Below are 1,153,433 nucleotides of genomic sequence, written 5' to 3'. Positions count from 1 at the left end.
AATCTAATTTCTGAAGTTTATTAAAAACAATTCCCTATAAAGTTGTTTCCAAAATGTTTTAAGAAGAAGACCATATGCACATAAAAAAATAAAGACAGCAAACAGCAGAACTTATTTTAATTCTCATGGCTGCTGGCACTGTGGGGAAAAAACAAATTAGTATAGCAGTTCACCTCTTTTGACTGAAGACAAAATTGGTTCCCTTACCATTTAATTGATTACTTATATTTAAGAAGGGAAGAAAAAGTTCCTCTCCCTTAAATTCAGCATGTTATTAAATATTTTCATGAAAGCTCTTCCACCCCTCTAACTGACTCTCCACTGCCCAAATATTTGTATTGAATTACTTGGGAATATATTTTTGTATTTATGATTTTTTTTTTATTTTAATACTCAGGAAAAAAGAGTTGGAATTTACATTGTAAGTTTTTTGAGACAGGGAATAGCTCAAGGCTGCCTCCTCTTCGCTAATTTTGCACTATGCCAGTTCAGTGGGACAGAGAAAGGTAGATCTGGAATACTCTGTTTTCTCCTGTGTCTCCTGCTGAGTAGATCAGCCTAGTGATTTTACACACACACACATTACCATGCATTGCAGAATGCAACTAGGGTTTCATTTTTCTGTAACATTTATGCAGCTATTACTATATTTCTATATTTCTATAGTATAAGCTATACTTCTATATTTCTGTAACATTTATATAGCTATACTTCCACCAGTAGTCCTATGGAGTTCAGAAGAAATACTCACTGGAGTAAAGTTACTAGTCTGGATGTCTGCAGGATCAGGCTCTTTGTATCATCTTTGGGCATGGCTGCTGAATGGGAATGCAATTGGAACATATGGAGCAAATTTCTCTTCTCAAGTGTACAAATGAGAGTCTACAACGAATTAATTAGGAGCCACAGCTTTGCATCTAGGACATAATCTGATCCATCGGGTTTAAGGTTGTTGCAGTATATATGGTCAGAAATTTAATTATAGCAGGCACATGTCTGCTTGCTATTTTAAAAATATATTTCCTCTCACTAAAGGAAAACACAAATATTTCCTAGTAAATTTTCTCTGAACTGTGGCCAAAATAATAATGTGTATCAGGGTAGAAATCTGCAGCTAGAGAAAAGAAGGTCATTTATACTTTGCTAATAAGAAATAGGGGAAGGTTTCAACATCTGGAAGAGAGGAGGCAAAGTAAGATCATTATTTTTCTTTTACTTAAATCAATATGCTAATCATGTTCAGATTCTTCTACTGAGGGAAACATTCACAAGAAGAGCAGTGTCTTTCTGTGTGGTTAAAATTCTTCTCTCCTGTCCCGTCCCCCCTCCGCTCCCCCGAGTTAAAGGGTTATTCAGATTTTTTTCATGACTATTTCTCTTATTCAAAAAACTATGGGATATCCAAAAATACCTTTATACAATTGGCCAAATTCATCCTAATACAGTATAAGCAAGTCCATGCAAGCACTTTACACTGAAATCTGATAGTGAGACCTAGAACTGTTATCTTTGTTGATCATTTCTACACTGAATAAATATTCACACAGGATTGATTAAACTTCCAAAGCCCTTTGCTAGCATAAACCAGGCTCAACATAAAACTTGGGCTAGCTTCTCTGGATGTAGTCTCATCTATGATTGTCCCAAAATCCTGGTCAAGAGATGGGAGGTTTTGTCTCTTGAACACTATGTAGGTGGGCAAAAATTATTTGAAATAATTGGAGTTGCATATCCTTATGTCAATGCTGAATCTGGCCTCACTTTGTAATTTCTGCAAATTTGATTTATTTTGCTGCCATTTATGTTGAACATTTGCACTATCTTCAAACATTAACAGTCCATAATATCTGTCACCAGTTCTGATTTGCTACTGCATGATGAAGAGGAAAGAGAGAACTTTTGCTTAAAAAAACCCCAAACTGAGGAGGAGGATTTGGAACTTTATCTGTTGGCTATAGTTGACACAATCACTGCTCCTCATCTGGTTCATGGCTTTTTTCTGACCCACTTTCAGAGGGACCTTATTTAAGTACTTCCACAATAACTTTTAAATCTTTAAGCTTGGCATCAGAATAACCTCCTTCCTCATCAAAAAAGCCATCTGTAGACTGCACTAGCAATTGCACATTTCATTCTCCCATGCTGGACACTGACATTCTGTGAAAACCAAACAAAAAGTACATATTGATTTATTTTACTTATCTATAATTGTTCTTTTCCTCCTATTTTATTTTGAACTCTGGGTCTTAGTCATCATGCAGTAAAGCAAGGCTGATATTTCTTTCTAGTCTGCTTTAAAATATCTTTTAAGTGATTTTTGGCAGTTAACAGCATAAATATAGGAACTTGCTGTTGACATCAAAATCATTCAAGCCCAGGCCCATAAAAAGCAATAAGTCTAGGTTATCAGGTCATCATGTTAGTACCAAAGCCAGCCGTCAAAGAGACCAGGGGATTTTCAAAAGGGAACTGCAATAAAACTATCCAGGAACAACTTTCCTCTAATGAACAAACTTTATTGGTCCTTGAAAGGTATTCTCAGTGGGAGCCACCTCTAAATCCAATGTGACATGACATACTTCATTTATTCCAGAAATCTCTGGTGAAAAAATATAGGACTGATAAAATATAGGACACATGCTGGGCTTTCCAGTCAGATGAGAGCACTTAAGAACATCAGCATGTGCAGTCAGTGAAAGAGCTTACTTTAGCTAGTCTCCTGCACATACATATGACCAGAAAGAATTATCATAAAATCTTTTGGAACTCTAACAGCCATGATTAGAATACAATGCCAAGTTTACAGAAGGTGCAGAGGGGCCAGATTTGATTAGCATTGCCACTCAAATTTGACCTGGCCGCTCCTCCATAGACATAGACAGATGGGTGGCTGGGACAAACCTATGTGGTGCTGCGACCCCATGCCCTTTTGCCCCTCTTCTCAGTGGCCCTTAATGCAGAAAATGTTCTGCTTCAACTAGGACAGGGGGTGCCTCAGGGTTTACAGGTCACCGTTGTGGATACCTCATAAGGCCACATCTGGGGATTAGCTACTTTCAGGTGAAACGCCCCTCTCTCGACAGTTGCTCACACTACATTCCTCCTCGCTCTCCAGGGCTCACAGTGCTCCCTCTTCATGACTCAGCTCTCCAGCCAGATCACTGTACAGTATTCCCCTTTCAGGGAGTCAAGATCCCACTGGATCATCCATCCACTGGCTATTCCAAACAGTCTTCTGATCCAAGATCAGGGCCTGTGCCATTTTCCCAGTGGCTGATAGGGGAACCTGGGCTCACTCACTACTCTAGATTGCAGTCCAGGACCATATGTCTAGCCACTACAATCTGCTTGCTTCCAGACCCTATTGCTATTTCCCTGGACTCCTTCCTACTTCTTCACCCTCCAGGTTCACTGACCCAAACTCCATCCTCCCAGGGAGTAACTATAAACTACTCCTTTCTTTGGGACAGACCACCCTTCTCCCAGGGTACAATTGCAGACTACTTCCCCTGCAGCCTCCTTCTTCCTTTGTACATGCCCATCCTGCTCCTTCCCAACTGGGATCCATCTTTATTTAGTGTCTGAACTCTAAATCTCTTCCCAGATATAGCCTACCAACTTAATTGATCTAATGTAACTTGCTCTGCCTTGTAGGGGATGCACATCCTGCCACAGGGGACTTGAGGGGTCAAGCGAGACAGTGAAACCCAGGACTGATGGGAGGTAAGCCAAGGGGCCTCTGTAGTTGACTGACTTACTTGGAGCTGTTAATTGTGATGTTGTCTGGCTGTTATTTAATTCTGTTTATTACTACTTTATTGAACTAATTCACGTTATCCCACCTAGACTGGGATGAAAGGTCCTTGTGTGCTTTGTATTCCCTCCACGTGCACAGTATTCCTCCATAAATGTGCCAAATGTTAGCTGTCCATGTAGCTCTATTAGTTGGAGTGCTTACAGCATTTGCCTTCAGGGTGGCCAGGGCCTCACACTATAACTAGTTTCTGAGCACCACAGCTCACACATTCCAGATCAGGATGAGCCTATGCCCAAGATGACATCACTTTCAAAAGGGAGCCTTTAAAAAGTGCTCCTGAGCATGTGCAAATGGTGATTTTTCAGAGGTTTATTAACTTAGCCAAACTTGGTGGCTTTTCATTGAGACAGCAAAAGGCACCTCTCTGACCACAACGCTATCCTCCTGCCAAAGTTCTTGTTCCTGGTCTAAGACATGTATCTCCAGAGCAGTTCAATTAAGTGGCGAGGTGGAAAAAAAACATAATAATAGCAAAATTACTTATTTTGCTCTTACCCCATTCTTAGAACTGGCTGAACTGTTTTTTACTTTAACATTCACAAACATTCTGTTTGAGGCAGAGACCAAGCATGGAAGATTTCAGCCCATGTGGTTAAAGTGTGGCAAAGTTATAAACAACTGAAAAGAGTTCATATTAGAAAATGTTAAGCAACCCGTAACTAGACTATTAGCTGTGACTGTAAATCCGAAGATTCACTCTACATCACAGGTTTTCAAACTTGTTCCCAGTCCCATTAATACATCATTCCACAAGTTATCTCCTCTCCCTCTTATGACTGCACAGACCATCTCTCCTCTCAATTACAACCTCACAACATCCCTGTGGCAGTAACTGTTTATATGGAAAAGTCACATTAGAAGAGCAATTATGCCTTTTCAATCTGTGATCGACCTGGGCCCTAGAAGTCCATAGAACCTCCTTCCTTACCTAAAGTCATACCACATGGTTTTATATGCTGAATTATCATACACATTGAAAGAGTTAATAACAGAAGCATATTATATTTTCCAGCTGCAAAGTAGTCTGGCAGTGAAGCTAAGCAAACATGCATACCTTAAAAAAGTAAAATACCCAAATGTACTGTATAAGTAAAGGGAGAATGCATATAAATAACCTATGATATTTTAGCATCTTCTTCATAATTTGTCCAAGGTTAGACAGTATACATTTATATTAAAAAAGAAATAATTCATAAACATCAAGAATTAAACAAGTCAAGATGAGTGAAGGAATTCTGCCAATAAATATATCAAAAATGTCCCTCATGAATAAGAAACTTGAAAGTAATGTGTGCTGAACAGATTGAAACTGCTAAAATCCTTTCTGTAAAATAAATTAATTTAGGGCCAGTCCTGATCTAAGTTACACAAGTATAAACAAGGAGAAACTCCTTGGGTTTATCACAGTAACTCCAGATTATATTCCAGATAATACTTAGTCCTGCCTTAGTGCAGGGGACTGGACTAGATCACTTATTGAGGTCCCTTCTGGTCCTACATTTCTATGACTTATGTTGATATGAAATAAAATTTAGTTTCTAAGAGCATGAATTCCTTTTCATGTGAAAATGGTATTGGCACTTAAACAGCTATTGTGTAAAACTAAATATATTGTGGGGCCACATTGTGCAAAGTGCTGAGCATTGCTTTGGTAACTAGCATCCTCAGCAGTGGGAGTTGAGTGCTCTCAGTACATCACAGGATTGGGCCTGTAAAATCAAGGGACAGATCTTCAAAAGAACTCAGCAGCACCCAGTGCTTTGAGGCCTTCTGAAAATTCTGATCAAAATTTACAGGATTTAAAAAAGTTAATATTGCTACAGCAACATTTGACTCAGCCACCTGAATCATATATCACATTTATGTGTCTTGATATAAAGAAAAAAAGTAAGTGAAAAGAAATTCCCTAGGCTTAAAAATGTTAGAAGTTAGATGGTCTCTAACAATCTTGAAATTCACTCCTCAGCTTACATCTATTGGACTATGTAAATAAGGAGTGTATACTTTCATTGCTGCTTATTCTTATTGTCTACAGGATTAACAATGCAGCAGCAAGTGTTTACATTAAGATGACTCTATCTTGGCAACTGAAATGGGGAAAAATAGCATTTGACTGTCCTCAGCTCCACACAAGTGCACAAAGTAGGTAGGGAAGACAATACAAAGAACCTCCCATCCCGCTGTGCAAGGGCCATGCTCAGATGTGGTTCTTTCACTCCCCTAAGCACAAACGGGTGCATACAATACATGAATGTACCTCCCCACCAAGCATACATTCAAAAGTTAGTCTAACTCTCCTGCTCCCCCCTCCCCCCCCCCGGCCCAACCAGCCTCCCTCCTGAGCACTCCACCATGCTACAGTCACTGCTTACAGCCTCTTCTCTGTTCTCTAACTGGGGTGCAATGATGCCTGTATTTTTTGTCTTTTCTATTTTTTATCTATGACCAGCCTGAAATTCTGTGGCTTATACGGGTCTGTCGCATCTTACGCACATTTAACATGCGCGAATTCAGCTTTACACGGTCGGCAAAAAACAAAGAAAGAGGAAAAATAACAATTTAAATACTGTTCCTGTAGTTCGGCGATTCCGCCCGCCATTACACTCAATGTAATTTTGACTATACACGGTTTTCGCTTTACGCACTGACCGTGGAACGTAACCTCAGCGTAAGATGAGACAGACCTGTAAAGTCACAGCTGTAACCACTTCCCAAATAGTGGCTAACCTTCCTTCTTCTCCCTTTAACAGCTAAAAGCAGGGAAAAGGGTCCAAGAGGAGGAAGAGGCAGCTACTGCTGTATCACAACCTGCTGGTTGGATAGACATTTCCAGCAGCAGTAGAATGTACAGGTTTTTCAATCTTCCTATAGAATACTATGGCAAGGATATAATTTTCTATTAAATTCTATGGAATAGTTCAAAAAGCCTACCGAAAGTTTTGATTTTTTGGTCAACTTCTATAGAACTATTCCATAAAGGATCATTTCTACACTGGTGCCCGTCCCGGTCTTAAATGATGCTCAGATTACCTAGTATAGCTACAGTAATCAGAGATTTAGCACAGTCTTTGTTAAAGTAAAAATGAAATAAAATAATTTCCCCATCAAATCAAAAAGGGAGCTTCAATTCCAAGGAATTTTTAAAGATAAATAACAGTAGAATCTTGGCCTGTGAGGTAAGTGTGTGGGTGGGTGGGTGGGTGGGTGGGTGGGTGTCTCTCTCTCTCTGTGTATATATATATAAAAAAATCAGGAACAATATTCCACAAAGGGAAAGATGTGTATAATAAGCTCATTAGTAATAAGCTCATTAGTTAAAATTCTCCTCTCTCATCCTGCATAGCCCTGACCTGAATAAATTATGAAAAAGAATTCAAACAGTCTTCCTGCCCTTTCTGCTGAATAGGTCAGCTTGCTGCACAGCAAAGATACATGACCTTCTATGGCTCCGGTAGTGTAGCATTACCCCTGCATTCCAACCCTCTTTAGAAAAATCACACTGCCTATTTCCTAATCTAAATGGGAACGAAAACCAATTCATCCAGAATTACAGTGAGTCTGATCTTCATAAAATTTCTTGCGAGATTAGAACAGGAGAATCCATAGATTGAAATTTTTATTTATTATACTAAAATCCTAACAAACCCATGAACTCAATATTTCATTTCAGGAGTAAATGCAGTTTCAGCCAAGCACATGGCATATTAAATCACAAACACACAAAAATGATCAATAAATTGTACAGTAATCCAATTAGAAAAAACTGAAATGAAATTTTGTTAATGCTACATTAAGAACTGGAACTCACAAAAGTGAAGCATTTAAAATGAAAAGTTATCATAGTCATATAAGACCCTGATCATGCATTCTGATCCATGTGGGTAAACTCTTATGCCCGACATGTTAACGGGACTCTATCTTATTAATTTATTATTATTTATTATTTAAATTACCATGGTTCCTGGGAGACCAGTTCTGGATCGCATTGTGCTAGGTGCTATACACAGAACACAGAACAAAAACATGGTTCCCACCCCAGCAAGCTTACAATCTAAAAGAATAGGTTGTTCTAGAGGCCTGCCCACATGGCTTGGACTGCAGAATCAAGGCCTAAAATTGGCAACATTGGGCATGCTTATCAAAAGATTTAGATATTAAAAATATGTGCACCATGCATTAGAGTTATGCCAAAATTGTAATCACAAATGGAACATTTCATCTGCAAATGAAAAGGTATTCTTAAAAAGCAACAGAGGATCCTGTGGCACCTTTGAGACTAACAGAAGTACTGGGAGCATAAGCTTTCGTGGGTAAGAACCTCACTTCTTCAGATGCAAGTAATGGAAATCTCCAGAGGCAGGTATATATCAGTGTGGAGATAACGAGGTTAGTTCAATCAGGGAGGGTGAGGTGCTCTGCTAGCAGTTGAGGTGTGAACACCAAGGGAGGAGAAACTGTTTCTGTAGTTGGATAGCCATTCACAGTCTTTGTTTAATCCTGATCTGATGGTGTCAAATTTGCAAATGAACTGGAGCTCAGCAGTTTCTCTTTGGAGTCTGGTCCTGAAGTTTTTTTGATTTGTAAACCCTCCTTGCCTTCAGATGTACATCTGGATTTGTGTCATACTCCTATTTCTATAGTGGACTGACAGGGCCGGCTCCAGGCACCAGCCCACCAAGCTTGTGCTTGGGGCGGCACCTGGAGGGGGGCAGCGCGGCGCTCCGGCCCCCGGGGAGAGCGGGGCCACGGCCGGGCTTGCCGCCCTCGCCGGGGGGAGAGCGGTGAGCCCTGGCTGGGGCTCGCAGCCCTCTCGCCGCCCTGCCCCCTGTGCTCTGGCTGCCGGGGGGAGAGCGGAGCCCCCGCCGGGGCTCACCGCCCTCCTCCCAGGGCTCCGGCCGCCCTCCCTTCTGGCGGCTGGGGGGAGAGTCGCCGCCCTCCCCCCGGGGCTCCGCCCCCCCCCCCACGGGGGGGGGGGGGTGGCCGGCGGCTTTTTTGCCTGGGGCGGCAAAAAAGCCAGAGCCGGCCCTGTGGACTGAATAAACTCTTTCAAACAATCATTTAAATCCCTCATTGATGCTTCCTTTGGCTGTACTCTGTACAACAAACAAATTCATTTAAAAGTATATATAGATAATGGAACCTGAAGAAGTGTAAATATATTCCCCCCATCTTTCTTCCCATATCATTTGTCACAGTTGTAAGTCTTCCTTGGATGTCTTTGTACTTTTGTAGCACTTTTGGGCATCACAATTGCCACAATTCAGGGAACCTGTATTCCCCCTCATGGTCCAGCAAGGGAGCCCACTCTAGACTCCCCAGTTCCTCAGCTGTCACCTCTCTTGGTCAGGGACCAGCGTCTCTTCCCTCCTGACCAGGCTATTTCCAGACTGCACAGCTCCATGCCTATCCTGTGAACTCACCAGCCAAGTCAGGCTGCCTAAGCTGGCCTCTTTTACTTTTCTCTGGTGGTAAATGTTGTAGTTGCCCCAGTAAAGCTACCAAACAGGTCTTTCCAAGCAAGCACATTCATTCTTACGGCAAAATACAGAGAAGTTGGGACAATTTTTAAGGTAGGGGTTTTGTTTGTTTCTTCAAACTCTCCTCATGTAGCTCAAAAACCACTGAACAGATTTGTTTAAAAATACTTTTGGTTTGAGTTTAAGCCTGCAAAATTTCAGTCCAAAAGATAAGGGTTTTTTGTTTGTTTTTTGAAGAAGTTACTGATGATTGAAACGGGTATAATTAGTAAAATGCTTTTCTTAACCTTAAAAACAACGAGGAGTCCGATGGCACCTTAAAGATTTATTTGGGCATAAGCTTTCATGGGTAAAAAACCCACTTCTTCAGATGCAATTTTTTACCCACAAAAGGTTATGCCCAAACAAATTTGTTAGCCTTTAAGGTGCCACCAGACTCCTTCTTGTTTTTGTGGATACAAACTAACATGGCTACCCCTCTGATACTTTCTTAACCTTAACTTTCTACTACACAGTTATCACTGGAACAAATTCATCTCCTATACTGGATTTTCACTAAATATGAATTGGGTACATTGTGTTACTTTTACTTTAATTACTATATTATTTAAATAAGACTATACTTTTGAAGTCTAGTAGGCCCTTTAATTTTCTGTACAAATAGTTACTTCTCAAAAAATAATGAATAGGTTCATTGCGCCTGTTTAAATCTAAGATCTGTAGGTATAAGTGAAGGTAGAATTTACCCCAATGTGCTTAGTTATGGTAAATAACACAAGCTTAATTTCAGAAGACTGTATTTGTTTTATATCAAGTCCTCTAAAAATAAGAAATGCTACCACGGATATTTTTCATTTTTCTGTGAGTTTGTAAACATACTAGTTTGTCAATAATAGTATCAGCTTCAAGGGATAAGAGATACATACACTATATAAGTCAGACAAAAGGAATTCAAAAGTGGAGCTGAAAACGATCTCAGTAACCAGAACATGTGTTTAGTCTTCTTGGTGCTCATCGGCATGGTGCAGCAGTTTCAGCTGCAGCACTTTGAATACAGATGTCTTATGGCTACTTCTGAATCCTAAGTTTGGCTAGCCTAAACTGACATGATGTTTTGCATTCTTATGCTTAGAAGTTGCTGCAGTTCATCTGCAGGAGTTCTTGTGGTGCAAAAATGCTATTTTTCTCTAATGCAGGGCAATCATGTTTGGCAAATATATCCAATCTGATAACTAATTTTCTGATTCTCACAAGTTAACATCAGTATTTATGACAGAGATTTATTAAAGGTAACTAGCTTGTTACCCATGAGAGGACTTTATAGAAAACTTTAGAGAGGTACTGGACAATCTGACAGCTGTTTGGATAGACTGTGTATCAAGATATTTAGTGTTCTCAAATTCTGTATAGTGAAAAGCATCTGATCAACAACAATATCTTCCAACATCTTTCTATCATATCAAATTATGCCCTATTAAGTTATAGGATGTCAGATAATACTATGCTGACATCTCAAATCATGTTACAATCAGAAAGGTTTTATCGGATTGTAACCGGGGTCCAGTGGGGCCAGTTGTGGTCACTCAATTAGGGTGAACTGCAAAGAATGGGGCAGACAATCCCCATATTTAAATTGACCAAGCCAGCTTCTTTATTACCTTACTGGTTACTCAGAAATCCAAAGAACACAGTTCCCTTAAAGTGATCCAGCCTCAGGCCTCCATCCAGGTACCCACATCAAATATGATGAAAATTTCTGTAAATCTTATTGCATCATATAAAAGAAAAGGTTCTACCAATCCCAAAGGATCAGACATGTTACCTCCCAGGTTAATGAATGTTTCAAATCTTACCCAAATACATGCTACAGCCAATTCTTATTAACGAAACTAAAATTTATTTAAAAAAAAAACGAGAGAGAGTATGGTTAAAAGATCAATATACATACAGAGATGAGCTCAATTCATTGAGTTTCAGATTCATAGAAGAGATGGTGAGATTTGTAGTTGCAAAGAGTTCTTTCGGAGATAGTTTATAGGTTATAGTCCAATGTCCAAATCTCATAATCAGGGCGTAGTAGCATAACTGGGATCTCAGTATTGTGACTCAAACTTCCCCTAATGAAGCTTAAGCAGATCTGAAATATCAGAATAAGGACCCAAGGATCTTTTATACAATTTCATGTCCTCTTTGAAAAGTTGGGATTTCCTTGGGGAACAAAAGGTAATTAGGATGACTTTGAAAGAGGTCCATCACCAGTATTTAGCTATGTGAATTAACATAAGGACATTTGCTTGTTCCTCCACTATTCACAGTACATTTCAAAGAGAGATGAATACCAAGATATCCTGTGTTTACAATTAATTTAAATGCTAGGATGTTCTTTTGATCTCTGAACTATCAGAATACAGCATAGACAGGGACTGCTGATTACATTGTCCACCCTACTCATACATGTGTAAATACACAAAAACACAAACATCATCTCTCCACATGTCTTTTGAGGGTTATTTATTTTGCAGGATGTTTAACTCTTTCTAGTCATGTGTCACACAGATATAAGTCACACATCATTTGATAAATATCCAAAGTGTTATTTTTGTCAAATTGTATAGCTGTAAAAGCAGAGATAACTGACACCCCTTCTAAAAAAGAGGCGTATTTTTGGTGGTTCTGAAAACCATCAAAAGAGGGTATTTCTTCACTGACATTTCCATATTTTCATATTTTTCTAACATGCAAAGTTCATATTGACTCTGTTGATTTATACAATTGTGGAACCATTTCACTCAGCTGTTTTATTTCAGATGAAATTATGCTATTCCCACACATTTCACTGATTTAAGTCAGCACATTTGTACTGCATTTTAAGAGATGGTAACTGTGACTCTACCTCCATACAGCACTGAGCTAGGCAAACTGATCTTGAAACAACTACAACAATATTTAGCAGCATGATCCCTGTATCAGGTTTGCAGGGTTTTGATCAAGGAAAATACCCTACAAACAATAGTGTATTTACCCTGAATCTGCTTTTGAAGACATATTTATCTGAATTCTCGTCTTGGATACCCCAGCACTAATTGAGAGTAACTCCACTGAAGTCAGTAGACTAATAGTGATATAAAAGCATTTTTGGTAAAGGAAGAATCAGGTCCATAATATTTGTTTGGATTTTTACAGATATATAGTTGATAAACATTGGGGACATTTTACTTATGATGTAACTAAATCAACTTGTGCTATAAGAGAAAGTTTAACCTGACTCCAGTTTTTCTACATAGAGAGAGCTCTCACAAGTCAATAGGAGTTCTGTGTATGGAAACATTGCAGATTAAGGACTCCACAAGAATCTGGAATCCTTAGCATTTAGTTTTAAAGAGGTCATCCCTCACTGTGACTTGTGGCTAAACTAGGAGTTTAGAGTCTTTGCTTATTCCTACTCCTGTTAAAGTCAAAGCAAGTTTTATTACTGGCTTCAGTGTCAGCAAGAACTAATAGCAAGGAAGCAACAGGGCTCCACATTATAGAAGCACCACTGAAACAATGTCATAATTGCAATGTCATGCCAGGATTATTGCCTAGACCTCCCAAAAGGACATTGTGACAAAGCTTACATGGGATCTTGCCTTTAACTTGTCGTTAAAGTTACTGGATGCTCTTAAGTAGCTCCTAAAAATCCAAGAAATCAAACAAACATATGTGCACGCCAGGGTACCTGCAAGATATCCTTTCCTGAATCAAAATGAACAAAATAAAAATGAACAAAAGGTTAAACATGTCAAGTGCCAGAGGCCAAGAAATAAAGACTAGTCCATTACCTGCACATGTGCGTGTCACATCATTATTATACTATGTCAGAAGGAAACTGAATCTTTGACACAAATGAAGAAAATGAAATCTGGAAAGGAACCTGACAGAGAACTAGAGATGATAGTTTCCACATTTTCTTGGAAGCAAGTGATATTGCAGAGAGGCTAAAGGCCAACTCATCCAATGGGATCCATAAACGCTGAGCTCTGTGTCCATGCTCCCTATATAATAAATGGGGAGAGATATTTGCCTATAAATGGTATCCACAAAAACTGGCATGCTAGGTGGGGAGTGTAGAGTTAGTCTCTCTCGGCCCAATGCATATTTAAGTGGAAGAGCTTCAACAGAAAAGATTGAGAGATACCCACATCAGAGTATCCAAGAGTCCAGTGGTAAGGGCACTCATCAGGCAGAGAGGGTTATTGAAGTGGGGTCTCCCACATCCTCGGTGAGTTCCCACTAAGCTAAAAGTATTGTGATGGGGTATATAAACCCCATACTGGTAAATCAGGGGTTAACAGGAGCCTGAGCCCAATTAGCCACTGGCTGGCACTTGGAGGGGTGTTAAGCATAACTGATGATCAAATCCAGACATGGAGGAGCTGGGTCATCTTAAAGGAAGTGGCATAGGACAGTAGGCAGAAGGCCAGGAAGGAGACCCAGGTGAGATGTAGCTGGAAGTTTCCTCTTTTGGGATAAAGGCTGAGAGAAGACTCGGGCTGAGAGAAGACTCTGAGAGGCCTGAAATTTGGAGTGATAGCTACAGGTGCTTGAGTTAGGAGGGAGTCTGTGTTCTGTAAGAAGAGTAAGAAAGAACTTTGCAGAGATTAAGCTGGACCCCAGCAAGAAGCCTTGAAAAAAGAGGATGTGGTACCTCTAAAGGAAGCCCGGGAAGCTGAGGATATCAGTGAAGGCAATAGAAGCAAGGAAAACCCTGGGTATGAATAATTAAAAGGCAAAAGTTAGAGGAGATGGTGATTCTCACTGCAGCAGGCCCAAAAGAGGAGTCCAAGATGGAGCTGAGACTGAGGGAGTGCCAAGGTAGTAGGAGATGAGGGGTTCTCACTATGGCATGTCCTGGGAGTTGAGTGGGCCAGAAGTATGTGTGTTGAGATTTCTTTTAGTAGTCTATTCTGAAGATTCTAGGTGAGGACCCATGAATCGTGGTAACACCCAGAAAGAGGGGCTGAAGAGGCTGGAACACTGGGTATTGTTTTATGTGTACTTGGGAGTGGAGTACCCCCAAGGCTGTGAAGATGTGGAAACTAAACTGTGATCTTGCCGGAGGGCATAGTCACAAGAAAAGCCAGATCACTGCAGGGCCAGAGTATCTGTCGACAGGGGTACTAGGGTATCAGAGACTGCTATGCAAAATGACCCATGAGTGTCCTCTTCTATAATTAGGAGAAGGTGGCAGTCTCCCTTATAACCCCCAGTCATTTTGTGTGCAGGTAGGCATGCTCTGAGAGTGCCTACCACACTGGGCCCTGTAGGCAAGATAGATGGGGGAATGCCTACCTTCACCTGGTTTGAGGATCCTGTTGGGGTTTAGGTAAGTGATCAGTGGCAGGGCATGTACATTGTGGCATTGTGCACATGCCCAGCTGCAGAAAATAGGTGCCTAGGGGATTTTCAAGTGGAAAATTTAGGCTCTGAGGAAATTTAGACTTAGGTGCCTAAAGAGGGAGTTAGGCACCTAAGCCCTCTTGTGGAACTGGGCATAAAATCTCTCATACATGTGGCTGGCCCAGAAGCACTGGAAATCTACTGTATATTCCAGTGGGAGAATGAAAAGGACCAGAAATAGCAGCACAAAATAATTCAAACATTTCAATAATAGAAAAAATATTATTACAAGGACACCAGAGAGATGCCATCATTTAAAAGAGGAGACAATCTTGGATCCCAAATAAAGAGTAGAATAAAAGCTCCTAAAGATTACAACTATTCCATTAAAAGCAGCAGAGTCCTGTGGCACTTGATAGACTAACAGACATACAGAAGCATGAGCTTTCGTGGGTGAATACCCACTTCTTTGGATGCATGTAGTGGAAATTTCCAGGAGCAGATATAAATATGCAAGCAAGAGTGAGTAAGGCTAGAGATAACGAAGTTAGTTCAATCAGGGAGAATGAGGCACTCTACTAGCAGTTGAAGTGTGAACACCAAGGGAGGAGAAACTGCTTTTGTAGTTGGCTAACCATTCACAGTGTTTGTTTAATCCTGAGCTGATGGTGTCAAATTTGCAGATGAACTGAAGCTCAGCAGATTCTCTTTGAAGTCTGGTCCTGAAGTTTTTTTGCTGCAGGATGGCTACCTTTAAATCTGCTATTGTGTGTCCAGGGAGGTTGAAGTGTTCTCCTACAGGTTTTTGTATATTGCCATTCCTAATATCTGATTTGTGTCCATTTATCCTTTTACGTAGGGACTGTCCAGTTTGGCCGATGTACATAGCAGAGGGGCATTGCTGGCATATGATGGTGTATATTACCTTGGTGGACGTGCAGGTGAATGAACCGGTGATGGTGTGGCTGATCTGGTTAGGTCCTGTGATGGTGTCACTGGTGTAGATATGTGGGCAGAGTTGGCATCGAGGATTGGTTCCTGAGTTAGAGTTACTGTGGTGCGGTGTGTGGTTACTGATGAGAATATGCTTCAGGTTGGCGGGTTGTCTGTGAGCGAGGACTGGCCTGTCACCCAAGGTCTGTGAAAGTGAGGGATCATTATCCAGGATGGGTTGTAGATCACTGATGATACGTTGGAGAGGTTTTAGCTGGGGACTGTATGTAATGGCCAGTGGAGTTCTATTGGTTTCTTTCTTGGGCTTGTATTGCAGTAGGAGGCTTCTGGGTACACGTCTGGCTCTGTTGATCTGTTTCCTTATTTCCTCATGCGGGTATCATAGTTTTGAGAATGCTTGGTGAAGATTTTCATAGAATATCAGGGTTGGAAGGGACCTCAGGATGTCATCTAATCCAAACCCCTACTCACAGCAGGACCAATTCCCAACTAAATCATCCCAGCCAGGGCTTTGTCAAGCCGGGCCTTAAAAACCTCCAAGGAAGGAGATTCCACCACCTCCCTAGGTAACGCATTCCAGTGCTTCACCACCCTCCTAGTGAAATAGTGTTTCCTAATATCCAACCTAGACCTCCCCCACTGCAACTTGAGACCATTGCTCCTTGTTCTGTCATCTGCCACCACTGAGAACAGCGGAGCTCCATCTTCTTTGGAACCCCCCTTCAGGTAGTTGAAAGCAGCTATCAAATCCCCCCTCATTCTTCTCTTCTGGAGACTAAACAATCCCAGTTCCCTCAGCCTCTCCTCATAAGTCATGTGATTCAGACCCCTAATCATTTTTGTTGCCCTCCGCTGGACTCTTTCCAATTTTTCCACATCCTTCTTGTAGTGTGGGGCCTAAAACTGGACACAGTACTCCAGATGAGGCCTCACCAATGTCGAATAAAGGGGAACGATCACGTTCCTCGATCTGCTGGCAATGCCCCTACTTATGCAGCCCAAAATGCCATTAGCCTTCTTGGCAACAAGAGCACACTGTTGACTCATATCCAGCTTCTCGTCTACTGTGACCCCTAGGTCCTTTTCTGCAGAACTGCTATCTAGACATTTGGTCCCTACTCTGTAGCAGTGCATGGGATTCTTCCGTCCTAAGTGCAGGACTCTGCACTTGTCCTTGTTGAACCTCATCAGGTTTTTTTTGGCCCCATCCTCTAATTTGTCTAGGTCCCTCTGTATCCAATCCCTACCCTCCAGTGTATCTACCACGCCTCCCAGTTTAGTGTCAGCTGCAAACTTGCTGAGAGTGCAGTCCACACCATCCTCTAGATCATTAATAAAGCTATTAAACAAAACCGGCCCCAGGACTGACCTTTGGGGCACTCTGCTTGAAACTGGCTGCCAACTAGACATGGAGCCATTGATCACTACCCGTTGAGCCTGATGATCTAGCCAGCTTTCTATCCACTTTACAGTCCATTCATCCAGCCCATACTTCTTTAACTTGGCGGCAAGAATACTGTGGGAGACTGTATCAAAAGCTTTGCTTAAGTCAAGGAATAACACATCCACTGCTTTCCCCTCATCCACAGAGCCAGTTATCTCATCATAGAAGGCAATTAGGTTAGTCAGGCATGACTTCCCCTTGGTGAATCCATGCTGACTGTTCCTGATCACTTTCCTCTCTAAGTGTTTCATAATTGATTCCTTGAGGACCTGCTCCATGATTTTTCTGGGGACTGAGGTGAGGCTGACTGGCCTGTAGTTCCCCGGATCCTCCTTCTTCCCTTTTTTAAAGATGGGCACTACATTAGTCTTTTTCCAGTCATCCGGGACCTCCCCCGATCACCATGAGTTTTCAAAAATAATGGCCAATGGCTCTGCAATCTCATCCACCAACTCCTTTAGCACCCTGGGATGCAGCGCATCCGGCCCCATGGACTTGTGCACGTCCACTTTTTCTAAATAGTCCTGAACCACTTCTTTCTCCACAGAGGGCTGGTCACCTTCTCCCCATACTGTGCTGCCCAGTGCAGCAGTCTGGGAGCTGACCTTGTTCGTGAAGACAGAGGCAAAAAAATCATTGAGTACATTAGCTTTTTCCACATCCTTGGTCAGTAGGTTGCCTCTCTCATTCAGTAAGGGGCCCACACTTTCCTTGACTTTCTTCTTGTTGCTAACATACCTGAAGAAACCCTTCTTGTTACTCTTAACATCTCTTGCTAGCTGCAACTCCAAGTGTGATTTGGCCTTCCTGATTTCACTCCTGTATGCCTGCGCAATATTTTTATACTCCTCCCTGGTCATTTGTCCAATCTTCCACTTCTTGTAAGCTTCTTTTTTGCATTTAAGATCAGCAAGGATTTCACTGTTTAGCCAAGCTGGTCGCCTGCCATATTTACTATTCTTTCTACACATCGGGATGGTTTGTTCCTGCAACCTCAATAAGGATTCTTTAAAATACAGCCAGCTCTCCTGGACCCCTTTGCCCTTCATGTTATTCTCCCAGGGGATCCTGCCCATCTGTTCCCTGAGGGAGTCAAAGTCTGCTTTTCTGAAGTCCAGGGTCCGTATTCTGCTGCTCTCCTTTCTTTCTTGTGTCAGGATCTCATGGTCACTGCCTCCCAGGTTCCCATCCACTTTTGCTTCCCCTACTAATTCTTCCCTGTTTGTGAGCAGCAGTTCAAGAAAAGCTCTGCCCCAGTTGGTTTCTCCAGCACTTGCACCAGGAAATTGTCCCCTACACTTTCCAAAAACTTCCTGGATTGTCTGTGCACTGCTGTATTGCTCTCCCAGCAGATATCAGGGTGATTAAAGTCTCCCATGAGAACCAGGGCCTGTGATCTAGCAACTTCTGCTAGTTGCCGGAAGAAAGCCTCGTCCACCTCATCCCCCTGGTCTGGTGGTCTATAGCAGACTCCGACCATGACATCACCCTTGTTGCTCACACTTCTCAACTTTATCCAGAGACTCTCAGGTTTTTCTGCAGTTTCATACCGGAGCTCTGAGCAGTCATACTCCTCTCTTATATACAACGCAACTCCCCCACCTTTTCTGCCCTGCCTGTCCTTCCTGAACAGTTTATATCCATCCATGACAGTACTCCAGTCATGTGAGTTATTCCACCAAGTCTCTGTTATTCCAATCGCATCATAGTTCCCTGACTGTGCCAGGACTTCCAGTTCTCCCTGCTTGTTTCCCAGGCTTCTTGCATTTGTGTATAGGCACTTAAGACAACTCATCGATCGTCCCTCTTTCTCAGTATGAGACAGGAGTCCTCCCCTCTTGCGCTCTCCTGCTCGTGCTTCCTCCCAGGATCCCATTTCCCCACTTACCTCAAGGCTTTGGTCTCCTTCCCCCAGTGAACCTAGTTTAAAGCCCTCCTCACTAGGTTAGCCAGCCTGCTTGTGAAGATGCTCTTCCCTCTCTTCGTTAGGTTGAGCCCGTCTCTGACTAGCACTCCTCCTTCTTGGAAGAATATCCCATGGTCGAAGAATCCAAAGCCTTCTCTCCGACACCACCTGCATAGCCATTCGTTGACTTCCACGATTCGACGGTCTCTACCCAGGCCTTTTCCTTGCACAGGGAGGATGGACACCACTTGTGCCTCAAACTCCTTTATCCTTCTTCCCAGAGCCACTTAGTCTGCAGTGATCTGCTCAAGGTCATTCTTGGCAGTATCATTGGTGCCCACATGGAGAAGCAGGAAGGGGTAGCGATCCGAGGGCTTGATGAGTCTCGGCAGTCTATTTGCATTTTCTTAACTGGCTTCATGAGCTTCACGAGCTTGTACTTGGTTTAATTGTGCTTGGTTTTTAACTTTTTAAAATTAAAATAAGCATTTAATTTCCCAAAATAGGAAAAATAGGAAAAAAATAGGAAGATATAAGAATATCTACTAGATTCACGTTGGATATTAATGCCTGCCATGTTACTGGTGTCATAATATATTGCAACAACACATATATCAAGTGACCAGGACAGGAAGTAAATATGTGCCTTAGCAGCACTCCTCTGTGTTGCAATGTTTTCATACCTGACACCAAGTGTCATGGGAATTTCTGTGCCTAAAATGCTTCCATTGCTTAGGTTATAGTTTGCCAGGCCCATAATTCAAATAATATTCCAGGCTAGCACTGAATTCATTTCTGACATCTTGAATAAAGAGGAAATAAGAAATGGCTTTGGTGGGACAGAAATATTGACCAACTTACAAGTTAACCATGTATTCCATTCATCAAAATGTTAAGAGAGCTGGGAATTCCCATAGTTGAGAAGTAGGATGTATTTTGAGGGGAGGGCATAATACAGTTTGTTTCTGTACACTCCCCAGTGTTTCACTCTCTATATTTCATATTTGATAACAACGGGGATTCACTTTTAGATCATTAACTTTCAGTGTGTGCTCTTATGTATTTTGAGTAACTACATCCCAAATTAATTAACTCAGCTCTGCTTTCCTTCAGGTTTCTTCAGGTTACTTGATTAAGAATTAGAACAGAGCAATCTGAGCAAATCCCCAACTAGGGCATTATGGAACATAATGTATTTTCATTTCAGTTTTAAAAAATCTTGAGACTCTACACTACCTTTCTTGCATAAGAGAGAATACATTAATTTAAACTGTGCCAGATGGGACAGAAACTTTGAGCCCTACTCTCCTCAATGGCATGTAAAGATAGAAATCTAGTATGTCTGTTAAAACCTGTCAGTCTCAGAGATACGAATAGACCTGGATGAACTTCCTGAAGCCTATCATTATATTTCATCTCTCTCAAATATGATGAATTTCAGTTTTTATAAATGTTAAGTGTTTGCAAATGGGCTGATTTTTTTAAAATAATTTGCTGATCTTAATAAATTATTCAGTCTAGGAATCCTTTGTGACCTGTCTTTAGCATGTGTGATGTCCTGGCCCTTTAAATGTTTGATCAATCCTTGATGGGGCCAATTAGCGATCTGGGGCAAAATCAGTACTTGGTCCTGCCAGTGAAGGCAGGGAGCTGGACTCGATGACCTTTCAGGGTCCCTTCCAGTTCTATGAGATAGGTATATCTCCTTATATTATATATTATTATTATTATATTATTATCACTCCCCCTCCCCAGTACAAAGCCTCACTTTCATGTTGGTTTCAGTTTTGCTGCAGAACAATAAAGTCTCCGTAGCAGACAGCACTGTTTCTATCAGTTCCTTCTGTATCTGTGTCTATCATCTTCTCTGTTGTGTCCAAATATAATATATTGGCAATGAGGAATTTATATTCCAATTGCCTGTAGAAGAAGAAAAAGTAAGCTAACAATAATATAAAAAAGGAAGAAAAGTTCACCTAGCAGCTAAGTGACAGACTGGTGCATTTTGCTGCTGGGACAGTGTAAACCAGCTAGCTAGAAAGGGGGAATTAGGCAAATAAAATTAGGACAAAGGATAAGAGTTCCACAATTATTGCCAGAGCTGTTCAAACAAAGCACGGAGGGAGAAGCAAGAAGTCATCTTGTATCCACAAAGAGAGTGTTGCATCACGGATAGCTGTCCCACTGTGCAACTCACCACCTTCTGCTGCTGGCAGATCTGGGAACGGATCACAGTGCATCCTGGGGGCAGGCTCACCATCCCATGATGCAGTTCTTTCCTTCCCATCATTCCATTGGCTTCCAACCACATTTTGTGCTGTTTTTGAACAGCCCAGGTAAACTGTGCACTCACCATCTCTGCCTGAAAACATGGATCCTGAACTTTAGACCGTTCTGGTGATGAGTATTATTAACCCAATGCGGCTGGTCCTGAAATATTTCATAAGCTGGGAAACAGCAAGGGACTCTGTGGCGCCTGCCCTGCTGTGTGCAGTGATAAGAAACAATTCAAGATTGCTGCTAGTATTCATGGAGCATGGTGGACCATTGGTACTGGGCTCAGGAAACAAGCACTGGGTGGTTAGATCACATCCTGACACATGTATGGGATGATGAGCAGTGGATAAGCAATTAACTTTCAGATGTGCAAAGCCACCTTCTTGGAACAGCGTGGATTTACCCTGCCCTGCGGCGCAAGGACACCAGAATGAGAGCTGCCCTCACAGTGGAAAAGTGAGTGGCAATCGCTATGTGGAAGCTGGCAAATTCAGACTGCTACCAGTCAGTCATGAATCAGTTTTGAATTGGAAAGTTCACCGTGGTGGTTTCTTATGTCCATCTGTCATCTGCTCCTGCCCCTGTCTCCTTTCCAGGCTATCCAGCCTGAGTTTTTCATGCGCTTGTTTTGCTATATGCTGTATCTGTTGACAGCAGCACTTCTCAAAACCATATCCTCATCTCCCTCTCCAGTGTCAGTGCTTGTGAGCCTGGGTCATGCACCAGCTGTGTCCCTTCTTAGCTCCTTCTCTCAAGTTCAGCACTGTGTTTTTAGTGCGTGCTCCAAGCACGCTTTTTCTCAGCTCTCCAGCAAGAGAGACGGGGCCTCCCAAATCTCAGCTCACGTGCAGGGGAGGGGCAAAGAGAAGGGGTCAGATTCCCACAGAAGAGAAGGGCCCCCAGTTCCTAGATCATACATGGGGGGCAGAGAGAGGAGCTCAGATGCCCCTAGTGGAGAGGGATTGCTATATGTTGGCTCACATGGGGAGAGGCAAGAAGAGGAGCCCCAGATCCAGGCTGAAATGGAGGAAGGGGCATAGAGGAAGCTCAGACATCCTTGGCCCCCAGGTCCCTACTCACATGGGGGTCAGGAAGAGGGCCCCCTAGAAAACAAGAAGAGATCCTTCTAAAGCAGCTGTATTACTTGGCATATTTCCCAGAAATATACCATCTTCTCCTTTGCTAGAGGCAGATAGTAGCAACATGCTCTATAATCATTCTCAGATTTCTTCTGAAGGCTGGACTTGAACTCCTAGTGCAGGGGTCAGCAACCTTTCAGAAGTGGTGTGCCAAGTCTTCATTTATTCACTCTAATTTAAGGTCTCGCATGCCAGTAATATATTTTAACGTTTTTAGAAGGTCTCTTTCTATAAGTTTATAATATATAACTAAACTATTGTTGTATGTAAAGTAAATAAGGTTAAGAAATGTTTAAGAAGCTTCATTTAAAATTAAATTAAAATGCAGAGCCCCCCGGACTGGTGGCCAGGACCTGGGCAGTGATTAGCTTGCGTGCCGCCTTCAGCACGTGTGCCATAGATTGCCTACCCCTGTCCTGGTGCATGGTTGCAGATTGAGTTCAATGGTCACTGTATGGCCTTTCGAGCCATTCAGTTAGTGTGGCAGTTGCTTCCTTGGAAACCCTTTTGTTTCAACAGAGCCTTGGTCTTGCTATATATGCACATTTAATTCTCTTTGGATCCAACTACGTTCTTAACTTAATCTTGAATAACTTCTTCAATATAACCAATCACTCCCCACCTGCCCTATAAAGGGGCAATGAGTGCCCCTCATTAGCTGAAATAAATCCCATGTAATGGAGACCAATTTGGGGATGATCAGAGCTATAGTTTGAGCTTTGGATGAGGGCAAAAAAAGAAATAAAAGAATTTTAGATTTTGTCAAATTCTGTCATAGATCCAAGTACTCTCTGCCAGCCACCCACTAGGACTGTCATAAGGGGAATTCAAGCCTCTGGCTTTCCTGGAGTATGTTAAGATTCTAGAGTCTCAGCAGGCTGAATAACTGATTCTTCCTGGCACATTTCCTGGACACTAACTCTGAGACACAAGCCCCTTCTTATAAATGGGGCTCCTCAGCCCACCTGCCCAAGCCCTAGGACTAGCACTGACCTCTGATATACTCCAGTTACTTAAAAACATTCATTTCCCAGAAGCCCTCCCACAAGCTATAAAGCTTCTACTTTACAGTTTAACTCTCTGGGGCATGCAGTAGTTGTGAAGCTGTCAACATGCACACATACACTTTATGCAGTTAACCATTATGTTATTTTATACTTAATCACATAAAGCACTGGAAAGTACACATCATACAAAACAATAAATATCTGAAATCATAATACCACTCACTTTCTATCTTACTCTTCCCTTATGAATCCTTGTAGAACCATCTGGGCCCAGGTAGGCAGGGTGTCCTGTCCCTAGGCAGGCTGTTGAATCCTATCTGGTCTCTGTCCCCCACTGAGACCCTTATCCAGTTTCCGTGACCTTGCACTCTCCTGCCCTACACTTCTTCTTTCTGTCTCCCCCATGTTCGTGAGTGTTTCTTTATTTAAATCCCTCCCAGTCACCAGGTCTCATTTGTTCTACTCCTGGTAAGTTTTCATTGCTTTTATCTTCTTCCCTCGCTTCAGAGGAGTCAGCTAAACTGGTTTTCTAAGGAAGCAGCTCACCCATCATTCCCAAAGGTTTGTGCCTGAATAGGGTTATTAAGTCCTAAACACTTTCTATTTTAACTCTCTGGTGCATATCTGCTACAGGGCATGTCAGCAATTGTGGATCCACGTACAAATAGGCACAGATGATATAGCAATCTTTCAACTTAACAATATAAATCAAAATTCGTAAATTGCACAGATACAGTCCCAAATTGTCAAATTTCTCCCTTATCAAAAAACAAAACAAACAAAAAAGAGAGCAGGAGTACTTGACCATTATTCCAGGGATGTTCTGCCTTTCCATTTCCCCTGTTTTACTAATGAGGAACAGAGGCACAGAGAGATTAAAGTCAGAATGTGTCCACTAATTTGGGGTGCCCAATTTGAGATGCCTAGGACATGATTTTTCCTTCTTTCTAGAAGAACCAGACCTGAGCTGATTAGCACACCATGGGCTAAAGTAGATCTCATTTCAAAAGAGTTTGCTCTAAATATATTAGAGAGACCAACCTATACTCCAGCTGGTCTAGAATTCAGGTAAATGCTAAATTTGAACTAAGGATAGAGGAATGGATCATTTTGTATAAGGCTCATCCTTTCTGAAAAAAAGAAGGGAAAGAGAATTATTTTCTGCCAACCCTCACAACTAGCTGTCTCTTGGGGGGTGAAGGGGGCAGGAGGAATCACTGGGAAGGAATGCAGCCACTGTAAATATGGGACAATTTTAATACAAAAATGGAATCAATTGTGCAGATCTATTACTGAACTAGATAAAGTGGTTTCAGCAAGTCAGTGTTGAGCAAAACTTGATAGCATGCAATTCACTTTCAGTTCATCATAAATTAGCCACCAAAATAAAATTAAAATATTTGACATAGGACTACATTTAGTGGGCTTTCAGCATGTCATAACAAAACATCACCAACATTTTAGACTTTTGACACAAATGAATGATTCATTTGCTCTTTATTGTCTTATTTATGATTTTAAAATATTCTGTCTTCTACAGACAAATTTTCAGCACACTCAGTACAACTGATGTACCAGGCATATTTAGCTTGAGTTATTATTCATGATGTTACAGGCAATTTCACCTGTTTTCTCTGGAAAACAGAGATGGCCATTCATTGGAACTAGGGGTTGACAACAATGAAGTGGAAGAGACAGAGTACCAGTGACTATAGAAAAGCAGCATTACAGCATGTAGTATTAACTAGAAACAGAACAGTACTTTATTGAAACAGTATTTATTACTTCCACTGGTAAAATGAGGATAATAATCCTTACATTCCCATCATAGACTGGTGGGTGGATTAATTATTTTATGAAAAATGTTTTGAAGATGTAAATTTGTAAACACACATCAAGTTTTATTATTACTATTTGGAAGGTTGGAAAATAACACTCATCTCAGGTGCTAGAATTGCTGGACTGGTGCCAAAAAGAGGAAATGCTAGTTCAAAGAGTCAGTGATTTATCTGAAATCCAATATCTTAAACTATTGCAAATTTAAATGAATTATATGTATTTATATACACCATGCAATGGCATAAGCATTACCTTCAATGACAGTGTTGCAATGCCTGGAGTAACTGTGCTTCTGACCCCTTCATGGCTTCCTTGAGGACAACCCCACTCAGGTCTCAGGCCTCTAGCCATCACCTTTCTTGTAGTGGGAACCTGCATTCCTCTCCCTCCTGATTGGGAATTTAGGCTTCAATTCTTCTTGCAACTCATTGTGACCAACTTAGTCTGAGTTCAGTTCAGCGCTTGATGTCTATTCTCTCCCAGGGACTATGAGAGGGTTAACCAGCAGCCATCCAGCCTTCATAAAGCAAGATATTTATCTAGAATAAAAATGTTACAGAAAAAAATATCTCTTGAAAACAATAAACAGCTTACCAGGTGTCACATACCTTCCACATAGATCCTTGAAGTTCTCAAGATCCTTCAGACTCCTGTAACACAGTTTGTCCCTCTTGGTCACAGTTTCATGGCAGTTCTTAGATCCAATGTGGGGGACCTGTCATTTATATCATGCTGCCCCCTTTATACAATTCTTAGTTTTTTGTTTACTGCCATCTTGAATCTGGTCAAAAACAGTCTATGCAATTCTCCCTGGGGGTAGTGCTACAGACTTTTTTACCTGTCTAGTGATTTGTATTCATTATCCCCTATCAATGTTAGTTCCTGATAGTTTATTCATACTTAGTGACTGCCCTTCAGCCAGGGGAAACTGAGTCACACAGACTTTCATAAAAATAAGTCCAAAGCTTCCAAGTTTTCTACAGACTGATATATTATCATAAAAAGACAACATTTTTATTATTGTATAGTTTATGCTTTTAGATTTATTAATATGCCCTATTAACATGTCTTAGCACTCATGTAAAACTAAATCTAACATAATGAAACATACAATTGAAGTTCCTCTTTTTACAGAACAAAAGAAAAGGGTCTTCCTCTAAAGCATCCCCAAACCACCTATCCAATCACATTGTTCCCCAGCTAATGCTTGGGGGAAAAAAGATGTGAACCATGCCCTAAAGGTCAACAAACCTGGGATCTGTCAGCAAAGCCGGGGAAGTAAATTCCAGATTTGCAGCCCCTCAGATGAGAATACTGTGTCACCAGATCCATATGTTTCAATCTAGTGACTCATAGCTCGAGCACCTTAGCTAAACTCAAATGCTGCAGTAGCACATGGGTGCGGTGGAGGGAGTAGGGGGAGAGGTGAATCTATGTACAAGTCATTTGCATTTTGAGAATCAGTCCATCTCTAAACCAGCTTTACTGGACAGGGAGCCTATAAAAAAACTTCCTGTCAATCCTCAGGGACTCTGGACAGTAGTTATCTTACCTACCAAGTGGTATATGCTTTGAAGGGTTTCATAAAATGAAGACTGCAGGTAGCAGATTCTCTATTCCTGTCTCGGGATGATAAGAAACCATGTGCCCGAAGGCACAGGATGAAGATTATTTGAGTATTCTTTTTTGCTGCACCTTGCTTGGTACAATCTCCCACCATTTATGCAACAGATGCCATCATTTCTTCAATCAAGTCTCTTGTTACCACACACTTCCTGCAACAACCTATCAAAGATAATCTGCCATAAACAACCTTTCAAAAATTATTTGCCATAGAAATCAATCTGTAAAATATAATGCACTACAAAAATGAATTGTTTTGGCATGGGATCTGCATATAGTCAACTGTTAACTTAAATAGTTAACTGTTTATTTCAAGAAGAAGAAGAACTGCAAGTGATCTACAAAGTAACTTGCAGAGATACAAGGTGATGTTGGGCATTTTGGGCTATAGAATGCCAATGGATGAATATAATGCAAGGCTGCAGCACATGACTAGATAGGGCCAATGAAGAGGCTTTATGTGTATGTAATGCATTTGGAGCCCTTGAAGCTGTAAGAGAGATATCATGGAGGCACAACTGTTGCAATGATAACAGGAGAAATGGGGATAAAGTGGCAAATACTGATGGTCATCCCAAATGTGGCAATTTTCCATACCCACGTGATAGGAGTGCTGAAATAGGGTTTTATAATGGAAGCTATTTGAAACCTTAGCTATAGAAAGGCTACCGCGTCTCCATAACTTTACAAATAAAATATACATAAAAACAAATCCAATAAAATAGTTTTGAAGCAAAAAGAAAAAAACTAATCATGTTTAAAGGTCACATGACATTGGTTTATAATGTTCAAAAAGGGAGGGCATTCAATTCAGATATTGGTTGAGTTAATATGATATATATATATATACACACACACACATACTGTTTATATATTCAGAAATTATTGTCATGGTCAGGGAAATGTGAAGGTCTTCAAAGAATAGGCTGTTCTCAAAACTGCATGCAATTATCATGGTTGTTTCTGTGGTTCTTCACAGTGGGTCGTTTTCTCCATTTTTGCTATGATATAACAATAGCTGTTCATCATAAGATTTTCAACTTTTCAATGTCTGAAAGTCACGTTCTACCCCCTTCTTCATCTGATGGGATGATAAAACACATAACGGAGCTGGTAGCAATACACATAACTCAATGGATATTCTCAGTATAGTGCCAATAACACAGCTAGATTTTCTCAAATTTCCTACCTACTGGCTATAATTCTAATGCAAACCCCAAATTTAAGAGCAAGCAGGGAAAACTACTCAATGTTGACCTCTTCAACATGTGTTAGATTCCATGAAGCCAAATGAAATTTGAATGTTGTCCAACAATTCTATTTACAATACCGGTAAGATAGATAGACATATGATGTGGGCAAGATAGAGGTAACTTTGGTATTATTTTTATTGATTCCCAGTCTTCTTGAGTGATGATACCTTTTAAATTGGTAATCCATTTTCTTCTGACCGGAACAAGAACATCCTCTTTCCCTGAAATCTGTTTTTAATGAGTATCACCTAAGGTTGTCACATAGCAATTCTCTCACCTGCTGTCTCTGATTGGCCCCTATGAGATTGGGGTTTGGGAGGGGTGTAGAAGCAGAGAGGCAAAGAGGGACTATAGGACAGAAGAAGTGGATCTCATGCACACTGCAGTTCAAAGCTGCAACTGAAGCAAGGAAGCAGAGAACTTTTCAGCTGCAAACCTGATTTTCCTCCGCCCTCTCCCTATGCTGGTACTCAGTGTGCTTCTTCTCTGCTCCCGCAGTAGAAATAGCATCTTTTCTCCCTTCTCCTGGTGTGACTCCTTCTGATAAGTGTGAGGGGAAGAGGCAGAGAAGGGAAGCCATCAGGGAAGTAGGGGAAGTGGGAAGAAGAAAGTAAAACCAGGGGAGGGATTCAGAGAGAGAGAGAGGAGTGAAATTAATGACAGAATAGTTAAGGAAGGGGAAGGAGAAAAAAAGGAAGGGGGCATTAGGGAGAGAGTGAAGGACAGAAAGAAAAAAGTGAGAAGAAAGAGGGACAGGTGAAAGGGAAGGAGCTTGAGGAAAGAGAAAAAGAAGAGTGATGTGGAGGAAAGAAAACTAAGAACAGAAGGAAAAGAGGGAGAGAAATAAAAAAATGTGGGGAGGGATCAAGAAGAGTGAGACCTGAGGGACGATAAAGGTAGGGAATACATCGGAGAAGAGTTCTGCCACTACAGCTCCTACTTTGTCTAGAGCCAGTGGGAAATCATCCAAAAGAAGAACACACTCCTAAAATACATCTATTTTTCACTGTTGGCTGGCTGCAAAATTTCCCTGAAAACTCCAGTCTCAGTTATTTTCACTTTAATGCACTGTCATTCTCATTATTTACTCCTTTGGAGCCACAAAGTGAAACTTCAAAAAAGTCATCAGCCTCACAGCATTTTACATTGATCCATAAATATATGCCAGGCCTTGAGAAATGTGACAAAAGAATATCAGCAGAAATTGTGCAGGTGGGTACCTGGGGATAGTATTGCTGAAACATCACTTTGAGAGGAGAAAAACCAACTCCCATGGTCAAATACACCACCGCCAAGTTTAGGTAATTAACCAGAGTTTTAGAGTCTTATACCATCTAAGTTTTATGTATTCCTATTCTTCCCAGTTAACTATCACTCCACTGTAACAGAAGCACACTGGAAATCAAATAATTTCCCTGATAAATGCAAGCTTATATGAAGGGTCCCTGCAAAATTGCTTTTGCAGTCAACACTCAAAAAGGGAAAAAGTAACAGAAAATGTAACTTTAGTGCCACCTAGAATTTTAAGACATCACATTCTGTTATGTCATATTATTTTGGTCAAGCTTTCAGTTAGCCCTTAAACTGTGCAAGCAGACTTTGCCTCTGTTCTGAGTGCATTCTGAGTGAATAATTATATGCACAATTCCCATTTACAAGCACAACTGTTGCTTTCTGTTTGCAAATTATCAATTTTGCATGTGTAAAATGGGTGTATTCACAGATTTTATGGGTGAAACTAAGAAGTTCAGATAAAAATTTAGATTATATCTTCTTTGAATCAAGATAGGTCAAATTCATCCCTGGTGTACTGAACTATTTCCAGAATAAAGTTTCTATCCTCCTTAAACATCCAACCCCCCCCCACCCCACCCCCTCCAAAAATCCCATTTTCCACAGAAACACTCATTAGAGATTTGATATTCAGCATGCAAATCCTTCAGTGCACAATAAGGTGTGTGAATACTGCATACAAAATGGTCAGAAGGCAAGTTCCTAGAAACCCCCCTCTAAGAATTCAGAATATTTCTAGTTACATTTGATTTTCAGAAGAATTAAGGAGAATTTAAGAAAGCACTCTCAAGAAAATTAAACCTTCAGGTATTGAGTTCATTGCCTGATGTAAACACACAGCTTAGCCTCCATTGCTCTAATCCTCTTGATTTCATTGGGGGTATGCTTCACTGAAGTGCTAACATTTCAGAGATGAAGGCAGGATACAATAGCTTGTTTTTTTCTCTATTGACTCTCTCCTCATTCTGGTTTATACCAAACACAGATGTTGAAGGGCTCATCCTTGCTCTCTAAGGAAACTCAGTGCACCCAGAAAAACAACTGCCATGGCTGGCTTTAAAGGAAAGCCTCTGAATTATTAGCATTTATACACATTCGTAAGCCATATGTTCATCTTAAAAGACAGAGTCCAATCATCCACAAATTAGAACTACACTATTCATGTGCTTTTAAAATAATATCAATTTATGGAGGAAATCTGATCTACCACATATTTATTTTGGCTGATGTCTATGTTTTAATTAGAAATGGGCTCCAGCTGTACATTTTGGATCCCGATCCCGATCCATGTCAAAGTATGGGAATGACTGGAATTAAAGTGCTAGTGACGGCCAGTTTATAATGTTAGTGTCTAATTTATCACATACATATTGCCATCTTATAGATAAAAATAGCTAACACATATTGAATCTATTTCCCCGTGTTAAGTATCCTCACACCTTCTTGTCAACCGTCTAAAATAGGCCATCTTGATTATCACTACAAACGTTTTTTTCCTCCTGCTGATAATAGCTCATCTTAATTAATTAGCCTCTTACAGTTGGTATGGCTACTTCCACTTTTTCATGTTCTCTGTATATATATATTCTTACTATATGTTCCATTCTATGCAGCTGATTAAGTGGGCTGTAGCCCACGAAAGCTTATGCTCAAATAAATTTGATAGTCTCTAAGGTGCCACAAGTACTCCTGGTCTTTTTGCGGATACAGACTAACATGGCTGCTACTCTGAAACCTAACACATAATGGTTTCAGATTAACATGAACTCACATATATATGAATATTATTATTAATTTGTATTAATGTAATTACTAGAGACTTTAATCAAAGATCAGGGTCCCATTGGACAAGCACAAAATAAGGCAGTTTATGCTCCAGAGAATTCAGAGTCTAGGATTATGATGGAGGTTACAAATGGGAGGAAACAAAAGTGGCGATGAGAACAATTTAAAAGAGAAAGGAACACATTATGAATAAAAAGCACTGGTCTCAGCTGAGTACATGCCACACTGTCAGATAAATTTAAATTTATTCCCTTAGGGCTAGATCATCAGTATGCGAACTACTCCATAGTGAGGGGCAGTGAATAGCTACACTGTCCCTGGAACAGCTCATCAGTGTGATTATGACTCAGGGAGTCACAATCTCCTTCTCCTTTCATTTATTCTCTGGTGGTGAGGGAGGGTCAAAGAAAAGTGCAGCTTGCACTTAATAATGTTAGTGTTTAAACAGGCAGTATTGGCTCACCCAGCAGTGACTGTAAAAAGAATAAAGTTCATACCTTGTTGGTGCTAGCGAGGGTTCAATCCTGCCACCTTTCCTAGGCAAATTTTCCATTCATATCAACTCTCATTCAACTCTATTGTTTGAGAGAGACTAGCTGTTTCAAATCTGTTGTTTAGCCCACTAAGCTATCTCTTCTCATTACCCCCAGCAAAAAAACCTGCATATGTATAATTTCCCCTTCCCTCCCCATTCAGAGCATTAGGATGAAAATGCTCTAGAAGATTATCCATCACACTGCAGCCTGGTAAGCCAAAGACTGAAGAATAAATTGGTCCGCTCTGACTGGATTCAATTTTCACATACATAGTGGACTTTGATGGGAATTTTGTGTATATCAAGAGATGGTTGGCTTAGTCTGGTTGTTTGGCTAGAAACAGTCTTTGGTATGTTTGAGTTAAAACAGCAGCAGTTTGTAGCTTTTCCAATGTAAGTTAATACCTTCACAATGTTAAAATAGAGATACTTAAAAAAATGGTAGCTTAAAAACAGAATATGCATAAAAACAATAGAATCCAGCAAAAATTACAGAGACTTGAACATGGTGAGATCTCACTAACATTTTCACTGGACTGAGAATAATTGAGCCTGTAGCTACTTGCATTAGGTATCAGGGCTAGAAAAAAGGTGAGAGGGCCTGCATCCTGTACATATACATTGAAAATGTGTTATGTTCTCAGTGATTTTGAAAAAGAAATGAGATTTCATGGCAACTTTGGAAACCTTACAGATTTGTCCCATCATATTTGGCCAATATTTTGTTCCTCACAACTCTTATGCATTATGCTGTGCATAGGGGTTGGCTGTTTTTTAGCTATATCTCAAGTTTACTGGGCCTTATTCTGTTTCTCATTGTATAATGTGTTTTGGATTCTTTGGGAGAAAAGGTCTTTTTATAATGGCAAAAAGAATATTATTAATAATGTGTCTTTCCATTATTTAAAATTGAGATTTTTTTTATAACAAGAAGGTTGTGTTTTTGAAGTAAATTGTAAACTGTTAAAATAGTGAATAGTACATTTTAACCCAACTGTTAAGCTATCAACATTAATTTTTAATACATTAAAATGAACTTTTAATGCACTGAAAGTCCTGGATTTGGAAGAGTGTCAAATCCCCAATATGATCTTATATGAGGATTTTTAGGTTCAGCCTCAGCCGTTGGGCTCTGCTTTTGAAAGTACCTGAAGCTAAACTCAACCCACAAAACCTGGCAGTTTTTAAAAAGAAAAATATACAGTTTCAAGTAATTTTTTTTAAACACTTCAGGTTTATCTCCACTAAGAGCAGCTCCTGCAGATATTTCAAAGGCTTCAAAGGGCATGGCCTTCTCCACTACATTCCTGGAATTTGCATTATGTGTGGGAGCTCCTCTCAGTAAAGAAAAAGCTTGGGTTTATAAAAAGACTACAGCGGCAGCTAACTCTAAATGGGTGTTACCATAAAAAGCATGGGCCTGATTCTCCTTTCATGCTGGTATGAATCAAAAATAACTTCACTGAAGTCAATGGAGTAACATCACTGTAAAAACAGTATAAGACGATAACGGGCTCTATATATGGGAAATATCCTCACCTATATTTCCAATAGCAGGTCTGATTATTAAAACTTGGAAAAATATAAAAATGTTTTTCTTTGTACTCTTTGCTATTTATATTTTGCATCTATCCATTTATCACCTCGTTATCTAGGCTTTGGAAGCCAAAGAAAGCACACTAGTGCGTTTTCTGGCTGCCATTCATACTTCACACCATCATGTCGTGGTTATGTAGCCATCTTGAATTACCTGTAGTTTAATAGTGGGGGCCATGAGGTTCTGGGGAGCCATGAGGATTGTATTGTGACAGATTCTGCACTATATTTACAAGCATAGTAAAATTTAGGTTTCTGCAATAAAATGATTCTGAATCCAGCTTAACTTGCAATATGCCACTGCATCAGAAACCTATTTAAGAGCTGTCACTCTGTATTTAGGAGTTTGAGGTATTTTTTTTTAATTGGAATACTGTAATTACTGTTGAGGTTTTTTGCACAACAAAAAAGGCATTAAAGTGAGTTAAAATAAGAGGGGGGGGGGAAATCATATGCCATATAAACAGTTTTTATCTGCCAATGGCACAACATAATTATCTGAAAGAACTTTTTGAGCTGCAATTAATTATATGATAACCTGAGGGTTTTTCCAGTCTATAGGGTAATAAACATATTCTGGGTTAAGCATACTCAGTGGCTGAATACTGAGATGTATTTAACTGAGCATATGGTCAATACTGCAAGAGATCAGCTAACATGGTGATGAGTTCAGTATAAAAATGTAGATCGCTACTGAGTTAATGGGAAGTAGTAACATGTTGTTGATATAAGGCAACAATGTCTAATGATTATATATTTAATTCATAATTGAGTTTAAACAATGTTATTTTTTGACCCAAAGAGAAACTGATGTAGTTTAACTGATGTAGTTTGAAATACCATAAATAAGAATTTTGGGAAACCCTGTCTGTGGTTAGCATATGGATGGCGAAATCAGAGGAAAACACAATATCAGAGGGCCAAGTAGTTGCATACTTTAAAATCTCAGAAAGTTCCTATGCATTTAGTAAATGTAAAATATGCTCAATATTTTGAGAACTGACAATTCTATGGGAGTGTAGCATGTATGTGGCAAGACTTTTTTGTGTGTGTGGTGGTGGAGGGAAGTCCTACTGTACTGTAATTCTAATGTGTGTTGTTGTTGTTTTTTTAAAATATGAGATTGAAAACTTTCAGAGAAAGTGGGGAAAGAAGGATTAAGCTGGGGAAGTGGGACAGGCAGACTCTTTTTTGTTTTGGTTGCCTGAGACCAAATCATTGAGAGAAATGGGAAAAGGAAATAAAAGAATGAGATAACTTATTGTAGCGGTTAGGGGAATTGAAACACCTACTCCGTATGAGGAAACAGTAGTAATTTAAAATACCTGAGTGCAGAGAGGCAGGTTCCCTTTCTTCTAAATTCTTCTGGGTTTTTTTTCCCTTCCAACTTCTTCTGCTACCAGACTATGGAATGCAACCACCTTGCATTCTGGGTAAACAGGTTATGCCTAAATTGTCCTTTGGTTTGGGATCAAGATAAGTCAAGGAGTTTTATAATGCTGTTCTTTGGGGCATCCATTATTTGTTTCAGGTTACATCAGGAGAGTGTTCTTTCATGGATTTTGGATTGTAGCGATTGGGAGAGACATCTTTGACAATACAGTAAATCTTATTTTTTTATAGTAAATAGAAAGGATAACCACACATCTGCTTATTTACAGTTAAGACAGATATTTAGGATCAGATTCTGATTTCAGTTACATTCCAATTTCTTTTTTCAGATATTTAGATTTCTTGGAATGGATTCAGAGTAAATCTAATATAATTGTCTTGTATCAAAGAGATCGAACAGCTGCATACTCTGGTAAAATTGTTTTTATCTGATATAAATCTAGAATTACTGCATTATAGTCAGTGAAATTTGTGTGGATTTCCAGTGGTTTAGCTGAGATCAGGATATGGCTCTTAACTCAAGTCTAGTACATGAACCATGCTGCTCATTTACAATAATATACTACTTGTTCATGGCCAGATTTGATCTGATTTCTTATCTACCATATTTCCCCTCCAACTGCTACTATTTTCTGACCAGTTTTGGGATACCTGCTGGAGATGAAGATATGATCTAATGAAGCAATTTTTGTAATTCTAATTAATTAAATTTGACACTCTACATCAGCACTTTAGCATTGCCAGTGTAGACTAGCCCTTAGCCTTTCTCCCTTGCCCCACCCACAACTTAGGCACAGCTCTGCTTAGTTAGCTCCATTTTATCTTGCCTGATTGGAGCCGCTGTGAACAAAGTGCTGACTCAGCCTTTCATACCTAGCACTCTGTCACAGAGCCCTTAACCTCACACTGGACCCACTTCAATGTCTGGTATGGGGAGATGGAGGAAATAGCAACCCTCTCTGATATTAAGTTTTAAAAAGTTGTGGCCTGCTACCTAAAGACTATCCCTGTGTCTATCCTCATTCACTTACATGTCCTAATCAATAGGCCTAAACTGGAATAATGACTGAGAAGGGCATACATGAGGACTAGTGGGAAGGAGGAAGTTCTGGCCTCTCAGTCCAGCAGATATCTCTGAATAAATCTCCATTACTCAAGCCTAGTGGAAGGAGGGGTGAAGTTCAACCTGATTCAGCAAAAGTTCAGCCAAAATATTCCAAACATTTCTTGATTCCTGGAAGGAGATTTTAAGCTTTTCTCTGGACATATATATTAGATTGCACTTGCAGACTGTAGATTTCACTTGATTATATGTATTACAAGATTCAATCAAATCTTAGTACGTTCCAAAAGATTTGTCAGTAGCTCAAAGATATCTGGAATAGGAAGTTCCTGCAGTGGCCCAGGGGAGCATTTTCTAATTACCCGCAAAACACTGTATGCAGCAAAAATATCTTGAAAGCTTTCTTTGAAGCAGAGGTTTATTTATTTCCCTTCATTCTACAATGTGGCAACTTTCATTTGATTTTGATGAAAATGCATTCTTTTGTATACGTTTTCAGCTGAGAGATTGCATAGGGATATGCCGTGTCAATCTGAATCAGTCATACTGCACTGCATAATTTAATGTGAAAACTGAGGCTTTTGTTATGAGGCATTACTTACAATCCTGGAAACAATCTGAGGGTGGGTTGAAATCATAGTTAGAGCAGTCCTTTTTTCTGGTGCAGAAGTCAATGCTAGCCAAATATTTGCTCCTCACATTAATATGTAGCATAGATGATCTTGTACTACAGTATATAGTATATGCCACAATGAAGAAATTTGTTTGTACCATTGCAGCTACAATAAGAGTCCCCTATCAGCATGTTATGCCAAATTCTGTGCTGATTTATGCAAAGTGCTGTCCATTTGGCACCTATTGTGTAAAGGGACATTTCAGAGATTGAGACTGATCTTAAAATTTGTGACAGGAAGATCTTAATAGGTTCAGATTTAGTTCAACATCCACAAGCTCAGATGCTGTTTAGTGGTGTCTGGCACTGTGCACCAGCTTCTAGCCTTTCTCATACCTGCATAACCCCGGGGAGATGCATGGGTTTGAAGCCAGGATTTCCTGATTGTTTATTAAACTGTAATGGTAATTGAACTAAGATGCTTGGCTCTGACTTTAACTGGTCACTGCAGAAGGCAGATTCTGCTTTCACACAAATGTGAAGTTAAACCAGTGTAATTCTAGGTTTACTGAGAGCACAGTCTGGCCCATCATTTATAGTCAGCAAGTATGTGACTAGGACATTGAATAGATTTGGGACATAGATTAATATGTGACTGGGACATAGTTTAGAATTGGGGCCAGACCTTTTGAATGTTAGGATTATTTCTGCACAAACACATTCTCCTTCAATTAGTAAAACCTCTTCAGAAGCTCTTTTCGTTACTTCAGTCTTTGTCCTGTTTTTGGCATGCATACCTTTCAGTCACACCCCATTTTGTATGCTTTACATGAAAGAGGCACCACAAGGACAGAATGCAAAATAAATATACACAGAACATAATTTAGTGACTGATAAGCCCTAAGGGTTGCATCTGTCAAGGTGCATTAGATACTGCAATGTGATGGGACAAACTATGATGTGACTGGCTGGACGTGATATGATATACCACAGGAAATTAAACAGACAGAGCTGTTTTCTACAGTTTGTTTGTTTAACAGGAAAAACAGCAACTTTTATTTTACTCAGTTTTATAAAGAGGGGGCGGGGGACAGTCATTAGAGAATGCATTTGAGGTCAAGTGAGCTGCTTAAAACTCTGTGGGTAATTGATAAACTGGATATATGAGGTGGTTAATTAAGATCATTCAGTTCCTCGCACTATTTGGTCCTAAAATAGCAGTCACTCATGGCATAGGCTCAGTAGCAGATTTAAAAAATAAAATGTATACATGAGTGAACAATATCTGTTTCACAAGTTAAGTAAATATTGTATGCACACCTATTAGCCATGTTTTGCCCCAAGAATCAGAGTATTTAACACATTTCTTCAGAATAATATACATTTCAGGTAACCAAGGAATGTGGGCCAGTGCTCTGAAGCATAGGCGCTGACTTCATGGGTGCTCCAGGACTGCAGCACCCACATAAAAAAATTAATGGGTGCTTAGCACCCACTGGCAGCCAGCTTCCCCCTCCCGCCCCCAAGCACCTCCCGCCTGCCTGCTGCCCAGCCGATCATCACCTCCCCCTTCCTCCCAACGCCTCCCACCTGCTGCTGTTTTGCGGTGTGCTGGAGGCTCTGGGAGGGAGGGAGAGGAGTGGGGATGGGACATGCTGTGGGGAGGGGGCGGAACTGGCTGGGAAAGAGGTGGGTTGGGGGTGGGGGCTTGGGGGAAGGGGGTCAGGTGGGGGCAAGGCCTGGGGTGGAGCAGAGGGTTGAGCACCCTCCAGGCCCGGAGGAAGCCGGCACATATGCTTTGAGGTGATACTGAGAAGTCTGTCTCAGTGGAGCTGGGCTGATGGGCCTTGTTCACATGCTCAGGGACTAACTGACCACCATATTTGTAATCAGGAAGGAATTTTCCTTCAGGTCAGATTGGCAGGGACCTTGGAGGAGGGGGTGTTGCCTTTCTCTGCAGCATAGAGCATGGATCACTGGATAGGATCACCTGGCTGTATCTCACTAACTCAATTCCCTGCTATTGCAGGGGCTTTGGTGGCCTCTTGGTTCCTCCTGTTATGTGCCTATGGAACACAATATTTTAGGCCCCTGAGGGATAGAATACCTTGAGAACAAAAATACTTTCTGCTGTTTCCTTACACTCACTTTTTATTACGAACCTACCAGACACAAAGGAGCATGGCAGCAAGAGTAAATGTTAGACGTCATTCAGTCTGAATGGCTACTCATAGGACATGAAATCACTTTGTGATGACTAACCCCTATGACTAGTTAGTTATATATTTTGCTCTGATTACCGCATCTTAAGGTTGGCAGGACATCATCAAAATGGCAGATAAGGAAGTAGCAGTGGTGGGAAACTCAGACGTATTCAAATGTTGTTGAAATATAAAAAATGAAACATCAGCTCCTTCATCTTCCTCCTTGAAACATAACAGATCCTGGGTTGGAGACCCTGCATTTTTTCTCCAAGGCACTTTACCTTCACTGTAAAATTACACTATGTTATGCTAGGCTACATGTAAATGTACAATTCTGAAGATCAGTTTTGGTTTGATAAACCTTAACTTGCTCATTTTTAATACTTACTATGATTTCTTCAAGTTTACAAATCTCCAAAAGTACCTTAAGGTTTTGGTCCCTGGAATTAATAAGATTTGATGACGTAATTATAGTCAACCCTGCTCAGTCGGTACCAAGTATCTTTAAATGTACTGCTAAACTGGGTTAGGAAGAAGGAATAGCTAAAATCTCAGTTGGACGTTCTAGTGTGGTTTGCTCCTCTACTTTGCTTACTCTCTGGCCTTAAATAAGTGTCCAAATTATTCTGTGTGACCTCTTAGCTGACTATTTCTTCATTGGTGACATGTTCAAAAAGCTAAAGGAACAATCAATAGTTCACAATTTTAAAGGAGGGAAAATCCCCACATTAAATAATCAGATCACACAGCAGGAAAGATTAAAAAAAATGAAGAGTGTCTAGTTCTGTGATAAAATCTAAATGCATGACCCTCATCTTATAAGAAACTCATCCTATATTAAAAGACTGTAGATATATTTAAATTCTTTAATAAGATACCATAGCTAACAAAAGGCAATAAATAGTCAAGAAGTAGTTAAGAAAACATTTGTGACCACTTGTGATCACTCATGCTAGCATCCAGACTCAATTTAAAGCCATAGTTCATTCAGGCCCAATGTTGGCCTATATTCTTACATCAATATTTAATATGAACTTGTTTTGATCTTGTTCATGTGCTGCAAAATATTGTGTGATTTAATTTTACTAGCATGAATGCTTATGGAAAGTGATTTTAATCATTTAGAAATGCTTTTGAAAAGTGATTTTTTTTAGATTTGCTTTCTGCAAACGTTCTCACGTGAAATCCATAGAAAAGAGTTGCACTCCTCCAACTACAGTACAGAAAGCCCCCCAGCTAAACTTGAGTGTCCAGTTATACCTAAGCAACACAACTTAGACAAAGAATAACAAAATCCATGAAAATTTAGTGGAGCATTGGAGATCCAAATGAAAAAACCTAAGAAATCAGATTGTGCAAGGAGAAAATGAAGCAGATTTTGTTGAATAAACCATTCATTAGGAAATATTCACTATTTCTAAAAACAATGAATATGTGTGTGCTGCACATGTCTCCCTCAATCTACATTTACACAATTATTTATACTTTCAATTTTTACATAAATGTATTTATTTTTAAGCCTTAAAATGAGCAAACATTTGTGCTAACTTAATTGTGAGCATTTGATCATCCTGTACACAGAGGAGAAGGATGATTTTGCTAGAAAGTGGGACTGGGGTGGATAACTCATTAAATTGTCCTGTTCACTCCCTCTGAAGCATCTAGAACTGGCTGTTGGTGGAAGGCAGGATACTGGGGTACGTGGACCATTTGTCTGACCTGATATGGCCATTCTTGTTCTTTAACCTTTAGTAGACCTTGAGCAAAACAAACTTTTTATCCCAGTGTAACCCTCCATCCTGTTCACTGGCCCAGTATTAGGTTGTTCAAGATAATTGTGCAAAGTCACAAGGTAGGCTTCCCCTTTGGGAAACTGGGCCTAAGGCTCCTTTGTGTGCTCTGCATTATGTGTCAGTGTGTGTTCACCTCAGACCAGACCCACTCAGACAAACCACCAGGAACAAGGCTTTATTCTGTAAAGAACATAGAACAGGATTACAGTCCATCAGCCTCCTCTCTGCTTGCCTGCTACGTGCTCCCAGCTCAGTCAGTGCTGAGACCCCCCCAGCAGGAGGTCTCAGTCAGTGCTGAGACCTCCTGCTGGGGGGCAGAAGGTACATCCTGGCAGGAACCAAGAAGTTCTCCCAAGATGTTGCAGTTTGTAGTCCACAACTTGTAGTTCTCAGGGCTGCTGTTGAAGCACACTGGACCTTGGGCTACACAAGTAAAACTTTTCAAAATATTGAATATAGGAAATATCTGTATTAAACTCATACATTTAACCCCAATACAGATTATTTAAACCCAATAACTGTGGTGTCTATGCAAGAATGTTAAATATAGCTCATCTCCTCTAAAGCCAAATAAGGAATATATAAATGGAGAAATAAATAAATAAAATGAAAGCGACTCTGAAGATTCATTTAGCATTTGCTTGCTGGATTAAAAAGGTACCATGAAATTTAAAGTCACATTTTAGAATTTGTAAAGTAAAATTAATAATAAATTATATAAAAGCTGCAATCCATTCCTCAGAGGTTTCAAAAACATTTGTTCCAGATAAAAATTAACAGGGAACCATTGAAAGACAACCGTTTTCCATTTGGTTCTCTGGGTTCTTCCATTTCGTTCTATAGTTCTTTAGAATATATCTGAGCTGTGGAATGCAGAATTGCCATTGTCACATAATCACAGCAACAAATGTCTTGCTTCTCCTGTACCCATCAAATGAATTACTGCAGTATGATACATAGCATTTTCTGAAAGGAAAAATAAGATCTGCCATTACTGCTGACAAATAGGTAGTCTGATCTTCTAGCATTTGTTAAAAACAACATTTTATGGCAGCAGTACAACAACTGAGCAAATCCAAACAACTTAAGACAATTGAGATTTGTAAAGCAAACATGGACACTTCTCACTCAGAAGCTGTTGCTGTTACTAATATATCTTCTGATAATGACAATGAGAATTGGTGTAATTCAAGTTCAAAATGATAATCAGAACATAATGAAAATACATCCTATGAAGACAAGGCCCCAAGCAGCATGAGAATATTTAACAAACCTGACTTTGTAGCCTGATCTATGGATTGTGCATTAATTATATTGATTACTTAAGAATTCCCAGTTATCACTGAGGTTTGAAAGGTTCTTGTCCCAAGATCAGGCCCTGTATTATTAAAATTACTGTTTAATTGGGAACCCAAATGTGCAAAGTTGCAACAATCACACTTTAGGAATCCTTCTATATGCATAATAGTTTGTTAATACATTTAGCAAAGTCACAAACACTTTAATCCAGCAAGGTAGATAGAGACAATAAGGAATGTAAATCTGAACATTCATATACTCATACCATTCCTTGCAGAACAATCTGTTGGCCATCATCTTACTCATCACCATCCTTATTGCCACCAGTGGCCATCATCCTGGCCCCTCCCAAGGGCTACATCTCTCTCTCCTCCTGCATACAAACTGGGACACAACTATTATAATACGTTACACTGACGCCACTATGTCTAATGCATATTCAGTAGGGGGTTTGTCCCCTCTTCCTTATTTGTATTTCCTCTCCCTAATAAAGTTGGGGAGCCCTGCTCCTATAGGTTAGTATATTAATGATCCCAACTTATCATATACATCAGTTCATCGCCTTGGCACTCTTGTAGTCAGACATCTGTAGAAGTTCCTATCCTAAAGGATCCAAGACCTGGTGTTAAATCCTGTTCCTGTGGTTTGCTGGTGTCATTATAGACCAGGGGTAGGCAACCTATGGCACACGTGCCCAAGGTGGCACACGAGCTGATTTTCAGTGGCACTCACACTGCCCAGGTCCTGGCCACTGGTCCGGGGGGCTCTGCATTTTAATTTAATTTTAAATGAAGCTTCTTAAACATTTTGAAACCTTATTTACTTTACATACAACAATAGTTTAGTTATATATTATAGACTTATAGAAAGAGACCTTCTAAAAACGTTAAAATGTATTACTGGCACGCGAGACCTTAAATTAGAGTGACTAAATGAAGACTTGGCACACCATTTCTGAAAGGTTGCTGATCCCTGTTATAGACAGACTTCTCCTAAAACACTGTTTCCAGTTCCCCAAAACTTAGGGTGACCATTGGGCCATTTATCTGTGCCAAAGTTCAAGCATTATGCTAACTGTTGAAGCCAAGGTCTTACAGGATACAGGCTGTAGGATCTTTTCATTACTGCTGAATAAAAGTGCTAAAGCTAGCTCTATAGGCTATGATTGTCTGAATGAAAGATCACTGACTACAGGACCAACCATGAAATCAGTTATCTGTTATATGGAGAAAGATTTAGTAAATTAAAATTAATTAAAAAAACAAAAAAATGAACAGGAGATATTTCAGCACCTGTTTAGGCAACCTTTCTGAATCAGGGCCTAAATACTTTTTTTTTTTTGGTGGACAGTATGATTTTACTTATGTCTAAACTAAATTTGAAACTGAATGTATTACATACAATTGTAAACTAGCCCATACTGTATGCTATGTATGGTAGAAGTATGAGAAAATTGTGTTAGTGCTTATTAAATGGTGAATGGAAATTCATAAAGTATTTCAGACCACAGTGGGACAAAGGGCCAGATTCTCTCCCCCTCTGGCTGGATTTGCTCAGAAGAGAATCTCCCTGGTGATGAGGGGCTCTCAACTGGCAGACAGGCATGCTGAGCTTAAGAGGGGTATAATACATATAATTACTATCCAGTAATTCTTTGCTGCAGGATGGTCCCTTGGAGACCATTGCCAGCTTGCATAAGTTAAAGCAAGCAGCCAACACAGCAGCAGCGATTCAGAGAGCCATAACTGATCCCTGACAACCTGTTTCTCGCTCCTCTGTGCCAAGCAGATCTCAATACGGGAAAAAATATGGCCCCCAATAAATCAATATAAATAATAAATAAGTGAATATAAAATTCTATATTCATATTGAAGTATGATGTAGGTATAGGAAGTTATATGGAAAATTTAGCAGCACTGCGGACTTTTAATAGACACTACAGCAGGTGTGCTACTTTTTGAGGGAACATGGAAGAGAATAATTGCCTAGTGGGTCTGTAAGTGAAATATAAAAGGAGATTATTACAGCAGAGATTTTCCCCTGGTGTGTCTGAAAAATCAGTCAGAAAGTTGATATTTTATATGGATTAATACAAGAACTGATATGGAACTGAAATTGGCTAGTGCTGAGTTAATTTTGGTGTAATGTGACAGAGTCAGAATGGAGCTTTAGCCATGCCGTCAGATTGGACGTGATATTTTTGTTGTGGAAAGCCATAAAGCTTTGCAATAGCTGGCATTAGAGCAGATATGAAATTAGTACATAAAAAGAATTGAAAATTGAAAAGATTGAGCTGGCTAGCATGCTGTTATAACAGGAACCAAGAAACAGTCATTTGTGTTTGTTGTAGAAGAAAATAAGTTATTTATGATGAAAATAGCTATGAGAGAGAATTTCAGTTATATTTGTATAGTTCAGTATAGATTCTTCTTCAGAATGTTGGAGCCATTTAGAGGTCCCAGATGAGCAATACTTACTCACACCAGAATTCTGGTTCACTGACACACTCATTAACTAATTAGGTGAGACAGAAGTACAGTCCTGAGCAAGGATTGCATGTTCAGGACCTAAGAGTGATTAATGTTTATCTAGACAAGGTGGGTGAGGTAATATCTTTTATTGGACCAACTTCTTTTGGTGAGAGAGACAAGCTTTCAAGCTCACATGGAGCTCTTCTTTACATCCTGACTGAAGTTTGTCTCTCTCACCAACAGAGCGCCATGTGAGCTTGAAAGTTTGTCTCTCTCACCAAAAGAAGTTGGTCCAATTAGAGATATTACCTCACTCAACTTGTCTCCCTAATATCCTGGAACCAACATGGCTACAACAACACTGCATAAAATAATGTTTATCTAGTCAGTTGCTGAGCTCAGACAATGAGATACTACCGGTAGCTGACAGTGAGCGGAAGAAACTGCTATCCTTAGGAGACTAGTTTTTTTAAATGGATGGCACTAATCAGTCATCACAGGGAATCACAAGTGCTGCTGCTAACATTCTGTTTGAGTGGGAGGGATAATACTAATAGACCAGTTTGAGGTCTTAAGAGCAGTTACAGAAGCAATCCTTTGTTTGTTTTTTCTTCATTTCATGTCATCTCCTCCTTTTAAAGGAAAAAGGATTCATGGGGGAAATTTGATTGGATCTAGTTTAGAGAAAAGGGATTACTTAGAAAAAGGAAAAATGCATGAGAAAGAAAAATACTACTGAAGAAAAGTAAGATGGAGTTCAAGTTTTAGATACCCAAAAGAAACGTGTAACTGGAACATTAGCCAAAGCCTCAATAACAAGGATTGTTTCAAAATAATTTTCAGTTATGAAGGAGGAAAAACTCACTGAGAAAGCTACTGAAATTCATCAGAGCTAGACATCTGCAACAACCAGACAAATCAACCTTTCTTCAATTTTCTGCTGTTGACAAGTATTTTATAGTAATCTCATGTTAGAAAACTATTTAAAATTGCATGCCTGTCTAGTCTGGTCTTCTACAGAAATAAATACCTTGACAGCTAAGCAGAGACCAAATCTTCAAAAAGTTTTGGTTTTAATGACATCACAGCTAGAACATAAGAACTTTGGGAGTTGAATAATTTGAGGAAGGCACCCTCATATTAGGCTACATGTTAAAGTATTACTATGATTTAACATGGTATGAAAGTTGTTGAGACAGTTAATTTAATTGAAGTAAGTTAAAAAAAGAATGCAATGGAATGAAGCAGCTATGTCAGGAAGGTAACTGAAATGAAAAGACTGCAATTGAGTGATAATTACAGAGAGTAAGGATATTGAAGTGTGATTTGTAAAAAAAAAAAAATGGATGAAAGGATATCAGGTGAAATAAGGACCATTTGTGCAGAGGCTCTTTGCCTCTGTACTATCTCCTGCAGTATCCTCCCATTCTGATTTAGGCAGCAAGATTCAAATGGAGCAACATTGCCAGAAATTCCATAGCCAGTGGCTGCCCTTGGGACCACCTCTGAAAGAGTGGGTCCTTCATTATGGAGGATCTGAAAGGTGTTCTCTGTGGAGAAATTGTGGGACAGAGGTGGGAGCAAAACCCACACTTATTTCAGGAGGCAAGCTGGCAGAAGATTACCTGATCCCATGGCCAGGCGCTGCTTTAACAACTCATGCTCTACCCAGTCCAGCACCAAAATTATGACAGGAAGGACAGCAGTCCATCCAGTGCCCTGTGTTGACAAAAAATAAATCATCATAGTCATGTATTCTAATTTCTCCTTTAAAAAAAAAGAGACATAACTCCAAGATTTCTTAACAGACAGGCTTTCCTGAGCTAGAACCATTGTATTGCAATGTCAATTTAAAGTAGTAGTGCTTCTTAATTTTTGCCCATATTGGTTTAATATTTTTTTTATATGTTGGATAGAAGTGAGATCTGTCACATTTCAGAACTGAAAGCTAACCTCACAGAAACCAGCTTTTAAGATTTTTCACTTAGACTGCATTATAAATTATGAACTGAGATCTTAAAAACAGCCATCATCACATTTTAATTAGTTTAAATGCTCACTAGATGATTTATTGAGTGCCCCATTTGCACTTCTTATTGCCTGTAGTGTAGGCAAGGAAATAGATTGCCCAGAAGTTCGTTTTTCACTATGTAAGGCTTTAACTGAGCTTAAGGACAGTCACTCTTAGGGACTGATGCATAATAAACCACAGGCATTAGGTGATTTTGCCAGGGATCTTTTATGCTGGAATTGGAATAATTTTCACCCAATTCAAGAAAGAAAAACTGGAGGCTTATAGGGATGTGCACTGGCATGTGGCTAGGATTTATATGAGTCTGTATTTTCATGAAGAAATCAAATATGAATATGAAGGGAAAACATCTATTTGCACATAGACAAGCTGACCAAATGTTTACAGATAGAATGTAGATAGGTTCTTATTTAATAAATTGTCAGTCTAATAACAAATATTTCTAGCAGCAGCAGCAGAACAACTAATAGGCAGCATTTGTAGACTATGGACTTCCCTTGTTTTGACAATTCATTCTTAATCCAAAATATAGCTTCATACTGCTGAAGTAAACAGACAGTTGACACCCCCAAAACTCCACAGGCACAGGCAGTGACTTTTTTGAAATCATCCTGGCATGAATATACTGTATCAAAAGAAGCAAGTTTCTAGCAAATAAAAGTGGTGATCTCTCACCGGGAAGAGCAGATGAGAGTGATAAAGCAGAAATGTATCAAGTACTGCACTGCACAGAGAAAGTTTGGGCAATATAAATTTCATGACAGAAAAAGAAAAATGCACCTCCCCCCACCCAATCATTACCACAGTATGACAGTTTGGACAACAAATAACTTCTTTGGCAATATATTGAGAAGTCTCACAAGATGTCACAACTTTATTTCCCCCCCCAAAATGTCCAGTTTTAAAGTTTTCTCTCTAATATAAGAGAACAAAAGAAGATAATTTTGCCATTGAAACAAGTACAGCAACATGACATGATAAAATGCTTTCAGTGAAAACATTTGACTGGTTATATTGCCATGCAAAATTGTATACATTTTAATACCACATTGGAAGATGCTTTTAACAGAAAAAATATTTTCTTAGTTTAATCTGTCCATTGTTAATGAAATCTGTTTTCAGTGAAAACATTTTGTTTTCCCTGACAATTACTTGAAAAAAAGACAAAAAAGTTTTTTATAATACTAGATTTCCTTTTTGTGCATGTAACAGAATGACTTGCCCATGGGTTGGAAAGCCTGGGGCTAAGCTAGTCCTAATTACAAGATGAACACCACCTGGGAGAAATATGGGATTCCAATATAAAAACAGCAGGGGGTGGGCTGATTGACAGAGAAATGTGTGACATGAAAAAGCACCTATATTCACATAAAGTCACATTAAAAACTACTTAATATGTTATAAATTTACAATATACACACAATTTATAAATAAAACAAAACAAAACAAAACCATCTTAAGCAAACAAACATGGATCACTAAAGCATCATCACCGTTAAGTTCACCCATAATATTGTTAGCACACCAAGTCAACCAAAAAGTGTCCAGGTTACAAATCAATTTACAAATCTGCAGCTGGGCCACAATCAGTGTGAAGAACACTAGAGAATATCTCACCCCACTACCCTGCTTCTTTGTTCTGGTGAAGTTTCAAAGTGGCCAATTTAGCCTGACCCAGCAAGAAGTCAGCTTGGCAGAAAACTGTCTGAATGTGAGCACTGTATCTTGTTCCCAGAACAAAGAGGGGCTTGGAGAAAAAGTCCCAAACCACTGAAAAGCTGTTGCAAAAAACAAAAAGAGGAATTAATAGTGGTAGTGTAGGAAAAAAGTTTGAAGCTGAACAAAAGGAGCACTGTGCAGACACATCAAGAGTAAGTATGGCTCACAAACCATTTGTTGCTATCATTCTATGCAGGACCTTCCACTCAAGTTATCAGAGCACCTAGGAAGATGAAGTTAGTACCACATCCTGCAGGCTGTGGACAAAGCATCCTCCAGACTAACAGGGAGATCAGACATAATGCTGCACCTTGACACATGCCAGAGAGCTGCTTTTTGGTCAATGCAAAAGGACCATTTACCAAACCCTTCCAGAACAATAATTTGTCTAGTTCCACAAGGACCTCGTCCACAGAATGGGAGACAACTAGTGAGGGGGAACACAGGATTCCCCTGGAAGAACAGTCCAGGAAAAACTTTTTGTAAATACTAGGCAGCCTGCTGAGGGAGCGCTGCCTGGACTGAGCAAGGACTATATCCAAAAAAACACACAGATCAAATTCTAGTCTAAGCAGCAAGAGCTGTCACCAACTTCCAGCTTGACTAACTAAGAACAGTCAGGTGAGACAGTTTAGTCAACATGGCCTGGGAAAAGACAGAAAACAGGCTTCCAGAGGTAAGAGCTTCAGCAGGAAAAATTGGGTTAGAATACAACAGCTCTTCCGAGAACCATACACTGGAAAATGCCTGGTCCAGTTATGCACTTTGCAGAAGTCTCAAGGCATTAGAAAGACCATTTGCCTCCATTGTGTAATCTAGACTCTAATTGCCCAGATGGCAACAAAAATAGGTGAGAGTTAAAGCCCATCCACACAGCATGATGGAGGAGAGAGAGAAGGGAAGGGACTTCTAGGCCAGAGGGGGGGTCAGAGTTACAGCAATCACTGAACAGACTGTAGGCAAAAGGCTGCCACGTTGCTGACTAAGTCAGTGAGTTCATGGCCCACCTCATCCAAGGGTAGGAAAAACAAAGTAGGGTGCAACCCATGGTAACTATTAAAAAAATTAATATGCCTCTGAATCCATCCGAAAGGCCCAGGGAAGGATCCAGACATTAACACTGAGGACACAAGGTTGTTTGAAATCAAAACTTATCCCTGAAAGGAGAGTCCAGGAAGCATCCAGTGTCATTTCTGCAGACAGTCCTGCATCTGCTTCTCAGCCTCCTCCCAGTTCCTTAATATATGTTGTTCAGATCTGAAAAAGACCCCTCTCCCCCATATATCTTAATCTCAGAGGTGCCCCATTGCCATTGTTGGGGCAACAAAAGATGGGGTGTTACATTCCCAAGAGCCCAGTAAGATCAAATTGCTCCAAGCCCAGTTAATGCAGGCAGAAGATGCCTGTTCCTACACTTGTAAACAAAGTGCCTGCATGTCACTGTCCGACATGATAAAAACTGAGATCATCAGCATAGGCTGATGAGAAAGCATCTGCACCCTGGAATAGAAAGGCCAGTCAGGCAGCTTCTGAGGAAGTGCAGGAGAGACTCCAAAATCAGAGCACACAACATTCCAGACAGAGGATATCCCTGATGAATGCCTCTGGATTGGAAAGCAGCAGCTGAGACCCCCATTAATCTTTAAGACACTACAAACATTAGAGTACAATAAAGAAATGTATGAGGAGAACACTGGCCCAACCCCAAAAGCTTCTAAGATAACTATAGTTGTTAACTCTATGAAAGGCCTTCTAGTCTATTGGAATAAGCCTCACATCCAGATTACAAAGTTTGCTAAACAGTAAAAACATCACAAATTAAAAACAAGTTATCAAGAATACAGAATTTAGGAATACATTATGTTTGATCAGGGTGTATCAATGAGTCCAGACAGTCTTTTAGTCTGTTACTTATGGACCTGAATAAAAATCTTAATCAGAACAGAGAAGAGAAATAGGTGTCCAGTGCTATAAGTCACAGAGGGTCTCCTACTTTGTGCAGCAGAGTGATCACTGCCCTGCAGCACCAAAGGGGCAGCTCTTTCTCCTGGTTACACTCCAACACCACTAGGAAAAAAAAAGTCAGGACCGGTAAGAGACCAGAAAACATTTGTACAATTCAGATGGCAGCCCATTGATACCTGAGGCCTTGCCTGTAGGGAGCTGCTGGACTGCAACTGAGAGCTCCTGCAATGACAGCAGAGCATCCAAGAACTGCTGTTCCTCAGTGGGATAGCTCCTGATGCAGCTTCTCCATTGCCAGCATCACAGGATTCAGGTGAATACAAAATACTGTAAGAGGAAACAGCTGCTTTCCTGCACTAAGCGGTGGCAGCTGTCAGATGACCATCCAGCAGCCAGGGGCAGAAAACCTGTCAATTGACTGAGGTGGTCTTCTCCAACCTGAAAAAGAATCTTCTGGGAATGTCAGTTTCATGCAGCTGAGTAAAATGGGCTCAAAGCAGGTCCCCTTGCACCTTCTCTTCCAAAAAGCATCTCAGTAGTCAGTACTTCTCAGTTAAGGTTTGGTGAATCTACACCAGATTTACCACATCAAGGGCTGACATTCTAGGGCACTCATGGCTGATGGAAGGACTGCGTGGTTGCCTGGACATATGGCTGGCAGAACAGTTGGATGTGGACCTTCCTGCCATCCCCCCCCCGCGTCTCAGGGGCTCATACAGGAGCTTGTGCTGCAGCCAGCACCTTCAAAACTCAGCAAACAACTGGGTGACATTCAAGTCCTGTAATAATTTGGTATTAAAGCACCACTGGGAAGCACAGGCAAGAACATGGAGAGACACACTTAGAGACATAAGGATGATCAGATAAGTGAATGGGAGACATAGAAGACCAAACAAATGTATTCACACTGACCTTCATGGTATAAAAGCAATCCAATCTAGCCTCTGAGATGTGGCTGGAAGAAAGCAGTACTCCTGACTGAAAGGTAAACGGGGGAGGAGGGTGAGAGAGCCTTTAAATATTTATTAATCCAAAGGTCTTCAGGAGACAATACAGTTTCCTCACTGACTGAGAGTGTGATTCCTCATAGTTCCATCTAAAACAATGTACCATGCAATTGAAATCCTCTCCCAGAACAATAATGGTATTGGGGTCACAGAGCATAGCATGGGCAAGTTTGTGCAGAAAGGAGACACAATGTCACCTCAGAGTAGTGTCATACAAAGTAAAAAGATTAATAACAATAGTGCCAATGTGTGTCTTCACCTGGAGAAGCCAGCCCTGGATGATCTTCACAGAGAGGAACTGTGCCCCTGCACCCTGGGAAAAGAGAACAGCCATCCCAGAAGTGACATTGGAGCTATGGCTCAAGAAAGCCTCCCCATCCCATTTCGTCAGCCACTTCCCCTGATTATCAGGGTCTCTTGCAGAAGCATATCAGCTCATTTTCATTTGAGAAATTCAGAGTCGTACTCTTTTATGATCATCCTGGCATTCATTAATATTTACAGAGCCAAAGTTAAGCAACACCAGAGAGACTAGATAGAGAGAGCTAAGCAGCACAGAGAGACAATGGAAAGTGGAAGTCCCATCGGGAGGCCTATATATCTTGAACAATCCCCACATGCTCCCTCACCTCATCATCTCAGACTCTACCAGCTCAAAAAGAACATTGAGCAGCCATTGTGACACTGTGGGGGCAGCTGGTATATCTATTTTCCCCAAAACTGGTAGGAAGTTCAGCTCCAGGCTTGGACCCAGCACCATCACTGCAGCATGCAGGACTGGTGCCTTCACAGCTCACCATGCCAGGGAAGCTGAGAGCTTCATGCATGAAGCTGCCACTCAGTGTAACGTTATCTTCCTTCTCAGAGCACACAGCTCCATCCTCAGGCACTGCCCGCAGCTCAGGAGCCTCCAAAGTCTTAGTCCTTTTAGAAATAGTCCTGCATAAATCCATCATTGATCTGCTCTTCACCTCCATTTCTAGAACCTGTCTCTGTTTCCTCCTCAAGGAAGTGCTCCTCAAGCTCCAGGACATACTTCTGTCCAGTCACAAGTGACAGACACAGAGGGTTCCTCACGGGGGATGCTGCTTTCTGGACAGCGGCAGACCACATACAAGGAGGGGGGAGATAGAATTTGGTGGTGGAGATGCAGGTGGGTCCCTGCTAGTCCCTTGATGTTCCAGACTCCTCTCCACCATCCTGGGGTTCCACATTGTTAACAGGGACCTCCTGCCCTCAAATGACCAGGGTCACCACAGAGGTAACATTTCATATTTCCAGAGTTGCAAACCCTGTATAGTATCAGGGGTTAGCCGTGTTAGTCTGTATCTACAAAAACAACAAGGAGTCTGGTGGCACCTTAAAGACTAACAGATTTATTTGGGCATAAGCTTTCGTGAGTAAAAACCTCACTTCTTCGGATGCACCCGAAGAAGTGAGGTTTTTACTCACGAAAGCTTATGCCCAAATAAATCTGTTAGTCTTTAAGGTGCCACCAGAAACCCTGTATAATTCACCCCATCTATGTGGTGCTTTAAAACCAGGTTCAAGTACTGTTCAGAGTTATTTAGAATCACATAAACCTGGTGCCAGAATGACATAACATGCCTCACATTTGAGTTCTTGCAGCCTAATGGAATCATCCCAATAGCACAAACTACCTTAACATAATGGGAGAGATCAGACATAAGTATCTCATTGTGGAGGGAGTGGGGGGATGGCACTGGAAAGAGATACTTAGTAGCACGAATAAACAAAGGAAAAACTTGAACAAAAGTCTCCTTGACCCAGAGTCCCTCCTGTACCAAATGATTCACAAATTGGTCACGGGACAGGAAGATCACAATAGATTTGCTCATTTAAGAGGCAGATTTTATATTAGCACAGACAGCAATCTTACCAACACTCAGCAACACATTCTCCACAATGCAGGAGACAGCAGGCACACACAGAACTACATGCTTGTGGGTCAAACCATTAAACCCATCTGAAGTGGACCTCAGAGAAAAACCACCACCCCTAAAAAAGGAGAAACCAACAACACACTAAAAAAATCCTGTTGGTTCACGCAGCACAGAACAAACAGCCTCACTCTCAGGAGCTCTCACAATCCCTAAAGAGAGAGTGAGTGAGTATTTGTACACACACGCGCGCACACACACACACACACACACACACACACCTGAGCTCCAGCCAGAGAGGGATGGGGACTAGAGGCTTCAGGTGGAGGTTCTTATTTTGGAATTTGTATTGGGACTCCGAGAACTGTTGGATTATTTTGTGATTTAGAACTCTGAGGTTTGTGTGAACTATGTTTAATATGAAACCAGCCTCAAAAAGGAGTGCTGTGAGTCAGAGACTATCTGGAATATTTAAGGGGCCTGCAAGAATGGGCTAAAAAAAAAAAAAAACCCGAACACCCTTGCCCCTCCCCTTCTCTGAAGCCCTGCCCTGCTCATTCCATCCCCGCATCACTCGCTCTCCTCCACCCTCACTCACTCATGTTCACCAGGCTGGGGAGGGTCCCTTTTCGACTGGGAATTCCAGTTAAAAAACAGATACCTGGCAATCCTAGCTAATAGGAGCAGCACACCTGTTAAACGAACCCTGGCCATGAGGTGGTACTCCTCAAGCCGCTACACTGTAATATCTAAACATTCAGATTCTTTGTGACAGCACTGCCTGAACATTTTGACTGCACCTTGACAAGAGAAGATGAAACAACAGGGAAAGATTCTGGATGAGAATAATCGCTGCGCATCTGAGGAATCAATATCACATTTGATCCAAAAATTACTCCTATCTGTCTCTAAGTGACTTGCTTTTACCCACTTAAACGATGACTAATCCAAGTGTGAGCACCCTTTTGGGAATAATACTTCAGTGACATCCAATCAGTTTTACTAGGGATTCAGCAGTGAATGTAATGGCTTTTATTGGTTTGACTCAAAACATTGGTCTATGTCGTACTCTTATTGTAGTCAACAGAAAGATTTCCTTCAGGATTAGCCTTATTTAGATGCATTTGTCTGTTCAAATCTTTCCCATTTTGTGGCAAAATGTGGAAATGCATCGTATTTGAAAAACCTGATACAATAATAAAAGGAATTAGAAATCCAGATCAATCCAGAGTTTATGGAATTTATCAGGGAACACACAGAATAAGACTAAATATTCCTGTGTCAAGAAGAGTTATTTTTCAGAAAGCAAAAAATTTTTAGTGGAAAAACCGTTCAAAAATATCTGGCAATTATCATTGTATCTTTTTTTTTTGTGCTGCCACTTAGATATGCAACACTGTTCTTCCAGAAGCTTCAGGTCGGCTGTTTAAAACAGTAATGTGCTGGTCTACCGCAGTACTGCAGGCATTCCCTACTTCAGTTTCCTCCTCCCCCAGGGTTTTTTGTTTCTCTGGGATTTCACATGGCTCAGTCCTCTGGCTGAGTCACTCTGAGTTCAATCCCCTTCTGGGCTAACAGTTCAAAAAACCCAAGAATCCTTCCTCCCAACCCATTTGAGCTCTTAAGCACACATTCTAGACTCAGTTCCCAGCCTGTCCAGGGATACCTTTAATTTTGTTCTGCTTTGGATTCAACACTGAGTCATAGGATGCTTCCCTGGAGTCCTCTCAGGGTCTCAATCCTGCTGAGCTATCTTTTCCTCTTCTATGCTATTTGGGAGTCACTGCTCCATCTGGCTGCTTCCCTTCCAGACCCTATTTCAAGGCCTTCCTTCAGAAAGCCAACTCGCTCCCCATGGTTCCTCTCTCAAAATGAGTTTCTCAGCCCTTGAAAAGAAATTACCAGCTGATCAGGACCAATTGGGCTGGAGGGATAGCTAACCTGGCACAGGTATGGCTGAGCCCAGCGAACCTTAAAGAGGCAGCCAACCTATGACATGGTCTCATCTATTGCACCCCACACAGGGGTCAGGCCTCAGACATTTGCTTCTCATGGAGTGCTGAATTGTGGAATTCTACTGTCGGATAAGGGCCTGGGTTACAATCTCCTGGGTACCAACTGTGTGTAATTTAGTAGATCACACTGGGGTTGAACCCTGACAGGGTGTCTCTTTGGAAATATAGCAAAGTGATGACTCACTGGTGTGGCGCCTCCTGCTGGTCATCCTAGAAATTACCTCTTTTCCAGCTCTGGAGCACCCTCTGCCGGCTGATGTCTCACCTGCCTCAGGCCCCATGTCCCCCCCAGACCCTGGTGCCCTTTTCCTCTGGGTTCTGCCCCAGCACTACCCCCACACTCTGGGTCTCCCCTCTCAGGGGAACCCCCAACCCTCTAAACCCTCTTTGCCTCAGTGGCTACTGCCAGTCAGCATCTAGCCCGTGCTCACTGGGGCAGACAGCAGTCTGTAAAGGCCACTCATCATCGTCAAGGGAGTCAGACCAGCTGCCTCTGCATAAGCCTGGGCTACACCTCTGTAACCCCTGTACCAGCTTTTGCCTTTAGCAAGGCCTGCATCCTGGGGATTTGCCAGGCTGGAGCTCCCCAGCTCCTCTTGCCTTTCCCCAGCCCTGCTCTACTCACAGTATCCTAAGCTCCCAGGCAGCCAGGTCCTTCCCTCTGCAGAGCAAGAGAGACTTACTCAGCTCCTGGCTCACAGCCCTTTTATAGGGCCAACTGTGGCCTGATTGGGGAATGATGGCCCCAGCTGTGGCTGCTTCCCCAATCAGCCTAGCCTGGCTGCTTTTCCTATTGGCTCCCCAGGGCTGTTTTAATCCCTTCAGGGCTGGAGCAGGGTGACCAACCCGCTACAGGGAGCCTGTGACAGAAACGAATTAAAGTAACTAAAAAGCTTTTCAAAACAAAGCATAGTTCTTCAATTCATAGAATCATAGAAAATTAGGGTTGGAAGAGACCTCAGGAGGTCATCTAGTCCAACCCCCTGCTCAGGACCAACACCAACTAAATCATCCCAGCCAGGGCTTTGTCAAGCTCGCTTAAAAACTTCCAAGGATGGAGATTCCACCACCTCTAAGTAACCCGCTCCAGTTCTTCACCACCCTCCTAGAGAAATAGTTTTTTTTTTTCTAATTTCCAACCTAGACCTCCCACACTGCAACTTGAGACCATTGCTCCTTGTTCCATCATCTGCCACCACTGAGAACAGCCTTGCTCCATCCTCTTTGGAACCCCCATTCAGGTAGTTGAAGGCTGCTATCAAATCCCCCCTCACTCTTCTCTTCTGCAGACTAAATAAGCCCAGTTCCCTCATCCTCTCCTCATAAGTCATGTGCCCCATTTACAAATAAATCACCACACAGTAGTGGTTTTTGATGACTTCGGTAGTTTTTTTTCTTAATTCACAACTGTGCTTTCCTAAAAATAATGCTCATGAATCATCCTGTGAAGCTAACTATTCTTCTCTACTAAAATTTCCTTTTGACAAGATTATGTTCCAAAACTTTAATTTTATGCAATCATATCTGGAAGGAAGCAATGTAATATATTTCTGCACAATGAACCCTCTTACTTTATCTGTAAGAGATTGGGAAGTGTTACCAATTTCCCTAAGCCATTTTTATTATTTCTTTAACTGATCAATAGGTTTGAGATGCATACTGAATTTCCATAATTTATATTTTTGGTGCATGTTTCTTATGCTGTACTAGTTTACTTTGGAAAAAAAAATCTTTGAAAAAAGGCTCCGTCAGGATGCAATGTCAAACTTTCCCTCAAATTCACTCACTGGATAAGAGATATTAGTAAGTAATATTCAGTTTTCAAATGCTTTTTCACTTCTAATACCAACAGCTATTCCTGGAAATGAACATTAATCTTTTACTGAAACCCAGTCAAGGTCAGCATGGAAATTAAGAGGCATTTTCTATTCTCATTCCATGCACTTGTCAACACATACAGAGGCAGTGTCTGTGTCTCAGCATATCCCTCCTCTCAATGCTTCTTCAGTCTTTCTATGATAACAAGTCTATTTGATACTTTCTTTGAAATCTGGATTGTATATTTATAGTATATACCATGGTTCGGTGATGATTGAGGGATTACTGCAAGCAAGGAAAATTAGGGATGGATGAACTGGTACCCAGAAAAAAAAACTCCCCCGCCCCCAGCCTCAGCCCAAATCTTGAGCTGAGGAGAAGCTCCCAATTTGAGTGATAGTAATGGGTAAGAGAAATTTGTTTGGTATGCTCATTGCCTCATGCACAGGAGTAGGTCAGTCATATTTCCAGTTTGACTTGTGCCTTTTTAATGGCTCTTTTTCTCATTCATCTTACATCATATTTACAATAAAAACTGATATGTCAGTGACCTTTTGGAACTCACTGACACTATAATTGGTCTCCCCTGTAAATAACGTGTTGGCCTTCCTCTTTCAAGTTAATACACAATTAGTATCCACTTTCCAAAGATAGTAAATGGTCTATAGCTTTCAACACTTCAGGCCTTAACTGTCAGGGGCAAGTAGTAGTGTTTTGATGCCCCTATCACTACAGATGAGGGGGCTCACAGATCTTATAAAATTGAAATAAGTGAAGAGGGTCAATTACTGAAGTCATGGTTTTTTGGGTTTTTTTGTTTGTTTATTTGTTTTTTAAGCCAAACTCAAAATTAGTCCACTGGTTGTACCTGAATCACGTAAAGCAACAAGACTAAATGCCTTGATTGTCTCAGAGACAAACCAGAAAACAAGATGGACAACTCATAGGCCAGAGTTCCAGGATTAAAATAAGGCCTGACGTTACATGGGATCTTGCACAGTCCCCTCAGCATCTTTCCCTACTTGGATTGCAGATTTTTAAATTTCTTGTGGGCTAGATGAGGGTGACATGGCAGCCTTGCAACCAGTGCTCTGCCTGGCAAGGAAATGTGGGCCAGATTTAAGTCTGTGGGCCTGAGTTCCCAAACTCCAATTGAAATCAATGGGAGTTAGGATTTGAGTGGGATGTTCAGAAGCACTTTGGCACCTATCAACATCTTTAGGTGCTTAGATGCCTTTAACTATCTGGCCTTATGATTTCAATACAGTGCAATATTTCATTAGGAGTGGGGATGAGGGGAGGGCCAGAAAAAATTTTGAGCATGTACCAGTTTCATATAATTTATATCATGTGCAGAAAACATGAAGTTATACATACTTGAAGTCCTACATGCATATTTGCACTCTCCTTATCTGTGCAGAAGGGTTCATTACTTTCAGGTAGAATTAGTAACTTCTTCATATTTAAGTCTCTAAGACTTACCAATTGTTGCTCCTATTGTAATATCATTATAGCTGAGATCTTTCACTTCTAGTGCCTAGTGAGTAACATTTTTGGTAACGATTCTGAAGTTAGACATACACTTTTAGGAGTACAGTACAAGTCTTTCATTTGTCATTCCTCATACCAAGGTTTGAATATTTTATAGCTACTTTCAGGAAGCAGATGACTGCCTTGGAATGAATAATTAAACCTAATTTTAAAATAGCTGTCTTTGGGGAATGGGTGTCTCGCTGAAGTGAACAATATCTAATTCTGCTCTGAAGATTATTTCCTTGCAATTTCCTGACCTGGATTCCAGCACTTTCCGATACATTGATCTTCAAGGGAGAAACAACAGGCCAGATACTGTAAGGCTGGCACAAAGGACTTTAAATGACCAAGCAGACAGTAGGGTGTGAGGCTAATCAACTCTCCGACACCACCTACTATAAAGTCCTCAAAAAAGATCCCATACCATAATTTAAACAGGAATTTAAGGATATAATCAAATCATTTGCCAAAAATTCCAAGATAAACTCTACAAACTCATCCCCCATGAACATGCTTCCAAAATACACAAACAAAGGAACCCATACAGGCCCATCATACCTGGCCATGGCACTTTCACTGAAGGACTATCAGGACTCAAAGAAACCATCCCCAAATGACTCAAGACACAAATTCCAGGACAGCAGCAGGCATCGTGTGATTTCTAGGACTGCCAGATTTGTTGAGATCCTTTCCTGGAATAAAACTGTTACTGACAAGAGAAATAGGCCTGGGGGCAGAGGAGAGTGTGGATTGGGAAAAGAGGAGTTGCGGAGTGCAAGGTGATGGTATAAGAAAGGGAGAGCTAGAAGCTGTATTTAGAGAAGATAATCGGTCTTTCCTATTTTCTCTTGGTTTGTTTCTAGGATGCTTCACAAAGTGAAACCAACTTTTACACAACTTTAAATTTTACTTTTACTCTATCATCTAGTTACTGCTTTCTCAGTTAGTGATCATGTACATGATCCACATTTAGTTGTAGTGTATTAAGAAACCAGTTTATTCTTATTCTCAGCAGATCCCTTCATGCCAGTATAGAAAAAAGAATAGAAGATAGATATATTGAATGCGTTCATGTTGTGACAAAGTTCCTCCTCTATCTTGGTGGGTCCCGCGCTTATTGGTGGATTTTCTTGCCTCAGAGATTCACCATGTGGGTTGGGGAACAGCGCAGAGACCTTCCCCACTGGAAGAACCCACAGTCCAGGTCAATTGGGAGGTTTGGGGGGAACCCGGGCCTGCCCTCTACTCCGGGTTCCAGCCCAGGGCCCTGTGGGCTGCAGCTGTCTATAGTGCCTCCTGTAACAGCTGCATGACAGCTACAACTCCCTGGGCTACTTCCCCATGGCCTCCTCCAAACACCTTCCTTATTCTCACCACAGGACCTTCCTCCTGGTGTCTGATAACACTTGTGCTCCTCAGTCCTCCAGCAGCACACCCTCTGACTCTCAGCTCCTTGCACCTCTTGCTCCCTGCTCCTCACACTCACACCATAAACTGAAGTTAGCTCCTTTTAAAACCCAGGTGCCCTGATTAGCCTGCCTTAATTGATTCTAGCAGCTTCTTCTTAATTGGCTCCAGGTGTCTTAATTAGCCTGCCTGCCTTAACTGGTTCTAGCAGGTTCCTGATTACTCTAGTGCAGCCCCTGCTCTGGTCACTCAGGGAACAGAAAACTACTCATCCAGTGACCAGTATATTTGCCCTCTACCAGACTCCTGTACACCACTAGTCTGGGTCTGTCACAATGTGTATTTCCTAATCAAATCGTAGTGGTTGGAGAGATCAATGGATCAAATCCTTCCTTCTATTACCCTCATATAACACCACTGATTTCAACAACAAATTTTGGCCCTGTGAGTTTAAAATGACACTAACTGTGTGACTCCAGAAACAAGGACCAAATCCTCTCTGAATCTGCCAGGGCACTCATTCCATTATACTAGCCAGCTATGTTATATTCAGATGCTGACTTCAATTTATTTAGTAAATGCGTAGTAATATTTGCTGTGCAACTTTACATGGCATTTTCTACAAAAGTGATTCCTCTGTTCATTTAAGGACAAACTGTCATCCAGATCTTAAAATGCAAAATTCCTCAGGTCCTCCATGTGTCACTATTTAATATCACATTGAAGTTAGAACTAACTTCTTGCCAACGTATGTGAACTAATAGACATTGCCATAAACATGTTTTAAGTGCCCTTTCTCTTCTCCACAGCATTAATTTGTGTGTCTATGGACAGTTTTACACATACTGATGGATACCCAGTAAGTATTTAGCACCTTTTACTCAAGTAACCGAAGGCTAACTGTGCCCCAGCTACATTTATTTCATCTTTGAAAATATTGGGAATGACATTGAATGATGCTGTAATATTCCCAAAGATGCAGTATTGCCTTCCAGATGTAGCATGTCCAGGAAATGATATTACAGCAGATTTGCTTGGCATGCCAATATGTATACAAGTTTCAACAAGTAGCTGGAATTTAATTTTCAGGGTACACAGAGTCACAATCTTCTTTTACACTGCTTCTTTTTCACATTAACCACTACTTTGGCAGCATCTCTTCCTTTGATATAGGTAAGGACTATTTGCACAGTACTGTACCATGGATTTATTTTAAATTTTAATTGTCAATCCACAAGATGTAATAAATGTTGACAAAGACTGTAAACTATTATCTCCAAGTGGATGGGGGGAATGGCTAATAATATATGCATCACAGACTTCATTCACCTTTGGGTGCCTTTTTGTGGCTGGGTCTGGGAATTAGTACCACTCAGGTCTGATGCCCTTGCCAAGTACATAGCTCCTCTTTCTCTGGAACTCAGCCTTCCAGCCAACTCATCTAGTTCTCCCCTTCCAGGTTACACTGGTCTACAATTTTTGAGAAGTCGTCTGCTTCAGAGATAAAATGTGCTATTTATTATGTATTTTGATGTGCTGAATTCAAATATGACAATTAAAACAACTGATTGGCTACTGCTTCTAAGATATTTAAGTTTTTACATTTTATGTCTATGTATATTGTGTAGATAGTAGAGTTTTAATCATAAACTGTAAACCTAGGTCTTTTCATGTGCTTATGGTTGCTTTACATGATCATATTTCACCTGTCCTGTTTATGTAACACTTTAAAAATCAGCAAAAGGGTTATATAAATAAAATTTATTATGACACAAAAGGCAAAAAACTATTATGTACATAGTTTAGTCCTATTCAGTGTCTACACGGCGCTTCTTGGCTTGTCTCTTGTATTCATTAAATGGAGCATCTCTTGTCACTGTCCAGCAATAGTCTGCAAGCATTGATGGGCTCCATTTGCCCTGATAGCGTTTCTCCATTGTTGCAATGTGCTGGTGAAATCGCTCGCCGTGCTCGTCGCTCACTGCTCCACAGTTTGGTGGAAAAAAATCTAGATGAGAGTGCAAAAAATGTATCTTTAGTGACATGTTGCAACCAAAGCTTTTGTATGCCTTGAGAAGGTTTTCCACCAACAACCTGTAGTTGTCTGCTTTGTTGTTTCCGAGAAAATTTATTGCCACTAACTGGAAGGCTTTCCATGCCGTCTTTTCCTTGCCACACAGTGCATGGTCAAATGCATCATCTCGAAGAAGTTCACGAATCTGAGGACCAACAAAGACACCTTCCTTTATCTTAGCTTCACTTAACCTTGGAAAATTTTCCACAGAGGTACTTGAAAGCTGCTTGTGTTTTGTCAATGGCCTTGACAAAGTTCTTCATCAGACCCAGCTTGATGTGTAAGGGTGGTAACAAAATCTTCCTTGATTCAACAAGTGGTGGATGCTGAACACTTTTCCTCCCAGGCTCCAATGACTGTCGGAGTGGCCAATCTTTCTTGATGTAGTGGGAATCTCTTGCACGACTATCCCACTCGCAGAGAAAACAGCAGTACTTTGTGTATCCAGTCTGCAGACCAAGCAAGAGAGCAACAACCTTCAAATCGCCACAAAGCTGCCACTGATGTTGGTCAAAGTTTATGTACCTCAAAAGTTGTTTCATGTTGTCATAGGTTTCCTTCATATGGACTGCATGACCAACTGGAATTGATGGCAAAACATTGCCATTATGCAATAAAACAGCTTTAAGACTTTAAGATGAATCAATTAACAGTCTCCACTCATCTGGATCGTGAACGATGTTGAGGGCTGCCATCACACCATCGATGTTGTTGCAGGCTACAAGATCACCTTCCATGAAGAAGAATGGGACAAGATCCTTTTGACGGTCACGGAACATGGAAACCCTAACATCACCTACCAGGAGATTCCACTGCTGTAGTCTGGAGCCCAACAGCTCTGCCTTACTCTTGGGTAGTTCCAAATCCCTGACAAGGTCATTCCGTTCACCTTGTGTTATGAGGTGTGGTTCAGAGGAGGAGGATGGGAGAAAATGTGGGTCCTGTGACATTGATGGTTCAGGACCAGAAGTTTCATCCTCTTCCTCATCTGACTCAAGTGAGAATGATTCTGGTGCATCAGGAACTGGCAGTCCTTTTCCGTGGGGTACTGGGCGTATAGCTGATGGAATGTTTGGATAATGCACAGTCCACTTTTTCTTCTTTGACACACCTTTCCCAACTGGAGGCACCATGCAGAAGTAACAATTGCTGGGATGATCTGTTGGCTCTCTCCAAATCATTGGCACTGCAAAAGGCATAGATTTCCTTTTCCTGTTCAACCACTGGCGAAGATTTGTTGCAGAAGTGTTGCAGCATATGTGTGGGGCCCACCTCTTGTCCTGATTTCCAATTTTGCAGCCAAAATAAAGGTGATAGGCTTTCTTAACCATAGTGGTTATTCTGCGCTTTTGTGATGCAAAAATCACTTCACCAGAAACATAGCAGAAGTTATCTGCACTGTTCACACAAGTACGAGGCATCTCTGCTCACTTTGGCTAAACAGAAATGTGTCCCTTTGCAAAATCAAACACTGACAAATAAGAGAGCATGACACTGTATGATTTCTAGAGCTGATATAGGGCAATTTGTTCAGCAGAGTGATGTAAGCTTCGTTATGATTGCATCATCCATGACTTCTAGGAATAACATGATGCAATTCATATCATGTATGACGCAATACCAGCTTCAGATTGCATCATTCATTGTTTTGCCTAAAAAACAAGTACTGTCCAAACCCAGTCATAGATTTATTCAAGATCCAGTCAAAGATGTATTTTAGCCATTTTTGGTTTAAATTGAGATCCCTTCCCTTTATAACTCACTTATCCTCCGCCATTCCCAAGTCAAGGGTCATATATACTGACCCAATAGCATATCTTGAAAACTAGAGCCAATAAACAATTTTAAGCATCATTTTCATTCTCATTGACCCGGAATTAGTAAAGTTTGACTACATTTATTTCAGAAGCATTTTGGCTGTAGAGCAGTGTTATCATAGTCCCACTGGATGTCTGCCGGCTGTTCCAGACAGTCTTCCCATAGCTGGTAGGAGAACCCAGGCCCACCCACTACTCCAGGTTCCATTCCAGTTACCCTCTGTCCAGTAACTATGGTCTGCTTACTCCCAGACCTTGTCTCTATTTCCCTAGAGTCCTTCCTACTTCCCTGCTTTAGCCTCTGTTGCCCAGATTTCCCCATCCAAACTGCAAGTTGGAGACTACTTCCCCTTCAGCCCTTCAGCCCTCTCTGGTTCTCAGCTTGCTGTCTTTCTACAAACTCAGCCTTCACCTGCTCAGCTGGGCTTCATTTGGCTCTCCCACAGGTGCAGACTATCAGGTTAACTGTTCTAACAGCGAGCTCTGCCTTCTGTGCGGTAACAATGTCAACAAAATTGGCATCGAGGATAGATTGAAATGGCAGCATTATAAAAAGAAAGTAGAAGGGCTTCCAAGAAGCAGGAAAAACAATACAAAAATGTATGTAACATTTCCTTATGCAAAGGAAAAACATCATGCATTAAAATAGGGGTAATTAACTAGATTTATCTGCTTGAAGCCTGAGAGTCATTCAGTTTATTTTTACATAGAGTGTAGTAATCCAAGTTTTATGGTACCAGATGAACTAGATTATTCCTTCATACATCACACCTTTAATTTATTATCCCTTACACAGCTGGCATAAAATGTAATAAAATGCATTTCATACATGTTTTGTACCTTCCAAACTAAACCTTTTTAAGGTAACATTTAAGAAACAATGTTGAAGATGTATAAAATTCAATATGTTGCCAAATACCACACATTTATACATGCTAATTAAAAACAATTCCTTTTTTGGCATTTTATTAAGTTTTAAAGATTGTTAACATAATTAAATACATACAAAAACTAATTTCATAAAATTATAAAAACATTAAGTATTAAAGATTTAGGGCTAAATTCTGCTCTTATTTATGCCAGTCAGCTTTCTTGAAGTCAATGTCAATGGGGTTGCATAGAAGGGTATGAGTTTGGCACTATACAATGATTATACAACACACTTTGAAATTAAAATAACTTGACTTGGTATAATATTTTACAAATATAAAACATGAGAAAAGAAGAATGATCATAGACCATATCAAAGGATTTTTTTGTTTGTTTTTACTGTCTCTAATAATTGTGAAAGAGAAACCTCAGTCTTTTTATTCAGAGCATTTCCCAACTCAATTTCCTACATATGTATTCAAAAAGACATATCCATTATCTCCCAGTTTTATGTGTTTTATCCCAGAATAATCATAGTTAGTCTTGCTATGTGGCACAAAAAATTGAATAAGACAAAAAGTATTCCATTTAGATATCGTGTCATCTGGTGTAAAACAGAGACTTGTAACTTATATGGGAAAATATACTTGATTTTCAGAACAATAGACCACATTTTTATTAATCAACTTCTATGCAACATTTCTGAAGTGAAGTTGAGGTGGATATTTTTTCTCTCCTCTTTTTCTCAAAATCCTAAAATGATTATTATGAAATTCATATGTAGAATACAACATTTTATTTTCGCGCAGATACTTTCAAAACATATTCTGACCATATTTCATAGCCACTGATGTCACTAATATGTGCTGTCAAATCCGTTTAGGTATGAAATGCATGTTTAGTCCTTCTACTCTTAGAATTCATTAATGGTATAATTTATTTCTGCTAGATCTCACAATGTGCTCTGCCCTAAACAAACATAAAAGGTGTGTCCCAGGGCTGAAGACCTCTCATTCTTAAACAGATAGAAGTGTGGGTGAAGGGCTTTCAGATCTTCTTAAATTTCCTGTTATGGCCAGGATGCTCCCATTTTTAGCTATTTTTACCTGATCAGTAGTTTCAGTCTCCTAATCTGGAAAGTTCAGGATACACACGGAGGCCTGTTTTACACTAGAAAATTACACTAGAAAAATCCACACCCCCGTGGTGTAGTTAAGCTGACCTAAATCCCGTGTAGACTGCACTAGGTTGATAGAAGAATTCTTCTCTCAATCTAGCTACTGCCTCTCAGGGAGGTACCTCATCCAAAGACATGTCTGCTCTGTGTGAACATTAAAAATCTAATGGCTTGTTTTGTAATATTAGGAATTTTCCTGGATATCTTTGGTCAAATATCCCATTCCTTACCAACTACAGTTGTGTGACTGACTGTCATCCTCTTACACTAGATATTTTTCTATTTTAGCGGTGAGTGAAAGTAGTTCCTCTAAGGCTAGGTCTACACTACCCGCCTGAATCGGCGGGTAGAAATCGACCTCTCGGGGATCGATTTATCGCGTCCCGTCGGGACGCGGCAATCGATCCCCGAATCGACGCTCTTACTCCACCAGCGGAGGTGGGAGTAAGCGCCATCGACAGAAAGCCGCAGAAGTCGATTTTGCCGCCGTCCTCACAGCGGGGTAAGTCGGCTGCGATACGTCGAATTCAGCTACGCTATTCACGTAGCTGAATTTGCGTATCTTAAATTGACTCCCCCCTGTAGTGTAGATGTACCCTAAGAATCTATCACGCCTCCGGTGCAGCACAAATAATAAATACATAATATAAAATAATAATAATAATTTACATATATGTACAAAGATCCCACACCAGACACTATTTCAATTGTAAATAAAAATAAGTAAGTATCCAATCTTCCCAAAACATCTGTGTGGATTCTTACTCCCACACATATTTCCAGTGACTTCAGTGAGATTGTCTGCAGGAGTAAGTGTCCTCACATGCATATCTGCTTCATAACAATGCTAAGCCAGAATGAAATACATTATTATCTAGGATCACATGATAATGACAGAATTATTTTGTGCCACTGACGCAGAGGTAATATGCTTGAGCTCTGGGCATCTATGTTTTTTGTACAGGTTTGACATGTCAAATATAAAATGCCTGAAGTTAGATAATCCAAATAAATGTTATTTTTGAGTAAAAAGGAGCTTATTTTGTTCTGAATCATAATGAGTATAAAATTATCACCAAGGAAATATAGTTACTGTTTAAACTCATCACCAGTCGGTACAAATTTCTGGGTCCAGTCAGTTCTACTTCACATATTGCTTGATCTCTTTCATCAGAGACTAGTCATAACAGTTCTCTTCATTTTAATATGTGGGACTTAGTTTATTTCTTCAAATACTTGGTGCAGGCTGAAGGAAATGCTTTGTCAGCTTTGTTAGCTGATCACATATCTGGGGGAGTCCCTAACCGAAATCATCCACAATACTTTTACCATTTAAGAGTGCATTATGGATGACTGTTGTCTATCAGAGACAAAAAAGACACTTGCAGTACATGATTGTTGAGAGTGTCCAGTATATAAAACTACTGTGGGTCATTGGCAGAGGTAATTGCCAGTTAATTTGATGCAGAATTGTTGTATTACTATATCGTATCATTTTTTCTAAAATAAATATGTAGTGCTAAAGCTCTAGATAAACAGGTCTAGAAATTTAAATCCTGCATTTATACTTAGAACAGGCATGTTACAGTAGTATAGAGCAAGCTTCTCCTGTCACTCTCCATACCTCATTCCTATTCCTAGAGGACCACCTTGGTGATAACAGGATAGTTCAGTCTCTGTGCCTGATCTCTCTTCTGATTCTCTGATGTTTGCTAAGAAGTTTGGAGGGTGACAAGCATTGCTATGGATTTTGTGATGAGAATCTCTCTCCACTAGGAACTGAACTGAGATCACCTAATTTCTCAAAGTCCTTCAAATAGTCATTGGTAATGGTGTTGAGTAATTAATACCCTGGGACCGATTCAGATCAGTGACCTTGAAATGAAAGGTTCAATATCCCATGATTAATTGTCTGAGCCAACTATTAATTCCAGTCAGCCCACTATTAACACTTCTCCCCACTCAAAAAATAGCATATTGTTAATCTACAGCAGGGGTAGGCAACCTATGGCATGCGTGCTGAAAGCGGCACATGAGCTGATTTTCAGTGGCACTCACACTGCCTGGGTCCTGGCCACCGGTCCGGGGGGCTCTGCATTTTAATTTAATTTTAAATGAAGCTTCTTAAACATGTGATCACCAATAAGCTGATGTTTTTGTAGAGTCATAGCAGCCATTACTTGGAGGCTGTCTGTAGCATCCTCAGGAAGGCTCCCCAAGTGGGAGATAAGCTTCTTCTAAGGCCTATTGTTTTCCTAATGGCCCATTCCCCACCCACAGCATAGAATGAAAATATCTTGTCTAGTGGGCATTACCCAGGTATAACTACATGTGAAATACAGATACATAATCAATATTCATAACTTCAGATACAAAAATGATACACACACACAATTATAATCATATTCAGCAAATCCTAACCTTTCCAATGACATCTCACATGGCTTATCTTGCATAAAATACATCATAACTATGTCAATCATATCATAATCATATCATTATGAATAATATGGTGTGCAATGCCCTCACCTGCATGGAGGCCCTATGCCTTTGCAGCGACTTCTGCTTGTGGTTGCTAACCTTTCACAATAGGGCTTCCTATGGCCATGGCTGTTCCAAGGAGAACACTCTGACTTGGAGGTGTGCCATGTTCACAGAAAACATATCAGTGTCTCAGGCTGTTTTATCTTTACATAGTAAACTCTATAAGATTGGTAGAGGGTGATGTGCTACTTCTCAGCTACATCACACCTAACACAGAGCCTCTCACTCCATGATCCAATCCATCCAGTCCCTGATCCTTCCCTTCTATTAGGCACCAAGACTGCTGTCAAGGCTGAATCCCAACTCTGTCACTACAAGTGTAGAAGTGGGGCCCGCAAGGATTTTAAAAATTAATACTGGCCACTCCAGGCTTGTATTAAACTCCCAAGGTTACAGCTTTTCTCTGACCTTGGCTTGGTAAACACTGCCACCACCCAAATGGAAAAAAGTTTTATTTATTTATTTATTATTCCTCCCTGTGAGTATCCTCAAGCCCTTTCACCCCCCCCCCCCTTTCTGGGGAAGAGCTGAGAAAGAAAACAAAGGAAATTAGCTGTGGCTACCAGCTAATTAAACAACATGCACAAATCTCTTAGGGCAGCAAAAATCCAAATCCTGTTCTTAAAAAAGGTAAATTTTATTAAAAACAAAAAGAAAGAAAATACATCTTGAATTTAGGCTTTTGCTAGATTTTAAAAGAGCAATTCCAAAAATCAAGCACCCAAAATAGCTTTCTTGGGGGTTCAGCTTAAAGGTTACATGCAAACAAAAGCATCTGGGGCTAGCACAGAGGAGTCCACAAGCCAATAAAAAAATAAAAATAAAAGAAATAAGCTAAACATTCTGATCTACTTACACACTTGGAGTTCAGATAAGTAGTTCTAGGCATGATCTGATGATTTATAATCATACCTGGTTTAGCTGCTTATAGCATGGCTGCTCTCTCCTGCCAGCCCAGAGAACAACAGACAAAGGCAAACTTTCTTTCCCAATTTTAAAAAAGTTCTAGCCTTCCCACTAGTTCTTTTGTCAGGTGCCCACTTTTTTTCCCTTTACCTGGGGGACTTTTTAACCCTTTACAGGTAAAGCAAGTAAAAAACAGCTACCAAGAAGGATTTTACAGCTAAGTGGCTGGCTGGGTGTCCATCAAAGGGAGCTATCCCCCCACTTTATTTATCACAACTGCTGAACAACAGATACTGCCACAGAAGTCTTTACTGTGCACAGATTTTGGGAAGAATTGATATCCCAAATTATCAATAACCTTTAATACAGAAAATATGGATTTTATCAAACAAGAACCAAGTAGGATACAATGATACTCAGTTGTTTTGACTGTGGTACTAGCTAGTGGATCACTGCTATCAATCAATATTCTCTTAAAATTACATCTTGTGAGAAATTTTGGAATAAGTTTATTGGCCAATCTATGCTCTGAGAGAAGTAAGGGAACTGTATATTTTAGTGCCATGAATATGTCTTAACACACACAAACAAATCAAAAACCTTATGGGAAGAGCACTTAATATGGCACAGCGATGGAGGCTCCCAATTTAAAAACAAACAAACAAACAAAACTATGAAAACCTTAAGGTGATGGTGGTTGGGGGAGGGTGTTAATTAACCCCCTCCAAACACTCTTATACCAAGCAGAATTGCTCAAGCTGGAACAAAGGAGAAGATTTGGTCCATAATGAATATGTTCTCTATGACATTTTCAAGTATCTGTAATTTTGTTTGGAGGGCTAAAAAAAACCAGTATTGGGTACAGACACAGTTCTATGTATACTCACCCATATGTTTTCTATACTCACATGTATTTACATCAATAAGATCATACACATGAGCAAAATTAGGTAAGTACAGTAGAACCTCAGAGTTACGGACACCTCTGGAATCGAGTTTGTTCGTAACTCTGAACAAGATGTTATGGGATGCTCCTCAGGGCAGAATGCTTGGATCAGGGGCTCATAGCTGTGCCTGCGAATTTCAGCATCTTCACCTCCAATGTGTAAGTGGCTGCCCGGAGAGTGGGGGTGTGCACAGGCAGCTGGTTCTAGCTCCCTGGCTACAAGGTTGGTGAGTGAGGCACCCTGGGGCACTGTGGTGTCAGTCGGCACGCCTGAGGCCCTTTAAAACAGCATTGCTCCTCCAAAACGTAGCATGCAGGCAGGAGCTTGTTTCTGGCTCCAGCAGCAAGCACTCCAGGCCAGATTCCAGCAGAAGCTCAGTAAGTTTCTTTCCTGGAGAGGGATGGGGTGGAGGGAACTGTGCTCTTGGCTTACAGGAAAGTTGCATACCCCAGCACTGCTCCTGCTCTGCCTGCTTGGGGGCTCACAGCTGTGCCTGTGAAACTCAGCGTCTTCACCTCCTGCGTGTAAGTGGCTGCTCCCCAGGCCCATGTGGCAAGTAGAGGGTGGGGGTGGGAACAGGCAGCTGAGATGTACCTATCTTTAAGATATAATACAGGCACAGTACAGTATTTGCTTGGTTTTTTTGTTTGTTTGCTTGTTTGTTTTGTCTCCGCTGCTGCCGGATTGCTTACTTCCAGTTCCACATGGTGTCCAGTTGACCGGTCAGTCCGTAACTCTGCTGTTCATATCTTTGAGGTTCTTCTGTATATGAAGAACTGGACTTCTCAAATTTCATAACTAGGATTTTGGAGTTTGCTCTGCTTCAAGGTGAGCTCTAGGATGAATTCTAGCTGAGAGGACAGCCTTGCTCCTTGAGTCCTACAATACAATGGAGGTATTTTGTGTGAAATAACATTTATATAATTCTAATTCTTCAGGTTATGTAAATGAACTTTTATACAGCTTCAAAGGCTGCTCCTGTCTCCTATTTTTGAAAATTAGCTCTGTTTTTTGTTTGTGGTGACATTCCACTTGTAAAAAAATTCTTGCTCCCCTGACAATGGCACAACAAACAATGGAGATCCTTAATTACACAAATCTAAATGCCCATGCAATCTGATAATTGAACATATATAAGGGTGATTTCACATATTATTCATTCATAGCTAGATCTTTTAGAATACTCCACTCTGAGGGAAATTGCCCATACAAACTGAGAAATACACAAGCAATTTAAATGTCCACCAGGGATAATATTGTCCTAACCTCCAGTTGCCATGTACTCTGACTAATTGAGGGCCATTAGTAGCTAGTAATAATCCTGGGATTTGCATCATCATCATTTCTTAGTTATCATGCTGTGAATATGCAGAGCCATGTACTCTGATTGGCTACTGTAGTCCCTGTATAATCCCTGTACCCAGAATATTTGGAAACAAAGGTGTTGTCTCAGCATCTCAATGTACTTCAGCTGAAATGGAAAACTACAATATTTACCTAAAAGAGAAGGTTAAACAGGACTAAACATCAAAGACAATGTGGGTAGGACTCTGCTGAATGGGAAACTGATTGATAAAAAGTTAAAGCCCTTGACATATTTCCTTCCTGATACTTATTCCTTTCAATTCCTGTTCCTCTTCACTTCCTACAAGTCAAAGGGATCTTATCCCAGAATAATTATCATATACTTTCTTTTGTGCTTATTATTTATCTGGCAGGATTAGAGCTTTTCCTCACAACCGTGTTTTGAATTACAATGTATATAAACTGCAGTAACTGTGAGGAGAAGGGAATTGAAGACCTATATGGAGGGAATGGGCAAAGGAGACAGGGAAGGAAACAGGCTGATGGGAGGGCCCAGAAGTTGGAGGGGTTGTATGCCATTTGTTTGTTAAAACAGTTTGCTATTCAACATTTTTTTCTTGGTAATGTCAACAAAATCAATAGGTGAAATTGGCCATCTGGCCTTATCTTTCTGGATAAAACTGTATCCTCATTCTTCTTGGCCAAGATCGTCAAAAGGGACTGTTGATTTTGGGTTCCTCAGAATCTGGGTTTTCAACTTGAGATCCTGAAAGGGCCTGATTTCTGAAAGTTCAGAGCACCAACCCACTGAAAACCCCATAAAGCCTGTCTCATGTTGGGCAGAAATCTTGAGGCTTGGCTTTTAGGAAGCGGGAATATACTGGTAGGAACTGCTTCACAGGTCTATGCAAGAAAACCCATCATAGAGTAACTCATTCTCAGAAAAAGTTTCTTCCTAACTCCTTCAGTGAGGTGTTGGCTTATGCCCTGAAGCCTGAGGGTTCATGTCCCTTATACATTTTTATCCTATCTGCAGATGTCCACATCATCCATGTAAATGTCTTCTCTTTCTCATTGTAAGTTCTTTGCTGTAGTGGTAGCTTGTGGTTCTGTAGATAAAGTGTTTCTAATTTTTAAATGTGCTGTCTTTCAGTTTCATTGACTACCCCCTGTTCTCTTATTATGAAAGAGTAGAATTGTCATAATTTGTTTCCAGTCTAGCCATTCTCAGTCTTTCTGATCCCTCTTCATGGGGAAGTCTTTTCAAGCTTCAAACATTTATTTATTCTATGTTGATATTATGTCAGTTCTTGTAACTCTATCTACAGTTACTAGGACTGAACACAATATTCCAAGTGACAGCATACTATCAATTCATAGACTGGCACTATAATATTTTCAGTATTATGTTCAGTGCCATTCTCTCCACAACCTCACTTTTTTCTTCTTCTTCTTCTTTGGCTATTACTTCTGGGCATGGAGCAGACATGTGCAATGGGCTGTCTGCAGTGATGCCCAGATTCTTTTACTCAGGCAATACAGTTTATTTAGAACCAAGCATTTTTGGAAGAATATCATATTTAGTGAAACTTGTACAAAAGAACACCCTTAACTAGACTCCTGTACACCACCCAAAAGTATCCACGCAAATGTACTGAATACAATTCTTTTCCACCCTTACTGGAAACCATTACTGCTAAGTGACCAATATTTTTGATCCAACCAGCTTGAAGGTGAGAAGTTATTTTCTCTCTTACAAAATTACTAAAACAGCGGTTATGTTTAGAAAAGTTGTTGAAGCCATTTCGGCGTTAAAATATAATTTGTGATTTGTTTTCAAACTTGAAAATACTATACACTGCATCATCTTTTACTGCTATGAAAGTGATATGATTAATGGTTTTTTATGTTTTATGAAAAGGGTAATTGAATTAAAAAGCAAGATTTTCTTATGCTCAGCTAAAACCAATTAGCTGTTTTTATTGGCTTTTTTCATGCTTTAATGGTATGTACATGGAGAAATGGGAATCAAACAGATGTTACTAGCAGAGAACAAAACATTAATAATTAATACTTTATTTTGCATCTGTTTTTCAACAGTGAACAGAAATGAATTTTATAATTTCTTTGTATTCTCCAGCCACTGTGGAATGTGATGCTGCTCTGCTTACTCAGGCAAAACTTGTGTTGAAGATAATGAGGATTTTATCTGGATAAGGATTAGGATTTTAGGCAATATAAGTCTCTGTCTATAGTTTAGACCCCAATTGCAATGCATTTTGCTAGACTTCTGTGCCTGGGAAGAACCCAAGTAAAACCAGTGAACAGGCTATTCTGGACTTTGGAACAGTCTGATAATTGCTGTAGGGTGCCTGCTGTAAATGGAGCACTTCCAGACTGTTCTGATTACCTTTGCCCCTCTTGATCCTGGGTTGTGCTTATTTTGCTGTGCCCTTGAAGATTCAATCTTGGAGCACTTTTGAAAAACCAACCTGTAAGGCATTGGCCCATAATGTGGAGTCACATAATCTCAGAGAGAACTCTAGAGGCCATTGTGCTTTCTGGAGTTCTCCAGCCTGCAGGCCACCGCTATGTACCAGTATGGGTTGCAGTGTATATTTTACTGCATGTCCAGCTAGCTCAGTGTAGGGCTGAAGAATGGCCTGGCCTCCACCATCTTCCTCTTGTGCTCAAGTGAGGCAGTCCTTCTTCTCTTCTCCTTCTTCTTCTCCTCTATTTAGATTCTTATACCAACCCTGTTGCCATGATATCTGAGCACCTGTGTTCAGACAAGGACTCAAATTATGTCCACTCCCTATAAGAAGTAGATTGCATGTGGAGAAAGGCTTCGTCTTGCATACCTGTGAAGTGGTCACAATCTTTCCCTTTAATAATTTAAATGCATTCTGAAAGAAGCTTAAAAGAGAGGCAGCGACAGTTATGTTCTTTAATACCTAATAATGGCTTCTCCTGTTCCAGAGTTCTTCCAAATTGAATGTTTATTCTTTATCAGCATGCAAGGACAAAAGAAGCCTGCATCCTTCTGTGTATATTATAACGTGGTGGTTATTAAAATGATTTCAGTGTTCCAAGACCCGGCTGTATTGTGGGACCCATGGCTATTAAATTTTCCCTCCATTTATAATTATCAAACCAAGTAGTTTTATATAAAAGGCAGCAAATAATCCATTACTGATATTTACAACAAGCTGTAACACTTAGAAGATACTTCACTACCAAAGACCTGGTAATATTCTATACTTTCATTATTTGTACCATACTGTACACAAGAGTTTACTGTTCTAAATTATGGTGTGCTTTAAATCTTGCAATCCTGAGGGTCAGATTGGAAAAGACTTGACAGATTGACAGGATTAGTACTTTTCTATTCATCACCTGGATGGCTTATACCAGCAGAATACTAATACACAGTCTTCTAACCCAAGACTAATAGATAGCTATAGACACTGAGACAAATATGAAAAGAGGAATCAAAGCTGACAACCACTGTCATCATAGCAAAGTCATATATAACAAATTAAAGTACAAAAGACCACAAAATAGTTTCAAGATTTCAGAGTTTAATATCAGCCCACTGAAACCAGTTACTAAGAAAATAAACTTTAAGGACAAAATATCTTAATTGCTCCCAGAGGGAGTACACAGAAGAAGCGTAGTATTGACAATACATGTCTGTTATGGACAAGGTCCCTTAGGAAGGTAAGCGATACAATCAATGGTTCTGTACTACATTTGTTGAATGTGGATTCTGGTAGGTTCAAATTCAAGTCTGCTGTCAAATTACTCATTTGTCTGTGTATTAACAACCATAGAAAGGTCAGTAAAGAGAATATAAACAAGTGTAATCTGACTCTGACAACTAGGACATTCATAATGCCTGGAAGACTCGTTGACTGAACTGCAGCATATATGAAGACTGCATTGGAAACATGTTTAATATTGCAGGGTGCCCCATTGCTCAACGGCCCATAGGAGAATAAAAAAAATGTATGTGCCTAATTTTGAGACCTACGAGGACTGTTTGTGATTCTCAAGAAATGGAAAAAGCAACAGAGGGTCCTGTGGCACCTTTAAGACTAACAGGTGAGACTGATGTAAAGCCTAATGCATCTGAAGAAATGAGGTTCTTACTCACGAAAGCTTATGCTCCCAATACTTCTGTTAGTCTTAAAGGTGCCACAGGACCCTCTGTTGCTTTTTACAGATTCAGACTAACACGGCTACCCCTCTGATACTTGACATCAAGAAATGGACAGCACCATATATATCTCAGTAAATTAATCCTTGCCGGTGAACATCAAGAGACTAAAATTTGTGTCCCTTACTTCTTTTGATAGCTATCAGATAGAGGCCTATGAACTACAACCTTTAAATGAAAAAAAGTGGAAAAAGTCCTTCAGAATACAAGAATGATTTTCACACGTTTCCGTGCTTGTTTGCTTATTTTCACACATTTCAGTGCTTGTTTGTAATTTCATAAATTACCATAAATAGCCATACATTAGATGTTTCTAAATACCAGGTTATAAACAACAATATTCTACCCCCATGCTTTGCATTCTAAATTTGATTTAATGTTCATGAAAGATGCCTATTTTTCAGCCCTGGAAACAGTAAGTAAATCCATTCATTTTGGAATAGCAGTGACATCACAGCAGAATTTCTAAAGTCTTCATGACCTATTGCTAATTTTGAGCACTCAGGAGCTGATCTTCATAGAAGATCAGGTTGGAAAGAACCTCAGGAGGTCATCTAGTCAAACCCACTGCTCAAAGCAGCACCAATACTCAGACAGATTTTTGCCTCAGTTCCCTAAATGGCCCTCTCCAGGATTGAACTCACAACACTAGGTTTAGCAGACCAATACTCAAACCACTGAGCTATCCCTTTACCTTGTAGTGCTCTACCACACATCATCCATCTATCTATCTCCTTGCTGGTCATACCCTACTACAATGACCTTCCACCTCTCATTCCATAACACCCGGGAGATACACAAGAGTTTTCACCAATAGCACATTTCAAAATCTTCATTTTTTTTTCTTGTCGGTAGCATTAACTTCCCACGACTCAGACATTGCTATGGAAAATAATTAGGCTTTACATCAGTCTCACCTTCATGCATTTTGAGATGCCATGTTTTTTTCACACTTTCTTAAGGGAGCCATAGGTTAGCAAGTCATCCCTACTCTTCCAGTTTCTTTGGTTGAATATATATATAATCTCAGATAATAAATTTATCTACTGCCTCTACACCTTGTCCATTAATTGTGATATCTGTTTGCATCCTGTTTTTGTTAGTCATTTCAGTGTACATTAATTTTGTTTTCATTGCATTCAGGAATAGTTCATATTCCTCACTTACTGTTTTTACAGATTCCAGTATCTGTTGATTGGTATTAGTGGTTGTGTCATTGGCATATCTGAGATCGGTTAAGAGGTATCCACTAATGGAGGTCCCAGCTCCTTCCACTTTGTCAAAACCTTCCAAGGCTTGTCTCTTAATAAATGCTGCATATATGTTAAAGAGGCCTGAGGACAAAATATACACTTGTCTCATTCCCTGCCCAGGGGAAACTACTGACCGTCGCTTATTAGGTTTGCACTGTGGTCTGTTGTTCATGGTAGAAACTTGCAATGAATTCAATTAGATGATTTGGAATCCCTATGTCTGCCAGTATCTCCCAAAGATGGTCATGTTGGATGGTTTCAAAGGCTTTTGAGTAGTTAATGAAGCAAATGATCAATGAATGATTGTAATCTTTGCATTTTTAAATGATGTGATGAATATTCATGATTTGATCACATGTGCCTTAATACTTTTTGTCCCCAGCTTGCTGTGGTGTCAGTTCTGCTTCTGTCCTTCATTTCTTATTGTCATGGATTACGTAGAGCAGAATATTGCTTGTATGTGATAGCAGGGAGATGGTACAATAGTTACTACACTGTGTTTATGTCTCCGTTCTTTGGTAAGGGCAGAAAAATTCCTGTTCCTTGTCTAGTCCTCCAGCTAACTTCTAGTTATTCACACATCATTACAAATTTTTCACATAAGATTGCAATTAACTGTTAACAATTCAGCAGGCATGTTATCTACCCCAGGTTTTTTCCCAGACTTCAATTTCCGTATAGTATGCACCCCTTCCTCTCAGAAGATTGATGGCTCCAGCTCCATACTCTCTTTTCATGAGAAAGATTAAAGGATTAGAAAACATGTCCTAAAATGAAAATCTGCACAGATTGAGTTCCTGGAGTCTGTCGCTATAAAGCAGATTTTCCAGCCTGTTAATCATTCTTGTGGCTCTTCTTGAACCCTCTTAAATGTTTCAACATCCTTCTTGAATTGTGGATACCGGAACTGGACACAGCATGCCAGCAGATGATCACAATGGTTCCTTTTGGCTTTATAATCTGTGAATCAGAATTTACTGAGACTCCTGACCAATGTGTCAAGAGGATCCAACTATGATGTGGTTGTTTTGTTTGTTTTGGTAATATGGAGATACTAGTAACTGGACTGAGATGAACTAACATATTTCACATCAGCCACCAAACAGCTGTAAATTGGTAATGATTGCAGTGACTATGGACCTGCCACAGATTTAAATGAAAACCCATAGCTTAAAGCAATGGTTCCCAAACTTGTTCCGCTGCTTGTGCAGGGAAAGCTCCTGGCGGGCCGGGCCAGTTTGTTTACCTGCCCCGTCCACAGGTTCAGCCGATCGCGGCTCCCAGTGGCTGCAGTTCGCTACTCCAGGCCAATAGGAGCTGCTGGAAGCGACGGCCAGTACATCCCTCGGCCCACACCGCTTCCAGCAGCTCCCACTGGCCTGGAGCAGCGAACTGCGGCCACTGGGAGCCACGATCAGCAGAACCTGTGGACGGGGCAGGTAAACAAACCGGCCCGCCCCGCCAGGGGCTTTCCCTGAACAAGCGGCGGAATAAGTTTGGGAACCACTTGCTTAAAGTATCTGTTTGATTGTCACCCTCTCACTCCATTCTAGGGTGTTTTCTATATTTTTGAGGGGGGATTATATATCTGAGAGAATGGTGTTTTATAACCCCAAACTACAGTGGGGTGCCAGGGGGACTCAGTGAAAACTGACAACAAACACTTTATTGTATTTCCACCCTCCTACAGTCACTCTCCTTTTTAGAGGTACAAATCTCCAAGTTCTCTCTTGAACCCTCATTTGCACCAGAGACATCTGACAAATCCTCCTAAAGCATATCTGTGTACAGTTTGTAGGATTGCTGTACTTCAGGAGTTCAGTACTAAAATGTCTACGAGAGTAACAAGTTTTTTTTTTAAAGCAACTTTAATAATAAAGTAAAATCCAAATGTTTCTGCATTTTCTGACCATCATAACTTTGTTTAATCAGCAACAAAGTCCTGTGGCACCTTAAAGACTAACAGATGTATTGGAGCATAAGCTTTCCTGGGTGAATACCCACTTCGTCAGACACATGTAGTGGAAATTTCCGGAGGCTGGTATAAATATGCAGGCCAAAATCAGTCTGGAGATAATGAGGTTAGTTCAATCAGGGAGGGTGAGGCCCTCTTCTAGCAGCTGAGGTATGAACACCAAGGGAGGAGAAACTGCTTCTGTAGTTGGATAGCCATTCACAGTCTTTGTTTAATCCTGAGCTGAAGGTGTCAAATTTGCAAATGAACTGAAGCTCAGCAGTTTCTCTTTGAAGTCTGGTCCTGAAGTTTTTTTGCTGTAAGATGGCTACCTTTACATCGCTATTGTGTGGCCAGGGAATCTTTGTTTAATCAGTTTATTAGTGTCTGTACTAAGCAGCAGTTATTATGGCTGGGCTGCAAATAAATGTATTCCTTAATAGTGTGATTCTGTAAGCCTGATTTACCACTTCACCCTACTTAAAGTGACCAAGCTGATGGCTTGTGATCAGGAGGGACATCTAAATAAAAGAAAAAAAAATGAACTGTGGAAAAGGCAGGAAGCACAATGAACTATCACTGAAGGAAAGAAAAGCACTAACAATACTCACTGGAGCATTTGGAGATTTGTGCCTCTGAAAAGGAGAGTGTAAAAATGGATACAGCGAAGGGACAAGAGTAACAACTACAGGACCAGATGAAGGATGAACTACATTAAAGTATATACATGGTCACTAGGAGAGACATTAAAATGGTTTGGCTATAAGTGCCAGCTGTTTGTTAATGATACTTGACTCTCTGTGTGTATTTCATTTGGCCTAGCTGTTTGATTTACTTGGTGTTTAGCCAAGATTGGGGTTGGGATGAAAGCTATCTGGGTGAAATTCAATCCAGATGAGAGAAGTAGTGATGGTGCATTGGGGAGAAGCAAATAGAAGATGTGACAGAGATGATATTTGTTCATTTATCTGAGGGAGCATGCCTGCCTTTTGTCACTTGGATTTGCAGTCTAAGATTCCTGTTGCATCTTTTATTACTTCTGGATGTTTGAACAGCAGCAACTGGCTAAGAGTGCTTTCCACCTTCCACTCTCTCTCCCCATTCCCAGTCACCACAGGAGCAGGGGGTTGTGACCTTTTCTATCATATGCAGTCCTCAACACACTTATCATGACTGTTTCCTCAATATTAGATTGCTACAAGGCACTCCACTGAGTGGGCCTATATTTGAAAACTATTCAAAACTTTATACTTCAGAATATGGTGGCTGGCTTCTTAGCAGAGTTTTGCTCATGGAGCATGTTACAGATGTGAATCAGACACTGCACTGGCTTCCAAGTCATTCCTGGGTTCACTTAAATATTTATAAAGTTTTAATCTATAAAGCTCCTTATAATGTGTGTCTTGGGTACCTAATAAGACATCTGTCTTTACAACATATAACAACACTCTAGCTAATTGTTTTGGGGGCTCCCCTTTACTGGCAGTTACTTCCAACCTTGTGCCCATTCCCTTGTAGTAGAGACCTCTCCTACAACCTTTGGGAAGCTAGAATTTACTCTGAAACCACTCCAACACCTGAAGCACCAATAAACACATCAGCTTTATTGGCAAACACTCACAGCACCTCTAAGTATTCAAGAGGGAACTCCTTCTCTTTGGACTCTGGTTGATCCAAAGATGCAGTGTGGTGCGGTACATGCTCACAGGGAAACTTAAGCTGCCCCTTGGGTCAGTCCTCCAGCCCAAACTCCTGGTTTGCTGTGTTCCATCAGCATCATCTACTGCATGTCCACTCTCACAATCCCTTCTCCAGCTGCAATATAGATGGCAGCAGGAAGTAGGAGTGGGATTTTCTGCCATCTCTTGAGCCAACCGGAGCTCTGTGAGGGTAGAGAGGCCAGCTTCTCCTGTTTGCTCATGCCTTTGCCATTCAGGACTCAGGGGGCAGGGCCAGCTTTCATAGCACTGCTGCTGATCTGTGGAGTGGCGGTCCAGGGAGGGAATTCTTCCCACAGGGCAATGGGGCCCAATGGTCTGAATCAAAATGACTTTCTGGTTCGGCTGGGGTGTATTGCCGAGTGTTCAGAGTCAGTGTGGCTGTGTGGCTCAGCCAGGCAGTATGGCCTAGCAGCAAGAGTCACTACAGCTGCCCTCTCTTAGGGCTGCTCTCAGGGCTGCATGATCTAATGGAAAGAGTCAGTATAGCAGTCTCCTCTGTGGGGGCTGTGTGTCCTAGTGGCCAGAGTCAGTATGATTTCCCAGTTTGGAAGGGCTGTATGGCCTAGCAGTCAGAGTCAATGACAGCAGCCCTTGCATTCAGAGTAGTGCGGCCTAGTGGCCAAAGTCAATATAACAGCATCCAGATACAGGGCAGGGCACCTTGCGGCCAGTAGCAATATCACAGCCTCCATAGGGCAGTGTGGCCTAGCAGCCAGTACCCAGGGGACTGCCACCAGGAGGGGGGTAGCAGCCTGGTTGGGGGGGCCCAGGCCCTCCCAACTCCACCAGGCCCCAACCCAGGGCCCTAACGGTGACGGAATGGTCCGCCTCTGGGTCAGCAGGGAATTAAACACCGAAAAACACTGACCCCATTCAGGTGGGAGATACCACTCACTCACCCTCCCTGGGTCACTTGCTACTGTGTTTCCTGAAGCCTCAGTCCATGGGGTATCGGGGTCTGGGCTCCTCAGTGTGGATGATTCCCTGGGACTCTGCTGGTCCTTCCCAAGGTCCTTCCCCTCCATCAGCCAGCCCTGAATGAGCTGAGCTGCTCCCTTTTATACCTAATTTCCAGCTGGAGCATGCCCAGCAGGGCCATGGGGGCATGGCCTCCTTGGCCCAGAGAGTGGCATTAACCCTTGCAGTACCACTGCGGGGCAAGTGCACCCTGTCACACACAGAGTCTCTGTAAAAACAGAGACAAAGACGTATGATATTTCATAAAAGCTTTAGTATTTGTTATGTTTGGATAGAGCTGGCAAATAGTTAGCACTTACAAAAAATTATTTTAGTCCTTTATTTTTTAAAGTTATGGGCTCTGGATCGCCCCAAAATGTTTAATTTTTTCTGGCTTTTCTGAAGAAAACAAACAAACATTTTCTCCATTTGATGCTGTGTGGGAATAAGTTGTGTAGAAGTGAAGAAATTTCACAATTTGAAACATATTGACCTAATTTTTTTTCTTCTGTTTGAAATTGGAGTGGCATGGTTAACCCTCAATTTCTGATCAAAAACCTTTTAGATTCAACTTATTTAAGCCAAAAACTCCAGAGGATCCACTGAGAAATAAGAGCATTATCAAGAGTGCATGATGAGTTTTCAGAAACAGAGCCAGGTTTGATCATTATTTGTGTGACGGGGAAAGAGGAAAGATTTTTATAGTATCCCAAGTTGGCTGTCTCAAATCTGTTCCAGTCCAAAAATCAAACTGAGTAAGGCTATGGAATACTCCAGCCCTCTTTTTCCCCCTAGAATTCTTTTTCCTGTTAATACTCTTGCAACTATAGTTATCCCTTCTGCTACAGACTAATGGATTATTGCCTGGGGCATTCGTTTAATTATTTAGAGCCTAAACATTAAGGCATAATTGTTTTCTTCTGATCCTTCATCAACAATTCTTCCCTAATTTTTTTTTTTGCTTCTTCTTTTATTATGCTAACTCATTCTGGTTGGGAATTCAAATTGTTTCCCAGCTTTAAGCAAATAGCATCCAGTTGAGCAAGCTGGATGAGAAACATTTAGGAGAACTTATTCTTTGCATGTGATATTGTCAGCTTGCCACAAATACCACTGAAAAGGAATATTTTTCTTTCTGTGTAGAAAAATAAGGAGAATTATAAATAAGAGTCCCGACTTGTGATCTTAACGGGGCTTTTTATTTTAAGTGACTCCTTAAAGGGTGTCCTATTTGACAGATTAGAGGTTCAGTCAGAAAAAAGTTTACCGCTTGTTGTGCAACTTGCATTCAAATTAATGTGCATAGGGAGGTAAATAATTTCCAGTATTCATTATGTTCCATCGTTATCTATTTAGGCTTGTTCAATCCACTGCATGACAATAGGTTCCATCATATAGCTAAAAATCACAGTCATCATTGATTGGACAAAATCTGCTGCTCTGCTTCTACGTTTTTTGTTGGCACTGTAATGTAGAGCCGAACCATTGGTAGGTTTCCATTCTATTTTAAGTATAAACCATCCTTCTCTCTCTATTTTTTTTAATACTATTTCATCTGGGACAGGTCCTCATCTGGGACAGGTCCTCAGCTGCTATAAATTGGCATAGTTCAATGGAAGGAACTGATTTACACCTGCTGAGGATCTCACCTAACATCTTTAACTTATTTGTTTAAAGTTCTGATTTTCAGTGGGATATTGAGCTACATTTTACCATGCTTTGTTATCCTGTTTCAGTTCTACATCTTCTTGGAACGTCAAAAATTTCTTCTCTTTTGGTTATGCTTATTGCCAATGTAAAAAAATACGTAAGTTTGAAGTAAAAGTAGACTTGGTCTTAATTAAACTGATCTTTCAAAGGCTCCCCAACCACCAATCGAAACTTTTCACCTTAGATACCTAGTTTGCAATGGCATCTATCAAATGACTGAAAAAGATAAGCTACACACAGCATTTATGCACTTCTGATTTTTTCATCTTTTTCTTCCATATTTTAGTGCAACATGATTTTTTCACCTCTGTGTATCCCAATCTGACTCAATATTCATTACATCTTACAATCAGTTTTCTGATCATTTCAGGCTCTTTGGAGAATGTTTAGCAAATATTATTAATAAATCTGAATGGCCAGAAAACAGCTCTTTTTTCTCTTGTTGAAATACTTCCATTCTAAAATATTTGAAATAAAGGTGATTTAACATCTCAGTAATGTGTCAACTAAGTAATCCTCAAAGCTCATCATGTCATCTAGACTCTGTGAACTATTTTTTAAACTTAATTTTTAAGTGATCCATCTTATTTGTAACTGCCTGGATGTTCCTCAGTATTCTGCTGATATATTCTTCTGCAGTCACAAGAGTGATCACTCATCACTTTCATTTCTAACTCTAATGTGAGATTTTTCATATTTCTTATCCAGCAAAAATTCTGATATTTGCAAATCTCCTGGCCTCTGATTAATCAAAGTATTATACTGAGAAATTAATTAAAACGTTGGTTGAAAGTTCTCTTAAAGTAATGAGCAGAAGACTGGTACTGTCTGCATTGTCAACTCATTATTTTGAACAAAGCCTTAAATGCATGTAACCTGAAGCAGTAGGTGCAATATAAATCTACAGCAATTCTTTAGAAGTGGTAGATTTCTCTCATGTTATTCTTTGCAAGATGGCAAATATCTTATGTTTCTTTTCACAAAAAAATCCACATTTTGGAGACTGAGGATAAGAAAACATATGGTGACTGACCAAGTGATGTCTGTAACTTCAATAGGGAGTTCTGCTTAAAAACTGGTGGAGTGATTTGACTTCACAAATTTTATTTAGATGTGGTAAAATGGGGTACATATTTTGAAATGGAAGATTCTAGCCTGGGATCATAGTAAACCATGCAGGAAATATGAAGTGGATTAGAATTGGAATTATAGAAGGGAAGAATGAGATTGATAGGTTCATAGATGTTAAGACCAGAAAAGATCATAAGATCATGAAGCCTACCTTCAAATGGAGTGGAAAATATAAGAGTGGGGAGAAAAAGTTAGTGAATTTTGAGGGGGAAAAGGAAGAAGGTGAAGGGATTTTGAGTTTAGAAAACAAAAGGGAAGGGAAGAGAATTGAGGGTCAGATCCTGATTTCAGTGCAGTGGTGTAAATCTGGAGCAACTCCCTTGAAGGCAAATAGAAAATACACTTGGAGATAGAAAACTCAATAGGAGACACAATTATACCTACTATTTCAAGATCACAGAACCAGAGAGAATTTCAACAGCAGCCAGGATAAAAGAGAGCTATAACATCTAAACAAAAGAAATGTTTAATTTTCTTAGCCCAACTAAACAGTCCTTCAGGAGAGCTGATCATAGAATCATAGAATATCAGGGTTAGAAGGGACCTCAGGAGGTGATCTAGTCCAACCCCCAGCTCAAAGCAGGACCAATCCCCAACTAAATCATCCCAGCCAGGGCTTCATCAAGCCTTAAAAACCTCTAAGGAAGGAGATTCCACCACCTCCCTAGGTAACCCATTCCAGTGCTTCATCCTCCTCCTAGTGAAAAAGTTTTTCCTAATATCCAACCTAAACCTCCCCCACTGCAACTTGAGATTGTTGCTCCGGTACCACTGAGAACAGTCTAGATCCATCCTCTTTGGAACCCCCTTTCAGGTAGTTAAAAGCAGCTATCAAATCCCCCCTCATTCTTCTTTTCTGCAGAGTAAACAATCCCAGTTCCCTCAGCCTCTCTTCATAAGTCATGTGCTCCAGCCCCCTAATCATTTTTTGTTGCCCTCCTCTGGGCTCTTTCCAATTTTTCAACGTCCTTCTTGTAGTGTGGGGCCCAAAACTGGACATAGTACTACAGATGAGGCCTCACCAGTGCTGAATAGAAGGGAATAAACATGTCTCTCGATCTGCTGGCAATGCCCCTATTTATACAGCCCAAAATGCCGTTAGCCTTCTTGGCAACAAGGGCACACTGTTGACTCATATCCAGCTTCTCGTCCACTGTAACCCCTAGGTCCTTTTCTGCAGAACTGCTGCCTAGCCATTTGATCCCTAGTCTGTAGCAGTGCATGGGATTCTTCCATCCTAAGTGCAGGACTCTGCACTTGTCCTTGTTGAACCTCATAAGATTTCTTTTGGCCCAATCCTCTTATTTGTCTAGGTCCCTTTAAATCCTATCCCTACCCTCCAGTGTATCTACCACTCCTCCCAGTTTAGTGTCAGAAACTGATAGAGGTGAGAAATCTTTTCAAGAAGAAAAAAAATGGATGCTGCCAATTGGTACCCTTCAAAGTTCTAAAATATACTATAGCAATAAAAATAAAACCTACATTTTGTGAGGAGCATAGGAAACAACTTCAATATCAGCCCATAAAATGTAATTAATATCAGTGTGGAAAATAAATCAGAAGCTTCTAAGAAAGAAAACATTCAGGAATAAAAATTGGAGTTTGATTAAGTTGTCATGGGATAAAAGGGAAGGTCCTTTCATGGATTGAGAACTGGTTAAAAGACAGGGAACAAAGGGTAGGAATTAATGATAAATTCTCAGAATGGAGAGGGGTAATTAGTGGTGTTCCCCAAGGGTCAGTCCTAGGACCAATCCTATTCAACTTATTCATAAATGATCTGGATAAAGGGGTAAAAAGTAAGGTGGCAAAGTTTGCAAATGATACTAAACTGCTCAAGATAGTTAAGACCAAAGCAGACTGTGAAGAACTTCAAAAAGATCTCACAAAACTAAGTGATTGCAACAAAATGGCAAATGAAATTTAATGTGGATAAATGTAAAGTAATGCACATTGGAAAAAATAACCCAACTATACATACAATATGATGGGGGCTAATTTAGCTGCAACGAATCAGGAAAAAGATCTTGGAGCCATTGTGGATAGTTCTCTGAAAATGTCCACGCAGTGTGCAGAGGCGGTCAAAAAAGCAAACAGGATGTTAGGAATCATTAAAAAGGGGATAGAGAATAAGACGGAGAATATATTATTGCCCTTATATAAATCGATGGTACGCCCACATCTTGAATACTGCGTACAGATATGGTCTCCTCATCTCAAAAAAGATCACAGAACCAGAGAGAATTTCAACAGCAGCCAGGATAAAAGGTTCAGAGAAGGACAACTAAAATGATTAGGGGTTTGGAACGGGTCCCATATGAGGAGAGATTAAAGAGGCTAGGACTTTTCAGCTTGGAAAAGAGGAGACTAAGGAGGGATATGATAGAGGTATATACAATCATGAGTGATGTGGAGAAAGTAGATAAGGAAAATTTATTTACTTATTCCCATAATACAAGAACTAGGGGTCACCAAATGAAATTAATAGGCAGCAGGTTTAAAACAAATAAAAGGAAGTTCTTCACACAGTGCACAGTCAACTTGTGGAACTCCTTACCTAGGCTAGGACTATAACAGCGTTTAAAAGAGAACTGGATAAATTCATGTAGGTTAAGTCTATTAATGGCTACTAGCCAGGATGGGTAAGGAATGGTGTCCCTAGCCTCTGTTTTTCAGAGGGTGAGAATGGATGGCAGGAGAGAGATCACTTGATCATTACCTGTTAGGTTAACTCCCTCTGGGGCACCTGGCATTGGCCACTGTCGGTGGACAGGATACTTGGCCAAATGGACCTTTGGTCTGACCCAGTACGGCCATTCTTATGTTGTGTTCTTGGGGTATTAGAAACGTATACTGTGTTTTTTCAGTGCTTTGGAATGATAGGTCTATGTCTGAGTAGGAAATTGCTATGAGAATCCCCTCATGGAGATTTTCCCTGATGATACTATTATGGGGACAAGATTTGGAAGATCCCCTTGGGAAAGGCCTCAGGTCCCAATTTCAAGCCTGTCAGATTCCCGGGGCCTGCAGGGCCAGGTTTCCCTCACACCAGACTTCTCCTTGGGGTGTAGCCCCATGGAATAGACGATACAACTCTGCCTTAACTTTTATATTTTTAAAGGTACACATTTTGGTACCAAATCATAATGGTTCATCTTGATTCTTAACTTCATCTGAAATCACATATTTAATAAAACCTTAAAGTGTTATAAGAATGCAAAAATATCTTCCCATCCCCAAAGAGTTACCCTTCCTTTGTTCCTGAAGAAACCCACGGCTGGCAGCCCTTTGGTATTTTGAGAATTTATATTCCTGTTCATTCTGTCACCAGTTTCAGCAATGTCTACCCAGAACTGGCTTTATCATTTAATGTTTTATTCCAAATGCTAAATTAGGAGTTGTAACAGTTACCAATTAAGCTTCTAAAATACTAATTAAAGTGGAAAGGTGCTGCAGATAAGCCACATTTAAACCTTGTGTCTGTATGACTATTCTTCATTACAATTTATTTTAATTTTAATTTAACATTTTCTTTTTAATTACTCATGGTAGTTATGTTACAGCTATGAAATATGATCTCCCAGTAAAAAGTTCAAGAAATGCTAAAGGCTTTTTTCATATTAATTTATAGACATTATTAACATATCTAGGACTATATTGAAGATATTCAGCTACAGCCCCGATTCTGCAATCACATGCACATAGGCAATCTGTTACATCCACATGGAGTCCTACTAAAGTTAATGGGCTCCACATGAGGGCCCAGATACACAACCCTTTGTAGTGTTGTGGCCTGAATATTTACTCCCTGTTCACATTCCCTATGTGTTCACTCCCTAAATAACGTTAAACAAACATTCCTTATGAAAGAATATGTATATATTAATTCCAACAAAACGTATGAATAGGTGAATGACTGGGGAAAGAATATGAACTCACCTGATCTAGTTGTTTTTGAAATAACTGAGCTGGCCATCATTTGATTTATATATTCACGTATAAAAAGGTCTTGAGACACTTCCATGCATTTTTTCTGACACCTCTCATATAAATTAAAATGCAAAACACAATATAAATATATGATGTCCCATATATAAATGAATATATATCCAACTCCTCTAACCTTCATATCACCTCCTCCCCAATATTCTAGGGAGAAAAATGGGCTCTGAAATTTCATTTTTAATAGATGACTGTGCAGGAAATGGCGAACGGATATTTGCTGATTATTTGAGCACATCACAAGCCCTCCTGTCAAGTCGCAATACTCAACTTTGTGCAGTTTGAAACAACTGGGCCTATCTGTGAGGCTAAGACAGCAGGAAAACATTGGTCACATGGGGAAGGATTCAGTAGGTATATAAAACAAGTATAACTGACATGCCAAAGTGCAAGAAGGGAGGTACAGAAAAAACAAAACAAAAAACACTTGCTGGTTGGTAGCATACATTAGGAGTTCTGCTTTATTTATCCGTCTGTTAGCTGTTTATTCTGTCTGATACACTGCCATCCTCCCTCTCAGCATATGAATTACACTTGTTCTACACACTCACTAAATGCCAAATTAGTCCAAGTTTTAATAAGTTATCACTTATTTTATGACCAGTTTACATAAATGTAACTTTTATCACTATTCATATTGATCCTGAATTTGATTCTGAAACTCACGTACACCTATTAAAACCAGGCCTTCCCTTAGTTAAACCTGAATAGAGTACATGAATTTAACCAAAGCAATATTTGGTCCATACAATGGTTAGTTTAAAATAGCAAGGATGTGTAGAGGAAAAATGAAAAAAAAAAAAAATTGAGACCTGCACACAGATGCATGTGCACACTGACTTAGTGATCTTCAGCACAATTAGATGATCTTTTATGAGTTCCACCACACGTGTCAATTAAAGAAATGATTAAAAGCACTTTCCTTTCCATCTTATTTATTTTTCATTATATTTTTCTTCATCTTAGCTCAAAGAAGTTCCTATCCATCATCCACTTAAAAGATAGGCTATTGGAGATCATTGAGAAATACAATGTATATCATGTAGAAACATAAGTGTGATATGGTTTATGTCTCCACTATTTTCTAAAGGATTTAAACCAAACATTTGTCACCTTTTGCTTTGGCAACTACTGTTTACATAGTGTTGTAATGTACAAGTAATTGCATTTCTAATGCTGTAATAACTGATAATCTCAGTGAAATTTAGTAAGGGGAACATTGCTGTAGTTGATATGAAGGCTTATTACAATGGTAAACATATTTGGTTTCTAATGCTAACTGGTTATAGGCTATACATATTCCATTTTTTTAAATTTTATTTCAATCTTATTAACTGGACTCAGCATCAGTCATTAAATTTATTATCCCTAGAAATCAAAAGAATCATTAAAAAAGCCTAGTTAACTTGTCATCTAAAGTACAGCTCTTCTTTGTGTGGTATGACTGCAATTCTTTTCAACCAATTCAAATCCTTCTGAAGTCATTCTGGGTAATTATATATACCTGCTATAAAATCTCAAAAGAAAACAACAAGACAGAACTACAGTCAGAATTAAAACAAAAACTGCCATTATTGAATCTTGGACAGATCTCAGGTTAACTGATTATTAAGGTGGGTAAGTATAATTATTTCTATTCTGAAGACGGGGAAGCAGTGCTGTGCAAAAGTTTAGGCCAACTTGGGTGACTAAAGTCAGGCTAAATCCATATTTAGGTACCCAATAAGTGGCTTGCTTTTCACAGGTGCCATCAAAGGTCACACAGGGAGGCACTTAAAGATCTAGGAATAAAACTCAGGCCTCTTAAATACCACCCTTTTCTTCTACCTTATGGCCCTCGTTGCCTCTCTAATTTTATCTCTGTTATACATTAATGAATACACATACCTGCACTTATTTTAAACACATTATATATATATAAATGAACATTTTAACATGCATATACATATGAACATTTATATTTCACCACATTATATATATTTATACATTTATCAACTCACTGGTTCCAATGGTCCCAGAAGAAAAAGTAAAAAACATGCCATTACTCTATTTGAAGACTACATGTGTGACTCTCATTTCATGCCAGCATAAATCAGGAGTAAGGTCACTGAAGTTAATGGAGTAACACTGGTATAAAACTAGTGTGAGATGCGAATCAGGCATACAGATGATGTCTTTTACACATAAATGTGTCCACTACCACTAGCAGTATTAATCATCCAGCTGGAACTGCAGGACTGGTGGTAACAACAAGCTAATTTAATCTACATCATGAAATCTCACAACCAACATTACACGCTTCACTGCAAGTGTGCCATTTGAAATAAAACCCCAAGTGAGTATACTATTAGCCAATGTCCCTGCTATAGTGATATGTTAATATTTATGTGCCTAGCATGTGTAATAAAATAGAGAGAGATAAATGGTATGATAAGGTAAAATTAGGACCCCCAATTTTCAAATGACAAAAAGAAAAGGACAATAAAGACGAAATGTGCTTAAAAGATAGCACAGAAGAATTTCCTTAAACTCAGAATGATTGATCCATAATGGGATGACAAGGTAGTGGAGATACTAACACCACTAAATTAAGGATCCACTGTTAGTACAGCTAGATGAAACTTCCATATTTCACTTTACTCTAAGTACAGGGTGCAAGAAAGAGAACATTGTAGACAGTACTTTGATTTGTACTGCCATCACACCTAAGAGCCTTTCATCATGAACCTGGATCCCATTGTGCTAGGCGCTGAACAAGCATGGAACAGAAAGACAGTCCCTGCCCCAGAGATTTTACAATCTAAGTATAAGACAAGAGACAACAAATGGATATAACTAGACTGATGGGAGTATAAGAAAACAATAAGATTATCAGCATAATAGGCAGTGTTATCAGGGCACTAGCATTCTAGCCATTGTCAAGTTATTTGTAGGTATCACAGAAAAGGGGACTTTGAAGTTTTGTGGTTGATTACAGGCTGTGCCTCCCAAGATGAGGAGCCGCACGGAAGAAAACATAAAGGTACTGGTTGGAAAATTTATCAGGTGGATGATAGAGGTGATAGAGGCTGACATCATGGACTGATTGGAGGTGGAATTTGATTTTCCTATAGTGAATGATAGATGACAGGTAGAGAGGGGATGGCCACCCCAAGGGCTTTGAAAGTGAGGACACGTAGCTCATGTTTGATGTGAAAGTGAAGACAAAGCCAGTGGTGGGTTGAAAACAGAGGTCAAATGTTCTTTGAGGGAATGATCTTTGAAGAAGTGTTCTGAATGGATAGGAGAAAAGATTGGGTTAAGGCCAAAAAAAATGAACTTTGCAGAAACTGAGACACAAGATGATGGGAGTCTGGATAAGACTTATTTAGTTGGGTTTATGGTAAAAAAGGCTATATCATAGAGATATTATGCAGAAAGAATCTGCAAGGTTTCAACATAGCCTAAATGTGATGACCTAGAGGGAGGCATGCGTCAAAGATAACACCAGATGGAAAATCGATAGTAGTGATGCCCATTAGCACTGGTGATATAAAGGTATGTAGGAGAGGGATCCTGGAAGTTAAAATTAGGCTTTTTAGACAAAAAGAGTAAGTTATTCGCAGCATGGTAGATTTTAAAAAGCATAAATGGCATTTAGGCACCAAATTCCCATTAATTTTCAATTATCAGTTAGGTGTTTAAGTGCCACCTGTGCCTTTGAAACTCTTCCCCACCACAAATTAAGCAGGAGGAACTAAGATATCTGAAGTTGAGAAGATCAGATTCTTTAGGCAAGAGAACTTTGAAAAACTGACGTTTAGTTTATTTTGCCATCCTCTAAAACATCAGATATCAGTGACTGCTGCCAGACTAGATGAACCAGCAATTCAGATCATGTACGTAATTTTATGTTTTTATGCATGTTTAAGTACATCAGTAAAGTAGAAGAGGACAGACATCAACATCTTTAGGGAAACTAAACATAACGGTAAGAGGATTAAAAAAAAAATGCCACCAAGGCTAAAGAATAGAGTGAAAGAGGTGGTTAGAGGCAAAAAGACATCTTTTAAAAATTGGAAGTCAAATCCTGCTGAAGAAAATAGAAAGAAACATAAATTCTGGCAATTCAAATATAAAAGTATAATTAGGGAGGCCAAAAAAGAATTTGAAGACTAACTAGAAAAGACACAAAAACTAACAGTAATTTTTAAAGAACACCAAAGGCAAGGAGCTTGCCAAACAATGAGTGTGGCCACTGGATAATTGAGGTGATAAAGGAGAACTCCAGGAAGACAAGGCCATTGCAGAGAGGCTAAATGAATTATTTGCATTGTCTTCACTGCAGAGGATGTGAGGGAAATTTGTACACCAGAGCCATTCTTTTTAGGTGACAGATTTGAAGAACTGTCCCAGATTAAGGATTTGATAGAGGAGATTTGGGAACAAATTGATAAATTAAACAGAGAAATCATGCTTCACCAGTTCTTTGAGGGGATCAACAAACATATGGACAAGAGTGATCCAATGGATATAGTGTACTTGGACTTTCAGAAAGCCTTTGACAAGTCCCTCACCAAAGTCTCTTAAGCAAAACAGGCGGTCATGGGATAAGAGGGAAGGTCCTCTCATGGAGCAGTAACTAGCTAAAATATAGAAAAAAAGAGGTAGGAATAAATGGTAAATTTTCAGAATGGAGAGAGGTAAATACCAGGATCCCCCAGTATCTGTACTGGGACCAGTATTGGTCAACATATTCATAAATGCTTGGGAAAAGGGGTAAAAAATGAGGTGGTGAAATTTGCATATCAAACAAAATTACTCAAGATCATTAAGTCCAAAGCTGACTGCAAAGAGTTATAAAGGGATCTCACAAAACTGAGTGACTGGACTACAAAATGTATGATGTGTTTTTGTAGTCATGTAGGTCCCAAGATATTAGACAGACAAGGTGAGTGAGGTATTATCTTTTATTGGACAAGCTTTCGAAATACAGAGAGCTTTTCTTCAGGTCTGGGAAAGGTACTAAAAGTATCAGCTAAATACAAGATTGAACAGATAGTTTAGAATAAGTAGTTAGCCTATATTCTAAGTCAGCATTCAAGGTGAAGTGGCCCATTAACACCCTGTACAACAAGAAGGATTAGTAGGTTATAGATTGTTGCAATAAACCATAAATCCAGTGTCTTTATTAAGATCATGATTTTTAGTGTCTAGCAATGTTATGAATTTACATGCACAGGTTCGCCTTTTGAAAGGCTTGTTTGGACAACAAAATGTCAGATGAAATTCAGTGTTGATAAATGCCAAGTAATGAACATTGGAAAACAAAACTTCAATTATAAATACAAAATGATGGGTTCTAAATTAGCTGTCACCACTCAAGAAAGATCTTGGAGTCATTGTGGATAGTTCTCTGAAAACATCTGCTCAATGTGCAGCAGCAGTTAAAAAGCTAACAGAATGTTGGGAATCATTAGGAAAGTGATAGATAATAAGACAGAAAATATCATAATGCCACTATATATATCGATGGTACACCACACCTTTAATTCTGCATGCAGTTCTGGTTGCCCCATCTCAGAATAAAAGATATATTAGAATTGGAAAAAGTAAAGAGAAGGGCAACAAAAATGATTGGTGGTATGGAAAAGCTTCCATGTGAGGAGAGATTAAAAAGATTGGGGTCTATTCATCTTTGAAAAGAGGTGACAATGGGGCGATATGATAGTGGTCTCTAAAAATCACAAATGAAGTGTAGAAAGTGAATAAGGAAATATTTTTACCCCTTCACAAAACACAAGAACCAGGAGTCACTCAATTAAATTAATAGGCAGCAGGTTTAAATCAAACATAATGAAGTATTTCCTGAAACAATGCTCAGTCAACCTATGGAACTTGTTGCTAGGTAATGTTGTGAAGACCAAAAGTATTAGTGGCTTCAAAAAAGAATTAGATAAGTTCATGGAGGATAGCTCCATCAATGGCTATTAGGCAAGGGATGGTCAGGGATGCAATCCCAGGCTCTGGGTGTCTCTAAACCTCTAACTTCCAGAAGCAGACATTGGATGACAGGAAATAGATCACATGATAAATTACCCTGTTCTTTTAATTCCCTCTGAAGCACTTGGCACTGGCCACTGTTGGAAGACAGGATACTGGACTAGATGGATCATTCTAACCCACTATGGCTATTCTTATGTAATTTTAGGTGGTGAGCTGTAGCATCCAGGGGGACGTATATTGGTATCCCCATTCCACTTTTATCTTTTCAATACACAAAGAAAAGGAAAGCCCTATTGGAAAGGAAATAATTGACAATTCCGCATAGTTATTGGGACCCAAGAAGTATGAAGTCTATATTCTTAATGGTTTTCCATGTAAATTATCCATAGGGTAGAAATGGTCTTGGGCAGTGTAGAAGTAAGAACCCCCATAATCATGACATCGGTTAGAATTTTTTAAAATCTAAATTTTAAAAGAATAAGAAACTTTTTAAAAAAATGAGAAAAACAATAGTGACATTTATAGTGGGTGAAACTGGAGGAAAAGGCAAGCGGTGTTGGGCTACAAAATGTCCCAAGGGCAATGATCTCAATTATTTTGTCTTGCCTTTTCCAATAACCAAGCCTATATTCACATTTGTAAATGACATTTCAGAAATTTTAAAAACGTGTCAGTAAACATAGGGAATGAAAGGGTCTTACTGAAGCACTGCAAACATGAAATAATCCACCAGGAGAAAAAAAATTGCAGACCACATCAGTAGAGTATTGTTATTTGTCCACATTAATATTGAAGGCAACATCTGAGCTGTTTAGAGTTTATTTAAAATGAGTGTCAGTTTGGAGAAGGAGTGAAAATGCTTAGGGCCAAATCATGCTCCCTTGACTGAATTATTCCCATGAATGAATGCCTGAATAAAACAAGAGGCAGAATCCCAAATTTCCCTTACCTACATGGTCCCATACATGACTTTAAATCTTCTACCTAGCCATCTACATTTTACATTTGCTATCTTTCTTCTGTATTTCCTGACCTCATTCTTGGCAATGTGAACCACTTCCATGAGTTCTTTCCCAGCACTCTAAAAATAGCTTCTTTGAGAGTCCTAGTAACAATTGGAGTGAAGTTAATACATCTGGCCATGTGAGTAAGTTGAATGGGAATTAGTTCTTTTGCCCCAGGTCCGCAAAGCGACTTAGACTTTATAATGCTCAGCATTGTAGCCCCTGGAAAAAAAAATTCACATGAACAGCACTGCAGTCCACAAAGACTGAGTTAGATGCCTAGGTTCCCAATACAATGAATGGGGAGAGATAGGCACCTTAGAATGAGATCCACAAAACACAGCTCACTAGGTGAGGAGCCACCTAATCTAACCAAAGGGAGATACCAATCAGAGGTGTATGTGTGACAAGCCCCACCTCTCTTACGGAGATAGGTATCAGAGGCCCTGTCTACACTGCCACTTTACAGTGCTGAATCTTTCTCGCTCGGGATGTGAAAAAACACCCTCCTTAGTGCTGCAAGTTTCAGCATTGTAAAGTGGCAGTGTAGACAGTGCACTAGCACTGGAATCCGTGCTCCCAGCACTGGAAGCTACTCCTCTCGTGGGGGTGGGTTTTTTTAGTCGCTGGTCCCGCAACTACACAGCTACATTAAAGCGCTGTGCAGCACTTTAATGTTTGTAGTGAAGACATACCCATAAGTCTGGGACACACGGAAGCACCTATCTCAGCTAATAATCATGAACAGGGCTAATATAGGAACTGAGCTGTCTAAGTAGCATCAGGGACCTGAAACAAACCAGCCTGGGGCAGAGGAAAGAGGAGCAGGAAGAGCTGATCTTTTATAATCTTGAGCCAAGATGTTAGGATACTCACTTAGGATATGGGCAACTGCTAGTTCAACTCTCCCCCTGTGGAAGAAGGGATTTATTTAAACAGAGAGTTACCACCTCTCAAAGGAGTGCCCTAACCACTAGGCTATAGAATCAGTGTAATTCTTTCTCTGGCCCAATAGTATTCCATTGTTTAATTAAAGTGGAAGAATTTCAGAAGAGATTTTGTATGTGGGGCTCCCTCAATCTCTCCTATTGAAGTTATTCCACTTTAATTAAACAATGGAATAGTTTAATTTTACCTGGACCAGAGAAAGAGTTTGATGGGCTTTATAAAGAGTTAGAGTGCTCTCATGAGAGGTGGCAGACCCATGTTCCAGTCTCTTTGTTTCTCCTCAGGAAGAAGAGACATTTGAATTGGGGTCTCCACTATCTTGGGAAAGTACCCTATCCACTAGGGTAAAGAATATAAGGGAGGGCCTTCTTCCCTCCCCCTATCTGTTTTGTGTGAACTTGCCTGAGGGGCCTGATCTGGTAGGTGTGCTCAGAGGGCATCTATCAGATTGGGCCTCTACATGTGACTTGTGTCTTTTCTGGTTTTTGAATCACTATAAAACAGTGGTTCTCAAACTTTTTTTTTTTCCACAGACCACTTGAAAATTACTGAGGGTCTCGGCGGACCACTTAATGATCTTTCCAAATGTTATTTGTACTGTTAGCTAAATATTGTAAAGCACTTTGGATAAAAGTGCTATATAAAAAACCTTAATAATAATTCATGTTTTTTTATTCTACAAATAAAAGCACAAAACTCATATTTTAATATCAGTAGTCTTACCTTTCTATGGATGGGTCCTCTCTCCTCTGCCAAAGCAGCCACAGAGCTGGGGCTGGGAAGGTAGGGCTCTCTCTCCCTGGCAGCCACTAATTAGGTGGGTAGCCCTTCATTCTCAGCCACCCAGGAGCTTATGGACCACCAGTGGTCTGTGGACCACAGTTTGAGAACCTCTGCTATAGAGCTTAGGTAGGTGATAGGTGCCTAGAGTGAGATCATGAATCATAGAATATCAGGGTTTGAAGGGACCTCAGGAGGTCATCTAAGCCAACCCCCTGCTCAAAGCAGGACCAATCCCCAGACAGATTTTTGCCCTGATCCCTGACTGGCGCCCTCAAGGATTGAACTCATAATCCTGAGTTTAGCAGACTAATACTCAAACCACTGAACTATCCCTCCCCCCTTTAGGCTTGAATGCACATGCCCAAAGGCAAAAACTGAAGCACCAAATAAGTTTTGGCACCTCCAAGGTTAGATAACAGCCAAATAGGATTTTTGAGGATCACAGTGTTGCCTAAAAACAGGACTTTGGCACATAAGTACCTTTGCAGATCTTACCCTTAAGGACTATTAAATAATTTTGGGAATGGAAGAAGGTAAATCCATTTAAAGATGAAGAAAAAGAAGACCAAAAGAGAAATCTTCGCACTGTATATTCAAATCTTTATCTTCTGATTAGTAATTTCAATGTATGTCAGATTCCAAAAGCAGCACAATAACCTGTGTTAAAGTGAATTGTTCTGGCAAGGTCAGTAAAAATCTGCATAAGGTGCCACCATTTAAGCACATTTTCCTCTGATCTTCCATTTCACCTATTACCTGGAGGTACCTGGAACATTCTGCCAGCATATATCTGGGACATTAATCATCAGCCAAAATCCTCTCCTGCCCTCTGTAATGGAAAATAACCTGAATGATACTTCAGTATGTTCAAGTCTCTTATTTATTACACGCACATAGGCACACTATAAACACAGACATACATACATCTTTGCTAATGATCAACAATAACCTATCAAATATGTATTTGTACATTTATAAATCTCCACTTTTTTATTTCCTCTGGGTGCCATTTATGCACATGAATGTGGTTTTAACAGTCATCTTTTGGGATTTTCATAGTTTAACAAAGAAGTTGAATAATATCATGCATGGCTGCACACTTTAAACATCATATTTTTATCTTATATAAGAACTCATCACTAAAGCAGAATTCATCTCAGTGCCTTTTGAGTGTTAGTTACATGATAGTAATGAGCAAGAAAAAAAAAGACTTTCCAAAAAACTGATCACAATTTATGAGGAATTCAGAGGAGAAGATATAGCTAAGCACCATGGGTGCCAGGTATAATAGGCCGGGGGAGGTGTAGCCTCCCCGGCGCAGATGCCACCAACCTGCCGCTGGACGCCTGGGCCTTAGAGGCCCCACCTGCGCTCCGCCTCTTCCCATCCCTTCTCTGCCCCTTCCCCGAGGCCCCCCACTACCACCTGGTGAGTCCCTCCTCTCCTTCACTCCACTCCCCCTCTCTGGAGGTCCCCGCTGCTCACCCCATCCTCCTCTCCTCCAGCCCTTTCCTCCACAAGCCCCCCCACCACCACTCATCATATCCCTCCTCCCCCCCACTCCACTTCCACTCTACCCCAAGCCCTGCCCCCACAATGCTCCTCCATCCGTCACTCACCACATCCCTGCAGGCAGTGGAGATCTCATGGGGATGGAAGTGAGAAGGGATGCAGATAGGATGAGCAGTGGTGGCCTTGGAGGGAAGGGGAGTGGAGGAGAAGAGAGGAAGGATGTGGCGAGTGGTGACGGGGAGTGGCGGTGGGGTCTGGGGCAGAGTGGGGGCAGGGCTTGGGGTAGAGTCGAAGTGGAGTGGGGGTGGGGCTGAGGGTGGAAGAGGAAGGACAGGGAGCTAGCCTCCCCTAGGGGAAGCTTCACCCACAGCCCATGCAAAAGTACCACTAACAGTCTACCAGGGCCGGCTCCAGGTACCAGCTTAACAAGCAGGTGCTTGGGGCGGCCAAGGGAGAAGGACGGCACCTGCGGCAATTCGGGGGCGGCAGGTCCCTCACTCCCTCTAGGAGCGAAGGACCTGCCACTGAACTGCCGCCACCGATCGCGGCTTTTTTTTTTCCAATTGCCGCTGGCGATTGTGGCTTTTTTTTTTTGCTTGGGGCGGCAGAAATGCTGGAGCTGGCCCTGCAGTCTACTCATTGATCCACAAAAGATGCTGTAAACCAAGTTTGATATTGCTGTTAGTCTTTGCATATTTATTCCTTTCACTTTGACTTAATAGCAGCACATAATGCCACCATCAATCATTTTCTATGCAGCAGGCATATTTCAAGAATTATTATCTGTTACAAGCAGTCAGTCAGATAGTGGGAACTGTTCCATTCAATCTATAATTATCATAATGACAGGAGACCAAGGACTCCATTAGGAAATGGTAAGATAGAAACACCTAAAATAGAATTGGTTCAGGGTTTGGGATCTTGTCACACTGTTGCGTGCATACTGTGGGTAATAAGCTCATAAGTACACTGAAGGAAGGGAAAACAGAAAAGTCAGGAGTTCATTAAAAATTTAGAAAAATAATTATTTTTATTTTAGGAGCCCATGGGAAACATGTTTCCTTGAATTACCAAATTACAATAGCTCTTCATAAGGTCTAGAATTCCTTTTTTTATAAATCCCCTTATCAAGGGGAGAAAAATGAGATTACTACAGCGCTTCAGAATCTTCCAGCAATCATGACTGGAGTAAGCTCTTTAAACTAGACCAAACGTCAGAGCTAAACTAAACTCCTACACTGGAGCAAGCTCCTGAGGTAAACCAGACATCTAATCTATTGTACACCCCCCAGATCTATCTACACCCCCAGGATAATTTAAATTCTGAAATTAGACTAAATGTCTTAGAACTACTGCAAACTTTTAGCTGAGCTGTGGAATTGGAGAGAGTCTCTCAGCATTGGAACAAGCTTTTATAATGCCTTAGCACACCACCACTACTAGGTTCTAGCCAGTTAGCCCCTTCCATCTGATTTAAAATAGAGTCTCACCAATTGCAGAAAACACTGCAATCTCTCCCAGCTATAAGAGAGTACCACCAATGCCCTCTTCCTTTTAAAATACCAAAGTCTCTATTATTTTAAGATAAGAAGAGTTAACAAGGGGAAGGAGAAACTAGGAGTCCCTGCAGAGCACATATTGCAGTTGGTTTTTGCTATCCTATTTCTTCTTAGGACATAGAGGATTTTATATAGATAAAAACAGATTACCCATTTAGCCCTTTCACAAGCCAACCCCCTTGGTATTCATACTCTCTATTACAGAATGTTCTGTCCCCCATCCAATGGAAAAACACATCAGATTTATGGAACTCATGGAAATCAAATTGTATGAGAATTTTCCAGTAATATATATATATATATATATGGCAACATAGTTTATATCAGTAAAAATCAGTCCCTTGTGACCCAATATACTCTTCAGTTATTCAGTAGATCTTCAGATTTAGAATCAGATTAGTGAGTCTTGCTCTGTAACTGAAACTGTAAGGGACAATATATCATACTTAAGTACCTGCCTTCTGAGGATCTCAGAGTGGTTTTATAACTGATGGATGACAGTGTCACTGCTTATGTGGGTTGGCATTTGGGAGGAAAAGGGTAATTTGAGGAGGGATTTCTTAAGGAGAGAAGCCAGTTACCAGGATGCTGAGCTAACAGGGGATTTCCAAGTATGGATAGCAGCAAGGAGGATGGCATTAAGGTTAGAGTGAAAGAAGAAGACAAAGCGGTATGCTCTTAAGTTATTGGAGCAGAGTGAACAATGCAGGAGTGGTAGAAATGAGTTCAGAAATGTGGGTAGGAACAGAATTATCTAGTCTTGAAGGTGCAGACAAACTAGATATGGAAGGTGAGAGGAAGCTAGTAGAAGGATCCAAAGAGAAAAATGACATGAATGAGTAGTCAAGAAAAAATATTTTAGTTACAGTGTTCTTCTAAACAGACTGGAAGGGTCTGAAATGGAATCAGGAATGCTAGAGAGAAAGAAGTTATAGTAGCTGAGAGGTTTTAGCTACAGGGATCAGGAAGAGGGGTTTCTTGTAATGAATGAACTGGCAGATTATGTCTTATTCTGCTCACATAACTAAAGTGAGATGGATTTTACATAAACTGTTATTACTTTTTGGACGAAAAACGGAGGCAAGAAAATAGAGGATGAATTATACTTCTGGTGCAGAAGGACAGCATAAGGACCTGCACACCAATTACATCCTGCCTATTGGATCTATGGAAAACTATAGCAGGGCTGCCTGGTCACTCCTTATGCATCACAGGAAGGGTCACCACACTGATCCCTCTTAGGCTAGGGAAGAAGGCTAAAATGGGTGTGGTGATTCAGTGGCAGGACAGTTATTTGATTCAACTGGCCCTAAAACACTGCAACAAAAGGTCCGTGGTCATCGTTCCAGCCCAGGAACTGAAGTTGCAATCTAGGGGTGGTTTATGGATGCCCAAAACTTCCATTCACGTATAATCTAAATACTCAGGCTTTGTGCAGGTGAAGTGAATTTCACCCAAAGTGATTTGCCCAAATCCAGAGAGGTGAGTCAGTGTCATAGGCCAGGCTATAATACAGGAGTTCCTGCTTCTTAGTTCTGTGCCCAGATCAATAGCTCATGCGTGTTATGTATATTTGGTAGTGCATTTACTTTAATTTCTGTAAGTATTGAATTAAGCATTTTAGTTATTTAAAAGTTGACTACTTTCCATCCCTTCCCTCCCCCCAACTCTGCTCCATTTCTCTTCATTTTCTTTGCAGTTCACCTATTCCCATACTTCTCCAGTTCTCCTGCTGTAAAAAGACAATGGAAAAACCTTCCTTTTTTTCCTTCCAACACAAATAAAAATAAATGTGCTGGTACAAATAGGAATTTTAACAAAATGTAGGGATTTGAGAATTTCTTTCCAGTTTCTTTTCCTTGCCTTTTTAACAGTACATATGCTGCTGATAACATAGATCTTGCTTATGAAATTCACTTAGATATGGCTTGTATAATTAACTGAGGGCTTGAGTCTGCTATTGAGACTACATGCAAGGTAAAGGACTTCTTAGCACATGTAAGAGTGGCAGAACCCAGGCTTCAGAATTTACTCTGACTTTGACTAATGCCACTTAAAGTGCCAAAATTTGCTGCTGGCACACTTAATCTAATTCTGCCCTTAGTTAATACACTGGTATCCTAATAAAGGTAAATGTGGTTGTACATATGTAACTGAGGATAAAATTCACTATTATGGTCTGAGTTCTGCTGGCTTACAGCAGAGCAGCCCATTGATTCAGTGGAGTGTTGTAAGGTGAACCCTACTCTTGCAATGTAGGGGCAAAGCCTCATTGAATTATATAATTTGATATGTCAATAATGACAGCAGGATCACAGAGAGGAGGTGGCTGGAAGTCAGAAAGGACAAAGTTACAGAAAGTTGTAAGCATAGGAGCTCAGAGAGAAACTAGCTACATGTAGGATTAAATTTAAGAGCAATTATGGAAAAGATACTTGTGTAGTACTTTGCCTCTTCAAAGCACTGTACAAACATTAAAAAAAACTAATTAAAAGCAATGTAAAAACATCTGACCATGGCACTTACTTTTTTTCCAAAGGAGAAAATTTATGTTAATTCCAGTGATGGGGTTCTTAGTGTGAAAATTACCCTTTCCAGCACAATTTAAGCTACTGGAGTTTATTCGGGGAACTCAGCAGAGGTCCCTGAGGTCAATGGAATTCATTCCACCCAAGCAGTAGGCAAGCTCTGGAGCTCAGTGTATGTTATACCAGCTATGGACAGGAATAGTGACCACTACAATTCCATACCCCTCTTTGTGAGGGCTTGTCATCACCAGATCAACGGAGGCCTCCACCTTTCCATTATTAGCCCCATTCAAGATGACCTTTTCAGAGCTTTGGCATATAGATATAAGAATATAAAAACGGCCATACTGGGTTAGACCAAAGGTCTATCTAGTCCAGTATCCTGTCTTCTGACAGTGGCCAATGCCAGGGGCCCCGAGGGAATGAATAGGTAATCATCAAGTGATCCATTCCCTGTCGCTCATTCCCAGGTATGCAGAAGCCTGCGTAGGAGGTTGTTCAGACCGCACCCCCTTCCACACACCGAGCACACTGAGCCCTTCATCATGGGATGAATTTCACCCTTAGTTTTATTAAACAATTAATTTTCCTAACCCTAACATCAATTTTAGAATGTTTAGACTTCTGAGATTGTCTGGAATAAGAGAACTTTGAAACCCTTAACCATAACGATAATATAAAATGAGCATAAAATATGCCTGAATGGCTAAATTATGACACAAAAGTAGTTCTTCTATTTAGTAAAGCACAGAAAAACTGTCAACCGGAAATTATCAGAAATTGGTTGATGGATAACCCTGGAATAAAATGCAGTACTATGAGTGAAATATGTGTGAGTACATAACTACAGATATCTGAAGTCTTGAACTAGCTCAGAATAGTGCTAGAAGCTAGTATTCTTTTGGCCATACTAAGATGTGTTGTCGAAAATGTATTATTTTCCTTTCAGCTAAAAAACAAAGACAGAGAACACCCTGCACAACTGCTTTAGTTGCTCTAGACTGCTAAAAAAACTGTAACAGGTATTTCAATAAATGCTTTCAAGAAACAGAAATAAATGTAGATTGTTTCTGCACACTTCAGGCAAAATAAATTAATTCCAACAGTAACTTGAGTTTATAAATTATAAAAAGAATATTTTTTCTAAGCTTTATCATTCTTTTAAAATTGCTTTTAATCTTTTCCTCTGTTTACAAGAGAATCAGAGGCTATGTTTTGAATAAAAATGAAGTGATATGAAAGTCATCTGCAAATGTGTCTGTTTTATTAAAATCCAAATATTTTCCCACTTTAAAGAAATGCTCCAGCTGGAAATGTATGTCATTTATGTAAGAAAGTAACATGTACATCACTCTGTACCTGTGAGCATACTGTCATATATAATTACTGAAAGAGTGATAGCACAGCAGTCCTCTTGGGAATGAGCACACAAGTTCAGATAAAACTACAACTAACTTAGACCTTCCTCCTAATCAAATACTCTAACCAAACTGAAATCAAACATATCCTTCAACACACTGGAAAAGTTTGTGTGACACGATTGGACCCTCCACAGGGAAGCAGGGCTCTTCTGTTGGGTCATCTTGTCAGAAGCCTGAATACTGCTAGATACTGCAGAGTAATTATTGTTGAGATATATTGGCAGGTACATCCTGTTAATTCCGAACCAGCATATAAGAGGAGTTGAGGGCCTTGCTTCAGGGACAGAAAGAAGTAGAAACTAAGACAGCAGAAGTCCTGCAGGGAAAACCTAGGTACAGCCAAACTGATAAGGCTTAGATTTATGTTCCATTATTGTTATTTTTGTTACCCATAAAGCGAAATCCAAGGAAAGTAGTAGGTTTGAACTATAGACACTGTCTGTTTATTTCTTGTCAGAAATGCTTTCAGCTTGGTTAGTGCTATCTTTTTTGCATTGCTTCCGCACCTGTATATCCTGGTTTCCATTGGACATGGAAACAGAAGCAGTTAATACCATGACAATTTTGAGGGGGAGGGGGGCTTGTGATATTGCTCCTAGGATTTTTGGATGTTCATCTGAACTCTTTTAAACCAGATTTTCTATTTGGCATAACATGAAACTAATACTTGAAATAAGTAAATAAGTATATTTTAGTTTAATCCTATAGGGACTAGTACAAATTCCTGCCAAGTTTTGCAGTGTGCCTGCCCAGACTATACATTTTGGAATGCAACAAACTGACAGTTTCAATTTCAACTCAGTGAAAATTAAAATGCTGTTTGTCTTGCTGGTACATTCTCTCTTGTTCTGTCAGTGACATACAGTACTATTGAATTCTTATTTTTGAGACTGAAAAGTCTCATAGGATTCCTACAGAAAGAAAATGACACTGAAATGAGAAGGGTCAAGCATTTATGTCATAAATCACCTGCAATTTTGAAATGTGTCACTAGACTTCCTGATGGAAAACTTCAGAACCTCTATTTCAATGTAATGAAATTTGTAAGATTATAACTCATATTTTACAGATGAACAGAAACAAAAATCCCAGATCTGGGTACACATTAATTACAGCTACAGATTCTGCTGTTCATTTCTTTTTCTGCTACAGTGCTTCCTAAGACTGGATTCTAAAATGAGTTGCACAATGTAACTCTAGTCAAAATAATGGAATTACTCAGGATTAGCACTAGTGTAAGTGAGATGAGAATCAGGTCCTTCTTGTCTAAGTGGTACCCACTTACACTGCCATAGTGAAGTGTAATTTTCATCACTATTTATATCACCTCTACATAGAATGTGGCCCAGATGGTCTCAAAACCATTAACATATGGTTTTGCTTAGAAGTATAATGTTGGGAACTTCTTTATTAATTAAAACATAAGGAAATGAACAGAGTATTGTTTATTTAATTCATCATACTTATCACACCTGTCACCATACCATCAGAGAACATGACATATATTATATTCTCAGATAAAAAATAATAATTAAACTACACATTCTCCAAAGAAAGATCAGAACCTTCCCTTCACATCAGGATAAACAAACAACCAAAGCTGATCTGCCCCCTAAGATTCTTGAACTCTTTAGGTTTTCAGCTTGTCCTAGGACCAAAAAAACCCAACAACAAACAATCACCAAAGTACAATGCAAAGGTAGCAGTGAGTTACCACAACACCTGATGTCCAGGCCTTGAACTCAAGCTGCTCACTACAGCCCACTTTCTGAGAAAACTAGCATTATTCACAGAGGATCTGCCACAGATGAAACTCCCAGGCTTTTCAACCCAGGTTGCAGACCCAAGACACCAGACCCAAGCATCAACAACTATGAATAGCTGTCAGCACATTTTGCTGATAAGTTGAATTGAATATATAGAGAGCTAATAGGGAAAGAAAGTTTCATTTCTCTAAATCATATTATTCACCATCCCTGGCTGAGTTTGGCCCCATTGCACAGGCTGCAGCTCAAGAAGCTCTGAAAAATAGTAGAACCGCAGCCTATGGAATAGAACCATGTCCCTCTTATCTGAGAAAATCCAGCAAGGAACAACTATGCCCACTACTAATGGATGTGTCCCTCAAGACTCACATTTAGCAAGCTTCTTGAAAAATGTAATAGTTTGCCCAATCCTCAAGCAGCAAACACTGAACCCTAAAGATCTCTCTGATTACCAACACAGCTCCAACCTCTGGTAAAATAATTTAAAAAGGAGCAACCATGAAACTCCAACAACATGTGACATCCACCAATATCCTGGATGCCTCACAATCAGGGTCCATACTAGGGCACAGCACACAGATGGCACTAAAAGATTACCTCCTCCTGGCCATAGACACAGGCAAAAATCTACATGCTCGCACTGCTGGAGCTCTCTGCAGCCCTTGACACAGTGGACTACAAGGTACTGCTAACCTATCTACATGACATATCAAGAGTAAATAACCTAGCACTAGACTGGCTCCAAACATTCCCCTCCAGCAGAACCCAGAGTAGTAATGAGTAACTGCTTCTCCTCTCTGAAGGCCTACACCTGCAGGGTCCCAGAAGGATCTATGCTATCCCCACTTCTCTTCAATATCTACATGAGACCACTGGGAGACATATTAGACAGTACGGGCTTAGTTGTGAACAGGTTGCCGATGACACTCAACTATATATCTATCTCATTCTCAACTGATGCAGACAACACAACTTCCAAAGAGTCTGAATGCCTACAGAAAATTGGCAATTTTTTATTAGTTAATCTGTGGAACTCATTGCCATGGATGTTGTGCAAGCCAAAAGTATAACTGGGTTCAAAAAAGAATTAGATAAGTTTATGGGGGATAGGTCCCTCAATGGCTGTTAGCCAAGACGGCCAAGGACATGACCCCATGCTCTGGGTGTCCCTGTACCTCTCACAGTCAGAAGATGGAACCGGATGACCGGGGATGGATCAATTCATAATTGTCCTGTTCTGATAATTCCCTCTGAAGCATCTGGCACTGGCTACTGTTGAAAGATTGAATACTGTGCTACATGGGCCATTGGTCTGACCCTGTATGGCCATTCTTATGTTCTTCTGAAGAACTGCTAGGTTAGGCTAAACCCAGGCAAGACTGAACTTAAGTCAAAAAGGGGAAACACATTGAAAAACTAGCTGAGATGTTGTCTCCACCTTTCACTGAGGACATTTAGCCCCCATTTGTCAGAGTGGCATGAAGCCTGGGAGTTTTGTTTGACTACTCAATAAGTTTGAATGGCCATGAGCATCAGTATCTAAAAATGTCTTCTCTCATTTCCAGATTTTTAGGAATCATCATCCTTCCTCCCAGATGAGTACCTGGCCACAGTGATCCATGCATTTTAAAACTCTACAATGGATTGCTATAATTCACTGCATCTAAAGCGAAATGTGAAGATGATGCACAAGTTCCATAAGGCATGGCCACCTTCTGTATGGCTCAGGCTACCATGAATACATCAGACCTCTGCTCAAGTCCCACCATTGGCTTCTGATGCCAGTTTAGGCATTGGTCCTAATTTTCAAAGCAATTAATGGATCAAGCCCCAGCTACATTAAAGACTGAATTTCAATCAATGAACTACCATAACAACTGCATTCCTCTGGGATGATGTAGATCACAAAGCCCAAGAGGAAGCATGTGAGAGCTGGAGATGAAGAATACTCAATCAAGGGGCTCTGGCTATGAAACAAACATCCAGAGGACATCAGGCGAAACCAGATCATCTTTAGGAAATGCTGCAAATTGCCCCTTTTTTCACCATAATGATGAAACAACTCTGAAGCATCCTTGTGCTCAATAAAACCCTACCAAAATCAAAATCCTACCCCAAGCAGAGTCTTTACTCCCAAAAGGTAGATGTTCCATAAACTCTCTGAAGTCCACGATGGATTTCGCTGCTGGAGTTGATTTTATGTGGAAGACCCACAGATGCTGTAGTGATGGGTAACTATAAAAAGCCATGAGTTAGGTGAATAGGTTACAAGGGATGCCTTACTCTCTTGTATGATTGCGTGCAGGAAAGAGGCAGGAAACTAACACCAGGAAGAGCCAGAGTAGAGAGAAGGGGACCAGCAGAGGACACAGAAAGCAATTATCCACACACATGGCCCCTGCTTCTGGGAAGTGAAGAAAGGTATTAAGCAGACTACTCATCTGTCTTCCTGTTCATCACGCCTTTTGGTAACAATGGCAACTGGTTGTGGTAACAATACATGCGGGAAAGCAGCCACTTTCTTATGCAGGAGTGTAGTTCATGGCGACAGCCTCTTTTATAGTAAGACTAGAATGGAAGTGAGGGGTAAAAAAGAGTCAAGCACTGAAGGGAGACATAGAATGCTCCCAAATCTCAGCCCACACTGCAGGTAGGTCATGCTGCTGCCAGGAGTGGGGAACATATCCCAGTTCAGGGCAGCTGCACCTGTATTTCCATCCCATGTGGTCCAGTAAGGGCACCCATTCTTAGACTTTCAGCTCTCCAACTATCACCTGTCTTGGGTTGAGACACACATCTCTCTCCCCGCTGACTGGGGTATTTCAAGGCTTCAAAGTTCCCTGCTGCGGTGGGCTGCGACTCACCAGTGCGGCACTCCTGCTGGTCGTCCTGGGAATTAGCTCTTCCAGCCCAGAGCACCCTCTGCAGGCTGGTGCCTCGCCTGCCACTTGCCCTGTGTCCTTCCCAGACCCCGGTGCCCTTTACCCAGGGGTTCTGCCCACCGCAGTAGCCCCTCCCTCTGGGTCCTCCCTCGCAGGGGAACACACAACCCCCTATCCCCACCTTGCCTCAGTGGCTACTGCCAGTCTCCATTGAGCCCCCACTCACTGGGGCAGACGGCAGTCTGTAAACCACTCATCATTGGCAAGGGGGGTTGGACCAGTTGCCTCTGTCTATTCCTGGGCTGCCCCTCTGCAGCCCTAGTACCCTTTTGTGGGCCCTTAACTCAGCCTGCAACCTTGGGCTTTGCTAGGCTGGAGCTCCCCAGCACTACTCCACCCTAGGTACCCTCCTCAGCTTCCCAGGCAGCCAGGTCCTTCCCTCTTTAGAAAGCTAGAGAGAGTGTGTTTTTCAGTCTCTGGCCCTCAGCCCTCTTACAGGGACAGCTGTGGCCTGATTGGGGAGTGGCCCCACCTGTGGCTGCTTCCCCCAATCAGCCTAGCATTTCCCCGCCACAGCCCTCTCCAGGGCTGCTTTAACCCCCTCAAGAAAGGAGCGGGGTGAACACCCCGCTACACCTGCCTACACTGTATTTCCTAGCATGACAAACTGCCTCAGCAGGCCTTCTTTGCCTTCTTTTCTCAAAGGCTATAAACAGCATAATTACACACAGTTACATTACCACACTGCTCTTTCTAAGCAAGCACATCTATTCTTAAGATAAAAGCATCACAGAGAAAATATATTAAAACAATAAAATAACCTATATGCATGCTAATAAGCTTACCAGAGATCACTCCAATGCCAGCAAGATCCCTGGTAGGTGAACAGTCCTTCGAACCCCACTAAGGGTTTTTTCTGTGATAACAAGTTCATAACAGCTGCTAGCTCAGAAGAAGAACACCCACGAATCTGTGAATCACTCTTTTATCCAGTTTAGGTCTGTTGTGATAATTGGCCCTACAGATTTGCCCTAATTGTGAGATCAACTATAAAAAGTGAGTGTAGATTCATAAGATGTCACAATAAGATGTCACAACAACAAATGTTGATGGGAAAACATATAAAATGGCCAGAGACTGAATTAATCCAAAAAAAAAGGCCTACTGATATAGCCCAAGGACTGTGTTAAGATACACTCAATGAACAAGAATAGTGTAGAACCAAAAATCAGTGAACCAAAACTGTGGGGTCAGAAACTAGGCTTAATTGGTGTACAAAATAATGAGGGCATGGGCTATTTCACCCACCATTCCCTATGTGACTCCTTAAAGAAAGAGGTTTGTGGAGAAAAATTGGCTACTGGAAGGAGCTTCACCATCATGGCTGCCACCCCCACCATCTCCTGGGAGACCAAACACCAACTGAATCCCAAACTCCACCTGGGATGAAACAGGATCAGACTTCAACAATAACAGCAACTCCAGCCCATCTCAACTAACTTTTTCTCTTTTCCCCAGAAGGACAGTTATTACCATGTAAGAGACTGTCAAATATGTTTTTTTTTCCCTTCTAAAAATGCTCCCCAGCTAAAGGGGAAAGGAACAGGGGATGTTGTTAAAATGAAAGCCTACTTAATACTCTACATTTCAAGTGCTTTAACTGCTTTTCCTTTTTTTCTTTCTCTGTAATAAAAGGTTAAAAAGATGTTTAATGGTATTTTTGCCATGACACTAAGTAGGCAGCAGTCTCTGTATACCAAATCCTGGACCTTGTTTAACACTGTTTAACGTTGGACAGTAATTGGGTTATGTTAATACCTTCATCCCATATATTCCATCTAAATAAATACATCAGGCCTCTGATCTTGTCCTCATGTAACAGGACAGTGAGTTTCTCTTCAGGCCACAGCTTCAAAACGATAGGTCTAGAGGTGAGAAGTTGCTGTTCCCTTTTCCCAAGTATTTCCTACATATTCTACTTAACTTTGTTTGTCTAACACATTCTTTCAGAATCCTTTGAATCTCATAACACTTCCCAGTGCTTACATTAGCCATATCCCCTCCCTTGAGATGTTACATTCAATCTCATAATAACACATACGCATTTGCATTTTAATACAATGAACTCCAAAAATACAGAAACTTAATTCAATAAGATTTAACTTAATTCAATAAAATTTGGCTAGGATATTGCAGGAAATTGCCATATGTGTCTCAGGAAGCATCTGGTGACATATTTGAAGACACCACTCCCATGTGTCTGCCCACTGCCCGCCTTATTCAAAAGCAAGCAGACGCTTTTCCCAATCATTAGCAGATGTGTCCAGGGTTCCAATTAAGCAAGTATTCTTTAAAAGCACCTTTGTTCTGAAAGGGTTTTAATAGTTATTCTTACAGTGCGACCAAACTACAGCAAACTCAAGGAAGGAGAGGAGCAACCAATCAGCAGACAGTGTGGGTGAAAGGGGGAATTTTATATAATAAAACCTGGGCAATTCCCTACTCTTCCTGAAATTGCAAAAGACTCTAATATTTACCTGGTTTTATGCACTAGTGCTGCTTTGCTTAGGTGTCATAACCCCATTGCATTGTACCATTATTGTAACAGCAAAAAGAGAGGTGATGAGGTGACACTGAGAACTGCAACTGCTGCCCCGTGTGGGGAGAAGGGAGTAGATCAGCACCTGGGTCTAAACCTACCACCAACTTAATTCTGCAGTGATCCAACTTTTGTCCCACTCAATAAGAACTATAGGACTTGGTCCAAAGGTTGCACACAGTATGCAATTTAAGGAGGAAGTTTTTGATGCTAGTTTCATTACTTAAACCTATATCCTAGGACATAAGGAGCCTGAAAATGTGTCTTATGAGAAGGTAGGAGTTCTAAGTTGTAAATTAGGAAGGATCAGATCACGATGTCAAACTGTAAACTCATCTGTGTTGGCACTGAATACATACTAGTCTGAAATCTTCATGCAATCTAGCTGCATTTCGTCTAGTTGTCATGTTTCTGCTTCAAGAGTTACTACTTCATCCTGGGACATAAATTTTCTTGATAGCTTCTGAACAGCTGTCAAGTAAAATTTTATTACTAAATATCTGCTTCATATCCCAAATCAACTGTTGATTCCCACCTCATGAGACACAATCTCTGAAATAACTCAAACTCTTAGCTACATAGAAGCAACAAGGTCATCCAGCTGGCTGCTGCCAGAAGTCACTGCGGAGTAACTGAATCTCAGAGTTGGGCTTGTGTTAATATACCCTTGGTACAAGACGTCAAACCACTGGGCAGAATCAAATTGGGTAATAAAAGAAAAAACACACTAAATGTAATGGTGTACAGCAAAATTCAGCATCAAGCTCTGGGGGCCAATCTAACTGATGTGTAGGAGTGTGTGAAGCTGAAGGAATTTCTGTTCAGGGAAGCAATAAAAGACCAGATAAGCAAAGGGGGAGACCATGCAGTAAATTTCTGTTTGATACAAGAATCAAGATATTATCTGCATCCAGGTCAAAGTGCAAGGCAGGAGCAAGTACCTGAAGCAAACGATAGCAGCTATAAGACCACATACAGTGGAGGACTTAAATGAATTGTTTTGAGGAAATGCAATGTCATACGATGGTCAGCTCAAAAGACATCCTAAAGAGTAACTCCAACACTCACACCTATAATCAGAGTCTCTCCTGGCAGTAGAATTAGGATAGCTCTGCTGCACAGGGAAGGGTTTAGCTGAATGCAAGAGTCATGAGGGTTGGTGACATGGTCAGATATGTGGTAGCAAGGATAGCTGGTCGAAACTTGAAATTTCCAATAGTTGGGAAATTTCAACATTTTGAAATTTGTAATCATTGGAATTGGAATGAAATCAGGATTGGAAAATTGGAAATTCCAAAAAATACTCATTTAACAAAATTTCATTTAGAAAATAAATAAATAAATAAAGATAAATAAAAATAAAAAATAAAATAAGCACTTAGTGAAAAAATTAGAAGAGCTGCTGTGTTCAATATCCTAGAAAACTGGTTCCAGAGGTATTGAAAGTAGTTGCTCCTCTAATTAATACACTGAATGCATATCTTCTTGTTCAAAGTGACAAACTGTTTCATTAAAACACAAACAGCAGATACATTGAACAAGAAATAAGATAAAATGTTTCAATTAGAACTAAGTAGCAGCTGCCCTTAGTGATTTTAAAAATAATATAAAATGAAAATAGGCTATTTTAACTATTACATTGTCATATATGTCATTACTAATAGTACATAATGTGACATATCATGTCATAATATGATCTGACTTGATATATATGTCATACTGCATTACCACTACTGACATGTCATGTGCTTATGTATAAAAATAATAAAAATAAAAAAAAGATTTTGAATCAAAATTACAAATTATTTTCTGAAATGAAATTTTCCAACATGACAAATATTTTGTTTTGAATTTTTTTGTGTAAATTGATATTATAATTTCACACACACACACACCAGAATTTTGTCAAACCAGCATTTTCCAATGTGACACTGTTTCTACAATTTGTCTCTGACCAGATTTAATAAAAAGGAATGGACAGGCCTAGGCAAAAGAAGCTGATGCTATGCAGAGCCTTCCATTCTCTGCAATGGGAACCCTGCCAGTGCCATAATGGCTACTGTGGAGAAAGTACAGCACTAAGGGATAGACAGGAGAAGGGAGGGGAGGATTCTTCCCCATCGGGCATCCTTAGAGCTACTCAGTGTGATATTCAGTATTGGAACTGTGTACTATACTGGACTATAGAATTATGACCTGACAGCAGACCCTGGAGACAAATACCAAGAAGAACAATGGACTCAAGAAGGAAAAAGCTAGGTGGAGTTTCCAAGCACTGGCAGATACATTGTATACTGTAAAATGAGAGTTTAGCCCAAGGGTATAAAACTTTTTTATATTTATGTTGCTGAAGGTTTGAGATATTTTAAGGTTAATTTTCAATGATCTGAATTACTGATTTCAGATAAAGGTGAATATCAAGTAGTACAAATTGTACCTTCTGTTTGTTGAGAAGCAATTTGGTAAGGACTTATGCCTGAATTAAGCAGTCAAATGCAATAATTGAAGGCTAATTAGGTTACATGGATTTTACACGTTTGTGTCTTTCTCCCATAAAAGGTTGTGAGCCATATTGGTTTATGTATGATTTTATTAGGAAAGAATGAGAAAACATCAAGAAAATATATGAAACAATTGAAAACATTTTAATCACCAAATAGTAAGCATTGTTACAGCCATGTAAGAATACCCATGTGCAAAATAAATGGGGGCATAACTTTGTCTAAGCACTGATACTATGTAAAACTATGTTCATTTGAAAAAATAAATTAGGATATTACTCTTGTAGGTACATACTTACCATGAAAGGATCCTATAAATATAGCTCACCCAAGTGTTAATCTTACCATACAGTATTCCTGTTGTCTTCAACACTTAATATTATCAAGTCCCCCCTCAGTCTTCTTTTTTCAAGATTAAACATGCCCAGTTTTTTTAACCTTTCCTCATAGCTCCTTTTTTTCTAAACCTTTTATAATTTTTGTAGCTTTCCTCTGGGCTCTCTCCAATTTGTCCACATCCTTCTTAAAGTATGGCATCCAAAACTAAACATAGAGCAAAGCCTTGCCAGTGACAAGGGGAGGAGAACTATTTACCTCCCTTGTCTTACATAAAACACTCCTGTGAATACACCCCAAAATATTATCCTTTTTTGCAACTGCATCACATTGCTGACTCATATTCAATTTGTGACCCATTATAACCCCTGGATTCTTTTCAGCAATATCACCATGTAGCCAGTTGTTCCCCTTTTGTAGTTGTACATTTGATTTTTCCTTCCTAAATGAAGTACTTTGCACTTATCTTTACTGAATTTCATCTTCCTGAATTTAAACCAGTTTTTCAATTCGTCAAAGTAATTTTGAATTCTAATCCTGTCCTCCAAAGTACATGCAGCCTCTCCGAACTTGATGTAATCTGCAAATTTTATAAACATGATCTCCACTCCATTACCAAGTCATTAATGAAAGTAATGATTAGTACCAGATTTAGGACTGACCTCTGAGAGAACTCACTAGATACACCTTCCCAGTTTGACAGTAAACCATTGATAACTACTCTTTGGGTACAGGTTTCAGAATAGTAGCCGTGTTAGTCTGTATCAGCAAAAACAATGCGGAGTCCTTGTGGCACCTTAGAGACTAACACATTTATTTGGGAATAAGCTTTCATGGGCTAAAACCCACTTTATCAGATGCATGGAGTGGAAAGTGGGTTTTAGCTCACGAAAGCTTATGCCCAAATAAATTTGTTAGTTTCTAAAGTGCCACAAGGACTCCATGTTGTTTTTTTCTTTGAGTACAGTCTTTCAACTAGTTGTGCATTTACCTTAAAATAATTTAATCTAGACTGCATTTCTCTAGTTTGATTATGAGAAAGTCCTGTGGGACTGTGTCAAAAGCCTAATTAAAATCAAGATATATCACATCTACCATTTCCCCTCTACCTAGTAGGCCAGCAACCCTCTCCAAGAAATAAATTAGGCTAGTTTGGCATGATTTGTTCTTGACAAATCCATGCTGGCTATTCTTTTTAATCATCTTATCATTTAGGTGCTCATAACATGATTGTTTAATAATTTGTTCCAGTATCTTTCCAGCTATTGAAGTTTGGTTGACCAGTCTTTAATTCCATGGGTCCTCTTTGTTCTCATTTAAAAAAAAAAGAGATTACGTTTGCCCTTTTCCAGTCCTCTGAGACCTCACCCATCCTCAATGAGTTCTCAAAGTGCTAATGATTCAGAGATTGCTTCAGCTAGCTGTTTAAGTACCCTCAGATGAATTTCATCAAGTCTTCCTGACTTGAATATATCACACTTATTTAAATATTCTTTTATTGTTCTTTCTGGGTTTTGGTTTGCCTTTCTTCTCCCATGTTGTTAGTTTTTAGTGAAGACTGAAGCAAAATAGGCATTAAACACCTCAGCGTTCTTGATGTCATTAGTTATGAGCTCTACTTCCCTGTTAGGTAGAGAACCTACACTTCCTCTTGCCCCTAACGTATTTATAGAATGTCTTATTTCTTTGTATTTCTCTTGCTAGGTGTAAGTCATTTTGTGACTTAGCCTTTGTGATTTTGTCCATATATGCTTGAGATATTCTTTTGTACATAATGCTCAGAAGCCAATCTTTCAGATAACTAGAGAGCAACTTTGGACTCTGAAGGGAGCTCTTTTCTATTTAGTCTTAACTGTGACATTGGGGCCTTACAGGCAGGTGGCAGGGAGTGTGGAAACTTCCTACCATGAAAAACATTAAAAATAATATGAAACCTCAGTAAGTCAATAGTTTCTGTATTGGATAAAGCAGGCTTGTTTTGACCTCATAGGTTTCCCCCTTAGGGAATGACTGCATTTACATTCCCTCAAGGCTAGTATGAATTGGACAGCACATAGAGCTCTTCCAGTTTGCATATTTCCTTTTCTAGGTTTGGCTTTCTCTCGTCTCTTTATGTACACCAAGCCATTTAGCAGTTAAGAGGATAAAAGGTTCTTCCCTCACTGGGCAGCACTGAGCTCTAAAGCAGTGATACTCAACTACATCTACCCATAAGCCTATTTGAGAATTTTATGACAGGAGGTGGGCCATTTGCACAGAAGACTGACAAAAAAAAAATATTCAGTTGCCAATAAATAAAGACCTTGATTGCAACATAAGTATTAGTGTTTCTATCTTTTAACAAAGTTTATAAATCAACATTATTACCTGCACTTGTGGCAATATCTAAGGGGAGAGGTGACACTGACAATCTCTGGCAAGTTTTGTGAAGCGTGGTTTGTAGGAAGTAAGGGCAAGGTGCATGCACTGGTGAAGATGCTCATTTGTCAAGTGATTGCGGTGTTGGTTTTTGTAATGTTCATGGTAGAAAACCCAGATTCGCAGAGGTACATTGATCTGAACATCATTCAAAGATAGATGGCTAGATTCTGGCTATTCTGAAACTGGTCAGCATTTTGAATCCAGAAATAACAAAGTCCTATTTCTCTGAATTTTGCCTTCAAGTCATCTGAACTATGTTTCTAATTGAAAGGCATCTTCATCAATTGAATCACGAATGTTCTTTGCTTCAGAAGGGCAAGATCAATTGGCAGAGACAACAAGCAACTCATGAACAAATAAAAACAAATCCTTTGAAATTTTAAAATTCTCAAATCACATTTTAAAATTTTCAATCAGATTGTTTAGGAATTCTTGCATCATTTTCACTGAAGTTTCATCTATAGCAACAACATATAATGTGGGAAAGTGCTACATCTTTCTGTTAAATCTTTCTGAAAGATTTAAAGATTCTTCTGAAAGGTACACACTTTATGAAACAGATTCCCAACACTGTTTGCACAGCCTTGGAGCTGCAAGTTGGGGGAATTCAAGTGACCAGTAATATCACACAGAAAAGCTACCTGTGACACAGCGGGGACATCATTCATAAATTCCAGGAACTCACAAGCCTTGTTGGTCTTGTGGTTTCAAAGAAATTCTATTATTTCTTTTTGAAGAGCACAAGTCCTCTTAACACACACCCCTTACTTAACCAGCAAACATCATTGTGTTGCAACAGGTCACTGTTGTCCGAGACCAATACAGGTTCAAATGAGGATTCGAGTGGAAGAAGGAAATTGAGACAGAGGCAGATTGTAATTCAAAACAGGTGGCCGTTTATTAATGGGGGATAAATCACAACTTGAGCTGGGGAGAAGCACCTTTACCAACTAACAATACAAATTCAATTGAAATAGGAACAAGTAACCAACCAGAAATATCACCAGAGCAGTAATATAAAACAGTCTACGTACACTTAACAACAAAGAATAATTTACAACCAACTATTTACTGACAAACCAGAACAAACATACAAAACTGAGTAAACTGTAACAATTCATCCTATATACACTACACATGAGATTTGGTACCAAGTAATAAAGAAAAAAGGCCTAACAAACAGAGTATCTACAAAAATTAATATGTACATACCACACTCCAGGCGCAGCTGACCAGCAGTACAGACACCAGGGACATGATGAGATGTAACCCGAGATGACATGACAGGAGCCGGCTAAATCCGGAGGAGATCCTGGCTGAAAGGGTGATCAGGCCTTCCAGCTAACACGCGGACACTCCTGCTGATTTAGGTGAGGGACATAGTTTTGTTCGAAGACCCTTGCACGTGCTAGCATCTAATTGGTTCCCCGCTCCTACACCAACCAGGCTCCAAGCTGGTGCCCTCTATGTAAACAGACACCGCACCCGGCACGCTAAGCTTATGCACATGGCACGCTGGAATTGTAGCACACGGTACCAATGTGACCCACAACTGACCAGGCGGAAGGTTCGAGAATGGTCACACGGCCCCAATGTGTTTCACACGACACCAAGGCGCTGCACATGGCACCAAAGTGCTGCACACGACACCGATGTGACCTTCTGACTGACAATTGGCCATCCAGATGCCATGACAGAGCATAGGGCTATGACAACTGTATTTGCTGAAATGTCTTGTAAAAGAGCTTTAAAACGATGACGTGGAAAGCAAGAAGTTGACCACAGGTAGTTCACTAATCTCATCATAATACCCATTTCTTTTCAAGTCCCCAGACAATTTACCACATAGGACAGTCTGTTGAACGATGCAGTAAGGTGTATTTAATGAAGGGTGTATCACTGCCAAAACTGAATTAAAGCCCTTCTCTTTCCCTATCATGGAGGGACCTCCATCTGTAACAAGCAAGTTAACTTTCTGCAAATCTAATCCTTTTTTTTTCAAAAGCCTTTTACCTTTTCAAAAAAGATCTCTCCTGTGGTGCAGGTTTCTAATGGAATTAAGCACAAAAATTCTTCCTTGAAAATTTCACCATCATAAAATCTAACATACAGCGATAGCTGGGCAGTGTCATTTAAATTGCTTGATTCATCCACTGCAAGAGAAATGTATCTGGCATTTTTTAAATCGGAAAGTAGTGCTGACAAACAATTCACATAAATTACCTCTAATCTTTTCACTGCTGTGGAATTAGACACAGGGACTTGTTTCACACAGTTCACAATGTCATCTTTGTTTTTACCTCTGGCAACAAGATCCTCCGAGATTTCCAAGGTGCACAAGTTCGACATCCAGGATAGGCCCTTTCTTTTTAGTTAGTACCCACATTATCCGAAGAGAAACAGCTGTTGCTTTTTTCTGTACAGTCGCTGATGTTCTGTGCATGATATTTTAAGTATGATATAACGATTTCAGATTTTCAATTTTGTCATGTCTTGCAAATACTGCCAGGAAGATAGGCCATGTTGAAGGTTACTGTGCTTTGATTCAAAATGGCGCCTCACATTGATGACCATGCAGATGTATACAGTGGTTTAGCATATTAAATACAAAGGTTTTGAATTTAAATGATGTGGCATAATAAAAAGAAAATCCACTGTCCAATTTGGGTTAAAATCTCAGTGTTTGCTCTTGACTTTGCAATGTTTACTCCTATTTGCATTCATTTTTTGCTCCATTTCTGTCACTAATGAAAAAATGGGTGGTGTCCAGGGCTGGCCATAGGGAAAATGGTGCCCTGAGTGAACTTGTATTTTGGTGCCCTTTCTTTGAGTCAAGCCCTAGGAGGTGGGGTTCAGGCTGCCAGCCCCCCGAGGCAGCTTGTGCAGGCATAGGTGACTTCTATATTTGGGGGGGCCAGCACCTTGCAGCAGGGCCCAGGGAGGGAGTGCCACCTCCACCCTCTGACTCACCTCAGTAGGCCACCCCGTCTGTCTGGGTTGGGGGAGCACAACCAAAACTTAGAACTGAAAGTGGGGGGTCAGCTGAAAAAGTTTGAAAACCACTCAGGATGCGGGGGGGGGGGGGGGGGAGGAGGGGAGGTAGCAAGGTCTGTGTGCAGACAGGGGTGTACCTCAGGGCACAGGGAGGTGTATAGCTCAGGGTGCAGGCTGGGGTAAGTAGGGGCTGTGGGCAGGCAGGCATGTACCTCAGGATGCCAGCAGAGGTGTTCCTCAGGGTGCAGGCAGGAGGTACCTAGGGGGTGTATGAAGAGAGGAGTGTAGAGAGGGGCAGTGTCTGAGGGGTTCTGCTGCTGCAGAGCCTGGCTGTGTACTCAGTCCCTAGTTGGCACAGTCGGGACAGCTCTGCTCCTTGTGGCTGTGTGCGCGCCTGGCCAGGCAGTTGTTACCCAGCCCACATGGGGAAACTGACCTGGATGCACAGATCAGCTCACCTCAAATGTTCTTTCACACCCATGCAGCAGGACTGGGGCTGGCTCCGCGACCCCCTAGGGGGTGTGGAGGAACATTTAGGGGGAGGGGAAGCAGTGATGCCAGGTGCTCTGTGCATCCAGGTCATTTTCCCCACATGGGCTGTGCTGTGAGGGGTCAGGAGCTGCCTCATTTTTTTAAGGTGAACTGGTGGGCCACACAGGAAGTCTTGTCGGCCACATTTGGCCCATGGACTGCCTATTGAGTATCACTGCTCTAAAGCTGTAGAACACAACACAGAGCTAGATGCAGTATGAGACATGGTGGAGCAGGAGATGAAGAAACACAGGGAACTCATAACCGACTGCTTTTGCATAACAAGAATTACCTGCCACTCCAGACTCATACAGCAAATGCTGCTGCCTGGCTGAGAAGCAACAAAGTCAGATGGAACTGTTCCTATTGCAATCTACAATCGTCATAACAGGGAGGAGACTGTTCCCATTTTCATTACTAAGTGCAGCTGAGGCACTCAGAGAGGGATTCCTTCCCTCATTGCAAACAAGCAATTCAGCAATGAGTGGAAGGTTAGTACCTGGGAAAGGACATTTTAACAAATAGCTACATGTGCTAGGGAAGTTACTATAATTTATTCAAAGGAGACACACTGTCACTTTAATAAACATAGGCCAAATTCGGATCTGGTGCAAGTGGGTGTGACCCTCATAGAAGTCACAGGGCCAAATTCAGCAGTGATACAAGTTGGTCAGAAAATGTTATGTTAGTTACATTCAGTCTGCACATTTACTGAATGCCAAATCAGTGCAAGCTACTGGGATACCACTTTACCAATTACACATGTTTGGATTAAGTCAGATCCAACATGTATCTTGCATGACGTGTTTATTTCACTATAGTCAGTTTTTATCCCCTATTTTTCAAACAAAATTTCACTACTCTGTGTTACTAGCACCGCATTAAAACAACTGAAAGGATTTTTAAAATCAGGTTTAATTTCTACTACTTTTACTGTTGATTTATTGTTTGCAGCCATCTTGGAAAATGAGGATATACTAGGCAGTTTCCTTGTTTATAGTGAGCCTCAGTTCCTGATTCTCATATGCCCTAGCAAAATACTACAATGCCAGATTACAAACTCTGCAGGGGATTGTTTAAATATTTTCCCTTGGATTTCAAACAAAGAAAAGTTAATGGAAACATTTCCACTGATCCTAGAACATCATGTTACACAAGACCTATATTTTAAGCTTAATCTATCTGACAGAATTGCTTCAAATTAGAAATCAACAATGAACGCATGGTACCATCTCCTTGTTCTCTCCTGCACACAACACTTATAGTCAGAAAACCGAGAAAGCACCAAATAATATTTCTGGATCAATTCTAGCCGTATTTAACAAGAGCTTTCCTCCTCCACTGAAAGGGCCCATCCCCCCTCATGTAATGAATCCAACATACCTTAAGAACTCTTTTGTACTGTCACATTTTGCTACTCTCCCCGCCTCCTTTGCATTAGAGACTGCTGCCTTATAGTTAGCAATTCTGTCCTCTATCGTCCGCTGCAGCTCACAGGAAATAGCAGGAGATGATGAACACTAACCCACTTTGGTTGAATGCTTTTTTCTCTCCAACACTATAAATTATTATTATTTGGATTATGGTTTCAGGGATCAGGAATCCATTCTACTACACACTGTACAAAGGTTTATTAGAAAGACAGTTCCTACCAGAAAAGGCCTCCACTCTAGCTTAAGGAAGCAGAGGGAAAATGAACATGGGGAAGGGAATGTACTGTCTATTTTTTTCAGAGTAGCAGCCGTGTTAGTCTGTATCCGCAAAAAGAAGAACAGGAGTACTTGTGGCACCTTAGTACTTGTGGCACTAACTAAATTTGTTAGTCTCTAAGGTGCCACAAGTACTCCGGTTCTTCTTTTTGTCTACTTTTTGTCATTGTTGGTACTAAGCACTTAATCAGCACAAATCAATAGAAACCAACTTCTACGCCAGGCTACCTGTACCGTATTTAATCATACCTGTACTTTTGCTGTATCAAATCACCGCTATACCTTTATCCCAGATCACCAGTAGTTTACCAGTTGCCTGATGTTATAGGATCATGCAATGAAAGATGCCACCACAAATTTGTCCTGGAAGGGAAAGAGAAGAGAACAAAGACTAAGGAGAACAATGAGGGGATCAGCAAAGAAGATAAATGAAAGGGATAAGTCATGGCACCCTTATCTCTGATTTTTTTAAATAAATACTTACAATTCTTTTAATTGAACAATGTCATATGGGAATAGAAGGTGTTATTTTAATATTTGAGGGGTGCTATTTGTGCTTCAGGCAAGATGTGATCATTCCTCTTTTGTTATGTCCTTTAGTGCTTACAGATTGACTAACAGAAACATTGCTGGATGCAAGTAATGCCGTTCAATTAGAAACATGCGCCTACAGGCCCAAAATATCATTTTGGGTGCTTTTCTGTAATGAGAAGTTCTGCACTGACATGCTGGAAGTTTTTCTAAGAAAGTTTCCACTTCATTTTGTCTCTCTTTGAAAGGCCTCTGTTTACGAGCTTCTAAGGCCCAACTTTTTAGCAGAAATACAGAAGGTTGACCAAATGCAGAAATTGTTCCTGTGACCCTCTTCAGGCTGACTGACAAGAAAAAAATCAGGTTACACTATTGCATATTATTGTAATAATTGTTTTCCCTACAGAGGTTAAATAACTGCAACAACTTGGTGGTATCATGAAGAAAATGGCAACATTTGAATCTAGTCCATAATTGCAAATAGTAGGAGAAAGCATTGCAGTGAATACTGAACTGTACAGATGATGAGCAGAAGAGCTGAACCAGTAAGACTGAAGACAACACAATTAAACTGTAGGCCCTCTGTCAAACTGTGTGTTAACATAGCAGGAGGGATGCTGTGCAGACACAGCAAAGAGCTGTCACTAGAAGCTAAAAGAACTTTAGGCTTCAGTGCTTGCTTCACACAAGAATATATGTAAAAGGTTGCTGTCAGCTCCTACTTCAAGTTAAATAAGGAATAAGAATCAAGCTTGTCTCCCACTGTTCTGCTTCGAGCACTGAATACCTGTAAGCATGAGTGCATCTTATAAGTATAGTCAGAAGCCATGGGAATTTAAAGAGATCTCTGAAGTACTGCTTTCATATAAACACGGAAACAATGGCTGACTGTCTCCCAATGTTTTTGCTTAAACTACATTCCACTTAGAGTAAGTTGGTCCTTTTTTTGCTTAAATGCATAATAACATTCCAAATAAATGGTTTGTTTAAAGAGCAAGTCATAGAATATTTACAAACAATGTATTTAATTCTCCCCACCCCCCGCTTCCACAGTCAAATACATCATTTGAAATTAAGTTATTCTAGCAGTTATTTTATCAATAATTTATATTTTTTCATAATTTAACCAGTGCTAGTTTTTTCACATTAATATAGACTTATCTAGTGTATCTGTTCATATACTATAGTGTACAGACACAGGATACAGTATAGAGAGATATTGTTTAAGGGCTTGATCCTGCAAAGAGGTAACTTAATGCACTGAGTAGTCTCAAAGTTAAGCATGTGTGGAAATCTTTGCTGGATTGGGGCATCAATTTGTATTTACAATGCACAAATGTAGATCAACCCCACTTTGGGTAAATATAATCTTTGCAATAATACTTAATTTACAATGTATTTGAACATTGCCTGTCCTAGCACAGTAGGGTTCCAACCTGGTTGAAGTGCTACTAAATTATAGTAGATTAATACATATTAATTAATAATAATAATAATAATAATGTCTACTTTATGAACACTACAATAAACATTCTCTAAGTTACGAATCTGATGCAACTTGAACTATCTACAGGCTATCTTTCCTCTCCAGGAGTCCCCTCAACCCAGTGAGAGGGGAGCTGCCTTGTACTTCCTATATATCTGGTACCCACACATGAAGAGCTGGACCCCCATACCTTCACCAAGCACTCCTATTTCTGTTTACATAAATCAGCTGGGTCCTGCAGAGGTCCTGTCCCTTTTCCCTTTGGGTGAGAGGCTGCTTTTTTAATTCATGGCTTATATCTCTCAAATTATGACAAAATAAAAGGGAGGAAATGGAATCGGGAGCAGGGGAGATATTTGGGAGAAGCAGGGAGTGGTTTTTGGAGGGGAGATTTCTGTTTTCTCATTTTCCCCATTTCAAATCCCTGTCTCGTTTCCCCACTCTCTCATCTTTTTCTCACCCCAAATCAAACACTTCTGACCCTGAAAACACTGCAAAATACTACTGTGCCCTGCAGGAGGTTTTCTCGCCACTAAATACTAGTCTTGAAATTTCCCCCTTCATCCCCACTTTCAGATTCCGCTGTTCTTCTTTCCCTTAACACTGGGCCTCAGATTTATCTCCAGCAGCTCCTGTACCTCATTCCTTCAACCATATCAGATGCTGCAGAGGTTCAGCCATATGAGTGGTCTTTGTCCATGGCCGATAGAAGATCACCCATCAGTGTTATCAACAACATATCTGTTCCATATCCTGGCCTGATGGATTGGATCCAGGCCATAAGCATCTATTCACTTTTCACCCTTCTGTAACTCAAATATGGCTAAAGGGATTTTGCTCAACTTTCCCATTCGTTTTTCCTTCAAGCAGGAACCAAGTGTAGAAAATAAATCTCTCCTGAAAAATGTCAGATAGATTAGAGTTTGAAAATACACTATTGTATTGGAAACTGCTTTGCAATATTAACTAAAGCATGTGCTGTCAAGCAAGCCCTATAACAATTAAATAAATAACATAATAGTAATAAAGAGTCCTGTGGCACCTTATAGACTAACAGTGCCATGGGACTCTTTGTCGCTTTTTACAGATCCAGACTAACATGGCTACCCCTCTGATAATAGTAATAAAAGATGCATATTTGTGACTGTATTGTAGAATCCAGTGGTGTATCTACATAGTTTATGGGAATAATGTCCCCTTTGGGAGATAACTCTGATGAGGAGGCATTGAACTGGTACAGTATTGTGAAAATTAGTAAGTGGAGGTGGTCTAGTCAGCTACCATGGCTGATAACTTTCTGGAAAACTGGACCTTAAAGGTCATGTGGGGAGGTGGTAAATTTCTCTCATTAGCTGGGAAGAAGCACAACTTGCTCTTTGGTGAGTTCTGATGTGTTTAGTTGTGTGTTTTGTTTTTAAGTTTTAATAAAATCACAGATAACCTACAAAAGATGTGATGTCACTCAGTGGGGGAGGAGAGATGGTCATGGCCTTCCACAGTTAAGGACCTGCTTTTAGGAACCACAGGTATTATATCCAAACTTTGGACAGCAAACTGTGAAAATAACATGAACAACAACCACAGATACTTGAGGTTTAAAAACAAGTACTATCTGATAATGTAGTTATTCATTAATTTTCCTGTGAATTCTAAAAACACTTCATGCAATGACTCTTTCCCCTCTAAGTTTTTCCTGAGATGACATGGACTAATCACAGATAACATGATATGACATATATTATTTTTGTAATATAACTTCGGACACCATTTGTGAGAACATACACATAGCAAAAAACCCTTGCTGGTTTTGCAGTACTATAATGTTTGTCAAGGTTAATATTTACTGTCACTTGTTGCATTCTGCTCTATTAAAGCCCTCACAACATCATTAGAAATCAGATATTCTGATATGTAAATAATGAATTATTTCTATTCATTTAAACTCTGCTCATTTGAATTATTATTCAGATCACAGCTTGTTTGTTGCCAGTGAAATGAAGGATTTTTTTTCCAGTTTGGACAGCTGTCCTGTGAGAATCTGAGGTCTGTCAATAGGATAGAGAAAATTACATTAGGATTATAATTTGGACAGTTTTATTTTCCTCCAGAAATCTTTCTAAAGCAAAGAAAAAATCTTTGTATCCCTTAATAAAGAAAGGTGCATAGCATCTGCTTTTTGGCACAATATTAACTCTTGTTGTTGAGCAAAATTCCAATGAAGGTATTTTCCAAGATAGAAATACCACCAGTGGAAATATTCAAGTATAGACACCCACCTGTAACATAGAGTTTGGGGACTTTAAAGTCATTCCAATTGCAATACTGGGGAATGACCTGTAGAATTATACATTAATTCCTGAATCAGTCGTTATCTAATCAAGTCAACTCCACACTCAACATCCTCATATCTGCACAATCAGAATTTTTAAAAAAATAGTGGTTTAGTATAGTAGAAAATAAACATACTAAAAGAAGAACCACAAAACTCTTTGTCTGTATGAAACCCTATATGTAAATAAAAAGGAGAAAGACATCAAAAACATAGGGATGGGCAAACATAAGGGCCAATTTGATTTGGATAAATATTCAAAAACTTACCTGAACTCTCCAGACCTCTGTGGTCTGCAAAATCACCTAGAAGTTGTAATGTTTCATAAGAACTTGGGACTCTGATATAGTATGTGAAGAGGGAGGACACAGCATTTTTTATTAACTGCATGAACACTCAGTTCAGTCTGTATCTGCTCAAGCTTCATGAAATAGGCAAATACCAAGTGTGGTCAGAGATGCTTAACAAACATATGCAATAAAAGCATGCAGCGTCTCTCAGATTCCACTCACACATTTAGGATCCTTCCCCCCTTCCCACCAAATCCACTCACACAAGCCTCATTACAAAGTTCAGAGTAGACACACAAAACCTCCTCTATCTCAAACATCCAAGGATTTGTTTCTGCTTATAGGTAACAAAAGACACAGTCCCAGCAATATTAGAAGGCAAGTTGGTATGCACAATCAGATAATAAGTAAGATAATTGGGATTCTGGCCCAGATCATCAAAGGCATTTAGGCATCTAACTCCCAATGGGAGCTAGGTGCCTAAACACCTTTGACAATCTGGACCTTAGTCGATTAAATGGAAATCAATAGATCAAATTCTGTTCTCTCTAACACTGGTGTAAATTGTGGAGTAATTCCATTGAAGTCAATGGAGATGGAAGTAATAGGTAGGCAGAATTTCCCTGGCCAGCCCTGCTAGAACTCATGCTTCCACATCTGCACTAGAGAACACGAAGGGTTTTTTCTTCTATCTTTCTATTTTTTCATGTTGTGGCAGTGTTACCAGTTGCTGCATAGTGTCACCTCAGGAAGACATTTTAAACTAGTGTTGCTACCCATATAGGTCATATTATTTCTGATAGATGGATCAAATTGTCAGATCACTTGTATCTGAGGTGTGTCAGTTGTAACTTAGTAAAAAAGTAATTCAATTCCAGTTTACAGTGGCAGCCACTGAAAAGTATGACAAGCAGGGGACATTCTCACTGCAGACTGAAGAATAGTACAGACCAAACTCTGCACTGATTTATACCCCATATAATCCCATTGACCTCAGTCAGGCTGCATGAGGTGTAAATCAATCCAAAATTGGGTCTTAAAAAGTTCTATAGAAACTGTGTAATATGTTACAGAATCTTGCAATGCCTGTTGGGATCCCGTAAGCTCTCACTGACTTAGGTGATTTAACATATTTGTTAGCTGAAGGCACTCTCCCCCTCCTTTTAATCTACTTTAGGCAGGAATTTTTTAAAAGTTCAATTTGAAGAGACTACAAAGTGTCATCCTCTTAAATGCACCTTGCATAGTTCAGGAATGAGTTTCTCTCCCTGGGACCTTCACAGTGCTCATTAAAAAGCAATGCATATTCATTGCATTGTGCTTGCATAATAAGAATTAGGCAAAACAGGGGCTGCATCTGGAAAGGCAGCCTGCAGGCTAGGAAACTCTCTGAGGCATCTGAAAGAGAGAGAGTGTTACTTTTTGGCTTCATTTTGATAATTATTGATACACAAGGAAAATGTCATTCAATTTTAAGGTTCAATGTGAAATATGCGACAAAGGCTTGTGCAAAGTTGTGTTTCTGATAAATCAGATGAAACAGAGTAAAATGATGGAGATTTTAGATTATTATTTTGGAAGTTTTTATGAAACAACAGCAGCTGTCAGTGCTAAGATTTTCAAAAAGTGTACATCAATGAATATTACAGTCTGCTGTCAGACTTGTCTTAACAGGCAACACTCATTGTCATCACTTGGTGCAACAAGTACCCTTTTCTTTATTTCTGATTCATGCTGGTGTGACACTTCAGTCCTATTTCCCCTACTGTATCATGCCGCCTTATGAGTTACCCCAGTCAGAAATTATATTGCCAGTTGTACCCATTGTAGGTAGTATCCTATATTTACATAGTGCCTCCTATCACAAATGAAGCTAAAGCATTTATAACATAGAAAGGAATCAGTTCACCTGCCTCTGATCACACTTCTGGACACTTGGCAGGTGACATAATGAATAGTAATATAGTGGAGTTGCAATTTTTGGAAAAAGGGTTGACCTGTATTTTTTTTTAAAGTGCCATGTGGTCTTTAATGCTAAGAATAAAGTATCTTAGCCAAAACAACTCTATGCATTAAAATTCATGGAACTTGGTTTACCTACTTGATAAGAATAAAGGATAGAGTCAGCTCTTCTACGATTTAGGGCTGTAGTTCCAGGGAACTATTCCTGGATGCTTGACAACCACTAAGCCATTCCCTATAGCTAATTATCAGTATCTTGGAATGTTGGCAAAGCACTACTGGAATCATTAACCCAGATAATCCCCTACTAGGATGTTAGAAGTTGCAGGAGAAAGTTTAGCAGGATGTAATTTCAGTGATTATAACCCATGTCATCCTATTGGGAGCAAGATTTGCCAAACTCAAATTTTGCATATTCACAGGGCAACCACAAAAGTCCAAGACCATCTGAGTGGAGGCCCTGTGCCTCCACAACAGTTGTGTCCCCAGCTCTAGTTCTAGATAATTGTGTTGCACAATGTGTTGCACAGCCCCGAGCCACAATTAATCAACTTCTTGCCGGCTTATGCTAAACAAATCAGTCACGTCTTGTTCAATTCCTATTGGAGAGGTGTCAATATTACTGAAAATACTGTCAGAACTAACAGCCTAGGTGTCAGTTTTCGTAGAAAGATCAAGAATTGAATGGGTTGGAGACTCAAACACACTCACAGACATAGGTGTGGTCTCTCACAGCAGAGCAGAGACACAAATGGGGGTAGGGACACTGCCTGGGTTGTATTTGCTGTGTTCAGTAGATAAACAGAGTCTAATTTCCCAGTTCTATCAATCCAGCATCTTTCATAAGCACACAAGTCACTTAAAAGAAAAGAAAAGACAGATGGTAAGGAAGATCTAGCACAGTTCACTCATAGCTATTTTGCTACTGAATTGTACATTTAGCTCTAGTAATTCACCCTAATATTTAATCTAAAAGCAGTTCATTCTAAAGAATGGCTACAGATAAATGTTTTTTTTTTAATCTCTGATGATCTCATAATGGCTGAAATAACAGTTCCTGATTTGCTTTAAACTTGAAATGATAACAAGGAAGGAAATTAATAAATAGATAAAATGACAAGTCTTCAATCAAGGTCACTGGTTGCTTAAACTATATTATGCATCTCATATTTTAAACACTGTCTGTACTTGTCACTAGATCGTATGACACACTTGAATATAAATTGATCTTGACAGGAGAAGAGAGTTCTAGATAAAATCAACAAGGACAATAGTCTTTGGAATAACAATCAACTTAACACTATCAATATTTCATTTATAAAAGTTGAAAAAAATTAGTCAAAACTGCATTTTCAGCTGTGGGCAGAAAAATGTAAATATACTTGGTACTTTTAGCTCTATATTGTTTTCATTTTATTATCATCTACCATGAGAAATCTATTTATTTTACTTATCACCATTTATATGAAATGCCCATATGCCCCATATGAATGTATACCTTTAAAAAATACCATGCAACACTAACACAACCTTGCCCAATTGAAATCAGTGGCGGAGCTGCTATTGCCTTCATTGGGGTCAGGATTATATTCAATATATGTTTAATATAAAGAACTCTATTTAATATTTATGGTCCTGTAGTTATGGCACTGAATTGTGAATTAGATCTGGTTTCTGTTCCTAGCACTGTTATTACAGATGTCCTTGGGCAAATTACCTAACCTCTTTCTGCATTAGTTTTCTCATCAGTAAAATTGGAATAATAACACTGGTCTACAATTTTTGAGAAGTCGTCTGCTTCAGAGATAAAATGTGCTATTTATTATGTATTTTGATGTGCTGAACTCAAATATGACAATTAAAACAACTGACTGTCTACTGTTTCTAAGATATTTAAGTTTTTACATTTTATGTCTATGTATATTGTGTAGATAGAGTTTTAATCATAAATTGTAAACCTAGGTCTTTTCATGTGTTTATGGTTGCTTTACATGATCATATTTCACCTGTCCTGTTTATGTAACACTTTAAAAATCAGCAAAAGGGTTATATAAATAAAATTTATTATGAAACAAAAGGCAAAAAACTATTATGTAAATAGTTTAGTCCTATTCAGTGTCTACTCGGCGCTTCTTGGCTTGTCTCTTGTATTCATTAAATGGAGCATCTCTTGTCACTGTCCAGCAATAGTCTGCAAGCATTGATGGGCTCCATTTGCCCTGATAGTGTTTCTCCATTGTTGCAATGTCCTGGTGAAATCGCTTGCCCTGCTCGTCGCTCACTGCTCCGCAGTTCGGTGGAAAAAAGTCTAGATGAGAGTGCAAAGAATGTATCTTTAGTGACATGTTTCAACCAAGGCTTTTGTATGCCTTGAGGAGGTTTTCCACCAACAACCTGTAGTTGTCTGCCTTGTTGTTTCAGAGAAAATTGATTGCCACTAACTGGAAGGGCTTTCCATGCTGTCTTTTCCTTGCCACTCAGTGCATGGTCAAATGCATCATCTCGAAGAAGTTCATGAATCTGAGGACCAACAAAGACACCTTCCTTTATCTTAGCTTCACTTAACCTTGGAAATTTTCCACAGAGGTACTTGAAAGCCGCTTGTGTTTTGTCAATGGCCTTGACAAAGTTCTTCATCAGACCCAGCTTGATGTGTAAGGGTGGTAACAAAATCTTCCTTGATTCAACAAGTGGTGGATGCTGAACACTTTTCCTCCCAGGCTCCAATGACTGTCGGAGTGGCCAATCTTTCTTGATGTAGTGGGAATCTCTTGCACGACTATCCCATTCGCAGAGAAAACAGCAGTACTTTGTGTATCCAGTCTGCAGACCAAGCAAGAGAGCAACAACCTTCAAATCGCCACAAAGCTGCCACTGATGTTGGTCATAGTTTATGCACCGCAAAAGTTGTTTCATGTTGTCATAGGTTTCCTTCATATGGACTGCATGACCAACTGGAATTGATGGCAAAACATTGCCATTATGCAGTAAAACAGCTTTAAGACTCGTCTTCGATGAATCAATGAACAGTCTCCACTCATCTGGATCGTGAACGATGTTGAGGGATGCCATCACACCATCGATGTTGTTGCAGGCTACAAGATCACCTTCCATGAAGAAGAATGGGACAAGATCCTTTTGACGGTCACGGAACATGGAAACCCTAACATCACCTGCCAGGAGATTCCACTGCTGTAGTCTGGAGCCCAACAGCTCTGCCTTACTCTTGGGTAGTTCCAAGTCCCTGACAAGGTCATTCAGTTCACCTTGTGTTATGAGGTGTGGTTCAGAGGAGGAGGATGGGAAAAATGTGGGTCCCGTGACATTGATGGTTCAGGACCAGAAGTTTCATCCTCTTCCTCTTCCTCTTCCTCGTCTGACTCCAGTGAGAATGATTCTGGTGCATCAGGAACCGGCAGTCCTTCTCCGTGGGGTACTGGGCGTATAGCTGATGGAATGTTTGGATAATGCACAGTCCACTTTTTCTTCTTTGACACACCTTTCCCAACTGGAGGCACCATGCAGAAGTAACAATTGCTGGTATGATCTGTTGGCTCTCTCCAAATCATTGGCACTGCAAAAGGCATAGATTTCCTTTTCCTGTTCGACCACTGGCGAAGATTTGTTGCACAAGTGTTGCAGCATAGGTGTGGAGCCCACCTCTTGTTCTGATCTCCAATTTTGCAGCCAAAATAAAGGTGATAGGCTTTTTTAACCACAGTGGTTATACTGCGCTTTTGTGATGCAAAAGTCACTTCACCACAAACATAGCAGAAGTTATCTGCACTGTTCCACAAGTACGAGGCATCTCTGTTCACTTTGGCTAACCAGAAATGTATCCCTTCGCAAAATCAAACACTGACAAATAAGAGAGCACGACACTGTATGATTTCTAGAGCTGATACAGGGCAATTTGTTCAGCAGAGTGATGTAAGCTTCGTTATGATTACATCATCCATGACTTCTAGGAATAACATGATGCAATTCATATCATGTACGATGCAATACCAGCTTCAGATTGCATCTTTCATTGTTTTGCCTAAAAAGCAAGTACTGTCCAAACCCAGTCATAGATTTATTCATAGATCCAGTCAAAGATGTATTTTAGTCATTTCTGGTTTAAATTGAGATCCCTTCCCTTTATAACTCACTTATCCTCCGCCATTCCCAAGTCAAGGGTCGTATATACTGACCCAATAGCATATCTTGAAAACTAGAGCCAATCAACAATTTTAAGCATCATTTTCGTTCTCAGTGACCCAGAATTAGTAAAGTTTGATTACATTTATTTCAGAAGCATTTTGGCTGCAGAGCAGTGTAATACTGCCCTGCCTGATGAGGGTATGGTGAGGTTAATTTAGTTAATGTAAGCAAAATTCACATAATACATAATGATGAGTGACACTGAAAAATCCTGTTTGGATTAATGGAGTGTCTGTCTATTTCTCTGGAATTTTGTTGTGGGCTATTTTTCTGAAATGCTGTTGGCATTGGAATGGAGGATCTTAGGGAGACTTAGTTATTTTCTTAGGCTGAGATTGTCAAAATACTCTAAGAATGTTCCCAGAGAGTAATTATCAGCAGTTCACAGTCAAGCTGGAAGGGCATATCAAGTGGTATTCCACAGGGATCAGTTCTGGTTCTGGTTCTGTTCAACATCTTCATCAATGATTTAGATAATGGCATAGAGATAACACTTATAAAGTTTGCGGATGATACCAAGCTGGGAGGGGTTGCAAGTGGTTTGGAGGATAGGATTAAAATTCAAAATGATCTGGACAAACTGGAGAAATACTCTGAAGTAAATAGGATGAAATTCAATAAGAACAAATGCAAAGTACTCCATTTAGGAAGGAACAATGACTTTCACACATACAAAATGAGAAATGACTGCCTAGGAAGGAGTACTGCAGAAAGTGATCTGGGGGGTCATAGTGGATCAAAAGCTAAATACGAGGCAGCAGTGCAAAAAAAAGCAAACATCATTCTGGGATGCATTAGCAAGAGTGTTGTAAGCAAGCCACGAGAATTAATTCTTCCACTCTACTCTGTGATGATTTGGCCTCAACTGGATTACTGTGTCCAGTTCTGGGTGCCATATTTCAGGAAAGATGTGGACAAATTGGAGAAAGTCCAGAGAAGAGCAACAAAAATGGTTAAAGTTCTAGAAAACATGACCTATGGGGGAAAATTTAAAAATAGGGTTTGTTTAATCTGGAAAAGAGAAGACTGAGAGGGGACATGGTAACAGTTTTCAAGTACAGACGCCCCCCTGGTTATGTAAACCCGACTTAAGCAAATCCACACTTACAGAAAAAGTTCCATAAGCTTGAAATAGGAGGATGTTTTTTTTCTTTTTTTTTTTGCATAATTGTTGGGTATATATTTCCAACTTACGCAAAATTCGAGTTATGCAAGGCGTTCCGGAACGGAACACTTGCATAAGTCAGGGAGCATCTGTACATAAAAGTTTGTTACAAGGAAGAGGGAGAAAAATTGTTCTTCTTAACCTCTGAGGATAGGACAAGAAGCAAGGGGCTTAAACTGCCGAAAGGGCGGTTTAGGTTGGCCATTAGGAAAAACTTCCTAACTGTCAGGGTGGTTAAGTACTGGAAGAAATTGCCCAGGGATGTTGTGGAATCTCCATCATTGGAGATTTTTAAGAGCAGGTTTGACAAATGCCTGTCGGGGATGGGCTAGATAATACCTAGTCCTGCCATGAGTGCAGGGAACTAGACTAGATGACTGCTCAAGGTCCCTTCCAGTCCTATGATTCTAAGATTCTGATTGTCTGGATTAGATATGTTGTATTCTTATGGGGGCTAGGATACCTGTTGGATGGGTGGTTTTTTTCATATTAATAAATTGTGTTCCTAAGGGATCCTTCTGCCTGAGAGAAGCACTTTATACCTTTAAAATGCAGTACTGTTGAATTAATGAAACTGGTCAACAGACAGTTATAAGCTGTATATCTGAGAAGACATGAATGGGGCAAATAGCTACATAAATGATAAGTGTAGGAGAAGAGTTAAACACACATGGAGAATAAAGGTTCTGAGGGAGGAAAATCAAAATAAAAGAACTGTAATGATTAGTGTAGACAGCACCTCCACCAATAACTGGTGCTGTATATTTATCTTTGTGCTAAATTCATTTGTTTTGATATTATGTTGCTGTATCTGATGGGAGGGTGAGTTTGAGTCCTGCCTGTGTGTACTGGAGTTATTAATTGAATTGTCCCAATCAATCTCTTTATTTCTTTAAGCAAGTATTACAATTCACCTCCAAAAAAGTCAAATATAACAGATTCTTCCAGGCAAGTGGAAGTGGAATTTTGCAATTCTTCCTAGTTTCAGCCTGCAAACACCTGGGCACTGAAACTGGATATGTTTGCAAATGCTGCAAATTTGGTCAAATGAAAAATTACTGATGTAGAATGTCATGCAATGTTGCTATTATTTGTTGGATTTTCATTGCCATTTATTTTTTCTATCCTGCAGATATGTTTCACAAACCTTCAGGGAACATTTTAATTTACTTTCTGACATGGGCAATAGGTGAACTGTGGGCTTGGGGAGGCTAGCCCCCAGCTGGCCCGCCCCTTCTGGCCAGGGCCCCGCCCCTACCACTCCCTTTCCTCTGCCAGAGCGCCGGGTGGGTGGGCAGCATGGCCCCCAGCTCTGGGTGGGCAGGCAGTGTGAGCAACAGCTCCAGATGCTTGGAGTCCCAGGCTGCAGGCCAGCTCCCCACTAGCCCCAACCCAGGGCAAGGGCACCGGAGCCCTCCTAAAAGTCGGGGGGAAACCCCGCCTGAGGTGGAGGCGAAGGCAGGCAGCCTGTGTCGCAGGACCCCCGCCCAGGGCAGGTGGAGGGACCCAGTCTCCCCATAGCTGCCCGCACAGTTCTCCCTGACCCAGCTCCGGCTGGGGGACGGAGACTCGTAGCAGCAGCTCAGCCATGAAAAGAGCCAAGTGGGCAGCTGTGGGAAGTCGCGTCAGGCCGTCCACCTGCCCATGGTGTGGGAGACCCGAGCAATCCCCGGCCCATGTTCCAGATTCCCCGCCCACCTGGAGCAGGTAGAGGGTCCGCGACTTCTCACAGCTGCCCATGCAGCTGGAGGATCCACCACGGATCCCTGCAGCTGCCGGGCTCAGCAGCCGGGCTCTATGATGGCCTGGCCAGGGGGTGGAAACTCAAGGGAAGAGGAGGGGAAGGGGGCAGGGTCTGCACCGGCGAAAAGTGGATGGGACAGGTGACAGGCCCATCCACGGAGGGAAGGGCTATGGCCTCCTGACTCCCCCACCCCACCCTCAGTTCTGGCACCATTGGCCCAAGCCTTGGCCAATAGCCACAGCAAAGTGAGGTGGGAAGCAGGAGGGGGCCTGGAGATGGAGTGTGGGTGGGGCCATGCAGGCAGTTTGGGTAGGCTGAGCATTCCCCTGCCTTTGATAACCGCCACCAATGCTTTCTGAAGCAGGATTTCATAAACTCTTTAACAAAAACTTAATATATATATTTAAAATATCTGCATTGAACACTCCTCAATGCAGAACTGAAAAAAGGGAGTAAAATAAGGGGCAGATTCTGATGTCACACACAGAATTATGGGAATGGATGAGAGGAAGATATCCCCAAAGTAAGTGCTGGGGATTTTTTCTGATCTGCCATTCCTGGGCACACACCTTGTTCAATACCAGTGTCTGGGTTGCTAGTTCAGCCCTTTCATTCCTGTAAGCTTCCTCTCAAGACACTTACCTGTAAATATTAGATGATATTAGCTGTTTTCCTTACATCTGTTTTGGGGGCTCTGTAGGTCTCTTCAAACCCCACTGACTATGACTCCAACCTCTGGGCTTGCAAACCATTAAATTTTGTTTAAACAGATTAAACATAACAGACATAAAATCGCTTACAGTAACCCCGTCTACATTTTGCTGCACTAGATAGAGCCTAAACATGTAAAATCCCAGCAGTGCTTCCTCTCACGCTCACAGTTTAGTTCCCTGACCCTCTCTGTAATCCTGATGCCTCTCTCCTTAGGAGTAGGTAGACTGTTTTTTGAATACAGAACCCCCAAAGTTCCAAACAAGAAGTTTGGGTGGAGCCTCCATCCAGGCAGAGGTGAAAGTGGGCCGGTACAGGCCAGTACGGCATACTGGTAAGATGTGGCCACCGGTACCCGCTGGTATACAACCCACATTAAAGCATTATAACTTCGCTGCCCCTTTTGCCTCTCCCCCCGCCCTGGGCCACCAATGGGGGGCAAAAGGGACAGCTGCCCCGGGGTCCGGAGATTTAAAAGGGCCTGGGGCTCCCAGCTGCCACTACCGCCTTTAAATCGCCGCCTTTTAAATCACCCCGGGCAGTGCAGGCTGGGAAGTGTGGAAGGACTGGCTGGGGGAGGCTGACCGCCAGCCCCGCCCCTTCCACCTGAGGCCCTGCCCTTCTGGGGGCCCAGAGACAGGCCCCCATACTGATAAGAAATTTATCTTACTTTCACCCCTGCATCCAGGAGTCCAAAATTCTGTCTCTCTTGTGAACCCACAACATATTCATACCACAAATTTTCCCCTTCATACAATTTCTCTTGACAATTTACCCTACAACATCATCTCATATCATTCATTTTTGGGTTCTCCATGGGAGGCTTATGCTGACTTATGGAGGTGAGAACTCATGACAGTCTGGATCAGGGTCTTTATCCCACCCAGCCCCAACACTTTGATTAAAATTAGTTCACTGAACAGAGCACAACTGAAATCAGAGGGGGGTCCAAATGCTCCATGTTGGTTTTTTTGCAGTAAAATGAAAAGTACATTTGGGCCCATCAATAGTTACCATAGTGATACATTTTGAAATTACAATGGACAGTAGTGTAGTCTGTCCCTCATTTATTATTTAAATGGCATTTTATTTTCAGGCAATACCAATGAGTTTATTCTAGTACTCACTTTTCTGTTGGAAGATAGTACAGAACAGTTTATGTAACTCAAAAACACACGGATGTGGTGTCCACCCCACACAAGGCCTGAAGGGGTTAAGTTGGCTAGATGGGCCAATTAACTGCACAGGCTGCACAGAGGAGGAGCCAGGGGGTAATGAGTATTAATTAGAGGAAGATCATCTGGATAGAAATAGGTGGGGCCTGTATAAAGCCCAGTAACTGAGAGAAGAAGGGAACTGCAGAGAGAGAAACTGCAGCCACTCTCAGGGTGAGAGAAGATAAGGTAGGAAGTAGCCCAGGGATACAGAAGTAAGGTTTGGGACTGTGCAGACCCTGACTGCTTGTTGCAGGGGTCCCGGAATGTCACCCATTGTGTGAGGTCAGACCTGTGTTCCCCTACCAGCCACTGGGCAGTGACTCCATTAAGGAGCTGTGAGAGGAAGGACTGCCTGGAACAGTGGGTCCTGAAAGGCTTTTGACACCCTGGAATGGGAGGACTACTGTGAACTGGCCAGAGGGCCAAGCCACGAGGCAACAGCACTTGAGTCCTGAGAGACCAAGACACAGAGAGAGATGGAGTACAACCACAGGAAGGGGTGTTGGCCTGGCAGAGCTAATCCCCAGACATGCCCAGAAGGAGGCACTCCAGTGGTAAGTAGACCCAGACTTTCAAAAAAATCAATCACCACAACTTAAAAATAGAAATTGGGAGATACATGGCACACTGAGATCCCAGATAAGAATGAGAGAAGGGAGATTGAAACCAAGATATTTTCTACTCCACCATCCAAAATGTGGAGACAAAAGAAACGTCCTCAAACTGAGTGAAATAATAATGCTTCACTGAAAAAAAGTGAGAAAAACATTAGTAACATGTCACAGCTCTGACCCTAAAGGGTTAATGCAGTGGCCAATTAATCTTGGCCTCTTAGATGAAGTAATCAAAATTTAAAAGGCTGCATTGGTGGCAGCAGAGGGGAAACAGCTAGGTGTGAACCAAAGCCTTTTCTATAGATCTGTGTGTGGAGAATGGTTGTAGCTGCTATCTTTGTTTTGCTACTGTTGGTTTGGTTTTGTTTGGACTCTGTATACATTTTCATAAAGGCAGCCCTGGAGAGAAGGGACCACAACTGACTGAAGGCTGCCTGACTGTTTTATATTACGGGCTGGGAAATCAGTGCACAAGCCCACAAAACAGAAGTAAAATTGTTGAAAAAATAGCCTCACAATATGTAGCAACCTGCCATTAAATTAGAATGGAACAAACATTGTGCTACTATGAAACATATCCTAAATACTTTATTGTACTATATTTACAGTTGGCAGGATTGTTTACTTTATGGTAATAAAGTTGACTGAAGCTGAATTGTAATTTCCATGAAACTGTATCAGTGAAATATATTAGTATCATAGGATATGGGCAGAAAACTCACTGTAATAAAAGAACAGCTCAAGTACACTAGCTATTCATTTGATGCTTTGTCCAGTCAATAACTACAGAAGCCAAAACGGATTTTCATTGGCTAGGATGTCTATGAACCCTGCCCCAACATATTCTTATTTGATTCCAGAAATGTGTAGATCTATATTGTAGGGTCCACCTGCAAGATGGCCATCCATGAGGAAACCACGTCATTCCATGCATCATTCCATTGTAGTTCTGGGGGGACTGTTGCAGTACCCTGCTGGGTGTACTTTACTTCTTGTTTAATCAGAAGCACTGTTGTCCTCAGTAAGGATATGTAACTTACACATTATCCAATTAGCAACAGTACACATGGTCTAGCTACCAGGCCATACCCAATTGAATCTGTTTTACACAGGACAACTCACTAGTTAACCCTATTCTTAGTGCTCTTTTCAGCACTTGTTTGAAATCCTACCAGCTGCCTACATCTTTCTCCTTATCCTGTTGCAAGATATATTCTATAATGTATGGACACATATAAACAGTCCAATCTGAGTTATTCATACTGAACTGAATTATTTCACAATGCAGAGAAGACAGTTTTATTAATAACAATGTCTTTGGTACAAGTATGAATGTTACTTACAATACTTGAACTGACAAGGGAGTGTCACAAAATATATGTTCAATTAGTTCATTAATCCAGTAAATTGTCTAGGTACAATTCATATTTCAGCATACACTACATAGCCTTTTCATTACCCTCTAGTTCAGCACTGCAGACTTTACTAAGATACTCGGTGACATCTTTTAATAAGTGTGAGCTCGCAATGATGCATATCATTCACACCTGGAAAACCTAGGCATCTAACAGCATTTATCTCAGCTCTTAAAATAAACTCCTAAGCAAATGTAATAGTGGTCATACATTCCCATTTTTACAACTCTTGAACCAGAGAATGATGTTTATTGACATCTCCATCTCTATTTCATCTAACCTTTCAGTGGCAAATTGAACTCTGTTAGTGCTGGCATTTTCCAAACAGCCAAATGCATGAATATTTAGAATTATATGTGGGAATGCAAGTCTCAGCTCAGCAGAGCCTTAAATATGAAGGCAATATTGATGCCTCCATTATACATATGCACACGCAAAGTGTACTTAAATATCCTATAAAGCACTGATCTTACTCATGCCGTTATATGTCAGGAATAACTCCCGCAAAGTCAATGAGTTTCACAGAGAGACAATACTGTCCCCCTCTTTAGCTGAAAAGGTTGGGGGTATTGCTGGGGAGGGGGGCAAATATGTCTTCCTTTCCTCCATAAGTAAACATATGCACATAGTAAAGTACATCAATATGATTTGCCATACAAATATGCCAATTACTGTTCTGTTTTATAAAAGACATGTTCATATACCAGGTTCCTATTATATCTTTGGCCTGATTATAATCCAATAGTGGTTTTACACTAGTAGAGTATTTCTTGCCATTTAAGACATAGCACACCACATCTAAAACTCAGAAATGGATTCTTATTCAGTTACTCTACTATAAACCAACCTTCATGCCACCTGACTACAAACTACAGACCTTCAGGGATACACATGCAACAGTTTGAGAACTGCTGCGCTAGTGTAACTCCACGGATTTTAGTACAGTTACTCCTGATTCACGCCAGTGTAAGATAAAAAAGAATCAAGCCCATCCAACCATACTATATTATCTGCCTCTCTCCTTAAGATAAACATGCCTCTCTAGTTTTATATTAATGTGTTTAATCTTTAACTTCAATAAAACATTGCCTTTATAGAAATTCTCTGAGTACACGTCTGGTTGGATAATATTTGGTGAATTTGTTTCCTGAGTGATGGCACACCAGTCTTTCATCAACTAATTCATTTGCTAAGTACTTTCCTTTGATGGAATTCAATCAATGCTATAACTGTTTCAACACTATTTGGCAAATGTAGTATTTGAAGAATACTGCTGAAATTCATTGAATAAAATATTCAATTAAGACCATTTTATGCTCTTTGACTAGCTCTAATTGATTGTGTGTTTAAATAAGCAGGTGGATGGACTAACTTTCATCCCAGATAGGTTTGGATATCACAATTAAGTGCCAAATTCTGAACAATGTTTTGGGTGTAAGTTGGTCAGAATTGATGGAAATGGTATTCAGTGAGTGAGCAACATGAGTGTGATTTACATGCCAATTGGTCAGATGTATGCATGTGTGTATAACAGAATAAACAACTAATGTCTAAAAGCTACTATGGAGAGGATTCTTCTCTGTCTTATACCCTTCACCTAGTTGCTTTTCCTGCTACACCCTCTTCTCTTTTCCACCCACTTTGTGTGTAAGTTCAGGTGATATTCTAGGACAGGGGTCGGCAACCTTTCAGAAGTGGTGTGCCGAGTCTTCATTTATTCACTCTAATTTAAGGTTTCGCGTGCCAGTAATACATTTTAACATTTTTAGAAGTCTATAATATATAACTAAACTATTGATGTATGTAAAGTAAACAAGGTTTTTAAAATGTTTAAGAAGCTTCATTTAAAATTAAATTAAAATGCAGAGCCCCCTGGACTGGTGGCCAGGACCCGGGCAATGTGAGTGCCATTGAAAATCAGCTTGCATGCCACCTTCAGCACGCATGCCATAGGTTGCCTACCCCTGTTCCAGTACTATAGAAGTGAATTGGTGCTTTGTCAATGTGAATTGACTTTACCAGGTCCTCTGTTTGACTTAAAAAGCAACAGAGGGTCCTGTGGCACCTTTAAGACTAACAGAAGTATTGGGAGCATAAGCTTTCGTGGGTAAGAACCTCACTTCTTCAGATGCTTAAAGGTGCCACAGGACCCTCTGTTGCTTTTTACAGATTCAGACTAACACAGCTATCCGTGTGTTTGACTTGTTTTTCACACCCATTTAATGCATATGGTTTGTTTCTCATCTCACACTGTTTTACACTGAGTGACAATGTTCACTTCAGTGAAGTTACACTGGTGTAACAGAGCAGATTGGATTTTGTGCTCAGTCTATGGTACCAGAACACAGAAGGAAACATCCCTACCATATAATATTTCTTTTCCACCTATTCTTCTCTGAATTGCATCTGCCATTAGTCATTGTCACGAGAATGGGCCTTGTGTTTTCTGCAATATTTGTTATTTAACTTGGATTAATTCAATGAAAACTCAGGAAAATCATATTGAGTAAGCAATGAACGTAGTTCACTAATGGCCCAGTCTTGTCTTCCCCGTCCTGAACGTCTACTGCATATTCTTCTGGAAAGGAAGCAAGGCAATAGGGAGGGGGAATGAGAGAGAAAGAGGGAGGTTGAGGAGAAATAAGGAGAAGGCATAGACAAAGAATAGATGTAACTCAAAAGAGGGATGGAGAGGGGAGAGCTAGCAGTAGCTAGTAGATAAAAGTTCCTTGTACAGTTGTACCACTGTGCTCAGTGGGAAGTAGAACCAATGGGGAAACATCAGGGGGGAAATGTACTCACTGAAGATGAGGTGAGGACAGAAAAGAGGAGCTGCAAGGGAATAGAAGTATTCACTTTGCTCCTGCCACAGCAGAATTGTGATCCCTGCAGCAGGTTTCAGTATTTTGGTAATAATAAAAACATCTTAGAATATCACCAAAATAAATGAATAAATTAAGGCACTTCCATTTCACTGTATCAAATATTTCATGCTCATTTGCCAATTATTGTGTTCACAGTGCTTTTCTTTTCTGAGGAAAGGCTAATATTTCCTGCCTATATTTTTTCCTGGGTTGGGGGTGAGTGGGTTTGGTGAGTAAACAATAACTCCATTGCTCATTTGAACAGACCTTTTTTCTTTCTCCTTTATCTTGTAAAACTTCTCTGCCCTATCAAAACAAAAAAAAATGAATCTCTATCAAATGTCTATAAATCAATAAGATAGTAGTATACAAATTGTCACAGTTTCAGAGTAACTGTACCTCTGATCCACTCTATGGTCTGCTCAAGGTATGTGCCACCTGTAGGCCTCAGGCCTCTTGTGATCACATTTCTCTGGGCTAGGACCTACCTCCCTCGGCCTCTACATCCCCCTCGTGAGGCTTAGGCTGCAGATCCCTGCAATTCACTGTAATTATCCCAGCAGGTCTGAGCTAGCTCAGCACCTGCAATTTAACTTTCTTTCTCCAGCGACAATGACAGTGGTTTGCCATAAACCAGACAGCCTTACCCACAGCAAAGTACATTTATTTTAGGATAAAAGCATTACAAAGAAAACATATAATAAAACAATAAAAGATATAAATGCTTACCATAGGTCTCCCGTCATCCATATGGGGGTACTGTTAGGTCGAAGACCTTCAAACTCTTTGATTTGCTCCTTTGTTAAAAGGTTCATGTCAGTTCTCCAAATGAAAAACCCTCATCTATTTTTTCCCTTAACATTTAGAGCTCAATAACCCTTCTCGACCAGACAATGTACAATCCCTGCCTCACAGAGATGCAGAAATAAATTTGTAAAGTTGATACAATAGTATCAGCGATATGCCTGTATTAGTCATATCTGCCACACAAATTGCCAGTTTATATTATCATTCATGAAATGTCACTTTCATTTTAACTTGCTGAGGTTTCGATGTCACTATTCTACCCAAGAGAAAATATTTTATTGAGGAAGGATGAAATTTGCTGGAGTGACTGCCCAGTGGAACTGCACCCCCTGCATAGGGATACATAAGTTTGTGCAAGTGAACCTAAAATCAACACAAGTTACACTGTGATCATCTGGTCTGATGTCCTGTGCAGCACAGGTCAAAGAATTTCCCTGAGTTTTTATAAGTTCCTGTTGAGCTAGAACATATCTTTTCAGGAAAAAAATCCATCCAATCTTGATTTAAAAATTCCCAGGGGTAAGTTGTTCTAATGGTAAATTATCCTGACTCTTAAAAATGTCTGACTTATTTCCAGTGTAAATGTGTCTGTCTTCCACTTCAAGCCATTCAATCTGGTTATACTTTCAGTCTGAACAGCCTTCTCTTCTCAAATTCCTGTTCCCTATGTAGGCATGATAGACTGATCAAGGCACCTCATAGACCTTGTATTTGTTATGATAAATAGACTGAACTCCTTGAGTCTATCACTATAAGCCATGTTTTCTAATCCTCCGATCATTCCTGTGGCTGTATTCTGAACCCTCTCCAATTTATCAACATCTTCTTGAACTGTGTGCACGAGAACTAGACACAGTAAAAGTCCCACCAATGCCAAACACAGAGATAAAATAATCTCTCTACTCCTTCTTGAGATTCTTCTGTTAATGCATCCATCATTAATGGTATCACATTAGCTCTTTTGACCACACTATTGCTTTAGGAGTATCATGTTCACCTGATTGTCCACTGTGACCCTCCCCTCCCCTCCCCTCCCCCACCTGGATCCTTTTCAGAATCACTGCTTCCCAGGACAGAGTCCCCGATCCTATAAGTATAATCTGCTTTCTTTGTTCCTAGATGTATGGCTTTACATTTGGCCATATAGAAACACATATTTTTTGGTTTCAGCTGCTGTTCCAGCCCATAACAACTTTGGGGGACATGGTGCTGAATTACAACCCCATGCATTGGCTCCAGATTGGGAGAGTGGATTTAGCCTCACACATCCCCATCCAATTCATTTCCACACTTCACCTGCATAAACCTTGGTAATTCTGTGCAACTCTTACTCACATTGACTTCAGTGGGACTAGTCCATGTTCCACAATGTGAGTAAGGGTGGCAATCTAAGCCACTGGTTTTTAGGCAGGTAAAGTGAATTTGACCCAGTGGCCTGATTCAGATAGGTGATGAGTTCCCACCACCCCAGTGAATTGAATGGGAGTTTGGGAGCTCAGCATCTCACAGGACTAGGCACTAATCTAGAAATTAAAATCAGAATAAAATTGAAGTTAAAACTAAATACAGTATACAGTGGGTACAGGGAGCATCGAATCTATGCATCAATGCTGTCAGCTATGTCTGCTTTATGACATTACAAATTCTTTGGAATCCTTATCTCCAGTTCTGCAGATTCTTAGTCTCTACATATGTGGAAATTCCAGTTCTAAATCTTATTGTACTTCTTTCTAATACACTGTTACATTATTCATGTAATCCATTCTTAATCTAGTATTATCATCTATTATTAATACATTCTATTACAAATTTAGGAGTAAATATACACCTAGTTCTGTCATTTATTTTGTTGTAAATCAATGGTCTCCTGCTTCCATTATTTATGAATGCTTTTTGCATTCTTTATCCAGGATCTGTTTAAAGAATTCTCAGTGTCAGTGCAACAGCCTAGTTAACTAAACTTTGAAAAGAAGATAGAACATATTAAGGAACACTAACTATGGAGCATGTTAATGGGTATTAATACAAGAGATAAGTCAACAGACTGACTGACAGAGAAATTCAAGCATTATCCATATGCATGTTATATAAATCTATAGTCTACCACTCAAACAAAATAAATAGCAAATCTACTGATACTGTAATTGCAAATATTTCCACGGCTAATCTCTACCTTGGGTCATGCATCTGTTATTTATTCTGGGTCTGATCCTGCTCATGTTCATACTATATGAATGTGGCATAAGTAAGATCAGAATCAGGCCCTCTATTTTTTGTGCCTAAATATTTAGGATCATTCTGTACTCAAACACATGGGGCAGGCTTTAACATTTGATATTTTTTATGTTTCTTTCCCAATCAAAAGTTGCTGTTTTGGAAAAATTGTACTTAGCTTTCCTAACCTGAAATAGTTTTGCAATTTTGTTCTGCTGGTTTATTGCTGCGTTTATCATACTTTCCAAAACCATATTCTGTTGACCCAAATTTGGCTTTTTTAATCATTATTCCCACAAACTAATATTGGGATTAATTGATATTTCATTCAGAACACTATTACCACTTTATAGCCCAAGCAGTTGGCCAATTTGGGATCTTGCAGTTTGTTTTCATTAGGAGGAGAAACTGATGATAGAGTCAGGAACGTCTTTGATGTGGTCACTGTTTACAGAGAATGTACATAAAATCATGTTTCCCTGAATGCAGCAGGAATCAAACAATAAGTGGCAGTTTTCTTACTTGCAGTTACAAGCCTCTTTCCAGCCAGCACTCAAACTAAAAAGGTCTCTCTCTCAGCATTTCTCTCATGGTCATGTGTGATGAGGTAATCTGTCCCTTAAGGGTAGGGCTCAGCACCTTTAATATTTTGGGAGGTCTGGTATACAAACACCAGGGAAATATTGGGAGAGAGGAAATGGTCCCAGGAATAAGTAATTGGAAGGAATCGCGTTATTGTCTTTTTAAGGGACCAGGGCCAGGAGCCTTGCAGAGTGAGTGGGGCAAGGCTCCCCTCTAACCCAATCAACTGGGGATGAGCTGAAAAAGGGACTAGCATATATGTTGCATCTTCCCTCATAGCAAGAAAATACCAGCAGGAGAAGATTTGCCTGTTCTACCCCCCCAGCCAGAAAAGTAATTGCGGAAAAAAGACCCAGCTGAAGGCAAAGCTTGCTAAAGCCCTGCAGCTGGCCTAAACAACAACCTCTAGCTCCATGGAGGTGAGCTAGGGGGAACTCCTGTCCAGGGTATTAAGTTAGCCACTTAAACCACAGCCCCAGCTGCATGGTGGAGAGCTGGGAAAACTCCTGTCTTAAGGAGGCAAACTGTAAGGATAGTTTGGAATATAGCTCAGTGAGTGCCAGAGAGGCTGAGTAGCCACTGAGAGCAGGGGCTATCAGGAACAAATCAGTGAGAAGCTGCTCAGGAAACCAGACCTTCTGGAGGAGAGGACCACAGGTGAGAACCAGAGGAATAGTCTTCAGAGAAGCACAGCAGGAAGCAGGTAAGGAAACTGCTGAATTTCAATAAATCTTGGAACACTGAGGAAGAAAGCTAATGTTGTGCCAATATTTAAAAAAGGCAAATAGGATGATTTGAAAAATAATAAGTTTGTCAATCTGACATCGATCCCCAGCAAGATTATGCAGCAGCTAATATGGAATTCAATTACTAAAGAATTTATGAAGGGTAATATAATTAATGCAAATCAACAGGGGTTTATGGAAAATAGGTCCTATTGAGCTGACTTGGTGTCTTTATTTGATGAGATTACAAGTTTGGCTGATAAAGGTAATAGTACTGATGTAATGCTTTAAGGCATTTGACTTGGTACAACACAACAATTTGACTAAAAAACTAAACTATATACAATTAGTTATTAGAACTATATAAAATGAATGTGGCACACGTTAAATGGATTAAAAGCTGGCTAACTGATAGGTCTCAAAATGAAATTGGAAACAGAGAATCATCATCAAATGGATGTTTCTAGTGGGGTCGTGTAGGGGCCTGTTCTTGGCCCTGTGCTATTTAATACATTTATCAATGACCTCAAAGAAAACACATCATCACTGATAAAGTTTGTGCATGACACACAAATTGCGGGAGTGGTAAATAATGAAGAGGATAGATCATTAATATAGATTTCAGGGATCAGTTGGTAAACTGGGTACAAGTAAACAGTGTGTTTTAATAGAGCTAAATATAAATGTATATGTCTAGGAACAAAGACCATAGTCCATATTTACAGGAAGGGGGAAGTAGTAACTCTGAAAAAGATTTGAGGGTTGTGATGGATAATCAACTGAACCTGGGCTCTCAGTGCAATGTTGCGACCAAAAGAGCTAATATGATCCTCGGATGCATAAACAGGGGAATCTCAAGTACGAGTAGAGAGGTTATTTTACTTCTACTACTATATTTGGCGCTGGTGCAGTTGCTGATGAAATACTGTGTCCAGTTCTGGTGTCCACAATTCAACAAGGCTGTGTGGTGTTTAGATGCTGCTTGTATTATTAGAACTGGGAGCACTGGCTGTTGGGAGTCTGAAAGGACAGGAAACAGGAGGGAAGGGAGAGGAGTTGAGGAGGCTGAGTGAGAGTTACAGGGTGCGCAGTTAGAGCTTGGTAAAGAGACTTGCACTGTAAATAAAGTTCTGTTGAAGTTATTTGCTTGGTGAATACAACATTTTGGCGACGAGGATCGATCTTCTGCCTCTGAACCCACCTGCACCCTTTCTGCAAAGCCCAGGTGAGCCTCCAATTGCTTTTACTGCCTGGATCCATATGTTTGAGACTTATCTGCTTGCAATCAGTGCTACAGAGATTTCTGAAGTAAGAAAGCATGCTCTGCTAATCCACTGCCTTGGAGCAGAAGGGCAGCGTATATTTTACACTTTTCCCCTTGCAGATGATAAATATGAGACTGCACTCACTGCATTAAAGAACTTTTTTGTGCCAAAAATGAATGTAGTAGCTAATCGCTACAGATTTCGCCAACGTGAGCAGAAATCAGGGGAGACTATAATGCAGTATATGGCTTCCCTGAGGAGTCTGATTGTAACTTGTGACTTTGGGAATATGGCAGATGAGATGATTAGAGACCAGCTCATTGAGAAAACAACAATGTTTCATGTAAGAGAATGCTTACTTCTAGAACCACAACTTACACTAGAAAAAGCAATAACCATTGCTACTCAGATTGAGTCAGCTATAGCTGAAGCCAAAATAATGAGCCAGGGTACAGGAGGCCCAGTCCAGGCTGTGACTCCTTTGCAGAAAAGTTCACTATCACTGGAGACAAACAATTGCAAAAGGAAAACTAATGAAAAGCCACTGAATCAGCAAATGCAAAATACAGTAAAAACATGCTTTCGCTGTGGATCCCCACAACATCTTGCAAGCTACGCAGGATGTCCAGCAAAAGTAGCTCAGTGCAATCATTGCAAAAAGATTGGGCATTTTGCTAAAGTATGTCGCAGTAGCCAGTTCAATCAACAGGTGCATGCAGTTACAATACCAGATGTTACTGTGCTGAGTGTAGACAAAATCACTACTGCACATATTCCAGAACAGATAAAGTGCACTGTAAATGTTTCTGCCATACCCTGAGGCAAATCACACTCTATTCAGCTAATGTTGGACACTGGCTCAGCAGTATCTATACTACCTGATTCCATCTATTTGCATTACTTTAAAGATGTGCCTCTTACTGAACCCAAACTTCACTTGGTATGCTATTTGAAAAACCATATTCCAGTACATGGCTGCCTGCAAGCAATAGTTTCTTTTGGTGATCACTGTGTAACTGCGGAGTTCTACATTGTCCACAAAGGCACTGCTATCCATGGCAGAGATTTATTAGCTGCTTTAAATCTCAGGGTAGTTAATGGATGAATTGATCTTCCTCAGCAAAGCACTCTTGCGGTACACACACCAGTTTCAGCTGGGACCCAACTCCAGGTTGAGGAGAAACTTGGCTGTGCGTATGGGTTTCTGCATAAAGTTAAAATGCGGAATAATGTGATGCCTGTACGACAGAAATTACGGTGCTTACCATTTTCAGTCAGGGAAGCTGTTTCAGAGGAACTTAGAAAACTTGTTCAAAAGGACATTATTGAAGAGATTAACTCCTCGGAATGGGTTTCACCTATCGTAGTGATGCAGAAGAAGGGTGGAGACATTCGCCTTTGTGTGGACTTAAGGGAGCCAAATAAAGCTATTGTGATTGACAGACATCCTCTTCCTCACATAGAAGAAGTATTTGCAGAACTCTGTGGAGCAAAGATGTTTTCTACTCTTGATTTGCAGAGAGCATACCACCAGGTTATGTTGCATGAAGATAGCAGAGACCTCACAGCATTTATTACACATGAGGGACTATTTCGTTTTAAACATGTTCCATATGGTCTCGCATCAGCCCCAAGTGCCTTCCAAAAAATGATGTCATTGATTCTGAAGAACCAACATGGAGTTCAGTGTTATTTGGATGATATTATTGTATTTGGAAATACTATTGAGGAGCATGACAATAACCTGCAGTCTGTACTAAACTGCACCAGCAAAGCGGGCCTCAAGCTCAATAGGTCCAAATGCAAATTTAGACAAACTGAACTCCCCTTTCTGGGGCATACAATTTCACAGGCTGGACTAAAACCTGATCCAGATCATATCCTGGCAATTTCAAATGCTCCTCCTCCAACAGATTTGCAAACCTTACGTTCCTTCTTGGGTCTTACCTCCTGGTATGCAAAATTCATTCCCAATTATGCTTCTGTCATTGAACCGTTACGAGAATTACTATGGAGAAGTTCAACCTTAGTGTGGACAACGGATACACAAGCTAGTTTCGAAAGGGTGAAAGACTTGATTGTACATAGTCCAGTACTTGCACTATTCAGTCTCGCATTGCCCACAATTGTAACTACTGATGCTTCTGATTATGGACTTGGGGCTGTCCTCACACAACTTCATGAGGACAACACTGAGAGGACTGTTGCATTTGCTTCAAGGACACTAAGTAATGCTGAGAGAAAATATTCTACAGTTGAAAAAGAAGCACTTGCTTGTGTCTGGGCTACTGAAAAATGGAGAACTTACCTGTGGGGTTGCACGTTCAAGTTGCGCACAGACCACAGCCCTTTGACAATGTTGCTCGCCACAAAAGGACTGGGAAGAGCAGGATATCTTATTGCTAGATGGTCTGCAAGACTACTCTCTTTCAATTATGAACTGGAATATAAGCCTGGAAATGAAAATGTGGTAGCTGATTGCCTTTCTCGCCTGCATTTGCCTTCACCAGATGGTCCACCAGAGGATAAGGATGTAGTAGTTGTGCTTATTACAAGCACTCGTACTGCAGTTACAAGAGAACAATTTCAAGCTGCTTGTTCAGCGTGTCCAATTCAACAAAAACTATGGGAATTTCTGACAAAGAGATGGCCCAGTAACCCTAAAAACCTTGACCCAGTTTTGCTGCCTTATTTTAGAGTTCAGGATGAACTTTCTTTGCTCGATGGCTGTGCTACGAGGTACATACCGGCTACTTGTGCCAAAACTCATACACCTGGCACACGATCAAGGAATTGTCAGAACCAAACAACGACTATGGGATCTGTATTGGTGGCCAGGGATGGACTCTCAAACTGAAGCACTCATAAAATCCTGTGTCACTTGCCAAATGTATGATAAGACAGCAGTGACATGTAACCCTCCATTACAGCCTGTTCCTCTTCCTGAATCTGCATGGGAAAAAGTGGTGATTGACATTGTAGGACCCTTTGACACTGCTCCAATTAACTGTCATTATGCCATCACTTTAATAGGCTATTTCAGCAAATGGCCGGACGTAGTGTTTACATCGCAAATTTCTTCTGCTACAGTAATTAAGTTTCTCTCTTCAGTTTTTAGCCGGGAAGGTAACCCCAAAGAACTGGTTTCAGATAATGGTAGTCAATTTACTTCCCTGGAGTTTGAAACTTTCCTAGCAGAGAGGAACACTTTACACAGGAGGTCATCCCTATATTACCCTCAAGCCAATGGAGAAATTGAACGGTTTAACAGAAGTTTGAAAGAGAGTTTGCAAACAGCTAAACTGGAAGGGCAATTGTGGATACCCTTCACTACTGATTTCTTGCAAGCATACCGGGCTACACGACATGCCACAATGCAAAGATCACCCGCAGAGTTACTTCATGGAAAACAGATGACTACTAAACTGAACACTGCTGGATTGTTAAAGGCATGACCTGATGCCCCAGACAAGGATGATGTGAGAAAGACAGTTGAACAGAACCGAGCAACGTCTAAGGCTTTCACAGACAAACGGCACGGTGCTAAGGAACCAAAGTTTGAGTGTGGTTCCTTTGTTAGAATACGAAAACCTGGAATCTTACGCAAAGGGGACCATAAATTCACAGCTCCTCTTAAAATCATAGAGAAGAAGGGACCTAACACCTATCGACTTTCTGGTGGGCGGGTATGGAATGCTTCTTATCTTGCACCTGCCTATGCACCAAGAGGAGATTATGCCAACACCCAGTCTGCATTGGATGACTTCACTGTAGAACCAACACAACAAGACATTGCACTGGAACCAGGGCTTGAGAGACGGCCTGTCAGACTCAGACGACCACCTGCCTGTACTAAAGACTATGTTATGTAGTATCTACAGTGTTTTCCGTGTAATATTCCTGCCAACAGTATAGTGTCTTGTTTCATATTTGTTCCTGGGATTAGAACAACAATGTTTATTTTAATTTGGAAAGTGTTTTAAGAGAGGAGGGAATGTGGTGTTTAGATGCTGCTTGTATTATTAGAACTGGGAGCACTGGCTGTTGAGTCTGAAAGGACAGGAAACAGGAAGGAGGGGGAGGAGTTGAGAAGGCTGAGTGAGAGTTACAGGGTGCGCAGTTAGAGCTTGTAAAGAGACTTGCACTGTAAATAAAGTTCTGTTGAAGTTGTTAATACTTTGCTTGGTGGATACAACAGGCTGTTAATAAATTTGAAAGGGTTCAGAGAAGAGCCATGAGAACAATTAAAGAATTAGAAAACCTGTTTTATAGTGATAGACTCAAGAAGCTCAATTTATTTAGCTTAACAAAGAGAAGGTTAAAGGATGACCTGTTTACAGTCTATAAGTACCTACACGGGGAACAAATATTTAAATCTAAAAATTATTAATCAATCCATGATCCTTTGGCTGGAAGTTGAAGCTAGACAAATTCAGATGGGAAATAAGCCAGACATTTTTAATAGTGATAGTAAATAACCATTGGAACAATCTACCAAGGGTCGTGGAAGATTCTCCATCACTCCATCACATTTTTAAATCAAGATTGAATTTTGTTTTCTAAAAGATATGATCTAGGAATTATTTTGAGTGAATTTTATGGCCTGTTTTATACAAGAGGTCAGACTAGATGATCACAGTGGTCCCTTCTGTCCTTTTAATCTATGAAACAGTAATGAGTTGGGAGAAATTGGTGCCAACCATTTTATACATGGTCCCTAACCTGGACCCCAGAAAGTGGATGGGTCTGAGTTCCCCTACCAAACTCAACAAGGGGGTTATTAAGACCTTGAGCAACAGTGAAACACAATTCAGAAATGTTGTAATGCTACTCAAATATATCTGTGGTGTTCAACAGTATGTGAATCAATAAAAGTGAGGATTCATATGGAAATATCTATTTTGATGGTAGTACAAACACTCTAAATGCCATGGAAATGTCAGGATCATAGTGTGACCATAACAGCATCGCAGTGCAAGAGGACAAGGACTCACTGTTACATGGTGGTGAGCTTCAGCTGGCTTAACCAGTTGAGCGTACCCCAACTCACTAATGTCATAACCTGTATCTAAAAGGTGTCATGTATAGAAGCTAGGGTGACCAGATGTCCCGATTTTATAGGGACAGTCCCAATTTTTGGCTCTTTTTCTTATAAAGGCTTCTATTACCTCCCCACCCCCTGTCCTGATTTTTTCACACTTGCTGTCCGGTCACCCTAATAGAAGCTAATATCATACTGATCATTAATATTATTGTATTGTGTATGTACGGAGGACAGATTCAAAATTACAAACATATTGGCAATTATTTTCTTAAAGCGTGTCTGCCAGACAGAAGTGTCGCCTGCTAGAGCTGATGGAAGAGAAGATCTGAGGCTTGGAGATGCAGGTGGAAACTACGGTTGAGTTTCAAAGGAGGTTAGAGCAGGTGATGGAGGAAAGGCAAGAGAGGGCTGAAGGGAAAAGTCAAGACTTGCAGATGCAAGCTGGACTGAAGAATTCAGAAAGGAGACTGCTGGATGAGGAAAATGATCAGTGAAAGCATGTGACTATGAGAACCAGAGAGAGGAAAATATCAGCTAGTGAAAGAGAAATAGAGCTCAGGAGCAGGTTTGCTGAGTTGGAAATGAAGAAGGGGCACAGCTGGCTGTAATTGAATAAGGGAGGGCAAGGAAGAAGACAAGAATGGATAGTCCTGTAAGAAGAGGGGAAGAACCAATGGAGATACCCCGAGGGAAGAGTCTCAGCAGGATACAGATGACTTGCAGAAGATTGCAAGGACGAATAAAAGACAAGAGGACTCGCAGCCAAAAAGAGCAGGAGGAAGGCTGGAGAATCACACCATGACCAGGAAAAGGCAGGTCTACGTGATTGGGGACTCCCTACTAAGAAGAACAGACAGGCCTGATCTGGAGAACAGGAGGGTGTGCTGTCTCCTGGGAGCTAAGATATGGGATGTGGACTTGAGGCTGAAGAGGGTCCTAATGGGAGCAGGAAAGAATCCACTGATTGTCCTTTGTGTGGGAACAAATGACACCTCTAGATTCTCACTGGAATGTATCAAGACAGACTATGCCAGGCTAGGGAAGACAGTGAAGGAAATGGAGGCTCAGATGATCTTCAGTAGGATTCTGAAGGCGAGGAGAATGAAGGTGAGATAAGATTATTAAGATCAACAGACAGCTCAAGCAGTGGTGCTATAAGGAGGGCTTTGGGATGTTTGACCACTGGGAAGCATTCATGGACAGAGGACAGTTCCGTGGGATGGACTCCACCTGAGTAGGGAGGGAAATAAACTTCTGGGATGGAGGTTGGCACAACTCATTAAATGAGTTTTAAACCTAACTGGCTTCAAGAGTGAGCTTGATAAGTTTATGGAGGGGGTGGTGTGATGGGACTGCCTAAAATGGGATGTGGTCCATTGGTGATTGCCAGTAGCAAAAATCCCCAATGGCTGGAGACGGGACACTAGACGGGGAGGGCTCTGAGTTACTACAGAGAATTCTTTCCCATGTATCTACCTGGAGGGTCTGGCCACATGCTCAGGGCCTAACTGATCACCATATATGGGATCAGAAAGGAATTTCCCCCCAGATCAGATTGGCAGAGATCCTGAGGGGGTTTGCCTTCCTCTGCAGCATGGGTCCTATGTCACTTGCAGGTTTAAATTAGTGTAAATGGTGCATTCTCTGTAACTTGAAGTCTTTAAACCATTATTTGAATACTTCAGTAACTCAGCCAGAGGTTAGGGGTCCATTACAGGAGTGGTGGGTGAGGTTCTGTGGCCTGCAATATGCAGGAGGTCAGACTAGATGATCTCAGTAGTCTCTTCTGACTTTAAAGTCTATAAGACAGAGTTAAAGTTACTCTGCATTAAACAAAGGAATGTTATTCAATTTCTGCCACCTTGAAGGTATTTCCAAGGTACATTAAGAAACACTGGTAATGCAATTTACATAAAAGGTAAACGGGACCATTAAGGCAAAAAGAGGAGGAGATAACCACCGAGTATCATGACAGGGAGAGGAGACTACAAGAGATTGCTAAAATGCAAATTCATCTAACACCAGCTAGGAAAAAAAACAGCATGAAAATCCCTTCAACAGGAGCCTCCATGTCACCTTCCACACAGCTTGAATGAATTTTATTTTGGGGAGTAACCTTCAGAAGAATCCATTTCAAAGGTTCAGTGGACTATAAGAGAGAGGAGCAAAGAATCCCAAGTTATCTTTCACTGAAGAAGACAAAGGAACTGAGTGCTTTAGACTTCGTATGAGATCCTGAGGAACGGGGTGGTCAGCCATTTTGCTGGAAGGTATATTGGTAAGGAAACTACTTTGAATATAGGCTGTTGCTTGTTTTATTGAGTCATAGCCTCTAGAAAGTGTTTTTCACTTTTATTTGTTGTAACCATTTCTAACTATCCTTTATACTTGAAGTCACTTAACATCCATTCTCCTTTTGTCAATAAACTTTACTTTTAATCTAAACCAACCCAGTTATGTATTTGATTTAAATTGAATGTTAACTTCAGTTAATGTGTCAAGCAGCTGCGTATTGTGTCTCTAAAGGAACAAATAAGCCTGAATATCTCTCTGAATGGTCCAAGAGAAAGCTAGATATTGTGGAGGACATGGTTTGGGGAAAATTCAGGACTGGGGGATGCTAGATTCATCTTGTTAGTTGTAACCAGAGTGTGGCTAGTCTGTAACAAGCAGGTTGTTGGAACATAATTGCTGAGTCAGAGTTGCGTAACACAGAGACACTCAGTGCTGGCATGTATGCTGGCTGGGAGCATCCAGACAAAGGAGCTATGGCCACAGAGCACTTTGTGGCACTCAGGATTACAAGGCAGGCAGTGACACAACACTTGTCTGGTCTGCAACCCAGAAAGTGACATACAGTATTTCAATTATGGAATAGTACTGAAATGATCAGTCCTCCATTATCATTTTATAGAGAGAGATGCAGAGGAGGGTTGTGCTCTGTCTGTGTCATACATGAGAAGGGTTAATGTGCATAAAATAGCTCCTTTCCAGAGCAGCTACTGTCATAGATAAGAGCAACAATATTGAACCCTGAAGGTATAATAAGCCATCTGGAGTTTGTTATGATAATGATTGTAACTTAATATCCTGCTTTAGGGACTGGTGAAGTGGAGTTTGTGTGGAGCCAGACAAAACTGAATAATACTCAGCAGGTATACAGAGCATTTTCATTGGTAGAACTCAAAGCACTTTTCAATGAGGTCATGATCTTCCTTCCCATCTTACGTACAGGGTATTGAGACAGAGAGAGAAAAGGTGATTTGCTCAAGATCATCCAGCATCAGGACTAGAACGCAGCTCTCCTGAGTCCTAATCAGTGTACTAGCTGCTGCATCACACCGAATTATTGCTGTCTTGTTTCTTCATGTCCTTTCAGTTGAATTAAGCTCTTAATTAAAGTAATCTGTGGTTTTCTAATTCACCACCAGACTGTCATTAACTGTTATTCTTCCAAACATAACTGTTTTCATGGCTGAGACAGAGGAGAAAATGAAAATTAGTGAGCTAGAAAAAAGTCCCTTTCCAACTGCCACACAACCAGAAGGTGACATTTCTGTGTCACTGTCTTTTCCATAACAGATTTCATAGATTTCAAGTCAAAAGGGAACATTGTGATCATCTAGTCTGACTTCCTGCATAAGACAGGTGATCAAATTTCAACAAGTGATTTCTGTATCAAGTCCATAACTTCTATTTGAGCTATAGTATATCTTTTAGAAAGACATTCAGTCTTGATTTAAAGACTTCAAGTGATTGAAAATCCATTATATCGCTAGGTATATTGCTCCAACGGTTAATTATCCTCACTGTTAAAAAAATAGCACTTTATTTCTTTTCTGAATTTGTCTATCTTTATCTTCCAGCCATTAGAGCTTGTGATGCTTCTGTCTGATTAATTAAATATCGCTCTAGTATCAGAAATCTTCTTCCTATGGAGGTAAATAGAGATCATGATCAAGTCACTTCTTAACCTTCTCTTTGCAAAGTTAAATAGATTTAGCTTATTTAGGCTCTATATGGCAGGTTTTCCAGACTTAAAATAGTTATTGTACATCTTTTCTGCAGCCTTTCCAATTTGTCAACATAGTTTTTAAAGTGTGGACACCAAAACTGGGTGCAGCATTTCAGTAATGGTGTCATTAATGCCATGTACAGTGGAAATAGCACCTCCCTATTTCCATTTGAGATTCCTCTGCCTATCAATCAAAGACTTGCATTTAGTCTTTTAAACATTACATTGCATATTCAGTTGTCTATCTACCATTAACCTAAGTCCTTTCCTGAGTCACTGCTCTCCAAAATTCAGCCATTCATTCCAGAAGTGTGAATTGAATTCTTATATAGGAATCTTGTAATATGTATCTGTCTGTAAAAACAACGAGGAGTCCTTCTGGCACCTTAGAGACTAACAAATGTATATGGGCATAAGCTTTTCTGGGTTATAACCCACTTCATCTGATGAAGTGGGTTATAGCCCACGAAAGCTTATGCCCAAATACATTTGTTAGTCTCTAAGGTGTCACAAGGACTCCTCGTTGTTTTTGCTGATACAGACTAACACGGCTAACCCTCTGAAACCTGTCTCTGTCTGTGTTATTTCTATCTTTTTTGTATAAGATACAGAAATACAGTTACTATAGGATGAGGAAGACATATACTATCACCAGGGGCTCGTCATTCACTCAAGCAGGTGACTTTCTTAACCAGGAAATCCTTGGGTAGGAGAATAGTAAACAAAGTATATTAAGGAGACAATAGAATCATAACAGGCATATACTTTTCTTGATAAGAAATGCAGCAGTGGTGCTGTTTACAATAGATTGTATCAGATCACATCATCTATATCTATAGATATAGATATATCTGATCACATACAATAGATATAGATATAGATAGATATCTTTTTGAAAGATATCTATCTATCTGTCACTGCAGGCTTACGGGTGAGAGTGAAGCTCTGGAACAAGGTCAGATAAGTTTAGAAAGACAGTAAAATTTCAAATATACTGTAGAGAAAACAAAGATGTAGAGTTATGTGCAATTAAATTCAAATGCTGTGTCTTTGACAGATAGGTACTGTCTCAGCTGCTGGCATGCTGAAAGAGGCAGGTTCATAGAACTTGGACTTCATTATTCACAGGAACATTTTATCCACAGTCATATATCACAACTTGGTAGTACATGTCCTTTTTCATTTGTTCTTTTGCTCCAGAAAGCAGTTCCAGAAACTAATGCATAAATCCAAACCAGGAATTACAAAAGTGAAAAGTAAAAATGTGTGAATAAGATGGAAAGTACAACTTTCAAAACCTGCCTCCAAAGTGTGTGTAGAAATTATCCTTTTGGATGACTGTGTCTGTTTGTCCACATGTGGGATTTGCATATACAGTTTAATCATCTGCTTTTGAGATTGGGCCGCTGCATGTCTTCCTGCTGCGTTACTTTGGCAGTGTAAGAACACTAAATCGCCATATTGGTTCAGTTAGATCTATGAGCCACTTCTGATATCATAGACCTGCCTGTGGTCCCTGATGGTATAGAAAGGGTTAATGAGCTGTTCCTTTCTAATGTGAGGGTGCTATGTAACAACTGTCTACCTGGGCTGAAGGTATTAGTTGATCTTTTCATTTGCAAAGTGCTGTATAATCATGAGGAAATTAATCCCCAGTCCTCCAATGAGCTCAGCATGGGTAGATCCCTGAAACCAGGTGAACTCCACTGAAATGAACATGGCTGTTGTGCAGGCACAGGCTCCAGCTGCATGGCACCTACTGCAGAATTGGGGCCTAATTTATTAATATTTGTACAGCACCTTGAAGTGAAAAGGGCAATATAACTGGTAAGTATTATATTACCAGAAAATATATGAGAAATAAATAAGCGATTCTACCCTTGCCTTATCCCTTCAAGGTAAGTAAAGAATTGTACGATCCATGTCAGTGTATATGCTGAGAAAATCATTAGATCTAGTTGAAATTATTTTGTCAAAATGTTTAACAAAAACGGCTTTTCAATTAAAACAAACATTTTCACAGAAAATATTCATTTTGAATGCAATTTGCCTGTTTTTCAACAAAAACTCAAATAGAATATTTTTTTCAATAAAGTTGATTTTCCCCTTGGTTTTTGTTTGTTTGTTTGTCTTGAATAACATCGGCAAAACTAAAAATGGTTTTAGAAGAATGAAAATTGTCAGTTTTGGCTTTCACTTATTTTACCCAAAAAGTATCTTGTATTTTTTAACCAGAAATAATAGCTATTATTTTAAAATTGTACCATGGCTGTATGTTTACCCCCCTGGATGGTTAACCAAGTGCTTTAAGTATCTGAATTGTTGTCTATGGCTTATTTTTTTGAGATTCTAAGCTCCTTGCAGCAGGGATGTATTCTCTCCTAAGTTCTATAAAACACTGAGCACATTCTGTTTCTTTCCAAGTAACTAACAGAAATAATATCCTCTTCTCTGAAAGAGGGGGAAACATTTCTCTTCAGGTTCCAAGTAACAAAAATAGACTAGAATAATTTATATCTAGCCATCTAAAGAAGACTGGGGAATCACAAACAAATAAAACATGGACCAGATTTACTGTACTTCATGATGAAAATGATTAAAGCTTTGCAATTCATCACAGAGATTTTAAGATATGAATCAGACACTTAGTCCTGTTTTTCCTCCTATTTTTATTTGATTTTCTATTGCTTTTGAGCAGAAGCATCATAAATACAAGCTCAGCCTTTGAACAAATTATATTCAATTCAATGCTCTCTAATAAAACTTCAGAATTAATAATAAACTCCCAACCTTAATAAGTCAGGGCTGTTTGTCAAACTTAGTTCTGATGTTGGCATTTCGTAGCAGCCCTAGTTATTAGCAGAAATCATTTGTATTTTAAAAATGAATGCTTTCAGGGCTCAGTGGGAATTTTCCACTACCGCCTGGTAAATACAACCTTCATGTTTATGTTTTGTTTGTTGACTACATTTAAAGAAAACATTCTCTCAACACCATGAGAGCTGTGAAAGAGTGGTTGAACCCAGCTAGGTTGCTCCTGAGAAGGACCTCGTGTTTGCAGCTCTGTTTGTAAACCCTGGGAGTTGTGCTCAGCATCTCTCAGAATTCAGGCCTAAGTGAGCCTGCTATTTAAGAAATAAAACTCACCAGTTGTTAAGTCTAGGGAGAGCTTAACTAAAGCCAGTGGAGACTTTGAAGGTAGAGAGAGAACTGAAGATGTCAAAATGCTATGCAATGCTGGGGCTTGTCAGCTCTATGCTGGTAATTGATATCCAGCCCAGGTTCATAGTGACCAACTAGAGCATGTTGAAAGTGGAAATCTTCATCCTGTGAGAAATTCCAATATTTCAAAATTTGTTTTTCTCATAAATCAGGAAAGTTTTTTGTTGATTTAAAAAAAACAAAATATTCTTGATTAGGAATTTGTTTCAATATTGAATAATGAAATAGTTCACTTTGGTTTAGCACACTGAAGTATTTCTGTTTGAACAACCCGACTCAGACCAAAATATTTCACTTTGATTTTTTCATATCAAAAATAGAAAGAAGAAAGAAAGAAAGGAAAAGAAGGGGGGGGGGGGGGCAAAAATGAAATTTTCCTGCAGAAATTACTGAATTTGCAGAAGTTGCATTTTCCATAGGAAAAAAAATGTTAATAGAAAATTCCTGACCAGCTCAAATTATTACCATCCGTAAAAATTATAAGGAGCCATTTGGTAACCTAAGAAACAAGGCTAGATCTGTGTTCTAGGAAACAGTTCTCAACATCATAATCACCATCATCACAAATGACATATGTGATCCTTTGATAGCTACAGTGCAATTGCAAAGACTGACTTGATAGAGACCCCATTACTTTTTATTATTATTCCTTACTGAGGGTTCTTCCATAACAGATTTGAATGCTCAGTTCTTTGAAAATCAGGCCACTTATTCAGGTGCTTAAATATGCATTTAGGATTTTAATTATACGTTCCTATTTTTGAAAATCTTGGCCTATATTCTCCAGATCAATAGCAACACTTTCAATTACACCCAGAAGCAAAAAGGAGGTCCAGGGCAGTTGTTGTAGAGCTGGTGTAATATATAATCATAAGCTAACTCCACTTTGCAGGCAGGAAGCTGCATTCTCACCACTGTATATTGTGAATTGTCTTCATTGTGGATCTTGACTCAAATTGCATTACAGCAATAAGAGCCTACATGTCTCTGGTGATGTCCATATCCTAAAGAAAAAGGTCAAAGCATCTAATGAAGCATCTGTGAAAAAAGGCAGTCCTAATTATATGGGACTCCAGAAGAAATAGAGTAGCCAGACAATTCCAGAGTAGCCCAAATTGCACTTTTTAGTGCAGAAGGTGCATCTTAATAACAGGTTTCAGAGTAGCAACCGTGTTAGTCTGTATCCGCAAAAAGAAGAACAGGAGTACTTGTGGCACCTTAGAGACTAACAAATTTATTAGAGCATAAGCTTTCGTGGACTACAGCCCACTTCTTCGGATGCATATAGAATGGAACATATATTGAGGAGATATATATACACACATACAGAGAGCATAAACAGGTGGGAGTTGTCTTACCAACTCTGAGAGGCCAATTAATTAAGAGAAAAAAAACTTTTGAAGTGATAATCAAGATAGCCCAGTACAGACAGTTTGATAAGAAGTGTGAGCATACTTACAAGGGGAGATAGATTCAATGTTTGTAATGGCTCAGCCATTCCCAGTCCTTATTCAAACCGGAGTTGATTGTGTCTAGTTTGCATATCAATTCCAGCTCAGCAGTCTCTCGTTGGAGTCTGTTTTTGAAGTTTTTCTGTTGTAATATAGCCACCCGCAGGTCTGTCACTGAATGACCAGACAGGTTAAAGTGTTCTCCCACTGGTTTTTGAGTATTTTGATTCCTGATGTCAGATTTGTGTCCATTAATTCTTTTGCGTAGAGACTGTCCGGTTTGGCCAATGTACATGGCAGAGGGGCATTGCTGGCACATGATGGCATATATCACATTGGTAGATGTGCAGGTGAACGAGCCCCTGATGGTATGGCTGATGTGATCTATCTTGATTATCACTTCAAAAGTTTTTTTTCTCTTAATTAATTGGCCTCTCAGAGTTGGTAAGACAACTCCCACCTGTTTATGCTCTCTGTATGTGTGTATATATATCTCCTCAATATATGTTCCATTCTATATGCATCCGAAGAAGTGGGCTGTAGTCCACGAAAGCTTATGCTCTAATAAATTTGTTAGTCTCTAAGGTGCCACAAGTACTCCTGTTCATCTTAATAACATGAATCATCCCCGTCATACTCCCAAGACTCTTCCTCTACCATCACCTCTTTCTTATCTAGCTCAAGATTCAGCCAGCTCATTTTTTTTCTAATCACAAGAAGGGTTAGTTGGTGAGAAAACACAGATATCCCACCACCTGATCTGATAAAATAAAGACATATTGCTGAGTCTCTTACTGCGGCTCAAGTTGCCTTTCCGTTTTTTCACATGTATGTTGAGCAGGAAAGGTGACAGAAAACAGCCTTGCTGAATTCACTTGAGGGAGCAGTTGCTTCTCAGCTACCTTTATGGAATCACACTGCACCTATGTGCCCGAGATGAATCAACAAAATATGGTAACCTATCACAGACTCCTGATCATTGTCCATTATTAGAAGTCTATTGACCAGCAAAATAACTTTAATCTCTGTGCCATCCTTAGGTCAAAAACCAAACTGAAAGTAACTATAAACAAAGGGTAATAAGAAAAAGCAGTATATATTGTTGTGGAGAGATGACTATGGGGTACTGCACAAATTAATGTTAGGTCTGGTTTTATGTAACAGCTAAATTAAGCATATTAATGAAGTTTACCTATGATAGTAAATTGGGAGGACCTGCAACTACCATGAAGAGGAATTATTCAGCATAATGCACATTGAGGGAAGGTGTAACTAGAACTAAGGCTGGGTCTACACTACCCGCCTGAATCGGCGGGTAGAAATCGACCTCTCGGGGATCGATTTATCCCCGAATCGACGCTCTTACTCCACCAGCGGAGTCGACGTCGACGGGAAGCCGCAGAGGTCGATTTTGCCGCCGTCCTCACAGCGGGGTAAGTCGGCTGCGATACGTCGAATTCAGCTACGCTATTTGCGTAGCTGAATTTGCGTATCTTAAATCGACCCTCCCCTGTAGTGTAGATGTAGCCTAAGAAATGGGATGTAATTAAGAACGACAATATAAGGAAAACCAGCTTGAAAATGAGGAATAAAGTCTTCAAAATCACCTAAGTCACTTAGAATCCTAAGTTTTTAGGCTCCTAATTGCAAAAGTCACATTTTAAAATGGCTCCATTAAGGCTCTTGAAAATGTTATCAAACACCTATAAAACTGTGGGATAATCTTCCAAGATACTGATAGAAGCCCCATTTTCTTTAGCCATTTAAAATTAGACTGGAACCCCACCTCCCCCCCTATAAAATAGGGATCGTGTCTGCAGTAGAATGGAGACGGCCATAAAAAACTCTGAGGTGTTTCCCTCTTTGACTTCCATGATTCCATAAATCTACAAATTGTGGTTTGTGCTTCAAACATGCACATTCATTTTTAATAGCGTCAGATATACCTGTGCTGTTTAGACTGAGCTTCCCTTTGTGCTCTTAGTTTGTAACTTTACAATCTGATCTGAGTGAGGGGAAGTAGCTGTACTGCCCCAGGAGCAAACCAGAGAATGAATTCTGAGTCACTTGATCTGTGGGAGCAGTAAGATACTTCAATTCTATTCTTGGACCAGCTTACTTCCTGCATGTACTTGGCTAGCCACCCTGACCAAAGAGGGGGATATGGAACCAGGACTCCTCTTGCTCCCCACCCATCTCTGCCCTCACTTTCTTACAAAGCGGGAGTATTGGGCCAAAAGCCTCTGCCGGTCTTCCCATGACCAGTCACAATCAGAGCAGGCACTAGCAGGGGAGGGAAGGGGGCCTTACACCTATGTGCAGTTGAGGAAGCACTGTGACAGTCTAGCCTTCTGAGATTAGGGGTTCACACAAACCTGAAACTCAAAGTGAACTTGATGTATGAGAATATACCCACCTCCAAATCAAATATACCATTTGCGTGAACATTTGGAAGGAGAAACTGCTGAGCTCTGCATAACTCTAATGATAATAAGCTTACAGGCTAGGGCTCACTTGCTTGAAGGACTTATTCAAGTGAGTTTAAATCTTTGGAAACTACATTTCACTAGCTTCAGTTCCCACATATTAAGAAGTATATGCAAGCTATAAAGAACTATTGTTTCCTGGTCTGGTGTACATTAGATTTCATGTGGAACATGATAAATATTGAGTTCCTGCCCCACCCCTGTGTAAAAAGAACTGACTAAGATAGGGTCAATAATATAGACTAAGAGGCAGACATTGAATTCAAGAGTCCTGTCATCTATCACACTGGTTCTAATAGGATTTTCAAGTATATTTAGAGGTTATCAGTTTATAACATTCTGTCTACCAATTACTCTTACAGACATTTTCTAAATGGCACAAGAGTAGTAAAGCTATACAGAGGACCAGCAAGCACAAGTATTTGGTAAATGACAGTGGGGTTATGCCATCATTACTCTCTACTGACAGTTTACATTTTACTAGATGATACACTAAATGCCCAGAGGTGGATTAGGGGTTTGTGGGGCCATGGGCCATAGCAAGTGGGGGACCCTCCCCATCCCTTCCCCCTGCAGTCCCCCTTCCATGCTCCTGCTGGGGAAATGGGGTGGGGTGCTGGGCTTGCCGAGGAGCAAGGTCGGGGCACTGGGACATGACCAGCCCTGTCTGCCTAGCACTCCTTCCGGGGAGTGGTGTCGGGGCATGGGGGCTTGCCCTGCTCCCCGGCAGGAGTGCCGGTTGGGTCAGAGTGGGGGGGTGTCCATTTTTCTGGGGGGCCCCCAATTGGCTGGGGCCCCTGGGCACAGGCTTCATTGGCCCAGTGGCTAATCCACCACTGTAAATGCCTTCCTAAGTGGGTAGCTTTGTATTTGAAGGCCATTCCTTAGGATTTTTTCTCCTAATACATTATTTAGGGAGAAATACAGTGTAGAAGGAACTAAAACATGTTAGGTAGATAATTGTGCTGCAAAAGGTGTCAGTAAAGAGGGTCAAAATGGTTCAGGAAGATACATTGAAAGGGTCAGATCATACCCTAGATATGCAGTAGTATTTTCCAATTGTGCTTTATGCGTAATTAACTATCTGTCAACAATTGGCTTCACTCATGTTCTTATTTTTATATAAGACTAGGATTTTAGTCTGTAAGAATGACAGGGATACATTTTAGCCCTTGAAAGCTAGATTAGCTCAAGGTGGAGAAGAGTGTGCTCAACAACTATGGAAAATGCTTTTATGGCTGCATTTCTAGAGGATCCTGCTGGTCGGCAGCACTTGCCACCCCTTTATAAAATGTAGCTGTTATCAGCATCACACGCCCTACAGCAGCCCTGCTATTGCATGCCAGTGTGTCAGAAATGCTAGGACTCACCCAGATGTGTCCCCTCTGGAATGATAAGAGCTGGCTGATATTCCAGCCAGAGGACTGACAGCAAGAATGACTAATTTATAGCCACTTTTGGCATGGCAGTGCTAGTGCATAGGCTTTCTGAGCTCTCTCCATCCCCAGTGTGCCTGTACAGGGGCAGCCCTATGGCCATAGAATCTAAAGGTATAACTAAATGAACAGGATAGTAGTTACTGTAGGAAGAAAGGCAAGACATCAGGAATATGGTCTAACTAGGCTACAGGTTTAATATATAGCATATCTAGGAACTATCAATCAATGACTCATCCAGTGCAGGTCATCCTTCCTAGTGTAATTCTTTCCATCTGGTAGATGGACATCAACAGTCACTCACCTCATTAATCTAGTCCCAACACTCTTGCATCTGAAGAAGTGAGGTTCTTACCCACAGGACCCTCTGTTGCTTTTTACAGATTCAGACTAACATGGCTACCCCTCTGATACTTAACACTATTGCTGAGACCCCATTTCCCTCCCTCATGATGATGAACAGAAGGCTGTCTCCTGGCTGTACCACATATTAGGAGCCCCAGCCCAATTTCCCACCTTCTTTAGGAGATTCTTTCTCCGAATCTGCTTCCACTTCTGGTTTATCAGGGAGCAAACCTCCCTATAGAATTTGCACTGTGCACCTGCCAGTACGAAGTGGCAGCAATATGTCTGCCTGCATTCCTGAACCCATACCAAATTCCCAGATTGTGAACCATTCCTTACCTAACAGCATCCAGAATCAAATCTACTTCCTAGTCAGAGTAGTCCCTGGCCAATGAATGTAAGAGGACCACCCATTGACGCTAGAGTATGCCCCTGAATCCATGTCAGTTCAGAGCCTTCTTACCACTGGGGCCCAACAATGAACTTCCAGGGGAACTTGCTATTATTAATTCACAATATTAAGCCTATACATCCAGTCACCACCTCCTATGACCTGTTCATATGATCCTGAAGAAAGGGATGAACAGGAAGAGTTTAGCACATATTAATCATTGAATTATCCTCCTCAGCAGATGCCTCTATACCTTGTATGCATTCTGATACCAGCATTGATAGGCATAACCCATTGAACTTCTGTTCCAAGCTGTGCTTTGGATGTAGCCACTCGAAGCTTGAACAAATGGGATCCCAATTCACCAATGGAAACTTATCAATGCATGCTCTTTGACATTGCCATGAACATTGCCCTTCCCGGAGAAGAAGAAATGGCTTGGCACCACCAGCCTCCACACTAGGCCAGTCTGTATTGCTTTGACTTGGCAAATGCCATCCTTCCTACACTTGCATAGTACCATAACTCACCTTGCCATCTGTTTATTGCTTTTTGGATGTCAGATCTGTTCCTCGCCACCATTCTTATAGATCCTTAAACTCCAAAGCTCTATCTAAATCCTCCCTTGCTGACTCGTTATTAGCCCTTATAGGGTTCACCCTCTTACAAGCATAACTAAAACCTGCTGCCAGGGTTCTGGTAACCCCATATCCACATGCAAACTGTGCGGCTCAATAAACAACTGAAATTATACTATAATTGCCAGTCCATGGTGTACCCATGACAACATGTTTTATAGTGTCAAATTCAGAGAATGCTCTCAAGAGATGAGAAAATTCCTCCATACCCCCACCTCTATGATCAAGTTGCTTTGATGAGGCAAAATCGGTCAAGAACCAAGATTCCAGATGTCTAGCAGCCCCCAAATGAGCTCCATGCTAGCTCCCAGCATCAACTCCCAAATTCCACCCACCTTGTACTCTGAGTAACTTAAAAAACTAGCAGTTACCAACATGGATCACTGCCTGTCTTTTATTTCAGAATTGCCTTTCTTACCCTTCTCAGATCCAATGAGCACAATATATCGGAATCAGCCTTCAGGTCAGACTTTGCCATTCAATCCTCCCATCAAGGAAAACCTGTTGCAGTGATGCAGGTATTGTCCAATAGTCGATAAAGCCTCCATCTCTTAATTTGCCCTTAATGACAAATGGGGTCTGGCATTGACTGAGGAGGCAGGTGACTACCACGTGCAAAATACCATCATAGAATCAGAAGACTGGAAGGGACCTCAAGAGGTCATCTAGTCCAGTTCCCTGCACTCTTGTCAGGACTAAGTATTATCTAGACCATTCCTGACAGGTGTTTGTCTAACCTGCTCTTAAAAATCTCCAATAATGGAGATTCCACAACCTCCCTAGGCAATTTATTCCAGTGCTTAACCACCCTGACAGTTAGGAAGTTTTTCCTAATGTCCAACCTAAACCTTGTTTACTGCACTTTAAGACCATTGCTTCTAGGCCTATCCTCGCAGGTTAAGGAGAACAATTTTTCTCCCTCCTCCTTGTAACAACCTTTTATGTATTTGAAAACTGTTATCATGTCCCCTCTCAGTCGTCTCTTCTCCAAACTAAACAAACCCATTTTTTTTTAATCTTCCCTCATAGGTCATATTTTCTAGAGCTTTAATCATTTTTGTTGCTCTTCTCTGGACATTCTACAATTTGTCCACATCTTTCCTGAAATGTGGCAGAATGGGACACAATACTCCAGTTGAGGCCTAATCAGCGTAGAGTAGAGCAGAAGAATTACTTCTCGTGTCTTCCTTACAATATTCCTGCTAATACATCCCAGAATGATGTTTGCTTATTTTGGCAACAGTGTTACACTTTTGACTCATATTTAGCTTCTGATTCATTATGACCCCCAGATCCCTTTCCACAGTACTTCTTCCTAAGAAGTCATTTCCCATTTTGTATGTGTGCATTTCCCATTTTGTCTGATTGTTCCTTCTTAAGTGGAATACTTTGCATTTGTCCTTATTGAATTTCATCCTATTTACTTCACCCCATTTCTCCAGTTTATCCAGATCCTTTTGAATTTTAATCCTATCATCCAAAGCACTTGAACCCCTACCAGGTTGGTGTCATCCACAAACTTTATAAATCTACTATATATGCTATTATCTAAATCATAGATGAAGATCTTGAACAGAACCGGACCCAAAACTGATCCCTGTGGGACACCACTCGATATGCCCTTCCATCTTGACTGTGATACACTGATAACTACTCTCTGGGAATGCTTTTCCAACCAGTTCTGCACCTACCTTATAGTATCTCCATCTAGGTTGTATTTCCCTAATTTGTTTATGAGAAGGTCATGCAGGACAGTAACAAAAACCTTACTAAAGTCAAGATATGCCACATGTACCACTTCCCCCCATCCACAAGGCTTGTTACACTCTCAAATAAAGCTTTTAGATGTATTTGATACAACTTGTTCTTGACAAATCCATGTTGACTGTTACTTATCATCTTATTATCTTCTACGTGTTTGCAAATTGTTTGCTTAATTATTTGCTTCATTATCTTTCCAGGTACAGAAATTAAGCTGAGTGGTCTGTAATTCCCCGGGTTATCCTTATTTCCTTTTTTATAGATTGACACTATATTTGCCCTTTTCCAGTCATCTGGAATCTCTCCCATCTTCCATGACTTTTCAAAGATAATCGCTAATGGCTCAGATATCTCCTCAGTCAGCTCCTTGAGTATTCTAGGATGTATTTCATCCGGCCCTGGGGACTTTCAGACATCTAACTTGTCTAAGTAATTTTTAACTTGTTCTTTTCATGAGTGCTTCTCCTAAGGTGTTGTAGAGACATGTTTGTAGAAGATTATAATTTAAAAATGATCCCTCATAAGGGACATTCTTATGAACATAGGAATTTAGAGATGTGCCAGGGAGGCGGGGGTTGGAAACACCGCATTGCTGTGTGCAGTAGTTCACCCGAGCAGCTCTCCAGTTTGTTTTATTAAAGTTTTATTCCTTTCTCATTCACTGGTTTGTTATTTAATGAATCATAACATTGTACATGGTATTGGAAGTGCTGAATGAGAAGGAAACTGCAGTCATTTTGAAAATAACTCCTGTGTTTGCAATTGAAAGCAGAGACAAAGGGAGGCACCAAAGAAGCACATGGAGCACCAGGCACAGAGGTTTTGTATGTATTTGTAGTTTGATTAGCTTAAGAAAAGGGGAAAAAGCTAAAAATGGATGTGTTTCAATCTCCATCCATTTTGCAATAGTCAGGCAAGATTCCAGAGAACTAGAAAACATTCAGACAGAGATTTGATTTGTATTTAGTGCCATAGGTGCAGAGTTGAAAAATGATAAAGTGAAATCATCAATCTTTTTCCATGTTTTTGGAGAAGAAGTATTGGATATTTATAACAACTTCAATCTTGAAGAAGGTGGAAGCATGAAGTTAGGTAAAATACTGACTAAATTTGAGGAACATTGCATGCCAAAAAGGAATGGCCATCTGTACCCAGTCTTTCCCCTTTGAGAGGCACACGTTTTTTACATGCATGCAAAAAAATGAGATCATAGACCAATATGTTCCAGAATTAAGGAAACCTGTGACTTTAGTGAGCTGACAGAATCTCTGGTAAGAGATAGAATCATTTGTGGAATTAAAGACAATGTGTTAAGAGAGATGTTTCTCCCTGAAGAAGACTTAACTTCAGAAAAAGCTCTCCAAATAGGCAGCGCAGCAGAAACTGTGAAAGCACAAGCCAAAGAGCTGAATTCACCAGAAGGGGTAATCCATTTACTAAGTACAAAAGAATATAACCATAATAAGTCAAATAAAGAGTAGAACCACTTGCTATGAAAACCACTGCTAGGGGGAAGACTGGGTACGGATGGTCATGTGGAGGGTGTTGATCACAGTATGGCCCCAGTGTGTTGCCTTTGGGAAATTCTATCATAAATGTGGGGAAAATAAGCATTTTTCAAATGCTGCAGATCTGAAATGCAGAAAAGTCAAGTACATTCAGTTAAAGACAATCTGGTTGAGGAGTTTTTCATAGACATACTGGGATCTAGCAAGCCTGATGAGAGGGACTGGATACTGACTATGACAGTGAATGGAACAATTATTCCACTGAAACTGGACACAGAAACTCAGGTTACTGTTCTGTCTGAACAAGATTATGAGAGACTGAAAATTGATCCCAAACTTGACCCAACAAAAATAAAAGAAACTGATTATTCTGGAATAAATATACCAGTGAAGGGGAGGCATGTTCTTTTCATAGATTCATAGATTCTAGGACTGGAAGGGACCTCGAGAGGTCATCAAGTCCAGTTCCCTGCCCGCATGGCAGGACCAAATACTGTCTAGACCATCCCTGATAGACATTTATCTAATCTACTCTTAAATATCTCCAGAGATGGAGATTCCACAACCTCCCTAGACAATTTATTCCAGTGTTTAACCATCCTGACAGTTAGGAACTTTTTCCTAATGTCCAACCTAGACCGCCCTTGCTGCAGTTTAAGCCCATTGCTTCTTGTTCTATCCTTAGAGGCTAAGGTGAACAAGTTTTCTCCCTCCTCCTTATGACACCCTTTTAGATACCTGAAAACTGCTATCATGTCCCCTCTCAGTCTTCTCTTTTCCAAAATAAACAAACCCAATTCTTTGAGCCTTCCTTCATAGGTCATGTTCTCAAGACCTTTAATCATTCTTGTTGCTCTTCTCTGGACCCTCTCCAATTTCTCCACATCTTTCTTGAAATGCGGTGCCCAGAACTGGACACAATACTCCAGCTGAGGCCTAACCAGAGCAGAGTAGAGCGGAAGAATGACTTCTCGTGTCTTGCTCACAACACACCTGTTAATACATCCCAGAATCATGTTTGCTTTTTTTGCAACAGCATCACACTGTTGACTCATATTTAGCTTGTGGTCCACTATAACCCCTAGATCCCTTTCTGCCGTACTCCTTCCTAGACAGTCTCTTCCCATTCAGTATGTGCGAAACTGATTGTTCCTTCCTAAGTGGAGCACTTTGCATTTGTCTTTATTAAACTTCATCCTGTTTACCTCAGACCATTTCTCCAATTTGTCCAGATCATTTTGAATTATGACCCTGTCCTCCAAAGCAGTTGCAATCCCTCCCAGTTTGGTATCATCCGCAAACTTAATAAGCGTACTTTTTATGCCAACATATAAGTCGTTAATGAAGATATTGAACAGAGCCGGTCCAAAACAGACCCCTGCGGAACCCCACTTGTTATGCCTTTCCAGCAGGATTGGGAACCATTACTAACAACTCTCTGAGTACGGTTATCCAGCCAGTTATGCACCAACCTTATAGTAGCCCCATCTAAATTGTATTTGCCTAGTTTATCGATAAGAATATCATGCGAGACCGTATCAAATGCCTTACTAAAGTCTAGGTATACCACATCCACAGCTTCTCCCTTATCCACAAGACTCGTTATCCTATCAAAGAAAGCTATCAGATTGGTTTGACACTATTTGTTCTTTACAAATCCATGCTGGCTGTTCCCTATCACCTTACCACCTTCCAAGTGTTTGCAGATGATTTCCTTAATTACTTGCTCCATTATCTTCCCTGGCACAGAAGTTAAACTAACTGGTCTGTAGTTTCCTGGGTTGTTTTTATTTCCCTTTTTATAGATGAGCACTATATTTGTCCTTTTCCAGTCTTCTGGAATCATTCCTGTCTCCCATGATTTTCCAAAGATAATAGCTAGAGGCTCAGATACCTCCTCTATTAGCTCCTTGAGTATTCTAGGATGCATTTCATCAGGCCCTGGTGACTTGCAGGCATCTAACTTTTCTAAGTGATTTTTTAACTTGTTCTTTTTTTATTTTATCTGCTAAACCTACCCCCTTCCCATTAGCATTCACTATGTTAGGCATTCCTTCAGACTTCTCGGTGAAGTTTTTATGGTTGCTAGCATCAACCATAAAAACACAATGTATAGATCCCCATTCATTGTTGTGTCAAAGGAGGTGACACAAATTTTAGGCTTGGCTGCATGTGAAAAACTCAATCTGGTAAAAAGGGTGCTCTCACTACCAGATGGTACTGAACCTGGCTATGAGACACTCTTTCAGGAATATCATGGCCTGTTTCAATGGTTGGGTTGCTTGCAGGATGAACATAAAATGCAGATAAACATGCAGTTATACATCCATGTAGATAGGTGTCATTTGTACTCTGTGATAAACTCAAGGCTGAGCTTGCAAAGATGGAAGCAATACAAGCAATACAAAAAAATGAGGAGTCAACAGAATGGGTGAGCTCCCTCATCATTATGGAGAAAAGAAACTATGCATATACTTATATCCCAGAGACCTCAACAAGGCTATACAAAGAGAATATTTCTAACTACCAACCAAAGAGATTATGGCTCAACTAATAAATGCTCAATATTTCAGTAAATTGGATGCATCCGCAGGCTTTTGGCAGTTAAAATTAACTGAAGAAAGCTCAAAGCTATGCACATTTAATACCCCATTTGGAAGATACAGATTCTTATGCTTATCCTTTGGCATAACTTCAGCATCAGAAATGTACCACAAAATCATACATAACATTAATGGTGTTGACACCTCAATGGATGACATCATCATCTGGGGCACCCGGAAGGCCAATTAAAATTTAAGCAGATGTTTCACAGCCTGGGTTAGGTGCAGCAATTTTACAGAAGCGTGAGGATTGTTGGCAACTACTGGCATAGGCATCAAAATCATTGACTGAGGCAGAAACCAGATACACACATATGAGAAGGTAGGCACCAATTTATATACCTGGCAATCAAAGGATTATTTAATAGTCTCAGATTATTATTCTCTGTATCCAGAAATTTGCACATTGCACAGTACTAATAGTAAGTCATGATGGCCAGCATGAAGGGAATCTTCTCCAGACATGGAATTCCAGATTAAGTCTTTAGTGATAATGGGCCACAATTTTCCAGTGCAGATTTTAGGTAATTTGGCATAGATTGTGATTTTCATTGCAAGACATCAAGTTCTAATAACCACCAATCAAATGGACTTGTGGAAAGCTCTAAGAGACAGTAAAGAACCTTATAAAAAAGACTTTTGACAGTGGGGTGATTTGTATAAAGTGTTACTGGTTTACCGAAGTACACTCTGGAGAATGGCTTTTCTCCAGCTCAGCTGCTAATGGGAAGAATGATCAGATCTAATTTACCAGTTACTGATAATTTGCTGAAATCTCATAACAATGCAACCATATAAAATATGAAAGAAAACCATAAGTGGAAGCAGAAATATTATTTTGACAACAGGTCCTGTGATCTTCCATCTCTTAACCCAGGTGATAATGGGACTAAGAAATGACACCTCTTCTATGGGGGCCAAAGACGTATTAAAGAACAGCTGCATCCATGGTCTGATGTAGTCCAGACAGACCAGGGGGACACATTTCAACATAATCAAAGGGATCTATGTTTAGTCCCAGAAAGTTCCAACACATTGACAGTAGATGTGGACTCTGACATTTCCCATCTAATTGATCCTTTATCATCAACACACAAAGGATAAACTGTTGATGTTAGGAATCATTAAAAAAGAGATAGAGAATAAGATGGAGAATGTCTTATTGCCCTTATATAAATCTATGGTATGCCCACATCTTGAATACTGCATGATGTGGTCTCCTCATCTCAAAAAAGATATACTGGCATTAGAAAAGGTTCAGAGAAGGGCAACTAAAATGATTAGGGGCTAGGAATGGGTCCCATATGAGGAGAGATTAAAGAGACTAGGACTTTTCAGCTTGGAAAAGAGGAGACTAAAGGGGGATATGATAGAGGTATATAAAATCATGAGTGGTGTAGAAAAAGTGAATAAGGAAAAGCTATTTACTTGTTCCCATAATACAAGAACTAGGGGCCACCAAATGAAATTAATGGGCAGCAGGTTTAAAACAAATAAAATGAAGTTCTTCTTCACACAGTGCACTGTCAACTTGTGTAACTCCTTGCCTGAGGAGGTTGTGCAGGCTAGGATTATAACAGGGTTTAAAAGAGAACTAGATAAATTCATGGAGGTTAAGTCCATTAATGGCTATTAGCCAGGATGGGTAAGGAATGGTGTCCCTAGCCTCTGTTTGTCAGAGGGTGGAGATGGATGGCAGGAGAGAGATCACTTGATCATTACTTGTTAGGTTCACTCCCTCTGGGGCACGTGGCATTGGCCATTGTTGGCAGACAGGATACTGGGTTGGATGGACCTTTGGTCTGACCCAGCATGGCCATTCTTATGTTCTTATGTCAAGGAACAAGAGAACAACTCTGACTCTAATGAAAGGCTGATACTGAGACGATCAGAGCGGGAGACTAAACGTCCTGAAAGACTCATAGAAACTTGCTAACCTGCCTGGAGAAGGGGTATTTAAGGAAAGTGAGTGGTAAAGACTCACTTGAGAGTGATGTGCTGGTAATCTCTTCTCTCTAGGTAGTTGACACATTAGGTTTATGGAAATGTACTACATGGATACTAAAGAATTTAATGCATGTGTTATTAGATTGTTGTTAGCTGATTTTATATATATAAAACAAAGTAATTTGTTTTTATTTAAGAGAGAAGATGTAGAGATATGTTTGTAGATGATTATAATTTAGAGATGTTCCCTCACAAGAGATAGTATTATGAACATAGGAATTGGAGATGTGTCCTGGAGGCGATGGTGTGCAGCAGTTCACCAGAGAGGTTCTCCAGTTGGTTTTATTAAAGTTTTATTCCTTTCTCATTCACTGGTTCATTATTTAATGAACATCAAGATCATTACAGGGGTGAAACTGAAGATGCCAAGCTTGTACTTCATACAGAGTAATTGTCTTGTATTCCCCAGCCCTCCTCCCACAAGCCTCACCATTTATTAAATTTTAGAGACACCCACCTCTGTATCTAACTCAGTCTCCAGACAAGCCAGCCTACTGGGTAAGGGGCTTGTGTCCCACCAATCAGCTCAGAGTCCCCCCATCTCTCCTCCTCCAATCTATAAAGAGGTGAATGGCAGGTGTACTCCTTAAAAGTGGCTAAGGGTTTTCTTTCCCCTGCTGGCCCAGGCAAAGTCTCTCCACCCACCTCCCAGGCTATGTTGTGGGCGGTTAATTTTAAAGTTTGGTACTAAAAGGTTTAGCATTTTATTTTTAATTAAAGTTGAACTTTAAAAGAACACAGAGCAGATTGTACCTCTAACTGCTTTCTCATCATTTTTAAAAAGTCTCTTATATTTTTTTAACATTTTAAATATTGGAAATATCTGGCGCTCACTTCCCTTTTTTTGTTGTTGGCAAAATCTTTGGAGGATCTGCACAGTGATGTCATATTAGTATTTTGTGACACAATATTTTGTCACTCTCACTTGTTCTGTCAGGAAGGAATCTAGATATTTTAAAAATAGATGTAGATAGAATATAATGCTTTTATTTGTTGGACAAACAGGAATGTTTTAAAATGTTCTGAAGTTCTTTTCACCTGTTTCTCTCCTTTTACCTTTTTTTCTTCACTAAAAAGCTCACCCACCTACTTCTTGAGACAATCATGACCATTTTTTCTCCAGATATAGCTCTTTTTTTTTTTGATGGTTAGGTAGAGAAGAAATTACATGTGAATTAAATGACTAATCACAGAGGCAATAAATTCTTCAATACATTCTTGCTATGATCAGTTTTTGAGTAATCCATAGGCTGAAATATATCACTAAAATATCTTTGGACAATCTCAAAACATATACACATTTATGATCTCTTTGTGAACAATTCATGAAAACTCATGGAAACAGGAGAGATTCCAGAGGACTGGAAATGGACAAGATAGTGCCAATCTATAAAAAGAAATAAGGACAACCTGGGAAACTACAGACCAGTCAGCTTAACTTCTGTATCTGGAAAGATAACAAAGCAAATAATTAAGCAAACAATTTGCAAACACGTAGAAGACAATAAGATGATAAGTAACAGTCAACATGGATTTGTCAAGAACAAGTTGTATCAAATACATCTAAAAGCCTTGTGGATGGGGGGAAGTGGTACATGTGGCATATCTTGACTTTAGTAAGGTTTTTGTTACTGTCCTGCATGACCTTCTCATAAACAAATTAGGGAAACACAACCTAGATGGAGATACTATAAGGTGGATGCAGAACTGGTTGGAAAACCATTCCCAGAGAGTAGTTATCAGTATATCACAATCAAGCTGGAAGGGCATATCGAGTGGTGTCCCACAGGGATCAGTTTTGGGTCCAGTTCTGTTCAAGATCTTCATCAATGATTTAGATAATGGCATACAGAGTAGACTTATAACGTTTGTGGATGACACCAAGCTTTGGAGGATAGGATTAAAATTGAAAATGATCTGGACAAACTGGAGAAATGGGGTGAGTAAATAGGATGAAATTCAATAAGGACAAATGCAAAGTACTCCACTTAGGAAGGAACAATCAGTTGCACACATACAAAATGGGAAATGACTGCCTAGGAAGGAGTACTGCAGAAAGGGATCTGGGGTAATAGTGAATCAGAAGCTAAATATGAGTCAACAGAATAACACTGTTGCAAAAAAAGCAAACATCATTGTGGGATGTATTAGCAGGAGTGTTGTAAGCAAAACATGAGAAGTAATTCTTCTGCTCTACTCCACGCTGATTAGGCCTCAACTGGAATATTTTGTCCAGTTCTGGGTGCCACATTTCAGGAAAGATGTGGACAAGTTGGAGAAAGTCCAGAGAAGAGAAACAAAAATGATTAAAGCTGCAGAAAATATGACCTATGAGGGAAGATTGGGGAAAAAATGGGTTTGTTTAGTTTGGAGAAGAGAAGACTGAGAGGGGACATGATAACAGTCTTCAAGTACATGAAAGGTTGTTACAAGGAGGAGAGAGAAAAATTGTTCTCTTTAACCTGTGAGGATTGGACAAGAAGCAATGGGCTTAAATTGCAACAATGGCAGTTTATATTGGACATTAGGAAAACTTCCTAACTGTCATGGCGGTTAAGTACTGGAATAAATTGCGTAGGGAGGTTGTGGAATCTCCATCATTGGAAATTTTTAAGAGCAGGCTAGACAGACTCTTTCCAGGGATGGTCTAGATAATACTTAGTCCTGCTCTAAGTGCAGGGGACTGAACTAGATGACATCACAAGGTCCCTTCCAGTCCAACAATTATATGAATCTATGAACAAAAAGAAGGGCTTTATTTGCTGAATAAATGGTGCACAGTGAGTAATCTAGATCTAAATAAGATAAACCAATAAAAGGCAGTAAAGGTGGGCCAGATGGCCTTTTCTTGGTCCAAAAGTTTTGTACATTCTTATTTGCATTCTCGAGAAATAGCCATCCATTGAGTCTAATTTCTCTGGGAAATAGCACATGGTGTATGACACATCTTCTCAGTGGTCAGTACTGTGTTTTTGCTGCTTACTAATATTTTTCTCTTATATAATACTGTATGCAATGGATTCCCAGGACAAGTGTTTCTTATATAACTCATATGATCCTCCCTAGATTATAAATAGCACTGTTAGGATACAGTTGTCTGCAAAAGAGTGGTTTGCATAATTCATTCCCATAGAAAATGTAATTAAAATATGCAATAGAATAGAATTTCTGTGCATGTGTCCTATTGACTATAATGGCAATTTAAGGCATCTTTTTATTTATTAGAGAAATATGCTGAACTATGATCTTTGTAATAATGTACATGGGAATAATGGATATTTTGCTACCTATGTCATCTGCTGTTTAGAAAGTAAAATAACTTCTTTCAGTTTTACTGGAATGTAATGCAGAGCCAGAGTACTTTCATTTGTGTTGATTCATTGCAGACAGCATACTGTATGATGGGAAGTGTTAAATTATCCAACATAATGTACACATACTTTAGAAGCATAAGAAAATTCAAGACAATCACTTCATTTTTTTATGAAAAGTAATAAAATATTTTATTTACTATTTGATTGCAGGACCTAACATTTTTTAAGTATTTTTTTTACATAATTGTCTTGAAAATCAAAGTTAATACTTTATATACAATATACATTATTGTGGGTGATGAAACTCATTTTTGCACTTTGATTACACTGCTGAGAAAAGGCCAGGGTTTTGAACTTATATGGAACTCTGGGGGAAAAAAACTGTGTTTGCACCTGTATGATATGGGGAGGAAGGGCGGGGGGGATGCAGTGATTGCTAGGCATGACATTACAGGCATTAAGCCATTAGGTGACAGGCATTAAGATTACAATCTGATTTTATACATTATTATAGATTTAAAGTTTATAGAGATAAAGTATGGGAGGGAAATTTTATTCTCCATATACCATACTGTATGTCATTTTTATGGGAAAAAATTCTAATACCTCTGATTTCAGCATTGTAGCTAAATAAAATCTGTTGGCGTCTCCTGAACTGCACTGTTACCTGTAATCAGGCCCTATTCGTCTATTTCTGCTGGGTATCAGGGAGGCCACTGGTTTGTTATCCTCTTCCAGTGTCGGTCTTTCCCTCTGCCTTCCAACATAGGCTTGAGTCTTAGTCATCTTGAGAGGTAAGACAAGTAACTGGCTCCTCTGTTTTGTTGCAGCAGGACTGAGTAACTCCTCCACTAGTTCTCCTTAGCTTAAAATCCTCACTTCCATGAGTAGACCATCTGAGGTGATTTGTTGAAGGGGGACAAGGCATGAGCTGGAAAGAATGTGTTGCCCAGCCACCTCCTGAAAACTAACACTGGAAGGGTAGCAGAGTGCCACTGTTTGTTTGTGTTTGTGTGTGTGTGTGTGTGTGTGTGTGTAAAGATTCATTGCCTCTCTCCATCATCATGTAACCCTAAGGCACTGCACTGGAATACCTGACCATCTTTACTTCTCATCTCTTGGATTTTAATTTTGACAGTTAAATTTATGCTGTGACTGAAGTCCAGCTTCTCCTTTGTGACACTTAGTAAAATCATCCAATGTACAGTGATGCACAAATCAGATTAAAGATCAAAATAGCATCATTTGTATAATTTTGTACTGTTGGGTCCACTAAGCACTCATATTAGGCCATGTTCATTCTGGGCTTTTGCTAAGGAAATTGCAATGTTTTGGGCAAAAGAGAAAACAGATGGTCCCAGCAAAACTATAATTTTTAAGCACTGAATAGATTGAGAGAATGAAATTCCCACCTGTGTGTAGAGAAGATCCAAATGATTGCAGGGTCAGTGCCTCACATACCATAACAGTGAGGAATGTGTTTTAAAGCAGGCACAAGCATGGATTGGCCACTTGAGCTGTGCTAGTGAAATCATGTGATTAGGGTGGGTTCTCTCACTTTGGCTGTGTGTGTACAACAACAACAAAGAAGTTTTATTTCAGAGGACTAATGAGTCAATTAAAAGAACACCTGGTCATTTGGATGGCATATTAATGCAATTTAAATAGATGTGCTCCATAACAGCTCCAGTGAGTGTCAAATATGGAATTAAAATTATTCACAGATAATAGGGAAAACTTCAGAGCAGGTATGCCATATCTGTAGAGTGCAGAAGTTTGGCTAGAACTATCAGTGAAAGGGAGGTTTTAAAAATATTGCTATACTTAGCTGGACTTGATTAAATGTGATATACTTGAAAAACACACACAAATTAAGATTCTGGGTTGGATCAGATCTTCATTATCATGATTTTGGTCTCATCCAGCATCCAGACCATTATTTGTTTTGGAGGATCCAGCTCCAATTACTGGTGCATGTTCTTGTAACTTATCTTGTGATTTCAGCATAGTATTTGTTGTTTGGGGGAAGTTGGAGAGAAAAATCAGTATAAGTTCTTTCAAGGTCAGAAATTGGATGATAGTATAAATAATTTGTGGAGACTCATTCTCGGTGGAGAATTCTCAACAGAGGAGCTCCACTTGTAAAACTCACTCTTTGCCCCTCCATCAGGTTGTTAGCTCTCAGAGTGCAGTGCAGGTCCCAAACAAAGCTATTGTGCTTCTTCTCAGACTTTTCTCTATCTGTCTTTCTCCTCTGAGTTGTATATGGAAATGAGGCTTTGCAGTTATGCACCCAAATATCACAGTGGGGGAGGGGGAAGAGGGGAACTCTCTGACTGCTGATATTCTCCAGAAACAACCAAACCTGCCATGGCAGCTTTATATTCACACTGGACGAGGGGGCGGGGGTAATTGAAGAGAATCCTGTGGCACCTTGCATGGGAAAAATCTTGTGGAAGATGAGCCTTCACCCAAGACTACAACCTGCATCTTCTCAGGGAGGAGAGAATAGAAGAGAATTCAGAGTTGAGACACTGATTTTCAGTGTCCCCCCTTTGGTGTCTGTGTGGCAGAGGTGCCACTTTTCTATTAGTAATTGAACTAAGATCACCCTCTTATTCCACCACCAAGAGAAGCTGTTAGATGGTAACTGTTCCCTGATAATAAGGACAAGATGCAGAAACTAGAATGTAGAAACACTACAGGGTGATGGTGAAATCTTAAAATCCCCTTCTCCTATTGCATCCTTCCCATCCAGTTCTGGCCCATTGGAGACTACAGAGAGAATAGTATTTGTGTCTTTGGAAGCTTGTATACTGTATTCTAGTTTTCTGCACAAGACTTCAACATAATTAGGCATAATGGGATGAAAGTAAGGAAAGAAAATGTAGACTCTATCAGAAAGCTACATCCCTATGATGATTCTATTAGAATATGGAAAAATGTTCAGAGGGAAGTCATAGAACCGAGACATTAAGTTACTTAGAATAAAACTGTTCAAAACACTAGAAAATATGATGTCAGGAACAATCCTTCCTTAGCAAGGGATGTATGAGATGACCCTGTCTTCAGCTGTAATAGCTATACATTTCCAGTTGTCATTTTGTGTGTGTCTACCTATCTTTCTTGATACATAACTGTCACTGCCAACATTTCCTCTGCTTAATGCGCACAGCCATGAAAATGTCAGGTTAATTTGTGATGAAGAAATCTATTTAAACAATTTTTAGTGTTCTGTAATATATAATAGATGTCCAAGTGCATCATGAAATACATAATTTAGTCGTTCCCATTTTCTTCTACCCCCCAATTAGATTTTAATTTCTTACCTGCTTGCATATCCTTTAGGCATGCTCACAAAAACATTTATTTGTTATGCAGCAGATGTCCAAATTCAGATAGCCTTTTATTTTTGCTTGATCAAGAGCTTTGTTCTGTATTTGTACTACCATCTTCAAAGCATATGAAAAAAATTGGTGATGATATAAATGGTGGTGTAAATGGTTTGGAAAATAAGTGTAAGTAACCGTAAATGGTAAGACAGTGTAAATTACACCAGTAAGTTATGCTATTCAATAGACACGCAACACAGGAATCTAACTATGCCTGCCTCAAAAGGGAGATAAATAACTACAGACCTCTATGAATTGCTTAAAATAGTTTTCTATACATGATTTTTAGCTATGATATTTTACAGCATCCAGTGCCAGAAATAAGTCATGTGTCACATTAGACGACTGTAGGAACTCCCCTTTCCAGCAGTATAAAGTTCCCTAAATCTTAAATCTGTCACTGGTTTGAGACTGCATATTATCCATCTTGGGCTTCTGGCCAGTGGAAGAGGTAACATTTTCATGCATGTCAAGTATCAGAGGGGTAGCCGTGTTAGTCTGGATCTGTAAAAAGCCACAGAGAGTCCTGTAAAAAGAACAGGACTGTCAAAAGTGAATGCCCACTTCGTCAGATGCACTCACCCACGAAAGCTTATGCTCCAATACATCGGTTAGTCTTATAGGTGCCACAGGACTCTCTGTTGCATTTTCATGCATGTAGACTTTTAAAAAATTAATCAATAGAAAAGATTTATGATGGTAGCCAACAATTACAGAGCATGTTACACAAAAGAGAGTAGAAGCTTTGGCCATAATATTGAGGCAAACACATTCTTTTAGCAAAAGTGATATAAAATCTTTAATGTCCATGTAGAGGTGACAAGAACTTGATGTTTAATGGGTAATCTGAAAGACACTGACCAATAAAATGCAAAATAATCAATTTGCCAATTTCAAAAGGATAAAGAGTTTAGTTAAACTTGCATTTCTATTAAAAATACTTTTCAGTGGATACAACAAGGAGTCCTTGTGGCACTTTAGAGACTAACAAATTTATTTGGGCATAAGCTTTCCTGGGCTAAAACCTTACAAGTGCGGGGTCAGTGCTAAAGAGCCAATTCAAAAGGAGTGGAAATCACTTTTGTGGTGTTAATGAGGCAATGTAAACAAGGTGAACCTTGTTTACATTGCCTCATTAACACCATAAAAGTGATTAAACAAGGTTCACCTTGTGATTAAACAAGGTTCACCTTGTTTACATTGCCTCATTACCACCACAAAAGTGATTACCACTCCTTCTTGTCAAATGTTGAGAATTGCCTACTTCCAACTTAAATGGAATTGGCTCATTAGCACTGACCCCCCACTTGGTAAGGCAACTCCCATGTTTTCATATGCTGTATATTTATACCTCCCTACTGTATGTTCCACTGCATGCATCTGATGAAGTGGGTTTTAATCTATGAAAGCTTATGCCCAAATAAATTTGTTAGTCTCTAAAGTGCCAAAAAGACACCTCGGTTTTTTTGCTGATACACACTAACACAACTACCACTGAAACTTTTCAGTGGATGTTTTTATTCCTTTGTAATTATTTTGTTTCCCTTTGATGTCTTTTACCTTGGTAGTCAACAAATTATCTAGTGTGTGACAGACTAAGACAACTGTTACCTGTTTTTTTTCTGTCTCCAGTTCTTGTTTCCATATCATGGATACACATTTTTGCTATCCTGTTAATATTGATGCCATTTTTAAATTCTTCTGCATCGACTTACATTGATCTGTGACTTTCTTTCATCTAGGTACATAGTAAAACTCCCCTTAAATCTATTGCTACATTTTGTACAGGATAGGCCCAATCCTGCAGCCCTTACTCAAGTAAGTAGCCCTCATGAATTTAAGATAATTAGGTGTAATGAGAAGAAAGTCTCCACTGACTACTTGAGTGAGGGCTGCAGCTTGTTCTATATGTTCTACACTGTGCTATTAAGAGTTATGCTCAGCAAGAACCTTTACATTGCCACAGGTCTTTTAGAACAATGGGCTTTCCTACACTTCCTGTTGACTCATTCAGATGCTCTCTGTCTTTCACACACATTCATTCATGAATTAGAAGAAAGGCCTTGGTGCTGTTATGGCAAAGTTCAAGTTATTTGTAGGGAGAGCTTTTAAATCAAAGTTTCTGAGAAGATCATCATCTGAGATAACTATGTCCACTGGTTTAAAGATCAGGTTAGAAAACAAATTGCCTATACCTACCTATAAGCTTCTAAACAATTGCAGGTCTAAAGGTCTATCTGAAGTTCAATAAACCAATTCAAACTCATAATACAGAGGGGTAGTACCTTAGTCAATGATAAAACTGCCATAATCTGCAATGGCAACAGGATTTAGCCTTTAGGATTTTCTCCTGTGACTGGATGGTCCTACACCAGTTCAGTCAATAGTAGTTTTGTCATTAATTGCAATGGGATAAGGATTGGGCCCCTGATCTCCAGTTTGCAGCAATCTTTAGAATTCTACTTGTTGCCAAGTCCTATCATGAATAGACTAGCTGATGTTTTTCCATCTCAAAGCAATTGTATTCTACACAATGCTTAGTTACAGAATGCTAGTTAGTATTTTTTGATAATTTCAGTTATACCTCAGGCAGTGAATTGTTAGTTCAAAGCATAATAACTTGTTAGCATTGTCTATTTCCAATAGGTTAATGATGGTATTCATTGGATGTAAAGCTGAAAATGCATTATGCATGTTGTTCTGCCAACTGGGGAACATAGAATTTGCATATGTATATTTCTTTGTAATAACTAGAAAATGTGTAAAAGTGCAAAATAAGATTGACAGCATCTCCTCTTTAAAATTAAACATATAAGCCAACCACACATTTATTTTATGGCTATCATACTGAACATAAGAACATAAGAACTGTCATACTGGGTCAGACCAAAAGTCTATCAAGCACAGTATCCTGTCCTCTGACAGTGGCCAATGGTAGGTGCCCCAAAGGAAATGAACAGACAGGTTATCATCAAGTGATCCATGCCCTTTCACCCAATCCCAGCTTCTGGCAAACAGAGGCTAGGGACACCATCCCTGCCCATCCTGGCTAATAGCCATTGATGGACCTATCTTCCATGAATCTATCTAGCTCCCTTTTGACCCTATTATAGTATTGGCCTTCACAACACCCTCTGTCAAGGAGTTCCAGAGGTTGACAGTGCATTGAGTGAAAAAATACTTTCTTATATTTGTTTTAAACCTGCTACCTATTAATTTTATTTGATGGCTCCTTGTTCTTGTATTATGAGAAGGAGTAAATAACACTTTCTTATTTACTTTCTCTATACCACTCATGATTTTATAGATCTCTATCATATCCCCCCTTAGTCACCTCTTTTCCAAGCTGAAAAGTCCCAGTCTTATTAATCTCTCCTCATACGGAAGCCGTTCTATACCCCTAATCATTTTTGTTACCCTTTTCTGAAACTTTTCCAATTCCAATGTCTCTTTTTTGAGATGGGATGACGACATCTGCATGCAGTAATCAAGATGTGAGTGTACCATGTATTTATATATAGGCAATATGATATTTTCTGTCTTATTATCTATCCCTTTCTTGATGATTGCCAACATTCTATTCGTTTTTTTGTCTGCTGCTGCACATTGAGTGGATGATTTCAGAGAACTATCCACAATGACTCCAAGATCTCTTTCTTGAGTGGTAACAGCTAATTTAGACCCCATCATTGTATATGTATAGTTAGGATTGTGTTTTCCAATGTGCATTACTTTGCATTTATCAACATTAAATTTCATCTGCCATTTTGTTGCCCAGTCACCCAGTTTTGTGAGATCCTTTTGTAGCTCTTCACAGTCTGCCTGGGATTTAACTATCTTGAGTAGTTTTATATCATCTGCAAATTTTGCCACCTCACTGTTTACCCCTTTTTCCAGATAGTTTATGAATATGTTAAATAGGACTGGACCCAGTACAGATCCCTGGGGGACACCACTATTTACCTCTTTCCATTCTGAAAACTGACCATTTATTCCTACCCTTTGTTTCCTATCTTTTAATTTAACCAGTTACCAATCCATGAGAGAACCTTACCACTTATCCCATGACTGCTTATTTTGCTTAAGAGCCTTTGGTGATGGACCTTATCAAAGGCTTTCTGAAAATCTAAATACACTATATCCACTGGATCTCCTTTTTCCGCATGCTTGTTGACCCCCCTCAAAGAATTCTAGTAGATTGGTGAGGCATGATTTCCCTTTACAAAAAACATGTTGACTATTTCCCAACAAATTATGTTCATCTATGTGTCTGACACTTTAGTTCTTTATGATAGTTTCAACCAATTTGCCCAGTACTGAAGTGAGGTTGACTGGCCTGTAGTTGCCAGGGTCACCTCTGGAGACCTTTTTAAAAATTGGTGTCACATTAGCTGTCCTCCAGTCATTTGGTACAGAAGTTGATTTACATGATGACAGTTAGTAGTCCTGCAATTTCACATTTGAGTTCCTTCAGAACTCTTGGGTGAATACCATCAGGTCCTGGAGAATTGTTACTGTTTAGTTTATCAATTTGTTCCAAAACATCCTCTAATGACACCTCAATTAGGGACAGTTCCTCAGATCTGTCATCCAAAAAGAATGGCTCAGGTTTGGGAATCTCCCTCACATCCTCAACAGTGAAGAATTCATTTAGTTTCTCCGCAATGGCCTTATCGTCTTTGAGTGCTCCTTTAGCATCTCGATCAGTGGATGATCCACTGGATGACCTTTACTTTTCAGCACTGGATTATATGTGAAATATTTTTATCTGGTGGTTGTTTTTAGTAGTTTGTCTTTTTAGAATTTTATTGCAGCTTTTCTGTGAAGACGCAAGTAGCCCAACTGTAGATTGTACATATTTCAGCATTGTGGATTAAGAATCACCATCTAGTACAGCTTGTGCTGAAGGCATCAGCGTAGTGATAAACCTGTAATATATTATTTTCTCTGTCACAAGTTGTGCATGAGTGTGTACACAACAGTGTTAGAGCATCAAAGTGTTGGAAAATAACTAAAAGGAAGGGGAACAAGTAGGCTTGCTACAATGAGAAAAAAACCCAGGACTTTTACACAACACCAAAACTGGTGACAATAAGGACACGGCTACAAGAATAGATAAATATAACAAAAACAGGACCATGGCTAGGATGATAACAATATGAGTGGAAGAATGTGTGACCAAGTGTGCTAAGAAAATGTAATCCAATCAGGAAAAGTGTTTTGTGTGATTATGAAAATGCAGCAGGTATATAGCATGAAATTTACCAAATATAGGTCAAGGTATAAAAAGAGTGCTAATTACTGACCATAAGTGGAGCAAAATGGGATCTACTCAGCTGCACCAGTGTGGACCTGATATGACAAAACCAGTCTATCTGTGCCCCAGGACTGGGTAACTGATTGCTATCCTATCCTGCTCTACCTGTTTTACTTATGCTTTATGCTTGATTAAGGTGATGAAATATTGTCTTGAAAATGATCAATAAAGCTTTAAAATTCATTAAGCTCAATAATGGGGTGTGGACTATGCACTTTGCCTAATAGCAGGGAGGAGAATTTGAAAGTGGCCAAGTAACACTGGTGTTCAATTATATTCACCTCATCAGTAATTAAGGGGCAACAGATTATTCTTTAAGTGTAGAGTACACTATAACTTATTTATACATGATATAGATTTATTATAACAAATTAAAACAAGACTATGTACAGAGTTTATATTAATTAGCATGTCAACACTAAACTGTAAGTTGTAAATCTAAAATATATCTAAGTGCTATATGTTAGGGCTCTAATGCAGCATTGTATAATATATGTACATTTCTGTTTTGCATGGATTTTCTTCACAGCAGACTGGCTTTGCTTGTTGCCCGCCATTCAACTCTTAGCTTTTAAAGTTTTTGACTGGATATGGTCAAAAGTGGAAGAATCACTCCATATTTTTAAGTGGAGTCATTCAATATCAAATCAACTGTCTCTCCAACTGACAGGGCCAACAACATAGGCACAGTTCCTGTAAGGATCCTGGTTACTCCTTCATGGGGTATAAGGTGAATTAAAATGCCTGCTAGTTTTCCTGTTCTCCTACCCTAAATATGATTTATGTGCGGACACCCTGAATCAGGTGTGCGTGATTCAAATGGAAAGAGGTAGACGCATCTTGAAAGTATTAGATCTGGAAGACAATATTTCCCGGAATAATGTCGTAAGGACTAATTCTGTACCCATTGAAATTAAAATAACAAAGCTTCCAATTACTTCAATAGTGCAGGATCAAGTCCATTGTATCTAGGATAGTAGACACTATGGGGATTAGCAATTTATAAATGAGGTTACGAGCTGTAAACCAGAAGCTTCCTACCCTGCTCATTCTCTCCAGAGGAATCATTTTTGTAATGGAATGCTAAACTGTATTATACTGTTCTGCCAGTAGGTGGCGATGTGCCTGTAAAATGCCCTATTTAAAGTTAACCTCAGCCATACCTGGCAGAGCATTAAAGGATCTCATGATGAACACATCTGTTGTGTATAAGCAAGCTCTGTGACCAGTACATATAATTTTCAGCGATTCAGAGATAGGGAAGATACAAAAATATGCAGCTCACCCTTTCAGTGCTTTGGTCACACCTGTATTCTAAGGTACCCTATATGGATGAACTATTTGAACATTTATCCGTAAGTAATGTTTATCTTAAACAACTGTAATACTGTAAAAATGTATAGGTATGGAGGCATTTGCATTTCCAGAGGTGCCAACTTTCCCAGTTCCTGGGGGATACTCGACCCCTGCTGCGCCCCAGGCCCCGCCCCCACTCCACCCCTTCCCCCAAGCTCTCGCCCCACCCCTGCCTCTTCCCGCCCCTGCCTCACCCCTGCCTCTTCTTACCCCCGCCCCAACTGTTCCCACCTCCACTCTGCCCCCTCACACTGCCTCTTCCTGTCCCTGCTCCTCCCTCTCCTCCCCCAGCACTTCCTGCATGCCACTGAACAGCTGATCGTGGTGGGCAGAAGGCACTGGGAGGAAAGGGGAGGAGCTGATGTGTGGGGCTCACCGGCGGGTGGGAGAGGCTGATCCAAGTGGCTGCCAGTGGGTGTTGAGCACCCACTATTTTCTTTTTTCCAGCCCCAGAGCACCCATGGAGTCGGGGCCTATGTTCATTTCCTAGAGATGATTGGAAGATTTTTACATTATACACTTGATTGTTGAGAGTCATTTTGTCAGACAAACAACCACCATAAATACCAAATATTAAACTGAAGGGAAGAAAGATAGTCAAGTACAAAGAGAGAGTTTGCTGTAGAAATGATGAGGTGTATTAGCATAAGTCTGTGACTTATGTAATCTGCCCTTGTCAAAGGGGTTGCATAGGCATACTCAAGGCAAATTTTAGCCATTATGAAGTTAACAGTGCAGTTGCATCAGTGATGAATTTGTCCGTCGACTTTGTGTCTAAGCAGAAACATAGTTAGTAGATTGGAAGGAAAATTTTAATTAAATCTTTTTTCAAAACTGCAAATTTGTTGAAACAAAAAACATTTTTCAGGAACATATCAGTTTGATAAAACTTTTGTTGAGATGGTTACTCAGGCCCAGGATGGAATTTCTGGTTAAAACCTGAAAGAGAGAATGAGAAAAAGACTCATGACAGGAGAGCTGATGAGGAAGAAAAAAATTCTGAAACCTCAAAATTTTTCGTGAAACAATACTTTTGTTTTCCAGCCAACCCTACCCTAAGTTGTATGATGTAATTTCCTTAGCATTTAAAGAAACATTGCATAAATTATAAATTGTAAAAATTGCATAAATTACACCATAAATCCTAGCCTTTTCTTCCATGATGCTGAAAATAACTCAGTCTGTACATCTACTCGAAATTGTCAGGTTTGTTTAATCTATTCTACCACTGTTCGCACAGAGACATTTTTCTTGTACGGTTTGTCTCATGAACATGATGCCTCTTATATAAATACAGTACCAGGTTTAAAAAGTTTGACTTTTCTTCTATAAACTTTAGGCCCTGTTACAGTCAAGGTTTCTTTCTCCTTTGAGAAATCATGTATGTCTTAAAATCAATACCAAATAGGAATTCACTTAAGTATACTGTTGAGAATCATCACAGATGAATTAAAGATTATCTGCTTTTACACTCTGCCTGCACACCTAAATTTTCACCCAAGTTTCTGTTGCCCTTTCTTGTTTCCAATATGTCCCTGTCAAATAAAAGGTAATTGAAGTGCTTTTTGCAGGAAAGCTGCTTCATTTATTAAGGTGTTTAGCAGCTCTGATTATGCCTTTTCATTTGCTAAAGGAAAGCTTAGACTTCTAAGAGATGATTTGCTTGTTTACAAAGCAAACTTCAAGCTGTGCTGGTTGCTCATTGTCTCATAATGAACAGTATTTTCATTACTGAAGTCTAAATATTGAATCACACATTAACAATTATATGAAATAAAAGTGTTATATGATGCTGCGATGATGATAAATATTTTGCTGTCAAGTGCAAACAAAAATCTGAGTGAGCTTAGTTTACAGTATGCTTGTAAAGGACCAGAGCATAGGCAGTCTGGCCTAGCAGTCACAACTGGACTGGGGTCTGCACATCAGAGAAGGTAGTTGCTGAGCAGGAGTCAGAGGAATCCCAAGACCAGGTTTAGTAAGCAAGTGACAGGGTCAGAGTCAAAAAGGGTTGCCAACTGTCTAATCGCAAAAATCCAAACACTCTTGCCCCGCACCCTGCCCCATCCCTTCTCCAAGGCCCCCCCCTCCGCTCACTCCATCCCCCCTCTCTCTGTCACTCGCTGTCCCCCACCCTCACTCACTTTCACTGGGCTGGGGCACGGGGAAAGAGGGCAGGCTCTGGGTTGGGAGGTGTGGCTGAGGGGTTTGGAGTGTAGGAGATGGCTCTGGGTGAGCCTGGGGTAGGGGGTTGGGGTGAGGGAGGGCATGCAGGCTCTGGGAGGGAGTTTGAGTGTGGGATGGGGCTAAGGGCTGGGGCAGGAGATGGGGCTGAGGGGTGCAAGCTCCTGGTGGTGCTAACCTCGAGCGGTTCCCAGAAGCAACTGGCATGTCTGTCTCCTAGGTTGAAGGGTGGCCAGGTGGCTCTGCGCGCTGCCCCTGCCTGCAGACACTGCCCCCAAGCACTGCCCCCACAGCTTTCATTGGCCGCAGTGCCCGGAGTTGGCGCTTGGGGCAGAATGCGGGGGAGCTCATAGAGACCCCCTATTTACCCCTGTGCCTAGGAGCTGGATGTGCCGGCAGCTTCCAGAGGCCACGTGGAGCCAGGGTAGGCAGGGAGCCTGCCTTAACCCCGCTGTACCGCCGACTGGACTTTTGGCCTATTAAAATCTCCTGGATTGCTTTTAATAGTCACTAGGAGACTGAGGCTGATTCTGGTAGACTCCTGGCCAATATGGGAGGGTTGGCAACCCTAGAGTCAAACAGGGGTGAGAGACCAGATGTAGTACTTGGCTGGAATCAGGAGGCAGAAATCACAGTCAGAATGCAGCTAGAGTCAGAGGCCAGAGACTACAGGTAGTACCAGGCTGGAATCAGAGTCTGATTCAGGCGGGAGTTGAAGACCAGAAATAATACCAAACTAGAGAAAGAACGCAAGAATCTAGGTCAAAGTCAAGCTGGGATCAGAGACTGGAAATCAGGATACAAGACAAAGTCTGGTGTCACAGCAGACCAAAGTTTGTGTAGTTGTCCATACACCTTCCTGGGTTAAATAGGGTGCTTAGCCAATCAGAAAACCACAGAGTACTGTCACCGTGGCTTCCTTGGATGATACTTCCTGCAGCACCTACATGGTCCCTGGAAGTAGCTCAGCATGGCATTGGAAAACATCAGGTGTCCCAGGCTCTGCAGGTCCAAACTCTAGTCCATGGGCTTTTAAAAAGCCATATTATCTCTTCCTTTCTTTCCTTGCCTATTTCCAGTCCATGTCCTCCTCTTTTATGTAGTTTAACCAACCTACATATACTCATCCATATGCTATTCTTTGCTACTCATTCATTTTTCCATACTGGCATACTAACACTTTTGAACAGAGTTAAATATTATTGTGATTGACTTTAGGCCAAATTTTGCTCTTAGTTAGAATGACATCAATGGCATTGCCTGGGTATAAGTGAGAAAAGAAATTGTCCCTACATGTCTGAGGTATTAATAAAACTTGATGAGTCTCAAATTGTATCTGTTCTGTTTGTGTATACACTACATGGAGAGGACAATGTGTTTCTTGTATTCTTTTTTCTCTATTCATAACTGTAGGTCAACATTGTGTAAAAAAAAAAAGTCAGTGTATAAACTTGTAAATAAAGTTATACTTCCCTGAGATTGTATTCTCTAGTGTGCAGAGCATAGATCAAGGAAAATAAGTGCTAGGAGTTTTTTGTGTATGTTTGTTTTTGTGGCAGGACCATCAGGTGGATGGAAAAAACAGCTGGTGAGTTATTGTTCTCTGCTTTACTGCCTGCCAATATACTGCAAACAGATTATAATGTACTGCGCCAAATTAGTAAGGATGTTAGAAATGAGTTTCTGGGGAATTACACAAACCCACATGTGCATTGAACTGTCTTTAATCTGTGTGTACATTTAATGCTAAAGGAAGGAAGAGGCTTTTTTCCTACCTCCAACATTTTAAGGATATCCATGTAATTGATATGAAGAAATGTTGAGTGTGAAAAGGACTGGGAGTTGTTGTAAGCTATAGTGGCATCAGAACATGAAACGTTCTTAGAACAACCATAGTTCTGACAGCAGCATAAGTAACATAGCCTGATGTTGAAATCATTAATACAGAGGGTCCTAAAGGAGAAAACTGGGCCTGAAGGATGGGAAAGGGCCTATTGCCTGGGTCTTGATGTGAAAAAGGATAAAAACAACTTCGCAAGAGATGGCAAACAGATGAAAACCTTGAGTGGACATAGACGAGGCAATTGAATTCATCAGACTATGGACATAATGCAGCAGTGCTTCTTCAGATAAAGCTTTAACTGATATGACTGGGAGGTTGCTTTTTAAACAGGCAAGGTCTTCAGGAGTAGGCACAAAGAGCAATGGTTGAAAGGAGTAAAAGAGTCTTTAAAAGATAAAAGTAAAGAACAAGGATAATGTATGCAACTCTGAGAGGTCCAGAAAGAGCTGCTGAAATTAGAAAACGTTATGGCTAGGGTCCCAGTTCAGAGAAGTACTTATTCATGTGCCCAAGTTTGATAATGTGGGTAATCCCATCTCTATTCAGCAAAATATTTAAGTATCTGCTTAACTTTTTATCAATGGAATTTAAACATGTGCTTTGAATATGGATAGGGTTGTTTGTGCACTTCAATTTAGGGATGTGCTAATAACTGCCTTATTCCCTGGTTAAAAGACAGGGAACAAAGGGTAGGAATAAATGGTAAATTCTCAGAATAGAGAGGGGGGTAACTAGAGGTGTTCCCCAAGGGTCAGTCCTAGGACCAATCCTATTCAACTTATTCATAAATGATCTTGAGAAAGGGGTAAAACGTGATGTGGCAAAGTTTGCAGATGATACTAAACTGCTCAAGATAGTTAAGACCAAAGCAGACTGTGAAGAACTTCAAAAAGATCTCACAAAACTAAGTGATTGGGCAACAAAATGGCAAATTAAATTTAGGCCTTGGCTACACTCGTGGATTCACAGCGCTGCCGAGGCAGCACTGTGAAGCGCGAGTGTAGTCGTGCCGCCAGCGCTGCGAGAGCTCTCTCGCAGCGCTGCAAGTACTCAACCTCTCCGAGGGGAATAGCTTGCAGCGCTGCGAGTGAGCGTGCAGTGCTGCAGGCGCTGATTACACTGGCGCTTTACAGCGCTGCACTCGCTGCGCTCGGGGGGGGGGGGGGGGGGTTCACACCCCTGAGTGCAGCAAGTGCAGTGCTGTGAATTGCCAGTGTAGCCAAGGCCTTAATGTGGATAAATGTAAAGTAATGCACACTGGAAAAAATAACCCCAACTATACATACAATATGATGGGGAACTAATTTAGCTACAACGAATCAGGAAAAAGATCTTGGAGTCATTGTGGAAAGTTCTCTGAAGACATCCACGCAGTGTGCAGAGGCAGTCAAAAAAGCAAACAGGATGTTAGGAATCTTTAAAAAGGGGATAGAGAATAAGATGGAGAATATCTTATTGCCCTTATATAAATCTATGGTACGCCCACACCTTGAATACTGTGTACAAATGTGGTCTCCTCATCTCAAAAAAGATATACTGGCACTAGAAAAGGTTCAGAGAAGGGCAACTAAAATGATTAGGGGTTTGGAACGGGTCCCATATGAGGAGAGATTAAAGAGACTAGGACTTTTCAGCTTGGAAAAGAGGAGACTAACGGGGGATATGATAGAGGTATATAAAATCATGAGTGATGTGGAGAAAGTAGATAAGGAAAAGTTATTTACTTATTCCCATAATACAAGAATTAGGGGCCACCAAATGAAACAAATGGGCAGCAGGTTTAAAACAAATAAAAGGAAATTCTTCTTCACGCAGCGCACAGTCAACTTTTGGAACTCCTTACCTGAGAAGGTTGTGAAGGCTAGGACTATAATAGCGTTTAAAAGAGAACTGGATAAATTCATGGAGGTTAAGTCCATTAATGTCTATTAGCCAGGATGGGTAAGGAATGGTGTCCCTAGCCTCTGTTTGTCAGAGGGTGGAGATGGATGGCAGGAGCGAGATCACTTGATTAGGTTCACTCCCTCTAGGGCACGTGGCATTGGCCACTGTCGGTAGACAGGATACTGGGCTAATTGGACCTTTGGTCTGACCCAGTATGTCCGTTCTTATGTTCTTATGTACTTTACTGAATCAGAGCCTAGATCCTCAGAACAATTCCAACAGTTTCAAATCTAAAATATTGAGAATATGAAAACTATTAAAATTATTACAATATTTTGTAAGTATTAGAAACATTTTATTAAACAACTCTGGGTTCTCAGTTCTGAAAAGACAACTAATTTGTTAAAGTGCAATTTAAGGAAATTGTCACACAGAGAAAAATAATATTTACTGGGTAAGAGGGAGGGGCTGGGAAGATACCTTTATCTTCTAGAGCAATTTTATTTATTTTACCAGCAAAAAAACCCTACTTTTCAATTTTAGAAACCAAAAACTGTTGTGGAAAAATTGGGAGAGCACCTTGATCAAGCTGAGATTGCTCTGTCAGTTGATCTCTCTCTCTTTTTCCTATATGGGTAAGAACACATTTGAAAGGAAAGGCAGAAGTAAGAAACAAAATAAGATCTAAACGGTTAATGCTTAATAGGCTAATTTACCTTTAAATTATTCAAAGTTCAGGGAATAGAGAAGGAAGGAGTTCAGTTAGTCTAACCAGAATTTTTCTTTCTTCGTTTTCTTTAAAATTAAAGACTAGGAAGGTGAACATTGTGAGGAGGAAAATGCAGGCTTTAGAAATCATGGGGAGAAGAAAAAGTCTTACAAAATAAAAGCTGTATGCAAAGAAAGACAAACAAGTTAAAGGTGTCAAGGAAAAACCAAAGAGCCCAAATCTACAACTGATGAATCTGATGATGTTGCTGGCAGGCTGCAGTGGAGAACTGAGCCCAGTTTGCCAGTACATTCCCAAAGTGTCTCTGCAAGGGGAAAAGAGTACTAATGGGAGGAGGTAATGGCAGCAACTGTATCACATTAAGAGGAAAAAGGCATTAAGTATGATGATTCTTAAAGAATAAAACCCTCCTGGATTTACTGGAACCCACCAATATTTCATTGCATTTGCCCTAGCAATAGAGGGGTATAGGCCAAGTTAGAAGCCAAAACAACAGACCCCTCATGTGAAGTTGGGAAAAATAAATACTTCATTTTAGCTGGCAGAAAAATCAGACAGCAGCAGTCAGTCCTACAAAACACCCAAGTCCATAGTTCTTTCCCCCGGAGAACCATAATCAGCCTCATCCTATCACCCAGTGGTCAGTCTATAGAAGTGAAAACCCGGAAAGAGTTTGTCCTCAGGTTTTCTCTCACCTCTGGGGCACCTGGACAGTCTTTCCCATTCCTTATGTAGTTAAAGATGCTGTAGAATGAGTCTTCCCTTCACCAGGAAAGAGCCCCGCCTTGCCCACTGGCGGAAATATCCAGAAAGACTTAGCAGGGCAGTAGACCTAGTGGCTTTATCTCCTGTTCCTGTCCCAACTATTCTTTCTTAATCATGAGTCCTATCTGTAGTATGGACATTTCTGGTAGGTTCTGGAGGACACAGCTGTCTACAGCCCCTGTCTGCAAGACAGACCCATTCCATCCCTTGTATTATGTATGTAACTCACTGTTCAGTGTGTGCAACACATTTCTCTCTGCACGTGATCCACACAGGATATGAATCTGTTACATCTCCCAGCAACAGCATCTAGTCATTCAGTAACTTAGTCATCAGAGTTGGGGTTGATGCCTCTTCACAGTTTAATAATTTCCCCAAATAAATATATTGTTGAAGTGGGTATAACAATGCAGTTAGCCAAACTGCTGTTAGAATTAATACAACACAAGTGTATCTTACCTTTTAGAGAGGAAGAATAGTCTTATAGTGTTGCCAACCTGAGACGCTCTAGGTTCAGTTCCTAATTCTGCCAGAGGCTTCCTGAGTGACTTTGGACAAGTTGCTTGATTTTCTGTGCTTTAGTTCCCCCTCTGTTAGATGTGGATAATAATCCTTCCTTTGACTTTTTTATCTGATTTATTTAGGTCTTTGGGGCAAGAACTGTATCTATATATCAAGTGAACTGGGACCCAAATCTCTAGGCTCTACTATAATACAAATAATTAATAATAGCAGTTTACCTCTAGCTGTGGTGTCTCATGCTTTTAACTCTGGAGGTCCCCAGTCACAGCCACAATAACAGTTGTCACATGCACATTCCATCATACTTTAATGTGAAAGTTAACTATGCTATACATCAACACTGGCAAAGGAAACCATAAAAATATTTATATCAACTGGTGTGCTGAGCACACCTTGTAAGGTTCTGATTGCTTTTATCTTAGCTCCCATTCACTTCAACAGAAATTCAGGGCATTTTGCACTTTGAAAGATTGGGCCTTTAAATTACTCAATTATAAATTCTTGAATCAAAATGAATACATAAATAAGAAACAGAACAAATGTGGTCATATTTTGGCTGCATATTTCTCCATCTGTAAAATATTCATTAAAATTAGTTTTAGTATGTGATTAGAGTACAAAAACAACAACTAAGAATAAAGTTCAACTTTATATCATTGTCATTGAGTTACTTTGGAATTTTCATTCTGTATGCAGTGATCTTTTATTAATTTCTACCTTGACCCTGAAAAGATTCACTCATCTGCTTAACATTACTAATGCATACTGTCCCAGTCTGAAGTCAACCTAAGGACATGCATATATCTTTACAATTTTGGTGCCTTGGCTACAAATTTGATTTTCATATAGAATTGCTACCAACATTCTTGGTGAAAACCGAAACAAAGAAGTCATTAAGCACCTCTCCATATCAAGTGGAGTCCCACAGGGATCAGTTCAGGGTCCGGTTCTGTTCAGTATCTTCATCAATGATTTAGATATTGGTGTAGAGAGTACATTTATAAAGTTTGCGGATGATACCAAGCTGGCAGGGGTTGCAAGTGTTTTGGAGGATAGGATTAAAATTCAAAATGATCTGGATAAATGGTCTGAAGTAAATGGATGAAATTCAATAAGGACAAATGCAAAGTACTCTGTTTAGGAAGGAACAATCAATTGCACAAATACAAAATGGGAAATGCCTGCCTAGGAAGGAGCACTGAGGAAAGGGATCTGGAGGTCATAGTGGACTACAAGCTAAATATGAATCAACAGTGTAACACTGTTGCAAAAAAAATGAACATCATTCTGGAATGTATTAGCAGGATTGTTGTAAGCAAGATACGAGAAGTAATTCTTCTGCTCTACTCTGCACTAATTAGGCCTCAACTGGAATACTGTGTCCAGTTCTGGGTGCCGCATTTCAGGAAAGATGTGGACAAACTGGAGAAAGTCCAGAGAAGTGCAACAAAAATGACTAAAGCTCTAGAAAACATGACCTATGAGGGAAGATTGAAAAAAATGGATTTCTTTAGTCTGGAAAAGAGAAGACTGGGAGGGCACATGATAACAGTTTTCAAGTACATAAAAGGTTGCTACAAGGAGGAGGAAGAAAAATTGTTCTCCTTAACCTCTGAGGCTAGGACAAGAAGCAATGGGCTTAAATTGCAGCAAACAAGGTTTAGGTTGGACATTAGGAAAAAATTCCTAACTGTCAGGGTGGTTAAGTACTGGAATAAATTGCCTAGGGAGGTTGTGGAATCTCCATCTTTGGAGATTTTAAAGAGCAGCTTAGACTAATACCTGTCAGGAATGGTTTAGATAATACTTAGTCCTGCCATGAGTGCAGGGGACTGGACTAGATGACCTCTCGAGGTCCTTTCCAGTCTTATGATTCTATGATTCTATAATTCTGTGCCCTTCCAGCTTGATTGTGTACCACTGATACCTACTCTCTGGGAACCAGTTATGCACCCACCTTTTAGTAGCCCTACCTGGGCTGTATTTCCCTAGTTTATCAGAAGCTTATACAAGACAGTATCAAAAGCCTTACTTTTATATACCACATCTACCACTTCTCTCCTATCACAGACAGGAAATGTGGAATGTGTTATTATGAAAAACTGATTTTTACAGTGCCAATAAACAGTCATTAAGCCTATATGTTTGTGTAATTCTGGCATGTTAGTAAAACTGATTATGTTTAATGGGCCTTAAACTCACCTTTGAAGCTTTCTGGTGCTGCTGGGTTGTAACTTGCAATGTGAGTGACCTTAGGCTGCCTAAAGACTTGCTAACAATTATTTAGACTATGGGTGTGATTTTTAGTTACGTTACCTATAATTCATACAAATTTTTTGTCCCTTCATGTCTATTGAAATTAAGGTTGTAAAGTGATTTCCATTTAAGAAAAAAGTCCCCTAGTATAAATCACCTGCCTACATTAATAATGTATTTTTGATCCTTGTTTTGGATCTTTGTCACATATTCTGTGCCATATTTGGACCTTGGCAATTTGAGAGATCTATCTATATGATTTCTTCCCACCTGCTGCAGCTTCAATAAAAAAGTATGGACAAATACCGGTAATTACATAGGTCTTTATTTTTCAACCTGAGCAGCATTTGTTGTATAATCTAATTCAGTGCTTCTCAAAGTCGGGCCGCCGCTTGTTCAGGGAAAGCCCCGGCAGTCCAGGCCGGTTTGTTTACTTGCTGCGTCCACAGATTCGGCAGATCGCAGCTCCCACTGGCCGCGGTTCACCATCCCAGGCCAATGGGGGCTGCGGGAAGGGTGGCCAGTACATCCCTCGGCTCGCGCCGCTTCCCACAGCCCCCATTGTCCTGGGACGGCGAACCGCGGCCAGTGGGAGACGTGATCGGCTGAACCTGCGGACCCGGCAGGTAAACAAACTGGCCCTGACCGCCAGGGGCTTTCCCTGCACAAGCGGCAGACCGGCTTTGAGAAGCACTGGTCTAATTCACTTTTGCTTGCAGGTCAGCTAATGAAATTGTCTATCCCTACATATATCCTTTAATTGGTTGTCAGCTTGGCCATTAGCTTTCTTCTACTTGTAGTCAAATACCTGCTAGACAGCTGTATGTAACTGATAGATATTTTCAGGCTGAGAGTAAGATGGCAACAAAGAGCAGTCCAAACACCTATTGTCTAGAGATTAAGACTAGAACATTTTCAATCAAATGAAATTTCATCAATGCCTAAATGCTTCACAGAGATCTGTCAGTTTCTACACATTTTCATCGAGAGTTTGAGGGAGGCTCTTTTGCACTCTTTGGCCCAGTGATGTGCAATGCAGATTCAAGTCTGTGTTCTATATGATTCAGAGTCACCTGCGATGAAAAGCCCTAGTCTGATTCTAGCACAGCAGGAACTTGAAACCAGGTTTCCCACCTTGTAAATTAGCACCCTCACCATTGAGCTAGAGAGTGACACACAGACACATATATGCATGTTTTGGCTTTGTTCCTGTGTGTAATTTAACCAAATTTGAAAACTTCAAAATTGCTTCAAAACAGAATCATTGTCCTCCAGTCAACCCCACTGAAATCAGTGGCAAAACTCTTATTTACATCAGTGGAGCCAGGATTCTACTCAGTAAATTTTACATTCAAAATCCAACATTTTTTTTAATTAGGGAAATGTTAGGTCAAACAACCAAAAACAAAAACAGGCAAGCAAACAGTTTGTTTATTAATGATTTTCAATATTAAGAAAATAAGAACATGTTGAAGTTGGTAAAAACGCATACAGTAAATATCTCTTAACAAGAGGTCAGTGCATGTAAAAATATATATGAGATTATATAACTGAAACTATGACCCTTACAAAAACAGAAATAATTAATAACACACATTTGTTACGTAAAAAATTGAACAAATGGTTACGATATAATATATATGTAATTTAGAAATTGCTTTCTTCCAAAAACTTGTCTATATTTTATGTATATTAGATTCTAGGGACCATCAATGAACTATATGTATTGTAGAAACATATTTTCTAATTCATCAAAATGACCTCCAGTTGACCTCATTTAATTTTCTGTTTTCATCAAGAGGAGATGGGAGACGACATTATGTTTTAAAATTCAATGGAAATGGAGATACAGATAGATTAGTGATATTATTGACATTTCAACTCTTCCATCAAAAAAGTCAGATATAAAATAGGGCTGTCGATCAATCGCAGTTAACTCATGCAATTAACTCCAAAAAAAATCACGATTTAAAAAATTAATTGTGATTAATCACAGTTTTAATTGCACTGTTAAACAATGGAATACCAATTGAAATTTATTAAATATGTAGGATGTTTTTCGACATTTTCATATATATTGTATTCTGTGTTGTAACTGAAATCAAAGTGTATATTATTTTTAATACAAATATTTGCACTGTAAAATGATAAACAAAAGAAATAGTATTTTTCAATTCATCTCATACAAGTACTGTAGTGCAATCTCTTTGTTGCAAAAGTGCAACTTTCAAATCTAGATTTGTTTTGGTTAAATAACTACACTCAAAAACAAAACAATGTAATTCTTCAGAGCCTACAAGTCTATTCAGTCCTACTTCTTGTTCAACCAATCACTTAGACAAACAAGTTTGTTTATAAATACAGGAGATAATGCTGCCTTCTTCTTATTTACAATGTCACCAGGAAGTGAGAACAGACATTTGCATGGCACTTTGGTAGCTGGCATTGCAAGTGCCAGATATGCTAAACATTTGTATGCCCTTTCATGCTTTGGCCACCGTTCCAGAGGACATCCTGATGACGCTCATTAAAAATGTGACTGAACTCCTTTGGAGAGAATGGTATGTCCCCTGCTCTGTTTTAGCCGCATTCTGCCATATATTTCATGTTATAGCAGTCTCGGATGAGGACCTAGCACATGTTCATTTTAAGAACACTTTCACTCAGATTCCACAAAATGCAAGGAAGGTACCAATGTGAGATTTCTAAAGACAGCTACAGCACTCAACCCAAGATTTAAGAATCTGAAGTGCCATCCAAAATCTGAGAGGGATGAGGTGTGGAGCATGCTTTCAGAAGTCTGAAAAGAGCAACACTCCAATGTGGAAACTACAGAACCTGAGACACCAAAAAAGAAAATCAACCTTCTGCTGGTGGCATCTGACTCAGATAATCAAAAAGGAACATGTGTCGGTTCACAGTGCTTTCGATTGTTATCGAGCAGAACCCATCATCAGTATGGACGCATGTCCCCTGGAATGGTGGTTGAAGCATGAAGGGGCATATGAATGTTTAGTGCATCTGGCACATAAATATCTTGGGATGCCAGCTACAAGAGTGCCATGCAAACACCTGTTCTCACTTTTGGGTGGCATTGTAAACAAGAAGCAGGCAACATTATCTCCTGCAAATGTAAACAAACTTGTTTGTCTGAACGATTGGCTGAACAAGAAGTAGGACTGAGTGAACTGATAGGCTCTAAAATTTTACATTGTTTTATTTTTAATGCATTTTTTTACATAATTCTACATTTGTAAGTTCAACTTTCATGATAAAGAGATTGCACTACAGTACTTGTATTAGGTGAACTGAAAAATACTATTTATTTTGCTTTTTTTACAGTGCAAATACTTATAATCAAAAATAAATATAACATGAGCATTATACATTTTGTATTCTGTGTTGTAATGGAAATCAATATATTTTAAAATGTAGAAAACATCCAAAAATATTTAAATAAATGGTATTCTATTATTAACAGTGAGATTAATCGCGATTAATTTTTTTAATCAAGCAATTACTTGTGATTAATTTTTTAATCACTTGACAGCCGTAATATAAAATAAAACTAATGTGAAAGAAGATTAGTGGAAACATTCACCTGCATCTTGTTGAACAATCTTTTCCATGTTTAAACTCTAGGGGCCCAATCCCAAGGTCTCTTATTCAATTTTTACCCAAGCAAACTCCAGTGCAAGTTACGACTCAAGCACACCATGTATACTGTATGCAGTAGTACAAAGTGCTATATGATACATATAAGGATATGAGAAAAATTGCAGGTTGTACATAAATCACAACAATAAACACATTATTTATATAGCCCTCTTGGAGAATTATACAGCTTTAGGCACATACGATCTGGGGTGACCACGTCAGCACCTTAACAACAAGACAATTGTTCCTGCTTTCACCAGGTTCCTTCTCCACCAAATTAAGTTCCAGCTTCTCACCTTTGAGTCTGAGTCTCCATATTTACCCAACCTTCATTCTTGTCATTACATGGTCGTTTCCTCCAATCAATCAATGATGAAAATCTTGACTTGCAGTTTTCCACTTCTCACACAACCAATGCTTTTCTTTTCTTCCACACTGCTCCTTATGCAAAGTTTCCCTCTTGAGCGGGTCCCAAAGGCCATCAACCTCTTCACAGCCAAGACCCTCTTGAAAACCCAGTTCTATCATGATATCTACAATAAATTCGCTGACTAACTAATGGTGCAAGGCTGAGGACCATTGTTAAAAATCATCATGAAGACATGGCTATTCACCACCTTGACAACTTTACTTCCTGCAGCACATGGATGTTCCTTGGGTCATCAAAAGCATGATGAGGCAAACACACACTTCAGTGGGTCTAGTCACATGCCTAAAGTTAAGTGTATCAGAGAGACAAGGTGGGTGAGGTAATATCTTTGATTGGGCCAACTTTTGTTGGTGAAAGAGAAAAGTTAAGTATGTGCATTAGTGTTTGCAAGATCAGACTTGCCAAATCCTCCTTTTCTTACTCATATGAGTAGCCTCACTGCATTCAAGGACCTGAGCAGTCTATCTGAATTTTTAAAAGGTTTGATCTTGTTCAGAAAGCTATAGGTGGACTATTATGTACCAGACAATTTGTCTGACTACTTGCTACTCTTACTAAAATAAATAGTTATACATACTTGCTCTCCAAATTTACAATACATTAGCATATGAATATTCATATGCATTGACAAACAAAACAAAAAGATGCCATATACATCATGTTAGGGCCATTTTGTTTTTAAGTAAATATAATCTATTGGTAGATTGCTAGTTAAATTTTAACAGTAATTACTCTGGTGAATAAAATATGCAATAATTACATGTTGATATAAATTACTTGGTAATTATACTTAAAGCTACCAAGTAATTTAAAAATTAATTATTAAGTTACTTTTAGTAAGATCTGATAACCATGCTGCCTAAAAGACTGTAAATTGTCATTTCCAAGACTGTTCTTTTGAAATTTGAAAATTTGAAGTAGATTTGCATCTGTGAACACCCAGTTGTCATTAGCTGACCCTCTTTTGGATGGGAAAATGTTTTCTGGCAGCAAAATATCTCTATCACTGCATTTTTGTTCTAGACATTCTTTGTAAAACTCATTACTGTGCAAATGATATCCCAATTATTAGTTTGAATTATCAAAGTTCTGTAATAACCTGAGATTGAATTGGATTTATATGGTCCTAAACCAAGTGTTGAGGTCTTCCTGGAATATATACACATGCATCTTTGCACATTCATTTATGCCTGCAGGGTATCAAGTCTGCAAATATATTGGATGTCTGCATATGAAATAACTCCTAATAACAATCACCAAAACTCATGAGCTCCCTGCCCTGCTTAATCCAGCTTTTAAATCCTATTTTAAGGCATTTATTAAGAGAATTAATCTGTGTTTACTGTGCTATATTATACAATTAGCAGTTCTCTATCCCAGCTATGCACTCAATGCTGAACATCTTTTTAAAAAATCCCTACTTTTCAGTACGTTTTTGCAATATGAACAGCAGATTTTTCCTCAAGGACATTCAGTATTTACCAAATAACTGGAAGAAAAGAAAATATGCTTGAAAATACATAGTATATTAAGCCCTGTCACCTATTCTCCAAAAGGCTGAGTTTAATTACAATTTTGCTTTCCATTCCCAGCTCTGTGCGAGATTAATAGAGATGAGGAGGAGAAATTATGGGGAAGCATTGATCTCCCAGGCCAGGGCAAGTAGAGGGAGCCTGTCCTCTGCTTTTGGAAGAGGAGGGACCATGTCAACAGGTGAGGGAATATCCACATGGGTACTGGCATACCAATTTTATCACTTTTCAGCTCTATACACTGTGTATGAGGTGAGTAACTATTATCTCACAATTTTTTAGATTATTTTCCTTTGGCTATACAGTGCAACATGTTCTTTGGCATCTTTACATGGCCTCTAGTATGATCTTATAATCAGAAATGAATCTTGTATTTTGTAAGGTATTCTCATGTAGCTAAAGGCATTTTTTGCTAAATAGTAAGACTGTACTAAATCAAGTTCCACCATATCATAAAGAGTAAGAAAGAAAGAGTAAGGAGGCAGTATTATATATAACATTTTTGTATCTTTTAAGAGTGTTTAACTCGCGGTCATTTTCACTTTCTACAGTCTTCACTTTTTTTGGAAACACAATAAAATATTCATCAAATCATTTGTGCAATTATACCATAGAATTAATTGATATGCATTAAGTGTGTGGTCTAGCAAAAAATATATCCATACAGATTCAGGCATTTTCTCTGATCACTCTTTCAGTTTCTATTGGGATTTTACTTACAATGTCAAAAACTACCAAACCCAGAGTGCAGGATAAGAACCTGTCTTTTAACATTTTCTCTAAGATTAAACTCTCATTGACTTCAATGGAGTTTGAATCAGGCACATGTGCCAAGGCTTTCATGAAAGGACAATATAAATTGTAATAGTTAGGCACAACACAGTATAGAATTTTATTTTGCATTTCTCTGGGGTTTGTTATTTCGAGCCACAACCATATGCCTATATTTGTAGTTATGTGTGGAGTTTTAATGGCTTAATGTTCATTAAAGTCAATGGGAATCATGCATCTTACTTACCCTGTGAAAATCATTTAAAAAACAAGGGATATTGTCCAGCTATATCGAAAGAAGGACAAGAGAGACCTGATTTGGATTTAATCAGGCTGCAACTTTATTATTAGATGTCTGGCATTACCCAGCAGATAAAAGTGTACAGTGCAGGTAACCCCCTGTTTATTCCATAATTACTCAGGGAGCTTCCCCCAGCGCCCCCTCTTTTTCCATCCAGGTCCCTCCAGCAAATCCATTGCCGGGACCTTACCATCCATGCCCCCCTCAGAGGAGGGGTAAGGTGGGCTATAAGAAAGGGTGTTGGCTCCCTGCCGTTCCAAACATAGGAGCCCCAAGCCCCACATCATTTTTCCTTTAACCAGCACCTCCTTTTTAAGTCCTTTACCAGGCTATTTATCTGGTCACTGGATACCTTCCCTATGGAGTACCTGCACTGGACATCTGCCTCACATTTACAAAATAAGTTGAGACATATAGCCGACCACCTTTTGTGCTCATCATAATAGATTTTCCCTGACACCCGCTGTGGGAAAGGTGAAAAAAAACCACTCCACCAAAGCCAATATGATGGTGAGGGAAAAATTCCTTCCCAGCCCCCCTAAAAAGGAGCGACTAGCACAATGCCCACAGCAGGTTCAAACCCTACCTGATAACCACACCTCAATGAGAGGGAGGGTGGATGCTGCCTTGCCTGCTGTGTGGAGAAAGGGGTTTCCAATGTCAGGGCTTGCACCGTTATAGCTTTCCATCCTTACATTCCCAGGGGGTGAGTCAGCGCTGCAAAGCTGACCACCGCCCACCTTTTGCAGCAGTTTCTGACCTTGTTCCCTCACAAACACACACACAACCCCCACTTTAGTTGAAGTGTGGTTAATGTTGTTATAATTTCTTTTTGTTGTATGAACTTACCTAGTTTTTAGTGTTTAAGAAATCTATAACTTGAGGAACATATCAAGCTGACAATGTCAGAAATTGAGGTTCTCTTTATCCATAGACTCGATATAGCAAAGAAAAGCATAAGATAAATATTCTTGCACTGCTCTATCAACATCCTTCAGTCCTCTGTTAGAAAGACCACAATTTATGAGGCTAGTTCAGTCTTCAACTCCAAACGAATTTAGTCACTGGGCTCTATTGACACTAGCCGTAAGGATTAGTGCCAAAGATGAGGCTGGGTTTTGTCATGTGACCTGTCCAACAGGGAACTGGACTGAGACCACCAACTTGTTTCACATAAACCACTGAATAGGCATTAGATGTAGTTTAGAACATTGTCACTACTGCCCGGTTCTGAAAATGAATTTATTTTATTATTTTCTAAATTTGTCATTGGTAAGCATCTGTGACACTGTACAATATTAGAAGAGTAATTAAAATAACACTGCCAGTGCAAATTGCAGAGAGTTGGCTCTGTACAAAGAAGCAAGCAGACAGCTGCATTTTATGGCAAATTCTGCATCAGTTTCTGGAAACATTATGTAGGAGCAAACACAAATAATATAAAGATAATGACAGTATGGATTACTAAAATATGGTCACATGAAAAAAAAATGTTTTTTCATGGACTTCCTGGCTAAAATAGTAACTCAGAGTACCTCCAAGTTCTAGACTTGTGTCACAAGTGACAGCCTGAAAGGTAGGGATGCATATGTGCCTTGGAAGTGCTCTGAAGAACTGTCCCCAAGCTATGGTCATTACCTATGCCAGGCTAAACTAAAGTCAGCTGTCTCTTATCCAAACAAAAATACACCTCTACCCCGATATAACGCTGTCCTTGGGAGCCAAAAAATCTTACTGCGTTATAGGTGAAACTGCGTTATATCGAACTTGCTTTGATCCGCCGGAGTGCGCAGCCCCGCCACCCCGGAGCACTGCTTTACCGCATTATATCTGAATTTGTGTTACATTGGGTTGCGTTATATTGGGGTAGAGGTGTATTGTCTGACTCTCAGACAGCCAGGATACAATGCACAACAGGTTAACAGTACAAGCTGTGTTGCTCCCCAGGCTCCCATGAAGGCTGCCACATAGCCAATGAGTCCCAGAAGCTCAGACCATTACATTTTTGAAACATTTCATTTTGGTTCTTTCAAAAATGAATTTTTTGAGAATGCCAGTCTGCATTTTTGCATATTTGACATTTCATACTGACACTGATTTTTTTTTTTAACATGCAAAATGTTTCACGGGATGTAGATTCCCATTTCTGCACATCTCTGGGATTCATGATCCTTGATAGACCAGTGAAAAGAAGCTTGACCTAATGCCCTTTTGTGGATAAAGAGGACATCTATTTCCATCCTGGCAATCCTGGAGCTATGACCTCACTGGCCAACAAATACACTGTCTGTCTTGCACATTAGGAATGTGCTGAAGTCTTCCATTTGGCAACATTACCACTGAATGAGACAACAGTTCTCACTTTTTCATGAAGAAGTTTGTAAAGTACTCAAATTACCTGTAAGCTAACCGAATTCTGATACAAATTATTATAAGTAAGGTAGCAAAAAGGAGTAGCATCCTCAAAATAACTATTCTTAGGTCTTATATAGCAGTTTTCATCCCCAGAATTTAAAGCACTTTCCAAAGAAAGGTAAACATCATTATGCTCATTTTACAGAAGAGGGAAATGAATCAAAGACAGGATAAGTGACTTGTTAATGTTCACTATTAAACCCAAGAATGGAGTCCTCATCTCCTGACTCCATGGTGAGTGCTCTAGCCACTGGAACACACTATCATTTTTGAGGGAAAACGTCTCGTTAGATAAAACACTACGATCATCCCACTTCTCTGAGGCAGACTCTCTATGATGTTCTGCAGTAGCAAAAATGCAAGTGAGATGAACTGAGCCTTCATATCAGTCAGTCCAATACCAATTATAAATGCAAACAAGATCAGAAGGCATTAGGATTGGTGACCAAAAGGTAAAATACCTGTTGTTGTGTGAGGACATAAGCACAAAAGAGTCATGTCTTAAACAGTAACTAGAGAGCTCCCTGACTGGGAAGTCCCTCTTTTTATTAAGCTCTCCCTGCAACACTTCCTGATTTCTCCACAAGGCAGTTCAGCTCTACACCAGCCCTTGCTCAGTCCAGAGGCAAAATGCCACAGCTTGGCCCTAAGATAGGAGCTAGTGAGGAACAGTCAAACCTAGAAGAGTCCTATCTAAAGATAACACATGAAGGCAAGCAACTGAATATTGGGAAAAGGTACAACTACTCATATACAAATGCTAAAAGTCTAAATACTAAGATAGGTGAACTAGATTGCCTGACATTAAATGAGGATATTGTTATAATAGGCATCATGGAAATGCAGTGAAACGAGGGAAAACAATGGTAATACAGTAATACCAGCATACAAAATATATAGCAATGACAGAATAGATTGCACTTGTGGAAGAGAGGCACTATATGTGAAAGAAAGTCAAAGGAAGTAAAAAATATTAAATGAATCCAACTGTACCGTAGAATTTCTGTAGATAGAAATCTCTCTATGCATTATTACACTCAGTGATTTCATCCTGGTCAGATGGTTGGTAGTATATTCCTTCTGCTATTCTCTTATTCTCAAACATAGAATTTTCTGAATAAGAGAATAGCATAAGGAATATACTACCAACCACCTGACCAGGATGGAAACACTGAGTGTAAAAATGCATAGAGAGATTAGAGTGGTTATAAAAGCAGAAAACACAGTCAAAATGTGGAATTTCAACTATCCTCATTTTGACTGGGTATATTTCACCTCAGGGTGGGATGCAGAGATAAAATTTCTAGACACCATAAATGATTGCTTCTTGGTGCAGCTAGTCCTGGAACCCACCAGGGGAGAGGCAATTCTTGATTTAGTCCTAGAGCGGAGCACAGGATCCAGTCCAAGAGGTGAATATGGCTGAACTGCTCAATAACAGCGACCATACTGTAATTAAATTTAACATCCATGTAGGGAGGAAAATGCCAAAGAAACCACCACAGTAACATTTAACTTAAAAAAGGGAATGACACAACAATGAAGGAGCTAGTTATATGGTAATTAAAAGGGACAGATACAAATAGCCTGCAAATTCATGAAGACTGTTTAAAAAAACATAGAGGCTCAAACTAAATGTATACATCCAAATAAAGATAATAATTAAAAAAGAGTAAGAAGACCAAAAAATGCCACTGCGGCTAGACAATGGAGTAAAAGAGGCAGTTAAAAATTGGAAGTCAAATCCTACTGAGGAAAATAGAAAGAAGCAAAAACTGTGGCAAGACAAGGCCAAAGCAGAATTTGAAGAGCAACTAGCTAAAGACATGGAAACCAAACAACAATTTGTTTTCAATCATCAGAAGCAGAAACATTGCCAAACAGTCAGTGGGGTCACTGGAACATCAAGGTGCTAAAGCAGCGCTCCAGGAAGACAGGACCATTATGGAGAAGCTAAATTAATTATTTTCATCGGCCTTCACATGTGGGGGAGATCCCCACACCTCAGCCTCTCTTTTTAGGTGACAAATCTGAGGAACTGTCCCAGACTTATTAGTCAGTGGAGGAGATTGATAAATTAAATTGATAAATTAAATAATAATAAGTCATCAGGGTCAGATTGTATTCACCCAAGTACTCTGAAGGAACTCAAATATGACTTTGTAGAACTATTAACAGTGGTATGCAACCTATTGCTTAAATCAGCCTCTGAACCAGACAACTGGAGGTAGCTAATGCAATGCCGATTTTTAAAAAAGGCTCCAGAAGTAATCCTGGCACTTACCAGCCACTAAGGTTAACTTCAGTACCAGTAAAATAATTCAAACTATAGTAAAGATGACAATTATCAGGCATTTAGATAAACATGATATGTTCGACTAAATTCAACACAGCTTTTGTAAAGAGAAATCATGCATCACTAATCTATTCAAACTCTTTGAGAGTATCAACAAGTGTGTGCACAAGGGTGATCAAGTGCATATATACTTGGGCTTTCAGAAAGCCTTTGACAAGGTCCTTAGCCAAAGGCTCTTAAACAAAGTAAGCAGTCATGCTTTAAGAGGGAACGTCCTTTCATGGATCAACAATTGGTTAAAATATAGGAAACATAGGGTAGGAATAAATTGTCAGTTTTATAACTCACTCAGAGAGATCAATAGTGGGGTCCCCCCAAAATCTGTACTGGGACCGATATTGGTCAATCTATTCATAAATTATCTGAAAAAGTCAGTAAACAGTGTTCTGGCAAAATTGCAAATGGTACAAAATTACTCAAGACATTTAAGTCCAAAACTGACTGAGAAGAGTTACAAAGAGATCTCACTAAACTCAGTGAATGGGCAACAAAATGGCAGATGAAATTCAATGTTCATGAATTCAAAGTAATGCACACTGGAAAACATAATCCCAATTATACATAAAAAGATGGAGTCTAAATTAACTGATTCCACTCAAGAAAGAGATCTTGTAGTCATCGTGGATAGTTCTCTGAAAACATCGCTTAATGTGTAGTGGCAGTCAGAAAAGCTACCAGTATGTTAGGGACCATTAGGAAAAAGATAGATAATAAAATGGAAAATATCATAATGCCTCTATATAAATCCATGGCGCGTCCACACCTTGACTACTACATCCAATTGTGATCATCCCATCTCAAAAAGGAAAAGTTCAAAGAAGAGTAACAAAAATGATTAGGGGGATGCAACAGCTTCCATATGAAGAGAAATAAAAAATAATGGGATTGTTCATCTTAGAAGAGAGATGACTAAGTAGAGAATATGATAGAGGTCTACAAAATCATGAATTGTAAGGAGAAAGTGAATAAGGAAGGATTATTTACCTCTTCACATAATATAAGAACTAAGTGTTACTGATTAAATTAATAGGCAGTAGGTTTAAAAGAAACAAAAGAAATTACTTCTTCACACAGCACAGAGTCAATTGGTGGAATTTGTTGCCAAGGGATGTTGTTAAGGCCAAAACTATAATTGGTTTAAAAAAAGAATGAGATATTAGCCAAAATAGTCAGGGACACAACCACATGCTTTAGGTGTCCCTAAATCTCTAATTACCAGAAACTGTGACTGGACGACCAGGGATGGATCATTTGAAAATTGCCCTATTCTGTTCATTCCCCCTGAACATCTACCACTGATCACAGTGGGGAGACAGGGTACTGGGCTAGATGGACTATTGGCTTGACCCAGTATGGGCGTTCTTATGTTCCTGATAATATCAAAGCAGCACACGTTTGCTTGACACTGTACTAACTGAGCTGCACATCTCATTAAAAAAACATCATTGTGGTGCCTGGGAGTGTCCTCTATCATTGCAATTACAGTTAAAGTTTCACCTTTGAGCAATTACTATATATTCTCCATCCCTGGCCTTACCGTGGGCTCAGACAGGAACAGGGGCTACAGCTGGGAAAAAGTGCATCAGAATTTGCAAATGTCTCACTGAAACACAAAACAAAATCTTCAAAAACCAACCTTAACATCAGAAAACTGAAGGGGGTGGAGGGGAGAAGACAAATCCTCTGATGGTGAAATCAGTTTTTTAAAAGCATGTCCTTTTCCCTTGCAAATACAAAGCCATCACAATGTGTACCATTAATGAATGGCCTCCCATCCAAACAGCAGCAGCAAAGGCAGGAATTAAATTCTTCTACGTCCCATTCATCTCACTGAAGTATGAACTTCAAAATTTGATTGGAACCCAAATGCTGGATGAACAACCCACCATGCACAGCAGAATTAACATTTCTATTGCAAATTTTCCATTTCCTGGCTTTTTATCATTTTTACCATGCAGCCTTCTATAATTTACATGGTAACTGAGCACAACCTTATTATTAATTATTTGTATTGAGGAAATACGTAGGAGCTAGAGGCATGGAACAGAACCCCATTGTGCTAGACTCTGTACAAACACAGAATAAAAAAGATGGTCCCTGCCTTGTACAGCTTACAATCTACATAATATTGCATTTTATAGATGGTAGTGGGGTGTTGTATTTATTCTATATTAAGCCTTTTGGGTCAGAAATAGCCAGGAATGAGGTAGATAGGGAAAAGATATTCCTTTAGAAGACAAGTATTCTGGGAAATACTGAACAGTGGGTTAAGGAGTGGAGTTAATGAGGAATAATCAGTGGTATGCTTGCTAACTATTTGTAGGCCTTGACCTTTCCTTTTAAAAGTTCTAATCACTCAGTTGAGAGTATTCTTAAACTGAAATAGTAACCATGAGAGTAAATCTGTTTATGCAAGCATACTTTATCTCTATACAAGAAAAGGACAGTAGAGAATGAAGGGTACATTTTTGAAAGCACATAAGTCACTTAGGAATCATAGAATATCAGGGCTGGAAGGGACTTCACGAGGTCATCCAGTCCAACCCCCTGCTTAAAGCAGGGCCAATCCCCAGGCAGATTTTTGCCCCAGTTCCCTAAATGGCCCCCTCAAGGATTGAGCTCACAACTTTGGGATTAGTAGGCCAATGCTCAAACCACTGAGCTCTCCCTCCCCCTGAGGGCCCTCAGTCTGGTTTGCAAAAGTGACTTAGGTTCAGATTTTCAAAGATATTTAGGCACCTTTAAATTGCCAGTAGGTGCCTAGTTGGATTTTCAAAAGCACTTAAACAGATTGTGAACCTAAATTTAATTGAACTCAATGGGAGTTAGATGCCTAATCTGTTTAGGTGCTTTTGAAAATCCCACAAGGTCTTTAATACATTTAGAAATCTGGCACTAAGACAGTCAACAAAAATGTAACTAACTTGCAAAATCTAACTGATTTAGGAGCCTAACACTAATCCTCAAAACAGAGTTAGGCATTTGAGAACCACAGTCCCATTAACCGTCAGTGAGATTTAGGCTCTTAAGTGCATAAATCACTTCTGAAAATGAGTTTGAGGCTCCTAAAGCAGCTAGGCATGTCAACACTGAGCACAACAATGCCTAAATACTTCTAAAAATCTGGGCCTAAATGCCTAAATCACATTTGAAAATGAGATTTATGATCTTACGTCACTTAGATGTTTTTGAAAAATATTACCCATATAAATCATGTGCAATTTTAACAATACTTATGTTAAGAGCTAGAGGCCTCCTCCGTTCCAAAAAGCTCAGTCAGATCATTTTCCTGTTCTATTTTCCATTTCTGGACCCTGAACTCTCTATGTAGTTCGTAAAAAATACAACTAATATCTGGAGTCACTCATCTATTCTATTGCTTTTTGAACTCTCCTGTAAATTATGCTGTGAAATAGATTTTTTTTTAGTTTTATTAAAAAAGTTTTAAAAGATTTTTTTCCAGGAGGAGACATCTGTGCTAAGCTTCATCCTATAAAGAAGTTTTACAGATAGGTCATACACCACTGGAAATAAGAGCTTTTAACAGAAATGCTGACAGGCCCCAAACTTTTAGAAGCTCTAGTGAGCACCACTCTAATCATGTTCTCCCAGAGGATGGAAAAAAAACTTTCTTCAAAGTAAATTGTAGACTGGAAAATTGTTGTTTTGTCACATGAAGCTCTGGATGTACTGTAAAGAAATGTACAGTAAGGAGGAAATACCCAGTTGCTATAGAAACTAGCATTTTTTAAAAAGGGGATTTGAAAAAGATTATTGCTTTCAATCTATAGCTTTATGCAGCATTTCCTAAACTTCTCTAGTTATGCTGTGTGATATAATTTTTCCACCAAATAGCTGGCATATATCTCCATTGTAGTCAATAGAACTAAGTTGATTTACACCAGACAATGGTTTCCCCCCAAGTTTCCCTTATATTTTTCTGAACATTAAAAATGTTACATAACATTAAGAACAATAAAGCACAGACTTTAAATATGGAAAATTGAATCTCTTTTACAGTCTTTGTTTAAGAAAGAGTCAATTAGTTTTAAAAAACTTTTCAAAAGCTGTCAAGATCATCTTGCCCTTTGTATGAAATGATGTGCATTTGATAGACTAATTTGACAGAAAAGAAAACAGAAGACATTGCATTGTATTTTGTGGAAACTATTTATATATTTATTGAATTTCAGCTGCCATCATTTGTATCTTGTCTAGAGAAAAAATAAGTATAAAACTGATCCTAGACAAATTAATCAATTTTTGTCCATGTCCATCTCAACCTAAAGTTGTCAGAAAACAGAGAACCCAAAATTCCATTTGTATTAGTTTTAAATAAGAAAAAAAAATAGATTAGATAATCATGTTTTGCAGAAGAATGGTAACACGAAGGCAACAAGAAAGACAGACCAGTAAAAGGTCATGGATGGTATTTTTCTATTTCAACCTCTGCAATAGACGTGACAATTTTCCTGTGATCTACTGATTATTGCTACAGTGCAGCTGCAGTACCATAGGGTTGGCAGTTTTGTTTTGTACCTCAGTGAGAAAGCAAGCAACTTTTAAAAAATCCACTTTTTTCACCCAGGTCTTCTCAGAAGCTTTTTAATAAGTAAAAAGCAGATAACCTAGGAGGCTTTTATTGTGTACTCTCTTCTGTTAGGAATATGGGATTTCAAACTTCTTTTGTGTGTGTATTGTTCTATATTCCCTCTAACCTCCCTATTTCCATCCTATCCTTGAAAGACTCCCACTGACTTTAATGGACTTTGGATCAGTCCTTATGTGAGCTTCTGTATTAGTCACCTAATATATTAGTGGGTTTTAAATGCACATATTTAACATTGAAAATGCATATTCACAATCAATTACAGTACATATATTTGACTGAATCATGCCATCTAGTTTCAAAGTTTCACTTGGATTATCAGGTTTGAATACAGTGGAACTGGACTAAACTGGAGTCCTAGTATTTATAATTCCTATTCCCTGCCCACCAATATTTAATCAATCACTAGCAATTAGTTGGGTGACTAGACAAATACCTGCCCTGTAAAGGATCTATAGATACCCTAGCTGCCTGCATACTGTAGCCAAAAACAGCCAAGTTTATATGGTCACAATAACTCTTTTTGTTTTCCCCCTCACAGTGTACAAGATGATAATATACAATGATTGCTTTTAAAAGATTTTCCAGTTGCCTTTCTGTAGGTATTTGGAGCCAAAGCATCCCAGCACTTAGGAGCCATGTTGTCACAAACCCTCTTCCTTGTAGCTATGCATTATATACGCTCTCTGAAGATGGCAGAAGCTATGAATGCTATGAACAATGAGTGGCATTAACTTTCTCACTGATTTCTGCCTCAAGGTTGCTGAGTTGCCAAGGAAACAAGTTTCATAGAATGGCCAGTTATTGGCTGTGCCATTTGTTCCTCTGGCTCATTTCCTATCCCCTAATCCCTAGAACCCCACTCATGTGGAACGTGCAAAGAGGGGCTGGTTCGTTGAAGGGAATAAAGGCTGCAACAGAACCACCACTCTCCTATCCATGTAGCTTGAGTCATTTCCCCCATGACTTTGTTTTTTGTTGCCCCCCCACACACACAAGTGGAGAGGAGCACTTGAGACAGCGAGTTTAAAATTATAATGAATAACCAGCCCGCTGTTGTATTTTTCTTATCTCCAGAAAGAAATGTATTTAATTTTCATGCTAAATATTGAATAAAATTACCCCACATGGCTAAAGTTAAAATAAAAAGCATTTGACTTTTCCCCTAGTAAACGTCAGGAAGTCCCAAGGTCAGACAAAATAGTTAATAGTAATATGTAGCTCTTCTACTGGAGCAATTTAAATGAACTTCAGTGCCAACCTTTTAGCAATCCCTTGTTAATATTAGAGAACAATTTCCATTACTTACAGTCAGTACAGACTCCACATAGTCATTCTGGAACATTCAAGACAGCACACAAGACCAACCATTGAAGAGCACAAGAAGAACGAATTCAATGTGTATTTTGGCCACAGACAATTAAAATTTGTAATTTCTCAGGCTGCCAATCATCTCCTTCAGTCCTGTTTATTCACTGCTTTAAGGTTTTAATTCTGATTGCATACTCTTGTATTCCAATTATCTGTTTTATTTTACTTATTTTTTTCCCTATCCACATTATCACCCCTCACTGGACATAAATATATGATTATTATGCTATTAGAAAAAGGTACATGCACTGCTCATCAAAGAATAATGGGAGATGCATAATAAATGAAACATTTTCTCATTCCTGTTGTGTGGTTTCTAGTATTCAGTATTGTAGATACTTCTGATTATTAGCTGTGTGTTGCAGTTCCTATAGTGAGCTGCGTGCAAAGCTTCTGATAGGGAGAAAAGTGTTTAGGTACTGTAACTATGCAAAAGAGTGAGAAGACACAGCATTGATACAACTAGCAAGTTGCAAATAAAAATAAAAAGCTCTCAAGAAATAAAGGATGTAGTAATTTTAGATATACCAGGAAAAAAACAGCTGTGGGAAGTTAGCACATATATTCATTAAGACAAATGTATTTCTTTACAGTAGCACCTTAAAGGCTATTACATATATCTTCTAGATGGAGTGTCTTATACATAAATTATTTCCATAATACACTAAATAGGATGAATTTAAAGATATCTTAAATTATAATAAGGCATAAAACTGGAAATGCCAACAGGATAAAATGTTCCAAAAGTTAGATGTAGCAAGCTTGCCATCTATTGATCAACACTAGATATCTTTGTCTGCAAGAAGCTTTTGTATATGATAATATTTGGTATGAAATTCCCTTTGTCTGATGAATCAAAATATTATGTATTTACACAGGGCTGTATACAAAGCCCTTTTAACTTAATGGAAAGACTCCCATTGATTTCACTGAGTGGTAGATCCGGCCCAGGAAGAATTTCTGAATTGGGATTTATTGTGTATGAAGGAGAATTTTATTAAGAGGTGCACAATTTTGAAATAGTATTTGGAGAGCCCAAGAGGTTTTTATGCTTGAAAAGGGGTTTTCAGAAGTCAGTGAAGTTCTGATGAAATGAAAAACATTACATTACGAACAGATTGGCCAAAACAATACATACATAAATATAATCCTGCTTTGCCCAGTTCTCTTTCTGTTTCACAAAGAGATCTTCATTTTGTCCCCTACCATCTGCCAGTTTTGCCTGCAGACAAAGCTTGTCAGTGCATAGTGGGCAAGTACAGGAAATCCACATGTCTAATGTATTTGGTGCTGTATACCCTGCTGTTCCACTCAAATACTTTTAGATGTACAAGTTGAAAATTGCTGCTATATCATGTGCACAGCAGAAAAGTGGCTCACTCTACCCCTTTCAGCACTTTCCCTCCTCTCCACAGGAGAGTACCACTTATAATCATTATTATTTATTAATTATTATCATTATTTTATTCTTTATTGCCATTGATTTATTTCCTCCTTTGTAGGCTTACCAAGATAAGGATAACACCACATGCAAGTGGATGAACTGTGACCTTGAGCTACACAGTAATGGATTTAAAAAAAAAAAAAAAACTAGATCTTTACAATGATTCTGACATTGAGATCCTTATAATTTTCTATGCACTAACATGCATACAGTACATCAGAAACATCATACCTTAGCTGTTATGATGAATAGTGGGCACACATACTGTGTCCCTTACAGCACATAACACCAAATTGATTGATTAAAGTAAGATGGGGAGGACACCATGCGCTCTTTTCAAGTGCACAAGAAACCTGGACTACACTTCTCCATCAGTGCACCTCAAGTTTATGAAGGGCAGGTCTCAGCTGCAAGATTTTTAATCCATTACAATATTACACCATTGTCCTATTGTTGGGATGAATGGGTTTTGTTTTATGAAATCTTTCTTTTCCCTTCAATGGGCTTAACTTCCTGTCTCTTCATTTTCTTCCAATTTGATTCTGAGCTCATTTACACCAATGTAAAGCAGGAATAACTTCACAGACTTCACCAGTTTAAAGTCAACTCTATTTACATCAATGGAATGAATGTGTGCTGCTGGAGAACTTCCTTTAAATGAGACAACAAGATTCCCTGGCAATCTTGCTAAGAGGAAGCTGAAGTTGGAGGACAGGAGGTCCCAGAGCCAGTGTGGAGGCATCTGAGAGGAAGGGATTTAGCCACAGAAATTAATGGATATTGTAGGCTGAATCCCCCAGTGGGTGTTTGAAAATCTCACCAAGAGTCTCCACATGGATGGCACTAAGAAATCCGGCAGGTGTGAGATCTGTGCAGTTTTATCTGTTTAGTGATAAAGTAAAATTCAAATAATAATGAGCTGAGGAGAGAGAGAAACTCAGGAGACATATATACATACAATAAGACAAAGAGAGAGAGAGAGTAAGACTGGCTGAAATTTTTATGACAAATAGTAAATTTGCTGAAAAATGCATTTTGGGGGCATCAGAAATATTCTTGAATTTGGGTTGAATTCAGCAAATAGTTTTTACTGAAAGAAACTCCCCGAGAACCATACATTTTGGAAACGTTGAAATTGTTCATTTCCAAAAAATCAAAATAAACCATTTAAATATTTTTGTTTGGAAATGATATTTTCAAATTAGAAGGTCAATTCAAATAGACATTTTCAAAATAAAATGTTGAGTCAAGATGACATTTTTCTAAACAGAAAGTGTCAAATGTCATTTTGAATCAACATTTCATTTCAAAAATGTCTTTTTTGAGCTGACATTTGAAACGTTATTCATTTTGAGAAAAACAATTTTAAAAATCAGTTTTGGTTCAAAACTCACTGATTTTTTTTCAGATTTTTTTGGATTGGCCAACAAACTGAAGACTCAATTATTCCCTTATCTTTCTCTCTTTATGTACAATTGGACATTGCAGAGAAAGTTACTAAAAAGTGCAGCTTTACGATGATAGCAAAACACTGAGAGAGATAGCTAAGCTAGAACACTGAAGACAGAGATGGTATATATCTACAGTGTATAAATATGAGGCTGGGTAAATGTGCTTTCCAGTTCTCTTTAAAATTTTATTAACATTACACTACAGTAAACTTTTAGATTCATATCATTTTAATTTGCCTAATGACTCTAGAGCGTTGCATTCCAAATATACATATTCAAACCTATTCAGTAAAAACGTTTGCGCAGAAGTAGCTTTTTAAGCTTGCCTTAGCCTTATCCCATCTTAAAGTTGTTTCCTTCATGACACTGAGAATATTTTACAAAGGGATTTTCAAAACCTTGGACAATCTATTCCTATCTCTGAAAAAGAAAGAGACAAATTCAGACAGGGTGTAAGTGGGTGCAGCTTTCTTGAAGTATTCTTACGCCATATCTGATTTTGGCCCAGTGTGTCTTGAGTGCTAATACATTAGTCTTCAAATCAAACATGTCAAAGTACTTTGAATTTTTGAATTGATTTTGGGCAATGTGCTGTAAGTCAGGGAAAAGCAGCATTTGTCTGTGCTGGATTTTTTAATGGTACTACACTGTGAACCTTAATGGAATGGCATTAAAACATTAAAATATGTATTAAAATAGACTCCATTATGCTTGATCATAACATTCCACTTTTTATGTCTTCCACTATAAATTTTGTTCCTAAAACTTTCACGACTTATCTATTAAGAACAACTATAGCTCAGCTAGAGCAGGTAGTTTGAAATAAGTCAGTATTTTTACTTTCTTAAACATGATTTTTAAACATCTGCATTTAGCGGCCTTCATGTTTTCATTCAGGGCTGGCGTTAGGGAAAATGGCAACCTGGGTGAACTTGTATTTTGGTGCCCCGGCCCCTGCTGCCTCCCCAGGCTCCCCATCCATCCCACCATCACCTCTGGCCCCTGCTGCCTCCCTGGCCCTTCCCATCCCCTGGTCCCTGCTGCCTCCCCGGGCTCCCCACACATCCTCCTATCACCCCTGGCCCCCAATGCCTCCCGTGGGCACCCCACCCATCCCTCCATTGCCCCTGGGTCCCACTGTCTCCCCCCCATTGCCCTGAACTGCTTTCCACAGCCTCACACCCCAGGCCCGCCCCCCGCTCCTTGCCTCTTGACCATGGTGCTCCCCTGACCATGGCGCTCTGAGCAGTTGGCCACATTGCCTACCCATAAGGCCGGCCCTGTTTTCATTTCTTTCACATATAATTTGAAGGACTCATGGATGCTGCTGATACCTTTGCAATGCTATCCTGTTGTTGAGTGGGGAGGGTTTATACAGGGTCCCTTCCATGCCCCTCCAGCCTTATTCATAATGCGAAGTCCAGAATTTTATGTTAGGCCTGCTATGGTTTTGCAAATGTAGTGAGATCACATTTATTCAATACAGTGGGCCAAATTCACCACTGTGTGTTACACCAGTTTTACATTTCTTTATCTCCACTGATCAGAACAGAATGACAATGATATAAAAATAGAGTAACCGAGTAGTAAATTAGGGCAGTATGTGGGGTCACTGTGACATTACCCAAAGTACAATCTGGACTGTTGAACAGTTGTGTCTCCTCAATTCTCCAACCTGGGGTGCCTTTTACACTGCTTTACTATGAGAGCAACCACTCCTTCTCTGCTCACACACATCCTCCAACATATAAATTACTCCCAGCTATACTGTTTGAATGCTATGGCCAGCCATGCTTGAAATACACTACAGAGCAACAACATCAAATACCCAGTCCAAGATTTTCCCCAGAAATATGTGTCTTGTACTGCCCGGGACTCTCCTGGACAATACAAGCTTACATAAATTCCATCATTTTATAGAGAATGATATACACAAATCCTGTTATCTCAGATGGAGTTTCTCAAACACTTCAATCGAAACACACTGGTTTAGATAAAACTATAAAACAAGTTTATTAACTACAGAAAGATAGATTTTCAATTATTACAAGTAATGAGGCAGAATTGGTTACAATGAAATACTAGGTAAAAAGCAAGTAATACCTAACTTAACAAGTTAAGCGAGTTTAAAGCAAAAGTCTTTCTTACCACATGCCTCAGCAGTCTTCCTGGCTGAATTCCTTTCAGACAGGATCCCTTCCTCAGTCCAAAGCTCTTTTTTTATTCCTCACGTATTGTGGCTGCCATGGGTAGAGAGAAAGGGAGGAACAATTAGGTACAACTGTTCCCCATTCTTGTACCTTTCCTCTTCTTTGAGAGTCATCTCTAGCTGGTGTTCAGGAGACAGAAAGTCTGTGGGAATGGGAACCTCCAGCTGTTTCTTTGCCAAGATGTAAATTTCTCGTTTGCACCCTCTTTCCTGCCAAAGAATGGATGATTAACCAGGTTCAATTGATTTTGTTGACACCTGACAGAGGGGTCAGTTTGCTTTTTGTCTCTGAGGAACTGGTTTGTGGCTGCTTCCCCAGATCTGGCATATGTCTTAGTAACATCATAGAGTTCCTATTGAAAAGCCAGAAGGCAGGCAGGTATGTCAGCAACAAGAAGGTCAGGGAAAATGTGGGCCCCTTACTGAATAGTGGAGGTTGAGTGATAGAGGATGTGGAAAAAGCTAATGTACTCAATGTTTTTTTCGCCTCTGTCTTCACGAACAGGGTCAGCTCCCAGACTACTGCACTGGGCAGCACAGTATGGGGAGAAGGTGACCAGCCCTCTGTGGAGAAAGAAGTGGTTCGGGACTATTTAGAAAAGCTGGACAAGCACAAGTCCATGGGGCCAGATGCTCTGCATCCGAGGGTGCTAAAGGAGTTGGTGGATATGATTGGAGAGCCATTGGTAATTATCTTTGAAAACTCATGGCGATTGTGGGAGGTCCCAGGTGACTGGAAAAAGACTAATGTAGTGTCCATCTTTAAAAAAGGGAAGGAGAAGGATCCAGGAAACTACAGGCCAGTCAGCCTCACCTGTAAAAAATCATGGAGCAGGTCCTCAAGGAATAAATTCTGAAGCACTTAGAGGAGAGGAAAGTGATCAGGAACAGTCAGAATTGATTCACCAAGGGCAAGTCATGCCTGACTAACCTAATTGCCTTCTATGACAAGATAACTGGCTCTGTGGATGAGGGGAAAGCAGTGGATGTGTTATTCCTTGACTTTAGCAAAGCTTTTGATAAGGTCTCCCACAGTATTCTTGCCAGCAAGTTAAAGAAGTATGGGCTGGATGAATGGACTATAAGGTGGATAGAAAGCTGGCTAGATGGTTGGGCTCAATGGGTAGTGATCAATGGCTCCATGTCTAGTTGGCAGCCGGTATCAAGCGGAGTGCCTCAAGGGTCGGTCCTGGGGCCGGTTTTGTTCAATATCTTCATTAATGATCTGGAGGATGGCGTGGACTGCACCTTCAGCAAGTTTGCAGATGACACTAAACTGGGAGGAGTGGTAGATACGCTGGAGGGTAGGCATAGGATAAAGAGGGACCTAGACAAATTAGAGGAATGGGCCAAAAGAAATCTGATGAGGTTCAACAAGGACAACAAGGACAAGTGCAGAGTCCTGCACTTAGGAAGGAAGAATCCCATGCACTGCTACAGATTCGGGACCGAGTGGCTAGGCAGCATTTCTGCAGAAAAGGACCTAGGGGTTACGGTGGACAAGAAGCTGGATATGAGTCAAGCTGGATATGTTGCCAAGAAGGTTAATGGCATTTTGGGCTGTATAAGTAGGGGCATTGCCAGCAGATTGAGGGACTTGATCATTACCCTGTTCTCAGTGGTACCAGATGACAGAACAAGGAGTAATGGTCTAAAGTTCCAGTGGGGGAGGTTTAGGTTGGATATTAGGAAAAATCTTTTCACTAGGAGGGTGGTGAAGCACTGGATTGGGTTACCTAGGAAGGTGGGGGAATCTCCTTCCTTAGAGGTTTTTAAGGTCAGGCTTGACAAAGCCTGGCTGGGATGATTTAGTTGGGGATTAGGTGCTGCTTTGAGCAGGGGTTTGGACTAGATGACCTCCTGAGTCCTTTCCAACCCTGATATTCTATGATTCTAAGCCTGCCTGCATCTGAAAACATCATACAGTAGATTCATATAACTTTACATACAATGTTGACATGCATATTTTACCAGGACAATAATGATCAGTAAACCATGGGTTTTCAGATGATACCTTACAAGGCATAGTTTGTACAAAATTTATCAGAGTCTTGAAACAATTACAACTCTTTCAACTGACATATTTAGGATTTAAAAGTAGCACGTGAAAATCTGTCCTCTGAAGATATCTAGCATGTTTGAGAGTAAGAAACTTTAGATAAATCTGGATAAACTTTAAATAAACATAAATTAGACATTTTTAGCCAAATCTTTTGAGCAGAGGTGGACCTATGCCACAGAGTTTGGATTCAGGTCCCAATCTGAATTATACAAAAATTGTGGGGATTTATATCCAGGGTTTTGATTCAGTCTCTTGTATAGAGAGAGACCATTCCCAAAGTTCACTTCTGATTGTCTTCTAAATTCAGGGCTTGTTCAGCTCTCAAATGTTAATGTTTGTTTAAGCTGCATTGACTATGCCTCACTAGGAGTATAGCAGGTCCACTTGGGCCCCGCAAGGCAAGTGGGCAGGACATAGCTCAATTGTCTCCCACAGTATTGGGATGGCCTTGCCAGGCAATCTGTGGGCCTGGTGGCCAAGTTACAGTCCGCCATCCACCAGTGTTTCCCAGGTTTCCCTGGTCAGTCAGAGGAGGGGAGATAGTAGGTTAACCTGGACCCTCCTTCTCCCAGGAAGGGGTGAGGGGAATCTCAGTTCCCACTAGCTGGTCCAATAGGCTAAGCCAAAATGCTGAATATGAATCCCCTCAATAGACTAACCTTCCCATTCTCTCTTCAGTTTGGGGCATAGTCCCAACACTCAGCTTCTCATACCGTCTTAATAATTCAGACAATCAGTTGGGATTTCCCACCTCATTTTTCAGTCTCCAATTGCTCTCCTTTGTCAGGGAGAAGGCAGGAGGGGAGGGAGAAGAGGGACCCAGGCCATTAGCCTCCCACTCATGTCTTAACCAAAGTCTGAACCCTTCCCCTGTAGATCCCTCTTTCCAGAAGCTACAGTCTGGCTGCCTTCCTGCAAACAGTCTCTCAGTCACTCTCCCCCTGCTTGCTTGTCAAAACCGCCTTTTAAGTAGGCTCTCCATTTGGAACATGCTCTGCAAGAGGGTGAGGGTGAGGGGCAAGACCTTTTTGGCCTAATACTGTTCCGCAACTCCCTTAGCGGTGTGAGGTCTTTAAGCCTCAAGAGAGCAGAATCTTTTGATAAATATGAACAACTTTTACCCATTTTTCAGTGCACTGAGTTCAAACATGATTTTCTTCAAAACCAGGCAAGCATTTCCTCATGTCATCTATGTTCTTGACTCTTACTCCCAGTCTTGTTTACATTTCTTATTCCGAGGTAGTGATGCAGGGAAGGATCAAGCCTGTATGTAACTTTCACAGCCATCCTATAAGATGCCAGTGCCATAGAAGAGAGAGGTATTAGTATCCTATAACATCAGTGCCATCCATTGGGATTTGGAATTGATTTTATAGTTCTTAACTGCAGGTGATTCATTCAGCCTGTGGTCTTTCACACATCACTTAAAAATGTATCCAGTGCCCTACTGTTTAAATGTGAGCAGTGGCAGAAAAACAGGTTAGGCAGCAGCTTTTCAGGCAGCAGTAGCAGACGGTATATTATGACCTATATTATGAAGCTAACCAGCTGTTCTGCACTCATGGAGGGTTCTTTATTATCAGATACCGTGTAAAGTGAACAGTTAGTTTGCTTATAATTTCCAAAAAGAGGCTATGTGTATATGATGGAGAAACTGTATGTTCCTCTGATGGCATGTATCAACCCCACACCAGTCCTGAACACTACACCTGCCATAAAGGTTAAACCCAGAGGGAGACATTAAAAAGGGCTGAACCTGTCTCAGGTAAGGCCTGACCACTAGAGAGCAAATCTCTGGTTCTTACTCAGTGACAGAAGCCTAGCTGGAGTCAGACTGCTGAGCTGGACTGCTGGCAGATACAGCCTCCCAGAAGGATGGTACATCTGCAACAGGGATTCCAATGCAGTTGGGAAGGAAAGCAGAAGGAAGTGAGTCTGCCCAGGATTTCCCATGCTGGTGGAGGGTCCTGCAAGGAGACATTTGCTGGGTCAGGGACTGCACCATGAAGGGAGTGGGGAAAAAATGCTTCAGCAGAACCAGCTGGGTGGCAGAAATTGCTAAGCTCTGCAATGAGCTTGTGGAAGAGGCTTAGAGAAAGCAGAGCCAATATATTGTGAACCTGGGAAGAGGCTGAAGCAAAGGCCCACAACAGAGCAATGTAGCAAATGATTCAGGAAAGCAGAAAGGGGTCTGTGTAGCCAGAATTTGATTGCCTATTAAGGGTCCCTGGATTGGAACTCAGTGGAGAGGAAGAGCATGGGTTCCTCTACTAGTCCACCCAGTGAGTCTAGACTTAGATTGTGGGTCCAACATAAAGTTGAAGGACTATTAGTTATTGGACTACTGGTAGGGTTGCCTCCTTTCTAATTGATGCTAACCAGACACCTGAGGCCCCTCTCCTGCTCCACTTCTTCCCTCAAGGCCCACCCCCATCACTCATTCCTCTCCTCTTGTTACTCTCTTGATTGGCTCAAGGAGCCTGCCTGCGGCTAGAAGGTGGCTCTTGCTGAGCAGGGGTTGGGGCGGGTTAATGACCCAGCACCTCACCATGCCCTGCAGTAACCACACTTCTGGTTCAGATGACATTTAGTGTTGCCAGATCCCCTTTTCAACCAGACTTTCAGGTTGAAAACCGGGCACCTGGCAGCCCTAAATGGCACCCGGACACAGAAGCCAAAAAACAGATTGTCCGGGTAAAACCTGCATGGATGGCAACCCTAACTATTGGTTTATTCCCAAAAGGGTGGGACTCTCTGTGACCTGGCCAGAAGGCCATGTTGCAAGACGAAGCAGAACACCTCAGGGCTGGAATGGCTGTCAGTAGGGGCACTAAACAGAAAGAGCCTGCTATGTCACACCCCAGCCACCAGGTAGCATGCTGGCTAGGTGAGTCACATGCTTACCACTCCCAAATTTACAACAGTGCCAAATCCTTTCCCCCGCACTTAGGAGGTCTCCGGCAGGAGTCAGATGGTTGTGCTGCCTAGGACAGAGTGTGAGTGTGAGAGAGAGAGACTGCCAAGGCCCCATAATATCATACCCCTGCAAACTGTGGAGCTGTATTTGATGGGTATTTCTTGTTCCCAATATACTCCCAAAGTTTGGAAGTGGGAAGGGGCAGGTGAAACCATGCGTATCTGGTACCACTGGCCATTCTCATCCTCCTTCCTCCAGCAGGGGACTGTAACACTTGCAGGGGCTACAGCAATTTGGAGAATTCAAGAAGATTCCTTCCTCCTGTTCTCTTGTGGAGCTCCCCAAACACATTTCAGTTACTTGATCTATGTGCAGGAGTGAACATTTGGCCATAAATACAAACCCCCCAACCTAGTTTCCAGTGCATAATCTTCTATTTTGAATATTTTTTGCATCTAGACCTGCTGCTGGGGAAAGAGCCACAAGATAAAATTAGTTGCACATGCCAGAAAAAAATGAATAGGAATACAATCCAAACAGAGGTGACAGCTGAAAACATGTACAATAGTACCAACTTCTATACAACACTGTGACCAAGTTTCCAGTGTTAAATTCAGTACTAGCTTAGCTGTGGTGCGTTTTTCTTGACAGGGAGGAACATTTACTGGGAAACAAGTTTTCTTAATGCTTCCTATGATATATCTCCCAATTTTATTTAGAAATGCAGAGGAAAGGGAAAAAGAAAAGTAAATCTGACAGTTAAATATAGAAATGATCAGTGTGTTTTGGGTTGATAGAAAGGTCATAGCTGAAGGAAGCAGTACTTCTCAAATACGAAAGAGCCTGCACTGAAACCCAAATTGAATTCCAACCCCAAACAAGAACTGCCTTAATTAATACAGGACTGATCCTCAGCTGATGTAAGTCAATGTAACTCCATTAACTTCGTTGGAGCTACACTGATTTACACAACTAACTACCTGACCCATTGTACTCATCAGACATACACAGATGTTTGTTTTTGTTTTGTAAAACATATTGAGGTGAATACAAAGGATATAGAAAATGCACAAAGGCCAAAAATGTGTTGTGCTGCAGAGAGACTGCACAAGACATTTAATGGGGCTTAAGTGGTGCAAGAATCCTTTTGCTGGACTCTCGGCACTGATGTGAATGTACTCAAGGTTTGCAAGTTCTTTCTCCCAGCACTTCACAAAAAATAAAAACCTTTACCAAACTCTTGTGTAGAATATGTGATATTGCAGTATTTACTTGTGCTGGCTACTGTTGCTAAGGAAATTCTAAGTGCTGTTGGCTCATTTTAAATACTACTACTTTGCATTTTCTATTGTTCCATGGTTTCAAAGTGCTTTACAATTATTAATGAAATTAGCATCATAACATCCTTTTGGGGAAAAGCTTTCTGATTTTTTGTTTGTTTTTGAGAGTGTGGATTGCTTTATTTTACAAACAGGAAAACTAAGAAACAGATATGTCAATTGGTGTGTCTACAATCACATCGCCTCAATCACACAGATCATTCTCCTCTAGAGAACAAAGGAAAAGGTCTTGTTAATAACTACCTTTGTCTTATATGTGTAGTTTTTAAGATACCTCAATGTGGAATCCATTCATCTCAGTAAAAAGCCAGACCTGTTCGGGAAAATCCGGACGTATGGTAACCCTAATTTGAGATGTTCCTTCTGTAGTTTCAGCTTCAAAACTTGTGCTCATTTTCACCTCATGAGGAACAGAATGTTAAGGATGGAGATGTGAGGTGAAATATTAAAGGGTGTTTTTAAGTGAGTGAACTTCCCCGCACCACCTCAATGTAGATATATTTTTTTTACATTAACCCTTTTGCTGCTAGTCCACCATACCAATTCAGCCAGCAATGTTCATTGGAAATCAAAGTAAATTAGGTCATACTTGAGCAGCAGAGAAGGTGGAAATTCCTAAAACATCTGAAAGTACTAAAGGGATTAAAAATATCCCCCTACCTCCACTTAGCTTTGGATATTAAAAGTTTATAAAAGAATAATAGTTTTGGATGTAAAAAGCTTGACCACTGGGTAACTTGAGTTGTTCTCTACTGATGAGAAGATAGTATTGAACTGTACGGTTATAAAAAGACATGATGATATTGCTGTACTTTGCAATACCTTGGGATGCTTTTAACTATTCTCTATTGCCACATGATAAATCAAGAGAACAAGTAAAAAAGTTTTCAAACTACTGCAGCTTGAGGAACTGTGTATTAAGAATGGCCAAATTATCATAAGGGGTAAATCTGAGACTTTGGCACAACCTTCATCTTCCAGTAGTCTAGGAGGACATGGCACTGAATAACATGACCAGAGAAAGCATATGAGCATCTTTTTCTGCTTAAGTACAATTGTTTGATGCTATGATTGCTAGATTGTAGGTTACTATGATTGCTAGAAATGTACTAACTATTGCTCTGGTCACTATAGTCACAGCCAAGCTATATACAAAATCAGTTTATAATCATATGTTTTGAAAACAAGTTTTGTGGTACTGTTATGCCATTTCTACACTGATTTGTGGGGTGGGGAAACATGGATCTGATCCAGCCAACCCTTACTCACTGGAGAAACACTTTCTCAAGATAAGACACGATATGAGGCAAGGGAGAGAGAATTCTTGACTTTACAAGGTATTCACTATATTGCCACCCCCAAGCATTCAAAATCTTGCATCAGGATCCTTAATGCTCATGTATCAGCAAGGAGTTGAGAGAGAACAACAGTGTAATATCTACAAGGCCAATATAAAAAACACTGGACTTATCAAATTATATTTTTATTTCTATAATAACATAGGTGTACAGAGTGTTTTACAGATAAATTAAGGAGGTAGGTCCCTGCCTCAAGGACCTAATAATCTAAGTTAGAATTCTTAGATCTGAAGACCAAAAGGGACCATGAAGTTTAACCTCCTGCATAACAGAAGGCAAAGAACCTAAACTAATATTTAGGATAGGTGGAGCAAATTCAAATGTGTATGAAGAAAGCTGATCACATTTTTTTTTCCTGTGAAAATTTTCAAAGAAAGTGAACAATTTTCATTGTTATAGAAAGTTTTGTTTTGCTTTTTTCACAAAAAGCCTGTTGTGGATTTTTTCTTTTCTTCTCCCACTTTTTTACCTTACCATGGTGGTTAAAAAGTTGCTATAAAACATGGCTTTCAGTTAAAAAATAAATAAATAAATAAATAAAGTAAACTGTTCAATCAGTTTTGATTATCATTGTGATATTTTAAAACAAGAAAATGGATCAGTTTCAAACCCTGAAAACATTTGAAATTTTTACCATGTTTTCCTAATCTTTTTAAAAAAAATTCAACCACCTCCATTTTTAATGTTTAGATTGTATGTGGGCAAAGCATCCTTGATAGTCACTGCTTTTTATAACAAAACACACAGTTTAAACTCTCAGAATTCTTTGTTCACTGCTCAGCTATGGAAGCTGGTAAAGTGTTTATATCCAGCATCCATTGAGTAAGAGCTAGTAAAGACCAAAAAGCATTGCTCCCAAACAAATAACAAGGGCAAAACAATTGAAATCCAATATTGTCATTTTATTTTTCATGGATCAGGAGTAGTTTGGGGCAAATTAAGTTAGGTACACATGGTTGTTAGGCTAATCTCCATGGAGGAGGTGAAATTTCAATTCAGCAGAAAAAAGCATGGACGATGTTCCGTTTAAAGGGCAGTGATTAAGCCTTATTAATAAACTACATTATTTTGTCAGGAGCAGGAACACTAGTTTGATGTTTTCTAAACTGGCCATTTTCATTCTACAAAAAGAATGAAAAGTTGTTACGTTTTCACTCTTGTAGATTTTATTTCTTATGTTTGGTGGCTACAATTTTCTGTTTTCATCACTGTGTATTTGGATTTGTCATGATAGGCACTTCTAAAAACTACTTAAAACCATCTTCATTTTGGAACTTTGGAGAAAATTGTTCCTTGAACGATCCAACTTTCAGCTCTGTGTTTAGATGTTGAGTACATGACACATCTGGGTCACGAGAAGAATGATGACAGCTAAAGACGATGCAGCTCTAATCCTCACATCTTTCATCCACTGAAAAGAATCCTCTTACTTGCTTATTTTTATTCAAATATGTTGGGGGAGGAGTCCCATGTTCCAGAGCATTGTTCTGATGTCTTATGTAATATCAGCATTATAGTCTCATAAGTCAGTATACAGTTTGTTGTTTTGAATTATGATATTTAAGATTTCATATCTAAATAAAAAGTTTATCTTTACTTCAATCCATTTCCCTTTATCAAAAGTATTCAGTAATGTATATAATAGAATGTAATACTTAATTTAAGTAGACACACAACTCGTTGAGCTATATGAATATGTATGCTGGTTAGAAATATTAGGTTTGGGGTTTTTTAAGCAGAATTGTTTTACAGAAGGTGCCATTTTGAATTTTCTTAACTGACATATCAGTGATATTATGTTACTCAAGTAACTGAGTGAAGACTGATATGTCAGCTCAGGAAATTAAAAAAGGTTTCTGAACTTCGTTGAAAAGTCTAGTTTAATCAATAGTTCTTTCAAGCTATTTTGATGGACTGGCTGGCTCAGGGGGATGGGAATTAGGGTATATAGGCAAGGGATCATTTCAGCTCTAGATCACTGGTTTAAATCTGCTGCTAGAAATGTAAAGTTATTACTCTTTTTTTTTTTTTTTTTTTACGATTGCTAGGCAGTGTTAGTAGAAAGGCACAGAATTCAAAAACCCCTACTTACAGCTGGAAATGTCTTTAAAGTCAATGTAAGGGGTATGATAAGTTTTCTGCTAGCACATTGGGAAGTTAATTGGCGCAGTTCTATCCTTAAGGGGGCACATTCAACTTTTGTAATGACTTGCAGGAAACCCCACAGAGAACCCTTGTAAACATCCAGGGTGAAGTCCACCCCTGAGCTGCAGTGTTGGTGAAAGTCCTGTACATCACTTAAGATGCACTTAAGGCTTAATATGGAAGTGAAATTGGATGGAATAGTTGTCTAACAAGCACATAGGTGTCAAGATAGACCCTTTATTATGAAAAGGAAATATGTACAGAAATGAAGTAACATTTCCTACTACTCTGTGTATTTATAGCCTGCAACTGCCTTGTCCTGGGCTTCTTTGTTTCTGCCCCAGCAAGAAATGTATCACAGAAAAGCAAAGACTACATCTTGAGTGTACAGGAAGTGTGGCATATCTACATTTCTTGCAGGACTTACTCAAGTCTATAGCAAATCTTCCCTTTTAAAATTTCTGGCTTAACTAAAACACTATTAAGTTAGACTATCACAAACACAATAACTGACATAACTTCAGGTTGCTTCAACACAACCCTAACTTCTGTAGCAGACTGTTCAGTCTCACAGTCAATAACAGGGGCAGTTGGTGAATTGTTTTCACCTTGTATTTTGTCTGTTTTTATTTCACTTTCTCGGCCAAGTTGTCAGGCATCCTGAGTAGATGCTTATGTTTCCTTCAAAAGATATTTGCCTTCATCTGTGATCACTAATATGAGCAAGGTGACTCCTCTTTGATCACTGTAGCTTTGATTGGCCAATGCCAATCTTGCTAAATTCTAGTCTCTGATTTTTTTAATTGTGGAAGAGGTGTTGCTCCTTTATTGTAATATTTTGTCTGGTTATACTTTCCCAGTCTTTTCCTCACTATCACAGATTTCTTAATCATCCTTTGCTTTTGTCCCATATCTGATAATTGAATATTTATTTCTCTGTTTTACAGGAGTTCAGCTGGTGATTTTCCACATTGCAGGAATGTATCTCCTTAGTTGCATAGTGCTAAATATGGATCTTCTATTCCATCAATTGCTTTTTTGAGCAAGTTCTTCACTATACATAGTCCACATACAGTTAATCCATTAGCTTGAAGATATCTGGGACTTGATGTCTCATGATGAAAGTTGTGTATTTTAACAAAGTCCAGGAATTCCCTATTCTTGAGCTGTGGTCAGTTGCAAGTCATTACTTCTCTTGGAATTACAGACAATGCAAATAGAGATAACTGTTACTGATGTGGTATCTTCAAGTGTGACCACTTCTGGGAAATTGATAAAGTAGTCCATTATAAACAGGTGATCATGTCTTCCCATGTTGAAAATGTCAGTTCCAACTTTGCAAAAGTGAGTTGTATGCAAAGTATCATATGCTTTTATCTGCTGAGACTCTTTCTACTTCTGACATGTTCCATATCTGCTCCTCATTATTTCTTTAATGTCATGATTCATCTGTGGCCAAACAATAACTTTTCTAGCTCTCCTTTTTCATTTGGTCATTCCCAAGTGTCCTTGTATGTTTCTTCCGATATTTTCCTTCTCATCACTGTGGTAACCATGACCTGTGTCCCCTTCAATAGCCCTCCTGTGATCACTGAAAGATTATTTTTATAATGGGAATATCCAGGTGGGAAATGTTGATTTCCCTCCTTTACTTATAATTTGTATCACTGCTTGCAGCATTTCATATTTAGCTGTTTCTGTCTCCAAATAATCCCATATGCCTGGAGATACATCACAGGACATCGGGGTGAATAGTTAGATGGAATACAGTTCTAGAGATTGTGTCTGCCATTACTAAGTGACATCCAAATTGAAATTTGAGGGTAATATCCTACTTCTGTATTTTCAAAAGTTGTCATTTTATCCTTGGTGGTGCTTCTCCAAGCCCCGTATTTGCACTCAGTGGTTTGTGATAAGTTTCTGCTTTGAAGCTATGATCATAGAGAAAGTCATCCATTTTGTATCTCCATGTGCCACAGATAGTGACTCTTTTTTAATTTGTGCATACATTTTCTCTGCAGCTATCGTAGCCCTAGATACATAAGAGACTGGCAACCAATCAGCTCCATGACACTGTAATAGTACTGCTACCACCCTTCCATTCAAGGTATCTTGTGGAAAGTTTGACTTCTTTCAGTGGGTCAAAAAAGTGCCACACTGGAGCTGATGTCAGAATGTGCTTAAAATCATTAAACTCTTTCATGCTCTGGCCTCCATGTCCATTCAGTGACCTTGTAGAGGAGAAGTCTTAGGTGAGTTGTGCAAGCTGTAAAGTTAGGTATGAATTTGCTGACACATTGCTATGTGCCTAGCAGCTTTTGAATTCCTTTTTTATATTCGGGTCTTGTCAAGTTCAGTATTGCTTGAATCTTTGTTTTGTTGGGCAAGATTCCCTTGGAAGTCAGTCTCTTTTCCAAGTATGTTATTTCAGTTGTGTGAAATTGACATTTGGCCTTATTCAGTTTAAGGTTATTAGCACTCATAATTTCCAGCACTCTCCTTAGTCATTCCCAATGTTCAGTGGCAGTGCTGCACCAAATTATTATGTCATTAATGTATGCTTTCATGCCTGCTAGTCCCTCTAGCATCTGGCTCATTGTATAGTGAAATACTTCTGGAGTTGAATATATTCCAAAAGGCAGTCTTAGGAAGCAGCATCTGCCAAATGGTGTTTTGAAAGTGCAGATCCTGGAGCTTTCCATGTCCAAGAGGATCTTGCCAAAATCCAGCTGATGTATCTAATTTACTGAAGAATTTGTCTCCTACCATCTAGGACAAAAGTTCGCTCCTTGTGGGCAAGTGAAAATTTCTCTTTTAATGTTTTTGTTCAACTCCTTAGGATCCATGCCCAGACAAATGTACATGGCTCCTGTTTTTCTGTACAATTACTATGGACAGGGCCAGCTCCAGGCACCAGCAAAACAAGCAAGTGCTTGGGGTGGCACATTTCTAGGGGCGGCATTCTGGCACTGGCCATCATAGGTGCCGACCCCGGGGCATGGAGAAAAAGTGCCCCCACCGCCCCAGCTCACTGTCCCAGCTCGCTTCCGCCTGCTCCCCTGAGCGCGCTGCCGCCGCGCCACTTCTCCCCCCTCCCTCCCAGGCTTGCCACGTGAAACAGCTGTATCGCGCAGCAAGGCTGGGAGGGAGAAGAAGCCGAGCGGCGGGGCACTCGGGGGAGGTGGCAGTGGTGGAGCGGAGGTGAGCTGGAGCGGGGAGTGGTTCCTCTACCCCCCATTACTTCCTACGCCCCCCCCACCCTAGCTCACCTGTGCTCCGCCTGCTCCCCTGAACACGCCGCTGCTCCGCTTCTCCCCCCTCCCTCGCCTGAGAGGGAGGAGGAAGAAGTGGAGCGGCGGCACGCCCGGGGGAGCAGGTGGAGTGGAGGTGAGCTAGGGAGAGAGGTCGTGGAGGGCCTGCAGGAAGCAATGGGCGGGGAACAATGTGGCATGCCCGGGGGAGGAGGCGGGGCTGGGGATTTGGGGAAGGGGATCGGAAGGGGTGGAGTTGGGGCAGGGCTGGGGGCAGGGGGGCAGAAAAAAAAAGGGGGGGCGGCCAAAATTTTTTTGCTTGGGGCAGCAAAAATCCTAGAGCCGGCCCTGACTATGGAGTGAATCCAATCTATCGGTTCTTCTATTCGCTGGATGATACCATTTGCTATAGTTTTTTGCAATGTTCTTCCAACCTCTTTCTTAAGGCTTGAGGAACTGTTTCGTGTAGCATGTATCACAAGTTCTGAATCTTCTCTCAACCATATCTTGTATGTTCTGGGAGGCACCCATTTCCTATCTTTATATAATGCTAAATATACTTCATATCTAATTCTAAGTTGTCTTTATGTCTCTCTGTGGTATTAGGGTTGCCAACTTTCTACTCACACAAAACCAAACACCCTTGCCCTGCCCCCTGCCCCACCCCTCCTCCAAGGACCCATGCCTGTCCTACACCTTCTCCAAGGCCTCGCCCCCACTCATTGCATCACCTCTCTCTCTGTCGCTCGCTCTCCCCACCCTCCCTCACTCACTCACTCATTTTCACAGAGCTGGCTCAGGGAGTTGGGGCGTGGGAGGGGATGAGGGCTCCAGATGGGGCCGCAGGCTCTGGGGTGAGGCCAGGGATGAGCGGTTTGGGGTGCAGGAGGACTGGGAGGGTGGAGTTGTGGAGTTCAAAGTATGGTACGGGGCTCCAGGCTGAGGCAGGGGGTTGGGTGTGGGAGGGGTATGGGCTCTGGGCTGCGGGTATGGGTTCCAGGGTGGGGCCAGAAATAAGGGGTTCAGGGTGTGGGAGGGGACTCTGGGCTGGGGCAGAGGGTTGGAGTGTGGGAGGGGGTCTGGCTTGGGTAGAGGATTGGTATCAAGGGGGTGAGGGCTCTGGCTGGGGGGTGCAGACTCTGGAGTGGGGCTGGGAATGAGGGGTTTGGAGTGCAGGAGGACTGGGGGTGGAGTTGAGGGGTTTGAAGTATGGTAGGGGGCTCCAGGCTGAGGCAGGGGGTTGTGGTGTGGGAGGGGGTACGGTCTCTGAGGTGTGGGTTCCAGGGTGGGGCCTGAACTAAGGGGTTCATGGTGTAGAAGGGGACTCCAGGCTGGGATCAAGGGGTTCAGAGGGCAGGAGGAGGATCAGGGCTGGGGAAGGGGGTTGGGGTGCGGGGGGAGGTGAAGGCTCCGTCTGGGGTTGCAGGCTCTGCTGTACAGCTGGGGATCTGGGGTTTGGGGTGCAGGAGAGTTGTCCAGGCTGGGATAGAGGGGTTCAGAGGGCAGGAGGGGGATCAGGGCTGGGCATTGGGGCACAGGAGGAGGTCACCGGTGCAGGCTCCAGGTGGCGCTTACCTCAAGCAGCTCCCGGAAGTACAAGCATGTCCCTCCTCTGGTTCCTACTTGCAGGCATAGCCAGGTGGCTTTGTGGGCTGCTGCGTCCGCAGGCGCCGCCCCCACAGCTCCCATTGTCTGTGGTTCCTGGCCAATGAGAGCTGCAGAGCCGGTGCTTGGGGTAGGGTCAGCTTGCGGAGCCCCCTGGCTGCCCCTACATGTAAGAGCTGGACGGGGGGACATGCCGCTGCTTCCAAGAGCTGCGCAGAGCCATGGCAGGCAGCCTGCCTTAGCCCCACTGCGCCGCCAACCAGAGTTTTAATGGCCCAGTCAGCGGTGCTGACTGGAGCCACCAGGGTCCCTTTTTTGACCAGGCATTCTGGTTGAAAACCAGACACTAGCAACCATATAGTGGTATACATCGTCTTATCAAGACCAAGCACCTACATGTGTAGGCCCAAGACTGATTGCTTGCCTCTGCATACCACCACAAACTCTTGTTTCATCATTTTCTCTTTGTATTTAAGTGTCAGGGTGTACTCTCCTAACAATGGAATTGTTCCTAAATTATAGCCTTTCACAGGCACTTTTAACTTTTCCGCTTTTATAGGCTCTTTACATCTTTCTATTTCAGTTTTTGTTATTTACATTTACTTGTGCCATAGTGTCTATTTTGTATGTCACATAAGTGCCATTTGTGCACATTTTAATTAGCCAATCTCAAGTTTTCAACCTCCTCCATTGCTGTGCTTAAGAACAAATCTTCCACTTCACTTGAGGAATCCCTTTCTACACTTACTATATGCACTTTCCTGCTTTTATGCACATTGTAGAATATGGTAGTGTTTCTTAGAATTTCTACTTATTTTCTGAATGCTGAGCATTTCTTATACTCGCGTTGGCTGCCACATCACTGGCATTGTTTCCTGCTTTCCATGCTACTGTCCTTGGCCAATTTAATTTCTGTGAACTTTTCCTTTGCTGATTTAGTTACAGTACTCCCAGTCATGTGTCTGTGCCTTTTTCTGGGCATTTAATTTGTGTTTCTGTTTGTTCTTTTGCTTCGCATATGCATATTTACCTCTCTAGTGTCAGATCCATCTCCCTTAGTAATTGTTCATTTAGTTTTGTATTGTTACACCCCAGGACAATCTGGTCTTTATTGAAAGAATTGTTTAACAAGTCATTATCGTAGAACTGACTTTTTAGTTTTAAGTCTCTGACAATGTCCTCTATTGTTTCATCTTCACTCTGTGTTCTCATCCTGAACATCTCTCTCTTGCAAATAACCTTTTTTTTTTTTTAGAGACACAATGGTCCTCAAATATTTTCATTACTTCTGCGAAGTTTTCCTCTTTCTCCCCACTACTATCAGTATGGAATGCACTGCATACATCTACGGCTACTGTTCCTCCTAGTGTTAAGAACAGAGCAATCTTTTGCTCATCTTCCAGTTTATTTGTCCCAATGACTTTCATATACAGCTCAAATTGCTGATGAGCCATTTCCAGGGATCATCAGCATTTCCCCCAATTTTCAGAAGTGGTGGGGAGTTACTTGCTGTTTCAAGGCTCTATAGCAACCAATTCAATGTATCTCTCACTGGGTCTTCCAGCATGCTTTTGCCTCCCCTCTACCCCCCACCCCCCCACTGGTACCATGTAGGATATTAGTGATGAGCAGGGATCCTAGTTTTCTGTGACAATCCTCCCCCGCCAAAAAAAAAAAAAATTCTGATTAAAAAATCATAAACATACACATTTTTCCGTGATTAAAATGAAATGCAGAACTTTAGTTTCGCTAGCCACTATATAGCTATCTAATTATATATATATATATATATATATATATATATATATATATGTTGAACACAATGTTTTACTGATATACAGTAGAACCTCATTTATCTGAGCCTCTATTATCCAGCTCTCCATATTAACCAAACCACCAGTCATCTGTTGCTGACAGTGGATGGAACTTGGGCTGTCAGCCCTGGGAGGCAGGGGCTCAAGCTGTCAGCCCCGGGTGGCTGGGACCAACCAGGGCTGACTGCCCAAGCCACTACCACCTGGGGCTGACCACCTGAGTCCTCTCCCCACCCGAAAATAAGGGCTAGAAAGCTCTTTGCTGGGTTTCCTGATTATCCAAATTTTTGATGAGCCGATGTGGCCCCGGTCTCAATTAGATCGGATGAATGAGGTTCCACTGTAAATTTAAAGTGCATTCAAAAATCAACCACAAGCCGGGGAAGTTGCATGCATTGAATAAGTGACACGGGTACTTTTAGTAAAATTTAGTTAATAGTTAATATAGGTTTTTATTTTTTCACAAAATGTAAAAACGAAAGATTATCTGTAAAAACGCAAATTCTACGTTTTTCTGTGGCAAACAGATTTCTAGGGTCTGCAGAAGAGCAGACCAGTGTCCACAGAACCCGATGTTATCAACAGAACTATGTACAGAAATTATGCAGCAAACTTTCTACTACTCTTTGTAGCTTCAGTCCGTGGGTGCTGGAACTAGGGGTGCTGGAGGTGCGGCAGCACCACCTGGCTTGAAGTGGTTTCCATCATATACAGGGTTTGCAGTTTTGTTCAATGGCTGTCAGCACCTCCACTGTAAAAACTGTTCCAGTGCCACTGCTTCAGTCTGCAGCTGCCCTGCCCTGGGCGTCTTTGTTTCTGCACCACCGAGAAGTTTGTCAATGGGGAAACCAAAGACTGCATCTAGAGTATACAAGAAGCATAGCATCTCTACACTTCCTGGAGGACTTATTCTATAGCACCACAGCTAGGCTGTTGCATTCCCATCCATTAATTAAGAAAAAAATAACTTTTTTGTTCAAAAATATATATTCCTGCCCCAAATCTTGCAATATTATCAACCTTTTTATGCTGGCTTCAAAGTAAGTATGAATGGTTGCAGGGTCAGAATCCATCCAGTGAGTTGAGCATTCCTGTATTTCATTTGAATTATCTAATTTAAACTGATAACTGCAGACAATAACAGAGGGTGTTAAATGCTAGGCATTCCTTCTCCATGGCTACACATTCCCCTTGTACATTTCTCCCTCTTGATGACCAAAACAGCATGCTTTATACCAGGGATCTCAAACTCAAATCACCATGAGGACCACATGAAAACTAGTACATTGGCCCGAGGGCCGCATCACTGAAACCTTTTCATACAACAATACAAAAGTATAGTAAAAAATGAAGAGTAATCTAGTATGCTATTAAAAGTCAATGTATTAACTTTTTTTAAACTAATGCAAAAAGTCAGTGCTAATTTGGACAGTCATTTCATTTATGGCCACTTAGCTGGCAGCGTTTTGCATCAACCAGAGCATCAATATTAGGTTCGATATCCTGAGACGAAACAAATCTCAGTGTTGCTTGCAAATGTTCATCAGTGAGCCTTGACCTTAACACAGATTTGTTAATCTTCATGGAAGAGAAAAACTGTTCATATATATATGTACTTCCAAACATTGCCATTACCCTTGCGGAAGCAGAGGGAGCTCTCATGGGATCTGATGGGGACTGATGGGCTAAGAGCCATTGGCCGTGAGCATGCGCTGAAGCTCACAGAAGGCAGCTGACAGCACCTTTCAGTCTCAGGTCACAGCTCAGAACAGCAAGGGGCTGGGACACAGGCTTTGAATTCCACCCCGTCATCTCTCTGTTAGAACTTCTTTTGTGCAGAGCTGAGGTGCCTTCTCCTCCCACTGAGACCAGTGGGATCTCTGAGTGCTTAGCACCTTTCAGAACTGGCTCTGATAGCACGTGCATTGCAACAAAGCGCTGAAGCCAAGGGGAATGACAGGTATGATTCAAATCACGCCACAGATGCCCAAATAAACAATCCCCTCTCCCAGACAGCTCCAAGTTAATCCCCACCCCTCTGGGTCTTCCTGTGCATCCTGGCTCCTGTGTATCCCTGCTAGACTGTAAGCTGTTTGAGGTCTTACCAAGCAAATTGCTGGCACCTAATGAAAAGAGGGGTGTTACTATAGCCACAAGAGGTATCTAGCTGCACAGGGCTTGTGTAACGAGGGAGCATAAGGAAGCAGAGGGGCAGGGAAGCGCATGACTTGGAAAGCCTCCCCCCCCAGTTTGCAAATCGTGAAGGAGTGAGGAGTTGGAGGCTGGCTGTTTTCAAATGTGAAAACTCGGTGATGCCCTAAGAAACAAGCGAGGGGCTGGTTGAAAAAAAAAACACAACACCCCCGTCCCGTCAGACCAGCGTGGTAATACAGTCTGGGCGGCCCCCGTGGATCCCCTGCCCAGCCTGTTGTTCTCCCTCCCTTCTGCTGCTCACGGCTCTACAGCGCCAGGCTCCGCTTAGCCCCTCTGCAGCCCACAGGCATTTGTGTGTGGCTGGGGGAGGGGGGCAGGCTTGCACTGCCCCACGCTCCCGACGCTCCACTTGCATGGCTTGACATGAGTTGATAGCCTGGCGCTGGGCAGGTGGAGGAGGAAGCCCCCAGGACTGGGTGGGGGAGAGCCTGAGCTTGTCCTGCCCTCCGGTTTCTTCGCCTCTAGCGACACTTCAGTACATGCCCCGCTCTTTCCCTGCCCACAAAGTCCCCGCCCCAGCCCCACCTCTTCCCCTCCTCCTCCCCTGAGCGTGCTGCATCCCTGCTCCTCCCCCCCTCCTGGAAAGTCCTAAGCACCGCCAAACAGCTGTTTGGCAGCGGGAAGTGCTGGGAGGTAGGCGAAGGAGCGGGGATGCAGTGTGCTGGGGGGGGGGAAAGGGCGAGGGGGGAGTCGGTGCCTATGGCGGGCTGCAGGAGATAACTCCACGGGCCACATGCGGCCCACAGACTGCATGTTTGAGACCCCTGCTTTATACCATGTGATAACAGGTTTGTAACTATCTCTACACTTGCTGGAGGACTTTCTCTATAGCACACCCCACACAGGGGTGAATTTCACTGCCACACAGAATGTAGTTGTCCCTTGCTTAGTTAATATTGGAGCTTAAACAACATGTAAGGGAGAAAAAGGCAAACCACAAATAGCCACACACCACTGCAATTAAAGCTTTAAAAAAGATATATTCAGTAAGGATAGAACAAGAAGCAGAAGAAGAAAGATAGATGAACAAAGAGACAAAAGGTCCTAGTACTGCAAAGCACTTAGAACCCAAACACTTGAATTTGCTTCTGGAATCTGGTAACCTGATAAGAAAGACTCTTCAATTAAGCAAAGTCACCTTAAGCAGTGAACATTCTGACTGGGTGAGTTGGTATTTTTGGTGATCCTCCAAACAGCCCTTAAAGGGGGTGGCTCCTCCCAGTAGTGGGAGGGACCTTTGTCTCAGGCAATGACCCTCTGATGATGTTCAGGAGTGGATGTATGCTTCCTACATGGGGATAGGGGGAGAAAGCAAAACTGTCTGGTAACAGCAATCCCAGCAGGAGGAGGGCAACTGCTTCTGTACCTGCTTTCCATAATGAATAAATGAGTCAGTTGTATACTGAGTTCTTGCCTATGTCACTATTTCAAGGACTTGATGTGGATCTGCTAATGCACAGAAAATAGACTGCAAGGTCATGTAATGGTTTTGAGGGGGAAAACCTGAGATATTGATAATATCAAACTGTTTTAGTGAAGCAATTCTTTGAGGAGTGCAAAATATTGTGTTTTTTTCAATGATGAAAATGATCCTATAGCATTTACTGGGAATCCTGAATTCAAACACTCAAGAAAGTATCTAAAGGAAAAGTGTGTCATCCAGTACCAAGAGTGAAAACCAAACAACATAGGGAGAGAAACTGATATGGGATAAGTCATGTGAATCTATTAGTATTGTACTGAGAGGTCCAGAACCACACATTATAAACAGAGACTGTCCTGCCGAATAAGAAACATACTCAAATTTCATCTCACATTGGATATCAACAACCACATTGCAAGTAGGGAGAAAAAGCCTGCAAAGGACCCCAAAAGTATTTGCTGACTTTAAACTTTGAGTTTTAACTCATCCTTAGAGAATTTGTGATGGGGGATCCTGTCCTAGATTAGGTGGCGTAGTTCTGACACAGGGGTGAAATTAAGATACTTTTGGGGACATTAATTTTATTGCAAACATGTAAATGCTTCGGTCTGAGTGAAGCTGAATGTGTGGTCTAAAGGAAATGTTTTTACAAATTTGTCCGGGGAAAAATTCTCCATTTTGATTGAACTGTGAACACTCATTAACTTTGTAACATAAAGAGTGAGTTGGGAAATGTTACCACTAGATGTGGTTGAAATGTTTCGGATGGAACACTTTTCCATCGGAGAATGTTGAAGCTACAGAATTAAAACTTTCTGCAGCAATGTGTTGATTCTGCCAACTTTCAACGGAAACTGGGCTAACTAGCTGGGGTGCCTGTCTACCTCATTTCCTGACAGCCTGGGCTTCCTGAACTCCCCAGATAGCTGCCTGCTGCGGCTGCCCAACAATCCAGGTGGAGAATCAGGCAGCCCTAAGAGACAGCTGTCTGGGCAGCTGGGAGCAGGCTGAAAATTTTGATTTCAGTTCTCCCAAAATGGAATTCTTCAGAATTATTTCCCCACCCCCTTGAAATGTCTGATTTTATTTTTTTACTATCTATCTTGATTCCAGGCATTTTTTCCCCTTAAAAATTGAAATTTTTCACAGGAGAAAAAATTGTTTGCTGGCCGGCTCTAGTTAACACCTGCCTTCATGTGCATATTTGTACTTTCAGTTTTATAAAGACTTCTGTCAGAGGATCTCAACCTGCTTTACAAACATTAGCTTTCTCTCATAACATCTCTAGGAGGTAGATATTTTCCTATTTTTCTGTGAGACACAGGAAATAATGTCTATATTTTTTTAAATATCCTTCACTTTTGAGTGACTTAATTTTGGGCTCCTCAACTAGACCTGACTTTTAGAGGCTCAGAGAACCAAAAGAACTTATTGACTCCAACTAGAGTTGTTTTGCACCTCTGAAAGTTAAGCCATTGCTGACCAACTAAAAATATAGGCACAGGAACATAGGAATTGCGATAATGAATCAATCCAGGGGTCCATCTAGTCTAGAAACCTGTCTCTGACAAAGACCAGTACTAGCTGTTTCAGAGAATGCTGTAAGAATCCTGCAGTAGACAGCTGGGGGATAATTGCCCCCCTCACTAGGTCTTATTCTGATCTCTAATAGTTAGAAATTGTCTTAGCTCCCAAAGCATAAGGTTTAATATCCCTTCCAAAAATGTATCAGGGATTATGATAAATCTGGATATTTTTGCTATGCTTATAAATCCCACTATGCTTTCTGAATCCCACTTAAGTCTTAACTTCTACAACTGTGATACTGAGTTCCAAAATTTAATTATTTGCTGTGTGGAAAAAAAGGATTTCCTTTTATCGGTTTTAAATTTGCCATCTTCCAGTTTCAATGAATGTTACAAAGAATGTTTGCATAATAGCCAGAAAGAGAACAAAGGTCTTCTGATGGCCAGTCCTGTGCTTTAACTACAAAACCACCTATTCACCATGCTAATGCTCCATTTTTCTTTGTGAACATCTGCTTCTTGTAATTATTTTCTCAAGTTGTCTGAGTCAAAAATCTGAATCTTTATAGTTTATTAATTCTCAACAATAGTGTGCTTATATTTCAACGCTACATTCTCTGCTTTTCCTTAATTATTATTATTATTTCTTTCATCTTTCATCTTAACAAGGATTTATTTTGTAATCCAGAAGTGTAGGAGTAGTGAGTTAAATGCAAATTAGAATAGTATTTATGATAGCATCAGGGCATGTGGTTGTGTGATCTTTCTTGTTTTAACAAAAGGAACAGTCTGATAAAAGATGCATGATAAAACGTAACACCTTGAATTATTTTTGTACATGTTAGTGGAAGCAATTGGGATTTAAACATGTTGTGAAATTTACACATGAAACAGTTTGTCAGTGACATTCAATCTTAACTGAAAATAAAGATAATTCTGAAGATAAGCCCTAAATCACAATATGTCCAACATTTGATAAATTTCCAATGTTAAATGGTACAACTTGGGCCCATCTCTAAATGGAACCCACATTTAATTTTAAAAACTGAGAAACATCACACTCTTAATGAAATCCAGTAAACTTCATAAGTGAACCCCAGAAGGAGCCAGGGGAAAGCTAAACTGAGGGACTGGGAGCTGATAGCAGGGGCTGAATTAAGGTGTGTTGGGGCTGGATGAGGAAAAAAACTAGTGGGAGGGCTGAGAGATATGATTAATTGCTAGCCAGGGAACAGGCAGATGTGGGGACGAGAGCTTCTGCAACAGGCACTAAAATCATCTAACCCAATAAAACTGGCAGAGTGAGCAAACACTAATTGTCATGCAAACAATGGGAATGGACAAGGAGAGTTGAAAAATAAAAAGACAGACCAAAAAAACCGCATGATATATTTTATTTTTTTTAAATCTCATTATTTTTGATCTCATGAGATTGGCAATACTACTTATAGCTAAATAATTAATTACAAGCTTAATTCACAAGTGTATAGTAAATACTTTGATAAATTAAATGTAGCCCCAAATCATTTTGTGCTGATATCTTGAGTAAGAAGTAATTTTAAAAAGTGAGAATTGTGAATAAACTTCAGCGTGTCTTAGAAGTCTTACTGTGAAGACATTCTTGTTAGCTGGCTAATGTAAAACTGTTATCTGGAGTGAAATAAGTGATTGGCAGTGATTTAAAACTATGTGATGTTGGAAGTAAAAGTAAATGTAAACAACATATTTAGATAGCCACTTAAGGCATTTCAGAGGAACCTGCATGGACTTTCCTATGGTGAACTCTCCTTTCCCATCAGCAATAATGGCTGGTAATGAAGGGCTAAAGGTGCTAGACCCCACCAGTTAAATTCTTTCTCCTTTATTTCTTTAAGCAGACAAACCATGCCTTTCTCTTCCTCTTCCCAGATGCAAAATGGAGAGAACAACAACTCCATGTGGGTAAATGAGAGGACTGGCCATGGCTAGCCCTTTCAGTGCATAGCACCATTGAGTGCAGCTAGGGGAAGGAGAGGCAGGTGGCACTGCCAACTTCTAGCCATTGCTTCTCTCGCCATTGAAAGCACAGAGTGAGGCTGAAATGAGGACATTCTCTCAGATTGCTTTTTCAGTACTTTTTGAGGCAGCAGCTCCAGAATTTCAGCAGCCACAGTCTTGATGCAGAGCTCCACTCGCACCTCAGGAGCTGCAGCAGGGGCTCCAGTGGGGGAAAAATGAGAAAGAGGAAGAGACGATCTGGCCAGCCTGTGATTTGAAGGAGGCAACAGGTAGGGGCTCTGTGACTGGGGAGCACCCATAGAGAGGGATAAGAGGGTCAAAGAACCTTGGAACCTGGCAGGAGAGTGGGTAGTGGCCTGGTGAGGGAGAGGTTAAAGGGGGAGCACAGAGGGGCCGCCTATTAATTTTTGGAAGGAGTAGGGGAACAATGGTGGGTTTAGTAGTAGAGGATCTATTGGGGAGAAAGGGGCAAAAGTGTTGGGAGAGTGAATCCCAGTTTAGTTAGTTGGCTGATTATACTTGGAAGATTAGAAATGATTGAGTGTGTGTATTAAATTGGTCAAATTAAAGTTGAGGAGTGAGGGTCTAGGCTTTAACCTGACCATTTTACCATGTGGCAGTGGGTGAAATCCTGCCCCCTAATAAAGATAAATGGGAGTTTTGCCACTAACTTGAGGGGGGGGCAGGGAGGAGGATTTCAACCAGTGTGGCTGTAGGGACGCATAGCTCCCGAATCGCTAGCCCACAGGCGCGGCAAACTGCTCCCATGGCTACGAGGCAGGAGTGACCTTCAATCCAGCGTTTGTGTTTGGGAAACTTATTTGGCTGATTTGATTGTACCCTCGCAGCTAGTGTTCACGCGCTCAAGAGATGGGTTCGTTATCTTATGTGCATGTATACTGCCTGGCTTTTCTATGCGCAAGAATGTAACCACTAAAAAGTGTTGTAAACAAAGCAAGGAGAGAAATAAAAACCCCAGGAAAGTTTTCCTGGGAGGCTTTTTGCAAGAGGCTTTTAAAGCTCTCTAGCTACCACAAACCTGGCGTTCTGTTTCCTTTCCTGCGTCGTCGCCACATGTGGCTTGTCTACATTAGACCTTTAGGATATGTTAGTTAACATACCTTAACTAACATCACATCTTATATCTTAGTCTAAACAACACGAGTGTAATCGGCCTATCTTTTTAATGGGAGGAGGAAGAGTAAGAGGAACTTTGTGCCTTCTTCACTTCTTCTGTGCCCATGTACAACACAGGGTAAGATTTCAATCTGTATGTTTTTTACTATATTGTATACAGTCAGTATTAGAATATTTACATTTGGAACAAAACAGTGCTACTATCTATGAGGTGTGATTATCCATTAAGTGATGTCATTAGTTTATTATTCACAGTGTGATAATCAGAGACTAATCATACTGGAATTATGAACTCTAATTGCAATTAAGGGGATGTAAATAAAGTATGGTATAATGTGGTACATTTCTAAAGATGGAAATTAACATTGTACACATTATATATGTTTTGCTGACATTCAGATATCAAAGACGCAGTCAGTTTCATATTGACCTTTCATATTATACCAAAATGTAAGTCATTATAAAAATCAGGCTTTATTATGTTTAAAAGTAAGGCTTTTTTATTATTATTAAATTAATGGAGATATCCTATCTCCTAGAACTGGAAGGAACCTTGAAAGGTCATTGAGTTTGGCCCCCTGTCTTCACTAGCAGGACCAAGTACTGATTTTGCCCAAGATGGTCCCCTCAAGGATTGAGCTCACAACCCTGGGTTTAGCAGTCCAATGCTTAAACCACTGAGCTATCCATAACCCCCTTTGATTACACAAATGTTTATGCACATAGCATCTGCACATGTGAGTAGTTCCACTGACTTACTTGCAAGCCACTTTTCCAGAGTTGGAGACCTATTTTCCATCTACAGTAAGAAATCTAAAAATAACTGACAAAAATATGCAATCCTTTATCTGATGTGAGCAGACAATGTCATCAGCTATGTTTCCAAACAGCAGTACATGTTAATTAAATTTGATTACTGTAGTAGATAAACCTTTAAAGACACATCTTAGGTCTGCCCAGTTTCCTATGTTTCATTAGTACAGTTAAGGCCCTGGTCATACAGATACACACATGTTTAACTTTATACATGTAAGTAGTCCCATTGACTTGAATGGGACTATGCACCTCCTAAAAGTTAAGCAAGTGTGTAAGTGTATGCAGGATCTAGGACTTAGAATGTTGTTACTGGAGCTGCTGATCATCTTCTCATAATCTTAACAGAGGAAGCAGTGCTTTTACCATTGATGGCCCATGGATCTGAAAATGTCCTTTCTCTTTTTGTGTGCTGGAGTACCTCAGGGTATTCATCTGGCTGAGATTCAAGACCTAATTTCAGATAGATTGTGGGAGGTTTTATCGTTTGTTAGCTATACTATATGGATTTTGTAATTATGTAGCTCTTGTTTGTTTAGTTTAGAGTCTTCTGTTTAGTCATCCAGAAGTATATACATTACATTGATTTTCTATTATTACAACAATCAGTAGTAGTACTAATGGAGTTGGAGCATTTATTAGATCTAATAGAAGTATTATAGTTTAAATATCAAGATAAAGATAGGTGTATGTGTGTGTGTATATATATATATAAAAATAAATTATTGTAACCTAGTATATGGGGTCCGATCTGGCAAAAACATACCTCCACAAGAAATCTCATTATGTACAATGCTATTCCTCACACGTGTAAAACTAATCCAGAGAGTAATGCTTTCTGTGACTGAGTCCTGTGTTTATATAAATTAAGAAATATACAAAATGCTTGTCTGATAAACAATTTCTGGTGAGGCCATTCTAAGATGAGTCCTCTTATGAGTAATTAAAAGAGCAGGAGCAAAATACATGCAGTGCTTTCAGGTGAGTATTCCCAGGTTCACTCAACGAGTATCTGGGGTGTTGCTTCATCTTTTGCACAATTTCTTTTCCTTAATTACTTCTGACAGGCCCCAAAACAGGTAGCAACTCTGAGGAGGATCTATTTATCATGCAGAATAATTATTGCTTTCACTTCTAACAATGTCTTGATATTTAAATTAAATCTTTTCCAATACCAGTGTATGATAACACATTCAAATTATAAGTGAAAAAAATCTTAATGCTCTGATTTGCTAAAATTCTATTAAACTATGATTAGCGTGATAGGGTCTGATACATGTGGCATTCTACTTTAGGTGTCTGATTATTCTATACGCAATTGAAGATTTTTCTTTTCCATAGCTGTGTGTTTGGAGTGCCACAACTTGGTATACTAAAAAGATGACCTGAAAGGAGGAGCAGCTTATGCCATTGTTTGGTTCTTTTTGCTATAGTAAGTCAGTCTGATAAGCTTTTTTACTGTGGGGTCAGATGGGGGCAAAATGGCATGGGTTTTCCCCCTTTTTTTTCCCTCCAGTATATCAGGAATTTCAGATCTTATCTTCATGATCTTGGGGTTCATTGGGGGGAAAGGGATATAATTTACTATTAAATTCCATAAGATGGTTCAAAAAAAAATCTGTAGAAAGCTTGACATTTTCTTTTAAATTCTAGAGGACTCTAGCACAAGGGACCTCACTTCTGACTAAACTAAATGCTTTTCCGTTCGCCAACCAGTGCTCCAGCTGTGACTCGTCTCCAGCCTAACCCTAGGAATCATTGATTGAGGATCAGCAGCTTGACCTGAAGAGATGGAGGGGCTCTCTTTAACAAAAAGAGCTTTTCTCCCATGTGTGAGAATTAAATTGGTGTTAAATTAAAAACAATCAAAAACACCAAAAAACCAAAACTGAACAAAAAACCCATTTTAATCGGCCAGGTTTTACTATAATTCTGTCATAAACATACCTGGTTTTCTAGTTGTCCACAAAGTCTTCTAATAAGCTGGGTAGACATGGCCTGAATATCTTTAATAATAAAAAAAAAGACTTCATGCTGTGATTGGGCAGGCAATCGCAGTAAGGGTAGTGAGGGCTAGAGTGCTGCCCACCCTCATTTTGTCATATAGCCCGTTAAGCTTTTAGGAGGTCTGATAGATATTATCAGTGGTGACAGATGACAGAACAAGGAGCAATGGTCTGAAGTTGCAGTGCGGGAGGTCTAGGTTGGGCTATTAGGAAACACTATTTCACTAGGAGGGTGGTGAAGCACTGGTATGAGTTACCTAGGGAGGTGGTGGAATCTCCCTCCTTAGAGGTTTTTAAGGCCTGGCTTGACAAAGCCCTGGTTGGGATGATTTAGATGGTGTTGGCCCTGATTTGAGCAGGGGGTTGGACTAGATGACCTCCTGAAGTCTCTTCCAAACCTAAACTTCTATGATTCTATGATATATAAGGATTTCAGAGATATTGGGAATTAAGAAAAAGTACTGTGAAGAAGTCATGTTCTGAACATGGGCGGCAGGTATCATAAGCCGGAGGAGGCTGAGCCTCCCCAAACAGACAGGCATGGCCCCACCCCACCCCTGCTACACTCCCAGGCCTTCTCCTGCTTCCTGCTCTGTGGCTCTTCCCTTGTGCCATGACTTGGGCTGGGACTGGGGCTGGGGCTGCACCACCTGCCAGGCTGTCTGGGGCTGGAGGTCAGTGGTTGCAGTGGGGGGACTTCTGGGCTCTGGCAGGGGGGCCCAAAAGGGCGGGGCTATGGACTAGTCTCCCCAAACGGATTCACGCACTGCCCATGGTTCTGAAGGAAATCCTATTACTGTTTCTTTAAAGCCCAGGAGCCTTGTAGAGTACGTGGGGCAAGTCTACCCTCTCTCCCAGCCAATTGGAATGAGTTGTAGGTAGGGGAACAACATATATATTGCCTCCTCTCTCATAGGAATGAGACACTATCTGCAGAAGGCTGCCTGCTGAAACCTCTGAGGACTAAGGGGGGAGGGGAGACAAGGAAAGGCCCAGCTGAAGTAGAAGCTTACTAAGGCCTGACAACTGGTCTAAGTTACAATCCAGGTTTGAGAGGTGAGAGACAGAGGGACTGTCTGAAATATAATCCATTCTCCAGAAGAAAGATGGGGGAGTCTCCTGCTTGAAGGAGGGAGTTATTGACTACCTGAATCACAACTCAGGCTCGAGGAAGAGTTTTGGGGAGTGTGTGAGCAGAACTCCTGTCTTAAGGAGGGAAACCAGAAGGACTGTTTGAAATACAGCTCAACTACTGTCAGAGAAGCTGGGAGGAAACTGAGCAATGACATGCCACAAATGCATAGTGAGAATAGTGGCATTCACAGACCTGTGGAAGATTCCGTCAAGCAGGGCAAGGGTAGGAACAACCCAGGGAAGTCGTGAGGTATTGAATGAAGAATATTTAGTTGCCTGAAACAGGGTCCTTGGGCTGCAACCCAGAGGAGAAGATGGACCTGAGTTTCCCAGCTCTCCCCCAGATCAAGAGGGGGACGTATAGGTTTTAAAACTGAAAGAGGCCAAAAACAACGAGTGTCAGATGAGGGCGAAGGGCTTGGCTGAGAGACCACTAGACTTTGGATTGTCCTGTTTTTGGACTTTTCTGTTAACACCAGAAGGGAACTGGAGTGAGCGATGACCTGGAGAGAGACGGGAGCAGGACAGACAGGGGAGCGCTAGAGAGGAAGAACCTCAGCAATGCCATATCTGGACACAAAGGGGTGCTCTGATTGTGCATGCACACAATAACACACTCTTCTATGTACAGAATAAAGAAGCAAAAGGAGTTTCGACCCCTTTTGCAGGTCCTTTGCAAAGAACCTTTAAACTATTAGTAGAAAATAGTTATAATGTCATTATTTTTAACTAAAAATCAATGCATATGTGCCAAGGACATGTCTGCTGTCTGCGGACTATCAGTGGCAATTTGCTTTAAAAATGTTTCTTTTAATGATTTGAGCACAAACAAAACAACATTTTAAAGAAAGAAAATTGATTTGTGCAAAATAATTTAATATTTAATATTTTCAAAAATGGTACATATCTAAATGTAATTTTACCACTTTCTACAGAATCTTATCCATCTGTGGGCTTTATATTGCCATCCATCATGGTAGTGTTTTCTATGTAAAATGGCTAGCAGTAGCTACATCCCTTGTAGACTTGTGGATTCTAAGGCCTGGTCTACACTAGGCGTTTATGTCGAAGTTAGCGCCGTTACATCGAATTAACCCTGCACCCGTCCACACTGCGATGCTATTTAGTTCGACATAGAGGTCTCTTTAATTCGACTTCTGTACTCCTCCCCGACGAGGGGAGTAGCGCCAAATTCGACATGGCCATGTCGAATTAGGCTAGGTGTGGATGGAAATCGACGCTAATAGCTCCGGGAGCTATCCCACAGTGCACCACTCTGTTGACGCTCTGGACAGCAGTGTGAGCTCGGATGCTCTGACCAGCCACACAGGAAAAGCCCCGGGAAAATTTGAATTGGAATTCCTTTTCCTGTCTGGCCAGTTTGAATCTCATTTCCTGTCTGGACATCGTGGCGAGCACAGCAGCACTGGCAACGATGCAGAGCTCTCCAGCAGTGATGGCCGTGCAGTCTGTGAATAGAAAGAGGGCCCCAGCATGGACTGATCGGGAAGTCTTGGATCTCATCGCTGTGTGGGGCGATGAGTCCGTGCTTTCCGAGCTGCGATCCAAAAGACGGAATGCAAAGATCTACGAGAAGATCTCTAAAGACATGGCAGAGAGAGGATACAGCTGGGATGCAACGCAGTGCCGCGTGAAAATCAAGGAGCTGAGACAAGGCTACCAGAAGACCAAAGAGGCAAACGGACGCTCCGGATCCCATCCCCAGACATCCCGTTTCTACGAGGCACTGCATTCCATCCTCGGTGCGGCCGCCACCACTACCCCACCAGTGACCGTGGACTCTGAGGATGGGATAGTGTCCACGGCCGGTTCCTCCGACATGTTAGGGGACGGGGAAGATGAGGAAGGAGATGAGGAGGGCGAGGCAGTCGGCAGCGCTCCCAACGCTGATTTCCCCGACAGCCAGGATCTCTTCATCACCCTTACAGAGATCCCCTACGAAGCGTCCCCAGCCGTTACCCCGGACACAGAATCTGGTGAAGGATCAGCCAGTAAGTGTTGTCAACATCTAAACATTTATTTTTAACAAAACAGGAATATTAACAATTAAAGAATGGGTTGTTCATGATTAGTGTGCCCTATGCGCTTAACGGTTTAGTCATGGGCAGTGCAAGTTTTGAAAAAAAATCTAGCAATGTCCGGTTTTCAGTGATTGTCCTGCACAAGCCGCTCTACTGTTTATTCCCTGCTACTGCAGCTACAGTAAAATGCGGTCTATATGTCCGGGGATAGAGCAGTAATCCTCCTGGGATATCTCGATGAAGCTCTCCTGGAGGTAATTTGAAAGCCGTTGCAGGAGGTTCCTGGGGAGAGCGGCCTTATTGGGTCCTCCGAAGTACGACACGTTGCCGCGCCACGAGACTATCACGTACTCGGGAATCATTGCTCTGCACAGCAGGGCGGCATACGGCCCTGGTCTTTGGAGGCTTTCCCGGAGCATTCTCTGTCTGTCGCTCTCAGAGATCCTCATCAGGGTGATGTCGCCCATGGTGACCTGCTTTTAATTAGGTAGGGGAATGTTAGTGTTGGGACTGCTTTCCCGTTCCTTGACAGAACTGTAACCGCTGGTTTGTAGCCACGCGGTGGAGGTGGGAGAGGGGCAGCCGAAAGGGATCGTTCCCGGGGACAGCCGCGAGGGGGTGGGACAGGGGCAGAGTTCCCGCTTGCCGGATTGCTGGCTGCAGGAACTGACATAGCTTTAAATGTGAAATGAGGCCAGTGGTAATATAAAAGTTTTAAACTGCCACAAGTGTACGGCTTACCATGTCTGCCTGCAACATAAATTCCGTTGTGCTGCCCCGCTTCTCAAATGTGCTGTGCAAGACCCCAGGCACTGAATGCGAAGGCCGAAAATTCGACCTTGTGCTGAGTGTGCATGTGATAGGTGCTGTGCATGGTCTTGTTCACAGAGAAAGACTATGTTCTTTGTTCACAACTACATTTTTCTTTCTGAGGAATTCACTACCTTTTTCCCATTTCCACAGCCCCATCTGCAACTGTCTCACAACCTAGCCTGGCATCACACTCCCAGAGGCTAGCGCGGATTAGGCGTAGGAAGAAGAGGACACGGGAGGACATGTTCTCTGAGCTTATGGCCTGTTCCCAAGCCCAGGCAGCACAGCAGACCCAGTGGCGGGAGAACTTGACCTGAATGCACCAAGCCAACATGGATCGGGAGGAGAGGTGGCGGCAGGAAGACCAGCAGGCGACTCAAACGCTGCTTGGACTACTGAGGGAGCAAACGGACACGCTCCGGCGCCTTGTGGATGTTCTGCAGGAACGGAGGCAGGAGGACAGAGCCCCGCTGCAGTCCATCTCTAACCGCCCTCCCCTGCCACCAAGTCCCATACCCACCTCACCCAAAGTGCAAAGAAGGAGAGGCGGCAGAGTCCCTGCTAAGTCTCACTCCACCCCTGCAGAGAGCTCTAGTAGCAGAAGGCTCTCATTTCCCAAAATTTGAAAAGTTCATTCCTTCCCGCCTGACACAAGCCCCCGTCCAAGTTTCACCTCCCAATGCCATGTGTAGTTGATAATAAAAAATACGTTTCTGTAAACTACTGTTTCAATCATGTTCTTTTGGAGGAGGATGGGAAAGGGGGTTGGTAATCAGACAGGACAGTCACCTTTGGCAGGGTACATAGTCGGGGGCAGGCACAGCAGCAGGGCACATACACAGTGCAGTGATGCAGTGACTAGTTACCCTGGTTAGTCTGGGAGGTTGTTTTCATGTTATGTGGTGGGGGGTGGGTTGCTCTGTGACTTTGTGGCAGGGGAGGGCAGTTACAGATCTTCAGCGGCGGTCCTTAGGCAGGATCACAGAGCCACACAGCAGGGGATCTGTAACCGTCCTCCCCCTGCCACAAAGTCACATAGACCCCCCCATACACACAGTCCCGATCAGGAGGGGTGACAGGCTCCGTTGAAACAACCATCCCACCGCAGCGGAGCCTGTCAATCCTTGAGTTTAGAAGCTGCATTCGCGTCACTACACTACACCCGCTCCGCACCACAGTCTGCGTCCCAGTTTTAAAAAACTCCCGCGAAAACAGTATTAAAGAAAACGGTGTGTTTTAACAAAGTTGAACTATTTTTATTTCGAAACGTGTGTTGGAAGGGGGATGAAGGGGGTATGTAACTGGATAGGATAGTCAACATTAACTGGGTAAAGAAACGGGGGCAGGTTTAGCTTCTCAGTACACAAACTTTAAAGTCACAGGTTACCCTGCTCACTCAGGAACTTTGCTTTCAAAGCCTCCTGGATGCACAGCGCTTCCCGCTGGTCTCTTCTAATCGCCCGGCTGTCTGGCTGTGAGTAATCAGCAGCCAGGCTATTTTCCTCAACCTCCCACCCCTCCATAAAGGTCTCCCCCTTGCTCTCACAGAGATTGTGGAGCACACAGCAAGCTGCTATAACAATGGGGATATTGGTTTCGCTGAGATCACAGCGAGTCAGTAAGCTTCTCCATCTCCCCTTGAGACGGCCAAAAGCACACTCCACCACCATTCTGCACTTGCTCAGCCGGTAGTTGAAGAGTTCTTTTTCAGTGTCCAGGGCGCCAGTATAGGGCTTCATGAGCCAGGGCATTAGCGGGTAGGCTGGGTCCCCGAGGATGACTATAGGCATCTCCACATCCCCAACAGTTATTTTGTGGTCTGGGAAGTAAATACCTTGTTGCAGCCGTCTAAACAGACCAGAGTTCCTGAAAACACGAGCGTCATGAACCTTGCCCGGCCATCCCACGTAGATGTTGGTAAAACGTCCCCTGTGGACCACCAGTGCTTGCAGCACCATGGAAAAGTAGCCCTTTCGGTTAATGTACTGGGTGGCCTGGTGGTCCGGTGCCAGGATAGGGATGTGAGTTCCATCTATGGCCCCACCGCAGTTTGGGAATCCCATCGCTGCGAAGCCATCTATGATCGCCTCCACGTTTCCCAGGGTCACTACCTTTGGCAGCAGTACATCAACGATTGCCTTGGCTACTTGTATCACAGCAACCCCCACGGTAGATTTGCCCACCCCAAACTGGTTCGCGACTGACCGGTAGCTGTCTGGCGTTGCAAGCTTCCAGAGGGCTATGGCCACTCGCTTCTGTACACTCAGTGCAGCTCGCAAGCGGGTGTCACTGCGCTTCAGGGCAGGGGACAGCAACTCACAAAGTTCAAGGAAAGTTCCCTTCCGCATGCGAAAGTTTCGCAGCCACTGGGATTCATCCCAGACCTGCAGCACTATGCGGTCCCACCACTCAGTGCTTGTTTCCCGTGCCCAGAATCGCCGTTCCACGGCATCAACATGACCCATTGCCACCGCGATGTCCTCGGCGCTGGGTCCCCTGCTTTCTGACAGGTCTGTGCTACTCTCAGACTTCAGGACATCACCGCGGTGCCGTAGCCTCCTCGCCTGACTTTTCTGCATCTGCCTCAGGGAAACCTGTTGATAAGCTGCGAGGCGTTGAGAGCGGCCACAACTGCAGCGATGGTCGCAGCGTGCTCCATGCTCGCAGTGCTGTGGCGTCTGCGCTGTCAATGACTGGAAAAGTGCGCGAAATGATTTCCCGCCGGCGCTTTCAGGGAGGGAGGGCGGGAGTGATGGACGGATGACGACAGTTACCCAAAAGCACCCTCGTCACATTTTGTTACCCAGAAGGCATTGCCGGCTACACCCAGAATTCCAATGGGCAGAGGGGACTGCGGGAACTGTGGGATAGCTGACCACAGTGCACCGCTTCGAATGTCGACGCTTTCACCGTTAGTGTGGACGCACAAAGTCGAATTACTGTCCTTAGTGTGGACACACACGTTCAACTTTGCAATATCGATTACAAAAATTCGATGCAAGTAAAATCGAACTACTCTCGTAGTGTAGACAAGGCCTAAGGCACTTTTCTTTTTAAGCTAAAAACCTCAGCATAGGGTAGGGATTTTTTTTTCCATTTTATTCACTATTTTAGTTTTGTTTCAAGGGTTTGTTTTGCTTGTTTGCTTTTTGATGGGTGGGGACTGAGAACAAGCATGAGAAATTTAACACAAAAGGGCTTCAGAGACAATAAATTCATAAATGCTTTGAAAAAAGAGAGGAATATAAACATGTTGCCTCAACCCTGGAGCCAGTGAGTTGCTGTAAACTCCCTTCATATGACAAGAACAATTCACTTCTAGATTCAACTATTTCTATTTTAAATTTAAAATTGATGGAAAGATATACAAATATACTGAATTAAGGTATTTAAAAAAATAGCCAGATGGTGCAACCACAAGGAAAATCTTAAGTTCACTGCACCATCTGGCCAAATAATTCTTCTATTTAATTTACTTTTAAAAGTACTATCTGACACCCCAACAAGTGATTCTCTATAAATACTATTAAATCATATTTGGTTTTAGTTTCTTTTTGACAAAAGGGATGGCATAGAGGCCATCACACAGTGTGCATGTAGAAAGCTTGAGGGAAGTGAGGTCGTGTAATGAAACCATGAGCATAGAATGCTGAAGATCTGAGTTCAGTTATTTGGCTTTATCAGAGACTGCCTGTGCGTTCTTGGTCAAATTACTTGATCTCTATGTAGCTCAGTGCCCCATCTGTAAAATACGGAAGAACAATCCTTATTTTGTCTGTCTTGTCTGTTTAGATTATAAACTCTTCAAAGGGGGGACACTCTTACCATATTGTTTGTACAGTGTCTGTCACAATGAGGCAGTGATCTCATTGGGGTCTCTATAATTAATTTCTGGTGGGTCTTCACTGTAGAACATATTAACTGTTAAAACGTCTCCTATGTTCTGATCTGAAGATTTGTTCTCAGCTTCTTTTTTACTCACAGCAATGCCACCTCTCCAATGAGATTTATTTCCAATCCCATCTGCCTCCCTGATTCTACTGTTTCTATGCTAGTTCCTTACCAAACCACCAGCCTGTGGTACTGCTATAAGCTGCTTCCCTTGCAGAAGCCTAATGAGAGGGTTAGGTAAGAAACTCTAAGTATCTGGAGTACAAACTGTAGAATAAAAAAGGACCGTGGGAAATGAGGTATGAGGAAGTCATATAGATTAATAGTTTTCTATGAGTTTTTTAAACATTTTGTATTAGTAAGTTATATTTCCTGCCACAATTCTATATTATCTCTATTAAATGCCATGGATTTTTTCCATAAGGGGTGGTTTTGAACTTGTTCCACTCAAGTTTTGAAAATACACTTTTAGCTAGAGAGCTATCCATAGCTCACACCTCCCTACCCCACTATGCCTTTAAAAATTACCACTGTCTGTTTACACTCTGACATGTTCAATTCAAACATTTATTCTCCAACAACACAATGTTCCAGTAAAAAACATAGATTGGGCCAACATATTTTGTTCAGGTATATGGTTATTAAAAAACCTTTTTTTTACTTATATGGCTCTTATAACTGTAGTGTTTGAAGTCAATATTTTCAGAAGTCCTGGATCTACACATGGACTTGAGTATTGCACTGCTCTGGATTGCAACACCTAACTTCTAGCAGCTGGAAAATCACTAGAATAACAATGGGATCTACAAAGCCTGAGCTAGGTTCCTAAACTCCCTATACAATGGGTGGGAATAGGAGCCTAAGAGTGGGATCCACAAAAGCCAGCATACTAGGTGAGGTGCCACCTAAACTAATCACTGGTTAATGGAGTGTAACCTAAGTCTTTCCCTATCACAGAGATTTCAATAGGGGTGTTCCACCTCTCAGGGGAGTTTCCTAACCACTGAACTATGGGGACATTATGATATGAGTCTCTCAGTCTCTCTTATTGAAGCTGTTCCAATGTAATTAAATAATATTTGGGCCCGAGAGAGTGAGAATCACTCTATAGCCCAGTGGCTAGGGCACTCTCCTAAGAAGTGGGTGTGACAATCAAGTTCCAAACACACGAAGGGGCAAATAGGCGGGCTGAACCCCAAAGAAGAAGCAGTTGAATCAACTGGGTGTTGTGATGGAATGCACCCATTCCACACCCTACACACTATTGTAATAACCTTTGTACAAAGTATGCCTTGTGAGGTATCATTTGAAAACTCAATTTGCTGGTCATTGTCCTGATAAAATGTATGTGGCAACATGGTATGTGAAGTTGTAAGATTCCACTTATGGTGTTGTTAACACATGTTCCAAACTAAGGTTGGCAAACAGGTCTGTGTCAAGGGAACGTGTGCTCTGCTTAATTTGCATTTAAGTAGTAAACTGTCATCAAGCAGAAAAGGGAGACAAAGGAAGCTCAAAACAGGTGGGAACATCTTTCCATGTAGACTTTTTGTCTCCTGGTACCCAGGTGGAAATATTTTTCAAAATAAGGACAAACTATAAAAAGAGGGCCAAATACCTCAAGACGCCCACTCTTTCTGCCCAGCACATTCACAGCACCTGAAGAACAAGAAGATAGTGTTTGACTGGGGAAGGGATCCTGACCTAAGAAGTTTGGTCAGTAAGACTGTTGAGAGCATATGGTGAGAAAACTTTGATTTGAATTTAATAGCTTAATTTAGGCACCAGTTGTATTTTATTTTTATTTTTCTTGCAACCATTTCTGACTCTTATGCCACCTTACTTGTACTAATTTAAATTCTCTCTCTCTCTTTGTAATTAAACTTGTTTTATTTAATCCAGTGTGTTTATATTGAAGTATCTTGGAAAATCCATTTGGGTGGCAAGTTAAGAAATAAGATATTGTATTGTCCAGGAGAGATCTGGGCAGATCAGGACATACATTTCTGGGGGAGATCTAAGACTGGGAGTGTGTTGGAATCATCCTGCAGTATAACAGAGGCAAGTAAGAGCCAAAGTGTGGCTGGTTGTAGGCACACACACACACACACCTGGGAGTGACTTGCATACTCCAGGCTACAGCAGCAAAACATTGTAAAGGAGCACCCATGTCAAGGGGTCAAGGGCAGGGGTGACACACCCACTAATTAGTATGGATTGTACCCTGGTATGTTACATTTGTATACAAGATTGTTGTGTATAAAAATGTCAACTAAGTCTTATAAAATAATGTAGTGTTCTGAACTTGACATTTATTATGAAATGAACATAGACTGGTTATGAATTTACATATATAGAGAATTGGGTTAATAAATCTTTACCTCCACTTTACAGCAGGACAGTAGTCAGCCAGACAGGGAGGGCCTGTCTCCTCAACCAGATGAGGCTTTGTCTTATATAGGTGCCTATTACCCCCAACCCCTGTCCCGATTTTTCAGCCTTGCTATCTTGTCACCCTAAAGCACCTCTAGTTACAAGGCAGGCAGTGACAGGACTCTTTTCTGGTATAGGTGATCCCCAAAATGTCACAATGGGTAACCCCTATTCAAATCCCTTCTCAGCAAGCAGAGAGGGGACTTGATCCAAGGTTTTCCCCCATCCCTGATGAGAATCCTAGCTGCTGGGCTAAAAGTTATAAGGAGTTCTTCCTCAGAGCATGACTGGTGGATTAGGCCCTGTAGGAAAGAAAGGCAGAGGAACACCCATGTTCTCCTTGTTTATGGAGTGTGGTGGAGCATAGGTCTGAAAGTGTCTGGGCACCTGGCTGAAGATCAGTGCACATGCCCAGAAACAGGAACTTAAGTGCTTAGGGAACTTTTTTCAGCAAAAGTGTAGGTGCTGAGTGAGTTTAGGCACCTAGACTGTTAGGTGGCAACTGAAAGCTGGGTTTTGTGGATTACAGTGGCACCTAAACCTGGGGGTTTGGTATCTAAATCCCTTTGTGGATCTGACCCTTAGTGACTTAGTCACATTTTCAAAAGTGATATAGGCACTTAGCAGCGTAAGTCTCATTGATAGTCGCTTTGAAAAGAGGGCTGGAGGCGGTTAAGCCAGTTAGGTGCTTTTGAAACTTTTACCTTGCATGCCACAGAACCTTTAATGGATTTTATCCTCACAATGCCCAATAAGGTAAGGACATAATATTCCAATCATACAGATGTGGCATAGCAGCACAGGATAGATAAGAGACTTTTCCAAAGTCACACAGAAGGTCTGTGGCTGAGACAGGAAGGGAACCCAAAGCTCTTGAGTCCCAGCCCAATGCCTTGTCCACTAGACCACATCTCATACTTTCATCAGCATCCTTTGCCCTCGTTGTCACTTTGTAAATGTCAGCAAATATACTTAGAACTACAGGACTATGATATTGTGTATAAAGCCCATATCAGGGTTAACGAACTTCTCTGGGCTTGAACAACTCCACTCCATTGCACTACAAAACATGTCAGGCCTGAAGGGAAGAAGTAAAAGGGAGATGTCCACGCCAGCTGGTGGCAGACCTGAGAGGAGAACAGATCTTCAATCCTCAACCCCTGAAGTGGAGCTTATCTGACTTCAGGGACTGCTTGCATGGCCACCACTTGTCAGATCAGGCCTACTTTCCCCTCAGAGAAGGTGAGCCTGATACTGGATGATTACTTTGGAATTGTTACCAGGACTCACCTGTATATTCTAAACAGGACTATGGCCTACTGAAGGCTCCTTGAAAAAAGGGAGGCCTGCTGCAGGCATCTGGTGTTTTCTTTCCTTTTGGATCTTTGATAGCTGGGGGCTGAGTCCTCCACAATCAGACCTATGATGTCAATTGGCTGGAGACTGAAGACCAAAAGGTAGTGAGTGCAGAGCCCTAGGGGTTGCCCTCACTACCGGTCCTGTAACAATAAAATATACAAAAATAATTGTCATTAATCTAGGTGAACCATACATTTATAAAACTCAAGAGACAGGCAAACATCAGTAAAATTTGATGGTTATGAAAAGAGATCCAGGGTTCTTTTTTTTTTTTTTGTCTTCTTGTGGAGTGTGCCCAGTTAAATCTCAGGTGGCATCCATAATATTTAATACAACAAATAGCTTTTTCAAAACAATTAAAAAAAACCTCACTCCTCCATTAACAGTTAGAGAAGTGTATTGCATTTTAGTGCCAATGGCCCTCTGCTGAGAACAAGCAACATCTTAATCTCCCAATGTTTAAATATGAAAACACTTAGTAATAGTAATACATTATTTTATGGCAGCAAACAAAAGCCTAAGCTCAGGCATAAATATTCACCCATCTGTGCCTGGGGAAGATCCTGAACATTTCCTAAGAAATGAATTATTAACCTAGCAAATGATAATTGCAAAGGGATAAATTCTGATATTACCTGCATTAACAATAGTCCCACTGAAGTAAATGGGATCACTTCTACAATGAGACTCTTAGACCAGGTTCACACTAAGAAATTAGGTTGGTATAACTACATCACTCAGGGGTGTGAAAAATCCATACCCCTGAGTGAGATAGCACTAAGTCAACAGGAAAATTCTCCTGTCAACATAACTAGTGCCTCTCAGGGAGGAGGAGTACGTAAGCCAATGGGAGAAGCCTCCCACTGGCATAGGTAGCATCTTCACTGAAGTGCTACAGCGGTGCTACTGCAGTATTTTAAGTGTAGACCTACCCTTTCTCATGCTGACTAGCACAGCAGACAAAATCTAGGCCTAATACTTTATGGTGCTTCCATTCAAAGGTCTCAAAATGCTTCACAAATGTTAATTAAGCCTTATAACACCCCCTTATACTTAAACAACCCTGTGAAGTCAAGGGAAATAGGTAAATAAAACAAAGAGGAGTAATCTTATTTCAGGGAATGCTGGAAATTACCATTGGTGTGCTGTGGCATGTGGGCTGGTGGGCCTTGATCAAGTATCTTCCAATATTAGGTGGGCATATTCTTCAAAATTAGGTGCATGGTCCTATCTTTCATCTACATCCATATTTCTGTGCTACTTCTAGCAGTTGGCAAGATAGTCACTGCCAATTTGCAAAAAAAATATATCAACACAAAGAATCCCATTGTGTTCCAGGTCTTACTTCATGCTATGTTGTCCTGTATGTCATCATAAGCAGCTGTCACATAAATGCAGTATAGCTCAACGATAAACTCAAAATTGAATCAATTAGAAAAAAAATGAATGAGATTAAAATGAATCTTCACTTTTCCTGAATAATAAGTGTATGGAACGTAGTCCCAGCTTTTCCCCAAAGGGACGGAGAATACAACTGTAAAAGAGGAAGCTACTATGTAAGAAATGTGTCTATAACTTGCTGGGAGGACTCAAGATGTGGGATGCATTATATTTGGTTGCAGTAGATATGTTATACCCCATTATATATAATATAAGCGATAACCTGTGTTACCATAAGTACTGTATTATTGCAAGTGTGTTTTTTGACAGACAGTTTGGTCTATTAGATTTTCCCTGTGGCTAGGAAGTATGAACATCTGAACCCTGCTTTTGTGTAAAATCCTTAATGTCACGCCACTGAGGTAAACAGAATTTGGACTACTGTTTGCTTTCCCATCTGCAAAAGTGAATAATAAATCCACATCACAGGTATGAAAGGAGGATTAATTATTTATTTGTATGGAACTCTTACTTATTACTGTTGTGTTTTCATGTAGTAATGAAGTGTGACATTTCCAGTTTCCCCATTGCATCTAGCTGCAGGTGGGGGAGGGAAGGCATCTAGCTAAGTGCCAGCATAACAAACTTGCTGTACATCATGCTTGCTGTGGAAATAATGGGTCATCACAGCAGTAACTAAGCAACTTAAAATGAAGTCTTTGGCCTAGTCTACACTTAAAGTTAAGTTGACATAGTACATCAGTGAGGGGAGTGAAAAAAAAACATTATAGCTATGCCATCCTAACCTCCAGTGTGGATGTAATTATGTCAACAGAAGAATGCTTCTTTCAACATAGCCACTGCTCAGGAGGGGGTGTCCCTACACTAACAGGAAAAGCCCTTTCATTGATTTAGGCTGTGTCTATGCTATGGGGTTATGCTGGCATAGCTACAGCAACACAGTTAAGCCAATATAGTCTCCGCACAGTCTACATACAGTAAGACTTTCTGCACAGATCAGTTAAGCTAGCTGTGTGAAGGAAGCTCAGTAAAGGTGAGAGGAGCGGTTAAGGTCACACACTGTGGAATAGCGACAGAGCTGCTTTACAGCTGCTGTTCCAATAGACACCACACCTGCTGCATCCCCTTTTGGGGAGTGTTTGCAAGGGAGGCAGAAAGCAGAGGATTTGTTGGTAGGTCATGTCATCTGACTTTTCTTCATGGGATCTCTAAGGATTGGATATCAGATTGCCATAAGGTAGGAAAAAAACAGAAACTACCCCTCTGATACTTGAAAAAAAAAAACCCCAGGGTTTAAAATGTACCTTTTCCATCATTGACTTCTATAGTACAAATCCTAGATTAGTGCTAGATAGACATTACCCTGGAGCGTATGTACATACTTCAGTGTACTATATTCCTCCACTGATGCATGAGGTATTTATATAATATCCATGATTAGAAAAGTTAGATGCCTGCAAGTCACCAGGGCCTGATGAAATGCATCCTAGAATACTCAAGGAGCTAATAGAGGAGGTATCTGAGCCTCTAGCTATTATCTTTGGAAAATCATGGGAGACAGGAGAGATTCCAGAAGTCTGGAAAAGGGCAAATATAGTGCCCATCTATAAAAAGGGAAATAAAAACAACCCAGGAAACTACAGACCAGTTAGTTTAACTTCTGTGCCAGGGAAGATAATGGAGCAAGTTATTAAGGAAATCATCTGCAAACACTTGGAAGGTGGTAAGGTGATAGGGAACAGCCAGCATGGATTTGTAAAGAACAAATCACGTCAAACCAATCTGATAGCTTTCTTCTATAGGATAACGAGTCTTGTGGATAAGGGAGAAGCTGTGAATGTGGTATACCTCGACTTTAGTAAGGCATTTGATATGGTCTTGCATGATATTCCTATCAATAAACTAGGCAAATACAATTTAGATGGGGCTACTATAAGGTGGGTGCATAACTGGCTGGAGTTGTTATTAATGGTTCCCAATCCTGCTGGAAAGGCATAACGAGTGGGGTTCCGCAGGGGTCTGTTTTGGGACCGGCTCTGTTCAATGTCTTCATTAACGACTTAGATATTGGCATAGAAAGTACTCTTATGAAGTTTGTGGATGATACCAAACTGGGAGGGATTGCAACTGCTTTGGAGAACAGGGTCATAATTCAAAATGATCTGGACAAATTGGAGAAATGGTCTGAGTTAAACAGGATGAAGTTTAACAAAGACAAATGCAAAGTGCTCCACTTAGGAAGAAAAAATCAGTTTCACACATACAGAATGGGAAGAGACTGTCTAGGAAGGAGTACGGCAGAAAGGGATCTAGGGGTTATAGTGGACCACAAGCTAAATATGAGTCAACAGTGTGATGCTGTTGCAAAAAAAGCAAACATGATTCTGGGATGTATTAATAGGTGTGTTGTGAGCAAGACACGAGAAGTCATTCTTCTGCTCTACTCTGCTCTGGTTAGGCCTCAGCTGGAGTATTGTGTCTAGTTCTGGGCACCGCATTTCAAGAAAGATGTGAAGAAACTGGAAAGGGTCCAGAGAAGAGCAACAAGAATGATTAAAGGTCTTGAGAAGATGACCTATGAAGGAAGGCCGAAGGAATTGGGTTTGTTTAGTTTGGAAAAGAGAAGACTGAGAGGGGACATGATAGCAGTTTTCAGGTATCTAAAAGGGTGTCATAAGGAGGAGGGAGAAAACTTGTTCACCTTAGCCTCTAAGGATAGAGCAAGAAGCAATGGGCTTAAACTGCAGCAAGGGAGGTCTAGGTTGGACATTAGGAAAAAGTTCCTAACTGTCAGGGTGGTTAAACACTGGAATAAATTGCTTAGGGAGGTTGTGGAATCTCCATCTCTGGAGATATTTAAGAATAGGTTAGATAAATGTCTATCAGGGATGGTCTAGACAGTATTTGGTCCTGCCATGCGGGCAGGGGGACTGGACTCGATGACCTCTCGAGGTCCCTTCCAGTTCTAGAATCTATGAATCTATTAATCTATTATGTTAATAGAATTCCACAGAAATCATAGGCCATAGTCCAGTGAGAGACTCAAGTCCCCTGAATCTAAATCACTTATATGAAAGATATCAGAACGTAACATTTTTTAAACAGATAAAATAAAATTATGAGTAACTTTTTACTTAGTCTTTTGCTAAAGGCCTAATACCTTATCTGAAATGTTATTCCATTTCACTCATAGTGTGTTAGTACAGGATTCTTCTCAGCACTGGAGGATTTTCTTTTGTCTTTCATAGAGTTAATCTCTTGGTTACTGTCAACAACATTTTGTGGCTTGTTGCTGTTTGTTCAGGAAGGCTGCTTCAAGAATACTTTTTGAAAATCAGACTCTTATGCTTTCATGATGAATGTGGCCAAGAAAATCCTTTGGTATGATTTAATTAAGGTATATTAAATTTCTTTGGTTCATCTATGTGTCAGATGAAATTTAAGAGTGAAGAGGTTCAATTATTTCCTCTTGTCCTACTAATCCTCTCCCCCACAAATTGTCATGATATGAAAGCTTTAACACAATTGGAAATTTAAGTCTGTTTAATCCTGGATACTAAAAGTTTCAAACCCTTTTCTGTCTGATGCTGGAGGAGAAAACTCGGACAGTTGAAAATGAATCTTCTGTTCCAGAAATCCTTCTGGATAGGAAAGGAATCCACTAGTAAGGGAAGCCTGAAGAATGACCAGTGTAGGTCACAGATGATACTGCTTTGAAAACAAGCAGTGTGTGCTGCTAACGCAGTTGGCTAGATAGCTGGGACTGTATACTCTTTGTTCATAAGAAAATGGTGCATAGGACCAAGTTGCATGAACCAGCATATTAGCCATGTTTCCATTTCACTTCTTTTGAATGCTAGGGAGAGATCCTGTTCTGCTGCTTGTGTGGTGGTAAAAAGGCTCACTCTATTCTCATTCTTTTGTGTTCCTGTGCCGCAGAAAGTAGCATTTAGCTCTTGCAATCCTGTATTAGGTTGTTATCTGATACTAGACTTTCTTTAGTGGATCTGGACTGTGGGACTCAAATTTTCATTAGACACCCCTGTAGACAAGGTTGCAGGATTTATCCCCCACATGATCCTTCCTGATAAGTCAGAATGCTCCCTAGGAATTTGATTATTCCTTGCAGACCAGCCTGTTCTATGAATAAATCAGACTACTCTGATAGAGATCAACCTTACCCACACCCCTAGATGTATAACTAAACAGGCACACTCATGTAGCACAACAGTAACACAGCTCAATGAATTAGATGTTGAGTAAGTGTTATAGCCACTATCAAACATATCCATCCACCATCAAGATGATAAACAGAGCGCTCCCCTCTGCTATGCTGTTTGTCTTGAGCTCCATAGGAGTAGGAGCGGGAGCTCAAGAAGCCCCAGTGGTAAAGATATAGATTAAACTGCCTATGACTACAACATAACTTGTTGTAACAGTCAGATATTTTTTGGTTCATATGGCTGTTCTGAGTGGCACTTGAGAACTGATCAGGAGGGACTAGGGGATGCATATGTGAGTTGTCTATTGCCAAAAAAAAAAAAAGTTGCTTGGTACAAAATGAATACCCACATTAGCATGACTTACAATTAAAATAGATGTTACCTTTAAGTAATAAATCTTAATGCAGCTGATGTAAGAGTTCAGGCTTTGTATCTGAGTGAGAAAGTGAAGATCTATAAGTGAGTATTGTGGTTACCTATATACTGAAAAGGGGAAGGAGATTGTTGTGGAATGATGGAACTGGGCATCTAACACCACATACCCCCCAGGCAGCTTTGAAAATCTCAGGCAAAGGACCAGCCTCTGGATCAAGTGTGTCTTCGATTGTTGGGAGCCTAACAAAATAAAAATTTACACTCATAAAAACTTTATAAATCAATCATCCTTATCAGCATTTTCCCCAAAGTCCCCTAGCTGTCCATTCTTGGAAGTTCATACTTGTTTGCAAATCTATTTCCTAAGGGATATAATTCACCTTCCTACAACAGACAAAACAAATAAAAGGATCTTTCTTTGAAACCTGTGGTGTTTTGAATTTATCCTAGAATTTTTACACTCTTAGATATTTTAAACTCTCTGTCATCTCACTGACCTCTTGATCCCAAAGAGAAGAGATCAGAAAAACACAGAGCCTCTAGAGTTTTCCTTATGCAAATGTATAGGACTTTCAGTTCGCTGGCACATCTTATTTAAATCAATTTTATCCCTAGGTGAATCGTTAGTTTTAGAAGATGAATATAGTACTGATTCATAGATATTCCACACATCAGAGGATAGTCCTCATTGTAACATAACTTGTGCATGTCCACATTCAACTCAGTCTTGTGGCAGCTGAGCAAAGGCATCAATACTGATATAGAAATTTTCCAAAGGAGAAAAATCTCAACACAGCTGTAACTTTCCCTAAATAATGTCAGCCAAACATGCTTTTAGGCACACCATTGATTCAGAATAATTACCTTATCACTATCTTCAGTTTTAGTTTGTGGGATTGTTATATTTTCACATGTTGGGAGAAAGAGATACTCATCTTCACCTGGAATTGCTTGCATTTGTTTTTTGATAAGTTATTTCTCTCAGTCTAAAAGGAATTTTTTTTTTAAGTTTTAATAGTGTGAATTGATGTTCTTGTACAGATTCAGATCTTTAATGTCAGGAGGTATCTCATTTACCACCATCCTATTAAAGACATGTCAACAGAGCAATTTTTTAGGTTCTAATTTGTTAAGGCAAACATATAGCTGAAATTTTGCTTTTACACCATATTCACGCTGAATTACCCAATATGCAATGAGCTGTTTCCAAGTCACGTAACTCTTTGTCACATGTACTATTAATGATTTAATCTCACTTTTTTGGTCATATGGCTTCTGACGGGACAAACAATGAATTAGATGTTGCGTAAATGATATAGCCGCTATCAAACACATCCATCCACCATCAAGATGATAAAGAGAGTACTCCCATCTGGTATGCTGTTTGTCTTGATCTCCATAGGAGTAGGAGGGGGAGCTCAAAAAGCCCCAGTGGAAAGATGTAAATTAAACTGCCTGTGACTACAACATACCTTGTTGTAACAGCCAGTGATGTTTTGGTTCATATGGCTGTTCTGAGGGGCATGCAAGAACTGATCAGGAGGGACTAGGGGATGCAGATGTGAGTTGTCTTTTGCCAAAAACAAAACAAAAACAAAATAAGCACCATCAATCCAAAATATAGTCTCCTTTTGACTGAATCATCAAACACATGACAACATTTTTCATACTTTAACATCAAAATTTCTGGCTGTATCTTTCAATATCAGCAAATTATGTATGAGAACCAGCATTATAACTTTGGTCTCTATCTGCAGGAGCTACCAGGTCATCCAGACAAAGCAAATATTTTATTATCTGACCCAGGAAATGGGATGAGGCCTTATTTAGATGTCAAATCAGTTTTTTGTTGGTGTTATTTCATTAACTTCTCTGAAATTATTGCTGATTTACACTGGAGTAAATTAGACCCGAATCAGGCCCAGAAATGACTAATGCTTCAAAATCCATACTATCTAATATCATGAAACACATATACAACAATAGGAGTACTTGTCAGTGGTGTCTCAAAGACTTCATAACAACTCTGACTTCATAAATCCCGACCAGACAATCCTGATGTTAGGGTGCCAATGCCTGAGATGATGGGGTGTCCAGGATTTCCAGGTTTATGGATCTTGGGTAGCAAATAGAATACCCCTGGTCAGGGTTCTAGGCATGTGTCTGTACAGATTTCTTCCTGTGCTTTGTCAGGGAGTATTTTTAGCAGATGGTGTCGTTTCTTTAGGTAATCCTCAGGGGGATCAGAGGATAATGGCCTGTAGAATTTGGTGTTAGAGAGCTGTCTAGCAGGCTCTTGGTCATATTCCAATTTATTCATGATGACGATAGCACCTCCTTTGTCAGCCTTTTTGATTATGAAGTCAGAGTTGTTCCTGAGGCTCTATATGGCGTTGTGTTCAGCATGGCTGAGGTTATGGGGCAAGTGATGTTGCTTTTCCAGTCATCTCAGGCATTGGCACCCTAACATCAGGATTGTCTGGCTATGTGGACTCTCTCCTCAGGCCCTACGCTACCAGCACTCCCAGCTATGTTCGAGACGCCACTGACTTCCTGAGGAAACTACAATCCATCAGTGATCTTCCAGAAAACACCATCCCGGTCACTATGGATGTAGAAGCCTTCTACACCAATATTCCACACAAAGATGGACTACAAGCTATCAGGAACAGGATCCCTGATAATGTCACAGCTAACCTGGTGGCTGAACTTTGTGACTTTGTCCTCACCCACAACTATTTCACATTTGGGGACAATATATACCTTTAAGTCAGCGGCACTGCTATGGGTACCCGCATGGCCCCACAGTATGCCAACATTTTTATGGCTGACTTAGAACAACGCTTCCTTAGCTCTCGTCCCCTAACGCCCCTACTTTACTTGCACTAATGGATGACATCTTCATTATCTGGACCCATGGAAAAGAAGCCCTGGAGGAATTCCACCATGATTTCAATAATTTCCATCCCACCATCCACCTCAGCCTAGATCAATCCACACAAGCGGTCCAATTCCTGGACACTACTGTGCTAATAAGTGATGGTCATATAAATACCACCCTATACCAGAAACCTACTGACCGCTATACTTACCTATAACTTGCCTCCAGCTTCCATCCAGGACACACCACATGATCCATTGTCTATGGCCAAGCTCGAAGATACAACCGCATTTGCTCCAATCCCTCAGACAGAGACAAGCACCTACAAGTTCTCTATCAAGCATTCTTAAAACTACAATACCCAACAATACCCACCTGCTGAAATGAAAAAACAGATTGATAGAGCCAGACGAGTATCCAGAAGTTACCTCTTAAAAGACAGGCCCAACAAAGAAAATAACAGAACACCACTAGCTGTCACCTTCAGCCCCCAACTAAAACCTCTCCAGTGCATCATCAAAGATCTACAAGCTATCCTGAAAGATGATCCCTCACTTTCACAGATCTTGGGAGACAGACCTGTCCTCACTTACAGACAGCCCCCCAACCTGAAGCAAATACTCACCAGCAACCACACACCACTGAAGAAAAACACTGACCCAGGAACCTGTCCTTGCAACAAAGCTTGATGCCAACTCTGTCCACATATCTATTCAAGTGACATCATCATAGGACCTAATCACATCAGCCATGCCATCAGGGGCTCGTTCACCTGCACGTGTACCAATGTGATATATGCCGTCATGTGCCAGCAATGCCCCTCTGTCATGTACATTGGCCAAACCGGACAGTCTCTACACAAAAGAATATATGGACAGAAATCTGACATCAGGAATCATAACATTCAAAAACCAATAGGAGAACACTTTAACCTGGCTGGTCACTCAGTAACAGACCTGAGGGTGGCAATTTTGCAACAGAAAAGCTTCAAAAACAGACTCCAACGAGAAACTGCTGAACTTGAATTGATATGCAAACTAGATACAATCAACTTAGGCTTGAATAGAGACTGGGAATGGCTGAGCCATTACAAACATTGAATCTATCTCCCCATGTAAGTATTCTCATACTTCTTATCAAACTGTCTGTACTGGGCTATCTTTATTATCACTTCAAAAGTTTTTTCTCTTACTTAATTGGCCTCTCAGAGTTGGTAAGACAACTCCCACCTTTCCATGGTCTCTGTATGTGTATATATATCTCCTCAATATATGTTCCATTCTATGCATCCGAAGAAGTGGGCTGTAGCCTACGAAAGCTTATGCTCAAATAAATGTGTTAGTCTCTAAGGTGCCCCAAGTACTCCTGTTCTTTTTGCAGATACAGACTAACACGGCTGCTACTCTGAAATTTATCAATATACAACAATGTTTGTATATTGGGCTATATAAGTAGCATGATAGTGATAGAAAGTCACAAAGCACCGTTAAGAACTCAGTGCTCTAAAAAGTGTCCAAATACCATGCTGTGTTTCTGTTTGGCCAGTGATCAAACAGTTGTTCCCCAGCATGAAATAATGCTTCCAGGAGAGTTCACAACAGGTTACATAGCCTCTTTCTACAAGCTAATGTAGTTTCTGAATTCTGTCTCTGAGCTTCACACATTTCATGTTCTTGTGAAGTGGCATGAGGTTGTTTGTCACCCTGAGAACTGTGCACCTTAATGTCATTTTCACACTCATTAAAGTTATGATGTGAAATCTCATAGCTCAACACAAAAACATTACATGACACTAGCACCAGCAAGTCTCTTCCAAAACAAATCTTTACTTATTGTAGTATGTGCCCATTGCCCACAGAAAATTCTCTAGAATCAGTGAGTCATTATGACATAACTGCTTAAAAAGAGGAGAGAGATATTTTGTACATTTTAATGTATAGTTCTTAAGCAACTGATATAATTTCTGTTTCATGCTTTCTGCACAAATTTCCTATCATTAAATCCTGTGGGTTTTTTTTTTTTTTAAATACTTGCTTGAAAGTGGAACTGACAGCCCTTTATATATGCACACACTTCCCCCCACCACACACACACACACACACACAACTGCTTTCTTCAACACTCACAGTAACTTGAGAAGTAGAAGATGATCATGTCATCATTTTTTTACATTTACTTCTTGATATGGAATAACAGCTGTACAATCTGTGCTACTATTTTGCACTGCCTGCCTATATTTACTTTTTTTCCTGTTCTATTGTTTCAACCGATTTCTGAATCAATTTCGGGGTGACACTATGTTTTGAACAATGATATCCACTAACTTTATTTCAAACTCATTTGTTACTGACTATTTTCCTTTGATGTCTTGTAATTTTTTTTCCTCTGAAATTTTCTTTCATGCGGCACTCAGCATGGTACCAAGTGAATGTTGATGTCCTCCAAAGAAGCTACGTTAGAAGGAGAAAAAAAATCTGCATTAGTGATGCACTGCAATATACAAAATCAAATATTCAGCTCCACTAACCACAACATTTACATTTATCATAACATCCAAAAGCAAGAAGAATTTCTAAACTCCCTTAAAGAACATAAACTGACAAGAACCTCTAAACACACAGATACAACATGAAGACAGAAAAATTCTTCACTAATAAATCTAAGACATCACTGTATACCTTTCAAAACATGTCAAACTCATCATTTATCTATAATTCATTTCTTAGCTGAAGTGATCAGTCCACAGCCATAATACATCAAGGGTACATGTAAGTTCAAGACACAGTACATCAGATGATAGGTTATATTGCAGATACTGTCTTGGTTAACGTCAACTGATTAAATGCAATATCAAAGTATAAGTGCAGTCTTAAAATCAGCACACTATATCAAATGGTATACTTATAAATCATTCTGAGCCTCAGTCAAAAGTATTAACTCTTTCCTTGAGGCGGGTCTCACTCTGAGTCCTACTGCTTCCATTTTCCTCTATTAGTTTGCATGTTTATTATGGTAGTGCCGAAAGGCCAGATGAGAAGAGGCCCTTATTGTGCTAAGCACCTTATAAACAGAGCAAGTGACCCTGCCTCCAAGAGCTTGCAATCTAAACAGTCAAAGGTTAAGGAAAAGAGGTATAGCCTACAAGAAGAGAGATCAGTGTGATGGCTGCAGAGATCACAGTCCATGATTTTTTTTTCTTTTGTTTTGTCATTTTAAATTCTCTCAGTGGGATTATATTAGATGGAAAGAAAAAGGAAGGGAGGAGAGGGAGGGAGCAAAACAGCTAAACAGCACAGAGGAGGGAATGTTCACAGTGAAAATTTGCAGAAGACAATCTGATGGCATCATCAACATGCATCAGTCCCTGCTTGGACTGCTTTTTGCAGCTGCTGTGCCAGCTTCAGTCTCTGGCTGGCTCCTCCTTGCAGTTTCTTTCCCCAAGGCCAAATTTCTGAGGGGAGGGAGATGTCTCATGGGTCATAAGCAACAGAGGGTCCTGTACATAAGAACATAAGAACGGCCGTACCAGGTCAGACCAAAGGTCCATCTAGCCCAGTATCCTGTCTACCGACAGTGACCAATGCCAGGTGCCCCAGAGGGAGTGGACCAACAGGCAATGATCAAGTGATCTCTCTCCTGCCATCCATCTCCATCCTCTGACAAACAGAGGCTAGGGACACCATTCCTTACCCATCCTGGCTAATAGCCATTAATGGACTTAACCACCATGAATTTATCCAGTTCTCTTTTAAATGCTGTTATAGTCCTAGCCTTCACAACCTCCTAAGGTAAGGAGTTCCACAAGTTGACTGTGCGCTGCGTGAAGAAGAACTTCCTTGTATTTATTTTAAACCTGCTGCCTATTAATTTCATTTGGTGACCCCTAGTTCTTGTATTATGGGAATAAGTAAATAACTTTTCCTTATCCACTTTCTCCACATCACTCATGAATGTATATACCTCTGTGACACCTTTAAGACTAACAGAAGTATTGGAGCATAAGCTTTCGTGGGTGAATGCCCACTTCATCAGACGCAACTCCCGATACAGAGGAGTCTTCCTTGCAGAATTCATAGTTCTGGGTCCAGGCAGTGCTGTGGGGGATGGATAGTCTTGCCTGGGCCCGATTTTGCTCACCTTCCCAACTCCAATGCAGCAGTACCTGCCTGAAATTATTCTGCATCTATTCTGCCTAGAAGCTGGGGCTAATTGGACTACCTACCTGTGCTACTACAATCCTGCAGAGCCACCAGGGTAACGATGAGTTTAGCAAGGCTTGTCCTGTTGCATCTAAAATCAACCTACCTGAAGTTTGACAATATAATAAAAGTATTTTTGTAAATATACAATACAATATACAAATATACAATTGGTGCTTAAAATAGTTCTTGCAGCATCTAAAAGTCAGTTAGAGAATAAATATCCCCCCATAGATTGCAAACAGTAGTTGAGCTTCAAAATTCCAATTTTTATATAGTATACATATCTCTAGATAGGGAATACAGCATATACTGAGATCACATTACTGAGGCTGACTGCAGTGAGATTCTGCATGCACACAAGGGTTTGCCCATGTGGAACAAGTTGTAGCATTGGGGACCATAGATGCACGAGCCAATAGATAAGCTTTTAAATATGACCACTGCTTATATTTGCAATTTGAGACAGACATGTTGATCCCTATCACATGATGAAATCCAGGTAACCAAGATATAGATTAGATAAGTAAATATAATTGTTACATTTAAAAACAGTTTCTATTTTAGGTCCTCTATGCCCTCCAGATAGCTGCCTGCTCAAGACTTAGCCTGGAAAATCATTTATATCCTTTATTATAATTAATTGTTTTATGTTACAGTGCTGACAGGGTCATAGCCAGAAACCAACTAAGAAAGCTAAAATGAACTATGTGATGACTGTATATTTTAGATGAAGTGAGTTATGATGAAAAACAATCCTTTATGTTGAAGTGACCCTTTATCCTTGTGTATATTTCTAGTTTGGTTAAGTAGTTCCAGAGGACCTAAACACCAAACAGACTGAATACCACCCTCTGTGCAGAATCTCCTGAATCTTGCCAGAGGTATACAGAGAAATCAGACATAGCAGCTTCTTTCAGGTGACAGTAGTGGCAAACAGCCTTAGACTCTTGTTATTAAAGAGCCAAACACTGCTTACAAAGTCGCAAATTATTAATTTGCATTCTCTCAAAATATCTGATATCCCCTGCAACTCCCTTGTCACCTGAGCTTTCACAGCAAATTTTCTATGTTCTACTGGTATGAATCCCAGAACTCAGAATATTCTGTCTCTTTTCCCTAAGCTGTCAGCCAATATCATCTACAGAAAAGCAGCAAGAGGCTATACCCTAGAGATTTTAATTCAGATGAACAAATCTCTGTAGACTCACTTGGAAAATCTCATATACTCAATGACATTTGCTTAGTAGACTTGGGATAAAAAGCAAGCCTGAAAACTGCCAATATTTATGAAATTATATTTGATGGTTTGGTTCTTTTAACCAGACAATGGAACTACTCAAGGAGAAAGAGTGTGAGCTAAAAACAGCAAAATATAGCATCTATGTGCTATTGTTGCAGTACTGTATATTGCTTTGCCTTGCAGGGGAATCTGTTTTATTCTATTCAGGTTCGCATACTGTGTCCATCACCATGGTATTTGAGTATCTTCCAGAAGAACATTAAGCTATATGACTAGGAACTGCTACATGCAGTTCTCCCATCCTTTATTTCTGTGCCCCAGAGGAAAATCATGTGAGGATTTTTTTTTAAAAATCTACTGTTTTTATTACTGAAGGCAAGGTCAAAGACCTGAGGTGGCTTTTTAAAACGTAATCTAGGTCTTTTACTTCCAAGGCTGGCTGGAGGAAGGAACATAGGAGTATAGATTATTAATAGAAGTTTTAGAGTGGGGGGCAGGAGGCGGAAACAGTTTTGCTACCATGCTAACCAATCATGCCAACAAGCCTGTCTCACCAAGATTTATCATCACTCCAGGTCATATACAAGCCCACACTGGATAAAAAAGATCTTTGAAAGCAAACTTGTTCCTGTACTCAGCTGAAAATTGAAGGGTCTGAAGAGTGATGGATGAGTGCTCTGGTGGTATACCTTGTCAGGCACAATCAGTCTTTGTTGCAAGGAGTCAGAAAAATGCTATGAGATCAAAGTGCTGAAAACTTCTTTTCATGAAAAGAAAAAAAAATCTATCTCCACTGGCTGGATCATAGATATGAATATTATTCTTATTAATCTAGCTTTATAAATCAACATTACAATTTACAAAACAAATAAGGCAGATTCCCTGTCTTGAAGATCTTCCAGTCTAAAACAGACCAGGGATAAAATTTTCCAAAAAGTGCTTAAATGTCTTAGAAGCCTAAGTCGCATTTTCAAAATGACACAAGTCCTTAGACTCCTAAAATCCTGTCTACACAATACATTAGCCTGCACCAGAGGGATGCAACATGGATCTCAAGTACCCACGGATTAGTGTCACCTTATTACTCCCTGCCTGTGGTAACTAGGTGTTAACTCCCTGACACTACCAGACTTTCAGCTACTCAAGCACTTTCCTCTGGGCTATGCCAGCCCTTTCTTTGCCTTGCAGGTTAACAATAGGTGCACCCCATTCCTTGAGTCCCTTTGCATTGTTCCTCTATGATACCTAGCTTCTGACACTTACTCACAAAAATTTCTAGATCCTCTACCCCAAGGGAGAGGCATTCTCCAGTTCCCTGGTTTTACTTAAAAGCACTGCTTAAAAAAACACAGACAGCACTTGTGAGGACCTATAATAAAACAAAACTAGATTTATTTAAGAAAGAGTGGTGGGGAAAATGGTTATAAAAAATCATAAGATGCAAAGCTGAGTCTACACTTAATAGTTAGCTTTCCTATCTAATAAAGTACTTTTTTCCACCAAAAGTTCAGTCTCTTGCAGAGCTAGTTGACTACAGGGGAACCAGGAACAAATGTTTCATGAGAACATCCCCTAAGATGTCTCCTCGGTGAAAGGATACAAAGTGCATCTCCCCACTGTGTTATACCAAAACAGTCTTTTGTTCCAATTCACAGGCCAGATGAACCCCTGTCTTCTTGTAATGTTCCTTTTTTTACCCCCAAGTGCTTTTGATTATTTGAAGTTGTCTCAGATGGTTTTCCATTAAGAGTCTTGGGATGGATCAGCTAGGTCAATAAGACTTGCATTACATCACTGACTAACCAGGGAGGAGTGACAACTCCCTTCTGCTTGAATGGGGTACCACAGAGACATCATATCTCCGATGACTAACTATTACTCCAAGTCCATAAAGCACGCTTTCAAGATAAATACATTATTCCATAAATATTACCCATACATACCATGATTATAAATCCTGACAAGTTACGAGCTTTCTGTAGATACAAGTTACTCTGTGTGAATAAGTATCATGAAAGGCATGTGTTTCTTGTAGTGTGTTTGTCAGGTCTGAAGTGAGAGTTGTTTGCAAAGAACAGGGGATCCTTTGCAAATTCCTTTATACATCATATAAATTCTAGGGCACGCTAGCGTGTCAGACACCAGCTCACCCATATGGACCCTACTGGCATGCACTAAAAGTTTCCTCGTGTGCATTAATGTAGTGTTATTTCAAGAAGTACTAAACAAGGTTTAGGCCATTCCTTTACGTTCTTTTTCCCTTTATTTTCCCAAGGATAGGTCCTTTCACGAACTCATCTTATAAATAGGACTTTTTCTGTCACACTATGATGTCTGGAAGGATCTGCCCCTTCATCCTTTAATTTCCTCTGTAACAATTTTGAACAATGCATGTCACCAGACAAGGGTAGGGCTATCAATGGAATAAAATAAAATCCTGCAACCAAATAGCCTAGCTCACAAAGCAGAAACCTGAAGATGCCCCAGTTCATCTTTTTGCTACAACCTCTTTATATTGGTATATTAAGCTACAGCAGATCTGGCCACTAGTGAAGTCACCCAGTGTGGAGTCTCCATGTAGCACTGAGCTGAAGCAAGAGCTCTAGACCAGTCCTTGCAGCCCCAGATTAGGGGACAAAGCAGGGAAAAGGGCATTATTCCCACTGCTGTTGATGGCATATTGGAGGTAAAGACAGCCAGGGGGAAGGTATGGTAGCCCTAAGGTTGCTTTTACATGCACTGCAACTGAAGTGGTCTCCAACTTGCCCTGAAATAAGCGAGACACACAGGTGACATAAAGTCACCTTTCCCCAGATTTCAGGTCCACATGAAAATTGGGCCTTGAGTATCTAATCACGTATGGACTGGAAGAGTGGATGTGAGACTCCTGTTTTTCAGATTGGAAAAGCAGCAGCTCTGTGTAGTTAAATCAAGCTTATTTTTTCCTGAAAGTATCCACTTTTGCTATTTAAAAAGGAACATTAATGCTTAATTCAAATAACTGTGATCCAAGCACTATTTGGGAAGGATGATTAAACTTTGTTTTCTTTCAGTAAATCTCAACAACAAATAAACCCATTTAAAAAAATCAAGAAAATCTTCAATTTTTTGCAACTGGGCCACAGGACCTGCTATATCAGAATAGACCATATTGTACAATATCCTGCCTTCAACAATTGCTTAAATTAGATACTTTAGTGGAGGACATACTGGATTTGGACAGTTGTGCAATATGATACCATGGGAGGCGATCTGAAATGACTTAGATTAATGTTCTTACTGATGGTCCTTGTAATTTTTATCGAAGCTTGTGTAAACACAGATACTATTCTTAAAAATGTGTCTGCTAATCCTTTAAAAATTTGCTAAGCTATAACATTTGCATCAATCCTTTTCCCTCCACCCTCTACCCCCAATCTCTGGTTATTAGTATTTTTCTACTTCTTGTAATATTTGAATTCCTTTTCTTCCCTGTTTTTGTTTTAGCTGTACATGATCTTCATTACTTTCATTTCATTTTTATAAGAACACTTCTTCCCATTAACATTTTACTGCCCATGTTTGGTAACTACTGTTGAGCTTTTCCCAACTTAATATGTTCCATCACCAAGGCAAAAAGGGAAATAGGAATTAATTCCTATTTCTTTAAAAGGCTCACTTTACTGTAAAACATGCAGGCTCCCTTACTAGAATGTTTATATCTGCTGATCTGATCTAAGGCCCTCATTGTTAATGCCATATTCTCTGAGGATTATGTTTTTTTCATAGTGAATATATAGCCATTATTGTACTTTTATAAAAGAGTCTATAGTCAGTATTATTCTTGATGTGTACTCTCCCTCTGAAGCATCTTGCACTGGCCACTATTGGAAAATAGGATACTGAGCTAGATAAACCATTGGTCTAACCCAGTATGGACATTTTACATTCTTATTATATTATATGTTGTTGTTCACTGTCACATTATATTTCTCTTACTAGACGGTTTTCAGGTGAGGTGACTCAACAAACACCATGTTATATATCACATACATCTCCACAGCCACTTACTGTCATTCCCACCTTCCCTACAGCATCATCTTCATTCTCTCTCTTGAGATTCTTGTCTCCAGGGCAGCTGAAGATCTCCTCTCCCTTTCCCCTCATGCGATGAGGGGGGGGAATGCATCCAGGAGCCATTCCTCCACAGCTTCTCTTCCTCCTTACAGGCCAAGCTACCTCTCTTGCTGGGGAGCACAAAAGTTCAGTCTGGTGGCTCAATATAGAAATATATGGTAGAAATATAAAAATCAGCAGCACTTCCTTCCCAGGTCTGCTAGCTGTCCTTCTGCTTATGGAATGCATGTGAAGGGTAGGGCCCAAGGAAAAGACACATGGAGGGGCAAGTGCCAAAGATGGCTTTGGACTCAAATGAGCAGTATACAAACTCAAAAACATTCATAGCACATTCTGGCCCTGAACTAAATCTAGGTCACTGTTTCCATCTATTTCCACACTGCCAATGGCTCTGGAAACACTATGTAGGAAATGGAATGCTAAGAGGAGAAAAAAAAAGTTAAATTTAATACAGATAGAATAATCTGAAAAAAATAAAATGTTAACAATTCAGCATAACCCTCCATACAGATTTATGACCTGGTAACAAAAATCAATGTCAAATGACACCCAAAGTAAGAGAAAATCCATGCAAGTTTATCTCAGAAAATTGCAATAGATGGAAAAACTGATGAGATGACATTTAGACATAGGTTAAAAACAAGTTGCCCAGATCAGAAAATGTCCATTATCCCTTATGGATTACGTACACAATATTTGATCTACTTAGCATTCATGTTATTGATGTCCCATTTTTTATTTAGCTTTTTTGAGGGGCGGGGGAAATAGTGGTTACTGTCTAGCTACTGTCAACACATAACATTATTTAGATTCTTTGTACCAGTTTTATCTCATTTAGTCAAGGACAACAAATGTAAAACTTGACCATGCCTAAAACAAAGCTCTACAAGCTTTGTAGATTAAAAAACTGTCATTACTACTAGGCAACCCAAAAGGGAAATAAAATGACCCTGAAGATTAAAGAAAAATAGATATACCTCTGGGTCCTGCTTAGTCTTTGCCACAGTATCTATTGCCATTCTGAATATACCTACTGTCATTGCTGAAATACTGAGTTAGACATCTGCTAAACAGCATTACTGAATCTCACATCAGCTTTGTCAACAATGAATAATCTTTTGGAGGCAACAGGAGACTAACGTGAATCTAGATGATATAACAAGCACAATGTAAAGATTACTATGGATGACATTACATATTACCATATATAAACCATACTGCAACATATTTGAATGGGATTGGTTCCAAATGAATGTATTTTTGCACTTACTGGGTCACACAATGGTTCAACAGCTCCTTACCTTTCCTGACCTGTGCTACTTTATTAGGCTCTACTACTGATATCTTGTCTGCTCCTGCAGTTTAATATATAAACAGTAAAACAATGCTGTTATCCAAAGAAACAAGACAAAAATGAAAATTATGAAATCATTTCTCTCTTCTCTTTCTGTGATGGGGAGCAAGTGAGGCATAAATATTTCAGGGTGTTATGGGTCTGACCAAGAGATTACTGACCATAGGTGAGTTTGAATAATGAGATCAAGTCTGCCAATGTCCCTGGAAAGGCTGCCCCTTCTAAGACCTTTTTACAGTATGCTGAATGCACCCCTTCCAAGCAGAGATGAACCATGCCTGCAGATGAGGAGGGGGGGGCACAAGTAAGGGCAGTGGCTTCAGCAGATGTTACTGAGCATGCTCAATCCATGTATGCTTGCTCACTAAAAGCCAAGCAGTTAAATATGGGGCGCAGGTGACCACATGTCCCTCCCCCTCCAAATCCCCCCCAGCATCACCTCTGCTTTCAAGTGACAGGCTTGTGCAGCCACTTCCATTTGGGGTGGGATCACAGAATCCAACCATTTTCCAATTGGGTGTCTAGGTTACACCTCCCTAATTGCCAGCTGTGGGCCTGCTAGATAACAATGGACTTGTCACCTCACCTGTGAGAATTTCCCTCCAGCAGCCTGTAGACAGTAACAGTACACAGTGACACACAAGTAGCTTCTCCAAAATACAGTATGATTTATTTTACCTAAAGTGCTCAAAATTCAGAGAAATGGGTTTAAAAACTGAGATCTATGCTTGGCATTATCCTCCAGCTCCTGGGTTTAGCTTTGGTGTCCACATTTCTCTTAGGGACCAAGTTACTTCTTGCCTGCTACAGACCCTGACTCTCAGGCAGTGTCTTTGTCAGCCTGCAGCCACTGATAGCCACTCTCTTTCTATAGGGGAGATTTTAGCCTTGGCAAACAACCCTGTCACTTCTTGTGGTTATAAACCTGGCTATCGTCTTTGTGGGGATGCTGCTTTCCTAGGCTGTTTTCCCTTTCCTACCTAGTTTCTTTAATGATCCCTAGGACTGGGGTCTGAACCCCAAGAAATAAGCAATTGGACCAACTAGTTGTATACAATATTATTGTGTATAAAATATGCTAAGTAAGGCTTTTTTATGAAAGCTTGTAATATTCTGAACTTGGTCACTGAGATATGTATACAGACTGATTATTAATCTGTGTATTTGTGTATTTAGAATATTATGCTTATGACCTGTACTACAATTTTAAGTACACTTCAAAGCAGGGAGGGGCTGCACCAGTTTTTGTGTTAAAATCCCACCAAATCAACCAATCACCAACCTCTTCAAGTACCCATCCATCGTCCATCAAGGAAGAGGCAAGGGTGGATCATTCAAGTTAATGCAAAGACATTGAAAGTGAAAAGAAAGCCTTAGTTTTCCAAGGATGGGGTTATGTCTACATTATGGACCTTACAGAGGCACAGCTGTACCACTGCAGTTGTGCCGCTATAAGGTCTCTTGTGTAGTTGTTCTATGCTTGCAGGAGAGAGCTTTCCTGCTGGCATAATTAAACCACTCCCAACGAGCGACGGTAGCTGACATAGCACTGTCCACACTGGCGCTTTTGTCAGTGAAACTTATTTCACTCGGGGGGTGTTTTTTCACACCCCAATCAACAAAAGTTTGGCTGACAAAAGTGCTAGTGTCAACAAAGCCTAAAACAGGAGGGAGTTCCCCCCTTCTGAGTCATAATCCCAGCAGAAATTTTAAAGAGAGATAGAGAGGGAGAGAGAATCTTTTATAAACAGGCTTTGTTCTTTAAAAAAAAAAAATCCAGAAACTGAGGACTGTGTGATGCAGTCTGTTAAACACTGGATCTCCTTTAGGACAGAAGGCACACTGTGAAACTATTCAGAGGCAATAGCTAATTTGTATGAGAAAAGGGAATTTAGATAATATAGAAATGTAAAGCCTGAGGTTGTGTCTTTTATGTCTATTTTCTGTGTAACTTTTATGTGTTTGCTTTTCCTTACCACTTCATCTTTCAATCTGTGATTTTTTTTTTATTAAAACACACTGTTTATTTTTACACTAAGCAGGTCTCTATTTTGGAACCTGTTTGGTGCGTGTATCCCACCATGAAGTGATAATGGGTGAGGGGGCAGTTTTCATTTCTTGAGGGATGATGAAAAGTCTGAGTTAAGAACTCAGGGTAGCAGATTTGTGAAGACTTGGAAGTGGAAGGATTGTTGGTGTCACTCTGCCAAGAGTAACTAGGAAGCCAGCATCAGACATTTATGTTTTTAGGCTGGCTACTGGTATCAGAGCTCTGAGCCATAGGACCATTAAGCTATCCGCAGGCAGTCAGAAAACTTCTCATTGGTCTGCGTGATCCCCAAAATGTCACACCATCTCTTTGCATGCTTTTGACACAGAGCTAAGGGCCTTATTTGAATCCCACTGAAGTCAACAGAAAGGCTGCTCATGATTTCAGTGGTCTTTGGATCACGCCCTAGACTGGTAAAATGCAGAGGTGAAAGCACACTGGTTTTAGTTGACATTGTTTTTTAAAAAGTTCTGTGTAATGCTACATTTTATATGTGCACACATTCTTTGCTAGTGGGCTCATTTTAAAAAGTAGTAAAAAAAAATGTTAGTGATTGGCTAAAAAAAAAAAATCATTATTGCCCAGGTACACATAAGAAGGGGAAGTGTAGTGAGTTTGCAAGGAGTTCCTGGTCATGTAAAAGTTGCAAGTCCCTTTGGGAATTTCAATAGGTGCTAGTGCAATATCTGGAGAAATTATTTGTTGTGAATTGCATGGGCATGTGGGCGGGGGGAATACTTAGTGAATTTTGAGATTCCGCAGAATAGGGACAACAGTATGGTGGCACAATTCATGAAAAATATCAAACCACAAGAATAAAAATGGAAGAAATTCAAATGTATGGAATTCCACCATAAGATCAGTACACATAGTATGTAAACAGGATGAAATTCAGTAAGGACAAATGCAAAGTACTACACTTAAGAAGGAATAATCAGATGCACAAATACAAAATGGGAAATGACTGCCTAGGAAGGAGTACTGCAGAAAAGGACCTGGGGATTATGGTGAATCAGAAACCAAATGAGTCAACAACATAACACTGTTGCAAAACAAGCAAACACCATTTTGGGCTGTCTTAGTAAGAGTGTTGTAGTAATACAAGAAATATTTTTCACTCCAATCAGCACTGAAAAGACCTCATCAGGATTATTGTGTCCAGTTTGGGGAACCACACTTCAGGAAAGATGTGGCCAAGCAGGGCCGGCTCTGGCTTTTTTGCCGCCCCAGGCAAAAAAGCCGCCGGCCGCCCCCCTCCAGGTGCCGCCCCAACCACAAGCTTGGTGGGCTGGTGCCTGGAGCCGGCCCTGGGCCAAGTTGGCAAAAGTCCAGAGGAGAGTGTCACAGGGTGCTTTGTTCACCACTGGGGTGCCTCCTACTGGGAGCAGCTGGGAAGCGCTCTTCCCAGTTCAGCATCCTCTTTCTTCTTTTTCTCTATTGCAGCTCTCTTCCCACTCAGATTTGCAGTACAGCTGCTTTGTGACACCACATTCCAGACTGGTCATATTAAAAGACTCCCACAGAAGGGGGGGAAAAATCACAAAAGCAGTCAAGGCCTGCCTACACAGACCCCTTGCTGTATCCCTGGAATACTTCCTACCATGCCCTGTCTTAGGTTTTTCTAGTCCCACAGCCTCTTCATAAGCTCCCAGTGGATCAGCTCCTTTCTCCAAGCCTCCTCCCCAAGCTCACTACAGAGCTTGTTGGCACTTTCTACCTCCCACACAGTTCTGCTGCAGGAAAGTTTTCTCTTTTCCCCTAGCAGGACAGTGCCTGACTCAGCAGGAGTCATCCTGTTCCCTCACAAGAGTCCTGGGCAGATTTCCTCCATATCTGCTTTAGGCTCCCTGTTGTAGGCTTGCCTGCCTTCTTTCAGGGAGGCTCTGTCTACCAACAGACCACCTCAACACCCTGTCTGTAGCCAGGCTTCTCTCACTGAGTGACAGCCAGCAATCAGTTGTCCTTCCCAGTCAGCCCTTCTAATGCCTCTCTCCAGGCTTGATGTCTACTGAAAGTGCTGCATGTCAAGGCTGTGTGAGCTCCCATGTTCTTATTTACCCCTTCCCTCTTAGGCCTGCAAGGTAAACCCCTCCTCGGTGGGTTCCTATTCCCACCATCCCTTTCCTCAGGGGAAGAGAGTACATGCTCATTCCCTGCCACTTCCCACACTGTTGTCACCTCCTGGCTTTATAGAAGCCCTACCAGTTCCCTCACAGATGAGTTTCCTTTTAATTAGCACCCTCCACTCAGATTACTTCTCCTCTATTTGATTTTAATTGACTGATTGGATCTCCTGGGCCTAATTCACATCTTTCAGGGCCAGTGTGGGGAGTGGATCCCATCACAGAGAGCAACACAAATGATTACAGTTCCAGAAAATATGACCTGAAAGATGGAAATTGGGCTTGTTTAGTCTGGAGATGAGAAAGACTGAAGGGAGACATGATAACTATTTTCAAATACTTAAAGATTGTTATAAAGAGGAGTTGTTATAAATTGTTCTCTTTAACCACTAAGGACAGGGCAAGAAGTAATGGGCTTAAATTGCAGCATGGGACATTTAGGATAGAGAATAGGAAAAACTTGCTAACTGTAGGGGTAGTTAGCACTGGAAGAAATTACCTGTCAAGATTGGGGAATTTCTGTCACTGAAAGTTTTTTAAGAACAGGTTAGACAAACACCTGTCAGTGATGGTCTAGATAGTACTTAGTCCTGCCTCAGCACAGGGGCTAGATTAAATGACCCATGGAGGTCCTTTCCAGACCTACATTTATGTGATTCTATGATATATAAACAGGTGAATAGATATTGGGAGCGCATTTCATTTTTTTGTTATCGCTTAGTATTGTGTATATGGGGTCCTACTATGGCCCTTATTCATGGTGTAAATGGTTGAGGTTTTCAATTCTACCCTTGTTTACATTGGAATGTAGTCATGTCATCTCTTATTTTAAACTTTTGTCCTTAAATAATTTAGCTGGAAATGCATTATTATTTATGTATGATAATGTACTCAGTGCTGGATAAGCACATATCAAGCCAGTCCCCATCCTGGAGGATTTACAGAGTATAAAACAGGCATGGGAGAAAAAAATAAAATAACAAGATGTGCTGAAATATCCAGAGGAAGGATTTACCTTACTTTTTTCCCCCTTCCCTTCTTTTAAACTGATTTTTCCCCAATAAAGAACTAATGAGAAAGAAACAAATTATATATAACACACCATCCAATATGAAGTCCTCATTAAGGAGTTTAATTCTTCTCAGGTGTACCTTCATTGACTGTATTGGATTTACACTAGAGATGAATCTGGTCCACTGAGAATAATTAATGAAGAGATAATTGAGCTGGGTATATGAAAAACAAAATCAGTAGTTCAAATGAAACCGAGCAAGAGAATAAACTGTTGGATGATTATGGTACCTGCTAGTATATAACAATCCTAACTCCAAAAATCCTCCAAGGATTAGCCTAAAAATAAACACACCATAGGCACTAGTTGTAATCAGAAACATTAGAGCTCTATAACGTATCGTCATTGGAGTCAAACAAGTTCCCCTTTTCCTAATCTTTGCCTACTTTTAATGAACCAAGCCTGATATAATCAGTAATAGGAACTATTTTCTTCCCAAATTATCAGAAATTTAGTAGGGAACAAAATGTAGTATCAAATCCCTTAAAAAACAAAACAAAACAAAACAAAAACTGTTCTCCAGTACAATGGTTTTATTCTCCATAAGCTTGTGTCGTTCAAGTCATGTCTAGAGAAACATTATTTAACATTTATATTGTACTAGCATTTTAGGCTGCCATTTTTGGCAGAGTGAAGGTGGTAGTGAATAGTCCGATAAGCTAGTAGATCTCTATAGGTAGCATGGGAATAACTGAAGAAGTCTTAAAAACAACAAACTTGTATGTGATGTGGGGATAGTAGGGAACAACTGAGGGATGCAAAGAGGTAGATGATGTAGTCAGAGTGATGAACCAGGAAAGTCATAAGTATGGACCTAAGTAGGACTTTAAGGTCAGAGAGAAAGATATGATATGGTAGCAGGCAGAAGATGAGAAAGCTCCAAACAAGAGACTTAGCAATTTGTATGGAAGGAGATGGGTCTTTAGTGGAGAAGTAGATTTGTAAATTGTCACACACACACACACATGACTGCTGTGTTGGGTCCCACCATGCTGGATCCATGTCTGTGCTTTAAGCTTCTCTTGGTCTAAATTGGGTTCAGCACTGTCTTTTTTCTTTAGCCTCACTGGCACATTTCCTGGGCACAGGTGCTCTGCTTGTTACCATTTTGCGGACATGGAACCATGCCGCCCAGCTGCCCTAGGCCATCTGGGCCCAGTAACTTAAGCATACCATCTCCCAGAGCTTCCAACCTTGTGGGCACTCAAAGTTAAAGTTCACTCTTCAGGGTGCTGTGATAATGAAATGTGAACAGAAACACAGGCTTTGTAAAGGCTTCTAAATCCAGTTACTCTTTGCTGAGATAGCACAGAAGATCTACAGTTCCAGAAAAAAATAATAAACACTCCTGTACACATTTCCCTGCCTCTTTTCCTTTACACTCTGGACAGTCCTTTGGGCTTAGGGCAGAGTCCTCTGCAGAGTTCAGGATATACTTCTCCAGCACATGGCATCTGCTCTGAACGATAGAGTCTGAGTCTCTCTCTCTCTCTTCTCCAGATCAGTTTCTTTGACCTTGGCTGGTCAGGCACCTACACATGACCACCCTGCAAGTTAAGCATGCCCCTCTGATCCTCCCAAAGCTTCCTCTTCCCTGCTCTGTGAGTCTCTCAAGTTTATAAGTCCCACCACCACCACCTGGATCGTTTGTTCTTCTACTGGGGATTTTCTATGCTCCAAACTCCAACCCCTTACAAAGAAGTTGGAGTAAACTGGCTTCTCCCCACCTTCAGCTATCCTATCCTATTGTTCTGTCTGACCCAGGTCTATTCACTAGTTAATAGCCATTAACCACTGCTTATTCCAAAGAGACTTGTAGGCCCTATTCCCCTCTGTCCCCATAGAATGTACATCACTTATCTAAGGGTCACAGATCTATAAGATTTCAAGTCCTGTGTCAAACTATGGAGGCGCTACAGTTTCTCAACTAAACAATTTTAATAATTTGACATAGAGAAAACAACTGATTTTTCTCTAACCCCATTTTCAGAGATGGCTGTACTTTTCAAAAAAATCAGCGAGAGGCAGAAACTCAGCATGAAACATTTCAGCTCAAACAGTTAACATTTGGTAAAGTTATAAGCAACTATGAATGGGGTCTTATAATGGAAAGTTTTAGGCTACCTTGACCACAGGTATTGCTGACATATCTACTAAGGCTGTCGATTAATCGCAGTTAACCCACGCGATTAACTCAAAAAAATTAATCACTATTTTAATTGCACTGTTAAACAATAGAATACCAATTGAAATTCATATAGTATTCTGTGTTGTAATTGAAATCAAAGTGTATATTTATTACAAATATTTGCACTGTAAAAAGATAAACAAAAGAAATAGTATTTTTCAATTCACTTCATACAAGTACTGGAGTGCAATCTCTTCATCGTGAAAGTGCAATTTACAAATGTAGATTTTTTTTTTGTTACATAACTGCACTCAAAAACAAAACAATGTAAAACTTCAGAGCCTACAAGTCCACTCAGTCCTACTTCTTGTTCAGCCAATCACTCAGACAAACAAGTTTGTTTACATTTACGGGAGATAATGCTGCCCACTTCTTATTTACGTCACCAGAAAGTGAGTAGCCAGCATTGCAAGGTATTTATGTGCTAGATATGCTAAACATTCGTAGGCCCCTTCATGCTTCGGCCACCATTCCAGAGGACATGCTTTCATGCTGATGACGCTCGTTAAAAAAATAATACATTAATTAAATTTGTGACTGAACTCCTTGGGGGAGAATTGTATGTCCCTTGTTCTAATTTACCTGCATTTTGCCACATATTTCATGTTATAGCAGTCTCGAATGATGACCCAGCACATGTTCATTTTAAGAACACTTTCACTGCAGATTTGACAAAACGCAAAGAAGGTATATGAGATTTCTAAAGATAGCTTCAGCCCTTGACCCAAGGTTTAAGAATCTGAAGTGTCTTCCAAAATCTGATAGGGACAAGTTGTAGAGCATGTTTTCAGAAATCTTAAAAGAGCAGAAAGAACAGGAGTACTCGTGGCACCTTAGAGACTAACATATTTATTTGAGCATAAGCTTTCGTGGGCTACAGCCCACTTCATCGGACCTATGTAGTGCAAAATATAGTAGGAAGATATATATATACACAGAGAACATGAAACAATGGGTGTTACCATACACACTATAAGGAGAGTGATCAGTTAAGGTGAGCTTTTCCTTATACTGTGTATGGTAACACCCATTGTTTCATGTTTTCTGTGTATATATATATCTTCCTACTGTATTTTCCACTACATGCATTCGATGAAGTGGGCTGTAGCCCACAAAAGCTTATGCTCAAATAAATATGTTAGTCTCTAAGGTGCCATAAGTACTCCTGTTCTTTTTGCGGATACAGACTAACACGGCTGCTACTTAAAAGAGCAACATTCTGATGGAGAAAATACAGAACCCAAACGACCAAAAAAGAAAATCAACTTTCTGCTGGTGGCATCTGACTCAGATAATGAAAATGAACATGTGTCGGTCCACATTGCTTTGGATTGTTATTGAGCAGAATCTGTCATCAGCATTGATGCATATCCCCTGGAATGGAGGTTGACCCATGAAGGGACATATGAATGCTTACCGCATCTGGCACATAAATATCTTGCGATGCCGGCTACAACAGTGCCATGAAAACCCTTATTCTTACTTTCAGGTGACATTGTAAACAAGAAGCAGGCAGCATTATCTTCTGCAAATGTAAACAAACTTGTCTCTCTGAGTGATTGGCTGAATAAGAAGCAGGACTGAGTAGACTTGCAGGCTCTAAAATTTTACATTGTTTTATTTTTTAATGCAGTTTTTTTTTTACATAATTCTACATTTGTAAGTTCAACTTTCATGATAAAGAGATTGCACTACAATACTTGTATTAGGTGAACTAAAATATACTATTTCTTTTGTTTTTATGCGGTGCAAATACTTGTAATAAAAAATAAATATAAAGTGAGCACTGTACACTTCGTTTTCTGTGTTGTAATTGAAATCCATATATTTGAAAAATGTAGAAAATATCCACAAAATTTAAATAAATAGTATTCTATTATTGTTTAAAAGTGCGATTAATTGCGCAAGTAATCATGATTAATTTTTTAATCTCTTGACAGCCCTAATATCTACCTATAATTAGAAGTAGAGCTGATCAGAAAATGGAACTTCAGTTCTGCAGGAAATTCAGACATTTTGAAATGTAATTTCATTCCTAATTGGAAGAAAAAGCTGAAATTTCAAAGTCTCTCACAGAACAGAAATTAAAAAAAAAAAAAAAAAAAAGATTGAGGAATACTGAACCATTTTGTTTCAATAATGTCAAAACATTTGTTTCAAGAAGAAAAAAATATTGTTTTACTACTATTGAAACAGTCTAAAATATATACAAATGAAATATTTTAATTATCAAAGTCAAACTAAAATTAAAATGAGTAAGTCTAATTGTAATGTTTTTACCTTACTGAAACAAAATGGAAAGTCAAAATGATTTGTTTAAACTTTTTCCTATTGAAAATGGTCAAAATCATGTTCCTATGAAACATTTAGATTTTGACAAAACTACATTTTCTGACAGAAAATTTCCCATATCCATTTTTCCCCAGACAGCTCTAATCACAAATATAATCACAAAATATATTTTCAAACAGCTACAAATGTATCCCAGAGTGACTTTCTATCACAGGTCTGAGCAAAAATTCCTCCTTAATATCTATTATATTTTTTCTTGCTCAGTTTTTGCCTTTTGATTGCTGACTATTTTCTCCCAATATTAATGATTTAGGGTGAATTTTATCTAAGGATTAATTATTTTAGATTAAGGCGGGGGAGGGCTAAAATTGTTGATGTACTCAAATTTTCCAATAAAATGATGTAGCTCATTTCCCTTTGATTGACAAAAGTGCCAAAATGAAGAGTCTCCTATTTTTCATACTGCCTGTGGGTTGCCCTTATAGCCAGGGAAGTGCGTGTGTGTATATATATATATATACTCTCCATTCTATGTCACTCAGCCCATCACCTATTGAGTGAGTAGTAAAGAGTCTGCTATAAGAAGAATCTATAAATATGATAGTCATGATGTGAAATTACTAAAAAAAAAGTGAATTATCATTTAGCATTTCTCCCAAAGGATCCTGCTGTTCTAGAAACACTCTCTTAAAATTATTGAAGCATTTCTGACCTGGATTTCTAAGAAATCTAATTATGGTTATGACTGACATTTATTTAACCTTTTAGCCAAATGTCCCGAAGTGCTCAGCAGTCTTTACAAACTGACTTAACAATTATTAGGGAATTATTGGAGTTCTACTCTGAAAAACTGCATCATGGGATATCGCATGTATTACATCTCAGTAACTCCCATATCAAATGTGATTGGTCTACAAGTAAAAAGATTGGGTTTTTTGTAATCAACAGCTCTGTATATTCATCTAGGGGCCTGAAAGTTAAGCTTTTTTTCTGTCTGCATTATCCATCAGTGTTGTAATATATAAATACATATTATTTGCATCGCAGTAACATTCAAAGATTCCATTCAGGATGGGGGGGGGGAAGGATATATACTTTGCTATACGCTGTTCAAATAAGATTCTCAGTCAAATCTGTCTCCTCGGACTATGGCATTAGTTTACTCAGGGGGGTTATACTAGAGTAACTTAAGATGGTAGATTTTATAAATGACTCTGCAAGAGGAATTTAATTAATAATTCTACTGATGATGTCCAAGACAGATGAAAATGCAGTTCACTCATCTCACAGAAGTGTTGGGTCTGTGGGAAGAAAAACATAAGTTTTATTTTTGATTTTTTTACTAAAGAAAGCACATATAACTGAATAAATATAGTGTGTGAAATTCACCCCTCTGTAGAGGCCAGAGCAAACACTAGGCATCTCTTCAGTGCAGCTCAGACTCTTATCTACCCTATGAGCATAATTGTGCCCATAAGCCTTGTGCTTGAAGCCTTTGCTCAGGAGCAAATTTCACCCAAGAAACAGATCTTAATCGGAATATCATTTTACATAGTCCTTTTTTAGAGTAGAAAAAACAATTTAAGGTTGTTGATGAATTCCATTCTAAATCGTATATTTGGAACCATTCTGACTTTCTCAAAAACTTACTCCTTTGGAACTGATCTTTGTAATAGTTTCAGCTCAGTGATGAAATGTATTATTGTGGAGACAAGGTGGGTGAGGTAATATCTTTTACTGGACCAACTTCTGTTGGTGAGAGAGACAAGCTTTAGAGCTTACACAGAGCTCACCTGAAGAAGAGGGGACAAGGGACAACACTCAGATATCCACGCCAAACACATTGCCAAACTCATACGTTTCATCCTCACCCATAACAATTTTATATTCAACAACGAACACTTGGGAACAGTCCAAACCATGGGAACAGACATGGGCACTAAGATGGCTCCCCAACATACCAACCTTTTCATGGGCTGCCTAGAAGAAAAATTTCTGGACAAATGCCCTATGAATCCAATGATATATCTGAGAGTCATTGATGATATTTTCATCCTCTGGAATGCTGGACAGATATCCTAAACTCCCTCACAGATTTCCACCACAACTTCAGCAACCACCACCCATCCATCAAACTCTCTACAAAACTCTCACAAGAGCATCAACTTCCTGAACACCATCAGCTTCAACAATGGAACCTTACAGACAACTATTTACAAGAAACACAAGGTTCACCACACTTACATTCACAGATGCCGTAACCACCCCAAACACACCAAGAAATCTGTTATCTACAGCCAGGCACTCAGATAACACAGAATATGCTCAAAGGAGAAAGTCCAGGATACATGCCTTAACACACTTAAAACTGCCTTCACCAAACAAGAATACTTCACCAGAGGAGGGCCACCCAAATACACTGGCAGAACCTGCTTCAGTACTGAACAAAACCCCAGCCCTCTGACCGCACACACCTAATTGTCACCTAACATCCCAAACTAGAACCCATATGAGGTATCATTAAACAATTGCACCCATACTCCATGGGGATCACACCCTGAAAGAAATCTTTCCTGAACCCTCTCTTCCAGCCTTCGAACAACCCCCCCAAACTCTCCAAGCTCATCATCAGAAGCAAGCTCCCCATAGACCTGGACACATCAACTCAAAGCAGCACCATATCCTGCCATAACAGATGCAAAACCTGAGATATATGTCCACTGCTATGATAATCAATACCTTCCACAACACATATTTCAAGATCCATGGGTCCTATACATGCCTATTACAATGTGTGATATACCTCATCCGGTGCACTAAATGCCCCAATAATAACTGTGTGTGTGAAACAAGACAATCACTACTGTCTCGAATGAACTCACAGAGGCAAATGATGAAAGACAAAAACACCATATCACCAATGGGCGAACACTTTTCACAAAATGATTACTCCATATTTGATCTCAGTCCTCCTCCTCCATGGAAACCTGCATATCACCTTCAAAAGAGGAAACTGGGAGCTTAAATTCATAACTCTGCTAGACCAAAAATTATGGACTTAATAGAGACACTGGATTTATAGCTCATTACAACAATCTGTAACCCACTAATCCTCCTTTGTCCTACGACTGTAGAGATGTTATCTGTCCAATTCACCTTGAATTGTTGCTTGCAACATGTATCTGTTCCACCTTGTATTTAGCTGTGACACTGTAAGTACATTTCCCAGACCTGAAGAAGAGCTGTGTGTAAGCTCAAAAGCTTGTCTCTTTCACCAACAGAAGATGGTCCAATAGAAGATACTACCTCTCTCTAAAATCCTAGGACCAATGTGACTACAACAACACTGCAAACAATAAAAAAGTGGATGTAATTTGATTAGATTCTGAGTAGGTACCTACAGGTGTAAAGGTCTACAGAAGGTGCAGGACAATGGATATCAAGACCATCATCTTTATGAGAAGGACAGGAAGGGTGAACTAGCTTGTAATAGGATTTTCACCATGTCTTATAATTTAAACATTTTCTCTAATAGTTGCAATTTCAAATGGTTTCAGGCATCTGACTGTCATTAAAGTCAATAGGAATCAAGTAGTTTAAATACCACACAACACTTTGTAAATGTAGGGGTAATAATTACAGACAGTGTAATTATACAAGAAGAGACTCAAATTGCCTCTGTTAGATATCCCAATTGTTTTACTTATGTATGCAACCATGTATTTAAAATTTGGTTGGTATCAAATTTCATTAGTATCAAATAAAAGAAAGTGCAAGTTTTATACACCCTGAACAAGTACAGATGCAATTTTTGATGCTGCAAGAGTAGTGGCTACAGGAGTAGTCTAATAAAACGGCAATAAAAAGAAGCAGTAAAATGTCCTGTTTTCTAATTAAGTGATAATCATACTATTGCACTATTTTATGAGACAATAATGCAGTTCCCAAGTGAATAAACTATGAGGCTGAAGGACGTGTACTTTAGCCCAAGAATGGAACTAGATTATTGCCTTATAAAACAGTGCACAGTCCCATTATGGCTATTATGTGGATAGAATTAGTGTTGCTGGATCTTTTTGTACTTTTAAAAATGTTTACATAGTCCAGTGAAAATATGATTAGAATTATTTGTCCCTGATTACGTATATAGAGTGAGAAAATGGTAGGGACGGGGATGGTGTAGGAGAAAAAAACCCAGAAAAATAGGCACTAGTTGAAGCTGCTATTTCAGATAGTGACCACTTCCCAAATATATTCACTTTGCTTTTAAATTAATGGGTAAAACCATGGGAATAATTAAACTAGTTTTAGTCTGTAAAATCTTAGGGAACTGCTGACTCAAGTTGAGCAATTAGTTTTTCAAAGAGAAACAAAAAAGCCAAGAATGCAAACTTAGGGCTCTGCAAACACTCACACACTTGCTCAGTAGTCCTACTGAAATCAATTGGGCTACATATATCTGTAAAGTTACTCATGTGCATTAATGTTTTCAGGATTAGGAGCTCTTGATGCCTCTCTTCTGGGAGTCCAGCTGGAGTCATCTGAGTACTGTAAACAAGAACAGGTTAAATTATCTGAGGACTTTTTCCACTGATTCATGTGCCAGCACATGTATGAGAAGTATTGCAAAACTTAATACATTTAACCAATTTTATTTACTCTTTTAGGTATTATGAACACTAATGGTAATTAGGACTGGTCATGAAAAGTTTTGAAGTTCTTGAAACATCTCATTTTGACACTTTCTAAATGAAATGTTTTCATTATTGAATCTTGTGGATAGAGCACCAGACTGGGACTCAAGAAATCCAGGTTCTATACCGGGCTTGGCCACTCACCTGCTGAGAGAAAAATACTTCCCCTTGATATGCCTCAGTTTCCCCATCTAGGGATAATGATAATGACCTCCTTTGTAAAGTGATTAGTGTTCTACTAATACAAAGGGCTATGTAAAAGCTGGGGGGGAGGGGGGGTTGTTTCAAAATGTTAGTTAGCTTATATTAAAAAAGTTTTAAAAAATTGAAATTGAGATGAAACATTTTGATTAACTAGATTTACAAGAAAAGATAAGAAAAGATTATGAGTTTGTGAAAAAATTCAAGATTTCAATTATTTTCCTGATTTGGGGCAAGAAAAAAATCTTCATATCTCAAAAATTTTCATGAGAGATAAGAAAACCATTTCCCGCCTAGGCCTAGTAATAATCCCCAAAAGGTTTAGCACAGGGCCCCATTAGCTTTTTATAGGAATGTAAGGTTATTTTTGTTCAGTGACTATTTACTTTCCAACAAAAAGATTAGAACAAGAGAATTTAATTTTCTACTTTTATTTACGGCTGAACAGAAAAATCTAAGTAAAAATACTTCAAATATTCAAAGAAGAAGGGAAAAGAGTGATAGAAAAAATATGTTAAAAATAACAAATAATAGTTATGCTCATTATTATTATCTCTATTTTTAATTTATCGGGATTCTTTTACACAAGCTCTTCTAATCTTTTAACAGAAGAAACTTTTAAGACAAAAGTACTTCTGTGGCAAATCTACAACAGTAGCCTTCAGACAGCAGAACAACTATAGGAAGTGATTCTGAATATACTAGATCAGCATATAAGTAGAGTAATTAGCTTAAAATAAAATGTGGAAAGATCTCATTTACTGATCAACTCAGTTGAGTTATTTCCATTAAGAACACATCCCTTGTCTGGAAAAAAGATTCTGTCAGATCAAACAGAATGGTCTGAGGTGATTATTAGGCCTGCTCATTAAGACAAGTATTTATCTGGTCCTGTAATAGTGAAAGGCTAACCCTGAATAAAGAAGTTACATTTGTGAAATAGTTATGAAACTATCTATTAGTGACTAATAACTTGACCTAAGTGAAATGGCTCACAACCATGTATGTATAGTTGGGAGGGAATTAGGTAGCTACTTAAAAAAATCAATCAATTTTTAAATCAGGTTACACTAGTATTTTCTTTAGGTCATAATTCCAGGTTCAGAATATACCATCTAATCCTTGATACAATGGGATAAAACAGCACTAGGTAGCTTACATAGTTTTTAGCTGAGGTCACAAATTAAGGGTCCCGCAACTTCTGAACTGGACTCACTACTCAGTGATACGTGCAGCTTCTTAACCATGCTTCTGCCTTTAAGGCCTTGTCTAGACTATGCAAAAATGCTGCTCAGTAAGGGATAACACTGATCAACTAACCTGAGTTTAAAGATGAATCTATATGAGGTCCAAAGTCATATTTCAAATTGGCTTAGCTAACAAGATATCTCGGTCCTAAAATAAGCTGTACCTTTCACCGCTCATTCAATCTTTCTGGGGGCACACTTCCATTTGACAGACTCATTGCCTACAATTCTCTCAGGCTCTATCTACACTGGCAACTGAACAACAAAACTTTTGTCTTTCAGAGGTGTTAAAAAAAACACACACACACACCGGAAAGATAAAAGTTTTGCCGACGACAAGTGCCGGTGTGAACAGCGCTTTGTTGGCAGGAGAGTGCTCCACTAACAAACAGCAGCTACACTGCATGCCTTTTAGCTGAATGGTGTAGCAACACAGCTGTGTCACTAAAAGCGTGGTGTAAACATTGCCTCAATGTGAAATCCCACCATTCAATCCACTTTTACTTTGGGGTTCCAGGCTTCCTGTTTACCACCTATGTTTCTTCAGCAAGTCCAACTTATTCTGGCCTTCTATAGAATTCCCTCCAGGAGCCGTAAGCAGTATGAACACAGTGATAGCTTCTTCAGAAAGAAGGTACTATTCATTTATCCATAGAAACATAAACAGAAAAGGGTTAAAACAACAAAAAGGTTGTCTTATCTGAAGCTTAGAATTTGCCTTGAGGCTTTACTTAATCCTATCATTTATAAGTACCAGGTTACTATCTGCAGACCCTTCCTCTCCATCACCTATAGGGTTGCGGCTTTTTTCTGATTTGGTCTTCTCCTTGTAGAGGGCACATCTCCATTTCAAAGCTGTTCTTAACACCTTGTCTCTTCTTGTATTTCCCCAGGAAAGAAGTTGGTAAGTTGGGGGGGGGGGGGGAGTCCATTCTCCAACCCTCTGAGGGATATCCTTTTAACTCTCTGTGTGCTGAGCATACAGCATCACTAACTGTTAATGTCTCCACCAGCAGTCTCCATTGTCCTCCCAAGTCAAGGGTTATTCCATTGTTGTTGGCCCTCCCATTCAGTGCCAGACACCTTGGTACCAAAGCCCCTCCCCCTAACACAGGAGGGATAATAGGATCTAACATGACAGCATACATTGAAGGACATCATTAAGGAGATAATCATATAGAGAGATCATAAAATCAAACTGGAAGTTAACATAGAAAAATTCCAAAAATGGTCACATTAGGTTTTTTTTCCCCTTAACCCCCCCCCCCCTCCACTTGGTCCACACAATGCCTGTGTAGGCTCACCACTTTGTTCTTCAGGTTCAGATTCAGAATGTGTTGATGACTCCCATACTAGAGGAGAGGCAAAAGAAACTACTCTGGTTAATTCACAGTTCTACTTACCCTCACTCATACTGCAGCTGGGCTCAGCCAAGGGCATCTTTTATAGAGGTTTCTTCATTTTCTAAAATTCCTTAGTGTAGGTCTTAGTCACAGGCCTTTATCTGTGCGAAGTGTTGAGGATAAACCTCACTTTTGTATTCTTATTTTTTTTTTGTCTGTTAAGTCATTGTATTGAAAAGCAAATATAAATTCAATTACTCCTAACTATTTTTTCTGACATTTTGGTTCCTGGGATCGCTTAATCTGGTTTCATTTGAAAACTAAAAGGTTATCTTTGCAGCAAAGTGAAGGAATCACCACAAGATAAATCTTTACCCATGATTCAATTAGCTAATCAGCACATTGTTTTTAGATAAGAAACAAATCAGTTAATCAACCCAAGACATAATTCTGGAGCATGGGAGGGTCAAAAGGGAACAAAAATCTTTATCCTTCAGAAATGAAGAATGGATTATTTCTTTTAAATTATACTGTTAATGGCATGTTTCACTTTAAGGATAAAGAATGTGCTCTGCAGGAGATATGAAATATTTGTCCACACAAAGTCTAGATTCTAGGCTTTGGAAGGCTGGAATAAGATTCCATCACAGAGTGTGACAGCAGTTGTTTGGCTTTCAAGAACAAATGTATAAGGGAAATCTGCTGCTGGTAAGTATATTTTTATGTAAATAGATTTAAGTTATTTGAATCATACAAGGCATTGTGGAGGAGAAACCCAGACAATGCACTTCTTACATCCCAGTCAGATACATACTATCCAAACAGATCAGATTATTTAGGTAACATCTGCATGTATGAAATTGTTACAATGGTACAATTACAAGGCTGACAAAAAATATTTTAACATTTAAATACTGATGGATATCTCCTTAAAAATAGTAAATATATTTATGAATCATCTGAAATCACAGACCTAATCTGCAGAAAAAATAAAGTTGCACTTTTTCTCCACACTTCTCAATTTTTTGTCGGAGGTGAGGATTCATTGCTGGGGAAGGAGGGGGGTAGGATTATCCAGACTTTGAAGTCAACTTTAATAAGTGTGGTCACGCAATGGTTTATTTCAACTTATAAATTGCATTGAAAATCTGCATAAGTAGGAAGTGAAAAAAACAGAAACAAGCCCTTATATTTGGAAAATTTAAAAGGTCTTTAAAAAAGTGTGTGGGCGAGTGATTTTGACCTCAAACTAATTTTAAAATTGGTGTTACTGGATTTGCTGGAGTTGTACCAGTGCAAATAAGTATCAGAGGGGTAGCCGTGTTAGTCTCCCTCTGTAAAAACAACAGAGGGTCCTGTGGCACCTTTAAGACTAACAGAAGTATTGGAGCATAAGCTTTCGTGGGTGAATGCCCACTTCATCAGACGCAACTCCCGATCCAGAGGAGTCAGACGCAAGTGTATATTGTAAGATATAATGGATACAGAATCCGTTGTTATCACCTATCTGTGAGTCTGAAACAATAAGATACATTCCATCCACTGGCATAACTAAATAGAGATAATAGTGTGGTACAGAATGATAAGGTCTTCTGAAAATTATTTAAATGTCTTAGAGAAATCATCAAGCTGCTTTGTCACAATGCCAAAGTTCTAATTACCTACTTGTTTTGTTTAATTCACTTCTCTTTAGCATTGCATGAAAGAAAACACTTTGAAACCTTTCAGTACTTATTTAACTTTATTGGTAAGTGTACTGAGGAGAATGTATGCAAGACAATTTTACAAATTCATACCAAGGATCTCGGCATGGTAAAGACTTAACTATTTATGGGAAATTCAGAACAGCAGAAAAACAGGGAAATGGCTTGTGAACACCAGCAATGAGATCATACATATTATAGCCCTAAGGGGAGTGTGTTTTTCCCCTCTTTGTGGTCACACTGCAGTAGAAGAGCTACAATGTATCATAAATGTACATAAATATTTGAATTTTTAGAAGATCTGAAATAAACCAATCCACCCAAAGCTTCTCTAAGGATCACTTGAACCTTCTACATAGCTGAGCTCTCGTTATAAACTTCACCCTTGGATCTCATTTTCACTTCCATTTGCCTCTTCTCCCCTCCTGTGTGCTTTCTTATTCCTTTCTCTTCTCGGAGCTCTTTCCCTTCTCTCATTTTCTTCTTTCCCCATTGCTCCTGGTCTCCCTTCTCATCATCCCTCTTCTTTTTCTTTTTAACTATGTTCTTGTTTCCTGCAACTGGTAGTGGCATCACATTTTTAAATGTGCTGGGCAATGTACAAACACAACAAAAAAGCCAGTCCTTGCCCTAAAATGTGGTGTTCATTTTCACTTCCCTATGGGATAGCTCTGTAACAAGAGCAATGTTCATCCGAATATGTAGTTATAGTCAGTACCTCTAGTCTTGATAGAGTACAATCTTATTTTAAGACTTACTTTTTTGTAATCTTAAGAAGTCTCAATCAAGTTAGGGATTCATTTTGCTAAATAGTGTAAAGTAAACACCCCAAAGATCTTACAGTGCCTGGAGTGTCTTTCCTCCAGCAAAGTTTTCATCATGAAAATATTTTTCTTTAGTGTAGTGGCAGATGTATTTGATCTAATCGCTTATTCATCCTTGAGTGTTGATGAGAAAAAGATTGTGGTGTATGCTTAGTTGCACCCAGGAATGGTATGGCTGAATTAAAGCTACCGTTGTTGCCCTCGTATTGGAATCCACTGTCCTAACAATGAAGCTTTTGGGAACTGGAGATGCAGGCCTGCTACCAAACAGCATGTCTCAGTGGGTAAATGATTATGTGCAAACATAGTTATTGTCAGAAAGAGTTGCAAAACTCATTCCCCAGGCTTTCACCAGACTGAAATTATGATGAATGTTACTTTTTCTGTAATCTTGTTTGGCACTCCTTTGATAATCTGAATACACATTTAGTTTCATGATATATTTTTTGTTTTAAATTTTGAAAACAATAAGTTAGGAGACAACTTGCCGTTGACATCTTGAGCTGATCCTTCTTCCACTGAGGTGTGGAAGCAGAGAAAGAACTGACAGGAAGGGGATGCAATGCATGACAGTTCTTTCTCTGCTTCCACAGAGGTAAGGGGGAAATTTGTCACTGAACCTTCCTGCATATGAAATCATTTCCCTGTTGATAAAATGTGGAGTATAGTATATTTAATCTGAGATTTAGGTCATCAAATGTGCCCAATATGTATTCCTTCCCTTTGGCACATGCAGTTTTGGAACAGCCTAAGCTTACAGGGAGTTATTTACTCTATTTGAAGCCTTTTCATTAACAATGTAATCACTATTGCAATGCCAAAAGCTGTATATTGGGATGTCTGAAAAAAATTTACAATATGTGTGCAGGGTTATCTGTACCACTACTTACAAAGGAGTCAGAGAAAGGGAGAGGGTGGATACCTGGGAATGCCACAGGGTTGCTGTCCCCTTTAAGGGGAGTCCAGGCCCAGGCTTCCCACAAGACACTGTTTTAAAGAAATGAGCCCATCTAGACAGTTATTTGAACAACAAAGGCCTTGATTAAAGGCCATCAGAGTTCAGTTGCAGAGAGGTGTTCACAGAGACAGAAGCTCTCATAAGGGAGAGGAGCTCCCAGAGACCACAAGCCCCAAAGAGAAATATTGTGCAATCCCCTAAGCTCAAAGGGGGAGACTTTCTTTCAAGTTTATTGCTATTTATTAAAGTAGAATCTATCAGGGGAATTTTGTCCTACATCCATTTGGACTTAGTGGAGTTCTCAAGTAGCCCTGAGAGAAGGGAAACTGAGGTAGGGAGTGCATGCAGGAGCACACAAGGTATCCAGGGGTGCTACAGGGCAGGCCCATCCTGTTGACACTGAGTTAAAATGGCAGTTAAGGGAGAGACTTCCTTAAGGAAGTGCCATGACTGGGTGAGATCACAACAGAAAAAACAGAATAGAAAAAGAGACCATGAAATATATTATCTGCTCAAAATGTTGTTTGGAGTAAGAGCTGTGAAACTTGTTATGAAATGGAGCCATCTGCAATATGCATTTCTTCATACATGTACTTAATATATTCAGTTTTTAAAAATCATTCTGATATTTCAATAAAATATACTTTCATATGTCAAACTGTGAAGAGGAAAATACTGGAATTGAAAATGCATGGGTAAGCAGAAGCAGATGGGGAGTTTTGAAGAACAGTTTACAGCTATGAGAATAAATATAATCAAAGTATATGGATTTAGGTCCTGATACTGCAGGTTGATCTGCCAGGGGTAAGCCCTTGCACGAATGTGAAGCCCGTTGACTTCAAATAGGCCCCAATCCTGCAAGGTGCTCAGCATCCTCCCAAAGGTTCTGAGAACTGTCAACTTCCATTAATGCCAGCTGGACTTGAGGTAGCTCACCACCTTGCAGAAGAATCTAGCCCACAGATCACAAAATTCATAAGAGTCTAAGTCCATCCCTAATTAATAACAATTGTGCTGTTAGGTGAAAGTTGATGCCATATTCACCTCTGGAGCAATGGCATTGGCCACAATGGGATTTAGTCCAGGGATTAATTTGGCCCTCATTTTATTTGTGATGCTTTCTGGAATTTGCAATTATTTTTGGGACTAGTGATGTTCATTCTAGCTTGATCAAAATGTTAGCACTGCCTGATGAACGGTGATATTTTACTTGATATTGGAAGTCATTAATCTGGATTCTGGTTTGTGAAGTCTGTTTGGAGCTTGTTTGGTTGATGACTGATTTTATTAATAAAAATAAATATGGAGCATTCTGGAAATGTTGAAGTACAGTTTATATGTAAAATTTCAGCTTGCCTCTTAATTTAAATGTTACATTAAAATCAAAGACCAGACTCTCAATTTATGAAAATCATCTTAGCTCCGTTGACGTCACTGGAACGAAATCAATTTACATTATCTGAAGATCTTGCCCTAAATGTTTAATATACAGTGTATTCTTTCACCATTCTATTCCATTCTTCTCCCACAGTAAAGAGAACTTTTAAAAGGCTGCATAAATGTTTATTCTCTCCCACATTCCTAAATGCACGGCTGTAGTTTCTGTCTCCCCTCCCCCTCTCCACCCCAGATTGCACAAGCTTTATGAATAATTTATTCTTCACTTATCTTAAAGAGAGTTCCTTCCTTTTAAAATGAATAATCCCAAAATAGTATTCTATTTTCCTTTTATTTTCTATCAATTATGGATTAACAGAATTTACAAAACAACAGAATTCACATCTTTAGATTACATTAAAATACTTTTTTCCAATATGAATCATGAACAGAACTGCAGTTACAAGTCACCCTTGTAAGTTGAGTTTCTTTTGCTTTTGTCTAAAGTACCTGTGGATTGAATCTGAATCCTGGATTATGAGGAACTGCATGCAATATAATTGTGTTAATAGTCTGTTCCTGTTGTAGAAATTACTGGTAGGTTCTTGTAAGCTTCCAAGATCCCTACTACATTTCTGGCTTCCCTTAAAGCTTCCAATTACTATACTGTTGCTTGGCAAATCCTTGGGTGAGCTTCAGTTACATTGAAGGCCTCAATTTAGTTATAAATGGACATCTCTCAATTGCTGATGGAACAGTGTTTATGAGTTGCACAAAGCTTTTAACTCAGAAAGATTCTTTCTTTCTTTCAGAAATAAAAACAACCCAAGCTAAGCTCTTTGCCAAATTGATTTTAGGAGAATTTAACTTCCTAGTTCACTAGGTTTTAATCAGAAAAATTAAAAGGATGTTCTCAGTTACAGCTGACTTGATATAAAGTAAATTCCTAGGCCCAAACTTTTGACAGGGAAAATCACTTTTAGTTTCGATACTTGCCCTTTGGAGGAAGACCAGTTGAAAAAAAATTTCCAGGCAATCTTTAAAACTAGATTTGTGCCCTCTCTTACAGGGCAGGCTATTGGGCTGGATGTATTATTAGTCTGACCCAGTGTGGCCATTCTTATGTTAAATCTCCATATAGACAAAGCTCTAAGTGCCATTTTCAAAAATGACTTAGGTACTGATGAGATGTAGGGTATGTCTACACTTAAACACTACCGTGGCATAACTGCAGCTGCACTGCTGTAGTGCTTCAGAGTAGACACTACCTATGTCAACTGGAGGGGTTCTCCCATCTGCACAGGCAATCCACCTTCCTGAGATGCTCTGTATACACCAGGGGTTAAGTCAGTATAGGTACGTCTCTTAGGGCAGTGAAAAATCCACACACCTGGGAGAGGTAGCTATACCAATGTAAGTCCCTAGAGTAGACTAGGGCTTAGGCGTCTAAGAGCTACAGTCACAAAAAAGATGTTGCATTGATGAGTCTATCTTTTAGGTGTTATGCTGCTCATAGAATCCACAGCCCTTGACTTAGGCATACAGGCTCCCTATAGAATGTGTGAGGGAGAGTTGGTGTCCGAGAATGGAATTCACAAAACCCAGCATGCTGCTCAGGGAGCCACATAAACTAGCCAGAATTAAATGCTGAAGACAGTCTTATGCCTTCGCCTCAAAGGGAGTTAGGTGCCTAATGGGATCTACCTACCTCTGCTTGGGATTCATAGCTGTGACCCTGTCCTGGAATTAGGTGCCTAAGCAAGGCCAGAACTTGCTGTAAAATAAAAAATGAGGAGGAAGATGTGCTGCCACTTTTTACCCAATAAGCCATTGGTTAGAACACTCACCTAGGATTTGGGAGACCTGGGTTCAAATCCTCATGCTGCCTAATGTGGAGCAGGGACTTGAAGCCAGGCCTCCCCTCTTCCAGGTGAGTGTCCCAACTACCAGGTGCCTCTAGCTCTCTCCCTCTGAATATTAAGTATTTTATACAAAGTGGAAGAAACTGAGCTCTCAGCATGCATACCAGACCAGGCCCCACATGTGAAATAGGCAGGGGACACCTAATTTGAGGATCCTACTAGGGCTTAAGTGTGAGTTAGACACTAAGCATCAGGACTGAGACTGCTGTGCACATGCCCATCAGCAGAAATTTTGGGGACTCTTTTGGTAGAAACTCAGCTGCCTATGGACTTTAGGCATCTACAGCCTTAGGAGGCAGCTCAACAGGAGTTTTGAGAATTAATGTTTTAGATTTAGCCCTAAGGGCTTAAGTCACTTCTGAAAATGCAACCTAGGCACTTTTGAATTTCTAATGCAAACAAAAAAAATGACAAAAACACAAGCCATCCACTTGCATGTGATACAAATAATTAAACATAATAGTTTTCTATTTCAGACTTTTATGACGACATTGTATCAAACTCCAAAAAAGGGGATTTATTTCCAGACTTCTGTTGTGGCCACAATCCTTTAGTCTCTGTGATTCATTTTAATCTTTCTTAGTTACAGCAGTGTAAATCTAAATGGAGTTATATTTGATTTATATTAGTGTAAGCAAAGTCAGGGCTCACTGATTCTGACTCTGCACAGAGAAAGCATTCCCATCCCCCGGTGATAGGAATACAGCATCTCTTGCAAGAATGGAAGGTACAGATTGCACTGGGAGAAAAGATAGCATGCTATGTGGGCCAGGTGGGTACGTTTTGAGGAGACCATACACAATTTTATGCACCAAAGAGGTTCCATGGGGTTTCCCTATGCCCATGTTGGACGACTAGAGGGATAGGGCAGTACCAGTGAATTCTTCACTGGTGACTATATGATGGTTGCCGTAAAAATGCTTATATAAGATAATAGGGAGATAGGCAAATAGGAGACATATTGTTGCAGATTCTATTTTATATGTCTTATAAGGTATCTATCTTACTTTCAAATGATTTATTTCTGCAGTCAAATCTACCAGAATATTCTGTATAGCTAGTAAATCAAGCAAGAAGAAACTGCCAGAATAGCATACGAGCTCCAGTTGATACCTTTTCCTGTGGTGGATACAGGTATCTGAATGGAAGTCAGTATTCTGCTGCTGACCTTACTGACTTAGGTTCTTCATAAAATTAGTTACTGAGTTGAACTTGGTAAATAGTGAAATAGTTTTCTAAGTGCATCTATCAAAGTTTGGATCATTAACTGAATTAATATACCCTTTGACAATTAATGGATAACGCTCTTATCTCATTAAAACAGAAGTTTGATGCACACATGTCAACAAATCATAGTATATCTGTTCCAATTCAGAGCTTAATTATGAGTTTGAGTACAATGGAGTTTCATATGTTTGTACTGTATCTGAATTAGACCCAGAATTGAAAATAAATCAAACTGTTATTAACCTCTGTTATGAATACATGTTGGATTATTAGTTCAAAGATTTTAAACTAATTACTTTTCCCCTATATATTTTAATTGCTACACATTTATATAGTTTTCCAATTGCTCATATTATAGTAGTAAATCTTGGTAAAATTCAATTTAATGTTGATTCATAGTCCATTTCCACTTAATTTCATTTTCAGGTTCAACATAACAATCTTTAAAAAAAAAAACATTTCTAATGAAATTTTTCAAAGGGAAATTTTGGAAACATTTGTATTAGTTGTACCAGTAAATTGGTAAGTTTTGTAAAAGCTTTTCTTTTACAAAATCTATATTGTGGACCAAATCTGAACAGACTTCTTTAAAGTTACAAGTTGTCCTAATTTGAAATCTTTTAATCTTACTTAAAATTCTTCCCATCTGTTTTCGTAATGAATAACTCTGAATGAATATATATAATGGACTGGATGTAAAGAATACCCAGTAAATCTGTCATTATTATCTACTGTCTAAACCAGGGGTGGCCAAAATGGCTGTGGGGCCACATGTGGCTTTTCAGAAGTTTATATGCAGCTCCTTGTATAGGCACCGACTCTGGAGATGGAGCTACAGGCACCAACTTTCCAATGTGCTAGGGGGTGCTCACTGCTCAACCCCTGACTCTGCCACAGGTTCTGCCTCCACTCCACTCCTTCCTGCCCCCTCCCATGAGCCAGGGCCGCCCAGAGGATTCAGGGGGCCTGGGGCAAAGCGGGGGAGATTGTACTCACCGGGCGGCACTCTGAGTCTGCGGCGGCGGCATATCGGCGGCGGGGATCCCTTCAGTCACTCTGTGTCTTTGGCAGCACTGAAGGGCCCCCCACCGCCGAAATGCCACCGAAGACCCGGACTGCCGCCGGGTGAGAAAAGGGATTCTCGACCAGGGCTCGTGGGGGCTCCTGTGTGCCCCGGGGCCTGAGGCAAATTGCCCCACTTGCCCCCCCTCTGGGCGGCCCTGCCCTGAGCCTGCCATGCCCTTGCTCTGCCCCCTCCACCCCCAGAGCTTCCTGCATGCCACGAAACAGCTGATCTGGAGGTGCAGGGAGGGATGGGGAGGTGCTGATCGGTGGGGCTGCTGGTGTGTGGGAGGCGCTGGGTCCGGGGGGGATGAGCCATTGGGGAGCTGCTGACATAATATTGTGGCTCTTTGGCAATGTACATTGGTAAATTCTGGTTCCTTGTCAGGCTCAGGTTGGCCACTCCTGGTCTAAACCATGTTGCCTTTCAAGTCATCTTTATAGCCAGAGGGACCTGATGCTCCTTTCAAAAGAGATAGGTAGAAATGGAGTGCTCAGAGTCCAGTTACAGGTGAGGGTGCAGTAAAATATGACTTCAAAATGGTAGAAAAAGCTTACTTTGCCTACTTAAGGGGCTTCAGTTCACTTGCTCCTGAGAGGATGTTCAGCAGCACTTTGGAAGATGTTCTTAATTTATTCAGTTTTGGGCTTTGGGCAAGGTTGACATGTGTTCTTATGTTTGTAGGTTTTTTGTGAACAAGTGTTGTTATCTTTTGGGTGCTTTGTTTGTGCTTTACATTTCCTTTTGAATATATATATATATATATAAATATAAAATAAAGAACAGGGCTGCCCAGTTCCTGTTCACTTTAATTCATGGGGTAGCTATCTATGTCATTTTTTCTGGTGCCTGAGAAAAGACATATAACCAGGGTTAGGTTGAACTTGTTCAAATCAGGGCTTTGGATATGCAGTTTACAAATTACTCACAAATATTTTACATAAAATAAATGCTATAAAAGTGTCGTGTGATGCAACAAAATTGGAGTGTCCAAATGAACAGTGGCTATTTTAGCTGATGGATTTTTATAACATTAGGTTCTATCACATTACATTGGATTACTTTGTAAGCTATGACAAGTAAATTCATGTTTTACAATATGATGTGACATAATGTTATTTGATCAGATTTCACAATGCTTAAAATAACACTTGTTTAGATTCATAACTTTCTCTCAAGTTCAGTGACACTGATCATTTATGCAGGTAACTTTAGGTATGGAAATACATGTGTATAGAGATGGATTGATAGTGAATTACTTTTATTCACAAGTCAACTGACAGGTAACATTAGCTTTAACTACAGGTACAACAGTTACGTAGTGGTTGATCTTACTGACCCCAATGCTCTGTGTGAACTTGTGTTTTGGAAATTGAGGGAATAATAGAAATTAGAGATGGAAAAGATCTATAAAGCCATCTACTCCATATTTGAACCAGTGCAGGGGCATCCCTATGATATATTGTGTGGGTTTGTTTTTTCTTCTGTATAGGTTTACATATCTCAGATGATGGGCTCACTTTCCTTAAGAGATTTCTCCATCCCTTTCCTTAAGAGACTATTTCACAATCAAATAGGCTATACTATCAAGATTCTCCCCTCTAATATTTAGCGCATCTGTTTCCTTTCCTGATTTCATCCTGTTTCTCTTAGTTTTATCCCCTTGCAGTCTGATACTCATAGTGAGTCTGAAGAGTGGTCAGTTCTATTATATGATTTACCTTTTACCCACAAACTTAGTGGTCCTTGAGATGTATATGTAGTTAGTTCCTAAATCTTCCTTCATAAATCAAAATCCTCTGGCCCCTCCATACTACTTGGGGGGTGCCCTTACCCCAAAATCAATCTGCTAGGACCTTCCTTCCCCCTCCCTCCCCATATGACATCTAAGGGGGAAGCAGGATGGGGTATTTGTCTTCTACTTGGCCCGTACCAAGTTGTGACAACAGAAATAATAAAACCTAATGTATGTATTGGATCTCTGGGCTCCTGTGAGAAAGGTCAGAGAACTGCACACAGTCCAATCCAATCTGGCAGTGAGAGGAAAAATTCCTTTCCAGCCCCAAAAAGACAATAACCTAATGCCCACAACAAAGCCCCCAAACCCAGTTCTGTTCTAATCTCAAGCGAAAGGCAAAGGTAAGCTGTTCCTTGGGGCGCAGAATGGTGCTCCAGGCAGAGGTGAGGGTTTGTAAATAGAGCTGCTTGGAAATTTTCTGATGAACAGTTTCCATCAGAACACGCAGAGTCACTGAAGGTAAAAAGTGAAGTGTTTTGATAAGGCTGAAATGTTCTTTTATGACCTTTCTAGAATAGACTATTTCAAGTTTCTGTTTCAAAACCTCTCTTCCTTTGATTTTAAATTTTGTAATATAAAAAAGTCAATATTGGAACAAAATATTTCAGTCCACCTGCAACTTTCTTTTTCTTTTTCAATTTTGCTCTGCAGACAATTTTATTTTGTTGTTCTTGTTGGATTCAATCCATTTCAGAATGGGGAGGGTGTGGAAATGGGGGAATAATCAAAATTGTGGAACTGAACTAAAAAAAATCTGATATGAACTATGAACTGAAAAATCTGATTTCTGCCAAACTCTACTTGTTAGGGTGTGCAGGAGCCAATAGGCTTTGTTGCACCATTCTGTCCAGCCAATCAGCCAAAGAGCCCCCTTCACAAGCCTATGAGGAGTCTAAGTACCTAAAAGGGAGGGAGAAAAGAGGTGGTGACCCTGTGACACCTCCCCTTCCCCCCAGTACATTTCTCCATAATTCAATAGGGCCATGTATCATTACTGTTTAATGGTCCACCAGCCATTTTTAAGTTCATTCATACATGTTCATATATGAGCAAATTTATATACAATTCAAGCACTCCATCTAGATTAGCTGATTTCCAACAGATGGGTGAACATCAGATATAAGGCTGAGCTTCCTGGTTCTTTCATGCCTTATAGAAGGTCCTTTGAAAGGCAGCACTTTTGAGGAGTGATAACAATACACGACGAAAACCTATGCACACTGAAGTCAATGGCAGAACTTCCATTGAGTTCAATGTGGGAGGCACAGGATTTTACCCATAATGCCTGGATAAATCACTTCCAGGTATAACACATTTCTAACCTGTTGAATGCTACTTCTACTTTCTTCTACCATAGCTCAAGGCCTACTATGCCTAGTGAAAAAAAATTCCAATAAATACATTCCATTATAACTATCTTAAGCTGTGGGAAATGCCCTACTATTTGCATTAAATTAAAATTGAATTATAATCCATTTTAACAAACAGGCAGACTGCTTCTTGGAAGCTTATTGTCAATGTAATTTAACTTGACATAGTTATTAAAATTCAAGTTGATAAATACACTTCTTATTAAAAGCCTAAATAATGTCATTGTCTCTTATGCCTTTCAACAACTCTAAGGCATAATAACTTATATTGTGTGAATAAGATGTGCATAGACAAAGAAATATTAGATACCTGTAGTGAGTTAGGGGAGGGTCCAAGGCCCATTGAAGTCAATCATAGTCTGCGACTTCATTGGCTTTGGATTAGGCCTTTAGACTGTTTATATTTGCTCTTCTTAAGAGGGAGCATTGAACTTAAAAGGCCTTGACTGAAGGACACTAAGTTTAAATAAAGCAATATGACAATTTAATCCATTACATTTTTTAACAATTTGGTAGAATTACATTAACTCATAGAAGAAGTTTAATGTTTTAGATGAAAAAAAAATCAGCATTATGGGTGCTTCTTTATTTGTAAAACAGCTAGATTTAAATATAATTAAAGGCAGTTCAAATATGCACAGTATTAAATAATTGAAACAAGTATGTTATATTAATCCCAAATAGAAAATAAAACTGACATTGTGTAGAAAGCAATAGCAAGTTTTAAAGAAATGTATAAATGCCTAGGATTATATGTTGTTGTTTGCAGTGTTGTAGCCGATATTAGGGAGACAAGGTGTGTGAGGTAATATTTTTTATTGGACCAACTTCTTCAGACCTGAAGAAGAGCTCTCTGTAGCTTGAAAGCTTGTCTCTTTCAACAACAGAAAATATTACCACACCCATTTTGTCTCTCTAGGATTATACAGTTCAAGAGTACTAAAAAAAAATGGGTCCCTATAATTCAGCCAATAAATAAGTTTGGCTTGAGTTACAAGTTGCTTATCACTCACTACCCAATGAGAGCCGATGGTGCTCTGCACTTTCGAATGTCAGGCCAGACCTATTTAGGAGTCATTTAAAAATACAAAAACAAAAAAACCTCAAAAAACTCTGGACATTGTGTTTTAAACCAGCGATCCAAATTCTATTAGTTGCACAGCTGAAATGCCATTTGTTTTAAGACCAGACTTTGAGCCATCTGAAAGAAATCTGAAAGCAACTCAGTAGCAAAGTAAAATAATAGCAAAATAAGATATTCCAAAAGGGACAGTGGGGGAAAATAATCATATTTATATGAAAAATGCTAGAAAAAGAAGGAGAACAGATGTGGATAACTGGTCCATTTAGGAAAAAATGAATAGGAAAAAGGTGGTGAGTGGTTACAAAGTAACAACTGGATTATTGGAAGACCATATGCATTTTATCAAACCATAAAAAAGGTTCATGCTCATCTTGAGTGTAGGGAAAAAAATGGTTAATATATAGTTTTTGAATAGGTTCATCCATCTCATGGTCTCATATTGTACATCCAAACCAAGATTAAACAGCTACAGGAATGGTGTCTACTAAGAAGTTAGTTTTGTCTAGAGGTTTGCACATAATGTTTTCTATGTAAAGGATTAAAGCTTAGTGAATAGTGAGAAACATTTACAGGTATGTATATGAATTCCAATCAGTTTTTGATTTGCCATGCTACATTTCTTCAGTTATTATTTTGGCACATTTGTGTGAGTGAAGCTTAACTTTACTAAGTTTTTGCAAAAACAAGTTTGATCCAGTCAAAATTCATTTTGTGATAAAAAAAACTGATTATGGGTGGAAACAGTTTTTGTTCAGCTGGGAAAGGGTTGTCTATGGCTAAAGCACTGGACTGGACTGGGAATCAAGAAAGTTGGGTTCAATTCTTGATTGGAACACAGTCTTCCTGTGAGACTTTGGGCAACTAATTTAATGTCTGTTTCATATCATCTGTACAATGGGGATAATAGTATTTCCTTTCTCTCGCCTTTTGTCTCATTTATTTAGATTGTTAGCTAAATTGTTAGGACTGTGATATCCATCTTATTTAACATGCCTATCAAAATGGGGCCCTGATCTCAGTTATGGCCTTTATGCATAGTGACCTGAATTAAGGTCAATAAATTAAAACAAAGACCAATGTAAGAAAAGGAGCAGGATGCTCCTTATCACCATATAGCATCACAGTCCTTTAAGTCTCCCAGGAGGATTCATTTGTAGGCTAGGCAAATGAGCTGCCTTTTCCACAGGCAGAGCACAATGGAAAGATACACTAAAGCAGTGGTTCTCAAACTTTTTTTTCCGCAGACCACTTGAAATTTCCTGAGGGTCTTGGCAGACCACTTAATGATCTTTCCAAATGTTGTTTGTTCTGCTAGCTAAATATTGTAAAGCACTTTGGATAAGAGCGCTATATAAAAGAAACTTAATAATTATCTTTTTTTGTTCTACAAATAAAAGCACATGACTCATATTTTAATATCAGTAGTCTTACCTTTCTAATGTGATGGATGTGACCTCTCTCCCCCACTGCGGCAGCCCCCTAGCTGGGGCTGGGAAGGAAGGGGGTCTCTCCCTGAGTGAGAACACATAAGCCAACCCAACTATCGTAAAAAATATGGGAAGGAAAACAAAAAGAAACAGCAGAATGAGCTAAGACACAGAGGAAAGCATCTGTAATAGGAAGATATGTTAATGAATATTTTGTCAATAAGTGAGTGTTTTGTGATAAGTAGTTTGATGTTAGGTTTCAGAGTGGTAGCCGTGTTAGTCTGTATCAGCAAAAAGAATGAGGAGTACTTGTGGCACCTTAGAGACTAACAAATTTATTTGGGCATAAGCTTTCAATGTTTTTTGATGTTGTGAGTGATAATAGACTCAATGAATCCAGGTGGGGAGAATCAAAATCTAAGTAGTACCTAGGAAATGTTAGTCTCTAAAACTGAATAAATATGAACAGTGGAAATAGTGCATCTCTTCCATCAGTTTATCAGTTAAATGAATATAAGTACAGCTTATTTTTTCATATCTATGTAGACATTTTAAAGTATTGTTTAAATTGTGGTATATGTAATGATACAGTTGCTATATCATGCTTTTATTATGTTTGAGGTTTTTAAAGGCAAAACCAATATGAAAAGAATCAGTAATGTAGGCTACTACCCACTCTAACTGCCAAGGTAGAAATCTTATATTGTTTTTAACTTGTGTAGCTCATTGACAATGTGAATAGAAGAAGGGGAAAACTGCACTTTTGTCAGTGTACTCTGACCATCGTCCCACATCTTATTTCCCATCAGGACAGTGGGTCTATTCACTCATATACTCTCAGAAATTACTGGACCCAAATCATTTTCAGAAAAATAGCATCATTCAACCAGTGGTAGTTCATCCTATTGGGTCTTTTGGCCTTCTGGGCATGGTCAAAAGCCCATTTGTTCTCTCAGTGTTTGCCTTCTATGAATTAACTGTGAAGTAAATGGATAACAAGTATACATAAGATCTATTTGCCTGAGTAACAGCTGCAGGATTGAGTTCTACATTTGGAGTCTAGGCAGATTGATACTGCCCCTTTAATAAACATTTACATACCATATCCATAGTATTTCAGCATAGTGCAAACACATTGTCATGTTCCGTACAGATTTGTACTATGAGAGAAAAATCTTAGATGAGTATAAAAGTGTATTACTTGTATCTTTATGCAGGGCCGGCTCTGGCTTTTTGGCCTCCCCAAGCAAAAAAAACAAAAAAAAACAAAAAACGGGGCGGCCAGAACGGCAAAGCAAAAAAATAAAACAAAAAAACCAACCTGCGGCGCGGCCGGAGCGCGGGTGCAGGGGGACCGGCTGGGGGAAGAGGGGGAGGGAGTGGGCGGGAGAGGGAGAGAAGGGCGCTGCCACGCGGCCCCTCCCACTGCGCCGCCTCCTGCCGCCTGCTGCGAGGGCTTGGCTCCAGTCGGCGGGGAGGGAAGGAAGAGGACTGCCCTGCAGGGCACTCTGGTTCTCCGCGCCACCACCCCCTACAGGGCGGCTGGAGCGGAACAAGAACAAAACAAAACAAAAAGCGGCCATGCCGCCCTAGGATTGGGCAGAATGCCGCCTCGAACAGTCTGCCGCCCCAAGCACCAGCTTGCTCAGCTAGTGCCTGGAGCCGGCCCTGTCTTTATGATTCCAGTTAAAAATCTTGCTTAGAATGAAAAATAAAGTATAGAAAAGCTTTTTTAGTGTTACTGAAGGCAGTTGGGGCAGTTGTTAGTGGGTTATAGATTGTTGTAATAAGCCATAAATCCAGTGCCTGTTTTCAGTCCATGATTTTTAGTATCCAGGAAACTTATGAATTTAAGCTCCCGGGCTCGTCTTTTGAAAAAGAGTTGTTCAGGTTTCCTTTAAGGATAAGGACTAATAGGTCAAATATAGAGTGATCATTTTGTGAAAAGTGTTCACCCACAGGTGAGATGGTATTTTTGTCTTTTATCATTCTCCTGTGTGTGAGTTCATTAAAAGCGTAGTGATTGTCTGGTTTCACCCACATAGTTGTTATTGGGGCACTCACTGCACTGGTTGAGGTACACCACATATTATGATAGCTATGTGTCAGCCCCATGGATCTTGAAAGGTGTATTGTGAAGGGTGTTGATCATTGTAGCAGTGGAGACATGTCTGCAGGTTTTGCATCTGTTGTTCTGGCAGGGTCTGGTGCAGCTTTGAGTTGGTGAGTCCTGATCTGTGGGGAACTTGCTTCTGATGATGAACTTGGAGAGGTCGGGGGGGGAAGGGGTGTTTGAAGTCCAGAAATGGGGGTTCAGGAAAGATTTCTTTCAGGATGGGATCCTCATCTAGAATGGGTTGTAGTTGTTTGAGGCCCCATATGGGTTCCACTGTGGGGTGGTAGGTGTCAACTGGGGATGTGTGCTCAGAGGCTGTTTTATTTCTGTACTGAAGCAGGTTCTCTTGGGCTATTTGGGTGGCCTGGTCAATTACGTAAGCTACTTCTCTGTGGAGTGTCCTTCTTTGAAGATGTTTTAAGTGTGTTAAGATGCAAATCTCGGACTGCCTGGCTACAGATAACAGATTTCTTGTTTTTTGAAGTGGTTACTGGATGTATGAAGGTAGATGTGTTAATCCGTGGGTTTCTTGTATAAAGTTGTCTGTAAGGTTCCATTGTTGAAGCTGTTGTGGTGTCCAGGACATTGATGGTGGTGTGGGAGTGTTCCAGAGAGAGTTTAATGTACAGGTGGTGGATGTAGAAGTTGTGGTGGAAATCTATGAGGGTGTTTAAGTAGTCTGTCCAGAGGATGAATGTATCATTGATGAATCTCAGGTATATCATTTGTTTCATGGCACATTTGTCCAGAAATTCTTCTTCAAGGTGGCCCATGAAGAGGTTGGAATATGGGGGAGCCACCCTAGTACCCATGGCAATTCCCATGGTTTGGACAATTTTTTTGTTGTTGAATGTAAAATTGTTATGGGTGAGGATGAAATGGATGGGTTAGGTGATGTGTTTGGGGTGGATATCTGAGGGTTGTCCATTGTCTTGTAAATATTTGAGGCAGACAGCTATGCAGTCATTTTGAGGGATGTTGGTGTACAGGGAAGTGACATCCATGGTGGCAAGGATGGTGTTCTGAGGAAGGTTGCTAATGTTGCAGAGTTTGTGGGGGAAGTCTGTTGTGTCCCGGAGGAAGCTAGTAGAGTGTTTTGAAGATGTTTTCTATGAATCCTGATATTCCTTCAGTCAGAGTGTCATAGCCAGATATGATGTTTGTATATCTTGAGGAAAACATAGAAGGTCTCTGGGGTGGGTTCTTGGGGGATGAGTTTGTAGAGTTTCTTTTGGAGTTGTTTGGGAAAGTGTAGCAGGTGGTCACCTCGCTCCTGCCCTGAAGGGCTTAAAAGAGCCCTAGGAGAGGGCTGTGGCTGGAAAAAGGCTAGGCTGATTGCGGGAAGCAGCCACAGGTGGGGTCATGCCCCAAACAGGCCATAGCTGGACCTATAAAAGAACTGTAAGCCAGGAGCTCAAAAACAGACATTCTCTCTAGCCTTTGGAGAGGGAGGGACCTGGCTGCCTGGGAAGCTGAGGAGGGTACCTAGGGTGGAGCAGTGCTGGGGAAGGGCAGAGGAAGCTGGGGAGCTCCAGCCTAGCAAAGCCCCAGGCTGCAGGCAGAAGTAAGGGCCCACTAGAGGGTACTAGGGCTGCAGAGGCGCAGCCCAGATATAGGCCAGAGGCAGCTGGTCCAAACCCCCCTTGCTGATAATGAGTGACAATTATACTGAAGTTCTCCCCAGTGAGCGGGGCTAGATGGTGACTGGCAGTAGCCAAAGACTGAGGTGAGATGGGGATAGGGGACTGGGGGTTTCCCGGGGAGGGGAGACCCAGAGAGACTGTGGGGTACTGCAGGGGAAGAACCCCTGATGTAAAGGGGCACCGGGGTCTGGGAGGGACATAGGGGCCAGTGGCAGGTGAGACATCGGCCAGCAGAGGGCGCTCCACAGCTGGTGAGCTAATTCCCTGGACGACCAGCAGGAGGCACCGTGCCGGTGAGTCGTCACCCTGCCACAGGAAGGCTTTGATGATATCCTTAAATTACTGGGTAAATTGTGGTACAGGGTCTTTTTTGAGTTCTTTATATCTTTGGCAATTTCAACCGCTCTCACAACCCCATACGTAGTATAGCTTCTCTCTCTCTCTCTCTCTCTCTGCAGCTTCTTCCTCATTGCCACTTACTGGTGCTCTTAAGTGGAACCACCTGATACCAACCAGGGTTAGCTCCTTCATAATCAGAGTTGGCTAGTCCTAGGCTCTCCAGCTCTTAAGGCCAAGCCACCCTGTTACAGAGAGGTGGGTTTGGATATCCACTATTCTCTTTCCAACCTCTCTTCAAAACTCCTCTCTGCCATTATGCCTACAAAACACTAAACAATGGCTAGGCAGTTGATCTAAAATGACTGCTGCTTATTTCATTTATTATAATCATTTCACTGTTGCCTTGGGATCCCCTGTCTGTTTACTGTGTCCACCTGTTATTGTTCACCATGCCTTATATTGTAAGCTCTTGGAGGCCTGAACCCATTTTTTGTTATACTTATGAACAGTAACTATTATAATGGGGCTGTGATCCTGATTTGGTGCTACCATGATATAAATAAAAATATATTTGTCCTTTCCTTTTATCTTTATGTACCCTTCAGTGGTAACCACTGTGAGACCAGGAATATGGATTTAAGTTCCACTCACCAGTATGACAGAAGGAAGAGCTGTCTTCTTTCACTTTTCTGTCAAACTCTGTACAAATTCAAATTTCACAAGATTTCTGTTATATCAATGGAATCCCTATAATAACATTAGTAGACTTCTGAATTTTGTCTTTAAATTCTTATTACTTTGCATTCTAATTAGCATACAAACTACAGCATATTTTAATTCCCTGGGTTTCTGTTTTGCTTATATCAATTTAACATTTTTGCACTGGTTCTGACAAAGGACCTTAGTTTATTCTAATCTTTAAATCAAGTAAAGTTGCCCCAGTATGATAATCACTTTGTATTTAATTCTTTTCCCACACTCACTATATTCAAAAATATATGATTTTTGTCTGCCAACTACATTAAAATCCAATCGAGATTCTGAAAATAAAATGAATATATTTGCATATCTGAATTGGCTTTTTACAAACATTATCACTGAAATATAATATATAGATAGGTTAAAAATGAACAGTCTTAGAATGGTTTTCATCAGACAATGACATCAGTTATTTAAAGTCCATTAGTAATCTATGAACTAAAAAGATCTATATAAACAAGTATTATCGGGCAGTCTTCTCAATGGTATTAGCATTATAGCATTAAGGCCAGTGACATTGCCAGAAGACGCTGTTATAAAAACAAAATTCAGGACAAGCTGAGTGAATATTCCCCAATCATATTGTGTCTTTGTCTGATGCTGAAATATCTTGCAGTTTGTAATAAAGCAAACATTTTACAAAACTAATATCCAGGAGAGACATTCTGTCTCAGGTCCATTTCTGCCCCTTTTCTCTATGCATGTATCACATTCTGGGTGCAATCTGGACCAGTGAGGAGTTGTCACACCTGCCCTGCAACCTTGGGTTCTTCTCAATGTTTTGCTATTGTAGCTCCCAACCTGGGAAGCTCACAAACAGCAAAACAGCATACAGGTCACACCCTGAATGTCTGAGTGTAGCTGCAGTCCTGGTCCAGAAACTCTGACCCCAGCAACCTGTCAGCAACACACCAGCCACACTCTGGCTTTCAGCAGTCCTGGTTACTACTTTTAGGGTGACCCCAACACACTCTCAGTCCTAAATTGTCCCCAAAATGTGAATTCTGCACTGTCCAGCCCTCTCCTGGGTAGCTCAGATATTAGAGATCTATTGCCCTGTAAGGTGTCAATATGCAACAGTTTGCTACTTTATCTGGAGTTGCCCAAACAATTCAGCTGAAACACAACACTGGATTAGTTTTGATAAAAAAAATAAAATGAGTTTATTTAACTACAAAGAGAGAGATTTTAAGTGAGTACAAAGTATAAGGCATTAAAGTAATAAATGATTACAAGAGAAATAAAGATAAAATACTTGCTAATAACTGAAATTTAACAATCTAGACGTATTTCAAGGTGAAATCCTTACCACATGCTCCCATCAACAGGGCTGACCAAATTCTTAGATCAGAACCCCTCCCAAAGGCTGGTTCCTTTGGCTTAGGTGAAAGAGAGATCCCTGGGGGCGGGTGGGGAGAGGAGTCTGCCCCTCACTTTTATAGTCCAGTCACCCTTTGAAATGCATTTTCCTAGATACCTTTCCTTCCAGCTGTGTGGATGAAGATATAGAATCTCATGGTGAAAGAGTTTCCGTGTTGCTGTTTGCTAAGGGTGGGGGGAGGGATAGCTCAGTGGTTTGAGCATTGGCCTGCTAAATCCAGCATTGTGAGTTCAATCCTTGAGGGGATCACTTGGGGATCTGGGGCAAAATCAGTACTTGGTCCTGCTAGTGAAGGCAGGGGGCTGGACTCAATGACCTTTCAAGGTCCCTTCCAGTTCTATGACATGGGATATCTCCATTTTTTATTATTATAAGATGCAGATCTATCTGTTCCTGCCTCCAAAGAATGGCCACTTGATGGGTAATTGCCAATCAGCTTTGATGACAGCTGGCTAGAGGTGTTAGCTTGTCCTTTGTCTTAGAGGAACAGGTTTACCCACCCCCTAGACTAGTCTGGTAAACACATTTCAGTCATACTTTCATTTTGTGTTCATAACTTTACATATAATGTTGCTACTCATATTTTACCATGATATTCTTGTCCAGTGAGCTATTAGTTTTCAAATTACACCTCACAAGGCATATTTTGTACAAAGATTATTATAAGAGTGTTTACGGTGTGAATACATGAGTGGAAGTCCTTGAGTGGAGTTCCTGGGCAGCTACAGGGATGCTCTTAAAGTTAATTTCATCTTGAAAGATTCTAAAGTTTGATGATATTCTCTATACTTAAAATGTGAAAAACTGCTAGAATAAGCAATATCTCTAAGAACAGAATGAACTTTTAACAGGGCCCACTGTACATACAGAAGGGGAGTTATGCAGGAGTGAAGGTAATCTGCCTCTCCAGAATTTAGACTGTTATCCAAGCTTATAGAGGACCATACCAGGCAATATGTTCTTCTGTCTTCACACACGCTTCTCTCAATCAATATACCCTGCACCAAAGAAACTTCACCACTACTCTTACCTACTGTCTTCTTGCCAAGAAAGACTGAGTGAAAAGAGCCTCTTTGGTGGATAAACTATGTCTTCAGGGGTGGCAAAAGCAGGGCCTCCCCAATGTGACAGAATTTCTGCCTTGTCGTAATGAACATGATATTGGTGACCTCACCTAAAGCATTACAGATGCACAAAGGTAAGTGTCAGTAGAAGGATCAAACAACAAGTGCTAGTTGAATGCTAGGGATAGATTTTTTTTCATCTATTTATCTGTGAGCCCCTTTTAAAAAAAATATTCAGTAAAAATGTTTTATTGTGTTTTAAATCAGCAGCTTAATCATATACAGTGCCAGGGACCAAGACCAGTGCTTCAATAAATGTACATGATTTTAGAGAAACTGAAATTGGTTTAGTAAAAATTGTGATTTGGGTAGGATTAGGGAGTTAGCAATAGCAGATGAAGCCTTTAAATTAAAAGAGATATCCTATCTCCTAGAACTGGAAGGGATCCTGAAAGATCATTGAGTCCATCCTGCTGCCTTCACTAACAGGACTGAGTACTGATTTTGCCCCAGATCCTTAAGTGGCCCCTTTAAGGATTGAACTCACAACCCTAAGTTGAGCAGGCCAATAATCAAACCACTGAGCTATGCCTGCCCCCCCAGGTCACTGCTCCAAATATGAGGTAGGTTTACAGTAGCAGAAGTTGTTACTATTAGTCAGTTCTTTGGCCTATATGAAATTAGTCAATGAGCTCAGTGCAATTCTTAAGAAACAAGGGTACTCATTGCAAAAACTTTTCCACCCTAATTGCCATCCCACATAGATATCCATGAACTAAATGAAAGGAAGTGGAGACTGAACTAATCTCTCACTTCTGACATTGAGAACTCTTAGGTGATCAAGCTTGAGGCAGGACTGAACGTATCTGTTCAATGAATAGAATACTGCAGTTTCTTGTACTGCTAATGTGACACCTTTCATAAGGATTAAGTACATTTTTCCTCCCAGCAATATGTCTTAGCCCTGGTCTACGCTACACAGTTAGATCAACATAAGGCAGTTAGAAACGTGAAATTGACAAGAAAGCCCAGCTCCCCAGCTAGGCTGCTGCCGCGTCTCCGCTCCAAACCAGATTGCCACCCAGGTTCCCAGCTTGGGCTGCCCCCTGGGGTCCCCACTCTCCGCTGGGAACCCTGCTGTCCCCCGGCAGAGAGCCTGGCTGCAGTGAGGCTCCCAGCTCAGAGCCTGGGTGCCCATCAAGCTCTCGGTTCCCCGCCAGGAGCACGGTAGCCAATTGGACTCCAGGTGCAGATCACCTCATCAGAGGTGAGAAGCCCCGGGCATCTCCCCCCCCCCCGCTCTGGTGGGGAGGGTAGTTAGACTTTTAGTGGGGAGCTGCACGGAGCTGAGAGCCCTGGCTCTTAGCACCCTACACTGCCCCTTTTCAGTTAGTGGAAGAGCTCCTGGTAAGGATGCACACCACCGACAGAAGGACGGTAGTGTGGACATCAGTCACTGAAGAAATTACTGCAGTGGCTGTAAGTCAGTGATTCTTAATCTTTATACCATGATGGGCCGCATATGCAGCTCCCAATGTGTTATGTGGGTCACATCCAATACTACCTGTATGGCCCTGAAGATGTCATATGGGCTGCAGCTCTGTGCTGATTGGGCCACAAGCGGACCGCGGGCCACAAGTTGGGAACCACTGCTGTAAGTTGAGCTTCAATACTGCGTGCAGATGTGGTTGTCCCATCTCAAAAAAGATATATTAGAATTGGAAAAGTTTCAGAAAAGGGCAACAAAAATGATTAGGGGTATAGGACAGATTCTATATGTCGTGGAAAAAGTCGCCCATGCATTGATTTTAGTTCAGAGACTCAAGCCTGAGGCCTGTTTATTGAATACACACCAACACGTTGGGGGTAGCAGCCATTAGGAACTGCTCCCCTGATACAAAGCATGCAGAGCCTTTTAAAGCTTAAAACCGCAAACAAATTGCACACCGTTAAGTAATAATAAAAAAATAAGGAATTAATATTACACATACTTGAGTAATAGTGACCTTATTAGGAATAAGAGAGTTAGGGTCTTTTGGTACTTTCCAGCATCTTTTTGCAACCTTGCCCAGGGTGGGTGCAATTTGAGTTATGGTATTTTTGGTACTTTTTAATGTGGTTACAACCTTGCCTTATATGGGGTGCTTATTACACAATTGCCCTTTACAGGGTACAGTTACGCAATGGGGGTAGTCATACAAGTGGGGTAGGGGGAGGCATGGTTACTCATTTTAGATGATTGCTTCACACTTATTGCTTTATACAAGTGGTTATTATATTTTAAAAGCAGTAGGCACATATTGCAAATTATTCTTGTTGCTGGGGCTTTTCACCCTCCTTTATTTTAGCCCACCTCCCCCCCCTGTGTCCCAACCTCTGACCTCTGACTGCCGCTGTCAGGGAGCACAACACTTAGCTTGGTTCAGGCTTGGGCCTGTTAGCCGCTGGGCAGGCCCAGGCCAAGCAGAAAAGCCTAGACCATTAGGGCTAGCTTAAAAAGACCTAACACATTTCGTTAGTGCCTGACTAATGTGTAATTTATTAAATGACTGTCCATCTGAGCTAGGGCCAGCAGGGCACTACTGGTAGTCGCATTGGGTGCCCTGGTAGAAATTTTATGAGGGCTGAGTCTGGTCTTTTGATTGGGAGTGGCCTTCAAAGGGCATTTTGCCATATTGATGAAGCTGCACATAACTTTTTTATAATCTGTCCAGGTGTGCCAAATTGTGATACAAAATTCCTAAACCAAGCTCCACAACAGCTCCGGCAAACCGAGAAACACTTTTGCCTAAACTGCTGTAGCACCCTGTCCAAGAACCTTCACCATTTTTTCAGGCCTTGTCTGCCCTGCTGCAGCCACAACTTTGGTCTTTATTTAAAACAATTTAAATTTTGTAAAGCATTAAGTTACTTTAAGGATTAAATGCTAAATACCAAAATTAAACAACACTAGTTTATTTTGTTTGGCAAAAGTATTTCTTGGTTTTACAACCCCAAAACAACACCAATTTATTTTAACTTATAAAAATAAGATTGTACACACCAGGAGTGTTCTTTAGCAAATTTGACTAACTTGTTTATAGTCAAATGATTTTACTTAAATAACCTTTTGCCTGGATTATTTACAGACATTTTTAAAGGGATGGCTGCAAAGAAACCAAGAATTTTACTTTTAAAACACCTTTTTTTAACATTTGTACATAGTTTAACTGCTTAATTTTTTTCAGTAACTAAGAGTTAGCTTCTTATTTTCTTTTTTTTTAACTTCCTCAAACTGTGGTTATGTACTCCTTCTCATAACACAAGAACTAAGGGTCATCAAATGAAATTAATAGGCAGCAGATTTAAAACAAAGAAAAGGAAGTATTTCTTCACACAACGCACAGTCAACCTGTGGAACCCTTTGCCAGAGGATGTTGTGAAGGCCCAGACAATAACAGGATTCAAAAAAGAACTAGATAAATTCATGGAGGATAGGTCCATCAAAGGCTTTTGGCCAGGATAGGCAGGGATGGTGTTTCTAGCCTCTTTTCCCCAGGAGCTGGGAATGGGTGACAGGGGATGGATCACTTGATGATTACCTGTTTTGTTCATTCCCTCTGGGGCACTTGGCACTGGCCACTGTGGGAAGACCGGATACTGGGCTAGATGGACATTTAGTCTGACCCAGTATGGCTGTTCTTATGTTCTTACATTAAAAAACAAGTGTACTAATCAAATTAAATGTGAAAGCATTCATTTTCTCTAATGGGAACTCTAATTTACTTCTAAAACTGAGATTGTCAGAATTCTATCATTCTTGATAAACTGTAGGTTTCAAATTCCCTTCACAAATTGTTTCCTGTAATCTCATAGGAGTGTTTTGAAGTTTAATTAATACTTTGCTGATCAAATGTGCTATTAAAAGGTGAGATCAGACCTGCTTCTACATGGGTGTGTCAGGAACTTGAGGAAAGATGGATTCTCACCTTTGTGCCCCTGATAGAGCGGCACAGGTGCAGTCCTGCTGCTCCTCTGGAATTGCTTTCTCATGTGCCCCCATCTATGGCTCTGATCTCTGATGAACCTACCAACAGTGCTGGTTGGGCACTTACGGTAGGGACTATGCCCGTTCCTACCCCAAGGCTTAGTAGTGGGCATGTTTCCTCTGCATGCTGGAGAGCTCGGGGAGGAATTCTGTTTTCCTAAGACACTATCTATATTGGAATTTCCTCAGTAGTTATGTGGTACTGCAGCCACTTCAATTCAGGGCTGTGCCTTAGAGGAACAATTGAATCCTAAGTGCTGCAATCTTGCTAAACATACCATGCAGAGCCCCCACTGAAACCAATGGAGCACTCAGTGGAGCTCTGTAGAGGTGGTTGTGACAATGGAAACTGCCAACAAACTCTGTTCTTAGGGAGAGAAAAGACTGCAGTGCCTGGTTGGTGAATTTTGCTGGATTGGGGCCTGAGATAGCACCATCACTTCTCCATTTGAATCCCTATGCCATTTTGGTCTCATTTCTCTTGTTATCCAGTAATATTTTGCTGTCATTTTTTTTTTATTTATTGGTCTTTCAAGTGCTGTTTTGTCTTTTTATACAATACTGTATACTGCCTAGTGCTGGTGACTAAGTATCCTAAAATGTACTTCAAAGTACTACCTCTGGAAGGTACTGTTTCTTCAGTAAATGATATAAAGAATAAAAAGTGTCCATCAAAATACCTTGCCCTTTTGTCAATAAGTAGTCAATGTTTGTACAGTACATTGAAGACTGAAGTACCATGTAGTTCACCTTGATCACCTTGATCGATTGGTCCTTCAGCCCTTGTGTAGATTGCACCAATCATAACACGTCTTTCATTCTTCTCATATCCTGTCCTTCCTTCTCCATGTGTAGCCATGTCTTTTCACGATAAAATATTCCCATCTCTTTGGAGGTTGACCGAGTGGTTGTTTCAGTTCCCATGGCTACCACTCGGCGACAGCTGCAGGCCATCGATTGAAAGTGAGCCTTGCTATATGCCTGGCCCATTGCATTTTACTATGCCTGCTCTCAACAACAATGTCCTGCAGTCCACGCTGTGATCTGATCACTTCATTGGGGTCTTGGTCATGGATTGAAATTCCCAGAATTCTTTCCATTGCCCTCTCCATGACAGACAGATGTTGCTCCTCTGTCTTCGTCAGCACCCGTGTTTCGCTGCTGTACAACATTGCTGGCAATACTGTTGAGTTGAAGAGGCTGGCGCATGTTGCCTTGTTGATTTTTCCTTGGAGGATCCTTGATAGAATTGAATGCGCACCAACCTACTTGCTTTCTTCACGAGAGTTCACCTTCCTGATCATGTCGCATGTTAATTTCTTGGCCCAAATAGACATATTGTTCAACTTCTTCTATTTTTTTTTCTCCCTTGATTGTTATTGGGCTTTTGGCAAGATATCAGACCGCATACATTTTGTTTTGGAGCAGTTAATTTCAGTTACCAAGTGATAACTTTATAATCCATAGTCTTCAAACTCTTCAGAACTAGTTTGATATGAGAATGTGTACTTTTTCTCATTTCTGAAGAAATGATAAGTGCTCACAGGGGAAAACATAATAGAATTTTCTAGCTGGAAGAGAGAGCAAGCTACAACTAATTATAAAATGGTCACTCTAGCGATACAGCTGTTTCTCACTCTCAGAAAATAAAGAGCCTGGGGCCTGGAGAAAGGCATTTGGGAAAAATGTCCTGTAAGAGGGCAACCCAAACAAAAGAGACACAAAAGGATTCAGGCAGTCACCAAGAAAGATCCAACCAAGGAAAGGACTCTTTCTCTGTCACATCTGACTCTTAGATTGCAGGTGTTGTTTCATAAGAGCTACTGGTTTGTATAGTGCCCAGAGGTCTCAATTGAGATTGGTGCTCCATCACACTAAGTCCCTAAAAAATATGCACAAAGACACAGTCCTATCCTAAGGCCTATAACAAATTCACATTGTTGGGCTCAACACAGGGGTAACTGGGTAATATTTAATAGACTGTTATATGCAGGATGTCAGACTAGCTAATCTAATGGTCCCTTTTGGCCTTAAACTCTCTGAATCTATGCAGTTAGATGTGAAAGGGTTTAGTGGGAGGGATAAAATCATGCATATCACACACTCCTGTCTTTAATATTTTGGATATATACTTAAAACAAGTCACTAGCTGAATGCAACCATCATTAGTAACGGTCTGACTGCTTATAAGCTTCTTCTAGTAGTGGTGGCAATAACTCTTCTGTTTCTTATTATTTGTCTTTAAAGAATCAGATTTGTATTAGCATACTAATCTGCCAATTGACCTGCTCAAGCACTCAACTAGAAACAGAGTCAGGGAAATGAAGAAGGAATATATAAAATGCATTTTCACTACTTCGTTGCATGTTTGTCATATAGACCTAAAGTCTTTGTAAAGAACAAAAAGCAACTCACTATCCTAGATTGGAGAAGGTCATAAATATTCCAGATGCTAAAAGAGAAAACTGGGGCACAGCCCAAATACTGTAACTGTCTAAAGAAGCAAGCTGGTGCCTTCATTTAGTCACAGATGCCCTTTCCTTTGCCATATGACTCTGCTCTGCCTCTGACATGCCCTCTATATAGGTGCATATAGGGTCACACCCCACGCTCTACCTTCTCATGGCATTCAGGGGGATACCAATTTCCTGCCTGGGCTCTCTAAATCCTTCCCCACTAAAGTGTGTTCATATCCATTGGCCACCAATGTTTTTGCAAGTTTCAGCATTGGTCTTAGGCTAGTCCTTGTTCAGAAAAATGACTATGATGTAGTTTGGCACTGCTGCCAGACTCTAATCCAGCCCTGGGACTATTCTGAGCCCAGACGTGGTATTAGAATAGCAGGGCTGGGATTGACTTACATGGCAGCGCTGCGTGTGGAGCTATGCTGTACAAAGCTTTAACTAAGCCTAGCCTGCTTAGTGCTATTATTTCTTTACTCACAAGCTCCAAATACAAACCTGTAAAAATGTGGCAGCTTCTCAGGAATGAGAGAAGTCAGGGTAAAAACAATAGGCACTAAAATGCTAGCTGGAAGGAAGAGAGGTTCTGTATGATCTGCAGCTGTCTACTATAAAATGCCCACTTTAGGGGTGCTGACTGTTTGTCTCCTAGATTTAAAGGGCCAGCTACTAGGAAACACCATACACCATGTTTGGAAGAGTGGTTTAAAAATTGGGTGAATCCAAAGAAGAGAAAAGACTGAGTCCATTCTTTGTGTACTGGATTCAACTGACAATTTGGGTTGGGGGTAGCCACAATGGCAATGTCTTGAGCCTTTTCAGTATAAAGTTGCACCATGAGGTTATTTATATACACATCTAGAAGATTTCTAAAATAACTTTAATTAAAATTAAATTTCTTGGGACAAATTCATCTTTGGTGTAATCCTTCTGGTCTCACTGTAAGCCAGCAGCAAATTCATCCCATGGTTTTGTAAATACAAAAATATAGTCCAAAAGCACATATGGAGATGCAATGTGGAAGAACAAATTGGCATTCATCACACAAACTAGATATTTTAAAGCATTAGTGATATCTGCATCTAGATACTTGTTTCAGAGAACTTTTTTGTTCCAGTTATAGTACATAGCATTATCACACTTTCACTGTGTGATTTTCATCTGTATATTTTCCTCTTTAGACATCACTGTCTTCATCTACAAAGTCAAACATGCATGTACTGTAGGAAGGTGAGGGAAATTGATCTCTCCCCTCCCCACCTGGCAGGGCCATCACCCAGCTGACAATGATCTGAGGGTGTTTTTCTTTAAGAGTCCAAGAAACTGTCCATTTAGTTCCTTTCAGGGTAGGGGAAGGTGGCAAAAGGGGTCCCAACACAAACTTTTAAAAAGGAATTTCCTTAAGCACTAAATCCAAAATAATATGTCTCCAGGGTATGGCTGTTACCTCAGAGCCTGGATCATGGAAAAAGTTTCTTTTACAGGAGTCTCTTTATCAGTTTGCAGCTACCGTACCCCAAGCTAAGTCCCTTGCAACTTCCCAGTCAATGCACTTCCCAGCCCACTTCCCCAGCTGCTTCAGATCTCTTATAAGGAATCATCTGCTTAAGGTTCCTTCCCTGTGCCAGGTGTGTCTGGCTGGCTCATTTAGCAAGTCTACTCCAAGCTTCCATTCTGCAGGGCAGCTCCCTCCCCCTCCTCTGCTTGTGAGCAACTATAAATCTATAATCTTTTATGTGAATCACTTTATCCTAAGGCAAAATAATCCTTAACCACTGAATACAATGAATGTTCTACAAGAATGCAACTTCTTTGTTGATCACTGTTTATATAGAAAATCTTAACAACTAGGTTTTACTTAAAATGCACTATTGGCCTGATGCGGAGAACCTTTTCATCAGTGGAGTTTGGGTTGGCCCTAGTTATCCAAACTGCAAATTTACTCTGTCATGTACATCCCTCAACAAAGACTGTTTCCCATTAGCTCTTCTATTAATTATAATAAAATGTTTCAGAGTTAATAATTACTGCAGCAAATATAGCAAAACTTGCCTAAGATCTAAGAAATGTGGTGGTGATCTTTTTGATATGCTTCTTGTAGTAATTCACTATACCTATTCCAACCACTTATATGCACCTAATTATCAGGGTGAAGGCTAGGGAGTAGAATATAGGCTTTTAAAAAGTCTATTTGTAGCTAGTGAGGAGAACTGTAATTTCTAAGGAACACAATAGGTCTTTTCATGGCTACTGGATCATTACTGAGATTGCTAATTTTGGGGTAAAAGATGCTGAAGAAACAAATGTATATATGAGCATCAAAAAGCCGCCAAGCCACTCTTTTAGCCACAATTTATCACATACCTCTTTAAAAATTACATATTACAACAAGAAGTGTTACATAAATAGATATTCATTTCTAGTCTTTTTTCATATAAGGCTAATGTGAAATGCTATATAATTTACTATTTGTGTAACCCTTCTGCCAGGTGGAGCCAGCAGCAACAAAAGCCAGGTTCAGTGTCTAGGGGTTCCTTTTTAACAATACAACACAAAACTGGCTCGAGCTCCCACCCAGTGACCTGGGACCAGAGCCGGCTCCAGGCACCAGGCAACCAAGCACATGCTTGGGGCGGCCAACCTTAGGGTGGCGGGGGGCAGCGCGACGCGGTGTGGCATTCCGCGGGGGAGGGGGTGCTCCGGCGGCACGGTGCACGGCGCTCGGTGGGGGGGGCGGCGCGGGGCGCGGCGCTCGGGGGGGGGTTCCGGCGGCGCGGTGCTCGGCGGGTGGGGCTCAGCGGGGCGGCGCTTTATTTGCTGCTTGGGGCAGCAAAAAAGTTAGAGCCGGCCCTGCCTGGGACAATTACACACCACCCCCTGGGTACCCCTAAGAGGCAATACTTCCCCTCTCAGAAGCACAGAGTCTGAGTGTAGCAAAAACTTTAATAAAAGGAGGGAATTAACTCAGCGTTAATTTGGGAAAACACCGCAACTAGGGTTCAAAAGACCCACCCCCAAGTAAGCTGGGCAGTGTCCTTTTCCCCTCAGGGTCCTAAGTCCAGCAACCCAAAAGTCCATTTAATGTGCCCGTTCCTTCTCTGTTCCCCACTCACAGCTGCTGTCCCTGGCAAGTGCCGCCCCAGAGTCCAGAGGTCCATCCACAGAATTCACCCCCCACACTGTGTGGAAGGCAGGGCAGGTAAGGAGGCACCTTACATGCTACACTGCTCGGACCCTTGCTCATCGCCCCAATGGCCGATTGTCATTCCTGTGCGGGCTCTGCTCTGGCCCTCTCCACCAGCTTCTCTGCTGGCCGCTTGCTACCCCTCTCCACCAGGGTCCCTGCTGGCCGCATCTCTCTGCCAATCACCCTGCTGGCTGCTTGCCATGCCTCTCCACCAACCACCCTGCTGGCCGCTTGCCACACCTCTCCACCAGCCACCCTGCTGGCCACTCACCAAGATACCTTCAGGGCCCCCCCACACTTAACATAGCTCTCAGTGATTTCAGCTGTTAGTGGGGGAGTCTCACTGCTGGTGAACACTGGATAGTCTCTTGCAATAGGGACACTGTCCCAAAGTAGGTCTAATACTTAGACCTAGGTAGCAGTGATGTCAGATCTGCAGCATGTAACAAGACTCTCAATTGAGTCTAAATTAGCTCTTTTATTATACCATGCAGAGAAGAAGGGTCAAATGGTGTCTAGAACTCTTAAACAGAGCACACCCACCCACCAGGTACAAATACCTGTCCCCACCCTCTCTCAACTCATTGGGCTTTGGAACCCATGTCTCCTGCCTAGCAAGTGTCGTCAGTTGAGGGTGAGTCCCTCCATTGGAGTATGCTAGGTACAGTGCTGCTGCCCTCAGTTCACACAACAAGGATAACAACCTTTATTACTCCTGCCCCAATAACAAGGATACTGGGGATCCAGCATCAGCCACAAGTGATCATTTGGGCAAGCAATTCCACCACGCTGAGAACCTAGGCAGAGTCCATGCAAACAAGATCAACTTATGAAGTCTTTTTCCACAGCTCACCACTAGATGTCAGTGGAGAGCTCATCCAGACTCTGCTTATATCTGCCTGCCTTTATTACTGAAAATATGTCAGCTGTTCAATGTTTCATATATCATAACTAGGAATTCCTGGACATCAGGGCAGTTCTAGCATCTCTAGTGCACCTTTGAACACTTATCAATAGACTTAAAATAAATAGTAAATTAATCCTTCTTGCCTCGCTCATGTAAGTAGTCCCATTTGAGACTAGTCAAGTGAGTAAAGTGAGAGGGATTTAGTAACTGGTAAATATCTTGCTCATCTTTTAGATTCTGTGGTCATACATTGTATAAGCACATCTTAAAGAGTGCAGATATGAGCTAATAAGTTACAGGAACCAAAATGGCTGGTTTCAGAGACTATAACTACTAGATAGAACCCCTTGCCTAACCTCAGCACCTCCTGCATGCTGCTGAACTGCTGATTGTGGTGGGAAAGAGGCACTGAGAAAGGAGGAGGACCTGATTGGTGGAGCCACTGGTGGGTGTGAGGCACTTGGCGGGAGGAGGAGGAGCAGCAGCTAGTTAGTGCTGAGCACCCACTGCCTTTTTCCTGTGAGTGCTCCAGCCCCGGAGCACCCGCAGAGTCAGCACCTATGCAACTACATGTAAACATATGCATGTAGGAACAAAGAATGTAGACTACTTACAGTATGGGAGATTCTATCCTGAGAAGCAGTGGCTTTGAAAGATTTTTGGGCCGTGGTGGATAATCAGCTGAACATGAGTTCTAAGCAGGGCCGGATTAAGACCTTTAGAGGCCCTAAGCACTGAAAAGATTATGGTGCCCCCTACCATATGTAATTCAAAATAAAAACAATACTATACCGTAAAATAAAATTTTATTTTTCTAAATGACACAAAACTTACATGTATTCTGAAATTAAAATAGCTTCTTTCTAGATTTTCTGATTGCAAAATTCTGGATAAGTTCATCGATGCTGACTCGACGAAGTACGTCCACTTCCATACATAATAGGGAAAGTGAATCAAGTCTGTCCTGACACATTATTGTTTTCTGAGGATTTTTTATTCTTTTCAGTTGAGAAAAAGAGTATTCTGCGGATCAGTTAGTAATCATCAATGTTAGAAAAATATGTAGTGCAATCTCTACATTTGGAAATACACATTGTATTCCGTCTTTAAATATTGTGTCATGAAGATCAATGTGCCTGAATTTCATTTTTCCTGTTTCATTAAACTTTGCATGCATATAACAGTGGAACTGACGTATTTCTCCACAGAGATTCATGTTCAAGTCAACAGGGTATGAGTCAACTAGATTTTGGGAACCTTGTGAATATTGTTCGTCAGATAAGTTAGGGTTACCATACGTCCGGATTTCCCCGGACATGTCCGGCTTTTTGGTCCCCAAATCCCCGTCCGGGGGGAATTGCCAAAAAGCCGAACATGTCCGGGGAAATAGGGAGGCTAGGATCTCCGAATCTGTGTGTGTGGGTCGCCCGCTGTGACATCATCTCGGTGTGACACTCAGCTCCTGCCCAGGGCATGCTGGGGGCTGTAGTCCGGCTGGGCCTCACGCTCCAGGGAGAGCCGGGAGAGGGGAGCGGCCGAGAACTACAACTCCCAACGGCCCCTGCGACGCGACCAACCTGCCCCTGTGAGGCAGTAAGCCGTCGGGGGAGGGGGGGCGTGGGCCCCTGTCCTTTGGGTGGGGGGTGTCTCTGGGCACCGCTCGGCAGCCATTGCAGGGCTGGGGGATGCCCCCGGGGGGGTTGTGGACGCCAGCGCGTTGCGGGGAGCCGGCACTGTCCGGATTTGCGTCCCCCTGGGGCTGGAGCTGCGCCCCCGGCCCCGGGCACCAGTCACGGGGCAAGCTGGAGAGTCCGGGGCGGCTGGAGAGCCTGGGGCATGAGAGGAGCCGCTAGACGGGTTGAGCTGTCTGGAGGATGTTGTTGGGGTGTGTCTGCGAGGCAGGATTCCGCCCTTCCTCCCCTCCCTGTTTCTACGTTTACTTTCCTGAATGGAACTGGTGAAAATCAATCGGGCTGCTGCATGCCCTGTTAGCCCTGTCCGTAAACCGTGACCCAGGAGAAACGTTACCCAGGTCTTGCACCTTCATATCTTGTGAGGTGAGGCAAAGGTCAGGCTCCTAGCCACGCACCCCACTCGTGATACACAGCCATAAGAATACTTTATGCTTGTAGAGCTGTAGTGTGAGCATCACAAAGCGGTAGGGTGACCAGATGTCCTGATTTTAAAGGGATAGTCCCGATTTTTGGGTCTTTTTCTTATATAGGCTCCTATTACCACCCACACCCTGTCCCGATTTTTCACACTTGCTGTCTGGTCACCCTACAAAGCGGCAAGTGGAAAATCGTAAATAGGTGGAAACAGATCGAGTGTAAGGCCTTAGTGGCACAGGATAATTCTCTCATTTTAACAGTACCAGTATAATGAAAGTGGGACAACTTCCTGGCATGGACTTGGTATCAAAGTGCTTGTACCAGTATAGAATTACTTCCACACTTGGGGTTGTACTGGGATAACTAAATTGGTTTAAAAAAAACTATATCCCTAACCAAAATAGTTGCCCTGGCACAAAATCTGTGTGTAGAGCAGGCCTTAGTGACTTGCCCAGGGTCACCGAATGAGGCAGTGGTATAGTCAGAAATGCAGTGCCAGAAGTCCTGTACACTAACAGCTGTCCTTAATTTTTAGCAAAATAGCTACTATTTTTTCCATTCTGTCCATCCAAAAATCTGCAATTCAGTGTATTTCAACTATATTAAGGCTCTCTGAATTTGTGGGGGGGGGTCGCCCGCTGTGACATCATCTCGGTGCAAGTTGTTAGTTTTGCTGCAGCCACTCGCACTCGGGGTCCCCCGAGCGTCTTTTGGCGGAGCGCTACCGGCTTCAGAGTTTGCAAGTTACTGTACCAAATAACTAAACCAGAGAACTGTATTTAAGCGGTGAATGTGCTTTGACACAAATACTAAATAGAATCATGGTTACTACCTGGTCCTAGCAGAATCCCTTCTCCTTGACCATCATGATGCTATTCCTACCTCACCATTATTCCTAATAATCAATATTAATTTTCACTGCATTCTCCATGGTTTAGATTTATTTTCTTGTTTAGAATAAGGTCCCAATCTTAACTGCTTATTTGTAGCATTACCACCATCATCATCATTACTATTTGTATTACCATGGATTCTTAAATAAAAACATCTCATGTAGATAACCATGTCTCCCTCACTAGCAGCGTGTTTTGCTCACAGACTTTTCTCTGTTTCACCCTCACTTTGTAGGTTTTACAAACGTTTTACAGTTTATGAAGCATTTAGCAACCCCCAACCAAGAACAGAGCGGGAGGGAGAAGGGGGAATGCGGGGTGCTCAGAGGAGGGGTCAGAGTTGGGGTGGGGACTTTGGGGAAGGGGTTGGAATGGGGGTGGGGAGGGGGCGGAGGCAGGGATGGGGAAGAGGCGGAGTTGGGGCGGGGCCAGAGCCCCCGTGGAGTGTCCTCTTTTTTCAGTGTTGAAATATGGTAACCCTAGATAAGTCCATAACATTTAGAAAAGAAAATCTACTTGATACTTCTTTGTACACTTCACCTCTCCTCTTCATATGAGCTTCAAGTGTATCAATTATAGCATAGTAAGTAGATACGCAAAATTTGTCTCTAGGATTTAATGCTGTTTCTGTTGCACTGATATCATTTGCTTGTTTTATGCTGATTCGCTTGCGGGACTGGGCTTCTTTGTAGTTAGTATCAGGCAAGATATCTTTTGATATGTCTTCAAATCTTTCGAAATCATTCCTCAAAGTGTGTAAGTGATCTGCTAATGATTGACAGAGGTTTGCACATGTTTTCAAATCCAATTCTTTTTCTTGGAGAGTTTGACTTGAGGGGTAAAAGTGTTGTAAAATTTCATTCCACATTGTCAACATGAATACAAGCTCTAGTTCTTGCATCTTGTTTGCAATGTTTTCTGCCTCTCGTATAGTTTCTCCCTTTTGTGATTGGTCTTCAGCTATACTTTCTAATGCATCCACAATATTTGAGTAGGACTCCAGAATTGCACTTGTTGCCACTGCATGTGCCTCCCAGCGAGTATTAGAAAGAGATTTCAACACACGATCATTGCCCAAATATATTTTAAGAACTGCCCATCGGTGTGTTGAGGCAGAGAAAAATATATAAAATAACTGGACTGTTGAGAAAAACCTTACTGCCACCTGACAACAATCAACAGCACTTCAGCCAACAAGACTGAGAGAGTGTGCAGCACATGGTATGAATATGGCATATTTTTTTCAGTTCTAAAAGCTTCTTCTGCATTCCTTGATAATGTCCTGACATGTTGGAAGCATTGTCATAAGATTGACCTCTGCACTTTGAGAGATCTATTTTGAAAACTTGGCACAGATAATGCAGTACAGTACTTGATTTGCCATTTCTTCACTAGTGTGGCTTTTCAAATTGAGGAATGTTATAAATCATTCAACTGGTTTTCCATCTGTGAGAGACGCATATCTTAGTACAATACTCAATTGATCAATATGTGAAAGATCAGGTGTAGAGTTGACAGATAAACTGAAGTACCCAGCAGTACTTATTTCATCCACAATAGCTGAACGAACTTTGTCACTCATTAGACCAATGAGTTCATCACATATTGTCTTGGATAAGTATGATGGGTTACCTTTGCCAGCATTCCCATATTTTGAGATATGGCCTGCTAAAAATGGGTCAAACTGAGACACAAGCTCCAACAATCCCAAGAAATTTCCATTCTGCAATGATCCAAAAGTGTCATTTGATCACCGGAAAGGCAGACCACGTTCAGCTAATGTTTGAATAACAGCTATAACACGCTGCAAGACATGTTGCCCTTTAATTTGTTCTTCCAATTTTTGTGTCAGTCCAAAGCCCTGTCTTCGATTTAAATATGTCAACACTGAATCTCTGTGAGTAGTGCTATTTTCATGTTGTTCAATTAAAACAGTATTCTTTCAGTCACTAAATCCATCTGCAGCAAACCGGGATGTTGAAGGTTTATATGCAAAAAATTTGCAAACAAAAACAGTACACAGACCCTGTTGATGGTGAATACAGTAACCATTCTCAAGTGTATTTCTCACCATTCGCTTCCATGCCAAAAAATATTTTTTGTGGACAATATCTTGTTTGTTTGCCATTGGTAAAAGTCCAACATGATTTCTCAAATGGCCCAGTGTGGTGTTGACAGTCATTTGGTCCACAATCTATCCAATAAGCTCATCGGTACTGAAATCAACCCAAATACCAGGATCTTTTCTCCTATTATTTACAGCATGAGCAGGTTCAGTCTCTGACACATCCACACCTTCTAGAACAATGTCTGTTTTACCACCAGGAGTAGGATGATCAGTTACAGTCTCTGATTTCCTTGCATTATTTCGCTCTACGTTAGTAGGACGCCCCCCTTGTTTAGGTGGGGATAAGTAATAAAAAGAGAACAGAAAAATGGGGGAAGAGTGTGTAGTGGAGTGTAAGGAAGTCTAACAAAGTTCTGATTTTTCCCATGATGACTACTTTGATGCTTTTTTTGAAATATCAAATATCAAATTTTTTTTAAATCTCATTTTTTTGGTGCCCCCTGCTTTGCTGTGCCCTAAGCACGTGCTTAGTCTGCCTATTGGGTAATCCAGCCCTGGTTCCAAGTGTCATGCTATGGACAAAAGTGCTAATGTGAATCTAGAATGCAAAAACGGGAATCTTGAGTAGGAGTAGAGAGGTTATTTTACTTCTATATTTGGTACAACTGCTGCTGGAATACTATGTCCAGTTCTGGTATCCATAATTCAGGAAGGATGTTGATAAATTGGAGAAAGTTCAGAGAAGAGTACTGAGAATGATAAAAGGGTTAGAAAGTATGCCTATAGTGATAGATTGAACTCTGAGTCTATTTAACTTAACAAAGAAAAGGTTAAAAGGTGACTTGATTAGTCTATAACTACCTACATGAAGAATAAATATTTTAATAGTGGGTTCTTCTGTCTAGCAGAGAAAGATATAACTTCCAATGGCTGGAAGTTGAAGCTGGACAATTTCAGGCTGGAAATAAGGTGTAAATCTTTAATGGTGAGAGCAATTAACCTTTGCAACAATTTATCAAGGGTCATGGTGGATACTATCACTGGTGATTTTTAAATCCAGATTGAACGTTTTTCTAAAAGATATGCTCTAGGGATTATGGGGAAAGTTCTATGGTCTGTGTTATACAGGAAGCCAGACTAAATGATCCCAGTGGTCCCTTCTGGCTTTGAAAATTATGAATCTGAGGTAAGAATTTCTCAGTAATGGCCCACCTATGGTTTTCTTACTCCTTTGAAGTTGTTTACCCTTATCTATGGCCTTTGTTTTGTTTCCTTCTGGCTCTTCCTAATGGTCCCTTTTGATTTAACTCCATGTAGTTGGACAGAATAATAGAAAGCAGACAAAATAAGATAATAATAATAATAATAATAATAATAATAATAATAATAATACAGATATCTCATTTGTTCTCTGTAACAGGCTTTTGGAGAGGGGAAGAGAGTTTGGATTTGTACATTGAGGATGGGGATTCATCTCTGAAATGCCTACTTCCACCTCCCTTTTATTATTTTCAGTGTTTTCTGTGAGGCAACTGTGTTCAGTTTTGTTGTACTGTACACTACCATTGATCCAAATGGCATGAGGAACAGGTGTTCAGATAAACAGAAATATCTAAAAAAATCTAGGGTCTAGATTTGGGCTGGGAGGCAGTAAAGGTCTGCGTACAGCCTGGAGTGGCAGAATGAAGTCACTCAGGAGCATTGCTTTACCTGATTGGCTGCTGTTGTTGCCGTTCTGGGCCAAGAACCAATGAATGACTCTGTGTGTCAGCTGCTCCTCTGGACATACCACCCACCCTGTGGATATCCTGGTGCCCAGGTTGCCTGCCCCAGGCTGTGGCTTGACATGGCTGGTGTCAGTGAGATCCTGCCCTGCTGGTCGCTGGGAGGGGCTGGGTGGCCTTGTGATGGGAGAAGAGTGGTGACTACAGATGCCTGTGTGGATAAAACTAATTATATGGGTTTCACTTAAAACTGGTTGCAAAGTTGCAGCCATGGAACCACATTGTGAGTGGATCTATTATTGCACTGGTGTAGCATAAATTACACATTTTGCTCTGAGCTACTTCCTCCAGCTCTACATTTCCCTGGCGGGTGGATGCTTTGAACAGAGGGGATTTTTAGGGCTACATAGGTTCAGATAACTGGGTTCAGATAACTAGGATTTTTAGACAAAGGGAATTCAGACAGATGGAATTGTGTGTGTTTTATAATATATCGTAAAGGCACTTAAACCTTAGATAAATGCTTATCGTATTTATGTATTAAAATTGTAGATACAAAAGACAAATTTCTAACTGTAACATTCCATTTTTACTCTGAAATAACTCAGGTGTTGACTCTAATAGCCCACTAATGGAGCCCAATATGTTAGCAAACAGTTTAAGCCAAAAATGAACCATGCTGAACACGATAGGCACTTCTTACATGTTTGTGGGTGAAATTTCTTTGCCATCAGACTTTAGAAACAGTTGGAAGGTAGCCAGTGCACTGTCTCTACTAATATGTCTATGAAGGGAAGAGCCAAATCTTGGATTCTCCTCCCAACTCTGCAGTTGATTTAGGGCATGGCTTTAAAAAAAATCCTTCAATTTTTATGAACAAGTTTTTGCACCCCTAATTATTCTTCTATCATTTGTATATGATTTTGTTCCTCTCTGATTTTCAGTCACAGTCAGGTAATAAGGTGGCTAAATTGTATCAATTGCAAGTACAATTAATTGTGGTAGCAAAAATGTGGGTGCAATTAACTATGGGCACAAAAAGGGCCTTCCGGATTACAGATAGGTTTGAGGAATATTTAAAATCTTAACCTTTCTAAGGACCCAATCCTGCTAACATTTATACCAGAGTTACACACCTAACTCATTTCTCCCCCACCCCCAGTTTTTGCTATAAGGATAATAATCCTTAACCACCCTGGCAAAATGTCCTGAGCTCTTTGGATGAAAAGAGCTAAATGAGCAATATCCTGAAAGGTTCTGAGTGCCTTTGTCTGCCACTGAGGTCAATGTAACTGAGGGTGCTCAGAATACTGCAGGATAAGGCCCTGGAAATGCAAAGTATTATAGCTTTATTATAAACAATCCAGAGATATTACAAAAAGAGGTAATTCAGTTTGTTACATTTACTGAAAGAAATCCATGTACTCTGTAAAATCACATATATATTGTGAGAAATGTATGGATTTTTTACTTATAGTGGCACATCTTAACATTTCAGGGAACCTCAGTGGTGTTACCAAGTTAATATTTTCTTCGCATGAGAAAATTTCTTCCAGGCATATACCATATTTTAAATAGAAAATGTCACTGAGAATGAATATAAATATTTTTTTAAAGGAGTAATTCCTTAAGGCAGCGATATACTATGCATGAAGAACAATATGCATGTGGTATGTCAGGGTCACATCTCCATTGACTTCTGTAAGCCTCCAGAGCACTCTTCATCTCAAGCCAGTGTATGAGTCAATAACCTGTTACTGGATTGTACAGTGTTACTGAAATCAGTTATAACTCATATCTTACAGCATTTTCTTGACAGCCTAAGGCTGCCCTCTTGACATTGTCACAGTAATTATAGCTTTATTAAAAATTTTCACCAAATGCCGTTTTAAAAAATTGGCATCCTGTAACGCTTATACCATTTTATTAAGACAGAAAATTGACTATTTCAGTAACACTTGTGAAATGAATGATTTAGAGAAATAATCAAATAGGTTTACAAATATCAAAAATAATGCAGAAATTGGCAGCACAGAAAGTGTGTGTTTGATCTTAGAAATAATCAAAAGCTTTGGATTTGTGGTGTAATACACAATGCATTTTTCATATATCCTTTGTGTAGTCCACTATAACATGAGGCAAGAGGCTTATTATGGCTGAAATCTAATGAAATTATATGGTCTCAGCCAATAGACTTTTCTTACTTTCAGTAATAAGAAAATGAAACTGTACAAGGACACAATTTATTTTTCAAACCTTAAATTTCGTAACCAAAAGGAACAACCTGACCTACTATGTAGGCCTACTAAACCTAAGTATAGTTTGAATTAAAAAAAATATTTTGCTTATGATAAGACAATTCTGATGTTCAAATGTTAGATTTCATTATCGGCAGAGCTGACAGTTGCCTTAGAATCTCTTTTACAAGACACTATGTTCAATTGCTTATTACTTTGCCAATTTTTTTTAAAAAACAGGATGAAATTTTCAATAGCAGGTGTTTGCCTTTAATTTAAGCAAAAGCTCAGCCATTTCCAAGAACAAGATTAAAGAAAATATGTTGCTTGGCCAATGTTTAAAAAAAAATGTTACAAAAGTTTTGCTGAGGAGCTATGTCCCTTGTGCTTTGGAGCAGGGACTTAAAATTTGCCGGGGGGGGGGGGGGGGTTGCGCTGCTGTCAGAGAAGTGCCATTTGCTGCTACCATGAAACTCCACCGAAATTTGGCTGGGTAAGGCTGGGTCTACACTACCCGCCTGAATCAGCGGGTAGAAATCGACCTCCCGGGGATCGATTTATCGTGTCCCGTTGGGACGCGACAATCGATCCCCGAATCGACGCTCTTACTCCACCAGCGGAGGTGGGAGTAAGTGCCGTCGACGGGAAGCCGCAGAGGTCGATTTTGCCACCGTCCTCACAGCGGGGTAAGTCGGCTGCGATACGTCGAATTCAGCTACGCTATTCACGTAGCTGAATTTGCGTATCTTAAATCGACTCCCCCCCTGTAGTGTAGATGTAGCCTTATAAACTTGTTGTATGGCAAATAAGGCATAGGGCCTTCGTGATGTGATGATGATGCAAAAAATAAACATTTGAATAGTTACCTATTCAGGGATCATTTTTCATCCTGCTTACTGAATGAGGCAGAGGTCCTGTGGAAAAAAATAGTATGATTCTAGTATTTCCTAACTTTTGAGCGCTCGACTTTGCAATCTTAATGTTCTTTTAATACAGTTTTTTCTTTAATAGAATGAGAATGATAGTTTTGGTATTTGGTTTTTTAACAATGCTATAGCATTTTGTAGAAGGGTTTCTGAGGTGCAGGATGCTGTACTGGGGATTTTAATCATTCAGATATCTCATGGATAATAAAATGTATTCTCACAAGCTTCAATACAGAGAGTTCCAAATTGCACAGAAGATAAATTTATAATCCAAAAACTAGAGGCTCCAAAAGCGTTCCTTGGTCTGATTCTTGCTGATAGGGTAAAACTGTTTTTAAATGTCAGATTCATAGGAAAACATGAAAATGATTACAAGTTTCTTGAATTGCACATAATGAGCAATAGGTTTACAGAGAGCAGTAGTACAAGGGTATTAGATCTCAATTCAGTAAAATGGTGAGTTATTGAGAATTCAAAGGTGACGATACTGCCTCATATTAGAGGACGGTGCATAAGTGCAAGTCTTGGGGAACAGTGCCTGACACAGCACAATGACTCACAGAGCTCTGGGGAGCACAATTGCTGCTGCATATTTTGAAAGGGTGCAACATTTTACCTCTCCCTCTTGCAGACCACCTCTGCTTACTGATGCAAGAATTTCTGGGGGATGGTCCATGCACCTCATTATCATTCCATCCTCACGCCTTCTGGAACAGTTACTGTAGGCACTTATCTTGTGTAGTCCTTGTGCTCCCTCTGTACACTGATTATTGGTGCCAGGCCCCTTTGTAGGGATGCAAATTGGGAGAGTCTCTTTGCACCTTTACCAGGTGGGGCACAATCTTGACCCTAGTGTATAAGGTGAAATGAGAACCAATATTTTATTATTTACTATTTTTATTACAATATCACATTCAAACATAGAATACAGAATTTACCTGCCCAAGAGAACTTACAATTCAAGCAGACAAGGCATTAAAGAGCGGCAGAAAAGGATACAACATACTGCATGAACACAATAAAATTAAAATCTGCTACTACGGAGGGGAGTTGACAGACCTAAGACACTGCCATTAACATGAAAGAGATGAGAATTCCTTGGGGGGAAAAAATTAAAATGAGAAATGACCAATGTGGCTTCATGGGAGATTGTTCAATGACCTCATCTTAAAAACAAGAAGCAAATGGGTACCAGAAATAGAAAATAAAGGAGGGGCAATCGATTTAGTAAATACAATCCATAACTGTTGCTGAAAGAACAGGAGTACTTGTGGCACCTTAGAGACTAACAAATTTATTAGAGCATAAGCTTTCATGGACTATAGCCCACTTCTTCAGATGCATATAGAATGGAACATATATTGAGGAGATATATATACACACATACGAGAGCATGAACAGGTGGGAGTTGTCTTACCAACTCTGAGTGGCCAATTAAGTAAGAGAAAAAAACTTTTGAAGTGATAATCAAGATAGCCCAGTACAGACAGTTTGATAAAAAGTGTGAGAATACTTACAAGGGGAGATAGATTCAATGTTTGTAATGGCTCAGCCATTCCCAGTCCTTGTTCAATCCTGAGTTGATTGTATCTAGTTTGCATATCAATTCCAGCTCAGCAGTCTCTCGTTGGAGTCTGTTTTTGAAGTTTTTCTGTTGTAAGATAGCCACCCGCAGGTCTGTCATTGAATGGCCAAACAGGTTAAAGTGTTCTCCCACTGGTTTTTGAGTATTATGATTCCTGATGTCAGATTTGTGTCCATTAATTCTTTTGCGTAGAGACTGTCCGGTTTGGCCAATGTGCATAGCAGTGGGGCATTGCTGGCACATGATGGCATATATTGCATTGGTAGATGTGCAGGTGAACGAGCCCCTGATGGTATGGCTGATGTGATTAGGTCCTATGATGATGTCACTTGAATAGATATGTGGACAGAGTTGGCATCGGGCTTTGTTACAAGGATAGGTTCCTGGGTCAGTGTTTTTGTTCAGTGATGTGTGGTTGCTGGTGCATATTTGCTTTAGGTTGGGGGATTGTCTGTAAGCGTGGACAGGTCGGTCTCCCAAGATCTGTGAGAGTAAAGGATCATCTTTCAGGATAGGTTGTAGATCTCTGATGATGCGCTGGAGAGGTTTTAGTTTAGTGCTGAGCCATTATATATCATTATATATAACACTGTCTCTAAGGTGCCACAAGTACACCTGTTCTTTTTGCGGATACAGACTGACACGGCTGCTACTCTGAAAACTGTTGCTGAGTAACCAGAAAACCTTACTGATAGTATGCTGGTATCCCTCATGCATCCTCTCATTAAAAGCTTGTTTTTTCTATGTCTAATTTAGTTCATAAGCTCCTCATTGTAGGTATAATATCTATCTTCTGTTTTGGGAGGGATCTAGCATACTTTTTGGATGTCTACAGAATACTTAGTAGTAATTGGGCTAAGAGAAAATTCTGCATAGGTCCAGGCATGCCTCACCCATCACATGGGTAGAGCTTCCTTTGAGTACAGTAGATTACATGGTGTCTGAACCCCATAGTGTGAGGCCAGTGGAGTTTCAGCAGGGTGACGAGAACTGCACACAGTATTCAAGATGTGGCTGTACCATGGATTTATATAGTGCCACTATGATATTTTCTGTCTTACTATCTAACCCTTTCTGATTTCTTTTGGTGCCTCTCTTACATTATGTACCTCTGTTGCTAAGCCAGCCTTGACCACTATTTATGTGCAGTGCCTTGCAGTGGTGTAAACATTCCAGCCAGGCATGAAGTATGCTTGCAGGCAGAACTTAGTTCCGTAATGTGCTGTCTGTGTCCAATGATGTAGTATGCCATCCTGCTGTGAATAACCAATGAGGCTTCTTGCAGTCTCGATGCCCCTAGTTAATTGTTTGTGCAAGTGCCAAAAAACAGAGCTGACACCTGTAAAAACTTGGCTTGGGTTTCTTTGTCAACACAAATGCACCATCCATAATGCCTTGTGGATGCTTAATGGAAGAATTGCATGTATGCTAACACTGTCATATCTACTATAAACTTGCCTATTATGTCCTTTAAAATAGAAATTGTAGCATGTACATGCCTTCTGAAGTCTAGTACATCCATTTTATGTTGCAGGAGAATAAAACTGGATATCTGTAACTGACTAGAGTGTTATTTCAGCTGCTTCAAACTTAAACCAAATAGCTCAAGCAAAAGAAAAAAAAGAGAGAGAGAGAGAGAGAGAGAGAGAGAGAGAGAGAGAATTACCTGCCTGATCTGGACCAAAAAAATATCTTCCATGATTTTGGCTTCTCAACTCATTGTAATAGATTAATAAACTTCTTTTCCTTGTAACTTTTCATTATTTACCTTATTTACTCTGTTAGGTATTGACTGAATTGCTTTCTTTTCCAGGAAGCTATAGACTAATGTTCATGGCTGTTTAGGAATAAATAAAAAACCTAGTACATTTATTAGGCACTGGGTAAAATAGGCTGAAAACTTGAAATCTTTATTTCACAAAATTTCAGGACAAGAAACATTTTTTTTCCTCACAGTGGGACAAGTGTGAGCTTCAAAACTCTCATGTATAAATTTTCTATTAAGATAAATAATATGAACATGTGAGTAGTATTCCTTAGGGAATAAGGAGAAGGAAAAGACCTCTACAGGGCCAAGACAAGAATTCCTTAGTGTTCTGCTTCTGCCACTGACTGGACTTAATAATGCTTTGCATTTTAAATATATTACACTTTATAAATACACTTTATTGGGTATGAGTTCTTCTGACTTGTCTACCTGGAGCAATGAAATAGTTCAAAGTGCCAGCAACTCCTCCCGGATGGCCTGGTGGAGTCAACCCACATATAGATGGAGCCAGCTTCAGAGAGGATGGGGCCAAGCTAGAGAAAAGGTCACATGAGTCAGTGCCTCTTCCAAGCAGACGCCTCCAACAAGGAGAAAAAAAATTTAAATTTGCCCTCCCTTGGCAGTAGGATTGTGGTGACACTACTGCATTCCTTCTAAGTGACTTCCTTCAGCTGCCAATTTGGGCACAGAAGGGCACAGGGATGCATATTGTATGACATTTGCCTGAGTGTGAGATTCAGTCTGGCCTATTTAGTCATCATGAAGCAGTCAGCTGTGATTTACTTCATTTTGCAGATGGTGAAACTGAGGCTCTGGGAAGTTAGATAACTAACTGAAGGTTACAATGAATGAGCATCCCTCAGGAACAGAACTGAAGACTCCTGATTTCTAGGCTAATTTCTAATTCAGTAGGTAACAGTGCTTTGCAGGCAGGACACTTACACTTCTGATCTCAGTTTCTTCAGCCTTGGGCCTTAAAAAGAGATGGGATTTTCAAAAGCTCCCAGCTTTGGCCTAGCTCTGTTTTCACTGAAGTCAATTGGATATTTACCATTGATTTTTATTTAAAAAAAGAAAAAAAGAAAAAAGAGTTGGACTGAAACTGACCTTTCTTGAAAATTCCCCTATGTGTCCATTTAGGAGTTCTTAACCTGTGGCTCATTGGCATGTTGCTTTTCTCCCTTTCTTACCTTTCCATTTTAAGTCCTGTTTCTACCTTTTATGGTTGCAGGTGTGACACTGTCAGACCAGCCAACCTGTATATGAGCCAGAACAACTTAACAAGAGGCATTACAATTGTATCAGGACAACTCACTTGTATGTGAATTTCAAAGAGATGTAAGAGACCAGCAATCATTAACCCATTCATTTGTAGTAATAGAAACAAGGGTAGATGCTAAATATATTTGTCTGTGTACCTGTATCCTGTTAGAAGTTTACTAATGTAACCAATTTAGCTGTCAGATGCTAAATCCTTTTCATGTCTTAAGTGCCTTATATTATGTATGTGACTGTGTTCAGTTAACCTTAAGATCAAAGATGTGAAATACTGCAGGAAACTAATAATATTATCTACAGTGTCTTCAGCTTATCTATATCTGTTATAATGAGGGATGGGCTAATTGCCTTATGCAAATGAGTGTAACCAAATTACCTGTGTATGCATAGGAAATTGAATGTTAATTCAAAGTGCTGGATCTGTGTGTGCTCAACAAAGGAGAATCCTCAGGCATATGCTGTGCTCAAACACTTGACAGCCTGCTTCAGCTATAAAAGTGAAACCTCGGGCCTGATCCTGCATCACTAGTCTGCTGAACTTTAAACAGGGAAAGTTTAACCCATGGGACTGAGATCTTCCAAGTAGTTATTTGGAATACCCTGGAAAATACATGTGAAGATTCTAAGTCACTTTACATCTAAGCTGCATTTGGATTCTGACCTTTTGGGATGATTCCAGAGAGACTTTGCATGTCAGCAGACTCATCAGTCACTACTACAAATCTGATATAAGGCTCTTTCAAGCATTTGTAATGTATATAATCTTTTAACATTCAATAACTCTTATTTTCTTTTATTAACTAATCTATAGTGAGTTAACTACAGAGTGGCTGACAGCATGATATTTGGGTAAGATCTGAGACACATATTGGCTTTTGGGATCAGTAGAACCTCACATATAGTGAACGGGGTTTTCAATATATTAGAGCTGTTTGCCTAGATAGGAGCCAAGGTCTGGAATGCTTAAAGGAAACTCGGTAACCAGTGCAGTACTACAGAAGTTATTTTGATACTGGTTTGGTGACTCTAATTATAGAATAAATCATCATTTTGGGGGGATTGCCTGCCCTGTTTCTTGCAGTCTGTCCTGAGTGTGGTATTCTCCATGTGGTTCATCCAGGCATCCAGTCACAGAAGGCATAACTTTGAAAATGGAGACCAAACATAAACTGATGCAGTGATGCCTGCTTCAAACAGCACGAAGCCTGAAACTAAACTCTAAGAGGTGTTAACCACTCATTCATCTCAGTCAAGGCCCAGTGGACTCTGCTATTCTTTAGCTATGGAATCTGGCATTTTTCCATGGTGCCAGATAATGAAACATTTCTGCCATGTAATTCCCAACTTTTCTGCAGTCTAGCACCCCAAATTAATTAGATTACAGTGCATGTTCCTGGCTCTGTTCCACATTGAGATCCTGACCACAATTCCTTTCTTTCCTCTTCTGTGGATCAGCTGCAAGCGGCCTAACTTTTCTGCCAGCCGTCACTTTTTGGTGTCACTGCAACTGTCAAAAGCTGCTGAAGTTCACTCTAAAGGTAATATTGTTTGTGCCCTGTGTCATAGTTACAGTTATAGTTACATAGTTACCTTTGACCCCCTCCGGTCTCTTTGAGTGCACTCCCTCAGATGTCAGCTTCATGCCCTTACCTCTCTCCTGGTTGAATCCCGCATTTCTCCTACTAGGTCTCAGGCTACAGCACCCTGTGTACTAACTATGCTTACAAAGCAGGTGTGACTGGATTTGGCCTCTGCAAGTGTTCCCTTTAGGAGCTATGATCAGTGGTATAGACAGTGATCAGACAGGTTTCTCAAAACAAAGTATTTAATCTTTTCAGCAGGAGCAGCAAATCATAGGAGAAAAAGTTTTTAACTTCACAAACAGTCTATACATGTCTATTTAACCAACTCCTGGAAGCCTAGGAAAGGTCTAACTTCTTCATACTCCTAAGAGGGTGCCAGTCTGCTCCTTGTGAGTAGCTCCCTGACAACTCCCTCCCCACCTCTGGTGAGTTTTTGACTATTTAGTCTTTTTGATCTGGTCATTCCCAGCTATAGTAGAGAGAGAGCCTGGAGCATGTGGCCTGGTGTGAGGTGTGAACCAAAGTCAGCAAAAGTCATGCTCTGTACAAAGTCAGGCCCTGATGAGTTCAGCACATGGCTGCAGATGTTTGGGAACACTTGTTTAGTAAAGGTTAGGAGAGCCAATACTGCTCAATACAACTGGATGAAACCCAGAGGAATCTACTTCTGCCCAAATAACCTGAAGAAGAGCTCTCTGTAAGCATGAGAGCTTGTCTCTCACCAATAGAAGCTGGTCCAATAAAAGGTACTACCTCACCCACCTTGTGTCTGAAATGTTAATATGTCCAATATGAGTGAAAGGGATCAATACATGAGGGTTACCCTGTTTCACTGTCCAGGGACAAGATGGCTAAATGGACAGGGAGAAGATGTGGAATTTTTTAACCTTTCCTGCAATCATTTCTTAGTCAGGTTGGGTGTGCATTGCTATATTTTTCTTTATACTTATGGTGATTTGAGCTATGAAAGGGAAACACAGCAGCCTTTTGATTCAAATCCAGTTTATTGCATCCCAAGCCATTGGACATGTTGTTTAATTCACTGGGAAGTTTGAGCAGCAAAGGGGATGCCAGTGGAATTGAAATGAGGTACTTAATGAGGCTGTAAAAGTTACAAACTTCATTATAGGTAAGTCTTCTGCAACTCTTTGTTAGTTTATGTAAAGAAATGGGCACTCAACTCTGGAACTCTTCTTCCATTGAACCAAATTCCATTGACAAAGCTTTAAATCATATGTTTGAGCTCAGAGACTGAGACAAGGATTTTCCTTGCTGAATGTAATTTTGTTCTTGTAGAATACAACACTGTCCAGCATTGGCTTGCTCAATATGTTTCTCTCCAGGGGCAGAATATGACATGGGTTCTCAAACTGAGGGTTTCAAATAGGTGTCAGGGGGTTATAACTCCCAATCTCATCCTCTGTTGCTAAATGGGAGACAAGTATTGCAGGCAAAAAGGTCATACTGGAGCTATTCCATTATGGCAAAAAGGGTCCTGCTGTGGGAAAGGTTGAAAATCACAGTGGTAACCAAATTCCTTCTTTGAGTGTTACTGTAGGGCTGGATGGTTCTATATAACTCCTCCAGTCTTATTGATGGAGGAACAGATGCAAGTGGAGTGTTCTTAACTAAATGCAGACTGAAAAAAGCAGGATATTGCTTAAGTGGCTGCTGACAAGGGAAAGCACTGCTGTATCTGATAATCCCTATGGAATATATGACGTGGCCAGGTGCCAAAGAAGTGCAATAGAAATAGGCTGACAAAAAGAGAGAGGAGATAGTGTGGAGCATTAATGTGAATCAGAATGTACTTGAAATTTGAATGGTGCAATAATTTGGCAAATCAAACATTAAACCCTGCAGTTTTTGCAGTCTGACACATAATTGTGAAGTATGGCTGACAGTTACATGGCAGCCTAATTTTACCTCACCGTGAAAAGGTTTCTTCATGCATTATATAGAACTACATTTAACTTATTATGGATCCTTTATTTTTCTGCCCAGTAGCTTCCAGTGATTTCTAGTTGGCTGTTATTCTGTCTAATGGATATGTCAAGTTAGTACTGTACTAGAGTGACAAATGCAGTAGACACTGATAGCATACATGAAACTATCAGAAGTTGGAGTAGCAGAAACAAAGTCTAAGCCATAGTATAGCATTGCAATGCTACTACTGTCTGCAGGTTTTAATTTTCACCTTTTGATTTCAGTGGCCAATGTATTTTTAAATAGGTACAGTAGATTATTTTAGGTTCCATTAAAATTTGCAAACACGGATGGAGGACACTCATTTCACGTACTAATGTTAAACACTATGTTAGTACTAAAAGCTCTGAAGAAAACTCTGTAGTGCAAGATACATGATATTTTAGATATTATCCTTTACAATCACTCCTAGCAATATGTTGAATATGGCAGAGTTGATTCCTGATGATGTGATTTATAATTTTCCGTTGTCTTATGGATTCCTCTCTCTCTCTCTTTCTCTTACTGTTTCAGCTCTATCTACCCATTCAACTTTGCTTTCTCCATACAATCTGATCAGTCTTGGTTTGACAGCCTTCTCCTTAGATTGTAGTAGATTCTCCAGCCACGTAGTGCAGCCTATCTCTCTCTCTCTCTCTCTCTCTCTCTCTCTCGCTCTCTCTCTCTGAATTTTCACCTTAATTCAAATCTTCAATTTTTCCCTTCATCTACATAGTCCCTCTTGTATCTTGGTAATTTCTTTTAACTTTAAATTTAAACTTTTTACAGGATTTGGAGATGCAGCACCAGATCCTCAGCTGATTATAAATGGATGGACTTAAATGAAATTACATTGATTTACAGATAATCCCCGATTTATGCAAGCATTCTGTTCCGAAATGCCTTGCGTAAGTCGGGAACGTATACCCAACAATTACGCAAAACAAAAAAAGCGTACGGATCGTACGGAACTTTTTCCGTAAGTGCGGATTTGCGTAAGTCGGGTTTGCTTAACCCGGGGAGCATCTGTAGACCAGGGAACTGATGGGCGGGATCCCCTGGGAGAATAACATGAGGGGGAAAGAAGTCCAGGAGAGCTGGCTGTATTTTAAAGAATCCTTATTGAGGTTGCAGGAATAAAGCATCCCAATGTGTAGAAAGAATAGTAAATATGGCAGGCGACCAGCTTGGCTTAACAGTGAAATCCTTGCTGATCTTAAACACAAAGAAGAAGCTTACAACTTCTTAAACACAAAGAAGTGGAAGATTGGACAAATGAGCAGGGAGGAGTATACAAATATTGCTCAGGCATGCAGGAGTAAAATCAGGAAGGCCAAATCACACTTGGAGTTGCAGCTAGCAAGAGATGTTAAGAGTAACAAGAAAGGTTTTTTCAGGTATGTTAGCAACAAGAAGAAGGTCAAGGAAAGTGTGGCCCCTTGTTGAATGAGGGAGGCAACCTAGTGACAGAGGATGTGGAAAAAGCTAATGTACTCAATGCTTTTTTTTTTGCCTCTGTCTTCACGAACAAGGTCAGCTCCCAGACTACTGCACTGGGAAGCACAGTATGGGGAGGAGGTGACCAGCCCTCTGTGGAGAAAGAAGTGGTTCAGGACTATTTCGAAAAGCTAGATGACCACATCCATGGGGCCAGATGCGCTGCATCCGAGGGTGCTAAAGGAGTTGGCAGATATGATTGCAGAGCCATTGGCCATTATCTTTGAAAACTCATGGCGATTGGGGGAGGTCTTGGATGACTGGAAAAAGGCTAATGTAGTGCCCATCTTTAAAAAAGGGAAGAAGGAGGATCTGGGGAACTACAGGCCAGTCAGCCTCACCTCAGTCCCTGGAAAAATCATGGAGCAGGTCCTCAAGGAATCAATTCTGAAGCACTTAGAGGAGAGGAAAGTGGTCAGGAATAGTCAGCATGGATTCACCAAGGGCAAGTCATGCCTGACTAACCTAATTGCCTTCTATGACGAGATAACTGGCTCTGTGGATGAGGGTAAAGCAGTGGACATGTTATTCCTTGACTTTAGCAAAGCTTTTGATATGGTCTCCCACAGTATTTTTGCCAGCAAGTTAAAGTATGGGCTGGATGAATAGACTATAAGGTGGATAGAAAGCTGGCTAGATCATCAGGCTCAATGAGTAGTGATCAGTGGCTCCATGTCTAGTTGGTAGCCGGTTTCAAGTGGAGTGCCCCAGGGGTCGGTCCTGGGGCCAGTTTTGTTTAATGTCTTTATTAATGATCTGGAGGATGGCGTAGACTGCACCCTCAGCAAGTTTGCAGATGACACTAAACTGGGAGGAGTGGTAGATATGCTGGAGGGTAGGCATAGGATACAGAGGGACCTAGACAAATTAGAGGATTGGGCCAAAAGAAACCTGATGAGGTTCAACAAGGACAAGTGCAGAGTCCTGCACTTAGGACGCAAGAACTCCATGCACTGCTACAGACCAGGGACCGAATGGCTAGGCAGCAGCTCTGAAGAAAAGGAGCTAGGGGTTACAGTGGATGAGAAGTTGGATATGAGTCAACAATGTGCTCTTGTTGCCAAGAAGGTTAACGGCATTTTGGGCTGTATAAGTAGGGGCATTGCCAGCAGCCTGAGGGACGTGATCATTCCCCTCTATTCGACGTTGGTGAGGCCTCATCTGGAGTACTGTGTCCAGTTTTGGGCTCCACACTACAAGAAGGATGTGGAAAAATTGGAAAGAGTCCAGCGGAGGGCAACAAATATGATTAGGGGGCTGGAGCACGTGACTTATGAGGAGAGGCTGAGGGAACTGGGATTGTTTAGTCTGCAGAAGAGAAGAATGAGGGGGGAATTTGATAGCTGCTTTCAACTACCTGAAAGGGGTTCCAAAGAGGATGGATCTAGACTGTTCTCAGTGGTACCAGATGACAGAACAAGGAGTAATGGTCTCAATTTACAGTGGCGGAGGTTTAGGTTGGATATTAGGAAAAAACTTTTTCACTAGGAGGATGATGAAGCACTGGAATAGGTTACCTAGGGAGGTAGTGGAATCTCCTTCCTCAGTGGTTTTTAAGGTCAGGCTTGACGAAGCACTGGGTGGGATGATTTAGTTGGGGATTGGTCCTGCTTTGAACAGGGGGTTGGGCTAGATGGCCTCCTGAGGTCCCTTCTAACCCTGAGATTCTATGATTCAGTCAAGATCCCAATCCACATTTTGTCTGAAATATGCTGAATTCAATAAAATATATATTGTATTATCTGACTCAGGATAATCATCAGGCTGTTAGTCATCAGCCTAATGCTTTTAGGCCTTGGTACTCACCATCTACCTCTGTACATTATGCTAGTTTTCTGAAACTTACTTTAGCACTCTGAATTGTAAAGTAAGACTCCTTAATGAATTGTGCAGTCACCCATTCATTGAAATGAACTGGTTTATTTTCATGACAGAAATTCCAAAACATATAATGAAAATGTTTCATTTTTGACCAGCTGTAATAGCTACAGTGTAGCTATCAGGATCTTGGGCGAAGATAGGCATGACTAGTGGCAGTGACTTGGGATCCCAGAACTGAAGCCAAGGGTCAGAGCTAGTATCAGGGTCAAGTGTCAAGCTGGAGTCAGAGTCAGGAGCTAAGCCGAAGGTCAGAACTGGAATCCGAGTCAGGAATCAGTTTGAGAGTCTATATCCGATATCGGGGTCTGTGTCAGGTTTCCCAGTGCCAATCAGAAGTCAGATTGTAAGTCAGAACCAAGGACAGTACTGGGAGTTCAGAGAGAGAAGCAGGACAGTCATAACAGCTAACTAGGGATCCGCATGATGCCTGGAAACCTCCTGGTACACCTCATGGGCTTATATCGGGTCAAGGATCCAATCAGAGAATCACTTAGACCACTCTCAGATCACTCGAGGTAAAACTTCCCATGGAGTTCTGTGTATTGTGGGTCACAGGGTGTAGTGGGGTTATAGCTGCCACCGGGTGGCAGTGTGAGCATTTTAGTTATCTTATAGACCTGGGATTAAGTCCTAGTGATCCTCATAATAGTAGAATGAAGCTTTGGACAAGTGCCCAAAATATTACATAATGCAAATTCAGGCTTTGGGAACCAGTGTAGGCAGTCTGAGGTGGGTTTTTTTTCTCTTTAGAGGAGTTTAATGTCTGTGTGTGCCTTTGTTTTGCAGTTTGGGGGAGCAGCAGTTAGGACTTCAGAGGACAGATAGCTCAAATTAATTCTTCTCTGGTGACAGCTGGGGGAGGAAGTATAGTCCAAAAGCTATAGTACTCACCTAGGACTATATTCAATACCCTATTCCACCTCGGCTGTCCTGTGTGACCTTGGGCAACTCATTTACTCTGTGCCTCAGTTCCTCATCTGTAAAATGGGGATAATACTTCCCTACTTTAGAGGGGTGTTGTGAGAATAAATAAATTTAAGACTGAGGTGCTCAGATTCTATAGCGATGGGAGTCACATATAAGTACCTAACATAGATAATTGTATTATGCTAATTAACATCAGCTGAGACTGTGGCCCATTTATTTTACATTCCAAAGGTTTTGATAAAAGGATAGGCCACTCATTTAACCTATTCTGCACCCACTTTATTTGGTGGATTCACTTGTTGGACAGTAGACCATATGATGAAAGTATCAGAGGATGACAGAGGAAAACACTCTGGTGAAAAAGGGGACAGATAGCAGAGAGAAAAGTGAATATCAAAAGCCTTTGGAAAAAGGAGCAGAGAAGGGAAGGAAGAAAAACTTCTAATGAAAAAGCAGTACTGTATCCATTTAGCAGATAGCCCATCAACATGTGTCAACCTTTTCCTAGTTCTTAAACCAGGCTTATCCGGGATTCATTTTTAAAAGTGGGATAACTCTTGAACAAACATGGTTTTAGATTACAAGAGAAAAGCTTTATTAACTCAGACAAATCTACCACAATTATCTGAAGTGCACAAAACATTCTTGTAAATGTTCTGCAAGAATGTTCTGAGGTCTTAAAGTCTCTTTCCAATGCCAAACAATCTCTGATTCTTTTCCCAAGCAAAAAAAGCCCAAACCTCTGTTTTTAAGTGGAGTTAAGTTTGAAAGTGTGTGTTAAAAACCTGAGTGTTAAAATTCTTAAAAGAATGTTATGCATAACAATAAATTAAAAATAAAAGCACAAAAAATAAATTTTGAGATAAGGTTAAACTAAGAAACCCAAGTATTTGAAAATATGGAAATGTACAGTTTGGTTATTCAAACAACCAGATCTTTTCCCCCATAGTGATCCTGCAGCAGTGTTGATTTAGTGGGTCTGGTGAAGACAAGCTGCATTGATGGCAGAGCGCTCTACCACTGACGTCTGTACTCCACCTCCCTGAGAAGCGGAAGGAGAGCATCTCCCATCAACATAGCATGGTGTAGGCACTGCTGTAAGTCGACCTACGTTACATCGACCTCACTTACGTAACTTTCGTAACTGAAGTAGCATAACTTAAGGTCAACTTACAGCTTCAGTGTAGACCAGCCCTAAGTGGGAGTGTATTGTTGAGCAACTATAACTTTTGTAGTGCCAAAGAGATCCTGACATTTAGGAGTCCATTCATCCCAAAAGTGCAGAGACAGCTCAGGCCCCTAGATATTAGGAAATGACTCCAGCTTCAAACATTAATACATCCTCCTTTGTCCAGTATCTCCGGTCAGCCTCAGCTGTCCTGAATGCCCCGGTCAGAAAATTAATTTCAGCTTCCTCTCCACAGAGGGATAGAGACCCCAGATACAATCACTAGCTCTGCCTGGGCACATCTAGTCTTGCAGTGGCTCCTGAAACTGTAAGCTGCCCAAAGCATATTGAGGCACTCGGGTACTTCTGCAATTAAAAACCCACAGCTGGCCCATGCCAGCTCAGCTGACTCAGGCTCTGGCTAAGGAGATGTTTAATTGCAGTGTAGACATTTAGGCTATGGACTGGAGCCCAGGCTCTAGGACCTGTGAGGTGGGAGGGTCCCAGAGTTTGGGCTGCAGCCCAAGCCAGAGCATATACATCACAATTAAACTCCCCTTAGCCCGAGCCCTGTGAGCCTGAGTCTCACATTAAGAGCCTTGCATTGTAGCTGAGACAATGGTCTCTCAAACTTTCTAAGGCTCATCAGTGTAGGGTTTCTTTGTTGCGTAGAGATTAGATAGGATTTAGTAGTAAAGACTCTAAAGGGGATGGCTTTTTTTTTATTGAGACTACAGAACCCAGACAAAGCTGCAGCCCTCCCTGGGTCCCTAGCTACCGGACTGATTTACCTGTGAACCTCCTAAGGGCTGTCAGAGCCATCTGATGATCCATTTGAATTTGGCAGGATGCTAATGTGCCCTTCTGATGTTCCTAATTCAGCATGGAATAACATCTTTTGCTGTGACTCATATGATCCTGTGCACTATAGGTCGTCAAGATCCTTAAATCAAACCTCCGTTTTACACTTCTGCTTCTTTTTTTCCCCTTATTGTGCTCCCATTCCAAATGTTTTCTCTCTCCACTTACATGTGAGTCATTGTACTCTATAAAGCATTACATCTACCTCTCTCTAAGTGTTTTTGATACTTTGCAGGAAGGATGCTTTATAAATAAAAATTATGTTGCACAACTGTACAGTCACTAGAAGACAGTGTGTTGGTTTTAAAACAAAAACTGTTTACATAGCCTAAGAATGTAACTTTTCAACTATAGCTTTTAAAGGGGAACCAACATGTTTCTAAAAAAAACAGATTGGCCTTTTTGCAGGGACATTATGTATTGGATAGGAAGAGGAGAAATAAAAGGGCAATTTGGCTTAATGGATTTTGGAGGAGACTTGATGTTTTAAGAGAATTAAGAGTATTAGTTGATTTTGCTAACAGGGTTTTATGGGAAACACTTCCTGGCACACCCGGGAGCCAATGGAGATTTCAGCAAGTTACCGGCTAGTAGTAACTAAGGCACCTGAAGAACTGGAGTGGCCCAAATGGCCCCAGAAGTTCTAGCAATTTCAGAAAAATACTGGGAGCTGTGGAACAAGAATAAAGCTGTGGTGAAATTGATGCAGAAATCTGTGTTACAGGCCCTGATTCCCAACCCCAGAAGCAGTACAAGTATCCAAGGGAGGTAGAAGCCAGACTGAAATAAATTGTTGATGGGCTTTTAAGCCAAGGAGTTTTAGTGGAACACACAACCCCAATAATGCTCCTCCAGGACACCCTGGAGTAAAAGATATAAAAGTGTGGATTTTGGAACCACCTGTAATTATTTTGTTTGGAGCATATCAGGTTCAAACCAATGTAAAGAAGCAACTGATGATTAATTCCACTCACACCCTGAAAAAGGGTATTGTGGACCTCACCTTAGCAAACATCTTGGTAATAGAACCCCATTGTGAAAAGTTTGTCCAGCCATTATCTGAGGAAAAATTGGATTAATTTTCATGATGTCCCCAGACCACATAGGGACCAACTAAAAAGGGACGTATTGAGAGCATTTGACACAGAGGCAGGGATTCTTAATGGGATAATGAGGAGGTAGTTGAGCATAAAATTAATGCAGTGGTTCAACACCTAAAGGACTTAGCAATGGTCCTTTATTTTGACTTACAGCATCTCCTGTGGGGGGGGGAGGGTCTGCTGCTGTCTGAGCTTACAAGACATGATGACACACTCTTATCCCCCCAAAACACACAGTCTCTCCCCCCACATACACACAACACACTCCCTGTCACACTCCACCCCCCGCCCATTTGAAAAGCATGTTGCAGCCACTTGCACACTGGGATAGCTACCACAATGCACTGCTCTTTGTGGCATTGCAAGAGCTGCTAATGTGGCCACGCCAGTGCGCTTGCAGCGGACAGTGTAAACATACGGCAGCATTTTCCCTGCGGCGGTCACCGAAGGCTGGTTTAACTTCCAGCGCTCTACATCTGCAAGTGTAGAGCTAATACACTTACACACCCCCAGGCTAAGAGCTAATATACTCCCTATACTGCCACAATACATGGTAGTTACTTACTACATGGAGGAACCGGTGAGGTCTCAGGTCCCAGGCTCATTATGGATAAAATATTAGTGTAAAAAGAAGACCTTTCTTTGCAGCATCTGAATGTTGATGAGATGGGCAGATCTCCCAGAAGACCCTTTGAAGCAGTGGAGCATCAGGGAACTTCACTGAAGATTGAAAATGGAGGATTAGTCCTGTGGCATCTCCTGAAGGTTCAAGAGTAAACTGGAAGATGGGTCTAATAAAACTATAGGCTGCCCACATGCAAGAAGACTTCAAATATAAGATGGAGAGGATTTAGAACCTGTTGGGGAGAAGGGGATGAAATTCATCAGCTTTATGTGCAGTTGTTTTGTTTCAAGGGTGTTCACAAGAGTTTACACTGGAATTTGGGATCTACTTGAAACCAAAATTTCAGTTGGAGTCAACGTGAAGGACTTAACTATGTGCCCTGATAACTAAGCGCACTTGTCTAGGTTCATGAAACCCATTAGCACCCCAGTGAAACAGGGTGGCAGTGCAAGTAGACACTTGTGATCATGATGGTGATGAGAAAAGGACAGAACTTTGAAGGTAGAAATTTTGCAGTAGATGAATAGAAGAAGAGAGCTAGCAGGGACTTGTGTGGAGAAAGGGTAAGGAGAGGATGGCTTCTGTTAAGATGGACATTTTGAGTAGGTGGCAAGAGAGCATTACTTCATTAGTTGTGTTGGGAAGACCCACTTTGAAGTTATATAGAGAGGCTCATCCAAATAGCGTTACACCCATGAGTTAAACTCATGCCTGCATGATTACATTCAAACTCAAAAGTACATAGCAGCTCCTGTATGTGGAATGCACAACAACTGTTGGAATGAAATATTATTAAATGACTTACGAGACATCTTTCTTTATTCTGACTCTGTGACATTCTGTACCTTGGGGGAGCGTATTGTAACCTCCATATTCTTCATTTTCATATAATCATGATCTCACATATATAGTATGCCTTGTAAGGTATCAGGGGAAAGGTTATGATCTGCTGAAAGTCATTTCTCTATCCATATATGTGTATCATTAATGCATATGAAGTTATGAAAATTGTGTGGTTTGGTTGTCACTGAGACATGCTGTAGGTTGGGGGAATCAGCCAGGTATTGGATCCCCAGAGGCAACAGCAAGGAAAGTAACCAACGCCCAGGTGGGATGTGAAACAGCCTATCAACAGCCATTGTCCAGCAAGGGAGCTACAGTGCAATGATTCACGGGCATGAGGACCCATCAAGGGAATTGCTCAACCTTTCTGGGAGAGACTTAGCAATGTCCCACAGACATGCCTGGACTTGTGTTTTACAATCACATGGACTGAGAGTATAAAACAGACAGAGTGGACACATACTGGGCCCTTCTCCTGCTCCCACCTATGCTGCAAGCAACCAAGACACTGAGAAGAAGTCAAGACTCCAACACAGGAGATTGGCCCAGATTTAAGGAACAAACCTGTATACTAAAGACTGCAATATCCAGTGGGGTGAGAAAAACAGCTTAATCTAGTTGCTGCCCACTCTAATAGGGTTGAGAGTTTAGAATGTGTGATTATATTTTCTTTTCTTTTGGTAACCACTCTGACTTGTCATACGTTGTCTTATAATCTCTTAAAATCAATCTTTATAGTTAATAAATCTGTTTGTTTACCTGAAGCAGTGTATTTGGTTTGAAGTGTGTCAGAGACTCCCTTTGGGATAACAAGCCTGGTACATATCAATTTCTTTGTTAAATTGACAAACTTGTATAAGCTTGCAGTGACCAGCGGGCATAACTGGACACTGCAAGACGGAGGTTCGTATGGTTGTGTCTGGGACCAGAGATATTTGCTAGTGTCATTTGCTTGCAAGTAGCTGGGAGCAGCTTACATGCCAGAGGCTGTGCAAGAGCAGCCCAGGAGTGGGGGTTTTCACAGCAGAGCAGGGTAAGGCTGGCTCCCAGAGTCAAGGATTGGAGTGGCCTAGCACATCACTGGTCCAGACAACACCACAGGGGAACATCACAGACTCCCTCAACAGAAATATGATTCTTTTAGAAGATCTAAAAGTTAGGTTTCATTTCACCTGCTGAATTAAATATCATTGGGTCATTGACTGCTTTGTTTGACGTTCAGAAATAAGTTGAAAGATTACTTTCACCTAACTTTTAATTGCATGGTAAAGTAGTTTCTGTAGAAATATGTCAAACAGTTCAGCCATAATTGAGTTAATTGAGACACTGAACTGCTTGCTGAGCCCTGAATTGAGACAAATTTATCTTATATCATTCCAATTATGGAAGTTTTGGTAAAGAATATCAACCTACAATTTTTTTTAATTATTAAACTAATTGGTCATTCAAAGAATTTGGTAAAAGCATCTGGTGTTAAATGTTTTCAAATGATATGGGTTTTTGAGTTAATTATATATAAAACAAAGCAAAAACCTTTGGGGAAAAATCCCTTGGAAATATTTTTTTAAGAGCTCTCCCCATTTTCAAAGTCAGTTTTTCTAATCCTCTGATAAGGTTTAGGAGTTTCGCCTCTTCCCTCTTAATTAGGAACAAATATTTCCTCTTTATTATCTCTACATATTCCTAGAGGTACATTTTCAAAGTGGTCAGTGTAGAGTTAGTCAAGTGACTCCTATTGAAAATAATGTGAGTTGTGTGGGTAATGCTCTGTTCAACTGCTTGGAAAGTTTATACTTTATTGGTATAACTTGAATTCCTATGGACAATTTTTTAAATATAATTTTAAAATTATTTATCCAGCTTCTTATAAAATGCCAGTGTAAAGCACTCTTTGTTGAGAAAAACATCAAAAGATAAAGACAGCCAGCAAATGGCAGGGTCTGGCACTAGATTTGTGTGGCATCTCCCTCAGAAAATTTGTGGTAATAATTCTCCTTTGAGGTCCTACACCAAATGAGGACTGGCGAACCATTCTGATCATTACAACTATCACTTCTGTCCCAGTGATGTAATAGATCCTGGTGGGATGATGGAAGTGTACGGTAGATGTGTATTTTATTCTTACAATTCACACACAAAGTAAGTGCTCAAGTCTCTCTTCCCAACCCCCATCAGGGGGGAAGAAGTTTACTCAGACTAACAGGAATTATGTCCAAATATTGGGGAGAGATGAAGACCCCTTCTTCAATATTGCATAAAGGAATGTGAATGTGGGAGGGGAGTTCTCTGCCACCCACTGACCAGCCCAGGACAGGGGGAAGATAGAGGAGCCAGTTGGCTTAGGCCCCACTCCCTCAAATTTAAAACCTTCCTGGACATTCAGGATCTATTTTGACTTCATGGATGCAGCATGGTTACATGCAGCCTCAGTCCCACCTCAGCCCTCCAGAGTCCCCAAGAACAGCAGAGTGACCTTCAGGATCACAGTGAGGACAGTCACGAAATTACCCCCAGGAGAACACTAGTGGACAGGCAGCCCAGAGACAACCCTGAACGCAATGTTTAATTTATATTGAAAGAAGTGCCAGGGCTCAAGCAATTTTTTTACTTTCATAATTGACGTGACAAGCCCAGAGGTGCCTGGGCTATGAACTGCCAAGTCTAGAGGTTCCAGGGCTCAGCCCTGGCAAGTCCTGGCACAAATTAAGCACTGTCTGCACCTTCATCTAGCACTACAAATAGGCATTTTCACATTTGTATTATGAAGGACAGCAAGATTGCCATCATGATTTTATGCTAATTGAAATTCAAGGAAGAATTTAAAAGTAGTAAAAAATTAAGAGCAGCAAGTACACATTTAAAACCAGTCCAGGAAAAGCCATATGTTACTTGTGTGAGTAGTTTATTTAATGTGTCAAACATAGGGAAAATCAGGCAAGAATTTAAAAAAAGCAATTCAGGCAATATTACGAACTTCTGAAATTGGCCTTATGGAAATATCCCATGCATAGTAGTGTGCTATTACCATTGCAAGTCAGGTTTCATCATGTAACATATTAACACTTATGCAATTTTATTAAGGCATTTAATAGCACTGTTGCACGGTCTTTTCCATTTTTGCTTAAATGAGCTGTGACATGGTGGTCTGTCCATTTAAGTGAAGTAGGACCCCTGTTCCATGGCATGGCCTTTTGAGATTTTGATGTATGAAAAGACCTAGATAATAAGAGGTATTGGTAGAGAAAAAACTTTCCCAGGAATAAGAAGCATTTGGGAGAAAAGCTTGTTTCTGTTTCTTTAAAGGGCTGGACCAGGAGGTTTGCAGAGTGGGTGGGGAAAGTCTCCCCTCTCTCCCAGACAATTGGGAGAACCTTTGGGAAGGGGCACAGCATATATGTTGCCTTCCCCTCATAGTAAGAGAAGGATTCCTGATGAATCTCCAAGCTGGGGGACTAATTTGGGGAAAGGGACTGGCTGAAGGAGAAGTTGGCTAATGCCCTATAGTTGGCCTAAATTATAACTGCAACCAAGAAAGAGATCTGGGGACTCCTGTGTTGAGAGAGTGACCATTTGAAGCACATCTTAGCCAATATAATTTTAGAAATTAAAATACTGTAAATAGGACCAGATATTCCTGTGAAAAATGTAGTAAGTTTAGAAGTAAGATTCTTTTGATTAGATTCAATGTTCCGTGTTGCATTGATGATACTGGCTTCTTCAAGGAGGTGTTAAATATTTGTAATGTATGTGTGACAGATTGGGGGTTCTGTCTGTAACACTTCTTAATTGTGGATAATTTTATGAAATTGTTTCATGAAGTTACTGTGTCATGGAAAGCCTATCCGTATGTAGACACCCCACCCCATCTCTGAGTTAGCAGGGCTGTGCCATGTCTCTGTCAGGCCAAAGACAATGGGGAGTGATTAGCACTCAAGGATCTTCTATTCATAGTAAAATACCTTGGGACAAGGGCTTTGTTGTAGATGGGAGAAGACACTTCCTCCTTTTTCTCTAAAGGGTGGTGGCGTGGGGGAGTTGAGAGCAGTGGAAAAATACCAAAATAGAGAACAAAAGAAGCAGGTGGCCACCAGGACTATATAAAGAGGCTCACAGGGGGCAAGGAAACTGGGAGATAACCATTTTGCAATAGATTAAGATGAGGAATGCTGCTGTAGAGACAGGGTAGGTAATGCAGTGGAGGATCCTGTCTGCCTGACAGAACACAGAATATCCCCAGGGAAGGATAAAATAGTGAGGGACAGAGCACTTAGGATGTTTTATTGTTTTGTATTATTTGTGCTTTTCGTGATTAAATATGAACATACGCAAGTAAGACTTGTGGGTGCGGAGAGTGAGGGTATTTTGACTTCACAACAGTTGTGTGCCTCTCAGAGCGTTAAACTGTAACCAGAAACATCACATCTTTTTTAGGTAAAATTCTGGGCCAGGGATGTGTTAAAGAACCAGGGAGTTGGACAGGTCAGCACTGTAACCATAGGGGGCAATAAATACAAAATTGATACTTATCTTGATATTTCGCTTAGTACTAAAAAGATGTAAGACAAAAGTATAGAGAGAGGTGGTGAGCAAGACCAAAAGTACACCAATGAATGGAAAAAACACAAGAAATTCATTCATTTCTCAACATGCCCCTTTGGGAATGACAATCTTCTATTTTCTATTTACTTCTACACAGGGAAAATATTAACTTTTGAAACATTGGAACAAGCTTAACTTCTTAAGTCTTTTGAGGTCAGATTTCTGAATTATAATTTTACTTTCAGCAAGAAATCAGCATTTACCATGCATTCATAAGGAGATCATCATAAATAAATGTCTGTTAACTCCAGTGATACTTCATGATTCACAGTCTTCATTATTGTCTTGAGAACTGTAGAAACTGGATATCTTTTCCAGTTGATTATTATAAATTGAAGTCCAAGAATTCTGCTGCAATGCAGCAAAGACTGTCCTTTATCCTATATCATAAATAGAAGTAAAAAGAAAGTTTGTTTACTAATTTTTACAAGTATTTCTCTTTTCAAACAAAATAAGACAAACTATGAAATACAAATTAAATGTTTCTATTATTTTGGTGAATCTTGGCAATAATAAAATACTTGGCCAACATTTTTTAAAATATGAACGTAAAGGTAGATTTTGAGGGCAAGATTTTCAAGAGTTCATTACCCAACTGCTGCTATTTAGGTACTCAAATAAGTAGACAGATTAGTGTTTCATTTAGTTATATATAATATTTTATTGTTCAATGATTAAGTCAGTGTTCTCCACCCATTTCTGTGCCCTCTCTCGCAAACAGATGAGGTGTGGATTTGCCATGTCTGACTATACTTTGGATGTCAGTTCAGATGAACAACATTCTCTGAAGGATATACTTATGTGGCCTGGAGAGTGTCGGTTATGTTGAGTATCAAGAGTTTTTGTACAGATGTTGCTATATTATTGTCACCATAATTACTATACCATTTTTTACAAGAAGTACATTTCATCTCAGATGTCCAAATTAATTACCTCTAGAAAGCCACATTGCTGAGGTCTGTATGATGTGGAACATGGATTCCAATAATGAGAATCCATGGAGGCAATTTCACAAGGTAACAGGCTGCTTTTCCTTTTCAGTTCCAATATATGATCTGACCTTACTCTTCTTTCATACACAGCACACTACAGGACCAGATGAACTGAGGAATAGTGTTACAGCAGGCTAATTATAATTGGCTTAATTGCACAAAATATTACAAAATGGTTCATTGTGGAAATCATAAAAATAGCCTATTCTGCACACTAGAAATAAGACAGTATGTGTCAATGCAACACATACTTTTAATTAATGACTGTGCAGCTATTTGAAACATAAATAGGTTGTCAACGATACGTGCTCTGCATTGGAATAATCATGAAACTATTAAAATAAGGGATAACTTGAAATTTCCATAATACAAGTTAATTCTCAGATTACTTGTCAGGGGCCATATAAAATGAACACACTTCAGTTGATGGAAATATGTTGATATATACAAACACTTTCACTTATAAGTCACCAGTTTATATCTTGCTGTGGTTGGTAACCACAGAATATCCATCTAATAGTCATATGGTAGATTAGTCAAATTCACAATGGACAGATATCTGCAAAACAAACACTGCAATTTGCATTCATGTTAGCAATCTCCACAGATTCCAGAGACTGAATGTATCTTAGTCTTCCTATCTCTCAACGTGGTCTCTACTGGTGAGGGCTGAGGCACATTGGGGCTGCGGAACATTCATGAAATCTGAGCTTCTGATGTCAATACTACACATATTCTGTACCACAACAGAAGATTGAACTTTCCAAATCATCAATTCAGAATTTTTTCAAGAGCACCAAATTCAATATAGTATATATGCAGTAATTTCCCCGGATATAAGAACTCCACAGCTAGGCTCTTTTCTCCCAGCTATAATGTTTCAAATGTACAGTAGATGGGGAAGTTATGACTGCCAGGAGTTTATTTCTCTTCCGGGATCATTATTTGATAATGGCTTCAGTTAAATCCTGTAAAACGTGAACCAAACAATACCATCAGCATATTTTGTATTCCCTAAGACATTCCCCTTACTTTGCAGGCTGCAGAGAACAAAAAATCAATGTCTTGTGACTTATTCCAGGAAGATATACAATGATGGGATAAATAGATGAACAATGTGGCATCAACATCAGCTGTCCCAATTACAAGTTCAGGTGTACAGAGAAGGATAAACTAACTGGCAATCACATTTTATTTTGCAAAGTTATGTAAAATGTCTGACTTTTAGACATCAACTTTAAAGATCTTTCAAAACAGAAGTATGGTCTATAGACTCAACACAAGCAAGGAGCCAGGAACTCCTGAGGTCACACTATGGATCTTTGGATGTGCTTTTGTTACCTACCTATGAAACAATTACCATAATTACAGCTGGACTAATGATTAAATTTCTTTGGTTCAGTGGCTGAGCCAAAAAATAAAATAAAATTAACTTCAGGTCAATGCAAAATAACAGTTATTTGTTTTTTATCATCAAAATAAAAACATCAAAAAAATTCTATTTCAGTCGCGCAAAACCTTTCATGTGACTCAAAATGAAATATTTCTTTTTGGGGAGGTTTTTTTTTAAAAGTATAGCTAAATTTTGAAGCAACACCATTTCAAAACAAAAAGAAAATTTTCATTTAGAAAATGTCAAAGTGAAACATTTATCCTTATTCAGAATTTGGTTTTCTCTATATTTATTCGACTGAAACTGTTCATCGAATTTGATCCAAAATTTGCAAATTGTTTCATTTGTCTGAAAAACAACCTTTTCAGTGAATACACTGAGCCAAAAAAAAAATAAATAAATAAAAAAAGCCTGGGACTAATAATACTAACACTTGTATCTAGATGGTGTTCTAAAAATCAGTATTTGGGGGCCAACTCTTCTTCCCTTCACTCAGCATGTAAGTGAGATGTGCTATTGGGTATATCCTGTTTTTTGCCAAAATGGATTTCTCCCTCAGGTATCTTATTGAACTCCTCTCTGCTCCTGGACTCTCAAATAATAATGGTGGCATCTAGTGCCCTTCTTCTTGTCTGTGGACTTCATAAGTCAACCCCACATTTGTCACCTCCAGGCTTGAAATGTATTTTATTTACTGGGTACTTTTCACAGTCTCACAGCAGCTCCACCTGTATAAATTATTGTCACCCTCTGAGTAGTAGCTCTGAGCATATAATACAAAACTGCAAATCAATGATATCTGGGTGCTCAATATTCTGAAAAATCAGGTCACTTATTATTGTGTCTAAATAAGGAACTGGGCATCAATATTTAGTCAGCCAAGTTTGAAGGGTTTTGTCACAAAGGAAGCCTATAGCAGAGCCAGACATACAATCCATATTTCCTGACTCGGAGACTTGTGTTTATGCCATCAGGCCCTGCTTCCTGTCAGTCACACATTAACAGATGACCCATGCAGGACTCAGAATGTCACAGTGAAGTTATTATATAAAGTGCATTAGAATGGGACCATTATTTCACTTTACTTTTTTTAATTGATTGTTTTTCATTTTCAGGAAGAAGTCATTTTAAATGCCAGGTATATTTAAAGACATTAATCAACATTTTAAGCACTTACTATTTGCTTTCCATCTTTGAGAACATCCTGTCATTTTGTTCTTGTATAATTCAAAGTCTTACATTCTACAGTAAAATTAATTACATTTTGGAAGGTTATTATTTAAATGCTGGATTTCTCCTGTTCAAATGATCCAGCATTTTCACTAACAATTCATAAATGTGTGAAACTCACAAGCCATTAAAAACATTATATTACCTTTATTATATATATGAAATCAAAGTTTATTACAAAAGAGTTTGTTCACTTTCAGTTTATGTATTCAGTATGTTTTCACTCTGGTAATAATTGTACTAATGTGCTAAAAGCTGTCCCTGGAATTGATACCTACTTATATTGCAGAACAAAATTATTTAAGATAACAGTAAAGATACAGTAGTAACATTAAGATAGTCACAGTGTATGTGTTTAAATACATACATCAACCAAATTATGTGACTAGATTTTGTTTACGTCCTCGTTTCAATTGCACCTATTTCTGGAAGTGTGGTACTTTACTGACAATGATTAAAATTCAAATTAATTATGCAATTTTCCAATCAAAACCACGGACCAAAAGAAAAAAAGAAAAGAAAATGCATGTGTGATGTTTCCTTGTGCCCTGAATAGTCTCATATTTGGCTGATGGAGTTCTGGTTTTGGGGCTCTGAAAAAGAGGAAGCATGGTTAGGCTCTTATCTGGGTCCAATTCCTTGTTTTGCCACAGGCTTTCTGTGTGACCTTGGGCAAGTAGCTTAAGTCTCTGTTTCAGTCCTCAGTTATAAAATGGTGGTAATTGTACTTTTCTACCTCACAGCAGTTTTGAGGGTAAATACAATTGAGGACATAAGGGGGCTAAGATAATATGGGCCCATATAACTATCACAGACATATAGCTGTATAAGTGGAAGACATTCCAAAGACTAGACTGATTTTAAAAAGACTGATTAAGAAGCCTTGTCATGAAACATTCAGATTTAGGTTGCAGTCCTGCAATAAGGCATCTGCCAACATGGAGTTTATTACAGGACTGGGACCTAAGGGACTAACAGTAAGAATTTCCCATCAGACCTTAACTGAGAAATGGCCTTTTGTTGTAATTTGATCATATTTTTTTGATATATGGATTGTTTATTTCCTATAAAGAAATCTATAAAGATTTATTTAGTGTGTTTAAAAAAATATCCAGGGCAAAAAATAATTGTTTTTCATTAAGAGATCTCAATGTACAAGAAGAAAAGTATAGGTTTTAGGACCGTCTTGATTATTTACACTAGTTACTTCATGTAAGACATAATGAGAAAAATGCTACGGCACTAGTTCTTTCTTCCTTTTGTACAAACCCCACACAGGGCCCAAAGAGGGTCAAGAACAATATTGGGCCTAGGAAGCCCCGCCCCTCCAGACTGGCAGAGCATGCTCCAGCTAGGGAGGAAACTTAAAAGGGAGCAACTCAGGCTTGGTCTACACTGGCAAGTTACTGCGCAGTAAAGCAGCTTTCTGTGGAGTAACTCCTGTGGTGCACACACTACCAAGCCACTTAATGCACAGAAACTCCTCAGTTGCAGCGTTGCAAAAAAACCACCTCGACGAGCGTCGTAAGGCTTATAGCACAGATGCTCCTGTGCAGCATAGCCAGTGTAAACACATCAATTGCTTTCAGTGCTGTAATTGGCCTCCGGAAGTGTCCCATAATTCCTCAAGTGGCTGCTCTGCTCATTGTTTTCAACTCAGCTGGATGCCCTGAAGGCATGCGCCCCACCCCTTTCAAAGCTCCGTTTCTGACAGCCATTGCGCGCAGCGCTGATCTGCTCTGGGACACAAAGCAAAGCATTATTATGCAATGCTCATGCTCTTGAACACAGAGGCAAGCGTGTGTGTGTGTGAGAGAGAGAGAGAAAGATTGCTGTGCAGAGAGCTGGGGAGGGAGGCGGGGACTGATGTCGGGATTGGGAAACCTGCATCATGTGATGCTGTGCCTGCTCCATGAGGCATTGCAAACCCTTCCCACCCTGAAGCCATTGCACAGTAGGATAGCTACCACAATGCACTGCTGTCTTTGCCATTGCACGAGCTGCTACTGTGGATGCGCTCCACCGTCACAAGGAGCACAGTGTGCACACACAACAGCAGTTTAATTCCAGCACTTTAATAAAAGTGGTATAACTTGTTGCACAAAAACTTTGCAGTGTAGCCATACCCTCAGTCAGCTCACAAGAGGGAGGCTAGGGAGAAAGACAGACCTAGCCTGATGGATCCTCAACCAGGGTGCTGAAGAAGCCTCCATGTAAGAAAGAAGACTGCCTGCTGAGCCTAGTTGGGGATGAAGGTTTAGTTGGATTTTTCTTTTCTTTTGCAATCTTAAATTGGACTAGGAGCCATGGTGGGAGATGGATAGTAGGAAGTGACTGAGGGAGGCAATTCTGAAGGCACTGCAGGGTGCTAAACATAATTGGCTCTCGTAGGACCCTGGGTCGGACCCGGCTGGAATGGGAAGGCCCAGGCTCCCCTACCAACTGGTCTTGTTGCAGGGGGGGGGGGGAGGGCATAAGCCTCATTTCTACCAAACTTCCCCTCTAGAAAGGAGAGGGTAAGGACATTGAAAACCCTGAGATGAAATAAAACTGCATAAAAAGGTTAGGAACTGGACTGAAAGCTCTTTCCTCTGGGTGGCCAGACTGGAAGCTGGATGCACTACCTAGTAGGTTGCCTGGCCCTCTGAGGACTCTACTACACTCACCCTCTTATCCTCTGCTCCAAATGAAATGACATTGGTTACCGATCCCTAAAGGATTTTTAAAAAAGAAGAACAGGAGGACTTGTGGCACCTTAGAGACTAACAAATTTATTAGAGCATAAGCTTTCGTGGACTACAGCCCACTTCTTCGAAGAAGTGGGCTGTAGTCCACGAAAGCTTATGCTCTAATAAATTTGTTAGTCTCTAAGGTGCCACAAGTCCTCCTGTTCTTCTTTTTGCGGATACAGACTAACACGGCTGCTACTCTGAAATCTAAAGGATTTTTGTTGCCATATCATTTTGGCACTATCCCATGTCACATCAGAAAGCAAGATGATCAGCAGCTTTTGTCTCATAAATAAATTGTCACATCTATCACTAAATAAGACCACCAGTTTAAATTCACTTTCTTTTTGAGTGGGGTAATTATGTACATGCTCCATGAAAAATCCCAGTTTCTCTGCAAGAATCAATGATAAAAGACATTTTTAGATTGGAAAACATTACCACTAAACTGCATAACCCCAAGGTATGCGTCTTCCTTAATTTTTCTAAAGGCCTTCGAGGCAGAGTAAGGAAAGTTTGTAAACCATATGAATCAAGAGTAAGGCCAAGAAGCTCAGATACCTCCTCTATTAGCTCCTTGAGTATTCTAGGATGCATTTCATCAGGCCCTGGTGACTTGCAGGCATCTAACTTTTCTAAGTGATTTTTAACTTGTTCTTTTTTTATTTTATCTGCTAAACCTACCCCCTTCCCATTAGCATTCACTATGTTAGGCATTCCTTCAGACTTCTCGGTGAAGACTGAAACAAAGAAGTAATTAAGCATCTCTGCCATTTCCAAGTTTCCTGTTACTGTTTCTCCCTCTTCACTAAGCAGTGGGCCTACCCTGTCTTTGGTCTTCCTCTTGCTTCTAATGTATTGATAAAAAGTCTTCTTGTTTCCCCTTATACCTGTAGCTAGTTTGAGCTCATTTTGTGCCTTTGCCTTTCTAATCTTGCCCCTGCATTCCTGCGTTGTTAGATAATACATTGGTTTCAGTATTAAAATATTTAACCAGCTACAAGTTATATATTTGATTGACTTTGCTAAAGTTATTTAGGTGAGATTTATAACCAAAGAGGCCTCTTTAACATCCTCTTTAACATTTATAAGGATTGGGGTTTTTTTGTATTAAATTGATGACTTAACCAATTTGATGATTTAATTCCAACTCAACACTTAGGCTAACTTGTTAGTTTTTTAATTTGATATTGATGTATGACTAGGAATATTGAGTAGGAGTTGGGAAGTTATATTACCTCTGTATCTGACATTGGTGAGAACACTACTGGAATATTGCATCAAGTCCTCGTGTCCATGTTTCCAGAAGGCTGTTGCTAAATAGGAGAGGGTTCAGAAAAAAGCCACAAGAATGATTAAAGGATTGGAAAACACGCTTCAAGATAAAAAATTCAAGGAGGAATAAAGAAATTTCTTAATAAAGAAAATGTTAAGGGGTGATCTGATCATTACATGAGAACCTTCATGGGGGACAGAAATTTGATAATAGATAAATATAGGCCAATATTGTGATACCTTAAGCATATCCTTGCTGGCAGAGCACAGTGATGTGAAATAATTATTTGAGGTGCAAATTAATTTAGTCATGTTCAGGTTTGATTTTTTCAACCAAGAAACTGGCAGAACAAACCATTACGTTTCACATTGCTTGAAACATTCATTACCGGTTGACCAACAGAGAAACATTTGTGTCTGCCACATGTAGCAGAGGTTGGGGCATTGTTCCTTCTGCAAATAGTTATGGATGGCCTGATCTTTAAAGGTAAAATCTTGTTGTTCTACTACAACTAAGATATTAAATGTCAAGGATCACTCATTTGGGATACATCCGAAGAAGTGGGCTGTAGTCCACGAAAGCTTATGCTCTAATAAATTTGTTAGTCTCTAAGGTGCCACAAGTACTCCTGTTCTTCTTTTTTCATTTGGGATACGACACTAGAAAAATAAAAGCACGAGAACAGACATTTGCTCTTTTGTCTTGGTACAAATTTAAGAGGAGATTCTAAAATGAACAAATTGCTTAAAAAGTTGCATGCCAGATAATAAATAAGTATCATGATTCCTCATGACTCTCTTTATGAGGCAAAAGGTGGCATCAGTCCATTTCACACTCAGTAATAGGCACTAGGTGCTGGCAGTGGGTTATTGTAGTCATTATTTTGAGATGTAAAAATTGAGAAACAAACTTTTTCAAAAATAAAAACATGAAGTCATCTTTTAATTGTTTCCCTCCCCTGGACTCTTTGTATGTCACCTGTTGTCCTAGATTATTATCTCTCCAAGTAAACAACCATTTCTTTTTGTGTTAGTATAGTATCTATCACAATAGGACCATGAAAGCTTTATTTCTCCAGAAATAAGAGATAAAGAGCATGCTCAGATGAAGCCCTCCACAGACAAAGCAAAGTTGAAAACACCAAGATTCCATAAATACTGGCACCCAATAGAGAGGAATATTTAGGTGTCATTCAAGATAGAGCAGAACCCCATTTATACCATCTAATTGGGACCAGGGCCAGATCGGATAATCACAAATTTGGATAATCCTGAGAATGGGAAAGTGTTAGGCTGCAGCACCATCCAGTGGCCACAGGAGAGATCACCCACTTCTGGACCTGGGTGCGCTAGTTTGATTAATACCAAGAGTAAGATAATAGAGGATCGGATAAATGGGGTTCTACTGTATTTGAAAGGAAGTATTTCAGGAAGTTAATCAGAACTAACTGAATTAGGACTGTATGATTTAAGAAATTCTATTTCCAAATTAAAGAGTAGTTTTGTTGATGAGGAGGACTTTCTGACACTTTTGACTGCACCTGATATTTTTGTTGCTGAAATCTGTCTACAGAGAAATCAAAAGACAAAATTAATAATTGTGTTATCTATGATGCCCATATTTGAAAAACCACTGCAGAGATTAAATCTATAACAATTTGGTATTAAGTTAGTATTTCAGTACTGTGTCTAGAAGTTAAATATCAATGTTCTGAAATATTTACTCAAAGCAAATTGCACTGATCTCATAAATTGGTTTTAAATATTGAATATTGAGTGTTCAGTATATTTCAAATTTATATTAATAGTAACCTTGATGCATTGCCTTCTGTTCTGTTTTGGCATTCCCCAGCTAGCATATTAGGACTACAGGAGCGTGTGTGTCTGTGTGTGTTTTTGTGTATTTGTAGATGGTGTACACCCCACCTCAAATCCTGGGCCAAGAACAACTCACCCAGCCCCAAGAATTAGGTGAATTAAATTGTTGTTATAGAGAAAGCAGGAATGAAAACAACATTAATAAGATTTGAAACATTTCAACTTGCTGTATAGCAGCAAGAAGTCAGTAAGAGATGATCCAAGTTCTATGCGGGATCATGAGGGCAACTGACTCACAGATGGTTTTGATATTACGGGAACCTAATTGGTTTATTTTTTACTGTTTGTCAGGGAGAGTGAGAGACCGATGAAAGAAATAAGATGTTTCTCGGGGGCAAAATGAAAAACTTATGGAACTGAAGGTCATACCAGAACTGGTTAAGAATAAAATAAAAAAGCCAAATGAAACTAGAGAAGGCTTCAGCATAGAATCATAGGACTAGAAGGGTCCTCGACAGGTCATCTAGTCCAATCCCCTGCACTCATGGCAGGTATTATCTGGACCAGGGATCGACAACCTTCGGCATGCGGCTCATCAGGGAAATCTTCTGGCAGGCCGGGATGGTTTGTTTACCTGCAGCATCCGCAGGTTCGGCCAATCGCAGCCCCCATTGGCCTGGAATGGTGAACCGCGGCCAGTGGGAGCTGCGATCAGCCGAACCTGCAGACGCTGCAGGTAAACAAACTGTTCTGGCCCTCCAGCAGATTTCCCTGTCCGGCCACATGCCGAAGGTTGCCGATCTAGCCCTGATCTAGACCATCCTTGACAGGTGTTTGTCTAACCTACTCTTTAAAATCTCCAATGATGGAGCATATTCCTAGAATTTTCCAATATATGAAAGATGAAATAAAGCATAGAAAGTTTGCTTATTTTTCTTTGAACTCCTCACTTGCGTCTGGAGAGATACCTATAGTAGGAACTGCAAAAAAAAAATCTAATCTGACAGCGACACTTTAAAAAGGATCCTGGGATGAATAAGGCATGACAGATCTATACATCTAACCTCAATACTGGGGAAGATTTTAGATTGAATATATGAGGGAGAAACTGGGACAACATTTGGGTAGGTATAACCTGGTTAAGGACAGGGAGGATTTACAAGGGAGAAAGTGAATAACAAGACTATAAAGAAGTGACAATGAGATTGGCAGGAGTGTTCCAGTTCACATTATTTTCTTGTCATTCAACAAGTTTTCTAACAGAGGACTGTATATACAGACTAGTATAAACGATAAGTAAGGACGGTACTAAGATCCCCTCCTGCAACGTGCAGGGCACCCTCAACTCCCAATGAAGTCAGTGCCCACTGAAGTCTCATTGCTTAGCATAGTACTGAGTGCCCTCAATTCCCACTGAATTAATAGGCATTGAGGGCACTCAGTACGGTGCTTAGCACCTTGCAGGACTGGATTCTTAATGGTGAAATGCTTAATTAGATTTAAGAAATGGCTTGCTAGGAGAAATGTGACTAAAAAAAACACTTGCACTGTTTGATTGTCCTTGAGCTTCAGTACCTAACTTCAATACTACGCAAATGAACTTCAGTACCAGGCAAACTGGTTGAAACTATAGTAAAGAATGGAATTATCAGACACAGGGATGAACATGATTTGTTGGGGAAGCATCAACATGGCTTTTGTAAAGGGAAATCATGCCTCGCTATCTACCAGAATTTTTTGAGGGGGGTCAACAATATTTTCAGAAAGCCTTTGACAAGGTCCCTCACCAAAGGCTCTTAAGCAAAGCTGTCATAGGATAAGAGGGAAGGTCCTCTCATGGATTGGTAACTGATTAAAAGATAGGAAACAAAGGGTAAGAATACACGGTCAGTTTTCAGAATGGGGAAAGGTAAATAGTGGTGTTCCCCAGGGGTCTGTACTGGGACCAGTACTGCTAAACATATTCATAAATGATCTGGAAAAGGGGGTAAAGAGTGAGGTGGCAAACTTTGCAGATGATACAAAACTACTCAAGATAGTTAAGACCAAAGCAGACTGCAAAGAGTTACAAGGGGATCTCACAAAACTGGGTAGCTGGGCAACAAAATGGCAGATGAAATTCAATGTTGATAAATGCAAAATAATGCACACTGGAAAACATAATCCCAACTAACATATAAATGATGGGATCTAAACTGCTGTTACCACTCAAGAAAGAGAGCTTGGAGTCATTGTGGATAGTTCTCTGAAAACATCCATTCAATGTGCAGCGGCAGTCAAAAAAGTCAACAGAACATTGGTAATCATTAGGAAAGGGATAGATAATAAGATAGAAAATATCATATTGCCTCTACATAAATCCATGGTATGCCCACACCTTGAATACAGCATACAGATCTGGTCACGCCATCTCAAAAATGACATATTAGAATTTGAAAAGATACAGAAAAGAACAAGGAAAATGATTAGGGGTATGGAACAGCTTCCATAGGAGGTAAGGTTAATAAAACTGGGACTTCTCAGCTTGGAACAGAGACAACTAAGGGGCGATATGATAGAGGTCTATAAAATCGTGACAGATGTGGAGAAAGTAAATATGGAAATGTTATTTACTCCTTGTAACATAAAAACTAGGGGTCACCAAATGAAATTAATTGGCAGCAGCATTAAAACAAAAAGAAACCAGAGACTCTCAACACTTCCGTCTCCTATGTCCATCTCCACCTCAGTCCAAGTGTGTACATTTTTAATATATAAGGCAACACCTCTCCCTTTTCCCCCTGTCTATTCTTCTTGAGCAAGCTGTACCCATCCATACCAACATTCAAAGCATGTGTACGATCCCACCAAGTTTTGGTGATGCCAACAGTGTCATAGTTGTATTTATTTATTAACACTTCCAGTTCTTCCTGCTTATTACCCATACTTCTTGCATTTGTATATAGGCATCTAAGATACTGGTTTGATCTTGCCTCCCAGTTTTGCCCTGACCCACCTTTCTCTCTGCCATTATAGCCTAGAATACTCAAGGAGCTAAGAGAGGAGGTATCTGAGCCTCTAGCTATTATCTTTGGAAAATCGTGGGAGACGGGAGAGATTCCAGAAGACTGGAAAAGGGCAAATATAGTGCCCATCTATAAAAAGGGAAATAAAAACAACCCAGGAAACTACAGACCAGTTAGTTTAACTTCTGTGCCAGGAAAGATAATGGAGCAAGTTATTAAGGAAATCATCTGAAAACACTTGGAAGGTGGTAAGGTGATAGGGAATAGCCAGCATGGATTTGTAAAGAACAAATTGTCTCAAACCAATCTGATAGCTTTCTTTGATAGGATAACGAGTCTTGTGGATAAGGGAGAAGCTGTGGATGTGGTATACCTAGACTTTAGTAAGACATTTGATACGGTCTTGCATGATATTCTTATCGATAAACTAGGCAAATACAATTTGGATGGGGCTACTATAAGGTGGGTGCATAACTGGCTGGATAACCGTACTCACAGAGTTGTTATTAATGGTTCCCAATCCTGCTGGAAAGGCATAACAAGTGGGGTTCTGCAGGGGTCTGTTTTGGGACCGGCTCTGTTCAATATCTTCATTAACGACTTAGATATTGGCATAGAAAGTATGCTTATTAAGTTTGCAGATGATACCAAACTAGGAGGTATTGCAACTGCTTTGGAGGACAGGGTCATAATTCAAAATGATCTGGACAAATTGGAGAAATGGTCTGAGGTAAACAGGATGAAGTTTAACAAAGACAAATGCAAAGTGCTCCACTTAGGAAGGAAAAATCAGTTTCACACATACAGAATGGGAAGAGACTGTCTAGGAAGGAGTACGGCAGAAAGGGATCTAGGGGTTATAGTGGACCACAAGCTAAATATGAGTCAACAGTGTGATGCTGTTGCAAAAAAAGCAAACATGATTCTGGGATGTATTAACAGGTGTGTTGTGAGCAAGACACAAGAAGTCATTCTTCCGCTCTACTCTGCTCTGGTTAGGCCTCAGCTGGAGTATTGTGTCCAGTTCTGGGCACCGCATTTTAAAAAAGATGTGGAGAAATTGGGGAGGGTCCAGAGAAGAGCAACAAGAATGATTAAAGGTCTTGAGAACATGACCTATGAAGGAAGGCTGAAAGAATTGGGTTTGTTTAGTTTGGAAAAGAGAAGACTGAGAGGGGACATGATAGCAGTTTTCAGGTATCTAAAAGGGTGTCATAAGGAGGAGGGAGAAAACTTGTTCACCTTAGTCTCTAAGGATAGAACAAGAAGCAATGGGCTTAAACTGCAGCAAGGGCGGTTTAGGTTGGACATTAGGAAAAAGTTCCTAACTGTCAGGGTGGTTAAACACTGGAATAAATTGCCTAAGGAGGTTGTGGAATCTCCATCTCTGGAGATATTTAAGAGTAGATTAGATAAATGTCTATTAGGAATGGTCTAGACAGTATTTGGTCCTGCCATGCGGGCAGGGGACTGGACTCGATGACCTCTCGAGGTCCCTTCCAGTCCTAGAATTTATGAATCTAGGTTACTATTCACTTGTTCTACAAGGCTTAGTGGAATCATAAAGACAGGGTCATGAACATTAATGTCAGACAGACATGAAAGGTTCATGGTGCCAGGATGTTGAGGAGATGAGGACTGTACTTGAAGGGAGAGGAAAAGATTTTATTCCCCAGAAATTGAGTGGTTCTGTACGGTGTCTCCATGGCCACAGTTATTCTGGGGGTCCCTGCATACCGCCTCCTACCTTTGCTAATGAAACTCTACTCCAACATCAACAATCCTGAAAAATAAAAAATCAACTTCAAACTAAGTAGTGCAGGATGGTTGTGGAGTGTGCTTTGTGACACCTGAGGGCTTGTTGGTGATCCTTGCAAGTTGGATGCCAATGTGGTTATTGTGGTGTGCTGTGTGCTTTCATAACATTTCTTAGACTAAAGGTGAGTACTTTGGGATAGAGTGGGCACAGGACAGGACTGGCTTGCAGAAACTTTACAGGCAGCCTGAACCAGTGAACATTCATAATGATTCTGGATCACAGTGGGACAGGAAAACTGGGATGCAATTTGTGCCTACAGTCTGGAACAGTGTGTGGGCAGGCAGTGACCTCAGGCTGGTCCCAAACAAAGCCTTGCACCCTGTTGATCTGCTGTAAAAACACAAGAGGGAACATTCTCACTCAGTTGTTTCAAAGCAAAGTTTAGTTCCCATCCTGCTGAATGTCATTAGCTGGTCATTTAGGTAATGACTCATTATGGACAATTGGGGCAGGGCACTTCTGCAGGTCTGACATGTTTTGGTTCATGATTGTTCTGTGAAGGGTGCCTGCCCAGTTAAATTGCACTTATTGTTCTTTTGGGTTTTTTTTGTTTAATGTTCACAACTGTTAACCAGACCATAGTTTAAGGGGGCACCTTAAAGACTAGCAGATTTATTTGGGCATAAGCTTTTGTGGGTAAAAAACATGCATCTGAAGAAGTGGGTTTTTTACCCACGAAAGCTTATGCCCAAATAAATCTGTTAGTCTTTAAGGCTCCACCAGACTCCTTGTTTTTTTTGTGGATACAGATTAACACAGCTACCCCCTGATAGTTTAAGGGGGATTACTCAATGCTTGTAGAACCTTGAGAATATAGTCCTGCAGTAATTATATAATATAGAGATATGTAGTGATTAGAAGATAAGGGGGTAAAGAACTGATTGCAGGGATGCAAGAGACCTGTAGACCTAGACCTATAAGAATAGCTTAAGCAGTTAGCTTAAGTATAAGGTTTTAATAGGTTAGCATAAGTAAGCGAACCAATAATGACCGTAAATCACAAGTTGGCATAAGACTTTTTTTTTTAATCATTGTGTAATAATCACAAGTGCTGGAAACTCCTAACAGATAGCAGCAAGAAGGCAGTTTGTAGAAATTTAGTGTGATTTTTGGAGGGGAATATTAGCAGATGCCTAACCACTGGTAATCATAGTAATCCAACCGATGTATATGTTAATGAGTTTAACCTAATTAATATACTAATCTATAGGATAAGGACATCCCAACCTTATGAGAGTGAAGGGATTAAGATACAGCGAATGAAGGAGGAGCTGTCCATTCATATGTATGATGGACATTGAGACCTATCAAACTTCTGGACTTAGGTAAAGCCATTGGAGTTTTTCACTGGCATGCCAGAGTCTGACTAGGATCTGTCTCAACCGTTACAGCTCTCCCCAAGTTTAGTGAGTGTCTGTTTGTAATGGTGTGGGTCATACTTACATTGTTATATTATCTGACTTCACTTGTTTGGATTGTTTTACTTATAGGACTAATCATTGTAGTAATAAAACTTTTACAATTGAAGAAGGTGTTGCCTGAGTGCGAGTGTGAGTGTTATTGTCTGCTGTGCCCCACGGGGTGCCCAAAGCAATAATTCTGATAATATTGTGCCTGATCTTGGGAGAAGAACCAACCAACTCTAACAGAGTGTAAATAGGGGAAACTAAATCAGTAACATAATCAATATGCAATCAATAGATCAGGCAAGAAGAACAGTTGATGGAGGGCTTGGGAGAGATTCTTTGCAACTTGTTTCTGGTGATTTTGCTTGTTTTCAGGGATAAGGGCACTTATCCGACTGTTAACTGTGAGTAATCCCATGGTATGAAGCAGTCATGGTTTGTGGGGGTGGGAGTTGAGGGTGGGTCACTTTAGTGCTGTTCAGTCTGTGGTGGCACAGCTATTTCAACTTGTTTTTCATGTTATCAAACCCATAGTGAGATTTATCCATCCCTTTCTCTTTCTTCCCCAGTTAATAAAGCTATCTGTTATTTCAACGCACATTGCACGCTCACATGTCTCTGGTTTACTATGTTATATTCACATATACCTTGCTGGAGGGAGGGTTTGGGAGGGACAGAGGGGACGTCAGTTTTCTACTCCAGTGAGTTACATGACTCACGGCACCAATTAGTGGGGCCTAAAGCTGAAGTGGGGCCCCAAAATAGAACCCTTTTATCATAGCCCAAATGAAAGGCCAACAAAAATAGCATGTATTGAAACTAGGAAATATAATGTAACTCTGAACTTTTGAAAAAGCAATAGTGAAAGAAAGCAGAACAGATCAGACTCCCCAAAGAATGTTAAAGCTCTAATGCCTATGACCCTATGCCCTTGGCCTTGATCATCCCTGCCCCCAGACAAGGGTGGAAACACTACAGAAAGTGGTTTGGGGGGACAAACTGAGGGGGAGAGAGGGGTTCCTGTGCAGGATTTGGGGCCTGGACACATGCTGACCTTCAGGCACAGTCTCAGGCTCATCGTTCCCCTCCTGCATAGTACCAGGGCTTTGCCTGGGAGGAGTTTTGTGGGCCAGTATGAGGTGTGTGCCTGGAGTCCCACAGCCTCCCTCTCCATTACTGGGAATGGGGGTGGCGGGTGGATCATTATGGACTATTGCCTCTGGAGAAAACATTCCTCCTGCTCATTCTTTCCTTTCCCTCATAAAGTCAAACTGCTGCAAGCTCCTTCTGCCAATGCCAATGATCAGGTCTTCAAGGGTCCTCCTTCATCTACTCCTTCTGCCCCTGGGCTGCTGCTCCTGGCTCCCAAGTGGAATGGGTTCGCCCTCCTCAGCCAAAGGTCCTGCCAAGTTAGTCACAAGAACAGCATTGTATTTTACCTTTCCTTTCAAAGTGGGCAAGAATTCCTCCCCCCGTATAACATTACCTTGCTATTAAAGGCCACCGTTTTGATACTTTTCAGCATTTCAGGAATGTGAAAGCCTCAGACAACTTTTGCAGCCCACAAGAAAGGAGCACCTGCTTAAAATGGTAGGCAGCATGAAATAATAGTTTTTAAAAATTTTATCTCTTTAAGTGTGTGATTGGGCTGGGCAAGCATTTAGTTTAGGAGCAAAGTTAATGGTTCCTAATATCGTCCTTTCAGGCTGGCCATCAAATGGAGAATGTACCAGTTTTGAAAGTATCAGACTTTCCGGTCTTGTGGTGGGGATCCAGCTATCTATGCCAGACAGACGTTTGTGATGCTTTCATATCACTAAATGGAGGGGGTTGGTGAGTTATGAAAGTGGACCAAGCACATTTCCACTGCCTTTGAACATTAAGAACCAGCTGGAGTTTCAGCTGCACTAGAAATTTGTGGACATATGCTTACAGGACTGGGAGGCAATCCAAATGGAAATAGATTATATTCTAAGCTAGCAGTTGGAGCCTGCATGGAGGGAGAGAAGCAAACCACTTCAAATGACCACCTGTCCCCAAGCCAGGCCCTGCAGCACCAGGAAATCTGTCCCTTCATCCAGCGAAGAGCAGAGAAAGGAATGGGGAAATTGTCACACAGCAATTCCATATCCATTCCACTCCATAAACATTCCAAAGATCACAAGCCACTTGCCTCCCTTCTGCAAAGGGACATTGAATTGTGTTTGTGCAGCTGCCGGAGCAGATTTGCCTCCCCCTTTCTGCAAATTTGTGTGGCATAGATCCAAGCAGGGAGACCACAGACACCAGGGACCAGGAATGCTTGAAAATATGTGTGCTGTGACAGAGGACTGCTGTCATGTTCCTTGGAGAAGCAAAAGTTCCCTTTCTTCCCGTATGTAACCAGCCCTGATACTAACCAGAACCATCCCCGGCTTCCGTGTGGTTCATGTTTGGGGGCAGAGTGAGAGAGTTACTGTAGTAAAAGTTTGTGATCTTGAAAGGAGCAGAAAACAGCTGTAACTTCACAGAACCATTATTCTTGTAGAAATATCCTGTCCCCCAAGTGAACCTTTCCACCCCTTCCTTCACTGTCAGCTTGTTGTCCAACAAACTCACAAATCCAGGGGCAATGTGATAGTTTGCTGATAATCTGTTCTCTAGCTTCTGTTCAAAGCTTTATAGTGGTTTTTGGTGTTTCAATCAAATATTGAATTTCAGTTGTCTTGGTTGAGAACTATTTGGGGGGAGGTTCTGGTTCTTGTTGAGTCTTGGGGCTCTCCTCTGGCTCATCAGGAGGGATTTATGGAGCTTGCTCCTCCATGCAGAAAAGGACCTGGGGATTACAGTGGATGAGAAGCTGGATATAAGTCAACAGTGTGCCCTTTTTGCCAAGAAGGGTAATTGCATTTGGGGCTGCATTAGTAGGAGCAATGCCAGCACACTGAGGGAAGTGATTATTCCCCTCTATTTGGCACTGGTGAGACCACATCTGGAATATTGTGTTCAGTTTTGGGCCCCCCACTACAGAAAGGATGTGGACAAATTGGAGAGATTCCAGCGGTGGGCAATGAAAATGATTAGGGGGCTGGAGCACATAACTTATGAGGAGATGCTGAGGGAACTGGGATTATTTAGTCTGCAGAAGAGAAGAGTGAGGGGGGGATTTGATATCAGCCTTCAACTACCTGAAGGGGGGTTCCAAAGAGGATGGAGTTAGACTGTTCTCAGTGGTGGTAGATGACAGAACAAGGAGCAATGGTCTCAATTTGCAGTGAAGGAGGTCTAGATTGGATATTAGGAAAAACTATTTCACTAGGAGGGTGGTGAAGCAATGGAATGGTTTACCTAGGGAGGTGGTGGAATCTCCATCTTTTAAGACCCGGCTTGACAAAGCCCTGTCTGGGATGATTTAGTTGGGGTTGGTCCTGCTTTGAGCAGAGGGTTAGACTAGATGACATTCTGAGGTCTCTTCCAACCCTAGTTTTCTATGATTCTATGTAGAGGTGCAGGATAACTTGCTCTTCTTTCTCGGGGGTCTTCTGGAGCCATCTTCTCTGCAGTCTCCACTGCCTCCTCACTCTGGCCCTCATTGGCATCCTGTCAGATGATGAGGCTGGTGGGTTGAGGAGGGGGGTCATGAATCACCTCAATCTTCGTACTAGGAGCCTTGGGGAGCATCCAGTCCAGCTCCTGGAAGAAGGGGCATGTTACAGGGCCCCTCTGGAACAACTGTTGAAATCTTTTGCCTTCTAATACCAGAGCCTGTTGCTGCTTTATGCATCCTGGCACTGGATTGGAGTCCATGAATGCCTGCCTCAACCAGCCTTTCCTAAACTTCCCAGTATATATGGATGTTCCTGGTGCTGTGGGAGAAGTTCTGGAGGACTGTGAACTCCAACCACACATCAGTGAGCACTCAGGTGTGCTTGGCTGACTAGGTGGCAGTTCTTGGAGCAGATTCCATGTTCACATGTACTGGTGAAAAGAGCACAATGAAAAACAGTTCTAATGTGGTCAACACTGCTCACTACTACTATTGAGAATGGGGGCACATGGATATTATAGACTTTTGTAAGGGTCTGGCAGGAAAGGGTCCATGCATTGTATGAGTGGGGCTAGAAGACGACTGAACTCAAGACCCAGTACACTCTCCTTAGCACCATTCATGTTACAAACTGGCACAAGTATGGGGCTGTGCCACAGCCCAAGGCATGTTCACACTCACACCCCTCAGGCATGCTAGTGTTCTTGCCCTGTACACACCTTGAAAACCATGCTTCTGGAGCTTAGATGTGTACAATAGCAGGGGTCTGGCACAATCATATGTATGGACCCCTGTCCAGTCACCAGCATAGATGTAGCTTAAACAATACTAGTCTGTGAGTGTATATTATATTGCCTATTATTTTATTAAAGATGTGAACTGCAATATAGCTAGTTGCTGACCTAATAACACGTGTACTTTCCCTAGCTGAGGCATCCTTGGGGATCTTAGAGTCAGACAATGAGAAGGGGGTTACAAACTGTTAGACCCATGAGCCAGTTTAATATCTGTTAACAGAGATCTATGGTACAGTAGACCATCCATTAGTCTAATAAATCATTATCTGACCCTTATATATATATATATATATAGATAGATAGATAGATAACATGAAATGAAAACTTACAGTTCAATAATATCTATTAAGTCTGACATAGGTAGAAATGGATAGAAACTAAACTGAACTCTGGAATGAAGTTTGTGGAAAAGGCTATTTTTATAATCTAAATATTAAATAATTCACAAATAGTATCTCTCAGAAAGTGGTAGAAATGTAAATGTTTTTGTGAATTATTTAAAGTTTATTGAAATGATTACTAAAGGGCTTAGATGCAAAACTGCTGCTGCTCTTTTGGTGTATTGGTTCCGTAAATGTTTTGAGAATACAGATCTAAAGGCTTAATTATACGGCAGACACTAATCCACACACTAAGCAAGGCATAAATAAGGAGGAGGAAGACAAGGATCTATTCTGAGAGCTTTCACACAGAGTTCCCGTTGCTAAGGAAACCACTTCCTTTATCTGTAGTAATTCCTAATGTGTGTACCTCAGGGTCTTTCAGACAGTGCAGATTACAATGTGGTGTCATATCAAATGGAGAAAAAAAACTATATTACAGAGTAATTGGGTTTTTAATAATAGCCCAAAGTGACTGTGGGAAGTCACACCTGTAATACTTGGTTGAAATTGGCAAGGAAATCTGCAAGCACACAGCCACTATTTTTTTTCATGTTGTTTGTGCATGTTCCCAACTTGCCATCAGGGATATTTTCTGTTTTACAGATACTCTCTCTGTCTAATTTCAGCTTTTCCCTTTGCTACACCTACATTGGAACATCTGAAATGAAATCCTCTAAAATACACAAACAACAACCCAATTTTCATATTCAAATTATCTACCAGTTTGCAACATATTATTCACACTTTCAGAAGGAAAAAATGTCACCATTCTATCCTATGTATTTCTCTAGCACAGGGGTAGGCAACCTATGGCACGGGTGCCAAAGGTGGCACGCGAGCTGATTTTCAGTGGCACTCACACTGCCTGGGTCCTGGTCACCGGTCCGGGGGCTCTGCATTTTAATTTAATTTTAAATGAAGCTTCTTAAACATCTTAAAAACCTTATTTACTTTACATACAACAATAGTTTAGTTATATACTATAGACTTATAGAAAGAGACCTTCTAAAAACATTAAAATGTATTACTGGCACACGGAACCTTAAATTAGAGTGAATAAATAAAGATTCGGCACACCACTTCTGAAAGGTTGCCGACCCCTGCTCTAGCATATGTCTAAAAAATCTGGATGTTGCTGCTACTGTTACATTTATATCTCAGAAAACAGAAATGTATGTCTTGTTTCAGCAAGGTATTTAAGCATGTTCAGTAACTTCAGGCACGAGTATTTCCACTGAAGTCAATGGGACTACTCAAGATTTTGAAGTTAAGCACATGCTTAACATGTTTTGCTTAATTGGGGTAAAAAAAGGAGATCAGAATTTTGGGGGATAATGACCCCAAAAAGAAAGATAACTTCTCAAGCTCTAATAAGAGGAGAGAGAAGAGGCGTGATACAGCATCAAAGTGAACCCAAGTTGAAAACATGTCTGAACTTCAGTCTTACTTTATTTCTATTTTATTGATTTTATTGAAAACCATCAGTGAACTTGCAGCTGTACAAATATAAAGGAAAATAGTCTGTACCCAAGGAGATTACAATCTGTACCATACACAGAATATGTTTTGATGCATAGGTTGGACATATTCTTTTATGTCAATTTACCTGCATAATTGGATGATATCCTCCATTACTGTTATATACTCCATAATGTATTCCACATACCATTCCATTTGCATAAAGTAGTTAACTCATTTTTAAATTAAACATTTGCCAAAGGATATATCAGATTCCCCATGCAATAACACATAACTGTTGTACAACCTTCATTGTAAGAGTTCTACTAAATCTTTCTTACTCTCTAATAGTACTTGATGAGACAGTTTTCTGGAAAGACTTACTGCAGAAGCTAAAGTATCAACTCCTAACAGGACAGTTACGGAATAGCACTAAATCTCATGGTTATCTAAGTTAATGTCTGTTGGAGGATCTATTTAGCACCAATCACCACAGTATCTAGGTGCTGTACATGTAATTTTAAACTTGTCTCTACTGGTACAGTTGGACAGGCAGGGATGCAGGCACCCAGGCCTTGAGGGGAGATGTGGAGGGAAGATCTTCCACCTGATGTGTTAACCAAACTCTTTACAGCTCTTACCCTTCAGAAATGATTTGCTGCCTATGAAGTAATGGGTGCAGGCATGGGTAGGTTTTTATTTTAAGCATACTGGTTGTTTAACCATCCCCGAGTCTGAAACTCACATTGTTTATGCAAAGTTATGGATGTTAGAAATGATGAACTATGTGTATTTTATCATCACCAGTTTTGTCATCAACAAGATAACTGAAATTTCCAACTGACACAAAACATAAGCCTCAGGAGATTCTGTAGAGAATACTCTTGTTAAAAATTCTGGCAAATATGTGGCTTTGTGATGGGCCTTAATCTGATGTATACATTGTCAATTTACCACATTTTTTAAATGTTAGCATTGGTAATACACAGCAATGAATTTTTATCCATTTTGGAGTACAGTATTTGATGTCACAGTATTTAGTGATGTGTATTTTGGTAGCTGGCAGTATTTACTTATTTCCCATGTCACATGGTCATTTTGTCTAAGTAAGAAACCTCGTTCTTCATTAGAGAGCAAAGTCTCAAGATCAAACAACTCACAAACAAAAGAGAAGCAAATACACTGAATTATTCACTGATTTCCAAGTGTTTTTGTTTTTTGGGGGGTTTTATTAATTGTGAGTATTTGAACAAGGGTTCCCTTCTATTGCTTCTTCCCACATCCTTCCCTCCCCACAACATGCTGTCTCTCCCTCACCTCACCCCACCCCACCCCACCCCATCTCCTTCCTTCCTCTGTTCATTGGGTTGTCTACTTATTGGCTTTGTGTGTACAGTAAAAGACTTAAAACAGGGACCAGAGCCCTCCCAGGAGAGATTTTATAATCTCAGTATTACCAATCCCAAACTTTCAACAGTGTGTCATTAGTTGGGCCCCCTAAAATTATGTGATTGTCTTAAACATCAAGAGACTTTTTTAAATGATACATTTTGGGTACTTTTTATTTATCTTCTGGTTTTCAACTATTGGGATACACATTTTCAATATTTTCATTTGCAAACACAAGTATTAGAAAGAATATTTTTAATGAAAGCTGAGAGTCTCACATAGTCACATGACTCCAGGAGCTGGAGTTTTAATAAAAACTCAGATTATCATGCAAAAGACACAAGTTGACATATACTTCCTATTATTTAAGACCAGTTATAGTAATTTTAAAAAGACTTGTGTTCTAAATGCTACTTTGGTTGTGTATTGTGGTTTGTTATGCAACATTATTTTTTGATTACCACATTTTTCCTTTGAGCTCATGGTGAGCAAAGGTTTCTTAGTAATACTATTCTTTCTAGTTTATGAGACTGAAGGTTTTTTGCAATGATCTTTTGTGATGACTGAATAAGATGATTGACGGTGTGTGTTGGTTTTGGTAAGTGAATCCTTGACAGATTTCTATTTCTCTAAACATTCCACATCCACTGTTTTTGTGTTTAGTCTCTGTCTCTATCTCTTATGTCTTACCACTCAAGCTTATTGGGGAAAATTTAGAGGTTTTTTTTTTCCTCTCATCTGTTCTTGTAATAAATGGAAATATATTAAGAGTTTTCTCTCTGTTATTCTGACATTATATGAAACAATGCACATATATTGTTCATATTTTAATATTAGCATGATACTAGTTTTTATTTTTACAAATAATAAATTAAAGATTTATCAGAATTGATTTTCAGTTTTCTGGACCCACAGTCTCAGCAGAAAATTAGGACAAATGTGTCTTGACACATTAATTCCATTGCAATTGTATTAAATAAATAAATAAATAAATAAATAAACTATAACCAAGAAATTAGTTTATGGGAGGGGGGGGGGTGTTAGTAGACATGTTTATATCCAAGAGTTGAAATATAACTATATTTGTAAGTATCCTGTATTGACTGATTGTCTTAACCAGTAGGCATGACGTGGCTAAATCTTGATGGCCATTTTCTTTAGGCACAAGAAAAAATACATTTTTAATTATAGTCCTTTCATTTAGAGTGAAAGTCACTCACCCCAGCACAAAGCCTGGGTAGGTAGGATTTGTGCTGGGCCATAAAGTGGGATAAGGGGGATGGACAAAATTGATGGCTTTTTTCTGGAAAAATGCCAGTTTTTCTTAACCTACACTTTTTGAGGGAAAGCCTCAATTGGTGCATTGTTAGATTTGGAAAACATGTTTGTTTGTTTGTTTGCTTGTTGCAATTGTTGAAATATTTTGTTTCTCTTTGGAAATGAGAAATTCTGGTTTTCTGGTTCAAAATGATATTTTGTTTCAAATGTAAGTTTAATTATAATATTAAAATTGAGGGGTTTTTAGAAAAAAATGAGCTTTTTTTACTCTCATTTTGCGATTTGAAAAAAAAATCAAAATTTCAATTTTTCACAAGATGAGAACCATTTCCTTCCCAGCTTTAGGGACAGAATTCACTTCCTTAGCCTGTGCACAGGCTACATGGTTGCAGCATATTCTTTCTATACCTTCCTTTCCAGCCTGTAGCCTAGCAGAACAGTTTAATCTGCTTAATATCTGTATGGATCCCATTGCCTATGCCTTGGCCTACTCCTAGCAGTCCTCTTCATTCTACACCCTCTAGTGCCAGTCTGCAGACCCTCTACCCGTTTCTCATAATGGGTGTAGAGTCCTTCCATGAAGCTACTCTGCCTGCCCCCGCTTTCTCCCAACAACAGCATCTAAATCTTGGTGAATTTCTCCCTAAATGCTATTTTTCTGTTTTATCTTCCTGCTGTGTTTAATCTCCATTGGAAAATTGTCTTGGCTAGAAGTCTGCCAAGTAGGCTCTTTTGCTCTGTCTTTTAGTAGTTAGACACCAGTAAAAGCAGGTTGAGCAGGGTATTGTGGAGCTTTTGGCTGGGACAATGTAATACTCACTTACATTTTATATTCCCCATTAAATAAGTGGTACATTCTGTGCCTAGCTATGAGAGAACTGTACTTTTTCCCCATTGTATTGTGCTGTGAGCTAGTAACACCTTGAGGAGGCTAACAGGCTGGGACATTTTGTTAAAAGCAGATTCACAACACTTATTCTATAAGTTTGCCGTTCAAAACATTCCCGCCCCCCATTTGGTGCACCACTGGCTAAAGAATAGGGTCAGTTCAAAAACTATCAGGAGAGTTCTCTTGTGTTGTAATAGTTTTTCCTATGTAGAAAAAAGCACTTAAATAGTAGAGGGAAAAGTGAGGGGAAAAAACTGACCACATGGAATGATCTTTTAGCTTGTTTTATTTTTAAGAAAAAAGGATACACACGTTTGTTTGTTTGTTTTTATTATGGCAGTCATCAGATGTCAGACTTATATATATACAACAATCTTTGATATAATGGCCAAGGAGCAAATTCTGATCTCAGCTACAATGATGCAAGTTCCATTGACTTCAAAGAGATTTGCACCCATGTAACTGAGGACAGATTTTGGCCTCAGGACTTTCACACACCCATCGAAATTAGGTTATGAAATTGCTGAGTCTCAGCGTTGTCAGTCAGGCACTTTTCACTAGAAAAGTTGTTTATTTTTCATGAGAAACATAGTATCTTCTAGCAAAATACCTTCCTAATTTCCAGACATTGTTTGCCTATAAATCATGTGCCATAAATAGGTTGGTATAATAAATATTTCATATGCTGTTCAATGACCACCTCTTGCAAAAAAAAATTCCCTTTCTCAAATACCCCGTTCCCTTCTGAGCTAGTTACTTAGACATTATACCATAGATTATATTCTTCCATTAGTGCATATTGCTCCTGCTTAACCATAATGGGATTTAGGGACATACAGTGAATGAGAAAGTGGGGACTGAGCCTTCAGTTTGAAAATGGGTTACGGCTTATTGCCATTCACAAGAAACATACTATTGACAACAACAAATCCTGTTCCACATTCTGATTATGACTAACTCATATAAGTACCTTGTTGAGTTGTAGGTGGATTTGTAATCATTGCAACAGGGTCAGAAATGGTTTTCCCATCCTGTGAGCATTTTCAAGGTTTCAAAATTGTTCCCATCCAAAACTAGTATAAAATATGGAAATCTCATTTTTTTTGCAAACGTGAACATAGGGGGAAAAATCCAGTTTGGGTCAATCAAAATGTTTTGTTTCAATAATTGCAAAATGTTTTGGTTTTGAGTTTTTGTTGGTGGTGTAATGAGTTTAAATTTTCAAAATGAAGTCATTTCAAACTGGAGAATCCAGACTCTTTCATTTTGGAAATGTTAAAAAGGGATGTTTTGACAGTTCAGAATTTTTTTTCAAAAACTTTTGAAGCAGGAAATTCATTGATTGACCTTTTCCTGCAAAAACTTCAAATTAACTTTTTTCAAGAAGAAAATATTTCATTGAAAAATTACTCAACTGCTCTAGCAACTCCTCCTACTTACACGTGTTGTACCGCTCTCTAGCTCTAGAATTGGGACTGGCTTCCAGTGTGCTACTTGGAGAAACAGGCCGCACAAGCTTTCTGTATACAAGAAGTATTCAAAAAACAACTTTAGAAGCCTTCATATAACCCATAAAGCCTAGAATGCAAGGCAGTATGGGGGTAGGAAGGCAAGAGAGTTGTCTCCAAGAATGTACTGTCATGTATGCTCTTTCCCCAATGTTTAGCCCATAACCTGCATTACTGTGAGGTGAGTGAGTAGGTGTCCCTTACTCATACAAATGAAAACATTTTTTTCTTCTTAGTTTTTAAGTCAGGAAGGGACCATTATAATAATCTAGTCTGATCACGTGCATAATATAGGCCACAGAACTTCATCTAGTAATTTATGCGTCAAACCCACAACCTTTTTTTGAACTATTGCGGATCTTTAAGACAGACATCCCCTCTTGATTTAAAGACTCAAGTGATGGATAATCTACCACATCCACAGGTAGGTTGTTCCAATAGTTTATTACTCACACTGTTAAAAATTTGCACATTATTTCTAGTCTGAATTTGTCTAGTTTCAGCTTCCCACTATTGGATCTTGACCTGCTTTCTCTGTTAGACCTTTTTTTAAAAAGAATTGTTTGCTGTTCCCCTCTTTGAGCAGCCCAGGATCTTCAGGAAGTCTACTTCTTGCAAAACCCCAAAACTCTCTTCCTTGCATGTATCCCCTTTTTCATATTACATTTGTGTTTGCAATTCCAAGAAACATAAGGCATAAATGAATGAGATCAGAGCTCATGGGGCCAGATCATCATTTACACCCGTATATACGTGGGATAACACCAGTGAAGTCACTTAGATTTAAATTGAGATCAGAAACCAGATCACGGTAGGTAGGCCCATGTAGAATATGATGATTATTTTCATGCTTGCTGAGCCAGCTTGAACATCTGCTCTGAGCACAATTCCCCAACTCAGACACTTAAGCATCATTTAACCCTGTGGAGGGTCAGCCCCATGAAAGTATCCAGATGGCCACGAAACTTATTCCTTTCTCTTTCTCATAATACAGAAGCTCCCGACTTACGCGAGCATTGTGTTCCGGAACGCCTTGGGTAAGTCGAATTTTGCGTAAGTCAGGAACATATCTCCAACAATTATGCAAAAAAAAAAAAAAAAAGCTTACAGAAGTTACGGAACTTTTTCCGTAAATCCAGATTTCCGTAAGTCGGGTTTGTGTAACCCAGAGAGTGTCTGTATATAGTTGTGCCTGACTGGATTGTTATAGTCAAGGTTCTGTCAGAGTTGTCATTCTAAGGCATTCGTACCACTGTTAGAAATTGGTGGTAACTCTTTCAGTTGACAGCTATCATCCCCAAATTAATTCATATGCACCAATTTGCATCTAAGTCAGAGCAGTTTATATTTCACTCAGTTTTATGTAAATTGCTTTGGATACTTTTGGTTTAGAGATATTAAACTAATACTGCCAGGTATGTAGAACACTTTGACAGCTGCAGCATTACAGGGCTAAAGTCCACCTTGCTGGTTCAAAGTGGTGTACATTGGAGCTCCCTGCATTAGTGTCCCTCTTGTGGGGCTCAGTCGAATTCACTTTTGAGACAAGGAGCATCTTTAATCTCCACCTTTTGGGGGTTCATAGCTATTCTGCCATAGGACTCTACCTAGGAGATACAATTAACCAGCTGATTTCTGTTCCCTCCTGTCTCATCAACACCCACTTTTCAGGTACTGTTAGCTTGTGTGACCCCGGGTGGAATGTAGGATGGAAGCACCTCACAGCTGCAATCCCCCACACCCACCGGCATATTTTCCAGGCACCTGTAATCATCCACTGGGGTCTGTACTGGCCTAGAATTAATCTGGCCCCCAAATAGCGTTCTGTTACAAACCACAACAATGTATTTCTTTGCAATTACATCTTTATTGACTGCCTTTATAAATGCATAACGAAGACATAAAGCAAAACACTCTAAAGTGTATATCCAGCACTTGTAAATTATAGTGCATAATAAATACACATAAGAGCTAATTAAACACAACTGACACTGTGCGGGTTCAGAGATACAACCAATGTGATAATTGATTTTAATGCAAAAAATCTATGTGAAAAAATACATTTATAGCTATGTAATATGATGTGATGTAGGTGCTTTTCCCCAGTTAGTCGCCAGGCTAGTGTTAATTTTTGAGTTAGTGCTTTGTTTGACCTCTCTATTAACCAGTCAATAATATGTCTCCCATTTTCACTGTATGGCATGTTTGCCTCTGTCATGATCTAAAATAGATTCTAAATAGAGTTGTAAAATACTCACATTTACTATTTGCAAAGAAAAAAAACCAAACTAACCACTTATTTTTTTTAAATACCACATACTGTAAATAATCAGTGCTCAAGTCAGTGGGTCCATACATTCCATGAAATTTTCATTTACTATAAAATTATCAGCATAGTAAACTGAATTCAGTATTCCTGTACTAGTTCCATAATGAGCCTGGTATGAATCTTCTAATGCTAATAAAATGTTGTGACCATTCTTTCTATACAAGCTTTTGACAAATAGTTGACAATATAATGCCCTTATTATTATAAAAAAATCACTGAAGTAGTGTAGTATGTTCACATGGAGTTTATAATGTGAAACCAGACATATTTCCCATGCCAGAGAACTTTTATTCTTATGATTTCAAGATTTTGTCAGAATTTTGCATCCGCAGTATCTTCCATTTGTATTAGTTTTATGTGATTGTTGCTGTTAACATGCAAATGAAGAGCTCCAGTGATTTTATTCACGGGTAATAGGCTTGAAACATATATGGACACTTAAGAAGAATGCTCTGCTAGATTTTTATTTTATAGCCTACCCTTTAAAACACAAAAGAAGCTGAAAAAGAAAAAGACACATTACATTCATTTTAAGAGGTTGACTTAAACCAATTAAGCAAGGAAATTGGAAATTCAGAGGTAAGGGGCTCAACCCTGCACACTGATAAGCCTTATGGAAAGGCAAAATACTGTGAAAGAGCAGTCAGTTTATGCTCTGCACCTACTCAGAGAGACTTCTGCTTAAGATTGTTGCCGCTAACTTTACTGGGAGCAGAAGAAGTTCCATAGTGCAAAGCACCATACAGGGCGCTCAGCAGCAAGAGGACAAGTAAAAGGATAACTTTGGGTCAGTGACAAAGTGAAGGCAATTAGATATAAAAAGGTGGGGTGACAACTATTAGAACAAGATTAAGTGATGGATACTTCTCTCTTGATGGCTTCAAACTGAGACTGGATGCCTTTCAGGAAGCTATGCGTTAGCCCAGGGGTAGGCAAACTTTTTGGCCGAGGGCCACACCTGGGAATAGAAATTGTATGGTGGGCCATGAATACTCACAAAATTGGGGTTGCCGTGCGGGGGCGGGGGCTGAGGGCTCTGCTTGGTAGTGCGGGATCCAGGGTGGGGCCAAAAACGAGGTGTTCAGGATGCTGGAGGAGGCTCCGGGCTGGGGAGAGGGGTGGGGCGCTCAGGGGGCAGTGAGGACTCTGGCTGGGGGTGTGGGCTCTGGGATGGGACTGGGAATGAGGGGATTCGGGTGCAGGAGGGGGCTCTGGGCTGATATCAAGGGGTTCAGAGGGTGGAAGGGGGATCAGGGCTGGGGCAGGAGTTTGGGGCATGGGAGGATGAGGTGGTGCAGGCTCCGGGTGGTGCTTACCTCAAGCAGCTCCCAGAAGCAGTGGCATGTCCCTTCTCCAGCTCCTATGTGGAGGTGCGGCCAAGCGGCTCTGTGCACTGCTCTGTCCTCAGGCACCGTCCCTGCAGTTCCCATTGGCCGTGGTTCCCGGCCAATGGGAAATACGGGGGCAGCGTTTGGGGCAGAGGCAGCATGCAGAGTGGAGTCCCCTGGCTGCCCCTATGCATAGGAGCCGGAGGGGGGCCATGCCACTGCTTCCAGGAGCCACATGGAGTGTCCCCCAACCCTGCTCAGCTGGAGTGCCAGAATGGGGAAAGCCCCAGAGCACTTTTCCCAGCGGGAACTTGAGGGCTGGATTAAAATGGCTGGCAGGCCTGATCTGGCCTGCAGGCTGTAGTTTGCCCACCCCTGCTTTAGCCAAACAGAAGTGATCTGTCTCAATTTAAATTGCTGCCAGAGCCCAGCTGCCAGAGCCCTGGAGAAGCGGCAGTGGGGCTCAGGTGGAGATTTAAAGGGTCCGGGGCTTCGGCAGCCGCTTCTGCCCTGGGCCCTTTAAATCGTCCCAGAGTCCTGCTGCCGGAGCCCTGGGGTAGCAGCAGAGGGGCTCCAGCGGCTATTTAAAGGGTCGGGGGCTCCGGCAGCCGCTACCACCCAATAGTGGCAGCTGGAGCCCCAGACCCTTTAAATCACCCCCGGGGCTCCCAGCCGTCTCTGCAGCTGGTAGCTCCGGGGGTGATTTAAAGGGCCCAGGGCTCACAGCTACTGCTACCACAGCCACAGCCCCGGGCTCTTTAAATCCTGATTTAAAGTGCCCCGTGATTTAAAGCCCCCACCTCTTCCGGTAGAGTCCACGCCTCTTCCAGTTGAGGCAAGGCCCCCTCCTAAGGACTCCGGAGTACCGGTAAGTCCTTTAAGTTACTTTCACCCCTGAAGTCAGACTAGATGATCTAATGGTCTCTTCTGGCCTCTGAATCTATGAATGAGTGAACAGTTGCATGTGCACAGATGAGTAGGGCGAGCCAGGGGCAGACACAGTTTATGGACAGCAGAGAGTGACTTGAATACAAACCTGTCCACAATAAAGGTGTGGTTAGTGGCCATCTTCATTTTGTCTGGAAACTCTTCCTGCCATTCTGGCATCTTGGTTTTTACCTCCGTGTGCAGGAGTGCTGACTTCAGGAGAAAGTAAGAACAGAAGCCAAGGAAAGCCAGCCACAAACAACTACTTATGATGAATTTTGTGAAATAGTCTCTCTTAGCCAGTTGCTGGACATAGTATTCCTAGTGGCCCACCAACCTGCAGCATATACTCTCCTCAGCTTTCTTTACCAGCAGTACTTATGCTCAACAACGACTCAGTGCTACTCTCTCAAAACTGTCCTGTAGGATTGAACCTAGAGCTCTCACTTCATTTTTAATTCCATGTTACACCAGTCTCAAAGAAGCTTCAGAGGAGAGTGTATGAAGTTACATATCCCAGCCATGTGCCTCAGTATCCAATACCAGCATCCAAAAGAGAAGGTAAAGAATTGAGTGGCAGCACTAGAAGAGGACTAGTGGGTAGAGACAGACTTGAAAAAGGACCCTGCTGGAGAAGTCAAGTACATTACACACTATTTAGAGAAGACCAAAGAACGGATGAAGACTAGTTGTCTGAAATTCAACCCAGATAAGACTGAGATGATGTTAACTGGTTGGGAGAAGCAACTGGAAGATATGGCTGGGGGTAAATTTGTGCATGTACACCCACCTTTTGTTGATTGGGTTTGCAATCTCGGGGTTTGGTTAGACTCCCAGCTAAAATCAGGCACCAGCTACAACCAAAATGGCTTTTTCCATCTACAGACAACTAGGAGGTCGTTCCCATTTCTTTTTTAATGAGGACCTTGCAGCTTTCATCCATACCTTTAACAGTTCAAGACTAGTTATTTTGAAGTACTTTACATTGGGTTACTTATTAAATCTATTTGGAAACAGCAGCTAGTGCAGAATTCGATGGCCTGCTCTTATATGGCGTTTCTTTTTATTTGCATATTAAACATGTATACTACAATCTGCACTAGCTGCATTTTTGGTTTCCAGTTTGATGTTTAGATGTTGGTTTTGATCCACAAATCCCTAAGGGTATGTCTACACTGCAATTAAACACCCATGGCTGGCCTATGCCAGCTAACTCGGGCTCATGGGGTCAGAATAAGGGGTTGTTTAATTGCAGTGTAAGCATTCAGGCTTGGGCTACACTAGAGGGGAGGGTCCCAGAGCTCAGGCTCCAGCCACAGCCCAAATATCTACACTGCAAGTAAACAGCCCCTTAGCCCCAGCCAGCTGGCACAAGCCAGCTGTAGGTTTTTAATTGTAGTGTAGACATATTCTAAATGGCCTGGAAGCTACCTAGTGAACAGACTGTCCCTCTCCTTATAACATTACAGATGCCTGAGCTGAAGTTCCTTTGATGAAAGTGAGAGAAATCAGCTGTCTGGATGGTTGGGGACTCAGGCCATGGGAGGAGGAGCTGAAGATGGCACTGGAGGAGCCAGTCTCGTAACCATGAGTTCAAGTAATTGCTTGAACAGATCCTTCTGCTGCACACTGCCTTCCTCCCTTCCTCCTCAACCCGTGGTCATGCTTCATGAATCTGTCCACCAATCTCTCCTTGAGTTGTGCAGCCTCTGTCTCTTTTTTCACCCTATGTGCACCTTTTGGTGCACTGTTTGGTATTTCTGGAACTGTATCTGCTGGTTAGTTTTATCTAGCAGGCCACTCATCAGCTCACCTTGGACTATCTTTCTCTTCCCCACAGTGGGTTGCTCTGACCCCCAAACTCCTGGTAGCCTGTGTTTTCCCTGTGGAGGTGGAAGGGCCATGAAAGGAAAAAGTCAGAGCATGATACTGTCTAAACATGATAAAAAAAAATACATTTCGCTTTTTATGAAAAGGGCTGCTTTAATTCAAGATCAAAAGATGATACTTTTAATCAATGAGCTGTATTCTATTCACACACACACACCAAAAAAACCAAACCAAAACAAAACAAAACAAAACAAAACAAAAAACACCGTCCCTTTCAGCCATCCTTTGGAGCAACACTGAAAACTAACACACATCATGTTAATCCACCCATACAAATTTCAATTAATCATCTTTTCTGTGGGAGTTTGGGGGTGAGGGAATTTATGAGTGGTTGAGTTACTAGCTATGTTTTTTCAACCCTGTCAGGCAGGGCGAGCTCTGGAGAACATTGATATGCTGGAGGCCCCCAAGTAGAACTGTGAATTCCACTAGCCTGGAACAGGAGGACAGCCATCTGTGTATGGGAAGGTACTATTTCCCAGCACGTTGTGGAATGCAGGGGGCTTGTCAGTTACAGAGGCAGCCCTAATAAGTATGCCCTGCCCTGGAATGTAATAGACAATTTGGAGTTTCTACTCTGTGAGAATTTCACTTTCATTACCATCCAGCAATGGGTAAAAATTTGTGGTAAAATCAACAAGATGCTGATTTAGCATGGAGTCACAATACAGCCTTACAAGCACCCTGTGCATGCATTGCCAGCCCTTGGGACTCCTAACACAGACAGACTGCAACACTGCTGCTTTCTGGACTTGTATATTAAAGCAAGAAATGAACCAAATACACATGGATGGGGGGGATGCATAACAGCCAGGTTTCTGGGGACTCAGTTAAGTCAGCCAGGGACAGAGTGGGTGTGGCCAATTTTTATGGTGGACTATATTAGATAGGAAGACTATGACAACACGACAACACGAAGACTATGTGAGGCTATGAATTGTGGAGCCCCAACACTTAACAATCAGCAAATAACTAGTAAAAGTTTCATGATAACTGTTTGTTCAACTCTTTTCCTCTTTTTGTGATGTCCATTTCGAATTCCCAATGCTTTGGGGGGGGGGGGGGCAGGGACAGCAATAGGAGAGTGGCATGGGTTCCAGTCTGAATGGAAGCACACTAAAACCACAGTTTCTATTAGTAACTTATTAGGCCCATAAACTGGAAATCCTTCCATTAATATTAATAACAACTAACATGGTGGCAGAAACTTACCAGGTTCTGGCTCTGGCACACTTTCTGATGTGGACTCTGAAGCAGGCTACTTCCCAGGTCCATCCCCACATTGGTCCTCCAAGTACGGACCCAAGAAGTGCCATAGCTGCTCCAGTGGCATAGCATCTTTGGTTACCAGCCTCACTTATTTCCTGCATCCAGTGGCTGGTTCTCTTCCAGGGTTTCCTGTGATGGGTGGATATACAGGGACCATCCCCACTCAGCAAACTGTCAGGTACCACTGTAGGCTCAGTGCTTGGTACAGTTCCCAATAGGCAATTGAAATCCTTGTAAAAGGGACAGAAAGAGGTGTTGTTGGCATCCTTGACTTTGGGGTACATGGTCTTCAGCTGTTTGATTCACTCTTCATTATTCTACTGTTCAGTTGATCCTCAATGCTGCCAGAAACTTGGCTATAGTTTTATGGACAGGATCATTTGTTGTGCTCTTGCTGAAGTTGAACATCCCACCAGAAATTAACCAGAGTCCTCGTGTCATGGATGGTCTAGATAATCCTCACTTCTGCCTCAGTGAAGTGGACTGGACTAGATGACCTATAGAGTCCTTCTTTCCAGTCCTACATTTCTGTGATTGTGTGTTCCTCTGTCCAACTAGTAACATGTTTGATGCAGGCCTTCATCTTGCTGATGGAAATAGCTACTAAACATGAGCATTGACTGTGTTTCCAGTTATGCAGTCTGCATGGAAATGAAGGCTTAAACACAGAGCAGATGCTTTTGAAACAGAAGATTGCTTCTGGTTCCTGGGAAGTAAGTGGCAAGTTTTGTAATGGAAGAGCTGGGAAGTGCAGCCCCAGGGGATTGTGGGATAGCATTGGCAGACTCTCCAGTCTTCAGTCTGGTGACTGGGACTTGCAATGCATCCACACTTAATGCCTGGGCTCTGACTGCATCACAGCGGGACTCAGGCTCTGCCCATCCCCTTAGCAGTGTCCATGGGCCCAAGTCCAGAGGCATTCCTGGTCTGAGTCAGACTAATTTCTATGAGGACTGAAGAGGGGCTTGGGCTAAAAACGGAGTCAGATCTGGGCTTAGTGTACTGTGTAGACCTATCTATGGGGATTTGGTAGGGGTGGATAGCAGTGATGTAGGGACTGTGTGGGGATGCTAATTTTTGTTATTTTGTTATTTTTGTTATCAAAAATAATTGATTAGATTAAGTATGTTTAAGTAATAGTTTATTTGTTTTTAAATGAAAGGGTATCCAGAGTGTTGGATATAATGCTTTTTTTTAAAATTTAGAATAATAAAAATCCAAATAAATAATAAAATAAGCAGATCAACATGGAAGAACTTTTTATGAATTGTGAAAAATTCATAAAACACCAGCTTAACATTTCTTGTACAATCTGATCTTCATGTCTAATAGCTTTATTCAATCAGTTTAAATGCTCCAATAATTCTTCTGCTTTTATTGTAAATTTAGCATCTGCATACCATAAGTTTAGGGAGGTTATTTAAATTTCCTATATCTAATATATTTTCTAGATTTAGTAGTCCATTGCAGCTGCTTCTTTTTGTTCATAAAACATTCTACATAAACAAATTATGCAGGTTTTATTCAAAGCTTAGTTTGACTAGTTAAATCATCAGCTGTGAAATTAATGTTTTCTATTAATCTACTATCTTGATTATCTTTTCTTCTGAACTAAAGCCTCATTTATGGGGACTAATTTAAATTATGAGCACAAAATGTACTTCAGTGTCTAAAATGAAGTCAGGAAAGAGGTAATTCCCTCATGGTTGACTTCAGCTCTCAATGGGGATCAAGCGTAAAGGAACGGGAATAACTGTTGTGGGAAATAACTGGTGACCCAAGCATGGCATGGGCATGCATAACACAACCTCTTATTAATTATTATTATTCTTACTATTGTTATTATTTAGTATTCATATTGTAATAGCACCCAGAAATCCCATTAAGGATCCAAGTTCATTATGCTAAGAGCTATACAAACACATAGTAAGAGATGATCCCAGATAGCACTAGAATTTAGAAAAATGAACTGAAAGACACTTTGATGGATTTCATAGTAGAGTATTTTTCAGATGTCCTCATATTCTGCAGACTGTCACTGAATAAAAAACACACTGACTTCTCATGGGAATTTTTCTCAATTAAGGCCCTCAGAATTTTGGCCCTTCAGACTGGATCATCTCTTCCATTGTCACTCTTGGCGAATACTTAGAATCAGAGTGGATCTCCATGCAGAAGTCCAGCTGGGAATTAATGCAAGCTGGAGCAGCATTAACTCCCATTGGGTGCCTCTCCATGGTTGCTTCTGTACTAAAGGGGTGGGCTAATGGCAGTATGGCACCTGAAGACTTGATTGTGGATAACAGAACATCATGGAGGGTGCAAACATCATGGATGGTTTTTGCCTAAATGGGGCTTGGATTACCTTTCCAGTGAATCCGCAAGATGCCCACCAGAGCTAGGAAGCTGTGTTCTCTGCTCATTTCACTGCCTCCCCACACCTACAAAATCCTCTCACCTTACAGTTGCCTGAAGACTGAAAAAATATCCTTGAACTCTGCCTTCCCAAAGGTTTCTGTGACAACTTGGGGGATCTATGGAAGTTTATGAATTCTGTTTGATATCGGTGGCTTGTTATGTGTATCTGTGTCAGACTGCAGACTCCATTAAGAATGTGGGATTTGTTTAACTTCTCTGTTGCCCTTTTTTACCTCTGTGCTGGACTGGAATTTGAAGGGGTAGCGACACAGAGCTAACAGTAGTGAGTCAGTAAACCTCCGTGATCCACTATCCAAATGGAAGCATCCTAGACCAAAGGATAGCTAATCACATGATCTGATCTCAAACAAATAATGTCCTACCCAGAAACCACTTAGAGAAGGGTTTTTTCTCCAAAATTTAGATCTAAAGCACACTTTGTTGAAAGATAATTCTAGGTTGCTTTAAAAAACAGAGGTCAGCAACAAGAACTGTAGGTGCCCATACTCTGAGGTGCTGAGCACCATCATCCCCACTAACTTTGACTTCATAGAGAGCTGAGGACACTAAGCACTTCTCAGGAGCCACTTACGCATCTCCCAGAGCCTTGTCCTTAGAAAGTAACAAGAAAGCTTACTTCATTGTTTGAAAGTGTTGCAGGTGTTGGTCTTACACAGTAGAAGCTGCAAGTCTCTGATTTGTGTGAGTTTTATTCATTAGATTTTATGATCCCATCTTGATAAAACTTAGAGCACTAAATAACCATGTAAAAGCAATGCTTTGAGAGGGTGTATGTGGAACTGCCACCTCTGGATGGCAGTCTTCCAGGAATGATGTCAAAATTGCCTCTTAGTTGAATACAACTTGAGGATTTGGAGATCAAATAGAATGTACCATCAAACTCAGAAGTGTAGAAATCCTGTGAAAGCACTGTCCATTGGACAGCCGTGAAGTGTAAATAAACCCTTATTGCTGGTAGTAGTGAGAAGTGCCATTTATGGCAGAGAAATGATCAGCTGGAGATTCCAGCACATGAAGGGCTTAAACCTGACTATCAAACATTCATATTATTGTGTGAAACACAGGGTGAGAAAAAGAGAGGAAAGGAAGAAGCAAAGAAAAAAGCCCTTTCCAAATGTAGCTCTCAATCTTCCAGTTTTCCTTTCTTATCCTGTTTCCATCCTGCCTTTCTCCTTGTCTTTCTCTCTATCATTTAGAAAAAAATCACATTAACTTTAATGGTGCAGGATCAAGCTTTCTAAGGGACAATACATTTAATTCATTGCCATTACTACAGAATAATAGTCTCACAGTAGTTCAGGATAACATTCAAGGTTGATAAATGCAAAGTAATGCACATTAGAAAAATAATCCCAACTATACATATAAAATGAGGGGTCTAAATTAGCTGTTACCACTCAAGAAAATTTTTTTGGAGTCATTGTGGATAGTTCTCTGAAAACATCTATTCAGTGTGCAGTGGCAGTCAATAAAGCAAACAAAATGTTGGGAATCAATAAGAAAGGGACAGAAAATAAGACAGAAAATATCATATTGGCTCTATATAACTCCATGGTATGCCCACATCTTGAATACTCCATGCAGATGTGGTCACCCCATCTCAAAAAAGATATATTGGAATTGGAAAAGGTTCAGAAAAGGGCAACAAAAATGATTATGGGTATGGAATGGCTTCCAGATGAGGAGATATTAATAAGCCTGGGACTTTTCAGCTTGGAAAAGAGATGACTAAGGGAGGATATGATAGAGGTCTATATTCATGACTGGTGTGGAGAAAGTAAATAAGGAAGTTTTATTTACTCCTTCTCATAACACAAGAACTAGGGGTCATCCAATGAAATTAATAGGAAGCAGCTTTAAAACAAACAAAAGGAAGTATTTTTTTCACACAACACACAGTCAACCTGTGGAACTCCTTGCCAGAGTATGTGAAGAGTTGTGAAGGCTAAGACTATAACAGGGTTCAAAAAAGAACTAGATATGTTCACGGAGGATAGGTCCAATTACTATTATCCAGGATTGGTAGGGATGGTGTCTCTAGCCTCTGTTTGCCAGAAGCTGGGAATGGACAACAGGGAATGGATCACTGATGATTACCTGTTTTGTTCATTCCCTCTGGGGCATCTGTCATTGGCCACTGTTGGAAGACAGGATACTGGGCTAGATGGACCTTTGGTCTGACCCAGTATTGCCGTTCCTAAGTTCTTACTTTCTTATGACCAAATTTTGACACCTTTAGTAGCTTAGTAGTAGTACCTTCCGCTTTGAATAATCCCACTGACTTTAATGTCCTATTCAGTATAAATAAGCATATCAAACATTGACACAAAATAATTTGTGATCCTTTCGTTTTTATCCTGAACTACTGTGAGACTATTATTCTGTAGTAATGGCGGTGAATTAAATGTATTGTCCCTTAGAAAGCTTGATCCTGCACCATTAAAGTTAATGTGAATTTTTTCCCATTTACTTAAATGGTATCAGGACAAGTCCCCAAGTGGCCAGTTTACCCTAGTACTACACTTCACCAAAATGCCGTTCATTGCAAATTGTTGTGATGTAAACAAATGCCCCAAATCCATTTAATCTATGTCCTAAATCTTGGTCATACCTATGTGTCTCAGTAAAATATGGAGCATTACCCCATTCAGCCACCTTACTCTTTTTCATATGATTTCCTTATTTCACTATGGCACTCTTCCAGAGTTTGTGTGTGAAGTAGAAATGCAAGGGAACAATAAATGGTACCAATTAAGAGGTGTGAAAGTCACCGACACACATTTTAATTTTCAGATCAGTTGCTCTGAAGTAGCAACATAAAGACAATTAGATTCAAGTGGTTTAGTATGATTTATATGCTTAATTAAAGGCATATAAGAATTCATTAAGAAGTTACATGAGTTGTCAGTTTCTAACAAAATATTCATTAACATTTGGGTTAGTTAAAACACAAAACCACAATTAGAGTCTGAAACGTACATGCTGACTCACATTTTCAAAGCTTTTTAACCAAGAAAAAAAATCTCAACTATACTTTCTTTGATCAGAATTTTCTGTTTTTTAATTTCTAATTAAACAAATTAGCAAGTATAGCAAATGAATCATATTTCATTTCAAAACATACTTGTTTTCCAATTATAAAATAAAATAAAACATATATTCATGTAATTTCTTTGACATCACTGGCATTGTTACAAAAGTTATTTGAATTGTTTAGGGGGAGGTTGTGTTACAAATATTGCTTAAATAGCATTTCACAATGTGTGTTATGAGCAGATAGACTGATTTCACTTACGGTACATAACAGCAGTTCCTTTATTTACTTCAGCTACTATTGCATGCTTCAGATTTAAACACTGTACCACATTCTTAAAGACAGGATTTTTTGCAAGTTAGAGTTATGGCTGACTTTTGTTTGAAAAAAAGAGAGAGGTTCCAGTAGCAGCATTCCTAGTTTGCACATTCAAGCTTCTTTTGATTAAAATCCTTTTTTAAACAATCTTGTATTTACAATAGCAATCCTTAGTTTGTGAGATAGGAGCGGGACTTACGGTTCCCTATTAAGTCTGGCAATACTCCTACTGATTAGAGCAAATGCAAAATCAGGACTTTAATGCACAATTGGATGCTGACTTCTGGAAACATTTTCATTAAGTTTACATTTTAACTAAAATTTTCAAAAGTCAAGGTTCCATTTTTAAAAAAGATACTTAGTCCCATTGGCTTTCATTGGGACCCTAAGTCCCATAGGCTTTCAATGAGACTTAGCCTCCTAATAGTGGGGATATTCAAAAGAACCTAAACAGGTTAGGCACCTAACTCCCACTGATTTCAATAGCAGTCGGATGCCTAGCTTGCTTGTATGCTTGTGAAAGTCCTGGTACTAAGTGTCGAAAACTCTTTGGGAAATGGGATTTGGGTTCCTAAGTCACTTGGGCACTTTAAAATTTTTTACCGTTCATCTACCTATCTAATCACCTATAGCCTTTTGTACTGCATGATGTGTACACAACTTCCAAATTCTAAAGTGCCATATATACTCGTTCATAAGCCGAATTCTTTTAGTAAAAAATGGAAGCACTTATGAACGGGTATAGAGAGGGAGAGGTGGGACACAGCGCTTCTCTGCAACAGAGGGAGCAAGGAGAGGCAGCACAGCCAGCAGAGCCAGAAGGGAAGAGGCGGGGCCAGAGTCTCTCTGCTTCTGGCCACGCTGCTCTCCGCCCAGCCTCCGAAGCAGCTGCAGCTCCAGGGCTGGCAGGCTGCAGCCATGCTGCTCAGCCCCGTCACCCAGAGCAGGCTGTGGCCGCACTGCCCAGCCCGCGGAAGCACGCTGTGGCAGTGCTGCTCGGCCCAGCCCGCTGGAACATGCTGCGGCCGTGTTGCCCAGCCTGCCAGAGCAGCTCCAGCCAGGCCAGAGACATCCTCCCCTGGCCGTCCCCAGATAAGGTGGGAAGGGATGGGATGGGAAGAGTGTGGGGATCCCGGGCTAGGGGTGGGGTCATGTGGGGGGTGGTCACAGGGGTTACTCCCCTGACCCCCAGCTTCTCCCCCACAAAAAAATTCCCCACCAGTTGCTGTCCCAGCCCATCAGGGTAAGCAGCTGTCACGCCGAGACACTTTGTTTAGTTAGGTTTACCTTTGTGCCTGCGGACACTCGAGGTAAACAAACCATCTCGGCTCGCCAGCGGCTTATCATGGTGGCCTGGGAGCCAAAGTTTGCTGAGCCCTGAATTATAGGGTCATAATTATTTTAATAGTGTTTCTTGTTTACAGTTAGAAAAAAGCAACTCTTAGGTTCTTCACCATGGTCTCATGGAAGGGCTGTTCTACATCATGGAGATAGGTTTGGAGGGACTATGATACATTTGGGGCAGATTTTTCCAGTGGATGCCTTGGGGGACAGTATTTGTCCCCTTCAAGTCCTCACCTTTACTCCCCCCACTCATTACATGCAGATAGCTCCCATCCATGAAATTCTATGGGGTCTGGGAAGATGGAAGGGGCAAGTACGTCAGAGGCAGGTGACCATCATTTTCCATGAAGAAGGTGAGAGCTACCTGATTACCCTCTCAATTTGTTCAAACTAACAATAGGGGAAATATAGAGCAGAGTGGACAGAAGGTTGGCAGTAATTAGAGAAATGAAGGCAGTACTAATAACAACAAAGGAGTAGGAATTTGTGGAGGGCATCAATTCAGGACTTGCAAAATATTCAACAAGACAAATTGAGAATTGTGTGGGGTCCTTGTGACTTCACTTCAGCTTCATTCTCATCGTTTATGATCTCACAATGGAATTATAACCCCATGAGTCATCTTTGCCTGCTTGTTTAATCCTATATGGTCTGTTAACATTGCCAGCATTTTTATCACAACCCCTTTGTTAGAAATTAACAAGGTGACTTCAAAATTTCCCTCCGTTTATCATAATCAGTTTTTCACTTTGTGAAAACTTTTGACATTGGCTGAGTAAACGTTTCACATGCTACATATTGTGAAGATTAAAATGCTGTGTGATTAAATTATGGCTTGCGATTCTTTTGTGTGGGTTTTTAGAAGCCTTCTCTTTTGGCAATCGTATATATTTAAATTTGATTATTTGAGGGAGTATTCCTAGTTGATTTTTAACCCTTGCTCTTCCTTTTATACTTCTGCCATCTCCCCAATGAAGGGCAGATGACAATGGTAACTTGAAGAGCGATGGATTTAATAAAAGAACTGTGTTAACAATCCTTTCTGAGAAGTTGTAGGTGACGTTTTGAGAGAGTGTTGTCTAGTGGTTAGAACAGGACAAGCAGGCATAAATTTGGCATTCTTGAATCCTAGTCTCTGCTACTGACTTGTAACTGTGGCCATGTGTCACTTTCTGTTCCTCAGATTCTCCATTTGTAAAATTCACGTAATATTATTTATCCCATAGGGGGTGAAGGGCCAAAGTCCCTTTGACTGCAAGTGGAGCATGATTAGATTTGTATTGTTTGTAAAGACTCTTGAGATCCTTGGATGAAGGAGCTATACGTACAAGTGAAATATGTATTATTTATGACTCCAGGGTCACTCAGGAGGCAGCAGCGATTGCTTAAGATCTCTTATTGTCCTGCAGTTACCATGCTCATATTAATAAATCCAACTGAAATTAATAAGTTTACCTATGTGAGGTCTAATCATCTTTCAGTGTGGCCACATGTAGTCAATAGGAATTTTGCCACTGAGTTCAAAGGAATAGGAATGGGCTCTGATATTGTAATTACCTTCTAGATAATTGAGAACCCTATGGATAATTAATTTTAAGAATTTGTTGGTTGGGAAGCAAATAAAGAATCTATCTAGCCTGAAGTTAAATATTTTTTATGAAAGAAATCAATATTCATTTGTGTTTGCCAAGCATCAGTCAAGAGTCCTATATTTTTCCTGCCTGGTAGCTTCCTTCCTTACTGAAAAATAAAATGTATAAAATTTGCTTGGCTTCCATGATGTGACTGTTTGACAAAGCCCTGGATAATTGGATTTTGTAGCACTGAAGACTTCAAGATGTATTTTAGCTAAATTGGGCTTTATGTTTATACATCTATATTTCTGAATCTTCAAGAAAAGTATGTTCCTAGTTGAATGATTCATGAATATATTTAATTATCCGCAATGCAAATTAAAATGTAGTTTGTTAAAACTATTAATGAAGAATACCATGCATAAAAGGAACATATCATATGGCAAATAAAAACAAAAATCAAAGAAATACAAGGAAAAATTAATCTAGGCAGTTGAAAACAAAATCTAAAAGAGTATGTAAACTAAAATCTACATGCTCAGTTGCAATGGGAATGTGGGTTATATTTATATAACTATCTAAAGAGACAGGGAGATAGCCAGACATATGAATACATGGATAAAAGGCAAAATGCAAATGAAAGAGAGATTCAGGACAAACCCAACAAACCACCATAAAACAAGGGATTTGAAATACTGTAATTAGAGATTGGCAAATGCTGCACAAATGTATCATCAACATTCCCAATAAAAGGTTTCAGAGTAGCAGCCGTGTTAGTCTGTATCCGCAAAAAGAAGAACAGGAGGACTTGTGGCACCTTAGAGACTAACAAATTTATTAGAGCATAAGCTTTCGTGGACTACAGCCCACTTCTTCGGATGAAATTCTACATATTCTATTTAATAATATCCACAACCTCTTTCATTCTCTTTCCACAAACATTCATACGAGCCATTTTTTGTTCTCAAAAATGTCAGAAAGACAAGCCACTATGAATAAATCTGAAGACACTTTATGTATAAGTACAAGTGTTCACAACAAGGTGTCCTTTTCTGCTATCTTGAATATTTTGTGTAAGTCTCCATGGAGTAGAAATAATGCCATCTATCTTAGCCGACAAATCACATTAGGTATAGGGAATACATGAACCAGTCATGGCAAATAGTTTGTGAGCAATCTGTCAGCTGAAATACATCCGTGTAAACCTTCACTGAATAATTTTGTATAATAAAAACATTCATGAAAAATTAGTCTGCGTATAGATGATTTGAGAAACAAAAAAGGGATTTAAATGCTTCTATAAATTGTTGCTGTGAATAATAATTCATACAATGTAATGATGTTTCAAGAAATCACATATGAGGAAATTAGGACAGAAATTATGCACCAAACTCATCTGGTAGACGCCCATTGCTTTAGTTACTGTCTTAGGCCTCAGTTCATTAAGTCCATAAGCACATGCTTAGGTCCATCTCTATTCAGTAATGCATTTGGGATGGACTTTGGGCCTATATTGGACTTAAATTAACTTGACCCTCCAAATGTTGAACAAAATAAAATGTCACTGATGGCCCGTATTTTCAAAAGTGACTAGTGAGTTGGGTGATTCATTTTTAGGGTGTCCAACCCAGGGCCGGCTCCAGGATTTTGGCCGCCCCAAGTAGCCAAAAAAAAAAAAAAAAAGCCGCGATCGCAATCGCGATCTGTGGCAGCAATTCGGTGGGAGGTCCTTTGCTCCCAGCGGGAGTGAGGGACCGTCCGCCGAATTGCCGCCAAATACCTGGATGTGCCGCCCCTCTCCGGAGCGGCCGCCCCAAGCACCTGCTTGCCAGGCTGGTGCCTGGAGCCGGCCCTGGTCCAACCTGAGTAACTTTACAAAAACCTGATATTCAGAGAATGGGTCCCAACACCAGCTGAAAATTAGTACACTGCAGTTGTCTCAGAAATTGAGACACTTAGAATCACTTTTGAAACTAATGATATCCAAGTCTGAATACCACATTAAAGAAAAAAGAAACTTAACCAGAGTGATTTGAATAACAGAGTGTTATTAAAAGGTATTGAAATACTATTGTACTACCTGTGGGGAACAACAGAAATATATTGTCTAGCCACCAATGTACTGATTTTGATAGCAATACTGCTTCTTTGGGAGCAGTACAGTGCTGACAAACCATCATTTCAGAAACTGCAATGTCATAGCTGGAAGCATTGTCTTCCAGACAGACTACTTTAATGATTGATGTAGAAAACAAGTTAAACAAACAAACAAACAAACAAACGGTATCAAATATCAAAATGTCAACTGTACCAGCAGGCTGGTAGGTTAGTAACAGGCATCCCTATAATCAAAATGTATCAAATGTTGCTGCATCATTAATACTATATATAAAATAAAAATAATGGCAATGAACAAAATTAAACAAGATGAATGGTAACAGATATAGATAAAATAAAAGCAGATTTTCTTTTTCAAACCGTTACATTGCTAGAAATAGATGAGACTTTAAAATATCTCTGAATGTTTAGGTTTACATTTTTGGTATATATATTTGGCCAGTTACCTGACCTGTAAATTATCTGCAAATGGTGTGTGCATAGTTCAGATATAAAATTTTCTTAGCAATGTAGAGGATCTACAGATATATGATTATATATGTTCATTATTAAAAGGACAAGGTATACATAATAGGCCAAACCCTATTACCCTCATTCACAACTACTAGTGCTGCATATCACAAAAAATCAGTGGAATTTCTTGTGGGGTAAGGTACTACCCAACATGAGTAATGGTATCAGAATCTGGCCCTAATTATACTGGGTGGCAACAGAAAAATAAGAAAACCAAATCATGGTTATATACTTGGTGGGGAGAACTACATCTGGATGGAGAGAGGGTCCAGACAGGAAAAAAACATCTCCTGGAAACATACCTGAAATGAGCATCTAAGATTACAAAAATTGTAAGTAAGGCAAGGAAATGCATTAGATTATCTTTTGTTTAAGCTTGTGAATTTTCCCTAAGCTAAGAGATAATTTCATGCCTGTTTTGTAACTGGAAAGCAGAGTCAAAGGGGAACCGTCTCTGTTATAACTCTTTTTATTTACCCGGTAAAGTTACCTTCCATCCTGATTTTGCAGGTGTGATTCTTTTACTTTTTTTTTTAATAAAATTCTTCTTTTAAGAACCGGATTGATTTTCAGTGTTCTAAAAACCAAGCGGTTTGCTTTGTGCTCACATTGTAACCAATTGGTTAGTATATTATTCTCAAGCCTCCCCAGGAAAGGGGGTAAAGGTCATGGGGGGATATTTTGGGGGGATAGGGCTCCAAGTGGCCCATCCCTGAATTTTTGTTTAAATCACTTGGTGGTGATACTGTCCAAGGACAAGGAAAGGAATTTGTGCCTTGGGGAAGTTTTTAACCTAAGCTGGTGGAATATACATTTTGGGGGGGGGGGTTTCATGTGGGTCCCCACATCTGTACCCCAGAGATCAGAGTGGGGAGGGAACCCTGACAGTGTGGTTAAAACTTTTTTTCTTTCTATCTAATACAAAAAAAGACATTGAAATAGTATCCTCTAACCAAATGTATGTTAATTCAATCATTCTGCTACAGGTTATCAGTTAGATATAAGAATGGCCATACATGGTCAGACCAATGGTCTGTCTAGCCCAGTATCCTGTCTTCCAACAGTGGCCAGTGCCAGGTGCTTCAGAAGAAATGAACAAAACAGGTAAACATCAAGTGATCCCTCCCCTGTTGTCATTCCCAGCTTCTGGCAAACAGAGACTAGGGAGACTTCAGAACATGGTTTTGCATGCATGCCCATCCTGGCTCATAGCTCCATGAACTTATCTGGTTCTTTATTGAACCCTGTTATAGTCTTGGTCTTCTCACAATCCTCTGGCAAAGAGTTCCACAGGTTCATTGTGTGTTGTGTGAAGAAATACTTCCTTTTGTTTGTTTTAAACCTGCTACATATTAATTTAATTGGGTGACCCCTAGTTCTTGTGTTATGAGAAGGAGTAAATAACAATTCCTTATTTACTGTCTCTACACCAGTCATAATTTTATAAACCTGTATCATATACCCCCTTAGTCATTTCTTTTCCAAGCTGAAAAGTCCCAGCCTTATTAATCCCTCCTCATATGGAAGATGTTTCATACCCCTAATCATTTTTATTGCCCTTTTCTTTACCTTTTCCAATTCCAATATTATATATATATATATATTTAGATGGGGCAACCAGATCTGCATGCAGTATTCAAGATGTGAGTATACCATGGATTTATATAGAGGCAATATGATATTTTCTGTCTTATTATCTATCCCTTTACTAATGATTCCCAACATTCTGTTAACTTATTTCACTGCTGCTGCACATTGAGCGAATGTTTTCAGAGAATTATCCTCCATCAGAGCTCTTTCTTGAGTGGTAACAACTAATTATGACTCCATCATTTTATATGTACAGTTGGTATTATGTTTTCCAATGTGCATTATTTTGCATTTATCAAGATTGAATTTTATCTGCCATTTTGTTGCCCAGCTACCCAGTTTTGTGAGATCCCCTTGTAACTCTTTGCAGTTTGCTTTGGACTTAACTATCTTTTGTATCATCTGAAAATTTGCCACCTCACTGTTTCCCCCTTTTTCTAGATCATTTGTAAATATGTTGAATAGTACTGGTCCCAGTACAAACCCCTGGGGAACATCACTATTTACCTCTCTCCATTCTGAAATCTGATAATTTAGTCCTACGCGTTGTTTCCTATCTTTTAACCAGTTACTGATCCATGAGAGGACCATTCTTCTTATCCATGAGAGCATACTTTGCTTAAGAGCCTTTGGTGAGGGACCTTGTCAAAGGCTTTCTGAAAATCTACGTGCACTATATCCACTGAATCATCCTTGCCCATCTGTTTGCTGACCCCTCAAAGAATTCTAGTAGATTGGTGAGGCATGATCCCTTTAAAATAACCATGTTGACTCTTCCCCAACAAATTGTGTTCATCTATGTGTCTGATAATTTTGTTCTTTACTACAGTTTCAACCAGTTTGTCTGGTACTGAAGTCAGGCTTACTGGCCTGTAATTGCCGGGATCAACTCTGGAGCCTTTTTTTAAAAATTGGTGTCACATTAACTTTTCTCCAGTCATCTGCTACAGAAGCTAATTTAAATCATAGCTTACATACCACAGTTAGTAGTTCTGCAATTTCACATGTCAGTTCCTTCAGAACTCTTGGTGAATACCATCTGGTCCTGGTGACTTATTACTGTTTAATTTATCAATTTGATCCAAAACCTCCTCTTCTGACACCTGAATCTGGCACAGTTCCTCAGATTTTTTACTTAAATAGAATGGCTCAGGTTTGGGAATCTCTCTCACATCCTCAGCCATGAAGACCGATGTAAATAATTTATTTTTTTCTACGCTATGGTTTTATCATCCTTGAGTGCTCCTTTAGCATCTCGATCATCCATTGGCCCCACTGGTTGTTTAGCAGGCTTCCTGATTCTGAATATACTTAAAATATGTTTTGTTGTTACTTTTTGAGTCTGTGGCTAGCTGGTCTTCAAAAAATTTTTTGACGTTTCTAATTGTATTTTTATACTTGTCTTGTCAGAGTTTGTGTTCCTTTCTGTTTTCCTCAATAGGATTTACCTTCCACTTTTTAAAGACTGCCTGTTTGCCTCTAATTGCTTCTTTTACTTTGTTGTTTAGCATGGTGGCACTTTTTTGGTCTTCTTTCTATGTTTTTTAATTTGGGGCATACATTTAAATTGAGCCTCTATTATGGTGTCTTTTAAAAGTTTCCATCTAGTGTGCAAGGATTTCAATTTTGGCACTGTACTTTTTTATCTCTGTTTAACTAACTTCCTCATTTTTGTGTAGTTAGTTCCCCTTCCTGAAATTAAATGCTACTGTGGTGGGCTTCTTTGGTGTTTTCCCTCCCACAGGGATGTTAAATTTTATTATGTTATGGTCATTATTACCAAGCGGTTCAGCTATATTCAACTCTTGGACCAGATCCTGTGCTCCACTTAGGACTAAATCATGGATTGCCTCTCACCTTGTGGGTTCCAGGACTAGCTGTTCCAAAAAGAAGTCATTTAATGTGTCAAGAAACTTTATCTCTGAATCCTGTCTTTTTGTAGCATGTACCCAGTCAATATGGGGATAGTTGAAATCCCCCATTATTCTGATTTTTTTTTTAATTTTATTTTATAGCCTCTATAGTCTCCCTGAGCATTTCACAGTCACTATTACCGTCCTGGTCAGGTGATCTGTAGTAGATCCCTGCTGCTATATTCTTATTATTCAATCATGGAATTACTATCCATAGAGATTCTATGGTACAGTTTGGTTCATTTAAGATTTTTACTTTCTTTGACTCTAAGCTTTCTTTCACATAAAGTGCCACTCCCCCACCAGCACAACCTATTCTGTCCTGATATATTTTGTACCCTGGTATTATTGCATTGCATTGATTATCCTCATTCCACCAAGTTTCTGTGATGCCTATTATATCAATATCCTCATTTAATATGAGGCACTCAAGTTAACCCATTTTAGTATTTAGACTTCTAGCATTTGAATATAAGCATTTAAAAAATGGTCCCTTTTTAGCTGTCTGCCATTATGTGATGTAATTGAATGGGACTCTTTTTCATTTGACTGTTTCTCATCAGATCCGCACCATCTTTGTTAGGAGTATTAGTGCCAATGTAGGATCCAGGCCTGTAATTTTGCCTGAGATAGTACTTTGAGTTCTGCTTGCCTGTTTGGTTTTGGATATATATACATTTTTACTAATATGTGTGAACAAAGGGTTTCTTACTAAGAACAAAGACAGACACTGTAAATGTTGCTTTTGCCTAAATCAGATGGGTTTGTTAGTATAATGGAAATAGATAAGAGCAGTTAAAGTGTTACTGGGCATGGAGGGAATGTAATATATGAGCACACACTGCCTCAACTCCTTATCTCAGACAAGGTCAAACAACCAGTCTGGAGGGGCAAGGGAAGATGCGGGGGGGGGGGGTAAGGTAAAACACTGAAAGACCAGAGAAATGCCTGCCTCTGACCGGAGTATAACCTCACTCCTTACTCCTCCCACAGGGTACAAAAGGGGTGGGAATGAAGACCCCAGCCCAATGACCCCCCAAAATGGAACATGACCATAAGTTGTAAGGGGTGGGACTGTGGGCATGCATTTCAGGTATAATTATGCCTTCTGAGGAGGGAGGAGTGGGAACACTGGAAAACAGGGCTCTGTGGCGTCTGAATTATGGTATACATATGCCTGCTGGAAATTAACCCCAATAAACATGGCATTGCTTGCAGTTTGGATTTCTGGTCTGCTTTCCATCTGCATGACAAGAACTGGGGGAGAGAGTGAAGGGAAAGCCCTCTAACAATCTTCCATCCTCTACTCTTTACTAGGATATTGAGAATCACCATTAATGGATCCTCCCCTACGGGATGTCTCTGTCCAAACCACAAGTTCCTCTACACCTGTCAGCTTTCCCTGGCCCTTAGTTTATAAGCTGCTCTATGACCTTTTTAATTGTATATGCCAGCAGTGCGGTTCCTCCCTTTTCCCAAAAGGTTCCCCAGTTCCTAACAAATCTAAACCCTTCCTCTCTATACTATCATCTCAGCTGAGGGCAGCTAAACAATGTGGGTTTTGAGAGTTGTTTGTTAAACATTGTCTTTATTGGGGACACTTCCTCTAAAACTCTAAACTCTAAAGCTGAAGAGAACTGACAAGAGAATGACAGCGCTATGCTTTTCTTATCTGGTGAATGGATTTGCTGGTCCAAATTTTCTGCGGGTGGTAAAACTCCACTAGTCTTTGAATATGTACTCAATGTCATCAAAGAGAATTTGGACTGCTGGGAATATCTTGCAAATTGCTGCTGCAGATGTATTGCCAAACCCAGACATTCAAAACTCATTAGACAAGACCCTCCAAATCATGAAATTGGCTTATAATAAAAACTGCCTTCTATTTTTTGATCCTTTAGGGTTCATGTTTTCAAACTTCTCTCGACAACAAAGATGGCTAAAAACTTGTGCTTTTTGTTTTATTTTCGTTTTTTAATGGAAGCTGAGATTCTGATGTAATTACATGACTCCAGAACCATTTAGTATAGCAAGATTTGTAATCACATTGCAAGGGTGGGCAACACTTCAGAAGAAACTCAAACCAGGAGACAACAGGCAATACATGGTGGGTCAGAAGGAGGTATCCATCTGTCTGCATCACAAGCAGTGAGACGTTCAGCTGATACAAGCTCATCACTTCTTACATACCTTGCAACAACAAACTGGTAAGTACTCAGAATAGTTTGGTTCATTATTAGTATGGATGCCCAAATATATCTTTAATTACTATCATATAGAACAGATATAGGCATAGGCAACCTTAATTCTAGAATTTCCTAACTTTTGAGTGCTTGACTTTGCAACCTTAATAATGTCCTTTTCATATTTTGTGTATGTATGTAATTCAATCTATAGACTTTCATTTATAAAACCTAGGGCTAATCTTAATTGCTGATGGCACTCAGGATCTTACAGGGTCGGAACTGCAAATAAATTGCTAGCAGCAGACACTCCAATGCTCGTGGTGGTGCAACAGGGTTAACTTCAGAGTCTAGTCAGAAATCATTATACCGTATGACTATTTTACAAGTCAGGAAACAGATTCTCATCTCCTTAAACAGATGTACAAAACTTACAATAGGCTTCTAAATCATGCCAATACATTTGAAATAAAAAAGGCTTTGATTGCTTTGCACTTGAGTTACAGGAGATTGGTTTATAAATCAGGACTTTGACGTGGTGTCATTATGTTCAGACTTATAAAACTAGTGCTATTAATTCACAAAAAGCTGTATTAAAGTTAAACCCACAAAGCAAAAGTATTTAGTATTACAAATGAAGCTTCATCCTTAAGGCTGTGCCTATTTTTATGTCCTTAAGCCCTTTGTGCTTCATTATTGGAGTATACATGGTGCTATACAGATGATCATCCACTGTTTTGAAAGCCCAGCACAATATAAGGATACAATCCTTTATTTAGCAAGACTTTCATTACAGTTGGCATTAGTCCTGCCAGATTCAGTAGTGGAGGTCTGGGCCCAGCAAGAGCTAACTGCCAACTTGGAGTTTCAATTGAATTTGTATTTCTCCATTTTATATTTTTATTTTTTTATTTTTTCAGTGGAAAACTGGAGTACTGTACTTGTGAATCGGGCACTTCATTTTTGAACCCCTGTTTTGTACCACATCTTAATAGAATGCTTAAAGCAACAGTTGAAAAGTTCAGTCAAATTGTCTTCATTTGACTAACTTAGATGGAGTGAAATAATGAACAGAAATACTACAGGCATAACTCAGTATTAGTTAGGTTTGATAGATGAGCAATGTTCCTTCCACATCAATATTTTCAATGCTCAGATTCCAGATCACACTAAAACCTTCTTCAAAGAAACTTCTGTTGCTGCTTAAGGACATGGATAAAAGAACAACGTATTTATAATTTAGCATGCTAACAAATGTAGAGATAGACAATGCTTCATCAAAAACTTCCATCACAAATATTAGGAATTAATAAGCAATGTGTAATTGCCTATGAAGTTTACTGTGTTGTGTTTTCTCAGATCACATTAACATGCCACATAAAGCAAGTTAAACAATGCAATATGACATGACAGCTGGAATATGAAGAGCTGAGTTTTCGATTTGGGACTGAAGACAGCACCCCAAAGCTATATAAACAAGGAGATATAATATCCAGATGTCTATCCTATGTATTATGGTGGTCATCTCAGATTACTTACTTTCTGAATTACATTTGGGCAGCCTGACACTTCAGTGTGAATAGAAACAATCCTGTTACATTAAGCAATGCAAATACTGTATGCCCTTGATCACCATACTCCAAGGCAAGATCAGAAATTGCAGAGTTTTACAGTTGAATCCAAATCAATTATAGAGAAAAGTTTGAGAACAAAGTAAACGTAATTGCTTACACTCATCTTTGGAGACAAAGGGTCAGATCCTGGCCCTCATTGCGTCTCTCAGACTGTGATAAAGGGGAGTAAATCTTCTCTAAACAGGCAACTAAGTCAAGTGTGGTGGAATTCCCAGCTGGCATAAAGCTGGTGTAGGCAGATAAATGCTATCCTCCTCTAGCCCCCAGTATACATCATTTAGAAAAGCAAAAGTATGCTACTTTTTGAATCAGAGCTGGTCTCCAGGGACATACTCAGTAGCAGCACAGGAAGACATGTTCATAGAAAAATGGCTTCAACCGGAATCCATTATATGGGATCTCTTGGTGCAAATTATTCTGTGCTCATTACCAGGTCAGTACTTAGGGGTCACCAATGTGGTTAGATGTTCGGCTGTGTGTGTGTGTTCTCCCTGTGTGTTGCCCCAGCTGTGTGCGGACAGCCAGCACAGCAGACCTCGAGCAAAACAGCCAATGACCACAAGATCTGTTAAGGTACCAAATTGTCAACAAAGCACGGCCAGGTTTATTGTCAACAAAGCACGGTAATAGCACCTGGCAGACTCTACGAGGATACTAAGACATGCATGCCCGTGACAGTGGACACAGCTCAGTGAATGGTGGGACTTTCCATTCCCCTCTCGGCTGGACAAAGCTCTGAGATACCTCTTTATATCCTGATACAAACAAGTTAGTACTGCTTCTGACATAGTTAGTTACTGCCTCCTGGTATGGCTAGTTATTACCCATCATCTTGTACATGTTGGTTCGATCCAAAAATCTCTATTATGGAGATTTTTGCATACATAGCAATCATTTACTTAGCATATTTCACTATGTTTTTAATTATACTATCAAGTCATCAGTGGTGAACTATTGGTCCCACTGAAATAAATAGCAAAACTCCCATTGACTTCCAGGAAACCAGGATTTCACCCTGGAGTCATAATAAAGGTTCATTTGCAGCTTGTAAGGGAAACAGTAACCATATTTCCCATTTCCTATTAAAAACCAGTAGCTGGAAGAAGATAGTCTGGTGAGGGTGTGGATGGCTAAGTATGACACAAAACCATATAGGTGTTTTACTTCCAACATAGTTAAAATGACAATAGCACAGATTGATAGACACTGTAATAGTGGATACCAATGAAGTCCCCCATTATGTGCAAGGGGAAGGCACATTGATCCAAACTTCACTCACTCAATAGTCTCTTGCCCCAAACAGCAGAATGAAACCCCCTGATCACAGCCCTACACAGGTGATGTCAAATAACCAAAACAAAAAGTTCCAGAGCAGCCCCACAATCCCTAGGAAACTCAGTGCTATAGCCAAGGGTCAGGTCACAATGTCTCATGATATCCAGGGTGAGGCTCAGACTATCATGAAGGAGAAACCAGGCATACAGACTTATAACACTAATTGTCCATAACAAGGGGGCAAACAGGGCAGCACAGGCCATCCGTTTCTGAGAAAAGCCTGCCCATGTATGCTCCCTTATCACTCCCTCCACTGAAATAGCAGCAGGTCTCACAAAGTTTTATTGTTGCCGTGAACTGACCTCTGTCCACCTACCTGCCAATCACCCTTACTCCCTTCACAGAGGGCAAAGCATGCAGAGCGGGAGTGACTGCTTGTCAGTGCAGCATAATTTACAATACACATTGCTTCATAAATTCTGCTGTTCCTGGACAAGTGATGGTACAATCAATGAGATATACATCTAATCAAGGGCCTTTAAACTGTATTTTCCATCTGTTTTCCATTCACTCTTCCCTGGCAGCTTTTCAAATCAGATTAGTATACATTGGTATAACAATTGCAGTACTTTTAATGTAAAGACTAAGCCAGACATTTACAGTTTCCATCTATTATTTTCCCCTTAATAATAACTGATCTTACATTATTTGAAACAAAGATTATTTTCATTTGAGTAATGTGCGAAGAAGCCAACAATAGTAAAAATACAAGAACTGGTGGACATTTTATTCTTATACTATAACTATACCTAAAGTAAGGATTGTCCAGTGATTAGGGCTGTGGCTTGCAAGACCTCAGTTCAACTCCCTCCTTTTCTACAGACTTACTGTGTGATCTAGGACAAGTCATATAGTCTCTCTGGGTGGCCTTTCTCCATCTATAACATGCAAATAGCAGCACTTGCCTACCTCAGAGAAGTGTTGTGATCATAATTTCATTAAAGATTGAAACACCCAGATATTATAGTCATTGGGGCTATGCAAGTATCAGATTTACTGTTTATATAATGATACTATATAGCTCAATGGCTGCTTCACCACAAACACAATTTTATTTATAGAAAAGAACATTTTAATTATTATGTCTTTTTAAGTGTCTATGCTTTTAATATTTTGTATTATTTTTGAAATGACCTAATTTACAAAAATACCCCCAAATCCAACAACACTTGCCATAAGAGCATAAAGCACAGCACAGAAGCATCTATCAAACAAAGCATTTAAGACTACAGTGGGAAATACACACTTGTGTATTAAATATTGAGTTGGCATATGAATTTATGCATTTTTAAAGCAAATGCTTTGTTTACATGATCATAAATGTAAGATGGTGGGCAAACTTTGCCATGGTCACCACAACTGTTGTTGCCAAAGATCAAGGACTATACTCTCCTAGCACTGTCAAAGATTTGTTTAGAGACAATGTGGGTGATATTAACTCACACACCTTGTCCCTCCAATATGCTGGGACCAACATGGTTACCACAACACTATATACAAGGTTTTTTTGAAGTTCTTTATCTCAGCTTTGCATTGCTGGAAAGGAAATCACAACATTTTTAAACTCAATCCAGTTTTCTTTAAAATTAAAACACAAGAAATTCAGATCCTAACACTATGTTGTTATCATTGACCCAGGAGGATGGAGATGAGGGAACTGGCTATACAGATGCCGCTACAATTATAAAGATATGGTGAAGAGAGGGAGAGGTTGAAGATAGACCCAGGACTTGAAATATACAATAGACCTAGATAGACCCAGGACTTGAAATATACAATATTCTGAATTCAGCCCAGATTAATAGTGACTGAAAGTTGTTGCCATCTGACCGCTATTGAGTGGCTCTGGGGTAATAAGCTGGCAGTCTGTCCAGTTCCTAGTAGACAGATGTCAACATTACAAAAACCACCAGTATAATTGACACTAATTGACACCATCGTTAGCAATCTAAGCACAGAGGCCAAGGATTTAATGGGGTTGGGGACTGAACTTTCCAGAGGTGGTTCTTCCTGGTCACAGTTGAGGAACATTAGTTGGCCGGGGTGAGAAAATTTGCACTGCTGATGCTTGTGCTGTATCCAATCTGCAAATGAATAGACAATGTGAATCTCCATTGCTGACAATCTGGCAGCTTCCATGAGTACTAAATTGACTTGCAAAAATTAATTATACCAAAAACTGCTTCCATAATATAACTGTCCTTTATACTGCTAATATAATGTGCATTTCAATATTATCACTGTGCAAATTTCAACATACTAGCTATTGCTCCCTTTTTTGTAAATTCTACTTTTCGAACTCACTTCCAGTACCCATAGAACTGACTATTTTGGAAAGTAAGGTATGTGTATATGATACATGGTTATTTGTTGGTCAACCCACTGAATCACATTATATGCAAGCATAGACAAAGCAGACAAAGGATTACCATCTAGCTGTAAAATACAGAACTAGAAAGTGTCAATTCATAGATTCCAAGGATCGAAGGGACCATTGTGATCATCTAGTCTAACTTCCTGTATAACAAAAGCCATAGAACTTCCCCAAAATATGGTCTTTTAGAAAAAATATCCAGTCTTGATTTAAAAATTATTAGTGATGGAGAATCCATCATGCCCCTTGGTAAATTGTTCAAGTAGTTAATCACCCTCATTGTTACCCTTATTTCTAGTCTGAATTTGTCTAGTTTCAACTTCCAGCTTTTGAATTGCATTATACCTTTCTCTGCTAGATTGAAGGGCCCATTATTAAATATTTGTCCACCTTGTAGATATTTATAGACTGTCATCAAGTCACCCCTTAACCTTCTTTTTGTTAAGCTAAATAGATTGAGCTCTTTGAGTCTAGTATTATAAAGCATATTTTCTAATCCTTTAATCTTTCAGGTGGCTCTTCGTTGAATTCTCTCAAATTTATCAACATCCTTCTTGTATTGTGAACACCAGAACTGGACACAGTATTCCAGCAGCACTTGCACTAGTGCCAAATATAGAGGTAAAATAACCTCTCTATTCCTACTTGAAATCCCCTTGGCTATGCATCCCAGGATCATATTAGCCTTTTTGGGCACAACATTATACTGGGAGCTCATGTTCAGCTGATTATCCACCATGACCCCAATTTTTTTTTCAGTCACTGCTTCCCAGGATAGAGTCCCCCAACTGGCAAATATGCCCTACATTCTTTGTTCCTAGAAGTATGCATTTACATTTATAATATGAGAAGCTCTGAAAAGGTATCAGAGTATCTGAAAAGGTATCTGAAAAGGTAGATTTCCTATTAGCCCAGTTATTTGTCCATGAATTGCAACCAGTCCCTTTAATATTTATTATTACACTGATGAATGTGCTGGGACCCTAATGCCTGTTCTTCTCCCTTTGGAGTTTGGCTTTATAAGGGGTCGATAGGTAGGTAAAAAAGGTTTAAAGCCAGCTTTTTCTAATGTTGATTGCCTAGAGCTAGGAACTGAAATCTGTATTTTTGCATCTAGGTGACCTGATTTTCAGAAGTGCTGGGTATCCACAGAGATTAACCTATGTAAAAAAAAAAAAAAAAAAAAAAAGACACTTGTTTAGGTGCCAAATATGAATTTAGTTGCCTAACTTCAGTAGGGTGACCATACTTCCCATTTTGGCCAGGATAGTCCCTTTTTTAAGGCCTGTCCTGGCTGTCCCAACTTTTTTGACAAAAGTGAGCATTTGTCCTGATTTCTCTTGCCAACTTGAGTATTTGGCAAGAGCAAACAGGACAAATCCCCACTTTTGTCAAAAAAATGGAGTGTGGTGTGAAGGAACATGCGGGGGGCAGGGCCGCCCAGAGGATTCAGGGGGCCTGGGGCAAAGCAATTTTGGGGGCCCCTTCCATAAAAAAAAGTTGCAATACTATAGAATACTATATTCTCTTGGGGGCCCCTCTGGGGCCTGGGGCAAATTGCCCCACTTGCCTCACCCCCCCCCCCCCCCCCACCAGGCAGCCCTGGTGGGGGGGTGAGCAGAGATGCCAGCCCCATGCAGGGTGGAAGGCAGGGCTCTGGCAGGGGCAGGAAGGGTTCCAGCACATAGATGGGCCGGCAGGGTTCAAGCGACTAATAACAGGAGAGCAGCCAAGGTAGGGAAGGGCAGCTTCAGGCCAGCACCATGAGGTGTCCCATTTTTCCTTTGAGAGATATTGTCACCCTAAACCCAGTTATAAAAATGTTGGCCTTAACATAAGCTGAAACTCAAATTTTACACAGTGTTTACATCAATATATACATATTTTACATTTCTCTCTACTGATGTGTCATCTAGATTCAATACTCTTTTGTTTTCTTTATCAGATTTCCCAAACACTACACAAAGAGACTATAATATAAAACATGTAGTTTGACTTTCTCCATCTGTGGCACAATGTATAGGGACCTGAAGAAGAACTCTGTGTAAGCTTGAAAGCTTGTCTCTCTCACCAACAGAAGTTGGCCCAGTAAAAGATATTACCTCACCTACCTGGTCTCACAATGGTATAAAGAAAATTAAAATATACTTATTTGATTTTTGATTTGATTTGAAATTTGATTTTCAGCTGCATTACTTTTTTGACTCACTGGGGCTCCTTATGTGTGTAATGTTACAGTGGCCATTACTCAACAAAGTACTGGGCTCACTTAAAGCATGTGAATGGTCCCTCACATGCTTAAAGTTAGGCAGGTGCTTAAGTACCTTACAGGGCCAGTGTTACAGGACTGGGGACTTGAATTGTATGAGATCATTGAATGCTCTGGTGTTCTATTTAGATTGGAATGTGGTCCCATTTTTTGAAAGAATTTGGTTTCTTCCCCACCCCCCCAATCCTTATAAATGATACTCTGTGCTTTTAATTTGAACATTTTCTGAAACCTTTGATGATAGCAAATAGGATGGTTCTTAAAATTCTCCAAGAAAACAAGCAAACAAATAGAAAGCCAAAATTACCACTCTTCTACATAAATCAGGAGCCTTGCCAAAGAACAATGCTTGGGGGGGGAAAGGTGGCAACAATAATAATTATGTTTCCTTTATATGGTACCTTTCTTCCAAAGAATCCCAAAGTGCTTCTTTAATCATTAAAAAGTGACAAAGAGTCCTGTGGCACCTTATAGACTAACAGATGTATTGGAGCATAAGCTTTTGTGGGGGAACACCATCTGACGACGTGGGTATTCACCCACAAAAGCTTATGCTCCAATACGTCTGTTAGTCTATAAGGTGCCACAGGACTCTGTTGCTTTTTACAGATCCAGACTAACAGGGCTATCCCTCTGATCTTTAATCATTGTATTTACAAGAGTTCTCAAATTGTAAGGGCTTTTATGAAAGACTCCTGTAGCAGACTGCATGAAACTCAATTCATCCATAATCAGAAGGAAGAAGGGCTCAGGACTGACCTTGCCAGGATCACACTAGTGGTTCCAGGGGTATTTCAAATCTATTGCTGAAATTACTCAATCGTATCTTCATTGAGAGTATTTCTATAAATGAAAGCAAGCAATTCAGCAATTCACTAGGCCATTCATTGGTTAGAGCCTCATACAACCACTGCAGAGAACAGCACACTTTGGAGAATACATCGGCGTTATATGCAGCTTTGGCATCATTACAGAGTGCCTCAGTCAAGATGAGAGATCACCTTATGGACCTAGGGAATAAGGAAATCAGGAGAATATCTGTTTAGTCCTATTTCTAATGAAGTCTGGAATCCAAAAAACCTTTCCAAAAGTGGCTGCCTCAATAGTTAGAAATAAAAACTAAACAAAGCTTTATTAAGATAAATTTCTGATTATCAGGTAATAGTGAGCCAAAGCTCATTATTATTCAGCATCCTCTGTTTGTTTGTTTGTTTTTTAAATATTTTCAGCCTGCTGCAGAATCATCATGACATTGGAAAGACTTCATACATTCGAGGACTTTCCTAGCATACCAGAAAGGGATGTGGTGTTATCCAGTTCCATAAGAAATGGCATTCCCTGAAATACAAGGAATCTAAAGTAATTACCAGAGATGTTGATAGCCAATAGCACTGATACTTTGGGCCTGATGCCAATCTCAAGTGTACTGGTTTTACAGTAGTGAACTGTCATCCCATTGACTTCCATAGAATTACTTCTTACAGTAGAACCTCAGAGTTATGAACACTTTGGGAACTCTGAAATGTTCATAATTCTGAACAAAATGTTATGGTTGTTCTTTCAAAAGCTTACAACTGAACAATGATTTAATACAGCTTTGAAACTTTACTATGAAGTAGAAAAATGCTGCCTTTAACCATCTTAATTTAAATGAAACAAGCACAGAAACAGTTTCCTTACCTTGTCAAATCTTTTTTTTAAAAACTTTCCCTTTATTTTTCCCTTTACAGAGTAGTACTGTACTCTATTTGCTTTTTTTTCCTTTTTTTTCTTTTTTTCTGTCTTTGCTGCTACCTGATTGCATACTTCCAGTTCCAAAGAAGGTGTATGGTTGACCAGTCAGTTCATAACTCTGGTGTTCATAATTCTGAGGTTGTACTGTATTTAATAATGCCAGATCCTGCACCACTTAACTTAGCAAGAGCATTGCTTTTTACTTCAGTGAGCACAAGATCAAACCCACATACTGATTTAAGTGAGATAGGATCAGGTTCTTTGAATCTGTGAAGGAGGCTCTATGATGCAATACTGTTCACTCAGTTTTACTGATTTTATATTATGGCTTAGGTACCATACAAAAAGTGGCTTACTTTGAGTCAGAGTTTTGAAAGTATTTAGTTGCTTAAAATGCAGATAGGTGCGTAGTAGAATTTACAAAATCTAACTCCATAACTTCCATTCAATTTAGGATATGAGTTAGATGCTTAGACTCCCGAAAAAATCCTTTCTGTATCTTTAATCACCAATCTTTTATAATCTAGCCCTTTGCCTCTAACTAGCAAGGCAAAGCATCAAAAATTAAGTAACTATAACCATACTGTAAATGTGTTTACATTTATTATTATTATTATATTCTATTTGAATTCCAGAGGTGTCTAAGGTTCCCATTGTGATAGGTTCTATACAAATACATAGGAAGTTACAGCCCGTACTTCAAAGAGTTTACAGTCTAATAAGCATCCCTGCAACCATACATGGGAGTAACTTTACACACACAAGAAGTCACAGAATCATAGAAGAGCGGGGCTGGAAGGGATCTCAAGAGTTCATCTAGTCCAGTCCCCTTCATTGAAGCAGATCAAGTACACCAAGACCATCCCTGACAGGTTTTTTTCTAGCCTGTTCTTAAAAACTTCTGATGTTTGGGATTACATAACCTCCCTTGGAAGCCTATTCCAGTGCTTAACTGCTCTTAAAGTTAAGAATTTTTTCCTAACATTTAAGATAAATCTCCCTTCCTGCAGATTAACCCATTTTTTTTCTTGTGCTGCCTTCAGTGGACATGGAGAACAATTGATCACCAGCCTCTTCACAACATCCCTTAATATGTTTGAAGACTGTTATCAGGTCCCTCCTCAGTCTTCTTTTCTCAAGACTAAACATGCCCAGTTTTTTAACCTTTCCCCATAGGTCAGGTTATCTAAATCTCTGATAATTTTTGTGGCTGTCCTCTGGATTCTCTCCAGTTTGTCCACTTCTTTCTTAAAGCATGGTATCCAAAACTGGACACATTACTCCAACTGAGGCCTTACCAGAGCGAAGTAGAACAGGACAATTACCTCCTGTATATGACACACCTCAATACCTGTTTTTGCAACTGTATCACATTGTTGACTCATATTCAATTTGTGATCCACTATAACCCCCAGATCCTTTTCAGCAGTATTACCACCTAGCCAGTTATTGCCCATTTTGGAATTGTTATATTTGATTTTCCTTCCTAAATGAAATACTTTGCACTTGTCTTTGTTGAATTTCATCTTGTTGATTTCAAACCAATTCTCTACTTTGTCAAGGTCATTTTGAACTCTAATCCTGTCCTCCAAAGTGTTTGCAGCCGCTCCCACTTGGGTAACATCCACAAATTTATAAGCATACTCTCCACCCCATTGTCCAAGTCATTAATGAAAATATAGAAAAATATCAGATCCAGAACAGACCCTGTGGCACCCTACTAGATATGTCCTCCCAGTTTGATAGTGAACCATTCATAACAACTCTGAGCACGGTCTCTCATCCAGTTGTGCACTCACCTTACAGTAATTTAATCTAGATGATATTTTCCTAGTCTGACTGAATGTTCCTCAATGTTCCTGGTCCACTGTGATCGTCACTGTAGAAAACCTTCTGATATATGTTAATGGACACTATTTTATGCCCATTAATATCTTTTCTAATCTCTTGCATTAATCCTTCCAGAAAGGTTGCTTTGACTATCTCCCTTAGTATTGTATTCCAGTCTCCTGTAACTGTAAAATATACTTTTCCCTAATGATAAACTCTCCACCACAGTTTCCTAAGTGGGTAGTTGTGAAAACATTATTTCTCTTATTAGGATAATGTACGATGCATAATCTTACCTCCATTCACCTTCCAATATCCTTTAGAACATCAGACGTAGTGGGAAGTTTTGCTGAAATCATAAATGCTCTGAGTAATCATAGTGCTTTCATCTTCATGTGAAAGGCATACTTAAAAAGAATGTTCTTATTCTGTGTTATGAACATCATAATTGATTATATTGCTGCTATAGCAGTGTTATTATTCTGACAGAAAAGATTAGAAAGTTTGTCACATGAAATGAACATCTCAGTTATGCCACCAAATGCCATGAGATGATGATCAGACAATAAAGTCCACACTAAAAAAAGGAAAATGCCACCTTTTCATCTAGCAGTTGAGTGGGATTGATGAGAGCATTGATTCTATTACAGCATACAACACTGCTGCTATTGATAAACATTGTGTTTAACTTTTCCATTATAAATTGTGATTTGGGAGTATAACTTTGGGATTTTTAATCACATTGAGCAAAAGCTCAGGATGTTATCCTTATATATTCTAAAAGTAGCTTAAATATGTTAGCTTTGTTTATTTATAGTGACAAATATTATTGATTTGCTTCAGATGGAGTCCCAAGGCACTGGAAGGAATTAAATGATATTAAATGAGGATATTGATATAATAGGTATCACAGAAACTTGGTCAAATGATAATAATCAATGTGACATGGTAATATTGCAATACAAAATGTAGAGAAATGATGGAGTAAGTTGTGCTGATGTGGGAGAGGCACTCTATGTGAAGAAAGCAGAGTCAAATATAGTAAAAATCTTAAAAGAATCAAACTGTAACACAGAATCTCTATGGATAGAAATTCCATGCTTGAATAATAAGAGTACAGCAGTAGGAATATATTACCGACCACCTGAGCAGGATGGTAATGGTGATTATAAAATGCTCAGGGAGATTAGAGAGGCTACAAAAACAGAAAACCCAATAAAAATGGGGGATTTCAACTATCCCCATGCTGACTGGGGACATGTCACCTGAGAATAGGATGCAGAGATAAAATTTATAGACACCCTTAATGAGTACTGCTTAGAACCCATAAGGGGAGGGGCAATTCTTAATTTAATCCTAAATAAAGCACAAGATCTAATCCACGAAGTGAATATAGCTGAACCACTCTATCATAGGAACCATAGTGTAATTAAATTTAATATCCTTGTATGGGAGAAACAGCAAACAAACCCACAACACTAGAATTTAACTTCAAAAAGGGGAACCACACAAAAATGAGGAAGCTAGTTAAATGGAAATTAAAAGGAACAATCACAAGAGTGAAATGCCTGCAAGCTGCATGGAAACTATTTAAAAATACCATAATAGACACTCAAACTAAAATAGGTATTTAGAGGCAAAATAATCCTTTAAAAATTGGAAGTCAAATCCTACTGAGGAAAATAAAAAGGAACATAAACTTTGGGGGCAAGTCAAGCGTACAAGTATAATTAGGCAAGCTAAAAATATAATTTGAAGAGCAATAAGCAAAGGACACAAAAATTAACAACAATGTTTGTAAGTACATCAGAAGCAGGAAGCCTGCTAAACAGTCAGTAGGGCCACTGGACTATCAAGGAACATTCAAGGAAGACAAAGCAGTTGGGAAGAGGCTGAATGAATTATTTGCATTGGTCTTCACTGAAGGGGAAATGAGGGAGATGCCCACGCCTGGGCCATCCTTTTTAGGTGACAAATCTGAGGAGCCGTCCCAAATTGAGGTTGCAGTAGAGGAAGTTTGGGAACAAATTGATAAATTGAACAGTAATAAGTCACCAGGATGAGAAAGTATTCACCCAACCGTTCTGAAGGAACTAAGATATGGAATTGCAGAACTAATAACTTTGTGCTATGTAACCTAACACTTAAATAAGCCTTTGTGCCAGATGAGTGGAGGATAGCTAATGTAACATCCACTTTTAAAAAAAAAAGCATCCAGATGTAATCCTGGCAATTACAGTAAAGTAAGCCTAACTGCAGTACCAGGCAGAATGGTTGAAACTATATCAAAGAACAAAAACAACGAGGAGTCAGGTGGCACCTTAAAGACTAACAAATTTATTTGGGCGTAAGCGTAAAAAACCCACTTCTTCAAATGCATGGAATGAAAATTACAGATACAGGTATAAATATATATTGGCACATGAAGAGAAGGGAGATACCTTACAAGTGGAGAACCAATGTTGAAGGCCAATTCAGTCAGGGTGGATGTAGTCCATTCCCAATAATTGATGAGGAGGCATCAACCAAGAAAGGGAAATTTGCTTTTGTAGCCAGCCACTCCCAGTCCCTATTCAAGCCCAAACTGATGGTGTTAAGTTTGCAAATGAATTGTAGCTCAGCAGTTTCTCTTTGAAGTCTGTTTTTGAAGTTTTTTTGTTGAAGTATGACTACTTTTAAGTCTGTTATTGAGTGTCCAGGGAGATTGAAGTGTTCTCTTACTGGCTTTTGTATGTTACCATTCCTGATGTCTGATTTGTGTCCATTTATCCTTTTACGTAGAGACTGTCCGGTTTGGCCAATGTACATGGCAGAGGGGCATTGCTGACACATGATGGCATATATCACATTAGTAGATGTGCAAGTGAATGAGCCTCTGGCTCCTCATTGTTTTTGTGGCTACCCCCTTGCAAAGAACCGAATTATCAGACACACAGATGAATACGATATGTTGAGAAATTCAACATGGTTTTTGTAAAGGGAAATCACGCCACACCAATCTATTAGGATTCTTTTAGGGTGTCAACAAGCATGTGGACAAGGTTGATCCAGCTGATATAGTATAGTTGGACTTGCAGAAAGCCTTTCACAAAGTCCCACACCAAAGGCTCTTAAGTAAAATAAGCAGTCATGGGATAAGAGGGAAGATCCTCTCATGGTTTAGTAACTGGTTAAAAGACAGGAAACAAAGGGTAGGAATAAAAGGTCAGTTTTCATGTTGGAGTGAGGTAAATAGTAGGGATCCTCCAAGAATCTGTATTGGGACCAGTGCTGTTCAACATATTCATAAATGATCAGGAAAAAGGGGTAAACAATGAGATAAAAAAGTTTGTGATAATACAAAATTTCTCAAAATAGTTAAGTCTAAAGCTGACTGCTAAGAGTTAAAAAGGGCCCTCAATAAATTAAGTGACTGGGCAACAAAATGGCAGATGACATTCAATGCTGATAAATGCAAAGACATGCACATTGTATAGTTGAGATTATGTTTTCCATACAAAATGATGGGGTCTAAATTAATTGTTGATCTTTGAATCATTGTGGATCATTGAATCATTCTCTGAAACCATCTGCTAAATGTGCAACCGCAGCAATAAAAAAAAGCTAACAGAATATTAGGAACCACTAGAAACAGGTTAGATAATAACACAGAAAATGTCATAATGCCAGTATATAAATCCATGATAAGTCCACATCTGGCGTACTGTGTGCAGGTCTGGTCGTCCCATCTCAAGAAAAGATATATTAGAACTGGCAACAAAATGAGAGAAGGGCAACAAAAATGATTAGGGAATATGAGAAGAGAATAAAAAGACTGGGACTGTTCAGCTTAGAAAAGTGACAACTAAGAGGGGATATGATAGCGGTCTATAAAATCATGAATGGTGCAGAGGAAGTGAATAAGAAAGTGTTATTTTCACCTTCACATAACACAAGAACAAGGGGTCATCCAATGAAATTAATAGGCAGAAGATTTTAAACAAACATAAGAAAGTATTTCTTCACACCATCCACATTCAATCTGTGAAACTCATTGCCAGGGGATGTGAAAGCCAAAAATATAACTGGGTTCAGAAAAGAATTAGATATGTCATGGAGGATAGGTCCATTAATGGCTATTAGCCAAGATGGTCAGAGATTCAATTCCATGCTCTGGGTGTCCCTAGGACTCTGACCGCCAGATGCTGGGTTTGGACAACAGAAGATGGATCACTCAATAATTTCCCTGTTCTGTTCATTTCCTCTGAAGTATCTGGCACTGGCCATTGTTGGAAAACTGCACACTGGGCTACATAGACCATTGGTCTGACCCAGTATGGCCATTCTGCTGTTCTTATGTTGTTATATTAAGGAACAATTCCTATAACTTACACTTTAAAATAGCAAAACAAACAGTCAAAGAAATGTAGGAAAGGGGAAATGGCTACAACAATCAAGCAGAGAGTCGTCATGTAGTAAGTGATCATGTCTTGAAAATACAATATTTTAATATTAAGGACTGTATTATAATGCATGTGTCCAAGGGCACAAATGAGTCAAATTAAACTTGCATGTGCAGCCTGAACTCTGGAATTTCCTAACTTTTGTTGCTTGACATTACATCCTTACTATTCTTTTTACATTGTTTCTGCGTGTGTAATACATATGTACTACACTCTATAGTCATGCATTATAAACGTGCCAGTCCTGACTCCATAATAGAGGTTGTTTTCCATTTTGTAGTTAAAAAAGGGATTCCAAAAAATACAGAGAATCCTCCCCCAAAATTACAGCACTGACTCTTTAGTCACAGAATGAATTTTCTGAAAATTTAGAAGTAAATTTGCTAATTAGTTTATGAGTGAAAATTAATAAAAATTGCAGGGGGCAAATTCTTAGCCAATGTAAATTATCATAGGTCCATCATCTTTATCATTGTCAATCTTTTCTTTCTCTTGAATTATTTTAATAACAGAACACAAACTCTTCTAACTTCCCATATAGTTATCTTATCCACAGGCTATATTTGAAGACATTAATCTGTAATTCAACTAAGTTCTTAATAGCGCTGGTCGAAATTTTTCCAACTGAATAGTTTCCAATCAGAAAATGCAGATTCCACAGAATCTAAATGGTGCACAGCTTCCCATTTCTGGTTCCCTCCTACCTGGGGAGCCACATATCTGAGTTCCTGGCTGTTCAAATATCCAGACGATCAGTTCCCAGGCTGCCATCCTGGAAGGCAGGCAAGCGGCTGGGCCATCCAGCTCCCAGACTCCCTAAGTAGCTGGCTCTTCAGCTCCCTGAGCTACCACACTCTCTGGTTACCAAGCACCTCAGCCAGCCAGCTCCCCAGACTGTTGGATGGCTCTAGTTGTTATTAATTATTGTTGTATTTAGTTGTTAAGGTTATATATGGTACAGACAATATGAAGGCAACAGATCCAATAACTCTAAAGAAGGCCATTGTAACATCAGAAGTATCTCATCCAATCACCACTTTCTTTCTGCAGCTGATTTTAATGTAACAATTCTATTAGATGCTCTGAATTAATGGTATCAGGAAAACTAGACTCATGGATCAAGAGTTCCCACTGGTAGATTAGCTCAAGTGTTGCTTTCCTCTATAATGGGGAAGATATGAGAATAAAAATCAAGGTGTCTTTAAATATAAATTTAATCTAATTGGGACCACAAAAATTAAAATACCATAATCAAAATGTAGCTTTATTTTATGGTGTCACTGCCAGGTAGAGATAAGGTTTTGTGGTTGCCTTACGTGTACATTTTCATATTTTAAACCTGTTGGGATTTCCTTTAAGGCCTTGCTACAGAGAATAGTATTGTGAGGTAAACCGGGGTGTGAATCTACCGAGCATTAGTTTGCTGCACAGTAATGCTCCATGTGAACACTGCAACAGCACACTAGAATATTCATAGTGCACTTTGACATACTCACATTCCAGCAGCTGGTCAAAGCACACTACTGAATTTTTAGTGTGCAATAGCACTGTCCACAAGACATTACTGTGCTGCAGGCTAGTATACTGTAGATTCACACACTGGCTTGCTATGCACTAACTTGCCATGTAGGCAAGCCCTTAGTATAACCTTTCTTTGAATTTCCTGAGTTACTAGTGCTTGGTTTTGGGATAGTTACATCCCTGTAATGCTTTTTGTCCTTAAAAATGATATAGTCCCTACCTTAATTCCATTTTAATGCAGTTTTTTTTTACTTGAAATATGTACTACACTGATGTGCATTCATGCCAGTAAACTCACTTGCTAGAATAGTTACAGAAACCGAACACAGCGGGGACATGAACATAGTCAAAGCAAATTAGTTTTTTTTTAAATCAATGAATATTAGTGGGAAATTGTTTTCAGTATAATCCAGCTCTAGTTTTGAGCTTGATTAGCTGTGATGAGAATGGGTTTATGTTAGGTTGGTACTTTTCTAATAATACAAGGTGCCATTTTTTAAATTACTGTTTGTGTGGCTACTCTGTCATTAAACCAAAGTCTGATTGGACTAGTCTTTGGCCATAAAATACTCCTGAGAGTGATTCTGTAAATTATCATAAGGGTGATATATGTAGCAAGCTGGTACTCATATGCTGAAACAGAATCCAATAGCCGAATCATGGCTTGCTGATTGACTTATTCATTTCATGTGATACAAGAATGTGGTAAACTAATTGGAACTACAGTACTACAATTTTTAATGAATTTTTAATGAATGTCTGCATAATTCTTACTAAGTAAGTAGTACTGTATGCAGAGGTGGGAGTCAGGATCGGTAGATCATTGTCATCTTTCCATATTGGACTTCCATGCAGATATTTATACATCACTGTCTATCTACATAATATTCTTATATGGCTCCTGTTACCACAGTATTGGAGCACCTCGTAGTCATTAATTTGACAACATGTCTATGGATATGTCTACACAGCAGCTGGGAAGTTTAGCACCACAAATGCCTCTTCAACCACAAGGCTATTTTTAGCATGCTAAACTTCCCAGCTGCTGTGTAGACATATCCATAGACATGTTGTCAAATTAATGACTACGAGGTGCTCCAATACTGTGGTAACAGGAGCCATATAAGAATATTATGTAGATAGACAGTGATGTATGTCTGTCTACCCCAGTCAGGAATTATACCTTCTAGCTACTTTGTAGACATACCCTATAAGGTAGAGAAATGCTAGTATCCCCATTTTGCAGATGGAAACTGTATCATCCTTCCTTCATTAAGAAAACATTGCAACTTTTCACTAAGATTTTTTTTAAATGGTCATAGAAATGAGCTGAGGACACACTCAACAAAACCAAAACTAGAAGACATCCTTGGAACTAAGAGGTAGAGCTGTGCAAATAACAGATTTTTCCATTCTCTGGCAGTTTGTAGGTTCAGTCTTGTTCAGATAAGTACCTTGAAGTTTAACTAAACTTTATCCAAACTCTTCTGAACTTCTATGTTCTGTAAAATTGGGCTGGAAAGTTCATGATAATAAGTTCATTTGTGAGATATCAGGTGAGATTCCAGTCAAGTCAGAAATACAGTGAGAAAAGCCTTTTTTATGATATTCTGGCCTGTCAATATCCTATATTGGATGGAATATGAAATTGACAAGTATTTTTTAGAGAAAGTCATCACTTTTTTTACATCAAAAATATTTGGTTCAAATTTGAACTCAACCTTTGAGATGATACTCATTTGCTTATCTTAATACCAAACCTTGCAACATGTCAAATGCTCATGAATTTATTCATTTAAGTATGAAAGTAAAAGTTCAAAGCATCTTGTTGGCTGCTAAGTACTGATTACTAGGTTCATGTATCGTACCACATCCTTCACCTCCTATAAAATCCTCCTTAAAACACTTTTTCCATTAATACTTTCAGTGATGACTATACAAGAAGTCTTCACCACCTCAAGGATGTGCTGTCACATGGTGCACTATTCTATGTTTTATGTTGCACTGTACACACTTTGAGCAGTAAATAATAAGAAAATGCTATACTGCAAAGGCAAAAGTAGCAGCTATGATATGGCTCCTCTCTTTGGGCTGCCCCAGCCAGGGCCGGCTCCAGGGTTTTGGCCGCCCCAAGCAGCCAAAACCAAAAAAAAGAAAAAAAGCCGCGGCCGCAATCGCAATCGCGATCTGCGGCGGCAATTCGGCGGGAGGTCCTTCACTCCGAGCCGGAGTGAGGGACCGTCCGCCGAATTGCCGCCGAATACCTGGACCTGCCGCCCCTCTCCCAAGCGGCCGCCCCAAGCACCTGCTTGAGAAGCTGGTGCCTGGAGCCGGCCCTGGCCCCAGCTCAACAGCACTTCACAGGGGGTGAAAGTCTCTTTTCATGTTAAATATGTCTTAAAAATGAGTCACAAAGCTAAAATGAAATAAATTAACCCTATGGTTATCTGCTGAAGGGGCCCATAAAGCTGTCTGTTTCTTATCTATCCTATATGGAACCCATTGGTGTGTTATCTGAATGCGTGCATGGTGGTACTCAGTGTTGTTGTAGCTGTGTTGGTCCCAGAATATGAGAGAGACATGGTGGTAGCTGTGTTGGTCCCAGAATATGAGAGAGACATGGTGGGTGAGGTAATATCTTTTATTGGACCGCCAGAGACAAGCGTGGTGGTGTGAGAGGATAGTTAGTAGAGAAATAAAACTAACTTAATTGTTAAAGTACATTTTCCTTCTCTCTCAAGTTCTCTGCCACTTCCTGCTTCAGTGGAGATATCCCAGAATACAATCACATCAGATACTTAAAACAGAGAGAGCTAACCTAAGACCAACATAACTTCCCTAAACAGGTCTTCTTTTTTGAAAAATAAGATGGCTGTGTTTTTCCACACAACACATACCCTCTGTAACTATGTATTAGGCTCCCTGATCTTGGTGTCAGAGGTAGCCTAAAACAGCTGCCTCTAACTAGCAAGCTTGTGCGCAAAAGGTGGTTTCTCAAGCAAGTGATCTATTTCATAATATTTAATATGCCCTATGCTTCTCTAATTTCCCCTACTAGTTCACATTTGACAAATGAAGGAAACCATTGGCTGCTGTCATACAAAACATCCTGTCTGGGCACTTTAGAGCAGACCTCGGCAAAACTGATTTTTCAGTTCAGTGACAGTTCTGAAATAAAAGGGGGGGAGGGGAGGGAATGTTCCAGGTTGAACCGAATTTGAATTATTTTGTAATTTAATTAATCATAAGTCATTTTCTGGATGGACCACATTTTGTTCCACCTGCAGTGTTTTGTTCCTGAGCATTTTTACAGGGCTAGATTCACAAAACAGACAGTAGAGGAGGAATCTCCCCCCGCCCCCTTTATAATCTTTGGCTGTTGGTTGTGCACTCACCTAGGATATGGGAGATGCAGATCTGAATCCCTGCTTTAGAGCAAGGATTTGAACCCAGGTCTCTTCTCTGTCTATGTGAGTGTCCTATATTCCAGGTGAGAAACTATTCTAGGGAGGGCTCTTAAGCTCTCTTGTTGAAGTAGTTCCACCTTGTATTAAAATACTCGAATAGTCATTGAGCCTGAGAGAGAGTGAGAGGGAGAGTGCAATTAAAACTATAGCCTGGTGGTTAGAGTACTCAGAGGGGAGAGGGAAGATACACTTTCTGTGCACCAATGAATGACTACATTGCCACTATGAATGATAATGGTTAGTCATTGGGTCAAAGAGAGGGAGTGCAGATGTTACCAGGTGGTTAGGGCACCCACCTGCCATGTGGGAAACTCAATGGTTGAAAGATTAAAATATCCTCTGATCAATATCAAAGCCTCTCAGAAAATAACATCCACTGTTGTGAGATTGCTGCAGTATGGCCTGTGTGCAATGTAAATCAACAGAGATGTAAGCAAGTTATATCCATTTTGCCAGTTGTGTTGGGAGCAGGCGTTAACACACTTTTGAATAGAATATGGTGAGGAAAGTGAAGCTCTTCCAACCGGACACCCTGAATCAAGCCCTTGCAAAGGATGCTGTAGGAGTTGCTGAATTCATTTTCGAACTTCATGGCCTCATATAATTACTGTGGGACAAGACAACAGCAACAAACAAACTTCACATTAATGTGAGGATAAGGCATTGCCATTAATGTCGTAGTCTCCGCAGTTTTCAAAGTAATTTCTTATAGGATATAAATTCGCAAAAGAAAAAAAAATCAGTATTTCAGTCATAAGATTTGTTTCTTAGGAGGTAGCAGTAATTAATCCAGCTCTACCAGAAGTACTATACTAATGAAAATCAATAGAGTCGCTATAAATACAGACTATTAGCTTAAGTGTTGTCTAGTTTTTCTTTGTTACATTTAAAGGTCACTGTACTCCAATGATCCATAATCCATATCAAACTGAAATAACTGGTTTATAAATCCATAATAGTCAGATTTTTAGCTTTCACATCATTTTATGAAAGTATTTTAAAATACATGGTATCCGAGACTAATCCTTGGCATGCTGAGTGCAGTTCTTTTGTGCAATAGATACCAATTATCCATTTCCTGCTTAAGAATTTTGTTGCTTGCCTTCCCAAAAACAGTGTGAAACTACCAATCTTTCTTATGCACATTGCATGAGTGAAACCTGAAATAGCTATCTACGGTAATATCAGGGCAAAATGAAACGTCATATTGTCAATTGTTTGGGACAGGGATAGAGCTGCATACAGTATATATGTGAAATATCACATTGCTTTAATAAGAATATCTTTAATTCCACAAAATTAATTTTCATTTCCTGAAATACAGACATGGTTTCCCTTTGCAGATAAAAGTTGCATTGTCTGGTGCAGAGGTAATACCTGGAGAACAGTGGAGAAGACAAGAGAATTGGGTACAGCAGCAGGAGCTGGGAATCACGAGGCATTAGAATGAATAAGCCTGATTACATTTATCTACCCCCAGGATACAGACAGATTGAGGACAGAAAAATCAAGTTGGCTTGATGATGTAAGTCTACTCGACTGTATGCTTTTCTAATTAAGACTGTTTATTTACAGATACACACACACACAAAAAACACGTCTCAGAATAGCTAGATCGCTTGGTAAACAACCCCTCTCACTAATTCTTCTACCCAGCCAGTGCATTTCAAATCTCAAAAGGTGCAGTGGTTTTGTTTAGTTAATGTACCAAGCACTTAGGAAATTTATCCTGACATTCAACTTTCGTGGGTCAACCTCCCTGTTTGCCAGAATCCTGCATGCATGTTTATCTGCAGAGAAATCTGTTCTAAAATACTGGAAAAGATTTCTAAGAGTCTGTTATGTCTGGTAGAATCAAAAGGATAAAGGATTTAGACAGAAGATACAGTGAGTAACAGCAGTTGGCTCTCTATAAAATCCAGAATGGTCCCTGGTCAGAGTGCTAACAGGCTAACAGGCTAACAGAAGAAGAATCTGCAATAGTGCTAGCAATAAAAGGATTCCAAAATAAGTTAAGGATTCCAGAAAGGAATCATCTGCCTCCTTTGGGGCTATATTGTCATAGTCCCCACTCTCCTGCACATCCCTACTCAGACTGTGACTCAAGGAGTAGAGATTAGAACAGGAGCTACTCAACTGCTACCCCCCACTGCGAGCAAGTGGGAGTGGAGGGTGGGCAAGAAGTGGTTGGAGCCCTAGATCGCCCCCTCCTACTCAGGTAGAGTCGTTCAAGGGGGTGTTCCCTAAAAAGAAGGTGAGGTACAACTCCTCCTCCAGAGCAAGGAAAGATTTGGAATTCTGTGTCATAACTCATTCTCTGCTCTGCTCCTGGGACAGTACAGCTACACATTACCCTTTACTCAATGCATGTGGTAACTCCAATATCAAGGCCTTAATATTTTAAGACTTTCTGTTTTACTTCTGCCAAAAAGCATTCTTAACTTGTTTGCATGATTTAATTGTTTCACTGCTTGACAAAACCAAGGTCACTTTATGATGCAATCTTTCATCAATAGCATTTAATTATAGACACACTTTTTACATACCTTTACAGGACTGATGACTGAGGGAGTTCAAAACATTATATCTAGCTTGGAAAAGACTCCTTTTTTTCATACACCTATTCATTATTTGAAGCCCTTTAGTCAATTTTTAGAAGAACAAGCCAATTTACCACTTATTCTGTAACCCTATATCCTAAATATTAACCTTTAAGTAGAGCTTTTTCAAATACTTCCAGGAAATGCAAGTTTACCTTGGACATAGGCTGTTCCATCATATTAATGAGGTTTTTAAAATCTATTGATTAGTTAGCAGTCTTATCAAGAAAACTGTAGTTTTATAAATATATATGAAGTCATAACTCATTTTAATATTTCTTCCAAATACATTATTTATGGAATTAGAAGCATATTATGATGCTCACAGAATGTGATTGATACATGAGGGAGAGAGATGCAGAGAAAGAAGACAAGTTAGGGGGTTTTATATATTAAGGTGTGATCTGAAGCTTTGCTGCAGGCACATAAGTAGTTCTGTTGACTTCAACATACATACTACCTTGCTGAATCAAGGCCATAGTCAATAAAGGAATTATGTACAAACAGAGGCACGTTTTTATCAATTTATGGGGATTCATGGACTTATGTGGTACAAAATTGCCTTAAGGGGGCCAGAGAAAGCTGATGGAGAATTCACCCCATTTAACGTAATTCTCAGATAGCAGGAATCTGCTAGAGGTGCCTCTTCTACCTTCTGTGCTAAGTTGCATCTCCTAACCCCCATGTGAGGAGAGGGAGGTGGTGGTGGACAAGAACTCCACAAAGCCTACTTATGTACTCGCATAAGTTAGAGCTGCTCCTTTGCAACTTTAAGTTATGTCAGGGCCAGGTAACTCAGGATTAAGGAACTGTTCAGGTGGGGTGGAAAACTGGCCACAGTATCTGCTTCCTGTGATAGGTCTCTTTAATTCATATTTGTTACTGACAAACTATTTTACCTGATCTTGGCTAATAAATGTCTGTAATAGTCTGCCTTGTGCATTAGCAATCAATTGTCAGTTATGTGTTAATGAGTCCAATATCTTCACAGAGATATGCTTCCCTCTGAGAATCACATAAATTGTACCATTAGAGTGAGCAACTCCAAATTTCATGCCCTCTTTCAGGGAGAACATACAGATTACAAGCAGGAAACTGACATTGGGGCCCCTTGGATCTGCAGAGGAAGAGGAGAAGGGCAGAAAGAATACTAACTTGTACTTTCCTGCCCTGTCTCTGCTGGCAGAAAGGACCCCTGAGGAGTTTTGAGTTGTCACATTAGTTCCAGGAAGCTGAATGCATGGGGCACTGTTAGAATCATTGTTACCTGCATAAGTCTGTGTACTGATTCTGCTTCCATTCAAGTCACCAACAAAGCTCCCACTGACTCCAGTGGTGCAGGAGCACACCCTTAGACTAAAGCATTACTTTAGATGGCTCAGAAGCATTTTGCTTGATACTCAAAATGACTGATCGCCAACTCTGTCCCTGTACTGACCAGCCAACCCTCAAATGACACCCCTTTCAAAGTCTATTGGCAGCTTGTAACAGGGCATGGCTTCTCTCCTTCCTTCATCCCTGCAGAAACTGCATGGCTTGCAGTGTTGTTCCTTCAGTGTATTCTTTTACTTTAAGTTCCCACCACTATGTCCACACCATAGTCATGCAACAGTCTATTTACAGTACCCCTGTGCTTTTTGGGTCTCTCCTCCAGACCTGAGAGAAACAGAGGCCACACTCTCTTAAGACCTCAATGTAACTGGATTCACCTAGCCTGCTGCAGTCAGCCTTTCCCTCCCTCCCCCTTTGGGGCTTCCTTCCTCTTTATCAGCCTTGGGCCAATGAGCTAATTGACTCCTTATCCCATCCAACTGCCCAACCTGTCTAATTATCACTGCCAGCTTTCTCAAGGGGAACTAATTAACATTAGAGTGATGGTCCACCTGTTAGCTTCCAGCAGCCTCTCCCTACCACCCCCCACCCTGGCCAAACCACTGAGTGACTGTATCATCTCTGCCTGTGTGGTGGCTGTTCTCTTCATGGGGGTGAGGGGAGGTGGCATGGAGCCCTCTCTTTATTCCATCCATCACCACCTGCTCCACCACCCTGAACACCACGCTGGGCTGGGACTGTTTCCCCTCCTTGGCTCATCCACTTGCTTTGCCCTGTTACCATATGGGATTCTGATTGCAGCAGCAAGCTGGAACTATTGTTTGCAAGTACACATGGGTGCATGTGCCCCCTTTCCTCCCTGGACTTGCCTTTCCCCGAGCTGTGCAAGGCTGGTGGGCCCCTCCCACCCTCTGTTTGCTCATCAGCCCATCTGCAGAGGTTAAGCCCCTCTCTCCTTGTTTGTCATTACACAAACACACAGAGTTCCCTTGCAAGTTTTGTTAGTTTGCCTGTCCCACCCTGGTCCTTGGGAGTCTGTTTGGTTACCTGTCCCACCCTGGTCCCTGGGCAGGGCCGGCTCCGGGCACCAGCCCACCAAGCATGTGCTTGGGGCGGCACCTGGAGGGGGGCGGCGCGGCAGGGCCCCGGCCGGGCTCACCGTCCTCCTCCTGGCGCTCTGGCCGGTCGGGGATTGCGAGCCCGTGGCCGGGCTCGGTGCCCTCCCCTGCCGCGCTGGGGGAGGGGGGCGCGGCGGGTGGCTTTTTTGCCTAGGGCGGCAAAAAAGCCAGAGCCGGCCCTGTCCCTGGGAGTCTGGTTGTGTGCTTTTCCTGCTCCACCTCTGGCCTGTTCTCAGCCCATTTCTCCTGCCCCGCCCCACCCCGCTTGTTCTGTGTGCCCATGTCCTTCTCTGTGCTTGTGACCCCCTCCATTTTTGTTGTCCCTCCCCATCCTCTGGAACACCTAATGTTGCTGGAGGCCCTTGTGACCTCTCCCTGTTGGTGCCCTCCTCCCCTGCTTGCAGCTAGCAGGGAGGAGCAGTTAGCTGTCCCCTCTTCCCCATGCCCTTCCCTGTGGTGCTTGCTCTTGCTCCTGTCCCCTTTTCCTGAATGACGGAGGAGACTGCAGGAGGGGGCCCCCTTGCTGTTCCTGTTGCCTTCCCCCCCACAGCCGGCTCCACCATCCACCCTTGTGGCTACCAGGTCAACTGCTGATGCCGAGTCCTTCACCCTCGCCCCCACAGGGGAAACACCAGCAGCAAGCATGGATAGGGATTCCATCACTGCCATGGCTTTCACCTCTACCATCCTCCAGGGAGCCCCCTTAACTGGCAGAAAGGGCCAAGGGAAAAAGAAGGGTACGAGTCCTGCCCAGAAAGCAAAGCCTTCAGTGTCAGGGACCGCCTCCACCCCCTCCCCTCCACTGCGGCCCTGCCATCAGCCACGGCTCCCCCTCCCCCTGATGTTCCCTCCACCACTACTTGGGGAACCCACGTCTCAGTCCCCCAGAGCATATGCCATCGTAACAGCCTCCAAGATGTATGGGAAAGTTGTCTGCTTCCTGGCATCGTAGGCTGCTGCCCAGGAGGTAGGGGAGAAGGGCCTTGTGGTGGGAGTTATTGATGTCCCCCTTGAGCCCCTGGAGGACCAAGGAGTATGGGTGGTTTTCACCTCGATTCCGCCCTTTCTCCCCAGAGCTGCCCTATTATCCTTCTCCACCCTGGGGAAATCTTTATCCATCATCAGCCCTCTCCCATTAGGCCTCAAGGTCCCATTCTATGCCATGCCCTCTCGTTCTGTTGGCAGGTGCAAATCCAGCTGCTGCCAGCAGTGCGTGATAGAGAGGCACTCAAGGGGTCCTTTCTGGTGTCCCATCAGGAAGCCCAGTACCGGGTACACTATGCAAAGCCCCTGCTACACAACCCCCAACTTGGTGTGCAGGCAGAGGAGTCCCCCTCAGTGAGCCAGAGATTGGTCCTGGCAGGAGGCACCAGAATCTGACTCCTCCTGAACTACGACCAGGGAGACTGGGTGGATCCCATTGTGCTCGGTTGGCACAAAGGACTCTCCACCCCTTATGCCCCCTGGCACATACTCCAGGAGGTGATGGCAGCCTTACTGCCTACCTTTCAGGCTTTCCTTAAACAGGTCCTGTGGGAGGTGCTCCCTCCTCACCCTGACCCTCTGGACCCTGTTATCAGGTCCCTGCCCTGTGAGCCCTCCCCTCCCCAACTCGGCCCTCTTCCCTCATTTCTGAACCGCGCCAAGGAAACATCTGTACACACGCATGCACCATACTTTTCATTTCCTCACCCTCATGTCCCACCCTGACATCAAGTGGCAGAACCTTTTGCTACCTGTTTCTCACCGGAGGGTGAGAAACTCCGGTGGGCCAGCATATATTCCACCTTGATCCCATGGCCCACTGGGGATATCAGCTGGTGGCTCCTTCCTGGAGCCATGTGCACGGGCATGTACTTGGCACAGTTCACTCCCCTCCCTTCCCTGACACTGGCCCTTTTGCAGCATCAGGGAGACTCTGATGCATGTCAACCTGGAGTGTGCCAGTTTGCAGCCCCCTTTCCAGCTCCTCCAAAACCTTCTCCTTAGTTTCTGGCAGCACTTTCCCCTGCACATCCCTATGAACGCACACCCTGTCTGTGCCCCACAAAATCTCTAGACCTCTTTGTCAACCTCCTCCTGGCACTGGCGAAAGTGGCCAGCTCTAAAACCAGGAGGACAACACTGGACTGGGAGGTGCTCTGCAACTGTGGGGCCTATTGGTTCATGCATCTGGGCAGTTATTCTGGGCTGCATCAGCTGACTCCCTAGACACCTTTGAGAAGCAGTGAGCACTGTCCGGGGTTCTCTGTTTGACGTTGCCCTCTGGTTCCCTGCTTATGGCCCTATGACCTCACTCCTGTCCCTGTTTTCTTATCAGTTGTCCCCCAAAATCATTTGAGCCCCAGGTTTAGTCACTCCACCCCTTAGGCTGGGGAAAGGACCTTCAAACAGGGGTGGGCTTGCGCCCTCCCAATCCCAGAACTCAATAGGTGTTCATCCCCTGCACTCTGTCACACAGCTATGAAGGGAGGTGAAAGAAGTATCCCTCATAGTTATCTTTCTCTCATGGGTTCTCCTGAACCACATTAGTTTAATACATATTGGCTTCCCTTCAAACGCTTCAGAAGGGAGCAGAGGGGTAAAATAACAGAATTCCCAAGTTTAGTGAGCTGTGGGAAAAAATATATAAGGGCCACAGGTTGGGATCCCAATATGCATATATGGATCATGCCCCCGAATCCCTTTGCTACCTCCATCTGTCCTTCTCTGACTCCTGTTTGCAGGGTTGTTATAGCCATGTTGATCCCAGGATATTAGAAAGACAAGGTCGGTGAAAAGAAGAGTGTTTGAAAGAAGAGAGTGAATAGCGAATCAGTTCACTAGAAGAGATGAAACATAAATTAAAAGTTATGACTCCACATATGGCTCTAGGGTGAACATAGATTAAGTTAGTACTGTAGTTACTGAAGTTCATAAAGCTCAAATAAAATGGCACTTAAAGTGTTGTAGGAAATGTTGTTTTAAGGACAAGGCTGGAAAATGCTGAACTCCTCTAAGTCACAGAATTTAGGAGATCTGGGCTTCCTATAAGAATGGTTTATCACAGAGTACTGTAATATTTACTGCCTCTTCCTAATGGAAATTTCAGGCAAATGCTGAGCAAGAGGAAGAAGAAAAAAACATTAGAAAATTTACCTCAAATTTTATTATGTATGAGAAAAAACAAGTCGTACCTATCATTATGACTAATAATATAAAAAATATTGATCTTGCATGAAAAATGGATATGTCATTAATTATAAAAAACATGCTATTGAATTTAGTAGGAATTTAACCAATTAGGTTCTACAGAAATATAAAAAGGTTCTATCAAACTAATTCTAAAAAAACACTTCAATTTAATAGAGCATATTGTCCTTTCTGTAGTTTAAAAAAAATCTAAAAGAAAGGATATAATTTTCTTTAAAAACCCTATTGGAAAGTCATCATTTTCTATTACATTTTGTCATGAGGGATATTATTTTTTTTTTGCAAAAAGAACAGGAGTACTTGTGGCACCTTAGAGACTAACAAATTATAATAATAATAAATAATAATTTGTTAGTCTCTAAGGTGCCACAAGTACTCCTGTTCTTTTTGTGGATACAGACTAACACGGCTGCTACTCTGAAACCTATTTTTTTTTTTGCTTTATTGGATGAAGTTATGTCTAAAAAGGCCTTAAATCATACTAACCATAAATTTGATATTTTTTTCTTGATTTAAAGACAGATGGCGCAAGTCAAGAGAAAATAGCCCTAAATTAGTTCCACTTTACTGGAAGCTTCAATGACAACTATTTTATCTTTTCTTGTATTGCTGAGGCTAGATTTGTTTTGGAAATAATAGGTTAAAGATGTTGGTTTATAGAAGGACCAGGCAGACTAGCAACCTCATGGTTCCAACAGCAAATATTACTTCCTGTTAGGGAAACAGATTCTTTATAATTGTACAGCCTTTCTGGAAGCTGTTGGAATTCAAGTCCAACTTTTGACTTTTTTGGAAATTTTAGAAAGGAATTTAATGTAGGCTGGACATATTTTGGCTATGGCAGCTGCTATGCTGTGCCTGTTGCTTATTATACTAATTGTATTTATCTCATTCTTACCTTGTATTCTCCAATTTGTTTGTGTATCCATTCACCTGTTATTTTTCATCATATGTGCAGATAAGATCTTTGGAACCGGCACTAATTTTGTTTTAAGTGTGTATTGCTCCTAGCACAGTAGGGACCCCAGTTGTCTGAATGGGCCATTTGCACAATATCTCAGTATAAATACCTAATATTAACTATAATGAATAGTGATTAATCCAGATTTCTCTTTCCTCTTTCAATGATAACTTTGAAAACTCTCCTGCAAACACCATACAGAGTTAACATTTTGAGAACAATGTGTAATGTGACTTTGACAAACTGAATTGCTGTAATTTACAATACAGAACAAGATGATAATGAACAAAGCTTTGGTCTAGACCTTTTGTTTGTTATTTGCATCCCTGCTTGAATAATAATGTCCTAAAAGTTCTGATCTAAGAGGTCACCTTCCACCACCCTCAAAATGAAGAATAATGGCTGGATTGGAAAAAATAATTGTACTGCTTTTATAATGGTCAAAATCTCCCAGCTGTCAGAAAGCCCTTTTTCTGTGGTATGATAGACAATATATATATATATAAAAATAAAGTATCAGAAAGAAAAGGGTTACACAACAGAAGACATGTAGTTGCTAACCTGCGGGAATATTTTCCAGTGCATATAATAACTCTTTTCTGTTGAGTGTCATGACTCCTATTATAAGACAAATACTTCCCCGAGAAGACCTGTGTTGTCCACTTGAAGAATAATGAAGTTTTGCCACTGCACAACAGATGACGCTTGGAAGCACAATGTTGATAGAGATCAAAAGACACAGAGGCAAGTCTATAACAAATTGAAATCATAAAAGAGGAAAAAAGTTAAAATAATACAATATTCTTACTGAAAAAATATTAACATGTCCCTTTTTAATTGAGAATTTCTAAGCATTGGTTTCAAGATTCTGTTATGGGTAGCAGTTCCTGATAGTAAACTACTTAATGTATAGAACCACAATTTAAGTTTCAGAAAAAAAATAATTGATGGTACATTGTTGGTGCTATTGTGTGATGAACCATGTACACAGACGTTTTGGTTTGAAGATCATGAGCTGTAGCTTTATTAAACTAACATGAAAAAGGTTTTATCGAGCACTTTCTCACTGGGTTCCTGGGCGGTGCGTAATTCAGGTTAGGGGAGGCTAAGCCTCTCCAAATCTTGCGCTGCTGGGGGCGTGGAGGTGTGGCAGATTTGGGCCCCCCTGAAAAATCTCCCCCCACCACAGCCCTGGGGCACAGAGCTTTTTCTGATCTCAGGGCTGCAGGGCATGGAGGAGAGAGAGGGGGGAAGAGGTGGAATGGGGACAGGGCCATGGGTGGAACAGGGGTGGGGCCACAAGGAAAGGGGTGAAATGGGGTGGGGCCAGGGGCACAAGGGGCGGAACAGGGGATGGGCTCCAGGCTCAGAGTTGCAGCCAGGTCAGAGAGCTCAGCTCCACTGTGGTCCCAGCTGAGGCTGAGAGCTCGACCCTGGCGGGGGCCGAGCTCTCAGTCCCCCCTAGCCTTGGCCAAGGCTATGGGGGTGTGGGGGTCTGAGAGCACTGAGTGGTGGTGGGGGCCTCGGCCAGAAGAGGCAGGGCAGGAGCTAGCCTCCCCAAGGGGAAGCTTCACCCGCCACCCACGAGAGTGTTCATCGTGATTAGATATGGGTACATTTTTTTGTTTGAGACCTTTTTGCACCCAAAAAATGCACGGTCGGGCAAACAAAACATTCCATGGGTCAACTTCACCAAATCGTTTCAATCAGGGAAAAAAAGCAGAAGAAAAAAAATGCTTAAAAAATATAAAAGCATCAACATTTTGGAAAAAAAACATTTCAACTCTGATTCAAAATGACTTTTTGTTTTGAAATTTAGTTTATTTTGATCAAAACTGCTTAGAACATGTTTTTGAATGTCTCACAGGAGCTTGTTACTGGCATTTGAATTAACTTTGCCTCAGATTCTGAAAACTCCCCATCTGTAGGAGGACTGAAAATCCTTGGAGTACTGTGCAAGGGGTTGAAAAAATGGACACTATCTATTCTGGATCTTGTAATAAAACAATTCTTCCTTTATCTCTTTCATCACAAGATTTTATGACATTTTATATTCTGAGGCTCATAATAAAAACATACCTTTTATCGTTAGATTTTTATTAGCACATACTATCTTTTTACTTTTCAGGCTAGTAATAAAATCACAGCTTGAAACTATATCCTGTTGATTTTGGCCTTTATAACACAAGGTGTTAGGGGGCTTTAAACCATTCTTTTAGCGCACTGCAGATTCTCTGTCCATATAGGGTGAAATTTACCCTTGTGCAGAGGGCCAGCACAAAGCTTATACCCACTTAAATGGCACTTATGCCCTATTTTAATGACATGGGCCCAGTTTCAGCAAGGCACTTATGCATATACCTGACTTAACCCACAGGAGTAGTTTCAATGAATTCAATGGAACTACTAATGTGCTTGAAGTTAGGCACATGCTTAAGTACTTTACTGAACTGTAGTCTTAAATGGGACTTCACAGGAAGAAAGGGCTTGAACTAGCCCAGGGATGAATTTTCCTTATTATAAATACAAGAAAAAAATATCTCCAGAAATTAGAGTAGAATAAACCTAGAAATGAATGCCTTGGGTTTGTATCTTTCCCACCAGGGAATTATCAATGTATTTCAGAAGTCCATACTATTCCTGACTGCTCGAACCAGCCAACGCTTACAAGAGAGACATTATGCTGATGCTGATTAACAAAGTTCCAAATTATTATATAGGTAAGAAAAAGGAAACCCAAAAACAAACAAAAAGAAAAGATTCTGAAAGTTCACTGCCTCCATATTCCCTCATATTCTGTGCGGTGTAAACATTGAACAAGTCAAAATCTCCAGCCACCACTATTTACCCTCTATATAGTTTTTTCCTTCCAGAAATAGTCCAATAACATTATTTCAGGGGCAAAGTATGGCTAATAGATTATATTTCACTCACAGATCTGTATTTAGGGATAGATGCAATCAAATTACCACCTCTTCTTTGAATTCAGCCATTGACCTAATCGATATTTTAAAATGCTATTCAGCAAAGAAGTTTAATGTGTATTGATGAGAAAAATGTGTAGTTTAATGTGTAGTGAGGTGAGAATCTGGTTAGGAGACATTTCAAATAAAAATAAGTATAATCACACAAGGAAATCATCACTCATCACTAGAAATAGTCTTTCTGGAGATTACTTTGATTACTGTTTGAATAAAATACAGAAATCGAGCAATTCATGATATGCATACCAGTGTATAGTATCAAAGCTCTCTGAGAACATACAGTATCCATGCAAACCATTTGTATACCAAAAACCAAAGCCAATTAATATAACATTATATGGTCAATATAGGGCATAAAGGCTAGAGCAAGGGAGGGAACTGCCACTCTAGGAATGTAGGTTGCTGTTCCTAAGTGCCCATTGTACATCCCACCCAGTGATTAAATATCAATGTTTTATAACATCATTTACAGATTAAAATTCAATTTCTGAATTAGGGATATTTAAGTGTTTCTACCTGAACATAACTATGGTGAGAAATATGCCTTAGATGCCACGAAAGCAGTAATACGCATGGGGAGAAAGTTCAGTTGAAGGATCCATATTGGGCCATTTAACAACATGATTAACTGCCAGCAAATGCCAGACCTGGAGAATGTAATGAAAACATTACAAAATAAAGAAAAAAACATAGTGGGGTTTATACTGGACAAAGCAGGTGTGGGGTTTTGCATATATACGCAAGTATGACGTGATGAGCAGAGTAGAGAGCAGGCTGTTCCTGAGAACAGCCATCAAGCAATGCCTGCCTAGGAGTAAGAGTAAGTCAACAGAAGAAAGCACATACTTCAGGACCTCAAGGCACTTAAATTCGTGCTCTACTAGCATGCTTAAAATTAGAGATGAGCGTAAGCTCCTTACTGAATCATTGCAATTTCAATGGGACATAATTTAGGGGTTTTGAAAGCTATGGAAAACAAGCTGAGAAAAAATGTTATGTGGAATTTTGCTGGAAAATGTTCCAACTCTATTTGTCATTATAAATTGCCACAGGAACTACACGGCAACCATGAACAACTGTTCAGTGCTAAAATCACATAACTATAATATTACAAGGAGTCCATGGCACCTTAAAGACTAACCGATTTATTTGGGCATAAGCTTTCATGGGTAAAAAATCTCACTTCAGATGCATCATACTAATGTGCACAAATGTTACCTGCTTACATTGAATCTCCTGTGCTTCCAAATTAGTTATGTGTTCTTATTAATCCGAGTGATACTAGGGTTCAGTTGGGTTTTCTATGGCAGTAAAGGTATGTTGTGGACTACCACATACAATGTTGTTTTAGAAATAGTACTACATCTTTCATCCGCAGAAATCAATAATTTATTCTTTGACAATCACCACTTACACAGAGCCACTTACCACAACAAAGTTGTGTAGTTCAATTACATCTTTATGCAGAGCAATTTAAAGGTTGAAGGAACACGTGCACTAGCCAAGAAAACATTTGTGAAACTAAAACTCATGATGTAATTCCAATCTTGTCCAAATCCAATACCCAGTCAAAACCTGTAAGAATAGCAATATGTTTAGGGGGAGGGATAGCTCAGTGGTTTGAGCATTGGCTTACTAACTCCAGGGTTATGAGTTCAATCCTTGAGGTAGGGACTTAGGGATCTGGGGTAAAATCAGTACTTGGCCCTGCTAGTGAAGCCAGAGGGCTAGACTCAATGACCTTTCAGGATCCCTTCCAGGAGAGGGGATATCTCTATTTATTTAAAGGCACAGATTGTTGACAATGTAAATGCATAACTCACGCTGGTTAAAAACCAAAGGGTTAAATAAATAAATTCAAACTCTTCTTATTATCAGTTCTATCACATAGCAGGAATTTGTCACAATCCTTATATCACACCATATGGCAAGCCAGTGTTTTTACTGGAGTGACAGATCTGCCAAATTAAATGAAGTATACTCTGAGGCAAAAAATTCATTCCTGTGCAGAGGGCCAGCAAAAGACCTATACATCATTTAACTCCCACTTAAGCCCTCAGAATAGTAGTATATTGTGTAAATATGAGCTTATTTCTTGCATATTAAATATCTCTCACTTCTGTTCCTTGGATATAATTTTTTATTAAATCCTGGTTGGTTCAAAAATTGAGCAAAGCTTAGCAATTTTGTTAAAATCTCAAAAGGGATGCTTTTAAATCAGGGAAAGTTAAAGTAAATTGAAAAATGATCTTTTTTTCTAAATTCTGATGACTATGTAAATTCTTTTTATGTTATATATTTAATTCTACCAAATCGAACATACTGACAGATATATAATGTAGCAAGATGGCTATTGATAGAGTTATTTAAAAAGTCAATGGTGTCATTCAATTTTAAATGCTTGTATGTACATATGCATAGTAAGGCTGCCTATCCACCTACTTTATTATACTGAATCTGCATTATGTTGCTTGAGCATGTTTTATTGTGTATGATTTACACATCACACCAGAAGTGGGCTAGGTCATTTACAAACATTTTAAAAATTGCTCTTTTATGGAAATTGTTCTTTCATTCTTTATTGTTTGGCTGCTACCTTTAATCTAAAATTGGGACAGAAAATATATGCTTGTTTTTTTCTGTTGGGAAAACATGACAGGGCTGTAGTATCAAGAAGGCTGCAGGATCAAACAGACTCATCACTCCCTGACAGGCTGTGAATGAGAGGCTCCAGGAGGAGGACAGTGAATTTCTGCTCCTACTGCACAATCCTTGGCCATTGAATCTGGCAGGCATCCTTCCTCACACAATCAGGTGTATCATTGCTAGCTTTTACCACTAAAGACAGCAGCAGCTTTCTGCCTTGAGGCTGTAAATGCATCATTTCAGACAAATAATCCCCATTGTGGAGGTTTATATTAAAAGACCCAGTCTCTCAGAGATAGAAGAATGTTAATGTCCCTTTAATTAAGGACTGTATATGGTGAAAGCAGAATTGTACTGGTTGCTAACATTAATGACAATTTGTCTCTTTGCTGATGGAGTTTATTTCTGAGGCTAGCTTCACAGAAATGCAGCATCTGGGGCTTGATCTTGCAAGGGAGTGAGCTCATGGGTCTTAGCTGCTCCCACTGACAGGATGAAAGACTTTGGTGCATTTAGCACCTGATAGGAATGCTCAGCTCCTTGCAGGATCAAGTCTATCTCTAACTGTGAGCAAATGACAGACAAAAAGCAATCGTCTCCATATTCTTCAGCTTTTGCCTCTTCCAGAGGGAAATCGGTGTCCCTAGTAGTTTGGTTAAACATGAACCCAAGTTAGACAATGATAAGTACTCCTGTTCAGAAGATGATTTTTCTTTATAACTTTTGTCCTCTACCATACCCAGAGTCTGAATTCATCCTTTAGCTACATTGATATTCTTGTGCTTTATCACAGGAGATCTGAAATAGATTTTTATTGCAGTATATTACTCCCCACTTCTTTACAGAATGGGATTTCAGTCTCTCATTTGTTTTTAACTGTTATTTTTCATTTCTCTCCCATTTAAGTCTTAGGTATACATTGATACAATTGCTGATACTCTATTACCAATTGGTGGTAGATCTAGTTTGTCCCATAAACTACCATCTGTCTTTGCCTTTTACTTGGTGCTTCTGATGCCAGTTGTACTACTAACTGGAGACCATACCTGGTATGATGACTCATATCAATTCTCACTATTTCCAAAGGAACCCTAGAGCCAGTGCAAAAAATATTCTCACGGTACCAAATGTTACTCAGCAGGTCCTCCATAAAAGACAGGCCCCATACTGACACTTTGGGATTATCAGTGCTGCCACTAAGATATCGAAATCCATCATATAAACTGAGTAAAACTGCAGAAAATCAGAGCCAGCAGCTTACTTGATAATGATATGGCTTTAGATGATACCTTCCATGTTAATTGGTTGTATGTACTGATTGTTGCAGGAGCGCTGTGTCTCTGTGTCTGTCTGTCTGAGTATGTGTAAATACTTAATAGATAAAGTGCCAGTAGATGACACTCAAGGATACATAGTTTCTGTATTTTTCAGACCACTAAAACTTCTTGTTGCTGTGATCTGAAAATGGTTTCCATATGTGCCGCTATTTACATAAGCTCTTAACACTAGTAAGATGTTGATATATTTTATAGAAACATGCGGCCTGATTTTTTCTGGTGCAAATCAAGCATAAATCCATTAATCCCACTTCAATGAATTTTAAAATACGGACAGAGGGAGAATCCATGGTGGGGTGGAGTGGTTTAAAGAGTCCATGACTAGGGATCATAGGCGCTATGATAATACAAATAAATAAATAATAATAATGAGTTTGAGCTCATGATTTGACTTGTGTGGAAGACCCATGAGTGAGTTATGCAGGTCATACCAAATGATGCTCAATATAACTTTTATATGACATCACACCATCATGTATGTATGTGTTCCCTATATGTTAGAGAAATACAAATTTGGGGCTGGTTTAGAGAGTTTTTAAAAAATTGCTACTCGTTTTCATATCCTTTTGCCTATAAATCCAGGTGCTTACCAGGAGATCAACTGTACAAGACTCGGAGGGAGCCATTAAAAACCTCTAGAACAGCCTCCATTGAAATATCTCCATTTTAAAATATGCTATCACGAGGCCTTCCAGGGCTAAAAGTGAGGCCTCTGTCCCATTTGGTAGCTGGGAATCTCCCCTACCTATTGCTTAAATCCCCTGTTTCTATCTATGTAGGTCCATGAGATTATGGACTTTAAAGCTGTCACATTTTTATGTATAGTAAAACAGACACTGCTTCTGTGCATAAATGCACACAATTCTATAGGGGAACCATTCTTCCCAATCAAAGCAAATCCGAGCTGTTTCAAGTATAATACTGCAGATACCTGTGGATAGGAACAATCTGATTTTCACATTGTGCATGTATTGATTTTTGATTGCAGAGGTTATGCTGCAGATGAAAAGTACATACTCGTACTGTAAGATGCTTCACTGAAAACTTGTACTCTACAAAACAAAGTGGAAACACCAATTCAACTCACTCTGAATACAAAAGTAAGGATTCTTAGTAACATCCTCCTTGTTTTAGGAGCATGTAGTTAATGACTTGAGCCAGACATTCTTAGAAGCCCTACCTGATTTGACAAGAGATAAAAAAGGAAATATTGTATAAGAAGCAAAGAACACTCTAGCTCAGCTTTCTCACCTTGTGGCATGAAGTTAAGACACAGCTCCAAGTCTCCTCCCTCTTCTCCACTATTGAAATTGAGCAGAGGATTGAGAGCTGGTGAGTGTCACGGGTTTCCGCAGGCAAGAGAGGTGGCCTGGTGGACCGTGCACAAGTGGATGAACCAGGTCTCAGTGTTTTAATGCTGACTCTGACATTGGCTCCATCTGTGGCCTTGGAGAACTCGTTTAATCTGTCTGTAAAATGTAGAAAGTAATGTTTATTTGTCTACCTCTCAGAGGTGTTGCGAGGATTAATTGGTTAGGGCTAGACTGCAGCAGCAGTTAAGCCACAGCTTTGAACAAAGAGGAGGGACATTTTGTCTCATGCAGGCACAACTGCTTCTAGTGTTCCTCCTTGTGCCAGTGGGCTGAGGAATTTCAGAAGAAGATGGATAACTAGTAGTCCCCTCCCTAAGAAATGCTAGAAGTTAGGTAGTCAGACAACAGAGCATTAGGGGCAATGAACTGGCCAAGTGCCAGTAACTTCTCTTACTTTCTACCTGTTAGCAGGCAAATAGCATGTGGTAAGTTTTACCTTTTTACATTTTTGTTAACTAATAATTTTTAAAGTACGTTTTACTATATTTGATATAGACAGACCTAATTTTGATTCTTCAGAAGAAATGCACAATGCCAGAGTTTTCCTTCAAAGACTCAAAATCATCAATGGGATTGATGCACTTAAAGAGAGAGGAAAAAAGATACCTACACTACATAGGTAAATTCAATTTCCTACCCTTCTGCAAAAGTGAGTGATCTAAGGCCTCAATCTGAGCTCATGCATAACTTTACACACTTGCGTAATCCCCCTGAACTATAACTGAGAATATACACATGGATAATTAGGAATACTCACATGCCCGTAATGGCTTTTTCCAAGTTCTTAGTGTTGATTTTTAACAGTTTCTTCAGTGGAAAAGCAAAGAGGAGGAAGGAGAGCAGGGTACTATTTTCCAGCTGTGCTACTCTTTCTGTGATTGAGAATCAGCAGAATGTTGATATAAATGCAGTGTTTTTTGCATGGTGTCCCAGTACAATTGTGTTCATGTTGGTTCTACATTCCTGATACCTCACTCTTTTATTGCAAATGCAGAAAACAGCCTTCAGTGGAACTGTTGTGATAACCTAATGGAGATTTTGGCTTTGTGGGAAATTTGCGTCAGCCATTATATGTTCTAAAGTTTTCACCTCCTCTAGCAATTACAGTAACACATTCTCTTCCCATGAGCTCCATTTCATATTCTTTAACTTTACATGCAGTGAATGAGATAAATGTAGAAAATTTAGATGATGAATTATCATTAGAATGTCTGCTTCTGGATGCAACAGCCTGTACATGTGATATACATATATTTTAGTTTTTAATATCTCTATAGTCAACCTCCTTGATAATGCTACATTTATAACTCTTGATAGCCTTTTCAAAAATTGGTCTGTTGATGGTGGGGAAATGGGCAGGTTTTCATTCGTGCTATTCAACTGTATGACTGATTGCTAATACTGGCATTACACTGTACTTCCACAGTTGTTATTTTGAGGAACAATGGGACAGAGAGATGAGACTTTATTGAGATATAATGTAGAGCACACAGAAAAAAGATGTGTGAAATGTGGAATTACAAGGTTATTAAGGGAGCAGCTGTGGTTGATGAGGCAGTTTCAGCTTTGTTGCTGAAATAGCAGCGACAGCATGTTGTGCAGAAGAAATATATATATCCAGTGTGCCTAGACAGAAATGCCAAACCAACATTTTTTTCCTTTTGTCAAAGTCACGGGGCTAGTTGCACTTGAGTCCCTTCTATTATCATGCTGAGTGAACCCCTTCAGGTGTTAGACCTCTTGTCCTTACCTGTCTCAGGATAAACTTTCTCAGTTCTTCCACTCTTACACTGGGACCCAGGTCAATAATCTGCTTGTACAAATGGCTTAATGTCCTACAGGTTCCTACATTTCCTCTAGTCAGGAACTTGTGATATTGACCAACAGATTTCTTAAAACACAGTAGTTTTATTTATAGCTGGAACAAGGCATCAGAGAAAAAGGGTTTTCTAACAACAAACAGCCTGCAGGCATATTTTGTCTCTCCTTCTCTTATGCTTCACTACAAGCTAAGTTAGATAGGCTTTCCTATTAAATTCAGGAACAGAACTGAGCCAAATCACGTTTTCTTACGCAGTCAAGAGCCTCCTGTGTCCCATCCTTGTCAGAATTACCTGTTTTTCTTTTTACCCAGCTTGTCTGTTGAAATTTGGCTTTGTTTTCCTTGGGGTATCTGAGCCCATTTACCATATTGTTCAATCATTTCTTTGCTTCAGGGACCAGGTGTGAAGTTTCAGGGTGCCTGAGTCTGTTTTCCCTGGTCTGATGGAGCATTCTGCTGGGCCTATCCAAGAGAATGTCCCCATGATGGCGGCTCTATTGTATCAGAAGCTAGACCCACTCAGTCTTAATGTATTGTAATTAGAGCTGGTCAGGAATTTTTTCATTAAATGTTTTTCACTGTAAAATGTCAATTTGTGAAAAATAGAACTTCCTGTGGAAACATGTCAGTTTCAGCACATTTTTCATTTAGGGAAAATATGGAAAAAAAGTGTCAGAATTAAATGTTTCAGCTTTTTAGTTTGAAACACCTTCTTCTTTTGATATTTGTTATTTTATTTTTTAAAATAAATAAAAAGGTTAAAATAAAAAATGAAACATTTTGAATTTGTTGAAATGAAATGTTTTAATTGACCATATGCTTTTTTTCTGGATTTTTGGTTCATAAAAAAATTGAGGATTTTGGCTTTTCATCCCAATATGGGATGGGAATTATTTTTTGAAATCTCAACATTTTTCAAGGGATGGGAAATCTGTTTCCCAGCCAGCTCTAATTATAATCATTGTCTTGATAGTTGAGTATCCCCTTTAGGTGAGAGTGATGAAATCTGAGTATATGGGGTTCCCTTTGGATGTGTCTTCATTAAGGGGAAAAAGATGTGTTCTTAACTCATGCTAGTAACATCCCAGTAAAATCCTAGTAAAGGAATGCAGCTTGTAGTTTTCACACAGTTAAGCAAGTTGTGGTAAAGACTATGGGAGAGCTTAGGATTTATTCATGTTAAACTTCCATCTGCCTTCTCTTTCATTACAATTTTATTATATGTTAGCTATCATGTTTCAGCTAACATGAGTTAAGAATACACCTTTTTTCCTTGAGAAGACAAGGCCTTTTTAGTGTAATATACTATCTTAGAAGTCAAGCACATATATCACATTTTGGGATATGGATCTAATATGCAGTTACTGCAGGCATTTACTGTCATATTTTATCATACCTTTCCCTTCTAGTAAGGGGGGGGGGCAAAGGAGAATAGTGGGGGCAGAGAAAGCCAATGACCCTAGACCCAACCCATTCCCAAATGCAAATATGCAGTTTCAGGTAAAACTGTAAGTAAGTCCTTGGAAAACCATAAGTATTATTTCCCTGGTCCTTTATCAGCCCTTAATGTAGCCAGCTGTGGAAGCAGCTCACATGTATATGGCTGCAGTCTCAGACAGAAGCCGAGCATTCTACGTTTCTCTCAGAGTGCTCACTGTGAAAGCACATGTCACAGGACTAGTGAGCCAAGAAAATGCTACCCCATTCCACCAGAAGAACCCTTCTGGCCAGTTGGGAAATGGGAAGTCACCACAGGAAGAGGAGGTACTTAACAAACAGAGAAAAAACAAAAAAGAAACAGAAAGCAAATAAAATCACACAGACAGCAAACAATATGACAAAGAGAATAAAAAACGCTGGGTAAGGAAACGTCACAGAAGAAACAGCAGCAATTGTGCCCAGGCATTGCATCCACCAATTCAACATAAGTGGGCTCCAACAAAAAGGTTAGGAACCACTATGTTAAGGCTACGTGACTTGGCAATCAATCCAGCTTGTCAATTGTGCAATGGACTGAATGGACAAGCTTGACATCAAACTGAATATTCATTGAAGAGAGAACTAGGATACTGCAGGTACATTTGTTAAGGCAGCAGAAAAAGTGCAGAGCCCAAAATCCCAACCTATCTGCTTCTCATATGCAAGTTCCCAGACAACAGATGAAAACTGAATAGGTGGTTCATTGTTTTCTGTAATAAATTTCAGGACACAGAACCATAATATTAGACTCAACCATTGATGCTATGAAGACATATTCCAATTTTAACATGGCACCACATTTATTTTTTTCCACATACCAAATTGTGTGACATCAGCTTTTACATCATTGCTACTCTTTTTAGTTTTTATTCTTTATTTTTATTAGCATCTTAGTGTGACCTATATACAACCACCCACTTGTCACCCCAGTATAAAGCAAATGTGACTGCATAGCAAATTAGTTACCCAAAGTAAAATGTTACTTTTTGTTGCAACAGAGTGTACGTTTCTGGAATAAGTTGGGGTCGAGCAGAGACGGTCCAGAAGATGGGTGAAGATATAGCTGTTGGGTCTGCAAATATCCACATCCACAGGACCTGGAGCACACTTGCTATTGAGATTTTACATTATACAGCAACCATGGAGTGACTATTGAGATTCCCTATGCACAGGTTGTTTACTTGGGATTTTTGCAAGTATCAGAAATTAGGCACATTTTTTCTCACCCCTTCTCCTCCCCTTTCCCCCTCCCCCGGGAGGAAAGAGTAACTAGATCAGTTTTAGGATATGTGAATCTTCCTTTCTTATAAGGCTAGTGGTTTACTTGCTATGCAACTCTTAGTGTCTAATAGTAGCCGTTAATTTCTGGCCATACTTGTTGGCAGGCAGTTACACCATTTGAAAATTAAAAATACCCAAATATGTTTCAAAGCATTTTCTGTAAAGGAAAACATTTATTTTTATATTCTGTGAAAAAGCCAGCATTTCTATCTTAAAAACTGTTCAGTTCAGCAAGATACTTAAACCCATGCCCAACTTCAATCATGTGAATAGTTCCATTGACTTCAGACGGCCCAAATGCATAACGTGGATTTAAAAAAAAAATTGTCTAGGAGACAGAAAGCAAAGTGTAGGATGAAATGGTTAATTTACATCCCAGGAAAAGGTAAATAACCTCAGAATTAATAGTAGGTCTATATTATTTAATATACTTATTAATGCTCTAGATCCCAACCCCTGCTACCTATGAATCACTCTCGATTGCAGCCTGACTTACCAACAACATTTAAAGAAGGTGAGCCATAAAACATAGAGTTACATCAATATCATCCAATATCTAGCAGGTTCTAGCTGTGGTTGTGATGCTCAAATGCTATTAATGGCAACAGTGGCTTTAGTTTATTCCATGACCGAGTATTGCACAACTATCTGGGGAAGACACTTGCACACACACCTCATCAATATCCAGCTAAATGCAGCTATGAGATTTGTAACTGGCACCCTGGTGTCCACTCCGCTGTGTTGGCTTCCAGTCCTCACAAATATACTTCCTCCAACCATCCATTGAGAGATGGCTACATTGCACAGGTATAAGAAATCTCTCACTAAGCAAAAGCTCCTGCTCCGTGACACCCTTGTCTGCTTACCTTACATCTGCTTTAAGTCCTGCCAACCAATCTTCTGTCATTTAACTTCAACCAAGAAGATACTGAGCGGATGCAATGGGCAGGCTCTAATTTAAACAACAAGAATCTTATACATGATCCCAGTGTCAAACCACCTGGTTTCTTGCTCCTTTGAAGACAGTGGACAACTATCAACTTGTCATAACTATAAAGGGAAGGGTGTAACAGCTGTCCTGTGTACAGTACTATAAAATCCCTCCTGGCCAGAGACTCCAAAATCCTTTGCCCTGTAAAGGGTTAAGAAGCTCAGGTAACCTGGCTGGCATCTGACCTAAAGGACCAATAAGGGGACAAGATACTTTCAAATCTTGGGGGGGGAAGGCTTTTGTTTGTGCTCTTTGTTTTGGGTGTTCGTTCGCTCTCGGGACTGAGAGGGACCAGACATCAATCCAGGTTCTCCACATCTTTCTAAACAAGTCTCTCCTATTTCAAACTTGTAAGTAAATAGCCAGGCAAAGCGTGTTAGTTTTCCTTTGTTTTCTCAACTTGTAAATGTACCTTTTACTAGAGTGTTTATCTTTGTTTGCTGTACTTTAAACCTACGACTAGAGGGGAGTCCTTTGAGCTCTTTAAGTTTAATTACCCTGTAAAGTTATTTTCCATACTGATTTTACAGAAATGATTTTTACCTTTTTCTTTAATTAAAAACCTTCTTTTTAAGAACCTGATTGATTTTTTTCCTTGTTTTAGATCCAAGGGGGTTGGATCTGTATTCACCAGGAGTTGGTGGGAGAAAGAAGGGGGAATGTTTAATTTCTCCTTGTTTTAAGATCCCAGGGGGGTTGGAACTGTATTCACCAGGAGTTGGTGGGAGGAAGGAGGGGAATGGTAAATTTCTCCTTGTTTTAAGATCCAAGGGGTTTGGATCTGTATTCACCAGGGAATTGGTGAAAGGTGTCTCAAGGCTTCCCAGGGAAGGAATCTACTGGGATGGTGGCAGCGAACCAGAGCTAAGCTGGTAGTTAAGCTTAAAAGTTTTCATGCAGACCCCTACATTTGTACCCTAAAGTTCAAAGTGGGAATACAGCCTTAACACAACTGTATTAGGACATTACATGAAAGATGGGTGCACGCATCTCATGCTAAAATGGAGAGTCAATGATTCACCACAGTGCAAAGGCAGAGACCTCCAGATCATCAAACATATTGTGAACAAGTAACCCATCTTTTCATTTCCTGGAGGGATAGCAAAGATGCACTCTTCATCTCCTAAAGCCCTTTAATGGATTTCAGACCTTTCTATTAACTTGTAAATGTTGCCATTTCCATACCAAAGAAGAATAATTTCTAGATGGAAGTGGGAGGAGGAAGCAAGAGGTAGCAACATTTGCACATGTGTGATGCGGTGTCCACCCCATACCAGCTTTGAAAGGGTTAATAAGGCTGAGGAGAGGGCCAATTAACTTGAAAGTCTGCACCTGAGGGAGAGCCAAGGATGGAAAGGCTGATTGGAGATGGAAATTCCTGAGAAGGAATGTGCAGAAAGGAAGGAATAAATCCAGGAAGCTGGCAGCAGAAAGGGGCTGCAGGGGAAGTAGTCTTCAGCCAGTCCCTGGGAGAAGGGAGGTGTGTTTGAGGCTGTGGAGTTCAGTAGTCTGCAGTTATTCCCAGGGATGAGGGAGGAGTCTGAGCTGATACACCCAGAAAGTGGGGAGCCAGAAGCTGTAGTAAAAAGTCCAAGGAAAGAACAACTGAGTCCAAGGGAAAGCAAGCCACGGTTGCCAGGTACATGGTTCCTGGACTGGAACCTGAAGTAATGCGTGGGTCTAGGTTCCCCCACCAGCCACTGGGGAAGTGGCACAGACCAGGCAGTGGTGCTCAAACTGCCTAATATGGTTGTCCAGTGGGCCTTTGGTACCCCGGAGGGGAGGACTCTTGTGACCTGCCAGAGGGCTTCAGACCTGTGAAGAGCTTATCCTCAGAGCCCTAGTGGTGCCCTAGTGGTGAGTGGACCCCATGCTGACATAAAGATATTTAGGTTAGTCAAGACCACAGAGGACTGTGAGGAACTTCAGAGAAACCTAAATAATCTAGGTGAATGGGCAACATAATGACAAATGAAATTCAATGTCAATAAATATAAAGTACTGCATACTGGAAGAAAAAGATTTAACTACTTGTATACCTATTAGGGTTCTAAATTAACTGTATCAATTGAAGAAAGGAATCTAGGCATAATTGTACATGGCCCATTGAAGACATCTACTCAATATGCAGCTCCATTCAAAAAGCATAGATGTTAGCATCCATACAGAATGGGATGGGGAATAATATGAATAATATTATAATGCCTTTATATAACAGCCTCCACTGGAATCTTGTTTGCAGTACTGCAGTACTCCACCTCAAAAAGGATTGTGCAGAACAAGAAGGGGGGCTTAGAGAAGATCAAGGACCTAGAAAAACTCTGATAGGAAGAGAGATTGTAAATATTGAGATTGTTTTTCTCAGAAAGGGGATATGATTAAAGTATATAAAATAATGGATGGTACAGAGAAAGCATAGTAGGAACTTCTGTTCTCCCTGTATTTTAAAAAAAGGAACAAAGGGACAGTCATTGCAACCAATAATATAATAATAAATCATGCCTAGCTCTCATATAGCTTTTTTCATAAGCAGATCTCCAAGTGCATCACAAAGGAGATCAATATCATTATCCCAATTTTACAGATGGGAAACTGAAGCACGGAGAGTGGAGGTGACTTGCCCTATGTCACCCAGTAGGTTAGTGGCACAGCCAAGCTTAAAATCAAGGTCTCCTGAGTGCCAGTTTCATGCTCCAACCATTAGGCAACACTGCCTCCTGTTTCACACACTGTGTAATGAAACTGAGCAATTCATTGGCACAAGAAGACATAATGCTGAGTAAGAGCAAAGTTCAAGAGGGGTGTGGACATTAATATAGATACTAAGAACATACAGAGTTATTATCATTAATGACAAACAATTTTGGAAGAGGTATTAAATCTCATGCTTTAAAAGGCTTAAGTTTACCTCTAACAAATGAAGATCAGAATGAGATGTAATGGGGGGGGGAAGAGATATCCCCACATCTGCCAACTGCATAGTTCTTACATCTACCTTTGAAACAGCTGGTACTGGCCACTGTCAGAGACAAGCTACTGAACTAGATGAACCTTGGGTCTGATCCAATCTGTCAATTCCTATGTTCATACCATGAGACAAGTACCTAAAAGGAGGGATACTGAAAATTACCCAATCAGGATAATGATGTGGGATTCCTTCCTTTAGTATAAATGGCACATTCTGTACCCTCAGTTTCATTATTCTTTATGTGTAATGTAAATGCTTTTAAATAAGAAAGACGAGGGGAAGCCACATTTGTGTGGACTGGGGGTAATTAAGGGACTCAAATGAGTGATGTGCCTTGAAATAAAGTACGTTTGAGTGTTTATTGGATTGGCCTTGTAAATTGTAGAAGTGAGGATCAATTTTATTTCTCTCTCCCCCCCCCCCCCCCAAAAAAGAGTCACAATAGTGACTCAAAGGCAAGTTAGAAAAAGAGCACTACCACTATATTAGCCATTTGATTGAAAACACTGCACATATAAAGAATCCAAAACAGAACAGGCAGATGTCAGCCATAAAGATGCAATATTCATAAAAAAGGCCACATCAACAAAGCAGTAGCAATTTATGGGTCCATCCCACTCCTACAGAAGTCAGTTAGTATTTCCCGGTAGACTTTCGAGAGGAAGATGGTTGGATTCCAACTATCCAGTGTACAGGAAGCAAGAGAATGGTAAGTTTTTTTATCTCACATACAAAACAGATTTTAATATGTGACCTGTTTGTGAATAAATGTAGAGCTAAAATAAAGAAAAAATCATTGTGCTTTACCTTGTGATCATTTTGAAAAAGCACCCAAGTTAATTAAGTATGATGATGAAGATGAAATTTGCATGCACATGAAATAGATCTTGCCAAGAAAAAGGGAACAAACCGTTTTTTAAATGCCTAAGCTCTGATGTTGTGAATTTTTAAAATATATTTATTTGAAATTCTCAATATGTTGCTATTGCATTAAGGGAACAATAAAAGAGCTCTCTTGTAACTAATTCTTGTGGAAGTTAATAAAATACTATGTAGCCTAGCAGATCAAGTGTCTATAAAACATCTCAAGAGAGGCATGGTCAAATCCTATTCATGCTGTATTTATATGAACTCCTTTCTTTCAATGAATGATTCATTCCTGCTTTTTTTTTATAAAGGAAAATAAAATAAAAGTAAAATGTAGCATCTTCTCCAAACCACACTGTGCTAGTTCCTCTGGCCTCCTCTGCTCATCTTGTGCTGCTCCAGTGGTTCAAAAGGCTCAGAGCTTGGCTGCATCTCCCTAGCTCAGAATACCCCTGTCATGAGGGAGTCCTCAGTGGGTAAAGGGTCAGCCTAACTAACTCCTACAACATCCCCAGTTGTAGGTGGAACATTTCAGGGTGGAGTGGGGTGTGTGGTCACAATGAATTGTGCTATGGCAATTCTCAGCAGGTTGATGGAAACCAGCTGGTGCCTGATGCAAATCTGGTTTCCATATAAGGGAGTCATAAACAGCATTCCCATCTCAGTTGCATCCAGAGCAAGTTGGGAGCCACTGACAACCCATCGCTTCATATATGGTTTTCTTATACAGCCATGTTAGACAAAGAACCATTCTGCCAGACATATGTGATATATTTAAAAACTCACATAGGACCAAATTAGGCTTTAATGAAACCATTCAGACTACTAACCCTATCCTGAAACCATTGTTTCAGTAGCTCTCAAAGTGACATATTTCAACCCACAAGTTCCCTCCTTTGGGCCCTGGGGGGCACTGCTTTACCTTAAGCAATTTGAACTGGGTAGACTGCCCAATAGAAGGACTCCTTATTTTCCAATATATGCACCAAAAAAGGAAAATACAAAATCTTGGGCATAGCATTTTCATGATGCCAGACTGGTGGGTGATTAAAACTCACACAGGTCTTCCTCCTTCCAGATAAGTCAGGCACATCCTGAATATCTGCAAGAAGGTGGAGTAGCCCAATCAGCCACTCCAGGAAGACACTGTAATCTCAGCCTATTGCAAGGCACTGGGCCTCCTCCACACAAAATCATTTGAAGAACAGACCTACTCTGGAAAAAATTATCATGCAAAACTGGCACTTTCTTCCTCAGCATATCTGCTCTCTGTGTGCCTTTAAAGTCATATCTACTGGCTTTAGTGACAAAAATAAATATTCATTGCTTTTTATTCTTCTTAGCCCTGTAGAGCCAAAACAGCTGAGAAAGAGAGAGCTGGATTCTATTCCATCTTTTGCATCATCAACTAAATTGTTTGCTAAAGTTCCAACATGTTCAAAAGCTTTGAAAGCAAAAGAATTACACAGGTATCACTCAGGGCAGAATTTGGCCTTCAGAAATATTGTAATTGGTGTTCATGTATGATATGGAAAGAATCCAGCCTGTCTCTCAGAGCCCAGGGTGAGTTTGCAAGACTGGCAATTTGAAAAAATGTCTTTTTACTCTTCAATTGAGCACATTTGATATGGAAATCATTAAGAAAACAATGATGTAACCTCATGGTGTCATATTAATAGAGTCCCATAAGAGAGCAAAACAATTTGAGTTAAAGAAGAACCTAGAGATTGTTGGGTAGTGTGTATTGAGGGATATCTGTATATACAGAGTGAAGGGGCCCACCTCTAAAACTACCAGTTTCCACTGAAAGCTATGCAAACCAGGAACAAATTTAAATTTCACAATTAATCCCAGTTTCAGTGTGAACATTGTGCACAGCCCTAGCAATTATTGTGTCATTGTCAGACCGATGATCTGGGTAGCAAACATTTGAGATGATTATGTACAGTTAAATGTGATGACAGAAAACTTGTTAGAAGAAGGTAGATTCTGCTAGCAAGTAATTTAATATAAAAGATTACCATTCCCATAAAATGAACTAAATCAACTAGTTGATGTCAGCAGTTTCAGTATATCCATTATTGGCAGTGGCAAGCGTACCTAGAAAATCTGACTCATAGTATGACAGGATTAAACTGGTGAAACCAGTGGGAGACAGACAGACACACACACACACACGTGTAGGTACTGTGTGTGATAGAATATGAGGGATTTATACAAATTATCCAATAAGCAGTGATCATTATTCCCACAGTGCCATCTAATGGTAAACTGAGGAATCTACATAAATTAGTTGCAAATTGCAATGGATGTAACAACTATGTATAAGCAATTTGATCCCCTATTAAGATACAAAGAAAACACAAACATAATTAGCCAGATTGCTTTTCTTATTTTTTATAATTTTGTAAATTAATGTGTAGTATTTATTTCAGATTTTTGTACTCTATATAAAAACTGTTGAATGCCATAAAAAACAAATGCATGTGCCATTCCCAATCAAGAAATAAAGCCTTCTGTATTTAACACATCAAAAATCCAATACTGAATATTTCACATAGCATTCAACTGCAGAGCATGTATCTTAATTTTGTAACAATTATACATGTGTGTTCTCCCTGCTATCTCAAATATATTTGTTATATCTGTGGTCTGAATAATTACTTTGCTAAGTATTTTAAAATTTCCATTGTTCTGTTAATATATGATAAGCATCCTAGATTGGAAAAAATAATTTGATAAATCTGTTTGGGATTTCATGCAGCGTAATAGTGTAGCTGTATCAGATGTATCACTCCAAAGATAAATTTTCCTTCCTATTTGGGAGGCATTGCCTGTAGCTTGCTACTGTGTTCTATACTCCCACACAAACGTATTCACTCAGATATTTTAGTTTTTATTTTAATATACTGAAAAATTCCTACAAACAATGTGTAATTCTAAAATCAGTTTAATGGTAACAGGATTCATCAAACTGCTATAGCTGTTGAAGAGGATACAATTCTGAGGATATATTTGATTTCACAAGTAAAAATGACTGATATTTAAAACAGTTTTAAGCTATTAATACCATGCAGCCCAGCTGGATTAGTCACCAGGCACTGCACTCGAATCTAGCTTCAAAATTAGAAATAATATACTTGTGCTTTCCAAACTAAATAGGTATTAAATACCATGTTATAGGGCTTATTGGAGAAATGTTTTCACTTATGAAGTATTAATGAATAATTCTGAGGCACTTTTTATCCCAGTTGAGTCTTCAAAGCAGATTAGGAGAATACTTTCTTTTACTTGTGCTTAAATATCACTGGAAGAAAGGACAAATTGATGGCATCAGGCACCTGGAACTGTGACCCCTGCCCTTCCTAGAGGATAAAAACGAGCAGATAACATCTGGTACTTCTGATAACGCAGATCATCAACAACTCCTTTGGCAAGGGAAATCCACTGCCCACCTAAAATATGCAATAGCCTGAACAAACTAAAGAAACCATTGCTCTAGGGCAGCATTTCTCAAACACAGGTCTGCGGACCCCTGGGGGTTTGCGAAGGTACTCCAGGGGGTTGTGGACCCTGTTGATCAACTCCTCCCCCTCCCTCTCTCAACCTCTCCCTCTCCCTCCTAACACCTCTTGCACACTGGAGAACAGCTGTTCAGTGGCGTACAGGAGACACTGGGAAGGAGGGAGAGGAGCGGGTACAGGGTGTACTTGGGGGAGGGGGCAGGGAAGAGGAAGGGCAGGGATGGAGTGGGGGCAGGAAGAGCTGGGGCAGGGGTAAGGCCTTGGAGGAAGGGTTGGAATGGGGGCAGGGCCTGCAGCTGAGCAGGGGGCTTGAGGGTCTATGAAAAAAATTAAATCAAAATGGGGATCCTCAGGTTGCTAAAGTTTGAGAACTGCTGCTCTAGGCCAATCATTTCCCAAAACACTGCCCAGCATCAAATTCCCATTTTTAAAGCACATTAATTCAGAAGTCAGCACATCCCCCACTCCCCCAAAAAAACACTACAGTTTTCAGTGCCACTTGTTAGCTTCCACAATCTGTGATTCATCTCCGGCAGGCTTCAGACGAGGGCACCATTCGGAGACAACATTTGTTGTCCTGCTGAATGAACTCTTCTTTTTCCACAGATTGGTAGGGAAGTACTATTCTCATCCTGCTGGTCCTCCCTGTAACATTTCATAGTGTTCATGATCATATACTCCTATCCCACCTCTAAGAAGCTGCGGGGATGAACAGAAATGACTTGGGTCCTTCCTCCCAGACTCAACACAAGGAACTATCACAACTGTTCCTCCACTTCCAACACTCTCACCTGTGGAATCCCACGTGCCTCATTCTTCCCTCTCATCTTATTTTACAGTTGTGTGAGCTGTTGGGATAAGTGGTAAGGCAACTGAGTGTCCGCATTACACAGCGGGCATCCAGCTCCACATATCCTTTATATTAAACATAAACAGCACCATCTCCTAGATTTTTCAGCGCCTAGCCAAAACCAGTACTGGGATGAAGAGTAACTGCCTGAAGCCTAATCTAGGCAAGACTGAGTAATGCTGGTAGAATGGGGGAAGAATTTCAAAATAAAATACTTGTCTCCTCTATAACATCCCCCATTATCGAGGCATTTGCCCTCAAACTGTTGAGTTGGCCAACAGACTTGGGGGTCCTTTTACACTCAAATACAATTGGATGCCAAAATAGCCACCGTGGCAAAAACTGTCTACTAACATTGGTGCCTGTCCAGAAGCATCTCAGCAAAGATCCATGTGTTTCAGGCTTGATCATTGATATTTCTCAAAGGTCAGAATGAAGCCCCTGCTCTACATTAAGTCATAGTAATATTTTACACTTCACTTTGAAAAGGTAGATAGTCTAATTCTGTATTCTTGAAGCTTGTGTGTTTCTTGCTTTTACCTTTACTAGACGTGTGAATCAGTGGTCATATATTCTAGTATCAGTCAGTTTCACCACAATTTATCTTTTAAAACAGGGTATTTGAATGCATATGCAGCAGAGATTGTTGAAAAATGTGCTTCCACCTCCTAGTCATTTTCAGTATGTCTGTAGTGATTATCCAACAGTGTGTCTGCAATGAACCATCTTTTTCACTTTTATTTTCTATTATTAATACTTTGGAAGAAGCTTTGTGTCAGGATTTTTCCCCCCAAATGTCTGCACACAACCTTCAGTCATCCTTGCACCATTAGGATCTGAGGTTACTTATTGTGGCAGCTTCTCTTTCTCATTCTTGACTATACATATGTACACCCTTTATTCATCTAATGTATCTGTCCAGGCATTTATTATGTGCTCATTACCATACAAGCAGAGCACCTTAAAATTCTAAAAGAAACAAAAGAGATTTTCATTTCATTCTCTTTTCTCCCTTGCTGTGTATGTATGTGTATGTGTATATGAGTATGTTAATGTGTATATATGTATGTTCCTCTGAAATCCCATAATATCCTTCAACTCTGATAATTACATAACCCTCAGAAACTCTGTAATCCAAGAATATACAGTCTCCGCTAGATGCTTAAAGTTCTTATGACTTCTGCTACATAGTGGGTGTAGAATTACAGTGGGAGTGGCAGTGACTGCTACACCTAATGTGAGCATTCTAACCCATTGTTTTCAGTTGTTCATAACTTTCTGAACTGTTCATGTTTTGCACTGGAAATTTACAGGCTCAGTCTCTTCCTGCAGGTAATTTATTATCATTATTAGATACTTTATGTTGGTAGAAAGATTGAACATAAGCAGGTGCTCCTCTATCCTGAAATACAAAGAAAGTGAAAAAAGATTTTTTTTCCTATATAAAAATATTCTTTCAACCTCTTTAAGAACTGATCTACAGACAAAATGGTTGGATATTTTATGGAGCAAATAGACTAAACAGACTGCTATGCATCATATCAAGTGGACTTGAGGCAGATGTGAAACTTACAGGGGAGGCTTTTTTTTCCATTTGACCTTGTTCAAAGAGGGGCCAGTGATGGCTCCATTCTTTTCCAGAGCAGCAGGGATTTCCAGAAAGGTGCTTCTCAAAGCCTAATATCATCTCCTGAGCAGCAGGGATCTCTACTCCCTTTTTCAAGAATAAGGGCTCTTCAGGGGAGGTTGCAGACAGCCCAGTTCTTCCCTACTGCACAGCACAAGGATTCTTAGAGGAGTTCATTCACACCTGAAGCCTACTGATTTTCGGAGTGGTCAGGAACTGTCATCCCATGTAGTGGGATGATTGTCTAGCTTTGTTTTCATAAACCTGGTAACACAGATTGACACTTGGCTCTTCATTCTGACCTCCTACTCATTTCCCGTTTGTTGTTACTGCTATAGACAGAGCGAGGAGCAAGAGTATTGATATTTAACAACTGTGAAAAACAAAAGTCTAGTTACTTCAGTTCTACCTCAAAAATAGCATTTTCGTACTCAGTAGATCAACCACTTGTCTCTTCTCAGAATCATATCTGCTAACTTTACTGAAACATGTTAAGCTTTTTTTTTTTTTGTATTTTCAGCCTTGACACTCTGGAAGAATGAACTGGATTATTTTCTAGTTTATGTACCATCAACAGAATTATTAATTAGCTTCCACTGTCCAGGCTACCTATGCGATCCCCTTGAAGGCAATGGGGTTGCATTGGCTTAACAGAAGGCAACATTTGGCCTGCACAATTCATGGTATATTATTATTGGTGACACTTCACTAATTAGAAAGAAAGCACAGCTTGGATTTCAAACCCTAAAATGACTTCATGGGACTGGCGGTTTGGAACGCCCACATTTCACTTGTAAACTGAGTAAATTTGATGTGGAAATTGTTGTGACAATGAATATGAATAATAAGTATATCTTCTCTAATTACAAATTCTGATCTATGAAAGGTCATGAAATAGTGAGGTAGGACAGAGTGTGGGGGAGAAGGCTAGAGTTCCTGTAGTTTGCCTTTGACCTAAATCAAGCTGACAAATCAAGCTATTCTTTTCATCTTGTGGTGTTCTTGAGCAAAGGCTCCCAAACTATGTGGTAATTTTAGGAAAGGGATAGACAAGATATATCTACAAGGATCTGAAGCTCAGGCCTTTCACCTCATTTTCATTTGTGACTCAAATCAAATTTGAACCCAGGTCTCTACCTGCACTGACCCATTGTGCCATTAATATTTGACAAAGAGTGTTCTTACTGAATTTCTGAAATTAGAGTCTGATCCCGCTCATTTTAAAATCAATTGTGAAAGTTCCACTTACTCCCATGGGAAAAGGATCCGTATTTAAGTACTTATACAGCCCCCATCACTATAATATCTGACAATCTCACAATCTTTAATGTATTCATCCTCAGAACACCACGGTGAGGTAGGGAAGTGCTATTATCCCCATTTTACAGATGGGGACAAAGACAAATAGAGGATAAGTGACTTGCATAAGGCCAGACAGGAAGTTTGGGGTGGAGCAGGGAATTGAATCTAGCTCTCACCACTCCAAACCTGGCATCCAAATTGTTGGCCCATCCTTCCTCTCTGAAACTGGATTGATGTGCCCTGCCTCAGTTTTATCCCTGGACTCATGTCATTACTGAACTAATTAAATTGAACTCACATTAGAAATAAAAATGTTTTTATTAAGAACCTGCTAAAATATGAAAACATGCCACAAGAATAGTTAACATAATTCTTTAACTCTGACCTCCTCTATCAGAATCCCTGTACTATTGTACACCAGTATTTCTGAAAATTCTTCTACGTTTTCTTTATTTCATTAAGGTTGAAGATTGTTCTTTTGGAAAGACACTACATTTTGTTTGATAAGTATACCATGGTGGTTCATAGTTTGGGTGCAGAAATTTGTATGAAGAAGGCTTGGGGTTTTGAGAATAAAAGTCATGAAATATGCATCGTAGAAAAGAAGGTTTCAAAGTAGTGCAAAATTTGTATGCAAAATCCCCAGCTGAATATTTTAAGAGTCTAAGTCACATCCATAGTAATTCAGAGGGGCGAGATCAGAGAGGGGATATCGCAGATCACAAAGTCTTTTTCAGGTAGACTTTAGGGGGTTTATAAATCAGGAAATTAGTTAGGGAAGTAGATTGGACTGAAGAACTCATGGCTCTAAAGGTGGAGGATTCCTGGAATTACTTCAAGTCAAAGTTACAGAAACTATCAGAAGTCTGAATCCCAAGAAAGGGGGAAAAATTCATAGGCAGGAGTTGTAGACCAAACTGGATGAGCAAGCATCTCAGAGAGGTGATTAAGAAAAAGCAGAAAGCCTACAAGGAGTGGAAGATGGGAGGTATCAGCAAGGAAAGCTACCTTATTGCGGTTAGAACATGTAGGGATAAAGTGAGAAAGGCCAAAAGCCATGTAGAGTTGGACCTTGCAAAGGGAATTAAAACCAATAGTAAAAGGTTCTATAGAAGTGGGACCGCTAAACACTGAGGATGGAGTGGAGGTTAAGGATAATGAACAATGTAGAGAAAGCATATTTGTTTCTTTCATGACCTTGTTATGTTGGATATGAGCCCTTTTATTTGGGGGGGAAATTGCAATTTGAAACTACTTCTCCCAATTAATCAAACACAATCTTGATTGAATACCAGCTAACTCCCTCAAGCTGAATGAAAGCTTTCCCTTCAGAACCTGCTTCTTTTACAGATAAAAAGATTGTATTAATCTGGGCTGAATTGTCCACCTGACTTCTGAGTTTTACCAAGAGCTTGCTGGTTCTGCTGGGGAAAGTGAGTACTAAAACCTGTGAATTAGATCTGTGTCACTCTTGTCTGATGAAAAAGCAGCAAGAACACATCATGGGCATTACTGGAGTTGATTGACTGTGAATGCCTCACTGTTAGAGATGCAGTGGGGTGACTCATGCCAGCACACTAGCCCCATTTCTACTTTCTCCTGGCACTTACACTCAAGATGAAACACAGTCAAATCTAATTTTGGAATGAGACACATCCTATTTTTAAAGTCAACTGTAACCAACACAGCCACAGGCCCGGAATTCCTGATGCACCAAAGACCCAGGTAGGTGTCAATGAACCCAAAACACCATACAGTAAATTCAGAGGCCTCACACCTATGCTAATGTGAATATTTATTCCAGATTCTGATTCCTTTACCCATGTTGAATAGTCTAAGTTATACCAGTGGTTTCATTTATTTATTAACTTTTTTAATAACCAGGACCAAATTTCATAATTTTAACTGTGATATAGACCATTCAAAGCCTTAAAAAGAACTACTGTAAATCAGAGTAAATTAGGAGAGAAAAGCCTGAATCTGTGCCCACATAATTCTCTCCTGAAAAGGAAAGAGCCCACTTTTCGAGTCCAAATCTCTCCATGTGCAAAATGGGGATAATAAAAACCTACCTCACATGGGGATTAGGAAGCTTGAGTTATTAATATCTGGAAAGGAATCTGAATTCCTCAAGTGCAAGGTGCTATAGATGTGCAAAGTATTACAAATTATTTCATGATTTTACATAGATCCCTCATAACATTTGATAGTCTCAGATTTAAACATTTATTTCCTTCTCCAAAGTAATGGAAAAGGTTGTCAGACAACTAGACACCTTTAACTGAATGTGACCTGAATGAAAGATTTCAGCCTAACTTCCAAACTAATCACTATACCAAGAATGCCCTCGTTAAGGTTAATAATCAACTGCAGTTAATGTCAGATACTGATTTCTTATCTTCCTCTGTTCAATTAGATCACTGCATAGCATTTGACATTGTAAACAGGAATCCTCCTTGATGAGGTAAAGGCGTAGTTTAGCGCCCTGTAGAACAGCTTGAACTTGGTTCAGTTCCTGTGGCTAAATTTAAATCTGCCTCTTCACAGTAGCACTTTGGCAGGTCACAGGGCTATTTTGGGACCCCTGCTTTTCATCATCTATATGCTACCTATTTTATTAAAAAGACCTCAGTGTCTGTGCTATGGCGGGGACCCCTGAAAATGGTAATGTGGGGGGGGGGGAGATTATTGCTTCTTATTATGAAAAAGGTGCCTTTTAATGGTACTTCTTCCTCCTTTTTCTCCTCCTCCCACCTTGCCTTGTTTGTCTGGTCCATCTACCTCTTTCAACTCATAAGAAACATACAGTGCAAGCTCTCAGGGTCAGAAACTGTCCTTAGACTCTGTGTGTACATCACCTAGCAAATCTAAACATTGATTTCAATGCAAAATATTAATAATCAATCTGGTGAACCCTCCTGCTCCTAAATCTATTACTTGTATCCTCCAGTAGGGATATATCACTGACCACTCAACCAGGATGGTGATGGTAATTAGAGAGACTATAAAAATAAAAAACTCAGTAATAATGAGAGTTTTCAACTATCACTATATTGACTGGGTACATCACCTCAGGACGGGATGCAGAAATAAAGTTTATTGATACCATAAATGACTGTTTCTTGGAGTAGATAGTCCTGGAACCTACAAGAAAAGAGGCAGTTCTTAATTTAGTCCTAAGTAGAGCACAGGATCTGAGGAGAATATAGCTGAACCACTTGGTAATAGCAACCATAATATAATGCAGTGGAAAACACCAAAGACGCCCACCACAGTAGCATTTAATGTCAGAAAGGGGAATTACACAAAAGCCAGGAAGCTAAACAGATGTTCAAAGGTACAATCCCAAAAGTGAAATACCTGTAAGCTGCATAGAAACTTTTTTAAAAAACACAATAATAGAGGCTCAAATTAAATGTATATCCCAAATTAAAAAACATAGTAAGAGGACTAAAAAATTGCGACTGTGGCTAAACAACAAAACAAAATAAATGGCTAGAGGCAAAAAGGCAAAATCCTTTAAAAATTGGAAGTTAAATCCTACTGAGAAAAATAGAAAGGAGGTTAAACTCTGTCAAGTCAAATATAAAAATATAATTAGGCAGTCCAAAAAAGAACTTGAAGAGCAACTAGCCAAAGACTCAAAAAGTAACAGCAAAAAAAAAAAGTAAACAAACACATCAGAAGCAGGAAGCCTGCTAAATAATCAGTGGGCCCACTGGATGATTGAGATGCTAAAGGAGCACTCAAGGAAAATAAGGCCATTGCAGAGAAACTAAATAAATTCTTTATCTTTGCATCAGTCTTCACTGTAGAGTATGTGACGTATATTCCCACACCTGAGTTATTCTTTTTAGTTGACAAATCTGAGGAACTGTCCCAGATTGAGGTGTCAGTAGAGGAGGTTTTGGAACAAACTGATAAATTAAGTCACAAGGACCAGATAGTATTTACCCGAGTTTTGGAAGAACTAAAATGTGAAATTGCAGAACTACTAACTATGGTATGAAGAGTCAACATGGCTTTTGTAAAGAAAATCATGCCTCACCAATCTATTAGAATTCTTTGAGGGGGTCCACAAACATGTGGACAAGGGTATACTTACACTTTCAGAAAGCCTTTGACAAGGTCCCTCACCAAAGACTCTTAAGCAATGTAAGCAATCATGGGATAAGAGGGAAGATCTTCTCGCGGATCAGTAACTGGTTAAAAGATAGGAAACAAAAGTTAGGAATGAATAGTCAGTTTTCAGAATGGCGAGAGGTAAATAGGTGTCCCCCAGGGGTCTGTACTGGGACCAATGCTGTTCAACATATTAATAAATGATCTGGAAAAAAAAGGTGTAAATAGTGAGGTGGCAAAATTTGCAGATGATACAAAATTACTCAAGATAGTTAAGTCCAAAATAGACTGTAAAGAATTACAAAGGGATTTCTCAAAATTGGATGACTGAGCATATTGGAAAACATAATCGCAACTATACATACAAAATGATGGGGTCTAAATTGTCTGTTACCACTCAAGAAAGAGATTTTGGAGTCATTGTCAATAGTTCTCTGAAAATATCCACTCAATTTGCAGCAGCAGTCAAAAAAGCTAACAGAATGTTAGGAAACATTAGGAAAAGGAAAGATAATAAGACAAAAAAATATCATAATGCCTCTCTATAAATCCATGGTACGTCCATATCTTGAATACTATGTGCAGATCTGGATATCCCATCTCAAAAAAGATATATTGGAATTGGAAAAGGTACAGAGAAGGGCAACAAAAATGATAAGTGGTATGGAACAGCTTCTGTATGAGGAGAGATTAGAAAGATTGGGACTTTTCAGCTTGGAAAAGAGACAACTAAGGCGGGATATGATAGAGGTCTATAAAATCTTGACTAGTGTGCAGAAAGTGAATAAGGAAATGTTATTTACTTCTTCATATAACACAAGAACTAGGGGTTACCTAATGAAATTAATAGGCAACAAGTTTAAAACAAACAAAAGGAAGTATTTCTTCACACAACACACAGTCAACCTGTGGAACTCTTTGCCGGGGATGTTGTGAAGGCCAAGACTATATCAGAGTTCAAAAAAAAAAAACCTAGATAAGTTCATGGAGGATAGGTATACCAATGGCTATTAGCCAGGATGGGCAGGGATGCCACACCATGCTTCAAGTGTCCATAGCCTCTGTTTGCTAGAAGCTGGGAATGGGCAACCGGGGATGGATCACTTGAGGATTACCTGTTCTGTTCATTTCCTCTGAAGCACTTGTCATTCAGCATTGTCAGAAGACAGGATACTGGGCTAGATGGGCCATTGGTCTGACCCAGTATGGCCAGTCTTATGTTATTGTGTTATGTTCTTAATGTAGAGAATGAACACTGTTCTAGAAATGTGGTCCTTAAGACGAACACACAAGATGGCACATGAAAAGACTGTCTCTGTTTGACTGAGATGCAGAGCAGGATTTCTATGTATCTGGCTCTCAAAAAAAGTGGCTACAATAGCAACATTTTCTGTTCTATCTTGCATTTGATATCCTAATCCTACTTTGCAGTCGTAGTGCTTTCCATCCCACTTTACAGAAAGAGAAACTGAAGCACAGAGGCATTAGTTGACTTGCCCCATGTCATCCAGGAAATGTGTGGCAAAGTAAGGAATAAAATCCAAATCTTATGGCTCCTAGCTCTGGGCTTTGAGGAGAAAACTATTCTTCATCTGCATGCGTTGATGAGTTGGACAGTCGTGTTACTTATTCCACAGCTAAAGACCAGGTGTTCCTTTTTTGGTGCCTCAGAATTACATAAATTACATAAATTAGCCTGACTTAATGGAAGTTGGTAGTGGTTGTCTATCAAAGTGTCATGGAGCACCCACTTGGATACCCTTAATGAAATGATTAATCTTGTATTTATACTGAAACACATTTGGAACAAATTTTGCAAGCGGGGGGAGAGCGACATTGAATTATGTGATTCTACTGGGAGTCATGAAGGAGTTAGAGGCAGGGAAGTCTAGAATATGTAATTCAACAGCAAACTCTAGGATTTTTCAGACACAGGTGGGTAGAGAGATAGGATGGAGGAATGTTTTTAGAAAATTAAAATACTGAATTGCACCCACAGAATTGTACTTGCCATTGGATATATCCTATCATGTGAATTTATTCAGTTTCATTCTATCTTTCTTTCATAAATGTGAGTTTTATATTGACAATTACCTGTGTCGATAGACATACTTTTTGTGCATGCAGTTTAGGAAAAGAGCTTGAAAATCTAGTACAGTGTTTTACAATCAAATATGTTTTCTCTCAACTGCATTGTGCCAAACACTCTGGGACAGATTCTCTGTCTCATTCCACTCCCTTTGGAGCATTCATGTGGTGCAAAGGGGGTGGACATTGACCTTAAACCCCTACATGGGGAAACCCCCATAAGGGAATCCTGAGCAGGTGCAGAGCTGACATAGCCTGCCTCTCTGCTCACATCCCCTATTGCAAAGGGTTGAGCTAGACATGGGGAGAGGTGGGTGTGTCTGTAGCTGACCTATGGCCCTTTGAGGATGCTAGCCAGTTAGTGTAAGTTAGAGTAACGAATAGTCCATTGGAACTGACAATCAGGGAGCCATAACCAGCTCCCTGATGCTCCCCCTCTCTGCTGTCCCCAACATAAAGTGGATGCAGCAAAATATCTGGGCCATTAACTTTGAAGAAAGAACTAAATGGGATTATTAACATTCATAGAAAGAAGCAAATGATTCAGTGGACATAGAGTAGCAGACAATCTAGATGTCATCAATATGTATATAGTAAAACTTCTGCATCCCAAACCCCAGATACCTGATAATTTTATGCTGAAGGGTAGCTTCAAAGGTCAAAAACTCTTAGAGGAAACACAGCAGGGAATACATTTTTATCCCATAACAAAGAAAATCTGAAATGTTTTGAAGAACTTTGAATTCAGACATGAGTTAAATAGCCTTAAGGATGAGATGAATGAAGAATAAAGGAATATAATAGGAAACTTCTAAACACATGTATAAAGGGAAAAGAAGCCAAAGCCTAGGTGATAGTAGCTCCTAAAGGAGGCCAAGAGTCCAATGAGATCATTACAGATGATCCAGGCAAAGCGGGGGGGTGAGGGGTGGAATTGATCACAAACTAATATAAGCAGATGAAAAAAAATGCCAAGTTCAACACCACAGGAACAATCAAAGAGACAAAATAACTGACAAGTAAGTGCAATAGTTAGCAGCACAAGATAAACTAGGCAAACAGCTAAAGCAAATACTGTCAGAACATATATCTATTGTTAAAATCCCTCTTCTTCATTCCCACAAAATACAATTCCATAAAGCAAACATTACAGCTACACCAGATACAAAGCAAGGCAGCAGAAGAACCATTATTATTACTTGGTGTATGTGTTGCTGCACTGTGCCCTTTTTCCTTATGTGTCTTTTTGCGTCCTTTCCTGGAAGCATGAAGACCTTAGTTAGTCTTGCACTACTTCTCTTAATCTCTCACACCCTCACCAGCATTTCTCAGAAGAAAAACAGAAGGAGTAAACATGGGAAAGAGGGTGGAAAGGGAAGGACCTTAAACAATTACAAAAAGAAGATCCTTTGATATGGGATATTGGGAGACGGATAGCTCTCCATCTTTCTTATTGATAGCTCTCCACTGTGGATAAGAAAGAAAGAAAAATTGGAGCAGGGGAATGGATGCTGGGTTTCCCACATCCTAGGGTGGGACCACAAGACTACAGAGTCAGTCTCATGTTTCCTCTTTCTCTCTCTAGGCTAATGACTCTCTCATTATTTATCCATCATCTTTCAGCTTCAATAGGGGAGATTGAAAGAGCCCCACATGAGATTACAGCATTCATTTGAGAGGTAGCAAATCCCTTCTCCCCTTCCTGGTCGAGGCAGGACTTGAACCAGTAGTTTTCCACATCCCAGATGAGTACCCTAACCACTGGGCTAAATGTTATGAGTGAGGTGGAGAGCCTTCTCCCCCTGCCCTGGCTTCTTGCAAAAATGGAGTAGCTGCCTAATGCCAAGACAGAGTTTGCAGCTAAGAATCCTGAGGGAGGGACTTCCCTGCAGCCAAGCTTGCCTCTCTGAGAAAGGGATGGAGCTTTGCACACACGCTTCTGCTTGGCATCTCCCATTGGCTGCCTTAGGTGAGACGCTGCATTGTATGCTGGCTTTTGAAAATCGCATTCTGAGTCATCTCTCTCTCCCCATTCATTGTATAGAGCAGGGGCGGGGAACCTACAGCCCACGGGCTGGATCCGGCCCACTGCTTAATTTCATCCGGCCAGCAGGAAGTCTCCGCACCGCAGTCCGGAAGCCCCGAGCCTCAGTGCCCCCTCCAGGCTGGAGACGTGAGCACCAGCTCGCCCCGCTGTGGGTTGCCAGGCTATTAAAAGTCCGGTCAGCTCTGCGCAGCTCCTGGCTGTGACTGGCATATCCCTGTGGCCCCTAGGAACAGGGGTAATCAGGGAAGCTGCATGCACTACTCCTGCCTCCAGCGCCGGCTACGCAGCTTCCATTGGCTGGGAACTGCCGCCAATGGGAGGTCTGGGGGCGGCACATGCAGCATGCACCCCACAGAGCTGCCTGGCCATGCCGCTGCCTAGGGGCTGGACATGCCGGCCATTTCCAGGAGCAGTTCGGATGCAGGGCAGGCAGGGAGCCTATCTTAGTCCCGCTGCGCCGCCGACCAGGAGCTGCCTGAGGTAAGTGCCACCCGGCCAGAGCCCAAACCTCCTGCCCCAGGTCAGAACCCCCTCCCTCACCCAAAATCCCTCAGAGCCTGCACCCCGAACCTCCTTATGCACTCCAACCCAGCCCTGATCCTGATCCTGCACCCCAAACCCCTCATCCCCAGCCCCACCCCAGAGCTGGCAGCCCCAGACGGAGCCCTCACTCCCTCCCGCTCCCCAACCCTCTGCCCGAGCCCAGAGCCCCCTCCTGCACCATGAACACCTCATTTCTGGTCCCACCCCAGAGCCTAGGGGAAGACCTGAGCCTCCGCACCCCAAAATGGGGATGGAGCCATGAGCACCGGCTTGCCCTGCTGTGGGGGGGAAGCCCCAAGCCTCCGCTGTACTCCTCCTCTCCCCGTGGGGCTGTGTGTGGCCCGCGGTTGATTTTTTCTGTGGGTCAATGGCCCCTGATAGAAAAAAGGTTCCCCACCTCTGGTATAGGGAGCCTGATGCCAAACTAAGGCTTTCTGAATAACTCCAGTGATTGTCTATCTACCTAAAATTAGGAGAGGCAACTCTCAGTGTCACCATGCTAAATTCCTTTGTGAATCTAGCCCTATATGTGTTGCTCACAGTCCAACAAGCAGACTGAGGTGAAGCAGAGACTTAAATCCAGGTCTCCCAAGTCCTAGGTTAGGGCTCTAACCACCAGCCCTGCCGTATTCTTATAAAGTTAAAAATGGTTATAACGTGTATTGCTGCAACTACGTAAATTGATTAAATAGAATAATGATGTAATTAGCATTTAACAGACCAGAAAATAGTCATTTTAACTGACTTTAAAAACCCTAATTACATCCAGTCCTGCACATCTGATGAATGAAAAGTTCCTGTTGATTTCAGCAGGAGCTACATACACTGCAGTTCCTTATATGTACCACCGACAAAAATTAACACATCAGGATTACTTGCCTAATGTAAAAGAGTCCAGGAACCTTTATAAAGTGCTATTAAAGCACTGATCTCCAGGGTCAGAATCCACCTCATTCTGAGGAACAAGCATTTATAAAAGGCACAGGCTGCAGTTCTGAGTCCCCTCAGTGGTTGCTGGGAGGCAGAGGAAAATAAAGTAATGAAAAGCACCATCTTGAGTAATGCTAAACATCCATAGATTCTAGTACTGGAAGGGACCTCGAGAGGTCATCGAGTCCAGTCCCCTGCCCTCATGGCAGGACCAAATACTGTCTAGACCATCCCTGATAGACATTTATCTAACCTACTCTTAAATATCTCCAGAGATGGAGATTCCACAACCTCCGTAGGCAGTTTATTCCAGTGTTTAACCACCCTGACAATTAGGAACTTTTTCCTAATGTCCAACCTAAACCTCCCTTGCTGCAATTTAAGCCCATTGCTTCTTGTTCTATCCTTAGAGGCTAAGATGAACAAGTTTTCTCCCTCCTCCTTATGACAATCTTTTAGATACCTGAAAACTGCTATCATGTCCCCTCTCAGTCTTCTCTTTTCCAAAATAAACAAACCCAATTCTTTCAGCCTTCCTTCATAGGTCATGTTCTCTAGACCTTTAATCATTCTTGTTGTTCTTCTCTGGACCCTCTCCAATTTCTCCACAACTTTCTTGAAATGCGGTGCCCAGAACTGGACACAATACTCCAGTTGAGGCCTAACCGGCGCAGAGTAGAGCGGAAGAATGACTTCTCGTGTCTTGCTCACAACACACCTGTTAATGCATCCCTGAATCATGTTTGCTTTTTTTGCAACAGCATCACACTGTTGACTCATATTTAGCTTGTGGTCCACTATAACCCCTAGTTCCCTTTCTGCCGTACTCCTTCCTAGACAGTCTCTTCCCATTCTGTATGTGTGAAACTGATTGTTCCTTCCTAAGTGGAGCACTTTGCATTTGTCTTTATTAAACTTCATCCTGTTTACCTTGGACCATTTCTCCAATTTGTCCAGATCATTTTGAATTATGACCCTATCCTCCAAAGCAGTTGCAATCCCTCCCAGTTTGGTATCATCTGCAAACTTCATAAGCGTACTTTCTATGCCAATATCTAAGTCGTTGATGACGATATTGAACAGAGCCATTCCAAAAACAGACCCCTGCGGAACCCCACTTTTTATACCTTTCCAGCAGGTATGGGAACCATTAATAACTACTCTCTGAGTACAGTTATCCATCCAGTTATGTACCCACCTTATAATAGCTTCATCTAATTTGTATTTGCCTAGTTTATTAATAAGAATATCATTTGAGACCATATCAAATGCCTTACTAAAGTCTAGGTATACCATATCCACCACTTCTCCCTTATCCACAAGACTTGTTATCCTATCAAAGAAAGCTATCCTATTGGTTTGACATGATTTGTTCTTTACAAATCCATGCTGGCTATTCCCTATCACCTTACCACCTTCCAAGTGTTTTCAGATGATTTCCTTAATTACTTGCTCCATTATCTTCCCTGGCACAGAAGTTAAACTAACTGGTCTGTAGTTTCCTGGGTTGTTTTTATTTCCCTTTTTATAGATAGAGTCATCCAAAAACTTAAAATCTTGATGGAAAATTCTCACTTCTGAGAATGAAGCTGTCACTGACGAGGATGAATCATGATCCGAGATGGATTGAAGTACCAAAGACCCACTCCTGAAAGCCATGACCTGTGTGTGTAATCCTTATTCAGGGAACAATTATATTTTCCCCAAGAATTCCCCTTTGGGTTCTTCATTATTATTTCCCTGTCATTGGAGTTTTTAAAAAACAGATTAGACAAACATCTGTCAGAGATGATCTAGGTATACTTTGTTCTGCCTCATAACAGAGGATGAAGTCTAATGACTTCTTGAGGTCACTTCCAGCCCTATATTTCTATGAGTCTGTGATGTCCACCATGTTAACAACTAGCTTTCAGTTTATTACTGAAATTAACTTCTGTTTGAGATGATATTGTCAGAATGTCAGAGGTGGCAGAAGCACCCTTGAATAGAGGGACAGAGGGGGGAAAAGGGAAGCAATAACCCTGATTCATAACTTCTCCCCAGTTGGACCCCAGGTGCTGCGGCAGCAACTCCAACCTCTCCAGGTTCTGCTCTTGGCCCCATTCCCTCCCCCTGCACGTGACAGAGGCGTGCCCTTCCCACTACTGTGGGAGGAGGACTGGCTAGAATCTGATGGGCTCTCAGTTCCCAAACAGTCAGCCAATGGGGCGGTAGTAACTGGATCTGGGTGGCCTGGGGCGGAGTCAGAATGGAAGAGGAGTCGAGCAAGGGTGGAAATGTAGATCAGCCCCCACAATATTTCCATTGCACGCTGGTTCTGCTGCCCCTGAAGAACACTGTATCTCTGAAGAGACTTTTTCCCCAGAAGTACTACTAACAAAAGCACATTATGGTTATTCTTTTACTAAATATTACATTATTTACATTTTTAAATGACTAGTTTAAAAAACATTACTCAGACCTTGCTCCTGCAAGCTACTTCATCTGGATCGAGCCCTGCACCTGTGTGGGGCTCCAGGTTTCTGAGAAATGTGGCAATACTTAGTCAGTCCTACCACAGAACATGTACACACTTCACACTAATTATTGCTGTCTTGTAATGGCTGTACAACTAGCTTAGTTTAAATAAAGTGCACAGTGTTTGCACATAGAAAGTTTCTTGCCATTTGAGAGATATTACCAGTGCTCTCAGTATTCCTCAATTTAAATTAAGAGAACATCACTGAAAGTGGTAGCATCATTCAAAGCAGAAGAAATTTCTATAGTGTGCCCACTGTGCTTTCTTTTAAGGAAAGCAATCAGTCATTTAAATGACTAAAAATGGGAATCAACAGTCAAAGAACGGCCAGTGTAGAAATGATACCAAGCTGGGAGGAACTACGAGCATCAACTGGAACAGAGAAGTACATTAATGCAAAGGGACCTAGAAAGCTTAGAAACATAGGTGTGACATAAAAGGAGATTCATTTGGAAAAGCTAAATAGTAGTACAGGGAGTCCTCGGACTTATGACACCCGACTTAAGCCGTATGCCATTTACGACGCTTTTCAACTGACTGCTCGTTTCGCCCCTATGATCCTTGTTTTGCCCTTACGACACTCAATTTGCATTAGGTTCACTTGAAATCACTTCCTGATTGCGTTATACTGGTATGGAGTTGGAAGGGGTCACTTCTGATTGGCTTCAAGGTAGCAGGATAGCTTGTTGCGGGGTAGGGTTGCCACTTGTTTTTGATTGGCTGAGCCTGGGGCCGGGAGCCAATCAGAAAGTTTGAACAGTGATTGGCTGAGTCTCAGTGTGTGTGCCATTCTCCCTGGCTTTCTGAGCCTATGGTGCTGGCATTCTGAGCAGCATATGCAAGTTTATATGTTTATTTGAATGCTGTTTTCAAAATACAGTGTACAGTAAATACATTGATGTTTTAGTTTAGCAACATTAGTCATCAATAATTCATTTAGTACAAAAATCTAGGTTATTGTGGTGAAATTATTGTATCAAGTCTTGGTTCAGGAATCAATCCCCCTTTCATACCATTGATTTCTATAGGGAAAGCAGTTTTGACTTGCAACATTTCGACTTACAATGCAATTCTGAGGAACGAATTGTGTCGGAAGTCCAAAGACTCCCTGTAATGTGACATTCAGTGACTCAATGTGGTTAGAGTAACGAAAGTGTAACACCACCAACTGGATCAATTGTGAGGATTGAACCCAAATCATCTGGACCTAAAAGAACATCCTTCTACCATATCAGCTAAAGGACTCTTCAAGAGTGGCAGTAGATGCTTAAATGATTTAGCCTCTAGAGAGGGACAATAAGCCACAATGTGTTAAGAATATTGAAAGAAATATAAGGGTTATCCTGAAGAGCACATTAGAAAGTATTTTGTCTTGAAAATATATAATGTAACTGCCTAAAAGGCCAAAGCAATTCTGACCTGCATAAGCAAAAGTATGTAGGAGGAGGGAGATGATAGTTTTCTCTGCACTGCTCAAGTGAAACCACCTCTGGAGTACAGCATTGCATTGAGTCCTGGGCAACACATACTGGAAATATATTGAGAAACCGGATGCAGTTCAGGGATAAACAACAAAAATTATCATGGGGGATAGAGGGATTGACTTTTAAGGAAAGATTAAGAAAGCTAAATATGTATAGCTTGGCTAAGCAACAGTGAGTGGGAAAAGGTAGATGAAACAATCTGAAAATATTTGATGGATTTAAACACAAAGGATAGAGAGGAATTAAGTAGTCTGTTATATTGGGTATACATAAAAGGAATGGGATGAAATTAAGGCAGAGAAAATCTACATTGTCAAGAAAACATTATGATAGTGAGGTGTCTGAAGCTGTGGAAATCTCCAAAGGGAAGTGATGGAAAACCAGTGGCTAGGTATTTGATGAATTATACTTCTAAAAAAACAAACTAACAAAAAAAATGGTATGGAAGGGAAACAATCCTGTATTATTAGAGAGGTGAATGAGTACCTTTTCCTTTTCTAACTTCTGATTCTATGAACTATAATAAATGGAAACATACCTAACCTAAATGCTTTTATAAGTGAGCATGGGTCTATCAATCCAACGTTTACAATAATATTTTATTATTTCTACTTTTTGATGTGTTTCTGTAAGAGAAACAATTATTGTCTGCTAAATGTTACCTTACTATTTTTGTCAAGCTAAGCTCTTTTGTGTTTTAGTTTTGAGCTGATTGTTGTCACTAGAAAGAGAGTAAAGCAAAGACAAATAGAGAACCCCCAGGCATGTTATGAGGTTTTCTAGTGCATTTCTGTTTTCATTCATGACAATTTTTACAGAGATAGAACAATATTAAAACATCAGACTCATATGGTTGCTCATAGATCTCTCCCTGATATGCAGCTTACCCATGGACATGCTGAAATCCAGGAACCTTCTGCCATCCTACTATATCACTGTAAGCAGTGTGGTTGCTTCTGAAAAGTGATGTTTCATTATCCAGAGTCACCTAGCAAGGGTTGGCTGATGTGCTAGTGATATTACACAGAAAGTCGCACACATGCACGCGCACACACATAAAGTAGGAAGTTCTGAGTTGTTATTACTGTTCTTCCTTGAGTAATGCAGCTCAGCTTGGCAGTGCATAGCACTCCTATGTGGAAAAGTTCTCTGAAATTTAATGGAAATGAAACCATAGAAAAGTCATAGTCAAATCTTCAACTGGTGTAAATCAACACAGTTCCATTGTAATTAATTGAGCTATGCTGATTTACACCGAGATGTGACTCAGGATATCATTCTCTATTCAATTATTTCTAAAGAGGGAATATAATTTTTTTAATTACATTATATAGTACTTTTCCAGAAGGGTATTGTGTGCACTGTAGATGTTTGTAGCTTTATAGGTATCTGCATTTCATAAATCACATTCAGTTCATTTCTGAAATGTGTAATCAACTTTTTCCTACTTGAGATACCTAATAAAACAAGTGTATTTAGTTGTAAATTACTAAAAGGTTGAACACAATGAGAAACAGACCGTGGAGGTACCAGTGTAATAATGTAGTCTTGGCATTTTCCATACTGTCATAACAAAACCCACATATTTAATAAGATATCTATGTTACTAATTTTGTTGCTTGTGTTTGTTTTGTATATCTAAGTACATATTTCAGTATCTTCATAGTCATTTTATACACAACACCACGTTTGGATGGAGTCCTACCAGTTCAGGCTTTGTTACAGACATCTAAATCATGATCTAAGCAGGGTCTAATCTGTTAGTATTTAAACAGGAAACCACCAAGAATAACAGGTTATATGGGAAGATTATTGGTGGTACAACAGCTGACGTTGTTCCTTCTGAGTCAGTACTGACACTGCCCCAGCAAGACTTCAGAAGGTAGGTGATGACAGAAAAGTTATCTTTCCAGTGAGACAGAAAAATCAAGATCTTTACCCTCTATTATGACTGGAGATCCTATGGAACTTTTCTTAATAGTAGAGGAGTTAATCTGGATACCCTAGCCAAATTTCAATTTGATGAATTACAGTCTGTCTACTTGAAATTCCCTTAGTGGTTTCAGTGGAGATATGTTCTTCATTTCCACAAAGCATAGTATTCTTGCTGTGTTTCAGTGGTCGGTGAGTGATCGTTATGTATGCCATATATAAGTTTACTGGATATGTAGAACCCCACCATCACTGCTCATTTCAGCAGCAGTGCTATGAAGACCAGTTCTGCCTCCAGAACTCAGATTGGCTAGGTGGTCATAGAGAGGAGGTGCTGAAAACTCCACTACCCTCTCCCCCAAAACCCTGGTTGGCAGTAGAGCTTGCAGAAAATCCCACCACAAATTCTTGGTGCCAGTGTTTCTCCCATTGGATGATGGGAATGCCACGGGAGAATAGACAATATGGTCTGCAGAAAGAGACACATGCTGCTGCTGCACAGACACAATAGGCCCAGAAACTCAGCTCCGGGCTTGGATACAGGCCTGGGGAGCAGCCTGAGTCACTATGAACCTGAGTCACTATGAGCTTGAACTGAACTGCATGCAAGAATTGGCCACTGCTCAAAAGGAAATAGGGGCTAAAGGACAGAGACTGAAGGGGCAGATTGAATGGTTAAGTTTGTTAAGCATCTTGGATTTCACGATAGTTGCACTAACCGTTCCTTTCAATGGCACTATGGTTCTACCCATGCTGATGAAGATATTTGAATTGATTTCTGCTGAAGCGATTCTTAGATGGATTCCTGCCTCCTCAAAGGAGGACTTTCCGGTCCAAGGCAAGGTGTAAGCATTTGGAACAATCTATCTCTAAGCAGGGAGCTCCTCCTACAGGGATAGCCTTCAAGATGAAATACATAACAAATTATGGGCCAGACTATGAACTCTGATACTTGTGAACCATTCTGTCCATTTCCTACTGGTGAAGGATTTATCCCTACACTTAGAGCCTGAAGTACTCCATTTTGTCTAGTCTAATTGTTAATTGGCTTTAGGGAGTTGGATTCCAGTACTACTCTTGGACCAGTGAGTAATTATTACATCTCCACACCCATGTATTCTTATCCAGTATTCAAGTGCACATTTGCATGCCTGCATACCCAAATACTTAGTATGAAAAAATGAAATAACCTTTTAATTAAAATCCCATGAAAACACATAGTATTATTGATTATTTGCATTACTGTAGCGCTTCTTGAGAGCTGGTGGCCAACTACCTTACAAGCTGTAAAAAGAAAAAAAAATCATCCCAGTTGCAACATGCTTACACTAAGGATATCTCAAATACATAATTCTTATTTTTGCTTTAAACATTAGAGATGAGATCCCTTAATGGGAAATTCCTAACATTATTCTGATTTCTCTCTCTTTTTTTTAGCCATATTAATAAACTTAGCCCTCAGGGTACATAGTTAACTAGAACCAACTATCAGCCTTGAAAGGCAACAACTTTCAGATAGAATGTTACAAACTACTCTTTTGGCAAAGGCTATTGTCTAGCTAGAGACCAGACTAATTCAATTATTAAAAAAATCAGTGGCATGTGTAAACTTATGTTTTATCAATTAACACTGAAAATATTTTAAGATTACTTTACAATTTGCTTCAGGCTTTTTTCTTTAGCTCAGAAACAATTCTGCATTAATTAGTTTTTATCAAAGCTTCTCCATTTCAGACATACAGACCCAAAAGGATCCAATCCAACAAGGCGCTTAGCATCTCCAGCTCCCGTGGAAATCAATGGCAATTGAGGCTACAGGCACTAAGATAGCAAGATCATTGTTTTCTCATTTACAGGCTAAATATATTGCAAACCCATTCATTCTCTCCTTTACAAAGTACAGTTTGTAATGTAAAATTTGATTAAACTCTAATTAATTTTAGCCACAGTCTGTAACTTAACCCCCACAGAAATGCTAAATAGTTATTCTTTGTCCCAATTTTTTTGGAGGGAGAGGAGGGGACAAAAGCACTGAAAGTGTAATATTTCTTTTGGGATTTTATTTTGGTGATATCCATTCGAGTTAAACATTTTCAATTTCACTCTGTCTTCCTCTGCTCACCCCACTACCATGCACAATTTCTTCTACACCTACCTGTCTAAAGTGCATCCCCCAGAGGAGATGACATTTTTATCTCTGGAAAATATAAATTAATTCCTAGAATCTTAAACCTTTCCCTTCCGGACTCTGCCTTCCCAAATTACTGCTCTCTTCTCAACAGCTGTGAAACTGGGTTAGCCAATGCATTAACCTTTTTCTTATTGTAAAGATTCTTAACTTTTATTAGCACTACTGGGAGGATGAACTGATTGAATTTCAGTTGTATTTTGTTTCCGTTACTAGTTTAAGTTCATTGACTGTCAAGGCTTTAAAAATCTCTTCAACTGTGGCATTATTTAAAATCCTAAATTAGAAAGGAAAGGAGAGCAGGCTAAACAGCATATTTGCCTGGGGTGAAAGCCAATGCTGTAGATTAAAGGAATTAGAAAACCCATATCACTTCTGTAAGATTAATTGAGCAGGTGTCTCTTCAATATAGTGTTAAAAGGGAGTTTCAGTTTAACAGATGTTGAGAGATGCTGTTATAGTGTGGGATTCTTAAGACTGCCCAATAAGTACTAAAAATCTAGCATTCTTCATTGGTTTTGGACACTATTAGAATTTTCCAATGTGAAGTTAGTAATTCTATTCCCATTTCAGTAATGCCTAATAAAAGCATGAGTTAGCTTGTCAGAAATCCAAACCAGAAAAATGAATCAGGAAATGAAGACAAAATGGAGATGTTTCCAGGGCCTTTTATAACCTATCCCATGTGGATGGGATTTTACTATCTCAAACACAGCTCTCAGATTTAGTTTGTGGAAAATTACAGGCACAAGATGGAGCTTGCTAACTCACAGGGGCAAGCCACTGGCCACTTGTAGGCTAAGGCATTTGCAGGAAGAGACATCTGGGTGGAATGAGTTTCTTCTATGCCCCATTGTGAGAGTTAATTGCCTTTGATTGGCCATCAACACAAAGCTGCCTGGCTGCAATGTAGATTTTACGTGGTAGGTGTTACTCAAGAATACAGCACATATGTAGGATACCAGTACATAGTCAATATATATAACTTCAGATATAAAAATGATAGATGCATATAAGCAGGATAATCATACTCAACCAATCATAACTTTTCCATTGACACCTTGAATGACATACTTTGTACAAGATTTGTCGCAATTGTCTAACTGCGATATACATGATCATATTTCAGTCCATACAGCATCACACAAGTACACAGCAGAGAATCAAGAGGATACAAGAAGCCTTCACTTCTTTCCTTTATATGGCTCACATAAGCACTAGGCACAGTTTCAGTCCCTGAAATACCAATGCCCGTATAAAGAACAGTCATGAAATTGATGGATTTCATATAAAGTCAACAACCGATCTATCTGAGGGAAGCTAGATCAAGTAGCATGAACTGGCAAAAATTAAATCACCAGTATAACTTCTTTACAATAATATTACATACACGTTCTGTATCCCATAACTTATGCTGCCTCAAGTGTGCTGTAGTTCCTCATCATGTATATCTGGAAGCCTCTGTTACTGCATATATGAGAAAATAACTCTTAACAATTTTATTTACTTCTAATCAATAAAAGACGATAATTTTTGAGATTCTACTTTATTTATTTATTTTGCCTTATCCTTGAAATTATAACTCAAGCATGTTGGCCTTTCTTTCAAAAGTCTATACCCTATCAATATTTGCATTTAACTGTAGGATGAGGCAATCCCTTTCAGATGAACACCTTTATATAAATGCATTGTGGAAAAAAATATACTCATGAAATAACTCTGAAGGACTCTATGATACTGTAAATTAGTGAAAATCAGTAGTATACTTTTATTACAGTTTACTAATCTTTTCTAAAAATATAGTTCCATGTACATATACTGTATGTGTCTTTGTATTTTACTGTAACAGGTTGGAAAAATTAACCTGAAACACCCTGTACTGTTATTTAGTGTAGATTTGGCTGGGGAATGTTAAGTGATTTCTGCTGATTCAGACAGGTAGGTTGCCTATTAACCCACACAGGTGTATGAGAGTGGCCTTAGGGAGAGAGGATCTAAGGTGTGGGCTGAGCAGGTTTGAGGGAGGAACTGTAGGAACAGCTAGTCCTCGGGAGAAGGTGCAAGCGGGACTTTATTCTCTTATTGTTATTTTCTTTCTTAATAAAACCTAGCCACAGGAAAGGAGAGTGTTTGAATTCTACATAGTGCGTAGGCTGTGTTTGGGAGCAATTTAGGAAAAGCACTTGCTTACACTTATATTTTAAAAACAAAATGTTAATGGCAAGAAGGATCTACATACCAGGACCTGTGTTTTCAGCATATAGAACTAGTGATCCAAATCTGTACACTTTTTAACTCAATACATGGACAAATCTTATAGGTCCTTGTGAAAACAAAAGTGAGTTATTCATTAATACTCAGGATATGTTCTTCCACCAGTGTTCTCCATTCACCTCCATAAGCCCTCCCTTTCCCTGGTGAATTTCAACCCTTACATTTACAGAACTACAGTATCCACAGGTTTCAAATGATCTAATGGATGTACTCTGAAATGAGCTGTGGCTCATTTCTCTTCTCCCCAAAAAGAATAAAGACAGGCTATATGGTTTGAACTGCGAATCTATTTATTACCTAAACACTGATGTCAGAGTTATCACAAAATACTGTAAATCAGATTTAACACTAATTTTCATCCAATCTTCCATCCCAACCAACAAAAATATGACTAGTCATGGATAGTATCCAAAAAATCTTGTTTGCCATGCCAACATAGCCTATCTATTTATTTGGCCACTATTACAATACCATGCGAGAACTTTACAACAGCCCCATGAGGTAAGGATGTATCGTTATCTCCATTTTACAGAAGGAGAACTAAATCACAAAGACGATGTGATTTTGCCTAGTGCCAACTGTGATAGAACAGGGAAGTGAACCTAGGACTCCTGAGATGTAGACTAAGGCCCCAACCATCGGACCATCCTTCTCTTCAAGCAAAGCAGGAAAACCAAGAGACCCTGCTAGCCATAGTTGCCAAAAAGGGTTTAACAGATCCTATTATCCTCTTTGTACAGAGTTTCTTCAATTGGCTGTTGGGACAATTTAATCTTCTTGAAAAACAGACATCACAAGTAATATGTTCATTGAAATTAGTATATTGTATATGTATTGTTGCCTGTGATAAAATTCAGGTATTTTCTGAGTATGCTAATCTTGGGTCTATTAAATAGACCCTAAAAACTGAGAACTATTTTTATTGTAAACAACCTGATCAGTTCACATTTAATTATGTATAATAATAACTGACCCCTTACTTGTAAAAAACCACCCCCTACTAACTCTCTTGCTACAGTTACACAGTAGCAGTACAGTTTCTAAGAGTAAAATTCCCTGTAGGTTGCAACTGATGGAATCTGAAAAGCCATGTTAATGAAATAAATACACTCAAACACTGATTTCTTAAAGAGAAGGTGACCTTTACAGAAGACCTAACTGAAGGAAAATGAACAGGTTCTGGCTAGCACATCTTTTCATATGGCTGAATACATATTTTAAATCTAACATTGTTTGCATCTGACAAGACTAAGGGAGAGCAGGAAACATGTAGCCCATACATAAACTGGACATGCTATAGAAAAAGCATGAATGTTTATGAATAGCATGAAATAGACTATCTAAGGCTCATTTCTTTTAAAGCAGCACATATACAGTCCCCGTGTTTTAACTACTTGCATTACAAAAGCCATTTCAATGTATTGTAGATATACTGAGGGAAAGAGACTCCTGGGTATCAATTTACTACTATATGAATCTTTCAGAATATCTAAAAAACTTGAAATCCATACATTTAATTATGACAATTGTAGTGAAAATATTGCTATGTAAGGAAACAAATCTTGAGTGATTAATCAGATTGTAAGATAAAAATGTTTTCTTTTACTTCTAGAATGTTCAACAAAATAAGACATGGGCAATTCAATATTTTCAAAAATATCTCTCTGAGGAAAAGAGTTTAGCTCCCACTTAAGATCAGACAAATTGGGGAAGCAGATGATATTCAAAATTATTTTTCAATAAAATAAATTAGTACTGTGGTTAATATACACTTGTAGCTATCTGCAGGAGAAAGCTTATGTAAGATTAATTTAACTAGTCACTGGATGCTACAGGTATTGCACTCAAACATTTAATTTATCTATCTTGATTTATAGATTAAAACTCCATAGGCATTTGTCACATGCTCTGGATTTCCACTACATACTTCCATAGATTTTAAAGCCAGAAGGGACCATTCTGATAATCTACTCTGAGCTCCTGCATAATGTATCTGAGTAGTTCAAATTATTCCTTTCAATGTACATTACCTTATATTTTATCTACTTACCTTTTTAAGGTCCTTCTGAAGTTCCTCACAATTTCTTCAAGTCTTGACTATCCTAAATAATGTGTCATTAGCAAACTTTAACTGTCCATTCATCACTTAATTTCCCAGATCATTAATAAGAATATTAAAAATATACCATTTCTAATATACTTATTAGAGAAACCCACTGTTAACCTTTTGCCTTTTTGAAAATTGATCTTTTATTCCTACTGTTTTTCTCTCTGCTTCCTTTTAATCCCACCCCCTGATGACAACCTGAGCTTCCTTAATAACATATTAAAAGAGACATTGTCAAAGGCTGTTTGAAAATGCTGATTTCAGCTAGTTTTCTTCTATCCACTATTTTGTTGACATTCAAAAAATTCTAAGGTCTCTTGCTCCCAACTCAGTAACATTAGCTCAGTTTTATCAGGATTAAGCTACAGACCACTAGCACATATCCGAGCCCTAACCTTATATGAATGTTATGTTACATGCAGATGTATTTGTTTCTTGCTCAAAATCTGGTGGTTCTTAATTACAGAATTTCATCAGAGGCTATTTGTGTTTATACTTGTGCTATAAATGTATTCTGCTGAATTGAGAAGGTTTTGAAATAAATAGTACTTTATTATTAGGACTCTCTGACAAAACACACTCCCTCTCACAGGAGAAGTTTAAATATAAGAGTCTCTATAGGAGAAATTCATTATAGACCATATTGTACTGACATTTTAGTGGTTAAAATGTCATGATGTCTTTAGAGAGACAAGATGTCACTAGGACATTTTAAGGCTCTTAAATGGCATAATAACAGGGTTTAGAGCACCCTGACCATAACTTCAGCCTTTGGAATATGGGCTACATTGTTCTTTGCCATTCTGTGTATGATAGCTTTAGAGCAGCAGTACAGAATGTCAGGAGATCTTGGTTTCTCAAATACTGGATCAGACGTTGTGATGCAGCTATGGCATACTGTTTAAAAGACAGATTTAATGAGGGGGAAATAACCTACAATGAAACACAAAAATCTCTGCCCAAATCAACAGCAAAAACTCTTTCCCATGGAAAAAAATGAAAGCATCTTAGCATTGTTCAGACAATATGAGAGTTTTTTTCTCAGAAGCCTGTAGTCCTAGTTTTGCTACAATAAAACAAACAAATTGAACTGTTCTAACAAAGAAAGATGCTGTATGCTGACGACATCTGAACCTCTCAGATACATGTTGTGTGCATTTTAGGGACCAGAAACATGCATGATTGTTTAATGGTTTCCATATTTTAAAAATTCATGATGAATCATCATTTATCTCATCAGACGTTTCTCATTTCAGCTGGCTTCCTTCTGCTGAACTGTTTTCTTTCATATTTCATCTCAAGTTTTGGTTCAGTCTCTCAACTCTTGAAGAAAGTTCTAATAGAAAATTCTTATTTTTGCTGGCATTTAGTTGAAATGTTTAGTTTTGACTGCACAGATGTCTTACAATTATTATTAGAATTATTATTATTTAATGTAAATGTTATAATATTGATTTTACAATATATATGACCTGATTCAAGAGAGGGATTATAGTTCTTTGTGTTTAAAATAAAAATGAATAAATCACATTCTATACTGTATATTTATTGCAATCTATGGAGTTACATCAATGCAAACCAGAATCACCCCCCATTATGTTCATTTTCAAGTAGTCAGGCAATCCAGATAATACAGTTTGCCAAATTCAAAAGCTAGTGACCCTCCAGGCCTGAAATTATAGCTGAAAAGTTATAAAGAAAAAATATTTTATAACCACAATGAGTAAATAGAGATTAACTTTACATTTAGTTTTGATGTAATTTCTACCTAAAGAAAGCATCATTGGCAAACTAGAAACTGAACTATTAAAAGGAACCTGGGATAATGGCTGAATCTAAAATGGAGCCTTTTGTTTTCACATACAATTCTGTACATCCTTAATGTTATTTTCCTCTGCCAGTCTTGTTAATTATACAGTTACCATTGTCGAAGAATCCCACTGCTGAATGAGTTATGGTCAATTTTTATTAAATTTGCTTACTAATATCACATCACCTGGTTCTTTTGCAAAAGTTGGATATGGAATTCATTCCCAAATAAGTGTCTTAAATTGGTGTGCAGTGAAGTGATTCATCTGGTTATGTGCAGCAGTGGAGAAAATGGTGAAGCTTGAATTAAGATTGACCAAGATTGGTAATTAGCAAAATCAAACTGCGAAATTAGAAATGCAAAATATGTGGGAGGGGAATAAGTTAGTGAGTTAAACTAGGAGGTTTCTTACATACCAGATGCTACTTAACAGCAAGTGTCTCAAGAGCTCACTACTGCTTGGGAGAGAATGTGAACTGATATATTCATGAAAACTGACTGTTATTTAAAGCAGTTGGAAATAAGGACATTTGAACATGAGATTCAACACTAGGTAGGGTGAAAGGGTACGCAGAGTTTGTGGACAAGGAGAGGAGAACATAATATTGGACAGCAATAGCCGGGGAAGATGGGGAGACCCTTTAAGCCTCCTCCAGAAGAAGCATAAAATCATTGGAGCTAGTGGCTACTGATTCCTGTCCTGTGACAGAGATATGGGCTTTGCCACCTTGACAAATATGGTGATATGAACGGAGCCAGGAAACAAAGACCAATTACTTGCCAACACTTGTATTACAATGCCTTCATTCCAGCAGCACCAGGACACAACTTGACACTCTTTGGTGCCCTCATCCTCTGATAGCATCAGCTCCTTTCATAAAGTAATGCTCATTTCTTCAAGGACAAAAATCACAAGTGAAAAGCGTTCCCAGATGTTGAACCCTTCCACACATTTCTAGTGATGAGTGCCTCCGCATCCAGTTGCCAAAAACCTTCCCACTTCCACTATAATACATTTCATATTCCTTACTTGGATTGCTATAGATGAGTAGTTCTCAGGCTTTTCCATACCACCATCCATTTTTGCATAATGGACACCCCATTTAACAATAAGGGAAGGGTAGGGGGTTACGAACCATTATCTGAGAAGTTCTGTTACAAGCAATAATTTTTTTTAGCTGTACTGGTTAATATTTGTCATCCCTGACTTAGAAAACTATGGGTACATGCAATTATTTTGGATCAAAATTACCAGGATTACAAATTAATCATCTTGACAGAGGGAGACAACATTTTAACATCTTCCTTTCCTCTTTCTTGCATTGGACAATAGCTCATTTATAATTTATTAGCCAATTATGAACGTGTGGATGGTATTTGAGAGGAAAGAGCCACTTTATTTTGTTGATAGCAATTAATTAGAGTTTTCACTTGAGTGTTTTTCTAGCTGTGATATTATGAGATGTTCAAAATAATTATTGATTGATTTTGTTAAATATATTTTACTAATTATGGTGCTGTGGGGATTCGTAATTGATTTAATTGAAGTGAAATGAATTGGTAGCTATGGATAGCATATAAAGAGGGTGCAAGAGAGAAAGAGAGGATGGGAGCCATTTGGAAACACAGAGTAACTTTAGAAGTGTTCTTTTATGAGGATTTGTTTTTAATTTTTCCACCATTTTAAAAGACCTATAGCAAATATAAGATATTTGTCTGATTTTGAATTCCATGTTAAATTGGGTAAATAGTGTTCTTGAGGGGTAGATTTCTTTAAAAGTGTGTAAATGTGGTAAGCAAATAAAACCCAGATTTTACAAAGGACAAAAAAGAAGAGTAAACTGATTGTAGGAATTTGCTCCAGAAGATCAATCCTTTGGACTGATAATAATAATAAAATAAATAATAATATGAAAGGAACAAACTAACTCAGAGCCTGAGCTGAGCACTGAGGATTACTCAGCTCAGTTCCAGAAGCAGGGATGGGGCAGGGAAAGGTGGCTTTAAACCACTTTTGGTCTTATAATGATAGGTCATTCTATGCGAGTCTTCTATCCTGGCCTCACTTAGAGCAGTCTAAGACCTCTTCTAGATTTTACTAGCTGCCAAGAATTCCAAGGGGGTACTACAGTAATCAGAGATTGGGACAGCAACTATGTTTTCTGTACACTGGTCAAGGATCCCTCCTTCTCCACTTATGTTATAGAATAGCTTTGCACAAGTGGAGAAGGTACAAAGCCCCCTAATACAGTCCAGGAACTGGCCCATAGTATCAAAGGGAGATTTTTAGCTCTCTGGACATAAATTGGAATAGAGTATCTGAGTTCTTCTCCATTTTTACAGGCACAGTATAGCACCTGGAAATAATTGTGCTCTCACTTTTGCGTACAACATTCTAGGGATCATCTCTCTGTCTATCTGCATGAATGCATGTTTTGATACCAAACTCATCACTGCAAGATCTGCAGCTGATTGTCAATGCAAAGAGTTAGGCCCCAGTCCATTAAAGCACTTTGGCACATAGAATCATAGAACTGGAAGGGACCTCGAGAGGTCATCTAGTCCAGTCACCTGGACTCAAGGCAGGACTAAGTATTATCTAGACCATCACTGACAGGTGTTTGTCCAACCTCTTCTTAAAAATCCCCAATGGTGGAGATTCTCCAATCTCCCTAGGCAATTTATTCCAGTGCTTAACCACCATGACAGTTAGGAAGTTTTTCCTAATGTCCAACCTAAACCGCTCTTGCTGCAATTTAAGCCCATTGCTTCTTGTCCTATCCTCAGAGGTTAAGAAGAACAATTTTTCTTCCTCCTCCTTGTAACAACCTTTTATGTACTTGAAAACTGTTATCATGTCCCCTCTGAGTCTTCTCTTCTCCAAACTAAACAAACCCATTTTTTTTCAATCTTCCCTCATAGGGTCATGTTTTCTAGAGCTTTAATTATTTTTGTTGCTCTTCTCTGGATGTCACTCTGCTTGTCACTATGAGGTTGTGGGGGAAGAAACAGAATGATTTCATCAGCTAGAAGGTGACCAAGCAGGAACTCTACAACCTATGTGGGACTTGACCCTGCAATTACCCCCTTTTCAGGTAAAAGGGTCATAACAAGTAACGGGATGGAGCAGGGCTTTCTTGGGTATACACTGTGAGGGATGAAGACACAAGGCCGTGATCTGTGTGGCTGCACACTTGACAAGCACCTAAGTCTAGCACTGCATCACTATTTCCATATTCTCCTGTTCTACAGTGTCATTATATTCAGGCAATACAGCCATTATAGTGCCATACCAAAATATCTTCTCCCTCCCGCCCCCCCTTCTCCTTAACAAAGTGGCCTGTTTTCTCACCTCCTTCTGTATACACACATAATAACTCCCATTACTACAGTGAGGGTGATGAGAATGGTCTTCTGGCCACACAGATGCCTTAAAAGATCACAAACTAACTGCAGCAAATAAAACCTGTTTTGTGTTTGCCTGAGATAGGAACTCCAATGAAAAAAACCCTTTAGGCCCACTTGGAGATGCTGGAAAATTCAGGGCAGGCTGAGAATGCAAAGCAAGCCTGAAAGCTGCCAATATTTAAATTAGCAGATTCCAGAGGTGCCTTTTATTGTTTTGTTTATTAATACAAGAATAGGACAATCAGGGAGAAAAATGTCTTTGTGAGATCAGAACAAAAATAGCACATTTAAGTGCTTGCTTTCTTTTTCTCAGTGATTTCTTCACTGAGTTTAATTAAACTCTCCATAGCCTGATGAGCAAACTTCCAATTAAGCTCTTGTAATAAAAGAGTAAACATATAAAATAACTGGCTCCGTGGGTAAGCACATTTGAAACCACATACTCTAGTAAATGTCAGATATGTGATAGAAACTGCTTATGTGTTTTAAAAATTTGTTTTAAAACATATAGGTTCAGAATTCAATCACCACTCCAGGGTAGATGATAATGGTAAGTAATAATCATCTTTGATTTAATGATTTACAGCATCACTGTGCTTTACAGTGTTTCTTCTGCACAGCAGCCTTGTGAGGTGGGTAAATAGTAGTATCCCCTTGCACAAATGGAGATGCAGAGGCAAAGGGTCAGAACATTCCCTCCTGTGGAAAAGTCCATGGGAAGAGTTTAAGGGAGAGAAAAACCTAGTGGAGTTTTCATTTTGGATTTTTTCTTTCTTTGACTGGAGAGATCATGATACTGTTGAGGTGATTTGGTAGGCCACACCTACCCAACCACCTCCATGCAAAATCACAAACCCTCCTTCAGGGATGACCCCCTAGCCCCGAGCCAACCCAACAGTGTGGCTCCTGTTGGTGCCATACTGCTGCTGACTGGGTAACCCTGTGACTATACCTCTGCTGAAGGGGTAAGGTTGAGAGGCTTCTATTCATAAGTCCGATAAGTAGAGGAGTCCAGTATGCTTAGCAATAGATAAGAAAATCTGCTCTGGATTTATATGATGGGGCCTTCTGGATTAGGTGGCTTTGGTGCATGTTTCCTGTTATGTTGATAGAATGCAAGTTACCTCTGGCATGTTACATATCTAGACTAACTACCTTTACACATATGTCCCATCAAATCTTCCCAATATCAACAAGAACATAAGAACATAAGAAAGGCCGTATCGGGTCAGACCAAAGGTCCATCTAGCCCAGAATCCTGTCTACCGACAGTGGCCAATGCCAGGTGCCCCAGAGGCAGTGAACCTAACAGGCAATGATCAAGAGATCTCTCTCCTGCCATCCATCTCCACCCTCTGACAGACAGAGGCTAGGGACACCATTCCTTACCCGTCCGGGCTAATAGCCATTAATGGACTTAACCACCATGAATTTATCCAGTTCTCTTTTAAACTCTGTTATAGTCCTAGCCTTCACAACCTTCTCAGGTAAGGAGTTCCACAAGTTGACTGTGCGCTGCGTGAAGAAGAACTTCCTTTTATTTGTTTTAAACCTGCTGCCTATTAATTTCATTTGATGACCCCTAGTTCTTGTATTATGGGAATAAGTAAATAACTTTTCCTTATCCACTTTCTCCACATCACTCATGATTTTATATACCTCTATCATATCCCCCCTTAGTCTCCTGTTTTCCAAGCTGAAGAGTCCTAGCCTCTTTAATCTCTCCTCATATGGGACCCGTTCCAAACCCTTAATTATTTTAGTTGCCCTTTTCTGAACCTTTTCTAGTGCCAGTATATCTTTTTTGAGATAAGGAGACCACATCTGTACGAGATGAGGGCGTACCATCGATTTATATAAGGGCAATAATATATTCTCAGTCTTATTCTCTATCCCCTTTTTAATGATTCCTAACATCCTGTTTGCTTTTTTGACCGCCTCTGCACACTGCATAGACATTTTCAGAGAACTATCCACGATGACTCCAAGATCTTTTTCCTGACTTGTTGTAGCTAAATTAGCTCCCATCATATTGCATGTATAGTTGGGGTTATTTTTTCCAATGTGCATTACTTTACATTTATCCACTATAAATTTCATTTGCCATTTTGTTGCCCAATCACTTAGTTTTGTGAGATCTTTTTGAAGCTCTTCACAGTCTGCTTTGGTCTTAACTATCTTTAGCAGTTTAGTATCATCTGCAAACTTTGCCACCTCACTGTTTACCCCTTTCTCCAGATCATTTATAAATAATTTGAATAGGATTGGTCCGAGGACTGACCCTTGGGGAACACTAGTTACCCCTCTCCATTCTGAGAATTTACCATTAATTCCCACCCTTTGTTCCCTGTCTTTTAACCAGTTCTCAATCCATGAAAGGACCTTCCCTTTTATCCCATGGCAGCTTAATTTACATAAGAGCCTTTGGTGAGGGACCTTGTCAAAGGTTTTCTGGAAATCTAAGTACACTATGTCCACTGGATCCCCCTTGTCCACATGTTTGTTGACCCCTTCAAAGAATTCTAATAGATTAGTAAGATACGATTTCCCTTTACAGAAACCATGTTGACTATTGCTCAACAGTTTATGTTTTTCTACGTGTCAGACAATTTTATTCTTAACTATTGTTTCGACTAATTTGCCTGGTACAGATGTTAGACTTACCGGTCTGTAATTGCCGGCATCGCCTCTAGAGCCCTTTTTAAATATTGGCATTACATTAGCTAACTTCCAGTCATTGGGTACAGAAGCTGATTTAAAGGACAGGTTACAAACCTTAGTTAACAGTTCCACAACTTCACATTTGAGTTCTTTCAGAACTCTTGGGTGAATGCCATCTGGTCCCGGTGACTTGTTAATGTTAAGTTTATCAATTAATTCCAAAAGCTCCTCTCGTAACACTTTAATCCACGACAGTTCCTCAGATTTGTCACCTACAAAAGCCAGCTCAGGTTTGGGAATCTCCCTAACATCCTCAGCCGTGAAGACTGAAGCAAAGAACCCATTTAGTTTCTCCGCAATGACTTTATCGACTTTAAGCGCTCCTTTTGTATCTCGATCATCAAGGAGCCCCACTGGTTGTTTAGCAGGCTTCCTGCTTCTGATGTACTTAAAAACATTTTGTTATTACCTTTGGAGTTTTTGGCTAGCCGTTCTTCAAACTCCTCTTTGGCTTTTCTTATTACATTCTTGCACTTAATCTGGCAGTGTTTATGCTCCTTTCTATTTGCCTCACTAGGATTTGATTTCCACTTTTTAAAGGAAGTTTTTTATCTCTCACTGCTTCTTTTACATGGTTGTTAAGCCACGGTGGCTCTTTTTTAGTTCTTTTACTGTGTTTCTTAATTTGGGGTATACATTATGGTGTCTTTAAAAAGCACCCATGCAGCTTGCAGGGATTTCGCTTTAGTCACTGTACCTTTTAACTTCTGTTTAACTAACCCCCTCATTTTTGCATAGTTCCCCCTTTTGAAATTAAATGCCACAGTGTTGGGCTGTTGAGATGTTCTTTCCACCACAAGGATGTTGAATGCTATTGTATTATGGTCACTATTTCCAAGCGGTCCTGCTATAGTTCCTCTTGGACCAGCTCCTGCGCTCCACTCAGGACTAAATCTAGAGTTGCCTCTCCCCTTGTGGGTTCCCATACCAGCTGCTCCATGAAGCAGTCATTTAAAGTATCGAGAAATTTTATCTCTGCATTTCGTCCTGAAGTGAAATGTTCCCAGTCAATATGGGGATAATTGAAATCCCCCACTATTATTGACTTCTTAATTTTGATAGCCTCTCTACTTTCCCTTAGCATTTCATCATCACTATCACCGTCCTGGTCAGGTGGTCGATAATAGATCCCTAATGTTATATTCTTATTAGAGCACGAAATTTCTATCCATAGAGATTCTATGGAACATGCGGATTTGCTTAAGATTTTTCCTTCATTTGATTGTACATTTTCTTTCACATATAGTGCCACTCCCCCACTGCACGACCTGTTCTGTCCTTCCGATATATTTTGTACCCCGGAATGATTGTGTCCCACCCATTGATTGCTCTCAGTCCACCAGGTTTCTGTGATGCCTATTATATCAATATCCTCCTTTATCACAAGGCACTCTAGTTCACCCATTTTATTATTTAGACTTCTAGCATTTGTGTACAAGCACTTTAAAAACTTGTCACTGTTTGTTTGTCTGCCCTTTTCTGATGTGTCAGATTCTTTTTTATGTGAATGTTTATCAGCTGATCTGGCCCTACTTTATCCTCTTCCATCCTCTGCTCCTGACTATAACCTGGAGATTCTCTATCATTAGACTCTCCCCTAAGAGAAGTCTCTGTCCGATCCACATGCTCCTCTGCAGCAGTTGGCTTTCCCCCATCTCCTAGTTTAAAAACTGCTCTACAACCTTTTTAATGTTTAGTGCCAGCAGTCTGGCATTAAACATTAAAAAGCTTTTAAAATGAAAGGAATTGCCTGGTATATTTCAGCACTTTCTAAAGGAAGGAGCTCTCTGGTTTTATTTCCTATTTTTTACATCCATACAGATTCCCCATCCCAGTCAGGCTTGAATTATGGCATTTTTAGGAATAAGCGGAGCTCCCCATGCTGAATATCCACATAGCCATTTGCTTGGCTGGCTCCAGCCTGCCTGGGGACATGATCTCCTTTCATCCATTATTTTTCTCTTCTCCTCATTTTCTTCCTCACGTTGCATCTTTTTACACAAGCTTCTGCAATGCTGTATAATCATATGATTTCAAGATTTGTCATGTTGACAGTCAAAACTAATGATCTGACCCTTCGATACTGACTCCCTGTAGCCTCTGGCTATGGGCTCACCCCCACTAGAGTCTGCAGTTTCTAAGTCAAGTCATTAGGTATGCTGATACAGCAGTATGGATAAATACTACCAAAATTCCTCCAGTGACAAACTGACTGACAGTACTTAGCAGATTTATGATAGAAAATACCAAAACAAGCAAGTTTTAAATTACAGAGTGTAATGGGGTGACCTGCCCTTTTAAGGGTAAGGGTGCCTAGTGTTCTGCTCATTTCTGTCACCAGGAATGGGTCCTTTAAGTGTTCAGGGTGGTCTGATGTACAAAGGCTGGGGAGATATGGGGAGAAAGGAAATGTTCCAGGGAATACCTAGTGTTTGGAAGGAATCCTGTTACAGTACTTTTAAGGGTTCAGTACTGGGAGCCTTACAGAGTGGGTGGGGCAAGGCGCCCTTCTCCAAACCAACTGGATTCAGCTTTTGGAAGGGGACCAGTATATATGATGCCTCCTCCTTCATAGCAAGTCAGACATCAGCAAGAGAAGGTTGGTCAGCTGAACTCCAAGCTGGAGGGCTAATTGGGCAAAGGAGCCCAACCAAAGGTGAGGCTGGCATTAACGTGCAGCTAGCCTAAACCACAGCCCCAGCTCCATGGAGGAGAGCTGGGGGGGAACTCATGTCTTGAGGAGGGATACCATGAGGACAGTTCAGACTATAAGCCCAATGCATTCCAGAGAAGCTGAGGAGTCACAGACCATGAGAAGCCATTCATGAAACTGGAAGCTCAGGAGGAGATGATCAGGTGGGGAACCTGGGTGAACAGATGAACAAGCTCCAGGACGTGCATGGTAGGAAGCACGGGCCAGGGAAACAGTAAAGGACTGGAAGAGATTGGCTTTATACTTATACTTTATACAGGGCCCTGGCCAGGAACCAAGGCAGACCTGGGTTGTTATTGTCTTGTCTCAAAATAATCATATCAGACCATGAATTTCAAGAATGAAATCAGCAACTCCTACAGGGTCCTTTGTAAGGGCTTGATTCAGGATGTTCAAGCTGAAGAGCTTCACTTTCCTTACCATATTACATTCAAAAGAGTGTGCATTGGTTAAAGCCTGGTACAAGTTTATGAAAGCACACCACAATCCCTACAGTGACACAAAGAAAGACAATAAAACAATATGGCCCATTTACCTCTGAAGTGGATATAGTGTCAGAATACATAATATGACTAAATATGGGGAACGGACATTAGTTTATATTGTCATTCATTCAATATAAGGATACTGCAGAGCAAGTTCATTAATTTAAGGCCTGATCCAAAGCTTCCTGAAATCAATGAAAAGACTCCCACTGGGGATAAGGCCATAGTTTGATAAAAACACCATGCATATTTTGAGAATAATATATATTTTTATGGTAGCCCTTTGGAATGGCAAGGTCAATTTCTATTCCCAGATTACCATAGGGTCCTTTGAAAATCAATAAAATATGCTGTCATTGTTTATTTTTCTGGTAGGTTGTGGTGTGAAGATATCCTGTACAAAAGAATATATGAATATAAAAATAAAAGAGTCAGTGGTACAATAGTGCTTATTTTTTAAATTTCTCAAAGTCCAACTGAAAATTTCTGCAAAAAAGGAGATTACTTTTGCACTAGTTCACAAGAAAATGTTCAGAGAAGATTCTGTGTATTGTTATAAAGCCTGTGAAAATCCCACTGCTAGATTTCCTTTTGTTGTTTAATCGGTACATGATGATTGATACAAGAATTGTTCTCAATGAAAAAAATGAAACCATAAATTCTTCATGAGGATTAAACAAATACAGTAATGTTGTAAAAATGCACATGCGAATTTATAAAGAGTAGTTTATTGGCTGAGAGCTCAAAACACCTCCTGTTGATATAAAATGAGCAATGAACAGGTGCCACCATATAGCCAGAATAGCCTGATAACCCATGAAATTATCTGCAAAAATGGGGTTGAACCACGTTTTGTCTCATTAGCCTTCCTCTTGATTACAATAACAACATAACATGGAAAACTTCCAAAACCATGTAGAGGAAATAAAAGAAGAGCCTGTTTCTTTTCCCATTTACACAGGTCTAAGTCTGGCTCATCTCCGTTAAATGTGATGAATTCACACAGGAGCAAAAACAGTGTAAGTGTTTTAATTCTCTTATAGGTCTCTTTTGTACTGGATTTTATTCCCAATAGCCTCTGAATCATTAGTTGCTGCATGAGCAAGTATTGATACATGGCCTCTTGTATTTGCCATGTCAGCTTGAAAAGGAATCTCAAGGATTATTTTTTGGGAATTTAGTGCAGGTGAAAGGTGGTGGATTGATAACTGAAAGTCTATTCAGTCACAGAACAAACTCTGCATGTCCAGTAGCAATGAAAACACCCCCACCCCACCCGGACCTTAAGGAGCTGTCTTTAAGTGTGAGAGCGCTGTTCAATCTCCATGCCCATTTCATCATTGCCTTTCTGCTGGCCCTGGTGCCAATTAATTGAAATAGTGACCTTTTTCTGAGGGAGTAGGGGTGCTTTGAGTACCTGATGACTGATATACCCAATGCATTTCACATCAACCACCAGACAGGCTTCAGGGGAGAATTGCTTGGTCACTTACCCAGACAAGCTATATTGGGACAGGTAACCTAGAGTGGAATGTCTGTCTCCCATTATCAATCCCTCAAGTCATCCTTGAGCAAGGTTCACCTAAATGATAGAATAAAAGAAAAAACAGAAAAGAAAAATATAGTTAATAATCAATATTTCATGAGATTTGTTCAAGTTTAGCATTAAACCCAAACTACCTTCTGTTTCTGTTCCAAGGCTCAACACAGAGGCATGGGCTAGAATACAGTTTATTTTAAGATCTATAGCTCCACTATACTCTTTATAATATAAACTCCAGATAAATGCTGTGCAGCGACAGTATGCTTACTCTAAGCCTGGGCTAAGTAAATTATTCCTTTCTAATTTAAAAAGATCACAGCATCGCCTTTTTTATCAATCACCTTAACAAGAAAATACAAAGCAAGCACTTGCAAGCATGGGGACTTGTAGAATCAGTTTAATGAATGAGCATATATATTTACACATGTCTCTTTTCCCTCCTCCTTCCTTACTGGTACTAATTAAAATAATTTTCTGCCTTTGACATGAAATAATTAAACGTTCAAGGACTATATTAGCTGAAATAGGGTTATCTTTTGCCCTATTGGTCGAGAACTCTATATAGTTCTAGCAGTTCACGCAGTTTGTATTTGCTGACAAATTCCTTCCTGTCAAGGATCATTCTGAGTATTGGGACTCTGACAATTCTGTATGATTAGGTTTGTGGTGCTAGAGCTTCCTTTTGTGGGATGTGTCTAAGGCTCATGATACCAACAAGGAGCAGCAGTGTTAGTTCAACAATGTGATTTTCATAAACATAATTGTTTTATCTTGGAGATGAGAAGCGTTATGAGATGGAGGTAAGTATTACCTGTCTTGTACACTATAGCTAAAATACCCTTTCATGGGGTGGATAGCTTCTCACAAGGTACTGTATTAATCTAACATACCATTGATTAGACTAGCCTTGATGGCACAGACTAGCAGTAGGAAATACTGCTGGTTTGCCATACCTAAGCATTTATGGGCTTGCTTCAGGCATAGTTCAGTATGTACTTAATAGTAATTTATCACTCTCATTTCAACATGGATCATAGGTCAGGCCTTCTCCCAGAAGCACATTATTCAACTAATGCTAGATCTTATATTTACCACAAGTTGTCAACAGTTGCAGGTTGTTATAGGTTACTGCACATAGCAGTACAGCATTTGTCAATTAAAGACTATTTTATTAATTTTGAGCACATGCATGGTATTGAATACCAAATTCTATGTATGTTTTCTTTTCTCTTTACACTGCATTGTATTTCTTCACACAGTCTCCCTGAGCCCACTGCCTTTCTTCAAGGGAGAAGAAGTGAGCTAGATAATATTCTCTCTCTTTCCCAGTTATGGCTCCATGCAAGTAATATGCAGGTTGAAATACATTTTCAATTAGAAAGTTATCCTATAAATGGTGTACATTTCCCCATAACTACTTCTGCTTTGCAGCAGATCCAGGGAATTGAAAATGAGGAGGTGGTATGGCATTCGCTGAAGCACTACATACTAACTGATGCAAAGCCACACTGTAAGGGCAAAGATTGAGAAATTCTAGCAAGAATTGATAATAAGTAGTTCTAGCCAAATTAATGCTCCACTCTGAATTAGTGATGGGGACCAGAATACGGCAGTGAAATTGTAGTCTGCTAAGAAAAGGAGTGAAACAAATGAATCTCTGAGCTCAGATCTGAAGCCAGATAAAGAAACAAGTAGGAGAAAATGATTGTCTAAAAACATGGACGTAACAAACAAGCCACATATCGAAGATGTAAAAAATTAAAGAACTCCCAAGTATCTGTTTTAAGGAAATCTTAGTTTCTCAAGACAGCAGTAAATGCTACTAAACATAATAGAAAATAAACATCTTCAGTTTTTCATGTTCTTTTCTTTTTTTTCACAGCAATCCAACAAAAATACATCCTTCCTAAAGATAATCAATATTGTGAATGGAGTACAGAGGGATTTCTCCCACAATGCAATTCATAAAATTAATATAAGGGTTCATCTGTACAGTCATCCAATTCCCAACATGGTTCTGTTTTTAGGAGATAAAGCAAAGATATAATCAGACAAGATCAATCCCCTCCTGGCAGAAGACCCCCTCCCACTCCACCTAACGCTTTGAGGATAGAGAGCGGAGATCAGACACTATAATGACCCCTGCAACAACAACAAAATGTGTTCTCCAATGGCTATTCTCACTGGTGTTATACAGTGAGTAGGTGTCAGTTAATATCCAGGTCTGTATAAACTGTTCAAGATAGACTGTGGACCTGTATCCTTTTACTGTTTAATACAGACTTTATCATCTTTTGAATCAAAGATATTCAGCAACTAGGAAATTCACAACCTTCCACTTATTAGCAGGTTATATATCAACTATCTTGGACAATGTAAAACAAACATTTCAGCTAAAGTAATATATTGTACTTGGCCTGGCCAAATACTGCACAAAATTTGCTTTAATTATTTAATGCTAAGAAGATGTTCAAATACCACAGAGATGAGCTTAATTTAGATAGATATCTCTGGGACAGGGCTTCTAAATGTATGTATCTTTAACAAGAGTAAATTTGAGCTGACAGTATACCTTTAAACAAAACATCATTCTGTACAGAATTTCCAATCAGAAATGTCCAGTCCCAGGATCTGTCACTGACTACAGCCAGGAGTTGAGACAACACATTGTTTCTTCTCTGCTTCTCTGCTTCTGGGGCAAACACCAGGGTCTTCATCTCTCTTAATATTGATTAATAAAATCAACAGGTATTAAACAGTATACATTATGTTATACACGAATAAGGTTATAGTGCCCACCTAGATTGCTAGAGCTTGCACAGACTGACACATTTAGGCAGAGGTCTTCATTGGGAGAGGTGAGAAGTAATGCCACCTCAGAGGGAGAACCTAAAGTTATTTTCCCTCAAGGAGCCAGAATGTTCCCCAGGTGCAGTGGTTAAGAAAGCATTCTGATACTCCTCTTTGTGGGGTGCTTTGTGCTCACCCTTGTCTCTGTGAGGCTAGGTCTACACTAAGGGGGGGTGTCGATTTAAGATACGCAAATTCAGCTATGCGAATAGCATAGCTGAATTCGGTGTATCCTATTCGACTTACCCCGCTGTGAAGACGGCGGCAAATCAACCGCCGCGGCTCCCCTGTCGACGGCGCTTACTCCTCCTGACGAGGTGGGAGTAAGCGCCTTGATTCGGGGATCAATTTATCCATCTAGATGAGACACGATAAATCGATCCCCGAGAGATCGATTTCTACCCACCGATCCGGGCGGGTAGTGTAAACTAGCCCGGAGACTGTCCAGTGTGTGGATGTAGGCACAGAGCCATGACACTGCTTCCTCTCTGCCCTTCATTGCTTCCTTTGAGGCATCATGCATCCACTGGGGAGTAACGACAGAGCAGTTCTTGCACTCCCCTGAGTCCAGGAACCAAAATTCTGCCCAGCCATTAAGTGGACTAGAGACGTGGCAGAAGGTACTTACTCTCTTTCCCACAAAATACACTTGCACAAGGACCAGGCACAATCCCACCCATATGAAACAGATCCCTGCCCTAAAAACCTTACAATGTAAATGTTAGTTATGACAGCCAAGCGAGGGTATAACATTCCAGGAGAGGAGAGGGGCAAGGAAAGTCGCCAGTTACAGATAGACAGATGTGGACATTCGGGCATACATACAGCATTGTGGCACAACTGGCTGCATCTTGGCTCTGGCTTTGCTCTTATTTTATCTGAAACCGGTTGTCCATCTTTCATAAAGAACAGCATGTATAGAGAATGGCATTGCTTCTTTTCATGTTTGAAGAAAAATAACAAGAATTTCACATCTTTAAAGTAAATTCACAAAAGGAGGCCAATTAAGAGCTCTGAAAACTGAAGTGTTCTATCCACAAGTCAGTCCTGCGGTGTGCTAGCTGCTGATTAGAGGAGGCATGGCACTGTAGAGTATATAAGAATATAAGAACATAAGAATGACCGTACTGGGTCAGACCAAAGGGTCAGACCATCTGGTCTGGGTCAGACCATCTAGCCCAGTATCCTATCTACCGACAGTGGCCAATGCCATGTGCCCCAGAGGGAGTGAACCTAACAGGTAATGATCAAGTGATCTCTCTCCTGCTATCCACCACCACCCTCTGACAAACAGAGGCTAGAGACACCATTCCTTACCCATCCTGGCTAATAGCCATTAATGGACTTAACCTCCATGAATTTATTCAGTTCTCTTTTAAACTCTGTTATAGTCCTAGCCTTCACAACCTCCTCAGGCAAGGAGTTCCACAAGTTGACTGTGCACTGTGTGAAGACAAACTTTCTTTTATTTGTTTTAAACCTGCTGCCCATTAATTTGATTTGGTGGCCCCTAGTTCTTATATTATGGGAACAAGTAAATAACTTTTCCTTATTCACTTTCTCCACATCACTCATGATTTTATATACCTCGATCATATCCCTCCTTAGTCTCCTCTTTTCCAAGCTGAAAAGTCCTAGCCTCTTTAATCTCTCCTCATATGGGACCTGTTCCAAACCCCTAATCATTTTTGTTGCCTTTCTCTGAACTTTTTCTAATGCCAGTATATCTTTTTTGAGATGAGGAGACCACATCTCTACGCAGTATTCAAGATGTGGGCATACCATCAATTTATATAAGGGCAATAATCTATTCTTCATCTTATTCTCTATCCCCTTTTTAAAGATTCCTAACATCCTGTTTGCTTTTTTGACTGCCGCTGCACACTGCGTGGATGTCTTCAGATAACTATCCACGATAACTCCAAGATCTTTTTCCTGATTAGTTGTAGCTAAATTAGCCCCCATCATATTGTATGTACAGTTGGGGTTATTTTTCCCAATGTGCATTACTTTACATTTATCCACTATAAATTTCATTTGCCATTTTGTTGCCCAATCACTTAGTTTTGTGAGATCTTTTTGAAATTCTTCACAGTCTGCTTTGGTTTTAACTATCTTGAGCAGTTTAGTATCATCTGCAAACTTTGCCACCTCACTTTTTACCCCTTTCTCCAGATCATTTATGAATAAGTTGAATAGGATTGGTCCTAGGACTGACCCTGGGGGAACACCACTGGTTACCCCTCTCCATTCTGAAAATTTACCATTTATTCCTACTCTTTGTTCCCTGTCTTTTAACCAGTTCTCAATCCATGAAAGGATCTTCCCTCTTATCCCATGGCAACTTAATTATGTAAGAGCCTTTGGTGACGGACCTTGTCAAAGGCTTTCTGGAAATCTAAGTACACTATGTCCACTGGATCCCCCTTGTCCACATGTTTGTTGACCCCTTCAAAGAACTCTAATAGATTAGTAAGACATGAGTGAAAGAAGAGTGTTGCTGTTGTGGGCAATTTCTGTTGCTAACTCGCTTGACTTGTGTTTTTAAATATATGCCAAGGATGAGCAGAGTTTTGAGGGGTCACTGTTTGGGGGGAGGTGTTATTTTTATAGATTGAATTCAAAATAAATAATAAAATAAACAAGGCAACATGTTCAGATCTGGCCACCGCAGTGTGCGCTTCCCTGCACGACCCTGCCAATGTGCCATCACCCTGACCTGGAAGGACTATCTGGAACTCAGAACCTATTTTTTTTCAGAATTCCAATTATATAAAAATGAACAAACTCTGTTCTAATTTTAGCCTCCCTAGTATTATCAGTTGAACTAACAGGATTGTGATCCAGCTGTTTCCTTTTCCTGTAATATAGGACACTGCTATCCAGCTTGCTTTATAGCACTGTAATTTTGAAAACTAGACTAACTCTAAGTGGAGGTAAAATTCCACACAGCAGGTTTTGAGCTGTGTTTGCTGGTTTGCACTGTTCTGCCAACTGCTAAAGCTGGAATTTGCTTCTTGATATACCAGGGTAATTGTGCATTCTTCTCTGAAATAATACAGAACATAGCAAATTTACAGAAAGCTATTATGGGGTGACTATTTCTAGTAATTTATCATTCACAGAATGGCATAAACAAAAACTGACTATAATGAGCAGGAGCTATTAAAAACAATACTTTTCTACTACATATTTTGTTCCTGAATAACGCTGAATTTATTTTACAATACTTATTTAGTAATATATCTTATTATTTTAAGTCTCTCAAAAGATTTAAACTAATCTATAAATAATCTTATTAGTGTTTTGTAAACTGAGCACATAAAACTGGAGGGTTTAGTCCAATTAGGTAAAATACCAATATGATTTTCCTTAGAGACTAGTTGTTGATGTGTCAGAAATGCATAAAATGAGTCTGGAAAACTCTCAAGGCTTTTTATCAGTAACACTTGGATTTATATGGACAGAACCCACATTAAGCACTATGTGGTTTTCATCAAAATACATCCAGGACAACTTTGTCATCCTTGGAATATCACTTTAGTGCCCAGCTAAAATTTGTCTATTCTAGTGCAGCCATTTATAAATTGATTTGATATTCTGTCCTGGTTTAAACCAAGATTGTTAGTAAGGCTTAGATGTAAAACCAGTGACTGTTCCCAAGGAATGCCTGAGAAATAAAAGCAATGGGAAACCCTTCACACTGCTACAAATTACTTTAAAATTGTTTGAATAAAAGAGCACAAGATGCTAAAAAGTTATAAAATGGCCAAAGTTGTTCTTATAAACTTCTGTTAAAAGAGGCAAGCATTGTGCTGATAACACAAAAAACCTCAGCATGAGCTATAACTATTTCCTCACCTGATAATATCTAGGAATACTGATTTTAAACTTTTTCATTAAAGTGCCTAAAGAGTTTGTATAGAAACACGTCAACAGCCTATTAAAAAGAAGATGAAGGATTGTACCCCCAAATATTAAACATTTCAAATACAAAGCATAACTATAATGTCCTAGGTAAATCCTGGCTGCTTTTTTTTAATTGTTTTGTTTTGTTTTCTTTTAAGGAACTGGTGAAGACAGCAGTGCTATGTAAAAAGCCAACTTTCCATCATGCTGGCACTCAGTATGACACTAACCTGCAGGACAAAGGAAAATGTGGTTAGTGATGTGATCTCTAGGGGACAGTAGTGCATATAATAAACTACCATACATTATTCAGGCCTAAAACGCAGTGGATATAAAGCTTGTGTTTTGCAGAAGAGGCTCAAGTCCCCATTGGCTAGCTATCTGAAATATAACTAATCGGAAGTATAGAACAAGAATGCCACCTAGTGTCTGGAAAGGTTCATTCAAAGCTGCAATCCATGAGGTTTTCCTTTCTTGTTTCCTTCTTTTATTATATATGTAGGCGTCTAGGCATATATGGATACACAATCATTGTGGTTTATACTATAATTCATATTCTAGTAGTGACCACAGTATTTATCCACACACGCAGTCCTGGGTTCAGATTGCTTACAATCTAAAAAGACAAGCCACATATGAAAGGTAATGGAGAGGAATGCAATCTAACTATGTACATTTTATATACGTTGAGCCATATTCTCAGATGGTGTAAATCGATGCAGCTAGGATAATTTGCAACAGCTGAATCTCTGGCCCTTTCTCTTTCTTTTTACTTTATTTTATTTACTTATTTACTCAGTAAATACCCACTGATTGTACTCAACTGCCTCTCAAGCTATCTATAATTTGCTGGTCAATTTCTTTTAGGCATAATGGAAGAAGTGGTTTTGAAGAGGTATTTGAAGGAGTAGAGAGTAATGGCCTTATGTATCGGTTTAGGGTGGGGTCCCGGCACTAGGGGATAGCATAGAAGAAGGTGCACAGATGGTTTTGGGAGAAGTGGACAAATGGGAATCAAGGCTGAACATAGATGAAGAGATCACTGATATTTTTTGCTTTTCTAACTTAAATGCATTATAGTGCTCCTTCTCTGTTTTAAAGCCATTCCTGACATATTATCTGGTTCCTGTCCCAAATTTAATTTAAGCATATTTTTATGTTTCCCTTTTATAATATCTACCTCAATATAGCATGCAAAATGTTTATTGTCAATAACAACCCTGGAAGAAGGGAGCAATGCTAAGAAAATATGCCCTGGGGAACGATGGTGCTGAAATCCATACTAATGCTGTTATTTCCTCCTGCAAATATTCTGCCTTATGCTCTCCATACAAATACTTAAGAATTGTTGATTGACAGAAGTCTGCATGAAAATAAATCAAAAACTTTTTTCTTTTTAAATGATAATTTAAATGAACTCATATTGATGTTCTGATTCCTGTTTCTCCACTTTTGAATCCATCACCATAACACCAATAATGAAAAAGCACTGTTACTTTCACGGGTCTAATTATAAATCTCCAGAGAAAACACTGACGTGGAATTTAAACATTGTCACAGTCAGTGATTTCAAGTCTGTTTTCCAAAGCTGAGCAGCAAAAGCAAATCTGATACAGTCCTGTACTATAAGTAAGTGCCGTATATTCTCGATCATAAGCCGGTTAGTTTATAAGCCGACCCCCACAAGATGGATAAGTAAAAATGGAATTTTTTTATGACCCGTTCATAAGCCGACCCTATAATTCAGGGGTCAGCAAACTTTGGGTCCCAGGCCATCAGGATAAGCCGCTGGTGGGCTGAGATGGTTTGTTTACCTCGAGCGTCCGCAGGCACGGGACAGCAACTGGTGGGGAAATTTTGGTGGGGGGAGAAGGTGGGGGTCAAGGGAGCAACCCCTGTGACTACCCCCCACATGACCCCACCCCTAGCCCAGGACCCCCACACTCTCCCCATCCCATCCCTTCCCACCTTATCTGGGGAGGGCCACGGAGGATGTCTCTGGCCTGGCTGGAGCTCCTCCAGTAGGCTGGGCAACACGGCTGCAGCCTGCTCTGGCGGACTGGGCTGGGCTGGGCGGCACGGCCGCAGCATGCTCTGGCGGGCTGGGCCAGGCAACGTAGCCACAGCCTGCTCTGGGCGGCGGGGATGAGTGGCACGGCTGCAGCCTGCCAGCCCTGGAGATGCAGCTGCTTCAGAGGCTGGGGGGAGAGCAGCGTGGCCAGAAGCGGAGAGACTCTGGCTCCGCCTCTTTCCTTCTGGCTCTGCTGGCTGTGCTGCCTCTCCTTGCTCCCCCTCTTGGGGGGAGGGGCTGTGTCCCTCCTCTCCCTCTCTATACTCGTTCATAAGCCGACCCCCTTCTCTGGTGCTTCCCTTTTTTACTAAAAAAATTCTGCTTATTAACGAGTATATACAGTATAGTGTAAGTATTGTTGAAAAATCAGCATCAAATAATGGTTTCTATTTATTTCCACACCAGACTATATTACAGTAGCAAAATCTAAGATAATGTTCCAGTTAAACCAAGACAGATAAAATGCAATCTGCCCCCTTTTTATGTGAGGATTCATGCCAGCAAAACACCATCACCTGAATATTCATGGCAAGCAAACATTATAAAGATGTGAGTGTGGTTGAAGCAAATTCATTTTGACATTTGAGTGAATACTCATAAAAAGGCTTCTGTTGCTTTCACCCAGTTCTAATTTAAAATTTGGGGTAAAGGTTCAGGTCAGTTCTTACTCTGTCCATCCCTAGAAACAGACAAATTTCAGTTTCCTGCTGTCGTGTGTGTAAAAGATCCAGTTTATCATTTAAAATGCTAGAAATTGAAAGGTGTCTACCTACACTCTACAGCTGATTCTCGCTCCTAACCTGTTCATCCCCTGGGACTCAGAAAAGTGGATAGACCTTTTCACTTCACTTAGACTCTGCAGAAAGAATTAATCAGTGAAAACAAAAAGAAAATCCATCAGGCAGGTTTATCCTCTTCAAGGTTTTCTGCCTCTCTACTCATTGAGTCTTACTCTGAAAAGCATGGCCCCAGGACCTGTGATTACGGGGACTATTAAATACTCAGCAAAGAGCTGCCTCATCAAATAGAATGGGGGAAAAAAACCTTACAGCTCATAACTGTGTGTTAGGAAAATGCACAGACAAGTTATTACTTTATCATCATCCATCCACTCTATGCTGATAAGCATAACAGTATGTGTATGACCTTTTAGGAATAGGTACTCTGATCCATCTTGTGGGTCTGTTCAGATTTTATTTTACTTACTCTCTCTTGCTTTTTCAATATACCCCCTCAAGGCCTGTTTTCACAAGATAGCTATGTATTCAGGTAGACTATTTAAACCAACTTCCCCAATAACTTGTTCTCTGTGTTGGTAAAGCTTTGTATAAAATAGTTCTTCAGTATAATTCTCTTTTTAAGGGCCAGATCCTCAGCTCTGTAAATAAACATGTGATGATTTATACCAATGGTATATGATATGTGGTAAAGCAACACTCACATTTAAACATTTTAGTTTACAATGTTGTTGTAGTCATGTGGGTCCCAGGATATTAGGGAGACAAGGTGGGTGAGGTAATATCTTTTACTGGACCAACTTCTGTTAGTGGAAGGGACAAGCTTTTGAGCTTCACAGAGCTCTTCTTCTGGTCTGGGGAAAGTAACCAGAAAGACTCTCAACAATTTAAGGAAAATAAAGACACAATGACAGCATGCTATTTTCATGGAAATGTATTTCCTTTTTTAAAGATAAACAAGAAAGAGGGAGGAGAAAAGATGGCCTCATGGTTAAGGCACTGGCATGGCACTCAAGAGCTGTAAACTCAAGTCCTGGCTCTGTCACAGACTTCTTATCTGACCTCACAGAAGATAATTAATCTCTGTGTCTCTGTTCTCTGTCTATAAAATAGGGATAATAATATTTCCCTACATCAAATAGGTGTTGAGAGGATAAATCCATAAAGATTTTGGATGTCCTTCATGTACTGATGAGTGTTATATAAGTTGCTAGGTGGAACCTTGTTTTACAGCGGAGAATCTAGAGAAGAATGTGCTGCATTTTAATTGGCACCTTCCACACTTACATCTTGTACAGATCAGCTGCATTTTAAAAAAATTCAGCTTGTAGGACAGATTTTCATCAGTGATATTTCAAAATCTGCTTCTCTGAAATAAATGTAACCTTAGTTTTTATTAAAAAGCGAATTAAACAAATGGAAAACAATATCATCTAGCAATTTAAGGAACAGATTGCAAATGAATGTTTCCTGTTTATGATACTATGAGATTCTGTATTAACTCTTAGTGAAAGTTAAATTTATAAAATATTCAAATACTGTGGGCAAATTAATCCCTGCTGTAACTACTATGTTGTCTTCAACAGAGTTACAGCAGAGATTAATATGGCGTGATATGTTTTGATTTGGATTCGTATGTGTTAGCCCTTAATATATTTCTCCGTATCTCCAAGTGTGCTGATAATACTAACTGGTCGAAATTTTATTTTTGGGAACTGATCACTAGTTTGTGGCTTTAAATTCCAAGGCTAAAAAATATGATAATTTATTATTTGTTCAGAAAATAATTTATAACATTCCAGAAAAATATGTCTAAAAACATTTAATCCATTCAGAAAACAGACTCGGATCTTAAAAAAAATGTATGAAACATTTATTCTCCTGTAGGCAGTGACCACTTGGGGTGAATAGAGATGTAGAATGTATAGGATCTTTGGGTGGAGGTGAGAGATCCACATTAATTGTTTATGAAACTTCTCTATGTCCCCTACTGATATTTGTCCACTAGCCTTGCCCAGATATAGATAAGCTTAGCTGGGGTAGTGACAGTCCAGTGTAATGGGGTTGAGAGACCCATGTGTAGTGGGATCTGAAACTATAGGAAGTATTTTAAGAGGTTTATAACCTGGAAAGGTAGAAGCTAGAGAGGCTTTGGAGGATAGTCTGTTTTGATGAGGAGTTGTTCTTGGTTGCATTTAGAGGTTCAATATATCTGTGTTAGGATATTTTTAATTGTCTCTAACTTGCCCTGGAAGTATTTATTCAGGTTCCCAGCTCTGGTGACTGTCACATCTCTAACCTGCTTTGGTTGGCCAAATGCTAAGCTACACAGCTATGTGCTAGGGATATGGGGAACCTAGACAACTTTGATTATGGGGGCATGAGCTCCTCTATTCTTCCAGGTAAGCAGAGGAGAGTAGGTATTGTGCAGAAACCAAGGGCAAGATGTTTACTCTTAATGTCATTTGTCTCACGTTTTGAATCTCAAGAACATGAGGTGTCAGTGTCTGGCTTGTCTCTTCACGCTATTAAATGCCCTATACAATCAGCACCATTCACAATTTGATTGAAACCTCTGACTCTGTATGTACTACTGAGACTTGATTAGATGGCACTGCAGGACCACTGTGTAGTAGTATCCAGACAGGTATATGGTTTATCGTTAGTTGACATGGCATTGTGGAGGTGGTAATTACCTGATTGTCACAGACCAACTATTCTGTCCTTACATTTGAGATTGAGGCACGCTGGAACAGAGCCCAGATGAATTACATTTCAGGGCATGCTACAAAGTTAACTATTTTCCCTTGGGCACTTTGAGAGGGGGTGAATTAATGGGAGGGAGGTAGAACATGATCTACTGTGAGTTGTCTATTCAAATTGTGATTGTGGTTTTTTGCATAAGCAGTCAGTAGGCAGATCTATTTTGTGAGTTTATACTTTGGTATATTTTAATGTCTGTTAAAGGTACTTTGTGCCAGTGATAAGTGCTTCAGATGCAACTGAAATAAATAAATGGAGACCACTGTCTGACTATTTAACAGTGCATATTTATAAAACTGCATTTATATTAGCTGGGAATAAAGCTAACTTACTAGTACAGTGATTTTCACTTAATTTGATCACTGGTTAATTTGATCCTCTCTGTTGTTTGATCTGCTCTCCAGGAACCAAATAATTTGCATTGATATGTATTGTATTTTTCACTGCTTATTTTGCTCATGTCCACTTCAGTTAATACTAGATAATTCAATCAAGATCGATTGAAACTGCCCCAGAACAGAAGAGTAATCATATTGCTTACAACATAAATATTGACCTGTATTGTGCTTCTTTTCTATTCTCCTTCTTAATTTTCCTACACTGGCAAGTTTCTGCACCACAAGTTATACCACTTTTATTAAAACGCTGGAATTAAACCACTGTTGTGTGTCGACACTGTGCTCCTTGTGACGCTGGAGCACATCCACATTAGCAGCCCTTGCAATGGCAAAGACAGCAGTGCATTGTGGTAGCTATCCCACTGTGCAACTGGCAATGGGAAAGGTTTGCAATGCCTCATGAGGCAAGTACAGCATCACATGATGCAGGTTTCCCAATCCCATTGATCCATGGGCATCCCACTATATTGGCAGCTGCTTTTCAACTGAAGTCGGGGGGAGGGCAGAATGTGTGACAGGGAGTGTGTGTGTGTGTGTGTGTATGGAGGGGGGGAGAGATACAGTGTGTTTTGGGGGACAGAGAGTGTGTCAGCATGCTGTCTTGTAAGTTCAGAAAGTGGCACAAAGCAACCAGTCCTGAGGCAGGGGGAGGGGGAACCCCCAACATCAGCCCCCGCCTCCTCCCTGGGCTCTCTGAACAGCAGTCTCTCTCTCTCTCTCTCTCTCACACACACACACAAACACACACACACACACACACACACACACCTGCCTCTGTGTTCAACAGCACGAGCATTCTACATTAATGGTTTGCTTTGTGTCCTGGAGCAGATCAGCACTGCACACAACAGCCGTCAGAAATGGTGCTTTGAAAGGGGAGAGGTGCATGTCTCCAGGGCAGCCAAGTTCAAAACAATGAGCAGAGCAGTCACTTGAGGCATTATGGGATAGCTCCAGAGGCCAATTACAGTGCAGAAAGCAATCAAGTGTCTACACTGGCAATAGAGTGCTGGAGCCTCTGCACAAAAAGCATTACGACTCTAGTCGAGGTGGGGTTTTTTGCAGCCCTGCAACTGATGAGTTTCTGCACATAAAGTAACTTGGCAGTGTGTACACATCTGCAATTTGAGCACAAAAAGCTGCTTTACTGCGCAGAAACTTGCCAGTGTAGACAAGCCCAATGACATGAAATTAGTAGTTACATTTGAGAGAAGCTGGAAACTAACATTTCTATGGCACCTACATCCCGGCCAGACATTTATTTAAAAAAGCCATTAGTCTTATTCTGCTCCTACTTGTACTGGTGTAAAATAGGATTAAATCCACTGAAGTCAATAGAGCTACACTGGTATAAAACTAGTCAGGCCTTCAGACCATTTTCCCTTGACTGATTTAGCAGCACGCAGTGTGCTTGTTATATATGACTGCTTTTAAATATCAATGTTAATATTTTTGTTTGCTCACATTATTTACCAACATGCATTTTGAGAGTCCTAAGCCCTTCTGGTGGGCAAATCAATCACTTAATATGATCAGAGTAAGACAAAAGCAGAGGATCAAAATAACCAGGTTGCACTGTTAATTCCCAGCCACTGGCAAAGAGATGAGTCAGCAGCTACAAAAGGTGGGGGTGAAGAGAATTAAGGTAATGATGACAGAGTATTAAGAAACCTTTTCCTCCATTAATACTCAGGGGCTTTATGATGGCATTTCCTATTAAAAGGAAGTGATTCTGCTGTTCATTGATCAGTCACTGCACTGTATTTATAAGAAGCAAATATGAAAACCATGATCCTCTTCATAGACACAAAATCACCCACCTCAAAATGGGGGAACCCTAGAAAATTCCCCTGAGGAGTAATGGAGAGATAAGGCTAGATTTTGCTATGATATTCACTGTTAGAACAGCTGTTGACGGAAGACACCAGGGTAAAGTCAAACGGCCACTCAGCAAAGCTGAAAATGTTTGATGTGCAAAAATGAATACTTTTAATTGAATCCCTGCTCTAATATTATACTGGTTCATCCTTAGGGTTAAGCACTCAATGGTTACATATGTTTGTGCAGCTTGATTATTGGCTTTTATTACAGAATTACATTTGTTAGTGAGTAACTGCCTTCTTATTATAAGAGATGGGCTAGTATATTATTTTGAATGGATGATATGCATTTTGTATTTTAGTAGCATTCTAAATTATGAGATTATAGAAAAGCACCTAGATTTTGAGATGGGCAATTTGTCATTTTATAACATGAGGTAAGTAAAGGAATATATATAAATAAATGTCTGAGAGAATGAACTCTCTTTCCATTTTAATGTTAAGGGGTTCTAACCTATTTTTACCTTAGAATGTTTCCCATTCCAGAGAAAATGAGAAATGCAACAATCTACATTTCGCTTTGCCAGATGTTTTGGGCAAAAATAATCATCTCAGTGAAATTTAAATTTTAAGAACAGCTCTTCCAAACAGTGAGAAGTGCCACTGGCTTCCATAGAGAGGATAGATGGTCCTGTGTTTAGGGCATGGCCCTGGGGCTTGGAATACTTGTCTTAAATTCTTTGCTCCTCCACAACTTCCTTTGTGACCTGGGGCTAGTCACTTTGCCTCTCTGTGCTGCAGTTCCCTATCTGCACTTCTTTACCTCCCAGAAGTGTTCTGAGAAGATTGTCATCAGAGCTCAATGTTCAAGTTCCATAACCTGAGGACAGCCTCTGTACCATGAAGGCTAGCCATGGTAAGCCACCCTCCAAAGGTTGAGTTGGGCATTCTTCCACTGCGTGAGTAGTTATCTACAACACCGCCCCACAGTCACAGCATGGAGAAGGAGCCAGCCCAAGCCAGTGCATTGTTACAACAATTCTGGATGAGCCAGAGATTAGCCTGTTAAGCCTTGTCCAGTATTTACAACCATATGGACAAGGAGGCAGGTGCAGAGATGGACTCCTGAATTTATTTAGTATGTTCAACTGTTGTCTGCTGATGCTTCCACTCTGTAAGAATGTAGTTTTCAGTCCCATGACAGTGCTGATCCTCCATGCATGGTAAAGGGTCAGTAGCATTCTTGTCCAGGAATGCATAAGCTGTCATAGCAACGGGGTGTCATGAGCTCAGCTGTGGTGCCTACCCCAGTTTGCAGGAGTGGAATTCCTCCCCGGAATACAACCAAACCTTCGAGTTGGCTCAGCGTGTTATGTCCTATCTGAAAATGGAGCCTCAGTCAAACAGAGATGTAATAGATTGGTTTTCTCTGTCACAGCTTTCAGGCAGAAAACAGTTCTGGCATCTCATCAAAGGTCTGGTGGAGTTCTGTGTGCTAACACATACAAACTAGAGGTTGAATAATTCAAGCAGCCACTAATAATATGACTGGCCAAATTGAGTTCCGTGTTGACAAGCTGAGTGTGGCAAATGTGGCATGGGCAGCTGGTGACAATATTCTTGCAGGGGGTGGGGAGGTGAGCTTGCCCCACACTCTCCCTGCAGTGGTGGCTCCTGTCCCACTGGGCTGGGCCTGACTCCCTGATCCAGCCAGTTGGCTCTGGCTGCTCACAGATTCAGAGGAGCTTGCCATAGTGTCATGAGTGGCCTTGCACAGATGGGGCCCACTGTCCCTTTCCTGGCCCTGGCACCACTGGACACAGGTCTTTATGATCTCTCCCCTCCACTGGAACTCTCCTTCCTCCTCCCAATCCCCTCATGATCTCCCCACCTCCCCATTCCCCAGGATTCCCCTTCTAATCATCTCAGGTTCTCTCCTGCTTCCCTGGGACTCCCCTTCCCACTGCTCCCTTCACAATCTGAGAAAAATGTGTTTGCAGATGACATGTATTGTTGACACTGGAAAATATTTCCATAGAATTGAAGGGAATCCAAGACACGGCTATTATGACCACTTACTTCCAGTGACAAAGACTAATTCTTAATGAAATCAAGACATGATCCCAACCTTTCTCAGGACTCCCTTTCTCCCCTCCAGCCCCTCAAGATCTCCCTCCTCCCCCAGGATTCTCACCCTGTCCCAGCAAACCTTCCCAGGAAGCACAATTCCAGAGCCAGGAGCCAATGGCGTTCCCTCCTCCTATGAGTCCCTACCCCACCTCTTTCCTGGCCCTAGCACCATCGGACACTGGGCTTTGCCACAGCTGGGCAGGAACGTGGGTGGTGGGGTGGTTCATAAAACAGATTTGTGGGGGCTGAGTCCCTTTAGCCCTAGCCAGCCACCACCTATGGATTGTGCCCCCAAACTGCAGAACAGAATTCAACTGGAGCAAATACCAGGCCAATACAGATGTATGAAGGCCTGAAGAGTCTGTTCCCCAGAAGGTTCCCAATAGTTTTCATATTAAGGTGGTATGGGAAGAGATCTTCATTTTCAGGTATTCTGGGTGAGGATGGTGTATCAGACTACTGTTGAGTTTTACTCCCAAATATACGACAAATAGTTGGAATGGCAGTAAACATCCTTGTACATATACTGAGATGTCAAGACAATTGTTTTGCTGGAAAGTAGATGCCATTGTCTCAGTTTCATTAAGAATTAGTCTTTGTCACTGGAAGTAAGTGGTCATACTAGCCATGTCTTGGATTCCTTTCAATTCTATGGAAATCTTTTCCAGTGTCAGCAATACATGTCATCTGCATACACATATTTCTCAGCCTGCATTTCAGGAAGGTCGTGTATGTATAGACTGGGGGAAAAGTGGATCCAAAGCTGACCTTGTGCAATTTGGGGAGAGAAATTAAAGACTGTGAGGCACTCAGATGCTATAGTAATGATCCAGTAATGATATGCCCCTTAAGTAGACTGTGGGCAGTGTGGACTCACATGGACCCTTCAGGAGCTCAAGGAGGGAAGCAGTTTTATCCCTACTATAAGGCTATCAGTCTCTGTGGGCTGATGCCACTTTGTAGGTGTGTATTTCACCCTGAGGAGCATCTGAAGAATGTAGCCCTTGCACTCTGAGTGCAGAGGCTGTCATTGTCCCAGGTTCTTGCAGGGAAAGTATGAACAGAGGGGAGAGAGAGCTCTTTGTGTCCTTCCAAAGTCATAAGAACATAAGAATGGCTATACTGGGTCAGACCAAAGGTCCATCTAGCTCAGTATCCTGTCTTCTGACAGTGGCCAATGCCAGATGCTTCAGGGGGAATGAACAGAACAGGTAATCATCAAGTGGTCCATCCCCTTGTCTCCAATTCCCAGGAACAATCTGTCCCAGAGAGAGAATTGAGCAGGGGATAGAAGAAGGTAGATCTGATGAATACAGTAAAGCATCACTTACATACTGGGAAACCATAACTATTCCACCTGTGGTAACTATCCCTTAGCCAGCCCATAGCATCAACCTTGTGTGATTACTAGAGATTCAAATAAAAGTAGATTTTGAAAGCAGATTTGAATGAACCAGCATTGATCTGGTGATATTTAAAAGCATAATATTTAGTTATAAAAAGCATCCAACGAGTTTAAATGCCTGAAAATTATGTATCCGACTAAATGATAAACATACTAATTAAAATGTGTTCCTCTGAAATTAATTGAAAGGTTGATTAAATGTTATTGCAGAAAATATTGAAAGATTAAGTACCCTTGTCATTACTACACTGCTAAGCAGTGACACAGAGACTGATTGTACTACAGCTGAAGCCAATGATAAAACTCAATGGGAGAAGGATCAGATCCACAGTGGAGCACTGAGACTGTGCTCCTTTTGAAGAACACTTTAGTTTCCACTTGTCTAGAGAATAAAATATTTTATTTGGCTGCATAATACAGGACGTAATGTTACGGTAGGGATTCAAAATGTATGGTACAACATTATACTGTAGAACTCCCCTTCTTCCAAGTAGGTGTCATCAATTTCATACTTGGAAGGAGAATGAAACTAATAACTGTATTCTGATAACTTTATTCACCTTTAGTAGTACCTTTCTCTGAAAGCCATCCCAATTATTTTGGTGTGACTACTGGCAGAGGGCAAAGTACTACTCAATGGCCCAGATTCAGGACAGGAAACTTAAGTGCTATACTGCATAGGGATGCTTTCCTCACTCTTTGGCAAGGGTGGCAGAACGGGACTCTAATTTCAAGCTAGATCACACTTTTAATGTACAGCCAATAATAAGGGGGCAGTGAGGGCTGCCCAGCCCCTGTTAAGGGCTTTACATAAAGAATTGGATACAAAAAGCCATTTGCTGTACACAACAAGTTGCATTGATCCTATTACAATCTGGGAACACTGCTACATATTTTTGACCATCATCTTTTGTACCTTATCTATTTATATGTATTATAAGACATCTCTCAGCCCCAGGAAAGCAGCAGGACCAATGTCTTTTTCATGATCAGACAACCCTATTAGGTTATTTGTATTTTTAATACTTCTTGTCATTATTTATTATTTGTATTACCAGAGAACCTAATCACCATCAGGGTTCCATTTTGTTAATCAAAGAAGCCCGTGTTGAGACTAACAAGTTCAAGATCAATTTGCTTCTGTGTCCAATCAACATCTGGTTTTTCATTTGTTTGTTTTCATGTTCTGAATTTTACTTCATCCAATTTATTCCTTGTATGCATAGCCAAGTCCTGGTTTAATAATCAAAGCCATCTATTTTTACTGTACTTATCAAAGTAGAATAAGTGCTAAAACTTACATTCAAACAAAGCTCCAGAAATATAAAATGTGTAAATGGGCCCTTTTCTATTAAAATAACAGTGCAAGTATGAACCCCTTTATTTCCTTTCAACACCATAATACATACATTTTTAAAATTCTATAGCACTGAGTCTATTTTATTTAAACTCAATATTAGAATACACCTTGTGTGGTGCTAATCAGAATTGTTAGTGACGATCACGTGGTACATTGTATTATTTTATAAGAAAAATAACATTTTTCAATTCAAATGTGCCATCTGTTCAAAACTTCTCTAAGAAAATCAAAACTACAGGATGATGCTATTTTATACCTGCCCTTCATATTCCCTTTCACCTCTTCCATGAATAGACAGAATTTTTTTCACTGCTTAAAGTCAAATGCCTGATAAATCATGATTTCCTGGTCCAGATCTTCCCAACCTAACTATAATCATTAAGAGGAAATACATAGTAAACTGAAACTAGGGTTACCATACGTCCGTTTTTTCCCGGACATGTCCAGCTTTTTCATAATCAAACCCCCGTCCTGGGGGAATTGCCAAAAAGCCGAACATGTCCGGGAAAATACTGGCCGGGCACTTCCCCTCCCGCGGCTGCTCTGCTCCTCCCCTGACTCTTCGGCTTTGTTTAAGAGCCGAGCTGCCCGAGCGCTACCGGCTTCGGGCAGCCCCCTTGCCTCCGGACCCCAGCCACCGGTCGGGCACTTCCCCTCCCGGGCTCCAGCTGCTCTGCTCCGGCAGCGCAGGGTCCGGAAGCATGGGGGCTGCCCGAAGCCAGTAGCACTCGGGCAGTTCGGTTCTTAAACGGAGCCGAAGAGTCAGGGGAGGAGCACAGCAGCCGGAGCCCGGGAGGGAAAGTGCAGCAATCAGCTGTTTTGCGATGCGCAGGAGGCTCTGGGGGGTGGGGAGGAGCGAGGACACAGCTCACTCGGGGGAGGGTCGGGAAGATGCGGGGCAGAGGTTGGGGTGGGGACTTGGGGAAAGGGGTGGAGTGGAGGGCGGGGCCTGGGACAGAGCCAGGGGTCCAGCACCCCCTGGCCAGCACCAGTTTCTCTTTGAATAAAGCATACCGTGACTAGCTGGTGTGGAAATTTTTAATCAAAAATTTTCTTATACCATCTAACAATGGAAAGCAAGTACAAACAGAAAATAAAATACACAGATGAAAAATCGAGGCTTCCAACAGGAGTTGGAGAATAAGTACTTTTTCGTTGAACGTAATGGTAAGGCCGTGTGTCTTCTTTGCCAGACGTGTATCTCTCAGTTCAAAGGTTCAAACTTGCAGCGTCATTTCGCTTCGAGCCATGCTCCTATGGATCAAGAATTCCCACAAGGCTCTGAACTCCGCATTTTAAAACTGAAAACTTTGAAAAAACAAACAGATGTAGAAGCCCAGTTGTTAACCAGATTTGCCAACCAATCACAGACTGTAACGTTAGCTCCCTATTATGTGGCCTGGTGCACAGCCCGAGAGAAAAAGCCCTACTCTGAAGGAGAGCTTATAAAAACATGCCTCACTGATGTGATTTCAATCGTGTCATCAGAGAACAAGAATCTACAGAAGAAAATGTCTGGCCTGCAGCTTTCATGCCACACAATAGAATGCAGAATCTCCAACCTGAACAGTGACATCGCATCGCAACTGCACTCGCAACTTCAGCAGTCTGAGTATTTGAGCATCGCTTTGGATAAGTTGTGCCACGCAGAGGATAAACATTATCAGTATTTGTCTGCACTGTGTCTGACGACTGTGTTGTAAGGGAAGAACTCCTCGATATCGTGTCACTAAAGGACAGAACTCATGGATGAGATCTAAGGGAAGCATTGATGTTGTTAGTTGCAAAATGCCACTTGCCTTCACAGAAGTTCACTGCCATTGCAATGGACAGGGCTCTGTCCATATGGGGATCTGCGAAAGGATTAGTAGGGCTTTGTAAGCCCTCCACTCAACCCCTTTCCCCAAGTCCCCACCCCAACTTCCGCCCCGCATCTTCCCGATCCTCCCCCGAATTATGGACATTTCACTGTATTATCCATCGGGAGCAACTGGTATCTAAAAATCTCAGATTTGATCATGTCATGAAACCTGTCTTGCACATTGTGAAATTCATTCTCTCAAATGCACTCAATCACAAACAATTTCAAAATCTAATTGAAGAACTAGATGAAGACAACTCACCTGCTGATTTGCCATTTCACTGTGCAGTTCGATGGCTCTTGAGAGGTAAAGTTATTTCCGGTTTTTTCAAGCTCCTGGAACCAGTAAAATTGTTTATGGAGGAGACGCACAGAATACACCCCGAGCTTACAGATCCTAGGTGGGTTATAGACTTGCCATTTGCTGCATTTGGATAAACTAAACGTGGACTTACAAGGAAAATTCTGGTTGCTGTCTGATCTAGTGCAAGGCATATTTGTGTTCATTAACAAACTGCAGTTGTTTCACAGACAAATGCTCGAGGGAGAGCTGACACACTTTCCCTCAATGTCACAACTTCAAGCCAGATCAAAAGAAGATGCAGCAGAAGCCCTAAAATGGAGCACAACAAGGTATGCGAGCATGATTAAAGATTTTGAGGAAAGATTCCAAGATTTGCAGTGGAAAAGACCTCAAATCAGATTTCTGATTGACCCTTTTAGTGCTGAAGCCGATTTCTGAAGGCCCCTTTAGTCACTGATGAAGTAACATCCCAGATGGAAATAATAGAACTTGTGGAAGATGACAGATTGTAATCTGCTCAGAAGACAGAGGGGACCCTTACTTTCTGGAAATCTGTACCAAAGAATAAATACCCCAATATCAGAGGTGCAGCCCTAAAATTAATCTCAATGTTTGCCTCAACCTATCTTTGTGAGCCTGCTTTCTCAACACTCAAACATGTGAAATCCAAGCACTGATCTGTTTTGAGAGACAGCCACTTAAGAGAACTGCTGTGTATTGGCACAACTGAACACAAACCAAACTTCAAGGGAATTGTTGAAAGCAAATATTGCCAGAAGTCCCACTAAGTAAAAGGTTAAGTTGTTATTATTATCCTTAACTATACATTATAAATGTATAATAAATACACATTATCAACTTATATAATGATTGTGTGTGTGTGTGTGTATAATCATTATATATTACTGTGGCTCTTTGGCAATGTACATTGGTAAATTCTGGCTCCTTCTCAGGCTCAGGTTGGCCATCCCTGTCCTACATCCATCTGCTCCACTTGCTTCTCCAAGCACCATTCCTCCTCCCTTTTCCCACTCACCAGTAAACTCTAACTCATGTCAGGATTGCTGAAGTGGCTGTAACTGCAGCTGGGGTGAGAGAAACTCTGATCAGGATCCCTTTCCACCCAGCTAGGTCCTCTTTCCTTAGCCTCACCCACTAAGGCAGGAGTTAGAAGGGGGTGGAGTAAAGCCACTCTGCCATTTGGGTATGACTCCTATGAAGAGGGAATCTTGAACAGAACCACATACATAAGGCTTCCAGCTTTTTGTTCCACTTGAGGGATACAAAACAACAAGAATGGGGCTAAAATTAGGTTCCTATGTAATCTAGATACCTCAGAAGACAGCATACAATTCTCATCTCACTAAATACGTGTTCAGAAAAGCCCAACATGACATTAGCATGTGAGAATTCCCTTCCCACTGTGCATAAACAGATCACAGATTTGCAGATACACTCAAAATGACTCCCCAACTATTGATCACTTTTCAGCTACCAGATTAGTTGTATGTTCGGTGAAGCCAAATGAAAGTTTTCCTTGGGCAATGTTATAGAAACCTTTGTTTTACACTATGGATGCAAACTCTTGTTGAAAGGATTTAAATACTACCAGTGCAGTTAGGTACATGTCTCAGAAATATTTTCTATATTTTCCCCACTTCCAATTGTTCCACTGCATCATCTCCCAAAAAATTTACCCAGACTGCCTGACTACCTTGAGGGAAAAGTTTATTGTCATAAATAAATATTGACAGAAAGGCAATAACATTTTTCCTTAAAATAGAGCAACCAAATAAAACATTTTTCTATTTATTGTGTTAATAGTATGTGGAAGAACACCCAACCGATTTTAAAATCACATTAAAGCAGTTTACTACTAATAGTTGAGATTCACAGATATGAATTCTAGAAGATGCCATTAAGATAGCAAAATAACCTCTGGCCTAACACAGTCCATAGAACCTCCCTCAGGAATGTATGCAACAAGCCTGTATCTTGTGGTTGTGCTAGGGTATAATGTTAGAATGACATCCAATTTTGATTTAAAGACTTCAATTGATGGAGAATCAACTTCCACCCTTGAAAAGGTGATAGAGTAACATTTATACCAGTAGTTGGACTACCAATTATAATCCAAAATTAATTAGCTTTGTAAACAGAATCCTTTTATTTTGTATAAGACCAAGAAACCATGGCTTGGATCTCAGCCGCAGACTATGTGAGACTGAACACAATATGCAGTGGTTAATTTTATCTTTCAGTGGGAATGATGGTAGTTGCTACCAGTCTCCCATTATGTGTCCATATTTCTTGGTTTCGTGGTGCTATTCTGGTCCCTGGAAAACCCTAGGAGGAATAAGTTTGATTCAGGTTGATGAGCTAAATCTAACTGCAGCATGTATCCCCAATAGTCTCCCAAAGAACAAACTCAAGATGCACAGGATTTTAATCCAAAAGGCCCACATGTTTGGCATGCTGCAGAGCTGCACTGCCCGAGGGTGGTCTATGATGGCTTTTGCCTCTTTGAGTGTACTGCAACTGCCCAGCTCTGGAGCATGGAGAGCAATTTGCACCCCAAGAAAATCTAGGGCAGGAATTAAACTGCTGTCTTCTAAATTTCCTGGGATTGTTTAGAAATAAATTCTCTGTCACCTTTTATTTGATGGAATAATCTTCCTTACGCCAACCCTGGAATGGAGAATTCCTTTTCATTCCAATCCTTTTCTTCTACAGGAATCCTGGTTAAAACTATTTTCTTAAAAATCTTCAAAGCAAACCTTTCCCTTAATTTACAATAGTGTCAGAGGTGAGAATTTCTTCTCAATATATTTTCCCTGGACAGACTCAGTCTTTTTTTGGGGGGGGGGAGTGCATGGGCTTGATACAGCGACTAGTGCAATGGCTTTGGCACCAATATCTCAGAGGAGATGCTGACAGCAGAAAAGCTTACCTCGAAGGGGTCATAGTACTGTAATACACTCCACTCAGGGAACTGGAGCCAAGCAGCACTATATTTAAAAAGGACAGTGCTGAGCTTGCAGGAAGTGAGGCTGGGATACTGGAGTATGTGTTGATTCAGTACATCCCTCATGTGGCCTCCACTATCAGGGGCCATAGGAGGTTTTAAATAAAGTTAAAAGTCGCCCTGCTCTTTAAGAATCTTTGGAGAGTGCAAACACTGCTTGAGTTCCCCCAGGGCTGAAGTGGGGAGGGCTGCCTCCTCTTTCTCTAGATTTTATATGGTTTAGTTGATTGAAAAGACCTCACTGCTTTATTGGTTGATAAGACCAAAAGCTATTCACTACAGGAATGATTTTCATGACTGCAATTCTCAGCCTTTTCCCATTCAAAGTACCTTTTACTTCTGGCCTTATTATAGTTTTTCTCCCACAACAGTAGATTTCTGGGGGTATTGCTGGGGCTTGGGAGTGATTATATTGTGTATATTAGTTACCTGAACTCTAACACCATTTTCATCCTTTCTCATTGGATCCTCTAGATCTGGAGCCTTCTGCCCACTTTGTTTGTCACCAGTCTTTTCATCTGGCACCCCTCTTCTTATTCTGTTCTTTGCTCAGCTCATTAACTACTAGTCTTAAAGAACCTCAGCATTGCATGGTGGTTTCCCTTATCCTCTCTGGGGTCACTTGGGATATGTCTGCACTGAAGCCAGGAGCAATCCTCCTAGCACAGGTAGACAGACTTGCACTCGCTTGGCTCAAGCTAGCATGCTAAAAATAGCAGTGTGGACATTATGGCTTGGGTAGAGGCTAAGGTTTTCAAGTCCATCCAACCCCTGGGTCTGAGCTCAGGTGGCTAACCGAAGTCTCAGCTGGAGCCACAACATCCACACTGCTATTTTTAGTGTACTATCTTGAGCCAAAGTAGAATGAAGTTGTCTCTCCAGACTGGGAGGCTCAATCCCAGCTGCAGTGTAAACATCCCAATGTTTTCTTCATTTCAAGCCAATACACTAATTACTCAGATCCTAGCTTTTCCTTCTGAGCTTGTACATACCATAACAACTATTAGAGGGTCAACATTTGCCAACTGTTCACTCAACGTAAAGATGCTGGCAGCCCTAGTTATGGTGCTTTGGAAGTTGGGGTTCCAGAGCAGAACTTTACAAAGTCTACTGGACAGATCCCTGCTTCATTTGAACACCATTTTCCTGAAGCTTCCCCCCACCTCCCACAGAGCATTGACTAAATGTGTTTGTATGGAATAATTTGGGCTGTCACACTCTTGATGAAGAGCTAGCTTCAGGGATGAATTGCATTTAGCTCTTGAATTGAGTCTCACACTTTCTGAGTAGTTAGCTGCTCAGTCTCGGTAGACTTTAGAATTCTGACACACATTTGAATAAACCTCTAATTGCTACTAGTTACTATTTTTCTATTTTTGCTGGCTTTCACTAAAATATTTTTCTTCCACGCCCTGAGAGTTCAGGATGTACAGAATAAATCCATTTAAATGGCACTTGTATAGCCCTTTGACATATTCTATGTATCTTGCCACTGGAAATTCTCCATTGAAAGTGTATTTCTACCTTAACTGCTAGAGTGGATTTCAGTCCTTGTGAAAGGTGCCTGATTGAAAGCAATGTGGAGCCTGAAATTCTCTATACACCAAACAGCTCCATCACAGGCAGTGAGTACTCCTGCCCACCAGGAACTAGACTGAAATCACCAGCTTAATTTACATCAAGGAATAATGACTTATGGACCTTAGTAACCTGACTGTGATTTGAATGAACTAGGTGAGAAAGATACATCATTTTCCAATTCTCCTGATCTCCTGAAGATAATTTGATTGCACGTAAAGTTTAATAGGACCTAATGTACTAAAATCTTGATGCCATGCTATTTCAGTGTCCTGTTGTACCTAGTCACATCAGTTTCAACTCAATCTAATATTCTTCTTCACTTCTGTCACAAACAAGTGGGTAGTGTTGCTGTATATTTGAGTTGGATCACTGCTGGATTCCAAACCAGAATACACTGCATTTCATTGGTGAGTGAAATGATTCTTGGTCAGCATATTACACCGTATGTAAAGTGGGAGCATATGGACTGAAAGGCATTGCACAAATATATTATTGTATAACATTACATCAGTAAATGCAACCCAATTTCACATTTTCACTGACATTTTAAGATTCTTCTCCCTTAAGATTTTTTTTTCTTTAAAAGAAAAAAAAGGTTTGCGTCAACTGAAGAAGAGGTTGTTTAAATCCTGTGTTGTTCCTTACTACTTGAATGAACCCAAAGTGGTTTGTTCCTTCCTCTTTCATTTGTCATCTTTCAGTAAAAGCACTTACGGTTTCGGTTACCTATTAACATCACTTACTATCACTTTGATAGGTAGTATGGTAGGTTGAAGAAATTGCTTTAAATAATAGAACAGTTTTAGATTTAGTAGGAGAAAATGATGCACACTGTATGATAAGCTTTGTACAGAAAACAAAATATCACAAAAAAGATTAGAGATAGAATCATGGAAACTGAGGACTAGAAGGGATCTCAATTGGTCATCTAGTCTACTCCCTGTACTGAGGCAGGACTAATTATTTCTAGACCATCTACATAAACCCAGGCACTTCAGAGAGGTCTTTAACTTAATACAAAAAACTTCATATCTGGTTAATAAAATAAAGAAATCCAAAACTGAGGCTTTCATGATCGAAGGACCTCAAACTCAGGGGAAACAGTTTCTAGAAGCCTGTAAATGGAGCAGAAATGAGTTCTGATTCCTTGCGGCAGTGATACACCAAAACATAAAGTTCTTCAGTGACCAAGTGAAAAAAGACTTTGTGGAAGACCCAGAAGTCAGTTTAATTATAACAACATCAGCTGTAGCAATACATCATCACCATCAAATGCTGAGGTTTCAGGTAGGATAGACAGCTTTGGTGGCTCCTTTCTACCTTCTTGAAGGGGTAGGATTCTAACCAAGTTGGATTTGAAGACAGCTCTTGAAACATTTGAACATCTGGTAGGAGTGTCCTGTGACCTAGAAGGTCTTTAGGATTGTTCCCATATGTAAGAGAGTAGCCTCAGAACAGCCTATTGTGTTGTGCAGTTAACAGCTGTCACTGACTATGATCTTCTCAAAGCAGCCATTTTGATTGGCTGGGGCTTATTGTTGGTTCAGAGCAAAAAGGTTTGTCTCAGGTTCCTGGCCTCAAGTAGTGGCTTAGGGATTGCTGCAGCCTGTGGCTGAAGCCAGAACCTCTCTCCATTAATAAAGTAAAGCCAATCATATTAGAATTATTTTGTTTGAACTTGTGGCTGGACTGAGTTTGTTGCAAGATAGCAATCAGTCTTGCAGATGCCTTGTGGCTGGTGGAGAATTTCCTGGGTGCTTTGGATCTACAACCTTAGCTGGGAAAACAGGGATACAGATAATTGTCCAGCTGGACCCTGATCCAAGAACTGACTACACTGAAACTTCCCTTCCTATAGGAAAAGCTTCTCTCCTGCAGTGGATAAAGATTACAAACTATGTGTTAGAAGAGAGTAGATGGTAGGTGGGCCAGAAGCCAGAAATTGGATGATTATTCAGTACGAAATACATTTCTGGCTCTGGTAGAAAAGGGTCAGCTGCAGCTGGTGTTTGAACATAAACATTGACTCAACAATTAATACAAAGTGGAATACAAGAATTATACCTAGAAACACATCAGTATGATGAGTGGGAATGAGACCTGCAGGATGTGGGCACCATATTTCATAAGTAACATTTTGTTTACTGCAGTTCAATGTCAACCTGAGCTTAGTTTGTGAATGGCAGGGATCCCTTGAGGATGGAGGCAGACATCTGGAATTTTGGCCAGGTGGCTGCAGCGTATATTTATACATAACTTACACAGAATACCCCACAGAGGATAATTTCCACAAGGGAATCAGTCCTGGCAGCAGCAAAGAAGGAGGAAGGAAAGGATAGCTGTCCTACATCATCATGTGCCCTCCTGACTAGAAATCCGAATCCAGAATATTCCAAAATTTCCAGGGCTTAACCAATCCACCTATTTATTTGGTGTATGCAGTCTGGTCAACCCAAGTCACAGTGTTCTTATCAATGATGCTTGAGGCATGAAGACCTCCAGGAAGTTGAGTCATTTTGTGGTCCTCAACAGTGTGTGTCATGGTTTGTGGCTGCCCACATTGACATAGTGGACTGTTTTTAAAACACCACCGAAATTCTGCTGTTAGCACAAATTCCATGTCCGGTATGAAATTGGTTCAGAAAAATCCATTGCCTGCACAATTCAAACCTGGGTTGACATAGAGTGGGGTCCGAAACAAGATAATTATTTTTCACTTTCTCTGCAGACCATGAAGCTCACCACACATCCTCTACTGTAAATCTCTCACTGGTAAACCTACAGAATCATAGAACTGGAAGGGACCTCAAGAGGTCATCTAGTCTAGTCCCCTGCACTCAAGGCAGGACTAAGTATTATATATCCATGACAGGTGCTTGTCCAACCTTCTCTTAAAAATCCCCAATGATGGAGATTCCACCACCTCCATAGGCAATTTATTCCAGTGCTTTGCCACTCTGATAGTTAGGAAGTTTTTCCTAATGTCCAACCTAAACCGCCCTTGCTGCAATTTAAGCTTCTTGTCCTATCCTCAAAGGTTAAGAAGAATAATTTTTCTCCCTCCTTCTTGTAACAACCTTGTATGTACCTGAAAACTGTTATCATGTCCCCTCTCAGTCTTCTCTTCTCCAGACTAAACAAACCCAATTTTTTCAATCTTCCCTCATAGGTCATGTTTTCTAGACCTTTAATCATTTTTGTTGCTCTTCTCTGGACTTTCTCCAATTTGTCCACATCTTTCCTGAAATGTGGTGCCCAGAACTGGACACAATACTCCAGTTGAGGCCTAATCAGCACGGAATGGAGCAGAATAATTACTTCTCGTGTCTTGCTTACAATACTCCTGCTAATATTTCCCAAAATGATGTTTGCTTTTTTGGAAACAGCGTTACACTGTTGACTCATATTTAGCTTGTGATCCACTGTGACACCCAGATCCCTTTCCGCAGTACTCCTTCCTAGGTAGTCATTTCCCATTTTGTATGTGTACAACTGATTGTTCCTTCCTAAGTGGAGTACTTTGCATTTGTCCTTATTGAATTTCATCCTATTTACTTCAGACCATTTCTCCAGTTTGTCCAGATTATTTTGAATTTTAATCCTATCTTCCTAAGCACTTGCAACCCCTTCTCAGCCTGGTAACATCCACAAACTATATAAGTGTACTCTCTATGCCATTATCTAAATCATTGATGAAGATATTGAACAGAACCGTACCCAGAACCAATCCCTGTGGGACCCCACTCATTATGCCCTTCCAGCATGACTGTGAACCACTGATAACTACTCTCTGAGAACGATTTTCCAACCAGTTATGCACACACCTTATAGTAGCTCCATCTAGGTTTTATTTCCCTAATTTGTTTATGAGAAGGTCATGCGAGACAGTATCAAAAGTCTTACTAAAGTCAAGCTATACCACATCTACCGCTTCCCCCCATGCACAAGGCTTGTTACACTGTAAAAGAAAGCTATAAAGTTGGTTTTACACAATCTGTCCTTGAAAAATCCATGCTGACTGTTATTTATCACCTTATTATCTTCTAGGTGTTTGCAAATTGACCCTTTGCTCCATTATTTTTCCAGGTACAGAAGCTAAGCTGACTGGTCTGTAATTCCCCGGATTGTCCTTATTTCCCTTTTTATAGATGGACACTACATTTGCCCTTTTCCAATCTTCTGGAAGTGTTCCATGACTTTTCAAAGATAATTGCTAATGGCTCAGATATCTCCTCAGTCAGCTCCTTGAGTATTCTAGGATGCATTTCATCAGGCCCTGGTGATTTGAAGACATCTAACTTGTCTAAGTAATTTTTGACTTGTTCTTTCCCTATTTTAGATTCTGATCCTACCTCATTTTCACTGGCATTCACTATTTTAGACGTCCCATTGCCACCAACCTTCTTGGTGAAAACTGAAACAAAGTAGTCATTAAGCACCTCTGCCATTTCCACATTTTCTGTTATTGTCTTTCCCCCTTCATTGAGTAATGGGTCTACTCTGTCCTTAGTCTTCCTCTTGCTTCTAATGTATTTGTGCAATGTTTTCTTGTTTCCTTTTATGTCCCTAGCTAGTTTGATCTCATTTTGTGCCTTGGCTTTTCTAATTTTGTCTCTACATTCTTGTGGTATTTGTTTATATTCATTCTTTGTAGTTTGACCAAGTTTCCACTTTTTGTAGGACTCTTTTTTGAACTTTAGATCATTGAAGATCTCCTGGTTAAGCCAGGGTGATGTCTTGCCATACTTCCTATCTTTCCTACGCAGTGGGATAGTTTGCTCTTGTGCCCTTAATAATGTCTCTCTGAAAAACTGCCAACTGTTAGACTTAGACTTGCTTCCCATGAGATTTTACCTGCCAACTCCCTGAGTTTGCTAAAGTCTGCCTTCTTGAAATCCATTGTCTTTATTGTGCTGTTCTCCCTCCTACCATTCCTTAGAATCATGAACTCTACCATTTCATGTTCACTTTCACCCAAGTTGCCTTCCACTTTCAAATTCTCAGCCAGTTCTTCCCTATTTGTCAAAATCAAATCTAGAACAGTCTCCCCTCTAGTAGCTTTCTCCACCTTCTGAAATAAAAAATTGCTTCCAATACATTCTAAGAACTTGTTGGATAATCTGTGCCCTGCTGTGTTATTTTTCCAAGAGATGTCTGGGTAGTTGAAGTCCGACCACAGATGATGTGAGAACAGACGACCATATTGTGGATTAAACAAGTCTTTAATTAATTGTAGATGTGGCATATCATGCAATTTTGTCACAAGCTTTGCTATTCTTTCCTCTCTGCAAACACTGGGCAGAACAATATTGCAGAGAAGTGGTAACCATGGTAGAGGAATAGATTTAAGAGTTCCTGAAATAATATGCATGGTTGAATGAAGTTGTACATCAATCATCTTTGTGTGACATGAGCAAGCTCAGACTGAAACGCAATACTCCGCTGATGAATAACAAAGCGCTAAGGCTGAAATGTCTAACATTTGGGCCATGGTGCCCCATGTTGTTCTGACCGGTTTTCCGAGCAGGTTGTTGTGCCCTGGCCCTGGCCCCGGCCCTGGGGCCCAGAATTTCTGTCGGCTGGCCTGCACAGATGGTGAAATTCTTTGCAAAATTGGATGCTCAAGCACCTTAAAACAGATGCTTAGAAGTGAAATTGCTTGAAGGCAAGAGATGCTTGAAGGCAAGTGTGTGGCTTTTCCAGGTTTCAGCAAGGTAATGACCTTCGTTTGGCACCAGATTCTAGGCAGTCTGGATTTCCACAGAACTCTGTTGAAAAAAACAAATGAGCCATTCTCATGCACAAGGACCCAGATGTTTAATGAATTCAGGTGCAATTCTGTCATATTCGGGAGCTGTACCCATTGTTAAATCATTCAGGACTTTATCCAATTCCAGACTGGTTAATGGCTCCATCTTTCTATCAGCTGAATTGTTCCTTAAGAAACGCCATCACTCATCATGTACTGGTCTTTTGACAACTCTGTCATCAGGAGCTTTGATGACTTTCAATAGGTGATTGGCAATCTGATTTGGAGTAACTGCTGGCCTGCTTTGTGCACATGGACGTTGAGCTGCACCTACTTGGTGAATTAAGCTCCAGCTCTTCCAGCATGACCACGAAAAGTCATACGCCAGTGTCACTTCCGCCCATCAAGCCCAATGAGCAGCATTCAATGAGTCTATAAGATGGTCAACAATCTCCGGATCACCTGACTGCTCGTACTGTGTCAGCAATTCTGCACAATCCTCATTCAAACATGGAATGTACACTGGTCAGAAGCTGCGTGGAATTGTTGCACTTGCAGCTTTAAAAATGGCACAGCAGATATGACAGTTTGCATCTTCCACGGAGATTATGTTTAATGGGAGGGTCACAAAGCTCCATTCTAAATACCCTGTAAAGGAGCTCCAATCTGCCTTTGAAAGTTCTATGTAGGCTTTGGTATGCTCCTTATAAACAGAAGATGCATTCCCATCTGAATCAACGAAGAACGATGTTGGCTATGTGGAAAATCATTAACTACAGTACATGCCACTGGCTGCAGGCAACTGGCAAATGACGTGACCCAGCAGCACAGGTCTAGGCAATAATCTCCATTCCAATGTGGTGGGTTTCAAATTGCAAATGTATATAAGCCACCAGGTGTAACATGGGGGCCACAAGTTCTCCCAAGGCTTAAACCTCTGGCAGCATAGGTGCTGACTCAGTGGGTGCTCTGGGGCTGGAGCACCCAAGGAAAAAAATAGTGGGCGATCAGCACCCACCAGCGACAGCTTTTGATAACAGAGTAACAAACAAAATATGGAAAATGTTGAACTGAGCGAGAATGGTATTTACATTAGACTCACTGTACAGGATGTACATTTCATTAACAATTATGTATATTTTAACCTATAAAATGCAATCGTAAAAGGTGTCCATAAAAGCATGTATATAACAATTTTAATTCAGGTCACTAGACTAGTCCACTTAATGGAGAGCTGCTAATGCAACTGTTTCCTGCCTGGATGCCCTGGAATCAAATAGTTCATCAATCACTTCCAGCTAGATTTGCAGGTCTAGCAAAAGCAATAGACCCTTAAAGGTTAGAAGTATTGGTTTATATACACATGTTGCTTCTCTTGCCAACCATACAAGATGGTTATTTTGTCTCCACAGAACCATGGAATGATTTGTTTTAGAAGGGAGCCTTTGGAAGGTCACCCGCTCCACCATCTTCACCCTCCTGCACAGAAGCATAATCTTATCAAGCTTTGTCTTGGAGCTTTCCAGAGAAAGTGAGCCTGCTGCTTTCTTGGGAAGCATGTTCTATATTCCCTAGTTTATCTTATGTTTAAAAAGTTAGTTGTTTGGGTCAAATCAAATGCAGCAGAGCACAACACAGGAGAACTGTTCATGGAGTTGCACTCACAAAGAGGGAGAGCTATTGCATAGGTGGAGAATGCAAAGAGCCTCACACCATTGTGCCTGCACAAAGACCCAGTAGAATTGACAGTCTATGTGCTCCCTTGAGTGTTTTGAAGTCACAAGGGGTTCAGACAAAGTCTGTATGAGCATATGAGGGTAAAATCCATTGGCTTCAACAGAGTCAGGATTTCACGCCTAGATTTATGGATCTGAATAGCAATAAGAACCCTCACTACATATCTTGAGGTCTGTTCCTACTAAATACCATCTAATCTCAATTTTACTTCCTGCATTTTATACCTATTATCTTGTCCAATTTGATTTTCAAGGATAATTGTTCCCATTCATCCCTAAATAACTATTGCAATTGCCCTCCCTTCTTTCAGGGAAGCAGTATTGCTTATTATTTGGCCCTGCTTTAAAAACTTCTGTATTATTATTATTTATGAAAATCACAAGATGCTATGGAAACCATGCCTTATTCATACTAAATCATTCCTGATGCACTTTCCTATGGACTGCTTCCATTCTTTAGAGGGTTGTTATAAAACATAGCACAACACAGGTTGGGACATTACAGTGCATATAGAACTAGGATCTAGGAAGAAAAAAAGAAAAGGCTTGTGTCTCCTAATTATTTGTATATACTGCCACAGTATTATAAATAAAATCCATACAATTTAGTTGTAGATCACATTCAAATGATACATATATCTGGCATCTGCTATCTTTTCTTATAAGAGTTTTACATGAGGTCATGCACTACTATTTTTCTTAAGATGACCTCGTATAATCATTGAATAAATCAAAGATTTTCCTTTGTGCATTTGTTTTCTTACTCATAGTTTTGTTTGTTTTGGTTTTGGTCTGTTTGAACCAGGACAGCAGTTTTGTGTCAGAATCATGGTCGTTTCATTGTTTCTCTTAGTCTCTTTATCCCATTTGTTACCTTCTGTGCATCACATCTATGTGTGTCTGACAGGACATCAGGCATCTTGCACTTTGGATTCGTAAGTTGCCATGTCCTGTCACAGATGTAAATATCATGCTCTTTACCTTTTTGGGATAACTTGGCATCAGCTGACCTGTATCTAGCTTGTGATTATTTGTCTTGCCTGTATGTGTCCTTATTAGTTGCTCTTATTATAGCCTTTTCATTAAAATAATAATTTCAGTCATTTTATATAAATAAGTCTCTGAACAGACCTGAAGCTTCTTCAATATCTCTAGAATATTATAGCGATGTTAAAAATACAGAAACTTACATTTTAGGCAAATTTGCAATGCCATTTAAACATTTGGGCCTCACATTACATATGGACTCATGAACACAAGGAAAGTTGCCTTTTCATACATAATAATACACACATAGGTAATATATTTTAAAAGAGAATAATATTAATTAGGTATATGAAACAACCTGTAATAATTCAACTACTATGTTATCTATAATCAAATAAATCCAAATGTTCTATGGGAAAAAAAGATTGAAGTGGAGCTGCTATTAAATCTTTGCAGAAAATAATACACTAGTGTAATTGAACAATATAATGATGGTAATTGTTTGTGAGTTAAAAACCTTGGGCCAGATCCTCTGCTGGGATTAAATGGGTGCTGCTCTGATGGTTTGAGTGAGGTTTCACACAATTATATCAGCAGAGAATTTGATTCCTTCTGTTTTTCATATTTAATTTTCATGATGCTCAAGAGAGTTGGCTGTTGTGTAAGCATTGATAATTTTATGTAGACGTTGACAATTCCTCTAATAAGCTTAAAAATAAAATTAATTTCTTACTTCAGCCTCCCTAATGAGCTTCTTCAGTTGCGCTTTCTGTCATACTGATTCTCTCAGGCTCTACCCTAATTATTACAGTATTTACACAAATACAAGAAATACTTACATGCCATAGAAAGGCGTAGTAAGGGGGTGCTGGCATTCCATATTCCTGGCTGCATGAGCTCAAGCAAATTTCTTGAAGGCGCACCATCAATGCTTATTTCAAAGCTGGCTTTAAAAATTCAGTCACTGGCCTTCTAACCAGTGGTGCAAGATTATCAGCAAATAAGCTGTGTGAGATGGGAGCCTGCTACATTAGATACTTTTAGAAAGCAGAGGTGAAATCATAGCCCCATTGGAGCTAATGGAAATTTTGCCAGTGGGCCCAGGATTTCACCCCAGAGGTTTGCATGTCAGCTCTGATTACACTGGTCTACAATTTTTGAGAAGTCGTCTGCTTCAGAGATAAAATGTGCTATTTATTATGTATTTTGATGTGCTGAATTCAAATATGACAAGTAAAACAACTGATTGGCTACTGTTTCTAAGATATTTAAGTTTTTACATTTTATGTCTATGTATATTGTGTAGATATAGAGTAGTAGAGTTTTAATCATAAATTGTAAACCTAGGTCTTTTCATGTGTTTATGGTTGCTTTACATGATAATATTTCACCTGTCCTGTTTATTTAACAATTTAAAAATCAGCAAAACGGTTATATAAATAAAATTTATTATGAAACAAAAGGCAAAAAACTATTATGTACATAGTTTAGTCCTATTCAATGTCTACTCGGCGCTTCTTGGCTTGTCTCTTGTATTCATTAAATGGAGCATCTCTTGTCACTGTCCAGCAATAGTCTGCAAGCATTGATGGCTCCATTTGCCCTGATAGCGTTTCTCCATTGTTGCAATGTCCTGGTGAAATCGCTCGCCATGCTCGTCGCTCACTGCTCCGCAGTTCGGTGGAAAAAAATCTAGACGAGAGTGCAAAAAATGTATCTTTAGTGACATGTTGCAACCAAGGCTTTTGTATGCCTTGAGGAGGTTTTCCATCAACAACCTGTAGTTGTCTGCCTTATTGTTTCCGAGAAAATTTATTGCCACTAACTGGAAGGCTTTCCATGCCGTCTTTTCCTTGCCATGCAGTGCATGGTCAAATGCATCATCTCGAAGAAGTTCACGAATCTGAGGACCAACAAAGACACCTTCCTTTTTCTTAGCTTCACTTAACCTTGGAAATTTTCCAAGGAGGTACTTGAAAGCTGCTTGTGTTTTGTCAATGGCCTTGACAAAGTTCTTCATCAGACCCAGCTTGATGTGTAAGGGTAGTAACAAAATCTTCCTTGATTCAACAAGTGGTGGATGCTGAACACTTTTCCTCCCAGGCTCCAATGACTGTCGGAGTGGCCAATTTTTCTTGATGTAGTGGGAATCTCTTGCACGACTATCCCATTCGCAGAGAAAACAGCAGTACTTTGTGTATCCAGTCTGCAGACCAAGAAGAGAGCAACAACCTTCAAATCGCCACAAAGCTGCCATTGATGTTGGTCATAGTTTATGCACCTCAAAAGTTGTTTCATGTTGTCATAGGTTTCCTTCATATGGACTGCATGACCAACTGGAATTGATAGCAAAACATTGCCATTATGCAGTAAAACAGCTTTAAGATTCGTCTTCGATGAATCAATGAGCAGTCTCCACTCATCTGGATCGTGAACGATGTTGAGGGCTGCCATCACACCATCGATGTTGTTGCAGGCTACAAGATCACCTTCCATGAAGAAGAATGGGACAAGATCCTTTTGACGGTCACGGAACATGGAAACCCTAACATCACCTGCCAGGAGATTCCACTGCTGTAGTCTGGAGCCCAACAGCTCTGCCTTACTCTTGGGTAGTTCCAAATCCCTGACAAGGTCATTCAGTTCACCTTGTGTTATGAGGTGTGGTTCAAAGGAGGAGGATGGGAGAAAATGTGGGTCCTGTGACATTGATGGTTCAGGACCAGAAGTTTCATCCTCTTCCTCTTCCTCGTCTGACTCAAGTAGAATGATTCTGGTCTATCAGGAACCAGCAGTCCTTCTCCGTGGGGTACTGGGCGTATAGCTGATGGAATGTTTGGATAATGCACAGTCCACTTTTTCTTCTTTGACACACCTTTCCCAACTGGAGGCACCATGTAGAAGTAACAATTGCTGGTATGATCTGTTGGCTCTCTCCAAATCATTGGCACTGCAAAAGGCATAGATTTCCTTTTCCTGTTCAACCACTGGCGAAGATTTGTTGCACAAGTGTTGCAGCATATGTGTGGGGCCCACCTCTTGTCCTGATCTCCAATTTTGCAGCCAAAATAAAGGTGATAGGCTTTCTTAACCATAGTGGTTATACTGCGCTTTTGTGATGCAAAAGTTACTTCACCACAAACATAGCAGAAGTTATCTGCACTGTTCACACAAGTACGAGGCATCTCTGCTCACTTGGGCTAAACAGAAATGTGTCCCTTTGCAAAATCAAACACTGACAAATAAGAGAGCACAACACTGTATGATTTCTAGAGCTGATATAGGGCAATTTGTTCAGCAGAGTGATGTAAGCTTCATTATGATTGCATCATCCATGACTTCTAGGAATAACATGATGCTATTCATATCATGGATGACACACTACCAGCTTCAGATTGCATCATTCATTGTTTTGCCTAAAAATCAAGTACTGTCCAAACCCAGTCATAGATTTATTCATAGATCCAGTCAAAGATGTATTTTAGTCATTTCTGGTTTAAATTGAGATCCCTTCCCTTTATAACTCACTTATCCTCCGCCATTCCCAAGTCAAGGGTCGTATATACTGACCCAATAGCATATCTTGAAAACTAGAGCCAATCAACAATTTTAAGCATCATTTTCGTTTTCAGTGACCCAGAATTAGTAAAGTTTGACCACATTTATTTCAGAAGCATTTTGGCTGTAGAGCAGTGTTATTAAATTTGGTTTCCGCTGTTGAAATATTTTTGGAAGGTTAATCTTAAAATAAATTCAATATCTCCATTCTAGTTAATTTAGGACTGAGAGCAACATTAGCCTCTCCAAGAAACATGCTACAGCAAACCAAGAAATTCTGCCTCGTCCCCCCAAAGTCAATGACAAAACTTCCATTGTCCTACTCTTTTCTCAAGGTATACCCTAAGTGAAATATGAAACCTGGAATTGGTAATTGAAACCTAAAGGCAATTTTGGAGTCACTTGCTCATACCATGAAAAATAATATCTTTTATTTTTAAGGCTAGAAGATTATTAAAAAGTTTATATTGAATACAATAAGATTGATTCCAGCTTCTCTCTGTGATCTCACTAGGAAGACTAAAAACTTCCAGAACTCTTACAATTAAACTGTGAGTTTTTCTATCGTGTGCATCTAATCTTGTGATAGGACTGGATAGCTACACATACTATAAAAAAACAAACCTACTGAGTCAAGGGAGGTTCATCCTAAGGTGACTCTTGTGTGGTGTGAAGTTCTCAGTGAGGCTGTTGAAGTAGTGATCTTCAGCCTTTGTAAAAGAAAACCATTTCTTATATCTATCTTTGTTTGGCATTTCATTTTTGTTCCTGCATTTTTATACCATCCTTATTTTAAAAGTCTTCCAGAAAGGATTCAGAACTCTACCTCCACCCCATATCTTCACGTGGTGTCAAAGTGTTATTTTCTTTGCCTGTTCAGATCCAGTTTTTTGTTTTACTTCTAGAGGCTTGTACCAAACCAAAGAACACACAGGGATTTCAACAAGATGATATTAGACTGCAAAGTTAGACTCATTCTGTTCAGCACATTATTCCAGAATGTTTTAATATTCTTGCAGGACCAAATCAGAAGATGTAATCCTTCATATCCAGAGAAACAGTACCATGAGTTTGCAGCTCTGATTCCTAGTTTATTCATTCTTTCAGATATTAAATATAGTCTGTTCATAGGTTCTAAGTGTGTAAGTTTTATACTGGAAGCTCTGACTGCTCTCTAATTAGTAATCTATTCCATTTGGCCTTCATTTAGTTAGAGCCTACTTTTCAATCCCTGGCTGATTTTAGCCTGTGTGATACTTTAATTGGAAAAAGAACGGGAATTAAAAATCTAGCTGTAAACCTTAATAATATGGAAACATTTTAGACAGAAGACTATTTCAGTAAATTAAGATTTGGAAAACAGTTGGTAAGAACTTGCAGGACTTGATACTCATTAGACTAACTGCAAAACAGGGAGAAGTTTCAATCAGGAAATGTCCAGTAATTTGCATGAGATGAGATATTAGCAGGTCTGACATGTTGAAATCATGCTTGTGCCACAGTTTGATCTCACTAGTGCATGCCAGGCATATGTAACTTCAAAATCCCTTCCACTGATAACTAGTAGTACTCATAAAGGGTGTCTCTCACTAGGCATAAAGAAAGATAGACCTAATGACAGATTTTAGCCATAACTCACTACTGAGATAGATACAGATTTAGGATTTAGATCCAACATCCCCAGTTAGAAAAGCTTTAATATAATGTGCCCTTGTGGTTTAGCCAAGGTTTGGCAGAGCTCTTCTCTGGACACTGGATGTGAGAGGAGGAAAGGGCTTTGGAGGGGACATTTGTACCTTTCTGGACAGGCTTCTGAGATTCTTTCTTCACTATGTACCTTTCTGAAGGCAGAAATGTGCCTGCCCCTTACACAGTGGGCAGGCCATAATCTCAAACCTGGAAATATTCCTGCTAGACACCACTCAAAGAGGGTGGCTAAAAGACTTGACCATGGCCCCATATTTTACTCACCCATAGTGCTGCTACCAGCCATAGAGGTGAGCCTATGCTGCATCCCTCCAAGGGGCACATGCAATGGAGCTCCAAGGGCACAGTGCCTCCCTGAGGCAGGGTACCTCTGCACCATCCACAATGAAGGCCTGTTCCATGATGATACAATCTGGGTTGTCTTGTTGATGAACAGGAAGGATATTACTTATGTCATAATGATCATACACACTGTACATTGTTGCCTATTCATTCCACTGTCTCCTTTGGATCCCTGCTCATGATGTGCTTTCCAACTGGGCAAGTCACTTACTAATCTGAATATATTTTACAGTACAATCCATACAACTCCCTTGTAACATATTCACTCACTTTATGCTCATCAGGGTACTGAATTTTCATGTTGAACATTGTAATATCTTTCCTCTGTGGCTTTTTGAATAATAAATGCTCAGAGGGAAAAAAACAAATAAACAAATAAAAAAAGCAAGCCATGATTTAGTAGCTTCTAGGCATAAACAACCCCTTCTGCAGGTTTTTTTGCACCTATAAATCAGGTGAATAGCAGTAGAGATCATTAGCGCTATTATGTTCTGGGTGGGATGCAATTGGCTTTTTTGTCTTCTTTATCAACGTTTATCATCCTCTCCAGTTGGAGATGTTTATTCAAGCAACGCAAGTGGAGGGAAACTAGAAAGGAGAGATATTAAAATAAGAAAGATGGTCTTTATTTTCTGGAGACACATAATGAACATATCTCTTGAAATGAAGCAAAAGAGCAAGATAAGCTGGGCGGAGGAGGATTTAATTAAAACTAAAAAGTAAGATGGAAAATTGAATGACTTTTTTATTAACCAGCAGTGAAGCTGAAAGGACAAATGCGGGATTCACACCAGGATGAGAAAAAGGCTAGTATCTGTATTTGTTCAGGGCTGGAAACAATTCTGGTGCTGCAGCTCTTTGGTGGGAGAATTCCTCTCACGGCTGCCAGTGATACAGCACTCCGTGTATGCAATGGAGATGGCTAGTCAGCTCTCTTCTGTGGCATGACACACTTTAAACTGAAGTCTTACTTTGGCTTATCAAAAATGTTTTCCAAAGTGAAGGTGATTTCTGAGAAATCTCTGTGCAGTATAAGGTATAGTAAGTGGGGAAAACCCTACAATAAATTTTGCTGGGGCAAGGCATTATCAGCCTACTGTTGAGAAGAAGGTTCTGAGTTCAGGACTATTTTTTATGTTTTCCTTAGACAGCTTTTGAGATAATGCAAAATGGTGGTGATGAATGGAACAAATACCTATCAGTATAATTACAGCCCAGTCCTGTAACGTTTACTCACATGAGTGGTCCCATTTAAGTCAAGGCCACTACTGGCAGGGTCAGGTGCAATAAAATTCATGTATGCACCTGGTGATATGGAGTGTATGGGGTGGTGATATGCAGTGTTCCTTTAAATGCACAGCACTGTGTAAACTAACTGTGCCCAGTACTTTCTTCCCTTGATTAGGAGAGACATACATGATCCAAAACTCAAATTCAAAATATGCTTATAAAATGCATCCTGAACATTAATGGAACTTTCTTCACAGAATTTATCTTGCATTCTAATCAACCTCCAGAAAACTTTTTGAGGTTAAGTACTTTGCTTGACATTATACTAGTCTTTGTTACCTTGTGCTCCCCCTTCATCTGTTTGTTGTAGCCACTGGTTGTGTCTCTGTAATGGGGTTTACAAACCCCATACTGAGTATAGGAGCAGAAGAAAGAGGAGTGTCTTCCTTGATTACACGCAATCAGGCTGATCACTCTCCATAGAGCTGTCAGAAGTGCCAATCATGGAGGCAGGCACCCTCAGCTGTGACCAATAAATTAAACAAACCTAGCTATAAGGAAGAAGAAGGGAGAAGCATGAGATAGCAGAGAGGCAACGTACCTGTGTTGGACTGATGCTAAGAAACTGACAAGGAGATAAAATAAGACTGTAAGCTCTTGCGTTTAAGGGCTGATAGATTCAATTTAGGTTAAGAATTGTCTAACTGTAGGTGAATTAAAGGGGACCAGTTAGGAGAAAGTTGGGGCCCCTATAGAGATTGCACCAAGAACAGTCATCAGTCTTAGATTATACATTCTTTGGAGCAGGTATCCTCTTTTTGTTGAATGTTAATACAGTGCCTAGCACAATGGGGTCTTGATCCCTGATTTGCAGCCCGAGGTATGACTGAAAAATAATACACCTGATAAGTGTTTGGAATGATTCTCTGAATTGCATCAGAAACTTGGATTTCTCTGTATCACCAAATCAGATAGCAATCCTTGTGGGGGTGAATTGAGAAGAAAGGTAGAGCTTTCAAAATATATTTATGGATAAAATAAATCATTCTGATTACTTGAAACTGAAAAGGGGGCTAAAATGCTAAAATGATACATACTGTACCTTCATCACCACTAGAAATTCTGGTGAAGAAAAAAGGGCAGCAGATTCTGCACAGGCCTGAATCTTCTGCAAAATGAACTTTTACAGAACTTAACTGGAGCAAGACCCACTTGAGATCTGCAGTGGCTTGACTTCAGAAAGACTCTCAGGAGTAGAACATGAACACACACAAGCCTCAATTCAGGAAGCCAGTGGGACTGAAACATGCAGTTAAAGTTAAGCACATGCTTAAGTGCTTTCCTGAATAGGTCCCAAAAGCATTATACATGTCAGTCTGATTAATAAATTTGCACACATAGTCAGGAAGTTATGTCTAATAAATTTCCCTGTATATGTTTATGTAAATATTTAGTATTTTAGTAGTTACTGGTTTGAGACAGTGAAAAGAAAATGTCTGAAAACACCAAGTGCTGTATCCATTGCTGTAGAAGACAGAATGATTAATATTAAATAACTTCAGACAGAGGGTCATTCCATCCATTTATTAAGGTACCAGTAATATATGCAGTACCCATTGCTTGTCACCACCACAAATGAAAATGTAAGTGTACTTTACTGTTGAATTTCTTTGCAAATAGCTATGCTAAAATTAGGCAAAAAAACTAATTAGAAAGTTACCTATTTAAACCACACTGCAAATTTGTAACCACATTAGTTGAGGCAGAAAATGAATATTTGAATTGATTGCCCGAACACCATTCATTGGGGGAACTAACCTGAAACAGTATTGAGCCCACTTCGTTAAAAAATTATACATTTGTTAAATGGGGTTTTTGCACTCTTTATTCAAAGGAAGTGGGGCATGCCCAATTTTCAGTTAAGCTATATCTGACTTAAAGTCATTGCAATTACATGTGTCTTGCAAATGGTTATTTCTCCATCATGAATTCAATGCATCACAGACCCCAACAAGAATGACACCAAATAGGAGTGAAAAGACACATTCCAAAAAATAAAATTGCATTTTATTATTTGAGGTGAAGAAAAATGGTTAGGTGTAGCTGCGCAGAGCATATATGAATGAGAAGTTTTTGTACTAATTACATGGCTATTTAAGAATGACATTCACTGTATACTCACTTCTGGAAAATTGCTTGGTAATTACCATACCAATCTGCCATGTGATGCAGTACATACAAAGTATTTCTAATGCTTATTAAAATAGCAATTACTCCTCCAATTATATCCTAACCTAACCCTTTTACATTTGAACAGAATGTTTCTCTACAAGTCAGTTATTTTAATGGATTTGCTCTTATTATATTTTAATTTGTTCTTAATTTTGCGTTTTCATCCTTTTTTTTTTTTAGGATGGAAGACATTATTAAGGAGTTTGAGAGTTAAAAAATGTGATCTAATGTATTTAGAATTTACAAATGCTCATGATGCTAACCAGGATGCAGCTTTGATGGGGCTGGGAGCAGTGGAGACACCTCCTGGGGCAAGAGGGGGAGGGGAGAGTTCTCCATTGGGAGCAGGTGACGCCATGTTTTAAGTGACTTCTCTCCTTTCCTTCCCTCCCTCTTTTGCCTTTAGCAAGTGGAACCACCTTCTTCTCTTCCTTCCTCGTGCTGAGTGGGAGGGGTGTGGGTAGGAGAAGGTCGGGGTCACATGCTGCATCTGGGCCTGGACTCTGGGGCCTGCGTCACCCAACTTTGTTGCCTTTGGGTGCTGGGGTTGATGATGGGGCTGGATGATTGGCTCCCATTTGTTGGTAGTGGAGCATGAGGAGTGCTGATGCAGTTTGTTGGCAAGACAGGGTAGCCAATGGGGTTCCCTATTTCAGTCCCACCTTCCACAATATTTTTCTAGTTGCTGGATCTCTGGTAATACCGGGGACTTGCCTGATGACTAGTTTTGGGATCTGAAAGGGATTTTTTCCATAAGGCAAAATTTGCAAACTGCTTTATGGGTTTTTTCACCTTCCACCCAGAACACAGGAGGTCCAGCCTAATGGTTTAAATTACAATTGTCACAACTTTGGTGGGTTCCAGTGTAGTTGGTGCATTCATTAGAAAGAGTCCAACTGAGATCCTAGTAATGCAGTGGGCTGTTTGGGCATCAGTTTTGGGCACTCATATGGCATGGTGAGGGGTTTGCCTCTGAGTCTCATGTAGCTTGTGGTTCTTCTCATCCTTTCTCTCCTATCTCTAGTGTGGAGGTGGGGAGCAGTTCAATACTCTGACTTCCAGGCAGGGTCCTTTGGCAGGCCTGAGGGTGTAGAAGGGGCATGGCCTACATACTCACTCTGAGGTTTCAGTACTCTAGTGCCACCAGTGCTTATTGAGATCTGCATTGGAACAACTCTGCTGGGCATTTCGGCATGCATATGTCAAAGCTGATTCCCCACTCTGGCATTTCGAGTGCAGAAGGAGGGGGCCTGCAAGGATTCTAAAAATTAATACTTGCAACTCCAGGCTTGTATTAAACTCCGCAGGTTACAGCTTTTCTCTGATCTTGGCTTGGTAAACGCTGCCACCACCCAAGTGAAAAACTGCCTCTTGCAAATCCTGGAAAGACTCACTTGGGAAGTTTTCCCTGAGGTCCCTTGGCTTTTCCACCCCTCCCTCGGGGAAGCCGAGAAAGAAAACAAAGGAAATTAGTTCCTGCCACCAGCTAATTTAATAACATATGTACAAACCTCTTAGGACACCAAAAATCCAATCCTGTTCTTAAAAAAGTTAAATTTTATTAAAACTAAAAAGAAAGAAAATACATCTAGAATTTAGGCTTTTGCTAGATTTTAAAAGAGCAATTCCAAAAATTAAGTACCCAAACTAGCTTTCTTGGGGGGTTCAGCTTAAAGGTTACAAGAAAACAAAAGCATCTGGAGTTAGCACAGAGGAGTCCACAAGTCTTACAGAAAATAAAAGAAATAAACCTAATCGCGTCTTTTTAGACATTTCCTGAGCTACTTATGTATTTGGGTTGTTCTAGGTATAATCTGATGATTTCCATACCTGGCAAAAAGCTTTTTACAGAATAGTCATAGCCCTGACTTTGCTCTGTTCTCCTCTCTCCAGAGAGCAACACAGAACACAAAGGGAAATTTTAAGAAGTTCTAGCCTTCCCAATGTCTCTTTTGGTCAGGTGTCCACTCCCTTTTCTTTACCTGGGGGACTTTTTAACCCTTTACAGGTAAAGCAAGCAGCCACCAAGATGGACTTTATAGCTAACTGGCTGGTTGGATGTCCATAAAAGGGAGCTACCCCCCACCCACTTCATTTATCACAGCATACTCCTCACTTAAGTATATTACAGTGTCTCTGTCTCCTTCTTTCTATGTCCACATCAAAGACAACATGTGGCAGAATGTTAGTTCTTCGCCATCACAAATCAACCTACTGCATATGTAAAAACAAGCATCTTTGCAAAAAATAGCAATATGAGCCCATCTCCTCCACTGTTACCTTCTTTTCTTGCCGCATCACATGCAGTTTCCATACTGTGTGTTCATAAAACAGACTCTGCTATCAATTGCCTTGCAGTGAAAGTCATATAATCTTCAGAGCTCTGGCTATGCCAGGCAAACGTGAAAAGCCATTAAGCCTGAGACTGTATACACTTCTTGTGATCTGCCTCTTTTAACCTCTGCAACTATCCTTATCTTCTCTTTTACCAGTTTCTTTATTGCCCAACATATTTTGATGGAAGATCTGTTTAGGCAAAAAAATTAGATTATTTTTTTAATCTGTAAATCTTCTGATATCTCTATCAGGAAACTTTTTTTTTTTTAAAATCCATTGTTGTTACAATTTGTATTTACGTAGTATCTGATATAGCTAATTTTATGGCCTCCATTATTGTAGAATCTGAGCCCGTCACAATCTTTAATATATTTATCCTCACAATGCTCCTGTGAGGTAGAGAAGTAGTAGTGTTATTCTACAGATGGGGAACAGAGGAACTAAAGCCCAGATTTTAAAGGTATTCAGACACCTAAAGATGCAGATAGGCACCTAGTGGGATTTTCAGAGTTGAAATCAATGGAAATTAGGAACCTAAACACTTTTGTAAATCCTAATAGGTATCTATTTGCATCTTTAGGGCCAGGTATTTAGGCAACTAAGTGACTTGTCCAAGGTTAAAGTAAGTCTGTGGCCAAGAAGAGTGTTGAACCTGGATGTACTGAATCCTAGGCTAGCATCTTAACCACTGGACATTTCTTCTTTGGGGCCCCATTTAGGGATTGGGGCTCTATTTTACTAGTCACTGTATATTACAGTGGGTCAGGAATTTTTAATTAATCAAAATCCCAACTTTTCATGAAAGATTCCATTTCAATACATTTCTCATTTCAAAATTTTTGGCCAAAACTTTAGAAATTGTCAAAATGTTCAATTTTTTAAATGAAAAGTTCCATTTTGTTGTTGTTGTTGTTCAGAAAGGTTTTTCTTTTTGAAACTTACATTAATTTATAATACAAAAGTGTAAAAAATAAAAGTTGAAATCAAGGCAAAACATTTCAACCTTTTTAAAATGTGGACACCGGGACAAGATGCAATATTCCAGTTTAAGTCTCACCAATGCCATATACGGAGGTAAAACTGCCTCCCTACTCTTATCTACAAGTTCCCTGTTTATACATCCAAGGATCACCTTAATCCTTTTTGCCACAGCACAGCATGTGGAACTCATGTTGAGATGTTTTTCCCTTATGATTCCTAAATCCTTTTCAGAGTCACTGCTTTATAGGCTATAGTCCCCCATTTCAAAGCTGCAGCCTGCATTGGGGGGGATAGCTCAGTGGTTTGAGCATTGGCCTGTTAAACCCAGGGTTGTGAGTTCAATCTTTGAGGGGACCATTTAAAGATTTGGGGCAAAAATCTAACTGGGATTGGTCCTGCTTTGAGCAGGGGATTGGACTACATGACCTCCTGGGGTCCCTTTCAACCCTGATATTCTTTGTTCCTACATATTGCACCTTCCCTTTGTTTCCCTATGATATGTTCCTTGTTTTGCATACATGTGAAAAATGGGTAAAAAAGTACAGTGAGTATATTCATATATCCAAGATGGTTGTTGCTAATATGTTAATAAATGGGTAGCACTGTGCAACATAAAGAAAAATGTATTATTGTCATATTCACTACATTAAAGAGCAGAGAGACTGCCAGATTTTCCATTCTAATCTTGTGTTCCCTAATGAGAACAATGAAATTATATTATAATAATGTTGGCTTTCTATACAACCTTTCATCGGAGAATTTCAAAACTCTTTAGAGACATTAATTAATGAAACCTTACAACACCCCTAAAAAGTAGGTAAGTTAAGTTACAGGAAAACAATAGGGACAGACTCTGCATGAAAATACAGTCCATATAGTTTTCCTGGAGCATTTTAAAATAATGTTTTATATATGAAACTCTACATGTTTATCCATCAGCAGATATTAAGATGGGAATTTAGATCTGATCTATGACTAATACATTAACTTAATGATCTGATTAATTTAAAAATGAATTTAGAAGTGATGTGGACTGTAATACAGATTTTCTTCAAATACTCAACATTAGACTGAATCATGATTGTACATAGCTGACTAAAGCAGATGGTAGATGTAGGTAGATACATGGTTCTAGTGTGGTGAATTATACAACTCAGGATCTGTGCTTTGAACATGGATTTGAAGGCCAGATAAGAAAGCATCCCAAACGTCCCAAGTTTGTAGCTGCCTTACATTTGCCAAACCAGTTCTACCCATTTCTCTAATTAAAACGTGTAAGATTTCCAGGACTTGATTGAGCGTGATTGCTCGTGTATAGAAAATAGACAAGAGAGCTTTTCTTTAAATGCAATAAACAACTTTTTTTAGTTTTTGAAACAACAAAACAAAGGGCTAGATTCTAAGAAGCCCTTGTCCAGAGGCATAGTGGGTGGGGAGGTCAGGTGAAGCCTTCACACCCCTTTCCTGGCACACTCAAGATACAGGCAGAATGGACTGATCTTTCACTGCTATGTTAGGGGCACAGGCTGTACAAGGAAAGGAGCTGGGGAGGACAAGGTAGGGAAACACCAGCCTGCAGAGTGGAACTTGAAGCAACACCAGAAAGAAACGTGTACCCCCTAAAGGGGTATAGTAGTGTGTTTACTCCCTCTATGTGCTGGGAAGCTCCAGCCTACTGTGATATACAAGCTAGACTGGATAATGATTTGCGAGTAAAGTTCTGTAAGACTTGTTGGTTTGAAGTAGATGCAAAAATGTTTTTTTTAATTCCTTCTCTGGGGGTTCACATCTCCTGAGCTTTGATTTTAAGGTTCTAGTGAACTCCGTTCATTATAATATTTAGCACTTGCTCCCATAGCGCTAACATGCCTCTCTAAGGTATTATTATTTATATTTTACAGATGGGTAACTATTGAATAAGTGACTTTTCTGAAATCACACCACAAGGTCATTGACAAAGTTGGAATTAGAAAACAGTCTTCTGCCTCCCATCCACTCAACTCCTGCTGTCTCCAATCACATCTGCCCCTCATTCATGACTATTCAGTTTCACCTAGTATCATGTGGACCTTGCAAAGATGTGAATTTTGCATCATTTTAGTGCTAAAAAGAGATTTACTTAAAGCTGGAATCAGGTTGTAAGCCTGCAATAGTTGCAATGGTTCTGAGAGCCTAAGAACTATAAACTTCAGTGAATCTTATTTCAGTTTTGTCTTTTAAGTTCAGGTGAATGTAACATGATTTTATATTTCCAGTTTTTATCCATTCCTTTAAAACTAAAAAAATTTCATCTCACTCAATCTTTCCATGTTCAGTGGACTCTGAGTTTTTCCCTAAACATTTCATTCTAGAGTTCCTATTTTCCAATATAAATTTTCAATCAGCTAAGTAGGATAAATACTAAAGTATGGAACAAATTCTGTCATTGCACTGTTCAGTCCCATTTAGATGGGCAAGCCAGCACTGAATTTGGATCATGATGTATAAAATAAATGTTATAAGAAAACTAAATATGCCATGTCAGATTTTCAAGACAAAATCCATTGGTTAGAAGAACTAAGGATGTGTTTCTGGTAATAGTTTTTATAAATAGTAAATCACCAATATAACCTGATAAAAATCACTGTGATTGTCATGGTATCTAATACAAAACACAGGGTAGGATACATAACTGGTTTCAAATCAGAGCTCGCTCTCTCTCATCAGCCACAAAAATTGAGGTCTTGATTAGAGTTGACCAGAGGATGACAATTCCATTTTGCAGCAACTTCTGAGATTTCAAAATTTGTTCTGATTCCACACTGGAACAAAACCAGATTCTTTCTAATGGTTTTGTAGGAACATAATTATGTGAAGAGAGGAGTGGGGTTACAGCACTGGCCTGGGAGACTCAGGATCAAGGTCATGCCCCAATTTCTGTCTCATTCAGAGCAGAGATTTGCATCCAGTATCACTTCAAATGAGGCAGAGCAAGGACCTGCCCCTGGGTCACCCCCAGCCCAGCCTCCTAACCACCAAGATATAGAGTCAGAGCTTCAGTCTCTGTCTCCACTGATGCAAAAAACCCACTGTGAAACATTTTGTCTTGGATGAAACAGCATATTTCACTAAAGTGAAATCAGTGAAAATGTTCCAACAAGCTCTACTCTAGATCCAGATTACACACACACTAAACTATAGGTATCCAGGGCTTTGCTGCTGGGTTCATATTTAGTCTGCATGCCATCCCATCCTACTCAACAGCAGGAACAGGATCTGCCACAGCAGCAGGGTAGCCATAAAATTCCACCACAAGAATGACCTCTTCTTCTATCCCAAATCCCCAACTAAAACCAACAACAGAATAACCCTGAAATAAGTCAACCTTAGCAAAAAATAAGTTAATAACCTTTAAAACCCCCAAAACCCTATCCCAAGGAGAGGTTTTATCCTGAAAAGGGAGAAGTGCCGGAGACTCCATGAAATACACTAGGGACTTGGCGGTTGGTGTTGATTTTTTTGTGAAAGGCCCTCAAATACTATGTTGATGGGAGACAGTATAAAGCCCATAAGTATATAGGAAACCATCCTACAGCTGTCAATTCCTTCTCCCCTATCAGTTGCTACATCCAGACACCTTGTACAATACTCTTTTGCTGCAAGGTGAGCAAAAATGTCACTGGACGTAAAACCGTTCCCCAGTCTATCCCCCTCCTATTGTAAATCTCTGCTAACTAATATTTTTACTCCCAGACCTACAAAGATAACACTAATTTGGCCATGTGAGCATTTTCATGGTGAATACCCATGTTCTCGCTGCAGGACATGCTTACCCTGAATCTCACTGAGTGCTCATGGATAACTTTTCATTCTAGTTGTACAGATCTACTTAAAAGACGGTCTATTGGTTGCCTCCCGATAACAAATGAAATTTCAGAAGCAACAAAATCTGTGGACAAGACACTCGGCCGGGACTCAGCAGAGCTGCATTCTATTCCTGGCTCCACTAAACTGCATTGTCCATGAACAGGTCATGTCACCTCTCTGTGGCTGTATTTCCCCTGCTATCCTTTGTTTGTCTTGTCTGTTTAGATTGTAAGAATTTTAGAACAGTGACTGTCTCTTACAATGTCCCTAGCACAATGGGCCCCCAATCTCAGCTGGTGTAATACAAATAATAGTAGTAGGAATAATTTTCACAGTTTTTGGGATTATTAGATGGTAAAGTACATAAACAGGAGCACTGCATCATCAAGTGAGTGGGGATAAAAGGGAAATAAAAATGCTATTTTTATAATAAAAAAATTCTATGACAATTGGGTAAGATAACTACTTTCATGAGATTTCTTACAATAAAGGGAGCCACTTATTTGATTAACTGTATTGAAATTTAAGCATTAGTTTAGGCAAAACAAGAAGATAAAGCTAAAAACCAGATGCACCTGTGTTTGTTGTTATTAAAGCACTGTGATCAGCGGAAATATTCCAGAATGCTACAATTCTGCCCATCGAAAGCTGACAAACAACCTCCCACTCTTTTGTCTGCCTCAGCAGAAATGTGATCATGCGGTTGAACAATTTTTCAGCCAGCTTCCCCAGGTGGCTTTCATAAAGGAAAAAGGGAAATTTTATTACAGAACCTACTTTCATCCTTATGTGACACTAATCCTAATTCATTAATGACAGCAATACGCAATCTGGCCTCTGTTTACAGTGGGTTTTTGTACATACAAAATATGTGCAAGCACAGACAAATAATTCGTTTGCATGGACAAATGGTGAACTGTGTACATACTAGTGTTACAACAGTAGGACACTTAGGTCAGTGACTTCAGTGGAGTTACTCAGAATTTATACCAATATAGCTAAACGTAGAATTTGGCTCCTAATATGTTTTTAACTCTACCAAACAGAAAACAGAGGTTCACGGAAAATATATATTGGATTTTAAGGCATTTCTAGACTTCAGATTGGGCCTTACATTATCCTTGAAAATGAATAATTATTTCATACTTACAGGTAAAGTTGACAGTAGATAAGATGACTCTCTAACTTTGAATTCATACTTCCAAAAGAAGTGCCAGAGTCTGTAGTTTAGTACAGTTACGGGACTACAACAAACACAGCTCTCAGACTGTATGATAATAGTGCAGTAGAAGAAGAACCTATAGATGAATGGGTGAATGGATGAATGCATTTAGTAATAGCGTGACACCAATTTCTGAGATATTTGTTTCCCTTTCTCTCCCTGATTTAAGAATTCCCACCATTAGAAAATGCTTGTCAGTTTGTCAAGGTTTAATTAAATATTGTCCTTAATTCCCAATGGCGTAAGTAAGACCTGAGGACATGCAGTACCTTGTACAATCAGCTTCTTAATGAGTACTGTATCTTCAGAATAAGCAAGGGCCACTGAAGAAGGGAGGGCTAGCTCAGTGGTTTGAGCATTGGCCTTCTAAACCCAGGGTCGTGAGCTCAATCCTTGAGGGGGCCACTTAGGGATCTAGGGAAAAATCAGTACTTGGTCCTGCTAGTGAAGGCAGGGGCTGGACTCAATGACCTTTTGGGGTCCCTTCCAGTTCTAGGAGATAGGCATATCTCCATATAGTATTATTATTATTAAGAGTGCAAAGGAAAGGAATGGAGAAGGCAATAGTCTGCACTAACAAGAAAACCATGTTAGTTGAACTGCTGTTAACACAGTGTACATGTCATTATGGGGTATATAGCACCCATCGTACCACGGCTACTAAGGGGTTAATGAGTAGACTCACTATCTCCTCAACTGCAACTAATGGCTGGGGGATAAGAAGACTGCAGAACAGAGGAGAGGTGGCTGTCAGAGAGACTACAAAGAGGAGACTCCTTCAGCAGCCAACTGGCAGGAAACTATCCAGGAAGTTGGATTTCCATAGAGGGAGAATCAGAGAATGTGAGTATGGAAAAGGCCTACAAGGGAGGTGAAATGGGAAGCTGCCCAGGGAAGCAGAAAGGATTGTAAGGAACTGGTCCCAGCTGCTTAATGCAGGGTCCCTTGGCTGGAACCCAGAGAGTGCAAAGGGGATGGTCAAACCCCTTAAAACAAAAGGGATCAAGACTCTGCAGGGCCTGGGATTATTGATCTTTTGCTGAGATCATTGGACTCAGAGTCTATCAGACTCCTGTCACCTTCTGGGGAAATACTATAAATTACGTGGCTGGAGTCAGAAGGGAAAGCTGTCAGGCACAGGACCCAACAACTGTTAGTATTGTGTAGGGAAAGTAAAGCAGAATTGCGGTGACACTGTGTACAGCCACATGAGGGCACTGGCTAGCAAAGTCTCCCCAAGAACATGTCCAGTGTTGACTGGGCATAAACCATTGTACAGAACACATTATGGGGTACTATAATTCCTCTTCTGAAACTTTTCACAGGTTAGATGATGTTCTAGACTAGATTTGACCCTTACTTCTTTTGACCATATCTGCATTGGCAAGGAGTTAGCAGACAATAGGTTTAAGTACAGTTCATGTTCAGATTGTTTATAAATGAGTTGCAGACTAGGCATAATTGGTTTAATGCCTGATCCTGGAGTTGCTGAGTACCCTCCCCTGCATTGACTACCATGGGATCGCAACGGGCTCAGTGCCTAGAGGAACTAATCAAAATGATTTGGAACAAAACAATCTGTTCATCCATAAATTACCTAGTTTAAAACATGGGAATTTTTGGTGAAAATATTTTTTTCAAACTTTTCTGGTTTTCTAAAGGTTTCCACTGAAACTTTAAAGACAATCAATGTCACCAATTGGTTGTTCTATTTGCGCCTTTATTTGTGCATGAACAAGACTATTAGTTGTTCAGCATTCTTTTATAAATCTCAGTTATCCAGTCAGGAAAGCAGAACTGTGCCAGGCTGAGGTAACCAGTCCCATGCCATAAATAACTAATAACATAGACATATTGCATGGTTGGCAAGCAATATATAAGTCAAAATTGCTTAAGCAATCTATGCTGTGAATAGATACAAATAACAAATACATTTTTCAGAAATCAGGGACAGTTCATGAACACAAAAAAAGGTGCTCCATTTAATATTACTCACCACAAATGTGTTAGACAGCTCTACTCTTAAGCAATAGCTGTTTTAAAAAGAGAAAGAAAAGAGAAAGTACAATAAAACTTTATAAGGCATGACTTATGCATTTTAGTCACAGCCTCTCTTAGCAAGTTGCATTTAACTGAATATGCACAGCATTACATACTAAATACTTGCTAATCTCTCAGTTTTTCTTTTCCTGGCATTATCTGACTGAAAATGCCATTAGTGAATATTGTGATTTAAGGGGAAAGACACTGCACAATAAAAGATTCATTTAGTGTACCAGCTTTTAAAATTAAATCTTGTTTCCAGATCTCAAATGCAAATTTAGTACAACTCTAAACTCTGCTTGGCAAAGACTTGCTATGAAGAAAATTGTGTTTTTCTGATAATAGCTTATCTTTATAATCTTTATTTTTAACACCAGAAAGGAAGAGAGTAAAAATCATGATGAACTACTAAGGCGATGTCTACACTACAAGCTAGGGGTATGATTCCCTTCTTTTGCACACATACTCGCGCTAGCTCTCATCGAACTGGCATGAGTGTAAATAGCAGTGTAGCATGATATCACTAAAAGAAGAACAGGAGTACTTGTGGCACCTTAGAGACTAACAAATTTATTAGAGCATAAGCTTTCGTGGACTACAGCCCACTTCTTCGGATGCATATAGAATGGAACATATATTGAGGAGATATATATACACACATACAGAGAGCATAAACAGGTGGGAGTTGTCTTACCAACTCTGAGAGGCCAATTAATTAAGAGAAAAAAAACTTTTGAAGTGATAATCAAGCTAGCCCAGTACAGACAGTTTGATAAGAAGTGTGAGAATACTTACAAGGGGAGATAGATTCAATGTTTGTAATGGCTCAGCCATTCCCAGTCCTTATTCAAACCGGAGTTGATTGTGTCTAGTTTGCATATCAATTCTAGCTCAGCAGTCTCTCTTTGGAGTCTGTTTTTGAAGTTTTTCTGTTGTAATATAGCTACCCGCAGGTCTGTCACTGAATGACCAGACAGGTTAAAGTGTTCTCCCACTGGTTTTTGAGTATTTTGATTCCTGATGTCAGATTTGTGTCCATTAATTCTTTTGCATAGAGACTGTCCGGTCCCGATGCCAACTCTGTCCACATATCTATTCAAGTGACATCATCATAGGACCTAATCACATCAGCCATACCATCAGGGGCTCGTTCACCTGCACATCTACCAATGTGATATATGCCATCATGTGCCAGCAATGCCCCTCTGCCATGTACATTGGCCAAACCGGACAGTCTCTACGCAAAAGAATTAATGGACACAAATCTGACATCAGGAATCAAAATACTCAAAAACCAGTGGGAGAACACTTTAACCTGTCTGGTCATTCAGTGACAGACCTGCGGGTAGCTATATTACAACAGAAAAACTTCAAAAACAGACTCCAATGAGAGACTGCTGAGCTAGAATTGATATGCAAACTAGACACAATCAACTCCGGTTTGAATAAGGACTGGGAATGGCTGAGCCATTACAAACATTGAATCTATCTCCCCTTGTAAGTATTCTCACACTTCTTATCAAACCGTCTGTACTGGGCTAGCTTGATTATCACTTCAAAAGTTTTTTTTCTCTTAATTAATTGGCCTCTCAGAGTTGGTAAGACAACTCCCACCAGTTTATGCTCTCTGTATGTGTGTATATATATCTCCTCAATATATGTTCCATTCTATATGCATCCGAAGAAGTGGGCTGTAGTCCACGAAAGCTTATTCTCTAATAAATTTGTTAGTCTCTAAGGTGCCACAAGTACTCCTGTTCTTCTTTTTGCGGATACAGACTAACACGGCTGCTACTCTGAAACCTGTCATGATATCACTGGCAATAGGAGTGGAGGCACAGCTGAGCTGTGCTGAGTACAAACCTGCCTGAAACCAGTGGGTATTTACTCAGTGCAGCTCAGCAATTCCTCTTCTAACCATGCTACCACAGCTATACTGCTATTTATACTCGCACTAGCTCCAAGAGAGCTAGCCTGAGTATGTGTACACAAATAGGGGAATCACATCCCACCTTATAGTGCAGATGCAGCCCAAGATATGCACCTGTGTAAGCTGACCATCCATGTCATTGCACTGCTGTAACTCACACTTCCACATCCTGTTCCCTCTCTATTGTTTGTCAGCCTTGCTAATTGTGACACATCTAATATGTATACAGTAAGCTGTTTTGGATGGGAACCATGTCTTCCAATCCCTTATCTTCAAAAAGAAAGCAAAACTTTCTAACCCACAAAAATGATCACTAACAAAATCTAGAAAATATAATACTATCCACTCTCATGAAGTAATATATTGTAATATTAACTTATAGAATCACAGAGATTTATTGGGACACTGCAAGTATCAACTCCAGTACACACAGGCAGAAATGAACTTCTGCTAACTCCCCAGGTCAAAACAATAACAACTGAATACTAAAATAAAGATATAATACTATCTACTGCTGCAAGTGCCATCTACACTAAACATTCCAACTTTCCCTGCTAGTTAAATAAGCAGTAACTCCTAGGAATCCAGGCAGTCTGCCATCCATGCAGGTTTCTGTGTTGGTCCACCCACTTGAGTCCAACAGTCAGTCATGAACACATCATTCTCAGTTGGATCAGGATTATCAGTGAGTGCAGGGTTCATGTCCTCTAGGGCAGGCCTATCTATTGTGGGCAGATTTCTGTTGAAGACAGTGGTGTGTTGAGGTCCTAAGAACATCCCAGCAATTCCTTCTTCACATCCAGTCTCTCATTATGAGCCACAGGAACCTGCTGGGGTATCTGCAAATCCTCTTTGCATCCCTCTGAGATAGTTGTTGAGCATCCTCGGTGTTTGCCTTCCCCTTTATTTCAATGAATCTGTGCACAAGAAATCAATTCACTACAAAGAAAAGAGCTTTTGCTTTTTGTATCACCAAGGATACATTGTTTAGTTTTCAGAGTAGCAGCCGTGTTAGTCTGTATCCGCAAAAAGAACAGGAGTACTTCTGGCACCTTAGAGACTGACAAATTTATTTGAGCATAAGCTTTCATGGGCTACAGCCCACTTCATCAGATGCATAGAATGGAACATATAGTGAGGAGATATATTTGTAATCACTATTTAAGGTCCCCTTCAAAAAGGAGTACATTTGGGATTTTTTTCCAGGCTGCTTTTTCCAGTTGCATAGCCACACCTTCTTTCCTTCCTGAATGGACACATACTTTTCCTTTTCCCTGTCATCTTGTGCCTGGCATGCGTGCTTCCAGTGCATCTGTTCCTCCTCAGGTCACTGATATAAGACTCTGCCACTTCACCCACCTGTATAAGTATAGGGGGCCTGGCCAGTTCTTGGTGCCTGAACATGAAGTCACAGGAACTCATGAGTATGCAGAGTCCAAAATAAATCACACAAGGCGAGTAATGGATAGTTGAGCACTGGATGATCTTAAATGCAAAGACGACAAAAGGTGACTGTGTCCCAGTCTTGCTGGTCTTCACGAAGACTCTAAGCATAGAACCAATGATGCAGATTTACTCCTTCCACTCCCACATTATTCACAGCATGGCAACATCAGTCCTCATCTTGGTTATCTGGAGTTGTCAGCAAATCTTGTGTAATAACCATGATTCATTCCTTCTCCTGATCACTGCAGATGCAATACTATATGTTTCATCAATGCATCTGTAATTTTCTCAGTCCTTTTATCCTTCAGTGGTTGCACCATCACATACTTAGAGAAGGTGTCATATGCTACCAGCAAATGCCAGTTTCCATATGGTGTTTCTGAACTGCCAGGGCTTAGTAGGTTGGGGCATTTCCCCTAAAGCAGTTCTGCCTTTTCTTGCTGGCACTTTCCTTTCTTAACAGGGAAAAACCAATTCCTCAGCATCTGCAGTCATGCCCAGCCAAAAAGCTCTGTCGGATACTCAACTCAGAGTCATTTCATATCACATGTGTACTGCCACTTTGTTGTCATGACGACACTCCAGCACTGTTCTCTGTATGCTTGCTAGCTATACGATCCTGTTACCTTCCTACACCAGCCGGATCAATGCGGAATTGCTCCTGAGTGCATTGAACCTACCCAGTCTGGGGCTCCTTCAGTAGATCAGCTGGCACACTGAACGTAACTCAGAAGCTTTTGAATCCATCTCCACAGGCATGCTTCTGGGTTGTGCTTCATAAGGACCCACTTCATGGTACGTGCTCCCCCATATAGACAGTGATTTCATGCTTAGTAAATAGGGACAATAAGCTTTGAGGGACTCCACAATAGTCAGATACTCCAGTTCTGTACCTGAATACCTGGTTTCCCTTTCATTTCACTTTCAATCTCCAATAGCCACCAGTATGTGCCTGTATGTGCACACATCAGTTTCTTCAACTGCATAGTACCTAACAGTGCTTTTGGATGGTGATGCCAGAGCATTTTACCAGCAGCTTCTCAGTGAGGGTTTCAGAGTGGTAGCCGTGTTAGTCTGTATCCGCAAAAAGAACAAGGAGTACTTGTGGCACCTTAGAGACTAACGAATTTATTTGAGCATAAGCTTTCATGGGCTAAAGCCCACTTCAACAGATGCATGCAGTGGAAAATACAGTAGGAAGATGTATATATTCACAGAGAACATAAAAAAATGGGTGTTGCCATACCAACTCTAATGAGACTAATTCTGTTCCTGTTGAAATCAGCTTCAATGGGAGCAGAATTAAGGCAATGCTGAATGCATATGAAAATCCTATCCTAAATAGAGAAGACACAGACAGAAGTAGGGGGAGGATGGGTTGATGATGGAAAAACAATGAGACTGAATCGTGAAGTTAAGGTCACATGTTGTAGTTTTTTAGTTTTGGTTTGTTTTTTTCACTGAAGTCTTTTTATTCTGACCAACTACAAGCGGCTAAACGTTAGCCTCTTTTATTGACTAAATCAAGCTACTTAGTGCCTAAGCAGTGGTGAGTGCAGCTGAATTTGTGCTGCTAATATCACATCAGTGGTAATATTGGGAGAAAAGAATATCTGAGTATAGATCCACCATGCTGATCTGGGAGCAAATTTTCACTGACTTTGTCTTTCCACTGTTCTTTCTGTTCAGAGTTTTTCTTCTTTCCCCTTCCTTGCTTCTTCTTCTTCTGCATGACTTCCTTTCTCCAGACTTTCTCCAGGTCTCTCTTCATCACTTTCCTTACCCTTTTCTATTGTCTATTCATTTTGTTCCAGTCTGCTTTCTATTTTTAGTTGTGCATTTTGTTCACTTTGAAAATTCCTTCCTTCCTCTTGCCACTTAAATTTCCTTGGTTTCTATTTTGGTGTCCTGTTTCTTGTGACTACAATGGATTTCTCTCTCTCTATGCCTTTCCTGGATTCATTTTTCTCTTCATTTCTCCTAGGTCTCACTTTCTTTCTTGTTTATGTCTCCCTCATTTTCTCTACATTTGTACATTTCTTATTGATCTTATATGTGCTGTTGACCATCATTCAAAGTAGTTTTAATTGAAAATCCCATCAGAACAGCTATTCTAATAATGTCACATATTAAGAGTTACCTAGAGGTGATAAAATTGGCTGTATCCTTCTAATTTTGTAGGAAAACTACCAACCTCAAAGTATTTAGAGGCAAATTTGCAGGAGATTTGTGAAGTTTGAATTTTCATTAACATCCTGACAAGAGGCCCCCAATTCAGGAAAGTACTTAAGCATGTGCTTTACTCTATCCCTGTTAAGTTAAAGTTTAAGCATGTGTGTAAGTACTGTTGAATAGGGATTCTTTTCTGTACTGGAGCCGAGAGAGCTAGCCTTCCTGAAATTTTTATTCCAAGATGAAGATTATTTTTATAAATAATTCTTCAGAAGGATCAAATAACACAAAATGTTAACAGTTCTGAATAACTATCTAGCAAGCAATAAGCTTCCCCCCCCCCCTTTTTTTTTTAATTCCTTCAACAGTTTACAATATATTACCTTGGATTGGTCTTATTTCTTAACAGTATCTCAGTATTGAATGCTCTACATAAAACAAGCAATTAAAACCTCCATTTACTTGTGTCCACATGCAATACACATGTGGAAAGTACTTCATTTACTCTTTGGGATTTTGTACAGAATTAATATATTTGTTACACAATTAGTGAATTGTCTGTCACTCAGCTTTATTTAATCAACTGAGATTGTTTCAGAAAAGTTGATAGGAAGTCTTAAATAAACATTATACATCTTTCCAATGGTTTAGCATGGAAACTTCCTTGTTATCCCTCAGTCAGCATAATTCCTAATTGCTGTCATCTGCACTGATGGTTAACTGATTCCTGTTCTTTTCCAAAAGTAGTCACAATATGGACTTTTAGGCCCAGAACTTTAAGGTATTTATCTTCTAAATACCTTTAAATCAGTGGGAGTTAGGCACCTAAATACCTTTAAGCATCCGGGCATTAGTTCTTTTACTCCCCCTTGCTTTGCTTTGCACACTCTATTCCAAAAACTGGGGTTTAAAGTTATCTTCCAAACATTGCAGGCACATTGATTTACTAAAGTCTACAAAGTCCTCTGATGGACTTGATCAGATTGCAATTAAAGCTCTGCTGGCAAGTTTGTGTGTATTGGGGACCTAACCAATGCTCACTGAAGTCAGTGAAAAGCTTTCCACTGAGTTCAGTGGGCATATGGTCAGGTCCTTTGTGCACAGAATGAAAAATCATTACTACTCTTTCGGCTGACTCTCCTGACCTCTCAACTCAAACCTCTGACTCTCATCTATTTCCAGCTGCTCGCAGTCCCTCTCAGAGTATCTCTGGGGTGACCTTTGAATGTTTCCTTCTCTATCCAAATCTCATCCCTTGTCCTCACAACTGATCCCTCTTTGTCATGCCTGGGATAAAGCTCCCAGGTACTCTGCCTCTTCTTTAAGACCCAGATTCAGCAAATCACTTAAACACGTTATCCAGTCCTGTTTAGCACTTGCTTAAACTTAAGTATATGTGTAAATATTTTGCTGAATCAGAGCCCAGTTTCTCTTCATCAGTTACACCTACTATATTCCTACAAACCTGTTTCTGAATTGTCACTATCTGTATGTATTATGTGTATTACAATAGCATCTAGGAACCCCAGTTGTGAACCAGGAGTTAGGCAAAGAGAACAGATGAGAACTTTCTATGTCTGTGACAAGAGAGAAGAAAGGAAGAGTTGTAGTAGTGGAAGGGAAGGTGAGCCCAGGGAAGGAGGAAAGTCATGTCATAATGGGTAAATTGTCTCTTGGAAGAAATTGGCGACACCTGGTCTGTAGAGAGAAATGAAAGCAGGAGGGAAGGGTTTGAAGTGTGAGTCAAAGGTGGTGAAAAAGTTGCTTGCATTTGTAGTGTGTTATTCAGTTAAGTTGGAGAAGTAGAATTCTTGGGTCAGGAAGATGTAACTGGAGGAAAGAAAAAAATGTAGTGGAGGAAGTCAGCTTGTTCATGGGATTTCTGCCGGAGATGTTCCACAGCACGAGAAAGCAGGAGCAGAGGAGATGCGTATTGGGGATGAGCCAGGGCTGGGGACTGGTAGGATGGACACTGAAGTGCGGGATAGGGACAAAAGAGTCAAGGATGGAGGAGAGCAAAGCATGGCAAGAATCAGCAATTATATCAATGGGAGAAAGGGAAGAGAGGGCACTGAGGAGAGAGCTGAAAGCAGATGAGACGACATCAGTGTTGGTAAGCTGGAAGTCACCAAAAGGCCAAATAAGAGGGCAAGAGGGTGATGGCTGATGGGTAGTGTTGAAAAAGGTCAGGTTATGATTGGAGAGGAGGAACTCAGCAGCAGGGAGATTAGTGGACAGCAATGCTTGGTGAAGAATTCTGAATATGGTATTGAGTATGCATGTGCTGTAGTTCAAACCTGCAAGAAAGATGATTACCTACATGCTGGTTTCCAGCTACTCACTTCTGCATCCGGTTCTCCCTATGCAGACACATCTAGCCTGAACACCACCTAGTTGTCTTTCAAAGTTCAGGTTCCCTCTCAGCCAGTCAACTCCCTTTGTCAATTTGTGAAATACTCACCAGAACGGTATGTCACTGGTCTTTATTTTTCCCTATGTCATCTTGAAAATGCAACAACAGTAGCTGTGTTCTCACTTTCTGAATAGACAATGACAAATCTTTATTCTTTCAGTCCAGATCTTCAGAATGTCTGCTGGGAAAAACTATCACCACCTCACAACCACAGTGCACACTTTCCATGGTGAAGCAAAAAGCTGCAAGGGAGATAAATAATGCCATGGGACCTTGACTTTAATAGGAGTTTTTCCTGACTAAGAGAGCAGAACTGAGTCCTGAGACTATTGGTTGGAGGCACAGAGACAGAATGTTTTCAGAAAATGGTAGGGGATACAAAAGTGATTCTGTTTGATCAAAAGTGGTCCATTTTTGATGAGCTAGGAGGGTTCTGAAGAGGATTGAAATACTCCATGATTTAAAAGCCAGTTCAGAAAAATCACTTTGGAAAAAAATATGAAGGTTTCACCATTTTTGTCGATCAGAATTTGGAGAGATTTCAATTTTCCAACCAAGCAGCTAGATTATACTTTTACTGGTATTATAACCTTGTATGTTAACTATGACCTTGGTCCTTAATCAAGAGTTTTTAAAAAATGGAAGTGTTTAAAGAGCTTGCCTCATCAAGTTATCATAATTAAATCATCATTTTCATCAAGCAACAAAATGTGACCAAATTACCATGCAAAACTATTAATCACACCACAGATACATTTCAATTGCAAACAGTTTAGGATGAATTTATAAAAAATTTCTTGAGATAATCACAGGAGTAAAATTGCATTAATGGTTTGCCATTCAAGGAGGACCTACGGATTATTGTAGCAAGATTACTATTAAAATATTAAGACCTAAATCCTGCAAATGATTATTTATGTCAACACTCCCATTGATTTCAGTAAGAATTTGAAGGATTGGGTGCTTAAGTATGTGACTAACTTTAAGCACATGAGTAGACTCATTGAAGTCAATCGGTCATCTCATGTACTTAGACACCTTGCTTAAAGATGCTCAATTAATATTATGCCTAACAGTTCCTATCTGAAGTCATTCAATTTAACTGGAATAGCTCTGCTCCTCCCCTACACCCACGATAGTAGAACATTTTGCCATATGATGTAGATAACTGAAAAGGCATTAGAATTTGGCTACATTGTAACAAAGACACAGTATGGTTAAAATACTAATCTTCTGCAAAATAAATATTTTGACCAATTAAAAAAATAACAAATTAATCAATTTATTTATGTTTCATCTTCATCACTATAATCTTGTTATCCTCTTCTGAGCATGCATCCCATGTGATCTCCAGGAAAGCTGTAGTCAGTGAAAACTTCGCAAGCTTCCTAGTAGCAGGTTCCATCTTAATGAAGCCACTAGCAACCACTGGGAACTTCTTCTTTTATACCATACTTTAGTTAATTCAAAAATCTAAACATTCCACAGCTAAATCCACCATGCTGAGAGATGGCAATGGCATGCCCAACTCACCCATTCATGTTGGGGTGAAGGCAGGTGGAAAATAATTTGAATTTTAATTACCAAGCTGCTATCTTAGAATCCTTCTGTTGGCCTCTATTGGTAGAGCTAATCTGCTCAGTAAATGGGGGGGCAGAAGCCAAAGTTCTGCCCATTCCTTTCCCTTTCCTTTACTTCCCCATTCCCTCCCTACCCACTGGCTCACAGTGGGGTGTTCACAAAGAACTGGAGCTGCCCTCTACATCAGACCGATATTCAGGTAGTCTGAGCACTGGGGTTGGGGTTTGTAATCCTAAGAGCCCCTCAAATTCTAGTACCAATTGTTCACTGTCATATAACAGCAATTCCTATCAGGCCTGGCAAACTCACTACACCTAGCATATGGTATTTAGCTATAAAGAATGTCGTGTAAGGTACCAAAGGAAAACTTATATCATACTGGTCATCCTAATCATTGTGTCATGTATAAATGGGTAACTATTAAAAAGTTATACATGTATGCTGAACATATATTTAAACCCATCAAAACAGTCAGTGTTGATAACCAAGGAGTTTCTAGACAGGAATGTTGATGTATGTGTCTGCCTAGGTCTTTGATGTAAATTGAGCATGGTAAAAGCCAACACAAAACAAGCTATGTTTGCATATTAAGACAGCGGGAAATGCAAATGAACAGAAGGATGAGAAAAACAGCATGGACAGCATGGTGTCTGCTCACTAGCGAGAGAGAAGAACCTTGTTTGGGGGTACACTGCAGGGAAGGAAAGCTTTGGGGTCACTGAGGAACACTCCTGGCAGAGGGGAATGATTCATGAAAAATCTGGATCCTGGAGTGACTGAAAATCATCAAACTCTGCAAAAGGACAGTAAGGTGAGAAACTGTTTTGGCCAAAGAACTTTAGCAAACTTCAATCATGTTTAGTCTCTTAGGGCTGGTCCACACTAACCCCCCAGTTCGAACTAAGATACGCAACTTCAGCTATGTGAATAACGTAGCTGAAGTCGAACTATTTTAGTTCGAACTACAAGGTACTTACCGCGGGTCCACACGCAGCAGGCAGGCTCCCCCGTCGACTCCGCGTACTCCTCTCACAGAGCAGGAGTACCGGTGTCGAAGGCGAGCACTTCCGGGATCAATTTATCGCGTCTAGACAAGATGCGATAAATCGATCCCAGAAGATCAATTGCTTACCGCCGAACCCGGAGGTAAGTATAGACGTACCCTTAGAAGTGTGCTATACTTTTTTTTTTATTTGTAACCATTTCTGTTTCTATTATCTTTGCTTGGTATCACTTAAATCTCTGTTCTTTATTCATAAACTTATTCTTGGTTTTACTGTAAATTCATCTCAGTGCTGTAATATTAAAGTAAAGTGTGTATCATCAGCTGAGCTAGCTGGCTGGTATGTACACTGTCTCTTTGGAAAAAAGAAGAACAGGAGTACTTGTGGCACCTTAGAGACTAACAAATTTATTAGAGCATAAGCTTTCGTGGACTACAGCCCACTTCTTCGGATGCATATGCATCCGAAGAAGTGGGCTGTAGTCCACGAAAGCTTATGCTCTAATAAATTTGTTAGTCTCTAAGGTGCCACAAGTACTCCTGTTCTTCTTTTTGCGGATACAGACTAACACGGCTGCTGCTCTGAAACCTGTCTCTTTGGAAATAGTGGACTTGGTAATTTCTGTAAGCATCCTATGACAAGGGCTGGGTATTGAAGGGAAATGCTCTGCAAGGGGGTTCGGGAACTGGGGTCCACCAAGCCATATCTGCCAAGCAAAGTAAGGACGGCAGAGTCCAGAGAAATTTGTCTGGGGTGGCTAATAGAGGGGGTGAGAAGGAGCTGCCACTCAGTTTAGCACCAGCAAATCTCTCTCTTGCTTATATAGAGGAGTAACAAGATCACCCATAGGTCTGGGCATCCCGAGAAGTGTCACAGGCCCTTGCTCCTCCTTAACTATCTGCTCAGCCAGGTAAGACAACCTGGTCCTTACTGCGTAAATCAGAAGTAACGCCGATACTGTAAAACTGGTATAAATGAGAGCAACCCTTTATTCTTGAGTAGATTGTGCCATTTCGGGGGCAGTGTGGAGCCTCACTCCTCTGCAGAGGGAGCACCAGAGATATGTCTGCTGAAGCTCTCCAGGTGTCAAACAGAGGCATGCACGTGGAAAGGATGGAACCATGGGTCTCCCTACTCTCCACCCTTCCTTCCCCACCCCTCCACTTTGGGATGCTGAATGCCCTGAAGAAAGTAACTAGCGAGTGGCTTTTGCACTCTTCTGAGCATAGAGACTGCAGTTCTGCCTGGCCCTAGTCTGGGCTATGCAAGAATGTGGGGAGTCTTCCTGCTGTCCCTCCCCATAGTGCACTGGGCTATTGTATTTATAGTATTTATAGTAAAGTGTGGTTAGCAGTGCTTGCATTGCCTCAGTTGGCTTAAGGATAGGGTACTAAAGTGTTCTCCAAGAAAACCAGACTCTGCCACTGTAACTCGGGTTTAAATTCATGGGCTCAGTCCTCAAGTGCGCTGAAATTATACCCCGTGCAGCTGAGAGGAGAAGGTGGGAGAAGTTGGCTGTAAGCAATCTTCCTACTTCCCTGATCCTGGGTTGCTGTAAGTCACCCCTGCAAAAGCCAGCCATTATGCCAGTCAGGATCTGGTGAAGTGCCATGTGCTCGATCCCACCCCTGAAACCGCAAAGGGAGAGATGATGTAGCTCTGAGTGCACCACTCAAGGAATCCCCTGCAATAGAGGAATTCCCAGCTGCCCCTTTAGAGCAGTCCTCCAGTTGCTCTGTGTTGCTGGAGCCAGGACTGAGAATTGAACCTACTCATGAAGTAGCCTGATAGTTATGTATCCTCTAGGGCTAATTGCTAGAGCACTGTAAAGGGGCCTTGGTGAATTAGAGAATCAGGCCCTTTGTATCATTGGCAGAAACTGGCTCAGTTAGTTTCTTTGATTGTTGTGCTAATGTGTAAATTACTTTACACTCAAAAATATTTATAACAGAGTGGAGCTCAGGATAAGTCCGTTCAGAACTAAACTAGTTAACTTTAAAGAGAACCAAGTTTCTTTTTACTCTTAAATAAACACTGCTGCTCACGTGAGCAATACATGAAGTTTGATAAGGAAGGAGAATTTCTATTGTTTATATAGCTTGAACTTGGTATACATTAAAGTTATGCTAATTCTGTAGGTTCTGATTTAAAAAACTATCATTCTCAGGCCTTCCTGTTTACTGGGCAAGTAACATTCAGTTTTGAGATCCTTATCTCTGGAGTATGTGGCACCGTATGCTGTTTATATGAATAAGGCTTAGCTGTGTTTGTTACTGGATTATTTAATAAAGTTACAGAGTAGCAGCCGTGTTAGTCTGTATCCGCAAAAAGAAGAACAGGAGGACTTGTGGCACCTTAGAGACTAACAAATTTATTAGAGCATAAATGCTCTAATAAATTTGTTAGTCTCTAAGGTGCCACAAGTCCTCCTGTTCTTCTTTTTAATAAAGTTAATTTTTTACAGATCAATTAGCTAAAAAGGGCTAATCAAGAAAGGAGCCAACTCTTGTTCTAACATATGGAATTTGGTAGACAGCAACAGTCCTGTGGAGGAACATATCTTTCTGAATTGTAATGTAATGACTATCTGAAATTAAATTTTAAATCAGAAGAGTTGGATATTATCTGCCTCACTAGGGAAGGAGTCAGAGAAATGTATACTCACAAGCCATCAAAACCTGTGAAGGATAGTCCAAAGCAACAAACCAGAATTTATAAAGAAGTTGGGTAGAAATATGAAATACAATTCAATTTTTTTAAATATGCAAAGAACTATACCACTTTATTTTGTACAGTGACTTTCATACAAACTCTATCCTTTACAGAGTTAGATAATGTTACAACAGAGAGAACTAATAAAGGACAACCAAAAAGACAAACTGAGGCAAACGCAAGGGAAAAAAAGATGCTTTCAGTTGTTATCTGAAATCAGCTGGAAAACTGATGAGGAATAAAAAGGGCTGTTCCAGAGGAAAGAAGCTGCAGGGAAGAAGGTTCTTGCACCAAAAAGAAAGAAGGGACAGAGAAAAAGCCAGTGCCAGGGAGTAGAGCAGGGAGCAGTGTACAAATTAGGGATAAATTTGGCCCAGATGCTGTGTTAGAAGGACCAGGAGAAGGCTACTGTTATCTAGTCATGGGCAGTGATTTTGAATTAGTGGGACTATATACTGAAGGAATATACAATGTCTGAACAAATGATGACACTCGAATTGGAGGGCTGCTTGCTTGCTTTAAAAAAAAAGGCAGACTTGTCAGAGAGAGTTTATAGTAGGACAGGAGGAGAAATGGCAAATACACAGAGGGAATAAAGCAGAGGAAGGAAGGTGTAAAAACAGGTTGATAAGATAAAGCTAAAATGTGCACTTCAGGTTAAATTATGGATTTATGGAGACTAATAAAGGAGGAAGTAACCACATTAATAGAGAGTTTTTAAAGTGCCTACATCCAAATGCAACAAGCTTAGCAAAGAAATGAGATCTGGAACTATCTGCATACAGATAAATGAGTGATATTATGAGCCAAACTAGAACTTTGCTAGAAGATAACAATAAAAATTAATTAATATCCAGGGATATCATTTGTTTTTAGAAAGGGCAGCCAGTGTAATGATCCTCAGGCAATTAAGGGGGAGGGGATTTTGAGAGTGAGATATGGATAGGAGGTTGATCTTGCTAATTCCTCCTCTGTGGCCCCATGAGTAGCAAAGATTTGGGAAGAATCCCTGCGGAGCAGAATTGAGGACACAGTCAGAGAGCAGAAATCTGTGCTCTGTAGGCAGTGATGGCTTTTAGGCCTATGGGCCAGATTTACAAAGGTATTTAGGCACCTAGTGGAATTTACAAATGTTCCAAAGCAGGTTAGGTGCCTAACTCCCGTTGATATCATTTGCATTTCCTAACCTACTTAGGTGCTTTTCAACCACCACCACCCCCGCAGGGCCCAGATTTTCAAAGATATTTTACGTACCTAACTTGATTTCAATCCGAATTAGGTGCCTAAGTACGTTTGAGGAACTGGACATAAGAGCTTCTCTGCATCTTTAGATGCCTAAATGCCTTACTAAATCTGGCACTATGTAACGTACCTCCTGGAGTTCTCCTCTTCCCCGCTCCCATTGTTTTTTCCATGGCAGGATTCATTCAGACCCATGTTCTGTGGTCTTAGCTTTTCTGGTTGCCATTTCCAGCAATGGTCTGTCAGCTTCACCTTCTGCTCCATGACTATAAATGTTCCAAAAGAAGTCAGCCAAGATATCTCCAATACACACAGGTCACTTTCTGAAAAGCCAGAAGCTGAGGCTAGGTACATTTATGAAGAATCTGAAAGAAAACAGGAAAATCTTGGCCCATCTATTATGTCTGGCAATATGTTTCTCATCTCAGTGAAGGTGGAAGTGTTGTTTTGTAGAGCAGAACTTAGAAAGCAGCCATCACAAGGCAAGTCATGGCACCACACAGCAGTAATCAGAGCTTAGGCCTCATGTTTCTCAGCTCAGACACTAAAAGGAACCAGGCCACAAGGAGCACTGAAGACAGACATGACTGCTGAACTGGGGTTGTAGGCAGAAAATCACTTCTAAAACCACCCCAAGGCAGATATGGCCCCTCTGGCCCTAACGCGTGCTAATTCTGGCTGCAGGGCTCATTCCCTTCTCTGCCACTAAGACCCAATCAACATCCTTATTTCCCACTGCCTGTTCTCACTGAAGCAAGGAAAACCCTGCTACCCATCTTCCCACTCAAGCCCAAACCTTCACCAAATGCTTCGCAATGTCCTGGCTGCAAGAGAGAGCACGTTGTTCCTCTCCTCCCTCTTTGTGGTGATACCTCTCCCCATTTAACTCCTTGTTTTGGTTCCAGGACACATTCCCCTCTTTCCTCCACCTCAGTGTCAATTACCATCCACATCCTAGCTCCAGGTCCCACTTCCCTCCCTCCTCATCCTTTCAGGCCCTATTCATTACACCACCATCTCCTCCCTTTTCTAACACTGAGTTGATGTGCTTGTTTGGGTCTGAACCACCATAGATTCTGTCAGGGTTCCTTCCCCACTCTGAACTCTGGGGTACAGATGTGGGGATCCACATGAAAGACCCCCTAAGCTTATTTTTACCAGCTTAGGTTAAAAACTTTCCCAAGGCACAACTTCCACCTAGAACAGTATGCTGCCACCACCAAGTGATTTAAACAAACATTCAGGGAGGGCCACTTGGAGCCCTACCTTCCCCAAATATCCCCCCCAAACCCCTACACCTCCTTTCCTGGGGAAGCTTGAGAATAATATCCTCACCAATTGCTACAGGTGAATGCAGACCCAAACTCTTGGATCTTAAAAACAATGAAAAATCAATCAGGTTCTTAAAAGAAGAATTTTAATTAAAGAAAAGGTAAAAGAATCATCTCTGTAAAATCAGGATTTAAGTACTTTACAGAATAACAAAAGACTCAAGAACACAGAGGATTTCCTCTCTAGGCAAAACCTTAAAGTTACAAAAACAGGGATAAACCTCCCCCTTAGCACAGGGAAAAATTCACAAGCAAAACAAAAGGCAATCTAATGCATTTCTTTTCTGCTATTACTATTTCTGCAAGACTAGATGCTTAGTTCAGATATATTTTCTCCTGCCCTGTTTCCTGGCTGATTCAGACAGACACAGACCAAAAACCTTGCCTCCCCCCCCCCCCCCAGATTTGAAAGTATCTTCGGTCCTTTTGTTCAGGTGCCCCCAGGTTATCTGAGCTTCTTAACCCTTTACAGGGTAAAGAGGGATTTTATGCTACCCTATGCTACCTTTTAACAGATGCCAATTAAAAGAGTCAGGATGACTTCATTGGGCTTTGGTTTAGGCCCTTTTGAACATGTGGATTTCCATTGAGTTCAAGAGGATTTTTTAAACCTTTATCCAAGAACATAATTCAGGCAAATTGACTCACGTGGCATTAAGTCACACTGAACACTCCACCGCAGGTCCTGCTTACAATCCCCATGGGATCTGTAAACTCCCAAACACCATGCCATGAAAATCTAGCATCATGTAGCTTAGGGCACTGCTTGTTCAGTGATTAAGCAACTCAAACAAACTGTTATGGCAAAGGTAGTAATGAACAACACGTCACTGAATTATTGAGCTACTACAGAAACCTTTGGGATTAAACCTAAGAACTTCACAGTTATTATTTGTATTACTGTAGCACCAAGGAACTCCAGTCATGGACCAGGATTCCAAGGTGGTAGGTGATGTAAAAACACAAGAAAAAGATGGTCCCTGCCCCAAATTGCTTACAATCTATTTATTTAAGACCATAGATAGATACAGATGTCCAGCACAAGCAATCAATGAGATATTATTGACAGGAAAATGACAATGTCTGAAAAGGAATCAAGTGGGGTTGGTCAATGCTAAGGTAATAGATGGGTAAAGGGCTTTCTCTCTTCATGGCCAGATCAAAAACAAAAGAAAATAAAAGAGCAAAAGGACTGTCCACCGCATCTAAAAAGTGTCCCTCATTGGCAGACAACTCTGGGAAGCTGGTATTAGAGTATGGAGAAACCAGTCTAACTCAACATGGTCTAGGAAGAATAGTGATTTCTGGGTGAAAGGCAAAACACAAGATTTTTCTTGGTGTGAATCTAAGGTGGAGGTTTAGACATGAAGAGCCAACAGGACATAGTGGCCAAAATGCTGGAAGCAGGAAGGCTAAATATTCTGAGAGCCATGTGTCTTAGCTGAATTCCTAAAGTGGAAACATCTCTGTTCAGATTTGCAGCTAGTTTTGCTGTCTTTTATGAAGGGAAATAATTGTAAATTTACAGTGTATATACTGTGTGAGTGTGTAAACTGTATGCCTATACACTATTGTGCTTCTGATCCTGCATTACATATGTATATGTAACTCCCACTGAAGTCAATGAAAGTTTTGCATGTAGTAAAGACCACAGGATCAGGCCATAAGCCAGATGTGACATACTTGTCCATACAATACAGGATTGCTCTTTAATTTGATCTCTGAATTAACAAGTAACAAAAGGAAAAACACTAGACTTGCCAAGCAACTGACCATGAGCTTCCAATGTGATACTTTTGTAACCCACATGCCTTCTGGGTGTGGTGTTCTGTCCCATCTAGTAGCAAAAAGAGCTAATACAATCCTTGGATGAATAAACAGGAGAGTAGTGAGCAGGAGTAGAAGGTGATTTTTACCTCTGCATCTGGCATTGCTGAGACTGATAATGGAATATTGCATCCAGTTCTTCTGCCCACATTTTTAAAATAATATTGAAAAATTGGACAGGGTGTCGCAAAATGTCTTGATCTGAGGGCTGGAGAAAACAAGCTCCTTAAGTCTCTCACTACAAAGCAATATGTTTAGCTTATCAAAAAGAGGATCAAGAGCTGAGTTGATTACAATCTATAAGTACCTTTAAAGGGAGAAAATTTCAAATATTATAGGGCTCTTTACCCTGGCAGAGAAAGGCATAACGAGAACCAATGGTTAGAATATAAACCCAGACATATTCAAATTAGAAATAAGGAACCCATTTTTAATAGGGAGCTTGATAAACAACAAACAAACTACAAAGGGAAGTGATGGATTCTTCATCTCTTGATGTCAAACCAAGTCAAAACAACACTGGGTGTCTTCCAGAAGATATGCTATAGTCAGACACAAGTTCGGGTGAAATGCTATTGCCTGTGGTATACAAAAGCTCAGACAAGATGCTCTAATGGTCCCCCCTTCTGACCTTAACATCTATGAATTTTTATCTCTAATAAATCATAGAATCATAGAATATCACGGTTGGAAGGGACCTCAGGAGGTCATCTAGTCCAACCCCCTGCTCAAAGCAGGACCAATTCCCAACTAAATCATCCCAGCCAGGGCTTTGTCAAGCCTGACCTTAAAAACCTCTAAGGAAGGAGATTCCACCACCTCCCTAGGTAACCCATTCCAGTGCTTCACCACCCTCCTAATGAAAAAGTTTTTCCTAATATCCAACCTAAACCTCCCCAACTGCAACTTGAGACCATTACTCCTTGTTCTGTCATCAGGTACCACTGTGAACAGTCTAGATCCATCCTCTTTGGAACCCCCTTTCAGGTAGTTGAAAGCAGCTATCAAATCCCCCCTCATTCTTCTCTTTTGCAGACTAAACAATCCCAGTTCCCTCAGCCTCTCCTCATAAGTCATGTGCTCCAGCCCCCTAATCATTTTTGTTGCCTTCCGCTGGACTCTTTCCAATTTTTCCACATCCTTCTTGTCGTGTGGGGCCCAAAACTGGACACAGTACTCTAGATGAGGCCTCACCAATGTCGAATAGAGGGGAATGATCACGTCCCTCGATCTGCTGGCAATGCCGTTAGCCTTCTTGGCAACAAGGGCACACTGTTGACTCATATCCAGCTTCTCGTCCACTGTAACCCCTAGGTCCTTTTCTGCAGAACTGCTTCCTAGCTATTCAGTCCCTAGTCTGGAACAGTGCATGGGATTCTTCCGTCCTAAGTGCAGGACTGTGCACTTGTCCTTGTTGAACCTCATCCGGTTTCTTTTGGCCCAATCCTCTAATTTGTCTAGGTCCCTCTGTATCCTATCCCTACCCTCCAGCGTATCTACCACTCCTCTCAGTTTAGTGTCATCTGCAAACTTGCTGAGAGTGCAGTCCACGCCATCCTCCAGATGGAAGATAATTGAACAAATTAATGTTTTATCTTAATGAAGATATTGAACAAAACCAGCCCCAGGACCGAACCCTGGGGCACACACTTGAAACTGGCTGCCAACTAGACATGGAGCCATGTTCAATCATCACCAATAAAGGTCATAATTGAACACAAAGGAATCAGAAACAATACTCAAGGATAGATTTAGGATTCTAATTAAAAGGAGAAAGGGAAAAATAAACTTTAAACATTGGAAAACATCAATATACTAAGCAAAATCAAATTGGATGACTCGCTTAAAGAAAATGATACATTAGGGGAAATGGGGAGGGACATGAACGTAGCATGCAAATGCACTAGATAGATAAGCAAGTACAATGTCATTGAAGTCAGCTGAGTTGCATTTGTTTACACAAGGGGTGGATTTGACTGAGACCATGTGTATTAGTAATAAATACAGCATGAATTATAATAAGATCTATTATATGTGGATGAGAAAGAAAATTCACAGCATGATTAAGAAAGGGAACAAGTTAGCTTCAATTTTTTAATATCGTGAAGCAAGATAATGACAAAATGAATTGTGCAGTCAGAAATTAAGACTTAGAGATGTTTAGATGTACAGTGGGTAACTTTTTTTACCAATATGTCCCTATGTTACAGAGACTGGTGCAATAGCACAAAGGTGATATTCACCATGATTCAGAGGGAACAGAATCAATGGATTGGAAGTAGAGCTAGTCAAAAAAAATTGGACAAAATATTTTTCTGTCAGAAAATTCTAGTGAGTTGAAATGGAAATGTTGTGTGGAACTCCACTGGGTTCTGTGAAAATTTCCTCAGGTCCTGGATGGAATTTCTGATCACTGCAGCTCTGGGGAAGATACTAGAAATATTAATAAGTGGCAGAATTAATTTGAAACTTATGTTTCATATCTAATTTAGAGAGATGCCATCATAAGAGCTTAATAAAGGGAAATCATGCCTGTCAAATATGCTTCAGTTCTCTGTGTGTGCAGTATTGAAATGGAATATGAGAATGCTATGGTGCACATAATTTAACTGGGTGACAAGAGAACATAAGGTGTTGTTGACATAGCTATGAACACTGGCAGGGATAGATGGAGTTGTACTTGTGTTGGCTCCATTATTTCTCATGGGGTAGTACTGAACTAGTGCTAGTCAAACTCAGTGTCTCCCTGTTGTGGGGCATTTTAAGATTGTCTTCTGTTCCGATGCCTTTTCAATTAGCTGTTAAAGGGGATACTGACATGATTTGCAATGCCATGGCACTCCATGCTATATCTCTGGGTTTTTTTCAGTGTGGTGTGGTTGATCATCTTTTTAAGGTACCTAGCTAAGGACATTATGGCTTAGTTGAAAATTAGCTAGCTGAAAGTCATTCAGGATAGTAGAGAAATAATGCTGATGGGCTGTGGGAAAATAACTGGAGGGGAAATAACTGGAAGGTAGGCAGATTATATTTGATCCATCAGATGAGGAAGTGTACTCCCCTTTGTTATGTTAGCTCACAACCTGAGATATCAGCTGGCGCCTTAGCTGTATGACCAGTAGCAGCACCAAACAAGAGTGTTTTTTATAACATCTGTACGTAGTGAGAAGGTGGAAAACTATCCTTTTGTGCATGGACCTTTTCACAGTTATCCATATGATAACTGTGATGTCATATGATAGGCATTCTTCGAAGGAAGCTACAGAAATCCTCATTCATCAGAATTCCCCTCCAGAATGAATTAACAAACTTTTAATGTACTATTTACAATTAAAGCCTAGGATTGACCTCCAGTATTATCATCTGGAAGTGCCCACTGTCCTTTTCGGGTGACAGAAAGACTTATTTCATACTCCAGTTCAGGCTTCCTTTTCATAAACCATGGAGTCCAATGTTCTCCCAGTGGTCTCTCCACTACCATCTTGGAAGCCTGTGCCTCTGTTTTCCCTGATGGAGCAGTCTCTGGAGTCAGGAGAGAGCTTTCTTGGCAACTTCAACCAGCCTGAAGCAAAACATACCTGGTGGGCAAGTCTCCACAGACGCATACCTCCCCACCTGCTGACTTTGGAACAAACATTCCAGAGTGGCTCCTAGCAACCCAATGGGTCCTCACAGACTCCATATGTTTTAAACCAATCTCTCTCTTCCACCCACATTTTACCTCCCACGTACCTACAATAATATAAATGCAATACATGCCCTAACATTCTCCACAGGTACACATGAATATGGAAGGCAAGATATGATAGAAAATTATCCTCTGTCCCCATTGTCACTTCTAGATAAATCTTTGATAGAAAAATGTCTGTAGGGAGTTGATTTGTTTTGCGAAACAAAGGTAAGTAATTTCAATATATTTCTTATGGAAACTTCATTGACAGAAAGTTACAAAATGGTTGACACAGACTTGATAAAATACATTCAGCACATTTATCTGATTCTACAGATTTGTATCCTTCAGATAGATTATATTGGCAATTTGTACCTTGCAGTGGGAGCTCAGCCGATCCATTGCTTATTTTAATATATATATCATAAATCTAAGTCTCAGATTCAATCAAAGCAACAGAAAGTAAAAGAAAAGAGACTTTTAAAAATCCCAGATACCTACATTTTGAATGATAAATTATTTACTAGCAAGCCTTTAATGCAGGTTTTCAAATACTAGCAAAGGCATCATTTGATTTTATTGTCAATATGTTCACTCATATGTCAGGTATAGGTGATGCACTACCATTCAGATCTAATTCCTAAGGCACTTGAGAATACATTTTTCCAAGGGAGAAATTTGTGATTGCATTTATCAGCACAAATTAATGTGAAAAGGGCTATAGCAAGAAAAGAATTGGCAATCATGGTGAGGTTTCTCTCTCTCTCTCCCTCATTTTGACCAGAAATTCCATCTTGAGCATGCAAAATATTTCCTGATGCAAGCTTCATTAAAACTGATTTATTCCTGCAAAAAGTTTCAGTTTTGACAAATCAGCATTTTCTGAGGGGAAAAAAAAAAGGTTTGTCAAAAAATTCCCAACCAGCTTTACTGCACACAAAGAGATATAATAAGCATGCAAAGATAACCTTTTTGCACACACAAAAAAAGGGCTAAGGTATTCTTGAAATCAAATGGCTAGTTATTTAGAGTTAGAAACTCTAGAAAATTTGTTTACAAAATAACTACTAAAACTGTTCATGCAAGCAGCTGGATTAATGTTTAAGAGATAGAGTAATGGTGAGGTCAACTCACTTTAGGAATTGATAACTCAAGGGATTGATATTGGAATACAGTGATGTCCTGACCCTATGGAAGTCAATGAGAGTTTTGACTCTGCCTTTCATTGTTATGTTTAGGACTGTAATAATCCAGATGTGAAGGGTAAGGTAGACAGCTAACAACTAGCGCTATTGGGATTTTTCAAATTGGAACATTATTTTACCATTTTGAATTCTGGTGAAATGGGGGGAGAGTTTCATAAATATTTTAATCTTGCCCCTCACCTAAATGCTTTCCCATTTTCCAATCAGATTCAATAAGGACTATACTAAAACTAATAGGATTCTGAGACCAATTTGAGTCTCCAGCAAAACCTACTCCAGAATACCTCCAGCAGGATATCAGATAACACCATTCAGCCAATGAAACAAGTTAGTATCACTATTATGAAAATAATTATACTATATATCCAGCAAATTGAACAAGTTTTCATATATGGCTGTACACCTTTTATATACTATGATATAGTCCCTAGTGTCTATATTGCAAGAGGAGACCACTATAACTGGCACTAAGTGCAGTGTTTAAGCCATTTCTAGAGACTAATGAGGAAAGCTGATGAGCTTTGGTGCAAATCATTTTCCTGATTATTCCTGCCACAGGACAAATGTAGGCTAAAGGAAAGTCAGGCTGCTGATTGTATACAAGTCTTCTGAATGCAAACATGTGGAGTCTATAGCTATCAAAGCCAGTAGAGGAAGGTTAGGATCAAGGTACCATCTGATGCAAAAGATTAAAAGCCATTAAAAGTGAATCTGCTGAGGAAACATCAATACTTTTTTAATGTTTATTGTCATTGCAAAGTATTTAAAATCAAACAAACAAACAATTCTATGTATGCTCCCTGTAGAAATGCCACTGGTCATATTTAACTGTCTGCTTCTTCATACTTTGCTTTCACTGTCATTACCAGATAAAGGACATAATTCCCTTAAACAATAGACTGGTCTATTCATCTCACCTTAATCGGACTATGCTATTACCTCAAAACTTGGATGTTCTATTTGCCTCGTTTACTTTTACAAGCTGTTGGACTAAATTTAAACCAGGTCAGTATTGATCAGTTTACCTACCCAGCCTCAGTTAGATTAAATATATCCCCACCACAGAGCCCTGTGAAGTGTTTGAATTGAATCCTGAGGATCTATACCAGCAAGTTCTAAGACAGATGTTGTCTTTTTTTAAAAGAGCAAGCAAATAATTGTATGTTAATTTAATAACCTACTTTGTATCCCAATTGCAAAATCAGTTAAAGTGAAGTATTAGTGCAATTAGTCCCTATGGGGGCTACCTCTTAGTGCTATTTACCTTTCTGTGCTTTGTGCCAATAGTGCCAGATCTTCAGCTAGCCTAAATCAGCATAACTCTGTTGAAGTCAATGGATTTATACTGATTTATACCGGCTGAGGATCTGGCCCAAAACTTTTAGAATGCATGAAGAGACAGGGCTGTGATTATAAGAATTTTATCTGCATTTGTTTTGCATGGCCACAATTGCCATCAGTGATAAAGCAACAAGCAAATTATACACATGATCCTAAATCATTATCATCAAGGCAAATTGCAAAGGCATATGGCCTTCTTGCAGATCAAGCACTATCTGGACTGATCTCTATCTATGTCCTTAAAATAATCTGGCTGGATGTTCAATCTATGTCTATCACTGGTCATCTGATCATGCCACCAAACCTTTTTGTGGCCACATGATCTCCATCCATTTAGTAGCATCCCTTGATAAACACTTATTGGAATGTGTTGGTCTTCCATCCTAATAATACATTCATTCTATGAAAGTCACCCAAACCAGACCAGTTCTGATGGAGGAAGTTGCTGGGTTTGGCTATGCATATCCTCATTTCTGATTTTGTCCTGTCACTTACTATGGAGCAGCTGATGAAAACAATGAGAATCAAGAATGTCAGTCTGCTGTTCATCAGCCTTCCTCAGCACCCACATTTCACAGCCATACAGTCAAGTTAACATAACCCTGATCTGTAGAGCTGAAGCTTCATAGGCAGCATGATGTCCCACCAGCTCCACAGATGCTACTGAAGGGCCTGGAACATGGCGGCAGCTGATGCGACGCACGCATCCACATCTTTTGAACATCCTCTAGTAGCAAGGGGGGAGGGATAGATCAGTGGTTTGAGCACTGACCTGCTAAACACAGGGTTATGAGTTCACTCCTTGAGGAGGCCACTTAGGGATCTGGGGCAAAGTCAGTACTTGGTCCTGCTAGTGAAGGCAGGACTCAACGACCTTTCAGTTCTATGAGATAGGTATATCACTACCTACGACACAAATATTTAACAGTTGCCCCCTGCACCATATCCATTTCAGACAGGATACTATTGAGCTGGTTGTGATCTAGAGTTGGAGGCTGCTTGATGGTAATAGCCCAGGACTTAATTTTGTCTGGATTGATAATCAAGTCAGTGAGCACTGCTTCTCATCCAACCAGATTAACTATCTGCTGCAGTTTTTCTCCCAAGTGAATAAACAAGGCAATGTCCTCATATATTTGCAATCTCAAAGCAAATTGATGTTTTCTCAATGCTACTTATAGCTGCTTTTTACAGCTTACCCATCAGCAAATCAGTGATGATTTACAGCAACAATGGTGATAGGACCTAGTCTTAAAGTGGGGTGGGAAGTTGCGGTAGACCCACCTTCTTTCAACCAAGAAGAGATCTAGATCACAGTCCATAAGCCAAAGTTTGGAAAGGCATGAGGAGTTTATAACATCACCCCTGACTGGAAGAGAGCTGAGAATATTTGTGTACCACAGCTGCACAGGCTTCAATCTAGACCATCCGGTGCACAAATATCATCCCCAATGACTGGATATCATCCAGAGGAAGAAGGATGCTATTCTGCCTCTGTTCAAAATGCATAAGGATGCATGTATCTACTACAGAGATATTACACCGTTGTCAGGCCCAGGAAACAACCTTGCTTCCATGTTAATATCTTGAATCAACAATGACCTTCATGGTTAGGGTCAGAATACTCAGTGCAGCTTTAGACCTCATTGTCACACTGTGTAGTGAGGCAGTGTGGCCTCCCTCAGAGCCAGAGGGGGAGGAACCACCCACTCTGCCCAAGTGAGCGGACCCAGACCTGCCTTGCCACTCCCACTGGAAGTGGGTAACAGGAACAGGAAGTATAAAGGATGAGGCCTCCAGCTTAGTTGGGGCTGAGACACCAAGGCAGGCAGATGGATCCTGCTCACTCCCAGCTGCTGACAAGCCCAGCAACGCCCTGCCCACTGGGGAAGCGGCGTCTACCGCAGACCTGTCAGCACTGCCGCTGGCCACCTACCTGGAGGAGATGGAAGATGTCCGTGGTTCCAGGTACACCCCAAGGGGAGGAGAGGAGGTAGCCCAGGGACAGCCGTCTTCAGTCTGGCTGTAGTGCTGCCTGAAGCATGGTCGGCATCTTGTGGCTGCATCCCCGCAAACCAAGTGGCGGACCACTCTGCCATTGTTAGTGCCTGGGTCACTGCCCAGTGGAGTAGGGTGGGACTGGGTACCACCCGCCACCCCAACCCTGGGGTGACAGTCTCCCTTGCCAGGCCAAGAGGTCTGCATTCATCGATCATCCACGAGAGCTCGGATGCCTGACCCCTGGGGCTTTTGCTATGTCCTTGCATCAACGGCTCAGAGCTAATTGACTCCTGAGTGTTTGTTCTGCCTCTGCGTCCGGAACTCAGAGCTAATTGGCTCCAGAGTTTGCTGTGCCCCTGCTTAAAGGGTCCAGAACCCATGGACTACTGGGTTTGCTTGGTCCCTTTCTAAAGGGCCCAGGTACTATAGACTGTTGGCTGCTCTCCCTTGGGCTCAGGGCCAGAGCATACAGACTCCTGAGAGGCCCTGTTTCTGCCTAAGGGCTGGAGCCTGTTGATTATTGGGGGTTTAGCCCTGTTGAACTGCCTGGGATGCTAATGCCTATTTGCTAGTTTCCCCAGATACTAACTGGCAATCCCAATGGCATAGTGATTCGGTGTGGCCTCCCTCCAACCCAAAAGGGGAAGGATGACTGCCACATCCCTACAACTGTCAACCAGATCTTTAACTTTCAAGAAGATGGCTACATTTAATAAGCCAGGCACAGTACTTTTTATAGACTTCTGTCAGGCCTTTGATTCAATGTGTTGAGCAAGCTTGTGGCATTTGCTGAGGAGCATTAGCATCCCTAGGAAGATAGTGTTACTGATAGAACTCTGTAATGGAATGAAAAGCTAGGTTAGAGTTAATGGTAGGTATCCAGCTTGTTTCCTAATTCCACAGGGGACAACTGAAGAGCATCTTTAAGTAATCTTCCCATCAATGCAACTGATTTTGCAGACCCTGGCAAATGCTGCCATCCTGATTTTTTACTGGAGAAACTAGTGCCACCTTTTACTGCAGACACTGCAAGGTTGAGTAGAGTCTGCAAAGATTGTGCCTACTGGCAGCCTGTTCTAAACTGGCTGCCTGAGTCAATCACCAGAGTTTTGTATAGTTCTTAAACAATTACTTGATGATGTTCCAAAGCTGAAGCCATTGGGCATTTGCCCTCAAATCATAGAAGTGTATAACTGGAAGTGACCTCGGTAGGTCATCTAGTCCAGTCCCCTGTACTCAAGGCAGGACTAAATAATAACTAGACCATTTGTGACAGGTGTTTGTCTAACCTGTTTTTAAAAGCTTCCAGTGATGTAGATTCTACAACTTCCCTAGGCAATTTATTTCAGTGCTTAACTACCCTGACAGTTAGGAAGTTATTCCTAATGTCTAGCCTAAACTCCCATGCTGCAATTTAAGCCCACAGCTTAATTTCACCCTCCTCCTTGTAACAACCTTTTATGTATTTGAAAACTATCATGTCTCTCCTCAGTCATCTCGTCTCCAGACTAAACAAGCCCAGTTTTTTCAATCTTCCCTCAAAGGTCATGTTTTCTAGACCTTTAATCATGTTTCTTGCTCTCCTCTGGACTTTCTTCAGTTTGTCCACCTCATGCCTCACGTGTGGCACACAGAACTGGACACAGTACTCTAGCTGAGGTTTTATCAGCACAGAGTAGAATGGAAGAATTACTTCTCATGTCTCAATGCAGTGTTGTTATAGCTATGTCACTCCAAGAATATTCGAAAGACAAGGTGGGTGAGGTAATAACTTATATTGGACCATCTTCTGTTGGTGAGAGAGACAAGCTTTCAAGTTACACAGATCTCTGCTTCAGTTCTGGGAAAGGTATTGAGAGTGTCACAGCTAAATACAAGATTGAACAGATAGTTCAGAGTGTGTATAAGGAATGAGCACATATTCTAAGGAACCATTCAAGGTGAAGTAGCCTTTTAATACCCCTTTAGTCATAGAACAAAAAGGGTTGGTGGATTACAGATAGTTGAGATAAGCCATAAATCTAGTGTCTTATTAAGACCATGATTTGTAGTGTCTAGCAAATTTTTGAATTTAAGATCCCAGGCTTGTCTTAGAAAAGTGTTCTGCAGGTTTCCTATGAGGATGGGGACTGATAAGTCAGATATAGAGTAATCCTTATCAGTCCTCATCCTCAAAGGATTCCTCTGAAACATGTATTTTGACTCAAATTATAGTCTTGCTTTTTTTCTTAGCTCCAACTGCAATGAACATCTCCTGACAGCTCCTTGGTTGGCATTTTGAAGGGCTAAGGCACCAGTACCAAACTGGCAGCAGTCAGCACCAATGACTTGAAACAATGCCATTCCTCAACAGATGACAGAGAAAGTGAGGCTGAAGCCTCTAATTCTTTGATGGTCTTAAGCCAGAGGTTCCCAAACTTGGTTCACGGCTTCTTCAGGGTAAGCCCCTGGCAGGCCGCGAGACACTACCTGATTGTCTGCAGGTACGGCTGCTTGCAGCTTCCACTGGTTGCGGTTCGCCGTTCCCAGCCAATGGGAGCTGCGGGAAGCGGCACGGGCTGGGCGGAGGTTGGGAACACGTAATGGCTGTGTGCACCAATTCACCAGAGATTCTCTCCAGTTTGTTTTACAAATGGAAACTGACAGCTTGGTTCTAATAAAAGCTTTTGATTTAAACAAACTAATTTCAATCCATTAATTGGCTGTTCACTAAATCAGAGGCACACTTTTGTCAACAGAAGCTGATGGGTCAGTGTCAAGTTCAGCACCTCTGCAAACTCACACATCAATGGCCAATCCTTGACTGCCAATCATTGTATGAGGAAAAATCAATAACATTCGCATCATGGGGGTCTTTCTAATGAAGCCACCACCTGTGACATTTTGGTCAATTGTCCTTGAAGCTTAAGTGGCCAAGAGTTTCTCTGCCTCTAAGACAAAAAAAAGACCAAGTAAACTTTGCAATAATTCTAAATAATCAACTATATAACTTTTTATAGCACACAGCACTGCCATATCTGGCATCTATAGAAGATTTTGAGGTAATTATGTCAAAAATGTTTTAGAAATATTTGAGTATCACTGGGGTAGCCGTGTGAATCTGGATCTGTAAAAAGCAACAGAAAGTCCTGTGGCACCTTTAAGACTAACAGATGTATTGGAGCATAAGCTTTCGTGGGTGAATACATCTGACGAAGTGGGTACGAAAGCTTATGCTCCAATACATCTGTTAGTCTTAAAGGTGCCACAGGACTCTCTGTTGCTTTTTAGAAATATTTCTATCCCTTTTTTGTCAATCCTTTTTATCCCTACACCTGTAGAACCAGAGACTTCCTTAGTAAGATTGTGTGGAACTTAGAAGGAGAGAGAGATAAAAATCAATACCCTTTAAAAAGTTACCTAACTACAATCTCATGTTGAATAAAGGAGTGTTAATACATAAATAAGACATATTAAAAGTATCATGTCAAAAGAAACTGGGGGTTTATGGTAGTATCAAAAATTTTGATACTACAGAATAAGCAAAGATGTTAAAATTGTGCAATGAAAAATTGCTCCCATACGGATGAGAGCAGAATTTAAGTTTATGAGAATCAATTTTGATCAAAAAGTGGCTGGGATGAAAAAGTAGTACCTGATTTAGAAAGAAAAGTTCAGCTGGAAATTGGTGTTGGAATTCAGAAGTTGTTAGGAACATATAACTTTTTGGTCAAGTTCCTGGAACTGAAAGAAAATGCAATGATTGTTACATAATTAGAAGATGCAGAATGGAGGAACAATTAAAAATAAAAAAAAGAATATATTCTCCAGTGCCTTCAGAATTGGTCTGAATAGTAGCTATGCCAGCATGGCTTTAAATTATTAAGGCTATCCCAGAGCCTAAAATCCTACCAGGCTTCACTGCTACCACTTGTGGTAATGGTGGCTAAACATGACCCTCAATTGTCTCTTCCTCCTGCTGCTGCTCAGTCATTATTCTTTGTTTTATAGATATATGCGCCTACAATGTCCCTTCTCCCCATTTCATCTTCTAACTGAAAAAGATGTTTAGAAATGGATATGGAAGAACTTCCTATACTGATTTTACAAGCAAATGATTGCACACACTAGAGTTTGAACATTGGAGGTTTTGAAGACATTTGTAGCATTAACCAGTCTTCATCTGAATACTCATAAAATGAATAATGGGACCCCACAGATATTAGTGAACCAGACACACCAGTTTTATTCATTAAACTGTTCACAAATTATCCATCCTGATTTGTTCACAGATCACTTTGAGAGATAAGGGTTGTAGATTCAGACCCATGGCAAACTTATTATTAATAGTTGTTTACGTTTTTATAGTTTCAAACATATTGATTTTTCATTGGAGAAGTTAAAATTCCACTATTCCAAATTAAACAAACAAGGGAGAGCAAAATACTATTTGAAGATATATTAATAGATCAATCGATTCTTACGTAGGATATAAGAATCCTGCATGTGTCACTCAAAGCTTCCTGAGCGCTGAAAGAAATACCTAATTTGGGTATTATACAATAGACTGTTAAAACAACCTTTGATTTTTTTTTTTAACTTCTGCTGGTATCTAGTACTTGAAATCAGGTGTCATTAGCATCTGACAATAGAAGGTTTTCAAAGGGAACTCAGGCATATTTATTACAGTAATTTGAGTTTCTCCCCTCATCAATTTTAATATATATCATATTTTTTCTTTACACAAATTTTGGTATGCAGAAATCTGTGGGACTCATCTAATTACAAATAATAGTAGAATCTAAAAAAAGGTCTTAATACAATTCATTAAGGGTTTTAAATGAAGTGTTAGCTAATCAACATTTAACTTCCCTGTGTTCTAATTAAGTGATAATCAGTAATCACCATTGTCTCAGAATATATGAGGCAATAAAAATCAATCCCACGTACAAAATAAAGTGCCACAACATTAATTGAATAATGCAGCAAGAGATTTGTTTTTGTCCCTTCCTTTTGGGGTGTTTTTTTGTTGAGTTTTGTTTTAATTGTTTTAAATGAGATGAGGCTAGTTAAAAATTCCTTTTAAGACTGCAAATTGAAATTGACTATAGCTATGAGTTCTGAGCTATAGTTGTCTGTTCTTCCACTATAAGCATTTTATTTATAGTCATATCCAACAGAGAGCTACAGTGGGATTATGGGCACAACACTGAATTGTCTTCTAGGAAGTCTTCATTCCTTTTCAGTCAGATGGCTTCCCTTATATGCTTTGATCTGAATTGTTGCAGGATTAGTAGACTCCCAATCTATCAAGCTTGTAGATACTTGATGAAAATGATCCGTGCTTTTTTTCTTCCCACTGAACAGGGAGTTTGCTTATTGGACAAGTGATATAGAAATTATTGATGAAATGCACATACAGTGTATCATCCTGAGCATGCCAGCTTAGTCAAAAATTCATACTTTTTGTCCAAAAGAGAGAAAAATTAAGAAGTTTTCAGAGTGACAGACTTCAAACCCTCAGCATCTTGTAGAATTTTAATTTCTGTATCCTCTGAGTCAAAATGGTAATTTATTGGCGTTGTAGTATTCACCATTCACCAAAGGTAAAGTCAACCTTTACCTACAGTTATTTTGTGCTTTACCGCTATTCTTGATTCTAAGTATGTGTGGAATTATGATATGTCAGATATCACATAGTCAATTGATCCTTTTTCAGCATGGCAAACAGTTAGCAATGGAGGTACCCAGGGTTCTATATTAGAATCATAGAATATTAGGGTTGGAAGAGATCTCAGGAGGTCATCTAGTCCAATCCCCTGCTCAAAGCAGGACCAACACCAAGTAAATCATCCTAGCCAGGGCCTTAAAAACCTCTAAGGATGGAGATTCCACCACCTCCCTAGGTAACCCATTCCAGTGCTTCACCACCCTCCTAGTGAAACAGTGTTTCCTAATATCGAACCTAGACCTCCCCCACTGCAACTTGAGACCATTGCTTCTTGTTCTGTCATCTGCCACCACTGAGAACAGCCGAGCTCCATCCTCTTTGGAACCCCCCCTCCCCAGGTAGTTGAAGGCTGCTCTCAAATCCTCCCTCACTCTTCTCTTCTGCAGACTAAATAACTCCAGTTCCCTCAGCCTCTCCTTGTAAGTTATGTGCCCCAGCCCCCTAATAATTTTCATTGCCCTCCACTGGACTCTCTCCAATTTTTCCACATCCCTTCTGTAGTGGGGGTCCAAAACTGGATACAATACTCCAGATGTGGCCTCACCAGTGCCAAATAGAGGGGAATAATCACTTCCCTTGATCTCCTGGCAATGCTCCTACTTATACAGCCTAATATGCTCTTGGCTTTCTTGGCAACAAGGGCACACTGCTGACTCATATCCAGCTTCTCATCCACTGTAATCCCCATGTCCTTTTATGCAGAACTGCTTCTTAGCCAGTTGGTCCCCAGTCTGTAGAGGTGCATGGGATTCTTCCTTCTTAAGTGCAGGACTCTGCAATTGTCCTTGTTGAATCTCATCAGATTTCTTTTGGCCCAATCCTCCAATTTGTCTAGGTCACTCTGTATCCTATCCCTACCCTCCAGCACATATACCTCTCCCCCCAGCTTAGTGTCATCTGCGAACTTGCCAACAGTGCAATTTGTCCCATCATCCAGATCATTAATAAAGGTGTTGAACAAAACCAGCCCCAGGACCAACCCCTGGAGCACTCCACTTGATACCGGCTGCCAACTAGATATCAAGCCATTGACCACTGAACCTGACAATCTAGCCAGCTTTCTCTCCTTGTAGTCCATTCATCCAATCCATACTTCTTTAAATTGCTAGCAAAAATACTGTGGGAGACTGTATCAAAAAATTGGCTAAAGTCAAGATATATCACATCCACCGCTTTCCCCATATCCATAGGGCCAGTTATCTCATCATAGAAGGCAATCAGGTTAGTCAGGCATGACTTGCCCTTGGTGAATCCATGTTGATCGTTCCTGATCACCTTCCTCTCCTCCAAGTGCTACTAGGATGGATATTGCTTAATTTGAAGAAAATATATGTCTATTGATGACCTGGAAAAGTGGAGATGGCAAAATTTACTTATGACACAAGATTATTAGGTTACTCATGATTAGAGAAAGTTGTGTTATTTAGGTTAGTCCAGGCTAACAATTTGGAGATGGTTGAGATGTCTAGGTGAATAGACAAACATGATGGCGCATGAAATTCAATGTTCCATCCTCAGTGTAACATGTATTGGAAGGAATATTTTAAATTCTTGTACACTCCTGACTATAGCTATTCTGGGGGAAGTGGGGCAATGAAATGAGGATATGTGCCTATTTTGAATTTCACTGAGAATATTTCCTTCACCTCTTTGTCCATATAATATTCTATTTGGGATTATGGAATTTTGATTTGTGTTTCAACATTCGATGCAACCTCCCAATAGTTTTCTGCACTGTGGGAAACTTGGATTGCATAACTGATGCATCCTGAGAAGAGTTTAGAAGGCTTGTGCACCTATGTGCCCTTTCAGTATTCTGCACAAGTGGTGAACCATGATGAGACTGGTCGAGCTAGATCATTGCAGTCATTTTTGGCCTGGAGGGAAAAAATCCAGTGCATATAAGAACACTTTGAAGTAATTGATGTTCCTGTTGTATCGCATTTGGGAGACAATAAGTCAGCCATGATAAAAAAGGCTCTTTTGTAGAAAGTACATTACAAAATTAAGAGAACATTCTTGCTAGAGTTTTAGAATTGTTTATAGATACTATGGGCCTGGTTTTACCCTCTTTCACACCAGTTTCAATCAGGAGTAATTCCACTGAACCCTATAAAGTTTCACCAATGTAAAACAGATACGAAACTAAAACCTGACCTACTATTGTGTGCGACTTCTATAGCATAAGGTGAACCTAGAAGATAGTAGAAAAAACCTTATTGATAACCTTATCACTTGCCTCTTGTTAAAGTGGGAACGTGCAGCTACAGGCATAGTTAAAGTTGCACAAGGGTGTCTAATCTAAAATCTAAAATGACCTTTTATGGAGCATACAAATTTTGCCAAACTTTCACCTTTCCTACTGAGCTTTTCCACTTCTGAATCCACTCAGGCTGTCTGAAGGTGGTTTTTTTTTGTTTGTTTGTGTTTTTTTTTTAAGTTTGGCCAAAAACAGGTTAGCCATTTTGGGGGGTGTACAAAGGTTAAAGGAGTATGCTATTGCCATTATTTTAACAATTTAGGAATCCTCTAGTGCCTCAGTGGTTTCTGATACAATCTTGAAATGTAACAGCTAATCCGAAGATTATCAGAGATCAATAACATTCTTCTGGAAACACATATCCTTGAGTAAGCCAAGTGGAATTATCTTCAGGCTGTGATCTCCCACTGTTCTGTTAACTCTGCATGTCTGTACGCAAGAAAGTGGAATTTCCTTTTACAAGTATAGGAGTCCATGAGAAAAATATTCTGTGAATATGCACATAGAATAAAGTGGGAGTCCTGATTCATTCAACAGAACATCTGAAAGTGTGTACAGACTCATTCTGTATGATCTATTAAAGGGTGCAGTAAATCTGCAGAAGGCCTGACTCATTCAGTACGCAGAAGTACTCAATAGGTCAGACCACTGCAACTAAAGGAAAATCAGTTCCACAGAAACAGTGAGCTGTACATGTAATGAGGATGAAGAGGACAGTACTGCTTCTGTCAGACACTTCTGTAATTTATATGCCCTTTCCCTGCAACACTAACATATTATGTTGATGTGATGCTGCAACAAATGATACACAGCATAGCTGTTATGTCTGAAATCGAGTAGGATGAAGAGGATGCCCACTTGAGCTCCAGGACTGAGATTCTATTCTAAATCTTTCAGTGCTCTCATCACTGTAGAGTCTGAGTGCTTTCCAGAACTGCATTATGCAATGTGCAATGGCATTTGTTATGCATGATTCTCTTTTTCTCCTTTTTTTTCCTCTGTGGGGGAAGTGTGAGTTTATTTTAATTATTAGTTTTAAAGTTTATTTTGTCTGCTTTGCTATGTTAATCATTGAAGGCACACTGTTATTAAAGTGGCATACTGTTGCCACTTTCATCCATGTCTTACTCTACATGACCATGAACAAGGTGAACTAGTATCAGAGAGGATAGATCTTTATGGGACTCCACAGGTGGAGATGCAGTATCCAATTAGTACTTTTTGGGTATGTCTCTCCATGAAAAAGTCATATCATTTCAGTGCATTCCCCTGGCCTCATGCAACCTACTTCAGGCTGTACTTAATTTGTGGGCTTGCCAGGGCTGAACACCAGCACCTATAGGCTTGGCAGTTCATAGCCCTGGCACCTCTGGGCTTGCTGCATCAGTTATGAATGTAAAAAAATTGCTTGAGCCCCGAAACCTAATTGCTTGAGCCCCACCACTTCTTTCATTAAAATTAAGAACTAAATTCAGGCAGGTCAGTAGTATCTCATGATCAACTGTGACAAATGCTGCAGAGAGATCCAGGAGAATTAGACTGGATATCTACCCTCCATCCATCAAGAGCAGAAGATCATCCAATAAAGCTAGTAATGCTGTTTCCTTCCTGTACTCTGATCTGAATCCAGATTGTGCCAGCCTTTAGCTAAATCATCTGTAAGCTTGCTCAGGAACAGAACATTTGAAAGTGGTAACCAACTAGATCTGAAGCATCGTGGGTATTGGTTGGACTATTTCATATCTGAATGGGGAAGGGAAGATTCTTCCACTGAATGAGGCATTGGCCATTTCAGTCAAGAGTGGCACTCATTGCTCATGATTCTCCTTTACTAACCATGTAGGGCAGGAGTCAGATTCACAGGTCTTGGACAGAGTCTCCTTCAGCACCTCTAGTGGTGTAAATTCACTAAATTAATAGAAAGAAGGTGTGTTTGTTGTTGGCCAGTAGATCAGGATTGGATCCATGTGGTGGTGAGAAACTTTCCTGAATGTGAGTAATTGTTTCAGCAAAATAAAAGAATAGATTTTCACAGTGCTTGGTTCAGGGCTCTGAAGTTGACCAGAAGCAGTCTGGATCAACGAGATGGTCTACTACCCTGAGTGGTTTCTTAGGGTGAGATTTGGTGGCTACTCTGGAGGCCAGTGGACCTTCTCTTGGCCTGGGATACTGCCTCAGCATAGCCTTGCAGAAATATTTTGTTTCACCTATTTATTTCATCCTTTCCTTTTTACTACTAATGCTCAAGTTTCTGACCTGTACATCTTGTGCAGAGCATTTAGAAAACCAAGACAATTTGTGTTCGTAGGAAAGAGTTATTTGGGAGCCAGACCACAATGACTGTGACTGGAATATAATAGAATTTACTCTCATCACCTACACATTATAGAGGCTGTGGCTGCAATTATATAATGGTGTTGTGCTGAATATATAACTAAAGTGGGGATTATTTTATAGATTTTTTTTTTTTTTTTGAGAAAAGAGATGACCTTCTCAGACACTCACCACTTACACAAAGAGTTTGGAATGATGTTGCCCTGAATTATTCTGTCAATAGGTGAGCAATTAGAAGTATTTAAGGATGAACCATTTCGAAATGTTTCACTAGTTTTATAATCCTTGGATCCCTCTAGCTTAATATTGTTACACTATAGACATGTCAAGCTTCCCACAGGTTCATTTTTGGGTGCCTATGCTCGAAGATTTATCCCTAAATATTAAAACAAGTCATCTATGAGACTATATAATGATACAATACTAAACAGCTTTTCCCCACTTAAATATTTTTTCTGAGTAATTTATATAATGTGTAAACCACAAAAAGTGAAATTAGTTTCTTGCTTCAAGTTGAACTGAAAAACATTAGTGACTGCCAAAAGCAACATAAATAAGAGAACAAAGCTTCTTCAACAAAGGGTATTGCAAATGTTGCAGGTCACCTATGTAAGCATTGCCTAGGGAATGGGAATTTTAGTTTTCCAAACTGTATTCTGACATCACTGTAATTTTTGTCATACAAATTGGGCAAAAAACATTACTGTTTAATTCTTACAAACTTTACAGATTTGAACCAAGCTGAAAAGGGAATAGTTAGTTTTTGCTACCATTTTGCAGAATGAAGAAAAAGACATTTTATCCCATTTCATTTTTTTGTTTGTTTTCCTGGCTCTAAATTCCCAGCAGTTTTGTATCATTGCAACTTTTATTTAAAAGAAGTACAAAACTAATAATTCTACATGTTGCAAAAGCAAAGTTAGTGATCTCGTTTTCACTGTTGTGTTGAATGCATATGTGTTTATCAGCACGAAACAGCTTCTTATCTTCCTTCATAGCCCAAGGCAGAGTTAACATTTAATTAGAAATCTCAGTTTCTAAACCTATTGAGGTTATTGCCTTTAAGTGATCTTCCTACTCAGTGACAAATACGCAAATAGATTAAACAGGAGAACTTTCTAAATGTTTGTACACCATTTGCTGTGAAGGTACTGGTTGCTATTAAAAACACTGCTTATTGTGCCCAGTGAAAACCCTCCAATTTCTATGGCCTCTTAAGAACCACTGGTCAGAAATGAGTTGATGGGCTAAAACCATCCAGCCAAGTTCTGTCCTCATTTGTGGTCCTCAGACATAATGGCTATAAGGCCCAAATTCAGAAGAGCACTTAAACATATGTTTAAGTCCCAATGACTTCAATGGGATTTAAGGACATTCTTAAGTGCTTTCCTAAAATAAAGTTTAAATGAAGAGTGAAATTGGCCCCTTGTATTTTATATTACACTTATATGTAAGTATAATTGTTGTTCCTTGATTGAGTTTATTTCGGAGCCAGAAGAAGTAGGATATAAGATATTTCAAGCCCTTGATTTTACACGGGGGTCCAAAAGAGGAAAGAATACTACTGTAAGACTGAACTGGTCTCAGTTTCCAAGACTGGTTGTGCTCAGAGATGTTAAGATTCTATACACAGAAAGGTCCATTAAAAACTGATTGACGGCTGCTGATGAGGAAATACTTCCAGTAAAACAGCTAGGCAACTCAAGAATGTGGCAATAACAGATAATGAATATTCCATTAAGAGTGAGAACATCTGGTCATCTTAGGATGTGGGGTAAAAACTGCAGTACTTAAGGCCAAGTCCCCATTGTCTTCTGAATATTTTATCATAAACATCCAAACTTATCTAGCTCTTTCTGTAATTAATAGCAAGAATTTAATTTCACAGACCTTTATCACAAGGGCAAAACCACAAAAAAAGGGAAAGTACTGTAGGAGAGTGAAGTGTAAATTAAATAGTAATTATAAATTAGAGATGTGCTTAGTTAGCTGAGAACAAATATCTGGTACTCAGACATCTCCATGATCCTTAGGTAAAGCAACTTATTTTTCTAATCAGAGGTATGTTCCTTTCCTGAAAGAATAGGCTCCTGGAAAAAAAACCACATAGATAACACTTCATGCCACATAGAGAAGTCCATATAAAATGATTCACTGTAAAGCAGACTGAATTTCAGAGTACTTCAAAGTCACTGCACTATGATTATGTTGGTGAAGAAACTGCTCTGTCCTAGAGTATGAAAGGAGACATGGAGAAATGCCAGAATTTCCATATTAAATCTCATATAAATAGGGATTACAAACAATGAGAAGAGCTCAGCTTTATTACGTTTTATCTGTTTTTTTTCAACCTTTAAAAATATTTTACAAGTTTCATAAAACAACACACCAACTTGCATATACCATATATGTGGAGGTGACATCTGTGTGATAAATTACTAGTGATCTGTAGTTTGGCTAAGAGAATGAGAAGGGGGAACACAGGATATTTATAAATATTTGAAGACTGAAACACCAGTGATGTAAAGGAAATATTTATTGTAGGCTTATAGTATTTAGGGTGGTATGAGGGTTAGAGCTAGTAGTAGCTAGATTAAATTAAGGAAAGATAATTATAGATGAAACAGTGAGGGCTAGATTATATCTGTAGAATAATCTCTCAAAGGAAGAAATGCCAGATCTTATGCTTGAGGCATTTAAACTAAACTGGACAAAACACTAAAATATATACTAGGACCATACTGAGTCCAAAATGAGCATCCTGTGAATATGCCAGGCAACCACATGAGTATGTCTGGGAGATGTGAAGGGAAATACAAAAGGAATGAGGGTATCTGGTCCTGGCCAGAGAACCCAGCCTTAGGCTGGAGGAAAGACAGAGGCACCAGAGGCCCAGGGATTAGCTCATCATGCCTGGTTAGTCCTTCCATGGGAAATGACAAAGAAAACAAAAATGTTTTTGAGCTATACATTTGGTATGTTATGGATATTTTCCCCCACAGAGTGATTCACTAAGATGTGGGTTGTGCAGTGTTTGCACCATGGTCCCAGATATATTTGGAAATAAAAAATTATATTTGATGTTATAATTAATATTGGGTTTAGAGCCATCAAGTTTTGCTGTGGAAACAGTTTAATCAGTTTTGTAACAGAGTCCCTTCTGATTAGCAACTGAAAGAGAACCAGAATGATTCTAGGTTTATTTTACTTCTTCCAATTAGCTTCAGGGGATAATGTCTCCATTGTGCAGTTTATAGAGATGCAGAAAGTCTACCAAATTGGTCTGAAGACGTAAACTCTGATAATGAATTCCCCAAACCCTATCAAGCTATACAGCCAACTAAAATCCATAATCCAGTAAAGGGCAAAGCTTTCTATTTAAAAACAGCTGTTCTGTTTCACTATAAAAAAAAATTTCAAAGTAGCAAAATGCGATATTCACATCCATATCCTTGGAAGAATTTTTATGTTATTGCTGTGTTTTCATTTTCAACATCTTTATGAACTGAAAAATTCAAATAATTATAATCACCCTTTTGGAATAAAAAATAATTAATAATAAAGTCTGCAGGCAACTATAGAAAATTTTGTTAAACTTTTAATGACTTTGAAATGTGTGATTAGATGCATAATTGAAAGATTGAAAAGCAAAACAATGAAAAATCTACTGTTTGATTTTACTGTATTAATGTAAGATTATGAGTTATATCCCAGGGCTTTTTCACAATCCCAGGAGAGTCTCTTCATTTATCCTGCAGTCAAGAAGATGCAGTGAAGTATAGATACTCTGGTATTATGACATGATTTATAGCTATGGTGGGAATATATGACATGACTGCTATCCCTTTAACAATTTGAAATCTTTTTAATTCCTAGCAGTTACTGTATACTGAGGTTGTGTTTTGTTCAACAAAATGTTTATACAGTAAAAATTGCTTATGAGAATTTGGGATTCTTGTATTTATTTATAGGCTTCTTCAGTGGTGCTTATCACCGTAATGTTTCAGTGTCTGGCATACAGGACCACTGAGAAAGAGAGCGAGCAGTAATATTTAACAAATGGGAAACTGAAGCCTGGAGAGATTATCATGTTACTTGTCTGAGACCTCACACAAAATTAGGCATCTATCGCCCATTGAAAATCAGTGGGAGCTGGATGCCTAACTCTCCCCCAAAGTCTGTAGCAGAGTCATGAACCAAACCCACATCTGCTCAGCCCCAGGCCAGTGCCTTAGCTGCAACATCATCCTTCCCCTCTCCACGTGATAACATTTATAAGGATCATTTCTCTATGTATCAAACACTGGAACTAAAACTTGCAAAGGTAGCATGGGATCTTTCATGTCTTCAAGTGGTCAGGACCTCTCTTTTATGAGTTATCTCCAACAGCAGAGTGACCCCAGTGCCACACAAGTGTACTGATTCAGTACTGACTCAGAAGGTAGAGTGGTATCTACTGTACTGAATCCCAAATAGGAATTTCCTCCAACAGGAAATTTTCCTTTGGGATTTTCCTTTCAAGTATTGATCCAGCCTGATCTTATCTAGTGAGATGTGACAAGATCATAGCCTGTGATGACATGGCTGCATAGAAATTATATTGGCACTGTGTCTCCTGATTTCAGAGGTTATCGAATTTAATCATTTGTTAGTTACTAGTTTAATATATGTGAAATACAATTGAAGTTTAAAACAGCATTTAGAGATATTTAATAGTACAGTGTTCATTATTGTAGACAGCATAGTGTCATAAAATAATACTTCTAATACTGATTACTTATTAAATCAGTTGTTTAAGTACTATTGGTGGCTACATGGATCTAGTGTTAGAAGAAATTTAAAATATCCTAGCCCTTATTTTCTGAATCAACACAGTACCCATTGTTGATATTTCCCACTCTGAGTAGAGGAACGTTTGATGATATACAAGGAAAATATAAAAATACAATATTCTTCCTGTTACTCACAAATAAAACTTACACTTCTGATTCCATTCTACTCTGTCTCATTACCATTTGCCATTTCATTTCCATTTTTCTGATTCTGTTATACTGTTTTGTCTTTCTTGAAACCTTCTATTTAGGTCTTTTTCTGTGTCTTTTATCTTTCAGCTATGTATTACATAACAACTCTTTTTCCCTTTCTTTTCCTCACTTCCAACCTCTGACCAACTTTGTCTCTTTTCTTCGCAGTCTGGATTTACCATAAGAGAATTATTGCACAATTTTAAAATGTAATGAGACATGCAATGACCATCTTTCTGTGGAGGGGCCAGGGGAAACAAGTTATGTAAAGTGGAAACCAATGGGTACAAAATGAGGGGCAAGACAGTCTTTTAAATCTCTCCTCATATAAAAGCTGTTCCACACCCCTCATCATTTTTGTTGCCCTTCTCTTTACTTTTTCCAAGGTTAATATATCATTTTTGAGATGGGGTGACAAGGATTGCTTGCAGTAATCAAAGTGTGGGTGTATCATGAATTTATAGTGTGGCATTATGATATTTTCTAAATATTTTCATGATGCCAGTATATAAATATGCTTTTACAGCAAATATATAATTGTGTTGATGCCCCTGAATTAGTAGCCTGGAAACATAGTTTTAAAGGTGTAAACCTCAATATATTGTCTGCTATACCAACTGAAGATCTTCCCCCTAATGTTCCATTTCATTCCATGAAAGAAAACTACATCATGACAAAAAAAATAAATCTAGCAAGGCTGACTCCATTTAAGATGTAATTTACAAGGCGAGAGTATTTTGCACATGGTTAAGAAGTGAAAATGACAGTGGTTCTTTATCAAACTCATTCTCTATACCATTAAATCAATGTTCAGACTGCTGGTTCAAGTGCATCAAAACAACACTATGATATTTATTGCAAAACCAAAAACCACTGAGGAAGCAAAAAAACCAAATAGTTACTCAAGGTTACATCTGCAAATTTAATAATTGTTCTGTTAACATTCAAATTATGGCATAAAAACCATAGTGTGCTTTGGGTACATGTAATTTGCTATTTCCATGATTCATGAAACTCACTTCTTCTAGCAGGCAAGTCCTTCTCTTGTTTCATGCTCAAGTAAATGCATAAATCCAAAAGGGGCAGAGACACATAGATAAGCTGAGTGCAACAGTGCAGAAAATATGCTTTATTATAGAAAATATTAATAGAGCAAGGTATATAAACAAGTACATTTGTGATATTGAATTTATACTAATTTCTTTATTGGGAATTGGATTAATTTACATAGTGTTAAAAGCATGAAAACACGTATGAAACTAACATTTAATAACATTCTGCTCAAATTATTTTGTTTATTATTATTAAGAATGGGTGACCTTAATTGACCTCATCTTTTGACTCCCACATAAGGACATAAGAAATGTCATACTGCATCAGATCAATGGTTCTTCTTGTCTTGTATCATGTCTCTGACAGTGGCCAGTCCAGAGCTTCGGAGGAATGTATGGAACAGGGAGGTTGGAGTGATCCACTCCTGTCTTTCACTCCTGACTTCTGGCAGTTAAAGGTTTAGGGTCACCCAAGCATGTAGTTGCAGCCCTGACCATCTTGGCTAATAGCCATTGATGGACCTATCCTTCGTGAACTTATCTAGTTTTTGTTTTTTTTAACCCAGTGATACTTTTCTCAACATCCCATGGTAATGAGTTCCACGGATTGATTGTGTGTTGTGTGAAAAAGTACTTCTTATTTGTATTAAGCCTGCTGCCTATTAATTTCAATAGGTGACCCTTTGTTTTTTGTATTGTGGGAAAGTGTAATCAAAACTTCCCTATTTACTTTCTCCACACTATGACTTTATAGACCTCTATCATATCCTCCCTTAGTTGTCTGTTTTCTAGGCTTAAAGGAATTCTTAAACAACAGACTGGCATAAAGGGACCACAGGACTCATCCTTCCCAATCCAAGAGGAGTATCTCTGGCCCAGGGAGTGCCTATGTCTGGTATAGTATCAGTTCTGGCAACTCTGAGGCACCTCTTCACGAGATGTTCCGGAGTGAGGGGAAACACATATGGGATAGAAGGAGGTATGGCCAAGGCAGCTCTGTGCCCAATTCTGCACCCCTACAGTGGCCCATAGTGGACAACATATCAGGAATGCAACTTCAGAACAGCCTTCAGGGCTGCTTTAACCTATGCAAGGGCCCACACAAGCCCCTGCATCCCTGCATTGGGAAGATGCAAATGGTCTCCCAGCAGTTGCTGGCCTAGTGCCTGTACTAGCTGGGATGAATTGGACTCCACAAGCCTCATGTGCCACAGCTACGCACTTTACATGAGATGGGTGTAAATATACTTTGCCCAGGTGGAAAGAGAAACACAAGCATACAAGGCACTGTGGCAGTAAAAAGGGGCATTAACAATGCACTGTAAAGGCCTTTAGTGTATGAGAATCAGGGCCCAAATTTGGACTGTAATTTTACCGGGTTTCTCAGGAGTCCCTCCTTTAAAAAAGGAGCAGAATAAACAAAAATTAATGAAAAAAAGAGAAAGTAAAGTAAAGTGGTGGGCAGGCAGAGACAAAGAGAGACTTGCAGGAAAGAAAGCTGAAGTGCAAAAGAGAAATTATATACGTATCACCTGCCCCTGGAAGCCTCACTGTTTGAGATTCTGCTCTTATGCTATCCTTGTGCCCTGCTAGGAAAAATATACCCACAAATGACTGATAGTGCTGATAGATATCCAGTCCACACATCTTTATGCTACTAATAGTGGACTGATAGATATCCAGTCCACACATTTTTATGCTACTAATAGTGTTTAAAATCTCATAAGCCAAATTCACATATGGCATAGGAAATCCTCTCTCAAGGGAGGGGAGTGGGGCCTACATTCCTCCAAAAGGGAAAGGGCTGGTCAGGGTGCAACCATTGCCCTGCCTTCTTCACATGATACAGAGAGGCTAGTTAATGCCTTATGTTGGGGAACAGACCAAGGTACATACCTGCTTCAAGCACAACAAGGGCTATGAGTGTGCATGATCCCTCATGCTGGCTTAATGCTACCAGCCACCACTGCTTGGTTTGTGCATCTCCTGTCATGCATTGCCCTCTCCCCCAGAATTCCCAGTGTGGATTTCAAGAGCCAGATCTGAACCCAAATTAACAATATATGTGGGTGGTTAACATCACTATCTTTGACTGGGCAGCGTCAGTTCTTTATCTGCTGTAAATAGTAGAATCATAGCTTCTTTTACAGCCAAAGTGGCAACAACCAGACAGCCCCCATGTATTCACATTTGAAGATACCAGCACAAATATGAAAGATGAAAACTCTTTCAGTGTTCCTTGTTGCCATATGTTCAAAGGATAAAATTCCAGACAGCATCAACCATCTTCTGTGTAACTCAACTATTAATTAGAGTGAGACTAATTACTCCCCTACTTTTGATGAGCAATGAGAAATCCTCCCTCTCTCTTTTTTGAAGCAAAAGATTTATTGCTCCATTTTAATGGTGTTTTAACATTTCCTTCTCTTTTAATCAACAGTATTAAATTCATGTAGATGCCTCTGCAGCACCAAAGCTCTCTGCAAGCTGATTCTGATACTGAAAGCCAAGCAGAACTATTTTTCAATAAATTGCAGGCTAGTAACTTCAATATGATGTTCTGGGGTTTTGCTCAATTAAAAAATCTGGGCTACAGTGGAAATAGCTTTTTACAAATTCAATTATATCTAACACATATAATCATAAACTCTCCGTTGTAATTTCTGCTGTAAAAAAAAAAACCCAAAAAACAGTAATACACCTCACAACTGGGGTGATGAACGAAGGAAGCTACTTCTGATCGCCATGCAGCAATAAGATGCATATACTAACTAGTTTCAGTGGCTATATTATGTGCTAGAAACAGTCTCTTAAATTCTGCTGATTCATGCAAGTAGATGTAAAAAATAATCTACTCTTTCCTTGTGGCAGGGATTTGATGAATAGAACTCACTACTCATTGTCTTGACAGGATTAGTATAGTCACCATGTGCTATAAATATAAAACATTCTTTATGGAAATAATATTTTTTGCTTGAGGGAAATTGTTTGAATTGAAGGGGAAAATGAGCAAACCAAACCCTGCTGAAAACTTTTGCTATCAAGGAAATAAGTGTACAATTCTCCCTCGGACTTTGCTGTGTTTAATCTTTTTCAACTTCACAGTAACTAGACCTCTCTCTGGCTGTTTTACACACTAGCAGAATGATCAGTGCAGTAGAAAAAGGTTAAGAAAAATATCACCAACCAGCAAAAATCTGCTAAGACTTGTCAGAACCAGGCTAATTTTTCACAGCATGATTTAATTTCAGTAGTGCCATCCATTACCAGTGAGTCTTGATTTGTTTAAATATAAAAATTGATATAATATAGCATCAGTTTTCAGGAGGCCTATCTAGCAGCCATTTAAGTGGACACTAAGATGGATTCAATTACAAAATCAGGACCTTAGCTTGCATATATATATTGCAATGAGGTATTTTTCCTCCGGTAATTCAGAAATCCTTTTCTCCAGAAGAAAATGTTTCTCTTCCTATGCCTACTCCTGGACAACAGAGTTCCAAAATGTTTCTCAAATGGTTTGGTTAGTGTTTGTTTCTATGAATTCTTTAAAGATGACATTTACCTTCACATGTTTGTTTAAGTGACATAAATTTCATGTGATCTGGAGGATAAAATATACATCAGTGGAAGGCTTTAGAAGTCAGAAGTGTTATATTTGAAGATGGTTCTGTTGTGTATATATTATCTTATCAAAGATTTACAGTGATTGCCTTAAAAAGGCAATATTTGCCAAGAATTGCCACACCATCATATCTGATATGCCACAATATCTTCTCACTTTAGGGAAATAGTGGAATATATTACTATTAAATACCTTTTTAAAATAGTAAAATATTACTAAATATAAATATTTAAAATGTAGAGGGACAAGTATTCAGCTGGTGTAAATTGGTGTAATTCCATAAGGAAAGTGATAGATAAGACAGAAAAATGCATTATGCCACTATATAAATCGATGGTATGCCCACATCTTGAATACTGTGTCCAGTTCTGGTCACCCCATCTCAAAAAGGATGTAGTGGATCTAGAAAAGGTTCAAAGAAGGACAACAAAGATGATCAAGGCTATGGAGTACCTTCCATATGAGGAGAGACTAAAACAATTAGGGCTGTTCAGCTTAGAATAGAGAAAACTAAGGGGGGATATGATAGAGGTCTATAAAATCATGAATGTTGTGGAAAAAGTGATTAGAGAATTGTTATTTACCTTTCCCACAATACAAAAACCAGGAGTCACCCAATAAACTTAATAGGTAGCAGGTTTAATAAAAACAAGAGGAAGTACTTTTTCCACACAACACACAATTAATCTGTGGAACTCATTGCCCTGGGATCTTGTGAGGGCCAAAAATATCATTGGGTTAAAAAAAGAACTAGATAAGTTCATGGCGGATAGGTCCACCAATGGTTATTAGCCAAGATGACCAGGGATGCAACCCCATGCTCTGGGCAACCCTAACCTTTGCTCCCTCAACTTGGCATTTATCTTCTGACCTTGGCTCCTGCTTCCTGGCTCTTAGATTTGGCTCACTCCCTGAGCTTGGTGTGACAATCAGAGTCCGGACACCCAAAGGGGAGAACAGGAGGTCTGAACCTCACAGAATAAGCAATTGAATCACTTGGCTGTTTACAATGTAATTACGTATAAATATATGTCAAATAAGATCTTTCATGAAAGCATGTAGTGTTATGAACTTGATGGTCATTAGGAGATATGTATCCCGGTTATGGTTATGAATGGATGCGTGTTATCTGTGGTTTGGTCTACAATGCACAGGTTGATATAAGGCAGTTTACATCAACTTAATTGTGTCAGTGTACACACTATAGCCTTGCCCTGCCGATGTAAGTGCCCTATTACCCCGACATAATAAGTCCTACGCCTCTCATGGAGGTATAGTCAGGGCGATGCAGTGTCTACACAGACACTGTGTTACTTACATCGGCTTTTGGCTGTCTTTCACGGCTCCTTTTAGGGCTCTGCTCTGGAGCCATGAAACTGAAAAGAAAGCTAAGCAGCTGGAGCCCGGCTACCTCCAGCTCTCCACTCCCAACTGGGCTGTGCCCGCCTGGCTCCCCACTCCCTGCTCAGGGATGCGAGAAGCCTGGGCAGCTGCCCCACTCTCCCAGCGGGGAGGTAAGAAGACGGCCAGCTCCTCCCCACTCCCAGCTGGGAGCAGGGAGCTGAGAGTCTGGGGGCAGCTGGGGCTCCCAGTGGGGAGCTGCACAGAGCTGAGAGCCCTGGCTCTCATTCCCCCAAACTGTCCCTCTTCAGTCAGTGGAAGCGTACCTGTTGCCATAGGTTGACTTAAGTCTGTAGCATAGACATGCCCTATGTATAGAGAACATTGTAATTGTAAAGAGGTTGCAACTACAGCATCACCTCACAGCAGTGCGAGGAAGGAATCAGGTAGCCAGGAGCATCTCCCAAAGTTAGTTACACAAAACTAACCCCAAACATCTAAAATTGTACAACCCAGGAAAAGATAATGGTGCACCATTAAAGTTAACGGAAAGACATTGAAACTGAAAAGAAAACCCATCTTGGAAAAGCAAGGAAGGAGGGAGCTTCCCCTGCTCTGTGTAACCATGAATTACCATAGTCTGAGAAAAAGGAAAAACAATAGTACAAACCCTGTTAAGAGGGAAGACATTCGAAGTGAGGGCTATCCAGAAATTAAGGGCCAGCATACAAACTGGGTGCTCTCCATGAAACATTGGATCCCTTCTGGGCAAGCTGGAAAAGTGCCCAGAGGCAAAAGCTAACTCGTATTAGAGAAGGGAATCTAGATAATATAGCAGTGTAAAGTCTGAGGTGGCATCTTTATGTTTAGTTTCTGTGTAACTTTTGTGTTTTTGCTTTTCCTTACGATTTCTTCTTTGAATCTATGATTTTTCTGTTAAATAAACTTTGTTTATTTCCCCCCTGAGCAGGTCTCTGTTGTGCAAACTGGGTGGAGTGCACGGCCCCAAGTGGATTGGTAACTGGGGGCAGATTTCACTCCTTTGAGGTTGATGAACAAGGAAAAATCGGAGTGTCTGGTAGTTAAGACCTCAGGGGGTGGATTTGGGGAGTCTTGGAACTAGAAGGGCTGTTGGTCACCCTGCAAAGAGAACTTAGGAGGGTGAAAGTGGGGGAGCGACCTTTACACTTGTAGGCTGGCTATTGGTGTCAGAGCTCTGGGCCACAGCAGCACAGCATTAAGGCTCCCAAAGTTACAAGGCAGGTGGTAACAGAAACCCTTACTGGTCTGAGTGATCCCCAAAATGTCACACTTGGTATTTGGCGTCTGACCCTGGCTCCCATAGGCACCGACTTCCCCTCTTTCCCTTGGGTGCTTGACCTCCCTCTGCCCCAGCCCCGCCCCCTCTCCATCCCTTCCATGAGGCCCCACCCCTGCCCCACCTCTTCCCACCCCACCCCCATTCCAACCCCTTTCCCAAAGTCCCCGCCTCAACTCCGCCCCCTCCCTGCCCCTATTCCAACTCCTTCAACAAATCCCCGCCCTGGCCCCGCCTCTTCCCTGCCTCCTCCCCTGAGCATGCCATGTTCCCGCTCCTCCCCCTCCCTTCCGGAGCATGCTAACGCTGCCAAACAGCTGTTTGGTGGCAGCCGGGCAGGAAGCCCTGGGAGGTAGATGGAGGAGCAGGGACACGGCGCACTCAGGGGGGCAGAAGGAGGAGGTGGGGTGGGGGAGGAGGGGAGCTTGGCTGCCGGTGGGTGCAGAGCACCCACTAATTTTGCCCCGGAACACCCACAGAGTCAGCGCCTATGCTGGTTCCTGTTTCCTAGCTCTGGTTCATTCCCCGGTATTCACACTTGGTATCTGGCTTCTAACCCTGGCATTGGGCCCTGGTTCCTGGCCCCCAACTCCTGCTCACTCCCTGGGCTTAGTAACTCTGCTCCTGATTTGGGCTTTGGCCATTGTGCTTGGTGCCTCCTGTTCCACGCATTAGGCCACCTTCACCTCCTGACCATTAGACATGGCCACCCATAGCCAAGGCCTTACCATCTATAAGGACAATAAGTCATACTGGCCTGCCTCTTCAGGGGGTTAATGAGAATTAACTGTTTACCATATAGCACTTTGGAAACATTAATTTCCAAATATTCATGTTTTTCTGCCTCAAAAATTATTTCATGATTCAGCACAAATGTCTGTCTCTGCTTAGGGAAAAAATCAGGATTCAGATACGTTAGCTTCATTCCTGCAGCTGAGAATTGAGGTAAATTGTCAGCAATGTGTGGATAAATTTGCTAAGTGCCTCCTTTAGCTATGCCTGGCTCTAGAACAGGGGTAGGCAAACTTTTTGGTCCGATGACCACATTGGCGTTGCGAAACTGTATGGAGGGCCGGGAAGGGAAGGCTGTGCCTCCCCAGACAGCCTGGCCTCCGCCCCCATCTGCCCCCTCCCACTTCTTGCCCTCTGACTGCCCCCCTCAGAACCCCTGACCCATCCAACCCCCCCTGCTCCATGTCCCCTGACTGCCCTGACCCCTATCCACACCCCCGCCCCCTGACAGCCCCCTCCGGGATTCCCACGCCTATCCAACCTCCCCTGCTCCCTTTCCCCTGACTGCCCCCGGGGACCCATCCCTCCGGCCGGAGCCAGCCACACCGCCCGTGCTGCCCAGCAGGAACAGCGGGCCAGAGCACAGAGCCGCAGATTGCCCACCACTGCTCTAAATATTTCAGTATGTGAAGCATTAGAAAAACTGTCCATTGGCTTCTGAGCTTAATTTTTAAAATAAAATCATGTACTAGGTAATTTCATTAGCTGTGTCCAAAAGAAATCTCTTTTAAAAATTAAAAAAGTGTCCAATTTATGCATCTGCAGTATGTCAGGTGAATTTTCTCTCCAGACTTCCAATTCCTTTATACTTGTTTGAGCCCAAATCTCTATAGCTTCCAACTTCACTGTTTCTTAAATGTAATGGAGATGAGGAAGCCACAGGCCCAGTTGCAGTCCCCATATCCTCTAACAGAATTTAGAGCAGAAGTAGGGGCTATACCAATTTCTGCCAGTTGAGGAAACTGCACTAGTGGAGGACTAGGCCCAGTGAAGTCTGACTCCGCTATAACCCTTCCTTCTCCGACTCCCAATATGTCCTCTCCTCCCCTTTATGCTTGGAGTGAGCTTTACTGCATCATAAATTGCCCCTACACAGGGGAAATTCTCCAGTGGTCATCCCCAACTGTTTTAAGTGAACTTGGTGAACCAGAGGATCCTGCACTTATATCACTCTATACGGTCTTTATACCTTCAGTCCCCTTTTTCCTACCAAATAAGTAATGAAATATTAATCCTCAGACATTCATTTTTTAAAATAAAGCATTTAAATGCCAGACAGAAGAGGTACAGTGGTGATAAGTGAAGTGTCTGATCATCGCTGTGTGTTGACGGAAAAGCCATAGGAGGAAGCCAACACATGAATTGGAATAGAGATATTAGCTAGGAAGAGGGGTTTGTATGACTAGCTAGTCACTCTGAAATAAGGAGGAATTTCATTCTGCTATGAATGCAGAGTGAAATCTAACATAATGAGTAATACTTCACCTGTACTGCAGTACAAGCTGTAGTCATGTCCAGAAGGAAATAGAAAAAGACCTAGTAGTTGGGGGATGAGAGATGGGCAGGAAACAATTTTCCCATCCTGTGAATATCTTGAGAGTTCAACATTTTTTCCCATGTTGGATGAAGAACAGAAATTGTGAAAATATTTGTGAACCAAAAAATGCAACTTTTTTTTCTTTTTGTGTCAACTGAAACATTTCATTTGATGATTTTGAATCATTTTGTTTCAATTTTGACATTTTTAACTTTTTTCAATCTACTTAACTTAAATTTGTAACTGAAAAGTCACTTCAACCAGGAAAAAGAACAAAACAAAACAAAACAAAACCCCAGGTTTTCAACAGAAAATGTTCAAATGAAGTCTTTTGACAATGTTTTGTTCTAAATATATTGAGTCAGGAAATCTGGTGAACCTGATCCTGTTTCACAAACAATTTGGGTTTTGATGTATTGGCATTTTTCAACAAAACAAAAAAATTGTTAAAACAAAAAACACCAGCTCTATGGGAGGATGAGTATATCAGTTTTTTTTGTTTGTTTTTTGGGGGTATCTAAAACATGGGAGTGTAAAATATTGCTAAAATCAAAGAAGTTAGTAAACCCCCACAGTAATCCATCGGATGCATTTTTGTTTGGTTTTGTTTTCCTAGAATTAGACTCAGCACTCTTATTATATCTGGGCCTTTTATACTATGCAGAATATGCTTCTGTGAAAATTTCCAACTGTACCCTTTGTCTCCTTTTAACAAGTGCCATTAAAGATGATGCAAAACGCATATGCACATATATTATTCTATTCATAACCTACTCCGTGATTATCACAACTAACAATAAATCCATTTTTTTCCTAGGGAGAATTGCATTTGCAGTTTTTACACAATGCTCAAGCAAAGTCCCTTGCCCAAGCACTTCTGAAATTTTAGCCCTTGAAATTAATATTATATGATTAAGAGACAGATTCTGGTTCATTCTCTTACAATGATTAATACCTTACTTTATAAGAAGTCCAACTGAAGCCAATGGTGTAAGATGCTACTCAATTTATTAGGGCATGATAATCCGACTCTAAATTTGTGGATTAGTTTCAAAATAATAATTTTTAGAAGGAAAAAACAAATTCTCACACAATTTATGAGGTGGTAATCAGATGTTAGTTGGCAGAAGAGAAGAGATGAGGTCAGGTCACCAAACCAGGCGAAAATGTTACACCTGAGTAGGTCTGTTAATACAGCAGGAGCTTAGGTGTTTTGAGATGAAAATAAATAGAATTTGAAAAGACTGTGAATTGGTAACAAAAATCAAGCAACTTCAATTAGTCTTGTCCCCAAGGAAGTCTCTGAAGCTGTAATATGAGTACAAATTACATTGTGTTCAGCAAATACAGAATCTATTTCACAACCTGAAAATCTACTTTGAACAAACAATAGGCCTACTAACCAATCAAGTGGAACAAATTACAACTGTCAACATCATAGCAGCTGTACTAAATTGGTAATTTAGCATGACCCTACAGCTGAAGAGAAGTTAGATGTTCTGATAACATTTAGAAAAGTTGAAGAAGTGATCAGCAGTCTGGCATGGCAAACAGCATAAATTATAGTATGAAGATGCCTTCTAGAGAGCATTGGCTTACCTATGCAAAACATTGTGTACTAAACTCCAACATTAGTATTGCCCAAGAAAAGGAAAACATCATTGCACAGTTACTGGCTAATTACTGATCTTGTGTAATTTCTAAGCAATACGCGTTTGCTGATGTTTGGTGACGTCTTTTCCCAGTTTCTTGAAAGACATAGTGGAACTGATATATAATCTCTGATCAAATTTTGTTTTAATCAAATGAAGGTTTTGAGAGCCACCAGTGTCATCTTCTCAGTGCTATCATCTGGGGGGGAAAGTGTTTTATTTAGATATACAGTATATATCTAAAGCAGCATCTATCCCTTTCTCTAGACACCCTTTGGTAATTTTAAATATTGAGGTGGATCTGCTACAGAGGGGACTACAACTCCCATCAGTCCCCTCCCCATTGCACTTCCTCAGACCAGATAAGCAGAAGTAGGTTCTGCCTGGGAATGGGAAGCATATGATGGCAGCAGGGAGCTGGGGAGAAGTCCCAGGAACGGTGGACAGAGCTGCATGTGGAACAGGCTATAACTGCTTCTCATCACATCTGAATACAGATCTGTGTGGGACTTATGGGGGAGGAGCAGTGACTGAGGAAGAAACCAGTGCAGAGTAGGGTTGCCATCTGTCCAGTTTTCACCTAGACAATCCGGGTTTCAACTTGTATGTCCAGGTGCCATTTAACAGGCCCTGATGTCCTGTTTTTTTTATCTGTAGCAACCCTAAGCGGAAGGAAGGAAATAACACAGCAGCCACTGCTGCCTCAAATGCCAGGCTGTTCATGTGGCTTGCAGTGGCATGTGGGATGCAGGGGTGGAGCCTTGGGGGGAATAGCTGGAGAAGGGGGTGGAGCCTCAGGAGAAGAGTTGGAACAGGGTTGAGGCCTTGAGAGAAGAGGTGGAGCAGGGGCAGGGTGTTGGTGCAAAAGGGTGGAGCAAGGACGGGGCATTTGGGGGAAGAGGTGGGCAGGAGTGTGGTCCCGGGGGGTCCTGTGCCATTACAAAGGTGGAAACCCTAGAGAGGGGACCTAGTGAGAGACACTAAGTGAGCCTGCTTGGAAACCCACAAATACTTATTTGCCTGAATAGAGACTGGACTGGAGAGGGCCATCCATGCACCAGGCCTGAAGAGCCCTGACTTTCTATTGGACTGCCCCAAACTGGATCCGTTATTGCTCACTTTGAACTGTAACTGTTCAAGTCTCTATATCTAGGGTATTTGCAACCTTTCTCCATTCCTGCCAGCCCTAGTAAAAACCTTTCTTGTCTGAGTGGTTACTGGGACCCCGAGGGCTAGCGCCAACAAGGCCTAGCTGCTGAAGCACCTACAGAACATGTCTCCGAGACACAGTACCCCAAGCATGCTACTGGCATACTAGGGACTTTGGATACAGAGTAAGCCCAATACATACAATACAGTCATAAAATAGACCTCTTCTGTCATCCCCACTTTCAACAGTTAATAATCATATCCACAGGAATCAGCAATAATCCAGCAGCGAAGTCACAGTGAATAGCTTTAAGATCTCCCACCAGAGCCTTCTCATTCACTCACAAGTAGGGAATACAGAGGCCTTGCAGCCAGGGAAAGGTAATATTGTTATTTAGTGAATTTCATACCCATCGTTGGCTTCTTAGCGAATGGCTCAGAATATCTTAGAACTGCACCATGCAAATCATTCATTGAAAGCTATTTGGAGAGGACGACGAACCACGTCCTTGACTCCTCCCTGCTCTTCCCCAGCCCTTTGGGGTCTTTATGTCTTCCTACCCCCTTTCTGGGTCACACCGAGAGTAGTCTCTAATCTCCCCTAACCTCACTGACTGCATTGTGACAGCCCCTTGCATAGGCCACAGAGGAGGGGTAGGGAGGCTTATGTGAAGGACTGTCACAGTCTAGCCTATGTGGATAAGGAAGGAAGAGAGTAAGAAAGCCAGGCATGGCTTCTTATATGCTGGATAGTCTCCCTGGGGAGCTGCAGTTCACTAAAACTCCATTAACTTTACAATTGTGACTTACACTGCATGGGTTTTATTGCACAGATGAACAGTAGCTGTTCCCTGCTAGGACTGTCCTACTTTCGCATGATTCAATTGTTACCTCAGAGCTTTCGTTTGTTGGTGCTCCTGGCTGCAGATGTTGTTTCCAGTTCTTTCATTTCTGCTAGTTTGTCTGTGACAATTATCTGCAGACGATAAAAGCCAAAGTTAAGATCTTTAGAAAGTATATTCAGAAAGCCGCAAAATATACAAAGCTCTGACCACAGGCTCTGCAATATAATAGATAATACTTATCGCCAAAAAGCAGGCAGCGGAGCAGCCAGTCAGCTTTCACATGCACTAATATGATCACACTGTAAAAACTGAAGAGAGGATGCTGTTGCACTGATGGATAATTTCGCCAATTACATTTCTTTTCAGTTACCATATTTTCCCACATGAATACTTCTTTGATTCTGTTAAAAGGGTTTTCTTGGATCTGGGCTTTACAATTAAAACAAAATTGGTAGCCATGCTTTTTGGATAAAATAGAAAGCAAAACGGAAACAAATGCAAATCAAGGAAGGCTGTATTGGCTCAGATGCGCTTTGCGCTCCAGATGATTTGCAGCCTGTCATCCATGCAGAGTAAAACAAAAATCACCGCAGTGTGGGGAAATCTTCTAATGGTGTAAAGAGGACACAATAGCTACTATGCTGCCCCATCCCTCTGGCTAGTGTAAAGGGCATGGCCAGGGGAGAAGAGACCTGGCAGGGACTTCACTTAGCCTTGGTATCACATAGCTTCCATAGCCCCCTTGGTAGTCATTGGAGCAGTGCTTAGGATGCTGTAATTTATGCCAGGGGGCTGACCTGGTACACAGCTGGCCCAAGTCGGGATGGAGGTTGCAGAAGTATTTTAAAGCATCTGTGCAGTGCGTGCTCCTTGGCTGCAGCTGAGAATCTGGGCCATTAATATTGAAATCGTTTAACTTATGTTTATAGTATGAATGCTTGCTGGTGACATGCCTTTGCTTCCAAGTTACCAAAAGGAAATCAAAAACGTGATGAAATAAACTACTGATAAATGAGATGAACGCCAGAAGAAATCAGGTGGCAGCAGCTCTGCCTATGATGTCTTACCAGCTAGTCATTTTGATGGAGGATGGGGTGTAGAGAGCTAGTAAATGTTACGATTTCTCTATGCTACATCATTTCAACTTCTAGCACTTGGCACTTTGCAGAGGGTGCTGCCATTTTCTGAGACAGAGAAGATGCAGCATGTTACAGAGCAGACTCAGGCCATAATACTCAGACTTAGGTGAATACTCACACTTCAAGCACCTGTATAAGTGGCCTGATTTTTCTGAGTTGCTGGGTGCCTGCAGTTTGCTAGAACACAACAGGGGAATGGGGCTTATCATGTTCTCAAAGATACTTTACTTATGCTCCTTCTTGTTTTGCTTTGGCCCTTCGTCTAAAAGGACATCAATTTTTATGAAGCTGTTGGGGACCAGTTTAGATGCTCAGAGATTTTTATTTATCAACAAAAATGGCACAAGATGACTTACTCTCCACTGCGAAGGCCAACATAAGGCCTAAACATCACTTGAGTCCTACATAAATCCTCTAAACAATCAATTTAGAAGGTACAGAAGGGGTGAATTTTGCCTACAGTGATCTTCATGTCTACAAAGCAGTGGTGGAAGTGTATTCATTTACACAGAATGAAAAGAGAGAGGCTACTATTACACATTTCTCAAGTCAAGATTTTTGCCATAGAAACTTGATAATTATGCTAATTAGTACAAAGTAATTTGCTTTAGAGTAGCAGCAATAAATGATGAAAGATTAAACAGGGCAGCCATTTGGCTAGATAACGAGGCTTATTTATGAGTTTACGCCCTAAAGATAAAAGTGTGTCATTAAAGCTGTACATCATATCATTGTTTTGTCTGTATGTTCTAGTAAGTAAACTATTATGAGAATATGATCAAGTAGGCTTCATGCACAGATAAGCACCTTGTTGTGCCCAAAAAGCAAATCCTTGTATGAGTAATGGCATTGTTGTATTTTTCCTGATAAACCTCAGTCCTGACACAAGTTTAATTACAGGCTGGGCAAAAATTCAGCTCAATTTCTTTCTGCATCATTAACTGTCAGCAAAATGACTTCAGATTTATTAGGCTTCTCTAATCTATCATTGACTCTGTGGTCAAACTGAAACCCCTTGGGGTCCAAACCAGCCTGAGCTCCAGATCAACAGAAATGGAAGCACCAGTGCGTCTGCCCAATGGAAGGTCTTCTATTGAGGAGGATGTTTCCACTTTCCTGGGGAAAGATTGTTCAGTTGACACAGAATACCTCATAGCAGCTCTCTTCCTATTTATGGAGCTTGCAGTGTGAGGGGAAGGTTCTTCCCAAATGAATAGAATAGCAGTGAGATAGAAAAGAATTTTAAAGAGCTCATGGCCTGACTTCACTGAGCTTCCCTTGGCTGTGACAGTAAAGGACATGAGATCTAGGGCTGGAATAATTCCCATGGGCTCCTAAGAACCACAAGCAATGTGAGAAGCACAGAGTTTGTAGAGCGCACTCCACTCCCTATTGGTTGTTCCTGAGGGGAGGTTGATATGCTGTTTTAGCTTCTGAGACTTAATCAAACTTTCCCCAGAATAAACTGGCCTGTAGCTGAACCAGCATCCATGACTTTTCAGGGCTTGTAGGGCTTAGAAGATAGGAGAGAGAGGTCCAGATTATCTTCTGACATACACCAGTTTAATACAAGTGTAACTGTATTTACTTTAATAGATTCTACTCTTGATTTACGCTGTTGTAAAAGAGGAGAGAAACTTGGATTTTTTTTAGTAGTCACTAGACACTGTAATCACTGTCTAGTGATACTAGCAGTCAGTGACACAGTGGATAAATAATCTACCTTTTCAAAGAGTCTGGAAAACTTTCTTTGTGATCTCTCCTTTCTGTACTTCTGCTGGTATGCCATAGAGGCCAAGAGCTTTCTTCCTTTTCATGTTGCTCAATGCTTCTTCAATGTCTTCTTCTGGGATTGGTGCCCCTAGACCCAGCTTTGGTTTTATCATACACCATTGTTCTCTTAGGCCTTGGCTACACTTACCCGCTAGTTCGGCGGCTGGCAATCGAACTTCTGGGTTCGACTTATCGCGTCTAGTCTGGATGCGATAAGTCGAACCCGGAAGTGCTCGCCGTCGACTGCGGTACTCCAGCTCGGCGAGAGGAGTACCGCGGAGTCGACGGGGGAGCCTGCCTGCCGAGTGTGGACCAAGGTAAGTTCGAACTAAGGTACTTCGACTTCAGCTACGTTATTCACGTAGCTGAAGTTGCGTACCTTAGTTCGAATTAGGGGGGTAGTGTAGACCAAGCCTTAGATTATCTTCATTCATAAACTTTTCAATAGTAATAATAAGCCTTAAGTAGTAATAATAATTAGGACTGTCAATTAATCGCAGTTAACTCATACAAATAACTCAAAAAAAGTAATCGTAATTAATCGCAGTTTTAATCACATTGTTAAACAATAGAATACCAAATGAAATGTATTGAATATTTTGGATGTTTTTATACATTTTCAAATATATTGATTTCAATTACAACACAGAGTACAGTGCTCACGTTATATTATTATTTTTATTTCAAACATTTGCACTATAAAAATGATAAAAGAAATAGTATTTTTCAATTCACCTCATACAAGTACTGTAGTGCAATCTCTTTATCATGAAAGTGCAACTTACAAATGTAGATTTTTTTTGTTATATAACTGCACTCAAAAACAAAACAATGTAAAACTTTAGAGCCTACAAGTCTACTTAGTCCTACTTCTTGTTCAGCCAATCACTAAGACAAACAATTTTGTTTACATTTACAGGAGATAATACTGCCCGCTTCTTATTTACAACATCACCTGAAAGTGAGAACAGGTGTTCGCATGGCAAGGTGTTGTGGCCAGCATTGCAAGGTATTTATGTGCCATGTATGCTAAATATTCATATGCCCCTTCATGCTTTGGCCACCATTCCAGAGGACATGCTTCCATGCTGCTGATGCTCGTTAAAAAAAAATTAAATTTGTAACTGAACTCCTTGGGGGACAATTGTATGTCTCCTGCTCTGTGTTTTACCCACATTCTGTCATATTTCATGTTATGGCAGTCTCGGATGACTACTCTGCACATGTTGTTCCATTTAAAAACTCTTTCACTGCAGAAAAAGCAAGGAAGGTACTAATGTGAAATTTCTAAAGATAGTGTCAAGGCTGATTCCCCACTCTGGCACTTCTAGTGCAGAAAGTGGGGGCTGCAAGGATTTTAAAAATTAATACTTGCACTTCAGGCTTGTATTAAACTCCCAAGGTTACAGCTTCTCTCTGACCTGGCGGTAAACAGTGCCGCCACCCAAATGCAAAACCCCTTTTGGAACCCAGGAAGGAACACTTGGGAATTCCTTCCTGTGGGGTACCCTCAAGCCCTTTCACACACCCTCCAGAGAAGAGCTGAGAAAGAAAACAAAGGAAATTAGCTGTTGCCACCAGCTAATCAAACAACATGCACAAACCTCTTAAGACACCAAAAATCCAATCCTGTTCTTAAAAAAGGTAAATATTATTAAAACCAAAAGAAAGAAAATACATCTGGAACTTAGGCTTTTGCTAGATTTTAAAAGAGCAATTCCAAAACTGAAGCACCCAAAATAACTTTCTTGGGGGTTCAGCTTAAAGGTTACAAGCAAACAAAAGCATCTGGGGTTAGCACAGAGAGTCCACAAGCCAATAAGAAATAAAAGAAATAATCCTCATTGCATCTTTCTAGACATTCCCTAATTTACTTATATATCTGAGGCTTCAGATAAGTAGGTTCGAGGTATGAAATGATAATCTGTAATCATACCTAGCTTAGAGCTGCTTACAGCATTGCTGCTCTGTGTCCCTGCAGCCCAGAGAGAACAACAGACAAAGGGAAAGTTTCTTTCCCAATTTTAAAAAGTTCTACCTTCCCATTGGTTCTTTTGGTCAGGTGCCCCCTTCCTTTTCTTTAGTTGGGGGACTTTTAACCCTTTACAGGTAAAACAAGCAGATAACAGCTACCAAGAGGGATTTTACAGTTAACTGGCTGGTTGGGTGTACATAAAAGGGAGCAATCCCCCCACCCCTTCATTTATCACAGATAGCTACAGCACTCGATCCAAGGTTTAAGAATCTGAAGTGCCTTCCAAAATCTGAGAGAGATGAGGTGAGGAGCGTGCTTTCAGAAGTCTTAAAAGATCAACACCCTGATGCGGAAACTACTGGACCCAAACCACCAAAAAATAAAATTAACCTTCTACTGGTGGCATCTGACTCAGATGATGAAAATGAACGCGCATCTGTCTGCACTGCTTTGGATCGTCCTCTGGAATAGTGGGCAAAGCATGAAGGGACGTATGAATCTTTACCACAGCTGGCACATTAATATCTTGTGACGCCAGCTACAACAGTGCCATGCAAATGCCTGTTCTCACTTTCAGGTGACATTGTAAACACAAAACAGACGGCATTATCTCCCATAAATGTAAACAAACTTGTTGGTCTGAGCTATTGACTGAACAAGAAGTAGGACTGAGTGGACTTGTCGGCTCTAAAGTTTTACATTGTTTTACTTTTGAGTGCAGGTTTTTTGTACATAATTCTATATTTGTACGTTCAACTTTAATGATAAAGAGATTGCATTACAGTACTTGTATTAGGTGAATTGAAAAATACTGTTTCTTTTGTTTCTTTTTTACAGTGCAATATTTGTAATCAAAAATAAATATAGTGAGCACTGAACACTTTGTATTCTGTGTTGTAATTGAAATGAATATATTTGAAAATGTAGAAAACATCCAAAAATATTTAAAAAACTGATAGTCTATTATTGTTTAACAGCACAATTAATCATGTAATTAATCACAATTATTTTTAATCACTTGACAGCCCTAATAATAATAATGCATTTATTATTTCTATATAATTCTTCTTGTACTACAAAGACAACTTAGATCATGGAAGTAAGCTTTCTTATGACTGAAATGAAAAACAATCCAGTGAGGTACATTGCTGTGAACTCTTTTTTATGAGACTTTCCCCTTGTAGGAGCAATACTAAAAGGGCAATATCAAAGCTGTTTTGCTTCCTTAGCCTGCAGAGCATGCAATGGGCTCACAAATTAAGATTCCCCTGCAAGAATATTTTAGTCTCAGGATTAAATGTGAACTACATGTTGAGTATCAGCAGAGTCACCATAGAAATCAAGTAATAGTGCTCAAAGTAGCACAAGAGATAATTAATCCCTTGGGAGCCACAACTCCCAGAATGCCCAAGGAACTGTCATTTAACATGAACCCATTATTTTCAATGACTTGGCAAGACAGTGTGAATCAAAATTTCAGCCTGATACATGAGAGGTTGCACATAATTCATTACTGTTAATTGTCTCACTCTTGTTGCAAAGGTTGCTAATAGCATGACACATATCTGTGATACTGGGAAAAGTTTCACACATCCTGACTAGATACAAGTTATCTTGCAGCGAGATCAGGAAAAACTTCCCCTGTCTTTTACTTTTAATTTAATTACAGGGGGCAGGGGTCATGAGCTGTTAGCCTCCACCCCAAACCCCACTTTGCCTCCAGCATTTATAATGTTGTTAAATATATTTAAAAGTGTTTTTAATTTATAACGCGGGGGGTCACACTCAGAGGCTTGCTATGTGAAAGGGTTCACCAGTAGAAAAGTTTGAGAACCACTGATGTAGGGCATACTCTAAGATTTCAGTTAATTACTTTGTTATTGATTCATAGATTTTAAGGCTAGAAGTGAATTATCGCCAATCTTGATATCCTGTGTAACACAGGCTATAAAATTTACCCAGTAATTCTTGCATCAAGACCCATAATTTATGGTTGATCTAGGACATATCTTTTAGGAAGATGCCCAATCATCATTTGCTCTTCTAAGGGATGGTGAATTCTTAGTGTTACGCATTTCAGTTTTTACTGATTTTCACAGATAACCAGTTTTTTTTAATTAAAGGAGTTCAGTTTTTACTGATTTACACCCATTTATCAATCCACACAGTATTTTTCTGGGTACTTATTTTTGTTAAACACTAAAGTTTTACACAACTGTTGTGTCCTACAGCTCTGAGACTGAAGCAGTTCTACCGTATAAAATACAGAACACACATGCATGGAAGATCTGAAAAGCAAATGTTAATATTGCGCTATGATTGGCTTACAAGGATACAGGGCCCACCTATTTCTTTTTGTCCGTTTAGTGTCGTGCTGAATTTAACCAATCAATCCTCCCCAGATAAAGATATGCAATGTTCCCTATCCACCCGGATACCTCCTTTAGTGCCAATTCCTCACAGATTTGAATGTACAGACCTGGGTTCTTCTGGATCCCTGCTCTTTCTGTGGCTGGCTCCAGACACCGCCAAAATGGCTTCTCCCCCATCCAGGGATCATAGGGGAGGGCATCTCAGTCCCTATTAGTCAGGCTAGCTCTTCTTCCCAGGGTTTCTCTTGTCAATCCTTTGACTCTACCCCTTCCTATGAGCAGGTACGTCTGCTATCCTTCTCCAAATCAACACAGGCCCCTATTTTCCACATAGTGCCTCTCCTCTCTCTCTCTGGGTTGCTGAGCAGACTGAGTCTGCCCTTGCCTCCCCCACCAGGGACAGTAGGCCTCTCCTTAAGCTACCAGCACAGAGAGCCCCAGGCACCTAGGTAAACTCCTTGGGGGTTACAGCTAGATAAGGTAAAAAGGTAATCATGTGGCAAAGATGCAAAGCTATGCCTGAATATCAACAAGAAAATCCATGCTTAGAAATTTTCAAGAGAAGTAAAGACGGGAGTGAAGAGGCAGCATTGCACGGGAAGTACTGCAGCATTGAGGTCAGTGCTCGCGCTGACAGAATAAAGGAGCATGTTGAAAGCAAGCAACACACAAAGCTTAAAGAAGAAAGTGAGCTTCGGGATAAACAGTCAATATCAGGAGCTTTCACCAGGGTTTTGATGACAGAGAGGACACACTGCGATTGTATCAATGAATCTGTGCGTGTTCTTTGTTTTGCTGGACAACCACTCTTTATAGCAGAAGGGCCTATTGATGACTGTGTGACAATACTGTCCAGCAGCAAAAACCCTTCCTAATGCAGACAACCTCACTCATAAGTCAGGAGTGATGGAAACTCCCTAAACATGGGAACTGTGGCCCCTGCCCCCTCACGCTGCCCCTTCCCCTGTGCCTCTGCACTTGTGCAGCCCCTTCCCCCTACATCCCACCTCCGTGCTGCCCATCCCCCCGATGCCCTGCCCTCATACCACCCCTTCCCCGTGGCCCCACCCTCGTGCCAGCTCTTCCCCAACCGCCCCTTCTCCCGCCCTCCGCTCGTTCCTACTGATGGAAGGAATTGACAGAAATGTCTAGTCTGATTTTTGACTAGATGCTTTGGACTGTCCAATTCTTGGCCTTTTGTTTGCGGTTTTTTTTTATTTTAAAGCAAATAAACCTACATTTTTTTGTGCTGATGTGACATTCATCCCCTCTGTTTACAGCCGTTTTGTCGCCGCAGCAATGAGTGACATGTTTCAGATGTACCAACTAACTTGGGAAAAATGTAGTTACAACTAACACACATTCTGCTTCCTACATGGCTAAATTACACAGAAGATTAAACTCAATCAGAAACCAGAACTGCTGCATATTTCCTGTTCTGCTCATCTGATTATTGTTTACTGTCAGCAGATACTACCACAGAAGAAATGAAAGACATGAAATCTTGCCTCATTGGATTTGTGACCGGCAAGACAGCAAGAGGCTCAACATGAGTGAGGACACTTTCATGGGTAGTGGGCATGAGAGGCCAAGGGAGGCAAAACCTCCCCAAACAGCCAGCCTGTCGCCTTTGGAGCGCACCCCGAGGCCCTGCTCCCACTCATCCTCTTCCCCCCAAGGCCCCGTCCTCGCTCTGCCACTTCCTGTCTCCGCTCCTTCCACATGGAGGCCTTGGGGAAGGGGAGAATAGGCGCTCGTGATGAGCAGGCAGCCTCAGGGGAGGGGGCAAAGAGACGCAAGTGAGCAGTGAGCGGCTGGGGGGATGAAGGGGTGTGAGCAGCGGGGGGAGGACCTGGGGGATGGGGTGAAGAGGTGCAAGCAGCTTGGTTGACATACTAGAAGTATCTGCATAGCATGGTTGCAGTTCACCCCTGGTCAGAGCACCAGCCTCAATTAAACTTTCAGAACAAGACTTAAATGGTGCATAAGCCTTTTGTTGATCCTGTGCCCCAGGACATGTGACTTTATTGTAATTTTCCCTGTTTCGTTTTATGTTTTATGCTTTGTGATATATTCATAATACATGTTCAGAAGCCATGAGGCTTCAGTGAGGTAGCAGCACTCACCAAAAATAAAATAGGGCCAAAATTAAAGTGAGAGCTAATGAAGTAGCTTCCCATTACTCTTGCAAGGCAGTTTTTGTAAGGCAGCAGTTTGTTACAACGCAGCAAAATAAAAGGTGCCTAGCAGGGCAGGATTTTTTAAAAAACTGGAAATAGCAGATAAAATATATGACTTTGCTTTCTTTTTTGCCAAGTACTGCAATGTTGGAACTGATTGGTCAATATCTTATACTAGAGCAATGAAATGAAACCATCAGAAATTCTTGCTCAGGGTGTCTACAGAAAGAACTTCCACAAAAATATAGGGCCAGATTCACCGGTTTGCTCTGGCTGCTTTGTAGCACTCAAGCAATGCAGAGCAGCCATAAAGCTGGCTTAAACCAGGTTTATGGCTGTGTTGCATCACTTGAGTGGTGCAGAGCACCTGAGCGCATCAGTAAATCTGACACTGCACAGTAGTTCTTCTTTGCTTTCTATTAAAGATATTATTGGGTTTGTAGAACCAAAGCAGCGAGCTGTATACACTCTGATGTATGAAATCACTGCACAGAGAATACTGATAGCTGGCAATTACTGCTGTGCTCTAGTTGAGATCTATCCTGCTATCAGCCAACCAGGGAAGGAAATTTAAAGGGGCTGTGTAGCCTGAAGGTGAACACTCCCTTACTCACAGCTCTGATGTGGCACTTAAATGGGGAAAGGTGATGGAGTCCACCAGGATGAAGTCTGCTTCCCTGCAGTGGCCCATAGGATGGAAGAGAATGAACCCTACTACACTTGGGAAAGCTAGTTCCACACAGCAGTGGGGCGTAAGTCATTCCATGACTTGTGATAAAGACTATGCTGAGATAAGTCCACCCCTAAGATTGTATCAGCTCCCATGCCCGATACAGCTCCAGAGATGGGGGACAGGTGGACTGAGCAGAGGGAGTTTCAGGCTAAGACAGGGGTTCTCAAACTGGGGATTGTGACCCCTCAGAGAGTCCTGAGATTATTACGTGGGGGTCACAAGCTGTCAGCCTCCACCCCCAAACACCACTTTGCCTCCAGCATTTATAATAGTGTTAAATATAAAAAGGAGGTTTTTAATTTATAAGAGGGGTCGCACTTAGAGGTTTGCAATATAAAACAATAAACAATATAAAAGTTTGAGAATCCCTGGGCTAAGATTTTCAAAGCTGACTCGAGGATTTAGCCTCATAGCTCCCATTACTCCCATTAATTTCAGCGAGAGGCTAAATCCCAAGTCAGCATTATGATATTTAAATAAGGCTTTCCTGCTCTTGGGGGTATTTTCATCTGTACAGAGCTTTATGTTATTGCTGTGCTGTATAGTACATCAACACACGCACAGTGGATATATCCCTGGGCCGCATAGATGCAAGTTAGTTAGCAGTTTATCCAGGAACTTTCCACCCTTCCCCCTTTTCCTTTACATGTCATCCCTGGGTGACATCACCTACCCTCATAGACTTAGCTACCACCTATAAGCCAACAGCTCTGAGATCTAGCTATCTACCCTGACCCTTCTTCCTCTGCCCAGTCTCATATCTATGACTATCTCCCACATCTGCTAACAACTAAAACTCCAAGTGCTGAAAAGAGAAGTCCTGATCATTCCCCTGAAAACTCCCCTTTCTATCACTATCAAAATATCCACTATCGTTCCCATTGTGAGGCTTACATGGTTGGTGCCATATTTGATTCTCCTCTCTCCTCCCTACTAACTCTGTCTCTTGTCCGTGCCATATCCTGCTGGTTCTTTCTTTACAACATCTCAGAAATCAATTCACTTTCAGTTTCTCCCCCTCTGTATCACTCCAAGATTTGTTCATATCTTGGTCTTTGTCTGCCTTGGTTACTGCCACATCTTCCCCTCTGTTTCTGCCCTCCAGTCTATCCAAAATGCTACTGCTTAGAATAGCTTTGTCTCCTGCCATTCTAGTCCTGTCATTCCCCTTCACCAGCTTCCCAGCACTTTCTGAATGTTCTTGTCTTAATCTTCAAGTCTTTACATAAAGTTGTTTCCACTCTCAGCTCTGCTGTCCTCTCTTCCTGTCCCCACTCCCTCCCTTAGCTCACTCCAAGCTTCTAAATAACTCCCTTTGTATCCTTCCTCCGGGCTGTTAATTCTGCAGGGAACAGTCTACCCCCTCTTGTGCACTACTCACCCCTTTCATTCCCACTTTCTTGGTGAAGATTTTAAATAATAAGGCTTAGCTCCTCAAAGACAACCACAAAAGTATGATCTGAACCTACTACTAAGGAACTAGCTTATTTGCCATTAAAAAACTAAAACCTGACTGTATTAGTTTGTTACTGCACTTTCATCTAATGTCCTAACATATTTTGCCTGAATTGTGCTACCTAATATAGGAAAGACTAATTACTTTATTTTCACAACACCCCTGTGTGGTTAGGAGGTACTATTATCTCCATTTTACATATGAGGAACTAAGACAGAGAGAGATTAATGTCAAAAGTATCCTCTAAATTTGGGTGCCTAACGTGAGATGCAAGCACCTGCTTTTTCAGGGTAGTTAGCTTTATATAGCACTTTAAATGCTCAATACAACTAACTGCCTTTGACTTCAGCTGCAGTTGTGAGTGCTCAACTCTTCAACAAATCAGACCCCCATGGTCTCAAGTCAGGCACCCAGAAAATGAGTTAGTGACTAGCTGTGAAAAATTTTGGTTTAAGTGACTTGACAAGCATCACTTAGGAACTGTGTGTCAAAGCAGGGATAGAATCCAGTTCTCCAGGGCAGAACTCAGCTGCCTGCCTTAATCATGAAACATAGGAGAGACAGGCTTCCTGCTCTCAGTTCTGGTGCCTGGACCTAGAACTGGACTTTGCATGGCTCCCAGCAGCCTGAAACTGCAATTGCATGTAAAATCCCTCTCAGCCCTGATCTGGAGCATGCTCAGTGCATACAGACTCATCACAGATTTTTGCTGTTAAACTCTAGCAAATCTGTACAGTGCATGTGTGACCTGTGAATTTTCACTTGGCCAAATTTGGGTGGATTTTCACAGGGCTGGCATGTCCCTGACACAAATGCAACTCCCCTTCCAAATTTCAAGTCAGGCACTCCCAAGAAAAGGTCACCAGCATTTTTTAACTTTTTCAAAACAATGTATTTTCCTAAGCATCTTTGATGGAAATGGATGCATTGTTTTAACTGAACCACAAACAAACAAAATAGCCCTCTGAGGCAGTCAGCTGGCCTGGAACATTTCAGACCAAACGTCAAAGATTGGCAAAGTTATAAGCAACTGAAAACAGGGTCTTATAATGAGCAGTGTCAGGAAATCTTAATAATAGCCAGTACTACCAGCCCCACTTATAACAATTAACCAGTGGGAATGTTAGCACTGACTTCAATGGAAACAAGAATGGGCCCTTAGACCCATATAACTCCTATTTAAATCAATGGGATTAAGATACTTAAATACCTTTGAGGATCTGGATCTTACTACCCATCTTCAAATATGTGTGCATATGTACATGTGTGCACGTAACTTTACTCATATGAGTAGAGCCACTGAAATGGGAATACTCGCTTGTAAGTCATTTTAAGTGTTTTCAAGGAAAAAGGTCTTAGATTGACAACTTGTTCCAGAATTAAAAGTACTTTCCTCTGTTACCCATTTCTCTTTGTACACAATGACTGGGGTTCAAATAATGCCTGCAGTAATAATATCAATAATGTGCACTTGCAGATATATATTTCATGGTATTGCATGCTGATGCTTTTTCCTTTGCTGCATCAGTCTGCAGTCCCTATCTTAGTCTGCTTGCTAGACAACTAGTCTAGCTGGCTCATTGGAGAAAAACAAACAATTCAGTTAAAATACTTTCCAAACACAAACACAATTTAAATGACAATAAGTGTAGGACATATTGAGAAATAACAGGGTTTTTGTTTGTTTAGAAAATAGAACCTCCTTATGTGTATTACAAATAACACCACAGACTATTCCACACAGAAGAATTTAGAAATCAAATGTACTTTTCATTGTTTATGCTCTTTTATTACTTTTACGTTTTTTGCCTTTCAGTTTGCACAATGAATATAGACTAGTCAATTTCAATTCTGTTTGTGATCTGTTTGGAGTCAATTTCAGATTCTCAGGCCCTAGCCCAATTCTGCAATATTTGGATTGCAAACCCTGCAGATGATGTATATTTGCTTTTCCAAAATCTCTCTGTACATTGGAATTTTTTAAAAGTGGAAACCTTTCTAGAAGGTTTTGTAGCTTAAGTGTATTATTACAAAACCAAAATTTGAGGCAAACAACTTAGACTTTTTTTCCAGATGTAAGTTTTATTTCCTGCACTTCTGCAATTAGAAATGTGAAAATTAAATTCTTCTCCCTATGAATTTGCTATCTGACAATTGTTGTTTATAGAAAATAACACTGAGATTGTGCCTGGTCCTACGCAGAGTTATATGGGAGAAGAAGGCTCTAGTCATCGGGGAGAGTAGGGGCTGTATACCCAGTATTGCTCCCCCCACCAGGAGCAAATGGGTTGTGAGTGGGTGGAGATGGGCAGAGAGTGTGTACTGAATAGACCATTTGACCAGATGTGCAGGGAGGAGTATGCTAGCTCATAAAGTCTGAAATAAACTACTCCTCTCTCCTTACCCCATATTGATGCAAAAGGGGAGCTTGGAGAGGAATTCTCTCTCTCTCTATGAGTTGGAATTCATTCCTGGTATTCCTCTTGGGGCAATGCAGCTACATGCCAGCCCACATTCAGAGCTAAGGCCTTGGCTACACTTGCGAGTTACAGCGCTGTAACTCACTGACCAACTACACTGGCAAGGCACGTACAGCGCTGTATCTCCCTGGGTACACCGCTGCAGGTACTCCACCTCCCTGAGAAGCATAAGAGATACAGCGGAGTGGCTACTACTCTCCCCTGTGAGTGTGTATCACGAATCAACCTGCAGCGCTGTACTGATCACCTTGTCAAGTGACTAATCCTCTCCATTGTTGTGACCGGCTGCAGGAATGCGGAAGTGCCGATTTCAAAGCTCGTACCACAGAGAAAAAGCAAACAGTTTGCTGTTTGCTTTGAGTGAGTGAAACGAATGAGCAGGGGGCCGGGAGTTCGGAACTTGCAAAACAGAGTGCTGACACGCTCCAAGAAGCACTCTCTCTCCCCCCACGTTCCCTGTCACACTCCACCCCATTTTGAAAAGCACGTTGCAGCCACATGAATGCTGGGATAGCTGCCCATAATGCACCGCTCCTAACACAGCTGCAAATGTTGCAAGTGTGGCCACGCCACTGCGCTGGCAGCTGGCAGTGTGGACAGACTGCAGCGCTTTCCCTACTCAGCTGCACGAAGACAGGTTTACCTCACAATGCTGTACAGCTGCAAGTGTAGCCAAGGCCTAAGTCTGAAGGCTCATTCTAGTGCTAAGGACCTGATCCAAAGCCCAGTGAAGTCAATGGATGGCTTTCCATTGACTTCAATAGATTTTGGATCAGCCCCTATGGTAGCATACCCCTGTAAAGAGGTTGCACCGGATTCTGTTCTCATTTACACCAGTGGCAATCCAGCGGGACGCTGTTGGCTTAAGTGCACTTACCCTGAATTTTTATTGATCTATCCGAGAACAGAATCTGGCCAATTTATTTTTAAGTTGTTTGACACTGGGAAAGGAGGATATGTAAAGTACTTATGCTTAGTTGTGGCCACTAATAGCTACAGTGCAAGAGATAGCTGAGAAGGAAAAGGGCAAGGGAGGACTGAGCATGCATGAAAAGGGAGACTGAGAGAGCAAGAAGGCAGCTGGAAACTTTGAAATGGTGCAGCATCTTTTCCAAGCCTCATTTACTTGGGCAGTATTCCAGGGTACTTCTAACCCACAGTGCAGTTCCTACACCTCTGCAGAACTTTTTGTGGCAAGTTGAAGACAATAATATCCAGCAAAAATATGTTATCTAACAACTGCTACAGCTTTTCTCCATGCTTTTGCTTGTGCTCAAAGCCTTCCACCAGGAATGGTGTTCTATAAAGTCCTTTCCCCAGAATTAGTCAGCCTGCCTTTCTGATAGAAGTAGGAGCTGCAGTTGGAGAAACGGTGCTGCGTTGGTTTGAGCAGCATTAACTACCATAGAAATATGCTGAACATGGCAGGCAGAGAGCCTGCTTCCTTGCTCTACCCTTCACTATATACCCCCTCCAAATCCCCTCCATGATTGCAAAGATCCAGCCACATGGAGTTCAAGTGGAGATGTTTATATAGGCAACTGGGAAGAGCCACTGCGTCCCCTCTCAGTTTCCCCTGTTCTATTTCAATACCATGTAAGATGAGGGAGAGGGAGAGAAGCGAAGCCACTGACTCATTATAAAACAGAGCATGCAGCAGTCCAGCCGCACAAGTGATAGTATAGCAGCAAGTTAATCTCACTTCAGGCTTGTGAGCTTGGACAGCTTTTAAAGAGGAGAGGATCCTGCTTGCTAGCCAGAATTATTTCCAAGTTTGTCTGTCAATACATAAATTGTATCACAAATCTGATGGCTCAGAGGTCATGGGAACACCGTCTAAAGGGATAACAACATGATTATACACAGTACCTTCTACACTCCATGGCAATTGCATCCTCTGAGTTGTATGTCTGTTAACTTTAAGTTTCAACTAGTTTTCCATTAGCAATTCTGATACAGTACTTCCTAATTATCTTTTGTAAAAAAAAACCCTAGATTTTTTTTAAATCTGATTGTTTTGTTTTGAATTGTGAAATGTTTTGCGTAGAGAGGAAGGATGGTCTGTGACTAAGGCATAGAGCTGGGTTTCTAGAGATTGTTAGCTTTACTACTAACTTCCTGTTTGACCTTGGGCAAGCCTCTTGGGGGAGATTTTCAGAGGTACAAAAGGGAGATAGGCACCATTGGAAATCAATGGGAGTTGGGTGTCTAACTTCCATTTGTGCCTTTAAAATCTCTCCCTTAATCTCTCTGTGCCTCATTTCCCTCTCTGTGAAATGGGGATAACCCTTCTTCCCTAGCTCACATGTGAGGGTGTTTGTGATGAGCACGGATCCTACACTGGGTGAGGGATGTCATATAAGTGTTTCTGGCCACAATTTTCAAAAGGACTCAGCCCATTACTTGGGGCTGGATTTTCAAGATTGCTCAGGTGCATTTAGGCACCTAAATAAGTGGCCAGATTTTCAGAAGTGCCCAGCACATTGGGTGAAAGCTGAGGTGCTGGAGTTCTGCCAGGTGATGTCCTTATTTAGATGCCTAAATGGGAGCTGAGATCCTTGAAAAATCTGGCCCCACGTGTGGTTCTTGTAACCCACTGGGCTTTGGGGCATTGCTCCTGAGCATAGCATTGCTGATAAGGGGGTTGCCTTTGTGGCAGCATGTATGGTACGTGTAGCTACACACCACAGTGGAAAGCAGGCAGCTTCCACAATGTGGTGTGTCGCTACATGTGTCAGTGAAAGGGGAGTTAGTGGGGAAAGCCTTCAGCGGTGTCCTGCTGCCAGAGCCTTTCACTGCAGCAAGGAAAGGCTCCGGCAGTGGGGAGGCAGCAAGGAAAGGCTCTGGCCGCGTGGAGGCAGCGGGACACTCCTTTGCTAAAAATATCAGTGTAGACAGGGAGGCACTGCTTGGGAAAGTAGACTGCTGTAGAGTATTTATTTGCATGCATACCCACCCCTTTTAGGCATGTCTTTATGCTACTCAACTAAGCCTCTACACTGCTATTTATACCCATGCTAGGGCTACATGAGTTTGTACACTACATACATGCCACCAAAAGAAGCATGCAGCTTGTAGACAGCCTGTGGCTTCCCTCATCTCATGTCTCCCACCTCAGCATGGAGGAAGGGAGCAGTTTGGGACTCAAGCTTCTAGTCAGGAACTCATGGGAGGCCTGAGGATACAGAGGGGGCATGGCCTTTACAATCACCTTCCTGGTGACAGTTGAGAAGAAAAATCCCTGCTGGTTAGCTACTCCAGCTCAGCTAGGTAATAGTTTTAAATAAAGTTGCAGGCTCCACATTAACCAAATTAGAGTGTCTGTGTCCTGTTTCTTCCACTCACACCAATGGCAGAGTATAAAACTTGGCAAATTACTATAAAACAAAGTAGCTGCAACAACAGGAAATCAGGATATGTTAATTTAAACACTGAGAAGTGTATTGCTGGGTAACAATGCTCTAATGCTCAGCCACAACGTTCAAATGTTCATAAACAAGGTGTTCGAAGGTCAGATATGCTATTTTTAAAATGTAGTAGGCTGATAAACCCTGAGCTAATATCCAAGGACAACGCAGGCACTGAGCCACTGCACATTCCAAGGAGGAATGAAATATTAATATATACTACTAGTAGTTTGTTACAGATCTTGACATCACTGCATCTTGCAATGTCAGTGCTTAGAGCCAGATCCTGCAGTCTTCACTCCTGCAAAGCTCACATTAATTTCAAAAGGAGTCTTGTCTGGGTAAGAACTGAATAAAAACAGCAGGACTTGGTCCTCTGTGCAAAATGTTCAGAGCTTTGAGACAGTACTTTGAAAACCTGCTGAGACTGCTAGGTTTGATAAGTATTCATTTAAATTTCCTCTTCAAACTACACTGTTCAGGTGCATCACATGTTCTATATGTTTCATATCATAAGAAACACTTAATGTCAGAAGAATCTTGTAATACCTTGCAAGGAATGTTTTATTCCTCCTAAAGTGTATCACGCAAAGATTAAGAGGCAGCATTATTGCCTGCAAAATCATCTGCTATTTCCTGGAAATAGAATTTGCTGGACCTGTCCTTGTCACAGGCATAAGCATAATGCTTTTAATAATCTCCCATTCTGTAAGTGATGTGTTTGCATCAAAAAGATGGATATGCTAGAGTTGGCGGAATTTTTTTAAGAGCTGTTCATTTTTATCTTATTCTTTTGGTGCCACCTAGAGGATTAATTCTCCTTCTGCAAAGTGGGAAAGAAGGGTTTTGTTATTTTTCAAAAGTTTTCTTTAAAAACAATCTGTGGATTAATAGCACTTAGAGTGCTATTATCTTAGAAACTCTTTCTCCATATGTGAGCAGATGAATCCTAATTGGTTGGGGAAAGTGTTACACTAAAGGCAAATACAGCCATTAAAAAAAAATCTTTTCCCCAACAAAATACCTGTAAATTGATCTTGAGAGGAATTTTCATAGAACTTGTATTCAAGCAAGTAAACAGCATACAAATCAAAGATGATTCCAAGGAAGCAGGTGCACAGAGGAAAGGCAGCCCTGCCAGTCTTGAAACAGTCTGCCAACATGACAGATCCAGCAGCAACTTCAGGCCCATCAGCACAACTGGCTGACATCTTATCTGCCTCCTGTGAAAAGCCAGCTATGCTTCATTATGGTCTGATTGCCTAGAAAAGCACAACATGAAACTTGCACAACATAAAATGACAGAAAATCAGGCTTGGTCTACACTACAGAGTTAGGTCGAAACTACCGGGTCCTTTACATCGACCTAAGTTGCTTCTGATGTCGACTTCTGTAATCCACCTTTGCGAGAGGCGTAGCACTTAGTTCGATTTTCATTGGCTGACTGCGAGGTAGTGAAGATGCAGCGTTGTGTAATTTGACTTAAATGACCTCCAGGTGGTGTCCCACAATGCTCATCTGTGACCGCTCTGGAGATCATTCTCAACTCTGCTGCACTGCAGCCAGGTACACAGGAAACAGCCCCTCCCCTGCTAAAGCCCCAGGAACTTTTGAATTCCCATTTCCTGTTTGATCAGTACTGGGAGCTTGCCAGCTTGAGCACAGCTGATGGTGGTGTTGGAGAGAGGGCTTTGGATTCTTCGACCAGGGGATGTTGTTCCAGGAAGAAGGATTGCTAGGAAGAGATGGTGGAGAGAGGGAAGAGCATCTTCACAGGCAGGCTTGCTAACATAGTGAGGAGGGCTTTAAACTAGGTTTGCTGGAGATGGTGACACTTATTGAATGGGGGAGGCAACCTAGTGACATGATGTGGAAAAAGCTCAAATATTCAATGCTTTTTTTTGCCTCAGTCTTCACAGACAAGGTCAGCTCCCTGCTGCACTGGGCAACACATTATGGGGAGGAGGTGAGCAGCCCTCAGTGGTGAAAGAACAGATTAAGAACGATTTAGAAAAGCTGGACATGCACAAGTCCTTGGGTCCAGATCTAATGCATCCAAAGGTGCTGAGGAAGTTGGCTGATGTGACTACAGAGCCATTGGCCATTATCTTTGAAAACTCATGGTGATCGGTGGAGGTCCTGGACGATTGGAAAAAGGCAAATATAGCACCCATCTTTAAAAAAGGGAAGAAAGAGAACCCGGGGAACTACAGACCAGTCAGCCTCACTTCATTCCCTCGCAAAATCATGGAGCAGGCCCTCAAGGAATCCATTTTGAAGCACTTGGAGGAGAGGAAAGTGATCAGGAACAGTCAACATAGATTCACCAAGGGCAAGTCATGCCTGACCAACTGGATTGCCTTCTATGATGAGATAACTGGCTCTGTGGATGTGGGGAAAGCGATGGATGTGATATACTTTCACTTTAGCAAAGCTTTTGATACGGTCTCCCACAGTATTTTTGCCAGCAAGTTAAAGAAGTATGGAATGGATGAATGGGCTATAAGGTGGATAGAAAGCTGGCTAGATTGTCGGATTCAATGGGTAGTGATCAACGACTTGATGTCTAGTTGGCAGCCAGTATCAAGCGGAGTGCCCCAGGGGTTGGTCCTGGGGCTGGTTTTGTTCTACATCTTTATTAATGACCTGGATGATGGGATGAATTGCATGCTGGGGGGAGAGGTATATGCGCTGGAGGGTAGGGATCGGATCCAGAGTGACCTAGGCAAATTGGAGGATTGGGCCAAAAGAAATCTGATGAGGTTCAACAAGGACAAGTGCAGAATACTGCACTTAGGAAGGAAGAATCCCATGCAGTGCTACAGGCTGGGGACCAACTGGCTAAGCAGCAGTTCTGTAGAAAAGGACTTGGGGATTACAGTGAACGAGAAGCTGGATATGAGTCAGCAGTGTGCCCTTGTTGCCAAGAAGGCCAAGAGCATATTGGGCTGTATTAGTAGAAGCATTGCCAGGAGATCGAGGGAAGTGATTATTTTCCTCTATTCGGCACTGGTGAGGCCACACCTGGAGTATTGTGTCCAGTTTTGGTCCCCCCACTACAGAAGGGATGTGGACAAATTGGAGAGAGTCCAGCGGAGGGCAATGAAAATGATTAGGGGGCTGGGGCACATGACTTACGAGGAGAGGCTGAGGGAACTGGGGTTATTTAGTCTGCAGAAGAGAAGAGTGAGGGGGGATTTGATAGCAGCCTTCAACCACCCGAGGGGAAGTTCCAAACAGGATGGAGCTAGGCTGTTCTCAGTGGTGACGGATGACAGAACAAGAAGCAATGGTCTCAAGTTGCAGTGGGGGAGGCCTAGGTTGGATATTAGAAACACTATTTCACTAGGAGGGTGGTGAAGCACTGGAATGGGTTACCTAGGGAGGTAGTGGAATCTCCATCCGTAGAGGTTTTTAAGGTCCGACTTGACAAAGCCCTGGCTGGGATGATTTAGTTGGCGTTGGCCCTACTTTGAGCAGAGGGTTGGACTAGATGACCTCCTGAGGTCTCTTTCAATCCTAATATTTATGATTCTGTGATTCTATAAAAGCAGCAAAGAGTCCTGTGGCACCTTATAGACTAACAGACGTATAGGAGCATGAGCTTTCATGGGTGGATACCCACTTCTTCAGATGCATGCCGAACATGAACATATGATTCTATGTTCACTGAGATAATGAATGCCTCTGGGACAACTGATGCAGAGCTGAGAGCCTGGAGGATTTCACTGTCTGAGAAGTTAGACATGGACATGGAGAGCAGGAAAGTTTCCAATGAGCGAGACCATGCGGCACAGGATGAGATGCTTCGGATTATGAGGGAACAAGCAGACATGTTGCGGCATCTGGTTGAACTGCAGGAACAAAAGCAGGAGAGTAAAGTCCTTCTGCGGACGCTGATGGACAGCCAGCCAGCATCACCTGGCACAGAATCACCGTCCCCCAAGTGTTCCATGAGGCGTGGGTGAAAAGTCCATTATCCCTTTCACTTAACTCGGGGGGGCAAGGTACAAGAAACAGAAGGTGCCCATTCACAGACCTTTGATGGACGGTAATGAGAGGTACTGTGTTAGACAGCTGAAAATGTTTCTCCCATTCCAACTTTACAACCCCTTTTCCCCAAGATTACCTTTTCTTTTGCTCTCCCTCTTTTTGAGAAATAAATGTTCTTTATTGAGTAGAAGCAGTGGGCTTGGCAAGGGGGTTGGCTTTACAGGGACAGTGATACAAGCCAGGTGAAGGTTTGGGAAAGCACAATGCAGACAAGCAGCTCACATTACTGTGACTCATTACTGAAACAGCTTTTCAAAGCTCACGGATATGCAGTGCCCCTTGATGTGCTCTTCTTATTGTCCCGGTGTCTGACTGCTCAAAAATGGCTGCCACGTGATCTGTCTCAACTGCCCACCCCTGCAGAGAATTTTCCCCCTTTTTTTCACAGATATTATGGAGCACACAGCAGGCAGCTATAACCATGGCAATGTTGTCCTCCCTAAAGTCCAACCTTGTTAGTAGACTTCTCCAGTTCCCTTTCAAGTGACCAAAGGCATATTCAACCACCATTCTGCACTTGCTGAGCCTATAGTTGAACTGTTCCTTACTGCTGTCCAGATGGCCGGTGTATGGCTTCATGAGCCATGGGAGCAAGGGGTAGGCTGGGTACCCCAGGATAACTATAGGCATCTCAATGTCGTCAATGTTAATTTTGTGGTCTGGCAAGGAAGTCCCAGATTGCAGCTTTTTGAACAGATCCGAGTTCCTAAAGATACACGAGTCATGAACCTTTCCTGACCATCCTACATTGATGTTGGTGAAACGCCCCCTGTGATCCACCAGCATTTGCAACACCATTGAGAAGTATCCCTTTTGGTTTATGTACTCTTTGGCAAGGTGGTCTGGTGCCAAGAGGTGATATGCGTGCCATCTATCGCCCCACCGCAATTAGGGAACCCCATCGTGGCAAAACCATCCACTATATCCTGCACATTTCCCAGACTCACTACTCTTCGTAGTAGAAGTCAATTAATGGTCCTGCACACTTGGAGCACGGCAGCTCCCCTGGTTGATTTACCTACTCCAAATTGATTCCTCACTGACCAGTAACTGTCTAGCATTGCAAGCTTCCAAATAGCTATCACCACTCGCTTCTCCACTCTCAGAGCAGGTTTCATTTTTGTGTTGCTGAACTGCAGGGCAGGGAAAAGCTCTGCACAAAGTTCCTGGAAGGTGGCCTTCTGCATTCAAAAGTTCTGCAGCCACTGCTAGTCATCCCATACCTGCAAAACGATGCGGTTCCCCCCAGTCAGTGCTTGTTTCATGGGACCAGAAACGGCACTCAACAGAGTGCAGCTGCTCTGTGACTACCATCAGTAACTGTGAATTGTTTTTTTCAATAGCTTGCACGAGGGCTGCTTGCAGGACATCACTATGTTCTGCATGGCGGACCCTACTTCGGCTCTGGAAATACTGCAGGAGAAGGCGCAAGGTGTTTGAGATGCTCACAGCAAGAGTGCATAGCTGAGCAGGCTCCATGCTTCTGGAGTTATGGTTTAAGGTGCAAAAACCACTGAGTTGTTTGCCACTGATGTGAGGGTGGGAGCATAGTTCATCATGGGAGGCCGACGCAATGTTCCGGTCCCATGAGGCATTGCACAAACTTCCCAAAGCACACTGTGGCAAGTTGGACTTTGGGATAGCTACCCATGATGCCCTGCTTTGTCCATCAATGTAGGCGCTGCTAGTGAGGACGCACTCCATCGAGACAATGAGCACGGTGTGGCTATGCACAATTGATGTTATTAATTCGGGGGCTCGTGGTCAAATTAGATAAAGTCAACTTAATTTTGTAGTGTAGACAAGCCCCCATTGTAATAAAAGTATTTCTAGGAGGTATGTCTAACTTTAATGGGACCCTGGCTTTGTAAAAATTACATGGCAGATCCTCAACTGTGTAAACTGGTATCACTTCATTGACTTTGACTGATTTGTGCCAGCTGAGGATCTGGCCCAGTAAATATAGAGTTTTGTCTCACCTCATCCTAAAATGTATTTCAATTAAACTAAAAGGGAAATTAAGCTTATAAAGGGTACATGCAAATGCTAACATACCTAATCATGAATTCAATTTGACTTGATTACTAAGCTACCCTATCTGCCCCTCCAATACCAATTACACCTTAAAATCCCTGTGTACAATTCAATGCAAGTCTGCTTTGAAAAGTCTCTTTTAACAGAGTGCTCACCTGATTTTCGTACTTCTGGTTTTAAAATGAGATCACTGTGTACAAAGAAAACAGCTATAACCACATTGAAAAAGATGAAACATCTTATAAGAAATCTTTCGTCTTTTGAATATAATATTTCAGTGAATGATAATTTCTGTACTTCAGCAGAAGATTAACTGTCATAATAAATTATTTCCCTCTGCCTGAAAGGAAATAACTGAAGCTTGCTTAACTAAAAGGGCCAGCTAAAAGGTACAACTGAGATGAGTCTAACCTTGTCTGCTGTGCCCAAGGATACCTCTGAAAAGCTGCCATAACATGCAATAATTTGATAGTCTCAGCTACATTTAACCTGTGTACTGTAGAAGGAGATAAGAATAATATTAAATTCTTGCTGATGCTCACTTTGTATGCTGTGGAGACTGGCTCTGATGTTTTGTGAAAAGGTCTTAAATACTAAATTGGAATAATAATTGAAAAACTGGGTTATTTTATTTTATTAAGAGGGTTAATCTCGTCCTTGTGATGTCAAATTTAAATAAAACATTTCATTTTCTTACTGTGGCAGGTATTTTAGTGATAAATCCTTGCTTCGCTTTTGTCTTCTATAAACCCCCCAGATCAAATGATTTCATTTTAAATGCAGCTTTTTCCTCTTAGGTCATCCCAGTTAATGACTAGTATGTTGAGTCCATAAATACAGGACCGATTCACACAGGAATAGCCATTTCTCACCATTGTCTAACATTTTTCTACATACATACATTTCACCTCTCTATTTCATAACCATAAGGATACACTGCTCCAAAAAGAGCAGTTTGTTAAATGAACAGTTATTTACTCGTTCCCATAATATAAGAACTAGGGGCTACCAAATGAAATTAATGGGCAGCAGGTTTAAAACAAATAAAAGGAAGTTCTTCTTCACACAGCGCACAGTCAACTTGTGAAACTCCTTGCCTGAGGAGGTTGTGAAGGCTAGGACTATAACAGGGTTTAAAAGAGAATTGGATAAATTCGTGGAGGTTAAGTCCATTAATGGCTATTAGCCAGGATGGGTAAGGAATGGTGTCCCTAACCTCTGTTTGTCAAAGGGTGGTGATGGACGGCAGGAAAGAGATCACTTGATCATTACCTGTTAGGTTCACTCCCTCTGGGGCACCTGGCATTGGCCACTGTCGGTAGATAGGATATTGGGCTGGATGGACCTTTGGTCTGACTCAGTACGGCCATTCTTATGTTCTTATGAAATGGTTCAAAAATAATTACATATATTTTAATACACATACTATTACAAATATTTAATTCCCAGAGCATCTATACTTATTTTTACACTGGCTACTCACAGTTGATAATGGTTTCAAGAGCAGATTTTTTCTTCAAGATCTCCATACTTCATTAATTGGTACTGTGGGAAAGTAGCCAGGTTTAAAAGAGAATTTAGTTGTCAATCAGTTTTCCATTTAATCATAAAGCTGTCCAAATGGTACTATGATATCAAATCAAATCCTGCTTGCCTTAGTCATACTAGTAGTCCCACTGCTGTGGAAGCAGAGAAAGAACTGACAGGAAGGGGATGCAATGCATGACAGTTCATTAGCAAGAGTTAGGCTAACTGTAACCCTAATAACGCGAGATTTGTAGAAGCGAGGAATGTGTGAGGCAAGTGGGAAAGAACTGTGTGAGAAGTTGCTGCGACCTTGTGTAGATAATATGGAATGTAGACTAAGAGTCTACATTAGTGAGCAAAACAAGATATCAGAATGACCTATGTATAAACAAAATGCAACTGTTGCTCATTATTGTCTGTAACAAAAGGTATAAATGCTTGCTGTAATTGTTTACCTGTTGAGAGACCTGCTTAGCTCTCTCCCTCTGTGCAATTGTGAGAGTTAATAAAGCATCTGACTTGCTGTACCTAAACAAATAGTGAGAACTCTGTTTTTCTCCGACAATTTGGGAGCTTGTCCGGGATGGCAACGCCCGCAGAGGCACCGGCAGCTGCTACGGATCGTTCCCCTTCGAACCCCATGGCGCCACAATAGAGGTAGGAGACCTTTTGAAATCTCTATTGGGGTGTCAGAGGAGGACTGTCCGTGGGGCCGTCTGTCCCTGTTGGGCTCACGCCATCCGAACTTATTGACTGTGCAGCAAGGTCAGATGCTGAGCGGCTTAGGGGAATTGTTGCCGCCCCCTGTATGCATATGCGAGGTGCATAGGTATGCACCGGTGTTGAGGGGTTGTTACCGCCTCAGGAGGGGTTTTTACCGCCTCGAGTGATGCATCGAGGTACTTGGGAATAGTACCTGGAGGTACTTGGGAATAGTACCTGGAATAAGGCCTTGGTGTGTGTGTGTGTGTGTGTGTGTACACCAGTGTGAATTGAGTGTTACCGGAAGACGCCCAGAGTACTCTGCGAAGTCTTTTGGCTCGTGACCAGAACTACTCTAACGCAAGCCTGGTAACTAGAGGATCTTTTAGGAGATCCGAACCACGGTGGGCTAACTCGGCCTGGCATCGTCCGGCGAGGAGGCTACCTGGGTCTAGGAGTGCGTGAACCCATCTTCCCTCCCCTTTTCCTCTCCGTGTGAGCCACTGACAGTCTGATCATCTCACTGGATGCAACAGAGTAAGCGGCGCCGTCTCTCTGAGACTAGCCGACGCTCTTTGCTGAAGGGAGGTGTAGGAGGGTCGTGGCCATCCTCGTTAGTCTCTCCTGTGTGAATACCCTGTAGGGAGAGATCCTTCGTTTATGTGCCGCTAGCGCGGACAGGGCATCCTCCTCCCTGTGTGTGTGATTGGAAAATGGGTGGGGGGACAGTCTAAGGATTCCCTCTCACCCCCTAAGGGTACCCCATCTTATTTCATGTACGTACATTATGGTCCTAAAACCTGCAGGTATTTAGAGAATTGGAATCATTACACGCGTGAAAATTCATCTAAACAATGCCCACTAGAAGCTACCTTCAATCTAGATAAGATCATACATCTCAGAGGAGCTTTTAATCACAAAAAAAGCCTCTGACACACAATGGGAGCAATTTGTCTATTGAGGAAAGGAACGGGTTAATTTGAAATTCAGCTTGGTCCAGAGATAAAGAGAAAGTTAATCTGTGTTCAAGGTCAAGAATCAATGCAGACCAGGCTAAGTACAAAGAAAAACTGCTTTCGGCCCCAGCTGACTGTGAAAAAATATAGACATAGTCAAACCAAAGGCAATACAAGTTACAGTGCTGAGATTACATTTGCAAAGCTTAACTGTCCAGTGAGATCCAACAGTCTGCCTTTGCGACCCTGGAGCCGGCCTGGTTTGGGGACGCTGAAGAAGCCACAGGCAGCCGGCCTGGACTGGAATCACTGAAAAGACGCCCCAGGAGACCTCAGGGTGTAAAAGAACTGCCCTCCCAAGAGAGGAAGCAAGTTGGAGATTGCACAGCACCTTCTCTGAACGTTATACACAGACGTGGCCAGTCTGGACGTACGTGTGTGAGTATGAAAGTGTGCCTACTGTCAGCCGCAGTAAGTCTGAGAACCGGAGAGGGATTTAGCATTCCTCTTTCCACCCCGGTTGACCGGGAAGGGTGTCAGGTGGATCTACCCCAGTCGTAGCAGGACTGGGCAATAGAGAAGTTGGAGAAAAGGGAAGAGTTGTGTACTTGATAACTAGAATTGAGCAATTAAGAGCATAGATCATGAACCAGGCAGCAACTCAAACCTACGCCCAGGGCAAGTTGCAAGCCTTGAGACAGGACTTCCAGGCAAAAAAGGAAGCACTGGCTAAGCAAGTACCGGTCCTTCAGGGACTTGTCAGAATTTAACCATTTGTGTTTGCATATGCTGTAAGAGCAGTGTGTTTGCCACAAGAGAAAATTGAATAGTTAAACGCCAATGGGCCATGCATTTTGCCCAAGTGGCAAGCCTCACGAGGGAGGACTCGGGTAGCCTTGTGAGTAAGAATGTTTAAGAGAAGAGACCAGGAAGGGTGGGGGCTAGTTGAGAAGCCCACCCTCCTATCTAAATTGGTAGTGAAAAAGCTGGTGCCCATGGAAGGGACGGTTCAGCGAGAAAAGCAGGATCGGGCCCAAGCGGGCAGGCAATAGATAGAGAGATTGGAGAACAGGTTGGAAACTTTGAGGGCATAGTGGAAGGAAAGGAGTAAGTAAATGGCCTTTACCCAGTGTTCAGGAAAGAATAAAGATTTGAATTTGTTTTTGGGTAACAAAATAGCAGATAAAAGATCTGGTAAAAAGAGAGAAAAGGACAGTGCCCCTGGCTCTGTGTGGTCGAGCTGTCACTCTACTAGGGGTGCATGGAGATTTTGTAAGCACAAAAGAAACAGTTGAATTGTGGATAGGATGTGCATTTTCCCCAGAACATGTGCAGTGTATATTGTAGCAGAGGTAAAAGAAATGCAAACCTACCAGTATAGGTTGTGTTGTCTCTTTCAGATCACTGGGTGTTTGAAAGCAGGAGTTAGAAGTAAAAGGCAATCAAAAGTCTGGTAAAGTTAATTGTGACCCTTTTTAAGTAAGAATCTTTAAGCTGTGGATAGCTTTGGATCTGGAAGCAAGCCAGAAAGCATCTGTATTAATGCAATTTTCTAACTAATAAGGTAGAAGCCACTGAAACCTGGGCTGCCTATGAAACAAATACAAGGAAATATGGGGTAATTCCTCTGTTTTGTCTAAAATCAACAAGAGTATGTGTGTATATAAAGGAAATATTTTAAGCAATGACTGACTACCCAGAAGGGGTAGACCTCTGTTCTTTTGTCTTTCAGATCATCAGAGAAAATGGATGCCAGCTGAACAGCATTCAATGTACCATGCATTTACTGGTACAATAGGAATTATTTTTGTGTTCTTTGTCCTGTCTTGTGGTGTTTGTCTTGTGGCCAAAATTGTTGGGTTTAATATTTTCATAAGACCGTCTAGTTCAAAATTAAATAGAAGGGTTAAATCAAAAAAGCAGATACTTGTTTTATTCAACTTGGAATACAAAAAGTGTTTGGATAAATCAGGAAAATGTGATATACTAAAGTCTAATACATTTGCTTAAGAAAGAAAAAGAAACTTAATTGGCCAGATTTTTTTAATTGAAAAAATTGTTGTTAAAATTTGCATACCAACAGTCTTTGGAAGCAAGGACATGGAAGGTTAACCCACTCCCCATATTGCCCATGGGATCCTTCTGGCTACTTCAGATTTCTAGCCAGAGGGCTGGGGAGGGAGGAAAGCTATTGGACACCTGAGGTTGTACCGAGTGGACTCCTCAAAAGTGGGTGTGCTTGTCCTGGTTTGTTGCTCCAAAGCTCTGTAATAAAGTTATTTTACTGGAAGGGTGTACATGGCATACATTGAATAATAAGACTAATGTACTGTATAATGGCAATGTGTATGTGTTCATTGCTGGGAAAAGGTGTATAAGTGAAGAGTGGAAGTTTCCTTTGTAGGTTAAAAGAAGCCAAGAAGGGGAGAAGGAAAAAGAACAGAATGAGTTAACTGAGGAAAAAATAGCTAGCAAGCTCAGTCCAAAGATAAGACGCTGGCACCATCCAAGGATACTACCCACAGCTAAGACTTGGCTGACAGCCAAGAAAAGGGGGGCCTGAATGTGCCCAAGCAACTATGAGATCTGCAAAACACTGCCAGGCATTAATGAAATGTGTTAGGTTTCTTTTCTCACAGATAAAAGAAGTGCTACCCAAAGACCCTAGCAGCCCTGCCATTCATTGAAACAAGGAGACTGAGTCTACGTAAAGTCCATCAACGAAAGACTGCTTTGGCTCCACACTGGAAAGGCCCTTTCCAAGTCCTGTTAACCACCACCACCACTGTGAAGTGCCAAGGACTACCTGCCTGGACCCATGCTTCTCACTGTAAAAAGACCCCTCCACCTTGGGAGGACTCTCCGACTGATGATAAGCCTATTTCTCCTTCTAGCTCTGCTGTGTCTTCTGGACAGCAGAAAAAAAGAAAGAGGAAAAGAAAAAAAAAGACAAGGTGAAGTGCTAGTAACCTCTCCCTTGTCCACTGACAGACCTACTGTGCCTCTGGATTTTTCTAGAAGAAGCAAAACCATTACAGGGTGATGTGCTAGTAACCTCTCCCCTGTATGATGCTAAACCACACTGTTTCAGGAAAAGAGAAGAAGGAACACTTGCTTCATTGAAACCACAAAGTCCAGGGATTCCTGACTACAAGAGACATTAAGAACTGACCCTGGTGAAGAAACAAAGAATTATACACTGGCAGGAAGAAACTTGTGGGACCCATGCTTGGGAATGTGGTATAGTACTACACCAAAAAGAAATGTATTAGGATATCAATGAACTGTGATTAACACTACACTAGGGACTGTTAAATTTTCATTACCCTTATCCAGTTTCCAGATTACCTCTACATACCCAAATTGCTCACAGGGGGCTGCCATTAGATTAGCACAACAGAGGGCTTGGGTTATTTCCTCTAGAAAGAAAAGTGACTTGACTGGATCCCTGTGGGATGGGGCCAATAGTGCAGCAGCAGTGTGGAATATTTTTAAGAACCAAGAACATGATGAGAAATTGGGGCAACTAGAGAAGGCCATTGGCCTTGTTTCTGGAGCACAACTAACCCAGGTACAGGCTGGAGTTGGTGAGTTACATGTTATTTCTGCCCTTAGTTCAATGACCCAGAAGTTGCTGACAGAGATGGTATTGAATATCACTGAGGCTGGGAAGGCATTGCAGTGGGATCTAGCATGTTCAGAAATTCAGGATTTCCTGAATGACCAGCTAATGGCCATTCGGAATGATCTAGAGCATCAGGCTTGGCCCACTGCCCTTACAGACACATCAGGAGTACCATCTGATCTGTGGCCATGGAGACATACTTGGAGACTTTCTGGGTGGAAGTGCAGACATTCTCAGTGCTCCTTCCAAGCATATGGACCGGTTGGGGGGGGGGGGGGGGCTCCCACATACCGAATCCTGCCGCGTCCATGGGGAGGATGCATGTGGGATTGGGTAATTCACCGAGACATCTGGAAAATTAGACCTCCTGGTATGCCCAATCGATTTTTAGTCAGTGCTCCTGGGATTACATCTGACATTTGGATGGGGTTAGGGAGTCAATGGACATTTTGGCCGTTACAACCCCCACAGCTTCAGTGTATCTGTAAACTGAAGCCAGGAGAAGTTGTTACTCTTCATGACTACGTTTGCTGGGAGGGTAGGGGAGAAGGAACTACCCTGACAGGACACTTATTTTTTCAAGCTAAGGATAGCTGTGTGTTTGTTAAAACCACCACATTGCAAGACATACATTTTAATCTCATTACCACTGCAGGCAATCATATTATTTACTGGCCTGCAGATAGAATTTTGCAATTAGTCCTTAGGTTCCAGATACCCTTTAATTGGACTAATTTAGTACCTGATCGATTTCAAAATTTGCTTTCACTGTTACCAGAGGTTCAGAAAATCTCTGAAGTACAAGGGCAAATTCACATGCTTCAAAATATGTATCAAGTTAAAAAGTATGCCTTTCAGACAGCTTATAGAGTATCCACCTTATGTACTAAGTATGATGTATTGTGTTATATGACTAAGATTGTACAACAACCCCATCGTATTATCGCTATGGGAATGTTATTGCTTGTGTTGTTGTTAGCTAGTGTAGGAGTATGTTATTGTTGTTGTAAAGGACGTAATAATAGTAATACCTTTCATGTCCATGCTCATCATGCATTGTCATTACATCCAATCAAAACCCCTAAGGTTGAAGCATCTGATGTAGAATCTGAATTCCGAGATTTAATGCAAATAGAGATTTGAAAATGTTTGTTGTACTAGTAGTACAAAAGGGGGGGTTGTGGAAGCAGAGAAAGAACTGACAGGAAGGGGATGCAATGCATGACAGTTCATTAGCAAGAGTTAGGCTAACTGTAACCCTAATAACGCAAGATTTGTAGAAGCGAGGAATGTGTGAGGCAAGTGGGAAAGAACTGTGTGAGAAGTTGCTGCGACCTTGTGTAGATAATATGGAATGTAGACTAAGAGTCTACATTAGTGAGCAAAACAAGATATCAGAATGACCTATGTATAAACAAAATGCAACTGTTGCTCATTATTGTCTGTAACAAAAGGTATAAATGCTTGCTGTAATTGTTTACCTGTTGAGAGACCTGCTTAGCTCTCTCCCTCTGCGCAATTGTGAGAGTTAATAAAGCATCTGACTTGCTGTACCTAAACAAATAGTGAGAACTCTGTTTTTCTCCGACACTGCTATAGAGGTCTACTACTTATATGAGGAAGAGAAGCAGGATTAGATTTATAAGACCAGAGCCTCAAAGGTATTTAGGCATCTAACTCCTGTTGATTTCAATAGGAGCTAGGAGGCTAAATATCTTTGTGGACTTGGGCCATGATTTCTGTGTCCACCCTCAGACTTCCAGTTGTGTGGAACACGCTAAAAGTTCAACCCGCTCCAGCACCTGAGCACTACTTGATGTCGGAGGTGGCCATGAGGCAGCTGGTTATGGCTCCCTGATTCTCAGGTGCCAGATGTGACCCCAACATGACTTACGGCTGTAACTGGCTTCTCTGAGTTGCACCACTGCCATAGGAGCCTACCCAATGAAGAATTTGAATCACATAGTTACATTGCACCATGCCTCTCCTCCCTCCCCGATACTTACCCTACTCCAGGGGAGCGGAGGCCACAGGTGCAGGGTCTGGATCCACCATACTTGTGTAAACAGGAAGTTACCCTCCAAGAGGGGAATTCTCTGCTAGGCATTTACGGACAGATTAGAGCCTGAGTAGACAACGGTTCTGTAATTGTGTAGATAATCTGGCCCTAGAACCCCAATCCTGCCAACATTCAAGTGCATACTTAATTTTGGGCACATGAGTAGTCCCACTGAAATTGATTCAGTGGGACTACTCACAAGCTTCAAGGTAAGTGCATGCTTAAGTGTCTGCAGAGTCATGGTCTAATATTCAGCTCCTGCTCCCAGACAACATGGAGTTTTACCATTGGTTTTAGCAGAAGCAGGATCTGACCATAATAACCCTAGAAAGCTGCAGAATTGTATACATCTTGTTTTTCCAGTTTAAATTTGCATCTTGACCTATACCATAAAGAGCAAATGTAATGTTGTAAGTGCCACACAGTGACTGTGATTAACCATAATTTATTTTCTTTATTGAAAATCCATTGTCTGCATGCTGCCAGCTGTGAAATTGTGCAGTAAGCCATAATTAAACAATGAAAGAGAGTAAACCAAATTAGTTAGGTGTGATTTGGTGCAGTGAGATGCTCAAGGTGACTTTTTAAGTTTTATCAGCACAAAGCAAGAAAAAAACAAAATACAACCATGTAACTTATGCTTTAACAAGTCCACTGTGATCATCTGTAGAACACTACCAAAGATCAGTTTTCAGTACAGAATAACAATGCTACTAAATACAGACTACAGTGGCCATCTCAGTTTGCCTTACTCAGATGAGGAGTACCTTCAAAGTCAAAAAGTCTCCACATGTGAGTAATGAGTAGGTGCAGCTCTGAATGCATATTTAACTACAGCACGCTACTTCTGTTGTTGGGGAAGTGATTCTTTTATATCACTGTAACTATAGAAACTGCCATTGATAATTAAATCCAATGGCAGTTATTGGGCCTGTTGCTATTTGTAAGTCATGCCATATTGCATTTTTTCATAAAGATATAACTGCACAAATGTACAATACTGTTGCACAACTGTCTCTCTAATGCATGCCTTTAAAAGCTCATCTCCTTGGACACTGCCAGTTATCTATTTGCAGCAACACTTCAACTACAGCTCATCTATATGGTTTTGTCCGTCAAACATGCTTGGCTTTCAAACTTTATTTCCTACTGGATTTCTCAGCTGTGGAGGTTGTTTTTGCTTTTTCTGGAGGTGCTGTGGCTTGTGCTGGTGGTGGTATTATCCGTGGTTTAGCAACCTGGGCAGGTTTAATTTCGGGCATCTCTTCACCATGTTTGTACACACTTACAGTAACATCCACTGTTTCCCCACCATACTTGTTCTTGACATTGATGCTATATTTGCCTGAGTCCTCTGAGGACACTCCCTTGATTGTAAAGCTGGCAACGTTTCCATGCTCCATTGAAACTAAATAATGTTCATTAAGTTCAAATTTCTTGTCATTCCACAGCCATACCACTTCAGGATCAGGATTTCCAAATACAGAACAGCTCAGATTCAAAGTCTAAGGAAAAGAAAAGTCATTTTAGGCATCAGTCAAATAGAAGGTTTATTTGAGCATGCTGGTTGTTACCACACTTATTATACATTAGGAGCAAGAGAAAGACAAAGGAAAGCGTAGGTCTTCTACTCAGCATGACAGCAGAGCCAATAATGGACATCAAGAAGGCTGAGGAGTTTAATGCCTATTTTGCATCAGTTTTCACTAAAAAGGTAAATTGTGACCAGATATTTAACACAATTAATATTAGCAACAAAGGGGAAAGACTGCAAGCCAAAATATTTAGATACATTAGACCAGGGGTCGGCAACCTTCAGCACATGGCTATTCAGGGTAATCCACTGGCGGGACGCGAGACATTTTGTTTACATTGACCATCCGCAAGCATGGCCCCCTGCAGCTCCCAGTGGCCGCGGTTCGCCATTCCCAGCCAAAGGGAGCTGCAGGAAGTGACAGCCAGCATGTCCCTGCGGCCTGCACCGCTTCCCGCAGCTCCCGTTGGCCAGGAACGGTGAACCGCAGCCACTGGGAGCTGCTGGGAGCTGTGCCTGCAGACAGTCAATGTAAACAAAATGTCTCACGGCCCGCCAGCGGATTACTTAATGGGCCACGTGCCAAAGGTTGCCGACCCCTGCATTAAACATATTCAAGTCAGCAGGGCCTGATGAAATCCACCCTAGTGTGCTTAAGGAACTAGCTGAAACAATCTTAGAACCGTTAGTGATTATCTTTGAGAACTCACAGAGGATGGCTGAGGTCCCAGATCACTGGAGAAGGACAAATGTAGTACCTATCTTTAAAAGAGGATGGGGGGAAGATGATCTCAGGAATTATAGACTAGACAGCCTAACTTCAATATCTGGAAAGATACTGGAACAAATTATTAAGCAATCAATTTGTAAGCACCTAAAGAATAGTAAGGTTACATAATGAATAACCAGGATAGATTTGTCATGAACAAATCATACCAAACCAACCTAATTTCCTTATTTGACATGATTTTGGCCTACTGGATGAGGGGAAGCTGTAAATGTGATATATCTTGATTTTAGTAAGGGTTTTCACACAGTCCCACATGACACTCTCATAAGCAAACCAAAAAAATGGTCTAAATGAAATTACTGTAACTGGCTGAAAGATTGTACTCAAAGAGTAATTATCAGTGATTCACTGTCAGACTGGGAGGACATATCTAGTGGGGTCCTGCAGGAGTCTGGTTCAATATTTTCATTAATGACTCCAATAATAGAGAGGAGAGTATGCTTATAAAATTTGCAGATAACACAAAGCTGGGAGAGGTTTAAAGCACTTTGAAGGCTGAAATTAGAATTCAAAATGACACTGACAAATTAGAGGATCAATCTGAATTCAACAAGAACACAGTACTACACTTAGGAATGAAAAATCAGGTGCCTAACTACAATATGGTGAATATCTAGCTAGGCAGTAATACTGCAGAAAAGGATCTGTGGTGTATAGTGGATCAGAAATGGAATATACAATCATAGACTCATAGGTTGGGAGGGACAGCAAGGATCATCTAGTCTAACCCGCTGCCAAGATGCAGGATTTGTTGTGTCTAAACTATCCGAGACAGATGGCTTCCACAACCTCCCTAGGCAATCTGTTCCATTGGTTCAACAACATGGTGAAGTTGCTAAAAAGGCTAAAGTAATTCTGGATTGTATTAACTGGAGAATTGTACATGAGACGAGGAAGGTGATTGTCCCATTACTCATCACTGGTGAGGCCTCACTTGCAGTACTATGTCCAGTTCTTGGCACCACACTTTAAGAAAGATATGGACAAATTGGAGAGAGTATGGAGGAGAGCAACAAATATAATAAAAGTTTTAGAAAACCTGACTTCTGAGGAAAGGTTAAAATAACTGGCCATGTTTCGTCTTGAGAAAAGAAGATTGAGAGGGGAGATTGGATAACAGTTTTCAAATATATTAAGGGTTGTTATAAAGAGGATGGTAATCAATTATTCTCCATGTCCACTGAAAGTAGGACAAAAAGTAATCAGCTTAATCTGCAGCAAAGGAGATTTAGGTTAGATATTAAGAAAAGCTTTCTAAACATAAAGATAGTGTTAAGTGCTGGAATAGGCTTCCAAGAATGTTGTGGAATCCCAGTCATTGGAAGTTTTTAAGAACAGGTTAGACAAACACCTGTCAGGGATGGCCTAGGTATCCTTGGTCCTGCCTCAGGGCAGGGGACTGGGCTAGATGCCTTTTCAAAGTGCTTTACAGCCCTACATTTTTATGATTCTATGGGTCTTCTGGGGAGAGGGAGAGGAGGAATCCACAACATATATAAGGATCACACTTGTTTAAGGGTTCGTTTTGAGATTTAACTTTAGCTTCACTAATCAAGCTGTGGCTAATATACATACATTTAGACTTGTGAAGACTGAAAATACAGATACATAAAGTATATTTCTAACTTTCCTTGTTTTTGACACAACCTTTCCACCATCTTACCAGTGATTGTGATTCAATAATAGCCTGAGGGTAACATGGTCTGAAGATGGTAATTTGGACTGTCATTGCAGGCTTGCCTGCAGCAGACTCCTGACAAGCCATTAGTCTAACATGATGTTCAGACAATGATACATTTAAAAACATCCTTTTAAGTTTCTACATACGCACTATTGGAAGAGCTGAGCAAACTACTTCAGCTGCAGGCCTCCCAAGAACATTACTGGAGATGTTTAAATTCACTGTGAAAGCAACTAATATTATAGACTCTCCAGTCATCTAGGCTCTGTCTAATGGTTAAATAATAACACTAAATATGTCTTTATATGCAGTATAGTTTACATGTATAAGACATGGAAATTTATGTTCAATATGTTTATATAATATATATGTCTGTCTGTCTATACACTATATATCTGGTGATGAGATCAGTACAATAAATGGAAGACCTATATGAGACATTGTATCTTCAAGTGGTTCATTTCAAATATAATGCACCTTTGACTGTCTCCCTTTCATTCTGCCCACAAATCGCACTCCAATGAAGTTATTTCTAACATTTCAGGCCACTGAACTGCTTCAGACATCCACCAATTTACTAAAAAAAAAAAAACAGCCTCTTCCACAGATATACTTCCTGCTCCTCCACCCTGACTTCAGATTCCCAATTACACACACTCAAGACCCAGAAAGGTAATTGTGTGTGTGTGTGGGCGTGTGTGTGCACAATTGTTTTCTTGAACTCCAATTAAATTGTTCAAGACCATAGGATTTATTAAAACAATTCACAATGTAGGAGTGGCTTACTAAATGTAATCAGAACCGCTGTACATTTCAAAAACAATGGTTGGGGTACCACATCCTTCCCATGTCAGAGGACTCCCCAACTATGGGCCAAATCCTGTAAACATTAATGCATGTGAGTAACTTTGATATCAATGGAACTATTCTTATGGATATCTGAGTAAGTATTTGCAGGATTAGGCCCTATACTTTATCAAAATAAAAGAGCAATTTTTAAAAGTGACTATTTTCTTAAGCAATAATTAAGTAAACTGCAGCACTTGAGAGAGAACATAATGTCTAAATGTCACGACTTTGACCTCAACACCCATCAATATTGAAGATTTGTTTAATATGTCAATATTGAGAATCAGTCAGAGTGCTGATACCTAGGGTGTATGTAAATATCCGAAATAGTCACTCTTGTGTATTTGGGGCTGCTCTGGTTTACTGAACTACAGTGGTCACCTTTAAAACCATTCATATGATAACAGTGTTCGAATACAGTAAGGGCTGTTATAAAAAGGATGATGATCCATGTCCATTGAAGGCAGGACAAGAAGTAATCATCTTAATCTGCAGCAAGGGAGATTAAGGTTAGATATTAGAAGAAATTTTCTAACTATAAGAATAGTTAAGTACTGGCATAGGTTACCAAGGGAGGTTGCAGTATAATATTTTGTCACTGGCTGTATGAAGAATACTGCAGCACACCTTTACTGAGTGCTAGAGACAGTCTACATTCTTTTTACAATAAAGTTGTGGTGGTTGCTAGCATCCATTTTGCCTTTGTGTCTGTGTGATTAACCTGACATGGTGTCAGAAGAAAAACAATAAAAACTGCAGAATTTCATCAAAATGCCAAAGTTTCACACCCCAAAGAGCTTCAGTTTCGACAGGCCATCAGAGTGGCTTGTTTGGAAAGAGCAGTTTCCATGGTTTTGCATCACAAGTAATTGCAGGAAGATGCAGGTTACTTCCCTAGTCTATGCCATTGGCAGGGAAGCTGAATATATCTTTAAGTCCTTTGCCTTTGGAGAGGAAAACCACGAGAACAGTTACACTGTGGTGCTGGCTACATTTGATAAGTAATTTATACCTCAGCATAATGTGGTTTATAACTAAGCGTTTTTCTACCAGCGTGTCCAAATTCCTGGTGAATCTGTGGAATCTTTCATAAGAGACTTGCCTGACAGGGCAGAAAACTGTGATTTTGAAGACAAAAAGGAAGAGCAGAATACTGATTGGCATTTTAGACAAGGGACTGCAGATAAACTGCAAATGAAGAGAGATTTAACCCTTCACACAGCAATAGAAATGGCAAGACAATCTGAGATCATTAAAAATCAAAACAGAGACCAGTGACTGCCAGAAAGAAACCTGGAGGAAGTGACTTGCAAACAGAATCACAATAGGACATAGAGCACAGCCGCAAAAAGCAATCGCAGTAATCCTCAAAGGCAATGCGGGGTAAGCCCCAGGTAAAACATAACACTTTTCAGATTAGATGCACAAGATGTGGGAGACATCACAGTCCAAGAGGTGATTGCTCAGATAAAGGAGCCAAATGCCGTAGCACAAAAATTGGACATTTTGCAGCTTTCTGCCTCACAAAGGCAGTATGGGAAGTGACCACCAAGAATCAAGAGCCATTTTTTCTGGGTTTAAGCACGTGTAATGACACATAGCCAGCGTGGTGGGTGAAACTGGATATTTGTGGAAAGACTGTTAATTGGAAGCTTACAGCCCAGTGTGAGGTGGGTGACTATACCTGCTATAAAAAGCAACCTGGGCATATAAGCAAATTCAAATAAGTTGTTAGTTATATTCAGACAGGATGGCTTAAGTATCCATGGCACAAGACTATTTTGTTGTATGAAGACAATTAAGTGAGTCCAATGGACTAATGGTTAAAGGTGATCACATTGCCATCTTTGAGAGGAGAAATTCTAAATCACATCCATGAAGGACATCAAAGATTAACTAAATGCTGTGAATGGGCCAGTCAGTCAGTGTAGTGGCCTGAAATCAGCAAGGATGTGAAGAATAAAGTATTTTCAGGCAAACATTGCAGAACTAACAGACCAACACAACGCAAAGCACCTCTAATAATACTTCTACCAGACAGACCCTGGAAGAGGCTAGCAGAAGATTTATACAAATTCAGAGGACACCATTACCAAGTTGTAGTGGATTATTTTTCTAGATATATTGAAACAATATATCTGAAAGATGCAATATGTAACAGTGTTATCAAGAAATTAAAGAGTACATTCATCCATTGTGCTATTCCAGAACAACTATTGATGGACAATGGATCACAATTCACCACAGCTAAATTTAAGTCATTCCACACAAAATATGATTTTGAACACATCCCTAGCAGCTCACATTACCTTCAGGCAAATGGTGGGGCTGATAGGGCTGTTCAGACAGCCAAGAAAATATTGAACCAGGAAGATCCATTCCTTGTTCTTCTGAGCTACAGATCAACACTATACCCCAGCCCAACCTCTAATGGGAAGGCAAGTCAGGACTACTGTCCTAACCCTGGAAAAAAATCCAGCCCCAAAGTGGCCAGACCTAAGAAGTATAGCCAAATCGGATCAAAAAGCAAAAAGATCTTATGAACACTTCTATAGCCTATATCACTCAGATAATTGCCTGATCTGGAACCTGGTAACCATGTTTGTGTCAAAACTGGATGGAAGCAAAGGATGGAGAACTCCTGCTGTTGTAAAGAAAAAAGACTTCATCACCCTGATTATACACTATTGAGACAGACGGCGGAGAGTTCAAAAGGAACCATCAACATCTTCAGTTTTTTCCAGAGAATGAACAATCAACTGAACAAACTCTACAAACTGCAGGTGAAGAACCAGGAGAAGATTCACCTACTCCAAACCTGCCTGAGAGAGCCCTTGCAAATAAAAAGACAGCCTACTCACTAAGTTGTTATCTGTTCTGGCCATAGAGTTGAAAAAACAGTATGATTTAGGGATGATTAACAGATGGACATGTGTTGAGATGTAAAAAACAATTGTATAGTTTTAAAAATTGTTAAAATGCAGAAAAGAAAAGAGGTGATGGAAAGTTTTAACTGCATTATGTTTAGTCACTAGCTGGTGGTATGTGAAGAATACTGCAGGACAACTTTATCGAGAGCTAGAGACAGCATACATTCTTTTTACAATAAAGCTGTTGTTTCTAGCATCCATCATGCCTCTGCTTCTGTGTGACTAACCTGACACCTGTCATTGGAGGTTTTTAAAAACAAGTTGTACAAACACCTGCCAGGGATGGGCTAGGTTTACTTGGTCCTGCCTCAGCACAGATGGTTATACTAAATGACTTCTCAAGGTCCCTTCCAGCCCTACATTTCTATGATTCTATGTTTCCCTATTGTCCCTTTAGAAGTGTCATTTATCCTGTATGCACATATTTATGTGTATATATCCTCATATTAGGATCATGTTCCACCCTTCTGTTGTAACTGCTTTTTATAACTTGATTGCACTTTCACTTTGTACATTTTTGGTTTCTTTTAAAAATTGTTAATAAAATCTGTGAATTTAAAGTTTTACTTCTCCATGATCCATTCCATTTCTCTCTGATTTCAGACAGCAGAAATGACTTCTTCACTGATTCAGGGTTTGATCTTCTAGCTTCCTCATAGCATCAGGCCTCCCACAGAAGCCTTTTGTTTCTTTAAACTCATCATATAACATATCCTTAATTTAGGGCCAGACTTTTCAAGGCATGATTTTGTGCAAGCAAACTGCAACTTGCATGTGTGCACATTGGAAATGGAACATGTACATATTAGGGTACGGCTGCACTAAGTTGATTCATTACTGAATTGTTGACCCTAAGATGTTTGTTTTGACTTATAATGCCCTAAATGGACTGGGACCTACCGATTGAGTGTCTTGCATTGGATCGTACTGAGGGTAGTTACTGCTCCTGCTGCCATGGTTACACTCTATTTTTAGCAAGCTAATGCAGGCATGTCTCCTTGAGCTGGGGGTGTAATTCCCAGCTCAAAGAGTAGACTTACCATGTGACTGTTTGCCCCAATTGTGCTTCAGACACACAAAACACATTTCTCTCGGAGCTGAGCCAGGAGCCCAATGGATAGGCCCCAGATAACTACAGATGGCTTGGACTGCCCTGACTTGTGAGCTAAGCCCAGATAGGGACAGTGTTTCTTTAGAGAAAGAGCTGGCTGCAGGGAGTTGGATTACAGCTACAGGAGGTGAAGTAGCCCAGGAGTTACTCTTTCTGCAGAAAAGAAGATGCCATTTTGTCTCTCACAGCCAGAGGACTTGACAGACCATATTTTCTACAGGGGCTTGCTGGGGCTCAGCTCTGGCCCCTCTTCACTCAATGGCGGAAGATGTGACCTTGCGTGTACGGTGCATGCAAGGTCACGCTGTGTGGAGGATGCTATTTTGAGCCCGGCCACCTCTTTCTTTACAAATTATGCGCTGGTGCTTGAGACTGATCTAGAGCCCCCAGTTTCATGATGACGAGACGGAACCCCAACACTCCCCTACTTCTGTGAGGACTGACTGCCAGATGAGCCTGGCAGGCCTCTTCTGTATCCAGAGCTGGAGGATGGACAGGGCTGGAGACCATCAGAGATCCACTCCATTCAAAGGAGAGAGCTATTGACTTCCCACCGTGGACAACAGCCCTTCTTGTTAAATTTCTATTACACCAAGCAAGTAAGGCCTGTTGGGAAACTTGGGGGCAGTTCTGTTTTTCATACATACACACACAAAATCATATAAGAGGTTACTCACCCTGTATAGTAACTACAGTTCGAGATGTGCGTCTTTATGGATGCTCCACTTCAGGTGCACATTTGCCTCTCAAGCCCTTGATGGGAGATTTTTCTGCTAGCAGTGCCCATTTAGCCCATGCATGCAGCCTGTGCCTCCTCATGCCTGACACTGAGGCTATATAGGGATGCACAGCTGAACTGCCCTCAGTTCCTTCTCCACTTGAACATCTCCACAGAGAACAGTCAGAAACAGAGGGGAAGGAAGGGTGGGTGGTGGAGCACCCTTAGGGACACACATCTCAATGAACTGCAGTTACTGAATGAGGTAAGTAACCTCTTCTTCTTTGAGTAGTGTCCCTATGGGTGCTCCACTTTAAGCAACGTCTGAGCAGTTTCCCCAGAGGGAGAAGGGAGCTTTGGAACTAAGTCCAGAACTGAAGATACAACTGCAGTACCTACTGCTGAATAGGATCTGATGGCATGGATAAAAGCATAGTGCTTTGAAACTGAATGTACTGAAGCCCACATAGCGACCTACATATCTCAGACACAGGTGCATTCTTAAGCAATACTATGGATGCTGCATGTGACTTGATAGAATGTGCTATCACCTTTTCAGGAGGATGAACTCCTGTGGTCTTATAACAAGTAGCAATACATCCAGATATCCATCTCAATAGTCTCTGAGCAGAAATTGTGGATCCTTTGGATCTATCCATGAAGGAGAAGAACAGCCTGGATTACCTTCAAAATTGCTTGGTCCTATCCAAGAAGAAGGCCAGTGCTGCCCTTCTAATATCCAGGGTATGAAAACAAGACTCCCGAAGAGAGTTATGTGGCTTCAGGAAAAACACTGGTATATGAATAGATGGGTTAAGGTGGAACTTCAAGAGAAACTTAGGTAAGAATTTAGGAGGTGGGTGTAAAGAAACCTTATCCTTAAAGACTACCATCAAGCGGGGAATCTGCCATCAAGGCACCAATCTTCCCAACTCTACACAATGACATGATGGCTACTAGAAAGGCCGTCTTCATAGATAAAGGGAGTAAAGAACAGGTTGCCATAGGTCCAAATGGATGTTTAATAAAGGTAATTGAGTACCTGGTTGAGGTCCCAAGTCAGAATGGGGTCTCTAGGCTGGAGGTAGAGATTTCCTAAATCCTTAATAAATCTAGATGATACAGGATGAGCAAATATGGAAAACTCTTCTATAGTCAGATGAAAGGCTGATATTGCAGCCAAATGGACCTTAACTGAACTAATTGATAACCCTGATATCTTCAGATCCAGGAGATAATCCAGGATGACTGAAAGAGGCACAGATCCAGGCGGGAAGTAGCAATGACAGCACCAATGGGAGATTCTCTTCCATTTCTGCAGATAAACAGTACAGGTTGACTTCTTCCTACCATTCAGTAACACCTGTTGCACTTCATCAGATCAGGAGGATTCTAGCCCCGTGAATCAAGGAACCATGCCATCTAATTTTGTTCATCACACTGAGAGCTTGTCTTCACTACCACACTAAGTCAGCGCCACTGCCATCAATGCAGAAGCGTCAATTTAGCGGATCTGGTGAAGATGCACTAAGTTGATGGGAGAGTGCTCTCCCATCGACTTCAGTACTCCATCTCAATGAGAGGCGGAAGCTATGTCAACAGGAGAGTGTCTCCCATAGACATAGCAGGATGTAGACACACTTTAAGTCACTATAAGTTACGTCAACTTAAGTTATGTAATTTACATAACTTTACTAGCATCACGTAGATCGACTTAAAACATTAGTGTAGACAAGACCTTGGTATCAGCAGAGTTGGAGAAAGTGCACAGAGCGGACCCTTCTTCCAGCAAAGAAGAAAGGCATCCCTCAAAGAGTGGAGGTCCAGACCCCTCTTGGGCAGAAGAAATGGCACTTCTTGTTTCTGAACATGGTGAAGTAATCCACTTCAGCAGACCCCATCTTTGGAATATGCTGTGGAGGCCTTGAGGGTCTAGCACCCATTCATAGTCCTAAGAGAAGTGTCTGCTGAGAACATTGGCTGTTCTGAACAGTTGGCAGGTAGACAAAAATTTGGATCTGATGAGATATGCACCGAGTTCCATAGCTTCATGGCTTTGGTGCACGGTGGGGACTCTTGCTCCTCCCTGCTTGTTGATATAAAACATGCAGGACACATTGTCCATCACAACCCTGATTTATTTGCCCCGATGAGAGGTAGGAAATAGAAGCAGGCCTTCCTGACAGCCCAGAGCTCCAACATAAGAACATAAGAATGGCCATACTGAGTCATATCAATGGTCCATCTAGCCCAGTATCCTGTCTTCCGACGGTGGCCAATGCCAGGTACTTCAGAGGGAATGAATGAATGAATGAACAGAGCACGTAATCATCAACTGATCCCCTCCTCGTATGGAAGCTGTTCCATACCCCTAATCATTTTTGTTGCTCTTTTCTGAACCTTTTCCAATATATATCTTTTTTGAGATGGGGAGACCACATCTGCATGCACTATTCAAGATGTGGGCATACTATGGATTTATTGAGAGGCAATATGATATTTTCTGTCTTATTATCTAGCCCTTTCCTAATGATTCCCAACATTCTGTTCGCTCTTTTGACTGTCACTGTTTTCAGAGAACTATCCAGAATGACTCCAAGATCTCTTTCTTGAGTGGCAACAGTTAATTTAGTCCCCATCATTTTATATGTATAGTTGGGATTATGTTTTCCAATATTACTTTGCATTTATCAACATTGAATTGCCATTTTGTTGCCCAGTCACCCAGTTTTGTGAGATCCCTTTGTAACTCTGCAGTCTGCTTTCGACTTAACTATCTTGAGTAGTTTTGTATCATCTACAGACTTTGCCATCTCACTGTTTACCCCTTTTTCCAGATCATTTCTGAATATGTTGAACAGTACTGGTCCAGTACAGACCCCTGTGAAAGACCACTATTTACCTCTCTCCATTCTGAAAAGTGACCATTTATTCCTACCCTTTGTTTACTATCTTTTAACTAGTTACTGATCCATGAAAGGACCTTCCCTCTTATCCCATGACAGCTTGCTTTGCTTAAGAGCCTTTGAGGAGGGACCTTGTCAAAGGCTTTTTGAAAATCTAAGTACATTATATCCACTGGATCACCCTTGCCCACATGCTTTAAAGAATTATAGCAGATTGGTGAGGCATAGTTTCTCTTTACAAAAACCATGTTAACTCTTCTCCCCAACAAATTGTGTTCATCTATGTGTCTGATAATGCTATTCTTTCCTATAGTTTCAACCAGTTTGCCTGGTACTAAAGTTAGGCTTACTGGCCTGCAATTGCTGGAATCACCTCTGGAGTCTTTTTTTAAAATTAGTGTTACATTAGCTATTCTCCAGTCATCTGGTACAGAAGCTGATTTAAATGGTAGGTTACATACTGTATTTTCCACTCCATGCATCTGATGAAGTGGGTTTTAGCCCACAAAAGCTTATGCCCAAATAAATTTGTTAGTCTCTACGGTGCCACAAGGACACCTCGTTGTTTTTGCTGATACAGACTAACACTGCTATCACTCTGAAACATACCACAGTTAGTAGTTCTGCAATTTCACACTTCAGAACTCTTGGATGAATACCATCTGGTCCTGGTGAGTTCTTACAGTTTAGTTTATCAATTTATTCCAAAACCTTCTCTAATTACACCACAGATTTGTCACCTAAAAATAATGGCTTGAGTTTGGGAATATCCTTCACGTCCTCAGCCATGAAGACAGATGCAAAGAATTCATTTAATTATGTTCTTATGAAATGATCCTGACCTATAGTGCATCATAGATATTTCCTGTGCAAAGGGTGTATGTTACACGGAAGAAGGCATCTTGTAGGCTGAGGACCAAAAAACAATGCCCCTTTTTCAGTGAAAGAATTATAGGTGCCAGAGTCACCATCCTGAACTTCTGAGACTTTACGAACTTGTTTAGAAGTCTTAAATCTAAGATTTGTCTCCACACTACGTTCTTCTTTGGTGCAAGAAAATACTTCCAGTAAAACACTTTGCCCCTGTGAGGGGAAGGGATCAGCTCTATTGCTTCTATTCTGAGGAGAGAATTCACCTCCTGTCTTCATACAAGCTCGTGAGAAGGGTCCCTGAAGGAGGACAGGGAAGGGGAGTTGAAGGGTAGGAGTGATGTAAAATGGATGGTATAGCCTGATGTTATAACCACTATGACCCACTTGTCTGTAGTAATCAACCTCCAGGCATGTTGGAAATGAGAAAGGTGGTCTCCAAATGGAGGGTGGTGGGCAAATGGGTGCAGCAGTAAAATCAGAGCTGTGGGAGGATTCGAACCCAGACCAACCCATCAAAATTGCTACTTAGAAGATGATTGGGTGATTGTGGAGGGTGGGTGAGTGGCCCTCTTCCTCTGAAACATGTCTTTTCATAGGGGCTCAGAATCCAGAGGATTTAGCAGGACACAATCTCTAGGCAGTTTGTGATCTACTAAACTATCTCTTATTTTTAGGTGTATATATGCCCAGCGAATGTAAAGTGGCTCTGAAATCCTTCAGTGTTTGCAAGACCTCCTCTGAGGTCTCTGAGAAAAGCCTATGGCTGTTAAAGGAGAGGCCCTCTTCTTTTCTCAGAAACCCCAAGAGCTGGAACCGTGATGCCCTGTGCATGGAGATGGACATGAAAGCAGTGTCTGCAGCAACCAAGGATTCTTGAAGAGCAGTCTTGGCCAATGGCCCTCTGAAATTATGGACTGGAATTGCTACCCATGTTCCTGTGGCAGGTGCTCAATAACGTCTGTCAAATCTATTATAGTTTGTGAAATTGTATTTGGCCACGACTGCCTGATAGTTTGCACACCTGAACTGCAGGGTGCTGATGAATAGGACTTCCTTCCAAATAGATCCAGTATCTTTTGGTGCTTGTCATATGGAGTAGACCTGGAGAAGTGTTGCCTACCCTACTCATTTACCACATTCACTACTAGGGAGTTAGGCTGAGGTTGGGGGTAGGAAAAAATCAAAGTCCTTAGGAGGAATGTAATATTTTTATCTGCCCTTTTACATGTTGGTGGAATAGTAGAAGGTGTTTACCATGCAGTCTTTGCTGGATCCAGGAGTGACTGGTTGATGGGTAATGCCACTCTGGATGGCATTGACGATTATAGGATACCCAACAGCGTGTGTTGTGAATCCCTGACTTCTTCAACTGGAATTTGAAAAGTGTCATCTACTCTCTTTATGAGGTCTTGAAATTGTGAAAAGTTGTCAGCCATGGAAGGTGATGGAGGCAAAGCCACTTTTTCTGGAGATGAGGATGAGATGGATGTTTGAGGGCTGTCCTTTTTATCCTCCCTGGCCTCCTGGTCCTCAAATGTCTTCTCTGTGAGGTGGGTTGGTTGGGGAGGAGAGGACTGAACAACCCTAGTCTCTCTTTAAAACAGTACTGGTGGTCTGGAGAATTGCTGTTGATAAGCAGCCCAAGGATCCCACTATGGCCATGGGATGGGGGTGGCATGCAGAATTGGTTCCACCACCCTTGATGATAGTTGAGATCTTCCCTGTGACTGTCAAAGAATGGGTTCCTGACAGGACATGTTGGGGAACTCTGGACTGAAGTGACTGACTGGAAGTCCCCTTCATCCTCCTCAACATGTCTAGTGGATGAGCCACCATAGACATGGGTTGAGAGTCCTGCAATACTGGGGGCTGGTAGCACTCTGGAGATTGACGTCTTGGTACTGAAGGACGCTTAGTATCCATGAGGAGCCTGGATTCCAGCTCCAGGTCCCTCTCATATCTAAAGTCTTGCATTACTGAGTAGGGAATCAGTATTGATGCAGTAGCTGAAGACACGGTAGCTGAAGCTGACAGTATGTTGATGGCAGGCATACCCATGTAGGTGCCATTTGATTTTGGTACTATTGCTTGTTCAGTACTGAGGGTGCTGAGTGGGCAGGTGCCAACAGTAGGATTGAGCCTGATGGACCAGGGTGCTTTGCTTGCCTCGGTAGAGAGTACCGAAGCCTTGTCAGAGCACGATAAATTACATCGGCATAAGTGGTGGTGTGCACAGCACAATGTTGGTGGCAGAATGTCTCCTGCTGACGTAGCTCTTTGAGGGTAGTTTAATTACATCAACTGGAAAGCTCTCCCATCGTCATAGAACGGCTACACGACAGATCTTACAGCAACGCAGCTGCATCAGTACAGGTGTGCTGCTGTAAGTTCTCTAGTGTAGACATAGAAATAGTTGTAGTTAGTAAGGCTAACAACTAACAATACTAATATTACCATAAGAAGAATAGGAAATAGCTGAGGCGTGCTCAAGGTGGGCAAGTTAGAGTTCCATCTCAGCCCAAGCAATAAAGAAGGAACTAAGGGTGGTTTGTCCACGCATCCCTACATCACCTTTGTCTGCCACAAGGAGGCATGGGGCACATGCCTGGGCCAAATGGGCACTGCTAGCAGAAAAATCTCTGCTCCAGGCTTGAGAGGTGCATGAGCACCTGAAGTGGAGCACCCATAGGAACACTACACAAAGAAGAAGAAGAATACCCGTTGGTCATTGATTTCCTCTACAGTGGATACTAGTTAATAGCAACCCCGATATTAACAAAGTTCAGTTAATAGCAGCATTTTTGCCAGGAACTGATCCCATCCCATCGACTTTAATGTTAATGAGATACAGATGTTGGCAACAGGCGTGCTGCCTATTAACAACTATGCCAGGGCAGGGTGTAGCCCAGAGAGTGCAGGGAGAGGTTCCATGCAGCACCAGTGTCTTCAGTCCCTGTGGAAAGCCTAAGCAGCCCACCTCTTCACTACTGCCGGGCCTGCTGCTGCCCCTCCCAGCCCACAGCACCAGGACTCCAGAAGAAGAGGGGGCTGCAGCACAGAGAGCTGCAGGCTCATGGGACTTCATTGTACCTCTCCCTGTGCTCTCAATGCTATACCATGTCCTGACCTCAAGGGCTATACACATTGTAAGGGTTATCGGTTGTCTGCTACTTTATGAACCTAGCCACAAGCGCTCAGGATCTTGGGCCCACTTGACCGCTGCCCTGGTCGGCTTTGATAATCCTAATCATAATAATTAATACATTCTCCATCCAGAAGGCTACACTGCATGGTTCTCTACTTCGCTGAACCGCTGCCTCCTCCCCACTAACACAAAAATCCCAACATACGAACGTGACAATGACAAAAGTCATCCTTACCTTGCCTTCCATTATAGTCACCACATCGGGCAAACCTCCTATCACTTTACCACGATCTAGGAATTAAAAAATAATAATCATACTACAATAAACCATCACAAAGTCTGAAAGTATTTATTACTCACTAAATATGTTAATCTTTATAAATCCTGATGTAGTATTAGCAATAGGTTGGTGACTTCAGACCAAAAGGAAATTTTTGGGCAGTTTCAAGCATCTAGGAGGCAGTATCTTAAAAATAAGAATTTTTATTAAATTAAATATGAAAATAAATATTAACTATTTTATGCTTCCCTCAAATTTTTAATGTACAATGTGCCACAGATTTTTTTACCAAGCATACAATTGCCTTGAAGATGTTGTTAGAGAGACTCTGACAGCTGAGTATGGAACAGTATAAGCTTTTGGAACACAACAAAGCAAGAGCAATTTAGGTTTTTAGCATCCAGATGGTAGCTATCATTATGTTTCAGAGTCAACTTCCCAGTGTAATGAAGGAAATTCACAACTCTTAAATTTATTGTTTCAGGCTCTCTAAGACAGCATAACAGTGGTTTACCCACCCAGTTCTCATTTGACAGGTTTCCTTTGCAACTAAAGAGGATTAGACACACAACTTTTGAAAAACGACAGCAAATTCTGTGGCCAAATTCTGCAGCAATGTGTTGATTCTGCTGTCATGGAACTATGAAAAACATGGGAACTTGGAATTAGGTTTGCCAAATTAAAAAAAAGTCACAAGTTTAGAAGTAGATGGTCTCTTAAAATATGTAAAATATACTTACTCTTCTCAGCAAAAGCCACTGCCCTATAGTTGGGGACGGTGGGAAAGAAAAGAAATAAATTAATATTGTACTGTATAATTAAGGCACTACCTACAGGATCCAAATAAAAAATGTATGGCTTACTTGAGTCGCTGGAATTCTGCATATGCATCATCAAAAGCTGGAATGAAATATTTCAGTGCATTATATAAAATGTAACGTAGTTCTTATCTACAAGTAAACATAAATGTTGTCACTCATTACTATGTTAATGTTCTTTTAAAACCTCTCATAAAATTACATAGTACCAACATATCAAATGAAAACTGAACATACGGGGTCAAAATCAGTCCTGGTGGAAATGGCCTCAACGCTAAGGTATCCAGAAAAGTTGGGTCCACTTATAGCATGGCTGAATTTGGCTGATAGCTTTCCATTTTTATAGTGATTCTTCCACTTAATCCAGTTTATGAAAATGCATCATGCCTTAGAACTACAATATATTCAGTATTCTACCTTGTCCAGATAGATCAAGCATGCGCTTATGGGATTCTTTGCCATCAAAAATTTCAAAGGTGTATTTCCCTTTGTCCTTTTCAGTGGGCTCACATATCTGCAGCCAGGCAACCTCTTCACTACCTCCAATCCTCATCTTTTCACCAGAAGAAACCTTAGACTCCCTTGAAAAATGAACAAAAATATGTTTGAAAATGCTTTGATGTACATTCTTCATAAAATATTTGGCTATTAAATTTATAAAGGATAACATAATGCGCTTAAAATTACAAATAAACTACAACTACTGAGAACAACTTCACAGTGGATTCTTTTTTCTTCCCAATATGGATATGAAACATTTCTGAACCATTAAAGTTAAAATATCAGTCTTTGGATTGTAATCTAACTCTCTCTCTCTCTGTATATATAGAGTGAGTTTGTGCGTGCATGTCACACAAACACACAGTATATATAATTATATATGCTGTTTATATATAGAGAGAGAGAGACAGTTTTTTATACACACAGACAGTTATATACATATGTGTATAGAAATACATGCACATTATATATAATGTTTGTAAGGCTTTTTGCACATCATAACAAACATGTAAACTAGTATGCAATATATCACAATGCTAAACCAGTTTGATGGGGAAACATATTAGCAAATGATACCTCTTTCCCAATGTACAGAATCTTTTTCTTTCACCTATATCAATTTATTTGAAATAATTTAATAATAAAAGTAGTAAGAACTTCTGCATGAAATTTAAGATTTTATTTTTGCAATAAGATGAATCTCTGACACTTAGGGCCCAAATTTGAATTCCTAATACTGGCAAAACTACCATTGATTTCATTGGGAATGACTGCAGGGCTGGGTCCAGGCTAGGGTTGCTAATTGTCTAATCACACAAACCCAAACACCCTTGCCCCGCTCCCTACCCAGCCCCTTCTCAGAGGCACGGGTTGCTCTAGGCACCAGCAAAGCAACCACGTGCTTGGGCCAGCCCATTTGCAGGGGCGGCAGGGATCCAGCATGGGAGCTGAGAATCAACAGGGGGCCCCTGGGAGCTGTAGTTCCTTGGTTAGCTCCCTGCCTATAGAGCCAGCCCTGGAGCAGGGAAAGAACTACATTTCCCAGCATTCCCTTGGCCACTACCAACAGGAAAGAGGGGGAGGGAGTGAGGAAGCTGAGACCTCATGCTGCAGCCTGCTGTGAATGGAGAGCTGCACTGGGAAGGGCAGGGATACCATATTTTAACATTCAAAAAATAGGACACTCCATGGGGAGGGAGGGTAGCCCCACCCTGCCCCCATCCACTCCCTCCGACTGCCCCCCACAGAAACCCCAACCCATCCAACCCCTGCCCCAACTGCCCCGCAGGACCCAAGCCCCTATCTAAGCCCCACTGATCCTTGTGTCCTGATTGCCCCCTCCCGGGACCCCACCCCCCATCTAAGCCTCCCTTCTCCTTGTCCCCCTCCTGAGACCCCCCCAACTTCCCCCCTAGGACCCCACCCCCTACCTGTCCCCTAACAAACCCCTGGGACTCCCATGCCTATCCAACTGCTGCCTGTCCCCTGACTGCCCCCCCGAACCTCTGACCCATCTAATCCCCCCTTCTCCCTGCCTGCCCCCCCAAACCTCCACCCCATCCAACCCCCCCTGCTCCCTGTCCCTTGACTGCCCCCCCCGGAGCCCCCTACCCCTTCTCCAACCCCCTAGCCCCCTTACCGGGCCACTCAGACCAGCATGTCTGGCTTCGCGCAGCGCCAGACACGCTGCTGCATACATGCTGCCGTGCTTCCCTGCGGAGCCACAGCCCCCCCCCCCCCAGCACCTGCCTTCCAGATTTGAACACCTCAAAATTCAGGAGTGCTCAAGCTCAGTTTGGGCGGCTGTTACTTCATTTCTGCCAAATCAAATATTCTGATCCACTGTAACTTGCTGTAGAAAAAGTAGGATAAAATTGAGCAAGAAATGCTTCCCAGTGGTTATTAGGACTGGAATTGCTATTTTCAACAGCCATTGCCTTTTGTTTGTTTGTTTGTTTGTTTGTTTAAAAGAAAGACAGTGATATTGCATTGGCAAATTCCCCATAGAAAGAAAGAGTGGAACAAAAGAATAATAAAGGCATCTCAACTTTTCCTGATTTATGTAGGATAGTCTTATAATATGCATCCAGATATCCTCCAATCACACAAGCTGAAAATTGTTCCACTTTACTGCAGTTCTGTAACCATATGAGAACCAATCCTGTCTGTGTTCTGTGCACATCCAAAATTCCTGCTGAATGACCCGCCCTGGGAGCGAGTTACCAGTGACCCAGGGCTGCGGTGGAAGGAGGGTGCAGGGCTGGGGCAGCAGGGGGGTGCGGGTGGGGTGGGGAGCCCAGGGCTGGGGCGGCAGGGGGGTGCGGGTCGGGGGGGGGAGAGCTCAGGGTTGGGGCAGCAGGGGGGTGCGGCGAGGAGCCCAGGGCTGGGACAGGGGGCAGCCAAAAATTTTTTTGCTTGGGGTGACAAAACACCTAGAGCCGGCCCTGCTCAGAGGCCCCGCTCCTGTTCTGCCCCTTCTCAGAGACACGCCCCCTTCACTCCATCCCCCCTACTTCTATCGCTTGCTCTCCCCCTCACTCACTCATTTTCACCAGGCTGGGGCAGGGAGTTGGGGTGTGGGCTCTGGGCTGGGGGTGAGGGGTTCAGAGTGTAAGGGGGCTCCGGGCTGAGCCTGGGGCAGTGAGTTGGGATGCAGGAAGGGGTGCGGACTCTGGGAGGGGGTTCAGGGCTGGGGAAGGGGACTGGGGTGCAGGAGGGGTGAGGACGCTGGGAGGGAGTTTGGGTGCAGGAGGTGGCCCTGGGCTGGGGCAGGGTGTTCGTGTGTAGGAGGAGGTTTAGGGTGCAGGCTGTGGGGGGGGCTCAGGGCTGGGGCAGGGGGTTGGCGTGCCAGAGAGTGTGTGGGGTGCAGGCTCCGGCAGGGCGGCGCTTACCTCGGGCAGCTCCTGGTCGTCAGTGCAGTGAGGCTAAGGCAGGCTCCCTGCCTTCCCCGGCCCCACGCCACTGCCGGAAGCGGCCAGCACATCCCTGCGGCCCCTGGTGAGGGCAGGGGGCTCCGCGCACTGCCTGCCTGCAGGCACTATCCTGGCAGCTCCCATTGGCTGCAGTTCCTAGGCAATGGGAGCTGCAGAGTTGGTGCTCGGGGTGGGGGCAGCTCGTAGAGCCCCCTTCACTCCCTCCCCGCGATCCTGCCTTAGCCCGATTGCATTGCCCGACTTTTAATGGCCTAAAATCTCCTGAATTGGCTTCAGTAGCCTTTGGGAGATAGAACCCGATTCCGGGAGACTCCCGGTGAAACTGGGAGAGTTGACAACCCTAGTCTAGGCCCATTTTGATTTCCACATGGATCTATGAGCAATATCTGTTAGGTTCCATCTATCTTCTCCTTTTATGACCAGATGGCCCCCACCTACAGGTATCCAGAACTCATACACCCTGTAGTATCTTTGTGCCTTTGGCCCCTCAGGTTGAGGCATCTCTTTTCCTCACTTATTTGTAAAGCTCCATGGCTTTTGGTGATCCCTGTTTGTGGATCAAGAAGCAAAGGTGAAGTGCAAATTTCTAAAGCAAAGACTGGATAGGGTGCTTAGGGAATCCAACCTATGCTTTGGTACACTGACATCAGAGATGGGATGGGACTCTGGGTGATCAAAGATAATACTCTGTCATTGAGTCAGATTTCTATTTATTTCTATTTTTCTGTTTCTAGTAGTGTCTGGAGCTCAGATGAGTGTATGTTCAGAGAGGTTCCTGAATGTGCAGAGTCTTGTGTATCATTAAGAGCAATCACTGGTGGCACTGAGCCTGTGAGAGTCTATTTTTTCTTTACTATAGTTAAGGTTGCGATATGACTTTCATTTTAACCTCCTCAGAAAAAATCCTCTTTTGGGGGGCTGAATCTCGCCATGCTGTCATCCCAAGGCTGAAGGGCTTGGGGGAAGTACAAAGACTTTTTTTCAGCAGTGAGTTATCAGTGCATTTTTTTTAAAGTAAATATTTTCCACTCAAAAAATAACAAAGAAAAGTAAAAAAAAATTGTGCGAACAAAGTATTTCAAAAATAGCTGAACTTCATATATGGCTTGCAAAAACATTCAGTTATAGTCTCCTATTGCAACCAGATAGTTATACTGCCAACCAACAGGGAAAGGCAGAGAAGTATATACTAGGAAACTAAACTACATATCAGAGGCCATATTGTGCCATTCCTTTTAAGCAAACTTCCCAATTACAATAAATCAATAAGGAATTCTTTAAAAATGCTGATGTAATTATATTGCTCCAGACTATTTCCTAAACTTTCTCTTGTCTCCCGTCAGCCAAACTTAATTTAACATGGTCTGTACTTCCTTCCTTCTTCTCAATCATATTTGCCCTGGATTAATTTTTAAATTGATAAAGTCAGGATTGAATTTCTCTTTGACTGAATAAATAATTTGTCCAAACGGGATTGATTTGGCCTCATACCTACAAAGAGCTACCTTGATGAGAAAAGGAATTTTTTCAGGGCTCTTACCTTTTCGGAAGAGAACTAGCTTTAGCTCACTAGACCAGATAGATATCTGCCTAGAAATTACGTTATGCTCCCCACTGAGCAATGAGTGGATGATTGCATGCTGGCTTTAGGATTTGTATGCATTGTGGTGGATGATTCAGTGCTGACTGGGAATTTGCATGCTATGCTATGTGCTGGGCTGATGAAAAACAAAGATTGTCTACCCTCCTTCTAAGAATGGGTAGCTGGAATTTAATTTAAAACAGAAAGTCGGTATTTTTTTAGTCTTTGATGTAACTCTAAATAATTCTGGTTTATAATAATTCTGTTCATAGCAGGATTGTAATTTCCTTTCTGTCTTAGCTATAGCTACTTTTTTATTTTAAAAGACAAAATTGTGCGTAAAGCATTTTATGCAATTGGGCACATTTTTAGTAAGTGTGTATATATAAGTCTGCTGATGCCTCCACTTCACCAGTGTTCTGTTATATGGAATTCTGCCCATATGCACTGGATAAAGGTTCGGTGTAAGATGCCTTAAATCTCAAGCCACTGTAGCATGAGCCAAGGTGAATAGGCAAATAGTTTTTCTGCTTTTTAAGTCATATTAACAACACATTTGTTCAAAGGGTGAAACTTACTTGATACTAAGCTCACCTTATGAATAGTCTTCACAGATGCTCTCCTTGAACCCAATTCAGTACTGTTACTCCCATTGTATGCCTGTTTCTTCATGGAAATCAATGGCTTTACATGAGCATAAAACTGGGGTAACATGTTGCTGACTCAGGCCCTTTCTGTCCAATTCAAACTACTTCATTTCCTACACTCTCTCTGGTGGATATCAAGGAATTTCTATGTTTAAAAACATTATCCTGCAAACCCTCCTTTCCTGTGGATGGAACAATTGACTGGAACTTTGGAGACCTTCTGTTCCTGGCTCTGCTACAGATTTCCTTTATGACCTTGGGCAAGCCACTTGATCTCTCTGAACCTTCGTTTCCCCTCTGCTAAATGGGAATGATAATACTTCCTTGTCTTACAGAAGCATTGGGATGATCAATTGTATGGGAGGTGCTATCTGAATGTCATAAAAACAAATAAATCCTGCAGACCTTAACATCTATTTAAATCTCTCACTGAATTCAGTGTCTGGCCAGCCACTCTCACTTACCTCTGATACCAGTTAGCTTTCATTTCATCTGCATAGTACTTCAGGAAACATTGAAGTCTTATTCCTTCTGGAGTGCAGTGGACCTTCAGTGGAGAAGCAGATTTACCTGCATAAAATAAAACATATTCCAATTAAAGAACACAGTGTATTGTAGGGCAAAAAGACAAATCGGGCTTTCATAATGCTTGCCCTCTCAACACATGGGTTCACCAACAAGAACTACAATTATAATTAGGAAATAGTTATTATCTTGGTGTAGACTGGCATAGTTTGTTGATTTCAGTGGAGCTACGCTAATTTACACCTGCTCGGGGTCTGGTCCAGTATCATTCTTTTGTTGCTGTTTATTAAGTTTATTACCACTATGATTATTTTAAAAGTAATAAACTATTTGTATAATGATCATTAAATAATATTGATCTGATACTGATTTCACACCTATTTTACACAGATGCCGCTCTATTGGAATCTTGGAGTGACTCCTGAGGTGCATCAGTGTCAGTGGGATCAGAATCAGACTCTCTCTATATTGTATAAATGGTCATTTGTTTACCTGAGCTTAATATGAAGAAAGCTATAAATAATAGCTCTAAGACATTTATAGTAATTAAACAATACTAGCCAAGTGGAATAATTCTTTGTTCCCCTTTAATAATGTTGATTAGCAAAATCAAATCCCTATTTAGAAACTTAATAATGTGCCCATAATAGGATATGCATTGTGATTCCCCGAGATTTCCCGCTTGCCTCAGGCTCTCATGATTTTAATATCAAAATATTACCTGAAAGTCAGAGACAGCATTTACTTACCAATGACCCTGCTCATTGCCAGGATTATATCGTCAAACACTGAGGAGAAGAAAAAAGGAAACATACCAACAAATAGTAAAAATTGTTCAGAATACAGCCTTGCTATATGTAAAGTGATATGGAAAATCACCACATTAGGGGGGAAAAAGAAATTGTTTATGTTGGCAATAAATAATTCTATATTACTCAGATATTTTAACTAACTCTGACACCGTTTTACTGAGCAATGTTTGGGAATACACATTAAATTGGAACAGTCCACCACTATCTCAATCATTTTTAATTATATATAAAACCCTCTTTTGCTGCCTATGATCTAAGCTGGTATTTTGGACCAGATTCTGCCTCCCTTACTAATGCATATTTTCCTCCAAGAATAGTTAAAATCTACTTGAGGAAGAATGCTTGGCTCAGTCCAAGATTGAAGGAATTTGGTCCAAAGCCTATATAGTTTCTGAGTCCTCTAAAAATAGCAAAAGCTTTGAAATTAAATACAGCACAAGAGTTTCCTGTGTTATCCATTTGCAAGCGAAGATGCTTTGCCATCTTTTGAAGAATTGTTAGTCATGCATTACTTCACTATAACAAATTGAGCTTTACCTTTTCCTGATATATCAAGAGTAGTCACATCCTGACCTCTGTCATCTGACACTGTTGCCTTATATTCACCTTGATTCTTTTTAGACAGCTAGAAATAAAACATGGCACATTTACTGTACAACTGAAATTAGATCTGGAGATATAAGCAAGTACTAGACCATCTTCTATATCAAAAATCTTATTTTGAATTGCTTCAACAATGACTACCAATGAGAAGAAACTCAAGATTAGGCCTGGTAAGTAAGCTCTTTTTATTCTATTCACATGTGCTAAATCACTAATCCTATACTATAATACAAAGTTAGCTCAATTATCTATCAATAGGTTGCTTCTCTCTGATGTTCCATATAAACAAATACATATGGCCTGAGTAGTTTAGTGAGCTCCAAAAGTCAATTAAATCTAAAAAAAAGATACTAATAATGGGTGACTTCAACTACTGATGTATAAACTAGTCAAATGGGACACGTCATTGGGACGAAGTTTAGAGACACAATTTCTCTTCAAACAAAATGATTGCTTTTAGGAACATTTCGTTCTAGAGCACGTAAGAGGCCTCAATATTCAGGGCTTTGGAGCTGTGCTCCGGCTCTGCTCCAGCTCCAGGCGAAAACCTGCAGCTCCACTGCTCCGGAGCTGCTCCACGCTCCACTCCAAAGCCTTGTCAATATTCCTGATTTAGTTCCATTAGCACCCTGTATTTGGTTCAAGAAATTACTGTACCATAGTGTCACTATCCCCAGAGAAGTTACATATTAAAATCTAGTATAGTGACACTATGGTTTAGAAAGGGAGATTTTTTAATATTTTTTTAAATTAGGAAGTTGGTCAAAGTCAAAAGTGGGGAAATCTAAATATTTGGACTTAGCATGGAGGTTACATAATAGAATCATAAGACCTAAACAAAAACAGAAGAAGGAAAACAGGAGGAAAAACACAGTGCATCTAAATGTCAAGGCAAAAGAAGTTATTCAAGCCAAACAGATATCCATCAGGAAATATTAACCCTGCACAACTGAAGCCAAGAGAAAGCACATAAATTATTGCAGATAAACTGTAAGATGGAAGTTAGAAAAGTTAATGGGGACTTTGAAGGGCAAATAACCAAAGATAAAATAAAGTGACAGGAAACGCTTTACAGTCAAAGCAGGAAACGTGCAAGAGATCACTGGGTCTGGTGGACTATTAGGGAGCAGTGGAGGCAATTAAGGAGGATGAGGCCATTACAGAGAAGCGAACATAATCTTTTCACATGAGTCTTCACTATAATGGTTGCTGGGGAGATTCCTACCTGAGACCTATTCATTTCGGGCAGTAAAGATGAGACACTGTCAGAGATTACATGTTTGACCAAATTGATAAATTAAGGAGCAACAAGTCACCAGGACCACATCATATTCATACATGAGTCCTGAAGGAACTGGTTGAGCGGACAATAAAAATGGACAATCTCTTATTAGCACTAGCTGTTATGCCAGTGAACTAGAGTGTAGCTAATGTACCTTCATTCAAAATGCCCCACAGAAATATTGAGTTGACACTTGGCTTAGGACTCAACCTGGTAAAATGTTATGCAGAAATTGTCACTGATAATTGGTAGATTACATCATACCCTTGGAATAGTTAGCTGGCACACTCCTTTCTGTAAATCAGGCAACTCTTTAACCTCAAGCCCAGAACCATCCTTGTACCATTTGAAAGATGTCTCCTTCTTAGTGTTTGCCACCTGCACAACAGAAAATGCATATATTATTATATGTTGACAGAAGATAGCTCCCTTTAATTGTATTTGCCCTACAAGAGGATACATTTTTCTATTATCTATTGTGTAGATCAGATAAGCAGCGTATGGAACAATTACAATTAAATTGCATTGGGCCAAATCTTGGTCCTAACACATCTATAGCATACAGATTCCATGGCCTGAGTTCCATGGCCTGTCCTGACTCTGGTTACAGAGCACTACAGAATCCTGAAGTGCATTCCAGGGCTGCACCCGTTCCACATGAGCACTAACTTCTACTCTCTGCCTAGGAGGCGGAGTTCAGTACAATTCTTTCGGGCCTATGTACATTATGCGGCCGAGTCTAATCCCCACAAAAGCCCACTTACACTGCTTTGGCAGGGGTCTTAAAGATAGCAGGAGCAGTGCCAAAAGAATTCCCCCAGGCTAGGTTGGCACAGGGGCAACATGTGCAGCCATACATCATCCTGCTATGGTCAGGCTGGGGGGAGAAGCCAGGAATGAGAAGGGGCAGTTATGGGTAGAAGGGGAAGTGGCTGAATCGTTTTGTGCTCTGGTTATTCTGGCTACAAAACTATCCATTGGCAGCTGTGAGGAAGGCTCAGGGGGTTAGAGTGACCTTCTTGAGGTAGCAGTGGCCTTTCAGCAGTAACAATGGAGAAAGAGATTACAGCTGTGGTTTCAGCATTGCTTTATGTTTGAAATATAGCTGTGTATCAGGTGACACTTAGCATACTGCTGGATGGGCGAGTTTAAAGTGTGATTTCAAAGAAGCAGCTGAAAGGAGAGTGACCAGAAGCAGAAGTTCAGCAATCTAGAGGTACTGCCAATGTAATTTTTATATTGTTTTATGTCACTTATCAGGCCTCTCAATAAAAGGTTTGTCACTCAGAGTTTTGCAAGCTGCACTGTTTCAGCTTGGTTGCGTTCACATACTAAACAAAGACACACCAGTGTCATAAAATTAAAGGCAGGTCTAATAAAAGGATGCTGGGTTTCAGCAGATGTACTCTTATCTAACATGGTTAAGCATTCAAGGAACCTTGAGTTCAGAGCTTAGAAGATAAAATGAAAGAGAAACTGATTTTTCAAATCTATAGTTATAAAATGTACGGCAAGCAAGCTTGTGATTTCTCTTTATTGTGTATTTGTACATCTCTTTCCTGTGCCCCCTGAACAAACAGGACCTACAATTGCAAGCCTGGTTCTTAAAGCGAGTTTTGATTTTTTGTACTAATTGCACAAGTTGTGGGCAATGATTACTGCAATGAATTTCTCTCAAAGTCAATGGCGCAATGCCAGCTTACCCCAGCTGAGCATTTGGCCCACTGTTTGGGAGTTTTCTTGGCTGCCTGCGAGAGTGGTTTATTCACTACATAGTGTCTAATTCATGATCTCAGTGAGTGAATAGGATACAAACAATGTGTGAAATGTGAACTCCAGTGTAGATGTGAGTGTTGGTTGTTGCTGAGCTACTAATGAGAGAAAGTTATTTACTTTATAGTAACTTGAGGTTCTTCGAGATGTGTGGTCCCTATCTGTATTCCACTGTGGGTATGCATGCGCTCCATGCACCCAGAGCCAGAGAATCATTGGTCTGAACATGCATTCTTGCACACTTTGTGCCTCTGACCAAGGAGATAAAGGATAGGACAGACTGACCACCTCTTCAGTTCCTTCTCTATCATGAACCAAAAGACAATCCGAAGCAGGGGGGAAGGAGGGCAGGAGTGGAATACATACGGGAACCACACATCTCAAAGAACTTTTAATTGCTATAAAGTAAGTACTTTCTCTTCTTCTTTGAGTGCTGGTCCCAATGTGTATTCCACTATGGGTGAATGACAAGCGGCACTCAAGTAGGAGGAGAGTATGAGGATGAGGGTGGCACAGCCAAATGAAGGACCACCATAGAATCATAGAATATCAGGGTTAGAAGAGACCTCAGGAGGTCATCTAGTCCAACCCCCTGCTTAAAGCAGGACCAATTCCCAACTAAATCATCCCAGCCAGGGCTTTGTCAAGCCGGGCCTTAAAAACCTCCAAGGAAGGAGATTCTACCACCTCCCTAGGTAACGCATTCCAGTGCTTCACCACCCTCCTAGTGAAATAGTGTTTCCTAATATCCAACCTAGACCGCCCCCACTGCAACTTGAGACCATTGCTCCTTGTTCTGTCATCTGCCACCACTGAGAACAGCTGAGCTCCATCCTCTTTGGAACCCCCCTTCAGGTAATGCATCAGCAGAGGAGTCCTGTACCCTGGCACAATGTTTCACAAACGTGTGGATAAAACTCCATGTAACTGCTTTGCAGCTATCAAGTAGAGACACTTTTTGAAGTGATGCCATTGATGTTGCACTCTTGTGGAATGCCCTTACCCCAAGAGAAGGGGGGAAATCAGTCAGCTGATAGAGCAAAATACAGCCCATGATCCATTTTGAGAAAATATACTCTAACCCCAAACTCTTTCTGCTGTGGTGACAGATAGTCTAGGAGACTTTCTGATTGTTTTTGTTCTCTGCAGATAAAAGGCCAAGGCTGAACATCGAGTCTCTTTTCTTCTGAATATGCATGAGGTTCTGGAAAAAACACAGGTAAGTGAATTTACTGGTGCAGGTGAAATGCAAACTACATTGGGGGTGAACTTAATGAAACTTTGTCCCTATGGAATATAGTAAAGGGGCATCTGCCATCAGGTCTCCAAGCTCACCAATCCTCCTGGCTGAGGTGATCGCTTTAATGGAAAGGAGAGATATGGAGCAAGAAGCTAATGGTTCAAAGGGAGACTTAGCAAGTACCGAAAGAACAAAATTCAAATCCCATCAAGGACCTGGCTTTTTTATTGGCAGAAGGTTTTGATTAGGCCTTTCTGGAATCTGCTATTCAGTGGGTGTGGAAAGATCAAGGTACCCTGTGAAGGTGGATGGCATACACTGATTGTGCCAAGTGGACTCATAAGGAGTTGATGGACAAACCTGCTGTCTTTAAGGAAAGTATATAGACAAAAATAAGAGGCATATCTGCAGCTTCTGGGGGTATATTTGATGCACCCAGATAGAAAAATGCCTCCAGTTGGCTAGGTAACATTTTCTAGTGGAATCTTTTCTACTGTTAGAAAAGATGTTCTGTACAGTTTCAGAGCATGATCATTCTAAGGACAATGCCCATCCAAAAACTAAGCCCTGAAATGAAGCAGACGGTGGTTGGGATGCTTGAATTTGCTGTTTCCCTGCATCAGGAGATAGGAAAATGTCAGAATAATGATTGGTGCTCAAGACAAAATGCATGGGAGGCTCAGAAACCAAAATTGTCTGGGCCAGTTGCGGGCAAGGAGAATGATTCATGTTCTGTCCTGCTGAATCTTTTGAAAGACCCAAGGTAGGAGTGGTAGTGGAAGGAAGGTATCGTTCAAGTGGTCTGAGCATGGAAGAAGTAAAGCATCACCTCTGGAGCAGTATATGCCACACTTCCTGTTCATTTTGGGAGGCAAACAGGTCTCTGGTGGGGGTCCCCCACTAAGTAAAAACATTATTCATCACAGAGTCGTGTAGTTCCCACTTGTGGTCAACAGCAAAATGTTTGCTGAAAGAGTACACTAGGTTTCCTGAGAGGTAGACTGCTGATAGGGTGATCCGATTGTGTGATGTCTGACATTATGAGGGCATGGTGACCTTAAATGAATGGGTGAAAGCCTTCTCAAGCCCTTTGAACTGGTTGCAATTCCAGAATATTGATGTACATCTTGGACTCTTGAAATGTCCAGGTGCTCTGTGCTGTACAGTGTTCATGTGGGCTCCCCAACGCAACAGGGAGGAATCTGTAATGATCATCCTATGTGGTGAGGAGGCACGGAAGGAAATGTCCACACATACCTGGTGGGGATTTTTCCACCATAGCAGGGATATTAGTTTGGCTGGATTAGTCACTATGGTGCTCCTGGACTGCAAATTTGGTAAGTACATTGTTTGAAGCCAGGCTTGCAGGCAACCAAGGTGGAGCTTGGCAAAAAGCATGACCTAAGTGCCTTATGATCCAGGAGAGAGAGAGAAAGACAAATCTTGACAAGTACTAAAGAGTTGCTTATGACCTGGTCTATGAGATCGTTCATTGCCTGAAACCTGTCCATTGACAGGTAAGCCCTTGCTGTGATTGTATTTAAGGACACCCCAATGAAGTGTAAAGTCTCTGTTAGAGTGAGGATGGACTTTTTGGAGTTTGCATGGACCCCTAAAGAGAAGAGAAGCTGCAGCATTGTCAAAGTCGACTCACAGGCTCTTGGTTGTCTTGGCAACAAGAAGCCAAACGTTGAGACAGGAGAAAGCAGTGAAACCCTGGCATCTGATATAGGCTGCTACTACAGAGAACACCTGGGTAAAGACCCTGGGGGCAGCAGCAATTCCAAAAGGGAGTACTCTGTAATGAAAGTGGTGGGTGCACACCATGAATCTGAGAAACCATCCATGGGCGGGGTGGATGTACGCGCCTTTCATAGCGAAAGCTGAAAACCACGTCTTTCTCCAGGGATGGAATTATAGATGCCAATATGATTATCCAAAACTTTGGTCTGAGAATACAATTGTTGAGGTGGCAAGGATCGAGAACAGGTCTCCAACTGCTCTTCTTTTTGGTACTAGGAAGTACGTTGAGTGAAAACCCCATACTTGGTACTGAAAAGGAATCCGCTCTATTGCTCCTTGCTGTAAGAGAGATTCTACTTCTTGTTTAAGAATCTTCTCGTGAGAGTAGCCCCCAAAAGGGGGTGGGAAAGGAGATAGGAGGTGGTACATATGTAAACTCTATTGTATAGCCAGAATAGATGACATTCAGAACCCATTTGTCCTTTGTTATTGCACTCCAAGTGTTGAAAAATAGTGCTAGACAAACCCCAAAGGGTGCATGGGGATCAGCAGGTGTTGAACTTAGTGGTTTGCAGCTCTCAATCGCCCATCAAAAACAACACTTAGCTGAGGGTTGGGATTGGGATGAAGAATCTGCTGAGGAAGATGTGGGGCTTTTCAACCCTGTCTCTCTTTTGGGGTGGCTCATAAGGTCTCTGGTGGTAGAATTGAGTCATTGGTCTAGGCTTGTATGATTGCCTATGAATTTTTCTGTTGGGGGCAGGAGTATATATACCCAGGGAGTGGAAGGTGTCTCTGGAATTCTTCAGGATGTGCAAAGACACATCTGTCTTCTGGTTAAACAGATGAATCTAATCGAGGGGCAGGTCTTCAGTGGTGTTCTGAACCTCTCTGGAAACACTGAAGCATGAAAGCATGGATTCCCTGAACTATATTATAAAGGCAGAAGCCATCACCCTTGGAGATGGATCAGCTGCATCTACCACTGATTGAAAAGCAGTCCTGGCAACCATCTTGCCTTCTTCTATGAGAACCTAGAAATTAACTCTGACCTTCTGGTGATTGCCCTATTGTAAGGGTTTAAAGTGAGTGTAGTGCACTCGATGGCACCTGCTTCCCCCAGTATATATAGATGACATAGCTCAGAGCATGATTTGGATGGGAGAAAGTGTGACTGGATCATGGCACACTTCAGCTATCTCTGGCCAGAGGAATGGTCCTTAGGGTACTGTGCTAGCCAATATATGTTAGAGAAAGCCATGTGGCTGCTCTAATTTGTACCAGAGGGCAGTTCAGCCCCAGGATTGGGAGAATGGTGGTTTAGAGCCACTTTTGCCTCCCCACTTAGTTATGCTGGGCATGAGCTGAAGCTAAAGTCTTATGTGTGTTCACAGATAATTTGTGAACAGGAAAAAAAGCTACTAAATGTGTAAGATAAATTACTCATAATGAATTATTCAATCAACTCTAATTAGAAACCCAAAACCTATTAAAAATGAGTAGTTAAAACTAATACAAAAGTGTCTGCACTGCTCAAAAAGCAGTGAACATCCTGAGTTCGATGCTTCCCAAATTAAATCCTTTTAATTATTCATTCCTCTCATTATGAGTTCTTATAAAAAGTAAAGCAACTAGAATAGTAAAGCCTCCTAGAATAGCATGTAAGGACAATTAATGACAGTAAGAGCTTTCTCAGAATTCTGTATACATTACTTTGAAATTAAGATGTTACTTTTTCAAAACCATTGACTACAAATATGAAAAGTCCTGTTTTGTCATCTAAATTCATACAAGAAATGTTTGTTTGCTAAACTCACTATTAAAAACAAATAATGTTTAAAAATGCATCTTCTACATATTATTGTGAGATTTTATAAAACTGCCTGGAAAATGTTTCCAAATATATTTTCTCACCTTACAAACAAGTAAAACCTCACAATCTTCTGTAACTTCCCAGTGTAAATACTCCAGAAAATGGGGACCTGGGAAACAAAATGAATTTAAAACATGTGTTATGGAATCTACAAGGTAACACTTCTCACTTCATTGTGAGCAGGGGAAAGTAGATGTAGATCCAATAGAAAGTAGATCCAGAAGCCTTGGTCCCAATCGTTCATGAACTACATATTTCCTAAAGGAGAAACCTTTCAATGAGTGTTTGTCTTATTGATGTGGGATAAAGAAGGGGGGGCGGGAAATGTGGGACCCATCTTAGTTTGCAGCTGAGGAGATGTACCATTCCCAAATGCACTACAGCTTACTGAGTGAGACCAATAAAGTCATTAAATTTGATATTACCTGGTTGCCAACTAAACATAGGAAAAAGATAGAATAGGGTTACCAATAAATGTCCAAATGTCCCTGGAGAGGGAATTGGATAATAAACAAGTGTCTCAAAATGCTCACCGAATTATATGTTGAAAGCAAAAATCCCTGACAAAACACTTTTTCCAAATTACATTAAATGAAACATATTTAAATTATGTTCTAATATCGCCAAAGAGAAATCTGAACTACTCATGTTCCCGCATAACCTGCTCCAATCCTGCAAATAGGCATGCCCGTGAGTAGCTTTCCTGACAGGCACAGTCGCTTTGAAGTCAGTGAGATGACTCATGGGAGTAAAGTTATGCATATGTTTAAGTGTCTGCAAGATCAGGACCTAACAACATAAATTTAATGTCTGATCCTATGAGGAGTTGAGTCCCTACAACTCCCACTGAAGTCAATGAGGGTTGATAGTGCTCAGCTCCTCAGAGGAAAAAATCCTCTGAGCTTGTGCATTGAAGGGAATATTTTGTATCTTCGTTCATAAGACTATAAATAAACCAACACAGAAAATACAAAATTACATTATTTATGCAGATGTACTGGGGAGATCAATAAAAATAGGTAGATTAGCAGGGAGATGACAGGATGAACTAATAGGTTTTTGCCATCTCTAATTTTTGTGATTCTGCTAGCTGGTGTCCTGAGATTAGTACTTATGCAAAGATACTTATGCAAAGTTTGGAGCAAATAAAATAAGCAATAATTTTTTTTAAACATTCTAAATAACATACACTTGATAAATTATAATTATAAATTATAACTAGAATGGAAATATTTTAAAAGAAGGATTTAACAGCTATGTATTCTGAATTAGACATCTAACTAGTATACTACTTTCCCTGAACTGCAAAAATTATTCTTGATTTGAATTGTAATAAAAATTTAGACTGAACTTTATACAAAGAGAATAATAGGTGCATATTTGGGGCCCAGTCCTCTATTCTTTGTTGGAGTTTTGTCTATACAAGGACTACAGGATGAATTTGACACTATACTTTGCATGTGTGAATTCCCCACACACACAGTTTCTGATCAATGATATCAATGGAACTACTTGCATGCTTAAAATTAAGCACATACTGAAATGCTTTGCTGGATCAGACAGAGCCTACAGTAGGATCCCTCACTGGTTAAATCAGAAGATAACTTCTTGTAAGGTCCCCAACTTTACCTACCCTCCACTTGTGTGCACATCACATAGTGGAAGTTCTACCACAAACTGAGAGCAGTAAATGACCCTAAGAAAGCATAATTATGGTTTCTGATAGTGTGTGCAACTGTGTTTAATAGCAGACTTCTTGGGAAATAGTGTGTGTAATACAGACTTCTTGGGAAATAAGATGCCCCATCGTGCAAAGTGTTCAGTATCTCCTGCATGGTGCTCAGTGTTCTCAACTCCTACTGATGTCAAAGGGAGTTGAGGACACTCATCATTCACAAGAGGTGCTCCATTAGCTGCAAAAATTCATCCCTAAATCACCAGCCCTTCCTCTCTTACCTTGTTTCCTGAGATACTCCTTTCTCTGGAGCTCAGCCTCAGCCAATACAGCCTTGAATGCTAAATTAATGGAAGAAAAGTGTTAAACAAGAAGTTAGTTGCTGAAGAACTCAACAGAATAATTGAAGTGCATTATTTTTCATAGGCTGAGCCAAATGTTTCAGAGAACTTACCATCTCCAATGAGAACTAATGAAGACTGGTTCTTGGCATTTCCATCTTCAATTTGTAGAGTGTAAGTTCCTTCATTTTCAATTGTAAATTGGTCCATCAGCATCTCAATAATGCCATTTGAATAGTCACACTTAATTCTATGGCGCTGAAATTACATAAGCATTACAGTAGGTAAGTATAGCTACACAATGCGATGTGTAGTGCAAGTTATTTATAATTCCCTAACATATCAGTCATCATCATATTCATTTGCTGATTGTATGTCCCAGTCGCCTATCCTTCACCTCTTACTATGAAGCTTTCTGGGGCAAGGGCAGTCTCTTTATCTCTTTTTGTACAGTACCTAGCACAATGGGGCTTCTCTGCTACTATGATATGAATGTTTAATAATCATAACAACAGTCCTTTTTCTCAACTTAAAAATCTTAATGTAATGGACCATGCTGGCTTCATGTGAATGAATAGCTGGCCCACAGAGCGGATACTACTAAGTCTACTATTGGCTTCAATCCTGCAAAGATATCTGCCAGCATGGAGCTTTATTCCTGAGTAGAGTTCCACTGAGGCCAGCTGGAAGATTGAGGTTAAGAGAAATATCTTCATACTGTAGATAGACCTACTATAACCAATCCAAACAGCAGAACTTGGCTGTTGGTTATAGGGTCCCTGGGCTTGAACTCCATGCAGTGGGAAGCCCTGGGTTCCCCTATCAGCCACTGGGGAAGCTAGCATGAAGCACCTAAGAAGAGGACAAGGATAACAGAGAGCCCTGAGAAAAGACACTGAAGAACACAAGGCCCACAGTCAGAGCCAAAGGTCTGATACAAAGTCTTGGACCTTTTTTTTTTTTTTTTGTAGGATTTTTCTGATACCCCAGAAGGGATGGATTAAATCATGACCTGGCCAGAGGACTGAGTTACAGAAAAAGTCACCACTGCAGTGCAGAAGCAATGGTCTGCAGGGAGCTACCAGATGTGGAGAGAGCTGTTCTGCTACGACTGGCCACAAGGAGGCAGTGAGTGAACTCCCCCATAGGCTGCAAAGAAGATGTGAGAAAGGAAACAAAACAACATCATTTTGGAAAGAAAACTGTGCACGTGAGATTAAGGGTATGTCTATACTGCAATCACAGGGTGTGACTGCAGCTCAAGTGGACAAACTCTAGCTAGATTTAATCCACCTAGCTCAGGTACCAGAGCAGTGAAGCAATGGAAGTATGTACAGCTGGGTTCCAGGTGGGCTTGAAGCGCACGTGGTCATGGCTTCACTGTTACAGTACCTGACCTCAGTTAATTAAAGCAAGCTCAGACATGTCTATTCAAGATACTATCATGCCCCATGATTTCAGTACAGATGTATCCTACTACAGATTAGATAATACATTACACTCATTATGGGACTGATCCTGGTCTGGTTAAGTGGAAGGACCTTTTAATACTGAATGGGAGCAGTATTAGACCCTGTATTTTTAATGATCATTACTGACATTTGCAAAAGTACAAATTATACAAGGGAGATATTTATGGTATGTTGTGGTAAAGTGCTGAGCTCTCTCAACTTCCAGTGGAATCAAGTGGCTCACAGAAACAGATCTTAAACATATAAACAAAGTAAGAACATATGGCATACAATAAAGAAAGTAAAGATCTAAAAATAAATAGAGGAAAATTGAAAATATTAACATTATAAATGCAATAAATGAAGAAAAATAAGAAGCTACATTATTTGATATGAAACATAAAAAAGTTATAGCAGATAAAATGAGATGCAAAAAAATAAACAAACAGGCATGGAAAGCACATTAATGAAAGGGGAGTCAACTAGTGCCAAACAATATGAAGGAATCTAAAGAGAGCTGGATAAGTTTGTAGCAACAAGTGAGGGAGATGATTTTGTGTCAATGTTTTGGATGGATTGAAGAGAGGTAAGGATCACAGGCATGATGGGAAGAGGTTGCAGTAGTCAAGATGACGATCTTGGACATACTGTTGAGAAAAAATGTGTGGGTTTGATGTGGAGTGAGAAAGAGAGCAAGGATTTACAAATTACAGAATCCTGAGAAACAGAAGGGATGGAAGAGTTGCTAATGGAAATAGAAAAGAAAGATAGGTTCCGATTTATTTTCCCATATAAGGCCCTCACTTATGTGAAGAGTTCCACTGAAGTCAATGTGCCTACTAGTATCAATAACAACAACTTGTGTCAAGAAGAGTTAGCAGGATTGGGCCTTTACTGGTTAAGGATAAGAGGCCATTTTGAAAAATAGATTATTGGTACTGAAATCTAAAAGTTTAATTTAAAATATCAAGGAAATAACTATCAAATGAATGTAAGGAAAAGAGAAAAATAATGAAGGGAGAAGTAAAGAAAGAACCAGTAGGATAACTACAATATTTATTAATTAAATGAAATACAGAGAAGAGAATATGTACATTGTTTGCACAGAATTACAATAGAGCGATGGTCATAAAATCTGGATGTTTACATCTTTTTTTGAACACACATAGTAAAGTAATATCACAGGGTAAAGGAGAATTGGCTAAATCACCACATTAAACAGGACATTAGCATATGTAATCAAAGTTTGTCGGAAAAGACGGTACAAAAGAGTTGGTGGCCAGGATGATTAAAAAGAGGGGTTTGTGTGGGAAATGAAAAGAAGCTACATGTTATTCATTAAATTAAGTATCAAGCAGTGCAACTAAATCAAGAAAACATTTCTCTTGGTCTCTGAGATTCCAGACCCTGTACTCATTGAAGTCAATGGCAAAATGCCCATTGACTTCAATGGTACAGAAACAGACCCAAGAGAGAAAACTAAATTGCTGTTTCCAGCAGTAGAAAGGAAATTAGAAGGGGGAAAATACAAAGGCTCAATCTTGTCCTTTTTCTTGCTTCTTGAATTTGTTATATTTCTTACTTTTGGGCACAGGGAGCAAGATTAAAATGACTAAACAGGCTGAACAGTGCCAGTTAATTCCATTTTCACATTACTATATTTCAAACATCTTTCAGAAGTGGGACCAAAGGAAGTTTTCCCAATTAGGGCCCAGAAGAAAGTTATTTCATTGTCGTCAATGACAAGAATCAAACTACATTCTCACCATCACAATGGTCTATTGAACATGTTCACTGACTGCAGTCCAGTCTCTAGGCAGGTTTTGGAAAATAATTAGGCTTCTAGCTATTGCCATTATGCAGCAAGATGAAGTTCAATGATTTTATGGGTACCATAAATACAAGGCTTTTATGTGACTTTCCACAAAAATATCATCAATCTCCACAAGTAAATGTCACCTGTGGATTACTAATTAAAATGTTAAAATAATACAGCTCGACTGCAAGAGGCTATCTATGATGTCAACTCTTTCAAAACAGATGCACACTAAAAATAGATGAATCTGTTCTGTAAACAGTTCCAAATCCAGAATATTGAAACTTCAATAGATGCTAGTCATCTTTTATTCATGTTTTCAATGTTAAAGTTTATTACTTCTCAAGAAAAACTGTAAGGGGGAAAGAAATTAATAATTCTAACAGAGAAATATTCCCTCTTAATCCTGTCAATATCTAATCCAGGGGAATGGTCTTTGCTCTCCAGGGTTTGCAAAAAATGCAGACAAGCTTCTCTGATCAAAAATGTTTTCTACAACCTAAGGAACAGATTAATCGCTTTGAAGCCATAGCCATGCTCAGGGAGCAGTGTGAAGCCACCCCACCCCAGAAAGATTACTGGGGGGGGATCAGACAGGCAGAGACTCTCCAAATGCTGCTCTTTATGTACAGAGGGTGAGCAATGTGCTCCTCCCGGTGTGCTAGCCCTGCACCATGACCTGATGGTGCGGGAGGGTTGGGGGTGGAAGAGCATGGCTCTGCCTTATCCTTCCCTGCTCCCTTTACAGGGTCCACTGCAGTGAATGGTCTTAGTGCAGCAGTGCAAAGGTAGGGGAAGCTCCTTCCTTACCCTTCTGTGACTGGGCAGCCATGCAGGGGCCACTCCCAATCTAGCCTCCAAATTTAAAATACATGCAACATCTCGCTGAAGTCATTGGGAGTACCCATGTGAATAAGAGCTCCATGACTGGGCCCAATGTCTGTACCTATCTATACAAGCGGCAACATATAATTTGCTGCTAACAGAAGCACCTCAGCTGGAAAGTTGTGCTTATGCAACAGTCAAGATACTGTAACACACTGACATGTTCACATGTAGGCAATCCACAGTTAGAGGCAAGTGGCAGATATATTACATACTATGGCAAACAGATGAAACAAAGAGATCCCTTCTGCCCCCTGCCCCCAAATCTGTATCCATTTATAGAACCTAATTCAAGATGGGCCTTTAAGGTTTGAAAAGTTCAGCTAATTTGTGCTTTCCACTTCCAGGTTCTGACTGAAACTGGCAATGCCAAAATAACACAGGAAAAACTGTTCTTATGGTATTTTTGGACAGGACCAACAGCAGAAATGGGGAAATGGGGACAGCTCGGGGAAAGGCTGTTCTAACTATGCTTAGGTGATGGGAGCTTTAAAGTGCCCAAGAGTCCAATCAAACTCCCTCAAAAAATCAACGGGAATTTTACCACTGACTTCAGTGGGAGTTCTATTAGGCCTTAAAACACCTAGGCAGATATTTCCATCTCAAATGGTTAGGATAAGCTTCTACTGTACAGTTTGGATGTGTAAGCAGAGTCAGGATGAGCTCTACCCTGACATCTGGTGGTGAATTATGGCGAGTGTGGAAAAGAACTCCAGGGGCTGATCTTGTTTGCATAGGCACACCCACTCGCCTGGCAGGAAACAACAGCAACTCAAAGTGGTTACTTTGGCTGGTGTGGGATCCCCAGTTTCTCTGTTATTGGGGCAGGAAGAATAAAGTTTTGTTACCCTGATTCTGTGAATCAAGGCCAGTGGAACTGGTGTATGACAGAAGGACTGAGTGAGTCATTCACCATTACCTAAGTAGCATTTGCTTGTCAAGGGGCATGGGTTACAAAACCCAGTGAATTGAGAGAGGTTGGGGGCAGGTATTGGTACCTGGTGGTGTGGGTCCCTTTTGTGGGCCTGAAACACCAATTGCACCTCCTCCTCTCTCCACTGTTGAATGTCAGAGCTAACTTTGATTCCCTTAGGAGTCTAGTTACGGACTGCCGAGCTGAATTCACTCTGGGCCGATAGTGCACCAGCACTGGGGCTCCCCTACTACTAGCTGAAATCACTGAGAGCTGAAATCACAAAAGAGCTAAAGCTATTTAAGAGCTGAGATCACTGAGGCTGTGTTAACTAGTGGGGGAGCCTGAAGCTATATTTGCTAAGCTAACTTAGCTTAGCGGGGGCGAGTGGAGCGGCTGGAGGAGCAGCGAGCAGAGCAGAGCCTTGTGGGAGCGGCCCAAGGGACGGGCGGAGCGGAGCGGAGCGGAGCGGGGCAGTGCGGCTCACAGGTCGGTGAGCGGAGCGGCCTGGCTCACAGGTCGGTGAGCGGAGCGGAGCGGCTCACAGGTCGGTGAGCGGAGCGGAGCGGAGCGGCCTGGCTCACAGGTCGGTGAGCGGAGCGGAGCGGCGCGGCGCGGCTCACAGGTCGGTGAGCGGAGCGGAGCGGAGCGGAGCGGAGCAGCTGCCAGAGCAGTTCGTGGGACGGCAGGAGTGGGACTGCGGGTGGAGTGGAGCAGTTCGTGCTAAGGCTGCGGTGGAACCCCACGGAGAAGCAGCCGGGTTGGCCTCGGATCACGTAAGGTGCCCCTTAACACCCTGCTCACCCCCCCCTTTTTGAACTCTGGGGCTGCACTGATCAGGGACAGAGACTTTGGGGGGTTGTCGGACTTTTGGGACTTTTGTGATTCTTGGGTTGCTGGACCCAAGAGACTTTGGGATCGGTGGACTTTTGGGACTTTGGTGATTCTTGGGTCGCTGGTTTCAAGAACCCACGGGAGAGGACACGGCCCAATTTGCTGGGGTGGGTCTTCGCTCATGGTTTGGTCTATGAACTCTAGTTGTGGTGTTTTCCCAATTTAATGCTATGTCGTTTACCTCATGTTATTAAACATTTTCTGCTACACCGAGGCTCTGTGCTTGCGAGAGGGGAAATATTGCCTCTTCGAGGCGCCTAGGGGTTTGTGTAAGATTTTCCCAGGTCACTGGGTGGGGGCTCGAGCTGGTTCTGTGTCACGCTGTTGGGAAGGGACCCCTATGTACTGAACCCGGCCCTTGCTGCTATCAACTTGGCCTGGCAGAAGGGTTACATTTTTGGGGGCTCGTCCGGGATCCCTGGGTCAGTACCCCTCGCAAGCACATCTTGGGTGATTCATTAACTTGGGAAAACCTAAAAATCTTCTTGTTGTTGTTTTGATCTGATATATTTGTAAAAATTTTTACAGTTTGTATAATGGCCCTACACTTGCTAGAGGACTGGTGCAAGGGGATGAATATTAACCCTAGGAACTGTCTTTTGGTAACGGGGGTGCCGGAGGCGTTTGATGAGGGTGCAATAGAACCTATCTTAAGGGTATCCACTGAGTACCTGAGTAAGTGCAAAATGCGTGGGCGCATGTTTGTGAGGGAGGAGGGGGCTTTTGCTGTACTGTGCGAGCTGCCATCGGCTGTGGAACCCCTACAGGTTCCAGGCACGATAGCAGTGGAAGATGGTGAGTGGACAGTAATAACCACTGGGAGCCAGCCCTCACCAGTCCCTGCCCCTGATGTAGAGTTTTTAAAGAAAATGTCAGCCTTTTTGGGGAAAGAGGGAAAGACTTTGGCTGATATGCCAGGTCTGTTGGGCCTTGACCCAGGAGTCCCACACCGGGAGAGTGCTCCTTCACCTGATGAATGGGTGAAGACTTTGGGGCAAGCATTAGAGAAGGTTATGGCACCCCACCCTGAGTCAAGCCCCTATCGTAAACTGAGGTTGTTTTCTGGGGGTCCCACCCCAATACCTGGGGAGGAAGCATTTGAACCCTGGCTGGAACACACCACTGAAATGCTGCAGGAGTGGGCGGTGCCTGATGCTGAAAAGAGAAGGCGACTAGTAGAGTGCCTCAGGGGGCCAGCCCTAGATGTGATTCGCACCCTGAAACTCAGTAACCCTGGAGTCAAGGTGAAGGACTGCCTAGAGGCCCTTGATCATGCCTTCGGGAGAACCGAGGGCTCAGATGATGTCTATTGCAAGTTCCTCAATGCCAGGCAACAAAAGGGAGAGAAGGTTTCTGCCTATATCCAGAGGTTGGAGAAACTATTGCAGAGAGCCATCATGAGGGGAGCAGTGGCAGTTGGGCAAATGGACCGGACTAGATTGGCTCAGATTGTGAGAGGAATTCAATATCAGAACCCAATCCTTCTCCACCTCCGATTAAGAGAACGGCAAGACAATCCACCGAGTTACTCTCAGCTGATAAAAGAGGTCCGAGAGGAAGAAGAGAGGCAGGCAGCTGGCGAGGTTTGGGAGGTGCAGTCACACCCGGCGACTGGCACAACATCCACCCGAACGCCCAAGGCACTGATGGTGAATCCTCAAGAGGAACTTACCCAACGAGTGCAGGTCCTGACACAGAAAGTGGCTGAATTAGAGAATACCATCGATTCAGCAAATACTTCAAGGTACATGGAACCCTCCACTACCACGGTTCAGAGGACTACATTTAGAACCTCTGCCCCAACGAGACAACAAGGGAAAAGACAATCCTTCTTCTGCTACCGGTGTGGCCAGGGTGGGCACATTGCTGCAAGGTGTCAGAATGCAGAGAATCCCACGCTAGTATATCAAAAGCTGAGGACCACCTGGGGAAAGTCGGGAAACGGCCCCAGGGCCTGGGAAGGGAGCCGCCTAGGCCTACAGGGTGTGGAGGCTCCCCTGGAAAGAACCCTGCAGCCCGAATCCCACCAGGATTGATCGGACCCCGAGCGGAGGTAACTATAAAGGTTGAAGGGACAGAATGTAGAGCAGTGCTTGACACAGGATCCCAAGTGACTATCATATTCCAGTCTTTCTACCAGCAGATGCTTAGGCATCTGCCTATACGGCCCCTGACAGGACTTGGCCTGTGTGGCCTCAGCATGGATGAATACCCCTATCAGGGGTATGTCATAGTACACCTGGAATTCCCAGAAGAGATTGCGGGGATAAGACAGGAGGTGGACACTGCTGCTTTAATATGCCCTGACCCTAAAGGAGCCTCTGATGTGTCCGTGCTAATAGGGACCAACTCCAGCCTCTTTAAGGTACTCGCAGATTACTGCAGACAGCGAGCAGGGGACCAATATCTGAACACCTTGGTGATACACACACACTGTGCCGCAGCCTACAGAAAAATTGAGGACACAAGAAAAGTGCTGCCTGATTTGCCAGTGGGAGCATTGAGGTATGCGGGCCCGGCCCCCTTAGTGGTTCCTGCAATGACAGAAAAGGAAGTGATTGTCGTGAGTACCTGCCTAAAAGACAGTAAGAAAACATTAGCAATGGTAGAGCAGCCGACCGAGGGAGGGCTCCCAGAAGGAGTGCTGGTTCTCAGTGGAGTCATAACCCTACCTGCTGAAGCCCAGGAAGAGGTGGCTATATTGATTGCTAATGAAACACGCCGTGACGTGTTTGTAAAACCAGGGCAGAAGATTGCAGACATCTTTGAGCCTGAAACCATCGTGAGACCCCAGTGTGAAGCTGAAGTTCCAGTGATGGATCCCGCAAAGTTTGACTTTGGGGACTCCCCACTGTCTGAGGAGTGGAAGGATCGCCTGCGGAAGAAGCTTTGCGAGAGAGCCAAGGTATTCTCACTGCATGAGTGGGACGTGGGATGTGCCAAAGGAGTGGAACACCACATCAGGCTACAAGATCCCCGACCCTTCAGGGAGAGATCTAGGAGGATTGCTCTCTCTGAGATGGAAGACGTACGCCATCATCTTCAAGAGCTGATCGCGAATGGTATCATTACAGAGTCCCGAAGCCCCTACGCCTCTCCCATTGTGGTGGTTCGTAAGAAGAGTGGGAAAATCCGGATGTGTATTGACTACCGCACTCTAAACAGGCGCACTACAGTTGACCAATACACCATGCCTCGAGTACAAGATGCCTTGGACTGTTTGCTGGGTAGCCAGTGGTTCTCTGTGTTGGATCTTCGGAGTGGATACTACCAGATCCCTCTGGGAGAAGAAGATAAGGAGAAGACAGCCTTCATCTGCCCGTTAGGGTTCTACCAGTTCGAACGCATGCCCCAAGGAATTTCTGGGGCACCTGCCACGTTTCAACGTCTCATGGAGAAAGTCGTGGGAGACATGAACTTACTACAAGTGTTAGTTTACTTGGATGACCTGATTGTGTTTGGAAGAACCTTGGAGGAGCATGAAGAAAGACTTCTTAAAGTGCTCGATAGGTTGGAGGCGTATGGTTTGAAGCTTTCAATTGACAAATGCCAGTTCTGCCGAACCTCAGTGAAGTATGTGGGTCACATTGTGTCCCAGGAGGGTGTGAGTACTGATCCTGACAAAATAGAAGCACTCACTACCTGGCCACATCCAAGTAACTACAGAGAACTCAAGACCTTTCTTGGATTTAGTGGTTACTACCGCAGATTTGTGAAGAACTACGCCACAATTGTAAAACCCCTGAATGATCTTACCAGGGGATACCAGTCCAACAAGAACAAATCTAGGACCAAGAATAAGAGGAGGCCTCCAAAGCCTCCTGTGCAGAGACATTATGGCCCCTTCGAACCGTTTGGGCCAAGGTGGGATGAGAGATGTGAGAGGGCTTTTCAGGAAATCATTAGTCGCCTAACTCATGCCCCCGTCCTAGTCTTTGCCGACCCAAGCAAACCGTTTATCCTACATACTGATGCCAGTTTGGAGGGTCTGGGAGCAGTACTGTACCAAGAAGTGGAAGGCAAACATAAACCCGTAGCCTTTGCCAGCCGAGGACTGTCTGACAGTGAAACTCGCTATCCCATCCACAAGCTGGAGTTCTTGGCCTTGAAATGGGCCATCACTGAGAAATTTCGAGACTACTTGTATGGTGCTCAGTTCCAGGTGTGGACAGACAACAACCCATTGACTTACGTGTTAACGAGTGCTAAGTTGGATGCTACAGGACAGAGATGGGTGGCCGCCTTGGCTAGCTATGAGTTCAGCATTCAATACCGATCAGGGAGAAGCAATGTAGATGCAGATGCATTGTCCCGGCGACCGCAGGCACCTGAAGTGGCTATGATACCCATGGATGGAGTGAGGGCTATTTGCAGTGTGAGTCGCCGAGAGCCAGAGGCCCATGAGAGTCTTCATGGATGTGTTGCTGAAGCTTTGGGCCTGCCCCCTGACTGCGTGCCTTCTGCTTCTGTGAACTATATTGCATTGGACCAATCTCCCTTGCCCGTGCTCAATGCGGCTGACTGGCAAGAAGCCCAGCTGCAAGATGTTGACATTCGTGATACACTACTTGCCAAAAGGGAGGGGCGAAGCCCAGCTGCGGTTGTCCCTCCTAACCCGGAGGGTAAACTACTATTGAGAGAATGGACCAAACTAAAACTGATCCAGGGAGTGTTACATCGAACGACCATCGACCCTTTACAAAAGCAACGAGCACAACTGGTGCTGCCAAAAGAGTACAGAGCCCTGGCCATGAGGGCCCTGCATGATGACTTTGGACATTTAGGGATGGAGAGGACCCTGGAACTTCTTCGTAGTAGATTCTATTGGCCCCGGATGGCTGAAGATGTTCGTAGGAAATGTGAGACTTGCGCTCGATGTGTTCAAAGGAAAACTCTGCCCACGAGGGCTGCATATCTCAAGAACATCACCAGCACCAAACCTTTGGAACTGGTATGCATCGATTTCTTGTCTTTAGAAGTAGACAAGAGGAATATTGGGAACATTCTAGTAGTGACTGACCATTATACACGATATGCGCAGGCATATCCCACGCGTGATCAGAGGGCCACCACTGTTGCTCGAGTACTGTGGGAGAAATATTTCTCAGTTTATGGATTTCCAGCCCGGATACACTCGGATCAGGGGCGGGACTTTGAGAGTCATCTTCTGAAGGAGGTGCTGAGGATAGCGGGAATTAAGAAGTCTAGAACAACGCCTTATCACCCGCAAGGTGATCCTCAGCCAGAGAGGTTCAACCGAACCCTATTAGATATGTTGGGGACTTTGCGACCAGAGCAGAAAGCAACCTGGAGCCAACATGTTGCATATCTGGTGCACGCCTACAATGCCACAAAGAATGATGCTACAGGAGTCACCCCATATCTCTTAATGTTTGGACGAGAACCAAGATTACCCATAGACCTGTGCTTTGGTGTATCAGAGGATGGAGATAGCTATGAAACTCATCAGCAATATGTATCCCGACTGAGAGAAAAGCTGCGGGATGCTTATCACTTAGCTACATCTGCAGCTCGGAAGAACGCAGACCGCAACAAACATCGATATGATGCTAGGGTACGTCTGCAAGAACTCCAGCCGGGGGACAGAGTTCTGCTGCGAAATTTGGGTATTGCTGGCAAACACAAGATAGCCGACAGATGGAAGGCAATACCTTACTTGGTGATGGAAAAGCTAGGAGACCTGCCGGTCTACAAGATCAAACCTGAAGAGGGTCCAGGGCAGACAAAGACAGTGCATAGAAACCTTTTGCTCCCTGTGGGGGAATTGGTAGGCACCCCGTATGAGATGGGCCACAACAGGGCAACTGGGCAGAATGAAGGTGCTGGACCAAAGCCGCCCTCCAACGTGGACAGCCAGCCCCCTGCAGCTAACCTACCCCCATGCAGCACATCCGAGAGTGAGTCTGAGGAGGAAGACACAACCATGGTGTATCCTGGGATGGAGACAAGATTTCAGTCTCGATCGGCTGAATCAAAAGAGAGCTCTTCTTCTTCCGCCCTAAACCCCATGGCAGAAGTATTTAGGCCCATTCCTGACACCCCTGAGCGACTGGTGGGACCCCCATGTGATGACACACCCAGGTTATTGGACAGTGGAGACATACAGGTGGAGGATGTCCTGGGCACCTTGGACCCTCCACTGTTAGAACCAGAAATGCAGGGACCTATGCCAGTAGCCGAGGGACCCTCAAAGGAAACCTCTCCATCCATCGTTCAAGAGGCTGTCCCGCGCACCACGGCAACAGAGATTCTCAATAGACGAGACAGGGTAATAAGACCAGTAAAACGGTTGACTTATGATGCACCTGGGGTAACTAGTGAGGAACCAATATGTTTAGCACACAGGCTTGTGGAAGCTAAAGTGGGCTATCTGAGGCCCTTTGGAGGGAACCAGTGAGTTGTTATAATAGGGAGTGCGATTTGTCGGGACGACAAATTTTCGGCTGGGGGGAGGATGTAAGCAGAGTCAGGATGAGCTCTACCCTGACATCTGGTGGTGAATTATGGCGAGTGTGGAAAAGAACTCCAGGGGCTGATCTTGTTTGCATAGGCACACCCACTCGCCTGGCAGGAAACAACAGCAACTCAAAGTGGTTACTTTGGCTGGTGTGGGATCCCCAGTTTCTCTGTTATTGGGGCAGGAAGAATAAAGTTTTGTTACCCTGATTCTGTGAATCAAGGCCAGTGGAACTGGTGTATGACAGAAGGACTGAGTGAGTCATTCACCATTACCTAAGTAGCATTTGCTTGTCAAGGGGCATGGGTTACAAAACCCAGTGAATTGAGAGAGGTTGGGGGCAGGTATTGGTACCTGGTGGTGTGGGTCCCTTTTGTGGGCCTGAAACACCAATTGCACCTCCTCCTCTCTCCACTGTTGAATGTCAGAGCTAACTTTGATTCCCTTAGGAGTCTAGTTACGGACTGCCGAGCTGAATTCACTCTGGGCCGATAGTGCACCAGCACTGGGGCTCCCCTACTACTAGCTGAAATCACTGAGAGCTGAAATCACAAAAGAGCTAAAGCTATTTAAGAGCTGAGATCACTGAGGCTGTGTTAACTAGTGGGGGAGCCTGAAGCTATATTTGCTAAGCTAACTTAGCTTAGCGGGGGCGAGTGGAGCGGCTGGAGGAGCAGCGAGCAGAGCAGAGCCTTGTGGGAGCGGCCCAAGGGACGGGCGGAGCGGAGCGGAGCGGGGCAGTGCGGCTCACAGGTCGGTGAGCGGAGCGGCCTGGCTCACAGGTCGGTGAGCGGAGCGGAGCGGCTCACAGGTCGGTGAGCGGAGCGGAGCGGAGCGGCCTGGCTCACAGGTCGGTGAGCGGAGCGGAGCGGCGCGGCGCGGCTCACAGGTCGGTGAGCGGAGCGGAGCGGAGCAGCTGCCAGAGCAGTTCGTGGGACGGCAGGAGTGGGACTGCGGGTGGAGTGGAGCAGTTCGTGCTAAGGCTGCGGTGGAACCCCACGGAGAAGCAGCCGGGTTGGCCTCGGATCACGTAAGGTGCCCCTTAACACCCTGCTCACCCCCCCCTTTTTGAACTCTGGGGCTGCACTGATCAGGGACAGAGACTTTGGGGGGTTGTCGGACTTTTGGGACTTTTGTGATTCTTGGGTTGCTGGACCCAAGAGACTTTGGGATCGGTGGACTTTTGGGACTTTGGTGATTCTTGGGTCGCTGGTTTCAAGAACCCACGGGAGAGGACACGGCCCAATTTGCTGGGGTGGGTCTTCGCTCATGGTTTGGTCTATGAACTCTAGTTGTGGTGTTTTCCCAATTTAATGCTATGTCGTTTACCTCATGTTATTAAACATTTTCTGCTACACCGAGGCTCTGTGCTTGCGAGAGGGGAAATATTGCCTCTTCGAGGCGCCTAGGGGTTTGTGTAAGATTTTCCCAGGTCACTGGGTGGGGGCTCGAGCTGGTTCTGTGTCACGCTGTTGGGAAGGGACCCCTATGTACTGAACCCGGCCCTTGCTGCTATCAACTTGGCCTGGCAGAAGGGTTACAGATGTTTATACAAATCCAAACTCCAAACCTTTGACATTTGCCCATCACTGTTGTATAGTCATTCAGCTTGCCTCATGTTTATTTTTAAAGACACATTCCTTCCAATTTACACCTTGATTATAGAAAATAAAAAGATGAAGAAAGCCTCAGCTCAGCCAACAATGCCAGTCTTCACTACCCGTTGGTCCAGTTTTCCCTCAAGCACTTTGCAGCATTCTCCCATGCTGCCTCTTATGCCTAGTGTAGGAATTTAGGCCCACGTTAGATTTGGGTGAACTGTGGTTTTAAATTGAGTTGGGATATTAGGATGAGCAATAGGCCCGAAGGACGTGACCAAAAAGAATGAGATCATGAGAAAGAAGAGTTGTGGTGTTAAATATATAGTGACCCTTCAAAATACCACTGTTATCTTATTTAAGATTTGGGCTGAAGTAATAGAAATAAAACAGGGTTAAATGGGTCCCAGGTGCAATAAATAATTGGTTATATGAGTTTGTTTCATGTATTATAAAATATTGCTTAATCTGTGCTTAGCTAAGGTCTGACAATTGGCAATGACATCGCTTGTTTGTTAAAGGGTATAAAAAAGTGAACGCTGAAAGGTTTATTTGCTAATACTTGCCTAACCAAGATGGAGCCGACCAGTATGGGTCTAAGCACCCTGGGGTTTAGCCTGTTTTTCAGTATCTTGATTAAATGCTTATACATGTCCTGTTACTGTTTTGATGTAGTAAATTGTTTATTATCTAGTTTTTTTAGGTATGTTTAGAGTAATTGTATAAATAACATTCAGCCTTTGGATTTAATAGAGGAATTTATGGTTATGTTATTGTTGTGATAATACTCTGCATAAATAATAAAAATTCCAACACATGGGAAGAGCACCCCCTAAAAACCTGCACAGCTACCACATTGTCCTCCTTCAAATCCCTTCTTAAATCTGACTTGTGCTGTGAGGCCTACAAAATATTTGGCAATGGCTGAGCAGTAAGCATACCATGACTGGTGCTTATTATACCAAGTATGGTTACCTCAGTGTTACCTTGTTCTCCCCATCACTTGTTTATCCCTAGCTTCCGTATCTCATAATATGCTTAACTTATAAGCTCTTTGGGGGCAGGGCCTGTCACTTTATGAGATGTGTATATAGTACTTAGCACAATGGCATTCCTTCCTAGGCACTACCAACTCATCAACATTAATAGTATTGTAGACAATGCAGATGTAAGAAATTCACATGCAAAAGTGACATAAAGGCAACTATAGCCTTCCACATGTACTTACGTCGCTGTTTACAACTTCTTTATCATTAACAACAAATCTGAAGCTGGCATTTGGTGACAAACTCTCAGCTTGAACCCAGAAACGAACCTCTCCTTTATCAAACATCTCATAAGCTAATTCTGATTTCAGAGGAATTGCTACAAGAATAAAAGCAAGCAAAGGTCAATAATGCATGAACCCTTGTGAGCAAGAAGAGAGGAATAAAAAGCAAAACTCTACTGTACCTTTCTGATGCATTTTAAAGCTTCTTTCTAGGAGTCAGAGCACAATCTCCACTACATCCTTAATGCAGTGTTTGAGGATTTTGCATAATAGACACCGCGCCAGTATTAAAAGTGGACAAACATCAAAAGACTCTTGAGTGATGGAGATTGCTCTCAGATAAGAGCTAATATTTGTTTTAAAATAATCAAAAGATAAGCAAGCAAATCTTGCTGTGAAAAATGAGACTGTCATTGTCTTAAGAGGACTCCTTGGGGAGCACAGTCATCAGTGTGTAATTATATTATTTCATGAACTGTCTATTAAATTCAGAAGTTCTACTTACTTGGGTTCTTTATACCATGGCTTAGTGTCATCAGACGTTCAAGCTCTGAAATTATGAAAAAGTTTCATGTATTAATTTATTCTGACAGAGTCAAAATACAGCTGTTAAAACAGTGTACAAATCAGTATCAATGCATAAATAATCTGCTTATGGCTTGTGGGAAAAATACTCCAAAAGCCTCTGAAAATTCAGGTCTCAAAAGCTAAATTGAAGAAGACAGGAAAAACTTAAAATTCTGGTTCATGGATTTAGTAAGTTTTCATATTTAAAATGTAAGCATGGAGCTAAAACTCATTTTAGATTTTCTATGGGATTTACACTAAAGATATATAGGAAATATGCATCTAACCTGCATCTAACACCCTCTTTATCTGCTGACCCGGCTCACTAAAGTATCATTTCCAAAAGGTTTCTTTGCTAAAACAGCTATATTGAGAGCTGGTTGGTAGGAAAGGTTCAATTAGCAGTAAATCCTTATGTGTACCAGGCTAGGTTCCACATAGCTGGGACCTGGGACTAATCCTACTTAACATATTTATTACTGGTAGGGACTTGGAGGATGAAACGAAGTGCATCGTTTCAAAATTTACAGATAATACAAAGACAAGAGGAAATGATCGAGGATTTTAGGACACAGTGGAGGATTTAACAAAGTTGCAGAAGGATTTGATCTAGTTTTGGGAAATGGCTGGACAGCTAAGTGATTATTTTCAATGGTGGAATAAGTAAGGTGATACATGTGAGAAGAGCAGACAAAAAGTAAAATGATCATTGTTAGTCATGGCAGAGGAAGAAAGGATTTAAGTGTAGTGGGGGAAATACCACCAGGGTTGGGTCACAGTGCATGGCTTTCAGCAAAGAAAACTAGGAATGTGTTAGGGTGGCTCATAGATGCTATGGTGATGGGCCCACTAAAAATAAATTAGATGCACAGATGGATAAGTGATGTGTGTTAACTTAAAACTAATAATAACGATAAATTAAATATTCTGGCCAAAGCCTTTATAAGGCCATATCTTGAGTAGTATGGACAGTTGGGGTTGTCTAAGACTAGACAGTTAATAATGGCTATTCGGTGCCCCAAAACTTCATTAACTCAGAGTGAAGGTTGACCATCAATGCCTTTAGAGCATCAAGTGCACCTAGATCTAAGCCTGTGAATACCAGGAAATACAGAGTTAAGGTACACACCAGTCCCGCCCCTGCAATGGGCTGTGACCTACAGAACTGTGCTCTCTCACTAGTCTGTGTGGATTCCAGCTGTCCTTCATGGTTTTAGGGACAGCTTTATTGATTGGTCTAAGCTTACTTACAGCAGGTTGCCACAGTTCACACTGGATAGGAGAAGAGGTGCATCTACACCCAAAGGGATCATGGACCCTTCATTTCTGTGCTGAGTTAGATCAGTTATACAAGTAGAGGGGCACAACAGTCTATTCTTGCCATGGCAATCTGTAGCAGTCCAGTGGCATACATAACAGTGTACTACAGGGCAGAAATAAGTGCTAGTGATGTTCTGGAGAGAATAGCTAGGACAAGGGTCAAGGGGTAGTAGAATCTGGCATCTCTGGGGGTAGTTTGTGCAGAGTACATGAAGTAGTTGAGTACAGGCACAACAATTTTCGAAACATCTGAGTAAGGATGTGGATTGCAGAATACTTAGAAAAATCAGCTGTTAGAGTAAATTGGTCTCAGTCTTCACTATAGTGATGCTACTGCCCTGCTATAATCAAGGATTGGGAGGACAGAGAAGGGAAAGTTAATGTATGGTATGAAAGCTCTCTTGAAGGGGTTCAAGTGTGTTTCTCATGGAATAAACAGACTGCAAGGTGATCTCATTGCAGTTTCATAGGAAAAGAAGAAAAAATCCAGGAGTGGGATTTTCAGTGTCTAACTGATTTAGGAGCACAAGTCCTGCTGACATTCAGTTACATTCAATGGGTTTCAGACATTTAGGCACTTTTGAAAATCCCATCCTAGATTTTTTCATATCTTCTGAAATTGTAATGAGATCATCTTTCAGTGTATTTCAAAAAATGCTGTGCAAGCACACTCTGTCCACCTAGGCACGTGCTTGTGTTCCTAACCTGTGCCATCCTGGCTTCAACGCTAGATAGATCAATGCAGGTGTGAGTACATCTACCCGAGCTGCAATTGCACCTCTGATTGCAGTGTACACATACCCTAAGTCACTTAGCTCAAGTCCTGGGGGCACAAGTTCCATTGAATGTCCCACCTCTAATACTTGATCCCACCCACCTTTAATTTATGTTGAGTGTAAATCAAGTTTCCAGTTGAATTCTGTGGGCTTTGGATCAGCTTTAGATGCTTAAAAGAAAGTGTATACATGATGTGAGATTCGAGTTAGATCTCAAGATGCATTATGAATCAGTTACTAGAAAGTAGGCAGATAATATTTGAAGAAAGAGAAGAATGTAGCTTTAGAATAAAAAAATATAATTGAGTAGGAAAGTTCCCTGAATAGCAGAGCCTGCCTTAAAGTAGGAAGAAGATTAGGTCTAATCCAAAATTAACGGGCCAAATTATGCTGGGTCGTATATAGATGCACCCACACAAAAGGCAGCCGTAAAATACAAAGTGTATTTGGGAAGACAACCGCCAGAGCTGTCTGTAGCTGCTGATGGCATCTTTATGCTAATGGCATAAAAGGGTGACTGGGAAGGATGAGGCCAGATCACCAGCCTCTAAGTACCGCAACAACTGCCAGGAGGAGATCACTGGAGGAAGGATGGGTGTGACCTTTGCTAAAATGTAACAAGTGAACCTCTCCAATACCCTCACCCTCCCAGCTTCCCTTGGATGGTGATGGGCACACCAAATAATGGCAACCCCAGTGAAGTAGAGCATAGCTACTCCAGATTTATGTCAAGGTAACTGAGAGGAGAATTTGGCCCAATATCTCAAGACACCACTGTTCAACTAATATAGTTCTTCCTTCTCCTTTCCCATTACAACTCTGCATCTAAGACTTATAACCTAGTTCTATACATTTAACTCCAGAAGTTGTATCTGTATTTTTTTCAAACTATTTAAGTCACTTTGGATAGTGTAAAGGATTTTGAGCTTAGGTTAATTAGCTGTTACATGGTTGATTATTAAAGAAACATACTATGGGCCTGATTTTCAGAGCATGTTAACTGTAGAATTAGGGACATACGTTCACAAAATAATGCACACAGCTAATTGGATCTTCCGAAGTTTAACTGAATTGCTAGTGCAATTGAAACTACTAGATTTTTTGTTGGTAATGTTTTTTTGTTTTCTTTTTTGCAGATTTTATTGCATCCTAGCATTACAGTAAATTTGAAAATTACAGATAAAGAGAGGCAGTGCTTAAATAATAGTGCTCTTACCTTTCTCATCCATTTTAAAGCTGGATGAGATGCCATCTGTGTCACTAACAGCTACAGAATAGGTTCCCAAGTCCATTTTATCAGGATTTTTGAAGTACAACTTAGAACTAAAGAAATCATTAAAAATATATATATGCAGTTAGTGGCTTTGTCACAAGTGGGCAAAGTTTTACAAAAACAAACTTCTAGTGCCTTTATACAGGGTTCCAGAACTTACTGCTCTCCAGTTGTTTCAGCATTAAACTTATCAAGATCAGTAATCTCTTCATAGGATTTACACCAAGTAAAATCTGATGCCTCTGTAACTTCTGGGCAATCAAAAGCTAGGTAAATATTACCTTCTTCATCCACATCTGCAGTAATTTCCTTGGTTCCTGAAAATTAAGAATCAATTCATAAACACAGCAGTCAAGAAATAGCATTTATTCTTCAAGGCCCCAGCTCAGCAAAGCACTTAAGCACATACTTAAATCCAGTCTTCTTCAGCAATGTGTCAAGCATTTGCTTAAATGCATTGCTGAATAGAGACGGACTTCAGCACATTCCTAACTTTAAGCACACATTGAAGTGATTTGCTTAACATACTAGAATGGGGTTTCTTATAATATACAAAAAAACCAGAAGTCTAAAAATAATGGGTGCTTAGTGATACCAAGCTATGAAATAAAACTGACTGTAAACTTTAAAAGTAAACTAGTAACATAAATTGTAACACAAACTAAATTATTTAAAAATTCTTGCAGTGTTAGCAATCAGCGTGCCAGGTTATGCCTCTCACACTCAAATTAGGCAATACTTTACTGTATGAGCAGACTCACTGAAATCAGCGAGACTAGTTGTGGAGTACTACTCAGTGTGAAGAAGGGTGGCAAAATGTGGCCTTATTAATTATTTAGCAACATGGTAACAAGGTTTTTTTTAAATACACTTGTATATAATACATGTCCTTTCAACACCTACCACAGTAGTTAGCACTAACAGTGGTTGTTGTAAAGGTCTTGTTCATAATTAGATTTAACAGATAAGGCAGTGCTTAAAAACTTTCCAATTGCTTCAAATAACTAAATAAGAGTTACAGTTAGCTAATCTCAGCATTTGTAGTAATCCAGGTATTTCCCTCAGTAAGTAAAAGAAAGTACAAGGACACACTGCCAATACTTCGATAACCATATCTGCTGATACAGTTATCTCAGATAAAACTGACAAGTTTTTCAGTACCACCACTATTCTATCCTGAGTTCCTAGAATGCTTATTTCTGCCAGAGTAATGTTTACACCATTTTCTAAATTATATCTACATTTTATGTATGGGAGATAACATAATTTAGTTCATACCTGGTCTTGCCTCGATAAGCACTGGCTCAGAAATATCAGATGATTTGCCCATACCGGCTTTATTCACTCCACGGACTTTGAAAACATACGTTTTGCCCTCATGTAAATCATTGACCTTGAAAAGGACAGAGTAAAGTTTGTGTTAAATATATAAATTTATATAATTGAGTAATAAGAATTTGTTAGCAGAAGTCCAAGGGTGATATCCAGCCCTATTGAAGTCAATGGTAAAACTTCTATTAGCTTCAGTGGGGCCAGGTTTTCACCTCCAAGTTTTCTTCCTTGGTCGCTTTTTCATTGAAACAACAATAACTACAACAACCTTTTAGTAAATGAAGTGTTACCTTTAAGTAACAGTGTGAAATTTGTTTTTCATTAGCGGTGGTCCACTCTTCTGAATCTACTTCCTTATAGTCCACAAAATACCCAGTAACAGGACTGTTACCACTGTACACAGGTGCTTTCCACAGAAGTACCAAAGATGAATTCCTAACTTCACAGAATGTCAGATCATAGGCAGGCCCTAAAACATTTTGAATGTTGAAAAATTAGTCAAACTTAATAACATTTTACAACCTGGCCCTTTTGGATGGGGGAGGAATGTATAATTTATTTATTTTTTTTGTTTGGTTTCAATTCCCCCCCTTTAGAAAAAGAAGTTGTATCTATTGGTATCCTTTCCCAGGTTAAAATGTCTATGTCTATGTCAGCTCACGAAAGCTGTATTGCACCACCTCTCTTATTCAAGAGTAACATTAGTATTCCAAAGTGCACATTGTTAGCTGGATCCCAGTAGTTTCATTTTGAGGTTAAATTATTCATCTGGAAAATCCATGCCCTCTAAAACATTCTGAGGAGGGATAGGTGCTTCTTTTTATTTCTATTTTAATTCACTATTTCAAATTCGAGGCTGCTCCATTGAGTTTGGAATCAAATCGGTGATTAAGCATCAGTACTTCCATTTTCAGTTTTATTCTTTCTATTTTATTGGTGAGCATGAAACAGGAGCCACTGGCCTGATCCACAGCCCACTAAAGTCAGTAGGCGATTTTGCACGTATTTTGGATCAGGCTCTATATGCATTGACAGAAGATCACTTTTCAGTCAGAGGACGGGTGTAGATCTCCCTAAAGGAAGGGAATTCAGGAGGACATTTAGACTAAGAACTATTAAAATAGTAGGCACTCAAATTCTCCTGACACTGTAATCAGTATATGTGTGGTTTTGTGTCTTTGTATCTTGAAGGCTTATATTCTCACCACCACATCATCTTTTTCTTTCATTGAAATTGTTCTGATGCCACACAATTTACATTTCTTTATACATGAAAATATTCAAACTCAGTTTTATTAACAGAGTACAAAACAGTAATCACATCAGTTTTCTATCACACAGACCAAACCTACAATAGTATACAACTACCATTCAAAAACACAGACAGGTCCTTTTGAATAAATTAGTGTTTCCCTCCATTCCATCTGACTTTCAATAATGATAAATAACCAACATGAAATTCTATAGTGATATGGTTCTACAGACATGCATAAGGATATCATTAGTGAGCAACAAAGGGGTGATTCTCCATTGGATATAAAATACTGAACATAGGATTGGAAGGGACCTCTTTGGTCATCAAGTCTAGTCCCCTGCTGTCTCAGGCAACCTTGTCTGACAATCCCATTCGTAAATTTACCAGTGTGTTTTCTTTATAAATCTGGGCACCTCTTTCAGACCAATGAGTACAGGTAAGAGATTTCTCATGTACATGTAAGGCTGGGATTGTCAAAGGAGCCTAAAGGAGCTGAAGTTCGATTCCTAACTGTCTTAGGGTCCTTTGAAAATCCCAAGCTAAATGTCTTTATGGCCATTTCCTATAGGCAGTTGTATTTGCTAAAGTCCTAGAAGGTGGAAGAAAAATGTCGTGTGAAACTTGATGAAGAGGACTCTATACTACTAGTAGTCATTGTGATCTTTCGTTGTTCTAATGCATGTACAATAATTCATTAGCTAACATTGTAAACTCATAAAGGCTCACAGATATACCTAAAATTGGGGCTCTGCAGGAAAAAACATGGACACCAGCTATTCCCCTACAAATTGGATTGGAAATTGGTCAGTCACACTGGAAACCTTGCAATGGGTTTTGGCCTACCTGTAGAAGAACCTCACTTCTGTTTCAAAATGTGTAAGAGCACTTCCAATATCCACAGCAATTACAGGTGTGTGGTAGGCATGTATGTTTTTCCGGAATTTCTTTATGAAAAAAGCATGAACGGCTCAGACTCTCACTCCATCTTAATTCAAATCACACTTCCTCCTTTTGGTTGTTGCTAAGCCATTTTCTAACACTACTTTCAAAGAGGTTTGGAGAACATTTTAACAGCCTTTTTTCTAGCAGGAAGAAATTTAATACCACCTGTTCAGTTAACTGCATAATGAGAACAATGCAATCAGACTGCGGAGCGCAAAAGGTCAAGCAGTTCATCATGGAAATGAATGCTATTTCCTCTTTGTTTCCTGCAGACACCTTTTATTTTATTTTTAGATATAAACTCAAAAGGGCAAAATCCTTGCTAGTTCACACGCTGGATAATTCCACTGACTTTTGTGGCAGATTTCAGCGGGAGTAAATCAGTGCAGCATTTGGCCCATTCAGAAGAGTAACTACCCCTTGATGTCATTTTGATCCTCAGTACTTACAAAGGAATGTGAAAATCTCACATGTGATAATGGACACCAGGTCAATTCTCTTACTTACACCATTGCAATATCATAGAAGCCAACAGTTAGGACTTGTATAACTCAATGGAGAATTTAGCTAAATGTTTTTCATTCCAGTCCAAAGTTATTTTCCATATATAAAATAAAAAGAAACATAAAATTATCCTCTGACTTACACCCCCATCAAGCCACACTGAAGTCAGTGAGAACTTTTATCTAGTTTTAGGAAAACCAGTTTAAATTTTCCCAGAGAAAATTAATCCAATAAGGCATTTTTGCAGGAAGCAGACATGAATAAATCCACTGAAGTCAATGGGACCATTCATGAAGGAAGGTGCTACTTAATGTGAATGAGGTCATCAAAATGTGCCTTTACTAAAGAACCTGATATTAAATAAAATTGGAGTCAAAATTATTGCTCTGAATGCTCCCCAATAAGAACCAAAGAAGAGTTACTTTTTACAATCCTACACAGGTTAAGCATTTGTGATCTGCGAATCTTGGACCAGTAACATTTTCTCATTTAACATTTTTTAAAAGTGAATTTAATGCTTGTGATTAACAGTCTTGAAGCCTGAAGCTTGTGGAGGACGGAGAGCAGAACTGCAGGTTTCCTTGCAATACTTTGCCAATGGGCCATAACACTGTCCTGTTGGGACCACAAACAGGGCTTGTATTTGCTGAGGGTCCAACACAATGCCCACTGAGGTCAATGGGAAGAGTCTAGGGGTACATCTACACTACAATAAAAAACCCATAGCACTGATTTTCAGAGTCCAGGCTAATTGACTCCAGCTGCTGAGCTAAAAATTGCTGTGTCTATGTTCAGGCACAGGCTGGAGCCTGAGCTCTGAGACACCCCCGCCCAACACACACACACACACAGGGTTTCAGAGCCTGGGCTCCAGCCCAAGCCTGAACATCTACACAGCAATTTTTAGACCTGCAGCCTAAACTGAGTCAGCTGACCCAGGCCAGCCACAGTTGTGCCATGGGTCTTTTTATTGTAGTGCAGACATACCCTAAGTGTATGCCTATACTGCAAAGAAAAACCCATGGTGCTGAGTCACAGATCAATTGATTCAGGCTTGTGGGGCTTGGGCTGCAGAGCTGTGTAGACGTTCCCACTTGGGCTCTGAAACCTGGCAAGGGAAGAGGGTCTCAAACCCCAGCCTGTAGCCCGAAGAGGAACATCTAAACTTCTATTTTCAGGCCCTCAGCCTGAGCCCTGTGAGCCTGAGTAAGTTGACTAGGGCTCAAGACTTGGTGCAGTGGTTTCTTTGTAGCACAGACATACCCTGACTGACTTCAGTGGGATCTAGATCATTCCCTTAGTCTTTGCTAGACACTGCCAATAGCCTTCAAAATAGTGGCTTGTTTCCTGTGTCAGCCTATTTATAAACTGCCTTCTTAGAGATCACCTACTTGTTGGGACTGCCAGTAACCGGTGTAACTGTAAAGGTGTCTATTGTGATATGGATATCAGTTCACTTGCAATTCACTGAAGGCATCAATTCATTTCACACCGGACACTGAGCAGCCATCCAGTGACAATGACTTTTGTTTACCACCAGTCAGTTTCTGATTCAAACCTTGTAGGGACACACTTCATATCACTTGAGCCATCCCATTCACTCACAGTGTATCAGCAAATTTAGTACACTTCTAGTTTAGCTTTCTGAAAATCAGACACATCCTACTGAAGCAATTTGACAGGCACTCTTGTAAGAAAATTACACCTTCCTTATATATTCACACTGGGATTTCAAACTGACTGTGTTGCAAGGAATTTGCGTTAAATTGAGTATTATGAGGAACTAATAGACTTACCAGGTTCTGGCATGGTCCAGGCTTTACACATAAAGTGCTCACTGGGATCTGAGGGAAGGCCTATACCAGCCAGGTTTGTAGCAGCGACTCTGAATTCATAGAAGGAGTTTTCTGTCAAATCCTCTGCCTTTTCAAAACAGCCAAGGACAAATTAATATACATGAAAATGTATTACTTTTTATTCCAGGCCTCGGAAATGTAATAATAATAATAACATACATTTATTCACTGATTGATTTAATCATTATTAAGCACCATAGATTGTACAAGGAAGTAAAACAAGATCCTGCTCCAAGGATCTTACAATCTAAACAAGAGAGCTCATATAGGCAGAGCTTTTGCCACCACACAATCAATCTTAGTACTGTCCCTCACATAGTTCCTCCTCTTCCCTCCTCTTGCTGCAGTGGGAAATACATTTCTGCAGCTCTGGAAAAGGTGGCCCTTACTGTGACCTCATGAGTGGCCAACTACTTAGGCCAGCAAGAAAGAGGATCTTCTCCATCACCTATGCCCACTCTCTGCCCTCTCCCCAACCAGTTGCTCACAAGGGGGAATATCTGAGGAGCAGGAGCTGTGTTCCACAGAGCCAAGATCCAGGTAGGCCTTATTAACTGAGCCGGGGGTATTGGAGAGGCTGTACTTCTCCTCAGCTGTGTAAGACAAGGGCACAAGGTCATAACAGGAAATAATGACAGACCCTGAGGAGTGGGAGGGGAAGAAGGGCGGATAATAGAAATCTAAAGGAAAAGGAAATAAACTCCTTGGGAGAGGAGTGTATTTAAATAACTCAGATCCTGCATTTGGCTTATTTGGGCGCTTTTCCTCAGTTTTAATTAATTGCATAGGGCTTTTATTTTTTTCTTTAAATATTATAGACACTAGAAAGGGAGGAGATAGCACTGGGGATGGGATCAGCAGGGCACAGCTGGTGGCCAGTAGATCCAAGCCAGAGCCACTAGCCACATCTCTGTCACTCTCCTGGCTTTTCACGGTGAGCGCATCACCATTTGAGCTCAGCTTTGCAGCTTATGGAGACCATAAAGTCCCAGAGTCTCCCTATGATCTGCCCCACTGAGCAGCACAATCACAGTGGTGGTTCTGCATTTGGACCCTTCACAGACCCTGCACATTTCCTCCCAGTTTTATTTTCTGTTAAAATTGTGAAAGGGAAGGCTCAGCTAATGGCAGGCACCACTGTGGAGGGCCTGGAAGATCTTAGATGTTCACAAATGTTAGAGAAAGTAGGTCAGTTGTCTTTGAGAAAAAGGAGATAATAGAAGGATCTTAATGTAGTATTTATTTTTTTATGGGAATAGAGAGATTTATGCTTGAAAGTTTATCTGAACTAGCGTCAAATACAAGATCAAAGCAAAACCAAACTGAGCTAGGACTCAGAATGCCAGGCACTAAAAGAATTTAGCCAGAATTTCTTAATACATAAAGTAACTAACAACATAAGAACTTAGTGCCACCAGTAAAAATGATTTAACCCTCCCTCAGTTATTAAGGGCAAAAAATATTTATGGAGTAAGGTACAATTATTTAATTCAGGAAAATGATGAATCTCCATAGATTTCCTGGTTTCTCTCTATCTATTTATGTTCTAATACTATGTATCTGAGGGACTCATATGCTTACCAGACATCATAAAATATGTTATGTGCCTAAAAGCTTTGTTTCCTTTATTTCAATCAGTATTTCAGGCGTCGATCCTTCAAATGGCTGCATGCAGATACACTCCTACATCCAAGCACAGTCACTTGGAGGACTGTGACCTTAGATACCAAATTCATTAAAGACTCATTTGTTTTTCTTAATTTACATTATTTGTTTACAAATGCATAGAAGAAAAAAACATAATGCCCTGACTAACTTTGCCCTTCTTTCATTTCCCAACGTCCCCTGCTCCAGCAGCACAGCCAGTGATGCCTGCCTTTCCTTTCAGTTGTCAGCCCTCACACATACATCTTTGTGTCTTCCATGCTGGCTCCCGGGCATGAGCTTAGCAGCAAGGCTATTGCCTCCTTTGCATTAAAATCTCTCCTAAAGAGTCACTCCTGCTGCGAGGCTTATGGGGAAATTAGATGGCTCACACTGATAATTTTGAGGAGTATTTGGGAATAAGTTATAGTTTCATAGAGTTCGAGGCCAGAAAGGACCATTAGATCATCTAATCTGGCCTCCTGTATTACATTCCACCCAGTTACCCTTATATGGAGTCCAGTATCTTGGGTTAGACTAAAGCATTTCAGTCCTCAGGGAACTACGCTTGTGTGCCACGGGCAGAGAACAGGAGAGACTGAGCAGCCACCAACGCTTGGCTCCCCTGCCAATGCAGGGAATTGATTAGATGAAGCATGCCTAGATGATCCTAGCAGGTGACCCATGCCCCATGCTCAAAAAAGGCAACGTTCCATCCCCAGGTCCCTGCCAATCTGACCCAGTGGAAAGGTCCCTCCCATCCTGAAATCTGGCAAGCAGGTTGACCCTGAGCATGTGACCAAGACACCAGCCAGGGATCTGAGAAAGATGAGTCTCTGTACCATCTCAGAGCACAGGCTCACCCCATCAGGTGTCTTATCTCTAGTTGTAGCCAATCCTTGATGTTTCAAATGAAAGAAAATTTGAAAAATAAATAAAAATGTAATAATTTAACCTTATATTACCCAAACATGTGGTGAAGCACCACCTTCACTACTAAATGGCTGTATCCCTTCCACCCAATCTCTCTCTTTGTCTTCAGATTGTAATTTCTTTGGGGCATGAGCCATGCACTATTCTCTGTTTGGGAAACACCTCATACATTATGGGAAGTACCATCAATCAATCAATCAATCAATAATGACCCTCTGTTGCTCTAGCGCAGAGTTTGCTCTGCACTGGAAACAGGACCAGATGCAAAGTGGTAGGGCTGGAGCATGCTTTTCTGATTAGTTGAGGGCAGAGATCCACAGAAAGGACAGGCCTGTTCCCTTTGATCTTGGCCCATCTGGGTTCTCCCTCCAGACCTTCCACACTACAGGCAGCATAGTAGCCTGCTCAGTGACATGCTTCTGCCCTTCTGCCATATGTTAAAGACCTGGTGGGGGAGTGAGGTTGCACTTATCAATGCACTATAACGTATGACACCTTTTTAGATCACAAGTTACTCTGCCCTGAATAGGAAACGTGCTTCCAACCTATTCCTCAAATCTCCCTCATCCAGCCAGCCATACTTCTCTAGGTCTAGGGGGCAGTGGGTTGTATTGCATTGCTACCTTTCCCCTCTGCATGCCTCTCCACTCCAATTCTCAAGTTTGTCACATTTTGTTGCTCTCCACAACACACAGTTGAGGGGACTGAGCCATTTTTAGCAGTGTCCCTTCAAACAAGAGTATAATAATACCAACCGTATAAATTCTCTCCTTAACAGGGGAAGAATTGACTTCATGCCAGTTATGGTGATGAGCCTCCCTCTTGTCTATATAATAACCAAGGACTGGTGATCCTCCACTGAACTTTGGCAGTTTCCACCCGAGAGTCATTGAGTGGCCATCACAGTTAAGGAGTGTGAGGCCATAAGGATGTGATGGACAGGCTACAAGAAAATAAGCGTACTGAGTATTAGTACAGTATTCAAAACACAACAGCTAGAAGAAATATGGTAATTTCCCCCCTCTTCTCTTCTATAGCATATGGCTACAGGTTACTGCATCTAGGCAATGGCCTGTAAGGATCGTAATAAAAATTCACTTTGAGATGACTAATACCTTGGACGTGTCAGTGGTGAATAACAGAGAGCAAGTAAGAGCCCCTTTGCCAAAAGAGTTTTTGCTGCTATGTCTGCCCCAATATTATCAGGTTTTGCATTCCTTGGCAATAATGCTGTCAATGCAAGTTATAAAATGGCTGGAATGGAATGGAACAGAAGGCTGTCTGGACCAACACATTCCTAATACTCTGAAATGTTCAAATAGGTGCAAGGATGTCTCACTCAACATTAAAGGGTCTTCAGCAGTGTTGATGTTAATGAAAATACCTCCTAACCAAGGATTCTGAAATCTTCTAGCATATACTTCAAACTGAGGTTGCTATGTGCACTGCTGTGAGCTCAGTTAAGATACCACAAGCCTAAGCTACATTGAACCAGGAAGAATAATGTTCTTGGTGAGTTTTCCCCAAAGGCATTATACCTTCTAAAGCCAGGAGCAGGCATCTCTCCAGAGCCTGCAAGAGGGTTTGTGAGATTGTTTTCCTGTGCTGCTTGTTACACCTATTCAACAAGCCTAGCATGCACCTCCCCCAGCACTATCTTGCATTTGCCATCTTTGATCATAACCTTCGCTAAAGGTACCTCTTCCTGGATCTGTAGTTCTATAAGTAGTGCTAGCTAGGTTCCCTCCTCTTGAGCTCCCCAGGGCATTTTAGCTGAGTTATTTGGCCCATCACATTTAAAAGACTAGAAAAAAATCTACCCAAGGCCCAATATAGTCTCTGCTTTTGGAGCTGTATTTGTGATCAGCATGAAGTACTGACAGCAATCAGCAAAGACAGGCATTGTTCTTTTCCAAATATGGATGAAACTCCAGAGTACCATTCACAGCCAGTTGTAATAAAGCATGTGAAACATATCTCAACAAATGTCTCAGCACCTCAGAGTGGGTCTGGCTTTTGTTAAATGACCTGAGCTTTCTTGCTATTACCACTTCAAGTAAAATAGTAGTGAGCATCAGTGAATTCTTACCAATGTAAAGCCTCAATCCATAAGGATTCTATCCTGCAAACCCACACGTCAGTCACTTCAACTATGTGAGTGCTCCCATGAAGTTCTCAATTATGACTGCCAATGTGGATAAGCACTACTCACATGTGTATGGGTTTGCAAGATTGGGCCATAAAACTGTGCAGTGTTAAATGATACACCCCCATGCAACCAACAACTTCAAATCAAATGTGAAGACAAATTCCAAAAAAACTGTAATTTTTATTTTATTTTTATGTCTTCCAACTCACTAAGTGACTGCAGTGGTGTCTCAGAAAAGATGCTGCAACGTTAAAAAGTGCAGGTGTATTAGAATCTAAAGGTAAACAAACATAAGCATGCTTTCCGACTACCTACCAATGTGAGGTACACTCCCTCCTAAAACAATCAAATAGAATAGATTTTTTTCAATAATAAAATATCAAAGGTTAAGAAAAAGTCTTCTAATATGCAAATCTTTTAAAAGATTATTTCTGAAAGCGATGTTGATTGTCCTTCCTCTACAATTTCAAAAGAGAACACGTTCAAATATTTAATTGAAATTTTTTTTTACTGAAAGAATACACTTTTAAATCAAACTGATCTTCCAAGTGCAGGACATTTTTGTTACTTTTCATTCAAGTCTCAAGGCTGAGAATGCAATTGGGGAATCAAAGGCAGACTAGAAAGAGAGATTATAGTTTACCTGTGTTTGTGCATTATGGCCCAAGGAGCCATTATGCCCTCCAGTAAGCATGTACGATGCCTATTCAAGCCAATGGAGCTGTGCATATGCAACCAAGGGCAGAAATGGATTGCTTAGATTGAGGCTTTGCTTGCAGAATGCTGGAAGGTGTGGATCTTCCCAACTATATTTTGTATTAAAAAGGAAATCTGGGTTTCCATCAAACCTACTGATCTAATTGTGACAGCCAGTAGCCAATCCAGCACTCTGATCACTTAAGCATTCATTAGCTCTACTAGGAAAGGCCTGATGGAGGAGGAGAGTACTTAATTGCCTAAGCAGACTGGGGGTTTATGAGCTAAGGAGCTAATTATCCCACCTGGTGGAGAGGCTAGTTAAATGCACCGAAAGGAAGTCCAAAGGAAAAGGCTAGCAATGCTCAGAAGAATGATCTCAGGAGGATAAGAGTTCTTTCTCTTTTGGGAGAAAAGGTTGAGGAATAGGAAAAGCTGTAAATAGACTTGCTGTATATGACTGTGATTGTGGTTTGGTAAGGGTAATAAATAAACACATAAATAATAACCAACTAGAAGGCATCCGAGGCTGTTTGTGAGAGACATGAGAGGTGTTTGCTTTGGCTGTTACAGCAATCAAACAATTTTCTGTTGGGTGTAGCCTTGTAGTACCTGAAACTCTTCTTGGTGGACCAGATTGACTAGTAGGCTGATTTGCCCTAAATGAGCATTAGAAATCTGTCAAGGCCAGTTTAGCAACACAAAGCAGTCCGGGAATAGTGGTGAATCTGGCCCTATGTTTCTAAAATGTTTTTTATAAAAAAAACTTTATTTTCCTCCTGTTCACTGTCTTTTCCCTGCATAGTAGCCAAATGCATGACAGTAAACTTTAACACAGACAGATGTTCAATGGCTGAAAAGGGTACTATTATTCTAAATGAGACCATAGGAGTTAGTTGGTATCAAAATTTTTACCAACAAAAGAAATGCAAAGCAGAGCTGCACAGAACCACACTTACTGAGGGCTGCCTGTACTGTTATAGCTTCAGATTCTTGAGAATTTTCGCTGACTCCCACAGCATTCGCAGCTTTCACACGAAAGATGTAATTCTCTCCAGTTGTCAGACCATGAACCACAAACCTGATTTAAAAAAATCATCAAATATTTGTTTTTCACTTTAAATAATCTGTTAAGGTTACATGATTTAATATTCTGTGCCACTTACTACGGGTGAGATAGACATAGATTTCTGATAAAAGGAAGGGCTATATTATTAGAGAAAATGCCTTTTTCATCCACAGGAAAATGTCAATGAAAACGAAGAATTTTTGCTCAACCCTCTGAAATTTTTTCAGCTTTCAAGTTTTTGGTTGCTTGGTGAAAATTCCCTCTTCCCTCCCCCCCCCCCCCCCCAAAATCATCAAAGATGGACATTTCCCATAAAAACTTCCATTTCCAGAAAATATACATTTTTCATAGAAAATGTTTTGTTAAAAAGTTTCCAACCAGCTCTGTACAGTATATTAATATGCAATAGATTTCAAAATATCTGGATACACAGAGGTATTACCAGTACCTATTATATTTAATAGGTTTATGATTGCAAGGTTCCCAGTGGTTTGTTCCCACCACAGAAGTATCAATATAGTAGCCAAACAGATCTTCTTCGTGTTTTGGCTTGTCCCACTGTACTACAACTGATGTTTTTGTATTTCTTGTTGCCAGTACACGGCCAGGAGCAGATGGGACACCTATGCAAAACAGAAATAAAAAAGGGTCACTATGTTTATAGTAATGGCTATATAAACAAGTAGTGACTAATTCAACTAGATACAGCATTGTCTACTTTCTGACTAGCTGTGACTTTTTCTATTAATTTTGTTATGTGATACATTGGCATGGCTCCTGTATTGTAAGTAATTCATATGCCTGGCTATTCCTATTACATACTGCAGTGCTTTATTGATTTTACTTACATTTATAAAGTAGGCTCACTTAAAGTTTCTTCTCTTTGAAGGAGTATCTCAGTATGAGAACGAACACTTGCCCTTACAATGAATACTAGCAGAAGAATTTTTTTAAATGCACCCACTATAGTATTATTGAACCTATCGGAAGCAAATGAAACTTCCAAAAGTACAAATACTACAAAAGTCAAAGACAGTAGGAAAAACTACTTTCGAAACAACTGATAAGGCCCTGATTTAGGAAAGCATTGCTATTCACTACAGCAGGTAAGCACATGCGTGAAGTTAAGCAAGTGCTTAACTGAACTTAGTTAAATGGGGATGGATTCCCTGAATATAGATAGACTTAAACCCTGAACAGGGGCCTGAATATCTTTATAGTGAGGTGAAATTCACCTCTGTGCTGAAGGTCTGCACAAGGTCTATGCACCAAGGAACTCCCACTTATAGCCTCAAAATATGGGACATAAGTGGTGCATGGAGCTTGTGCACAGGAGTAAATTTCACCCATCAGTGAATAATAGCTCACAAAGCTATATAAGTAAGAGGATCAAGTGACTGTAGCCAGAACTGTAGCAGGCAGCACAAAACTAAAGAAAGAAAATGGACACAATTTGTGGTCTGTTAGTATTTAAACATAACAATACCTTACATTTACACAGTACTGCAGCTTGAATTGTAGGAAAGTTAACCACAAATTCCAGCTCAGGTAATTAAATTCTGCCTACCTAAAATATTCTTGCAGTTTCAATTGAAATTATATCTTTCACTTCCTGTCCCAAACTGTGACTGTGCCATGGTCAGCAGTTCCTAGGTGTGAATGATTTTTAGAGCTGGGGGAAATAAATCCAGTATTTTTATTGCCTACCTCAAGGGAGTGTTCTGTGATTTAGAGTCAGAGTTTAAGGCCAGAAGGGACCAAGACTGACCTCCTGTACATCACAGGCCACCAACACCACCCAGCAACCAATAGACCCAATAATCAAAATTAGACCATGGTATTACAGCTCATAGAACACTAGACTATTTTGTGCCACAGGCAGAAAATAGAAAGGATCCGAGATGCACCAGTGCCCGAGGCCCCCATAATGTCAGGGAAACCATTTAAGTATTTTATGTTTATTAAGTAGGTATAAATCAAAGCTACTATAGAAGTACAAACACAAAATATTTTTATTTCATCCCAAATGATCTCAAATTATCTTATAGATGGTGAGCTGAATTTTTAAAACCCTGTTTGATATAAGTCAGTATCTATTAGCATTTACTATATTGTGCCATACATATTAAATAATATAGTTGTTTCTTATTCTTTAGTAAATATATTGAAATACTGTGATATCTGAGTTCCATAATGTGGCAACTGGTGTTTCCTGTTTGTGACCACTGTTAAACTGAGTATACAACCACACTTTTGAACACAAAGTAGGTAACTGGTCCCCTAAATTCCCATTTGCATGTGTAAATGTGGGATCCAAGTATACAATTTAGGTGAATGTTGAAAAGTAACCGCTGTGTGTGCAGATATATCTTCAACTATCACTGAAATGCAGCCATCTGTGAAAAATTGGAATTCTGCACCAGCAACAATCCTCAACAGGGTTATTAGGAAGGGAAGGAAAGGCTATTTTATCTAACTGAAACTACAGGGAAATTAAGGTAGCCTATAATTACCTAAGCTGGAGTCTGGCCAGGACATCTAGTCCTACTTTTGTAAAAATTCACATTAATAAGCACTGTTGAAGAACAACCAACTGAAATTAGTTTTACATTTTAACACTTCCATTACCCAGCAAAAGGAGATGAAATAGCTATGCAGAATCACAAATGCTACAAAACCGTGGCATGTTGGTCATCCTAGATTCCTTGTGAAATTCTTAAAAATGCAGCTGTTTATACAATTCAATTTGATTATAATGCACACTTTAATTTTTAAAAGCATACTTTATTTGCATTTTTTAAAGTATCAGTGGCATTTACTATGTCGTCTTACCAATGGTCTCTTGTGCTTGAATTGGTGGTGTTGTTTCAGAAGGATCGCTAATGCCATGCTTGTTTGCTGACAAGACTCGGAAAACATATGATTTTCCTTCTGCAAGATCAAACACTGCATAGCGAGGAGATCTCACTGCAACCTGGGCATTGACCCTTTGCCAGCTTCCACTGCCAACCGCAGACTACCAAAAAATAAAGATGATGATTACTTCAGAATTGTTAAAGAAGTGGGCATGTTGGATACGTTCATGAATCTGGTGTAAGAAATTAAAACAGAGAATAGTTTTGGAACGGCTCATACTCATACACGCAGTTACTTGAGTTCCGACTGACAGCCTGTCTGGGTCTATCTAAGCATTTATATTATGCAGAACACTATGGTATCTGAGTTTTTTAGTTAAGGACTAGATTGTGCTATTTGCATGCCCAGAGTAGGGGATAGAACATGAGTGCATAGTCCCAGGGGGAGCATTGGGAGGCACTGTGCCTAAAAGAGAAACTTAATTTCTCTTAGGGCCCCCTGTTGCACTGTGGGAAGTAGTGAGATCTTATGGAATGCAACATAAACCCTGCATTGCCATGCAGCTAAGTTGGTTGGGGGAGACGGGGCAGCAAGGGCAAACCTATAGCATCTCAGGTGCAGCCCCTACAATCCCTTGAGCACACAGAGCTAAACTGCAATGCAAGTAGCCCCAATACAGAACCTGTAGATTTCTTACTCCCTACCACACCTTTTCACACTCTATAGAATCAAGTCACAACCATACCCTGCGTTTTTAGACTTTCACAAGATAACCAAACTAGTTTTGAATAATTCAATAGAATATTAGCTGAGCTCTGTGACAGAGACAGCAATTTCCTGCAATACCCTGGACAGACCTTATTGAGTTGAGTTAGATCTTACTATATTAAGTTTATGTATCACTGTGGCCCAGGATTGTATGGGGAGAGAGAACACAATCCTCCAGGAACTAAGAACACTGGAGCATGATTTGGCAAATTCATTCGGGTTGTAACACTTCCCAAGGGGCACCACAGCTTGGAAAGACTTGCATATACTGATTCAGACTGGATTCTCTAGAGTCCAGCAAACAAAGAAATGACACTTTGGATCAATTAACTGGAGTTTAAACTGACTCGCGATCTTCTTTCTGATCTAGAAAATGGCCGGGACCTTCTGTCCACAGGAAAGAGTTTGAAGGTCTGACACTGACCAGAGTTCTTGTTGGACTTGGGGTGATCTTTGGTAGGCTTATTAACATGCCTGTCCATTTTTTTATATAGTTTTTAATGTTTTCTCTGTAATGCTTTTACCTCAAGAATAAATGTGCTTAGAAAGAGCTGTGTGGTAACTTAGCCGTGGGTGATTACACTTTTTATAGCCTCTGAAGAGAAAAGCAGAGCAGGTCTGATTAGGCATTCTGACTTGGCTGGGGAATTCTCAGTGTCAGCAGAGACCTATGCAGCCAGGAAATATCCTGGTCAGGAGAGGGAAAAATTCATGTCTTTGAACAGAGGGGTGGATGGCTGGGGAGCCAGAAGACTGAGAGTAGGTGCCCTTGGTGGACCATCTGGGGGGGAGGGGGAGAAACACAAGTACAGTTGCCCTGAACAGTGATGAGCTCGACTACTGTCTTTATTGCATATGGAAGAGAGCCCAGACAAAGCTCCAGGAAGCAAGCACTCCGAGAACTCTTTTTGCCATTAATTTCTTAAAATAAACTGTTGACCCAGAATAAACTGAGTCATAGATTATTTCAGTGGCTTTAGGAAAACTGAATTGTCCAGTAGGCAGTTTGAGTAAAACCGCCTTAGGACACACAAAGACAGGTGCATAAATGTGAATTTTTCATGGGGTTATATGAACAGAAGATTTTAAAAGAAAAACCACTTAGATTGTACACTCCTTGAAGGCTAGATAGTCTTTCGTGACTGTTTGAAAAGCACCTTATATAAAATGGGCACTACCACAAATGAATAATAAAAAAGATAAAATACCCAAAATCCATATTTTTAAATCTCTTTAGTGGATACTGCACTTGCACATTGTTCTCTATAGAAAAAAAACAACTTTTTTCTCTTTAATAAAAAGGTGCAAAATATGGAAAGAATGTTATTATGCTGCATATTTGATATGTCAGTATTGAGCCTGGACTTGAAGGAATTTAATTGTGCATGCTTCAATGTGACTGACAAGACAAAAATCAATGTACCATTTTATACTTAGTTATAATTTAAAATCCAGATATATTTTATTGAATTTTTTAAATGTTACTCTGCTCTGGAATTAATCTGTCTCAGCATTTCTTGTGTACTTGGGTAGCAGGTATTGTTTTTCCCTATAGTTATACATTTGGGAGAACCCCACCTGGGTTTTGTGTTTTGTTAGACCTTTAAACATTCTTTTTCACTGTTGATTATGATGATTGTTCTAAATTTTAAAGATAAATTAATTTTAAAGTTTATATATCTAATCTAATAGATGTCTATGCTATGTAAAGGATAAAGATTCCTGTTTCAATGAATGGATTACTCACATAAGAAAGAACTACTCACATGAGTAAGGATTTGCAGGTTGGGCATTCATTTGCATAAAGAACCCTTGTTCTATTAGCTTTTTAGTTCTCAGTCTTGCTTTCCTTTAGTAAGTTTTGTATTTAATGAATTGTTCATTTGTCCTATTGCCTAGTGTCTGTTCATGTATGTTGTTTCTGTACTTGTAAAACATATTCAGTAAATCTTGTGCATATGAATATTACCACATGGACATTTAGAGTGAGATTGTGGGTACACTCTAGAATAGAGGGGTTATGACTTCATATTATTTGAATTTGCATAGCTTACAATCTAAGTATAAGGCAAGAGACAACAGATGTGTTCGGACAGACTAATGGGAGATTACACTGAAACAAAAAGAGACAATATTGGTCAGCACAATAAGCAGTGGTATAAGAATACCAGTGGCCTAAAAATTATCAAGTTTTTTGTAGGCATCACAGCAAAGGAGAGTTTTAAGTAGGGTTTTGAAAGAGGATAATTAATTAGTTTTGCAGCTATTAATGGATAGAGCCCTGCACGGATACAAAATTTGTATCCACATCTGATCCCCAAAAATGATCCACGGATTTGCAGGGCTTTATTTATGGGGATCTTTTCCCACGCATGAGGGACAGCATGGGAGAAAGCATGAAGATGCTTGTTTGACTATTTAGCAAGTGGGTGATGAAAGCTGGCATGATGGGTCAATCCAAGGTGAGAGTCGACATCTCAATAGCAAATGAGAGATGATAGATAGGATGGAAATAGGGTGTGAAGGGCATTGCAAATGAAGACAAGCATCTTATGTTTGATGCAATAGAGAAGGAGGAGCCAGTGGAGAGATGGATACAGAGGCATAACGTGGTCAAAGCAATGGTCTCAAAAAATGATCTTTGCGTCAGTATTCTGAATGGGCTATAAGCAGGGCAAGATAGCATTTTTCAAGGCCAGAGGAAAAAGATATTGTAGTAAATTGAGATTCAAGATGAGACCTTGACCTTGGATGAGAGTTTTAGCAGTGTGGATGGACAGCAAAGGCCGTATCTTAGAGCTATTATGCAGAAACATCTGCACGATTTAGACAGACTGGATGTGATGACCTAGAGCAGAGGTTCTCAACCATTTTTTACCCAGGGACACCTACACTTAAATAGACAAACCTGTGGACCCCCCAACTCTCCTCTCATTATTTTGTTGTTCACAATTTGTTTCTTTCATGTTACTTTAATAGTTATCACAAATACTGCTGTAGAGAAATTATTATTATTTTAACAGATCAACAAAAAACACCACTAATTAAAATATTGACAACTTACCAGATACTAATAATAAATTACAACATTGCTAGGTGATATATGGGGATATCTGGGGGGTGTTGGAGGGGTGTCTGTGTACTGGGAGGATGCTGGAGGAGTGTGTGTTTACAGGGAGGAGATACCTGGAGGGTGTTGGAGGGGGTACCTGCAGCCTCACACTCAAGGTGAGGAACAGTGTTGCACTCCCTGTCATGGTGGCAGGGCGGCTGACACAAGTCCAGAATTCAGCTCCAGTCTGTCAGTCAGTGCCTCCCTGTGGGCCTCTCCCACTCCTCTGGTCCTGTCACCCCTCCCAGCCAGGCTCTGAGGCCCTGCAAGGGGTGTTTGCCAGCTCTGCTTACCTAGCAGGCTGGGGTGGGAGGGATCTGATAGCTGCAGCTGCAGGGGAGGGACCAGAGATCACTGCAGAGGAACATTCTGGGGCAGGGCTGGGCCAGCCCTGCATGGTGGGGCTCAGGGAGAGAGCACCACCTCCACCCCTGACTCATCTCAGTGGGCTTGAGCATCAGAAAAGGAGAAGCAGCCCCATGTAGCAGGGGAAGGGGTCCTCAGCCATCCTGCTGCTTCCCCTCTCCCTGCTCTGCCTGGACATGCAGTGAGTGTGGCTGCTGGGAGAGCCACTGCCTCTTCACTGCTGGGCATTCTGGCAAGAGGTGGCCCAAGGCCTTGCCCACCCCCAGTGCCCTGTGGGGCAGAGTCAATGACATCCCCTCTGGATGGGTCCCCTCAGAAGGCAGAAATTTGGGGGTGGGTCATGTGACTGCATGCTTCCCTCCCCACCCCCCACGCATCACCTCCAGGAGGGACCAATCAGTTTCCAGACCCCCTTCATTATAGTGGTGTATCCCTAAGGGTCTGCAGACCACATGTTGAGAACCACTGACCTAAAGAGCTCAAAGTTGAAGATGATGCTTTGGTTACAGGCTTGAGTGACAGGCAGGATGGTGGTATGGTCCACAGTGATTGAGAAAGGAGGTAGCAGGGACAGCATGGAACAGAAGATTCAGAGTTCTGCTGTATCCATGTTGAGTTTGAGCTGGTGGCTAGACATCCACAAGGAGATGTCAGGCTGAGATTTTAGTTTGGACAAAAAGAGACAGGTCTGGAGTAGAGAGGTAAATTTAAGAGTTGACAACATAGAGATGATATCTGAAACTGTGTTTGTGGATGGGATTACCCAGATATAAGGTGTAGAGGAAGAAGATAAGGGGACCAAGGACAGATTCCTGTGGAACTCCACAGAAAATTAGATGGGAATGAGGAGGATCCTCCAAAGGAGATGTTAAAGGACTGATTAGAGAGGTAGGAAGAGAATCAGGAAAGGACAGAGTCACAGAAGCCAAAGGAGGAGAAGATTTCAAGAAGAAGAGCATGGTTGATGATGTTGAAGGCAGCCGGCAGGTCAAGAAGGATGAGGATGGAGTCCTGGTTCTGAGCTTTATCTAGGAAGAGGTCAGTAGAGACTTTGGGGAGGATCATTTCAATGGAGTCCAAGGGACAAAATCCAGATTGGACAGGGTCTAGCATATAATTGGAGAAGAGACACTCCAGACAGTGATTGTAAACAGCATGTTCACTGAGTTTACAGATGAAAGAGAGAAGAGAGATGGGGTGGTAGTTGGAGAGGCAAGTGGGGTCAAGAGTGTGGGCATTTGTTTTTAAATGTGAGATACCAAAGCATGCATGCATGCATCATGAAGAGAAAAAGCCAGAGCAGAGTGAAAAGTTAACGGGTTGAGTAAAACAAGGGATGAGAGTGGGCACAAGGGATATCAGGAAATGGGTTGGGATGGGGTCACTGGAGCAAGTGGAGGAGTTAGGGGAGGACAGCATATGAGAAACTTATGTGCCAATGACAGGGAAGAGGGAGGCGAGAGTTGGAGGCGAAGGGAAGGTAGGTCACATATTGTTTTCTCCGTTTTCACCAATGAGATCCTCTGTGGAGACAGAAGTGGAATCAGGAGGAGGACAGGGTGTGGGGAGTGAGGCAAAGGTGGTGAACTATGGCTAGGATTTTTGACATTAGATTCAGTTAAAGTTTGAGAAGGAGAGCTGTTTCATTAGGAAGATGGCAGAACTGAAGGAGGAGAGACTGAATTTGTAGTGGAGGAAGACAACCTGGTCATGGGATTTCCACCTGAGATGCTTCACAGTGAGACAACAGGAGCAGAAGCAGCAGATGTTGGGGGTGATTTTCCTTTGCTTACCAGCACAGGCTGTCTGTATCATGGATAACAGAGCAGGAAGGAGAGCAACCACCACCAGGTAGCAAAACCTCCTCCTGCTCTGGTGGACAGGGAGTGAGCATGCAGGAATGGGGAATGGGTGGAGCTTTGGCTCCTCTCCCACTTCAGTGTACAGGCTAGCACAGTTCAGCCACTGCAGAGGGGGAAGTAAATTGCACCAGGAAAGGGGCTGGCACAGCTTATTTCCTCTATGGAGAAAAGGAGAACCAGGGACCAAACTGTGAGCCACAATTCAATCTCTGCTCTGCTGCTGGGGAAGGGAAACTATGTGTTGCCCCTTAATAAGGGCAGATTGCAAAATGCCAGTGCCTTGAGGGAGGAGAAGGGTAAGGTGCTGCTCTCTATTAAATTGCTACAGTACATCGTAGTTTTGTTCTCATTTTTCATAGCAGTAACAAAATAGCACAGAGGCAATTTTTTATGGCTCTTGAACTTCAAGACCCATTAGATCACATAACAACATATTCTATTGTCAATGCCTTCTCTAAAGACCCACCGTCAAGTCCTGCGAGACCTCAGTGAGTGCTAGTTTTATTGTTCATTTTGCGGCTCCGAAAATGATTTGAATTAAATTGTACATGGCTTGCAGCTCAATGCAACTATACAGTACCTTCTCAATGAAATACATTAATGGCTCTTTGCCACGGGGAACAGGTGGCTCCCAGCTGAGTACAACATATGTTTTGCTGGTTTCTGAAGCATGTACATTGGTGGGAGGTCCTGGAATCTGAACATCGCCTGGAGGAGTAATAAACTTAGTCAGTGTTAAACCACAGATTAACCCCAGGTCAGCATTTATGCTACAGCTCATCTTTCCAAACTCAAGTCTATTAAAAGAACAGGAGTACTTGTGGCACCTTAGAGACTAACAAATTTATTTGATACAGACTAACACGGCTGCGACTCTGAATCAAGTCTATTAAGGGCTATAGTATCAGCTTTACAGTTTAATAGTTTGCGTCATTTCTATTTTGAGGCACTAAGCATGCGAATTACAAGTGGGGTATTTATTTTCACAACCAAAGTAAAATATTCAATAGCACATAGATAGAAACTTTTCATTTGTCTCATGATTTTTCCTTGATCACATTTGAATTACAGGTCTGTCTCATCTTACACGGGGGTTCCGTTCTGTGGTTAGCGCATAAAGCGAAAACTGCGTATAGCCAAAACCCCATTGAGTTCAATGGCGGGCGAAATCACCCACACTATAGGTATAGTATTAAAACTGTTGTTTTTCTCTTTTTTGTTGTTGTTTTTTGTTTTTGTTTTTGCCGACCACGTAAAGTTGAAATCGCACATGTTAAATGCGCATAAGATGCGACAGACCTGTACTTTAATCTGCTGTGCCAAATGCCTTGGCAAAACCTACTCACTATATGCATATAAAAGAGATGTTTGATCAAACTGATGAGTCCAAGAGTTACTACAGAAAACAGAACTAGAAGGAGAATTCACTCAAAAGACTGGAGCATTTAAACACAAAAGGAACTTCGTGTAAAGTGGGCAGGAACAAAAGTATTCATGATATCTCCTACATATGGGTGACATGACTAGTCAATATAATTTAGAGCAGCCATACAGGCTCAGGATCAGAGGAGTGCAAATGCATTGAACAGCCACCTTGTTCCTACCTTCACAGGCCATTATGCCTTCTGGGGATCAATTGGAGTGCAGCAGTGGTCTAGCCTCACCCTTTTCTATTGCCACACCAAGGGCTGCAAGGATAGTGGCATAGAGCCAGTATAGCTCAGTGCCAACCTGAGGAAATCCTGAATTGCCCAGTTAGGGCAGCTTTAGGGCCACTCTGTGTCACTGTAGAGATACAAACGGGCTAGGATCTGTCTCAATGGAGTTACACACTGGTGTAATGAGGAGCAAGATCAAGGCCTATCAACGTCACCTTCAATCATATTTGTTTGGCTCTGAATATGATGTCAACAGGCAAAAAGTTCAGAAATGGTAATTCAACAGACATCCATGCACATCCTGTTCTCCTGGCTTAAAACGTGCAGTGTGCTGTGGCTTTTGTTTGTGATTTTTAAGGTAATTATGTCATTTTCTTTTTCTAAATGCAAGCACAGTGCACAGATAAATGCTTAGAATTTGAAATTTAAAAAAAGAGAAAACATCTCTTCCAGATAACAATATTAATCATGAAAATGAATCTTTAGGTGATTCTAAGCAATGTCGCTAGATCTGTGAGCCAGCCTGCTATGTAGTTGAAGCTATTTTATCTTTTATGATACTTTTTTCCCCAATCAAAATCAGAAGCTTTGAAGTTTGCATCCAACAATTGACATCATTTATTGTCGTTCATAATGTATTTTTATTTGTTTGATCCTCTGCAAATGTGACTTGCATTCTTTGGATAAACACTTTGATCTGTTGAGCTTAAAACACATGCTGAAGTATCGTAAATAAAATTATTTTAAGCTCTAAAATATCTATTTTCAGCAGAATGAATCAGGATTGAGCCAAGAGGCTCCCGTGAACATCAGTAGAATTCACATAGCTAAATCCCCACAGTGTGTGGTAAATATTCACCCCTTAGAATTCCAAAGCTGACATCATATGTAATGTAACAACCTCTCCTTACAGATTGCAAGATCATCCGACACTGGTAGGGAGATAAATTATGTGATCTAAGGAGCCAACATTTTTAAAGCTAGCCTCCAATTTTACAGATTTAAGTAATTAGGTTTATAATTAATAGCATTCAGATATCTATATTCCTGGCTAGTATCCACAAGTCAGGTATTTAGAAATCTAAATACTCTTGCTGATGCCTGCAAAATTCAAAATACAAAGCCCTGGGCCTGATTCACTTCTCACATAGATGTAAATTGAAGTCACTGGAGTTGCACCAGCGTAAAACCAGTATAAGTGAGGAGAGCCCTCTGATTACGTGATCTTGTGTAACAGCTATGGCTGTAAATTAATCGCAGTTAACTCAAGCGATTAACATAAAACAAATTAACTAGATTAAAAAAATAGTCGCAATTAATCAGTTTAATCGTACTGTTAATAATAGAATACCAATTTAAATTTATTATAAATATTTTTGGATCTTTTTCTACATTTTCAAATATATTGATTTCAATTACAACACAGAATACAAAATGTACAGTGCTCACTTTATATTTATTTTTATTACAAATATTTGCACTGTAAAAAACAAAAGAAATAGTATTTTTCCATTCCCCTATTACAAGTACTGTAGTGCAATCACTTTATCATGAAAGTTGAACTTACAAATGTAGAATTATGTACAAAAAAACCTGCATTCAAAAATTTAAAAAATGTAAAACTTTAGAGCCTACAAGTCCAATCAGTCCTACTTCTTGTTCAGCCAATTGCTCAGACAAACAAGTTTGATTACATTTGCAGGCAATAATGCTGCCAACTTCTTGTTTACAATGTCACCTGAAAGTGAGAACAGGCGTTCGCATGGCACTGTCATAGCTCGCGTTACAAGATATTTATGTGCCACATGCACTAAAGATTCATATGTCCCTTCATGCTTCAACCACCATTCCAGAGGACATATGTCCATGCTTCTGCTCAGTAACTATTCAAAATAGTGCGGACCAATGCATGTTCATTTTCATCATCTAAGTCATATGCCACCAGCAGAAGATTCATTTTCTTTTTTGGTGGTTTGGGTTCTGTAGTTTCTGCATCAGCGTGTCGCTTTTTAAGACATTTGAAAGCATGCTCCACACCTCGTCCCTCTCGGATTTTGGAAGGCACTTCAGATTCTTAAACCTTGAGTAGAATGTTGTTTCTATCCTTAAAAATCTCACATTGGTTTTGTCAAATCTGCAGTGAAAGTTTTCTTAAAATGAACAACATGCGCTGGGTCATCATCCAAGACTGCTATAACATGAAATATATGGCAGAATGCAGGTAAAACAGAGCAGGAGGCATATAACTCTCCCCAAAGAGTTCAGTCACAAATTTAATTAACGCATTATTCTTTTAATGAGCATCATCAGCATGGAAGCATCCTCTGGAATGGTGGCCAAAGCATGAAGGGGCATATGAATGTTTAGCATATCTGGCATGTAAATACTGGCAATGCTGGCTACAAAAGTGCCATGCAAATGCCTGTTCTCACTTTCAGATGACATTGTAAATAAGAAGCAGGCAGCATTATCTCCCGTAAATGTAAAGAAATGTGTTTGTCGTAGTGGTTGGCTGAACAAGAAGTAGGACTGAGTGGACTTGTAGGCTCTAAAGTTTTACATTTTTTAAATTTTTGAATGCAGGTTTTTTTGTACATAATTCTACATTTGTAAGTTCAACTTTCATGATAAAGTGATTGCACTACAGTACTTGTATGAGATGAATTGAAAAATACTGTTTCTTTTGTTTTTTACAGTGCAAATATTTGTAATAAAAATAAATATAAAGTGAGCACTGTACATTTTGTATTCTGTGTTGTAATTGAAATCAATATATTTGAAAATGTAGAAAAACATCAAAAAATATTTAATAAATTTCAATTGGGATTCTATTGTTTAACAGTGCGATTAAAACTGCAATTAATCACGATTAATTTTTTTAGTTAATCCCATGAGTTAACTGCGATTAATCAAGAGTCCTATTGAAAATGTAAAAAAAAAATTCAAAAATATTTATAATAAATTTAAATTAGTATTCTATTAACAGTGCAATTAAAATTGCTATTATTTGCGATTATTTTTTAACCATTTGACAGTCTAGTAACACTGTCATTTCATTAGTAACAAACATTGTCCGAATCAAGAACCTTGAAATTTTCCATTGTGCAGTTCAGAATGCCTACAAACAAAGGTATCTCAAATCTCTTAGCCAGCTTCTCCATTCCATTACATCAGTTTTACATGGGTATAAACTCCACTATGTCACACTATCAGTGCAGTTGCACCACTTTTATACTAATGTGAGAGTGGTTAATCAGACCCTTTTATCTTCAACAGTATTCAGCTATCCTAGTTAACATTTGTATCTTGCTAGGCAAAGTAAGCAGCACAAATACTCTACAAGAACAAAATTGCAGGTAGAAGGCATCTAGGACCTCATCCTGAGAATTACTGAGAATCTCTAACTCTTACAGACATCATTGGCTGTGGCAAACACTTAGCACTTCTCAGGAAAAGTATATCTTTGAATAAAGATGGATTTAATGTACTTCCATTAAAAATGGCAAACACAATGTTTACCAGACCTTCAAATTTTGACCAAAAAGCCACACTAGGCTCATAGATAAGGATGAGAAATAAATTGGCAATAATCAAACACAAGATTCAGCTGTTTAATCTCAGATTGTGACTACTGAAAGAAAGGAGAAATGCATAATGAAAATGGCACAATCAAAAGCATGAATCTATCCCACCCCTCAGACTTTTGCCTGTGTTGATGTTATCTTGGGCTTGCAGACCTGAATATCTGCATGTATTTAATTTTATTAAGAGTTGGCTCACTAGGTGGATTTTTTTTTCAAGACCTCATGTTTCTAATTATAATCTTAAATTCCTTGGATATAAACAGATGAAATGAAATCATGGTAGAGCTACATACCTTCAAGGTCATCCTGATATATTACAATGTCTCTGCCTCCATCCAGATGAACAGCTGTAGACCAAAACATTCATTTACAGTTAGTTCTCTATGCAATAAAGTGTAGTTACAGATTTTGAAGACTATCTTTTATCAGTGCTGATAAACACTTGTGTAGTGTCTGCTATGTCAACTGTGGTATTACAGCTTTGTACATATGGATTCTCATTCATTGTTACACACTGATTCTGCCACCTTTATTCACACTGACTAGTGCTCACTCACAAACAATAAGAGACCATTTAAAGATTAACTGAAAACCAAGAATCATATTCTTAATTGATGGAATTGGTGCTGTGGCACAGTGGCAATGTGTGTTATCAACTGGACTTTTGAGGACTGGACATGAATGTGTGTGAGTAAGCTAACTGAGGACAACATGCTACAAGGAACAAGTGAACTTTTGGTCTTCATAGTGGGTGAAATTCACCCCTGGACAGAAGGCCAGCACAAAACAGAGCTTAAGTAGGGTGTCACAAATCCATAGCCATTGTGCTGACCCTTTGCATAGTGTTAAATTTCAGTCAAAGTGAATGTTAATCTAACTGCTCTCCAGCAGGTACTATGGCCTATAACTTGAGCAGCACTGATAGTGTTCCCTTACAGACCAGAATATAAGGAGTGCCCAGCGTGTGATAGAAGAGCAATATGCAGTCAATGGCTGGCCTCTGCCTGTAACAACTGGATGTGAAAAAATAGAGGATAGACTGTAGGATTTTACTGCTAGTGAATTCAAATGACAAGCAAATTCCATTCAGCTAACACAGACATATAGAGTAATATTTTCAAAAGTGACTTTAGTCCTGATTTTTAAAGGTATTTAGGCATTGCTCCACAGCACCTTTGAAAATGAGACATAGGGCCAGATTTTGAAAGCTATTTAGGCACCTAAATACCTTCCAAAACCTGGCCCTAATGTGTTGCAACACAAAGCAGAACAATATCTAAATATCTTTCAAAATCTGGCCTTTATGTGCTTTTGAAAATGTTACTTGTTACGACTTTAAGCATTTCTTTTACATTTAAAAATTGTGCAACTATATGTAAATGAATGGGCACCCTTGGGCTCTTGGCAAGTTGCCAGTGTGGACCTTGCTGTCACAGAGGGAGTGCCTTCATTATAATTAGCAAGTGGAGGAGCTCTGGAAAAGAATGGAAGCTGAAAAGCAGATCCAAAATGAAGAGGTTGGCACTGCCCATTTGGTTACCCACCAAATAAAGCAGAAAACAAAACCTTTCTTTCAAAAATTACAGTGTAAATGTGGAACAGCTTTTTAGTTGTTGCATTACCTACTTTGTAATCTGTCTAAGTCAACAGGATCAAGAGCTGCAACTGCTTCAGAAACTCTAGACGGCCTGCTAATACCCGACTTGTTCACTGCTCTCACACGGAATATGTAAGACCGTCCCTCAAACAGTCCAGTTACAGGGTATTTGCAGATTTTTAGTGGAGCATCATTGCACTGGACCCAGTTTTCAGTACCCACTTCACATCTAGGAGTAAGAAAAGGAGATCATTTATCATGCCAAAATGAGCATGTGCAATTAGTATTGTGTCTATTAATCAGATCCACGGCTGATTTAAATCGGTGTAGCTCCATTGACTTCCATGGAGCAACCCCAATTGATGCCAGCTGGGTATATGGCCCATAATACTTTATTACTGAGAGAAAATTAGTTGTGTTATATCAAAAGAAATAGTACACTAGATTATACACATAATGGGTGAAATTCACCCATGGTCTATGCACCATGTAAAGCCTTTTTTTTGAGTGTTTAAATGGAACTTAAATGGTCCATAGACATTGTAGAGCCCTCAACAGAGTGGTGAATTTCACCCTAGTGAATGCCATTTTAAAATCAACTTTTACCTACAGTTCCCAGAAGTCTGGGAGATAGGACATAACTACAGTGTATCAGATACAACAATGTAGCAACAGTGGGTAAATTGTTATTTTTAATATAGAATACTATATATACTGAAATTATAGCAGTAATATTTGTGTGTATAGTACATTGCTCATTTTAAATATGAAGGATGAGATGCTGGGCTTTGACTACAGCTGAGGAGCACTCATTGCAGGTCAGGAGGAGTGCAAAGATGGCCTTGGATTCCCCTAATCCTGACCTGCCTGTCCTGTGCATGACCTCCAACATAATTTAGAGCAGATTTCAGGAGCAAAAGGGCTATCGCATTGGCTTAAACTTCCAGTTGAGTAGTCCCCTGGTTTGGATGAATTACTGTCTGGAGTACACAAGCACCAGTTTAAGATAACATGAAGGAGAAGGGGGCATGGCTGGAGCACTGCTTCACTCAATGCCCCCCAGCAACTGGAACAACCCCTTGAAGGCTGCTCCATCAGGGTGCAAATTAGAACAGCCCTAACTTGTTCCAGAAACTATAGTGGCCCCAAATAGACTCAGTATTGGGGTGCAGGGCATAAAAATAGTGACTTTTTTCAGTACATACAGTTTGATACACAAAAAACAAATCCACAAATGTACACGCACACACACCTGTCAACAAAATATCCTATGACTGGACTCTCACTTGCTGTATTGGGTGGTTTCCAGGTTACAATGACATAATCTCTGTTAGCATCATAGCATTTAACATCCATTGGTGCCCCGGGTGCCCCAGCAATTAATGCGTCAGCATCTAGATCAGAAAAAAAATCAAATCAGAGTTTGCTACAATACTCCTCAGGTTTGGAGAGAGACTTCGTTGCTATAGCACAACAAAGATGAATTGCACAGATTGCCCAATCCATCTACTACTCCTGTTTTATGCCAGTGAGACTCCAGTGATTTCCATGAGGTTACATTGGAGTAACACAGTGGTGAAGCAAGCCCAGGGAGGTCTATCTATAGGTTTAGAAACCTGGGTGCAAATTTTGGAGGGTAGAAATTAGGCACCAAATTCTCACTAACTTTCAATAGGAGTTGAACAACTAACTTCCCTTTGTGCTTCTGAAAATCTCACCCCTCAGAAAGATGGATTTCAGTCACTCCTTGGTCAGAGAGAGGCACTCACTGAAGATCACGTGGTCAGGAAAAAGACATTTCCTAAGGCTACTTGGTGTGTGAGCGTTTGCTACATTTCTAAGGTTACTTCCTAATTCAAATCTTGAGATACAGACACTGATGAGTAATTAATGTTTCTTAGCTGAGACACCTATATGTGGCCTGATCCTAAGAAGTGTTGAGCGCCCACAATTCCTAAGGAAGCCTGTTAACAGGTGGAGTTTTCACCCTGCTAGGAAAGGCGTATACACATATTGGATAAATTCCAAACTTCCTCTTTCCTGGCTTTGTCTCTATTGTTGACAGAAACAACAACTACTCAACAGAAACCTCAATCGAAGCTTCTTCCCAAGTCTTGACTGTTCCTAAGGCTTTCTCTGCATATTCTCAGAGACATACTGCACCTCAAGAAACATCCACCTGCTGAAGTATTTATGCTGTATCTTTATGCAGGATTCTAGCACCTGAGTTTAGGGTGACTCAGAGAAGTCCTGTATCTCTGTCCACAACTTGCCACCCTATTGCAATGACAATGGTGTTGAGAGGTAGATTCCAAGACCAGGCCCCAGTATGATCCCACCCTTTGAAATTTCAGAACTATGGGCCTGATTGAACCCTTATGTTATATACACAAGAGGTTACCCTCTACCTTCAGATCACAGCCCACATGAAAAGAGAGGTCAGGTACCACCTTGGAAGTTTGTCTCCCCTTGGTATGGATCTCATGGAGGGCTCTCCACAAATCCAGGGACCTGTGAGTGGGAAGGGGTCAAAGTGTAGGTGTGGAAAGGATATGTTTATTATTCACCTACCTGCACAATGGAGATTCCCCAAGAAAGTTAATATGTTTTTCATGATCTTTCCCCCTTTGAAGTGGGATTCTCCTTCCAAGGGAGTGGACTAGGAACAAGGAAGCCCTAGTAGCCTGGCTCCAGCGAGAGCAGGGAGTGTGGCTGACAGGAACAGATGATACATCTATACTACATTTTAAAACCCAGGGGGGCGAGTCTCAGAGACTGGGTCTACAGACTCAGGCTTGCATGGGTCATGCTATAGCATTAAAAACACCTCTGTGAATATTCAGGCACAGGCTGGAGCTTGGTCTCTAAAACACACCCACTCCTTGGCCTCAGAGTCTGAGCCCGAATGTCTACACAGCTGTTTTTAGTGCTGTAGTGAGACCCTGAGTCTGTAGAGTCAGGCTCTGAGACTCGCTGCCGTGGCGGTGGGGGGCGGGGTGTTAAAATGCAGTGTAGCCATAGAGCTAATGCAGTTTGTGCGCTAGCCACACAGGAAATAATGGACAGCCGGCCACCACCCGTATCCACCCACCCACCCACCCACACAAATGGAACTGTCTGGACAAAATCTTTGTGAGGAAGACCACATGCACATGCTGCTACACTTGTAAACAGAACAGGCCAGATCCTCAGTGGGAGTATATCTGCATAGCTCCCTTGACTTCGGTGGAGCTGCACCAATTTACAATTGCTGAGGATCAGAATTAAAGAACTGCACAGACAGAAACATACTCATTTTTAAAAACAAAAGAAATGTAGAGCCATGCTCTGCCCACAGATGCATGTGGGAGCTCAAGCTGAATCAGTGGGAGTTGTGAATGCAAATGTGAGGGTAAACTCTGACCTGTATTCTATTTTAATGTATTCCTCTCCTTTTCATCTATGTCTCTTGTGAAAAACACATTCCTTTGGCAAGCCAACGTTTTCCCTCTCTTCCCCAAGTGTTAAACAAAGTATTAGGCTGTGATTGGCTCTGGTACACTGAAGGGAGGGTACATAGAATCTTTCTTCCCCCTCCTAGCCACCCTCTGTGCAAGGGTCAGGCATAACCAGTCCCTGAACTTGAGAATGTAAATGGCCTGCTCCTGCCTAGTGAGCCCAGTAGCAAAAGCCAGCACAAAGAGAAGGGGTTGGGTGCAAGCACGTTCAAGGCTCTATGTGACAGAGTGTAGGGATCAGAGGGGTAGCCGTGTTAGTCTGAATCTGTAAAAAGCAACAGAGGGTCCTGTGGCACCTTTGAGACTAACAGAAGTACTGGGAGCATAAGCTTTCGTGGGTCAGAACCTCACTTCTTCAGATGCAAGAGTGTAGGGAGTTAACCAGTGAGCCTACACGCTGATCATTCTACACCAGTTAGTTCCCCCAGAAAAGGCAGACTGATGCAATTGAAGTTAATTATCTAATCAGGTGTGAGGGGTGGGTGAGCTAAAGAGCCAATTAGCCCATCAGCTGGAGACTGATAAGAAAGGCATAGGAAGGAAGGGGGAGAGAGGATCAGGCCTAGCTGAGGCAGAGACCTCATAAAAAGGAGACCTCTGCTCCTCTGGAGTCCTGAAAGTCCCAAAAGCATGGAGGACACTGTAAATAGCATTGCTGCATGGGACTGTAAAGGTGTTGGTGGAGGAAATGTAAACAAATGGCATGGTGTGGGTACACAACCATGGAGTCTGAGCAAGTTCCTGAGGTGCTAGGAGGCAGGAGCAGACAGCGCCCTGTTACGCTGTAGAGCACCAGTCAGGCCTTGGCTACACTTACCGGCAAGTTCGACGGCTGGAAATCGAACTTCTGGGTTCGACTTATCGCGTCTAGTCTGGACGCGATAAGTCGAACCCGGAAGTGCTCGCCGTCGACTGCGGTACTCCAGCTCGCCGAGAGGAGTACCGCGGAGTCGACGGGGGAGCCTGCCTGCCGAGTGTGGACCAAGGTAAGTTTCAACTAATTCGAAATAAGGTACTTCGAACTTCAGCTACGTTATTCACGTAGCTGAAGTTGCGTACCTTAGTTCGAATTAGGGGGGGTAGTGTAGACCAAGCCTCAGAGAAGCTGGCCATCTGTGAAGAAAGGAGTAGGCTACACCATCATTAAGGATGGGCCCCTGGGGTCTCTAGAAAGGATCATATTTTCAGGAGCACAATCACAACTTGAGCTCCTCCTGGTGCAGTGTGACTATATTGTCCCTGACACAGACAGTGGATAAATTCCCCGTCTATATAATGCCATGCTTTGGATTTCTTATAGGCTTCCTTTATTATACTATGGTGCTAAATTAAATGACTTTTCCTAATTGCATTTGCTAAGTCTTCTCCCAACAAAGAATGAAAAGCATACCTCTGACAAACATGAATGCACTGTACTCAGTCACCCCTCCTTTTGTGATTATGCGCAGGGTGTATAAGCCTTCATCATCCTTGTTCAGATGCGTGAAAGACAGTGCTGCCTGGCCTTCTCCAAAGTACATTTTCGTCCACTTGGAGTCTTTTATTAGCACATCTGGAAGAGAATTGTGATCAAGCATGTGTCACTGAATTAGCAATAGCAATCTTCATCCAAGATCACTTCTGTGTTAATCAGTGGCACAGACTGCCATTTATGCGAGCTTTACTCAACATGTTAGTGTTTGTATGCTATGAAAATATTTATCTACGAGAACTAAGCTGTGCCCCTGCAAACTCATTTGACCAATGAGTATGGGAAGAGGAGTGTACAATTTAGCTATTCTGTGCTGTACCAATTACAGCAAAGGAAATGATTTCCCTTCACCATCATTTTTAATACACCGACAAGAAAATATTTTAAACCCCATTTTGAAACAATGCTGAAAATCTAAAGTACACAGTAACGACAGTGTGTAATGTTTATGCCAGGGGTCAGCAACCTTTCAGAAGTGGTGTGCCGAGTCTTTATTTATTCACTCTAATTTAAGGTTTCGCGTGCCAGTAATACATTTTAATGTTTTTAGAAGGTCTCTTTCTATAAGTCTATAATATATAACTAAACTATTGTTGTATGTAAAGTAAATAAGGTTTTTAAAATGTTTAAGAAGCTTCATTTAAAATTAAATTAAAATGCAGAGCCCCCCAGGCTGGTGGCCAGGACCCAGGCAGTGTGAGTGCCACTGAAAATCAGCTGCACGTGTGCCATAGGTTGCCTACCCCTGGTTTATGCTTTTAAATACACTTTTCTACCTATTCAGGTCAAATGTCAGATTAGTCAAATTTCTTTCTTTAACTTTAAAGACCAGATTTCAGTTTAATCTGAAGCCTTGCTGTAAAGATACACTGACTCTGAAACCCTCCAGGCATGCCTGCTGAGCAGCGAATCCAATTAAATCTGAATTTCTCACAGGTCAGAGGTGGCGCCCCACGATTAATGTAAATTAGCCTGATTGACTAGTGAGATGGGAGCAACTAAATGAGCAGAATATTTTATGATGACCAAGGAAGTCCCTCAGTCTCCTTTTCTTTTAATCACTGATAGGAGAACTTTTGATTTTTAACCCATTGAGTTCTATTATAATCAATGCAGCAGCATTACATTCAAAGTTAAGCCACAGCGCTATGCTTGATTATTGCCCTGTTGCTCAAATACACTTTGGAGTAGATGTTCAAAAGGTTGCAGACAAATTATTGTAGCCAATGAATATATATACTGAACACAGAGCTGCACAGGGGGTGGAAAAAAAATGTGCCACGTCTTCAAGTGATAAAGCTGACAGTAAAGGACCGGGTAATGAATATCTGGCCATCAGCCTACATAAATTGAAGCAATACATTATTACCTAGGCATTTCTCCAAGCCTGATTCTTAAGGAAATATTTCAGGATTTGTACAAAGTAATTTCAGTGAGACCTCTTTCCAGCTCTTCATCATGAGCTCCTTAAATGACATTCCTACATTTACCCCTTTCTACTGCGTTTTGCACAGTTTGTGCTCACTGCATTGTATAAAGCTGTGTGAACAGTTTGGGGTGAAAGCTGAAAACCCCCCTGCAGCTAAAACTTTTGCATTTTCTTTTTAATTTTTTTTCCAATTTATGAAAAACTTGGAACAAAGTGATCACAATGAAATATAAGCCTGAGTGCTCAGCTCCTGTGAAAATCAGGCCACTTACTTAGGTGCCTGAATGTGGACATGGGTTCCTTCCTTTAGGCACTCAAATTTGAAAATGTAGGGGCTTCAGTGACTTCCCAAGCAAGGCCAGAGAGGGAGTCAGCTTTGGAGCCTAGAATAGGACTGAGGAGTTCTGTCTGTCAAGGCAGTTATGTGGTCTGCTATGACCATAATATCCGAGTTCCAGGCTCTCCGTTCTGAACTCAAACTACTAGAGTATGCCTCTTTCTCGATGTACTATATGCTATCAATTCCTCCAGAATCTGTTAGAGAATGAGTCTGGAAGTGCCAGGGATCTTGACTCACTCAAGATACCCTGAAAACTCAGAGCTCTGCCATGTGTTAGTCAGGCCAAACGTTCCCTACAAGTTGCAGCTTGTTTCTGTTGAAATCACATATGCACTGTTAGAAGTTACTGTGTTTGGGGGTTTTCCCTCACATTAATTTCCCATGTTACATATTATGTTCTGTTAAAATATCAGCCTAATTCTGCATTCTCACTTTTGTGTAAATCTAATGCAACTCTTGGACCTCCATGGAGTCCTTCAGATACCTGTATCAATGAATGAAGAATCGGACCCTACATCTTTTATAATTTATGTATTACTTTAGAATTTAAAAAAAAAAAATCTGCAACCAGCCAAAATCATATACAAACTGGATTTAGATGTACAATCTTCAATAATAATTTCAGTACAGGTTCTTTAGCATCTTAAACTGGTTTAAATTAAGGTAGGAATTTTAAATGTACTACTTATAGAGTCAGAGACTTGAAACCATTTCAGAGGATTTGATTCAACAGATTTACATATCTCCTAGAGTTAGTGACCAACAACTGCTCTGAAGTTTATTAATTTTGAATAAACACAAAATTATCTTGCGTATAATTAATATAAATAAACCACAGAGAACCATCTCAGGTCTTTAGTTGTCTATCATTTGCATAATAAAATAAAATTTAAGAAAAATAGAAATTATTTTAATACCAACCCAGAATTAAATACAACTTGTCTGAAATAATAGATGTTAGTCCAAGATTTCAGTTCAAGGCCAGAGTCCCTCTAAAACCAGAGCACTTTAAAAGATAGTCATCATGTTAGTTCTATTATTAACCTTCTAGACCCCCAAAATTTATGCAGTGGATCTCCTGGCCTAAAATTGTCACTGCCGCGATTTGAAGCATATAGCAGGTGTTCACTGCAATAACATAATAATCACATTAATCCCTGCTATTCTTAGGGAGAATCTCTGCCACATAAGCTTCCCCATGATGTCAGTGTGATACGCATGTGCGCATCAGAGGTCAGTTTTTACCACTAGTGTTCAATAGAACAATACTGTTTTATTTTTCATTAAATCATTTGGATATTGGACTGAAATCCTAGCCTCATTCAAGTCAAGGGCAAGACACTCACTGACTTCAGTGGGGCCAGGATTTCACCCCCAATCTTCACCTCAATGAGAATATTCTTATCTCAGTGCTTGAGGAAGTTACACCAACCGTACAAATCTTCACATATCTTAATGAGAATTAAGGGACTAAACCTACAGGCCCAAATCTTGAAGTCCTTTTCCAGTTTTCATAATTCAAGGATAATTCCCATTGAACTAAAAATTGAATACCATTGGACATCTGTTGGATACCTGCAATTCCAATTAGCTTCAGTGGCAGCTGATATAAATTTCAGGTGCTCAGCACCTTTCTGGATTGGGCCTAGTCAGAGTTTTGCCTGACTAACAATGTACAAACTGATGGCTGAAACAAGCTCCCAGTTCTGATAGTAACAAAAAGGCTTTGATGGGAGCAGGTTCAGCACCCAGAATACAGGCATCAAGTTTTGGCCCACAGTGAATAAAACTGTAGTTATTTTTTATTATTTGTATTGTGGTAGCACTGAGGAGCTCCAGTCTTGGAACAGGACCCTATGTGCTAAGAATTGACAAACCCAGAACAAAAAGGCAGTCCCTGCCCCCAAAGGATCAGGCATCTCCAGCCAAAACCCACTCTTGCTTTATGTAAACAAATAGTCTTGTATTTTTCCTATCTATCTTGTTTGCCCCATTGTTGTTTGTCACTTTCACACATACACCTTGGTGATGGTGAGTATTTCCATCAGACTGGCAGGGGCACAATTCCAGCAACAGTTGTGTGGGAATCCTTCCTCCAAAATGTGGGCACTTCAGAGAGAGGCTGCCCCAAGTGATCGTGACAACTGATCCACATTCTCACTACATCCAGGCTGTCCTCTTCAGAGTCTTGCCCGAGAATATCTGGGTACGTTGGTGAGAGAAATCTCTAGTGATCCCTCCTAACAGCCAATTAACATATTTGTATTAGTTACTTTTATGTTTTATGAATGATTTATTTAAAAATAAATATCCTTGCCTTCCTCCCCCGTCCCAAAAAATCCCTAAAATTACACCAATAGGTATAAATTAAAGAATGTTCATGCAGGTTTCTAACACACAGCCACCCAAAGAATTTCAGCCTGGACTGCACAATGGGAAGTCTTGGCTACTGAAGTGGCTACAAAACATTTGAATGCCTTTGTGGTTATGTTTCTCTGAGCACATGGGGCTGTTGCTTCACAAATGTCCTTCTCCAATAACCAGATTCCTTCTATCTATGCTCCATCACTATAGTATGTGATCACCTCCCAAGTATTTAAAAATAGAAATAACAACAAAATCATTCTGTGTCTCTTCCTTCCTAACTTGTAGGAGAAATGGAATTATTATTTCACAAGTATATTTAGTTGTTTGCTTATAACATTTGTTTGGATGAGAGCCTTTTTTCTGTGTCCACCTGTGTGTCAAGAGTTTAGCATGAAGAAGTCAAATTAACTATGACAGCCACCCAACAACCATCAAGAGACCAATGATATTCTGGGAGAGGGAGGCTTATTAGGGCCTTTGTAAATCTCCACAATTCTGAAACAATTAACATGATAGATGCCTCTTTCTCTGTAGGATGATGTGTGGTTGGCACTGCCTACAGGTACAGTAGAACCTCAGAGTTACAAACACAAGAGTTACAAACTGACTGATCAAACACACACCTCATTTAGAACCAGAAATACGCAATCAGGCAGCAGAGACAAAAAGCAAATACTGTACAGTACACTACTGTACTAAATGTAAACTACTAAAAAAATAAAGGGAAAGTTTAAAAAAAGATTTGACAAGGTAAGGAAACTGTTTCTGTTCTTGTTTCATTTAAATTAAGATGGTAAAAAGCAGCATTTTTCTTCTGCATAGTAAAGTTTGAAAGCTATATTAAGTCAATGTTCAGTGGTAAACTTTTGAAAGAGCAACCATAACATTTTCTTCAGAGAGTTATGAACAACCTCTATTCCCGAGGTGTTCGTGACTCTGAGGTTCTACTGTACCTATGCAAATCCTCAGCAGTTGAATCTGTGTCTTGACAGTAGACACTAAGTTCAGGCTCCTTCAAATTGCCCAGTTAGCGACTCCATAACTCTGTGTCCCTTACCTAGTTATTTTGGCACCTACTTCTTCTTACTCTTCAAACATGGTCATTTTGGACAACACTCACTCCAGCACGGTTGGACTATGAAGGAAAATATCTCTTATCTGAGATAGTCACAGAAGGTAAAAGAGATGTATTGGGAACTGTGTTACAATCAATCTTTTTTCTCTTAGGAAGGTGAATTCTAAGCCTACACACAGACTTGCGGGAAGGAATCTGCACCTGAACAATTAAAACTCAGTTACATGGAGGCATGTACATTATCTACATTATGTGCAAATCTACTTACCATCTCTGTACCATTCAGCACGAGGTCGAAGCCTAGTCAGATCCGGAGTGATCAGCAGAGCACATTTGAGGGTAACTGTTTCGCCTTCCATCCCAAAGGTGACACCAAACTTCTCCAAAAACTGAACATCAATATGGGTGAAGCAAACTTCTGATGGCAGGGGCACTGCACACAGAGAAATCAGGAGACTATTGAGCACTAGTACATGATACTTGGCACTAGAGGATTATTGTCCAGATAAGAACAGTAGATGGAATCCAGAGCTGATACAAACTGCTGGTCAACACTTGTAGCTGGGAAATTAAAAACATATGGACATCTTCCACTGTGACATCTTAACATTTAGAAAGCAAAGTCAGAGGCAATATTTATTATTTTGAGCTGAAAAAATATTCCTCGGGCTCCTGACAATGATAAGATTGAATAACGTGTCTACATTTTCTCACAAATAGGAAAGCATACTTACAATTGATGGGTAATATCCCACCAGCGTATGGCTCTTCATCCCCTCTGAACCCTGTAAAATAAGGACAGTTAAGATCCAACCCAAACGAGTATGATATTTATTTCTTATTTGTAGCAGTGTTGGTACCAGGATATGAGAGACACAAGGTAGGTTAGGTAATATCTTTTATTGGACCAACTTCTGTTGGTGAAAGGCACAAGCTTTGAAGATTCAGACAGCACGTTTCTTCAGATCTGGAGAAAATAACCAGAGTGTCTGAACTCAATACAAGGGGGACAGATTATTGAGCATAGGTGTACCACACATACTATAGGAGGCCACTTAAAATGATGTGGACAATCAAGGGTTAGCAGACAGTAGTGTGTGTTACAAACTGTTGTAGCAAGCCATAAAACCAGTGCCTCTATTAAGTCCATGGTTTTTAGTTTCTTGCAGAGTTAAGAATGTTTGTCCCCAGGCTCATCTTTTGAGGGTGCTATGCAGGTTTCCTTTGAGGATGAGGACTGATTTTTTTATTATATTTATTCCAGGTTTAATTGCTAAATAGGACTTACTCCTCACAACCACAGCAGCATTGGTTGACACCTGCCCATGGACATTTGTTGCAACTGCTGTATAGGTAGCAGTATCATCAAAATTAGCTCTGTGGGGGAAAGAGGAAAATAAAGTACTGTTAATATAAACAACATTCATAAGTAAAGATCATAATCATTTACACTACAAATCAAAGGGTTCCACTCAAAAACAAAGACGACCAGATTCTTTTCTAAACTCATTTGGGGCAGGAGGGCAACCAGGTGTTAATGATTCCCTAATTGTCTGCCTCAGTCCCAGCCCTGTCACAGGTAAGAGCCCTGAGGGGGCTGTAGAATCATAAGCAAGCTAGCAATGTTCTCCAGGGAACCATCCCCCAGATGGGGATAGCTGGAGTACATCACACTCTTCTCTGACCATTCTTTCTCCCCACTTCTCTTACACACATCCTTCACATCTTCCCCCGCCACCCCCTGTCCTCCAAACCCCCTGTGTCAGGTATTGAGAGAAGAGAGGCGTAGCAAACAATTACATCAACACTATCCCTGCTGGAATTCCCCTTCTACAGAGTTATCCCCAGCAGGGAATTGCAAGCAGTTTCTTTTCCCTTTGAACCACTCAGGCAGGACACAGGTAACAGAGCAGTCCAGGGAATCTGGCCTAATATTGCTGTAGACAAATGGGTTTGACCTGATATTTTTTTATTTAAGAAAAGAAGTTGATTAAGGAACAACCAACTTTTTATTTTTTTAAAGGATCATTAGTGCAGCAGCACAGGGTCTAATGGTGGAATAACTCACTCTCCACAGCCTTCTTTGATGTGGAACTGGCAACATATGTTTGCATATCTGTTTGTGTTAAGATTCCAGTGCAAACTTCCACATCCAAGGACAATGGGCCTGATTCTTTTTACACCAGAGTCAAACAGATGTAACTCCACTGAAGTTACACTGATTTAAAGTACGGGAAAAGAGAATAGCTCTTTATATTTTGGTTGCGTAAAAATAAATGTTAGGTAAACATACATGACACGTGTGTATGTTCGTGATCTGAGGACTTCGTGCAATTTAAGGGAAGCTCTATCCATTTATTGGAGACCATGACTTTTAAGAAGCAACACTGCACATGCCTGCACTCACTTTCATCTCAGAAGAATAATTTGGTATCATCCTGGAAACTCTCAGTTGAAATGGATAAAAATATGGCTACAAGATTATGGACACCAAGCATGAAAGAACAGAACAAACTGAAAAAAGTTTGATGCAAAATACCCAAGAGGATTGCAGACTTTGTGGCATACAGCATGGGTGTTGCTAAAGTGGCAGGCATGTCACACACTTGCTTTTGAGCCTTGTCATATACTCTGGACTGTGACATGCCACAAAGTGGAACAACCCATCCTGCTTACTTTCAGAAATTTACCTTTTGGTGAGAGTAAACATGACCAGGTGATGGATCAAGCAATGGAATTACATCAGTACAAATGTACAGGGCTCATGGCTCCCCCTAAAGGCAGATCTCCAGCCATGCATTTTACAAAACAAAGTGGCAAAATACAGAGTATATTTTACAATTAGTTATCAAAGACACGATAACAAACCCTGAGATTGGCTTGTGTTACTACAAAAGCCTAGGATAGTGCCCTAAACATGACAGCACTGTAGGGTTACTATGAAATATTGTACCCTGGGAAAACAAATTAAGCAAATTTTAACTCACAATAGATGCTTTTTTAAAACACGCTCAAAGAATAAACCAATAATTGTTCACAAATCTATCTAAAGTTTAACTGATCCTTTGCTATGGTAGCTGATCTCATGAAACTTTGGATATGAATTCTTAGCTTGTTAATATGATATTTCTGTACTTAGGCTTTATAAAAAACACAGAAAATATAATATAATGTAAAATAACATTAACAGCATGATGCAAAATGTCAAATGCAAGGAAAACCTGCAGTAAGTTTTCCACTCTCTTCTTAGCCCACCCAATAATGCCTAAGTATTGAAACATACATGGGATATGGGATTCATACTCTTTTCACAACCCACCACCACAATGCCTTGGTACAATGAAACAAGCAAAAATGAACTGAGAGCTTTAATCTTAGATTTCTTTGCTTTCATTATTATTAAATATTTTTACTTGACTTAGTACTGATAACTGGAGGATCAAATGATAATATATCAAAAGGATAACTTTTAACCGAATACCACTTTAAAAATAGTGGACAAGGCATCTTTACTCAGCATTTGCTTTCGTACCTATTAGTGCAGAGGTTCTCAAACTTCATTGCACCGTGACCCCCTTCTGACAACAAAAATTACTACACGACCCCAGGAGGGGGGACTGAAGCCTGAACGCACCAAGCCCTGCTGCCCCGGGTGGAAGGGGGCAAAGCCCGAGACCTGCTGCTCTGAGCAGGGGTGGGGGCAAAGTTGAAGCCTGTAACCTGAGCCCACTGCCAAGGGCTGAAGCCCTTGAGCTTCGGCCCTAGGCAATGGGGCTTGGGCTTTGACCCCAGGGCCCAGCAAGTCTAAGCCAGCCCTGGGGTCCCAATCCACTTTGGGGTCTCATCCCACAGTTTGAGAACTGCTGCATTAGCATGATGTATTTGATTACTGGTAACCAATTAACAAACATTGCTAGTTATCAAAATTACACAGAATTCAGAACCATGATTTATTTAGTTACCACCATGTGGCATGCAAGTAGTCAGGAAACTGTAGAAATGTCTTTCTTAAACTGATATAGGGCCCCATCCTGCCTTCCTTTTCCACTCAAACCTTTGTTTGACTCAAATCAGAATGCAAGAAATGCAGGATTGTTTCCATGAAATAAGAAAGCACAGTAAGATGTTTGATTATTTTTTCAAACGAATATATAAACATGCTGTCTCAAATTCTGTTATCAGTTACGCATGTGAAACCCCATTGAAGTCAATAGGCTTATTCTGGCATAAGTGATAAGAATTTGGCCCATAGTCAGTTTCTCCTGTTTGTGAAAGTCTTTCACAAAACATAAGGACAGAAAAACATTTTTAAAAGTAGCATAATGTGATTTAAAATCAGTAGTGCTGGTAGGGGATTTAGGTGGGTGAAGTATTTTTACTACTAATAATTAGAGCTGGGCAAAAAAAATTGTGCAAATCATTTTTTCCATTGGTTCCGCCAAAACAACTAACAAATTCAAGTCAATTTTGGCAAACTGCACCAAAGACAAAAAAATTAAAAAATGTCAAACTGGCTCCTTAAGGATTTCTGACACAAATCGTTTCAACTTTTTGTTTTTTTAAAGATGATTTATTTTGGAATTTCACTTAATTTTATTTTAAAATATACTTTATAAAGGTAAACAACCTTGGAAAATAAACATTTAGGGTCAAAGAAATGTTTTGCTTGAGCCCCAAAACAAAAATTTTCAACTTTTTCATTATGCCTAAAAAATTGAATACGGTTTATTTTAGATAGATCTAAACTGTTTTTTGTTTTGTTTTTTCTTATTCAGCAGTTCAGCCACTAATCCAAAAAACTGGTTATTCACATAGCTCTACTAATCATTCTATTTTTGAAACTGACTAGATTTCAAGCTGACAAATTTCCATTAGCATCTGATGAAATGGGTTTTAGCCCACGAAAGCTTATGCCCAAATAAATTTGTTAGTCTCTAAGGTGCTACAAGGACTCCTCGTTGTTTTTGCTGATACAGACCAACACTGCTATCACTCTGAAACCCATTAGATTAGAGTAAATCTATACTTTGAGCTGGGGGTGCAACTCTCAGCTCGAGGAGACATACCCGTGCGAGCTGTGATTGAGCTAGCACACAACAATTACAGTGTAGCCACGGCTGCACAAGCAGTGGAAGGGGCTAGCCGTCCTGAATACAATCCGGTCCAAGACAGTAGGGATGTACCTCAGGTGACTAGCCCCGCCTACTGCTCACCCTGCCACAGCTACGCTCTATTTTTAGCATGATCGCTCAATCAGAGCTACAGTGGGTAAGTCTCCTCGAGCCAGAATTTACACCTCCAGTTCAAAGTGTAGACATACCCTCCGTGGAGGGAAGCTATTTGATCTTATGGTTTCTTCAGTTTTATGTAAACATGCAAAAGACATTTATATTAATATAAATATGAGTGGTTTGTGACACAATCTGGCTTCTGTGCCATTTGTAACTTGAAGATACACATTTGCTAGAGACTACTACTTTGAAATTTGACAATTGACCATTTCCTGCTAAGTCTCTCTAATCTAGCTCTGCCTCATACGAGTTACACCAGTTTAGGATTCGTCTACATTGCAAGTGAAGGTGCGATTGCAACTCAGGTAGGCATAACCGTGCTACCTTTAATCTAGTTAGCATGGCTAAAACTTTAGCAGTGAAGGCACAGTGGCATGGACTTAAGCATGGACTGTACATGCCGGCCCCTGATATTGAATATCAATACATACACGTATCAGAGGGGTAGCCACGTTAGTCTGAATCTGTAAAAAGCAACAGAAATCTCCCCTATGGGTAGGCTATTCCATAGCGGTCCCCTGAATGGTTTATTGTGCCTTCTTCTGAAACATCTGGTATTGGCTGCTGTTAGAGACAGGATACTGACTAGAGGGACCAGTGGCCTGATGCAGTATGGCAGTTCCTATGTTTGAGAATTGTGAAATGGGATTTGGGGAAGTGCACATGTTACAATTACAATGCAACCATCAATACCATTTGTCTTTACTACTCAAGACAGAACTGAAACTCAGGTCCCCTAGCATAAGACCCCTCCAAGCAGCCAGAAATCAACAGTATATGGAAAGGGTTGTGTCATGTGAATCCAGAAGACCTGATAAATTGACCAAAGTATATCTTAAAAATCTGAGACGGAGCTATGAAGGTGATCTGGGTTACTGTACAGGTTGTGAGTCCTCTGAGATAAACGGGGAAATGAAAGTTTCCAGTTACAATTTTAAAATGAGGTAATACTCTGTTTTTGGCATCTCAAGAATTTTTCCATTTGGGGACAAGAAACACACAGTATATTCATAGGAATAAATGTCACACTTGCATCATAAGTAAAAGTTCACTACATAAGCCTCGGAGAAGTGCTAAGAAGACAGCCAAGAAATTCCAAAGCCATTTTAAGTGACCACAGCTCCGATGACATGTAGCTCAGCACTTTGGTATGGACAGCTGAGAAGAGTACAGAAGTGGCTAGGTAAATAATCTTAGCTGTTCTATATCCAAAAAAAAATTATGCACATTTCACATAGTTGGATCTTCCATTTTAAGGACTATACCACATCTTTTTTCTCCTTCCAAATACAAGAAATAGGCAGGATTTTTTGTATTAAAAAAGTATAGCTAGTAATATTCAAAGTGAGCTTTTATTTCTTGCATGTCTAAGGCCCTACTTAACTTGCGATATTGCAGAAATTGCGTATTCTGCAATATTAGGCTTACACTGAATTTTGACAGTGGGAGCTATGGGAGTAGTGTGGGGCTGACATCAGAGCCCTGGGCAGCCAACAGCGGGAGCCTGCACTCTCAGCCTCGGGTGGCCAACAGCAGAAAATAGCAGAAAAGTAATAATGGACTTTATTACTGCAAATAACAAGGTCCATTATTACTTTTCCACAATTTTCCATGGCTTGTCCGTAACTCAGCTGCAATTTCTGACGATCATCTCACAATTCAAGAAGAGCCTTGTGCAGGTCATATTTCTATAATTTTCATACAGTCCACGAACCAGTTTCACATCAAAGAAAGTGGTAATAAAGTAGCTTAGTGGAGTTTAGAAATGTTAGTTCAAGAAAGTGTATGCCTCAGAGTTAGAATCAGTCATGAAGCTGCCCCAATTAGACAGGATCTTTTTGGCAAACAACTGTTAAACAAGGAAAAGGTGAATGATTCAGGGAGCAGTTGGGAAGTTTCACTTGGAAAAGACTGTATTGGCAAAGAATAGGAAAGATGATGTGAGTGTATGGGTGCCAGGGGTTAGCTGTTTGGATAAGTGTGGGTGTGTCTGGGTGAGTATGTATGGGCGTAGGTTCCAGTGGGTGGTGGCTAGGCTAGGGTGAATACCAGAGGTGAGTATGAGTGCATGTGGGAGCCTTTGTGGGTGCCTATGGATGACTCTATTGGTGTGTCTGGGTGAGTGAGAGTAGGTATGGATGCCTATGGGGGAGTGGGTGGCTGTCTAGGTGAGTGCGGGTGCTTGGCAGGGAGGAGAGGGGGGAAATGTTTGGGGAGGGGAACAATCACCATCCCGACCAGGCACCAATACACTCACCATATTCCCCTAGACCAGGGATCAGCAACCTTTGGCACGCAGCCCACCAGGTGAGCACCCTGGTAGGCCGGGCCGGTTTGTTTACATGCTGCATCCACAGGTTGGGCCAATTGCGGCTCCCACTGGCTGTGGTTTGCCGTTCCAGGCCAATGGGGGCTGCGGGAATCAGCGGCCAGCACAACCCTCGGCCCGCGCTGCTTCCCGCAGCCCCCATTGGCCTGGGACGGTGAACCGCAGCCAGTGGGAGCCGCGATCGGCCAAACCTGCGGACGCGGCAGGTAAACAAACTGGCCCGGCCCACCAGGGTGCTTACCCTGGCCGGCCGTATGCCAAAGGTTGCCAATCCCTGCCCTAGACATCCATCCACTGGCACAACAAAAGGCACTCAAAAAACTACTCCACTCACCCCCATGCTACTCACAAGCAACCATACCCACATTCCTGCACACAGCCACCTGCTGGCACCAACAAAGACACCCAGGTACAATCACACTCATCCTAGGTGCCAACCCACTGGCACTCAGTCACCCAAACATCACCCACTAGCAACCACTCTCACTCTCCCAAATAGCAATGGAAGAGTTTCCATTCTCACTGCTGGACAGGCTGCCTGCATCTCTCACCAGCCTTCTCTAGCACCCAAAGGGCCAGGACAGATGGTAGGAGTCAGCCATGATCTGTGCCCTTAAATGGTGTGGGAAGTGGCCAGCAAACTGAATTCTGAAGTTGGGGGAGGAGGCTAATAGTCTCCTTCCTCATCCAGGGAGGTGAGTAAAGAATAAAGGTAAGTGGGGCAGAGCCCGGTGGCTATTATGGAAGTCTCCTAGACAGGAATAAATTTCTCCACTACCCACTGGAGCCAAAGGAAGGAGGTTAGGGATTAGCTATCCCTTTCTACAGAAGCCAAAGGTTTGGGGACAGGGCTTCCTGCTTCAAGCAGAAGGAATGGTGCACTATTGTTCCTCTACTTCTGCCTGGCCTACCTCAGGACTATGGTTGATGGCTGGAGACAGGATGAGTGAGTGAATATTTTGCCAGCCAAATATCACACACAAATGTTCAAACTGTTTGAATGTAGCCTGAGGTCATATTTTTGGTAAATTAGTAAGGACAGATGAAAATATTTAGACACTTATTTTTCTGTCTTGACACCATTGTTCCGTCCACACTGTTGTTGCTTTTTTTAAACTTGTACCAAATCATTATTATATGTGAAATACAGTATTGCAACCCTGTGTCCCAGCTGAGGTTTAGTGAGGGGTGGTTGGGAGTGCTGACACTTGTTATGACATTTATTTTTCTTTCATGCCAGACTTTTAAACCATTATGTCTTGAAGACAATTTAAAATTAGATAAAAATATATTTTCAGAACTTAAAACCTTTTAAAGAAACCACTGGACTCTCCCATCCCCAATCACAGGAAAACAAATAATACAATGAAGAGCTAAGGTAAGCAAAACATGACAACCTGCTAACAGAGCCAAATACCATCCATTGAATTTTCTAGCCACAGCTAGCTAAACTTTTCTAAGCTTCAAGTTCTGATCAAAGAGTTGCTGCCATGATGGAATAGACTATTAAAGAAGAACAAACTGTTCCACTCTAGCTGCCAGAATGATGAGATTAAAATATTATAATAAGGGGTTTTTTTAAATGGATACTTTTTTTCCCTGCTCACTTACCTCTAGATTTGTTTTTTTCTTGCTGACAGTTTGGGTGCTATGATAGAAATCCCTACCTTTTCATTACACTGACCCCATACTCAGACTACTTAGGAAGTATCTTGCCACCTAAACCAAAGTAACAGCTAAGCAGAAGTTAAGTGTGCTGTATTTCGTTACTATTTTGTAATACATTATAGAAATTTCCAGATGTATTTGCAGGAAATTATTTCAGTTAAGAGTCATAATCTAAATAACATTCTGTTATTCATCAGAATAAGATACCTGTGTATCTCCAGCATATGCACTCCATATTTGCTTTCGATGCTGTACTTTCCTGGTTCACTTGCAGGCGAAATCAATTCCTCATTTTTATACCTAACAATCAAGAAAAAAATAAAGAAACCACAGCAAAAGTTAGAGATTATTCCATCAGGATGTCATGTATTAATAACGGAGCTCTCTCTGTATACATGAATAGATACAGAGAGCCTGACCGTGACCTGCCCATACATGGTCATGCAATGGAATGAAAGGAAGTAGTTATAGTTTGGGCACGGGTGTGCATGTGAAGCTACACACCCACAGTGTGCTGAACTCCCCAGCACACCAGCCATCAGAGCTAACTGGCAAAAACAGAAGTAAGTTGCATCCTCATTAGCTCTACAAGTCACTTCAGGTAAAAAAGGGGAGCAGCAGGGACAGAACTGTGACTGAGGCAATTCTCTCCCTGGGCTTCCCCTAGGACAGAATTTGCCACCCCCTTCTAAGGACTGAACCTTACAGTTCAGTCTAGCCCACAGAAATATTACAGCTATCTCTCTGCATATGCTGTACACATAGATAATATATGAGGTTAGGTACCATAATGTTATTTTTTATTCACATGAGCTAAGGTTGGCCACATAACTCAGAAGTAGTGAAAGCCCCAAACAGGGTGTGCATGGTCATTACTGCCACATGCAAACAAACAAAATACCTTGCACAATAGGGCAGGGAGGTGATGGGGCAGGTGAGGGTTAGAGGGTGGGCTGAGTGCAGAGAAACTATGCTCCTAATTTGGTTCTCACAACAGTCTGATATCTTCATCGGAGTGACTTCTGATTTATATTGCTATAAATGAGGTCAGAATCAGGCCCGATTAGTACACTGAGTGCAAAATTCTGCCCTCTGATTCACAGAGCAGCAATTTTGGGTACCTAGCGAAGAGGAGACAGCTGGCTTCATGCCACTTATATGCCCCTCCTCAGTCCTGGGGGCCAAACTGATCCCTTGCATCAGTTAGAACAACTTGCACTGCTAGATAATGGTCCCCTAAGGGCTGCTATACTGGCCATGATCACCTGAGAGCATGATGCTCTAATTTTGCTCTTCCCACTCTGGCATGCCTCCAGCCCACCATGGCACACACACCCCCCATGCTGGGGAAGGAGTGCCAGGAGGGGTTGGCATATGTCTGGCTATTCCAAGCCTAAACCTGCTCATGATTCATCTGTTCTAGGGGAATCCTCAGCTGCTGGCTGAAATCACTTTGAGTTCCCTTTGCACTGTTGAAGTGGTGCAAAAGAAACTTAAGGGGAGCTGAGAATCAGACCCCAGATTTCTAGCTCGGTCAGTGGTAGGGGATGTTATTTAGAAGTAGGGAATAGATATTTTATCAGCTACATTTCCAATTTTTAAAATATGTGCCTGAGTTTCTTTCTAGTGTTGAAAATGGCTATGTCATCCAGGATACCGTCTTTATCATTTTAAATCCACCGGTTAACCTGACTCTTCTTTTCAATAAGGATTTCTAGAGACAAAGAGATCCAAACTTCCTTCTGTTGACAAAAAGGACTAAAAAACTGTTTTGAATTGTAACCTAAGAATAACATGATTCTCAGATTTTTGTGGAAATTTGCCTCTTACTGCGGTTTCTGACTCTGGACAAGACACTCTGATAACTTACCCCAGCTAGAACACTTTTGGTGGTAAATTTCAAAGGTCAAATTCTCCTGCCAGTTGTACCATTCTAATCCCATTATTTTCAGTGAGGTTGCACCATATAACTGAGGCTACATCTACACTATGGGGGGGAATAGATTTCAGATACGCAAATTCAGCTACGGGAATAGCGTAGCTGAATTCGACGTATCTGATCCGACTTACCCTGCTGTGAGGACGGTGGCAAATCGACCGCCGCGGCTCCCCCGTCTATGGCGCTTACTCCTACCTGGGCTGGTGGAGTACACGCGTCGATTCGGGGGATCGATTATCGCATCCTGACGAGATGCGATAAATTGATCCCCGAGAGATCGATTTCTACCCGCCGATCTGGGCGGGTAGTGAAGACAAGCCCTGACAGAAGAATGCACTCCCATCTCATCAGGCATAGACATTCTCTCTCGCTTTCCAATGTTTAACTACTAGATACTATTGCCTTGGTATAAAACATCAAAAATATTTACCATTTAGCAAAACTCAGTGTATTTTACCACTTGCTAAGTTATTATCAGTTAAATTAATGACCATTTTTGTAGTCAGCATTCTGAAATATATATTTACTTGATACACTACAAAAAGTTTGTCCTTTTGCTCCTTTAACGGCAGTATCCACAACTACTATCCAGCATATCTATGAGAATTACAAATGGAAAACAAACTTAACACCGGTTTTAGAGGGCTGGAAAGGCCTCTTACCATTGTACAACAGGGGTAGGAAATCCTTGTACAGTGAAGTAAAGCCTCACAGACATTTTTTCCCAAACAGTATGAGACCTCAGTCGTACCAAAATTTCAGGAGCTCGACTTATACTTTCTTCAATGGTGTATCGTTCCAAGGCCATTTGTTCTTCTACCTATTACACAGGATAGAAACAAAAAGTGGAGAGAAGGAGCATTATCTAGCACCAGCATCAGAGATTTAGTCTGAAAGCTATACGCAAATATTAACAGATGCAAACTACTGTTGGGCTCTGTGAAGCATAGTTCTAAACTGCAGTGGAGTTTACAGTTCTGCTTCGAAAGGAAATAAAATTGTTCTGTTACAGTACCATCCTTTGTATGGTAACTCTATCCAGATGTTCTCTTGCAAGGAGCCTGGCTGAACGAAGCTCTTCTTCCACATCAGCCAAATTGGCGGCAAACCGGATCCTCCTCTCTTCACTTATATCAGACTTTTGCTCATGAGTCCTGCATGGTAAGAGAAAACTATTTAGGATTAACCCAGCATCAAGGCTTTACTATTGTCACTGATACACAGCAGGCAGATGAGGGCTTGGAAGTCCTATTAGCAGCATTACACAGATGCAGATTCTATAATGTGCACTATTTCCCTCTCTCAAGATCTCAAAACAAACGTCTTAAAAACTGCAAATGAATGAGTCTTCTGTTTGCTTTCTCTTCCCTGTGAGCATATGAGGCCAAATCTTTAGTGGGAATTACGGTAACTGGAATAGTTCCATTGAAGTCAGTGGAGCTGTGCCAATTTATCCCAGCTGAGGATTCTGCAAATAGAGTTAAATTATAAGAACAAAATCTACAGAAATCAAATAGCAAATTTCCTAAGACTATCCAGCCTCTTTCCTTCCTTTCTCTACCCTTTTGTGGTTTGTATATTATTGGTTTCCCCTCTCTCTATTTCTGTTTGTTCTTATTTGTATCATTATCTATATCCCATATTTTGTAGAAGATAAGAATCACCAATATGCACTTTCACTCTATGCATCCGAAGAAGCGAGGTTTTTACTCACGAAAGCTTATGCCCAAATAAATCTGTTAGTCTTTAAGGTGCCACCAGACTCCTTGTTGTTTTTGTAGATACAGACTACACGGCTACCCCCTGATACTAATCACCAATATGTAACTCTAAGATCTGGAGATCAAATCCTGGGCCATTACCCTGTTCAAATACCAAGGGGGTAAAAAGCAGTAGTATCCTCCCCTCAGGCAGTGAAGCACACAGTAGAGGATGCCTCAGCCCAATGGCTGAAGCAGTTTCTGCAGGCTCCCTACACAGATCCTCTGGCCTACCCATAGGCATCGACTCCAAGGGTGCTCCGGAGCTGGAGCACCCATGGGGAAAAATTAGTGGGTGCTCTGCACCCACTGGCAGCCAAGTTCACCGCCCCGCCCCACCCCCTCCCACCCCACCTCACCTCCTCCCCTGAGCGCACCATGTCCCAGCTCCTCCGCCTACCTCCCAGCTCTTGCCACCGCCAAACAGCTGTAGCAAGCTCCGGGAGGGAGGGGGGAGGAGCATGAACATGGCGCGCTCAGGGGAGGAGGCGGGGCCGGGGCAGGGATTTGGGGAAGGGGTCGAATAGGGGCAGGGAGGAGGCAGAGTTGGGGCAGGGATTTTGGGGAAGGGGTTGGGAGGAGGCAGGAGAGTGTGGGGCAGGGGTGGAGTCAGGGTGGGGCTGGGGGCAGAGGGGGGATCAAGCACCCACCGGCGCCATTAGAAGTCAGTGCCTATGCTACCCTCTGCTGCTGTGTAAGGAGCTTATGCAAAATGAGTCCACACACCAATCAATCAGGGAACGTGTACCAGCATCTAGGCCAAGAGACCCTTCAAAACCATCAGAGCTCAGGCTGGATTGTCCCGTAAGTGAATTAGGGAGGTACAGCAATGGCTGGAGACATTTTGCCCATATAAGCCAAGAGTGAGCATAATGCCTCCAGGTCATAGAATCATAGAATATCAGGGTTGGAAGGGACCTCAAGAGGTCATCTAGTCCAACCCCCTGCTCAAAGCAGGACCAATTCCCAACTAAATCATCCCAGCCAGGGCTTTGTCAAGCCGGGCCTTAAAAACCTCCAAGGAAGGAGACTCCACCACCTCCCTAGGTAACGCATTCCAGTGTTTCACCACCCTCCTAGTGAAATAGTTTTTCTTAATATCCAACCTGGACCTCCCCAACTGCAACTTGAGACCATTGCTCCTTGTTCTGTCATCTGCCACCACCGAGAACAGCCGAGCTCCATCCTCTTTGGAACCCCCCTTCAGGTAGTTGAAGGCTGCTATCAAATCCCCCCTCATTCTTCTCTTCTGGAGACTAAACAATCCCAGTTCCCTCAGCCTCTCCTCATAAGTCATGTGCTCCAGACCCCTAATCATTTTTGTTGCCCTCCGTTGGACTCTTTCCAATTTTTCCACATCCTTCTTGTAGTGTGGGGCGCAAAACTGGACACAGTATTCCAGATGAGGCCTCACCAATGTCGAATAAAGGGGAACGATCACGTTCCTCGATCTGCTGGCAATACCCCTACTTATACAGCCCAAAATGCCGTTAGCCTTCTTGGCAACAAGAGCACACTGTTGACTCATATCCAGCTTCTCGTCCACTGTGACCCCTAGGTCCTTTTCTGCAGAACTGCTACCTAGCCATTTGGTCCCTAGTCTGTAGCAGTGCATGGGATTCTTCCGTCCTAAGTGCAGGACTCTGCACTTGTCCTTGTTGAACCTCATCAGGTTTTTTTTGGCCCAATCCTCTAATTTGTCTAGGTCCCTCTGTATCCGATCCCTACCCTCTAGTGTATCTACCACGCCTCCTAGTTTAGTGTCATCTGCAAACTTGCTGAGAGTGCAGTCCACACCATCCTCCAGATCATTAATAAAGATATTAAACAAAACCGGCCCCAGGACCGACCCTTGGGGCACTCCGCTTGAAACCGGCTGCCAACTAGACATGGAGCCATTGATCACTACCCGTTGAGCCCGATGATCTAGCCAGCTTTCTATCCACCTTACAGTCCATTCATCCAGCCCATACTTCTTTAACTTGGCGGCAAGAATACTGTGGGAGACCGTATCAAAAGCTTTGCTAAAGTCAAGGAATAACACATCCACTGCTTTCCCCTCATCCACAGAGCCAGTTATCTCATCATAGAAGGCAATTAGGTTAGTCAGGCACGACTTCCCCTTCGTGAATCCATGCTGACTGTTCCTGATCACTTTCCTCTCCTCTAAATGTTTCATAATTGATTCCTTGAGGACCTGCTCCATGATTTTTCCAGGGACTGAGGTGAGGCTGACTGGCCTGTAGTTCCCCGGATCCTCCTTCTTCCCTTTTTTAAAGATGGGCACTACATTAGCCTTTTTCCAGTCATCTGGGACCTCCCCCGATCGCCATGAGTTTTCAAAAATAATGGCTAATGGCTCTGCAATCTCACCCGCCAACTCCTTTAGCACCCTCGGATGCAGTGCATCCGGCCCCATGGACTTGTGCACGTCCAGTTTTTCTAAATAGTCCCAAACACTTCTTTCTCCACAGAGGGCTGGTTACCTTCTCCCCATACTGTACTGCCCAGTGCAGCAATCTGGGAGCTGACCTTGTTCGTGAAGACAGAGGCAAAAAAATCATTGAGTACATTAGCTTTTTCCACATCCTCGGTCACTAGGTTGCCTCCCTCATTCAGTAAGGGGCCCACACTTTCCTTGATTTTCTTCTTGTTGCTAACATACCTGAAGAAACCCTTCTTGTTACTCTTAACATCTCTTGCTAACTGCAACTCCAAGTGTGATTTGGCCTTCCTGATTTCACTCCTGCATGCCTGAGCAATATTTTTATACTCCTGGGAGTAATGTGCTCAACAGTTGCCCTTATGCACCTTTGTAAAAAGGTGTAGCACGAACTTTCCCCCTGCAGTCCTTCAGGCACAGGGAGGAGGGCCATGTTCACACTCCCACCTCACGCCTACAGATACCAATGTTATGAACCATATTCTCCTCGGAATAGAGGCAAACCTAGCATAACCTGTCAGGAATAGCTGTAAGAACGTCCCTACTGTGCCAACACCCCAGGTCAGGAGAAGGCTTGTCATTCTGCACCCCTCTCTTCCCCAGATAATGTAGATCTCAGAGAAGGGGGTTAGGAGAAATCACCAATAGAGAATAAGACTCCTGAAGCAGCCAGGCCTCCATGGAGAATAATGGGGAGTGGTGGTGAGGAAGCGGCGCGGGCCAAGGGACGTGCTGGCTGCCCTTCCTGCAGCCCCCATTGGCCTGGAGCGGCGAACCGCAGCCAGTGGGAGCTGCGATTGGCCGAGCCTGTGGACGCGGCAGGTAAACAAACCGGCCCGGCCCGCCAGGGGCTTTCCCTGAACAAGCAGTGGCTCTAGTTTGAGAACCACTGGTTTAAGCTATTTCTTTGTATAATTTCTTCATAATGTAAGTTCCAGGATTATTCTGCCTTGTACTATTCATCGTGTGTTGTATCTCTTTAAATAATAATAAAATAGGTTAAAAATTCAAAACAGATTAAGATTTTTTTCTAAACTGCACCCTGCTTCTAGGGCACATCTCTCTTGATGATGGCAAAACTGGCATCAAAGGGATAGTTTGTAATCCTTCACGTTATCTTCAAAGGAAAAAGAAGAATGCATTCCACTTTCTATAGCCTTCATAACATACATTGGCTGAGTCCTTGGTGTATTTACTGTGGAGTATGTCAGGGCACATACAGCCACTCAAATTGATGAAATGGAATATAGTTGTCAGCACATTTATTATAGGACTTCATATCAATGCTGTAACTGAGGCAAGTTATCCTCTTGATAAATAGGATGTTAGGGAGATGACTCTAATACAATTAAGATGCCCCCAACACGTAATCTTAGTATTCAGTAAGGGTACAGTATATTTGCTCTTATTTTAAAAAGTGCCAAATTCAGTGTAGATTTCAATTTCTTCTTATTTTACGTCTGTTTTCACAGCCAACTTGGAGTAAAACTCTGGACTGAAGGTCTAAGAAATATAAGATGTAAGAGACACATGACCCTTTGGTATTCTAACCATGAGATATTAATGAAGAACAGTGTCATAGAGGGCTTCAATCTTGTTGACAGCTCTGTCAATGAACCTGCTTTGCCACTTTGCTACCTTTCAGAGGTTTCTGGGTAGCTTTTTGCCAAAAGCCATTATGAAAACGTGTGACTGCCCTGTTACTGAACTGCAAATTTAGTGCTGTGTCTTTCAATAAAACTTTCACTGTGAATTCCTGATTCCATTGAGGTCGGTAGAAATTTTGACCTTGACTTCAACAAAGCCAGGATTTCTCCCTTAGAGTATACTGACAAAAAAAAGTGTCTGTTCCATGGCATTTGACCCAACAAAGTGATTTAAAGGCGCCAATGCAAGTTTTACCTTTTCCTGTATTCTTGTGACTCTTCTTCGGCTGAAGTGTGTAACCTCCTGGCACAGAGCCTACATGTAGTTCTTTCTGTACTGGCAGAGGACTTAAAGGAAGCTGCCTGTCTAGAAGCGACCCTTCCAACACAAAAAGAAATCACTGTAAAATGGCTATACGGATAAGGCACGGAATTACAAAGTTCAAAGAAATTACATTCAAGCAGCTGAATGGAACAACTGGTACCTGTGCGGTGTTTTGTGAGGAACATTTTAAGCTACACATGGCACCTCACACACTGAAGCTGGGTTACATTCACTACCATGCAGCCTTAGTGTCTGATGCCCAGTAGTGTTATCATCTCAATGGAGCCTGTCAGCCTTTTCATTTAATTTAATTCAGTGTCTTTATTCACTATGCCCGTGCCAATCTTTGACCATATTGCACAATTTTATAAAAACAATTTCAGTAAAATATCAAGGCCACTAACCCCACCTATGGAACATCCAATAGAGAGCATAGGCCTCCTACAGTATCTTCCCACTTCTAAACAACAACTCCCAACCCCGTTTTTCTAACCCATCACGTTGGTCTTGTGGCATGTTCTGAAGGCCACCAAATGGGTCTCTGATTAACCAGGGAATTAAATGTATTCCAGGAGCATGTACACCTCACAGTGAACACTCTTCCAGTAGCCCCCTTCCATTTATAGCAGGTGGGGCCAATCAACTCAAGCATCTGAGATGATCTGAAGTACTGCAGTAACACCCTGGGAGAAAGGTGATCTCAGATAGCCCTAGCAACAGAACTTGAGACATATGGTTCCTTGAACACGTGGGCGAAGGAAAGGCATTTTGAACATGGGAGAATTGCAACTTGGTATAAAAGAGAAAATAAGAATCCCAATGACCACAACCTGGAATAGCCAAAATGCAAGAGGCCCCACTTCAAGGCAGTGAACATCTTCAAGGAACAGATTTGGGAGGAAGAATTTAAATAAATAAAATAAAATAAAAATCAACTCCCATGCTTAGATATAGGCTATAGCAATGATTATCCCTAAAATCAGAGAGAGTTTTTATGAGTCATTACTTTGCTTTCAGGGAGGAGTTTCCAACCTGAACTGCTAACAGGGAACCATGAACACTCCATATTGCTAAATAGAAAGGAGGTCCCAGCTAGATAGTAGGGAGATCATGGGACAGAGGATTCACAGTATGGAAAAGATTGAGAACCATTGCTCTCCATACATCTGAAATTCAGAACAAAGTCACTTTTTTTTCTTTTACAAAATTCTACATTTTGAAATGGATTCCTCTGCAATAGAAGCTCCTCTACACTAATGGGAAATGTAAGATACTTACTTTCTGGCTGCATATTCTTGGAGCAAGTATCTTGTCTGAATGTTGCGGTAGGACTGATCAAAGTGTTTATGCCTTCTCTGGTAAAATGGCACTCTCTTCGATGACATGCTGCAATTTCTTCCAGGCCCCAACTCCTACAAAATAAGTAGTGACAGTCATATTTAGCCAAGGCTTTCAACCCATTATGATGCTTTCCTGAGAACCTTACAATTCTGTTATTTGCTGAAGCATTTGTGACTTTACTATGGCTTGAGCAATTCCATTTTATGAATGACAAAGTCATACCTGATTAATATAGCCACCTCAGGCTGCAATCTCACTAACTAAAGGCATGTCTACACTACCAGGCGGATCTATGGGCAGCGATCAATCCAGCGAGGGTCAATTTATCGTGTCTCATATAGACGCGATAAATTGACTGCCAGTCGCTTTAGCGTCGACTCCAGTGCTCCACCTCAATGAGAAGTGCAAGGGGAATCCTGTTGACACACCACAGTGAAGACACTGCAATAAGTAGATCTAAGTATGTTATTCACGTAGCTGAAGTTGTGTAACTTAGATCGATCCCCCATCTCCGCCCCCCATAGTGTAGACCAGCCCTAAGTCTGGCTGGATATGATCAGTACTTGGATGGGAGACCTCATATGACATACTTCCCACTGACTCAATATTAAAGTAATTCCCAAGCATGGAGTCAGAAAAAGCTATTGTGCTGCCAGAGATACTATCCATTTGTGTTCACTAAAAATCCAATGACCCCTACTTTTGCAGAAGTAGGGATGTTACCACCAGTGTCCTGGATAAATTACAGATAGTATAATTATAGTCTGTCTCCCTAAATTCCTCTTGCAGTTTCAGTTGGATAGGGATTCTTCACTTCCTGTTCTCCTGCCCTAAATGGTCATACAGGATTGCTGCAAGCAGCTGAACGGCTGCCACATTCTGCACTAGAGGTGGTTGCATTTCAGTGGCGAGTGGAGCAATTCCTATATATAAAGTTTGCAAAGCACTTTGGGCCAAATCCTGAGGTCCTTAGTCAGGCAAATTCCCAGTGAGGTCAATGAGTATTTGGCTTAGTAAGGACTAGATCCCTGGAGTGAAGAGGGAACGTGCCAGCCATTACATCCCTTTGTGGGGTGCAGCCTGCTCCCCCACAGCATGCTAGTCCACCTCCTTCCTCATCTTCACTGTGCCCACATCAGGACCAGCAGATTCTGTTCCCAGGTATGGTCCTCAGGTTTCCACCCATCATTATCAATTATTTTCCCCAATTTCAAGAAGATCTAACAAGTAGCCATTATTACTGCATATGGAGAATACAAAACTTAAAGGAGGTCGAATAGAAATAGATTTATCTTGTAAACTCCTTCAGATACTTGCATCAAAATAACTTCTTATTTAAATCAAAGACAGTGGTAGTGACATTTTAATCCAGGTTCTGTTTCACATTGTAGATCAAAAATGTATCAACTATCAGGCTATATTTTAGAACTGAAATGAATAATACATCTATTCAACTTAACTGGATATTATATTTCAAGAAAAATACAGGAGTCTTATAACTAGAGCAAGCCAAAAATAAAATGAAAATCACAATTAAAAACAAAAACTAATTTTAGTTTCTTTTATTTATTTATTTATTTATTTTACACAAAATGCATTAATATAAATATTTATTGAAAACATTTGTTTCTCTTTTTCCATTTTAAACAATGATTTTGATTTTGCCAGTTTGATTTCACTGGTAAGATTGAAATAATTAAAAATAAATTTGTAAAAATTCATGTGCAAAAATGTCTTAGTTTGAAAATGGAAAATAAATGGTAAACAAAAAGTTTGATAACATTTTTACAAAAATTTGACACTTATGAAAATTTTCAAGCAGCCCTAATAATACCTTGTTTAACTGTATTTATGTATTTATTGAAGAAAGCATTATAACTGCTTAATTGCAGCAACCAAGTCTTGGAAAAATAGAATTAGAATTCTCAGGTAGCATATGAGCTTTTCAGGAAGCAAAGGATAAAGCAGTCCATCCTGCAGTTCTTACTCTAGTAAGTCTCGGATTGATGTCTCTAGCTCTTTTTACAATTAGTTTCTACACAGACATGTAGGTGCAAACAAACAAACTCCTGGATCCTCTCACTTCCACTATTGACACAGCTGTGTTAAGGTCTACCTGTGTTTGCTTTCAGGCTACATTTGTCCAGTTAAGCTCTTTTGTGAATATCCCCACATGCTCTCTGTCATGCACCCAATCCTGCATCCTTTCTGTCAGGACCAGGCAGTGGGGAGCCTGTGTGCACCAGTCAGTTATCAGGATGTGGCCAGGAGACAAGTAGCAGGGTCAGGGTGAAGCCTGGTCAGGATACCAGGAAGTTAGGTCAAGCACCAAGTTGCAGGTGGGAGGCAAGTGGCAGAGTTTGGGTTGAGCTAGGTCAGGATACCAGGGAGTCAGTGCCAGGCATAAGGTTACAAACAGCAGGAAAGTCACAGAATTGGGGACAAATCAGGGTCAGAAGCAAGGCAAGGTTTGGAGCAGAAGTAAGCAGCCAGTCTGCATCATTTCTCAGACAGCTGCCCATGATGGCGTCCTGGTTTATATACCAGCATGAGCCAATCAGTGGTCTGCAGAGGGCTGCCACTTGCACCCTGCTGGACAGTACTTCCTGCAGGCTCTAGATTCACAGGATCCTCCAGCAAAACATAGCCTAAGCTTCCAACGGTGATGCAGAAGCATTGGTGGCCCAGAACCCACATGGTCCCAGGTTCTTACACTTTCTATGCATGTAACTCTTACTGAGACCAAATGTAGGTCAGCAGAATCAGATTCTTGTGGCTGGTGGATCAGCTTTTGCTACTTTTAAGTTCATAATTCTCTTCTAAAAATAAAACTAACTTTTCAGAGAAGTGCGTCTCTTTCCCTCTATTCCAAATGAATCAGTTCCTAGACTTCCTCACAATTAGGGTTCAGACATTCTAAAGTGTTTGTCCAAACTTTATGTAGACTATAAACACAAATGGCCAACCAGCTCTAATGCAGAACCTCACTAGAAGTAATTAAGAGGACTTGGGAGCAGCAAGACTTATTTAGCCTTCTGTTAGCACGGAGGGAAGCTGTTGCCTGGCACCAGTTCAAAATGTAATGTCATTAGATACAATACTTGTGGAGTATATGTTTAATACTCAGTACTGCTGCAAAGTCAGTCCTTTTAGATGGATTTCTGGGGGGGAATTAATGGGGCCAGGATTTCACCCTTTAAATCAATAGCAAAATTTCCATTGCCTTCAATAGGGTCAGGATTCACCCCACATATTTTGGGGTGGATATGAGATGGGGGATGCTGTGTTCTCTGTGGGAAGTCTTTTGTTGGGTCTGCTCCTGTTTATCTATTGTGATACATTGTATTTATGATATTTTATTTTTCTGAGATGGATGGATTTTGCCAGGTTGCCTGGGACAAAGCTAGATAACACAATATGCAGGTAAGAATCTGGCCTCACTGAAGTCAATGGGAGTTTTGCCATTGATTTCAGTGATTCAGAAGGTCACCCATGGCACTTAAGATCTATGCCTACAATCCTTTGGCTGGAGGGCTGCTGACAGGGAAGTACAAGTATGATGATAAAGACACGGGCCAACCGACTGGCAGGTTTTTTGGAAATGATTGGTCCCAGGCCTACAGGGACAGATCCTGGAAGGAGCACCATTTCCAAGCCATTGCCTTGGTAGAGAAAGCATTAGGGGAGGCTTATGGCTCTAACCCCCCCAACTGCTTTACGCTGGATGTACAACCACTCCAAACTTCAGGGTGCCCTTGGAGATGCAGTGATCATTGGGATGTCCAACATGGATCAGCTGCAGCAGAACCTCATGTGCAGTGAAGAGGGCCCTCTGCTCCCAGCTGTGGTGGAAGCATTTGATAAAGCCTGGCACCTAGTGGCACATGACTGTCCCAACTACTTCCGCTAGAAAATGGGGGTAACAAATTTAGTGTGGGGATGGTAACCAAGTATCCTGGCATCTGAGACCTCCTAACTCCTTCTAAAGCGTTTCAGAGGAAACTTCACCCTTGGATCACGGGTTCCAGGTAGTGAACGTATAGGTGCCACATTGGGGTTTCCTTGCACTAGAGTTGAAGCTCTTCGTACAATCATAAGCCTCACTGTTTCTATGCTGACTTAATGGTAGCTGCACATGGTGTCCAAGCCATAAGGTGTCGGGTTTTTCCTTAAACAAAACTAAAAGCCATAATTGTTGAGAATGTCCCTTAATAGGGCAGCTCCTATTTTCATCTGATCACACAAAATAGTGTTGTGATTCAGTGATGTAATTTGTGAAGTCTCCAAGCAGGAATGTGAATATTTGTCTTCAATCAGCTAGTAGCAGACTGGAGACCAGGCTCCACTAGCACTCCCATCAGTGCAGCTGAACCAGTGTTAGTAACAGAGGGAATTGTTTACACAAAATCCTAGTGTTGCCACCCCAAAAGTTATGGTCAAATTAAAGATTGTCAATTCAATTAAACATTCACAGATAGCAAAGCCTACAGTTGTTTTGCATAGTCCTTGGTCCTAGTCAGGATAAACTCCCATTAAAGTCATGATAGTCAGGGAGTATTGAAGAGCCAAAATTTCAGAATTTGGCATCAAATGCCATATCCTACTTGTGATATTTAACTCCCGCTTATGTTAAGGAGAGTTCCTCCCATAGAGCCAACATACAATATGGCCAAACACTGCCCTTGAACTCCACTATACAACTCCCATTAACTTCACGAGGAATTCTACATGGAGATCTAGAGTTCTAGGGTAGTATCTGGGCTACATTCTGCCCTCTTTCTTCATATGGAACTCCCATTGGTATAACAGGGCAAAAGGTTATTGTTAATTATATATATTGTGACAAGATGGCTGATGTTAGTGTGGTGGGTCCTGGCCTTTTCTTGGCAGGGGGGCTAAGATGCCACCTATTACCCCTGCTCTTGGGTCACCAAGGACCCCCCTAGTGGCCTTGGAAGGTGGTAGAGGAGGGAAGGGGTCTGGGTTTGCTCCTCACTCTGAGCCCCAGCCCCTCTCAACCCCAGCAGGTTCTTACCCCTTGGGTAGGGTACCTTTAATCCTTAGACACAGAGGGAGGGAGTCTCCCTCCCCTGCCAGGGCAGGGTCTCCCTTACTTCAGTTCTCTGGTCTTCAAATTTCATGACACAGTCATAACTCCAGTCCTCCTTCTCCCTGATTGCCTGAAGCAGGGGGTTTTATTAGGTTCCTGAAAGGGCCTTAATTGACTGCAGGTGCTCCAATTAACCTGTAGCCATCCTCCCTAGCCTACAGGGAACCACACCTTAATTAGCCAAGGGCTTATATATTTCCCCTCTACCATTCTCCCACTGCTCCCTGGCCTTCCTGTATCAATATATATACATTTCTGTTACAGTAGCTCCCATGAACCCCAATCAAGTTCAAGACTCCATTGTGCTAGTCACTACACAAACACAAAGACATGGTCCATTCCCAGAAGATTAGAGACTAGAAATAAAATATAAAACAGTTTAATTCATACTTCTATTTAGCAGAGTAATTAGATTATTCAAGTCAGTTGGAGAGGGTTGCATGTGAATATTTACTTGTGTTATCTATACTATATGGTAGTCAGCCACAAGTAGATTGAAGGCAGAGTTCAGGGGTCAGGCTATACACAGACTCATAACACAATAATAACTTTTGGAGTACAAAAGCAGCTTATCAAGAACTGTGGGACAGGCAGATACCTTCAAAAAGTGAGTGCATTCGTGGCAAAGGAGGTGGGGTTAGATGTAAAGCTAGCTAGTCAGATAAATAATTTCATTTAAGATTTAAAGGACCAGTAGTAACTCTAATAAGTTCATAAACACAGCCCCTGGGCACTGGCACTCCCGCAATAAACTGGTCAGTAGGAGTATCGACTGCTGTGAGATGGAGAATCTGATTGTGCTCCCCATAGACAACTTGAGTTCCCATGGCCAAGGAGGAAAGGTAGAATCCACCACCTTTACAATCCATTTCATCTATCTTAACTTCCCTGCTGCTTGCAGATTTGCTTCTCTTCCCCATTGCCAAGTCTGCACCACACAGTATGTACTTTCTCTGCTCGTCTCTGCCCTTGTCTGGCTGCAAAAGAATGATTGACAAGCTCTTGCCTGCTCTGACTGAGCCCTACCTGGGTATGCTAGGTGAAAGATCAGGATAGCCTGCTCCTTTGCTTCGGCACATATCCTTATTCTTACTTTTCTATAGGAATCTCATGGCTTCCACATATTTTGCAGCACGTGCCTCTACTCATATTTTTCCATACACTAGCTGCTGTCCAATGGCTGAAGTGATTACACCCGCCTAATAGTTACACTGTTTTATTTTATCACTTAGTGAAGAGTAGAATATGCTCCGTTTTGGGTCCCCTATTTTTCCACTTTGCACCCCATTATGTGTATCTGTTATAGCACTAGAATATCTTTAATTCCCAGGTGCCTATTCAATATTGTAAAAGATGGAAGAAAAGAAACTTCCACTCATCACTTAATTCAAATGTCCCAATTCCAGAAATACCCTAAGACCTCAGACAGAACACATCAAGTAATTTCCATATGGCTACATTGATCTCTTAGAAATAAAGACACATTCTCTCATAGCTTAATATGTAGGACTCACATGGATGCCAATGGAAGTCTTGTGTAAAGATCAAGGGTCATCTGTGGCTCTTAAATATCGCAGTCAGGAGATAATTAATCAGGATGGAATTGAATTTATGGGATCTCGTGTTACTTTCCCTTTTTTATTTGTGAAACTGCTTAAATGCTGATGTTTCTGTGTAAATACGAGTGTATTCAAGAGCCAAATACAATTATAGTTCTCAAACTGACATAATCTTTAGGACTAGATTATGCAAATTGCACATAGTCCCCAATAAGGAGCAATATGGAGGCAGTTTGGCTCAGACAGGCAAGATCCTCCTGGACCTTCCTAGTGTCCGGGGAGGCTTTGCACACTGCTTCACCCCTTCGTTGGTGCATATGCTCCCCTGTGCAGCCATCCAGCTCTGCTTGCCAGCACAGAGGTAGGAGACGGAGCCATGGCCCTGCCTCCTGGACACCCCTCCTCACCCTCTTAGGGGCACCATGAACCTTCAGGGGAGTAGGGAGGGAACAGTTCTTGCATTTCCAGGAGTGTAAGAACTGAAATTCTGCCTGGCCCTTCTGTGGGCTATATAGGGGTGAAGGCTCCTTTTTTAACTCTTCCCACAGTGCCCCTATGTAAGGTCCAGGCAGAATCTGGCCCAGACAGAGTACATACACTGATTAACTTTTCTCCAGAAGATTTTAAATGTTCAAAGCAAGATTTTATAAACATTTTGTTCTGACTTTTAGAAAGAGTCCAAAGTCACTAAAGCTGCTGACACAAGAACTGCATTTGGCCCACTAAATATAATCCGCACGGCCTGAAATGTACTCATCCTAATTTTCACATACAAAAGTAGTTTGCAACAGACTCTCTGTAAAGTATGGAGATTCCCAGTCACATTGTAAATGCACCCTGTCCTTTTAACTGGAGGACAACAAATGTGAAACAGTGAGATAGTGAAAGTGAGTCGCTGCCAAGCATTCCCACATCTATTATCCTTCATTACAACACTTTCATTGGCTCTTATGTGTAATCATCCAATTCCACTATCTCTTTCTAGCAGGCATAATTTCAAGAGCATGAGTGCAATTCCAAAAGCTCTATCAGAGGTATTTAGCTGGAATTTTCAGGAGGCTCAAAACATGTCATGGAACTCAAAGCAATAACAATCAGAAATCTATCTTTTAAAGAAAGGTACTTGAAACTATCACTGACAAAAATAGAATAGGACTTTTGGTCCCAGTTACATTATGTTTATATTCTAGATTTAATGATTTTTTTTCTTCTTTTTTTAAGTAAATACAGAAGAAAGAGGAACTCTGTATTTGGAATAAGGAAAGCATATAAACCCACCTGCCTTGAGTTTGTATTTATGTAGAAAGATAGTGATTAAAATATAATAATATTCATTAAAATAAAATTAATGAACAGAATAAAACCATGCAATATTTTCCCCTCCTGTTGTCATTTTTCTTTTATTCGTAAATGTATATTATGCCTTTTTCTTATTTCCCCCAATACGTGTCATATATTTTGTACAGAAAAGTATATAACATTTTTCTATCATCATTCCTGTTGATTCTGAATTTTTTTAAAAAATGGAAACATACTTACCTAGGGAGAAATAAAAATTGCACAGCTGAGAGGACGAACAGCCTCACTCAGCTTAGCAGGCTCTGGCTGAGGAAAACAAAAATAATTTCTGTCTCTAAAGAGAGGCTACTACCCCTTCGCGCCCATTTATGGGCAGATGTGTTGCTATATATAGAATCAACTGATTGGTTCTCCCAAGAGTGAGGTCAGTCTAATAGGCGTGAAAGTGTAATTTAAAGGGAAAAAATCTGCCATGTTATTTTTTTGTAATATTATTTTTTGAGCTGGGAACAGATCTCTCTCCTAAAAAGAGCAAATGTTGACCTAAAGGTCAGGATTGCCCCCCACTGTCATGTTCTGTGTGAAAGTGGTCCAAGTCAAAGATAAGAAAACTATTTAAAAATCTCATTTTTTGTGTGTAGGTGAAACTTAACGAACAATAATAACTTCAAAGACCAGTAAGGAGCCATATACTTTAAAGTCTTATTAGTGGAGACATAAAATCCTCCTGGTGCCTTGAGCTGTAAACTGAGCCTCCCCAATGCCTCCTTAAGGGCTGCTTGGATTATAAAAAACATCATTGCCATATGTTAAGCCATGTCAACTATATTAGAAAAGCCTTGTTAACATGGGAAGAAAGAAAGAGCCCAGCTCCTACTCACTTACCTCCAAAATCTTAATCATCAATCAGTTAACTTGCTGGTTAAAAAAAGAGGTGTTTCTGCCTACTGTATGCACAGTATGTAACGTATAAGGAACATGCATGTATATGATATGTAGGTGTATACAGAGGCAGAAAAAATATATACACAAAGGGCATTATCTTAGGGGGTTCTGAGTGCCCCTATTTCCCACTGATTATAATGGAAGTTGGGTGCCCTCACAGGATTGGGACCATACATTTATTATGTGAAGGATTGTTACCAGATTTATATGAAGACAACAAGATAGCACCCCAATTCACATGTGAAGGAGTGGACTCAAGACACAAGTGGGTGAATGACAATATAAATACATCAAGAGTTTCTGGTGCCTGGCATAACAAACTACATGAATGATGCATCTTGTAAATCAAATTGTGTGTGCGTGTGCATGTAAAAGGCCTATTAAATCCTTTTATTAAATTAATCTAATTAAATGCACAACATTTCCTTAAGTTCACAATACTCCCCCAAATTTCCTGTAGCGTTCTGGCAAAGGATCTATCCCACGCTTCTAGCGACTCTGTCCCACTTTGAGTGTTGCCACCCTTTTGGTATAGGCCTCTTCCCTCGTGGCATTCTCCCTTCTTCTTTGCATCTTGCTAGCCCACTACTTCTGTGATGACAGGTTTCATAATCACTTGAAAGCCCTGCCCATGTCACTGGACTACTTTACTGGTTCTGAGACATGTTGGCAAAACTGGATGAGCACACCCATACTCACACTTTGGATTAGAGCTTCTGACCCATTGCTTGGCGTGGCAGTGACTTGTGTTAGTCCAGATCATGTTTGCCGTGTGCACCAGGCTTAAGCACAATTCAGTACCCTGCTTTTCCAACTGTGTTAATGCTAAGTTCCTTTATTTTTAGTATGGATAGGGCTAAATGCAGCTATTTCATCTTTAAATTAATGATTAGAGAAATGAGGACATGCTAGATTGTACCTTTAAGTATTTACCTGTGTAGGGTTGGTCCAGACATGTGCTGTCCCAAAGGGAGCCCTGCCACCAAATGCACATCATGAGCCTAATCCTTCCCCAAGGATGGTGCAACTTGTTCCCTTTGTTGCCAGCCAGCTCCCTGGGTCAGTATGGTAGGGGTGCTGGTTTATAACTCCACCTCCCCACATTTCCTTGTCATCTTTATGGTGGTATGCATCCATACAGAGCCTATGAATAAGGGTATGATTCTGTCACAGAAGTCACAGATTCTGGGACTCTCTGGAACTTCTTCTGGGACAGAGCTGGAGCAACTGTCAGACCTGGGCTGCCAGAGCAGCGACCCCAAGGCTGGAGCAGCAGCTAGGGTTGCGTCAGCCACTACCGCAGGAGCAGCGTTGGGACTGGAACAACTGCTGGAGGTCAGCCCCCAGCAGTGCTCTGATTGTTACTCCCGCTCCCCAGGGTATTTTTAGTAAAAGTCAGAGACAAGTTGTGGGCTTCTGGAAATCTTTGTTTATTGCCCGCGACCTGTCGGTCCTTGCGACCTATTCCTGACTTTTACTAAAAATATCCTTGACAGAATCTTAATCTTAACTATGACTGAGCAATCTCTAGACTCCACCAATAGCTAGCACTGTTATTTTGCCTGGCCCTTGCATGGGAGTACAAGATGGGCAGGGCTTATAGAGGCTTTGTTCTTCCTAAATTAGCTTTCTTAGCAATCAATGTTTGTGTGACTACTAGGGATGGGCAGAAAATGGTTTTCTAATCCTGGAAAATTTTCAAGATTTTGAAATATTTTCCCATCCCAAATTGGGATAATAAGAAGAAATCTCTAACTTTTCAAGACCCGACAACCAGAAAAAAAAGAATTTGGGTCAATCTAAATGCTTTATTTCAATAATTTTGAAACATTTGGTTTCAATTTTGACCTTTTTTATTATAATTAGCTTATACTTCAAAACAAAATCTTTTTGACTAGAAAAATTGATTTTTTTTTTTCATTTTGAAAATGTCAAAGCTTTTCAAACGTTTTTTTTTAAAAAGCAGTTTGGCAAAACCTAGTCTTTCCCACAAGAAGTTTCATTTTCAATTAATTGACACTTTCCAATGAAAAATATTTTGTCAAAAGATTCCAGACCAGCTGTAATGGCTGAAGATAAATGCTAATTAAACCCTTACAAGGCCAACAGTTTCATTTTGCTGGGATAGTCTTCTCTAGGATGAAAATGGATGGCTGGCAATTTCACCACCAGTTTCCATGTATTTTTCCCCAAACAAGAGCACCATTAAAATTACATCTTTTTTAAGCTAAATTTGAAGCAATTTTCCTCTTCCCTCTCTTTCTATGATTCAGCCCAAAGAACAAAAATTAAAAACTGAAAAGCTGGGATAGGTATAAAAGCGCATTATAGAAACTAATAGTTGACCGGCAACTTGAATTTTAAAGTTGACAGTTTGTATTATTTGGTATTTTAAAAATAATGAGATCACAATTCCCTACTCTGACATCACAACCATGAATGAAAGGTGTAAACTATAGATTCGAATTATTTTACAGTAGCTGGCCATGAATTACAAAGTAAATTAGATAGAATTAGGGCTATTGTGACAATCTGAGGGATTTGTCTATGTACAATTTATGAATTCTACTTGATATTATCAAGTTGTTAGTATGAAATTGCTGTATCATGGAATGCTTTGATGTGGATGTGGAATCCACCATTTGCTGACAGGGCTGTAGCTTGTTTCTCCCAGACTAGATACAGTGGTGGGTCATTAGACCTTTAAACAGTCATTTTTTCAGGTGGAAAGGCTAGGGAAACCAGTTCAACCAAGTTTCTCTGCAGGGGACTAGTGAAATAGAAAGAAGAAAATTCCCAGCAGCAGAATAAGGAACCAGGTATTGTTGGTGAGACATAAACTCAAGAGATTCACTGAGACAGAACACTTTGGGGAGGATTTTTGTAGCAGGAGGGTCTGGTTTAACTGTGGGACTGACCAAGGGCAGAGTAAGTAGCTGACCTAGAGAGGTACTGTGATTCTGAAGAGAAACCACAAACCAACTGCAAGAGAAGGATCCTATCCTATACTCAAGAACTATCTGGAGTGGGGAGGAACCTGAAGCAGGGAAATGCCTATAGGTGAGTTTATTGTTTTGTATACATCTGTGTATTTCTTGTGCTACCTAAGTAAACAGTAATGATGTTTTGCAAAGTTTGTCTGTTTGTTTTCACGGTTGGGATTCTGGGAAACATGCAAGAGCTGCTGGAGAGGGTTGGGAAGATGGCAGTAGTTTCATGTCCTAGGCAATTGGACTGCAGGGTCCCCACTGCCAAGAGGGGTGTCAAACATTAGGTCTGCACCCGGAGTAGTGGTCCAAGGGACAGTGTCTATATTCTGCCCAGTACCAGCAAATATGTGGGATTCAGCATTAGGAACCTCTTTCAGCAGTTTGGCAACTGTCCAGCAGGGGCAGCTCAACCAAATCTGTTACATCTCTATAGGCAGATGAGGTGGTATGAGTGCATATGCAATGAATGTCAAGTATCAGGGGGTAGCCATGTTAGTCTGTATCTACAAAAACAACAAGGAGTCTGGTGGCACTGTTAGTCTTTAAGGTGCCACCAGACTCCTTGTTGTTTATGCAATGAATGTAGGTTGTTGGCACAGAGACAGCTGTTAGAGTAATTAACATGTAATATATAAGAGCAACAGCTCACCCATGGCTCCCTCTTGTCTCCTGTTGTATTTTTGGGTGGGGGGTTGGTTTTCAGGGGTACTATTAAGTTCTGATTACACCCTCTGCTTTTAGTGCCTTGTCGTATATTTACTATCTTTAAAAAACTGATCATAGGAATGTACAGCCTGCCCTGTCTGTCTTGGAATACACTCAGGATCTCTTCAACTGCAGACCCTTTATTCAGGGTGTAGTAGGAGATGTCAGTTGTGTGCAAACATGCCCACAGGGCTGTGGCTTCTGGGCTGCAACAAAGCACCATTGTCCAAAGGACACAACATGCAGCTAGGCAGGCCTGATCCAACTCCTGTTGAAAGACTCCCCTTTCCTCAGTGGGTATTCAATCAGGTCCAATGTAAGGCAGCAGACAAGCAAGGTACATAAGCTAGAAGGCATTGAAAGAGTTAGGGCTAGATTCACACAGCTGACCTAGGCATCCAATGCCCAGAGGTCCAATGCCTAAATGCTGCTTGGTGCCTTAGCTCATGCCTGCTGCCCAGTGGAATTCACAGTCCGAGTTCAGTGTGTAGGCTCCCCATGTCTTGTGTGGGTAGAGTTAAGCATCTGAGAAAGGGATTCACAGAAACCAGCAAGCTGAGCAGGGACTCACCTAAAGCAGCCGGGGGTAAAATGCAGAGGAAAGGGGTGGGACTTAAGGCCCAGATCCACAAAGGGCTTGAAGCACCTGACTCGATGGGCTGAGGGAAGCACCTGTCTCTGCTGGGGATTCTTGGCTGAGAGCCATCTCCTGGAGGTAGGCAGCTAGGTCAGGTCAGCCCTGTTCTGTCCTGTGAAAAAGCAAAGAGACTCTATAGCCTACTGGTCAGGGAACAAGTCCCTGCCCCAATGAATAGCTAATTTTACAAAGTGGAACAGGTTCAACAGGAGAGATTGAGAGAGCTCTACCCCATAAAACCCACTAGCCTGGTGGGGTTAGGGCACTCACCGGGGATGTGGGAACCATGAATTCAAGTCCCAGCTCCAATGGAGAGAATTCAAATCTAGATCTTCCACATCTCAGGGGAGTGTCTTCTCTGCTAGGCTTTTGGGTATCCTGGGGAACATGCATACCTAGCCAGTCCCCCAAATTCCTGACCTACTTGTTCCCAGCTGTCTTCTGTGAAGGTTGGGTGTGCTGTGAGCATGCCTACTAGATTTGGCCCTGCAGGCGAGATTAATAGAGGAGGACATGGTTTAAGAATCCCACTGGGCCTTAGGCATGAGCTAAGGCACCAAGCAGTTGGTGTCAGAACTCAGACAGCTTTGCACATGCCCACCAGCAGAAATTTTGGCACCTACAGGATTAGGTGGCAGCTGAGTGGTGGTTTCGTGAATATCAGTGGTGCCTAAATGTTAACCTTAGGTGCCTTAAGAATACTGCTGGCTGTCACCTCCTGGTTATCGCTACAAAAGTACTATCCTCTGTTATGACCTCACTTCTTTTCTGTGCTTCTGGCTGTACATCAACACAACACTAGGAACAGGATGTGGGGCAGAAAAATAATATGGGGAGGGATGCGGCATGTGGCATGATAGGGATATTGGCAGATACAGAAGGGGATGGCAAGGAAACAGCATTTGTAATATGGTAGTGATTAACTTTAAGTACAGGGAGTGCTTACTATCCAAAAGGAGTCCAGACTGCTATCATCAAATGTGATACCAAAAGGATATTACTGTCTCAAACATGCCAGGCTTCCTCTGAAAACTCAAGGTTGCTTCCACCCAGATCTCTGGCCCTCAGAAATGTAGAAATTCCTCTTCTTCCCTAGAATGCACTTTCTTTGGCCTACATCAGGGGTAGGCAACTTATGGCACGCATGCCGAAGGCGGCACGTGAGCTGATTTTCAGTGGCACTCACACTGCCTGGGTCCTGGCCACCGGTCTGGGGGGCTCTGCATTTTAATTTAATTTTAAATGAAGCTTCTTAAACACTTTAAAAACCTTATTTACTTTATATACAACAATAGTTTAGTTATATATTATAGACTTATAGAAAGAGACCTTCTAAAAATGTTAAAATGTATTACTGGCACGCAAAACCTTAAAATAGAGTGAATAAATGAAGACTCGGCACACCACTTCTGAAAGGTTGCCGACCCCTGGCATACATTCAACAAGGTAACAATAGGATTATTCCGGTGCTTAAAGTTGGGAATATGCTTAAGTACCTTGCAAAATCTGGACCTTTGTAATTACCTTTGCCCGACTGATCTCTATGAAGACCTTCTACTAGGTAGAAGGGCTTTTAGTTCTGGGATGCTTAAGCAGTGGTAACCTTAAGCAATGGTGCAACCACACATGAAAATCTGGATGGTGAGGAGTCTTGCCCACATACTCAGGGTTTAGCTGATCGCCATATTTGGGGTCGGGAAGGAATTTTCCTCCAGGGCAGATTGGCAGAAGCCTTGGGGGTTTTTCGCCTTCCTTTGCAGCGTGGGACACGGGTCACTTGCTGGAAGATTCTCTGCACCTTGAAGTCTTTAAACCATGATTTGAGGACTTCAATGGCTCAGACATAGGTCTGATACAGGAGTGGGTGGGTGAGATTCTGTGGCCTGCGTTGTGCAGGAGGTCAGACTAGATGATCATAATGGTCCCTTCTGACCTTAAAGTCTATGATTCTATGATCTATGACAGGGAAGAAACCATGAGAGAGAACATATTAGCCCCGCAGGGGCTTAGTAGGGGATATCAACAGGATAATACAAATTTGGCAAGGAAGGAGAAAATGTCCCTGTCACCCCACAGTGTTTGCACCAATTATCCCAAGGTGATCATTGGGCATCTGAACACTGCTAGGTGCACCTTCAGCTGGATTTTTAGGTCTTTATATATATCCCTTGGTTTACCTCTCTCCTGTTCCTAAGGAAGTGACACATCCTCCCAGTTTGTAAATGGATTTTAAAATTCTGTCTTTTAACTCTTGATTTTTTCAAATGTTCCTAGCATAGGGTGACCAGATGTCCCGATTTTATAGGGACAGTCCCGATTTTTGGGTCTTTTTCTTATATAGGTTTCTATTACCCCCCCACACACACACACCACCTGTCCCGATTTTTCACACTTGCTGTCTGGTCACCCTATCCTAGCATAGTGACAGTTTTCTATGATTTGGGGGATGAACTATTTGAAAAGACATTTCAAACTGTGCAGTAATACTAATTATTCATGTGATCGTTGGATAAGGTTTTTTGGGTCCATTTTATGATAGTGGGTGTTGTGCATTGAAAAATCATGGCAAATCCACTTGGATTTCCTTCACAGCTGCTTAGAATTACTGGTGTGAATGTGACAGGGAAGAGTGACTACAAAGTCCATTACATAATCAATAAATCAGGCTCTTTTCTTCTCCTCTCCTTCAATCTGCAATTCATCATTATTATTAAATCCAGGGTCCAGGCGGATAGCCAGAGAGAATGCTCTGTTTTATTTGAAAGAGGAGAGGGAAAGGTTAAGTATCCTAAAGTTTCTTAGGCCTGATTACCTCCTGCTGTGTCTGTCACCCTCCCTCTGAGACATTCAGTTCCCTGCAGTTTCGTCAGGCACTGTTCCTGTTTATAAAAGTTATCTAGAGCAAGCAGCAACCACCCCCATGTGACTTAGGTGACAGCAGTGCACAACAAATATCTAAGCAGATTAGCACTGGGTAGGAATCCTGGTGGGAAATACTCCTCATCACCACATAAGGAAAAAGGAAGAAATGAACAGAGAGTGGAATTTTCTCCCACGTCACCGCCGTCTCTTCGGAAGTTCTGACACACGCTCCACCACCTCCTTGCTGCTGCTGCTCATTTTTATTTTGTTTACAGCTATTCTCCTCCTCATCGAAAACTAGCCTTTTTCCTTTTCACCTCCTCACTCTACAAGAGTGTTTCAGGATGGCAATGTGGACACTACCGGTGCAAATACAGAAGTGTATTGAATATATAAAACGCTTTTTCTTTCTGTGAATTGAATCATGCTCATACAAATGTTCATGACAAATGAAGGGGCTAGAGAATTTTATCAAGGTCAATTTCAATTTAGACCACAGTGAATGTTCACAAATATATTTTTCCAGATCTGATACTTACCTAACTCATTACTGTGTGTGTAAAGTGCCTCCAGATCACCAATTAAATGCAAAGTATAACTAGTGTATTCCTTATGTCTGATGCCCATATTCTCTGTGAATTGGGCACAGAGGAAGGCCTGTAATACATACTCACCAGTATACACAAGCATAGGCCAATTGTTTTTAGATAAATGTATGTTAAACTCTCAATTGTCATTTTGCTATCTAAGGACCTAATCCAAAACCCACTGAAATTAGTGGAAAAACTGCCACTGACATACCTAAGGCTTCTGTTTTGAGGGGTTGATTAATTTCATTTTTCTGGATATATTTTTAGCAATTTGAGTTTTCGATAGATATCCAAACCTTGAACGCAGGGAGTGGGATTGGTACTTTCTCTTTGTATATATTATAATGAGTAATGTATATACATTACTTATTACAGTAGTATATACTGTAATGTATAATCTGCTTGGAACGTTTCCTAGTGCACTTTAATGTAGTACAGTTTCAAACAGCACTATGTTAAAGCACAGTAGGCAACCTTTAGTGCACACAAGCAGGTTCTACACAGACCACTTAGGCTATGTCTACACTAGAGAACTTACAGCGGCACAGCTGTACTGATGCAGCTGCGCCGCTGTAAGACCTCTTGTGTCGCTGCTGTATGCCAATGGGAGAGAGCTCTCCCATCAGCATAATTAATCCACCCCAAATGAGCAGCTGTAGCTATGTCAGCAGGAGAAGCTGTGCACACTAGCGCTTATGCCAGCGTAATTTAGGTCGCTCAGGGGATGGAATATCACACCCCTGAGCGACATAAGTTTTGAAGAGGGGTGAGGAGGGATGTTAGGGGGCTTATTCCTTCACCCTCTCACTTCCCTGGTCCTTCTCACATGAACAGAGAGCAACAATACCCAAAGTCCAAAGGCACAAACAATTTGATGTTTATTGGGGTGAACTTCCAGTAAGCATGATTCCAGTTTCCTTCCTCAGTGTCCCCCTTCCCAGCTCTGACACCACAGAGCCATCCCTGTTCCCATTCCCTGTTCCCATTCCCCCCTTAGCAAAATATGATTCCAATTTCCCCACCCCCATTCCCTGTTCCCATTCCCCCCTTTCTTCCTGATTGACTGCAGACTATATAGTAAAACTTGAGTTCTGCTTAGCTATACCTTAACCAATCATTTTACTGAAATTTAACTAACCAATCCTAACATACAGTAACATGGTTATTTAACCAATTATATTCCACCACCTTAATTGGTTTACACCCAACAAAATTAATTATACAGCAGACAGAAACAATTACAGAACCAGACAGAGACCATGCAAATAAACATACAAAACAATACAGAAGTGAGGATTTCACAACTACATCTATACAGACATAAGGGTTTTCCAGCTGTGTCTATTGATAAGTGAGTTCTTACCAGACAGAAAACTATCAAACTAAATTTCCTTTTACATGTTCTAGGCTCTTTCCTTTCTCTGAAGGTGATAGGAATACAATTCTGTCCTGAAATTCCTAACCGCCCAATAGCACCTTATTTCCACGTGACTAGTTTGGAATGTGGAGATGTGACCGTTCACTTCTCAGCTTATGGCTGCCTCTACTGCTAAGCCAAAGGCCTTACTTAGCCTAAGAACAGAGCCTCAGACTGTCCCTTATACATACAAAGAGTAATTTTGATTCTTTCTTTTATACCTCTATAGCTAGCTAAGTGATAAGAATACACCTAAATTCTTAAAGTATAGGCCCTTACAGACAGGCCTGAATATCTATATCCTAACAAGGGAGTTGAAAAGCTGGACTCAAATAAGATGTTGTTTGACTCAAATAACTTCACAACCTGAAGTGTCTGACAATCAAGGTCAGAATTGACTAATCTGATACTGTAAGGCATTATGCAGGTTTATGCATATTCCCATTATTCAAGTCCATTCAGGTAGAGCCCTGCAGCGGGAGTGGGAGTCCACAGGTCCCACAAGACTCACTTCCATAATAGCAGGAGAGGGTAAAATGTACTTTGTTTTAGGCAGGGTGGGCAAAAAAGACAGACCGCAATAATTTGTGGAAAAACACTACATCTTTTTGTTTTTTAAATAAAGGTTTTAGTACTTAAATTTAAGTGACAGATAGAAAGAGATTTGATGTCTATTATAACAGGAGTTAAAGTATTTTTACATGGTTTAAGCAAGATTTGTTTTATTCTTTTAATGGTAAAAATTGTGTCTGAAAAAATTGTGGGTTTTTTGTTTTTTGTTTTTGTTTTGGGATTTTTTTAGTAGCATGGCAGAATCTCTCTCTCTTACAGGATTTGCAAGATCTAAGGTTTTGGCAGGCGGGAGGAAGATAAAAATGCAAGAAACAGTGCAGGAGCGGGTGGGAGTCAGAGTGGGTATTGCGGGGCAGGCAGGACGGGAGCAAAATTTAAAAAAAACAGTTCTGTGCAGGGCTCTACATTCAGGTTTTGTTTAGCATGTACATCAGTGCATGTCATTTATGTGGATATTCCAATAAATTACCTCACACACTTTCAGCACTGGATGAGCTTACAGACATACACAAATGTGCTCTAGAATAATGAACTATTAGTATTCAGCTAGCAGTTGGTTGCTCTCCCCAGGACAACTGGGTATGATGTAATTCTGCAGTCACTTTTGGTTAAGGGACTGAATGATTTCTATCCATAAATGTCTGAAGGAATAAGATTGAAGCAAAAGTTTAACTCATCAGGATTTCTTAGTATCTGAACAAGATCTTCAACCCAGAACAGACTTCTTAGACCAGTTTAGGAATGGCAACAGGTGGAACACTTAACTCCTACTCTTTGCTACTGCTGCAGCTCTTTAGAGTAGCTTATTGCCACTGGCCAGCTGAGTTCAGACCAAGAATGAGATAGGAAGTGGGCTCAGGTCCCTGGCACACAAGCGACCCCATTTTAACTGTGTAACATTTCTACTTCCATGCTACCATATCAAGGAGATACAGTAGTCTCACACTGACCTGGCCCACACAGCGCCTTTGGCTTTGAGTCAAACTTCTGATTCTTCTCCTCCCTCCTATCCTGCAGCTTCTTTTCACTGACCTCCCTTCGTAGGCCAGGTCCTCTTCCAATTCACATGCAGCCACTTCATGCAGAAATTGAAATCTCCATCCATATCATCACATCCATGTCCATCTGCATGGATCCCCACATGACTCCACAGGTAACAACTATACAACTGGTTTCAGGCCATTAGTTAAAATGCCTTTCAATCACAGACACAATGTGGATGAAGTAATTTCTTTTATTGGACCAACTTGTCTCCAGTAAAAGATATTACAGTAGAACCTCAGAGTTACAAACACCTCAGGAATGGAAGTTGTTCGTAACTCTGAAGTATTTGTAACTCTGAACAAAACATTATGGTTGATCTTTCAAAAGTTCACAACTGAACGTTGACTTAATACAGCTTTGAAACTTTATGCAGAAGAAAAATGCTGCTTTTAACCATCTTAATTTAAATGAAACAAGCACAGAAACAGTTTCCTTACCTTGTCAAATCTTTTTTTAAACTTTCTTTTTTTAGTAGTTTACATTTAACACAACTCTGCACTGCACAGAATTTGCTCTTTTTGTCTCTGCTGCCGGAAAGTGTACTTCCAGGTCCAAATGAGGTGTGTGGTTGACCGGTCACTTTGTAACTTTGGTGTTTGTAATTGAGTTTCTAATGTACCTGACCTATCTTGCCTCTATGATTCAAAAGCATCTCTAATATCCAGGGACCAACACAGTTACAACACCACAAATAGATTTGAATCATAGAGGCAAATTCAGCCATGAATTCACACCTCAGTCAACTCCTTGAAGTGGCACAGGGTGTAAATCAGGGCAAAAATTGGCTAGTTTTCTAGCTCCCAGGTAATGGGCTGCCATTTTGCAATTATTCCACAATGTTCTACTATAGCTATCCGTGTCAGGAAGCTTTTGCTAATTCTTCTTTCCTTGTTATTTAACTGTTAATTATTCTCCCTCTCTGGGTCTATCCCAAATGGTTATGTTCAGCCACCATCAACCACTTTGTAGTCTTTAGTCTCCTTTCAAGCAAAGAACCAATGATTTCAGTGGGAGTTTTACCCAAATATGGACTATAGAATTTTGCCCCCATCTGTGGCTTAGCCATGTTATCCATATTTCATTCTTTTACTCTTTCCTCATAAGTCACCTCTCCAGCCTCCTAATATTTATGTAGTGCCTGTTTGAATATTCGTCCAAATCTGTCTGTATTTTCCTGACACTTAGACCGGAATTAAAGCTAGTGTTCTAGATGCTGACTTAAATCTTTTCTCAAATTAAAAATGCAACATTTTAAGCCAAACTTTATGCAGGACAATCTACAGGCAAATATGACTTGAACAATGCCTCTCAGCTATCTTAATTCTAAACTGCAGAATTCATGGGCTACAGATGCACACAGACAGCTTGATGTTATTATATTAGAGTGTAGCTATTAAAAGTACTTTTATGCCAAAAAAACAGGGGTAGTACGATTCTCATATGTTGTATTTCTATTGTCTTAAGACAGCAGTATCAATTAGGTACCACACTTCAGGATATTACAGCAGAATACCTGTTAAATAATAAGACAGGCAGAGTAAGCAAGCTTCAAAACCAAAAAAGGCTTCCTTCCAACATAATAAATGTCTCGAGGCCTTGATCACATCACAGCTATGTAGAATGTAAAACTCTGAATGCTTGGAACAGCTGTTCCCCTATCCTCACCCCCCTCGAGTGGCCTGTCTGGTTACACTTGTACCTGATCTGATGCACAGGCAGTTTTCCCCAAGTGATGCAAATACTCTAGGAGTAGAGAGGGAAAGTGTTGAGCCTAGCCAGGCCCTCTTGATGTCTGAGCACTTATGAGGGATGACAATTACATCATAAATCCAGCTAGGCACCTAGCTAGGCACTGTGACTCACAAAGCCTGAGTTAGGTGCCTCAGCTCCCTATACAATGAGTGGGGAGAGATGGGTGCCTTGGAATGGAATTTGCAAGAGCCAGTACATTAGGAAGGGAGACACCTAAGCTAGAAGACAGAGGGCCAGATCATTGGCCCATGTACCCTTAAAGGGATTTTAAGACCAACTGCTGAGGATTTTCAACAGGAGGGAATCCTTGGCCAGAGTCCCTGGCTTTATTCCACCCACTCACTTCCTTAGCATAGGGGGCATTTCAAAGGAAGGGGAAAGCAGAACCAGAGCACTCGCCAGTCCATGGCCAGTAAAGCAGTCCCTGTGGAACCACTCCAGCTGATGTAACTGCAGCCCTCGACTGCAACAAATTATGCTGGAGGCGATTTTGAACACCAATGGACACAGGATCTGTGGAGCACAGAAAGGTGGCTTAGAGCTCTCTCCGCCCAGATGAGCATAAGCTCAGCACAGCTAAGGATCTGTCCCAGGATTTCCAACCACCATGCCTATCCAGACACAGAGAAAAAAACAAAACAGGATATCAAGGAGGGAGTTGTTAGTGTGCTGCAGCTGATAAGGTCAACAGGGACATCTCCTATAGATGCCACACAGCACGATACAGAAGTGAGAATAGAAGCCACTAAAGAACCTGGGAATTAGAAAATGTTAAAATAGAAAATGAAAATATAAATGAATGTGTAACTCAGCCCTGAGGCGTGGCTGCAGCCTTCTCCCTTTTCTCCTCATGGGTATGGGTCCTGGCTTCACCTCTAAAGGTGCCTGGTCCCTCCCCCAAGGAAACCCTTCCTAGTGCAGAGAACACAGAGGGCCTGCCCTTTCGGAAAATATTCAAGACCAATCTCATACAGAGGAGTGTCAGTCAGAACACAGCAAAACAAAATAGCTACCACAATTCCCAGAGTAATAAAACAGTAAGTGGGCCTTTAATGGGTATGGCAAACTCAGGATAGCAAACAGTGGAAAAAGGGATCAGGAAAATAAAATAAAAAACACTAATACATAAACTCTGCCTAAAACTAATACAAAAACGTAGGCTCAATCTTTGACAGGTGGTGCAGTGCTGAAGATGGGTGGATGGTAAAATTCTCCTTCTGGCTCTCTGGTCTGGATTCAAATGTGCACTTAGGCTAGTTCTTGGTACCCTGATCGTGATTCTCTCCTCAGCCTCCTGGGTTTCTGGTCTCTGCTGAGATGACACTGTCCAACGTCCCAGAAATCCCAAAATGACTCAGTCTCCTTTGGGTAAGAATGTGGAGGGTAGAAGGATCTTCCCTGGCTGTGATGTTTCTTGCTCTGCTCCAAACACAGCCAAAACCAAGAGTAAAACCAAACCCTTTGCCTCGGAGTTCTGGCTTATGGTTGGTTCTGGGAGTGTTGCTAGCTGGTTCTATCTCCATTCTGGCAGGGCCAGCTACCAAGCATGTGCTTGGGGCGGCACCTGGAGGGGGGGTGGCGCTCACCCGGGAAGAGCGGAGCCACAGTGGGCTCGCCGCCCTCCCCCGGCGCTCCAGCCGGCCGGGGAGAGCGGGGCCGCAGCCAGGCTCTCCGCCCTCCTCCCGGCACTCTGGCCGGTCGGGGAGAGCGGGGCCCCGGCCAGGCTCTCCGCCCTCCTCCCAGCGCTCCGGCCGGTAGGGGAGAGCAGGCCCGCGGCCGGGCTCGCTGCCCTCCCCGCGGTGCTCCGGCCGGTCGAGGAGAGCGGGGCCCCGGCCGGGCTTGCTGCCCTCCCCCCTGGCACTCCGGCCGGTCAGGGAGAGCGGGGCCCCAGCCGGGCTCTCCGCCCTCCTCCCGGCACTCCGGCTGGTCGGGGAGAGCGGGGCCCCGGCCGGGCTCTCCGCCCTCCTCCCGGCGCTCCGGCCAGTCGGGGAGAGCGGGGCCGCAGCCAGGCTTGGCACCCTCCCCTGCCGCGCTCCCCGCTGAGGGGCGGGGGGCAGCGGGAGGCTTTTTTGCCTGGGGCGGCAAAAAAGCCAGAGCCGGCCCTGCATTCTGGACCCTAGGCAATCTGGGAAACAGAGTCCTGAGCCTCTGTGGCCATTGCTGGTGTAATCCAGGAGTAAATTCCCAGCCTAGAGGCTCACTGTGGTACTTGAGGAGCACCCTCTCTAATGGGATTATATAGAATTCACAAGAGGCAGAATACACATCACTGCACAATCACTTGCTTTTCGATTGCTCCTCCAGACAAACTGCCTGTTTATACTGTAAGCTCTTCAGGGCAGGGAGCTTCTCCGGGTACCTGTTTATAAAGAGTTTACTAAATTTTTGGCACAAAATTAAATTATAAATAGAAAAGGAAACACCCAGTGAAGCTAGGAGGAATGGTACAGTGAAGAGAGATCATGCACCTAGACATGGCACAACAGTCAAAAAGTTTTTTAAAATTCTACCCCTTTTCTTCAAGTCTTTCAATACCTTTTCCTCTGTTAATTTCTTGTACCATTTGGTAGATACATATTGTATGCCGTTAAAAGAAAACAGCTCTCACCATGGAACAACTTCTTGTCCTGTTGTGTATAGATGTTTACATATACTTTAAGTTAATACAGAGTCTACTTCCCCTCTGTGATTCTATCTTAGGCCATGGGGATATAAATGCATGTCAGAAAGTGCTTAACACATGGCTTATATTTATATAGATTACATCTCTTCAGTATAATGTTACAAGTACTAACTTGAAAAATACTACTTTAGTAAGGCATTTCTGAGAGCAGCTTTACTTTTACAAATGTTTAGCTATACTGTCCAAAGATTTCTGTTTTGAACCATTAGAGCATTGGGGTCATATTGTCTTTTTCCTTCCTCCACACCATCCCTCCTGGAGTTACTCTGAAATTGCTCGAGTGTGAGAGAGCAGTCGTCAGACAGAAGATCTGGAAAATGTGACTTGAAAGGTGATGTGTCTAGCAATTAAATCAAAGTTTATTTTTCTATTTAAAAAAAATGCAGTACAGCAGACCATAAGTCTTCATTGAACATGGTTACAACCTCATGAAACAGAATTCAGAGATAATAACTAAGTCTGTTCAAGATATAAGTCAGGACTGTGAATATTTGGTTCAGAAGGAGCTACAATTCCACCAGTTCTCTTGAAGTTCTACCTGCTTATACCAATTCTGAATCTGACCCAGGATGTGCTAAGTACAGCATTGATAAGTTTGATAAATGGAGTCTAGGTAAATTCAAAGTCTCCCCATGAGTCTCCTGTCTTACAGGTACCTTTTCTATGGGTTGTACATCTATTAACCATTTACCTACCATTGTGGGACTCTCGGATTTCCAAATAATGCATCCGTTCACAAGGAACAATGTAACATGCACAGGCTTACAGTATGTTTGGAGACTTGTTTTTTTCCAAAATGCTGCTGGCCTGCTCCTGCTTTCAATTTCACCAATGTGAATCAGGAGTAACAATGGAGATACACCTGTACATAATTGGCGTAACTGGGAGCAGAATCAACCAGTTGCTGTCCCATTTGCAGTTATCAGGTCAGACATTCTACGCAGAAGTTGTCATTTCAACTCCTGCACATCCCCTCTATTTCTCAGTCCTCAGCAAATATAAATGAAATAATGCTTTGGTTTTAATTTTTGTTCTTTTCAGTAAACCACTATGTCCACTAGATGGAGCCACAAACCATCAAAAATGTCAGAGACTGCTGCAAAGCAAGAATTTGATGCTGCTATCTGTAAGGACAAGAAAAAAGCAGTAAGAACTGATGTTCTAAGTTGAGTTTTAAATACTTAAAGTACAAAACAAAAGTAAGAACTTCTGAGTCAGGGGAGGAGCAGAGCAGCTGGAGCCCGGGAGGGGAAGTGCCCGGCCGGGGGCACAGGGTCTGGAGGCATGGGGGCTGCCCAAAGCCCGAGTGCTATCGGTTTCACAGTTTGCCGGGCAGCCTCCAGACCCTGCGCTCCCAGCTGGGCGCTTCCCCTCCCGGGCTCCAGCTGCGCTGGGGAAGCGCCGGCCGAGGGCGCAGGGTCTGGAGGCTGCCCAGCAAACTGTGAAGCCGGTAGCGCTCGGGCAGCCCTTTTCGCGTGGCTGGGAGGGAGGAGAGGGAGTTAGGGCAGGGACTTTGGGGAAGGGGCGGAGTTGGGGCGGGGCCAGGGGTGGGAAAGGGGTGGGGCCAGGGCCTGTGGAGTGTCCTCTTTTTTTATTTTTTAAATATGGTAACCCTAGGAGAGTGGAAATTGTTAGATTTCCCATAAAGAGCAAACATTTCACTGTGGGGAAAAAACAAAGAAAGGCCAACTGTCCATGAATGAGTATGCCCTGAATCTGTAAGATCCTCCATCTTGAATGCCTTTCACACACACACCCTGCAATTCAGAGAAGCAGATTTTTAATTTATAATTTAATTTAATCTACTAGGAATAAACATTTTGTAATCAGCAGGTCTGGATAACTTGCACTCATGAGTCCTGACAGAGTTAGGAGAGCACATCTCTGGCCTGCTGATATAAGTTTTAATAAATCTTAGAATATCAGGGAAATTCCAGAAGATTGGAAGTGTCATGTGTCAGTATTCAAAAAGGACAAGCAGGATGACCCTATAGACAGACTAGCTAGCTGTCAGTGCTGGGCAACAATCAAGAAAAAGCAAAAATTGGATTTAAGTAATTTGATGAGATTACAAGTTTGGTTGATAAAAGTAACTGTGTAGATGTAATAGACTTTTGTAAGGCATTTGACTTAGTACCACATAACATTCTGATTAGAATATTCGCACTATATAATATCAATAAAGCACACATTAAATGGATTAAGAACAGGCTAACTGACAGATCTAAAAGCATTCCATTGGGTTGATACTAAGCCTGATGCTATTCAGTATTTTCATCAATGATATGGAAATAAATTTAAAATCACTGCTGATCAAATTTTGCAGATGACAAAGACTGGCAGAATGGTAAATAACTATAAGGGCAGGGCATTTGGATCTGGATCTCCTGGTAAGCTGGGCCCATTCAAACAAAATGCATTTTCATACAGTCAAACACAGAGTTATGCATCTAGAAACAAGGAACGCATGCCATACCTCCAAACTGGGTGACGGTATCCTGGAAAGCAGTGGCTCTGAAAAGGAGTTAGGAGTTACAGAGTATGTCTACAATGAAGTTGGGATCATGCCTTGGGTAGACAGATATGTGCTAGCTCTGCTCCATCTAGTGCACTAAAAAAGCAATATAGATGTTGCCGCACAGGTGTTAGCACAGGCTAGCAGCCAAAGTACAAGCCACCCAACCCTCTGGGTCTGAGCTCGGGTAGCTAACCTGAGCCACCACTCATGCCGCAATGCACACACTGCTATCAGAGCTAGCATGTGTTTGTCTACCTGGGCTAAGAGGCACAATCCCAGCTGCAGTCTAGATTTACATATACATAGTGGAGAAGTAGCTCAACGTGAACTCCAAGCACAATGCTATGGCAAAAAGGGCTAGTGTGATCCTTGGATGAATAAACAGGGGAATAGCGAGTAGGAGTAAGGACGCAATTTTTATCTCTGAATGTGGCATTGGTGAGATTGATACGGGAATACCACACATGGTTCTGGGGTCCACACTTCCAAAAAGATGTTGAAAAATTGGAGATGGAGCAGAAAAGAGTCAGAAAAATGATTCAAGAGCTGGAGAAAAAGCCTTACAGTGAGAGACATAAAGAGCACAATCTGTGTAATTTATCAAAACTAAGATTGAGGCCTTAATCATTCTGAATCTATTTGCCTTTGAAATGATACTGGGAAACTCCTTCCCCACTAGGTATTGCCCATAGGCATCTGCTGCCCTAGTCTATCCCCACAGGATACAATAATTGCCATGGAAGTCAGTGGGAATTATTTGCATCCTGGATTTTACATCCAGGGCATCAGGACCTTAATATGCTAAGGCAGACTGCATGTCATGGCCAGGTCATGGGCAGCCATACTAGTAGTCAGAGCCACTGCAGAGTCCATAGTCACGAGACAGAAATCAAGAGTCAGCTGGGTCAGGATACCCAGGGGTCAGAGGCGGAAGACTAACTGGAGATCAGAACCACAAGTCAGACACCAGGAGTCAAGCCAGGTTGGGATGCCAGGAAGTCAAGGGGGACCAGGAAGCACCCAGTCAAAGCACGGTGGACCCCAGTTGTTCACATGGCTTCCTGTTTTTGCTGCTGGCTGCATTAGGGCTAGTGGGCCAATCAGCTGTTCTGAAACTCCGCCAATAGGACCCCAAGGTGGAGCCTCAACCTATGCTGGACTTCATCAATACTGGGTAAGCAGTAGACAGGAGGCTGCAAAGTGGCTGCTCCTATAGAACTGGCTTTGAGGTCTGTGGGTCATGACACTACAAGTACCTCTATTTGTTTGTCTACATGGAATCTAGATTGCAAGTCAGGAAGAATGGCCAGAAGCCCTCTACAGTACACTCTATCCCCTTTTCCCCTCACAGCCTGTGGCTGAAGCTTGCTGCAAAAGGAACCCCAGCCAAACCTAGGCTTAGAAGACAATTAAGGCAACCTGATATAGTTAATCTACTGGTTTTCCTTATTAATTATGTAGATGTTCATTGTCTCGTTAGCTTTTTAATTTTTTCTGATTGCCTCTTTCATTGTTTTCCTTGGTTAATTGTTCCCTAAGCTCTAGGGCAGGGGTGGGCAAACTACGGCCCGGGGGCCACATACGGCCCTCGAGCTCCCGCTGGGGAGCGGGATCTGTGGCTTACCCCACTCCAGCACTCTAGCTGGGGAGCAGTGTCAGGGGCTTGCCCCACTCCACGCAGCTCCCAGAAGCAGCAGCATGTCCCCGCTCCGGCTCCTACATGTAGAGGTAGCCAGGCGGCTCCTCATGCTGTCCCCGCCCCAAGTGCTGCCCTGCAACTCCCATTGGCCAGGAACCACAACCAATGGAGCTGCAGGGGCAGCGCCTGTGGACAGGACAGCGCACAGAGCCGCCTGGCCACATCTCCGTGTAGGAGCTGGAGGGGGGACATGCTACTGCTTCTGGGAGCTGCTTGAGGTAAGTGCCACCCAGAGCCTGCACCCCTGACTCCCTCCCACACCCGAACCCCCGGCCCCAGGCCTGATCCCTCTCCACCCTCCGAATTCCTCTGTCCCAGCCTGGAGCACCCTCCTGCACCCCCAACCCCTCATCTCCAATCCCACCCCAGAGCCCGAACCTCCAGCCAGAGGCCTCATCCCCCTTCTCCCTGCCCCAGCCCAGAGCCCCCTCCTGCACCCTGAACTCCTCATTTCTGGCCACACCCCAGAGCTCGCACCCACAGCCGGAGCCCGCACCCCAACCCCCAATTTCATGAGCATTCATGGCCCACCATACAATTTCCATACCCAGATGTGACCGTTGGTCCAAAAAGTTTGCCCACCCTGCTCTAGGGCCTTGTCTTAACTAAGCAAAGCAGCCCCCTTCAGGACAGGCTTAGCTAGCACATGACCTAACCTCAACATTTCTCCTAGTCAAGATACTATAAGAGAAAACACAAATACCTGCCTTCTGGCTTAGATTTGACATCCTCTCTCTGAGGGTCTGACCACGCTGGAGTTGGAAGTGTAATTTCCAGATCAGGTAGACATATCCACTCTAGCGCTGATTGCACTAGTGTGCTAAAAATAGAAGCATAGCCAGCTTCACATTTAACTGTTATTGAAATAGACTTTCTTCGGCAATCACACGGTCCTGATTCTCCTCTCACAACAATTTTACCCCAGTGTAAATCAGTGTTGCCAATCTCATGATTTTATCATAAGTCTTTCACAATTTGGTGCTTTACTGAAAGCACCAGGTGCTGGAGTCGTGGGATTACATGGAAATCTCAGTTTTCATTAAAAAAAAAAAAAGAGTTTCTAGACCTGGTTGTTTCAAAGAGCAGCCTGAAAACGGGAACACTAAAGGCTCAAGATTCTGAGGGCCTTACTCATATATTTTGAACACTTGGAATTACAATACAAATAAATACATTTATTTGAGTGGAATTACTCCTGATTTACACCAATGTATGCACCTCATCTTGCCCCACTGAAGTCAATGGGAATTTTTCTATTGACTCCAATAGCAGCAGGAATGAGCCATAAATGAAAGGAGAATCAGGTTCATAATTTTTACATATATTAATGAAATGCATTTTGGAATCTATTCTGCACAATATACAGAGTATGTTTGACCCCAGAAGCATAGAGTGAACTCAGCATGATGCAAGGGCTAGGACACCAGACTGGGAGTTAGGAAACCTTGGTTTTCTTGCTGCCACATTTGCTGTGTGATCTTATTCAAGTAATTTATCTCCCTATATGTAAAACAAGGATAACCCTCCTTTCTAAAGTGCTTGGAGATCTATGGATGAAAAACACTATAATTGGGCTGAATACTATTTTTATGTTATCACCTCCTTTTCTTTTCTATTCTTCCACTATTTCGATGGTAGGTTTCACAGAAAATGAGTGACTGTTTTTTTCTTCATTTGGCTTCTTAGGGATTCAGTATTGGTGCATCGGGGGTCTGTGAATGAGTGAGGCGAGACTACATTGGCTTAAAATCCAGTAGTTCTTTATTGCAGCCAGAGCCCTCACATAGCCAAGACTGGTCTCCACCGAGCTGTCACCAGGCAGCCCCTCCCCCCCCCCCCCCAGACGTGTTATCTTTTATATCCCGTTCTTTCAAGCAAGATCCACTCTGCAATCCAGCAACTGTGGGCGGAGAGAGACCCATTACACCATCTTTCTGTATTTGCGTAGCTTTTCTTCACTACCTCCTACACTTCATCTGCCAGCATTTTCATCTACCCACTCTTCCATTTTCAATTCAGTTCCTTTTCAGCTGATTTCCTTTACCTCTGGAAGGCTTTCCAGCAGATTTTTCCCTCATCACCTAACTGCTTGGCTTTCCTCAGGTCACTTTCTCACACCTGACATAGAACTGTTCCTCTAGGTACCCACAGCACATAAATAAACGGAGCAGCTAACTGTTTATTCATGCATCCTGCTACTGAGTTTGAAAATACAGATGCCTGTTTGCATGCAGAAATGTAAGAGTTTGGAGAGGACAACAGATGTGTATATATCACAGGCTAGCCATTATGCCTATGGCTGAAAATTAAACTCCTGTTATTGACAGCCTCAACAAAACCACCTCAGCAAAACTGAAAATGTCAGGGTCAATGGCCAACTTCTCCTTTTGCATTATTTCAGCTGCACTTGTATTTGGTCATCAGAGACTGAAAGGCCCAATTATTTTCAGGTGGCTCTGTATTTTATGGTGTTCAGAACATTAACTCTCATGCATCCTCTATCTATCGCCAGTGTTTTGGAAATACCAGAATTCCTGTCCAAAACAACCCAGGAACAATTTTACATAAAGGGGAGCACAAGTTGATCTGTAAATATGCAACCCTTCTGCCAGGTGCCAATAGTAACAACAAGGGCTGAGATCAGTGTGTCAAAGGCTCCTTTAAAAAAAATAAAGACAGTGGATTGAGCCCTCACCCAGAAGCCTACTTTTATTTGTGGCTCTGGGAAATAAAATAAAGATTCTTTACAGGCAGTTCTTTCCCCCACCCCCCTCTCCTCCCCACTCACAAGCACTCAGGAGTAGAGCTGAGCACATATTTTGGCTAATAGTTTCAGTTCACCAAAAAATAAATTTTTCAGCAAATTTACTATTCATTTGACAGTCACTAAATGGTTTCAGCCAAAACCATTTGGGGCTGGGGGGAACCGAGGCACCATTCAGAGAGCAGGAAGAGCTGCCACATCACTGTTATGGTTATCTTAGTCGTTAGGGCACTCACTAGGGATGTTGGATCCTGGGTTCAGTTCTGCCTGATGTAGAGAAAGGATTTGAGTTTGGGCCTCCCGCATTGCTGGAGACAGCCAAGAGGGATATTCTGAGGTGATGTTTTCTCAATCTCTCCTGGTGAAGCTGTTCCACTGTGTATCAATAATTAGTCATTGGGGCAGGGACATGAACCTAGGTCTCTTACAACCCAGCTGAGTGCCCTAATTACTGAGCTCAAACATATAAGAAGGAAGGCAGAAGTAGCACCACCACCACCACCTTCTCCTCTCTCTCCCACTTTGTGAATCTAGTCCTTTAAAATCATGAGGTATCAAAATATTTTGGGTCAAATGAACCTTTTTATTCAACCTGAAATGAGCTTCCAAAATTTTGGCTGAATTTCATATTCACTTTGGATCAAACTGGAAAATCAATAATTCTCCCAGCTCTACTCAGAAGTCCTTCAGGAACACGAAACACAGAAATCTTATTTGGGAAGAAAGGGGAACAGTCAAAAGAAACATACAATAACCAGAGTGTGTGTATGGAGATATGTATGTAATTAATTGAACAACCCAAATCAAATACATCAAGAAGTTAGTCAACCCCTCCCAGTCTCAAGTAATAAGTGCCCAGCTGACGGAAGTCCATAACCCTGTCTCATCACAAAACCCACCCACTAAAAAACCTGTTCACAGGTCAATTCAGTCTCAGTGGTAGCCACTCCAGTCATGCAAAAGGACACAGCCAGTCTCACTCCAAGGTGCAGCTACCTGGTCCTATTCTGTGATTTCAGCTCACTTCACCAAGTGGATGGGGAAGGGTGCTATGAAATCAGCTCACTCTTGGCAGTGCTGGTTTGATCCAACTTCACCATGGAGTCAGGTCAGCTGCAATCTACTTCCACGGTCAATCCAGTCCGTCCTCACCACAAAGTCAGCTCTGCTCTGCTACCACTGTCCAGTCATGCCTCTGGTGTCAGCTCTGCTCTGGTCCAGTCAGGCCTTTCTGGAGAGTTAGCTCTGCTCCACCCTTACTACTGATCCACCTGGGCATCTCCATGGAGCCAGCTCTCCTCCCCCATCCCAGCTGCTCTATAAAGGCCTTGCCATGGAGTCAGGTCTCTGTTGTCAGTCTGGTTGGCCCTCTCCATGGACTCCAATACACAGGTACAAAATCTCCCAATGGGAAACAGAAAGCAAAATAGGGCCTTTGGATAGAGCCCCTGCTGTCTGGGTTAGAATTTCTGATTTCTAAAACAAAGCCCCTTTCCCCTCCCATTGCAGGGCCTAAGTTTTGTTACCCAATCAAAGCCCATGTCAAGAAAAGTCTTGGTGACCCCTCACCCAAGGTTTACCCTACACAGTTCCTATGCCCTTTCATTAGTACACATTACACATGAAAACTTAAACCTCTCTCAGGACACCTTTTTCCCCTCATAAAGAAGTTTTTTAAAAGCGCACACCCTTGGCAGTCACTTAACTCCCCTCAGTGCAAGGAACTTGCAGCAGCCAGGTCTGAAGGCTCCCCAGCTGCACTAAGCTGATCCAAGGAGAGCTACCTACTTTCTGTAGAGGAAAGAGGGGCAGAACTGGTCTAATTCATCCAAGACAACAAAGTTTGCCATGTCATTGTCATTCCTGGAAGGTACATTTGACTGATATAATTGTGTTAGTTTTAAGGTGGGAGAAACTGGAATAATTTCCTGTGCATTGGGAATATGTTGGCAGCCCAGCAAAATTAATTTGGGGCAAGGGACTTTATGGTTGGCAACCCTACTCCAGGGTCTACTTAAAAAGACCTGGCGCAGACCATCCATCACCTTTCAGAGTTGGATATGTTAGCCATCTGTGCCTCCTAGTGCTGCAGCAATGTCCTCAAGCCTCTCCTCTATCTCTTCCCTTCAGAACATTATTGGATTTGTGACTCAGGATCCTTCATTAATTTTCTCTCCTTCTTGCCCTGTGTGGGTTATCCCTATAGTTTTCAGAGTTTATTTCAGGTTACTTACTTTTTACCCAACCCATCCATTATTCCAGTCCAGGAAGAAGAGGTGAAGAGAAAAATCAAGACCTCATGAAGTGCGTTAGAGGTGAGAATACTGTTCTGAAGAGCAAATTCCTTCCTGCTCTCATGAAGGACATGTATCCTGCCAGCCATGGCATAGCGAGAAGAGACATTCACATCCACCATGTGGATAAAGCAGAAGATAAATCCTGGAAAGCAAATAATGGAAAGCTGTTGTGCTTATTATTACATGCATAGGAATGAGACGCAAATAAATGGTTAAGCAAGCAAACTTAACATGATCAATATCTTGATTGCTGTGAAGAAATAAATGTGAAAATGACTGTGTGGTATAAAAAATAAGAGGGTTTACTCTAGATATTATTTCTCCAAAATAAGTTCATTTATTTCCTATATAGTTTAAAGTGCTCACTTTATCTGCCTTCCCAAGTCTTTGGGGAGTGGTTGGGAAGATGGACTTTATAGCACATTTTGGAGATAAACAATTCTTCTGTTGCGGTGGACCAGCAGGGAAAGAAAACTCCAAACCTGAGGAATCTTCATGGAAATGCTCTGCTGGCAGCTCCCTCCTATTTAAACCGGGGGGAGGAGGGGACGACGACATCCTCAGTATGACTACTGATCACAACTGCTGTAACATCAACAGCAGATACCTGGAACTCCACTTGGAAGCCCACACGCAGCCCATGCAGATCACAGAGCACTAGTGCTACATGGTCTCAGGGTGAAACTCTACTGAACAAGCAGGCAGCTGCATTCTGCATCAGCTTCAGCTCCCAGGTGGTCTCAAGATGAAGCCTTGTGAATAATGAATACAGTAGTTTGATCTTGATGTGGAAAAAGCACGCTCTGTGTATCTACAAAAATGGTCACACCAGTCTCATTAGGCACAGATGGTAAAAAGTTGCTACAGCTGCAACTACCTGCAAATCCAATAGTAGGTTTGAATGTAACAAGACCCTTATGTTAGAAATCTGTGTTACGAAGGTTGGTCATATTCACTCATTCAGGGCATTCCCTAGTTCTTCCACTTTTTCCATCCATCCTACAAAATATCATCTCCGCCTTGTTTCTGTAGAGCCACAGCCTATTAGTAAGTGCAGGTGATAGGGGACTGATGTGGGCTAAGGAAACAAGCGAAAGACACAAAGCTGATTCACTCACTCCTAATCTGTCAATGAACCAAATGAGTACTCCAGAAGAGAAGAGTCTTTAAAATATTACCAGTCATTTGAACTAGCTAGACTCCCGGTGATATTTCTTTCTATCTGAGCCTAAGGTAATAACTGTTAGCCAATATGGTGCCAAGCCTGCAAACACTTATACCCATACTTAGCTTTACACATGAAAGTAATCCCACTGAACTCATCTGGTGAAATCCTGGCCCTGTTGGAGTACAGAGAATTTTGCTATTGACTTCCCTTAGACCAAGATTTCACCTAATGGGACTATTTATGGACATACAGTTAAGCAGGTGTGTTTATAGGATCAGAGTGTACGTCAGTCAATAAATATTTTTATCTATTTGTAAAAAAGATAATGTACATGTATGGCGCTGTATAAATAATAACTGTAAAGATGTTCCCAATGGTTAGAGCTATTCGACCTGGGTGGAGGGAGCCTAAATGTGGTTAAGTATCAGGGGGTAGCCGTGTTAGTCTGTATCTACAAAAACAACAAGGAGTCTGGTGGCACCTTAAAGACTAACAGACTTATTTGGGCATAAGCTTTCGTGAGTAAAAACCTCACTTCTTCGGATGCATAGAGTGAAAGTTACAGATGCAGGCATTATATACTGACACATGGAGAGCAGGGAGTTACTTCACAAGTGGAGAACCAGTGTTGACAGGGCCAATTCAATCAGGGTGGATGTAGTCCACTCCCAATAATAGATGAGGAGGTGTCAATTCCAGGAGAGGAAAAGCTGCTTCTGTAATGAGCCAGCCACTCCCAGTCCCTATTCAAGCCCAGATTAATGGTGTTGAATTTGCAAATGAACTTTAGTTCTGCTGTTTCTCTTTGAAGTCTGTTTCTGAAGTTTTTTTGTTCAATGATAGTGACTTTTAAATCTGTAATAGAATGACCAGGGAGATTGAAGTGTTCACTTACTGGCTTATGTATGTTACCATTCCTGATGTCCGATTTGTGTCCATTTATTCTTTTGCGGAGGGACTGTCCGGTTTGGCCAATGTACATGGCAGAGGGGCATTGCTGGCACATGATGGCATATATGACATTAGTGGATGTGCAGGTGAATGAGCCCCTGATGGTGTGGCTGATGTGGTTGGGTCCTCTGATGCTGTTGCCAGAGTAGATATGGGGACCGAGTAGGCAACGAGGTTAAAGGAATGTGGTTAAAGGAATAATAATCACCGATGAATCAAATATGGGTTTGAAGAGTTAATGTACTTTATGTAAGCTGCAATGACTGCTCTGAGGTCATAGCAGAGGACACTTAGTTATCCCAATTTGTTCCTTGAATGGCATCCAGAGAGAAAAACATTGAGCACAGTGAGGAAATTCAGCTTCAAGGACTACCAAAGAGAAAGAGCCTTTTGTCAAGCTGAATAGATGGAATTCCACACACATTTTCACACACACAAAGGAGGAAAAGGAGCACTTATCACTTCTGTTTTCCTCTTTTTTCAAGGTCTGCAGCACAAAATCTCTCACAAGCAAATTGTCAGCAAGGAGAAAACATTTGGTGTACAGAATCTCTGCTGAGAGATTAATGATATCATTTACTGTAACACTACCATAGCAAGAGAAATGCATCTGAGAAAGATACAGTGGAAGAGGGGGCATGAGAATAGGACGAGCAAACAGTACAATAGTGAAGGGAGCTAATAAATGTATTTGTTAAGTAACTAACTAGGGGCCTGATTCCCCACCCTGTTAATCCATCCTAAAACCTGTGTAGCTCCTCTGTAGTCTATGGGAAAACAACGGTGCAAATTTGATATAACAAAGTTAAATATGGGCCTGAGCTTTCTTTCACTTGCTCTACTTTTACTCTGATTTGACCCCAGACTTCACTGGAGTTACTCTGGGGTTACACTTATTAAGTGAGGGTGTGTCTTCACTGCACAAGTTACCCAGATGATTGGCACTTGGATCTGAGCATCCCCACAGCAAAGCCCTACCCCTGTTACTGTGTCCTCACTGTTTCTGCACTTGCCTATGTGTGTCTGGGGGCATAGCCCATGGTGGTTTGTGCTGAGTTGTTCTAGATTTCTTTCCCAGTTAGTTGCATCAGTTGTAGGAGAATGTGGCTGTCCTTTGGGGGGATTGTGAGAAAGGCATTGGCAGACTGTCAACACTCAAGTGATTTTGTCTGCATCCTCAGTGGAAAGTGGGCAGGTTCCAGTCTGAGATAAACTGGAATCTGGGTGCTAACCTATACCCACGTCCGGGTAAGCTAGCCTAGGCTTAAAGCAACTCCAAACCTGTTTCAGAGGTTTTTCTGTGTGGATGGTGGAGGAGGGAGGTTGGGCTAAAACCTAGGTAGGAGCCTGGGTTAACTGTGCAGTGAAGACATACCCCGGGAGAGACTCAGGCTCTACGTATTCAGTTAGAGAAAGGCCAAACAAATGTAGCACAACCAGCCACCTCCACAATCTGAATCCATTAGCACCATTCTTGGAATGGCCACAGGCTGAATGGACCTGGAAAATGAACTACCCTCTCACCCCTTGAGGAGGGCCATCTAGAAGATCAAGGGTAAAGCAGCTTGGTGGCATAGTGAGGTGCAGCCCATGCTGATGCTGATTGTATTATACCTATTTTAGGGACAAATAAAAGACAGCACCATTCAGGGCTGTCACTCTGATACCTTTTGCTAGCACTAAATTAAGCTTCAGCACCTAGTCTGAAGGTTGGGCTGCTCACACACAGGTATTGGGCAGGTATGACTGGGAGCAAGCTCCAATGACCCATCTTAACTGGTCCTGTAGGAGTTTATCTTAACTCAACACTCTGGGGCCAAGCTTACAATCCCTAAACACTCCAAACTCCTGTTCTCTTCAAGGGACGCTTTGGTGCATAAGGAATGCAGGATCAGGACCTTTGTAATTCCCCATCAAATGACCTCTTTAAGGTCCTGATCCAAGGCCTGCCTGTTGCAGTTAGTGGGAGTCTTTCTGTTGACTTTAGTGGCTTTGGAAAAGAGACTAAGGCCTTGTCTATGCTGGAAATGGTTTGCCAGCAATGCTATACTGGTGTAAGTATACCAGCAAACCCTTCTAGTGGAGATTTAGCTTACACCAACAAGAGTTCTTTTACCAGAATCCCAGTTCCTTGAACAAAATAAGCTATGTTGGCAAAAGGACTCTTTGGCCAGAATAATTGTATCCACACCAGGACTTTCGTGGGCATAGCTCTGTTGGTTAAGGGAGTGAGTCTTTTCACACTCCTAACTGACATAGCTATGCTGGCAAAACTTATTAAGTGTAGACAGGGCCTAATACGGTCTGGCTCTGCCTAGAGCTATTTGAGTCCGCTTCAGCCAAACATCGATGATAAAAGAAAATGTTAAAAAAAAATCCTTCAAAACTTTAGAAAAAACATTTCCAAGGGATTTGTATTTAATGCATTTCAGTTATTGTTGTTTCCGGATCTGAAACCACAGAAGAAAAATGTTTTGCCTTGTTTTGATGTAACAAAACATTTTAAGGGAACAGTGCCAGGGATAGCTAACCAACACATGACCTCCAAGCTGTTTCAGTTTTCAGACATCACTTCTGAATTCAGCTTTGAAGTACAACACACAATGACCCTAAGGCGTTTATCTAGTCTGCCAAGTCATTTCATTTCTCTGCTTTATTTACTTTGTAAGAATTAGTCAGTCGTTGTAGCAGATAGCAACATTGAAGAAGGAAACTGAACATTGTGAATGGGAACAGTCCCCTCTAAGCACAGTTGTCTTCCCTTGGATGTTAGGTTCTATTAATGTTTCCACTACTGCAACAGGAGATTTGGTTATCCCCTTATAGCACTCAAATCCACTTCTGCCCTGACAGCATCACTTAATTTTTTTGGTTTATAGGCTGATAGGTTTATGCACATCTCTGCTGCCTTTTCATAAAGAGTGCTTTGTTATTGCTTGCTTGGCTGATTGAGTTTTACAGCCCACAGGGTATCAGTATGGCAATACCCATGTTGTTGTTTGCTTTAATAATTCATTCGCATTTTGAAAAAACAGAGAATGAGGGACAGGAGGTCTAGTTCTCTTAGCAGTGATGGGACCATCTGCCAGAAGACCCTGGGTACTGTTGGTTTTCTCTGTACCGGGAAATTTTTGCTACTGTCCATCCTGCTCCATCAATGCTAGTGTAGAGAAGGGACCAAAAGCAACCTATATTCTGCACAGTTGTCTTGTGGATCTTTTCTGAGCATGGTTAGAGAACACAGTGCTTAAAATGCGAGCAGTGGCCTACAGCCCTATCTAGCCACCAGTGTTGCCACAACTGGTGTAGGTGAACCACTGGCAGTAATACAGAAACATTTTAGCAACAAAAATCCAAGCATAGATGCAGCTTTTGTTTCCTGGGAGATTGGGAGCGTGTGTGGGTGGAACAGTAGAATTTTTTGACACATCATATTTTGCAGCATGAATCCACTAAAGAGTGAGAGGAGCTTCCCTTGTTAGTGTGCTTTTTGCAATATTGAACATTAGTAATATATTTCTTCTTAAAAAATTCTGGTTTAGCTTGTGCTTTATAAATAATAAGAGTTGATGTGGACAATTTGAAAGTGAGGGGAAATTCAAAGAGTCTATAGAAAATTACTGGGTATCACACCTGCCTAACCTCAGATTTGGGGCTGGAGAATCAAGCTTGTATGTGATTTCTCAAGATCTTGAGAATCCTGAGATTTTTGGAGGCACTTTTGGAAGCATAACATTCATGAGTACCATAGTCACTGGTACTACACCCATTAAAAAGGCCCTGAATAGGATAAAGAAGGAAGAGAAAGATTAGTTATCCCAAATCTAGATAGGCAACACAGAAGATAGCTCTTGAATAATTGAGTACTATTGTCAGGCTCTGGTTCAGGCTGTCAGGCCTGGTGGTTTGAGCAGTGGTCGAAGCTAGACATAGAATCAGGACTGGGCCAATCCAATGCTGAAACCGGAGTCCAGGGACAGCTGTGAGTCAGAACTGAAGTGAGAGTCTGTAGGCAAGTCAAATTAGTATCATAGTCAAAGTCCAGTTGCAGGTCATAGGTCAAAGCCAGGTTGAAGTTAGTCTGAGGGTAGGAGCAGATGCAGGGCTGGAGCAAGGTCAGAGTAGGGGATGGAAAAGGCTGAAGTGGGCTGTAACAAGGCTCAAGCAAGGCTGGAGCAAGAATGGGAACCAGATCAAAGGCAGGTTGGAAGCATAGGGCAGTGGCTCTCAACCTTTCCAGACTACTTACCCTTTCAGGAGTCTAATTTGTCTTGCATACCCCCACGTTAAACCTCACTTAAAAACTACTTGCTTACAAATCAGACATCCAAATACAAGTGTCACAGCACACTATTAATGAAAAATGGCTTACTTTCTCATTTTACCATATAATTATAAAATAAATCAAATGGAATATAAATATTGTACTTACCTTTCAGTGTATAGCATATAGAGCAGTATAAACAAGTCATTATCTGTATGACATTTTAGTTTGTACTGATTTCCCTAGTGCTTTTTATGTAGCTTGTTGTAAAAATAGACACAAATCTAGATGACTTGATGTACCCCTGGTTGAGACCACTGGCCTAGGGAGTCTGTTACAGAGCAAGGCAGCAGGAGGGTCCTGGCCACGCAGTGCTGTTACACAGACTAACTTGCCTGTGCCAGGAGGTCATCTGAGCCCTGCTCAGGGATAGGCTGCCGCAGCATGCCTGAGGGCTGAGGCACTGCAGGCTCTGTTGGAGGGGGGAGTCATGACACCTGATTGAGTAGCCCTGGTCTGGCTACAGGTTTGCCTCACAACTACACCTCTACCCCGATATAACGCTGTCCTCAGGAGCCAAAAAATCTTACCGCATTATAGGTGAAACCGCCTTATATCGAACTTACTTTGATCCGCCGGAGTGCGCAGCCCCGCCCCCCTGGAGCGCTGCTTTACCGCGTTATATCCGAATTCGTGTTATATCGGGTCGCGTTATATTGGGGTAGAGGTGTATCATCCATGTAAAGTAGGGAATATATTATTTTATTTAAAAATACATAGTGTCCTTTTCAAATGGCAGCAAGAAACCCAGAGGAACAGGGACTCCTTACAGTTTCACTTCTGTTTGATATGTGTCAATGTTGACATAAATCACTGCTCTGTAGACCAACCTTTGTACTTTGCACCTGATAAGGAGAACTCCTTCAGTTTTCCTAGATCAAAAAGGAGCCAACGAGGAAGACAAATATATAGCAGAGAGGGTGAGAGGGAAATAATAAGGTCTCTATTCCCTCAATAAAATACACTAGGAAAACCATAATCAGGACCAGAGGCCTTTTCTATTTACAAATTCAAAACTGAAGATACTGCACCAAATGCTGTCCTCAGTTACCTGATTTTGTATTGTTACATATGTGTAAATGAGAATAGAATTAGATCAATGGAAAGCTTAATGAGTCTATGGTAAACACTGTTTACAATCACATCCCTGGATCAATAGGTTCTTTTCTGTATCGCTTATATTCTATCCCAACAGGAAAATAGCTTGTTTGCTGCATAACTTCTGAAAGAATATGCCTTAGCATGGATATTTGTTGCTCCAGTTTTTGCATAATCCATCTGACTCAGGAGAAAAACTGAAAAATGGGGCATAATAAAAGAAATCAATGTGATTTTTTTTCTACTCCCCCCCCACACACACACTTTATACTATATTTGTTTCAGACAACTTGTGGTTGTGAATTACACAGAAAGAAGGGTCCTGGATGAACGGGTGGGTAGAAAATTAAGTAGTAAATTTTGGTTGTCTTTACAATGTCAACTCCTGTTCCACATGGAAGCAGCTGTTGATAATGAACATTTAAAGGTGCGGGGAGGAGGGCAGCTCTTCAGCTGGTATAAATTTTCAATTTACGCAGCTGAGAATCTGGCCCTTGGCATCAAAACTACCTTTAATGGACTTAAATAAAAGCTAATTGCAAGAATTAACATTATTATATTAGTGACACCTTAAGAAATAAGATTTAAATTTAGGAGAAGGAAACCCATCCCTTAAAAGTTGTAATCTCATGAATTTATAGCAACCTTGAGCCAAGCACCCATCCCATTTTGCACTGAGATTGCAACAGGTATCAACAGCTTAGCTGGGTCAGTCTTTCAATGAGACAGCAGTGATGGGGATTCATGAGATGCCCATCTTTCTTCTGGGTTCAGTATTGAACCAGTGCCCCAGCATGGCGAGAAGGGCTGCTAGAGACAACAGCTCTCAGATTATCTTTCTGAGACATCCTACAGACTCATAGACTCATAGACTTTAAGGTCAGAAGGGACCATTATGATCATCTAGTCTGACCTCCTGCACAACGCAGGCTACAGAATCTCACCCACCCACTCCTATAACAAATCCCTAACCTGTGTCTGAGCCACTGAAGTCCTCAAATTGTGGTTTAAAGACTTTAAGGTGCAGAGAATCCTCCAGCAAGTGACCTGTGCCACACACTGCAGAGGAAGGCGAAAACTCCCAGGGGCTCTGCCAATCTGCCCTGGAGGAAAATGCCATATTTGGGGTCGGGAAGGAAATCAGTTAAACCCTGAGCATGTGGGCAAGACTCACCAGCCAGACACCTAGGAAAGAATTCTCTGAAGTAACTCAGATCCCATCCAATATGGTTCTGTGTTTTTTCAACAGCTTTGTGTGGGAAACATTCTAAACAATTTTTAGGGCTGAATCCACCGACTTCAGTGGAGCTATTCTGATTTACCAGCTGGGAATCTGGCCCATTGAATGTAATAAAGAATAGCGGGTTGGCTGGCTGCTGGCTTATTTTTTAAACCATCCTGTAGAGTTATATATCAGGTTTTTAACTCCAGTAACTTTTACAGGATGGTTATAAAAAACACATATCAAGGTTATAAGGCTATCAGAGGTTTTTTTAGAAGGGATATAACCGAGGTCCTATTTGTGGTCTTTAAAGAACCCTTCATAGGCATATAGTTTGTTTAATACATTTGGTTGTGTGAGTTATATGGAAGTATAGGTACCTCTACAGCTGTGTCGGACACCGGGTGTTGCAAAAGGACTGTAAAAGGTAGGTATTTAACAGAAAATGAACATTCATACTAAAAATGATATGCCATCTCTTCTTCTCCAAGTGTATGCAGCATAACCCAGCCCAAGGAAAAAGAGAGAGAGTGCCAACTCAGCTTCATTCTTCTGCTTTTCCGCCAAGCCCTTCTAAGCCCTCTGTGAGTACAGGCTGAATGGCTAGAGGAAACAAAGTCATGGACATAAAGTATACTCCCAGAAACCCTGGGTTATTTCCAGGTTTTATGTGTGTCTTAGCATTACCTGGTTCCCTCTCCACAGAAGTTGCATTGTCAAGAAGTTGGAGGGGAACGAGCGGAAGCTGGGAGTCAGTATGGAGGCACAGAGAACCCTCTGCCTCTTCAGATCTCAGGTCTGAGGGACAAATGATGCCAGGAGAACCTCACAGATTTGCCATTCTCCAAGATGGGTAATGCCAATAAAGGGAATAATATGGCCTTATATGTTTTCTTTCAAATCCATGATAAGGAAAGCTGCTGTTGACATGGCATAGACTCTTACCAATGTAACAGATCCCTGGAGGAGAGGAAGGTGATCAGGAACAGTCAACATGGATTCACCAAGGGCAAGTCATGCCTGACAAACCTGATTGCCTTCTATGATGAAATAAGTGGCTCTGTGGATATGGAGAAAGCAGTGGATGTGATATATCTTGACTTTAGCAAAGCTTTTGATATGGTCTCCCACAGTATTCTTGCCAGCAAGTTAAAAAAGTATAAGGTGGAGAGAAAGCTGGCTAGATTGTTGGGCTCAACAGGTAGTGATCAACGGCTCGATGTCTAGTTGGCAGCGGTATCAAGTGGAATGCCCCAGTGGTCGGTCCTGGGGCCGGTTTTGTTCAACATCTTTATTAATTATCTGGATGATGGAATTAATTGCACCCTCAGCAAGTTCGCAGATGACTCTAAGCTGGGGAGAGAGGTAGATACACTGGAGGGTAGGAATAGGGTCCAGAGTGACCTAGACAAATTGGAGGATTGGGCCAAAAGAAATCTAATGAGGTTCAACAAAGACAAGTGCAGGGTCCTGCACTTAGGAAGAAAGAATCCCATGCACCTCTACAGGCTGGGGACCGACTGGCTAAGCAGCAGTTCTGCAGAAAAGGACCTGGGGATTACAGTGGATGAGAAGCTGGATATGAATCAGCAATGTGCCCTTGTTGCCAAGAAGGCCAATGGCATATTGAGCTATATTAGTAGGAGCATTGCCAGCAGATCGAGGGAAGTGATTATTTCCCCCTATTCGACACTGGTGAGGCCACACCTGGAGTATTGCATCCAGTTTTGGTCCCCCCACTACAGAAGTGATGTGGACAAATTGGAGAGAGTCCAGCGGAGGTCAGCGAAAATGATTACAGGGCTGGGGCACATGACGTATGCGGAGAGGCTGAGGGAACTGGGCTTGTTTAGTCTGCATAAGAGAAGAGTGAGGGGGGATTTGATAGCACTCTTCAACTACCTGAATAGGGGTTCCAAAGAGGATGGAGCTCGGCTGTCCTCAGTGGTGACAGATAACAGAACAAGGAGCAATGGTCTCAAGTTGCTGTGAGGGAGGTCTAGGTTGGATATTAGGAAACACTATTTCACTAGGAGGGTGGTGAAGCACTGGAATGGGTTACTTAGGGAGGTAGTGGAATCTCCAACCTTAGAGGTTTTTAAGGCCCAGCTTGACAAAGCCCTGGCTGGGATGATTTAGTTGGTGTTAGTCCTGCTTTGAGCAGAGGGTTGGACTAGCTGACCTCCTGAGGTCTCTTCCAACCCTAATCATCTATGATTCTATGATTGATGTCAGCCAAGATGTGTGAAATAAGTGCTCTGTGGTCTCTGTGTGTCTGGATCTCTGTATACCTCTCTATGCAAGGTAAACTAGCACTAAGGCCTGAGAGTCTGGGGCAAGTTTTCAAAGAAAAACAACAAAGTGTGGGCATAACTAGTCAAAGATGTACTGAGCTGAATAGAAAGAGCTGTGAAGGCAGCAACAGATGAACTCAAGCAAATCTCCTCAGGTAGGGCGTACTTAAATTGAGGTCTTTTCCCAGTGGCACCTTGACGTGAAGAGCCAGGACAACCCTGACAACTTTAACTGCTTTGGAAGGAGACAAGGAAGTGAGGCGGGAATTCAAGCACAGCACCTCTAGAATGGATTATTAAGATGAGCAATAGATATCGAAGTTAAATGCTGACTCAGACTTCACAGTTTAATTAAAAAATAGACAAGAGCCTCTGAGAACTGCATGACCAATTCACAGGAAGATGTGAAATTCTTCTTTTAAATGAGATTGTCTGGATTTGTATAAAGCACCACTCCACTTCCATGGTGTCTCCTGGTGAAATGACTGCAGGGTTTTCAGAATTTTAAATGATATTTTATAGGGATCTCACCTATAATGTGTATTTCATGTACTGTTTATTGACCTAGCATAATTGCCACCATTATTTAGACAATAAACACAAGACAAAAACTCCTGAGCCTCAGCTGGTGTAAATTGGCATAGTTCCACTGACTTCAATGGGCCTGTATGATAAAACATCCATTGTAACTATAGCTGTCCTCAAGCTGAAAAATGTGGATCTCTCTCTGTCACCCTTCTCCATTCCTTCACTACCTCACATAAACAATATTCAGATTTGTTTGGACTTAGAGTCTTAGTGTGGTCCATGACAAAGATAGGAGGCAGCTGTGAAATTCATTATCATATCTGCTCCTCCCGAAGTTCAGGAGGTTTTGAATGTGAGATTCAGTGTCTCTAATTCTAAGCAAACAATTCCCCTTCTTCCTCTATCAGGGAGAGAGGGTTGGGTGGGATATCTGATCCACCCCTGTACCTGGAATAGTCATTGACCTGTGACCTGTACAGATTGGGTGTAAAACACTACCAGAACAGAATTTTCCACTTGCACATTTTGCACTTACTTTTCAAATGTGCAAATGGCTGCAAAGCTAAAGGGAATCAAATCCGGAGCAGATAGATAATCTGCTGCTACAGACTAAGCTCTTGAACAGTGAGATAATGCTTTCTAAAGTGTGTGGGAAAGAATCGAATAGTATGAGAGCATGTGTTCTTCCTTCCTTCCTCCCCTCCCCAGTAGCTTCCTCCATAGTCGCTGCAGCCAACCTGTGGTTATCTTGCCCCTCGCTGCAAAGCCCTGGGTGACCACATTTTTTAATGAATAAAAGCATAGGTTCACTAAATAGCATCATCAAAGAAGACATTAGTTGACACTGCCCTGAGTCTGCACTATGATCAATTTTATTTCCTTTAATGCTTTTTTCTAGCAAGGACAGTAAACAACCCCTGTTTTTATTTAGCATACCCTTCTGCTGGAGGACAAGATACACCAGTTCTCTTCTTCATCTCATCTAGAAAGTTTTGCTGTTGTTTGTAGGTTAGCATATATTCCTTTTCTTTCTTTTCTGCAAAACAAAAAAAGTATCAACAGGCGAGGGAAAGAGGAAGTCCCTGGCAGAAAAGGAAAGTCTCTGGATTCTTATGGTGATTGAAGGATGTTATTGAGTCAGCAGAGTCCTTTCACCTTCCCAGTGACCTACTCGAAGAATTGTGCAGAAACAGAAATATAATCTAACCTGCAAAGGGAAAGACAAACGTCATCTTAAAAATATCTCTGGGTATGCCAGCCCATTAGGGTACTACATTCAGAATTGTAGCTGTTAGCATACTCTAAGGGCAAACTTTTGCATGGGGAGAAGGTGGATGTAAGAATATTATACATATATATTTCCCCCCTCCTTTCCATGGCCTGTTTGTCACCACAACCACCATGATGAACTTGAAACTCAGCATCTTCCATAGGTTCTAATTCCACTCCTAACTGGCAAGCAGGTGTCACTTCTGAGCCACACCTACTTCATCCTCCTCTGAAAAGCTAAGAATATTAATAACTGTTTCTGGTAGCCATCCACAATGTGCTAGACTGTACAAACCTTTTAGTCTATCATGATTAGACGTTAGAAAAACTTCCTGTCAGCGTAGTTAAGCACTGAAATAAATTGCCTAGGGAAGTTGTGGAATCTCCATCATTGGAGACTTTTAAGAGCAGGTTAGACAAACACCTCTCGAGGTCCCTTCCGGTTTGATGATTCCTATAAGAAACCTGCAAGCTGACAGTGTCATGCTTACAGACTAATATGGATATAATTGTCATGTCCTATTTATAATATGCATTTGTAAACACAACAGATTAACTAGACTGTAAACTCATTGGGACCACCTTTTACTTCTGTGCTTATAGAGCGCCTACCACAATGGGGTCCTTGTAGACCTTATCACAATACAAAATAAATAATCAAGAATAATAATGTGTTGCTCCCTTTCTCCCCACCCACTAGGCTTTTTGTTTGTCTCTCCTTAGATTATAAACTCCTTGGGGAAAGGATTGTGTCTTCTTATATGCTTGACATGTGCCCAGAGCAGTCAGAAATAAGTAATAATTTACTTCACTTGTAGCCAAGAAGCTGATCAACATCCTCTTATTTGGGTTCTAAGGGCATGGCTACACTTGCAGATGTAGAGCGCTGTGAGTTAAACCTGCCTTCGGAGAACACAGTAGGGAAAGCGCTGCAGTCTGTCCACACTGACAGCTGCTTGCACACTGGCGTGGCCACATTTGCAGCACTTGCAGCGGCACTGGGAGCGGTACATTATGGGCATCTATCCCAGCATGCAAGTGACTGAAATGTGCTTTTCAAATGGGGCAGGGGGTGGAGTGTGACAGGGAGTGTGTTGTATGTGGGGGGAGAGAGAGTGGGTTTTGGGGGGGCTGAGAGCATGTCAGCATGCTGTCTTGTAAGTTCAGACAGTAGCAGACCCCTCCTCCCCCCCCCCCCCCCCGCCTCTCTATCTCACACACAGCATTCCACACTAATAGCTTGCATGCCGGCTGTCAAAAACAGAGCTTTGAAAGGGCATTTCCGCATTCCTACAGGAGTTCAAAACAATGACAAGAGTGGCCACTTGACTTAAGGGGATTATGGGACATTTCCGCAAGCCGATCCGAGTGCAGTAACCCAACATCTCGTTCATACTGACGCCTGTGCGTTGTAGCCAAAGCGCAGCAAACGTTATTCCTCTCACCGAGGTGGAGTACCAGCAGTGCTGTAGCTATGGAGACAGAGCGCTCTACGTGCCTTGCCAGTGTGGACGGGGAGTGAGCTAGGGCGCGCGGGGCTCCTTTATTGTGCTGTAACTTGCAAGTGTAGCCAAGCCCTTAGCAAAGTTTCTCTCTCTTGAAGCGACTACAAAGAAGCACACACTATAGGTGTAACCCACACACCTCCTGGGTGTGGTGCTCTGTCCCATCAGTGGCACTAAGACCACTTAGAGATTAATGAATCTGCTCTACAGCAGGGATCATCAACCTTTGGCATGGTTTGTTTAACTGCTGCATCTGCAAGTCCGGCTGATCGCGGCTCCCACTGGCCGCGGTTTGCTGTTCCAGGGCAATGGAGGCAGCGGGAAGCAGCGCAGGCTGAGGGATGTGGTGGCCGCCGCTTCCCACCACCCCCATTGGCCTGGAGCGGCGAACCGCAGCCAGTGGAAGCCATGATCGGCCGACCTGGCAGACGTGGCAGGTAAACAAACTGGGTGCTTACCCTGGCGGGCCGCGGGCCAAAGGTTGCCGATCCCTGCTCTACAGCCTTCACTAAGGGCCATATGGCTTTTAGCTCATCCAGTAGAGGATCATGTATTAAGCTTCAGAGGTCCCAGGTTTGATCCTGCTCACCAATGACCAGGGTCTGTCAGTATTACATAGGCACACAGGTGTATTTACAAGGAAACCTTTGAGATACTCAAGGTCACATCAAGCAGTGAAAGCATAGAGGCCAAACATTTGAGGGGGACTGAAAAAGTATACTGTGCTTGATACCACAGAGAACATACCCCCAAATAAGGAGGACTTTGAAACCCTAATCTATATAGCCTTTGTGCTGTAACAGGTAGCTTCGGTGCTTTTACTTTTCTCATATGAGAATTAAGCATGTTGTCTGTGGATACAAACTATGTTTGGAGCCAGTCATCACTAATTTGCTGTAGACACAGCTGAAATTTTACCCTATGGGCCTAATCATCCAGGGAGATGGGTGAACACAATTTTCACTAAACTCAATGTAATTTACATGCACACATCTCCTAGGATGAGGCTTGATGTCAGCACTATAGTGCCTGATACCTAATTAGGCTCTAACAGACTTATTTAAACCCACACAGGATGTGTGAGTGGAAATCTAGGAATTTATATGCTCAGGGGATTGGAAATGGTGTACATTTAAACTGTGGGGGAGGAGGGGAAGGTGTCCACTGAACCTTACATATTCTTACCCTATCCAGTTAAGTGCTTTTCTTGCTGCATTCTTCTCTTCTGGCCTCTCAGAGAGTTACACCACATGAAACACACTTGCAAACAGTGGGCCAAATTCAATGCAAGGAGCAAGGGAAAAGGCAAACTGCACAGTGATAAGGTGTGTGTGAGGACAGTTGAGTTATTCCATATTTATACTGGTGCAACTGACAGCAGAATTTGGCCCTAATTAGGTAAACGTAAGGGTCTAAATTGGTATAGTCTGCCCATTAGGGTAGCAGGGGGAAGAGTTAAATTTACACCAACTTTGAATCCATCTAATTTTGCCTACAAGTTTGGCCCTCAGATCTCGTTCAGTCTGTCTGTGTTTTAACTTCAAAAGAACTGGACTCCAACTTATTCACAAGAAAAACAGCAGCTGGAGACAGAGTAGTAAATTTGAACTAGGGGCTTGATGGTGCTCACACTTGTGCCAATCTGCAGTAACTCAATTGAAGTCAAAGGAGTGGCAATAAACTGGTGTAAGTGGAGAATCAGGCCCTATGCCTCCCTTAGATTTGCCAACTATCAGGAATCTGACATATTAAATAATATCAGAATATGCTCAGGCAACCTTAACTATAACTTTAGATACAGTTAATTAATGTATTTTAGCTTCTTTATAGAAGCAACAGGAAGTAGAAATTAACCATGCTGTAGCACCCACAACTTGTCTCCAGGTTTGGGGGTGATATAACTTCCCCACCCTACCACCCCTGCACCTACACAGCAGTCAATTAATTGGGTTTTTTAATAACAAAGTGGATTTCAACCTTGTAGTACAAACACATTACAAAAAGAAAATGTGCTCTTTCAGCTGGACTAGCACCTGTTTTCAAAGCACAGTGCATTTTTTTCAAACTTTTGTAATGAGCATGAATACCATTAAAATGTATGTGCCAATTATACTGTACTTAGAACGTCAATCTCCTGCTGTATGTTAAGAATGTACACAACGCTGTTTACTTATTGTAAACAATATAGATTACTATATATAAAATAAAGAAATGTAATAAAGAATAAAGAAAGGACACTGACTACCCGCAAAGCCCTAAGGGGAGCTTTTGCATGTATTTATTCCATTACAGCATAAATTAGAGTACATAAAAAGCTTTACAGTGATTTTTGCCTAGATATTTAAAACTGAACTGTTAATAAATACATCAGTTACAAATGTAATTCACCTGAATTGTGCACAGTGTCTGAAGCATTTGCATTAGTTAGTCTGTGATAAATGACAGTATCAATGTGGTCATTTTATAGTTTCACAAATTTGTCTAGGGTTTCTTCACCACTAACATTAACGTTTAAGAGCAAAGCATGAGGTTGCTGCAATAAACTAGCTCACTGAAAAATACTGTATTTGTTTGAAATGTGCTCCAATTATGGAAAAAATATAAATAGGGAAATGTGTTTACTAAAATATTTTAAGACAACTGGCCATGTATTCCACACTGGCTAAAATACTACTTTTGGCTCCCCCATTATCCTCCCTCAACCATTATTTTGTTTGCTTTGGCTAAATATATGGTAGTTAAAAATAAATAAATAGAGCAGGAGACAAATTCACATTTTCTCCTATCTGCTGGATAAATGCTGGTAACTTGTGAAACTGAGCGAGCCTCTAAAATACAAAATAGAATACTGATTCCTAATTCTGGTAAATTTACTCCAGCGGCTCCTACTACAATACTTTTCTTAGGCCAAAATGAATGGTGTGACATCAGTGGGATTGGACATTTCTGAGAGCAGAATTTGACTCAAAGAGTTTGTGGGCCAAATGCTGTTATCAGTTGTACTGGTGTAAATTAGTGGAATTATTCCATATTTACACTGATTTAACTGAGAGCAGAATCTGGCCCTCTAGGTGTACATACTACCCTAGTCTCCTACCTTTGGGTATTCACAGAATCATAGAATATCAGAGTTGGAAGGGACCTCAGGAGGTCATCTAGTCCAACCCCCTGCTCAAAGCAGGACCAATCCCAAACTAAATCATCCCAGCCAGGGCTTTGTCAAGCCTGACCTTAAAAACCTCTAAGGATGGAGATTCCACCACCTCCCTAGGTAACCCATTCCAGTGCTTCACCACCCTCCAGCAGGATCTGCCCAGCCTTAGATTAAAAGGAACTTTTCTTAGAAATTACTTAGGTCTACATTCTGCTATCACACCACACATAAAAGGCCTTTCAATCCACTGCGAGTTCAGTGCACAGAACAAAGGCAGGATATTATCCCTTACAGACAGATTCATTAAATGACTCACTACAGTTACTTTAATGGTACCATTAGGCTATGATATAAGTAAGAGTTTCTCCTCTTTTCTTATGCTTTTATAACTGTACCAAAATCAACGTCATTGAGAAAAACTCAAACTAAGAAAAAAGTAACTCACTATAGAACTTCTGGTGTTTGTTCAAGTAACAAATGCTAGGTGTCACTATAGAGACACAAAGCAAATCAACCCAATGCCGAGTTTAAGCTCTGTGCTTGCAAAATGGAAAGAATCTGCAGAGCAGTCACTGGAATCAATGCTGTTAAAGCATGAAAAGCAATAAGCTACTCATGAACAATAGATAACCAAAGGTACTGAGAGCAATCATTTTGATACCTAACCAAACAGCATAGGAGAGGTACAGCTTTTGTGTGAATAATTTATTCTTTTAGCAGTTGAAATTCTATCAGCTATTTACAAGGGATTTCATTGTGCATGGAATTCACATTAGCTACTGCACAACAGTTTTATTCATTAAACAGCTATGATTACCATCATTCCCATATTGTTTAGCAATTCTTGTGTTGAGCAAATAGGGATATTCTTTTGACAATTATTCCTTTGAATTGGTTTCAAGGTTTAAACAGGAGTTTTATAAACAGTGTTGCAGGAATTAAGGTTCTTTCTCATGTCATTGCTTGGCTCTCCGTCTGTTGCTAACTTTGCTAGTAAGGCTTGCATCTTCATTTCACTTGGTACATTCATAACTTAATTTAGTACTGAAGATATAATGGGGAAAAAGTCACAGGAGACCTACTTAGAAAACATGGGGTAGAAAATAGGAAACCAGCTAGAAATGTCTTTACGTTACCAGAAAAATCAATCATCTGGCTGTGATTATGCAACTAGGGTATAAAGAAAATTCTATTTGACTGACTACTAATTAAAACCAGATTGTTTTTCACAGGGTAAATAGTGAGAGCACATTTTGGCCCAATACTATCATTCCTAGTCTGAATGAAATAGTGAAAATGTCTTCATGGTGTTTGTAGCACTTTTGATTTAATCTTGTTTATTTATTTTTGGTTGGCTTTGTTGTAAAGTGTATTTGCAAATATGTTTTCTAGTTATAGACAGCAACAAATATCTTAATTATCATAAAGGTACATTTCAAATCTTTGCTAGATGTTTGTGGAATATCTTTATAAATTTAAGGTCACAGTGATTTCCCAAAACTAATCAGGCAGCATTTTCATAAAATACCACCAAATTAAAATTCAAAGGGAAAAAAAATTACAAACCTGATTAGCTTCCTCACTAGAAATGTAGTATAAATACTGTACTAGATAAGGTATTCAAATACATAAACAATTGTATAATTGTACTATGAGATAAAACTGACATTTCAATATGTGCATCTGGTCCTTATATTGGTTTAGGCTCTGATCCAGCAATACTTGCACACTGCTTAGCTTTAAGCATGTGCAGAAGTGTTTGCAGTTTCTGAACTGTAAGCGTTACCTGTGCTACAATTATATGAAAAATAATTCTAATGCACACAAATCATTTTTTCTTTAGCCTCACAACTCTTCTTATACTTAGAAGGCAATAATATAATTAGGAGAAAAATGCAAAATTGTATTTGTCCAGCTGAGGAATTAACTAATCTGTTAAGTGTATCGGCAAGTAAAAGATCAATATCTAACTTTCACTTGTATGCACAACATAAATTCTGACTGCAGTGTTAAATCCCATTCAACCAACTAGCATGCTGACTAGGCTAACATGTATATAGTCCAGTCATAAAGTCCTTGTTCAGGCAACACTTACAGTGACTTCATTGGGGAGATAATTTGACTAAAGGCTTCATGATTGCACCACTGGTTTCTAAATAGTATTCTAATCAGATCAACTGTATAAAACATCAAATAAACCATAAAGATAAACTCTGTGTCTTCTATCTGTCAAAATGATGTCTCATGGTAGAATCTGCTGCCTTTCTTTAGAACTAGCAATGAGATATAAGAATTCTACTGTTAGTACCCTGCTAAAATAAGATATTTTAATAAAACATAAGGATTCTTCTACTGCAGTTCTTTGATGTGAAGTTGCTATGTCTTTCTAGAATACTGAATACTCATAAACAATTCTTTTCCATAATCAAGTGACAATTCCAGGCTGAATTAACAACAGCAAAAACACTGGGTCTATTTTAAGAAAATGGTTTCTCATTAATTACTGTAAAGCTAAACAGATTTGCTGTATCCTTCTATTGGATGTCTACATATAAAATGTATAAAATAAATGCAAGTGCGCTTTTTAATACAGCATGCCTGTCCAGAAGGTCTACAATTTTTTTTCTGAATAACATGATAAAAAGTATGCTTCAACTTCCCATTATATCATTTTTCTCCCCCCTAAATGCTGCTCCATAAACAATTATTCTCAAAAGATTCAGAATCCAAACAAAAGTATATGGTATCAGTATGAACTATAATTGACAAGTGAATTATTAATTACAACACTCATTTACCTCAAATAAATAAATCAGTCTCTCAATTAAAAGATAGGGAAATCTCAACATTATGCTAGTACATACATATAATCAGCCTGTGTAGCAAACTCTTGTTTTTCTTGTTCTCCTGTGATAGCCTTGTTCTATGCTGGAATAGTCTCTTACCACAGGCTACTGGACATAAAATGTAATATATAAACTGAATGCAATCAGTTTTAAAGAATTCACATTTGGTTTAGGTTCATTTTCATTGATTTGCAGTTAATTAAAGAGCAGTGAAATACAAAATGTTTCCCCCAAAACTCAGTGGCATCCACAGTCATGTCAATCTGCCATGAACTGAACAGCTTTGCTTCCTGTTTACTAGAATTTAAAACTTCTGATAAAAAAGTAAAGCATTGTCTTTTACAGAAATTGTCACTTCTTTCAGCCACAATTCTGCTGTGCTATGGTAAATTGACTTTTCCCCTGTATTCCAAATATGAACATGTGGCAGGCATTTGTGTTGCTTAAAAACTTTAAATCTGGTCTCTGTTAAATCATTCGTTGTGGTTGCAGATCCTTGGGGCTACAGTGCCATGTCTTCCTTAAAGAATCTATTGAACCAAAAATGAAAGGATGCAATTCAGATGATCTCCTTACACTTTTCTAACATATGCACTGTTGAGTTTAAAGTAAACTGAATTCCTTTATGTAGCCAGCAGTATTCACAACTGATATCCAAAAGAGAAAAGAAAATGAATGGCAGAAGAAGCAGACCCTCTTGTGTATATATACAAGAGCAACACTAATATTAAATATTCCATTATAAGCTTCTGTTTTCAGGGATTTATATAACTCCAGGAGGAAAGGTCTTCTCCAGATTGGGAACTGGCCCACATTATCCCAAAGATTATCCTATTTTAGCAGCTTTTCTTTAATTTGCTTGACTGCTCACCAGCGCCAAGGAGTGAATTCTTCCCGCATGAAGCAAAGTAAAGATTAGAGTGGTTATAACCAGCAGCAGCCCTAGATCACCCCAGCCCTCTAATTCATGCATACCTTCTGAAGATGCCCCTAGTCAGGGGCTGTGGCTGTCGGGCAGGCCGCTGAGCTAGGGGCAGGCCCAGCTCCCTCTAATCCTGCCAGCTGGAGTAGGCCCCTGGCTAGATGTTTGCCATGCAGTGGTGGAAGGGCCCCAGACCAGCTGATGGTGGCGCAATGCAGAAACCAATCGCAGCCCCTTCCCGCAGTTGATCTGGCTGCCCTCACGCCAGGCCCACTCAGAGCACCAGGGGGCTCTCTGGCTCCCCAGCTTTGTCTGGCTTCTCCGGCAGGGTGAGCACGAAGGGCAGGAGGACACCTTTGGCCTCGAAGGGGGCCTTGAGCAGCTCCGCATCGAAGCTGCCTGGCAGCCCCCCATCAGCCTCCACCTCACCGTTCTGGGCCAGGTTAAAGCGTAGGGTGCCGGCCCGGTTGACACAGTAGATGGTGCTGCCCAGGGCGGCGCAGCGGAAGGGCTGCAGGGGGCCGCTGCTGGGCCTCAGGGAGGCGCACTGGCTCCAGCGCTTGGCCACGGTGTTGTAGCGGAAGACCTCGACCCCGCCGGCCTGGCCCTGCTCGCCGCGGCTCCCGCTCAGGTCGAAGCGGTAGATGAAGCTCTTGAAGGCCACCATGTCAGCGGAGCGGCGGCGGCTACTGTTGTAGGGGCACTCCTGCCACTCATCCCGCCGGGGGTCGTACTTGAGCAGGCGGTAGAAGAGGGAGCCGCCCGACACGTAGATCTCCCCGTTGCAGGTGGTGGCTTCATGCGCCACGGCGAAGGCACCCTTGGGCAGTGGTGCCACCGGGCTCCAGCGGTCGGCCCGGGGGTCATACCTCTCCACGGTGAAGAGGCATTCGCCCCCCACAGCGTAGAGGTAGCCATCCAAGGCCAGCAGCTTGAGCTGTGAGCGGGGCTGGCCCAGCGGCCGCACCTGGCTCCACGTGTCGGTGAGTGGGTTGTAGCAGAAGACCTTGTCGGAGAGGCGGGCTCGCTGCTCGCCCGGTGCCGCCGCGATGCCCCCAGCCAAGAAGAGGTAGTTGTAGAGGACGCACATGGCACAGCCCTTGGCGTTGGCCTCCTCAGGCAGGCGGGTCAGCACCCTCCACTCCTTGGCCGCCTCCTGGTAGCAGTAGATCAGGTAGCTGCTCTCCTCCAGCGACACCACGGAGGAGGGGCTCTGTGGCCGGCTGCTCTCCCGGCTCTGCGGCCTGCTGCCCGCGCTCAGCCTCTCGAAGGCATCGCTGACCTCGGCCACCAACAGGCACCGCTTGCCGGCCTCCAGGCGGCGCTGCAGGATAAGGTCCCGCTCCGCGCCACTCAGGCGCCCGTAGACGGCGGGCTCCCGCAGCACCTGCAGGTAGTGGTCGCTCATGAAGCGGTAGGTGGCCTCCCGCAGCTCCGCCAGCCGCTGCTTCTTGGCCAGGCACAGCAGTTGGTAGCAGTTGTCGAGGCGCAGCTGGGCCCGCATGGCCTCAGCTGCGCAGTGCAGGGCGCAAGGCATCTGCAGCACGCGGGCGCCACTCACCACCTCAGCCAGGTTGTCATGGCGCACCTCGCCCATGCGGGCCGTGTAGACGTAGTCAATGAGCAGGCGCAGTGCCCCGTAGCTAACCCCCTTCACCCGCAGGATGTCCCGGGACGAGCGTGCGCGGAAATAGTCGCTTTTGGCCGCCAGCACCGACTTGTGGGCTCGGATCCGCCGGCCGGACACTTCGATCACCAGGTCCGGCTCCTCCGAGACCGGCTGCTGCGGGCTGCTGGGCTGCGCTCCAGCCTGGGGACAGTAAGTGCCAGGCGGCAGCGGGGCAATGTCAGTTCCTCCCGCCTCCCCCTCCTCCTCGGACGCCGTGTTGTTAATCTCCCACTGGCTCTTCACCACCCTGCTGCAGGAGGAGGCTGCTCCGGGATCCTGCTGCGGGGCTTTGTCCCCCGCCCCAGGCGAGCTGAAGCACAAGGAGGAGCTGAAACCGCAGGGGGCTTGCAAAGGGAGCGTGGCGCTTTCCCCACCCCCACTCTCCTCTTCCCCTGCTGATGCGCTCCCTTCCATGGAGCCAGGCTGCTGCTGGCTGCCGTTGCTGCGCTCTGCTTCCCCCAGAGCTTTTGCCGGGGGCCCTAGCTGCTGCTCCGCTTCTCCACAGAGCCTTTTGGGACAGGTCTTTGCCTCACTGATATTCCCATCACCTGGATAAAGGACACAGGATAGGACTGAGTTTTCCATGGCTCTAGCAGAGGCTGGACCTGGCTAATGTCCGTCCCACCCCCACACACACACACTCTCTCTCTCAGCTCAGCAGCACAGTTAGCCACCCCTTCGCCTTCCTCTTCTCCCCCCGTCACTTTTTCCTTTTTTTCCTTTGTGGTTTAAGGTTGAACGTTACTGTGGGTTTTTCTTGCTCAACTCTCCTTCTTGGCACATGGTCAATTTCAGCCTTGTTTCCAAGCCTGGACTCCTCTCACATGCTGACAGCAGAAAGGGGTGTGGTGGCAGCTGTCCCTGCAGCCAGTCACTGCTGAACTTTTGAACTTGACTAATTTCAACATTGTATAGATATCTGTAACAATACTGTGTTTGCTACACCTTGATTGCTCAGACTTTCCTTAAGTGGCATTGACAGATCAATGTATAGTAATAAAGAATCTCACTTCCTGTACCTTGGGGGAGTTTGATTTTTTTTTTCCTGGCGCAATTTAATTTTCTATGAGCCTTTTTCCTATTTTTTTCTTCAGAGTAAGTGACACGTGTTCTTTCACAAGTCAGAGATCATTCAGTTTTAACAGTTTTAATTTACCTGGATGTTCATATCAGCCTACATGCATCTCCGAAGATCAGTCTGACTAATTGCACGGTTTTATTTCAGCTCAAAGAGGAGCTAAACATTTTCCTTGGACTTTCTGCTCTGAAAATTGCAGCAACAGGGTCAACTAAACATGCTGACATGTGATTACATTCTGCAATTATTGCCCCAACCCGTGACGCTGTTGTGCTGGGTGGCATCCTTTTGTATTGTTTGTTCAATAGACTGTGTTGAGGAAATGTGATCCTTTAAGATTAGAGTCTTAAATATAGTTAGGTCCATAATTTATTCATCTTAAGCAACTATTTTAAAGGCAGAAACCAACTGCAGTTCTGAACAGTTTTTAAACCAGTCAAGATTTCCTTGGAAATTATAGGCTCCTTGAGATTCAAGAAGGTTTCTTCAGTTCACTGTTTCTTACGGGATCCAATGCATTTCTTGTTCCTGTTTAAAAGAAAATGTAAAAAAGTTGATCAGTGTAAAACAAAATAATTTTCAGTTTGTGGTTGTTATTAGAGCTTATTCCAGAGGAGTTTTGTACTAGTATAATTGAGTTTCCTTTAATGGTGGATAGTGCATCCTGAAATTTGATTCTGAAATTGACTAAAATGAGGTTAATGCAAACCACAATTGTTGCAAAATAGGTACTAGAGAACTGCTTGATACAGTTATGAAAAAAACAAACAAACAAAAAGTAAACTGACAAATGTGTCCCTGACTGATGTAGGTTGCTGTGTAGTCCCATATGTGGATACATGAAGCATCCTGGGCGGGTTTAGGCTTCTTGCTCATAAGAATAAGAAATGGGTAGGTTCACAGTACATAGGTCAGTACATGAAGTTTTCACTGGGAAACTGGAAGTCTGTGGGCCATGGTTGAAAGTTAGATTAGATTTCCAAACCACAACCAAAGAGATTTTTTAAAATCTTTGTTACATAAATGTAGAATTTTAGTTACAGCTTAACTGGGACATTTTTAAAAAAGGATTTTCCTAGGTTTTGTTTAAGTTCCAATCACTGATAATTATCATATTGTCAATAAATTGTCTGTGTTTAATTTCATATTATAGGGAGCTGCAGTACTGACTCCATAGTTTGTAACTATCTATTCATTATAAATTTCTATGTGACCACTTTCTATTTTCCTCATACACACTCATTTCTGCCCAAAATGTTCCATATGGTTTCCTGCCGGTAAGGATTATTTATTTATGGATTTAGTAAAATATGAGGTAACTCAAACAAGGCATTTTGGAAACATGAGTTTGAAAACTATTTTAATGTTAGACAAGCCTAACTTACTTTGATTTTCTTTCTTGAAAATGTCATAACTCAAACACCACTTTGCCTAGAAACTCCAAATGTGAAGCTGCAGCTGGCAAACCCAGGCTGGCATGGATAATCCTTGTTTACATGACTAGTCTCATTTATTTTAATGTGATATGTGTTAATAAAAAAATATCCTGTTTATAAGGGCTTGAAGGACTGGGCATTCATTTTATTCTGTCCTCACCAAAGATTTGTATTGCCATTGAAGGCTTCTTTGAAGGATGGGAGATTAATATTGGAATTATTTGCTATGAATATTTGAACCTGTGAGAACTCCACAAGGTTTTAATGTAACTTGTACATTTTGATGGAATTTACAGATTTCAGAATCTCTGCATTTCTAGTATGGATATTTTGAAGTCTGGAGCTGAACTGACCCATCTTATGAACATAGTTTGCAGATTTCTTAAAGTCCAGAGTTGAACCAGGTAGACTGGACTTTATTGCCTTCTGAAGTTCATATAAGCAACTCATCTTCTCTGTAGTTTTAATTAAAGAAGAGGAGAAACAGAGGGCCTGCTTCTGCTGATCCCTAAATCCCACTGGAAAGAAGCAGGTCTTTTCTTTTCCCTGTCTGCTCAGAAACACACTAGATGCTTCCCTTCACTTCCCTAAGCAGCAGCTGATCCATTACACATCTTTGTAACTGGGAGTGCAAATGCAGATTTGCTCTGATCCTCTTCATCCATTGCGAAATCTGGGGAGCAGCAACAGACTCCAGTGGACTTGGGCTGCTGCTGTTTCTCCTCAGGTTTTCTCCACACTGGAGAAGTGACATCAGTGAATAAATTTAAGATATGTTTACACGTTTGTAATTCATTGTGGGAAGGGCATTTGATAACATGCTTCTATATACTCTTCATTCTTCACAATATTAAATTCACTAGGTAGTTGTTTTGCGTTCTAACCCATCCCAACATAGCCACGATGCTAAATCATGTTACGCCCCCAAAATGGCAAAGATCATACAGATTATGCTGTTAAAAAACTCTGAAAAGCATAGTCTTGAATGTAAGAAGGTTTTGAGATTTTTTTTTTTATGCTAACAATGTAATTGTCAATGAAGTACAATGAACGCTCTAAACAAATGAGTGGAGCATTTTGCCCTGGATATGCATTGTCAATACTGCCCCTTTATAGGTCCCTGCAGGGCTCTGGGACACCAGACCTTGTGCACATTGGCTTGGGCATGCATAGTAGGTTCCTGAGATGCTAAGGATGCAATGGCCTTAACACCTTGCTGGGTCCCAGTACACACTCTACCAATTAAAAGAAGAACAGGAGTACTTGTGGCACCTTAGAGACTAACAAATTTATTAGAGCATAAGCTTTCGTGGACTACAGCCCACTTCTTCGGATGCATATCTACCAATTGCCTTCAATATCACAATCCGCTTAGGAGCCCAGACTCCCTGCTTTTGTGATCCACTCCTCCTAGCTTCCTATCCTCTTGACCTACATCTGCCATCGTGGAAAAAGCAGTCAAAGATTGACCATTAGCAGATTCCTCATACTATTACTGCTTAAATTCATCACAACAGACTCCTTCAAACAGCTTTACAGTCACAGGTCTACTAGTAGATGTTGCAAGTACAGAAAGAGAGGGGAAGTTAAAGGAAGAACTAAAAGAATTAATATTGACTTTGATGCAAGATTATGGGTTGAATTTGAGAAGTGACCAGATAATGGTTACAAGCATGTACATATGGAAAAATGTGTTCCTGCTTAATACAACTCATTCTACAGAAAAGAAAACAACCAAATATTGTGTCCAAGTTGTAAAGAAGATGCCATTCAGAGAAAATTATGACAGAAGCCTAATGTCACTTGCTGAGACAATTAAAAAATGAAAAAATGAATGAAAAAGATGAGCCCTAAGACCCTTCACATATTCACACATGTTTAGCTCACCATTGAAACCTTGTTAAGAAAGGTTAACCTAACACAGTCCTAGCAAACATTGTGAGAGTTTTAAAAAAAAATCTTCAGTCACCATATTGAAAGGATTGATGCCCCAGCTTCCCAATGACACTCGGTGAAACTTTCAAAAAAATTGTCTCTAGATTTATTTTAATCAAATGATTATCAGTATACTGAAATTTGTACTGAGCATTATATAGGAGGATTTAGTCAATCATAGCATACATTTTACATAACAAAGGAGGGACTTGGCAGATTAGGCTGATGAGGCTGTTGCAGTGGAAATCTGCTGTAATTAACAACAAAATTGGAATCACACAAAGATAAATTTGGAAAACAATTCAGAGAAGCGATGGAACTTTTCTCTGAGCCAGCATGAGGGATCCCAAAATCATAGGTCGCGCATAGAACAAGAGAAAGCTGAAAAGTGGCTGATGGAATGTAAAACTGTATTCCATCCTTGTCTTCCAGCATGTAGCTCATAGACTCTAAGGTCAGAAGGGACCATTATGATCATCTAGTCTGACCTCCCGCATGATGCAGGCCACAAAGCCGTCCCAACCCCTTTCCCTTGACTCTGCTGTTGAAGTCCCCAAATCCAGTGGTTTAGAGACTTCAAGTAGCAGAAAATCCTCCAGCTGGCGACCCCTGCCTCATGCTGTGGAGGAAGGCGAAAAACCTCCAGAGTCTCTGCCGATCTACCCTGGAGGGCTTTGACATCCAACTTTTTATGTCAAATTGTAACTGATGAAGGGGTTTTTTCATTGCAACAAAATCATCAAGAATTATGGAAATAACAGAAGACAGCTGAATTAATAATTTTGTCAACTTTTAAAAGAAAACAAATGTGTTTTTAGCATTTTTCGATTAGTTTGGTCAAAGCTTTAAAGTGGGATAGGTGCTGGAAAAGGAAGAAAGCTGTTTAAAGTATTTTGGTATCTATGGGCTGATACAGGAGTAGTAGGCTGGGGCCTCTAATATAGGAATTATATTAAATGGACTCAAGCCAGTATTTATTAGCTTGGGTTTGGCCTAGGGTGATGTAATGACAGCATGTTAATAGACACTGTAACTGCCAACAACCATGAGCTGCATCTACATGCTTGGCAGTGATACACTTGCGACATCCTGGATGTGTACCCATCAGTCTAGCAAACAGATATAAGATAGCTTGATTAAAGCAACACTAAGGGCACATCGATCTATCAGGGATCGATTTATCGCGTCTAGTGTAGACGCGATAAAATCGATTCCCAATCGCTCTGCCGTCGACTCCGGAAATCCACCGCAGCGAGAGGCGGAAGCGGAGTCGACGGGAGAGCGGCAGCGGTCGACTCGCCGCCGTCCTCACAGCCAGGTAAGTCGACCTAAAATATGCAACTTCAGCTACCCTATTCCCCCGTAGTGTAGACCTAGTCTTAGACTGCAAGAGGCAGTTTTTTGATAGAGGGAGAGGCCTTGTTCTAAGAGAGAGATGTTTTAACAACATTTTATAGGTTATATTTCTTTGCGTTGAACCCATGTAGCTGTTCTTTCATAGCATTCAACTAGATGAATGTTTCCAATTACCTTTTGTTTTCTCTACTTTTCGAGCTGTGCCAATAAACTTTGAATCAGATTATCTCCTACATCAAGATCCACTCTATGCCAGGGAGCTGGTTACAGTTTTCTGAGTCACAACCTGGATTAGCTTCAACCCATACCCCAGAATAAATTAGAGCAGCATTTCAGCTTCTTAAACTGCTCTATTTTACATTGGCTGGCTGTGGTCCGCAATGGACAATACAGAGAATTGGCAGAGTGTACATGCTGTCTACCCACCCCAACATGTCTTTAATGCCAGGATAGGTAACAGTGAGTGATTGGCATAACATCTTGCTATGCCAGCTTTACACCAGCTGAATGCTGTCCTAGGCTGGGGGAATTTTCAGTTAGATAGTTTGGGCCACCTGAACAACCCGAAGTGTCCTGAACTGGAGGCGAGAATCTGTCTCTCATATTTAATTAAGGAGACTGTTAAATTGGGGATAACCAATATAGGGACTCTTTGGAGAGAAGGAACCTAATTCTAATCTAAGAGAAGGGTGAGCCAGGAGCAAAGTGACTGCTTGACAGGCTGATCTAGGGCAAAGAAGTTTGGTGAAATGTAATGGCCTGTGCTATCAGACTAAATGAGCTAGCGATTCCGTCTGATCTTAAACTCTATGAATCTATGTAGATCAGAACAGTCTACGGTGTACATATCAGTTAACGGTGATAGAACATTCAACTTAGGAGTTTTAATCACAGCTGACATGAAACTGAGTACATAAAGTTCTAGACAACACTGTCTATTAAACAGTGTTAACGCCCAACACAATTGCTTGCAAATGTGTTCAAACAGGGTAAAATTTCACAGTATAGACAAGGTCCAAGAGAGCCATTTTGATAAAGTTAAGACCACAATACAGCAAGAGAAGAATTTTTCACTAAAATGTGTGAAAGAGAAATCCAGCAAATCAGCAGATTTCTTGCAGCCTTCAAAAAAATAAAAAATTAATAGAGATTCTGGAAAATCAAGTAAGAGCCGGGATTGGGTGTGCTTCCTAGGACTGCAGGAGCAACCAACCGTATTGCATTCTTGAAAAAGTAGGCCCCCTACACCCTAATATAGCAGATAAGCCAGTGATCTAGAGCAGTGTGCTCCATAGTTACTCTTAAGGCAAGATTTTGCCTTTGACATACCTATAGAAAGAGTACAGATTAAAAAGGTGAGCAGAATCTAAGAACTCTGACAAAGCACAGGAAGAACTATGATATTTACTGGCACAGAAATGCGTAACAAAGAGGCAATCTGGGCAGGTGCTAAGAAACTAGAAGATATTCCTCCAGAAAACCTACAAAATCTGGTGCTTCCCAGCCTTAAGAGCAGGAACATAGGCTAAAAGGAAAGATTTTGTTCCTAATACAAAAGCTTTTGAAGAAGGGGATAGTGAAACAGCAATAAGCTTCCCAGCCAAACTCTGGGACTCAGAAAAGGAACTTGTTTTTTTTAAATGAGACACTGATTGGCTCTGATTTCTGGGCACACAAAATAAGGGATGCCAAACCAGGACAGAAATCACAGAGACCTAGAGTCTTGTATCTTCTGTCTCCTTCTCTGAGATCATGGGTTCCTTCTGTGCTATTTTTACATAAATATTTTTCAAACACAAGGTTTCCAAGCTATCTTAGCTGCAGTTAAAATAGTCTGTGGGTTCTAATTAGGTTTACATAATAATTCCAGATTTCTACAGATATTTCCCCTCCAAGAATTTTAGCTCTGAAGAAAGTTGTACTGATTTAGATGGAAAACGGAAAAACAAAACTTTATTCAGTAAATAAAGTTTTGGGGAAGACTGAAGAGTAGGCTATGGGGGTGGTGCGTGAAAGTGTTTTTTTTTATTCTTTGATTTAATGAATGAGCTAACTTGTTACCTGTATAAGATTTTTTTTTTTCCTGATGAGTGATTTTTTTTAAGTGGTATAAGTCTAATTCTTAGGGTACCTAGATCTTTTATATGCGGATTTTTTTATTGTTGTTTAAATAAATGAATAAATAAAAATAAATAAGTGCCCAGCATTAACGCTGCACAGAGAGGGGAGAATTAGTTGGGCTGTGGCCCTTTGTGGTGGTAAAGGAGCCACAAAGAGGACATGAGCCTCTCAAGGAAGCTCACTACAGGTGTCCCAGAGCAGCTATACCAGCAATCATAGAATCATAGAACTGGAACGGACCTCGAGAGGTCATCTAGTCCAGTCTCCTACACTCATGGCAGGACTAAGTATTATCTAGACCAGTGGTGGGCAACCTGCGGCCCGTCAGGGTAATCTGCTGGCAGGCCGCAAGATAGTTTGTTTACGTTGACCATCCACAGGCACAGCCGCCCGCAGCTCCCAGTGGCACTGATCTAGACCATTCCTGACAGGTGTTTATCTAACCTGCTCTTAAAAATTGCCAATGATGGAGATTCCACAACCTCCCTAAGCAATTTATTCCAGTGCTTAACCAAGCTAACAGTTAGGAAGTTTTTCCTAATGTCCAACATAAACCTCCCTTGCTGCAATTTAAGCCCGTTGCTTCTTGTCCTATCATCAGCAGTTAAGAAAAAAATGTTCTCCCTCCCCCCTTGTAACAACCTTTTATGTACTTGAAAACTGTTATCATGTCCCCTCTCAGTCTTCTATTTTCCAGTCTAAACAAACCCAATTTTTTCAATCTGCCCTCATACATCATGTTTTCTAAACCTTTAATCATTTTTGTTGCTCTTCTCTGGACTTTCTCCAATTTGTCCACATCTTTCCTGAAATATGGCACCCAGAACTGGACACAATACTCCTATTGAGGCCTAATCATGGCAGAGTAGAGCAGAAGAATTACTTCTCGTGTCTTGCTTAAAACAGTCCTACCAATACATCCCAGAATAATGTTCACTTTTTTTGCAACAATGTTACACTGTTGACTCATATTTAGCTTGTGGTCCACTATGACCCCCAGATCCCTTTCCACAGTACTCCTGCCTAGGCAGCCATTTCCCATTTTGTACGTGTGCAACTGATTATTCCTTCCTAAGTGGAGTATTTTGCATTTGTCCTTATTGAATTTCATCCTATTTACTCAGATAATTTCTCCAGATCATTTTGAATTATAATCCGATCCTCCTAAGCACTTGCAACCCCCCACAGCTTGGTATCATCCGCAAACTTTATAAGTGTACTCTCTATGCCATTATCTAAATCATTGATGAAGATATTGAACAGAACCAGACCCAGAACTGATCCCTGTGGGACCCCACTCGTTATGCCCTTCCAGCATGACTGTGAACCACTGATAACTACTCTCTGGGAATGGTTTTCCAAGCAGTTATGCATCCACCTTACAGTAGCTCCATCTAGGTTGTATATTTGTTTATGAGAAGGTCATGCGAGACAGTATCAAAAGCTTTACTAAAGTCAAGATATACCACGTCTACCGCTTCCCCCCTATCCACAAAGCTTGTTACCCTGTCAAAGAAAGCTATCAGGTTGGTTTGACATGATTTGTTCTTGACAAATCCATGCTGACTGTTACTTATCACCTTATTATCTTCTGGATGTTTGCAAACTGATTGCTTTATTATTTGCTCCATTATCTTTCCGGGTACAGAAGTTAAGCTGACTGGTCTGTAATTCCCCGGGTTGTCCTTATTTCCTTTTTTACAGATTGGAACTATATTTGCCCTTTTCCAGTCTTCTGGAATGTCTCCCGTCTTCCACGACTTTTCAAAGATAATTGCTAATGGCTCAGATATCTCCTCAGTCAGCTGATCCTAACTAATTTTCACTGGCATTCACTATGTTAGCCATCCAATCACCACCGACCTTCTTGGTGAAAACCGAAACAAAGAAGTCATTTTCTGTGATTGTTTTTCCCCCTTATTGAGTAACGGGCCTACCCTATCCTTGGTTTTCCTCTTGTGTCTAATGGATTTGGAGAATGTTTTCTTGTTACCCTTTATGTCTTTAGCTAGTTTGATCTCGTTGTGTGCCTTGGCCTCTCTAATTTTGTCCCTATATACTTGTGTTATTTGTTTATATTCATTCTTTGTAATTGGACGTAGTTTCCACTTTTTGTAGGACTTTTTTTTGAGTTTCAGATAATTGAAGATCTCCTGGTTAAGCCAGGGTGGTCTCTTGCCATACTTCCTATCTTTCCTACGCAGTGGGATAGGTTGCTCTTGTGCCCTTAATAAGGCACAAGAAAAACTTTGAAAAACTTACAACTGTCTTCAGTTGTTTCAGTGTGTTGCCTTAACTCACCTCCACAGGAGGCATTAGTGCAGGACACATTCTGAGGTGGGTCATAGGTACATTGGGCAGTGGTTAGGGCATTTATAGGAGCCATTGCAAAAGGGGTGCAAATTAAGCTGGCCTAATTGCATTGGGTGCCTAACTAGCCCCTCAAAGCCAACTGCTCTCAATCCCTGTGTTAGCCTTAGTTCTAGTTCAGAGGTGAATCTGGGCCTAAGGGAGAAATCTCACACTTGGAAAATTAATTACAATGTATAGAAAAAACTTATGACTAACAGAACCCCAGAGTTTATTCGTCATCCTGAGCTTTAGAAATTCTAGATCTGTATTTAATATCTTGTTTTGGGAAGGTATTCTATGCATGGGAATACACATAGTCTCCCAGCATGTAGTACATTTTGCACTACTATGAGCCTCATATCTAGGCCAAAGATCATGACTTCTTATGTGTTTGTTCAGTGTCTAGCACAATAGTGTTCTGATCCTAATTGAGTCCTATGGGTCCTACTGCAATACAAACAATAAGTAACAATAATAAACAATAAAAATAAGGAAATTTACCAATATGAAATGCTACAATCTGTACAATTTTTTCTTGCCTTATGAACATAGGGCATCACTTTATTTTGTTACATATGTACTAAACCAGTAATACTCAGACTACGGATCGCGAGCTGCCAGCGGCTCTTTAATGTGTCTCTGGTGGCTCTTTGCAGCAAACAATATTAAAACACTATGTTATTTAATTATTAACCAGTCTAAGTTATTAACCAAGCAGTATGCTTTTACTATGTTATTAACCAATTGTAGTTGATAAAATAATAATACTTGGTCAGTAATTTTGCTGTGAAAATTATATATATAAATTCATACTATTGTCGCTCTTTTGGATAATGTTGATCACTAATTTGGCTCTTGAACCACTGAGGTCTGAGTATCACTGTATTAAACAAACAAAAAATATACAGGAAAAGTCAACATTTTTTAAAAGACATAAATGGGAAATACTATATATATATATATATAATTCCTTAATGTACAAACCTAAATTAAAATAATAATTTGCTTCTGATATAGCACTTCAATTACATTGCCAACAGCCATATAAGTGTCTTACTGATTGGGGGTGGGGGAGGTCTGTTATTTTTGTAATTCTTTAATGTTCAAGACACTATTGGGTCATTTGCTTTGTTTGGATTTTTCTTTCTGCTGACTTTGCAGCATTGTGCTTTTCCAAAATGCTCTTCAGTTTCCTTTGGCCAAACCCACAGGTGGTAAAAACAACAACGTGCCTAATGTGTATGCAACTTTTAAGAAAAAATAGTGCCAGAGCAGCTTAACAGTTTATTGTTCTTGTCCACTGCACTCCCCAGCTGCAGGAAGTGTGTTCTGAAGACACTGGGACAGATCCAAAGCTGTAGTAAATTGGCATCACTCCATTGACTTCAGTGGAGTTATGCTGATTTACACCAGCTGAGGGTCTGGCCCATCACATCTTGGGCTAGGATGGGGGGGAAAAAATCACATTTGTTGACCTCATAACAGCAACACATGGTGAAGCCAGAGGCAGTTTGGTGGCCAAATTCAATGGTGTCAGAGAAACCTGCAGGCTGTCAGCTCTGCTCTCAACAGGAGATGGGACTGTATTCAACAGCAACTATATAAGTGAGATTTAACAAAATATGAGCCTAGTCCATCTGGCCAACACAACTGCAGGAGTGGGGAAAAAACATCATAAACATTGTATTGAAATCTATGTTGTTTGCATTACAGTGAAAGTTTACCACATACAAAGAAGGCAGTCGTAGGCCGGGCTGAGGTGGAAAACAGAGTCTTCCATGAAAATCCTAATATTTACAGGGTCTGATCCTGTGAGTACCTGGGCCCAGCTTCTCAAAGGTATTTAGGTACCTAGAGTTAGATGCAGAAATACCTTTGAGGAGCTGGGCCTTGATGAGGATCATTCCCACTGACTTTAATGGGAATTCCATATGCTGAATATGGATAGTCAAGAAAAGGGTATTTTGTCTATACTGCCTCTTATTTTTCTTTTTAAATGATTTTAATCCCTGTTTAGATTATGATTTACTGCTATTTAACTGCTTGCCTGATTAAAAAAAAAATCACTCAATTTTCATGCAAGGGGCCAGATTGTCAGCACTGAAGACTCATAAATATACAGGATTAAAGGTCAGAAGAGACCATTGTGATCATCTAATCTGATCCCTGCATGACACAGGCCATAGAATTTCACTCCATAATTCACTTCTGGATGAACTAACTGAAAAAATTTTCTCTTTATCTAGTGGTGGACAGGCCATCTTTCTTGATTCCTAGCTGAGCAAATGAACTTTCTGTCAAATCTAGTCCAGGGGTTATCTAGACAGTGACTCAGGAAACATGGGTTCTATTCCTGGCTCTGGCCTGCCTGGTGACCTTGGGCTGCCCCTCTTTCTGCCTCAGTTTCTCCAGCTGTAAAAATGGAGATAATGACACTGACCTCTGTTGTAAAGCACTTTGACATCTACTGATGAAGTGCCATGTAAGAGCTAGTTGTTGTTAAGATTCATTATCTTGGCGATCTTGTATTCAATATATTTTCAAGGGATTTAATGTCAATCAGAGCTACCCTGGAATTGTCCCTGGTTTGGACCCAAACACATATCAACACACATTATACATAGACTGTGGGTACATAGCAGTCACTCCCCTTTCCCACTCTTATCACTTCCTTAAAGCAGAGGAAGTTATGGCTTTTAGACAGTCCCCTCTGAGAGGTAGTCTGACTTTGGTAGAATATCCCAAATGACTCGTGTATCTAGTGAGTTTCCATAACACCCTAGTGAAGAATTCTGTATGGCTGTGGAACTAAAGCAGTGGTTCTTAACCAGGGGGACACATACCCCTGGGGAAAAAAGAGGTCTTCCAGGGGGTACATCAACTCATCTAGATATTTGCCTAGTTTTACAACAGGCTACATAAAAAGCACTAGCGAAGTTGGCACAAACTAAAATTTAATACAGACAATGACTTGTTTTATATTGTTCTATATACTATATACTGAAATTAAGTACAATATTTATATTCCAATTGATTTATATTATAATTAGATGGTAAAAATGAGGAAGTACACAATTTTTCAGTAATAGTGTGCTGGCACACTTGTATTTTTGTGTCTGATTTTGTAAGCAAGTTGTTTTTAAGTGAGGTGAAATTTGGGGCATGCAAGACACATCACACCTAAAAGGGGTACAGTAGTCTGTAAAGGTTGAGAACCACTGGACCAAAGTGTGAACATTCTGGTAGGTCTGGAACAAATTGTGAGTGTCATATGCGTGAGTCAACATAACAGAATAGAAATTGCTTGTACAAAGTATGTGTGTATATATGAGGGGAAGTTGCTGTATGTGGCATGTTTCTTTGTGAAAGGCTTGACAGATGCTGTCCCTTTGGCTAAACTACTAGCTTGTGGAATGTCACACCCAAAAAACTAACACATGACTGTCCTTTTGTTTCTCACAGAGGCAAAATTTGTAACTCTATAGCAGTTTTTTTTTTTTTTTTGCAGTTTGTGCAGTATTGGTTATGTGCTTTGTACTGATGAGCAATAGATATATGTTATAAACTTAACTGTGATCATTAGGGTATGATAATTTTGAATATATAATGTATAAAGTTATGTGTATGTTGTACAAGATATTTGGACAACACTTTTCTACAATAATTCTTTGGTTATTACCATATTATACTGGCCCCATCCTGTAGTCCTTACAAAGGCAAAACTACCCATAATATCCAAGGACCATTCCTGAGTCAGGCCTGAGAAAGGACTGCAGGATCATCCATTACGTCTACAAAAAAATTACTAAGGATCCAATCCTGCAAAGATAAACACATGTATAACTTTGCACACATGCACAGTCCTATTAATTTCAATAGGACTGAACTACTTACATGTGTAAAGTTACACATTTGCTTATGTCTTTGTGGGATTGGGGCATAAAAAGTCTATTTTGGATTGGTCAGTCACAGTGAGACATCTGGTAGGTACGAAAATGCTTAATTGTAATCCCATATATAGGAGAGAGAATTTTATGTACATGTGACACAACTAGGCCAAAAGTGAAAATTTGCCTCTTGCTATTGTCTCTTTAAATTAAGCACTAGAACCAAATTCTGCTCTCAGATATGCACATGTTAATGGGAGTTATGCAAGGGCAGACGTTGCCTTATATGTTGCGAATTTTCTTTGACTTAAGTTATTAAAAACATTTTCACATTTTTTTCATGCACCTTAAAGTGACGAAAAGCGGCATTTACATTTCTAATGTTAGCCTCTTCCCCACACCTGTTGCTCTGCTTGTGCCAAAGCTAAATGCTAGTTTTGTCATTATACTGTTCGTAAGTCATTTTTGAACTGGCATTTTGATTTTCTGTTTCTAACTATCAGATCTCAGAAAAAAATGCACCATGGACTGTGAAAATAATTATTTTTCAAAAAAGAGAATTAGGGATGTTTGTTCTCTGACAAGAACAAATGGTGATAAAAATTGATGCAGGGAACCCTAAACATAGCTGTTGATGGTACTATAAAAAAAAAAAGACATAGGAACTGTAATGTTCCAATATGGCTAATCAGACTGAATAAAATGAAAAATTAGCTGATGGATCGAGGTATATACATTTCTGTTCATTGCAAAGAAATAGCTTCCTTGATTGCACTGCTGCAGAATCTCCATAGGCATAAATGACATGACAGCATGAATCAGTTTCTGATTCAATATCATAAGAAAAAAATTAGCTTGATGGTGCTCTACATGAAAAAAAAATCTACTGACTTCTATGGGCGTAGGATTGGCCCCAGTCTTGGCCTCTTACCCCAATTCTTAGGAGGCAGCTACCACTAATGAAATGCCCTATTGCAAAAGACAAGCCTGGGAGCTTAAATTCATAACTTTGTTAGACACTAAAAATCATGGACTCAATAAAGACACTGGATTTAAGACTCATTACAATGATCTATAACCCACTAATCCTCCTTTGTCCTGTGACTGCAGAGGTGTTAACTGCCCAGTTCACCTTGAAAGGTCTCTTATGTGTTAACTCCTTATGCTAAACAATCTGTCCCCCCTTGTATTTAGCTGTGATGCTCTAAGTACCTTTCCCAGACCTGAAGAAGAGCTCTGTGTAAGCCTGAACTCTTGTCTCTCTCACCAACAGAAGTTGGCCCAACAAAAGATTACCTCACCCACCTTCTTTCTGAATGCAACAGGACCAAAATGTTAGATACTACACTGAGCATGCTCAGCAGCTTTCATGGATTTGGGCTCTCTACTTTAACTGGATCCCTTTCTCTGTAAACCTAGGACAGTTCTAAACACTATAATCTTACTTTATTATAGGGATTGTTTATGGCTTTCATTAAATATGCCTGCCAAATACTTGTGACCTAATGTTTATGCAAGTTTTAAATCTATCTACATTAAAAGCTTAAAGGGTTTTGGGTTGTAGAAAAAAATGGCTATTTTTTGTTTGGTTTTTGTTGTTGTTTTTATATGGAAAAGTCATGTGAATAATACACTTGCAGAAGAAAAGCATTTGTTAAAGGAACCCATCTTTTCACAATGCCAAGACCCAGTTCCACCAACCATACCCATTAACTCATGAGTATAATCATTGCCTTCAGTGGCACTATTCACAGCAGGAACATTTACTTACATCAGAAAGGGCTGGCAAGATGGGGTCCCAATACCCTTGGTCTTATGAGGGTTTCCTATCATAGGACACCATTAGTATTGGATAGCTGGAGGGCCCCATTGACATGCATTAGGATTTCCTAATTAAAGAATGAATAAATGCTATCTGAGGGGCACAAATAAATAAATAAATAAATAAATTAATGGAGATATCCTATCTCCTAGAACTGGAAGGGACCTTGAAAGGTCATTGAGTCCAGCCCCCTGCCTTGACTAGCAGGACCAAGTACTGATTTTGCCCCAGATCCCCAAGTGGCCCCCTCAAGGATTGAACTCACAACCCTGGGTTTAGCAGGCCAATGCTCAAACCACTGAGCTATCCCTCCCCCCAAAGAAGGCAAAGGAAGAACTGGAAGAATTTTACTGGCAGGAAGAGGGATATGCTGGCCACCTAAACCATGGAATAAATATGTCTTAATAAATGCCAATGAAGATTTTGTTACTCACAGTAAATATTTCACTTATTTCTTTTGGGACATTGTCAATTTGTGAAATAGCAAGAGTTCTTTAGCTTTGTAGACAGATGAGACAGAGAAAAGGATATACACATTGATCTATATTATTGCCTTTGCATGCCACTGTGGAAAAGCCCTCCTGAATTAAGTTAAAATCATAACCTTTCTGTAGTTTTAAGAACTCCTAATATTAATTTAATTTATAGTTTAATAAAGTGTATTGCTTTTTGTTCTGTTCTATAGGTTTTTAGAGTAAGATTTATAAAACCCGATTGGTTTCAACTCTACTAAATTCTGTAGAATTCTTCCTGAGCCGTTACCTGCCATGATGTTAAGTAATATGTGTATGCATACTGAAGGCTTGTACCATTCATGTGATTTGAGTAGGTTGGGCAAGTGTTCAATAAAAATGAATGATGGCATCTACTATTATGCTGCTGTTAACAGGCTTAAACATGACTGTAAAGGTGCTGAGTCATTCAGATTTCTAATAGGTCAGCAGGAGTAAAGGCAAAAAGGAAAAGTGAGTGTGTGGGAGGTGCGGGGAACGGATCTTAATGTGGCTTACTAGGTGAGAGCAGGAGAAGAGACAAGAAAATATGCCTCTCCATATGGGAGCATGCTCAGTGCTGCTGCGGCCGTACTATACAGGGTAGGCAGTGAACTGGATTAATCAGGATTGACAGAAGAGAAAAGCATGATTAAAACTGACAAGAGTTCCAAATCTCCATTAATAAACACATTTAGCTTGTTGTCGGGTGCTTTAAAAAAAACAAATTTAGGAACAAATTCACAAGGTTGTTTCTTAATTAACTGTTGCATGGTGATGGATTTTTGTAATAAAAAGTCTCCGAGGATCCTGCACAGCAGACAGAGAACATGCTTTGATTCACACTGGGTGAACAATTTACTCCTACTTGAGATCCTTAGAGCAAGTGCATCATTAACATTTCGTGGGGAATTAAGTTCTCCATCCAGCCTCAAGAAATCCGCTGGAGGGGGGGAGAGAAAAAGGGCCCAGGAGCTGCCAAACCCATCCCCACGGGAATGCATTTTCATTCCTTATTACAACCATTAGGTTTGACTCGCCAGCAAGGACCGCTTGGGCTCTACACCTGAACGGGGCAGCTGCCACGGACTGGGAACGGGACACCTTTGCATAGTGGGGCTGTGCAACACAGGGCTAGCCAAGCGCTTACCTCTGGGCAGCGGGGACAGTGTCACGTTAGCGCCTCAGCTCTTCGGGAGGGTTGGTTCCGCGTGTCCAGTGCCTTGGGGGGGCCCTGCCTGGATCCGGACCCAGCTGCCGCAGCGGATCTGGTCAGTTTCAGCCCTGAGCGGCGGGATAAGGCGCTTCCTGAGGCCCTGCGCGAGTCAGTCCCAACCGCACCTCCACCTCTCCTCGCTTTAGTGAGCCAGACAACGCCGCGGGCCAGCCGAGTGCCAGGCCGTGCCAGGAGGCATCCCTTCGCCCTCCCTGCGGTGTCCTGCTCCGGCCACGGCTGCGGGGGGCGGGGATCGAATTTGCAAATGCCTGGGGAATATATACGGCAGCCCGCTCTCTGCTGCGGTTCCTTTGCTCTGGAGCTAGCCGCCGGCAGGGCGGGGAGCGGCTCTGTGGCAGCGCCGGTGGGTTAGGTACCGCTGCCGCTCCGTCCCCGTGTGCACACAGCGGGGATCTGCACGGCTGCGCCCGGCTGGAGCTCCTGCGCGCGCGGCACTGCCCGAGTTCGGGAGTGTGTGCGCGGGGCGGGAGCGCCGGGTGTGATGCGCGCCATGCAAATGGCTGAACGGCCACCAGCCGGCATGATCGCTCGTTTCGCGGGAGGGTCAGAGGTTTGGCTGGGAGTTCCTTTGTGTGAGCCCACCTACACGCACCGTGCACACACAAAGAGCGGCGCTCGGGGCCCCGCGCTGCAGCCCCCTGCTTCGGCATATTTATCTTCTTTATGCGCCTTTGTTCAGCGGCCCCGCCGGGCAGGTCTGCTTTCCTAGAGAGCGATGAGGCTTTTGCTTACATTTCCAATGTCCCTCCTGCTAAATCATGGCTCATTCATCTTCAGTGGCCTCTAACCCCGGCATTGTGGCCAATTTACATTTAAAATCTAATGGTTACAAGTGACCTCTGCCCTGCACATATTTGTTCTCATTAGTGGTCAGAAAACAAACTAACCTGTTGCTGCAGAGTGGAATGATTCAAGTGTCGACCGCTCTTTCGGTATGTAACCTTAATGGGAGCTAAGAATTAGATCAGGTTGGAAAAGTGCCTCTGCAATGCCACAGTAGCTTCTCAGCAGCAGCTGGACACCCTCATGGCCCAATGGTAGGCTTTGGATGCATTTATCAAACTCCGTATTATCCTCAGTTTCCTTCTGGTGCAAGGATGCTGATCATGGAAGTGTTGAGTGACCTTGCTTCATGGCCAAGTTGTGCTTCCACTAAGTTTGGACTGCATTTATCCAAAAATAGTTAGCTCTGGTCTACGCTTACAGAGTTAGGTTGACAAAAGGCAGCTTAAGTCAACCTAACTGTTAGCATCTACACTAAAACGCAGCTCCCACCGATGTAACTTGCCCACCACACCGACTTAATAACTCCACCTCCATGAGAGGAGTAGCACTTAGGGCAACGTAGTTAGCTCAACACAGTGTGATGGTAGACTGTGTTGCTTACATTTACTGTTGCTGCTTTTCAAAAGCTGTCCCACAATGCCCCAGACTGAGAGTTAAATCCGTGCACATGCTCCTAGTGAGGACACACACCATTGACACAAGAAGCCTAGTATGGACTTGCAAAAGCAATTTCATTACTGTGGTGGCCGAATGTTGACATAATTTAGATTGACTTAATTTTTTAGTGTAGACTTGCCCTATTACAGGAATTGTATGGATCCTCCAGTATTTATACAAATATACTACTATGGATCCTCACATTTTCCCAACTATATTACCCTGAAGTATAAAAAAAAAAATTTTATACAGGCAACCTGTCCTGCAAACTTCCCTTAAAACTTTAGGTTAGATATTCAGTACACAAATATGCTACTTGCAAAACTTCTTCTGAAAGACATGTAAGTGGTCTCCCATTTATCTGAAAGTGACAGAGTCAACGAGAAGGTAAGTGGGGGTGATGAGAGAATTAACAAAGGGCCTAATCGATTTACATAGCCTCTATCTCTGGATGATACATTCTATGAAAGATGATGATTGAGATTACATGACACAACAGATAGCTTTGTGGATAAAATATGGGATTTAGCCCTCTGTGAATATCTCAATGGGGAGAGAAAATGGCTTCCTGAAATCAAAGTGCAAAATGGATTCTCCACATGCCCCTGTTCAGTCACCTCCATTTTTTCATTTCTTTTAATGTCAACATTTTGTCTATATCCTGACCTGTATGTTATATAAAAATAGGAGGATACATCCTTCGGGTGCGTTGGTTGTGTCTACGAGCCCAAGGTGTCTACAGAATTGGAGAAATGTCTTAAATTTGTGCCAGATAGTGTCCCTAGATCTACCCACTCCCAGGTTGGTAGGGAGGACAGCCACTTCTGTGGTACCATTCCCCCCTTTCTACAAAAAACAAAAACAAAAGTCTTCAAGCCAGATCTTTTAGGCTACTCCGACTTACGCCAGTTGAGAATGTATTTATATAAGAGCTTGGCAAAAGCCTGGTGTTTTTGATTTTGCTCTGATTTGGATCTGGGTCCAATTTTATCCAAGTCTCCAAAGTTGAAACTAGTAATCGGAGCTTCAGATCTGGCTCATCTCTAACTTTTTCCTGTTTCCTACTAAAATCCACATTGAAGTACTTAGACATTGAGCCTCAGCCTCCTCCTAATGAAGTGAATGTTACTTAGCTAGATGGCACCCTACTGCAAGAGCTAACGTGACTCCTATCAAGACAGTGCACAGTGCTACGCGCAAGACTACAATGATTTTGTTTTCAGAAACCTGCTGATCCATTAATGATATCTAGATATTTTAGAATAATACCATTATCATCATGTATCCTGCCGGCCTTTTCTCTTATAACTTTGCTTCTCACCCACTCAGCTCCACAAGTGACACTACCCTGGTTTGTCTGCTTCTCCCATAACAGCCTATGATGCTGTTCCTTTCCCCTGGAAGGCCCTTCCGGAGCTGCTTTTCAAAGCTACTAAATTCCCCTCTCTGAAATCCCTCCTGAAGACTCACTTCCTCCATGATAGCTACTTATTCATTCTATCTACTGATATAATTTTTTTAGCTCCATCATGCTGCACAATATGGTGGCTCAGTAGCAATAACCTCTTAGTGATGTTGCCCCATCTTCCCTACCTCTCCACTACCCACTGTCTTTTACAACCTTTATTGTGTCATATCTGATATTAGACCCTACTCCAGAAAAGCACTTACTTATGTGTATGACTTTAAGCCCTTGAAATCAATGGCACTGCTCCTGTCTGTGTTTAAAGTTATGCATGTACTTAAGTGCTTTGCTGGACTGGAATGTTACTTGTAGGCAGGGATCTTACCTTTCATCTGAACTAGGAGACACCAAGCACACTTTTTGATGCCATTAAAATAAATAATAATATGCCATTGAAAGTCCCCTGCAATAACTTAATATAATAGGATGTGGATATGGTTAAAGTTTTGAGCCAAATTTTTAATTTCCTGGTTTTTGTCTAATCCAGATCCTTTACATTATTTGTGTTGCAATTTATTCCCAGCTCACTGAAAGATGCTTCCATATAACATAAGCAAATGCATAAAAGTCTGCCAAAAATAACTCTTGTCACTTGACATCATGAACTAATCTCCTTCCTGATATTGTTCAATGGTGTATATCTCACGTTCAGACTGAAACCCAATAACTAATGCAAAAACTCAGACACTTGGGAGTTATTTTATTTTTTTATAAACCTTATCACACTTTTCATATATAGAGTGTTGTCTCCCCTAGATATATATGCTTGACTCCCCTTCCCACTACAAGTTGTGTGACTATACCAACAGATCACGTAAGATCCCTCTGGCTCATGCTTGTCACGTACATGATGATTTTAAGCAATGCTGTGTTCACTGAGCTTCTCTTCAGGTACAACAGTTACACCATGTTCCAGTGTGTTACTGCACATACAGGTCTGAGCTATGATTCACACAGACTTAAGAGGTGCATAGACTTTGTGCTGCCCCTCTGCACAGGGGAGAATATCACCCTATGGCCTGGTCTACGCTACGAGTTTAGTTCGAATTTAGCAGCGTTAAATCGAATTAACCCTGCACCCGTCCACACAATGAAGCCATTTACTTCGACATAAAGGGCTCTTAAAATCTATTTCTGTACTCCTCTCCAACGAGGGGAGTAGCGCCGAAATCGACATTGCCATTTCGAATTAGGGTTAGTGTGGCCATAATTCAACAGTATTGGCCTCCGGGAGCTATCCCACAGTGCACCTTTGTGACCGCTCTGGACAGCAATCTTAACTCAGATGCACTGGCCAGGTAGACAGGAAAAGCCCCGCGAACTTTTGAATTTCATTTCCTGTTTGCCCAGCATGGAGCGCTGATCAGCACAGGTGACCATGCAGTCCCGGAATCAAAAAAGAGCTCCAGCATGGACCAAATGGGAAATACTGAATCTGATCTCTGTATGGGGAGATGAATCTGTTCTATCAGAACTCTGTTCCAAAAGACGAAATGCCAAAACATTTGAAAAAATCTCCAAGGGCATGATGGACAGAGGCCACAACAGGGACTCAACACAGTGCTGCATGAAACTTAAGGAGCCGAGACAAGCGTACCAGAAAGCCAAAGAATCAAATGGACGCTCATGGAGGGAGGGGCAACTGACGACTGTAGCTATCCCACAGTTCCCGCACTCTCCGAAAACCATTTGAATTCTGGGTTGAGCTCCCAATGCCTGAAGGGTCAAAAACATTGTCTCGGGTGGTTCAGGGTATATGTCGTCAGCCCCCCCACCCCGTCCCCCCCGTGAAAGCAAAGGGAAAAAAATCGTTTCTCGCCTTTTTCACTGTCAACGTATGTCTACTGGATGCTGCTGGCAGACGTGGTGCTGCAGCGCTACACAGCAGCATCCCCTTGCCTTGCCTTGCGGATGGCAGACAGTGCAGTATGACTGGTAACCATCATCGTCATCCCGTGGGTGCTCCTGGGCAGGCATGGGTGCTCCTGGCTGGCCTTGGTGAGGTCGGTCGGGGGCACATGGACAAAAAAGGGAATGACTTCAGGTCATTCTCTTCTTTAAGTTTTGTGTAATGGAGATTCAGTCCTGCCTGGAATATCATGCCAGCTGGAGGCTTCTGCCTCAGGCTGCTCTCCCAGTCGGCAGCACCTCATGGTTGCACCTACCCCAGCCTACCCCTTGCTCCCAGAGCTCACAATCAGATACTTTTTGCTGCAAATAAAAAAATAAAGCTGCCATTTAGAACTGTCCCCCAACATACATATCCTGGGACATTTTGTATTTTACCAGTGTCAACCAAAGCCCCGCACACAAATGGAGATTCAGTCCTGCCTGTGCTTCTATCCTAGTGCTTATCACAGATTCCCATTTTCAGCTATAGGCTGAGCAAGTGCAGAATGGTGGTTCACTCGACTTCACTGTAAGCCAGCCGCCCTCCCCTGCCCCTTTGATCTCTGCTTGCAGCGGCAATAAAGTCAGTGTTGTTTCAAATTCATGCATTCTTTATTACTTCATCACACAAAAGGGGGGATAACTGCCAAGGTAGCCTGGGAGAGGTGGGGGAGGAGGGAAGCAATGGGTGGGCTTGTTGTAGGGGCACCCCCTAGAATGGCATGCAGCTCATCATTTCTGCGGGATGTCTGGGGCTCTGACCCGGAGCAGCCATTTGCCTCTCTGGTTCTTTAGTAGGCTTGCCTGATATTCTAGGCAGGACTGACTCTCCAGACAAAACTTAAAGAAGAGAATGACCTGGGGAGTCATTCCCATTTTTGTCCAGGTGCCCCCGACCGACCTCACCGAGGCCGGCCAGGAGCACCCATGACAGCAGCAGACGGTACAGTATGACTGGTAACTGTCTTTACCAACTTGCAAAGGCAAGGGGATGCTGCTGTGTAGCACTGCAGTACCACGTCTGTCAGCAGCATCCAGTAGACATATGGTGACAGTGAAAAAAGGCTGAACGGGCTCAATGGTTGCCGTGCTATGGTGTCTGCCCGGGCAATCCAGGGAAAAGGGCGCGAAATGATTGTCTGCCGGTGCTTTCACGGAGGGAGGATTGACTGACGACATTTACCCATAACCACCCGTGACAAATTTTTGACCCCATCAGGCATTGGGATCTCAACCCAGAATTCCAATGAGCAGGGGAGACTGCGGAAACTATGGGATAGCTACCCACAGTGCAACACTCCAGAAGTCGACGCTAGCCTCAGTACATGGACGCGCACCGCCAAATTAATGTGCTTAGTGTGGCCACATGCACTCAACTTTATACAATGAGTTGCCAAAAATCAAATTCTGTAAATTCAGAGTAATCCCATAGTGTAGACATACCCTATGTGAATTAGGTAATAGGTCCCAGTTCTGCCTTGTGGAAGGTTACCTCAGAGGGACAGGCTGATCCACTAACCAACCTTTTATTTTCAATAGAACTGGCGGTAATGTTGGAGACCTTGGGCAACCAGTGTATTAACACACTTCCAGAATCAGCATCCTTGCACCAGAAGGAAACTGAGGATAATACAGTAGATTGATAAATGTATTGGAAGCCTACCACTGAGGCCATGAGGGTTTCCAGCTGCTGCTGAGAAGCTACTGCATTGCAGCTGCACTTTTCCAACATATTAGCACCGATTAAGGTTATTTGCCCAAACAGCAGTTGATATTTCAGAGCAGGGATGGGTAGAGGTGGGGTCTTGGGGAAAGGGGTGGGCCTGGGGTGACACGGGGGTTGAGCACCCCCGGGGAAATCAGAAAGTTGATGCCTGTGATCCCAGACACACCACCACCTTCCAAACACTCACCCATCTACCCTGAGACCCTCCAGCTTGCACCCAGACTCCCAAGTTTCATACAGTTTCATGCCTATGTCCACCACTGCTTGTATTGACCACAAGCTGATATTTATGCCCATGTCACACATGGAGCAGTGCAAAATCTGGCACCTCTGCATGAGGATCATATGCAAGGGAACCAAGTTACTTTGGGCCCAGTTCTGCAAGGTACTAGGTGAGTAACTTGAAACCTTAAACTCCCACATAACATCTCCCAGAGGCACTCAGTCCCAGATGCTCACAAGTATTTATGCAACTTAACTCCTGTTGACATTACCAGGAGTTACATACCTAAATATTTGTGAAGATCTGGGCCTCTGTACATAGCCAGATCAAGCCCTGAAAAATAAATGAGTGAATACAATGGGCTCAGAAAACCCTTATTATCAGACACGTCCCTAGCATAAAGACACATTTCAGGTGAGAAATGGGAGAAACTGTGTCCGTCTTGTAGTGCTTTCTTGGAACATCCAGAACTGTGAGTCACCTTGTTAACCCCTTGGCCTCAGTGAGATACAGATTTGCTGCTGCTGCTAAACAGTGTGTCAGAGAGACAGTGCTCACGCCAGCCTGTTAGCTCAGCTGAGGATGCATGCTTTAATATATTGCACTGCGAGGAATTCATAGTAAACCCAAGAATGAGCTTATTAATAAAGAACAGACATTCAAGTGATACGAAGCAAGGAAATAGAATAGAAACGGAAATAAAATAAAAGTACCACACACATCCTAGTGACTAAAACTTTACAGGCTACAATCCTTGTCTAAGGCAGTTTCTCACCAAAAGCCTCCTCTCAGCCTTATAAGCCCCCTGTGCCAAGATTCAGCTTAATAGGTATTATCTCCTCTATTTGTGAGGTAAAATTCTCAAACGTGTGTTTCCTGGGAGATACAAGTTAACACCTGTGTAACAAATGGGCAAGAGAATGTATACAAAACTGCTGCTAAGCACAATTGTTAGCTGGTATATCTAAATATTAGACATTTACCGCTTATCAGACAGACTTACAGCAGTTGTAGGCTGCTCTTTTGTATTTCACGTACCTAAATGTACAACCTACATTAACATGTCAGCATTTTGTCCCTCTTCATGCTTCATAATTCTTGAACTGACAGAGGTGAATCAAACACATTTTCCTTGTACATACATATAAGAGTAGGTGCAGGATAATGGTGACAAGATTTGACAATGCTGGCCTCTGAGGTGTCTGCTTCAGTGCCAGCAGCCAAAGTGCAAGTTAAAATAAACAATTCCTTACTCTTTCTTTTCTTCTTCCAATTTGAAAGCTGTAGACCAGGGGTGAGCAAATTTTTTGGCCTGAGGGCCACGTCTGGGTATGGACATTGTATGGCGGGCCATGAATGCTCACAAAATTGCGGGTTTGGGGGCGGGAGGGCTCCAGCTGGGGGTGTGGACTCTGGGGTGGAGTTGGTGATGAGGGGTTGGGGGTGCAAGAGGGTACTCTGCTCTGGGATAGAGGGGTTCAGAGGGCGGAAGGGGAATCAGGGCTGGGGTAGGGGGTTGGGGTGTGAGAGGAGGTCAGGGGGTCAGGCTCCAGGCAGCGCTTACCTCAAGCAGCTCCCAGAAACAGCGGCATGTCCCCCCTCCGGCTCCTACGTGGAGGTGCGGCCAGGTGGGTCTGCGCGCTGCACTGTCCGCAGGTGCCGCCCCTGCAGCTCCCATTGGCTGCAGTTCCTGGCCAAGGGAGCTGCGGGGGCAGCGCTTGGGATGGGGACAGCATGTGGAGCCCTCTGGCTGTCCCTATGCGTAGGAGCCGGAGGGGAGACATGCCACTGCATCCAGGAGCTGTGTGGAGTGGTGCAAGACCCTGACCTTGCTCCCCGGCTGGAGCGCCGGAGCTGGGCAAGCCCTGGACCCCACTTCCTGGCAGAAGCTTGAGGACCGGATTAAAACATGTGGAGGGCCAGATGTGGCCCCCAGGCCATAATTTGCCCACCCCTGCTGTAGACCCTTATCTGAAAAGCTCCAAGGTGTTTTAACACAACACCATCCAGGGTTTACCATGCTTTTTTCCATTACTAACCATCACAAGTGCAATGTTGCCAAACACAAAGAATCAGCTTGTTATATTTCTGTTACACAGCTAAAGATGCCAACCTAAATTAAAATCTTAAATCTCTTTGCAAAACTCACACATCTTCTAGACAGATCATATAGGTAGGTGACAGGGTTATATTTTCAGAAGTCTACACTTCATACCCACCTCAGCTGATCTGCTTTTTAGCCTTCTGGTTTACTGAATTTCATGCAGCCATGTGACAGACCTAAATTAGCAGAATGAAAAGACAAGGGCTAGTGTTGAGGGTATCAGGGTTAGCATCTTGTGTCAGATCTAGCTACAGCAGATGGAGGGGAAATGTAGCTCAAGAAAGATTTTTTCCAATGTTGGGTTTCATAGTTTTTGTGAAGCTGAGACCATAGAATGCTACAGACATGGACATTAATCTTGATTTAAGAAAAACATGCATGACATGAAACTGGAATGTCATGTTGGATTATATAATTACCACCCTTCATTAACCTAAAAAATAAAACAGGTAGAACATATTTTAACTAATACAATTAAAACCTTTGAGATATAAATTGCCAGGCGAAAGACAAGTGGAGGGTATTATTTTCTACAGTTGATTGAATCAGATAAAATAAAACTCAAACCCAACCTGCCAACTTTTATTTTCAAATCATTCCAAAGCTTATTTGAAAAATTCAAAATAACCACCTCCCTTCTTTCTTACTCTTTCCCACTTTTCAATATGGAATTATCCATCCAAAATTGCTCGCCAATCATAACTGTCCCTGGAATCCTTTTTCTACTAATTTCTCCTACAAAAATCCATAACTATAATTTCCTTCTCCAAGAAAACCAACCTGGTGCTGAATATGCTTCTCTTAAAAAGTTAATTAATGAAACTTCCTCTTCATCAATAGCTTGGTAGGTAATCACCAAGGGCCAGACTGAGAGATCCTTACTCAGACTCATTTCAGTGGCAAGTATCAGGAGGTAGCCATGTTAGTTTGTATCCACAAAAACAACGAGGAGTCCGGTGCCACCTTAAGGACTAACAGATTTATTTGGGCATAAGCTTTGTTGCTTATGGGTGGTTTTTTTACCCATGAAAGCTTATGCCCAAATAAATCTGTTAGTCTTTAAGGTGCCATTGGACTCCTCGTTATTTCGGTGGCAGCAACTCCTGGTGTAAATTGCTCTTCATTGGAAGTAAGGGTTTCGGAATCTGCCCCCAAGAGTGTTAATGGCAAAGTTGTTGTACTTACCAGTCTTGGTCAGTCCATGATGAGGAATCATCCTCAATGGTACACACCAGCCTGTGCAAAAGTCTTTTTAGAAAGAAAACATGAAAAAATTACCTTAAAAAGGCATCTGAGTTGGATTATAAGGACTGTCCTGTGACCTGCACTGCAGGCAGAAAAATGGGAACAGTGGGAATGAATGGTAAGGTCTTTTACAACTACCACTGGGAAGTTTGGATCTGTGAGTCAATGTGCATTCACCCCACGTTTACTGACATTTAAGATGGCTCGGATACTCAAGGCGCAAAGGCATAGGACTCCTAGAGTCAGGATCTGCAGTGACAGTTCTCTGAAAGACCCCCAGAGTGCAAATTATTTAACCCTATAACTAAGTTGTATCTTGAGAAGGATTTAAACCCCTAGGGTCAGATTTTAAAAGGTATTTATACACTTAAAGATGCAGACCCAAATGGGAGTTAGGCACCTAGGCATATTTGAAAATCCCAAGAGGTGTCTAGTAGTCTAGATACCTTAAAATTCTGCCCCCCTAATGAATTATCTCACAATTCTCTTCACCTCAAAGGTTTGAGTTTACCTTAATGTCTTCTTCCTCATCTTTAGGGCTAGCAGATATATTAAAAAAGGTCATGATTACCTCTGGGATATCAGAGGCTACATTCCATAGGAGTGTAGTCCTGCAGCTCTGCAATCAAGGTACCTTTTGCTGGAGGAATGGGTTCTCTTTATATACACCTTTTGAAGGTCATGCCACATATGCCTAAGCTCCTTTACAGAGCAGCTCATGGAGTCTGGCCAAGGCACTTAACAGTGCCTCAGGTTTATTCATAGATTCCAAGGCCGGAAGGGACCATTGTGATAATCTAGTCTGACCTCCTGTATAATACAGGCCATAGAACTTCCCCAAAACAATTCCTAGAGCATATCTTTTAGAAAAACATCCAATCTCGGTTTTAAAATTGATGGAGAATAGACCCCATCATAAAAGTGATGGAGAATCGACCACAACCCTTGGTAAATTATTCCTCACTGTCAAAAATGTATGCATTTCCAGTCTGAATTTGTTCAACTTCAACTTCCAGCCATTGGACCGTATTATATCTTTGTTAGATTGAAGAGTCCATTATCAATCATTTGTTCCCCATGTAGGTACTTGTAGACTGATCAAATCACCCCATAACCTTCTCTTTGTTAAGTTAAATAGAATGAGCTCCTTGAGTCTACAACTACAAAGCATGTTTTATAATCCTTTATTCTCCTGGTGCTTCTCTGAACCCTGTCTAATTTATCAACATCCTTCTTGAATTGTGGATACCAAAACTCGACACAGCATTCCAGCAGTGGTTGCACCAGTGCCAACACATAGGTAAAATAACCTCTCTGCTCTTACTCAAGATTCCCCTGCCTATGTATTCAAAGATCACATTAACCTCTTTGGCCATGATGTTGGACTAGGAGCTCATGTTCATCTGCTTATCCACCATAACCCTCAAATCTTTTTCAGAGTCACTGCTTTCCAGGATAGAGTCCCCCATTCTATAAGTATTGCCTACATTCTCTGTTCCTAGATAGGTACGTTTAACTGTATTAAAATGCATATTGTTCGCTTGCACCCAGTTTACCAAGCAATCCAAATTGCTCTGAATCAGTGACCTGTCCTCATTATTTACCACTCTCCAATTTTTGTGTCATCTGCAAACTTTACCACTGATAATTTTATGTTTTCTTCCAGATCATTGTTAAAATGTTAACTAGCATAGGGCCAAGAAATGATCTCTGCAGGATCCCACTAGAAACAACCATTCAGTGATGATTCCCCATTTACAATTACATTTTAAGATTGATCAGTTAGCCAACTTTTAATCCATATAATGTGTGCCATGTTAATTTTATATTGTTCTAGTTTTTTAATCAAAATGTCGCATGGCACCAAGTCAAATGCCTTACAAAAGTCCAAGTATATTACACCAACATTATTACCTTTATCAACCAAACTTGTAAACTCATCAAAAAAGATATCAGGTTAGTTTGTCAAGAGCTATTTTCCATACACCCATGTTGATATGTAATTATTATATTATCCTCCTATAATTCTTTATTAACAAATCCCATATCAGCTGCTTCATTATCTTGTCTGGGATCAACTTCATCGGCTAACAGACCTATAATTAGCCAGGTCACCCCATTTACCCTTTTAAAATATTCTTCTGGAACTTCCCCAGTCTTCCAAGATTTATTGAAAATCAACAGTCTAATGAGCTCTGGTCAGCTCTTTTCAAACTCTTGGATGCAAGTTATCCAGACTTGCTGATTTAAAAATGTTTAACTTTATTAGTTGCTGTTTAACAGCCTCCTGAGATACTACTACAGTGGAAAGTCATATCACATCATCTTTTTCCCACAAATACACAAATATTTATTGAACACTTATACCTTTTCTGCATTATTATTGATAATTCTACAATTTCTATTTAGTAATGGACCAATGCCATTGTTAGGATTTTTGGTTTGTTTGTTTGTTCCTCATATACTTAAAAATGCTTACTTATTGTCCTTAACTCTGCTGGTCAGAGAGATTGCTCCAGTTGTTCCTTTGCTTCCCTTATCAGTGTTCTACAATTCCTAACTTCTGATTTATATTCATTATTATCAACTTCCCCTTTCTTCCATTTGTTATGGTGGGTTTTTTATAGATGCCGTCACTTCCTCTCTAAACAAGGCCAGTTTTTAAACCACTATGGCCTTCTTTCTGGATTGTGACTTTTAGGGCATCTGTGACAGGGCTGCATCCAACTCATGTCTCTTTTCTAGCCTCAGACCCCGCAGAGACCTGCTCCTTGTCAAACACCTTATGTAATTTATTTATAGTGTTCTCCCCACTACCCTTACAATCTTGTGCTGCTCAGTATTTACAATAGCATACACTTCCTATCTCACTCTGCCAAGGAGGGGGGAGGCAGCCCATATCTTCTCCCTGAGAAATCTCTCCTGGTTCTGGCTCTGGCTCTGGCTCTGGCTCTGACTCACAAAAGCCTGCCTCCCCGAAGCACTTTTTCCCTGTGCCTTTCAACTTTCTGGGGTAATGGATTAGTTAGCCTTGTATCTCTTCAGCCTATCCCCAATCTATCAGTCAGGCACAGCTTTGGCCCTCTGGTTAACTGTGGGCTGATTTAATTGGTGGTCCAGTGATCAGAATGCTGTTACAGTTGCTGTTGCCCAGCAGTCTATCACAGCATCTAATAAAATGTTCTTAACCAATTTCCAGTTATTACTTACATTTTTCTGATTAAATTCTTCCTCTCTGGTGTTTTGGCTCATAATTGTTTTCAGCTTTGTGAAATTGGCCCTTTTAAAGCACCAAGTATATATATATTACTGGTCTGGACTTGACTGTGTTTTCATATTATAAATGTGATCAAGCCATGTTCACTTGTACCTAAATGATCATTAACTTTTAGTTCTGTGATCAGTTCCTTTTTATCTGTCAAGGCAAGAGCTAATATCGAATACCCCTGTGTTGAATGCAACTTTTTGAGCTAGGAATTCATCATCTATAATATTTAGAAAGTCCAAGGATGTTTTAGTAACAGCAGCAAGAGGTCTCCAGCATAGGTCACCCAAACTGATGTTTCCCATGATCACAGAGCTTTTTCCCCCTACACTTTATAGATAGGTCATCCTGTTCCCTAGTGTGATTTGGTGGTCTGTAGTAGATACCAACACCCTATCTTGTGCTTTATCTGTTAGGATATTGACCTATTTGCTTTCAAGATAATTTCATTCTTAACTCTCAGTGATTCAGAAACAGGTAATGCCATTTTTGACAGAGAGCCACTCACCCTCCCATTTTGCCCGCTCAATCCTTCCTAAATAGGTTGTAACCATTAATTTTAACATTCTAAGCTCGGGGATCATCCCATCAGGTTTCAATAATGCCAACTAGATTGAATTTATGCTCAGAAATCAGCAATTCCAATCCCTCTTGGGTATTGTGTGTGTGTGTGTCCACCTTGTTGATTTCAAAATGGAGTCCGTTATTAAGACTTCAGATGCCTAGTAAGTACTGAGATGCCTTAATCTGAGGCCTGAGTTTCATTGCCATCATTACAGTATTTTGATTTTCTCCTCCTGTTGGGTACCAACACTAGCTAGCTAGCCTCCAAGGGACAAGACATGAGGTGAAAGGAGGATATTGCTGGCAGAGGCAGTTCTCTGGTTGCTAAGCATGCCTTTGAAGAAAATGCTATATTCAGCAAGTCTAAGTAAGAGGAAGCAGAAGAAACTGAAACCTCCTGAAGATCTTGAGCTAGTTCTCTCGCATCAAATAGCAGACAAACTGATCACACATACACATTTCACATTCAAGGGAGGCAGGATTAACCAATACAGCTGCTGAAAACTCCTAAACCTGGATGATGAAGTGACTTAATGCTATCATTTTGTGCTATGGCATAAGATACCCAGGTTCCTCAGACCCTAGGTGATGTGCACTATCTTAAGGCCATATCAACAGTCAGGTCAAGTTTTGGAAACAGAATCTATGATGCCTGGGAAGGTGAGGTATTTTTACTGCCATATAGGCAGCTTGGTCTAGAGGATTAAGCATGGGCCTGGGAACCAGGCCTGGGTTTTAATCTGCATTCACTGTCTGACACACTGTGTAGCTTTGGGCAAGTAATTGAAGCTCTTGGTAACTTGGGTTCTTCATCTGTAAAACAAGGATAATACTAACATATCTCCCTCACTGGGGTATTATTATACAAATGTACTGAAGATGTAAAGCTCCATATAAACACTGAATCAATTCCACAGACAAAGTCACGTGCTGCAATTCAAACTAATTCCTGTACAGCATTTGTATTAACTGTCCGTTTCAAACCTATGTGTACTTTGCATACATCCAAATGCACTTTGCTCATAGTAGTGTGTTCATTTAAGAAAAGAAAACCAGATTGGACAGGAAGAAAGGAACAATGGTCTTGTGAATAGGGCTCAGAAGATCTGGTTCAATTTTGTGCTCTGCCACAGACTTCATGTGTGACCATGGGCAAATCCCTGATTCTTTCTGTGTCCCAGTATCCCATCTATAATGAGTTTACAACCGTAGACATATTATAGATGGGGCCCTGAGACAAAGAAAGAATAAGGGACTTGCCCACGGTCACATATGTCTACAGTTGTAAACTCTTAGGGGCAGAGTCTGTCTCTTACTATGTGTATATATGGTACCTCGCACTTGTTTGGGGTCTCTATTGTTCCCACTGTAATAATAGCAATGATAGGAAAATGTACACAGAAATACCTACTATCCTTGGAGAGAGAGGAGGGAAAAGCAAGTAAGAAAAAAGTGCAACACTGATCAGAACTGCAAAGAGAATAGGAGAACAGTAATAAAAATATGAGCTTTAGTAGTAATTCATTGTGGCAAAGAATCAATAGCTCATCTTAGTATTATTTATTATTTGTTTACGGTAGTGCACATACAGACAAAAGGGACTAAGTCTCTTAGGCTCAGTCCCAGGTACCACAAAGTTATGCATACTAGATGTAAGCCTCATGGCTGAATCTAAATACTATAATCATGAACAGGGCCAGATTAACTCTCCTGTGGGCCTGGGGCTATTAGATTTTGTGGGGCCCCTGTATACAAGTCTTTTTCCTAATTTAAAACAAAATTAGGGTTACCATTCGTCCGGATTTACCCGGACATGTCCTCCTTTTTGTGCTAAAAATAGCGTCCGGGGGGAATTTGTAAAGCACTCAAAATGTCCGGGATTTCTCCCCTCCCCCGGCACAGCAGAGCGAGCGGCTGGGAGGGCTGCAGGAAAGTCCCGGGCTGGACTCCGGAGCAGCTGGAGAGGAGCTCCGCCCTGCATTCTGAGCAAGTGTCTCAGCACAAAGTGCAGCCCTCCCCTTTTGCAACTGGGAGCGGTTTCTGCCATGCAGCGTAGCAAAACGGGAGCGAGAGCACTTTGTGCTGATACAAGGGCAGCTCTCCCCTGCAACCCGGTCCGGACCAGGGACCGGGTTTTGTTGTGCAGGGCCAGGGACCGGGTTTTGTTGTGCTGGGGAGCTTAGCCACGTGTCCGGCTCGCACAGAGCCCAACACCCTGTTCTGAGCAGCAGGGTAAGGGGGGCAGGAGAAGGGGCAGGGAGGTTCTGGAGGGGGCAGTCAAGAAACGGGGGGGGGGCTTTTTGGGGGGAGTGGAGAAAGTTTTGGGCAGTCAGGGTACAGGTAGGGGGTAGGGTCCTGGTGGGCAGTTGGGGGGGGGGGTCTTAGGAGGGGGCAGTTAGGGGACAAGGAACAGGGAGTCTTAGGTAGGGGGTGGGGTTCTGGAGGGCAGTTAGGAGCAGGGGTCCCAGGAGGGGGCAGTCAGGGGACAAGGAGCGGGGGGGGGTAGGGGGCTGGGAGTTCTGGGGGGGAGCTGTCAGGGGGCAGGAGTGGGGAGAGGGATCGGAGCAGTCAGGGGACAGGGAGCAGAGGGGTTTAGATGGGTTGGGAGTTCTGGGGGGGGCTGTCAGGGGGCAGGAGTGCGGAGAGGGATCGGAGCAGTCAGGGGACAGGGAGCAGAGGGGTTTAGATGGGTTGGGAGTTCTGGGGGGGGGCTGTCAGGGGGTGGGGAGTGGTTGGATGGGGCGTGGGAGTCCCAGGGGTCTGTCTGGGGGTGGGGGTGTGGATAAAGGTTGGGGCAGTCAGGGGACAAGAGGCAGGGAGGCTTAGATAGTCCTGGGGGGCAGTTAGGGGCAGGGGTCCCAGGAGGGGGTAGTCAGGGGACAAGGAACGGGGGGAGGGTTGGGAGGTCAGGGGGGGCGGGAAGTGGGAGGGGCAGGGGCGGGGCTAGGGCGGGGCTCCTCCCGTCCTCTTTTTTGCTCGCTGAAATATGGTAACCCTAAACAAAATGATCACAATTATGGCCTCGAGGCTATTAACGCTATACTAAACTTGCCTTTTAATTAACATAAGGCCATTCTGTGGTTAATTTCAGTCTTTAAAAATGTGGAATATAGTTAAGTTAATTCAAAATAGCCTACTTCTTACCTTAGAACAGCTGCTATATTAGTTTCTTTCTGGGAGAGAGTTTGGGTGCAGGAGGGGGCTCCAGACTGAGGCAGAGTGTTGGGTGCAGGAGAGGGTGAGAGGTGCGGGCTCTGGGAGGGAGTTTGGTGCAGGAGTGGATTCTGCTCTGGGACAAGGGGTTGGGGGTCTGGGAGGGAGTTGGGTGCAGGGTCTGGGAGGGAGTTTGGGTGCAGGAGGGGGCTCCAGACTGGGGCAGAGTGTTGGGGTGCAGGAGAGGGTGGTGGGTGCAGGCTCTGGGAGGGAGTTTGGTGCAGGAGTGGATTCTGACTGGGGCAGGGGTTGGGGTGCAGGAGGGGGTGTGGGGTCTGGGAGGGAGTTTGGGTGCAGGAGGGGGCTCCAGGCTGGGGCAGAGTGTTGGGGTGCAGGAGAGGGTGGTGGGTGCAGGCTCTGGGAGAGAGTTTGATTCAGGAGTGGATTCCGACGGGGCAGGGGTTGGGGTGCAGGAGGGGTTGTGGGGTCTGGGAGGGAGTTTGAGTGCAGGAGGGGGCTCCAGGCTGGGGCAGAGTGTTGGGGTGCAGGAGAGGGTGAGGGGTGCAGCCTCTTGGAGGGAGTTTAGTGCAGGAGTGGATTCTGCCCTAGGGCAGGGGGTTGTGGTGCAGGTGGGCGTGCAGGATCTGGGAGGGAGTTTGGTGCAGGAGGATATTCTGATCTGGGGCAGGGGTGCGGGGGGGGGGGGAGGTGCAGGCTCTGGCCAGGAGGCACTTACCACAGGCGGCTCCTGGACGGCAGTGCAGCAGGACTCAGGCTGGCTGCCTGCCTGCATGCCATGGCTCCACACCGCTCACAGAAGTGTCCGGCTGCTGGCACATCTCTGCATGCCCGAGGGGAGGGGAACAACGTGTCTCCGTGTGCATCCCATGACCGCAAACACTGCCCCTGCAGTTCCCACTGGCCAGTTCCTGGCCAATGGGGGAGCTGTGGGGACTATACTGGGGGTGGGAGCAGCACGTGGAGCCGCCCCCCCGCCAGGGGCCACAGAGACGTGCCAGCAGCTGGCCACTTCCGGGAGCGGCATGGGGCCACGTCATGCAAGCAGCCTGCCTGAGCTCTCCTGTGCCGGGGAACCCTTTAGCCTGGGGCCCTGGGCTGTAGCCCTTAAAGCCCATGGGTTAATCCAGCCCTGATCATGAACTCCTCTATTTACCATTTAGGGCTGATTAACTGCAATAGAATTATCAGGCAGCCTCTGAAAACTCATTTCCTGTGTTAACATGAATTAACTCCCTCCCCATGCTCATTTCCCTCATTAATGGATTTCACTTTTTATGCATTGTCACAGACTTGGACATTTTATTCCATGGGGACAGTGTGGTGGAAATTTTACTGTGGATCAGCATTAGGGTCCAGACACACAGTGCCAAGTTTTGAAAGCCCATGGCACCTTCAGTATCTGGCACCCACAGAAAGTGTATTTGGTGGTGACTAGGTCCCTAGAGCTGGAATAAATTCAAAAATATATCTCTTTGGTCTCTTAGGTATATGTCTTACTTTCCCCTCCACATATCCATTTGAAAAGAATGCACATTCTTGATATATATTTCTGTACACCACAAATTGTAGCCCTTAGGTTTTCCATTGGTAAAATGATTAACAAAGAAATATATTTTTGAAGTTTAATTTTTTTATTCACAGTTTTTTTTTAAAACAAACATTTTCTTGAGTTTACTTTTGACACAAATACACAGTTATGGCTCACACTATAACATAGATATTATTTGTTAAAAACATAACATGTAACGTATTGTAGTGGTTACACTATTTCCCCTTTCCTCTTAAGTTTTTTCCACATCTTAAAGTGACATTAGAAGCCAAATCTGACCTACCTAGCAACACAGTCAAATGTATCTATCAAGTTTTCTTATCGACTGTAAAAGTACCTTTGGCTTGCTTTTGGTGTTAATGTAATACAAGTTAGCAGTATATCACAAAGCAAACATTGGACATTGAGTTTGATCTCTGGCTAGAACTTTGATGTATAGTTTTATAACATGCTCTAAAGCTTCTCTTTGCCTCATATCCTAGTAATGCTTATATAGTGCTTACTTGCAAAAAGTTATAATTAAAGAAAGATAAATCATGGGCCCAGTCCTGTTACTATTGAAGTCAGTAGCAAAACTCCCATTGACTTTCATAGGAGCATGACTGTGCTGTGTTTCTACTGTTTATAAACAAAAGAAAAGTATATTTTGGCTAGAATATTAGGAGATTTGCCTCCTAAAATGTTAAAATAGATAGTTGTGTAGTTGTAGTAGCGGATCCTGCAAATCTTCCATGCATGGAATTCCAGTTCAACATGGCGGGGGCTTGTGGACCCAGCCCGCTGTTACCAATAATAAAGAGCTGTGTAACTGTGGGTGCAATCCTTCATGCCAGACATGCCTGGCAATAGAATTCCAAACATGGGCACCGTGCGGAATCAGAACTGGTTTCTTCTCTTTGCAGAGAAGCAGAAGGACAAGGCTTACATATAGTTTACGAATAAAAGCCAGTCCACATTTGTTTTTTATCCTGAAGTTAAATTTTAATCAAAATTTAATACTTTAATAAAGTAAGCAAGGGACAACACCCAATGAAACAATCAGATACGTTGGCAATGGGCATAGAATAAGAATTTTAGGCCCTGACCCTGCAGTCAGATCTGCACAGGTGGATTTTTATGCTTGTGGAGAATTCCACTGAAGTCAGTGAGATTCTGCGCTGCCACAAGGGTCTGCCCACACAGATCTGACTGCTTGGTGAGATTAAGCAGTTTATATCAGAGGTGACGGACGTCATTTGAAGTATGTGGAAACCTTTTTTCCAAGCTGGAATAAAAATAGCCCCAAAGTATATGCACTTTATTTAGGTAATCAAAACCTTATGTTGTTTACTTGACTCTAGCCAATGCAAACATTTGGCATTTATTCTGCTTTAGCAAATTTTTTGCTCATATTCTATGCTCTTACATTCTGTTGATGGTCATGTGCTGTAGAGTTTACGACATCCAAATGAAGCTTGATAGGCATAGATTTACCTGGCCTCTTTTATGTTTTCTAGTACTCAGGCTATCCCCTAGTTAGACCCTAGTTCAGGAAAGCATCCATATTCAAGACAAACATGCTTCAGTACAGTCCTTTTCTGAACTGGAGGCTTTGTTTCATTGTCACACCCAGTGAGGTGGCTACTCCCTCCCATAAAGTAATTTGACCTATAGCACCCTAAATTCTAATAAAATTCCCACTGCACTCTAACTTACTGAGGCAACATACAATTCTACTTGTTACATGAGAATATATGGCCAGGTTCCCTCTTGCAGTTTGGCCCCTTAGCACTACCGGAGTGGCATAAACTGGCTGGAAAATGCCTGGATCTTTCTAGTTGAGAATTCCCCCAGAATAGTCCTCTTCCACGCTGGCCCTGGACATGGAAGGGGGGTGAGACAGGATATGCCAGAAAGGTGGATGGGCAGGTGGCCAAAGATCCAGACATTCTCAGCTGGTGGACAGTCTCTTGGGGTTAGTTACCAGCTGATGTAGTCTAGAGAAACCCCCAGTTAATCCATTTGAACCTTCCTTGCCCCGTGACCATCAGCAAAGACTGGGTGCAGCAGAGAATCTGGCTCTGTCTTTACAGTATTCATTTTATGGAAAGAAGCTATTTATCTGAAATTCTGGCAGGCTTAGGAGGGGTGACTACTGCTGAGAGATGGCCATGTCCCTGCTGCTTGCAGATGAGCACTAGAGCACACTTCTATGTACCGACATTACGTAGTGGATTTTAGCCTGTAGTCATGCCTAAAGTGCACATTAATTGATTTCAGATGAATGCCTGCATTACTATGTGCGTTTCCTGTAGATATTGATATATTCAGATGGTCTTATACTCAGTATTAATTCCCTGCATTTATTCACTGTGTAACCATGTACCTCTTCATGTTTTAATTGCTTCACTGCTATCACAGAATGAAAATTTATGTATTGTTAAAAATGGCACACAGATTTTCTACATACCCGTGATGCTAGAAGTACACCCCACTGCCAGAAACAGAATGCACTGCCAACACTGGCACCAAGAAGTTAGTTAGAATGCACATCTATTTTGTATCTTCAACCTGTATTGTATTTTCTATTTGTCCCAAATCATCATGTGCAGGGGCCTCCACTAAAGAGTAAAGGTAAACAATATAGATAGATATCACATCTTCCAATGCTGTTAACACACTTTTTCCCCCTCCAGCATTGTTAATTTCTAATGCTCAATATTATTAAAAAACAATGTATTTTTGCTTTGAAAGATACAAAAACAATTAGCCTATCTGACTGTTAATTTTTTTGGTCGAACCCATACACTTTCTTGTTGAATTATATTATATAGTGATTACTGAATTAACCTGTTATCCTTTATTAGTATATTTATTGCTCAAAATATTTGCTACTTTGTACAGTACATGCAAGAATCACTTTTGAAAAAAGTGCTGACTTAAGAAAGCAAAAAACAGCATGTGAAATGGTATATCTTCCCTGCCTCTCCTAAGTGCTACGAATCATAATAATGACAGATATAAACTTGAATATAAATAAAGTGGAGATTCTAAAACCATTTAAAAGGGTCTGATATATCCCCAATATTTTAAGTAGCAGAGCCCTCAGCAGCAGCTAAATATTTTCAATATTGTAATAAGGTAGGATGTTCTAAATAGGTTAGGAATCTATCTTGCAGCCTTTACCCAGGTGATCAATCCAATTGACTTCAACAGGACTGCTCACATGAGTAATGGCTGCAGGGTTTGGTCCTTGGTATTCACTGTAGTAAGATTACATCAGAAATCCCTTTAAAAGACAAAGCATCATAACAAATGTAGAGTTTAGGAATGAAATCAAATGACTTTGTAAAAAGTCACCATTTAACATGGTTTTAGTCACTTAGATGTTTAATAGCGGAATCTGCCAAACCATCACAGAAGATACCAGTTCATCCTGTCGCTGCTGCTTGGACTTCTTGTTCACCCTTCTATGTCCTTGTCCTCCAGAGATGACTAATACTGAACTTGCTTTCATTTTCCTGGATCGCTGTCTTTTATTTTTAAGTGAGATGTTTTGATCCTTCAAGAGCTCATAAATGGTGCTGTCCTCCGGCCTACGTTCTAGGGAATTTGACCCATGAGACAATGTTAGGGACCCAGAAGATGAAGACATGTCACTTCTTTGTGCAATGGATCCTACTGAACCACCTAGCCATACTGCAGTGTCATGAGTGTTACTTAGGGAAGAGCTTGGTCTGTCATTGTGCAGGACATTTTTTTGGTCATCTTCTTTAGATTCGGAGTTAGGAGGTAGACTGTTTCTTGATTTGCTTTTGTTTTTCTTGTTTACAGCTGTAACCATTACAAGGAATTTGACTGGGCCATTATGTGCATGATAGGATACCATTCCCCTTCCTGAAGCCAAAGAAAAATGAAAAGGTTATGTAATATTAATCTCACTCATTTTGGATCACTGTTTTACACAACAACTAGTTCATTCTCACAACAAATCATTTCAATTAGACTTGCATAACCCTGTCAAAAGAAACACAGCACGTAACAGTTTCTTCATATATTTACTGAAATGAAACATGGAATAATTTACAAAAAAAATCTAAAGTACATTAAAGATGCATTAGGGCTGGAACAGAAATCTGCTAAAAGCAGGACATGAAGAGTAAGTTGACATTTAGTTCATACTTTTGTACTCTGTTTTCACAACAGCAAGAGTAAAGAAATCCTCAGCTGACTTGTTTTAACTGGCATTGTCACTACCTTAACATTACCTGCTTTCTCCAAGACTCCCCAACAAAATGAAAGGTTTTCAGTTAATCCTATTCCTCGCCTCTTGAATAGTATAAACACATCAATTCCAGTGCAGGAGGGCACTCCACACCCACGGAGGATGGGGTAGGATTTGCCCTGAAGTGCTGATCTCTAGTTGCAGTGGTGCATTCACAGGACAAATGGTGAATGAGCAATCTCAATTTAATTTTTTTTAAAAAGTATTTAGGCTGTGGGACATTGGAGGAGAAAAGAAGGATTTAAACTGTCAGTCAAAAGCTGGCACCAAAAGCAAATTGCCAGGGCTAAATTCAGATGATCTTTACTAACTTGAAAATATGTGGATCTTTCTACAGAGTGGAGAAAAGATGCAACATTCTGCCATACATACTCCCACCTGGGTGGGGGGATGTGGTCCTGAGATGTGCCTGTATGTCAGACAAGATCATTGGCCTCAGGAAGAACCAGGCATAATTTGGAATGAGAGAAAGTTGTGAGATACCCAAAGATAGACAGATTATGTGAATCTGTGACAAATGCATATATAGTAAATCAAGGTTCCAAACAGACACAGGTGGATGTATCTCAGATCAGTAAGCTGTAAAGAGAAACAGAGTTGGCATATCTACACACATCATCTAAGGGCTTGTCTTCACAAGGCTTTTAAAGCAGATCAAACCAAGCTGATTCCATTTGAAAATGGTTGCATACACATGATGCAGACCATCACCATGCACTAACTCAAAATTTGCTACTAACGCTGGGTTTGCTGCAAATTGAATTAGTGTGGTCTATATTGTTCATGTGGACGCAATTGCTGCACACCACTTTCTCCATGCCTCCAATGGTTATCCCACTGTGCCTTGTGGGTAGACAATTACTGATCTATCTGTTCCCCTGTGTACCTTCCCATGCTCTGGTGTCAAGTCCCCAGGAATTTCCCCCTCCTCCCCCCACTTCTTTAAAAGCTGACGCAGAGCCAGAATTTGCCAATTTGCATGTCCATTTCTCCCCCTTCCCCTCCGTTACTGAGTGTTTCAATATTCTTGCAATACAACTACGATGGCACTCCAGAAGCCCAACAACATGCCTTGCACAGCTGCTTGGAGATGTGCTGAGACCCTGGATCTCATCACTATCTGGGGAGAAGCGTCAGTGTATGCCACTTTTGTGGCCAGCCAGAAGAATAAAGACCTTTTTGCGGACACTGACAAGTAGATGTCCACAAGGTGTCATGACTGAGATGCTGAACCGTGCTGGATAAAGAGCAAGCCACTCAGAAGTAAGTACATTGAAACGAGGGACAGAAGGAGGCAATTTGGCAAGGGCCATATGACCTGTCCATTTTATGATAAACTAGACAGGATCCTACATAAGTATAGCACAACTTTTTCAAGACACCACGTGGAGTCCATTGGCCGCAATCTCCCCCACCTCGAGGATGACCAGCAAGGTCCAGTAGAGCTTCAGTGGGAAGATGCTGGAGAGGAGCTGTCCCTTGAGAACCAGGATCTTTCTGAGACCCAGAACCCTGATGCAGATCAGCTGGAAAGCAAGGACCATGGGATACCCCCGAGAACACTACTACCTCAGTTCACTCCAAACCATCACCATGTGTTCACCTGATGCAAGCTGAAAACAGAACAGGTGTCCTATGTGCATGCTATTGGTGTGACTTGCATACTGTGAGATACCAGACGTGCATCAAAAAGTTTCGCATTATCTCCCATGTTTGACATATTGTTAGGCTGTGATCATGAAATTCTATCACTTAGGGCTTGTCTACACAGTGAGGTAATACATTCCATGGGGGGATGATTTCTAGAGCACACTAATGTGTTGGGCATTAATTGGTCCATGTAGACCCTACTGATCATAGGTGCTGGAACTAGGGGTGCTGCTGCACCCCTGGCTTGAAGTGGTTTCCATTATATACAGGGTTTACAGTTTGATTCAATGGCTCTCAGCACCCCCACTATACAAATAGTTCCAGCACCTCTGCTACTGATGTGCAGTAAAGGCTCCCTAGTGTGCTTTAACATAGTACCGTTTCAAACAGCACTACGTTAAAGCATAATATGGAACACTGAATGTGTAGCAGCACATGGACTAATTAACGCGCAACATGTTGGTGTGCTTTAGAAATCACACCCTCTAAAGCTAGAGTTGGCAACTTTCTAATTGCACAAAACTGAACATCCTTGCCCCACCCCTACCCCGCCCCTTCTCGGAGGCCCCGCCCCTCTCACTCCAGCCCCCCTTCCTCAGTCACTTGCTCTCCCCCACCAGCACTCATTTTCACTGGGCTGGGGCAGGGGGTTGGAGTGCAGGAGAAGGTGAGGGCTCCAGCTGGGGGTTCAGGCTCTGGGGTGGGGCCAGAAATGAGGAGTTCAGGGTGCGGGAGGGGGCTCTGGAATGGGGCAGGGAGTGGGGTGCTGCAGGAGGTGCAGTGTCTGGGAGGGAGTTAGGATGCAGGAGGGTGTTCCGACCTGGGGCAGGGGGTTGGAGTGTGGGAGGGGGTTCACGATGTGATCTCCAGCCAGGCAGCGCTTATCTCAGGTGGCTCCCAGTCAGTGGCGCAGTGGGGCTAAGGCAGACTCCCTGCCTGCCCTGGCTCTGCGCTGCTCCTGGAAGTGGCTGGCATGTCCAGCTCTGGCCCCTAGGCGAAGGTGCAGCCAGGCAGCTCTGTGCGGTGTGCGCTGCCCGCGCCTGCAGGCGCTGTCACTGCAGCTCACGCTGGCTGCGGTTCCCAGCCAATGGGAAGCTGTGGAGCTGGCACCGGGGGCAGCATGCAGAACTTCCCTGATCGCCCCTGCGCCTAGGGGTTGCAGGGACATGCTGGCCGCTTCCGGGCACTGAGCGAAGCCAGGGCAGGCAGGGAGCCTGCCTTAGCCCTGCTGCGCTGCCGACCAGACTTTTAATGGCCCAGTCACGGGTGCTGACCGTAGCTGCCAGGGTCCCTTTTCGACCAGATGTTTCGGTTGAAAACCAGACGCCTGGCAACCCTATGTAAAGTGCATTTCCCCACTGTGCAGACAAGCCCTTATATAGTAAGTGCAAGGTGTAATGATGAACCATCACAATTGCTATTAGAGACACACATATGAAGTGAGGCAATTATAAAAATCGGTGCTCTGAGATTCACATTCCTGATACTCAACCTGCAAACTATAAAAGTATATTTTCTCCAAATTTAATATGCCTGGAGCTTTGGACCTCCTAAGGTCCATAGAAAAACTCTCAATCCCAAAATAAATTTAAGAATTACAGTTCAGACAAAATAACCAAAGTGGAAATGGGAGGTTAAAAGTTAAAGGTTTTTTTTTATGACTTTAACTATGATTTCCATACAATCCATCTATTTTTAAAGTTTCTCCTAAACATTAATGTTTTTAGGTTTGCCAATTAAAAACATAATGTTGTCTTCTCTTAAGTTATTGATACATATTGTTATTTTTCTGAATAGTAGTCAATCTTATTTTTATTTTTGTAAAGTTACAGGAGTTTTGGTTTTAAAAAGTTTATTATGGAAACTAGATATAAACTGCTTGGCTTATAAGGTCTTCCTGCTTCCCTCCACAACTCAGAAATTCTAGGTGAAGTTCTGAAACCAAACTGTAGCTTCACCTATGCCACATCCAGCACACCTTTTTGAACCTTGCTTTATTATGGTAGTTAAGATCAGAATTGAAATGTTTCCAAAATGTCGGCAGAGTTCTGATGTTTCTATCTCAGAAATGAATAACTACCAAAATAAGCAAAAAGAACAGGAGTACTTGTGGCACCTTAGAGACTATCAAATTTATTAGAGCATAAGCTTTCGTGGACTACAGCCCACTTCTTCGGATGCATAAGTGGGCTGTAGTCCACGAAAGCTTATGCTCTAATAAATTTGTTAGTCTCTAAGGTGCCACAAGTACTCCTGTTCTTTTTGCAGAGACAGACTAACACGGCTGCTACTCTGAAACCTACCAAAATAAGGTGCCTTATCACTTCAGCAGGCCCCCAAACACTATCGTTGTCAAAAGCTAACCAATAAGTCAAATTTTACAGTTCAAGACCTCAATGTTATGAAGTGATCATGTCACAAAAATAACCAATCAGGAAAAACACTGAACTTTCAATACCCATCTCTCCAAATGCAGTATGCCATTTCTCTCCAAATTTGGAAATAAACACCCCCTTGACTCTCCTCTGACATGCCAATTTGCTTTCTGGTATAACATTTCCAAAAGCTGTAGAGGAGAACAACATTTCTCTTTACAGTGGAAAGGCTGTTCCAATCTTAGACACAGAGGTTTCTTCCCTCCATAATACATGGCTTGAAGAACTAATCTCCATCCCACTCTGCCTCAAAAGAACAACATCAGTTGTAGTCATGGACGCTGATTTAATAAAGCAAAAATAACAGAAGACAATAGAAATATGTTACAGATATACAATAAAACTAAGTAGGATCAACAAATACTCATAAAAAAGCTCAAACCATGTCTATACAATACACAAAATTTTACACATTTACTTGATTTATTGACCAATGTACTGCAAATCCAGTCTTCAGCATACCATCATACAAAAATATATGAAAAATTTTACTCACCCGTTACTTTTGGAATTCCTTGCAAACGAGGCACTGGTAGTGCTACTATAATACCCAGATTTGTTCCAACTAACAATAATCCATGGCACACCAGCAGACTGGTCACAGAAACACGTTGGTGTCCTGTGAAATTCAGAGAGAGCTGCATTATTTAACGGACATAACCTTTGATTTTGTAAAGGTAACCTACAGTAAACTGCACATAATTACATTGTTATGGGCTCTGATTCAGCAAAACATTTAAGCAGAAGCTTAAATATTTTGCTGAAGCAAGGCCTTGAAACTTTACTTGCATGCCATATAACCCGCATGAAATGAAATTACTTTTGAAATGCTGCTGAAAGCAGCTATATATTACTTCTACAAACAGGTTACTTTTACATATTCTTCGTAGCAACACTACAATACTATATAATACAAACAGAATTATAAAAGGCTACAGTGTTACATTGTGTTCAAGACTCAACACTGTCCATATTTCATGAGCATAACTGCATATTTTTCTACTTTTCTGTAACAGTTTGGTGTATTTTGGGATTGCTCAAAATCCTCATAGCTTTTGAGGGGGAAAAATATAACTGATTGATTCAAAGCACATGGACTTTCAAAAAGTCTTTAACAGCCTCCCTCATGAATGGAAACTAAGTAGTTCTGTGACAAGAGGTGACATTATGTCCTGAATTAGAAACTGGCTAAGAGACAGAAACAAAGAGATGGACTAAAGTGTTGGCCTGGGTCCCCCAAAACTCCATATTAGGTTAAGTATTGATTTATATATTCAGTGAGGTTCTGGCATAGCAGTGAAGAGTGAGACGGCAAAATCTGCAGAGGACATGACATTTTTTAGTATGGCCATTACTAGAAAAGATTGTGGAGAACTCCAAAGAGATCTAATAACATTAGGTGAATGGATAGCATGATGCTGATGAAATTCAGCATTGACAAATGTAAAATAACGCACATGGAAAGGAATAATGTAAACTATTTATACATATTGCTAGGTTCCACATTAACTGTAACCACTTAGGAAGAAAGACTAGATCTTCATTGTGGACAGTTCAATGAAAACCTCTGCTTAGTCTGGAGTTGTGGTAAAATAAAATAAATAAATAAATAAAAAGGCTAGGTTACATATAGAAAGGGATAGAAAATAATAATTAGAATATCAGGATTGAATTACATTTCATTATTTTACATTTGACAATGTAAAAAGTTTCCTCTATGGTGTCATTTCTTCAATGTTCCCTTTCTTGCTGGTCCTTATAACTTGTATCTCTTTTGTAAAGTAATAGAATGGATTTTTCAGCTATCTGGAGTAAGAATGTATGCCAGAGCAAAATGGCTTCAGATTTATTCATTAAACCAGAGGTTCTCAAACCAGTGGTCCGCGAGCTCCATCAGGTGGTCTGCAGATTGTTCCCTCTAAGATGTGCGCCTGGGCGGCCAGACACGAGAGAATGAAGGGCCACCCACCTAATTAGTGGAGCCGCGCAGGCATAGCTCCACTAATTAGGTGCCTGGACCCTGGAGAAAATGCACATGTAAGGTGAGGTGGTGGCCTTGGGGGGAATAGAGGGCAGGTGGGAGGGGACAGTGGGGTGAGAAGACGGGGTGGGGGGAATTTGGGACATGCAGGGCTGCGGCAGCCAGAGAAAAAGGCGACTTTCCCCAGCTCCAGGGCTACGGCTGCCAGGGAGAGATGGCCCTCCTTCCCAGCCCCAGCTCAGGGGCTGCTGTGGCGGGGTAGAGAGGGCACATCCATCACCTTAGAAAGGTAAGACTACTGGTATTAAAATATGAGTTATGTGCTTTTATTTGTAAAACCAAAAAAACATTAATTATTATTAAGGGTTTTTTTTAATATAGCGCTTTTATCCAAAGTGCTTTACCATAGTTAGCTAACAGTACAAACAACATTTGGAAAGATCATTAAGTGGTCTGCAAAAAAAAAAGTTTGAGAACCACTAAATTAAACAATAAACAGGGGACAGAAGATTTTGATTAATTAATTGAAAGCCTGGAGAGCATTGGAAAGCAAAAGCACTGGAGAGAAAAAAGGATGTTAGAATGTGTAAGGATAAAAGAGACAAAACAGTCATCAAAAAGCATGTGAGAGAAACAGTATGGTCTTATAAAGCAACATCTAGCAGCGCTAGTCAAATCTACTTACAAATATAAATCAGGCATAATGAAAAAATCCACAATATTAGTTTTTCTCTTTCTCCCTCCCTCTCTCTGGTATAGCAAACAATAAGAAGTCATCTTAGCATACAATTAAAGTTCTATGTCTACAAGTAAATTATTATGTGTCTTGTGAAAGCTTAATATTTTTAACTGAAATATAAATGAGGAGATGTGTTAGGTTTCCAAAGGGGAGTATGCAAGCGTGCTCCTTTCACAGCTGATCAGAGGGTCAGACTTGAAGGAGACTGAAAATTCTACCCTTACAGTCAGAGGGTAGATGGCATTAAAGTGATTGCAGCTGGATGAAAATGGAGAATGGAAGACATCTATCAGAGGAAAAATCATCATATCCCAGATTGATGCCAGAGGCTACAGCCTTGATCTGTTTGTGAAAGTGAAGGCAAATAAAACACATTAATAAACCAATACATTTCCTTGTTGAAACAAAGAACCTACTAAGCAAAGAACAGTAAGTATTATACATGGTACCCACCAAACCAAACTCACATCTTCTAATATCAGGTTGCCTTTCATACTCAGATATTATGCAGATATTTCTATATACTAATTATGATTTTCACAATTGCACAATTTCATTAGGCTTAGTTTGGATGGGCACAAACCAAAATCATTTCTAGTTATCTCTGAACTTGAGAAGATCTCAAAATACACAACTGATTCCAGATTTCCAAATTTAGCAAATATCTTAATAGACCAAAATGAACCAAATCCTTGGTTCCACACACCTCTGAATTTGGGGGTTTTCAAGAGCCAAATTTTGTGGTTTAGCTCATCCATAATGCAAACAAGCTAATGTTCCTAAATATATAACATCTTTGGGTCCAATCCTACTGTTCTTAAGCAGGCAAAACTCCCGTGGTAGTTTTATCTATCTAAGCACTGCAGTAATGGGATCTTCATATATCTAATATCTGCAATGCCTTTTAGGGTGTTCAACACTGGGGAAAAAATCTCAATGCCTGTCTTCACATTTAGCCTTGAAGCAAATTCCAACTGGTAATTTGCACCTGTGAAGTAACATTATTATTTCCACATGTGAAAACAGTATGTGATTTGCAGGCAAAATAGAGTCCTATATATAGAACACAACCTTATGCATGAACCACTAAAAGTGAGGTCAAAAGGAAAAGTGCTTGCTTCGAATCTTGGGAAAGCAGGAAACATCTGCATGTGAATACGTATTTTTGACATAACTTATAGTAATGTGTGATGATAAATAAAACCACTCATAAAAAGGTTTAATTGTTGTTTGCAAAATAAGATTTGTAATCTTGCTATGGTGTGCAAATCTGTGACTTTTAAAGTTTGTTTATTTTATCCCAGGGGGAAACAAATGCAAACAAGCAATGGCCCCTGATTAATTTAATGTGTTCTATCTAAAAATAACTACAACAACAAGATATTCACCATTACAGTCTTCAAGAGAAGGTGATAAATATAAAAGCTAAATATTAGTATTCCTGTTTTAAATGAAATCTTTCAGATGAAATTGGACTAATACTTAGTGGAATTGTTAAACTAGTAAACTTAATAAGACCCTGATCCTGGGAAGACTTATGGACATGCTTAATTGAGCAGGCTCATTTATTCTGTTTTTTTCAGGTTCAAGCCTCCATCTAGATCTTCCTCAGGTATCAGCTTTTGACTCTGGTCCTGCAACTGGATATGTGTAAGTGAAACTTTTGCCCCTACACAGAGCCCTCTGCAGTCAGTTCTATGCAGGGATGCACCTGCACAGATTCTGCTGCAGGATCTGGCCCAACCTGCAAATTAAACTGCCTAAAAACCCTACAATGCTGTGTATTGTATCAGACTACCCTCCCGGCTTTCCTTCTTTTTACTCTTTTGTAGGACGGCAACTTGATAAAAAAACCCTTTAACAGCGGTGAGGGTTTATTAACTACAAATGAGGGTACTTTATTTTCTATAGAGAGGAAATGAGAAAATGTTTTTTCTTTGTCTCTCTTTCTCATCAGTTTCCAGGAAACACATTCGTAATGTTAGAGGATAAAGAACGGAAACTACCCCTTTGTTAGATAGGTAACTTGTCATCATCCATAAGCACAAAGAAATCAGATAGTTCAGGGTCAGCAGAATCTCTCTCAAAGGACAGACTGCATTACAAATTTTAAAAACACCTGGGAAATTGTTTGGTTTGAGGATATTTAAATATCAGTGTTCTTTACTGAAAAATAAAATGTGTGATCATGAAAAAAATACAATCTAGTTAATAAAAATGTGGCATGTGTATAGTATGACTATTAATTAGTAATACTTTAAAAAAACCTAGTGAACAAGGAAGCATGGTATACATGCCTTAAGTAGACTATATGAATTGTGACAGGGGTTGTTGCAAAGTTGCCTATTTGAACTGTGGACCAAATATATTGGGCACAAGTTTGCCCTCAAAGGCAACATATATAACATATTGGCAAGAGGTGTATGCTCATGCCACACCTAGTGTCTTTTCTACAAAGGCTACTAGACCTCTTCTGTTACCAGCTAAAGGGGTTGGTCCTTTGGCTATAGTGGTAGCAGGGTGTACTGAGCTGAAGATACTGGGTTCTAACCCCTTGTGTTTGCTGGTATCTTGCGATTAAAACAATTGCTATGTTTAAACTTTCCAGTATTCTAGAAACTGACAGTTCTCTCAGCTTCATCTTTTCCTCACACCAGGCCCCCCATTAGATCCCTCACCCGTTTCATCTCCTGCAACCTAATCCACTCCCATACATTCCGTTGCATTAAAAACATAGGCCCAGCAGCAGAGAAAGAGATCCATCAGGAGGCCATTTATAGTTCCCCTGATTCCCAGGACCAGTCTATGTTTGCACTGAGGCCCTGGATAAATCAGAGTAATCTAGGAGCTGCTCTAACTTATGGCAGCTGACTACATGTTTAAACATTGCACCCACTGAACATAGTTAGATTGGAGCATGCTTGGGCCACTTCCCCTCTGGAGCTGAAGCGTGGGGGCGCTCGTTCAACACCAACTGAGAACTCTCTCGCACCAGAGGAACTCTCAGCTGGCCGATTCCTGTTCCTTTTGAGTCACATAAGTAGTCTAAAGGGCCAGAATACAACCAATATCCAGCCCATAAATGGCAGTATTCAGGAACTCCCAAGATCATGGGAGTAACTGCCTTCCACTACAGATCTCCTCTCCCCTGGCACTACCTCCCCAAGCAGAAGCCATCAGATGCCTCCCTGACAATGTATCAGATGGAGAAAAACACAATGATATTATCGGTTCATATTTGTTATGGGCTATGTCTGCTTTTTTATTATTCAACTCTGCCAGCTTGCAGTTATTAGGAAGACAATCCTTTCCTCTGCCATTTCCTCCACGTTTCACTCTTGTCTTACCGTGCACTCTGCACTAGGTTGCAATGTTACCTTTCCCAAGGTAGAACAGGAACATTCTTTGTGGCAGGGAAGGCAGGCCGTGACATTGAAAGCTGTGTTCACATGGCAATAAAATTGTGAAAACCTAATGCTAAATTACTTTGTGTTCTGTTACTTCAGCAGAGCCATATAATTCAAAGTGACCTTTCCCTCCTGGAGCAGTAGGAGACAGACAAAAGGATTATAATTTTCCTCTCACTCACACTGATTCTACAGTAAATGTAATTCCATTAACCGCAATGGATCTACTGAGGTAAAGAAGAGCAGAATCACAGCAAATCCCCAGGGAGCGAGTTAAGCTGGTTTTATGGCCCCTTCGTGTGCTGAGAATCTGATCCAAGGAGTCCAGATTCTTGATAGACTTGTCATGACATTGGGTCTATTCTTCCTGTAGCAAACATTCTCTTGTATAGGCACATTAGGAGGATTTTTAGACTAACTTCTTCCCCCTGTTCTTCTCATCCCTGAGTTCAATAAACCGTGAGCTTTTACTCACTCTTCTTTTTGCATGTTAATGAGCCTCTGTCAAACTGCATACAATTAACTGGGTTGTTCCATTTAAAATACAAACATTCCCTTGCAGCACACATCCGAGCCCTGGATGGACAGCATGAATCAAATGCCCACACACCCCTAAGCATTTCTCAGCACAACACATTACAATACAAGACTTCTAAACATGCAGTCATTTCACACCACTCCTTTTTAGCGCCCAGCATATTACACACCGTCTGATGTGGTCTTTGGCTGTTTTTGTTTTTAATTGTAAAAGGCTCTGAGCAAATTTATTATGCAAACCACCTACTTCTCTCTCTTTTAACCTTCTTGGTTACAATGTTGTGGGATCATGCTCAGAGATCCAAGAACTGCTACTGAATAACTGGAATGCATTTCATGTTTCAAATGGACGCTATTGTAGCATTTTTTCTGCACAATTTCCACTTTTAAAAAAACCTTTGACTCACAGGAGAGGTTTTTGAAAGAAAAGAAAAACCCTAAAGTTTTGAGAATTACACAAGAGGATATTAAAAATAGCCAAAACTCTTTTACAGGAAAATGTTGGTCAATTACATCAATTACATCAGCCTATTTTATTACCATGGCAATGACAGCTTAAACTAAATATTTTCAAGATGACTTTTTTTTCATTACACTCATAGAGAACAAACATTTTCAACAAGGAATTCAACACTTTCTTTGCACCACTGTAGGAAATATTAACTTAGTGTTAATCTTCTGTTTATGCGGATCCTCATCCTTTTGCACAAATAGGACAAATTAAATGGAATGGCCCATTTAAACACAGAGCAAGAAGAAAATTCAGTAACCAGTCTTCAGTGTGGGAGTTACATACAATTTAGAATAGACTCTTAATAGAGCACTGTAAAAACGAAGAGATACTAATGACACCATTTACAGTGGAGCTTTATTTTGAAGCGAATGCGATATATAGTAGGTAGGGTGAGACGATAAGTAGGTAAGAAAGGGATTTATTTTTTAAATCTAAAATTTTATACACTATTCTGTTTAAGGAAAGAAATACTTTCAGTGCCAAAAAAACTGATCATTGTTCAAATCAAAGCAGCACGCTGCCCCTCCCCCCCCCACCCCCTTCCCCGGTGCTGGGCTAAGCTGCACTTGGGGCACATGGGTGCAAGTGATCTGAATATCATCCTTAGGTGGACCTAATATACCTGGATTTCAGTAAAGCGTTTGATACTGTACCCCATGAGGAATTATTGGTTAAACTGAAAAACATGGGGATCGATATGAAAATCCAGAGGTGGATAAGGAATTGGTTAATGGGGAGAATGCAGCGGGTCGTATTAAAGGGTGAACTGTCAGGTTGGAGGGAGGTTACTAGTGGAGTGCCTCAAGGTTCGGTTTTGGGACCCATCTTATTTAATCTATTTATAACTGACCTCGGAACCGATTGCAGGAGTGGGCTGATAAAGTTTGCGGATGATACGAAGGTGGGAGGCGTTGTAAATTCGGAAGAGGATAGGGATATCCTGCAGGGAGACTTGAATGAGCTTGTGAATTGGAGTATCAGAAATAGGATGAAATTTAATAGTGAAAAGTGTAAGGTGATGCATTTGGGGATGACTAATAACAAATTTAGTTACAAGATGGGGACGCATTGGTTAGAAGTAACGGAAGAGGAGAAGGACCTAGGGGTCCTTGTAGACCGCAGGATGACTATGAGTCGACAATGTGACGTGGCGGTGAAAAAAGCCAATGCTGTCTTGGGATGCATTAGGCGAGGTATATCTAGTAGGGATAAGGAGGTCTTGCTTCCGTTGTACAAAGCGCTGGTGAGACCTCATTTGGAGTACTGTGTGCAGTTCTGGTCTCCCATGTTTAAAAAAGACGAACTCAAACTGGAACGGGTGCAGAGAAGGGCCACTAGGATGATCAGAGGAATGGAAAACCTGTCGTATGAAAGGAGACTAGAGGAGCTTGGGTTGTTTAGTCTGACAAAGCGAAGGCTGAGAGGGGATATGATTGCTATCTTTAAATATATTAGAGGGATTAATACAAGGGAGGGAGAAGAATTATTCCAGCTAAGTACTAACGTGGATACAAGAACGAATGGATATAAACTGGCCGTGGGGAAGTTCAGGCTTGAAATTAGACGAAGGTTTCTGACCGTCAGAGGGGTGAAATATTGGAATGGCCTTCCGAGGGAAACGGTGGGGGCGAGGGACCTGTCTGGTTTTAAGATTAAGTTAGATAAGTTTATGGAGGGAATGGTTTAATGGTAAAACATAGTAGTAAAGAAAACCAAGCAATGGTAGGTAAATAGCATAATGGCTAACAGGGATCAGGATGGAGACTCTTGCCTATATGCTCGGGGTCTTACTGATCGCCATATTTGGGGTCGGGAAGGAATTTTCCTCCAGGGCAGATTGGCTGAGCCTCTGGAGGTTTTTCGCCTTCCTCCGCAGCATGGGGCAGGGATCTCTAGCAGGAGGGTCTCTGCCGATTGAAGTCACTAGTAACAGGATTGGGGACTTCAGCAGCAGAGTCCAGGGAAGGGGTAGGGACGGTTTTATGGCCTGCAGCATGCAGGGGGTCAGACCAGATGATCATAATGGTCCCTTCTGACCTTAAAGTCTATGAGTCTAAATAGGGAGATTTGGAAAGAAAAATGAAACCATATCTTTTAATACCATTGAAACATTTTGGACTTGGAGAACTTTGACAAGGAGACGGACTGGAAATAAATGAAAAACAGGCATGAGCCTAAATTCCACTGCAGAGAGGCATGCAGCCAGATTGCAGGCTAAATTTTGATACTCTACTTTGGCCAATAATTGTTTCCAAACACTTAATGAAATGTGAATAATTGAGGAGATGTCAATCTCCTGATAGACGCTTCCCCTTCCATCATGGCCAGCTCTGCCATTTCCTCCCTCCTCCTTACAGCCAGTTCATGTCCAGCCTCTCCTGAACAATCCTTTCTAAGTTAGGGTTGCCAGGTGTCCTGTTTTCGACCGGAATGCCCGGTCAAAAAGACACCAGCAGGTCCGGCTCCTAGGCAGTGGGGGGAGCACGGGGCACCGCGTGCTGTGCCCGCCCCAAGCACTGGCTCCACAATCCCACTGGCTGGGAACCATGGCAAATGGGAGTTGGGGTGATAGTGCCTATGAGCAAGAGCAGCATATGGAGCCTCCTAGCCCCCCCACCTAGGAGCCGGACCTGCTGGCCGCTTCCTGGGCGCAGCACTGTGCCAGGACAGGCAGGGAGCCTGCCTTAGCTCCCCTGCACCGCTGACTGGGAGCCGCCGAGGTAAGCCCGCACCCCAACCCTGAGCCCTAATCCCCTGCCACAGCCCTGAGCCCCCCCAAACCTAGAGTTCCCTCCTGCACTCCAAACCCCTCATCCCCGAGCCCACCCCAGAGCCTGCACCCCCAGCCCAGAGCCTGTATCCCCTCCTGCACCCCAACCCCCTGCCGCAGCCCACAGCCCCCTCCCAATCCCAAACACCAAATCCCTCCCCAACCCACAGCCTGGAGCCCCCTCCTGCTCCTCAAACCCCTCATCCTCAGCCCCACCCTGGAGCCCACACCTCTATTGGAGCCCTTCCCCCCTTCCATGCCCCAACCCCTTCCCCCAGCCCAGTAAAAGTGAGTGAGGGTGAGGGAGAGTGAGGCATCGAGGGAGGGGGAATTTAGTGAGCAGGGGTGGGGCCTCAGGAAGGGGTGGGGCATGGTCTCAGGATAGGGGCGGGACTAGAGTGTTCGGTTTTGTGCAATTAGAAAGTTGGCAACCCTATTCTAATTGTTTCCCTCCTTCCCATTGCTTTTCCTTTTCCTGGCACTTCTGAGGCTCCCACTGTCCTTCCTAAGTGGGAGTCTCTCCCCTTTGCTTCCTTCCACGTTCCCAGCAAAAGACTCCCCTTGTCTCTTCCAACCCCTTATGTCAAAACCTCCTCCTGCTTACTTTCCAAAAAGGGATGTCATGCATACCAGAGGTGTTTTTTATCAGATAAAATCATGTTTTTTACTGCCATGGGAAAAACTACCAATTCCAGTTCAAGGCATTTTCTGTTTTAAAAACTGTTTCATTAGCGCACACCACATTACACTTCATTGTAGTTACGTATTCAAATTGTGATTACATAAGGTTGGAGATTTGGAAATTAATTTAGGGTTGTACAAATAAAAAGTAAAGCCGCAGTAGGCGTAATATTAATATATGTAATATAATACTGAACATCGAAATGTCTACACATTTTAGTTCAGTATTTTCTCAAGGAACTTTCACATATCATGACTCATATTTCAGTTTTCAATATTATTTAACTATTATATATACTAAAAAACTATTATCAAACTGCTAAATATTTCCCAATAATTGTCACTAGTATATTCTGGTAATTATTTTATTTTTCCCAGTTGATTTACCAGTGCCCTGTCCTAAACTAGTTTTTCCCTGTTAAATTGCCAACCCTGTTTCCAAAACCAGTTCCCCTCTTTCTTTTTAGGAATCCTAGACCCCTGAAGCATTTCTATAGTCAATACAGAGGTCACATTTCTTATTCCTAACTCATGCATTCTCTGCTTTAAAACTATTATTTTGCTATTGTCTACAAACTTTACTGTTGGTAGCTGTGAATGTGAGCACATGCTTTAACACATTAAATTAATCCCATAGGGTAATAGAAAGAAACCTACATAAACAAAAAAACATTTGGAGTAAGGTCTTCAATCTTTTATTTTCTGTAGTAAAACAATTACATGTGTATTTTTAAAAAAAACTAAACTGGGTTGCCACTTTAATTGTTACAGCAAAAAAAACAATCGTTATATTACAAATAATTATTTTCAGAATAGGATTAGATGCCAAGATGTCATTGTAAGAAAAGAGAATAGCTACCTTTAATGAAATTATGATTAAGGATTATCTGTAATTCTAGCAACCTGTTAAATAAAGAGTAGATGTTCTCTGTGCAATGCTGCTTTTGCATTTCACAGTGTGCAGTGGGACACCATCAAGTTATAACCAAAAAGTATTAGGAAAAGTAATCTCTAACTAATTGCCCAAATTTGGAAAGCGATGCATGCAAAAATGCATTTTTGCTTTCAGTCACTCGAGGCCCAGATATAGTGCAATGGACACACACAAATTAGGATGCCTGTGTGTAACTTGTGCATGTGAATACATATACTTTTACATGTACCCTTTTGAAATATGGGCAAAGCTATTCTATTTTGAGAATTTATCAGGTGGGCTATTTCAGCATTGATTTTATTATTTATATCCTATTGTAGGAAAAGATTGAATGTACGGTGACATAAGTAATAGTATAATTTATTGTGCTATCAACTATTCAGTTCTAACAAGAAAATTAATCCTGAGTCTCAAGTGCAGTCAAGCTCAGCACAGGAACCCTGTGGGGTGGGTCGAAGTCGTCTGTAAGCCACTCACCATTGTAGTCCCTCAATTCCCAGGGCAAGTGAGTTCCTGGTATATATTTGAGCAGACTTGGGGCTGTGCTAGCCTGCCAATTTGTAACAGCACCTGGCAGCCAGTGGCTTTATGCCATCCTGGGATTCCCTTACATCAGGGGAATCCCTAGCTGTTCATTGGGCATAAAAGGTTGTTACAAGGAGGAGGGAGAAAAATTGTTCTTCTTAACCTCTGAGGATAGGACAAGAAGCAATGGGCTTAAGCTGCAGCAAGGGAGGTTTAGTTTGGAAATTAGGAAAAACTTCCTAACTGTCCGGGTGGTTAAGCACTGGAATAAATTGCCTAGGGAGGTTGTGGAATCTCCATCATTGAAGATTTTTAAGAGCAGGTTAGACAAACACCTGTCAGGGATGGTCTAGATAATACCTAGTCCTGCCATAAGTGCATGGGACTGGACTAGAAACCTCAAAGGTCCCTTCCAGTTCTATGATATTGCAAAAGACCAACAGTCCTAGCCTGATATCCTGCCTATGACAGTCGCTGGGAACCACAGCGAGGAAAGGAGCAGAACGCTGGCAGCTCCTCTGGTGGCTGTACCGCCCCCATCCCCGGCCACCCAGCCCTGTGCTCTGGTGGGGCTGCTGCTGTACGGACGGAGGAGACGCAGCTCCATGGAAGGGCAGGGGGGCGGGGCAGGGCTGAGGGCGTTACAGCCACTCCAGAGGAGTATCTTTCCGGTACACCATACCAGCTATAAATATCTTGCTGGTACGGGGTACCGTGCCACTGTACTTGCACTGCTGCATATCCTCTCTTAGTGGTCTCTTATGCAAGCTGAAAAGTCCCAATCTTTTTAATTTCTCCTCATATGGAAGCTACTCCATACTGCTAATCATTTTTGTTGTCCCTTTCTATACCTTTTCCAATTCAAATCATAGGTGGAGCTAGGGGTGCTGGGGATGCAGCAGCATTCTCTGGCTTGAAGTGGTTTCCATCACGTACAGGGTTTGTTTCAATGGCTCTCAGCACCCCGGATTCTAATATATCTTTTTTGGGGTAACCAGAACTGCATGCATCATTCAAGGCATGGGTGTACTATGGATTTATATAGAGGTATTATTATATTTTCTGTCTTGTTATAGATCTCTTTCTTAATGGTTCCTAACATCCTGCTAGTTTTATTTTGACTGCTGCTGCACAATGAATAGATGTTTTCAGAGAACTATACACAATGACTCCATGGTTTCTTTCTTAAGTGGCAATAGCTTATTTAGACCCCATCATTTTTATGTATATTTGGGATTATGTTTTCCAATGTGAATTACTTTGCATTTATCAACATTTAATTTCATCTGCCATTCTGTTGCCCAATCACACTGTTTTGTGAGATCCCTTTGTAACTCTTTGCAGTCTGCTTTGGACTTAACTATCTTGAGTAGTTTTGTATCGTCTGCAAATTTTGCCACCTGACTACTTACCCCTTTCCCTCCGATCATTTATGAATATGATGAACACGACTGGTCCCAGTACAGACCCCTGAGGGACACCACTATTTACTTCTCTCCATTCTGAAAACTGACCTTTTATTCCTACCCTTTGTTTCCTGTCTTTTAACCAGTTACTCATCCAACAGAGGATCTTCCCTCTTATCCCATGACAGTTTACTTTGCTTAAGAGCCTTTGGTGAGGGACCTTGTCAAAGGCTCTCTGAAAGTCCAAGTACACTATATCCACTGGATTTCTCTTATCCATAAAAAAAAAAGAACGAGGAGGTGCCACAAGTACTCCTCATTCTTTTTGTTGATACAGATTAACATGGCTACCACTCTGAATCGGGTCCATATGTTTGTTGTTCCACTCACAGAATTCTAATAGATTGGTGAGGCATGATTTCCCTTTACAAAAGCTGAATTGGCTCTTCCCAACAAATCTTGTTAATCTATTCTTCAACAGTACTACAAAACAGGACAAAATTGGAGCCCCCAACTGGCCTCCTATATGCGATTTACTATTTTCTCTATGTCTTGTAATGGGGATGGTAGATATGGAGGGAATTAATTGCATACCCTGCTCTGAAGAGCAGACGGTGAACTGAAATATATGAATCCTGCTCTTTAGTTTCTTAAAAGATTGTCTTTCTGTTAACTCTCATAGTGTCTCACAATCTGACATACAGACTACCCAACTATTCAAGAGAGATAGACTCAAGCTGCACAGCTGACATCTAGATACAGTTAAAAGTATGAAACTAGGGTTCTAGTTCAGGCCCACATCTATGAGATACTGTAGCAGAATAAAAAGGGAGTGACTCAGCCAAAACAAAAACATGAGTGTAGAATGCAGTTACCTGACAACATATTGTGAACAGGAGTGGCAATGTTAATGTCCTGGAGGTGTTTCAGTGTCTCAGTGTGGAATAGGCGGAGTGTAGATCCAGATGTGAAGGCAATCCAGATTCCCACTCCTGCAACAGCCATGTGTGAGATCACCATCCCTTCTTCTTGATGAGCTTCAAAATGGCGCTACAAAGAAGACAAAGGATCTATAATAGATGCACCGATGACCGAGCATTCATTTGTACTTATGAACTTCTCAGAGTAGGAAATGTGCCTTTATTCTCTGTGTAGAGTGCCAGGTTGCCTGATCCCTTTGCTCCACTAAGAGCAAGTCCTGACTCCGCTGCATATACGGTGTTAGTTTGCATTGCCACTTGTTTTGGAAAAAACTGCCTAACTATTAAGGAGGGAATCCCAAGCTCTCGCCACTAAAGTTTTATAGACACTCATCTGATTACATCCTGGGAATTTAGAATTTGATAACAGTTGTTACTTAACAGGAATTCTGCATTTCTGTATCGTAGCTCCAATGGGAACACAAGTACAGACAAGTCTCCTGAGACTGGACTTATTTTCGCCATCATGTTAATTAAATCTGCAGTAGAGCTCCCACCAGTAGGGTATTTTGTAAGACTTCCTAGTGTAAACATGGCCTGGATTTGGGTGGAATGTACAGACAAACACTCACTTGGAAGGCAGAACACAACTTCACTGCAGTGAGAATGAATCAGTCACAGTAACTTCTGGTGCATTTTTAACTTTCCTGGGTGATATTTTGCTTTCTGCTAGTAGTTTCAGTTGCCTTGAATCCCCTTGGGATTGGGTTTCTGTGCCTGCCCACCATTTTACCACCCAGTAAATGTGAAAAGACTCCCAGTCATTTTGAAGGGCCCAGGTGTCTCCACACACATCCCTTGCTAATTCCTTCATCTCAATCTCTTTCATACTTCACACAGTGGCATTAATAATCTGCCAAATGGTGACCATAATGAGCATTTCTCTCCAGTGATCCAACCATTATTGGTGTAATTATTAATAGTTATTTTTATTTGTATTACCAATGAGCTTAGGAGCCCTAGTCATGAACTAGGGCCCCCTGCACTAGGTGCTCTACAAAGAATAATCTCTCCTATTTTAAACTTCTCTTTGAACAAACCATTCAATTAACTTTCTTTTGAAAGAACAATTTTAAGTTCTGAATATCATCATGATGTACATAAACACCAACACTGAAAATATGGCCTCAGTCTTTCATGGCCCTAAATATATATAGCAGGGAATAGCTTATTAGTGTAAGATTGGTCGCTATAACATAACCTAGCACCTAATCATAAAAATACGTAACAAAATGTCCCTGTAGATTTTGTTGTCACTGAGAAAATTCTGACCTCCCTCAGATAAGGATATCTGAACAAAAGGACACATTAAGATGGGTCAAATTTAACATTGCCAGTCATTTCATTATGTGGAAAAGTCACTCTGAATCTCCCCTGCTTTAGAGACACCCAATATGGAGGAGAAGGTGAAACAGGATTAAAATCCTAGAGCCCTGGGAGGGTTCAGTGGGGAACTCCATTTTTGTTTCTTTACCAAAGAGATAAAATACTATTAATAATATCAAGGATTTTCTTTCTGGTCTTTATTTAATTCTGTATCTACTCAGTAAAATGGACAATGAGATTAGGGATAAATTGATCTTTAAAAAGTATATTATTTAAGGCTCTAAAGGCATCATTACTTGCTCAATTACATATATGAATAGGTAAGTCTTATGTAGTATTATTGCTTTCTTTTTGTTTAAGGTATGAGCTTTATAAATGTTGGTAATTTATGAGCCTGGTCCTTTAAGATGATGGGTGCCTCTTGCCAGAGTAGTGAGTGCTCTCATCTTCCTTTGAAGGCAAGGCCCTGCGCAGTGTGTTCACAGGAGTATGCTGAAAGCCCATGTCACTCTTAAATTGATCAGAATGCAGGACCCCCCCATGTGTTCTGATATCTTGTCATCTGGTCACCCTATTTTTATATGTTGTGCCAGCAGGCTGCTTACTGGAGTGTACAGAGCTGTTCGTATACGATAAAGAATCCCTGTAATGCATAAATGACAAATACCTCCCCTGCATGGATTCAGCCTCAAGGATTTAAGAGTATAGAGCTGTTCTATGTCTCACAATACTGAGAGACACTCAATTTTATTCTCACATTTTAAAAATAAACATTCCCTGTTTATAAAAACAACAAGGAGTCTGGTGGCACCTTAAAGACTAACAGATTTATTTGGGCATAAGCTTTCGTGAGTAAAAACCTCACTTCTTCGGATGCATCCGAAGAAGTGAGGTTTTTACTCACGAAAGCTTATGCCCAAATAAATCTGTTAGTCTTTAAGGTGCCACCAGACTCCTTGTTGTTTTTGTAGATACAGACTAACACGGCTACCCCCTGATACTTGATTCCCTGTTTATGGTTCTTAACCAGATAGTATTACATTCTGGTCATTTAGTGTCAGTATCTAATCCACACCTTTCTCAAAGACCACTCACATCAGGCCAAATTCTTCTCTCAGTCCATCTTAGGTACTTTTATGGGCCCCATCACCATAGTATTTAGGCATCTCACAATTTAAAATATCCTCATTAACACCCCTGTGAGGTAGGGAAGTTTTATTATCCCCATTTTACAGATGGGAAACTGAGCCACAGATAGTCTAAGTGACTTGCCCAGAGTCACTCAGGAAGTCTGTGGGAGAGAACAGGGAATTGAAACTGGGTCTCCCAACTCCTCTACTAGTGTCCTAACCAATGGGTCACCCTTTCTTTCAGTCACTATCATATTACTTGACAACATACCTGACAAATGTAATGCCACTTATGTCAACAGAATTACTCCAGACCCACATCAGTGTAACAGAGGAGAATACTGTTTATCTTCTCTTATTATTCCTATTTTCATGCTTGCTGTTTAGTGGGTTTTGAGGGGGAGGGGTTTTTTTTGTATTTTTTTAAGGAATTGTAATATTCCTCAAATGCACAGATTATAGTAAATGAATAGAGAAGATATCTCTTTGGCTGTTAAGTTATGCTCACCTTCTCAATTCTGGTGAGTCAAACTGTATTACCTTTTGGCCTTACTAGTGACCACACTCTGGAAGGCAAGGAGAGCATCTCTGCTGTATGCATTTATATCTACTATTTTACAGTGACATTTTTACTCAAGTAGCATAGAAAAACTGGACACTTAATGACACATGGTATTGTACATTTTCCCATTCCTTAAACTCTCTATCTTACCTCATCTCAGTTTTCCTTAAATAAGATACACAATTTAAAAATACAAATGTATAATTTGTCCAATAGAGCAAGAGTTGGAGACATTCATTTGTCACATTGCAGGCAGATCCCCTGGGAAAGCTGCTCATCCTTATGAGTGAGTTTCCCGATACATCCATAGTACATGTAAAAATTTCATGACAATCATGGCTTCAAAAATAATATGGTTTGCTTTATAGTATCACACCCAATTATTATGATGTCAAATGTGTGTTGATAAATCCCCCTAAGGACTGATCCAAACCCAAAGCTCATTTCTAGACGTCTGGCTTTGGATCAGGCAGGTAATTGAACTAATGATACAAAATTTAAAAATGAACCATTTCTGAAGTGTTCTGCTCTGACCATGAGCAGGAAGATGATTCTATTAGCACAACTGCAAACAATTCACATCGGAGTCTCTAATTCATCTATATTTACCAGCTAATTCATTAAACTACCACATAGTGTCTGCTTCTGTTTGTACAGTTATCTGAGACATCCAGAAAAAAAAAATCTATTTACCATGCTCTCAGCCACATAGGGAATGCACAAAAAGCCATTCTTCTCAACCAAATGGTCTTCTAATATAGAGTAGGAGCAGGAATGTACCAAAAACGTGGATTTTTTTTGCCAGTGCATAAATGTTTTCACTGAAAGTAGCTGCTAGCATCTACATTGATTGCATTACCCATGTGAAATACAGAAGTTGATTTTTATCTTTAAAGAATTTAGTTCATAGAACAAGCAGGGCAACTACTGAGTGACAAAACCGGACCTATCCCCGATCTTTATGTAAACAATCACAAGTTCTCAATTTAGCATATTACGTTTCCCCTTCTTGAGTTTTCATAAGCGCATTCCCTCTCCGCCTTCCATTCAAAGCCCAGGTTTTTTTCCTCAGACTCTCTTGTTCCAACTCTATAGCAACCACAGAGCTGCAAAACACATTTTGGATGCCACAGTCGCTCTTTCCAACACTGGAGCCTAACATGGCCCACTATTGTTTTGACAGTGTATTGCACAGTTGAATTCTTTCTTTTCAGAGGTTGCCCACTTGCACAGTGCAAACTCAGTTGTGATTCCAGGCCTAAATAACTGTGCCAAGAACTGAACCATGGTTTCTCAAGCATAGCAAGCTCCACATAATGGGTCTCTTTGTTCATGAAATAGTGATTGACTTTTGCTACTTTAAAAAAATTACAATATTTAGGCAACAGAAACACAGGAAATTTCTGTTTGTTTAACTCATTTCAGATCATTCCACTTAAATCTTTCAAACTAAAGTAGTTTGTCTATAATTAGCCAAGGCTTGAAAAATAGGATTATTTTTCATTTACAAAGTGACTTTCGGCCGATAAAATACTGAGATATTTTACAAGTGAGGCCCCAATCCTGCATGAGTCTGTTTGCACAGAGATAACCACAGGATCAGGGTCTAGACACAACAGCAATACTGAAATGCTGCCACCTTTTGGTGGGAGGTCTGTAGGGAAACAGGACCCAAAATGCTAAATATTGCATTAGTGGGAGGGAAAATAGTGAGGAAGGGCAAAGGCAAACGCCTACACAAAATTTGGGCAAAATTTGTATTGGGATCTTTAATACTACGCAACAGCAATTCCTTGCTTTCCAAAATATCCCTGGCCAAGGGGCTCAGGGCACTGTGCCATTTCCAAAACCACACTGAAACATTACAATTAAAACATGTTATTTACATAAAAACAAAATGAATTTGAGGGAGCCCAATCCATACAGAAAAAAGAGAATGAGAGCCAACAGAAATATATAAAGGGCCAACAGCGGTCATTAAAAAAAAAAAGCATTAGAAATGAAGGCTTAGCGTGCTTTGAAAAAGCAGGGAGAGGTGGAGTAAGATAGATTTCAGAGGAGAGGGAGTTCCACACACCGTAAAGGCATGGATTGCTGGCTGAGGAAACATATGAAAATAAGATCCCTAAAAGGCAGGCAGTGCCTTACCAGGAAGAGGTGTGGGATGAGGATTTGGCATTATCATTTCTACACATGAACTAGTGATGCACAGATGCACAGCCTCCTATCCCAGGAAGTTTGGTCTCTGCCCTGGAGGAATGCTTTAACGATATTACCAGCTGAATGCATCCAAGCTGCCTCATCCTTATCCTGCTAAAGCAGAAGCTTTGCTACAGGGGAGAGGATGCTCATTCCTCCTTCACGTCCCCTCTCATTGAAAGGAGTCACTCAGGGCATGTCTCAGTGAGAGACAAGGGGATTTACCAAAGCTGTTTAAGAGCTTCAGATATCCCAGGGCTTATGCCCTGTAAAGGTTCTTGCTAATAGGTAGCTCATCTCAATCTCCCACCAATTCACCTTTCCCATAACCACATGGAGCCATGCACACAAGCAAAAAAACATGTTAAAACAAAGGCAAAGTAGAAAAAAATTGAAAAGTGGGAGCATTCACTCAGATCAAACAAGTCATCCCAGCAACCGTGGTCACAGAAAGAAGTAAGTAGAAAACTCACTATCACCCCCCAAGTCCTTGACAGTGAATCCTGCTACCAAGTGTACCAAACAGACAATAGTGAGGAGAACCATGATCAACAGTGAAACAAAATTAATAATAAATCACACAAGCAAGGAGACTGTGGCTCTCACCGCAGATTTTCATCTGAAAGAATTCCATGCCATAAAATTCATGGAACATAAAGTATCTTCCTGGCAGGGGGGAAGGAAAGACTTATCCCTATTAGGATTTAAGCCCCCTATGTTTAGGCCACTAAGTCATGCCCCTGATAGAGTGGTGGAAGATCTGGAACAGGCATAGGGTGTAAATCTCTTTGGCAGAGCAATCCTGAATAACTGCCTGGACTCTCGAAATTCCATCTGTCTTGAAAGAAGAGAGAGCTGGTTTCTACAGAACTCAGCATGATTCACTGGAATTCATCCTCCAGTATTCCTTCCCCTATTCTGAGTGTAAAAGAAACGTGAAAGCTTCTTTCCTCTTCAGCCAAGTGCTCCTGCACTAGCCACTGTACCTGTGAAGAGGAACAGCACTTTGGGACTGGGCTACCCGCAGTCTAACAGCTAGCTTAAGTGAACAGTCTAGAGTGAATTCTCCTCCCGGTCACACACATGCAACTCCACTGAAATCATTGATGTCAGTGTGGCTACATGCAAATCATGTAAGAATTTGGCCCAAGTAGTTCTGTGAGAGGAATGTTAATGAGTCTACTGAGGCAGTGTACAGCTGGGTCCCAGAGTGTGTGGGGATATAAACCTGCAACAAGGAAAGAGCAGTAGGGAGAAGGGAAGAAAGATATGGAGGAACATGCTGCCTGATTCCCTCCTTTCCCTTGACAGCTCTCAGGATGTGAAACAAGCTGAAACTGTGTCCAAGGACTTTTTGGCAGATAAAAGTCTGCACTTATTGTTGCTAATTTGAACTGATCACTTGGAGAGATCACGCCACATTGGTGCTTGGCCAATCAGCCTTGTGATGGAAGTCCCCCCCTCCCCAAGTATATTCACTGCTTTAACTGGCCTGCCACAATCAGACACAGGAAGATTTTACTGGTGGCTGAGGAGAGAAAACAGGGAGGATTATGGGTGTGTTAAGAAGTCTCCACAAGGCAAAAAAGCCACATCTAGCTACACAGAAGCAGAACTGTTGCCTGGAACCAAGCTTGTCTTTCGGGGTTTGTCTACCCAGTAGCTTTGCTTGAGCCAGTGCTTAAAGACAGAATTTGTGCCGTAGCAGCAAGGGCTGTGGCTTGGGCTAGCCATCCAGGGTGTTTTATAAATTCAAAGACTTTTTAAGGCCCGAAGGGATCATCATGATCATCTCGTCTGGCCTACTGCATGTTGCAGGCCACAGAACCTCACCCACCCACTCCTGAAATAGATCCCTAACCTCTGACTGAGTTACTGAAATCTTCAACTCTTCCATTTACTCTTGTTCAAACCAGCAAGTGACCCAGGCCCCATGCTGCAGAGGAGAGCGAACTCCCCCCCTGCTGATCTGGGGAAAAATTCCTTCCTGACCCAAAATATGGTGATCAGTTAAACTCTGAGCATGTGGGCAAGATCACCCAGTCAGACACCTAGGAAAAAATTCTCTGTAGTAACTCACAGCCCTCCCCATCTAATGTCCCATCTCTGTCCATTGGAGATATTTGCTATCAGCAGTCCTAGATAGACCATATGCCATTGTAGGCAATCTCATCATACCATCCCTTCCATAAACTTAAGCTCAGTCTTAAAACAAGTTAGGTTTTTTGCCCCCACGGCTCCCCTTGGGAGGCTGTTCCAGAACTTTACTCCTCTAATGATTAGACTCCTTCATCTAATTTTCAAGGTTAAATTTATTGATGGCCAGTTTATATCCATTTGTTCTTGTGGCAACATTGGCCCTTAAATAAAACAACTCCTCTCCATCCCTGGTGTTTATCCGTCTGATGTACTTATAGAGAGCAATCATATCTCCCCATCTCCTTCATTTTGTTAGACTAAACAAGCCAAGCTCCTTATCTCATCTCGTTAAGGGATAGTACTCAGGCAGTTAGCCCGAGCCACCACCTGCACAGCTGCAGCTACACCGCTAATTTTACTGCTCTAGCTTGAGCAGTATTAGAATTAGCACATATATGTCCACCCAAGCTGGGAACCACGCCTCCCAACTACTGTATATATGTACCCTAAGAGTCCTGGTCTCCAAATTCGTAGACAACTCATAATGATTTCCAGCACACTCTCTCTCTCTCTCTCTCTCTCTCGGGTCTAGCTTTTAGAGCTAGTCCTTACACAAAATACCCTACAGTTTCCAGAAGTCACATGACAATTTAAGGGGGGTAAAAATCAGACCAAAAATCCATACAAATTATATTGGCAACAAATGCCAATATAAGAGAAGTTCAAAGTGCAGAGAAAGTGAAATCTCACTGACACAAAGTTAAACAACTCAAATTTACATTTCTTAGAGTATTCAGTGAATTTTATAGGTTGTCTGAACCAATTTTTAATGCTTAAAGTCTATCCATTGTTATTTAGAATAATTGTGTTTCATGGCACAATATGCAAATAATACTCGTAAAAACATTTACCTCTACTGTATGTGTCTCAGTACTGATTATAAAAATTTGTCCACCAGACGCAGCCCAAATGGTATCTTCCATCATGAGTAGACTTCTAACTGGCAGAACCCCTAATTTCACTACTTTCTGGGGTTCTGAATTCCAGGCTCCATCTTTACAGAAGAAAAGAAGCAAGATGAAATGTTACACACAATAAAAATGTAATTTTTGATTTTCAAATTCACTTAAGAACAAATAGTCTGGAAAGCAGTATGCCTCACCCAGCAGTGACTGAGCTATTAGCACTTATAAAACAAAATCAGTAACAGACAAACACAGAGACTTACTATATGACTAGCAAGCAATCCACCTGAAACTTGCAAGCGTACAAATTATCAGTTACAAGAAAGTATTTCCCTACATGCAGGATACAAGTAGTGACATTGCAAGCTAACTTGGTTTCTTGTTGACACTTGTGTAACATCTCTGGTCTAAACTATGGCCTTAGTTAGACCTGTGTAAAATCAGTGGGTTGTGCAGGTGTAACACAGGGCACAATTTCAAGACACTGGGGAGGCGGAGGTGTAACTGAGCATTCAACTGGCCTGCAGTATCTTTACAAGTAGTGATGACGTATGAGAAGGAAAGAACACAGTTGGACTTTCAGAGCCCATGCTGAGTTTGCAGAGATGGCAGACAGAAAAAAAACTATTCATTTGGTATTTAAGCACGTTTTATATGGATTTGGTTGGATGCTATTAACATGGAACACCACATTGCCATTTTCAAAGTGGCACTTTGCAGCACAGAACCCAACTGTTTGTCTCATCTTACTCTCCACTAACTGCAGTCCAAATCTCAAAGCATTCATTTAGGAGAATTTCACACAGCTATAGTCACTCTCCAGGAAGGAGGAGACCATAGCTGGCCTATTACAAGATGAATTACCTTTCATTCTAGAAAGGCTCAAAGTCCAGATGCATGAAGCAGTCAGTGACAGTTTTACTACAGCTTCTACCACGTTAAAGTATCTGCCTATCAGAAACTTGATGGGATGGACTTTCTGCTACTAGATTCTTAACTTTCAGAAATGCATTTTAAAAGAGATTAAAGACTCATTTTGTGCCATATCATCTGTGTATAGTTCAGTTTTATTGAGAATTCATTCTGGTTACAAACCATCCTGCAATTGATTCAGACTGGATATAGCAGACCAAAATTAGATTATGCCTAAATGCAAGTTGTAATATCAGGAATACAGTATCCTTCTGCTTCAGCCTGCATACCCCCACTTATCAGTGTGGTCAGACTGCTGCTTGGCATCTCGTTGAAGTGGGGATTGAAGATTAAGGAAATCACAGCAGATTGCTTTGTCAGAGAATTTGCTTTTAGCAACATGATCTTGTTTTGAATATTTTTTGCATGCTACTTGCATACCTACATTTTGAATTGTATATAGAATTAAGTAATTTTAGTAGCTTTCACATACATTAGTTTATTTTTGTCGTGAACATTCACTCAATATTAAATACCCACAATACTGCACTACTATCTAGAATGTTCTCTTAGAACCATAGAATTGTAAAGCTGGAAAGGACCTTGAGAGGTCATCTTGTCCAGCCCCTTGCACTGACACAGGACTAAGTAAACCCATTACTTCTTGTCTTTCCTTCAGTAGACATGGAGAACAATTGATCACAGTCCTCTTTATAACAACCCTTGACTTATTTGAAGACTATCATCAGATCCCCTCCACCGCCAGTCTTCTTTTCTCAAGATTTTCTCATAGGTCAAAAAGAACAGGAGTACTAGTGGCACCTTAGAGACTAACAAATTTATTAGAGCATAAGCTTTCGTGGACTACAGCCCACTTCTTCGGATGCATATAGAATGGAACATATATTGAGGAGATATATATACACACATACAGAGAGCATAAACAGGTGGGAGTTGTCTTACCAACTCTGAGAGGCCAATTAATTAAGAGAAAAAAAACTTTTGAAGTGATAATCAAGATAGCCCAGTACAGACAGTTTGATAAGAAGTGTGAGCATACTTACAAGGGGAGATAGAATCAATGTTTGTAATGGCTCAGCCATTCCCGGTCCTTATTCAAACCGGAGTTGATTGTGTCTAGTTTGCATATCAATTCTAGCTCAGCAGTCTCTCGTTGGAGTCTGTTTTTGAAGTTTTTCTGTTGTAATATAGCCACCCGCAGGTCTGTCACTGAATGACCAGACAGGTTAAAGTGTTCTCCCACTGGTTTTTGAGTATTTTGATTCCTGATGTCAGATTTCTATATGCATCCGAAGAAGTGGGCTGTAGTCCACAAAAGCTTATGCTCTAATAAATTTGTTAGTCTCTAAGGTGCCACTAGTACTCCTGTTCTTCTTTTTGCGGATACAGACTAACACGGCTGCTACTCTGAAACCTCTCATAGGTCAGGTTTTCTAAAACTTTTATTGGTCTTTTTTTCTCTCCTCTGGTCTGTCTCCAATTTATCCACATCTTTCTTAAAGTGTGGTGCCCAAAACTGGACACAGTGCTCCTGCCAAGGCCTCACCAGGGCTACGCAGAGCAGGACAATGACCACTCATGTTGTACATATAAGATTCCTGTTACTACACCACAGAATGATATTTGCCTTTTTCACAGCTCATCACATTGTTGATTCATATTCAATTTGTGACCCACTATAACCCTCATATCCCTTTTGGCAGTACTAGCACCTAGCCAGATATTCACGATTTTGTATTTGTGTATTTGATTTTTCTTTCCTAAATGTAGCATTTTGCACATGTCTTTACTGAATATATCTTGTTGATTTCAGACCAATTCTCCCATAAGGTAATTTTGAATTCTAATCCTGTCCTTCAAAGGGCTTGCAATCTCTCCCAGCTTGGAGTCATCCACAAATTGTATAAACATATTCTTCACTTCATCATCCAAGTCATTAATGAAAATATTGAATAGTATCAAACCTAGGAGAGACCCAGGCAGGATCCCACTAGCTATATCCTCCCAGTTTGACAGCAAACCATGAATAACTACTCTGAGTATGGTCTTTCAAAAAGTTGTGCACTCATTTTATTGTAATTTCATTTAGACCACATTTCCCTAGTTTGCTTGTGAGAATTTAATGTGGGGCCATGTCAAAAGCATTACCAACATCAAGATATATCAAGTCTACAGCTTCCTTGCTATTCACTAGGCCAATAGCCCTGTCAAAAAAGGAAATTAGGTTGATTTGGCATGATTTGTTTGGCTATTACTTATCACCCTATTATCCTTCAGGTGCTTACAAACTGATTGTTTAATAATTTGTTCCAATATCTTTCCAGGCATTGAAGTTAGGCTCACTGGTCTATAACTTCCCAGGTCCTCTTTATTCCTGTTTTTAAAGATAGATACATGCTCACTCTTTCCCAGTCTTCTGGAACCTCACCAGTTTTCCATGAGTTCTTGATAATGATCATTTAATGGTTCTGAGATTGCTTCAGCTAGTTCCTTAAATTCATCAGCTTCTGCCAATTTGAATACATCTAACTTATTTAAATATTCTTTAACCTGATCTTTCCCTATTCTGGCTTGTGTTCTTTCCCCCCCGTTGTTCATATTAATTGTGTTAGACATGTGGTCTTTTAGTGAAATCTGAAGCAAAATAGGCATTAAACACCTCAGCCTTCTTGGTGTTGTCCATTGCTAGCTCTCCTTCCCCACCACGCAGTGAACCTTCATTTTCTTTCATCTTTCTCTTGCTCATATGTATTTATAGAACCTCTTCTTATTGTCTTTTATGTTCCTTGTCTTATTAATAAGCTATATGAAATGTATTTGTTTCTAATATCTGTGTGGTTACACTGAGAAAATGTCACCTTACTTGCATATCTATCTGTGGCCTGTGTGAGCTCCGGTAACATTGCCTACTTACTGACATCAACAACACACATAAGCATGTGCTCAATTTAAGCATATACTTACATAAACTCTTATATAGATTATATGATCATTGGGGCAGTGATTTTCTCTTTGCTACCTGCCTATCTAGTGTTTAGAACAATGGGGCCCTAATCCTTGTCTGGGATTCCTGGACACCACTGTAATACAATAATAGTAATAATGGGAAACACATGCATAAGTGCTTTGCTGAATCAGGACCCAAACAAAATTGTGGTACTCATAAACTGTATTGCCTCTGATATCTGCAACTATATAACTGTTCTTGACACATGCTTAGAATGTGGTTCTAATCTGAAAAGTATCTTCGTATAAAAGACACTGAGTTCCGTATTCATTGTGTCACAACGATTTCCATATCAAATGAATTCAGTCTGCAAGTGAGAAGAGTGTTTCCAATTAATAGCCCTGCAAACTCTACCTGTGATGTAAAACTAATCTGTGTTCTCTCTGACTCAGTCTTCACCACCAGTAATAACAAAACTTAGGGTTATGTGCCTTCCTCACTTAGACCACATTGTCCTCAAATTAACTGCTGCGGTGGAGATTGCATAATTGCATAATTGAGGTCATAATTTGAAGATAATAAAGGTGCACAAGTGCCCTACACTTGGAAGTCCGTTTACTATTTACATTGACTATGTGCAAGTCAGAACAGAATCCAGTTCTCTGTCTCTGAGCTATTTTGCTTCTTCAGGGGTAAGAGTAGTAAAAAATGGCAGTGTCTTACTATGTCCGCTAAAGTACACAGACTTTGAATTTGCACCATGAGCAGATCTGCTGAGTAAGAAGCTATTTTTTTTAATACAGTCAACTTTTCAGAAATGAATCACATATTAAATTCAACTAGAGACTATCTTGTTCATTGATTCAACACCCTTTCTTCTCAGACATAAATGCAATAGTCTGATTATTTCCTGCATGTCTGAATTTGGTGTAAAACATAACTGAAATGTATAATGATTCCCAATGTATTTCTACCTCATTTCTTTCAGGGTCATCATTTATTTTTAAAAGTTAGGCATTTAAGGCCTTATTCAATATAAACTGAAGACAGTGGATGTCTTTTCCACTTACTTCATTCACTGAAGGGCATGAAAAGACTCTCATTGATTTCAGTAAGTGTCTGGATTATGCCTTTAGTGCTCATGATGACTTCAATACAACTACTCGTGAATAAGGGATTGCAGAATTAAGTCCTTCTTCAGTTAATTTTGATCAAATCTCATATATAGTCACTACATGTAATATGTCATATATGCATTAAAATAGCAAGGAAGATCACCAGCTGATATCTATTGCAGATACTAATTTTGTTTTAAAAAGTTTAAAAAACTTTAATCCAACTTGACGTAACAGATTTTGGTTTTAGTAGTCGCTCTCTTCAGAGACTCTTCATTTATGTGGATCAAAAATTACTTTCCAAAAGTCCTTTTCTATTGGTACTGATAGCACAATGGGCCCATGTCTACATTCTGTGAAAATGCAAAACTCAGCATTTCAGTGAGATTTTGGGTATGCAAAAAATGCCGGATTGGTACCTAAATGTTCTGCATGCTATAATGTGTTTGTGCAATGTGCTTGATTTTCAATATCATTCTCTAATTTTGTGTAACCCACACACCTCCTAGGGGTGGTGTTCTGTCCCATCTAGTGGCACTGAGACCACTTAGAGAGAGAGATATTAAGGAGTCTGCTCTATAGCCTCAGCTAACAGCCATGTGGCTTTTAGCTCATGCAGTAGAGGCTCATGCATTTAGCTCCAGAGGGCCCAGGTTCAATCCCGCCTGCGGATGATCGGGGTCTATCAGTGTTACATTTGCACCTACAAATAATTATTTTTGAAGTTTTATGCTGCAATAAACTGCGGATACAAGTGGTAGTACTTCACTTTTAACTACCTAATTGCACCTGTAAATCAGGTAGGTGGAGCAAAAGGCTGGTTGCAACCTGGCGCATGGGGTTATAACACCACTCAAATTTGGCCCAGCCGCCCCTCTGTTCTGATGGAGGGGCAGCTGAGCCAAATGGGGCTGTGACCCGGTGAACAGGGAATCTATTTTTGTACAGCAGAGTCCACTGAGAACTCGACTCCTGGCATCACCAATTCATGCATTGCATGGGTAAGAGAAGAGAAATTCCCAGCGGAGGGAGACATGGGTCCCAGTGGATGGGTGGGGATGGAAAAGCAGGGACCAGAACAGCATTCTTGGGGTGGGAGGACATTTTTCCCCCCATGTAATAGTCTGAAGGCAAACTGTACTATTGTATAGTTTAGTTTTATTCTCTGTTTTTGGTATGATACAACATGATTTAAAAAATTACTTTCCCTGTCAAAATGTCCTTTTACAGCTTGCATTCATTCCACCGCCCCACTCCTGGTGCCATCAACTGAGCTGAACTTAACATGCATCTTTTTGTTTGGTAACTTCCTGTCTTACTCAGCAGCACCACTGATGATTTCAATAATGCTGCCAGCACAACCCTGGGAATAGAGTTTGTTAGTTTATTTGTGCAGTGGAGCACAAACATTTTTATATCACGTGGTATATGAACAGTGGCTAGTGATTTATTTAATTTCTTGATGATAGGACAAAGGATTTAAAAGCAAAATGATGTTTGCAAATAATAGCACATTTCCCATCACCTGGGGATAACTATTTTAGGGCTCATCCCTGCCTTCCTCTGAATACAGAGTGCATCTTCATATGCCGAGGAAAACCCTCTGCTGCACATGTGAGCACAGTAAACAATGTTTTCCAGATATGAACCAATATTGCAGATCAAATGGCAGGATTCCAGTCTAATATAAAAAGTCATAGACTTTATCTAATTCCACATAGGTGGCACCGAAAGTACCTGCGTTAGGTAAGTAAATAAGATTAGGTAACTAACTCAATATTTGCAGTATTCAAGGTATTTCCTGTAGGGAAAGGACATACTCCCAACACCAGGATAATAGTATTTATCTTTTCAGTACCACCGCTAGTCCATCACCCTTGTACAGTGGATAGTATTTTGTTCAGTCCAGGTTTAAATTTCATAAACAAAGGGGGCTCCCATCGCTTCCATTAGGAGTCTATTCCACAGACTGAGAGGTCTCACTGTCAGGAAGTTTGTTATGAATTTAAATGGTCCCATTCCTAATTTCATCCCATTATTCTTAGTTATATTCCCCTTTAACTCTGCAAGATAATACCTCATCCTCCTTGGTGTTAATCCCCTGCAAATGTTTGCAGATTGTTATCATGGTTTTACTTAGTGGTTGCTTAGCTAAGCTCTTTCACTATTTATTCATAAGTTAATATTTCTAGTCTCCAGATGATTGCTGCTATTGTTCTCTGAATTCCATACACTAAGTCAATGTTTTTCTGGCAATGAAATGCCTGAAACTGAACACAATATTCCAGGTGCAACATACCTAAATTGTATAAAAATTGAGTGTTACTTTCCTGTCCTGAGACACTATGCCTCTGGGAATGCAAGCCAAATGAGCACTAACCTTTTTCTGCTACCATATCTCATAGCTAACACATCTGCATGGCTGTTCAATCACTCCCATATCTCTACTTTCCAAGTTTCTTCTGCCTGCATCCCATGAATATGTGTGTTTTGCATAATTATCTCACAAATGTATTAGGTGTTTTTTTTTTTTCCTCCCCAAGTTGGACCTTAATAGTATCTTCTGGCCATGCTTCTACTTTCCTTTGTATGATTTTTTTATACTGGTGTTTATAGCGTCTCTTAGTTTAGGATCATCACTGTTTCTTTAATGGGTTCTTTACTCCCCCCGGACAAGGCCTCAGGTCTGCAGCTGGATCTGCATGAATGACCTTTGCATTTGCATCCTGTGGAGCCCTATTAGTTTAAATCATACAGCAGGAATGGGGTCAAAGACTTGACCTAATACAGATCTCAGCAGTAACCCACTACAAATTCCACCCTTCCCTTCAACTTCCTACTTGGCCATTTATTATAATTTTTTGCTTATGGTCCTTCAGTCCCTTTCCTATCCACTTGAGAATTTTCATACACAAGTGGATTTAGATTAGTTCTGATTGTAAGACTGAGACATTGTACCAAATGCTTTATTAAAATCAAAAAATATATTTCATTTACCACTTTTTCTCCATCCACTAATTCTCATTTTGTAATTCTATCAAAAAAAGTGATAATGGTTGACTGGCACATGTCATTAGATGTCATAAGACACATAGGTTGGTGCAATGCTACTTTACAGTGTCCTTTCAATTGCAACAAAAATAATGATATAAAGCCAATACACAAAGTAATAATACAAATGAGATTAACAATTTTGACCTTTCATTCAATGAGGAAAAGAAAAACTAGAAAAGAGAAGCAAGTAAGCATGAATTTCAAAGCAAAGTGCAAAACTTTGCTAAGCGCCTGGTGCATTTATCTCAAATATCTGAAATAACTCAAAGTAACATTGTCAACTTGAAAATCAAAACACTGTAATAGTTTTACTACCTACTATTACCATTAACATGTAGAATTATGACAACTGAAAGAGGAAAAATGTTTACTCTTTCACCCCCCCACCATTCCCAGTCCCCTTGCCCAGCCATTTCCAATTCCGCTCTCCTGACTTCTTGTCCAATCTGTTTTTCCCCTCCCCAAACCTCCAGTTAATCCCACACAGTCCCTGTTCCCACTGGGTCTCTCTCTTATTCCCCAGGTTTCTTGTCTGCCACCCTCACACTCCTTGTCCAAACCTCTGTGCCCAGAGAGTCCCAGTTCTCACCCCTACCCTGGCTCTTCTGCAGATCTGTCTTCCCTCCCCCCACCCCATGGTTCCCAGTCTTAGTCTCTTTGCCTAGCTAATCCCAATCTCCACTCCCCAGGTTCCTTATCTGATCTCAGTCTCCTTCCTCCACCCATTGGCTTTCAGTCCCTACAACCCCATTTCTCTCCCTGGCTCCACGTCCCAGTCCCAATCTCTCCCTAACTCCCAGTCGCTGCTTTCCTCCTCCTCCAGCCTCCAATCCCATATCCTTTTCCTGTTCCACCAGGCTCTCCCAAATACATTCAAACAGGTAGCTTCCTCCTCTAGCCTGCCTGGGCCCAGCAGGGTCGGGGTCATTGAAAGAGCAAGAGAGACAGGCTTCCTGCTCTGTTCCCAGCCTTTACTTGGACCTAGTATGGCCCAGAGCAGCCGGCAATTGCTATTGGATGGAAAGTCCTGCTCAGCCCCAGGAATGAATGGAATCTTCCAAGCTCTACCAAGTCTCTACTAAGCATGTGCAAGCCGTGATTTTTCAAAGGCTTATAACTTGGTCAAATTTTGGTGGATTTTCACGAGGATGGCAAAAGGCACATCCCTGTCAGAAATGCCACCCTCTGGCCATATTTAAAGTCTCTGCTCCAAAGTATGGAGGAGCTAAAGCTTTTCAAGAAAGAGTCACAGATATTTTTAGCCTGGGCAAAATGATGTATTTTTCCTTAACCTTGTTCTCAGTAATGTCTGAACTGTTTTGGCAGAAAATAAATAGATAAATAATAATCAGCCTCAGTCAGATACCCAGCATGTAAAATTTCAGCCCGAACAGCTAAAGTTTGGCAAAGTTATAAGCAACTGAAAACAGGGTCTTATAATGGGAAGTGTCAGGCAACCTTAATAACAAGCAGTGCTACCTACGCTGCTTATAATAATAGTGCTTTGTTATGGGCAGATTCATTTTTTCCCCAGTAACACTACTCACATATGGAAAATAGGACTGGACTGTTAGGACAATATCCTTTTGTCTGTGTGGCTGTTTCACAGAACATCAGGAAAATAAACTAGAAGAAGTTTGAGGCACAGGTAGTACCTCAAATTACTTATAGCTCACTTTTTGAAATTGATTAGATTTCAGGAAGACCATGTTCCTTTACTTTTATTACTTACTGCTGTTTAGTTGATTTACAATGGGGAAGTAAAAACATTTTGACAAATGGTTGTCTAGTTACATAAAACATTGTTGTCCATACAGAAATATGCAAGTGAGGGAGTTTGGCTGTGAAAATTCCCCAGTCCTCCTCCTCCGCCTCATACACATTCCCTCAGTTTGCTAAACATGCCGTTTAAATTTCCCTTTAAAGGAACAATTTGGGACAAATCCTGCCCCCCTTCCTACAGCCATAGTGTGCTCTGGCTGTAGTGCAATGGGTAAAAGTCCTATACGTGCAAAGAATGGGGGAGCAGGATTGCAGGAATGCAAATGGGCATCTGTATACACTGGCCAATTTGAAGCTGTACCAGATGAAAGCAGTGGGACAGGTGAGACTCATTTTGGGGCTGGAAATAGAATGAGGCAGACCTGGTGGATATGTGACTACACACATCCACTGCCCATTCTGTTTTTTGTGGGAAGGAACAAGGATTGAACCTGCAAAAGCAGCTGCGAAGTGGCTATGCAGCCTGGAAGAAAGATTTTTCTTTTCTTACCCCATGGAACTCCCCAGTGCACTGCCCAATTACGGTACTTAAAATGTGCACTGGGATTAGCATTTGCCTTTCTCTGAATACAGGCATGCAGGTAAGAATGTCTTACAGTGTAGCAAGCTGCTTTTATCTAGAAAATATCCAATATTTCACTTTTCAGTCTTGCCCCTCTTCTCTTTTAATCTATATACATCAAATTATTAGCACACTGAACTGATGTATGTGACTGGAAAATGAAACACAGTGTAGAACTAAAGGTGACATTTTGATTCTGTGCTGATAAATTACGTGAAATACTTAGGCCACATTCTCCGTGTCTCTCGTTCCACAGCTCAGAATCGTCTGTCTGGTAAAATAGGTCAGTGCTTCATAACAACACTCCTTCAGGGCTGACTGTGTCTGGATAAGCACACTGTGTCTTACACATGACCACAGCAGCAAACTATATGGAAAATTGATGCTAATATGGAAACAAATGATTGGTAACCTTTTTTATTAGGCGTGAAGAGCTGTAAAAACAGACGTGAGGCAAGCTGTAGGAGAAGGCACTGCAGGATGAGTCAAAAATGGCTGCATGTAGATTTTCCATGTCAAAGGTTCAGGTAACTTGAACACAATCATTGTTAGATAAGTTCTTTATGCTGTACAGTACTGGCCCCTGACTAAGGGCATTGTCCTTCCCTTAATTGCCTCTGCAGATGTGGATCTCAGAGAATCCCTGCATCTCTTCTTGCCTACAAACGGGTTCTACTCCCTTCCTTGGAAGAAGCTGTGCATCCTTCTTGGAAGAAGCTGTGCGAAGACAACTGTAGTTTTAAATCACTGCTCAAACCCAGCACATTCTGGGGAGACTGTCAATTCACAACTTGTCCCCAGCCCTACAGCCATATATAGCGATTGAGACCATCAGAATGATGTTGTGGGATGCACCTGAGCATGATCAAGGCCACAACTTTGCTCCATCAGGGACAGGTTCTTCCCTGTCTGTGGGTAAGCCTGCAGTAGAAATGCTACAGTGCCACAGCGGAAGATGTTCTTCTGTTGCTGTGGTAAATCCACCTCTCCGAGAGGCACTTGCTAGGTCGACAGAAGAATTCTTCCATTGACCTATCAGGGTCTACACCACGGCTTAGGTCAGCTTAATAACGTTGCACAGGGCATGACATTTTTCACAGCCCTGAGCAATGTAGTTAAGCTGACCTAACAATGTAATGTAGAGCAGGCCTGACATTCAGTTGGGGGAATATTCTTAAAAGGGCTTGTGGTCTAATGCAGCTCTCCCTGGAGCAAAGTCCAAAAGAGAGCTCAGTGAGGGAGACAAAGAGGGGGCCACTGGGCTGAACATGGTAGTTGGTGGGAAAGAAGCATCCTTCACACCTCTTGTTTTGGATTCCCCATTGTCCAAATTAAACCATACCTTAAAACCTTCTCAAGTGATATCAATAGGAAAGGGGGGCCTCTTTGTGAGATGCATGAGCAATGTATCTAGAGAGGAGAGCACAGTTTAGTCACCATTTCAATTTGGATTTGCTAAAAGAGCTAGCAAAGAGAAACCAATTCCCGTCTCAAATATTGGGAACTAGATTGACATTAGCATCTGTACTGTGTTAAATACAGTATCTTGATTGTTATCACCTATAGTAAGCTCTCTAGGCAGGGAACTGTCTTTATATGTATTTTACAGTAGCTAGTACAACTGGGACCTGATCCTGAGTGGGGACTCTGACGGAGAACATAATGTGCATAATAACAATACTGATATAACAATAATAAATCAGGACTAACAGCCAAGCACACACCATCCTTTGGAAAGAACAAAAGCCATAAGTCTATAAAGAAAACATTTCAAAAGTAAATGTTTGCATCAAACTGTAATAACTTCAATTCAGAAGCTGTTCAGGAAAGGAAAAATAGACCAGTGGAAATCTGCTTCTGCCAAAATATATTGACACAGGAGTTCCTCAGGATGTTATTACTCTACCTTCTGCTTTTGTGTAGATTGCAATGTTCCCATTAACCAGACCAGCAAACAAGTACTGCGACAGATACGTTAGGCTCATAACCGTTGATTTTTCTGGGGTGAAGAAGTGCTGAAGTCGGACTTTCTTTGAGCCTTGATGACTCTTGTAAATAGAAATGCTACCAAAAAAAAAAAAAACCACATGAGAAAAATGTAAATATGTCTTGTTCAGTTCTTACTATAAAGGTCACAACAGGCTTTACGGTAATAAAAGTATTGGAGAAAAATAAAGGTACTTTATTATGCTAAAAAATGTAGTTCATCTAGTCATTTTCATTATTATTTTATGCCCAAACAATAAATTCCTTGCATTAGGGAGACTTCACCTCAGCTGGAGAGACCTTCCTTTTAACAAGATACTGTCCTCTTACAGACCCAGAGCTGTACCTCTCCAGGGCCTGATTCAAAGCCCAGTGAAGTCTTTTAATTGACTTCAATGAGCTTTGGATCCAGCCCTACCTGACAGAAGAAAGAAGAAAATAGTTCAGCACCAGAAATCAATTTACTTTTAAATTCTTTGTCATGGTACCTATATACTATCATGATGTGTATGCCAGAAATGATAGGTAAATAGGTAGGTCTGGCATGAACAGCAGTTTACACATGCAGAGAACTAGTCTGATTATGCTTTATTGCTTTAAATTTAGAAAATATACAGCATTATTTTTATAGAAAGAGTAGTCACTTATTTTCACTGGCAGGAAGAGCACACAAATTCTCATACTTACATTCTCAATAGTTACATCCACCATCCTTTGCTTACCATACCAACAACTTCACATAAACCTATTTCTGTTTGCCACTACTGTACAGAGATGACCTAATGAAGACTCAGTTCATACATAATAAACAACATCAACGTGTTTTATCTTATTAGCATGAAAAATTTCTAGCAAATCCTGCAAATGCAGCATTATAAAAGGTAAATAATTACTTGCTTCTCGTGTTGCTAACAGCACTTCATCATTTTCAACCCCCCCCGCCCGATTATTAAAATGATGGAATGATGTAATATCCTTAAAAATCTGTACTTATATCCTACAGAGATTACATTATTTAAAGGAATTAATCCTTTTTCTTCAGAGGTGTTTGTTAGTCTCTATGGTTTTTATCCCATGTATGATAAGTTTAAAAATTTTGTGTGTGGAGGTTAATTTTTATTACATGTATGTTGTTACTGGGTTATGTGATAGGATCTTGGGACAACTGATGGGTCTGTTTACTCATAGGTGTCATTTTAATATGATTTTCTAAGGTGCACGTCGCATTGGATGGATAATCTATTATTGCAGAATAATAAACAAACAAATAAGTAAATTATATGCAATATGTTGAAATTGACTATCACCTTCCTTCCTCCATGCCCAGGCAGACAGTAGGCACTTTTAAGGTTTTCGTAGCCATATTTTCAGACTCTGGAGCCACATTTAACTCTTTCTGTTTCTCTTCCTCTGGAATGTAGACCATGCAGAGAATGCGTGATTCCACATTGAAGCACTCAATAACCTTGGGACTGGAGTTTTGAAATGAAACAATTGCAATTTGGCCCATCTGATTAGTGCAACTGCCAATCTGAATTAGAGAGGGATGAAAAAGGAAAAGATTAACATCCTTCCATGGCAAGATCACAGTTAACCATGATATACACATGGCAAACTAATTAAAGACAGCTTCTCAGCTTCTAAGCACTTAAAGGAGCTTTCATGTGTTAAGTTAGCACACAAAAACGTTACAAGAAAATCATTAAACATCAACCATAATATAGTTTAAAATATAGCAAAAGAACATGAGATTGATTTTCCCAGCACACTTGTATACACAGTTCTGACCTTTCTGTTTCTAAAGGAAGGTTATTGTGTACCCTTTTGAGACTTGTGTATACATAATGCAATGTAATACAATTATAACACATAACATTAGTGTGATATAATGCTTCTGTAACTAATAAGTTTTAGAAAGCTTCACTATAAACCCTAGAGCTGGAAGTTTAAGGCTCATTATTGTCTGTAATTTGAGGGCCTGAAACAAGTACTGTACCCCAATGGAGAGGATTACCAGCTCCCCATGGTATTAACCATCCATTTCTATCCCTGTCGGTTCAGGAGGTATTGGACTCTAAATATCTCACCTCTCAAAGACCAAACATTGCCAGCCCTGCACTTCATACCAGTGTGCATTAGGGAGGTGGGAAGGCTGGGAGAACTTCCACTTTAGGGAAAAGAAAGAAATGTGTACATAGGAATACTTTAAATATTTATAAGAGAAGAAGAGAACATTCCGGTGTGGTATAAAGATTTTATTGGCATAAGTTTGTGATGACTGTATTCATAATTAGCAAAGCCACGAGTGAGTTACACAGATCATCTCAAATCAGACCTTTGAAAATAGTATTTCCACCTTTTGCTTTTACTACTGGAAGTTGCCAAAATATCAGCCTCTAAAAAAGTGACAACATGACCAGATAACTGGCTCTGTGGATGAGGGGAAAGCAGTGGACGTGTTTTGATATCGTCTCCCACAATATTCTTTCCAGCAAGTTAAAGAAGTATGGGCTGGATGAATGGACTATAAGATGGATAGAAAGCTGGCTAGATTGTCGGGCTCAACAGGTAGTGATCAATGGCTCCATCTCTAGTTGGCAGCTGGTATCAAGCGGAGTGCCCCAAGGTTCGGTTCTGGGGCCAGTTTTGTTCAATATCTTCATTAATGATCTGGAGGATGGCATGGACTGCACCCTCAGCAAGTTTGCAGATGACACTAAACTGGGAGGAGTGGTAGATATGCTGCAAGGTAGGGATAGGATACAGAGGGACCTAGACAAATTAGAGGATTGGGCCAAAAGAAATCTGATGAGGTTCAACAAGGACAAGTACAGAGTCCTGCACTTAGGATGGAAGAATCCCATGCACTGCTACAGACTAGGGACCGAATGTCTAGGCAGCAGTTCTGCAGAAAAGGACCTACGGGTTACAGTGGACGAGAAGTCAACAGTGTGCCCTTGTTGCCAAGAAGGCTAACGGCATTTTGGGCTGTATAAGTAGGGGCATTACTAGCAGATCGAGGGATGTGATCATTCCCCTCTATTCAACATTGGTGAGGCCTCATCTGGAGTACTGTGTCCAGTTTTGGGCCCCACACTACAAGAAGGATGTGGAAAAATTGGAGGGAGTCCAGAGGAGGGCAACAAAAATGATTTGGGGGCTGGAGCACATGACTTATGAGGCGAGGCTGAGGGAACTGGGATTGTTTAGTCTCTAGAAGAGAAGAATGAGGGGGGATTTGATAGCTGCTTTCAACTACCTGAAAGGGGGTTCCAAAGAGGATGGATCTAGACTGTTCTCAGTGGTACCTGATGACAGAACAAGGAGTAATGGTCTCAAGTTGCAGTTGGGGAGGTTTAGGTTGGATATTAGGAAAAACTTTTTCACTAGGAGGGTTGTGAAGCACTGGAATGGGTTACCTAGGGAGGTGGTGGAATCTCCTTCCTTAGAGGTTTTTAAGGTCAGGCTTGACAAAGCCCTGGCTGGGATGATTTAGTTGGGAATTGGTCCTGCTTTGAGCAGGGGGTTGGACTAGATGACCTCCTGAAGTCCCTTCCAACCCTGATATTCTATGATTCTATGATTATGTACGGAAAAGCTGTTAAAATTGGTAGAGGTTTTAAAAAATCCATTAGTTATACTTTTTGGCTTGTAGGAATGTCTTTATAATTGGCTTCATAATATTATGCCAGCATAGTTTTACAGCTAGAGGATATAAAAAATAGTCCCAATGGAATGTTTAAAAACTCTTTAAAACATTTCTAAATTATTGAATGGATGATGGTATGTTGTGGTCTCATATGTGGTTTTATTGCAACTCATTTGAGATCAGCTGCATGGCTCACTTGTGGCTATGCTGAGTTCTTGGGAATTTCTAACAAACCATGCCATCAAATACATGTGGATGCTCTCTCTCTCTCTCTTACACACACACACACACACACACACACACACACACACACGTATGGGGACAAGACTACTGGATTTCATTTGTAGTATTTAGCTATTCAGAATGTGCATGCATATCAAATCCATGTATTGTGGATTCTTACAGAAAAATAAGTAAGAAAGATTGAAAAAAAAAAAAAAAACAACCACCCCTCACTTGATGTTTGAAGACTTAACTTACCCACAGAAAACCATGCTCCGTGGAACAGGAATCTGACTCAGTTTCGCTACAGAGGTAAGGGTCAGGATTATAAGTAGCACATTCAATCTTGAAAGAAAGAATGAAAAATGATTCATATTTACAATGAAGCAGATACATCTGTCCTTTCTGAAGGCCCCATGTCAACTAAGCATTTTAAGCATATATTTAAATTCATCCTAATTCAGCAAAGCACTTAAGCACCACACTAAATGCTTTGCGGAATTGGGACCCTTATGAGGAGTAATGGATTTACATCCTCGTTTAACAGCACTGGAACTGCTCTTTAAAGTTTAGATATACATTTTAAAATGTGTTTAATTAATACAAACTAACATTTACACATATCACATCATAGTCAATTAAGGAAAAATGTATTTTCTGAAGGCATTAAATAAGGAATTATACTTTTCAGATAGTCTCCATCTGAAATGTTCACTAATGCTCTTCTCTCTAATAAAGAAAAAGTTGTGCAGTTTGCTATTGCTGTTGCAATGTTACAGGAAAAAACTCAAGATAAAATTGGGGAATTTAAAAACTAAGAAATAAGGCTATTTTAAAATGTATTCATATAGAGCACTATCTACTCAGTAAGGAAGACTGTAAAAATGGGTTCATAAATTAGCCTCCTAAAAATCCTACCTTAAGTACATATGTAAAAAAAGTTGATTTTAAAAACTGCAGAGCACCCAGCAACCCCCCCTGAAGTCAATAGTTATTGCCGAGTGCGCAGCACTTTTGAAAATAAGGTTACCTATTCTAGGTGTCCACGTCAGGATTTATGCATAGTTTTCTCAAAGGCAAGCTTTATTATCTGCTTTCTCCATCAAACCAACATCTGTTTGCATGGCGGCCCATTAAAAGAGTAGAAGGCGGCCACTGAGAGATCAAAGAAAACAAGAGCTCTCCAAGTCCAGTTCTGCGCATTGCTCGCTGACACATGCTGAAACTGCAAACCCCAGTAAAGTGTATTCTAGTTGCTGTGATGGCCACATCCATTGTTGGTGAAAGAGACAGAATTTGAGGTTTGGACATTTCTTGGGCTGCTTTGTGTCTTTATTCATGACTTGGTCAACCTGACGAAGTTTTCCATAATTAAAATAGTGGCCCTTTAGCCCCGAATTTGGCAAGATTGTAAGATCAGGGCCAGAGAGAGCCCTTCCCACTGCAGAGAGACAAGTTAGTAGCAAGGTGGCTCTACCAAGAAGTGGCCAGGCCTCCCCATGCTATTCTCAGGAGTGACAGCAGGGCCCCCTCCTCTTTGGGACAGTAGGGCTGGTGGTAGGAGGGCTCCCTCCTTGGGAGTTCTACACTCTCCTCCTGTCAATGGTGGGATGGGTAGTGCCCCCTAGAGTAGTGAGTCTTAGAGTTAACTCCCCCTTTGAAATGCATAGAGAAATTGACACGTCTCAGACCTATTGTTTCAGGTTCTCTGCAGACCCAGGCAGATGTCACTGCAACTGTTACACTAAGTTACACTTCCAAACTTTTCTTTGCAACTACAAGGGCTAGAGACTTTCCTATTTATTTTAAGTAGATTGAGATTCTATTGTAATCACATGATCCCAGCAGCTAGGTCTCAATTTACATTTTAAAATTAAATCTGATTAACATTCAGTAGGCTCCGAGTCAAAAATTCTTCAATATAGCTAGAGTACACTGTTTTATGGGACCCAAACATATATGGTTTTATGGGAGACTGGAGGTTTTATTGTGGATTTTGGTTACTATAAATTGTGGTTCTGCTCTGAAAAGGGACACTGTAAATATGACATCATGGGGTGGTTCATGTTTAATATCTCAATTATTTATAAATCAAATGTGCTCAGTTTATTTTTGTCACTAAAGTCAGCAACAGATATGAGTTTGAACAGACTTCAGGAAAGATCCATTAAGCACAAGTACCATTTTTAGATCACTTTTTAAAATAAAACTGCATTTTCCCATAAGAACCACATACCCTGGGATATATTAGCACAAGTTTGCAGAAGCAAGCCTGAATCAAACCAAAAAAATGTATTCCTAAGATGTGATTGTATGTTATACAATGAGCTCACACGTATTACTTAAGATACCAACACTATTCACCTTAAATTCCTGTTGTTTGGCCACCATTACTGGCATGTGTCTAACAAGGAGAGGATGCTTCTCTTTTTTGATCTGATTCCCATCATCTTCTACACAGAACCACCCCAGGAGGTTCTCCTCTGCTGTAATGGCAAAAAGTAAAAATACTCCACAGTGCTTTCACTTAATAGTTGCTAAAAATACAGATAAAACAAACTGTTCTACCAATCTTTTAATCCCAAACAGCCCCAGTTGATGAAAGAATAATATTTGTTATTACATCTGTATTTTGGGGGGGGGGGGGTATGTGACAGATGTAAAATAACACACTAATATTTAAATCTGGAATGAGCTATCTACCACTCTTTCATTTCATTCCATTCAAATGCAAAATGATCTGGACAAGCTGGAGAAATGGTCTGAAGTAAATAGGGTGAAATTGAATAAGGACAAATGCAAAGTACTCCATTTAGGAAGGAACAATCAGTTGCACACATACAAAACTGGAAATGACTATCTAGGAAGGAGTACTTCAGAAAGGGATCATCTGGGGGTCATAGTGGACCACAAGCTAAATAGGAGTCAACAGTGTAACACTGTTACAAAAAAAGCAAACATCTTTCTGCGATGTATTAGCAGGAGTGTTGTAAGCAAGATATGAGAAGTAATTCTTCCGCTCTACTCCGCACTGATTAGGCCTCAACTGGATTACTGTGTCCAGTTCTGGGTGCCACATTTCAGGAAAGATGTGGACAAACTGGAGAAAGTCCAGAGAAGAGCAACAAAAATGATTAAAGGTCTAGAAAACATGATGTATGAGGGCAGATTGAAAAAATTGGGTTTGTTTAGTCTGGAAAAGAGAAGAAAAGAGAGGGGACATGCTAACAGTTTTCAAGTACATAAAAGGTTGTTACAAGGAGGAGGGGGAAGAACTGTGCTTCTTAACCTCTGAGGAAAGGACAAGAAGCAATGGGCTTAAATTGAAGCAAAGGAGGTTTTGGTTGGACATTAGGAAAAACTTCCTGTCAGGGTGGTTAAGCAATGGAATAAATTGCCTAGAGAGGTTGTGGAATCTCCATCATTGGCAATTTTTAAGAGCAGGTTAGATAAACACCTGTCAGGAATGGTCTAGATCAGTGGTCTCCAATCTTTTTACACCCAAGATCACTTTTTTGAATCTAAGGGCAACCCAGGATCGACCCCACCCCTTCCCCAAGACCCCACCCCTTCCCCAAAGCCCCGCCCCACTCACTCCATCCCTCTCTCTCTCTCCGTTGCTCGCTCTCCCCACTCTCACTCACTTTCACTGGACTGGGGCAGGGGGTTGGGGTTTGGGATGGGGTGCAGGCTTTGGGCTTGTGCCGAGGGGGTTGCAGTGTGGGAGGGGGGAGGGGGCTCTGGGCTAAACCTGCGGCAGGGGGTGAGGGGTTCAGGAGGAGGTGATGGGTGCTAGCTTTAGGAGGGAGTTTGGATGCAGGACGGGGCTCTGGGCTGGGGCAGAGTGTTGGGGTGCAGGCTCTGGGACGGGGCTCGGGGCTGAATGTTGGGGTGTAGGAAGGGGTACAGGGTGCTGGCTCTGGGAGGGGGCTCAAGGCTGGGGGTTGAGGTGTGGCCTCCCGTTGGCCAGCACTTCCCTCCAGTATCAGAGGGGTAGCCGTGTTAGTCTGAATCTGTAAAAAGCAACAGAGGGTCCTGTGGCACCTTTGAGACTAACAGAAGTACTGGGAGCATAAGCTTTTGTGGGTAAGAACCTCACTTCTTCAGATGCAAGAAGTGAGGTTCTTACCCACGAAAGCTTATGCTCCCAGTACTTGTGTTAGTCTCAAAGGTGCCACAGGACCCTCTGTTGCTTTTTACACTTCCCTCCAGTGGCTCCCGGTCGGCGGCAGGCGCAACGAGGCTAAGGAAAGTTCCCTGCCAACCCCGGCCCCACACTGCTCCAGGAAGGGGCCAATGTGCCCCTGCGACCCGTGGGGGGCGGGGGAGGAGGGGCACGTGGCTCCGTGCACTGCCCCTCCCTGCAAGCACCTCCCCCGGCCAATGGAGCTGCGGGGGTGGTGCTTGCAGGCAGGAGCAGCGCACAGAGGGAGACCCCTGCCCCTCCGCCCCCGGGGCCACGGGGCTATGCTGGCCACTTCCGGGAGCAGTGTGGGGCTGGGGTAGGCAGGGAGTCTGCTTTAGTGTCAGCACCGCTGCGCCACTGGAGATCGCGATCGACTGAGAGATTTTTTAGGATTGACCAGTCGATCGCAATCGACTGGTTGGTGACCACTGGTCTAGACAATACTTAGTCCTGCCAAGAGTGCAGGGGACTGGACTAGATGACCTGTTGAGGTCCCTTCCAGTCCTATGATTCTATGATTATTTTAGCCTTAGGCTTGGAAGGATTAGATGTTTATTGGTAAATGTCAGTAAACATCAATTTCACCATACACACGCAAATCGACCACAAATATTTCATGGAAAATAATCAAAATTACAGATTGGCAAAGTAAGAAAAAATGTTGCTGGAGAACTTATTCGAGTTCAATTTAAGTCTTTTAACTTTGTATATTTTGCATGTGATGTTGACAAATTTTTTAATGGTTATAAAGCTTTAACTTTCTGAATCTCAATGTCTACTGTCATTAAACTATTATCTGACACTCCCGATTGTCTGACCCCATAATTTCCCACAACTCTGAACATTTAAATCAATACTAATAGAAGAAAATGCTTAAAACCTATAAATTTACACAACTGTGAAAATTTAAATTGATAAAAAATGCTTAAAAATAAACATTGATATTCTCCATCGAAATTATAAAAAAATAAAAATCTAATTCTGCCAAGCCTACCTATGCTTGAGATAGCTCTGGTGAGTTACAATCAGTGATCCAAACATTTTCAAATAATTAGTCATTTTAGATAGCTCAATTTCTGAGTGCCTACTTTGAGAAAACTCAAAAGTTCCTTTCGTTCAGGAACTGCTGAGCACCTGTTCTCTGCAAATCAGGCTGTCCAAAGGCGCCTTAAGTCAGGCATCCAAAATCACTAGTCATTTTTGAAAATGGAGGCCAGTGCATGGAAAACAGTTACAACAATGTAGTAGCAATGCATGCTAGCATATCCTTTTAAATTGTTTATAAAAGGACACTTGGGAATCTAATTATTTCAGGAATGTCAAAAAACATCTGCCTTCATTGAGGATTAGATACGTTGCAAGTTTGATGTCTAAAAACAAATCTAATTTTGAGTTGTTCACGTGCACAGGTGCCTGTTATTTTAAAAGAACATATATATTATATATATATAATCCTGCCTCAGTATGGGGGGATGGATTGCATGACATCCTGAGGTCCCTTCCAGCCCTACATTTCTATGAGTTTATTTGCAAGGTTTTCTTCATGCTTAGAAAACTAAAAAAACTGTTCCGCCAATTTTGTTGTAACTTCCCAAATACAATTTATTTCTTGGGATAAAACTAATAATGAGAAATTCCACCCCGAAAGGAATATTTTGAAAATGTTTTGAGAACTGGTCTGAAAACATAGTTTTAGATTGGAATGACTCTTCCAATCTCTCTGCACATGGTTGTGTTGTCATTCACTGTGACACAGACTAGTTAGCATCTCAAGCTGGTAAAAATTATCTCAAACTTTGTTAGCATGCTGTGCTAATTACAGTTATAAGTTATGAACTTCCCCTCTCTTTTTAAAAGCATCTTTAACCTTTAGTGATATACACTTATTACTATATACTGTAACTTGATTTCCAACATCTACAGGAAGTCTTTCCATAAATAAATTAATCTTCGAACACACATTATATTGTAACCTAAAAACTATCTAGAGAAAGAGTTAACATTCTCTCACCTTGATACAGTGTTTCAGTTAGCTTAAGGCAACTAAGTCTTACCAAGAGCAAGCTTTGCCATTTGTAAATTGGTGATCCAAGACTGTTTGATAGCAGGAGTAAATGTATTGAACACTGCAGTAAAGAAAGTTGGTCGCCCAGACCTGTGAAACATTAAAGAAATAATAATCACTTTTCAATAAACTCTCTAAAAATGAAATGAAACTTCTTGTTCTAACAAGTACAGGACACAGGGCTAGGAATGCCCAGGGCTAGGAATGCTGAGGAACATGAGGAGCTCTTAGTCCTTTCTCATGCATACACACACTTAGAAAGATTTAGATTTACAATTTCTACTGACTTGTCCTGCTTCCCTGGAAGCTGCAGCTGAATTCTGCAGCGATCTGCAGCTCTGATTTCATCTTCTTTTTTCAATATAAGTTTTTGTAAACCTGATGTCCAGTCATGGGCCACTGACTGGTTCAAGTTCTGCAAGATTAAAAGAAAAGGTGTTGAGGTACAATACTAACACATTCTCCTTTAAGCTAACTCTGCCACTAGACATGGGTGAAATAGTCACAATGAACAATTTATTAATGGACTTATTAATCTTTTTTCTGTGCACACATTGCACATGAATAATTTACACAGATTTGTTAATGCCATTCAGAATTATTTGACAAATGTTTATGTCAACATGTTTCATCTGATGATGGACTTTCAAACAGTTTATTGCAAGTACAGCTGGGTGAATATAGCAGAACATATTCACAAACATCTAATGGAATAAAAAATATAAATTTGCTTCAGCCATATTCGGGACCCTTTAATTACCTTTCACTGAACATTTATACGAGCCAATTTTTGTTTTGTAAACTTTTTGTAGAAAAAGAAAGTTCAAATCCTTGTGTAAATACCACATTTGCTCAAATATTCAAACCAGAGGTACTTGTTTAACTATCTTGAAAGTTTTCTGTGGGGTTGGGAGTTATCTAGTCAGGTAGCAGAGACAATCCCATGTAATTCAGGCGATCCATCACCTTGCAGGAGTATATCTGATACACTCAAAGCAATAATGATGGTGAACAGTCCATACGCTGAAGTAGGTTAATTTCAAATAGCTAAGAAATTTATATAAAGTTTCTATCACAAAGAGAGAGAGGCCTTATTCTTCAAATAAATATGAACAGTTCACCCTAAAAATTACCACCTGCAAGTATTCAATATTCAAAATTGGTGCTTCTTTGACTGGCTATGTAAGTGGCATGGTATTGTACGCTCCTGGCTAGTTTCCAGTCTGAATATTCACAATAATGCACCTGAAATTCACTTTCTGTAAATATTTTGCAATATTCACTTAAAAATCATTGTTTCAGTGAAAATTCCTAACAGTACATTTGCAGTGTTGCTAACACCTGCAATGTTATCACAACTCTTGCAATATTTTATGTTTTACTTAATGCTCCGATCCTGGAGACAAGAGATTATGTAAGAATCTCAGTTTTCATTTACCAAAAAATTAAGTTTCTAGCCCCCATGGTTGCAAAGAAAAGCTTGAAAATGTGCCCCAAATACATCCTAAAGGATCAAAAACCAGAAGGTGAACTAAAAAACCCTATTTGTAAAATTTAATGATTTTTAAGCCAATCTCATGATTTTGGGGGCCTGACTCATGATTTTGGAACATTCAGCCCTGGTCTACACTAAGGGTGGGGATCGATCTAAGTTACACAACTTCAACTATGTGAATAAAGTAGCTGAAGTCGACGTACTTAGATCTACTTACCACGGTGTCTTCACTACGGTGAGTCGACTGCTGCCACTCCCCCGTCGACTCTGCCTGCGCCTCTCGCGGAGCTGGAGTACAGGAGTCGATGGGAGAGCGCTCGGGGATCGATTTATTGTGTCTAGACTAGATGCGATAAATCAATCCCCATTGGATCGATCGCTGCCCGCCGATCCGGACAGTAGTGAAGACATACCCTTAGGGTTAGCAATAGTACAATTGTTTGATGGAATATATGGTGAAAAGAACACAAATGTGGTGTGAACACAGCTTAAGCAAATTAGTGTAAAAATATAAAAAAAAATATTCATGAGTATTCATTTGTAGTATTCACCAATTTTAACTACTGTACCATCACAAAAAGACTGGGACTAGGTATTTGGGGTGGGTGTTAGGATCCTTAGCCAGATATGATAAAGCAGCAATGTAAAACAATCTTCCCACTACTACATGGCCCAATCCTAAGAAAGCGTTTTTCTTAGGAATTGAAATGTAATTCTGTACCCATATTAACTTAGCAGCTACTGGGCAAATGCAGACACTTTTTTACCCACCCACACATAAAAACAACAGAGAAAAACAAGATTAGAAAGCAAGCTGTAATCTATTTATAACTCTAAACATTTAACAGTAAATCAATTACTGGAGTTTAAAAATGATTATACACTCTCCAGGGAGAACTAAAGAATGCCGTACAGAGCTCTCAGAAAGGACTGATTGATTCTACAGCTTTAGGACTGGAAGTGTATTTTGAAAATAAGTCAGGCTTTGGTTGTTACCTGATAGTTTCCTTTAAGACTGCCTATCAGTTGACTAATTTGACTGACTACGTTCAAATCATGTAAAAGATTCTGCAAATCATGGTACAGTTGTCCTGGTCCCATATAAAGTTTGTCTGAAATACATAAAAATATGTGTTATATACAACAAAATATCCAATTCTGCAGCCAAAGGAAAGCATCACTGAAAGGTGAAGGTGAGAAATATTAACCTACAAGCTGCTGGTATTTAATTCTGTATACAGGCCAGGCTAATCAGGGCTAGCCTTGCTCCTTCTCATACACAAAAAATAGACAAGTGTCCTGATGTGCAGAGACACCGAGGATGGGATTCACAAGGGGAACTTAGGCACTCCAACGCACAGCACACAATGTCCACTCCACAGATGTGGTAAAATTGCCAAGGGGTAAAAAATACCAAAATAAATACCATGCCCCAAGTAGATCACTATAGACTTTATTGTGCAATCAGTTTTTAAGATGAATTCCACCGCTTGACTGATGGAAAACTCAGTGTTAGGCTAAGGCACTATATAGTCCCAAAACATTTCAAATGATTATTTTGCTTAATGATTTTCTGGTAACATGAACTAATTTATTAGAGAAGATTTTTGTGAAATGCCTTTGAACATCAAATAGGGAACTGTTGAGTTTACCTTGATTTATACAATTACAGAACAGATGTAACTTTCATCCAGTGTTCTTTTCCTGTGCTGCATGTTAATGATAAGTACAATGTAGTCTTTCTTAACCTCACATTCAACTCAGCGTATAAGAAAGAAAGTATAAGTTTAATTTATTACATAAAATGCAAACAATTAATTCCCAAGTAGAAACTGAGAAGAGGAAGATTTATATCTGATGTTATCTTTTTACAATTTGCTTTGAACATGAGAAATAACTGAATTAGTGCATTTCAACTCCCACTAACTCTGCTTCCAGAAAAAGCAGCATTTGAAATTTCTAAACAGTCCTTTCCCCATCCCCTTCTTTTGTCTTTCTATTCTCTTACATTTTGGCTAATCAATGTCCGTAACAGTCATCATTTTTTATTAAGGGCCAGAGTTTGCCATTCTTATTCCTATACAGTTGTTGATTTCAGTGGGGCTACTCACAAAGTAAAGTACTATGCAATGTGAATAACAGACTGGCAAACTCTAACCCCAAAGAGTGAGAATGTGCTGAACACTGTACAAGGCACAAAATGAGACAACCTCTACCCCTACAGTGCTTACAATGCAAAGAATAAGGGTGTAAAATAAATTTTAGCCTGCTCCCAGGTAGTCAGTAATTTAGCCAAGGAATTTGTGATGGATCACATTTACTTACCTGTCTTATTTTTGACTTTTTCCATTTCCCAAACATTCACGTGTATTTGCAACCTACTCTGACCATTAACTAGGTATGGACATAAACCAAACACCCATGAAATTTGCTGAAGCTCAATTCTGCACCTGGATACAGTCTAAACGTCATAGCTGGATCTACATAGTAGGTTAAACCAGATCCAAATTTCTTCAGACTTCTGGGAGTTTCAAATCCAAATGCAAACCTAACCACTCAGGTTCACCTATCTCTAGTAGGAAACAAACTAGTGGCCTGCCATCTCCATGGTTTGTAAATTTATTATATAATGAGTCAAAACATGAGTTTGTGCTAAAAGGGACACCTTCCTGTAGATTAGGCCCACTGACCCATCATTGATGAGGCAGTTGCAGACAAAGATAATTTACAAGTTAATAGATAATATATGCAAATATTTTGTAAGATAATTTGTCTTCATTTAAAACACCTAATATATGTAAATATCTTAATAAAAAACTTTAAAATGTAATTTAAAAAAACACTACAGCAGCTAGTTTATTAACTATACCAGATTTGTTTCCAATATATTCCTAATTACATTTAGTATAGTTAATACATGAGTTGACATCTAGTAGCCATAATTCACTTGTGCTAGTACTTATAACTATTCAATTGCAAACATTTAAATTTTAAATATAAAAGCTAAGTTTGTGCAGTTTCTCTTGTCGTGTGCAGAGCTATATCTCTTGTAAATCTGATGCCATTTACTGCAACTTCATGAGGGAGGAGATAACTGATGAGTTGCAAATGACTATGCCTCTTCTCCTCATGATAATTTTACCCTATTCTATTCATATTCTTATATCACCCTAACCACTGTAGCTAATGGGACACCTTCCAGAAGTGCAATTAAGGGATGTGAAAAGAAGAACAGGAGGGCTTGTGGCACCTTAGAGACTAACAAATTTATTAGAGCATAAGCTTTCGTGGACTACAGCCCACTTCTTCGGATGCATATGGGCTGTAGTCCACGAAAGCTTATGCTCTAATAAATTTGTTAGTCTCTAAGGTGCCACAAGCCCTCCTGTTCTTCTTTTTGCGGATACAGACTAACACGGCTGCTACTCTGAAACTTTTCATTATGTAAGGGATGTGACTAGCATATGCCAAATGTGGTTTTCGTTCAGTTCCTTCTGTGAGGGTTGTTCATTTTATTATTTATTTTATTTTTAAATGTCTACAGCACTATGTGTTTTATTTTATGACTGAAGGCAAGCTCAGAGAACAGCCCCATATAGATGGTATGGGAAGGGGTGGGGTTTGAGGCTTTTTTTTGATTCTGCAGGAGTTTTCTCCACCCAATAAAGCTCTGTCTCCTACACAGATCAGCTTTACCCTTGCAGTGGACGGGTCCATTGTGCCTGAGGAGCACAGCTGTTGACCAGAGGCCCTCTTCCTGGAGCTTTAGATCATCTTACAGATATCCTAGCCCCAGACCATTGAATACCTTGAAGATAAGGACAGAGATCTTGATTTTGACTCAATAATTGTCATCTCAGTCTATTTTCTCGATATCATGCATGTTTTATAGGCTTTTAATAATACTTCAAAATAAACGGATGTAATAAAAGTATCAAAACAAATTAATTAACTTGGGGTTTGAGAGTCCATAATGCAGAACAATTAAATGAAAGCCATTTTATGCTCATTCATTAAAGACCAAAAGTTTTACAACAAAAAAGAAAAAGCTAATAGGCAAATGGTATGAGTGAGACGCAATTGCTATAAGTAAGGAAAACAAATAATAGCTTAAGAATATTTGTTCATCTTCTGCTATTCCTAAGCACCTAGGGCCACATTCAGAGGAAATGAAAACGATAGTGTAAGTTTTCATTAAGGGCCAGATCCAAAGTCCATGGTAGTCAATGGGAATATTGGCTTTGGATGGGTCCTTAGTAGGCATATATTGTGTAAGGGAACATAAAGTAGTGTAAGCAGGTGTAAATTACACGCCGATGGGACTACAAAGGAGGTGCTTTTCCTGTTACAATCTCAGCCCTCTGCCTCAAAACAAAATCTTATTCCCAAATAGTGGGTTGTAATTTACATGAACATTTACGTTATCTCTGAATTTGATCCCCCACAGGGTTAACCACTACAAGGTAAGAAGTTTTGAAATAGGAATGGCTTTGCCTATACTATGTACTAAGAGGTGGCTAACAGCACGTTAATTAACTCTTGGTAGATAATGTGCTGTCCAGCACAACTTTATTTTCCCATTGAAGGCAAGGCCTAAATGGGTATGTCTACATTTCAAGCTGGAGATGTAAATTCCAGCTTGGGGAGACATACCTGCTCTAGCTTGGATTGAGCCAGCATGCTAAAAATAGAGTGTAGCCAGGGCGCCATGAACAGCAGGAGGGACTAGCCACCCTGAGTACATATCTATGGTCTCAGACAAGATCATACATGGGGCAGATCGCCCCTCCCGCCACTTGCACTGCTGTGGCTACACTTCTGTTTTTAGCACAATAGCTCAATCAGAGGTAATGTGGGTACATCTCCTTGAGCTGGAATTTACACCGTCAGCTCCAAGGGTAGATGTAGCCAATGAGCGCAGAAGAGGCAAGGATCTGTAAACAGCCTGGCTCTTCTGGACAATGATGTGCATGGGGAGAAAGGATGCGGCAGACTGTATCCAGTACTCCAATCTATGGACTGCAGCGGCAAGTTGGGCAAGTGCTCTGTACTCTGTCTACAGATTAAGGGTGACGACTTGGCCCCATTGAAGTTAATGGCAGTTTTGCCATTGACTTCAACAGGGCCAGGATTTAACCCTAAGGGGATGTCTACACTTGGAGCTAGAGGTGTGATTCCCTACTCGAGGAGACACACTCATACTTGCTCTCATCTAATTACAGTACTAAAAATAGAGTGTAGCCCCAGCAGCAGGGGCTATTTGCATGATTACGTGCTCATCAGAGACACTGGGTATATACTCAGGATGGGTAGCCCCTCCCTCCACTCACACTGCCACTGCTATACTCTATTTTTTAGCACACTAGCTCGATCAGAGCTAGCATGTGTATGTCTCCTCAAACTGGGGATTATACCCTGTTTGCCCAAATTGTGATCTTAACTGCAAAAAGTATGTAAAAGTTCATATGCCCCCTCAGGGGGCTCCCCAGAAGTGGCAACATCCCTCGTCTCCTACGGGGAGGCACGGCTAGGGGGCTCTATGCGCTGCCTCCGCCTGCAGGCACCACCCCCGTAGCACCCACTGGCGGTGGTTCCTGGCCAATGGGAGCTGCGGAGCCAGCACTCAGGGAGAAGGCAGCGCGCAGAGCTGCGTGGCAACACCCCTGCATAGGAGCTGAGGGACGTTGGTGTTTCTGGGGAGGCGCGGAGCTGGGGAGGCAGCCTGCCAGCCCCACCAAACGCCAACAACCCCGGGCCACCCGCTGCCCCCTGCCCCTCCCCCCCGCACCAGCACAGATCCCAGCCCCCGCAGCACTCATGGTCCCTCCCCCAGACTGCCCCCCTCCCAAGAACCCCCGGCATCCCTGAGCCACCCCCTCCCCAAGATATAGTCAGGAATATATAGTACGAGTCATGGACAGGTCACAGGCCGTGAATATTTGTTTACTGCCCATGACCCGTCCATGACTTTTACTAAAAATATCCGTGACTAAAACCTAGCCTTAGTCATAATAACCTGTAATAACCAGGGCCGGCTCTAGGCACCAGCAAACCAAGCACGTGCTTGGGGCAGCACATTTTCAAGGGCAGCATTCTGGCCATTTTTTTTGTGTGCTTCCGGCGGCAAAAGCCTAGAGCCGGCCCTGGCAGCAGCAGCGCGTTGTGTGCGGGGGGGCACCCTGTAGCCGCTGCGGTTCGCGCCGTGGGGGAGCAGCACCCACACCTTGTGGCTGGGCCGGGCAGGCTTCCAGTGGGGGACACTCAGGCTGGGGGACACCCCACGGGGCACACAGAGCCGCCTGCAGGTGCCGCAGGGCAGCCGCCCCCCACGCTGCAGCTGGGGCTGGCCAAAGCGGCCCAAGCCGCCCGGGACTGTGGCAGGGCAGCTAGAAGCAGCAGCAGCAGCAGCAGCGGGGCCATAGAGGGCGGGGCGCTGCCGTGCGGAGCCCGCATCCCGCTCTCCGGGGCTCCGCTCCCTCTGGGGCTACCCTGCCCCGGCTCCTCAGCCCCCTGCTGGGGCAGTCCCCCAGCTCTGCCCTCCTGGAGGCGGGAGCCCTGGATGGAGGGACCCTGGGCTGAGGCGCGGCCTGGAAGCCCCGCTGCTTACCCCGACCCTGCCAGCGCCAGACCAGCTGGAGGTGAAGGGGAAGCGGGCAGAGTCATCACTGTTGGGGGGGGAGCCCAGGGCTGGGGTGGCAGGGGGTGCGGGTGGGAGGGAGGAAGAGAGAACCCAGGGCTGGGGTGGGGGGCAGCCAAAAAATTTTTTGCTTGGGGCGGTCAAAAACCTAGAGCCGGCCCTGGTAATAACTAATGGTTATGGGAAAAGGTATGAAAGAGAGACAGAATAACTGAATTAGTGTAAACAAAAAGGCCAAGTTGATATAATTCCAGGATTGTGTTGCAAAAATGCTTGTTAAAAACAGGAGATGTATGTGGAGCAAGAACTTAATGAGCCAAAATTGGTATGTCAGATATTAGGTCTCACTGGTGGAAAAAATACTGAGGGATTGGGCTATTCCACCCATCAGTCCCTTAGTAAGCTGCCAGTGGACAGGAAAACACTCTTGAATATTTGTATGGACCTTCACAGACGCTGACACATGGGGAATGTTCAGACGTCAATGATAAAAACTTCTATGTCAAATTGGACAACATCTGTCCCATCCTGCAACACAGGAAGCACTCTCCACTCCGAGTTCTCCAATTCATTCATGATGCAGAGCTGAAGGACACTTTTCCTAATATGTTTATAGCTTTTAGGATTCTGCTCAAGCTGCCAGTCAAGTCACGAGTGGTGAGCACAGCTTTTTGAATCTCTGGCTCATTAAAACATATCTTCCATCGACGATGGCTGATGAGAGACTGACATCACTTGCTATTTTATCGCTTGAAAATGCCATTGGCCAGTCTTTGGATCTCTCTGACGCTGTGATTCAGTTCATGAGGGTAAAGGCGAGAAACGACACCTTTTGAACTAAAGGACTAGGGTAAACATTCTAAAGCGGTCACCTACTGTAACACTATTTATACTGGCCCACCCAATATAGGTGCACAGTTCAATTTCTTCATGTTAGTACCTTTCAGTTATTCTTAAAATTAAAATGTTTCTATAAGCTTAGAGGAAATAATTTTTTTATTTGCTTATATATGGCATGAATAAATACAGATTTACAGATCCTAGCATGCAAATTTATCGTCTTATATGACAGGAATAAACCATGCATGCAGATCATGCATAAAAGTCGTGATATGGACTACTAATGCAATAAAAAATAAGGTATTCAAAAGTTTAACAAATGGAGGGGGAGAGGCACCAAAGATCCTCCTCGCCTGGGGCGCCATTTGGTCTAGAGCCGGCCCTGACACTGCAACCCTTTCCAAATCACACAGCTCTGCAGCTTCTGCCCCACAACATGTCTTGTCTCCCCACCATACTGAGACACCAGACAGCACAGGGTTTCCTCCACTGAGCACAGCAATCAGCTGCAGCTCCTTCCCTGTGATGGCCGGCACAGCAGCAACGACATTAATGTGCACTGACAGGCCAGCTGCTCCTTGGAGACCCCTCTGTCTGGCTCCCCTTTTTGCTGCTCCCCGCAGCGACTGTGCAGTAAATTCTGTATGCTACATCCTGGGGCATTGCTCTGAGAAGATCACCTCCCCCCGCCCCCCGATTCTTTAAGAAGAACTAATCCTTATTTACATTAGTGAGCAATTACTTGCATAAATAGTCGATTGACTTCTAATGTGAGTGGGATGGTTCACAATCTGGCCCTTCGTAATTTGATAGATTTATGCTACTTTAAGGAAAGTTCAATGTATGTATTATTATTTTTATTTGAAAAAATCAAGAGGAATCAAATTCCATCTGCATATCATTTAAACACATTTCTAAAAGCTACATTCAGCATTCCCTGAATATTGTGAATGTTTATACAAATATTTGTGTATCACATCTCACATTAGTACCAAAGATTGTTAGTAGAAATATTCCTGGTTATCTCTTATATTGCAAAATAACTATTTCTGACAAGCTGCTCCTTGAGTATGATTACATTAATTACTTTTGTTTCATGCAATCAGTACATAAGCATACGGCGTTGATATAAAGTTCTTGGAAACAGATGTACTGACATGAAGTAAAAACACCAGAAGTAAAAACACAAGAAGGAAAAATAATGCTTAAGAAAAGCTCAATTTTATAATAAATATTAAATGGCTTTTTTTTGAGAGAGGTGAAGAGCACTCACTGTTTCTTCAAAATCAGACCGTAAAAATCCAATCTGAAACTGGATTTGATGATAAATATTCATCTGTTAAAAACAATAGACAAAACTAAGATGGAATATTTTCCTGACTACAGTTACAGCATTTTATTGCAATACAACACAAAGTCAATTGTAAGCTTGAAGGTGATGCTAGCTTTAAATGATCCTGCGAAGGCGGTCAGGCCAAAAATTTGACATGCCAGCTGTGGTTTGGATTGTGAGGGCAAGTGTACGTATTATTGCTTCCTCCCACTGAGCCATCTGCTTGCAGCATATTGAAACTTACAAAAATCCAACACTATGAGGGTGAGGAAGATTTAAATTTGATTTGGAACACAGAAGATCAGCTGAAGTCTGGGGAGAAACTGTATTTTTAAAGGGTTCTGATGTATAGACAAAATTACTGTCCTTGGAAAAACAATACTAAATTTGAACTGGTACCTATTCCTGCACTCCAAAGGAATGTGAGTGAATCCACAGATGAGTACTTGCCACAAAATTTGAATCCAGATTTCAACCCACCAAGTTCCAAAGGTGTTCTGGATCCAGGATTATGGTTCAACTCATGACAGACATTGGAGCTCTTCAAATTCAGATCTGGATTTAGACTTAGTTAAGGGATGCTCAGATCTCAAGTTTGGGCTAAGAAAATCTATCTCAGGAATGATGCAGCAATAATATGCTCATACTACTTGAATACATCTGCAGATGTTTCATACTTTTCATTCTAAACTTTTTTTTTTAAATGAAAAATGGCCTGTGAAAATTTTCACAGATAATGTGGTTTTTTGATGTTATTTTTTTAATGACTGGTAGATTTAAGCAGGAGGCAGAGGGGCCTACAGATCCTCAGCTCCATTTAAGGATGTTTGGGTAGAACTAGGATCTTGTTGAAGAGTCAGTATTACGCCGTGAGAGACAGGTGTCTGTTCACTGCACTGAATGGGTGGGAATTAACGAAGGAAAAACTTGAAACTGTTATGGTGAAGCCCCAAGGCTTTGGACCTCAGACACCCCTTCATGATATCTGGGCACTAGATTATGCTTCTATAAGTGTTCCACTTTGGAGAGCAAGACACATGAGGATAAATATAGCAGCTGCATGGAATTCGAGAGACCTCATATATTAAAGAAAGGTACTCCTCCACAAGAAAGTAAAAGTCTGGTAGAATTATTTACCTGGAAGAGAATGGCTAAAAAGGACAAGACTTTTATATGATGATTTCAAATATGCCAGCTATGTCCACTACTGATCATTAGGATTAGGGAAAGGAATTAATAAGTAATATGGGCATGGATGTTGTTATACATTTGGAAACTGACGCTGGCACCCATTGTCAAGTATTGAGTGTTCTTCGCTTATAAAGGGAATGAGCTATACAACAACACGACAGACAATCACCTAAAAAGCCAACAACAAATTTCCGCCCTCCCCTCATTCCATAAAGAGCCACCCCCATTCACTTTCTACTATTAAAATACACCAAAAACAGATAGGGAAAAGCATCATTTGCAGTCAGCTGTGTGTCTCTAATTCCCTGGCTCTGAAAATTCATTATTAATGTTAAAGCCAGGGACAAAGCAAATGAGTTTTTTATTTTTAGGCACTGCACTAAAAAGTTCCTGAACATTCTCTTACATAAGCAAAGTGCTTTACATCTGCACCATCGCAACAATAGTCATTGTATGTGTATCTTTCAGTTTAGTCACACACAGTGTTACTGTTCCCATGGATACCTCTGTAACTTGTGTGTTTTAAAGACAACATTTTACCAGCTAAGTGGAATTTTATAACAACATTACACAACTAGCCCCCTTCAATCCAAAACCTAAAGTTTACTTATGAAGTAGAATCTAAATAAGCTTCTAAAATGTTAATATAGATCAGGGGTTCTCAAACTGGGGGTCAAGACCCCTCAGGGGGTGACAAGTTTATTACATGGGGGGTCATGAGCTGTCAGCCTCCACCCCAAACCCCGCTTTGCAGCCATCATTTATAATGGTGTTAAATATATAAAAAAGTGTTTTTAATTTATAAGGGGGGGTTGCACTCAGAGGCTTGCTATGTGAAAGGGGTCACAGTACAAAAATTTGAGAACCAAACCACTGATATAGATCCAATCCTAGATAAGGACCCTGAAATAGAAGAAAATCTCTATAAAACAATCTCATGCGGGGTCAGTTTTAAGTTCATGCCATAGAACTAGACTTTCTACCTTATCATATAGAAGGCCCTTTGTGCTTTAACATGTTGTGCCAAATTAATGATCTCAGTAAATTTAAACGGGGGATGAATTTGGGCCATTGTGATTCAAATTCTACTCACTTTAATTCCATAAAACTCAAAGCCATGTCATATAAGTGCATGTGGTTTAGGGTGACCAGACGTCCCGATTTTATCGGGACTGTCCCGATATTTGCTTGTTTGTCCCGCGTCCCGGCCAATGTTAGGTCGGGACACTGAACAAACAAGCAAAGGCTCCTGCGCACAGGCAGAACCCGGAGGGGCTTGCGCCCCCCCTGCCTCGACTCCGCCCCCTCCTTCCCCCATTGGATCCCTCAGCAAATCCCCGCCCCAGCCCCGCCCCTGCACTGCCGGATTGGATCCCTCCCCAAATCCCCACCTCTTCCCCAAGCACGCCATTCCTCCTCCCTCAGCAAGCGCTGGAGGCCCGGGAGACACAGGGGAGCGCGGGGCCGGGCTGAGTGAAAGTCCAGCCCGGCCCCGAGCGCAGGCAGGACTCGGGCGGGGCGGTACCTGGAGGAGGAGCAGGGAGGCGGCCCGCGGGGCCAGGCGGCAGCTGTTCTCCCCACCTGGGCAACGGCCAGTGGGATTCGGGAGCAGCCGCTGCTGCAGCTCCCACTGCCGCGGCGGGAGGAAGCGGCTGCTGACCAAGCACGTGGCGCTCGGCGGCTGCGGCTCTGGCGCCCGGGGCGCGAACCCCCGAGCCTGAACCTGCTGCGGCGACCCAGCGCGCATGCTGCACCCAGCCCCTGGCCAGTTGCATCTGGGCTGGCTGCCCAGCTGGTGCAATCCCGTGGGCGGCCCCGGGGTGGAGGCAGCGGCAGCCCGGTTCGTTCCCTGCGGGACCCGAGCGGGACGGGAGGGCTGGGGCCTGCTGCCCCCACTCCGGGGCCGCCCGCGGGATTGCACCAGCGGGGGTGAGGGGGAGGGGGCCGCTCTGGCGGTTTTTTGTTTTTGCTCCGCCCCCCGCGTCCCGATATTTCAGTTTTGACATCTGGTCACCCTAATGTGGTTTAGAATCAACATCTAGAATTGGACTCAAGCGAACAGGAAGTCAGTGCTGATTTTAGAAAATGTGTAATACATCTTTCTGGCTAAGCAGTTTGGCAGCCATATTCTACACAAGCTGCAGCTTTGGAGTGGTCTTCAAGTATAACTCCAAATAGAGTACAGTGAAGTATCCAGTCTAGATAGGGCTGGCTTGGAAAGAAAAAGGATGCAAACACATTAAGAGAAGCTAATGATACTAGGTGCTTTTGGCCACCAACAAAACCTGGGATTCCAGAAGCACATAGTGCCCCCAAAGGGTGACTCTCTTGAGCAGAGGTTGGGTGAACCTCTTTAACAACTGGGGCAGGAGGAATACTCACCCTTCACCTTGAGGAGCCTTCTCATGAAAATTTAGTTGCATTACCCACTCTAACTTCTACAAGAAAATAAACTACTATCATACAGGACACCCTTTTCATCTAAGGTACTTATATGGCCCCAAGCATCTCACAATCTTTAATGTATATATCCTCACAACACCTATGAGGTATGGAAGTACTATTATCAAGAGGCACAGAGCCTTGTCTATGGTACCACAAGAAGTCTGTAGCAGAGCTAGGAAACTGAACCAGAGCCACCCAAGTCCCAGACCAATGCCCTGACCGCTGGATCAACCTTCACCTCCCTGTCAGTGCGACTCCTTCATTTTCATGTAATATAAATGTGAACATTGGAGAGCTGTCTCAGCATGCACCTGATGTGACAGAGCTTAACGCTGGAGATAGTGAATACAAAATTATCACCCAACCCAGCAATCACTTGCTCAGGCGAGTAACATTACTCATGTGAGCAGCCCCATTACAAGCAATAGGATTTCTTGCAGCTGCAAACGCTGTGCAAGGTAGTAAGTGTTTGCAGCACTGGGTCCCTAGTGTGTGAGATTATGTAATAGCAGCAAGGCAACGTAGAGGTTTTTAAAAGGAAGTGAGAAGTAGCTCATGCATTGGGAATGAAGTTTAAGGAATATAAAACAGTCCACTTAATCTGGAATGCTAGAAACATTTCTCAGAGAAAGAAGCTGCATTCTGCCAAAACGAAGGAAGGAAAGTAGTGCATTGGGGAGAATAAAGGACTGGGAGTTTCAATCTACACTGGAAAATTTAGGATCAAAATTCACCAATATTGCAGTCCATAATGGTGGGCACCGGTTTGTATCGCCACACACTGAGTAGGGCCTGGAGCAGAACAGCTGGAATTGTGGCAATGAACAAAGCAAAACCCAGAGGACACTGTTTCCTTAGGAGGAAGGAAAAGAGCTGCTGTTTCAGTAGTTCAGCTGCTCCTGTTCCTTCTTCAGGAAAGGAGTAGGAACTGAAAGCAGAATGGCCCAGGAGCGCCTTCCCTTTTAACTGAAAGTAATTTAGACCACATCACTAATTTACAAATTTGTCACTAACCAGGGATATGAAACAATTTTTTATATCTTGCCTCATTTTTGCTGGACCCTCTATTGCAGATGTCCTGCTTTCAGGAGCTGACGAGACAGACGCTCAGATCTTTTCATTTTTATTTTTTTCCCCTTCGAGACTCACTGTTCAAAATCAGCCATTTCTACTACAGCTCTCAGAGTAGTATTATTTCTGCTTTCGAAAGGAACCTTCCTGTCACGTCCGATGAAAATGCTGCAAGGGTTTTATATTCTCCAAGACACTAACAGAAACACAAGTATCCAGTATATCCAGTCAAACTCACGCCCACATTTGTTTCCATGGTAACCTTTGGAGACATACATAAACCGACTGCAGAAAGCAGAAGGAAACTCAGTAGAGGGAATCATGTCTGCATTTTGACATGCTCTTGTTATTCAACATAACAACAAATACAAGCCACAGAGATCTAAACCACAAACAGGGGGGTGGAATATGAATGTATCCTCCAAAATTTGCTCATGAAGGGAGAAAATATATAACTGGGGTTAAACCCTGGTCCTCAACCACCATAGGTGAATCTATGAAAGTAAAATAGCACCAAACTTCCACCAATAATACACAATATATTGAATCTTTCTCTCATTGTATTATTATTTCTTGAGCACTGACAACACACTCAGCATTGTATGGGAACACACAGGAGAGATGGACATCTCACCCTCCCTCTTTCTAAATCTCAGTTAATTTTTAGCCACATGGCCAAAAATAAATTGTGCTGTTGCCTGGGTGATAGTATATACTGTATATCATTAATGATCAACGTGGCCAGCAACAGCAAACCAAGCCATAGCTGGCAGCCGCATGCTTCCCACTCAAAAGAGGCCTTATGACTCACTGGATCCCTTCCCCTTTTCTTGCTTTAGAGTCAGTCCTTCTAGGTATTCTTGCCCCAGGTTGCTTTAACCTACACTGGGGCTGGCACAGATCTATCCCGAGAATCAGGGAGCTGTAACAAGCTCCCAAATAGCCTCTCTCTCCGCAGCACCATGTAGAAATGTGACACAGCAGATCCATCACCACAAAAGCAAGCAATATGCCAATTTGGAATCCCAATTGCTAAAGGTCAAGTAAACTGCAGCCACATAAAATTTGACACTTGCCCATAAAGTCCCCCTAAAGAGCAATGATTCTACACTGACATTATTATTTGTGCTTCTACATGCAAAGGGAAGAATGTGTAAGTTAAAGCAGCTTGCTCCCTTTGTTAAATTGCTTTTGGAGGGGAACAGTCTGGATTTGGTGAATACAAGGGATTTAGCCCAGGACATTCATTTTATTTATTTTGGAAAGAGACAACCATTCTCCAACAAGAGAACACCAAAAATCAGTAAGTCATATCCACCACATTCTGACCCGTCCCCTTGTTTATGATGGGAGTGTAGGGTGGCATTTTTTTGCTCTAACTTACTGTACACTTTTCTTTGAGTGAATTGGACCTAACTTGCATCCCTTTTATTAAATTAAAATCAAACGACATTCCACTGGGCCCTAAATGTGCGATCAACCTCTTCAGAAAGCCAAGAAAGAGCAATATACCAACATGGCAGAAAATAAGCCACAAACAAATCCATTCACTCACAAAGATCATCCAAGAGGAAGAGGAGTGAGCATATGAAAGAAATTCAGAACATGAGAGTTGTTTAGCATATAACAACACTTAAAATACTAAAACAATGAATAATAATTCAAAAAATAAATAGTACGTGGGCAGCCCTTAAAACATTCAAAGCAACTCATCCTCACAGCATTGCTGTGAGGGAAGCAGATTGGTATTAGAATCCGCATTTGAGAGATTGGGAAACTGAGGCAGAGAAGTGATGCAACCTTCCCAAGGGCACGCAAGCAAGTCAGTGAGAGCCAATATTAAAATTCAGGACTTCTTGAACCTCATGCTCATCCCCCAGACCATGTTGCCTGGACGATAAAATCACTTAGGAAGAGATGGTGAATCCTTTACTCCTACAAGTGAACAGTTATGTACAGGAATAGTCTCACCGAAGTCCATGTGAGTCCTGTTCCTAACTACTCACCAGTGGGAGAAAAGGCTTCGCTATTTGGCCCTACTGAATGGGAAAGATACATTGCCAAGAGTATCTGGCCTAGTGAGATTTTCAGCGATTTCCTAGTCTAAGATCTCTCCATATTATTTATTTCCCTTGCCTAGTTCTCTCTGGGTCCAAAATCATGGCATTTGTTTCTCACCTTTGATACAAAGTCTAACGTTATAATAAGGCCCACAGTGACACTGAACCCCCTATTCTTCATAGTGATATTATGATGATATGATTATGGTGTAATTATGATGCATTTTGAATAAGACAGGTCATGTAAGGTGTCATTGGAAAAGTTATGATTTGCTGAATATGATTATCCTATTTGTATACATGTATTTTTGTATCAGAAGTTATGAATATTGACTATGGATCTGTATTTCACATGGAGTCACATCTGGGTGACGCCCACTAGGCAAGATGCTGCCAATCTAAATAGCTGCTTGTAAAGGGCCCGTTCAGGGTAATGAGTCATTACGGAAAACAATAGGCCTTAGGAAAAGCTTATTCCCCACCTGGTGAACCTTGCTGAGAACACTCCAGACATCCTATGGTTAATGGCGGCTGTGACTCTGCAAGGGCATGTGATCAGCCCACGTGATTCTGGACTCCATTTTGGGTACCCGTATTTTTCCACAAACTGGTCTGAGAACTGAGTTTGCAACAAAGGGTTCCCGCTATATGGAAAGGCTATATAAGGCAGGGAGTGGCATCATCTGTTATTCTTCACTCCATTACAACTCAACACCTGAGAGAAGCTCCGAAAGAAAAAGACTTGGAATGGGAGAGGGGATCCCAAGCTACAAAGCAAGCGCAGCTGGTCCCTTAAGAATCTGCAAGCCTGCTTGTATCATCAGTCAGGGAGAGAATTTGCTAACTCATAACCTATCTTTCTAGTGTCTTAGGCTTAGTTTGTGGTTTTGTTTATTTTACTAGGTAATCTGCTTTGATCCGTTTCCCATCACTTACAATCACTTAAAATCTATCTAAGATTCCTGTGCAGTGCAAGACTATATAATTTTGGGTTTATACTCCAGAGGGGGGTGCGTGCCTAGGGAGCTGGGAAACTGGCTGCGGTCTGCTGTTTTCATGCGGGTAGCCCAGTTTAGGTGAGTGGCGCCACCTGCTGTTGTGTTGGATGATAACAGGGCCTGGATGAGGCTGGCTATGTCCCCAACCCAGCTCTGTGTTGGAGAGGGGCCCCACGGTTCCCACAGCCCCCCAGATTGCACCCAAGGGGTGACAACCCATAACACTCACATCTTGCAAATATTATGGGGATGAATCAAATACATATATATCACACAAAAGCTTTCTCTGATAACTCATCCATGATTTTTTTAAGCTTCCTGTTAAACACCACCATAATTTTTCTGGCACACAATAAATCAAGAAGAAGGAGAGTATCCAAATTACTTTTCATGCTAATAAAGAAGCAGGATTACTCTGAAAACATTCCCACTCTCATGTCTGAATATTCTATTCTATATAGGTTCTTATACTGCACTCATCCTCATAGGATCCGAGCTTCTTTCAGCAGTGCAATGAGTAATTTAGCACGTGTCATTTAGCATGTGTCCGATATTTAGCATGCGTCTGTTCTCTCATCCTCTCTCCAGGAGAAGTGTGCGCAGTGGAGTGTTTTGGTTTCGATTTTTAAAAAATAATTCTAACACAAATGTGTCTGTGTGTAACGGAAAGCACAAAGGCATGCACCTGAATGTAGCTTCTTCAGCACTGTGAACAGTTCATTTATGGACTGACAGTTTACTGGATAAGGAAATGAAGATACTAGGTGATGGCCTATATGATCTTGTAGTTGGGGTTTTAAAGAAAGAATCTTATTCAGACTCATTCTGCGGACAGTTCAGTAGGAAAACCTTCTGTAACACATTAGCTTGGAAGGACTCAATGGGGAAACACAGCTGTTAGCATACAGAGTTAAGATAAATGTTTTCATTTGAAACTTTGCAGGTGTGGGTTCTGATCTGTTACATCATTGTAAATCAGGAGTAATTCCAATGAGATAAATGGAATTACTTCTGATTTGCACCAGTGTAAATGACATCAGAATCAAGCCCTCTTTTCAAACTGCAAACATAAAATATTTTGCTTTAAATATAGTTGGAGGATGTAGGCAGTGGCAGCGGCTTCTGGAAATCATAGTATACTGCACTAATTTCATATCAGGCAGATTCCTGCATGAAGGATTCTGCAAAACAATGGGGACCTAATATTTCCCCACATTCACAACAATGAGAGCTACTCAGAAAAATAGGGCTCAAACTAAGGCAACTAAACATGCAACCCAGAAGCCACAGCATAGCAAGGAGCTCCGTCCTAAGGGAAGAATTCTCTCCCTTTTTGCTCAAACTACACACATTTTTTCGTGCCTAGCGAAGGAAAAAAGCAGATTTGTACTTCAAATACTGCTTTTTGCTACTATTAAAATTTGAGAACAAATGTCATAAATTTGCCGAGTGCAAAAAGTGTTCACATAGCTCTTGTTTCAGACTAACAATGGTAGTTAACACAGGCCCTTGATTTGAATGTATTCATAAAACCTTTCAAACTCCCTCCACCAGTGCAATATAATTTATAGGATGAATTTAAATGCAGGCTATTCAATTCTCTGCAATGGCCAAGATGATGTTTGCCTCTTTTATCTCCGTCTTTTGTCATGATGGATCAAGCAATAATCTTAAAATACAAACGACATTTTAACCAGCATTTTTATGAACCTGAGTGCATTACAAGAATCCCATTGACTCACTGTAGTGATTATCAGAAATGACCCAAACAGAATAGAGTACAGAGCTATACAAATTAGGCCAATAATAACGGGATACGATGTGACAGTTGCCCCCTTATACAAAAGGTTTGGTAGGGGGGAAGAATGCCATGGTAAACAGATGTAATTACCAACAATCCTTGTAAGGATACAGTTGGAACTCATCAAAAATCCTTGCTGAGACAGGCAGTAACATGAGAGTATTAGTCTTATGGAGTCTAAATACTTCACTGCCAAGGCTGCACCTACAAGTCTCCTTTTCTCAGTCCTCCAAGACAAGGCAAAGCTAATCCTCAAGCATTTAATGCACTTAAATCTAATCACAATTTCTGTCTCTCTCCTTCTCTCTCTAATTGCTAGTAGTTTTAGAAACTGGAAATATGAGGTGAAATCATGGTTCCACTGAAGTCAATGACAAAATCCCAGTTGTCTTCAGTGGGGCCAGGATTTCACCCATAGGACCCCAAACTGTCTGAATAAGAATTTTTTTCTCTCAGAGTTTATTAAATGCATTTGGCATCCCACCGGAGCATCTCTTTGAAGCATTCTGAAAGTACAGAGGTGACATAAGTAAACTGCATAGCTACTGCAGTATATGTGCAATGATACCCACATGAATGTTAAGAACTTTGCTAGTTTTCTTTCTATGTAGCAAGATCATATTTTCGGGGTTCCTTTAATCTTTAGCAAGAAATAGGAAGGGAGTTCCTCAGGGTTTAAGTAAGATTCAGTCCAATCCAATACAAGCCTGTATTCAGAGTGGTTGGTAGTGCATAAACAGGAATGCCATAGACTTTGGGGTTGCATTCACTTTTCTTTCATAGTTTCTGATTATGTTTGATTAGCTTAATGGGGGGTGCCCATCATTTGGGAAGGAAGAGTATGACTACTGTTGAAGACTCATATATTCCTTTGCATATCTACTATCCTTCTGGTCTGTCTTTTCTCTTTTATCTCCTTCCTCTAGCTACGCCACCTCCCATACTCTTTTGTGTAATATTATCCTGTTTTGGACGGTGGGTGAGAGAATGGGGTAACAAAATGAACAGAACTTAGCCACTTACTTAATCAATGCCCAGCTAAGCTAAGCCTGAGGCTTATTATCAGCAAAGGAGAACAGACCCCGAGCTTGCTGGTGTAAATAGGGTTGCCAGGTGTCCAGTTTTCGATCGGAACACCTGGTCGAAAAGGTACCCGGGTGGCGGGGCCTCAGAGAAGGGCGGGGCAGGAATGGGGTCGGGGAAGGGGCGGGGCAGAGGGTGGGGCAAGGGTGTTCAGTTTTGTGCAATTAGAATGTTGATAACCCTATGTGTAACACAGAGAGCAACATTTTCAAAAGTGACACAGGCTCTTAAGTCTTAACTCCACTAAAAATACCTTTGAGGATTGGGCCTTAGTCCCATTGGCTCTTAAGTAACTTAGGCACATTTGAAAATTTTACCCAGAATCACTTAGGAGGGAGGGGCAAGAAAACTCTGCTACCCTTGGTGATCAGGAAGGTGCTATATATTTAAGATAGATCCCAAACAGCTCTGAGGTACAATATTTCTTTTCAGGTGAATGTGGTGAATGGCATGAAGCAAAAGCCAAGAGAGTGACATTAAGTAAGTACAGCATGACATACTGCATTGATTCACTACTGAAACGGCTTTAAACCACAGCTCTTGAACAACTCAGAAGGGAGTACTGCCAGCTAACAGCAAGGGTTTAGAATGTAAAAAAGAGATGAGCTTAAAATAAATGCATCCAAGCAAAACACAGGATAAAAAAATCATTCATCGCATACAGAAAGACTAACAATTGAAACATGTTTACATGTTGTGCATCAGGCTGACCAATCCTAGGGACAGTTGGCACAGCATGTAGATAGGATGTATATTAAACAGTGTATAAGGGAAATAAACTTTTAAACTTCAGGGCATGAGATCACTTCTTTAAGGAAGAAGATTCCCCTATAGGCAGGTTATCCCATTAATGCCCACTACAGTAAAATCTGGCACTGGCAACTGTCAGCAACAGGCTACCAGACTATATGGACTAATGGTTGTATCTGGCATGGCAGTTCCTCTGTTCCTAACAGAAGATGGGATCCGCACCTGCTCAGTAGGTAGGATTTCTGGGCTGCTTGAATGGGTAGGGAGACAGGGAACTCATGTAAATAAGCCCCTCCAAGCGGGCCAATGTATATCCCCAGCCCTCTTACCCCTGCTAGAGTTATGGAGAATGCAGTAGTTAGTGCACACTTAAACCTACAATAACATTTGCAGGGCCGCCCGGAGGGGGGGCAATTGGGGCAATTTGCCCCAGGCCCCGGGCCCCGCAGGGCCCCCCACGAGAATGTTGGAGGCTTCCCCCCCGCCTCTGCCTTCCCCTCCCCCGCCCTCGCCCCCCCGGATCCTCAGCGCGCCGTGTCTAGGAGCGGCCCTGGACAGCGCTGTAGCGGCGTGGTTCTGGCAGGGCACGAGCTCCCGCCGCTCCAAGCCGTGTGGTAAGGGGGCGGGGCTGCGAGCTGCGGCCAAGTGGCGGGAGCTCAGGCCCCGCTGGAGCCACCACACCGCTGCAGCACTGTCCAGGGCCGCTCCTGGACGCAGCGCGCTGAGGCTCTGGGAGAGGGGAGGCGGGGGTAAGAAGCATGGTAAGCCCCTCTGAGCCAGACACCCCATCCCCCCCACAGCCCTGACCCCTAGCTCCGAGCCCAGCCCCTCTGAGCCGGGCACCCCCCTGACCCCATCCCCCCACAGCCCTGACCCTCAGCTCCAAGCCCAGCCCCTCTGAGCCGGGCACCCCCCGACCCCATTCCCCTCACAGCTCTGACCCCCAGCTCTGAGCCCTGCCCCTCTGACCAGACGACCCCTGACTCCATCCCCCCCACAGCCCTGACCTCCAGCTCCGAACCCAGCCCCTCTGAGCCGGGCACCCCCCTGACCCCATCCCCCCCACAGCCCTAACCCCGATTTCCGAGCCCAGCCTCTCTGAGCCAGACACCTCCCCGACCGCATCCCCCCCACAGCCCTGACCCCTAGCTCCAAGCCCAGCCCCTCTGAGCCGGACACCCCCTAACCCCATCCCCCCACAGCCCAGACCCTCAGCTCCGAGCCGGGCACCTCCCGACCCAGAGCCCAGCTCCCCACCCAGCCCTGGGCAACAGCAGCGCCACCCCCAGGCAGCAACAGCCCATTGGCCCCAACCATCACCATCACCCAGCGACAGCCCATTATGTAATTGCAAATGTATACATACCATTAAAGCATTTAATGTTTTTAAATAATGTATTTAGTGTATTTTCAAATTAAAAATTAATTTTTGAATGTATTTCACTGGTTATTTTTTACATTTCCAAATACATGTTACTATAGTATTGCAACTTTTTTTTATGGAAGAGGCCCCCGAAATTGCTTTGCCCCAGGCCCCCTGAATCCTCTGGGCAGCCCTGAACATTTGTGTGGCTCCAGCAGTAATGGGGGCAAGAGGGAACAGGGAGGGTTGTGGAGGGGAGCCTGTCCTTTTCCAGAATAAACAGAAAGTTTTCCCCTTGTGGGAAGGATCTCTGGAGGGGATGTCACCTCTTCATCTCCCACTGCCAAATCCTATGGCAAGCTCTCACCAAACAAGCTCTATTTTGGAGGTGTTGGTCAGGGGGACTTCTTTGGGATACATGGTGTTTCCTGACTGCCACTTAGCTGTGAAGAAACCTGCCAGAAATGTTTCACGATCTCCTCTGGAAAGATCTTCCCCACCACCAGCCATGATCTTCTTACAACGCTGTGGCTGCAAAGCTCAGGGATGGACCCATAAGTAATCAACCCAGGACAGGACAGGACCCACAAGTAATCAACACAGTAAAGTTTGGTGTCTTGCATTTCCCAATCATTGTCACTACCGAGGGGCATAAATAAAGGTGAGTCACATAGTAAGTCAAAAGTGTGGTTAGAACTTTATGCATTTTCAGAATTTTTAAAAAACTATTGTACATAATGCAAGAAAAAACATACAGAGAACGCTTTCCTTTTTGCTTTCAATCACCCATCTAAATCTGAACCAGGGCCTTAATCAGAATGTAAAATCCATCAATAATGGTGCCTGTCACTTACTTGGCTTAACATTAACGATGACATTCTCGGCTGAGTGCTGAGGTGGGAATCTGCAGTTCTCTCCTTGGCCTTCACTGCTGCCATATTCTATTACTTCCACTTGTCCAAGTGGCACACTCCATTTTAATAAATACCTTAGGCCAGTTGCCATGATGCCACTGCTTTCATACGAAGAGCTGGAAGATGCATAAATTATTGAGTTTTTGAGCACCTGTATGTCTTTCATGCTAGTAGTCATTTTATTTACTATTTTGATTTGGAAAATCTGCATAGGTCTCTGTAACACGTGCAATACTATTTTAAAAAGATCACACACATGACATTGACCAGCATTGCTGTGTCTTTTGCTCTTTATACAACAAACATAATATAAAGAAACTACACTGGGCATAGAAAGCAACAGAGGGTCCTGTGGCACCTTTAAGACTAACAGTCTTAAAGGTGCCACAGGACCCTCTGTTGCTTTTTACAGACTCAGACTAACACGGCTACCCCTCTGATACTTTACACTGGGCATAGTGGAGTCCAGGTAACCATGTTTACTATCTATATATACCATGCTAGACCTAGCTACATAGACACACTGCTGCTGAGGCAAGCCTCTGAGGGCATTTGGAACACAGATGACAGAGAGGGTCACTAGAGGGCTCACAAACTATTTAAAGTATATTACCCAAGGGATTACCTATCATGCCCTCAAGCTCAGAAGACTTGTACTTTGATGGGTGAACTTAACCTCTAGTGAGAATGCCATGCTCCCACTGGTCAAACAGTATTAGATTCTCATCTGACCTCAGCTCTCATGTGTAGGGGGTTTCCAACTTTCTAATCACACAAACTGAACATCCCTGCCCCGCCCCTTCTCTGAGGCCCCGCCCCCACTCACTCCATTCCCCCCCCCCAAATCGCTCACTCTTCCCCACCCTCATTCACTTTCACCGGGCTGGGGCATGGGGTTGGAGTCCAAGAGGGAGTATGGGCTCTGGGCTGGGGGTACAGGCTCTGGGGTGGAGCTGGGGATGAGGGATTTAGGGTGCAGGAGGGGGTTCCGGGCTGGGGCAGGGTTGCAGGGGGGTGAGAGCTCCGGCTGGGGGTGAGGATTCCCACTGGGGGGTGGGGCCGGAGTTGAGGGGTTTCGGGTCTGAGAGGGGGCTAGAGGCTGGGCCAGCAGGTTGGGGCACGGGGTCCCGGCAGTGCTTATTGCAGCTCCGAGGAAGTGGCCGCCAGATCTCTGCAGTCTCTAGGCGCATGTGCGGCCAGGCAGCTCTGCACGGTGCACGCTGCCTTCGCACCTGCAGGCACCACCCCCTGCAGCTCCCATTGGTCACAGTTCCCGGCCAATGGGAGCTGCAGAGCCAGTACTCAGGGTGGGGGCAGCACGCGTAGCCTCCCAGTCTCTGGCCGCCCCAGTGCCCAGGGGCTGCAGGGACCTGGCAGTCGCTTCCGGGAGGAGCACGAAGCCTGCCTTAGCCCTGGGCCTCCACTGCACTGATGACCGGACTTTTAACAGCCCAGTTGGCAATGCCGACCGGAGCTGCCAGGGTCCCTTTTCGACCAGACGTTCCAGTCGAAAACCGGATGCCTGGCAACCCCACTTGTGTGGCATAATACTATGTCTTTTAGGTTTTTCTTTCCTCTGAAGATGGAAGAAAAAGTAACATGTAAATGACTTGCTGTTGTTCATAATGCAGAGAACTCTCATGTAAATGATTAACCATTCCAAACAGAATATGCCAGTCACAACCAAATACGTAAAGCAAAGCACAAAATGAAAACACCTATATTCTACATGTGTGTTACATGTGTAAGAAGCAGGGTAAAGCGCAGAGATAAATAATGGCATAATTAATTTTCATATGTACTTAGGCAGTTCAGAACGCATCTTAAAATCTACAGTTGTTGTATCTACAATTTTCCACTTACTTTGACAATGCTCCACCAGTTCTCACTGATGTTTTATTTTACCAAACCTTTATTTTCCATAGGATGTCAACTAAAAATGTCACTCTCCTCTAATATTTTAACTATAATCTGTGATCACCTTTATCAAATCTACTATATTCCATAGGCATGAAATCCTAAACCAAATGTCTAATTTGCATTTCTTGGCATTTTTAAATATTCAGTACTACCCTAATATATCTTTAACATAAGGTTTCACATTTATGATGCATAAATACACTGAAATCCATTGATAGCAAAACTGCTTCATAGTGAAGTAAAACAAAAGCCCAGATTGTTTAAAAGTATTGGAATGTGCAAATTGCAATTCTGCTTAGCGTGAAGATATTCTCTGGAATAAAATAATACTTCCCTATCAATGGGTTCCACCATATACGGATTCCCCTTGCAATCATGGGTGACCCACAAGTCACTTAAAAAAAAAGGATAACGTATTTTCCAAATTATGGGCCAGACTGTCGTTTCGGCCTCCATAAACGGAGGGAAGAAAACCCAGCAAATATGGGCAGGGTGTGTTTGTGAGAAAGGAGATTTATCTTTGTCTCCTCTTTCCTGCTGAATCCCATCAGCAGATGCGCCAAGAAATCAGGCTTCATGGATGGGAGGGGATTGGCTAGAGGAGCAGCGAGCGGTCACTATCAGCCATATTGTTCCTTTGCTAACCCTACAAGAAATGAGCAAGTATTATAATGATCCTTTATGGATTTAAAGTCTATGAAGAAGCCCCAGATCTGGACACCTCAAAGCTACAGAATAGTATGGATCCTGATCTGGATGCACAGCTTGCAGCTGGGCCCATCTCTAAGTGGAATGCACAGCGGTCGGAGGTGAAAAGCCCTATTGTTGACGTGAGTAAAGCCTTTATAAATCCATTATTATGGAAAAGGTGTGGGTGGAGAACTTGTGAGAGCTAGTTCAATTCTGAACTGCTAGAGAAAAAATAACCCTGTACATTTTAATGAGACATCTTTTTCTGTGTTAACAAATCCCCATGGGACACGTATACCAAATTAGACAATTCCCCTAAGCAGGGTGCTAAGTAATGGTCAGGCCCACAGGAAGAGGAGCATTGAGTCTGACAGTAACAGTCACCTTAATAGCAAACCCAGAGACTCAGCAAAATCATGGACTTTTCATATGAGAAAAGAAAACAGGTTGCATTCTGCCACTTTAGGAACAATTACACAGAATCCAGGACAAGGTGTCACAGGAAGGACTAAAATAGGCAAAAGAAAGCAATTTTCTCTCAGTGAGTCACAAGAAAATACCCAGGTGTGACTGAAGGACTGAATAAAAGGGAAAGGAGAAGAATCAAAATTCCTGGTTAATAGGAAAACAGCTTGTGAACATCTGAAGAGCAAAGTGTTATTAAAAGTCACTTTTCACTTGCTGATATCGTTTGAGACTTAGCACTAGTAAGATTACATAAAATAGATAAGGAATACCTTAAGGTATTCACATTTCAGTAGTGTACTGAAGACATCACATTGGGCTGAGAAAAGTTGCTAGTTTTAGTTTAGTTAGTTAGTTAGTTAGTTAAGAAAGAAAGAACTTAGTGGTCTGTCTATATGTTCTCTGTCAGCATGCACCCATATACAAAGGGAAAAAAAATTACAATACAACCAACATATTAAAATGTGTGTGATCTTGGCACACGTGAAAGTAACAGACTAATAGCACCAGTTATACCAGCAATAGGACAGAAAGCACTATGCAAAAGATACCTTTTTCTAAGCACCTCAGTCTTAATCCTTCAGTTTTAGGTTCAGGGGTGGAAGCCTGGCACAACTGATGTTAATGGGAGCTTTGCTATTGACTGCGATGGTTCCAGGATTTCACCCCAGCTTTTCTATTTTTAAACAGTAAACTCGACCAAATTACACAAATTTGTGTGTGTGCATGTGCACATAAAGAATCAACACCAGACTGAGCTCCTATAAACTCACTTTCACCCATTACCCAAGTCAAGGCCAACACTCAGGTCTTTAGAGGTGAGGAGTTAGTGCACTAAGCAATTGTGCCACCTAATCTCCACTACAGGCCAACTCTTACCAATATCTGGAAACTGGACAGATTGCTTCTGTCTATCTGTAATTTTCTGTTTGTACTTTTTTCTAGTGGTTTATCTTAATTCTTTAAAATACAATCAGGAGAGAAGAACAACAAAGCTACTGGCACATTATCGAAATTTACAGAAACTAATATCTATGGTTAAAGTTTCCATTAAGAATCCATTCTGGTTAATGTTTCCAAGTGATCCATTCAAACAGCATGAAGTGAGCCTTACCGTGCACTCACTGTTGCACACATCAATACATCGTTCAGCATGAAGAGTCGTCGTTCTTTGGTTTTGACAATTTCTCCTTTCTCGTTGTAAACTGTTTCTATCATATCATCAGTCCGTATTAGGTATCGGTTTCCACTGCTGAGTAACTGGAGTTTTAAAACGATCAACATATTAATGTATACACATGACATAGCCAATATCCACTGCAAAAACAGAGGGAAATATAATGGGATACCCTATTCTATACTGCATTAAAAGTGTTTATAGGTGGATTTAAGGACCCCTCTGGCATAAAATAGGAATTGGGCCCATAGACGTCTACAATTCCTTTCTCTCTACTCCCTTCCAGTCAATTCACATATGCTCTGAGGTGTCAACTACTCCAAAGGGGCAAGAAGGAGTAGGAGGAGGCAGGGTCATGGCTACTCCCTCTGCATGCACTGGTCTACAGAGCTGACTGGCAGTTGAGAAAACCACATAAGGCAGTATACAGGCTCCCACGGCATGCCACAAAGCTGCCACATCTGATAGCACAATGTCACCTGGAACTCCCATTGGGAACACTGCCCCGCTCTCCCCTGTCCCCAAAGCACGAGCCAGTGCCTATTAGGTAAAATCTGTTTCTATGTTTTACTCCTTTAACTACATGTCAGTGATCATCATGTTGCTGTTTAGACAAGCTACCATGCAGTGTACAAGATATATAATTAGGAGGAAAGGTTAAAAGACCTAGGTCAATCCTCTACATCCTGAGCATCTGGAAACTGAAACCAGTGTTCCAGATGCAGCCCTGCCAATGCTGTCAGTACAGTACACAATTTTTAACCTTTTGGCTACACAGGTAAATAAAGCACATCCAGGCTTATCCCAAGACTCTGATAAATTCACCACTTTTTTTCTTTTGAAATATTGATCTTAATGATGCAAAAGGCCTAGAAATGCCTATTCTTTGGTTGACTACTTCCCCTCCAGAAAACCGAGAGGACTTTCTACACCACTTGAGAAAAATATGAGGTGCAGTCAGCACTTTTTTCTCAGAATAGGTCTAGGCGCTCACCATACTATATAGATGTATTAAAGAGAATAAATCATAAATGAGCAGTAATTCAGGTATGTGATGCCTCATCTCCCAGAAAGAACAGAGGCATTTATGCTGCACAGTAAGACAAGAAGGCTGTTCCTGTCTCAATTCCTTTTAAATGTATCTCACCATTCTCGTGAGGATATTTCTATTTTACTATCCAAATAATTGAATAATACAGGCAAAACAAGAAACTATTAGATACATCAGTCAGCGCATCTGGGACTGCTTTGTCGGGTTGAAATATTAAAGGGAAAAAATGGACCATTAAATACTTTACACTGCCTATAGGGCTAAATCCTGGATCCTGCCATGAAGACAAATTAGCATGTCCTTGTGCAGAGGATCTATGTGAAGGTATGAGGTGGGATAAGGAGTTAGCATTCTCCCTTTACCAGATCATGGAACCACTGGGCTGCAGCACTGGACACAACCCTGCACCCACAGCACATTGTGGTTTTGGACAGTAGACCTATATTATCATGGAGGTGCCTTACATTTTCCAGCCATTCTATCCCCCAAATCCACCTATGCTTTAAATAGAACCATCACACAAAGGGGTGCAGATTAGGTAGCCACTCCACTAGCTGCTCAGGAGAAGGTAATAAGAAATTAGCAATGTATGAGCTTCCACAGTATAAATTATATTCTGTCCCAACCTTGTTCAGATAACGTTCATTCATGGCTTTTGCGATCTGCTTTATTTCACAGCGCTGATCTGCATCTCTTTTCCTTTCATTTAATTTCTCTGCCAATGTTTCGAGCTCTGTAAGAGCCATCTGCAGTGGCAGCCTGTCAGGATGTCCTTTAGTAGTATTTTTCAACATATCCTAAAAAAAGGAGTACAGATATGATTTCCGAGGCATAAGTTAAAGATGGGACATAGTGTTGTAAATGTCTGTCTAAAGTTATTGCATTGCTCTGAAACTGAAGTCTACTCAAGGATAACGCCAATGCTATTAATGACTTCTGATGCAAATAATAGAGCACTTTGGATCCTTGGTTGGCTGAATATTCTAATTGCTCTTCAAAGAGATGTTGGCCTGTGAAGCTTATTTTCCAGTAAGTAGGTAAGGAGATGGGATTCCAAATTGAAGAAAAATATGAAAGATACAAATGACATTAAAGAAACAGTCTGAAAATCAACATGCATTATAATACGTAGATACCTGTATCCAATAAGCCTGAAAAACTTTCCCAACCTTTAATTTAATGTAAAGTCATACTGAAACTCTCTCTCATCATTATCATTATTATTATTTACTAAATGAGAACAATGAGCTTAATGCTGTACGAAATACAGTGGAAGAAAGTGCCTGCTCCATGGATCTTGAAATAATTTCCAAACATTTCCATATTTGAGGCAGACACTGAAACCATTTGGGCAGCATGTTTCCTTCTGCCGACAATTCTCAGACATTCCTATGTACCCACTATTATTTCTTATCAGATTGCCCCATCTCCTCTGCTGCATCAATGATGCTAGCCTGTCTGCCCACTTGTGAACTCCTTCCCTCAACCATCTCTAGTCTTCATTCCACACTTACATATGGCCTACCATCCTCAAACCAGTCTTCCTCCATGACACCTAGAAGAAATTAATCAACTGATCATGGCTAGTGGGATGGAATTGGAGCTGCTCTGTAATAATTTAATAATACTATATGTTGAGTCAGTTATTGAGATGTCCACTGTACAAATATATTAGTTCAGATTACTAGAGGGCTGTAAGGAAAAACGAACAGGAAGAAAATGGAAAGGTTCAAGATAAACCACTTCCCCGCAAACACTTGAGGCTTCTTAAGAGACAGTGCCAGGATAGGAAAAGGCCTGGGAGCCAAAAGATTAAAAGAACTATAGCAGTTTAAGAAGGAATATTTTCTCAAAGAGGGTGGAGATGTTCAGGGGATACAAGCAGAGATAGAGGCAACTGCTGGAGGTGTGAAGAAGTTATGCCTGTGTAGGGTTCCATCAGAGGATGGTAAGCCTTTGGGTGAAATAGACATGCACGTAGACTGTTATTTTAAAATCTTTTTTGTCTAAATGCTTTGTTCCTATAGCAAAATAAACAATTTTTTGTTTTAAAAAGGATGTCTGATCACTGCACAGTCATCCTAAAGAATCCTAGAGAGAAGAAACACTAGTGTCCAGACTCCGCACAGAACAATTGTGGCCCTTACATGAATGTAGTGTATTTTTCCCTTTAAAACGACAACAGCTGTACACAAATACATGGCACAACTGTTTTTGAATGAGGGATACCTAAAGAAATATTTATTGATGTGCAAAGGTAAAGTACCAAACTCTAGTAACTTTTTCCCACAGTAGATCCAGGCACTCAAACTAAAAGATTACTAGATCTGGATGAAAATTTTCAGACAAAGCTTTTTATTTATTTATTTTTTGTCAAAAAATAAAGATTTGGATTGGCCCAAACAGTTGGTGAATGTGTGCAATTTTGCCAAATTGTTTTGGCTGAAGAAAAAACAAAAACAAAAGATTCCAAAAAAGCTAAAAAGTTTCATTCTGACATTTTCAAAACAAAACATTTGACTTTTTGATTTGAAATGACATTTTGTTTTTATTTTTAATCTCAATTTTATCTTAACAATTTCAGAAGGTAAAAAAACCCCTCTCAAAAAACAAACTGAAATGTTTCATTTTGGGTTGAAGATGATGTTTTATTTGACCCAAGGTAAAATTTTTTAAAAACTTTTTTGGTTCGCTGAAAAATTTAAAAAAAAAATAGTTTCGAGCTGATGTGAAACAAACAAAAACTCAGTGAACCTCACAGCTCTCGTTACTACATACTTAATTTTTCACTTGTTTGATCCCAAGACTCAAAAACAGCTCCCATTTCAATATATTGCTACAGTATAACAGATCCCACAGAATCCCCCAAGAGGGTGAGTACTAAGAGAATACAAAAGAAGCATTTATCAGCTAAGCCTCACTGGTAAGTATTGTTTACCTGAAGCAGAAGAATGAACTGTGGAAAGCGTTGTATGGGTTTCATCATTAAACCATAGAGTGTAATTCGATCAGGGCTCGACTCCTGGCATTGCTGAAATGAGAAAGTCACTGCATTTGCTCACGTTAGTAGATTTCTATTATTGTCTTTCAGAAAATTAAAATATTTGCCAGGATTTCTTTATATCAATAACTTTCTTTGTACCAGGAATAGAATTAAGATTTCACAAATTCATTTAGAAGTATTAGTTAGGTCTCTGTGAAAAATCTTACCATTTAATTTGTCATAATGGCAAGTGAAAAGAAAGAAAACTTCCTCCTTAAAAACAAGGGAAGAGACAAATCCCAACAGTACAAAAGTAGCTGAAATGGGAAACTAAATTCTGTGTGAACTGAGCACATTTCTACTTGTCTAGACAATGGATTTAAGCATGAGCTTAACTTTAAGCATGCAAGTGTTCCCATTGACTTGTTCCATGTCTTAAATTTAACCATAGAAGTAACTGCTTTGTTGGATTGTGGCCTTATTTTCTATTATGGCTGTTCTCTGTCACGGGATCTGGGGTAAAACCTTACCAGCTGATGCAGTAATATCTATATTTATTCATCCGTTTTGGTATTTTAAAAAAGAAACTCTCAGGAAAACTCTCAATCTCCAAGCTATGTAAACACAAAGCGAAGTCCATAGTTATCTTTATACAACATCAAAGGACACCCAGGGAAAGGAGGAAAAAACAGATTTGTCATTTTGTTAGTTCTCTGCATGCTCAGGAGGAGAACTTTGGAATCTTCTAGGGAGGTTCTTATTAGAGCTGGTTGACAAACAGGAGTAAAATTTCATGATTTTTAAAGATTTTTCTCATTTTTTTCAAAATGCTGAAATATTTTGAACAGTATGTATTTGGTCCAAAACCAGGGCGGGGTGGAGTGGGGAAGAATCATAAGAATGGCCATACTGGGTCAGTATGGTCCAATGGTCCATCTAGCCCAGTATCCTGTCTTTCGATAGCAGACAATGCCAGGTGCCCCAGAGGGAAGGAACAGAACAGGTAATCATCAAGTGATCCACCCCCTGTTGCCCATTCCCAGCTTCTGGAAAGTATTATATCAACATTTAAAAATGCAAATAATGTTGCACAGCTCAAAATGCAAATAATGGTGCCCATCATTACAGTACTGACCTGCAACCACCCATGTGCCCCCTAGCTCTAGTCCTCTAAAATCCTGACTTTTGCCTGACCAGAATTGAAGATTATGGTCCCAAGTCTGCAGTCCTCACTCAGGCAAACATCCCACTGAAGTGACTGAGGAGATTGAGGGCTACTAGCTCTGTGTATTTTTTACCATGCCTAGAAAGGTTCAGAGTGAGTTTTAATTTAACACTTTTATATATAATGTGCTTTGTCGAAAGATGAGGCCTCAGCATGTGACTCAGCTAATGTTTATCTGACGTGAAAGAATCCCAACAGTCATTCTGAATGTCAATAAAACTGAGGTGCATGGCAAAATACCCCTTGGGGCTAAAATCATGTCATCCTCCGGCTACACTAGAATTGTGGGTGAACTTTGTTCTCTTTAAATTTACACACCATGGGGCCAAATTTTTCCCTAACTCATCTTGTGCTACATCATTTTCTTCAGATTTCTTTCAAGCTTAAATGTACTCACCTTTAAAAAATCTAGAAAGGCAGGCTTCGTGGCACATGTTTTCTTGAGAATCCCCACTGCTGTACTGAAGTTATTTACATACTCACTGTATGCATCTAGAACCATGGATTTAGAAAACTGAAATGCAGACAAGACAAACCTCAGTCATCAACAGGAAATCCCGCTGAAGACAGGCTCATTTTTATTTTTGACGTCTAAATGCCTGGTGCTGTGAGGAACTGAATGCTCCGCATAGGAGTTGCTAAATACCTTCAACTTCTATTGAGCCCATAGTTGGAACTAACCAGTTAACTCCTGATAAGCTACAACATGCAAATGTATCGAATGCAGAGTTAAAGTTGTAAGTTTGCAAAATTTATGAATTGTAAAACGTATGGTTCTAGTAGACACTTCAGCTCAGCCACATTAAATATATGGGACCAGATTCTGGCAATACAAAGAGGAGGGACAGCTGCCCAGAAAAGCTTCCTCTGATGTACGTGGATGCTTTAGAGCACTATGCATTGCTGCATTTACCCCTCCTAAGCAAAGGAGGGGATGTCTAGGGGAAGTGGAGGCAAGAGGAGTGGCGCGAACATGCGCTGAACTCCAATTGGTGGAGTGGTCTCTAAGACCACTACGTTAATCCAGAGGTTGGTTCAGTCCCTTGTTGGGCTGAGGATTGGGGTAGCTACTTTCCTGCATATCCACGCCCATCCTTTGCGGATTTAGGTGGCTAACATGAGGCACACACATTTGAAAATATTGGCCAAAACTCTTTCACTTGCAGCCAATCAAACAGAAGACATGTGTTGGTGTCAATGTAGTTGTCCTAATAGGTACATGTGCTATTACAGCAGACACCAAATCAACAATTTAAAAACAAAATAGACATTTTTCATACTTCTTCTCACATGTATTTACTTACTGAAGCAACAAAGACATCTCCAATCATTTCAACAGAATCCCATTCAGAGACACGGCTGGCCAGTGCTATCTGAAACATTGAATGGCACTGAAGAATCTCCTTAATACGATAAAAGACCATTTTGAGTTTTCTTTCACTCAGTAGCTTTGGTTCCATTTCTGAGAGAGGCTTCTCATATTGCTGAATAAAGAAAACAGATTCATTCAAACAACCTGAAAAAAAATTAGAGTTTAACATCAAAAAGTAAAACCTAGGCCAAATCCTGCCTTATAATCAAAAGAAAACACATTTGATCTGATGCCCCCCTAACATTATGCATATGATTCATAGTACAGTTCATGAATAATTCTTTGAGGATTTCGTTCCTTTCCAAATAGTAAAAAGCAAACAATATTTAGATACCTCCAGAATTCTTTTGAGAGCATCCACATAATTCTTCTCACTGTCAACCACAGAGCCCAGAATATATCTTCTCACAACCTGTTCAAAGTGATAAAAGTTAAACTCTCAAACTTAAAGTAGTTGATACTTCCTTCATTTCTGGGACTTGTTGAAAATAATGATTATTACTGACAGAGATGTACAGACACTGTGGAGTTTGTTTACTAAATTCTTCTTTTTTGTTTACTAGTCTGAAATAACTAACTTACAGGGGGGAAAAAAAACAGTTGGTCCAGTTGTCCCTATTTCTAAAATAGAAACAGAGTTAAGAGTATTAGGCAAAATCACAGACTCATATTAAACGTTAACCATAAAGGTCTTACATTGACAAATCAATCCTGGTATTATATGTCAAGCTAAAGTATTCCTGACATTGGAACTATAATAAAATAAATGTCATATCTCTTCAGAAATTCATGAAACTTATTATTACTCTAATTATGTTTTAAATTGTGCATGAAATACTATAATAGCAGTAGTCATATGTGTTTTCTTTTCTGACTGTCTCATTTTAAAGGTTCACTTTTAAAATATGGCCTCTTATTTCCCACCCACAATTTTTGGGGTACAATTAGCTGTGGGCACAGATGGTGATAGAACCTTAGCTATTTGATATACAGATGCAACATAGTTGGCCAGTTTTCAAAATCAGGCTTCCAGTGTCATGTTTTTGTTGTTTTATATCTTCATAACATATTAACACTGATTTGGAGGGAAAAAATCCAATGACAGACTCCTGAAGATAAGGACTTATAAACAATAACAGTGAAAAAGCATTAGTGTAGGGTCAGTGCTTTGTTCCCATTACCTTGACTGTGTTACTTTACATGAGGAAAAACATTCTTGTTTATTCTCATACAGCGTAACAGGATTGTAATAGGTCCCATGATATATAGATAGATAGATAGATATTAATACTTAGTCCTGCCATGAGTGCAGGGGACTGGACTAGATGACCTCTCGAGATCCCTTCCAATCTTATGATTCTATGATTAATTTCCATTGAATTTTTCTCCAAAACATGTTGGATTTTGTGACTTTAACTCTATAATAATTTTCTGACATGTATCAGACCCAGCGGTACATAAAATATAACGCACAATATCAGTGCTTACGTATCATTGTGATCGACATCTTATTAATGCCTAACACAGATAGATATCCAGGAGACACTAACAAAGGGTCTGTTATACTTGGTGTAATATTATAAGTCTGCTACACCCATATTTTTGCTGGTACGGCTGGGTGGGAAAAATAATAAATTATGTCCCAGCATTTTTTATTCCTAAACATATAAAACTTGTAACAGAGATTATGATTGCAGAACTAAAATGACACATTTCAATGATCCAACATTTCCAGGCTCACAGTATGACACAGTATGTAAAGAGGAATTCAAACAGGACCTGGATTTAAACAAAAACTGTTATGCCACCTTGTGGTTGACAGCAGCATATTCATAAAGAAAAGTCTAAAACAGTGATTCTCAAACTTTTGTACTGGTGACCCCTTTCACATAGCAAGCCTCTGAGTGCGACCCTTATAAATTAAAAAACTTTTTAATATATTTAACACCATTATAAATGCTGGAGGCAAAGCGGGATATGGTGTGGAGGCTGACAGCTCATGACCTCCCATATCATAACCTCATGACCCCCGGAGGGGTTCCGACCCCCAGTTTGAGAACCCCTGGTCTAAAAGACCAAATTGTACACTATATACTTACTGTATTGCCAAGTGCACACACAATACTTTATTTTTCATTCAAAAAGAAACACCATGATACCAATGTGCATGTGTGTGGGAAGCATATGGATTTTTATGCTCAATACACAAATAATTTAATATTCTTATCCATAGCCATTAAAAAACAACAAACAAACAACACCAGCCCTAGCTCCCCAGCACTAAAAGACGCTTCTAGTGTTTTTCCCAAAATATTTCTCTTTTTGATTAAGAGACTATTCACTCCCTTGAGGACAATATGTCCTCTCATCATTTCAGGTTTGCACAGACTGGGACCTAAAGTTCATTCATCGTGTCATTGTTGGATCACACTTTCTTCCAATACTAACCATAATCTCCAGGCACCAACACTTTTCTCATCTTCTCGTCAAAAAGGGGAGAATGTCAGAAAGAGAATGGCTTCCTTTATATTGGATGTCAGTACTGCCCTATACATTGTCCACCAGTGTGCAGTCCCTAGAATAGTGGGAGTTTTAATTCTCCTCTCCTCACAGAGGGGGCCCAGTGGATTCCCTGCTTGTCAATTTCTCATCACTTCTTGTATCATATAGTTGACTGCTTCTATCTGTCTGCTTCCATGTTCTTCAAGCCATTCACCAAATTTTCTCTGTCAGCTCAGTCTGCATCCCAGTATGAATTTCCTTTGCCAGATTCAACCTGAGCTCTGCATCTTGAACTAACAAAAGGCTGGTCTTCAGCAATAAGTTGGGCACTACCTGGGGACAAACTGGGGGGGTCTCTCGAGCACTGAACCCAGATCCCAAGTACATAGGGATTGTCTTTGACATCTTCCCACTATATAGCTGAAACCCTCCTTTAGCTGCCGCAGGTAAGAAAGGTGAACAAATGTTATGCTGTCATCCAATTACATCAAATATACTTAATCGATAATACTTAGTATTACATGTGGATATATAATATTTAACATTACTCAAACAACAATAATTATAACTAGAAGACATTTTTTATGATTCAGGAGGGTTGAGAGATATTTTCTACACTTTAAAGGGAGAACCAGGAGCAATGGTAACATCTCTCAAGCCAATAGACATGTTTAAAGACAGCTGCTGTATTTCACCCAAAGTTATGTCACATTCAACTTTAAGTTTTAATGTTAAAGCAAGATCATGGACATCATTCTGCATCCCTGGCTAAACTTATGTCTAGTGCAATTGCATGCATGCCTACCAATTTCCATGGAGCTACTTAAATTCACACCATCTCTATGTTCAACCTCCCAATCTATCCTAAGGTGTGGATAAGGATCCAAGAGAAATGTGACTCAAAAGTGGAACTGTATAGAACTGAAGGGGGTAAGGAAGAAGGCAGGAGATCAGATTCCAAAAGCCTAAGAATAAAGAGAAGTCAATGTAAAAGAGACTTTACTTCTTGCATTACTGAAGTTGTTTTCAATCTGGTACTTCACTGTTCATCTGAAGAATGAATATATTATTGGCCCATCAATTTTCTTACAGTATATTAGGCTTATCTTCTGTCACTACTTTCTAGATTGTGCTCTGCTTTAAGTGCCTGTTACAGGAACTGAAACATCCAAAATGCTTGTCTCCTGAAAATGGGGTTCTGAAGAGGGTGGAGTATAATTATACTTTAAAAATGCTTCTAGTGCCTTTAATGTTTAACAACTGCAACATTTTCTTCTAGAAATCCCACGGTGTATTTGTCAAAGGTGGTAATTCTGACCAATAAAAACTCAGGACAGTTTCATTTTGCAAACATTGTATACTCTGATTTAGTTTCAAGTAAACTTAAGTAATTATTAGATTTAAACCAATCCTCTTAAATACAAATTAGTAACTTCCCCTCTGGACGAAAGGGAGATTTTTCTTGTTAATTTGATTTCTGTTCTTCACCTACCTCAACCTAGACTGAAGTATAGAATAACAGACAGGCAATGGCAGCCAAGTCGGGAAAAAGGACGATCTTGTGGTTAAGGGCTAGAATCCAGTAAACCTTGGTTCTAGTCCAAGCTCTGCTACAGATTTCCTGTGTGACCTTGGATAAGGGATTTAGGGCATGATTTTCTAAACCAGGTGAACAACCATGCAAGCTACAATGAATACAGCATTGTCTATTTAATTTACATGCACAATTACCCCACCACAAATCAGATTTTTGTCCATGCAAATGCCGTATCCTATAAGACATTTACTGTGCGTTTCCATAATATTTAAACACACACAAAGTACTACCTGTTGCTGTGATAATCCTTCAGGCATAGGAGTCATAATTGCTTCTGTATGCATACAGTCAACATCAATAAATAAATTTAGTTCCTCTTCTTCCAGACAGGATGCTTTATGATCTACATATAATGAAATACAGCAGAAAGTCAATTTTTAATATCTCTTTGGGTAGGAAAACCAGAATCACATTGTCCATGCACAGTCATCATACTGGGGTATCCACAGTCTTGTCTACACCAAGCATGTTAATGAACTCTGCCATCATTACTCTAGCACCGGTGTAGTTCCTTCAGTGCCAGAAACAGTGGGAGCTATGCAGAGAATAACTGCTGATGTTTTCACCATGATAGGGGTGCATCAATGGTATAGCAAGAGTGGGAGAGTTCCCCAGCATCCTCAGTGCAGATGGCAGCCTCTGTGTCTTTTGCTTTACTTCCATTTGTTCTTTCCTGCCCAGAATGAAGTATATGACAGCAGGGGACAAAGCAGTATTGCTCAAAGGGATGCATCTGTTGAACAAACTTCCACAGGAGATTAGGTGATCTATAATCTGACCGTCTTTAAGAAATGCTGCAAAATCTTTCTCTTAAGAAATACTTTCCACCATAGCAAGAATGACACTCACACACTGACACTCCCAACTAACCCCCCACCCAAAAAAATAAAATACATAAACCTGTAATAAACAAGCAAATCAACCAACCAAAACAAAAATTTCTCAGGCAGAGAAACGGAAGAGAGGCAGAGATTCCATGTAGTCCACTAGGGACTTAACAATTGCTATTGATTTTATGTAGAAAACACTCAGTACAGTGATTGGTAATACACACAGATATGAGGGAAGTAATGCTTCAGGAAGCAAAGAGCATGAGCAGATATGGCTTAGAAAAAAGCTAATTAAGAAAGGAGTTCTGCTAGCTTGCAAAGTCTATGTGTTTCTTCAGAAAGAGTCTGTAAAACAAACCAGTTTCCCATGGACTAGGAAACTGGCTGAGAGCTCAATCCAGCCAGAAATGTACATGCCCTTCTTCTGGGCTACATAGCCCCTAAATAACTAGATATGTTAGCTCCATGGCAGACTAAACAATGACTGGCTGACTTGATGGTGAAGGTCAAAATCCAAATCCATCTGTGCCACACTAATGAATGAGGATAAATTTATGAGCAGGAAAGTTGTGTAAAAACCCCTTCCATTCTCCAGTACTCAAACTCCTGTGTTCAAGAACCAGTCTGAGTCCACCCCAGGGATTCGCACTGTGTGTCAGTCCTTACAGCCTTATGGCTGAAATAATCCCCTTGCCAGGCATTTTGAATGGCGAGACAGACTAGCTCCCTGCATTTATTCAGGATGAGAAGGAACTTTGTACTCCCTGACACTTTCCCAGGCTAAAAACTATTGTGGTGCTCTGCTGCTGATGGTGAGGAGGGCTGTGTATCTGTTGTTATTAAGGACAGGGGTTATTCAGATCAGCAGTGTCCTGCGAAAGCTCCTTCCTTTCCTAACAATTTCCATTTCTTGAAGGATGGTAGGTGGCAGCACTCAGCTTGCAGTCCTTAGACTCCTCTTTCCTGGGCTGACACAATGATACTCCACACCATGGCATGGAGATACAACAGTTTCCCTTTATGCTTAGGATAGGAAATCGTGGTGGTAAGTATACAGTGTCACTTGGCAAATGCTCATTGGTTAATAGTAATCACTGTCACTCCACTGAGGGGCTAAACCAGGAAAGCATACTTAGGATGCAGACTCTTTAGATTTCTTCAGCAGCTGGCTGACGTTCAAGGGGTTTATTTGAAAGAAGGCAATGGGGGACACTTATCCCCTGACATTTCCCATGGTCCCATTTGCCATACTGCATATGAGCTTTGGACTAGGCAGAGTCTATGACACTGCTTATTGTAAAGGAGCACACTTACATGGCGGTGGAAGGCTGACTGAAGGATAATATGGCTGACTCAGGATTCTAGTGAATTTCCAAGGTCCTCGGGGTTGCCTTCAAAATCTTAAAACTCTTGGAGATTCCACAACCACAGATCTATCAGAGCCCCGATTGTGACTGAGACATGCTTTATCAATGTAACTCTGCCTGACTCAGGTTTTATCAATGTAACTCTGCTCTCACGGGTCCAGTATACTGCTGGTAATAAATAACATGCTAAGACAATTAACTTAATTATCTAAGTGAACTTTATAGAGAAACTTAAATAATCCACACCTACCGTGGGTAATAAAGGATTTGGTTCTGATGAATGACCGACCTTTCTTCACAGCTGCTTTAGTCTTTTCGTAGCCATCTTTGGTACCTTCCCTGGCAGCCCTCATGAGCTTTTGCATCTGCAAGACAGCAAAAAACATATTCTACATGTTCAGTGAATAATAGGAGTAGAATTCAACATATTGTAGCATCAATCGTCTTAAAAGATGTCACCCTTTAAAAGAACATTGTCAAGTAGTTTAGGCCCAAAATCTAACCTATGGTCAAATGACTATAATCTTATGAAAAAAACTACTCCAAGTATTATGAATATTTATAGGTATTTTAAAATATATTAATTGAGGTGGAACTTCAAATCTGAACACTGGTCTCTCCTGTCCTCTGATTTTTTTTTGGATAGCATCTACACCTGGATGAGACCTGTTTTCTGAATCTGCTTTGGATGCAATCCAAGATGGTGGAAATTTTACAAGAACCACTAGATTTCCACCATTCAAGGGTTCAGCTGGGCAGATATGTACTGAGAATAGATCACAAAATGTCACTGCCATGAAGCAGAAACCTGGTCCAAGTTCAACCTCAAATGCAAACTACTAACCCTATCCCAAACTGAAACTGATCTGAACACTGGTTCCATTTATAATTAATTACATTCTTAAATAAGAACTGTATTGCAAGGATGTTTAAATTATAGCCCATCAGGGTCTACATTATTTTATTTTAGGCACACGTGAAAAAAATGTTATAATTATTAGCCAGAGATGCAATTTTCCTAGTAAATCTCCACTCAAAAAACTGCTCTCCCTTTCCTGACTGCAGCCACAGCAAAAATGAACACTACTCCCACAATTGTGCTGACACTGTCAATTATAAACAGGGCATAAACAAAAGTATCTTGCTGTGACAAGGCACTTTTAGTAGATGAGCAGTTGTTATTGAAAAACAACCTTCTTCATTTCAGTTCCATTCTGTACAAGCATGAAGGTCCCCAATCGTGCAATCTGATCCATGTGGGATGACCCCTCTGCCCACATAGTTCCCATGGGCTTTTACAAGGCTCCACAAGGGCAGAAGGGATCTGCACACATGGATCAGGTAGCAGAATCGGGGCCTCAATCATTAAGGAAAGACTATGTTGTAATTGATCTTGTAAAAGTATTACAGCCAGACAGTAAACACTATAGAAATCCTTGACAATGTTCTTGTAAGACAAACTGTACAATATCCAGTACATTTAGTAATCATTTTAAATAAGTTACTGTTCCATTTTTTATATTCAACTTGCTGTTTAACAAAGAAAAGATAACATTGTCTGCATTTGAAGAACAATCATTTTAACACGTAGCTTGTTACAAAAATTAACTACACTACCTTCAGCTCATGTTTTTGCTTTAGTTGCTGAATCTCTACCGCTCCCACAGTGTTTGCCATCAAATCTTTCATCTTTTTCTCATAGTGCTCCTTTAAACGGGTTAGGTCATGAGAAAGCTACAGTGTATAAAAAAATACAATCTTTTCAAAAAGGCTGTAGTGCAAACTTAACACTGAAGTACATGCGAAGTATCATGCATGCGATTCTGTCTGCCTATCAGTGTCCTGTCAATAGAGAGAATGTAACCAATTAGGGGAGCTGGATTTTTTGTTTGTGTGTTCTTCTACACATTGCTGCACTTACTGAGTATGTCTACACGGGGATGAAAACTCATGGCTGGCCTGGGTCAGCTGACTTGGACTTGCAGGTCTCAGGCTCCGTGGCTGAAAAATTCCTCTGTAAACATTCAGGCTCAGGGTGGAGCCCAAGCTCTGTGACCCTGACCTGGGCCAGCCACAGCCATGCCCTGGGTCTTTTATCCCCATGCAGAGTATACCCACTGAGGCTTAGACTGAGACCTTCATGATCCACTGGCAAGTGCTTTGACAACATGTTGAAGGAAGAGGAAGCTTCCCTCAATCCAAAAGAATAGCAGTTGTGCTAAGCTCATCTAAATTTAAAGTTATACTGTGCATCTCTTGCTATTATAATATATTAGCATTAACCTAGAACACAACTCCATTGTGCCAAGTATGAATCCTAGCTTCTATATTTCTGAAGACCCTCAAGAATGGTGAACTGAACGAAAAACTGTCAAAATAGGCCAAAGTATCTGCAGAACTTCCAAATATTTTTAAATTGGAGGTTCATCGCACTGGTGAGTTGGGTAAGCATAGTCCAGTACGGAAAGATGTATAATCTACTAGTTAGAGCACAGGAGTGGGAATCAGGAATTCTGTGACCTATTCACAGCTTTATTCCAGATTCACTGCCGGCCTTGGGCAAGTCATATAATCACTCTGTGCATGAATTTGTATTAAAGGGACAATACCTGCCAAGGGCTGTTGTATGACTTATTAATCAATGTTTGTGAAGCACTCTGAGAACCTCAGGTGAAAGTACAAAGAAAAATATTCACTGAAAATATCCAGTATAAAACTTTGCATTTTGACATCAGTAGCATTGCTTAACAACAAATTGAGGTAATATGAAACGAGATGTCCACCAAGTTGAAAACAAAGGGCCAAATTCTGCCCTCAGTTACACTCTTATAGGTCAAGATGTAATTAACACTGTTGGTACCACTCTTGCCTTACACCCATGTAAATGAGAGCAGAATTTGATCTACCAACAAGAGGGCATTTCATTTTGCAAACATGCCGCCCCACCAAAAAAAAAAAAACAAGGTTAAAAGTGTGTTCCACTGGAGCCCCACCAATATGCCACAGGTAACAAGAGCGAAGGAACAAAATATCCTGCCACTTCAGGCACACTATGTGCAGAGCATTTCTCAACTGCTGCCTAATGTATTCAGAATGAGAATCAGATCTTTCTTTAGTCAGGTCCAGAATTACCCCAGCAAGCATCAGGTACAGTAGCTTAAGCTTGTTTCAGCCAGGGGGAAAAACAACAGTGCTTAACTAGTCTCTTTTAAGCAGATACAGTTCTTCAGTCATTCCTCCTCCCCACCCTAGTTCCTGATCCTGCATGGATGGGATATAGGGCAATGGATGGAGCAGGGATATGAAGAGCAGTGAGTTAAGAAAACTGTGAAATCAAAATGTGGATCTTGTGGAATTCTGTTCTATTCCATATAGAGTCTTATATCAAATTTGTATAACAGCATTTTCTCTGTTTAGTCTTCTCTCCACAGTGAATTTCACACACACACCCCTAACTTTGTACCCACTTGAACATTTTGTGTTTGAAATTGCTACATTATTGGGTTTGCAATACCTCTAAGAGGAAATGCAAGAAAATGAGCAGTGTAAGGGCAGAGAGAAAATGTAACTGTTTAAATATAAGGCAAAAAACCCTGGAGATAGAGTAGGAAGAAAGACCAAAACAAAACCAAAAAAACAACAACAGAGGACAAGAGAGATATAACTTGTAATTCAAATACAGATTTAGTGTATAGGCTACATCTCAGCCCTTGATACCTTCCCCATTTTTGTGTTCCTCTGCAAATCTGATGCAACAGCTGGATCTGCAATACCTAGTCCTGACCACGTTGGCATAGATGGCTGGAGCATCATGCACCCTAACAAATCCCAGTTCTGAAATGACGCCTAGGGGATCATTAGCAGAAACTAGTAGAACTGGAAGAACTAGAGCAGCCTGAGTTTAATGTACTCTAGGTACTGAACCAGTCCATAGTTGCCTCCAGGAGCAATGGAGAACAAAGGTACTAGACCAGAAAATCAGGCACTATACAGCTTGTATACAGACCATCCACCCTCACCAGGGAGACTTTGAGTCTTTCTATCCCCCAATACACAGCATAGGCTTCCCTTCAGCTACAATAATCATTTTTTCAAAGCTGAATCACAGTTGCGCAATAAAATAAAGGGTTAAAATCAAAGGGGGCAGAGAAATGTTTGCAAACTGACTAGTTTTGTGAATTCTGCAAACCCATTCATGCGGATTGCACAGCCTCAAAATCCATGACGGTCACCCAATTCTACTCTTCACACTACTTCCTATACTCATTTGCCACTTACACTATGTCAGAAGCTGCAGAAGTGGAAAAGGTCACGAACAGCTCATGGGAAACAAACAACCCATTTTCATAGCCTATGTGCAGATCTGTCTCCCTTTATGTTTTCACCAGTTTTTTCCTTTTATGTTTTGCCTTCAGTCCTCATTCTCTTACTGGTTCAAAGCTCATTTGCAAAGATGTTCTTTGTACTTGGCAGTTGGGCTCATGAGAGGGTATGGGGACAATTGGGCAAGGTAAATGTTGAGCAATCAGGGTAATTAGAAAAACCAAATAAGGAAAAAGACTGCTGTGGGTTACATACATGTCTTTTGTGGTTGCCTCGCAAAAAGGAGCTGGGAATTCCATCTTTGCACTCTGAGTCACTTTGTTCTTCATAGCTTTCAAACTCACTTGAACTCCATCCGTATTCTAGGGAGCTGTTTCCACCTTCATCTCCATTTTCAACATCATCATAAATCATTTCCTCTGCAGGCGTTAATACCAAAACACAAAAGAAAATACAATATTTTACTTAAGCATCAAAGAAGTTCCGATGTGTTTTAATTCCAAAGTGCCTGTTCCCTATGGTCTACAGCAGGGATTGGCAACCTTTGGCCCGCAACCCGACAGGGTAAGCACCCTGGCAGGCTGGGCCAGTTTGTTTACCTGCCGCGTCCGCAGGTTTGGCAGATCGCCTCTCCTACTGGCCGTGGTTTGCCATCCCAGGTCAATGGGGGCTGCAGGAAGCAGTGGCCAGCACATCCCTTGGCCCGCGCCACTTCCCGCAGCCCCCATTGTCCCGGAACAGCAAAGCGTGGCCAATGGGAGCTGCGATCGGCCGAACCTACGGACGCGGCAGGTAAACAAACCAGCCCAGCCCTCCAGGGTGCTTACCCTGGCAGGCCATGTGCCAAAGGTTGCCAATCCCTGGGCTATAGTCTGCCCTTTGCTACACTGCATAGATTGCAGTAGGAAGCCTTTTCTCAGCATTCAAGCTTCCAGGCAGATATCTCTTTGGTGCACCACAGTAGCATGTATGGCTAATGCTCTGGTGCCCACACCATGCTTCCTAGGAGGATGGCCTTTTCAAAGAGGGGTGTCCAATATATGTGTTCATCTTTATTGTGCTGGTTTGCTGGTGCTAAGGCAGAATTTGCTTCTATATGTTTTATTTTATATACAGTAGATCTTTGTGCAAATGCTGCTCATTGTACACACAAGTTCAGTGGGATGTCAACATAATTACTCCCATGCATATGGTGAGCAGGAATTGACCCTCTATATGTAAACTCCCCTTGATGTATCTTGCTACCACATATACCACCTCACTTTAGGAACCTTTCCATGATCAATACACACAACAGATGACATATTTTGGCTAGGAACAAATAAAAAAGTTACTACTTTAAGTAAAATGGATTAGACCTATGTATAGCAAGAACTATGTTCCATAACCCATTTTCATCTTCCCAACTACATTCATACTCAGCATTCATGAATGCATCACCTCAAATTACCAAGGAGCATTACCTTATGTATAAACTAGATTAAGAGCTCAAAACATTAAGCTTTTTCCGATCACTGACCAAGTGGCTTCATATCAGCAGCCACTTCAAGTGCTGTCAGCTAAAAATTAATGAAAAACAGTTTGCACAATTACTTATTGAATCAGTTATTAAAAATGACTTCAATGTTTGGGGAAATGCTTTTAATTGCTTTATTAATTTCTGTCTCCTTCTTTCCATCTTTACTGTGACTGATGTTTTAGCAGGCATAGGCATCACCCATAACACATTGATTCTAAATGAAATGGAAAGATTTTACTGCCAAATAATCATGAGAAAGCAGGTATTTGCTTTCATAGTTATAAATGGCATTATTTGTACATTACAATTAAGGTATGTAGGCACTTGTATTATAAATTTCTATTTTCTGGGAGATTATAATTTAGTATTAAAAACTGCTCTGCAGTAAATCTCAGCACACCTAACCAGCACTTTGGAGATAATGTTTGATTTACGCAACAGTCTACAAAAAAAAGACAAGATTTAGGTTATATGTAAATGACAAATTGTTTCAGAGAAAAAAAATTGACTTTTTGCATATTTGAATGGCCCAATACTTATTAAATTCAAAAACTAAAATTTGACAAGTAACAGTTTTGTAATATTAATTAATATTACTTAAAGCATTTGGTATTAACAAAAAGTGAAATCCTGGAAATGCTGAAACTCAATTTTTGAATCTAGCTGTTTTTTTTTCCCCATAAATATAGATTCGGTTCTTAAACACACACTTCTTGCATGGCACCATTCAGTGGCATTCCAGCAAAACAGAGAATTTAACAAAAAAATCATTGTAATGACAGTGAACTCTAAAATTTGTGGATCATATATAGTTAAATAGCTCTGATTTGGGGCCCAGTCCTGTAAACAATCTGTGTGTGAAACTCCCACTGACTCCAAGGGGAGATCTGCACAATAGAGCACTTATGAGAGGGAGCCATAGGCCCCAATTCCGCAATGACAGCAGTGCTTGTAGACCCTGCCCCCAAGCTAAACTCCAGTGAATGCAATGGATCTGCCTGAATTGCAGAATGGGAGCCTCAGATTTGGGAAATTCATGAGACAGGGACAGTGTCTTCCTGTTAAAACGCACATAGATTGAGGATTATAAAGGTACAAACATTACTAAAACAGCACACATTCTAAGTTCCTAATACTATTCATCATTAAACATGGTGCGATTACTTTAAAAATTCCTTATAAATTCAAGAAATTAATTCATCCAATAGGATAAATATGCATTCCCAACCTGTTCTCAATTTAAAAACAAACAAATCCTTAGATCTTAATTGCAAAATTATCAGTTCACGTGGTCACAAAAAATAGTTTTTTTCCCCCTGGAAAGTTTAGACTTTTCAGCTAAAAATAGAAAGCTGAAAATTTTCAGCTGAAAACTTTTGATTTAAAACCAAAGATTTTGATTCAGATTTCATTGTAGTTCAGATGCCTCATGCCTCATTCTCTTCTATAGGTTGGGCTCAGAGACTGAACTACATCTTGGTCTGCTCTCTCGTGGAACCACCATTGTGCACCATGGGAATCCCTGGTCTTGGTGTATGATGGGGGATGTAGTCCAAATGGAGGCTTCCCAGTAAGGAAGGCACCTGAGAATGGTGTGATTTTGCAGATCACATTATCTAAACAACACTGCACCCAGCATTCCACTACTCACAATTTTCAAGGTGAAAACCAATGTTGCCAGGATTTCATCAAAGTCTACTCTTGTCCCTCCATCCAGTAAAGGAGTTAGGTTAGTTTGGAGTTAGAATAAAACTTTTCTACAGAGGTATACATAGGTGGGTTGCAGCCTCTTTGAACGTCTTCCTTGACTGATGTACAGTAAGCTGTAGTAGTAGAGTAGTGGACTGGGTGCAAGCTGCTCATTGGCATGAGTTCTCCTCCTGATTTGTTATGTTACAGTTGGTCAAAGAGCAGATTTTGTTTGAGACTTGGCTGCTGGCTAACTTTACCCTTGAGTGGACTGACTTGCTAGGAAGTCAGCAGCTAGAGCTTTAGACATCAGAAAGCTCCACTACATTTAGATATCAGGTGCCTCAGCATGCTCAGTGATGTTCAAGTCTTATGGTTTTGAAAATACTTTTTTAGGTCAGTTCTCTGTATAATTCTAGATGTATTTTAATAATTAACAATACCCAAAGGGCGAGACTGTGACTGTGGCAGAGATCTGAATGTTCAAAATGGTCCCTTCTGGCTTTGGAATCTATGAATCAGGCCTTTGAACAGCATAACAGAAGAGGCTTTGGAGGCAAATTTTGACAGGAGTAGTCCTTAATTTGGAACTTCGTAGGACTTGATGATTTGTGACACAATGTTAATGGCATTTACATGCAGTTTGGGGTATGAAACTTACACCTATATGTCTGTCTGATACAAATTCCCCTGGATCATATTATAGTTTTATGTGTGCGTTAAAATAAAACCTGTGATTGTATTAAATCATCATCATGAAAGTGACCGCATAAACTCAAACCTGGTTCAGTGTCTGAATCTTCTTTTGGCACATCGTCATAAATTACTTCATCTGGGTCTAATAACAAAAAGGAAAAACAGTGGGAAAAGCTTTTTAGATTTGACTCAGACCAACAAAGATTTTGAGTCTTATCAGCAAATATGTGTATAATAGAGACATACCCTATTTTCTGTTTACATCGAAATATCAGTATTTTGCCAGTACTTCTATTCAATCAAATAACATAAATAAAGTATAATAATAATATTATTATTGATATTAACAACCATAACAGTGATGGCTCATGTGGCCATCACCACGTCTGGCAGGAATTTCAGTTAAGCTGCGAAGTGCACTCAGGGGGCTCTCCTGTATATCCTGTGATTCCTTTCTTGCTCTCTCCCAGCACTCTCTCATTCCAAATCCCTGCACCAGACCCAACCCTGCAGCTAGGATGATAAGGTGATCTGACTTTACAAGGTGAAAAAACAGCCTATTGTGCTGGGGTCTGGGGTGGGACAAGGGGAGTGAGGAGGAAGGAAAAGGCAGCCCACACTCATCTTTCTCTATTTTTTAAGTTTTATTTCTTCCGTTTCTTCACTTCTCCCTGACATTCACCACACTACAATGTTCTCCCCCGCGTGCCACCGGTATTCAGTTCTTTGTCTGTCTCATTCATGCTCGGAAGCTTTCTTCTTACTCTTTTTAGTTCCAACCCCACCCCACCCCCTGACACAATCCAGCTGGCTCAGAAGCTGCCGGACATAATTGTGTACAGCTGGGCCGCCAATAGGCTCACCACTTACAGAACTGCCTGGAATCTGACTCCATCTGAAGGGAAGGCTGGTGAGAGGGGTGCTCACTGACAATCTTCATCCACAGCAGGGTGGCAAACGTGACAGACCTGGCATGTATGTGCTCCCCCAACCTGCCGTGAATTTCACTGACTCAGCTGGCCCATGGCTCCTTCAGGGGGCCAGGCTACAAGGTTTACAAAAAATCAGGGCAAAACACTGTCTTTCATTAAACAGTCTGGGCAGGACACCAGGCCCTGAAAATCAAGAGATTCTTGGTTTCCTGGGACAGAGTCTCTCTATCCCCAGGCCACACAAAGTCATCCTTTAGCGTGACTTTAGCTCTGTCTAGCACACACACTATCCATGGTATTTATCACAATTTTTTTAACAATTTTTTCCTCATCATTTATAACCTTTCGGGAGCTTGAGACTGAAATCTGTTTCATCGGCCAAACGTTTTCTCCTCCTTTGTGCAAGCCAACTGGATTGTTACTGTAAGGTTGTCATGAGTGCTAAACTGCAGGCGCTGGTGTCATTGTCAAGAATCCCTGATATAACTGTTCAAGACCCAGACTCTGTCTGGAAGTAATTTAATGATTATGTTGGTAAACTAAGAAACAGGTTGGAGTGATGAAGTAATTCCCCACTCCTCCCAATTTCCATGTGGGGGACATTTCCAGACCAGTGGGCACCATCTCTTTGTCCTGGCTGAGCTATATAACACAGCTCAGGCAGGGAGAATGCCTCTTTAAGCTACAGAGCCTCTTTCAATTTCCTGCCCTGAGACACAGACTCATTCAACAAGCTAAGAGCCAGTTTCCCACATTAGGATTTAGAGGGATTCACTTAGCCTGCCCAGAGTTCTTCACTCTCAACCTCTCCATGATGAATCCAATTGCCAGATGTGGCAAATAGACCTGTTTGCATAATGCCAATTTCAGCCTCAAGTGACTCTACCAAGGACTTAATGGAATCATTAGGTCATAAGCAAATTTCTTCCTCAATATATATCCATCAGATGGGGCCAAATTATCCCCCCAGTTACTGGTACATGACTTCACTTACTTCAACAAACACTTATTGTGAACAGAATTTGGCCCTTATACTAAAAATGGAGAAGCGTGTTTTTTAATTGTTGTTATTTAGCTCTGGAACATGTTTGAAAAATGCAGGAAAAGACAATGCAGATGTTCCCAGGCATAAAGCTGTGACTGATGATGACATTGAGTCACCTACAGACAGAGTGACACTGCTGTGACTGATTGACACTTACTTTCCATCCATGATGTGTTTGCAGGATCTGCAACCCATTTGGCTAGAGCATCTTCTTCTTTACTGACCTGGTTATCTTCACTTGAAAAAACCCCACAAAATAAATGAATTAAAAATCTTGCAACTTTCGTTTTAAACCATGTCAGTAAGTAGCTAAGTTCTACTCATCTTTTTCCTCGCATTCTGAAATTAAAAGGCACTAGAAAACTGTTGGCTAATTCAGACTTAATATGTAAGTTTTATGTTTTTATTTTAAAGATCTAAGTGACTTAATATGGAATTAAGAATTTAACTTTAGCAACCCATTGTTGACAATATTAGCTTAAATAAATAAATCACTTATTCTTCATTTTTCAAAGCAATTCTTTGTGTTTGCAGTCTCCCTGTAAGGCAGAAAATTAAACCTCTCTCTTTCACAGATGTCAAAGGGCCGCTTGTAATGATTTTATATGCAAGAGTTCACCCAGTGCTGATGCTAGTACACAAACAGAGTTGATCTGGCACCGCAAAGCACAATGAAAGCTGAAGTTGTTAAAAACCCAGCAATGAGAATGTCAGGCAAGAAAAAATAAAACTAAAAATATAAAAGTAACCAACAAACCATCTCATGAATTAAGGATTTGGAGATAAATAAATGCTGCCAATTACCTATTTGGGGGATCCTCTGAGCTCAAGGAATTACTATTGCCATCTTCAGTTACTGACTGCATACCCACTAAAAAGAGTAGAAGACAGCAGAGTTACTAGAATGCTAGGACTAAAACATTTTTTTGGTTCAAATGTTAGCTTCTAACTTAAATAATTAATAGTATTGCTACTATTAATCATCATCTGCTCTTATACAATGCCCTTTATCTACAGATCTCAATGTGGTTTATGAACATCTCTCAAAAATAATTAAGCTTCTTGGTGTTATTATATCCATTTTGGCAATGGGGATACTAAGGCACAGGGGCACAGCAAGTCAGTGGCAGAGTTGTTAACAGAACCCAGAGCTGGATGAATGACTGGTTTTTCAGTTTGCTAGCAGTTCCAAAAAAAAAAATCTTTAAAAAAATTGGTTCAGGTCAAACCAAGTCTGAAAATTCAGGAAAATGTGGGTGAATTGAAAAATAATTGACAACAAGTTTGTTTCAAGTAAGACAAAATGTTTCATTCAACCCAAAATGAACTGCTTTTTTAAAATCTGGACACTTCATAAATGCACAAAATGGCTTTTAGTCCAGTGGTAAGGGCAGTCTCCTGGGATGAGGTAGATCAGAGTTCAGTTCCCCCCCTTTACCGGAGATGGAGAAGAGATGTCAACTTTGGTCTCCCGTTTTGCTCTAGCCTATCAAATAGTCTTTTATGGGTCTCTCTCAATCTCTCCAGGTGAAACTATTCCACTCAGTATCAAATACTTGACAGAGAGAAAGTAAGAATGACTCTGGTGGTAAGGGCATTCACCTGGGAGACCAATTTCATGTCCTTGCTCCACTTATAATTAGTTGAGAACCACTGGTTTAAAGAAACTGACTACGTAGAAGGTTTTTTTTTTTTTTAAACAAATGTTTGTTTGCTCGCATCTCTCAAAGTGCACTAATCCCACTTGAATAGTTTTTTCTTAAATGGCCCATTCCTAATAATACAGAGTCCTTCATGGATTTTCTTTCTCTTTAATAAACAAAAATCCTTCTCAGATGACTGGGAGCGAAGTTCAGCTGTGTACTCTGTGATGGAGACGATTTTCAATTGTTACAGAGTTCCACACAGATTTCAAGGAAGAGTGCTACATAAAAACTGAGAGGGCAATATGGTTCACTGAAATTAAACTAGGTCGCCACCAGAGAGAAAGTAAATTCAAGAGATATTGTACCTTCTTCGTCCACAGAAACACTGCGTATTATGACAGGACTGGAATATGCCGGCAGCATCAGTGGTAAATTGGATGGTACAGCATAGCCACAGGGCACCGGAACAGAATATACACCAGACAAGTTAGGGCTTGCATTTTCATCTTGAGGATTGGGTTCTGGTGATGAGGAATGATCCTTTTCTTGTATTGGTGAAATATTTATGATTGAATACGGGTTTACTTTTGTTGGCGCGCCATCTGCACGGGATTCTGTTGTTTGTATTTTCTCAGTTCTATCTATGTTGTCAAACCCTTGACAAATAAAAGAAGCATAAGCTTTCATTTATATCATAAGAGCATAAGAACAGCCATCCTGGTTCAGACTATAGGTCCATCTAGCCCAGACAGTGGTCAATGCCAGGTGCTCCAGAGGTAATCATCAATTAATCCATCCCGTCGCCCATTCCCAGCTTCTGGCAAACAGAGGCTAGTGGCACTATCCCTGCCCATCCTGGCTAATAGCCATTCATGGACCTATCCTTCATGAATTTATCCAGTTCTTTTTTGAACCTTGTATAATCTTGGCCTTCAAAACATCCTCTGGCAAGGAGTTCCACAGGTTGACTGTGCGTTGTGTGAAAAAATACTTCCTTTTGTTTAAACCTGTTGCCTATTCATTTCATTTGGTAATCCCAAGTTCTTGAGTTATGAGAAGGAGTAAATAACACCTCCTTATTTACTTTCTCCACACCAGTTATGATTTTATAGACCTCTATCATATCCCCCCTTATTCATCTCTTTTCCAAGCTGAAATTTATATTGCACTAAATAGTCCTCTAGTATTTATATGGCTTCTGCCACTGTAGTATCCGAGCACCTCAGAATCTTTAAAGTATTTATTCTCACAGCACCCCATGAGTTGTGACAATGCTATTATCCCCAATTTATAGATGGCGAACTGACACAAATTGGGCGGGGAGGATGTCCCTTGTACCTTTTAGCCCAGTGGTTAGGGTACTCACCTGGGATGGGGGGAGACTCCTGGTTCAAGTCCCCACTCCACCTGACAAGGAGAACAGATTTGAACAGAGCTCTGCCACCTCTCGGGTGAGTACCCTAGCCATGGGGCAATGCGACAGTCTGATGCAGGGCTCCCTCAATCTCTCCTGTTGAAGATGTTCCACTTTGGACAAATAATGAAAGAGTGATTGGAGCAGAGAGGATGGGATCCTGGTTCTCCCACCTCCTAGGTGAGTGACTCTATAGCCTGGTGGTTAGATCATGTCTAGGAGTGGATGGACATGGTGAATGCTCTTAACAGACACACAGGTCCACAGCTCCAAATAGTCAAAGAAAGAAGGTTTGTTTTCATGTATCTTCCCCAGAGATATCCATAGATAATCATTGTCACAAAGACCCTACCATCACAGCAGATTCCTGCACAAGACAGGGATGAGGAAAGCAGTTCCTAGGTTAAGTGCAGCAGGGGAATAAGAATCCAGTCAGGGACAATAACTACCCTTTCTCCTTGTTAAGTCCACAAGGAACTAAAGTATTTGGGATAAATTAAATCACTTTCACATTCCGGCTATGGAAATATTTTTGTGAACTACAGCAATTCTATCAGCATGAAAAGCATCTGATGAACATGGGGCTTGATCCTTACTTGAGCAGTACTCCCCTGGCCTATTAGCCATATAAAGGCTTACCTGCGGAGTTAGTGTCTTCATGTTCTGCATTAATCCCAGAGTCTGAAGCAGGTGGCACAAGTGCTTGTCTGTCTGCTTCTGGTATTTCATCGCCACTATCGAAATCAAATTGTTCCCCTTCTTCCTCCTCTTCATCATTGGTACCACAGCCTTTTAATTCATTTTCTAGAACTGAGCAGAGAGGAACCATTTTTTATTATGATTTAATGGGATAAGTGCTCACTGTTGTGAATGAGGGTTGCACAGTTAGGTCCTAGAATTTTAGGCTCTCTAGGAGAAAACAGTGCTCCTTGATATATTTCTAAGACCATGAAGTTCTTAGTAATCTTTTTAATGTAAACCATGCCAAGTAAACACATATATAATACAACGTATTTCTATTTTTAATAGAGACCAACCAGAACCAGAACACTTGTTAGGAATAAACTTCAACAGCTTCCTCTGAAAACTTTGGAAAAGTTCAGATCTGACTCCAGATCCAAATCTAAACTTTGTGACTTAAACCCCTTCTTTCATAGAATCATAGAATATCAGGGTTGGAAGGGACCTCAGGAGGTCATCTAGTCCAACCCCAGGCTCAAAGCAGGACCAATTCCCAACTAAATCATCCCAGCCAGGGCTTTGTCAAGCCTGACCTTAAAAACTTCTAAGGAAGGAGATCCAACTACCTCCCTAGGTAACCCATTCCAGAGCTTCACCACCCTCCTAGTGAAAAAGTTTTTCCTAATATCCAACCTAAACCTCCCCCACTGCAACTTGCTCCTTGTTCTGTTATCAGATACCACTAAGAATAGTCTAGATCCATACTCTTTGGAACCCCCTTTCAGGTAGTTGAAAGCAGCTATCAAATCCCCCCTCATTCTTCTCTTCTGCAGACTTTCCTTATAGATTCACAAAGTCCTAGGCCAGAAGGGGTCGTGGTGATCATCTGACCTCCTGTATAACACAGGCCATAGAACTCCCCCAAAATAATTCCTAGAGCATAGCTTTTAGAAAAACATCCAATCTTATTTTTAAAATGGTTAGTGATGGAAAAATCCACCATGACCCTTGGAAAATTGTTCCAATGATTAATTACTCAAAACTGCTAAAAAATTATACCTTATTTCCAGTCTGAATTTGTCTAGCTTCCACAACTAGCATCATATTGTGCTATACCTTTCTCTGATAGATTGAACATCTCATTATTAAATATTTGTTCCCCATGTAGATACCTATAAACAGTGATCAAGTCACCCCTTAACCTTCTCTTTGTTAAGCTAAATAGATTGAGCTCGTTGAGTCTATCATGCGAAGGCACGTTTTCCAATCCTTTAATCATTCTTGTGGCTTTTCTCTGAAATCTCTCCAATTTATCAACATCTTTCTTGAATTGTGGATACCAGAACTGGACATAGTATTCCAGCAGCGGTCACACCACTGGCTAGATTCTACAGAGATAAAACCACCTCTCTACTCCTACTCAAGACTTTATGCCTCCCAGATCACATTAGCTCTTTTGGCCACAGCATCACAGTGAGAGCTCATGTTCAGCTAATTATCCACCACATACCCCAAAAACTTTTTCAAAGTCATTGCTTCCCAGAATAGAGTGTCCATCCTGTAAGTATCTTTGTTTCTGGGTATATATATTTACATTTAGCCATATTAAAAACACATATTGTTTGCCTGCATCCAGTTTACCAAGTGATCCAGATCGCTCTGTATCAATGGCTTGTTCTCTTCATTATTTACCACTCCCGCCAATTGTGTCATTTGCAAACTTTATCAGTGACGACTTTATGTTTTCTTGTAGGTCATTGATAAAATCTTAAATAGCATACAGCGTCCACTGAAAACGCATCCACTCAATAATGGTTCCCTATTTACATTTTAAGACCTATCAGTTATTCAGTTTTTAATCCATTTAATGTGTGCCATGTTAATTTTAGATCTGCCCACTCAAACTTTGGTTTCTCTGCTGAAACTGCCAATAACAGCACCAGTTAGGGCCAGTATGACAATAGCAGAAACTCTCTTCACATGGGCCATCAAATATCTATCAGATGGTATTGAGTTATGCTCAGTACCAGCCTGAGCTGGCTTTGAGCAAGTGACCTAGGGTGAAATGCTCTCTATTCTGTCAGCAAACCTGTAGGTCAACAGCACTCCACTTTTCTAAACCCTGACCTTTGTAAAAGTAACAACTGAATCAATGTAATTACCTCTCCTGTGACCAACCAGACAGGGTGAGCTCCTTGACTCTGTCCATGAAAAACTGGGAGGGATGAAGTGCAGAAGGAGAAGATGTTCCCCGCATAGGCCCTTCTATCTTCTTGGCAGAGACCGGGCTCAAGAGGGTTTCTGTGGCAGGAACTGGGATCCAGATGCTGTCTGTGTCACTATCCTTGTGTGACAACAGCATCATGGATACCCCTTTAGGATTTAATTCTGCCACAGTAAAGCCCCCACTGTTGCTCTTACTGCCTGAGTTGAGAGAACTTAGTCAATGGCAGCCTCAGCTCCTACCGGAGCCAATGTGCCAGGGCAATGGTGGACATAGCAGCAGAAAGAGGAAGCCTGCTCAAGCAGTGGTACCTGCTTCCACCAATCTCCTTTTTTGTAGGTCATCAGAACACAAAGGGTTGAGACACACCTTACCCCTTCCCACTCTGTGCCTGGAGAAAACTGCCAGAAACCCCTATGAGATGGAGGTAATAACGAGTGGATTTTCTGCTCTGTTCCCACACACCCCCTCCCCTGGCTTTTCCACAGCAACAGGAGGATACATTCCATAATATATTTTTAAAGTACATATTTTTCAACAACATATTAAGTGTGTAAGAGAAGTAAACTTTACCATTTTTTTCTTGAGGTAATATGAGGTAAAAGCAAACTCCTGCAGGGTTTATTAAATCTCCTGAGTTGTGATGATTTTATCACCATCTTCACTAGCTAGGACTTGCTCAGTATCCTTATAAAACCCACACAATTCACAGCTCTTAACTGTTTAGATTGTCATGGTTATAAACATTCTTGCCAGAGCTTCAGTTTCTTCAGGCTGAGACAGCATATTTTATGATTGTACAACAATAACAAGACCTTTCACACAGTCCTTCTCTAGAGGGGAAAAGGTGACTCATTTTTTTAAAGGAACAAAAATGTATAAGTTGCCTGCTTACTATCATATCTTATGGTTGAGGCAACAGGACACTTAATTTCAAGCCATTTTCTTCATGTGTTTATATATTATATAAAGTTACCTTTGGGGCTGAACCTTTACATATTTGTATTTGACCAAATGTGATTCCCTCCCCGCCACCCCCAAATTGATAAAATTCTATGAGGCTGATACAGTGTCTATTGAGGGCAATAGAAAGGCTTTCACTGACTTCTGTGGGCTTTGGATTAGGCCTAGGTGATCATTTTTGAGTTATCAGATCATGGGAGGGGGGAAAATGGCTTTCAATTTTTTCAGGTGCTTTACTTGTTATTGGAAAACTCAAATCTCAACTCCTGTGCAAAGTCTGAGTAAACTTTTTTGTGTGTGTGTGAGGGTGCCAGGTCAGTGGATAAGTGCAGCTGATAACCCACTGGCCACACCACAGCTCTTAATATGCATTGCTACCAGTCCTGCCGCTCTCCATCGAACCTCCTGCTGCATCTAACAGCTGGTCCTGATGATCTCATTCGGATTCTCCTCTGTCTTGCATCTTGTTTACACCTGAACAATGTGGTGTGAAACACTAGCAGAAGTGTGAGTGGATCAGGCCCATGAAGAGAACTTTAGGGCCTTGGAATATCATGTGCCTTGGGACCTTACCCCTCCCATTTCTTTATTTACACAGAGGTTACAGACGTTTTGAGAGGGCCTGAGCTCAGGGCCATGGTACTATTGTCCCCCCTTTCCCTCTGATAAGTAGAGAATTCTGATTTGGTAGCACTATACACCTACTTTACCCAAGGGTAAATGGTGACACATGGAGCCAGGCAGTGGAAAATCTGGCCCACTGAATAGAAGAGGAAAAAAGAAGCAGAAAAAAGAAGGCAGAAAACAGAGAAGATTAGATTTATTCATCTGGAAACAATAGGTTTAATGCACTAGTTTTACAGCCACGTACCTCTGTTGTCTGTGAATGTAGCCCAGTATCACTGACAAGAACTGCCATCTCCAGAAAATTTATCTGAGACATTATGAAGTGGAAGGAGCAATAGGGTGAGGGACTGAAAGTGATATAAGTAAATATTATGACCCAATCAGAGGAGAATGTTCGAAAGAGCCTTAGTGAGTTAGAAGAATAAGTCTCATTGACTTTCAAAGGGATTTCTGCTTCTAACTTACTTTGGACTTTTCAAAAGTGCCTACCACAATTTTTACCCCAGTCCCTGCTTTTTAAATATATTGATTGCTCCATACCACATTTCTGAAATGACCTCTGCACAGAACTTGAAGAGCACCAACCGTGGAAGCTCTTCCACCCACACCAGTCCAGTGATGGAATGAGGAGTTAAGCAGGGAAATAAAGAGAGAACACTCCTTATCATACTACACACATTTTAGAAACACTAACTCTGTGGACCAGTGATTCTCCTTCAGGAAATTTTAAAACTAGATTCTATCTTTTGGCACTGTCATGTTCCTTCCTTTCTTCTGTATGAACATGAATAGCTTTAAACCTTAACATCCAATGATCCCTTGAATCTAATAAGTAATAAAAATGTTACTCAGTTGAGTCTTTTAATCCTGAGGGCACATTGTTTCACTTGATGAAACATAAAAACGCATATTATAGCACAACATAGAAACCCATAATTATATTTATACAGAAAGCACACCTGACCTTTATATGGTTTTGAAAATAAGTATTCTTATAATTGTTTCAATTTGATTAAAACTATTTAAGAAAAAAAAATTGTGGCTCTGTGCTTCTTAGCTAAGCAAAGGCCATTACCCAGAAGTCGTCATCAAATAGACGGAGAAGGACCAACTTCTGGGGTGAGAGAGACAAGCTTTCGAGCTTACACAGACCTGAAGTAGAGGTCTGTGTAAGCCGGAAAGCTTTTCTCTCTCACAAACAGAAGTTGGCCCAATAAAAGATATTACCTCACCCACTTTGTCTCTCTAATATCCTGAGACTGACATGGCTATAACATTGCATATACCAGAAAAAGAGTGAGAACCCTCTAACTTATACCAGTTTACCCCATCCAGAGAAAAAGAATAGTCTTAGGCACTAGACTGGGACTCAGGATATCTAGGTTTATTTTCAGGCTCTGCCACAAACTTCTGGTGTGACCTTGAGCAAGTCACTTAAACTCATTTTGTCACAGTTACTCATCTGCAAAATGAAGGTAATAGTTCTTTTGTGTCTCTTTTCTATAGTTTGTAAGCTCTTTGGAACACAACAGGGTCCTTATCTTGGTGAAGGTCTCTAGATGCTACTGTGAAACATAATAGTAATAGTAAAAGGAAAGGAAGACTCAGGCCCGAGGATATTCCCTCATACACTGATCCTTTCTTTTCCTAACATGCAATAACAAGACGCAAAATTAGTTCTCATAATCCTTAGCAAAGCAATTTGTTTTCTTCAAACTTTAGATATAGATTTCTGTTTATTAAGTAGGAAGAATTTGCACAAGTAGGGCAGTGCCACTCTTTCCATAATCCTGTCCATTTAATTATTTTATAATTTTATCAGTGGGATTGTTCTAACTGATATTGCTTAAACTTCACTCAGGCAATCTAGAAGTTACCAGTGTACCTGTTTAAAAATAGATAGTTACAGATAAACCCAAGCCCTGGTTCTGAATAGCCTCAAACTTAAAGCAAGTTCAGATACAAATGTTGTAGCCTGTGTGCCTATGATAGATCACTAAATCTCCAGCCACAAGACACTCCCAAACTTTGGAAGAGTTCATCTCCAGGTCCAGACTTTGAACCTGAAGCCTATTTCATTTTAATGCAGTGTATTGAAGGGACACTATCACGTTAAAGAAAGTGCTGAAGTGAAATCTATGAAGGGAAATTATCCCTGGCCCTCTGCTCCCTAGTGGAAGATCTACACCAAGGAACGGCAGGTAGTTGTACTTCTGCTGCTCTCTCTTCTGGATTTTTTGTTAGAACCGAGGCTCCAAAGACACTCTTCCACTGGGGGAAATGTACTGACTTAGCAAATCCCTCAGCCATCCTGGCCCCTCTTACCATGCCAGTTATGCCAACTTTTTCTGCTGCAATAATCCCCTACACACAAACAAACAAACAGGCATATAATTTATTTCTGCCACTAGGATGCAGTGCAAGGGTTTATGAAGGCAGAAACCAGATTCAATCCTGAACCAAATCTGGTCCTACAGTACTGTCAATTCTCTTGCAATACCCAGTGCATTTCAGAAAGCCCCAGCTCCTGAGAGCTTGCGAAGAGGTGAGACTCTCAGCTTTCTTTTAAAGAAAAGTAGATTTTTAGCTCTTGTGGTTGCAGAGAAGAGCTTGAAAATGGGATCCCAGAAGCTAAATAACCACAAGGCAAATAAAAAGACCCAAAATATTTTATTTTAAATGTAGTGATTCTTAAACTAATTTCATGATGATTTAGGGCCTGATTCATGATTTTGAAATGCTCATAGTTAATATGGCATCAGTATAAAATTTCCTTCCCTATGTGACAAACAACACCTTAGCTTATTAAAAGTTTGGGGGGTGGGGAACTAATTTTATGTGTATTTCATATATTTTTCCTCAGCCTGAGCAACAAGAATAGACTAATCAGTTTAACTTTCTGATAGAATTCACAATTCTACACTTAAAAACACAGCTAGGGAATGTTTATTTGTTCAAAAACTATTTCCATGTGAAGTCTGAAAATATTATGAAGACATTTTTATTTGTCTAGTGCAATAGCATATTTTGTTTCCAAACATGTCGTTCCAAATTTGACCTTTGTCCCTTTGGCGTCCCTTTATATGTTATGTGCATGTATGAACATAAAAATTACAAGATAAGAAAATATAACATTCCTTCATTTAACATGACACACATTAGTTATGACTATATTATAATTATTTATAATTATGAGCAGTTTTGTGCAATATATTATTTAATGAAGTTACTTTGTCCAGAACAGGCCTCAGAAATAAACACAGTATATTTATTGAGACTTGGTTGTGAGTAGCTAAATTTAACATGAACTTTAGCGGTCTCCTTTTGGCGGTGCTGCCAGTTGGTACCAGGCCCATTCAGTAATTCTGAATTTTCTTAAACTCCATACAACAAATATAAAGATAACAGGATATGTAAAGTGAACTCAGGATTCCTTTTTCTTGTTGGGGGACAGAGAGAAAAGTTTAGGGAGCACAGGTGGTGATGTTTTCCTAGGAGATTGTTTGATTGTAATTTTTAGGGCTGTCAAGCGATTAAAAACATTAATTGTGATTAACCGCACTGTTAAACAATAATAGAATACCATTTACTTAAATCTTTTTGGATGTTTTCTACATTTTCAAATATATTGATTTCAATTATGACACAGAATACAAAGTATACAGTGCTCACTTTATATTTATTTTTATTGTAAATATTTGCATTGTAAAAACCAAAAGGAATGATTTTTTCAATTCACCTGATACAAGTACTGTAGTGCAATCTCTTTATCATGGAAGTTGAACTTACAAATGTAGAATTATGTACAAAAAATAACTGCATTCAAAAATAAAACTGTAAAACTTTAGCGCCTACAAGTTCACTCAGTCCTATTTTTTGTTCAGCCAATTGCTCAGGCAAACAAGTTTGTTTACATTTGCAGGAGATAATGCTGCCTGCTTCTTGTTCACAATGTCACCTGAAAGTGAGAACAGGTGTTCGCATGGCACTGTTCTAGCCAGCATTGCAAGATATTTAAATGGCAGATGCACTAAAGATTCATATGTCCCTTCATGCTTCAACCACCATTCCAGAGGACATGCATGTATGCTGATGACGAGTTCTGCTCAATAACAATCCAAAGCAGTGCAGACCGACCCATGTTCATTTTTATCATCTGAGTCAGATGCCACCAGCAGAAGGTTGATTTCCGGTTCTGTAGTTTCTGCATCAGAATGTTCTTCTTTTACGACTTCTAAAAGCATTCGCCACACCCCATCCTGAAAAGATTTTGGAAGGTTCTTCAGATTCTTAAACCTTGGGTCGAGTGCTGTAGCTATCTTTAGAAATCTCACATTGGTACCTTCTTTGCGTTTTGTCAAATCTGCAGCAAAGTGTTCTTAAAATGAACATGTGCTGAGTCATCATCTGAGACTACTATGACATGAAACATATGGCAGAATGCTGGTAAAATAGAGCCAGAGACATAGAGTTCTCTCCCAAGGAGTTCAGTCACAAGTTTAATTAACGCATTATTTTTTTAATGAGCGTCATCAGCATGGAAGAATGTCCTCTGGAATGGTGGCCGAAGCATGAAGGAGCATACGGGTGTTTAGCATATCTAGCACATAAATACCTTGCAATGCCAGCTACAAAAGTCCCATATGAACGCCTGTTCTCACTTTCTGGTGACATTGTAAATAAGAAGTGGGCAGCATTATCTCCCGTACATGTAAACAAACTTGTTTGTCTTAGCGATTGGTTGAACGAGAAGTAAGATTGAGTGGACTTGCAGGCTCTAAAGTTTTGCATTGGTTTGTTTTTGAGTGCATTTATGTAACAACAACAAAATCTACATTTGTAAGTTGCACTTTCACGATAAAGAAATTGCACTACAGTACTTGTATTAGGTGAACTGAAAAATACTATTTCTTTTGTTTCCTTTTTACACTGCAAATATTTGTAATAAATAATAATATAAAGTGAGCAGTGTAAACTTTGTATTCTGTGCTGTAGCTGAAATCAATATATTTGAAAATGTAGAAAAACATCCAAAAATATTTAATAAATTTAAATTGGTATTCTATTGTTTAACAATGCGATTAAAATGGTGATTAATCGCAATACATTTTTTTTAATCGCAATTAATTTTTTTAGTTGATCGCGTGAGTTAACTGCGATTAATCGATAGCCCTAGTAATTTTATAAGATTTTAAAATGATTCAGCACTAAGAAGTTTGTGCACTTTGTTGACCTATTCAAAGATCACTTTGTTGATCTTATTACTGTCACCCTCATCCTCCCGACCCATTTTCCTCCTATTGCTCCTTTCCTTTACTTATTACAGCCTTTTTTTGGGAAAATAGATAAGTTTTGCAAGGCAGGGACCATGCCCTATACAGTTGCACTGAACCTAGTACAATGGGGCCCAATTCCAGCTGGTGCCTTTGTGTTCTACAACAGTAAGTCACATCCACTGATAGCTGATCTACACTGGTGGGGGGGTGGGGGGGGAAGGAATCGATCTAAGATACACAACTTCAGCTACGAGAATAGCATAGTTGAAGTCAACGTATCTTAGATCGACTTACCTCGCACCCTCACGGCGCGGGATCGACGGCTGCAGCTCCCCCGTCGACTCCGCTTCCGCCGCTCGCTCTGGTGGAGTTCCAGAGTCGATGGGGAGCATGTTCGGGGATAGATTACTACCCACCGATCCAGCGGGTAGTGAAGACGTACCCTTAGATATAAATTAACTGGAACCCAGTCAGTGAGACCATATTGCCAAAAGTGGATGATACACTGCAGATTGCCTACCACAGGGTGAGAGCAATGGTGAACAAAATGGTGGTGTAGGGATATCCCTCAGGTGTAAATTGATTAGACAATGGGTGTAAATGGATGTACAAGACAAAGAAGCATAACTGGGACCTATTTGGAGTAAAGTGGGAGTGCAAAATGAATAAGTTGTGCTCAATCTTCTTACACATCCAACCTTTTTTTACCTCTCAGGTGTGTAGCTTATACTTGTTTTGCACACCCACTGAATTCTAAATCAGCATAAAAGTTTTCTTTGCCACTTACACGCAACATATAACTAGCTTACATTTAGTGCTTGCAGAAATTTTCCAAATTCAAATTTTCTGACAGAAAAAATATTTTTTTTGTGCAAATGGTCATGAAAAAGTTCATCCTTGGTGGGGGACAGTTCTACTTATGCAGCTTTTGTTCTACATTCAGCCCTGGGAGCTGCAGATGCTTATTCCAGCCTGCCTTTGGCCCAATATATTTCTCTTTCATGAAAACCTTTTGGATTGTTCAAATATTTGAAATGCTGTGTGCCAGGTTTCCTTCAAATCAATCTCCTTAAATATTTTCATGATCAACTACTTATGGGTATAATGAAAAGTTGAATAACCAACTACAGTAATAGGCTTACTGACCAGGAATGCATTTAGCCACCATAATAGATGTCAAAAATTGTGATGTTTGCCAATTCACCAAGCTGAATCAAAGGAAACCAGCAGGAATCATGATCCCCTGCATGTTACTTAGCCATGGGACTATGCCAAAGATAACTTCATTGGCCCTCTTCTGAGAGAGGGCAGAGAAAGTGTTTACTGACTTACTGGCTTTCTCAGACCATTACTTTTAAGGGTCAGATTCTGTCTAGTTCTTTTATAGGTGTGCAGCGGCAGTGAGGGGCACAAGAAAATGGAACAGGGCCTTGAAAGAGAAGACATCAATCAAGCAGCATTGGGGAAATGTTGCTCTCAGCCACATGGGAAGTAGTTTCAGTGAAGTAACAAAGCAAAATTTTGATCAATGTTGTCTCTCCCCCACGCCCATAGCTAATTGCAGTTCTAGGCAAGTGTACCTCCCACACACTGCTTTTGATATACAAACAGCACTCAGACTGGTTTTGTTTTTTTATTTCTTCAGCCAAAACAGGTCAGCCATTTCCAAAAACAAGGCAAGGAAAAAATATGTTGTTTTGCCAATGCTACAAAATTCTGGTGACTTTTTCTTCTAAAAGCTCTAGCATCCCCAAGTCGAGCAGGGACTTGAAAATTGGCCGTTGTGTCAGGAATGTAGTTTTATTATGTTCCCGTGAAAATCCACCCCAATTTGGCCACGTTACAAGCCTCTGAAAAACCTCTAGTTTGCACATGCTCTTAGTGCTAAGCAGACAGCACATATTCCATCCCTGCGGAGTGACTGAGCACGTTCCCTCCTCTCACAGCTCCTGTGTGTCACCAGACTGCACATGCGCCAGCTCCACAGAGTGACGGAGCATGCTCCCTCCAGCCCAAAGGTACAGGGACAAAGCTGGACTTTCCTCATCATTGTTGCTGAGGCCAAGGCACTGGAACTGAGAACAAAGTTCATCTCTCCTGTGTTCCTGTTGAACCCCACCCCCTGCTGTCTCCCAGGCATAGGATTGCCAACTGCCTAATTGCACAAACCTAAACACCCTTGCCCTACCCCTTTCCCTGCCCAAAACCACACCCCCATCCTGCCCCTTCTCTGAAGCCCCACCCCCCTCACATTATTCCCCATCCCTCACTCTTCCCCACCCTCACTCACACCCACCAGGCTGAAGCAGGAGTTTGGGGTGCAGGAGGGGGTGCAGGGTGTGGGCTGGGGTAGGAGGGGGTTCAGGCTCTGGAAGGGAGTTTGGGTGCGGGAGGGAATGCAGGTTCTGGGAAGGAGTTTGGGCGCAGGCTCTGGGCTGGGGGGCAGGAGGCGGTGAGGAGGGCAGTGCTTACTTCAGGCAGCATCCAAAAGCGACCAATACATCACTCTGGCAATGGCTCCTAGGTGGGGGAGAGGGTGCGGGGGGTCTCTGTGCACTGCTGCCCCTACCCGCAGGCACCGCCCCTGCAGCTCCCATTGCCACAGTTCCTGGCCAATGGGACCTGCGGAGTCAGCACTTGGGGTGGGGGAGCGCACGGAGACCCCCTGCCCCTCCAGGATCCAGATGGATGTGCTGGCTGCTCCGCCAGACTGTCAATGCCTAAAAATCTCCTGGTTTGGTTGCAGTAGTTTCTGGGAGATAGCGTGTGATTCCAGTAGACTGCTGGCGAAACCCAGAGAGTTGGCAACCCTAACCAGGCAGCATGGAAGAGAAGCCCTCTGACTCAAATACAGAAGGAGGGAAAGGAGTAGATTGGGACAAGGAGACTTGGCGAGACTGAAATTGGTGTGAGGAAGACAAATCATGACTGGGTGTTTACAATGGGAGACAGACTGGTTCCGCAAGGAGATTGGGAGCTAGGGGGTGGGTAGAAACTGAGTTTTGACAAGGAACTGGAGGAAGAGGAACAAACTGAGACTAGCTGCACACAGAGACCAGGACTATGAACTAGTAATTAAAGACTATCATAATGCGCGCGCACACACACAGGCCAAATTAAGGTTGTACAAGCAACCTTAATACTAGCATTTCCTAACTTTTGAGTGATGGACTTTGCAACTTTACTAATGATGTTCTTTAACATAGCTTTTGGTGTGTAGTGGAATAAATGTGAAGTCCTTTATAACAACATTTGTATCAGTCCTTAATCACAGAAGGGGAGGGGGGGTAAAGTCACATCCTGATGCACCACTGCTTTATTCCAGGACAAGAGGTGACTTTTTGATGTAATCTTAGGAACTAGCGTTTATTGCAGCTGTAGCTGACTGAGCCAGATATAGATCCATTTCTGTTTGCCAAGATAAAATGGATGTGGGCTTAGACCACAGTCTTTTTCAAACACAGTGAAACATGCTGTTAAACAAACTAAAAACTTATGGAAAACTGACACAAGCTCTAATTAGACTAGTGGACTAAACACACCAAAAAGTGCAGAACTTTGTAATAGGCCTGTTGGCAGGATCAAACTAGTAAACTCACACCATCAAGTGGATAGTATAAATGTGAGTGATACCTTGGACAGATTTTGTAGCTATTACCCATACCTTGGTTGGCATTGGTACTGAAGTCTGAGTTTAGGAAACCAACTGTGGAATGAGTAAGTTCTGAACATTTTATCTCCCTCATAATTTTAGAGTCCGGGCCAAATTGTACAGCGTTTATTCCTGGTTAAGCACTTAAAAATACAAGTAATGCCATTGAAACTACTTGCATGAGTGAATTCTCACCAGGATGAGACAGGCATCCACAAGCTGCCCCTTTTATTGTAAGCTACTTGGAGCAGAGACACTCTGCTGTGAGCTGGTTTTGCACCCATTCCAATAGACAGGAGCACTCCCATTATCATCATTAGCGCAGAACTGAGCTCTCTGTTTGTACAGTGCCTAATACATTGGGAAACGCTGACCCCTGAGTGGGACCTTCGAATGCTATTGAAATATACATTTTAAGTAAAAAATAATAGTCTTACCATATGATAAACTGAATTATTTTTCCTCAGCTACATCTCTACCCCGATATAACGCGACCCGATATAACACGAATTCGTATATAACGCGGTAAAGCAGTGCTCTGGGGAGGGGGGCGGGGCTGCGCACTCCCGTGGATCAAAACAAGTTCGATATAACACGGTTTCACCTATAACGCGGTAAGACTTTTTGGGCTCCCGAGGACAGCGTTATATCAAGGTAGAGGTGTATTATTGCATACTCGATTGAAGAAAAACCTGTTCCTTTTAGGCACTTCCTGAAGAATTAGGGTAATTTTGCACCCCTATAAAACTTAAAAATAACCAAGCCAGCACTTTAAACAGATATTGATTGCTAAGATGTTGAAAAGAGTAATATGTTTTTGTGATATTGTCTTTCTAAACCTTCTAAAATATGGGTTTATGGTAGGTTAATTATCTACCTATGTCCAAAATGCTATTAGAAATGGAAGAAATTGGCACAGATTAATACTGATTGTAATTATCAGATTCTTCTTCATCTTTTGGAAAGAGTGTAAGGGATTTTAAAATAATTAAAGATGTTTTTATCTGCTCTTGTAGAGAACCACCCTTCAACCCTCTCGGTAAGCAACAAAGTTATATATTCCACTTTAAATAATGCTTTTTGGCCCTATCAAAAGTCCACTCAAGTCAATAAGAGTCTTTTAGTTGACTTCAGTGTGGTTTGGATCATGGCCTTTGTGCTGTAATGTGACTTTAAATTTTTGCTTCTTTTAGACTTTGAGTCTGGTTTAAGTTAATATCTGAAAAAAACTGGAATTCAAATCAGTCACATAAGTGATAATACTAATATAACTCAGACTAGCAAAAGTACAACCATTCAAACTCAGCTCATTTATAGATGTAAAGCACCAATGATGTGAGATTTTCTTTTTCTATAAAAACTTTTCAGAGTTTAAAGAGCCTAGGAAAAGTGTTAAACCCACTAAACAGAGTTGAAGGAACCTGGTGGTAATAGCATACAGAATTTAACCCAGGACCAGATTTGACCATTCATAGCCAGAGAATGTGCAAGGTCTTTTGAGTTCACTACATAAGAAACAATACTGATGTTTAATAAGCTAATGAAAAGATGATATAATCAATAAAAATGCTTATTTCATAGATTCATAGAGTTTAAGGCTTGAAGGGACCATTAGATCATCTAATCCGACTGCCTGTATATCACAGGTCATTAAATTTCCCCCAGTTATCCTTTTATTGAGCCCAGCAATGTGTGTTTGGCTAAACTGTCTTCCAGAAACACATCCACTCTTGATGTGAAGACAAAAAAAATAAAATAAAATAAAAAATGGAGAGTTCACCATCTCCCTTGGTAGTTTGTCCCAAGGATAATCACCCTCGTTGTTATAAAATTATTCCTCATTTCTAATTTGAATTGGTCTGGCTTCAGCTTCCTGCTTTGGTTCTTATTCAGCCTCTCTCTGCTAGATTAAAGAACCCTTGATTACCTGGTATTTTCTCCATATGAAGGTATTTATACACTGCAAACAAGTCACCTCTCAACTTTCTTCTTAATAAACTAAACTGATGGCACTCTTAAGTCTCTTTCAGTTAGGTTTCAGAGTAACAGCCGTGTTAGTCTGTATCCGCAAAAAGAAGAACAGGAGTACTTGTGGCACCTTAGAGACTAACAAATTTATTAGAGCATAAGCTTTCGTGGACTACAGCCCACTTCTTCGGATGCATATAGAATGTTCCATGGAACATTCTATATGCATCCGAAGAAGTGGGCTGTAGTCCACGAAAGCTATGCTCTAATAAATTTGTTAGTCTCTAAGGTGCCACAAGTACTCCTGTTCTTCTCTTTCAGTTAAGCATTTTCTCCATCCCTCAAATAATTTGTGGATCTTTTCTGCACCATCTCCCATATTTCAACATTCAAGAGAACCTGGTTAGTTAGCCGGAGAAGAGTCTGTAACCTGCTCTAACTTGTCCTCTGGAGTACTTGCTACAGAATGGAAGTTTTCGGTCATATTTCTAAAGATACAAACATCTCAAGTGTGAGAGAGAGAGAGAGAGAGAGAGAGAATGAATTTCTATATAGATGGCAGAATAACCATAGCACTAATGGAAACAGAAGCATGCCATAAATCAGGCTCTTGTTCCAGTCCTGCTATATGATATGGGAAAAGGACTATATGCTGTACAGGCAAATAGAGACTAGAGCTTTGCAGTTGAAAGCCTCTTTTATGGCCTCTGTTTTGATAATTAGGCCTACAAATATACCCCAATGGTGAGCTGAACTGTAAAAAGCACGCAAAAGTTAATAAGGTGTTACAATAATCTATAACAAATGTTGCTGGGGAAAGTTATGAAACAGAGACAGAATAACTGAACTAGTCTAAATAGAAAGGTGAAGGTGATATAATCAAGGACTGAGCTGAAATTATGCTTGTTAAAAAACAGAAGATACGGAGCCAGTAGTTAATGAGCCCAAATTGGTATGTTTGATATTAGGTCTAATTGGTGCACAAAACACCCATCACTCCCTTTGGGGGTTCTTAAAAGAAAGATTTTGTGGGGAAAGGAAGAACAAAAGAATGAAAAAACACCACCACCACAACAAAAAGAACAGACAGAAGCTATTGGAGTAAGTTTCACTATCATGGCTGCCACTCCTGCCCCCACACACCACTTCCTGAAACCCCAGACCATCAACATTCTAAGCCTAAGAGGTGTCCTGACCAGAATGGGCCAGAAAGAGATGGACCCAGATGACACAGGCACATGTACCTGCTCCAGGTTTGAATCCCAAACACCACCTGGGATGACAGTTATTACCATCTTTGATACCACCCGATTGTCAAACAAGGGGCTGTTCCTTCTAAGGCTGGACTTTAACGACAGCAGCAGCATCTCCAGCCCATCTCAAACTAACTTTTTCTCTTTCCCCCAAAAGGACAGTTGTTACCATCTTTGATACCATCTAAAAGACTATCAAATAACACGGGTTTTTCCCCACCTAGAAACTGTCTACAGCTAAAGTAGAAAGGATCATGAGATGTGAAAATGAAAGCCTTATTCAATACTTTACTTCTCAAATGCTTTAACTGGGTTTCATTTTTTCTGAATCTTTAATAAAAGGTTAAAAGGATTTTTAAATGGTGCATTTGCCATGGTGCCAAACAGGCTGGGGTCTCTGTATTTCACCTCCCAGACCTTGTTTAACACTGTTTAATGTTAGACAGTGATTGGGTTGTGTTTTTGCCGTTAGCCCATTTATTCCATTTAAATTAATACAATACCTCTCATCGAGATAAAATGGATTGATCTGTATGTCAAAAGTAGAGGATGGAAATCCACCGTGCTGTATAGAGAATTGGTGTGAGGGGCGATCATGATACATGGGGAGAGGAGTTACGGACTGGCAAACAGTGTGGACACAACTATTAATTCAAAGGAGTTTGCCATCGTACGTAACTAATTTGTATTGATATATAATAAAGGCATTAAACTATTAGGCGATCTAACACAAGTAGATTATATGCTTGATTTCACATTTTTAATTGCACTAGATTTTGTTACATAAAAAAAACAGAAGTGTCTTATTGGAATTGTACTAAATCTAGTCAGCCCAGCACATTTGAACTTGTAACCTAGTGACTATTAGATTGACAACAAAGTCTGCCAGCACATGTATCCAAGCAGCCCATAAATCTGATACTGAAATGGCTATTTTGGGAGAATTATGAAGGAACGGATATTATTTCATTGAGGAGGAAAATGAGAAGTTAGCAAACCAGGTGAAGACCTACTGAAATCATTTAATTTTAAACTGAAATTGAGGCCACCAGTTTTTTGGGGTTTTTAAGTAAAGGTTATTTTTGAAACAGGTTTTCGGACAGTTAAAAATACGAGTAACGAGAAACTATTGTTCCTGTACATTGAAGCAATTACTGTTAATGGGCAGAATCTGCCTTAAACTCCCTCACAATGGACATGAATCAAGAATATCAGTAAAATGTTTTAAAATGTTGAATTTAGAAGCATGGATATAGGAGATTATACATAATTTGTAGAATAAAAATCTGTATTTGGGACTGAATTTACTTTTTGGACTCAGTGCAACAAAAAAATATTCCCCTCCCCCCCTCCCCCCCCCCTCAAGAAAGGTAAATTGAATCCCACGGACATTTTATCCTACAAAACTGATACCTATATATCTCCTATCACCCAGCTACTAAATGATATAGTTGATGTAATGTTGGATATTAAATTAAACATCTAGTTTAATTTAATGTTGACATATACTTTGTATTTACTCCTCCTGGTATAATTTGTACAAGGAAACAATCCACAAAGCTTCAGAGTAGCAGCCGTGTTAGTCTGTATCTACAAAGCTTAATTTCCTCTTGTACTGGAGCGGGTTCAGCCATTTATTCTACACAACCCTGGGGCCACACATGTTAATAGTATGGATTTCAGCTGGTTTCTTGCCAGCTCTCTCATCTTTCCCCCACAGACTACAAAGCACTATAAAGAGCTGACTGATTTATAAACCAGAGATAAAGTTTAATATGCACCAGATTGTGGTAAATCCACTCATCCACTGATGAATGGGGCTCAGAGAACTTTCAACAGTGGGGTAGTGAAGGGGGCTGTATTCATCAAATTCTGCAGAATTTAATCGGTCGCTTAACAGGGGTTTTTCTACCCCTTGTGACTATGATAAACTGATTAAGTGCTACCACCCAAATCTTCAGACAGACAGCGTGAAAGAGAGGTGTGCGTCACGAAAAACCTACATCCTGGCTTCAGTGCACAGTCTGAACAGCCAGGCTGTGTGCTAGAGAATTTCTCTGGGCCTGGGGAAGAAGGAATCTAGCCACTCTGCTGCTGTAACGGCCTTTGTATCACAATACATGGAGAATAGCCAGTAGATCCATGTAATGGATGACCTACCACACCTAAAGCTTTGAGACCTGATTCTCATTTTTTACTATGGTCTCTGTACCTTGCTCTGGGAGTGAAATAGAGCCTTCAAGTTACATTTCAACTGAATTAAGCCCCTTTACATTGTCAAGTGGCATTAGTGTAAATGAGAATTAGGTTCCTGTTGTTCAGGGAAGGTCACACATAGGGAGCTGAGCTCTATGGAGTGCTCCGAGTGTGAAGCCCCTGTTCTATTTTCTCAAGAAGCTGTTTTGTACCCTGCATTAGGCCTGGCACTGCTCTTGGCAAAGTAACACCAAGTGCTTAGAATCACAAAATCATAGAAAAGTAGGATTGGAAGGGACCTCGATAGGTCATCTAGTCCAGTTCCCTGCACTGAGGCAGGAAACTATTATCTAGACCATCCCTGGCAGGTGGTTGTCTAACCGGTTCTTAAAAACCTCCAGTGACAGAGATTCCATAGCCTCCGTAGGTAATTTGTTACAGTGATTAACTATCCTGACAGTTAGGAAATTTTTCCTTACGTCTAGCCTAAATCTCCCTTGCTGCAATTTAAGCCCATTACTTCCTGTCCTCACTGGTTAAGGAGAACAATTTATCACCCTCCTCTTTAAAACAATCTTTTATGGACTTGAAGACAGTTATGTCCTCCCTCAGTCTTCTCTTCTCCAGACTAAACAGTTTTTTCAATTTTTCCTTGTATGTCATTTTTTCTAAACATTTAATCATTTTTTGTTGCTCGCTGCTGGACTTTCTCCGATTTGTCCACATCATGCCTAAAGTGTAGTGGCCAGAACTGGACACATCACTCCAGTTGAGGCCTTATCAGTGCAGACTGGAAGAATTATTTCTGGTGTCTTGCTTACAACACAACACTCCTGCTAATACATCCCAGAATGATGTTTGTTGTTTTTTTTGCAACTGTATTACATTGACGACTCATATTTAGCTTGTGATCCACTATAACCCCTAGATGCTTTTCTTCAGTACTTCTTCCTACTCAGTCATTTCACATTTTGTATTTGTGCAACTGATTATTCCCTCATAAGTGTGGTACTTTGCATTTCTCCTTATTGAATTTCATCCTATTTAATTCAGACCATTTCTCCATGTAACAGGGACCTTGGAAGGCCAGGCGGCGTGGTGGTTGGAGCGCTTGGTTTTTGGCCCCCTACTTGGTTGAGATGCCTCAGGCTGTAAGGCTGGGGGGAATTAGACTCAGACCCTCCCACTCCACACATCCCAGCCAAGCACAAGTCAACCCCTGAGCCGAGGAGCTCTACGCTATGTCCACTGCTCTGGGCTACTTCCTGTTATTGTCCCTTCAGTTTGGGGGCTGGCCCCGACAGTCCAAGTTGTAGTGGTAGCACGTCTCTAGTGCCCCCTTGTGAGCCTTGGGTAGCTTCCTGTTGCGGTCCTGGGTTCCTCCATGGGGCAGCTGTAAGTTTGGAGGGGTCAGAATCTCAAGGTCTCCATGCTTCGGTCACCCCGTTCTGTCGTAGGCTTGGTGCTCTTAGGCCTCTTCCTCAGTCTCCTTTGACCAGGGAGATGGTGCTTGTTTCCTGGTGGCTGCCTTGGCTGGCAGGCTAGTGATCCTTTCCCTCATGTAGAGAGACAGCTAGCTCCTGCCTTTTCACCAGTCAGCTACAACTGAGTCAGGCCCCCTTCTTTTCTCTCTCCTCCAGGCCAGCCATTGGCTGCAGGTATAACAGGGCGGGGCTAGCTGGGCCCAATGGCTCTCTTTAACTCCTTCCATGCTGGTGCGTAGTTTCTCTGCTTCATCACACTCCAATGTGTCAAGATTATTTTGAATTCCAATCCTATCATCCAGAGCACTTGCAAACCCTCCCAGCTTGGTATCATTCACAAACTTTATAAGTGTACTCTTCATGCCATCATCCAAATCATTGCAAAGATACTGAATAAAACCGGACCCTGCAGGACTCCACTCGATATGCCCTTCCAGCTTGATTGTGAACAATTGATAACTTCTCATCCACATCTTCTTCCTGATTAGGTGATCTATAATAAACACCTACCATGCCATCTCCCTTGTTTTTTACCCCTTTTATCCTTACCCAGAGATTTTCAACACTTTTATCTCAATCTCAAAGCAAGTGTATACCTCTTCAATATACCAGGCAACACCTCCTCCCTTTTTTCCCTGCATGTCCTTCCTGAACAAGCGTATACCAATGCTCCAGTCATGTGAATTATCCACCAAGTTTCTGTGATACTAATGATGTTGTAATTGTGATTACTCACTAGTATTTCTAGTTCCTCCTGTTAATTCCCCACACTTCTCACATTAGTATACAGACATCTAAGATGTTTATTAGATTTCCCCTCTATATTCCCTCTCGTCTCTCCTTTGTCCATACTATGATTGCCCATGTTCCCCCCAGATTCCAGCCCTTCACCCAGGTCAATGTGTTTTGGACTTACCTGTGGGCTTTTGTCGCCTTCCCCTGTCAAATCTAGTTTAAATCCTCACTAGGTTAGACAGTCTATCAGAAGACACTCTTCCCCTTACTTGACAAGTGGGCCCCATCTATGCTCAGCAGTCCTTCATGGAACAGGAACCCATGCTCAAGGCACCTGAAACCCTCCTGGTGACAGCATTCATGCAGCCATGTATTTAGCTCCAGGATGTCTCTGTATCTTCCTGGGCCCCTATCCTTGACCAGAAGTCTCCATGAGAATACCACCTGCAACACCAACTCCTTCACCCTCACTCCCAGAGCCCTCTCGTCACTTCTGATCTGCTCAGGGTCATACATTGCAGTATCCTTAGTGCCCACATGGATGAGCAGCATGGGGTAGTAATCAGAGGGCCAGATGGTCCGTGGCAGTCCTTCCATAATGTCTTGCATACGGGCCCCTGGCAGACAGCGCACCTCCCAAGATGCCAGGTCAGGCCTGCAGTTGTATCCCCTTCAGAAGGGAGTCACCTTCTCAACACCTCTCACATCTGCATGGAAAGATTACAGCCACAAGATGCCTCTGGTGAGGGAGGGATTTGGCCGGTAATAGAGTCAGTACTTGGAGATGACAAAGCTTTATCTGAAGTTTGGCCAGGAGCACTGAGAGACAAAACTAGGAGGAGCAATTGGACCAGTGCGGCTTCAACCTGAGCCTCCTCCCATCCGCAACAGCCGAGCTACAGTTTGAATTAAACAATGCAGGCAGACGCATTTGCAGGCTTCCCTGGAGCATCTCCAATTCAGATAGATAGTAGGAAAGTTCATTTGTAGATATAAAATATCTCACAAGCTTGCCAGGTGCCTGAACCGGTACTAGGAATGCCAGCATTCTTTAGTGGAGGCAGGGTTTCTGTGCCTGTCTTACTTTTACCCCTCAGAATTGCTGTCTGGAACTTCGAGGCCACTTTAACTGACCACCTCCCAACACCTACCTTTTCACAATATCGACTTTTCCCAGTAGTTGTGTTCTTGTCCTATCCTAACTCTACAACAAAATGCCACAGTACAGTGATATAAATTTTTTAAGTATTTATTTTTGATTAAGCAAAATGTTGTTAACCATTATTTTTGGCAACCACTGTATAATAGATTATTCAGTCTTTTCATAGGGCCTGACCTCGCTTTCTGCTCTGTAGCAGCAGAGAGGCCCTGACCCAGTGGAATCTAAGTTCTTATACTATACTCCTGACCACAGTAATGGAGAACCCACATTTTTATTCACAAAGAGTATCTGAATACAGGTTAGGTTGAACAAGTAGAACTTATTAAACCCTATAGACTGCTCTGGTCCATGTGGTTGAGCTGCTTCCAGCCTAACTCGGTGGCATTCCCTGGTGTCCCTGTCACAGAATAAGGTCACTAAGCTCCTCTCTATACTGCAATTGGAAGGTATGATTGCAGTACACCCACACTTTTTTCTTTAACTAGGTTTTGATTAATTATCTACTAACTCAAGTAAGTCAGCTCAAATGACAACAGCAATGAAGCTGCAGCAGCATAGTGGCCCCTCAAGTATGTACCCAGGGTCCCAAGAGTGCAGGACTAGACCATGCCGTGACCTGTACAACCACAGTTTCACCGCTATTATTACTTGAACTAGCTTTGAGCTAGCTCAAATCAAAACTATCTTGGGCGCATCTCTACACTTGCTGCAATCCCATATCTTGACTGCAGTGCAGACATACCCTATGGCACGGATTTATCCAAGTACCTAAGCATGTATTTTAACTTTAAGCAAGTAGTTCAAATGGGACTATTTGTAGCTTAAAAGTGGGTAGTGCTTAAATATCTTGCTGATTCAGGGCCTACATGGTAATTTTTGTAGTAGCTTTAATATTATTACTTTGAATTACTAAAGGATACTAATACAGTTGGCTTTGCTAGTTCTATTTATCTGAAAGTGTAAGCAGGTAGCTGTTCAAGAAATGTCATACAATCATAGAACGTCAGGGTTGGAAGGGACCTCAGGTCGTCATCTAGTCCAACCCCCTGCTCAGAGAAGAGACAATCCCCAGACAGATTTTTGCCCCAGATCCCTAAATGGCCCCCTCAAGAATTGAACTCACAACCCTGGGTTTCGCAGGCCAATGCTCAAACCACTGAGCTATCCCTCCTCCCCCCTCTTGAGGAGGAGGTTTCATTTTTTGGATATTATCTCAGCATATCACCTGTAAAGCCTGTTCTTTCTCTGGATGAATTTTTTTTTTAAATGTAGCTTCTGCCTACAAGTTATCCCAGTGCAAACAAGGGGAAAAAAAAGAAGTTACATTGTGCCAAACCACTGCAGTAAAACACTTGGTAAAGACAATATCCTCTCAATTGGTTTCTTCAACACGGCAACCTGCTCTCAAGTATCTGTATATTCTTCCATTGGTTTATCCAGGCAATCAAATCTTGTAGACCATGCTTGAAATGACCTCAAAAGCAGTGATAGTGGTCTGGAGTATATCCAGTTTTTCTCTGAAGAGGGTCTATCAGAGATTTTTAAATTGCTTTGTGGTGGTAAGCCACAGAAATTGGGAAGGAAGAGCAGGAAAGAGGGATATATTTTCAGACTCCATTCACTGGCCTTTTCACCTCTGCTTTTGCTTTTAATCATGCTCAAAGTCTTGTTTGTTTCTCATCTTCCCCATCTAAGTGTCCAGTAAATTGCAAAACGTTACCTTCTCCTCTTTCCCACAAGGCTGAGGAGGTATGTTCTGCCTTTACAATAATGTTAACATTGTAACTATAAAATCAATGAAAAAGGAAAGCACCACTTGATTGGTCCTAGATTTAGTTATGGAATACTGAAATATTGACCTGGACCTACAGTATAGCAGAAAAAAAATTCTTGCCTATTGCAAAACCATCTGCTCTGCCTCCTGCCAATGAGTCCTGGTCATGGACCCCAAAGTACTGGAGAGAAGTAAGCTCAGCTTCCCCTTATATAGTAGGATGCCTGTTTTACCAACTAATTGTGGATTGAGGAGTTCATAAGAATAGACAAGCTCGTAAAATTGAACACCTTAAAATTACAATAGGTACAGTGCATACCTTTCAGCTCAGGACCCTGTATCACTTCTGGTCTTGGAAAGAATTGAAAAGCAATTCTCAATGTTCTGAGGGCATCAGAATGTGAAGGAATGTCACTTTGTTCTTCAGCAGCAGCATATCTGTTACGCGATTTTTTTCCCAATCAGGAAAAATGGTTCCTATAAGTCTGGTTAATAAAAAAATCAAGGTTCTACTGTACTATGGTTTGGCTATTGGAGTTCCAATGTCAGAAATATCTTAAAATTCTCCCATGAATACACAAATCAATACAATTTCCCTTTATAAATATATTCCCTTTTCATTTCAAAAACAATTATAATTCTCCCCAGGCCAGACATGAGTTCATCTTCTTTTTCCCGAATATTAACGTCCATCAGGCATCCTTTTGTCTCATAAAGTCAAACAGATTTCAATTCAGATCTTTGGGACCTGTCCAATCATATTTAGTTCACTCAGGCAACAATAGCACATTAAGGAGCAGTACGAAGATTTACTCAGATTAAAGAAATTTCGAAGAGAGATATCAGGAAGCATCAAAATGGACAAGCTAGCCTTTCTTATTGCAACACTAATGAATCATCCATATCTGACAAGTTTCCTAGTCATAAATGAGTAGTGACTGGTTTGCTGGCTTCTTTCAAAAGGGAGTGGAGTGGGCGAGGGTTGTAAATATTGTATTGTAAATATTATATTTGGAAGTAAATCTTTACTTCAAATTTTTGTCTTTAACACGCTTGGTTAGAGGAAACAGACGTGATTGGGGTGACGTGAATTTGCAGCTGTATTGCTGCCATCTAAATATTTTTACTGCTCTTAGAGACCCTGAATCTATTGTTAAATTAAATAATGGATCCTTACTTTACTCTCAATAAATAACAGGAAAAATAAATCAGTTAATGTGATCTTCTACGTTTTTCTATTCTAAATGGGATTCAGACATCAACAAGCTGCAAACAGCTTCTGAAACAAAGGACTATTCATAACTACAATTCATATTCTGTTCTCATTCTTGGCTTAAATTTTTTTACCATCATTTCTAACTGTCTGCTGAAAACAGGCACCTCTTACAAACAATGCAGCATAGCCAAAGACGAATTCCCTGTACAATTGCAGTTTAATGTAGGCAATGATCTTATTAAAACCCCCAAAGAAAGCATGGTAATGCGGACTTATTCTGTTATAACAGGAAATATGGGCCCACGTATCTCACAGCTCCTAACCCTGATAAACAAATCACAAGACACATATCAATTGCTTTTCTTACCAGTATTATGAAAACTCCAGTTTAAACTGCCTCATTTCAGTGCCCTTCACAACGCAAGTTTAATAAAATATTTTTTTGATGCTGCCAGAAATGTCATATTATTCAATTGGAACTGAACAAGGTAAATGAATAATGAGATCTACACAGTACCTTTAATCTCAGTGCGTATTGTAAACAGTATGGAATTCACCTCATCTGGTAATGACATACAGCCATCTTTAAATCAAAATGTGGCAGCTGCTTAAAAGCTCACTACAATACCACAGAGCAGTTGAAGTAAGGAAATGCAGAAGAATGATACATCCAACTGGAGAGTTTGTACACTAAACATCATGAAATTTCAATGCAGTTTTAAACAGATATTTAAGGAACAAAAGAATGCACTATAGAAGCACAGTTCTGGAGTTATAATACAACAGGAAGAGAAAAATTTTAGTACAATCTGACATGGCTAATTGCTACTAAGCAGCCTATCTTGCTGCTCTGCAGCTACACTATTTGGTTAGGATGATTTATTTTTAGGACGACTGATTAGTGCAAAGCATTGAGGAACTGATCCAAAGACTCTCATTGACTTCAATATGTTCTGAATCTGGCACTGATGAGGGACATTACCTTACCCCAGGAATAAGAGGTAGCAACCAAATAAAAGGTGGCAAAAACAAACACACCAAAACGGTCTGTTAAAAACAAATAGATTATTTTTCTCCTTCAGGCAGGCAACAGTTTTTCTGGTACCCATTCCTGCTGAGGAAGCAGGCAGGCCAGTTTCCTTCTCAACAGGGTCCCAATAAGTATCTTGAATTCCTCCCAGAGGGAAGGGTAAGTAGCAGAAGAGATCCCATTTTACAGGGTCAAAAGGACTGTTCCCATGTGGGTAGAAGGAAAAAACAACCTTTGTGACAGGGTGGTAGAAAAAGTAATGCCCTTTTCAACAGAGTACCATAAACAAGTACAAAATAGATGGCATCAGAGCAACCAGACTCAAGTCCTTGCTGGTCAGTGTGAAGAAAGCACAGCTGCGGGAAGAAATGCAGTGAGCAGAAACCACCAGTTCATCTGTTTCTATGGCTGCAAGCATTTCCTTCCAGGCCTGGCAACTACTACAGTGTCTCCATTCCACAGCATGTCCCTTCACTATCCAGATGGGTGTGGAGCACATACTTGGCTATAGTAATTAATAAGAAACATAACAACAGTGCATTGTACATGGCCTTCATTTATCCTTAAACACTTAATATTTAAAGTGTCTTTTCTCTGCTGGTGGGGAGGCCAGAAGTCTTTAATTTTTTAATTATTATTAGGCCTCAAAAGAATCAACAAATATTAAAAGTTGTGTTCCACCTCTTGTACGTGCACACATATGCAAGCAGTGAACATGGGCTGGCATTATCAGAGCTCACAAGTGCCAGGTTTTTTGGGTTTGCCTCTTTTTTTGTTTAAATAAAGCAGTTCATTTCTTTCTTTTTCAATCTCTTCCTGCTAATACATATGCTCACTGAACATAAACAAAAACAAATACTGGGGAATTCCTGATGTTTGTGCCTGAAAGGACAATCACTTAAAAGTCAAGTCACTTGGGAGGGGTAAGGGAGCATGACAACAATCATCATCTTTTAAAATTTCTGCAGTGCCTCCATTTGCTCTGTGGGAGTTAACTGGTGTAAACTTGTCACCATGAAATTAAACTGTTGCATGAACGGAATGTCAGTATTATATACACACACACGTGAAATTCAGCAGCATGTGTTTGCTACAGTTAGTTATGTTGCCTGAACACAATAAAGGGAGGAGGAGATGAAGGAAACACATGCACCACTCTCCCAGCTATTATTCCTCCTGTAGACCTCAGCAGCCTCTTAAATATGCCTATAATTACACCTCAGTTGGGACAGAGTTACTGCCTGCTCTGTTAAGGATTTCTCCACACGTTACATTAATCCACACTAGAAGTATGTAAATTCTAATGTGCACTAGTGTGTTGCACATTAACTGGCCCAGGTGGACCCTGCTGGCATGCACTAAATGTTCCCTAAGCGGCGTTAACGTACAATGTACTTGCTTCAAACAGTACAACATTAACATGCATTAGGGAATTTGTAGTGCACACCAGCAGGGTGTGTGACATGCTAATACACCCTAGAATTTACACCCTTCTGGTGCAGACTAATGCACCAGGTAGACAAATCCTCATACTATAATCATACTTCGCACTGACATGACAACTATACAAACTTTAATTCATCCTCATAACACCCCCATGAAGAAGATGGGGAGAATACCGTTAACCTATTTTACATGTGAAGATGTTGAGGTAGAGACACATGGTGAAGTTACTTGTCCAGGGCCCCACAGGAAGTCAGGGGTGGAGCCAGGAATAGAATTTGAGACACCTGATGCCCACCCTGGCACTGCAGATCATGCTGCCTTCCATCAACAGGAAGGAGTCCAGATGACTTTCAAATCTCAGGCTGCATTTGTGAGGGTGGCAGACAGAGATGCTGAGTAATATCTATTGACTTAATGAGATTTTTTTTCCTCCTCTAACCATTTGGCCCTTAGACTATAGTTCAGGACTTTAAGATGGCTGTGCATCCCCTGAGACAGAATACCGTCATGTACCAGAGGCCACTGGAGTCAGTGCAGAGCATGGATCTCAGTGCCACCCCTGCTCAGCATCCTAGCAACGTGCTCATCTGTTGACTGTCCCTAGCTCCCTTTGTGCTGCTGCTGTGTGTCTATGTTCATCCAGAGTACGAAAGAGGGGCTTAAACATTGAGCACAGGCCTTACCTCCACCTCTCAGCCACACGAGTTTGGGCAGGGGACTTAGCCACCTCCCCAACTAATCAGCAGAGGGAAGGGGGACAGAACGTTCAGTTTGCTAAGCATGGACTTCAGCTCCTCCCTATAAATCTCTGTAGAAAGTGGCAGGGAACATCTTGAGAGCCCACCTCCTTGCCTTGCACCCCCATGATATTCGAGTCATGCTATTCTAGTACCTGCAATGTGAACAGGAGAGAAAATATCATGTGTGTTTTGATAGGACAGAGCAAAAACATAGCAAGGTTAGTATGGAACAAGAGGGTAGGAGGAGCAAAAAAATGCCACCCTAAAGATCCCAGTATAGAAAAGGGAAAGAAAGGGAGGTAGGGAAATAAGGCCAACATTTTACAAGGGTCTTTAGTGTTAAAACTCACAAGGTTTTGTTCGCTGATGAATATGTAGGAGCATAGGAATTGCCATGCTGCATCAGACCCATGGTCCAGCTAGCCCGGTATCCTGGTTGCCAAGGACAGAAGCCGGAATCACACACTTCAGTTAGGCACCTGCACCTTCATTTAGAGATCTTAAAGGAGGGGCCTGAGCACTCACAACTACCAAATACATTCTACAGGGACGGTCGTTCCTCAGTCTTTCTGAAAGTCAGGTCAATTTTATTCAGGTGCCTAAATATGGATTTAGGTTCCTAACGTTCAGCTCCCAAGTTTGAAAATTTTGGCCCAATTGCTTAAAGTGGACTTTTTATTTGAGTTTCTTTGCCTCAATTAACCATCAATATTTAGATCAGTATCCAAAAGAAACTCTGATATAACCCTCCCAGCACCCAAATTCATGACTTTCTCCTGCTATGAACACTTTGCAGGGGAAATATCCCATGAGCCCAGTCATAAGTGAAACTGTCATCCTAGAACACATGTATTCTCCCCCCTGAGGCACAGGTCACTACATCTCCTTAGCAACACTGGTGTCTGAGCTGGAAAACAAGGCCACTTTCGTGCAATTACTGAGATTTCCTATTGTATTCAGCATCATGGAAGCTTTCCTTTAATCTAACTTCCAGGCCTTCTATTAGCATGGGGTTTTCTCAAGCGAGAAATCATCAGTAAATTCAAATCTGCTCATTCATTAAAGTCATTCACATCCTGGAACTCATAAATCACCACATTAATTAAAAAAAAAATACTCTAGCTTCAGGAATCTTTAGACTGTAAGCTCTTCAGAACAGGGGTTTGTGTTCATCAGCAACAGTGTCAGTAAAAGTAGGATCTAGAGCAACATCTTGGCACATTTTAAATAAGTCGGATCTCAGTAAATAAAGGAACTAAAATTTGCTGTTATCTGTCTAAAATGTGAGTCTGAAGTTAGGCCCTGACTCAAAGCACTCTAGCAAAGGCTTAACTTTAAATACATAAGCAGTCCCATTGGCACACATGCTTAAAGTAAAACATGGGCTAAAATGCTTTGCTGATCGGAGCCTTAAATACCACAGCTACAATTATTTTGCCAGCGCTCTTTGTTCAATAACAGCCTCAGCCCATATGCAGAACAGGACTTTCCCCCGCTAATGTACATTCTTTAGAGATGGGCAGTCTGATAAGGGATTTTCTTCATCTTTCTATAGTAAATGGATATCCTGCCAATGCTCATAATTCATCACTAAACAAAACCAAGAGTCACATCCAGAGCACTAATAGCAAGGATTTAGTGAGAGAGCAAGCGCACATTTTGGAAGGATCTAAACCATCATGCTTCAAGGCATAAGTCAACCTCAAAACAGTGGGGCCATATGAAATCTTTTCCTATGGGTATGTTATTCCCTAACTGCAGAGTTTTTTCACCTCTCTCTAAAGCAGGGGTCCCCAACGCGGTGCCCGTGGGTGCCATGGCGCCTAAGTGCGCCAGCGTACTTGCCGGCAGATGAGCATCCGACAAAATGCCGCCAACAAGCAGCAGCATCCAGAGGTGTAGAGGTGGCATTTCGGCAGCGATGCCTCTGGATGACGCTGCTTGTCGGCAGCATTTCAGTGGATGCTCATCCGCCGCCACAGTCCTCCATGGCTCGTCGTCTGGCGCCCGCCAGATGAAAAAGGTTGGGGACCACTGCTCTAAAACATCTGGTATGCAACACTGTCATAGATAGGATACTAGACTAGATGGAGCACCGTTCTGAACCAGAATGGCAATTCCTATGTTCCTACCCAGTCATCACTCAACAAAACCAAGACAAGTGATTTTTAATGTTTATGGCAACTGGAAAACATTTATAGATTCACAGATTCCAAGGCCAGAAGGGACCATTGTGATCATCCAGTCTGACCTCCTGTATAACACAGGCCATCAAACTTCCCCAAGATAATTCCTAGAGCACAGCTTTTAGAAAAACATCCAATTTTGGTTTTAAAATGGTCAGTGATAGAGCAACTACAGTGCTGGAGAATCTTCTCAGCTGGTATTAAGTAAAATGAAGTTTTAATGTAATATATATGAGAGAGAGAGAGAGAGAGAGAAAGATTCAGACTGTCTGAAATAGTTACATATACAAATAGTTAAGTAACTCAGGGAATAAACAAGATGGTGCTGATAACTAGGGAAACAATGTGGAAAGAAACTCCTCTGGTTGTCCTGTCAAGATGTGAATGGTGCATAATGGACACAAGTGCCTATATACCTTATTGTGCTCACCATAAATCCACAAATGAAACAGAAAAAGCCTAAAGGTGAATTCTCTCGCTAGCACAGTAGACACAGACCAATGGGAGAGGGAGGGGCAAAGGTAGCTTTGTATGTAATGCCATCTTTGAGCTCTCAGGATTCTGGGCTACTCTACCCTTCAGAATAAATCAAAGCAGACAGAGGCCTGCAAGCGCTGCCTATAGTCTGCTCCACAATCTGGAGCACCCAGAATCTTCCATAGCGCTCCATGCTACAGTGGACAGCCCCATCCTCACCCATTCCTTTCTCCGTCTGTGCATGCCCTCTGTGCCAGGGCTTGTCGGAGGGAAAATTTAGTCCCTGCACCTAGGGAAGTCTCCCTCAGCCTCCATTAGGCCACATTACAGCAGCCCCCATTAGATCACAAAATCATATAGCTGACAGGTTGAGGGACAGAATCTGTCCCCAAGATCTTTGAGGTAGGAAACTTGTCCTATTGGATGTTCTATAGAGCTATGCAAATTGAAGGCACTATGTAAATTATTATTATTAAAGTAAAAATATAAAATAATAATAATAATAATAAAAACAAAAAGAAAAGTTTATATCCAAATCAAGCCAGCGCTGACACATTTTTGAGTGATTGATTGGCGATCCCTAGGGTGACCAGATGTCCTGATATCGGGACAGTCCCGATTTTAAGTGATTTGTCCTGCATCCCCACCGCACATCGGTCAGGACACCCTTTGTCCTGATATCAGGGACCGCTCACTGCACACACCTTAGGTCCCGGGCTGGCGGCGCTTCATGGGGCAGCCCCCGGCGCCCATCCGCCAGCAGGAACCTCTGGTGCGGCTCCTAGGCACAGAGGTGGCAAGGGGGTCTCCACGTGCTGCACCGGCTCCGTCCTGCCCAGTCAGAGCTGCGGGGACAGGGCTTGCAGGTGCCGGCAGTGGGCAGAGAGCCCTCTGCGCCCCCTCCCCTCTCCGACCCGACCCGCCGGCCCTAGGAGACAGAGGGACCTGCCGGATGCTTCCTGGGAGCCGCCCCAGGTAAGCACCGCCAGGACTCCCCACCTCTCCCCCCCAGCAGGTCCCTCTGGCTTAAGGGTGGGGCCGAGGGGCTCTCTGCACTCTGCTGGTGCCTGCAAGCCCCGCTCCGCGGCTCTGGCAGCTCCCATTGGCGCTTTTCTTGGCCAATGGGAGCCATGGAGCTTGTGCTTAGAGTGGGTGCAGCACGTGGAGACCCCTCGGCTGCCCCTGATCCTAGGAGCCAAAGGGACCTGACAGATCCTTCCTGGGAGCCGCCCCAGGTAGGCACCGCTGGGACCGCCCCCACCACGGGAAGGTCTCTCTGGCTCTTAGGGTCAGGGAGGGTAGGGGGCTCTGTGGGCTGCTCCCGCCTGCAAGCCCCGCTCCGCAGCTCCCATTGGAGTTTTTCTGGCCAATGGAAGCCAGGAAGCTAGTGCTTGTGGTGGGTGAGCACATGGAGAGTCTGGAGACCCCCCTCGCCGCTCTGACCCTAGGAGCCAGAGACCTCCCAGCAGGGCTGGTGACTGCGGCCAGGGAAGGGGGCAGGGTGTGATGGAGTGAGTGTCTGGGAGATGTATGGGTGCTGGGCTGTGAGGGTGAGGAGGGCGCTGGGCAGTGGGGGAGACCTGTGTGTGTCAGGGCACTGGGAGGGAGGGAGGAGAAATCTGTGTGTATTGGGAAACTAACGAGTGGGGGGTTCTGTGTGGGGTGCTGGGGTTGTGGGCAGGGGCGCTGGGCAGGGATGGTGGTGTGCACAGCACTGTGCATTTGTGGTGGAAGGGTTGTGGGGGGGGGGCTCTAGGCATAGTGAATTCAGGGGGTGCAGGGCATAGTGGATCCAGGGGGCGCTAGGCAGGGGAGCTGTGTGGCACAGCATGGGCCCACCCGCAACAGGAAGGGGCATGCTGTTAGCACAGGGCCAGGCGGACCAGTGTGCCTCTGGCCATGCCATGCATACCCCATTGCCCCTGGCCGGCTCCACCCTTCCCGCTGCTCACCTCCTCAACTGAAGGCGGGGGTAGAGGGTGCAAGGGCGGGTCCTGGCAATGCTTACCTGGAGCGGCTCCCGGGAAGCAGCCGGCAGGTCCCCGAGCTGAGTGTCAGCTAGGCTCAGCAAGCAGTGTGGCCCGGGCCAGTCCCAGGGCAGGGAATCACTCTTGGGAGCAGTGTGATCAGCCAGGCCAGGGCCTGCCCCTTCCAGGCTTCTTGAGGACCCACTTGCCTGGAGGCGCCCAGCCAAGCCCCCGCACGCACACACACACACACACACACACACACTCGCCTCCCCGCACTGGCTGAATCTGACCCCACTTCTGCACCGGTTCCAGGCAGCTCGGCTCTGAGAAGACAGGGAGGCCCTAGAAGTGGCGGGCACGAGACTGTTCAGAACTGGAGCTGCACTTGGGTCCGGCCAGGGCAGGGGGTGGAGAGGAGCCAGTGGGCTTGGTGGGATCTGGGGGTGCAGCACAAATGGAGAGGGCCATGCCAGGGCCCCTTGTGAGTGTGGGCCTGGTGCCACTGAGTCACCATTGTAAACCTGGTACTGAAAAGACTGCCCTTTCCTTGAGGCTGGGAACAAAAGTCACACTTCAGTCCAGCTGTCACCTGCGAGCTCTTTGTGACCAGGCTTAGCGCTGCACCAGATCCAAACCCACTCTTGGCGAATGAGCTTTGCGATCTGACCGAGCCAAACTGAACTGAAGTCACCCATTTATTTTAAGGGGCAGGGACAGCACCCCCAGAAAGCTCTGCCATCTGGGAAACTCACTCTGCAGCAAGCAACAGAGGAAAACCCACCCCAACCAATTGAACCCAGGTTGCTGCTGACCTCCTATCTGGCCCAGCCCCAGGGCTGGAGTGTTCCAATGGCTCTCTGCACCCAGGGCTGAGTGACAGCCCCGGAACGGAACCACTCTGCACTTGGGGTGCCACTAAGAAGTGCTGGGCAGATCAGCTCGCAGGGATCCCTGGGTTGCAGAGCCAGGCGGGGAGTCCCCTGCAGCCAGTTCCGTGGATGCAGTGGAAGGGCTAGAACTGCCGGCTCTGAAATGAGATGTGGCTCTGTGCTCGATGGGGGAGGCTGCTAGAATCGGAGAGTTGCCATTTCAAATCTTTTCTTTCACCACCTGTTTTTGCATGGGGGAGGTAGGGGCAGGTGCCCCACAGAGGTAATAGTCTACTGGGGGGAGGATACAGCTGAGTGCAGACCGGTCCACTTAGCTCATGGCAGAGCCAAGGAAAGGAGGCACCTGCCTCTGCACATGCTGATTCCACCCAGGGCAGAGCAATGCTAAGCTGCTGCCCAGTTCACTTACCCACATTGGCAACCAGCAATTGCACCTGGCGGCATACATCTGCTTGATGTACAATCGGGACGCCATTTGTCCCGATATTCAGGTAAAATTTAAAATTTGGTAGTGAAATAGAAAATTAGTCGATTGTGATTGGTTATCTACTGGCAATTTTGGTTTTTTAGGTTGTTTTCAGGTGTAACACAGTTTACAGTAGGGATATGTAGTTTACAGTTCTGAACCACAGTGCATATCGTAGGACAAACTACAGTGGGCACGTAACAACATGTAAGAAGTACAGAGACTGTGCAGTTCTTTTCAGTGGCTAGCTATCTAGCTAACAGTCTTCAGCTGAAAACCCCACCCGAAATGGCAGTGACAAGGGAGGACCCAACTATCAGGAAAAAAAGGGACAGTGCAGATACAGGACAGACTGGGAAGCCACTTACACCTGGATTCAGAAATCCTATGAGTGGGATTCAAAAAAGCCTTTTGTAAAGCATGCAGGAAGGAATTTAGCATTTGCCATGGTGGTGAGTCTGATGTTAAGCATCATGCTGATTCAAAAAAATCATGAACAAAACACCAAGACTCACAAGAGGAATACCCTGATCTCACATTTTTTCAGAAGGCCAAATGAATTCTTCAATAACAAGGTTATCGCTGCTGAGCTAACTCAAGTTTACCACACAGTAGTCCAACACTCCTATCGCTCGTGTGACTGAACTTAAACTAGCACCTACCTTGTAGCCAGATTCAACGATTGCGAAGCATGTCAGCTGTGGCCGGACTAAAGTGGAGGCATTGATCAAAAATGTGCCGTCATCGCTCTCAACAGAATTTTTTAAAAGACCTCAGCAAGCCAGACGGTCCTTATTTCTCAGTTGCCACAGATGCATCTAAGAAGGGCAATGTGAAAACTTTCCCCTTATTGCTAAGATACTGGTGTGACGTTATTGATATAATCTGGGACCATATAGATCATTGTTGCAACCAAGGTCCTGTAGTGGCACCAAATCTGGTACAAAGGAGGTCAAATAAGGTGTCTAAGACAAGGTTATGGTTTGCTGGTTATGATTATGCTATCTGTATGCATATATCATTTTTGTATTTAAAGTTATAAGTATTGGCACTATACCGTCTGTATTTCAAAATTATGCTGTGATTCTGGGGGACACCCCAGACAAGTTAGTGTCAGCTCTGCCTAGCCTGCTTGATGGCCCATTAAGGGCCACCGGTTATACAACTGACCCATTGAGAGAAGGCAAATACGCCTTGTAACTCAGCAAAGTATGCAGGGACTTGCCCATGTGACTCCAGACTCCAATTTGCTGTAATTTTCCACAGTAAGAACAAAGAAGTGTTCTTACACCTGGAAAAAGACTATAAAAGGCTGATGCCTCATCTCCATCTGGTCTTCAATCCTGCTTCTTACCTCCGGAGGGACAAACAGAAGCTCTGCACAAAAGACTGATGACCCATCCCTGCTGGGGATGTACTCCAGAGACTTAATTTGAACCTGCAGTTTATTCTATCTCTGCAACAAGCCTGAACCAAGAACTATGCCATTACTGTATGTAATGGATTCCATTTAACCAATTCTGGCTCTAATCTATATGTTTTCCTTTTATGAATAAACCTTTAGATTTTAGATTCTGAAGGATTGGCAACAGCGTGATTTGTGGGTAAGATCTGATTTGTATATTGACCTGGGTCTGGGGCTTGGTCCTTTGGGATCAAGTGAACCTTTTCTCTTTTACTGAGGTATTAGTTTTCATAACCATTCATCCCCATAACGAATGGCACTGGTGGTGATACTGGGAAACTGGAGTATCTAAGGGAATTGCTTGTGTGACTTGTGGTTATCCAGTGGGGCAAAACCAAAGTCCTCTCTGGCTGTCTGGTTTGGTTTGCCTTAGAGGTGGAAAAACCCCAGCCTTGGGATGTAACTGTTCTGCTTTAAGCAATTTGTCCTGAATTGGCACTCTCAGTTGGGTCCCACCAAGACCAGCATCGTTACAACTGGACCCCCGAACATGGGGTCCAAGGTAAGCTTTGCTCATAGAAGTCTAACAGTTTATTGCCTCGTCAGTCTCGTCTCAACACATTACTTGAAAAACTTGCGACAAACTAGACCTAAACAAAGTGTCTTCCTACTGTGCTGATAATGCAAACGTGAATTATGGAAAGCAACAATCAGTGTACCAGAATTTTAAAAAACAAAATGAAAATATCTTGCCTGGAAACTGCCCTGACCATGTTGTGCACAACACCGTGAAACATGCTAGCAATACCCTACAAGTTGACATTGAGACTCTGGTGATTAAGACGTTCAATCATTTCAGCAGTTCTGCTAAGAGAGTAGCAGCATTGAAGGACATGTTTGACTTTGTGATATGGAGTATGCCACTTTACTGCGCCACGTTCCGACACGCTGAATGAGTTTTTTCCAAGCTGTAAACAGGCTTGTAAATACATGGCAGGCTGTTAAGTGCTACTTTGTTTCTCTGGGCAGTGAGAAGTGCCCAAAATCTTTATGGATGCTGTTCTTGGACATGGAAAATGGTGAACAAGGTGAGGGGCCTAGCAAAGTTGAGGTTCATCTGCTTTTCCTCCAGAATGTCCTGGAAATCTTCAATGATACTGTGCTCGGTTTGGAAAATGAGATTATGACAGCATGTGAAGTATATGCCATAATGAGTACTCTGAGAATTAAACTTCAGCAACAGAAGAATGACAAATTCTTTGTCTCCAAAATTGAAAATGCATTAACTGAGATGCTGCCTGTCACTGCTGCATGTCTCCAGAAAGACGTAAAATTTCATTAAGATGTGTCGATCCTATATTTGGAGAAATGGTTTGATTTTTCAACAACTGGCTACTTGTTCAATACCCAGTGCTTGAACATCAAAGTTAATAAGGCATTTGAATACAAGGATGTGTTTGCAAAAAACAGTGAATCTTGATCAGCTCTATGATGAGTACTGTATCAAAGACATCAGCTCCAAGTTGGAGCCTGGAAACGACTCAGCTGGGGAACTCTGGTCTCAAGTGCGGAGAAACAAGGACGGTAGCACTGAATTCCTAAACATGACAAAGCTGGTGTCATACGTGCTCAGTATACCAGTAAGCAACACATACACACAGCGTGTATTTTCAATTATGAAAGGTGCATGGACTGATGTCCAGAATTGAAACAGCATAGACTTGGTGCGGAGTGAAACCCTTGTCAAAATGAATTTCTGGATGAGCTGCAAGGACTTCTACAGCTTTGTGACTGCCCAGAAGCAAGTCATGACTATGGCAGAGTCATCCAAGAAGTTCTAGACTTCTGGCATGTCTGAGAGGTATGCAAATTGGGAAGCTGATTTACTGACTGAATAAAATACCCGGTCCTTTCCCCCTTTTTTTTTTTAGTGTACAAATAAATCTGTATGTTTAAATATGTATTACAATGAAGTCTAGAATTTAGTCGGGGGGCCATGACACTCACTGATTCCAGACCTCTGAGACTTAGTTTGCTTCAGCTGTCAGTGGCTGAAGCTGGGGCTGAAGGCAGGACTATGGGGCCTCCCCTCTGTGACTGCGGCTGGGGCTGGAGCCAGGGCTAGAAATACGACCCTTCGCTCTCCTGCCCTGCAAACAAGTCGGATTTTGCAACCGGGATATTGCGCCCCGTCCTGCGGCTTCAGCTGGGGGCTGGAGCTGGAGCCCTGTGCCCCTGGCCCTGTGGCTTCTGCTGGGGACTGGAGGTGGGACCATGAGTCCTTGCCCCGTGGCTTGTGGTGCGGGCTGCAGCAGGGGCTGTACACCCTTCTTGCAGCTTCCTCGGGCTGTGCGCCCCCTCTCATGGCTCTGGTTGGGGCTGTGCACCTGTGGCTCTCTTCGCCCCCTCCCCTCCCCGTTCACCCCCGCTCACCCAATGTGTCTTGATATTTCACTCTTGTGATCTGGTCATCCTAGCCATCCCTCAATCCAAGGATGATCTCTACCACAGATGTACATAGGAGTCCTGAGGGGACTCAGGAGTCCGATCCTGGAACTGCAAATCTGCCTGCAGTCGGTACAGACATTTTGTGGCGCTGGGAGAAAGTTATTTCTTTTTACTTCCTCCTCTCTCTGTGTTTTCAGCTTCAAGGGCGAACGTTCCATGTAGCAAGAGTCACTGTCTTTTTATAGCTTCGACTGCAGGCCGAGTGCTCCCACTGGGCACGGTAATCTAGCCAGAAATGTATGAGACAGCCTAGGCTTAGGGCACCTTTTCTAGCCCTCTCCCCATGCAGGATGAGCAGAGGGGCTCCTAAAGAGCACTCCTCAGTCACCATAGTAGCTGCCAAACTGCACTTCTGTCTCAATCCAGGTGCCAGATGACCATCTAACTCCTGCCGCCTATGTGCGGATTCATGAGGTCTCTTCCAACCCTAATCTTCTATGATTAACCTGTTTGCCTTGGGAGACCCTACCAGGAACATGAAGCTCCCAACAACTTAGCTCCGAGGATCATTGGAAACATGCAAGCCCCTTCACCACAACAAGGTGACGGTCCCGAAAGAGGACATTTCTGAATATATAATAATTTTGTATCAGTCTAATCAACTTTTAACACCTCATATTGGAGACAGTAACTGGCAGAGCTCGGAAATCAGATCAATGGATGAGGAAATTCATAGCAATGGGGAGATGGTTAAAAATGAAACTTCATGCTTGATTCAGTGCTCACAGAAATCATTGGAAAGAATCTGACATAATGCACCAACAATTAGGCCTTAAATATACATAACCCCTGAAGAACGGCCGAGGAATAATGGTTAAAGAACAAACAAAATGGGTTCATGAGGATAATGCCAACACGTACAACAAAAAACACCTGGAAAAAAGATCAAATTGACTAAAGATTTTTGGAAGTGGTTAGTGGGGAGGGGATATCTGTTACACTGTGAGTAACTAAAAAGCTGGAATATTACAGTTACCTTCAGGTGGTGGGGGAGGGAAATCCTCTGCCTCCATACTGCTATGCCCACTAATTTTCTGTTCCTTCAACAGAACGAATACCCCTGCAAGAAAGCACATTTTTTAAAAGGTAAACATTGTTTCCAGATTTAGCAAGTCTGCTTTTTTATTTATCTGAGTCTCATACTTTAGCCATCTAATACCATCACTAATGTCTTGGGACAAGAGAGGGAGCAGGGGCCCTATTTTCAAAAGGCTCTGGAACCGGATTTTCTTGTGCTCAGCATTCACAATTGGGGTCAGATTTTCTGAAGAGCTCAGCTCTTGTTTGAGCACCTAAATGAGAGCCAGATTTTCAAGAGCGCCTAGTACCCACTAGCTCCCACTGTAACACTTACGTTCCTTTGATAAACTGAGCATATTTCAGTGCCTACGTGCTTTGAAAATCTGCCCCCAAATTATGGGTGCTGAGCCCTTTTGTAAAATCCTTTTCCCCCCCATCACACACACAGGGTCAGGAGTTCTAAAGTACTCCTAGGTCATGACAATTCATTTTCCATTTGGCAGTTAACATCCAGAAATCACCAGTCTTGGCACCATGGAGTTAACTTGCTTGTTAGCAAACACCATACTGATGTATCTTTTTCCTTGCAACAAATAACTAACTTATGTTGACCTTGCAGTAATAATTTGCAGTGCCAGACAAGGCTGCCTTTGTTCACCTTGAGAAGTAACTACCATTGTCCTTTCACCACTTTGAACAAAAACTAGGGAAAGACAGTCAAGTTGTTATTGACTTTTAGAAAAGACCAGAAAAAATGGTTCAGTTTATAAAGGTCTAACAAAAAACACCTTTTAAACTCAACTTTTCTGGAAAGTGTGAAAATGTTGATCAAGCCCCACCCCTACTCACCTTTAGAAAAGGAGTGGAACAAGAAGGGTGTCTGGGCAGCCCACTTCCAGCCGGAGCTTCTAAAGGCAACCTGACCACCCTCCCCTCCTCTCTTGTGCAATACAACCACTATGCATACCAGTAGGCCTAATGTTCTCAATGACTCAAGTGTAACAAGATTCTCTGGATCATCCCCACATTTTGACCCAGACTGCAACATGGAAGAGAAAAATCCCAGAATATGAAAGAGCCTTTTCTCTCTTCCCACAATATTATCAATTATTATTGTTTGTATTATAACAACACTTAGAGGGCCCAACTGGGCTTCATTGTCCTAGACACTATGGTAAGAGACAGTCCTGCTCTAGAGAGCTTCCAGTCTAAAAAGAGACAAGACAGTCAAAGGGGAAGAAGGGAAACTGAGGCAGAGAGGGGTGAAGTGACTTTCCCAAGATTACACAGCAAGTCAGTGGCAGAGTCAGGATTGGAACCCAGGTTTCCTGAATCCCAGTCCCAAGTGGCCCATTTCTGGTTCATCAATAAAGCAGTGAGAGTGGAAAGGATTTCACAGGGTTTGGGGCTATACCATCCCACAATGCAAGGAGTTGGAAAGTCTTCAGAGTCATAAAAGTATGGAAAGTCAAAGGGCTTTTCTACATGGTGAGGTAGCGCAGTTCAGGGGTGAGATTTCTAAAGTGCACTATCATGTTGTGCATTACTTGGTGTGTGTAGACCTAACTGGTGTGTACAAAATGTTCCTGAATGTACTTGCCATACTGTTATAGATTTAGGAGGGAGGCTGCTGGCAGTCCCAAAGTATTCAGATAAGCATTCACATTTCTACATGAAAGACTCTTCTCAGGCCTTGGCTACACTTACCCGCTAGTTCGGCGGCTGGCAATCGAACTTCTGGGTTCGACTTATCGCATCTAGTCTGGACGCGATAAGTCGAACCCGGAAGTGCTCGCCGTCGACTGCGGTACTCAAGCTCGGCGAGAGGAGTACCGCGGAGTCGACGGGGGAGCCTGCCTGCCGAGTGTGGACCAAGGTAAGTTCGAACTAAGGTACTTCGAACTTCAGCTACGTTATTCACGTAGCTGAAGTTCCGTACCTTAGTTCGAATTAGGGGGGTAGTGTAGACCTGGCCTCAGTTGCTTTACGCTTTACCCATCATCATTACTAATTCTCAATCAAGTCATAGATATTTATGAAGTCATTTGGTGCTTAAGGCTGAAAAGGTTTGACATCCATACACAACATCTATCTATTAAGGAAATGTGTTTTCCCTTAAAATATAAAGGAAACATTTCCCCACTCTGTCTCTCCTCAAACCTCTCTTGCTCCCATATATTTCCATGGAACAGAAAGGAATGCCCTACTTATAAAAACTTTCAAATCATGTCATCAGGAATGCATTTTTCCCACCAAAATTACCATGTGAAATAAAGGAAGAGTTATGGTTACTTGATAGGGTTATTTTTCCATTTCTTTAAGCTTGAGTAGTAACTGGAACTCACATTTCCAAAGATGGAACACATAACTAGTTACGTCCTGAAGGTAAACCCTGTATCTCTAGATTTTTTTTGTCAAATATCCACAAATGCTACCTAGAAGGCCTCCAACAGATTACTGTATGTTCTTTTCCATATAGAGTGGTACACATACAGCTTCATTCCAGTGGCTACAATCATTTTTTAAACGATTTGTGTCTTCACAGCCAAATAATAGTAAAAATGTAAAGAACTAAGCCGAGGAAGTTTTTAATACCACTGCCATTTTGATATTTCTCATTAAAATGTATAGTGGTCTCTATTTATCTAAGAGACAAGGTGGGTGAGGTTATATTACCTCTCACACCTCCTCTCTCTAATATCTTTGGACTGACACGGCTAAAACACCACTCTACTTAACTACGATACTTAATATAGTCCCCTTTGCCTTGATATCCGAGTACCTTGCAGTCTTTAATCCCTCACAACACCCCTGTGAGGTAGGAAGTGTCCCATTGTACAGAGATACAAAGACTCAGTGACTTGCCCCAAATCACACAGGAAGTCTGTGGCAAAGCAGGAACTTTGATTCAGGTCTCCCAAATCCTAGGCTAGTACACTACCCACTGGAACCTGCAGTTATCCATAGAAGCTGCAGCTGCTCATGGAAGAATATCTTATGACCCCGATAGATATATCTTTACAATAATTTGACTTTTCCTTCCAGACATCAGAAATTTTGTTTTATGTTTTTGTGCAATTTGGATTTTGGATGTAAAGACGAATGTTCCATCCATAGTCATATGAGAGAGAGAGAGAGAGAGAGATTGTATTTTGGGTTCAAATGCCTCCCTAAGCAAAGCAAAGCAAACAATTCCCTTCCCACCTACCTAAGGCTGATCTATAGTTGTAGAACACTCTTTAAGGACCCACAGGTGGCAAAACCATAAACCATACTGTTAGGGTGACCAGAAAGCAAGTGTGAAAAATCAGGACGGGGGTGGGAGGGTAATAGGAGCCTATATCAGAAAAAGCGCCTAATATCGGGACTATCCCTATAAAAATCGGGACATCTGGTCACCCTACATACTGTACATAACAAAAAATAAAAAGGCTAAGGATGGCAAGCTTTCTTTGCTCTGTTGTCTGGACATCCCAGGACAATGAGAGCTCACTGAGAGAGTTCTCTGTCAATGCAAGCAGAGCCATCTGACAGGAAAGTGGAGCCAGAAAGCTACCAAGATGGTTTAAAGCAGCAGGTCTCAAACTGTGAGTCACAACCCTGTTTTAATGAGGTCATGAGGCCTGGCATTAGACTTGCTCAGGCCCAGGGATGAAAGTGAAGTCCAAGCCCCCCACCCTGGGCAGCAAGGTTCGGGCTTCAGCCCTGGGCAGCAGGGCTGAAGCCCTTAGGACTCGGCTTTGGCTCCCACACCCCACGGGGCAGGAGACCACAGGCTTTGGTCCCCCGTCCTGGGGCTGTGTAGTATTTTTTATTGTCAGAAGGGGGTCATGGTGCAAGTTTGAGAACCGCTGGTTTAAAGCAATAGGATGCTGGGATGATCTCCAAGGATAGCCTCCTATCACAAGGTAACAAGACGGGGATTCCAACCCCATTTCAATCTAAAGCACTAGGCTTTGACCATGAAAGACACTTGGTGTGGCCTAAATTTCAGAGGTGCTGAGCACATGGTCTTCAGGCCTTAAGGTTTTATGAAGACTACCAGGAAATCAGAACTTTTCACAAAGAGGTTAGTTATTGACAAGACTAAAACCCTGATAGCAGGAAGTGCTACTTGGCTGGGTAACAAAAACCCACCCATTTCAAGTCTTGCCCAAAGGACACTGAAAGAAAGTCACCATTGCTTTCTGTGGACCAATTCCCACTCATGACTATGTCAGGATTATCACTGGTGTGTCCTCACGCTACCTAGAACACCTCTACCACAATAGAACGCTGTCCTCAGGAGCCAAAAAAATCTTACCGCGTTATAGGTGAAACTGCGTTATATCGAACTTGCTTTGATCCACTGGAGCGTGCAGCCCCACCCCCCTAGAGCACTGCTTTACCGTGTTATATCGGGGTAGACGTGTAGTACAGCTTAATGAATGTGTTTATCTTACTGCTTGAGAAAGCGCTCTAATTTTGGCATAACCTTGGCAGTGAAAGGTATAAAATGTACCACAATTTTTCAGCTAGGAGTATGCAAACAGTGTCCTGTGTGGGTTTCCAGCACAGGAAAATCCCTCCTTATTGATTCTAGGCAAATATAGCATGTGAGCACTTTTTTTTTTTTTTTTTATAAAAGAAGTACTTGTACAACAGAAGGATGGCCACAGAAACAGGAGCGGTACAAGTGTCTCCAAAACTGTGAGAGGCAACTAGACACAACTACAGGACTGTCTCCTGCATAGGCCATTACACATCAAACTGCCAAGTTTTCTATCTCCACCAAAAGAGCCATTTCTACAAACTTGATAACGGCACAGACCATATTTTACACGGCAGCCCTTTAAAACAGAGAGTGAATCACAGTTGCAGTCATACCAAGATTCTTTATTGCTAAGGGTGCAATAGGTATGAGCTAGCAAGTATACCCTACCTAATTCATGAAAGAAAAGAGGGAAGCAGGTTATTTTCCATGCAAGCCTGCCCCTTAGAGAGAGTGCTGTGCATGTGAGCTGTAGAATGACTGCTGTGAGACAGCCTATAAGGCTATCAGAAAGGTTGTAGGGAGTGGGGGTGGAAAGGGAAGAATCTGCCCACACCAAGTATGTGAATGTCAAAAACACCATTGTGCCTACTCCAGCTATTGAACATGGCCTGGTTAATGACTAATTGTGAGGCTTGTTCACCCAACTATAGAACTCCCTCTGAGATATAAATCTTGCTGTACAGAGTTTGGGGCTTGTTTGGTTTTGTTTCATTGTATTTTTTTTTTAATCTCTCTAAAGTTGAAATTTCTGCAGAGAAAATAAAAATTCCAAGCACAGTTTGTTCTCTATGTAAGGCCATAATTAGGAACCATGGATCCTGTGTATTAAAGCAAGATTCATGTTACAAAGACTGTCTATGAAGGGTGACTTGAGCAGGCACTCAGACTGGGACAGCTCTTTTCAATAGTGGGAGCCCTATAGCGAGAGTATATGAAAAATGAATCACAAAGTTTTCATTCTTAATTGTTTTATTGATATTTGGATTTAATAACAAATATCTAACATATTAAAGGAAATACTAAGGGCTACAAAACAAAAACATTAATTCAGGAATAGAACAAAATCCTTATAAGAGAAGGTCCCCAAATCACCATATGTGGAATGAATTAAAATAAGGAAAACATTTCCTTCGCAATACATGCACACAGTAAGTATGAGACCTAATGTTTCAGTATCTAAGATCCTATCCTGATCCCATTAAAATCATTCACTCGAATGGCAGGGAGTAAACATTTTTCAGAGATAGTTGAATTATGTATAAAATATCATAAAACCCCTTAGAACCTTATTCTGCCACCTTTATACGAACACTGAGTAGCACCTTGCTTTAGGTTAGATTATGGCATTGCAACAAGCACTGAGCAACGGGCAATGCAGATTTTTTCTGTCCAAGGAGTGGACTGAGAACCAGACTGAGGCTCAGATTCACAGTTTGTTTCTTGCTCCCTTGCTCCAGTGGAGGATATTATCCGCAGCGGCCCTGTGCCTGTTGCAGATTATCTTCCTCAGTACTTCAGCTCATGTGATGGCCCATATGTTGGGGAAAAAAGGAGAGGATCTAAGGCTCCGCCCACTCCCTGCTCACCTATGTAGGAGAGACTGAAACAATCCCATGGTCACTGCTATCCCTCACACAGCGCTGTGAGGGGGGTAGGAAGTGCTGTGGATTATGGGGTATTTATATCTCCTTACCGCCTTGTGTTGGCAGAAAAGATGGGCCGAAGTCTGGCCTTTTGTGAACGGCCTCATTGATTTCAGTGGGACTATTTATAAGAAATAAATAAAATAATAAGTTCTTATATAGCACTTTTCATCCCTAGGTGCCAAGAGAGGTCACTATCATTATTCCCAACTTACAGATGGGAAAGCAGAGGCACAGAGTGAAGAAGTGACTTGCTTAAGGTCATACAACAGACCGGAGGCAAAGCCTGAACTAGAACTCTGAGGACCAGTGTGATGCTCTATCCACTAGGTCATGCGGCCTCAGAAATAAGGCACTACTCAGCATCAACAGCAGCAGCAGAACTTGAACCCTAGATAAGTATAATTCATGTTCCTGAAAAAACTAAATCGAGTCATCCAGGTTACCATCATCCCTCCCCCCGCCCCCCCCCCACTTAATTCTCTACTTTCTACCAGAGGAGAGAGGATGGTCCAATGGTTAAGGCACTGACCTAGGACTTGATCGAATTGGGTTCTACCTCAGAGGGGTGTCATGAGGATAACTCTATTAAAGATTGTGAGGTATTCGGACACTACGGTGATGGTGACCATATTAGTATTTAAAATAGGCAGATAAATAGATATCTGTGCTAACAGAAACAAAACAAAAAATCCAAAAAACAAAGAAACACTCTTGGCACCATGGAAGGTAAAAAAGAGCAAACTTAGATCGGAAGCTCTTGGAGGCAGGGACCATGTTTTTTCGCCTCTGCTTCTACAGAACTCAGTGCAATAAGAAACATGACTGGGACTTCTAGGTGTTACCTCGATACACTAAATCTTCTCTTATTATTTACTATTTGTATTTATTCTCAATTTGGCTGAAAACAAAAGAAAAGTCTGAAAACTCATGAGGAAGAGTCAATAACTTTATGTCTGTTTCAAATGACAATTATTTGGAAAAATATAGATTTTCCAAATGTATTCAATGTTTTTCCATCCTCCAAATGCTCTTGCTCTCAGTACTTTGATATCAAAGTAACTAAACTGTTCTTGTAAAGATTTACATTCTTAATTAGGTCAGAAGAATGCTTCACACCGCACAAAACATTCAATCACAATGCGGATCTATGCACTATTTGACTGCATACATATTAAGAAGCCATGATAAAGCAAAACTTATTTTTATTAGTATAAAAACCACATCAGAACCAAAATTAACACTAGCGTTTTCTGCTTTTTCAATAGTGACTTGCGATTGCTTTGAGAGAAAGAAAAAGTTCTGTTTTGAGAACAATTCTACTTCCCCAGCAAAATCACCCACTGACTCCAGAATTAAACTAGGCTTCCAGAATAAAACAAAATGAAATAAATAATTATACATACATACATACACACACACACAAAATGCAGTTTACTTATTTTTTTTAAAACAAAAATAATTAATGGCTTGCTCCAACCTCCCATTCAAGTCAATACGAGTCACTGACTTTTATAAAGCAAGAATGAATTATCTTCTAATATATGTATGGAGCTTTCACCTGGCTATTTCTGATAAAAAGAGAGAAAATGATACACTGAATTCCCAAGGGCCTAATTCTACTCCCATTCATTTTAGCAGATCAGGATCCAACTAAGGCAGTTAATGTAAATATTTACCGTTCTTTTGGATCTGATCACCTTTGGAAAAACTAATTGCCTTGTTTCCGGTCAGGAAAAGTAATGTTGACTACATCTGAAAGTTATAGTTCAATATTTTCAGCAGCCTCATTTAAAAACAAACACACACAGATCACTAAGAACATAATAAATAAAATCTCTCATTCTCCATAGCTCTAACTAACAAAGAATTTGAAGTAAACAGGAAAGTGCTTTTGCAACTTAGTCCCACAAACAGAATTGGAATGTGGATTCCAGAAAACTATCAATAATTGCATTCACCCAATTATCTGCAATATTGAAATGTTATCCAAACAAATCAGAAATATTGTAGTAATGCAGCCATTGTTTTTCTACAAAAACTATAACTAAAGCAAGGAAAAACACAAAAAAAGGAAACAATACTACTACTGCCAATACAAATACTAGCATACGGTATATCGCATCTTCAAAAAGCTTTACAAATACTATTTAAAAATATTGGGACTTCTGCGCTTAACCCTGATACCAACAATCTTCACTTCTTAATTTACATGCAGATGGACCCAATGATTGGGTAGAGTCTTTTCCATGTCGACATCTATTATTCTATTCTTAAAGTACAGTCACCAATGCCAATAGGATTTTATTTGAACCACAGGTTGTGTGACCAACTGGTTTGCAGCAAAAACAATTATATAAAATGTAATAGTAAATACAAAAAAAAAATGCTTTCACGTAATACTAAGGTTGAGAAATTGAGCACCCAAAAGTACGTAAACTACAAAGTTGAAAGCTCAATTAAGTCTGGCCTGAGAGAGAGAGAGAGAGAGAGAGAGAGAGAGCATCCATATTATATCTTTGGCTAGGTCAACAGCTTGTTTCATATGCCTTATTTCCACTTCTGTAAAATTAGATAATAATGTTTATCCTCCCTTGTAAAGCATTTTGAGATCTATGGATGCATTATCCACGTTTAATTAGATAAGAGAAGGATGAAAGAAAATATGGTAATATCAGAGAAAGTTTGTAGTCTATTTTCTTAACTAGAAAATTTCAACTTAACTTTTTTATTTTCTTTGAACAGTCTTTCCAAAAGAGAGTAGAGAATAGAAACCAGGGTGAAAGTTTAATCTTGAACTTGGAACCTAATAGCATGCAATCAGAATTTAGTTCCAAGTAACAAGTATTGTGCAATGCAGTAAGTCACTGAAGCAGATTTTCCAAAAATACGACTCCTATTCACTACCACTTCAATAAAACAATTTCTTTTGGTCTGGTTAACTATTTGCCCACACATGACATTCAGCTTCAGTTTTCATGTTTGAGCAGCTAATGTGTATGAAATGAATCAACGTTATGCAGTTATGCATTGCTTCCCACCGTTTTGCTGATTCATGCAATTAAGAAAAAAAAAAAAATGAATGCATGTTCTTATTTGGGACTGAGAAAGCCAGCAAAAACATCTTGCATTTCCCCGATTAGCAACATTCATATTCTTTAATAAAAAAAAAAAAAAAAAAACCACTACTAGTCATGCTTACACATCCTCAGATTCAAAAATACCATTCACTAAGTCTTTTTCTTCTAGTCATGTCAAGATTTCTTCTTCTAAGAAAAATGTGTAATTGGTTTAATTTTGGATAGAAACTAAGGGCAAAATTCTCCTCTCAGAGACACATTACAGATCTTGACTCCAAGATTCTGCTCTCTCTCCAGACAGGAATTTCCTACTGATATCACAAGGTGTTCTACACATGGAGAGAGAGCAGAATATTAGAGTCCTGATCCATTATATAGAACTGAGAAGGGAATTTTTCCCTAAACTGACTAATGCATCTCCTTTCCTCATCATGTATGAAGAACATAATTACCACAATATGTCTGTACATTATATTTGTGATTCTCAACCTGTGGTCTGTGAACTACTGGTGGTCTTCCAGACATTTGCCGGTGGTCCACGAAAAGATAGCTTTCCCCCTTTTTACACCCTCTAAATTACATTAACATACAGTTAGGATGCATTAAGCACTTTCTCAATATTAATTTTCCATGAAAGCAATTATAGTTACAACAGGGATGTTCTGTGAATAGGAAGGGGAGAGGAAGACATCCACAAGACAATCTCTCTGTCTATATGAGGGCCATACTAAGAAAAAAATTTGAGAAACCCTATACTAACTCCATAACTTTGATCTTATTAAAATATGCTGTATATCTAGCACAATCCTTATTAATTGACAAGCAGCAGGAAAACAAATATACATGGGTTTTGGTAACAAAATAAATAGAGGTTACTTACTGTAACTGGAAGTTCTTTGAGATGTGCGGAATACAGATAGGGACCATACACGAGTGTCTGTGTGCTGCACGCACCTGAATCCAGAAATTGTTCAAAGCAGTGACTGTTGACTCATACATGTGCAGTAGCTTCCTTTGTGGTCTCAACTGCGGGTATAAGAGGCAGTATGGGTCAACGTCTCTCCTGTTGCTCTTCTTACTGCAATCCAACAGGATCCACAGCGGAGGGAAAGAAGGGCGGGTAGTGGAATACGGATATGGAACACATCTCGAAAAACATCTAGTTACAGTAAGTAACCTCCATTTCGTCGAGTGATGGTCCTTATGTGTATTCCACATGTGGGTGACTGGCAAGCAGTAGTCAGACTGGAGGAGAGTGCAAGGAACCGGATAGCAGAGATGCTTGTAGTACTGCTGTTCCTAAGGTTGCATCTGCCATTGTAGAGCATAGCGTGTCGCAAACGTGTGGACAGAGCTCCAAGTTACTGCTCTGCAAATGTCCTGCAGTGGAAAGTCCTAAAAGGATGCCCCGAAGGCCACTTGTGTTTGTGTGGAGTAAGCTGTAAAACCCGCATGAGGAGGAATTTTTGCTATTTTGCAGCATTCTAAGATGCATCCCAAAACCCACTAAGAAATCTCTGAGGATATGGCTTACCCATGCACTCTTTCTGCTACAGCAACAAGGAGTCTCAGAAATTTTTTTAATGGGATTGGTTCTTTGCAGGTAGAATGCACCTGACATCAAGGGAATGAAGTCTCTTGTCTTCAGAAGCAGCATGGGGTTTTGGCAAAAACAGAGGCAAGTGTATTGATTGATTGATATGGAACTCAAACAATCTTGAGGAGGAATTTGGGATGTAACCAAGGGGAGACCTTCTCTGTGAAATACTGTAAAAGGAGGGTCTGTCATCATTGCTCTTAGCTCACTGACCCTTCTGGCCAAAGCAATGGCCACTAAGAACTAGGGATGTAAATAATGTTTTAAAAAAGTAAAATGTTTAAACTATTAAAATCTTACTGGTTAAACGTTTAACTGTTAGGCTCCGCTGCCTCCCTATGTGCCCAGGATCCCGGCTGCCGGCCCCGCATGCCACGGGTTCTGGCTACCAGCCCCGCACAGAGCCCGGTCATGGGGCAAGCAGCCGAGACCCCAGGGGCGGGGTGGCGGCCAGGACCCATGGCTTATTGGTTAACATTTTACATCCCTACTAAGAATGCCACCTTTATAGACAAGTGGGTCATAGCGCATGTTGCCATAGGTTCCAAGAGTGAACCTGTGAGTGTTGACAGAACAAGCTTAAGGTCCCTTTGAGGGATAGGTTTAATGCTGGGTGGAAGTGTCCCGATCAAGCCCTTCATAAATCACACAGTAGCCAGGAGTGTTAAAGACAGAAGTCCCTCCACCAGAGGGAGGAAGGCACTAATCGCTGCTAGGTGTACCCCAATGAAGGGCCAGGTCTTTAAGGAGACAAGATAGTCTAGGATAACTGGAATGCCCACAGTATCAAGCAAATGTTGTTGGCAATGTGCCAAGGCTGAAAAGCAGCATCATTTAGCCTGATAACATGCTCTAGTACAGGGGCGGGCGAACTTTTTGGCCTGAGGGCCGCATTGGGTTTCGTAAATTGTATGGCGGGCCGGTTAGGGGAGAGAGTTGTGCCCTAGCCCCCACCTCCTATCTGTCCCCCCAGGACTCCTGCCCCATCCAACCCCCCCTGTTCCCTGACCCCCCCCCCCCCCCCAGACCACCTGCCCCATCCACACACTCCTGCTCCCTGACCGTCCCTGGACCCCCAACACCCAATCCAACCCCTCCTCTCATTCCTGATGGCCCCTCCGGCACCCCTGCCCCATCCAACCACCCCTTCTCCCTGTCCTGACTTCCCCCGGAACCCCTGCCCCTGACTGCCCCCACCACCCCCATCCAACCTCCCCTCCTTCCTGACTGCCCCCCAGGATCCCTGCCCCCATTCAACTCCCTATTCCCCCCTGACCCCTATCCACACCCCCTCCCCCTGACCACCACTCCAAACTCCCCTGCCCTCTATCCAATCCCCCCTGCTCCGTGCCCCCTTACCGCACTGCCTGGAGCACCAGTGGCTGGCAATGCTACAGCCGCACTGCCTGGCTGGAGCCGCCACCACGCAGCACAGAGACTGAGTCAGGCCGGGCTCTGCAGCTGTGCTGCCCCAGGAGCTCATAGCCCCACCCCTGAGCATTGCGCTGGCAGTGGAGTGAGCGAGCTGAGGCTGCGGGGGGAGAGGGAACAGCGAGGGAGGAGCCGGGGGCTTGCCTCCCAGGCCAGGAGCTCAGGGGCCGGGCAAGACGGTCCTGCGGGCCGGATGTGGCCTGTGGGCCATAGTTTGCCTACCTCTGCTCTAGTAGAATCTTTTCTACTTTGGTTAAGGATTTCCTAAACAGGGGCAGAGCATAAGCATTCTATTTCTGATAAGAACATAAGAACGGCCATACTGGGTCAGACCAATGATACTGAAACCCCTTGTCCACATGCTTTTTGACCCCCTCAAAGAATTCTAGCAGATTGGTGAGGCATGATTTCCCTTTACAACAACCATGTTGACTCTGCCCCAACAAATTATGTTCATCTATGTGTCTGACAGTTTCAACCATTTGTTTCGATACTGTAATTGCCGGGATCACCTCTGGAGCCCTTTTTAAAAATTGGCTGATTTAAATGATAGGTTACAGACTACAGTTACTCGTTTTGCAATTTCACATTTGAGTTCCTTCAGAACACTTGGGTGAATACCATCTGGTCCGGGTGACTTATTACTGTTTAGTTTATCAATTTGTTCCACAATCTCCTCTACTGACACCTTGCGATGCTCTGTACCTGGGGAGGGGGAACACCTAGCACCCCCATGTTCATCCTTGTAAAATGATTGTGTGGTACCCAATGCAAAGTTTGTCATGTCGGGTGTCTTTGGAAGGCTCATGATGCACTGAGCATTGTTGTTATAGTAACTGTTATTACAGTAATGTTATAGGTTGTAATTTCATGTATATAGTTATGAGGCTAAAAATATGTTCTCATGGCTTTAAACAAGCAAGGCAAAAACTCTAAGAGCAGAGGGGCAATTCACATCTCATCAGGGCATGTATGGGACAAACCCAGCCTCACAGGAACAAAGGACACTGGCCTAGGCAGCAAAGGATCTGCTGGACTCTCGAGTGAGTCACTCCCCTTCCCTTGGTTAGTTAGGACTACGATGAGGAAATGCCTGACCCTGAAGGGGGGAGGGCAAAGCCAAGAGGCAAGAAAGGACACAATAAAAGGGAGAGACATTCGCCACGTTCTCTCTCTCTTCCACCTCCATCTACAGACACCACACCAAGCGATTGAAGCGCTGATCAAAGGGGAGAGCCTGGCTGAAGGGCAGCAAGCCAGCCTGTAGTGAGAAACATCTAAGTTTGTAAGGGCACTGAAAGTGTTAAGATCAGCTTTGAATAAGTTTCTTTCATTTGACCAAATCAGACTTGTTATGTTTTGACTTATAATCACTTAAAATTTATTTTTTGTAGTTAATTAATCTGTTTGTTTATTCTACCTGAAGCAGTGCGTTTGGTTTGAAGTAGGTCAGAGACTCCTCTTGGGAGAACAAGCCTGGTACACATCAATTTCTTTGTTAAATTGATGAACTCTCATAAGCTTGCAGCATCCAGCCAGCATAACTGGCCACTGCAAGACAGAGGATCCCAGCGTTGTGACCAGATGTCCTGATTTTATAGGGACAGTCCCAATATTCAGGGCTTTTCTTATATAGGTGCCTATTATTTCGCCATCCCCATCCTGATTTTTCACACTTGCTATCTGGTCACCCTAACGCTGGTAATATGGAGAGTGTGAAGTGGGGTGGTTGTAGTCTAAAGGACTCTCTGGTGTTTCCTCCTGGGGACTAGAGCATAAATCCCCTGAGATTGCAGAGTGGCTTGAGTCCTTCAGAGAATGCAAGGATCCGTCTGTCTTTTCATTAAAAAGGTTGAACTCAAAGGGGAGGTGTTGGATGGTGTTTTGGACCTCTCTAGGAAAGCCCAACAACTGGAGCCATGAGTCCCTTCATGTCTGGACGCCGCATCTGCAGCATCTATGGCAGCCTGGAGAGCCACCTAAGCTACTAAGCTCTCCTCATCCAGAAAGGACTTGAATTGGACTCAGTCTTCCACGGGAAGTTTGTCTCTAAAGTTCACAAGCCTGACGTGGGTGCTGAAATCACATTTTGCTAATAATGCTTGGTAATTTGCAATACAAAATTGGACACCTGCAGAGCAGACCCAACTATCCAGCAGATCCAGTCTCTTGGAGCCCTTATCTGCCAGGATGGATTTCTGATATGGCGATTGAGCTCTTTCCATAGCCGCCTGTACCACCAGCAAGTTAGGAGCGGGATGGGAAAACAAGAAGTCAGCTTGTTTGGCAGGAGCCAGACAACATCTTTTTGCTGTAGGGGCACAAGATGCTGGTTTGTGTCAAACCACTCTGGCTGGTTCTAATGTGGCCTTATGAATTGGAAGAGGCCACGCCAGTCAGTCCCTGTGGTTGCAAAATGTCCAAGAGCCAGTGTTGAAGGTCCTGGACCTCTTCTAATGGATGTGTATATCGTTAGTGACCCTTTGCAACAGCTCCCGATACTGAGGCTGGTCTTCCAGTGAAGAACGCAATGAAGGAGTGACGCTATCATCCAGAGATGATGAGAACGCCCCTACTGGAACTGTTACTACCGGCAGAAGTGGTTCTGGCTCTTCTTCCTCATACACCTATGGAACTGGCTTATGAGAAAGGAAAGAGCAGTCGGACTCTGGGGGGTGGTCTGCATGCCTGCCATATGAGCCCCAAGGCCCTGATAAGGCCAGGAGAAAGGGTTCATTGGTCATGGTGACCCTAACTGAATCAGTACCTGCTGTTCATGTCGGGGGTCATATCTGAAGGGATGATAAGTACAGCCTTTGAATTGTCTGTCAGAGTTCCTGTGCCTTTGCAGAGATACTGGTGCAACTATCTCTTCTGACTCCTCAGATTCCAAAGGACGATTCCATCAGTAGCAGTGGTACTGTTGGTACCAGGGTGCTCCTGCCTGATGGGTGGAGATGGAACTGTTCCTGAGAAACCAGTAATGATTCTTCCTCCAGACTAAGGAAATCCCTCAGGAGGGCAGGGCCTGGAAGGAGTGGAGATTGCAAGTACAGGAGGAATATATCCTCCAGTGTTACAATTGTCTCCATACAGCCCAAAGTCCAGGGAGTTCCAGCAGAGATGCCTGAAGGATGTGGCTTGTGCGTCACATCCAAACAGTTTCTGGATAAATGAGGAGGCACTGATTAGGAGTCCAGATCTGCATTCATAGCTGGGACTGGCAAGCGCAAGCGTCTGACTTTCTGCTTTAGTACTGCAGTTACCACCAGAATTAGCAGATCCCCCCTCCCCCCCCCCCATGCCTTGCCCTCCAGCCTGGGGCTCTTCAGCAGAGCTGGTTCCATGGGCACAATATGTGACAGCTCAGGGAGGAAACATTTCTTCTGGACAGTCCTCTGTGGGGGATCTGTCCCTGTACCCATGAGAGTATCCCTTACTCTCATGGGGAGCCTTATAGAAGGAGTTCTTGGGCTTTGGTGGTAAAGGCTCCGCTCCAAGGCTTGTGTTTGGAGGGGCACTGCTGGTCAGTTGAGGCCAATGTACGGGGGGGGGGGGGGAATGAGGTCTCCCGGCCCACGTCAGAGTGGGGGCTCACAGCAACTTTTTTAGTTAGCGCTCTTGACCCTCTCTAGTTATAGGTGGAAAGGGATTGACAGATATTGCACTTTGCAGAGATGTGCCTCACTCTGTTAATATAGGCACCATTGATGCTCATCAGTGATGGAGAAGGAGCAAGGGCAGGAGACACAATTCTTGCATCTTGGGATTCTGGGCACAGTTCCAGGGTGATGAGAATTTCCCCTGATTTGGGGGGGGGGGGGGGGGGAGGGAACTATCCTATACTAACTAACTATAACTACTAAGCCAAGATATAAAAAACTATTTACAAAAAGAAGATTTCACTTTACAGATTATGCATGGAGTGAAAGACTCCATGCAGCAGTATGAAGGAACTGGAGGTGTCGACCTGCACTGCTTCTTATGCCCTCGGTCAGGAGCATGAAGGAAACTACTGCACATGTGTGGGTCAAGGACACTGCTTTGAAGAATTTCCGGACTTGGGTGTATGACATGTATATGCACCCATGTGAGGAATACACACAGGGACCATCACTCGAAAAACTTAAAAATTCTGTGAACCCACATGTGTACATTTTTCAGTAATATGACTGTACATAGACATCTGCAAGACAGCTCTTAAAACACCCATTATCTATGTATTCTCCTTAAAAAAAAAAAAAAAAAAATGTGTGGAACACTCATTAGTAACTCTGCAATTGGGCTGCAGGGTTACCGACCAACTTGAAAATGGTAAAAAATTAAGAGTAAGAGACATTTACAATTTCATTCACAGTTGTTAAATTAACACTAATCATCTTCCATATGAAGCCGTCACATGGGACAGCTGCTCCAGGGCACACTGCAGTAACAGCACGAAAACAGGAGCTAGACTTGAGAAAAGGCACATGTACAGTAGTTAAATGAACAGCCAGACAACACTAAGAAGCACTTTCAAAAGTGTTCTTAATTAACAAGTGCATTATCTATTCAAGTGACATCATCATAGGACCTAATCACATCAGCCATACCATCAGGGGCTCATTCACCTGCACATCTACCAAGGTGATATATGCCATCATGTGCCAGCAATGCCCCTCTGCCATGTACATTGGCCAAACCGGACAGTCTCTACGCAAAAGAATTAATGGACAACAATCTGACATCAGGAATCATAATACTCAAAAGCCAGTGGGAGAACACTTTAACCTGTCTGGCCATTCAATGTCAGACCTGCGGGTGGCTATCTTACAACAGAAAAACTTCAAAAACAGACTCCAAGGAGAGACTGCTGAGCTGGAATTGATATGCAAACTAGACACAATCAACTCAGGACTGAATAAGGACTGGGAATGGCTGAGCCATTACAAACATTGAATCTATCTCCCCTTGTAAGTATTCTCACACTTCTTATCAAACTGTCTGTACCGGGCTATCTTGATTATCAATCCAAAAGTTTTTTCCCCCTCTTACTTAATTGGCCTCTCAGAGTTGAGAAGACAACTCCCACCTGTTCATGCTCTCGGTATGTGTGTGTATGTATGTATGTATGTATATTTTATATATACTCAATATTTATTCCACTCTATATGCATCTGAAGAAGTGGGCTGTAGTCCACGAAAGCTTATGCTCTAATAAATTTGTTAGTCTCTAAGGTGCCACAAGTACTCCTGTTCTTTAAGTGACTGGTGTTACTTATGCAATTCTAACCTGGAACTGCCACTGGAAACTATTTATTTATTATTTTAAAATAAATCTGAAATGGGCTAAAGCAAAATAGAAACTGCGAGAGAGAAACGGAATGAAAAATCTCTTCCTCCAAGTGTAGCAATGAAGCAAGGTATGAATTCCACAATATCAATTACTTCAGCACATACAGTGCCCTCAATTTTGTAGGAATGAAAAATATTTGAATAATCCAGCTGATTGTAGGTCTGAATAAGAGACTTAAAAAAAAACAGAAAGAACTCATCAAAATACCTTCATACTGAGATTATGTAATTTGGCTTAAGCACTTCAGAACATGGTGCTAATGAAAGATGATCTCTATAAAAATCAGATTGTAGAACAATTATATCTGCCTCTAAACACTAGAAAAGTTGTCTACTTCATTATAGAAAGACACTAGCCTTTCCATATCTAAGGTATAAGCGATTTTCTGTTATAAGACTAACATGTCTAACAGAAGTACATACCATTAAGCTGCAGAGAGCATCATCATGCTTGATTTATCTTTTTAAATATCTAAAAGCCATATAGGGGCTCCGGCAGGACCAAAATTCACAACAGGAGCATCTGTGGTGTTTATATTATGCAACACAAGTACTTGATGATACACAGATAAATACCATCAATGTCTGAAGATCAATAACAAACTAAAGTGTCCTGGGAGGGAAAAATTCAAAACAAGCATTTACAACAGAAGGAAATTCCCAGAGGAAAAAAAAAAAAAAACTTGTTAAAATGGATTTAAGGATGAAATACATATCAATAACGTAAGGGGGGAAACCCAACATTTTAAAAGAACATCGCAGTTTTAAAAATCTAATATATCTTAGAACATCAGGAAACTGAAAACTAAGGTTAGATATAAAAATAAAAGCTTGGAAGTATGGAAATACATAGTTGAAATAGCCAAAACAACTGTAATTCTGTCCCTATATCCTTATCATAGTGTGGGCCATCCTTATAATATATTTCAGAGTGGTAGCCGTGTTAGTCTGTATCAGCAAAAACAATGAGAAGATCTTGTGGCACCTTAGAAACTAACAAATTTATCTGGGCATAAGCTTTCGTGGGCTAAAACCCACTTTATCAGATACATGGAGTAGAAAATACAGAGGCAGGTATAAATACACAGCACATGAAAAGATGGGAGTTGCCTTATCAAGTGGGGGGTCAGTGCTAACGAGCCAATTCAATTAAGATGGAAGTGGGCTATTCAACAGTTGACAAGAAGGAGTGAATACCAAGGGAGGAAAAAAAATCACTTCAAAAAACAGACTCCAATGAGAAACTGTAAAACTGGAATTAATTTGCAAACTGGACACCATCAAATTAGTCCTGAATAAAGAGTGGGAGTGGATGGATCACTACAAAAACTAATTTCTCACTGCTAATACTCCCACCTTCTTGTCAACTGTTTGAAATGGGCCACCTTGATTACATATGCCTCATTAGCACTACAAAAGTGATTTTTCCTCCCTTGGTATTCACCCCTTCTTGTCAACGGTTGAGAATAGCCCACTTCCACCTTAATTGAATTGGCACGTTAGCACTGACCCCCCACTTGGTAAGGCAACTCCCATCTTTTTATGTGCTGTGCATTTATACCTGCCTCTGTATTTTCCACTCCATGCATCTGATGAAGTGGGTTTTAGCCCATGAAAGCTTATGCCCAGATACATTTGTTAGTCTCTAAGGTGCCACAAGGACTCCTTGTTATTTTTCCTTGTAACAGACACAGGTCTAGGATAAGTATTTAAACTATTGGGCCTGCTCTTCAGCTGGTGTTAATTGACACAGTGTCATTGAAGTAAATGAGGCTTCACTGATTTACACCAGTTAAGAATTTGGCCTCTTTTCTATTTTTAAAAATTATTAACCATGAGAATGTAATATAATGGATGGATGTGTCAGCTCCTCTAGGTCACAGAGTGTCTAATCAGCTTCCTGGAGAGTTACTTTGGGGTATTTGTAAAGTGAGAGAGGTCCGGGTAGCTACCTGGTTATTGGGTGGTAGAATCTCAGACCCATCTCAAGAAAGTAAGTATATTGCTTGTGGAGAGGAGGTGAATGGGGTAGCCTGATCTTTGCAGCTTAGAGTAGAATTGTGGATAGCAGAGGCATTGGGTACCCATAACTTACATTGGTTTTAATGGAAGTTGAGGTCATGTAGCATATTGCAGGGGGCACTCAGCACCTTATTTTATGATAAGACTAAAACAAAGCATTTTTTAAAAACTACCTTCCTTTCCATAGCTGGGCTGCTCATTCCATTTGCTAGTTTTCCCCTCTCCTCCTTTACATCTTAAGGAAATCCCAACATTTGGGTATGATACAAATGCAGGCTATAAGTCTGCTCAGTTTTTATTTTAAACCTTGGAATCACTCCACTGAAATAATAACTATTTCATCGCAGCAGATAGCTTCTGAATGAAGGCTATTCTTTTGCTTTAAGAGTTAATGATATCATTATACTAGGGATTGCTTTACACATTTTTGATTAGTGAAACAATTAGCAAGATTACCGGTAAAACATTTAAATAGAATACCTCTAGTTCCACCAAGGAACTGTAGAGAAGGAACCAAGGTGCCATTTAAGATGTCAAAGGTAATTTGGAATTCAATTAGACACTTTTTTTGTTTTTAAATAAGCTATATATTGTGCGTGTAGATATGAAAGAATATCCATAGATATTTTCTTACAGAAAAAAAAGCGTGTTGTACTGCTGTGCTAACCTCTACTTTTAAAACGTTAAACTCCTGGGCATACAACTTTCACAAATATCAAATGTCAAGTTGGTGTCTAAAGAACTACTGTCCTTGACCAGCTACACATGTGAACAGTTCATGGGCTACTGAGCCTGGGGGGTGGAATGGGATAAGATGCATTAAACTGAACAATGCCTGAAGTCATATAATCAAAGCTAAGATCAAACAGATCACCCAAGTGAAAAGAATGAAGGGCCTGATGCTGAGGAGATAGCAGCTGAATGACCACAACTCTCCTAGAAGTGGCTGACTGCAATGGCAATTGTAGGTACTCAGCACCTCTCAGGATCAGGCAGGAAATACATATATTATGTCTCCAAAATGGAAAATGCAGGACTTTGGGTTTACTGCTGAAAGCATGGTTCATCAGGGTTTACTAAAGACAAGAGAGGCTTCTGGGAAAATATCCCATTTCTTTACAAGAATAAGAGGTTTATAGTTATGACATTTTCCTATTCCATTAATAAAAATGGATTTAGACCAGAAGAGGGGAAAATCATTTTTAGTATAGCAGTGAAATTAAGAAGCATCAAATTTAAAACAGGTAAAAGGAAATATGTTTTTATACCTAGCTTGATTCACCTCTGGAGCTTGCTGCCACAGATACTGTGGCCAAGATCTTTAGTAGGATTCATAAGTAGTACTGAATAAAAACATCCACAGTTGTACTGCGGTAAATTTATGAAGGATATAAAGACTCATGCCTCAGGACCCAAGCCAAGTACCAGAAAAGAAACTTTTCCTATGGGCAAGTTATTCCCTAATTGTCTATTCCCAAGCATGTGGTACTGGCCACTGCTGAAGTCACCATATTGAATTAGATGGATCATAGTCTGATCTAATACTGAAAGAGCAAGGCATTGTCTATCACACACACTATGGCATTGCTTCTGTATCCAAAAATTTTAACTACAAAGAAATCAAGGGAAATATTGATTATATACTGTGTGTTGCCGTGTTGTAGTCATGTTGGTCCCAGGAGGAAATACTTTCTCATATCATCTATCTTGTCTCTCTTATATACTGTATATGGAAGGAATTGTTTGACCATACCATAACTATTCATATTTTTCATTAGTTTTACAGAACTTCATTGATTTTAATTGCCTATCAAAAAGCCAGCGTTGGACAAGTAAACTGTTAAATAAAAAGAGTGAGCCTAAAGTGATACAATGTCCTTGAAATTATTTTTATTTTTTACTAATCACTCCCAGGTGCCAATCTGAAAACTGGGCAGAACCCCAAAGTTGGAGAATATATATATTTTTGCTAATAAATCTAAGCATACACATTTAACTGCATCTTGAGCACTTACTACCTTACAGCTGAAAAACCAGTGAAAATAGTTTGTGTGTTCTTATCGTACATCAGAAATATTGCTAGTCTAGAAAAGTAGTAAATGCCATCATTGCTCACTTATTTTTGTAATGAAGCAATCTTTATGCAGATAAAACATGCCCTAATAGAAACAAATACAAGAAAGCAACAATACAAGTTTTCTCCTACTTCTTCACACGCACTGGTGAATTTTTTTTTTAGAAATAACTTTAACCCAGCTGTCCACAACCCAGAAGATTTGCAAGTACTTCTCGATTATTTTACCCCACAAGTCAACTGGGGTACACATGAATTCTAGCTCACTGGAAATTTTAAGCACAAAATAAGAAATTCGCAGAAACTACTGTTTTAGGGACATGAAAATGTCCTCTGGCCCAATGTGCTTGACCTTTTAAAAATGTACAAAAGAAAAAAGGTGCCAAAACATAAATGAGCAGTCTTTGAAACTGCATGAAAAGTTTAACTCCCCAATGGAGAAAAGTCTCAGTTGAAAGATATGGGGGTCTCTGAGCAGCCACCTGTCTGCCAATCATCCTACAGCTCACAAGTACTTTCTCTCGGAGAAAGTTTATTAAAAGGGAAAAAAAAAAATCTTCAACCGGATTTCAAAAGGGCTGGGTTTTTCATTTCTACAGAAAAAAGTGATTGTTCTTCTCTAAAGGCTCAATTTAGTAGGGTACCCCCAGCACTCCAGTGTCAGAGAAGCACTATTTATTTACATAGTCCAAAAAAAAACAAACAGATGATGATTTGCTAGAAATTAAATATACAAAACACCCTGCACTGAGACAAAGCAGGACGTGTTCATGTCATTTTTTTTAAACAGAACTGATGAGAGCAAAAGAACACTAACGTGCAATGTGTTTTTAGTTTGGTTTTCTTGCGTGTGCCCATCCTAAAGGCAACTCAGTCCCAGTTATTTTATAATCCAAAAGAGGCGACACAGGCCCACAAGCCACGATTTAAGACACATTCACTTATCCACGAAGCAATGCAAGAGTAAGGCTTCGATTAAAAGAAGGTTTAAACTTTTCCACGCAAGGGGAGAGAGCATATGTGTCGGAGTGGGAGGAAGGACCTCAGACATCCATCTGCAAGGGGATGCCATCCTGTCCGCAAAATAAGTTAGTTTCCCTGTTCAGACACGTCACTAAACTTTCTCCCCCCGCCCCAATCTTACACCCACCCCCCTCCCGGCATACAGAGCTGCTTCCCCAGAGATGCCCACCCACACTAAGAGAGCTGGTCCCAGGCAGCACTCACCATTCGACACGCACTGAGAGAGCTGCTGCTTATTTTGAAATTCACCCGTTTCCTGTCACCTTTGGAGCTGCCGCAGCCTCCTCCTCACTGCTGCAGTTGCAAGATCAATTGTCTCGCTCGCCCCTTTTTAAAATATATCAAATTTCTTACAGCGCAGCACAGCCCACCCCGGTGTGGAATCCTGGGACTAGCCACCCTACGATTGGCGGGTCCGGGAGCACTTCTGCCGGCCTGTTGGCTCCTTCTCCTGCCAGTCTCTGTGCTGCAGCTGGAATGGGAGGGGAAGGCTACAGACCGGCCTTTCTCTCTCCCTCCGCAAACGCTACAGACACCACATTCCTGCCGGGGCACGTGACCTGCCTAATTGCTCCTCTATGCACAGCTGGGCAGGGAGGGAGCTGTCAATATCTCTAGGCAGTGATTGCCCTACACCCCCCCCCCGAATTTCCCCAACACCCCCCACCAGTTTTGTCAACTAGTTACATGCCAATTTAGTGACTGTTTGGAAATTTGAATTGAAATTGAAACATTAATACACACTTTAAAAACATACAGTGTATGATAAATATGTGTATCTGAAAAAGTATAATAGATTTGAAAAGTATGAACATAGACTAACTTCCTTATACAGCTGTTGTTTTTTATGACAATGTCAGTGCATTCATTTCGGAGATGTTGGCCAACCTAATAATTTCAAATGATGATTTGTAAGCAAAGTCTAAATGAGCTCTCCCTGACAGCTAGTGATGAGCTGGGGCTGGGGAGAAAGGTTTCAGGACCAGATTGTATTTACATTCACACCTAATCTACCTAGGTATCCAGCAAACAGAGCTGTGTTGCCCAAGTGATAGAATTTGGCTGGGGTTGGGTTACAAATCACTTGAATGCCTGGGGGGAATGAAATGTTGTTGTTCTTATTGTATGAGTAAAGGGCAGTAGAACTGTACTTAGCCTGTGCTGATTGAGGGCATCAAGAGAGAGGGTGGGGACCTGTCCCTCTCCGTTGTTTAAAGACAGAGCTGATTAGGCTCCATAGATAGTCTTTAGTTCTGTTAAGTGACCACTGCAGCTGAAATCACTGATAATCAGGTCTAAGTGCTTAGTTCTGCCATAGGGACAGTGTTTCTGTGGAAGAGATGGCCCAGACTGCACTAGCAGTGAGGTGCCCCCACTGAGAGCTGGATGGAACCTCAAGAGACCAACTCGCAGAGGTCACAATGGCAGGTAGCAGCAGAAGGTGATTGTGCAGGGCCATTGGCAAGAGAATGATGGAGTGAATGGTGGCATAACAAACAGCAGTGGCCAGAGCAAACAGTGAGCAGCTGGAGGAATGAGCAAGATGCCTTCTTGCCCCCCACCTGGGAGGTATACTCATGTGAAAGCACCTCTGAACTCTTTGTCTCCATTGACCAAGGACAACACCGGTGAGTGGGGTGCGGTGGAGGGAAAAGTGAGGGGCATGTTAAATAAACATTTGTTTGTTGGACTATCAGGGGTAGTTCTATGTTTTTTGCTGCCCCAAGCACGGCAGCCAGGCAGCTCAAGTGGATTCGGTGGCGTTTTCTGTGGGTGATCTGCCGGTCCCACGTCTTTGCCATACCCACCGCCAAATTGCCACCAAAGCCGCGGGACCAGCAGACCTCCCGCAGGCATGCCACCAAAGACTGCCTCACTGCCGCGCTCATGGTGACCAGCACGCCGCCTCCCTCCCCCCGCGGCTTGCCGCCCCAGGCATGCCCTTGCTGCACTGGTGCCTGGAGCTGCCCCTGTGGACTATGTTTTAGTGACTTTGCTCCAGAATGCTAGATTTGTGACTGGGAATGGAAACTTATATAAATATGTTTCCTAGTAGGCTAAGATTTTTAAAATGCATTATTTGCCAAGGTTGTTATCTCACATCGTTGCTATCTTGAGAGGTCATTATGTTGGGGAGTTTCTGTACTAAACATTTTTATTATTATAATTAATTTTTACGTAAGAATGGTCCAGTGGGTCAGACCAATGGTCCATATAGCCCAGTATCCTGTCTTCCAACAGTGATCAAGGCCAGGTGCCTCAGAGGGAATGAAATAACAGGTAATCATCAAGTGATCCATCCTCTGTTGCCCATTCTCAGAGAACTATCAACAATGACTCCAAGACACTCTTTCTTGAGTGTTAACAGTTAACTCAGACTCCATCATTTTGTACATATAGTTGAGATTGTTTTCCAATGTGCATTACTTTGCATTTATCAACATTGAATTTCATCTGCCATTTTGTTACCCAGTCACCTAGTTTTGTGAGATCCCTTTGTAACTCTTTGCAATCTGCTTGGGACTTAACTATCTTGAATAGTTTTGTATCATCTTCAAATTTTGCCACCTCACTGTTTACCCATTTTTCCAGATTATTTATGAATATGTTGAACAGTAATGATCCCAGTACCGACCCCTCAGGGATACCACTCTTTATCTCTCTCCATTCTGAAAACTGACCATTTATTCCTACCCTTTGTTTCCCATCTTTAACCAGTTACTGATCCAAGACAGGACTTCCCTCTTATCCCATGATGGCTTATTTTTCAAAACTCAATTTAAATTAAATACATTTTCTAAAAAAAAAAAAAAATTTTTTTTTTAGAAATCTAGACCTGTTATGGTTTTGGTGTAACTTGCATTATCCTTATGTTAAATTTGCATTATCCTAACAAAACATTTACTTTTCATATCTCTTTTATATATCTCATCGGTCCTGACACCTCCCCCTTGTAAATTCAAACACCTCCCCCCCCCCCCAATTTCAATTCCTGGGGAAACCACTGTCTTCCGGTCTGCTCCAGAGTGCGCCCAGCTTTGGAGCTCCTTCCTTCCAGAGAGCGAGCTCACAAGGCCAGCTTCTCCGGGTTGTCAGTCCGCCTCCGGAGCCTGGAGCTGACCAGGGATAAAGCTCATCAGCCGCAAAGCCTCAATCATTTGGCAAAAGACACCTTGATTGTTAAAGATGCTGTTGTGGAAATCAAGGACATTTCTCTCCCCCTGCCCCCCAAAGTGATGTCTGGCTCTGATTTCAATAACTTCCCAGTCAGAGACAGTATCCTGGGTGGTTTATGTTATTTGGAAACACAGCACAGCCATGCACTAGTCAGCAGCTTCAAGGGCTTTGGTGGCAGATCTGCATTTAGTCCAGAATCTGAAATTTTGACCAGCTGTTTTCAAGGGTGTCTCTTTTAATCAATTTCTGTCTGGAAGTATTCAGGCAAAGACAGCTGCTCTAGTCGCCCAGAGGATGTGACACACGTATTCCAGCAATCACCTCCGCAGCCTCTGCAGAATATTAGAGAAGGCACCCCACATTTCACTGAACAGATCAACAGCAATGTCTGCAGTTAATTAGCACATTTTGTAACCATGGGGAGTTATGGGTGTGACAAGCTCCCCCCAGGGTGCCACCTGGAACTGGCAAACCACTGAGACCTCTGACCCACCAAGCTGGGCTCCCTCTCACGCTGTGCTGCTTGACAAGTTGCAAAGCCCTCCAAGCTTGCACTTTCACCAGCATTCACACAGGTAGGGACACACCCAGCTGCAGTTACATGCAGGCTCTCTAACCACCAGCCTAGGACCCCAGAGCAGTACCGTCCTACCCTGCTCAAATCTGGCCAGTATATGGGTTTAATACCCAGTCCGCCTCTCCCCCAATGTGAATAACCAATGTGGTAACCAAGTTGAGATTTTCCCCAGGCCCTTTAGTCAAATGCACACTGGTTTGGATTAAAACATAAAATATGTTTATTAACTACAAAAAGATAGATTTTAAGTGATTATAAGTGATAGCAAACAGATCAAAGCAGATTACCTAGTAAAGAAACAAAACTGCAAACTGAGTTTAACATACTAGATAAATAGAATATTAATTAGAAAATTCTCACCCTGAGTGATAAACAGGCTGGCAGATTCTTAAGGCACAAGCTGCGTTTGTTTTGCAGCTTGGGTTTCCCAGGTTTTCATACACAGGCTAGAAATCCCTTCAGCGTGGGCCCATCATTTTCCCCCAATTCAGTCTTTTTTTTTTTTTTTTTTTTCCTCAGGTGTTTCCAGGTGTGTTGTTGTAGGAAGAGTGAGGTACCATCATGATGTCATTCCCCCCTTTTATATCTTTTCCCACTTGCTGGGAAGCTCTTTTACTGTGACCTGGGTCAAACAGTTCCCATTGAGTAGTGCTATCTCTGAGAGGTTTCTATTGTATGCAGTTCCTGGGGTAATCCTGGTGCCTGTGTGCATTTCCTTAGTAAGCCATTAACACTATTTGGCCTTTTTACTGTTGTGCCTGAAAGGCTGCTTGTGGGTGTTTTCAACCTCGCAACATGTTTCAGTAACACATACATAGCCAAACTTCATAACTTCACATACAATGATAGCATATACAATCCAACAAGATATTAATGTCTAGCAGATCAAGACTTTTAGAATGATACCTCACAAGGCATGCTTTGTGCAGAACATATCCTACTTATATGACAGTGGTGAATAAGGAGATTTCAGGGTGTCACAATGGGGATCTACCTCCAGTTTTGATCTTGAGCCACCACTAAGTTGACTCCTGTTACAGACAGACTGGTGCCATTCCAGAGGGGCAGACCATCCCTCGTGATTTAGAAAAGCCACAAAGGGAGTCTTTGTAGGATGTATTAAGTATGGTAGCTCCCAATGACTTTGCAAGGCTACAAGTTGTGAAGCATCACTTTCCCCATTCCCACTTGCCCCGTGACCATGCCCTTGATATCCAAACCTGCACACAGCTGGCCTTTATAGCAGTAACTTAGAAGGAGATAGACGGCTATCCAGGGGAGGAAGTACATGCTGTCTGGCCCTTCTCACAACCCCCCTCTGTTGGATGTGGTCCATTGAGCTCCACTCCACTTATACAGCAAAGAGGAAGGGAGATAGAAAGTGGCATAAGCTTGCATCAGTGTGACTGCCTAGAAAGCCAATGAATATGCCTGGATGTCACTAAAGACCTGATCCAAAGCCAATGGAGAGACTCCCATTGATGTCAATGAACACTGGATCATGCCCTCAGGGCAGAATTGTAAGACAAGTGTAAGGCTTGGTCTACACTAAACCCCCAAATCGAACTAAGGTACGCAACTTCAGCTACGTGAATAACGTAGCTGAAGTCGACGTACCTTAGTTCGAACTTACCGCCGTCCAGACCCGGCAGGCAGGCTCCCCCGTCGACTCCGCGTACTCCTCGCGGTGAGCAGGATTACCGGAGTCGACGGGGAGCACTTCTGAGTTCGATTTATCCGTCCAGACTAGACGCGATAAATCGAACCCAGAAGTTCGATTGCCTGCCGCCGAACCAGCGCGGTAAGTATAGACAAGCCCTAAGTGAAGGCATAATTTGGTCTTTAGAATCTTTTCTACTATTGATGCATGAGATGCAGAGCATGGAGCTTGGCTTTTAAAACCCAAGCTGAGTTTGCAAGGCCCACAGTTAGGAAAAAGACCAAATCTCTTTACCTATATGCTGAACATAGTTGATACAGAAATCCTTGTGAGACACTTATAGAATATCATGATTAGAAGGGACCTCAGGAGGTTATCTAGTCTAACCCCCTGCTCAAAGCAGGACCACTCCCCACACAGATTTTTACCCCAGTTCCCTAAATGGCACCCTCAAGGATTGAACTCACAACCCCGGGTTTAGCAGGGTAATGCTCAAACCACTGAGCTATCTCTCCCCCCACAATAAAACATGGAACACCACAGGCAGGGCCGGCTCTAGGATTTTTGCCGCCCAAAGCAAAAACAATTTTGGCCGCCCCCCCCTTATTTAATTACCCCCGGCCCCGCCTCAACTCTGCCCCTTCCCCAAATCCCCAGCCCTGCCTCCTCCCCCCAGGCTCTCAAGCCTAGGAGGGAGGGGGAGAAGCGGCGCTGCGCTGCGGCCACTCAGAGTCTCCCCCCTCCCTCCCAGGTTTGAGAGCCTGGGAGGGAGGGCGAGTAGCGGCACGCGAATCAGCTGTTTCGCGCTCCATGGCAGCAGCAGCGGAGGTGAGCTAGGGCGGCCGGGGCACATTTTTAGGGGCGGCATTCTGGCGCCGGCCATGCCGCCCCTAAAAAATGTGCCGCCCCAAGCACCAGCTTGTTTTGCTGGTGCCTAGAGCCGGCCCTGACCACAGGACCATTTTTATAGTCCCATCTCAGAGAGGAAACATGCATTAAACAAGACTTGGGAAAACTTCACAATATTTTCACAGTGGCTCAGTTGTTGCTCTTGTTCTGATTTCAATTTTTTAAAACATTTGACAGCTTGCTCCTGCCAGCATGCTGAGGCTTCCCGAACATTGCTTACGACCCTCTGAAGTCAATGCCCAAACAAACCTTCCTCTTCTCACTACTGGTACTTTCCCACTTTGTGAAGCAGACCAGCCCTGTGCTTCCTTCCCTCCACACTGACCGACAAAAGCAGAACAGACCATGAGGCAGTCCCCTTTACATTTCAGCAGTTCCAATTTATGAAATTTTAATTTCTTGACCGCATGGTGTAGAGCTATATCTTCCACATTGGATCTTGGCTGGAATTTTAGGGCCAAATGCTGCCCTGGATCTACCTTATCTATCAAGATATCTAAAACGATACCTCTCACCTGAATATCTAAAGCTTACATTCTTAACAGCTATTAGTGGGTTTGGTTTCCTCAATTTTTGGGTCCCCAAATTAACAAACCTAAAAAGAACCAGATATGCTGAACAACCCATCTTCTGTAAATCAAGCCTTTTAAGGTGTCTCAAGCTGGGCACCCAGAATCACAAGCCTTTTTTGAAAAAGTGTAACTGCATGCAGGATGGAGGCACACATATCTGATTCACTCTCACTTCACAGTGGGTTTTGTGTGTGCACAACACAGGCCAGAATTTAGCCTTTAATGGGACATTACCTGGTGAGAGGCCTAAAGCTTTAAGCTGAAGTGCATGCATGAGTTTTAAATGTATTGGCTACTGTCCATGCATGCCACTGACTGCTCTCTACTGGACAGAATGTGAGACTTGCTCAAAAGTGTTTATCATATAATGGCTGATAGTTAACTCCCACCCCAAACCTAAATCCCTACCAATACAAGACATTCCACTGTACATTTGAGGAGAAGATGAAAGAACAAACAAGTTCCTGGTTAAATCTACCGTATTACAGTGCACAATGGATCTGATGACTTCAAAGCCCTGTGTCGCTATGGCTTCAAATAGTTTGCTGAAGCTCTAGTTCACATATAAGCTGTCTTCTGCTCACTTCAGTGAGATCTCCAGTGGCTTGCTAAATAAGTGCTGGTCATTGAGATTTTAGTGCCATGGAGGTATCTTTAACTTATGCACAATATTTTTTAAACAGATATGAAAAAATGTGCTGCTTATTTGCTTGGACCACTATTTCTCTTTTCTGTCTCATATACATTACCACAAGATACTCCTGCAGATTTCTATTACTGACCTATGAGTAGAGCAGGGCCGGCTCCAGGCACCAGCTTCTCAAGCAGGTGCTTGGGGCGGCCGCTCCGGAGAGGGGCGGCAGGTCCAGGTATTCAGCGGCAATTCGGCGGACGGTCCCTCACTCTGCCTGGGAGTGAAGGACCTCCCGCCGAATTGCCGCAGCAGATCGCGATCGCGGCTTTTTTTTTGGTTTTGGCTGCTTGGGGCGGCCAAAACCCTTGAGCCGGCCCTGGAGTAGAGTACGATTTACTGGTTCTGGCCCCCATTGTGACTGCTTTCCACTGGTTTGCTGGTGTTAAGCAGCTGCTCAGTCACACAACAGGCCATTCCAACATTGAAGAGGACTTGTCAGATGGAAGTGAAGCTGGGCTCTGGAAATCCTTGGCTGCAGGAACAGCTCTTAGTGGCTGTTACCGATGGGTGCAAAATAGCACAGCTCTGAGACTGGTGCTCACGGAGGCATTACAAACCAACCTCTGAGCAGCTGGATACATAATCCGCTTTGCTCCTCAGCTGTACGTCCTATTGAGCAACTCAGCTAGATGAAAGGATCGAGGCCACTCTAGCTATTCTGGAGTCACTTTAATTTCAAGATACAAAGGAAATTAAATTCATTTAAAATTAATAGATTCAAAAATGCCAATTTGTTTGACAATGTGTTCTCTACAATTGCTGTCCATTTTAACTTAATCTTTTCCAATTTTTTCTGTTTATACCTTTTTTCTGCTTAATACAGTTACGTTTTCTCTTAACATGATAATTATCTTAATATGAATCCCACAGAATCAATATAGTCCAGGTCCTAAACTGATGTAGGCAAACCATTGCCACAAAAGCTTGTAGTGCTTATTCTTTTGAGCAGTATATTAAATAGTTTGTGCATTCCCTATGCTTTGGATTGAGCACGACACATGTGTGCATTTTCCTGTAACTGAACTGAAGACCATTATTAGTTTTTATATATTTGTTGTAACAAACTGAAATAAAAATACTCCTCTAAAAAGTTAATGGCTTTGGGAACATATGTGTACTATCCTGTATATCCATATAAAGATACTGCCACCTTGTGTGGAGAAATATAGATGCTTTTAAATACTCTTTCAACATTTCATCTACTCTAGGGATGATTGCACTGACCAACGATAATGTATTACAGTTATTGCTGTATTATGTAATATGCTTTGGGATACTTGGAGTATGAAAGGTTCCTATAACAAACTGCTGTTCTAGGCTCACTACATCATCCTATTGTTTGATGCTGAAGTGTTTTAGGCCCAGATTTTTAAAGCTGTTTAGGCATTGCCGCACTCAGTGTCACAACACCTAACCAATCTAGGAGCCTAAATCTTGTTTTCAAAAGAGATTTAGACATGTAGGAGTCTAAATCCTATCAACAGACAATGGAATTTAGGCTTCTAAGTTCTTTTCTCCCTTTTAAGCATAACAAAGCATAAATAACTAAAAATAGAGGGAGAAACAGTAACAGGAAACTTGGAAATGGCAGAGATGCTTAATGACTTCTTTGTTTCGGTCTTCACCGAGAAGTCTGAAGGAATGCCTAACGTAGTGAATGCTAATGGGAAGAGGGTAGGTTTAGCAGATAAAATAAAAAAAGAACAAGTTAAAAATCACTTAGAAAAGTTAGATGCCTGCAAGTCACCAGGCCTGATGAAATGCATCCTAGAATACTCAAGGAGCTAATAGAGGAGGTATCTGAGCCTCTAGCTATTATCTTTGGAAAATCATGGGAGACGGGAGAGATTCCAGAAGACTGGAAAAGGGCAAATATAGTGCCCATCTATAAAAAGGGAAATAAAAACAACCCAGGAAACTACAGACCAGTTAGTTTAACTTCTGTGCCAGGGAAGATAATGGAGCAAGTAATTAAGGAAATCATCTGCAAACACTTGGAAGGTGGTAAGGTGATAGGGAACAGCCAGCATGGATTTGTGAAGAACAAATCATGTCAAACCAATCTGATAGCTTTCTTTGATAGGATAACGAGCCTTGTGGATAAGGGTGAAGCTGTGGATGTGGTATACATAGACTTTAGTAAGGCATTTGATATGGTATCACATGATATTCTTATCGATAAACTAGGCAAATACAATTTAGATGGGGCTACTATAAGGTGGGTGCATAACTGGCTGGATAACCGTACTCAGAGAGTTGTTATTAATGGTTCCCAATCCTGCTGGAAAGGCATAACGAGTGGGGTACCGCAGGGGTCTGTTTTGGGACCGGCGCTGTTCAATATCTTCATCAACGACTTGGATATTGGCATAGAAAGTACACTTATTAAGTTTGCGGATGATACCAAACTGGGAGGGATTGCAACTGCTTTGGAGGACAGGGTCATAATTCAAAATGATCTGGACAAATTGGAGAAATGGTCTGAGTTAAACAGGATGAAGTTTAACAAAGACAAATGCAAAGTGCTCCACTTAGGAAGGAAAAATCAGTTTCACACATACAGAATGGGAAGAGACTGTCTAGGAAGGAGTATGGCAGAAAGGGATCTAGGGGTTATAGTGGACCAGAAGCTGAATATGAGTCAACAGTGTGATGCTGTTGCAAAAAAAGCAAACATGATTCTGGAATGTATTAACAGGTGTGTTGTGAGCAAGACATGAGAAGTCATTCTTCCGCTCTACTCTGCTCTGGTTAGGCCTCAGCTGGAGTATTGTGTCCAGTTCTGGGCACCGCATTTTAAAAAAGATGTGGAGAAATTGGAAAGGGTCCAGAGAAGAGCAACAAGAATGATTAAAGGTCTTGAGAAGATGACCTATGAAGGAAGGCTGAAAGAATTGGGTTTGTTTAGTTTGGAAAAGAGAAGACTGAGAGGGGACATGATAGCAGTTTTCAGGTATTTAAAAGGGTGTCATAAGGAGGAGGGAGAGAACTTTTTCACCTTAGCCTCTAAGGATAGAACCAGAAGCAATGGGTTTAAACTGCAGCAAGGGAGGTCTAGGTTGGACATTAGGAAAAAGTTCCTAACTGTCAGGGTGGTTAAACACTGGAATAAATTGCCTAGGGAGGTTGTGGAATCTCCATCTCTGGAGATATTTAAGAGTAGGTTAGATAAATGTCTATCAGGGATGGTCTAGACAGTATTTGGTCCTGCCATGCGGGCAGGGGACTGGACTCTATGACCTCTCGAGGTCCCTTCCAGTCCTAGAATCTATGAATCTATGAATATGGGCAGCTAAGTGCTTTGTTGATGGGAGCATGCTAGCACAATCAAACAGAATATGTACGATAGACAATTCAATATGCTATACTAAAGATTAAGTAGAGATTTTATTCTGCAGTATGACAATTCAACAAAAGAAAATGCTTCTTAAGTTGCCTGGCTTTCATCTACATTTTTAGTCAGGCTGTATTTTACATGTTTGCTCGCATTGACTATGTACAACTATGCATTATCAGTACACAGTACACCATATTACTAAACTAGCACTTAAAATCCTCACTCTCAAAATGCATGGAAAAACTTACAAGATAATTTCTTTTAAAGTGACTATAAAATGGTGAATTAAATAAATTTTCATATTACTTTTTCTTTTAAAAATCAGAACAAGGAAAATAGAGAAATAAAAATATCATTCCTAAGCTTTAAGACCAGAAAGGACCATTCTGATCATCTAGTTCAGGGGTAGGCAAATTGTATGGTGGGCCATGAATGCTCATGAAATTGGGGGTTGGGGTGCGGGAGGGAGTGAGGGCTCCAGCTGGGGGTGCGGGCCCTGGGGTGGGGCTGAGGATGAGGGGTTGGGGTACAGGAGGGTGCTCTGCGCTGGGATCAAGGGGCTCAGAGGGTGGGAGAAGGATCAGGGCTGAGAGTTGGAGTGTGGAAGCGGGCCAGGGGCGCAGGCTCTGGGCGGCGCTTACCTCAAGCAGCTCCTGGAAGCAGTGGTATGTTCCCACCTCTGGCTTCTACACAGAGGTGCGGCCAGGCGGCACATATGGGGCAAGCCCCGGACCCTGCTCCCCAGCGGAAGCTCAAGGGCCAGATTAAAACATCTGAAGGGCTGGATGTGGGTCCCGGGCCGTAGTTTGCCCACCTCTGATCTAGTTTGACCTCCTACATAACAGAATCCATGGAATTTATCCACTCATTTCTTATCAAGCCCATATGCTGTGACTGAGCTAGAGCATGTTTTTAGAATGACCTCCAATCTCAATTTAAAGATTTCACGTGATGGAGAATCCACCTCATCCCTTGGTAATCAGATCCAATGGTTAATTATCATTAAAGGCAATGTTAAAATTGTGTCCTTATTTTTAGCCTTAATTTATCTAGCGCAGCTTCAAGCCTTTCTCTGCAACATTATAAACATCTCTAATTGTCACAAATCTTCTCTTCATTTAGGTACTTGTAAATTGTGATCAAATCAACCTATTAATCTTCTCTTTGATAGATAAATAGATTGAGTATCCTAAGTCTTGCACTATAGAGCAGGTTTTCCAGACCCCAAATCCTACCTGTAGCTCTTTTCTGAAACCTTTGCCTTTTGTCATGTCTTCTTTTGAGTGTGACCACCAGAACTGGACATAGTATTCCAGTAGTGCTCACACCAATGCTGTAATTCCTCCTCGCTACTTATACTAAATACTCCCATTTATACATCTGTAATCCTTCTGCCTGGTGTTGTCAACAGCAACAAGTGCCAGGTTCAAATACCTAGAGGATCCTTTAAGGGGTACATCTACACAGGGATAAAAGATCTTTGCAGAGTCCCAGAACTCAGGCTCCAGCCCGAGCCCAAATATCTACGCAGCGATTTTTTCAGCCCTGGAACCCAAGTCCTGCGAGCCTAAGGGTTCGTCTACACTGGGGGGGAATCGATCTAGGATACGCAACTTCAGCTATGTGAAGTATCTTAGTTCGACTTACCTAGGGTTACCATACGTCCGGATTTTCCCGGACATGTCCGGCTTTTTGGGCTCCAAATCCCCATCCGGGGGGAAATCCCAAAAAGCCGGACATGTCCGGGAAAATCGGGACATGCCGGGCCAGCCCTGCGGGTGCTCGGGGGCCGGGCCGGCCCTGCGGGTGCTCGGGGGCCGGCGGAGCCGGGCTGGCGGTGACGGGGGCCGGGCTGGCGGTGACGGGGGCCGGGCCGGCGGGGCGGTGCCGAGGGCCGGGCTGGGGACCGGCGGTGCGGTGCCAGGGGCCGGGGGTGCTCGGACGGGGGCCCGGGGGCCGGCAGTGCTGGGCGGGTCGGGGGTGCTCGGTCGGGCCCGGGGCTGGCACCCCAGGGCCCGAGCCGACCCAGGCTGGAAACGCCGGGGGGGCCAGCCTGGGCCGCGCCTCCTCCCCCCACACCCTCCTTACCTGCTTCAGGCTTCCCGCGAATCAAATGTTCGGGTTAAGCAGGGGAGGGGGCGGAGACTTTGGGGGAGGGGCGGAGTTGGGCGTGGGCGGGGCTGGGGCGGGGCCGGGGCCCCGTGGAGTGTCCTCCTTTCGGAGGCACAAAATATGGTAACCCTAGACTTACCTGGCCATCCTCACGGCAGCAAGTCGACCACTGTAGCTCTCCTGTTGACTCCACTTACTCCTCCTGCTGAGGTGGAGTACGGGTGTCGATTCGGGGATTGATTTTATTGCGTCTAGACGAGACGCGATAAATCAATCCCTGATAAATCGATTACTACCCGCCGATCCGGCGGGTAGTGTAGACGTGGCCTAAGTCAATTGATCCCGACCAGCCCTGGGTGTTTTATTCCTGCGTAGATATAGCCTAAAATTCTAACAAATACCACCAGGTGGCACCCCTTCCCGGAAAAACTAAGTACCTTCCCTGGGCTCCTTTAAGAGGCAGTTTTTCCCCACTCACAAGCATTGAGTATGTATATAAAACAGGGGAAACTTTTTAATGGGGAAAAGGAGACACAGAATCAACTTGGAAGAACAAAGCAACAATAGAACTCTCTATATACACACACACACACACACACACAAATAAATACCCACCACTACTGTATGTTCAGCAGTAGTCTTTTAACACAAAAACAACGAGGAATCCTTGTGGCACCTTAGAGACTAACAAATTTATTTGGGCATAAGCTTTCCTGCTGGTGTCATGCTTTATAAGTAAATGTCCCTTTAAGAGTCAAGTTCCCCTCCATATCCACTTACAGCCCACTCACCACTGGTGTCAGCGGTTAGAGAAATCCCAGAGTTCAGGCAAGTCTGTCTCTAGCTTCTAGGGGAAGCCCTGGCTGAGATGATTTAATTGGTGTTGGTTCTGCTGTGAGCAGGGGATTGGACTAGATGACCTCCTGAGGTCTCTTCCAACCCTAATCTTCTATGAGTTTATTGCTTGGCTCATTAAGGTCAGTACCACCAGCTATGGTGATTTCAGCTTCATTGGTGCTGAGGGATCTCACTGGAATTCACTCCGCTCTGATGCTGCTCTCTGTTGCTTCAGCAAACATCCACCTTTCACTGCCAAGCCACCTCAAGTCACAAAGCTGTCATTGCACTGTCTCTTTGCAATGTGTATAGGGATTTGTGGCATATAGGCCCTTTGAGCAGAGTCCTTGCCACCTGGAATGCACTCCCTGCCAGAAAGTAAGAACCTCTCTGTCACTGACTTGTATCCATACTCCACCACGCAACCGTGCTAGACTGGTGTTAGGTTGGGATGACTTCTCACCCAGCTGCCTTTTTGCCACCCAACAAGGATAACAACCTTTCAGTGTCCTTTCACTCAAACTAGCTTTTCTCCAAAGCAACCAAAATTTGCACATAACAAAGATGCAAATCAGGCCTCGCTCATTCATTCTCTTGCCCCTGTTGATAAGTAGATGGTGGCAGAGAGATCCTTCCCTTATGGTGTTTCTGAAGCTGCTCTGGGCCTCTCTTTCCTCTGTTCACCGACAGATGATAGCAGTGAGCGCCCTACCCTCCAGAGCTTCAGGCCACGGGGCTTACACATCCAAGAATCACATTAGCCCTCTTAGCCACAGCACCACATTGGAGCTCATGTTCAATTGGTTATCTACCATGATCCTAAATCCTTTCCAGAGCCACTGCTTTCCTGGAGACAGTCCCCCAGTCTATAAATGTAACCTACAAGATACAAATGAATTTTTCTTGTTGGCTGCTCCTTGTCTACGCCAAGTGTAGCCTGTGACAGAGATGGCAATGTCTTGCAATATCCCTGGGAAAGCCGTATTGAATAAAGTTTAAATAGCTTTGGAGCCCATTGTATGAAATGCAGAGGTTATGTAATACTCTGGGCCTGGATGTTCAAAGGACTTTATTGAACATTGTGGTAGACAAGAATGGTCTTTTGGGACAACACATGCAACATAGACTTCCTGGGAAATATCTAGTTGACGGTGAATGCAAATTCCTCCCCCACTCCATCTCATTATGCAAAACCCCAGCCTTTTGAAGCTGCACCATGAGGAGGGGTCCATTATCTGCTGTTCATGACAGAACCATTACTTCACTGAACGTCTCTAGCTTTTAGTACAGGAGAGGCCTGCATCAGGGTGGTATGTCAGAATGGTACTGACTTGATTTCCTGGCAACTGGATCTGGTGCAAACAATTAGTAGTACCAAAGCAATGCCTCTGGATTTCATGAGGATGTGAGCATATTAGTTGTTACTATACCTCGAAGAACAACTTTATACTGTGCTTAAAGAAGTCAATGATCTATTAAGGCTATAAATAGTAAAAACTGCTAGTGCAAGACGCTCGGGGTGTAAAGGGGATGGTGGGAGATTACTGGCCTGTCTTTTGTTTTTTAATCACCCCCAGTCTGTGCATAATGGACAGTGTTGCCATCCCTCCTGAATTTATGGAATAAGGTGATTTTTAGCTCTCGCTGCAGGAGCTCTCATTGGAAGACCCAAGCGATATTAAATTACACAGAATTGCATAAAATGCCTGATCCTCCAGCTTCTCCCAAAGTCCAAATGTTCTAACTAATTAATTCTCTCCCCTCTAAACTCCTACATCTGCTCATCCCCAAAACCAGCAATTAATTATACACCCCACACCAATTTTGCCCTGTCAGCTACACTTCAATTCTGTAGGCCCACTGTTTTCCCCTCAGCACATCTGCTCCTCCTACAACTCCAGTTCTTCACCCCCCTCTCTCCTTTCCCAGGCCTGGTGCTGCAGGCATGGAGGAAGGAGCAGAGAATTCTGAGCCATTTTCTGTAAGAAGGGAGGAGAAAGAGTGCAGCTATTTAGACTTCTTTCTTCTCCTTCCTCCTCTTTTATGAAAATGGTATGGCTCCTCTCAATCCATACCCAAAAACTCCTCTTAGCTCCTGAGGGGAGGGGTGGGAGCTCTGTCTGCCTCCTGCATCTGTCCTTATTGGCTGCTCTTCCTTAGGAGTCAGGAAACTGAAAAAGGCAGTCAGTCAATCATAGATGGGTTTTCGCAGGAGAGAGCTGAAATTCTGTACAAGTGGAGCTTCTGGTGTCATGGCAGCTCCCTCAGGGGCTAAAATGCCAATTGTAAGAAGTGGCTACACTAAGGCCTTGGCTACACTTACCCGGTAGTTCGGCGGCCGGCGATCGAACTTCTGGGTTCGACTTATCGCGTCTAGTCTGGACGCGATAAGTCGAACCCGGAAGTGCTCGCCGTCGACTGCGGTACTCCAGCTCGGCGAGAGGAGTACCGCGGAGTCGACGGGGGAGCCTGCCTGCCGAGTGTGGACCAAGGTAAGTTCGAACTAAGGTACTTCGAACTTCAGCTACGTTATTCACGTAGCTGAAGTTCCGTACCTTAGTTCGAATTAGGGGGTTAGTGTAGACCTGGCCTAAGTCTAGCGCCTAGCCCATCTGTTCATTCAGGTTCTTATACGGGCCCCTGTCCTTTCCCTGAGAACTATCTGCAGAGAGACAGTAGTTGCAGGGACATCCCATGAGTTACACACAGCAGCAGATTTGCATTCTTTTGTCCCCCATGCCAGGGGTTTGAAAGCAAGGGACCACAGACTGCTTTTTTTTAATCTCATAGACTTTAAGGTCACAAGGGATCTTGTTTGACCTCCTGCATACTGCAGGTCACAGAACCTCACCCTCCCACTCATGGTTAAGGCAGTTGCTGCCCTGAAGAACTGGATTCTATCCCTGCCTCTGCTACAGAGCATCTCTTATGTGATTCTGGGCAAGTCACTTAAACCAAACTTCTTACAGGCTCTCACTACTGTGCCTGTCTCTACTCCCTCCAAAAAACTGTGGAGTCCTTCCAGTAGTTTGCTGGGTCTCATCACTCACTTCCCTCCATCCCAGAGCACTAAGTACTGCTTTGGCTAGGGCAAACAGGAAGGAACAATAGGTTGTGTGAGCAACATTTTCCACTCTCAGGGAACATCTACATGGGTGAAAAACAGTTTATTCCTTCATCAAAAATAGGCCTTGCAATGACTTTTACAAGTGTGCCTCAGTCCCAGGGGGGCTGCACAAGTAAAGCAACAGATATGTTCATTTTTTTTATATAAAGACCATTGTCTCACTGCTTTGCCTCATTTTTTTGTTCCTAGTGTGAAAGTTACTAGTGACCCTCCCCTCCCCTCCCTTAACAGAGCAGCCTTTATGTCAACCAGTGGCCATTAGGGGGAAGCAGACACTTCAAGTACACAGTAGCCTGAACTCTTCAACTGTCTTCCCTTCAAGGCCTTAAGGTAGTTGGAGCTGGTCCCAAGCCGGTTTTCACTGACCAGATAGCAAAAGCATGGGTCTGACAACCACCAATCAAGTGTTAACACTGCAAGGACCTTTGTCTGAATGTGTATAAAGGATCTGTAAAATGTGTGTAAGACAGAGTTTTTGTACTAAGGTGCAAAGCTCTCCTTTCTTCTGCAGAATAAAGCAACTCTTCCTTATCCCTGTCTGGCTGTTGTTGGCTCTCAGATAGGTGGACCTGATATTTCGGTAACGGTTTCTGGCGACTCCGCCGGGACTCTCCTAGCTCGGACATTGGACTCCGGATGGCTGCGGCGAATTGGGAACGGCGCCAACGGGGTGGTTCTCCCCTTTTCTCTGCTTCACCGCAGCCCCTGGGGTTCGTGCTCCGATAAGGTGAGTCCTAATAGGATAAGGAGACACTATCTGGTTCTCGTCTGGTTAACCGGTTAATGAATTTCTGTCTTGTACATTTGGGCGTTAGGTGTATGGACGGAACTGAGCCTCTCATTCGTAATTCCTCAGAGTGGAAGCCATCGCCTGCGATGAAGCTCTGAGGTCGAATTGGGATCCTTCTGTCCCATCCCCTGTAGCGGTCAGTATTAGTAGAAATTCCTGTAATAGGATCCTATTAGGCCATAATTCCCTCTATTCTCTGTGTAATTCTCGTTAGAGTGTCAGCAGGCAGATGGGTGGGTCTCTGGTAAAACCCTCTGAGGATAGCCCTTTAGATTATATGTTAAGTAAATGGTCTTTACCCGGTGTTTAAAAAGAAATAGTTACACCTTGTGTAGAAATTGATGTGGCTAGTGTTGTGGAAATTGAGTTGTGGAGAGGATGTGCATTTTTCCCCAGAACATGTGCAGTGTATATTGTAGCAGAGGTAAAAGAAATGCAAACCTACCAATATAGGTTGTGTTGTCTTTTTCAGATCACTGTGTTTGAAAGCAGGAGTTAGAAGTAAAAGGCAATCAAAAGTCTGGGAAAGTTAATTGTGTCCCTTTTTTTTTTTTTTTTTTTTTTTTTTTAAGTAAGAATCTTTAAGCTATGGATAGCTTTGGATCTGGAAGCAAGCCAGAAAGCATCTGTATTAATGCAATTTTCTAACTAATAAGGTAGAAGCCACTGAAACCTGGGCTGCCTATGAAATAAATACAAGGAAATATGGGGTAATTCTGTTTTGCCTAAAATCAACAAGGGTATGTGTATATAAAGGAAATATTTTAAGCAATGACTGCCCAGAAGGGGTAGACCTCTGTTCTTTTGTCTTTCAGATCATCAGAGAAAACGGATGCCAGATGAATAGCATTCAACGTGCCATGCATTTACTGGCACAATAGGAATTATTTTTGTGTTCTATGGCCAAAATTGTTGTTAAAATTTGCATACCAACAGTTTTTGGAAGCAAGGACATGGAAGGTTAACCCATTCCCCATATTGCCCATGGGATCCTTCTGGCTACCTCAGATTTCTAGCCAGAGGGCTGGGGAGGGAGGAAAGCTATTGGACACCAGAGGTTGTACCGAGTGGACTCCTCAAAGGTGGGTGTGCTTGTCCTGGTTTGTTGCTCCAAAGCTCTGTAATAAAGTTATTTTACTGGAAGGGTGTATATGGCATACATTGAGTAATAAGACTAATGTACTGTATAATGGCAATGTGTATGTGTTCATTGTTGGGAAAAGGTGTATGAGTGAAGAGTGGGAGTTTCCTTTGTAGGTTAAAAGAAACCAAGAAGGGAAGAAGGAAAAAGAACAGAACGAGTTAACTGGAAAAAAAATAGCTAGCAAGCTCAGTCCAAAGATTAGACACTGGCCCAATCCAAGGACACTGCCCACAGCTAAGACTTGGCTGACAGCCAAGAAAAGGGGGGCCTGAATATGCCCAAGCAACTATGAGATCTGCAAAACACTGCCAGGCATTAATGAAATGTGTTAGGTTTCTTTTCTCAAAGATAAAAGAAGTGCTACCCAAAGACCCTAGCAGCCCTGCCACTCATTGAAACAATCATCATAGGACCTAATCACATCAGCCATACCATCAGGGGCTCGTTCACCTGCACATCTACCAATGTGATATATGCCATCATGTGCCAGCAATGCCCCTCTGCCATGTACATTGGCCAAACCGGACAGTCTCTATGCAAAAGAATTAATGGACACAAATCTGACATCAGGAATCAAAATACTCAAAAACCAGTGGGAGAACACTTTAACCTGTCTGGTCATTCAGTGACAGACCTGCGGGTGGCTATATTACAACAGAAAAACTTCAAAAACAGACTCCAACGAGAGACTGCTGAGCTAGAATTGATATGCAAACTAGACACAATCAACTCCGGTTTGAATAAGGACTGGGAATGGCTGAGCCATTACAAACGTTGATTCTATCTCCCCTTGTAAGTATGCTCACACTTCTTATCAAACTGTCTGTACTGGGCTATCTTGATTATCACTTCAAAAGTTTTTTTTCTCTTAATTAATTGGCCTCTCAGGTGGGAGTTGTCTTACCAACTCTGTTTATGCTCTCTGTATGTGTGTATATATATCTCCTCAATATATGTTCCATTCTATATGCATCCGAAGAAGTGGGCTGTTGTCCATGAAAGCTTATGCTCTAATAAATTTGTTAGTCTCTAAGGTGCCACAAGTACTCCTGTTCTTCTTTTTGCGGATACAGACTAACACGGCTGCTACTCTGAAACCTGTCATTGAAACAAGGAGACTGAGTCTATGTAAAGTCCATCAACGAAAGACTGCTTTGGCTCCCCACTGGAAAGGCCCTTTTCAAGTGCTGTTAACCACCAACACCGCTGTGAAGTGCCAAGGACTGTTACCTGGACCCATGCTTCTCACTGTAAAAAGACCCCTCCATCTCGGGAGGACTCTCCGACTGATAAGCCTATTTCTCCTTCTAGCTCTGCTGTGCCTTCTGGACAGCAGGAAAAAAGACAAGGTGAAGTGCTAGTAACCTCTCCCTTGTCCACTGACAGACCTACTGTGCCTTTGGATTTTTCTAGAAGAAGCAAAACCATTACAGGGTGATGTGCTAGTAACCTCTCCCCTGTATGATGCTAAACCACACTGTTTCAGGAAAAGAGAAGAAGGAACACTTGCTTCATTGGAACCACAAAAGTCCAGAGATTCCTGACTACAAGAGACATTAAGAACTGACCCTGGTGAAGAAACAAAGAATTATATACTGGCAGGAAGAAACTTGTGGGACCCATGCTTGGGAATGTGGTATAGTACTACACCAAAAAGAAATGTATTAGGATATCAATGAACTGTGATTAACACTACACTAGGGACTGTTAAATTTTCATTACCCTTATTCAGTTTCCAGATCACCTCTACATACCCAAATTGCTCACAGGGGGCTGCCATTAGATTAGCACAACAGAGGGCTTGGGTTATTTCCTCTAGAAAGAAAAGTGACTTGACCGGATCCCTGTGGGATGGGGCCAATAGTGCAGTAGCAGTTTGGAATATTTTTAAGAACCAAAACATGATGAAAAATTGGGGCACAGCTAACCCAGGTACAGGCTGGAATTGGTGAGTTACATGTTATCTCCACCCTTAGTTCTATGACCCAGAAGTTGCTGACAGAAATGGTATTGAATATCACTGAGGCTGGGAAGGCATTGCAGTGGGATCTAGCATGTTCAGAAATTCAGGATTTCCTGAATGACCAGCTAATGGCCATTCGGAATGATCTAGAGCATCAGGCTTGGCCTACTGCCCTTACAGGCACATCAGGAGTACCATCTGATCTGTGGCCATGGAGACATACTTGGAAACTTTCTGGGTGGAAGTATAAACCTTCTCTATGCTCCTTCCAAGCATATGAACCAATTAAGGGGGGACTTGTGCTTGCATCGGGGTAAAATGTTGTTTCTATGTTAATCATTCTGGCTTAATTGAGCAGGATTTACAAGCCATTAAGAATGCTGCTGTTGTTTTCCGTGCTTTATCTTTTGATCACACCTTTAGTTTTGAGGACCTCCTTCCAGACCTTGGGTCATGGTTTACGGGGCTCTTTCAAACAATTGTTAAATGGATTCTTTTCTTTCTATGTGTTATTTGGACAATGATACAATGTGCCAAATGCCTGTGTAATGCTATGATCAAAAGCTCTGCTGTCCATAAGAAAAACCAGTATCTGTCCCTCCAGCTTGATCGCAAATTGCGTAACGGGCCTGACAATTTTTGAATTTGTCAGGCCGGAAGGGGGGACTGTGAAAGTCACTAGTGACCCCCCCTTAACAGAGCAGCCTTTATGTCAACCAGTGGCCATTAGGGGGAAGCAGACACTTCAAGTACACAATAGCCTGAACTTTTCAACTGTCTTCCCTTCAAGGCCTTAAAGTAGTTGGAGCTGGTCCCAAGCCGGTTTTCACTGACCAGATAGCAAAAGCATGGGTCTGACAACCACCAATCAAGTGTTAACACTGTAAGGACCTTTGTCTGAATGTGTATAAAGGATCTGTAAAATGTGTGTAAGACAGAGTTTTTGTACTAAGGTGCAAAGCTCTCCTTTCTTCTGCAGAATAAAGCAACTCTTCCTTATCCCTATCTGGCTGTCATTGGCTCTCAGCTAGGTGGACCCGATATTTCGGTAACACTAGAATAAGAAAAATTACAGTCCAGTGCCACAGAACATATGTTTAAAGGTACCAACTGTTGAATAACACCTTAGCACAGATCCATTTTAAGCTTCCCATTTTATATAATCTTTGTGGTGTTAGATAAGGCCTGTAGGTTTGAAATATATTTGCTTAAATTGTTCATTTCTGAGTAATAATCAAATATTTGTAAAAAAAAAAAAAAAAAAATCCAGATCTGTTCATAGAGAATATTCTAGAACTAATAGGGCTTCGCACCCAACCACCTCTACTCCCCCCCCCCCCTTCCCCCAGTGAGCTTTGTGATGTTTACTGAGCTCTCTGATCACCTCTTGTGGGTGTCACTGCAGTTGTAGCTACCTAAACTGCCAGCCATCACAATATTCATTTGTTTGTGTTCTATCCCCATCCCCAACCATTCATCAGTTTTTCTTTTAGACTGTAAATCCTCCAAGTCAGGGCTCTCTTTATTTGTACAGCACCCAGCACTGTAGAGCACTAAGCCAGGTTAAGAATTTCATGTGCTAATGTAATACAGAACCTTAATACTACTAATATGGACTTTACATTTTTATGGTGAGAAATTGCATTTCTCATTGTGGCATTGTATAGTTTAGTTTGAGTAACTGTTTGGAAGCTTGCTGGTTGGAGAACAATTCATACAGCAGTCAGATTCAACAATCCAATAGGCCATGATGGCACAAAAACAGATGAGGAAAAACTACTAGTAGCAGTTAAAAAGAACAAAATGTATGTGCAGGAATTTGCTTTATTGAGAATTTATTACTGTTCTGCAAAATGCTATTGTTAGAATAGTTACACACAGAGCTATCCTATGAAATACACAACACCCACTTTATACAAATCTACAGTAGTTACATTGTCCAGCCCCTAAATTCATGGATATTCTAATGCTATTCTTGAATGTCAAACATTTCAACTCTTTTCAAAGCATTGTTGTTAAAATTAAGAGGAATTCTACTCTTTCTTCTATTGTGCACATCACTGTAGTATCTGGGCACCTTCTAGTGACCTCAAGAAGAGCTCTGTGTAGCTTGAGAACTTTTTTCTCTCTCTCTCTCTCTCTCACTAACAGTAGTTGGTCCAGTAAAAGATATTACCTCATCCACCTTGTCTTGCTTTCCAATAGTTCATTAAGCAACATGACTAACATCTGTTGTGTGTTGTTTGTTCTGTTATCCTCTCCCTGGAAGAAGAAGCACTTACAGTGAAGCACACTTGTTTTGGTAGAGTTTTAGGCTTTCTGGGGTTTTTATATTATAATTATAATGTTGATTTTATTTATGTTAAAGAAGGCACCATCAAAAAAATGCACCTTGCACTTGGATGTGATGTTCCTTAGGAAGATGTCTGAGTAGTTAGCAGGTAGTAACTTATTAACAGAGTGGTTTCACAGATAGCCAACATGTAATTCTGAGCTCTGCTCACCAGAAAAGATTATTCTGCTATGATGTGCGTTTATTTGACCTTCATGGACAATGACTCAAAAAACCCCCAAAAAAACCAAAAAACATATTTCACAATATCTGTTTTTATATGCAACTAAGCTGTTTTCCATTGCAAATAGCTAACTCATGCTGTTCCCTTGTGGAATGCAGAAGCCAACGGAGGAGATGAATCAAAAGGAAAAGGGAGAGAAAAACAAGCAGCCCTGGTGCAAAACCATGCACTAAAATTATTCTGAGAGACCTTTATTTTAGACGTTTTCTAAATGGGAGAACACCCAGAAGTTGGCTCTCACTCATGGTTTACAAAAGTTTACTTGTGTGGGTCTTTATTACTTTGCAGTTATTCCAAAGAGAACTAAGTAACAAAAAATATTTTTCAGCAATGTACATCACATCCATGGTTCTAAACACAGCTGCTGGTTCTTTTTAAAACACACATCACAGTGTACAGTGGTTTCCTCTTTATTCTAGATTGCATGTTCTTAGGGAAATAGACTTTGTGTGTCCTATAAAGATCCTAGCAAAGTTTTGGCACTCAGAATCATTCCTCTGGTTCAATAAAGGAAATGTTCACACCTGTTCCTGGAATACTCTGAAGTTAAGTTTCCTGTCACGATTTCCTGTCAGATTTCCTGTCAGATTGCTGGGTATGGAGTAATGCAGAAGCTTCAGAATTAGGCTCAGCCTCTGTTTTCTCCTGTTGGGGCCTTTATATCTTAAATGCCAAAGAGTCAACATGCAAACATCCCGCAGTCACTTCGGCAGATCCTCAATTGATGTTAATTGATATAACTCCATTAAAGTCCACGGAGCTATGATTTGGAACCCATGGAGCTGCCCCCATATGTACAATAAACAACATATAGATGGCAATGACAAACCTTCTATAATCAGGAATGTATTACATTTTATTATTATATTTTTAAGGCATAAATACTTAGGAATCAGAGAGCTTATATTATTAAAAAAATGAAGCCAATATACAAATATGTAGACTACTCAGGTATGTCTCAATACATTGCTAAAAGTCATTAACTTATCTATAAACTGTTGGAAATGTTCAGCAATATCAGTAATCATCTAAATGTCTGCTGAGTAAGAGCACATCATATCATCTCTTCAGCCCACCAACTTTGAGAACGATACACCAAGTACATCTGAAAAGTTTCAGAGTAGCAGCCGTGTTAGTCTGTATCCGCAAAAAGAAGAACAGGAGGACTTGTGGCACCTTAGAGACTAACAAATTTATTAGAGCATAAGCTTTCGTGGACTACAGCCCACTTCTTCGGATGCATATAGAATGGAACATATATTACCACCTCTCAGAGGTGGTAAGACAACTCCCACCTGTTTATGCTCTCTGTCTGTGTGTATATATATCTCCTCAATATATGTTCCATTCTATATGCATCCGAAGAAGTGGGCTGTAGCCACGAAAGCTTATGCTCTAATAAATTTGTTAGTCTCTAAGGTGCCACAAGTCCTCCTGTTCTTCTTTTTGCAAGTACATCTGAAATCATAACAAAAGTGCACTGGCTCCTGCTAGTTTTATTGTTCTGCCACTAGTCCTATGAAGGGCCAAATAGCGACAAAAATATTGGTTTGCTTCCTAATGGATTCCTGCCATTATGACATTTAGGGCTAGATCCATAAAAGGACTTAGGAGTCTACCTGCCATATTAGGCACCACTGAGATCCTCAGAATCCTTGTTCAACTGCCACTGCTCAAGTCCCCAGCTGCCTACGTTTCTGCTAGTGAACGTATGCACAGTCATCTCAGCTTAGGCAGCTGGGTGCCTAGTTCATGCCTAAACCCCAGCGGGGTCCTCAAACTAAGCATTCCCCTGGCTATCTCACCTGTGGGGCCCAATTGAGTAGGTGTGCTCTGAATAAGCTAACCCCACACAAAAAACAGCTGGAGGAGGAGGTGGTAGTGGTGATGGTGCCCCTAATAATATTTAGGCTGGTGATTAGAGCACTCACACAGGATGTGAGAGAGCTGAGATCAATATCCCCTCTACCTGAGGTGGAGAAAGATTTTGAACTTAGTCTCCCTCCTCTGAGAAAAGTGCACTATACACTGGGCTATTCTGGAATCGGTCTCTCTCCATCTATCTTGTTGGAAATGTTCCATTGTGTATAAATAATTAAATATGCATTGCAGTAGCAAGTTTTGAACCTGGGTCTCCCACATATAGCCCTAACCACTGGGCTATAGAGTCACTCTCACTTTGGTCCAATGCATATTTATAGCACAACAGGCTGGGGACAGGCATCAAAAGGAAAGGAGGTAAGGTGACAACATGTGCATGCTTAACTTTCATATTTTTATATTGTATACTTCTTCCTATTGGGAACCAGGAAGTGGGCGGGCAAAGCTACTTGTTGGTAGGTTACAGTTCATCAAAATCAAAGGTATTCTGTTTGTGCCTCTGACAAGAGCCGCATATGGTAGGTACTGGGGGGATCTGAAACAGCACAAAGTACTCCTGAACCACACAACTATTTTCTTCAAGTCTTTTAAATCATACACTTCCATTTCACTTGTCTTTTAATTTCCTTCCAGTCCCTCTGCACTAAGACTTTAGTGACCATAACACCTCTATTCTTTTCAATTTCTCAGGTCTTTCATCTACATCTTGTATTATTTAATGCTGTACAGTATTTAGGGTTACAGCTTGTGTAAAAGTAAAATGTAGAGTGTTGTACATGAGCGGGAAAATTAATTCATTAGGAGCCTTTCAATGTGATAAATAAAAACAAAAAATGGGATTATTGCTTTGCAGGTACTGTTACAGAAATATTGCCAAGTATGCAATCCTCCCAGTGCTTTTGCTAATGTTATTTACTTACTGTCTCTCATATCCCATGAAAAAGTGATTAGAAATTTGGCAAGACAATGGAGAAATAATGCCTCATGAAGACGGAGTGAGTTTCCATATGGCAAAGGCTTACTCATGCTCAAGCACGACAACAAAGACTGGATACAAAGCTGTTTCACTAAAAAGATATCAGTTATTGTCAAAGTTCTCCTAAAATCAATGTGGGTTTTCTTATCCTCATACCCTGTTTTTTCATGTTAAACTTTTAAAAGTTTAGGATAGGTTATTTTTTAAAACTTGTATGTGATTAAAGACAGTATGTTTCACAGAAGCATATGGAGACGTTGGCAGTTTGTTAAAATAAACCCTCAGGAAAAGAGGAAGGAGAGAGAGGGTGTGGGTGACATGTTTCTTGATGTAATGGTGTCAGATACTACAGCTTTTACCTCTGTCCATCATGCAGTTACAAAGCTATGGCTTCTCTTTTTAATTTTATATTTTTTTCCCTAAAACCTCCCTGTAAATGATGGGGGGTTTATACTATATCCTGCAATCTAAAACTTCTTTCCAGTTTACAAATGATAAGCTTATCATTCTAAATGGATTTTACAGAAATTTTTATTTGGCTGGAGGGTTTTTTTTTTGTGGGGGGGAGGGCTGGGAGGGATTAGCATCAAGGCAATTTGTTTAAGCAACACTTTAAAAACAAGTTAATGCTATTTTTTAAAAGGTTGGGATAGTAAATCTTTTAAAAGTTGAATTGTAATTTTTATTTCATTAGACCTCTTCCTCTTTGGTTAAGATAAACCTGAAAATACTTATACACATGTGTAAAGTTACTCACATGCATGTACTCAGGATCAGGGTCTAACTCAGATGCAGGCCACACAGCTGGGAATACACAATACACAGACTCAAAGAATAATGTCAAAGTGGTACATTTTTAATCCCCTTTATAAAAGAAAAACATTGTGACCCTGCACTGATATTAATGATCTGTAATAATTAAATGGGCAGTTTTCACCTGTTTCTTTATAAACATTGTTAATATGAAGACCTTTATCCTTTAGTTATTCACAATTGCTGAACATGATGTTATCCTTATCAAATGTAACAAAACATTATAAATACATTTAGTCTATATATTGCATAGCTTATTTAATCACTGCAGGTCACCAGTGGACAAAGCTGAATATTCAAAAAGCAGCCATTTCATCAGTAAAACAGTGAATGGAAGAGTCACACAAATTATAATTATTCCACAAAATACTTTTAATGATGCAAAGAAGCCAAAGACAGTGTGCCATCTAAAACATGTTATATTGTAAATGAACCCAACTACATTCAGTATTTTAAAAGACATTTTAAATTGACTTCTAAATCCATGTCAAGTGGGCATCTCCCTGAGGGCAAGAGTAGAGCGTTATAGAAAGAGAGGGCACAGTATATAAATCCTCAATTACTGTACAAGAAGAAAAATGTGCAGGACTTGGATACTGTTGGCAATCTAGAGGAGTGCTTGAGAATTTGGGCTGGAATCTATACGGCAAGGAAGTCTATCTACTTAGTGCATGACCATGGTAGGTTTGTAGTTAAAAACAAACATTGATTAACAAAGAAAACACAACACCAAGTCAATGCAAAGTACACAGTCCAGGATATGTGGCTGGAGTGTTTTGGATCTGTTTGAAAAGATATGGAGTATTGGCAAGAAGGCTGACAAAAAGTACTACTGTTGTAGCTGTGTTAACCCCAGGATATTGGAGAGACAAGGTGGTTGAGGTAATAGCTGATGTTGGTCCAATAAAAGGTATTACCTCAAACAACCTGCTCTAAGAAGCACTACAATGATTAATCCTGTTCATGATAAAGGCAAAGATAAAGTCTGGAGCATTGAACTGGGGAAGGGAGTACATTAACCTGCCAGCATTCGGGCTTAGCCAAAAATTTTGGAAGTGATGGCAGCAACATACTAAGGGCTTCATCCAACTCTTGCTGAAGTCAATGGGAGCTTTTCCATATGTGTGTGTGATAAGGTCCTCCTAAAGGAGTACGCTACATTTTACATTAGCAAAACCTACAAATGAACTACAATTAGTCTGGGACTACAGCAATAATAAAGTCTTAGCAGCATTTAGGCATGACTAATATCTCATCCTTCAGAACTAAAGAAACATAAAAGAGAATAGATGCTACTGGTCTAGGTCCAGAAGAATTGAGAGATATATCTATATGTATCTGCATAACAGCAATAAACCTGACCAAACTGCCTACAAGTGCAGCTCAGATGAGGAACACACATAGCTAGTACAGATAGGTAATTCTGTACACTTAAGGTTACTTGTTGAGATTATAATTTTAGAGGGATTCATTCTTTATCCTTTCCTTTAACAAGTTCTGAGCCTCCCTTCTTCTCCACCGCTCCTCTTCAAATAAAGCAAAATAAATTATACTACACCCAAGATATCTCGATGCTCAAGGTACACTATCAAGGTGAAAGTCACATTAATAAAAATAATGCCCTAGCTACATTTCTCACAAGACCGAAGAACACTTTCTCCACCCAAATAAAAATTCAGTTTAGATACATATCAACTTCACTCTCTGGCTCTTTTGCACTAGCAAACACTGGTAGGTTAACAAAATTATTCATAAAATACCACTGAGGTACAAGATGCTTTAAGAAGTATAAAATGTTACAAGGTTCCTGTCCTGAGCAGTTTACACTGGCTCCAGGATTTAGGTAAAATTTCTTTTCCAGACCTTTTCCTAAAAAGAAATGCTGTTAATTAAAATTTTATATATCAGTGTAATAAAAGCTATTCTGTTCATAACAGGTGTTATAAACTCAGTTTTACAAAACCAATTTTTTCCCCAATTGTTTAAAAAAAAAAAAAAAAGAAGAACTACACAGTTCCTTCGAGATACCTACCCAGCTGCCTAATCCCACTGGGAACACCCTTCCAATATGCTTTTGAATCTCCAGCACTACAGCTAATCACAGCCCCTCCAAGTGCTAAAACCAAGGCCACGCAAACTACTCCAAAAATTACAAGTATATCCAGGGGTAAAAGTAAGTCTAGTGACTTACCGGTACGCTGGGGCCAGCTCTGGCCCCCAGAAGGGGCGGGACATAGGGCAGAAGGGGTGTGGCTGAGGGAGTCAGAGCCAGCCCCAGCCCACTCTGTAGGATAAGTGCCCCCTCCTCCTGCTCCTCCCACCCTCCCCCACCGGGGTAGCAGCAGCAGCCTGGGGCTCCAGGGGCTATTTAAAGGGCCCGCGGCTCCCCTGCTTCTACTGCCCCGGCCCTTTAAATAGCTGCCGGAGCCCTGGGGAAGTGGCGGGGCTCCAGCAGCTATTTAAAGAACTGGGGCGGCAGAGGCAGCTGGAGCCCTGGGCCCTTTAAATAGCCCCCAGCGCCCCGCAGCCCTACCTCAGGGCTCTAGAAGTGGGGCTCTGGTGGCAATTTAAAGGGCTTGGGGCTCCAGCCCTTTAAATTGCCCCCTGGGCAAGCTGGGCCGCCCCCGTACGGCGCACCGGCTTACTTTCACCTCTGAGCATATCCCAATTTCCTGTTTCACCCACTTCTGAGGCTACTTCTCTTCTGTTCTTAGGCCTCTACAAATTCTCCAGTCTCCTGGTTTCAAAACATTCCCAAACTCTTTGACTTCTCATCTCCATGCCTTCTCCAGATGGCATCTTGCTCCCAAGTGACCAGACTTGCTGAGCACCCAATACTGGAACCTCTTGCAGTGAGGTTTGGCCTCTTTATGTATTTGGGTCACAGATTTTCTTTTCTGTTTATGAGGAACTGATTCATCCTCAACCCTTTTCGCAAACATTTTGTGAGTGACTTTTCTGCTCCTGAAAAGTGCTTGATTGACTACCCTGGGGAATCCAGTTCTTTATCTACAGGACAGGATAAATGTGTGTCACGCTGCCCAAGCAACAAGACTTTACTCTGATCTGGAGAGGCCACCACTATGGATAACAGGGTAATTGATTTTCATGGCCTTTCTCATGAGACTGCCAAAAAGGTGGGGGTTTGGAGTACTGTCCACTGGGAACTGGACTGAGACCACAAAATATATTTCACCTAGTTCATTAGACAGTCTCCAGATAATCACTCTACTGCCATCACTAGGGCTGGATTTGAACCTATGATCTAGAAGTGAAAGGGTCTATATCTCAGGAACAGATCTTTGATGTGTTCCCTAATACATTTCTGCTTGGGCCCAACAGCATTCTGAGCATTCAGTTTTTCCCCATTCCACCTGGCATGTGTCAGTGAAATGCTTCATTTACACTACATACAATGTGCTGATTTATGCTTTCCCCTTATAATTAGGAAAACAGTGTATGTTACCCACATGTCCACATACAAAACTATTAGGAAAATGAGCCTTGACCTAAAATACTTCCATGTGCCTTACAGAAGCTAGTTACTTTGGGAAATAAATTTACAATTAAGCAGAGTTCTTGTCAAATTGTGGGATTTGCCCCACACACATTTTTGGTTTTGCCAGTTTTATATGTTAAAACTAATGCATCACTCCTGCCATTAGGTGCCACTCCTGCACAGAAGAGTCCATTAGTCACTTGTCTACAACCTCAACCAGTACTGGTCCAATCAAGCCTGTAACTGGGTATGATTACTTTAACCAGTTGTTCCAGACTAGTTAGCTTTAAACCAACAATATTTTCTTTATGTCAGGGAAAGATTTAAGGTTTTGCTAGACAGATGCTAGCGAAGTATTATCACCCTCAATGAGTCATTTGATTGTAAAGAAAATAAAGATCCTAAATAAAAAAAAAGATTTCTAAAGTATGTTGTAGGAGTGTTACCATACAGAGAGGTGTCCCTGAAGATTAAAGCTCTCTGTGTGGTCATAGAAGAGGTTCTGGAACAGGCAACAACCACATCCTTGATGTGGAGGAATCACCTGCACAAGTGAAAAGACAGCTCAACTTCCCTCTAGTCAGCTGGCCAACAGCTCAACTTCCCTCTAGTCAGCTGGCCAATCAACCAGGTTATCAGTCAGTGCCGATAGTTGGGGTGATTTTGTGCAATGGACCCTCATACACTAGAAATTGTGCTAACAAACAGCTCATTATGGACTCTTATGGTACTTTACATTTTCATAGATTTTTAAGGCCTGGGGACCAATATGATCATCTAGACTGACCTCCTGTATAACACAGGCCATGGAACCTCACCCAGTGATTTCTGCTCTGCACCAAGCCCACACCTTCTGTTTGACCTACATCATTCTCTCGGATCTTTCAGAAAGATATCTAGTTTTGATTTAAAAACTTCAAGTGATGGAGAATTCATTATAGAATTTTATGGGCTAGTGGTAAAAGCATGGGTCTAGGAGCCAGGTGTTCTACATTCTAGTCCTAGTTTTGCCACTGATTTACAATTTAACTTTGGACAAGTCACTATCAATATCTCGCACATATACTGAATGGGATTAATGCTAATCTCCTTCAAGGAGGAGCTGTGAGGCTTAATTAGCTATTTGTAAAGCACCTGGAGATTCTAAAATGAATGATAGACGCTTGCTTTTCATTGCTAAATGACAGAGCACTGTCCAACGTGAGAAAAATGCTGGTATAAATTCTGACTGAGTCAAAGATTTTGACTGTGTTATTTATATTCTATATATATGAGAGAGAAGAAGCAACAATTTTAAACACTTTTGATAAATGAGTATAGAATACTGATAACAATCGGCCAACTGAGCAATATGTTTATAAACGTCTTGTAAATAATTCTATTTTCATGCACTCAGGAGTAAACCTGCTCCATGTTCTTCTGGCCAGATTTTACCATAATATCTGTTGCAGCATTATAGCCTCTTCTTTTGGCCTGTTTCACCGTTTAATTTTCCAAAAGATCCATTTTTCATTGCTGTATTCGAAAAGTTCCAGTCAACTGGAGTGAGGAGCTGCTTGGTCTTCTTGTATGTCCAGTATGGGTTAAGTATTATTGTAAGTGAACATAATCCCATGAAAAAGACAGTAAAATATGGAAGTCCCATATTTTCCACCACATCATTCCAATTGGAAATGCACACCCACCACATGTGATAAGTAATGATCATGCGACAGTGAAACAGGTGGATCATTACCCACTGGTTTGCCTTCCAAAAAAGGGTATTAGACCAGCCAATCTGGAAAAGACAACAAAGAGAAATGAGATTGCCTTACCTTGAAGCAGCAGTCAGTGTTTTCTATAAATAAGAGACATATTTAGCTTTCCTGTGTGTTAGATGTAAACAGCCATACAGACACATACGCTCAATCATTTTCCTCTGGAGTGCTAAGAGGTGCTGTATAAATGTGCAATCTTTTGTCCACAAGAATTATAAACCATTTCATAAATTATGGGCATCTAAGTTCCCCCTAAGCTGCGTGGCAGGCTATAAAGGGTCACCCAGGCACACAGCCAAGGGGACCTGAAGAGGAGAGAAGTAGGGGATGGGTGGGGAGGGGAGCAAGTTGGGACATACAGGGCTGCCACGGGCCTCGGCCCCGGAAGCTGCTGCCAGCAGAGAGAGGGGCCTCAGCCCCTGAGCTGCTAATGGCGGGGAGAGGGCTTGGGGGAGTCCTCTGGCCCCAGCCCTGGGGGAGTCCTCTGGCTCCAGCCCTGGGGGAGCCTACACCCCAGATTCCTCATCCCCAGCCCCACCCCTTGAGTCTGCACCCCCAGCTGGATCCTGCACCCCCCTGCACCCCAATGCTCTGCCCCAGCCCTGAGCCCCCTCCCACACCCCAGACCCCTCATCCTGGCCCACCCAGGAGCCAGCACCACCCACATCACACTCCAAACCCCTTGGCCCCACCCCCACGACACATCAGCTCCATATTGGTGCACATAACAAAATTCATTCATACATGGATATAAAAAAATTACAGGGAACATTAATGGGCGTACAGTATCACTTACATATTCACATAGTCTTCCTCCATTAACCATTTAATAAACTATTCAAACAAAGCACATTCACAATAGTGCAGTGGGGGTTAGTAGGGTCTGGGAATTTTAGCTAACACCACTGAGGCAAACCATGACTCTCTGCCTGCTCTAGCATCTATATGCACAAAAAGTACGTCCCCGTTTCAGTTCTTATCAAAAGCACCTCAGAAGGGCTGAGGTGAGCTGTAGTTTTATAGAATCCAGATATTTTAGACCTGAAGTTTAAACCACTAAGGGCTGGTCCACACTAACCCCCCAGTTTGAACTAAGATACGCAACTTCAGCTACGTGAATAACGTAGCTGAAGTATCTTATTTCAAACTACAAGTTACTTACCACGGGTCCACACGCGGTAGGCAGGCTCCCCCGTTAACTCTGCGTACTCCTCTTGTGGAGCAGGAGTACCGGTGTCGACAGTGAGCACTTCCGGGATCGATTGCTTACCCGGAGGTAAGTATAGACGTACCCTAAGACATACCCTTTGGAACTGATTAAGGCTTGGGAAGCAGGGCTGTTTTCTTCTCTCCCTACAAGCATGGCAGATCTCTTCAAGTCTATCCTCCCTTCCCCACATCCACAGAGGATATAAAACATACATAAACACTCATGTGTGTGAGCACACATCTTTATTCTCCAGCAATAATGTTAAGGCTTAGATTACCGTTATTGGACCTGATGAGCCATTCTCATGGTACTATTTAGACTTAATAAAAAAATCTTCCAAAATTTGAATTTAATCATCTAATCTTTGGTCCTATGCACTGGATTCCAACAAGTGAGTCAGAAAATTATTTTTTTTAAATCTCTTTCATTTTGTTTCTTTGTTATGAAATAGGTAAAAATAAATAAATAAATAAATAAATAATTTTTTGTTTTACACTAGTTAACTATTTTTAGGGTGTTATAATTAAGGATTCCCTTGCTCAATTCATTTCCAGTTTAGAAGGGAAAAAAAATCTAACTTGATCCCAGAACTTATCTCCAAATTTGGAGACCATTATTTATTTGTTTGCAGATATGCATATTTGTGGGGAGGGGAGTGAAGGGGCAACATTTTTAAAGGAAACTTCTATCACCAGTAATTAAAACAAGATCATTAACAAGTTCTTACCTTTAAAAGTACCCAGGAGAAGCAGGTTGAAGGAGTGCTCATCTCAAGTAGCAGTCCAATCAGGGGTAGATAGTGTCCAGATTTTATGTTTGTTATCAGCCCAAGAAAGCCACCGAGGGCAAGTAAATGATGAACTACCAAGAATACATCAAACGTCTTGAAAATAATATTAGACAGATGAACACCTACATTTTCAAGCAAAAAGAAGCCAGAGGCTATTAAGCAATTAAACCAGCTCCACTTTTGCTGTGAATACACTTTGTCAGCTTGAAAAACTGGATCTATGAGCATGGCCCACAACCCAGCTATGCAACTCTGAACTCCAAACACGCCACGTGTGATAGTCATATTCCAGAAGACCTTCTCCTTTGCTGACAAAGCACGATAAGTAGCACTGATCCATGAGGACAGCCAGTGAGCTAAAAGAAATACTCCCAGGTAGATGAAAAAACCAGCTGCTAGTAATGTCAAACGAACTTCCCACAGAACATAGTCCCAGTCAAATATGGCTCTGGACATTGCACCATCATTGGCAAGATTCATTTCTTCCTTCTATACTTCAAAATATTGGGAGGGAGTCTGAAGCTTCTTACTCACACGTTGGTCTACTTAAGGCTGCTGAGCCCGTGCCATTACATACAGCAGGTACCCATCTGAAATTAAAACAAGAAGAAGAAAGGAGACTTGTAAAGAATGGCTCTGTGTGTGTGTGTGCATGTGTATATAATATAAATAAATAAAGCACAGGCACAGATATTCTTGAAGAAGTCATTTATGAAAGCTCACTAGTTTCACTACAGTAAAGACTTTGTCCTTATTGGTCTTTCTTCCCTTCCTGTTGCTTCTACATACATAGAATACACACTTTTTTTTAAATCTTCAAGTCTTCCATTGTCTTTCTAAATCATTCCTCAGGAAGACTCGGTTGACATGTTTTGCTAACACTAGTGTCAATATTGTCAACACACTGTTAAAATAATTCGACAGTTTATCTGCCAATTCCTTACAGAATACTTGGCAATTGTAATATGACCAATGTTTATTGCTTCTAACAAGGTTCACATTTCAAGTGTGAAGAGCAACAAGTACCATGGACATAAGAAGGGGGCCAGGGCAAAAGGAAAAAACAAAACACCCCCCCCTTCCCCCCAAAAAACTACAGACTTACAATTCTTTAGCAGCATGTTTAAGCATCACTGAACCTTCATTTTTCACCTGTGGAGCCCTCTGGGTCTGATTCTCATATACACTAAGGCCATTTTACAATGCCTGTAAGTATAAAGGAGCCTTGAATTCTCAGTGCCGAATAACATGGCCTCAGTGAACAGATAGTAGATATAGATATTATAGTGTATACACACACTTTATTATTTTGGCTATAAAAAAGAAAATAAGGAAGCGGAATAATACTGGAAATATTCTTTATTATATGTTCTGTATTAACAGACCTTTGATACACACAAGAATGTACTTTTTGTCTGTTATAATGAGAATTTTTTAAAATCTTTTTCTGTATTAAGTCCTATGTTGTGAAAAATAAATACAACTTTTCAAAGTTTAAAAATTAAAAAGAAAGGAGCCCTGCTTCATAGTTCTTTCTTCTGTGAGTTGTTTTAATTATGTATGCAGAATCAGAGGTGTGCATGTTGTTTTGTTTGCAATTTGGAATATCAGACACCAAAAAAACAAGGCATAGTTTGACAACACCTTATGCTAGTAAATGAGACTATTTACATGAGCAAAAGGCTTGCTGGGTCATCTCGTGAACAGAACTGCACAGTCAACTTCTGAACAGAATTAGACCACTTTCCGAAAGGCCATTTATTCCCGAAGCTAACTAAGAGAGTAGGACATTGAGAAACAAACCCTCTATTGTCTCCCCCAGCATCACAGTAATATCATTAACTATATAGTCCAGAATTTTCAAACTTGGGGGTATAAAGTTTCATTAAAACTTCCTCCACATGATGTGGTTTAAAGATGCTGAACTTTTTTGTTGTTTGTTTAAAAATATCCATAATCACCAGTTCATTTTGCTGATGCATCAGAGTGGAGTCAGCACCACCACTGGACACAGCACATCCTGTCAAATATGGCCATGGGAAGAACTGCCAAGAGAATATCTAATTTAACACAGTTTGGGGGGAGGCAAAAGAGGAAGTCATATGGATCGTTAGTAACATAAATAAAAAGAGTCTGCAAAAATGCTTTCCCTCCCTGCTCCCCAATATAATAAATCACAGAAAAGGGGGGCAATATCCTCATAGCCTCAGAGCAAAGGAATGTTGCTGATTTTTATTATCATTTACACCAGAGCAAATCCACTGCCTTGCATCTTGGACGAGTGGGAGTTAAGGATCCTCATTTGATACAATATTACACTCTCTCTGCACTGATGTATGCAACATGTAAGGAAGTGGAGAATCAGGTCCATTAACATAAGCATAGCTACACTGGTGTGAAGAGAAAGCCCCAGAAACATTTCCTCTCTAAACTCCCCACAAAAAAAGACAAAACAAAACACACTCACCCCACCCCACCTACATTCAGAACTCCCCTGACTTCATGGAATAACATCATACTTCCAAGATAGAAGCTTTCTAAGCACGTAACCAAAACCAGCAGTTAGTTAACGCTAATGCCCATTTCCTCCTCCTCACAAGAGGAAACAGTACAACACACAGAAAATATTTGCACAAGAAGCAGTTCAGGAGGGGGGAAAACAAAACAACAACAACGAAATAACCGTATGCGGGTTCCCCTAGGCCCACCCTTTACATTCAGAATGTCTGTGCTATAGTTAATAAAGTCCCTCTCCACCCGGCACCCATTGCTTGCTACTTACTGGCACACAGGCCTCACTGCTGGCTGTGAGTTTTCTCTCCGAGGCCCCTGTGCTTTCCTGTCATGCGCTCAACAGCAGCAATCAGCCGACAGCAAAACAGTGAAGTTCGGGCTTCTTCTTCCACCTTTGCAGAGGCAGCTGGAATGGAAGTGAAACAGCCTTGAGCCCAGCTCCTCACCGCAGCAAAGGGAGACACCCGCATACGGGATAATGTGCTGCTGCCGAAGTCCCACCCTTTGTTCCTGCTGACGTAAACTATCGGTCCCTCCCTGGCGGGGGGAGTGGAGCGCACTCAGTTCTCCCTGGAGCTTATTCTGCAGGGCAGGAGGGGGGTCAGGCCACACTCTGCCCTGGTGCTGCAGCCAAATTTCGCGTTGCACCGATTAAAAGGGCGATCGCCCGCCCCCTCAGTAGGGAGTCCTGACAAACCATTGCACGGGGGCAGTGTGTTGTCATTGGCAGCCGCAGCGAGAACCACTGAGCTGTGTAGAAACGTGGGAGCTGGAACCGAGGGACAGACCCCTCCAATACCCCGCTGTGGGGCAGGACGTGTGTGTGTCCTGCAAAGAAATAGTGTGTCACACACGTGGGTTGGCTGTATTGTACACATGTGCCGCACTGTGGTATCTTATTATACCAGGTCATATTTATTTATCAGGGCTGCCACGTTTTGTGCAACTTGGTGTGGGGAATTTCTCACGGAGAACAGTCAGTGATTTCCCTCTCCGGGTGCTCCCCCGCTGGGGCAGGGGTGGGGGTGCAGTGGGAGCCCCTATCCCATGTGGCCTGCTGAAGCAAGGCTGGGGTGGGGAGCCACGGGTATCGAGGGAAAGCGGTGGGGAGTAGGGTAGTGGAGGGACTCGGGGAAGGACATGAAGTAAGATGCTTGGGGCTTGTTGGGAGGGAAAGGGAAGAAGAGAATAAATTAACCGGCGGGGGTGGGGGGGGGAGGCTGGGCAGGTAAAAGAGCTTGGACCAGCTGGTGTCCGGAGACGGGTGGTTGGGAAGCATTGGGATCCTCACGCCTGCCTAATGCGGGGGATGTTGGAGTAGTCTCCCCCAGCCTGCATTTATCCCAATTAGCTAAAACTTTGCACCCCCTCCTCCTGTCTCTGCCTGCCCAACCCCCAGCTTTTCTTCTCCGGGAGTTCTCATCTCGTTGTTGCCTGGGGCACTGCCATCTCATATTTCCTGCTGACAGCGGCTCCACGCGGGCTGGGCCACCAGCGTGAGGAGCAGGGCAAGACCTGGTTAGTTTCGTGTCCGTTTCACTTTGCAGTTCTGCCCTAGCTCTTTTTTTTGGGGGGGGGGGGGAGGGGAATTATTTATTTAATTATCAATATTTAGGTTTTATTTATTATCAGACCTAAATGTGGGGCTTCAACAACCGGACATTGGCCCTCAGGACAAGGAACTTAATCAGGAACACCCTAATACAGCAGTATAAAGTATATTTAATCCCAATAGAGTTAGTCATTTAAATATCTGCAACACCGATGCTATCTCACCGACATCTATTCTCTTCCTTGCATCTGAAGAAGTGAGGTTCTTACCCACGAAAACTTATGCTCCCTATACTTCTGTTAATCTTAAAGGTGCCACAGGACCCTCTGTTACTTCCTTGCATACTGACTGCAAACTGGCCCTGAGTTCAGTCAATTTTTCTCTGCCCTTAACCGTTCAGCATTAATCCCTACACTATGTGCTCCAGAGCTTTTCCAAGTCTAGGTTGAAATGTCTCAAGAGATGAGGATAACATTTTCATTTTATTCAGTTAATAGTTACTGAAATAATTCAGCTGATACATTTTGTAATTCACGTGTTAGTTTCTTCCCAATACTCACCCTCCTTGGCAAAGCACCTTAAGGATTAATGGATAAAAAACTCTGTGTAAGACCTAGGTATTAATTATTATGCAGTACCATAATAGACAAGAGAAGTACTTTCAAAGAATCACACTGCTCAGCCTGCCTGTCTTTTACTGCTGCCTATGCTTCTTCCTTTCTTCTGCTTTCTTGCACTTTGCAAAATTCCTCTCCTAATTCAGAAACACATTAGAGTGACTGGATTTCAGTAGCTTTCATTTATATCTATGCACATCACACACCTTATAACTATAATAGATTAAAACAAAATAGCATGGATTTATTATGGCACACCTGTAATTTTCAGTTTAGAACAATGCAGAAGGTAGACTTGTTCACAATGTATTTACCCTATAATTTGGAAGGTGTGTTTTTAAAGCCTTGCATCCACAATGAATACAATTTCTAAACAGTCACGTACAGCTAACATTTCCAGAAATACCTATGAAAAAAGGAGTACTAAGACAAGGGAAAACAATTTAAACTCATGGGCCAAATTCATCTCTGGTGTATCTGTACTGGCTTCAATACAAAATCACACCAGAGAAGGATTTGGCCTAATTTTTGTAAACAGGTTGTATCATTTTTAAAATCTTAATTTCTTAGCTAGAGATTTTGAAAAATAAAGATAATATGCATGTTAAATCAAAGATGTGGGTCTTTTCTTTCTGAGCTGGTTTTGCTTTGTACTCCATAGCAAATATTAAAATGGCCAGTAACATATTAAAGCACAGTATTTTGAAGAAGTTTAGTTACTATCATAAATCTAAATGCTGCAATAGCCACATAAAGTGTTAATGATACAATTTTTGACTAACTTACAGTTCACCCAAGGTTTTCCCCTTATTTTCTATCCTCCTCCTTTACAGAGCCTGCTGCTCAACTTCTTTCTGATTCTTCTCAAGAAGAGCAGAAACAATGGAGATATGAAACTACCAAATCAGGTGGTCAGAAGTCACATACTGTAGTTACAAAACTCTATCCCTTTTGTGCAAAAGGGCAAAGCAATATATAGAAATAGAAAGAACCTCTGATTTTTATAGTTAAAATTAGTTGATTGTAATTAATTGCTTTGTCTCAGTTTCATGTTTTGAGTGTCAACTCCTAATGAGCAACAAAACTGAACTACCACTCCAGTTTTAATCATACAGTAGGGAAGGATGTCAGTGCACAAGATGATCTGAGGCTTACAACATGGAGATCAAGGGCCTAATTCACCACTGCCCTGCACCTTGAGTACTCAATTACACTTCATTATGAATTATTCTTTGTTTTATGGTAGTGCCTAGGGAGCAATGAAAAATGGTGCCCCAGTGTGCTAGGTGCGGTACAAGCAGAATAATAGACAGTTCTTGGCCTGAAGAACTTAGAATTTAAATAAACAAGTGAGACAAAGGGTGGATGATTGGGATATAGGAACAATAGTCCTGCTCCTGGACTAGGGGTTAAAATCAGCCCAATATCATCTTAAAGTTGCATCAAGAAAACAATAGGAAGGTTAGGGAATTGCGTCATTCACTCCCTCCCCTCCCAAAAGCACTGACAAGTCAATTAACAAAAACAACTTTGGACCTAATTTCACTATTTTAAATTTTGTTCCAAACCAGTACAAAACATGGGAAGTGAGCAATAAATCCAAGATTTGTGTTTTAAGTTAGAGTTCCCACCATCGGCATAATATAAGCAATAGAAATGGATCTGAATTCTTGGAAGTGACAGGGCTTTGCCAGGAAAATCCCAGCCTTTTGAAGCTACATCTTGAGAGGACACTTGTCTGCAGATTACCTGTTCCCAGAGTCTCAAGATCAAAGGCCCAAGCTGTATAAATGGAAGACTAACCTATTCAAGGGACTGCTGGTCCTGATCTAAGGCTGTTATTAACTGTGAGTAGAGCCCTGCGTGGATACAAAATTTGTATCAAAAACTGTGTCAAGCCCCCCACATCTCCCCAGAGACCTCCTGCCCTGCTGCCTGCTCTCCTCCCGCCATACCTCCTTCCCTGTTCTGGGCAGGGAGGCTACAATTCTGGGCACTTGTATGCAGCGCTGCCCTCCCAGTGCGGGGCTCGGACATCCATGCAGCTGCAGTGGCTCTAACACATGCACAGGGCCGGCTTTAGGCCGATTCAGCCGATTCGGCTGAATTGGGCCCCGCGCCAAGAGGGCCCCGCGCTGCAGCTGTCCGCCCCGCCCCCAGCTCAGTTCCCCCTCCTCCCCTCCCCTGCACGCCCCGCCCCCTCCCCTGCTTCCCACGAATCAGAGATTCGCGGGAAGTCTGAGACGAAGCAGGGGCGGGCCAGCAGCACGAGGTAAGCTGGGGTGGGGGTGGTGGGGGCGGGAGAAGGGCTCCGGGGAGGCGCGGTCTGTTCCGTTCCCGCAGGCCCCAGCGGCTCTGGCCCGGCTTGGCTCCAGCCCGGCCCCCGGGGCCCGGCTCCGGCCCGGTCCCCGCGGCTCGGGTCCCCCCCCCCGGCGCGGCTTCCGCGGCGCGGCTCGGATCCCCCCCCACGCAGCCCCCACCGCGCAGCTCGGGTCCCCCCCCCGCGCAGCCCCTGCGGCGCGGCTCGGGTCCCCCCGTCCCCGTCCGCCCCGCCGCGCGGCGGGGCTCGGGTCCCCCCCCGTTTCCCCCCCCCCCCCCGCGGCGTGGCTCGGGTCCTGGGGGCGGGGCTTGCAGCAAGCCCCGCCCCCAGGAATCGGGCCCCGCTCTTGCTAAAGCCGGCCCTGCACATGCATACCTTGTCGGGACCGACAGCAACAACAACTACTTTCTTCACAGTGTCCACTGTTGCCACCCACTAGTTTAAAGTACAACCACACCTCTTTCAAAGTGGTGCTTGGCTCACTCCCTTCTGGGAGTTGTATTTAACCACCTCCATCTGAGCAAGCTGGGGACTACAACTCCCAGAACATCCAGCAGGCTATTGCCACCTACTGCAGCCCACCGCTGCGTGACTCAGAGAGCCGAGCTGGAGCCTGAGGGTCTGGGCGACAGCTGCTCTGTTTGGGTGAGTGTGTACTGCAAAGCCCTGCATGGATACAAAATTTGTATTCAGATCCGAGCTATGAGCCGCGAAAATGGTCTGCGGATATAAAGTGAATGCCCATGAATTTGCAAGGCTCTATTGGTAAGCACAGAAACACCCTGGGTGGGGTTTGAAGGACTGACTCCTACCAGAGACCACGCACCAACTCCAACAAGGGCTCTGGTAGGAGTTGGTGCGTGGTCTCTGGTAAGCTTATTAGCATATGTGTAGGTTCTTTTATTGTTTTTAATATGTTTTCAGTGTAATGCTTTCACCTTAAAAATAAACATGCTTGCCTAGAAAGGGCTGTGTGGTAACTTGTAACTGCTGGCAATTACAGCTGTTCCTAGCCTCTGGAGAAAAAGTGAAGTGCAGATGCTGGCCAGTTTAGATGGTCTGGCTTGCTAGGAATATCACAGTACAGGCAGGGAACTATGCAGCCTGGAAAAACCCCTCTCAGGAGGGAGAGAGACCACTAACTTTAAGTTTCTTTTGGTTGCCAATTGCAAGTAAATACTTAGGTCTGCTTGTCAGCCACCTCCTTGTTAGACTAAGCAGCATTCCACAGGCCAGGACATTGTGCTGATTAAAGTTCAAGTAAGCCAACAGGCTCCTTCTGGAATAACATTTCAGCATCAGTGAGAGGAGTTTCTGACCTTGGTCAGTAAGGATATTATTTACCTATTCTCTGCCAAAGAAGCTTCCAGTAGTATGAAATTATTTTTGGGGTACGACATACTTATCAGAGGTCCATGTTCAAAGGGAATGATAGCTTTTCATTCTATATCAGCTTAGAGCCAGCCCCCTCCAGGCTGGTATTATGTCTCTCAGCTCACTTCAGAGTACTTGAACTTTGTTGCACCATTTCTAACTGATGTAACAGCTGATATCACAGCTGATATCACACACGGCTCTAGAGAAACAATTCTTAACGCAGCAACAACTTTTGCAGCATTATTTTGCTTCACTCACAGATAACAAAGGGCCCATTATGCTTCCATTCAAAGCAGCGGAAAAAACTTCCATTTACTTCAGTGGGTGAGGGATTGTGCTCTAAGGACCTGATCTAAGGGAAAGACTCCCTTTGACTTCAGTGGGAGTTGAATCAGAACTTGCATTTCTAAATGATGGCCATTCCTCACTATGCCTGTTCTCAGAACTGCGGTTCATGCCTTGACCTCCTCTCTGGCCTCCCTGCCTTTCTCTTCTCCAATCCACCAACACTCTACTGCTAAAATCATCTTCCACTCTCACCATCGAGACCAGTGGTGGGCAACCTGTGGCCTGCGGGCCGCACATGACCCATCAGGGTAATCCGCTGGTGGGCCACCAGACAGTTTGTTTACATTTGCATAGCCGCCCACAGCTCCCAGTGGCTGCGGTTTGCCGTTCCCAGCCAGTGGGAGCTGCGGGAAGCGGCATGGGCCGCAGGTTGCCCACCACTGATCAAGACTATTGCACTCCCCTCTTTGTACATCTTCACAGGCTCCTTCAAGGTTCTGCATGTTTTTGTGCTGCCAACATCTCAGCCTTTATTTCCTCTTCTCACACCACTTATACTCTTCTCCTTGATGCTCACTTTGTTTTCTTCCCCAACTTGTGACTCTGGCCAAGATCCTCAGTCAGTTTGGTACCTTTCCTCACGTTATCCCTGTGGCTGGAACTGCTTCCCTTTCCTATTCATCAGGTGTTCTCACGCTCCTCCTTCCAATCTCTCCCCAAAACTCAGTTCTTTTGGGTAGCTTTCCTCCACTAGCCTCCACTTTGGTGCTGTCAGCTATGTTCTGGAAACGAACCATCTCTAAAACCAAGACAAGCAAATTGAAATAAAAAACCTTTGGGGACAAACCAAATATGTAAAACCAAGCAACACATGACCTGTTAACTGTAATCAACTAACCCCACTCCCAAATTCACCCATATAAGAATACTGTCCATAATGGCACAGCTCCCCCAGACATTTCTACCTTATATCCATGAAGGTTTCTTGTAATTTTCACCCTGGCATTGCCTCGATAGAATTCCCTAGATTGTAAGCTCCTTGAGGTAAAAGCAGTGCCAGTTTAAGTGCCTCAGTGCTATTATAAATCATGGTAATTAACAATTACAGATGGTGTCTGAACCTAGAGCTGTAATCGCCTTCCTTCTGGAATATCTTCCTACTCTAACTCCCAGGAGTTTGTCTCCTCAAAGGCAATCTCTTTTCTGAGGTACTTTCTATCAGTCTTGGGCATTTATAATATGCCACAGTATCTGGGGTCACTTACAGTATCTGACACTATAGCCAAGCTGAGCGAGTGCTGTCTAATAGTAATAATGAAGGACCTATAATTACAATTTCTAGGAGTATTTGAAAATGGCCTTTGGGTTATGTCCTCCTGAATGTGATGTAGATCATGCCTTACCTCATTTCTCAGACCCAGGTTCATAGTATCGAAGTTCTCCCTGTTCTCAGAGCCTGAGACTTGTTTAGATAGATAGTTCCTGGGTAACTCCCTGGGTTGCCTTGTAGGAGGTGTAGTCATCTAATCTGTATTATTCCTGGCCTCTCTCAGGTGAAATCTCTGGCTTTCTGTGGTTAACCAGAAATGCTGACCTACCAGGGAGAGACAAGTCCATTCCCCTGATAGCTATATGTAGCATAGCAGGGTAGCGTTGGCTAAAAGTGGCTCTCTTTATGATTTATACCAGTGTTTCCCAAACTTGGGACGCCACTTGTGTAGGGAAAGCCCCTGGCGGGCCAGGCTGGTTTGTTTACTTGCCACATCTGCAGGTCCGGCCGATCACAGCTCCCACTGGCCGCGGTTCGCAGCTCCAGGCCAATGGGAGCTGCAGGAAGCAGTGCGGGCCGAGGGACGTACTGGCTGCCACTTCCAGCAGCTCCCATTGGCCTGGAGCAGCGAACCACAGCCAGTGGGAGCCGTGATCGGCCGGACCTGCGGATGCGGCAGGTAAATAAACCGTCCCCGCCCGCCAGGGGCTTTCCCTAAAAAAGCGGTGTCCCAAGTTTGGGAAACACTGATTTCTACAATACGTCAAATGTGCCTGATCAGGGCTCTAGGTACCTTTGCTTTAAATTAAAAGTACTGTCCTATGAGTTCAAACCTAAGTTAAACAAGCCAAAAACCAAAGAGGAAAAACCCATCTCAGTTACAAATACCAGCCCCCAGTGTAAAGGTCTCAGTCCCCCATCCCAAAAATCACAGGGGAGGGAGACTAGAGGGGGAACTCTATTCTGGTGGATTTTTGATATGGAAAATTTGATGATCTTTCATGTCATCACATAGTTTTAACACCAAATTTTGCCTGCCATCTTCATCTTTATTGAAATCTGTTCTTCTAATAGCTACTAATCTGCATTCTATATTAAAACCTTTGGGTCTTTATCTCTGGCACACATGTATGCACACCCTGCCTCCAGGGCGTCAGCTGCAATATGAAATGCGCCATCTCACTTCATAAATATTTTATACGCCCCCTCAAAGCTCCTCTGGGCAGTGTCCAGTGAGTACAGAGGCCAAATTCTTACATACAAAGCTACAGTTATCCCAAACAGAAGCATTTAGCATATGTTCATTTAATGCAATCCCATAGTTTAGATACATTTCTTAATATACAAAACTTATTCTACCACAAAATCACCTGTTCCGCAGCTCAGACTTGGCAAGTACCTTGGATAAACGCAGGAGTTGCTATACTGCGTAGTACATTCATTCGCCAAAGCTACTTTGCCTAGTTCTGCTTTGCAAGCTCTGTGTGAGTTCCTCCTGGCTCTGCCTATAGTTCACAGTTTTCACTTTCATACTGTTTTGTGAAGGCCTCAACCCTTTTAAATCAACATCATAGAAGGAGGCTGTGATAATAAAATTCTTTGTGAAGTGTTTGAGATTCTCAGATGGGAAAACTAAAAAAAATATATATATAGTTAAATTTTGCTGACCCTGGTTTGGAGCTAACCATTAATGGAGAGTAACTATGGATGGATCAGATAGGTTTGTTTGAACCTGCTGGAATTTTGCTGGGTAGCACAGACAGTTTAGAATTATGAGAACACCCAGAGGGATGATTCTGTCCCACATCCCACAAAATTACTGCCTACTTTCTCTCCCACCCCTCACCCCCAAAAAGACACATATGCTCCTGAGAAGCTCCAGGCTCTCTCTCCTCCCTTATTGGAGTCATCTGAACACAATTTGGAGCTGCTCATCCTGCTCTGTCCAGCTTCCCTGGGGCTGGCCCTTTCCTGTCTGATGCTCTTTCAAGCCTCACCAGTAGCAGCCCTGAAAGCATTATTTCCTCACAATGTCCTACTTTCCTGTGAAGGCTGTGTGAATCTCATCCTTTTGTTCTCCTCTGATCCCCATTTCTTCTCATTTTGTGCAAGAGCCTCTCAGGATCTCTTTCTCTCTCCCTTCCCCCTTCTCCCTCAGAGAGGCTCTCTAAATCTCAGACTCTCGGTCCCGCTCCTACCATTCACCCCAAGCTCTACCTGTTTCTCTCCCTTGAAAGTCCTGGTTCATGAAGAGAAGGGGCTGCTGCTGCTCCACTTCCATCCCCACTTCCTCTTACCTTCTCATCTTAATTTCTCCCTGTCACCACAAGGTTCACAGTCTCGCTCTCTCATTTCCTTTCCCTCCCCTATACTCATGTCTCTGTAAATGCCCAAATCTCTGTAGCCACATTGCTTCCTCCCACCCCCAATCCATACAATATGCAAATTTCTTTCCCTTGTTTTCTCCCTGGGTCCCAGCTCCTTAAGAAAAGATAGACTGCCCCTTCCCCCCAACTCTTTTTAGGTGTCTAGAACCAAACACTATCTCCCCCTTTTGTCCCTAGAAATAAATAAATAATAAATACTTACGTACCCAGGTTTGATGAAACTTCTGGTTATTGTTGATTCCCAGGGAGTAGGATACTGTGGGTGACAGCTCAGCCGTCAAGCTCTTCCCTTATGTCTGGACAAGTCTTAACAGTGTTGGCTGCATCAGACCAATCTGTATTGGTAGTCAGACTCTTTCTTCATAGCTCTACTCTTCACGGGCTGGTCTAACTGGTCTTTTAGGCATAGCCTGCCTCTCCAGAACTTGTTTCTCTACCTTTCTTCTCAGATTCCTCACATCAGGTATGTCTGATGCCTCTGTAGGAGCTGGTGAAACAAATCATTTTGTCTGTGTCTTACTTGGGGTATTTATAAGACCTCTTAGGCCACCGTTTCTCGCATGCGGCCACCAAGGGGTTTCCCTGTGGCCACGGCAGTTTCCTGGGCAGTGTGTGTGGGGGAAGCATCAGCCCCACCCTTCTCCCCCTGTTGCTCCAACATGCCCCGCCTTTCTGGAGACACAGGTAGGATGCACAATACTTAAGGAGCAAGGTGAGGAGGCAAGGGGGGTGTGAGGAGGCAAGCGGTGAGGTGAGTGGCGGGGGCGGGACAGGCAGAGGAGTAAGGAGATGAGTGACACGCCAGCAGCAGGTTGAGGAGGCAGGTGGGGGGGTCTGGCTGTGAGCGGGGGAGTGAGGAGGGGAGTGGTAAGCCACCAGCGAGTGGGGGTTCTCACAGCGGGCTGGGGGGGTGAGGAGGCGAGTGGTGGGTTGGGGGGGGTGAGAGGAGACAAGCGGTGGGTGGGGGACTGAGGCGGGATGCAGGAAGCGAGCAGCAGGCAGGGGACTGAGGAGGTGAGTGGTGGCCACATGGGCAGTGGGTGGAGCCCCCTTTTGGGGAGGCTAGCCCCCAACTCCACCTCTTCCACCAATGTCCCCCCCCCCGCAGCAGCCGGAGCCCCAAGACCCCCTGCAACTGGAGCCACAAACCCCCTGCCCAGGGAAGCCCAGAGCTAGGGTTACCAGATAGCAACTGTGAAAAAACGGGACAGAGGGTGGGGGGTAATAGGTGCCTATATAAGAAAAAGTCCCCCAAAATGGGACTGTTCCTTTAAAAACGGGACATCTGGTCACACTAACCAGAGGGCCCCCCCTCGGCCGGAGGAGTCCAGAGCTGGCTGAAGGCCCAAGACCTCCCCCCAACACACGCACACACACCCCTGCCCAGAGGAGCCCCGGGCTGGTTGAAACCTAGAGCCCTGTGCCCCATCCCACTCCACAGCCAGAGGAGCTCCAGGCCAGCCTAAGCCCTGAGCTCCCCGCCACTTGCCCGGAGGAGCCCTGGGCCAGCTGCAGTGGTGCCTCCCCTCTCCTCCCCTCCCCAGACCCAAGCCACCCAGTTATGTTTTTATTATTATTTGGACTTCTGTTATGTCAAAGCATTTTTAAATTTACTTCAGAATTGTTGTACAGACAACCACTTTTACCAAAAAAGCAAAAGAAACAATAATAAAAAAGACAAGCACATGCAAAGCACCTTATTTGTGTTTTTATTCTGTTATCTCTATTCTTTACTGGACCTAACTGCATTATTTTTATTATTGATTCTGAAAAAAAAGGTACATAAATACATTTCTATGATTTGGATGTATAATATGTGCATATTACTTTATTAACTTTAGGAAAAATAAATAATTTTAGGAAAAAGTGTCAGTGCGGCCATCAGCAAGAGTTGGTGACCGTACTGAGGCCACCAAAAATTTGTTGCAAGAACCCCTGGCTCAAGATAGTTTCCGCTCAGGCAAGGCTAGGATTTTTGGTTTGTTTCTCCTCCCCCCCCCCCCCCCCCCTCAAACAATAGCAACAATTTAGGGAAAGAACTATGAGGGGTTTATTTAGATTATGCTGGGCCCAGATATACTAAAACTTTGGTGACCCTTTCAGATCATCACATACATTTCTAGGTAGAAAATCAGCATTGCACTGTACCATCATTTTCTAATTTAGTTTTGTATTGAGAGTGCCTACCTGTTACTGTTTTGTCTTGTTCTTAGACTATTAGATGATTTACACCAACTGCTGATCTGGCCCTCCCTCTCTCTTTTGTACTGACACTTCCCACTTCTTTCTGCCTAGTCCTTGCTGACTGCTTCAATTTTTCTGAATGATCTTTCTCTCTTTTACATTGTTTCACATCTGTTCCTGCTGCTTGTGATGAGTTTGTCAGATGTTCCAGTTCTGAGTGGATAAAACTGTAGATTCTTGTTAGCCTTCTCTATGGAAGAATCCATGACACAGTGGGTAGTGGGAAAACGGAAGAAACACTTGATGGGCAAAAGGAAAAGAAGTTGCAGGGTCTGAGAGGAACGCAATGGACAAACATGATTTTTAGCAGCCAGTTATATTCTAGTATTCTTACAGGAATCTTTCCATTGACATCAGTGGACTTTGGATAAAACCCACAGTCATTTCTTTTATATCCCCTAGAGGATCTCTGTTTGCCTGAAAGGAGTACTGTTTTGGCTTCCAAAGCCTAGGAGTTAAAAAAAATCAGCAAAATGAGATGATGCAATTGTTTTAACTTCCCTAGCAACAACTGTTTAGATTAAGGTCTGGCAGACTCTTGAGGTCCCAACCCTGCAAAGATTCACTCATATGCTTAAATTGACACATTGAGAGTCAGCCCATTGATTTCAGTGGGACTACTCACAATGGATAAACATAAGTACGTTTTTTTAGGATAACGGCCAAATCTAGTAAAACAGGTCTAAGGTTTCCTCAGACTCATAGACGATGCTGATGCATGGTCCCCCGAATGGGCCTAGTGATTGCCAGGCTAGGAAAGTCAAACCTCTTTGCACTCTCTGGTTTATGCTGTCTCTACAGTCTTGTGACCATAACCCCTTCTTCTTTTCAAACTGACAATTATAGTCTACAGTGCTTTAGCAATTTGCTAGCTGTAGCTGGAGTGGGTATGCTGTTGCTTGCTGCACCATTTCATTTGGAAAGAGCTTAGGAAGATATTTTGACTTAGCATTCCTGAAATACAGTACAGTGAGATGTAAGCCATATTCAGTACAGTTTTGAAGCACCCTTAAGGCAGAATTGATAAGATACATGGGCATTTCTGAACAAAGTACTTTTCGCCAGAGAAACTCTCCCCACTTGTATAGAATGAAACTACAGCAAATATGAAGTGGATTTTGTTTTGAACTTAGAAAAGAGGAACAGCTTTTATAACAAGAAGTCTTTTAACCATTCCTAGCTCTTTATGTTGGTGTTTTGATTGTTACAGCAGAATCATGTACAACAATAATAAAGACTGAGAATGACAGCCCTTCTGGGAAGCATATTAAGAGGTCTTTACTGTGAACAGAGAGTAAGCTGTGCTACCAAGGAAAGAGTTGGTACTTACTTTCAATGCTGCCAATATCAATGTGCAGAGAACAGACACTTGCTCAGCCAGGGCTGCAGGAATCAATGGATGTGATTCTGCATTCTGTTACACCAATGTAAATCAGGAGTAAGTCTACCGTATTCGATGGACTAACACTGCTGAGAACAGAATATGGGCCAATTAGTTTGTGTCTCTCTGCAACACAGGTTACACTGTGCAGATCTGGCCATGTGACAGACTGATGGGATGAAGTTGTGAGACCTACACTACTCAAACATTCAAGTACATAAAAGGTTGTTACAAGTAGGAGGGAGAAAAATTTCTCTTCTTAACCTCTGAGGATAGGACAAGAAGCAATGGGCTTAAATTGCAGCAAGGGCGGTTTAGGTTGGACATTAGGAAAAACTTCCTAACTGTCAGAGTGGTTAAACTCTGGAATAAATTGCCTAGGGAGGTTGTGAAATCTCATCATTGGGGATTTTTAAGAGCAGGTTGGACAAATACCTGTCAGGGATGGTCTAGATAATACTCAGTCCTGCTTTGAGTGCAGGGGACTGGACTAGATGATCTCTCGAGGTCCCTTCCAGTTCTATGATTCAGTGTTCCACCAACAGCTAGCCCATATCTGTAAAGCTTATGTTGTTCATTCAAATTTCCATCTTGCTTTTTTGAAAGCGTCTGACTTTTTGATGGAATGGGATATCCCACTGTGACCATCTGTAGCTCTGATATAGTGGGTCATGAGCAGAGGACACTTAGGATTTGTATGGAATAAAACCCTCCTGAAGGTCTGCCCTTCTATGTATTAGGACTTATTTTAGACTCTATACCTTCAATGATAAAAGTCAAACTCTGGTTACATGGATTGCACATTTGGACATGGAATAATTTCATGGGATTTTGCAGCTCTTTCAAATCCACCACACATTTCAAGGGACAGTGCTGTACATTTTAGCCAACAGAGATGATGCTTGCTTATGTCATATAGAAATGTGAGTAGGCCTAAAAAATGTATTTCCTGGTAAAATAAGAGGAAACTGAAGTGACACAAATCAGATGCAAGCTAGAGATAAAGAAGTGCAAAACCCCTGGTCATGTGGTATATATGTTTTGGTCCTAATTAGTTTTTATAAGTGTTTTAGATAAGATGTTAATGTTTTGGAAAACACTATCTATATTAAGTAACAGAGGGGTAGCCGTGTTAGTCTGAATCTGTAAAAAACAACAGAGGGTCCTCTGGCACTTTTAAGACTAACAGAAGTATTGGAGCATAAGCTTTCGTGGGTGAATGCCCACTTCATCAGACGCAAGTACTATCTATCTATATTGATAGTTATTGGTATGGCACTTACATGGATGTTGTCATAATTATAAAGGGAAGGGTAACAACCCTCCTGTGTACAATACTATAAAATCCCTCCTGGCCAAAGACACCAAAATCCTTTTACCTGTAGAGGGTTAAGAAGCTCAGGTAACCTGTCTGACACCTGACCCACAGGACCAATAAGGGGACAAGATACTTTCAAATCTTGGTGGCGGGGAAGGCTTTTGTTTGTGCTCTGTGTTTCTGGGTGTGTTTTCTCTTGGGAATAAGAGGGACTGGACATCAATCCATGCTCTCCAAATCTTTCTGAACAAATCTCTCATATTTCAAACTTGTAAGGAACAGCCAGGCAAGACGTGTTTGTTTTCTCAACTTGTAAATGTTCCTTTTGCTAGAGGGTTTACCTCTGTTTGCTGTAACTTTGAACCTAAGGCTACAGGAGGTTCCTCTGGGTTCTTTGAATCTGATTACCCTGTAAAGTTATTTTCCAACCTGATTTTACAGAGATGATTTTTACCTTTTTTTTAATTAAAATTCTTCTTTTAAGAACCTGATTGATTTTTTCATTGTTTTAAGATCCAAGGGTTTTGGATCTGTGTTCACCCAGGACTAATTGGTGAGGGTATACTCTCAAGCCTTTCCTTTCACCCAGGAAAAGGGGGGTAAGGACTGGGGGTGAGGGGAAAGGAATTATCTCAAATCTGCCCAGGAAACGGGGGGTTAGAGACTTGGGAAATATTTGGGGAAAGGCAGAGTTCCAAGTGGCTCTTCCCTAAGATTTGGAACACACTTGGTGGTGGCAGCTTACTGATAACCTAAGCTGGTAAATAAGTTTAGGGGACTTTCATGCAGGTCCCCATATCTGTACCCTAGAGTTCAGAGTGGGGAAGGAACCGGACAGATGTTAATTAAGACAATGCTTAATGTTAAATAGCCAAATAGAAAATATTTATTGTAAAAAGGTGGATTTAATGCTAACTAATTAAGGGACATTATTATAACTGATTATAAAAAAGGTAGTATGCTGATTTTAGATAGGTGCACCCCTCCACCAACAAGGAACCATGAGAGAAAGGATTATACCAATTCTTCCCATTTAGGATCTGATCTCCCCTGGATGCATCATTTCATCTCAGGATGTGAGTATCAATTCAGTGTATGGTTATACTACAATGCGTGTTTGCTTTAACTCAGTGGTTTTCAACCTTTTTTCATTTGCAGACTCCTAAACATTTTCAAATGAGGTATGGATCTCTTTGGAAATCTTAGGCATAATCTGCAGACCCTTGGGGGTCTGCAGAATACAGGTTGAAAACCACTGTTCTGTGGTAATGACAACCTTTCACGGACATATTAGACATAGTCTGTGGGCCTTCAGGGGTCCGTGGACCTCAGGTTGAAAGCCATGGATTTAGCTCATTATTTTATTTTCAATCAAGTCTAATTTCTGTGATGCTGGCAGATCAGCTGCCAACTCTTGCCCGGGAGGCAGGCATAAACTGAGAACTAACAAACTCATAGCTGGAGACCAGACCAGTTCACCTGCATGTTAGTTTTGCTCAAAACAGGTATTAGTCTGATAAGAATTTATTTAGTGTTTAGACTCTGCAATACAAGTAAGTTGCTGCATGCATTAATCTCTCTTGAAATGTCTGTATTCCATGCTATACAAAAATATGTAAGTTGTACTTTATAACTTTGAAAATGTTTTCTCTAAACTTGTGAACTCTGGACCGGTAATTGTCACCCCTGCCTATCCAGAAGGATTGTCAAAATCAGATGGGTCATCAAGGAATATCGCAGTACTAAGGATTGGTAAATGGCCCTATCACTATTGGGAAATGCTATGGGCAAGGAAGCTCATCCTGTTGGCTTAGAAGCTGAATGAAGAAAATAAAACAAAGCCTCAGGAAAATTTTCCATCTTTTTGGCTGTTTGAACTTTGAAGCTAGAGATCCCCAGGGGCTGCCTCCTGAGGCTGCCCTGAAAAACACTTTGAATTGACAGATCACCACAACTCTGTCACTCTTAGGATTTAGGTGGTAACTCATTTGGGTGTATATGTTTGCTTGCTTTAACCTGTAAATATCTCTTATTTCTTTATCCTAGTTAATAAATCTTCAGATAGTTTATTAAAGGATTGGCTATTGGAATTGTCTTTGGTGTAAGATCTAGGGTATCAATTGATCTGGGGTAAGTGCAGCAACCTGAAAGTGATGTGATTTTTTCATGTAAATGATCATTTATCACTAAGCCCTGTTTGTTTGGGTGGCAAGATAGACTGGAGAATCTAAGGGGACTGTCTGTGACTCCATGGTGAGACTGTTATAATCCAGGAGTTCACATTTGGTACTGGTTTGGTGAAATCCAGTTATAGAACACATCATCAGTTTGGGGTATATGCCCTGTTTTTGACAGTCTGCCCTGTAGTAGGCACTCACAGTCGTGAGTCACTCTAGATAGCATGACAGTTTTATCACTCACTGTGTCATTCACAGCCCTCCACTAAATTAAATTATCTGTAGCCACCCAGGAGACACAAACCTTCAAGAACTCAGTTTTGATTTTACTGCTTCTCTTTAAACTACTAACTGGGAACACAAAAAAATCAAAGCTTACAACATGCTGTCACAAGCAGCTTATGGTATACGCTGTAAAGAACATAGGGCCTATTTTCTTTAATGTACATTCATTTTACACTGCTCTTATTCCACTAAAATCAATGGGTTTACTCCTGCTTTCAGGGCTGGCTCTACCATTTTTGCCAACCCAAGCAAAAAAAAAGCTACTCTGACTGTGCCAACCCAAGAATGGATGGAATGCCGCCCCTTAGCATGTGCCGCCCCAGGCATGTGCTTCCTCCACTGGTGCCTGGAGCCGGCCCTGCCTGCTTTACACTTTTATGACAGGAGAGTCAGGCCCATAGAAGTCACCAGTGAAGGGAGGCAATCAGGGCCTTGCAGTACACTGCAAACGACTACTCTAATAACAAAAGGAAAGACAGAAACTTCCAGGGAAATCTGATCAGCTGCAATGTTCTCCAGTAGCAACAAAAAGTGAAATACTGAATTCCTGGAATCCAAATATAAGGGGCCAGATGCCTACTTACTTAGGGCTGGATCTTATAGTTTGCCCTGCTATTGTTTACTCCCTTTTGCAGTAGTTACACAAAGGAAAGTAAAAGTTCTGCATACTCTACATTCTGTACTGCATGTATGGGAGTGGTGGGACAGCAGTGGCTGCCAAAGGTGAGGCACAGGTATGCCTCAGCAACAGATCACTGGCCAACAGCAATCTAAGGGCACGTCTTCATTACCCGCCGAATCGGCGGGTAGCAATCGATCTATTGGGGATCGACTTATCGCGTCTAGTGAAGACGCGATAAAAATCAATCCTCGATGGCTCTTCTGTCGACTCCGGAAATCCACCGCGGCAAGAGGCGGAAGCGGAGTCAACAGCGGCGTGGCAGCGGTCGACTCGCCGCCGTCCTCACAGCCAGGTAAGTCGACCTAAAATATGCCACTTCAGCTACGATATTCACGTAGCTGAAGTTGCGTATGTTAGGTCGAACCCCCGCTGTAGTGAAGACCTGCCCTTATAAACTAATCCTTGGTGACATCAGCTGCATGCATGTCAACTCATCAGGTCACACTGAGACAAGGTTCTCAACACCTTAAATGATTTCTTCTTGGAGCAGCTAGACCTGGAGCATGGGGGAAGATGAGAAGCGGTTTTCAACTTCATTCAAAGTAGGAGGGGTTAGGTCAAACAGTCCCACCATGTAGCAGCCATCACACTGCGTGTGGCTGGTAGTGGCTCCCAGAGGAGAGCCCAACTTCCCCGCATATCATGTTCTCCACCCTTTATTATGCAGAGCTGAGCTAATGAAGAAACTGCCCAACTGACGCTAGATAATGTGATTTCTGATACAAAAGCGTCCTAAGGCATCTATCCATTACATTAGAAAGTGTGCTGCAAGGGACCCACAGGAAGGAATACTTGTGCAAATAGTAATCATTACAGCGCAGACCAAACCTCCTGCAGGCCAAGCACATTGTACGGCTACAAGGTGTGAAACATGGACCTGTTATCAATGACACATTCAGAAGCCTGATTACTTCCATTTGTGACACCTACAACAATTGCTGGGCATCAAATGGCAGGACCAGGTTTCCCACACTGAAGTCCTGGTGAAAGCTGGCTTAGTCGGCATCGAGGCTCATTTGATCTGCGCCCAATTGAGATGGACTGGCCATATAATTTGAATGCCTGAGATCCATCTACCAAAACAAGTCTTATATTCCAAATTAAGCTCCAGCAACTGTAAGCACAGAGCACAGATGAAACGCTTGAGAGACAAAACAAAAGCTGCGCAAAACAAAAATTTCGGACTCAACCTTTAAGCAACTGGTGATTGATTGCATTGCATGGTGCCACACTGTAATGGCTGGTGTTCACAACTTTGGGAAGAGTCACGGTGAGCAGCTGGAAGCACGGCACCAGGCACCGAAAAAACATGCAGCTCAATTAGCACAGCTAGGCAAATGGCTCTGTAGCCAGGGGTAAAACACGGTTCTTCCTGAATTGGTCTATGGAGTTATGTGAAGACCCATTTGTACAAACTATGATTGTCGACATCATCCTCAAAATTGAGGTGACTAGCATTGTGGCTATAAGTGGTAGGAGAAACAAACCCATGGAACAAAGAGCAAAATACAGTAAGATTTGGTTAGAACAGGACGGGAGATATAGAATCCACAACCCTGGCATGTGAATGGCTGGTATACGGGGGGGGGGGGGCGGAGAAGGGGGTGCTAGTAGTTGTTGAAATAGCCCCGCACCTGAAACCACTACTCACACTTACCATCATAAGAACATAGCTGTCAGCAAACATCACATGGAAGAGAAGGAGCAAACTACTAATGGAGCTGGGCAAAGGACAGCCATAGCGCTGCAAATACAAGTGACAAAGGAGTGGTACATGCAATCCATTAGATTGTTAGACATACATATTACAAATCCAATGGCCATTTTTCTTGTCTGGTTTCCAGTGCGGAAGGGCTGTGTATGCCTTAAGTCTCACAGTGATTCCTGTAGGCTCAGACAATAGCTTACATCGATCTGATGACCGTAGGCAATGGCATTTGTCAGCCTGTATGCCACCAATCCTGTTGTATAGAGTTAGGTTAGTCACCATAGCAGTAGATAGGAGGTGTTATCACGAGGCTACTCTGGCTGAAGGAACTGAGAGGGACATCAGTCACCCTAGTAGCTTTACAAGTTCAGAACACTGTATAAACATTACCTAATCCTCCCTACATCCTGAACAGCAGGTTAGAATTGTTCTTCCTATTGTCAGATGAGGAAACCAAGTCACACAGAGGTTAAATGAGTCACCCACATCCAAACAGCAAGTCATTAGCTGAACCAAAATTAGGACTCAAAAATGTGCGACTTCCAGTACAGATCACTAGATTATGATGCCCTGAATATCCCCAAGGTGCCAGCCCCAGCACTAATTTGTGCTCAGAAATATGCTATTGCCATGTGTGATGGGGGGGAGGGGCAATTCACCAGTGCGGCGTTTCCTGCTGGCTGTCTTGGGAATTAGCTCTGCACCCTTTTCTGGTGGTGTCTTGCCCACTGTCACATCTGCTCTTGGACCACAGTTGCTCCAAATACCATGGCATCCTCTTCAGGACACAGTTCTCCGACTGTGTCACACTCAGTTCTTCCCCCTTCTGGGGGAACTGGGGTCAACTGTCCAGCCACTTCCTTCAGTGGCAACCACAGCCAATTGTCTGGCTACTTCCTCAGTAGTGAGAGGGGAACTTGGACCCACCCACTACTCCAGGTCCTGGCCCAGGGATCCTGTAGATGGCAGCCATGAGCTGTGTCCCCTCCAATTTCCCTGTACCTCTCCCTGGGCCACTTCCTCGCAACCCCCAGCACCTTCTTCACTCTTACCTCAGGGTTTCAGCCTGCCAGTGTTAGCAGCTAGCTAGGAGCTCTCTCTAGCTTCCCTGGTCCCTGCTAGCAGTAGTGCTCTGTCCAGGGTGCTGGTACTCGTTCCTCATGCTAGGAGCCTGATTTTCCCTTCTCAAGCTCCAGGCAGCTACTGAACTCTGCTCTGCCCTGAGTCCTTCTTATATGAGCTTCCGAGGCCATGATTGGCTAACTCCTCTCAGCTCCTTTCTAATTGGCTGCCTCCAGCACAGCCTCCCTAGAGCTACATTAATCCCTTACAGGCCAGTGTGGGGCAGGTGCCCCATCACACCGTGATTCAAACATGACAGTGCCATGTAAGTAGTGCCATACCTGGCAGCTGCAAATTTTTGTTCATTGTGGTGTATGTAGCTGTGTTTTAGGAGTATATAACTACATCTGTGTGATACATAACAAGTTAACCTACTGGGTCATCAGCACACTGCTCCTAGGTGGTGCAGTACCTTTGGAAAGTGTGCAGGGAATGGAAACCAGGAATTTCATGATGGATAATGGCATGAGACACCCATAAGTAGTATGTAAATACAGCCCTAAGTTATGACAGCCTCCCTGGGCTGCCCCGTGGGCAATGGTGTCATGGAGAATGCTCCTTTCTGCGGCTATCATGGCCCCATGCTAGAGCTTTCTGGAGAAGGGCTGGTGAGACTCTTAGGGCAGTATAAGCTACCCAAAGGAATTCTCCCATGGTCAGTCCTAGTGTTTATATTGCCCTGTATTAGGCTGCTGCAACAGCATACAGAGGCTGTGGCAAGATGGAGAATCCCTCCCCAGTGTGCGCTGGGATATTGAGGACCAGATGTGGACTTTGGACTCAGAGCAGAGATTATAGCTGTGGGGTCACTGAAGTACAGTAGATGCCACTTATTAGCAACCCCTTGGCTGCCAGCAAAAAGTTATTACTCTGTAGTTGCTAATAAAGCAGGTGTGCAGGGGAGCAGACAGGGAGGGAAGTGCTGGGATGGGCCTTCCCTGGCTGCAGCCCTGAAAACCTGTCTGCAGCCAGGGCGGCAGTGGGGGGGGGGCTGAAGCCCAGATGAGGGGGCTTTCTATGGAGAGCAAGGGCACTATGGATCTATGGTGTTGCATTATACTCTCTTCAGGAGTCAGGACTCATAACATCCCAGCGCTTTCTTCCCTGCTTGCAATCTTGTGGCAGGGTGCAGCCTGGAGAAGGCATGGCAAGGTAAAGTGCAGCTCTGACATTCAGGCCGCACTTCCTTTCCCTACTACTGCGCTCCCCACAGCCTCCCCTGCCACCTCACAGCCCCTTACCTCCTGATGCAGTCCCTGGGCATAGGTTTGCCAGGCTGCAGCCCCACAAGGAAGCACTGGGGCAGGGCCACAGGCAGGTTTGCAGGGCTGCAGACAGGGACAGCATGTCCCAGGGCTTCCTTCCCTGGCTGCAGCCTCGCAAACCTGCCTGTAGGTGGGGTCTTTCTTCAAAGAAAGTTGCTAATAAGCAGCATGTCATTGCCACTCTGCAACTTCCTTCATCTTAGCTGGAAATTCAGGCCGTATTCTGCCCTGGAGCTATCTTATCTAATCTGTAACTTTAGCGCACTCGTGGCCAAGATGGAGTCTGCTCTGCAGGCAGCTCTGGCCAAGAGATGGCGCACGCAGGAATGCAGCAGGAGAAATCCCTTCCACCCCAGGGGCACCTGTTCCAAACCCCCCAGAATGAACACACACCCCCACAGGAAAAGTACAGTGGATATAACAAGGGAAATATTTATTTACAGAGGGATGAGAGGAGAAAAACAACAAGGGGGAATATAGGGGGAGCAGTAAGACAGGGCTGCATCCAAGCCAAGGCCCCACAGGCCCAGTGGTAGCACAGTCTGGAAGGGCAGACACTGAGCAATGCATCTGCACACATCGTTCAGGAGTCCTGAGCAAAGTTCCAGTCCAGTGGTGAGTCTTGGGTGCTCCTGGTTGTCTTCGGCGCCAGTGAACTTTCCCCCAACAAACCCCTCCGGTGCCCTCTTCTGCCGCTCTCTGCAAAGCCACACAGAGTGACCCCCTCCCCACTTAACTAGCCAGCAACCTCCCTCCTTGTCCCCAATGCAGAGTCACAAGCCCCAGTACTCACAGCCCCATGCAGCTCTGGGCAGCAGTGATACTGGGTCCAGCTCCGGCCTGTCCTTCTCGAGCAATTCCTCTCTGGCACAGTGCTCCTCCTGGCTCCTGTCCTGAGCTGTCCCCGATCAGCCCTGTCCTTCCCAGGCTTCAGTCCAGGGCCTGCAGGCTGCCTCTCCCTCTCCCTCAAGCTCCAGCGCTGCCCCCTGGAGTTTCCCTCCTTTTTTCTTACTCTCCCCCTCCCGCTTAGGAAAAAGATTTAAAGGGCCAGGCTCTCTAAACCCCAAAGGGGTTACAAATCTAACAAGGTATTTTAAAAGGCTCCTCTCAACAGAGCATCTAAAACTTACTTTCTCAAGAGCTATTAGTGGTTTTGATTGCCTCAATTTTTGTGTCCCAAGATTTACACACCTAAAAGGAACCAGATTTCCAGATATGCTGAACACTCTTCTTCTGAAAATCAGGCCTTTTCTGATGTCTCAAGTTGGTTATCCAAAATCACAAACTTTTTTTTTTTAAATATAGGTGTAACTGCATGCAGGATGGAAGCACACATATCTGGTTCACTCTGGCTTCAATGGGAGTTGTGTATGTGCACAGCACAGGGCAGAATTTAGCCTTTAACGAGAGGCCTAAACCTTTTAGGTTGAAGAGAATGCATGAGCTTTTAAGTGTACTGGGTATTGTCCATGCATGCCACTGACTGCTCTCTACTTCACAGACTATTAGACCCACTCCAGTGGGTATGATATGGCCCCTTCAAAACCTCATAAATCCCCTCTCAAAACCTAAAATGCTAAGAAAACAAGATACTCCACTGTACACTTCTCACCCTCTCCCCCGGGGAAGAAAACAATCAAGCCCCCAGTTAGATCTACCATATTACAGGTGTGCAGTGGATCTGATGGCTTCAAAGCCCTGTGCGGCTATGGCTTCAAATCATTTGCTGAAGGTCTAGTTCACATACAAGCCCTCTTCCCCTCACTTCAGTGAGATCTCATATCACATGGGGAAAAAAGCGCTGGTCATTCAGATTTAAGTGCCATGCTGGCATCTTTAAATTCTCCACAATTCTCCTCATATCTTCCCAAAGGTGAAGAGGGTTTGTCAGATGGAAGCGAAGCTGGGCTCTGGCAATCTTCGGTTGCAGGAACAGCCTCTAGGGAGTGTTAGCAATCAGTACGAAGCACAACTCTGCAGCTGCTTGTGCAGGGAACAGTTCAAACCAGTCCCTGAGCAGCAACTTATATAATCAGCTTTGCTCCCCAGCTGTACGTCCTGCTGAGCGGCTCAACTGGATGCTGGGAGATAGGCCCCTGTATTCTGGAATCACTTTGATTTCCTTTTATCTTGAAATTAAGCTCATTTAAAATTAATGGATTTTAAAAAGTGTACTTGATTAGCAATGTATCAAAAACTTAACAATTCTCTAAATTACTATCGATTTTAACTTGATCATTTCCAAATTTTTACTGTTTACTCCTTTTCCCCCTTACAGTTCCCTTTTCTTTGAATATGATAATTATCTAAATATGAATCACAAAAAATCAATATGTTCCAGAACCAAAGCCAATGAAAACTAAAGCACCGCAACACTAGCTTGTAGTGCTTATTGCTGTCAGTAGTATATTCAATAGTTTGTGCATTCCCTATGCCTTGGATTGAGCACGTCACATATGTGCATTTTCCTGTAACTGAACTGAAGACCATTATTATTTTTTTGTTGTAACAAACTGAAATAAAAATACTCCTGGAAAAGTTGATGGCTTTGGGAACACATGTGCATGATCCTGTATATCCATATAGAGATACTGCCACCTTGTGTGGAGAAATATAGATGCTTTTAAATACTCTTTCAATATTTGATCTATTCTAGGGATAATTGCACTGACCGATGATAATATATTACAGTTATTGCTGTATTATGTAACGTGCTTTGGGCTACTTAGAGAATGAAAGGTTCCTATAACTAAATGCTGTTCTAGGATCAATACATCCTCCTGTTGTTTGATGCTGAAGTGTTTTAGGCCCAGATTTTTAAAGCATTGCTGCACTCAGTGTCACAACACCTAACCAATCTAGGAGCCTAAATCTTGTTCTCAAAATTGATTTAGACATGTAGGAGTCTAAATCCTACCAACAGACAATGGGATTTAGGCTCCTAAGTGCTTTTATCCCTTTTAAGACAACAAAGCATAAATAACTTTAAAAATATGAGCATCTATATGATGGGAAGGGAATTGATGGGAACATGCTAGCACAATCAAACCGAATATGTACAATGATAGACAATTCAATATGCTATACTAAAGATTAAGTAGAGATATTATTTTGCATTTGAATTGTATGGCAATTCAACAAAAGAAAATGCTTTTCATGTTGTCTGGCTTTCATCTATAATTTTAGTTAGGCTGTATTTTATCTATTTGTTCACATTGTGAATGTGTACAGCTATACAGTAGCAGTACACAGGTTAATTTGCCCCATATTACTAAACTAGCAATTAAAAGCATCACACCCAGGAATGGAAAAATGACAAAATGTTTTCTTTTAAAGTAACTTTAAAGTGGTGAGTTTAATTAATGTTCTTATTACTTAATTTTTTAAAAAATCTGCAAAAGGAAAAACAGGGGAAGTTAAATGATATCACTCATAAGCTTTCAGGCCAGAAGGGACCATTATGATCATCTAGTTTCACCTCCTACATAACAGAAGCACTGGAATTTACCCGGTAATTTTTGCATTAAGCCCACATGCTGTGATTGAGCTACAGCATGATTTAGAATGATGTCCAATTGTGATTTAAAGACTTCAAGAGATGGAGAATCCAACACATACCTTGTAAATTACCATTGAAGGGAATGTTCCTTATTTCTAGCCTTAATTTATCTAGCTTTGCTTCCAGCCTATGTCTGCTATATTAAAAAACCTTCCAACTATCAGAAATCTTCTTTTCTAGCAGGTATTTGTAGACTGATCAAATTGCCTATTAACCTTCTCTTTGATAGCTAAATAGATAAGAGTGTCCTAAGTCTTGCACTGTTAAGTAGGTTTTCAAGAAACTAAATCATACCTGTAGCTTTTTTCTGAACCCTTTCCATTTTTGTCTATATCTTCAATTAAATGTGGCCACCAGAACTGGGCACAGCATTCCAGTAATGCTCACACCAATACTGTAATTCCTCCTGCCTACTACTTCTCAATATTCCCTTTTATAGATCTGTAACCCTTCTGCCAGGTGTGGTCAGCAGCAAGAAGAGCTGGGTTCAAATATTTAGAGGTTCCTTTTTAAAATCTAACAAATGCCACCAGGTGGCACTACCTCCCAGAAACTGCAGAAAAACTGGCACTTTATAGACTAACAGACGTATAGGAGCATGAGCTTTCGTGGGTGAATACCCACTTCTTCGGACATGCATCTGAAGAAGTGGGTATTCAACCACGAAAGCTCAAACTCCTATATGTCTGTTAGTCTATAAAGTGCCACAGGGACTCTTTGCTGCTTTTATGGATCCAGACTAACACGACTACCCCTCTGATACTCAGAAAAACTAAATACCTTCTCTGGGCTCCCTTAATAGGAAATACTTCCACACTCAAAGGCACTGAGTCTGTGTGAAAAAAGGAAAATTGTATAAAGGGGACACAGAATCTACTTGGGGGGGGGAGGGGGGGGAGGAAGAACAGAACTCTCTCCACACACGCACACTTTCTCTCTCTCCCTACAATACCCACCACCACTGTATCTTTGGCAGTAGTAACTAATTTTATTTATGTTAGAGAAGGCACCATCAAATAAATGCACCTTGCATATGATGGTCCTTAGGAAGATGAGTATTTGCTTAATTAGTAGGCAGTAGTAGGTGGCTTATTTAAAAAAAGTGTTTAAATTGATAGCCAACAGCTAATTCTGAGCTCTGCTCACCTGAAAAGATTATTCTGCTGCTATGTAGGTTTATTTGACCTTCATGGACAATGACTCATAAAAAAAAAAAGCAAACATATTTCACAACAATGTCTGTTCTTCATATGCAACAAAACTGTTTTTCCTTTGTAAATAGATAGCCCATGCTTTGTGGAATGCAGGGGCCAACAGAGGAGATGAATCAGAAAGAAAGGGGAGAGGAAAACAACCAGCCCTGGCACAAGGTTTATTCTGAGAAACCTTTATTTTAGAAGATTTTTCTAAATGGGAAAACACACATTAAGGCTTTCAAGGCCCACTCTCACTTATGGTTTACAAAGTTTACTTGTGTGGGTCTTTATTACCTTGCAGTCATTCCAAAGAGGATTAAGTTCCAGAAAAATATTTTTCAGCAATGTACATCACATACAGTTGCTGGTTCTTTTTAAAACACACATCACAATGTACATTGGTTTCCTCTTTATTCTAGGTTGCATGTTCCTAGGGGAAGAGACTACTTTTATCATGTGTCCTATATAGATCCTTGCGAAGTTTTGGTACTCAGAATAATTCCTCTGGTTTAATAAGGGGAATTTTCATACCTGTTCCTGGAGTTCTCTGAAGTTAAGTTTCCTGTCAGATTCAGACTTTAAGTCTTGAGTAATGCAGCAGCTCCAGAATTTGACTCAGTCAGTTTTCTCCTCTTGGAGCCTCTAGATCTTAAGTGCCAAAGAGTCAACATGCCAACATCCTGGAGTCATTTGGGCAGATCCTTAACTGATGTAAATAGAAATAGCTCCTTTGAAGCCCCCGGAGCTATGATTTCACATCAGCTGAGGCTCTGCCCCCCTATATTCGATAAACAGAACATAGATGGCAGTGACAAATCTTCTATAATCAAGAAGTGTCTTATAATAATCAAATGTCTTTAAGGCACAAAACACTTTGGAATCAGAGAGCTTACATTATAAAAAAAAAATCAAGCCAATATATGTAATCCTTCTGCCAGGTGGAGACAGCAGCAACAAGGGTGGAGACAGCAGCAACAAGGGCCAGGTTCCGTATCTAGGGGTTCCTTTTCAACAATACAACACAAAATTGGCTCGAGCTCCCACCCAGTGACCTGGGACAATTACACACCACCCCCTGGGTGCCTCTAAGAGTCAATATTTCCCTTCTCACAAGCACAGAGTCTGAGTGTAGCAAAACTTTTAATAAAAGGAGGGAATTAACTCAGCATTAATTTGGGAAAACACCGCAACTAGGGTTCATAAACAAACCATGAGCAAAAGACCCACCCCCCAAGTAAGTTGGGCAGGGTCCTTTTCCACTCAGGGTCTTAAGTCCAGCAACCCAAAAGTCCCTTTAACTTGCCCGTCCCTTCTCTGTACCCCGCTCACAGTTGCTGTCCTTGGCCAGTGCAGCCCCAGAGTTCAGAGATTCATCTGCAGAGCTCACCTCCCACCCTGTGTGGAAGGCACGGGGGGGCGAGGGGGGCGGTAAGGAGACACCTTACATGCTGTACTGCTTGGGCACTCGCTCATCACACCAATGGTTGACTGCCACACCTCTGTGGGGCTCTGCTCTGGCCCTCTCTGCCAGCTGCCCTGCTGGCCGTTTGCCACGCCTTTCCACCAACCACCCTGCTGGCCGCTTGCTGTGCCTCTCCGCCAGTTGCTCGGCAGGCCAGTCACCAAGATCTCTTCAGGACCTTGCATCTGAAGAAGTGAGGTTCTTATCCATGAAAGCTTATGCTCCCAATACTTCTGTTAGTCTTAAAGGTGCCACAGGACCCTCTGTTGCTTTTTTCAGGACCTCCCATACTTAACACAGCTCTCAGTGATTTCAGCTGTTAGTGGAGAAGCCTCACTGCTGGTGCACACTGGGCAGTCTCTTACAATAGAGACACTGTCCCAAAGTAGGTCTAATACTTAGACCTAGGTATCAGTGATTTCAGCTCTGCAGCATGTAACATGACTCTCAATTGAGTCTAAATTAGTTCTTTTATTATAGCATGGAGAGAGGAAGGATTAAATAGTGCCTAGGACCCTTAAACATAGCCCACACCACCAAGTACCTGTCCCCACTCTTTCTCAACTCATGGGGGTTTGGAATCCATGTCCCCTGCCTAGCGAGTGCCATTCAGTTGAGGGTGAGTCCCTCCATTGGGGTATGCCAGGTACAGTTCTGCTGCCCGCAATTCACACAACAAGGATACCAACCCTTTATTACTCCCGCCCCAATAACAAGGAGACTGGGGATCCAACACCAGCCACAGTGATCATTTGGGCAAGCAACCCCATCATGCAGAGCACCATGCAAACGAGAATAGCTTCTGAAGTCTTTTTACACAGCTCACCACTAGATGTCAGGGGAGAGATCATTCAGACTCTGCTTACATATACAAATATGTGGATTATCCTGGCATGTGTCTCAATACATTCCTGAAACTTGTTAACGGTTATCTACAAACTAATATTTGGCCATATAAGTTATTATATAAATGTCTCCTGAGTAAGATTGCATCATATCCTCTCTTCAGCCCACAAACTTTGAGAATGATACACCAAGTACATCTGAAATCATAACAAAAGTGCACTGGCCCCTTGGTGACTTCAAGTTTTATTGTTTTGCAACCAGTTCTGTGAAAGGCCAAATGGTGACAAAAATATTGGTTTGCTTCCTAATGGATTCCTCTAATTATGACATTTATGGCTAGATCCACAAAAGGACTTGGAAGTCTAACTGCCACTGAGGTCCTTAAAATTCCCGTTCAGCTGCTACTTAATACTTCCTCATACTAAAGCATGACAACTAACACAGAACAGATACAAAACGGTTTTGCTAAATAATAATAATAATAATAAAATTCAATCAGCTGTCAAAGTTCCCTTAAAATCAATGAGAGTTGTCTTATCCCCATGCCCTGTTTTTTCCCCCATGTTAAACTTTTAAAAGTTTAGGATCGTTTATTTTTTAAAACTTTTACATAATTAAAAACAGTATGTTTAGCAGAAAGATATGGAGAAGCTGGCAGTTTTAGATTTTAAAAAAGGTCAGGAAAAAGGGAGAGGTAGAGTGTGGGGGACATGTTCCTTTAGGTAACAGTGTTAGATGCTACAACTGTTATCTCTGTCCTTCATGCAGTTCAAAGCTATGGCTTTTCTTTTAAAATTTTATATTTTCTTGCAAAACACCTCTGTAAATGATGCGGGTTTTTTACTGCATCCTGCAATCTAAAACTTTCTTCCCAATTTACAAACACTGATTAAGAAGCCTACATCTGGCTACATCTACAGTATGGACCTTACAGCAGTACCATTGCAGCTGGGCCACTGTAAGGTCTCCTGTGTAGCTGCTCTATGCTGGTGGGAGAGAGCTCTCCTGCCAGCATAATTAAACTATGCCCAACGAGTGGTGATAGCTATGTCAGTGGGAGAAGCTCTCCTGCCAACATAGCGCTGTACGAATTAGAGTGTTTCACACCCCTGACTAACAAAAGTACTAGTGTAGGCATAGGCTATGTACGTAAACTGCCTTTAGAAAGTTTTTTATTCGGTTGGGGTTTTTTGCATGCTGAGCAATTTATTTAGGCAAAACTTTAAGAACAAACTAATGCTTTTGTCATAAACATACAGCTAAGGGTAGCATAAAATCCCTCCTTACCTGTAAAGGGTTAAGAAGCTCAGATAACCTGGTTGGCACCTGACCAAAAGGACCAATAAGGGGAGAAGATACTTTCAAATCTGTGGGGAAAGGTTTTTGGTTTTGTATTCCTTTGTTCTCTCAGAGTCAGCAAGGAACCAGGGCAGGGAAAATACATCTCCCTAAGCCATATCTGAACTAAGCATCTAATATTGCAGAAATAGTAAGTAATAGTAAGGAAATGCATTATATTATCTTTTGTTGTAGCTTGTGAATTTTTCCAGTGCTAAGAGGAAGGTTTATCCCTGTTTTTGTAACTTTAAAGTTTTGCCTGGAGGGGAAATCCTCTGTGTTTTGAATCTTTTTGTTACCCTGTACAGTTATCTTCCATCCTGATTTTACAGAGGTGATTCTTTTATCTTTTTTTAAAATAAATTCTTCTTTTAAGAACCTGGTTGATTTTTCATTGTTCTTAAAATCCAAGAGTTTGGGTCAGTGTTCACCTTTACCAATTGGTGAGGATATTATTCTCAAGCCTTCCCCAGGAAAGGGGGTGTAGGGGATTGGGGGAATATTTTGCGGGAATAGGACTCCAAGTGGTCCTTTCCCTGATTCTTTGTCTAAATCACTTGGTGATGGCAGCATACTGTTCAAGGACAAGGTGGAATTTGCGCCTTGGGAAAGTTTTTGACCTAAGCTGGTAAAAATAAGCGTAGGGGGTCTTTCATGTGGGTCCCCACATCTGTACCCCAGAGTTCAGAGTGGGGAAGGAACCCTGACAGCTTTTAAAAAAAAAAAAAAAGGTTGGGATGGTTTCTCTTCTAAATATTGTACTGTAATTTTTATTTCACTAGACCTCTTCCTCTTTGGTTAGGATAAACCTTAAATTACTCATGTACATGTGTAAAGTTATTCACAAGCATGTCTTTGGGATCAAGGCCTAACTCAGACACAGGCCACACAGCTGAGACACACAATAAACAGACCGAAGGAATAAGCTCAAAGTGGTGCATTTTTAATGACTTGTACACAAGAGAAACACTATGAAGCTGCATTGACATTAAGAATCTGTAATACATTCAAAGTCTGCCGTTTTTTACCTATCCCTTTATAAACAGTGTTAATATGATAAATTTATACTGGGATTATTCCCAGTTGCTGAACATGAAGTTATCCTTAACATGTGTAATAAAACATTGACACTACACAGAATGATACTTTAGTACATACATTGTAAAACTTAATTCATCACTGCAAGGCCACAATGGAAAAATGTTGAACAGCGAAGAAGCAGCCATTTCATCAGTAAAACAGAGAATGGAAGAATCACACAAATTATAATTATTCAACAAAATACTGATTTATACAAAAAGCCAAAGATGGCATATCATCAAACATGCTTTGTTGTACAATGAACTCAACTACATTCATAGTTTTCAGAGACAGTTTAAACTGACTTCTAAATCCATGTAAAGTGGGAGTCTCCCTGAGATCAACGCTAGAGCATCTAGAAAGAGAGGGCACAGTATATAAATCCTCAATTATTGTACAAGAAGAAAAATTTACCGGACTTGGACCCAGCTGGCAATCTGGAAGAGCTTGAGTTTGGCTGGAATCTATAATACAAGGAATTCTGCATTGTTGTGCTAGATAATGGTAGGCTTGGTAAGTAAGAATAAAAAATGATTTAACAAACAAATCACATCAATGTGAAGAACACAACACATGAAAGCTGCAATCAGAACCTGGCTGGAGTGTTTGGATCTGTTTGATAGGATATGAAGCACTGGCTGATAAAAAGTACTACAATAAATAAGCCCATTCTTGATGAGGGCAAAGATTAAGTCTGCATTACTGAACTGGGGAAGGGAGTACGTTAACTTGCCAACAAGTTAGGCAAAAATTTTAGAACATACTAAAAGGCCTGACCCAACTCATGCTGAAGTCAATGTGAGCTTTTACATATGGGAGTGTGATAAAGCCCTGCTAAAGGAGTATGCCAATTTTACATTAGCAAAACCTACAAATGCACTATGCCTAGTGCCTGCAACAGCAACAAAGTCTTAGTAGCATTTAGGCATGAGTAATTTCTCATCCTTCAGAGCTAAAGAAACCTAAAGGAAACAGACACTACTGGTCTAGGTCTAGAGGAAGGACAGAGATCAGCATAACAGCAGTAAACCTGACCAAATGGTCTACAAGTGGCAGCTCAGATGGGGAACACACGTAAGGGCTTGTCTTCACTTGTAAAGTTAGGTAAGTTGACCTAAGTCACATTACTCCAGTTATGTGAATAATGTAGCTGGAGTCGACGTAGCTTAGGTCGACTTACCGCGGTGTCTTCACTGCACTGTGTTGACAGGAGACTCTCTCGTTGACTTACCTTTACTCCTGAGGGCATTCCGAGCCAAAAAATTAAAAATTCTGTGCACAATATTTTAAAATTCTGCAAATTTCATTTGTCAAATAAATGTGGAGGCTCCAGCATGGCATTGGGGAGCACAGGACACTGAGTGCATAGAGGTGGGAGATCACTGTGCAGCTTCCCCCCCCGGGACACGGGCACAGCAATGAGGCTGCACCCAATCCTGAACACAGTGGTTCACCTCTCTGCTGGCTGCCTTGGCACCTGAAACATACTGCTGGGGAGGGTCACATGACCGCTCTTGTGTCTTCCTTTTGTTTCCCCATCAGAAAGTCTGTGGGAAAGCAAAGAAATCTGCACGAGACATAAATTCTGCACATGCGCAGTGGCCCAGAATTCCCCCAGGAGTAAGGGCTTGTACACCTTACTCTTCTCAGGGAACTAGAGTACTAGGGTCGACCAGAGAGTGCTCTGTCGTTGATTTAATGGATTTTCACTAGATCCGCTAAATCAACACATGCTGCATTGATTGCAGCAGCATCAATCTCCCCGGTAGTGAAGACAAGCCCTTACTTGTATATAAAGGTGATTTTGTACACTTAAGGTTACTTGCTGAGATTATAATTTTAGAGGGATACAGACCAGCAGAACTTCCCTTATCCTTCTCTTTAAGTTCTGAGCCTCTCCCCTTTCCTGCCACCCCTCTTCAAATAATGTAAATGAGTTTGATCCAGCTTCTTATACTACACCCATGATATCTAGGTGCTCAAGGCACACTATCAAGGTGAAAGTCAGTGTTTCTCAACCTGTGGGTCAGGGTAATGAGACGGGTTATGGGGGGGTCGTAAGTGCAGGGCTGGCATTGCGGGAGAGAAGCAGGGCAATTGCCTGAGGCCCCATGGCACAGGGGGCCCTGCAAAGCTAAGTTACAAGCTAAGTTAGTTACACCCCAAGAGGTGGGGCTCGGGCTTCGGCTTCTGCCCCGTCACCTAAGGGTTAAGCCAAAGCCCAAGCCCCACCTCCTGGGGCTGAAGCATGTAACTTAGATTCACGGGGCATACTGTGGCATGGGGCCCCAGACAATTACCTGCTTGCCACCCCTCCCCCCGCCCCCGCCAAGTATTATTCGTAATTTACTAAATGATATTTCAGGTGTGTGGGGGGGTCACAAATTTTTTTCAAATCCAAAGGTTGAGAAACACCACAAGCAGGTTGAGAAACACTGATAAAAGTACATTTTTCACAAGACCAAAGAACACTTCCCCCTCCCAATTAAGAATTAAGTTTAGGTACATATCAACTTCATTTTCTGGTTCCTTTGCACTAGCAAAAACTGGTGGGTTAACAGTATTATTCAGTAAATACTACTGTTGTACAGGATGCTTTAGAACAGGGGTTGGCCACCTTCGGCACGCGGCCCATCAGGGTAATCTGCTGGTGGGCCGCGAGACATTTTGTTTACGTTGACCGTCCACAGGCATGGCCCCACAGCTCCCAGTGGCCACAGTTTGCCATTCCTAGCCAATGGGAGCTGCAGAAAACAGCGCCGAGCACATCCCTGCGGCCCGCGCCACTTCCCACAGCTCCCATTGGCTGGGAATGGCGAACCGCAGCCACTTGGAGCTGCAGAGAGCCGTGCCTGCGGACGGTCAACGATGGACTGCATGCTGAAGGCTGCTGACCCCTGCTTTAGAAGGTATAAAATATAACAAGGTTCCTGCCCTAAGCAGCTTACACTGGCTCGGGAGTATTTTAAATTTCCTTTCCCTACTTTTTCCTTTTAAAAAAATGCTTTTAATTGAAAATTTGAAAAATCAGTGTAATAAAAAACTATTCCGTTCATAACAAGTTTTATGAGCTCAGATTTACAAAACCTATTTTTGGCCTTATTCATAAAAAAAAAAAAAAGGAGAGAGAGAGGGGGAGAGAGAGAGAGAGAAAGCGCTGCACAGCTCCATCAAAATATCTATCCAGCTGCCTAAGCCCATTAGGGCCCACTCTTCTAATATCCTTTTGCATCCCTCAGCACTACTGCAGATCCCAGCCCCTCCAAGTGCTAAAACCAAGGCTGGCTTCATTAAGTACTGCTTTGCTGAAGAGACAGAACATGTACCTTCAAATGATCCAAACACCCCGGACATACCATACTACACATTCCAGGAGACAGATACATTCCAACATGGCCAGCCTTTAACTTAGCACTACACAACGTGCCAGAGTGAATGACCCATGTATGATTCCTGGCAGTCATACATGCTAGCCCCACGGATCACTCAGTTCAGTTAACATTCCTTATGCAGCTGGAACACATGAACAAATACATCTTCAGAACTGAATGAAAATGACACTGGTTCTCTGCAGGCCTGTTCAACAGCCGCATTGCCAGGTTTCCACACCCTTTCAGAATCTGACAGTACTGGAAGGTTGGCTGGAAAGACCAAATTATTTTACAGGAAGGAATTTCATTCAGCCTCCAGAGACTCTCTCCTTGCTCTGAAGGTGCTCAGAATGACTGACGGAGTCACTGATGAGGTCATAAATGCACTAGAGGTGTTCATATGCTGAGTTTACCATTTGAAGACCAACATTATGACACTTGCAGAGCTACATAGGTGGATGTTTTCCAAGCAGCAGACAAACAGAGAAAAATTGCCATTCACAAGAAATGCATTTATATCTGCTATCAAGCAATGGAATAGCTCTGGGATGATCGAGTGCATCCAAAACTACCCTCTCCCACCGGGGACAGATGGGTCTTGAGGCTGGTCTACACTGGGGGGAGGGGGGGAGGAATCAATCTAAGATATGCAACTTCAGCTACGAGAATAGCGTAGCTGAAGTCGACGTAAATTAGATTGACTTACTTCCCGTCCTCACGGCGCAGGATCGATGGCTGCGGCTCCCCCGTTGACTCCGTTTCCGCCTCTTGCGCTGGTGGAGCTCCAGAGTTGACAGGGAACGCGTTCGGGGATTGATTTATCATGCCTAAACGAGACACGATAAATTGATCCCCGATAGATCGAGTGATACCCACCAATCCAGCGGGTAGTGAAGACGTACCCTTGGAGGATAGACTGATCACACCAATTATGCAGAAAATACCATGTGCTCCCAAATCAATCTTTCCGCTATTCAAAATATCATGTCCAAAGACCAGATGCTCACCGTTTTGAAAATGTCTGGCTAGCCATCTGCCTTATACAGCGATGTGCGAGTGTGACAGATGAGGATCAATGTGACAACATGTCTAGCAGTGGAGCCCTAGATGGAGATGACACACTGATGATGACTTTGATGAATAAATGTTTTCAGTCCTACATGTCAAAACTAAACTCCCTGGAATTACCAAAGGTTAATGTGTTTTTATGTAAACAATGCACTTCTGTATTCAAGAATAATTTAAAAAGGTGATATTTAATTATTTCCTCAAATATATATCCACATAATTGTTTGGGATTGTCAGGCTTCGTACCACTGTGTTCATGGGAGAAAGGGCTTTTGAATAATACCTAGCTTGACCAATTTCTGACGAGTTATATCATCAGAATTTCACTAGCAGGAGACCTGGAGATGGGATGACGGGGTGCCAATGAGACCCACCCTGCTACACTGCAGAGGGGGACACCATTGAAATTATGATTCTGTAGATTTTTACAAATCAAACAATGCCTCCCTTGCCTATCACTAACTTGCCTTTTCCCCCAAAATGAGATGTTATTACATTATGCTCCCAGACTGAAGTTACTGACATGAACCCTGACTGAGTTCAAGATAGATTTTGTGTGTGTCTATTTAAAATATATACAACAACAATTTTAAAAAACACTTTTGATAAATGAGTATAGTACACTAATAGCAATCTACAAAGAGATCAATATATTCATAGACTTCTTGTAAGCAATTCTATTTTCATAGACTCGGTAGTAAACCTGCACCATATTCTTCTGGACACACTTTACTATTATCTCAATAGCTGTTGCAACACTATATCCTCTTCTTTTCAAATGTTTCACTATTTAATTTTCCAGAGGATCCAAAAACAGCAGTGAAAAATGAAAAATTCCAGTCAACTGGACCAAAGAGCCGCTGAGTTGATCTGTAAATCCAGTATGGATTAAGTATTAATGTAAGTGTACTTAACCCCATGAAAAAGACGATAAAATGTGGAAGTCCCAGATTTTCTACTACATCATTCCAATTGGAAATACACACCCACCACATGTGATAAATAAGGACCATGCGGCAGTGTTGCATATGGATCAGTACCCATTGGTTTGCCTTCCATAAAAGGGTATTAGCATAGCCAGTCTGAAGAGAAAACAACAAAGAAAGAGAAATGAGATTGCACCTTCGAGATAAAGCAGTCAGCATTTTCTAGAAATAAGATCTATATTACATAGAAATTAGATATATATTAACTTGTCTGTTGTGTAAACTGCCATACAAACATTCTCTCAATCATATTCCTCGAGTGCTAAGAGATTGCACATTTATATAGAATTTTTGTCCAGCAGAATTCTAAACCACTTTGCAAACTATGTGCATACAGCTTCACTTAGATGCAGCCACCTGTTGGATGGAGGAAGACAATCAAAACAAAGCACCTCTCACAAAAGTGGAGAGGGGGTAACAAGATCCGGGAAGTTTTGGCCAACACCACCCATGGCAAACCATGACTCTCTGACTGCTCTAGGATCTATATGCACAGACAGGACCTCCATGTTTAAGGGCTCATTAAAACCACTGCGGTGATCCTGCCAGGGCTTGTGGCTGTAATTCTAAAGAGTCCAGCTATTTTATAATTTAAGCTTAAACTACTAAACTTATTGCTGGGAACTGATTGCGGTTGCAGAAGCAGGGCTGATTTCTTTTCTCCCTACAAGCATGGCAGATCTCTTCAAGGCTGTTCTCCCTCTGTGCATCCACAGAATATACATACACACTCATATGTGAGCACACATGTACACGCCTTTAGTCTTCAGGAGAAATGTAATGGTTTATATTAAGACTGGCTCATCAGCTCCAACATTCTCATGTTACTATTTTCACTCTGTTAAAAAAACAATCTTTAAAAAATAGAGTTTAGTCACTTAATCTTTAGTCCTGTGCACTAGATCCCAACTAGTGAGTCTGTAAAGTAATTTTTAAAATCTTCCCTTTTCGTTTCTTTGCCACAAAATGGGTAATATATATATATTATATATATATTATATATATATAAAATTGAACAAGTATTTTAGGGTGTTATAATTAAGGATTCCCAGGACTTCAAGTTTGGAAGAAAAATTCTTTCCTAATCCCAGAACTAATCTCCCAATTTGAAGGCCAATATTTCTTTGCAGATTTTTTTTTTTTTTTTTTTTTTGAGGGGGAGGCAATGGGAGTTTTATAATGGAAACTTCTATCACCAAAAATTAATGCAGCAAGTTCTTACCCTTAGAAGAAGCCAGTACATGCAGATTGAAGGAGTGCTCATCTCAAGCAGCAATCCCATCAAGGGTAGATAGTGTCCAGACTTTATGTTAATTATCAGACCAAGAAGCCCACCAAAGGCAAATAAATGATGAACTACCAAGAACACATCACATGTCCTGAAAACAATATTAGACACATGAACAACTACATTTTCAAACAAGATGAAGCCAGAGGCTATTAAGCAATGAAACCAACTCCACTTTTGTTGTGAATACACTTTGTCAGCTTGAAAAACTGGATCTATGAGCAAGGCCCACAACCCAGCTACACAACTCTGAATCCCAAGCAGGCCACGAGTGATAGCTATATTCGAGAAGACTTTGTCCTTTCCTGACAAAGTGCGATAACTGGCACTGATCCATGAGGCCAGCCAGTGAGCTAGAAGAAATACACCCAGGTAGATGAAAAATCCAGCTGTTACTAACTTCAAACGAACTTCCCACAGAACATAGTCCCAATCAAATATGACACTCAAGGTTTCACCAGCATATGCAAGATTCATTTCTTCTTCTATAATTCAAAATATTTGGAGAGAGTCTGAAGCGTATCACCCACACGTTGGTCTATATTAAGGCTACTGAGACTTTGCTGTTACGCGGAGCAGAAACCCACCTGCAATTAAAAAAAAAAAGATAGAAGAGACTTGAAGAGAATGGCTGTGTGCGTGTATTTTACACACACTCCCCATTTATGAAAGCTCACTAGTTTCACTACAGTTTAGAGTTTGTTTCTCTTTCCACTGATATTTCCAAACAATTTAGAACTGACATAAAAAACCTACTCAAGGCTGATAATTAGCCTTCAAGATCTCTACTGGGTATATAAATGAGAAGATGAGAGAGGGAAACTCCTTATTTACTTGCTGGCAGAACGATTAGTGTCAATGGATGTTACAGTCACAAAACCTTTACTTTTTGTTCCCAAGTTATATAAAAATACAATACTTTTTCCTGATCTTTTTTCCTTACTGGTTTTTCTTTCCTTCCTGTTACTTCTACATATGTAGAATATATGCTATCCTTTATCTTCAAGTCTTCCTTTGCCTTTATAAAGCATTCCTCAAGAAGTCCATCTGACTGAAGTGTTTTGCTAATGCTACTGACAACACAGCTTTAAAACAATCTTTCACCAACTTATATGCCAATAGCATTCCTCCCACCTTTCCTCACAGAACACTTGAAAATTGTTTTATGACCAATGATTTTTACTTCTAACAAAGTTAACATTCCAGGTGTGAACAGAAACAACTCCTGTGGACATAAACGAAGGGGGCCAGTGCTAAAGGGAGAAAAAACACAACCACAACTGAGGTTTATAATTCTTTAGCAGCATATTTAAGCATCACTGAACCTTCATTTTTCACCTGTAGAGCCCTATGGATATGTCTACACAGTGAGTCTCGAGCCCCGATCTACACACTCGGTCTTGTGCCATTGTGCTACAGACTCAGTCTCGTGCTACAACACTAAAAACAGCTGTGTAGATGTTCAGGCGCGAGCTTGTATTCTGAAATCCAGGGAGGAGGTGAGTTTGAGAGCCTGAGCCACGACGTCTACAGTGCTGTTTAGTACCATAGCGTGAGCCTGAGTATGTAGACTTGGACTCTGAGACTCGCTGCCATTGGTTTTAAAACACAGTAGACGTACCCTTAGAATTTTTAGGAATCAAATGTACACACCCAGTTTACAGGGTATAGATCAAAACTGCAACAAACCAGCCACTATGAGCCTGATTCTCATTTACGCTAAGGCCACTTTACACTGCCTGGAAGTATAAAGGAGCCCTGAATTGTTGGAACAGAATAACATGGCTGTGATGTTATTGATGTGAACTGTGACCGTATAGATCATTGTTGCAACCAGGGTCCTATGGTTGCACCAGGTGCTGTACAGAGGAGGCCAAGTGGGGTGTCAATGGGAAGGTTGTAGTTTGCTGGTTATGATTATGCTCTCTGTATGTGTGTATCATTTTTGTATTCGAAGTTATGAATATTGGCTATGTACTTGTTTGAGTCTAAATAGCCTTAGTAAAGCATTTGGTCAGCTTCTTGAGAAAGAACTATTTTCAGTAAGTGCCCAATCAAGAAACACTTAACTGACAATGGACTTTGGGAGATGCCAATCCACATCTGAGCTTTCCTGCGAACGTTCAAACTAACATGTAAACAATGGTGTCAGCCTGCAAAAAGCTGAATCATTGCCTAGGTGACTGCAAACTCCATCTTGTTGAGAGGATTTTACACAGGAGAACAAAGGGGTTTCCACCCACAAGAGAAAGACAATATAAGGCCCTGGAAACCCCTCCATTTTGTCTTCAGCTGGCTCAAGAGATAGCCTCTCCACCCCAAGAGATGCCTGAAAGAAACTGAAACAAAGTAACTATGGGGGTGTGAGTGATTGCTGGACCCAGACTAGGAAGGAGTCTTGTCTGTGAAAGAAGCTTATTGGAACATCTCTGAGAGTGAGATTTACCTGCATTTAGTTTCCTACTGTATTAGGCTTAGCCTTGCATGTTTTTGTTTTATTTTGCTTGGTAATTTAATTTGTTCTGTCTGTTATTACTTGGAACCACTTAAATCCTACTTTTTATATTTAATAAAATCACTTTTTGCTTATTAATTAACCCAGAGCAAGTAAGTAATTCCTGGGGAAGCAAACAGCTGTGCATATCTCTCTATCAGTGTTATAGAGCATGAACAATTTAGGCGTTTACCCTGCATAAGCTTTATACAGAGTAAAATGGATTTATTTGGGGTTTGGATCCCATTGGGAAATGGGTATCTGGGTGCTAGAGACAGGAGCACTTCTTAAGCTGTTTTCAGTTAAGCTTGCAGCTTTTGGGGGACATGGTTCAGACCTGGGTCTGTGTTTGCAGCAGGCTAGCATGTCTGCCTCAACAAGACAGGGTACTGAAGTCTCAAACTGCCAGGGAAAATGGGCTCAAAGGTAGTCTGAGCACATCAGGTAGCAGTCCCAGGGAGGTCGCTGTGACCCAACCCACCACAGTGGCCTCAATGCAAATTGCGCCCTATATCTATAGTACGTATGTACACACACTTTATTATTTTGTCTAGGAAAAAAAGAAAATCAATAATGTTATAAATATTCTTCTTTATTATATGTTTACATAAATGGACCTTTGATACACGCAAGCATGTACTATTGGCCTATTATAATTAGAACTTTAAAATCTTTTTCTATATGAAGTCATATTATGAAGAATAAATAAACTTTTCAGAGTTAAAAAAAGACAGCCCTCCTTTGAGTTCTCTCTTCTGTGACGTGTTTTAATTATGCATGCAGCATCACAGATATTCGCGTTTGTAGGTCTTGCATACACAAAGAAAAACAGAAGTAGGGAAACAGGTTAACAATGGACAAAGCATGAATTCCCAAGGGGTCGTGTAAATAATATGTAGCTAGTATATAGAGAAATAGAAAAAGAGTAAAGCGTGATAGGCTTGCAGCTGCAGCTTTGCTTACAAGTAGTTTGTAGCACATGGATAGCTCGTGATTCATACAGGGCCTATTTGACTACTAATTCTGTGAATCATAAAGCATGTGATACAATGTAGAATATAATGCAAGTGTTAGTCTGTTTTAGAATATGTATATAATCTGATTTATAACTATGTACTTTGGAGTTGTGATGCACCCTAACCTGCCCCACTACATCTGAGCCTGATCACCTCAGGCGCAGATTTCTGAAATGCCAATAGAGAAACGTTAGTGATGAGCAGGGCCGGCTCTAGGCACCAGCGCTCCAAGCATGTGCTTGGGGCAGCACTTTCCAAGGGGCGGCACTCCAGCCCCCCTCCCCTTTTTTTTTCTTGAGCCACAAAAAGCCGGGAGACGGACCTGAACCAAGATGTTCCCTGTCAGCTGAGGCTTTCAGGCTGAGTTGGAACTGCCACTGCAGTTCTGGATGCAGTCACCAGATGGCGCTCATGGCAGCCTGAGTCGCACAGGCTGGACTGCAGTTCAGGCTGCCCTGCTGCTGGAGAGCCGGAGCATCATCCCCCGGAGCTGAGCCCGGGCTGCGGTGGCGAGAGGGGCTCAGCTCCAGGGGATGATGCTCTGGCTCTCCAGCGGCCGGGCAGCCTGAACTGCAGCCCAGCCTGGGTGTGAGGAGCCGGGGAGGGAGGGAGGGAAGTGGGGCCCGGGATGCAGGGAGGGAGGAGGGGTCCTGCTGCCGCTGCTGCTCTGAGTCACCCCAGGGCGGCACGGCGTTTCCCCGCCCGAGGGGGCTGTGCAGGGTGCTGCCGGTCTGGGCAGGGGGCTGGGCAGGGGGCGCAGATCCCGGCTCGCGCTCTGATAGGGCGAGTGGCTGGGCAGCCCGAACTGCCAGGGAGCTGCCGCCGCCCCCTCCTGCCCCCGGACCCAGCCCACCATGCACCTCCCCCGCCTCAGCCCCACGCTGCCTGCCCTGGGCGGGGAGAGGCAGAGCCCGGCTCCGAGCGGGGCAGCGGGGGATACTGCCCTGCCGGGGGACCCCCGTGGCTCAGGCACCTGGGGGTCAGTGTCTGTCCTCTCGGCTCTGCCTGGACGGGGCTGGGGAAGCAGCTGTCAGCGCCTGCCCCTCTCAGCCCTTGTATCCCCCATCTCGCTCGCAGCCCCTCCACTTGTACCTCCCCTATTGCTCCTTCGCTGCACCCCTTCCCCTTGTACTCTCCCTTCACCCACACCTCCCTTGTACCCTCCCCCAGCCCTCTCCTCCCACACCTCCCCCCTCCCCTGCACCTCTTCTCCCGCAACCCTCCTGATACCCCCTCTCCTCCTCCGCAAGTACATCACACGCCGCCTCTCTGCCAGTGTAGAGCTCCCAAGCACCCCCACACCCGCTCCTCTGCCTGAACCCTCTTTACTAGCTCCCCATCCCTTTCTGGGTACAAGGTTTGAGGGTTAGTCCCTATGCCTTCCATGTGCATTTGGAGCACTAAAGATGGGGTTGCAGGGGCGAGATTCATACTAAATTGAAATAAAAATAGGAGAAACGGTTTGATCCCCACTGCAAGTGTATATGGGGATTGCTGTGGTGAACAAGGAGGTCATGTTGGGGGGGGAGCTCAGGGTGGGGCAGCAGGGGGTGCGGGTGGGAGAGGGCACTGGTGGGGGTGGGGGAAGAGCCCAGGGCTGGGGTGGGGGGCAGCCAAATTTTTTTTTTGCTTGGGGTGGCAAAAAACCTAGAACCGGCCCTGGTGATGAGTCCTGATTTGGACTGAGTTTTTAGATTCCAGAGAACTGGATAAAAAAGGGTTCTTGCAGAACTGAAGTGTTCTGGATAAGTTGAGTGGAAAAGGTCTTGGAGGGAATCCCAACAATGTTTTGCTTGCAATTTGGAATATCAGACACCAAAAACAGAACATAATTCTATGAAATGATAGTCTAGTTCTAGTAAATGCATGAGTAAGGGCTTGTAGGATCATCTTGTGAACAAAATTGTATGGTCAACTTCTGAACAGAATTAGACCACATTCTGAAAAGGTCTTTTATTCCTGAAGCTAATTAAGGACATAGCGAAACAACCTTCTTATTGTCCACCCCAGCATCACAATTATTATTAATTGTATAGTCCCGAATTTTTAAGCTTGGGGGCATAAAGTTAATTAAAACTTCCTCCACATGGTATGGTTTAAACATTTTCTTATGTTTTTGTTTTAAAGTATCTATGAGCACAGGTCCATTTTGCTGACGCATTGGTCTAGATTGCCATGACCACTGGACACAGCACATCCTGACAATGTGGCCAGTGGGAGAACTGCCCAGAGAGTATCTAATTTAACACAGTTTGACTGGCAGGTCTGGTGGGAGGCAGAAGAGGAAGCCATATGGATTGTTAGCAGCATAAGTAAAAAGCTTACAAAAGAGATGCCTTCCCTTCCTGCTCCCCAATATAATAAATAATAGAAAAGGAGGATGGCAGCCTTCTAGCTAGAGAGCAAAGGAATATTGCTTATTTATATTCTCAGAGGGCCTGATTCTGCTCTCCTTTGTACCAGAGCAACTCCACTGGCCCTTCCTTCCCATTGCCTTGCATCCTGAAACAGTGAGAGAGTTAAGAGTAGCAGCTGTGTTAGTCTGTATCCGCAAAAAGAAGAACAGGAGTACTTGTGGCACCTTAGAGACTAACAAATTTATTAGAGCATAAGCTTTCTTTCGGAGAAGAAGTGGGCTGTAGTCCACGAAAGCTTATGCTCTAATAAATTTGTTAGTCTCTAAGGTGCCACAAGTACTCCTGTTCTTCTTTTTTTGAGAGAGTTAAGAATTCTAATTTGGTAGCATTTTACACTCACTCTCCACAGATATACAGTAGAATGCCAGAATTACGTTTGTAACTCTGAAATGTTCATAACTCAGAACAAAACAATGTTTTTTCTTCCAAAAGCTTACAACTGAACATTGACTTAATACAGCGTTGAAACTTTATGATGCAGAAGAAAAATGCTGCTTTTAACCACCTTAATTTAAATGAAAGCAGCAAAGAAACAGTTTCCTTATCTTGTCAAATCTTTTTTTTTTTTAAATCTTCCCTTTTGTTCAGTAGTTCACATTTAACACAGTACTGTAGTGTATTTGGGTTTTTTTGGCTCTGCTGCTGCTGGATTGCCTTCTTCCAGTTCCAAATGAGATGTGTGGTTGAAGGGTCAGTTCCTGACTCTGGTGACATTCTACTGTATATAACTAGGCAACATACAAGGAAGTGGAGAATCAGGCCATTAACGTCAGCATAGTTACAACGGTGTGAAGAGAAATCCCCAGAAACTTTCCACTCTCAACTCTCCACAAAAAAAGACAAAGAAAAACACCATCCCCGCCACCACCACCAACATAGTTACATACAGCCCTCTAAATACGGTCGTTCACAGGCTGCGTGAAGTTCCCCTGACTTCATACAATAGCCTCTCCTGGAAGTAGAAGTAGGATGTTTTCTCAGCATTTAAAGAAAACCATCAGTTATTTAACGCTGTCTAATCCCCATTTCCTCCTCCTCCTCCTCACAAGAAGGAACAGTAATGTTACTTACTGCCTGGTCTGCTTCAGTTACTCTGCAGTTTCTCCCCACAGCTTCTGCGCTTTCCTGTCTTGTGTTCAACAGCTGCACTCAGCCGAGAAGTCCGGGCTGCTTCTTCCACCCTTTGATGCAGAAGTAGCTGCCCCTGGAATGGAAATGCAACAGCTTGGAACCCTAGCTCGGCACAGCAGCAAGAAGAGACACCTGCACACGGAATAATGTTACTTATCACTTTTCCTGCCCCACCCTTTGTTTCCGCCTGACGTAAACCATCCCTCCCTCCCCGGAGGGGGGAATGGAGCGCCCCAAATAACCCTTACTTGCCAGCCGGACTCTGGGGTTGTTCACAGTTCTCCTTAGAACTTAATTTGCAGTGCGGGGGGGTCAGACCACACTCTGCCCTGGTGCTGCAGCCAAGTTTCGCGTTGCACCGATGGAAAGGGCGATCGCCCCCCAGTACAGAGTCCTGACAAAACACTGCATGGTGGTGTGTGTTGTCATTGGCAGCTGCAGCTGCTAGGATGCAAAACGTCCGGTGCAAAGCCAGCCTGAGCCCAGCTAGAACCACTGAGCTGTGTAGAAACGTGGGAGCTGGAACCGAGGGTCAGACTCCACCAATACCCCGCTGTGGGCAGGACGTGTGTGTGTGTGTCCTGCACAGAAATAGTGTGTCACACACGTGTTGTCTCTATCGTGCCTGGATTGTGCTATATGAAGGGGCCCCACGTCTTTTATTTCATCACAGCTGCTAGGTTTTGCGCAGCTTGGTGTGGGGCAGTTCTCAGCTGTCACAGTCATGGATTTCCTTCTCTGGGTGCTCCCCTGCTGGGGCTGGGGTGCAGCAGGATGGGCCCTGCAAGAAGTAGGGCTGGGGAATTGAGTCGGGGGTGGGTGAGGGTTGGCGAGCCCAAAGGCAGGGTGACTGGGGAGAGTCAGGGGGAGCACCTGGAGTAAGATGCATGGGGGCAGGGCCGGCTCCAGGCACCAGCCGCGCATGCTCATGCTTGGGGCGGCAGATTCCGAAGGGCGGCATTTCATCTAATCTTTTTTTTTTTTTGCGCTTTACTGCTTTGGCCGCCCCTGCAGGTTTTTTCTTTTTGGTTTGCTGCTCCCGCCACCCTGTAGGGGGCGGAGGAGGGGAGCGCCCTGTAGCAAGCCCGGCAGGGCAGCCCGCGTCCTTCCCTGCCTGCTGAACGGAGCGGCGCAGCGGGAGGGGCCGTGTGGCAAGCGCCCCTCAAAAGGAAGCCCTGGCTGCCCTCCTTCTCTCTCTCTCCCCCCACTAGCTGCAGTACACACTCCGGGACTGCCCCTGCACCCATGCTCCCGCCACCCCGCAGGTATTTTTGTTTTTGTTTTTTTGTTTTTTCTTTCCTTCGCCGCTCTGGCTGGCTGGCCAGTTTGTTCCCCTACCTCCTTGCCACTCCGGCCGGCCGGTTTGTTCTCTCCCCCCCCCCCCCCGCGCCGTTCCGGCCGGGGGCAGGTTTGTTTTCCTCCTCCCCTTCCCCCCTTGCTGCTCCAGCTGGCCGGGCGTTTTTTGCTTGGGGCGGCAAAAAAGCCAGAGCCGGCCCTGCTTGGGGGTTGTTTGGAGGGGGAGGGTGGAATAGAATAGGTTAACTGTGATGGTCGGGTGGGAGAAGTGGGTGAAAGAGCCTGGACCAGCTAGGCAGGGGTGGGTGAGAACCTCGGCATTATGGGGGGGGGGGGGGGGTTACAGCAACCTCCTACAGTTTGCATCGCTTCCAATTAGCTTCCCCCACTCTAGCTCTGGCCCCATTCTGCTCCTTTCCCTGTCTGCCCCTCCACCTTCCACCCAGTCCCCAGCTTTGCTGCTCACCGAGTCTCCTCTCGCTGTAGGCTGGAGCTGCTTCCTACTGACACCGACTGGGAACCAGCGTGGGGAGCGGGGCAAGCCCCGGTTAGGCGCGTTTCAGTTTCAGTTTGCATTTCTCATGCCCTAGAAAAACGCGACCGTGTTTGTGTTCTTTCTTTTTTAAAATCTTAAGGTTTCCTATAAATATTAGGTTTTATTTATTTCTACTAAGGGAACCTAAATTTAGGGATTAAATTACCTGATATTGTCCCTTTAATTATTAGGAAATTAACTTTAGAAGCCAACGTGTGTGACACTGAGATGGTCTGAAGCAGCCGGTCACAAGAGCATATTTTCTGGGGACAGCTAGAGATTGAAATTCACCTGGTGCAGGATTCAAATAAAACTCTAGCCACCAGTGATTAGTACTCAGGCTTTAAACAAGTAAAGTGAATTTCAGCCCTGCTGAACAAGCTTAAACCAGCTTTTCTATCTAGCATTTAGAATAAGGTCCATCTATTAACCAGGGGGAATGTAGATTATTCTGTACATAAGCAGTTTTTGTTTTACAAAAGATTGCTAGAGTTTTTAGTAGGTTGCTAAATTCTGCTGCCTCTATTTTTTTATTCCTAGTGTTGTATTAAAACAATATTCATATATTCACGTTGAGAGTAGGCCCACCTTGTCCTTTGGGATTAAAATAGCATGAATAAAACCCTTAACCTTTTAGGTGTAAGGGGACTTCCTCCACGGTTCCCACCTGCAGGAGGCCTTGTACCTCCTGAGCAAGCAGATGCTCGTGAGAAGGGTCCCTAAAGAGGGACAGGGAGGGAGTTTGAGAGGGAGGGATAGAAATAAACTGGAGGGTATATCCCCCTACTACCATGATGAGGGCCCACTGGTCTGATATTATAGAGGCCCAGGCAGGGAGGAAGGGGAACAAATGGTTGGAAAACAACAGGGGTGCTGGATACAGGCTGGAAGGTTGCCCTTGGGTGCACTCTCAAATTGCCTGCTTGCTACCCAGTTGACTGCAGATAGAGCTCGAGTGAGCCGCGGTGGCTGGCTGATGGCCTTGGCGGCCCTTGAAGCCCTTGCCCTTCTCGTGAAAGGTCTTCAGTTGGGATTGGCTCCCAAACCTGTGGGACTGTTGCTGCTTGAACTGCTTTCTTGCAGGCGCCAGTGTGTAAAGGCCCAGCGAGCGCAATGTGGTCCTAGAGTCTTTCATGACATGTAATTTATTATCTGTCTGTTCCGAGAACAGAGCCAGGCTATCGAACAGGAGGTCCTGGATGGATTGCTGAACCTCCACCAACAGGCCTGATGACTGTAGCCAGGATGCACGCCTCCTGGAAATGCCCGAAGCCATGGTTTGGGCCACACAGTCCACCACATCTGAGGCCACTTGGAAAGCTGCCCTGGCCACCACCCCGCCCTCATCATGGATTGCCAGGAACTCCTTCCTGGGGTCTTCTGGCAGCTAGTCCCTGAATTTGGCCATGAACTGCCAAATGACAGCTGCAGTGGCATAGGAGCCAGCAAACAGAGCTGTAAACAGGGAGTTTGAGTGGGAGTTCTATTGGATGAGAAGGATTTAGGTTGGAAAGCTATGACAGATAGAGAGGCAGCAATGGTAGTGACCCAAGCAGTGAAAGACACAATGAAGATGACTGGATGTGGAAGCTGCAGTATGTACATGATCCTGGAGGGAGTACCTGAAAAGAGTTTCGTCTGCATGAAGTGCCGCCAGATAGAGCTGATGGAAGAAAAGATCCGAGGATTGGAGATCCAGGTGGAAACTCTGGTTGAGTTTAGAAGGGGGTTTGAGCAGATGATGGCGCAAAGACTTGAGGAGGCTGAAGGGAAAAGCTCAGACTTGCAGATGGAAGCAGGACCAAAGAACTCTGAGCAGAGACTGCTGGGTGAGGAAAGTGAACAGTGGAAGCATGTGACTAAGAGAACCGGGCAGCGGAAAAGACAGGCTAGTGAAGGAGAAATAGAGCTCAGGAACAGGTTTGCAGAGTTGGAAAATGAAGAAGGGACACAGCAGGTGGTCACTGAAGGTGAGAGGACAAGGAAGAAGAGAAGAGCAGCTAGTCCTATAGGAAGAGGGGAAGAGTCAATGGAGATAACACTAAATATGAGCCCCAGAAGGATACAGGATGGGTTGCAGAGGATTGCAAGGGAGAATAGGAATCAAGAGGACTTGCAGCCAGAGGGAACAGGGGATAGACCGGAGAACCGCACCATCACCAGGAAAAGGCAGGTCTACATGATTGGGGACTCCTTACTGAGAAGAATAGACAGGCCTGTAACCAGAGCTGATCCAGAGAACAGAAAGGTGTCCTGTCTGCTGGGTGCTAAGATATGGGGTGTGGACCTGAGACTGAAGAGGATCCTAACGGGAGCCGGAAAGAATCCACTGATTGTCCTTCATGTGGGAATAAATGATGCGGCTAGATTCTCGCTGGAATTTATCAAGGGAGACTATGCCAGGCTGGGGAAGACGCTTAAGGAAATCGAGGCTCCGGTGATCTTCAGTGGGATTCTGCCTGTTCCTAGAGAAGGGCAACAAAGGTGTGACAAGATTATGACGATCAACAGATGGCTCAGGCAGTGGTGCTATAAGGAGGGCTTTGAGATGTATGGCCACTGGGAGGCATTCATGGACAGAGGACTGTTCTCTCAGGATGGACTTCACCTGAGTAGGGAGGGAAATAAACTTCTAGGATGGAGGCTGGCACAACTGATTAAGGGCTGGTCCACACTAACCCCCCAGTTCAAACTAAGATACGCAACTTCAGCTACGTGAATAACGTAGCTGAAGTCGAAGTATCTTATTTCAAACTTAAAGGTACTTACCGCGGGTCCAGACGTGGCAGGCAGGCTCCCCCGTCGACTCTGCATACTCCTCTCGCAGAGCAGGAGTACCAGCGTCGACGGCGAGCACTTCCGGGATCGATCCCAGAAGATCGATTGCTTACCGCCGAACCAGCGGGTAAGTATAGACATACCCTAAGAGAGCTTTAAACTAGGAATTTGGGGGAGATGGTTGGGAGATGTCCAGGTAATCTCCACGCCGGATTTTAACATTGAGAGGGAAGAAAACGAAGTAATAAAGGATACAGCCATGGGTAGGAGAATGGACATAAGGAGGAAGGGTAGTGTAGATACCAGTCTATTAGGTGATACTGGCAGTAGAATGTCTGTGCCTAATTGGCTTCGCTCACATTCTTTACCCAAACAGCAAAAATTAAATTGTTTGTACACCAATGCGAGGAACTAGAGTTACTGGTGCAGGAAGTGAAACCAGATATTATAGGGATAACAGAAACATGGTGGAATAGTAGTCTGACTTGAGTAAAGGTATTGAAGGGTATGTGCTGTTTAGGAAAGACAGAAATAAAGGCAAAGGTGGTGGAGTAGCATTGTATATCAATGATCAGATAGACTGTAAAGAAATAAGGAGTGATGGAATGGATAAGACAGAGTCTGTCTGGGCAAAAATCACATTGGGGAAGAAAGCTACTAGAGCCTCCCCTGGGATAGTGTTTGGGGTGTGCTATAGACCACCGGGATCTGATCTGGATATGGATAGACCTCTTTAATGTTTTTAATGAAGTAAATACTAATGGGAATTGTGTGATTATGGGAGACTTTAACTTCCCAGATATAGACTGGAGGACAAGTGCCAGTAATAATAATAGGGCTCAGATTTTCCTGGATGCAATAGCTGATGGATTCCTTCACCAAGTAGTTGCTGAACCAACAAGAGGGGATGCCATTTTAGATTTGGTTTTGGTGAGTAGTGAGGAACCTGGTCTACACTTTGAATTTAGTTCGAATTTAGCAGTGTTAAATCAAATTAACCCTGCACCCGTCCACACAACAAAGCTATTTACTTTGACATAAAGGGCTCTTAAAATTGATTTCTGTACTTTTTGGCGCTACTCCCCTCATCGGGGAAAAGCGCCGAAATCTACATTGCCATTTCGAATTAGGGTTAGTGTGGCCATAATTCGACAGTATTGGCCTCTGGGAGCTATCCCACAGTGCACCATTGTGACCTCTCTGGACAGCAATCTAAACTCGGATGCACTGGCCAGGTAGACAGGAAAAGCCACGCAAACTTTTGAATTTCATTTCCTGTTTGCCCAGCGTGGAGCGCTGATCAGCACAGGTGACCATGCAGAGCTCATCAGCACAGCCAGAATCAAAAAAGAGCTCAAGCATGGACCGTATGGGAGATACTGAATCTGATCTCTGTATGGGGAGATTAATCTGTTCTATCAGAACTCCGTTCCAAAAGACGAACTGCCAAAACATTTGAAAAAAATCTCCAAGGCCATGATGGACAGAGGCCACAACAGGGACTCAACACAGTGCTATGTGAAACTTAAGGAGCTGAGACAAGCCTACCAGAAAGCCAAAGAATCAAATGGATGCTCACGGAGGAAAGGGCGACTGATGACTGTAGCTATCCCACAGTTCCCGCACTCTCCAAAAACCATTTGAATTCTGGGTTGAGCTCCCAATGCCTGAAGGGTCAAAAACATTATGGCGAGTGGTTCAGGATATATGTCGTCAGCCTCCCTCTCTCCCCCCTCCCCGCCCCACTCTGTGAAAGCAAAGAGGAAAAAATCATTTCTCGCCTTTTTTCACTGTCACCGTATGTCTACTGGACGCTGCTGGCAGACGCGGTGCTGCAGCGCTACACAGCAGCATCCTCTTGCCTTGCCTTGTGGACGGCAGACGGTGCAGTATGACTGGTAACCATCATCGTCATCCCGTGGGTGCTCCTGGCTGGCCTTGGTGAGGTCAGTCGGGGGCGCCTGGACAAAAATGGGAATGACTCCAGGCCATTAGCTTCTTTAAGTTTTGTGTAATGGAGATTCAGTCCTGCCTGGAATATCATGCCAGCTGGAGGCTTCTGCCTCAGGCTGCTCTCCCAGTCGGCAGCAGCGCGCTGTCGCACCTACCCCAGCCTACCCCTTGCTCTCAGGGCTCACAATCACTTAGACCTCTACATTTTGCTGCAAATAAAAAAATAAAGCTGCCGTTTAGAACTGTCCCCCAACATACATATCCTGGGACATTTTGTATTTTACCAGTGTCAACCAAAGACCCACACACAAATGGAGATTCAGTCCTGCCTGTGCTTCTATCCTAGTGCTTATCACAGATTCCCATTTTCAGCTATAGGCTGAGCAAGTGCAGAATGGTGGTTCACTCGACTTCACTGTAAGCCAACCGCCCTCCCCTCCCCCCTTTGCTCTCTGCTTGCAGAGGCAATAAAGTCAATGTTGTTTCAAATTCATGCATTCTTTATTACTTCATCATACAAAAGGGGGGATAACTGCCAAGGTAGCCAGTGAGGGGTGGGGCAGGAGGGAAGCAATGGGTGGAGTTGTTGTAGGGCACCCCCTAGAATGGCATGCAGCTCATCATTTCTGCGGGATGGCTGGGGCTCTGACCCAGAGCGGACGTGTGCCTCTCTGGTTCTTTAGTAGGCTTTCCTGATATTCTAGGCAGGACTGACTCTCCATTAGACAAAACTTAAAGAAGAGAATGACCTGGGGAGTCATTCCCATTTTTGTCCAGGCACCCCCGACCGACCTCACCGCAGCCAGCCAGGAGCACACATGACAGCAGCAGACAGTACAGTATGGCTGGTAACCATCTTTGCTAACTTGCAAAGGCAAGGGGATGCTGTTGTGTAGCGCTGCAGTACAAAGTCTGTCAACAGCATCCAGTAGACATATGGTGACAGTGAAAAAAGACTGAATGGGCTCCATGGTTGCCGTGCTATGGTGTCTGCCCGGGCAATCCAGGGAAAAGGGTGCGAAATGATTGTCTGCCGTTGCTTTCACGGAGGGAGGATTGACTGATGGCATTTACCCATAACCACCTGTGACAAATTTTTGGCCCCATCAGGCATTTGGATCTCAACCAAGAATTCCAATGGGTGGGGGAGACTGTGGGAACTATGGGATAGCTATCCACAGTGCAATGCTCCGGAAGTCGACACTAGCCTCGGTACATGGACGCACACCGCCGAATTAATGTGCTTAGTGTGGCCGCATGCACTCGACTTTATACAATCGGTTGCCAAAAATTGAATTCTGTAAATTCGGAGTAATCCCGTAGTGTAGACATACCCGAAGAAATGGTTGTAGGGGACAACCTTAATTCGAGCGATCATGGGCTAATTCAGGTCAAACTAAATGGAAGGATAAACCAAAATAGATCGGTGACAAGGATTTTTGATTTCAAAAGGGCTAACTTTAAAAAATTAAGGAAATTAGTTAGGGAAGTGGATTGGACTGAAGAACTTGTGAATCTAAAGGCAGAGGAAGCCTGGAATTATTTCAAGTCAAAGTTGCAGAAACTATCAGAAGCCTGCATCCCAAGAAAGGGGAAAGAATTCATAGGCAGGAGTTGTAGACCAAGCTGGATGATCAAGCATCTCAGAGAGGTGATTAAGAAAAAGCAGAAAGCTTACAAGGAGTGGAAGATGGGAGTGATCAGCAAGGAAAATTTACCTTATTGAGGTCAGAACATGTAGGGATAAAGTGAGAAAGGCCAAAAGCCATGTAGCGCTGTACCTTGCAAAGGGAATTGAAACCAATAGTAAAAGGTTCTATAGTCATATAAAAAAGAAGAAAACAAAGAAAGAAGAAGTGGGACCACTAAACACTGAGGATGGAGTGGAGGTTAAGGATAATCTAGGCATGACCTAATATCTAAACAAATACTTTGCCTCAGACTTTAATGAGGCTAATGAGAAGCTTAGGGATAATGGTAGGATGACACATAGGAATGAGGATATGGAGGTAGATATTACCATATCCGAGGTAGAAGCCAAACTCGAACAGCTTAATGGGACTAAATCGGGGGGGGGGCAGATAATCTTCATCCAAGAATAGTAAAGGAACTGGCACATGAAATTGCAAGGTCATTAGCAAGCATTTTTAATGAATCTGTAAACTCATGGGTTGTACTGTGTGACCAGAGAATTGCTAACATAGTTCCTGTTTTTAAGAAAGGGGGAAAAAGTGCTCTGGGTAACTACAGGCCTATTAGTTTGACATCTGTAGTATGCAAGGTCTTGGAAAAATTTTTGAAGGAGAAAGTAGTTAAGGACATTGAGGTCAATGGTAATTGGGACAAAATACAACATGGTTTTACAAAAGGTAGATCATGGCAAACCAACCTGATCTCCTTTTTTGAGGCGATAACAGATTTCACAGACCTTGGCTACACTTGCAGCTGTACAGTGCTGTGAGGTAAACCTGTCTTCGTACAGCTGAGTAGGGAAAAGCGCTGCAGTCTGTCCATAATGACAGCTGCCAGCGCAGTGGTGTGGCCACACTCGTAACATTTGCAGCTGTGTTAGGAGCGGTGCATTATGGGCAGCTATCCCAGCATTCATGTGGCTGCAACGTGCTTTTCAAAACGGGGGGTGGGGGGTGGGATGGATTGTGACAGGGAGTGTAGGGGGAGAGAGAGTGCTTTTTGGAGCATGTTAGCTCTCTATTTTGCAAGTTCCGAACTCCTGGCCCCCTGCTCATTCATTCACTCAAAGCAGGCTGCAATCTGTTTGCTTTTCTCTGTGGTACGAGCTTTGAAACAGGCACTTCCGCATTCCTGCAGCCGGTCACAACAATGGAGAGGATTGGCCACTTGACAAGGTGATTAGTACAGTGCTGCAAGCGTTTACACTCACACACGTGAGTCGTAGCCACTCCTCTGCAGCTGTTATTCCTCTCGGGCCTGGTCTACACTACGACTTTAATTCGGATTTATCAGCTTTAATTCGAATTAACCCTGCAACCGTCCACACAACGACGCTATTTATTTCGATGTAAAGGGCCCTTTAAATCGATATCTGTACTCCACCCCGACGAGCAGAGTAGTGCCAAAATCGATTTTAGCAATTCGAATTAGGGTTAGTGTGGCCGCAATTCGATGGTATTGGCCTCCGGGAGCTATCCCACAGTGCATCATTGTGACCGCTCTGGACAGCAATCTAAACTCGGATGCACTGGCCAGGTAGACAGGAAAAGCCCCGCGAACATTTGAATTCCATTTCCTGTTTGCCCAGCGTGGAGAGCACAGGTGACCACAGATAGCTCATCAGCACAGGTAACCATGCAGGCTGATAATCGAAAAAGAGCACCAGCATGGACCATGAGGGAGGTACTGGATCTGATCGCTGTATGGGGAGAGGATTCAGTGCTTGCAGAACTTCGTTCTAAAAGACGAAATGCAAAAACTTTTGAAAAAATCTCCAAGGGCATGATGGAGAGAGGCCACAATAGGGACTCAGATCAGTGCCGCGTGAAAGTCAAGGAGCTCAGACAAGCCTATCAAAAAACAAAGGAGGCAAACGGTCGCTCCGGGTCAGAGCCGCGGACATGCCGCTTCTACGCCGAGCTGCATGCAATTCTAGGGGGGGCTGCCACCACTACCCCACCTGTGTTCGTGGATTCTGGGTCAGGGATAGTCTCATCAGCGACGCCTGAGGATTCTGCCAATGGGGTAGAGGAGGAGGAGGAGGAGGAGAATGAGCTTGCAGAGAGCACACAGCACTCCATTCTCCCCAACAGCCAGGATCTTTTTATCACCCTGACTGAAGTACCCTCCCAAGCCTCCCAAGCCAGTACCCAAGACTCTGACCCCATGGAAGGGACCTCAGGTGAGTTTACCTTTTAAAATATAAAACTTGTTTTAAAAGCAAACGGTTTTTAATGATTACTTTGCCTGACTTTGCATTCGCGGTCAGTTCAGCTACTGGAAAAGTCTGTAGCTACTGGAAAAGTCTGTTAACGTGTATGGGGATGGAGCGGAAATCCTCCAGGGACATCTCCATGAAGCTCTCCTGGAGGTACTCCGAAAGCCTTGCCAGAAGGTTTCTGGGCAGTGCATCCTTATTCCCTCCTCCATGGTAGGACACTTGACCACGCCATGCTTGCAGCAAGTAATCTGGTATCATTGCCTGACAAAGCCTGGCAGCGTATGGTCCCGGTGTTTGCTGGCATTCAAGCAACATCCGTTCTTTATCTTGTTGTGTAATCCTCAGGAGAGTGATATCACTCCTGGTAACCTGGTTGAAATACGGGAACTTAATTAAGGGGACAGAGGTGGCCGTTCCTACTGGGCTGTTTGCCTGTGGCAGAAAATAAATCCTTCCCTGCAGTTAGCCAAGCGCAGATGGGAAATTGGCCCTGAGTTTTTCGCGTTTGGCTAGCAGGGATCTTCCCTGTTACCAGCCATGCGGTGGGGGGAGGGGTACAGCGATCATCCCAGAGAATTCATGGCGAGAGGGGGGGTGGTTAGTTTGTTTTCTGGTGCTGCTGAATGTTAACAGAAAAACCGCAGCACTCTACTTTCCTGAAGGGGCCCAGACAAGCCCCCCACACACACTGCCCCCCCCCCCCCAACTGGCTGAGATTGGCCAGGCTTCTGCAGCACTCTACAAGCTATGCTTGGTATGTGGGAAAGGAGGGCGCAGAAGCTTACCATGGCCGCATGCAAGCCGAATTCTGTTGCCCAGACCTGTGATCTCTAGCAGCAAAGCCACAGGCACTCAGCATTAAGAGGCAAAATGCGACCTTGCACAGAAATCACATGTGCTATGTAATGTGAACAGTGTTGGTCACCATGAAAGAGTATAAGCATTGTTCTGCAAAATGTAGCTTTTAAAACAATTCTCTCTTTTTTCCCCTCCCTACAGCAGCTGCAAATTCCTCAAGCCTCCCTCCTCCATCCCGAAGGTTATCACAGATAAGGCGTCGTAAGAAGAGAACGCGAGACGAGATGTTTTCGGAAATTATGGAATCCAGCCGCAGTGACAGAGCTCATGTGAATGAGTGGAAGGAAACAGTTTCAAAGTATAGGAAAGAAGTCAGTGAACGTGAGGACAGGAGGGACCAACGTGAGGAGAGGAGGGACTAACGAGAGGAGAGACGCTCGAGATGAGAGGTGGCGGCAGGAAGACCAGAGGATGAAGGATGCAACGCTGGGGCTGCTCCGGCGTCTGGTGGAGGTTCAGGAACGGCTGCTGGAAAACAGACTGCCGCTTCAGCCCCTGTTCCACCCTCCCCCCTCCCCATGTTCCGTATCCTCCTCACCCAGACGTGTAAGAACGCGGGGGGGGGAGGCTCCGTACACCTTCCCATTCCACCCCAGTAGACAGCCCAAGCAAAAGGCTGTCATTTTTTTAACCTTTTCTTTGTGGCTTTTTCCTTCCCAGCAATCCTCCTCCCAAATACCACCCGGGTTCCCTCCCTCTTTTTCTAATCTATTAATAAAGAATAAATGATTTTTAAATGATAATGACTTTATTTGGTTTGAAAGAAAGCTGGGGGAAGGGGCAGGGTGGGTTCCTTACAGAAAATCAGTCAATAAAGGGGGCGGGTTTTCATGAAGGAGAAACAAACAGATATTTCACACTGTAGCCTGGCCAGCCATGAAACTGGTTTTTAAAGCTTCTCTGATGCACAGCGCTTCCTGGTGTGCTCTTCTAATCGCCCTGGTGTCTGGCTGCGCGTAATCAGCAGCCAGGCGATTTGCCTCAGCCTCCCACCCCGCCATAAAGGTCTCCCCCTTACTTTCACAGAGATTGTGGAGCACACAGCAAGCAGAAATAACAATGGAGAGATTTCTTTGGCTGAGGTCAGAGCGAGTCAATAATGATCTCCAGCGACCTTTTAAACGGCCAAATGCACATTCTACCACCATTCTGCACTTGCTTAGCCTGTAGTTAAACAGCTCCTGACTCCTGTCCAGGCTGCCTGTGTATGGCTTCATAAGCCATGGCATTAAGGGGTAGGCTGGGTCCCCAAGAATAACTATGGGCATTTCAACATCCCCAACGGTTATTTTCTGGTCCGGAAAGTAAGTCCCTTGCTGCAGCCCTTTAAACAGAGTAGTGTTCCTGAAGACGCGAGCGTCATGAACCCTTCCCGCCCAGCCCGCGTTGATGTTGGTGAAACGTCCCTTGTGATCCACAAGTGCTTGCAGCACCATTGAAAAGTATCCCTTGCGGTTTATGTACTCGGTGGCTTGGTGCTCCGGTGCCAAGATAGGGATATGGGTTCCGTCTATCGCCCCACCACAGTTAGGGAATCCCATTGCAGCAAAACCATCCACTATAACCTGCACATTTCCCAGAGTCACAAACTTTCGTAGCAGCACCTGAGTGATTGCTTTGGCTACTTGCATCACAGCAGCCCCCACAGTAGATTTGCCCACTCCAAATTGATTCCCGACTGACCGGTAGCTGTCTGGCGTTGCAAGCTTCCACAGGGCTATCGCCACGCGCTTCTCAACTGTGAGGGCTGCTCTCATCTTGGTATTCTGGCGTTTCAGGGCAGGGGACAGCAAGTCACAAAGTTCCATGAAAGTGCCCTTACGCATGCGAAAGTTCCGCAGCCACTGGGAATCGTCCCACACCTGCAACACTATGCGGTCCCACCAGTCTGTGCTTGTTTCCCTTGCCCAGAATCGGCGTTCCATGGATAGAATCTGCCCCATTAACAACATGATCTCCAAAGCACCGGGGCCTGTGGTTTCACAGAATTCTGTATCCGAGTCCGTGTCCATGTCCTCATCATGCTTGTCGCTGCGCTGCCGCTGCCGCTGCCTCCTCGCCTCGTTTTTCTGGTCCTGGCTGAGCATAAACTCCATGAGAACGCGCGAGGTGTTTACAATATTCATGACTGCTGTCTTGAGCTCAGCGGGCTCCATGCTTGCCGTTGTATGGAGTCTGCAGTGTTCACCCACCCAGGAAAAAAGGCGCGAAAATGGTTGTCTGCCGTCCGTTGCTTTCATGCAGGGAGGGAGGGAGGAGGTGAGGCTGTACCCAGAACCACCTGCGACGATGTTTTTTGTCCCATCAGGCACTGGGATCTTAACCCACAATCCCAATGGGCGCGGGAGACTGCGGGAACTATGGGATAGCTATGGAATTGCTACCCACAGTGCAACGGTGCAGAAATCAACGCTAGCCCCGGTACTTGGACGCACACCACCGAAGTAATGTGCTTAGTGTGGCCGCATTCATTTCGACTTTATACAACCTGTTTTTCAATTAATCCCGTAGTGTAGACATACCCTCGGAGATGTGGAGTACCTGCAGCAGTGTACCCAGGGAGATACAGCACTGTAAGTTTCCTGCCAGTGTGGACGGGGAGTGAGTTACAGCGCTGACAAAGGAAATGCAGTGGATCTAATTTACCTCGATTTCAGTAAGGCATTTAATACGGTTCCACGTGGGGAATTATTAGCTAAATTGGAAAAGATGGGGATCAATATGAACATTGAAAGATGGATAAGGAACTGGTTAAAGTGGAGACTACAATGGCTCATACTGAAAGGTGAATTGTCAGGCTGGAGGGAGGTTACTAGTGGAGTTCCTCAGGGATTGGTTTTGGGACCAATCTTATTTAATCTTTTTATTACTGACCTTGGCACAAAAAGTGGGAATGTGCTAATAAAGTTTGCGGATGACACAAAGCTGGGAGGTATTGCCAATACAGAGAAGTACCAGGATATCATACAGGAAGATCTGGATGATCTTGTAAACTGGAGTAATAGTAATAGGATAAGATTTAATAGTGAAAAATGCAAGGTCATGCATTTAGGGATTAATAACAAGAATGTTTGTTATAAGCTGGGGGACGCATCAGTTGAAAATAACAGAGGCAGAGAAGGACCTCAGAGTATTGGTTGATCACAGGATGACTGTGAGCTGCCAATGTGATATGGCCGTGAAAAAAGCTAATGCGGTCTTGGGATACATCAGGCAAGGTATTTCCAGTAGAGATAAGGAGGTGTTAGTACCTTTATATAAGGCACTGGTGAGACCTCATCTGTAATACTGTGTGCAGTTCTGTTCTCCCATGTTTAAGAAGGATGAATTCAAACTGAAACAGGTACAGAGAAGGGCTACTAGGATGATCCAAGGAATGGAAAACCTGTCTTATGAAAGGAGACTCAAAGAGCTTGGCTTGTTTAGCCTAACCAAAAGAAGGCTGAGGGGAGATATGATTGCTCTCTATAAATATATCAGAGGGATAAATACCAGGGAGGGAGAGGAATTATTTAAGCTCAGTACCAATGTGGACACAAGAATAAATGGATATAAACTGGCCATCATGAAGTTTAGACTTGAAATTAGATGAAGGTTTCTAACCATCAGAGTAGTGAGGTTCTGGAACAGCCTTCCAAGGGGAGCAGTGGGGGCAAAAGACATATCTGGCTTCAAAACTAAGCTTGATAAGTTTATGGAGGGGATGGTATGATGGGATAGCCTAATTTTGGCAATTAATTGATCTTTGACTATTAGCGGTAAATATACCCAATGGCCTGTGATGGGATGTTAGATGGGGTGGGATCTGAGTTACTACAGAGAATTCTTTCCTGGGTGTCTGGCTCGTAAGTCTTGCCCACATGCTCAGGGTTTAGCTGATCGCCATATTTGGGGTTGGCAAGGCAGAAGCCCTGAGGGTTTTTCGCCTTCCTCTGCAGCCTGGGGCACAGGTCACTTGCAGGATTCTCTTGAGGTCTTTAAACCACGATTTGAGGACTTCAATGGCTCAGACATAGGTTAGGGGTTTGATACAGGAGTGGGTGGGTGAGATCCTGTGGCCTGCATTGTGCAGGAGGTCAATCTAGATGATCATAATGGTCCCTTCTGACCTTCAAGTCTATGATTCTATGTTAAAATCATAACGGCCAAGCAGGGCCTGATGGTTGGCCACTCTCAGCTGGAGGCTAGCCGTAGAATACATTTTTCTGCCAAAGAGATCGAGTCTCTTTGCCTCCTTATTCTTAGGGTCGATCCCAGTTGGCCCTGTCCATTGTGCTCATTGGTTGCTGATACAACCACTTTGTTTGGAGCGGGGTGGGTATACAAATATTCAAACCCATTAGCTGGGATGCAGGGCTGGATTAACTTTTTGTGGGCCCGGCCCCAAACATATTTGTGGGCCCCTCCGGGGAATGATTGTAAAAGACAGGAGATCAATACAGAAATTGTCTTTGACACAGCACATAGCTGCACAGGTTTTATTAAAAATAGAATGGTGTGAGAGGTGCAGGAGCTCCCATTTGGTGCTCAGGGTGGGGGTGGGGATGTGGGAGGGTGCAGGAGTCAGGGCAGGGGGCTGGGTGTGAGTGAGGGGGTGCAGGGGGCTGGGGGGCATGAGGGGTGCAGGGGGGCACAAGGGGGGTGCAGAGATCAGGGCAAATGGCTGGGTGTGTGGTGTGACAAAGTTCCTCCTCTATCTTGGTGGGTCCCACGCTTATTGGTAGATTTTCTTGCCTCAGAGATTCACCATGTGAGTTGGGGAACAGTCCAGAGACCTTCCTCTCTGGAAGAACCCACAGTCCAGGTCAATTGGGAAGTTTGGGGGGAACCCAGGCCCACACTCTACTCCAGGTTCCAGCCCAGGGTCCTGTGGACTGCAGCTGTCTATAGTGCCTCCTATAACAGCTGCATGACAGCTACAACTCCCTGGGCTACTTCCCCATGGCCTCCACCACTTTCCTTATTCTCACCACAGGACCTTCCTCCTGGTGCCTGATAACGCTTGTGCTCCTCAGTCCTCCTCCAGCAGCACACCCTCTCCCTCTCCCTCTCCCTCTCCCTCTCCCTCTCAGCTCCTTGCACCTCTTACTCCCAGCTTCTCACACTACAAATTGAAGTGAGCTTCTTTTAAAACCCAGGGGCCCTGATTAGCCTGCCTTAATTGATTCTAGCAGCTTCTTCTTAATTGGCTCCAGGTGTCCTAATTAGCCTGCCTGCCTTAACTGGTTCTAGCAGGTTCCTGATTACTCTAGTGCAGCCCCTTCTCTGGTCACTCAGGGAACAGAAAACTACTCATCCAGTGACCAGTATATTTGCCCTCTACCAGATTCCTGTACCCCACTGGTCTGGGTCTGTCACAGTGGGCTCAGGTTGTGGGGTACTCACGGCAGGGGGCTAGAGGCATAGGTGCTGACTTTTGGTTTTGACGGTGGGTGACCTCCCTAGGCCCCACCCCCACTCCGCTCCTCCCCCCCCTGCCCAACGCTCGCTCCTCTCCGCCCCCTCCTTCGAGCACCTCTGCCAGTTTGGGAGGAGGCTATTTTCAGCATATTTATACACATTAGAGAAAAAAGGTGGGTGAGGTAATATATTTTATTGGACCAGCTTCTGTTGGTGAGAGAGAGAGAGACAAGCTTTTGAGCTTTCACAGAACTCTTCTTCAGGAAGAAGAACTCTGTGAAAGCTCCAAAGCTTGTCTCTCTCTCTCACCAACAAAAGTTGCTCCAGATATTACCTCACCCACCATGTCGGTCTAATTTTCTGGGAACAACAGAGCTACAACAACACAGCATCCAAAAATGCAAGATTCACATGAACAGCACAGAGTGACCACCATCACACCAGGACACTATTTCAGGATTCATCTTAGCGTAATGTCATCATCACACCAAGGAAGTAGCACTACCAGCACAATGAGATAAATGTAGCCACATGTGCATGCCAAAAATTCACAGTACAAGCACACTGGGATCCACACAGCAGGATAGTAGTGTCAGTTTAGCTCTCAGTTTAGTGGGGATACACTCAGGGACTGAGTCCAAAGTTTCAGCTAAACACAAGGGCACCTGCAAATAGCTGTACTAACAGCAGGATCTACACTGGCATAATAGGAGGAGTTGCATGTCAGGGCACTAATTCTCAATCCCAGTGCAAGGCAATATGGGATTCAGGCACCAGGTCTTTAATACCAGAACTTGTACTCCCAGGAGAGTGGGATGGAATTATAGAAGTTACAGGGGGAAAAGCCCTCTGTAATCATCCTGGTTCAGTCCATCTCCCTGCCAATGCAGGGATGATCCTTACTGCATGTTTTGTCCAGTCTCCTTTTAAAAGTCCCAAGCCTTGGATTTTCTAGCTGTGACACTCTATACCAGGGGTTCTCAGACTGGGGGTCAGGACCTCTCAGGGGGTCGCGAGGTTATTACTCGGGAGGTCACAAGCTGTCAACCTCCACCCCAAACCCTGCTTTGCTTCCAGCATTTATAATGGTGTTAAATATATAAAAAGTATTTTTAATTTATAAGGGGGAGTCGCACTCAGAGGCTTGCTGTGTGAAAGGGGTCACCAGTACAAAAGTTTGAGAGCCATTGCTCTATACCTCGGAGGAGCGGCGTGCTGTGCACTGTAAGCCCCATATTCATCATTTGTATATATTTTTTATATTTCATATAAAGCATGCCATGTAAGGTATCATGGGAAAGGTTATGATTTGCTGAAACCCACTGTTCTGTCAAAATATGTATATCATTAAAATGTATAAAGTTATGAGATTGTGCTGTATGGTGTTAATGAAATATGCTGCAAATTTAAGAGTAGCCTAGAAGGCAACTCCCCAGAAACAACAAGGCACTTGACCAAATGGCTGGGTGAATGTTAAACAACCATCACCAGCCATTGTGCAGCCAGTGAATGACAATTAGCAATTCAATGCCCATCACCAGAGAATTACTCAACCCTGGGACTCAGCAATGCCCCCCTCCCCGCCCAACATGATCACTAGCCCTTCCCTTAGGAGACAATTCCATCCACACCCGAAGGCAGAGATTGCACTGCTAGGATGGTTTCCCCTGATAGCTTCAGTTTCCCTCTCCTACCCCCCCCCACCCCATCCCTTCCCCACTGCCTCTTCCCTTCCACCCCTCAACCCCCTAAGAGGCAGTCACCCAGATGCCAGGGAGGGGGACCAAGCGCACTACATGGACATGGCCACTGTCTCTGAGAGGCAGGCATCTCTGCCTGGGCAGGGAGGGCAAGCAGGGGGGCACCGCACCCCACAGGAGACCAAGAGATACCCCCCTGCCCACCATGCCCATCTTGGTCCAGCTGCCCGGCAGGGGCTGGTACTCTCAGTCTCTCTGTGCTGCGAGGGTGCAAGGGATGTTTCTGGAGATGCCTCTGGCTGAGCCCCCTGCCAGATCCAGAGAGCTGGGTGACAGCTGGTGCCGCCCACCATGCAGACAGCCACCCCGCCAGCAGCCAGGTGCCGGTTCTCAGCACAGCCACCTAGGAAGGGGTTTCAGCTCCCGCCCCCAGCCACCCTCACCCCAAGACCCCCTTTGAAATACACTTATCAGGTGCTGCTACTGGCTGCCTTTAGTTGGGTAAGAGGTTGAAGCGCAAGGTTGGGAGCTGCTCAGCTGCACAGCCAGAGAAAGCACCCCTGCTACCTACAAGAAGCAGGTAGGAGAAGGATCATATCACTGCAGAATGCAATCAGGCAGCCAGTTTTATATGGTTTTCTCAGTGATGGCATTGCCCAAAGGACTGTTGTCTATTAAACAAATAGTACCCTTTAGCATAAAGCATATAGAAAAGGACATCTCTGGGTTAGACATATGGCCATGGAAAGAGAACAATAGAACCTCAGAGTTACGAACACCAGAGTTACGAACTGACCAGTCAACCATGCACCTCATTTAGAACCAGAAGTATGCAAAGAGGCAGCGACAGAGACCAAAAAAACAAAAAAAATAAATACAGTACAGTATTGTGTTAAATATAAACTATTAAAAAAATAAAGGGAAAGTTTAAAAAAAAGATTTGACAAGGTAAGAAAGCTGTATCTGTGCTTATTTCATTTCAATTAAGATGGTTAAAAGCAGCAGAGTCCTGAGCTGGCAGGGAAAACAGAAGCAGAGGTAGTCTTTTGCACATCGGGTGGCAGCTCCCAAGGAGGTTTCTGTGATCCAACCCGTCACACGAACATTTCAGAGTTACAAACAACCTCCATTCCCGAGGAGTTCATAACTCTGAGGTTCTACTGTATTGGTAGAACTAATTCCTGATGTCAGAAGTAGGAGGGGTTGTGACTGGAGTATGGTGTCTTCCAGGAATTTCAGTTGTTGTAATGGTTCCTAAGCAGCTGATACAAGCTAGTGTATATTACAGCAGCCTCAAGGATGCTTTAATAAGTGCTAGGGATCAAAATTCACTCCCAGCTAAATACATGAGCACTCTCACCAGTCACTCATGAATTACAAACAGGGCAACACCTGCAAATTCTTAGCCCTGGTCTACACTACGAGTTTAGGTCAAATTTAGCAGCGTTAGATCGATTTAACCCTGCACCCGGCCATACGATGAAGCCATTTTTTTCAACTTAAAGGGCTCTTAAAATCGATTTCTATACTCCTCCCCAATGAGAGGATTAGTGCTGAAATCGACATCCCCGGGTCGAATTTGGGGTAGTGTGGATGCAATTCAACGGTATTGGCTTCCGGAAGCTATCCCAGAGTGCTCCATTGTGACTGCTCTGGACAGCACTTTCAACTCAGATGCACTAGCCAGGTACACAGCAAAAGCCTCAGGAACTTTAGAATTTCATTTCCTGTTTGGCCAGCATGGCAAGCTCATCAGCACAGGTGACCATGCAGTCCCAGAATCACAAAAGAGCTCCAGCATGGACCGAATGGGAGGTACTGGATCTGATCGCTGTTTGGGGAGACGAATCCGTGCTATCAGAACTCTGTTCCAAAAGACAAAATCCCAAAATATTTGAAAAAATCTCCAAGGGCATGATGGACAGAGGCTACAACAGGGATCCACAGCAATGCTGCATGAAAATTAAGGAGCTCAGGCAAGCCTACAAAAAAACCAAAGAGGCAAATGGGATGCATTTGCGGCCAGTACAGCCCCTCCTTTTAAATGACCAACCCCATGGGTGCTTGGTATGGGAAAGGAGGGCGCTGCTGTTTGAAACCTTTTCCACATGTTATGAAGCATGTTAGCAAAGCTTTTGATACGGTCTCCCACAGTGTTCTGGCCAGCAAGTTAAAGAAGTATGGGCTGAATGAATGGACTATAAGGTGGATAGAAAGCTGGCTAGATTGTCGGGCTCAACGGGTAGTGATCAATGGTTCCATGTCTAGCTGGCAGCTGGTTTCAAGTGGAGTGCCCCAAGGGTCGGTCCTGGGGCCAGTTTTGTTCAATATCTTCATTAATGATCTGGAGGATGGCGTGGACTGCACTCTCAGCAAGTTTGCAGATGACACTAAACTGGGAGGAGTGGCAGATACACTGGAAGGTAGGGATAGGATACAGAGGGTCTTAGACAAATCAGAGGATTGGGCCAAAAGAAATCTGATGAGGTTCAACAGGGACAAGTGCAGAGTCCTGCACTTAGGACGAAAGATGGCTACTGGTACACCTCTTGCAAAAAAGCTTACGAAGAAGGAAAGCTTCCCAATGCTATAATTGGTAAAAGTGGAGGAGCTTGGTTTGTCAAACCGATCAGCAAAGCCAATGCTGACAAACTACATGAAAAGGTTGCAAAACACCAACAGTTGAAAAAGTGAAGAACTCTCTCATCGCATTCAAAATATTTGCATACATGGCTGATGAATGCACCGATGCAAATAGGCATCAAGTATTAAGTCATTGTGTACGTTATCTTAAATTGGTCCAACCTGGGAAAACCTGCTGGCTTTTTCATGAATGATCCTTGGCTGTTGTCTTAAAATTACTGCAGCCATTATTACTGGCTTTGGAAAGTATCTATCAAGATGGGATTGATCTAAGTAGTGAGGCTGGTGGATTACTTTTGCTACTACGTTCAGAGAAGACTATTGCCATTCTCTCTCATAAGTCTACTGTTGAAACCACTTGGGTCATTAAACAATGCCATCCAGGCATCTGCTACAACTGTAGTAGATCTTTGTCCAGCAATAGAAGCTACATTTGGATCAATCAGAGAGCTATCCATTGTAGAAGTTCTGGAAGAAGCAAAGACTTCAGTCCAGAAGTTGACTAATGAAGGCATTTATATTGAATCCTTAAGTGAAGAAGACAAGAAGTGTTTGTTAAGACAACTGAAAAAGTACACAGACTTGATTCTTAAAAATCTACAACAGTGACTTCTAGATTCTACTCAACCTCTACGTAGCTTTTACAGATGCCTGTCCTATAAAACACCAACAGTTGAGTGGAGTGAGGCACTACCAGCAATGGGGCTACCATGTGATCAGGACAGAATAGAGAATTTGAACACAGAGTGGAATATCATACGACGAATGAATGAAGATTTGACTTCAACTTCTTTTTTATCATCACTAGTGGCTCAACCCGATCTTTGTGTTCTGTTTCCTGGGATGAAAGAAGTAGGAATTCATCTCTTGCTACTCCCAGTCACAACAGCTACAGTTGAGTGTTCTTTTTCATCATTGAATAGAATTTTGTGTTGTGAAAGAAGTCGCCTTCTGCCTGATCATGTGAATGAACTAATGAGCATATTGATTGAAGGAATGGAAGTACCGGCACATGAGAAGCCACCAAAGATGAATGCATTGCATTCAAGAAGTTCATTAACAGAGTTGTGCAAAATTATAACAAGAAACCAAGAAGGATGTAGATGTAGTGCTTCATAGAAGGCTTGACCAGCCAACTTTAATTTGTGTGATGATTTTAAAACATGAGTTAAATTTAATAAAATGGTCATGAAACATTTTTCAGTTTTTACTATGGTGCCATACAGCCCACCTTCACCCTCACAGTCTCACCCCTCATCGGCCCTGACACCCCCCCCCGTAAATTCGAATACCCCCCCCCACCCCCCCTAATTTCAATTCCTGGGGAAACCACTGGTCTCAGGAAATTATGTTTGGATCCAACAGAAGGGACAGAGGAGGTTCTGTTGACAGAGTCAGTAGGGTTGAGTACCAGTTTTGACGTTGTCTTGCTGGTGCTGTAAGGATGAGATGAGCACAGTTCTTTTATGGACCAGGATGTGGGAGGTCTGGCCTGGTAGTCAGAGCAAGAGCCAGGTCTAGTGGGTGGAACAGGCATCCCAGGTGAGCAATGAAGATAACAGTTAGCACCAGAGTCAACTGCCAGTTACCAGAGCCGGTGGTCAAAGCAGAATCAGAACAAGGAATTGAATCTGAGAGTCAGAGCCGAGGTCAGATACCAAATGCCAGAGCCAAGTCAAAACGGAGACAGGTTCAGAAGTTGGAGGCCGGGATCAGAGACAGGACTGGTAACTAATGATTGGAGGCAAGGTGTAAGGCATAGGTGTGCGCACGGGGTGTGCCAGGTGGGCAGGCACACCCTAATGCCTGCAGGCCGGATCCAGCCCCTCAGGGCTTTGGATCTGGCCCGCAGGATTTGCCCCCCATGGTGCTGCAGGCCCCGCGCCACTCTCAGAAGAGGCCGGCACGGCACCGTGTCCCTGGGACCCTGGAGGGGCGGGGGGCGGGGGAAGAGGGCTCCGTGTGTTGCTCCAGGCACTGCCCTCCACAACTCCCATTGGCTGAGAACAGGGAACCGTGGCCAATGGGAGCTTCGGGGGAGGTACCTGGAGGTGTGGCAAGGGCAGCGCGCAGAGCCCTGTGGGCCCTCCCCGCCCCCCAGGGGCCGCGCAGGGACGTGGTGAGTGGCACGGCGTGGGGCCAGGGTAGGCAGGCAGGGAGCGTGCCACTGCAGGTAAGCGGCACCGGGCCGGAGCCCAAACCCCTCCTGCCCCCCGCCCACCAACTACCTGCCCTGAGCCCCCTGCCTGCACCCTGCACCCTGACCTCCTGCCCTGAGCCCCCCCTGCACCCCGCCCCAACCTCCCCGTCTTGAGCCCCCTGCCGCACCCCTCCTGCACCCCAACTCCCTGTCCTGAGCCCCCTGCCTGCACCCTGCACCCCTCCTGCACCCCAACTCCCTGACCTGAGACCCCTGTCTGCACCTCGCACACCAACCCCTGCCCTGAGCCCCCCCTGCACCCCGCCCCCAACTTCCTGCCCTGATCCCCCTGCCGCACCCCTCCTGCACCACAACTCCCTGCCCTGAGCCACCTGCCTGTACCTCGCACCCCGCCTGCACTCCAACTCCCTGCCCTAAGCCCTCTGCCTGCACCTTGCACCCCAACCCCCTGCCCTGAGCCCTCTGCTGCACCCGGCACCCCCATGCACCTCAACTCCCTGCCCTGAGCCCCCTGCCGCACCCCTCCTGCACCCCAACCCCCTGCCCTGAGCCCCCTCCTGCGCTCCATACCCCAACCCCCTTCCCTGAGCCCCCTCATACACCCCACATCCCTCCTCTGCCCCAATCCCTTGCCCTGAGCTCCTTCCTGCACACCGCACCCCCTCCCACGCCCCGTACTCCCTCCCGCACCCCAACCTTTATGATGTTTGCCTTTAAAAAAAAATTCCCTTGGTGCACACCCTAATGACATGTGCTGCGCACGCCTATGGTGTAAGGGCAGGAACTGGAGAAGAGGCAAGGCTCAAGCATGGAGCAGGAGCATCGTAGGAACAAAAGTGAAGGCAGGGCAGAGGCACTAGCCAGGAGCAGAGAAGGAATAAAGAACAGGATTGGGTGCAGGAAGCAGGCACAAGCAGAGTCTAATACAACCACAACAGGAAATCACTTTGTTACTCAAACAAACTTCCTGTGCCTCCTTCTGTCTGAAATAGTGTGGTTGGACCAATCAGTGTATTTGGCTGATCCTCCAATCAGGACTCCTGTGGGTGGTGCCTTGGCTGAGGCTTATTGTGCTATTAGCTTCTTGGCCCACCAGGTCACAGCAGACATTGGGAGGAGGCCAGGACATGGCAGCTGTTTGGGCATTCCCAGCTCTGGGTTCAAGATCTGAGACATCACAGGTCCTCTTTTATTTTGGATACGATGCTGGGAAGCAAAGGAATAAGAGGGAAGGTGTATAGAAGGGAATTCTCCCAGGACAGGAGAAAAGAATCTTTCAGGGAGCCTGGGCTGAAACCCCCTTGGGAGCAGAACTGATGCCATTTTTCTATTGGCCTCTGTTGTAAATCAATCCACTTGGGGAGTCTCCCAGAGCTGGAAGGTGGACCTGGACATGTCTGGGCATAATGACCACTTGTGTTGATCGGTGAAGAATTTGCTCAGCTGATCTGTCAGTAAGTTTTGATATCCCAGAAGGTAAGAAGCTTCGAGGTGAATTGAGTGGGTTATACACAAGTCCCAGAGACAGACTGTTTCCTGGCAGAGTGGTTCGATCATGCCCTTCCTTGCCTGTTTCTATCAAACATGGTCACTGAGTTCTCTGTCAGAATCAATAGATTTTTCCCTGCTATGTGGGGAAAGAAGGCTAAGCAGGCTAGACATACCTCATGTACTCCCTGACATTTATATAAGTCTCTAGGTCGTGCGATGACCAAAGGCCTTGAGTCTGCAGGGACCCAATATGAGCCCCCAAAACTAGAGATGATGTGTCCATGAGTAGAGTGTGTGTTGGTAGTGTTGGAAGGAAGGGAATTCCTACACAAACATTTAGAGGGTCTATACACTGATCCAGAGAAGACAGGACTAGCTCTGGCACTCGAACCACTTTGTCCAAGTGGCAATGATTCAGGGCATATACTGATGCATTTTTGCAGCTCCCTGAGGTGCAGTCTTGTGAGTTGCACTGCATAGGTACATGTTGCCATGTACTTAGCATGTGACCTAGCAACTTGAGGCACTTGCGTGATGTTGTAAGCGGGTAATCTTTCATTTGTAACAGTAGGGGTATGTCTACACTACAAAATTAGGTCGATTTTATAGAAGTTGATTTTTAGAAACGAATTTTATACAGTCGATTGAGCATGTCCACACTAAGTGCATTAAGTTGGTAGAGTGCGTCCTCACTACCGTGGCTAGCATTGACTTACAGAGCAGTGCACTGTGGGTAGCTATCCCAAAGTTCCCGCAGTCTCCACTGCCCATTGGAATTCTGGGTTAAACTCCCAATGCCTGATGGGGCAAAAACATTGTTGCGGATGGTTTTGGGTACATGTCATCAGTCATCCCTCCCTCCATGAAAGCAACAGCAGACAATCGTTTCACACCTTTTTTCCTGGGTTACCTGTGCAGACGCCATACCACAGCAAGCATGGAGCCCGCTCAGCTCACTGTCACCGCTGCTGTTGTGAGCATTGTAAACACCTCGCACATTATCTTGGAGTATATGCAGAACTGGGCTAAGAGACGCCAGCACGAGGAGAATTTTGATGAGGACATGTGATCCAAGTAGCCAATGCAATCATTGACGTTCTGTTATCAAGGGTAGTGACTCTGGGAAATGTGCAGGTCATACTGGATGGCTTTGCTGCAATGGGGTTCCCTAACAGTGGTGGGGCGATAGACGGAACGCATATCCCCATCTTGGCACCAGACCACCTTGCCAACCAGTACATAATCCGCAAGGGGTACTTCTCAATGGTGCTGCAAGCACTGGTGGATCACAAGGGACGTTTCAGCAACATTAACGTGGGATGGCCAGGAAAGGTGAATGACGCTCACATATTTAGGAACTCTGGGCTGATCAAGCAGCTGCAAGAAGGGACTTATTATATTTACCGCTGGGGATGTTGAAATGCCAATAGTTATCCTTGGGGACCCAGACTACCCCTTGCTCCTATGGCTCATGAAACCATACACAGGCAGCCTGAACAGTAGTAAGGAGCAATTCAGCTATAGGCTGAGCAAGTGCAGAATGGGGGTGGAATGTGCCTTTGGATGTTTAAAAGCTCGCTGGCGCTGTTTGCTGAGTAGGTTAGCGCAAACAACATTGTTATTACTGCTTGCTGTGTGCTCCATAATATCTGTGAGAGTAAGGGGGAGACGTTTATGACGGGGTGGGAGGTTGAGGCAAATCGCCTGGTATCCGATTTTGAGCAGCCAGATACCAGGGCAATTAGAAGAGCACAGCAAGATGTGCTGTGCATCAAAGAGGCTTTGAAAACCAGTTTCATGACTGGCCAGGCTTCAGGGTGACAGTTGTGTGTGTTTCTCCTTGATGCAAACCTGCCCCCTTTGTTGATTTTAATTCCCTGTAAGCCAACCAGCCTCCCCCCTTTGAAATAAAGTAACTATTGTTTTGAAACCATGCATTCTTTCTTTATTAATTTTTTTTTTTTAAAGAGATAATGGACAAGGTAGCCCAGTTGGGGTGGGGGAAGAGGGAAGGACAAGGCCACATTTTGATTTTTAGTGTAGCTACAATAAACACTGTTTGAATGACAGCCTTCTGTTGCTTGGGTCATCCTCTGGAGTGGAGTGGCTGGGTGCCCAGAGCCCCCCTGCCCCCGCATTCTTGGGCATCTGGGTGAGGCAGATATGGAACTTGGGGAGGAGGGCATGCGGTTTTACAGTGGATGTAGTGGGAGTCTGTGCTCTTGTTGGCTTTCCTGCAGCTCCAACAGATGCTTCATCATGTCCGTTTGCTCCCCCATTAGCCTCAGCATCATGTCCTGCCTCCGCTCTCCGAGCTCACTTAATTCTCTCCTGGCCTCTGCCACTGAATGCCTCCATGCATTAAGCTGTGCCCTATCAGTGCGGGAGGACTGCATGAGCTTGGCAAACATGTCAACGTGAGTGTGTTTTTTTCCACTTTCTAATCTGCTATAACTTCAGGGACGGAGATGATAGGAGGAGCATAGAAACATTTGCACCTGGGGGGAGATTAAAAAGGAGAGTAAAATTTAAGATGATACATTTCTGAGAACAAAAGAGAAACTCTTTCACAGTGAATCAAGCAATTCATAGCAGACAGCACATGAGCTTTAGGTACAAGGTCACATTTTGCCTTTTATATTGAGCGCCTGCTGGTATGGTGACACATCACACACACATGGCTGGGCAACAGAATTTGGTTTCCAGGCAGCCATGGTAAGCCAAAGGAAACGTGGGTTTGGCTTCTAACACCTTCATAATATGTGGGAATGTTTTCAAACTGCAGTGCCCTCCTTTCCCAGAGCAAGCAATGGGTTGGGTTTCACATTTAAAAGGAGGGGCTGCAGTTTTTGGGTGGATGTGCAGCAAACACCTATCCCCACTCCTCCACGTGGCTATTCTCTGGGCTCCCTTCTCCCCTCCCCTCGCTGCATGGCTATTCTCCGCGATGATCCCTTCACCCCTCCCCCCCACCGCGTGGCTGTTCTCTGGGATGATCCCTTTTAGCCAAGCACAAACAGCCCAGCATGAACGGGGTCCTTTTACTGTTCTCTTACAAAAATTCCCCTTTTTCAACCAGGTGACCATGAATGATATCACTCTACTGAGGCTAACAAAGAAATATATAGACCGAATGTTACTTGAATGTGACCAAAACCCAGGACATTCGCTGCCATGCTTTGCGCTGCAATGTTTCCAGAATACTTGCTACTGGCTTGGCGTGGTAAAGTGTCCTACCGTGGAGGATTAAATAAGGCAGCCCTCCCAAAAACCTTCTGCAAAGGCTTTCAGAGTAGCTCCAGGAGAGCTTCATGGAGATGTCCCTGGAGGATTCCTGCTCCATCCCCAGACATGTGAACAGACTTTTCCAGTAGCTGTACTGGCCGCGAATGCATCCCAGTTCTTCAGGGCAAATCAAACATTAAACACTATTGCTTTTAAACCCTGTACTGTAGTTACAAATTTGCACTCACCAGAGGTGCCTTCTCTGGCTTCAGGGTCGGGGATCCCACCTTGGGAGGGTATTGGCTCCAAGGTGATGAAAAGGTCCTGGCTGCCAGGGAGAACGGATTCACTGCTTGCCTGCTGCACATTCTCCTCCTCCTCATCTGCAAAATCAAAAAAAAAGGTCAAGGACTATTAGAACTATCTTATGTTCCAAAGAAAAATACAGCAAATCATCTGAAAAGGAAACACCACCTGGACTGATATAAAATTGTATAAGAATTGGAGGAAATGGCACGCCTTGAATCATGGCGGCCAGCCCAGGATTATCTCTTTGGAATTGTGTGGGTGGAAGGCCTAGTAAACAAAGGCAAAGAACTGATGATGCGACGGAATGGACTATAAATGGTTGACTATGATTTCTGCAAATCGGAGTAATTTATTGATCCAGAGTCCTGTGTGGATATAGGTGTGGTTTTCTCCGGCTCCCCACATCTTATGCATGGGATGAACTCATTGATGTTGAAGAGGAGGGCGGTGGAGGGTGCCTCCTATTATCCCTTCCCTTTTTTCTAGGTGGATCTTGGGAACAGGGAGCAAAGCTATGGTATCTAAAAGGTTGCTGTTGATTAAACTGTTTTCTTTTCGTTGCCAGAGTGTTGATTCCCAGGCATTTGAGTGTCACCCTGCAATCTCTATGGCTATGAAGCCTGTCTTCAGTTCTCAGAGAATAGAGTGGGGCCTTAAAATTGGACTTCTACACATGGTCCAGATGACTGCAACCATGAACACGGTCTCATAGCAAATCACTGATGGTGTGGTTCAAGACACCGAATCCACACTATCCAGACTGTCTTGGATGGCAGTCATGGCAACCAACTTACCCTCCTCCATCATTACTGATAACTCTTGCCTACAATCCTCTGGTAATCTGTCCTTGAATTTTGCAATGTTCTCTTACAGCGTGTAGTATATTGACTCAAGAACACCTGTTGGTTTGCAATCCTGTGCTGCAGTTTCCTTGACAAATAAAGTTTGTGACCAAACAAATCAAATCATTTTGAGTCTTTGCCCTTAGACATGAGGCTTGTTGTCTCTGCCTTTGCTGCTCATTAGTGGCTGTTACCACCAGAGACCCCAGGGAGGGGTGAGAATAAAAATGTTTATACCCATTAAAGGGGATGAAGTATCTCCTCTCAACTTGTTTTGCTGTGGAAGCCAGGAAGGAGGGTGTCTGACAAAGAGTCTTGACTGGTTCTGTGATCCCTTCATTGATTGGCAGAACAAATCTAGCTGGAATGTCATATGCTAGGATGTCCACCAACTTGTGAGAACTCTCACATACCTCTTCTGCCTGGATGCCAAGCACCAAGGCCACTCTATTCAAGAGTTCCTGACTTTAGCAAACTCAGGAAGTTGGTTGGGGTTGTTTTGCATGCTGAGCAATTCATTTAGTCAAAACTTTAAAAACAAGCTAATGCTATTTTTTGAAAAGGTTGGGATAGTATCTCTTTAACCTTGTACTGTAACTTTTATTTCACTAGATCTCTTCCTCTTCAGTTAAGAGAAACTTGAAAATACTTATGCACATGTGTAAAGTTACTAACATGCATGTCCTCAGGATCAGGGCCTAACTCAGACACAGGACACAGATACACAGACTAAAGGAACAATCTGAAAGTGGTACATTTTTTAATCACCTGTATACAAGACAAACATTGTGAAGCTGCATGGATATTAACAATTCATAATACATTAAAAGTGGGCAGTTTTTTTACCTATTCTTTTATAAACAGTGTTAATAAGAGAAGTGTATACTGCAGTTATTCCTAGTTGCTGAACATGTAGTCATCCTTAACATATGCAATAAAACACTGTCAATATACAAAATGATATTTTTAGTATATATATTACAAAGCTTATTTCATCACTGCAAGGTCCCGTGGAAAAATGTTGAACAGCAAAGAAGCAGCCATTTCATCAGTAAACAAGAAAATTGAAGAATCACATAAATTATAATTTTTCAACAAAACACTGATTTATGCAAACAAGCCAAAGATGGTATATCATCCAAACATGCTTTGTTGTACAATGAGCCCAACTACATTCAATGTTTTCAAAGACAGTTTAAACTGACTTCTAAACGCTTATCAAGTGGGAGACTCCTTGAGATCAACGGTAGGGCATTCTAGAAAGAGAGGGCACAGTATACGAACTCTCAGTAACACTACAAGAAGAAAAATGTACAAGACTTGGACACAGTTGGCAATCTAGAGGAGGGCTTGAGAGTATGGGCTGGAATCTATAGGACAAGGAAGTCTGTGTTGTGTGCTAGATCGTGGTAGGTTTTGTAGATAAGAATAACAATTGATTTTACAAACAAACAAAACACAATCTCAATGTGAAGAACACAGCACATGAGTGCTGCAATCAGACAAATAGAACCACATACCTGGCTGGGGTGTTTTGGATCTGTTTGAAAGAATATGAAGCATTGACTGATAAAAGGTACTACAATAAATAAGCCATTCTTGATGAGGGCAAAGATGAAGTCTGTAGTACTGAACTGGGGAAGGGAATACATACACTTGCTGAAATTTGGAGTTAGCCAAAAATTTTCCAAAAAAATCATCCCATATCTATTGTAAAAGCAGGTGCTATCAGTGTAATTCCACTAATCATCTGAGGAATAAATGCCTTATGCTAGGAGGAAGCAGGCAACCAATAGCACATGTTAGTTCTGCTGTCCTCAATACAGAACCGCCCCCCCCCCCCAGGCAATTAGAACCTATCATATTGGTTTTGTGAGATTAGCCTCTGGAGAACCAGATATGGAGCATGTTAAGGTTGTCCAAATAAATGGCAGGGAATGCTTGAGGCAAAGGGATACAGGGGCCCAGATCTCTCTGGTTAAACAGAGTGTGGCCCCAAAGGCCAGTATGTTACCTGGCCAAATGACAGAGATTGTGGGGGTGGGCAAAAGCAGATTCCTTGTACCACTAGTTAAAATCCATGTGTTGTGGGAATGTTTGGAAAGTGTTTTGATTGTGGAGGTAATGGAACACCTCCTAATTAACCTACTTCTTGGTAATGATTTTTTCGGTGTAGCTCAGAGTTAAAGTATTTTCCTGCAGCAGGAGGGAGTTTTATGCTGAGACCCGCAAGAAAAAGGGTAAGGTCTCAGGAACTGCTGAGAGAATGGGAGAGAGTCGCCTTGATTCTTCTGCAACAGGGGAAAGCCACATTCTCCCCGGTGGGAGGGTGATTGAGATCAGCGCCTGCACTGCAACTGGAGGCATCACCACATCAGGAAGGGATGGGAGTGTAATGCCTGCCAGGGAGAGAACTGTCCAGGTTGTTAGCTGCCAGCAAGTTGCAGCTGAACCAAAGACAGATCCGGCTCTAGGGAGCAAATGTGTCCCGGAGGAGAGACCAGAGGGCAGGGAATCTCAGAAACCACTGAGGTGGGTGAGGATTCCTGTGACTCTAATACAGGGAAACAGTGTGCTTCCAAGTATGGGAGGGGCTGAGACTAGCTCCTTTCCCGCAGAAGGCAACATGCCCTCAGGATCGGGGGGGGGTGGGGAAAGGGGGGCAGGAGAGGTGTTGTCAGTGATTAAGGAAACTGTCCCAGGTGTTAGCCGGCAGGGTTTTGCAGCTGAACAAGGGAGGAACCCCTTCTCAGGTTGCACAGAGAAATGTGTCTTAGGCTAGGTCTACACTACCCGCCTGAATCGGCGGGTAGAAATCGATCTCTCGGGGATCAAATTATCGCGTCTCGTCGGGACGCGACAATCGATCCCCAAATCGACGCTCTTACTCCACCAGTGGAGGTGGGAGTAAGCGCCATCGATGGGGAGCTGCGGAGGTCGATTTTGCCGCTGTCCTCACAGCGGGGTAAGTTGGCTCCGATAGGTCAAATTCAGCTACGCTATTCGCGTAGCTGAATTTGCGTATCTTAAATCGAACCCCCTGTAGTGAAGACCTGCCCTTAGAGGGGATCTCAGAGGAGGAAACTGGGGAAGGAATAGCGGGAGTACAGGAGTGTCTCCTCACTGGTCACTTGGGATAGGATGCCCAGGACTAAATGGCTAAGTCAGCAACTGTGCACCCAGACACTCAGCCTGTGATCAACTTCCTGGAGGGGAGCAGTCACATAGCTGACTTCTCAGGGACAGAGAAAGGGATGGTGGAGGGTTCCCCAATCCAAGTCCCAGTTTTTTAGGATGCTATTTATGATAAGTTTTTGGAAAGTAACTGTCTCTTTAAATCAAAATGCAGCTCCAATGCCTGTGATAACAGAGGAGTTGAGACAGGAAGTTGCCAGGTGATAGTTTGTGAGAATACAGATATCCCAACTGACAGAGAAGGGGGTGTCTTTTCCCACGCTGTTGAGACACAGAAAGCAGTTATGGGAAAGCTGCTAGGAAAGGGTGCACCTGGTCAAAGGATAAACACACTTAGCCCAGAGACCACAGATCACGGTCCTTTAGGCGACAGGGAAGGACTCAGTGCTGGGAGGGGGAAACACAGGTGTGACGGGGTTAGGACTCACCCATGGCGCCTGCTACTGGTTGTCTTGGGAATTAGCTCTGTCCAGTGGAGCGCCCCCTCCTGGTAGTGTCCTGTCCATTGTCTCGCGTTCGCTTGGCGTGTGGACCCGCGTCGCTCTCCGGTTTGTGGCGTCCTCTTCCGGACCACTGCCCTCCGGCAGTGCCCCTTAGTCCATCCAGACCCCCTTCCGGGAGGGGGGTAAATAGGAGTCTTTGCACTGGCCTGCCACAACCCCCAAGTCTAGCCCCTCTTACATCAGGGGGCAGGTTGCAGCCTGACTCGGCCACTGCTCCATGGCCCGGGGCAGCACAAGGGGGAAAGGGGGGGGCCCAGGCCCGCCCGCTACTCTGGGTCCCGACCCAGAGACCCTCTAACGGCAGCCTCTCGGCCCTCCTTCTCTCCCCTTGCCTTCAGCCTTCCCTGGGTCACTTTCCCTCTGACCCTATTGCACCCTCTAGGCCCTTCTACTCAGGGCTGGTAGTCTGGCAGATATCAGGCTGAAGCTCCACTCTGCTTCCCTGAGCCTGAGCCCTGCTCAGGAGACAGACCTTCCTCCTTGAAGGTCTGGGACAGACTCACTCTCTTCTCTCAGAGCAGCCTTTTTATAGGGTTGAGCCTGGCCCTGATTGGCTGTCTCCAATCCAGGCCCTGATTGGCTCCCAATAAGCCCTTCTCTATTGGCTGCCGGGCTGCAGAGGCACACTGGCCTGCTGCAGCCCCTTCTAGCATGGGGGGGTGGGGCAGACACCCCATCACAACAGGGTAACCCCAAAAAGGGAACTGGATTTTTTGCATATGTACAGTCCTGAGGTTGGGACACAGTTCCCCAAAGGGCCAGCGAATGTGCAGGATCCCCCCGGACCTTTATCTTGCTGGACCCTGAGATATCAAAATTCCGGAAACATGATTAAATTAAGAGCCCACACAGAAGGGAACAGTAGAGGGAAAGAAAAGCCAGTGACTGATTACATGGGAGAGAGTCAAAGGACACTATAGGTAATGAACAAACTAATCTCAAACTAGAATTTCTGAACAGAGGGCGTGGTATCATAAAGATACTTGTAAATGGACATCTGTGATGAAAATTTTGGTATTAATGTTAAGTTTTAGGGATAAGAATTTTAACATGGATGTTAAACCTTATGATAATGCTACTTTTCAATTAATACCTGTAAACAGACTTAAAACTTACCACAGTGGAGAAACCATAACAAACCTGGTTTGCTGGGTGAGGGGAAAACTGAGGCATGCTGCCTCATGGCCTTAATGGCTGGATGCCAAGAGAACTATAACACAAACTTCCTTCAAGATAGTTTACTGCAAGAGGGTTAATCACTGACTAAGGGAAGAGAAGACACACTGTACCTCGGAGGAACACCCTGCACCCCCATGTTCATCCTTATAATATGATTGTGTGGTATCCAATTAAAAGTTTGTCATGTCGGGTATCTTCAGAAGGCTCATGTTGCACTGAGCATTGTTGTTATAGTGATGTTATAATAATGTTATAGGTTGTAATTTCATGTATATAATTATGAGGCTGAAAATGTGTCCTCATGGCTTAAAACAAGCCCAGGCAAAACTTTCCAGGAGCAGACGGGCAGTTCACACTTCATCAGGGCAGTTATGGGACAAACCCAGCCCAGCCTCACAGGAACAAAGGACACTGGCCTAGGCAACAACAAAGGATCTGTTGGACTCTCAAGTGAGTCACCCCCCTTCCCTTGGTCAGTTTGGGACTACGATGAGGTAATGCTCACCTGACTCTGAAGGGGGGGGCAAAGCCAAGAGGGGGGAAAAAATATGATAAAAGGGAGAGACATTTGCCATGCTTTCTCTCTTCCACCTCTATCTACGGACACCACCACCAAGTGACTGAAGCGCTGACCAAAGTGGGAGAGGATGGCTGAAGGGCAACCAGCCAGCCTGTGGTAAGAAGCATCTAAGTTTGTAAGGGCACTGAAAGTGCTAAGGTCAGCTTACAATGTGTTTTGCTTTTATTTCATTTGACCAAATCTGACTTCTTGTGCTTTGACTTATAATCACTTAAAATCTATCTTTTGTAGTTAATAAATATGTTTGTTTATTCTACCTGAAGCAGTGCATTTTGTTTGAAGCGTGTCAGAGACTCCCCTTGGGATAACAAGCCTGGTACATATCAATTTCTTTGTTAAATTGATGAACTCATATAAGCTTGCAGTGTCCAGCCAGCATAACTGGACATTGCAGACAGAGGTTCCTAGAGGTGGATTATAAATTCTAATTCTATAGTATGAGACAATATATTCATGTAACGTTTAGGAAAAGTTTTGTAAATGAGTTCCAATAGTTCATGGATTAGGGACCCAATCTTATGGGGTTCCACAGGCTTCTGTATAGATTATTTAGGTTAATCTTTCTATCTACCCAATGGGACTCAATGTTCAGTCTAGAAGATACCATCAGAGATGCTTAGTTTTGCAGTTCTCAGACTGTGGATTTGTGTCTCCAGAGATAACATGCTTGTTAACATCAAAAATATTTTTAAATAAATAATATATAGAGGTGAGAAATAACAGACCTCAACCCTATTGCCCCTCTGCAAATTTGTGTCCACAGAGTCAATCTCTTATCTCTCTCTAAAAGTGCAAAGTTTCAAAAAGTTCGATGAATAGAAGTTTGTTGGGGGCAGAATAGATCTGGACAAGGAGAATAAGTCTGGAGATAAATGTCAGAAGCGACGGACATATGCTTGTTTTGTTAAAATATTATATGTTTGCTGTTGAAGAAAAAAATCCAAAAAACTTAACGTTGCTGTTTTATTTAAATAAAACAATTTAAATGTCTGTCTGGTGGTGTTCTCCTCCTAATACAGCCTGGCAAGAAAATCCTCCAAATATTAATGATTAACCTGTTGAATTGAAGATAGTTCACTTCCCAATTTACCTTTGGTAAATGAAATAACCAAACAATCATTCATTTTCTGATATAGCAGTAAAACTAATCTGCAAAGTTTTGAACATAAATCACTGTTTAAAAATGGATAGTGTGTACCTTCTAAAAATGAAACCTACATCTCTCTGACTTGTGAAGAATATGTAGTAAGGTTATAACAACTAATAAGAATGCACTTTTGATAGAAAACCATGATTAAATCAAGTCTTCCTGACTAGTGATTTAAATCATGATTTAAATCAATTTGATTTAAATCAAATCCACCCTGCACAGTAATTATCTGCAATACACAGCAGTTTATTGAAAAGGAGTTACAGAAATGGTAAAGGGTTATATTAAGCACACACTTACTATGTGAGACATTAAGAGCTATACATTAAGAGCTATACATTCCTCTTAACGAGTTTCTCTTTCACAAATATACACAAACAGGCCATGCACTAGCCTCATGCAGTTCCTGCTTGGCAAACAGAGAAGGTGGTTACCAATTTTATAGACGGCTTCTTCTCTCCAGGTCTGTTCTTCTCAACCCTCTGGTCTGTCTCGGATTCCCTCAAGGCAAGGCCTTGAGACCCCTCTGGTTCACAGTCCTACTCGAGCCCAAGGAGAAGAGTTTTGGCTACTCTGTCTAGCAGTGTTGCTTCTTCAAGCGTCAATTAAGGAATCCCAAACACAGTAATTTACTTTGCTTGATTCTTATACTCTTTTTCCTCAAAGGAGTCACATGTCTTAAAAGCATGCCCAGTGGGCATGTGGTTACTAATTTTTACCTAATTAGTGTTTTAGAATGGGCTGAGGGTTGGTACCGAACGAAGATCACCCCACATTTACTCACTCATCAATCATTCACTCTGGCTCTCTGTGTGATGTCCTTGCTGTAAGGTCACTATAACCAGGTCGAGCTGTATTCCATGCTGGAACTTTATGCATGTGATATTTACTTTTGTATGGGCTCATATTTGCCAACCAATAGGTTCAATATCATACGCCAGTCTGGCATTAGGCTCCCAGACTCAAATTACTGGCACCAATCCTGACTGAGTCAAAGAGTGTGTGTATATTTTAAAGATAGACAACAACAATTTTAAAACACTTTTGATAAATGAATATAGTACACTGATAGCAAACTGCAAACAGATCAATATATTCATAGACTTCTTGTAAGCAATTCTATTTTCATGGACTTGCTAGTAAACCTGCACCACTTTCTCCTGGCCATATTTTACTGCAACCCTAATAGCTGTTGCAGAACTATATCCTCTTCTTTTGGAATGTTTCACTATTTAAATTTTCACAGGATGCATTTTTCACTGCTGTATTTGGAAATTTCCTGTCAACTGGACCAAAGAGCCGCTGAGTCGATTTGAATATCCAGTATGGATTAAGTATTAATGTAAGTGTACTTAACCCCATGAAAAAAACAATAAAATATGGAAGTCCCAGATTTTCCACCACATCATTCCAATGGGAAATACATACCCACCACATATGATAAATAAGGACCATGCGGCAGTGAAGCATATGGATATTTACCCATTGGGTTGCCTTCCCAAAAAGGGTATTAGCACAGCCAATCTGAAAGAGACAACAACAAAGAAAGAGAAATGAGATTGCAGCTTCAAGATAAGGCAGTCAGTGTTTTCTAGAAATAAGAGACATATTTAGTTTTCCTGTTGTGTTTAGTGTAAACTGACATACAAACATTCTCTCAATCATTTTTCTCTAGAATGCTAAAAGATTGCACATTTCTATAGCACCTTTTGTCTAGCAGAATTTATCTAGCATCACTCAGATGCAGCCAGCTGATGGTGGATGAAAACAATCAAAATAAAACATATGTGACAAAAATGCACAAGGGTTAGCAGGATGTGGAAAGTTTTGGCCAACACCACTCAGGTAGACCAGGACTCTCAAACTTCTCTAGCATTTACATACAAAGGGCTGAGGTGATCGTGCCAGGACTTGTGGCTGTAGTTCTAAAAAGTCAGCATATTTTAGGATTTAAGTTTAAATCTCTAAGACGTACTCTTTGGAACAGATTATGGTTTGGGAAGCAGGGCTGATTTCTTCTCTCCCTACAAGCATGGCAGCTCTCTTCAAGGCTATTCTCCCTCTCTGCATCCATAGAATATACATAATGTACATAAACACTTGTTTGTGTGTGAGCACACATAGACATATTTTTAATCTCCAGCAGATATGTAATGGTCTATATTAAGCTTGTTGGAGCTGATCAGCCATTCTTATGTTACTATTTTCAGTCTTAAAAAAAAAACTTTTAAAAATAGAGTTTAATCACCTCATCTTTGCTCCTGTGCACTAGATCCCAACTAGTGAGTCTGTAAACTAATTTCTTAACATTTCTTTCTTTTTGTTTCTTTGTTACAAAATGGGTAAAAAAAGTTAAAAGATTTTTTTAGACAATAGTTAATTATTGTTAGGGAGTTATAATTAAGGATTCCAATGGCCACATCATTTTAAGTTTGGAAGAAAAATTTATTTCTTGACCCCAGAACTAATCTGCCATTTTAGAGGCCAATATTTCTTTGTTTGCTGCTTTGTTTTGAGGAGGAGGCAATATGAGGATTATGATGGAAACTTCTCTCACCCATAATTAATACAGCATGTTCTTACCCTTGCAAGCATAAAGGATATGCAGTATGAAGGATTGTTCATCTCAAGTAGCAGTCCCATCAGGGGTAGATAGTGTCCAGATTTTATGTTAATTATCAGACCAAGAAGCCCACCAAAGGCAAATAAATGATGAACTACCTCGAACACATCAAATATCCTGAAAACAATGTTAGACACATGAATAACTACATTTTCAAGCAAGAAGTAGCCAGCGGCTATTAAGCAATGAAACCAGCTCCACTTTTGCTGTGCATACACTTGGTCAGCTTGAAAAACTGGATCTATAAGCAAGGCCCACAACCCAGCTCCACAACTCTGAACTGCAAACAGGCAACGTGTGATATTCATATTCCAGAAGATCTTCTGCTTTGCTGACAAAGTGCGATAACTGGCACTGATCCATGAGGCCAGCCAGTGAGCGAGAAGAAATACTCCCAGGTAGCTGAAAAAACCAGCTGCTAGTAATGTCAAACGAACTTCCCACACAACATAGTCCCAGTCATAAATGGCACTGAACTTTGCACTGTCATTTGCAAGATTCATTTCTTCTTCTATAATTCAAAATATCTGGAAGGAGTCTGAAGCTTCTTACTCACACTGAGCCTGGGCTGTTACACAGAGCAGAAACCCATCTGCAAATAAATAAAATAAAATAAATCCTTGCAGAGAACGGTTGTATGTGTGTGTGTATATGTGATCTCCCCATTTATGAAAGCTCGCTAGTTTCACTACAATTTAGCATTTTTTACTGTTTCCCAACAGTATTCCCAACTAGTATTTCCCAACAGTTTAGAACTGACATAAAAAAACCTGGTCAAGGCTGATAATTGACCTTCAGGGTCAACCAGGTACATAAAAGAGAAGATGAGCTATAGAGAAAGACTCCCTGTTTCCTTACTTCCAGAACTATTAATGGCAATGGATGTTACAGTCACAAAACATTCACCTTTTGTTCCCTAGTTATGTAAAAATATAATACCTTTTCCTTGTAATTTTCCTTACTGGTTTTTATGTAGACTATATACTATTCTTTATCTTCTTCAAGACTTCCATTGCCTTTATAAATCATTCCTCAAGAAGCCCGTCTGGCTGAAATGTTTTGCTAACACTACTGTCAACACATTTTTAAAACAATCCTTCACCAGTTTATATACCAAGATCATGTGTAGATGTTTGGGCTCCAGTTGGATCTTAGGTTCTGAAATCCATGCAAGGGGTGAGTTTGAGAGCTTCCCGCAGCAGCCATTAGCCAGGAATGGCGAACCATGGTCACTGGGAGCTGTGGGCGGCTGTGCCTGCCGACGGTCAATGTAAATATTGTCTCGCGGCCCGCCAGCGGGTTACCCTGATGGGCCGCATGCAGCCCCGCGGGCCGCAGGTTGCCCACCACTAGTTTAGTGCCATAGCATATGCTTTGGGCTCTGGGCCTCTCTGCCACTAGTTTTAAAAGGCAACATAGACATGAGTTTTTAGGAATCTATGAATCTTTAGGAATCAAACATACATGCCCAGTTTACAGGGTACAGATTAAAGCTGTGTAAGCAGAGTCAGGATGAGCTCTATCCTGACATCTGGTGGTGAATTATGGCGAGTGTGGAAAAGAACTCCAGGGGCTGATCTTGTTTGCATAGGCACACCCACCCGCCTGGCATGAAACAACAGCAAATGAAAGTGGTTACTTTGGCTGGTGTGGGATCCCCAGTTTCTCTGTTATTGGGGCAGGAAGAATAAAGTGTTGTTACCTTGATTCGGTGAATCAAGGCCAATGAAACTGTTGTATGACAGAGAGACTCACCAGTAATTAAGTAGCACTTGCTAGACAAGGGGCATTGGTTACAAAACCCAGTGAATTGAGAGAGGATGGAGACAGGTATTTGTACCTGATGGTATGGGCCCCCTTTGAGGCTTGAAACACCAATTGTATCATTTCCTCTCTCCACTGTTGAATGTCAGAGCTAACTTTGATTCCATTAGGAGTCTAGTTACAGGCTGCTGAGCTGAATTCACTTTGGGCCAATGGTGCACCAGCACTGGGGCTCCCCTACTATGAGCTGAAATCACTAAAAGCTGAAATCACAAAAGAGCTAATGTTAATAAGAGCTGAGATCACTGAGTGTTGGAGCCTGAAGCTATATTGCTAAGCAGCTGGTGGAGCAATTTGTGGGGATGATTGGAGGAGCAGCAAGCGGTGCGGAGCTTTGCGGGAATGGTTGAAGCGGCTTGAGGAATGGCGAGCGGAGCTGTTTGCGGGGATGGCTGAAGCGGCTCACAGGTCAGGGAGCGGAGTGGAGCAGCTTGTAGAGCAGAGCAGTTCGTGGGACGGCAGGAAGTGGAGTGGCTCGTGGTGAAGGCTGCAGCGGTACCCCACGGAGAGATGGCCGGCCGGCCTCGGATCACGTAAGGTGCCCCTTAACACCCTGCGTGCCCCCCTTTTTACTCTGGGGCTGCACTGACCAGGGACAGAGACTTTGGGTGGTTGCTGGACCCAAGAGACTTTGGGGTGTTGGACTTTGGGGACTCTGGGTGATTTTTGGGTTGCTGGATTCAAGAACCAAAGGGAAAGGACACAGCCAAATTTGCTGGGGTGGGCCTTTTGCTCATGGTTTGTGTTATGAATCCTCTTTGTGGTGTTTTTCCAATTTAATGCTGATGTTGTTTGCCTCATGTTATTAAATATTTTCTGCTACACTCAGACTCCGTGCTTGCAAGAGGAGAAGAATTGCCTCCTAGAGGCGCCCGGGAGGGTGGTATGTAATTGTCCCACGTCACTGGGTGGGGGCTCGAGCCGTTTTTGCATTGCATTATTGAAACGGAACCCCTAGATACAGAACCCGGCCCTTGTTGCTGCCAACTTAGATGGGCAGAAGGGTTACAGCTGCAACAAACCAGCCACTACGGGCCTCATTCTCAGTTACACTAAGGCCACTTTACACTGCCTGGAAGTACAAAGGAGCCTGGAACTGTTGGAGCAGAATAATGTGGGCTAAATGTAAATGAGAATTGAGCCCTATCTCTATAGTACATGTACTCATACTTTATTATTTTGTCTAATAAAACGAAAATCAGTAATAGTGTAAATATTCTTCTTTATTATATGTTTATATTAACAGAACTTTTGATACATGCAAGTGCATACTTTTGGCTGTTATAATTAGAACTTTTTAATCTTTTTCTGTATTGTCATATTTTGAAAAAGAATTAAAACTTTTCAAAGTGTACAAAAAGACAGTCCTGCTTCTTACACTTCTCTCTTCTGTGAGGTGTTTTAACTATGTATGCAGCATCACAGGTGAGCATATATGTAGGCCTGGCACTCACAGAGAAAAACAGAAATAAGGAAACAGGACAAATGGACAATGGACAAAGCATGAATTCACAAGTGCCCTGTAAATAATAAATAGCAAGTACTGTAGATGAAGAAATAGTCAGAAGATGAGTAAAGTATGATAAGCTTGCAGTTGCAGCTTTGCTTACTAGCACAGTTTGTAGTGCATGAATAGCTCATGATGAAGGATACAATTTGGCCATGGATTCCATGACTTTGACAGATCTCCGTGACTTTGGCAGGGCTCCATCAGTGCATTCCCCTCCCCAGGCGGGGTTCAAGCTTTGGCTCTCACCCCTGTGCGGTATGGCTCAGACTTCAACTTCAGTCCCGCCGTGACCATAACCTGATTTTGTACATTTTTACCATGACTGTTCTGTGAATTTGGCTTAATTTTACCGTGACAAAATCGTACCCTCACTCATGATCTATACAGGGCCTGGTTCACACAATTAGCAAGCCAATCATAAAGCCTGTGATACAGTGCAGAATGTAATACACATGTGTTAGTCTGTTTTAGAACTTGTATATAATCTGATTTATAACGATGTACTTTGGAGTTGTGATGGTCCCTAACCTACTCCACTACACGGGACCTGATCACCTGAGCTGCAGCTTTCTGAAATGCCAATAAAGAAACCTCAGTGACAAGCCTAGATTTGAAATGAGTTTTTGGATTCCAGAGAACTGGATAAAGTGTTTTCCCAGAACTGGACAAAGCGTTCTGGATGAGCCGAATGGAAAAGATCTCAGATGGAATCTCAACAATGTTGTTTTTCTAGCAAATTGGAATATCAGACACCAAAAAAAAAAAAAAAAAAATAGGGCATAATACTACAAAATCTTAGTCTAGTAAACGGGACAACTTGCATGAGAAAGAGCTTGTAAGATCATCTTGTGAATAGAATTGCACGGTCAACTTCTGAACAAAATTAGACCACTTTCTAAAGGGTTTATTATTCCTGAAGCTAACTAAGAGGGTAGGACATACAGAAACAACCTCCCTATTACCTCTTCAGCATCACAGTTATTATTAATTGTATAGCCCATAATTTTCAAGCTTGAGGGCACAAAGTTAATTAAAACTTTCTCCACATGAGGTGGTTTAAAGAATATGAACATTTTCTTTCTTTTTTATTTTAAAACATCCACGTCACAGGTCCGGAACACCCGGTCGAAAAGGGAGCCTGGTACCTCCGGACAGCACAGCTGACCAAGCTGCCAAAAGTCTGGTTGGCCACAGTGGGGCAGGCAGGCTCTGTGTCCGGCTCTACGCAGCTCCTGGGAAGCAATGGCATGTCTCTCCGGCTCCTAAGTGGAGGGGCGGCCAGGGGGGCTCTGTGTGCTGCCGCTGCCTGCAAACGCCACCCCGAGTGTCAGCTCTGCAGCTCCCTCCGCATAGGAGCTGGAGGGACATGCTGGCCGCTTCCTGGGAGTCGCGTGGACTTCCTCCATCCCCGGGAAATGCCGGGGGGCCGCCTGAGGTCAGCACTACCCAGACTCTGCACCCGCACCCCCTCCTGCACTCCAAACCCCTTGGCTCCAGCCCTGGAGCCCCCTCCCGCACTCCAAACACCTCATTCCCGGCCCCATCCCAAAGCCCACACCCCCAGCCTTCAGCCCCCTCCCACACCGCAAACCCCTCAGCCCCATTCCCCAGCCCAGAGCCCCTTCCTGCACCCCAAACTCCTCATCTCCAGCCCCACCCCAGAGCCCACATCCCAAGCCGGAGCCCTCACCCCTTCCCACATGCCAACCCCCTCCTCCAGCCTGAAGCCCCCTCCCACAGCCCAAACTCCTCATTTCTATCCCCCCCAACCCACACCCCCAGCCAGAGCCTTCACCCTCTCCTGCACCCCAACCGCCTGCCTCAGCCCTCGCCTCATGAAAATGAGCGAGTGAGCAAGGGTTGGGGCAAGCAAGGGATCGATGGAAGGAGGGGGGTCGGGGCCTCGAAGAAGGGGCAGGGCAGGTGTGTTTGGTTTTCTGCCATTAGAAAGTTGGCAACCCTACCCTGGAAGTAGGATGTTTTCTCAGCATTTAACCAAAACCAGCAGTTACTAATGCTGTCTAATCCCCACTTCCTCCTCCTCACAAGAGGAAACAGTACAGCACACAGAAAATATTTGCAAAAGAATCAGTACGGGAGGGGAAACAACAACAATGAAATAACCGTATGCAGGTTCTCCTAGGCCCACCCTAAACACTGAAGTGAGTGCTGTAGTTAATAAAGCCTTTCTCCACTCAGCACCTTTTGCTTCCTGCTTACTGGCTGGGCAGCTTCAGTTGCTCTGCACTTTCTCCCCGCAGCCTCTGTGCTTTGCTCTGTGCTCCTAACTGCGGCGATCAGCAGACTGCGTTTAAAACAGTGATGTCCGGGCTGCTTCTTCCTTCTTTGCAGAAGCAGAAGCAGCTGCAACAGCCTTGAGCCCCAGCTTCTCACCACAGCAAGGAGAGAGAATGTTACATATCGCTTCTGCTGCCCCTTCGTTTCTCCCTGAAGTAAACCGTCGCTCCCTCCCCGGAGGTGGAAGTGGAGCGCACCAAATACCCCGCGCTGGCACTCAGTTCTCCTTGGAGCTAAATTCTGCAGGGCAGGAGGGGGGGGGGGGGGGTCCGGCCACACTCTGCCCTGGTGCTGCAGCCAAGTTTCGCTTTGCACTGAGAGAAAGGGCAGCTGCAGCTGCTAGGATGCAAAAAAATGTGACGTGCAAAGCTAGAACCACTGAGCTGTGTAGAAACATGGGCGCTGGAACCGAGCGACAGACCCCTCCAACATCCTGCTATGGGCAGAACGTTTGTGTGTCATACACAGAAATAGTGTGTGTGTGTGTGTGTGTCACACACGTGTGTTGGCTGTATCGTGCCTGGACTGTGGTATATGAAGGGGACCTCGTCTTGTTAATTCAATTCAGAGCGGCTAGGTTTGGTGCAGCTTGGTGTGGGACATTTCTCAGCGGTGGCATTCACGGACTTCCCTCTCTGGGTGTTCCCCAGCAGCGTGGGGATGCGGCAGGAGCCTATCCTATGTGCCCTGCAGAAGCGGGTGGTGGGGGAAAGGCTTGGAGAAGGCAGGGTGACTGGAGAAATCGGTGGGGATTCGGGTTCTGGAGCGAGTCAGTGGGAAGCACGTGGAGTAAGATGTTTGAAGGCGGAGGGCGGAAGTGCACTGGTTAACTCTGGGATAGGGCAGGAGAGCCTGGACCAGATGGGGAGGGATGGTAGTTGGGAAGCAAGCATTGGGACTTCAAGTATTATGGTGGGGGGTCGGGCGCCAGAGCAGCTTCCCCCAGCTTCCATCGCTTCCAATTAGCTTCCCCCACTCTTGCTCTGTCCCCAACTCTGCTCCTATCCCTGCCTGCCCCTTCCGCCTAGCCCCCATCTTTGCTGCTCACCGAGTCTCCTCTCGCTGTTGCCTGGAGCGCTGCCGTCTGCTGCTTCCTGCTGACACTGGCTGCGAACCAGCGTGGGGAGCAGGGCGAGTCCCGGTTAGTCTCGCTTCAGTTTCACTTTGCGTATCTTATGCCTTGGCAAAATGGTGCCGTGTTCAGGTTCTTGCTTTTTTAAAAATTCTTAAGATTTCTATTCATATTAGATTTTCTTTATTTATTTCTACTAACGGAACCTAAATTTGGGGCTTAAACAACCTGCGATTGTCCCTTTAATGATTACAGAATTTTAGATGCTAACAAGTGTGACACTGAGATGGCCCGGATCAGTAGTTTCCAAGAGCACACTTTCTGGTGACAGCTAGAGTGAAATTCACCTGGTGCAGGGCTTCAAATAAGGCTCCAGATAGCTACCAGTGATTAGGACTCAAGCTCTAAGCAGGTAAAGTGAATTTCAGCCCCGTTGAACAAGTTTAAACTAGCTTTTATACATCGCATTTAGAATATGGTCCATCTATTAACCAGATAGCGTAAATGTAGCTTATTCTGTAATTTTTCTGCACATGAACAGAAAAATTATTCTGTAATTATTCTGTAATTATTCTGTAATTTTTCTGCACTTTTTATTTTACAAAAGATTGCTAAGTTTTTAGTAGGTTGCTAAATTCTGCTGCATGTATTTTGTTATTCCTACTGTTGTATTGAAACAATATTCCGATTATTTTATTCACTATATAAAATGATTGCAGATCTTATGATATACTTGCAAGGTCATCAAGTGTCATAGTAGTTGGAGGTTGCAAGACATCTTTACTGGAACCCTATACCGATTTGTATGTTCCACAAGATATGTGTAGTACATTTGCAAACTACACATGGTAAGTAAACAAACATTCAGGAGTACTAGGGCAGTCTAGAATCCTGCATATTTACTTACGACCAAACCAGATCTATATCAATGCCCATGTGTCCATGTTACCACTACCAGATGCAAATAGGACAGGGAGCATTTCTGGTCAGAGACTGGAAGTGTTATTTATGAAACCCTTCTTGGGTTCAATATCTAGGGGTTCCTTTTGACAATACAACACAGAGGTAGCTCGAGGCCCATGCAGTAAAGTGGGAAAATTATACACTACTCCTAGGCACTTCTAGGAGGCAATGCTTTCCCTCTCACAAGCACTGAATCTGTGTATAGAAAGGAAAACTTTTAATAAAAAGAGGAAAGGAACCTGGCATTAATTTGGGAAAACACCACAAGCATGATTCCAAAACATGACCATGAGAAAAACCACCCACGGAGTATGTTGGGCAGTGATCTTTCCCTCAGCTTCTCGCCTTGAAGTGTGAAAGTCCGAGAAACAAATGTTCCCTTAACACGCCATGCCCCTCTCCCTGCAATCAGGGGTGGGGAGTTGTATGGGCCCGGGGTGCCCGGGCTCCAGCAATATTCAGGGCCTGGGGCCCCTGCTCCACCAATGTTTGGGGCTGGGTCTCACCCCCGGCCCTGCTTGCCACCCCCACGCGCCTCCCCCGAGTGTCCCTCAGCCCCCACTTGCTGCCCCCGCTACCTTCCCCAGGTCCGGAGCCTGCAGCTTAAGCTGACTCTGCTCTGCTGGCTCCCGGTATCAACTGCTGCCGCAGGGTCCTAGTGCCCCCCAGCCACTAATGGCAGGGCAGGCTGCCCTTACCCTGCCCTTCTGCCCTAGCCCTGAGCCTCTCCAACACCCCAAACCCCTCATCCTCAGCCCCACAGCCCTCACCCCTGCACCCCTCCTATCCCCAAACTCCCTCCCAGAGCCTGCACCCCCTCCCTCTGCACCCCCTCACACCTCCAAACTCCCTCTCAGAGCCTGCACCCCTCACCCCTTCCTATACCCCCATCCCCATCCCAGAGCCTGCACCCAAACTCCATCCCAGAGCCTGCACCCCTCACTCCTCCTGCACACCCACTTCCTGCCCCAGCCTGGAGCCTGCACCCAAACTCCCTCTCAGAGCCTGTACCCCAGCCCTCCACACTCCCTCCCAGAGCCTGTACCCCAGATCCCCTCCCCCACCCAAACTCCCTCCAAGAGCCTTAAGCAGCTGGGAGGCAGAGTTTTGGGGGGGCAGGTTCTGGGCACCACCTAAATTTCTACAAACCTGCCACCCCTGCCTGCAATGAACCCCTCTCACAGTCGTCCTTGGTCGGTGAAGACCCAGAGTTCAGAGGTACGTTCGCATGAGATCACCTCCCACACTGGGGACGGGGTGTGTGTGGAGACATGGCGTTGAGCAACGCTTCAGCTGCTGCTGCCATGCTGTTCACTTCGTGTCGCTGCCTGCTGCTGTGCCGTTGTTCACTCTGCCACGGGGCGCTGTGCCATTGTCCATTCTGCCGCTGCGTCATCGCTCACTGTGTTGCTGCACTGTCAGCCATTCCATCGTCACTCACCCAACCATCAGCCGCGGTGTTGTCATTCACTCTTCCACTGTCCTCTCTGCTGCAACCTCTGTGATGTCTTGAGGTCCCACCCACCACTAGAGCCCTGAGCAGATACAAAATTTGTATCTGCATCTGATCTGTGATCCACAAAAAATGGTCTACATATATAAAGAGGATATCCATAGATTTGCAGGACTCTACCCACCATTTAACACAGCTCTCAGAGGTTTCAGCTTGTTAATGGGGGAGCCTCTCTGCTAATGCAGCTGGGCAGCTGGACACACTATCCCACATCAGGCCTAGACTTAGCCCTGATCATCAGTGATTTCAACTCTAGTGATCCATAAGAAAATAAAAGATTCTCAATTGAATGTAATCATCTCTGTCTTTAAACAATAGCTGGGGGCGGGAGGATCAAATGGTGTCAAGGACTCTTAGGCAGAGCTGCAGGGGGTCCTGGGGACGCTTCAGGGAAGGTGTGCAGGGGCAGCAGGCGAGGCCAGGGGAGAGTTCTGACCCTGAACATTGGTGGAGCCAGGCCCCTCAGGCCCTGAATTTGCTGGAGCCCAGGCACCACAGGCCTATAAAACTTGCCGCCCCTGTCGACAGCCCGTTTATGGAAAGTTACTGGGCCAAAATGGAGTTCAGGATCACATGAGCAAATCACATGTCCTTACATGGTTTGCTGACTCTCAGGGATTGGCCATTGGCACCTCGGTATTTCAGGAGTCCACAGGAAGACCTACTGGGCAGGATGAGTTTCCTCAGTGGCCCATTGTTAGAGTGACCTGTTCTTAATGGGTCAACACATAGCTGTCTAGCCTCGAGGTAAATGTATCTGAGAGGTGTCACTCAGGAACAAACACATTTGGGATAGCAACACATAGCCAAAATTCATAGCTTTAGATACAAAGATGATACATGGATTTAACCTGGATATTCATACTTGATCAACTGTAACTTTTCCATTGACACCTTATATGACATACTTCCTACAAGATTTGTTGCAATTGCATAACAGCGGTAGCAACACGGATACAAATGATTATCTTTCTTATACGCAGCATCACAGCATGTTAAATCAAAGATGTGGGTCTTTTCTTTCTTAGTTGGTTTTGCTTTATACTTTATAGTAAACATCAAAATGGCTAGTTGTTCTAGGAGCAGCAGCAATCTGTATGCTCTGTGTGACTATGCTATGTATAACCCGTATGCTCAAAAGGTCTGTTATACTTCCCCCTCAGCTTTGTCTCCTCTCCCTCTCTGAATACCTGTGAAGTGGCTTTCTCCCTTCCCCTCCCCCTCCCTCCTGGAATGCTTGTGGGATGAATGGGCTGGTTGAACAGCTGGAAGATCAGAAGAGCTCCCAGGTAGACAAGGTGTCTGGGACTCTAATTAGGCAGCACTCACACACCCAATGCATGGACACTGCATGTGCAATGGCCATGGTGGAGTGTGACGCACCAGATGCAGCCAAATCATCTCTAGTCACAAGCCATGAGGAGCAGGTCCTTAAAAGGGGAAGGGGCCATGTGCTTGGCAGTGCACTAACAAGCTTGTACCCAGGGCCGGCTTTAGGCCAATTCAACCAATTCCCCTGAATCGGGCCCCGTGCCTAAGAGGGCCCCGTGCCCAAGCCTCGGTACAGTGTACTGTCAAGAGCCAGTGTGCTGTACCCGGGTGGCCCGGCTTCCCAGGGGGCAATTTAAAGGGCCAGGCCCTTTAAATTGCCACCAGAGCCCCACTGCTGGAGCCCTGAGGTAGAGCTGTGGGGCTCCCTTGGCTATTTAAAGGGCCTGGGCAGTAGAAGCAGGGGAGTCCTGGGCCCTTTAAATAGCCCCCAGAGCCCTGGGATAGTGGGGGGCTCAGCTGCCTCTGCTGCACCCCCTGCCCGCACCAGTCCCGCATCCCATGGCCTGCCCGCAGCCAGCCCGTCTCCAGCCAGCCCTGCACCCCCTGCCCGCAGCCAACCCCTGCCGCACCCTCTGCCCTGTCTCCAGCCAACCCCTTCCGCACCCCCCTGCGACCCTGCCCGAAGCCAGCCAGCCCCACACCCCCCCTACCCACACCAGCCCTGCAGCCCCTGCCCTGCCTGCAGCCAGCCCTGCACTCCCTGCCCTGTCTCCAGCCAACCCCTGCCGCACCCCCCTGCCTGAAGCCAGCCAGTCCCGCACTCCTTTGTCGCCAGCTCTGCCAACTCCTGCTGCACCCCCCTGCGGCCCTGCCTGAAGCCAGCCTGCCCACCCCACCCCACACACCCCTGTCTCCAGCCAGCCCTGCGCCCCTTGCCCTGCCTGCAGCCAGACCCTACTTCCAGTCAGCCCCTGCCCTGCCTCCAGCCAGCCCCATGTCCACTGGTGCCCTGCAGTTCCCAGGGCAGTAACCCTGCACACCTGCTTCAATGAGGGGGGCAGGGAGCAGCTGGGACCCACACACGTGCACACCCCCCCAGGGAGTGGCAGGGACCCACACATGTGAAACGGAGCTCATTAATAACCGATCAACAGCATATATAACGAAATGTACATAATATATAATTTTATTATTTATATAGTTATGGAAAGTAAATAATACATGGAAGAAATGAAAGGGTTTTTTTTACAGGTGTTTTTTTTTTTTTTTTTTTTTTGTTAGTCATCCCTGCTGGGGCCCCACCAAAAATGTTCAAATTGGGCCCCGCACTTCCTAAAGCTGGCCCTGCTTGTACCTCCCATAAAGGCCCTTCACCCGGACCGCCTGGCCAGTGGTTCGCTGCATTGCATTCCATCGTGCCTCAGGAAGACATACTTTCATCGCACTATCCATCGCTGCGCTGTGGAACACTTACCTTGAAGGATCCTGACATCTCCAGTGCCGTGCCTGTCCTGGGAGCGTGAGTATGCGAGTGTGAGTGTGACACCTCCACTCCCCATTCTTCTGAGCATAGCTATCAATATAATAAACGTGCTGCTTTCTGCCAAACTCTGGTGGGTCATTAGTCCTCCCTAAGCTTAATAGCTGGCCCAAGTTTGGGTAACATTAATGTTGGAGAATGCGGGCAGCTTAGTGGAGGATTTGACCCAAGAATAGAGGCCCCCTGGTGCCCCCCGGTAGTCTCTTGGGTGGGTCTGGCTCGAGCCTGCATGAAAAAGTGGTAGGCTAGCAACCCACTGCAGGGAGAAAAGGACACCACTGTTGAGTGCTGGTGTAGGGCAAAGGAGAGAATTAGGTGTAAATCCCCTGGTGCCCCCTCCCCGGTAGTCTCTTGGGTGGGTCCAGCTCGAGCCTGCGTGAAAAAGTGGTAGGCTAGCAACCCACTTCAGGTAGAAAAGGACGCCACTGTTGAGTGCCTGCGTAGGACAAGGGAGAGAATTAGGTGTAACCCCCCTGGTACCCCCTAATAGCTTCTTGAGTGGGTCCGGCTTGAGCCTGCATGAAAAGTGGTAGGCTAGCAACCCACTGCAGGAAGAAAAGGACGCCGCTGCTAAGTATGCCACTGTGGGGCAAGGGGAAGGAAAAGGCAAAGCAGCCTGAGTGAGAAGACACGCCCCCTGCCATGGGGAGCGGCGCCGCTGCCTGAGGTGTTGTTAGAATGGTTCCAAAAGAAAGGGGCAGACCCCTGGATGCAGACCCCTGGGAGTACAATTCATGAGTTGGAGAAGGAACGGGATATGTGGAAGGCACAGGTTCTGACTGTGGAAGTAGAGAATGCCGCTCTGTGCCAGGCAGTTACCTGCCTGAAGGATCTGGTCCTGGTGTAGGGATATTACAGAAAGTACTAACAGTGATTCCCCCAAGTGACAGTGAACCCCCCATAATTTGTCCCCCACACTTTAAAATCCAATAGTTTCACCAAGTACAAAAATCTCTTGGGTCTTCTGTTAAAACTTGTAAGCTACTGCCTGTAGAAACCATTGATTGTATCGGTCCTATGAAAGATACTTTATTACTATGTAAAACTTACAAACAAGTTCATTGACTTTGTTCTTGAAGTAATTGATACAATGTAAACAAATGCTATAAGCCGTTAAGTGACTTTCACTTCATTGTAACAGCAACGGCTCCTAGGAACAGACCCCGACCCTCTGTGATTAAAGGGCCGGGAGTCTCAAATGAATTAGCACACACCCCGAAAGTGGTAGAGACAGTAAATTAAAATATGGTTAAGATATGGAATGTATGTTGATGAATGCTTGATGTACATGAATGGTTAGGGAGGTGCCAGCCTAGAAAGGGAGTATCCATCGGCCAAAGAATGGACAAAGAATGTGTCAAGTAGGACCACCAGACAACCCCCTGAGGGTAAACTGGGTTGCACCCCATCACCTGGAAGGATGAGAAACACAAACTTTGGACAGTGTGGAGCCACCAGGAATGTGCCACTTTGGACAGGAATGTGCCATCTGCTGATTGAGTCAGCAACAGCAGGATGAAACAGCTCCCATAGACTAACATAGGAATTAATTCCTATAAGAATGGACTCTAAAGACTGATGACTTTGAGTCTCTGGTTCTGCTGCCAACCTCCAGGAGCATCAGGTGCACCTGACACAGACTCGGCTCCAGCCTCATGACCAAGATACCTGGCCAGTAACTTGGCATGAGCAACTTCTAGGCTGGTAACTCTAACACCTATACAGAACTTGAATGAATGATTGTGTGAATGAACATATATATGTGTGTGTGTGTGTGTGTATAAGGTATAAGTAGTGAAAGGAATAAGTAGTTAAACAACGTTGTTTACTTTTATCTTTTGCTTTATCATTATATTTACAATAAATGTGGCATCTTTGCCTTATCCCTCTTAATAAGATCCTGCTGGTTTTTATTCTATTGGTATAACACTGGATGGGTCCGCCTGGGAGAACACAGTCCAGGGGGCTTATTCGACCTGGGTCACCGCCGTTGGGGTGAAAGCCCAGGGGGGTGCGGAACCATATCATGATTGGGACAGGGATATCTGGTATGATCTGGATCCCCTGGATCCGGACCCCGGATGGCCAGACCCAGACACTGTGTTGTGGAGGTCCGGAGGGTGGTCTCAAAGTATGGATCTGCTCCCGCAGGGGGCAGGGCAGCCCCAAGTATCAAACACACTGTGGCAGAGACCAAGTTAACTCTCATGCAAGCAATAAAGTTAGCAAAAACCCTGGGTGGCATAGATAAAACCCTGGAGGGAAAATGGGTACATCATGGACAACTCAAACAAACAGGGTCTGCCGCGATGGGAGCACTGTGCTAATTTGTTTCTAAGCTTCCATCTTTCAGCTTCCGAACCGGAACATCAGGAGAGCTGGTACCAGCTGAAGAGTTACAGAAATACCATGGTTATAGTGTTGCAACAAAGTCTGTGTTCAGTGTTCTGTGTTGCATGTTCTGTGTTCTATGTTTTGTGTCTGTCTCTGGTGGGTGTCCTGTGCTAGCACTGGGTCCAGAGAGAGAGGGGATACTACACTAGACAGACAGGGTAAATGCCTTTTCCTCTCTCTACTTCCCTCATCTCCAACCAAA

The 1,153,433-nt window shown here is 41.6% G+C and overlaps 6 protein-coding genes and 6 long non-coding RNA genes across 49 annotated transcripts; 4 read left to right on the top strand and 8 right to left on the bottom strand.

Annotated features, from left to right (window-relative positions):
• Positions 1–39,498: 39,498 nt before the first annotated feature.
• LOC135982214 (uncharacterized) lies at positions 39,499–51,123 on the bottom strand. The gene is made up of 4 exons (XR_010599459.1): positions 50,788–51,123; positions 45,785–49,977; positions 41,954–42,072; positions 39,499–40,812 (listed from the first exon to the last, which is right to left on the bottom strand). It is a non-coding gene; the product is annotated as an uncharacterized LOC135982214 (long non-coding RNA).
• Positions 51,124–431,310: 380,187 nt separating this feature from the next.
• LOC135982624 (uncharacterized) lies at positions 431,311–519,160 on the bottom strand. The gene is made up of 9 exons (XR_010600075.1): positions 506,435–519,160; positions 505,332–505,480; positions 502,710–502,798; positions 471,952–472,048; positions 451,014–470,990; positions 450,694–450,814; positions 447,208–447,354; positions 443,357–443,545; positions 431,311–441,464 (listed from the first exon to the last, which is right to left on the bottom strand). It is a non-coding gene; the product is annotated as an uncharacterized LOC135982624 (long non-coding RNA).
• A 16,633-nt stretch (positions 519,161–535,793) lies between these two features.
• Positions 535,794–763,795, bottom strand: MYOM2 (myomesin 2). 17 transcript variants are annotated; one of them, XR_010600067.1, is made up of 44 exons: positions 763,647–763,795; positions 755,376–755,509; positions 754,029–754,151; positions 748,939–749,077; positions 748,586–748,743; positions 746,192–746,284; positions 737,985–738,073; positions 737,431–737,481; positions 736,965–737,129; positions 731,405–731,566; positions 727,770–727,911; positions 726,547–726,746; positions 725,214–725,267; positions 720,259–720,386; positions 713,547–713,730; positions 711,163–711,337; positions 710,605–710,726; positions 709,265–709,285; positions 707,556–707,743; positions 704,164–704,290; positions 699,957–700,135; positions 699,613–699,727; positions 698,495–698,651; positions 698,278–698,384; positions 694,904–694,948; positions 694,357–694,493; positions 679,207–679,351; positions 679,034–679,093; positions 677,119–677,186; positions 670,713–670,826; positions 669,101–669,188; positions 668,501–668,539; positions 667,691–667,796; positions 661,981–662,144; positions 661,609–661,645; positions 661,486–661,508; positions 660,701–660,756; positions 645,218–645,433; positions 611,504–611,588; positions 571,574–571,808; positions 556,897–556,933; positions 554,829–554,976; positions 554,254–554,414; positions 535,794–549,040 (listed from the first exon to the last, which is right to left on the bottom strand). XR_010600067.1 is itself a non-coding variant. In XM_065590163.1 (40 exons), exons 2-39 carry the CDS (start codon positions 755,480–755,482, stop codon positions 611,505–611,507), a joined length of 4,368 nt encoding a protein of 1,455 aa, XP_065446235.1. In that variant the 5' UTR covers positions 755,483–755,509; positions 763,647–763,795; the 3' UTR covers positions 587,329–589,873; position 611,504. The 17 variants fall into 17 exon arrangements, 7 of the variants coding, with proteins under 7 accessions (XP_065446235.1, XP_065446236.1, XP_005289751.2 ...); XR_006174115.2 differs by having other exon boundaries at positions 535,794–554,414; XR_010600068.1 differs by lacking the exon at positions 554,254–554,414.
• Positions 636,604–643,432, top strand: LOC135982623 (uncharacterized). 2 transcript variants are annotated; one of them, XR_010600074.1, is made up of 2 exons: positions 636,604–638,674; positions 639,645–643,432. It is a non-coding gene; the product is annotated as an uncharacterized LOC135982623 (long non-coding RNA). The 2 variants fall into 2 exon arrangements; XR_010600073.1 differs by having other exon boundaries at positions 636,604–638,682.
• Positions 763,796–766,992: 3,197 nt separating the features above from the next.
• LOC122173555 (uncharacterized) lies at positions 766,993–891,846 on the top strand. The gene is made up of 4 exons (XR_006174113.2): positions 766,993–767,411; positions 860,848–860,914; positions 890,157–890,259; positions 890,356–891,846. It is a non-coding gene; the product is annotated as an uncharacterized LOC122173555 (long non-coding RNA).
• On the bottom strand, positions 805,484–830,272 carry KBTBD11 (kelch repeat and BTB domain containing 11). Its single transcript, XM_005289692.4, has 2 exons — positions 829,461–830,272; positions 805,484–813,438 (listed from the first exon to the last, which is right to left on the bottom strand). The coding sequence occupies exon 2, from the start codon at positions 812,415–812,417 to the stop codon at positions 810,438–810,440; it is 1,980 nt and encodes a 659-aa protein (XP_005289749.1). The 5' UTR covers positions 812,418–813,438; positions 829,461–830,272; the 3' UTR covers positions 805,484–810,437.
• ARHGEF10 (Rho guanine nucleotide exchange factor 10) lies at positions 848,259–1,018,836 on the bottom strand. 6 transcript variants are annotated; one of them, XM_005289689.5, is made up of 30 exons: positions 1,018,556–1,018,836; positions 1,005,751–1,005,896; positions 995,570–995,653; positions 956,904–957,074; positions 955,216–955,506; positions 954,009–954,075; positions 953,362–953,441; positions 951,313–951,369; positions 947,579–947,742; positions 944,618–944,734; positions 943,251–943,365; positions 941,034–941,146; positions 937,039–937,116; positions 936,637–936,816; positions 935,730–935,846; positions 934,063–934,155; positions 931,751–931,921; positions 930,011–930,156; positions 925,762–925,937; positions 904,332–904,447; positions 902,128–902,255; positions 901,830–901,930; positions 897,954–898,075; positions 895,848–895,934; positions 893,026–893,249; positions 891,639–891,796; positions 879,286–879,428; positions 870,914–871,088; positions 857,041–857,163; positions 848,259–852,071 (listed from the first exon to the last, which is right to left on the bottom strand). In XM_005289689.5, the coding sequence occupies exons 3-30, from the start codon at positions 995,604–995,606 to the stop codon at positions 851,557–851,559; spliced, it is 4,065 nt and encodes a 1,354-aa protein (XP_005289746.2). In that variant the 5' UTR covers positions 995,607–995,653; positions 1,005,751–1,005,896; positions 1,018,556–1,018,836; the 3' UTR covers positions 848,259–851,556. The 6 variants fall into 6 exon arrangements, with proteins under 6 accessions (XP_005289746.2, XP_065446237.1, XP_005289745.2 ...); XM_065590165.1 differs by lacking the exon at positions 1,005,751–1,005,896 and adding an exon at positions 980,579–980,744 and having other exon boundaries at positions 1,018,556–1,018,835; XM_005289688.5 differs by lacking the exon at positions 1,005,751–1,005,896 and having other exon boundaries at positions 1,018,556–1,018,835.
• Positions 1,018,837–1,035,685: 16,849 nt separating this feature from the next.
• Positions 1,035,686–1,040,249, top strand: LOC135982213 (uncharacterized). Of its 5 annotated transcripts, XR_010599456.1 has the most exons (5): positions 1,035,822–1,036,080; positions 1,036,169–1,036,279; positions 1,036,959–1,037,225; positions 1,037,636–1,038,079; positions 1,038,361–1,040,249. It is a non-coding gene; the product is annotated as an uncharacterized LOC135982213 (long non-coding RNA). The 5 variants fall into 5 exon arrangements; XR_010599455.1 differs by lacking the exon at positions 1,036,169–1,036,279 and having other exon boundaries at positions 1,035,686–1,036,080; XR_010599457.1 differs by lacking the exon at positions 1,036,169–1,036,279 and having other exon boundaries at positions 1,035,817–1,036,080; positions 1,036,927–1,037,225.
• Positions 1,040,250–1,045,518: 5,269 nt separating this feature from the next.
• On the bottom strand, positions 1,045,519–1,055,943 carry LOC101939800 (protein CLN8-like). 6 transcript variants are annotated; one of them, XM_024101593.3, is made up of 5 exons: positions 1,055,535–1,055,844; positions 1,054,714–1,054,812; positions 1,053,858–1,053,958; positions 1,052,690–1,053,342; positions 1,045,519–1,050,772 (listed from the first exon to the last, which is right to left on the bottom strand). In XM_024101593.3, exons 4-5 carry the CDS (start codon positions 1,053,230–1,053,232, stop codon positions 1,050,449–1,050,451), a joined length of 867 nt encoding a protein of 288 aa, XP_023957361.1. In that variant the 5' UTR covers positions 1,053,233–1,053,342; positions 1,053,858–1,053,958; positions 1,054,714–1,054,812; positions 1,055,535–1,055,844; the 3' UTR covers positions 1,045,519–1,050,448. The 6 variants fall into 6 exon arrangements, with proteins under 6 accessions (XP_023957361.1, XP_023957362.1, XP_042704719.1 ...); XM_024101594.3 differs by having other exon boundaries at positions 1,054,714–1,054,797; positions 1,055,535–1,055,674; XM_042848785.2 differs by lacking the exon at positions 1,053,858–1,053,958 and having other exon boundaries at positions 1,054,714–1,054,797; positions 1,055,535–1,055,943.
• Positions 1,055,944–1,086,601: 30,658 nt separating this feature from the next.
• On the bottom strand, positions 1,086,602–1,102,341 carry LOC101939525 (protein CLN8-like). 2 transcript variants are annotated; one of them, XM_065587773.1, is made up of 4 exons: positions 1,102,274–1,102,341; positions 1,100,452–1,100,584; positions 1,093,388–1,094,040; positions 1,086,602–1,092,261 (listed from the first exon to the last, which is right to left on the bottom strand). In XM_065587773.1, the coding sequence occupies exons 3-4, from the start codon at positions 1,093,928–1,093,930 to the stop codon at positions 1,091,938–1,091,940; spliced, it is 867 nt and encodes a 288-aa protein (XP_065443845.1). In that variant the 5' UTR covers positions 1,093,931–1,094,040; positions 1,100,452–1,100,584; positions 1,102,274–1,102,341; the 3' UTR covers positions 1,086,602–1,091,937. The 2 variants fall into 2 exon arrangements, with proteins under 2 accessions (XP_065443845.1, XP_023957390.1); XM_024101622.3 differs by lacking the exon at positions 1,102,274–1,102,341 and having other exon boundaries at positions 1,100,452–1,100,679.
• A 24,820-nt stretch (positions 1,102,342–1,127,161) lies between these two features.
• Positions 1,127,162–1,145,822, bottom strand: LOC101939251 (protein CLN8-like). 5 transcript variants are annotated; one of them, XM_065590161.1, is made up of 6 exons: positions 1,145,526–1,145,822; positions 1,139,402–1,139,437; positions 1,138,806–1,138,962; positions 1,137,705–1,137,746; positions 1,128,713–1,128,847; positions 1,127,162–1,127,737 (listed from the first exon to the last, which is right to left on the bottom strand). In XM_065590161.1, the coding sequence occupies exons 3-6, from the start codon at positions 1,138,863–1,138,865 to the stop codon at positions 1,127,696–1,127,698; spliced, it is 279 nt and encodes a 92-aa protein (XP_065446233.1). In that variant the 5' UTR covers positions 1,138,866–1,138,962; positions 1,139,402–1,139,437; positions 1,145,526–1,145,822; the 3' UTR covers positions 1,127,162–1,127,695. The 5 variants fall into 5 exon arrangements, 3 of the variants coding, with proteins under 3 accessions (XP_065446233.1, XP_065446232.1, XP_065446231.1); XM_065590160.1 differs by lacking the exon at positions 1,145,526–1,145,822 and adding an exon at positions 1,144,400–1,144,538; XM_065590159.1 differs by having other exon boundaries at positions 1,138,806–1,139,437.
• On the top strand, positions 1,135,083–1,152,728 carry LOC135982622 (uncharacterized). Of its 2 annotated transcripts, none has more exons than XR_010600064.1 (3): positions 1,135,083–1,135,168; positions 1,145,805–1,145,961; positions 1,150,579–1,152,728. It is a non-coding gene; the product is annotated as an uncharacterized LOC135982622 (long non-coding RNA). The 2 variants fall into 2 exon arrangements; XR_010600063.1 differs by lacking the exon at positions 1,135,083–1,135,168 and adding an exon at positions 1,145,510–1,145,618.
• The last annotated feature ends 705 nt before the right edge of the window (positions 1,152,729–1,153,433 follow it).

The sequence above is a fragment of the Chrysemys picta genome, chromosome 3, assembly GCF_011386835.1.
Source record: "Chrysemys picta bellii isolate R12L10 chromosome 3, ASM1138683v2, whole genome shotgun sequence".
NCBI lineage: Eukaryota > Metazoa > Chordata > Testudines > Emydidae > Chrysemys > Chrysemys picta.
The sequence above is the reverse complement of the archived record's forward strand: the minus strand, read 5'-3'. Positions and strand labels throughout refer to the sequence as shown.

Coding starts and splice junctions, on each gene's coding strand:
- MYOM2 (XM_008163732.4), bottom strand. CDS start 755,482: ATGTCATCGAAGAGAGTGCCATTTTACCAGAGAAGGCATAAACACTTT. Junction 725,268..726,546: donor TGACTTAGACAGATTACAAA/GTAGGTAATGCA, acceptor TTTGGTCTACAG/CTGTTCATCTGGATGGAGGC. Junction 704,291..707,555: donor TTAAGGAGAGAATTTATACG/GTTGGTATTATT, acceptor TGTTTTGAAAAG/GCAGAGGATTTGACAGAAAA.
- KBTBD11 (XM_005289692.4), bottom strand. CDS start 812,417: ATGGAAAACTCAGTCCTATCCTGTGTCCTTTATCCAGGTGATGGGAAT.
- ARHGEF10 (XM_005289689.5), bottom strand. CDS start 995,606: ATGGAGGCAGAGGATTTCCCTCCCCCACCACCTGAAG. Junction 951,370..953,361: donor AAACACATCATGGATGGAAA/GTAAGTGTCAAT, acceptor TTTTGTTATTAG/ACCCAGATGAAGTAATTTAT. Junction 937,117..941,033: donor AAGGATTATCACAGCAACAG/GTAGTACTTTGT, acceptor CACTTTGAACAG/GTTGTGAGAAGATATATTCT.
- LOC101939800 (XM_042848785.2), bottom strand. CDS start 1,053,232: ATGAATCTTGCCAATGATGGTGCAATGTCCAGAGCCATATTTGACTGG. Junction 1,050,773..1,052,689: donor TCTCCTGGGTACTTTTAAAG/GTAAGAACTTGT, acceptor TGTCTTTTCCAG/ATTGGCTGGTCTAATACCCT.
- LOC101939525 (XM_065587773.1), bottom strand. CDS start 1,093,930: ATGAATCTTGCATATGCTGGTGAAACCTTGAGTGTCATATTTGATTGG. Junction 1,092,262..1,093,387: donor TGTACTGGCTTCTTCTAAGG/GTAAGAACTTGC, acceptor TTTTCTCTTCAG/ACTGGCTATGCTAATACCCT.
- LOC101939251 (XM_065590159.1), bottom strand. CDS start 1,139,348: ATGAATCTTGCAAATGACAGTGCAAAGTTCAGTGCCATTTATGACTGG. Junction 1,137,747..1,138,805: donor TATCCTTTATGCTTGCAAGG/GTAAGAACATGC, acceptor TGTCTCTTTCAG/ATTGGCTGTGCTAATACCCT. Junction 1,127,738..1,128,712: donor AGCCAGAGAAGGCACCTCTG/GTGAGTGCAAAT, acceptor ATCTCCCCCCAG/GTGCAAATGTTTCTATGCTC.